Genomic DNA, 1,153,433 nt, shown 5'->3' on the forward strand with positions numbered 1-1,153,433 from the left:
AAAAAGGGTTGGAGTGTTTATATAGGCCCTAAAAACTCTTATGCTTGTTTCAAAGCCAGCAGGTAGAGCCCAAGATAAATAGTAATGTATTGATATTTGAGATGCTAAAAGCGTAAATGTAACTTAAAGAACTGTAATCGCATCAAGTAAAGCTGATGGAGTGACAGGATAATACTTCTGTCAAGGCAATTGTACCAGATAATAATGAATATAGATTTTAGAAACACATCAAAGCGAAAGTATTAATCCCTGTAGATAATTGAGGTGACTGTTACACATTTATTCTGCTACTGTTTTCTGACCAACAGTTTTTGTAGACCAGTAACTTTGCACCAACAGCTGTACTGAATCGATTATTTGAAGGGAACTCAATAAATCAGCTAATGGAGCCTGAAATCTGTTTATTAAAATAGTAATCTTATGAGTCATAATTGAATTGTCAACAGGTTTTTATTCAGTAATCCATTTAATTATCTGGCAGGACACCTAATGAGTACTGTGAGCCGTATCCCATAGTCAGCAGAGCAGTCAGCGAGTTGCCCATTAAAACTGCATTTTACATCCCTGCTTTCACCAAGTGCCCTTCTTTGTGCTTTGTCAGAAAAAAAAGTGGTAAGGGTTACCTGCCACAGTCATGCTGGTGCTGTAAATGGATACCTCTGAACTGTAAGTTTGAAGGGAGTCTCTTCTGAGCTGAGTGTCGTTTCTGAAACAGTCTGGCGTTGCTTAATTTTTATACATGTCAATCTTGATGCTCACACTGAGGAAAAGCTGAAAATGAAGCTGTCGTATTTCTGTTGCTGTGAAGCAGGGACCAGTGAGCAGTAGTGAACAGAATTATTCTAGCATATTGCTTGCTCCGTGAACCATTCTATTAATCCATTTTGTTTAATTTGTTTTATGGAAATAAGTCCATTTCTGATGGGCAGCCAGTAAGATATCCTTGATAGTGGAAACTGTAACCCTTTACATTCCCAAAGACGAGCAAAGTTGTAATTACAATGGAACTGCTTACTAAGCTGTAAGTCACTATATATTTTTATAACAAGTTGCTCAAGAGACAGGCAAGAAATTATCTAGTTTTATTTTTTACGTAGCTTTTTAGTATACGTGTGAAAGACAAACTAAAGCTCTTGGACATTATCTGTCTTTTATTTTAACAAATACTGTCTGCCCATTTTTTGTGGAAGATTTTGCAATTTGAATTCTCGGAGTTGTGGTTGGATCAGTCTTGTGTTGCTGCATCTTTTACAAAGACTTTTTCTATTACTAATTCAGAGCCTTTTGGCATCATCTTGTTGCTTCAATCACTGGCTAATGAATGGCTCTGGTGGCTTTCTGGTTCAGAGACAAAAGCTTTACTTCTCCAGTAGGCTGCAGGTTGGGGAGAAAAGGAATGTATAAGATTAAAAAAAAAAAAAGAGCTGTAAAATTGAAATCTGCATAATTGAAATCACTAGGATGTGATAGACTTGGTTGTTTTGGTGGAAGTGCAACTAGCGGTTGCAGAGCTGATACGTATGTTAGAGTCTGCATGTTCACAAACGTGACTAACATGAAAGAGTGTCTCTTTAAAATGCTACGACCAGGTTTAGCTTTCCTGACTGCTAATGTTGAGTGTGTCTGTTAACAGAAAACTCGTTGCTTTTCATTTTTGGTGCACTGACTTATTTGTGGCTTTTAAACACAGCCCACAACTCTTGTTGTCGAGATACTAGGGGCAGGGGAGGCAGGGAGCAGTTGTCTCCAGAACTCCCCACCTCCAGAACTTGGAACAGGATGGAGGATGCCTTGCCTGGCCACAGTTGTGTTTCGCTGTTGTTCCTTCTGCTCCCAAATTTATGTTCAGTCAAGGATGGAGTGCCTGTTCCATTGACTTGTGGAACTGTCTGTGAGAAGATTGCTTAAAGAACAGGACACCAGCAATCAGGCAGCTAAAGTAAATCTTTGTTCTTAGTTATTATTGCAATGTTCTAACTGTAATGTTTGGAGCAGGGATTCAAAGGTCTTGTCTATCCTGATTTGAATCTCTTATTATTAATGACTTCAGCAAAAAGTTTCCCTTTCTGAAAGGGGGGAAAAAAACCAACCTACTCTTTGGTTTCTGGGTAGCCAGTGCACTGAGTTACCTAAGCAACAACCTCAGACATTTGTGTTGGTTGGGAAAGACAGATAACTGCTGTTTGCCCAAACCGCACCAAATGCTTGTGATATATAGGATTGTGCATCCTTGAGATAATTATTTGGGAGCCCAGTCTTCTAATGGGGAAAATCTGCCAGACTTGATGTTACCCCAAGTTCCCATAGTTAACCAACGCATGGTTCATCCACTCGGCTGGTTGGGTTGACGACTGTAGGGCAGGGACTGTTTGGAAGGTGCTGTTAAATGAGCAGAAGTGAACAGTCTTTGTGACTGTGTTCTGGCTGCGCGTTAAGCGTGCTGAAGAACCTGAGTCATGAAGAAACCCGTTGTCCATGTTCTTCTGGGGACAGAAAAATTACCAAATGTCAAAATAAATGTCCAATGACAAAGCAAGTAGCTAGAGGCAGAGTGTGTTTGGTGGTGAGAGAAAGGCGTAAAGCAAGGCAAAAAGATTCTGGACTGAGACAAAAAAAAAGGTTAAAAGAAAGGTAACTGGTGCAGAATAAAGAATAACATAATGTTCCAGATGAGAAATCATTCTACAGTTTCAATGCTTTCTGGTAGAAGAAATGGGATCCTGAATAAAGGAACTAAGGTAGGATGTAGCATATAGATACTGTTGGGATACCTGGACAGCATCAGAAACTTAAATTAAAAAAATTAATATAAGAAGTTTTAGAAGTACCTAGAGTTGTGTTATGTTTCAGTTGTGTTACCTGGAAATAGCACTGTGCTTTAGTTCATAACTGTCTGCTGCTCTAGGAAATTTGTGCTCTGTGATTTGAACCGTGACTATAATTTTGGTTTGCTTCAGAATCCTTGTATGAGTTAGGATGGAAGGCGTGAACAGGTCAGTGTTATTTATGCTTAGTGACATAAAGCAACTGGGATACAAGATCTCGAGTTCTGTGAAAAGCTAACAAGATCTGTATGTAGAAGATCCAGGTCTTCAGAAGTGGTAGTTCAGTTGCACAAGTCCAGTGTGATCAGTCTATTGAGTTTTTTGCAATAGGAGTCTGAGAAGGGTGGTAACACCTTCTTAAGACTGATTAGATTTTCTAAATAAAGCTGCCTATGGTACTTTTTAAACACTTGTCTAGTGAGTCAGTTACCCAAAATTCAAGTCTGCATCTTCGGTTCGTGATTCATTTCTAAACCAATTATTTTAGGATTAACTTATTTGAGGTGCAGAAAGCCTATGGTGTGATTTAATTATGTTTTCTCTGATGCCTTACTTTGTAACCTGTTAAACAGAAAATAGTTTGGAAAGCTAGGCTATCGTTGCTTTTAGCTAGTAGACTATGAAGTCATGTTGGGAGGCAAATTACTTCTGTCACAGAACAGAATTTAAAATACTTTAAGATAGAGATATAGCCATACATAGACGTTCTTGCACTAATTTTCTTTTGACTTGACAAGTGTGTCAGGAGTGTTGCACCTCTTTTTTTAGTTATTTCATTTCCTGCAACAGCGGTCTCTTTGCAGAATATTAGGTGGCAAGACTGAACTTGAGCCATGACAGTGACAGCAGGCTTGTTGTGGTGCTGAACTGTGACTTAAGAGGAGCCAGCAGCTCCTGGCAAGCTGTTAATTAACGAGGACTGCACTACTTCTGGTAACATGCAGTGTAGTCAACATTATCCCATTTCCTGGTATCTCTTAGGATGAATGATGTGGAAATTAAAGAGCCAGAGAGACACTTTTTGCGTATCTGGAAATACGATTAGAAATCTCACTTTTTGTACAGAAGTTGATGCAGTCACTGGGTTACTCAGATGGTCTTAGAGTCGTGCAATCAAATTCTACTTGTCCCCCTCCCCTCTTTGTCTACCTAGAAAACTTTTGCATGGAAGAATCTCTCAGCAGCAGTATGTGGGTGTGTGTGGTTGGTTGGTAACACTAAGAATTGTTTCAGTAGCCACAAAAAAGTAAAGATCAGGCCATGGTTTTATTATCAGAAAAATTTTGCTTGGGGCAGCGCAGTATTTGTAAGGAGTTATGTGGTTTTGAAACAGAAAGCGTGTTTTCTCAGGCAGCTGAGCGTAGACAGAGTTTAACCATACCGTAAGTGCTGGAAACTATTCATCAAAATGTACGCTTGGTTCCAGGGCAGTTTTGTTTGTAGCTGATGCCTTTCCCGATGATAAACAATTATACTTTTTCCTGGACGTTAATAGCTTGGCCTAAAGTATACTTTATTTATAGGTCTGGAAGTGTCTTTTTTCCCAGGCTTTTCAGGCTTTTTTCCCAGCTTCTGCAGCAGTTTGAGTCTTTTCTCTTTTATTCTAACAGAAGCATTTTGCCTTACTTAAGATGGGGGATGGGGTGGGTGGGGAGAGGGAGTAGTGGTGCTTTATTGGGAGTGAGTGGACATTTATTTAATAGGCTCTTTTCTGTATGGCTAGTGTTCTGAACTTCCAGTGTCCTCCTGATGCTTGCTTCTTTACTAAAAATCTGAATTAGGAAGCATAACCTTGAGACAACAGCTGCAAGAATTCTGGTAGTAAACCATTCATTGAAAAATATCTGTTTTGGAAGTTTCTGTTTTATTTATTTATTTTAATTGAGAGCTATTAGTGAGAACATTGCAATCTTTAAGCTCCAACATAGAAACAAGGTTATCTTTATAATTCACAGTATAATGGATAATCTTTATTTACTTTGTAGGCTATTGCAGAATGACCTTGCACTGAGCCTTGGTGGACGAAACAAGATTGAAACATCAGTTCTTCAATGTGCATCCTTCTATTCAAATTTGACCCCCGACCGGTTTCAAAAAATGCATACAGGTAAAGGTGGTTCTAGTTAAGAGACTTGCTTCTATATTTTTTTTTATGTTATTTGATTTTGTAGCCAATGTTTAACCCAGAAAGTCAAATCAGTATTAGCTGTTTATGTTTTTGTAATGTTTAACTTCTTGATTTTCCCATTGGAGGACTTACTGTAACCTTTTGAGAACCCTTTGTTTTTAGACTGTCAGAAGACTTGGGCTTTGTAATCACAGCGCTTTTGCTGGAGGTCTGTTGTGGTGTAGGATAAATCCTTTAATACTGTAATCCAGAGTTTGAAAGTCCCGTCTTCTACTTGCTATTTAAAATCACGATTCCCCTTAGTTTTGGGGCATCACAGCTGTAGCAATGAGGTTCAGGAAAAGATGTAGTTTCTTTCTGAAGGGCTTTCAGTTTGAAACCAGCAGCTCGAATTCAGCCTGGAAAGTAATGGGCAGATAGTAGAGAAGCAGTATCACAGTTATTGATCGCTCTGTGTGTTAACTTCTTCTCTGTTAATAAGTGCTGGTCAAGTCTTGGAAGCCAAGAGTTAAAACACTGTGAACCCAGAAGTACTAACACTGAAACTTAACTGCTTAGGTAACTTCTGCTGCACTTTGAATTGCTGCTTTGTCCTGTTTCCTCCCAAGGACAATACCACCTTGTTCACTGTGTAGTTCCCTGCTCTCTTATGTGTTACAGCATGGCTACCACTGCTCACTCTTCCATGGTGTTTTTGACGGAACTGGCTTGTGGATAGGTGCAGCTGCTTTTTAACATGGATACGTGAGGCTAAAGCTAGTCATGCTTTTGAGACAAGGTGTAGTTAAAGATTTCATGCTCCTGTTTGTCCCAAAATTAAGTACTTACGCTGTCAGAAAATGCTGGAAATCAAATTTCACTGCTCTCAGATGGATTATACTCCTGTTAATGTAAACCAGTAGTGCTGTGAACTGGAGAATAAGGAACTCTTACTAAGTATCCTAGCCTTCCGTCTCCCCAGAATCTACTTGCAATTAGAATTTTAGGTAATAAACTAAGTCATGTCAAAAATGTAGGTAATTAAATTTAATTAAAATGTAATTAAATTTTTAGGGAATAAAGTAATAGTCCTGTGTTTGAGATGTTTAGCCAAAAGCTTAAGACAAAACAAGCATCTGTGCTTCTAGGAAAGTTTTTTTACTGGGTGTGTTCATGTCATGCAGTGAGTTTCCCAAACATCAAGTTTCCTGTAATAATTTTCTCCTTAATTACACCCCTTACTTTTTAAGGCTTATATCCAACAGCAGTATTTTGGAGTATATCCAGTATGTAACTGAAAGGTAGCACTTCAGGCCAGGAGGAAGACTGCAGAGTTCTACTGCTTTCTGTATTTATACGTGTTGTATAGGTTCCATGTTACTTTGTGGGGAACGAGTATTGGTATTCATCCAGAAGCTGTCAGTCAGTATGCTCAGTAAATCAATGAAAGGCGCACTGCCTTGTTTTTCTGCCCTTTTGTATCGAGAAGCAAATGCTATTCTATAGAAAGAAAGGAAATGAGAACGAAAATGTCAGTTGTCCATAGAGTGCATCCCTTTCTGTATCTGGAATCTGCCTAAAAAGGGTTTCTGTTTATTATGTGACTGGTGCTGAATTAATATATCCATTTATTTGCTCTGACTTTCTTTGTGTTGCTAGTTAGCGAAAGATAGATTCGTCAATTTGATGCCTCTGGGGAAAATCCTTTAGATGTAAACTGTAGTTACTTGCCAAGTGAACTTTCTGCCATGATCAGTATTTAAAAGCAAAACTTAGAGGAGTTTGCTTGCTATAAAAAATCGCATCAAGATTGAAATTATTGACTTTATAGCAGAAAACGGCTTGCTATCAGTGTCAAAATAGGAAAAAACTTTTGAGATGTTCTGGCCCAAATTCTGGAATATTTTGATGTATTTAATTTTCTTGGTACCTTTTGTTAAGTGATGTCTTGCTCTGTACCTCTGAGATAAATGACTGAGCCATGTGTTTTGGTGATAAGTGTCAGGCATTAGTGTTCTTGGTGGCTGATTTTTAAAATCGGATACGGAACTGTAGTCACTTTGTTTTTTTTTTACCTTAACACACCACAACTAAGTATTTTTCACCTTTGTTTCAGCTTTCAGAAGGACATAGGTCTGAATATAAGTTGGGAATAGTACCCAGCTCTCCTCATTCCCAGAACAGACATTAGGCCAAGTTGCACCTCTCTATTCCGGTCCCTTGCTAAGTACAATTTTCCCTGACGACTTGTGTGTGTTACTCTGTGCTGTAGCTCTGTTTATTTAATGGTGACATCTTGGAACGTGGGATTCCTGTACCTGCAGATGTGGTACACATTAAAACGGGCATCTACATTTATTTTTCTGGCTGTCCTCTACTTTGCATCCCTAACTCAAGGAAAATGTCTACAACAGGCATTAAGAGTTGAGAAAACAACTGTGTCACTGGCCATTTCCTTGTAGCCAGTGGACTTTCTCACACTAAACCATGTTCTCCAGAACACTTAATTTTCCATCCAGGCTTTGGTTTCTGGAGCAGTACACAGGCCAATTTTCTTGAGCACCTAATTAAAAAAAAAGCTCACAGCTCACATTTATGAAACACTAATGAATCTCTCTCTTCTTGTACCCTTGCGACTCTATGTTCCACCCTTTTTCCTCTGTGTACTCCCTACAGGCCTATTTGTAGTGAAGTTTAGTGCAGTGTAACAAATGCTTTACTGCAGTCCATTATTACTGTCAAAGGTAACATGCTGCCTTTACATCTTTCTGAACTATGCTGTGTGCGTCTTGCAAATAAGTACGTGTTTCAAACTTCAAAGCTATAATCAGAGTCTTTTTATGGAACTGAATTACATTGTAGGAAATTGCTTTAATGGAATGATTTCTCATGTTTTCATCCCTGCCTCAACATTAAAATAAATTTTAATACGTAAATCCCAATGCAATTGAATTATTTCAGCTATAAAAATAGCTGAATTGTCTTTTTGCAATTTATTAGAAGATGAGGATCACTTAATATTGCTCGTTTTCAGTATGATTATGTTTCATAAAAGATAAAATGAAGATGTTTTGATTATAGCAAACCTGTATGCTAGCCTTGTGCTAAATTTAATAGTCTGCATATTAAACTTGAGATGGGGAATATTCCATTGCACCAGAAAGACTTTGCTTATTTTTAGTATTTGCGTACTATAAACAAACCATGGTTTTGTGTCAAAAATTATGGAAGAAAAAAATGTAATTGGAGACTCAGAAAATGAGAAATGTACTTCAGGCAAACCATTTTTGACAGCAGAGTTGTTCGTTTAAACAAAAACGTGCATGAGGAGGATGTGTGCTGTAAAGGGAGGATATTCGAGCAAGGTGAGAGAAACTTGGGAAATCACCTGAAAGCTTATAGGTCAGAGACTGGAACCAACTAGAATAAGGGAAATAATGAAAGTCTGAATTGAATAGTATTATGATCATTTGGCATAGGAAAGATAAAAATACAGATGTGCTGTTCTTTCCAACAGATATTTCGTCGGGCAAAATGTCAAGTGTCTTCCTTACAGAACGGATGCCACTGATGTCAGCCTTTATTTTCTCTGTAGCTGATTCTAATTCATGTGCAGTATTTCCAATGTGCAACTGGCACCTTGTGATTGTGTTTTAAAACATTGTTAATGAAAAGGTGACTTTGCAGGAAAGCCCAGAATCATACAGAAAAAGACAGTACCTTTGAATATTGAGTGAAGTAATGATATTTTGTTGGAGTTGATTCTTATGTGTTGTGACTTAATGATTAGAGAGAAGACTGCATGATGTGATGGTACCAAACGTGGGTTCTGCTGTGTAAATGCAATTGGCACACAGCTGGTGGGAGGAACTGAGAGTGAGGAGGATACTGAGCTTGTAGGAAACTGATGGAGAAAATCTGTAGATTTCTGGAAGATAGCATTTCATTAAAATTAAATATTAAGCAACATAGCTGGGGAGAATGGGGAACATTCACAATCTTGCAATTGAAATAAAGGCAGGTCTCATTACAGGCAATAATGAGCAGGCCTTTGGAAGCTCCAGCTGTTGGATCACGGCACAGAGCAGTAGAATTGTGTGCCAATGCGTCTGCAGTTGCCTGCTGCCCTGACTGCAGTGTGTGGCTTGCCTAGGGCTACAGCGGGCTTGTGCCCTTTGCTTGGGTCAGCTAAATCCATTATCTGCTCTTAGGGTGAGGGTGGTCTACCAATGAAAACCACTTTTCTGCAGTTGTTATTTTGTAATTTAAAAGAAAAGACTGAAGAACAGCATCAAATGAAAGCTCATCTACGGGTTTGAAAATGGAAGGGTCAGACTGCTGGTTCTCAGCACAGAAACCCAGTAACGTTTCTAACTCAAGCTTTTATTTACAGCCAACCTCTATCTATTTGATATTGTAGTGAGTCATGAAATTTAGTTTTTGATGCTGTCTTCCATTACTTTTAAATAACAGAAAATACTAACTTTCTCCCTTTCAGAAGGTATTTGTATGACCTGTAGGGAGTACACCAACAAGCTGCTTTGTTTTAATAACTTCTGCTGGATGAAATGGACAGTTTTTGCTCTTCAAAGGCGAAAACCCGAGACTGTTCCAAATTCTTCTGAAGCCCCTGGCTGTACTGACTCTTTACATCTTACCTGCTTTACATTCACAGCCTGACTGACTTGAACTGTTGTTACTGAATTTGATCTGCATTGCTGCCAAGCCTGGGACTCTTGAGGAAGACCTGTCCTATCTTGTATGTCCGTTGCTTCTTAAATATCATGTTGATTTGGTCTGGCAAGTCTGCTGGTGCGTTTTACAATAATTATCAAAGTACAGAGAGAACCAGGCATAGCTAACGGAGTTTTCTGTTGCTGCCGTTTCCTAATGATGTCTGGTGCTTTTTTAGTATCTGTTTGTTTTCTAAAATTATCAAATTTTAGGTGACACATGGAAAACTGCAGCACGGTTGTTGTCAGAACAGCACTTTGTCTTGTGGAGCGATGCATTTATCTCTAAGTATAAATAATAGATTTCATCTGGAAGCATTTTTCAATTGCATGTTATTTTTTATAACTTCTTCCTTCCTCCCGATTGTGTAGCCTCCAGGGCTACGTGTAGTTTCTCTCCTGCAAGGGCTGACTTTCAATAACGATTCAACTACTCTGTCCTGCTGTTCTGGTAGTAGGCAGGTTATGCAAGGAGCTACACATGCAAAAAAATATACCACAAAACAACAGACAACATAGGGGAAAAAGCCACCCCACTACTTCGTTGTTACAAAACCCCACGCCTTTTCGCTTTACTTCTCAGCCTCCTTGAGCATGCTGTCATTTTTCAAGCCAGTTTCTGTGGGACTGGACCTTTGAGACTATTAAACCTATCTCTGTTCTGAGAACTTACAAACACAAGCATCTGACTGGTATCTTTGAACCACACAAACAGAGCTTTAAGTGTCAAAGTTAGATTAGAAAATACTGTGACTACATGATCCTAAGTAAAAACACACTCTCGTGCATCAGACTTTATTAATGTTACCTATAAATCTGTCAATAACCTCTATGTTTTCTGTAAGCTGTAACTTCACATGCTGAGGAATCTTAAGGTTGCTAATGCCATCTTAATTCCATCTCTTATATTACGAGTTGTATTCTTTGAAAATAACAGCTGCCTCTACAATGAGACAGACCTGGTGAGTGTCTTAAGACCCTGAGAAACAAGGCTGCTGTCAATTGTCGTTCTGCCTTCCCCCTGAGTGATAAAGGTGAGATGGGATGATGAACGTTGGTTTCATACTTAAAATGAGCTAATGATGTGGCAAGAATTGGATTCTGTTCCTGCCTGTACCGTGAAGTTCCTATTTGTAAGTAATAGTGCTTTATTCTTTGTGTTCTACAGGCTTATTCTAGCAGCTAATAGAGATGAATTTTACCACAGACCATCCAAATCAGCGGATTTTTGGGACAGCAGCAATGAGATCCTTAGTGGTGGGTATATCTTGTTGTTTTGAGTGGGTTTCATACAACTCATATGGGAAATATGTCCCAGATTTTTTGCTCTTGGGGTGGTGGTGTTGCAATTCTAATAAGAAATTTGCTTCTTCTATGTTTCTGGGGAAAACATGTCATGAGTTTGAAGAATGAGTTATGCTGCTGTTATCTTATTTGTATTTTAATATCTTGCATTTTTTCCCCCCCGTTTTACGTGCAGTGGAAGTACATCAGATTAACTTGTCCATCCCAAGCAATTACTTGAGCTTTGTCAGATCTGCCAAAATACCTTTTAAAGTAGGTGTAATTAGTTATTCCACAGACTCGTTGTCTGTAATAGTGACTTGAAATCATTAAACCAAGCCTCAAGAAAGTGAAAACTTTCTCATTTCTTACCAGCTAATAATTTATAGGCTACAGAATAATTTTAGTTATTGATGCAACAGTTTATTAGCTTTCACGTCTACATTTTGCTGAACTGATAGTATAGTCACTCAGCTGTCTGGTTCCCCTTTGTAGGCAATCTATCCGTAGTCATTTTTAAGTATAATTAATACTTCTGCCTCTTCTCAGAAGCTCTGGAAGACAAAGTGTTGTTTAAATGCAAGATTTTAACTTTGCAAATACTCTTTGTTGATATTATCTGTTATTGTCATTGGTTGGGAGACCTGTGAGGTTAAATTACTCCTACTGCACTGTAGCTCCCTTCCTTCTGAAGTTCTGGCTGAGGTTTGTTTCATGCCAGACATTCTGGGTGCTGCTTCCTCTGCTGTGAAGGAGTTTAAAACAAAGAAACAAAAAATCCTGAAAACATAAGAGCCTTCAAGTTTTGTCTTTTATGCCCTGGTCAGCTCTGTCCGTGTTTGGCATAAGAATCTGATATATTTTCCATCCAGAGGGTCTGTCTGTGGAGATCCTGTGAATATACGCCTTTGACTTAATTCTGTTATCTGAAATGAAAGTAGCGAGTTGAACTGAAATAAATCAAATTTATTCTTTATGTGACTTAAAAATGAAAAAATATGTTGCACTTACAGCAGTCTCCCTTTCCCAGAATTGCTGAGTGCTAGTCACTGGGCATTGGTCAGCAAAGCTGTATGGTTTTTGTTGTGTGCCCTTCAGTTAAAGCAGAGAATAGCAGTGAAGTGTTGTGTCAGGATGTGGTATGTCTAAACTTGATATTGAAGTTTTTAGCTACTGGAGGAAGAAAGGAGTTTCTGAATAAAGATACTAAACCTCTTCCTTTGATCGTCTAATGAAAGTTATCTTATGACATGATTCAGAATTAGAAGTTTTCTAAGAGTATACTTCTTATATTGAACTAGTTTTTGGTTTTCCATTAAATGATTCCTGTTTAACAGGAACTCATAAATAGTTTGTAGGGTTTTGGGGGCTTGTACTCCTGAGAGGTTTGGCTGTGGGCTTCACTTTTGTGGGTCCCCTTATCTTTCCAGAGTCCAAGATCATTATTAGTTACCTAACTTACTCTGAATTTTTCTGATTACATGTGAATTTAAACTTGGAAATATTATTAATAGTGTGAAATTTTGCTTTTTAGCTAACAAGCATTCTAGGCTTATTTAGTTTTGTATGTATTTTATAATATAGGCAAAGCTTTTTTTTTTACATTTAATTTTCATATTGTCTCTCTTCCAGTATTGCAGTAGCTTGGAAAATATTTGACAGTACAGAACTCGAGGACAGGTGCTTTGGGTGGGCTTACCTCACCTGCCTAAAAAGACAGTCTTGTACCTACTGCATTTTGTTTGGTCTCACCAAGACTCAGGATCTGCATTAATAAATTCTGGTTTAAGCTTGAGATTTTTTTTTTTTAGAAAGCCTAACTTTTTCTTATTCCATTAGGTCTGGATATGGAGGAAGGAAAAGAAGGTGGGACATGGCTGGGAATCAGTAAGAAAGGCAAGATGGCAGCCCTGACAAACTATATGCAGCCAAAGATTGATAAAAATGCGAGAGGAAGAGGTATGAAGGAGCAGAAATAGAAAAAGAAGAAAGTGAACAAACAAGCCGTGGTGTCCCAGTAAAACAGTGATGGTTCCCATATTAATTTTTTTAGCACCGCTTTATGTACAGATTAAATGATTGTGTGCTGTAAAATGAATTGTGTACTGATGTGTTTGAGTACCTGTGTGGGAACTTGGCTTAGAAAATGATATTCTAATCTAGCAGGCAAAAGTAAAACAAGATGTAGTGCCTAGAGCCTGAAGTTACGTTCTGACAAGAAATGCATCACCAACTGTCTTCTCTTGACAGCAATTCTAATTAATAGTCAGAACAACCAGACAAGCATTGAGCTAGATTTAGATTACTGTAGACTTTTAAAAATGTTCTTGTTCAAACACCTAAGGGAAACCATGCAACTTGGTTTATGCTGGAGTTTAGCCGCAAAGGTTATTGTGGTTCCTTCTCCCCACACATTGATAAAGATAGGAGCAGAAATAATAGGAATAAAAACTCTTTGGAAAGAGTGGATCTGTGGGGTTTTTAAAGCAAAGCTAGGTCTGTTTGTATAATAATTGTCATATGGTACTGTGTTGGGAATATGTTGCAATGGCAAAACACATTATACAGTGAAAGAAACAAATCATATAATTTGTGTTTATTTTTAGGGTCATATATTGGGGAAATAAAGCAAGACAATAAAGAGTTTGGCAAGGTGGGAGGAAAGGAAAGGCATATCCGGAATAGCATAGTTAGTAAACATGAATTCTGTAGAAATGTTAACCAAGAGCATTTTGCCAGAGTTCTTCAGAGTAAAAGTCAAGCCATTAACGTGAACATGATGCAGTGCTGTAAGACACTTAAAGGTTTGTTGTTTGGTTTGGGTGTGTTTGTTTTCTACTCTTAAACCCTGTTGGTAGCAGGAATTTTGTGTCTTACTGTTTGCTTTACCAAGCCTGTCAGGGTAGTGACTTCACACATTATGAGTTGGTCTATGTACTTCTCTTTCTTAGGTGCTCTCGTAACGAACTTCTTGACTGCAGATCTTGACAGCTACTCTTACTTGAAGAAAGTTTCGGTAGAAGGACATCTTTACAATGGATTTAATTTATTAGCTGCTGACTTGAAGTAAGTCTATGAAACATCACAGTTCAAATGCCAGAGGGAGAAAGGTCATAGCAGTGATGTATGTATACTTCTTAACACAGAGGTATAATGATACAGAAGCCTGTCACGAAGTAAAGCTAGGGCTCTTTGCTAATTGGCGTGGAAGGTCCTAATGTTACTCTAGTCATAATTTCCTTAGTTATTCTTTCATCTTTCAAACACTGGGGGCTATCTTGTATTCTAAGCATTCTGACAAAACCTCTTGTGACTCTTCGCCTTATAGGCTGTAGTCAGTCCTTCCTCTGAAGGCCTGTATTTTGGAGAACACAAAACCTTGGCTCCATAACTTCTCAGCATTTTTTTTTCTCTGAATGGTGTGTACTGTGGCAGGATTAGAGCAGCTAAAAGCTTTCAAGGTATTAGTCCTGTCAGAGTGGATGTATCATTAATCTTTGCTGAAACATAAAAAAAATAGCATGTAACAAATGCGTGAATTTAAGTTTCTGTAACTGAAGAAAGGATGTTGGATACTTGATTATAGTCAGTGTGGTTGGCACACCTGTGTGTGCGTGCCCAAGTATATATGCTAATTTTTCTTTGCGTTATGCCTGGTTCAGAAGAATAGAAATCCAGGGCTAAGTCACCTCCAGACTCTGTGTCAGTTCTCAGTTAGATGCATACTTCACATGGGTATAAATTGCCAACAGCACGCTACTGCTTTGGCAAAATTTCTGCAGAGGCATTGATCTTGTTAGGTCCTGCATGATGTGATTGTCTTCTCCTACTTGGCTTTTCTGTAAGTTAGGCAGGTGCAGGGTTTGTAGTTTTCTGTTATTTTTGCTCTCTACTTTACCAAGTTCTTTATCCCACCAGATACTTCCCAAAATCTTTCTGTTGCTTAAGTTACTTTTTACCGTGGTCAGAGGATTTAACTTTTTGTGCTCTCTACTGCATGCTGCTGCCTGGCTAGATTTCATAAATTGGAAAGCTATCTGTAACTGAAGAAATAACAGAAGAAATAGTCTTACTGGGTTTTCAAGCAATCATATTTCAGGTGTTACCCAGGAAGCAGTAAGTTTGAGCTTCTTTTTCTAATTCAGGTAAACAGAATAGTCATAATGGCTGCAAGTATAATGATATTAAAGTAGATTCAATTGATGTTATTTAAGGCAATCATTCACGTGTTGATTTTGTTTGTTCATTTCTGCATGCTGAGCTGACAGAGAATTGTATGATCAATTGAATAGTCTTTCTGTGGTGGTGCAAGTCATAATTCCTTGCTGAGTATCACTCTGAAAGCTGTATGTGTTGATTTACTTCTCCGTTTTGACATGTCCTTAGCCTTGGATACCCTGATGAAATGAAATTCTTGGCGAGCTAATGATGCAGAGCAATTTCTATAAGATATGTAAACTGTCATTTTAGGAAATTAGAAGTACTCCTCAGAGAAATGTAGTATATAAATGGAAGCTACTTTTCTCTGTAAATAGAAAATGTTGTTGTAGTTGATGCTGTTTTTTTGGGCCATGTTACTGTTCAAAGTAAGTATTGAAGACTATTCTTAATGTGTTCTTCTGTCGTGTGACAAGCAGTGATTGGCTCTGTTAGAGTGGTGTGGAATGGAGAGGAAACTCAAATTGCAAGTGTAAATGAAGAAGTGTTGGCGAGAGGAATATCTGAGCCCATGATATTGCTGACTGGAGGCAGCACATTTAGAGAGATTTACAATGTTTGAGTTTTCAGGTAGATGTTTCGGGAAAATAAATGTTTATCTTCTCTCTGCATTATCGTGATGACATTATGCTCAATGATATAGGTGCAGTGATGTGAGAAGGAGAGCTGGAAACCACTATACGGGTTGTAAAAACTAGTTTATTTCTACAGCTTTGTGTGACTTATTTTAAACATGCATGGGGTTTGACACTTTCAGTGTTATCTGTTTGCTCTGTGCCATCTTGTGAAGTAAATTTAAACGTTGTCCAATTCTCTTTAAAAAGAATACTGCCTTGGAAAAAATACTTAGTAGTTTTAGTTTTCTAATCTTTTCAGTTTATCATCTTGCTGTACTTGCCGAGTATGAGAATCATGAATACTTATCCCATTATGCTACATGTACTTTTACGTTGAGTGTGTGGCATATGGCAAACTGTCTGGAGTCTTGCAGGGCTGCAAAATTAGCCTCTAAGAAGGCAGTGTTGCTACTCCTCCAACTTTGACTGTTAGTAGGTCTGATTAGAGAGGAACAAGGTTATCAGAGGTTGGAGCAGTCTCTAAGAAAAAGTCTGTTTAAGATTCATAGCAGTTTTCCTTCTTTCTCCCTTTGCGGTAGTATCTGGAGTAACAGTGAGCTGCTTTTGTTGATGATCAGGACAGCATTTCTGTCTTGGGGAAACCTGTGTTTATGTCCAACAAATCTCATGGCTGCAGTTGCTCAGGCTTTCATGGTTATCTCAGACTCATTAGGGTTGTCTCACTCGTGTTCTGTACTGCCAAGTGTGTAATACAGACTGCTCTGAAGGACCTTCTGAAGTGGCAGCTTCTTGTCACTCTCCCAGCAAGTTTGGGTTCTCTGACAGGTTGTAAGCTAGAGCCCATATTGTTGACGTGCAGTAAGATCCCTGTGCAACAGGAGTGAATCACTTTATGAGGAACAGAGGAATTGTCCCTTACAGAACAAGTCAGCTGGAGGGGGCTGCAGAAAAAGGCCTTCCTGCTCTTGCCTGTGACAGGCAGCTTGCAGTCTCTCCGGGGGAAATGTAATAAACTTTACCATCACCTGCATTGACTCATTTGGTAACATATTGAAAATAGAGATAATGTACTAGAATGTACTCTTCAAGATCTGATCGGAGAGGGAAGTGTGGCTGTTAACAGCTTTTATCCTAGATGTGCTGATGGATAGGACTGAGTCCCAGCAGAAACTGCAGATCCCCAAAACAATGAAGGTGGAACGTGTGTGTTTGGGGGAAATGGATATACAAATACATAATACAAAATAGATAATATATTGATATAGAGGCTATACATATCTTTTCTTAGCAGTATGGAAATCTATATCTGGTTACTTATGTAGCAACATCATTGATGAGGTAAAAAAAGCAAACTGATAAAAAGGTGTTTGGGAGAAGAGCTAACTGAACAGCTTGTAGTGCAGGACCTTATAAGATCAAAAATCTGAACGATGTGACCAGGTTTTAGAAATGTGGACTATTTCATTCCAAATGGTTATGAAGAGAAGGCTACATGGGAGGGGTGTGATTGCTCTCCTGAGATTAGAATTAGGAGCCTTTCCAGGGAAAACTGAGATGGAGTCAGGCTGCTGATGTGGAAAGAATGTAGATGGGCAAGTTTTCATGATCACTCTGCGAGCTCACTTACATTTCTTCTCGTGCATTGTCTGTCCCGATCCTGTGTTCGGCAGAGTACATCTGTCAGGCTCCTTGTGACGTCCTCATGAAAATGATGTGTCTGTATGTGTTCTGTACTACCACTTCTGAAATATTTCTGCGTAGATCCTCAGTCATTTGCGAGTCTGATGAGATGGACAATCCAGTGTCAAGAGAAGGAAAAAGTCTTCTGAAAAACATTTTTATCTTATCTCTTCCCTCTGGTGTCAGATTCTACCTGGCTCGAAAAATTAGGGCAACACCAAAGAAGTGTTGAGACACTGGCAATAAAACCAGAGGAGTGCTTTAAATCATACTTTGTATGCTGTGAATATTGAGCAGTATTGTTTTCAGCATGTTATGTCATGTTAGGTTGTATTTTTGCAGACATGTTTGGGCTTTATAGGTTGTGATCTGGGATGCGTGTGTGTTTTTTAGTTTCCGACCAGGAAGGGTTTTCTGATTAGCTCAGTAACATTGAAGCAAAGAAGATTAATCAGAACAATTGAAACTACCGTTCAGCTTTTCAGGCTGCAAATTTCATCTTTTCTCCATGCACAAAAAATACATGCAGAGGTTATTTGTAGAACAACTCAGTGTCCTTGCTTGTGAAATGTTCCGCTGTTAGAAGGTGGGTGCTCAGTGCCCAGGGGAGTGATCACTCGGTGACAGCTGTGCCCTGTGGAGCTTCACTGCCTCATTACTTTTTTCTTTTCCTTTCTGGTTACATTTTTGTTGAATGTGACTCAGAGCTGCCTTGAAATTGAAGCAGGGCTGGGGTGAAGAAGGGCATTGCTTTGTATTTCACCAGCATTAAGAAGTAATTCTGGCTAAGTCTGCATGGCTTTCTTGTTGCTATGAAGCATCTATTACTACTGAGATTTATGCTGCCTAGAGTATTTCCTAGAACATTTATTATTACTGCTTACATTTTTTGGACAGAATTATGTATCCAAGAGCATAGTTTTTTTTATGTAGTTTGAGTTTCTCTTCTTTCTGCTGTTAGCTATGGCTAGAATATAAAATAAAACATGTCTACTAGGTCTTATTGTCGTCACTTTAATTATGCCCTTATTACTTATCTGGTGAAATTGGTGTCTACAATTGTAAAGTGGGGAAGGAAGAGAAGAGTCCAGGCCAGGGTTTTGAGGCCACTGCTGTGATTAAGCCTGCAGTGCTTTTTTCATCTTGGCTTTTGCCTTTATGTTCAGTTCTGAGTATCTGTAAACAATATGAAGAGAATAGGCAGAGCCAAACAATAAAGGAAAGGAGCTGATTGGCACATTGAACTAGATTTTGGAAGTATCCGCGTTTCAAAAGTCTCTTGGAAGGCTTCAATCTTCTTTTGACCAAAGACAGCAGCAGTGTTGCATCAGAGGTAAGTGTAATAGAAAACACATCTGAGGGAATGTGGAACATAGAAACAATAAGATACAGATGCCTGGAATTAGTGACCTTGCAGTTTGTGTGTGTTCCCCATCTTTTGTTAAACTACAGGAGATCTTGTTACTGAGTTTCTCAGTCGCAAGAATCTCAGAACAGATGCTAGATGGTAATATTCTTTCACATAAAAAGGCATTGCTAAAGGAAGTCAGTAGTGCTACTTATTCAGCATGTGGTCTCTTTTATGACAGGCCTTGTCTTACAGCTGTGTTCAAGGGCTTGCTTGGGCTATTCATCTCTTTCCATCTAAAACTGTCCTTTGAGGCCTCAGGTGATAATTGCTCTGATCATTTAGCCTCAGAGTTTCTACAGCAGGTACAGGTTCAACAACTTGACGAGTATCTAATGTAGCTATAAAATAATTTGTGTAATACTAAAAAAAAAACTATAATGACTTTAATAACTTTGCTTTATTTGTATAATACATGACATCCTTGTAGTATATTTGTTATTGCTACTGTAGTTTTAATTTTTTTTAATGACCTAAATGTTATTGCTAAAATAGGCCATTAGCAGCTAACTATCTTTTCCTGTTTTTTTACTTGGGTTTATTTGTGTTCCATGTGCTTAGTCATTATCTGTATTGTATTAATTCCAATGGGACTTTAGTTACAGATTATGTTTTTTAAAGTAATAATTGTTGCTTTTGAGATACAATATAAGTAGTTTGCTCCATGAAACACACCAGTTCAGCAGCTCAAGGTGACCTCAAATACTTCACTCGTTGCTTTTTCTATGCCCCGTTCATCGAAAATGCAGCGTGCCAGCATCCTTTTATGAGTGTAGGACTTTTTGTATCCTTGCATGGGACTGGGGCCAAGAAGTTGGACTGGTCTGTTAATGACTGCTCAGCTCAATGCTCTTTCCTTAGCTGCCAAGAGATTCTTTCAAGTATTAGTACTAACTGAGTGCCAATTCCAAATGTACCGATCGGAACCAGGCTTGTAGGAAAGGAATAGACAGGTATCATTCACCTTAACGTGACTTAATACTAACCATTAACTGGCCATAAAAATGATATAAAGATTGCTGAGGAGAGAAGAGGTCTGACCTTGCCGAAATGGCCAGGTGGTCCTTGCCTAACATTAATAAACAAGGACTTCAGAACATCAGGTATAACTTCCATTCTGTTTTCAGCCTGGGTCTAGACTCTTTATGTAAGGCTTTGCAAGGGCCATAACAAACATGCTTCGAGCAAGATGATTAGTATCATCCTGTTTTCAAAGGTTTGGTTTTTCAATAACTGAACTCAGACACCCAGATCTCCTCACAGAAAGTCTGATGATCCTTTGAACTCAATTCCTGTTTTATTCTTGTAAGATCCCAGGCATCTCGGGTACCTAGCTTAGTATTTGCTGCCAAAGAATGTAGTCTCTTCCCCTGCGAACAAGTAAACCACTAGAGTGAAGTATGGAATTATGAGATCACATAGTTGTGTCCTGGCAAATTAAAACAAAACAAACAAAAAACAAAATAAAAACCAAACCAAAACAACCCTGACCAGGTGGTAGCCACCTGTAGAATCATTAGCTCACTTCAGCTGATGAGACTGAGGAATGTTGCAAGTGTCCATGTAATGGCAATCTGTTCCCCACCCTCCATCTCCCACAAGACACACAAGGCTCATTGACTTCCTCATGGTGTTGTTTTGTCTTACCAGTTGATTTGGTATTTGTGTTGTCAGGATCAGTAAAACTACAAAGCCTGCGCTATTTGGGTATGCTGAAGGTGTCCCCTCTGCCAAGTGAGAGGTATTTGCAATGTTGGAAGCTGTCTTTGAACGTTACGTGAGACTCCCCCTGCTAAACTGTGCACAAGGTAGAGCAAGTGCTGAAGTTAGAACCTACAATTAGGGAAAGAGCTTACAAATGGAAACTACAGTTATCCGACAAACAGCCTGAAAACACGTAGCTGTCATTGAAAGGACCCAACTGTGCCCTACAACGTTGCCCCAAGTGGGCCTAAAAATTTACTTCTGCCAGATAAAATGGCCCACGGTACTTGGCCTCTTCAAATGCTGTGGCGATTCAAAAGAGATGATGGGAAAAGGTTACTTGCTGTGATGGATTGTTCTTTTGTTTCCTCTGGTAACCCAGTCTCCAGTTATTAAAAACCATACAGATTTTTGTCATGAAGCCTGGCTACTTTCCAAGCAGCAGTTCTGGGGTTTTACTGAATTTTATTACAGTTAATGCTTATGAATGATAGTGGTGCTATTTGACCGTGGTACAGCTAATACAGCATTTTGAGAGGAGGAGAGTAATAGAATGCCTCAATTAATCTTTGGGCTGTGGTACATTAGTAGTAGCAGTGGGGAAACATCTTGCTATGGTTGAAGATTGCATGAAATTAGAGTGTAATCAAATATAGAGGCTGATGGTTTTTCAAGGAGAAATTCTTATTTGTATTTTTCAGTACCACCAAAGGAGATGTAATTTGCTACTATGGAAACAAAGGAGAACCAGAACCTGTTTTCCTAAGTCCTGGTAGGTTTCCTTCAGAAAGATCTGAATATTACTCTCTGCTGCTTTAAAGGAGTCAGAATGTAGCTGTGTTGCTCTAGTAATTTAGCTGTTTCAGCATTGTCTTTGCTAACTTTTTCTTTCTATTATTTACAAAAAAAAAATGGAGAATTAAGTGTTCTTAAAATCATGTTAGTATTAACTAATACATTTCAGTAAAGAATAGATAGATCATTAAGAGCTTCTATCCATGTCAGTGTACCCCCTGCGCCGTTGTTAGTGGGATGCTGCTATGACTGAAGGAAAGAAGCCTGGCTTGAGGAAGGAGATTTTGCAAGGCTTGCGGACTTGACCCTCGCTCTCCTTACCCAGTGGTGCTATGGGTGTGGTGTGATGGTGCTCCCCCAATGACAGAGGTGGTTTTAAAAATAAAAAAAAAACAACAAAAAATGCTGTCTTAGCAGGTGGATTGATTTAAAATACTTAAAATCTAGCCAGCTGCATAGACCAGTAGTCCAGAATTCATCACCAAAAAGCCAGTTTAAATAGACAAGGACACATAAAAGGCTCTGAGCAGTGCAGTTCTTTGATAAGCATTAATGGCAGTGGCTGATTTTGCCTGCTTAGGTTAATGGTCAAAACATTGCTGCCAGCAGGCACATAATTCCTGTAGCAATTACAGCATAAATTCCTGGAAACAGTTGTTAGTTTGTACAGCCACAGCACAAACTGGTTTGAATACAAACATTAAAATGAAAAAAAAAACCAAAACCAGAAACCAAAACCAAAAAGTTAAGAAAAAATTTGTCAGCTTGCTGTAATGAGGAACTGAATCACAAATCTTAGGTAGCTGCAGACTGTAGTCAAGGTAGCTCTGGTCTCCATGCTTCAACAACAAATTCCTTTTCGATGTACCTGGCTGCCTTAGGAAGATAAAAGGTTGATAGTCTTTATTTCTCACTGCAACCCAAAAAATAAGCACACAGTGAATGCTAAAGAGAAATTTCCTTCTTGCCATCAAATGTTGCTTTGCAGTATTTCTTCAAGAGTAAAACCAGCTGATCTGTAAAAGACTAACGCTGCAAAAATGGTGTAATTCTATTGTACATTTATCAGTTTGGCAAACCAGAAATTAAAGTTAACTTCTGCAAATAGATATTAGAGTAAAACTGTGAAACAAAGTACTGAATACTAGCACAGAGGAGTGCTTAAGGACAGCCTTGTGTAGGCTGCATGCCTTCTGTCTCTCTTCTTTAGGAACGTGTGTGTTTTATAGCATACCTGCAGATAAAGATTAGCTCGGGAATCACTTAAATTGTATTAAAACTTTGTGAAATCTGTAATGACAACTGCAAATCACCAGAATGCCCTTTCCAATTAAATTGATTCCCCTGGCTCCTAAATTACTTAGTAAGCATGTAGATACTCTTTGGCTAGAAGTGATCCACAGGGGCTGGTCTGTAAATACTTAATTGTTACTGCTTTTAAATCTTAAACTTATCTCATAACCTCCTTATTGTGGACTTCATTAATTTCATGACACGTAAAGTTTGAAGTATTAAAGTTGCTTGACAGAAGTAAACTCAACAGTCTCATGATTATGAGCTGCTTTGTGCTTTTGTTATGTAATGCCCTTAGGTTTCTATTAGTATTGTGTTGTGTTCTGGAGGCGAAAAAGAGGCTTTGTGTCACCTGTTTCACACCACAGCATACACTGTTTTAATAACAGTGCTGAAAATGTCAACTACAGCTAACTTTATTAAATTTAAAGCAATGATGCTCTGAAGTGAATGTTTTGGTTTTTGTGGTTGTGTGTTAGTTCACCTCCCCAGTAAAACCGTCAGAAGTAGTGGTCCAGAACAGTTGTTGAGAAATGGTTATGTTGTTTAATTACGAGTTACACACCTAGGAGACCCTTAATATCTGGAAGAGTGTTGTATTTATTTTATCACATGATATATACATCTTTGAAACATGTTTTAATGATTTCACTTATTTTTGAAGAAAAACGCAAACTGGCAATAGGATGAATAAACAAATTGCTGTAAGAGATTCATGATGAATTTGCTGATAGCATTTGGTTTTCTCCCACTGACTGTGGGATAAACACTGTTTGTGTAGTACATAAGTTAATTTTCTTTGCTCCAGAGCTTAATAAGTTGATTGTGGTGACTTTTTTTTTATGTATAGGAATATATGGATTGAGTAACTCTCTGTTGGATACACCATGGAAGAAACTTCAATATGGAAAGCAGCTTTTCACAGAAGTGATCAAGAGAAGTCAAGATCTTTCCAAAGAAGAGTTGGTGCAGGAGCTTCTTGGAGTGATGAATAATGAAGAGCCGTAAGAACATGATACCCAGAGTTTATTCCAAATGTGATATGACCAGTTGAAAAATTTCATGTAGAAACTATTTTGACAGAAAAGAAACCTTTGTCTAATATTAACTGACTAAAACTGGGTAATGAAGAGCAAATAGTGTTCTTTCTTTCCACAGAGACTGACTGACAACATTGATTTTTAAGCAACAGGCATGGTTGGCATTACTACTGTAGTCTTAGTGCTCAGAGACCATACACTGATTTCTCTGCACCCTTTTCAAGATTGCACTTCTGTTAATACAGATGAGTGCAAGATGAAGGATTTGTAAATTGCTCGCTGTAAGCTTTGTGGATGCTTACTGTAGGGTAAGGTTTGGTTTCTTACTACACACAAAGCGCATCTTTACCTGAGCAGGTTTGTCTTAGTGGCTGCTAGTTATTCTGTACTGCTACCTGGAGTAGACACAGAGTGGAGAGGCCAGTTTATTTTGAAGTAGAACCAGCTGCCTTCCTTGAAAGTGCATTTATTTTAGACTAAAGGGGGGAAGAAGATAAGGGAGTGTTTGCACAGTTCAGCTGTAGACCTCTAGTCAAGGGAGCTCTCCAGAGATGAGTGTGAGTATCTTGGCTTGGTTCCTGCATTGGCTGCACAATGAACCTGAGCCGATAAGCTAGGTGTTTGGAAGTAACTGATGTTGATACCATTTCATTGTCCAGGCATGGAGCAGGGTGAACGAGGTACTGTGCTCTAAGTTCACGTCATTGATCACTGTCCAGCAATTTTCTTGTGTAGTCTGACTTTTGATTGTCTAGGGAGTGATTTGTGTTGAAGCAAAGCAGTTTCTGCTATATAAACCCAGTCAATTCTAATGGCAACATTCATCTTTGTAGCATTTTTCAGTGGTTCAAAATAAATGTTTACAGAACATGGGCATCTTAGCAGTGAGCAGTAATCAGGAAGTCTGCTAAGCCAACTTAATTACTTTTTTAATCTGATATCAGATCAAGTGATTTGTTATGCTTTATCTGTTAGTAGTAAAAAGGCAAAGGTATAAGATAGAATACAGTACATGTGGTCTTCCATTAATGTCCAGTAATTCAGTATGATCTCATCTGAAATCATCTGACTCTAAAATGGAGATATTTACTTAGAAAAAGCAATATTTAAAACTGAGCCTGTAATCTTTCCAAAGCACGCTTCAAGATGAAATTATCTTTTCTTAATAAATATGAACACATTGAGATCTTGAGCTTTGAACTTTCTTGAAATACCTCATTGCATGTTACTTTATGATAAAGGAATTAAGTGGGTACAGTGATTAGTGGTGGAGTCTGAGATATAAGCTGACAGTTCTGACGAGCTGCAGTGCCCTGCTCTGTGCTTTCTCTTTTACTTTGGGGTGTGCTCCAGCCATGTGCCCCATATAAGAGTGAGACGAGTGTAGTTACTCTGTTCATACTCTAATTTGGCCTATTATTGTCCTTGAAACACCTCCACGTATGCTTCTCCACCACTACCACAAAGAAAATGATCCTTATTAGATGTAAAGGTCAGTTACAGTCCAACAAACTGCACGGTCTCCCCTACAGATCTCTGAAAATGAGGTTGGACTGATAGTCTGGTTTGTTCTGTCCTCTTTAGCAACCTGTCAGCAGTACAGTGAGCATTGAGGTATTACAACATTTTACAGGTACAGCTGGGTCTGTGCTAGGAGGCAGAAATGGGATTATTTCTTGAAAATGGGGGGAGCTTAAAACACACAAACTTGCTATACTAATAGTTACATTGAACTCGATAAATATGATTGGGATCTTTATTGAAATAGGATGCTCTGATGGCTGGCATTTGAGAATATGTTCTGACCATGTGAATGGGAAGCCACAGATGTAGGATTGCTGCAGTAGCCTTCATGACCTTAGCTTCTTTTCTGTGGGATGCTGATCCTTCTTTAATTACAATAAATGAAACTTGATGGGTTTTATAATTTTGTTTCTAAGTAGCTTGCAAGCTTTGATGAAAACACAGATGAGGAAATTTGGGCACAGGTTCACCTTGTCCTCTGTTGCATCTTCACAAATTTTATTTTAAGGATTGTCCTAGGTATTTTCCAGGTGTTCCAAATAAGATCAGAGGTAGCAGAGAGGTCTTCCTTCAACACAAAAGAACTCCTGAAGTCTAACTGGAAAAATGGTTTATGTTATGTGCCTCAAATTACATGATCCTTAATGTTTTAATAGAAATTAAAATACCAAAAGACAGACAAAGAGTAACAAGAAAAGTGAAAAACCTATCAAGACATGAAAAAATTTCTCAAAGTCAGACAAAACTTAGACCTTGAAAGAATCTTATGGGAAAAATGCTTACAAGCTGCTTTATCTTTGGTTTTTCTCATACTTTAGTTTTGAACACATTTCACGTTCTTGTACTTTCTGAAAAGTGATTTTTATTTATCAACTACTTGGTCAATGTAGCTTGGTTCAAGGAGGATACATGTGTTAATATTGGAGAACTAACTTTTTTTATTACTACTTTTTTAGACAATTACCAGACCCTGCAATTGAAGACCAAGGCAAGGATTATATACGTCCTATATTGAACCAGTATGCAGCTGTGTGTGTTCGTAGTCCAGGTTATGGAACAAGGTAAAAAATTTGTAATCGGAAATAGGTGTGTGCTGGAGGAAAGCATATTGCAAATCAAAATTACGCTGCTGCAGGTTTTAACTCTGTGGTGACTGCTTTAAATTTGTTCTAATATTAATCAAGTAAAATTCAGTTAAATAGCTAAAACTTTTGGGGATGAGGCAAATTTATCTAATGGACATAAGGCTTAACCCTCTACCCTTGTTTTGTTTCAGGACTAACACAGTCGTTCTCGTAGATTCAGAAGGAATGGTTACTTTCACAGAGCGCAACATGATCAATGCAGATGTCAACCAGTGGAAAACAAGCACCTATGAATTCAAACTGCACACTTGACAACTTTCTGTTTTAATGGTTTGTAACAAAAGCAATGAGAGAACAAGTCATTGAGGTCTAAGTGAGCCTTCTGTGCCAGCCTCCACAAGCTAAAAATAGTAAGGAAAGCAAAAGTTTAAATAAACTGGTAGCACATCCTATCAGGTTCACAAATCCTTTGGCTGAAACCAAAAGGAGAAATGGTTCGTATATTAAGTAGCAATTTATACTCCAGAAATTAATTTTTAAGTATCACTCTGCCTCCAAGGCAAAGCCATATTTGCCCAAGACAAAGTCATTGCTTTTTTGTGGGGGTGTTTTGGGTTTTTTTTGATGATGTTTCAAGTAGACTCAAACGTGTTTCCAGTTCAGAAGAGGGGAAATATTTGCTGCTTTTATTGTTCACTCTAAAGGTTTTACCAAACTTTGCTTTTTCTTTGAGATACACTTTCAAGACTGTGTAGCTGATGCCAGTGTGCATTAAATGAATGCGCGTTATCTTTGTAGCATGGAGCGCTTTGATAATGTTTAAACTTTTCAGCAGTGCCATGCTACAGTGTTCTGCCTGGGGAGGGCAGAGCAGGGGAGATTCTTCATGTTTGGTTTTCTGTAGATAGTACAGCAATATATCTTATTTATAAAACTTGGTTTGAGAGTAGGTGGGAAGTTTTGTTCATTCTTTGTTTAGTTGTACTGAAAAAAAAAAAAACCCAATATGGGAGCAGACTTGCTTATCTTTGACCGGAATAAAATTACATATATTGTGACATCTTGTTTCCTGTTAGTCTAATCAGCAATACTGGTTTTCTTATTTCTTCCCCAGCAGGCAGGTGCCTTAGAGTAGGGATCTGTTTGCAAACTGAAAATGAATATGAAGCTTACCTATATAAGCCGTTTTGTACATGAGCAATTTTGAGATCATTTCCTTATTGGTATAATATGTTAAAGCCTGGAGTGATTGCTTATAGATTTTTAGTAATAACAGCTATTTGTTGTAAGGTGACATTATTGCAGTCTTACATTGCTGAAAAAGTTGGATGTTAAGATGCAGTTCATATGGTCTAACATCTGTGAATTAAAAAGCTATTTAAATGCATGCTTTTTTCAATTATTCAGTGCCAGTATAGGTAATAGAAGATTTTGGCTAATACCAAGGTATTTTAAAACCCCAAGTTATTTTGCTGCTATGGGTGTTCAGCTATGAGTTACTTTGAATGCTAAATATTAAGTCAGTAATGGATTGCTGCAATTTTTTTTCTGTATATATGCTGAATGTATTCTTTTTAAAAGCCTCTGATTGTTAATTAGTTATTACAAAGTAGCAAGATTTCTGGTATTCTTCACAAAGACGCGCAACTATTCACAGTGCTCAGGCCTTCTCACTAGTGTGTGTTGGTCTGTAATAGAGGCAGCAGTAAATCAGACTTCACCTCAGTGGGAAGTCCTATGAAAGGCCATTTCCAGATTTCTAATTGCCAGCAGATGCTGAAGTAGCATTTAGTCAATTATTTCCTTCATATTTCCATATTTAAATATCTTCTAAATACCAGTACTGCTTGCATGAGTAGTCACAGGTTGTTGATTCAGTAAATGACTTTTTGATCACTTCGATTGCAAGACGATCAACACAGTCTTGTCGGGTTGTACATGGTTTCAAACTTGGAGCCATCCAGACTGGTTTTGTGAGCTGTAAGAACCAGCTAATCAGTTATTTTTGGTGACTGTTTAAATCACGTATTTGTATGAATAAAAATGTTATTGTTCTTTATAGGTGCAAAGTAATAGCCATAACTGTCTTAAATTTGAATTTCACAAGTGCATATTTAAAAAAGCAGCTTTGCTTCGATGGCTTGCTCAAAGTATTAGTTTATGTATCAATTTTTTTTGTATCTTAAGAAAAAAATTGCTATGTATACTTCAACAGGGCATTCTCTTTGAGGACATTGCAAAATGGCAAGCAAAATGCTTGCATACTAAAAGCATTTATAATCCTTAGTTTTTATAGTCATCCTGTAATCATGAAAATTTATTTCTGTTTTTTACAAATAGGAAAAAGAGAAGTCAGAGCTTAGGCATAAAACCAGATGATAATATATTTTGCCTTGTTTGAGTCAAAATTCCTAATCTGGGATTTGCTTCTTATGACAATTAAACAATAAAGAATCAAAGCCCTTAATGTTATTTTGTTATGTTAGAGTAGTTAATAAGGTGAGCTTTTTTAACTTCTCTTGAGGCTTATGAGAGCTTTTAGCTTCAGTAGAAAGAGGATCAGGACTGCAGTGTAGATACCAGCAAATGGTGCTTGTCCATAATAATGATCAGGTATTCATGAAATGCCTGATTCAGTGTATGCAAATTACAATTGCAGTTAATCCATTGGGAAAAGGTAAACTAGACATAGTTGTAGTATTTTATTTTTATAAAAGTATTTTTAAGAATAAAAGAGGATTTTAAATATTAGTTTTAAAGGATATAAAGGGAAAAAGTCTATGTAGGAGACTATTGCATGGCATTTTACTAAGTTGGCTTACATATAACATTTTTCTAAGTCATAAATTTGCAAGAGATTTTTTCTTTTTTTTTTCTATCAAAACGGCAATGAAAGAATAAAATCTGTAGAAACTCAATTTCTTTTTTGTTTTTGCTTGAAATTGTTTCATAATGGTTCATTTGTGTGTTCAAAAGTAGAATCAGAATTAAGTCAATCTGGTGACCTGACATTGTCAATGTTAATTGTGAACTTTTGCACATATTTTTCTGTTAATTTGCCCTTAACTTTGTGTGATAATGAAGTAAAATCTTTCATGAGGTCTGAGAAATGAAATAGCTTTATGTCAAGTCTATTTCTGGTACTTTTTCCTTTCTAAGAGTGCTATATTTTTCAGGTGAGTGTTTTGTTGTGTGCGTTGGGGTTTTTTATGCTGGTGCATGGTTATACTGACCCAGGTAAGAAATTGGAAAATATTTCAATAATAATCCAGGTTGGGGCCCTTTGCTTTGTCTTTCAGAATGTATTGACTGGAATGTTCCCAGAGCAAGTGTCACAGTAGTCAGTTCTCTGAAGTACTCTCCAACTTCTGACAGCCCATACGTGCCCACCTCCTCCCCTCCCAAAAGCAAATGTACACTTGTTCCTTACCCTAGCTGGATTCCACTCCACGCACAGCAAGTTCAGGTAGAAAACACAAAGGTTCTCAAATGCTGAATGTTTAAAACTGACTGGAGCATCCATTTTCCTGCCATGACCTCAGGATACTTTGATTCTGCCTTCTCCCTTGCAGACTGGAGTGTATCTTTTCCATCTTGTGCTGTGATTTGTCTTACTTTCTTTCTTTGTATCTTTACAAAATATGAGCTTGAATGATCACATTGATTATTAAAGCTGTAGTATTTGCATTATTAAATATTTGTCTCCACAGGCAAAACCTTGGTTTTTCTTAAAGCCTGAGTCCTGATCTCCCTCCTGAAGAGTCTGAGCAGTCACTGTTGTCATCTTTTGGTCACACACCCCTCCTCCCCCCAAAAACAAAACAATCAAAAAACCCAACCCCAAAACAAAACAAACTTGAACTCAAAGAGCAGCCCTGTGCACAAATTAAAGAGCTTCCACTGAAGCTGGGATTGTTACAAAGGTGTTGGATATGAACTTCTTGACGTTATTTTGAATAGCATAGAAATAATAGTTGTGAGAATAATTTATGCAGAATGGAAATTAATATGAAATCTAGTGATGTTACTGTAGGCTTGGTGTCTGCAATCATGATTACCTAGTAGTAACTTAAGAGAATTTAAACAACTGCATAAGCTGGCCTTTACATGCGCACTTGGAAGCATATTTAGTTCTCATTTAACTTGCTCTGAATTAATGGGACTTGAGCACATCTTTGATCAGTATATGCTTAAATATTCTCGGTGAAGTGTTCTGGAGCCAGGCTGGTTTTATGAAACTTTATTTTATGAGCTTATTTGTGTTGTAGCCTGTGGAGGACGGTGCCTCCTGGTGCTGTAGGGCCTCTGTGCTCTCTGCCAGTGCTGGAGGAGGTGTTCGCAGGTGTCTGGGCTGATGTGCAGCCCTCCCAGGCACAGCGCCAGCCCTGGCCAGGAACCTCCCAGGCTGCGTAAACACATTGATTGCCTCTGTTCTGAAGAGGAAACCATATCACTTCTCAGACATTAATTAAGATAGATTAAATAATAAACTGGAGAATATGTGGAGCCAATAGTGTCTCTTCTTGTGGTACAACATTATAATTAGTATTCAATAATGGAGTCTTTTTCCTCTTGCTAAAACAATGTGCTCTTCCAAGAAAAAGGTGACCGAGACAGCTACTATTCTCTCTGTTCCAGCTCTGCCATGAATAGCTGCTGGAAATAACCAGAGGCAAGGTCAGAGTCAAATGCATTTATCCACTTCGTGTTTGCTGTGTCTCACTTGAATGGCTGGCATTTAGAGTGGAATTCACTGTCCTTCAGTTACAGGGGCTCTACACTAGTGCCTGAGCTTGCTTAGCAGTGTCTTCAGAGGGTTTTTCTGCTAGTCCTTGTTTACTGTGCTTTGACTCATGTTTCTGGGCAACCTTGGATCGCAGGAGAGACTAGGCTGTTTGCAGATGGAATGGAACTGGTAGATGCGCTTCAGGAATGCGCTATGTGTACTCCAACCAGTAACAGGTTTAGCCTGAAGCAAAACTGTCTGAAATGCACATAGCATGGATAAGTACTCAGCACCAGTTGTTTTGCTGTATAAATCTGCTTGGGTTGGTCTGCTTTACTATCAGATGTAGTTACGTGATAGATGTGTGTTTATTCGTATCCTCACAGTATGGAAGCTGCAAATTTTTCTGTTTTCTTTAGCAATATATTGTGCCAGTCAAGTCTGAGTACTCTCTTGGTGTAACATGCTTGTGTTTGGGCTGGCAAAGCAATCCCAGAATAGCAGTTACATAAAAAACAGCCGTACCAGCACAATTGTGCTCTCGGAAGCATAACTTATTTTGCCTCTGTTGGGGAAAACAAAGGCACTGACATTTATGGTTTTGCTTGTCCAAGTGTAACTACGCCTGGATTTTTGGCAGCCAGAGATTATGTTCCTGATTAATGTCCGGTGCCACCAGCAGTACCTATAGTAGACCAAGCGAAGGAATTGGAGCAACAGCTTTTCAGCTGTAGTACGCAGCAGTCTGATGGAACAACAAAGCATGCTTTGTTGTCACAGGCTTGAATTTAGAACCTCATGATGTGTGATGACTCACGAGAAAAACTGCCATTCAACGGGAGTCACTGGCTGGAGAAGTTTGGGAGAAGCCAGAACGTCTGAAGTAGTGGTTGTGAATGGAGAACTGCTGTAGCTTTTTGGTAGTATTAATAACTAGGACTGACTTGCAGGGTTAGTTTAGCAATGGAACAGTGGCACATGGTAGAGATGTGCGATGTGAAATTGGTCACAAGGCTAGCTCAGAGGATTTGGTTGTTGGTTTGGCTTTTTTTTTTTTATGCTTAAGTTTATCTTTACAGATTGCAGATAAACATTATCTGTTCCAGAAAAGTGCTCTGAACTATTTGAATGGGAGGGCCTGTAGACAGCAAAGTATGACTATTGGTGCTCTGTACTACATGGACACTATTTAATTTTTTCTCTAATACTCCTGTAGATAAACTGAGTGTATTTAAGAATACTAATATTTTCAGCCCTAAGAAAAGGTTTGTTCCACATATATAGAATAAGCCAGGGCATCCTCAGTCACTGTGCAATGGCACCAATCCAGGTCCAACTGGCATTGCAGAAAATTTAATTCTGAGTGACACATACGGTCCAGCTTCTAATGTGAAGGTCACCTGGTTACTGAAAATTTAGCACCTTTTTTTCCATCTGAATTTAGAAAATCTGTTTTTAAAAAAAACAAACCAGAAAAGGTTAAACCAAATTGGTCAAAGGCAGATAACTGAATGGAGAGGTAAGTGCTCTCCTCCTGCCAGTGAGAATTGCAAGGAACAGTGTACATATTCCAGGATAGATGAGAGGGAAAGAGCCTTGCCATTGCATGTGTCCCATATTTAACTGCAGCTGCCTTGTAAATTTTCTGCCAAAGTGATAATGGGTTTGGTTGTTACTGGCTTGGCAAGGTCACTCTCTGCATGCAGCAAGTAGGAATTCAGATCTCCAGTGTTAAGCCCAGATGCACTTATCCCAAGAACATTCCATGTATAAAATATCAGGATATAATGATAGTCATTTAGGTAGGAAGAAAACCCGGAACAGAGAATGACTTGTGAGCTGTAACAGGGAAGAGTTGTTACTTCTTATTTGATCTCTTAGTTGTCATATTCCAATTTAATTAATATTGTCCATAAAAAATGCCTGCCTTATTGGACAAGATGCTAAAAGCAGTCTGAAATTTTGGTCCCTGGAATAGCGCTCAGGTTACAGATTTGTCTGTTTTAATAATGTTACCATGCAAGTGTGTCTTTTTTTTTTTCTTCTTTTTTTAATATAGTTTGGATCTTTGAGTGCAAACCAGCATGCTGTAGGCTGTAGCTCGGGTGACTTAGCTCTGTTACTCTGTTCATTATAGTTTCCATCAGGTTAATAATACAGATAGTAAAGTACACACAAATAGGTTTTGTACCTGAAGTGTATTTTACGCCTTGGTAATAAGTGTTTAAGGTGTCTTTGGAGAGATAGAGATAAGTCATATTAACTTTTTTCTATTTCACATCTTCAGAAAGTGAAATACCTTTTTTTGCAAACCAACGTATTTTACTGAAATACAAGTATTGTGGGCCGAGCAGAATTTGTCCTCCAGAAGATTTCACTGTTGGAACAGCACAGTGTGGGCTGCAGTTACTGACATTGTAACTTCAAATATGGAAAAGACACTGGCTCCACCTAATTTTCATTCCGATGAATGCAGCCTGTTAACTTTATTAGGAAGCTCATAGCTGTTTTCCTTATAGGCTTGTTTCCTGTATTTTGTGTTGAAGGCAATAGTTTTTCTCCAGACACTGTGTCTTGTATGTGAAAATCTCCTGGTCATTACGAACTGAGTCTTTACTGATGATAATGATCATTCATGATACTGTTGTAAATCCTGATAGCACTATGACGGGGGACCTGCGCACTTCCAATTCAAAAGTCTGGGTGGAAGGTAAGGTTTTTGTGCATGTTTGACAAGACTTCTGTCAAAAGTCCAGGTGATCGAAATTTCCAGGTGAATGTGCAACTTGTCAGAGACAGCAGATCAGACTTAACTCCCCATAATAGGTTACCAACTTGTAACAATTAATTACTTTGTTCAGAACCACATTGGTTTATCCTTTTTCCGTAAATCCAATTGAAGGGGTTACACTGTAGTTGTGCTTCTTAAAGACAGAAAGCAGCATTTGTAGGGAAAAAAGCATCTTTTCTTTAAAGGGGGGTGGAACTGGTTGGGCTTTGAGCTCCCTTCCAACTAAAACCATTCCAAGCCCAGAAGGCCAGCCGTATCCTGGGCTGCATCAAAGTGTGGCCAGCAGAGCCAGGGAGGGGATTACAGAATCACTAAACCATGTCCCTGAGCACCTCATCCACCTGTCCTTTAAACACCTCTAGGGCTGGTGACTCCACTACCTCCCTGGGCAGCCTGTTTCCAGTGCCCCATGACCCTTTCTGTGAAGAATTTTTTTCTGATCTCCTGAACTTCCCGTGGTGGAGCTTGAGGCCATTCCCTCTCATCCTGTCCCCTGTCACTTGGGAGAAGAGCCCAGCTCCCTCCTCTCCACAACCTCCCTTCAGGTAGTTGTAGAGAGCAATGAGGTCTCCCCTCAGCCTCCTCCAGGCTAAACACCCCCAGCTCTCTCAGCCGTTCCTCTGATTCTGCCCCTCTGTTCCTCTCTTGTGTGACCCTCATCTGGAGTACTGTGTCCAGTTCTAGAATCCTAAACATAAGAAGATGGAGCTTCTGGAATGGGTCCAGAGGAGGCTACAAAGATGATCTGAGGGCTGGAGCACCTCCCATACCTGGACAGGCCCAAAGAGTTTGGGTTATTCAGTCAGGAGAGAAGGCTTCGAGGAAATCTTATAGTGACCTTTCAGTGCCTGAAGGGGCGACAAGAAAGCTGGTTCACAAAGACTGGTGGAGATAGGACGAGGGGCAGTGGGTATAAACTGGAGAGGGGCAGATTTAGACTAGATATAAGGAGGAATTTCTTCACCATGAGGGTGGGGAGGCCCTGGAACAGGTTGCCCAGAGGAGCTGTGGCTGCCCCACCCCTGGAGGTGTTCAAGGCCAGGTTGGATGGGCCTTGGGCAGCCCCCCCCCCCCCCCCCCCCCGCCCATGGCAGGGTGTTAGAACTGGGCGATTTTTGAGGTCCATTCCCCACCCCGGAGCCATTCCCCGCTCTGTGCACGCAGAGCAGCCCTGAGGCCGCTCCCGCCGGCTCTGCCGAGGGCGGTGCCCGCCACCTCCCTCCCGGCTCCGGACAAAGGCGCGCGCCGCCCTCCCATTGGCCGCGCGCAGCGGCTCCGCGTGCTCCGCGCTCTCCCATTGGCGGGTTGGCCGAAGGCCGCGCGCCTCTCGCCAATGGCCGCCGGCCTTTCAACAGGCCGCGGGGCGGCTCGGGGAGCGCCATTGGGCCGGGCGCGCGCGGCCCCGCCCACGCCGCTCGGAGCAGGCGTTCAAAGATGGCGGCGGCGGCGGCGCGGAGCGGGGGGCGGTTGCGGTGAGGCGGCCGAGCTCGCCCTCCCCCCGCGCTCGCCGAGGAGCCGCCGGGGCACCGGGGATGGCGCAGGTGGGTGCCGCGGCGGGGCCCCCAACCGGCCCCGCGGGCCGCTCCCCGAACCGGCCGGCGGGCGCTGCCCCGGCGCCCTGCCCGCCGCCATGGCCTTTTTGTCTCGTTCGGGACTTTTTTAGAGGCGGGGTGGGGGGAAAGGTTTTCTTTCTTTTTTTTTTTTTTCCGTCCTGTCCGCCCCCAGGCGCCTCCCTGCTCGCTCGGAGCGGGCGAAGGGCGGGGAACCTTCTCCCGCAGGCGGTAGGAGGAAATTCTTGGCGAGGGTGGGGAGGCCCGGGGTGCCCGGAGCAGGGGTGGCTGCCCCGGCCCTGCAGGCGTTCGAGGCCGGGTGGATGGGCTGGGAGCGGCTGGATCCAGCGGGAGGTGGCCCTGCCCACGGCACGGGGTGGCTCTGGATGGGGTTTGTGCTCCCTTCCAACCTAAACCATTCTAAGCCCAGGAGGCCAACTGTATGCTGGGCTGCATCTAAAGCAGCGCGGCCAGCAGGGCCAGGGAGGGGGTTCTGCCTCTTTATTCCTCTCTTGTGAGACCTCATCTGGAGTACTGTGTCCAGTTCTGGAATCCTCAACATAAGAAGGATGTGGAGCTGTTGGAACGGGTCCAGAGAAGGGCTACAAAGATAATCAGATGGCTGGAGCCCCTCCCACACGAGAACAGGCTGAGGGAGTTGGGGTTGTTCAGCCTGGAGAAGAGAAGGCTCCAAGGAGACCTTATAGCGACCTTCCAGTACCTGAAGGGGCTACAAGAAAGCTGGGGAGGAACTGTTCAGAAAGGCTTGGGGTGATAGGACGAGGGGCAATGGGTATAAACTGGAGAGGGGCAGATTTAGACCAGACATTAGGAAGAAATTCTTCACCATGAGGGTGGGGAGGCCCTGGCCCAGGTTGCCCAGGGAAGCTGTGGCTGCCCCGTCCCTGGAGGTGTTCAAGGCCAGGTTGGATGGGCCTTGGGCAGCCTGATCTAGCGGGAGGTGTCCCTGCCCGTGTTAGGGGGGGGTTGGAACTAGATGATGTTCAAGGTCCCTTTTAACTGAAACTACTCTATGATTCCGTGATTTTTTCCTTGCAGGGTGGTGGGGAGAATGTTCTTCAGCCTGAGCATCTGCCCCGGGGTCTGTGCCTGTGGGCAGGGCAGGTTGTTTCCCCCCACAGGGGAAGGGCAAACAGCCCCCCTGCTGCCGGCGGGGGCCTCTCTGCGCTCAGGGTGCTGGGGTGGTGAAGATAATGTGGTGTTTGCCTGGAGCTGTCAGGGTTCTTCGTGTGTTCCCTCTCTTCAAAAAGGAGTGCAGCTATATCTTCCTCTAAATTATCTCATCCTGTCTCTAAAAGTTTTATTCTCCTAGGTTTCTTCACTTTTTTTTTTTTTCTGGAAAATAAAATTCTTTCTTTTGCACCTCTTTTCCTTAGGCGTCACATATATCTTTAAAGGCTGTTTGCCCACCAACATCCAGACGTCGCTCCCTCGTAAACTGGGCTTGCAGGCTTGAGTGAACCCTTTCAGTTCTTTTATACTCATAGGTTATAAGTTGCAGACGTTGGAGTTAGTTTGTTAATTTTTCTTTTGTAAGCGTTCCTCTTCTTCTGCTTCAGGTAATTAAACTTAAGGTTTCCTAATTTTTAATTCTGAATGAGGAGTTGGGTAGCTAGTTCTTTTGGGCAGCTCATTTTGATTGTCAGGATTATTAATTGGAACCACCTAAACCCTGCCAGAAAACTGTACAAGCTATAAAAGCAGCAATTGCCTTGCCGTTTCTGAGGGTGCGTTTCCAAAATTATATACTCTGCTCATTCTGAAGTGGGATGAAGTCTTATGAACTAGCAAAACTCATCAGCCTCATCTGTGTTTGCTGCCAGTAACGTTACAGTTGGGCCCTGCTTCCTTTTCTTAGCCTGCCTTACTGACTAGGTAAAGTGTTTTTTTCTTTTACAGTCTTTCTGTTGTAAAACTGGTAATGGGGAGAGAAACAAGTTCTCATATGTAGCAGTTAACTTGCATAATATTTTTCTTTTGAGACTTCCTGTTGTGATTTAAACAAATGAAATTCATTCTCCTTATGTTTGGGTATTTTTTTCTTTTTTGGTAGTTGTTAATAAGTAGGATTAATTTCTTTTTATGGCTGTGTATATATTTTTGATACAGTATGGGTAGATGATTGTGAGTGAGGATTTACTTTGATAAGGATTAAAGCTTAATGGATCTTTAAGTGTGATCAGTACCTCAAGTTCTGCTCTGCTAGAGCTGGAGGATGAGGAGGATGTTGTATTTGGATAGCAAATGAGGGAATTTTACTCTCAGCTACTCTTCCTCCGGGGATGCACTGAATGTGAAGTATGCAGTTTCTGACAAGGAATCCAGTTGCCTTTTAAAGGTATTTTTTGGAGAGAGAACCCGTGGTACACTGTTCTTTGTTCCTGTTTGCAGCTACAGGTATTTGTGAAGAAAATACGTTCTTTATTGAACTCACTTGTAAGACTGCCAGCATGCCACACTGTGCAGGGAGTCCTCTTCAAGTTTAGGTAGTGCTGGTTACCAATTTCAAGATTATGTTTTCCTCCTGTCTTGAAGAGAACTGCCCTTTCTTTGTGTACCTCCCCCTGCCCACGATCTGTCAGATCCGATTGCAGGAATAGGCAGTGCTACTTACTAAATGAAGGAGTGGTTGGTGTTTTTCTTTCTGCCTTCAGAGAATGTCTATAAGAGAACTCAGCCAAGACACTGCTTTTGTTGGAACCTGTGCAGTTTGCTGTGTTACATTTAGGCTACCACCATGTATCTATTTCTTTGAGTTTAATTTGTGACGTGATGTTTTCTCAAAATCAAGCAATTAAAAGAGTGAAATTTCCATGTATTGTGATGTACAGAATGTGAGCTGTGCATTAGCATTTCCAGCAGATCATCCAGAGTTCCTTCTGTGTTTTGTACTCGCTGTTGCTGCTGTCACTGGTGTTCCGTGTCTTTAAGGAGTCCTTATGGCAACTGTCGATGGAAATTCATGGAGCACTGGAGAATGAAATCTGTTCCTTCAGGGCAAGTTAATTAAGGATAACAATGGACAGCCTTACTTTGGTTGTATTCTAATATTATATAACCTTACTCCCTTCTGTCTGTGTTTTAGAATACCTGATGTCTAATGGAAAATTCTCATTGGTTTTATTGTGGTTTTTTTTGTTTTTTTTTTTTGTCCCAGCCCCTCATTCAACAGGCATGTTGTAACATTAGTTGGCAGCAAAGTGGTTGGGAATTGGACCTGGGTTACTCTACTTCTCCCTGGCTTTGTGTGGTTTATAGGATGTCATTCTAGTCCACTGTAACTGTAGAGCTGCAGGACTGTGTGTTATCTCACCCTAGGGATGTGGCAGGTTTATGGCTAGAAATGCAAAAGCTGGTTTAAACTCATCTTGGAGCAGTACTTTTTCTGGCCACGGTGTGTGTCCTGATTAGTAAACAATCCTTGGCAGTGATTTAGTATGCTGTTCATTATTTCAAGGCCAACAAGAATGTCATTGTTAATGGTGCTTGTATATAATAAGAAGACATCTTTTCTGTGCAGGGTGGAGATGTAGTATCAGCAAGCTGCCAAAGCTAGGCAGGTAAAGATTAATTTCTTATGTTTTGATGTTGGTGTTGTTAAAACACTCTTTAGCATAGGAGCAGGATGGGTATCAGAGATGTGGAAACTGCATCGACAGTCATGTCTTATGTCTCGTCAAAAATAGTTGTACTAGAGCATTCATCATATGGGAAGGTAGTGCTCTTTCAAATTCTAGGATACCAATTTCAGTGTTTCATTTCTATGTAAGTCACTTTTAGTTGCTCTTAAAGAGTCCTCTAAAGACTCTAAGGTGGAAGAATTGGATTTCTTGGAGATTTAGTTTTCAGGAGTTACTGAGCTTGTACTGTGACTTTTGATTCTTTTGTTCAGAACTAACAATGAAGGCGCTAATGGTTTATTGTGAAGAGCTTAATAATTTGTCGTTCACTGTTGTTTATTTATTAATCTGTGAAGATGAGGAAGGGGGAAATTTGTTAGACAAATATTTTTCTGCTGGTGTTCTGTATAGTATTAGTTGTTTCAGAACCTGTTGAAAGAAGGAATTCATCATTGCTTGGGTGATTGTATGATTACCGTATATGAATAGATTTAAATACATAGAACTGCATGTCTTACTGGTGAATGAGTTGTTTTTCATTCTGGAAGGTAACGCATTTGTATCGGAGAAGACAGGATTATTTTAGAGTTTTTACCAAAATGGAGTATTTTTCCTTTGTTATTCTGTGATGCATGTCAGTCTCAGTGTCTTGGATGTGTCAGATTTGAGTATATTAAAAAAAACCCCAAAACCCTACCCCACAAAATAAGAACTATTCTGCTGCCCCAGCAGAATTTTCTTTATTGTTGAGTCACTAAAATAAAAGAATTTGCTCTCTTGTATGTTTTGCTTTCTTTCAGCTTCCAGGTAGGTAGCTTCTGTGTGCTGTTGAATTTTAATTGATCCCATTATAACTCCCAATTCCCAGCTTCTTGTCTTGTCCCAGCTGGAGTTTGGATATTGCTGTTGGTTTGTTCTGTCTGTCTGGTGTAGAGATACAGTAGAGAATTACATTTGGCTTCTCTAAGTCCCTCATGACAAACCAGATGTTCTGCCCCATTGCCTTCAAATGTTAAAAACCAAAAAACCACGAGACCCAAAACACACATTCCCCCCCCCACGCTCTGTAAAATTTCACGGATGTTTTTTGCCAGGCTAAATCGCCTAAAACATTGGCTTCTAAATGCCTTTCAGAATTAGTTTGAACTTCAACAATGTGTGTCTATATTTGAATTCCTCAGACATAATAAATATAGTCCTGTAACAGTATGGAATATAAGATCAAATCGGGTTGTCTAGAGAGTTACTTTGTGTGAGCTTTTATTAAATTATGAGATTTCTTGTTAAAACTTCCAGTGAGACTTCAGAAATACCTAGTAACTTTTTCAAAAAGTTATGTCTTTTAAGACTAGAGTTGGTAAAATCTTGTTGGTTTTGCAGACTCTCTTTAACTGTCAGCTAATAATCCTTTGTGCAGTGTGGGTAAGTGTGGCTTGAATACCAGGTTATTATCAATAATGGTATATTTTCATCCAAAATAGTATCAAGGTACTCTGGTTTTTTTCATTCTGTAAATGTCAGTCTTACTTCTACTTGAAATTTATGCCAGAAAGAGTGACTTTTTTTTTGCCTGGAGTACTATTTCCATTTTTTTTTCTGTGACGAAGATTTTTTTTTTTTCTGTTTTTTTTCTTTCTTGTAGGTTGAAAGAAGAAAGGGAGACCTGCTTGTCCAGTGAAGATGCAGTCTTAGTCTTCAGCTATTTAAGCTGAATGCATTGTGATTTCCAATAATTGAGACAGTGATTCTGAAAGCTGTCTACATTAATGAAAAGAACAATGTAGTCAGCTTAACTGAATCATCAGTGTTGCGTATTGAATAGAACATGATAAACCAATCTTGGTGGACTTACGCATGTTAGGAATATAGATACAAACTTTTATGAAAGCATTGTTTATTTTAAAACAGTAGCTCTAAAAATGGAGAAATATGAAAATGTACCACCCCTCCCTAAAGAACCTGCAAGAGAAATGGATGTGGAGAATCATGCTTGTCCCCCACCTCTGCCGCCTAACGAACAGCCTCCACCACCTCCCCTGCAAACGTCCAGTGACGCAGAGGTAATGGACGTTGGCTCTGGTGGTGATGGACAGTCAGATACCCCTGCTGGGGACACGCACAATATCTGCAGAACACAGCTGCTCACAAAGGGATCTGCCTGCTACGAAAGTCGTCTTATAGTAGACCCTAACAATAGTGACCAAAGCCCAAGAACTGCTCGTCACGCACCGTCAGTTCGAAAGTTCACCCCAGATCTTAAGTTACTTAAAGATGTAAAGATTAGCGTTAGCTTTACAGAAAGCTGCAAAAGCAAAGATAGGAAAGTTCTGTACACTGGAGTTGAGCAGGATTATAAGGCAGATACAGAGTTTGGTGTTAATAATGTCAATGGGGATTTGCATGCTTGTCCTTTTGGTGGTAGTAATGGGAAAGCTGTAGGAGTAGGGGGTGAAAATGATGACAAGAAGGATGATGAAAATGATATTGATCAGGAAAAGAGAGTGGAATATGCAGTTCTGGATGATCTAGAAGATTTTACCGACAATTTGATGGAAATAGATGAAGAAGGAGGAGGGTTCACATCTAAAGCAATCGTTCAAAGAGATAAAGTGGATGAAGAAACCTTGAATTACTCATATGAGGTAAGTAAATCCCCAGGGTTTTGGTGGGTAGGAGGTTTCCAAATGGCTAGAAAAAAGCATGCATAGATGTTCCTTGAAACAGTCTGCTCTAGAAATGTGCGATGCTTGAGGCAAAAATGTGGAATTTTCAGAGAGAACTTTGGCTGGGAACTTTTATAAAGTATCTTGGTCAGTCTTCTGAGTTGTGTAGCAGCTTCTATAACCTTGTTTAACATTTAATGGGCTTGTTACACAATTGCAGCTCATTTCATCATGAAAAATGCCAGTTCCTAATGAAAACTTATTTTCTTGTTTTTCAGTCTTTTTACTGGGATGACTGGAAATTTCTAGTTTCTGTTTGTATGAAAGTACATAGTGAAAATGTATGCTTTTTCTTTGTAAGGGGAAAGGGAGGCTGGTAGACTGGGAAGGACGATGTCTGACGAAGTCTCTTTCAGGATGACTTTGATAATGATGTGGATGCTCTGCTGGAAGAGGGTCTTCGAGCCCCCAAGACAAGGAGGCTAGAAAATGAGAAATATGGTGGTGAAAGCGATCACCAGTCTGATGGAGAAACAAGTGTGCAGCCAATGATGACCAAAATTAAAACTGTTCTTAAAAGTAAGTGGTCATTAAATATCTATAATTTTTTTTTCCTGTGGCTTATGTCTGTAGAATGGAAGTGTATCAGCAAGCAAAGCTGAGAGGGCAGTTCTTGTGAAATAGCTTCTGATACAGATATATTACAAATAGTTTTATTGTTCGAAGGCTTCTTACTGTAGGGTATCATTTTTCATGTCCCTGAACTGTGAAGTTGTTTTATGGTGGTGCTTTTGATCTTCATCTGTTGTATATAATGAGAATGTGTGGATTTGTGAAAAACTATGAAGGATGTTGCCTCAGTGGTGGGGAGGTGAAGAAGGATGATGTGAGGTTTTGTCTCCAATACTGTAAAACAGCAGAAGATTGTGCTCATTGTGGGGTTCTCCCTACTTCAGTTATGCAATTTCTGCTGTTGAAATTGCTCTATGTAGAATCTTTATGCATGAAATACTAGGTAAAAAAAAAATCATTAGGAAAATAAATGACTTGCATTTATCAAGTTTCATTGTGTAAGTGTTACAAACTAGTAATAAAGAGGAGCTGAGAATGTGAACCAGTCTGGAGAATGTAACTGAAAATGTCTGAATTAGAATCAAAATTTGAACCTGCTCTAGAAGTCTTTTACTTCACCATATTCTGGAATAAGAAACCAAACATTTTTCCCCTGCAAAAGTTTATATGAACACAGGAAGCTCCTGGCTAAGATGACTTTGGTCTCTAATATCTAATGGTAGAGGAGTGAGACCATTGGAATAGAAAGGAGTGAGGCCACGTGTTACTAACTTGGGCATGAGCATAAGCACTTTATTGCAATATTTTTTCGTTTGCTATGTGATTCCTCGTATTGGCTGATATATCCTAATTTCAGTCTTGTGTTCTGGAAGAAGTACTATTCTTGGTAGCTAATATTTAAGTATAGAGTCCTGTAGATGGGATTCTGGTTTGTGTTGTGCTTACACTGAAAAATATAAGAGGGGAGCTTTAGCTTGCAGCCTAAGTCCTTCCTGGCCGTTTGGGTCTGTGGGTTCTGTGGTGTCTCAATGCAGATTTATCCCTGAGTGTCAAGTGCAGAAATTTTTAATGGAAAACTTGGTTCTTTCAAAAGCAAGCATGGCTTTTCTATTTAGATTTAGTGGTACATGTGATGGTGTAGGTTGGTACATAGGGAAGAATAAAGAGAAGAGAAAATTCACTGCTGAAACAAATAAATCAGTCTTACAAAAATTAGAGATGCTACTGCTTTCCAGTTGAAAGCAGAATTAAATCTGTAATTTTACAGGATTTAATGTGGGCTAGAAGCATGTGTCTTTTTATTAAAGCAAAACAAAATCTTTCTACAAAATGTCTTTAGTCTTGTTTCAGTGTCATTTTATCCTTTGAGACAGAAAAAGCAATAAAAATAAAGACCCTGATTCTTTTTCTGTTTTTCTAAGCGGTCTATCCAAGTTTAAAGCCATTCTTTGCTTTAAAGGTCGTGGCCGCCCTCCTACAGAACCTTTGCCAGATGGATGGATCATGACATTCCATAACTCGGGCATTCCTGTATATCTGCACAGAGAATCTAGAGTTGTTACCTGGTCTAGACCTTATTTCTTGGGAACAGGAAGCATAAGGGTGAGAGCTGTCAATTACTTATGTACTTTCTGAGATTTAGAAATTAGATGTGTTCTTGGAAACAGATGAATGTTTTTCTACTCTAGCAAGTTTTTTCCCAGCATTAGAATTAAGGTACTTGGAAAGTAAACTCCTCTGTTTCTGAAAATGTTACAGTTTTTCTTATGGTGTTTTGGTTTTCTGTTTTGCCGATTAGTTTGGGCAGTTAAAGTGAATGAGATCAGTCTTGTTTGGTGCCTTCGTTGTTCTAGCATATGGTGACAAAATGTTGGTTTTTTTCTACCATTAAATATATTTAGATCATGTATTTGTACTATAAAGTAGCCTGAGCTGTAGCTTATGGTCCACATTTACAGAAGTAAGTGTGTGACATTCATGAACCCAAGGAATCTGCAGAAATTTGATTTGATGTCGTGGGCTTAAGCACCAAGAGAGGTCAGTGGAGGTTTTTTTTTCCTTTTTTTTTTTTGAAAGCAGGTAGTATTTGTGTATAGTTTAACGGAATATAATTTGGATGTAAACCGACAAATGCACCCTGAAAGTAGGTGTCGGTGTTACACAACGCCGGGACACCAGAGGAGTGGACATGCAGAATTTTAATAGATTATTGCTGGCCAAAGAGAAGCTTGAGCCTAGACTAAATAAAAGTAACTTCCATCTTGATTACATCTCCTAGGTTTGAGTTTTGCTTTTGGTGATCTCGAGGTACTGAAACCTTCTGTGTTATTTTATATTTGCAGAAACATGATCCTCCCCTTAGTAGCATTCCCTGCTTGCATTACAAAAAAATGAAGGAAAATGAGGAAAGGGAACAAAATAATGACATAACCCCAAATGGGGAAGTATCACCTGTAAAGCACCTAGATAAATCTTCAGAACCGGACTGCCAAGCAGAAGAACCAGATTCTACTGCTGCTGATTCTGGGCCTTTAGATGAGAAAGAGCCCCCAGTGGGGGATGCAGCACAAGGAGCCTTAGGACAAGTTAAGGCCAAAGTTGAAGTATGTAAAGATGAATCTGTAGGTGAGTATGGAAAATGGAATCTTTGCTCGTCTTGAGTTGGGGTGATGGCATTTGGGAGCGATGTGCTTTATCCCAGACTTGTCACCCAAATAATGCCTTGCCTGACATCAAGTGGTCAGTTGTCTCTCTGCACAGTTTTTCATACGCAGAGATCTGGAGAAATAGATCCAGTATTAGATATCAATTTTGATTTTAACAGGAAGAGAGAAACACACAGCTTGCACTCATGCCAAGGGGTATGATGCTTCATTATTTTATTTATGCAAGTATAAATAGGTTTTTTTATACCCAAAGCTGCCTAAAGAAGTCACGCCAAAATCACTGCCAGACTTACAGAGGAATTTAGAAAGCTTATGTGCCGCGTGCCACAGCTATGTACCTAAGAGTGCCATCCAGTAATTTACTGGTATGAATTGTAGACTACAACTTGTTTTTGTAGCGTTCAGATGTAAAACTTGCCATTACCAGTGTCACGTTTGGTCCAAAAACTATACTGGAAAAGACTGAAAAAAAAAATCATCAATATGTAGCAGCAAAACTAAAACTGGGAAGCTCACATTTTCTATGTGAAGTTCACCTGGCTGTCTGTCCCCTTAAATAGGATCTGTTCTGTGTCAGTGAAAAAATATTGAGTGATCAAGTATAAGCGTGTCTTGCACTTGAAATTCCTTGTGGAAGGAAACCATTCCAGCAGCTTGCTTGTTTGTTTACATCTCAGGATGCTACTCTTTATTTTTTCTGATTATGTCTGCAGAGTTATCCTACAAAGGAGAAGCAGCTATGCTTTAAGGGGGCTGGTCTTTTAGTGCTCTGTATGTGAAAATGAATGTGTTAAATTCTGCTTAGAGGCCAGCAGATACTTATGGAGTTATGGAGTATCATTAATACAGTGTTTTATGGCACGTGGTTGAAAAAATAGGCATCAATAATCAGTTTTGGGTGCAGGAAACTGAGGCTAATAGCGTAACTCCTGTTACTCATGGTGTTCCTTGATTCAGATAATAAGAATGTGAAAAGGGGATGAATTGGAGCAATTACTAGTGTTTTCCTACAAATTGTGTTGGGTGGTATGCTTGTTAAGGCATGGTAAAAATCTTCAAGTGACAGAATAAAATGTTCTTTTGTATTTTTGTTTTCCGGTTGCAGAAATGTTTTGCATTTGACCCAGTAACCGGAAAATCTTGTAATTAGTTTTTAGCTTAAAATAGCATCTTACCCTTGAGTGATGTGAACTAAACGCACTGCTTTTGTCCCTGGTCTCAAAATTATTCTAACATGATTAAAACAGCTGAAATAATTAATTTAATGCTTGCCTAGTGGTAAAGTAGAGAAAGTAACCTGCTTGTGTTTCTCAGATCTGGAAGATTTTAGACGCTATCTCGAAAAGCGATTTGACTTTGAACAAGTTACGGTAAAAAAATTCAGAACCTGGGCAGAGAGACGGCAATTCAATCGTGAAATGAAGCGGAAGCAGGCAGAATCTGAGCGGCCTATTCTGCCTGCCAACCAGAAACTCATTACCTTGTCGGTGCAAGATGCACCTACAAAGAAAGGTTAGTTTGCCCGGAGTTCAGATATTCTGTATCAAAAACTTAATTACAGTTATAAGCTTGACTGAAAAGAAGAAAATCCTGTAGTAAGTCCAGTTTCTTGTTCTAGAATTCTGTGCTCTTGGATCAATCATATTACATAGTAAAGGAAAAAATACTGTCAAAATACAGTTCTTATTAACAAGGATAATTCTAAAATGAGAGTGTTATTGAAGGCTTAAGTCCTGGTAACTGGTTACTGCCTTCAGCTGCTTGTTACTGTTGGTCGTTACTTACAAGCCTCCTGCCTGGTCACTCAGTGCTGCTGCCATCTCAGTTCTATACCAGTTCTAATTGGTCCTAAACTAGGGACTGGTTACAGATTGATCCAGATTAAAACCTGCAATTAAAACTACGAACTTAAAGCAGTTTGACAGAAGCAGTTAGAAAACTGTGTGTGCAGTTGTTTTCTGTGGTGTGAGACATGGATGTCATGTCTGATGAAAAGCTGGGGGATATTTATTTGGGGTAGAAATTGTCTCTAGAGGGCTGGAACTATTCAGCTGTCTTCCCTTACCCCCTTCTTTTTCTTTGTAGAATTTGTCATTAATCCCAATGGGAAATCCGAAGTCTGCATACTGCATGAATATATGCAACGAGTGCTAAAGGTTCGCCCTGTTTACAATTTCTTTGAATGTGGTAAGTCTGTTAAGTTTCTTGAATTGACCACATGCTATTTTAAAGGGCTTATCTCATGCTTGGATATCTGGGGGAATACCATGGACATTTTTTTTTTCTGTAGATTTTAGCCAGGTTACCTTGTCTGGCTGCATTGGAGATTGTTTTCCAAAGTGGTGTAGCATACGTTCCTGGCATTTTTGCTTTTGCTGGAGCGTTTTGGGGTTGCTTTATGGAAAAGGAAGAAATTTACTCCTTTTTCAGTAGCAGGCTTGAAAGCATTAAGTCCTTCAGTCGGTGTCCAATGAATTACAAGTCAAGCATCTTAGCTTAGTGTGCAGACTATAATTATTGAGAATTATGTTATTCCTGTATGTGCATTATGTAATGTAACTGAGACTTCAGTACCAGAATAGCAAAACTTTGGAATTAACATTTGAATTCTGGAAGATTCTTAAAATATAGACGTTTTTCACTTGGAAGAATGAAGTACATGGTGGTAAGTCTCTAATAATGGAAAACTCTTATTAGTTTTCCATATAGTGGAGTTAGCGGTTCTTCAGTCTTTCTGAAGAGTAAACAATTTCTGTCCCTGTTGAAGTTGAAACAAAGAAGAAAGCAGATCTGACAGTGGTGGTATTGCATTTTAATGATGAGTTCTGAAAAGTTTGCTTTTTTTTCCCCTCCTTCATTTTCAGAGAACCCAAGTGAACCTTTTGGAGCCTCAGTGATTATTGATGGAGTAACTTATGGGGCAGGAACTGCCAGCAGCAAAAAACTTGCCAAGAATAAAGCTGGTAACATTTTTTCTTTCTCAATACCAACTGCTGAATCCTTTATCTGTTTTCATTTTTCCTTTGAAGATGACATATTTGCCATAGTAAATAGGAGTAATGTTGTTAATAGTCCAGGGAGGTACTGTGACAAATGCTGTTGCATTGGTTTTTTTGCATAATCAAGTTGGTTTAATTGTTTTCTGCAGCTCGAGCTACACTGGAAATCCTTATTCCTGACTTTGTCAAACAGACCTCTGAGGAGAAGCCCAAAGACAGTGAAGAACTCGAGGTACTGAACTCTTGCTTGCTGGCTAGCATTATTGGAGTCTGCCTTTAAAAACATTATACCTTCTATATCCAAAACATTAATTAAAAAAATGTGTAAAATTAAAATGAAACCCCAAATTTTTCATAGTCAGATGGAAATGTGGAATCCTTTACTCATCTATGGCAATGAAAATATTTTTTTTCTATTCTATTTCTGTTAGAACCAAACAGAAAATTTACTGTGATGTGGAGGAAGAGATCTTTGAAATATCAGGTCACTTACTGAAGACATGAAATATTCTGAGACACTGGACTGCCTGTACTATCCTGGCTTCCAGAATCCATTGGTTAATGCCTTAAAGTTCAGAGATAAATGCTGTCTGGTTTTTTTTGTGATGGTCTTACAAGACCAAGTATGCACTGAAAGTGCCCAGGCTTCTGAGACATTTTTACTTTGCTATGAAAGCCACTTACTACCAGATCATACTGCTAAAATTTCAGACTTTAAGCAGTGACATTTGAGAAAATCCAAAGGAAAAGCGGAAAGCGTGCGCTGGATTTTCAAGTATTGGAAATAGTGAATAGCTAGTTCATCAGTGATCTGTTTACTTTCATTTCAGCTCATAACAGACCATCAGTGAGGAGTAAAGGGAAAAATGGTGATCAGCCTGAAAGGAAAGCTTTTGTTTTAAGGAAGTGTAAAATACAGCATGATTTGGTTTTGCACATGCTTTAACTTAAAACTGTATTGTATACCCTACAATATTGAAATGGTCATGTGTTGTATTTAACCACAGCATTCTGGGAATTAGAATTTCACAGGTAGTGAAAAAACAAATAAAGTAACCTTGTCCTGAGGGAGAAAGGATGATAAAAGCATTTATGTGATTGTCATTTTTATGTCCATCTTGTATAATATAAAGTTGGAGTTAAGAGAATTATTTAAATTTGTCTGCAAATTTGTGATGGGTGTGATGGTTTTAATGATGTTGGTAGATACCTCCATTATGAATTTTTTAAGGATTAAGTACAGAGTAATGAACTCATTTAATGTTGCAAAAGAGAAATGTGGGCTAAGAACAGTATTAAGGTCTTATTTGCACAAAAGCTCAATAGCCCTTTTTAATTCCCTTGTAGTATTTTAACCATATCAGTATTGAGGACTCACGGGTATATGAACTCACCAGTAAAGCTGGACTCTTGTCTCCATATCAGATTCTCCATGAGTGCCTTAAAAGGTAAGGCTGCAGAATAAGGAGGAAATCCTGTTATATGCACGTGTTTGGGTTTGGGCAAAACGTTTGCTGGTTCCCCCAATGTTTGTCAGTAACTTGGAGATTTGGGGACTAGCTGAGTTTAATTCTCTGACTGTGGCTGGAAGAGATGGGATATGTACCGAACTGGTCAGTCCTGTATCTTCCTCTAATTCAGATTTGCTGTTTATGCCTCTTACCTTCTGAGATTAGAATTTAGTTGTGGGAGATAGATATATATTTGGGTTTCATTTATACAGGCTTGCCTCTCCATTCAAGTCAAGTTACTGATCTAAAAAAAAAAAAGAGTTCTTTATTAATGTCTTAAAATTTATTATTAACGTATCTAATTCCATTGCAATGACTGTCAAAGAGAACTGCAACCACTTTAGATGTTTGTAATTTTACTTAGTGTATGATATTGATTTTTTTTTTTGTGCTAAAGAAACCATGGAATGGGTGATACATCCATAAAGTTTGAAGTGATTCCTGGTAAAAATCAGAAGAGCGAGTATGTCATGACTTGTGGCAAGCACACGGTGCGAGGCTGGTGTAAGTACAGTGCTTGGTGTGACCTCTGATCACACCGTCCTTCTTTCCTGTTCTCCTTTGTTGTTCATTCTGTAGGTGCTTGGTCAGCTATCTAGCTTGTAGCATGCTTATTCTACTCTTCTCTGGTGTCTCAGTTTTGAATTAACAAGTTAATCTAATTATGTAATGTGTCAATATTGACGCGCTTTCATTATTATTTTTACAGGCAAAAATAAAAGAGTGGGAAAACAACTAGCTTCTCAGAAAATCCTACAGCTACTGCATCCACACGTGAAAAATTGGGGCTCTCTTTTGCGTATGTATGGGAGAGAGAGTAGCAAGATGGTGAAACAGGTGAACATGAATTTGTTTGATTCTAATCTACCTTGTGATTGTATTTTTACTTTTATATTTCTGGGGGGTTGTATTTATTTACAGCAAAGCTTTAATGGTGTCTGGGCAAAACCGTGTTTGCTGTCACAGAAAGGCAGTACGTACGCCTTTGATGAGCAGCCCTTGATGCTTCTGGATTGATTCTCATGCCTTGCTGTTGGCAGAAGATGAGATGAGTGCTGTCATTGACAATAATAATTGTTAATCTTGCATCTTCCAGGTCAAAATTAGGTAACCTATTTAACTAACTTGTGGAAGTACATGTTATTACTTAAGTGCAGCTATCGCAGGTTAAACTTATGTCAAGTTTTTTTCCATCAAAAAGCTCATGTGTTGTTTCTTGTGGTTCTGTTGGATAGGAAACCTCTGATAAAAGTGTGATAGAACTTCAGCAGTATGCCAAAAAGAACAAGCCAAATCTGCACATCCTGAACAAGTTACAGGAAGAAATGAAGAAACTGGCACAAGAAAGAGTAAGTATCTGCTCTGTGGTATTTACAGGCAAGATGAATGCTATGGGTCAGATTTGGATTAGAATGTTCCTTGTTTTATCTCGCATCTCTCGTAAAGAGGGCTGTTCAAAACTTGATTTTAACAGGGAGGCTACTTCCAGAGGGATTTTCAACCTCCTCTTTTAAACTGACTTATAACTTAATTTCACTTACTTTGGTAATTTTGGTTTTTTTAACATTAGAAGGAGTTTGTCTTTCACAGAGATTGATGTGAGTTTGGCTGAAGTGGTCAAAATTCTAGAAGAGTGTTTTATTGTTACATTCCCTTTCACTGTGTGGTGGGGTTTGTTTCTTATTCTTCTAGGAGGAAACGCGGAAGAAACCCAAGATGACGATCGTGGAATCAGCTCAACCTGGCAGCGAGCCGCTCTGTACCGTTGATGTGTAATGAGCAAATTTACAAGTGGGGAGCAATAACACAAATAGAGGAACTAGACCTTCAACAGTTACTTAAGAATTGTTTGCTGCAGAATGCTAGATAACTTTTTAAAATCCAAGCTGCTTCAGTTATATATTGTTCTTTTTGCATCATCAGGGCAATATTACTCTTTCCTTTTTTCTTTTCCTTTTGTTTTATTTTTAATACCTCTGAAAGAACGTACTTTTAAAGGGTTGATCGTAAAGATCTCTACTTGGGAAAATGTACAGGTGCAAGGCATGTTCACACAGGATAAAACCCATCAAGCACTTTTTCCTGGAAAGCCATCCATGTTGTTTGAAGTGGATGTGTTTCAAGGATGGAATTCCAAATATCTCTGTACAGGTTGAAGCTAATGTTATATATAAATATATATATATACACACACATTCATATATATGTCTGTATAAAAGAAATATATGTACATCATCTTGTATGAACATGCCTGAAACTATTTTTGTGAAAAGCTTTGTTGCATTTCAGCACATAATAATATGCACTGAGAAGACACTTTGGAGACAAACAGATGCAAGTGATGAGCAATGTTCCTAATGCCATAGGATTAGGCCAGTAATGCTGTTTCTTTTGTTTTGTTTGGGTTTTTTTCTCCTGCCAAGCTTAGTTATTCCAGCTCACAGTAAGCCGATTTCTTTATTACTTGAAAAGAACAAGCGTACCTGGTAGTGTTAAGAGCAACAGGCTGGATATCCAAAATGATTTGGTTTATTTTAATTGAAAAGAACCTGTGTTTGTTTACAGATCAGTTGAAAGGAGAAAATATGTCCCTATTTATTTGATTAAAATAATAACTGTAATTTGAAAGGCTGTTCTCAAAGCTTGGAGCCAAAGCGCAGCCAGCGATGGTTGACAGTCTGAAAATATTTTGCCAATGATGTATTTAAAACCTTCCACTCCTTTCTCCCGGCAATAAAACAATTTCTCCATGTTTGGAGTCAGAATACATCTGACTTGATCAATTAAGTCTTAATTAACTTTTACTGTAAAAGCAAAGAATTTAAGAAAAAAAACCAAACCCCCCACAGCCCTAAGAAGTTTGAAATAACTGCAGCAATTTAGGTTTTTAAAGAAGTTTTTTGTTTTACTTTTTTAATTATGTTTTTAGTTTTTAAAGAAGTTTAACTTCTGCAATGGAAATTAGAATGTAGGTTTGGAATATGACATAGAGTAATGAGTAGAATGAGACCATAACAGGTTGTACTGGTAAATCAGAAAATCACAAATATGCAACTCTTCTAAAATACCATTTTGGAAAACGGGCAGGACTCTCTGTGTCGCCTGAGGCTTTAGTAAAGGAAGCACAAAAGCAATTGGCTGTGGTGGAAGCACCGTTTTGTGGGTTCCATTCTTCCCATGGGGTTCTCTCCTGAGCGATCGCAGCAAGGCTTCTCTTGGAACCAGTCTTGTGAGTTGTCTGGTTAGTAGTTAGAGAAGAGAGTGAAAACCATGCTGAGGGGAGGGCTTCGGGGGTTATCCAGGGATTGTGCTGCTGGATTTCACACTCCTTCATAGCAGCACGAGTTCAGTTATTCGCAAGCGCTGCAGCTCCTGGTGCTTCCCTGGCCAGCGGGATCTCGGGAGGGGGGGTTGGGGCTGGTTTTCAGACGTTGTAGTTGGGTTTTTTTGTGCTGCAGTATAATTAATTTAGTGCCTACTGGATTATAACAATATTGATGTCAGTATTTTAAGACCTCCTTTTAATAACACCCATGATTTTGGAAATAGGTGTATTTAAATTTATATCTCAAGCTAATATTCTCTATTATGTTGCATAGAATGTTTGAGGTCAGAGAGGAGTCTTGGAGTCTCGCCTGTCTCTGTGTTTGAGTGATACGCTCAGAGGCCTCTGCAAATATGAACTTACCCATTTTTTATGATCGTATTTAGCTTTTCAATTCCGTAGGCTGTAATCCTGTTATGAGAGGATACGCTTAATTGGAAGATGATACATGAACTATTATTTAAAGTGGCTTATGTTAAAAAACAAAACAGAAACCACTGCCTATGCTTTTTTTTGTATAGCTTTAATAAGTCTCCCATCTTTTGAAGGGTATCAAATATTGGTGCAGTAGTGACAGGCAGTGATTGCTGTGTGTCTCTTAGTTGGTTTGTTTTTTTGTTTTACTTTCATAAAGACAGGGCTTCTCTCTCCTGTGCCGAAACGTAGTCCTCTCTTAGGTAGGTTTTACTCAAGCTTATGTGTTTTCTGCAGAAAAAGCTGTACTCGGATGGCACTGTTAAAGACAAATCGCCCTTGTAGAGCTTCTTGTTTTTCTGAGATGAGAATGTCAATGCATTTGCAGGTCACCTGCACAATATCCGTAGATGCCTCACTTACAAATTAGTTTTCGTTATTTTTAAGAGGATTACTGTATTACCTCAGTCTGCCACTATCAGAATCACAAGGTGACCATTGCCCTTAATTAAAACACAGAGATTTCATTGTGAACCAAAGCCTAGAAACGTATATTATGCATTCTAAACAAAAACAAAAAAAAGATGGTATTAGGCCTTGCTGCAGCCTTTAACTGGAGAGCTGTCCAGAAAATAGCGCAATAACTGCTGGAACAAACAACGTAACTGCTGTTAATGTCATTGTGAAGTATTCTTGTGTTTTAATGTTTACTATTGTAACAGTCTCGCATTTGCACATAAGCACGAGCTGCTGTGATAGAGGATAGATCATTGCATTAACTTTGGCTTCTGCATGAGCACTTACGGTGTGATTCAAGATGTATCCTAAACTTGTTGTGTAACTTGTGTGTTTTCTAGGTAAACGGCTGTAAAGGTTTAGATCTTGATTGTATGAATGCATAAAACAACTGCTGCTTTTGTCACTGGTATTTGTTCTTTATCCCTTCTGTATCCAGAGGAGGATGGGTATTTTTATAGGGATGGAGCATATTTTTAAGAACTGTTCCATCCCTTGGGAATTAGAGTTTTTGCTTTGCATATTATGTGCTTCTCGACAAAAGTGTGGTATGTTGACTTTAAGGATTAAATTAGTGTGCATTCAAGTCTTTATGGTACTGATGGAAAACTTACTGTGACTTCCAGTGAATAGTCAGATGCTACCTATTTAAACACCGGTCACCCCAGCTTTTTCTTACGTATTTATTAAACTAATCTGATGAAGCGGTCGGGTACTCAGAAGTTTGGAAAGACTATTATGCATAAACTTAACTGTTGTATGTAAACTTCCACTTTCCTGTGATGCTGTTAGGCTTTATACAAATATATTTGGAACATCCAAGTATTTAAAAGCATCGTGATTCTCTAACTTAATGCTCTAGGCTGTACTTGGGTTTTGGAGTAAAAGTTGGGAAGTGACAGCCTCCTAACTGCCCATGGGAAGACAGGTGGAGTGCAGGAAGCCATTGCTGTTGTTAACCAAATCCAGTGGTCAGTATTCTGATGTGTATCTCACAAAGGGAAGCGGAAGACAAAACTAAATTCCTTCTTGTTGCCCAGGCAGGTAACGCTGATTGCTGTAGGAATTGTATCAGGTGCAGCTGCTTGATGCCAGTGCTGAATTGGTACAACTATAAAGCCTCACTTTCACTGAGCCTCTGCTTGCTTTTTTTTCTGCACAATCATATAATCCTGTGTGTTTGGTCTTTTGAGTACTACATGTGTATTTTTCAGACAATTAGTTTTGAGCAATAAAGTTTGATATTATAAAATATTCCAGTGTGATCGGTATTATGAGAGCTTAAGTTTATTTTTTAAAAAAAGGAACCTTTTATTTCTTGATTTCCATAGGTATTTTTAAATAGAAATTGGTGCACATTCACTTGTTATGGAAGTACGTATGGAATCGCAGTTGTGGTAAAGAATAGAATGTTTACACGGTTAGACGTTAGTTGGAAAGGAATTGAATTAAGTTTTTCTTGAGTTGGAATTTGTAATTTTACTTAAACTCTGTCACGGTTGGAAATGACACAACCCAAAGCTGCCAGGTTGGGCACCCGTTGTCCTACACCTGCCTGTGGGAAAGGCTGGGCTCTCACAAGTCTGGGTGCTAGAACAGGAGATTTTTTTTGTTCAGTGTGCATTAAATGTACATTACAGGTGTGTTTGAGAGCTTGAGATTTAAAACGGTTATTCCTTCTAACAGTCAGTACCATTGTCTGTGTGGGTGAGGCTGTTAAATTAACGCTCTGTACAGCAGCACGAACCTGACTGGAGAGCAGCTTGTGGAAGGGTCAGTGTCTCAGCCAGGTTTGTGTTCCCACCCAGCGTAGGGTGCCTGGCCTTGCAGTGTTCACTGTCCTGACCTGTGGGCCTCAGATCCTGCTTACCAGGTGAAGGTTTTATATGAAACACGGCTGCTTTTTTCACTTACTGCACAGGGCTCTGAGTAGAACAGTTGGGGAGATACCTGCAACAGGATCCTTTTGAGGCCGGGGCAGAGGCTCAGTAGGAATGCTGTATCCAAAAGCAGGCTTCACTTATCTCAAAACACTTACCTTGAGGTAAAATACTCCTATTGCTTTCTTAATTCTTCAGTAATCACTGAACTACACATCACTTTTCCATACCTTTATTCTCCATGAGGCTGAGTTCTAAAGCTGCTACAGGATCAGAGTCTCCGTGGGGCTACAGAGCTTCCTTGAGATCACGGTCACACGGCACTGCCTGACTGAAGGTGTCTGCTGAGCAGCCTTGCCAACAGTCCAAGAGGAAAATGAGCCTCTATTAGAAATGAAATATTTCTTACTTCTTCCTGCGACGAGGGACGGCCCTGACTGCTGTCCGTACACCTAATTCCTGGCTGCCTGTTTTGACTGCTGAGGACGTACCTAGAGTGAAGTGAAGCCACCTCAGCTTCACTTGTACATGGTAGGAAATGATCCAAGAAAGCCTTTATGATATGGTCTCTGATACTATAGAATAAACCAGATCTTGACTAGGGAAATGGTAGCATTTTTATTAGAAGATGACTTTGCTGCTTTCTAGTGAAGATTTAGCAAGCAAACAATTTACCAAAGCTTTAAGATGGCTAAATCTTTACCAGCTTATTCAAACACATGGATACAGTGTTGACAGGCCCCCAGAGCTGAAAAATGTTAACACTGATAGTTACAAATCCCTGTAACATGATTACCCGCTTTGGGAATTGGATACTGGGCTGGGTCAGGCTGCCCAGGCTTGCTGAGAAACAGCAGCAATTCACCACCCCTTCCCACTTGCTGCATGGCGCTCGCACTGCAAGGGCTGGTGTTGCTTTAAAAAATCAACCCAGGCTTCACGTAACTGTGTCCGAATATTACTGTGAAACACTGTTTTTAAAGCTATTTTTCAACTGTTTAAGAGTAGGACCACCAAACACATTAACTGCACTTGTCTAAATCTCCCCGAGGGCAGGAGGAGAAAAGCAGGATTAGGCCTAGTTGTACCTAATGAAATTTAACTCAAAACAAGAATGATGAAATTAGCTGGACTAGTCTTTTGTACAGATTTATTACCTGGATGTTACAGAAACAATGTTACGGAAGCCATTAACAAGCAAAAGCAGTTTCTCGAAGGTGTCTCTGAGCAGTTAAGTTGGTTGCCTCTCTTCCAACACAGTATCTACGTGCACGGCAGTGGTGGGGCTCGCAGCGCTGTTGGAGGGGTTGGTGCCATCCAGGCACTCAGACTTGCATCCTGCTGTGCTGCCTTGAGGAGCATCCGGCGTTGCTGCAGCAGAGCTCCCGTTTGCGTATTCCACCCTTTCAAAGAATATCAGTAACTCACAATGCCGGGTCTGAGGGAAGAGATCCACAGCCAAGGCTTTAATGGGACGGAAGGAGGCTCCTTTGACTCTGTTGGAAGGGGCCCGGCAGAGACTTGATGGAAAAGGGAAAAAAGGGAGGAAGAACTGAATTAACATTTTACTGCACTGTTCATCACTGCTCCTCTTCTAAGCAAGGCCCTTCTTCCCCAGGCCTCACTTCCAGGATGAGGCTGTTCACCACACCCAGTATTTCCATTATCACTCGCATATTGAGTTTCAAGCTCGTGGCTGTCAGCTCTTTCTGGTGAAAGGCCAACCTCAACGAAGATAGTTTAAAACCAAAAATCTGACAGCAATCTCCCTCCCCAAGCAGCACATATTTTAACTCTTCCTCCATTTACTTTGTTAACGCAAGAAATACTCACTCCACAAAGTTGTTCATGGCTGCTCTGGGATTGCAGGATACGTAGATAAGCTTCTTCAGATGTTCAGCTCTTCTGATGGCGAGAATTACCTTGGAATCTAGATGATCAAAACCAAGACAGTTGTGTACCAGCTCTGTGTGCGGCAACAGCCTTGCAGAGACGTTCCAGGTTATATGCCCATAGGAACAAACTGCTGCAATGCCCAGTTATTTCAAGCCACACTTGGAGACTCCCCCTTAATTTATTCCATCAGTGTTTTCAGGTTTGCCACTAAACACCAGTTGGAAGAAGAGACTGAAAATTTAAAGTAAACTTACGCAGCCCTGCGCGTGGCGGATCTACAATAGTAATCAGGTTCTGAGGAGCTAATAGGTTAATTAGGGAAGGAACGATATCTTCAGCCTTCCCACAGTGAAATTCAATATTATTCAGGTCTATAAAAAAGAAAAAAGATGTTATCAGAGTGCTTACCTCGTCAAAGCGTGTATCAGCACTCAAATGGCATAGTGAGTTCTGATGCCTTAGAAACTACAGTGTTTAGTCTGTCCTGAAATCAGCGTAACTTAAACCATCAGTGGTATTTCAGATCATTTAAACAACAGTAACTCAAGCATCTTCCATTACCTGAACTAAAGCAAATCCCCACCAAAAATAGCTACTGTTAATGTTTTATTTATGAGAGGAACTGTGGCTTCATCTCATTTTTACACTTAAATGTTTTATTTTTGGAGTGATTAAAAAAGCTAGCTCTTAGTCAACAGGAAAATGGATCTCACAGATTAACATGCTATTTGTTTTCAAGAGAGATTAAACGTTTAAATGGACGAGATTACTATCAACAACACGTAACTCCATGCGGCTTAGATAACACAAAGAGGAACTAGCTATACAACTCCTATACTTCTTAACAAAGAACGTGGCATTTTAGCTTAACTAACCATTAATCTGGGCATTCACTTTGGCATCCTCCACAGCTTCTTGGCAGAGTTCAATTCCAATCACCTTCTTCACTTTCTATAGAAACAAGGGAAAAAGATCCGTCTGTGGTACTTAAACATAACTGTAACCACTGTTCCCAGCATCAGCAATTAACTGCTATACACGACCACTGTGGCTGGCCAGAGAATTACTGCTCTGCAGCCAGAACAAGAGCTGAGAAGGGACCTGTGCAAAGAACCAGGGACTTTTTAGACTGACACCATTTATCCCAACCTCTATTGGACAGACCCCAGTTATGCCGGTGCCTTTCTTTTTGGGGGCCAGGCTTCCTTACATTGTCTAGCAAGCTCTGCTCCAAAAATGACAGAAAGAACGCCGGTTATACATCAGTTAGATGGACAAATTCTAGTAAATATTGGTTGTCCTACAGAACTACTGCCTCTTTTGATGAGTTAGTTTCAAAATAATTTAGGCCGTTCAACACAAGGGTGAACTTCCCTGATGACTTGGTAAAACAGTTGCAGGCAGGTTAGTTAGAAATATCGTTTTTTTTAAAAAAAGATATGTGTTTCTTTTCAAGCACATCAAGTATTTTCTTGCACTGTTAAGCGCAATAATACATTTGTATCTGTTCAAAGTAAATTATAACCAAGAAGAGAAGTTACTCACCTTTGCCAAAGAAATCCCGATGGTTCCCGTACCACAGCAAACATCAAGTACCGTGCTCTCCTGGCTCAGCTGCGCCCACTCCCTAATGGCCGTGTACAAAACTTCTGCAGCTTGTGTGTTTACCTGAGAAATTAGTGACAAATAGATCATGAGCAATACATAGGCGGTAATGATCTTAGGAAAGAATGTTTTCTTTTTCTTGTTTGTAAGAAACAAGTCAACTTCACATGTAAGTTAAAATCTTGTATAATGGACCTGAAGAGATCACTGCTCCATTGTTGAAGTCTCACTCAGTTCTCTCTGAGAAGTAATGTTTTGTTATCTGCATTCTAGTAAAACCATGATGACTTTTACAGTACCTAAAAAGTAAGTTTGGAAGCTAGAGGAGACAACAAACAAAATGATTAAGCAAAACACTAAACAATAAAATGAAGTCTGGACTTTAAAAATACTTCCTCTCCTTGAACAGGAAGTAGTAAAGATCCAAAGTAAACGATGCCAAGTGATAGTATACTTCTTACTTCAATGCTTCCCATTTCAACGATACAGGCTACCGGCTGCGGCTTTGAAGTGTTGGAAGGGAAGAAGTAAGTTTTTGAAAACCAAATAAAAATTACTACTGCAAAGATTCCTGAACTACATCTTGCATGATCTGCACACGTAAAGGCTGCCATCCCACAGGAGGCAAATGATACTGAATTAGTAAATGGAATAAAAAGTCTTCATGATGCCCACATCAGGTTTAGACTCATTCACTGTCTTTTGCAGCTAAACAGAAGTTATTTAATCACACCAGGTATAAAAAAACATTCACTCTCTAGGTATACAATATCTCATTACACAGCACTAGCCAAGCTTAAGGGCATTAATGCAAATCCAGTTAAATTAGCAAGTTCTGATCATCCTTACTTGGAAAAACGCATGAGGAGAAATTCTAAATTTTAGGCCAAGAAGTTCTTCATAAATGTACTTGTCACCAGCCACATGCTCCAGAGGCAAGTCTTCTAGACTGGGGGATTTCCTGACAGGGCAAGACACGGGGACATAAACAGAAACCAAAGAAAGAAGATGAACGTGTTTGTTACAATTTTTACCAGAGCTCTAGTCATCTCAAGAACTGTAGTACTACAAACTAAGCGGTGATTTATAGCAGGCCAACATTTATTGTAACCTTTAGAGACTATCTTGGCCAGTTTCTCTTATGGTGAAAAACTGTCCCATTGATTTAAATAGCAGGACCTACATTGTCTTTACATGAAGAGCATGAGCCTTGTGCTCTGCGGAAGAGGATGGGGAGATTAAAAATTCACATAAAATGGGGAAGAAAGGTGGCACAAGTTACTTGTTGAGAATAATAAATATCCATTTACTGCAGTAGACACTTCTACAGCCTGACAGCCAGCAACTACTAGTGGGTTCACCCACTGAAACTGTACCTGCTTTTAGCTAGTGACCCTACAGGAGAAAAGGATGTTTCAGGAGTGTTTTGCTGGAAAAGGTAAATAACTGTTACAAATTAGTAACATTCCTGCTGCTTTAATGAAACAGACAAAATGAGGGCATGGAAACCCCACCTACTTCTCTGTTGTAAACACCAACCCCCCCTCAAAGGAAAATCACCTCCCTCACCTTTGTCCTTCTTCCACAAAGTACAGTGAAGTGACGCCGCTCTCCTTGCCCATCCCTTCCGTGAAGTATTTTGCCAGAGAGATTTTCAGGTCAGCTAGCTCTTCTTTACTTAATTTCTAAAGGTTTCATTTGAAATAAGAGAAAATAGTCATCTTAGTGATTTAAGGATATGATTTTGTGTATGCCTTCTATCTGCATATTAATTACCTGCTCATTTCCATGCACCACTCTAAACAGAAGATTAGTAATGCAAGCTTAACTGCACCAAGTAATTATTCTATTTCTCTTTCGCATGCATGACTCATAAAATCAAATTTATATAATTTTCAAGCTGTATCTGGGCTGCATATTATAGATCAACACAAATACCTGCGGATTAAAATAAACAATTGCCATAATGTGGCCATTCCTGCTGGTACGGACTGTGAGCTGCTTCCAGTGACCTTCATATGTTTCTGGGCTGTAAACCGAGTAAGGAGTTGACCTGCAATTTTCAGAAGCTCAGTTATTTAACAGAAAACTACTTTTTTGCCTAATATTCAACAGTTTATTGAGACAAAAGCACCTCATCGTGCCAAATGATAAAAAACTTTAATACAAATACAGCTACATTGATTTGTCAAGAAAGGAAGGACTTCCACATCTAAATTAAGAAAACAGGAAAAAAAAAGAAAAATACAGAGACTGATGAATAGATCCTATCTCCTAATGCAAAATAATCTGGCCCTGCTTTTCACAATCCTCTTACCTGTTCCAGGCCACCCAAAATTACAGATACAACATAGGCAGCTTCTCACCACATTCAAAGAATGACAGTTTTTCATAATGCCTTTAGTGGCTTCTGTGCTTCATCCCAAATTCAAACTTTCCACCATCACGATTCTTCTGTGGTTTTCATTTTTGATGATTTAATCACTTTTTAAAGAAACCACTCCCTTAGTAAAAAGCACTGTTGCTTAAATTTACAGGTTTTTTGTTTGTTTCCTTGTAGGATGAGTCTTCTCCTCATCCAAGGAAGCAACTGACCTTTGTTATTCAAATTCCTCTTTTAAAAAGCCTTTTTCTGAGTATTTCTTGAGAGCTAATGAAAGAAGCTCTCAATTAACAGATACTTTTTATTGTAGACTTATACATTGCTTGCAATAACGCTGTATTTGGCTGGGATCTGTCCCTCCACCTCAGAACAGCTGAGCAAGAGCAAGGGAAAAATACCCAGTGATCTGGGCACAAGATGTGGACAGCAAAGAACTGCTGATAATTGAGACTGGTACAGCATAGGTCTTAAAGGTCATAACAAACTCTCAGCATTTCATAACATTTAATTTTATAAATATTTTTGAGTAAGACATCAAAACCTTTACAGGTATCTCATTTTACATATGCTCACCTTATGTAGTCTTGGAAAGCTTTTACTACTGTTTTGGCGATAGTGGGAATGTGAATAGTATCAAACGGCTCCACCACAGCACAGGTACCACCCTTGTATTTGCCAAGACGACAGCCCACAGTTTTGTCTTCTTGATTTACTCCAATCCCAATCAAGAACTCACATTTGTTGCGATATTCAGTCTAGATTTAAAACAGAAACAGGTAAGACCTTTATACACTTGCTCGTACATACCAAGTTTCTCCTGAAACAACCCTCAGGGTTCAACGCATTTGCAAGTGCACTCAGAACTCTTAGTTCACATGGAAGATATTAGTGGATTTTGATGTATGAGAGCTAACAGCAACGATAAGAAAGTAAACTTTGTTATTTAAAAAACAAAACATTGCCTCTGTCGAAGAACATCTGTGTCAGCCTACAACGCAAGCTTCTAGGGAGAGCATATTGATGTTAGAATCTCCAGTTAACTAACCATTCTTCTGCTTCCTGCAAATATTTCCATGCAATATTTACGTGAAAGGCAATCATGTCTAAAATTCATCATTCATTACAAGATGAAGTCAAATACTCAGTTTGTCCACTTTCTCTCAAGACCAAACGATTCATTTAACCCCAAGCTCATTAACCCCATCCCATACTTTACCCAGGATTACATTACCTGTAATGGTGATGCTTTCACTCCCTCTACTGGGCAACACAACTTGTTATATTTCTGTTTCTGCATGAACAACCACGGTAATAAAGCTCTGTTGTTATTTCCTATTTCCCTGCCCAAATCAGAAACAAAATTTGTAAAGTACATATTTAGAAAAACTCAGGTTAACAGCCGCAGAAGACATTTTCATTTTGTACAGGGCATTGTTCTGCTTAGGCCTGTGGAGCAGAAGACTTAAAACCAAAGCTCCTTCATTTAGCAATCTTTTGAGGCTGAGCAAGAACAGCAATAGCAGGTGTTGTCAGCTACAAGAGTTTCTAGGTCCTAGCATCACAGATATATCTTTTATTTACTTTGTCAGGGAATTTGGTTTTTCATCTACTTCTAACTTAGTTTATTCTAGAGACAGCTGTTTGTGCAAATTTAGCTATAACAAAACCACAGAATCATCAGGTTGTAAAAGACCCACAGGATCATCGAGTCCAACCATTCCTATCAATCCCGTCCTAAGGTCTAGTCTTGTATACATTAAAGTAGCTTTACCAACAGGAATTACTTTGTCAGCTTCTGCAGCACTTGTTCACACTCCTGCTTCTTTGCAACCAGCTGCTCTCCATAAGGCACCTTCCACAGTGGGGTCACAACATCAGCGATTTGCTTGCTCAGAGGCTCCTCTCCAGCGCTTTCCAAGGGAGCCAGCCGCTTCACCTCTCCCTGCTCCATCTCCTCTTCTCTCTTCCGCTTCTTGGCGATGGGGTCAGCCTTTGGCTTGGCCAGCCTAACGCTCAGGTGCCGGCTCTTCCACAACGCCCCATGGAGGACTTTCATGGCCTTGTCCCTCTCCTCCTCGCTCTTAAATGTCACAAAGGCAAACGTCTGCTTCCCAAAAAGCTTTATCTTATGAGGACTGAGCCCGTATTTGGCAAGGAACTTTTTCACATCGTTAAAACCAATGTATTTGGGAAGGTTTTGTATTTCTACTTTATAGATCTCAGAGGTAAACAAGTCTCCCTTAATATATCCGTACACATCAGGATGGGCTGCTGGGCTCTCCATGGGGCCACTGGAGCCTCCATCCGCCTTGCTCTCCTCTTCAGTCCTGTCTCCGACCTCGGGCACAGGAGCCACGACGCAGCCAGAGTTGCTGCTATGGCTTTGATCTGCCATGCTCCCACCAGCCTCCCTCAGCCCTGACACCGGGTCAGCCTCCCCTCAGCTTCTCCTCAGCCTCCCCTCCGCCCTGACACCGGGTCAGCCCCCCCTCAGCTTCCCCTCAGCCTCCCCTCCGCCCTGACACCAGGTCAGCCCCCCCTCAGCTTCCCCTCAGCCCTGACACCAGGTCAGCCTCCCCTCAGCTTCCCCTCAGCCTCTCCTCCGCCCTGACACCGGGTCAGCCCCCCCTCAGCTTCCCCTCAGCCCTGACACCAGGTCAGCCTCCCCTCAGCTTCCCCTCAGCCTCCCCTCCGCCCTGACACCGGGTCAGCCCCTCCGCCGCCGGGCTGTTTGGGTTAGGGCCGAGCCGCCCCTGCCGCCAAGGGGACGTGGCGGAGCGTGCGTGCGGGAAGCAGCGATACGCGCTCTCTCACCGCTCCCCGCGCCGCTCACGCGCGCCCAGGGGGGCCGGCGAGTCCCCCGCCGCCGCCGCGCTCCGTCACGCGCGCGGCCGCCATCTTGGGCCGTGCCGGCGGCGGCGCGAGGGCTGCCGGGAGGCGGCGGGGGCAGCGCGGGGCGCGTGGCGGGGCCCGGGGAGCGGCGGGGCGGGGGGCGGTCGGGTAGGTGGTTGTGGCGGGGGGGGGTGGGGGCTGGGCCAGAACCGGGGCCGGCATCGCCGTGCGGGCCGGGCCCTGGCGCGCCGGGGGCGGGGCGGCAGCGCGGGCGTTTCCCATCGGGCCTTGCGGCGGCGCGGGCCGCGGGAATGAGGTAAAGGCGGGCGGGGCGGCAGGAAGCGCGCGGGCAGCGGCGGCGGCGAGCGGGGGCCCATGGCGGACACCAAGGTGAGCGGGCGGCGGGCGCGGGGCTGGGCCCGGCGGGACGGCGGGTGGGTGGTGGGGCGAAGGGCCCAGGAGGCCGCGGCCGCCGGGCGGGGCGAGCCCCGCGGGAGAGAGGAGCGAGCGCCGACGCCTCGTCCCGCCCGGGCCCCGGCACGTGTGACCGCCCGGCCCTGAGGGCGCCGCTCGGCGATCCCGGGACCGAAAATGCCGCGGAATCCGCTCGCCGAGGCGCCTCTGGGAGTTTGAGAAAGAGATTGGGCTTTCTGGGGCCTGGGCGACACGAGGAGCCGTCTCCATCATCCCGTGCAGCCAGGCAAGAGCTGGGGCAGGAGGGGTTCCCCACTTACGTGCCTGTGTATAAATCTTCCCAGAAGTCCTACGTGTATTCCACCACTAGGACTAATTTTAATGTTGTTATGAACTTCACAACAGCCAAATCTCGCTAATTTGGAGCTTTGGCTCCAGCTCTGACCTTGCATTAGAGATCAGCAGAGACTGCAAACAGAGGTGCCCATGGCGGGGGGGGGATGGAACTGGATGATCTTTAAGATCCCTTCTGACCTAAACTGTTGTAGGATTCTATCGCAGGAGACACATCTGCTTCGGACAGGTCACACTGAACACAAGGCATTATCATCTCCAGAGAATAAGAAGTCTGAAAAAACACTGAAAAAAAACCCCAAACCAAACATAAACCCCACATTCTCAGAGGGACATTCTGCCTAACTTTCAAAAAACACAATTACTTAGTTAAAGCAGAGTTAAGTTTCATCTTGAATCAGAATATTCAAGGGCAGCCTGATCTAGCGGGAGGTGCCCCTGCCCATCGCAGGGGGGTTGCAACTGGTTGATCTTTAAGGTCCTTTCCAACCCAAACTATTCTATGATCCCCCTTTTAGTAACTACTTCTTGTCTCCATCCCTCTCCTGCTTTCCCAACCCCGCGGCTGCAGGCGAGGCCCCACGTGCTTCATGTCGGGCAGGGCAGGGTCCTGTCGCGATAGTGGGGGCTGCTTCTGCTCCCACGTGGTTGTTGGCGAATTACGCCTTCTTACAGCTTCTGTAATTAATTGGTATGGGATGATGAACTCTGATAAGCGGTGTGTTACTTGCTGCTGGAGGAGGCCCTGTAGAAAAGTTTGGCCCATGTTTTCTTTTCCTGTTCCTGGAAACAGATAGGACTTAATGTTGCTCTCGCTTTCTGCAAACCTGCTGGGGACATAAAACTAACCATAGCTGGAGGGATGTTGTTGACATAATCGGAATTTATTTTGCAACATTCCTTAATCCCCCCGGGCCGTTTATTTTAAAATTTATTTACACTGCTTAATTTCGTTTGCTTTATGCCTGCGTGGTGTGTGCCTTCTCTGTAAGAATGTTCTAAATCGAACCTGTAGGAGTGGACTCTTTCATCAGTAAAGTGAAAATGAGATGTATAGACTGTTATTCCTTTCTCTGCTATTCAGAGAACAGCAGAAAAAAACCCAAATCTGTTTCCTTGACTTAGGATAGCTGTTTGTGGCCTCATTAAACTTGCAGATGAATCTCCCTTCTAGGCCTCTTTGCTGAATGCCCTTAAGCAGTCCATATACATGAAGTACTAGAGTTGTTACTGTTTGCTTGTCATATACTAAAAATGGTTCTTAATGAGTGCTGTGGCAGATTCCTAAACAGCCATATAGGAAGCAGTGTATTGGCCATTTATCCGTAATCTAAAGTTCCCCAAAGAGTCTTAAATAAAAAAGTGGAAATTATTTTGGGAGTGTTGCATATGTGCTTCAGAAACACCTTCGTGGGTGAGTCTAATACCTCTGACTAGAATAATGAACTTCTATCTGGAATGTGTCCCTTAAGCTGGGGTAGATGGCTACTTTGGTGGTGTTTTTTCTTTTTTTCTCGTTATTGGTAAGTCATCAACCACTAAGAAACAGTAATGATTTAGTAGCATAAAACACATCATATAGAAAAATAGGCAAAGAAATTATTTTTCTATACCAAGAGCTACTTCTCCAGACCGAGCCTCGGCACAATTAGTCCACAGTGGTAGGACTAAAACATCTAGCACTGCAAGACAGTTTACTTTTTGTTCTATAGTATAACTGTGTTGTCTTTAAAGCCATTTGTTTTCAGCTATAATAATTACTCTTTATTGCTACAGGGTATTTCAGTTGCTAAAATCTAATTGCTGAGTAGTCATAAATGTTTTAATTTTAAACGTAGTGTGAATACTTCAGACTTCAAGTACCTAACAAGTTTTGTGGGTTTTTTCTTTTTCTCTCCAGGAAACACATGAGGAGCACGATACTTCTACTGAAAACGCAGATGATTCTAACCACGATCCTCAATTTGAGCCCATAGTTTCCCTTCCTGAGCAGGAAATAAAAACTCTGGAAGAGGATGAGGAAGAGCTTTTCAAGATGTAAGCACAATACTTCTGTATATTATCTAAATGCTTATTAGGCTTAAACTTGTATGTGTCTATAAATCTAGATAATTGGTTAGGGGTCCCTGTGTATGAAGTGGCAGCCTAAGCTGGTTGGTGTTTACCCTGGTGGCAGTGATTGGATGGGGGAGTGATTGATAGTAACGCCCCAAGGAACTCTGAAGTATGGAACAACAGAAGAGAGCTGATATTACAAATCTGGGTTAGTACTGTTTACCCTTAAAGAAAACATTAACTTGGACAATAGAGATTTCAAAATTGTGTGATCACACTGTAAAACTGGTGTCTTGGGGGACAAAGTTGAGATGCGTATAATGTTGCTGCCATGCATCCCCAGCTGTAAAGGGTGATGTAAGATATACTGAAACAACAGAAGCAATAGATGAAATACAACATTGGGCTGTTTGTGGCAGTACCTTCCAGTTGCCTCAGACATAGTTTTATCCATGGATTGGACTTCTTGTTGGATCAGGGTAGCTTGTTTAACATGTATGATCTATAGGCTAAAGGCTTACCTAGTGGTAAGCCTTACTATCCTAAATAGGTTTTAAAAATACTGGCTTTACTCAGTCATAGAAGGGTATTGTTTATCTGAAGAGAAATTTTGGTTCTCTTTATACAGATTCTGGTTAAAAATGAAAGCTATGCTCAGTTTCTGTCAAGATAACTGGTGTGATCTCTGACCATTAGGGCCTCTATGCACTTGGGGTGTGCAGTATCGGGTGGAAAAAATAAATGTGTACAAAGGAGTGAAGGAGGAAAGGAGATTTTTTTTTTTTTGAATGCTGCTTGCTGTGAAAGCTAAACTTAGAGGAATTGCCCGCTGAAGGAAGGACTTGCTTTGGACCAAAGCAGTTCATCTGCATCAGCATCCATTAGACTAGTTTGCTCTAACATCTGAAACCCTGTCCTGAAGGACCTGGCTTATAACAAGTCCTTATCCCTTGCTCTTTTCTAGAAAAGTGTATTTTTATATATAATCCTGTAGTGTGTGCAGGTGCTTCCATTCCTATAGCGGTGCCTTAAGCTCTTCACTAGCAGAGCTCAGACTGTCTTCTGGATCAGTTTTGACTAATGTCCCAAACCACTCCTGTTTCTCTTTTGGCACACTGGCATCTCAGAAGATTAAACAGGCATGTTCTGAAGCAGGTATGTTGCACTGCAGTGCAGCACTAAGCTTCCTTTATTCCTGATTCAAGAATAGGAACAATTAGATTTTTAGAGTCAAAAGGAAATGAGTGACACTAGAGGGTGAGGCACTTTGTTACAATTGATCAAACAATAGGCTTGGAATTATACACGAGTCTTTACTTAGCCTCAAGCAGCTCAATTTCTTGAATTAACCAATACTACAGATTTGATGTAGCGGTTTCATTCATTATAGAATCACCAGGTTGGAAAAGAACTCTTGGATTATCATGCACATATGTGTGTGTGTATATACATATATATATAAGAACTCCAACTATGGCAAAACTTGATAGTTAGGAACCCTCATTTAAGAGGTTACCCACACCAAATATGTTTATCACCCCCCAAAAGTGTTCAGAACCTGTTGAATTTTTAGTATAGATATTACAATTTCTAGTAGTTTGTTGTTAAATTTGAATTTATCATATCTGTTTCTAAATTTGTATGCAGAAGTAGAACAGAGAATCTTGCAAAAGGAATTTTTTTCTTTCTTGTGTGTGGCTTTGAAAAAAAACTAAGCTACTCTATAGTTGAGTGTGCTGTTTTGATAAATGTTTCTACATGCATGCTAACTTCTTAAATTCTCTCTTTAAGGCGAGCGAAACTCTTCCGATTTGCATCTGAGAATGACCTTCCAGAATGGAAAGAACGTGGCACTGGTGATGTAAAACTCCTGAAACACAAGGAGAAGGGAACAATTCGCCTCCTCATGAGGAGGGATAAAACCCTAAAAATCTGTGCAAACCATTATAGTATGTTACATATTGCTGTACTTATTTTTGTTTTTAAAAAATAAGCTGGTAGAAATGTGTAGATTAAGAGCTCACTGAATTTTTAGTAACAGTGAGAGAGAATCTCTATATGTCTTTAAACAGGTATCAGATTTATATCAGACTCTTAAGTATAGTTGACTCTTGCTCTGCCCACATGGTTACAGACATCAAAACCCATGAGTGCTTAGTTTTATTGATGGAAAGAAGCTGTACTTGGTTTTGGTGGTTGCCTGTGAGGCTGAGTCTTAAAGTTTATTTTCTTTAGACTGATAGTGTTCTAAAGACACTGTAAAATGTAGTTGGGATAAACAGATGTGTGATTCCTCCCAGTGTGTCTTTGGGTTAATGATTAATAGAACATAGAAAATGTAGGTCTTAACACTGTTTAATATAAGAAATTAATGTGTGCTGGCTTGTTTTCATAGAAAAATGGGAAATAAGTAGTCATGTAATAATTTAGTACTTTGAGCCAAATTGGTAGAAGCAACTACTTAACCATCAGAAAATGGATACTGAGGTGCTAAGCTAACCTGTGTCTGCCTTTCTCTGCTTGTGCAGTAAACTGCAATGAATGTAGTATATTCAGCTAACTCATTAAAAAAGAATGTGCATTGAGAGCTGATAGAGCAGGGTAGATTTGTTCCTTTTATCTCTTTGAATAAAAATAAACATGAAAGGCAAGACAGACTTGAAAGTTAATGTATGTAGCAGCAAGTAGACTAAATTTGGTAATACTTAGTTACTTGCTTGCCTTGGTGTTGCTCAGGTTCTTATGAGAGTACTTGGTGTTCTGTGGAGTTGAACTGCATTTGGGTAACTTTAAGTAACTTGTTTGAAGTAGTTTGATACAAATAAAGTCAGAAGCAATAAGGTTTATTTTCTTTGGGCAGATTTCTGCAGAAAGTCAGACTTCAGAGGGCGCAGGTGTTTTGTAAATGAAATGGCAAAGATGAAAGCAATGTAGTCACCAACCAATAAGAATAAGCCTTTTGTTTAGGAAAAATAAATGTTGCAGTTAGGCAAGCCCAAAAAATGAATTTCTAGTGTTCATGTCAGAAGTGTTTTTCCTAGAAAAACTGCTTTGAGTATTGATGTCTGAACTGGATTTATGCTGACTCACAGGCAGACTCTTTTTGCTAAACATTGAATGAAACAAGTTTGAATTTGATCTCTAAATGCAAGAAAATGAGTAGACTCTTTAGATTTATCCTGAACTAAACAAAGGACCAGGGATCAGGGAGAAAAAAGCCCTGCTTAAACTTTGTATGCATGTGTTTGTAAAAAGTCTAGGAGTAGTGTGAGAAGTAACATTCCAACTTCTCCAGTCAGTCAGGTGAAGTAATTGTACTATCTTGGAGAGAAAGGGCTCCATTTACTGAAATGGAACAAGTGGACTAAAAATGTACTGTACACATCTTGTGGCACTGCAGAATTCTATAATACCTTGCTGTAGAGCTTTAAACTGATGGGAGAGAAGAATCTGATTTGATGACTAATTGTAGGAATAATGCTTTTTTTAAAGTAATTTTTTTGTAGTATGTAGTGTGTTCAGTATGCAAAAGAATTAATGCTGTTTGGGTGCCTTTTCTTCCTAATCCATTTGACTGTTGTTCAGAGCTGTGCTTTAGTGACGCCATCTCTATTAGTAACACAGTTATCTGTTTTAAACAAGAATTCAATCAACCTCTCCATTTCTTCACAACCAAGAATCTAGCATTCTTTTATAAAGCAATGGTCTTGCATCATTTTATTTGAGGACATAGGGAAAAATATATATGGGCACCATTGTCTTCTATTTATCCAAAAGCAATTCTGTGTAAAGTGTTTTACATAAGCAACACAGTTGGTAATAAAATTTATGGAGGCTGGTGTGAAAACATTTACTATTGTGCTGTGTATATCTTCTAATGCTTTTTTTTCAGTTACACCCTTAATGGAGCTGAAGCCTAATGCTGGGAGTGACAGGGCATGGGTCTGGAACACACATGCTGACTTTGCAGATGAAAGCCCCAAGCCTGAACTTCTGGCAATCCGGTTTTTAAATGCAGAAAGTGAGTGGCCTGGCACTGAACTGAGGTTGATTGTATGCTGTTACGTTACACTGCATGTTTGAACGCTGTTGTAAACCACTGCTGTAGATATGCTGTATCTTAGCACTGCATGGTAGTGTTAGGTAATTACTGCTTTAACTGGCAGAAGTCAGTTAATCATATGTGTTGATAAACAGTATAATAATTAGGTCTCCAGTAATACCCGCAGAACTTTCTGCCCTAGGTGCTTTTTTTTTAACTTAAGCCATTTCATGCAGGTGTTATGCTAATCAGAATAAAACTAAAAGCAGGAATACTATAGGGTAGAGCTTACTACATGCAGCTGGCTTTTGGTTATCTCAGGTGCTCAATTGTAGTTAAGATAACATCTTTACATTAGAAGTAAATAAACATTCATCTGTCTGCATTGACAGTATGTATCTTCCTGGTCTCAATAAAGTGCAATGCTCAATGGAAAGTGCTAGTCAAGCCCAGCTGTTGTACTTAGTGGGTTTTTCTGGACTAATTGCATTGACTACCAGAACAGAAAGTAGGTCTCTGTTATGTATGGATCAGCTAGTATGGCTGAATGCCAGTGTAGCTTTCCCAACTCCTTAGGACTGAATCAAACTAGTGTGTTTTTTTTTTTCCTTGATAAAAGAAGCAAAATGAAAGTGCAAGAATGTTTTTGCTTTTCTTGCTTTACCATTTGTTACACACGTTTAGTGTGTTAGCCAGCTCTTCTCCCTACAGGCTAGATGGGTAATAAAATGTCTGTGTATTTTAAAACTAGATGAATTTGCCTATGTCTGGGAAGACCTTAGAGTATCTTGTTTGCTTCCTTTTCCTTAAGTTTCCAACATCATACTGGTTAGCCAAATTCTTATGATCCACCTGCTTAATGCTTGCCTCTTTCTTAATCAAATAGGAAACTGAAGAGGTTTGGTGACTATTTGCTCATCTTTGAGAAGTCTTTCCCTCTTTCTGGAAGAGACTGCTAAGCCTTTTGAGTGTTTGTCCTCTTTATCCCTTTACCCTTTGCAATGCTGACTAAGCAGTATTGCTTGATGATAGGTGAACAGGCACAAGTATGCCCTTCAGGTATCTTTGCTTTCTGAGATGCTTGAAAAGGAATTGATACAAATGTTTCCTTCACTAGTTTCACAGTGGCTTCTAAATCCCTCTGGGGCAACAGTGACCTCATGTGGTCAGTCTGACCAAGTTGGCATACCAAAGTTACCTTCTTTATCCTTCTGGTGTTAAAAAGTACCTTGCCTGATGTGCTTTTGTCTCTTGTTGCTTCTATTACTTGTGTTAAAATGTTACTGTAACTTGATCAGCTTCTTGTAATAACTGTTAAATTGAGTGGTGGCTTAGACCAAAACCTAATGAAGATTATGCTTCCTTAACTACTGTAGTTAAGAATAGCTTGAGTCTAGGCTTTTGGGTTTATGAACTTGAGTGCTGTAGTAACGAAACAGGCTCTAGATTCCACTCTGATGCCAAGAACCCTAAGTTATGGTAAGGATGTGGAGGCCTTTTAGGGTATAATGTAGCTGGCATGGATAGTAGTTCAAAGCTAATCTTCAGGCTTTTGAACACAGGTACTTGTATTGGCAGTCTCTGCCATCATATTCTTATTTCTGTGCGCTAGGGACAGCTGGGAGTTGCAATAACTATAAAACAGCTCCTTCTGGCATTCTGTTTTAAGTATTTTGCAAAATAAGCTGCTTTAATAGACTTGCTAAAGCAAATGAACTGCTTCCGCACAAAGGCGTGGTTAAAGAATTTTGCATAGCATGTTGTGTGATTTTAAACTGGGTTACTTAGGTCTCTACAGGTTTTGTTTACACAAAACTTCTCTGGTGTCTTTCCTTGAGGTCGGAAGTATTTAATGTTGCAAGGAGGTGAAACTAATAAAAAAATATTCTATCTTCACTGAAACAGATGCACAGAAATTCAAGGCAAAATTTGAAGAATGCAGAAATGAAGTAGACAAGAGAGCAAAGAAAGGTAAGGTTAAAAGTGTAAGGGTAGTACCACACCACTTTTCCTCTCTGTTTGAGTGGTCACAGCCCTTGGAGTGTGATTGTGTTTTAGCAGACTCACTCTGTACTGAACTGCAGTCTTCAGTTCACGTGCTTTTTCTGTCTGCGAGAGTAACAGTTCACAGGAGTGACAATTGCCTTCTTTCTTGTAGAAGGCTGTTACTATTGCTGTCGGGACATTGCTCTTTCAGAAAGGTACTAAACAAGCATTTCTGGTTTATAGTACACACATGAACTGTGAACACCTGTAACCACGGTGGTATTTCATACTGCCTGTTTTTTTCCCAAATTCTCCAAATATAGAATCACGCAAGTAGAATACTTCATTTTTGTACTTATTGTGTATGAAGTTGAGCAATTCTTCGCAGGTCTCTTTCTAATAGATTGATGCACTGCCTTGTAGAATTGCCTGTGTGATAAGGTGTCTCACTGTGTAAAATAAATACTGCCTTTCTAAAGTACAGAGTACTAGTCGTCTGCAGTCAACGCTCCTCAGGATATTTAGAATGGTTTTTTTTCAGTCTTAAGAACTTCCTATTCCCCAGTGTGAAGCTGCGAAACTTCTTCTTGTGGTTAAGATAGGTGAGAAGCTTGGGACTTAAGACGTGGACTTGACTGAAGTGAACACTGTATGGAGCCTGTTACTAGTAGCAGCAAAGCTGAACAAATGTTTCCTCAGTCACTATGATTAGGTCCTCATTTAGTGATTAAAATATGCAAGTGATTGTTGAATTTTGACTTCTGAGGTAACTACCAAAGGAAAAGCAGTGGAACGCATCACTCCAGTGCTCAGCTGAGAATTTTCTTTCCCTTTGTTTGTTGAAAGGAAATTTCTTTACCTTTGTTATTCTACACACCAGCTATTCCCACCCCCCTCACCCTCCATCTCTCTACTCTTCCTGTAACAGGAAAATCCATTACTTCCACTATGTAATTTTTTTTTTCCCAATCAATCTCTTAGCAGGCACAGACAAAAATGATAGTGCTGATAAAGTTGCTGAAAAACTAGAAGAGCTTTCTGTAAAGGAAGAGAGCAAAGAATCTGAGAAGAAAGAGACCAAGGAAAAAACTGAAGAAAAGCAATAAATCATCCTGGGCCTTGCAGTTTTTCCTTTACTTTTTTTTCTTTCTTTACTTTTTTTTTTTTTTTTAATTTTTACAAGGGACTTTATAAGGAACTGAATTCAACGTTCAGATTGTTTTTTCTAAGCTTTTGCCCTTTTGAAGATGTCTTCAGAAAATCCATTCCCAAGTCATGATAATGTACCGTGCTAACTTTCTTTTCCATAGTGGAAACACTTATTTATAGTCATCCAAAAGAGTGAATAAAACAACTTGAAAACAGCATCAGAGGACAGAGCTGGGTTTTCTGTATACTTTACAGGCTTATGAATACTCTTGTTTCATTGGGTGTTGAGATACATATCATGATATCTGTGGATTAACTAGGTTGACAGACTCTACCAACAGGGAAGATTGAGATTGTTTTTAATATAGCTTCTAAAACTGTAATATAACAGTCCTTTCACACTTTTTCTGCTGTGTGTTTCTGAGCAGGGAATGTGCCTGTGATTCTTGAGATGCAGCAGACTTCTGGAATCAGGCGATAAAGCATTCCTGGCATACTGTTAATGATGCTCCATCAGACAGTGACAATAAAGGTGGGGGAGAAAGTGTATTACAGTAGACCTGAAGTATTTTCCTCCTACAAAACAAAATCTCTGCACCCCCTCAGTTTGTTAATATTACAGATGCTTGATTCTAGCACCAAGTCGTTGCTGTGGTCCCAGATCTTCCGTGATGTGCTACGTGCTGACTGAAGGCAGTAGCAGCCCCTTGTCCTAAGGTGTATACAAAGGAATCCTAACTATTAGAGTACCTTACTATGAAATTCTCCACATCAGTCTATCATAGAAGTTTTAGTCTCAAATTTACAAACTTTCCCAGGGCTTTGGAGCTTGCTTTTTTTTAAAAGTTTTTTTTTACAAATTGGAGGGGTTCTGAACTTCTAAGATGCAGGGTAGGAGACTGTTCTTGGAGTGGTGGTCTGACATTCCCTTTAGACGAGTTGGTTATATGGTACACTCTTCAGGGGCACTCTCCTTGCCAGAATGGGCAAATTGATCAAATCTTTTCCCTGCAAATGTTTTCTGGTTTCAAGTTATTGCTAGAGAGTAGGGAACTATAGTCAGCAATAAAACAACTCCGTTAAAGTCTGATAGATGAAATGAATTTTGTTGTTAACCACTAATACAGGATAGTGTTAGGATAGTGGAATATTGTAATACTGTGTTTCCAAAATAATCATGAAAACTGGACAAAACTTCCTAAACTTTAGGACTGTATGATGCTAACATTGGGTAGCAAGACCCTTTTATCTTCATAAAGAGGCTTTCCAAGTAGGTCAGGCTCTGCAGTCTACCTGAGGAACATGTATTTTTAAAAATAAACTTGTGTTTCTACTTAGCGCTGCTTTTTGATGCCACAAGGAACTAGTCTTAAATCTGGAACTGTAATTAAGGTACTCGCTTCATTCAAACAAAGTAACTGCTTTGGTGTTGTGCGTGTTCTACTTCAAGTACGGCACATATCAAAACTCTGTTAATAACAAAGATGTTTGAGAGGCAAAATGCTCTTTAGTGTTTCTGGTTTGGAAATAACAAGACAAAGCTATTCTGAAGTACTTAACATTTGAATGTAAAAGCCAAATCTTTATCCATGAGTCACTGTAAATTCTCTGATCTGATAATGTCAAACAGTGTGTCTAAATTGATAAAAACGACATTTAAAAATTTCAAAATAAATTTAAATTTTGATTTAAAGGATTTGCTTTTTATTTAAAGTACTCTTACTGGGAATGCATTTTTAGCCTGCAGGGGCAAAATGATGAAGGCAGCAAAATGGGTGAGTTTGATTTCACTGTTCAATGTTGTACAGAAAAGGGGAGGAAGCAATTGAATGGCTTAGATTGTATTAATCTTGACAACTGCTTAATTTTATTGCTGCCTGTTCTTTCCCTCTAACTTATTCGTGCATGCTTGAATAATTTCAAGACACTTCCATTCCTGTTCAGGGTAACTAATTGTGTTTACAGTTCATGGTTTACAACCATCCTTAACGTGAGTCTGCAGTCTCAAAGAGCCAAGTTCTGAGGGACCACTAAGCGAAATAATTCTCTGGGCAGCATTTGGCTGAAGAATCTCTTAGCCTCCTAAACAAAAGGATGGTTAGTTAATGTTCTGGTCATTTTAGAAGCTATGAATGTGCTGTTCTACAAATTAAAAAGCAGCAAGTATTTTTAAAATTCATCTTGGTGAAATACGCAAATCATTTTTGTGCAAGTCATTCTAATGATAAACTTTCCTATATGTAACATAGGCTACCCAGAGATATCCTTGAAATGTTTTTGTTGCTTACTATATGTTGAGTGTTCCAGAGTTCTTGGTGGTGTCGTGTCTTGTTCCCCCTTCCCAGGATACCAAGTATTCATGCTTTCCCACCATCCTCACTGTTAACAGAACCTAACCTTGTCTTGCCAGACATTAGAGGATTTTAAAATAATGACTTGGCTCAAAAATTGGAACAGTCGTTTGACAAAATAGTGCTCCCTGAATCTGTGGGCAGCTAATGTGTCAATTGCCTTATACTTGTTTCTGAAATGGCAGTAACTTCAGTGTGGTTTAAATATCTGAAGCTGTTTGAGGGTATTTATTGTGTAGTAACGATGGATCATGCAGAAACTTCTAGTTTGTTCAAATACAATACAGAAAATAACTGTATCTTTAATTTCTGCACTTTATAGGTGAATGCTGAAACTTAATTTGTCTCTAGGGTTCTAGAGATGGATTGGATTCTAGGCTATTTTAACACCTGTGGTTGAATATTGACTACTTTCTCTTTTACTCCCAGTGTGTTTAAACATAGACTGAAATAATTGGGAATGCAGTTTTATTAATGCAGCTGGCTAGGCAATAATGTCTTTTTAAGCACTTCTGACTTCAGTAGCAGCATTACTGAGAGTAGGGCTCAATCTTACAAAGGTACAAGACAAGGTTTTAAAGAGATTTTAATTTATTTTCAGTAAAAATAAACTGCAGTAGGACTAGTAAAACACTATCAGGTGCCAAAGTCTGCAATTTGTACAAATTCTGCTTGCTTCAAATGCAGGAAGATGCCTTATAGCCAGGCTTAATAACCCGGCCTTGGTTGGTCCTGATGGTTTTGTTTGCGTAGAAGTAGATATGAGGACACCTGCTGATGAATTTAACATCGTAATCATTAACTTTTGATAAACATCAAAATAGTATCTTAACAGGTAGTTAAGGCCTTAATTTATAATTTTCAAGACTACACTAACAATTGGGTTTTTTTCCAGGAATAAGCTTGTATTAGTGTTACCAAGTGTCTCATTCACAAATTGTAAACACCCGAATCTGTTGTATTTTAACATGTAAACGATGAATTTTGTTTTTCATATGTAGTAAGGCAGCTTGTATCAAACACAAGTTCCCTGGTACCAAGAACTCAAAAAATTAAAATTATTAACAACACTATGCAGGCATGAGCATGTTGTAAATCTTCATTGTTTTTGATGCATCATGCTTGAAAAATATCCTTATGTTAAGGGCAAAGTCTGAATGAGTCTGAATAGTTGAATTTGTTACTAAATGTCTTGGAACTTGTTTAACTTAAAAATTTAAATGAAAAGTGAGGGATTAATTTGTGTGTAATACCTTCATCATGGAAAGAACTGTGGTTAGGGCTGTGCAGAGGAGGAAGGGTGAAGTTTAGAGTTATGCCATCTTTTTTCTCACTTGGTATTCTGTGTAGAGGGGGGAGGTATTAGGTTTGGAAGCATCTGCAGCCTGCGCAGAGCTTCCCTGCCTGTGAAGGAGTAACTGCAGCCTGACCAACTGTACCAGTGAGGAGTAGGGATTTCCCAGTTAAGAGAATCTGCTGGATCCAGGTGGTAGATGCTGTGCTCTATGGCTAATGATGAGTCATGCTCACCTTGGACTTCCCACAACACAAATGCTATGCCTTATGCGGCTTCCTTTCTCAATGCTTTCCCATAAATAATTTATTGAAAAAAGTTTAATGTTACTCAAAACTTTTCTCTACAGAAAAGACAGTCTGATTCAGAGTTCAGAAAACTCAACTTGATACCTTATTAAAACTGAATTGCAACTATTAGTGTATCAAATTGAGCTTGTAGGGGCAATAACAGTATAAACAGCCTTACTTTTGATTTATTTCCAGTACAGATCGTCATCAGCTTTCAACGCTGAATACTGAAACAGTGGTGTGGGTGTTTTAAAAAAAACAAACCTTGCTCTGGTTCAGTCTCTGGCTATCTTTGTTTATGCCTTTTTGTTCTCAGTACACCTATCTGTTCTGGCTGCCCCAGCTTGTTCATAGCAAGCTGTTTCCTAACCTGTCTATGGCAAGCTAGCATCGTAATTTTGATTAGCCAAACTAATTTCAAATTGTTCATGAATCACTGAGGTCTTGTCTGTGTATACACTTGCACGAGTTTAGAGAAATAAGGTGTACATAAAGGATTTTTTTAAAAAAATTGCTTTTATGACTTATTTGGGATTTATTTTAAAAATCTTCCTAATTAGATTTAGGGAGAATTACTCTTTAAAATAGAAACAAGAGGAAATACCTATCTTTCTAACTAAATCTTTGACAATGTATCATTTTCAGAGTCAGGAGATAAGGAAAACTAACTGAAACAGATGAGAATTATTTTGGTTGATGAAGGAATGTTTCAAGTAACCAGCTGTAGATTGGATTCTGCACGTAAGTGATTTTTCAGACTACAGTTCATATGAAAGCAAGGTTCTGTGTCAAGGAAGCAGCTTGTGCAATTATTTAAAAAGGACACAATTCTTAAAGTTCTGAAAACTTACAAGGACAGGAGCAAAAAAAATGCTCCCTATATTTAAGAGCAGCATAGTTATTAGTAGCTACAGCTATGCATCAGATTGCTGATCACTGGTGCAATTTTCAAATATGCAAATTAAAGTATGGAATATCTTTGTCCACTACTATCCCATTAGTTATTAACCACTGACTTAAGCCCTGCTCATATTTGAAAGACTTGTTTGTGTAACTAGTTTGCTATATTCCCCTAATGAAAATGCAGCCTATGTTAGATCCCTAAATAAACTACATTTGTAGAAATACTTTTTTGAAGTATTAATAGTGAAGCTAGGGTTTGTGGGGTATAGTTTGTCCTGCTTTTAGCCCACATAGTGGCAAATGTTTTAAGTACAAACAAGATGTTGGCACAATTCTGGATTAGTTATATGCAGCAAATGTTTCTGTTTGGTGAAGATGTCTGATTACGGCAAGTATTTAATGAACTTTCTAGTCTTAAACTTAGTGTCAGCTTTCAGGCTGGAGAAGTCTATTTTCTTGTTGTTATCAGTCGATTCTACAAATTTACATTACTCAATTCACTGTATTGTAAATACTAACCATTGTATCAAGGTGTGCAATTTATGAGTTAACAGAGAAGCTAATACTGTCACAAATTGTTGTCTACTCATGTTGTGCTGGCTGTCCTCATTTCAAGTAGCTAAAAGTATATAGTCTTTTAATGCTGTTTTTCCATAAAAGCAATTATAGCTATGTAAACATCAACAAAGATGGACTGGACATTAAAATGAATTAATATTTTGCATTCTTTGGAGGATATTTCTCAAGATTATTCTGCTAGGTATAATTAAAGTTACATTGCTTCATATAAATAGTGCTTATCAGTTTTAATGTTTGCTGGTATATGAACCACTGTTGGCTTTCTGAGCTTCAGCAGCATCACTTAGAATGAAATTCCATCCTAGTGGAAGAGAATTGCGCCGTACTAATGGTTTTAAACAGGATGGTTGGTGAATCTTCAGAACTGTTCAGAGGCCTACATTATCCTAATGTAAGTATTTCTGTAGGGGGAGGGTGGTGGTCTAGGAATTGTTATGTAAAGAAGGTAATCAGTCTCATAATAAATGCAACTTGGCATGCCCCACCACTGCAGTTAGGAAATACATGTTATGTGAGTTCTGGTCTAAGCAAATGCTGTTCCATGGAAAATATCTGTTGGAAGAATCTAGAAAACTGTGATATCTGGTTAAGCTACTGAAAAGTCATTATTAGGCAATAATTCCTTTATATATATAGTAACAAACTTGAACAACTTAATGAAACCTGTCACATTAAAGAATGAGTAGCTTAATAGACCTGGCTTGTACTCTGAACTGTCTAGCCTTGCTTGGACTTTTTGCCAGCACCATGCTGTGTGTGATGATCTGAATGTCCTCTGTACTGAGCACTGCAGGTATGGGAGGAAAAAAAGCTTTACTTTTACTAAACACCTAATTGCTGATCCTTCCAGGTCCTGCCTGTGACCCTGAACAGTTTGCAGGTCACCAGTACTACACATGAGCTGGCAAATGCATTTCTTGTAATAAGCAAATCCAGTAAGAAAAGTACAATTACTTATCCTGGCAATGCTTAATGACAACAGCTAATATGAGCTAGGGGCTATACTGTCTGTTGACCAATAAAAGGTTTCAGGAATTTTCAGTCCTTCCAAGTGTGCAAAAATAGGAGTTTTCTTAACCATGTAGCTAAGATTTCCAGCTAATGTTAGTGCTGTGATACGATATGAAGATTGCACGGCAATCAGTATTTCTCAATGCTTGCTCTGCCATGAGTTTCCTTTCATCTTGAGAGTGGTGCCCTGGCACAGGGCTCCAGCACAGCTTCTGCAGTTGGCCCTATCTCTTTTGAGGTAAAACCTCAGAGTAAAGTCTTGCAAGAAGACATGCAATTAGTAGCCATACTCTGCCAGATTATTTTTAGATTCTTCTTTTTAGCTGTATTGGTTCTTTGTGTAATCATTAAATTTTTTTCCTAACTCATGCTGCCTTTGCTGTTTACCTCAGTGATGCCAAAATCTTCTGGCACACTAATCAGGTAGTGTGAATCCAGCAACTAGAGTCCTTGAAGGAAAGGTTTTCCAGGAGAGCAGCTTCAAGACATGCCTATTCTGCTTTAGTGAAATCCTCTTCAGGCATCGTTACTGTTTGGATAGTAAAACATCTCCTGGTTTTAAATAAATTTGCCTTCTAATAGTGAGAGATTGAATGATACTTGGCAGTGCTTTATGCTCTCTTTTCTCTCCATTTTCAGGGTTTGTTCCGTTAGTGGGGAGGAAATGAAGTGAACTGTGTGAATTGTTGGACATCAAATTACAGGAATGTGTTGCTTTCTGATAGGTGATCTACAATGTGCAGCAGAAAAAATGTATCTCGTCACACTGTAGCGTTGTAACATGTCTCAGTCCTCTCAGAAATGCTGGTTCTGAATGACTGCGCTGTTGCACAGCAAAAGTGACCCGATCCACAGGATCCCGTGCCACATACACCAGGCTTGCACAGTGATCTTCAAGATCAGTTAAGGTGATGTGCCTTTTTTGTTGCTATTAAAGCTGTGATTCTTTGTGCCACGATACCACATGCTCACACTCTTATCCTTAGTGTCCCTGTCTCCCGGTGTGTTGCATGTCTGAGAGATTTAGGAAATCTGGGAGATTTGCTACTTTTCAAACCCTAAGACCCATTTGAGCAAGTCTTCTCCTGTACAAGACGCTAACCAAACTTCATAAATAGTCTATAATGCTTCTTATGGTAACTTTTTCCAGTTTAAAATGAAAATATTAGTGAAAAATAATCAGGGTTCAGTTTGCAACTGAAATTCTTCACCAAGAATGTTGCTTGAGTGAAGAGGAGGAAGGGTCTTGAACTGATAGAAAGTGACAAAGTGGTATTGAAACAACTCAAGACCTGGGTGTGTTAGGGGTGCTCCTAAAATGAATCTTCTGGCTTAGTTTTGCTGAAAAGGTTGTTGCCTACTCTGAGACCACTCAGCAAGACATATATATCAAACCACGGTAAGGGGCCGTGACAGGAATTTGCTTCCAAAGTGCACTTTTGATCCAACTTCACACACTCGCAGAGATGTGCCTGAAGGCTTTCTGATTAGTATGCAGAGTTTGGTTCTGTGTGAAGTTGCTGACCTTTTGATTAGTTACAAGGGTTATGAGTCATTTATTTCAATAAGCTGGCATGACAGGGAGTAGTGAAGCATAGGAAACATCCAATGTCCCCCAAGCATTCAAAAATAACTTTAGTAGATGTTGTCCTTGCCTTTCCTCAAAAACCTAAGTCTGAGGTTCATTTGAAGTTGCCTTCTGGTGTTAGTCCCTTTTGGATTAAACTTGACATTTTAAAAGTTGCTCTCAGGGGACTAGACAATACTTGGGAGTGGGGGGGGGGGGAGGTGTGTGACAACACATGACATGACAGATGACATAGTTGTTAGCAAAAGCTGAGATGCCACGATGTCACGTAACCATATGGTTTCAGACTGGAACTTCCTGGGTTTGCTTACATCAAAGCTGATGCTCACCATTTTCTTCACAAACAGCAAAGTTGTGGAACCTTTACTTCCCATTTTGTTGGATTTTCCTTGTTCTGTTCTTAATAACTTTAGGACTGTACAGCTCATCCCGTGTCCTAAAATGGGAAATGATAATGTCTTTTTAGGACAGAAATGTACCTTCTAGGGGAAAACGTACTTCTAAGAAACCACACCAGTAGCTGGAAATGTGTCTTTTGTGGTCTTAAGTGGTAGTTATTTCATCTGCACGTGGGCAGCTGCAAGAGGGGGATGAGCTAAGGGAGAAAGTGGGAGTGAGGGAGCAAACTGCAGCTCTCCGTCTTTATTTCTGGCCTTAAAGCATCCCTGAACCCTTCCCCTGTCAGAATTTACTTGAGATGCAGGAGCTGCTGGGTGGTGCCCCCTGAGCACCAGCAGAGGAGCCATTAGCACAGTGCGGTGAACTCGATGTTACCTTACGTTACCTCTCATTTCTGCCTCCTGACGCCAATGGCTGGATTTAAAAAGAAGAGAGTAGAGTGAAATTTCTCTTGTTTGGACTAATTTATTCGTCTTAGCTAAATTTGGCAGAATGCAGCAGTTCTTTCAGTAGTGTGAATGTGTGCTGGCTGAACAGAACGTAGGGTTGTGTTCCCTGAGCCAGCCACGCACGATTGGTGTCCGAGGTGCCTAGTTCTGGGTTGCCTTCGGGCCCCGCTCCTGCAACCCGCTCCTCGGGAAGGACCCTCTCCTTTGTGAAATTTTCGTGGTGTGCGGGGCCGAGCAGCAGCTGCCCAGCCCGGGCTCTGCAACCGAGCGCTAGGGCGCTGCGGGGCACTCCTAGAGCGCTCCCGTCCCACCAAAGCCCTGCAGAGAGCTTGAGGGGTGCTGCTGCGGGGAAGGGATGGTGCGGGGCACTCCTAGGGCGCTCCCGTCCCACCAAAGCCCTGCAGAGCTTGAGGGATGCTGCTGCGGGGCAGGGATGCTCTCATGGGAGGGGATGCCGCTGCGGGAGGGATGCTTCTGCGGGAAGCGGTGCCGATGCCATTGCAGGAGAGGTGGTGCTGCGGGGAGGGATGCTACTGAAGGAGGGGGTGCCGGTACTGCTGCGGGAGGGGTTATGTTGCGGGGAAGGGATCCCGCTGCGGGAGGGATCCTGCTGTGGGGAAGGGATGCTATTACGGGAGGGGTTGCTGCTGCGGGAGGGATGCTGCTGAACAATGGGATGCGGGTGCTGCTGTGGGGAAGGGGTGCTGCTGCGGGAGAGATGCTATTACGGGAGGGGATGCCGCTGCGGGAAAGGGATGCTACTGCGGGAGGGAGTGCCGATGCTGTTGCGGGAGAGATGGTGCTGCGGGGAAGGGATGCCTCTGCGGGAAGGGCTTGCTGCTGAAGGAGGGGGTGCTGATGCTGCTGCGGCGGGAAGGGTGCCGGTGTGTGTGTGGGGGGGATGCCGCTGCGGGAGGGGATGCTGCTGAGGGAGGGATGATGATGCGGGGAAGGGATGCCGCTGCGGGGAAGGGGGTGCTGCTGCGGGAGGGATGCTGCTTCGGAGGGGAAGATGATGCGGAGAAGAGATGTTGCTGCGGGAGGGGATGCTGCTGTGGGGAGAGGTTACCGCTGCGGGAGGGATGATGATGCGGGGAAGGGATGCCGCTGCGGGAGGGATGATGATGCGGGGAAGGGATGCTGCTGCGGGAGGGATGATGATGCGGGGAAGGGATGCCGCTGCGGGAGGGATGATGATGCGGGGAAGGGATGCCGCTGCGGGAGGGATGATGATGCGGGGAAGGGATGCTGCTGCGGGAGGGATGCCGCTTCGGGGAGGAAGATGAAGCGGGGAAGGGATGCCGCCGCGGGGAGCGATGCCGCTGCGGGAGGGCTGCTCCCGGCGCCGGTCCCGCCCGCCGCGCTACCTTAAGGGGCTGGTTGACATCAGCGGCGCGGGGCGGGCGGCGGGGGTGGGATTTCCTGTGCTGGAGGTCAGCTGCCGCCGCCGCCGCGTCCCTCCCCGCCGCCCGCTGCCGCTCTCCCCGTGCCGGAGGGTCCCCGCGGCCGCCCCGCTCTCGGCTCGGATTTACCTAGTGATGTGTAAACTACAGGATGCCCAGCAGCACCGGCAAGAGGTTTAAACCTACGAAATACATCCCCGTCTCCACGGCGGCTGCCTTGTTAGTGGGTTCGACTACTTTATTTTTTGTTTTCACGTAAGTACGGCCGCGCCGGGGCCGGGGAGGGGGCGGCGGGCGTCACAGCTCCGGGGGGTCCCGCGGCGCCGTCCCCTGCCCGGCTTCGCTCGGCGGGGCTTTTTCCTCATCCTACCGTATCCCAAACCGTGCCCGGCGCTCGGATCCACCATTTCGTGGCTCGCCCGGCCCCGGCGGGCTCCTGCCGCTCGGGCTCGGGGATGCGGGATGCGCTGCGGGGTCGCTCGGCTGCGGGGTCGCTCCGAGCCGCCTCCGGCAGCGCCTTCCCGGGTGGAAGGGATCCTGTGCCAAGCGTGACGGATTCTACGTGTTTTTATGTAACTGTCCCTAAAAGACTGAGCGTCTAATGAGCCAATTTAGATTTGCTTGAAGGAAGGAGGGGGAAACTTTTATTTTCTCCTTTCTGCTTCCCCTTCTCCCGTTCTTTTCTCCCTTAAACCGCTCTGTCAGGCGGCTTGCGGACCTCTCACAGTTCCATTAGCCGGAGCGGCTGTGGGCTTTGCTCTCTGCTTCCTTTTATATAAACTTGAGTTCTGCAGCTCGCGAACCCTTCCCTGCAGAGGCGTTGGTGCTGCGAGAGAGATGCTGCAAAGCTCTGCTCTGGAAGGAGCGTTGCCTAAGCTGCTCTTTGGGAAGGTGAAGAGATTGCTGCTGGGTGCTGAGATTTATCGTTCCGTCTATTTGGAAACTGCTCGCCTTGTTTCGCCATTGCTAATTTTTAACTGGGCTCGGTGAAGCTGTTGGAAGCAGAAGGCTCTGTAACAGTGGGAGTGTGTGTCTGTGATGCCTTTACCCTTCTTGCTTTGGCTGTGATGAGGTTCTCGATGTTTCAGAGTGCTCGTTGCTGATGTGCTAATCTTAACGCAGGATTTCAGAATAAAATGCAAATGTTGTTTTGTCTTACCATGTCTTAAATTGGAATAGGTTTTGACACTGAGTTATGCGCTTGACTCAATGTGATTTGATTTCTCATTGCTTGTTTTTAATGTGTTTGAGATGAAGTACTGGTCAATCCTTTCAGGATATTGCACTGTTTCAAGAACTGATACAAGCCCCAGAAACGGGTACAAGTATAAGCCTATCATTCATCATTTGGGCATCTAATTATAGTTTGGCGCTCCCAGGCAAACACAAGACAGAGTTGGCTTCTGCGATGAACTTGCTTGACACCGGTGTGGATGTTTTTTAAGCAGTTTCATGGCCAAAAAAGAGGTCTTAATGCCAGCATTTAGTTTTCCTGCACCTTGAGAAATGGATGTATGCTAAGGTTGTTTTGAAAGCTGTATGTTTGTTTTCACATGATACTTCCAATGTAGAGCCACAGATTGCTTAGAGATGTAAGACTTCTCTGGTAACACAGTTGTTGCTGAAACATCCTTTTGGCAGCAGGACATCAACTGAAATGTTTGTTTTAGAATTCGTTACTGTAGGAAAGAAGCTATTAGCTTTAGTCTATTTCTGAATTTCAAGCTGAACTCCTCTCCCTGTTATCAGTGAATAATTGCATGCTAAATAAAGTATTTTTAGGATCTCTCCATATTGTAACTTGGCCTGTGCCTCCTGAAGTGTTAGGAAGCTTTTTTGAGGTCTGTCCCAGACATACGTTCTCGGCTGCTGCCAAGTCTTGCGTGTAATAAAAGTAACACGTAATTGAGCAACTGTTGTCAGGCAATATCTGAAGGCCTGTCCATTCAAAAATACTCAGATAGATTTGTATGGAATTACTGTTGTGTTTGGGTTTTTTTTATGCTGAGTGGTTTTAGTAAAATCTATTTTTGTCTTGGAATCAAAGCAGCGGTACATATGAGATTAGCGTCTTCTCTGTGTGGTGGGTTTTTTTTTCCCTGCTCCTGAGTGTCTCCATTTTTAATCTTTTTCCACAGGCAGTGTTTTTTGTGTCCCGAAGGTCTTTTTGTTGTGATATGTTATTTGGGGCTGAGACAGACCTGAATTTTCAGGGGTGTTGATTTGCACAACTCTTTAGTTGTTATATGTAGATCTCTGATATGCAGCAGTTGAGACGCTGGCCTGCAAGTGCTTTAAGCAGTGTTATAGGTACAATCCATGTTTGCTTGTCATAGCATGAGAACTTCATCAGGTGAAGTTTTCCATGTGTCTTTATTAATTCCTTGTTTGTGTCATTAAGCTTTAAGACTGCTGTGTCTGTTAATGAATTTACCTGTGAATAAATGTGTGAACCTGATGGTGGATGGGACTTAAGATATCAGATTCTGGGTACAGATCAGCTCGGTGGGTTAGCAGAGTCTTGAGCAATTTCAGTGCGATGGAACTGAATAATGGAGGTTAATGTATGCAGAAAAATTGAATAATAACTTCTCTTAAACCACTTACTGAATGGAAAGAAGCAGCCTCCTAGGGCACTGTAAATGTCTCTGAGTAACATGTATGACAAACAGGCTCTGACTCTGCTTTCTCCTTGGATGTGTTTGTGGGCTCAAGCCACGTGTTAGGAGTGTCTCCTGCTGGATGAAAAGCTCTTTGAGCGTGAAGGCAGGGTTAGCTTTTTAGCAACCTAGTCTTTATTTTTAGCTTTTGTCCAAACACCTTTGCTAGACAGCAGCACATAAAGAGTGTTTAGTGTATCTGCTATTAGCTCATGGTGGTGTTGCTTAGTGGTACTTTTATACTTCAATTTGGGAAAATTCCATTATAATTCTCTTTGATTCTTTTTACTCAGCTAACTATTTAGGATTTACTGTATTGCTGTTATATTCCTTTGGGTTTTATGAGGGGGAACTAAATTATTTAGCTATCAAGATTATTGCCTGGCAGGGCAACTAAATATTACAGTTGTAGGCTTTTAGCTCACCATGTGTTTTCCTTTACGAATAAATACAAGTGAGTAGGTGGTCTAATTTGTCGCAGTAGGAGAGTAAACAAGTATTAACTCTAAGCATTACGATGGAATGTATCAATAATGCCATATATAATAATTAGGTTAATTTAATTATAGGAACAAATCAAATGGCTTAATGAAGAAAGAACCAATTCTTCTTGACATAGCAAGAATCTGGAGTGATGCAGTTGTAGCAGACCTGAACTTATTTCTACCAAAACGAATTTTCTTATTACTTCTGCTGAGGCTTTTGTTAGAGATAGCAATTTAACCTACTTCAGTGAAGTCTGGGCTCTTATGCCTCGGACTACCACTACTATGATGTAAACCTTAGTGTGTTCGTTCAAAGAACCTGAGTTTTGAGAACTTCCCACCTCATTTTAGGTTGTGTAACTTAAGTATTAGTGAAGAACGCAGCTTAATTATCAGCAAGCTTCATGCTGTAAAGCATGACATCACCCAATGAACTATTATTCTGGAGCTAGTAGTTCTCTTCACCTGTTTAAATTGTGCTACTTCCTGTAGTTTTTAGTGCTAAGAACCTCAGAGTTAGTTTAGCAGCTGCAATGCTGGCATCTATAGATTACACGGCAAGCTAAAAATGGAAGGCTTTAAGGAAAAACTGTGCCTCATTTCTATGAGGAGAAAAGAGCTCTTTATGCTCTCACTGAATATTGTAGACTAGAAATTTCTGATAAAATACCCATTTTAAGACTGTTTTCTGTAGAATGCAGTCACTTGAGCATCTTTGAAGTACAGCAGAAACTTGTAATCCACAGCAAAGATCCAGGTACCACTGCTTCTTTGATAGAATGGCAGTAATGCTGCTATCGTTCCCTTAAATGGAGTGATACAATGGGTAATTCTCCAGGTGAAATGAAAGCCCAAGTAAGGTGAAAACTCATTCAGCCAGGACTGAAAATGAGACTTCAACTTTGTTCTTAGGAGTCATAATGGGAGATAATCATAGGTATACGCCGCAGACATATGCAGTTGGAACTCTAATGGAGTCTGGGACACTGGGGGATTTCATATCGATAACTCTCAGGAAGCAATAGAGAAGTGATAAATGGGTGTAAAAGAGCAACTGAGGTTGAAGTCACAGTAGGGATGGAAAAAAAATAGAGAAATAGCCTATGCTCTTGCTCTTCAGATGGTGGAAGGAGGAAGGGCGGCGGGCAGGCTGTATTCGGTAGCAGGACCGGGGGATTTACTGACCACCATGCAAACAACACTATATAGAGAAAAAAGGATGTGCAAAATGTGTACATCGTTTTAATCAGCTGAATTTCAAATCTGGCTTCACAAAACATTGATTTCAAGGAATGCAGGATAGCTTCTGGAGGTATCTTAACATTTTTAAGTCTTAAATACATCTTCAATGCCAGATTTTCCCTGTCCACTCATCTCGCGATCTAGAAAAGGCAGGACTTGCCAGGCTGACCTGAGTCATCTCAGTTGTTATGTCTGTCAGCTTCTGAAAGATGTTTGTTCTTGTTATGACAAAGAAATGTCCTTTTAAGCTGTGGCAATTTCATTTCGGTATTTAATTTTGGTAAAGTGAATGTAGACAAACTTATGCACGATAAAAAGACAGGAAGTCTCAACAGGAAAATCCATTTAACTGAAGTGTGAAAAGTCTGGTGGTTGTTTTTTTTATGCTGGAACACAGTCAGTTTTACTGCTGTTAACCAGTATGTTCTGTCATCTTTGCTTCCAAGGGGGCCAGCAAAGTTGGCAATACAGGACATTTCTGAAAGCTGTTAAAGTAATTCCTTTAGGAAAAAAAAAGACAAACCAATGTTTATTATCATCAGGAATCTTTCTCTCTCTCTCAGACTGCAGGAAGAAAATAAAGGAGAATAGTTTTTGATGGTAGTAAATAGTTAAGATATCTTCATTGGTGGCGTGCACGGCTATCTGCATGCAGCCATCCAAGTGGCGTTTCCATGCTCGCTGTAGATCTAGTTTTAAACTAGCAGAAGAGCTACTGCAATGAGAAGTATCCTTGTACGTGGGCCATCCACAGTTGTAGTCAGTGTGTGATTTATGCAAGTAGCAACCTCCTTTCTATTTTTCCTAATGAGCAAAGATAAAGGATGTATGGAAATAGCAATGAAAGTGTCTCAGTTAGATCAGGGTGGGCCTGTCAGTCTCTGTACATGAATACACAAGCAACTTTTCTATTTTTGTTTAAAGTCCTTTCCAAGATTTAAATACTGTCTGTGTTTGTCCAAGTATGCCACACGTACTCTTATAGATAGAAGCACTTAGTACAGCATTGTTCAAGCAGTGTGGCCACTCAAGTCTGTTTGGTAGCAATGCAGACTAAGATATGCTACTGTTCAAAACACAAATAAAACTGAAATTGAGAGACAGAGACTTTTGATGACCTTGGAGATCTGATCTTTGATGTTCATTACCTGTGACTGTTGCAGATTATACACTTACAGTTTTGTGTACACAATTTATTCCGTTACTAGGTGGTTCTTAGCTGAAATCAGCCATGGGACATAGGGACCCATGTGGCATAGGGACCTACATGGACCTCTGAAAGATGACCTGGAACAGGTTTTCTGTTCTTACTTGACTTAGCGTATAAGCTCCAAGGAAACTTTTCAGGCCTACAAAGGGAAAATGTGAGTTTTGTTCAGCATGTATTGAAAGATGTCTGGAATAGAGTAATAAAATTGATGAGCCAATTTAGAGCATGAAACAGATGCATACTGGAGTGGGGAGAAGTATCTTAAAAGCTGAATCAGTGCTACACTGGTGTAACCAGTGCAAATGTGGAACAGTGATTTACTGACCTTTGATTTGAGCCAGTAGGTACAAGACTTTTCTCACTAATCCGAAAGTAATGTTCAATTTGGCCACACTGTTACAGAGCTACTATAAGTTGATAGTTTGTAAGTGGGAGCTGCTAATGAATTTAAAAGGAAAAGGCATGGAGGTTGAAACAGTAATTCTGCAGTTTTTAATGCAATTTCTGTATTATTCTTTTGCAGAGAATACCATAGATTGGAAACCCATAGTCAGCCTAGATCTTTTTTTACCACAGGAGAAGTGGTTTGGGGGGGTCCTGGCTCTGTCATGCAGTAATAAAAAAAATGAGTACACCACAGCAGTGTATACTACATAAATCTTCAGCCAGTAATCTTGTATCCAGAAAGAGGATTTAATTAGTCACTGATTGTTCTTCTGCAGTTGCTAATGCAATTTAGCTAGACTTACTTCAAAGCTATCCAAAGTCCCTAAAATTCTGAGCTCTAAACCTATTACACAGACATTAGTGGGTACTTTACTCTTTGCTTTTCTCAGGATGGGTATTATGGAATAAACTGTACAGTAACCCATACTTAGATATTGCAGTGGTTACCATGGTTTTCTGTTTGTAGAAGTGTAAACGCAGAATTTGTGGACTTCAGATGTGAAGTCTTTATGAAATATCTGTACTTTACTGCTGTGTGTTGAGATCATCCACTAGCAAAGGAAAGTGGAGTCAGGTCCAGAAAAAAGACCACTTGAATTTTAGTTCTAAACACCAAAGCAGCTGTTTCTAGTATATGTGTGCACCATTTTGTTAAGTACTTTAATAGTATGTGAAGTCACATAACTAAGAAATAATGCCCTTTGTGCGAGAGGACAACAAGCTTTATGGAGCAAAGCAGGCAAAAGGTAGATGAGAATACTTGAAATACAGATTTTTGTAAGGCTGCATATAAAATGATGTCATTATTTTTTGATGAAGAGAGGCGTTCAGAGAGGCTGACTGCTTGGTAATTCCCATGGAAATAAGGTTTGTATGTGCCGCTTTGATATTACTGCTCTCCAGAAAAAAACTGTACACACTCAGACTAAACCAATTGCAGAATATTCTTCAGTGAACAAATTACTTTTTAAGTTAGAGCCTAACAAAGCAAACTTGAAACTGCTTAAATATATAAGGGCTTTCATAAATAAAGTCAGACAAAGCCTTACTCTCCCAGGATTCTTAAAACTAAATTGGCATTTACATTAGCTCTCTTTCATGTCTTGAGGGAAATAATCCAATGTAATATCTATATCAATACAATTTAAGTACAGTGCTGGGAATAAGGAAAGCTTGGACATTTTTATAAACAAGCATAATTTTAATTTAAACTCAGGTCAGTCACAGAAGTGTTTCAAAATGGAAAAGTTCAGCTTAAAACTTTTCTGCCTACTCTGATCACAGTCGACTGGGAGAGGCAGGTATTTTCTTATGGAAAAACACTTCCTCTCCCATTTTTTGGCCAGTTCAGTTTCAAAAGATATTTGGGATTGTTTTCATTGTGTATAACCTCCCTTTCAGTTTTTTCTCATGAGTGAGATCTCATTTTGCATGTTTAGCTTTCTCTGAAGATTAATGTTTGCCCTAGCAATAAGACTCTCCAGATGTGTTCTGATCTAATAACACTGAGCAGCAGTGGTTAACCCTTGTCTGCTGTCTGTGCTGAACCACCTCCCATGCTTTACCAAACCCAGCATTAGAATATGTAGTTCCTTGGCTCCAAGCAGCTGGAAGCATTATTTGGTAGGTGGGCACACTCTCTCTCCGTGGGGTTTGCAGCTGGCATTAAGCTCAGGAACTGCTCTCCCTCCGTGGGGTTTGCAGCTGGCATTAAGCTCAGGAACTGCTGCCCAAAGACTTCCCACTACCTGTGACTTCAACCAGTAACTCTTAAGATCTTTAGACCATAAGTCTCACATCGATCTTTTCTCTTTGAAGACCTTCCTGCAACCCTAGCCTTATCAGCTGGCCACATGGAAGCAAATTTACTTTCTAATGGATCCTTCCTTGAATGTAGATTGAGGTTTGTGGTTCGAGTTGGCAATCTAAGTTCATTTTTAGGGGTTGTACAGACATTAGCTCATTAGTTTTGTCCTTGTGCTTTACGTCTGTGACTCGTGAAGGTCTCTAGGATGGAGCTGGGATCTGGCATAGCAGGACTCATTTTCTTTCGTTATATCATGACATGTAGCCCTGATGTTACTCTGGTTAAAAGTTACTAGCAAGGCTCCAAAGGCATGAACAGTTCCTGCATATGTGCATTTCTGGTTAAAGAATCTTGCCTCCGTTTTTAACTTCTGTCTAGGTGACAACTGGAATTTCCCATTCTCATAGATTTATCGAATGAGGAATGTTATCCTGGTCCCTGCTCCCAAATCAATTCTGCTTCTTGCCCGCCTTCAGTTACAACTTCTGGAGCTGGCCTTGAACCAGGTTGAATGCTTAAAACTTTGAGAAGCGTGCAGAAGCCAGTGAAAACTGCTGCAGATAGAGCCACAGCAGTGAACAGGACATGCTTGCTAACCATAATATATATTATACAATACAGTACTTATAGAATGCAATTATAATGTAGTATCCTAATTACAGGGTCATTACTTCTTGTCATATTCTTTAATTCTGTTTACACTATGTGCTAATTACTCTGCAAAGAACCAAGTACAAGTCTGTGGAGTAATGCAGCTTTAAAGAGATTTCATACTACACGTATTTTCAAATAACACTGTGCAAAACGACAGCCTCTGTCTACAGCGTTTAACTGCACCAGTGCATAAGTAGGGTGGCTTTGTACTTATTGCATTTTGTTTACGTGACTAACAAGTCTTTGTGGCAAAATGAATAAAAGAATCAACAGACACTGGGATTTTTTTTAAATGACCAGGCTTTGATACTTCTGTAGGAAAAGCTACATAAAATAGCAGCACAGTGCGACTCAAACAGGAGGAGATATGAAACCACTGAATCTGACGAGGTAACTTCACTTCTAATTCATGTATGGAAGTTGTAGCATCTGCAGCAAAGGGCATTAATCTCTGCCACAGAAATTTCAAAGTGCAAAGACAATGCAAGATTGAAATAACAGGACGTTCTGGGTGTGGCTATTAAATCAATGTGTTGTTGGTTTTCTTTTAAATTGTGGATTAAAAGTTCTAGTCTATTTCCAAATGCAGAACCGTATCAGAAAATAAACTGTAAGGACCACCTCAGCTCCCTCAACAGAACTCTGCTGAGTGCATATCCTCATCCTATGTTAAATATCCATTTTAAAAGTCATGTTTTCATATAAAAGCCTGTCTGCATCAGCAGAGCTCTCATGAAGCTAGGGGGAAGCGGAAGAGGACAGGCGGAAACAGCGAAGGGGTTGATTCCTTGAAATGGAATGATTCTGGTCATATCATCTTTGTGCATTTGACGTACAGACTTGAAAAAAAAGGCATTTGACATACAGATTGCAGTGATAGTGAGACACAAGATCTTGCACGTGATGTTGAGTTTGGCCCTGCTGATGAAAACAAACAGTATTTTTCAAGAAGTTGGGAAACATACGCTTTCATTCTCTAATGCTTGAGCTGAAGAAGACTAGATATAACATAGCACAGTGATCTTCTGTTTCACGTTTGAGCCCTTTCTGGCAAGAAGCTGTGAGTGGGGTCATAAGCCTTCGTGGCACCCTGCCGGGCTTCCTGAGGACTCTGTGTGATTCCCTTGAGAGAGTTGCCCGGGAGATACCATTAGTCAGTCAGAGGACAAGGCCGTAAAAGACACGGACCTGGGAAATTGCTCAGGCGCATTTATGTGTGTATGTGTATTTTAAAATGGTTTTGTGGTTAGAACTATTATTAGAGCTGCCTAGCGCCTAGGCTCAGGTCTTAACCCTGCAGAGAGCTTTCTGTGTTCTCTCCGGCAAGTCACTTAATCCTTCTTCTGCATTAAGTATAAGATTTTGTGTAGCTGTTTCATATACTGGTAATTAGCTGGGGCAAAACTGCCACTACTCCCTATTTTGATGTCTCTGTCCCTTCTCAAGCAGCATAACTTGTGATTTAAGTTGTCAGTGCTATCTATCATTCTTGTTCCTCAAGAGGGGAAACTGAGGCAGAGAGGCCCTGTACAACTGGAGCACTGGGGTTTAGGATGTTTTGCACGTAGCTGCCAACTCCAGGCTCATGACCCTATCAGCGCAGGACTCAATGGAGATCATTGTTTCAGAGAAACAATCTTCAGAGCTTCTGAAGATCTGGTCATTCTAGAGTTTCTCCTCCATCTAATGCCAGTTTAAGCCATCCTCAAATGCCAGGGAATGTCATGCAGCAAGGCTGTTTTGTTTCTTCAACTAAATCTGTATGAACGTATGAATTTGAAGATACTTGTACTAAAGCTTCATTGTCTGTCTTTAAAAGTTTAATGGTAACATTGTAGTCTTTAAACTTTCATTTGTATGTCATTTCACAATGGCTAATGACTTCTGCCAAATAATTTTTCTTGCTTTGTACTACAAAGGCTAGTGGGATAGAGCTAAACATGGTATCTGTGGTTCCAGAACTGAAAAATTAATGATTCCTTCATTAGCCTGCTGTGTTTGATTTATAATTCATATCTGATAAAATAGAAATGCACTTCTGAGCCAGCCATTGTCTCTCCGTTTACTATCTAGGTGGATAGTAATTCTTCCCTTGTTGGTGTTGGGGGTTTGTGAATTTTGGGCCCTAAAGTGCTCCTGAAGAAGGTGGTTGCCAGACCCACATTTTCATCGTTTCCTTCCAACTCTTTACCCTTTGCAGTATCTGTTCCCAGGACTCGCGCTGACCCCGGACTGCGTAGCTGCTGTTGCAGACCGCTGCTACGGCCCTTGACTTTTAGCATAACTTGAGTGTGTGGTTTACGCTGTTAGAGACGCTTGACATCAGAAGGAGATGGAGAAGTACAGGGGTTTTTAAATGTCATAAGCAACTACTTACAGCCGCTCTCCCTCTCAAGGAGACACACAGGTCGGGACTAATCCCCTTATACAGTACATCCCTCACTGCCTATAACTTCTGAGTGGTCCTTCTGGACTGTCTCTCTCCCTTTCATCTGGCTCTTACGCAGGGTTTTTTTGCTGTTCTCAATCTATCTCTCTGCAGGTGACCTCCAGATCAATCTATTCAGGTGGATAAGACCTTTTGCACAACACACACGCATAGGCTGGTCCACTGCTTGTTTGCCGCCTTCTGAAATGCCAGAGAAAAGGGATTCAGGGTTATGAGGTGCAGCTAAAAAATCTAATCCCATCTCTTGAGCTGGGATGGCTTTTATGGATTGATGCAACAATTCTTCTGTATGGCAACTCTAAGTTCTCTCAGTGGGTCTCTGTCTTTATTGTTACTTACACACATTCGGCATCCTCTCCGATGAGGCTGATGAACATTCCCATCTTCTTCCACACCAAGAACTTGTGAATTCTTGGTCTGTGAATTTACTGAATCCAGGAAAGTAGGCAGAGTTGGAGCTGGTCAGCAGGGAAGGAGATATCTAGCAATTTCCCAGTTATGTTGTCTTCATCTGAACATGACAGACCTGTTTCATGGAGCAATGCACTGGATCCTGCATTTATGTGCTGAATATACTTCCTGCTTTTGTTTGCATCTTTCTGAGTGGCGTTCTTTATTTTTGTTGCTTAAACTGCATTAGAAATGAGAAAAAGCTATTTTGAGTGTACTATCCATTTGGCATTAAAAAGTGCCTCTTCTTGCCAGTTTTCTTCTTGGTTCTCCTTAGAAATACCTCTCTGCTGGGCTGCTTCTGCCATCGTGTATGTTGTGATGTGTCTCCAGAAGAGCAGACTATGCATGGGTGGATGCCTGCATGTCTGATGAGGGATCGATTCCCCTGGGCATGCAAGTCCTGCCAATTCTTGAGTTAGAAAACTTAAAGTTTTAATATACATTCTCTCTTTTGGTCTCAGTTTGGCCTCTTCATTTGGAAGATGTTTCTTCAGAGCAAGGAATGGTGTATTGTTGGGTTTGTGGGGTTTTTTTAAATAGAAGGGTTAACAGTTATATTGAGATAGTTAATTAACACAGACAGGATTTTATTTTTTTCTGCAAGAATCTAAAAACACTCAGCAATCACTTCCCTGACTTTAGCTGTGATATTCTGAAGGGAAGGTACATCAAGGGAGGTTTAGACTAACTCACTACTGGTTTTCACTCTGTTCTGTAGTGGCCTTGTCTGGGTCGGTGTTCAGAAAGCAGAAACTGTCAAAAGTCAGTAACAGATCTACACTGAATTTCCAAATTTTTACTAGTGTTCTACATGCAGAATAGCTTTCTTTTTGTGTTTATTTAACTATAGCTTGAAAATAGCCTCCTAAAAATATAATTGGTAAATGAACCCAGAATGACTGCTGCACTAGGCACATTTAAAATGCAGTCATGTATTTGAATTCTAAAAGTCGTTATTTCGAGCTAGAGAAAACAGAAGGAAAAAAAAATCAGAATCCCTAAGGGGAGAGTTCAGGTTTCTCGTCATGGTCTATTTTATTTATAAATATAAAAAATATTAATAATATTTATGTTCTAGAGCTACTGCTAGTCCAGTGTTCTTTGTCATTCTCCCACAAGGTGACAATAATCCAAAAAGCATGTTTCCATGCAGATACGACAAGGTTTTAGGTGCATTATGTTAGAAAAGTGTATCTAGAAATAAACTTACAATCTTCATTTTTGGATGACCCCTAAAGGAAGATTCAGGCACAATAAACCAGAGTTGTTTGGTGACAGTCTGGCGTCACTTCACTTGCCACGTATGATCACCCTGTCAAGAGCTGCATCCTGCTGTGATGACAGTTTGTTGGAAACTCTCCACATATTCATTGGAAGTTGGCTGAGCCCCAGCTCCACAAATTAGTGGTCAGAAGAGACTGTTTGTAGGGCACAAGTCTATCCAATTGGTGGTGTTGATTTGATTATTTTTTCTTCTTGTAATTAACATTTTTTGAAGTGTGTCAGTCGAGTGCCAAAAAGACAAGAATTATCAGCCTAAACATTTTATTGCAGCATATGATGCTGTTCCATATTATCACAGGAACATGGTGCTTAGATACGGCAATATTTTTTTTCAGTTACTTTTGTTCATTTTATGGTTAACAGCAATTTAAAACACACTATAAATAGTCTTCAAAGCAAATTGTGGGGGTTTGCCCTTTTTTCTTTCATTTTTTCCCCCTCCTCCTCACATCCTTATCTCTTGTCTCCGAATTCTTTTAAAGTCCAGTATCTTAATTAATTTAAAGCAAACAAGTAGACTTTTTCCCCCTACCCTTTTTTTTAAAAAAATGTTTTTCTGTAGACCGCTTTCTGTGTGATGTCTCCAGCTGAAAAAGATGATTGGCAACAGTTACATGAGGAAGTACAGTGGTCCATAGTCTTTTGTAGATCCTGCAAGTACAGTCAGGACTAATAAAATCTGACTGGCTATCTTTGGGTGGAATCATCTTTTTCCTTTTTTTTTTTTTAAGCAGCATCTTCTCCTTTTTTCAAACTACTGCTTCCTCAGTGCTTTGTGAGACCTGTCCCTACTCCATCCATTCCTTCAATACTTCATTGCAAGAGTAGTGAACATCAGGATGGAAACCTGAAGGATCAGCGCTGGTGATGACAGCAGTTTTAAATGCACCCTTACTTCTGTTTCATGTTATAACGATTCCTACAGAGTTGCCAGTTTATGGCCTCAGATTTTGGATGTATTCCATGCAGGTAGATTGTATTCCATGCAGGTAGATTGTACCAGCTGGTGGGGCCATCACTATAAAGCAGGCTTGCCTGTTGTTAGGACTCCGTACTGGTTACAGTCCTGTCTAGGACCTTGAATTCCCATTCAAGGCTCTCCCTTTACCCTATCCACAGAGTTCACCTTGGTTGGCTACTGGGTGGCCACCCACTCTCACACTCCTCCCCTCAATGGGATGGGGGAGAAGATTGGATGAAAGAGCTCGTGGGCTGAGATAAAGCTAGGGAGATTACTTACCAATTGCCGTCACGGACAAAACAAACTCAACTTGAGGAAAATTAATTTACTGTCAATTAAAATAGATTTGGATGGCGAGAAGCAAAGAAAAAAAGTAAAACGTCCTCTCTCCAATTTCCCCCTTTTTTTTGCAAGCTCAAGTCCATTTCTTTATTCACAATATTTCTACCTCTTCCTGCCCCCAAGTGGCACAAAGGGATGAGGAATGTGGTCAGTCTGTGACAGTCCTTCTCTGTTGCTCCCTCATCCTCACACATTTGTTCCAGCGCAGACATTTGTTCCAGCGTGGGCTCTCCCAGGCTTTGGTTTCTGTCAGACCTGCTCCTTGTGGGCTCCTCTCCACCAGCCCCAGTTCCTTCAGAAAATACCCACCTGCTGCACAGCCTGCGGCGTGGAGATCAGCTCCAGCAGAGCCCTCTCTGCTCACTCTGATATCAAGAAACACTAAGCATTGGACGGAGAAAGGAGTTGCCAGGCTTGTTCTGAGCGTCTGTTTAGTGATAATGATTCAGCTGTTTTCCAGTGCTGAAGGTATGCAGAGGTAAGTGGATATTACTTAGAGCTCCTAAGCTCCAGGGGGTTTGCCTTCACTCACTACTACATTTTTAAACCTGACTAGTGCCTATAGCCAGACTCACTTTGCATGCATAAGTACCTGCTGAAAATACCTACTTCTTCACGAACAGCGTATCATTCAGGAAAGTAGAGGAAGCTTGTTATGACATTATGGCTAAAACTTTTACTGATCTTAGCCTGGCTTCCTAAAGAAATGAGGCTATTCTGTTTGTTCATCTGTCCATTTCTTCCATGCTGAACTTTTAAATCCATTACCCATTTCTGTGAAGTTCAACAAGGGCACTGAAACCTTTAAGATGATTAAAGAAATTCAGTGTCTGAGCATGGGAAAGAAGCCGTGAATCATTGCTCCCTTTTGGGAATAGCTTTTATGTAAATTCAACAGTTGCATCTAGATAGATATCCAGGTTTCCATCTTGGAAAACTGTTTGGCCAGGTTTTGGGTGTGATTTCCCTGGTTTGCCTGATAGGGAAACATGAAGGGAAACTGAAAGAGAAGTTTCTTCAGGGTTATAAGATAGTATTCTGAAAGAGGATGTAGAGGAGACTTTGATACATACGTATACAGAGACAACTTTCAAAGGAAAAAGTTGTGAAGAGTGTGAGCAGTGATTGTTAGGGTGGGGCTGATGCTACACAAGGTCGCTGGATGCATACCCAGGGGAGACATTTGTTCATCTGCTCATGAAATCTGTTGTTTCATCTTAATATAGAGGAGTTCTCACATTGCTTCTTTGTATAATTAGAAAACATACGCTGGGTGTAAACCTAGTTGACTATCTTTCCTGGGCCCCTTTAAAAGTATAGGAGAACTGCTTTCAATGCCTCTGTTTATTTTGGTAGAGTATCCAGACTGCTGGAAATATGTTTATAGCACAGGCTCACGAGCTGAGGCTCCTCTCTAAGATTCCAGTGCCTCATGGCTGGCTAGAAAAAGCTGATGCTCCCTGAATATGTATTTATGTCAGACTGGCTTGCACTTACAGTTAATGCCATAAGAAACTGCCTGTTTAATGCCACCTAAGCTAAGAAGAGCTTGAGCAGTGATGATTCCTCAGCTACATAGGGATCCCCGTTACTGCAGCATTCACTTACTTCTGCAGTAGTTAGTTTGTCAGCACGTGGTCTGTGTTGTGAACATCACTAATCGTATTAGGTCATCTGTATTTAAGCTGTTGCCCATTTTAATTTGCACTCTACCTGTGAAGCACTAATTCCAGGTCAACTTTGAAATCTGGTTAATGTTTTAGGTGCAAGAAACCCAAGTATATGAAAATAGTGTTATTTGCATGGACTGGCATTATAACTCTGCTGTGAGTGCCTGGAGCAAATTTAAGTGAGGTATACGCTGCTCTTCAGCATGCTGACAGGCTTTCTACCCACTTTAATGCCATGGGTTTAGTCTCTTATTCAAAATATTTCTCCTTTTCCAAAAGGAAGTGCACTTTGCCTGATGTACAATTACTTCATTAACTGGAAGACAGTTTTGGAAACTATACTTTTGGATAGAAATATCTTCCACAGCAGGGAGAAAGAAATCGAAGCCTAAAATTAAATAGAAATTTGTTCTGAAACACAAAAAATATGGTGAATATTGAATAGATAATTTTAATGCGCAAGACTGGAGTTGTTTGGGTCAAACTTGCAGCTTGAAGTCAGGCAGTCCCCAAATAGTTTAAAAGACTGGCTTACTTCATGGTTTAGTGTTTGATAGGAATGGTTGGACTTGATGATCCGGTGGGTCTCTTCCAACCTGGTGATTCTATGATTCTATGGCTTGCAAGGGTTTGGTGCTCACTGTCCCTTTTCGCTCCATGCTCAGACCATTGGACTTGTCAGCAGTTTCTCCCGGAAATCAGATGATACTGAAAAGCTGGCATCCTCTTCTCTTGCTCCAAATATAAAAACCCACTGCAAGAGCTTTATTGCAATTCATAGTTTGCTGGTGTTGCAGCTTGCGCAGATGGAGAATGGAGAATTCCACTTCAGAGCATGTTGGAAAGAACTGAATGGCAATGGTTTTGCAGTGTACCTCTGAACAGTGCCTATCTAATGTCTACTTTTAAATCCCATGCAGTTAAAAAGCTGATATTAGTAATGAACTCTTAAGGCTGGCCGGAGAATTGATGTGGGGTGTAGAATAACTTTTCTATCAGTGTTTTGGCCAGCTCTGCTTAATATGAGTAGTAGTTAAATCCTTCTGAACAGGATGTAGGCATTTAAAATGATTTACAGGTTTTTGAAAACACTATTATCATACCAAGACAGCACTTTAATGAACTACTCTTTTTGAATTGCAACTGGAACTAATATCTGCTGGAGTAGTAGCTCTTTCAGTACGTAGGAGAGTTGTTGCCAGGAATATATTGAATATTTGAAGCCCAAATTGGATGTAGTGACTCTAGTTGGCTCATTCAGTAACATGTTAGCAAAGCACAAAAAATCCTCCTGGAGCAAACTCATCCTTTGCTTTTGAAGAACATTGCTGGTTTTTTATTAGCAGGTTGAAGATTGGTTAAGTAGTTGTGCTTTTTGGGGAGGGGATGTCCTTATGTGTGCGTGCTAGTTGCCTCTAACAGTCTGGTGGGGCTTTGCAGTGGTGAGCTGTACAGTGCAAAGGGCTCATCTTCCTTAATGTACTCCTTACTGCCCTTCTTACTTGCTGAAATCCTTAGAGAGCAGTAGCTTCTCCACAGCACAGCCAGATGGCTGGGCAGCGTGCATCACCTGCTGAAAAGCATGATAGTGTTGTATAGAGGTGACTCATAGGCACCTTCAGCTTATTCTTTGATAAGCAGAAATTGCAGCTTCCAGAAGCAGCCAAGCATGACCCTTGTGTACCAAGTTCCACTTCAGGCATCTGGCTCGTTTTGAGCACCTGGCAATGCCCAAGGCTGCTGTCTCATCCTGGGATGCACTGTACTGTCCTTGCTGTTCGCTTCAGTGCTCTTTGCTTCATCAGGAGAGGCCCAAATGAACGCTTTTTTTTGGAAAAAGGGACTGTGAGCCATTGGGTATTTAATCTGTGCTCTTTTAATGAGCTGGCAAGCAGTGCTGTTCCTCACACCGTTTGTTTTTTTCTGGCTTGTAGGGCTGACCTGCGTAGGAGGGAGGAGGAGTGAGAGCTGAGGTGAATCTGGGCGCTTCAGTCACTGTTCTGGCTCTTTGTTTGGCATTGGCAATTTCAGAAAGGTGCTCAGGAGGCTGGCAGGGAGATTTTGCTCCTCAGGAATGATGCTTGAGGGACCTTTCAGGAGTCCTTGGGCAGCAACAGGGAGAGCTTATCCCATTGCATCCTGGTTTGTTTCTGGGGAGAAATATGATCCAGAGTGATCAGAGACAGGTGGACTGTGTCAGAAGTCCAAAAGAAGAGGCTAATCAAAATTCAGATCCTGAGGCTTAAATGTTTTTACACATGTGCCAAGCTGTATAAAAAGCCTATCCTGTATTAGCTATTTTAAAACGCATTAAAAAAATTAAGTGACTCTCGTGCATCTGTTGTTGACTTCAGTTCTTTCTCTGTACAAGCAATTGGATTGATTTAAGGTAGTGCAAGGGAGGATTTGGAATTCTAGTGGAACCGATATATTTCTTTATATCGTCCTGAAAGAACTGTGAAGTCTTGAACAAGCTAATAATGCAGAGGACTGGTGTTGTCATGATATTTCAGACAAAGAAGAGATCTCGTTACAGTGGTGAGGCTGCATCACTGGTCCTTCTATGAACAGTAAAATGTCTACAAAACAGTACAGAATTGTTTTAATATTTGGCCTATTTGTTTGCATCTGTAATATAACAGAGAACACTAAAGTGATAAACTGCACTACAGTGATTACCAGTCTCACTCTTCTGGCTGTGTGAACTAATCTTCTTGAGTGGGTGCTAGTGTGGATGGAGACCAGGACCGGGGATTTCAGTGTTGTAATGTGCGGTTTCTTCAGCCGCTAGTGTGTATTGTGTGACTTGGATGTTCTAGTGACAAAATTTGAACGTGCACATCCTCAAGAAGTTATGTTCTTAATGAAAAATGCTGTTTCATGCCTGGAAGTTTGTTCTTCTATCTGCTTTGCGGTGAAAGGGAGTAAGCACTTGGCCTTGATAAGCTCTTGTGCCAAGCGTTCTTTTGAAAACAGCAAAAAAATGTTATGGCCTATCATTATTTTCAAAAGCGCCTTGTTTGGAAAGCAAATAGGACTTCAAATTAAATAATTGCTCTCCATGGATTGAAAACTTGTTCTTTTTTCTTCTCCCCTATGTATTGCCTTGTTTGCTCAGTGCTTCAGTGTTATATTCAATTCTTCAGAGCCAGGATGCTGTTAGGTTAATGAGTGAAAATGGTTTTCATTGATTGCTGTGGAAGGAAAAGCACCAACTGCTTCAATTAAGCCAATGCCATTTACATCTAGAAGAGTGACCATCGATCGTATGTTTTTAATTAAAATAAAAGGCTTGCAATTTTTGTAAGACCTTGGCTCCTCGCTTGCTGGTTTGGGTAGGGCTTCACCAGTTGCCAGTGTCCCCTTCGAAGCAGCTTCTTGTGACAGGCCCTCGGGCTGTGATGCTGGGGACTGGCACGCAGGCGTGGGGAGCAGAATACAGAGCTCCAGCTGGGGCCCAGGCATGAAGTGGCACTTGAATTTTCTGCTGTTCATTCCTCCGTTTATGCACCAAGCTTGTCTGGAAACTGGATGACTAGAGATGTAGGAAGCCGCGGTTTGGTCTGCGTACTACTTTTAAAATAGATGCTTTCAGAGAGAAAGCCCTTCCCTCTGACATTCATAATGCGTGAGAAACCTGGGAGAGAGGAGCTCCAAGGTATGATTTAATGTCTCTTTTTACTATTTTTCACTTCTAAATGTATTTTGCCTTGTCAAAATAAGGCAGATCACCTGTCCAAAGTGGAGCTTCCAATGTTGACATCAAGGCTTGCATTAGAAGTAGAAAGCTGCCTGACTTTGCACTGCTGTAATGAAAAAATCGTTGTAACGTGTTAAAAGCAAGAACTTTCAGAAGCAGGTGCTTCTCAGGCCCTCAGTCAGCCTTTCCTGTCTCTTAAACTTGCTTTCCTCACTTCTGCGTCACAGGTTTCTAAAAGTAGAGAAATGGAGCAAATAAAATGAGGACTTTTCTAATCTCTCCTGGCCAATTTTGGATAATATGTGACTAGAGTTAAAACATGGCAAAGCAAGACTTCGAGCAGTAAGATGGATACCAACGCGAGCACGTTGGAGATAGAAACAAGGACTGAAAATACTAAAAGCTGCCACAGTTGTTGGACTTTGTTTAATGTTAGGCAGAAGCTGGCTTACCTAGTGCTGCTTCTGAGAAAGGTGCTGTACCTTCTCCCCTCTCGTGGCCCTTTATTCCTTCTCTGTGCCAGCACCAACCTTCCTGTGGCAAAGTGATGCTGGGCTGCATCCAGTCGTGGTTCCCCACTATGTGGCAAAGAGGGTTTGACTGCTCTCTGCGGTTTCCACTGGCGTTAGCATAGAATAGTTGTCAAACTGTGCCCTGAACCTCCCTTGTGCACGAAATCCCTATTTTGTCATTTAAATTATGGATCGCAGTGACAAACTGCCTTAATTGTAATTATCCCCAACACTGCTGTTATAAGACCTTAGCTTTTAATTCTGTGACACTAGCCAGTTGGGTGAAGACGTATACTTCACACTGAGGGACTTTGTGTGTGCTTAGGCTAAACCAGAATGATGTTAAGAAAACATGTTTTGCCAATCTGAAATATCAAGTTCAAAAACCACATAGACGTGGCTCTTGAGGATACGGTTGGGCATATGATCTTAGAGGTCTTTTCCAAGCTTTGTGATTCTATATTCAGTAAACCTGAGGGACTTGAAATGGGATAACTGCTAGGCTTTTGTGCTAGGCTTTTCTCTGTCTTCACAAACATCTTCCTAAACTTGGCCAAGCTTTTCAAACTCTGTGAAGCGCAGTGGGGTTTGTGTTCAGTGGCAGAGTGCTACATGCTCTTCATGCTTCACCCTCCAGGACTGCGTGCACACTGTGGAGGAGACACGGGGCAGCAAGGGCATGTCTCATATGTGCCTCTTCACCCAGGCTTTGGATCTTGTTACCATCAGAAATGAGTTCAGCTCTGGGCCCCTCACCACAAGAAGGATGTTGAGGCTCTGGAGCGAGTCCAGAGAAGAGCAACAAAGCTGGTGAGGGGGCTGGAGAACAGGCCTTATGAGGAACAGCTGAGAGAGCTGGGGGTGTTTAGCCTGGAGAAGAGGAGGCTGAGGGGAGACCTCATTGCTCTCTACAACTACCTGAAAGGAGGTTGTGGAGAGGAGGGAGCTGGGCTCTTCTCCCAAGTGACAGGGGACAGGACAAGAGGGAATGGCCTCAAGCTCCGCCAGGGGAGGTTTAGGCTGAACATTAGGAAAAAATATTTCATAGAAAGGGTCATTGGGCACTGGCAGAGGCTGCCCGGAGAGGGGGTTGAGTCACCTTCACTGGAGGGGTTTAAGGGACGGGTGGACAAGGTGCTGAGGACATGTTTTAGTGTTTGATAGGAATGGTTGGACTTGATGATCTGTTGGGTCTCTTCCAGCCTGGTGATTCTATGATTTCCTCATGTGTTTTCTTAGTGCTCCTATGGTGGGCAATTGGGGAGCAAGGCGGGGGGAAGGCAAAGAGCCTGAAAGTAGCAGGGTAATCTGGTTTTGGATCTACTTGTAGTAATTGCAGTCTTGAGTTTGAGGAGAAAGCAATGTAATACTTGGGACTTCCAGCTCTAAGCGCTGTCAGCTTTTGTTTGTATTTGCATTGCAGCTTTCACTGACTGCAAAGTGCCAGGGTCCTTGAGAAGTCAGGTTCGGGGGGACATGCGGCAGTTTTAGATTCCCATCTGCAAATCAGACTAAGATGGAGAGCTTATAACAACTCCTACAATGATAAATGCTAATGTTAGCAAAGCACTCATATGAAGTTAATTATAACAGAACATCCCAGAAGGAGAACAATTCTATATTGAGTACAGAATGTGCATAGCATGCAGCAAATATGGCCCGAGGCCACACGTTGACTGGGTATGATCAAAAGAAATGCTTAACAGCTACCTGCTCAGCAAGCATGCTGAAAGTAGCAGCAACCCTTTAGGGAATACAGGCAATAAAGAGATTAAATTTGGTCCTCTCGTTACATGCAACTGACTTTAAAGATTCATGGACAGTTTTATTCCAGCAGTCCAATTTTCTAAGCACTTGCCTTTGTGCCAGCATTGTCACTTTAATATACTTTAAAAATATGACGATGAATGTGAACTCCCAGTGTCAAGTTGCAAAACAAGAACTGGGCTTGGGGCTGTTTCTTCTCACTCGATTATTAGTTTGAGGGAGGTGAGAAATCCAATATTATCTATATTGGATTAATATCTATAAAGTGAAAAATCTTAAAGGTTATTAAGCCATTTGGGTTGCCTTGGGTTGATTTGAGTTGTTTCCTCTTTATTGTTGAAATCATCGCAGCTGATCTTGGAGTGAGTAAGAGATGTTACTGCCTACAGAAATATTAGGAAAAATGCTTGCTTCCCCAGGAGTTACAGTAAAGTCTATTAATCTTAGCACACAGCCTATTTTTACAAATAGAATTATGGGTTTCAGTCTGTTGTGGTCACATGTCTGCAAGACTAACTTGGACGGTTCTATCTCTCACTTCTAAAAAAGGGGATTGTATGATGTATTAAGCAGTAAGTAATATCATAAATTTAAGTCTTATTTTAAGAACAAAACCTTAGGCCTCCTTGCATTCTCCACAAATGTTTAATATTTCACAAGTTTGACTCTTCTGCAATCCTTTACGACTTTAAGGTGTGGTTTTATGGATTTGAGTTCAAAAATTGATCTTTTTTCTTTTATAACTCCAAATAGATCGGGTGAAAGTAATTATTATTCTTTGAAATAATTACAAGCATAGCAACTATGTGAGACAGAAATAACTGGGATGTCAAATTCTTGCGTGCAAAGCTATTCATCAACTAAATAAATCAGTCCCTGATGGAAGGAGGGGAAGGAGTAATCACCATGCTTTTGTAGCACAATAAAACAAGGAGGATATTGTGTCCTAAAAGTCCTACTGCACAGACTCTAAGATGTCTTTTTTTTTTTCCCTCTAGTATTTTTAACTGAGGATTAGCAAGCTGTATGCCTCTCGGACTGTGAGATAAGGATAAATAATTTCTTGCCTAAAAGTAATTCACCATGTTTTATGAAGAGCTTCGGAAAGTTTTTTAGAATAAAACATGTAATGTATGTGAGAAAGCTACATAGGTTAAAAATTAAGTAAAATTTTGGTTTTGATGAAATTCTGATTTTTAAAAATGACTAAGAAAGGTATTTTCTTCTTGCAGGAATCAAGTAGGGGTTGGTGGCAGCAGTGGGAAAGTTGGACAGAAATAGAATGAGAGGATTTGCTGCTGATAAAGTGGTTACTGTTCCAGTCTGGGGTAATATAATCAAAATTTCTTTATTCTGTTGCAAAAAAGAGCTTTGGAGGACAAGGAATTAAACTGTTTGATATTTAACAGTTTGCATTATGAGAATTGTGGATTTATCTACTAATGGCTGTTGCCTCTATGTCTCATAGTTGTGTGAGCAGTAACCATGTGATTAAAACTTGTTAATTCCCCAAAAGACAGAAGGAAATGTCTGGACCATTTATTTTCAAAGATACTTATTGCTCTCAGCAACCCCTCAAAGTTGACACTTAAAATTGACACTCTTACATTGATTTGAGTGTAAACATATGAAAAATGTTATGATATTGGAAAAAAGAACTTAGACTAAGAGTATCTGTTGTGAAACAGTCATGAGTTTTGGATCATGCTTGCTCTTGTAGGGATCGTGTTTCTTTTCTCTGTATAAATATGGGTGAAGAGTTCAAATTGTGATTGATTGAACTCTAGATAGATGAACAATTAGGGAAGGACAGATCTACCGTGGAACAACTTTGAAGGTTTCAAAATTTGCTTTTCTTTTCTTGGAAAGAAAATATTCAGAATGAAGCACAATATCCCTGCAAGATGCCAAGCCACGCTTCCAATAGTGGGATATTGCAGTTGGTCTCCCAACATGTCAAGAGCTTGGTCTTTGCTTCAGCAAAAAAAAAAAACCCACCAAAACAGAACTAGATTTGGTCAATGTCATGATGTTCTCCAGTGCCAAATGGAACTAAACTAAGCATTGCCTTGTCTTCAGGGGTTTCGTTATAGTTTCTCATGTTTACTGTTTATTCTCCTCCCTCTAATGTAATTTATTTGTTGAAATGTAAAAGCTCAGTAAGTGTTGGATCATATAATCAAAAAGTTATTTAAATCTCTCTTAACATGGGAAGAGGAGGAAAAGGGAAGAAAAGGTCTGCATATTCTACACTTAGAAAAGGATTTTTTGAGAAACGTTTTGCATTCACAAGCAAGTGCAGGCATGCAGATGATTCTTTCTCTCTGCTTCCTTTTCTTCCATGTTGTGTCCTGTACATGTAGAGTGGTTTTAAAGTTCAGCACTGTTTAACCCTCCCTGCCCCCTTAAATGCCTTTTTTTTTTTTTTCATTAAGTAGTAATTCACAACAGGATATGATGGTGATGTCCGATCTGGCCCCACCTCATCTGTGCTGGGACACACTGACTTCATTCACTTGTAGGTGTGGTGATTATTAGACAGTTTGTCACCACACCCTGGAGTGTTTTATTGCAATCATAAAGTGATTCAGCTAAAGGAAACATCACTTTCCTGGAGGAAAAAATGGTAACTTTCTGCTTCTAAAATAATTCATTCCAGAAATGTGTAGCATAAAAATTTCATGGCCTGGAATAATATTGAGCTTGTACCAAGTATACGAAGAATTGTGTGGCTTTTTCCATTGAGTAACAGTGTGCCTCAATATTTTAAAGTAATTATCTTGGTTTGTATGGTTCTGATTTTTCATCGAATCTTGTGTTGAATGGCTGAAGGGAGGGCTCACATTTCTCTTCTTCCTCTGGTATATAGAAAGGCTCATTTTATTGTGTGAACTTCTTTGTGGGCAATCCAAAAGGGAAACTGCCAGGCTTTGGAAGTGGAAATACTTTACGTTTTGGCTGGGAGGTTATTCATGGCACAGAGCAACATTGGAGGGTAGGAATAAATAGAGTTTATGTGTATTTCTGCTGAATGTCGACATTCATTTGGCTCAAACATCAGTTCAATGTACAGAATTTTTTTGCCTGCTCTTAAAAGTAGCGTCTAACTTAATTAGAAATGGTAAAAAAAGCTGTTGTGCCTTGCAGAGCAGCAGAAGTGCAGCTGATGAATGACCAGACTGAGGTATTTTTAAATTCAGTCTTGCTGGACTTAGTCACTTCCAAGTAATTAAGTTGGGAGGAAAGACCTTTTTAGAATAGTGTAAGAGATGAACTGTATTAAGATGTGCTAGTTTCTTATGCAGCTATGCAGCTGAATTGATTTTTCTTGGTTATAACTAGGGAAATTGGTTAGTAACAACCAGCTGGAGTCGTGTATTTCCTGTATAAGTAGGAAAGGACATAACATTCCATTTAAAGGTGGCTTGTGGACTTGAGGAAAACAAGATGAGCCAAATCACAGAATTTCAAGAGGTGATGAGATGCTCCTGTCAATCATGCAGCCACCCACAAAGGAAATTTTCCTGTATGTTTTACTCTGGGCTTCATCTTTATCATTTACTGATAAGCAAATACTGAGATTCCAGAAGAGTGCAGCGTAGCTGGGCAGCAAGAGCGTGAATCTCTCTAAAGAAAACATACTAGATCTCTACCTTAACTGAGTTTAAAGATTGGTGATCGGGTAGTTGGGGATTGAGGCACATCTAACAGAATTCAGTCAACTTGATAGTCCTTGTTTTTAGAGGAGCAGTGAGAAGGGAATGATTCTGTTCCACAAGGCTGAGTTGTGATGCTGGTCTTCCTTGAAATTTTGATTATCTTTGTAATAATTATCTTCTTCAGAAGGGGCTGACAGTTTTGATGATAGGGACATCTTTCATTTCATTTAGTGCTGTTGTCAAAAACCTGCCTCTGCTGACACTATGCTGAATATCCTTTCCTAAGTCCTTATAACTATAGTGTCCTTTCCTGAAGAAATTTGCCCAGGGAGGAGAGCACGCTAACGTGGACTCTTGCTGTTCATTGCAGGTCAGTCCCATTTCCTCATTTTGTGCTTATAAAATGAAATGTAGAAGCCAAAAATGTTTGCCATGTGTATTTTGTGTACTTCAAGGTTATTTCTGTGTGGAGGAGCATTAAGTAATCATGCTTGAAAATGTAGAAAGGCAGCAACAGTAGAGCTGCTTTGAGGCTAGGTAGCAGCATTTATATGGCATTGATTTCTCTGCATTTAAAGATATTGATATAATGATCGAGGGAGTGATCTCCACCACTGTGAACTCTCCCTTTTCCTTGCAGTCAGTTGTTCCCAGCTGCCAAGCCATTTCATGTGTCCCTATCCATGGGAAATCCCTTTTCCTATGAAGAGAATGTATAAGCCACCAAGATCTCTTCCACTTCCTTCTAGTCATAACGCGATGTTCATCTCCTCTGCTGCACTTCTTTCAGAAGAAGGAAGGCTCTTTCTCTGTGTGGGAGAGGATCCTGACTGCAGTTCCCTCTGGCCAGTTTTCTTTTCAGGAATCTTGAGTAGCTGCAGGAATTAAGCAAAAGATGCTTGCTTACATCTCATTTGGAAGATAAGATCTGTTGGGTGCTGTGTAGCATTTTGGATGACTGCCACTTTTTTAATGCTGCAGGTCCTGTAACGCCTGAGCTTCAGCAGTTTGATTATAAAATTAACTCTTGGCAAAGATGACTCTCTTTACGTTAAGTGTTTGTGCTACCTAACTGTAAATCGTAGACGTTTCCTGAACTGTTGGCATTCAGGATAATTTATAACTTTCTGTTCTTTTTCTTTTCCTTTCTTTTTTTTTTAAATCATTTAGTACATCTTATTTCTCCATCAGTGTACAAGTATTGTCTGGAGAGCAATAAAAACATCAGGAGTCTCGCTGTGCTTGTATACGGTGAGGCAGGAAATGGACCTCCTAAACGTGTGTGCAGGTGTGACTGTAAAAATGCTAGAATGCTGTTCTTCATGTGAAATGAGTTATTCCAGTGAAAACCCTGGCGTGGTGGAATATTTTGAAACTGAGGAAAAGCTAAACCTGGCAGGTTTCTGCTTTGCAGACCTTACAGTTCCCTGCCCCTTCTCTAGCTTGTTTCTGCTCTGTAGCTTAACTGTTCCAACTTATTTTCCCCTTACATTAATGAATGTATTGTGGTCCAGAGAGAGTGCATTTTCTCTCCACTTGGGAATTTGTCTTATTAGGATGCAGTCGGACAATTTTATACAAGTGGGTGACTAACTTTGGACCGTTTTTTTTGTAACCCTTTTGTCTAGAGAAACAACAAAAGAATTCCTTAGTTACAAAGAAAAGGGATGTCATGCTGTTTTCTTTACTTCTTTCCAGCGTATCCCTAATAAAGAGCTTGATGAAAGGCCAGAGAACGGTCTGTCTTATTTTGCATTGTTATTCAACAGCATAAGGGTGGAAAGGGTTTGATCCTGGTTTTAGTGAAATGATCCCCCTCAAAAGTTGGCAGGAGTAGGCTGGCAAAGCCTCCAGTTTGGGCTTGAGGATCCTTTTGAAGATACTTTCTGCTACTGGACTTGCTTCATATAGATGAGAGATCAAGTTGCCAGTCTGTTTCACCTTGCATCTGCCTATGGAGAGCTTTGAATTGGTTTAACAGCTGCACAAATTGCACAGTTAAGCATCTTGTCATCTTCTTAAGGCCAGGTCTGAGCGTTTTGTTCACGGGAACAAGAGCTGTTCCTCTTGCAGAACCGCAGAAATAAGACAACACCATATTTTTTTTAAAAGCATGCTTTAAAAAACCATTTTGTGGAGAGAAATTTCACATCAACATTTATTTATCTTCCTCTAGGGGAAGGGCTAGAGGTGGTGCAATATTTTGCTGTTAAATATCCAGTGGAAGGAACAACTTCGCTTTCCTGCTGCAGATGTTGCATTAGTGTCCTTGAGACCATACACCTCCATGCCAACCACTGTGCCAAGTTCACTGTGCCTCCTTGTGGGAGATAAACTATTTTCTTTTTTGGAAGGCTATTTTGTCTTGTCTTTGTCACTTCCCTTTGCGTTGCAACTCTAACAGTTTCTTCCTAGAGCATGCTTGGTTTACAGTAATACCCTATTATTTAGATATGGGAGCACAAAGAATGTGTTTGCGGAAAAAAGGCCCTGCTGTAGGGCTGTAAATTGAATCAATAGGTGCATTATGGGGAGGCTGTTTTTCCAAGATCTCTAACAGACCAGAGTTGTAAAGCTTTTTAAACAAATAAAAAGAAAACCAAACCCCACTGTACATGAGTGGAGCCTTTTGTCCGAGTTACTACTTGGAGAAATGTTTCATTGGGATAATCCAAATATGTTGCTAAATAAAAAGGCTTTTTACAATTTCAGGTTTTCAGAAATTTTATTTATATTAGTAAGTTCATAGTTATTTGTTCAATTTAATGATGGTACAATAAGTGCTCTTGAGTAAAGGATACACAAAGATTTTGTGTGTGTGTGTGTTCTCAAGCCATAGTTAGGGGACACCAGCGAATCAGCCAACAATATGCTTTAGTTGTTGCTTCTTCAGTAGGAACTCCAAGGAGATTTAAAATTTGTCTGTCCTTACCAAGAAAACTATGTATTTTGAAAGCTTTTGTTGAACTTTGGTTTTGATCAACAAACGGTGAGCTTGCTTTTGGCTCAATTAGAGATCTGATCCAAAGCCCATTGAATTAAATTGGAGTGATTCCAGTCATTTTAAGACTTCTGGATCTGGCCCATATTTTTAGCAAATAGATGACGAAGGGTGGTAGTTAAGCATCTGTCAGTTCTTTCTAGCAAGGCCACATCTGGACTGTCTTGTAGTTTGCTTCCCCTTCATTTTAGACCTCAGTCCTGCTCCTCGTGGGCCAGGCTTCTGTTGTTTTTCATGCTCCCATCCTTCCCCTTTTCTTAAACAGCCGTCATTAAGCAAGCGTGACTAAGTACTGGTGGATAAAACATAAGATCTGACAAACATTGCATGTTTTGAATTTCTTTGTGTATTTTTCTTAAATTTGTTTTTGCCAACACATACCTCCTGTGTTTCTCACGTATTTGCTGTTTTTCTGGGATACTGGAGGAGCGTTTCTAACAAAGAACACCACAGATGTAGCTACAAAACTGGCAATTTACTCCCTTGGTGGAAAGAAAAAACAACTGTGAAACAGTCTGCCCAGTTTGGACGCTAAAGGAATGATTTATACTTTTCCGGCATATCAGATTGAACTTTTTCAAGTTCATCCTAATGGCAGCATGGGTTTGGGACACATGTTTTAAGAAAATGTTTTCTTATCTGGGTAAACCTGATTAACTAGACCAAGTTCATACTCCTCATAGTTTCTTTGAGGTCAAGTAGGTTTGTGTTTCAATTAGTGCATGTCTTCAAAGTGCAACTGAAAATTAGAATTTTAATTTCACAAGGTTTGAGGTGTATCAGAGGCAGTGCTGGAACATCAGTGTATGGTGTCACATGGCTGAACATGAGCCAGCAGTGGCCCAGGTGGCCAAGAAGGCCAATGGCATCTTGGCTTGGATCAGAAATGGTGGGGCCAGCAGGTCCAGGGAGGTGATTCTGCACCTCTGTACTCGGCACTGGTGAGACCGCTCCTCGAATACTGTGTTCAGTTCTGGGCCCCTCACCACAAGAAGGATGTTGAGGCTCTGGAGCGAGTCCAGAGAAGAGTGACAAAGCTGGTGAGGAGGCTGGAGAACACGTCCTAAGATCCAACAAGTCCCAATCCTAACCCTACCTAATAGACCCTCGTGTTACTGCTTTTGAGCCACTCGTTCTTAGTAACTTGCACGGGAGTCTATTAAGTAGAGTTAGGATGAATGTGGGTTTGTGATACACTCGCTGTTCAGCTGCTGGGGTGTTTGGAGGAGGCAGGTGAGAAGGAATGCAAAAAATATCAGAAAATACTTCAGGGAAAAATTAGTGCAAAATTCATAATTGTCAAAACCGTTAAAGTAGTTTGCCGTGCCAATAAAACATCAGTTGAAATACTTTGCTACAGAGCAATGTGATCCTCTCTCTCATTGTGACGCTTGTCATTAAAAAAAGATTGCTAGATCTATTGCTTGAGGTTTAAATGAGCTGTGAGTAGGACAGTGTTTCTTGCATTAACATTTCTGGAATTAGAATACTTTGGGTGCCTTTTGGCTGCCAGGGACTTGTAAGACATTTCAGTATGGGTTTCAGGTGACTGGGTAGGAAAGCAGGAAAATCAATCTTATATATGTATATATACAATCATATATATATGCATATGTTTGTATACAGCCAACCAGGAAACCCATAACAGAAATAGGACAATTAGACTTTGTCCTGAAGAGTCAACAGTTTAATTTTTTCTCATCTCATGGACAGTTACAAAGCCATCAAGCATGGTCCCGCATTTCTCTCTGCTTTCTTTCTATTTCTCTGTTATTGTAGTTGTCCCAGCACAGCTTCTTATTCTCTCCTCCAGCTGCATTTAAACCTTTAACTAATTTGTGTGTGAGGGATGCATGAGTGAAAGCTGTGTCCACTCAGGAGACAGTGTTTTGAGCTTTTCAGGTGTTTGGCTGGAGTAGTGGAACTACTCCAGAATTTTGTTTGGTTTGGAGAAGGAAACTGTGGGGTTTTTTTTTTCTTAGTAGTAAAATCTGTAGGGTGAATTTTTATGGCTGAGGTCTCCTTCTTTTCTGAATTTACGCATCAAGCATGTGTACCTGAGATTTATGCCAAGCAAACTGGAACTACTGTGATTGATCCCATGGAAAATATTTATGCTGTGTCCGAGTATCGCAAGTGTGTTCAGGGGCTCGTGCTTTGCACTGTGCCATTTGCACTGTACCATGGGACTTTGGTCCAAAGCAGTACAAGAAGACGTAGATGTCTGAACAATATGCAGGGTGGGAAGCTCAGCTAAGAAGGCCCTAACAGGTTCATGACATTATTTGGCATAGCCAATAATTGTTTTAATTCTTTTATTTTGGATCGTGCTGCAAATTACTCATTCTTTAAGAACTGATCTAATTGGATCATAGAATGAGAAGGATATAGGGAGGAAGGAGGAATAATTAACAATACACAAGTTGGCGTGTGCTGTGAACTTGCTGTCTGGCTGAGGAAGGGATCAAGGGATGTATGTGCACAAAGCTGTCTACCAGTGGCTGGGAGCTGGTTAGCTGCTAATCCAGGAGCTGCACGCTGCTGGCTCTGAAGCATCAGGCTTTACTTGGCAAGAGGATTTTAAAGCATTTGGAAAAGAATGGGACTCGCTTTTCTTGTGTCCTTGAGGAGTGACACATGCTGTTTATCATGGCCGTGCTGTGCAGAGGCTGAGAAATCACTTCTGAAGGAGGAGAAAGAAATTTTAGCAGATGTGAACATGTAGTGGAAGCGTAGGAATTCCATATATGTGAAAGAAAGAGTAGAGGAAAGTGTGCACCTGGAACACATCTTATTGGTATTCTTTGTCAGGTAACTCTTAAGACTCTCTAGTTTATCAGGATGTGGAGTGGTTTTGTGATTTAATTGTGTGGTACCTGGTGAAAAGGCAGGGCTTTGGCCAGACGTTTAGCAGAAGCATAGAAAGAGGCAACATTCTGGGCTGTGCTGCTAGGGAAAAAGCTCTCCTGCTGCAATGAAGAATCTGCTGGCTCCACTCTGAAATGGTAGGGTTGGTGTTTGGGCTGCTAGTAGGTGTGGAGGGAATATTTAATAATGACATGGGGGTTTGGAAACAAGGCAGTTTGAACTCGTAAGCAATTCTTACCCTGTCCGTGAGAAAGCGATACTCAGGCTTCTGCAAGAACTGGAATTACCTAGAAATAACAGGATAGGGTGGCTTAAATCAGAACATGTATTTCTGTGCTGACAATGTACGGCATCTGCTTCTACTTTAAGCAGGGACTGAAGAGATTTGGCAAAAGAACAGCCTTTGGCATCACATGCACGGGGAGCTAATAAAAGGCTATAAATCGAGCAAATATAAGGGCCTCTTCACATTGACATTTCCCTTTGAGAAAGTAGTTAGGGTTGGGGATAAAATTTTAAAGAAAACACATGCATTGGGAGACTCTGAGTGGATCTCAAACATCAGAAAAGAATGTATCTGTACTTTCTTGTGGAGTATAAAATAGCTTGTCTTTAGAGACTGAGCTGGAAGGCAGAAATGTTGCCCCAGACTCTGCTGCCTACTTGACAAATGGTTTACCCTATGGTACGTCTCCCATTTCTGATGAAGCTTTGAAATGTACTGTGTTGCTGGATGAAACACATGGTATTTATGTTTCGACAGCAAAACAAATACCGTGTATTCCTATGCTTGGACACTGATTTTCTGAAAAAAACCCAAAACCTAAACTCAGCCATGATAAAAATCTTGGCAGCAAAGCAGACCCAGATGAACTGCATTTTGTATGCAGTACAAAAAAGCTTCAGTTTGTTCTTCCCCTTCGCTAGCTAACTAGCTTTAATGCTTTCCAGTGGGTAGCTTGCTGTTGCTTTCAGGCTATTTCACAGTAGTTAGCATCGTGCTTGTGTTCAATATTCTATCGGTGATAAAATAGCCCTGATGGTTCTATGCAGAGTCCATGCATGCAAGATGCTACAGACTTACAAGCAATGCAATTCTTAAAATAATCACTCTTGGCTATGGTTCAAATTGTTTGCGGTGAGTCCTAAAACACCTCAAGACTGAATATGCTTGTACAATGCCTTTCTCAAAAGGATATTGCTTCACTAGTGGTAATTTTGGGTGGGACTGTAATGAAAATGGTTGCACTCGGCAAAATTACAGCTAGAGAAACATCTTCTTCAAGATGATTTATCCTTTCTGCTTTGGCAAGAGTGCTTTTCTTCAAGCAGGATCTGAATCAGTATTGAGCAAATCTGAACTGCTCAGAATCTTTTGGGAGAAAAAGTAGATAGAGTAGGAAATGGCTCAAACCCTCCATATATTCTTTCCTTTATATCCCTGATGTGGTCAAGGCTTTGAACTCAAGTCTTGATTTTCAGAGGTGGCAGTTGTTCTAGAGGTCTTTTTGGTCACCTTTTTAAATTGCCCTGGAAAGCTGATGACATCCTGAGAAAAAAGCTGCATTAAAGGAAAGCCTCTGCGATACTCAGGCTTCAGTTTGCTTAACTCTTTGGTGTGCATTAGAGCTGTTAATTTTACTGGGATTTAAGCAGGCTCTTCACTGTAACAGGGCAGGCTTACTGGCCTTTGCTTAGCGAAAAAGCAGGAGTTGAATTAATACCTTTTCTGACAGTGTGTGAAATACCCAAAGAGTCTGTGTAGGCATTAGCAGTAAATGACTGGTAATTACTCGAGCTTCCTGAGCTAGCAGCAACCCTGCCTGCTGTATCAATCTTCTGATTGTGGAATGACACAGAGGAAGGTGTTAGGCTGTGGAGGCTGCAGGGTGTGAAGCCTGAAACATATCTCAGTCAACAGATCATCATAACCAGCTGCTGCCTTTTGATCAGGAGAAACACAAGAGTTGATTGTGTTTTGACTAGGTACCGAGTAATGGTATTTCTTCAACAGATTTGTGTGGAAGTTTGCTTTTACACCACATGGTAGTGAAGTAGGTCAGGGGACTCCTGTATTTTCAGACAGCTCTGTCCTGGGGCTGGCATTCCAGAGGATCTGTTTGAAAAGGAGCTGTTTAGAAAGTGCATCTTCACTTTGATGCCAGAGCTCTGCAGGAGAGAACGGGAAGGTGTATTAAGTGGGAAGGGTTAGCTTCAGGACTGCTCATCAGCATTCTCATGTTTCAGACCTTAGCTTTCTGGAAGTCAGATGCATACTTTATGATCTAGCACAATAGAAGTTGTATATTCGTTTTATAATACACCATGTAATAGAAGAATGGGACATTTTATCTACAGGGGCTGCTATACTTTAAATAAGGGCTTTTAGTGAAATTTAGTATTCTGAAACATACCTGTGGATGCTTTTTAAATCTGCAAGCTTGAGGCTAACATCCAGTTTTACTACGCAGATTACTTGCTGGCTAGGAGTTTCGTAGCTAACACATTCAAGATGGTTATTTGGCAATGTTTAGTTTTAACTGCCTGGATGGCTAAAAAGCCGAGTGCTTTGTTCTACATCTCGTACTGGGTCTGGTCTCAATGCTACCAGAGGCGTGTCAGTTTTTCTGCTGTTAAAGTTGCTAGTAAAAGTCTTGGAGCATGTTTTGGCCAGCTAGAAAGCATTTGAAAGTCTCATCCAAGAAACAGAATAGTGCAATCTGTTATTTTTGTGGGATGGTGGGTGGATTTACAATGCAGTTGAACAAAATAAGATCTTGCATGGGCTTCTGAGTCTCTGTAGTAATTCTGCTTCCTTGAGAGCTTATTTTGTCTTTCTGTAAACCATCTCAAACAGTTGAGATTTAAACCAATTTCTTGAATGGATATTATCGATTTAGATATGGCAAAAACTGATTAGACAGTAAATTGCAACTGCGTTCAGAGCAAAGACTCTGTTGTTGCTGTTTGACTGCAGAGAGAGACCATAGGGTAAGAGATCCCACGTAAGGCAGAGCTGAATGGGCCATAGATTTGGAGTTGTAACTCCAAAATTATCACTTGTTTAGCTAGCTGTATATGTAAATAAACAGATTTAAAGTTTGAAAGCAGATTGGAGTGAATTTTTAGGCCATTTTCCAGTGATGCTTTTCCAGGTTCTACAGAACGTTGCACAAGGTTCTACAGAATATTGTATGTGCCTTTGGGTGAAGATGACAAATGAAAAACTTGTGTTTCCTCACTTTCTCCCCCTCTCTCGCTACTCACAGGACTTGTAATCTGGAAGAGGGCTAAATAAATCCTCTTTAATGGCTCTGATGCTCTGAAACTTATACCCAAACACTGTCTTCAGTCTTGTGGAGTACTTGGGGCATTCATCACTTTCTCCAGAGAGATCTGTATTGCTGTACTTGACTGTGAATCTGTTACTAAAACCTAGAGAATACCCAGTGAGCTTCCTTTGACACTAAATATTGATGGTACACATAACTGAATATTCTACTTTTGGAGTTTATACCTGAACCAGGATAGAACAGAGTGCCTTAATTTAGTGTTCAAGTATTGAAAACTTAGCCTACATTTTGAAACTTATTTCCATAATCACCAAATAATGCAATAATTTGGGTTTTTAAAGAACACCCAGTTGAAGCTGTGATGAGATTCACTCTGCCAAGTTTCTGTTTACCCCAGCTGTTTCCTTTCAGGGACGGTACTATGAGGACAATAGTGGACCTCATTTCTCGTCTCTCCTCCTCAGAAGTGTGCCTGCAAAGTAAAAACCTTTCAGCTTTAGGTGATCTGTGTGAAGTCTCTATCCATAGCAGCAATGTTAAATGTCAAAATTGAAATCTAGCGACTATTTAGGAACCAAGATTCTAAAAATAATACTTGCTTTGCTTACTAGCAAAAGTAGGTTATGCTCAACATAAAATTAGCTGTTTCCAAGTGTGCCACTTTTGAATAAAATGTTTCTGGTAGTTCACTGTTGATGATGGTGTTCTGAAACATTCTTCTTTCAGCCTTCTGACAGCACAGGAGTGAAAGGTCCGTAAAGGGAGGCAGTGTTCAATCAGGTGGACAGCATTTACAGGATAGGTGCTGTAATTTGTGGCAAACCTGAGAGGCAAGTACCTGAAAACTCTTCAGGAAGAACAGGTTTTACTACCTGTTTGGTTTTTTTTTTTTCCTTCCCTTCTTCCTCTGCTACTGGAAAAATACCCAACCTCTTACTGGTGAAAGTGTAGCAAATAGGAAGCACTGTTACCCCAAACTGTCCAGACAGAAGATTTGCCAGTTCAGTCACTGTTTTGATTTGTAAAGAAAAGCAGTCTCCTGTGGAGGGGTTTGGGAGACATCCTGCCTTGTGGTGTCTTTCATAAGAACTGAGTTGCATTTGAAATACAAAACGTTCTCTCTTCAAAGTATCTTTTCAACTATGGATAAAAGTCAGACCTGCCGGGGTGGATTAGCTTTATCTAGGGTGAGATTCACTTTTCAGCTTAAATGCTACTGTTCCTCTCCTCTGGATTTCCTGGGCTTCGAGCTGAACCCAGAAGCCAGAGGATTCTGTATAGGTGCCTGGTGGTTTATTTTACCTCCTCTTCAGAGCAAAGCGGTGCCCTGCAAATTTAAATGGACATAAAGTGCATGGTGAGTTGATTGTAATGGAGTGTTTGTCTGCTCTCTAATCTTTCCTTTATGCCCTTTTCTGCTCTCTAATCTCTCCTTTATGCTCGTGCAATGCAATCAGGCATGTGAGTGTTTCGTAGCATGTAACTTCCTAAATTCCACAGGGCGTAGAGCAGGCAAGTAAATAGTGCTTAAACCTACCAGTGATTTGTGTCCCCATTTAAACTGAAATTCTCAGTGTCAACCCTTTTAGCTGGAGGGTGATCAGGAACACCTTTATTGTAGTGTCAAGTTACAATTTCAGTCTCATAAAACTGAGCATTTTTCCCCCCTAAACTGCAGATGCTATATTTATTGACTTATATTCGAGTTAATAACTTCTAGTTTCATACATTGGCTATACAGGTCGATCAAAAAATGCTAAAAGGATCTGTCCAGAGTCTTTAGGGAGCTTGTTTAATGTCTCACATAAATATTGAACTACAGAAAGGTTTGTCTTTTGTGTTAAAGGATGATGATAAAATAACTAATAAACATCTGTATTTTTTGTGATCCAGTGGCCAACTAAAAGAACATGAGATTTTTATAGAGCTTGACTTGCGGCATCACAGGAACTAGAGATCCCAGTGGCTGATTTACAGGAGAGAGTCCTTAATGTGTGAGTGTACGCTTAGTGCAGTCGGATACTAAGAGAGTAAAACAGTGAAAGAATGCAAAAGAAACATCAGTAGCCCATGAAAATTTAAAAATGGTCTAAACTTTTTCGGGGGGGTAAATTTGCCAGTATTGCTGTTTAAATATAAGTATTATTTATCCTGCGCTTTACAAGAGGTAAAATGTACTAAGCAACGTGTAATCCCTGCCCTGAAGAATTGTTCAATGCTTAATGGATGTAAAGCACCAAAGAATGCCATGAGAATGTGTTTATTGATATAATAAGCAGAACAAGTGGATTTTGAAGATGTTCCGAGCACTGTGGATATCATGAAAAATCTCTCTGCATAAGAAGCAGTGCACTGAAAGCAGTTTGCACCATAAGAGGTTGATAGTAAGAATCTGCCTCTTCTCAGAATGCCAGTTTAGAGATTCCATAGTGGTGGTGATGCTGACACAGAGGCAAGGGTCAGGATACAAAAGGAATGGAAGAAAGAGACCCCTTCTTTGTAGGAAGAGTTAAAATAGCTTAATAAGCAGAACTGCTGCCAAACTAGGATTTGTGGTCATCTCCTGCGTGCTTGACTGCAGGAAAAAAAGCAGTTCTGCAATGATTTTGGTGAACAGTCCTGCCATAAATAGTCCTCAAGTGTGGTAGAACTGAAGGGGAAGGAGCCGAAATGAAGAGAAGTTACAGGCAATTTTAAGCAATTTTAGATCACAGAATCACCAGGTTGGAAAAGACCTCCAGGATCATCGAGTCCAACCATTCCTATCAACCACTGAACCATGTCCCTGAGCACCTCATCCACCCATCTTTTAAACACCTGCAGGGAAAGTGACTCAACCACCTCCCTGGGCAGCCTCTGCCAGTGCCCAATGACCCTTTCTGTGAATTTTTTTTTTCTAATGTCTAGCCTGAACCTCCCCTTGTGGAGCTTGAGAGCCTCAACATCCTTCTTGTAGCGAGAGGCCCAGAACTGAACACAGGGTTCGAGGTGCAAAGATGGTTAAGACTCTGGGAAAGACACTCAAGCTGTAAGGAACGATCACTTTGTAGTGGCTTGAGTGCTTTAAAATCTAGAGGGACAAAATGCGACTGTGTGTATCTGTTGTAATTGTTCAAGTAGGAACTGGCTCTTTGTAAGTAGTAGTACCCCTCAACTGGACTCTGCTTTCCAAAGACCTAAAACCCATGCACCTTGGAGCATGTGTCCTCCTGAAAGTTGAGGGTATCAGAGGGCAGGTGGAAGAGAGTTTTGTCTGGAAGTCCTAGGCAAAAGGAGAAGGAAGGAGGTCAGACTGCTGTTGGTCTGTGATACAGTTGTAATTGCTGTCTCTGCTGCAATTCTCAAATGGATCCGTCCCTGGGCTGTGTCGCCCAGGGTTTTGCACACAGCGCTTCTCCATTTGTGATTCCAGGAACTGCACTCTCTTTAAAGCTGAAGGCAGAGATGAGTGAATGCTGCTCCAGATGGGAACTGACAAGTTTGAAAACATGTCAGCGTGTGTGTATTTTTAATTTCAAAGGCATCACGCTAGCGTTAGAGTTGCTTTAATTCTAGAAGCAACTCTGTAGAATTAGAGAATCCCTGAACGTCTCTATCATAGCAGAAGCGTATTGGCAAAAGCACAAGCTCCTTTTGGCCACTTAATTTGTAATCAAGGTAATGTATTCTTATTCCTGACTGCTCAACCACTTAATGAGGATGTTGTGCTTTGGACTAATTCTGGCATTGCATATACCAATCACAGAACACCAAGGAGGAAAAATCTGTTTTGGATAGCCATGTAATAGTATCTTCTGAAGTTCAGTCCATAGAGCGTGGTGAGGTTGAAACTGAAGATTATTCTAAATGCATTCTATTAATAGTGATGCTGCTAGGAGACTGAGCCTGAATTCTCTGTACAACAGCTGATGTGTGTTCTGAAATATGTTTGGTGCCTGAGATGTGGATTTGGAGGTGGGAAAGATTCTTAATGCAAAGCTTCATCACACGGTGGTTATTTTATTTCCTTGTTTACTCTACAAGATGATATCGTTCTCCAAGCCATTGTTTGTCAGTAGGGATGGTTGAAGGGGGTAGAGGGTGTGCCTCCACTTTTGATAATGGGAATCAAAAATATGGAACTATTTACAGTTGCTTCTCACTTCCATGATGCAAAACTCATATGATAAACAGCAGCTCTGGAGGTCACATCTGGTGTGCCTTGTCTGTTGGCAGGAAGGCAGTGAAAGGCAAGATTGAGTGTCTGTGGGTATTTGAGACCTCTGAGCATTCTTTAAGAATGCCAAAATGTAGATTACAGGGAGGTATCTAAGCAAATAAACATCTGGGGTCAAACTTCCCTCCCTCCCCATGTTTAGCTCACTGGGTGGTAGGCTAAAGTAGAATCTGAGTGCCTGATACCTTCCTACGCTACTTCTCTCCTAAGCGTGCATCTTTGTGAAATAAAAAGGTGGAAATATTTGGTATTGCTAAACAATATCCTAATTCATGGCAAAACCCACAAGTTGTTTTCTTTTTAATTGCCATTTTTAGACAAGTGATTGTTGCTGCTTCATCACAGGCTTCTTTAAGAATTGTTTTTGTTTCTCTCATACAGCTTGTCAATGTGTTATTGCTTATGTGCCATCTGACCTGTGACAGTAACTGTTCAGTACAACGTGTTTCTAGGCTTAATCAGTGACTCCATCAATCACTTCCATCTCAGTGAAAAGAATAGAAATAGCATCTGCTGAAGTGATGAGCCAGGGTCCTGCAGCAGCTATCGCTTTGTGCGTGGAGAGCAGCCGAGGTGCTTGGTCAGTGGCTTCTAGCAATTGGCACTGGGGGGCTTTGTCTTGTCTGCTATGATCTTTTTATTGCCTTCCTGCCTGAGAATAAAGACTTTTTAGTTTTGAGCTTAGCAAGATTAGACCTTAAATAAATGGCCCTTACAGAAAATGCAATAGAACGATGAAGTTGCCTCATTAGTAATATAAAAAGCAGACTGTATAGTTGCATAGGAAGTGAAAACCACAGATGTGAATACCTGGGTGTGCCGTGTGTGTTATTGTAGAAAGCTTAGTTTTGGTTTATATATAATGTCAGTAAGCCTAAGAAACGTGAAAAATGTTTCTTGAGCAAGTTCTAATCATTTGGCTCTGCAGGAGATTGTACCAAAGTTCACCTTAAAAGAAGAATGGAAGTGGTAATTATTAGCTTGAATATTAGCTTGAGTTTGAAACTACTTACTTGTTTAGGGTGAGCTGTGTCCAGTTAGATGCCATTTGACGATAAGGGCTTAGCCTGCCAGAGGTCTAACAGTGAAAACCAGTAAATGTTACGGTTAGAGCTTGGATTCTGCTTGAATGAATCAGACGTTAGTATTTCCCAGCTTCCCAGATGTCTGCAAATGTTAAACTCCTAGTTGTTGCTTTTTTAAAGACATTTATATTGGGCAATTTCTTATCCATCTTTACTATTTTCGGTATTCAAACCGAAGATGCCCAGATTGAATCTGAATACTATATAAGGTTATTTTCTCTTTTTAGACTGCTTCCTAAGGAAATGCCAGGCTCCTGCGATTGCCCTCTCAGCTGAATGACTTCTGAATTCACTGGTCAGCTCTAACCACATTTGAAAAGAGAGCTAGAAGCTTGGGAAAGCATTGCTCCCTCTGAAATAGAAACGGTGACACCAATTAATGTCTCTGCTCAGGAGAAAGCAGCGTGCAGGCAGCATTTGGCTGCTGCACATCATTTGGCAGCAGCTGACCAGTGAATTGGCCTGTGTGGACCAGGGGTCAGTCTGCACCCGCAGAGCTCCTGACTCTTGTGGCATATATTTTCTGCTGCAATGACTATAGAGACTGTTGGAAGGAAGGGGTAAATTGGTGAGAGGACAAAGGATGCAAATAGGAAATTAAGTTTCTTCACTTCTGTGCCTGTGAACTGATTTGTGGGGTTTGTTTTCTTCTCCTGATGACCTGAGTAAATAATTCTGTTCTGTGTGATCCAATAGAACTTGATTATGAAATGAGGTTGGTAGCAGAAGCCACTTATTTTCCCTTCTCATGCATGTGGAAAGATTTTTCTTTTTTTTTTGCCCACATGTAATTTTTGAGTCAGAAGTTGTTTCACATTTCTTGCAACATCAGCTTTTAGGAAACTTGCTTCTGTCCACCCATGAATAGACTAACCTCTACAAGCATGATTGATTATTGGTTCATTAGTCATATCATTTTCTAGTTCATATGGCCTTAGCACACTATGGAACATATAGTGTCTCTTCCCTTCAATGCTTGGTCTTTGCTTACATTTTCTCTTTATATATGAACTAAATACACATATATTTCTAAAACAATGCATGGGAAGAGCTATAAGAAATACGTGAGAATGTAAAATGGGGCTAAATGATAGAGAGAAGAGACTACCTCAAACCTGAAACAAGTTCCCTCTGAAATATAGCTGTGATCCTTGGGTTGTTTTTCTTTGGAGCTCATCTGACTGTTTGAAGTCAAAGAAAATGAAGTGCTGTGTGATTCTGATATTATTGAAGGGAAAAACTTCATGGGTCATCAAATCCAGCCCTATGAAAAGAGTGCATTCAACCGAAAGCACAGTTGATAGATGTATCTGCCCTTCATCTTCTGTCTTGAACTGTTTCACATTTCTGATAGTTTAGATTTGTTGCTTCGAACATGAATGGAGGATTTTATTGTTGGTGCTGAATTATGGTCTTGCTAGCTCTGCCTGCCCTGAGATTTACCATCAGTGATGCCAGAACGCTAGAATAGATAAGACTTGATGAATGAGTAGTACTTACATGTTTTTTCGTAAGCATCTGCTGTTGGCCACTGTCAGAGACAGGAGGCTGAGCCTGCAGAATTTGCACTCCGATGTGACACTAATGTTATTGCCTTAAGAATTTTGAAAATCCTCTCCCTTTGAAGCAGAGGAGAGGAAGAAGGGGAGTCCTGCATGACTGGGCTGCTGTAATGTGTCTGACATGGGCCAAGCAGGAGGACTGCAGTTTCTATGCAAAGTATTCGTGTTGCTTCCCTTTACCAGAGGACTGATGGTTGCACATCATTCTTGTCTGCCACACACATTTACTCTTGTACTTGTTCATGCGGGCAGCTTTCACAAATGTTTTTTTCCTCTATCATGCTCACAGATCAAAGAATATCTGTGGGAATGAGAGGCTAATTAATCACATGTATTTTGAATGAGAACTGGAAATTGTGTAGAGAAATGAATCGTAGGTTCATAATACACCACATTTGAAACAAAGTGTTTGTTCCTATCTTTAATTTTGCAAAATGATCTTTGTCTTAGCCACAGAAGAAGGTTGGAAGAAGGCAGAATTAAAACTCATGTAGACAAAGTTTAGGACTGTAAATGACTGAATCTACCATCTATCTAATATGTAAGTATCTAAGTGATCTGTAATTTTCACTTGTGCAAATCTGACCATTCTGAATATCTGAAATTGCAAATAAAGAAATTAAACTTGCTGCTATGAATAATAATAACATTTTCACCAATAAATTGTTTCCCAGTTTGCTATTTTATTGGTTCACTGCCCCTCCTCCCTCCTTGATTAATTTGAATTTCTAAATTGTTCTGACTTTAATACCTATGAATTTAAAAAAAACTTGATCCTACGAATACTTACACAGATAGACATGCAGAGTCACTCAGCTTTTGACATTGAAGTTTTTTCAGCAGTAAAAAATTTGAAATATTCTTAGTGCATCTGTTTTTAACTGGATGATGAATACACATCTGATTTCATAAGGACATGGAGGGAAATTATGTTTTATATCTAAATATCCAGGGCAGATATGACAGGAATAATCTCTCAATTAAACTTCTAATTTTTTCCTTTGTGAATGTTCCAATTTAGTAGGTTTGAGCCTTAAACTTTTCTAGTACTCCGTAGGGGATCATATTGGATGGGCATTGCACAAGGAGCATACAGTGATCTCTGATATTGACAGGTCTTCAAAGCTTCTGAATAGAATAAATGTCTTTTTGCCCTTCATAGAGATTGCCTCTTTTTTAGAGTTTGGATCTAATCTAAGAAAGGACTAGGAATTAGCTCGTCTGCAAACAAAACCTGACTACTCGCACTGGCTCCTGAATTATGAATCAAAACTTCATGATGGAAATGTGAGGCCAAGTAGTCTAAGTATAGAAATTGCTTTGCTGTTTTTTTGAATGAGTGCAGGTAGTTCTGCTGCTTTTCTTCAGCGTGGCTTTTGCTTCCCTTCCTGTTTCATTCTTATTTGTTTTAGTACCTAATTGTAGGCACACAATGAATACAGCAAAATCATAATTAAGAGGCTGTGGTACAGGAAGCTTTGCAAATGCATGTAAAATTTGGAAAATGTGTGGCTATTTAACTTCATTTTTAAATGTTCCGCATGATAAGGGCTTAAGGGAGTGACTGCAAGATTATGTACATATGTACATAATACCAAATTAGATCTTACTACATTTTTATTTTTCCTGTGATGTTCAGGGGAGATCGTAATACTCATTCAGTGATTCGCAAGTGCTAATTTTGGCTAGAAATGTCAATATTAATTTAATTACTCAATGTTTCTCCTGTCCATCTCATTGTCTTACCCCTGATTGACTTCCTTTTTCTCTCCAATCTCAACTTTAATGTTAAAGCAACTCAACGTGATATTTACACTGTCTCCACACCCTCAGTAGAATGATAGAAGCCTGCATGCCCAGAAGTATACCTGAAAGTATTTGTAGGATCAGGCTTAGATGCAAAAAGTGACAGCTTAGAGAAACCAGTTTCACCTTATTGCGCCATATGTAACCCTTATCCTTGCAAGAAACCCCCTGTATCTTGTTGATTACACTTTTCAGAAAAGCTTGTGGTTTTGATCCAGTGGTACCGAGTGAAGGATGTGCTATCTCACTTCTTCAGGTTTGCTCCAGTAACTAGTTGGCCTCACCACTAAACTTGTACTACATTTCTAATTTGTCTTGCTTGAACTGTGCAACGGCTTGCGGGATTGAGCCCCATTGCGTCTTCCCTCCCAGGTAGAGAGTCCTTTAGGATATCTGTAGGGATGACTTTTTGGTGTTTATTATTGTCTCTTTTCAACAGACAGAGTGGTTAAGGTCTCTCTCAAACTTTTTTTTTTTAACCCTCAAATTCTTTTCCTGGTGGCTTTTCTGCCACCTTCAGTTTTCCAATGCAGAGTTAAAAATCTGGATGCCCAGATTTGAATTTAATACAGCCGTGGTGCCATAGAATCCCCTAATGAGTTCCTGCTCCCTTGCTTCAGGTGGCTGAAGTCTGTGTTAGTCATTTATTTGTTTTGTCATGGCAATGACAAAGCAAGCTACTCATAAGTCACTCACCTGCCAGGATGCCAAAGTTCTTCAAGACTCGCCTCTGTTCTGTAGCTGTTGCCTGTGCTCAGAGGTGTAGCTCTGCCTCTGGCTTTGCCTGCTTTAACTGATGTCAACTGAATGCGTGTGCACTTTTGGTCTTCTTTGCCTTTTTATTTCTTATATTATTCTGCCAATCTATGTGTTAGCAGAACTTTTTTTTTGAGGAATTTGTCGTATCTAGATTTCAGCGTTTTTATGGATGAGCATCTGGCTTGCTCTGATTAATGCAAACCAAACTAAAACAATTCCATTCCCGAGTGACTTTATGCTGTCAACTACTTTGAGATCTGTCAGTTAGCCAACCTTTATTTGTTGAACATGTGCTTTATTGACACATGAGCCAAATTTGTAGTCAGAATATCATGTGGTATAAGTCATAAGCCTTGAAAACCTTAACTACTCACTAACTTTACCACCCAAACCAGTGTTTCAAATTCTGAAATAAGGTTTGTTTGAAAATCATTATCATAATCCCTTTGAGATTGCCATTAGTTGTAGTCTATTCGTTTTAACAGAAAATATGCTAATTTTCATTTTATTCTGGCATTGATGTTGAACAAACAAGGATACAGTTGCTGAGGCTGTTCCGCTTTGTTAGGTGAGGTTAGCAATCTTGTCTTCTTGGTAGCGTTTGAGAATTGCATCCAGTTTATCCTGCACTGTGACATTTACATTTTCAAATGAAGCCATTACAAGCTGACTGTCTTTTGGTGCTCTTAAAAACTGTAAACAGACTGGAAAATAGGAGAGGATACAGTATGTGTTGTGACGAAAAGTGTTTCAGATAGATTGCAGACTTCAGGCTTCCATCAAGACGTCTGTTACTCTTGTAATGCATTTCTGTCTTCCAAGAGCCGATCAGAGGTCAGCATCTCTGGTAAAGATAGTGTCTGTCCTTGATGTCATTGTTTGTACTTTGATTCACAAGTCTAGTTTCTTCTTCTGTTTCTTAAGTGGAAAGAGACGTTAATGAATGTTTCCAGATAGGAATGCCCATCACAGCTTAGCAAAAGTTAACATGCATTTCTTAAATCTTTGAACTCCTTGGTGAGGGGGTAACTAGCCTGGCCTCTGAGTCAAAAACTAAAGTGGAGCTACTGCAGGTTTAAGCTCAATCTCTTGCTAAACTTGAGAATGTAAAGCGGCTGTTGCAGCAGCTTCCCAGGAGCCGGTACCTTTGGAAGGGGACCTTGCTGTTAACTTTACACACTTTGAGTGCTTGGAAGGAGAAGCAGAATTGATTCTATGAATTGATTATAAGCCTTTTCTGCTTGAAAGATAATACTGAAAAGGCTTCAGAATATCCAAGGGCTTGCCTCTTTGCACGTTTACACCATTACATTGTACTTTCAAAAGCAGAATCTGTTACACTGAGGGAAGATCTGTGTGGAGTTTAAAATCAGGTCTATTTTAGTTTTGCATAAATCCATCCTTGCTAATCTTAATCTGTCTTTACTAATCTCACTAGCCTTCAGCTGAATTGGAAAATGCTATTCTGACATTAAAATAGTACAAACTCATGTTGAAAATGACTTCCTGAAGCCAGCTGGTATGGTCAACAGCCTTTACCTGCTTCTGATGGAGCTTCTGATAACTTGAACTGTCCATTACTGATGCCTTTATCAAAGCAGCCTTGCTCTAAGGGTGAGGAAGAGCCATCTGCTCACAGCGGGATTAATCCAATTGTTGGGCCATGAGCATGCTGCTCTTTCATCTCTTCGCCTCTCTGAGCGATGGGGAGGCAGTTGCTGTCACATCCCTGTTGGGATAGGCGTGTTGTCCACCTCACCTGAAAAAATTCCCCCAGGATGCCCAAGCTTTTATTTGCTACAACAGCAACAAAGAAAACACTTGTTCAGGGTGTTTTCACCTGCAGCTTTATGGCTAGAAAAGGAAAACAGAACTAAAATCCCCAGCATGCTCAGTTTTATCTCAAAATTGAACCCTGGATTAAACCTCCTTTTGCTTGAGGAGTGTAATAAATATTTATTTCAGAGAAATGGGATTGTCAGCAGAACAGATAAATACGAAAAATAGTTTAAGATTTCTTCTTCCTTTTAGTTCCTTTGAGGTTTTCCTTTAGGGTTTCATTGCTAACAATGAAATAGAAAACTTGCTCAGGGGCAGAATTGTGCTTTGGAAATCGTAAGTGTGGTAATAAAAACACTTTTTTCCTCCATGATATGCCAGATAGCTTAAATTTTAACCCTATAAAGCAGGATCCATGAATTGGGCCATATGAATTTTTGCTGATAAGGTTCTGAATTAATCCCATTTTATACAGACCGGTGCTTGCAGAAGCTTAAGGAAATGCATCGCAGTCGCAGATTGTTTTCCAAGTAATACCCTCATGAACTATGAAGCCTACCCTTTATGATAAATGCATAAAGGTTTTGCTTAACTTCATTTTTAAGCCAGTCATCTCTAATCTCTTTTGCTCAGTTTTTAAGTAGGCTTTGGCAGAGTCTGGCTGCACTATAGTAGTGCTGACATTGAGATCAGACAGCGCGATGTCAGGGGAGGGATGTTAGAGGAGGCTCACTGGAGACACAGCTTGGATTTTTCCTCCCCTTTGACACAGCTGAAACTCTTACTTCCTCCACAGACCAGCAGTCGGTGTGATTTGGGGGTATTTGGATGGAGGATAATACACGGCAAAGTAATTGAACTGTAATCCCCAAGGATGGGATAACAAATAACACCCCTGCTGTACAGGCAGCTGGAATTATTTAGAAGGTGTGAAGGGCCTTAGTGTTCTGAGGAGCTGCCTTGATAGCTTGTTTTTGAGTAGGCGCATCTGTGACTTTGCAGATGAAATCACTTGCAGTCAGAGAGGTGGCTGCTGGTTTCTTTGCTCTGGTGAGGAGGTGGCTGAGCATCTGCAGCCTGCTGGCAGGTGTGCCGAGCGTGCAGGTGGGGCTTCCTTGGAAAACACTCATTTGCTTGCAGTGGTCATTGCTGTTACTTGTCTTTCCAGAGCAGTCATTGTTGAGCAGATTACAGCAATAAGTAAATGCTTTTCTTTGTATCAGTGTTACTGTTTTTTAATCTGACTGGGTAAGGGGAACAACAGTAGCTCTAGGAGGAGGATTTGTAGAGACCTTTTTCTTGTGTATTTGGCATACAGCCGTTCTGCTCTGGTGTGAGTGTGCCAGGACTTACAGTCCAGGGCAGAAACGGGGGCACCAGGGGGACATTTAGGTCAGTATTTATACTGCCCCTTCCAAAATCTGGGCCAAAGTGTGAGTGGTTTTGAAAATAGAATAGGATGGCTTGGGTTGGAAGGAACCTTAAAAATCATCTAGTTCCAACCCCCCTGCCATGGGCAGGGACACCTCCCGCTGGATCAGGCTGCCCAAGGCCCATCCAACCCGTCCTTGAACACCTCCAGGGATGGGGCAGCCACAGCTTCCCTGGGCAACCTGGACCAGGGCCTCACCACCCTCATTTTGAAGAATTTCTTCCAAATGTCTAGTCTAAATCTTCCCCTCTCCAATTTAAAGGCACTCCGCCTTGTCGTATCACGCCATGCCCTCATAAAAGTCTCTCCCCAGCTTTCTTGCAGCCCCATTCAGTTACTGGAAGCTGCTGTCTTCTCAGAGCCTTCGCTTCTCCGTGATGAGCAACCCCAACTCTCTCAGCCTGTCCTCATATGGAAGGTGCTCCAGCTCTCGGATCATCCTTGTAGCCTCCTCTGGACCCGTTTCAACAGTTCCGTATACTTCTTCTGTTGAACATATATAGGGTATATATCCTTCTTATGATGAGAAAATGAACATTTCCATTTCACACAAGATTCTCTCTTATTATAGCCGCAGATAGTAAAGTTTGAATTTCTCCAGATTCAACAGCTGTCTTGGGATAATAGCAAAGGGGGAGGATTGTGTGTAGAGATACCAATAGACTATTCTCATTGGTGAGTACACCTGAACAGAAAACTATCCAAACATTTTTTGTGTTACGTATTTGTCTCTGAGGCCGTTGTATCCAGGTGACAAGCTTTTACTTAAAAAAACCCCAAACATCAAACTCACCTATGTAGCTACATCCAAGCTAATGTTTGTTAAAAGTGACTGTTGTAAGGAGCTTGTTGGCCTGTTCCTAGTTTTGTAGTTTTTATTTCACGATGTGTGGATGTGGTGTTAACCCATGGCAGAAGGGGAGCTGGGGGAGCGTGGGAAGCGTGCACAGAGACAGTGTGTTGGCAGGTAGCAGCTGCAGGCGTGAGCTCAGCTTCCAACCCATTCAGAATCAGAGGACCAAACCCACCCCAGATTTAGTCATGTTTCTTCAGGTTTCTGTTTAATTCCTTACTTCTTGCTGTCATCTACGTTAATGGGATCACAGAACGGAGGCTTATATGCCAAACAGCAATGAAATGAAGTCATATGCAAGTGGGTGCTGTTAATTCCAGTTATAGTCATTGTAAGGCTTTGGTGAAATTAAAACCTTTGGGGTTTGTTTTGATTTTTTCCTGAGAAGGTATAAATGAAAATTGCACCTTTGAAACAGATGGATGTGTGAATGCTGAGGAGGTAATCTGATCTATAAATATAAATGGAACTTTTGTCTACTTATGGCTTCAGGCCAAAATGCGTTGGGTTTAAAAGTAATTTTCAATTTTAAAACCCTGCTTTAACTTGAAAATAGCTTTAATTCTGAACCGAATATTTCATACCAGAGAGAAACTTGTAGTCTCATAAGGCTCTTGACGAGAATTGTTTTTTAACTGAGCAGCTCTGTCAGGCATGCAGATCTGAAAGTCGCAGCATGCTTAGCCTCTAGCCTTGCTGCCAAAGTTCTGCAGGCCAAATTATTCCCAGTATGACACCTAAAAAATTAATCTGTGTTGATTTGTACTTCCTATTACAGCGCTTTTCTTGCAGCTATTACTTCAGCTGTACTGGGTCTATCTAGCCCTATGTCCTGTCTTTGAGTGTAGCCGATAGCAGTCGCCTGAAGAAGAGTGTTGGAGCAAGCCAGATGAAGCGCTTGGCCAAAATATTATCCCTGCTTCCTGTGACTGCAGTCCAGAGTGCTATTAAATCAGCAGTGATGTCTTTTTTTGCACAGTGTGAAGCAAGGACCATGGAGCGTGTTGCAGAGAGTGCCCCAGCAGCATGGCTGGTGCTGGGGCTGAGTCTGCTGGCGTTTGGCTTCTTGTGTGGAGGAGCCAAGAGGTCCAGTGCCAGCTGTCTCCATGAAGAAGCTGTGCTGGTAACCAGACTGGGAGGGATGGTCTGCTCAGATGAGCATGTGGCTCCTTCGTCATCAGCAGGTCTGGGAAGAGAATTTGCTTTTCTTTGTTCATGTTTTGGGCATAACTGAACGAATTCTAATGCAAACAATTATTGTAATAAGGCTAAATAAGTTAACAACACCTTATGTAGCCAAAAACTATTCAGCTAAAGTGGAGAGTTGTAATATGCAGAGGAGAAGCCTCCTCCAGAAAAACACAGTGGCACCAGATGTTAATCAGGAGCTCTTCTGTTATCACAGGAGGTGCTGATCCCCACTTTCCATTGCGTTTTTAGCCTGTTGCTTTTCTTCCTTAAGGTCATTGTTCTCGAGGAGGGTAGGGGGGGTCATATGAACTATGCTTCCCACTAACAGCCCCACTGCTGGAAACTTAGAGAGCTTTTCAGTTTGCCAGACTTGTGGTGAAAGCTTCTGATCTGCGTTACACAATTGAGCCTCAGTTCACGCTTGTCGTGGAGGCTGGTAGCTGGTAACATGTGGGCAGGCTTCAGTCTGCCTCTGAAAAGGTTTTTTTCAGTGTCTGCTCTCCTCGGCTCGTTGGACCCTTGCATTTTTCAAAATGTTAAGTATTCGGCTCTGCTCCACTACATTATCTCACAAATCTTCTATTGTTTGGCCCTTTTCCGAAGAGCACTTTATGTGCAGTGGCCTGAACAGTGGCCAGGCTGTATCCGCTGTGCACGCAAAGGTGCTCTGGCCCTGAGGTGGGGCAGGACTGCCTGACTCAGGGGTGCTTTCGACTTGTTCTTCTTGGCGTAAACTTGTGAAGGAAGGCATAAAAGTACAGTGGCTTTTGTTCAGTTGGAACACGTAGTCATAGCTACGTAAGCCTCCTATTTGAGTTGTCATATGGAAGGAAGAGAATATGATAACTCATAGCGTTCTGTCTTCTGTGATCATGAGAAGTAGTTGTTTGTGAGCCTCTAATTTCCAATAGAGAAGGTTGGAGGGGGGAGGGAAAAAAATCTCTGTTAAGGCTCAAATCCAGTCTCACCAAGCTGCTGAATGTTCATCAAACGCAGGAAACAGATGGACGGGCACAGCTGCAGGAGGTGCTGCGGATTCTCTGGAAAAACTAGCCAGCCGTGTGCAGCAAGCAGCAACATCAGCACAGCAGTGCTGTTCCGCACGGGGACGCCGCTCGGTGCCAGGAGATGGATGGTCTCACAGCCCGTGCTGCTCAGGGAGACGCGTGTCTGAGAGGAGCCTGCCTGGCATTACTCGCAGCTCCCAGAAGCACCCATTGCCTGTTGTCAGGGTCTTCTTGCTGTAGTAGAAGAAAAAAAACGCATCAAAGACTCATTAAGTTCCTTAGTCTTACATTTTTGAAGTATGTTGTGAGCCCTGTCCTGGTGAGCTTACCCTTATATCCTTTCCAGAAGCACCTCGATGCTCTGTCTCCCTATTGACTTCTCCATTTCAGACTGGACAGTTGCAAGATGAAGAGGTCTTGTAACTGTGTGGGGTCTCAAAGGCATCCAGAGAAGCCTTTGGGATGTCCTGGGGTGATGTTTCTTATGTTCGTCTTGAGACGGAAAAGAAAAGAGGGTCCAGCAGCCAACTAGTGTCTCAGGTCTCTGCCCAGCCACTGATGCAGAGACAGACTAATTGTTATCAGTGAACTTTATTTCTTGGAAAACTAAGACCACTATTATTGTTCAAGTGCGATGCTTTAAAAATTGGCCAGTGCGTATTGCTTATCTGGCACCTACAGTCTTTGACTCCTCCTATTTACTTGAAAGGTGCAAATAGTTAGAGCTCTTCCTGAACGGACCTGTGTTATTGTTATTTAGGACATTTCTTTTCTTAAACAATTTAGGAACTTTTCTTTTTCTGAGTAGTTTTTGCAGAAATTAAAGATTTTCCAAGCAAGAAGCCTGTGTAAGCACAACTGTGTAGCAGGCAAAATGTGTTTCTCTGCTTGCTTTCCCTTTTCTAAAGACAAAAGAGCCTTATTGAAATGTACTTCCTTTCTGACTACTAATGGGTTTTCCTTCCTTCCTCCTTGCAATGAGCTTAACATTCTCCCATCCTGTTGGGTATAAATTTCAGCCTGGACTGTTTTCCCTGTTGAGGTGTTGAGTCACTGGACTTGAATGGGAACCTGTAATGAGACGGGGAGTAGCCGGGGCTTGGGAAGGAAAAGGTTTTCCAGCAGTCTGTCAATACATGGGATGAATTCTGAAAAACAAGGATAAGGTGCTATTCATTTTTGCCTGGGGCTGCTCGTATTTGCTTTTCTTAGTTTTATTTCTGGATTCTTTCTTACATTGGACTTGGATAAATTCTAGGACATTATATACAAATTACCTAGAGGAAGAGCTGGTTCCTACTCAATAACAGTGTTCCATTTTAAGCTGTCTCAGCTTAAAGGAAAAAAAAATACAATAGCATGTCACTGGAATCCATTTGTTTCCTGGAGGAAAGATGCTTAAAGTCTTGCTTCAAAGGCTCTGTGTGCGAATTATGTCCTGAAGCCTGGATATTCTCCAGGGCTTAATTGTGCGTGTTTGTAGAAAGACTAAACTTTATGAACTGGACAGCAGATCTCTAAATTTGGCTCTAACTGCAGAGCGGGTAGTGTTTTTTGCACATTCTAATTGGCAACCTTCTCTTCCTCATGGCATTGTAAGTAGGTGTGTGAAAAAGCTGAGAAGAGGGATCATTTAGACAAAGCAAGTAGCATGTTTTGCTGTTGCCACAGTTTTGTCAGTGTAGGGCAAACTGGAAAATGTTTTCTGTTCAGAATTTTATCCACCTGCAATTGCACTGCAAAGTAATTTTGAAACTGCTGAATGGAAATAAATGAAAAATTTCCAACGTGAAAACGAGATTTTTTTTTTTATAGTATTAACAGATAAAAATGTTGATTGACTTATCTTTTTAATGGAAGTCATAACATTTAGACGTGTAAGAATATACCTTTTAAAATAGCTTGGTGAGACTATTTAACTCCATACATGACATCCTCTAGGCTTCTTAACTAACATTTGCTTTGTTTGTGAGATGAGACAAGGATTTGAAAATGAAAGTCGATTGTGGTTTGGGAGAGCAATTGTTATCAGTGACCTTTGTTTCTTGGAAAACTAAGACCGCAGAGGTGATAATTCTGGCGTTAACTATTGAATCCTATGTTTCAGGCAGGTGTGCAGGACTTCTTTTGATTATCAAGGATCACTGTGTGTTTCAATGAGCTATTTCAGTTTCCGTCCTACTTGAAAGTGTGCACCTTCCTCTTGTCTGGGTTTCAAACATCATGAAAGAACCACAGGCTAGGAAGCAGCTAAAGTAATCCAGATCAAAGAGCCTGCAGCCTGGGATAGCTGAGGGTCTCCCTACCATGGCAATTGCCTACCCGGGTGTAGAGGCTGAGTAAAGCATCATTACAGTATTCAAGCATCTTGTGGTTGCAGACACCATATTGGAAGATTTTAATCTAACAAAACAGATCTCATCATCATCTCTGAAAACACCAGTGGGCTCAGTATCTTTTTATGTTTGATTCTTGCAGGCACTTTGAATGCGTATCTTATACCCGTTATCTTCCTTTTGAATTTGCAGTGCAATATCATAACACTTCATCTTTCAGTGGAAGACCCAGCTTTAGGATGAAGCCTAGTAAAGACCTCAGGGTTACGCGCTGTATCTGAACTGCTTTAGAGATCAACTCAACTGAATCCTAATTTATGGAAGAAAGCTTCCCATGCTGCATTTGCACTGTATACACTTAGGGAGATTTGGAAGTGTTGAAGTGTCATTTAGACTGATGGTTCTGTTTTCATGAAAATTTTGCCTGTAAAAGAGCTGTTGAACACACGCTAATGGGGAAAGAGATGAATGGAAGTGGACCGCAGAATTCTGAATCCACATTGTATCATAGATCAAGAGACTAAACTTTGTAATTAAATATACTGAACAACTCTATACAAGCCTCGTCACAGTTCAGATTTGAAGTTCATTATTGTGGTTATAGCCCATCTTGAATCATGTGTCTATCGAAGAAGTAAAGGTCAACAGGGCCCAAAACCACTAATCACTTTGTCTCTGAAGGGAATGCCTTCAAGATGGCTTTTATTTTTAGTATCTGACATTGGAGATGGGAACTGGAGTGGGTGGAGGGATGGAGGTCCTTGCAAAAACATCAGACCAAGTGACAGTGTTGTTCCAGCCTTGAATCAAGCCACGATGGTATCTGGCTGCCACAGAGCCCTGTACGGCTGCTGGATGACCAGCGTTTGAGTCACGATTAGTGCTGTGGTATTTCCCTTCTGTACCTTTTTATGAAGCGTGATTCTCTAGACAGCAGTAATTTTAGCAAATCTAGGAGGATTTGAGAACTTCCCCCTTCCCTGCCCCTTGGCTCAGGGCTGTTGTTCATCTGAAAACTGAAAATGCCATTTCAAATAAAGAAAATTACAAGCCTCTGTGCTGGGTCGCTGCTCTGTCCTTAAGGAAAAGGCTGGGAGTGAGAGGGGCAAGCCTGCCAGCCAGGCAGGCAGTGGGGAGAGGGCTGCGAGGTCTCAACAATTGCTTGGGTGATGGCAACATACTGACCTGTCAGGCAGACTCATTAGGGATGCGCTGTTAATTTGGTCAGGCAAGCGCTGCCAGGCTGCATTGTGTAGAGTTAAGCAGTGTGAATAGAGCCCGTAAGCAAATCTGCTGGAATCTGCTTTCGTGTTCCCTTTTGATGGCTGTCCTTCGATTTTTGGCTGCTTTTCCAGTTCGAAGTGGCCACGTGGAGTCTTGGCACTGTTAGTGTTGCTCGAAGATTAGTTATAGATTGCAGAAGCAATCTAACTTGTGCTGAGATGAGTTATCCTGCTTCTCCTCTCAGCTGTTTTTTGCATACATAAATTAAGCCAGGCTTCATTATTTCTAGTGACTTAATTAGAAATGGATTAAGCCCTTTCTCTTTAAAACCCAGTTTGAAATGCTATAGGTATTTTCCTTATCTTCACTGCTTACATCTGCTACACAGGCTACATGGCAATTAAAAGTTTGCATTTCTTTTCTCCAGTCAAAAGAACCTTTCTCCCCTCCTCTTCCCGCAAGTCCTGCAGGTGGGTTTTCAGGGATGACAGACTGTGTGTTCTCAATCCACTGCAGTGCCTAGAAGGGCTCAGTAGGGATCCAGAAGGTTATGGACTGACCCTTTCAGGCAGAGAAGGAGACCAGTGGTGGGGAAAATCTGCCATGTGCAGCCTATCTGGGGAGGTGTCCGAACTCCCTGTGTGAGGGACTGGAGTGATTCCTCAGGTGATTATGGTGAACGGTTGAGCAAGGGTGAGAGATTGTTTCCATTTCAGAAGAGGAAAAACCAGATTGTTTCAATGCTGTCTCTCCCCAGCGTGCGTCGGAATATCCTGTTAATTTAGGAGCTGGAACCCCACAGAGAATTTTCTGATTTTCTATCATGTGTCTGCCTCTGTGACTCCAGTTCCTCTCTCATCCTTTGGGGGATGTTTTTCCCTGACATCTTCAATCTTATTAAAATAGATTTTTGGTTTTGCCTAACCTTCTGCCGGAGAAAAGGGTGAAATTAATAATTTTCTGATAACCATTTTCTATATTTTCACCTGACGTATCTGATGATGTTAAGGCCGGATCAAATACTCCATTAAATTTCAGACACCATCAGAACCAAAGCAGAAAAAGGTTTCCCAGGAGATTGACTGTGTGTGCTTGCATGGAACAGACTTAGCGAGGAATTGGCCAGCACAGTTACCTTGCAGAGCGTGGCACAGCTCCAGCGCTTCTGTCACTGAATACCTGGGTGATCGTTAGTTGTGAATAGGCAACGTTCTCCACCTGCTGTGTCAGGCTCTGTCATCGCATGAGGAGGCTGCCCTTCTCCCCAGCAGCAAGAGGAGTTCATGCCTCTGCCTATTCAGAGAGAGGGATTTGTATTTCATGCACTGCCCCACTTAGGGAAGTAGCACTTTTCCAAGGGTGGAAAACCACTTGCTGTATTGGAGGGAATGCTTCCTAGGAACAAGCACTGAGCTTCCTCGTTTTACTTTACCAGGGGGTAGGGAGGGAAATTTGGAGTGATTCTGGGAAACTTTGACTCAGAAAGGGGAGAATGATTCATAGATTTTTTTATTATTTTTATTAAGAAGAACAGAGCATTGAGTCTAATCTTTTGCTTATCTGTCTCTTTGAAAACTTAAAGAATTACATAGTGACCCCAAAAGAGCTTGTAGGTTTGAACCAAGGTCTTTCAGCATAAAATCATAAATCCCAGCTGTGGGAGGTAGCCTACAGCCACTTTAAAGTAGATTTATTTCCATTACCTTTGTATTTGAGAAGTATTTTCATAGTGAGTCCTCAGTGCATCCCTTCTCTGTTTGTGAAATGGGGTGGTAAATAAGGTGCTCGTGGGAAGGAGGAGCAGCAGAGGCTCTTTACAAAGCTGAGATCTGACAAGTCTTGAGACTTGCTGGAGTCCTGATGGAAGAGGTCCCAGGGGCGAGGGGCCCAGAACTGAACACAGGATTCAAGGAGCGGTCTCACCAGTGCCGAGTCCAGAGGGAGAAGAACCTCCCTGGCCCTGCTGGCCACACCGTTTCTGATCCAAGCCAAGATGCCATTGGCCTTCTTGGCCACCTGGGCCACCACTGGCTCATGTTCAGTCGCTGTCAACCAACACCCCCAGGTCCTTCTCCTCCAGGCAGCTCTCCAGCTACTCTTCCCCAAGCCTGTATTGCTGCACGGGGTTGTTGTGTCCAACAGTGTCTTAGTGTGTCCAACTTAGTCTTTTAGCTAATTCCTTAGGTCAGTTCTTTAAAGAATCAATCAAACTAGATTATGTCCCATTTCTGAGAATGGAAAGGTCTGTGGCTGTGGCCACACGGTCTTATCTTTTCCACTTACGGTATCATATTGTAGAGGCCCATACACCCCTACTGCTCTTGGGTGTCCTGTCAGTGGCTGGGTCTGGGAAGCTTCCAAGCTTTTAACTGGCTCTTAACTAGTGGAGACTGGAACAGACATTCGTTATCCACCTGAAAAATCCTGTTAGCAAGGCAGTCCCACCATATCTAAGCTACTGGCTTAAATTTGGTCATAGTGTTGTCTGTTGAGCAAAGTGGCAGCTTAATCTTGGCAGAGATAGAGAATGTATGGCAAGAATTTTCTAGAGAGAAGAATAATATAGAAAGGACAAATGTACATTGTCACAGCAACTATAGAAACTTGAACTTAGATCTGTGTTTTGCTTCACTGGGGAAAACACCAGTCCTCAGCTCCCAGAACTACAAAACACTCCTGACCAATTCAACAACTGTCCTAAAAGGATTTCCTTATGTGAAATAGGCTCAAGAAAACTGATTTATGTCAGTAGCTGTAATAAATACGTTGTGCAAAGTTAAGAAGCCTCCAAGGCTTTGGATAATCCAACAGAAGTCTTAATTAAATTCAACCTCTGATAAGAACTTTTCAGTAATTATAGACATTTAGTTGACATGTAAGCAATCCTCTAAGGCCACCAAAAATAATTTCTTGATTCATACTTACTAATGCAGTTGAAACTTTTTTTTGCTTAAAGGTCCAAAATAGTGTGAGTCATGTGGCAGTGGGGGAGATATGATAAAGCATCAGAAATCCATCAATAGTTTCTTAGCAAAGCTGTAAAATAAACTCTTTGAACTCTCCTGTAGTCAATGTTTATGGCTGGAATGAACGTGTCCTGTGTCCTGTCAGCGAATCAGGATAACTGTTTTGATGGCAATAAGATATCCTCTGTCAGGGTTGTTAGTACCCTCCGAAACTGAGCTTGGGAAGTGAGCCATACAATCAGACACCTCAGTGCGTGGGTGAAATTACGACGAGAGGCTCTGTAAGAACAAATGTGTGTCAAACACAGGGTATAGGCTTCCTCCTAATTGGCTTGGACTTCATAGTCCATTTAAGTTGCTAGAATTGAACACAATACACAGCTTGCGGCTTTTGTGTCTTATTTGTGCATGACATACAAATCATATAGTACAGCAAAATACAGGATCTGTAGTTACCTACCCTACCAAATGGCCCGTCTCCTGTCCTTGATTTGACCCTCTGGTGTTCTCCTCAGCTACTCTGATCTCCCTCTCCAAAATTAGCAATCCCTGCACAAAGAAAATTAGCATCAAGGCGGATCCTCATAATGAGACTAAAGGCTCCTTTTCATGGAAAGATTTTGTCAGTCAGCAACATGGTAACATCCAGAGTCTGGGCATTGCGATCCCAGAGATCATTGTTAAAGAGCGTGGTTAAAATTTATTTCCCTGGGAGTGATTTTGCTGCTTGGGCAAATCTCTCACAGGTGCAATCTATTAAGAAGACCAGACCACTTCTTATAAACAAGAAAGCAAAAAGGATCCACAGAAGAGGCAATGATGTATTGCCTTGCCAGCAGGGGAAGTCCAAGAAAAGACTGCAAATTTTAGTAGAAGTAGAATTTTTTTGGGGAAAAAAGAGTCATCATCTACAATGGGATTTTTAAAAGGAGCTATTCTGTACAAAATTTTACAGTCTGCAGAATTGGTAGTTTATGAATAAAACTAATACCCAAAGGAAAACCTCAAACAATCTACCTGGTTATTGAATGAATGTTGCCCTCTTTTTGTGCAGTATAGGTGGGACTTACAATAGATTGAAGTAATCTGCTAAGCAAGCTGATTTGCTCTGCCATAGCAAATTTCAACTGCAGCAGCCAACACAGATTATTCAAGCTGGGTGATGGCAGCATTTGTCATCCGAGATGCAGTCTCCTTTTCTCTTGTCCTGTTTTTTTTGAAGATGATCAAAAGAATCAAAATTATAGGGACCTTCCTCACCTGAGAGGCGCAGAGCTGGGTAAGTAGATATTTTTGCAAATTCTCTTAACAGCACCCCCCCCAGTTACAGCCTGACAATACAACACTGATATGTACCTCTTCTCTCCTAGGAATGAGAATTCAAGATCCAGTGAGAAGGTAAGCCATGCAGTCAGTTATAACAAATGGCACATTCAATCCAAAAAGTTTTTCTCAGAAATAGTTTCAATCTGAAATTCAAATATTCTTTGAAGTCAGTTCTTCTGCAAAATTTTCTGGTCCAGGTAATTTTTTCTGTAATACTGTAAAGGGCATGTAGAATCTGATAGGGTTTTTTTCTCCCTGGCTAGGGGGAATTTGGTGTGTAATTTTTCCTTACTCCACTGTTTTGAGTGATCCATCTCACCTTCCAAAATGATTACATGTCCATCAGTCCAACCACAAACCCTTTTTGAAAACAAACTCCTTCCACTGTAAAATATACTGAATAAATCAAAGCCAGACCATCTCAAATATATGTTTCTGCGACACAGTAAAATGATTGCTGGGATGATAACGGTCTGTAGCTGGAACTGAGAGCTATTTCAGCACTGAGCAAATAAACCAACAAAGCTTCCCGCTCCCTACTTCCTTCACTAAACCTATTGAAAAATGTGTATGACCAGTATTTGATCTTTTTCTGCAGCATCCAGAGGAGCCTGCAGAAGCAACCACCTGAAACAGCCCTCTCAGCACTTTCCACCTGTAGCCTCATGTAACTTATCTCCAAATCACTGCGTTTGGGCTTTTCTTCTGGCGCTGAGTGAGTCTTCATGTTGTGAAGAATTTTCCCACCTGTTTTTGACTCCACGCTGGATTTCTACTGGATCCTGCAAGCGGTGAATAGGTTTTGAAGGAAAGAGACCTGACTGAAGCAGAATCCAAATTGAAGAGCCTTCCATACAGAGCTGGTTAAATCCTGGAAGCCTCCCTTCGGGATTAGCGGTCACTTAGTTGCTTTGACGGCCAGGCCTAGCAGCATTCTGGTAGGCAGAGCCATCCTCAAGTGGCATCCTTGGCTCTAGTTTTGCCTCAGGTTGTTTTCGTTCCTCTTCCCTCAGAGCTGTCTTTCCCCCTCAGCCACTCCCCTTCCTCTCTTACTTACCTGATGTTGCTCTTCTGTGCAAATATATGTAACTTCTAAGTCACAGTTGCTCTGGTTTCACTTTCTGCTCTTTGTATTTGAGTATTAAATTTCACTTTATTTTTAATCAAACCACGTCACATTTCTTTTTGGAGTCACAGAAGCATGTTTGGCATGTTTAAGTTGCCACTGTGAGGTTCTTCTCCAAACAGAATTCAAACCATTATGTTATGATCTGTACCAGACCCTTCCCAGCAGCTGTGTTTATACAGCTTCTAGCAAAATGGGTCCATGATTAGGATTTTTGAATAGCTCATTCACTGAGAAAATGGTGTTTTGAACCAGCTAAAGCTATTTAAAAAATTGGGATAATATATGATTAAAAGTTTTGGATTGAAGAAATGTCAGTGGCAACACCCTGCCAAATTTTACCCCTAAAATGTCACCACCATCAGTATCACAAAGATTAAGTTACCAGAATTTAATGGAGCAAGAAGCGTTTTCCTTTTGCTTGTTAAAAAAAATAGCTAAAAAATTCATTTGAGAGAGATTGAAAATTATGTGTTCAGACTAATTACCCCAAATGGTTAAAGTCTGATAAATTATATGACACTGAGGACAGGTTCTTTGGCTCGGAATTGTCAAGCAACTGTAATTTTGGGGAAATGTGACGTGTGTGTTGGGCAGGTGGGTGTACACAGCCCTTCTCTTTATGAGGTTGGAGAAGCGATAGTTGATGTGCCAGCAGCAATGCCTTTTGGTGTGGAGGGAACCCTACAGGCTTGAAAAGTGTTCAGGCTGGAAGGAAAAGGTCCCTCATCTGGGCAAGTCCCCGTTGTGGAGTTAGCAGCTGCTTTTCCACTATTCTGTAAGTTTGATTATGTGCTTTTCTGCTCAGGTACTGGTGTTGAACAAAATCAGTAAGTGTACATTAAGATAGGGAAGCACAAGCGCTGCTTCTGCCCCATTAAACTGGAACACGTGATTAAAGAACCGAAAGCTACTTCGTCTGACAGACTCTATACTTAAATGTGTTTTAAACTGTAAACCAAGAGCAAAGATTTATAAGTTTGTGTCATGACTTGTAAATCTAGATTACCTCTTGTCCTTTTACTCTAGACAGATGGCTTGTAAAAGAAATTGCAGTGGTTTGGGTGAGTCTAGGTTTCAGCAGTCCAGCCCTCTTAGGTCAGACATGGAAGAAGAAGCATATGTAATTGTTTGAGGAATTTGGCAGACAATCTTGTACTTAAATCACATTTTCCCCTTTGAAAGTTGGAAATGTCCATGCATAAATTAGACACACAAGTCACATGCCTGTGCACTTGTGGAGTTCCATAAAGGATCGGCTTGCTGTTACCTTCCAAATCCTACTGCAAGGTAACAGCAAGTTGATATCTTGCTGTAGTAAAAGAGACCAGCTTAAGGTTCTTTAATATGGTACCTTTTTTGTGCCCTAGAAGAAAATCTGCTAGTTTGAAGGGAAGTTGCCATTATGTGACAGGCTACTTCTATGTTCAGAATTTGCCACTTGGTTTGGATTTTGACTAAGACTAAAATCTAAAAGTTCTTTGAGCAGAATTACACAAGCTCTCCTTTCCAGGCAGAATTGTTACGTGCGTAGTTGTCTCATTCTGGGCCTCTGTGTACATTTAGCGTACAGTTGTGCACAGTCTATCTAGAATCATCTCATCCTGTGATAAGATCATTTGAGTTCAAAGCATATTAAATTGAATCCTGGTTTTCAGGATTATACCCTGCAAATTTAAAATTGCGGAGTATAAGAAAGGCATAATGTTCCTGACTGCTTATTATAAAAAATAAGGCCCGGCTCATTGCGAACTGAGCCTTCGGTTCTGCCGCTGAAAGCAAAATTCCTTTAACAGACTTCAGTGGGAGATTCAAGCTGATGTCTGGTGACCTTTGTCAAGCAGAACAAATGATTGCTATGTTTGCTAGAATTGTATTAATGCTGGATGCTTCTGGTACAGCCCGAGCAAATGAAGTTTAAAAGTCTGGCTGTCTATCAGCAAACTTTGCCTTTTGATTGAGTCTACAAATGCTGTAGCTCAGGCCCTCCAGGCAGGGATTTGAGGCTCTGCTTTATTTGATGCCAGGTCTTTTAATAGTTTCAGAAAGTGATTTTGCTTGTCGTAGCAAAGCATGATGAAAACAGGCAAAATCCTGAATAATGTGTTAAAACCAATTCCCGTGTGTCTGATTCCTGCACAACTTGTCCTTCAGTGGATGCAATAATTGTCTGAACAGCCTGAGGAAGAGGCTGTCACAGAGATGCTGCATACAGACTGCATCTTAGTGTGTCCCAGCTCAGGAATGACACAGCATAGCTACCAACTAATTAAACATAGCACAGCTCCTCGGGGACAAAGAGCCAAAACCAGGCAAGAAAACCCCTCAAACAAAAAAAAGCCCAAATCTGCAACTACTCATTATCTTTTTTTGTATGAATAATATACAAGAACTTAAGATTATATTGATGATTCAGAGACTCATCTCTGAATCTGCCCTTGACCACTGAAATGCAGGTAAGTTTTCTGTGGAAGTGCCCTTAGTAGCTCTGAGCTTAAGGATGTACTAGATTTCTTGCTAGCAGCATTCAGTGACCAATCTTGCTTGATGCCAAGCCGTGGTCAGCACCCTCTTTTACTCTAAGGACAAGCTCAGCTGGTTATCAGTATTCCTTAGGCAGGGGTTTTCACTGTGGACTGATGGAGCAAGAATCACACTAGAGGGAACGAAGACAGAAGAATTTTCTCCCCAGAAGGCATTCCTGGAAGGAAAAATACTCCTACTGCCTTCACTATGGCACTACTGTAGCACCATGGTTTAATGTTTCCTTGCAAGACTTTCTGCTACCTTCTTTACTCTGGATTTCCTTTCTGATCCTCTGTATTTTCTCCTTGCTACTCTCTCTCCTACATTCCGTATCTCCCTCTGTTTTCACTTACGATTCCTTTACGCACTTAATCCAAGGCAGTCAGTTCTAACTGGGGTGTTTTTTGCCTTTACTGCCTGGGAAACATTCCCATCCTTTCTGTTCCCTTCCCAGGGCTTTTTTGTATGCTGGCACTGGTGTGTCCTAGCCAGCTGTGAGCAGCCCTGCTCCTCCAGCCAAGCAAGTAGTTGATAGCGACTGGATGTCCGACTGGACTCACCTGTATCTCTCCTTTGGGATATTCTTGGTGGCTCCTGCCACGCTTGAGGCTGTGTGGCCCGTTTTCTCTGTATGTGGTGGGGGCAGCAGGAATGGTTGGCATGAAAGTGTAAAGCAACCTGACGTCTTCAACAACTGCAATTTTCTTTCCCCATGAAGAATATAGATTTCCTTTCCAGGATAACTATCTTATTTGCAAGATAATTTTCACATCTTCAGGAGAACACAGTGTAGTATTTCTCTGAACCACTTCAAGAAGTTGCAGTGAGTATGTTAGAGCTGATTGACAGATATCAGTCGCTGGTTATACATCATCAATGCTTTTCTTAGGCTGAATTGCTGAGGTAGCTCTCTGGAATGTAGCAGGAGCAGCATTTTCATTTAATTGTTTGTGGAGATAGCTGCAGGATTGTGGTGTCAGAAAATAATGCTAAATCTCAGAGGATTTCTTGGCATTCTGTTGCCACAATAAGGTCATAGTTGTCACAGTGGCTTAGTGCAGCCACAGAATGTGTGTACAGTTATTTTTGCAGCCTGGAAATGTAGTGCAATAATAAAATATTGTACCTATATATCTGTGACTTGCGTTTATTCGAGTCTTCTCATGCTAATTTTGTTCTCTGCTGTATTACTTAAATGCATGTTTCTTATTTTTGAGGTTTATGAAGATGTGAAGAGTTGTGCGCTGTGAATCTGGTCACATTTTGCAACAAGTCTTAAATATGATCCTGCTTGTGGGTTTGTGTCTCTTGGCTGTCCTTATTACCTAGGCATTTCAGTTTTGTAAATCCGTATTTATAACAACTCTGTTCCACAGTAGAACTGCTATTGCATTGTTAATACCAACATGACAAGGAGCCTTAAAATGAGGTGTTGAGTTAACAGTTTCCACGTGAGTTTTTTCCACTGTCCTGAAGCCCAGCCAGTCCATGTTGTGGAGCATTTGCAAAGTAGGGATTAATGCATTGCAGAGCTGCTGATGAATTAGTGGAAAGCAGGCACTTGAGACAAAAAAGAACGTTGCTGTGTCCCCACTCCTCCCTTAGCAGGTCAAAAGGTTGCTTTGCTTGAGAATGTAAAGGTACTTGCCTCTTCCCGTGTGTCATAGTTGAGATGGTGTTCAAGGTTATTTTCACTGTATTGAAAATATTATCCTACAGCAGGAATGGATTTTGCCAGTAGAAATTATCTTAATTGGGCAAATGTGAATAATGCTTTCTCTCTATTTTGTTTTTGCAGAACCTTTTCTCACTGTATAATCTTTGTGTCTGTTCTTGTCTCCTGTGAGATGTTCCCATTCAAGCATTATGATTAAGTTAGAAGAGCATTTACTCTGTGCACAACATGAAGAATGTTCCAATTACCCCATTTTGGGGGTGAGACCAGGAACTCTTCAGCTGAAAACATCCCTGGCAGGTTGTTCATGCACACAGCTGTTCTGGCCCAAGCAGACTCGCATATATATGTAAAAAACATTTCAGAGCTACTTGGCAAAGTGATAGGCGCATTGATAATGGTAGAGTACTACTGGAGGAGCTTTCCTGATACTGCTTCGTACTTTTACTATTTCCATTTGTCGTGGCCTTGGTGCCTCTCACTTCTGGCTTTGTTTATAGCAAGCGCTTTGTGAGAATTCACTGCTTTTTCTCCCAGAACTTAAACTGGAGAGAGATTTTTAGTGTGTCTTGCAGAACAGACCTGAAATCCAAGCTAATCAGACTAATCTGATAAAACGGGGTTTAGAATTAATCTAACACCAATCTGCTGCTCTGTAAAAAGCAGCCATAAGCAGTATTTACTTTCTGTAGCCACAGGGGTGGGGAAAAAAGCCCACGTGTAGGGTAGCTGCATTTAGCTACTGCAGCAGTGAAGAATTTCCTAAGAACACCAAATGTGATAATCGCAGTCCAGTGTTAGCCTAAAATTGCTAATAACATTTGTGCACAAACCCAGCCTCTCAGAGAAAGGATTGACCTGAAAATCCTCCTCGGAAACCTGGAAGATTTTTAAGGTGAATGGGGAGAAGAGAAGGGAAAATGTGATTTTCAGGCTGTAATGCAGGATGGCTTTGGAGGACATGTGGGTGTGCAAGGAGCCTGAGGGAGAAAGTGAAAGGTAGGAAGCTGAATGTCTTTGAATACTGATAAATCACCTGGCTGTGCTTAATGATCTGACAGCGTCTTTACCTGGCTGCATCAACGTGAGGATTATTCATCACTTTTATAGTTTCATAGCATTAGGTAACACAACTTTTCTATCAACACACGGTTTTCCATGCCTGGTGAGCTGAAGAACAGCTTCTTATTGTTACTTCAGCAGGGGAAGCACACAAATGAGCAGGTTGTACTCTGTTTCAGATGATGTGATTTATGTCTCAGAACCAATTTTGTCTGCCACAACCATTTGAAGCTTGAGACATTGATTCCAGAAACTGTTATTTTGCTGCTCATCACAAAGGATCGATCAAAGGTTTCTTGTGATCAAAATATTTGTGTCTTCACAACCCTCTTACTGAGACTTCCAAGTGTACCCTTTGATGCAGTTTAGGAATGGCTGGAAGTGATAAAATGAACAAATGGAGAGGTTCTCAAAAGACAGCGTTTGTTTTGAGAAGCAATTGTAGCTTTACCATTTATTCCTGGGAAGCAACTATGTCATCGTATTTGTTGGGTGACAGCCACACGCAGCTGCTGGATGGAACTGATTTTTAGAAAGCGCTTTTGTAAAAAGCATCATTCATCACACTGATCCACTGAGAGGCCTTGATGATGCCCAAACTAATGGGTACGCTGCCACATCAGTAACATATTGAAATAAGGAATTAGAGTCTTCAGGGTTTGGATTTCTACATATTTTAAATGGTTTTGTGTGAGGGTCTTGTTGATGGTGTTGGTGGTGATGGTAGTTCTATTGGTCATTCACATGATTTGCCATAGGCGATAACTATTTGAACCATGAAGGGCTGTCTCGTGTTTATGCGTTTAAACTTTAAAAAAAAATATTTCATGTATAAAGTGATGAGATTTGTGGTTGGTTAAAGAATGTGTGGAAGGAGGGAGAGCAGGGCTAGAAATGGGGAGTGTGGAGTTTCTGTCATATTACTCTAGCACAGTGACGGTGAGAAGTTATTCAGAGGTGTGTTCTGATTTGATGATGCTCATGAGCTTTTTTGTTTTCGCTGTGTATATTTGCATGTCTGAATTTCCCCTCTAAGCAGAGTTTAATTTAAATGTTAGCATTTGCCAAAATAAAAATGAACATTGTATAACTGATGACAAAACCTGCAATTTATGCTCGAGTGCAAGTATTAAAGAGGACTTTGGCATAACTAACACATTATCCTGTGCAAATATTCGTAGCTGAAAAGGAATTAATCCCTTCCAAAGGACCAGCACAGATCTTTCAATGGCACATAAGCCTGCCTTTGAGTGAGCAGGTGCTTAGCAAGCCCTGAGGATTCAGATTTCAAAACAATCTGTACTCTGAATTGACACATGCAAATATCTTAAAAACAAGTTTTAAAACTCTTGTTATCTTATAAATTTGCTATAAATTCTATATATTGTGAGTTTAGCTGTAACTTACGTGGCATGCAGAAATTCTGTAAGAACAGGACTTTGATGATCTCAGACTGGAACTGGACAATATCAGCTTTAAGTTGGGATAGAACAAAGCTGTAATTGATGGCTGGCCAGGTTTCTTTGCCAAGCTGCTCATTTTGATCATTCATAGCAAGAGACCCTTATTTCGTAAAAATCCTTTTGTTGATGAAGACAGCAGACAGGTTCTATTCTGTCCTCGGAGAGGGTGGCTTGGTGCCAGTGTCAGCAGCCAGCAGTCCTAAGTGTTCTGTTAATCACAAGATTAATTTTTCCTTTTATTGGCTTTTCCTTTCAGTATCACCAAGCATGACATGTTGTAAAACAGTAACACGAGCTGAACAAGGGTTGGCTAGCATCTCTAAGCCCCCTGGCTATGATGATAGCAAAACGAACATTTGGCTTGATGTGCAGCCAATAGACACTCTCAGGAAACCAAACCGGGAAAACACACCAATGAGTGGGCTGTGTGCCTGGTAAGAACTAGGGAAGAGGAGGCAAGATGCACCTGGGGTCACATGTTTTTGGTTTTTTTCTTACACATTTCAAGTGTCCACAATACCAGTAGCTTGTCAAATATCTGAATTTTCAAGCTATAGATCCAAATTATTAGTGCTCTGTGATGGCATTAGGATGTATTTATTTTAGCCTTAGACTGGCCATATGCAAGTTAGCTTCTAAAAGGAGATGGTGGTAGATCCAGATCAAGTAAAAGATTTGTAATCATCTGATCTGCTGCAAGAGGTTGTGCTTTGCATTAAATTATGGGAGAAAAAAATGACGTTTGTTATTTTTCCTCAGAGAGATGATGCTCGATTCAAAACTTACATCCTCAGAGTCTTCAGCAGTGACTAGGTGAGCATCCCTAGAATGCTATGCAGTCATGCAGAAATCTAGTCCTAGGTAGGAGCGCTTGTGGTGGAGAAAAAGGCAGGCTTAGTCTGCTGCTCCTATAACTGCAGACAATCCCTCTCATTCATTCTTGTTCAAAGGACTTCTGTGCTTTTGGAATGGAAAGTTTAGCAGAGTTTGGTGTGAGTGCAAGAATGATAACTCTCTGCTTGGAAAAGCAGGATGTGAGCTTCCAGGACCTTGCATTTTGAGGGTTATTAAATATTTTAAAACTGAAATGAATATATTCCCATCTTTTGACAGTCTGTATTGTAATTTATGAACATTATGCTCCTAGTGGTCTGTGCTGCTAAAGACAGGTGGTAGAACTTTACTGTATATGTAGGAAGATAAGTCTATCTTCAGGGTAATGTCCCTTTACGTTAAGATTTCTGCTTGTGGATTTGACTTCTTTTCCTGATACCTTCAGCATAAAGGCACAGATTTGCATGTCATATTTTCAGCCAAAGTTACATTTTATTAGCTTTTCACAGTCAGTAGGCAGGGCAAGCAATAATGGGTTAATCTACTGAATGAAGAATACAGCTGCTGCAAGACCAAGGACCTTTTCATGGTACAGTCAGATGCTGGTGTTAACTTGTCAAGGCTGGGTTCCAGGAAAGCAAAGGTTTCACATTGCTGCCTTGACTTGGGGTTGTTCTTAATGCCCGTTTCATAGGAGCTGCTTCTGTCAGTTCGTTCTTCTGCTAGAGATCCTTCTGCAATGAAACTCTGATTGAAAATCTTGTGAACAGATTTCAAGTAACTTGAAAGTAAAAATCCACAAATGGATCTCGTGTACTACAGTGACCAAGATTTATGGTAGATTATGAACAATCTTCCGCGGTGTGAAACGTGCTGAGGAGCTAACTGGTAAAGTTGCCTCAGTTATTGAAATTGAAATACTTAAGTGAGCTGGTTAAATAAGCTTCTACATCTGCGTTGTAGATTTGCACTGATCTGGTAGGTCAATGTTAGGCTTGGCTATGCTAGTGCAGTTTTCTACTGGATTGCAGTTAATTGTCTGGTACTGGCTGGCAGAGTCCACCTGGAAGGTTGTATCTGCCCTGCAGAGAGGGGATGCGTAAGGAACAGAACATTTCAAGGTGAATCTCGCAGCCTGGCCTCTCCTTGTGGGCGATTTCATACAGGAAAGTTCATACAGTATCGGAGATAACTTAGCAACAACTGATTGACTAAACTGTGACAGAATGGAAGCTGAACCTTGAGGGGAAGGTAAAGTGACAGATTATTATGGTGCTGTAGGGTTCCCTTTCACTGAATAGACCAAAACTGCCATCGTAAAAGACAAAGGTAAACCATGCCGTTCCTATTTACTAGGAAGAGGACTTTGTGCCTACTGAAAAATCCATAAAGTTCAAAACTTCAGAAGTTGCCAGAGAAATAATGAGCAAATTAACGTGTCCTTTCTGAAACCCTTTTTCGATCCAGAGGATTTTGCCTGTTTGCCTTTGTAGACTTCTGTGGAGTCACTCTGCAGTTAGACTCGGTGTCAAGCCAAACACCACTGTTCCTAATATTGTCTGCAAACAAAGCAAGGTGTAGTATTAGAAGTAACTTTCAACACAAAAGCAAATGAAAAACTATAGATTTCACTAACAGAAAAAAATGTGTTGGTTTGTTCAGCTGACAACTTTACAAGTTAAAAAAATCCTCATACTGCCTGACCAAACTATGTCTTTTTCAGTAGAGGTTATCTGACGAATCTTTCACCTTTTTTTGAGTCTGCAAATCAACTTGACCCAGTTGTTGATTCCTAGAATTCTAGATCAGGTGGTAACTGCTGGATTCAAACTTGTTTAGGACCCCCTAGCAGAGCCACGAGGGACTTTAACAGGGCTCGGTGAGGCAGCTGTGGATCGTTGCTCTGTCTCCTGAGTCACATTTGGGAACCTTTAATCCAAACCAAACGCTGTAGATCATCCCCCACGGACCCGTCAAAGTTGTCCAAGCTGAAGACAGATGGGAAATTACAACAATTTGCAAGAGAGATGATTCAGAGAGGTTCTGCTTTTCGTGATTTGTACTCCTAACTTGAGAAGGGGGGCTGGAAGTTTAACTCTCTTGCAGACAACTGCTCAGAGCCTCTGAGCACAGTTTGGCTGGAGTTTGCTGAACTCCGTGTGGTATGTATGCATCATGGGGTGGTGGAAAAACAAGACACACATTCTCTAGCCCGTCACCACAGGCTTTCTTCCTGTCCGAAGGGAGCAGAGCACTTTTAAGTTCTTTTCTTTATCGCTGGTTGTGCTTTCGTAAATAAGCAGCACAAGATTATATATAATTTGAACGATTCAACGCCTGCGTGTTTGTGAAGGCGAGCGTTTGGAGTTGAGTCAAACACGTAGGAAACAAAATCCTGGTAGAAAGTGAATCTGTTTCTCCTTGCCTACTCCTCCCCTCTGCTGCCCAGGCAGCCTTTGTGCCAGAAGTGCACACCCAGGTTGACTTTTGAGAAGGGCGCAGCTGTGCTGGAATGGTTGAGCTACACAGATGCCGCGCTGTCCCTCGCCCCGTAGGGAGGGGTAGTACAGAGGCTCCAGTGGGAGCACATGCTCTGGACAGACTCTTCACTTTTTCTAGGTCTGTGAAGATGTTCTGTATTCTCTTTAACCCCTTCCTTGTCTTGATGGCACAAACTGTGAATAGTGAAAAACTTTTCCAGTTCAAGACTGGGTTCTGCTGTCTTGGCATTTGTTACTGTTCAGAGTGAGGATACTTGCATTTTTGTGCTGGCTGTGTTCACTGTGTCTTTAGCATAACCACATCATTATCTCAAGCCTTCTTTTCCCCCAACATTCACAAAAAGTCCCTGGGAAACTAAAGCCGTGGTTATGTGAATCCAGGAGAAGCAAGGAATGCTAAAGGAGCTGCTGCGTATCGATTACTAAAGACAAGGCAGAAGCATTTTCTCATCTTGCAGAGTTAAGGCAACTAACATGGAGCTTTTGCTTTTCTTTTTCATGACCGTTTGAAGGAGGGCTGTTTTCTGTGTAGCCCTTGCAAGCACAGAGTTTTGCAATTCAGAAATAGTAACAAGTCTTAAGTATTTATTAATTCAGCAAAGATTCAGTAATTCAAACCACAACCTCCAGATGTCCCAGGGACTGTGGTTTGCCTTGAGCTGTCAAGGGAAGGAGAAGAGCGAATGTGATGCTTTAGAAAGTAAATGCAGAGTTAAAGTGCGTGCATGGGAAGCGCTCCATTTTGATGGAAAAGGCAGGATCCAAACAGTCTTTTGTTTAATTACAAAAAATCAAAGCAAAGTGCCAGGAAAAACAAACGGATTTGTTAACTTGTCAGTTATTTGATTGATCTGGTATTGTGAACAAATAAAACCCTGCTCATATTGATGTTTAGGATTGAAGAAAGAACTGAGAAAATGAGCACGGCACTCATGCCTGAGGAACAAACAACATAAAAAGCTTTTTTTTTCCTGGGCTGTAGTGCATGGAAACAGGCCTGTTAGTGTTTCAGAAAATTAGGTATAAACATTGCAAACAAGAAGCTTTGGGAGGGCTGCAGCGATAGAAGATGAGGCAGCCTGATCCAGCAGGAGGTGTCCCTGCCCATGGCACAGGGTGATTTTAAGGTCCCTTCCAACCCAAACTATTCTATGATTCTATGATTCTATGATTCTGTGATGGACCCAACTCCACATCTGCATGTCCACGCCTGACCTGCAGCAGGGTAAATCTCTTGATTTAAGGATTTACGAGTCTGTTGCTGAAAGTCACTGATTTCAGCCATTCTTTCAGTAAATCTGTGTCTATCCCTGGCTGTGAACTTCTCTTGAGACTTGCTGTAACACGTTTCAATTGACTTTTATTGACATATCTTTGTATTCTTTTAAAAGGCAAAATTCTTGACACTGCTGAGGGAGAGCAGTTAGTGTTAAAGGTGAGGGTTCCCAGGGTGAAAAAATTGCTGAATCGTGTAATATATAGGAAACTGGTGAAATAAATAAACCTCGGCCAGCTCACTTACTCCAAGTACTTGACTGTGTTCCTTCAGGTAAATAAAAAGCCTTTTTTTAGTCTAGTGGGTGAGTGAAAAAATAGGTTTTGTAGGATTCAAATGTGCATCCTGGAATTAAGATATGAAAAAGGGACTTTTTTTTTTTGGCTCTGAAAAATAAATTGTTTTTCATATTCACCAAAGGGTACTTCAGGGATTTAACTTCCCAGAACATGGTTCATTTTTACATGTTATTGCCCTTTGGAGTCAGGTACAGTGTACTACATTTTGAGAAGTTATGAGTTTCCTTCGAAGTTTTCTTCAGAATATGAATTGCAGCTCTGTGCTTCGATTTTCCAGTAGTCATGTAGAAAAAATCCCTACAAAAAAATATTGGCAGTGACATATGAGACCAGGAAGATTTGAGCTGTTTGTATTAAGTAACAAATTTATAAAACAGCTTCAGAAAATGACTGTAGTGACTGGGATACTCTTTTTTTTCTATTTGTTTATTTATACCACCCCTGCAAATCGAGCATGTTGAAAGCACAATTCTAATTTTGCAAGCTTTGCTTCTGTCACTCTGGCTGATGTCCTGCGACGTGCCGCTCCGTGCTTCCCCTGACCATTGTTTTAGACTCTGCCAGGGAAGAGGAATGAGAATCATAGAATCACCAGCTTGGAAGAGACCTCTTAGATCGAGTCTAACCATTCCTATCTGCCACTAAACCATGTCCTTGAGTACCTCATCTACCCGTCTTTTAAACACCTCCAGGGATGGAGACTCCACCACCTCCCTTGGCAGCCTCTGCTACTGCTTGATGACCACAGTGACCTAGAGTTTAAGACATTTTCTAGTATAAGCCAAAACTAGTTTGCTTGTGGCATATGACTTTCAGGAAATATTTGAGGGAGGAAGAGCAAAAGAGGTAGGAGGTTAATTGAGGAAAAACGGAACAGTAAAATATTTTCATTGCACTGTAACATCTGATCAACAAGAAAGAAATGTTCATATTTTGCTGAAAAGTAAAATGATGATCCCTACTTTTTAAATGAAATTTAAAAAAAAAAGCAAGCATGAATTATGAACTTCAGCAATTTTCAGGTGCAACTGGGTATTTAAAAAGTGCACACACTAATGCTAACTATTGATATTGGAAGCAGTGGTAGAACTCCACAGACAAAACATCAGATCTGTGTCCAAACCTCTTGCTCGAAAGTTTGGCCTGAAAATTTCTCAACGGTTATATCATAAGATGCTTGATGCTTCTCATTCTGGCCCCAGCTGGGAATCTGGAAAGTGTAACGCTTAAGCTGAATATTCATTTTGATTCTTGGAAATGGGAGCAAGTTTCAGGGAGAAACTGTTTCTTATTTATTTTTCTTTTTTTATTTTTTTCCTGAATTGGTTTCCCTGTTGCACATCGCTGGCAGATGGTGACACATTTGCCATTTCCATAGTCTTCTATTTTGGTCCTGGAGCTGCTAATCGTCCCATTTTGGCTCGAGAGAGTATTGAGGTTTGTTAATGCATCGCAGGTAATTGTAATCCTGGCTTATGTTCCTGAATTACAGCAGCAGAGTTGGAAGATTTTTAGTTCATCAGGCCCAGAGCATAATTGAACCTTTTCTGATAGCTTTGTGGTTCTTCCTAAAAAAACCACACTCCAAGAACACAAACCCGTACATTTTTAGTGAATACTGAGGTATTAATAGGGAAGGTGACAAAACAGCTACCCTATTTCTACTGCAGTACATCAGCAAACTACTCTTCTGTCTCTAAAAGTGATGGGGCTTGGTGTGGGGCAAATAATATGCAGGTAAAGCAATGACACTTCCACTGTCGTCAGTAGTGCCAGTGAGATCCTCACCTTGTTGCACTTCACAGTGGAATTGGCAAGAAACAAATCTATATCGCCGGCTGAATCCCATTTCCCTGGCTCTGTAATTAAGATGCTATCGCCTCATAGGACGTTTTCTAGGCAAAGTAATTTTGCTTTCTGTCAACCTGAATTGAATACCTGTGCACCAAAACAAATATTGGAAGACTCCCTTTGTATTTTGTCCAAGATGACAGAAACATTTATACCTAAGACAGTAATGCTGTGTTTCATCATTTAAATAGAAAAATATGACTGTTCGTGTGACAGTCACTATGGATTGGTTTAGGTTTTTAGTGCTCCCCAAAAGCATTTCTGCTTTTGGTAGGTCCTGTAATAAGATTTTACCTGCAGGAGAAGCTGCCTCCAGAAGCCTCCTTAATCCTGTTAGAGGGCGAGCAGAGATGTTGCAGACGTTGATGTGCAGGCAGGGGAGGCTTGGGGCTTGGGCTTGGTTTGCGCTGTTAAAATTGGAAACACTTAATCTATGCCAGGGGCTCACAGTCATTTAGCAGTTTGAGAAGACTGGCTGTGTTTCTGCCTTGGTGGCTCTTTTTGGTATCTGTTGAGAGAGTGTATGGGAACAGCTGTGAATCTCCTGTGTGTGTCACCTTTGCCTCTGGGTCCGAGACGGAGAGGTCTGAGACCCGCAGAGGTGACTGCCGTGGTTTAGCCCCAGCTGGCTACTAAGCACCTTGCAACCACTCCCTCACTCCTTCCCTCCCGCTGGGATGGGGGAGAGAAATGAACAGCAAAAGGCGACGCTTGTGGGTTGGGATAAAGACAATTCAATAGAACAGCAAAGGAAAAGAAAAATAGTAATGATAAAAGAATATAAAAGCAAGTAATGCACTCTACAGCTGCTCAGCACACAGAATCCGATGCCCAGCCCGTTCCCTTGCAGTGATCTCCCACCCTCCAGCCAGCTCCCCAGGCGTGAGGTCACGTACCCCCTGGGCCGGCCTGGGTCTGCTCTTCTGGCTGGGCCCCCTCCCAGCTCCCCGTGCCCTCTGGCAGTCCCGTGAAGAAGGGGCTGTTCACAAAGGCTTGTAGTGATAGGACAGGAGGGAATGGGTATAAGATGGAGAGGGACAGATTTAGACTAGACGTAAGGAGGAATTTCTTCACCATGAGGGTGGTGAGGCCCTGGCCCAGGTTGCCCAGGGAAGCTGTGGCTGCCCCATCCCTGGAGGTGTTCAAGGCCAGGTTGGATGGGCCTTGGGCAGCCTGATCGGGTGGGAGGTGTCCCTGCCCATGGCAGGGGGGCTGGAATTTGTTGATCTTTAAGGTCCCTTCTAACCCAAACTATTCTGTGATTCTAAGCTGAAGAAAATTAACTCTGTCTTGGCAAACTCAGAACAGTACCTGAGAACACCTTTGTACTGGCACACACCCAGGTTAAAGCAGCGATAGCAACATGTTCCTTGGCTGCATGAAGACACACGTGTTGCTGCTCAGTCATTTCATTAAGCAACAGGATGATGGGAGAGAGGAAAGAGGAAACAGAGCTTGAAAGTTATCCAGTGATTTCTCTGGAGGACTCAAGGAAAGGAGAATAGCTCCACCGAGGGAAAGAGAAGACAATTTTCTAGTAGAGATATTCAGAAAAAAGGTTGATCTGACCCTGCTGCTTCCTTGGGGAATCCCATCCCAGGACTAGGAAGGGGAATGAAGGTGACGTTACTGGGGAAGGGTGGAGATGATGAGAACAAGCTGAAGTCTGATGTGTTTTTTCATTTGATGAATGCAAATAGAGGAATGCATTTAGTTTTGTAACATTTCCACCCAGCTATGCAATGTCTTTGTTATTGCACCCATGGTTTGTTTTGAGCTGCATGCATCTCCTGCTCACAATATGATCTCAAGCATTTGCTTGCTGGCTTGTATGTCCCACTACCCTCTGCTGGAAGAAAAGAGGATTTTCAGCTGTGTCCCTATTCCCCAAACCAGTCTCAGTCCTCTAGCAGAAACAGGCTGTGACCTGGTTTGGGAGGACCCCGGTTCTGCCCTGCTGTAGTTGGCTTCCATTGTGCAGAGAAAAGACTTGGTGTACAAAATGTGGCTTGATTTCAGAACAAATGGCCAGGCAAGGTGGTACTCGTGAGGTCTGTGATAGCAGGGTACAGAATTGGATGATGTCTCCTATTCTGCTTTGTTGCCTTGGCTGTAGTTGTTAGGTCTGTTCTGGTTTATGACCTAAGGTATTGCCAAAATAGACTGAACTACTGATGATTCACCTCCGATGTCCTGTCTGAAGAGGGGGCTGGTACCAGCTGCTGGCTTGAGAAGGGGTAAAACATTCGAAGCAGGTGGCTACAGAGGTGTTTTCTTCTCAAATGCAAGGTTTGTTTTATAGGTTGACACATGAAAGTCTCTCGCATTTTTCTTCTAAATCTCAGCTAAAGTAATTTTGACACCCCTCCTCCCCCTTAAAAAATCTTACTACATCAGGGTCCCCTTATACCAGCTCTGCGAATGTTCTTTTTCAATGTAGACAGAATGAGGTATATAAATATCATGGTCCCAATTCTGGTTTCCATAAAACCCCTTTGGAAGGATATTCCAAAGGGAAATTGAAGATGGGGTTCTAAGAGATGCTTTTGTTTTATTATTACATATTCGCTCCAGTACTTGATATATGAGAATGTTTACACTTCTACACTGTCTTCTGTATATCTTTGCTATCGAGGTACCTCTTATCTCTTTGTTTCATTCGTCTCTTCTGTAAAATATGAAGTCCCTAATCTTTCTGGTTCATACAGGGAAACCTTGCAATAACTGCAGCAATTTTGCTGCATATGTGTCTAGAAATCTTCGAACAAGAGAGTTCAGATTAGATCTGGCTTCGTTTCCCTGCGTAAGCAAGCTATTGCATAGACAAAAGAGCTTGCGTAGCAGCTCTGAAGCATGTTGTTCAGGCCATGGACAAGCATCATTTCCAGCTTTCAAAGGCAATACATGATCCAGACAAGTCTGCAAGACTGATCTTAATTAGTTGTAAATATCCTGAACCACTCTCTCAAGTCACAGAAGAAATGTAGGTGCTATACCCACCCTCAGAGGAATTTCCTTCCCCTCTCCTGTAAGAGTCACTTTAGCTGCCCCAGCCCAGCAAAAAGCAGCTGGTGAATTGGTCAGAGATGGCTGGATATTGGGGGGTGTGCCGTCCCAAACACCTGAGTTGTGGCAGCAGCGGCAGCCCTCGCCTGCAGCTGGATGGTCCTTCACATCCCTCCAGTTTGGGCTGCGCAACATCCCTGACAGGGCCAGCTGGCATCTCACTGCCGGTTCATGAAGCAATGGCAGAGGGATAAGGTCCTGCAATCAGATGTTCCCCTGTTGGTATCCACTGCCCCTGCAGCTCTTTTCAGTGCAGTTTTAACGAGGCATCTTGCTCCGTGATGCAGACCCGTGACAGGGACACTGGCACCCAGGCTGTCCAACATGAAACTCACACACCTGGGTTGTGTCTGCTGGTGCCCTCTGATTTTCTGCTTTTCCTCTGCATCTTGGAAAACACCTCATTCTCTGTTACTCCACTGAAGACAGGAACACAGAGTTCAGAGCTCATATTGAACGTTTCTCATGCATATTGTCTCATTGTTAATTTAAGTGGCAAATACTTTAATCTAATAGATGCTGTCTTTTAGTTAAGTAATTTCTCCAGTAGCTATAAAGGGATGGTATCTTGTGAAATTAAATTTCTTTCTACTGAAGCTCATGCGGAAAAGGAATATCTAAGAAATCAAATTAACTTTTCAGGAAGGGTAATATAGACTGTATCTTTTCACTGATGTCACCGTCCCCCTCCTTATCTCATATTTCTCTATCTGTTTCTGTCTCATTGCAGCATACATACAATGAGCTACTGTGCTTCTACTACACCACTGTCTTATGAATTCGAACAATAAATGTGTGTTAGAAGTGTTCTGGCAGTACACGGTTGGCGAATACAGGGAGCAAGGTCTGTACAAATCCTTCTGTGCCAGTAGCCGGGATCACCTCAATTATGTCTGAATTAGGCTGCTGGTAATTTGAACTTATTTATAAAGTAAGTGTGTAGGAGCAGCCCACCTCATCTTTCTGCATTGCTGGTGGATTCAAGTGTGTGTTGACAAGGAGGACAGTAGGGAAAACACTGGAGAAAAGCTGTGAGGAGCTATCCTGTGCATGTTTTCCATCAAAGGCGCATTGGATCTAGCAAGTGCAATTCCACCTATCCAATAAAAACTTGGATTACAGATTTCTAAGAGGTCTGGAAGGTCATAAGGGTCACTAATGCTATAAAACTCAAATAAACTGTGTTCTTCATTTCTGAAGGAAATGGGACTCTGGTGCATTTAAGATGAGGGGCTGTCTCTTTTTAGCACTGCTATAGTAGATGTGGCGTTGATTTAATAATTCTGATGTTTACAAATTAGAAGCACAAGTTTGCGTTCCACATGGCGTCTTCAAAACTGTGCAGGAAAACTCAGCTCGTGTAGCATCTGTATCCATTTCAGACCCTGTGAAGTCTCTTTTCACCTGACTGCACCGTGCTGGGCAGCTGGACTGTGGTTATTGCTGGAAATGATGTACACGGGAGCACAGACTGAGGGCAGTGCAGCCACATGCATTGAGAACTCGGCTGTGTTATGAGTTATACAGTGTCTTTTGGAGGTATTTCTCTGATTTCCCATTTAGCAAGGTTTCTGCAGCTTGATAACTTCCTTATGGGAATTTTGGAATGGGGCTGGAAGTCATTCAGTTGTTGCAGAACTGAGATGCTGGTGGCCAGCCATATGCAGACAGAACTGCAAAGGAATGTTACTGGGCAGCAGTTCCTTCTTTTTCTAACCAAATGGATTTAAAACTTTCAGTGTGATGGGGCAGCTAGTGTCTCTCCTGCTCTGGTTATTTTGCAGTAACTCTTTATTGTCCTTCTCTTCTGTCGTGACCCAAAGACCATCCATACACTCAGCCTTCTACTAGTTGCTGAGAAAAGCAGGGTTCAGTTCCAGCTGCTCAGCGTGGTACCGATAAAAGGTTGCTGCATGTTTGTGAAGCCCTCATTACAGTTGTCCTTATCTCTTCCAGTTTGTGTGGCATTTAGGCTTTTTAAAATTTAGGGCTGAGAAGGCAAACACAGGAGCTTCACACAACACGGTTTGTCTCTGGATCTGCACACTCGGTAGCACTCAGAGCCCACTCTGATTTGCTCATGCACTGGCAGCTGGCTCCTTTCCATGAGGCACCAGAGGGTTTACTGCAGCTCAGTGTGACTCTGCTTGCAGCCCATTAAATTCTTGAAGTGCCACAAAGACCTGCTGTCTCGCTTTGATGTCAGCATTATCTTTCTCCTAACATGAAAATGTTATTGTGTACTCTGAAATCCAGCCTATATATACACCCTCGAATCAGCGCACAATGGATGCCTTCAATTTGAGGTGCAAATAAAAATCTGGGCATTTCAAGTGATGCTTCACTATTGCAGCATATTCTTTCACAAGTACATCAAAACAAAACCCCTGCTCTGGGCTTCCATATCTGTTGGTCAATAAATGCTAACTGGCTCTATGTAGGTCCTTACTGCAGGAAAACATAAATTTCAAAGCACTGTGTAGAGAAGGGCTTTACTTTTTGACCTGTATTTGCAATTGAGCCCAGCCCCTGCCTGTCCAAGCCTTACTGCTGTGAGCAACTGAATGCAGCTCCCAGCAGTTACCTCTTTGCTACTTTTATGGATGCATGTGGAGAGCATCTCTGTGCAGCCCGTGTGTCGAGTGCAGCACGATCCAGTCCTGTCTGCTCACCGTGCACCCAATACAAAGTCACATAGTATGAGTTGCTCATCGAGAATGTCCTGCCCACTGGCTGTAGGGTCAACCTGCGCCTGCACAATGGGTCTGGGAAGGCTGGGTGGCTTCTGAAATTGAGGATGGTGATGGATATGTTTACCCTTGTGGTAAGAATTGGTTATTGGTATTCTTGTTCCTCCTCTGTATTTCTCCTACATCTATTCACATGACAATAGTGTCTTTTCTCAGACACTGTTTAAAAAGGGAGGAGAGGAGCATGTTCCAGAGCTTTCAAATAGCTTTGTGAAAGGAGTAGGATGTATTTTACTTTGGGGTGATGCATAGTCCAGATAAGGCTTTTCACCAAGAACCATTATATCTCAAGTTGACTTTTTAATTGATTTAGCTCCTCTGATCTGTACGTTGCAGGATGTGAACCGCTACCCTTTGGACAGAGTTCGGGGTGTAATGGAAAGTTCACTGAAACCTCATCAGCTTTTGTTAAACCTGAGTGAATTTCAGCCCAGCACATTTCTTGTGAATAATTAAACACAGTTAAGCAGGTGATGGATTTGAACTTCTGCCTCTAGTGTTGAGCTGTATTTCAATTAGAAAGGGGCTCATGAATTTCATCGAGGTTTTGGTGGTGGATTTAGGGGGGGAGGGTTGTTTCTTGTGATGGATGATTGCACTTCAAAACCTGGGGCAGATGCTTTGGTATCTCCCCCTTATCACCAGCATGAGCTGCTCCATGTGGCAGTCAGTTCTCATCAGTATCTGGGTTTCAGTTGTAAATTCTCCAGGATCTACTTCTGCCTTCCACATTTTTATGTAACATTCAGGGTTGTTATCCTTTACTTTGATTCCACTTTCAAGCGGTACAACTGCTGTGCTCCCAGTGAGGGTGGAGTGCTATGGCAACAATATATTATCTGCAGTCCTGCCAATGAGTAAGATCTGGTGCAGAAATTAGTCCATTTATCAAAATCTGATGTGGCAGAGCTGAACAAAGGACCTGGCTGTCCTGAACCTCCTACAATTTTTACAAGACCTGCCATTCTGTTTCATGTCGGTCGTGACACTCAGATACATTCTCTCCTGTTTCCAGTGATGACTTGTTAAACCTAAAGATGTCTTAGCACCTTGGAAAATATTTTTAGGTGTGCAATAATCTCTAAGCTATCTTTGGTAGTGACGAAAAATGGAAAATGAGTATTTTTCAGAATTCTGTTACTATTCCAGAAAGGTACTTTTCTGTGATTTCACGGTAGGAAAGAGCATGTAAATGGAAAATTCTTGCTCGGAGTGGGATATGTGAGAAATGTCTTAAATTGTCACTGCTAAATACTAAGGAAGTGCTGCCCTTCTCTGCTCTGTGGTGCAGACTGCATGATGCACAGCCTTCACGGTCCTGTCTTGCAGCTTCTCTGTCCTATGTATGCACGACTGGAATGGGCTTTAAGGTTCATTCACATTTAATTCAAGATTCTTCTAAAATATGAGTGTTCAGAATCAGTCAATTGATAGCCCTTTCACTTACAATCCAGGTGATATAGGGCTGGATTAGGAGGACTTTCAGCTCTGTGTACCCATCTCTCCTCAGACATGTCATCTCAGCCATCCAGATCATGATGCTTTTCAGGGTAGGGCAACTTTCAGTCAACCCAAACTCTGGGTCTGGATCCAGCTCCCAGCCTTGTGGGATACTGGGGTAATATTAGAAATGTTAAATCTTTGGTCAGATCTGGTGATGATTAGAAATTGTCTACATGGATTTTACAGTAGATGAATTGGTACATGTTCTCAACAGCAGTTTGGACAGAAACTCTTGGAGAGGAATCAAACCAGGACAGGTTGCTACAGATTTATGGACACAGTTTGAAAGTTTTCAGTGAAATTAGTACCAGTGCTTAGGCAAATTATGTTTGCTTGTTGGCCCCTCTTGTCTAATTAGTCCCTACTTCACTGAGCTGCTTCCCCTTGCATGCACTGAATCAGCTATTTTGTATTACTGTTTTACCACTCTGATGGGGGAGGAAGTTGATTCAAGTTGAGAGATGCTTTCTTTTCTGTGTTATAAAACCTTGCCTTGTGATTTGTGCAGAAATAAAATGTTTTATTGTCTCTCAGCCATCTGTTTGAGACTCAGGAGAAGGATGTGTGGTAATCTTGGATCAGGTGCAGCTGAGCAGCCAAATAGACAGTCCCCAGTGTCTTCTTAATGGGTGTTGGCAAGTATCCAAAGTTTGGGTGCTTGTCTGTATTCTTGAGGTTCCTACATCATTTCTGTGCACTATCACTGTCTTTCTGTTGGAAAGGGAAGGCTTACAGCCTCTTGCTTCGTGCTTTTCTCCTCGTGTCTGCTTGCCAGGCTGGGCCAGGCCAGCACTTTGAGGGAGCCTCTGTGCACGTGTGCTTGTTGTGCTTCAAGCAGAGTGTGAAAAGAACCACAGGCCTTGTTTACTGGGTAAATCACAGACACATTCTCACACAACAACCACCAGCAGGAGCGGTGTGCTGCACCCCTGCCCGGTTCAGGAAACGGTGGTGAGTGCCCAGTGTTGGGCTTCAGGGAAGCCAACACCAGGGCCACCAGCCTGGCCCTAGCAGGGATGCTTTGGGAAGTGCAAAATCAAAGGTAATCCCTTCTCTGTCCTGCACCGGGGAAGATGAGCTGTCAGTACTTTGTGTCTCGTTTGCTGTGGTACTAACTGAGGTGGAGGGGGGAAGCAGATGGCTTTCAGTCTTTCTGCAAGCCAATGTCAGAGCCAAGACTAGAACCTGGTTCTTCAGATCCCGGTGTCCAGCCTCTATGGCCTACAGCCTTTGTAAACGTGTGTAAGGATTTAATAAAACCCACTAAATCTTAATTTAGAGCAGAATTCAAGAAAAATGTCCTATTCAATTACTGAATTATAGGTGAATATAATTATAAGACACAAACATGTCTTGCTACAAGCAGCAAGCAAAAAAAAAAGAGAAAGGATTATTTGTTGTTTAATTTAGCAGAGGAAGGCAGCTGATGATGCGTAAGTCTATCTGACACCTAGCAAGTTGTGTGATCCTATTTGTTAATCTTTTTAACTTTCCATTTTATTAGGATAGGGTTTCAAGAGCAAATAGGATAAATGAGATTAAATCCGTCACCCTGAATTACTCTCCTCTGAGTTATGAGCAGAATCACGCTATGTTGGAGAAGGATAATTATGGGGAAAATGCTGCCTGTGTGATTGTGGGCTTTGTTCAGAAGAATTTCAGATACACAGTTATCTCTAGTGTGCTACAGTGGCGTGTGCTGGCTCTTAATTTCTGCAGTAAACAAAACCGTTGATGGTTTCTCTCCTGAGCAGTTCTTGATGTAGCATGGCTGGTACCCCAAACATTAGCAATGTGATCCTTCGGGCCTCCAAAGTAACCTGGAACAGAGCACCCATCGCACAGTTATGTTCATACCTACCTTGAATAATGGCCCCGTCAAAGAGCCTTTGGAGCTGTACAGGTGCCAGGTGAGGTGTGCCTAGCTGCTTATGCAAAAAGCAAGTCATAACACATCTGGTGCTGCGTGCTATTATTTAACTTTTTGGTAGTCTAAGGGTATTGCCTTTGACCTCTACAATGATGGTCATTCTGCAGGTGCTCCTGCAAACACAAAGGGTGGAGCTTTCTTTGGCAATAATTAAGCTGTAATAGAAAAGCTCTGTGTTAGGACTTGGTGGGCTTGCTTCTAGATGTCAGTGCACACCAGGAATTTTGGCGTTTAGTTTTTCTCTGGTGTTGGTGCTCTATTAAGGGACTAAACACTGCTCTTAGCTCGACTTAATTTATATGGCCCTATCGAATTTGTGGTAACCTTTATGCTGTAGAATTCCACTGTGAGATGAGTTGAAGACACAAAGACTGCAGCCTCTTGAAATTTTGGGTTTACCAACCAAAGAAGGCTTTGAATCCATATGTTAGAAAAAGTAACTGCGAAATTCAGCTAGGTTTGTCTCCTAGACTGGTGTTATTGCTGCTGGAAACTGATCTCCTGGAGAGAGGATATGCACACACAAAAAAAAGAAATCCACCACAGGTCCTGCTCAAACATTTCCATGGCTTCCTTCTCGAGGCAGAGAGTGCAGAGGGTCAGAAGCCAGACTTTTGCATGATGGATTAGTGATAAAACAACCTGTCAGGCTTGGATTAGAATTTCTGTTACTTTGCCTAAAATTATGTGTGTTAGGGCAGAGGGACAGGGAAGATGCATCACTTTTTGGGAATCCTAGTAGCAATTTTATTTTATTTTTCAGACCATTTTACAGTTACGAGACAGAGATAGATCTCCAGATCTGTTTTTATCGGCCAGTCTGGTTTACAAATGAGGCCCCTGTTGTCCCATCTAATTTTATGCAATCTGTGGTGCTGCATAAAGGTTCTGGGAAGAAGAAATAGAAGGATCATGAACAGACCTTCTGGCTAATGTGTACAATGACTCACTCTATCCTTTATTTCAACTTCCCCGAAGTATTTTCAGATATACTGTTTGCCCACTAAATGAGCTGTTTAGTTTAGCTTATGGCTAAAGTTTCTTCTAGTATTTTGATGTATTTGTTGGGAACATGACAAAATAAATCACAAATGAGAACGTTAAGAAATGCTTGCATTAATCATTTGAGACAGTCTCTTCCATGATAATCTTATTCTGAGTAACTAGTTCTCTGTAAGGAAGAGTTTCCTGTCCCTTGATTTTCAACTCACTTGACTCTACTGCTAAGGAGATCTCTCCTCCACGCTTGACAAGCAGTGGGTAACTTCATAGTCTTTCTCTGTGTAGGCATTACTTCATAGGAAGCAATTAAGTCACTAATGCCCATTGCTGAATCTAATTTTACTATAATTAAGAGGGAAGAACCCTTCCCTGGGTAGAATTCATTCTATAACTGCTTATTTCAGGATTTCTTTTGCTTTCCTTCAAAGGATCTGGTAGAAACTGTTGTTAGTGATATGCCTGCAGCTTGCTTGGCAAGGTCACTGCAGCACGTTTCGTGGCAAGAAACTTCTGCATTGCCTTGTTTTTCAGTCATCAGCAGCTGCTTTGAGGAAAACTGAGCATGGCAGCAAGTCAGTGTGACCTCGCTGCATGTTGAAATTCCACCCCTTGGGGAACGTAGGCATCTTAGGGTACCTCGTGGAGTCAAACTGTTTTCAGCTGGGTCAGTCTGAGCTAGTTCATCTCCATCAGCTTTCTCTTCTATAAGACCTTTACCCAAACTCCACAGTCATCTGGCTGAGATCCCAAATGCAAGAGAAACACAGAGAAATTTAGCTCTCTTCCACTCAGCCCTTTCCTATTCTCTTAATAGGTGTTAATTCTGTGGGCTTTCCCTGCTTAAGACTGGTCCCAGGAGAAACCCCGTCCATACGATCCCCTCTGTGGGCTGTAGCAAAGTATCCTTACTCAAGTGAGAAGATTTATTTTTTCCCTTTGCCCTGACTCAGACTGGAGGTTTGGCCCCAACCGCATGCCTGTTTTGCTCCTGGCTTTACAATTCACTCACCCTGGGTAGGATTTGTCCATTTTTCACTTGCTCCGGGCCAGGCTGATTGAAGCACATGCAAGGAAAGGTGCTTTTAAAAGCAATTTGCAGCAGTGTGATGTTAAAAGCCTGGCTGTGAAGAGGAGGGGAGGGCAAAACAATCTCTTCCTGCCTACTCACAATGAAATGGAAGGAGAAAATGTGATGCCTTTCTAATACTGGCCACAGGAGTGTGTTTAACAGTGTCTCTTCAAGGTCAGTAATACCATTCTCAGCTGTTCAAAACAGTGTATTGGTAGCAAAACTGGTGTGAATTAGATTTGGGAGAGGGCTGAATGATGTTGTTTTTTCTTTTTCTCTGCAGGCTTCAGCCTGGCATGCAATCATATTCAACCATAGAGGTAGTTCAGGCAAAAGACAATCCAGGGATTGGATGATCGGTGGTCTGATATATGATTTATGCTAATGGTGGCAAGTTATTGCTGCCGATTGCTGTTGGCTAAGCAGCTTCACAGGAGACCCTGGCTGTTGAGGCAGGTGGAAATCTAAGGAGCCACTCAGTCAGGGGCCTTCCTTTTTTCAAAGAGATCCTTATCCCACATTTTTCCTTTATTTATATTTGCAATGTTCATGAGATCGATCAGATTTTTCCCCTCAGCAGCCCTACACCACCAAATTTCTTTGTGCAGAATAGAGAAGCAGATTTGGTCTAGTGTTTACAGTTAAGGATTAGAGAGTCTGTAAAAGGCTGAGTAAATAATCACTATGGTTTATTTGGTAAAGCTCCCTGTAAGACAGGCTATTTTCTGCCTTGGTCTTGCCCTCCTCTGCTGATGGGAACTGTTCTTTGCAGCTAGAACAATTTTCCTATGACTAACACGCATGCTTCCTCACTCTGGTTCTGAGTGCTACTTGGAGTTGAAAACCACTCAGGCAAGCGTAGTCAAGCCCAGGTTGGATGAGGCTTTGTCACCTTCCTTGGAGGTGCTTAAGGGATGGGTGGACGAGGCACTGAGGGACATGGTTTAGTGATTGAGAGGAATGGTTGGACTTGATCCGATGGGTCTTTTCCAACCTGGTGATTCTGTGATTCTAGTGGAAGGTGTCCCTGCCCAAGGTCACTTCTGACCCAAACCATTCTGTGATTCTCTTTGTACCTGCTGTGGATGTGGGTGGTTTAAGAATCCTGTTCTTCTTTACCCCGTTGAAAACTGTGATAGTAGCACCAGCTGCAACAAGGCTGTAGAGAAGGTAAACAGAAATGGAGAAATGGGATGAAGCTTTTACACAGAGAAGCAAAATGCTAGGTTGCAAATAAGGAAATAGGGTTTCAAAGCCCTGTGAGCCGTCTGAACAATTGGTCCTTTCTGTGCTGTGTAACAAAGCAGCTAAAGCGGGTGTCTGCAGTGTTTGTTAGATCACTGAAACTGGCTCTATGGAAATTCCTGTTGTTAAACTGCAAATTCAGCCTTGGCAGGGTGGGGGTGAGACTGCTTCTACCTATGATGATGGTGACTAGGAAGAAACTATGTGTTACAGCCGAAAGAGCCCTTACCTATAACTTTTCTTCTCCACAGGTGCCCCTGGTTGACAAAAGCCATCTCCCCAGCCATCCCAGTGTACAATGGGCTCGTGTTCTTGTTTGTACTCGCAAACTTCAGCATGGCAACTTTCATGGACCCTGGAGTTTTCCCACGAGGTAACAGAGAATGGGACTGTTGGGAAGGGAATTTGAAAACCGAAGCCAAAACAGGTGGCAGGTATCCAAATGCACTGTTTGCTGACTAATCCCCTTTTTTCTGGCATTCTTTCTTGTAGACTTTATTTATTTATTGTACTCGGCTGGCAGTAGAGATGGGATGGCAGTGAAATGCTGGATACCCTCCATCTCCCTTCTGAGCTAGGAGGTGTTGGTTGTCCTTGCACTTGCTCAGACTGGCAGTCGAGGGCACGGCGTTGTGTAAAATGGTTCTCCTTGAGTAGCTCTCCTGACTGATGTGATTAGATTGCCATCCCCTGTGTCATGCTGGCACATTGGATTTAAGTCACTGTCTTCACAATAGGTAGCAGGGCATGGTGGAGGGGAGATGCTAAACTGCCTGAAACAGCTTCATCAAAGCAGACGTTCCAAAAAGCTTCAAAACAAATGCAAAAGCATTGAACACTAAAAAAATTAATGACTAAGGCTTGCCTTAGAGTGCCTAAAAATGTATACATTTAGAAAGATACACCAGCTTAAATTAGTACTGATTTATAGCTGATTAAATAGGATAAAGACTGCTCAGCTTTTGTAATGGGAACCACAGGGCAGCTATCTCTTTTAACACATCCTAATGGGAGAATTATCACCTCATTTTATCCGTCTTCCAATAATTATTCACATGCAGTTTGCAGCAGAGACTGCTCTAGGCAGTCTTGCTAAACCAGTAGATTTGTGCTTTCTGCAAGCTGTGCTTTCTCGCCTCTGTTCACAGAATTCAATATCTGCTTTGAATTGCTACCTGACAAGAACAAGGTACCTATCCTGCTAGCTTCCCTGAATAGCAAGTGCCAGGTAGCAGGGTCTAATGATGAGCATCTGTCTGCCATTCCTTTCAGCTGAAGCTTTCCAACCCCTGATTAAGTGTTGTAGCACTCCAGTTAAGGAAATAATTCTGTGTAAAGGCAAACTAGGGCAAAGGCAAGATGCTGTCATTTGAGCAAGATTAAGTGATGCAGTGTTCAGGTGCTTAGAGGTACAAACAGGTGCAAGTGAGATTTTCAAAAGAGCTTAAGTGCTTAGAGCTTCTACTGAGTTTCCTGGGCTTTTTAGTTCCTCCATCTCAGCGGAGATAGCAATGGTTAAACATGCTTTGGGTGTGAGGTTATCAGAAGGATCCGTGCACTTTCTCTTTGGTAGGAGAGCTGGAATAAAGTTGTTCAGTTTTGAAAATCTCGGTCTGGGAATCTAGTATGTTTATGCACCATGGTTCCCTCTGATGGAGCCCACAGTGATCCCTCAGATCACCTATGAGTGATTGGTACTGAGTTTATAAATTACACCTTCCCTTACACTGCTCTAACTTCCTCTTGCAAACAAGTTCTTTATTTTGGACTATGCTCCTAGAAGAGGAAAACACAGGGAGATAAAATGGAGACTTTAAAATATCCCTCTCTTCCCATCTCCCTTAACACAAGGGAGTCAGGAGCAAAGCAGGAAGAGGAAGAATTTCCCACAGCTCACCTTTCTTTGGTCCCTTTCTCTTCATTTCTGGCCTTGGCCTTCAGTCTCTGTGTTGCTTATGTGCTTGGTCTGGAAGAGGCTGAGAGCAAGGGGGGAGAGAGGAAAGGACAAGAAAAGGGATGGAAGTCATCCTGGAAGAAAGTGATAAAGCAGGAGTTTAGATGTGTGAAGGAAGAAAACTAATACGAAAAGGAAAAGGTGGAGAAGACTATAAATGCTAGTGCTGGGATGAAAGAGGAGCAGATGTTATTTCAGATCACAAGTGTGCATGTGAAAAAAAAAGCTATCACCACCCCACGCCACCTGCAGAGCTGCCAGCACAGGGGGTTCAAAAGTTGTAGGAGTGATAGAAAATGAACGTACAATAGATCTGTTTGTTTTCTGTTATGGAAATTAGGTTTAGTTTTCTTGGTTTTCAAGCTTTTTAGCACGTTCCCAATAGTTACAAATTTACTTCAAAAAAATGAAACAACAAATAAACAATACAGAAGCTGAAATTCTAACGAAATAACGATTCCTTTAAGGAAGACACCAAAAATCGTAAGATACGCTATAGAAACAAGAAACTGGGCAGCTCTGTGTCACTGAATCAGAGTATGAGAGTCTGTGTAGTAAAAGTACATTCCTCTGCCAATATATTCTTCTACTCAGATCATTGGAAGCTGGAAATAAACCTATTTCTAGCTATATTGTATAAGCTTACAGGTTCTGTGACAAATAGAACCTGGGCTATGGGAGAAGCAAACCCAAATTGGTTTTGTATTGTTGAAGAGAAACTGAATCAAAACTCCTAAATCCATTATTCATTTCTTAATCATTTCATAATTTGCTGTCTCGCTGAATGCTTCTGGTATGAATCAGGATTGACTCTGTGGAAGTGATTTGCCAGTCATACACCAAATGAATGAGAAGGAAAGGTGTATTAAGTCACTGAAATGGGGGCTACCTTGACAAGTCTGATTTATAGTCTAGGATGAGACTGGCAATGTTTGTTGCTGGCTAATTATAGGTACCAACTACAAATTAGTTTCCAGTATTTTCTTTCGTGAATCTATACAAACTCTTCAGATGCTTGTCAGTTCTACAAGACTAATGTTTTTATATGCTTCTAGGCATTTATAATATGCAGGCTCTGTTCATTTACTCATTTTTTTTACAAGATTTTAAATGGTTTGGCCATTCTAGAGTCTTGTTTTTAGACGCTTACATGTATTCTACAGCATGGGCTAGTTTGTAACAGTATTGAACCTGTGGATTGTACTAGTGGAAGTGTCTAATGGATTTAGAGTCCAGCTCTCACTAAGGGTCCCACTGATTAGTTATAAAGTAAAATTATAGAGAATGGTGCCAGTACCGCGCTCTGCTTCCATGCAGAAACGTTAATCTAGAGAATATTCTCACTAGGAAAATACTGTAGCTGAGCCAGATCCCAAGTTCATCTAAAGTGAAGGGAGAAACTCCCTCTGACGTCAATAGAAATTGGATCATTTTAGTAGGGATAACGCATCTAGAGAAGATTTAATATAGAACTACGTGACAGTGATTGATGCCCCACTGGGACTATATTATCAAATTCCACCTAATTTGGAGCCAGTCAGCCAATACCAGCTGCACTATCATGTTTAACCAGGTGTTAAATAGAGGTGAGCTGCTTAGATTTTCTCTGTCAAAAGGAAACAAATAAAGATTACAAGAGTCTAGCTTAGAAGATGAACTTCTGTGAATGTCTTTCTCATCTTTTTTTTCTTTTCTTCCTAATATTTATTTGTCTGTTATGGACTGGCTTTTGTTTTGTGCGTTTATTTTTGAATGGGCTCTTTTCTTACACAGGGCAGTGCTCAGTTGAGATGATAAGCCATCTGCCCTCTGCGTTGTCCCTGATAAGATGACTGCCGTATTGTCATCTTCATCTTACTAATGGCAGAGAGAGGCTAAGTGACTAGCTCAAGGCCACAGGGTGAGAAAATTAGAATACAGGACTTCCTGATTCCCAGTCCTGTGCTCAGATCAGTAGACCGCGCTGCCTTTGGGAGAGGTGAGATCTTCCTGGTTATGTACTGATACCAGAGCAAGAGCACTCTGGGTATGCTGTGGACAGGAGAGCATGGGATATACCGTAAAGGAGTAAGCACTGGTGCAGGGGCTTGTTGTGGGCACACAAATTGCCTCGGGATTGTATGTTTCACTGTGGCATCAGACTCCTTGGAACAACAGGTCTTCAGGATGACTGTGAGCTGACACTAGAGTGCCGAACAAATTGTCACTCAGGATCATCTGGGTTGATTTCGGGGTTTGAGCTAGCACAACCTTTTTCTAATATCTGTTGATGTGGTTTCTTTAACTTTGTGCTGGCATTTAATTAATCCCAAATACGTGCACCAGCATTCTCACAACAAGGGCTTGGGTGATTTCCATCCCTTCTTTGACTCTAGTCTGCAACTCATCTTATTCATCCTGCTTGTAAATGCTGGCTAAGGCTCAGACACCTCTCTCTACTCACCAGTCCAGGGGCTGGTGAGTAAGGCAGCACGCACACGTATGGGAGGTGATAAAATGAGCCCTGATCACTGCAGAGTTCTGCAGCCTGGATAACCTGTTCTGACAGTCCCTCACTTCCACCACTCTGTTGTTTTTCTGACAAGCCCAAGAGCATGTGCAGTGCCCCTGTATCCAAGGCACTGACTGGATTAGATCTTTACCCTTTGTTATTTCCACTAACTTCTAGTTTTGCATTGAGCAGCAGATGAAGATGAAGATAAAGATGACGACTTCCGAGCTCCTCTCTACAAGAATGTGGAGATTAAAGGAATCCAAGTACGGATGAAATGGTGTGCCACCTGCCACTTCTACCGCCCTCCACGCTGCTCGCACTGCAGTGTCTGTGACAACTGTGTTGAGGTAATAATTCTGCCAATTACGTGATGTGTTGGCTTTGCCTCAGGGGTGGGGTTGCACATACTACAGAAAACATGCAGTTGGGTGCTTCCCCTGGTATTTCAGTTCTTGGAAGCTCCTAGCTGTAGCCTTGTTGGTGGACTCCAACTAATTAGTACCATCTGAAACATAATCCTCAGTCATGATGTGTTTCACGTATGCAGTAATGTTTAATGTCAGCTTCGTTACCAGTGATAATTAGAATAAAAATTTGTAGTGTTGGCTGTGTCTTTCTTGAAGTAGCTAAGAGGTCATGAATGTAAAAAAGGGGTAAATGGAAGAGTTGATGCAGAATTCAGGAGATTAGGAAATTCAGGGTGAAGCATTGTAGCTTGTCCTGCATGAGCTTAGGGCTCATCATTTAATTTGAAACAAACTAGTCCTGTGTTAGTGGACAAGAAGAAAAGGTAGAGTGTTGTGTGAGCGTTTGGAAAGCCAAACTCAGAACAGAGTGAGCGGTTCGCCAGTCAATGGAAAGACCTCATGTTCATTTCAACACCTGAACTCAGTACATGAACTTGTTCATGTTTCTAATGCTGGTTGCTCTGAATCATGGGGCTTTCATGTCTCTTGATAGCTCTGGGGTCTTGGTGAGGCACACAGGATTTTAAAAAATAACCCCCAACAGTAAAACGTGCTTTTGGGCTATAAACATCTCCCAGACTTGTAAGTTACTACAGAGTGCAGTATCCACAGCAATGTAGTGCCAGGGGGGATTTTTATTGCTGAGCTAAAAATTTTACTTCTTAAGGATCATTTCTGCTGCAAGGCCTATTTTTTTTTCCAATGGAAAGATGAAATCTTTAATATGTGTAAAATATATTCAGCCAAGCCATTAAAATGAAAGGAATTACTAATCTGAAAGGGGAAAAATACCAGAGTCAGCTGGTATGCTGCATACACCATCTTTGTCCTAATCCTCTTTGCTATAAGCAAGGGAATAGTCCCAAAGAAAGCAGCAGAGTTACATGTGAGATAAAGGCTGTCTGGGTTTATCTTGAGTCAGTCTTTTTCTCCTTCAGGGCAGTATATATCTAAGTTATAATTATCTGGAAGCAGTGCTGTACCTGGTAATCATCGATAAATAGGGCAAGGCTGTCCTGTTATGGAAGGTCTTAAAAGAATCCAGCATTTGAGAAGATGAAGAGTAAGGAGCTGCCAGGGTCCCTGAGAAGAGGGGAATAGCCACATCTTTTTGTAGGTTGTGTCACACAATTTCTTAGGCTGCTGTAAATTATTGAACAGAGCTGGATTTTTTGTAGAAAAGCTGAGTTGTATATTCCTAGTTTTAATACATATTTTCACTAATTCTAGATCCTGAGCATTGTTTAGATGATGGTGAATTTTGCAGTTATCCTGTGGAATTTATTCCTTCTGCCCCTCCCCACTGGCTCAGCATGAAAATTCATTATCAACAAATGAAGTTTCCTCAGGAAAAGATTGCTCATAACTCACTGGTACAAACACTTGCAATTTCATGCTGCCATAAGACCTCCATGGGATTCAGAAAATGGAAGAGAATCCTAAAGCAACTTAAATAAAGTAGCAGAATGCAAGGTGATTCTGCCAGCTCTTCAGAAGTTTTATTGATGGTCAGATCAGTTGAACATTCCTTACTATTCTGGTCAGCAAGAAAGAAGCTCTACTCGTATAATTAAATTATGACTGCTGGGGAAGAATATAGGCAAAAAGCATTAATGAGTCCTGAATCAATAAATCATGGCCTAAAACAGCATGCTTTATTGATTCTCGTGATGCTTATTTCCCAGTCACCGGTCTGTTCTAGAAGAGCTTGGAGGCAGTGATAGGGGTGACTCTACTGGGGTTTCCATGTGCAACCCATTCAGGGTGTAATACACATCTTTTCACTTTCAGACTAGAATGTGCAATAAAAATTCTTTTCCCAAATATAAAACTTTAGAGCTAATCTGATAAAAATGAAGAAACAACAAAAAACAACGAGACTTGCAGAAATAACATCAGTTAAAACCCAAAGTCTGCTGTGACCAGAGGGACCCAAAAAAGAATCTGTGGCAAAAGTAGTCAGATTTTTGTTTTCTTTACTGAAGTGTTTTCAGTGGATACTTAGGTAGTTTCATAGTGGATAGATATTTTGGGCTGCATACAACCAGATTTGCATAATGGACATATGCTATGTCAGCATTTCAGATTTCAGATAGCTTGAAATTATTTTCATTAATTTGTCTCGGTCGTTTTCTAATGTGTTAAGGGAAAGCTCTAATACATTTTCTTGTATTTTGTAAGTTTTTGCACAGAACTTAAAAATACAAAACACCCTTTGTCATCATTGAGGAGTGTTTAGAAGCAACATTACCACAAAAGAATAAACAATCCATTTGTTGATGTAATGAGTGTGTAATATCTGTTCTGAAGAATGCAGAAATAAGAAGGGTTTATTTCTTGCACCTGATCTTGTCTTCACCTCAGGAATAATCCCATCAAAGACAGTGGATTTACATGCTAATAAAATTGTGTAATGACACTTGAAAGGTGTCTGTGGCTTGTCCTCATTATTAAATCTCCTGTCAAAAGGGATCCAATTTTATGAGGGACTTTGAATTTTAGACTGAGACAGATAGTTAGGTTTGGATTCATAACTATTAATGAACTTGGGCAGAACTTTGCCTGTGTCTTATCCAGATGTTGCTTTTCTTTGGGGACCTGCTTGATAAAAAAGTGTCTTTCGTGATGTCCCCTGTTTAAAGTGGGTTTATTCATCTTCATATAACTACAGAAATGTGAGGCAGAGAATCCTGTGGCACTATTGCATCTTCAAAACATTCTGGGTTACGAGAACTTCATTGTAATTGACTCCTCATGCTAAGGATGGTAAAAAAAAAAATCAGTGTTTCTGCTGCTAGCAGACAAATAGCCTGTCTTTTATTTCTTTATATCCTCTCTTTGAAGCCTATAAACACACAGGTACCTCTCCATATGTAGACAGAGAAACCACTTGGTTGTAGGAAGGGCCTTTTTAAAAAGTGTGGCATGTTGTAAAGCTGCATAACTACCTTGATGCAATTTTACACGATGATGGTTCCGATTTCTCTCTGCATACATACAGACAATGTATTTTCTTTCACTATTTGGATGTTGTTCCTTGTTTCTCCCTTTCTTTACAAGGATTTTGATCATCACTGCCCATGGGTCAACAATTGCATAGGACGGAGGAACTACCGCTATTTTTTTCTCTTCTTGCTGTCCTTAAGTACGCACATGGTTGGAGTCTTCACCTTTGGGCTCATCTTCGTTTTAAATCATATGGAAAAGCTGGGAGCTGCTCATACCACCATTACGTATCCTTCCTTTTGGTCTTTCAAGACTCAAGCTGGCCTTAAGGAAGGTGGGAAAGAATGAATCTGAAGATCTGTCTTCCTGAAACTGGGGAAGATCTACTCCTCTCCTGCTCTCTTATTGCTCTTCCCTTGTAAATGCCCTGTGCAGGTTTTTTCCTGTACCCATCTGTCCCGTGTAAGCATTGATTGCCCACAAAATTATCGCTGGCCTTTTGTCCGTCTCGGTCTTTGCCGTGGCAGCCCAGAAGAAAGAAATGCTGCCTCCCCAGATGTTGCTTCCAGTTGGGTGTGACTCTAAACTGCTGGGTACTTTTTGCTGTAGTTTAAAGCAGAGCTTGCCCTGGGAGAAGCCCCACTGCCTGCTGGTGTAGCGCACAAACCCCTGGCTCTGGGGACTGCTGCTTCTGTTGATAGATTAGTGCAGAACAAGTCTTTACAAGATCAAGATGGTTAATGGCCCGAATCAATGAGTTCACATTATTTTTTAACCACCTCAAGGATAAGGACCTAGGCTCGTAGCAGGTGGACTTGACTTTGAGATAAAATTTAATTAGCCCAATTAAAGGCGAGGGTCACTCAGCCTATTTCCAAGGTATTTTTTTCACCTTTTCCTCTCCCTGTCCTTCATAGCCTGTTTTTCCCTTCACTCATCACAGTTTCTTTAACTCCTGGATACAGAATGGCTGTCATGTGTGTGGCTGGGTTGTTCTTTATTCCAGTCATTGGTCTCACTGGCTTCCATATCGTTCTAGTGGCCCGAGGGCGCACAACAAATGAACAGGTAAGAAGCAATCTTTTCTCTGTGTTTATGGGTAAGATGTTGAGTTGGGAAGGGAAGTCAGTAAGTCAGCTTGAGTAAAGCAAAAAAATGATCCAAATCTTAGCTTACTGGAGCTTTTGTGAAGATCTAGGAAAACTGCCTAGTTTTTTATTTTCAAATTTTCTTCTTGAATGCACTGCAAGCAAAGATTCCCCCCTTCTAACCACAAAGGATCATTCCAGGCTTATTTACCATTTAAAATCCACTCATGGCCTTGAAATAAGCCTTATGTGGTGAGTACTGTCAACCCCAGAAGTTCAGATTTTGTGAGTCAGACTGAACAAATCATGAGATTGAATGAAAGAAAGAAAGGAAAAGATTAAATCATGCTTTTGCCCTCTCTCCTGGTATTTTGAACTCCCCCAGCTAACCCACACTGTACATAATAAGATCTGAGCTAGCTCTTTGTCCCTCTCTAATTGTCTGTCTCTCGTTCTCCTGCGTATGTGTGCACATACACAAAGAGGCTATTAGGGCGAACTTGTTTGCTTCTCCAAACTGAGCGCCAACATGACATCTTGTGCCAAAAAGCCTGTAGAACTCTAGTTCCTCGGCAGTTACTCAAGTGGATAGAACCCACAGCCCCTGTGTGGACAATCCAGACCTAGATGCATGTGTACATCAGTATGATATAGGTGATCGAGCTATTGTCACGGGATCGATAGCGTGACCCTGCCATTCCTAAGAGATAGCTCGGTTAGAAAGCTTGACGCTGGCTCACACAGCCATCTAGTCGGCTGCACACAGCATTTTCAGCTTTCTTCCCAAGCCTAATTAATTGTGTGTGTTCCAGTGCTTTCTTTACCCTTTCACAGCTCCAATGCCCCTGACACATCTGGGGGGGGTTCACTTTATTTTTCCAAATGCGTTTTTAGTGCTTTTGCATCGACAGGTGCTCTCTGGCTGTGCAGCGTGTGCCGTTCTGGCTCTCCTGCAGGCTGAGGGCTTCACACTTACGTAGCTTGGATGGCTGCTGGGCAGCCTGTAAGAATTGAAGACATCTGTCTGCGGCCAGGCCTTGGTGAACTGCGATGAGATTGTCCCCTGTCCCACAAGAGACAATAAAAACTTTTATCCAGAATAGCGTGGGAGGTTTACATAAGCAAAGACTCTGAAGTCATCCTGAATTGCTGCCTAACACGGCCTCTGAACAAAGCGAGCTCACTGTAGCTGTAGATCTTTAAATGCTTTTCTTTGTCCTGCCTGAAATCAGCTGCTCTTCATTTTAACATTGGTTTTGGCCAAGTGTTAGGTTTGATAGTGCTAACAATAGCAGCGTGAAAGGCAGAGTATTTCAGTTTCATAGCCCAAATCATAGTCTGCCTTAGGCTTGTCTTTGGGCTGTAATGAAAACCGTCCATGAAAGTTTCGGGCTGAGGAGAAAGGAAGAATTTAAATTTAAAAAAAAAAAAAGCAAAATGTAACTTCTTGGGTTTGTGGCCATACTAACATTTAGGAAGGTTGAGAATTTTGCATTTAACTTGATTGAAATAAATACTGGAAAATGCATTCTGGCTTAGTTTGGTTTCCTGAGCTACCAAACCACTTGAGATTACTTCATCTTTTTGTGCTGTTTTCTGAAAAATAAATATATTCTGGTCTTAATTTCTGTTCGGTTGTATGCACTGCCTGTCTGTAACTGGAAGGCGGCTGCTCTCCCAGCCTTCAGGTCCCTTTCAAGGGAAAAATATCTAAGTAATTAGAGCACCAGACTGGGAGTGATGGATAAGAAATCTGCTCCTGGCTTTGCCAATGTTTTAAAACATTCACTTTTCTCCTGCAGTCTCAGTATAGATTCTCTCTTCTCACACTGTTAGTTATCTGATGTCAGCTTTCCAGTTACAACACGCTCAGCTAAACTTGTCCTTTTTTCCCCAGTATATTTTAGAGGCCAGTGGTACCGACAGTTTTGGTGTTCTACTGTAAATTTTGATATTTTTTAATTCTGGAGCCCCATAGTAGGCAGACTGTGACTTAGGAGTGCATAGTGGATGAGCTTAGATGTTCGTGAGCTTTCTGAATGCCTCTGAAAGTCCTCTATGGAAAAAAAAAAATAACCCATAACCAACATCTGCTGCTATCCTGGTGTTTCTCTTTTCTGAATAGAGTAAATAAATGTCCTTCCTTCTGAGACTGCTTTCTGTCAGTGGATTTCAAACTACTTTAGAAAGCAAATTGATATAATTAGTAATGTAATCTCTGAGTTAGAGAAATTTTATTTTCATATTGCATTTGGGAAAATGGGCACACAGTTATGAAGTGCTTTGCCAGCATCTGGCACGGGTCTGCTTAAGCCTAGGATTGAATGCAGATGTGCCAAATGTCCCAGGCCCGTGTTTTAATCATCAGGTTACTCTTCCAGCACTCAGAACTTCCAACATTTCTCTCTTGGCCTCTTAAAAGAGTTTTATGTTATACCGAAGAGGCCAGCATAATATATTGCAAAATCATTTAATTGTCGTTATTTTATGCGCAAGTAATTAAAGTATTTCTGGGGCTCTATAACCTTGTTGCTCAATCAGAACTATGAGTTGATTAAAATGTATTACTTGCAAACAGCAACAGTAATGCTTTTAATGGCAACCACTATTATTCTCCCTGGCTTTATTGGTATTTATCCTCATATGGTTACTTTCAAGTATCTGCCTGTGGACTACAAACCCTTTATAATGATTATGATGCTTTGAATGGATTCCACCAGTCTAATGAGGCTTAGCTTTTATTAAACTAGTTCATTTCCAAGCAAACATTATAATCACCTGGGAGTTGCTGGCACCCTCCCACATAAGGCAGGGGTTCACACCGATTGCCTCTAGGGATGGGATGCTGACCAAGAGGAACCCTTGCTCTCCATGTTTGGAGAAGACTTGTCAAGGCAGAGGAGTGGAAGTGACAGGGAAATGAATGGGACCAAAACAGGATGTCTGACCGGTGGCACGAAGCTAATGCAAGAGCAGAATGGAGAGGTGAACTCGGCCAATTTGAAATGCAGCCACTGAGCTCATTGCCCTTTTGGGAAGGGTTCTTGAGTTGTTGTGCCTCTGTGCTATAAGTAGCTGATGGAGGTGATGTGTGACAGCAGGAGAGAGAAAGTGCAGCATTCAGAGAAAAAGGATCTGTTTGGGAAGGACAGTAAGGTCAGAGCAAGGCATACTTGTTTTTGGCTTTCTGAGGGCTCGATGATGACTTTTACATAATCAGAGGTTTGAGCACTGTCCTGAATGTGTTTCCAGGTGACAGGTAAATTCCGTGGAGGAGTGAATCCTTTTACCCGAGGATGCTGTGGAAATGTGGAGCATGTGCTCTGCAGCCCTTTGGCTCCCAGGTAAGAGAAGTGTTTTAAACTGGGAATGAGGGAGGTAGAGTAGTTGTTGGAATGGAGGAAGAAAACGTGCAAGTGAAAGACCATTGCTGAAATAACAGGGAAGTAAAGTAAAACGTTCCTGAAGGCTCTGTGATAGCTGCTTCACTGTTGCATGGCTGTGACTTGTCCAAGCAGTTGATTTCTTCATGTAATTCATAACCCCCATCCCAGAGATGTTTATTTGGAATGAACATGTCAAGAGCTGATACCCTTTTCTTCAACAGTTTTTTTTATCCAGTGGATTTCAGTCACAAGGTAAGTTCCAGTATGTTGTCATACTCTCAGCATGACTTTTTTGCACTATACAGTCAATGTCCTGGTATTCTAGTCTGCTGGAGAAAAATAAGGAATCCAAAATCAGCCTTTCTTCTTAAGACTTAAATCTAATTTAAGGCCACCGTGGTTTTCAATCTCACTGGCACTTTCATTATTATAAAACAGATTTTCAATGAGGTCTACATCATGGAGCTTGAGATTTTATTTATGGCTTTCTATTTTGAGGGAACTGAATTTATCGTTTCACATTTTGAAGCCAGGATTTGAATGATAAGATGGAGTATGAATATCCTAGATGCTGAGCTGTCCAGCCTACAAACATGTTAATAATGGTACTGCAAGAAAACTTATTTAAGCCTTCTCAAGGTGTTGAGCAGTTCCAGACCCTGACACTATTATGCTTTTTTCTTTTCGCTTTGCTATGCATCAAAGAAGTTGTAAAAGTCTCTTATGTGTGTTGAAGTAAAGACACTGGAATAGCAGCTTCTCAGACTCACCAAAACCTGAAAATCAGGCCAAGGTGCTTTTAGAGAGCCAGATACTAGAAGTTGGGAGACAATCCTGTGGAGAGAGGTGCTAGAGCTATCGTCATGGCTGTTCTCAGACTTATAGCAAGCAGAATATGTGTGTTTTGTGAAGATGTATTCAGATTGTCCCGTACGTTGAAAATCACTGAGCCATCACTACTAGAATGTCCTGTTCACTAGGTAAAATAAATCTTGTGTGCATATTGATACTTATGCGTTGTACAGCCACTGCCCAGTTGCACTTAGAGAATTCTTTTTCGCGGAGAAGTAATAAGACACCCAAAGTCAGCCATTTCCATTTAGATTTGCTGCTTCCTATAGAGCTGTCTGCTTCTCTACTTCCATTTATTGAACACTCTAAACACGCTACGGGAACAAATCACTGGGTGATAAGCTAGAACTGACAGCGCATCATCTTCTCCATGTTAACTTCCCATGTGCTGGGTCTTATTCCCCCAGTCACTCCCTTCTACCCCAGGGAAGCTGTTTTGTGTTAACTAGGTAAGATCTAGTAAATCGCTTCTGTTGGTCGCTTCTGTCACTCTTCAGGTGAACTGTGCTCTTGCTCATCAGCACTAGGTTTTTTAATGCATCCTCTCTTTTTGCTCACTACAAACTCCACTGATATTTTAATTGCTTTTTAGTTATTACATCCATTGAAATAGTGGAGTTTGCTTACCAAGATTCTGACACATTCTTAAATCACACCCTGGAAGCAGGAAGATTTTCTTGTCTCTATGCCTTGTTCTTAGGTTATTGCTTATTTTAATGATGACTGTTGAACAATTAATCAGGTACGTTGTTGAGCCCAAGAAAAAGCAAGCTGTGAGTGTGAAGCCTCCTTTCCTCAGGCCCGATTTATCTGAGCGACAGATCACGGTGAAGATCAGTGACAATGGAATCCAAGCCAACCTCAACCGGAGCAAGGTAACACACCTTTCAAGCACTGGTTTTGAAGAGCATGGATTGAGAATTGTCAGACCTAAGAATGAGTTTCTTATTGAAAATCTCTTTGAAGTGATGCATTTTTTTTTGATAAAATTATGGAGGTTGACTCCCTGTCCTATACTTCATGCTCTGAAAGTAACACAGGTTCAGGAACAGCAGCTCTTGATCCAGTAATTGCCTTTTTTGCAGCTCTGTAGTAGAATGCTTCTGGGCGTCTTTAAGAAGAGGTAGTTATTCTTTACAATAGTTACTTTCTGTCTCAACAGTTGCCACTTCTTGGTGTTCAAATTAATTTAACTAACCTAACCTACTGCAGGAACTCTTGTAGCACCAAGTCAGATGTTCTGCTTCAAAGAAGTTTTTGAGCTTCTAGACTGCAGGAAGCCTTGTGGTCCAGTGAAAGGGATATGGGCTCAGAAGCCGAGTTCTCTTCTCTTATTTCATTTTCCCCCGGAATGAAATAGAGAGAAGGATCCATTTAAGTCGTGTAAAAAACAGTGGATTCAAAAGAAGCCATGTTGCAAGTTTTATATGAATAGTTAACTTGTTACACTTTTTGGATGGTTTACTTGCTGAGAGCTGCCCTAGATGCTAGAAAACACCATTGTCTTCTCCCACATACTAACTAGCACAATGATATTCTTATTTAGCATGCCAAGGAGACTAGGATACTGCATTTCGAATTATACGGGCTTGTTATGACAATGCTAATTTTACACATGACCGTCCTTGTCTGCAGTAGATGCTAAATCATGTTTGTCACTATAGGTGTAGGTAGTTCTTGTTCTGTGGTACATCCAGCACTCTGACACATGATGTTACTTAACCGTTGTGGATAATGATTGATTCTTTGGTCATTTTTTAGTCTAAAATTAGCTTGGAAGGTCTGGAGGATAAAAATATGGATGTGCAACCACCTCTCCCACCCAAAGGAGATTCAAGCAAGTACTCCGAGCTAAAAGGGCAGCTGGGGACCAATGAAGGTACAGTCGCATGATCAGTGTTTTATTTTTAATAAAAAGAAAGTATTTTAGCCTCTTTAAAAGACTTTTGGTATTCTTTCAGAACAATAATGGGATCTGGGTGAGGGTTTTTTCTGTTTCCAGGAGTTCTGAGCTAGGGGAATGAACAACAGGAAAGAGAGAGAAAAGTTAACGTGAAGTGGTTGAGTCAAGTCTAGGTTGGATTTCAGTTTTGCTGAGTTTATAAACCCTTTTAAACCACTTCTTAATTTTTTTTTATCAATTTTACAACTAAAAATGTCATTTTGAACTAAGGAATCAAATGCTTGTATGAAATGCTTAGGCATTACAAACTGAATTATTTCATTTATGAAGATGTGAAATTAAAAAAAACCCTCTGTATTTTTCAGACAAAACTAGTAGCTGAATTCTACTCTAATATCTGGTATCGCAAATTATGGCAAAATTACTATTCACCAAAATATGTCACCCCACTTAATGTATTATACTTCGTTTCTTCTTCTTGTTACGTAGCTGATCTGGCAGCTTTGTGCTGTTGTTTCCACAGGGGCCTTATTGATTTTGGTGAAATTCTACACAAAAGTACTGCAAGGTTTATTCTTTCCGGAGCAGATCTGTTTGCAGAGAGCAGTGGATAGCTGGGAGTTAGGGAAGACGGCGTTCTGTCCACGCGTTTTAATAGGAAATCCTCTTTTTTGTTTTCTTTTCCAGAAGGTGGCCTTTCCCCCAAACTGATCAGCCCTCCTACACCTGCCATGTACAAGTACCGACCGGCTTTCAGCAACAATCCCAAAGTCCATTACCACGCTACGGCTGAGCAGGTGAGTGAGCCTGGGAGAATCCGACCCGGCTAACGCCCGCGACATGGAGCTGAGGACAAAGTCACCGCAGGGCCCTGGTGAATGTAGAGTGTAAAAGTAAATAGCGATGCTCGGCATTGTTGTGCGATAGCATATATTTGCACTATGAAAACATGCCTGCTTTCATAGCTTTCCTCTATTGAGCTGACAGGCGTGCGCTGCTGCTTTACCCATGTTTCAGCCTGACCCTGAGATGCTGAGAAGTGTCACCTCCCATTGGCTTCTCCTGACATAGGTGCCAACTCCTATTCACTTCAGAGAGAACTGGGCATGCTTAGCGCTTTTCTGGATCAGACCCTTCAGCCAACAGACAACATGCTCAGTGATTCCTTAAGATGTCAGCTTGCGAAACAGAAATACGCATCCCAAGAGACATTTTAGATAAAGTTAATGGAAGTTTCCCTGTGTTTGACCTTCCTTTTCACCTTCTCAGCACATTTGGGTTATATAATGGAAAAAACCCCACCTTCCTAGTACTTGGCATCATTTCCTTCTATCAAGGAAACTGAGATCCAAGCAATTAGAGAGACTTGCTCAGGGATTTTGACCAATTTTTCTTTTGCTTAGGAGTTTTGAAACAGTTTACGCTGTTTCCTTTGGAAGCAGAGGGCCAAACTAAGCGTAGTGCTAACAGGCTTGTTTTCTTCACTTATTTCTCATGTATTTGTTGCAAATATTCCTTGGCCCTCCAGGATGTGAGAATAACAGTTCAAAAATCACAGGTGTCATTTGTATATTTGCAATATGTATCCAAATCTTCCTTTGTTATGTACCCATAACAAACACATGCCACACACAATGCAGTTTTCTTACAATTAATTTCATCAGCTTCTCCAATGTCAGCCATGCAGTAACAAAAAGGGAGTGATGTAAGTAATGAAAGGAAAATACGGTAGAGAGACAGCATTGACTACAGCAACATCGGAATAAGACAGAATGTTCCTTTAAATGTGAAGAAAACTTTTCTATTATAGTATCCTTCTCATTTTGAAAACACAGATGGTGATAGATGGTGGAATTCCAGTTACCACCAAGTTTGAGTTTTAGTCTTCCTGCAATAATTGTAAATCTTATTGAATAATTTCATTTCAAAATTGTAAATTAAGTGGGTTTGTCCAGTTGATAAAAAAAGATTGAATTATGAAAGGGAATGTAAGAACAACAGTGTGTTCACTGTATCCAAGAAGTTCAATATCCTATCACTTCCACTTTATTACATGAAAAATGGTCTGATATCCAATGCAAAATACTCTGTTTACAGGCGTCAGGTAAAACTTTTGAGGTCTGTAAGCAACACACAATATTTTGAGTCATGATGCCAAAAATCAGAGCCCCATGGAAGGCAGGCTTGCATTTTTCTTTCACTAAGTGGCTATCAATGCAATATGGGTACAGGATAGGTTCTGATTTTATAGTAGGCACAACTTTCTAGTAGTCAAGTGGGAATATTATGAAAATGAGTTCACTTCACACGCTGACAGGATAGCAGGTATTTGTCTGCCAAGCCATATCCAAGTATAAGGTACCAAGGAAAAGAGACTAGCTGGTGTGAGGAATATCATCTTGTCTCTTTTCTATCAGTTCTTCAGCCCATCAATGTAGTTCTGCTTTTGAGCAGTGAGAGCTGTTAGGAAAGAGGGATCCAGGCACAAGGATAAGTATCACAAATACACTTATAAGCTGCATCATTGCTCTCTCCTCCTCCTTTACAGGCTGTCACTTGGGCTCCTTTTTCCAGAGAAAGCCAAATTTAGCACCATGCTCTAGAACATAGTGAGCTGTTTTGCATATTTCCCTATCTTCTAGCCCAAATTTAAAAACTTGAAGAAAAAATTAGAATAAAACAGATTTTTGCCAGTTATGCTTTTTTGGTTAAATTTTCTTTAAAAGAAATTAAAGAAAGAACAAGCTAGATTTCTGATTAAATATGTGATTGATAAAAAAATTTTTTTAAGGGCCAACGTAGCAAATTTATTGTGTGTTATGGCAAAATCTTCCTTAAAAATAACAGCAAAGATTATTTGCTTAGGATAGAACGGTATTTTAAGTGGACAGAACTGTAAGCAGTCATTTGTAGATTAATACAAAGGACCTTTCCTATCTGTTCTCAATGCACATAAATTAATTATGGCCTGTGTTTCCTACTCTGGTGTGGCCACTCTCTCCTACACAGGCAATAGAAAAAAGAGAATTGTTTAATTTTATTGTCTAAATGATGGGAAGGAGACACTCTGCTTTAATTAAGCTTAGGTGCTTAATTTTGACGACCTGTGACCAGAAATTCAGAATTATTGAATATTCATAGCTCTGAGTAAAGTGGATAAGAGTGTGCTGGTCCCCAGTGTGTTGAAATGAAGCCTGAAGCATTTCTGACTCAGCGCACAAAACCAGCCAGCCCTCAGCTCAAGAGCTATTTGTAGAAAACTTGAAGAGCTTTTTCCAAGGACAGTGATATCGGAATACAATCAGATTTACCTTGACTGAGACTTGAGTCTCAGTTTAGAAGGTCTCTTGTTCTGCGTTTTCAGTGTCGCATGTATTGACATATTTATACTGTCGATGTTATTTAGCACTTATTATGAATAACACCTCCTTGCTCCTGGGGCGCTTATCCATGTGCTGCACAGGAGTTAGGAGATTCCTTATAATGAACCTGTGTCATAGCTGGGCTGAGAGTCTGAGAGAAGACCTCCAGGTCTTTTATTCCTGTGCACTCAGTGGGCAAAGCGAACATGTACTTATGTATCGTCGGCTTCTGTTTCTCATATCCACCTCTGTTTTAGATCACCGTGCAGGAGGGACACAGCCAAGGGGCTCTGATAGAAGAGGATGGCAGGAGTCTTGATTACCAGTCCGAACCCAGCCTGGACATGCCCAGCTACCGCAAGAGCTCCCTCCACAAGACCTATCAGTCTTCCCCACTTCAGATAGATTCCTTTGCCGTCAATTCTCGATCCCTCAGCCTGAAATCTGCTGGCAGGAGAGGAACAGACAAAGTGCCCCTTCATCCAATAAAGTCTGAGGGGGCGGCTTCCACCCCTTACAAAAGCATCTTTTCTCCCAACTCCCTGTCAAACAGAAATGGGAGTCTTTCCTATGACAGTTTGCTAAACCCCATGTCGCCCTCGGGGAGGAAGTGCATCGCCCATTCTGCAGTTAGCTCCGTTGGGTACCACTCCCCATATTTATCAGCCAAAATGTGCCATCTACGGGGCAGCGAATTGCAACGCCAACCACCGCAGAGCTTCAGCCCAGTGCTGGGGGGTCCAGCTCCACATCAGCGGGAGCCCTCCCCAGTCCGCTATGATAACCTTTCCAAAACCATTATGGCATCCATCCAGGAGAGGAAAGAGATGGAAGAGAGAGAAAAGCTTCTCCACTCGCACCCTGATTCAGTATTTGCAGACTCAGGTGTCTACGACACCCCTAGCTCTTACAGCCTTCAGCAAGTCAGCACACTCTCTGAAGACCCTCGCAGCATGGCAATGAGATACGGATCTAGAGACAATCTGATGGCTGCTACCAGTTTTAGCACAAGGAACCCTATACTGCAGTCCTCAGTGTCTTCACTCTCAAGTGCAATGACAAGAGCACCAAGGACTTCCACAACCTCTCTGCAAGCTGATTTAGCCAATAATAACGTGCAGTCCCATCAAGCACTACAGGGCAGGGTGAGCAATGGCTCCTACAAATCCCCAGGCCACCAGGTCCCATCATCTCCCACAGGGATGCCTAGGTCCCCCTCTTACGGAGGCCCGAAGGCAGTCTCGTTTGTGAACACTGTGGAGATTACAGAGGTGCAATCGGTGGGAGCACAGAGGTAGGTGCTGCTTTACGTGCTGCTTAGCAATGAGAATCTGTTTGCAAGCAAGTGCAGAGCGCCTTGCTGGAGGCGTGACCCAGGTGACACAGTTTGCTGGAGGCCAGCGAGGGTGGGAGGTTGCTGGGTTCTCTTCAATTCTGTGACACGCTCTTAGCAACCTCATCGTGACAAAATGTTTGCACGTGCACTGCAGCTTGGAATACAGGGGTCAGTTAAATTGTAGAAGTCAGTGTCTTAGCTGAACTGGATAATCATTTGCAAGGTATGAGGCAGATTATCCCTCCTACTGGCACAAAAGGGTGGAGCTGTTTTAGTTTGTAGCCTCTACAACCACCTAAAAGGAGGTTGTGGAGAGGAGGGTGCTGGCCTCTTCTCCCAAGTGACAGGGGACAGGACAAGAGGGAATGGCCTCAAGCTCCACCAGGGGAGGTTTAAGCTGAACATTAGGAAAAAATTGTTCTTGGAAAGGGTCATTGGGCACTGGCAGAGGCTGCCCAGGGAGGTGGTTGAGTCCCCTTCCCTGGAGGTGTTTAAGGGACGGGTGGATGAGGTGCTTAGGGACATGGTTTAGTGTTTGATGGGAATGGTTGGACTCGATGATCCGGTGGGTCTCTTCCAGCCTGGTTATTCTATGATTCTAAAGGGAGGCTGGACCCAATCACTGCCTGGACACAGATCCCAAGCTGGGATCGCAGCACACGCACCCTTACACTGCACTAAGGGAAAAAGGGGCTCAGACCATTCCTGGGAGTTGTGCTTGGCATAGAGAGCTGTGTATTAAGCTTTATTGAGTGTCTCATTGTACACAACTCCTGCTAAAAGCACAGCCCATCTTGGCAGGACCTTCCTGCCTCCTTCCTTTCTTTGAGAAAGTGTGGGGAGAGAGAAGATTTGCTGTGCTGAGAGCCTGAGGAAGGGGATCTGAGCAAGATCCTCAGCTGCAGCTTCTGCACGCACCTTTCTCTTCCTTCTGGACACTATAGAGCTTGGAAAGTCTGCAGAGAGCTACATGATCCTGCCAAGGATGCTGTATTTCAGCCAAGTTGGGGCCCAGAGGCCTCATCAGAAATATCTAGGTTTTCTTTGTATCTGGCACTTGCTGCACTATGGCCCCAAGTTTCTCACTGCAGTATTATCCAACATTTTGGAGAAATTTATTGAAGTGTGGGAGAACCATTACTGTAGGTCTCCTGAAGTTTAGTGCCAGCATGTTTTTCCTCAGTGTTTTCAAGTGAATTGCAGTTGTTAGAATTATTTGTCTGGGGGTCGGTTTTTTCCTTTTCAGATGTATTAAAGAAACAAGTCTGCTTCAGTGAAAGACCTGTGGGTTTTCTTTTGCCCCTCTGCCCTCTGTTGGAGACCTGGATGTGTCACCAGCTGCTATAGGAAAGACGCTACTATGAAAAGCTCTTTGCTTTTTGTTAGTGTCTGATTCTCAGTTATGCTGTCAGCATGTCGATCCCACTGCTTTTACATTGTGATCATTTCAAATGTAGAGCCTGTAAATTCAGTTCAGTTCAGCTTTTTGAAGCAGTAAAAATACAATGTCTGGCAAAAGTGGTCTAGCTGTTCAAATAGCTACAGATGGACACATCCCATCAGAAGTTAAAGTTTCAGACATGATATCACTGCAGAGGATCCTTTTTACAGAAGTCCCTAAAGTCTCATCAGGTACCTAGATGAATAAATAAAGGGCTTAACAGACTTGAAGTTTTTAACCCAGTGAAGTTTTTAACCCACAGGCAGTCTGTGCTTTGTAAACCTGGCACGTTTGCTCTGTCAGTAACACTACAAATGACTTCCTTTTCTACCCCTTCCCCTAACACTCCCCAGCTCCTTTCTGTCTTGTTTCAGGAGGCAGACAGCGTTATTGTGGAGAATTTCAGCACTGAATTAGGGCTTTTGTAATGTTTTGATGAGGCAAATGTAGAATTTGCTCCATGTGTATTTCAGCTGTTTGGGGATACAGCAGCATTTTACAAAAACATTTTTTTTTTTACATATATTTAGCTGTGTGTGTTTTGCTGGTTCACATACCCACCACTCCGTTCTCAAGCACAGGCAGAGCTGAAAGAGCAGAAGCTGGGGTGGTGTAAGCTGATGGATGTGCTGCTCCAGCTCCAGAGTGCAGCTGTGAGACCAGACATAAAAAGTACTTTTAATTTTGGAGCTATTCTGAGCCTATCAAGAGCTGTCTGAGAGTCTGGGGTGGTTTGTTTTGGTTTGCAGACACAGGTAAAGAAAGAAATTGCCTTTGGAATACAGTTAATCCATCAAGCACGCTGGCCTCCAGTAAAAGTCAGTGTGATCTGAAACAGCTCAGGCTGCCTCAGTTTGCAGGCAGGCAGAAAGTGTTCCCTTCAGAAAGGTATTTCAGCCCCGGTCACTGCTGCTGGCACGAGCCAGTCTTAAATTTCAGATGGAGGCAAACCCAAGCAGACATCCAGTGAGCAGGAGTAAGATGTGAGAGTACAGAAAAACCCAGTTGTGCTGGTGCTTCCAGGACACATACAAGTTCTTTGCTAGGCTTTTATTGAATTACTTTGTGCGTCTTGTGGACAAGACACATTAAGTTTTAGTGTGTAGTGGCCTAGATTTAAAAGGTATTTTGAGGAAAGCCTGTTGTCCCTGCTCCCTGGCAGTAGGTCATAAGAAAGGAAATTATTTTAGGGAGTCCATCCGGAATATGGTCTTTAATTACAGGCATCCTAGAGTGCTTCCTGACTCGATTCAGTTTGTGTCTTCTGTCATAAAGAAATCTTAGGCTTCACCTCTCTTATGACTTTCAGAACTGAGCGACATAATTTTGTTTAACTGGCTGTATAACTGGAAAGTGATTTTTTTGTGAGAATTTTATTTGTGATTGTGAGACACAGTTTGGCTTAAGGTCAACAGTGGTGCCAGTTAAACCCTCCTGCACCCTACAAATGCTTATGCGATTAGTTTGGTTCAACAAAGCATTTAAGCGAGTAATTAAATTAACAAATATTACTGGGGTCTGATCCATTAATGTAATGGCCAAATGAATTCCCCTATTACAGTGGCTTTTCATCAGCTATATTGGCTTCAAGCACGTTGCTCCCATGCTTGAATATTTTCCAGCATTGGGACTCAGGGATAATTGTTTATCCTGAATGAAGCCTTTCTGCTATCACGCTTTGGTCACTAACATTGCATCTTTTGATATTTCTTTTGATGCAGGGATGACGTGCAGTTGAAGACACCTCACAGTAAAATAAATGGACAGCCAAAAGGAATATCCAGGTTGGGTTCAACGTCAAGTTCCCAGGGGACACCTGTCAGCCCCGCTAGACACTCAAATGTTAAGAAGGTATCTGGAGTTGGTGGAACAACCTATGAAATTTCAGTGTAGGATAAAATTAATTAAAAATAAAGAGCCATCCACTCAGCCAGCCATGAAGCTAGGAGCACTGTGAAGACTCAAATAACAAGAAAGAAGGAGCAGCAGCAGCTGGCCACTCTACTTTTCATGTTATGGGTTTGTTCTGCTTTCATCTTTCTCTTTTGGCCAAAAAACAGCTGCAGCCTTATTCATGAGGGAATAAAATTGTACAGTTCGTCAGACTTTTCCTGAACTGACAGGCAGGAACTGGCTGCGACCTAACGCCACAACCACAGAGCGGTTTTCTTTCATGCAAGAGAGCGCTAAAGCCATTGTGCGTGAGTCTGTCCAACAAACCTGTTGTGTACCAGTTGTGCTGTGAAAAAATATAGTCAGTCCAGGATCATTCATTTTCCCTATGCGCCTTCCCAGTTTTTCTGGCCAGTGATGTGTCCAGCAGGAGTCAGAGGCCCAACTGCTGTTTTCCTATCAACGTGGAAAGCAGGCTGCCTGTGCTGGGCAGTCTGCGTGTGCAAGAACTGCTCTGTGTCCTCCAGGTGTTGCAGGTTGTGTTCCTCCTCCTGGGAAGGAGCAAGGCAAAGGCACTTGGGCCACAAGTGCCATGTCATCTTTCGAAGCCTTCCTGCTCCCTGGCCCCGGATGGGAGCAGGAGAAAGGAATGCAACAGCTTCTCACTGTCTGCCATTCTACTCCCTGTGCGTGAAATTGTATGTGTGTGCGTGCGTGTGTTCGTCTCTCGTGGAAAAGGACTGCAACACCAGTAAGGATCTTCCACTCTGACCTCTTGCTCCCTCTGGTTTATAAAGGCTTCTCTGACTCGGAAACAAAACCAAGTGGATAAGAAAGGAAATGTTTGGATGGGAACATATTTTAAACAGCCGTCAGCTGCTTTCCCTGCACCCTCCTTATTACCCGTTGGATTTAGACAATAACATGGTTTACTGCCTTGTCCTGGTGCCGTCTGTAATCCTGCAGCAAGGTTATCATGATCTGTTGAATTCACAGTGTGTATAACTGAGCCAAGCGTACATCTAAAGGATATAAATTTTCTGTCTGCCTAATTACTAGCACATTCCCTCTGGTCTTCAATACTGTTAAGACTAAAGATTTTCCATTTGGGTTTTTTTCCCCCTGGGGAACAACTTTTTAGAATATTATCAATCAATCAGTCAAATGTTCTGAGGTTTCCTTCTCCTGTCTCTAGAAAACTACATTTACTTTGTTGGATTTCAAGACAACTTTACTATAAAAAACAAGAAAGGGTGCATTACTTCTGTCACAGATATGAGGACTCTGGCAAAGCTAATTTTGGGACAAATGGATTTATTTTTTTTTCTTCATTCCTAATCTCCTTTTCCTTCCTTTTCAGTTACCACCTCAGAAGTCAAAAGTACTGAGATCTGGACCAATGCTAACTAGCCAGATCATGTGTGCTGTTAAGAATATCCTGAGCGACTGTTGCCAAAGTCCCTAAAAATGATTATTTATCACTGAGCCAGTCAGCATACGAAACCTCAACTTCCCACCTGGTTCTTCTGGTGAATAGTTTTGACTAGAGAGCTAAATTAACAATTTTTCAGGATATTTGTTTGAAGAGGTTGAATCCTTTTCAGTCCTTGATGTAATGGAGAGCCCTCCAGATATTTGGTAGCAATTCAGAATGTGTTGATAACATCTTATTTGTTTTCATGTATATCGAGATTAATTATTCCAGAAGGCAAATATTGACCTCAGTTTTGCCTGTTTAAAAATTTATCTTTTGATTTGATAAATCTTGACATCTGCTGCAATACATGCTTATTATGTCCCTTGTATATCACATCATTTTTTTGCAGAGGAAAGCTGAAGAGAACATAAGAAAGTTAATCATCTCTTTGTAATGCTCTGTGTTGCCCAAAGGGAGGAACCTGGAAAGCAATGCAGCTGCCAAAGGCCAAAGTTATGAGAAAGCAAACTAGAAATCGGTGGGCATTTTATTGCCTCAGTGATACTTTAAATGCCTGCTGTAGGGAGCAGAGAAGAAATAGTCTTTCTATGCAGATTTGCTCACTTGCGTGTAGAATATTGTCTCTGGCTCCACGGTACCAGAAAGACGCTGGCAAACTGGATTGGGTACAGATGGAGCAATATTTATTAAAAGACTGGACAGACAGGCCGATGAGAAGATTTAAAGGGCTAAAATCATGTCTCTGGCTAAGCAGTGGTGTGGAAATTCAGTATCGTAACTTGACAAATACTTTAGTTAAAAGATGTAAAACCAAAGGTAAATCGAAGGATTGTCAATGGTCTCCACTAAGACGGGAGCAGAAAAGATAGAGGGGAAGGATCATTGGAATAGTCTTCCAAGGCAGGGTGTAGGAGACCAACTAGTCGGGACAGGCAAGCTGGATTTGGACAAGTCATCCAAAAAATTTCTGTATGAAATGAGCCTGCAGGGGCAAGGGGCTAGACCAGATGGCCTTACGGATTTCTTCCATCTTTAACTGTTATTAATCTGCAATCTTCCCTGAAGTTACCTCCTTGGGAAGATGCAGGACTTCCTCAAGGACTGGAATTCACTCTAGTGCATAGAGTATCAAAAGACTTACTTGTTTTTAAAGTATCATGTATGCCATATGTAAGCCCTGAAAAAGAGGGGGTACGCGACACACTGAATTTGGGCCGGAGAGCTGGACAAGGGCACATTTTATCATGTATCTTTGAATACGTACATGAAATTCATGCAAGCAAGGCTGAAAATTTGCACCAATGTAATATTTGAGATTTGCATCCCAGTGATGCTCCACTTTGATTGCTTTCTCCTGCATTTATAAACACGAAAGCTACTGAGGAACTTGAAGGGCTGAAGAGCCTTTGAAGTTAACTACATTAGTTCATGAGAGAATTTCTCAGTAAGACTAAACACAATATTGTGTGTATAAAGCACTAATATCCAGGGTTATTTTGACATAGTTCACGAGGAGTAGGGGAGGAAAGAATGAATGCACTGTGTCATTACAAGTTCAGATGTAAGGACTGTGTATATTATGAGTAGTGTAGCCCACAGCTGAGAGACATTCGACTTGTTACTAGGTTTACAATGGTACCAAAGTATTTCTTTTTTTTTTTTCCTTTTGAGGTTTGCATATAATTCAGTGCACATAGCCTGGAGTAAGTTATTCAAATCTTCTGAAAGAATAATCCAAGCAGAACTGTTAACAGGAGATTGCATGCAGCAAATCCAGCCTCATTTCCATCTAAGGCACTGAACCTGCAGCTATTTTCTTATAAATGTAAGTGTCTGTTTCCATAGCTCCTGTTATGAGACTGGGGACCTATTTAGTAAGTCTAATTTTGGAGCAGAATCCAGCCCATGTTATAGTTCTTCAAGCAGTTTACAGATAAGCAGTAAGGTTCTTCTGCCCAGATAGTCTCTGTTTTTACAGCCAAATCTTCAGCTGGTGTAAACTGGTGTGGCTCCATCAAAGTTCATTTAAGCGATGCTAATTTACAGTAGGTGGGGATCAGCCATGGAAATCCAGCACAAGTTAACGCATCTTGTAAAGTAGCTTCTTTATTTTTGTCATGTGTATTTCATGTTTCAGGAGTCTTAAATCTCTTCAGTGTGTTTTTATTTTTAGCTGTGGATTGTATTACTTATTTAAAAAACAGCAATAGTTTCTGTTTAGTTTGTGCATCAATTTTCATTGCATATTGCATTTTATTAGCTGTTCATTCCCTGTTCATGCACTCCCATTTAGCCTCCAGGTTTTCATTGTAGTATGATCTGCCTTGAAAAGTTGGATCTCTGTATCTTTAAGTGTATAATATATGGAGTATTATGAAATTAAATGTATCTTACTACATGGGTAGGAGAGAGAGGACATATTTTTACTTGAAGCCTTAATATTTTGTTTTTTTACTACTTTGTTTGTTGACCTCATAGGAAAGTCTGAATAGCAAACACCTTGAAACTCTGGGCCAAATACTGCACTGATGTACAACCAGCATTTGGCTCCCTGTGTCAAAACTGGATGCAGACATAATCTGAAGTGAACAGCCTTAGGGTGGCGTATTTTCCTGAAGATCATTAATACATGTGTCTGTAAGCAAGTACACTAAGAAGTCTTCAAGTCTTTAATTTTTAGGAAGGGTGATAGCAGGAACTGCCCTAGTGTCTTATGTTTGTGTTTTCTTTTTAAATTAAATAAAGCAAAGCAAATATAAGTACTTAATTTGGTTAAAGTCAGCTCTAGGGGTTGCACAGAGCTACGTGTGAGTAGCCGTGTGCAGCAAATGAACTGTGTTGTGTTGCTGTTCTGAAATTGCTAACCAAGCATCATGTTATGTCAGCTTGGCCTAAGATAATCACCTCGTGGGCGTTACAGTGGACGTTCCTCAGATGATGCCTATTCTCCTATAAGCCTAATGTGGAGATTGCAATGTGGTTTTCTTTGGACTATATCTGTAGTCCAGACTAGAGATATAGATATATATATAGATATATATTCAATATTTTTTTGTGTGTGGGAAAGATGGGGTCGAAGTTGCTGTCTCTGACAGTCTGGAAAGTTTATGTCAAACAGTTTTTATGGTCTGTATTTCACCTGTTCTGCCACCTTGAATTGTTGGAATGTATCTGTGCAGGCTTTGTGGAACTCTGTCTGTAACCTTTTTTGTGGCTCTCGTAATACATATATATTTTTTAAACCTCTGAGTCACTTCAGTATTTTCAAGTGTCTGGTTTTCGCTGGTAAGTTACACCTCAGATGCATTCGTTTGCCAAGATGGTTGGTGACACGCTGCCTTTTTTCATTTCTACTTGTGCAAAACGTGAACTGAAACAGCAGAACTGGAAAGGCCAGTTCCAGTGAAAAATCTGCAGGTGATGAAACATTACAAGTTAACTCATTTTCAAGGTGCTTATGGTGAAGTAGCAAATACACTGAGTCTTTAGAAGTGTCTCCTAGTTGTGACCAATGCATCGTGCTCGGGAGGCCACAGCAGGTGGTCCATGGAACAAAATGAAATGCAGTTTTCTGTACTGTTTTTTATAGACATTTTGGGGTTAATAGGGATCCTGTGGTGCGGCACAATTGTGAATCATTGCTACAGAGTAACTGTGGAAAAATATTGTGCTGGTATTTGTTGAAATGTTCTACCCAGAGTATCTGGATTTATGCATCCCAGAGTTTCACAATTTTTAATCTGTCTTCATCTGTCTGTTTCTGTCTTTGAAAATACGTCCATTTGATCTGTAAGAGTGGGCTTTGACACACACGGTTGCCAAGCCCTCCTAACCGCAGCTGCTGCAGGCTTTCTGATGCCATAATTTACATATATGGGCTAATTACATTAAGCAAGGATCCATTCAAGCGTGTTCATTATAAATGCCAGTGATATTTGTGTGCTGTCATGTCTTAACCTGGCAGAGATTACCTTATATACAAAATCACCAGGCTCCACTGATGTTGGCTACATCAAACGGAATTATAGAAGATCATGATCTGGTTTATTTTATTTCATTTAAAGACATCTTGGCTTCCAGCAATTTTGGCTTTCGTCTCTCTAAGTAATGGATAAATTATCCAAGTTTGTATTCATTTCTCCATTATTGTTACTTTTTATTCTGCAGGGCAAGTTTCAGTTCACATTTTGGAACATAATGAGGAGAGACAAAGGAAACTATTTATACAGGTGAACATGTCTTTTAAGAGAGAAGCAGTTATATAATGAATAGATTAGAATTACTGTCAAAATAGTTTTTGTTCATCTTGTCACAATAACTTGAATTTTAAAGTAAGGCTTATTTCAAGGCTGATATCTCTGTAACCCTGAAACGTTTAAAAAATGTCTTGGTTAGACATTTCAAATTATATGAAGAAATATGATCTACTTTTACAGATTAAAAATATCCTAGAGAAGCGATGGTACGTTTTACAGTGCCTTATATATATGTATATATAATGCCTATATGTATATAATGTATACATAACTGTGTACAAATATTCAAGTAAAACTAGTTACAGGTGTCCCTATCTGATGTATTTTAAATTGAAATTATCTGTGTTGGTAGAAGAAAAATAATTGTATAAGCAGCAACATACAGAACCAAAAATACTTACTAAAACCTGAGCAAATAAAATAGACTGGAAACAGTGTTTCTGCCAGTGGTTATGTTCCAAGCCATAGAGGAGGTAGACCCCCTGTTTTAAGGGATGTTCGGAGAAAAAGGAAAGCAGTGATGGAAGCTTGGAGAAAGTGGAGAGAGTATGTAAGAGCACGAGGGATGCCTCATCACATTGCAGTGCTCAGACCTATAAAGGAGCAGTGGAGGAGGAGGGGACGGGCTGTCTTTTGGGAAAAACCGAGCCCTTAGACAAACCATCAGATATCACCCTAAACAAGTGCCCTTGAGAAATTGGCTCTTGGCCATGACAACAAGAATCCTTCAGCCCCGCTGCCCTTGATGGTATCTCAGCAATTCTTTCAAATGGGCGAAGTGATTGATTGCTCCCACCCAAGTGGGTTGTTTTCCTGCCAACAGGGATGCAGAACTCATGGCTCTAGCTAGATATGGAACAGGGACGTTTGCAAAGCTTCAGACAGTGGATCTTATCTAGAGAGAGAAAAGTGGCTTCTGTAGAAGAGACTCTCATCTCCTAACTGTAAGGAAGAGTATTGATGTTTCCTTTCCCTTACAAGTTATTTCATGCTCTGTTTCTCTCCTATTCACCTTGCACACACACATCCCTTGCGTGGATTTTTCAGACAGTAATTTTGCCATTTATTTGCAAGGAATGTAAAGCACTGGCATAGCCCGTCCTTGTGATATTAGATCTACAATATATGTGGCCTGAGATGGGCAGGTTATGAGGCTGTGTGAGCATTATGGGCAATGCTGAGATTTATCGATATTTCTAGACTGCGTAAAGATATTCTGTCTATCCTCTCCTCATTAATCAGAGTAATTTCTGTATTTACGGGCATAGGCCAGCTTGATCAGACTATCTGGCAGAAGTGCTCAACATAACTTATGCAGCAGATTCTACCAGTTCATGAGCTTTTCCAGGAGTCGAGTTGCATTTTAGAATAACAGGAGTGCCACAGGTAAGTCTTGTGTTTTAAAAATGGAGCTTCTATCCCTGTTACAGAGAACTTGGACAAGTAGTCTTCATGTAGGCATTTTTGAGTGGCAGGTAGCAAAGGAGGGAGGGTGTTGGGTTTACTAGTGAAGCAGCAACGTGGTGCTCTTCTAGTTTGTTCTTTCATGCTGTGCACAGGTAGGTGGCTCATGGGCAGGAGTTTCTTCTGCATTCACTGCTTCAATGGATGTGAGATAGACGGCCCCTCTGTGTGCCAGTTGCAAAGCACGCCACCCTGCCATGGAGCACGCATCTTGAAAGCCTTTCAGTTATGTGGGTGCAGAGCACCTGAGGATTTTGGGGTCAGAGATGACTGTGGAAGATCATAAAATGGCATTATAATCTGTTTCTAGTCCTGGGCACAGGTGGTTTAGTGGAACACAGCTTTACTGTCAGCTTTTTCTCTCGTACAGTCATTTGAACAGATGGTGAAAGAGTTTTTGTTGTTTGGTTGGGGTTTTTTATAACACAAACCAATGCTACTTTTTCTTGGGAAAAGCTCACCTTCTAGAAACTGCAGTGCCTGAGTAAATTCAGTGAGTAACAGCATGATCCTATTTTTGCAGCCTGATTATTATGAATCCATCTGGCCTTGGGATCAGCCCTTATTGTCTCACTGACAAATATCTAAAATAACAGACTTAAAACCAGAGAAGTAAGCACTTATAAATAGGTGGCACTTGGTTATGACTAATTTTGCAGACACCCTGTGACATGATGCAGACAAACTGCTCTGCTGTTGGCCACAACCTTCTATATCATAATGCATGTGCTTTGCACTGCTGTCTGTTGGCAGTTTCCCAGTGTTAAGCTATGATTCACACTAAGAGAAGTGCCAGTTAAATGTTCAGCTAGAAACACGGTCTGCACTTAAAGCACAGGAATGGGCATCAGGCATTCTGGCACCAATCCTGGCTCCTCTGCAAATTACTGCTGACTCTTGTGTCTTTCCATGCTTCTTTGCTCCACGTCAGATGGAGATGGGACTTCCTGACCTCACAAATGTGTTTGTGAGAGGTCCAAGCCCTATCATTCTGCCATCAGCTGTGTAGCTGGAGCCAAGCAGATTCATCCCTTAGGTGTGCAGGAGCAACAGTGCAAATTCACAGCATATTTAATCTCAAATGAAAGCATCACCCCAGGTCATGTTCTTGTGGAGGAAGATCTGGGGTGTTTGTGTGTTGGGTGTTGCTGGCATTAGTCTTCGTCTTTCACTCTAACTTTGGAAAGCTGTTTTAGTAAACATATGAAAGGCATTTCTGCCTTGATCCTTCCCTTGACTTCTTGCATATTTCCTTATAATCCAAACCCTCCACATAATACCCACATAGCACAGTCCTCATTCCAGGAGGCCATACACTTCATTGCCTTAAGCAATTCTGCTCTTCCCTGCCTGCTTCTTGGAACAGATGTACGTATATTTAATAATAACTAAAATTACGAGCAGAACTGCAGTAGAAGACAGCTGTAGGTTGGGAGTGACCCCCAAAAGGGGGAACACTGCAATGTTTATTTCCATTTATATTGAAGCACAAAATAGCTACATTTTTCAAAACCTGTAAAAGTTTCTTAAGGAAATATACCATAATTACTGTATTTCTCCCTCATTTTACGGCATTTGTAATAACATTCTTTACGAGTATTTTCATTAATTTTTGAAATTTTTTTTGCCTTGAATTATATCCACACAAATTCTAGAGAGATCTGTAGAGATTCTCTTCATGTATATCTAAAGCCCTGGATGCAGAACTGCATTTCAGCACTGTGTTACAAATGATGGAGAGGATCCTTTTTGAGTACAAGAGACTTGGGATGTGCTGTCCTTGGGTTTGGTTTATCTTTATATATGCCTACAAAGACTGATTACTAGGAGGAATCTGAGCATCCTGCTGTTGGATGGAGTCACTGCACAACCTGTGCATCCATAAGTGCTTTGCCTGCCTGAAGCAGAGACCTGTGAAATGTTTTTCTAGGCACTGTGTGTCTGTCCCCCTCCTGGCTCAAACGCTGGGCAGCTGTAAGCAGAGCGCTCATCCGCACTCTTCCTCTTGGACCATTGGGATGTGTTACCTGCCACGCAGCAAGGTGAGGCACCACCCTGGGAACAGTGACACAGGTGGTGTCTGCCGCTGTGGCACTGACTTACTCTGTAACCCTGGGAAAGCCACCTCACACGTGGCGGCTCTTATTCCAGTATGACACAGGAATGGAGACCCTCTGGATTTGAGTTGCTAAGTGATTTGCAGTTGTGAGTCAAGGGGCTGCCCCATCCCTGGAGGTGTTCAAGGCCAGGTTGGATGGCACCTTGGGCAGCCTGATCCAGTGGGAGGTGTCCCTGCCTGTGGCAGGGGACTTGGAGCTAGATGATCTTTAAGGTCCCTTCCAACCTGAACTAGTCTATGATTCTGTGATCTGAAATCTGTGGGCAACCAGGCATTGCTTGGCAGAGAATCATGTGATGACCATACGGACACTACGCCTTGTGGCAGAGGTGTGGGACTTCAGAAGGCATTCCTACAGTCCCTAGCTTTGGTCAAAGATAAAACAGAGGTAACAAAAAGGGGGAAAAGAAGTATCTTCAGCTGTCATGAAAGGGAATAAGCGGTGTCAAAAGAAAGCAAAGGGCAGTTGAATTTATTTTGGGCAAGAAAAATTTCCTCTAGTTTCTATCAGCATGGAGGATTAATTGGCTGGGTCAGGCAGCACACTGTTAAGTACATAGATCATTTCTTCTTCCTGCTCCAGGTGGATTTTCATTGTTATTTTGTAGAAAGACAGGTTATAATGTAAGCAGGGCTTTGCGAGGGCAGGGGTGTAAGGCAGGGTAATAACACAAATCTTCAGAGCTTTATGACAGATTTTGCTGGGGACTGAAAGCAGGCCGGCAGGGGAAAGTTCAGATGGATCTTTGTCTTCACAGAATAGCCACCAGCTTTTCGCAAGCCCACATTCCTCTGTGCTTAACTTGGAGGGACTCTTTTAGTATAAAATGTATTTTTTAATTTTAAGCAGCAACCAGTCTTTCAATGCCATGTGCCTGTCAAATGCACTGTAAAAAACAGAGGAATTCCATAAATTCCTACTAATAGCAGTGATAATTTTAGCTAATGGACCTCTAGTTCATTTCAGCTAAGTAATTTTCATACATTCTTTCTTTTTGAAGTAACGTTACTGGTAAATCACACCAGGTCATAACAATAAAGTGCTAGTGGCAAAGGAATTAGGATAGAAAACCAATTCTCTTTCTCTCTGAAGCATCTGCCATCAAGAATTCTCTCTTGAAATCAGTTGGTTTAAAGCTGATAAATGACATAATTGATGCCATGGAGGGAGGAAACAAGGAATGAGTATCTCTGTTTCCCACAGTACGAGAAGTAGTGAGTGCTAAACGAAATTACCAAAAACCAGAATGGAAACAAGGCAGAACTTCTTTGAGAAAGCAGATTAAATTGCCACAGGATGTTGTGCAAACCGTATCACTGGACCAAGATAAAAGCAACAAATGTATCTCTTAGCACAGTGTTGGAGATGCAAAAGCAATGCTGTCTTTAGCCTGGTGTAACATAAATGATTTTTGAAACCTAGTTCCTTGGATGCTCTGTGACTGCCTAATTCTATGCTCAAGAATAAATTCATCACTTGAGTCCTACAGCTGATGACTTTGATAACTTATACTAATGTTTAAGCCTGACTAGCTCAATACAGAGGGATGATTTTCACCCATCGGTCCTTAGAATTTCCCTACAAAATGCGTGAATACATGAGCAGAAATTTGATTGAATGACCTCAGTAACATTATTTGGAAGAGAGAAAAAGCTACCATGCCATTTTGCTTGATCTATATGGATAGCAGTTTCCAAATTGCTATACACACACATACATGGTTGCATATATATACACATACGTTTACATATGTGTGTGTGTGCAGATATTTATAAAAGCAACTGCAGCCTTTCAGATGTGTGTACTGTGATTCATCAGCAGCAATAGTTTTTGGCAGGGGCATAATTTCAAATCTTCTGCTGAGGATGCCTGCCAAAATGTTGTTGAACAGTGACAGGATGAAGAAAGTTATTTATAAATGGGGATAATTAGGTCCTGAGCTTATTAGTGTTGGGAATGAGACAGAAAGACGATGTGTAGTAATGAGTATTGTAATACGAGAAGATGCTTTCCATGATTTTCTACTTATTGATCAAAAAATACTCCCAGCTAGGTGATTCAGATCGTGGATGTGTGGCTGTTAGGCTGTAGGACAGATCTTAGTTATACTACTGTAAGTTTGGAATAATTCCACAGGATCCAAGTGATGATTGTTGTAACTGAGATTAGACTCAATTTCTTCAGTGCTGAACTTTGCATTTTGTGTTCAGGCAAAAATAAGCCCTGAACAGACATAGGAACTGTACTAACTCCTCTTACTTGGAAGCAATGGCTCCTGACCATGCTGTCAGGAGACAGCACTGCTCAGTCTGATGCTGTGCTCTTTGTTTCTGCCAGCAGAGGCAAAGCTATTTCTGTGTCAGTCATGTAGATGTGTGTTACATCCTTTTTTTCTTGAAAAATGGTGTCGCTGGGACAAATCAATCTTTCCACTGGTGCTCTCCCTAGACATATAAACCCAGTGAACGCAGTGTGAAATTCATCCATGCAGGGTTTGAAAGGAGCTTGTGCTCACACAGTCTCTGTAGAGCACCCAGGACAATGCTCTCAGGCCTTTTCTTACTGAAATGTTGGTCACACAGTAAGTGAAGAGAATAGAAATTAATATTCAAGAATTCTTAGCTCCTGGCTTTATAGCAAGCTTAGCAGATAGTGCAATTAATGTGTAATAAGACACTTGAGCACACATCCATGTTTAAACAGTTGAATATCCCATTAACTTTTCTTATTTCTCAAGCTATTTGGACTGATGTCACAATGCTTGGAATTTTTAAAGCCTCAAGCTCCTGCCGTCTCAAGTAAACACTTGTTTAAGGGGGCTCTGAGTTTTCACTAGAGGTGAGGAAAGAAATGTCTTCAGTATTGCAGAGAAAAGCTTGAAATACAAAAATTCTACCTCTCTGAAACTCCCCAAACCTGAGAAAAACAAGGGCTTAAGTATTTGGTTCCAAAAAGAAAGAACAGCAGGGTTTAGACAACCTGTGCCAAGATCATCCCTAGGGTGATTTTTCTGAGGTAAAGCAGGGAATATCTGAAATAGCTCCTGACAGAGATAGGAAAGGATATCCATATCCATTTGGGGGGAGCTAGAATTTTGCCTTCATATTTCTTCTAAAACATGAATGGATCATTAAAGCTAGAAATCTCCTAAAATGTGTAATTATGTTCATCAGAGCACCCCAAATGATTTTGCAAGCACTTTCACTTTTCACTCCTGCTCAGTGAATTTGGCCAATCAGTTTTTTTAATTGTTTGCCAGTGCACCTAAAAGCAGAGCTGGGTTTAGGGCATAGACTGCAGCACCTAAATATTAAACAGTTAGTTACTGTCAAATGCAACAGAAGCCAACACTGTTGAGTCTGTAACAACTACAAATTTAGTTTCCTTTCTAAAACAGAAAAAAAAGGTTAAGAAAATGGTGTAAAGAGAGATAAGCTGAACTTTGCAAAAGCAGCAAATGCTGTTGCAAAAGCAAATTCTTACTCGCTAATCAGGATTAGGAAAAAGGCTTGAGTTCTGTTTTATTGTTGTGAGCTCTTGGCAGCACCTGCACTTCATTAGCAAAATAACAGTTTACTGTTGTTTAAGACAAAAATGTGTGTAGGGGGAGTGCAGTCCTTGAGGCAATAATATCAAATCCCCTTTTGTTTCCCAGATAGTGATTACAGTAAAATACTTTGCTTATGTTTCCATTCCTTAGCCCATCTGTTTCAAATTAAACCCTTCTGGCATGATACATCATTATTTATTAGAGCATTACATTAGATAATGCAATGTTAGTATTGCTGTTACAAACCCTTAGTTTCACGAGTATGACTTCAGGGGCAGGACTGGATGTGTTTACTCAATGAAAAAGCTAAAGACTGGATTAATAAAACTAGTTTACCAGTTCAGAAATTACTTTTTTTTAGGTCTTTCCTTTCACAAATATATTTTTGGTGTTCTTTTGATTTGTAACTCTGTCTTTGGAAGAGTGAAACCTTCTGGTTAGAGTGACTGAAAGCTAAGACACCGAGGAGGACTCATTGATAATAAGCTGTTGGACACCTAAAGCTGAAAACACATTACCCTGTACATTCTTTTCTCATGCTTTCCATCAGGGGCAAGGCTTCATAACACCAATGTGCAGAAGACAGACTTTTATCCTAGAGCTATCCTGTCATTACAGTCTTGACCATTTGGGACAATTTAAGAAGTACAAGACCTTGCAAGGAGATTTTTTTTTAATTCTCAGTTAATCAGACTTTAGTGTCCCAGTGTACCAAAGAGGTTTCCCCCTTACTAAAGGAGTAAGGAAAGGGATTCAGTCACAGGGCAGAAGAGCTGTTCCTTACAGCTGTATTTGAGATATTTCAATTTACCAGGGAACCCAGTGCTACTAAAAAAATTTCTTTCAATCTACTTCAGTTAGAAAGATGGTGACTGTGAGTGTAAAATTAAGAAATGGATTAATCTTTCATGACATAAAGACTTCTATGCTCTCGATAAGGTGAAGCCTAGTTTTGAATATGCTTATAGAGAGTGTGTCTGGAGAGGACAAGTCTTTCATCCTAAATGAGCTTCTCTCTCATGTTTACCTGGTCAAGAGGGATCTGGAGGATCCTCTAACAGATGATTCACAACATCTAGATTCAATTCAAGATCTGAATAATTGCTAACATACCCTTTCATGCCAAAATCTCCCTAAATTTTGTGCTGTGTTTAACCAACACAGTACTCGCGTGGTCGTGCTTATGTGTTCATTAATGTGGCCAGATATGGTCACGAAGCCAGTATCTACTTTAAAATATTTTATTTTTTTAACTGATCAAGTCATACAAGCCAAAGTTGCTTAAAAGCAGTATTTTCTCTTGCTCTGTAAAAATATATATTAAGTGAGCTTAAGTAGCATCATTTTGTAATCCCAAAGTTTAAACTAGTGTCTAATTTAAATTTTGCTGGGTCTGAAGCAGGCCAGGATGACATCAATATTTCCTTTAAGAAGGCCAGCAGTATATCCACAGTATATGCCTGAATGTATTTGCATCAAATGATGTAGTGTTTCCTCCTTTTCTCTCTTCCTCTGTCTCTTTTGAGAATAAACTTACAAGATTTTTATGTTGGGAAGGTGATACATGTTGAGTAAACGCACTTGGGGTCATGGAAAAGATTTTACAAAGCCACGTTTCCCTCTTTCCTAATGTCCTTTTATTATTCTAATTGTTTCATTTTAAAAAAAATGCCTGAAAGTTCATAAATTTTGCTTGCCAACTGTAGGATGGAGACCTGCCCTTGCTCTGCCTGTAGCTAATGATAAAACATCCAAACACTGACTTATCCTTGTAGTGATCCAGGTCCCATGTAGGAAATAGAACTTCTTCATATTCCTTGTGTGGTGAAGTTAACTGTGAGGGCTGCTGTTGCTCCTGCTGTTGCCACAAGGTTTTTCTGCCTGCCAGAGGAAAGCAACGCTGTTGTCTATACTGACTTTTCTGCCAACCATACTGGCTCTCTGACTTCTGTTGTGCTTTGTTCTGGCCACAATATAGTTAAGAGGCCACCCTAACCTTGGGCTTGGAGGTATCTCTCAATCTAGACATAGAAATGGGATAACACCCTGGGAATCATCCCTGAGTATTAGACCTATGGCATCGGTAGCACAAGCATTTACTGGTTTAGCTAACAGAATAATTCCATTAGTGGGTACCGTTAGTAGGTTGTTATCCTCTTAGATGGATTTTCTGCTCATAGATGAAATACAACACAATAAAACTGGATTACAATAGTAGCAATATGAATATATATTAAAAAACAACTTAAGTAGTTATTAATATAATGCAGGACTATGTATTCAAGCTAATGGTAACTCAAAAATTATTTTTAGAGATTTTTTTTAAACTTAATTAAATTGCAAGTTTTACAAAACTGTAAACAAAATCTAATTTAAAAAATTGTTACTTAACTGAAGTAAAATCTAAGATCATCTCAAAAGCCTTTTCCATGTAAAATGTGTAAGTACATTAGTGCCTAAACCAAGCAACAATAAGCTGCAGAATGTGAGCTTATGCACGGGAGATTTCTGACAGTGAAGTGTTATCACAGAAGAGTGACATCCAAAGCTGAGGCAAACAATCAATATTATCCATTTTCATTTTGTCACACGATGAGATTGCCCAGATGTTCAGCAATACATTTTTGCTGAGGAAACAATTTTGATTCTTGCTTAGCAACAGCCTCAAACCTTTCTGGCGTTGAGCCGAGTTCAGCCCTGGGGTAAGCTGGTGCATCTGTCATGCAGTCGGGAAACTTGCCCATGTCTATACCAGGATTTTGACCTCAAGTATCACATTATTTGTGACGCACCTTTAATATCACTGAAATGTCAAATTGAACCATATGATTTTACACTTTGATTCAAGCAATAGAGAGATTTATCAGGAATTGTAGTATTTGTCCCATCAACTCTCAGCCCGTCCCTGTGCCCAAGTGAGTGGTGGTATCTGGGGCATATTTTTTTCCTTCTTTTGTGAGTTGCTGGCAGTCAAACATGGCAACTGGGAGTCAGGTTAGAGAACAAGCTGAAGGGGAAGAGGTAGGATACAAGTGGGACAGTTAACGGGGAATGAGTGTTACGAGGGGTAAGAAAGACATCATGAGGGGAAAAGATGGAGCAGTCATTTGCAGGAAGCTTTGAGACTGAGAACTGGGGAAAAAGAGCTTTACTATTGATGAGGAATTGGACGCGAAGTTTTGAAAATAAACTTTTTCCTTCTAGGGTCTTTATAAGAAAGAATATACACAGTATAAATACCCACACCTGCCTCTATGATAAGAGTTAGTGATTCCAAGATAAACTAAAGAAAAAGAATCAAATTAAAATTTTAAAGCTATATGAGAAAGAAACAGAAAACGGATAGCCTTAAATATATAGATTGAGGCAGGGAAGAAGGAAAAAAAGGAGGGGAAAAAGACATCCAGTCTGTAGCAAATCAGTGTTTGTGATTCACTTGTCTCACCCCTGGGGCCACTGTTGAGCTGTAAAATATCCTGGAGCCTGAGGATCTGTAACAGAGTCAGATCTGCTTCTCTGCACCGTATGAGTGTGCGACAGAGACACAAAGTGGTGGACAAGGGGAAGACACTCAGCTGGGAAAGCCTGGAAGTGGTTCAGCTTCTGTAGCAATGAGAGAGTTTTCTTCTGGGCAGGCACAATGTCCTTGTCATTCTGCCCTAAGCCCTGCAGAGTGAAGGAGCCTGTGGCACCAGGACCGAGCAGAGCTCAGTGTGCTTGGGGAGAGAACAGGCTCTGCTTTCAGTTGTTCTGGAGTCACTCGCACCGACTGGAATCTGGCTGTTGGAAACTGTGCACGGCTGGCATGTAACGTGAATGGTGCAATTTGCAGTGTGGGTATGAAGGCAACGCATGAACAGGTTGACAGGAATGATAAGAATGTATAATTAAATATACAAAAGCTGAATAATGGCATCTGTACAATCTGTCAGCATCCTAAGACTCAGATTCAATACAATTTCTGTCAGCATTTGCAACACGCTGCATTTAACAGGTAGAAAGCACTGCTGGATTTCAGATGTCAGCTCAAGAAAAAGGTGCTCTGTTCTGCTTCTCCTTTCCCACGGCTCTGTTGTGAGGTTGTTAAGGCAGTACCATTGCTCATCTCCAGGTAATTAAGGTCCCGGTTGGACCACATAGTCTCTTCTACAGAAGGTCATGCTGGTGAAACAACAGAGATCTTGCTTCCAAAAGGAGTCTCCTTGTGAAGTGAGGAGCCGCGCAGGGAAGAGAGGGCATAACGCTGCTGTTTGTACAAGGTTGGGTCTCTGCTGAGACTGCTTGTGTCTCCCAAACACCTGGCTCATTGTTTCCAATACCAGGATCCCAAAGCCAACACCTCACTTCTCTCTACAGCTACCTGAAAGGAGGTTGTGGAGAGGAGGGAGCTGGGCTCTTCTCCCAAGGGATGGGGGACAGGACGAGAGGGAATGGCCTCAAGCTCCACCAGGGAAGGTTCAGGCTGAACATCAGGAAAACATTTTTCACAGAAAGGGTCATTGGGCACTGGCAGAGGCTGCCCAGGGAGGGGGTTGAGTCACCTTCCCTGGAGGTGTTTAAGGGGCAGGTGGATGAGGTGCTAAGGGGCATGGGTTAGTGATTGATGGGAACGGTTGGACTCGATGATCCGGTGGGTCTCTTCCAACCTGGTGATTCTATGATTCAAGCGCGAGTCTGATTCCTACAGAAGCCAGCTCAGGGCTTATAGCTAAATGTGATGTGTGTGTTACCCATGGCAGTTGCACCGCCTGGGTTGTGCCATGAAGCACTCACAGTGGCACCTCGTTAGGAGGGTAAAACCAGGCAGGGTGGAGGAAAGTTGCCTGGTGGAGAAGGACCTGTTCGTGTAGGCTGAACATGAGCCAGCGGAGTGCCCAGGTGTCCAGGAAAACCAACAGCATCCTGGCCTGTATCAGAAACACCGTGGCCAGCAGAGCAAGGAAGGGATCGTGCCCCTGTACTTGGCTGCACCTCGAATCCTGAGTTCAGTTTTGGACCCCTCAGTGCAAGAAGGACCTCGAGGGGCTGGACCGTGTCCAGAGAACGGGAACGGAGCCGGGGAGGGGGCTGGAGACCCGGGGTTTAGCCAGGAGGAGGCTGAGAGGAGCCCTCGTGGCTCTACAGCTCCCTGAGAGGAGGCTGTGGGGAGGCGGGTGCTGGTCTCTGTTCTCAGGTAACGAGCGATAGAACAAGGAGAGTCTAGTCCGGGGCGGGGCGCTCGCTCGCGCCCGCGGAGGAATCTTGCCCCGCGCGGCGCTCCGTCCTGGGCGGGGCGCGCGGGCGGCGCGGGCTGCGGGCGGGCACGCGGGCGGCGCGCGCGCCATGTCGTTCCGCCGCGCCTTGGCGCTGGCCGCCTGCGGGCTGGCCGGCGGCTCCGTGCTCTTCTCCGCCGTGGCCGTGGGCAAGCAGCCGGGCCGCGCCGGGGACGGCGACCCGCGGGCCGGGGGGGCCGCCCCCAGCGCCGTTCCCCCCGCCGCCGCGCCTCCCGGGTTGCTGCTGCTGCCCCCGCCGCCGCCCGCCGCCTCCTGCCCGCCGGCCCCGGGCTGGATCGAGAGACCCGCCGGCACCGGCGGCTTCTGGGACAGCAACTGGGACCGGTACGGGCGGCGCTGGGGGTGGAAATCCTGGGGATTGCGGGGGGGCGTCCTTCTGGGGGGCAGGGGCGGGGGGCGGGAGGTGAGGAGCTGGGGAGGTGGCCCTTTGGGGGTGAGGGGCTGGGGGGGGTGGGGAGATGAGTGACTGGGGGGGGAAGATGAGGGGCTGGGAAGGGGGGAAGATGAGGGGCTGGGAAGGGGGGAAGATGGGGGGCTGGGGGGGGGGTGAGGGGCTGGGGGGGGGATGAGGGGCTGGGAAGGGGGGAAGTTGAGGGGCTGGGAAGGGGGGAAGATGAGGGGCTATGGGGGGGGAGATGAGGGGCTAACGGGCAGGAGATGAGGGGGGGCGTCCCTTTAGGGGTGAGGGGCAGGGTCTGCAGGGGGGGCGTCCTTTGGTGGGGAGGGGCTGGGGAGGGAGCTGAGGGGCTGGGGAGGGAGGAGTCCCTTTAGGAGGGAGGGGCTGGTGGGGGGACGCCTCTCTGAGGGGCAGGGAGGTGAGGGGCTGGGGGGCAGGGGCTGCGGGGGGTGTGTGGGGGCGGCTCTGGTGGAGCCCCAGCCTCGCTGCAGGAGGTTCCCCTGCCCTCCCCACCCAGCAAGTTTCTGGCGCAAGAGTGGGAGCTCCCACAGCCGCGGGGGATGACCCCGTCCCCACCGCGCTCACCTCCAGGAGTGGGATTTGTTTAATTAGCGAGCATTCGTCATCCCCCCTTATCCCCTAGCAAATGGTCTGTGGTATCGCTTGGTAAAGGCGTGAAGGCACAGTCGTGCCAGCCTTCTCTCCCACATCTGCTGCTGGAGCCCTGGATAGGGGCTGCGGGGGTGGGCGAGGGGGAAGCCCTGATGGGGAGTGGGCTGGGGGCCCGTCGGGGGACAAGGGGCTGCAGGCAGGCGTTTTCTGACTCTTCAATTAGAATGTGTGAATATTGGTATTGAGCTTTGGCTTATTTTGCTCGTGGCTGGTAGAATTATCTCCCTCAGGGAGACTTATGTCAGGCTCTGGTTTAATCATACTAAATCCAAACTTAAGCACTAACAGATTTTTATTGTGTAATGCATCCTGGTTTGATTTTTGAGATGCTACAGAATCAAATGCTCACGTAAATAGGGCTGCATAACCCCTAATTATAAAAACAAACTTGTAATTAAATAAGGATGTACCTGGTTACAGAGTTACGTTGAGGGAGGTAATAAAGCTACTTGTTTAACTGCCTGGCCTTTCTGGTTCTGCTAAATGGTGGTTGGTGTTCTTCCGGGATTCTAAAGTCCTTTCAGCCTTGTGTGACTTTTGTAGTTTTTTTTTTTTAATACCCAATTCAGGAAGTAGAGGTTGTGCTGTAACTGGTGTAGCTGTCACCATTGCCTGAACAAATACAACTGGATAATACCTAATAGCAGTGAAAGATAGTATTCCATCACCATTCGTCATTGTGTGCAAATAGTGGAAGTGTCATATGTCACATTATCACAGATCAATTTTCATGTTCTTCTCCTTGGTGCCATCAGTTGGTGTAGTGTGGCTTTGGCCATGCCTGGTTGAAGTCTTAATTTTGATCTTTGGATGATGTTGACAGAAGCATTTAACATGTGAAGTTGTTAAATGGCTCATAACTCTACAAAGCATCTGACCACTTCTCTTTGGGGGGATAGCAGGGAATGATTTACAATGTCAAGTTGTGAGCAAATAACCAGCTATTACAATATTCTTAACAACTGATGGCTTTGCAAGTTTGAAACAAAAGAATGCAAGTACCTTGTTTTCAGACTTCCTATTGGTCTAGTATGATGCTACACCTGGGATGTTGCAGTGGTCTGTGCCACTTGCACGGAAGTTGTGCAGCTCAGCTCTTGGAGAAGATTAGATATAGTTTTATTCATGTAAAATACTTTATCTTCTAGCTATTCTAATGAAGCTTCTCCTAACTGGAAAGCTTGGTGTGGGAGGGGTGAAGAAAGCTTTGAATTATTTTCTGAATATCTGGGCTTGAGATACTTTCCTGTATTTTCCGAGTGGTTCCTGCAAATAGCTTTATTATACAGAAAACTACAAATACCTGGATTTCAAAGTATGTTTCAAGAATTAGAATTTGTCAGGCTGAGTGGTAGGTTACAGTGACACACGTGGCATACTGGAAGAAAGATGGAAAGGGCATGGTCATGGATTAGGTGCTGCTTTTGCTTTAAGTAGGTTTAAAGGTGGTCCCTGGCGTTGCCATTGCTTTTTAGCGAAGTTCTGTCCAGCTACAGTCTTGGGTGATTCTTCCTATAAGGGAAGGCAGAAAACTGCATTTGTCAGATGCTGAGCTTCAGCAGCCTAAAAAAGCCTGCTTAAGTTTTAGCAGTGTTAAAAGTGTTCCTGCTCATAAACTTTCTGAAACTAGCTTATGCTAAAAATGTTGTTAAACTTGTTTATCTTCCCATGACTCATTCAAGCATCTGTCACTTTTGGAAATGGTGCTGGGGATGAGGGCAAGACTTACACTCAGGTGTCTCTATTCATGTGTTCCTACCATAGGATGAATTAATCCCTATGGCACTTCACAGTCATGCTCGGATTTTTCAGTCATTTTTCTGTTTTCCTAATGTATCCTTCCAGCAATGTAGTTTCTACTGAATCAAAAGAAGTATTCTGTGAAATATCAGTGGGGTTTCTTGTTATTGGACTATTGTTTCATTTTTAATGCCTTGCTGAACTTCGCTAGCAGCTCAAGGAGTGTGTTGCACCTAATTTTTTAACAGAATCATGGCTTTACTAAAGCAAAATGGATGCAGGGGTTTTTAAAGCCAGTCTTGCTGTGAACTGTAGAAATAGGTGTGTGAAACAGCAGTTTTCTCTGACCAAATTACTCAGTCTGAAACTCAACAGAAATTACGTTCTTGATTAAAAATCTAGAAACAAACTTTATATTAATGGAAGAACTGAGGTCTGGTATGAATTAAAAAAAAATAACTGTTCTTTAGGTATGAGATCGATGGAAAGAATTTATGCTGTGGTGTGGAGAGATATAATGGAAGGATTTGTGTTAATGGGGTAGAGGCTCAGTGCAGAGCAAGGACCTGAAGACTGATCTGTGGGAGATGTGGGCAGGGTGGACAATTGTGGTGCAGTGTGTGTGTCCTTAGTGTGAAATTGGTGGCACTAATCTGTGTCACTCTGGGAGGGAGGAGGAGATCCTTTATTCCTCTCGGGGAACCAAGTTGGCTCTCTGGGTGACGTGCAGGAGGGAAGGTGATGGCCTGCAGGAAGGGAGACTGGTGTGCAGTGTGACAACATGGAAGATTAAAGTGGCATTAGAGGAGAGAGTTATGGAAAAGATAAAAGGATAAATAAACAGTCCAGACTGAAAAATAAAAAAGTGCTACTGGAGAGAAGACCAGGTGTGACGTAGCTTAAAGCACAAAATAGTTCTCGATGTGTGCTGCAGAAGGTTGGACTCTTTGCAGGGTATTGTGGGGGGTGGGAGTTTAGTAATTTGATGTAAATGTGATCGATTAATGCAAAATCTGTAGATGTTCTTTCAGGGTCTTACAGATATGGAACATTTTTTTACTTTCATCATCAGTTAGTACATCCTCCTCTTTTCCTGGCTGTCATTCATACTTTTCCTCATCAAAAATCCTACCAGTGTACCAGTGACTGGCAGTGGACAATAGTCCTAAGAACAACTATCGAATCAACAGCAATTCAAATTTAAAGTCTCTGCTGGTGTTTACAATCTTTTTGTCTAGGCGGGACTTAGCTTTTGTATGTTTTAGTGTATATGATCTGTTTACATTAGGATTTCACTTTTTCTGTTGCATTTGTTGCTTTTTTTCCACAAGAATTAATAGAGAGGCGGCTGTCAGCAAATTTATCAGTGTCAGTTACGCCTTTTAACCTACAGCATCAACTTTTCTTTATTTAATGCAGGCTTTTATTTATAGTTTTCTTTTTATAGCTCTCACACAATGTTTTGAATCAGTTTTGTGCTATAAGTGGCTAAATAGTCTATTTTAGTACTTCAGCTGTATCTAGTTCTAAGGCAAGACCACATATCTCTAAAATTCCCCTGCCTTTTAGTCTCCACTATCTAAAAATGACCTTTGAAATGTTGTTTGTTTAGACGTGAACCACTAGCTCTTATCAACCTCAAAAAGAAGAATGAAGAAACCGGGGAAGAAGAACTTGCCTCACGGTTAGATCACTGCAAAGCAAAAGCCACCAGGCACATATTCCTTATCCGTCATTCTCAGTATAATTTGGATGGCCGGGCTGATAAAGATAGAACTCTGACCCCACTTGGTATGTATTACTAGAAGCATTATACTTTGCATGTTGAGAAAACTGTTTTTCATGTGCTGCTGCCCTCATGAATACAGGTCAGCATTCGTCTGTCTTCTGGGTCTGACTACCAAACATTAATTCACTTTCTGGATCCTTTGTGGCAGAAAGATGTGGGTTTTTCCATTTTTTATTTTCTAAGTCCAGATATTAAAACATTCTTTACAGAGTTCTAAAACCACTCAATAGTAAATAAACTTAACAAAGGCAATTTCCAATCATCATAAATTTGCTTGAGGGAATTTTCGTGCTAGTTGGCATAATTCTCCAGGGCTGAGGCTTTTAAGCTTAGCTCCATGACTGACTTTGGGGTAGATTTCTCTTCAGAAGTGGCTTGTGTTTCTGTTAGTTAATTTGCTAATTTATAAAAAAAAATGCTCCTGACTGACTTTTTAATTAAATACACATCACTTTTGCTCCTAAGCACTGTTTCTGGGAGTGCTGCTAATCAGTTACAGGAAATGATGATAACTTCTGTCTGTGTTAAGATTATTTCATTGATCTTGTGACTGGGTCTCAGATGTTAATTATATTATTTTAACTGTGTACTTATAATCAGGAAAGCGTCCACTTTTTTTTTTTAAGTATGCCAATGCTGCTCTGAGGGGGGAAGAATTACTGTTGCTGCTTGTGGTTCTGAAGGTTTGGTGCCAAATGTTTAGTATAAACTTCTTTTCTCCCACCACGCCTTATCACCAGTGTGCAAACGGGTGAAATGCTAATTTAAGGTGCTATCTTAAAGTGATAACAAGGTGCTATCTTAATCCTGTCTCATCCTGTGCCTGGGTAGGTTACTTAAACTGTCCGAAGTCTTTTCACCTGCCTACCTAAAAGACATAACAAAGCCTTCCCTAGGATAACCAGGTGCTGTGGTTCTTAACTGTTCCAAGATGATATTGTCTTTATGAAAAATGCAACATCAGGTCTGAGTGGATCTGTTTGACAGCGTCTCCTCTTCTGTGAAGATGCCTTGAGTCAGCACTATCTTTTATCGCAAGTGGCTCTCTTGGTATGGGGCTAGCTGAGCTATCAAGTACTTTAATGGAGGTCTCTGAATAAGTTTGATATATTTTTTTGAGAGATGTGTATTTAAGCAACCCCAACTAAATGTACCCTGCTGATGGAAATATGAATTGAAATTGTCCAGCCAATAAGCTTGACTTGAATAAGCAGTGACTCTGGTAAAAATGTTTTCCAGTTAGTTTTTGAAAGGAAAAAAACCTGACATTGACAGAGACCTTTTATGTCTACTGGGTAGCTTTTTTGGTGGTTTGCGTGAGTGCCTCCCTGAGTGTCACCAGTTTATGTAATGGCTATCACTTTTAAGGTCGAGAGCAGGCTGAACTGACTGGACATAGGCTGGCAAGCTTGGGATTAAAATTTGATCAGATTATCCACTCATCCATGACTAGAGCAACTGAAACAACTGAAATTATAAGCAAGCATCTCCCAGGTAAGTGGCTTCACTTAATTTTCCATTTTCTGCTATTCCTTAAAATGGTTTGTCCTTAAGGTAGAGATGTTATCTAGCCAAATTCCAGCCTTCTGTGAATATGTCTATAAAGAAACTAATGACCCTAATTCTGCTTGTATCTAGTTCATCCTTACAAATACAAGAGAGGTCTGCCCCTCAGAGTGGCCGGCTGCTTTCCTATATGTACTGCTGTGTAGAAGAGCTCTGGTGGTTCACTTCCCAACTTTCGCGAAGCAAAAGCTGCCACAGGTCTTCAGGATTAGCTTAGTCCTCAGTCTCAGGGGGCAATAGTGCAAAAGAGAAAACGATTGTAAACTCCAGTTCTTGAATGATCACTGTGTTAGTTAACAGGCCCTTCTTCCTGGTCTCCTGTTTGCAGGGGAAGACATGGCATACTCGGGGGTGTAGGGATCTTCTACTGTGGGTGGGGGGCTGTTTGGGGTTGTTGTGTTTTGGGGTTTTGTTGCTGTTGTTTTGATATTTTTCCTGCTGGTCGGGCATTAATTAGCAGTGAGCATTAACTGACATACAGCTTTAGACTGACATCTTTGCAAATGTGTCTCTTCAAAGTGCAGCAGACAGGGAATACTCAGCTTGCTGTGCCAAGCTGGTCTGGCTTCTCTCAGTTGGAATAAACTACAACTTGCTGATGACAAAGCAGTTGTGTTGGAGAGATTCACACAGCGTGAGAGGAAGGGTGTAGGCTAGAACAGTCTTTAGGATGCAGGGGGGGACTTCCTTGAAGAAAGAGTATGAAAAATGTATTGACTCTAGGGTTGTGGGCCTGTTTGCAGTGGCATGTGAAGTAATAGCTCCTTTCTGAATGTATATTTAATATTTCAGGAGTAAAAAAAATCAGTACTGATCTGCTGAGAGAGGGAGCACCCATAGAGCCAGACCCTCCAGTCTCTCACTGGAAACCAGAAGCTGTGGTAACTTTACCTGAAGTTTTTGAGTTTTTGGGGTTTTTTTAAATTCTTTTGTGTGTTTGTTTGTTTTAATATGATTTATATAGACCATAGTGATAACTTGCAGTGTCTGAACCAATGCTTTTCATCACAGACCCAAGTTAATTGCATGCTCCCCATTATGCGTACAGAACAGCTAAAGTAACTTACAGTCCTTAAGTATTTGTTCAGCCTCAGGTGTGCATCCCTGTAAAGAACTCTTCAGAAGTTGCAGCCCCTCTGCAAATGCAGGCAGTGGCATGTTCTGCTCTGAGCTGTGTTTGATTCTGAACTCTGTGCCACCAGCAGTATTATGAAGATGGAGCTCGAATTGAGGCTGCTTTTCGAAACTTCATTCATAGAGCTGATGCAAAGCAGGAAGAAGACAGCTATGAGATCTTTGTCTGCCATGCCAACGTGATCCGCTATATTGTGTGTAGGTATGTGTTGAATTGGGTGTTCATCTGTGCTCTTTAAGAGGTCATAGTTTTACTGAAGAAGCATCAGTGTATGGCACCGTTGAGCTAGGAGATGTCTTGTTTTGGCTTGGTTGAAGATAAGCACCTGCATTATGAGCAGCTGCTTCTGCAACTTCATTACAGGATTAATTTGCATATAGTAGAGGACAAATTTGAAAATGAGAACACTCATTGGTGAGACTCAAAACCTTTTTGTACATCTGAACAGTCTCTTTAATACCATGAGCTTCTCCTTCCCATAAGTCTGAGGGCAGTGCCAGCGTGGACTGTTGGAAAAGTAAACAAATAGAGCATATGACTGGACACCTTTTTTTTGAGGTGACATGAATTAGATCTTACTTAATGGAAGATTGATTTAATTTTGAGAATCTTTACTAATGGAATTTTTTGTTCAAGTGGTATTAGTGTGTGTTTGCAGTAACATCCAGTATTGGAATAGAGGGGAGAGAAGATCTTTCCACTAACATCAAGGTTGTTCATGAAGGAGAAAAGAGTCTGGATCTTTGCCTGTCTCTATATCCAGTCAGCTGAGTCTGTTTTATTCTTCTTCTCTATCAACAAAGCACTGTCTGCAAGATAATTTGTCTTGAGCAGGACAGATGTGATTAAACTTTAATCTGATCAATACCTACAACAATTTCAGCTAGCTTTATTTAGCTGAGCTAGTTAAATGCTAGCCTGTCTTCTCTGTGGACTGCTTTAGAGCTCTTCAAAATTGCTATACTTAAAATTATTGATCAGGTAAACAGAATATTCCTTCCGGTGTTAAAAAAGATTATCTTGCTGTTACCTTGGCTTTATTTGAAATACTTGTAGTCTTTTTCTCTTTGCTGTTTCTTCCCTATTCTTTTTTAAATCTCTTCTGTGCCTTCTATTCCAGGCTCTCTGACAGCACAATTGAACACGATCCATGTAGCATTCCCTTTGAATTGAGCTGCTATTTAATTTCTTAGCCTTTAGAAAAGACTCGTAAGAGCCAAACCCATAGTATTCCTCAGTATCTGAGGCAAAAGATGTTTGAGACACCTTTGTATTTCTACCAGCTGTTTACTACAGTTGATGAGCTCCTGAGGCTATTCAGTTAGGAATTCCAGAGTAGCTGGAGACTAGCAGTGATTTTGTATTTCTACAAAAAGCCCAAGGTACTTTCTCTTGCTCCTTCTGGGGTCAGTACAGCTGGTGGAAAGCAGTTGTGGTGAATTTCTTCCATAGGTGCATACAGGCAGGTAGAGTGTATCCTACCTTGCTGCCTCTCCTCTGCTGCTGCTGTGTACCTGTCCGTGCCAATAAGGCTAAAATAGTGCCCAGGAGTGTGCTGTTGGCCACTGATACCCGTGCTCTGCAGGGGACCCCACTGGGGTGCTGAGGCATCTTCTTAGCTGTCCTGCACTCCGGGGTTCTGTGGACTGCAGCTGGCTCTGTGACTGGCCTGAACCTGCGCCGTCTGTCATCCTGCTAGGAGCAGCAGCAACCTGACTAGGTTAGGGCTTATGTCGATTAGAATTAATCCTGTCTGCAATAATCGTACCCATCTGCTGGACTCACTTAGGCAAGTGCATTGTGGGCACTGGTCCAGTTGTCAGAGCTGCGTTTTCATTACTGTTGTACAAGAAAAACATTTTTTCTGGGGCTGGAGCATTTGCGTGTGAGCGGCAGAAATGGCCAACAGTGTTCTTTTCTCCCTTATCTGGAACAGAAGGTGATGCTGTGAGCAGCACGTTGATGTAACTGTTGATGAATGAATGATTTTTTTCACTAGAGCGCTGCAGTTCCCCCCGGAAGGCTGGCTGCGCATGTCTCTGAACAACGGCAGCATAACACACTTGGTGATCCGGCCGAATGGAAGAGTGGCTCTGCGAACATTGGGTGACACAGGTTTCATGCCTCCAGATAAGATCACACGCACCTGAAGAAGCAAAACTACTGGCTGTCCAGGAGCTGCCTCTAGTCACTTTGCACTAGCACATTCAGCTACAGTACCACTAGATTTGTATCTGTTATGTTGGGGAGTGATGCTGTCTTAAAAATGTCCTTTCACCCCTTGCCTCCTTCATACATATTCATATCTGCCTTTCAGTCCAAAAAAGAAGGGAGCTTTGTAAGCCTGAAGCTGTCCAGTCCTCAAGTATTCCCCAGAACTCAAAAGCTGAGCTGTGGAATACAAAGAGATTGAATGTCTGTGTGCTCAGCACTTGCAAGAGCACCAACTTTTCCCCCTTGCCCCCACGAGTTTCTACAACCAAAGCTTGCTCCTGTGGATATTTTTCTTGTGCAGGGAAGCAATTGCTGTGGGTCCTGGAAGGAACAGCCTTGTATTGCGCTGCATCTAGAACTGAAGCCGAGCCAGCTTATTTCAGCTCTTGCAGAAAGGACAGAGTATTCTGCAGTTCAAGGACAAAGGGATAAAGGTGCAGCTTTTCTAAGATATTGAGGCTGTGTGTTTATGGTGTGTCATTGTTCTCCTCTGCCCCCAAAAAGGCATAAAACAAAGAGGGTAAAACCCCATTTCCCTCAGAGCTGTGGTGCTAGAAATAACTGCTGCTTATACTCTGTGTTTCTCCATCCTCAGGAAGTACTTAAAGCTATTCTGAATAGTTTTTTCAGTCTTGCAAAGCCTTTAACTAAAACTTGTCTGTGGAAGGATGTACGAGTGAGTTTGTAGCAGTAAGCTGGAAGGAAAGCAGCTATCTTCTGCAAGCCCTTCCACTTACTGACTCATCTGTTTTTGAAGGGCTAAGGCTTATGTTTCTGCTCTCCCATTGATTTGTCTGTGTTGATAACTTGCATTCAGTGTAGAGAATTAACACCACAGAGCTCAAGGTACCAGTATGTCAGGCCAGAGGCTCCAGTACTGGAGCAAACTGCTGCTTGACACGAGTGCTGCCTGATGGTGGGGTGGCTTGTCCAGGCCCAGGGCGTGGAACAGAAGCTTGAGGTGGTTCCTCTGTACAGCTCCAGCACTGCGGGACTTGTTCTAGGAAAAACACGGGTGGCCGAGACCCAGGGTTCATTTTTGAGGGGAGGGTGCAGCAGCATTTCATCAGAAGGCTGCTTGCAAGGCACCCAAACTGCTGTAGCAACCTAGCTCACTTAGTACTTGCAGTGCTGAAATATCGCACCATTTGCATAGTCTGCCTTGGGGACAGCGCATATCCTGTAGGACTGCAAACATCAATAATGTTTGGCACGTTTTCTTGTCACCAAGAGTGTTGATGAGACCCTAAAATTGCTCCTGTCACGGCTGTGTGAAACATAATGGTACACAACTAGCGAGACAAGGCTTAATGGCTTACTGGTTACAGGATGATTCCAAGGAAAATGAGCCTAGTTGGGAACACAACAGGATCATTGTGGGGGCAAGAGGAAACCATTGTCATGTATCTCTCATTGATGCAATGAGAATAATTTATCAGTTTTTGTCTATTAACTTTTTAAAAGTTTTGAATAAAATAACTGGTCTGCCTTTCTCGTCTGTCAGTTGAGCTGTCTGCTGCAGAAGGTAGGGCTGAAATGCTGCTCCCTTTAACTCCAAATACCCGGAGTGTAAACAGGAGGGAGGAGCTACCTCAGAGTTCATTGCCAGCACCCACAGAAACCGTGACTGCTGTACCGAGTCAGCCCCGTGCACCCTGGTGTGGTGGGAGCTGCAGGGCTGTCCCTTACCCCTCGGGAACAGGAGCACCAGAGCCAGGGAGGTGAAGTCTGTGCATCTTTATTGTGTGCAGACACACACCCGCCCTTCTGCTCCCCGGGCCGCCAGACAACACCCCGCACTCTGCCCGTGCACACAAATCGCGTAACAACAGCGTCAGTGGTTATGGTTATTATCAATTCCAAACTTTACTTTTTAATAGAAAGCAGGGTTACTCTATATTTTTAACATGACACTTGGCTAATTAAAGAAAACCAAAACTAATCTTTTGCACCTTTAAAAGTGAACTTTCGGCCAAGAAAACACAATTCAAGCAATATCAACGGGGTTTAGTGTCTCTACAGGCACTGCGTGGAAGAGCTTTCTTCACAACTGTGAATGATCAAATCGCTACATAAATTGCTATTCTTTTTTTAATAGCCCAAGTAAATACATTGTTAGAAAAATGATTTCTTTAAGATGCAGCACAACTGGACTAATGCACATCAGGTAACACACAAAATATTCTTGACCAAACCAAAACAAAATTACAGAGTGAAAGGCAAGGAAGGGTGTTGGGGGGTGTGGGTGCACCAAGCAGTGATACACATTTAAATATTAAAAAACAGAAAGCAAAGCTGAAAGGTAAAAAAGACAAAGAGTGTTTGCGTTGGTCTCCTGGCCTGTAACAAACTCTTAGTGAAAGGGCAGTGGCACCGTAGGGCAGCTCAGGAAGGACCCGGGTGAGAGCAGCAGCTGCAGGCACAGCCACTGCCACAGGAACGTGGCTTCACCGTGGCATGAGGCGGCCGCTGACCAGCTTTTCCAGAATGACATACACAATTTACATTAAATTATTTAAAAAACCAAAACTGATTAAAAAAAACCAAGCCCAAACAGCCCCCCAACCCCTTTAAAGTAAAACTAATAATTTGGGACCTAAAAAAAAGTCGTTTGAGACCACAACGACTGCTGCATCAGAAAACTGGACTGAAAAATCCAAACCCTTATGAAAATATCAATGAATTAGGTAACCCAGCGGTTGTGTTTGGTTTAAATGTCTCCTCTTAAAGGACCTCCCCGGCCCCACAGCCCCCAGCCAGTTTTCTGGGACAGCCCAGCATGGCCGTCACTGGTGTAAAGCAGCTCTGTTCATGGCCAGCTCACTGGAGATTGACTGAACTGTAACAAAAGAGCTGAACAAATCTTCTGTTAGAACAATTTTAAAACAGGAATGCTCTTCCCCCAGCGGAGAGCTATCGCACCAAATAAACTTAGAAAGAGAGAGAGACTTTAAAACACGTTCCCTTCAGAAAGCCCAGAAGAAAAACTATTACTTTGTGTGCCCATAGTAAGTGGATGCCACTTCTTTAAAACTTCTATTTAGAAAAAAAATTAATTAAAAAAAAAGGTTACAGAAGGCACTATTAAGCTTGGAAAAAGCATTAAGTGCAGTGTTTTAGGTTTGCACCAAACGAGGAGCCTAGGAAGGGTGCTGTTTGTGTACCAGCAGTCACTCTGCATCCTGCAGCAGCTGTGGGGCTCCCCTTTGGAAACGCGGCCTCTGCAGTGTGAGACCCCCGGGGAACGGAGCGGCTGCTCCCGCGCCTGCTGGCAGGCAGAGGCTCGGGGCACAGAGAGCAAGGAGGTTCCACGCTTCCCCATACTGTGTGGTGCTGCAGAATCCAAACCCGTCCCTTTCTGCCAGCACGGCCCCGGCAGATTTCAGTTTCCAGAACAGATTTAAGCTGTAATGGCAGACGGGTTTTTCCTTTTAACTAGAGAGCTATCGGCATGACGGAAGCCTTCTTCCAAGCAACATGACAACCGTTAAGCTTGATGGGGAAAACTGTCTTGGGTTTTGAAAAGCATCCTTCAATCTCGGCATCGTGCTGTCGAAACACGTCACTTAAAGAAGGCTCCAGAAAGAAATTACTGACTGCTGTTACCAAACCTCGCTACCACATCGAGACCAGAGACAGAGGCAAAAATATTTGTAGTCCTTACTCCTCTCTCTTTACAGTTGGGAAACAAGAAGCCACATCCTGGGTCGCTGGCTGTCACTCTTAACATGTTACAAATGAGACCAGTAAGGATTGTGGCTGGTAAATTTACTGAAGTTATTGCTGATGTGCTTTTGTGTGATAACTATTAGATCTGCTCGCCTTAAAAGCTTCTGTGGGGAAAAAAAAGCTACATTTTGAGGTTTTTTTTTAAACAAATCTTCAAACTAACATTTGAAGTAACTAGTCATTTCTGTAGTGCCCCTTTACTAGAACACGGTGTTTTAACAGCCTCAGAACAAGCGCAGACTCAAGGTTTTCTGTGTAACAGGTATACACACACACACACATACAGGCAAGTGTCTGTGGATATTCAGCTGTCTCAACCAAACTGCTGGCAATAAGCACTTACTTTCTCTTTACGTGCAGGATTTCCCAGTTGCACTCGGTACTGGAAAGCTGTAACCACCTGGGCTCCGCTCTAGGCTTTTTGCTTTGAGCATTCCCCCTGCAACTGGAAGAACATTTTACTTCTTGCCCTCGCTTCTCTCTCCTAAGCTCCGTGTTTACTGATAACGTGCTTGCGCCAGGCTATCCAAGCAAAAGAAACGCAGCTGAGGGTTAACAGGTTTGTTACAACAATGACAACTGGTGCTAGTGAAACGTCACCTCTAAGTAAAGGTTCGGCTCACGGCTTTACCGGCCACAGGAGAGTCCTAGCTACGGGACAACCGCACTGCCACTGACTTCCTGTGGATCACCAGAAATCTATCTCCTATGTGGCATAAAGACATATCATCAATTTTTTTTTTAACATACAGTTTTCCTCAATTGAGGAAAAATACAGAGCCAAGTACAAACCTCATGTCACTGCAGTAACATTATATTTTTTTTTCCTCCACTCTAACAATTAATTGAAGTCCCAGAACAACGAATCCCATCTTAGTGGGCAGGAGGCTCTGAAAAATATTGCAGTTTTAACAGAGCCTGGTTGACACAAGCTGGACTGTAGCGCCCAGGACTCCCAGGGTCTGGAAAGAATGAGGCGGTGTTGCCGTATTTCCCTGGACTTCCTGTTATGGGGCTGTTTCTTCCGGAATTAGAATACGCTGAAGCATTTGGAAGGCCAGCAGCGATGGTTTGGGACTTGAATCTTGCCTTGAGTGCTGGACTTGGCCAACTGAAAGAAACAAAAAGTCATTTTGCATTTTGTTAAGAAACAAGGAGAGGGGGACTTCCACTCAGTATCACTTGCAGATCTTAAAAACTGTGCAACAGCACAATGTATTGTGTGTAATGTTGCCTCATCAGCAAGATGTCTTTTGCTCCGTAAATGCATTCACGCATTTCAGAAAGCGAGAAGAAACACAACCACCCCAGCCGTCCATACAGGTCATTTGATGGCTCTCTGTTCCTGCCCTCGTTCCAATCTGTCGCGTGGCACTGGGTCAACTGTTTCTTTTCCGAGACCTTTATCAGGACTATACAGACTGTGGGCTGCCTAAGCAAGGGGCTCTTCAGCATCCTGACCAGTGTCTGCCACAATGGAAATAAATCTTCAGGTTAATACAACTACCCAGAGAAGCCACTTGTATGAAAAATGTCGCTTTGGGCCCTCTAAAGCAAGAACATTCAAAATAAAACGTGTGAGCAGCGTAACATGGCAAGAGCGTCCCAACAAGTGCAGTTTGCTTCCATTATCTGTGCAGTGAACTATGACATCCTCTCTAAAATCGTCACACACACCGTTGTCCACACCAATCATTCCTCTGGACTGGGGTAATTGAGGATAAAAATAAAAATAGTAATAAAAAGATTCCTGAAGCTATTAAATGCACTGTAACATCACTCTGCACAGCCTCAGCATCTCAAAAGCAACGCACCACTACTGCACAGCTTCCACCACAGGGATGGATTGCCAACTAAAAAACCCTTGACTGCTACGAGCAATGAAGGATCCAAGGACTCAGTGATAAACCCACTAACTGAGACATTTGCCCACTGGAAAATACTCATGTTCTTGAGACCTTCACCTGCTACCTGGTTTGTGCTGCAGTCATCTGGAACTGCAGTGGCATGGAAGGAATTTTGCTGCAGCACCAGTAAACTCTCCATGATAGACACATGTCAAAAAGGCTTGGGGATTAATTTTGGACACACATTAACATTGTATTAACATTAGTTAATACAATTGAATACTTAAAATAAGGTTTTTGTGAGGAAAAAGGCCTGACATTCTAGCTATTCAAGCGGTTGGGCAGCTGACCCGCTAAAAATTTTATTTCAACTCATTTGATTGAATTTGCAGAAATACCTTTGCCTGTCAGATGAAGAGTACGACTGCACCGCATGTTTCCATTTGTAAATAATCGGGTATTTCTGTGGATCGATCTCCACTGCTTCTATTGCTGCTAAGACGTCACTATCCAGCTTCGAGGGCTGCTCCCTAGAATATAAACAGAACTAGATGAAAAAGAACTATGTATTTGTTTAGGCAATAAAACATCCCGATTATTTTTTGAGACACGCAAACAAGTTTTGATGCTCCTCCAGAAACAGATTCTCTATGAATTGTTTCCAGCAGGCCCACAGATAAATGACTGCCTGTTATTACACAGCAGTCTCATAAAATTTTTGAACATTTCATCTGAGGACATCCCAAGAGTGCAGTGAACATTGTTCATCTCAGCCAGGCTCACCACAAAGTCACATCCTGTTGGGTGAATGGCAAACAGCAAAGCTAACCAAAATGATTTGGTAAGAAAGACTTCTCCTCCTCTTCCTTCTGTTTTAGACAGAGCACTCGGGTAGTTGCAAGAGAACTGCATAGCTCAGGTACAAGCACTGATGCACTTTAAGATGATCATTCAAGGCTGACTGCAACTAGTGTTGCTTAGCATTACATCATCTCAATGCTGCTGTCAGTGGTGATATAAATAGCACCTGGTTTGGTGTACATAAACCAAAGGACAAATAAATGTTGAAAAAGAAGACTCTTACCCAAGCAGGAATAACTTCTTAGAACTGTCATTTGTGGGTGAAGCCTTCAAAAGAAACTTCTGGGAGGAAAGTTCTTGATGTTGTTGTGCCTCATTAGTCTGAATTCCAGATTCCATGGACAGCATCTCCTTTCCCAATGGTATTTTCTGCTCTGTCATTAACTTGGTCTCTCCAGGTTTACCCGTAACCCTTGGCTCAGAAGAACTTGCTAGGGAAAACGTGTAGCAGGTCTTATCCAGACGGTCCTTGGATGCTCTCACCTGACTTGTTCCTTCTGCCAGAATATGCTCATTCTCAGTTTTTTCAGTGATTTTATTCGAATCTCTTACAACCTCTTGTTCTCCAAATGACAGGCTTTCAAATCCTGACATTACATTGGAAATAGGCAATACAAGGCATTCTTCTCCATCGTGCAAATGCCGCCTGTCACTCATTATCCTTTCACTGGACACGGGATTACAAAACCCATTTTTGCCAGAAGGCGCTGCCTTTTCATAGTGCCTGGGGTGATCTGATGCTTCTATAATGTTTGCTGTACGCCCCATTGACAAGATGTCGCACTCAGCGTCTCCAATGGCATCAATGCTAGGTTCTTTGGACACGATAGGCTGGCTGATATTCCGTGCTGCATTTTGTCTGTTTTTAATTTCTTCTAAGCTCATATCATCATCATCATCGTCCAAAAATGCTCCAACAGAAATAGAATTGCAGCACTTTTTACTCTTGCCTGTAAACAATTTTAATAAGAGCAACACAAAAAGAGACTTTCAACAGACTGGCAATCAAATAAACAGGGAAGAAACACACAATCCTTATTCCCTGTTCTATTTATTGAAGCCCTCTCTAATTTTATTTATGGAACAGCATGAACTAACCTCACTGAAGCTACAAATGCAAAATGACATATTGCGGCTCTATCTTTTTTGTGAATAACCTTTTACACCCCAGTCATTTGAGAACTCTATTTCCTACATTTCTCACTTCAACCATTAACCAGCAACAAGGGATAAGGTCAGGATGAAGCAAAATAGAGTAGGAAAACGTTACTGATACAGAACAGCTTAAGTTTCCATCTCTTCCAAAGCACAAAGGCTTATGACTAGTCCCATGACTATCCTGCAGGGTCTTGTTGGCCAGGTCAGTCCCAGTACCAGAGCACCTTCAGACCTGTGATCACAGAGGAGAGAAGGAAGGAGCACAAAGTCTTGGGACTAGCGTCTGCCTTCCATTAACGCATGGCAAGCAGTGGTCTAAGAAGGTATAGACGCTTTCCTGGGTCTTGCTCAGGGTCTGTCACACTCGACTGTAAAGAATTACTCTTTTATTTTAAGTAGTTATTTATTCTGCATCTGTGGATTACAAAATTTTGTAGTCTAAGATGAATTCCTAGATGCTGCGAGTAAAATTATACTGATAATAGAGGTTTTCTTACAAGAATTTCATTTGGGGGGGCTACAATCAAATAAGAAAGATAAAGAACATCCACAGTGAGGTCTCTTCTAATTCCCCTACATTCAGTGTTTCTTGCACTTTTTTAAACACGATAATCAGACTGTTTGGGTAACAGGTTAATAATAGCAACCACAACAGGTGAAAACTCCCTCCCCTGGGCACCAAGCTTTTTCCCTCTCTCTTCCCTAGGCACAACCTGTTGTTTGTAGCATTCGCCCTTTTCTTACCAGAAGGATGTGCAGTTTTATATCTGTTGCAGGTTTCATTTTCCCCTGTTTCTTGCTGAGCCTTTTCGCTCATTTCCCGATGACTCAGGTACTCTTCTAACTTTCGTAACCCCTCCTGGGAAGACAGATCAACAAAACAGCCCAGAAATTCCCAGTATTCAACCCACGGGAACCCCAGTTCATGAGCTAACTCCCTGCAATAAATAAAATAAAACGAATCATTTGTGAAGACATAATTATTAGTTTGACAATAACTTTTCTGAACACATTTTATCAGCTATTAATAGAGGTAAACGTGCAACTAGGCAACACAATTCTGCAACAATCAACACTCTGCAAGAGCGATACACACATCCTTGGTAAACACAGTATCATCTAGCTTCTTCTAGAATAGTTTTCAAATTTAAATCTTGCAGTTAGCACAATAAATATTGCTATTTTTAAGCTGAGTCTAGACATCAGATAGAGATTAAACCCCACTAACGGCATAATTGGAATGATACTCCACTCAATAGCTTTTTTTATTTGGGAATGGGAGAAGGCGGGAGGAAGTGAGGGGTTATTTTAAAGAAAGAAATCTAATCAGCTATTAATGAAGTATGTTTTTTTCCATGTATTGCTGCTACAAGGGATTTTAACAGCAAGGACATCTACCACAACACACATTGCTGCTTTTATGAAGCAGAACATTTGTAGCAGGATCTTTTCATTCTGCTACTTTTGTAATGATCTGTCACTTCTACAGGAAAGGTAAACTATGTCTAATTTTAGATCTTCTGACAAATTAGGCAATGATTGAGAAAAGCATTCTACACACACCATCAGTAACAGTTAAAATACAATAAAAATCCAACTACAATATACTTCATAGATATTTCTGTCGGTAACTTTCGCTCTATGATTCAGTAAGTAATAACCGCACTCCCAGCACAAGACTTTTGCTTTTAATTGCTCTGCCTATTGCTATTGTTTGATACTGATACTCTTTTAGATACCTTCCAACTCTTTCAACACCTCTGTCCAGATCAGATTTCCTGACATTGTGAAAGAAGCCAGCTCTCTCTCGGGGTGGAGTCTTCCAAAGCCTGCGAAATTCTTCGGCCTTTAAAAAAGCACAAATAATTAAAAGCAAATAACCCCCACAAGCCGAAGCTAACGTGGTGCTGACTAAATATCTCCCGATGGTTCTGGAAGACATCTGGCTGTTTGCTGTCTACATGTAAACAGCGCAAGTTCTGCTACAAGGACTGCTCAACTCTACCTAGGAAGAATCTCACGTAGGATCTAAAGTTAATCCTCCCAGTATCGCTGGTTATTTTTATCTCATAACTGCTTATTAAAAGATTAAGGACCATAATGTATCACCACCTTAAAGTAAACTATAGAGATACTAAGGCTGTCTGGTTTTAATTTGCGTGCAGTAGGAAACAGGCACGGCTTATAAACTTCCCATGTCATTATAATTTTATTTAATGATAAATGCTCCCTTGGTCACCAGTTTCTAGGATGCAAATGTGATGGTTTTATTATGAATATATTTAACTCCACAGACTTGCTACCATTATTAGAATATACTCTTGCTGTACATTTTGAAGTGTGAGTTTCAACTGCTAAAGGGAATAAACTAACAGATTTTTATAAAATCCCAAGCTTTATGCCTTTATATGTCAAAAATCAGCAACAACAACTAAGAATTACATTCAGACATTAAAAGTAGCTGTCAGCAATGAAAATAATGCATTGTTTACACACTAGGTAAAATCTTTCAGAGTGTAAAATGTACTTATGTTTATCAGGTGAACAGAAAATTGACCAATGAGCATATATAGAAGAAAAAGTATCAAGCATTGTCGTAAAACTCAGTCCTGGAAGAATTCAAGCATTAGGTGACACAAGCCCTCAACTGCATTTATTTGCTATTTCTAAAGCTATCATACTTCGAGTATGTTCATATTAAACAATTGAGACAAAGAAAGGCCTATAAATTTATAGTATGTTTAACTGGTATCTAAGTATCACTCCTGAAAACTAAGACTTTTCTCCTCTACAGCCAATGCGTTTGCAAAATTACCCCAACACCTACTACGTGGCGACTGGTTTTTCCATTCAGAAAAAAACCCTAATTCAACAAGCAGAAGTGATAAACTGCTGCTAACATCATTGTCAAGTTCTAGAAACAAGATAAGGATATAGTTAAGATTTTTTTAAAACTGATTCATAGCCACAATTTGTTTCAGATTAGAAAGATAGAGCAATTATCTCTAAGACAACGGAAGGTTTGTCAGAGTGCTCTCTGAATAGATTCCCACAGGAAAAAGAGTAGAACAACTTTCTTTCAACTGAACTTCCACTCTTCCACTTACACCAGATGTTTCTGTGTTTTCAACAGCAAAAAAATATTTACAAGTGCTGTGTTTCTCTTACTCTGTGAAGGAAGATCTGTCTCAAGAAAGAGAGTGCCACAATCTCTAACAGCAGCAACCTACACCATACAAAGGGAGATCTTCTCATGGCTTTTTATTAAAATAAAAGGATAAAACAGCATTGGAGTCGTATGAAGTTCTCTGCTTACCTTTGAGGGGCTCATGGGGCCTGCGAAAGCTCTTATTGACAACACTGGATCTTTGGGGCTGCCAGTGTATTTAGATAAAGTTCTTTGCGGGCTGTCATCAGTCTGATCAGGTGACCATGGCGCCCCAATTACCGGGGCTGAAGAATTGTCTTCTGCTCTCAACAGTGGTACATAGTATCTACCTAAAACAAATAATACAAAGCTTTCTTTGGAAGTTTATGTGACATTAGCCTGCTGCTCCTTCCTAGAATATCAATGAACCCATATACTTAACCATCTGACTTTAATTCATCAGTAAAACTACTTGTTACTCAAACTCACTGCTTCAGTATTTATTGACTCCTTACAGACTGTATTTTAGTACAGGCTCCCTTCTCTCTCATCCATTAATGCCGGCACTGATAGATATATTCCTTCCCTAATGATCTTCCAACAAATTTCAAAACCTCCTTTTGCAAATGCTTAAGCAAACCCACATGTAACAAAACAGTGAAGAGTTCTATGTCAAAGAAATTACACCACTCCCTGGCCTGACAAATAAATCTCTTGCTCTGTAAAGTTCTTTGGTTTGATTTCAGATTAAACTTCCTGCTTCAGGCCTGCTGAATAAAATAAAGGCCACGTTACACAGCTATGAGGAAGACCTTGTGATCCATACAGTTGGACCATGTAATTTAAAAGGCAAGAAGACTTCTGTTCCTTGTCAGTTTAGTTTCTTGTTGGTTTTCACAGCGCTGTACAGTAGCATCATTTCTGAACAGGAACGCTACAGGAAGCAAACAGAACAGAAGACAGCAAAGAGCCAGAACGCACGCCTGACACGGTACAAATCTGAATACAGACCTTTCAAGTACTCCCTTAGCTTTTCTTTCAATTCTGCAGATTTATTCTTGCTTCTTTCACAAACTACCTGTAATATAATTTTTGTTATTTGTTAGTAGAGCATGACACCAATCTCAAATCAATTGCAATGCACATTCTTTTTGAATAGCCAAATTATTGAGCTCTACCCATTCCATCCAGTACTTTCAATTCAGAGCAAAACAAACCACTAAAATACATCCAAAGCCAAAAAATGGAGACCATAAAAAAAAGGCAGTGAAACATGAAATCTAGAACTTGTCCCCAGATACAATCAACAAAGTACTTTTAATGCTATCAAAGACTTACACCAGTATCTCAAAGGCCTCCTATGCCATAGTCAGTAAATGTCTGAACTTGAAAAACATTGATTACGCACAACATTTTGGTGGTGGTGGGGACAAGAAGGGACTTACTTCTGCTGGAGTTTGATCATATTTGTTTCTTGGACTTTTTACAATAGCTGGGTGTGAGGTAAGCACATTAACAACATCCAAATTCCCAAACTTGCAGGCAAAATGCAACGGAGTATCAAAGCCCTGCAGTGGGAAAAAGAGAATATTCATATACGCTTGGAAACATGACAAAGTCAATCCCATGTATTTTATTTTGAGAGCAGGAAAAATAACTAAATGTAATGACTAATTATCAGTGCTCTTAGCAGATCTCTTCTGATCATACTGTAGAATAATGATTATTAAACCCCACAAAACTCATAAATAGTTAATTTTGTTTGTATCCCTTTCTATTTTCTTTTCTTCTCGCTTTTACATCTTTAACAGCCTCCATATTAAGACAAAACTGGCAAACACTCAGATCTTACCATTTTATCTGGTGTATTAAGGTAAAGGTCAACAATATATTGAATACGGTTCTTCAACATTGCATCGTTATCATCTGGATACATAAGCCGCATAAATTCAGGATTTTCCAAGGTGTCCAGTAATAACTGGCAGATACCAGGCTGATTTTCCTTGGCAGCAACATGCATGACATTGTACCTACACCCTTCCTGAAAAAGAAGACAAACTTTAGAATGAACTGAAGTCTCAACAACTTTCTTACGCCTGTACAATTAACTGATTTAGCTGTGAAAATACTGACGTTTCCACACTGTGTCTTATATTTAGCTATTTGTTTCTTAGCATTTTATTAGGAAAAGATGTTTACAAAACAATACATAACTACTCAGAGTCACAATAAATGATATGATTCATGTAGAGACTTATGCATCTTCATGCCCACATTATTCTTGCTATTAATAACATTATTCTTATGCTCAGCTATAGTATTTATTTACACCTAGGGCAAAAATGTGGCAAAGAAGATATATTAAGATATCATATAACAGAAGGAGATAGGAAAATGAGTGTATACATATATACGTATTACATACAAAATGTCCACAACTTCACAAAGCTGCCTGATAGAAGCAATTTGTTAAAATAAGATAGTCAGTGTCTGCTAAACAGTACCTTCTATGCAGATTTTAGAGGCAGAGCAAGTTTTGACCTGGGGTCCAGGTAAGCAGTAGGAACAGCCAGCTACAGCGCTGCTACTAATTTGAACCATTCTATTTTAAAAAGGTTGGAATTACTCTGAGGGAGATCAATACTATACAAAGACAAGACTGTTATTTCACGACTGGATAAAACTACTCTTCCTCTAAAGAACTGCACACCCCTTTTCATTAGCTCTTCTGGAGCAAAGAGTGCTCTCAGTTACAGTGGGTGACTCACACAAGACAGACAACTGCCATGTTTCTCTTAGCTTTCAGCTACTATCAATGCACACTGAGGAACTCTGCACTGCTGGAAACAAGATATCTGGAAGAAAGAGCAGGAAACAGCACTCCTTCCATTCCTTCCGGCCTACCCATCCTCAAAGCTAGAGCACTAAACCAGAACTTGGATTTTTCTGTTTTATTTTTTTTACCTGTACAATGGTGGGATTGTCTCCCGACCCAATCAGATAGCGAGGGTTGCTCCAAATAAGTTCTGAAAATGTTGTTGTATCTCCTTTCTCGACAGCTTTCCGAAGTTTAGCAGTAAGATCCTGAGTACGTGGACTTTTATAGCTGTTGGCTCTCTCCTTGTTGGCAGTTTCAGTCTCAGAGGAGCACAAGCCATCTATCAAAACACAACACCATGTTTCTAGATGAATTCTTTTCAGAGATCACTATTTACATACCTAGAACATGAAAATAAGCTTTTAATCTGAAAAGTGTACTAACTTTGCATCTTTGTTGTACAGGAGTAAAAAAACTGAGGTCAATGAGAAGACGTTTTAAAGCACTAGTAGCTAGTCATGGGGAGGGAGGAGAATATGACCTAATCTTCTTGTAAAACTGTTTCAGACTTCAACAGGGACTGGTAAATTTTATAATTATCAATCTACATCTACACAAACTTGAAAGCAAAACTCAACAAGAAATAAGAATTTTCTGAATATAAAAATTGCTTTGGCAGTTCCGTGACTACCATGTCCCTTCCATCTCGCCACTGGGAACATTGTGAAATACAATCAGTGTTCACCATTTTATTTCTGAACTTACAAACTTACTTAAGTACAGTTTTAATATCCTGTGCAATTTTATCAGTGCCTTATCGAACCTGAACATCCTGAAATCCATGAGTAAAATAAAATCCTACTGAATACAAGCACAGACTACTAAGAAAAGTCTCTACGCAGACCATTACCAACATTTCAGCTCTAGAAGAGGAACATTTTTTAGTGTAATAGTCACACAAACCAGAATGACAATTGCTTTTGAAAGTAACCAGTTCATTTTATCGTAACATAGACCATAGGAACTGTACATAGAAAGCCAAACTTCATGCTTTAACACACAAAAAGTAGTCTTTCCATAGATTCCTGAGGCTCTGGCAATTCTTTACAAAAGAAATGACAGGATTCTAACATACTCTTCTTCGGGTTTTTATTTCTGTACATGAGCTTTGGTGCTCCTTTCCCTGTAAAGCATCAATTAGCTTTACGGATGACTTTGCCAGGGACAGTATCATTTTATACAGAAGTAAAACCAGATTTGAATTAAAAAAATAAAACATGCTTTTTATTGCCTGTTTCTAATTCACTTCACATTAAAAAATGCAAATACTCATCGCTGTATCTATTTAGACAGTAATTTTATCTGGTGAGTAAGCTCTGAAGTTGCAATCTAACATTTGTTTACGCCTTGTCTTAAGCACCACTACTCTAAAGGGACTTCAATTTATTAAGATGCTTCGCCCTTTGAAGTTTTTTTGTTTTATTAGTATATTGCTTATGAAGTTGTTGCATCTTCTCTCATAACAAATGAGCAGACTCTATATTCCATCTACCGTACACAGACAAACACACTTACCTCTGTTAAACGATCCCATTTTCACTGGAGACAAACATAAAGCAGACTTGCTTGGAGATGGGAAATAATCACAAATTCCTTTAGCAAATTTCTCAGCATCCTCTCTGTTTGAAAAAGCTTTAAAACGGGAACCTTTAATCATCTTAACAGCTTGGAGAGCTTCCTTTTTGTCTTCATAAACATGTATTCTCTCTGCAACAAGATAATCCAGGTTAAGTTATCTCAATAATCTCAGATTTGTTTCTAGAAATAGATTACAAAATTCTTGGACTATCCTTCCAGCTGTGGTCTCAAACTCTTTCTCTACAGAACACTGCAAAAGAATCAAAAGCCCTTCTAAATTTTCTCTCTTGGAAAGCGAGTGGAAGAATTCTGCACACTCCAGCTAATATCAGGTGCTGTCTGTGCAGTGTTTGGCCATTCTTAGCAATCAATATCTGAATATGTTTTTTTATAGATGAGTCAGCTTCAACAAGCATGTCATATCCACATTGAAAAGCAAACTTAGGGCGTGTTCACTCTGCATAACTTTCCATGTTCTTGCGTTCAGAAAAATCAACTATGTAAATAATCCACTGCCACAGCTTTAAGACCTCTACACAGAACCTTGGATATTAATCAAATACTCCTTCCTCTCCTTCTGCATTAATGTTAACTTGTTCAAATTAAGATATCCGAACATCCTTTTTATAAGATAGAATGCTTACTACTGTCTCAGAGTAAGCAATCCTTCATGCACTATTGTCATCCTGCCACTAGGTAATTTAGAAATTCCTAATTGCACTATTCATCAATAGAATGTGTAAAAATGAACCATATTTCCAGATACCACTTGGCATTAGGACAGAAAGGAAAATATGAAATCTGTTAAAGAGATCATTTAAGTTTCAACTGATGAGAGTATCAACAGCAGTTTTGATTTGTATGATTACTTTTATTTATTCCTGAGAGGGATTAAAGGCACAGGATGAGCATGAAAGTAGTCATAGGAAATTATTTTCTTCGCCTAAGCTACATCTGGTAAAGGATCCTCAGGTGTATCAACTATTGCAGAAGAACAGCTGGGGTCTCTTACAACTATGTTTCTATGCCTCAGAAGATCCAATGAATACTGTTTAGAAAAACAAAACATTACTTCAAGCAATGGTTAAGATGCTAACGCAGGAGTTCTTATTACCTGCTGTACAGAAAAAGGTCTATTTGGACACAGTTGTAAAATGCTTGTCATTGGAAACAAAAGAAATAAGCATTTACCATTCCTTGCTAATACGTCATCGTAAACTGGACAAACACCATAATATAGTGGAGGATCTCTGGACGGTGCCCGAGTACCACTTTGTGAATCACAATGACCTGCTCCACAGGCTGGAGCTGAACAGTTTGCGTGCATCACAGCATCCTCCTCTGGAGGGTTCAGACCAACACAGTACCCAAAGTCGACCTCTTCAGAAACGCTTCCATGACCATTCACTGCCATCATTTCCAAAGCCTTCTGTGCCTCTTTCTGGCTGCTATAAGATGGAACATCACCAGTGGCCTCCTCTGACACAGGAGATCCTTCTTCCTCTGATGTTCTTTGCTGCTCCAACAATGCCTGAGCCAATTTTTTTTCAAAAATAAACCTAGTAGTTGAGGTAATGGGCCCACATTTCAGTCCTGCTCTGACAATTTCTTCTCTAAGCTCATCAGAGGTGAGCTGCTTCAACTGGGATAATATTGCATCCATTGTTATTTCACCTGTAAGAAAGGTGGAAAATAAATGAGATAAACTGTAAAGAACAATACAGCTTTTTTTCTGCTATTTAAATGCTGTACTAAACCAAGGGGAAAAGTGTCTCATAACCACTTTTCTGATTCAGAAGAGATTATTGCACTTGCAGAGAAGACAAAATATTTTTCTACTAAACACACTAAAAACTTTTTTAATGTGTTATCAGGCTTAAACCAAGAGTTTATTTCCTACCCTCTCACAACTACTCAAAAGTGTTTACAGCTTACATTTTTGTTCTCTTTGTCCTTTCCAAATTTCTTTTGAAATCCAGATCATTCATACATGAAAATTTACAACAGGCTGAGAAACAATTGATTCCTGCCAAGAAAGGAACAATCTGTGTATCTAGTGGAATACAGGAACGCGATAGCTAGTCTGCCCCAGTAAGAGGTTCAGGTTAGGCAGCATCAACAGCTAAAAGCACAGCACTATTTCTATTATTTCCCTAAGAATTTCTAGCTGAAAAAAGTATAAGGCCTAAGCATGATGCAGCAACCAGGACGGTATCTGGCCATGATGCAAGGCTGGAGATATTTACACAAGATGTAGTTTCCCAGCGCCTGTTTTGACAGCAAAAAGCCAAAAAAGGACAAAACCAGCTATCTTTCAGATCTCCCTCTCCAGCAACCAGCAGGAGCTGGAAGAATTCCTTAATTTCCAAAGGAAAATCCTTCTCTCCAGGGATACTGGAAGTCCCCAGCTCACTTCCCTTGAGTGATCCCCAGCTCACTTCCCTTGAGTGATCCACGCACTTAACAGCTTCTGCACGGTCAGCAGGAGGATACCGGCAACAACACAATGCGCATACAAATTTATTGCTGTGAAAAACAACTGAAACATAAGATGTGCACAGCTCAAGAATACAGAGAGCTTTAAATTTTTTTCATCAGCTACTACATCCACATATCTCCACAAAGGCCGTGACTTTTTCCTGCTGTCTGCTACTTGGAAAGGGCAGCTCCAGGGCAGAAAGGATTATGTGTCGTATCCCTTCAGCTTGCCTTCCCCTGCTCCTTACACTGACCCCTCCTTCGCTACCCAGCCAGTTTATGGATTATCCTGGCTTGGATAGGAGCGTATGGCACTTTTAGGACTTTTTTCTCCATTCCAACTCAAGACGACTGGAACACACATTTGCAGCTTTTCCACATGAAGTGGTTTCTGGTTGTTTTCTTTAATCACGCTATGTTTGGCATAATACAACTCCTAATTTTACTCTATTACAGACAAAGCAATCTCCCAAGCATGAACCTGGAATTTTTAGTTAAATCTCCTCAAATGAGCATTTGTGGACACGTGTGGCAGCATGAGAAATATGCACAATTGATGAGCTCTGCTCTAGGAATAGGGTGCACAAGCAGCCCTTGACACAAGTCAGAGCATCCACTCTGACAGACAACCTCTGCCTGGGAAGCTAACAAAAGGTTTGAACGGGAAACGGCTGCACCCCAACACACCAGGGATGCAGCACTCTAAAACCTGGATTCTCATAAACTTAATTATTTATTTTGTCAGTATGTACAAACTCAGAAGTCTTTCCAAAATTGCATATTCATCATAGACTTGCAGTACAGGCAAGTCCTTTATTTTTCCACACGTGCTGCCAACAGTAGCATCACAGAATATACCAACAAAGGACTTGATCATTTTGCTTTTTAATTTACCCAAGGATTAACCTGGTATAGAAGCAAACTCTTCATATATCAAAAAAAAACCCCAAACAAACCAACAAAACGCATGGAGCAATTTTCCTAACTTTTAGCAATCATCAACATAGCCAAGGAAAATTTTCAGCGGTCTCTGACTTCAAAACTCTTACAATTCTAATAACGGGAAATACTATGGAAAAGAAGTTAACGCCACATCTTAAGCAGGTTTTCTAATATTACTACAACTTCACAGCACGTGAGTTTACGGGTTGTTTCTTTGAGGGTCATTCCCTTTGGGAATTGTTTCTTGGGTTTTTTTGTTTTTTTAATGTCTGAATGTAAACATCTTGTTCAAGAACACCCACCAGTCCCACAGTATTTCATGAATATTAACTAGAAATGCACTGAAATTATGGGAAATGAATGTGTTTCAGCTTAAACCCCCCCCCAAACTGTGGCAAAGCCACAGCTTATGCTGCTGAGCTACGTCCCCAAAGTATTCTCGCTCCCGTATGATTCCTGAACCTCCAAGCAACCTCCTCGTTAGGATTATCTGACTTGCTCACAAAGCTGCAAAGACAGATGATAAAGACCTTCTTTTTTTCATTCTTAATCACATACTTTTTAATAAATGTGATGCCGCTATGATTTAATCAAAGGATTAAACGTGGCCCTCAAGCCAATTGTAAGAACACCAAACTTTGCTATTCTGAGGATATTTTTTTGAGATTGTATAGTCAGATAAGCACAATATAGATTAAAAACCAGAGGCAAGAGAGTTTATTACAGAAACAACTGAACGAAAACACTTTGAAAGTGTCAAGACATAAGATAATATCTTAATTCTCTGGTATCTCACGTTTTGATAGGGCTTAGCACCTAAAATTTTCTTCTGCAAATATGTAATAAAAACTACTTATTTCACGTATCCATTACAACCCAGATACAACTAAATCAGACAGCAAAATGATGAAGCAGACCAGCAGTGAAGGAATTAATCTTTGGTTAAAGATCTCCTGTTAGCACAAAGAGTTTTCTACAATAAGGTTGCTGTGGAAACAGGAAAAACATTGTTGGAATGATTACACAGAACTTTCACACAGTATGTTTGTGTTCCGACATTAAACCTTCAGCTAAAATGCATAAGCATTTATTGATTTTAAACTGCATCACCTATTTGGATCTGTCCAAAACAAAAGGTGTAACTTGAAAACATGAAAAATCGCACCCCGCGTCTTCCAAGAAAATCCTTGAATCATTTGCTATAAGCAGGTGCAAAAGGCGATAATATTTGAGTCTGAAAATGCATTTTATGTAACTTCAAATGGCCCAGAGTACAGCCAGCACTGGTGGAGCTGCCTTCTTTTCCAGTTTAGCACACAAGGCATTGCAGGTTACCTTTAACAGCTTTACAAAGATGAGTAACTACTGTAACAACAGCCACACGCTCCAGATTTCTCCCAAATCTACCAAAATCCGGAAGAATGAGCAAGCCGAGTATTTTCCCTCGTGTCACCGCATCGGTATGAAACAGCAGAATCTTTTCCCAATAAGATCAAGACTAGGGCCGAAAGAACAAATGACTTATTTTTATGGACGGTATATCCCTACACCTCAAATTTTTCACTAAACATACAATGGAAGAAGAGAAGCCTCCCAGGTAGGAAATAAGGGGGAGACATCCCTGCTCCCGGCTCCCTCTCGACAGCATCCGTTGAGGACAGCGCGGCGGCGGCCGCACGCTCAGCCCGCACCGCCCGCCGCCTCGGCCAACGGCGACGAACAGCGGGGCCAGGAGGGACCGGCTGCGAGGAACGAGCCACGGGAAAACCGGGATTAAAGGCAAGGGGCGGGGGAATCGCCGAGGACTGGAAACGAGCGGGTATCATCGCCGCAGGCAGGCGGGAGGAGCGGGGCAGGGCAGGGGGCGGCCCCCCCCGCCCCGTGTCTCTCACCTGGGCGGCTCCCGCCGCAGCGGCGGCTCCCGGCGAGCGGCGCCGGGGAGGAGGCGGCCACCGCCCCGCGGCCGCCCGGCCTCCTGTCCAGCAGCCGCAGCAGCCAACCCACGGCGCCGATGACGGCGCAGGCGGCCAGGAGCTCCCAGCCCGGCCAGCGGCCCCAGAGGGAGCCCCACAGGGAGCCCCAGCCGCCGGCCGCCCCGGCCCAGCGCTCCATGCCCGGCGCCGCCGCTGCCGCTGTCCTACCGGGGCGTGGCGGAAGCTGGAAGGCCCCCGCCCGCGCGCGCGCGCCGGGGCTGCCCCGCCGCTGCCTGACGGGAAAGCGCGGCCCCGCAGAGCCTCCCTGAGGGGAAGGCGCGGCCCGGCGCGGCTGGCGCGCCTCTGCCCCGCGGTGCGCGCCAGGGGGATAAGGGGCCAGGGGAGGAGCGCGGGTCCGCGCCCGGCCTGGCAGCAGCCGTCGCGGGGCCAGAGGGCAGGGAGGGCCGCGACAACAGCCCTTTTTTCTCTCTCACATTTTAATAAAGTGGGGTACAGGAATCTCTCCCCTCGTCACGGCCGGGGGCTGCCTGCAGAAATGTCACGGCCGTTTGAATTGTTCCACGTTGCTTTCGGGGTGGGGGCTCGTGGCGTTTCTTTCCTGCTGCAGCCAGCAAGCTGAGGAAAAGTAAAGGTGATGGAAATACAAGCACAGTTGACTTCAGATGCGTGAAAAATCACGTATTTCAAAATAAGATTTTTTGTTTCCTCTTAAAGGTGGATATACAGCGTTTTCAGAATCCTAAACACAATTACTGTCCAAAACCAAAGATGGGACGAGAGCAATTTCTCTTTAAAAGTAGAAACAACATGGAACCCTTTACCAAAAATAGTTTATTGCACAAAACCTTTAAAGGAATTCCTATGCACGTAATTTTTATAATCAACATGCTTTGTATGATCATAAACATTATTGGTACATAGCGTAACTCCTCCATCCCCTGGGTTATCTGCTCGAGAATATAACGTGATTAACTTCTACTGTTACAAATACAGCCTAAGCAGACATGACTGGATGTCATGTATAAAACAGGACGCTATTTCCTTTACAATATCCAGAACATCCTTCCCTCCCCTGGAAATCTGTGCACCTGTATTGGAAATCGGGCTGCCCTACTGCTCAAGGCTGAAATGTTTACACATTAGTAGGAGTCAAGAGTGATCAAATGACAGCTGACAAGCATTAGTAATTACTTTGGACTGTAATTGCTTTCACATGAAAATATTTAAAGGCTCTGGTCAGAGCAAGTCACATGCAACTATTCACACTTCCCCAGCAAAGTTAATAAATCGTACATCAAATCTTTTGCATCATCAGTAGTAAATTTGTCATCTTTAAGTTAAATTTATGTTTATAATACTATCTGTTGCCAGTGCACCTTTGATCCTGTCACAGCTAACATTAACACATCCGTGCCACTACAGTTCACTCCCCTTACAGAGGAATAAGTAATCCAGGAAAATATAAGCACTAGAACTTTCATTCTGAAAATTTACTCATATCAAGTTCTCACAGATTTCTGCTAGAATATTGCCTGAAAAACCAGTATTGGATAAGATCCTCCCATTGCATGAGGGGGGAAGAGGCGCAGCTGATCCCAATACAGTGCACAAATATTTCCAAGAAATCTGGAAGACAACAGAATGGAGCATTATGCAATGTTCAGCAACACCAGGGACTCAGTAACTAACATTTCTTTCTATTGTAGGGTTTGCTAGGTTGTGTGTCTTTTTTTTAAATGTACAAATATTCAAGAGTCCTCAAAAACCAAACAGCATCTGAAAAAGTAATGCAACAGCATTTACTTTCATCACTTACTGCATCATTTACTAACATTCTCACATTACAGTGACATTTCTCCTTCATCAACAACAATTGGTAGCAACCATTGAAGAAACAGACACGGAAAATACATTCTGTTGCTTGAAAAAGAAAAGAAAAAAAATCTTTAAGAGTATTCTTCAGCTTTTTGTCTGATGTATTTGGCAGAGCTGTGACAAATGGAGGGGAGGCAGTTTTCATTCCTACTAGTTTGTTTTATTGCTGAAACAGCAGAGACTCAAAGCTCTGTAGAGCAAGCATGCTCAGCCTTAGGGCGAGACTTTATAGCAAAACAACTATTTCTCTGCTTAATTAAGAAACAGGTGATGAGCTTCAAATAAAAGGCCTTACTTTTCTCACACGCTGCATGCTCCTCCTAGGAGGTTTCCCAGTGATTTCTATAATTTAATTGACTTAGTACCTCACCAGATTTAAACCCTAAAGTCCCAGTGCTTGTCATTCACTAACAGTATGGTACTTCTGTTTATAGAAAACACATGTGCTGAATATAAACTGAAAATACCTAGTGCCCAGGTACTTCGAAAGAGACACACAGAGGGTCTGTGCGGAAATCTAATCTGAGCACTTCACAACAGCTCCTTCATCTTTACTCGATTGTATAAGCTCAGATGTCTCTGTAAGGAGCAAGTGAGAGAACACAGCACTGTACTGGAAACAGAAGGCAGTGTGAATATCGATACAAAAGAAAAGCAGGTGTTCTAAGGAACTATGAAGGTTTCTAACAATTCTTCTGGCTTCTTTCACATCAGATAAAACCTTTATGCATACAATTGTGGCCAAACTTAAGAGATGAAAACATAATGGATTCTTAACTGTAGGCAATGTATTTATTAACATGAACATCAACATTAACACTGCGTGTTTTTTATTTAAAAATCCTGAACATCTGATAAGTTTCTTGTACTCAATATATTATTATGTAGTTTCAATTTTGTTCTTTAACAATACTGCCTATATTTGTTTTAATTCTTTGAGCTCAATATACAGGCAACTTCAAGAACATGACAGCAGCAAGATATTCGGTACCATTTACTCTACAAAGGAGACTGCAGCAGCATGCAGACATTAATGTGTCCAAGCTACTCTGTAACGCTTTTAACTGCTTTTCAAATTGTTTGGTAATTCTATATGACAGGCATCTAATGCCACGCTTTCACCACTTCTAAAACTTGGACTTATGGCATCACTTGACTTTGATCCCAATAAAATGCAAGTTAAAAATCCAGTAGCCAAGGGCCATGAAATCTGTCAGTTTATGCACCTTAACTGCAAAGTGTTCCTAAAGCTTGAACTGGTAATTATGAGAAATCAAACTTTATCTAAATATAGGTGGGTTTGGGTTTTTTATTTGGTTGACTGCTTATTTTTTGCCTTACTACAAAGCACACTACAATAATTTTTCCCCCAAAGCAACCAAGTCAATCCAAAAGCTGCAACAGTTTCTTTGGAAAAAATCACAAAACAGAATTTTATTTTTTCCCCGGCCACTTAAGCTACTTGTATTTATTAGATTTTTTTTTTAAAATGCCAAACTACAGTGGATAGAATTGACCTGATTTCTTTTAAAGACAAATACGTGCCAACGCACAAGTTGCCACTAAATCTTCCAAATAATGTCGCGTATGTTTTGATTTGTGCTTTAGCACATTAGGCAAAGCAGTATCTCCACACTGAACTTCTGAATGAGGAGAGGGCAGATGTATCACTGCACAATGAGCCACATGGAGAAACAGGACCAAAGGTGAAAGAATCTAAAGCAGGCTGCTTTAATTATAATCTGGTGGTCAAGGTGCTCTGCAGAGGGGCTGCTGCAGTACTAACATTTCCATTCGTGGTGGAAACCTTGTCATGGAGGGTGCAAAAAGTAGGGAAGTGTGTGGGAGAAGATAAAGCTAATAAAAATAATAATCTTATAGGCATTATAATTTTGTCTTTTAAAGTAAAAATAATTACATTTCTCAAAGCTCTGGCTTTAGGGGCTAATTTCCCTATGCCATTTGTACAGTATGTCAAAAAATAGTGAACTTAAATGTAACATTAAAACAATGACAGTAACAAAAACCCTCATGTCAGCCTTAACTTACAGTATATAAGCATATTAAAACAGATATTCAAAGTCAGAAAATTATGATTTTTTTTTTCTTATATATATATATATTACACACATACCTTTTTCAAGAGTGTCTACTTCAAAAGTTGAACTAAAAAGGTGCAAGTGTTTGTGCAGTGAAGAAGCAAAGCTCCCTACTGGCCTGCGACTGTAAAAGAAAAACTGTTGATTCAGAAAACATCCCAGGCAAATCTGCCAAAGGTATACGTACTGGTCTGCATTGCTTGTCTTTACAGTCTCATTTCTTTTGCTATAGGTCAGAGGTCACCTTCACAACTAAAAATGGCTTCAAATGATTTTTTTTTTTTAAGTAGATACTTGTATTGTGAATTTCAAGAAAAAGAGATTATAGGAGGGAGGAGAGAGGATGCTTAGAATATCCCGTTCTCAACCACTAATAATGGCTGAAGATAAATAGAACTTAGTTTTCCTTGTGATTTAGATACAACCCAAGATGAAGAAAAATAACACTTCCCCCCCAACCTCAAATTAAAAACTGACACACCAAAACCTAGATGTTACACAATTAACAGTCATTCCTTAAACTCATCCAGCTTGAATGAAGACAGACCTGGAAACAGATGCTCCTTTTGACCTCATTTTAAACCTTAATTGGAATGTCTCCCTAACATCCAAAATTAGTTATATTTACTCAGAAGTCCCCAACATGACACAATTATTATGGTCAGGTCTCAAGCAAACCCTTGCAGCAGCATGTTCTGTACTTAATATTTCACCAGTTTCTCAAAACCATGCCCTTTGCTTCTACAGGCAAAAGTACAACTCTGAACAGCATTTTAAAAAATGAAATAAATAAATAATTTTGATAAAGATCTGTTTACATACTTAAAGCATAGGAAGAAAGATAGCTGACAAGGAGGTTATAGTGTCAAAGCTTCCTTGTCACTAACACTACAATTCTGTTTCTTTTCATCTACAGTAGGAATCTCCTGCTGGTCTGAAGCAGTTGCAGGACTGGCAGAGGTAAGGTCCATGAGCTGCCCCTCAATCTGAGTCCATGAAGACATTGATTCGTGTACTGTAATGGTGTGTTCCTCCATCTGACGCTGAAGGCTGTCCATTTCTTGCCTTTTGAAAGTATCGAGAATAAAACAAACAAACAAAAATTAATAAGCAAAAAGCTAACTGCTAAATGCAAGACCAGAAAATTACGTTTCTGCTTCTTGGTAGCTGCTGCAAGACTATCTAAGCTATAGCTATATACTGGAGAAAAAAGTCTACAGGAGCTTAGGAACTGTTTTTCTTCAATTTAAGAGCAAAACAAAAACAATATGCTTAATTAAAAAATAAGGGCCAACAATGCAGCAGCTCCTCTGCTGCACATACTTCACAAGAGGGATGACACAGCACAGTCCCCTCAATAGAGGCACTCAGGAACTGCAGCCTGATGAACGCGGCACTCTTGCAGGCATAAAAGACAACATGGGAGATACACGTGAGGAAAGCAGCACAGAAATATAACTAGATAAACACATTATTACTTTATTCAGACACTAGCTTAGCAAAGCAACTAGTCTGGTAGTACAGAATAACAGAACATTATCACAGGCTCACTCCTCTCAAACATCAATTGAAGTGATAACAGCAGCTTGGGTCTCCTAATAACCTGAATGGAATTCCTGTCTTCCTGAAGTTGTAGCTTTCCTGCTCAGAATCTCATGTGCAAACTTATAAGGCAGGATCTGAAAGCTTATTTTTGGCAGAATGAACATCCTCAGTAGAGATTTCTTATTAACATACTGCCTGAGCTCCTATTGCGAGCAGCCTTTCTGATGCTGCAAAGAGAGAGGAACACCAGCTTTGTCACCAGCAAGAACACCTACAAATAGCTGTTTCTGGTTTGTTCCGCTGTGTACAACTTAGGATGCACAATTTGTCTAGTTTATTGTAAAGGCTTCTTCCCCCATTTCATTACCATATAAGCAAGCACCTACAATGACAGGACATCCTACTGTCCTAAATACCGTCCCTAAATATGGTCCCACAAAAAGGAAAAGAAATAATTTAACACCCTTTCTTCCTTAGGCTGGCAGCTGGCTTCTTGGAAAGATTTTTAAGATTATTTAATATGGTTGAAAATAACAGGTCATACTTTAATTGCCGCAGACAGCTGTTCAGATTTTTTAAAGGCTCCTTGCTCACAGCTGTCGATGGTTTCAACAGTTCTTCCAACAGGGCAGCAGGCACTGGACAATCAGGAATCTTGACAGGAGTCACAGGATTTGAAGAGTTATTCTCTCCTTTCAGTTCCTTCCTCTAGTTAAAGGAAAAGAAAGCCAAAAATACTATTACCTTATTTCATCAATGTCATTTTTACCACAGTCTCACATAGCACTACTGCTGTATCTGCATTATAGAGCAAGAATCAGAAGACACCATTCTTGTTAAGTTTCATGGGTCACAAGCTGAAGTTCCTGATCTAATGCCATCTGCTAGCCATGCTCATGAGTAAACAAACAGCATCTAGAAGGACCTACTCAAGAACTCACCCTACTAAAGAAAAACTAGGAAGGATTTAAAGCAAATTACTAGGATCCTCACAACAAATTTTAATAACATTCTTTCAGTATAGTTATGAGAACAGTCCAGGAAAGTAATAAAATCAATCAAGTACAATCAAAGAAATCCTGTAAATTCTGGAACCTGAAGGATGAGGTATCAGAACCAAAACTAAAAGAATGAAAAGCAGGCTTCTATATGAAATTCTGTCTCACTAAGTGACAGAATTACTTCAGGGAGAGAAAGAGATCTATTATTACTGCATTTTGTGTGCACTAGCAGCAAATCATAAAACTGAAAGAAGCCACCAGTAGTTACCTTTTGAAACTGTGGAAGAGTGAAAAACTAGACAGCATGGAGAGGGTAGACATGTGAACATTAAGAAGGTATTGATTATAGGAAGGTATTAACTTCATATTTGCCCATGTTTCATTATTTAAGTGCTACTTTGTTGCCTTATAAGTTAAAATGTAATTGTAAGATAACATGCTAAACAAAGATTTCTTAAGTAAGCGGTGTCAAGTCAAAATCAGTGCAGTTACTTTTGGCTACAAATCTTTCTCTGTTTATTATTTAAATATGAGAACATCAATAAGTCTGTGTCACAGGCAGGCATTTCAGTTCAGAGTTTTCATCAGATTTCCTGCAGCAGAGTTAATTTCTGGTACTTAATTTAAGAGCATTAGTGGAGTATTTTCTAGTAACCTACAACACGTATTCTTCCTGTTTAAATACCTTTTTCATCTTGCCGTGCTTCAGATCCAACTTCAGTTGCTGGTTCTGCTGCAGGAGTGACTTCATGCTGTTCTTCAGTTCAGTCACTTTAGCCTGCAGCATAAACTTATCTTTCTGAGTCGCTGACAGGTCTTCTCTCACCATTTCCAACTCTGTCTTGATATTCTAAATGGAAAAAGAAGGAATCAACATGATACATGGAAATGTATCAGATTCTGGAAGAAACTAGATAAAGAAACAACACAACACTGCTATTTGATACCAAGTTTCCCTGGCAGAAAACAAAAAATTAGAGTAAAAAAAGTCAGTAGCATATTTCAGTGGTGTATGGTTAAGGATGTAAGAAGGTAACAGCACAAAGCAAAACTAAGAAAAGCCAAGACACTGCAAAACATACAGTGAATAAGTTTTTATGAATAAAAATCTATATTAAAAAAATCAGAGAAGTATTAGTGTAGGTATGCTTTTAAATAATAAAAATATTGTTTTAATGATCCTCCCACAGCAATAGCAGTTACTCATCAAAATCTCCACCAGCTAGATTAAATACCTGCAAGACACCTTGTATGCCTTCTATCTCTTTGTGGCTGCGCTGTTCACTCATATCCAACTGCTGCTTAAGTGTTTCAATTTCTCTTTCTTTTCTTTCTACTTCCCACTTGAGGTCTTCCACCTACCAGTGGAAAAAAAGGTATCTTTAGAATTATCTATAGGTGCAATCAACACAATCTGAAATATATTGTGTTTCATGAACCCTTCTTGGTTCTAACAAAACCTCGCAAAACTTCATGAAACATGCTGAATTCAAGATAAATGAAATCATACAGTGCGTCATAAATAAGGATAAACACAGGAATTGTGCGGTTTTTACCTCTTGGTTTACTACAGGCTGTTCACTGAGCTTGTCATCCAGCTTTTTCTGCAGAAGTTGGAGCTGAGACCTGGCTTCTGACAACTCTTGCTGAAACTGTGATACCTCCTGGGAATGTTTTCCATCCTCTACACTGCACAGCAGGATTAAGAGACACAGCAGTTATTCAACCTGGCCTTTAAAACAACTATTTTATTGGGTTAGCTATGGAATCATAAATGACATGACAGAGCATGGAACCTGGTTAGTTATAGCTTTGACTGAAGGCTTTGCCAACACATTCACAGTAAGTTAAATCGCAAAAATATTTTATGAGACAGATGCATTAAATATTGCAAAAAAATTTCCTTGAGCATTGGTAATAGTAGTTATAAACAACAGATTATGTAGAAAAAAAGAAAAAAATAACCCAAACAAAAAAACTCGTCAGCAATTTTGCTTTTGTTTTAGGAGAAATAGCACTAATCTTATATCCATTCTCACGTAGGTCTGAATTTCTCACAGTTTAAGAAGACAAATTGAATTTGAACATATTGCTGAATATATTCAACAAATTCATCCTCTATGTAGTTCCTCAGGAATGTGGAAGAGAGAAGAATAACAGAACATATATAAAGTGTTAATCCTTACTAGTAACATGAAATAGTAGAAATCTGTGTTGAAACTGTAAAGAAAGCAGATGACAAACCCTAAACACGGTGTACTTCAGGTCTAACTGAATTATGTAGAGACAAAAAAATGCAAACATTCACCTAGAGTCCAAACATGCATCTTATAGTCAGGCTCAGCATTTCAACACAATCCACTCCAGAGCAGCAAACCCAAAAGTTCATTAATGGGTGGCTTTTACTGAAAATTTGTGTTATTTACTGTTCTGTAAGAACTTGGGCATCTACTTACTGCAGTTTGTCCACTTCAGCCTGAAGGGCTTGGACAAGCAGTTCTTTGGCATGAAGCTCTTTCTTGATTTCACTGAGCTCAAGCACAGCAGCTTTGTAATGACGGCGGTTATGTGCTGCATCTGCTTTGGCTGCTGCTTCCTACAAGAAAAAAGATGCCATTTTTCTGTTTTGTCACTGTAGGTGAATCATAAAGGAAGCTAGACTAAAAGGGTAAAAAAAAAATCAAGAAGGAAGTTGCATAGCTGTTAACACTACTTTCTTTATCTAAAAACCTTATTGTTAGTGCTGTTATCCTTATTAACACTAATGGTGGTTAATAACTGTATGTAATAGAAGAAGAATATTTGCTGGACTGCTTCTTCATTGTGAATTTTTGGATGAAGTGTCATGACTTCTGGGTATGTTCCATGCATTACAATTCATAATGGAACTTCCCTGGGAGTCAATGAGTATGCTTAACAGAGGGCACAACAGAAAAGACATCAACTGAGCTTTCAGACACTGGCCACCACAACAGAGACTCTGCAGGAAGCAGGATGTTCTAAGGCACAGATTTTGTTCCCAGCTTCTCAAATATTTTACATTTAAATCACATTTTAAGTACATAAAGCAAAAGATGAATCACTACCTGCTTCTTAAGGTCTTTAACTTTTGACTTTTCTTTCTCTAAGGAAGCCTGTAAAGCTTGAATAAGTTGTTGCATTTGTTGATCCTCCTCCTCTTTCCGCTTTAGGACTGCCTGAACCTGTAGTACATCACAAAAACAAATACACATTTTGTGCAGATTCACTGGAAGACCTGAAATGTCAGTAGAGGAAATACAAACACAAGCCAATGCAGGGACTGTAAAACCTCTCTCTGCTGCTCATGGGTAACTCTTTCCTTATGGTACCCTTCAACCCTAAGAGTAGCTATAGTTAAATGGTAGCTCATTGCCTATATTCCCATTTGCTTATATCCCATAAATACAGTACTATTGGAATAAAAATCGTTCATTTCAGTGAATTCATACATTACAGTTTGTATGTTCCAACTAACATATGTGAGCCACACTTCCACCACTGGAAACACTTTAGTGTGATTTAAGTTTTAAAACAGCCCTGTTTAGTGCAGTCTCATTTCTGATCTCATTTAGACCCCTGTGTTACTGCTGTTACACAACACATGGGAGACACAGATCTGGAGAAAATGCACCAACTTTGTATCATGATTGATATATCCTGCTATCAGATACATGAGCTAATTCCCCTCTGAAGATATTGCATCAAAATGTCAAATACCTGCAGATGGAGCTGCACCAAGTCTGCCTCTCTTTTTGCTAATGCTGTTTCAAGGATATTGTTGTGCTCCCGCAAAGCGGCGTTGGACTGACTAAGACCTGTAAGTTTTCCACGTTCGTGCTCCAGTTCAAGTGCCAACTTCTTATTAATTTCTTCTAAACGTTTTATCTTCCTCCTAAAGCCTCTAGATTCCTGAAGCTATAGCCAAAGGAAAAAAAAGCAAATCAAACAAAACCAAACAAATCCAGATTACTGCCACAAAGAACTTGTGAGCTAAACTCATTGGATGTCTTGCTTTCCCAGAATGAGATTTATTTTATCTTTTATAAATCAGTTCAGTTAGGTTCCTTTTTTTCCTTTTGGAAGACTAAGATGCTTGCTAGAAAAGCAGAATTCAGGAGTACCGTTCAGGTGCAGATCAAGAGCAGTCGATATATAATTTTTTCATGTGACCACCACTGAACACCACCACTCTGCCCTCAAAATCACAGAGCATCCATGACTCCAAATAGTTTCAGAAGGTAATGATTCATGCATCCTCACCATCTCATGACCAGACACAGCTGGTATTCAATATGGGAACTACTTTTTTCTCTCATCTTCTTTTCCCCTTTACAATAATTATTCATGAAACCACAAAGAACCAGCACTGGGCAGCAAAATTAGCAAGTGCCACCACATGATATTTCCTATGTAAGGTTCTGATTTCTTGCACTGTTGGAATAAAATGATTATATTACTATTTCTCCCTGCCTTTCAGGCACTTTTTACTGTCACCTTCCCATCTACCATGCAAATTCAAGCAATCACCTCATCCTCAAGTTCCAGCACTTTCTCTCTGTATTCTTCAAGCTCCTGGCTGGTAAGTGAAATCACTTCTTGCAACTCTTTTTCCAACATCAATTTACTGCTGCTAACAGCTTGTAATTCTGTCTCCAGAGCTCGAATCTTTTCCTAAAGACAAAGGGATCATAAGCATGATTAATATGTCACCATCTACAGCAGTAAATGTTTTAAAAAGCCTACTTCTCTAGCAAATATTAAACAAGGTGATAGTGTTTAATGTGAAGGTCTTGTCAGCACTTTCTACTCTTGCATCCAGCTACTGCTCTAAGTACACATGGTATCTTGCTCCATTGGTCCAAGGAATCGGAGCTTCCCCCAGTAAATTAATTTTCTTATCACAGGCATAACATATATAAGTAAGTTATGGCTGCCCTGAAGGACTTTTAACTGTCAATGAGAAAAAAGCACCAGGAGTTCAAACTTTGGAAAATATTCAGATGCTGACCCTTTAAAAAAACAAACAAACCCACGAGAAACCCAACAATAAAAATTGATCACAAAATTGAGCACTAAGGCTCATCATCCTCTTCAACTTGGATTGCACTTGGCAACCTGAAAGATACAAGTAAAATTAAGAAAACCCCACTAACCAAACCAAGGCCTGCCGAATCACCTCTCTCAAACGTAGTTAAGGAAATTCTCAGTGCTCAGAACACTGATACCATGTTCTTATCTAGCTTAATATTTAATTTCTTTTCATCACTTTAGCGTAAAATAATAATTCAAGACTTTATTAAATAATAAGATAGCTCTGTCCTTGTACTAACAACATTAAAAGACATCTGCATACTTGAGCAATCTGGTTGCTTCCACCATCAGTGATTTGCGCTTTCAGTTTGCTCAACTCTGCTTCAGCAGATTCCTTTGCAGTGAGAGATTCCTGCAACCGACGACTAAGAATGCTGACTGCATTCTCATAGGCTTTATGTTTTGCTTTCATCTCTTTCTGAGCACTTGTCAAATCTGACCCTAGACGCTTCATTTTCTGTTTCTGCTCAGTAATGGCTCTGGAGCGAAAGGAAAAACAAAACATCAGGTAAAACCAAAAAATGCCTGAAAACAGTATTGATAGATTAATTTTTCACATGGTCCAGCATTAAACAATATCCACTTCTCTCCCCTTGTCCCAAAGTCACCCACCTCACCAGAGAAAGCCATCAGGCTGGTAAGGGACAATGTAGCCCTTTGCAAGAAAATACCTTGACAACTCTTGATAACATTCTAAGAAAATACTTACAGTAATTAAGACATCTTTGTCAGAACTGTCAAAACTCCAATATGGAAGAATATATCCTACTGTCTCTAAATATAACACAGAATTTAGATAACAAAGAGAGATCCTTTATCGGAAACAGTAGGTATCATAAAAACCCTGTGATCCCCAGGGGAGGTTCTCATTACCACCAACATTGTAGCTTGTCAAGGGTAAAATTCAGTGCCTGATAATTACGATTAGCTCTAGTATGTATGTTGCATGTCACATACTGTTTGTTAAAAGCATAAGTGAATCAGAGGAGAAGCTGAAACTTCTGTGTAGCATGCAACCAGCACTTCACTACGGATATGACTGACTCTCTCCGACAACTTAAACTTCCCAAAGGAAAGTCTAGGGAATAGGAAAAGAGTGATTGCTAAAAAAGGTGAATGTGAAAAACAAATGTTGTATTGTTTTGCCTGTGCTAAGAGAACACTTACTGTTTTGCTTCTTCTTGCATTTGTTCTACTTGTTGTTTTAATGCCTGATTTGCCTCAGCAAGCGACGCCATTTGTTCCTTATCGAACTGCAAAGACTTAATAAGAAGGAATAAAGCACTCATGAGAGTAAGAAAAAAAAGCATATTTGCTGTATGTTGGACTATAAAAGAATAAGCATGAAATTTCAAAATTACTTCCACCTCTAAATATAAATTGCTCCAAGGTTCTCCATCTCCTTTCTTTTACCTTTGATTTCTCCTTTAATTCCTCCCTTTGTGGCCACCACTATAACATGTATGAAACAGAGTTACAGTTTGGTCTTTGCTCTTAGACGGAGTTCAGTTTGGGATCAAGGAAACTGCTTCCACATCACGCCTCTACCACTCCTGTAGCATGCTTCTCACCACGAATTAACACGAGACGTTAACAGGCAGTCATGTACTACAGAATTGTGATAGATATATGCTCAAATGTTTAAATATGTACCCAAGAACCTTAACTTGCAGCTGCTCATTCTGTTTATTTCCATAGTTAATGCGAATAGCAAGGTATCCTGGATATAACACCCTCCAGTCCATTGCGTAATACCTTCCATACCTGTAGGCGTGTTTCCATATTGTCTCGTTCTTTCTGCACTGACTGAAGATGATTTTCTATTTCCACCATCTGCTGGCGAACTTGAGATACTTCCTTCTGTAGTTTTGAATGTTCAGATTCAAGTGACTGTTTTTCAGCTTGAATTTTCAGTAGCTCTCGTTTTAACTCTTTCACTTCTGAATCCAGCCGTTTCTTTGTAGCTTTCAGTTCACTAATCAGCTGGTCCTTAGAACTTGCATCTCTTCGATAAGCTTCCACCATTACCTTGGACACAAGAGTTTCAAGAGGACTATGTCAACTCGGTTACAACTTTCTAAACATAAAAGTAATTTACTACGAAGTATTTACTGGTATTCTTTTTGTGGGAGGCGGATGTTAAACGATACAAACCAGCATCATCATCTGTAACATATTTACTCTGGTTCAACGACTTGAATGTAAGCTCACGTATCAAATACCAATATGTATCAGCAGTTCATAAAAAAAACCCTCTTAGAGTGTTTATAGCAGTATGGGATATATTTGAAATACTTTACTTTTGCTTACCTTCTGCTGCAGGAACTGTTCCTTCACTTTTTGAACCTGTTTTTTAAGGCTGGCATTTTCTTGTTGCAGACTTTCTACCTACCAGTGGGAAAAAAATGCAAACATGTTCCTTCAAATACCAAATGTCATATTCTACATTATTTCAAGCAGTGTCACTATCTTTTGCTATGCTTGTACCAACTACCTAATCTAATAAGGATCCTGTTTCTGAGATCTCAATGGCACCGTTAGACAATACGTTTTATACAGACATACGTGCACACAGGTCACCACATAGTGAGTCCTGGCAACCCTCAGGAATGCACAAAGTTTTCTTATCCTGCCACTAGAATTCTAGCATGCATCATTAGCATACGCACATTATATCCACATGGCCCCTGTTCACACGTACATAAACAAATGAAGAAACCAGCTGGTTCTTTGAAGGAAAGAGCACGGTCTTTATGTTAAGTATACTTCCATAGTTACTCAATACTTCTATTGGTAATACCATCAGGTGCCATTACTATCTTCAAAAGAGATCTCTAAAGATTACCAGGAATACATTGCTAGCAGTATTCAACAAGAAAGCTCCTCCTATGGAGCTCAGGTGCTCCAAAAGATACAGAGCATACAAGACTATTGAACTAAGGTTCGAACGGACAAGTCACCATATTTAAAGCAGTCACAAACAAATTACTGCATAAGGAAGATGTTTGGCCCACAGTACTGCTGAGAAAATAACTTCCAAAACTGTGACCTGTACTCAAAATTGTTGTGTTTTAAAATTGGAAGATTTTAGAAAGATGGTGGCTTTTGGAAACAGCAAACAAGATCAATTAACCTTAGCTTCCCATCCCAAACCACACAAATGCATATAGATAGAGGGATATTAAACCGCAAGCTCATCGACAATGTGTCAGGATGTAAAGTGTCAGACAGACTACCAATAAGGAAAGATGAGAGTATTAAAATACTCCCACTAGTGGAGCCTTGCAACTACACACCAGTGTACCAGTCTCCTCTCATGTAACTGGCTCTATCACGTGCCTGTGGCAACATCTACCTGCAACAGCTAATTAAATAAGATACTTTTAGGGATTGATTACCTGGCTTGACTTGACTGCCATTTCTTGCCTCAGTTGTTCTAAGATTTCTGATGCTACTTCTGTATCTTCTCCAAGGCGTGTTACTCCTTCATCAAGTTGCTCTTTGCTTGCTTTTGCTGCCTGCAGAGCTACTTCTAAGACAATCTTCTCATTCTGCAAATACTGGATCATTTCATCTTTAGAAGTAGCGTCACTTTGGAACTCTTCTAATCTGGCCTTCAGTTCATCATACTGCGTTTGCAGGTCATCCAAGGACTGCTCTTTGGTCTGCAATGCCTCTTGGGTCAGAGTTAATTGCTTCATTAGGTCTAGGTGTTCTTGTTGTAAAGACTCAAGCTGCAGATCTCGCTGTTGCAAAGTCAACTTGACCTGAGAAGAAGCATTTTAAGATTAAATTCATACAAAATGAATGTTACCTTTGCAAATGCACCCCAATCAAAATAAAATCCTTTTATTAATGTTTTAGCTTCTAGGAGAAAACAGCAGAAGGTGAAAGTGCTTTCTAACTTTCCTAGGCCACTTCTAATTGCGCTAATTGCCAAGTACATTGATCGCCTCCTGCAGCACCCATAATCTTACAGGCCAACCAATGACCAGAATGACAAACCTAAAATACTCCTAAGTAAGGTTCACAGTATTCTAAATTTTTATTTGAAAAATGTGTCCGAGGTAGATATACCAGGTAAATTCAGTGTTATTCGTGATAATGCCATATCATTACATGTAATATAATACTGAGCTATCACGTACTTCATCTCATTCCAGCTCTTGGCATCCTGCCATTGTAACATTACAAGGTTAAAGCAGAACTCTGTAGAGAAGTGCAGATGTACTACAGTGTAAGCATATATAATGATATCCTGATTACCTAACAACTTTGAACATGGATTTCTGCCTCTTGTCTGTACTTAGAATAATCACATAGTGAATTCACTAAAACAAGCACAACATCTACAGGATGATACTTCTGAAATTTCAAAGAGGTATGGTTACTGAGATGGTCAAAAAAAGTGAGCCTTTTCACCTGGGATAGAGTAGCTTTGATATGAACTTCATTTTTGGAGCAATCTTTCAGATTTTTAAAATGTTTACAGCTCAGGACCTATTTACTATTGCCTTTTCAGTCAAATAAGTATTTCCCTTGAATCTCTTGGGAAACTGCCTAACAACAGCCTACCTTGTCCAGTTCTTGCTCTAATGTTGCTGCAGAATCGGCCATTTTCTGAAGCTGTTCTTTCTCATCCTCAAACTCCTCTAGTTTTCTCTGCAAGTCTTCTTCCACCATGGTTTTAGCCTCCTGGATCTGCATGAAGGCAGCTTCTTGATCTAACATATCAGCCTGCACAGAAAAAAGCGAGGAATCAACAATTTCAATGAGGGGGAGAAGCAGGAAAGTAAAAAAGAAAAGGGAAAGAAAAAGCTAAGTTATCAAGAAAACTGTCAGAGAAAAGACACAAGCGAAGTAATTCCAATGTCTGCTTTGCACACTTGCATGTCTTCACTGAAGTCACCCATTCATACACTTTAAAAACAGAGTAACAGTGAATATCTCATCTACTTGTGACAATGTGAATTACTCTTAAATAACACCATGTCCTTTCTAAATTAATGAAATAAAACGTAAAGAAAAAAGAATCTTTATTAAAAATCCAAAAGCTATTTGGAAAAATTCTGAAACAAAAGAGATTTCCTTGGATGTTGTAGCTACTCAGTGAAATAGCAATTCCTGTGATTCACACAGCCACTATTGGTAATACTGGAGATAGGGCGCTTCCATTAACCTGCAGATTCACTGCCCTCTGCGACTTAGAAGCAGGAATGTCATTGGTATTCAATAGGATTTAACGTTCCAAGTACTTCTTACTGGAGGACAGGAAGGACAAATCAGAGTGCTGGGCAATTTCACATGCTTAAGAAGCACTTTACTGACTTAGTTTAACCTCCAATTCAGTTTTCACCTACAATCATACCTCAATATTTTGCAGCTGTGCTGCAATACGCTCCTTTTCTTTAATAGATCTGTGCTGGGTTTCAGTCAGCTGCTGAGACAGTGTGACGTTCTCTAGTTTCAGATGTTCCAACATACCTGCTTGAGTCATTTGCCCAGCCTAAGGGAAGGGAAAAAAAAAATCAGATTAACACCAACAGTGAAAATTTGGCTAACAAATTTAAGAGTTTCAGAAATAAGTTAATCACATTGAATCTATCTGTGCTATTACTTTCACAGCACTGCAGATCTTCATCCACAGAAGCCAAGTGCTTTGGTTAAATACATGCCTCAGCATTAATGTGGACTAACACCTTATGATAAAAACCAAAACATCATCCCCCCCTGCTTTCCACCTGAACAAATGCACAAACAAGATCAGCTCACTTCTCCGAGCTCATAATAAACGTCCTCCAGATAAAACTAACATCAAGCCCAACAGATTCTCAGTCCTACTATATGCAAGCACATCATAATACCTGTATATTGGCCATCTCACTCTGCAGCCTGACACGGGCCTCCTGCGCCAGCACAAGCTGCTGCTGGTACCACTGCCGCACGTTTTGGAGTGATGTGATTTCTGTTTCCGATGCCTTTAACTTATTGGTCAGCGTGGTCCGTTCCAACTGCACCTTCTGGAGCTGGTTCTGCAAGGAAGCCAACTGCTGTCGCAGATCATGAACTGGAAAAAGAAAAAGAACTTAGATTAGTGCACTCCATCGTTCTATTTTTATGTACACATTTTCAACAATTATTGCTACATTCATAGCTTTTTCTATCGTTTTTCCTTTCTTTTTGAACAAAACCATATATGCCTAATTACATAAAGATTGGCTTTTCCTGCAAAAGTGAGGGGATAGGTTAGATTGAAAAGCATCAGGTCACAAGCAGAATAAAATTAATGAATCACTTCTATAAGCATTCACAGCTCCTTAGAGGCAGAAAGTTTGAACTAATTAAAAATCAAGAAGCAAGTATCCTGACATGTAGAGTCATCATTACAAATTAATATTTGCACAATTTTCTAAAAACCATTAGTCCGCTGTCAAACAGTTACTAGGCTACATATTTATGCCTCCCTCTCCAAAAGCTGTCAGTGGCAGCTTGCAAATTGTAGCACGTCTGAGACACAAAATAAAAACCAATCATCTTTATATTCAGACCATTTTATCAGTATGGCAGCAATGTAACACAAATTAAAATGCTTTCTTCTTCCTGGACTTCAGAATTACGTTGAAATAAAATGATTTAAGGACAACAAATTTTAAAGATAGATATTAACTTCACCTCACCTGTGCTATCTCGGGTGAGAACATTTTTTTGCATATCTTCAACCTTCAGCAGGAGTCTTTGGTACTGCTCCTCTGCTAACTGCAAATCATTATTTGAAGAAGCCAAACTAGCGTTCTTTGCTTCCAAAGTACTTTGCAGGTCAGCCATTGCTCGTTCCAGGTCCCAGCAAGACTGCTTCAATGTGGCCACTTCTGAGCTCAAAGATTCCTGCTTCTGCTGGCTGTTGTGGCTGTGCTCCACCTGTGCCTGAAGCTTCATGTTCAAAGCTGCGAGTTGGGCTTGTAGCTCAGTCTTCTCCTTGAGAGCCTGAATGTGTCCAGAAAATCAAAATACAAAAGTCTTAAAAGAAAATACATTAACGGCTGGCTACAGAAGATGCCCAGCAAAATGGCTTTGCTAAGACAAAGGGCACTTGCTTGTAAAAAATTCCACCCCCCATGGAATTAAAACAGCAGAGAGAATACGCAAGAGAAACAGCCCTGTAGATGCCATGGTTGGTGAAGGAGGAGGTGCTCCAGGTGCTGGTGCAGAGATCCCCCTGTAACTCATGGCACAGACCATGGTGAGGCAATCTGTCGTCCTGTAGCCCATGGAGGTTAACAGTGGAGCTTACATCCACCTGCAGCCCATGGAGGACCCACATAGGAGCAGGTGGATGTGTCTGAAGGAAAATGGAAGGCCCATGCTGGAACAGAGTCCTGGCAGGATCTGTGAACCCATGGAGAGAGAAGCCCGTGTTGGAGCAGGTTTGCTGGCAGGACTTGTGGCCTTGTTGGGGAACCACACTGGAGAAGTTAGTGGAGAAACTGCAGCCCATGGGAAGGACCCACATTGGAGAAGTTCATGGGAGGTACCCCATGCTGGAGCAGGGGAAGTGTGTGAGGAGTTCCCACCTTGAGAGGGAAGAAGCAGCAGAAATTATGTGTAATGAACTGACTGTAACCCCATTCCCTGTCCCCCTGTACTGCTGTGGAAGAGGAGGTAGAGAAAAATCAGGAGTGAAGTTGAGCCCAGGAAGAAGGGAGCGGTGAGGGGAAGGTGTTTTAAGGTTTGGTTTTGTTTCTCATTATCCTACTCCAATTTGGTTGGTAATGAATTAAACAAATTTCCCCAAGCCAAATCTGTTTTGCCTGTGACGGTAACTGCTGAGTGATCTTCCTGTCCTTATTTTGACCCATGAGCCTTTCATTTTCTGTTTTCTCTCCTCTGCCCAGCTGGGGAGGAGGAGCAACAGAGCGGCTTTGCTGGGCACCTTGCATCCAGACAGGGCCAACCCACCACAGCATCTTGTAAAGTATCTTATTCAACAGTGTTTTTACAAAACACAATTCCCACAAGTAATGAGCAGGAGGCTCTTGAAAATTAATTAACAAATTAATATAATTTGCTATATACAGAAATTCAAATTAATTTTCTACCTGATTAGCTTCTAGTGAGAGTGCTTCTAGCTGCCCTTCAAGTCTCATTTTCTCCTTCAGAACCTGCAACATTTCATCCTGAGTTCCTGCGATAGAGCTTTCCATAGAAACACTGGAGACAGAGACAATACATACAGTTTAAAAGGGTTCGAATACAACACTCATCTAGCTGAAGAAAAGTGAAGCTGAAGTTAAGAGGTACTCAGGCTTTGTATGTAACCTAGAATTTAAGACATTTTTTCTGTCTTTGTGAAGGATCCAGAACGCAGTGAAACAGTGTTTGTTCCCATTCAAAGAGATAAAGTAATTACATTCATGCAAAGGTTTTATACATTAGTTTCCTACGTTTGCACCAACAAGTGTGGCACCCATAGGTTACGGAAGTGCAATGGTTGACTTAATTCTATCCTGTATCTGCACATCCCATCATAAGCAGACAAACAGATATAATGACCATGCAGAACCTCCACAAGTATTGTTTGTTTTAATATGAAGGTGCCTGAGAAATACCAACAGCTGCTGCAAAAGAAGGAAGAAAAGGTGTTTGGTATAAGGGATTTCTTATGCTCCTTCCCAAGGAGGCACAGTCAAGGTGTCTAGGGCAAAAGATCTTCTCTCTCTTATTATTCTAATAGTTAAGTTTAAGCTGGAATAATTGTTGACAACTGATTTTACTTTAACATCTTGGGGCATTACACTTCATTCCAACAAAGGAAAAAAAAAAGTAATTTCAAAATTAGCATGTAAAAAGCATGCATCTGTAGACACCCGACCGAAAAAAAATCACATCAGCATTATTAAGGGCTTCACCAGTTGTCCATTCACTTGCTGAATCACAGTTTAATACCTACTATATACACGTAAGCTTGAGAGACTAAGTAAATCTCATTCTAAAGTGCTGAAGCGGATGACAGTATCTAGGACAAGACTCTTGGCATTTATTTGAGGTCTGAAAGGTACATGCGGACATCAGAAAAAGGACAATAATAAGTATAAGGACAATAATAAGTATAAGGACAATAATAAGTATAAGGACAATAATAAGTATCACTGAGTGAGGTCTACACTTTCAGACTTTGAAGACCAATGCCACATCAGAGATTCAGTGAAGGAAAGCCTGCTTCTCAAGAAATAACAGGAAGAAGCAACTGCTAGCAGTATGTTTAATATACAGTCAATGGCAAAAATGTCTTTCTCTAAAGACATACTTAGCGAATAGGTACTCAGGTGAAGTGTCCTTTCAGTTTCTTTTAGAATCTGTAAGTTAACAACAGATTTCATCAGAATGAATGCAAGTTAAAACTGAATCCAAAGGCAGTAGAAGAGTAATAGGCTGTCTATTCCAAGAAAGCATAATCCCTGATAACGGCCTGGGCATATGGTAATCTTTCTTACCTGCTAGAAATACTGTCTCTCCTACTCCGTACCTCCCCATTAACTTCTTGCTCTTGGGCCTGATGCTCCACTGCTGCAGCCTGTAGCACATCACTGATGGAAGGGAACTGCCCCATTGCATCAGGATGTATCTTCTGACCATTTATTGTGTACAGAATACTCTGTTTGCCTTCTGCATTCTGTAAACTGCTATACGGCCCTCTTCCTGAGACGCTGCTGTAGGTAGAGCTGTCACTCTCATTTCCATCCAGCCTCATTCCCACTTCACTCCCATCAATCTCTGAAATGCTGTCTCCTGCCAAGGAGGAATTCTCTATTCGATCATCCGTGTCAGAGGGTAGACTGATCTCAGAAACAACTGATGCTGGACCACTCCTGCTTTGCTTCAAAGTCCCACCAGATGAATCCGTAGCCACAAAATTGCCAGTAGCATTTCCAGAGCCTAAATCTTCAGTTCTGTAGTCAGCCAAGGACCGGATCTTACCGGGCTTAGATTTTGAACTTTTTCTCTCTTTTGAGGATGCTGGCAGTCCCAAGCTACCCAGTTTAGGCCCCCTGGGGACACTTGTCCGCAAGAAGGAGTACTCTTTTGTCATTGCTACAGCGCTAGCTCTTGGCAAGATTTCTGGATTTAACATCAGCTCAGGATCTAGGGTGCTGGAGGGCCGGTTTTTGGATGTAGACTGATTCGACTAAAAGAAGCAAAGAGTCAATGACAAATTCCAGAATATTACATCTGACTCAGCATCAAAGACTTACTTTGCTGTATAACTTAATATGTAAAGCACTTTTACAGTAATATTTAAATATATGCATCATCTAATAAACAACGTAAATTACATCAGCAATCAATCTTATCAAGGCTCAGTATATGCCTGTCAAAAATGGAAAATGATCAAGGTAGACCCCAAAAGCTAATTAAAAAAAAATTCCATTACTTAAGCTTGGGGTTTGTTTTCCCCCCTATTTTAAGTAGCACAAAATGGTATCCTACCAATGAGGTAACAGAGAACCACATTTTGCAAGTCCAGAAGAATGAAACGTTTTCACACATTTGAGAAAACTACTGAATGTTTAACATACAAAAAACAGTAATGTAGAGCACAGAAAGAACAAAGTTTTCAAGCTTCTCGGCAACCCACTGAGTCTAGATAATCTGTTGTGTGGTACTCACTCTTTCTTGATGTCTCTTCACTCTGTATTGTTTGAGCTGTTCTTCTAGCCGTCTTCTTGCTTGAAGTCTTATTTGTTCTTCCTTCTCCAATGGGAGTGAAGACTCTACTGAGCCTGTAAGTGAAAGGTATCTTCACAGTCAAACAGGAAACTCCACCACAGGCAAATGTGACGCAAAAGGAAAAAGCCCCTTCTACCATCAGCAACATGCTTCATGCGTAAGCAAGGAACGCAAGGAAAGCCCATTGGCATGCACCTCAGAATACCCTCTTCTAATATATCCCTGTGTAACCAATGATAAAGCCTCTGCATTTCTGTTGCTCAGTTTGCAAAAGCTGTAGTTCCTCCAGGTATATATAACAAGAGATTATACAGCGAGAACAAAACTACAGCTGTCATTCCATCTCATCTGTCCTGCACTTCTGGCAGTACTAAAATTATAAAACTAAGCAAAACCTACACAGTGCACCCATTCCCTACAGGTCAGAAAAAGATGTTCCCTAGATAAATTTTCTTTTGTTTTTTTTTTTTTGCTAACTCGCACTAAAAAGCCTTACTATGGGAAAGATTTAAAAACATTATTTCAGAAAACTCCTATAACATTAGATACCTTTATATAAAGGCTTTCCCATTCTCTCCCCTTTATTCTCCTCCTCCCTCTGTTACTTAGATTAACATCACCTGGTTCTGCCATTCTGCATTATTTTTTTTTTGTCACCTGTTACTTCTAATAATCAAGAAGATTAGAACAGCTTCAGCCCCAGAAAGCATGAATTCCCCTCCAGTGTAAGAGCGATTTTGAAACGGTAAGGCATGTGCCTTGGCTGCAGCAGAAGGTGGTTTACTGAAAGAAAATTAATTGTAGTTCCAAGTAAAAGCTTACTGCAAAATGAAAGTTTAGTCCAAGCTTAAATGATGTTATAGGATTCTAGAGCCAGGCTCAGAGTAAAAAGCTTTATGCAGCAAGAGAAGCAGGGGCACCATCATAAATAGATGCTTACACAATTCAGTTTCTTGCATGGGAAGACTTAGTTTGAGAGACTGCAAAGCTTCTTTTCTAAGAACTATGCCCTCAGCACTAGTTCCCTGAGACTTCCTTAGGCTGTCATGGAAACCAGTCACACCTGGGGACGACTCTTGACCCTGTGCACTGCTGGTGGGGTCAAAAGATACAGGAGAGTCGGGGAAGAGCGACTCTGGCCCATTCTGGCAGGCATCCACTTTGCTGTTTATCTCCAGACTTCCCTCTTCATTTGGCACTTGATTGACGTTAATACTGGTAGCTGGAAAAGAAAGTTTCACTGAACTACACTTTAAGCCAGACATTTATCTTCACATCTCCACCCAATACAATGCTACCACAACGCCTTTAGACTGTAAAGACAGAAATTGCTAATGACAGTAGCTGGCAGGAGGAATTTTATAAAGGACTTTTGATTCTTTAAATAAAAAGACCAGAACAAGTACCTTTCATTTAGCTTTACTATGTTGCCTTCAAGCAGGACCTCAAACGTGATCATAAAGTATCTTCAAAACCTCACATTGGTTTTTCAATATTGTTAGGTTTAGAAGAATGAAACACCAAGTGTAAGTAACGTGATCTACATCACACTGAGTGGCAACCTACTACAAATAAGACTCAGCAACTGTGGGCCTGTGCTGAATGATTCAGCTATTTGGTATGCTACTGGGCACCAGGAGAAAGCAACCACCATCCCCACTTCCAGCCTGGGCCAAGCAGAACGTCTCTATTTCAAACCAAGTATAAATTCTTACAAGTAGGACGTCTTCACCAGAAGTGCAGGACTAAACTCACATGTATCAAAATAATAAATCTACCAATTAAAAGGAAAGTAAAAAATCACTTTAGTATCAATTGTATCGCCGTTTACTAATACTGGATTTTTCTTTTCCATCAGGAAAAATTCATCTTCAACACTTGACAGGTTTATATTTTGGATTTCTCACACATTTCTGCCTCACTTGGTGGAGGACTACTTACATTTATGAAACTGCTGTTGCAACAAAATTCTGGGCCTAACTTTAAATTCATTATTACAGATCCCAAATAAGCAGGATACTGAAACAGCACTATCTTTTTGTTCATCCTCACACCATGCATCACCAGAGTAACTGGAACTCATTGGAATAATATGGAAGACTTCACTGTTGTTTTCATAAAGAAGTTTGAAAAGATTCAACATTTATGACCACAAAGTATTTGCAAGTAGAAAAACCAAGTTGCCTCTTTCTATTTTTTCTTCCTCTCACAGATACAGACTTGAACAAGCACTTTGTTTGCTTTAAAGTCTGCTCAAAGAAGATGTGAGGGGGAAGAAAAAACCAAAACAACCAGAACTAAGAAATATATCTTCCTCAAACTAAGGGTTTCTAAGATGCAGAAATATTCTGTAGCCAGGAAGCTGATTACCACAATTTAATAAAACTTCAATTATCAATTCAGACCAGACCATTAACATATTGCTATTAAGCTTTCCCCCCATATAATGCCCATCACTACAAACTTCTGAAAGCAAAACAATTGAAAAATATTATCATTCATGTATGTGGAGATTAAAGTGCACCCTGAAATTAAATAAGCTATATCAGAAAAGTTTACAGGTAGGAAGTTAAGATTTTTAAATTGTTTTCCCTTTTGTTATTGAAGAAAGCAAAAGATTTCCTTTGAAGGACATTCAAATTTCACTTCAGAGTAATTTAAAACGCAAAACAAATTTCCACCCCCAGCCATTTGTTCCCACCTCTGTGGTGCATCCTCCCTCACACCACCACAGCTGTTTCTACAGTGAACAAGCTCAGAGGAAACTGACTTTGTTAAAAAGTTTTCATCCTTAGGCTGCCATTGGTCCTCTAAGAATTAAAACACTTCTGTGTATCTTATTTGTCAGATGGAGAACATCTCCAGGCCATTTTATCCTGAATCGGTTCTCTGATTTAGTTCACCATGTGGTCACAAAAACACTTGCAGATACAATGGAAGGGATGGGTGTAACAATGTAAAGCCAGACAGAGGACAGACTGTCTTTTTAATGGCTAACCAAAGGCAGAGTTTAAGGCATTTTAAAACTGAAAGATTGTCAACCCCAAATTTAAAATAGATGTCAGTGCTAAGAATACCCACGAGAAGCTAAACATAAGCTAGCTCGCACATTCAGGAATACTGAATATTCCATCACGTTTCAGAAGCTGCAGCTATTACTGCATCGGGTTCATACTTTATTTACATTTTTATCTTCGTAACTGAGAGTGGTAAACATACACAAAAGAGATGCTGGAGCAAAACTCTGGAGCAATGGTTATCTGGCAACTTCTTAAAGGCATGAGACACTCGGAATCTAAACGCGGTCTTGAACTAAAGTAATTCAATTGCAGTAGTGTCAACACAACTGCAGTTTTCTTACTGGAAGAGATGCAATTAGATTGGTAACAGTAGAAAGACAGCCCACCTATTTGTAAGCCACAATTCAATTGTTTGGATGATGTCCAACAAAGGAACACGTGATCTCCAGCTTCATAAAAGATGAATGAATCATCATGTAACTACACTCAGTCTGATAACAGGCAGGGTCAGAAACGCAAACAAAGCCTCAGGCCTCCATGCTCTTTCCCATGACAAGAGGACAAATGTGGAGCGCAAGAGGAGGATGGAAGGGTAACACCTTCATCACATGATCACCTCCTTCTACACAAGGAACCTCTCTACTTTTGTGTATCTACGCAGCCGCAACATCTACACCTCCTCCACCCATCTACCACCTTATATACCAACATATCATCAAATAGCTGTAGTAGAAACACAGAAACTTCAGCTCAATACAAGGAAGAGATCTTCACAATGAAAGCAGTTAAATACTGGAAAATACCAGAATGGGCAGAGGCTGTTGAACGTCTCTCTCACCTGATTTTCAAAGCCCTATCTGACTTCAACACTAGGTCTGCTCCGTGCATGAGATCAGACTCAATGACCCAGAGTTCCCTTCCAAACTAAGTTTGATTCTATAATCTACTCAGATCAGCATTCTCTTAAGCGTCTTGTAAACAGCTGCATGATTATTTTATTATAGAACCTGTCTACATTCAAAAGTTATTTTGAGATAATTGGGGAGTACATGCCATCATCTCTCTTCCTTAGAAGGAAGTTTAGAGAGAGGTTTTAAGCACATTTTGGGTTTTGCCTAATCAATTTAATTTATTAGGAAAACTTCTTTTGCCAGAATAAAGTACTCCAATCATGAGATAACTCTGTAACAATCATTTCAGAACTGCTTAGTTGTAGAGAATTTCAAATATACAGTCTTGGAAATCCTACCACAAAAGACAGCAGCACCCTGAACAACATATGCTCAAATGACAGCCAGTAGTACTTAAGTTAATAGTTTGGGTTTGTTTGGAAAGAAGTTTTAACACAAAAGGCAGTTTTCCCACAGAGCCATAGCTTTCACCAAACTTTCTTAAAACAGCTATGCAAGAAATTCCTGATCTCAAGGAAAAAAAGTTCTTCAGCATCACCTGAACAACAAAACAGGCTGCTGTAGAGAAGCCTGGGTATGATTTGATGCAGTGAAGTGACTTACTGTTAATGTCATCTGGTATAAGTGGCAAATCTGGCTTGGCTTTGCAATCCAACAGTTCTTCAGAGCTGCTAGGGGCCCCATCACTGCCTCCATTCTCCAAGTGGACGTTCTGCTGGATAGTTGAGGAGTCCATGGTAAAAATGATCCAGATCTCTGGAGTTTGTCTTCTGAATAATTTGCTGCCAAGTGAACTACCAAGTCCTGTTTCTCTCCATTGGCAACAACGGCATCAAGATGTTACACAGAAGCACGGTTCTGAGCTTCACAGATCACAAAAACAGCTTGCAGCCAAAGCTGTAATCACCAAGGAGCGGCATCTTCTAGAAACAAAAGGTAGTAGATTTACAAACATTTCTTAAAACTTTGAAAATATGAGTTCAAAAGAAAAAGAGTATTTGCAAATTACCCACCAGCCCAACTTCAACACACAGGATCAGGTCATGGGGCAGTAACTGAGACAATGAAATACAATGAAGTATCCAGCTTTTGTGAATAAGAAGTGACTTGTTTAACAGCTTTTTTGTTACTTTTTTTTTTAGTAGCACCGATACACCTGCTTAATGATGCAACAAGATAATATTCAGTGAGACAACTGATTTAAGACCATTGTTTCTTTTGACAGAAATGACTGTTTGGCCTCTGCTTTAATAAGTGATCTGGTATCCAGAGCAACATTTTGGATTTCATATAATATATTTCATTTCAAGGACCTACTCCTATTTAATTTTCAATAACTTTAGTTAGAAGACAGCATGGAATTCAGTTTCTTTTTTAAAATAAATAAATTACATCATTATTGTTTACCTGTCTGCAGAGCAATGAGTACAGAGCTTGAACTATTAATTACAGTGCGCTTTGGCAGTCAGGACATGGCCTGGGCTGCAGTTCAACGCTGCCTTCTCCTCTGGCAAGCCAAGAAAATTTCCAAACAGTTTATACAACTTGCAAAGGATTCTTCAGGCATTCAGATATTACCTTTGGGTACAGAACCAGCCAACTAACGCAATCTGACAGAAACTGTTGTACCTCGCCACTTTAAGTATTTAAATTTTGTTCAAATAGTTTCTGACAGCTGAGTCTGGATTACAAAACATTATGGTTCCTATTTACTAAAGAAACATAAGAAATTCCCAGGGCCTGTGGGGAGAAAGACAAGTCTGGAATATTTTAATTGTATTTATACATGAACACAAACACTCCAAGCAACGCTGCTTCTGTATCTCCAGAGAGTATTTGTGTAACTATTACTGCATCAAACTGCCCTCCACCACCACCAGTCATCTCCAACATGTTGTGGCAGCTGCCAACAGCTCAGGACACACAGGACCAGGCGATTACATAGGTGACCCTTAGGCAGGTGAGCTGTGTAGCAGCCAGAAACGTGAAGCGCATCTCTAAAAGAGAAACCTCCTCCAAACACAAAGATTAATATTTTCACTGTGATTTGTTACTTATTTTAAAAGCCGTTCTACATAACGAAGCTTACAATAAAATTTCTGGATGAACAGCCATTGTACAGCAGATATACAGGACAAGTCACAAAGAGGGACTACAGACAAAGGCAAGCACAACTCAGACTGTTTACACCTCGGAAAAGCTCAGCCAGCACCAGATGCTTTGTTATCCTCGTCACAAAACACCTTGTAACCATCGGGGTCATGAATAACCGTTCTCTCCTGTACAACCCACACCCAAATATTAGAGTATTTTGGCTTCAAAGCCCTTTTGTACCCCTGCATTGGGCACAAACACACACACAGAGCCACACACACACAGAGCCACACACACACCGCGAGAACCCGGCAGTAAATGCACAGCAGAAGGAGCAGTATGGAAACAGCTGGGTTTGCTCAAAACACCAATACCAGGAGGGCCAAGGGGCTGTCCTGAGGGTCCTGGGGCCGAGGCTGGGCAACTCCCTGCGCCCGCAGAGGCACCTAAAGGCCCAGGTGGCTCCAAGCACCCTGGCTGGCAGGGAGGGGGAGACAGAAGGCGGGAGGGGGAGACGGGAGAAGGAAAGGAGACGGGAGAAGGAAAGGAGACGGGAGAAGGAAAGGAGACGGGAGAGGAGGGAGAGGGAAAGGAGACGGGAGGGGAGGGAGAGGGAAAGGAGACGGGAGGGGAGGGAGAGGGAAAGGAGGGAGGGGAGACGGAGGAAGGGGAGACGGAAGAGAGAGAGGGAAATGAGACAGATGACAGACGGTGATAAGGGAGGGGAGAGGAGGAAAGGAGACGGAGGGGAGAGGGAGAGGAGGAAAGGAGACGGAGGGGAGAGGGAGAGGAGAGGGGACAGAGAGGAAAGGTAGAGAGGAAGAGAGGAGGGAGAAAGGAGATGAGACAGAAAGAAAAGAGCGAGGGAAGGGAGGGGTAGACGGAGGTGTGACGGAGACGAGAGAGGGAAAGGAGACGGGAGAAGCAATGGAGGGGAGGGACTGCAGGGAGGGCAGGGGGAGAGGGGGTACGGAAGGTGGGCCCGGAGGGGAGAGGGGACGGCGGTCACCCAACCCCAACCCCCCCCGCCCCGCAGACCTGGGCCCGCCCGCCTCCGGCCCGAGACGTGGCGGCGCGCGGGAAGGGGCGGCGCGCGGTGCGGCGCGGATCGCGCTCCCCCGGCAGCGCGCGCGGCCGGAACGTTCCGGGGCGGGGAGGGCCTGGCGGGGCGGGGAGCGGCCACGGGACCCTGTCCAGCTCCCTCGAGTTAAGATTAAACCCAACCCAAACCGTTCCATAGAAACATAGAACAGTTTGGGTTGGAAGGGACCATAAAGATCATCCAGTTCCAACCCCCCTGCCATGGGCAGGGACACCTCCCACTGGATCAGGCTGCCCGAGGCCCATCCAGCCTGGCCCTGAACACCTCCAGGGATGGGGCAGCCACAGCTTCCCTGGGCAACCTGGGCCAGGGCCTCCCCATCCTCACAGGAAAACATTTATTTCTAATATCTAATTCTTTCTAATTATTTAATATCTAATATGTTGTATCCTCAACATAAGAAGGAGATGGAGCTGTTGGAACCAGTCCAGAGGAAGCTACAAAGATGATCTGAGGGCTGGAGCACCTCCCATACAAGGACAGGCTGAGAGAGTTGGGGTTGTTCAGCCTGGAGAAGAGAAGGCTCCAAGGAGGCCCTAAAGTGACCTGCCAGTACCTGAAGGGGCTACAAGAAAGCTGGGGCGGGACTGTTCACAAAAGCTTGTGGTGATAGGACTAGGGGTGATGGGTATAAACTGGAGAGGGGCAGATTTAGAGTAGACATAAGGAGGAATTGCTTCACCATGAGAGTGATGAGGCCATGTCTAGCACTGGGCATCCCAATGTTCCTTCGGGATGCTAGGAACGGCCACATCAGAGTGGCATTTCACACTACTGTTTCCTCCTGCACTTAGGCTGGTGGGTTTTGCTTTTCTAGATTTTTTTTCCATTAGCACAGTGGCTTACCTTGGTTACATTGGGATTATTTGGGGTTGCTGAAGAGTTTGTTGGTTGGGTAGATTTTACTCCTAACCTTGCTAGTCTCCATATGGACCAGGATGTAAATGAGTATGGAAAACCAAACCAAAGCATCTTTTTTACCTATTAGTCTCCCACATGGCACCAAGCCCCCCGGCTACAGGAATAACCACTTGTTTAAATACTACAGCCCAAGCACAGCACAAAGCTGCAGCAGGCTTAAACAGGCTGAACAAGAAAAAGAACCCTTCATACTGAAAGACGCCTATTATCAGTAACATAAGTTTTAGCGCAATAGGAAAAGTAAATGGTAGATGTCTAAAAAGCCAGAAAAAATTGTCCAACATTAACACAAATGATGCCTTTAAGTACAGTCTCCTGTAAATTTGCAGGAGACTTCTTTGCGTAAACAGCAGTCTCTGTCTCCAGCAGAGAAATAGCCCATGACTTATCCCAAAGTCTACTTAAGTTCCTCTTGCAGAACACTTTTTTATTCTTCAGAAATCAGAAAGTACCACAGCAAGTCCTTTAACCACAGCCAGCAGCAATATTCTTCCACCCTGCAACTAGCCTGCATATAGGAGTTGTTCTGCCACCTCATCCCCATGTCAGCTCTCTCAAATCTTAATGGAAATTGTCTTTTTCAGGAACCTATTGGGCCTTGCCCCTAAGAGGGGAAGGCAACTTTATTCATCTTTGCTCTGGCGTTAGAAAAAATAAAATAGATATAGAATGCCAAATTAAAGACCCAAACTAACAATTAAAACAGGGAAAGACAGACTGTTTGCAGAGTTACCTATCTGGCAGGGTATTTTTGTGACTCAGTCTATGTGTGTGTAAGACTTGCACTAACAGAAGAGGAAGAGTCAGGTAAGGGAGAAAGGCTCCATACTCTGCAGAAGCAGAGGGTGGCACTCTCTGCACAGCACAAAGCCCATGCACAGTGCTCTCCAGTTACAGCTATTATAGCTACAGACATGTTTTTCTTAATATTTCCTTACCAGAGATCTTGTTCACTAACCACTGACAAAACCATGTTCCAGTTCCCTGTGCTTATTGCATATTTTTCTGCATACATATTTTTATTATTTGGTGTCACTCAGTCTGCAAAATCTTCATTAAAAAAGAAACCTGTGCTAACCATATATAAATAGCTCTGTTACTGGCACACTGCAATCAGGCATCCAGCTCTCCTCTCACAGCCACTGAGGGAAAATATAGTTTTATATTAAATACAGGCTATGGAACTAGAATTCAGCTCTTCAGAAGTATGCTTTATTAAAGACTATCTTAGTATTTTATTTACATCTTCTATTTACTTATAAATTTTATGTATAATTGTGAAACATTTATACAGCATTCTACCTAAGCAATTTTTAGCATGTCTGTTCTAGCATGGATAAGTATTTAAAGTGTTTCTTTCCTGACTCATTTCTATAAACAGGGGAGACACTCAGATGCAACTGTGGCGTGCCTGATAAAACAACGTAGCTCATAATGGATTTAATCAACCTATACTCTGTGTAAGAGAAGGCTGGGCAAGCATAAAAAGCCATGTTGTGTAACCAGAACGTTTGCATATGAGAGCTCTTGTGTGCAGAGAATAAGCTAAGATTAAAGGTCTTGTTACTGAAGTATCTTGCCAATGGCCTCCTCCTGTTGAAAGCTGGGTTCAATTTGGTCACACCAGCTGTTTTAAAAAACAGAAACTGCTAAGAGCTGCATTCATTTCTGTAGGACATTCCACTATAGTTTCCCTAGGTGAGGAGGGTTACTTTTGGTATCAGGATGCCTCACATATTTAAGGAAATTGATTCAGAAAGGTCTCTTTCCGTGTATCTGTGTGCACGTGTGTGTGAGAGAGAATGGATAGAAATTACTGGGGTTTAGTGGTTTCAAGCTTAGCTTTCCCACAGTAAATGATTTTTGCTGCCAGCCTGGAAGCAGTAAGTCTCTACTTTCTTTTTCTGGAAATTACTTTCCCGGCCTGAGGCTACTGGTTAAGAAAATGCTGCCATTACACACACAAGTCCTATCCACTAACTTCATAAATCCACTGAACTGTCATGCTTGCTTCAGCATTCCAAGAGCCCTCAAAATGGCACAGTACAGTAGGTGATGTCGGCCAGTCCTTGGAAGGACTTGCTAAAACAGCATGGAAACCTTGACTTTTTCAACAAGGAGGTCAACACAGAGAACAGGACATTTACGTCCATAACAATGTCTCAATGAGTGTGGAAGAGGCTTAGCCTTGTCTCTCCAGGGATTTGCATAGCTGTGCTTGCATCTCCCCTTCCCAATGCAGAGTGGGAATGGGGTACGACTCTGATCTGGGCTGCGTGGCAACTACCTGCGGTGTGGAGCTTTAGAGCAAAAGACAGGGAATAAAGAGTAGGCAGGAAGCAAAGCCCCTTTTACCCTTTCTTGATCCTTCCCATAAATCTATTCCTGACCTACCTCCAGCTGCTTTGCATGGCTCTCTCTTGGGCAGCTGGGCAAGATGCTGTGGGAAGCCAGCTCACCAGCTAGATGGTCCCTGGAAGAGGCACTAGAAGCCCTGCTTGTAGGCTTGGTGCATGACTTGCAAGCCTTGCTTCATGGCTGTTACCTTCAGAAGGCCATCGGACACTTTTTGGTGCTAGTCTCCTATGCTGCCTGGTGTGGGAAGTTGCCCGTGCCCATACAAAGTCCCACTGCTTACTCACAGAGAGAGCTCATAAATGTAAAACATAATCTTCACAAAAACTATGGCTTGAAAGGGTCACCACTCTGAGCTGAAAATACTTAAGAGCAGACCGCTATAAGTTTGATCCTTAATTCTAGATGCTAAGTCACTGGGAAGCCATAGTGAGGAAGTTTTGTGTGGACAGGTCCTGCTAGCAGAGAGAGGCTGAGATAAGGGAACAAAGACATATTGACAGAATTTGCTAGGCCAAGAACAGAGTACACACAAGCATGAGAAATCAACAGACATTTGTGTCTGTGCCTCATGCTCAAGGTCTACAGCTTGGAACGGCAACATAGCCCACACAGCAGCCTCTCTGCCCCGAAAGGATTACGGGTACTTGCACTCAGATGACCCCTGGAAAGGAATCCAAATAACAGGGATGTAAGATCCTTAAAACGAGAACTGCATTGCTAGACTTGGCCATGTTCTCTCTCTTTCATTCAGATATTTTTATATTATTATTCCAGCCCTGTCCAAGTGAAGAAAAAAAATCACTTTTTGAATATCTTTTCCTGCTAGCTAGTCCTTGACTTATGTCCTCAACAACTGTGCATTAACATACAGAAACAGCAGATGGAATCTCTGTGTTTACTTCTGTCACACTCAGCCTCGTGGAAAAGAAGTAGATTTCTTGTTTCAGGGATTTTTCAAAGCTTAACATGCATTTATGGTGACATCGCCCTGAGATTTAACTGTGAGTGTTAAGAAAAGCAATGCACCACAGCACTGTGCTACTGAGACCAGACTGCCCTTCAGGCAGAAGTGTTCTGCTTGGAAAAATCCCTTTCCTTTCAAAAAAAAGCCTTTTGCCAGAGATGCCAAGCATCCTGGGTTATGTATTTATTCAGAATAGATATAATGTAGTTATATATGCTTTTTCAGTTGACAGGTAATTCAAAGAGATATTACCCAGGAGGAGCAAAATGTAAATGTGAACATGAGCAATCACAGTAAATAACTGACAAGGTCATAGCCTAGGAACACCATTTACACAGAACTTGCCCTGAAAAGAAAAGGGTGAAATAAGAATTGGCCACAGAAAGAATTATTTACATCTTCTGCCTTCAGTGCAAGAAGGATAAACAACCCAATTAAGCTGTCGAGATGTTCCTTATGTGCCCTTCCATTGAAGGGCTATTTCTGCATTAGCGCACACAGATTTCTCAGGGAGGCAGTGTCGTCCAAGAGGGCAGTGAGCCGCAGGAATCCTGTCCCTGCTTCTCTCTCAGCCTTGGGCTAATCATCTCATTACTTTTTCTAGGTGCCCACCGTTTGCACAGTCATGGATAACAGGCAACATCATCTCACAAGCACTACAAGGATCACCTGGATATCTGTTTTCCTTCTTTGGGAGGACCTCAAACCCACATAGCAGGTGAACAGCCCTGGATTGCACGAGCCCAGTGCCAGTGCGCATTCAATGCAAGACTGCTGCCTCGGTGCAGGCGTTCAGCCTCTCCCACTTTCATTACAAAATATACATTCAAGACGTTTTTTCCAATTTACACAATTAAATGATGATATGGAAAATCAATCCAAAGTACATTCATGCATTTATGACAAAAACCGGTTTTCTTAGACATCAGTCCTCCCACTTCACGCTTGTTATATGCACCCACTTGGACACCAACTGAAGGTATTAGCCATTTTTTTCCTATTGATTACACTGCCCTCTGAAAACCAGGTTAATCTCTGCTCTTTGGGAAAGAGGAATTCAGGAACTGGGATGCCAGTGCAGCCCAACAGCCTGGCTAGTTCATTGTCCCTTTTCCAGTAGTGGCTGGCACAAGAATTTTCTGGGAAAGGTGTAAGAAACCACGTAACAACCTGCTGCTTGGCAGATTCCCCTCCCACGCCAGACAGTTAGATCTGGATCTCTGAGGGCTCCTTGTGCTGCTTACTGTGAGGGGGAAATGAGCTACAAAAAAAGCAGCTCCAAGTGTAAAACCACGGTATTTTGTCAAAGACTTTTACTTTTAAAATAGATTACTGCAGCTCTTCCTACAGAATGGAATAATTAACTGTAGCTGGCAATGTTTTCTGCCAGCTACAAGGGCAGAACAATTTTGGTTGCTGGGATCTGTGGGGCTGCCTGACACTCATTGCAGTGAGTGGTGTGACTGGATGGGGGACAGGAGAGGGCCTCCTCTGCAATACCAGAAGGCTGCCTCAGCAATGAGGAGTACCCCCGGCTCTCCAGAAAGGTTGAGTGGCACCTGTACCCCAACAGCTCGGTTTTGTGCAGCTCCTTCTCACTGGGCTCCCCAAGATGCCCTGCAGCGTGGCTTCCCCGTCCTTTGCTCTGTAGTCAGATGAATCATGGAATGGTTTGGGTTGGATGGGACCTTAAAGCTCATGCAGTTCCAACTCCCTTGACGTGGTCAGGGACACATCCCACCCCATCGGGTTGCTCCAAGCCCCATCGCACCTGAACCCCTCCAGGGATGGGGCAGCCACCTATGCCAGCGCCTCACCGCCCTCATCGCGAAGAATTTCTTCCAGCTGAAGCTGGGGTGACTTTTCCAAGCCCCGAGCCTTTTCTTATTTCCTATTCCTCTGACATTCGCTGCCTGGGCTGCGGCAGGACCGGCTTTGCTCCCGGCGCCGGGACCCCAGCCCCCTCCACCTCCCCTCCGCGCAGCGGGAGCCGCTTCCCCGGCAGGAGCCCTCTCCGGCGGGGCTGCTCGGAGGGCTCGGCCGCAGGTGACCCCCGGGGGAGGGCAGGGAGCGAGGGGCGGGGAGGCCGGGCTCGGGGGGTCGCTCTCAGCGGCGCCCGCTCGGCAGCGCTCGGCTCGGCTCTCACCATGCTCCGCAGCCGCCCCGCCGCGGGGCTCGTCCTGGCGGCCGCCGCCGCGCTCTGCCTCGGCGGGGCGGGAGGAAAGGTAACCCCCGGGCTCCGGGAACCCCGCGGGGAGAGGGAGCCCCGGGACGGAGGGTGCGGGATGCTCCGGGGAAGGCGAGGGGAGCCTCGGGAAGAAAGGCGCGGGATGCAGTGGGGGTGCCCGGGCGAGGGGAGCCCCGGGAGGAAGGGTGCGGGATGCTCCGGGGGTGCCCGGGCGAGGGGAGCCCCGGGAGGAAGGGTGCGGGATGCTCCGGGGGTGCCCGGGCGAGGGGAGCCCCGGGACGGAGGGTGTGGGATGCTCTGGGGGTGCCCGGGTGAGGGGAGCCCCGGGACGGAGGGTGCGGGATGCTCCGGGGGTGCCGCGGCGGGGGCTTTGCCCTCGGGGCGCGGGGGCGCTGCTTTGGGGCCGGCTGGGGCTCCCCTCGGGGATCCGAAGGGACACGGGGCTGCGGGAGCCTGGGTCACCGTCGCTTCAACACAGCCGGACCCGAAATCTAGTGCGAGCCCCGTGCGAAGCGATAGAGCAGCTTTTCCAGCAGAGATCAGAGTGCTCGTCCAAAGGCATCGCTAACGAGGGGCATAAGGAGTCCAAAGAAACCACCTTGTGCTGTGTCACTTGTCTCCTGTCCCGTACACCTCGTCTGTAGGATGGGTAGCAGGTGAACAGGGCAGCCTGAGCAAGTGGGATGGGTTGGAACTGGATGATCTTTAATGTCCCTTCCAACCCAAACTGTTCTATGAGTCTATGAAATGACAGCTGCGGATCTCAGGGCAGGGATCTGGGGCAGTTGGGGAACCAGAGTGGTGATGGAAAGGCAGACAAAGAAGCCCCATGGAGTACCTGCCACTAGGAACGGCGACAGAGGGAACTCTCACTGTGCTTTGGAGGGGTGAGCAGTCCTGGTCCTGCTGAAGTGAGTGGGACTTTTCCTGTGGACCCTGTTAGGAGCAAGATTTCACAATTCTCATAGGGATTCTCAGATCTGGATCTGTAGTGGCAGGAGCCACGACACTGTAAGATAACAATATTCCATACATTTATATATTTTGTTACGTGTATATGTTATAAAGAATAGAGGTAGAGAGTTGCTTTCCCTGTGGAAAACAGCATTGTAATTCTGCCCGATACACCAACTCCCTGCCACAGCACATATGAACACAGCAATGATTTTGCGGTTGAAACAAAGATGTTTTATCTCGCTCTGGTATCCTAGTGAAGATAGCAGTGAGAACTTCTTAATTAAGCCACATTTATGGCACCGAAGTACTAAGTATGAACTTCATGAGTGTGTGCGCTTAAATCTATTGAATTGTATGGCTCTGGAGTTTTGTCTTTTGTTTCTCTTTTAACTCAGAATTGTATTGTGCAGCCTGCAAGCTTTCCCTCTCCTGTTGGGTTTGTTACTAGAAGTGAACAACTCTCTCATCCAGCTGCATACTTCTGTTATTAAACTACAGAACTTGCTTGCTGCCCTAAGTTATTACATCCTTCCTGTGCTAGTTTTGTTCTAACCTTGCCTGTACAGCAATGAGGTGGACCAAGTATTCCCTGTGTGGTGTTCCTTTGGGTGCAAGTGCTGATTGTGGGACATCAGCAAGCAGTATAATTTTTGTTTGATTTTTCTTTTTTTCTTTTTTTCTTATCCAACTTCCGCTGTTCTCTGTCTCCAAAATCTGGACTGTTTCATTTCCCACCAGGCAGTACCTGAACTAGTTAAGTATTGACCACCAGCACTATAGAAAAGAAACCGCCCCATTAACAAAGAAGCAGCAACCTCTTTCATACTTCCCCAGACTTGACTTCTTGCTCCATCACTTCTTATTTTTGATCACATTGTTTATAGTCTCTTAGCTGCAGGACAATTTCTTTTGCAGAATGAAATTTAGGCATTTTCTACAGCTTATCTTCCTAAATTTGACAGAGGGAAATTTGTGAGTGCAGACACTTGTGTACATCTCTTGCTCCCTGGTTTTATTTCTTTGAGTAAGTTGCACTTGCTATTCACTCATCAAGAACTGCACTATGCTGCGTAGGCTTCATTATTTTTATCTTTTTTGGCTACGTTCTGATCTGTTGCTGTGCTAGTAAAAAAACACGCATCCCACTCTAAGTTGGTGGTTCAAATGTAGTTCAATTTAGCAGTTGAAAAAAGGTATTCAAAGGTTTATGATAAATTAATTGTCTTCTGGCTTAGAGTTAATATAAAAACATAACAAACTCTTTGGCAAGGGCAAATCTGCGTGAGATATAGAAAACGGAATTATTCTTTTCATCTAGGAAGGTGGTCTCTGGCAGTCAGAGTTGAGGAACTTTGGAATGCTGTGAGGTAGAGTGGATGTTTGAAGCATGTTTTGTGGCAAAATGAGGCTCTCTCTGGAATCCTTCACCGAGTATTACAGCAACAGGAAAATAGGAAGTAGATCAAATGAAAGAAAATTTGAAGATAAGGTGTATGATGCTTCCTCCTATGTGTCTGTATCAGATGGAACAAGATGTGCAGATAAGTGGCTTGTTTTCCTGAGGGAAGAATGTAAGCTTGATGAAAGATTAACATAGTCAAAATTATGTCTCTGTATGCCCCTAAAATATTATCTGTTTTAATCAAATCCCTGTGGAGGAAGTCTCTACGCCAGTGCCATCTTCTATCTGGTATCTTTGTTTCGTTTGCTGACTTTAAGAAAAAAATCAAGCCTTTCTTGTCTCTCTTAAAAGAAGAAACCTTAGCAATCCTAGACCCTGTCGTGAAAGTCTTAGTCCTGCTCCTAGTGAGGACTATGGCAAAATTCCCACTGGTTTCAGAGGGAGCAGGATCCTTCCCAAGATCAGTGAAGGATTGGAGAAAAAAAATCAACTACTAAAATATGCACTTCAATTAGCAAAGAATGTGACCTGATTAGTAAAGTGTATGAAATTTCAGCTATTAAATTCTACGGCCCTGATCAACAAAGCACGCTGCACAATTGGCAATGTATCCAGAATCTCAACTACTGTACTAGTCTCCTGCCAGATCAACCAAGCATGCAGCTGAATCAGTAAATTATGCAACTGGAGCAGCAAAATATGCACTCCTCATTGGGGTGGAAGGATATGGAAATTCTCAAATATTTTCAATTGACACACAATAGGTCTGTTATTGGTCAACCGCTGCCTTAAGAAAAGGGGAGGCAAAATACGCAACTTTTATCAAGCCTCTCCAGACAAATGCTGGAGTAGAAAAGGACGTCCCTCAAACAGCTCAGCATCTGCAAGCAGCAGCCCCTTTCTTTACCAGATGTACTGCACATCTGGTTCCAATTCCAGCTGCTGCCAGGTGTGGGGGTTATTTTAGTAAAACTTGTAGAGATTTTTAGGTCTAGGTAGTTTTTGCTTTACAGGTCATGTAAAGCACTATATAAGTGCATCGGACTATCTTTCTGTCTCAAGAAACAAATCCAATCAAGACAAACAAGGCACCTTTCAAGGAATCTAAAAGTTTTGTTGGCAATGAACTTAATATCTATTAATCTCTTCGCTGTTTATGAAAATATGCCGTACTTTGGGAGTAGGAAAACAATATGTCTTTCCTATTTTCTTTTTATCTTGATTAATTACCATATATTGCTTCCTATTGTGTTTACAATGTATCTTGACAGGTATTTACTGTGTGGAGGGTTTGGATCTTTGGCCAGTTTGGGGATTGGCTATATTCATATAGCTTGAGCTGTTTCTCCCTAGCTTGAGCTTGTTCTCCCTAGCTTGTGTGCTTTAAAAATCCAGCTGCAGCAGCTGGTCCTGATTTTCAGAAGTTTTTGCTTGAAATTAGTATTTTTGTTTTATACAGAAGATCTGCAAAGGTCCTATTTTAATAAAGATGCAGTTTCAGGATTTCTGTAAGTGGGGTTTTTTTATGTCTGGAAGTAAACTCTGTAATGCTGCCTGTGCTCAAGGTAGGCATGAGAATTGCTTTGCTTTACTGCGCTGTTCACCTTAGCACCCAGAAGCCTGAAACATTATTTGAGTCTAAGAAATACCTTGGCTTGGTTTTGTTGCTTTTTTAATTCAATACAGTTGATACATAAAACCAGCTTGCATTGAACTTCTTATGTACTAAATTTCTGTCTCGTTTCCAGGTCAGTTCATTGAATGATCCTATTTAGTTGTTTCTCCTGTCTGAAATATTTCTTACTGAGTCCAGAGCAGTGCCCTTAAAACATAATTGATTTGGGTCATCGAACCTTTATTTTTCATGCATGTTAGTTTGCATCCTGCCACTGGTCTGACTGGTATTTCAATTAGAAAAATGCAGGCGGATTTCTTCTAGAGGCTAAAGTTCACGCAGAGTCTCTGGCGAAATAAGATCCTGGAGTACGTATCCCTGGAACCAGGCAATAATTTGTAACTTTTTTTTTTAATTCTGTGTCTGGCCAGAATGTTGTAAATCTGGCGCTCTCTTGTTAGCTTCACGCTAAGCAGCAATAATGTCCACAGTGTTTTAGTCCTGATAATTCTAATTACTGGAGCACTGAAGAAACTGAAAGCTGAGAAGATGGTTGAGGCTGGCCTCAAGTCCTGCACAGCACATGGATTCTCTCTTTGTAGAGATGATCCAGAATTCTCTCCTTTGCCAAGGCCAGCAATGGAAGCAGCAGCCAGGGTAAGAGGAGTAAGGCAGTGGCAGAGATTTCTGGAATGACGTGGGTAATCTTTATGCAGAAGGAGCTAAAAGAATGCAATACCACTGCAGATGCCAACCATCCTTGGGATGAAAATGCTCAAGCAATTTTTGTTTCTTTACTATCTAAGTAGGTTGAAGCAAACAATCCTGTTGCACTGGTTTAAAAAGCCCTAACAAATAAACTTTCCTGTGGCAACCAACAATTACTATTCTCTCCATCTGCCTCTTTGCGTGGCAAGCTAGGAACGGCAGTAAAATCTTAAAGTCTCTTTCTGCCTGCCTCCCTTTCCTCTTAAAAAAAAAACAACTCGTGGCACGTTTCATACCAGAGAGGCTGCCCAGCAGCAGGTCTGGTGTAGTAATTTTTTCTTTTACACACTATTATTGTTACAAGGTCAGACTATGCACTGATATCTCAGGTCTACAAATAATAAATAATCAGCTTGGTGGTTAGATACTTCTTTGAGTATGGGAAGTAATAAATAGAAAAATAACCCTCTTCTACTTGTACTAATCCATGGCAGCAGGAGGGTGGAGTACGGACAGGAAACTATAGGGTTTTGCATCAATATGTGGAACAATTATACAGAAGTAGGGAAAATCCTTACTGGCAGCCTTTGTTCTCAAACTCAATATGAGAATGTTATCGTTCCTCTTACAAGCTCTCAGCAGCAAACGGCCTGGAGGTTCATTTTGAATATCCTCACCTGTGTCATTGCCAACCAGTTTTGTGAGGAGAAAAGGATAATTTGCCTGTATTCCCTTTCTATATTTCTTGGAACCTACTGGAGCTCACAGAAGTCACTTGGGCCTTCAGGAGGATTTAAGTCGGGCCATAAGTAGTGCTGGTTTGGATTAGTAACGATGTACAGAAGACGACATCTATATTTGGGTTTGGGTGGAGTCTTCTCCTTCATGGTAGAGGAGTTGGTAATGCTTTTACAACACCTTTCATCAGAGGATTTCAGAGTTTCACAAATATCTAATTACAAAAACTATTAAATTATGTGAAATCCTTGGTCCTGGGGGAGTGCAGGCAGCACCATTACGCTTCAATGTAAAGCAGGGGTGGGTGGTGTTCAAAGTGGCAAAACAAAAGCAAATTTACCACATGCAAGCCATAACCTGCTGTGCTATCTCATTTTCATCCAGTGTTTTATTCTTCTCATTTCTTTATATTAGCAGCCAGGTTGCAACATCAAACCACCTAAACAAAATGGGCTGGGACAAGCCTCCATTCAGAACTACCATCAGCTCTGAAGAAGGGATTTTTGGAAGTTCCCTGATCCCTTATGGCTCTGTTTCCCTAGTGTTTGTGTTACATTATTCTGGTAAGGAGTAGCACTGTAGCAGGGGTTGGGCGCCAAGGATGCCATTAAGGACAGCTTCTTGGATAGAGGAGATTAAATACCTCTGAAAATCCAACCTGATCCAAATCCCAGAAAGATATTGCTCAACCTTTTCAAGGAGGGTGTGCCTGCGATTTAAATTGGGATTAGCAATGGGAGATCTAATCCACTCATTCTACCTAAGTCCAACCCTCTCCTCGTCTTGGTTATCCTACTGTTTTGAATGACTGTTTTAAGATTTTAAGAGGCGGAGGAGGCTTTACTGTTAGAACTGAGACGTGAAGTCCCTGCTGCAGATCCCCTTGTCTTCCTCCCTGTGTTATAGATCTGCATGGGTGGGCTGTTCAGGTGAATCTAAGACCTCACTATTTGAATGCAGAGGCCTCAAGGAGTTGCTCATCAATACCAACTTTTAATGCAAGTGTAGCAGACTGAGCACTTTGATTTGCCTCTGAAATCAACCATAACTTATTCCAGGTTTCCTGGTTGAAACTTGAATGAGGAAGAAGAAAGGATGTCTGCAAAGCAGATTTCTTTGGAAAAATAAATGGCTCCCCAGTTGGGACCCTATAAAAACAAACCTAGTGCTTAGTTTTTCCTCTGGCTGCAATATCTGTGATACTTTTCTCTGCTTCCTTCCCCACCCTCCCTGCTGTGCCCTCATGCTCTCTCCTTATGTGTGGGCAATAAAGTAAAATTTACAAGCATCCTGCTCTCTGAAACCCTTGCAAAGGTGGAATCCTGGAAATTTCCTCTGGCAGAGTGCACTAATCCCGGAACAACGAGGTGGGGAAAAGTGCTGCTGTTTGTACACCATCCAAAAGTAAGGATGTGCGTTCAGACTGTAACAGACCTCTGAATGGTCAGCCTCAGCTGTGAGGCTCATTGAGAAGTCTGGTTAAAAATATTGCATGAAAGGGAGAGGGATTTTTTTTTTGTTTGCTTTTTAAGGATCACTGTCCATGTCTTCTGCATAAGCCCTCTCACCTGCTAGTGGCATTTAGCGAAACAACAACCTGGTTCCCAAAGAGTTGCAGTAACAACTCTGCAGCGTGCTGGTGGTGATACAGAGTGTTTGCAGGTTTTGACTTTCACATGTGGAATGCTTCTTTCTCCATATGTTTGTACAATAGACTCCCAACATGTGAAACATCTGACGTGTCTAGATGAAACAATAGGGTCATGCAGCTGGAAATCCAAGGACAAACAGCTCTCTTTTTTGCAAGGCCAATTTACACGTATATTATATGTGTGTTTTGTTTGCTTTTTAAGATCCAAAATTTATTTCCTGGGAACTGGCCAGCAGAATTTGCATGGGATTGCCTTTCAGTTCCCTTTTCTCTTGTTTCTGGTACTTTCAAACCAAAACAAAGCGTTTTGGGGCACTTAAGCTACATATGGATTTCATTATTTAAATCTCCCCCACGTATTTGGGAGGTTATATATATAAAGTTACATCAGGAACACTAGTTTTACAGATTCCTATGAACACACATAGGTTGCTCAATGGACTTTCATACTGAACTCTATGAGCAAACTTTTACTGCAGCACTATAGCTTTTGTTTTGCTATATATTTAATCTGTTTTCCAAGGAGTTCAAGCAATCTGACCATGTTTTCTAATCTTTAATTTGAGCTGCTTTGGCCTGTTCAGTTTATAGAAAATGAAAACCAGATTGATCTTCTGGAAAATCCCTCGTCAGTTCCCACCAACCCTATTGTTTACTGTTAATTTTTACTACGGTGTGTTGTGTATGCTTTGTTAATGAGAAAATAAGAACTTGCTCTAATCGAAAGAAGACCTATGCTGACCTATTAAAACCCTGAAGCAAATGACCATGGCATCTTGAAGGCTTCATTACACTGCCTTACTTTTATTTATGATGGTCCGGTCCCATCATATTCGTGATTATTTGCCTGAAGAGACACTCTAAATGATGCCTTTGTTTCCCTTTCTAAAGCTTTACATGGTTTTGTATGTTTAAATGAGGGTGTTTTCCACAAAAAAAAACCAACAAAAAACCCCAACTAGATCAGGGATAGTAGCTTTGTATAGATGTAGGATCTTATTTGATGTGGCATCTTGCTTCTGTATTGGAGAATCTCTATTTGTCTGTTGAATGTCCAGTCACAAGAGTTAGCTCCCCTTTTTATCCCCTTCAAGAATTAGTCTGAAAAGTCCACAAGAAAAAGCTGGTTGTTGGTGTGAATTCTAGCACTCCCTGGTGGATGTTACTTTAGATACGTTATGTGCTTCCTTAGCTGTGAAAGCTAACATTGGGATGAAAGGGGAAAGACAAGGCTCAGACTGCTCTCATAACGACCTGTCTCACTTGCATTTGTTGCATGAACATAGCATGATAAATTATGAGATACTAATGACAGGTTTCTGTTTAAAATAATTCTGCTTTATGAGTGTAATAGTTACAGTCCTCAGGGGACGCTGCCAAATCAAGTGGGTCTTTCCAAGCCCTGGATTTGCATATTTTAAACGGATTTTTCAAAACATTTCATTGAAAAGCAGTCTGGCTTTTGTCCCTTTCAGGCCAAGGTGGGAAGAAGGGAATGAATATTGCAATGTGGGGCTGCAGTGAGGGATGAAGAAGAGTTCAGAGTAAGACCTGGGACTTAGTTTCTGGTAAAAGCACCTGGATGCAAGACTATCAATGAAATTAAAGGAAAAATTAGAAATGCCCTATACCTGGGCCTGGATCTCTTCCACAGCATTTCTATCTGCATTTCACACTCCTATCAATATTTTTATCAACTTCTAGAGCATGTACACACCTTGGCATACAACTATGACCAAGTTATCAGTGAATGTCAGGGTTACTCCTGGTCGTAAGTTCAACCTGGCAAACAGGTAGCAAAAGCACCCATAAACTGACAGGATCCTGCCAAGCCCAGAGGAAAACTACTCATTCTAAGACTTTCTGGCCTTAAAAGTGTAAATCGAAGAAAGAACTGGAAAAGGAGAGAGAACTCTGCTTAGCCAGGCTTATATAGCTATAATTTGAAAAGCTTCTTGTAGGTCAGTTCGACTCAATCTTAATTAAAGAACTGAAAGGGGAGAACTAAAACTTCTGCGTATTTATCGTATAAGGAAAGAGCAAGAATGGTTTTATCACCTTTTCAATATGCTGTGATTTCACCTGCAATGCTCAACATAGCTGAGACCCAACCCACCTTTACGTAGCTACCAACCCACCTTTGCTGAGAGGGGGAGATATTCTTTCAGCGGCCTGTTAAAACTATCCCTAACTTCTGCTCTGAATTTCCCCTTTGCAGGAAACAACTCTGGCTTATGTCTGCAGAGGGAGGCCAGCCAGATTAGCCAGCAGAGCCCTGTGCCCAGAGCTGAGTGATCTTAATTCACAGCCTCATGTGGGAATCTTGCAGACTCAAAATATCTGCAGCAGAAAATGTTGCCCACTGCTTATAAATACAGTGTAGGTTGGCATCTCCTAGTAAGGATAAACTAGTTTTGCTTCTCACTCGCATTTCCCAAAAGCAGCAGAGTGTTAGGCTGGAGGTGTTCAAGGCCAGGTTGGATGAGCCTTGAGCAGCCTCATCCAGCGGGAGGTGTCCCTGCCCATGGCAGGGGGCTTGGAATTAGATGATCTTTAAGGTCCCTTCCAACTCAAACCATTCTATGATTCCTCTGGTTGTGCCAAAGGCAAGTAGAAATGTCAAGTTACAGTGTATGCATATACTGTCGATGATGCTGCGCTGTTCCATGGGTGATTGTTTGGAGAACAGCCCCTGTTTGTGTCTCTGGGAACAAGCATTTATTTGTAAGGAGAAAAAGACATTGCATCTCTGGAGTTAAATGAGGAGGTTGTTCTCCACAGAAACTGAAGTGTGTCACTGTGCCTGGTGCTTGTTGGAGTGCCCGTGTTTGGTTTTTTTATGATTTTGCTTTTCCCCACCTCCTGTTCTCAGAGAGGATCAAGCAGGAGAGATGGTGACCTCACGGTGCAGTTATGCAATCTGCTTGAGGCCAGGTATCAAAATACACTGCAGCTGCGAAGCTGGGACCTCGTAGTGGCTGAGGGGCCCCAGCCTCCTGCCTCTAATGAGATCCCTGACCTTCTCCTGCCACTTCTTCTGCAGCTGCTTTGATTCACAGAGATTTGTTGTGGCAATGACCTGCCTAATGGCTTGGCAAGCTGCTGGAGGAAATGCTACATCTACAGACAGGCATTAGGTGCTGGCCTCAGGGATCTGGAGCAGGTGAGGATATCCTGAGCCCTGCCAGCTTCCTTCTATCCTGACAGAGCCTAGTTGCCTTTGTCCAAGGGTATACAAACATTACCATCCTCCCTGGGTTTTGTCTTCCCAGGAAGCAAGGAGAAGGTTATCTGTTCTCTGGTGAAATAGAGCAGCGCCTTCCAAACAATCTTGTTGTGATGCTTGAGCTCAGGGCTCAGCTGCAGCAAAGTCACATATGGGAAGAATAAGATGATGTCTGCACTCTGAGGCATATTTGGGCCTCCAAGTCCTGAAGTCTTGTTCAGCCTTTGCATTCTTTGCTCTAATTGCTGCACCGCTTCCCTGCTTCCTTCCTCTACTCTTCTAACTACTTTTATTTTCCTTGTCTCCTGCAGCAACAGGCTCTCCCCTTCCTACCCCGTGTATTTGTCCTCTTCAAATATCCTGTAAACCATTAAAACCAGTAGAAAAGCTGGTGATGTTTGTGAAGACAGGGCCCTGTGAGGCAGTCTGATGCGTGCCAAGAAGGAATACAAGACAAGTCAGGGTCTTTCCTGAAAATGGGATTTGCAGAGTGGAAATGTTGAATCCATAATCACTTTCATGTGGCAGAAAACTGCTGCTACCCACCACTGAAATAATAGAGCATCTGTTAAAAAAATGTGGTTTGGGTTTTGCTTAAATCCAGCAGGTTGCACCCACTTGAAGAAATACTAGACCCTTGTTTAAAAACATGAGTGCAAGTGCTCTGAGACCATAAATGTATTAAAAGCAAATGTATGCTTGGCCCAGTTTCAGAGTCCCACAACTGAACCCCCTTCAGTGCTTGCTTATGTGAATTTGCCCAGGGAGCAAGGAGCACACGTGAAGTGTGTGTGCAGTTATGTGGGAGAGGGGGACCTCTTATAGCAAGCAGGGTACTCTCTTAATTGATGAGAATGCTTTTGGAGATCTGGAAAAAAAATCATAGTTAAGAACTGGAAAAAAAGAGACTGAGACAACTCTGTCCTAATAACTAAGCAAAGTGTTGAGGATTTTTGTTATACTCTGTCAATCCCATGTCCTGATCTACTTCTACCAGGCCTGCTGCTTTGAAGCATCCAGAGATACTTGAAGAGTTGCCCTAGTACAGGATGAGAGAGTCTTCTTTTGCTGTTGTCTCATGCTTTAAACAGCAGAGCATTTTGGCAGAGGGAGAAATGGTGATTCCAAGGCATTTCCAGGAAATCTTGTACTACCAGGTGAAAAATAGGATAGCTGTGCTGCTGCTGGATCTAGTTCATGCTAATGAAAGAGAACAAACCTTGCATGTAAAGATGAGCTGAAAATGCAAAAGTAAGTAGTAACGTGCTAATTTTATAAAGTCTCTGATTAACGTTGTCCTCCGCTTGGAAGAAGTCCAACCAGTTTTGATTTCTAGATCAGTCAGCTACTGAAATAAATGTGGTCACTTCTTAAATGAACAGACTGGAGTGTTAGATCTTATTCTTAGGATAGTCTTTCCTCAGATCCTGTACTTGACAAGCATCCAAAAATCTCAGACTTCCATGGAAATACTGTGAGAGGAGAACTTGGAGCTTTCACTGGGAACCACAAGAATTGCATTTCTGGTAGCTTTGCAGCTAGTTCCAGCCACGTCAGCAAGTAAAGACTTGTCTAAAGTTTATTTCCCCCCACTAAGCTGGGAGTGTGGAATGACCAGTTCCCCTTTTCCTTCTCCTTTTCTTTTTAGAACACCAAGTTTAGCATTTTCTTTCTGCACTGGCTGAAAGTTTGGGCCACTTCCTCTTCCATTCCAGGTGGCTGGATCTGTTCAAAGGTCCTAGTGAGTGCAAGTGATCTCTAACTCAGAATGAACCCCCCACGTTCGAAGGGGAGAAGGGGGAAGTAACCGAGATACCATACCTCACCCTGCATGTTATGAGCAACTGCAAAGAGGTCGGTGGAGCCAGAGTTTTAAAGAGGCCCCTGGGGCAGAATAAAATGTGAAGGACCTGGTGAGGTAGTCTCCAAGTGCTGCGAACCCCTTGGAAGAAACACACATGTGCGTGTATATGTGCACGTAAGATGTTTTTAATTTTGGAGGGGTGAGGGATCCTAAATAAAGCTTGCTGGATTTTACCCCCACTGGTACTACAGTGAGCTCAGACGGTTAAATTTAGTCATCCAGACTGAACAATCTTGGATTCTAAGATTCCTTCTCTGTCCAGAAGCTGATCATATTTGCATATCTCTGTGGTTGCTGTTGAATCAGTTCTAAGCTGACAAGATAAGGCTACTATACAGCTGCCACATACTGCCTACTGTCCTATTCTGGCACCAGGCGGCTCCAGTGGATTCTGTATTTTAAATCAAGTGAAAAAAAAAATCTATGTGGGGAACGGATTCCTCTTTTCTACTTTAAAAAAATAGAAGAAAATCAGTAAAGGATTATTTATGTAGTGGGGCTATTTTACAGGAAGAGAGAAAAAGTAAAAGAACCTTTCAGTCAAAAGCACAGGATCATCACCAGGTAGTTTGACTTCAGAGTGATGTTTTTTAAGAGCCCAGGGACTGCATAAATAGCTTCTAACGTCACCTTCACTCATTAATCTAGTATTAAATCTTTCTAGTACAGTCTTCAAGCAGAGACCAAAAAGTCCTTTAACTTGGATAAGGAGATAATACACACCCTCCCTGAAAAGACTAATAAATGTTCAGTCAGTTTGAAAGATAGTGGATTATTCCTTCTCTGTCATTTCTAAATAGAATTGAAAGTGATGTTTTTAAGTCTGCCTGAAACTGGAAATACATGTGAGAAATGCAGAGAAGCTGAGATGTGCATAAGGCATTAATGAGGTCAAAGTGGGTTATGATCTTTGCACATCGTTTTCTTGCAAGCCTGCAGCTGGGTATCTCTGTTCAGTGTGTGGCTTGGCCCCTGACGATGTCTTAGAAATTTAGTAGCACCACTGTCTGTCTTCAGTTTCCTCTGTTGAGGCTTTCACTCTGACTCTAAGTATGCAGAGAGAGCTTGATACTTTTTGGGCAAGCATGTTATAAAAGAAAACAATCTGCATTGGACAGTTCCCAACCCAGAGAATCCGAGACTGTGGTCACACAGGAATGACAGTCATCAAGACAGACTGTCCTCCTTTCTCTTCTTCTAAAGAAATATATTTTAAAAATAAACAGTCTTTGGGATTGTGCATGAGATACACAAGCAGGACAGCATCCTTCAGGATGCTGCAGACAGCAGCTACTTGCAACCAGTGTTCACGTGAATGAAAAAAAATTGTAACTACTTCACCTATTTGGGCTTCAGCAAAAACTAGGAGCACAAATGGGCTGAGGGTTTCCCTAGCCAGTACCGCGCTTCACCTTGTTTCTACTTCTTTTTAGCAGCTCTTGTGCCCTTACAAGCTAATCCACAGGGCCACATCACCTTCTCTTACCAGCTGCATGTTGCAGTATCCTGCCCACATTCCCTCTGGGCCCCTAGCCAGAAGCATTTCTGTCTTGGAGGCAGGTCCAGCCTGAGAAACAGCCCTGCCTGCTTTTAGTGATTCAGCAGAGGCTGGTACCCATCACTGCAGGGCTCTTGTGGGCCAGCTGCAGGCTGTCACAACTCGCTGTTGATGGCTTTTTGCAAGACCCTCCTGCACGGCTTCACTCCAGTGGAAGCAGTCAGGAGGGTCTCCTGGCTTTGATGTGAAGTGCCACGAGAACTTGTCCTCTCCTGGCAAAATAAAGAGCTTGCTCCTGCGCATGCTCTAGCTCTAGTCTGGTGACTTCTTTGGCAGTAATTGCGAGCAAAGAAAGGGTGCTAATTAAATTCTTCTTGTGGCAGGATTCCCTTTAAACGTGTTGATTCCCTGACAATGTTCCTACTGGAATAATGCAGAGGCTCCAGGGCTACGTTTGTAGGAGTTGTGCAAATGGAGAGAGAGTTGAGGATTATATTACTCAGATGATGATAACTACTTTTTTCCTGTGCATATACTTGGTTGGGCCTTACAATAAATTCCCATATGGACAAAACAATTATTTTCCCCTTTTCTTGCATGGGAATTCTGCTTTTTGTCAGTTCCACTTGCTTCTCAAGAGCAATTTTCCTCAGAAGGCGGGTAGGGTACGTCTGAGCACAGCAGGCTGGAGGATCAGTTCAAGACAACTGTTTTAAACATTTGGGACTCATAGCCAGAATGGGAAGTACTGAAAAGCAAATTAACAAGACTGATAATCTGATTCTCCCTGCTTGTAATTGACCTAATTGGCGTGGGCATGTATCAAGTGTTCTTTTTTTTAAAAAAAACAACCACCTATAATTTGCAAAGATTAAAAATGTGCTAGTTTTTTTGCATGCCTCTGTCAAAAGCCCATGAGTCTATAACTTGCTGCAAAAGGGAACATCTGACTCTAATTGATGAAGCTCAACCTTCATAATGGATGATTCAAATAAACCAAACAGTTTTATCAGTCATTCAGCTGTGGATTATAAATTCATCAGAAATCCTTCCCCTCTCTCTTCGGATCTGTCTTGCATTTCCTGTCCCTTGTGGAGTTTTTTTCCTGGTGTCAGAGCAAGTCTTGAATCTTTTCAGATTCCCAAGCCATAATAAAGGAACAATTCCCCCACCAGTGTGACCTTTCAGCTGTATTTCTGGAATGCACACATTGCACAAATCCCCCCTGCCCGCGTTCAGGGATGAGGGCACCTGTTGGGACTCGGCTAGATATCGCAGCCAGCTGGCGGCCACGTGGCTTGTGGGGGAACAAGAGGCATTTGAGTCTGAATCTGAGATTCCTCATATGTGCACAGAGTCTGCCAGGTATTTCTCTCCAGATGATGCCAGATTCAAGTGAAAATTCAGGCAGGAAAGGGACCCTATCCTGAGAGCAGGAGCGAGGGATTTATGGGGGGAGGCGCTTACCCACTCAGCACTTTAGTGATTAATCTCACAAGATCCGCCGAACTGGTGGTTGCTGCTTTTGGGTGTTAACGAAGTCTTCTGGTAGTAGAGGTGGGGCTGTGAATGTCTCCAAGCGCCTTCTCAGTATCTGAAAAAAGGCAACTAGATCAGTTCACATATTCCTCAAAATAAAATCTTAACCCTCAAAACATTGCTAATTTAAGGAGGTTTGGGCCAATCTGCAATCCTCCCACATCCAGGAGTACCACCCTGTGATCGCAACAGTTCTGGTGCACATTCTGCCTCCAAAACTGGGTACATATTTTAGTTGAAAAGTTAGACACTATTTACTGTTTCTTGCTATGCAAATGTCTTATTTAAAAGTGAGGTCGAAAGGCTAGTGTGGGACAAAGCAAAAGAATGTGAAGAAAGTCAAAGAAAAGCCCCCTTTGCTTCTTGCAAGTGTAGGAGCAATCCTCTCCTTAAGGGAAGAGGAGCATATTCACTGGAAACCAGCTAGTTTTCAGTAAAGTCCAAGTGACAACAAATGTGTCTGTAATCCTGGTGTGAATTAACAAACGGATCTCAATGTTAGGATCTGTAGCCTCTTAAATTGACACAAAGTTTTGCTGTTTTCATCTGGATTTTTACCATGAATTAGCTAATTTAGACTAAACCCCCAACCTCCTACAGACAAAATCAGTAAATTTCTATTAATTTATCTTGATATCACATGCTGTGGGACTCCTAAGGCAGCAGACAGAGAATAATACGTTTTTGGCACATGAATGTGGTTTCTTTTCCGCTTGAGACTTCAAACCATAGTCCAGCTCAGGTGCCTTAAATGAGAGTCTGCAGTTTATTCCACTATAATTTAACATAAGTTTTGATTTAAATGATGCTTTTAAAAGACAAGGATTGGATTTCATGTTGAATACAGAATACAATTTCCACCCACGCTGCTGTTTTCATCCTTTTCCATTGCCATCTTGCCATCCACCCTGAATTCACTCAAAATATGAAAAGCACCTGCTAGAAAACAAAGTTCATGCCTTGCAGAACAGGTCTGGCCTTTTTGTTTTAATTATATTTAAGGATTTCTAACATTCAGCATGGCATTTTTTTCTTTGTATTTCAATATGAGCCAAGAGGAGAGACCAGGAAGAAAAAAATCTGGAGTATTTTGATCTTTGTGGCTTTATATGGACTTCATAAGCTTTGTTTGTTCTACTGCCAAACTTCCTTTGTGTTTAAATAGATAACAGACCAAGACAACTAATCATTTCCAATAAAGAAACCCCACCAAACCCAAAGCGTTCCTTTTCTTTTCCAATTAATGCTTGTAAACTCACACTCCTAGATGGGCTTGTGACCTAAGTACTTCTGACTTATTTTTTTCCTTTTTACAAAAACAATTGCCCAAGGTGCAGACAGGGCTCAGTGCTCTCTGAATTTATGATAGAAACTTGAAAAAAGGCTTTGGGAGTGTCTTTGGGAGAAAGTAGTTGTAAATTCGGTGTTTGAAAACCGCCTCATGGACCTTTAGAGAAGCAGCAGCACAGTATTTAGTGCCACCATTTAGGATTTCCTTCCTCTTTGGATTCTGCAGGCTATTTATGGAGAAAGAAGAGATGGCAAATTTTACGTGGGCCTCTTGCTGTGCCATGTAAAATGCACACTGATAGCTGGTTTATTAGAGAGCTGGTACTTGCTCTCACTCTTCTGAGAGGCTTTGCATTTGAAGAAGAAACAATTCACCCAGTAAATAATGCTGAATATCTTTGAAACAGAAGATGAGTTGGATGGATGAATCACGGGTAATCATCAATGCAAGAGTGGTTTGTTTTTTTTTACATTAAAAACCTTTTTGTAATGAAAATACAGAGTTAAGGATGCTGTGGTGACACAATTTGTCTTTAGCTTCTTGAGATTTTTATCACACAACCAGCTGTTTAGGACAACACATCTGTATGGTCAGAAAGCTGTATGTTAGCTAACAGCAGAAATGAATGCTACTGTGACCTGCAGCAGAAAATGAGAATTATGTGAATTACTCATTTGGGTTATATTTCTGGGAAGGTTGATCATGCAGTGCATGTTTCCATAGTCTCTAAGAGCAGCTTCCCATATTAGATATATTAGATTAATGCTTCAAATAGGAAAGCAGAAGATAGGCTTGTACGAGCTTAATGAATTCCCCTTTCTTGAGGTTAACTTGTGCCTGTCCCTGAAGGGAAAGAAAAGAGTAGGACCATCAGCAGGTCTAGCAGACTGCATCTGTATATCATCTCTGACAAGACGTAAACTTATTTGTTTTACTTCCCAGGTGTATTATTCCTGCGGTGCAGTGGTGGAATCAATGGAAAGAGGCCTGATTTTATCACCAGGTTTTCCAAACAACTACTACCCAGGGACACACTGTGTTTGGCAGTTTTTCATTCCCATGAGAACCCATCTTATCTTGGAAATTTTTGACTTTGACATTTTTGAAAGCTCTAGTGAAACTCCAACCCCCTGGGATGGTTTTTCAGCCCCTGATAAAACAGGAAATAAGGACATGCCTGCTCTTGAGGAAAACCTGGACTTTGCTCTCCGTACAACAAAACCCTCTCTCCAGACTTGGATGCCAAAGGTAGCTCAGAATTTGAGCAGTACAGGAGATCAGTCAAAGGACCTTGCTAGTCATCTGGATGAACTTCCAGGAACTGCTTCAAAAAAAGATGAAGCCAAACAAGCATCTGAAGAAAATCAGTTGAAGCAGATTAAAGAACCCAAAGTGATTACCAAGGCTCAGCCAGAAGAGCTGCCGTTCCTGGTGGATGGTAGCACCACAATGCAGAGGCAAAATACCAGTGGCCTGGAAACGCAAGAAGATTTGAAAGGGAAAACCTTGCTTGCCCATCTAGCTGCTAGTGAGAGAGATGAAGTTACGGTGGAGACCTGGACTCTTCCCACAACAGTATTGCCTGTGGAAATCTCCTCCAGCCCACAGTCAGCAGTGGATGTCTGTCCCCATGATGTATTATATGTTTCTGATCTTATCACATTTTCCTCTCGATTCTGTGGACCCAATTCACCTTTAAACAAGACCATGGTCTTTGGTTCATCTCTGGAAATGGTTGAGGTTATCATGGAACTGATCACCACCACAGACCGGGGCCGAGGCTTTGCAATGCTCTTTGAGTACAAGAACATCACCGAACCTAACTCTGTAGATGCTATGAGGCAGGAGAGAAAGGAAAATATGATGATGCTGGCAATTATAACAGGAATTATCTTCTTTGCGCTTGCTTTGCTCTTTGCCCTCTGCATAACTTGCAGGTAAGATCATGCATACCTGAGCCTGTAAAGTGTGTGATATTATCCATACAGGAAAAAGACTAGAAAACAAAGTTATGTTTCTTTTCTTCTGTTAATGCTTGCTGTGCTTTAAATACAGTAAAGCGTGTGGAGGAGATGGATGCCAAGCACTACTCCTGCCCTACGCTCCTCGGTTTTCTTTCCCAGTTCTACAATTTACTGTGCCTCCAATTTATTTTCTTTTTCCTATAGAAATACCTGAAGGTTGAGGACTTTCTTGGGCATTGTTTTGTTTCAATGCCAGTGGTGCCTTTGAACCTCAGCTTTGGGGCACTAAGTGGTCAATGATCAAATGTGAACAGAAAGATCATCCTTCCCTGAGACTCCCCAGCAGGCTGAGCCACTGTGTCTTTTCACAGCAGTTTCACAGTTCGACCCTAACCGCCTCTAATGCTTTGCAGAAGAGTGAATAACAACAAAAGTATTGCTAGTTAGAGTTAAGATGGAATAGCACTTCCCAGACTGTAGCATGCTTTATCCAAGAGACTCTGCAGGCATTTTAATTCCAAAGCATTTCATGAGTTTAGCAGTCATCTGCACATCCCTTTGCCTGCAAGGGAAGAGCCAAGAGCTGTATGGAAGTACCTGTGATTGTCCCTAAATGTCACCCAAAATGAAATGGTCAAGTGAGCTGATGGTCAGGCTGAGTTGCTGATTTCCAGGTCCTGTTGCTAACTAGTTAAATGGCTAGAACTAGTCAGTGACAAGAGCATACCTCACTAGTCCATTGCTTTTATTTTATATATTTCTTTCCTTTATATCTACTAGGGGAAAGCTTCTCCACTCCCCAGCATATGTTCGCATTTTTCTTACCAACTCCCTAGTGGAAACATTTTTGTAGAAACAGTGATTCATTTTTTTTCCCCTTCCAACAAATTCAAAACAGAGCCCAAGCTCCTCAGGCTTTTGTCAAAACAAACAGTATTTTCCAAATGTTTTGACTTTAATGAAAATATCAGGTAAATTGAAGCAAATACTGCTCCTTGCTGGGCTCCACTATGGTGACTGGGTATTACTAATAGCATTCATTTCCCAGGGGTAGCACGCAACTGGCCTGTCCTCTCTCTTCCTGCATCCCCTGCCTCATCTGTTGTGCATCCTCCAACCCCAAAGGTCTCAGGATTGCCCAGCCGCTCCGAGTCATTGAGGTTGGTTTGACAGAGGAACTTTGTTTCCCTTGACCTTTTGGAGGCTACATTTCTAGCTCTTGTGGAATAAATACGAAATATAGGCCATCATACTGAGTATAAGAGAATGTGGGCAAGGTGGTGAAGCTTAAATATAATCTCTATTGCTGTATATAGAAATTCCTGCTTTCAGAGCCTGAGCTTTCGTAGTTGTAAGAGTTAAACTTGCATGTGTTACATCTAACTAACCTTTTTTCTTTTTAAAGAGCTTGCAGAACACTAATTTAAACCACAATTTTTTGCTAGCTCTAAAGGAAAACGTCTGGTGGTAAATGTCTTCCAGATACAGAATACTTTATTTTTATACCCTTGCCAACCTTCAAAAGAGACAGAAACATGCTCCCTTCACTATGGCAGCAGTCTGGGCTGATACAACATGTTGAGTAGGCTGTTCTTGCTCCATTACCACTATTTAATTTCACTGCAACTAGCCATGAAGCTGAGTATTATTCCAAACAAAAATTACACCATCAGTCTGAGATTACCCTGGCTGAAGTTTACTCTGCGTAGCCTGTTTAGGTCAGGCTGTGCTGCTCAAACGCACAATTTGGCTTTTTGCTTGTCAGATGTTTACAAAATAAAGTAATATTCTGTTGTTGTTGACCAACAGAGGAAAACTAAACAGTTCTTCCCCCTCCACAAAATGTCTGTATGTTCTGGTCACTGCAGATACATCCTACCAGGGGCCCTGTGAAGAGGAGGCTTAGGGGAGACCTCATTGCTCTCTACAACTGCCTGAAAGGAGGTTGTGGAGAGGAGGGAGCTAGGCTCTTCTCCCAGGTGACAGGGGACAGGACGAGAGGGAATGGCCTCAAGCTCCACCAGGGGAGGTTTAGGTTGAACATTAGGAAAAAAATTTTCACAGAAAGGGTCATTGGGCACTGGTAGAGGCTGCCCAGGGAGGTTGGGGAGTCACCTTCCCTGGAGGTGTTTAAGGGACGGGTGGATGAGGTGCTGAGGGACATGGTTTAGTGTTTGATAGGAATGGTTGGACTCAATGATCCAGAGGGTCTCTTCCAACCTGGTTGTTCTATGATTCTATGATTTATGCTTTTTCATTGCTCTATGACTTTTTTTTAAAGGAAGATATACCTCATTCAGCTATTGACTCTCTAGTGAGACTATCTCTACTCCTTTAGCCTCCTGAAAGGCCATTTACTATCCCAGTCTCTATTCCCCACGTGCTATTCCAAGGAGGCCTTGATTGCAATACCTTATTTCTTGTTGGATTTGCAGCATTTCAGTGAGACCTGGCACACGTGGAAACGATGCCATGTCCCGTGCTGAGCAACTTCACTTGTCTTGCACTGGAAGAGTCTTTTCTCCCTCCCTACTGTGCTGCTTTGAGATATTGGTCTCTGGCCCCAGAACCACTGGTGCTGGTTGGAGCTCATCTACACTTCCCAGATGTGGAGTTTTTAACGCAGCTCTGAATAAGCCTGCAGAGGCTATTAAGCGCATCTAAACATCTTTTAGTTTGAGCCCACAAAACTCCATTTTATGCTTTTTGCCCTAAATGGGCTTGAAATGAGTTGTCAAATGTGCATTAGCTACAGCCTGTCCTCATTGCAGAAAATGTCAGGACTGTGAGGAGTGGACTGAGGGGAGAAATGAAGACGCTTTAGCAACGCAGCATGCTCAGGAATGGGACCAGCTCTCTGAGGCATGATAATACTTGCCCTGGTTGGAGCCTGCCATTGCAAAGGATGCTAATAGTAACCTTCAAGCTCTTGGCCTCATAAACTTGCCCTCCACTTTCTTTTCCCATCGTACTCTGCTTGCTCCTCTGGTACCAGTTTTAGCTGTAATTTTTTTTCCCATTCCTATCTGCTGCTATTGCTCAGCTAAAAGTAGCAGGCTCTGCCTTGCCAGGGATAGAAATGGCCCGGGATGGGCTTGGCATCTACCGCGACTCCAATGCACCAAATCGTCAGCAGTGTCTGCTCGGGCTCATTGCATCCAGCCAGGGCAAAGCTCTCTGGGGAAACTCCAAGTCTCTGCCACACTGCAGCTTTTGTTTGCTGTTCGGCAAGGGAAAGAAAGCTTCAGTTGTTAGTTGGCCAATAATTCTAATTACTTTTGGCCATGAGGCCTGGCTCAAGTAATGGGGTATTTTTTATTTTCTTTCCCAAGCCCCAGGAAAAACAGACGTGTCCACCTTATTTAATTTTAATCCTGTCCAATGCAGGCAGACTTTTGCTTGATGGTTGCAAGCCATGGATTGCAACTGCATTTCACATCTGCATAGCCTGCCAATGACCTGTTTCCAATTACAGCCCCCTGTGCTTATAGCTATTTCATCGAGTCATCGTGTCTTGCATGTCTCTCCATGCAAGCTGCCCTGCCAGTCACTGCCTGCAGCTGGATCATCACCTGGGGACAAAACTTTTCCTTCATCATATAATGCCCTCCTAGATAATCCTAGTCACTTCTGGACTAAAACCAGACCTTTCCTCTGCCATCCTTGTGCCAGGCACAACCTAGAAGTCCCTCCTTGCTTGTGGTAACCATGTCCTCCACTTAGAATCACAGAATCACAGAATAACCAGGTTATAACCCACCGGATCATCGAGTCCAACCATTCCTATCAAACACTAAACCATATTCCTCAGCACCTTGTCCACCCGTGCCTTAAACACCTCCAGGGAAGGAGATTCAACCACCTCCCTGGGCAGCCTGTTCCAGTGCCCAATGACCCTTTCTGTAAAGAATTTTTTCCTAACGTCCAGCCTAAACCTCCCCTGGCGGAGCCTGGGGCCATCATAGACTTGTGAAGGCTGGAAAAGACCTCAAAGATCATGAAGTCCAACCATCAACATAACACCAATATGTCTATTAAACTATGTCCCAAAGCACCACATCTACACATTTTTTTTTAACACCTCCAGGGATGGTGACTCCACCACTTCCCTGGGCAACCTGTTCCAGTGCTCCATCCCTCTTTAAGTAAAGAAATATTTCCTAATATCCAATCTAAACCTCCCCTGGCACAACTTGAGGCCATTTCTTTCCCTCTACAAATCAGGCTGGTTTAGTTAGAGACCTAAGACAGCTAGACTGAGCTGGAGCTGCCTGCTTGGGAACACTGGACAATTTTCACAAAGCTTCAAACAGACTTGAATTTTTTGGTTTACTTGAGAAGTTTTGAAGCAACTTTGTTAAAAAGAATATAATTACAACTTCTTTTAAGTGATGGAAACTGGTGTATTTGCACATTGGCTGCTTTATATCCATGAGCTGCACACCAATCTAAATCACTGCTCTCCTTGGTGGCGAGGTAGGAGGGCGCCGTGGGAGATGTGGTCCCACTGGAGAGAGAGCTAAAGGACTAAGAACCCCAGTCCTGCAAACAAGAGCATCTCTCCAGGCACTGTGACACAGACTCTGAACAGAAGACAAAAAAACTCATATTTCCACCAAAATTATTGGCCAAATCTAGAAATTCTGACCTTTGTGTTAGTTTTTAACAGCAAATCAAATTTCAGTGGAAATCAGGCACTGAATACCCAAGGTGCAAAAAAGATAAAATGAGGACGTTTTAGCTAGTTACCATCTTTTAATCCTAATTTAAAATTTGGGAAGAACACGACTTTTCTTTCTCTTATTCCCCCATATTCTACCAAACTATCATGATTTAACCCCAATGAGCAACTGAGCACCACCCAACCACTTTCCCTCAGTGGGATGTGGGAGATAATTGGTAGGGTAAAAGTAAGAGAACTTGTGGGTTGAGATAAAGACAGTTTAAGAGGCAAAGCAAAAGTTGTGTGCACAAGCAAAGCAAAACAAGGAATTCTTTCACCACTTCCCATTGGCAAGAAAGTGCTTAGCCACCTCCAGGGAAGCAGGGCTCCAGCATGCGTAACAGTTACTTGAGAAGACAAATGCTATCACTCTGAAAGCCTCCCACCTTCCTCCTTCTTCCCTCAGCTTTCTCAGCTGAGCACATCATCATATGGTATAGAATATCCCTTGGTCAGTTGGGCTGTGTCCCCTCCAGCTTCTTGTGCACCCCCAGCCTACGGAAGAAAAGAAGCAGAAAAAGCCTTGACGCTGTGTAAGCACCACTCAGCAGTAACTAAAACATCCCTGTGTTATCAACACTGTTTCCAGCACAAATCCAAAACCTAGCCACACACCAGCTACTCCTAAGAAAATTAACTCTACTCCACTCCAAACCAGCACAAATACTTGCACAGAAGACTCGCTTTGCTGGGGATGCACCTTACTCTCCCTTTGGTTGTCTGCCAGCCTGTGGTATGGATTTCAAGGTGGTTATGGTGCTGCTAAATACTGTAGGGCATAACATTTATTATAAAGAAGGGCAAGGAAAGGAGCCAAATGGATGCAAGGTATTTCAGTTTATAAGTGTAGAACTTGCTCTGTCTATCCTAGTTTATCATAGCTGTCAGTTGCTGAGACTTTTAAATGGATATTTTGTGGTTTTAGCTTTGCCCCACAGAGAATATGAAGATCTTACAAATGGGACAGCTGTATATGAGAGTCCAACGAACACATTTTTATTTGCGTTTCTGAGAACTCAAACTTGTTAAGTCATGCTAAAAGTTCACATAACAAACCCAAAAGTTGAGACCATCCAGCTAACTAACAAGTCTGAGCTGCCAATACCTGATGTTCAGTGTGGAAGAAATATGTGCTAAATTGTGTTTTCTTAGAGAAGAGCATTTCCTTTGTGCTCTTTAATCCCTGTGTGGGAATATTTTAAGAAATTTGCTTGTAACATGCCAGTTACTTGAAACAAGGATATTTTATAGGAATATATCAGATTTCATTAAATTTTTGTCATGAGTTTTGGCAGGAATGACCTGGGAAGAGATTAAAATAATTAATGCAATGTGTAGAAAGCAGGGAATTACACGCAGTTCTCCCACCATCTACCTGAATGCCTTGACCAACACACTGACTCACTATTTTGGGGATGTTTTGCCAGGTCGCTCCTGCTAAAATGGTGCCCTATAAGAGCTTCTAGTGTGTGCTTGTGTGGAATATTTGCATACACATTTCCCACTCGGAAGTGTTTCCTGCTTGGTTTGATCTTGCTTAATAAGGCAACACCACTCCTACTTGGAAGCCTGTCCCTGATCCCTCCGTGTTGAATCAGTGCATTAAGGAAGACCTTTCCCTGCTTTAGCCCTGTTTCCCCCAAGAAATCCACCCAGTGGCTGATGCCATTGTGCCTCCAGCTATCTCTCTGGACCTCTTCTGGATTATATTCTCAAGTGCCAACTCTTCTCTTTTTCTGTCTTCTCTGTATTCACTAGGAATAACACTGGGGGCACGTCATAGGTTTTTTTTTTGCCTCCCTCAATTCACTTGCCAGTCAATAGGCACTTTTTTAAGAGATCCAATGATACGGTGAAGGAATGAAACCCACCATGCCTGAGATGGAGCAGATGCCAGCTCCTGGCCAGCCTCATCGGGTGGTCTCTGAGTCCCCATTCTTAAAAACAAACAGCAATGAAATGGTGATTGAAATCTTGGCTTCAGCCCATCACTACAAAAAGAAAAACACTTGCATGGGGAAGATTAAATGTCTTAAAACAAACCAGCCCCTCCAACAAGAAGGGGAAAAATGTCAGCCAACAGCACAGACAGTAGGGAACACAGTAACACGGGTCCCATCCTATCTGGTCAGTGCCTGAGTGCTCCTGTCTGTCTGCATTGTCCCACAGAAAACTGCTGTACACACTTGCTTCGGTCATTACGACATTCATCACTGCCACCCTCTCTCTGTGACACCTTCACGTCTTATTCACTCAAAAGTAAATAATACTAATTATTTCATAATCTCAATTTTAGAAAAAAAATGGTTAAGAATGTGCTTTTGTCTCCCTTCAGCCGGGGAAGAGGTTTACCCAGGAATCCTCTGCCACAGCTCTGCCTTTTAATGAAACGTTCATACAAACGAACAGTCTGATGCTCTCTGCTTAGTAAATATAAACCAGCACATGATACTGGCAAGGCAGATGAAACAGTCCACCTAACAGGATGAGAACGATGTCACTGCTCAGACCAAAGATTTCAATCCCGCTATTTAGTTACTGACTCAAAAGAGCAGTTGAGGCTGGTGGGACTTGGCAAAGGTTTGAACTCTGTTACTGCTTTTGCAGTTATCATAGGAAGAATATGACAGGTTCTTCTCTTCAGCTGACTTTCCACCACATGAACACGTCGTTTTCTCCCTGGCCTACAGGCTCTGTTGCTCTGAGTCTTGGCAAGTGTTTTGGATGCTCCTGTAGGCAGGAAAGCTCATAACCTACTGGATTCCCCTCATAGGATGAATACAGCTGGGACCTTACCTTCTTTAACTCACTCGTGGGCTTGTTGTTGTTGTCGCTGTCTCTCCTTTTCAGGCAGAGAACGTGCCCCAAAAGGAGCTCGTCCAACGCATGCAGTGACCAGGAGGTTAGTGCTAATGGCTTCAGCAATTTCTGTTTCTCTCTTTCATATTGGCTGTTGCACTGTTTATCTGACTATGTTTACTGGGGCATGTTCTGAGTTGTAGAATGGGATCCAGAACTCCGCAGTTGATATCAATGAGCTCCAGCTGGTGGTGCCAAGTCGGGAGAATGAAAACAACAACCACTCTGTCAGCCGGGAGCCAGCGGGTAAGCACAGGGCAGCGTCGGGAGCAGGTCAGGGCACCCCACAGCCCCCAGCCAGTTAATCAGATCATTTCTTCCTTGCAGTCCTCCTCACTGTCTCAGCCATGCACAGCTGGAGAGTCACTTCACAGCAGAAAGCCTTTGTTGTGGGAACTATTCCTTGCTGCTCTCCCCTCTCGCTGGTAGGGTTATTCCTCTGGCAAGGAGCACACACAAGCACAGCTCCAGGATGCTGCCAACTAAAGCTGCCGTAGCACACGGCATTGCAGAGACACTGGGTTAGCAGAGCAAGTGAGTCAGGTTCAGGCTGCTACAAACAACTTCTAAAGATCCATACGTTGTGGAAGAGCTTCACCTGTTCAGTGCCTAACCTCATGTGGAAAGGATGGGTTTTTACAATTCTTTGGGCAACTTCAACTCCTGGAGCTAACTTTCTTCTGAAGAGCTTTATGGATGAGACTGCTCTAGATGACATATATTTCACAGTGTGTTTTGAGAACAAGAGACCCTGAGCTGGGCTGCAGGTGATGTCACTTTCTGCAAATTTGAGTCACAACATAGAAGTTGTATCAGTGCCCCTCTTTGGTTGGTGAAGGTCATCAGTTCCCCATCAGTTCCCGACTAAACCATCAGCCATTACACACACAGCTTTCACAAAGGTATCTTCATTAAAGGCTAATTCTGTGCTCCCAACCATGACAGTTTCCCATCTTCTTCCTTGGAGGAAGGGTCAATCAAGGAGGTTGTGGCCAGAGATCTCCTGGTGGCCTGGACCAGGTAGGCAGCCCTGGAGCAGCATTGCTAGGGTTTCAACAAAAAGCACAGCTCCCAGTATTAACAGAGATGAGTAAATACAAATAAAGAAGAAGTTGAGCAAATCTGCAAGTGTCTGATCTGCAACACCACCTTGTTTTTATCATGAGGGATTTCAGTTTGGGTCTGTATTAGAAAGCAGACCTAAGGGTGTTCCTCCCTTCTCCTGTTGTTTTGTTTTTAAAAGCTTGCGGTTCCAGGACACCAAACTGTTGGCTTGAGTTTTGTTCTGGCTGGTGTGACAGACAACCAAAGCCTGCTCTAGACTGTCTGGGAGGTGGGAACAGATGTTTTTGAGTCCAGCAAGCCCTCTTAAGTGATTTTCTTGTTTTCTCAGTCACCTCCTGTGGAGGCAGCACAGAATGTTCTCCTCAGGACACTGACCCAGATGTGCCCTCCTCCACATCCGCAGTGACCACCGAGACTGGGAGTGATGAAGTGTTTATTATTTCTGCTGGACCTGGGGCCAGCGGGCTGAGTTTTACTACCTACAGAATACAGGTAGGAATGCCCTCCGGCATCTCTGGGAAGCCATGGGATGTCCCTGTCAGGCAGCACTTGTCTTATCTGTGCTTACTGCCCACTTCCCAAGAAAGTTAAAAGAACTGCCTGGATCAGTCACTAATCCTCAAGCTGAACTGCCATCAAATGATGTGGGTTATGATCGCAAGAGCCAGTATCTTTCTAGCTTTGAGAGCAAGTGCCTAAGTTTATCTCAGATCTGACAGGTGCTAATGCAGAGCTCTGCCAGCTCTGCAGGTAGGACCAGCCCCCAGAAATTTTAATTGGCAAAGACTGTGTTCCATTAAAAACATCCCTTGTAGCAATGGAAGGGCCTGGGAGTCAGACTTGTTCCTGCCCACCCCTACCAAGTGGTCAGGGAAGTTATTCAGCTCTCCAGCTTGTCAGAAAGCTATTTAACTGCCTCACCAGGCTGATGTGAAAATTAACAGTGTATGCTCAAAAAACCCAAGCACTTCAAGCAAAGGTACTTGGGTCCTTTCAAATACACACAGAAACCAGAGGCAGTTCGGTGAGTTCTTTCATTTTAGCTGTCTCCCCTGTACTCCTGGGCCATTATTTAGAAACAGATGATTGCTCAGAAGTCTCTGGTCTGGCTGCCACCTCTTCAGCCTGGAGCGTAGAGCCTGACAGAGCACATCCATTACAAGTCTATATGGAACCCTTTGCTAGTACTCTCCTATCCAGTGCCCTCCCTCTTTTTTCCTCCCCAAGAGGAGAAAAAACTGGCACAAGGAACACACGTGCGCCAGGACAGTCACAGCTTATAAACCAAAAGCATTCTGTATCCCCGCACTTGATTAGGAAATTAGCCAGGAGGCCAGGGTGGTCAGGATTTTCCTACACTGGTCTAAGACACATGCTAAGCTTTTCCTCCCGTTGGCCACATTGGTTAACAGGAAGAGAGAAAGAAGGGAAAACAGCTGTGGCACCTTCCTTTGCTCAAACACGTTGCCTTCTGCAGAGCAGGGCACTGGGAGCTGTATCAGCACCCAAACCAGGCGCCCTTGGACACCTGCACTTCTTGGTCCTTCTTTCCAGTGGGGAGAGCTTCACCTGGTGGCAGTCACATACAAATACAGCCCAGAGACAGGAGGGAAATGCATTTTCCTTCATCTTTTCCCCACTCTAGCAAGACTCAACAAATACACTTTAAGAAAAACTTAAATTCTGCCATCCCTTCTGCAAGCAATCTAGAAGAGACTTAGATAGAAATAAAATACTTGGTGTCAGAACGGTTCTAAGTGAAGGCACCCAAAAATTTACAGCAATTTATCACATTACCAGCTCAGGAGGCATCTCCTTCTCATTGATGTCTATGCTGCACACAAGTGAGTCAACACTCCCAAGCAGATCCCTCCAAGAGCAGAAAACCTGCCCAGGAAGGGTGAAAGGGCCTTTTAAACAACACTGGGTCTTTCCCAACAGCTGAAGACTATTTTCTCCAAGGGGATGGAAATGGAACACAGTTGCTAATTACAAACCAATACTCAAATGGGGTCTCTTCAGGCCACTAGATTTTACTCAGGGTTAGTGGATGTTAGAAATAAAGACCTTTACAGTTAATTTCTACATGTGTGTTTTTAGGGTATAAAATGCAGCTGGTTAGGCAGCTCCTGACTTTAGCTTCTGGGCCCCACAGAGGTGTGTAGCTTTTGTGGCCAGCACTAGCCAAGCAGGATGAGTTTTCCACTGGAACGGAGCCGCTTTCTTGGCAGGAGCTAAGAAGTTATTCTCATGGGAAAAGACATGTGAAATCCTGAGCCTTTACAGTACAGCAAATAATGCCGTCAGACTCACCTCACCCAAAACGCTCAAGTAGACAAAATGAGCCATAAGGAGCTTTCATCTAAAGAATTATCCAAATAATTTTAATGAGACATGTTGGCTGGCACCCTGGTGCCCCCAGTAAGTGTGAGCCTCGGCTCTGCTTGGCAGCAGCCAGTGATAATCAACTGGCTTTTGCTTTTTAACTTTTAAAATCCACTTGAAGAAATCAACCCCCTGTCAGGAGGCAAGAGCTGGGAGAGCAAATGCATTTCTCTGTACGTGGCCTACTGGGAGGAGATGGAGTGTAGGATGGCTTTCAGACGGCTCCTAAGGTGTCCTTCAGGAGGCTCGTGGCTTTCTAATTCTCATTTGGTTTAAGTCACCGTTCAGCCTTTGGCCAGGAGGACCTCTGACTTCTATTCCAGACTGCACAAGTTTCAGATGCAAAGGTTTGAATAAAGAGTATTATCACTGAGGTTTAAGAAATATTTTTTTCTAAGAAAGACATTTTCAAAAATCTAAGAAAATACATTATTCATCTGTGTAGTTACTGCCAGTATCTGTATCCCAAAATCAGTGGCCAGCTTTTACATCAGTTTGGAGGTAATTATAATAATATTACAATAATAAATCCCAAATCAGCCAAAGAGGCTTCTGAGGAAAAGACAGCTGGCTTATAAATTTATAAAGATTGTTACTTTAATCAAATTTGAGACTAAGACCTTAGTATTGAAACAAGCTTATCCAGAGCTTGATGCCTCTCTCAGCTTCCTACTGAGAAGTTTTTTCTGCTGTACTAGCTCATTTCTTGCCTCTCTGCCCCTCCATTTCCAATATGACATTTTTTAACTAAATGTTTCTTTGATTTGCAGAAACTTGAGAGATTCAGTTTCTCAGAAATAACAAATGACAAGTTTCTAGTTTCTCAGAGCTTTAAAATCCAGGACAGTGTGGGATTTATTTCATACCCTCCTTAAAGACTATGTAAACTTTGGGAATGTGGATTTTGCATTCTTCTTATGACAACCATATTCACACAGCTGAGAGTTAAAAATACACGTAGAGCTGGGGAGCAGAGCTTACATAAATAACAGGTGAAGTATTAGTAAGAATGAAAGGAGATTTGTAGCACAGACAGGAGTCCTTCAACTTTTCTGCCTCTAAACCTACATCAATATTAAGGAGAAAAAATGTGATTTAAAATGCAACATCAGAATATATAAAGTAAATATAGAAGAGATCTTTAGAAGTTGTTAACAGTTCATTCCCCTGTCAGATCACCTCGGCTTATGTACTGAGCTTGTGACAATGGTTTAATGTGGTCTCACCTTCTGGTGATGCCAATTTTATGCTGTCTGGGTATCTTGTTCTACTGCTAAATCACGTTTTCCACATGAAAAACACTTCTTACATGGAATGAAAATCTCCTTAACTCCAATGTGGGCCTCGTGCTTCTTGTTCTGTTCACCACAGACACTGAGAAGAGATTATTCCCTTTCTCTTTGTTTTCAAGTATTTTTCTTTTCTTAATTCTTCCCTACCATAGGATAAAGAGCACCACTTACTGAAGTTTTCCCTCCTGAATCATGTATTTTTGATTTCTGATTCTCTCACTGCTTGCTTCTGGGCTCCCTTCAGTGGGCCCCAACCCCCCTGAAGTTTTGTTTCCCCAGACACTTCTGGAGCCTTCCAAGAGCCAAGCAGAGCACCAGAATTATGTTTCACACAGTGAAGTTTACAACTCTGATTTGTCAGATATCTCCAGTGTGATATGGCTGTAGATATTTGATGTATTTGGTTAATGAGCGGTAGGACTTTATTTCTTATGTAACTGAAATTTCCCAGTTCAGTGTTAAACCTGTCACTGGGGAAGCAAAGTAAAACTTTGATCCAGGGAAGCCAGGGAACTGCTGGCAGCACGATGAAAGAGCAGTGAGAAGTTGCGTTCCTGTGCCCTGTCCTGAGAAGAGAACCACTGAAGAAATCAGTCTCTCACACGAACAGCATATTCTTAAAGTGTTTTAAAAAACTTTTGATGAGAGATACTGGAAACAACCTTTATTTACTCTTTTCAGGACAAAAACCTAAAAAGAAGTGTCACGAGCCCAGCTTCCGTGTCTGACTGGCTGACCTCTAATCACGCGGCTGCCGGAGCAGATGCTGTTGAGAAGGGGAATGTCCAGCTGGAAAATCACTATCCCAGGCAACGCACGTGGAGTGCCCGCACTTTCCACGACTTCCTGGCTCCAATACCACAGCTGCAGAAAAAATGGTGTAGCTGGACCACCAACAGTCCCTTCACAAAGCTGGTTGACAACAGTGTAAGTCTTGCAAGGTGGGGTGGAGATGGAGGTCAGAATCTGTGCCCCAGGGCTCCCAGCTGCTTGTTGATGGTCAACTTGGACAACTGCTTTGCCTTTCTGATCTGCAGATGTGATACACACTTCAGTCCCATCTTGCTTGGTGCACGGGAAACCCTTCTGCCCAACTATATTGTAGTTCATTTAGGCTTTCATGAAGTACTAAGAAGCTGTGTTTCCTGGCATTCAACACCTGGCTAAGAAATGATCCCCAGTCCAGAAAAAAACATTTGAAAATGCCTTTATTAGATCTTCTCATTGCATTTTCTGACATGTACCTTTTTTTTTGCTGGTTATGCTTCAAATTTATTTAAATTGATGTATTTATTACTCTTGCATTGTGAGGAATCCATAGAGGTGGGTGGGACATCAAGGTTTCGTTGACTGTAATCATCAAACCAAGAGCTTATTACAAAGATAATACAGGATGTTTAATAGAGAGCTGGAGCACCTTCCATATGAGGACAGGCTAAGAAAGTTGAGCTTGTTCAGGCTGGAGAAGAGAAGACTCCAAGGAGCTCTTACAGCGACCTTCCAGTACCTGAAGGGGCTACAAGAAAGCTGGGGTGGGACTGTTCACAAAGGCTTGGGACTGTTCACAAAGGCTTGTGGTGATAGGACGAGGGAGAATGGGTATAAACTGGAGAGGGGCAGATTTAGACTAGACATTAGGATGAATTTCTTCACCATGAGAGTGATGAGACACTGGAACAGGTTGCCAAGGGAAGTCGTGGCTGCCCCATCCCTGGAGGTGTTCCAGACCAGGTTGGATGGTCCTTGGGCAGCCTGGTCTAGTGGGAGGTGTCCCTGCCCATGGCAGGGGGGCTGGAATTTGATGATCTTTAAAGTCCCTTCCAATCCAAACTATTCTATGATTCTGTGTTTCTCCTCTTTAAGTTAATAACATAGGGTTTTGCAAATGAATGCACCTCGCCTCTGACATAACAAGGAATTTTAGCTTTTAGCTCCCCTGGGATAAAGTTTCTCAAGACAGCTGCTTTTCACAGCATGTCTACTAAATTATTATTATTTTGTGCAGGGTCTTCCTACAGCTGCAAGATCTCAAGGTGTCCCAACCAGAAAGGTAATCTCAGCCACTGAGATAGAGGGAGCAACAGAGACTATTTATTCTGACTCATCTGCCAGTAATGCCTCCTACCCCCTCACGCTGTCTGCACAAAGGCATCGCAAGCTAAGCTCCTGCAATTTGAAGAAATCCAGGTTTGGGAACCCTTATTTTGGATTTTTAGCCAGTTCCCCTGACAGCAAACATGTGAAGTCCTTGGATCCCACAAGACATCTCGGCGCAGCATCTCCAGTTAACAGCCAAAGCCCCAAAAATTCTCTAGAGAGCTCCAACCTGCTGAAAATCAACTTGGTCAATGGTTCGAAAACAAAGGAGCTTATGGTAGAAACAGATAAAAACAAACCGGTTTTTGTTATTTCTGAAGAAGATGATCAGCAGCCTCTGGTCCTAGCAGAGCATCTTAGTCAATGTGGAGATCATCTGTCAGAGCAAAACGCCGTGTGCGCTCCAGCTGTGGCCGATAAACAGCCAGTGGTTCTGACTGTGGAGGGGAACAGTTCTGCCAGCCTCACATCCAATCTGCCCCTTTGGGCAAAATCCCCTGGTTTATACAAAGGCCACGTGAAGGCCCCCAGCTCTTCCAGGGACCAGCAGAGCTCATCAGTTGTAGATGCTAATACTACTGAGACCTCACAGAACTGTGCTGCCCTAGCTGCTCATACGCTATGCCAAGCTTCAGTCCAGTGACACCCTCAGAAAGACTAAAACAGCAGTTCACAAAAACAGAGGCAACAGGGATGTGATCACAGCAGAAGCTGTGCCGGGTAGCTGAGCATGGCAGTCACAGATAGATGCAATTTTAAGAGTGATCTTTGCTTCCCATCTCTTGGGACTGGGATTACCACTATACACAGCGCAGCACAAATGCCATCTTTCCTTATGCTCACTCCTCATCTCCGTTCTGCATGGAATTTTCCTGTGCTTTATACAAGAAAGCATCCTCTGAAAAGGTAGTTCAGACTGCAGAAAACCTTTTCTAGAGTGAGAAATGAAAGACATCTGAGATGGTTACATCCTGGTTTATATCTGAAATGTAAATCAGTCCTCTGTTACTGTGGTATCACTTGAGTCTTCCTGCTGGGAGCTATAAGTTCAATTCTGTTTGTAGGTATGCCTGTACAATCCAAGCCTTGCCAAGCCAAGGATGAGAATTCAATCATGCCTGTTCATGTACAGTTTTGCAGACTTAATTTTAAGCATTTCATAACCTTTACTCTAGCACAAAGTTTACCAAGCATTAGCATCTCCAATATTAAAGACCGTGATTATCTTATAACTCTTTAGAGAAGTGTACAGATGAGCTGAGCAATTCTATACTGGATGCTAGTTCTATAAAAGTCTGGTGTAGCTTTATTTTTGTTACATCTGTATAGGCTTAAAACACCTCAGACCAGTACATTTTTAAGTGACTCCTCATGACAACAGCAGCATGTGTACAAAACCACTGAAATACTAGGAATAGTCTCCAGCATCCAACACTTGGATATCTGCAGCTGCTCTGATCCTATATCCACCAGCTATTTATTGCTGGTAACGCACACTGACTAGGGAACTATTTCCCTTCCTCCAGCAGGCAAAACTTAAAAGACAAAATTAAGTGGGGCAAATTTTGAATGCTCACTTTCTTTAGAAATGAACTACCAAGTGGCTGTGCCTCCTTGATCACAAATCCAGGGCATTCGATGGAACACTGAACCAAAGGGAAGCCTGCTAGTCCTATTGCCTTTAATAATGCCATCAGTATTTTAATTGTCTCCTGGTGATACTTTCCTGTCTTTGCAATATTCCTGCAAATTCAGCCCACAACTCAGAATTATATTACTTTCTTACATGAAAGAAATTCCATAGGAAACTGTGTTTTGTAGCTGACACAGCACATTGTTTTGAAACAATAGTGTGTCATAAAACAGGTGTCAGAAAGCAATCTTCCATATCAGTCTTCCCCTCTATTAGCTACAGCGTGCATCGAGTTATCTTAATCCTTCTGTGTGAAGGCATTTCAGGCTGATTCCTGACATATTTATCTGAGTTATTTAAGATTTCACCTGCTCTTACAGCTTCCATTTGCCACTTATTAACGTCTGAGATGCACAACACAAAATTGTAGGTTTTACCTTATATTTTGTGTGTGTTTTTACATGTCTACACAGACATAAAACTGCATCTAGTAGCAGTGGAAGCAAAACCATACATGCCCTTTAGCAGTTGACTCAAACATGAACAACAAACAAGTCTCTGCATTTGTTATTACCAGCTGGTGTCAAGTAGTTCTGAAGCACAAAAGCCTGGCTCAAATCTGTGGGGTTTTTTTTGTTATTGAGGTTTTTTGTTGTTATTTTTTTTAAAATTAATCCTACATGATTCAAAGGGAAAAGTTAATATATTTAAGAAAGTATTTAGAAATCTTCAGTACTCTACGAATAACTTCCACTGCATTAAATTCATATACATTGTAACTCAGAGTCAATGTTCTGTTACTTATTACATTTCTAAAGGCTGAAGTACTAAAATTTACTTTTGAAAAGTCCTTGTGTTCAGTTATTGACAGTAAATATATTTGAAGGGCTGGAAAAAGTGGCTTTTTCAATAAAAGCATGTTTAACTATTCATTTCTCCAAAGAAATTACACTCATTTTGTTTATTTGGCTGAAAGACTAAGCTGTAAGGACATTGCCTCAGAGCACCAGTACACCACGTGGCACATCCCAGCGCAGCTGCCCCATTATCAGTAGCTGCAATGGAAAGAGCACAAAAGCTGCTGCATCACTCAGCAAACATCTGAGGGCTGCACACTGTTTGATTTCTCCTCAGTAACCTAGCCAGATAAGGATGTGGTGGTGACACTGACTTCCCCTGCTGCCTAGAACAGATTTTTCTAACCCTGTGAAGAAGCTGCCAGCCGCTGGTCTCTGTGGAGTCTGGATTCCCTTTCACATACTGCTTAACTGCAACCTCTTCCATCATAGCCTGTCACAGCACTCTACAGCCAACTATATGTGAGACACTAAATCAGGTATAATATATTCAGCATGGACTATATACATATATATGTTGACAGAGGCCCTCCTCTTGAAGGATACACAAGACTGAACAATGCTGCTGATTCTCAGAACAGCTGTGGTTGATGTACCGAACAGTGTGAAGGTGATATCCTCTGCCACCAAGTGATGCTGAAGCCTAACACAGGTACACACAGACCGTCCCCTCGCTCTTAGCCAGCCCTGAAAAGCCAGCAGTACAACATGAGGAGAATTCAGCTTGACTTCCTGGCTTGCCTTTGGAAGTTCCATAATTTTTTTTAGGCAGATCACTAAGCTAAAGAGGTATTTGTGTTTTATTTTGCACCTTCAAAGAATTTATAAAATATTTCCTCCTCTTTTTTTTTCCCCCTGCAGAAACAGCTTCCGCCCAGATTCTTCAAAAACAAAATTATAGCACAAATTTAAGAAGTTCTGAAAGCCTCGGGTGAAATAAAGTGCTCCAATACTCTCAGCTGTAAATATCAACTAGGATTAGTTTTTAAATAGTATTACTTACGCCACCTATTTCGTTCTTAACCGCTATATTACTTCCAAGAGCTATGCTGACACTTCTTAATGACAAAACCTCACAACTCATGCCCGGGCTCAGGATTCAGTTCTACCTTAGCGGTAATGCAGTCCGTTTACTGTGCAATTTTGCATACGGTAACCAAGCAGCAAATGGGATAAACATGCTAAAGACTTGCTGAAGAGGAGGAAAATAGCTTCATTCACAATTGCATGGGAAAAAAATGTCCAAAAATGTTATGGAGCTAACGAACAGAGGGAGTATTATTTTCAGTAAAATTGAATTTGAAGAATGTTCACTTTTTTGTTAATGAATTATTCTGGAATATACTAGGCAACTCCTTGCTGTGTTAGGTAGGCTGAATGGAACAAAAATATGTGGGCATTCCCTGTTTTTTCATTGCTGGAAACAGAGCTTCAAAATAAAAGCTTGAAGCTATACAGGCTGACAAGACTCCTGTGTACTAGGCTTCTTACTGTCAGGTAGCTGAAGTGGTTAAGAATGCTGGTCGGCTTATTGGGAAAACAATCCAAAAGATTTAACATGCAGCGAATGCCTTCTAACATTGAGGACTCAGAGCAGAAAGAAAGGTCAATTTATAACTTCCTAACAGAAACATGAACTGAAGTTTCCTGTCAGAAATCTAACTTTTTGGTAAGAGCAGCTGGTTATAAAGCGACCTACTCAAAACTGGGTTTTTTTTCCCCATGAGAAGGGCACATGAGCCATAACAAAACACATTTGACTCAAATATCCCAGTCAGCTACTAGATTTTATTCTAAACAATTAAACGTTAATTTGGATTGCAAGGAAAAAAGAGAAGACCTAAGCCAACACTTACCTAATGAAAGCAAGCAACTGAAACTCAGCAGCACTGAAAAGAATACCCAACAGAGACCAAATATAGCTTCAACATATATTCATGGTCTGTCTAGAAACGCCTTTGATGTTAAACCTCATATGGCACACTTAGCATTTTTTATAATTCATTTCCTATGGAAACTAATGAGCTTAAGGGTGAAATTACCTCATTGAAAGTCAAAATGGTGAAGTGTGAAGAATAGAAGGATGACCTGAAAAGCAGATTTAGAAGCAATCTTTGCATATTGAACATTGCTGTGGGAAATAGTATAATTAGTTTTCTTCAGAAGTTATTCCTTGGAATTGTGTAAGTGGTATTTCAGCTCCTAGACATCATGGAGAAAGAATGTTAGATGTAACTTCCAGTAACACAGTGACTGTTGGTTTATTTTTAGAGGACAGACTGTATAAAATAAGGCCCCTTTCCAGCAGGAATTGCTAAGAGGCCATAAGAAACCAGATTTTCAGAGCATAATTTAGAATTGAGCATTCTCTTCTCAAATGCCTGACTCCTTTTACTTGAATCAACTAATTTCCCTAAGCTCTTGCTGCAGGCTAAGCCATCTGCACTGCAGAGTTCTGCTGAAGACTAGAAATTGATACAGAATGGGTGGATTTTGTTTGGAGGATGAAGGAGATAATGATTGATCCTGGAGTGTCAAATACCACTTTTTCTATTAAATTCAAGGAAACCAGTATCAGAACTTAAACACAAATTGTCCTACACAGTTGCTGATTTAAATACTTGAGGCACAATGAGGGTTCTCAGATGAACTTCAACTCATCACTTGAAAGGGCATAAATCCAAAATCAACAGTTTCCTCAAACTAAATTAGTTACAAGTCAGTTGTTGACATAATGGAGTAGAAAACACTTAAATCCCCCAACGTAAATGGAGAGCAAGCCAAAACCATTCCAAGTTTTAAGGTCTGTCAGCTTGTCTTTATGACATACAGAACAACCCAGCACTTTCACTTTAATGTTACTTAATCATAAGTTTGATTTTCCCTTAAATTTAGCCTGAAGAATAAGCGACAGCTGGTTTAAGAACGGTAATATAGATTAGCTGCAACATTAAAGGATATCCAGCCTCAACTATGGGAATGGCAGCAGTGCAAAAATGCTAGGATGCTAAGCTGTAATGTGAAGCTTAACAACTCTGGCATCACTGTCTTCCACATCAGATAGAATGGGGAGCTGACGAGTCTTCCTATGTACTCAGCAAGGGAGAAGTTCTATTCAGAATATGTTCTGTTACTAGTAACCATTTGAAATCGTCTCATTTATGCAAATTAGGTCACTGGAAAGACAAACACAGTATAACAATCATCTTCTCTAGTCTCCTGGGTATAATGCGGTATAATGCTTGTCACTTCAACTTCTACAGTGTTGCAAGAAATTAAAATAATATCTACTTTTTTAGAAATAGTAAACTTCTTTTATTTACTAGCACCTTGAAGTCATCTGGTTGACAAAAATTAATTCTTTTGCTTACACCATTAGTTATAAATCCTGCAGAGATACTGACGATCCTTTGGGATATCATCACTTTTAAGAAGTCTGAGAGAATTTCTTGGAATGACAAAAAGACTTATGCCATTTTCAGTTACTACAAGTGCAAGGATAATATTTAGTTGTAAAATCTCAGCATTCAAATACCTGATAGCTTGACCAAGCATTAGGAAGTGTTGCATACATTCATTTCTGTGGTGAGAGAAAATGCCACAGAAGAAACAGAGACAGACAACTTCAGTGAACATACTTTTTTTTTTTTTTAATTAATAACTTCTTAGTTCAGGAAAAAAAATAAATCACAAAAGAGAACTGGAAGAACTACTCTCCACCTTCTTTATAAAAGAACTTTCTCAAAAAGAGACACTATACACCTTGTTCACCACTATGTCAAATCCTATCATAATCACCTTGGTTTTCACAACATCTATTCTACCACATTTCATGCTCAGCTTCCAAATATCTCTTATAAAGGAGGTGGGGGTGTGCTTTAGACAGGTTAAAAATATGCTGCACCTTTACAGTATTTGAACAATTACACCAAGCATAGTTCATAACATTTATCACATTAACTATCACCTGGTAACCATACATTTAAAAAGGTCTAATGTATAGAGTATGTAATACCCATGAGAGATACTCTTACTTACTTAAGAGCATATAAAGATCAGGATTTATTCACCCTCCCCATCTGCAAGTTAATTTCTCATCTCTTACTGGTACAATATAAATGACAAAAAAATCCCTTCATTCCATTGCACTACCGCAACCCTATATGCATAGAAAGGCAGATTCAGTATCTGTAACAGGGAAAAGGAAGAGGGGTTTATAAGAGGAATCTGAAGAACCTCTACTGCACAGGTAGTTTAGATGTTAAATACATGAGTTCTATTGTTTTTCCCGTCTTGATTTTTTTTCTTAAAGTCACATAATACATCCCTACACAAACGTAACTCGAGTAAGTGCAAGCGAGGTTGTACATAGTACTGTAGATACATTATTCTTGACCAACAAAAAAAAAATCAGCACAAGAGGCTTGAACACTAGCACAGTGACAAGCTTATGCTGAAAGCCCATCTGGGGTGTGGGAAGTGGTGAATGAGAACGCAAAGCACATTTCTACATATAATGTGCAAACGCTTGATCTCCACAACTGCACTCAATTTGCTACATGCACAGCCAGAGATAAAAATGAGATCAAAACCAGCTGGGAATGGTTGTCCTGAGAAGATAAAATAGCCATTAAAAAAAAAAAAATCTAAACATAAAATACAAATACTGAAGCAACAGAACATTGTTAATAATACTAAAAGACAGAAACACACTGTTGTTGCTAAAAGAAGTTTCAAGTATTATTCCAGATCCAATTTCAATCCTACTCACAGGAGAAAATGCCCAGAGATTAGGAAGAGAAGTCCACACCAAAGTGTATTTTTAATAGCATACGGGCATGGTCAAGAGACCCATCCTTGCAACAGCTATTTTAAAAAATAACAATCTAAACAGAAACGCATCATTCTAATCAGCATTCATTTAAAAATGTGCACTATTGGAAATAGTTTTTTAATTCACTGACACCAGCAGACAGAATGTGCTGCATCATTTGTGCTCCATTATATCACAAGATACCGTGTGTACGCTTTGTCACACTGAAGTATAAATCCTGCTCATAAAATAAGGCATACTTAAAAACAATGTGGCATCTACAGAGGTAACTTTGTATGCTTTCTTCTCATTCTGTTCCACTCTTCTAGGTATGATGAAAAAGAAAAACTGGTCCCAGTTGAGGTTCGTCAAAGTTAGCTACCAGATTGTGATGAACAGATCGGATCACATCAATTTGTAGGGGAGAAGTGGGTGGTGTTGGGAATGTTTTTTTCTTTTTAATCACGTTTGGGACATTTTCTGAATGACTTGTGCAGAAGGCATGGAAATAAAATCTACTTTTTTTTATGTTAGTGACACCAGTGTCCCCCTTCATCATCCCTATCCAGAAATGCCTTCATATTGCTACAATTCGTCCACACTGAGTTATTTTCGCTAAGATTGTTCCTTCCAGTAAAGCTGCTATATTCCATTTTGTATCATAGCTTTTTCTACATTTTCACCAGTGTATGCATGCTAGAGAACAGCTGCATGGCAGAGGTACATTTTTATAGCACACAGTATCAAACAAAAAAGAAACAAAAAAAATTAACCAGTGTGTCCTACTGGCTGCTCTATGTCAAAAGCACTGTTTGGTCTTCTAATATAAAACATAGCAGAAATAATATTAGCAGAAGTCTGTTCTGCTTCAAGTATTACATGAACTTTAAATGTAATTTTCAAACTTTTGTGCAATGATTTTTGTAATTTCATGTGAATAAAACCATCAATATGACAAAACTAAGAAAAGAAACTGTACTACCTCCACTATACCACTGCACAGATGGTAAAAGCTTTAAGCTGAAACAGCTGTTTAATGGACGGATTTTTTTCTAGAAGTGAATATTAACGTGGTTTCCAGCCCAAATGCAATGGGTAGCAACAAAATATCAGACTACCGCAAAATGCAGTTACAAATATACACTGACAATTTTCTTCTTAAATATTAATGGCTCTTGAAATATCCATCAGATACTTTTACAAAACATTTCTATTTTAAGTCTAAGGATTTTTCTTAGTTTCTCCACAAGTAGTGCAAATACACTCCTTATTCTTAGGTCTTCCCAAGATATGGCTGGTTTGTGTGTGTGATTTCTGTTTATGTTCTTCACTGAAGTGATACAGAGACACTGTAGTCATGAGGATGGAATGCAATGCTTGCTGGACTTTCTTGGGGAAAAAAAAAATTCTACCTTATTCATGTACAGCTGTAAATTCTACAAATTAAAAAATTCACACCAGATTGCCTGATGCAAAAGTTATTCATTCCCTGCTATAGGGGAATTGAGAAGATCCCCTGAAACCTTAAACTGTACAAGCACTGTAACAGGTTTTTGTCCCCTCTCTACAGACTACAAGTGTTCAGTTCTTGAATCGTGTTTGTTCACAAATGTGATTGAATTTCCTAAAATAAAAAACAAAACAAAACAAAACACAACAAAAAGTATTAAAATGCAATACAGTTGTCAGAAGTCGGGCAACCAAAAATAATCAGTATCTTTCACAGGGTATTTTAAATGTTAAACAGTTTAAAGCAGAACATTTACATGCTAACTAATATATCTATTTTTCAGAATATGTTTAGATCATACTTTACCACCATGTTGTCTGTAACAGGTTTTTCAACACCTCTCCCGCCTAACCCTTGTTAGTTTTATTATGCACACAGAAAGCCTGTTATTAAAAGTATTCCTCTATATTTCTGCCTACTTCAAACTCAGAAGACAATTATAGGAGGAATCAGCACATTAATTTTGCCCTATGAGACATCAGTAATTTTTAGTAAAGAGCACTACACAAGTCACTAGGAACTAGAATTAACCAGGCTACTAATGCATTTCATCATAAACATATTTGTTCACTACCTGAGAATCTTCTGGAAAGAAAAAGGTAAGTTTTTCTCATTCTGTATTATGTAGATTCATGCGAACAACAAGCCCACCTTCTTGAATTAAGCAGATAACACAATTTTGTACAAGGCACTTCTTTCCAGCTCCCAAGAATACCTCACTATTCATTCTCTGTTTTTCTCTTACTTGGGTTATACGACCCCAACAGAAGTTGGGGTGTTGAGTGTGTATATGTATGTACACATGGAAGAGATGATGGAAAAGAGAACACAATTTTTCTCCCTCTTGCTGAGCTACATCAAAGATCAGAAAGAAACCTTGCTTGCATAACCAAATCAATTAGCAAAACAGTTTAGCTCAACTAAAAAAATTGTAACTCAATATCTAGGAGTGGAATGACAGGATTGTTTACTTTTATGGAATTTAGGAACTAGGAGCAGCAGCGAGTAAAGTTCTAGGAACAGCTAGCTAATGCTCAAATAAAATAAAAATAAAAAAAAAAAAAAAGAAAAAGCCTGAGTCATTTCCATTCTAGATGAAATTATCCATGATAATACAAAGACGACTGGTGAATGCTTCGATACTGAATTAACTCTCTAACATTTCAAAACAAAACCTCCTTTGGAACACAGACAGTCTTGTAACATGAAGTTACAGACAGCAGCCATGCTTTAAATTACATCTGCAACTTAAATCCCCAATTATTTTTGAAAGTTATTTGGTAAAACTCTCCGAATTTGTAAGAGATGGAGGATGAATATTTTACAAGTCTTTCTTATGATCTGCTTGCATGAGCTGTACAGATTGGTTATTTTCAACCCACAGTACCTGAAATATTAAAGGAATTATACTAAGTACATACGTTCACTGCAGCATTAGAAAGATACTGCAGAATCTACTATTCATTAAAGCAATTTCTCGATAAAGTGTAACAGCTCTTCTATCTTAAATTGCACTGAGAATTTAGAGAATTATTCATATAGCCAGTAAGATTTTTCTATACTCCCTGGAACGAGTTAGCTCCTAGGTAGATAAGTTTTGTTTTGTTTTACAGGTCTTTAATATTTGCCTTATCACAGGTGCATCTTTCGTTAAGAATGAAAAAGCACTGATTATCAGTGGCCTTGATTTTTTTTTTTTTTACATCAAAGACCCTGATTTATTTTGGATGAACATTTCCCATGCGTGACCAGACACCAGAAGTCTGTGGCCCCTAGATGTATTAAAACACTTGAGAAGTAGAGGGTTAATCTCTCTTCAGGCTCAGTATTTAATTTTTACCATATGCCAGATCGCTTGGGTCAGAGGTGTAACACCTAGAAACTCCCCCAAACCCAGGAACTTCTAAACCACACCAAGTTCCTAATGTTACATCTTTCAAAGTTCTCTTGCTTCTCTTATTGCAAATTGTTCCCACCAGTTTACCCCTTCGGAGTACGTAGCACTTCACTAAAAGGGTCTCTCCCACAGTTCCAAATGGAAATAGCATAGGGCTAATTATTGCATATACAATGTTTTTAAGAAGCACCCAGACACAAGCAAATGAGAAGCTGCTTTAGTGGGAGAAGAACAAGAATGCAGAGAGAGTTGTGGGTGGAAAACAAGACTCAAGAAGCATCAGCAATGGGTTACATCAACTTAGAAGTACTACTAGGGGCCTGCTGACATGCACGAAGGGCTTGTTTCAAAGTTGTGTTAAGAACAAAAATGACCAAAAAGCTCACCCACTTCTGTTTCTGCTGCCATAGCATTACTCGTGCAACTTCTGCCTCCTCAAAGGTTGGCTTTCTGACTGTTTTTTTTTTTTTTTTTAAAAAAAGAAACAAAACACCAGACCACTTTCTATCTTGTAAAACTTACATGGCATGATGTGCTTTGACCTGAGTCCGACAGTTACGCCCCCAGTAGCAATCAGGACGTGATGTGACAGTCACTGCAAAAAGAGCAAATGACATACTGCGTCTATCACAGGAGTCATTAAGTAACTTCACATAGATTCCTAAGCCACTGCTAATGGTGGTTACACATCAGAGCCGGCTTTGCAGAGAAACAAGGCATAATTGGCAAGAAACGACTGTAAACTATATTGGTTAACCTTTCTAAAAACAAAGCAAACACTTAGTGAAGGACAATTTATTCTGAATATTAGGCTCATGCAGACTTATGATGAAAGGATTTGGTTCTCAGTGCTGTCAACTGAAATTTTACTGTTTACTTTAATAGAGATGTACTGTATAGTTTAAGACACCAGGCATATATCCAGATACAGATCTATATGAAAGAAATGAGTTTGAGCAGAGTTTGTTGGATTTCCCCACTTCCACACATCCTGTAACTCAGCTGTGCAGCAGACCATTACACTAAAATGAAAAGCAAGGCAAAGGGGAAACAAGGCAGGCTGTCTCTCATCACACACAGCAGCAGAAACTGTTTCTAACAGCAGGAACTAGATGGACAGAAATGACATTTTAAAGTAGAGTTTCAGGAGAGCTTCTGTTCTCAACTGATTTGGCTACCAAGAAGGCACAGTTGCTTCCATGCCATTTTATACTAAAGCTGTAAATGCAAATAGACTTAGAATTAATTTATGAAAAGATTCTTGTTCCTAGCTGAGAGCTGGTAAAATGTGAATCTGTTCAGGAGGTGTATAATTTTATTTAAATAGGAAAATAAATGAAATTACAGCAACTAGTTCCTGTTGACTATATTCTGGACTTCAGTTAATTCCTCTTTTCACTATGTAGATATATTTAATCTACAGATGAGAAATCATACTGAAAGAAAAGATTCCATCAGGAGGCCTGACAATAACTATACGCTAACTTAGCAACTGACAAGCAAATCAATCAGCATAAGACATTAGCACTGCAAAGAGATTTGTGCTGGGCTATGTGATGGTGCTTAAAAAAACCAAGGATACAAAGATAAAACTGACTTTAACTCTTAAATTTCTTTCCCCCCCTTATTGTGTGAAGCTATCCCCCACCTGGCAATTCAGCAACAGGAATATTCTGCCTGTACTGGTAGGCAAGTTCTCGAAAACTGCGAAGGCCACAACAGTAGCAAAGCACTGTGTTCCCAGTAATTCTGTAATCTGGGGAGAAAATCAGTTTGTACATTTTATCAGTGTAAGGCTTGAGAAATCAGATTTAACAAATAAGCCACGATGGCACTAATCACATACACAGAACTCCAAACTTGTTCATAACATTACTGAGTTACATATAGAAAAACAGCTATACATGGGCAAAAATTAATATAAAACATACCTGACAACATAAAAACTCCTCTTTGAAGAGCTAAGAGACTTTCATTTAACATATTTTTCCATGTCAAACCCCTGGATGCCAGGTAATCCTGAAAAGAGCAATTTAAGTGTTTAATCTAGAAAAATCTCCAACATTAAAGAGCAACGAAGCCATTTACCCTCAAATATTTTCAAATCTAGACCTAGTTAGTTTTTCAAAATTGTCTGATGCTGATTACAAGTAAGGAATAAATATCTTTAACCTAATCTGCACGATACTTTCATATCACCAATAAAACCCTCCACTCGGTATCTTTTATTTCTGAAGATTCTACAATCAACGTTTCATCCAGTTTACCTGATTTAGATAACCCCATTATGGCATGGGCAGAATATTATCTATGTAACCTGTCATGAACTTTAACTTGTCTGAAAAAGTATTTAACAAGCCTTGTTCTCCTGGTATATTTTTAGTGAATTATTTTTCTTGTAATATTCCTTCAAATGTTACATTTTGACCATAGAAATTGGCTTCCCTAACAAATCATAGAATACTTAGGGTTGGAAGGGACCTTAAAGATCATCCAGTTCCAACCCCCCTGCCATGGGCAGGGACACCTCCCACTGGATCAGGCAGCCCAAGACCCATCCAACCTGGCCTTGAACACCTCCAGGGATGGGGCAGCCACAGCTTCCCTGGGCAACCTGGGCCAGGGCCTGACTGCTCTCATGGTGAAGAAATTCTTCCTTATATCCAGCCCAAATCTGCCCCTCTCCAGTTTATACCCCTTTCCCCTCGTCCTATCACCACAAGCCTTTATCAATAGTCCCTCTCCAGGTTTCTTGTAGCCCCTTTCCAGGTACTGGAAGGTCACTATAAAATCTCCTCAGAGCCTTCTCTTCTCCAGCCTGAAAAAGCCCAACTCTCTCAGCCTGTCCTCATATGGAAATACTTCATGCAAGTAAAATTCTTTTTATTCTCTTATTCTTTAAATATCTTTATCTTAGGATTTAACAACCAAACACAACTGAATTCAACAGTGTGTCTATCAGTCATTTACTCTCAAAGTCAGAAGTTATGTCTATAATTTTGGCTTTCTTGGCACCTGTCAGACATAGACATTGGAGAAATTAACCATTAGGATTGCATGAAAGTGATAATAGTTGTTGTTGTTACTTTGGGTTTTACAGAAAGAGCTGATACAGAATAGAATGCATCTCTAGAATAAGATGCCCTCTTACACAGAGACTGAAAGAGCCAAATTATCATCCCAAAATACTTCCAATCTGGATACACTAACTACAGCTTTGGTCCAGCTAAATATTTGGGGCTCATAAAATTTGATTTTCAGTTACACAATGCTGCCACTGTAACTGTTAGGCACCACATCACGATCATTTCACAAGTAAGTACATCTTAAACTTTGTATATGCATCACACAATGATTTTTAAACATACCTTTAGGATATCTGACTCGTAGTGGTTGTTATTTAGGACTCCATCTAAACACTTATCACCAAGATTTATTTCTAATCAGAACAAGAAGAAGAAAAGTTACTCTCTCTTCCCCCAATCCCACAGCTCTCACACATTTTCTAAAGGTTCTTCTGTTTCCTTAAATAATGCGCACAGACTCATGTGAGCACCAAGCAAATGGCTACATCCAACATGTGCTAAAGCATGTGATATGTAACTGCCAACAGCAATCAATGACATGATACTGAGATTTTACTATTTCGCTTTTAGTCCACAAACACTACCACTGCTCTGCACAAACTGACAGTGCTATTAAAGTGTATTCCATTAGCCAGGTGAAATCAACTGTTTCAAATTACTTTTAAAAAAAGTCTAAACCCTCAAGTTTCACAAGTCTGCATGTTTAAGAACGTAAGGTTCTTTTCTAATCAGTTAACATCACATGTTCAGAGCTCTTGCATTGATTTGTATGATTCTCTTACTGGGCTGAACTACATCATGATTATTTTTATACAGAAAAGCATTGCGCTCAACAAGTTTAATTTTTAAAGCCAAATATAATATGAAGACAAGAAATTAAATCATCTCAAAATTAAGACACATACCACTAAAGAATTTTTTATGTTTGTGATGCAAAGAAGCCTTTGCTTCCATTCGCATGACTGTGCTACAAAGTATTGTATTTCTTAAATTACCTAAAGTTCAAGACAGACAGACATTATTGCAAAGTGAGCAGGCTCATAAGAAACAGATTATTCCACAATACCACAGAATGGTGCCAAACAGCCAAAACACGCCATCCGAGTGCAGCCCCAGTACAAGTGACAGAAGGGTTGCAGACAAACTGTGCCTGTAAAATAACAAAAGAAAAGCCCTGTAAGGACCTGCCCATGAGAAAACTCAACAGCTGTTCTTATAAATCAATAACAATGCAGCCTTGATAAACTGGGATACGAAACCCACAATTTTCTCATTTAAAATACATTCTATAGAGGAATAACACATTTTATAAGGGAAGATTGTTTCATGTTGTCACTACAAGAGTCCAGATAAATAAAATTTTAATAAACAATACTTCTCAAAGTAAACTTTAGTTTAATTAAAAATAAGGAGATATTTAGCTTTGTAGCCAAGATTTGAAAAAAAAAAGAAGTACACACATTGCTGAGGAGCTACATGAGGATTCTGTTCACGCTCTGCTCTACGGTCAGGCATCGGCTGGAAGCAGCAGGTGCATATTACATGACTTCCTTGAGCAGGACACACATATTCCTGGACAGCTAGATGAATTGAAGACAGGAAAAAAAAAATGACACGACTGATCAGCATACACAACTGCAACCTGGACTAGGAATCTTAGTGAATATTTGTAACATAAGAATATGAAAGTAACAAGCAAGTAATATATTTTTTACAAAGATTCTATGAAAGAGCAGAAAAATGGCAGACTTCTAAACTACACAGGTGTGTAAAATATTTCAGCACGTAGACTAGTTTAAGAACTATCAACCATGAACAGTCTATTCTGGGCAACCACAGAAAAGCCATGGTCAAATCTCATGGTATTTGCAAAGACATCTACGTGAAGAGGTGCTACTCTCGCAGTACTAGGAGACTAAGCTTGCTTAGTTCATAACAAGCATGTGAGTTGTACTTTTTTAGTATCCCACTGCTGAGAAGATTCCATGACACTGACCTGCAGGGAAGCTGGCTGATGTAGACGGCGCATCTCCCAGTGCTTGTACTCCTCCTGCTTCTGTCTCTTGGCCTGTGCCAGGCAGAGTTGGAACAGTGTGTCTTCGATACCCTGGGCACTGTCTGCAGACTATATATGGCTGACTGAAAGAATAAAATGTCATAGAAAATCACACCCAACAAACACAAATATAACTCATATTCCTGTGCTAGACGGGGTTGGTCATACTTTCATATTTTAAATTTGGAATATCTTCATCCAGTAACATATGGAAGTTTACATATCTCAGTACCTCACAGCTGTAAAGACTTCTGTAGTTGTAACACAAAAACTTTGTATTTTGTAGTATTCCCATAGTAGTTTTGGGGGTTTTTTAAAAAAAAGAGTGGTGTAACTAGAAGTGAGAGAACAAGAAAGAGAAGAACAAAGTTGGAATAGTTAACTACAGGAAGAGTTTTTCTGTTTTCCCCTAGGCACACAGCAAAATGCGTTTGCTGTTGGAAGTAAAGAGGAGATATTTTGGTGCCTGGGAACCCCTAGGTCAAGCATCAGCTGCTTGAGTATCGTACACCTGGTGAAAGTAGCATTCCAGACATATGAGGAATTAAGTCATTGCAGCTGTATTCATAGGGTCATGGAATGCTTTATCTCCTGACAAGATCTTAGCCAGAATCCAGTTTTCTCTAAAGCAACAGGATAGAACTGCTGGTCATTAACTGAATCTCACTGGGCTTCAGGGAAGACTCAAGTTTGTGCATTCAAACATAAGTAAATCTAATTCAGTGCACAACTGAAACAGACGTACCTGATATCTGAAGATTCACTATCTACATCTGACAATTCCAACAAATCTTCAGAACTCCCTTCCTCATCTGAAAATGACCTCCGCACCTTAGGTTGCAGCATGTCTTGAGTAATTTTGTTTCTAGCATCCATGCTACGTACATCATCTTCATTACGACATTTGTCTGCCATGAGAACCCAATTCACATTTCAAGACAGAAGAACAGCTCACATTCCTTACCTTATTTATTATCACCGTTATGCTTATTTTGTTTTCATTTCCATAAAACTTATTTTTGAATAACAGAGTTCTAGAAGAGCTTAGTTAAATTCCCCTCTCTGTTAATGGAAGTGTAGTATCAGGCAACTTAAGCTTTCCTTTCAAGAGGCCATAATCAAGATAATTAAATCCATATACAAGCATATTTTTCAGAAGTATCTGAGTTTTGCTGGCCTAATCACTGTCTCATATTTGATAAAAATTATATCCTTCTTCTGACTAAGTAGCAAAATAAAATTAAGAATTCTTAGTATATTCAGTTATAGTATTAAATCACCTCCAATTCTCACCTGGTATTTGAAATATTACAACAAGTTACTGTTATATTTAGTGCACATGTACTGTTATGGCCACATCACAGAAAACAGCAGAGTAATAATCCATCCATAAAAATTTAATAAGCAGCCTGCGCACACACCAATTGTGCAGCTAACGTGTGAAATAACTTCTGATTCTGTTTACACACTGTTCAACTTGCCTGGATGCTGAATCAGATAAGCTTCAACCAAGTTGTTCAATATATGATTTTTACAAATACGTTCTACTGGACAACGACAAGTTGGACATAGAGAAGATCTTTCCATCCATCCTGAGTAGCAGGCAGCACAAAAAGTATGCATACAAGGCTGCAAGCTGCAAAAGGCAAACATGAAAACAATGAAATAAATGCAGTCAAACCACAAATCTTTCATTTTTCAGATACATTCACAACACTCAGAAAATTATTTAGCATTGACTGGACTATACAGATGCACATAAATCTCAAAAGGTTGTGGAAAGCCAAAATATACTAGCCTCTTCAAACATCTGTCAATGAACTTCATATATTCTTACCACATCATTACAGCTTTTGTCAATCATACACACCTTACACAGTCATGCAGCAGTTCTTGGCAGATAATGCAAGTTAAGGTTTCTTCCATCTTATCTGGTTTCACATTTGATGTTTTTGCATCTTCTGAGCCTATTTTAATCGCACATTCATTTGATGCTGCTGGTGGAAGATTTTGACAAGCATCTTCATCTACAAAGACAGAAGATTCCACAGTATGTAGTTTCTGAAGGATTTTTAACCTGATGTTTTAAGTGTTAGGACAAAAGAACTAGAAGATATACACTCATTCACTGTTCAGTGGTAATAGCCCCACTAAATGTTCTTGCTTCACACATAGCAGCTTCTGCTACTGAAGACATTATTCTCATTGGACCAGAAATCAAGTCCATACAAAGCAAGAAACAAATTTAAAAAGGATCGAAGAAGGCTTCTATGAAAAAATGGATATAACTAACTTTCTAATTAAGTTTTTTAAACTACCTTTCAAGAATAACATTAAAATAAAGAAGCGCAGGTAAGTTGTACAATACTGTAGTATACTAGCCTCCTTTTAGTTTCTTCTTAGCAGGTTCCAAACCTTCCTCCTCCCCTGTCCTTTGAGAATCTGATTCTGATTTTTCTTTGTCAGTAACTTCTGAAGTGATTGCGGAAGTTTCAGTATTCGTGTCCAGCTCTTCATGTTCATCATGCAGTGCTCTTGGATGTGCAGATTCTAAGACAGGAAAAGCAGGCACAGGAGTGAAAGCTGAGGATTGTGATCCTGCAAAATAAAGGCAGAAACATGAATATAGTTGCATACAGATACTGGACATGTGAAAACAACAGGTACTCAAACACTGATGATATGCACACATCAATCCAAACATCTGAATAGGAAGAAGTAGAGCAAAAAAAGCAATGTCTGCATAACTATACTACATGCTTTCTGAGCCATCCTGACTAACTGGAAGACCTGGGGCAGAGGAAAGCTGTTAGTTGTGTAACCCTACTTAAAATTCCCCATTCCTCTTTAAATTGTAGGGTATTTTTTTCATAAGACTATTATCCATACCAAGTCTTCCTGACAGAGATGCCAGGCAGAGGATTTATACAATATTGATCATACATAACAGGTCAGGATCACAGAGGAGGGCAAAGCTCTATTTTCATAGCAGCATGTTTAAAAAGTCCCAATGAACTGCTGACAAATGCCATTTTCTAGATAGCCATTCTTGCTCCAGTTCTATTTTAAGAGTTATGCAGCACTGTGGTACTATGCTTGCCAACATTATGCAGGATCCTAGGCTATGGGTCCACATGATATATTTTGGCCTTAGAGTTCTAACCAAATGAAAGGGGACTGGTGGCTGGCAGCAGTAACACTGACAAAGTAGATCCTCAGGGTGACTGCACGAGCATCACTACTTACTTTGTCACACGAGCCACAGATTTGCTAGGTTTTCACCAGTGTTCCACGACAAAACCATACCGTAAAGAATACTTTGGGATTCACGTGCATTTTCTGCCCCTCTGAGCATAAGTGATTCTCACAATCACCTTACTCATCCAGCAGGATTTAGCATGTCTACTCACAGAAAGTTAAAATGCACATATCCACCCGCTATTTTCAGTAGAACAGTATGAAGCAAATGCTAAAGACCCAAATAGGGGTAAGAGACTAATCTGTTAAAATTCAAAACTGGAGTAACAGTTCATCATATCAAACTTTAAATAGCTGACGCAATTCTTACCAGATGTAGAAGGATTATCCTGCTGATCAGATGCAGACTCAATAAGAGAGGTAGAAGAAGCATTAAAGAGGTTAGACGTAGAAGTAGATGGCTGTGGTTCCTCATAGCAAGACTGACTGGCTGACGGTGATGAGGTAATTTGGGTCTCATCATTACTTCTTCCTGTACTTGAGGTATCTTTGGTCACATGGCATTGGTTTTCTACATTAACTTCTACAGTTGGAAGGGGAGAAAGAAGAGAAAGAGATCTGTGTGACAGTCACCACATGGCTTCATGGCTTCAAAATTCCATGGAATCAAACTCTCTCAAGGGGGTTACATTAGTCATTGGAACTTAGCTCCTCTCCATGGATCTTGAATTACTTCCTTACCTACTGGTTCTTGAGTTGCATCATGTTTTGTGTTTAAGGATTCGTAAAGATAAGCAACATCTGAAACAGACCAAAAAATATAAATCAGAATCTTTAAACAAAGCTTCACTAACCTTAATCTCATAAGCAACTTCTAAATAGAAGTGGCTGCTTCCCAAAGTGTCTGACAATGGAAGAGGCAAATCAGGGGTCACTCAATAGTACAATGTTAATACTCCTACTTCAGACGCAATTAGGAACAGCACAGCAAGATCTTTTCTTTTCAGGAAACCAGGCAGAGTAGCTTTTGTGTGATGTTTAACTGGTGCCAGCCAGGCAACCAGAGGATTAATCACTTCTTAAACCTAGTATCTGCTCTGAGCAAGAACTGTATTTTTACTGATACCTTCAATGAAAGTTCTTCGAAGAAGCTTATTATTTCTGAGCTCACTTCTCGAGTTCTTTGATCAATTTTATTTCATTTGTTCGTGAGATACATGAACTCTCAGAACTACAGATTAAGATATGCCCTAAATTTCATCTAGAAACTAATTTAGTATCTATTAATAAGACCAACCAGATAATATCCCTTTCTTCTCCATCCTACTTCAACACAGACCAGTTCCAATGACTCCCTCAAGTTGCTACTTTTTTCCTCTCCAGCCACCTAGACTCTTAAGTCTCACTCTCTCTAAATTCCATGTTTGAAGATGGAGAAGCTGAAAAAGCAAAACTGGAGGCTTGGTAATTCAAATACTTGTTAACCCAAACAGAAATCAGCCATTCAGTTAATTACAAACTACCTAGAAAATTTGCATAAGTAGGTTCTTTCAAGTAGCATCAACTGCAAAAGTGCCATCTTAGCAAGGATTTGCAAGATAAACAAGCCGTACAGACAGATAAATACAGCTTATCACTGCTTCCTGTAATGTTTACATCAAGGAACATAAATCTATCTGTGTATAAATTAACCACAACTTCATAAAGTAAGTATTTCAGTACTGAGTATGCATGTAACTAGAATTTTTTCAATTAACAGTTCAGATGTCTATTACCGTATGAAAACTGTAAATAGCCTTGAGTCTCTAAGTATCATGCTGTGAATGTATCTAATACTGCATCCTCCCATCTCCTGGTATATCCAATTATTTTTACAATAATAGGGGAGCTTATGATGATACAAAGTCTGTCTGTTCACCCAGAAGTTCCACTTCAGAGGTATCACACACAGTTGTGAGAATTAACATTTAAAATAACTCTTTCATCTAAAGCTTTTTCCAGTGAGCCAGTGCTCTCTACTGAAATTTAAATATTATGTACTTCACACTTAAAAGAATAATTGCATACTAATGGACAGAGCCGTTGGCTGGGGCACAACAATACGCAAGTAAAAACAGAGCTTGCCCATTCCTTCTCATCCTCTCCATTTATCAAAGTTGAGCCCCATCTGTTATTTCATAGTAATGAGCAATAAATTCTTTTTGTATATCTTTCCAGTCAGCGTTGGATTTAATGAACCTGTATAACTGAATTAAATGAAAAGGTATGAAACGAAAATTCTGCTGCCTTAGCTATCATTTCCCATATAATTTATCAACATCTTTAAGGCAGATGCCAACAGAGATCATTCATGAAATCTTTTATTAATTTTGTTCCATTGCAAAACCTGAGCATTTGCACCTAAACCTTGGACTCTGACATCTACCCAGTTAACATGTGAAAGAACATGACTTCCTACAAACCAACACCTTGAAAAACTTTGAGGAAGGATCCCTATTAATTTTTATTAAAAAGACCCAACCTAATTATGTTATTTCAGTTGCATCATTCTGAAAAGAATTCCTGAGAAGAACTATAGGCACGTGAGGCATGATTCTTCTTTCAGGTCACACAAATATTTTCCCAGGTTTACCAATTCTACTTTCACTACAGGGCCTTCCCCATCTCTCTTCTATTTTGCATCTTCCCCTTTAAAATAAAACAAAAGCAACACAAACCAAAAAGCTTTTATAGCCTTTCCTTCTGGTGCTAAAAATTGCTTCAATAAAATATCACCAACTACCCCAGCAATCTGACCTCCAAAAGCAGCACTGGGCATGTGACCAGGACCTTATTTGTGACCGTTCCATGCATCAGTTCTTCCAAAGCTACTTCTAGGCACATTACAATTTCAGACAGCTGCTCAGACTCGTCCCTGTAAAAACTGGCACGTCCACAATCTCTCTTACACAGACTTGTTTTTAAACATTAATAAATTATTCATCTTAAAATCAAGTAATTCAATTTTAATTGTACTCATTCTTCTTTTCTCTCATGACTCAAAAAAAATTACTAAGCATGCCATTTAATAATATCATTTACTTACTGTTCTCTGGCTCATTTTTTCTGTAAACAACATAGATCACATCCCCAGTCTGCAAGGGGTATGTCTGCTTCTTAACCACTTTCAGTTTATTGATTACTGTTCCATTAGTACTGTAAAGAGAAAGAATAGATAACTTAGCATAAACATTTTCATAATTACATAGGAGAAGGAAGGGAAAACACACAATACTTAATGAAGAAAAACTACTGGCTGTCAAAAAAAAAAAAGTAAACCAGGCTCAAAGAAACCAAACCCAAACTCCAGAAACAAATAAAAAAATTGTCTCAAAGACAGAAGCACAGAGATAACAGGACATCAAAGCTCATTTGCAGCAACTGGTAAAGAGATGGTAATTGACAACAGACAGACAGACAAAAGATCCCTGATGTTTGGCCAGTGTCTCAAAATAACTAGATGATTGTTTCTATCCAGTAATCTTCACCCTTTAAGTATAAAAAAGGGAAGAACAACAGGAGTTCTATTGAGGAAGTTCTAGGTTATGTTTTCCAATTAACACTGGGAATCTTGTAAGATGTTCACTGACAAAGAAACTTTTCCTGTATAGTCTGAGATGCCACATGGCATTAATTTTTCTCCTCTCTTGTTTCAAACAGTAAAAAAACTAAAATTCCAAGGTTACTTAGATTGTTTGTACTTAAAAGCAAGAAGTCAGCAAGGTAAAAAAACTAGTTATACATAATTAAAAGATGAATTTGAACGATTTATTCCAATATGGATGAAAACTCCAAGATTCATGGAAGAAATTAAATTGGGGAAGAGGAAAATGCAGAGCACTGCTGATTAATGGGGTTATCTCTGCTCCTTCACTATGGGTGATATTTCACACACAAGCTAGGAGTGTTTTAAAACCGAATCAAGCTTTTCAAGTACTGAATAGTGGCAGCTCAGTTGCAACAGGCATCTTTCAGGGCTGCAGCATTCTAGAATTTCAGACTTCTGCCCTTCGAAATCTCAGCAAATAGAAATGAACAGAAAATCTGTTTTTTCCTCTCAAGAGAGCAAGCTGCTGCAGGAAAAGCCAGCAAAGCTCTGCTGCCACCTCCTGGAGACCAGCCTTCAGCCCAGGACACAAGCCAGCCCTCCTCTAACACACCAGTTTCTCTCCGTAGAAGATTTTATGAATTTGTGGATTTTATGAAATTGCTCTGTCATAGTTGCCAAGTTCCAAAATGATTATGAGGGACAAGAACTCATTCTGGGGGGAAGAAATCATCACCACACATTAGTAACCACTGCTTTCACAAGGCAAGTTGCAGAAATAGCTACCCAAGGTCTTAATTGTCAAGTTGATTGTGAATAGCCCAATCTTTTAACTCCTGTACAGTTATACTGACTTCAGTAAGAGCTGACTAATGAATTATTAGGCATCCACGGACCCAAATGAAGTAGGAGTAAATTGATATCATTTAACACAGAAACCCTTAAGCTTTTCTTAAATACATCAGCAAACTGAAGTAGGTGTACTTAGATGTTAGCCAACAACTAAAGGAAAAAAAATAATCCAGCTGCTCCAGATACTTGAGTTAGTCTTTCACTTAGCATTTCCAGTATCAGGCTTCTAGTATGAGGCATTTAACAGACATGGTGACAGAATGGATTAGCGTGGTGGGTATTTTTTAACCAGACGGCATTTGTACATTCCTCTGATGTTTCAAATTAGAATAAGGTTGCCATAAAATATGTAGAAAGTACAGTGAGAATCCCAAATATGAAGGCCATTCATTGGGATTTAACATCAAATTGATACCAAATGCACAGCTACATTTCACTCAGAACAGGCTTACTTTTAGTAAGCAAGCAGATGAATGATGTTCTAAAATACCTTGGTATCCTTCCAAGAAAAGTGCTAGTGTTGCTTTTTAATAATTACTAGCATCTATCCAGGAAAAGAAAGTAATTTATGGTAAAACTTGAGGGTTTTAGAAGTTAACTGCTATTTAAATGCATAGTATCTTGAATACATCGTAAACTGAAATGAGTTTTGAATTCTACTAAGTTATAGAAACCGTTCTGTAGTGTGCCAGTCTCCTCCTTTTAATGTTCACAGAAACAGTTTCAACTGGTAGGGTGAGGGGTATTTAGTAGCAGGAAGAACACCAGCACCTACTGAAGATCGATCTCCAATTTACTCACAGAAAGGGAACATCCACTTGCCCATCACAGGACTATCAGCCTGCTGTATGTACACCTTTCCTGCTCTGAAACATGTTTTACTACTCAGAATCCTTTAAAAACAGTTTGAAGACAACAAAAGGAGATCCTTTAAAAAATTACCTTAGTTGTGTTTAACATTTGTTTCAAAATGGAGAATCTTACAATTGCTTTTGCTTAAGGCAAGCCAACTACAGCCTTCTTTGTGTTCGGTCAGCTTGTATAATTTGTTTTCTTTCAAGCAGTATAAAGCAACTAGTGCACAGTTTGGGAAATAAAGCAGAAACATATCCCAAAAAAGGGCGAGTCTGAATACTTTATTGTATTATTTGCTAGCTCTTGGCTTTTGTTACTTCCAAAGTTCTATTTACCCAATAAATTTGAGCTCTCTACACATTTCCTTTCACCTGCAAATTTATGGTAATTCTTTCCAAAGCAAATCCAAGAACTCATTATGCTACCAGGGAGATAAAAAACTGTTTGCTGCTTACATATATTTGATTATATTCTTTGGCTTAGCTACAATACAGAAAAAAAAAAGTCCACTCAGTTTAACCATCCCACACTAGCTGCCTCCTTCAATGCATTCCTCTTCACCAGAAAAAAATCTGAGTTTGACCACAGCAATGTTTCCAAACTATTTTCCACTTCAGAAAAAAAAAAAAAGCTGATGTTGCAGTATTTTTCCGGGACTCCAAGCATCTGTACTGCCAACTCAAACATTCAAAAATCTTCTTTCAGCCTGCTTGATTCTTCAGAGCTAATTTGATATTCGTCACAAACATTGCAAGAGCCAGAAGGACAGACAACCTTCTGCAAGTACACACATCAACCTGTTTGGTCTCCTGATTCAGCAAACGGCAGCTGCGCTTCATACCAACTCACAGGCAAGCAGAACACACAAAGGACCTTATTCTTTTTTGTCAGATACACAAAACTGTAACGTGCATAAGCAGCTAATGGGTAGTAGGCCATAGGTTCAGCCTTCCTACCACATTACCATCGTAACAGGCCTCACATTTCATTAATATATCATATACAAAATTAACATTAATTCAGCTTTGCTAGTTTTCCGCTGGCTGTACTTTCTGCCTCGGGGAGGGGAGAGCCCTGGGTGTGTGTAGGGGAAAAAGACAACAAGAAGGGATGTTTCTGAATCATCCACAATTCCTTTAGCTTACAATACTATGATATTGGTCTAAACTAATTCTACCAGCTACATGCAACTGATACTAGGGATGGTTTCTCAACCTTAGATTTACAGCTATGCTCCAAGACTGCCAGGACAGACAAATGTAGCTCCATTTGTTGTTTGAAACATCTTGAAACTTCGGATAACATTGGAGAATGAAAATTATAAGCCATTTCCTAGATACCCTACCTAGACTTGATCTTTTTCCCCAAAATTTAGCATTCCACCCCACAGCTTCTTAGGAGTATAAGCCCTCTAAAGATCTATGCAGGGGCTTGCCCTGGTTATCTTCTCTAGCTCCAACCTAGACATGGAGAGGAAATACACCCTCCTCAAGCTTGCAGGTGACACCAGAGCAGAGGCAGAGCTGGGCTGCTACTCAGAGGCACTTAGGCAGGCTAGAGGCATGGGCTGACAGCAGCGTCAGGGTATTCAATAAGGACAATCCCTATGTCCTGCCCCTGCAAGTGCAGGCTAGAGACTAACCAGCAAGGGTTCTTGGTGGATCTTATGAATAAGCATAAGATCATACATCTTGGACTTGTGCCTAGGCATAAGTCAGCAGCACGCCCTGGCAGTGACGAAGGCCTACAGCACACTTGGCTGTGTTAACAGGGGCGTAGTCAGAAACTCAAATGAAATTATTATTATTCCCCTTTACTTGGAACTCATTAGTCCACACCTAAAACATTACATTTGGGGTCACCTAGTACAGGGAAGGTCTTGACAAACTCAAGCGAGTCCAGTGGGTAGCCACGGACATAGCCTGAGGGCTGGAGCTTGTCAAGACATAAGCTAAGGGGTAGGGGAACTGGGCTTATTTTGCCTGGGAGAAGAATTACCCACGAGGAAGTTACTGAGACAGAGATAGGTTCTTAACTGAGGTGACAATTCATAAATTGAAACAAGGAAAACTCAAACAGGATGCAATGGGAGGGAAAAAAAAACACTATGAGGAGAATTAAGGCCTGGAATAAGGGCCCTGAGAGGCTACAGAATCCCTGTCCTTGGAGGCTTTCAAGACCTGAATAGAGAAAGCCCAACAACCAAGTCCAAATCCACTGGTGGCACATCTTGACAGCGTTTGAACTAAGAGACCTCCCGAGGTCTCTTCCAACCTGAATAACTCTATATGGTCTTTTCTACTTGAGGAAATAAAATAAAAAGAAACGCATAGCTCATATAAATATCTGGAACTGAGTTCCTCACCCTTTTAATATCAACGCAGCTGCTCATTGATCAAGAGACAGAAAAGGAGCAGAGGTGCAAAATATCTGGTGAAAGAAGAAATTCAACTAAAGCTCATACATTCTGACAGTGCCTCCAGAAATGTGCACACCATTCAATTAGACAGTTCAAAGGTTTTTCAGAAGATTCTTGGAGGGATTTTTATCAAAAGCTCAGCAGGTATTTGATACTAACCCTGAGCTACAGGAACATTGTATTTAATTGCATTCCAGGATGGTGGAACAAGGATTCAGCACAATACTGTTCAAAACCTCAAATGTGAGATTTCCTCTTTGTGTAAGTACATCAATATATTCTGAAGTGTCATCTCCATCTTTGTGTAAAATGCCTTCTTGACATGAAAAATGGGGGGAGCTGGCAGAAAGTATTATTTGTTTCTTTACTGACTGCAATAACCTGGCAGAAAAAGAATGTGGTTTACAGAAGCATTTTAAAACATCACGGAGTTCTTGAAATGTAATAAACCAAAAGCTTTCAGGAATGTTCGACAAAAAAAATCCTGTCAAAAATGAAGCAGATGAAAATTTGAAGAGGTCTATAACGTCCTCCTAAGAAATATTGTTCCATTCAAATTCCTATCTCAAATTTTATAAAGGAAACTAGAAAACAAACGAAAATCCATTGGAAACCACTCACAAGCCCTGCAGTGCTATTTGTACTCCCACAGTAGCTGTAGAGCTCCACAGGAAATAGTTCCACCAGTATAGCAAGTTCACAGGCCTTCAGTATATGAAGAAGTATGTAATTAACTTCATATACTAAAAGCAATGTCATTAAATTAGCAGTAGTTTCAGTGAGGTACATGCTTAAATCTTTCTACGTTAAGGGCTTTAGTTTTCACACCTCTAACCTAACACAAACACACAGAAAAGAAAATAATTATTCTGGTTAAACAAAAGAAAGCAAACCTGAAATATAAACAGTGAAAATCTAGTAAACATCTTTTATTATTAAATTGGATTGAACAGGCTCTGATTTCCATGTTAGATACCTACTGCAGCTGCTAGACTACTACAGTACCTATGGTATAGGGACTACAGGTATTTTGAATACCAAAAGGATAGGTAACAAATACATATTTTTATTCTACACTATTTTATGCTGCACGTATTTTCTTCCCTACACAGGTGTCTGAAATGAGGCATACTCAGAGCTTTTAAGGATGCTGGCATCACCTTTTTACAAGACTAAAGAAATATGCTACAGAAGTATTACATTTTTCACCCAGTAGACTGTGAATTCCTCTGCAGAGAAAAAATACTTTAAAAGTCAAGAAATCCCAAGTGAAGATGTAAAAGTTGGAAAAAAAAAAAAAGAAACAAAAGAGAAGGATTTACTATCAATGCCTCAAGCAACACACGAGATTTTACTTCACAGACTGAAAAGAAGTTATGAGTAGGATTTCACAGAAGAACCAACCTTGTATCTTCCAATGACACTTGACCAGACTCTTCATCCACTATGATTTTACAGTGATCTCCAGACACCAACTTGTTGCCAGGGAAAGATAAGTCACAACCTTAAAAAGAAAGCAGATTTTCTAGTGTGCTTAAAAATACACATTACACAGAACGATTAGCATTCCACACAGCTATAAATGCACAACAAACTGACTCATGTACATCTGCAATAGTGCAAAACTTCTACTGGCATACAGGCAGCAACACAGTCTAGAATGTGACACATTAGTATAAGCTCCGTGTGCTAATATAAGCTTATTTCAGCCATTTCAAGATGTTTTAGTTACTTCTTTCCCCCCAGTTCTAGCCCTTAGAGGTGGAAATCAAATCACAATTACTCTGTTCTAGAGTGGTACAGAGATTAATTCACACAGACTTGAAGAGGTCAATCTAAATTCTAGAGGCATGCATCACAGCTCTTTTTCCACACAATTGTAACACTTGCATTGGGTTTAACTTCTGCTTAATCCCCCTGTATAGGGGTAAAGTAGTAGGAACCAACTGCTGACAAATAGAAGAGTATCACTGTGCTATGTTAGCGTCTTTTTCTTGTATTTGTTTTTAAACAGGAAAAATTTTCCTCATCTCTGATGAGGAAATTTCTCTCATCTTCCCTTAATAAAGCTGAAGGAAGACTAAAAATCCAGGACTAAGATTTAGAGATATGCAGGAAAAGCCTAATGACAGCATTGCCAGGACAGAATCCTTCCTGCCTACAACTCCAGGACTCAGAGTAAATCAAGTAGTTTTACGTCTCCTGAAGATAGAATGTTCATGTCAAGGCTCCAGGGTTCTTGCGTAAGACACTAACCTCTCCCACAAGCAACTCAAAGTATTTGTTTACACAAAAGTTACACTAAACAAATGCCATTCACTCCCACCTGCACATGTTGTAGGTGCGCTGTATCTCAGCCTGCAAGAACGTATCCAGAAGGAAAGTAGCAGTGACTACAGTGAAAATGTATCACTAGTCTATTCCTAATATTCAAGGAGCAATCAACAGCTACAGAGTTAAGTGTTGCCACACAACTTGGGATGCCAGGAAGCCCAGTAAAGTGAGCAGACTACACTTCATTCAGGAGCAAGCCAACATCACCACTCTATTCTATAGAGTTAAGACTAATGTGGCAGCAGGAAGGACAAAATACTATCAGCAAGCATTTCTAAAACTCCTGAAGATTTTCTAAGGAATACCTAAGACCCAAAGCTTGATATTCTATAAGGACTTGTTTTTTTAATTCATTAGCAAACAATTATGGAAGTAACGGTGCATGTAAAAAAAATCACCTTTTTTACAGCAAGATAACCCTTGACTAGAGCTCAATTTGAAGAATTTACCTTCACCTTAGATAATGATAAGCAATCCAAACGTATATTATCCAATGAAAATAGGCAAAATGTTTTTCCTACAACAAATAATCTGAATTTCTCATAGAGTTTTAGCATCTGGTGTTTGTCCAAGACTATTTACAGATGTGACTAGTCAGTCAAATAGCTTGAACTGATGAACAGGAAATGGAAAACTAGTGCTGTCAGGGCAGCTTAAAAAAAATTGAAACTTTACAACAACTGTTTTCAATACAGTAAGCATAAAATCCTTTAAAATAAAAGCAACTAGTAATAGCCCTAGATTCTGAGAATAAAGCATTCAAATCCACTCTTAGAGAAAGTTCCAGTATTTGTTGCCAATCAAAGAATTAAGGGCTTTTACATGGGCGTTTTCTCTTCTGTGAAGCACAAGCATTTTGCATTGCAATTCCAACTTATTTTAACCACAGAAACAAAATGAGAACATACGTGGGAATGATACACAGAAACTCTTCTGAACCAACAACCATTTTTTCTTGTCTGTACAAGCTGTCACAGACAATCACATTCACTTTTAAAGGCACACAGGTCACAAGCTGGTAATAAAGAACAGTATAGCGTAAAACTTGGAGAGAAACAGATTTAGGCTAGACATTAGGAAGAATTTCTTCACCATGAGAGTGGTGAGGCCCTGGAACAGGTTGCCCAGGGAAGCTGGATGCCCCATTCCTGGAGGCCAGGTTGCATGGGCCTTGGGCAGCCTGATCCAGTGGGAGGTGTCCCTGCTCATGGCAGGGGGGTTGGAACTAGACCACCTTTAAGGTCCCTTCCGACCCAAACTATTCTATGATTCCTCTCTGCACAGAGCCAAGAGGTAAATCCGGCACACAGGACTGCCCGGCAAGCACTTCCAACAGCTGGAAGCACCGAACCCAGCCGCTTCCAGTCCACCTTCCAGCGTTTCAAAGGCCGGGGTGGGGGGGCCGCTGCTGTCCCCACACCGCCCCCGCGCCAGCCCTGTCCCCGTCCCACCTTTCTTCCGACCAATTGTCCATTCTCTTTTCAGCAGCAGGACGTGCGGCTCTGCCTCCTCAGCGCCCAGCCGGGTCAGCTTCCCCCAGGGCTGCTGCTGCTGGCTCCGCTCGCCTCCCTCCGAGCGCTCCATTTGGATTCACATCTGACAAAAACAAAACAAAGCGAACCCAAACGCCACCGTCACGACGCGCCTGGAGGAGGAGGAGGAGATGGGGGGGAGGGAAGGGGAGGGGGCCGGGCCCCGCCGTCCCGCACAGCCCCGGGGCTCCCGGCCCGGCCTCGCCCGCCGCCTTTTGTGTGGCCCCGGCCGCTCGCCCCTTCCCTGCGCCCGGGGGGGCGCCGCCCACCCCGCTCACTTCTCTCCCCAACTCTCCAGCGGGCCCCGAGCCCCGGCGGCGAGGGGCGGGCAGGGGGTGCCGCGCCCCCCTCCCCCGGCCGCCCGCCCTTACGCCCAGTCCCGAGGCGGCTCCTGTCAACAGACATTGCCACCATCAGCTGATCCGCGCTGGGCAGGGCCAGCCCCGCCATTGGAGGCGGCCATGGAGGACGCGCCGCCGCCGAGGGCGGGACTTCCGCTCACCACCGAGACGGCCGCGCTAGAGCGTCGCGTGTTCCGGGGAGGCCGAGCCGCGGCGCCGCACGTAGGGAAAACGATAGGCGTGGGCACCGGAGACGCCGCGGCGGACATCTTGGGCGCGGGCAGGCTCGAGGGCGGGACAAGGCGCTCGCCGCCATCTTTGTTGAGGGCGCATTGGGCGCCCTCAGAGCGGGTGCTGGCGGCCGGCGGAGCTCGTTGAAGCGGTCGCGTCCAATGAAAATTAACCATAGAGTCACAGAATAGTTTGGGTTGGAAGGGACCTTAAAGATCACCTAGTTCCAGCCCCCCTGCCATGGGCAGGGACACCTCCCCCTGGCTGCCCAAGGCCCCATCCAACCTGGCCCTGAACACCTCCAGGGATGGGGCAGCCACAGCTTCCCTGGGCCAGGGCCTCCCCATCCTCATGGTGAAGAAATTCCTCCTTATATCTAGCCACTCTCATAGTGAAGAAGTTCTTCCTTATGTCTAATTGTCATTCAGTTCTTGGATGTTGAAGAGTTGTTAGTTTTCCAGCAGTGGTTACATAAAACCAGACTTGCCGTGCCAGGAAGTTGCTTACAAGTTGAAGTTCAGGGTTCGTACCTGTTGATGGGGGTTTGGGCCCAGGCAGGGCCCCACTGCACCGGTGAGGAGGCTCCTACAGCCCCACACCTGCAGTTACCAGGGGCGAGAGCAGGCAGCAGAGCTTTCTGTACATTGAGAACTCTCACTTCACTCCTTATTGCCCAACCGCCCCGTTTCAATGGCCCCTTCTATGGTTGTTGGAAAAGAGCTAAAAAAGGACCCAAGCCAGCAATAATCCCCTTCCCAAAACAGAACAGCGAGCAGAAGACCTCACCGGTTTCCTGATGGCAGCGCCGTCTCCTGTGGCCGTGCTCCTCGCCCCACTGCACCAGCCCAGCTGCTGTGGGGCCATCATGCTCGTCCTTTCCCCAGGTCTCTCTTTCCACCCTCTCCACTCCACTGGGAGCTATCGCAGAGAGCTAAAATGGCTGAAAACGAATCTCCCCCTTGCTCGTTTACATCCTGCTCCCACCTTCAGCCAGTCTGAGGTCTGGCAGAGCAGCACTGTCCCTCCCCATCTCAGGCTCCATGCTGCCTTCACCTTCCACCCCTCATACCCATCTGCTTGGCTGAGCCTGTCTGTTTCCAGCCAGGAGTCACCTTTCCTCTAGCAAATACATACCAATAGCTGGAGCTTCTTCCTCAGAGTCTACTATCAGTCTTTCTTCCCTTGATCGGCACCTCGAAGGATTCCACAACCTAAGCCAAATGGCTATCATTATCGGGCCCCACAAAGGCTGTTAAGAAAGCTGGTACCTGGAATTTGGTGGTGCTTTCCCCCTTTGTGGATAACACTACTACCCACTTGTCTGTCTGCTTGTTTCTCTGTATTGTTTTTGCTTTTTCCTGGGACATTTTTACCACTTGTACCGTAACATTTTTAGGCCAATCTGCACTCCATGTAAAATGGCTTCTTAGGCAAACAGATTGTCATCCTTGGGCACAACATCAGTAGCAACATTTTAGTTGTGAATTCCTTTATCACATTCATCTGAAGGAGTCAAACAGTTCTATGTTCATTAAAACAGAGGAGAAAGCAGCTGAACTATCCTGGATCTCCCTGCTGGTTGCTGGTTAGCTGGTTAGTCATATAACTTGTACAGAGACGGGGAACTTTTTTCCCCCCATCACTCACATGATTTTGAAGTTAGGATTAAATCAGAAGGCATGAAAGCAGGAACAGAACACTGAAACCAAAACCATTTGCAATTCTTTGCTTTGATACTCCTACTTGGTTCACAGGCTTGAGCCCTCAGATTTTGCTTTAATCTTAACCTTTTCTGGAAATGCTGGAGGTCCCCTTAGCCACGAGTCTCACAGTGATACCAATCTGTGCAAGAGAGCTGTGCGGGACTACTGGTAGAAGCAAAATTATTCAAATACAAAAGTGTTTCAGATCTGCAGTTTTAGCTGATACATAATCTACAGTATTGCTCCACAGTTCTCAGTTGCATGGGCAATTCCCAGTTCAGGTGAAAATACAGGCACCCATGTATGTCAAAATGAATGCACGTATTTAAGAGCTTTGGCTTATTGACCTTAGTCTATAATGCTTCCCGTAGTAATAATACTGCAAAAAAAGTGGTTCTTTGAGGTCTGACTGTCTGCATTCCTCCAAAAGGATTGATCTATGAAATATGCTGCTTATTTTCAACTTTGTCCTCACTGAGGACTAGGGCTTTTTTACTTTTGAAGAGATTGCAATCGCTCAAAAGCATTGTCACAGGATTTCATTTTTTATTTCTGCTTGCAGAGACTAGTAATTGTTACATCTGAGTGGCAGAGGAAAATACCAGCACATGGGAGATGCAAGTAAAAGCCCGACAACCAAATCTTTTTTGTAAACCATAGCATTAGCAGAGGGAGGGAGTTGTTTTGTTATTTGTGGCATTGAGAAAACATCTTTTCCAAATATTCCTGCCAAGAGATCCCTCTGCAATCACACCAAAGAATTACTGCACCTTGGTGATAGCACAGTGCAAGCAAATGATTGGTTCAGCTCTTGCAGCTCTCCCATAGTATCCATGTAAAAAGACAGCAAGTGAAACATACAGCTAGCTTAACGAGTCCTGTGTGGATAGGAGACTCAATTAAAATTAAATTATACAACAAATTAGGTTTTAAATGCTGCGCTGCTTAGCCAGCCAGACAAATAATAATTAGAGATGTACTGATCTGCTGCTATGTGCAGTTGAACAGCAGACTGCTGTAACTGCTTTCAATTTACACCCATGACACTTCTCTCCTAGCTCAGGGTAGTTTTATATGACATTCCAAATAAGCCACCCCTCAACAGGCCCATTTTGTACCTGTTACCCTCCTGACCAGGGCAGAACGGACAGGAGCTTTTTCAAGAGTCCATTCTTACCATCTGTTCCATCAGTTCATGTTTCTTTAGCAATACAACTCACGTTGTTCTTTCTTTCTAGAATCCAGGTCATGCTAGGTGGAAGTAATTTTCAGGCTCTGAATGTTGTAGGTATACGTATATTAGATTCAGGAAAAAAAAATGGAGCTTGAAGTATATTTCTTCCCACCCCCATAGCAGTACACATACCAGCAGTTGCAAAATATTTCACGATGCTTAGGTGGATACAAGCCAGAAACTGCTACCTCTGATACTGGTTCTAGGAGAAGGAATTTAGGAGTTCCTGATAAAGAGCAGCATAAAAACTGATGCAACTGAAAAGGACCTGAAGGCAACTACTCAAATCCTACTGTAAAATTTCAAATGTGTTTGTGTTGCATTAATGTCTGGAGCTCTCTATCATCCTGTAATAGATAACATTCAGAAAGACTGATGCTGTTTAATTTTCTCTGCATTTTTTTTTCACCTCTGGTAAAAGTAATACTAAATTCCTAACATCAGATCTGGCAAATGCAACACAGGAAACATGTTTCATGATTAAACTAATAATTATGTGTTCTGCATGGAAAATAAAGTATGTAAAGATAATCCTCAACCAGCAAGAGTAATGTTATCACACAGCAATCTTCAGTTGTGGTTTCCTACTGCTGGCTGCTTATCTGTGGGTAAGGAAAAACAACTTTGTAGTACAAAAGGAAACATACCAAGGAGAGCCTTTTAGTCAAGCATTTTTCCAGATGCTGATAGCCTAGTCCTGCAGATAATCTGTGTTCCTCCCATACTGTAAATTAGAGCACACTATTAATGTGAAGTGTTTGTTGAGTCAGGCAGCCAACCCCAGATCTCTTCCTTATGATGTGGCAGAGAAAGGAAGACAGCCAGAAATGTCATATGAGAAGGCAACAGGAAAATGATCATTTATGTCCTTTTTCTTACGCTGTTTGTGCAGACATCCATTGTTGACCAATGCTAGTGTCTGGGAAACTTTTAGTTTAGGGAAAACTAGCATGGCAGCTGTTGTGACGTGACACTTCTTATTAATTCACTGCAAACCCTTTGAATTACGCGTGAGTTACAAGTTTAAGCAGCAATGATTTTGGGTTTGCTTATGTGAAAAGGAAGGACAGAAGACTCCCAAGGAAATGCAAAGGTCCTTCCAGGAAAACAAACAAACCCAGCACATCAAAATCATGCAGGCTGGAGCTAGTGAAATAATGCAGTTTCCAGGAGGAAGTTCCTTTCAGCAGGGATCACGACTGAGCTTTGTTGCTGAGGCAGACGGAACAATGAAGAGACTGCTCTGTGCCCAGCTGACAAACATAGATCAAAACTAATGCAATTATTGTTCACACTTCACAGGTTAGCTTGTCTGGATGTGGCACTGACAGGCAATATTCCCAGTTCTCTCTGAAACTCCTTTGTAAACGCAGCCAGGTATTTCCCAAAGAGAGATAACAAACACTAATAATTAAAAAACTTGTTAACATTTATTTTTAGAAACAACAAGCATCCAATTATTTTGTTACATTCAAATAGAATTTTAAAGGCATGTTAATACACATTTTGGCGTTATATACGTTCTTCTTTTCTTGCAGCCTGAAGGGGCAAAGCAATTAAAATTTTTGCCTTTGGCATTTATTAGTTTTCCAGCTCTGTAGCTAGTTTGCAAGCCCAGCACATGGTCATTTCTGTTTAACAAAGAAAGTGATTCTACTTTATTAGCAATGTGGAAGTATTTCTAATAGCCTTAGGTTTTCTAAGACATGACTTTGTTTTATTTTGTAAACCCAGGCATGGCCCTATAGTAAGGTCTACATTTCACCTGGCATGAGCCCACCCTAGCCATGAGCGTAAAGATGTATCCTGATTCTTATATATATTTAACCAGATTCAAACAGACCTCTTTAATGGTTCCTATTGTCATTTATAGGTGACATTCCAAGTTTTCTTTTTGCTGGTTTAATTCATGATGTTAGAGAAATTCTCCAGCGCTTCCCCAGTCAGTCTTAGATTGACATGTTTAGTCTGAAAACCTGCCTACAGAAAAATTACATGAATATTTCTACAAAGACTCCCATCTCCATAGATAATTGGGAAAATTTACAGTCTAGTTAAAGAATCGATTGCATCAAAGGGGATTTAAAAAATATTTCCTTCCTTTAAGTGTTTCCAAACATATTTCCCCCAGGGGGTGCCAAATTAGCACCACTGGAAAGTGAAAATGTATGAATTATCCACACCAAGGACATAACAACTGTACATTTCCCTGTACCGTGTGAGTGATGTACCCCTCCAGCCTGAGCCTCTAAACCAGTCTTTAGAGTGAAATTTCTCAGCTGTTCACTTGTGAGTCTCTCTTGAAATCAGAAACAGTGCTGACTGCTCCTACAGTTAATGTCATGCACATTCTCTGCTGAGTTTAGATAGGACACATCTCTTGAAAAAGAGCTTTAAGAGTGGCTGAGTGGAGAAATACATTCATCACAGCCTTTGAAAGAAAGAGACCTTGGGGAGGGAAGGAGTTACAAATGCAATGACAGCTGCACATAGCTTCAGTTGGCTTATGAATAAGGGCAGAAACCTGGACACAAGAACTAAAATGATGCAGAAAAGCTGAAGAAAAGATGGTCAGAAGTGTCATTGGGTTTTCTACAGGTCTTCAGGGAATGTCAGGTCGAAGTAGAATGTCTGTAAATGTCATTACAGCAGAGGAGAAGTTTCACTGGCTCAGAAAATAAAGCTCTATCACTTAAAACAGAAACCTTGCTTTGAACAAGCAACTACTTTACTCTTAGGGAAGGCTATTTACTACATGAGAAAAATCGATCTAATCACTGTTTCCAGACAAAGGAGCAAGAGAAAAAAGAAAATTGTTGAGAAGTAATATAATAATATATATAAATTTTCCACATTTCACTGCTCACATTTTTCTTTTATCTACACAGCAGTTAAAATAATCACACAGTCCAGCTATTCTGGATCCTTCACCCACTGCATTAGAAGTATTACCGAAAGAGTGCCTGCTTATCTTCAGCATGACAGTAAAATCGCTGCTGGATAATTATTTAAGTAGGAAACTTCTATAAGACTCCAATACTAAAGTACTACATCCTAACATACACTGACTTTGTCTTCTCATTTCAAAATGCAAGTTTACTCTTCTTATTTTGAGATTAGCAACAAAAGCCAGTGCAAGCAGTGAAAATCAACATAATTAATCCACAACATCATATAAGCATGGACATTGTCAGAATTGAAGAACACCCTTAAATATTATGTTAATCCATTATTAGGATGATGTCAAATCCAGGGCTGTCAGTTAACACTGAACAGTGATACAAAAGGGGTGCTTGTTATTCCAAAAAAATCACTTCACTAAATTCTCAGCTGTGTATACCAGTGCAGTACCACTGCTGTCACTGATTAGCATCTTTGCATCAGCTGAAAATATTATCACTCACGTAAACCAGGCAAAATTTGGAACTGCTGTGGAAGCCAAATGAATTCATGAACTAGAGCCTCAATGCTAGGAGTGATTTCCGTGACCACGTAGGAAGCTGTAGCAAAGGATTCCAGAGGAAAAGCGTTCCTAGTCTTCCTCTTGGAAAGTAGGTGCTGAAAGTTTTCAGCTTTTATGAGAGAAAGAGAGCACATTTTGGTGGAGTTCAGGGGGAAGCAGCGCACCCATCCAAGTTCTCTGCCTTCCCCTCTCAGCTGAATATCTTCGTAATGGGTTGCATGTTTGCTACACAACAACTCCAGGAAATATTGTCCCTGGTATGAGGGGGACAAGTCCCTTTTCAAGTTGGATATGGAGAAAGGGAACGTAGAAGCAGAAAAGGTAACCAAAGGAAATGGGAATGATGGGCTGAGTGCAGTTCCTCCTCCCAAGCTGTTGAGGTAGGTCTTTAAATCACAGCCTGATGGAGCAGCAGGCTAAGCAACATACAGTCAAGTTGTTTAATGAGATTTATTTTTATTTTACATATTGTACTGCATAATGATCTCTAAATTGCCTGGTGTAGGTATTGAGCCAGAGTCAAGTAGATAAGCATTAGGTATCAACTGCAGTACATACCCCGAAGTCTAGTCGCTGTTTTTGTAATGATAGCATGTCCTGAACAGCATCATCTTCAGACTAGACACTGGGATTAATGGAACATTTTATGTTGTCCCTTGCTTTCACTCAATTTCATATTCTAGAGATACATTGTGGTTTTTATTTTGCATTACCTTCAGAGATGCAGGCTTGCACGCTAACCTGGTTTACACTGAATCACCTCCTGAGAAAGGAAAGAGTCTATCTTCTATATCCTGTACAAAAACAAAAGGTCCCATAACATCTTGTCTGGCTTATTATTGGCAAGGAGTCAGATCCATCAACCCTAGGGGATGGGACAGCATTTTTTTTTTACTATTTGATTTATTAAAAATCCCTGCTGTGGATATTAAGAGGAAATCGGCCATAATTCAGGAGCAGTAGTTCTGATGGACAGTGAGATAGGAGGTTTCATATTAAAGCCTTAGGAGGCCAAAAGGAAAATTGAAAATCTCAAAGTATCAGCTGATGGGCACTGTACTTTCATTATAAAGAACACCAAGCTCTATAAACCTCTTGGCAGGAGGGATAAGAGTAGAATCAAAACAATGACCTTGAGATCAGTCTCGGGCTAGTAGACAGTGGGTTTACAACAGATGCTAAGTAAAGGAGAGGAAGAGGAAATGCAAGTCAGATGTCATCTTCTACTTCGATCTTGTTCTGGGCCCTCCTGGTCAACACCTGTCCACATTTGTAGTTTCTTCCTGCATAAAACCCCAGATTTATAATCTTTTTCTCTCCATCCATGCAGCTGGAACTCCTAGCAAGGTTCTCCTCACTTTGCATCTCCACCACTGCATTATTCTCTCCTCTGGTTTTGTGGCTTGTTGTCCTGCCCCATTCTTTTTCCTAGCCAGTATTCTGGCTTTGACCAGGTTATTTTCTATGTACATCCCTCCTTTGATTCACCACTGTCTATTGTTGCAGCGTAAAAGCTATTTGATTCATTTCCAAGGGCCATTTTCAACTACGTCCATCCTGCCTATCATCTTAAATTCACTTTTAGGAGTCAGAGCTCACCTCTGATTAGACACATTACCTTTCTGTCCCCAAACTGCCATTCCTCCATTATAGGAATGTTCTGTAACAGATGTGGCAATAAGGTGATCCTCATCCTTCAAATTTTGGATTTTTTTCCTGTGATACTTAAAAAGGCACCTATCACCGTGTGACAAGATGGCCAGCCAAGACCATAGGCTAATACACTAAATCTATCCTATCTTATTGTTTGCTCCTACTGTTCCATCTTCCTCTCTCTGATAACCGCCTCTTATCTCTTGTCGCACGCTTGGCTTGGGTGATCTTTGGCATGTAAACCTTCTTCCAGTTTCACGCACGTGCTGAACCTCCTGTAGTAAAGGCCTGGTCAATACTTAGAGCGTGCAGGGACTACAGTGGTGCTAAGTAATACCAGTCTTTCCTCACTTCTTAGTTGATGGATGTTCTCTCCATTTCACCAACAGCGAAGTGAGGAGTGGGAGAAGATGCAGTACTCTACTGCTGTATAAACAGAAGGGCTAGAAAGGCTAAGGAACAGAGCCTACTACAGTAAGAATAGTGTTGCTTATAATAATAATAGCAGTCTCTCATCCAGGAGAGACGGTTTGACAGGTTCTAAAGAAGTACCGCTTCTTATGGTACGATGCATAAAGCAATGCAGGGAGAAAGTTGATTTATGCATGGACTCTATCCCACATTTCCTCCTAAGCCTGATCTCAATTCCCTGGAGGTGTTTAAGGCACGGGTGGACGAGGTGCTAAGGGGCATGGTTTAGTGTTTGATAGGAATGGTTGGACTCGATGATCTGGTGGGTCTCTTCCAACCTGGTTATTCTATGATTCTATGATGCAATCTAAGGAAATCATATTGTAGACCCTAATTTGAGCTTGGCTTAGAGAAGCCAAAAAGCATATATCATTTGATAGCTAAAACTCTGGAGGCAAATGGTTATGATTATGGGCATGTTGGAACACCCACAGCTCAGCATCCAAAGCCACTGAGAGAGCAGGACAATGTGTGTGTTAAAACAACATCACCATGTATTTTTTCACATGTTGCTTCAACACCCTGCTTTCAGGTTTCTACTTTACAGACTGTAAAGTACTGAAAGTCACGATATCACCAAAACGCTGGCCTTGATGCCTTGATGTTAGTCATTTTATGGCATTCTTGTCTTTTACAGCAGAGTATACATGGAGGAGTAATGATTCAAGAACTCGCCTAGATCATTGGTTTCCAGCTTTTGGTCTGCAGAGCCTAGCAAGCCCATGGAAAACTTCTAAGGAGTCTGCAAAAAGTGATTGAGACTAGGAAAATTCATATGTGCCAGACAGCAATCTACACATGGGAAATTCCTAAAGGAGTCTGTGCTACTGCTGGAAAACTTTTCAGGGGTCCACAAATCAAAGAAGGTTGAAAAACCACTGACCTAAATCATCTCCTGCAACAGCAAATGGCCTAGAACTGCAGCAACATGAGAACTTGGCACTAAAAAATAGCATGGCAGCTAAGTGGCACAAAATCTCTGCAGCTTCTCACAGATGCAAATGGAAGCAAGTAGAACAGACACATATCTGTTTCGCTTTTGTGAGTATTTGCTCAGGGATTAGTGTTAAAACAGACTCAGGGAATAAAAAGGGCAGCCCGTCTCTATGCTAACTAAACTAATCTTGACTACAGATCACTGCATGCAACAAATCTGGAGATGGATTTGTTCGTTATACAGATTGGTCATTTCAAAGCCTGAACTTTCACTAGGTTTAAAAACGCCCAATGAACCAGACAAGGACAATCCCTACTAAGGTATCATGTAGTTACTTCAGTAGATTCTTTGGAAATAAGCTTGTTTGCACTAATTTTTCTTCTGGCAGAACCAATTCATTCTTGGCCTTTATAAGCTGGTCTTTTACATTTGATTCAAAATAGGATTTGGGCCTCTGGGGATATCTGATGTCAGCCTTCTTAACATAGAGTCAACACGAAGACACAAAGAGATAAAAAGTCAGTTTCACTTGGTCCTTTCTTTTCCCAGGGTATAATCTGGATTTTTCACCCTCGTTTTTGCCCTCTGGATCACTGCATCTTGTTGTCTTGAGTCACATTAAGTGGGAGGGCAAAAGTGTGTGTAGCCAAACTCCTTGGTTTATAGGCAGGGTCACTAACGCAGCTGGAACACATACTTATGCTTCATGATATCACCTCATAAAACGATCACATAGCAGACAAATTTTAAGTGCATATTTGAAAAGCAGAAACTCTGGGGTCAGTGTGGCTTAGACTGGAGGAAGGGTAAGTGTAGGCTGCAATGAGAAATAATGAGACTCACTTTGCTGGAGGAAATGGTCAAACATTAGCATTTCAATAGAAGAGGTCAAACCATTTCATCCAATACAGGACGCAGTTCCCTGCAGACCAAGCTAATACAACCCTTAGCGTCTGTACTCTGTACCACGCTTTTTAAATATGACTTCCAAACTGTAGGGTACTCCCCATAAAAACTTACTTTATCCCTCCTGCCTCCCTCCCTGACCCGTCGTGCAGTCTGTGCTCATCTGAAACATATGAACTAACCAACTAAATATGCGATGCAAAGGAAAAACAACAGGGACACAGGATCTCCAAAAGATATTAGGAAAAACAGTACGTAGGCACACAGCTCTGGACTTTCATAACACACACAGAGGAAAACTGAATTATGATTCCTTGGACAACTTTACTCATGGACTTTCCTGACACATACATGATTTTTTGCAAAAATCAAGATTGTGTCTTTCCTGAGAGCAATAATACACATTTAGTACACTACAAGTTGATCATTCTCTCAATCAAAACTAGCACTAACAAAGTATATTCTGCTTTTGCCTGTGAGAAGCTTTAAGTTTAAGAGCATGACTGGGAAGCAAAGTGCTTGTCTAGTCTTCTTATTAAGTAGCACAGCCTGTCTGCAGAGCTAACTTAGACAGGACATAGCATCTATGCAAATAATTTGACAGCGAGTAAATGCATGGTACAACAGGTAGGATAAATTCATAATTCGCATCACATGTGACTCTCAAAATGGGGGTTTTCTATCTGGGCAGATAATTTTTTTTCCTAGAAGTGGTAAAATGCTGTGACAGTTAAAAAAAGTACTAAATTCTATATTTCCCAGTCTTTCATGATCCAAATACCTACAGACTCGGACTCTTACACCCCCACCACTGCAGAGCAGAATGCAGAGCTGCTTTGTGCAGTGGCTTACTCCCATCTTGCTTAGCATCTGGGATTTCACAAAGGCATTAGAGAAGATACTTTCTTCCAGGTCTCATGCATGGTACTTGGGACGGGATTTTATGCCACAGGTACAACACAACCTTTCTGCCATATTGCAGCCTTTCTGCTCAGTTTTGCGGAACACATATGAATTTTGCTTGATGCTGTTTTCTCGTTGTTTACGCCTCTATCTAATCTAGCACCTTCTATTCCACTATTTTCTCAGTGGTCGCTGCCCAACAGCACATTCTCCCGTCAGCTTGGCAGCCTACACCAGCCAAGATCACATTAAACAGCTGATGGATTCAGCTGACTTTCTGCATTTTAGGAAGAGCAGGCAGACATCTAAATACAGTTTTGGTGTGTTGGTCTGGATATCCAGGTCAGTCCTTCTCCAGAAAGAGAAGAAGCAGCATCACAGCTTTCACAGTGCTTTTCTTTAATGACGTTTCCTTCCTTCCTTCCATTGAGCAAAAGTTGAAGGGAGATAAATGAATTGCTTTGTTTATCTAGAGGATCCTTGATCTAGGCTAAGTGTGCAAGAATGCAGAAAAATAACAAAGAGCTGAATGGAAGAAGGAGATTTAAACATGCAAACGCTCAGATGGCAAAAAAAAAAAAAAAAAGAGCTAGAAAATGGAGGCATGGCACTAGAAAATAACTGACATAGGCATACTCCAAAATAATTCAGCTGCTAGTGGAGAAAAAACGCCTCAAACAACAACACAAAAGAACCTCATGCAGTAAAGGGGGAGCTGATGTTCGGGAATGCTCAGAAATTTTCATACTGATGTGTAAAATTAAAGCATGACAGCAGAACAGGCTTATCTGCAAGCGTCACGTTACTTCCCCTGGGATCACTACCTTCCCAGTGGCACTTCTGTCATCTTCTCCTTCTCCCTCCAAATCTCACTTGACCTGAATTCTCATGATTTGACTCCATAATCCTCTGGTTTCCACTGTACACACACAAAAGATTATTGTACAAAAGCAAATTCCCAGGGCCTTCAGCTTTGCTTTCCATTTAGTTAAAGAATTATCCTACAGTAGTTTAGGTGCTGGGAAACTTGTACTGTAGATTATTGCCTACAGGGCAAATGCTGACGAGGCTGCTAATGAGAGAATAGACGTTCAGTGGCTCATGAGCCTTGCTGAACGTAAATATCCTCAGCACAACATTTGTCAATAAGCCTTTGCCTGAGAATCACAAATATTATGGACAAAACTCAGTGTAAATAAACAGGCTTATGCAGAATCAGACCAAGGAAAAAGCTGGTCCTTCACCTGCACCGGAAAGCCAGATTTTAAAAGCTTTCATAGAAATTGAAACTAACTATCGTGAAAAGTTGATATTTTTTAAAAAACCTTTGCCTCTTTCCAAGAGAAAGCACAGCTCTTGACTCTGTTATGACACAGCAGGCCCAAACATGAATAGATTTCACTAAGGTACTGCTATTAGGTGGGAAAAAAGTCTTACAGTGACCGGGTCTCTACAATTTTGCTTGCCTCTATAAAAGAATGTTCTGCTTACAGGGCCCCAGTTTCATCCAGCAGCAATTTAAGGGTTTGTGGTTGAAATGCTCTTCCAGTCCTCTAAAGACATGCAAACTTTCAGCTAATATTGGTTGGTGCTTCTGAGTGGCTTTTGCTTTATGAAGTCTTTACAGAAGACCAAGATATGCAAGGAGGACTCTTGCCCTCGAGCTCTACCACTTCTAGCCACCTTTCCTGCAGTAAGAGCAGGCTGACCTTGCTCTGCATTTCATCTTTGACATGGAAAAGCTTAGTTGTAGCTACACTGCTGGAAAGCCACAAGCTCTCGCGGGTCACAGACTGCCACTTCACTCTTGAAGTTTAATAACTGCACTCTGTCATCAAGTTGCTTGGTATAGTTTTCAGGATCCCGTAATGAATCGTTCCATCTGAGTATGCTCTGTGTCGTTGCCAAGTGGTGCTCAAAGTTCCCACTTAAAGCATGAGAAGGGATGGTGAACAAACAGGGTCTCCCTTCAATCAATGAGCCCGTGAAGCCACGAAGGGGCTGGTTTTAATGGGAGCCCTTTGTTACGAGGGCATAACCACAGCCTGAAAAATAAACAAACTCCACCAGGTACGACTTTTAATTGAAAAGGCTGGCTGGGCAGCTGAACCCTGGGAGACACGGGTCAGCTTCTGAATTGCTTTATGATGTAGAGCAAGCCACTTTGCTTGCTCTCTCCTCTGTCCTGTGCAGAGCTGGCAGTCTGGACAAACGAGACTGAGTTTTATTAAACACGTATACCATGCATACCCTTTGAGCACAGGCGGCCCTTGTTTCACCAGAGGCTTCTAGGTATTCTTGTAGCAAGCATATTAATAACACTGGACAGTTCGGTCCCTTATGGTGGGAAGCCCCTTGAAAAACATTTAGTACATGCCTTTCTTTATGTGTATAAAAGTGCTTGGCATGAAAAGATGCCACAGAAAATACTCTGATCACATCCTATTCTTTTAGAGGTAGGCATTCACTCCTGTGATGTGGTTCCACCTCTGGGTGGAAAGGATCAGCTGTTCCAGACCGCACAGGAACAGCGGCACAATGCCAGGACCAACATGCGGCATCTGCAGCAGGAACACAGGCAGGACCCAACCTGCTCAGCCTTGCTCCTTCTCTCCCTGCTGGCAAACCACAGCTGGCAGAGCTGGGCTATCCCAGCTGGATCCTGTGCAGGACAAGAAGGTTAACGCCCTGGTTCTCACCAGAACCGGCACCGTTTATTAATACCTAACCAAAGCGCTCTGCAGCATCTTGATGCTCCTGCGGGCACTGAGCCTGCATCCCACCCTGCGTAGCATCTGGGGCAGGGGGTACATCAACATGTAACCATGGAAGGATATAAACATTAGATACTTCAGTCACTGATGAAACTTTCTTTAGTTGCATCTTTTTTTAGGATGAGGTCAATAATAGCTATGAAGTTATGGGCTGAAACAAAGCTATCTGCACGTTCCTTGAGCCCTGGAGTACCCATGGGGCAAAAAGGGCTCTGTGAAAGGGTTGCACCCGATTGTTTTGGGGCTTCAGGAGAACAGCACAAGATTTACTCCCTCGCCTTCAGCTTCCGTGGTGGAGGAGCCCAAGCCACCCGCCCAGGGCGACCTGACTCAGCCCAGCGTCCCGGCTGTCCCTGCGCTCCTGCGGCACTAGATGGCAATGTGGGTCTTTGCAGCCTTGGGGGAGCCAGGGCGGTGGGTACCCCAGGGCACCCCGAGCCTCCTCCGCATCCCTGCGCACCCCTCTGCATCCCTGCGCATCTCCCTGCATCCCTGACCCCCCTCTACTTCCCTGAACCTCCTCCTCCTCTGCATCCCTGAGCCCCTCCTCCTCCTGCTCTGCAGCCCTGAGCAGCCCCCCCCGGAGCCCTGAGCCCCCCCTCTCCTCCTCTGCATCCCTGAGCCACCTCGGGTGGGCTCCAAGGTGAAATATGGGAAGGAGCGCTTCCCGGTTGGCTGCCACTGCCCTCTGCCTCCCTTCCCAAACTGGATTTTATCCATCTGTGGAAATAAAAGCTGCAGCTGGGCTGGTTAGTGCTGGCAGCAATGTATATGCCTGTATATACCCTGCTGCCCAGCCTAACCCACTCATTGCTGGGACCCATTGTGGACTATATGGGATATGAAACCTCTTCTGTGGGCATCAAAATGTGCTGGTGCTGAATTTGTGCCCAAGGTGTTGTCAAACCAACCACACCTGCAATTCTGTATCCAGTACTACTAGCAGAACAAGCCCCAGCCTTGTCACCGCAGCCAGCACTGGCTGTCTCCTGCAGCCCTTCTGTCCCAAAGAGCTTTACATTTCCTTTCCTGAGTGTAGAATAACAATTCTAAGAGTTTGTATCTGGACATTTCATTAATTACCCTTATTCCAGTGACTTTTTCTTAAGGAGAGAGAGTTTTTCTTAAGAAAGTCACAGCCAGACCCATTTCTGTTCTTGCCTTCAGATGGAGTTTTGACCGTCAGTCACGGGCAGGTTTTTAAGGAGTAATTTTAAGATGAATAATAAAGTGCACCTTGAACTTTGCAATACAGAGATGATCTGCCACTAGGTTTCTAGTTTTGCATTTAGTTTTTAAAATCTGCCATGCGATGGAACATTTCGTACTTTGGTTTTGGTATTAATGGGCTTATCTCCTGTCTTACACCTTACCGCAGCGGTGGTATGTGTTTTATGAGTTGTTTCCTCCAACCTTGTCATAATTCTTAGAGTTGCCTGAACTTTGTGTTATCTCTCTGCCGATCACGCTGCTAGAATCAGGATCTCACCAGCCAGAGATTACAGCAGCGCTGCGCCGGGGTGAGCGGTGGCTAACCCTGTGGGCCGGCAGTGCACGCAAGCAAGTCCCTGTCCTGATTTGTATTGTCTCTTGCACCAGGGACTTACCATTAACTCTGTTGTCGTTCCTTGTCTGCTTTAACATAATTGCTTTCAAAATTTCTCTCTCCAGGAGAACATCTGTGTTTTGGATTAGTTTTCCCTTGACAGATTTACTTACAGTTTTTCCACATTAAATCTCAGTTGTTTTTTGGTTTGGGGTTTTTTTTTTGCTTTCTAGTCTACCTAGGTTCTTTTTTGGCATTATTTCTCCAGGTGCGTTCAAAATCTCCCCATTTAGTGGAGTCAGCACAGTGCTCTGGTATCCCAATTTACTCTTGTACTAGGCTATGAATGAATTACACATACCTGGGTGTCATTCATGATCGTGCCAATATGCAAAAGGGTTTAAATTACTGTTTCCATCCAACACATATGAAAAAGTTATAAAAAACAAAATACTCCCAACTGTTCTGCTTATCGGTTTAGTTATGTTAACTTACAAATGTTATGAGACTTTCCTCTTGGTATCCATTTTGTTTTACTAAATATAAGCTTACACTGACTCCCAGACCAGTATTGATTCCTGTTTGATAATTATTTGGATATTTCTTTTTCACCTGCCTGTATAGTATCAGTTTTCCATTGCCTACTTGTAACTGGTGGCAAATGTTTCTCGTCCTTTAATTCACAGACATAAACGCTATAAATACATCCATAAAAGGAATGAAAATTTTTGAATGGCAACAATTGTGTCTGACAACAGAATGGAATGAGGTGGTGAATGAATTTAGAGTTTAGTTTTCTGCCCTTTGTCTTATCTATGTATTGAATTCAGGGTGAAAGCATAGGTAGACTGCGTCCCCACACCACATATCCCCTGTATTTCATTCATATACGCTTTTTTTGACCCTGAGGTCCACTACTACACAACCTGTCTCAAAAACCAGCGGAGGTGGAGGCCATGGGTGTGCCAACAGCTGGAGATACCAACAGCCCTAAAGCTCACCTTCTTTGAAGCCTATGAGAAAGCTTACACTGAAGGTCATACCAATGGCAAAACTGCTCAGAGTGCCTACCCAGTGCCTCCCAGGGGCTGCTGGAGAAACAGTGTTTCTGGTCTGTACAGCTTTGCTTTCTGTACAGCTTTGCTTGGCCAAGAAACAAGGAAATGAAGGAGCTACCTTGCTGTGCTCTGTGCTGGTAAAACAGTGAGAAGAGCTATGCTGTATACTTGAACTATTTTCTACTTTGTGCCCCAGCTTTGCTTGCAACAAGAGCTACTTCCATTTCCCTCTGCTCTTTTCTTTCCTTAATAGAGACCCAGATCCTACATCTTATGCTCACTCTTATTCCTGGTAGGTTTGCAATTTGAGCACTGCAGTATGATTTACTCCAAGGTCTTGTTTCTCTCAAGGCATTTTATTGTCCATTCCTTTTGAATGCACTTGAGAAAGAGGACCCAGGCAGTGTATCTTTCTGATGAGTCACAATAAGAGGATTTTTATCTCTACAGCTAGCCTGTTGACCAATAAAGTCCTCACAGCAATCACAACGAAGGCTATCCAGTTTGCAGTACTTCTCTTCAAACTCAAGCACTCCATTGCTTCACCATCACTGTGACATGACACAACACACTTCTTATTTTCCCTCTAGGCCTTCTGTGGTGGTAAGAGGCACTTAAATGTTCCCAAGATTCCTTCATCCATTATTATTTTAAAGCTGAGCATGTGGGATCAAGCAGCTCAGTACCCAATAAGCTTTTTGGCAGATGTGGATAAGTCAGTGGTCACACTAGTGCCTTCCCCTGACTGCAACAGACTTTGAATCCAATCTCACGTGGGGGAGAAGTATGTATCTAAAGACTTTGCTTAGTTTGATACTGATCTTTGAGGCTATTGTGCTTTGGCTTACAACCATTCTCCAGATCCTCCCACCCTTGCCTCCTTTGTCTTTACTGAGGGTGACAGTGAAGTGTGGGTGCAGGGGAAGTTGAAGATTCACTGTGATAATTTGCAATAGCAATTAGCAAATACCTGTGCTTAACTGAAGCCTCTATGGTGTGACAGAGTGCAGCACATGTCCTTCAGATCACATCCCTGCTCCAGGCTGTGCAAAGTCCAGTAGGAAGAGAGCTCCCAGCTCAGCATGGCTGACTGGCAGACAAAGGCAGAGATAGCCAGCCCTACTCTTACCCCTATTCAGCTCTTCCTCCTCCTCCTTCCACCTGCAGGCTTCTGCTCTGTTAGAGCTTAGTGCATTCAGCTGTCTTCCACCTCCGTCATTGCTTTGATAACTGATAGCAGGGAAGGTATTACTTAAAGAATGTGGGTGACTGTTAGGAAAATAAACAGGAGATGAAAGATAAGGCAGTCTCCTTGGTGTGTAATTACCTTAAATGAAGGTCTGTTTGCTAATGCTGTTGTTTTGATGTGCTAAATAGCTTGGTCTTAACGCCCCAGCAGATCCTACAGCTAACGTAATTCCCAATGATGTCACACCAGGACTACAGAGGCAAGAAGTAGGGGAGGAACATCCACAAAGCAGTGTGTGTAGGGAGTGCTCCCAAGGCACCTGGTGTGGCAGGCAGCAGGTTCCTCTTCACAGGCAGCTCAGGTTTGCAAAACCCCATGAAGTCACAGTTCCAGGCAGGTGAATGGCTCTCTCGAAGTCACCTACTCCCTCCCCACCAGCCTGCTCCTGAGGAGATGCTCTCGGGGTGTGGCAAGAAGAGCTCCTTGCATTCATGCCATGGTGGTCAGCAGCGCTTGCTCCCCACTTCTTCCCGTAAGAGGGGAGACTCTTGCTTTGCTCTAAATTGGGCTGAAAAAAGGAGCTGGCTTTTAGGCAGCTGGGTTACCTGTGTGTATACATAATCTGAGCTGCATGTGATTGCAGGGTTCCTCTCTTTTATTTAATTGTCTGCCTGGAAGCATCTCCTGACATAATTATGCCTGCAGTTGTGTCACTTAACTTGTCCTGCATGTCGAGTGGCATAGTACGAGCAGAGAGCTCTGCGCACACATTCTCACACCACTGAGCTAATAGAGACTGACAGGGGGTATCGGGTTTTTTAAGACTAAGAAGTCTCCTGGGGTGTTACTAATCCCCTAGAGGTGCCATTAGCTTATGATAACCACACCTTTGAAATTGTTTTATTGCTTTAATAATGTGGTGGTGATGGAAAACGGGGAACATGCCACATTTATTATTAATGCTGGTAAAAGATGAAAGTTAGCAATTAGAAGCTTTAAACCACAGGTTCAGCAGAACTACATGACTTACATTTATTCATTTTTGGCCTATCCACCCCAGCATTGGAATGCCATACTGTCCAGGTTCATTAAGTTGGTTCACATACATGAACGATGGCAAAGTGGCAGGCCAGCACAATTAACACAGCAAGACAGATACACATCTTAACTGCAGGGATGGGTGGAGATTTCCTGGTGAGGAGCGGTTGGAATTGGAACAGTGCTTTATGATACCTGAACTAATCTTGTGCTATGATAATTCTGCCTTGCTTAAGTGTTTACAGCCTCTCTGTGCTCCGTAGTCATGCTGTGGCAGCTGCTGTGTGCATCTGATCCCATCTCGCTGCTTCCCCACACACTTAATTGGTAAAATTGCCACCTATTGTTTATGAAAAAAAGCATAGAAAGAGAGAGTAGACTCTTGGTCCCTAGGACTGTAGCAGCAGTGGCTAGGCTGCCACACGACTGGGAATTTCACTCTGTCAGCTCAAGGCAACGCAGAGAGGATGCATGTGATACCATATGCTTTGTGACATCTACATCTGGCTGGACCAGCTATACTGAAATAAAAGAAGGCCGTGCAGCTCGTGGGAGTGCAACGTTGGGCCTTTCAAAGAGAAAGGGACTTCAACACCACAGCAAAACTGAAGGAGAAGGGAGGAAAGTTAGGCTTGTTGTAAAAGAAACTTGCCAAGACAGCATATGTCTGTGCTTGGAGCTGTAATGGAAGCGATTTCACTAATCTGCCTTGCAGCCCACTTTCTCATTCTGTGTGATCCTTCAGTGAGGTTGCAAGCTTGTTTGATCACTTCACCTTAGGATCAAATAAGCAGAAGGCTGACTGGGTGTTTTATCTGCAGTTGGCAGGAAATGGAGGTGAGAGAGAGCAAGCGAGTGAGTTTTTATTAAGAATAGAGAGATTAATGCACACAAATTTAATTGGAATTGCACAAGCAGGCAAGAGGTGTCAAGCTCTGAGTTCATGCATAGGTTATGTGGGTGTCCTATGTACTACATTTCGAACACCTGCAGCGTGACTGTCTCAGCCTTGTACTTTGGTTCTTGCTATGAACTTTCATGTTGCTTACCAGTATTGTGCATTCTTATTTCTTATGCCTTCTGCCCTTTGCTTCATTGCACTGCACCACCCTGCTGAAAGGCTGTGTGCAGACAGAAGTGACACAGGGACCTTGCCCATGACTTGGTTTCCCCTTAGCTCTACCAAACTTAGTATTATCAGTGTCACGCTGCCTTGCTGTGCCCTTACCACAGCCTGGAGAGACCCCTCCTCCCTGAAGCAAACCCACAACACCTGCAGGCCATTTTGGAAGCCTGGTGTTTTGGGGGTGAGCAATGCTGGAGCACAGGAGCTGTTCCTGCAGGGCAAAGTGGGACCCCTGAGCTCATTAGCAAGCTCTTAACTAGCATGGGCACACTTACATCAGTATGCCGATTCAATAGCCTAATATAGGAAAACTACCGTATCATCAGTCACTGGCATCCATGTTATACAGGCAAGAAGAAACCACATACCCAACTTGGATTCTCAGTCTATGTCCTATACCTGACAAACTATCACTTTGCAAGACCTGATTTACTCTGTGGGGTGTCTTTTCCTCCAAGCAAAGGCCTTGGGGCTGCACGTCCCTGCCTGAAGAAACCACATGTGATTCCTACTAGGCTGCTCATGGCTTGAAGCTGGTACAGTCAGCACTGCTACCACGTAAGGAAAGTAATCAGTTTTAAGCCCATTCATTACCTTTTCAGATCAACATTGCCATTTGACAACCTCCCCCATGCCTTTGGTTCAGGTTATTCCTGTAAGGCTGGAGCTTAGCAATGGCCATAGACAAAGCCCAGCCTGGAGATGGGTTTAATTTCTTTCCCTTGAGGCTGCTGTCAGTCTTGGCTGTGCTCGGGGACCTTTCCCAGCAGCATCAATGGGCCAAGGAGCCCACCCTTGCTCGCAGGATTGTGCTGTGCTAGGAAAAATGCTTCTGGCTCTTCTCATGTGTATTTGGGGCAGAAAGAAGGTGTAGTTTAGATTAGAGCACTGCAGCTTTATCAGTGTTTATCAGCGTAGGAGTTCTGCTCCGTGTAGCATAACAGCCTCAAGTCCTTTTAAACCCTGACATCAATATGTGGTGATAAGATAACACTGGTTATCCTGTACCGGTTGCTCTAGATAAGATAAACCCTTTTATGCTTTAAAACAGGACTCAAAGTTTCTGCAATGTTTTCTTTTCCTTTTAATGTAGCAAACTCCAGAAACGTTTTATTACTAAGGGAGTGGTATTTATAAGAGCAGATAAAAATAGTATATATCGTAAATAAGACTTTCCAGACTTGCCCAAGAAGCACTGAATGTTTTCTTTCAAAGACGAAATAGAAATGATAGGATGTAGATTTCAATGTCTTGGAAAACTGTTGGATTAACTACAAGCTAAAATTATTCCAAGTGGCCATGCCTACATTTATTTTGTCAGAAGAGTGTCTACACAGGGATATTTCAACAGTAGTGGATGTTAATTTTAAGATGGTTACTTTTAATTAACATGAAATCACTTTTGTAGAAGCATTGCTTGAGATAGCAATATGGGCATTTTCATGTTGCATTTAGAGCTAGGACTGAATCTTTCTGTACAAGCCAGTATATCCATAAATCTAAGGCATTGACTATTCAAGTAGAGGCTACATCTTGGGAGAATTTAGAGACACTTCCATTCATTAGTGAGTTAAAATTAATAACTAGGTCCTTTATGAAATTTAGCACTTTAGTCTTGTTTGTCCCAAATGATTTTAACAATGGAGTAACAGACTCTTCACATTTTCCATGTAATTAAAATTAATTGAAATGATGTGCATTACTTGTAATTAAGCTATGCAGCTAAGAGTGGTTATATCTAATTGCTATGATTATATAGGCTACAAACAAGCTCAAATAATAAAAGTGGAGTTATTGTGACACAAGAACTCAGCCACCCGCCACCTTCCTATGACTGATGGTCTGCACAGGGGAGGGCTGTTTTCTGGGATGAGGCAGTGCTACAGCAGCAGGAGACGCTTTAAGCTGGCTCAGCTCCCCCCTTCTTTAAATTCATATTTTAGGTTGCCATTGCAACCTTTGCTCAGCTTTCATATAGAACTAGTGAGGGAGAAAACTGAGGCAGGAATGCAGCTCCTGTAAAGCACGGAAGCCTTTGGTACAGGGTCTAGCAGAGCCTGAAAAACACCGAGTTAACTGCAAATGTAGCTCTCTATTCACCACTGCATCCTAGTTACAGCAGGCACCCTCTTATTCCAGTGCCAGATACACCGCAGGAGCTGCACAGTACATGGAAGGTGACCCTGTGACAGTGGCAGCAGACTCCTGCTTTTAGCTCCAATGAGTCCTGTGTCCCTATGGAAATGTTCTGCACTGCACAGCACCTCCAGGCTGCTTTGTCCAGCCACTTCACACCAAACCGGCCCACGGCAGCAATGCAAGGAGGCAAGGAAACAAAACAATGCTCATCCTGCCCCAACTCCATTAGCTCTTTAAAGCTCTGTTTCAAGTAATTGGGCCTAAATAACAAATTTATGGTAGCTCTATAGATTGTAACTGGTTGGGGTTGCTTTGGATGTCAACTCTGTGCATTCACCATTTTTTGTCTATGTGCTCTGCTTAGGCTTTTCTGAGCCTAAGTGCGACTCTAATTGTGTGTTTCCCACATTTATAATGTATGGTTCAGGGAATAACAGGTCCCTTATTTTATTATTTTTTTAAAGTTTTTTTTGCTTTTCACTGCCTTGTGTGTATTGAGCTTCATTTCATGGAAAACCCAGGGGAAAATTGTTTGTACGCTTCTTGGTAAGGGAATAAAAAAAAGATTTGAACTGATGCTGTTGTCATCTACCCTCTTGCTGCCTGCAGCTGGCTTGTGTGTGACAGGCCCCAGACTGCAGGGCTGTGTCACGTCTTGCAGGATGTTAGAAAAATGAACATTTCAGCAAGGTTTCAACCTCTACAGCACATGGGAGTAAAAGGGATATGGATTAGCTTTGCCAGCTGTTCACGTGCCCACGCCATAAATAAAGCAAGACAGCCCTGCTAAAGTATTAGCCTGGTACACTAGCAGCAGGGCAGATGGAAAAAAATCTGTGCTCAATACACAGCAGGCAATAAGGAATTATTAAAATGCCCAAATTTCCCTTCTTAGAGTGCCTTGGGAATGATCGACAGAGCTGCCAAGCAAAGCTTCTTGGAATTTATGGCACATGGAAACCTTGCTGTTAATTAATGAGGGACTGTTTCGGGCAAGTGCCTCCTGAAGCATTTTGACCAGCCTGTGGCTATCCCCGATTCAGGGTTGGTGTCTGCCAAGGAAGCTCTGGTTATTCCTGTGCTCCAAACATTGCAGATGAGGATGCAACCTTCAGGCAACCACCTTCAATGAAGCCTCTTGGCACACCTCACCCTGCTCCCCCATAACATCCCAGGAATCCACTTCTTACAGGACTGTTCTGTAGCCCAACATTGCAATATTGATGTTATCCTTGAAAGACTCGGCCCTCTGCTTTCAGGCTGAGCAATGTGCTTGCAAGGAAATATTTATTCCTTATGCATAGGTCTAAGTTAGTGCCCCCCTCACACAACTGTGGCAATCTGGCTGACTTCCATCTTATCATTTCTTTGATTATCTGCATACTGTGAAGTTTAGGGTACAAATTTAGACAGCCCAGGGGCAACCACAGGGTCCATATGTGCTAGCACTGATGGAGCTGCACTAGTATTATTACAGTGGGGAAACAGAGACCTTAAAAACCAAAGTAAAACAAACCCACTCAGAATGGACAGACCATAATATTGGTTGGGGGTGGATGAGGGAGTGCAGCCGTTAACATTTTGCAACATCAGTCAGGAGCCCAGGGACCTGCTATAGCAAATAAAAAACCCACATAATTTAGTCAGGGGAATTCAGCCAAAAAAATTCAGAAGTTTCATTTTTTTTCAATGTAATAACTTTTTACTCCATTTAATCTCCAGTTTAACCATCCAAACAGGTAATAGAGAAGTACTGCGAGACAGGGAACAATCAGAACTGAAGGAAAGGAGAGAAATAATGCTCAGGAACACACAGGCATGTTCACAAACAACAGTAATCCAAGATACCAGAGAAACCAGGAGGCAAGTAAATCTGGACAAAACCAGACCTTCCTACCCTGTCCCAGGAAACAAGAGAAACGTGCTGTGCGTTTCCTTCTGGCAGCAATGCAGACCAGCATGGGATCTGTGCACACAAGACCCCATCAATAACCCCCTCCACTTGCAGACTCTGTAACCTCCAACCTCCAGCTATTGCTGCTGGGAACTTTAAGTCACAAACTCAACAATGAGATGCTGGATTGTGACAAAGCTACAGCTCTTGCCATTGCTCCTTCTTGCTTAAGAGGAAAACATCAGTCTGGGATTTAATCTTGTGTCACCGAAGCCAAGAGCCTTAGCAAGAGCAGAGTCAGAATTTGGTATCCCATTTATTCTGTTCAAGAGTTAGTGTTTTAACTTTTGTACAACTTGTGGGTTTACTTACCTATCATCCTTGCTAATAAATACTGTGGAGTGGATAAGGGGAAAGAAAAAGCAGCTGAGGTTTAATCCTGCCGCTGCCAGGTTGTAACTCTGTTCTATATTTTTAGAAATTTCGGGAAACTAAAATTGTTGAAACTCAGGGCTGAAAAAGACGCCCAGGTTCAGGTGTGCATGGTAGTGTACATCTAATCACTGCTCTGCTTGTGTAATAGGTCATCCTCTCACATGCATGCTCAAAGCCACACTTTAGATCCTATTAAATCAATGAAGGGGACAGTAAAGGCCCAGTGTTTCAAACAGGGAATTCCCATCAGGTATTTCTAAAGCTTCAAGCTGCTACTATGTGGAGTTTGTGGCCAAAAGAATATGAAGGTGAAGAGGTGGGGAGCTTTAGCTTAGCCCCTAGTAAAGCTGAGGTGCAACTCGAGGGGATGAGATGTGTGCCAGCATGGGGACAGCAGGCACGTGCCAGCCCAAGCCACTCTCCAGGAGCGGAAATTGCCTCCTCCACTTGCATGAAGTGTTGCAGATGCCAAGCTATTGGGATTATCCCAAAATAAAACTTCATTAAAAAGAAAGGCAGATGGCACATGAGGTCTGAATGGAGCTGTGCACTTCTGATGGGCGCAATTCCACACCACCAGTGGGAACAGTACAAATGAGGTTGAGCCTTGAAACATTTTAGGAGGAGAAGTGAAGAAAAACATCATGTCAAAGCATTCAGGAGGGATTCAGGTTGGCTGAACATGAGACACAGGGCTGGAGCCCAGCCAGGGAGGGGAGTTTAGCACTGGGGGCTGCAGAGGGAGCAGGAGGGGGCTGGCAGGAGCCCAGCAGCAATCCTGCAGTAGTGCTGCAAGGAAAACTGAGAAACCAGTGATCCCACTGCTGGCTAGCCTAAACAGAGAGAAAAGTTAGAGGTATATTTCTGTTGAAGCGACCTCGTGAACAGTCCAGAGAGACTGGGACAAGTACTGGTCTGCTTGTGAGAGCCAGCACTCCTCCTTGTACCTGACCAACCCTGACTGCCTGTGCTGCAGGCAATGGACCACAGCAACAAAAGCCAAGCCAGACCTGCCTTGGAAGAGCCAAACCTGCCAGCCAGCTCTGCAGCCTGAGGTCAGCCACCCCATGGGTGTGCAGGATTGAAAAGATCTATTGCAGTCAGGGCATTTTCTGCAGGCTTTGCAGGGTATTTAAAGAAAAACCTTTGAGGTTCGGGTCTGCAGGCAAGCAGGATTGCCTTCCTAACTGAAGAGACAACTCAGAAATTTTTAATATCTGTCCTGATGTGAGCTGGAGAAAACATGTTTTTGCACACTTCCTTATTAAAAACAAAAAAGAAGTTGGTTCATCACTACAAAACAGAAGTGTAAATAGAAAAGATATCTTTAGAAATTAAAAGATCTGGATTCACTAGGTATACATGCCTCCCAACTGATCCTATTACGTACTCATTCAGTGTTTGATAGCCAATTTTTAAAAAACTCGTCTTTGTTTAATGCTCTTTAAAGGCTCTATTGTGTTCTTTCCTCTTGAATTTCACCTACACTACATAGTTTTAAAACATATCCTAGTTAAGATATTCGGGCATTTGGTATCTATGTTTTCTACAAACAAATACTTCCTATCTTCCTCGCAATACTCCCTTATCCTCCCCAAAACATCTAATTCATCTTAAGAGTAATTGAGAAGCCACAGCAACTGCTCCTGGCAGGAAGCTGCTGAGCCATTATCCAGAAGCCTGACCGGCATTATTTGTAACAGATGCTCTTTTAGCTTTGTAATTTCCAGCCAAAAACAATGGCAGTAAGTGAAAGTAAAGCTGTAGGTCAAAGGAAGGCTAAACTGTATGAGAATCACTTGAAAATATTTTTGATTTCACACATCCTCTCACTTACAGCACATGCTTCTGAAATGGTCCGTGAACCCTACTGTGTCACTGCAGGTGTGGCTTCCACCTCCACGACCTGGCTTTCCCACCAGCTGAGACCCATGAGGAGAAGCCAAACATGGGGTCCCAGACCGTGCCATGGGAGGAACCTGCCTGCCTCCCTGGGCTGAGGAGACGGGCCAAGCCTAAGGACCTGTTGCTACCCATAGCTATGAGCCCCAGAGAAGGGCACCAAATGACGTTATTGGCCAAGCAGGGGTACGTTATTGCAGCCAGACAGCCAGCACATGGCTGTGTAAAATCTTTTTGGCTTACCTGTGAGCCAAGAGCAGTCACCAGTGCAGAAACTGAGGTGGCAGCCTGCTCACCTGCAGGGCTGTCTTAGCACCCAGGTGCTCGTGCAGCTTCAGAGAGGTAGGTCCTGTCCTTGGGGGATCCCAGGCTGCACAGGGCGCACAGGACAGAGCATAGAGGAGGGCTGCAAAGTGGAATGGAGCTTTTAGTTATTAGGGACAGGCAGGCAAATTTTGGTCTCGACAGTTGGATGAAGGATCCAGCAGGCTCAGGCTGTCCCTTCCCTCTGCTAAGCATGCTCAGTTTAGCAGAGCTTGAAAAATGAGCGAGCCTCAGGAAATAAATGTTTTCAGTCTCTCGTTTTTATCACCTGTAAAATAGCAGGAGGCTTTCAAAGCAACAGCAAATCCTGTTAAAAAAAGTAGAGAAAATTAAAGAAATGTTTCTTGTCTCAGATCCAGCCTTTTTCACCTTAACTTTCCATCATGGTACATAAAACTTTTGTATATTTTGGCAGAGCACAGAAATAGCTTTTCCCCCTTCTCTTCCTTGCACAGCCCAGGAGCTCCCAGTGAGCTTTAAAACTGAGTTTTGCACAAACACAGAATGGTCAAATAATAGAGCAAGAAAACAGCATTAAACTTTGTAGACAATCAACTTTATTCTGTGCACAGCAGCTAGTTTCTCCTGCTCTCAGCAGAAATAAAAATTTACAAGTGTTCCGGGAAAGCATTAAAACCCAAACGCGTCCAGACAAAGTCTAGCACAAACCACTTGGAAATAGATCTGTGCATAACCTTCTGAAAGGCTGATTCCAGCCACGCTGGTGTAACCGAGCTGCCGGAATCCAAAACAAATACACCCCAAGAGTTCAGTATGGGATTTGAGGGTTGAGGTTTTGATACCCGTCATTTGTGTGTCCTAGAGAGGCAGTGGCACTTCTCTGCTCTTGTGAATGTTCTGATCAAAGCATCTTTTTTTTTTTTTCATCAGTGCTTGCACACTGCCACAGAGGAAGGATACCTACATATTTGGGAGAAAGTGGAACCTCAGAGAACTGGTAGGAAAAACACAGCTACTAAAGACAAGGGATCAAAGATAAGAGGGCATTCACAGGGGCGCACACCAGCCCTTTCCACAGGGAACATATTAGGTTTGCTGTACACTCTTATTGCAATGAATGTCATCTTCCAAGCATAGCAAATAACATTTTCATAAAGCACTGCTTTTAATCAAGCACAACCTTCCCATTCCCAAAGGAGCTATCTGGAGTCTATCCCTATTCTCTACTACTCTTTTCTGCCCCCTTTTAACTCCCTCCCTTGGAGCCTCATGCCTCCAGCAAGGAGGGCTCCATGTGGTTCCCTTTGGAGCTCATTAACACGGGTCCATCCATCAGGCCACGAGGCTGAGAGCAAGATGCACGGTGCCCACAGTCCCCCGTGGCCGAACGTGCAGGCTGTGCACAGGGCTTGGCTGTCACATAGCAATGCATTAATAACCACGGCACTTATGGGAAAGCACAGTGTGGCACCTGATTATACAGCCCTGTGCATGCTGGGACACTTAAGCAGGATGCCTGTCTTGATGGAACAGTGGGATCCAGCAAGCCCTGTACTTATGCAGTACATTAAGAACACTAATTATACTTTATCATGCAAACATAGAGCAGGTTATTTGCATACTCAATCACTGTTGCAGCCGGGGTCAGAGGCTAGGCTGTCTGGATTGAAACCACCTAAAATGCATTTCAGAATATCAGTCCAAAGCAATAATCTCATTATTGCAGTAATGGAGACCAGTCCCTTTCCAAGCACCAGCTCCATGGCCTTATGCATGATCATCAGTGAGCCTTGTTGACTGGTGAGCACCTTGTACGGGTGATAGTGAGACCAGATTCCTAAAGAGTCAGACAGTTATTTCCTGCATGGCAGATGCTTTCTATCCAACACATCAAAGAGAAGAACCTTCTAAATGTCTGTTACTTTAGCAAGTACAAATGCTTAGGGCAAGGGGTTGAATCCCTCTTCTATGCACAGTTTATAAGTGCTCCTGTATAGAAAGGCAGAGCCACCATCAGCTGTACAGACGACAGGGCTGAGTAAGGAGAGTGGCCAAGGAGCACTGACATAAGCACGCTCTTAGCTGCACACACAACACTGCTGGTTGGATTTACCTGTCCCCATGGATGGCTGTGGGTAGAATCTCAGAGCACCAGGATCAGTCAGGAATGTAGAAAACTGAAGGCTTTTGCTCTCTGGTGCAAATGGTTCATTATGGCCTTTCTCAGACTGTGCTGATGAATGGAATCATTCTTTGCTGATGAGAAATCCCGCATTTTCTTCTCTGGGAGAAGACAGCTTTGTTCCCTTCCCCCATTTAGTAATGCACAATTTATCAGGCTAAATTGGTGAGCCTGGTAGCAAGTGATTCAAATCAACTTCAGCAGCTACGAGCAATCACGTATACTTGAAGAAACCCACTTATGCCACTTCCCGCAAAACCTGAGCAAAGGTGGCTATGAATGCACTACTATAGCCTATTAAAGCTCAAGAAAATCCATTTAAATGAACCTCTAATGGCTGATTGAGACTTCTATAGTGAAACTCCATAAAGAGTCAGCTTTTCCTTTCAGGGTGGGCAGGCCCTGGCTCTCTTGCTAGCTGTGGGTAGAAAAAGCAAATGGATGGAAGGACAAATGTGCTGTGGGGAAGAAAGGAGGAAAGCCTCCTGTTTTTTCAAACGCTGACACTCCCATAGCCTCACCAAGAAGGTCACAGAGTGCTAGGTGTCACTTGTGTCTCCTGATACTACACAGGAAACAGTTGGACTGCAGTGACCACCATGCGCAGAAAAGCTGTCTCACATCTTCCTCCTACGCAAAGCTTTTGAAGATGCAGAGAAGAAAGGCTCTAGTCTCATGCAATATTGTAGGCTAAGCTGTGCCCTTGTTTCCATAGGAGACTTGCCAGGACACACTGGCAGCTCTGCTGATGGAACCCTGCCCTTAATTTGCCTCCGAGTCACTGACCCAGCAAAGGGCACGGAACTCTTAAGGGCTCCAAGTCCTGATGATGAGCAGAAAAGCCTCTGGCACGCAGGTACCGTGATGGCACCAATGTTGCTTATTCCTTAGTAACCGATCTACATTTCACCTTGGGGGTCAAGACAGACCCACCCAGCTTATTTATGCTTTTCCCTTTCAGTGAGGGCCAAGCATCTCCTTAGCTCAAAACAAATCTTGTTAACAAAACAACTGTGTTCCACTGCAAGGAAAATGCATTATCTTGTGGGCCCGTCCAGGGTGTGTTCAGCTGGGCTTTCTGGCTGAGCTCTCTCTGGACAGCCTAAAAACCTTAACGCTTTCCAGACTGCAGACCCAAACATCTCTCTCCTGGCACAAAAAAAAAAACCAAACAAGTTCATTTCTGCACCCCACAACAGCCCAATGTTTGAAACCTGCCCCCAGATTGGAGAGGTCATGTAGGCCGAGGGCCTGAAAGGAGAAGGAAGACAGTCCCTGAGGGTCCCAGGGACCATCTTACTTCTCCTCGTGTCCTCTCGCTGCCTGTCCTTGGCTGTGCCGGGCAGTGACGTGCTCAGAAGGGAGATGCCTACCCTACATTCAACAAAATATAAGGAAGCCACAAGCCTTTCCAAAGCAAACCAACCACCTCTCCTTAAAAGCAGCAGGATCCCAGCTGGGCGTCACCCCTTTGCTCTGAAAGGAAAGGGCGGTGCTCCCTCACCTGGAAGCCCTTCAGGTGCCTCTGCTTTGGGAAGATTGGCCTTTACCAGCTGGGGAGGGTTCGTCGGGCACCGTGTCCCTGGGCAGCAGGGAATGGGATCCCCAAAGCCTGGGCTGGGGCACAAGAATCCTCCCGCGCTCTCTCTGAGGAGCAGCCGCCAGCCCGGTGGTCCCCGAGGACTCGCATCTCCCCGCTCCAGACGTGGGTGGCCATCGGGATGGAGATGGGGCACCGGGAGCTGCACACCCGGGGCCTCGAGTCCGGAAAGGCTGTGGGCGCCTGGGGAAAAGCGAGGACCGTCCTCCCTCGCTGCTTTTGTAGTAGCAACTGCTGTGCTGAGATAAAAGCTTTTGTTTGCCTTTTCTCTCCTACATTCCTAATCTCCCTCCGTGCTGGCCTCCCCTATAGTCCATCAAGCGCTTTTAATCTCTAATTGCATATGACTGATGAGCCTGAACTCCATAGGCGGCGTTGCCAAGAACGGCTTTTTCTCCAGGCCTGCTCTGGGTCTCTAGGCCAGCCATAACACACTGCAGGACCATTAGGAGTTTATAGTTTGTATACATAACACCCTCGGAGTACCAGAGGGTGGTTTATCCAAACAGAAAAGAATTGAGATGAATGAATGCAGAAATGACTTTTGGCCAGGAAATACTTTAATTTTAATTAGGGGGGAAGGGGGTGAGAGAGGAATGAAGAGGCTTTCTTCTCTCACAAAAGACAAGACTAATGAGTTTACAGCTGCAGGCGCTGACCTTGGAGCATCCCGTATAATGCTAGTGCTGAAATGTTTGGATGTGATGTTAGACCCGATAACCTTGCTTCTAAAAGGAAGAAATAAAGGGAAATGGCTGAATGGGGAGGGATCCGTTTCATGGGGATGTACGGACACATTTATTTATTTTCCCCCTCTCTCACTCCTTTTCAGCTGCCTTTGGCGATACAGCCACTTGCCCAGCTGCTGAGCTTCCTATGGGCCTCATCTATTTTGCAGAAAAAACGAGTCAGTTACAGCATCTTTCCCATATTTAGGACCCTCCCTCATCCCTAAGGCGCCCTTCCAAGCCCCCTCTGGAACCCATGGCTGGAGGGAAGGGGATGCCAGAGCCCGGGGAGCTCCAGCACTGGGCAGACTGGGCACGAGCAAAGATGCAGCCAGGGCTTCTGAAGCAGCAGCTCAAAACAGGCTGAAAGCCTGAAACGATCTGTGCTTGGCACAGACGTCACCACCCGCTTTGCTTGGTCACTGGCTCACGGCGCTTGAGCCCATGCCAGCCCTCACAGTGCTGGGCTCGCAAGTCCTCCCCAGCCTGGGAGGCTGGTTCTGTGCCCTCACAGCAATGCAGTGCAGGGACCTCACTGCAGGCAGAGACCCCTCTGCAGGCAGGGACCCTGCTGGAGGCAGAGACCCCTCTGCAGGCAGGGACCGTGCTGCAGGCAGGGTGCGGAAACTGAGCTGCCCGCCTGGCCGTGAGCTGACATGAGTGGTCAGTGAGGTCTTCCTGGAGCGTGTGCTAGAGCAGAGCCAGATCGATTGGTGCTTACCTGGAGCTCTGCATGATGTTGAGGGGCGATGCTCTAGGGGTACTGAGGGCAGAGATGATCTGGACCCCTTGCGGCTCTCCAGCACCCCGGGGCTCTCTGCTGAGCTCTCCCTCCTCCTCAGGGGCACAGCCACAGTGGCTCGTGCTGGGCTGATCCTGTACCTCCATCCCCTGGCGCTGTGCTGACTTCACCCAGTGTACAGCTTGCACGTCTTCCAAAAACTGCAGAGCTGTTGTTCTTACCTCCCTTCCCAGCCTGGAGGGGATGGGCTGGGGACATCGGTCATAAAGTCTTCCAGCAGATTCCAGGCACTCTGGCATCTCCTTCCTCCCCTGGAGCTCTTTCCTTGGCCTTGTAAAGCATCTGGCCCCACAGATCCTCCCACAGATGCCACCACGCTACAGCCATGGTGATTATCAAACTCTTGCACCACAGCATGAAGTTGCCGTGAGCTGTTGTGGCTGTGAAACCAGTTTTGCTTCCGGGGAATCGACATCCCCTGCCCTGCTGAGTCGGCAGCCAGATGGGCTGAAACAATAGTGCAAGTTAATGGAGCAAAACAACCATCGGTGTTTCCTAGTAAAAGTATTTTTATGATGATGATTATTATTAATATTATATAGGGGTTGTAATTTTCTCCCGACTCACTCCAACATCTCACAAAATAAACAGTTGCTGTGTTATCCCCTTGTAAATGAGACCACAGGATTGTAAACTTTAATTTGTTACTTTTGGCTGCTTGCAGGTTTGGCAGACAATTAAACCAATTCATTACAGAGGCACATTTTTGGCCATGTCTGGCCGCATGAAGTCATGCAGTGAACACATTGGAGGCAGGGCGGAGAGAAATTGTTTAGTGTCTTTGCCACAGGATCAGTAATGGTCCAAATAGGCCAGTGTGGATTTTGCAGTCCAAGGTGGCAAAGGGTCTGGTTCCTCCTGTTGCTCTGCCGTGCCTGGGCCACGTGCCATTAGCAGCCCAGTGACCTGACGTGTTGGCCAGAGACATGGTATTGATCCTGTACCTAACTGGAAGGTAGCTGGGTCCAGCCTGAAGCTTAACCTTTAAATTCTGCAGGGTTTGATCAGTGAAACTCCATAGGACATAGTAGAAAATGCTGAGCTCTTGGAAAGACTAATCTGGCTGTGCGTGGCCTCCAGAGCTACCACCAACAGCTGAATTAATTCCTTGAATAGCTGGACTGCTTTTGATACCTGCTTTCTCAGCTGCAGACACACGGGTAGCCTGTATAGCCCCATGACAGCAGTGCATAGCTTTTAGCCTTTTCAGGGTTACCAGTCATATGTGCTGAAAGCCAAGGTGTGGATTTTTAAACAGAAGTTACATGGTACTATCAGCTCCTCTGTCCAAAGGGACTTAGTGAATTGCTGCAGTCAGATGAGGTTCTCTTGTCAGACAGCTTTCACACACTGTAGTTTCTTAGATGACTTAACAAACAAAAAAATCTAAGCTATCTCAGTTCTGAAAAAAAAACCACCCCGAACTAAAATCCCTTTTCCTATGTTCATTGCACTATAGGTGTAGAAGCCCTCAGTGCATGGGACCAAGATGCCTGTGCAGAAGCAGCTGATATTTCCAGTGGCCTGGATGGAGGTGTGTATTGCTGTTTGTTACTGAAGGCAGGAAATCTGCTCACCTCTTTTCTCTCTCCTTTGTTGGCTGATAGACAAGGTATGGCTGCCTGCATCCTAATGGGCTTTATGGGAATCTACACACAAGAGGATGAATGCGTCCTTAAAAGCTGGCCGGAGGTTTTCAGCTTGCAGCTCACATTGGTGAAATGCAAAGAATAATATGGATTCCAGAAGTGAACCTAAAATGCTTTAGGTCAGATTTCTTCCAGCTTTTTCATTCAACAAGCCATTAAGGGGATGCTCTTAAATCCTTTCATCCTCCTTGTGAAGCACTGCGCTGGTCCTCTGTGACAGCAATTCAGCAAGCCCCCAGGAAGGATTTCACAGGTGATGGTGCTTCCTGCATTTCTCTTTAAGAGCCGTTGACCTGGATGAAAGGACTTTCCAAGCCGTAGAGGGACATGCGACAGAAGCGGATCTTTGCCTCATGGTACAATTAAAAAGAGGAATTTCCAGCATCTCCACTCTTCTGGTACCATTAAGCCAACGTGGAAAATGGGCTGACCCCTGAGGCTTGGTCTTACCCAGCACAAGGTTCCGATGTGGTGCTCAGCTGGGCTCACTCCCTTTCAAGTTTAAATTATTAATTCCTTTCTTATTTCAACAAACTGCCTTTCTTTCAGAAATCACTCTCCTCTCAGGGCTTTCTGAGTAATGTTTTTTTGGAGTGCTATTTTATAGCATTCCAAATGAAAAGAAAGATTTTTTTAATAGTAAAACCTAAAAGTTTCCCCAGAATGGTTCCCCACCACTGTGTTTCTCACTGGTCAGCACTTTGAATTTGGATTTGCAGAGTTCTCCTGTTTCACAGTTCTCTCTGAGCAATCCTGCTGCTGCCAGTGTGGCTGAGCAGCATCGCCGGGCACTGGATCCCCATCAGCTGGATGTGTTGGAGAGAAGAGGCTGCAGTGGGAGTGGAGCATTTACAGGAAGCTGGTCACTTCCTTCAGTGTCAAGCTGGGTTTTCCTGAAATAATAATATTTATTAATGAAAGTCTTTTGATAGAACAGCGAGCAGACGCTGCAGAAGAGCTAATTACAGCTTTTTACATTGCGACAGCTCTTCTGCAGAGCAGCAGCAGCATCCTGCCTGCTTGGCAGAGCGGCAGCTAATTTCTTGGAGGGTTTTTTCCTGCCACTGTCAAGGGTTCATGCTGTGACCAGGGCTGATGCGCTGGGCGCCTGTCTCCTTTGGAAGTCTGATGCATCCTCTGCTCCTCAATCTGCTTGCGTGGTGGAGATGAAGGGCTTCACCCTGATGCGGGCAGCTGCAGTTGCTGCTTGAATTCGTAGGAGTTGGTGGAGGAGGATGATGCTGTTTGAGTTTTAAGTAAAATGCAAGTCCTCTATTTTTCTCCTTTCAGCTGTTTATCAAGGCTCAGAGCAAAGGGCCTGCCGCCCGGCCAGCACGGCTGCTGCTGTGATCGCGGTGACACACAAGCCACTGTCGTGCCAGTAATGAGGGACCTTCTGCTAAAGGGGCGATTGAGCAGCTGGTGCCTGCCGCACAGCTTCATCGGCGGGAGGGATGGCCGCGTATGTCTCTATTTTGACACGTCCTCGCTGAATGAGGAAGAGAACAAGCAGAAAATGGCTGATGATAAATGCAGCAATTAGGGAAGCTTAATGGAGCAGAAGGATTTTTGTGAGAAGACAAAGAAATTGCCATGCAGACACCTGCAAGGAGGTCTCAGCCGCTGCCGTCGGGAGCCTCCAGCTGTGCCGCAGCGCAGGGCCGGAACCAGGAGAGATGACCCTTTTCTTGCACGCACACACATCCCTCAAAGGCCTTGAAAAAATATTTTCCAAGTTAAACTTCAAAACACCATTTGATTTTTCTTTTTCTCCATTATGTTCAGGAATGGTAGCCTGTAATTTAGGCCCCTTGTGGCCCTCCCTGGATCCTTGCTTTTTATTCAGTTTCAAATAATACAGGCCGCTACTGGGAAAGGCTTTTTTTCCTGACAAAACACCGATCACGATGGTACAAAAGAGCTGTGGCCTTGGTGGGGGGGACGCAGTTGTGCCGGCTGTGGGTGGGCAGGAGGGGGTTCCCCCGCAGTGACGCCCCATTTGGGGCTGAGCCACCACCGCTGCGCTTTTCCCCCACAGGCAGCAGCTCCAAGCCAAGACCTGGGCTACCAGCTCCCCAGGATTTGAGTAGAAGTGCTGTATTTGTTTGCCAAAGCCCCATTTCTCTTTATTTCCTTGGTTAGGCTCTTCCCAAAGAGAACCACTTGCGCAAAGGGACACAAAGCAGCATCGGGACAAGCTCTGGACGGGGAGGCAGGGAAAGACCCAGCAGCCCCTGGCACAGGAACGGCCAGGTTTCGGTGACAGGCAACGCCATCCTGGTCTGTCACAAGGCTGTTAACAAAATTTCCCCTAGCAACCACAATGCAACAGTTTTCCTAAGGCTTTGGCAAAAAGGAATTTCCTGAAGGAGGTAAAGGTTTCCTGTTTTTTACTTAGCATGAGCAGAAGAAAACACAACCCCTATTTTCCCCACCACCGAGGGCTCCTTGGCTCGAGACTTACTTCTTATTCTGGCAGCTGCCAGCCTGCCCCAAGCAAAGCTGCTTTCGTCTTGCTCTTGCCTAAGATCTCAGGATATCACACATCGCTCTCCTGGCTTCTTGTGCCTCCTGGACCTGGGTGATGTTGGCGTTGCAGATCTGATGGTGACAGCTCAGACACTGCAGAGTCCTTGTGCCCCCCCAGCAGCTCTTCGTTTATCTAACTGGGGGTCACCAATAACTAACTAAATATTTATGAGATCTATAAAGGCAGAGATGGACAATTCCCATGTGTCTGTTTTAGCAGTGAAGCTTGCTTTCTAGGGAAGTACTAGAAGTTCGTGTTAAAATCTTTTTCACAAGTAATCCTGGTTATTATGTTTTATTCACCCATCCAAGACGGGGCTGTTATCTGAAGAGGGTGCATGCTGAGTCTCATTCCACTGAGCTGCAGTGGCGTGTGGCACCTGCTTTGGACAGAAGGTAATGCAAGTGCAAGAGCTGCTCTCCCTCCGAACACTTTCCTGAGCGTCTCTTTACACACAGGCTGCTCCTGAGGTGAGTGATGGACCTTACACACTCAATCCTCTTCCTGCCACCCACTGTCATTTGTTTGCTAAAAGCCACCCTTTGTCCGTGACTGAGGGAAGTCTCTAGGGAGATGGACAAAAGGATAACAAAAATTATGAAAACTGCACAAAATGAAAGCTCAACAGCGGTAGAAATGTGTAAAACCCAGGAAGCCCTTCTGTAACAGTTCTTTTTAGCAGAAGGAGGCTCAGCAGGGATTGCTTAAAGGAATAAGGCTGAATTAATTAGTTTCTCTGTTTAGGTAATAATACCATTAATCATGATGAACCGTTTTGCAAGAAGGCTGATGTTCGGCACTGCGTAATTCCACAGGAATCCCGCCGCAGTGCAGCATTATTGATGGGTCATCCTCCAAAAGCGTAAGAGCAATGCCTCCCGATACAGCAAATGGCAAACCGCTGATTTCCTTTTAATATTCAGGCTGCCACAACATCAGTCATGATGAATTCTTCTGGCACCAGTGTGGCTGCAATAAGCCATCCTTCAGGAATGCCACGGGAGCACGGCATTGATTTAATGCTCGCTTCTTAAATTGTACACGGACCAAATGCTTCCAAAAGTACGGTCCATTTTTGTACGTTTTGTGAAGTGTGCACTAACCTCCCCGCCTTGCTCACACTTTGCACCAAGAAGATGCAGCTCCAGACTCAGAAACAGAGGTAAGGGAGGTTTGTTTATGCAGGTCTGTGTTCGAGGGGGTGTCAAGCAAGATGCCATGTTGGACAACGGCACTGGGTGAGAATTATAACCCCCCTGAGCCAGCATTACCAATATTTTTACACTGAGTCCAACACACTTTTCCCTTCCACCATGTGTTAAATGTTGCTCCAATTTCAGCTGGGAGAGCAGGTGCTGATTTTTAATGCCTATTTTGTTTTAAGCCTCTTTTCATCAGATTAAGGACCCTGCTATTTTATTTCATTTTATTTTTTTATGCTCGGTAATTTAGTCACACGCAAACTTAAAAACAGAAGCTGTAACATGCTGTTAAAGCACAGTCGCCCACTGTTAAATCAGTTACTGAGAGCAAAGGGGCTCGGAGCACTTTTCCATGCCCCTGCAGATGTCTGCACTCAGCCTAGGGGAAAAGCTGGGGAAGCAAATGAAAATGCATGGGGAGAACAGTGCTCGAGGCGATAACCATCCTGTAGCGACGCCGGGAGCGCGATTCCTTCAAACAAGATGTGTTTCCTTTCCCATCCTGCTTTCCCCAGCAGCAGAAGATGGAGGAGGCAGAGAGCACTGGGCCATGGGGTGGAGAGATGCTGCCGAGCCGGGAGCCCTTCTCTCCTCCCCAGGTCCTGTGCACCCCAGCTATCGCCTTCGAAACATTCCGCGTTCCCAGGTGAAATCCACAACCAGAATAAAAACCCTCTTGCAGCGCCAGCCCCTTCCATCAGCGGCGGCTGCCTCTTCCCAGCCACCAAACACCACCAATAAAGCATCAGCCTCCCAGTCACCAGCGCTGGCTACCACGCACAAACACTCAACTCCCTTTTTCATCCAAAATCAATGTTGTATTTATCTTCATTGATCTACAAGGAAACTGAATGTTTAAAATTACAGGGGGTGCAGGGGGGAGGATGGGGAGGGGGGGAAACAAGAGTTACAGAGCCAAGAAAATAGTAGCGGATGGCTGAATTAACTAGAGAGAAAAAGCCCAGGATATATAAAACATGGACACTGAAAAATAAAATAAGGGAGGGGGGATGGTACAGCAAGTAAAACATGGCAAAATTTACATATGGATGAAAAGTAAAATTGGAAATAAAAAATAAATCATGCCAAAAAGCAGTTCAAGGCAGAACCACACTGAAACAAACATTTGCTTATGGTCTTCATGTACTATAGATAATATATCAGAATTTCTTTTTTTTTTTTAATCAACCATTAGACTTTTTTTTTTTTGCACTCCTAAAATTCTACTTTGTCTTGTATACAGATTCCAATAAGAACACTGCACAATTAGCACAAGGGGTCCACGGAAAATTGTCCTTGCTTGCCAGCGATCCTGCCCACAACACAAAAAAAGAGAAAAAAAAAAAGGAAAAAAAAAAAATAAGGAAAGGGTCTGCCGCATGGTACTGTGCCAGTTCCATCTGCTTTTGCCAGCTTGAAAAGTAGGAAACCAAAATTCCCTTCCAGGAGCGTGTCTCTCTTTCCTTGACGAACTGTCCCTTGTGTTTGGACAAAAAAATTCAGTCTCTCTTTTTTTTTTTTTTTTGTTAAACACAAGCATCCTTCTTCCTGTCCGCATGCCATTTCCATGCTGTCTCCATAGTTGCGAGTTGGTTGTTTTTTGGGTTGCTTTTTTTTTAAAACCTTCCTCCCCCCAGCATCCACTAAGACCTGCCTCCGAGTTCTTGCATAGTTGAAGTATATATGCCGTACTTAGCTTTCTGAGCGTGAATTTCTGACTGTGACAAGAGTATGAGTTGTAACCATGTTAACAAATAACCAGAGTGGTTCTAGAAACCATTTTTATAAAGTCTACCTATGTTAAGAATTTAATATTGGTGTACATTTATATTAACAGATTATTTACAGTTTGTTTTCTTTGTTTTTTTTCTTTTTGTTTAAAACAAGAAGTCAAAAAAAATTCCTCTTAAATTTCTGCATAATATAATAAGGCAAAAAACAAACAGTTTTGTACATTATTATTATTATTAATATTTTAATATATATCTGTAACTTCGGTTCCAAAGTACCAAGGTAAGTGATCAATTGGCCTCAGAAGGGAACCTCACAGTGGACTGTAAAACTACAGTATTTCCATAAATAATACTTTTAAGAAACCCTGGGTATTTATTTCTTAAGGATCTGAGGCCTTTAAAATGCAAATTTAACTAAAAACAAAAGCAAAATTTCTTCTTTTTTTAAGTGAATAAAGAGCACAAAATTAAAAAAAATACAAATCCATTAAAAATGTTTCTCACATTTGGGAAAAAATGTACAAACTTGATATTCTTAACTCATTTTTTTTAGCACAGAAACGAAAAACAAAACCAAAAATCAATACCTATATATTAAATTCCCATTCTCAGCAACCTTCTTGTTGGAAAGTCTGCATCCCCGACCCCCTTATTTATGGAAATGTGCTTAACTTCTACAAATTTTACATTAAAAAAAAAAAAAAAGTTTACAGCAGTGCATTTTGTAAAAGGTTTGCTTTTTGTTTTTTTTTTTTGTTGTTTTTTTTCTCCTGTTTGTTTTGTTTGTTGTTGTTTGTTTGTCTTATATACAGGCGAGTTTAAAATTCATTGTCGGGGACTATCGTGCCTCTACTTCTTTGGGGTTCCTAGAGGGGGAATAGTCCCTGGACTCTGAGTTTGTGAGTGGAGTAGTCCTGCGCGGGGAGGCAGGTCTGGTGCTGCTCGCTGGTACCAGAGGCGGAGGGGCGCTCAGCGCTGCGGTTGGCGGGTTCCTGTTCAAAATCCCATTGTGCATGGCAGTGGATGGACTCAGTCTGGGGTAATGCATCCCGCTTAAATGAGGCATGAAGGATGGCACGTGTGCCAGGTGACTTTCGATGGGGGACGAGTGCAAGTGGTGCATTCTGGCACGCTCAAGTTCTTCCCGTAAGTGCAAGCGCTCTCTTTCCTCCGCTTGCCGCAACCGCTCCTGCTCTCGGCGGGCTTCAAGAAGGTTTTCATGGTTATAGTCGTGTGGTTCCCTGTCTCTATAAGAACGCTCATGATCGTAAAATCCAGACGTGGTAGGGAACCTATGGATAGGATCTGTCCGGAGCTGGAAGTCCATTCGACGGTGCAGGTCTAAGCTCCGGTAGGCATCTCGCAACGGGTCCCTCATTGGATCCCAAGAAAATCCAGGATGTGGCAGCCTCTCTCTTCCTGACAAAGGATTCATGCCTATGAGCGGGGTCATCATTCTGCTGCGGTCCAGAACATTCATGTTGTTCATCTGGTGCACGCTGCCCATTGAGATGGGCATGGAGGCAGCCATCGAGTGAGGCAACGATAATCCATGTAAAGCAGGTGGCGGGGGATGCTCCACTGATCGGGAGTGCTGTGAAGGTTCAGACCCTACCACCAGCACGTCACTGTCTTCTTTCCTCTCCTCTTTGACTTTGATGTCGTTCTTAATCTTCTGGAGGTCGCTGGGGAGCTCTGTCTTTCTCTCCATATCCTTGCTCATTAGATTGGTAAGCTTCAAGCTCTCACTTAGTGCAGGTTTGCTGTATGGCGATACAGACTGGATTACTGGCTTTGTGTTGTCCTCAGAGGGTCTCTTATCATGGCTTGGGGTCTCCTTCACTGGGGAACGGCTCTCTTTAATCTTGTGTTCTGCTATGGGTGGCTCTCTCAGACGGTCCGGGTGCTCTCGTTCAGGTTCTTTGGACCTCTCCCTTTCACTGAGGCTAACCTGCCTGATGGGATCACTGGAGGTCTGGCTGTTGCTGCGGATGAGATTGCTTATCTGATGTGTCACTGGAGCTGATGCCGGTGAGGATCTGTTTGAATGTCTGTTTTTATCCATGAGGTCTCTGTAAAAGGAGAGAACAGACATCCTTGGTTTTCAGGGAACAAACACACATGTGATGCTGGACAGGCATGGTGCTGTGTCTAGTTGTGTAATCCAAGACTGCTCAGAAAATGAATCGAAACACTCTGTTAGCATCAGGTAGCTACTATGACACAACACTAAAAGGTACGCGCTACATTCTTTCACATACTATATGGAACAACAATGCTGTGAAGGTCTGCAAATCTGGGGACTGGACTGGGGATGCACATGAAAGAACAGTACATTCACCTTAAGGGAACGGCCACTTCACTCAGAAATGTAGGGAAAGAAGAGTTCTAAACAGTTTTTTTTTTTTTTTAAAAAGGTGCCTATTGTGTATTTATATACACATCCTGCTGCAGACAATGATTTTCTTGCCTGTAACACCCTTAACTCAGGTTCCTTCCCCAAAATATGGATCCAGGCACACCAAACAGAAGCCTACAGAAACGAATGCAGGCCCTTCACAAGACAGCCTTGTTGAATGGAAGCAGCCATAACGTGATGCTTATTTTCCCAAGGAGCCCCAGTAGATTTTTTTGTTGTTGGCAGCTGTGGTAGTTAAGCTACTGCTTAAGGAAAAAACATCCTTAAATAAGCTACGAAACAGTGATCAACCTTCATTTCACGAGGACCTGCTACGAGGAACAAAGGGCTCGATGACAATGTTCACGGTTTAGAGACAGGCATGAGAATGGGGTTTACCTTTCTAACTGCACCTCTGCCTGAGCAAGCCAATTAGTCACAGTTACTCCCACCTCTTGAAGAGGGGAATAAATAATGCTCACCTTTCAAAAACACTTTGCTCTGAACGAGACACGCTTTAATGCAAGATATGATGGTTTGATTGAGGGAACTGCATTATGCACCTGATGGGCTCACCGATGCCTAGGTTTTATGCCAGGTTTGTTTTCGTGAGCTCCAAGATCCAAGTGCTAAAAGCTGGAGGTGTTTTGGGGAGTTGTGGAAGTATTTGTCCCTTAGGATTACATTTGCTAACCCAGACTTCTTCCTCTGTGGTAGTCCTGATCGCTGGTTGAGAATGCGGTTTATTAAAACCACATCCATACAAGGATGCTGGGGACAGCTCAAGCTGAATTAATAGAAATGTAATAGAGATGTTAACTCCCGTGTGAACGCTCTTGAGAGTAAAGCGACCTTGGTTTGCAAATGAAGTGCACTAAAACCAAGATGGGAGCTTCCATCTGAATGACTTTCCATGCAAGGGAGTCAGACAATTTAACATTTAAGCAAGATGATTTTCAGCCTATTGCTTCCATATAACCCTGTTCACGGGCACTGCCTGAAGAGTTCATTAAAAGCACTCCAGGCAAACTCTGAACCCCCTACCACCAGTCAAATAAACACATTTAAGGCTTGCAGGCTGTCATTGCCTACGAAGAAGCAGCCTGTTGGAGACAACCAGGCTCTGAAATATAAAGGGCTTTACAGCTTCAAAATCATGTAACTGGAAGCTAATGAAGTAACTAATGCCCAGGTGATCCAGTCCTGTCATTGTTAATAAGGGTTTGTCTACAATGCAATTTTTTAAAATCAGTTTTACTAATGGATTCATGCACGCTGCTCCAGATCCAGGCATTTGCATTTTTATCTCGTTAATGTCCAGCTAACATTTGTATTCATCAGCGTATCCGCACAGTAACAAGAACCAGACTGACTCCGAAGGACTCGTCACAACATAGCCTTCATGATTTCAGAATACACAGCAATCCTAAAGCAGTTGCACTGAAAACACAGTGACACAAGCACTTCCTGAGTCTGGTGCTTTTTATTAACCTACTAGTGGGGAATGGCTTACCATATTTCCCCTGAGGACAAATCCTAAAAGGTAAAGAGGCTTTTTCTATGTTGCCAGTACTTGTGCTTAACTGAAGGAGAGGCCTATCACGTGTTTCAAAGACAAACAACATTTGGCTCTAAAGATGATTTAAAAAACCAGAAAAAGTATAGAGTAAAAAGAGGCCTAGAAGAAAATGCTCAGAAGCACACAGTGCTCACCTCTCCTTCTCTCTGTCGTCTTTACTCAGAGAAAGATCCCTCTTCTCTGGCTCTCGCTCCCGCTCTCTGTCTCTGTCATGGTTCGTCACTGAGGAGCTTCGCTCGGAATCAGTGGGCTTGGGCCACTGTGGAGGTGTTGGGAAGGACGGTGGGGTCCGATGGAGTCTATTCCATGGCTCATGGGGATTATTGAAATTCTGCAGGTTTGGGCCATCTTTATGAGTAAAAATGTTGTTGTGAGCTAAAATAATGGCAGGGGGAGGAAAAGTTAAAAGTAATTCAAAACAAATGATTACAAATACATTTTTCACAATGCCAATCACAACCAGAACTGTTCTCTCAAGACTTTTTAATGTGGAGCTTATGGTGAGGAGGAGCTACTAGCAGGTGGACACTCCAACACTGGGTGTAAGATCCACCAGCTCTTTTAGGGCTGTTGGCGGAAGAAACTTTAACGATACATCTGAGTAACTATGAGATGACTGAAAATACGCAGCTCCTCTTCTCCCCCGCAGCCCTATCAAGAGTTCCAGCATAAAACCAGTATTTTTCCTCAGCTTCTCTCACTGGCAGAAACTTTAATTTGTGGGTAGCTACAATCAGCTGCCTGCAGCTGAGGATTCAGAGACTTTTTTGTTAAAGAATCCAGACTAGTTGGTGGTATGTATGTGTGTGCATGAAAACAGAGCTTGGCTGTAGGGTTTTCAGAACAGTCACATGATTTTCCTCCATCAATCTTCAACTGATGCCTGTTGCACCATGAGATGCAAAAGCATGCTCCCTTGTGTGTGGCTCTCAAAGCATGTCTTGCCTACAGGTAGCATGTTTTTGAAGCAAAATCATTTAGGCAGGTAATTTACACTTCAGACAGTCGTTACAGAGGGAGTCTACATGCTGAATTAGGAGAATTATCAATAGCTGTCCCAATGCACATCTTCACCGTTGAAGGGTGTTACTTCAGGTACCCGCAGGGCCCCAGAACACAGTGGGATCTTGCAGCCCTAGCACCTCTAGGGGCACACAAGGTACCAACCTTCAGCAGCGAGGAGACACAGAGCACAGCTAGTGATGTCTGTGACACGCAGAAAAGCTCCCACCGCAGAGACCTGGAAATCTTAGGTGCAGTGTTTTCAGATAGGAGAATGGAGGTTAGGAATTAAACTTCTTTAAAAACTACCACCAGCTGCTGTAAATATTAGCATGTGGCTTTTCTGGAAGGGATGTTTGTCTGCAGTAACCCAGCCAGTACTTACTCAGAGCATGACTGCCTAATCCTCCAAAGGCATTGCTGCCTAAGTTCCCAAGGCCGCTGAAGGTGCTTGACCTGCTAAATGGATCTGGAAAGGCAAACAGGGATTTAGCAGGCATTTAGCCAAGAATGTTGGAGAATGAAACGCACCCCTCCCCTTCTTTACGGTCTGAATCCAAGTAGGATTAGGCCAGACTTTAAGCTGATCCTTCTCATTGCAAGGTTCTTTGCACAGAAAATTCACATCATGTTAAAATGGAGAAGGGATTCAGTGCTCACTCTGCGAACAGGTGCTGTAATAAACTTTGCTTTGCCAGTCAGAGGGGAGCTAGAAATTAAAGTCTAATAGCTGAAATTAGGGTGGCTGCTGCTGAGCTGTAACTCTTCTTCCTTATCAGTACTAATAGCAGCAACATTGCAATTGCCTTGGAAGAAGTACCTCTGCAGGCTGCTTGGTCAGCATATTGAGGTGATGCATCACTTCACTCTTGTTTCTGCACACGACTTTCTACCTTCTTTGTAATAGTGAACTGGGACAGTCCTGAGCTAATTGCTATGGATACACATCCTTACACCAACCAACATTTGCCTGTTAGTGCCCCAAACCTCTCCCGTTACAGCTTCCTTGATCTCAATGGTGGTGGAAATGATAGTGTAGCCTTAGGAGCTACTACGACAAAGGGATGGGAGGTTTGTATCCTTTGAGGTAAAACATCAATCTTGCACTTTCTAGTCAAATGTCTGACTATTTTGCTTCTGGCACTTGTCTTTTTTTTTATAAAAAGTCCTGCCTTTTTTTCATTGAAGGTACCCATCATCAGAAGAGGTTTCTCTCTGAGCAGATAGAGCCTGAGTCAGGTTTCTGCACTCCAGAGATGGCTACACATTAAATTATATTGGTGTACTTGTTTTCTTTCATACTGGTCATCTCTAAACAACTCCTCCTTCTTCCCACTGGCTTTTTGACTGTCCCTTCAAAGTCTTTAACTTGCTGTGTTACAGGAGGTGCATTGCTCTCCATTTCCTCAGAGACACCCTTACATTTGAAATATCAAGGAAAACAGCACAAGTAGCTTGGATCTTTAAGCAAACAGCTATTTGCTTCTTTACTTATTTTTAAATACTTGCTCTTGCCCTTTCCCTTTGATATTAGCAGTTGAGTGACTCTATAGAGATACAGTTAATTTTGACAGAATGTTCAGCAATTGATGTAAATCTGGATATTTGCAACAGAAAATAGTCTACTAGGTCATGGAGCATGCCACATTTACTGATTGTATGAGTGTTACTAAAACTTTAATCAACAGAGCTTGAACTTTAATTGGCAGTGAGCTCCTTGTGAGCTTCTAAAATGAGGAAATTTGAGAAAATCGGGCTCTACTTACTGCCAATTGGGAAGCTGAAAGTCTGGCAAAATATGCAGAACAGCTATTTGCCAGGAACTGTTCAGTGAATTTAACAAAGGACCTAGCCAAGAACTTTGATAGGTGAGAAACGGCATGGGAGGAGCCAATTTTAAGCTGTGGCTTTTTTCAATCACCTTTGTATACATTTCCTCCCCATCTCCTTGGGCACATTCAGCAGCACAGATGGGCTCTACAGGTCACAGTTCAGCTCCTGTGCAGTGTCCCAGGGGTGACAGCCTTGCCTGCTCTGCAATGCCCTCTCCTCTTGCAGGAGAGCGTCTGCTAATCCTAACCCCTCTCTTTTGGAGGAGAGCAGAGGCTGGCATGGGTGGGAGGACTTCCTGGCTCACTTCTGGTTCCTGAGACTGCTTAATTCTCTCCCTTCCCTAGTGCTACAGTGCCTTGAGGCAGGACCACACTGGAGAACCAGGAAAGGGTCGGAGGTGTGAAGGTGAAGGCAGGGTTTACTTACACTTACCTGCCAAGTGGTTGGGGGGCAGGAAACTGCTGTGGTGAGGTGATGGACCAAAAGGGGTGGTGGCCGGATGCGTCGCACCTGTGAGAACAAGGTCTCTCTTTAGTTCAGTGGCAAGTGACTGCTGGCATACACAGTCATGACATTCAAGAACCAGATGCGAAGGTACCGGCCAGATTTAAACTCGGCACATGCAGGGGAAGACCCCAAACACCAGCACAGAGAGCTACAGGCAGGATTTTTCCAAGTGCCCTTTAAAGGAGTCTGTGGGCACTAGGAGGCAGGAAGAGATCTTGCACTGAGCATTCCTGCTCACCTGTGGTAATGAGGAAGTGAATCTCTCTGTCTGGCATTTTCAGTCATTTCTGGCTGTTTACATTAAAAAGGGTCACCCCAGGTTACGGCCCAGACAGAAGGTGCTCGGAAGTGACTGATTTAGAGTCCACATGAAACACTAGTTAATGACAGGCACGCAGAGAACATCCATCATGCCTCTCCCACGAGAGTTCCATCTACACTCTCACATCTGCCTTTGCATCCACAGGCTCCCCCCCTGCAGTATTTTTTTCCCTTTCCTAGACACTGCTCGTTGCTGCGGTGCCACATTACCTGGTGGGGAAGGAACATCGCTGCTGGGCACCCTGGATTATGTTAGATTGAGGGCAAGGGGTAAAATGGGCTGAGACAAGCTGGTCTGCCCTGTATTTCAAGGTGGACCAGGCTCAAGCAGAAAATTCTGCTCTCATTTCAGAGCAGAAAATGAGAGATTTGCCTCCTTTGCAGGCAGACGCATGTGGACCTTAAGGGGTTTGCAAGCGCAGTGTGAAAAGAACTGGTGTTACCTGCTGAGAGGGTACGTGCTTATTGGAGGGAGATTAACTCCGACATATCCCGCTAATAGCAGTATGTTTGGGCAATCTCACGGGCCTGGCTTTCGCCCCCTGTGATTAGTAGAAATGATTTTCAAGATGCACCTGAAGTCAACTTTTGAATATTTCTATTTCAGATGTGACAAAACGTTTCTGTGGCTCAAGTTCTACACTGACAGGACCAGCCTTCCCCAGCTGTTTAGACTGTGACCATCCTTTTGGTGCCTCCTCCCTGCCAGTACTTCCACTACTGCAGACAAAGCAGAATTAGTGACAATCATAACTTTCAGATGCTGCCTGGATGCAAACACAACTTCTGTCTCCCTTGCAGAAAGCAAGATGCCATACCTGTGCATTAATGGTCTCGTTTTGTTAGAAACCAGTAATTCCACAGAATGACAGAAGCAGCACTTTCCTGAGGACAACTTAAATCAGGCACAAAATCGACCAACATCTAAGTAAAACCTTTCAGGGCTCTTGTCTCGTGTATTTTGTTGGTAAAAAGTTAACCTCCCTTCCTACTGCTTAGAGTAACAGGTCAACTCTAGCAAAGATCAGCAGCCACACTGGGCATAAACACGGGTTCTTCACTAACAGCTCACTTACCCAGTCACTGCTTTCTCAAGTGTTAACTTTCTATTATAGCAAAGAGGATTATGATCCTTCTCCTCCGACCCGGCACTCCAGATCTCCCGTCACCTTCACCACAAAGATCCTGCCTTCTCTGTGGCCCATAGGGATGATTTCCTCGCCAGTGGCAGACCTGCTCTGGTTAGTTCCTGCCCGTTATCACCAAGCAACATCAAATTCGTTTCCACTATATGTTATCAGTGCTGGTAACACTATGGAAGGTCACAGCAGAAGTTGGGGGGAAATGAAGAAATTAATAAACACTGAGGAGACTGCATTCTGAACAAAGCCCAAACAGTGGTTTAGGGAGGTGCTGGTCATCCCCTGACCTGGTGTCCTTGGTGACAGAGCCCAACAACAGACAGTCATTGTAAAATGCACTCGTGTCCAGAAGATGAGCTGACTATAAAGTCGGAGAAGGAGACAGAGCTGTATGTCCTTCACCAGCTTGGGCACCACAAACCTAAGCAGCCAGAAAACGAGTTGAGGAAACTTGAGAGAGACCACAGCAATGAGGCCTGGAGTTATCTATAAACATTCTGACTGCTCCAATGCTTCAAGACGGATGGAGACTGTCATCTTTCTAATCCTTTAAGATTTCAGAAGGTATATAATGGATGGGAGATTTCTTCAAAGGAGACGGCTTACAAACTCAACTACACAGGCTGATAATAAAATCCTCTGGAGAAAGCCAGGAGCGGCATTGCATGCTGTCAGGTAGTTATTAAATATAGCGCCTGCCAGGCAGCTGAACATCCGTCCTGAAGACAGGTGGCCCTAAGATAACTTATGTCTCCCACAGTAACCAGGCAATGCAGCAGAACCAATGATTCACATCAACTGCACGCTTGTTCGATAAGGTGAAAAGAATGCCTCGGATATTGCAGAGTAAAAGATTTATTCATCTATATATTACAGTTGCAGTGTTTGTTCACTTTGATAGAACTCTTTACCTAGATTTACCGTGTGATGCCTCTTGTGATTAATGTACTCACGGACAAGTTGCTGTAAGGTTGTTTATCTCTAGTGAAAGTTTTCTATTAATTTGCCTTCTTTAATGTTTCTGTTCCATACTACTTGCCTTCTTGCTTTTATGAATGGAAAAGCAAGCCACGCTTGCATGTTTAAGACAAAAAATTCAAGATACCAACTGGACTGATGATTTTCCACCTGTTAGGCTAAACTCTGCCCTATATAACCCTCAGCAGCAAAACCATCCATGAAACAAGATTCTTGTAACAAAGGAAAGACCAAGGATGGTGATAAGGAAACAGCTGCCGGAGGAGAACAGTCAGAGGTTTGTAAATAAGCTGTGCTTATGCATGCAAGAAAACGCAATAAATATCTTGGTCCCATACTACTAAGATACCTTTAGAGAGACCAAAATACAGGGTAGCAGCCTACAACGTAGAGCCAGCATCTGCACTGATTATATATGGTGGAAATGTGCATTTGATGTTTAAGAATTTCCATTCATAGATAAGGGCAGAAAGACAGACTGAACCACTGCAGGAGTTCCTGAAGGCTATGCGACAACTGCATCTGGAACTCAATTGTCACAGAGGTTTCAGCTTGATCCTCATCTGTTGCTGTCACGTTGGGGACAGAATTCAAAACATTTCTAACTTCATTCGCTTCCACAGGGTTGAATAGAGGCTGAGTATGATCATGTCTGCCCTGAGGTGGAATGAGAGCGCAATACTGCATCAGCAAACCAGAGGAAAGATAGGAAAGAAAATGACATTATCTGCCAATTAATTACACACGCAAAGAACTAAGTCACGTCTCATCAACTGATAGAGCCCATTCAGAAGGCAGACTTGAGCACCTCAAACACAGAAGGAAAATCCGAAAAAGTCTAGGGGGAAAGTTAACCCTGGGATCAAAGCAAACCCAATATTTGGCAGATGGACATCCACATGAATCCACAGAGACCTCCAAAACTAGAATGTCGGACTCTCAGCCTCCTGTGGTCAGAGCCATCGAGAACAACACAGAGAAGCTTAAAGCACTTCGGTAATTGAATTAATTGTAATTACTTCTCCAACGGATTGGAAAGCAATCAATCAATGCAAACTGCATTTAATTCTTTGTTTTTAAAAAATTCAATATGCCATTTTAAGTGAGATTGCTGGACTTTGTAACACATAGGGGGATTTTATATTTAAAATTCAAACACCTGCCAAATACACCTTCTGTTATATTATCCATGCTGTAGAGAAGTTTTCCTTTTACAAAAAACCCTTGTTTTCAGAAAACAAACAGAAACTCGGTGAGTTGAGGAGCTAAGAAGAATAACATGGGAAATATAAAAGCAAGAAAGAGACCGGGGCCATTTCAAATCCTGTGCAATGGAAACGTTTTCAAGTGTTTTGTCAAAATTGCTTTTAAAAATCACTCCATAGCCTATTAATCAGGCACATAAGAACCAGCTGCACAGACACAAATGTAAGAGCGAAGTGCCGCAGCTCAGTGACGTGCAGAGGACCCTGCACTGAAGGGGGTGGCAGAGCCCAGCTCAGCAGCTCCGAGAGCCCCAGCAGTCCCAGTCCCAGCTGTTGCCAGTGCCTCCGCACCCCTCTGAACTCATCCTGCCTGCTTCAATTTCTGAGGCACATGTAGCTTAGAGACACACATTATACATACTGACTTTTTTTCTTTTCAACAAATGATGACCTTCCCTTACCTGTGGTAGAAAACAGAGGCCTGGCGAGATCCTGTGGATAATGGAAACCTGGAAACACCCCAGGGGCGGGAGGTCTGCTGAACAGGTCAAGTTTACCACCTATCTCTAGCTTGTGGGGATCCAGCTGCATTTGCTGTCAAATGACATAAAAACAATCTCATTATACACTTTCTTTTCTACGGGAGAAAAAGAGAGAGAGTTCAGGCTCACTCCTGCTTAGCCCTGCCAAGGACAGTTAGCGAGAGTGACAGTAGCATTTCTGGTCACATACCGCAGCCGTGCTCTGACAGCATCTCTAAGGCCATTTTGCTCCACAGCCTCTCAGCTGCCTGCCTCATCCACACGAGTAAGGGCTGAAGTGAGCTCTCAGCCCCTCAGCACACACAGTGAAGCATGCAACATGATACACTGAGTGCACTGCACCCCGGGATGAGTTGGTCTCTCAGCCTGATAAAAAATACTCTGCAGGCAGAAAGCTGCTGACAAAAGTCTTGAGAGCTGGGTGACAGACTCGTCTGTTTTGCTTCTCTGGTTGAGAAAGGGAGAGATGTTCCTAGACTGCGACCTTCCTGCAGCTAGTATAGCTCAGTATGCAGGCAAGGGCGAAGGATTAAGAAAACTACGAGGCTCCTCCAGAGGCTATTTTTATCCTTCCCCTGTAGAAGTAAGCATGGTCTGAACTGCACCTAAGTCATAAAAGTCTCTCAGTGGCTTAAAGGTGGTAGATTTGCTCATAAAAATATTGGACATGCACAACTTGTAGAGGGTCTAACTACAGTGCACCTTCTTAAGCACTCAATAGTCTTCATTAATGGGACAAAAAGAAATACAGCAGGAATGAAAAATTGAACATTTGAGATTAATGAAAATTAAAATTACAGCATTTATGAAATATAAGACACTGCAGAAGTCCCATTATCAGCTATTCTACCTGCCACAGGGAGCTTTGAGCCTGTCACAGCACCCCAGCATACCTACACCTTGCTTCCTCTTGAGTTTTAACCCCTCTCCCTCTGCCCCTCATCGCTGTAGTACAGAAAGCCCAACAACTTCTAACGTGGTAACTATCAATACATTTGCCTGGTCTATGGTTTGTCCTTCACCACATTGGTCATTTCATTAAGAACAGAGTCATATTCCATACTCCACAAGAGGTTTTAGTACAGAAGGGAAATGACCCTAACAAGTACGCTTTGTAAATAAGAAGGATTTGTGGCAAAAGCACATCCCTCTACCTTCTCCCTTCTTCTCTTCTGGCTGTGCACTGAGAATCTCTTGTTCATTCTGCTACCCTTCAACCCACCTCCTTTGCCCTTAGATAAACTCTATCATTGCCACAATAAACGTTAAAGGATTCAAAGTGTTAGTTAATCAATACAGGCAAGCTTGAGAATCACCAACATTAACTGCTTCCTGCTCATTACTCGCTAAAATATGATCTGTAAACCAAAAGACTTGGCGCTGTTCCAGAAACTGTCTGAATTACCTTTATCTTTTGCTGGTGATGGTAGATCTGCCAGGCAATCTGTACATGAACCGCACACCACTTCCCAGGTTTCTGCAATGGAAAGCACAAGAATTTAGATTAATTTATACGTTAGCAATCTACATCAGATAGAACGTTTCATTTCCCTTACTGTCAAACAAGCAGCTAAGCAACGCGAAAGACTGATTACTACAACGGCACAATAGGTGATCAACATTTTTTTTCCATACTGCAGCAGATGATGTATAAATTAAGAAGGAAACAAGCAGGAAGAATGTGTGATGTGGGACGTCTTCCTCATCTCATGGAGACCTACGATCTCTGCCTTGATCTTTCTGACGTGCACCCCCCCCTTCAGAAACCAAAATTAATGGCAGCTAAGAGCAGTATAACATGCTTAAGAGAAAACAAGTCACAGTTGGCAGTTCTGCTTCTGAAAAAAGCTCTGTTCATTCATCCCTGCTGCACTGCAGCTAAGTCATGCATGGCTACTTGCATTTGGAGAGGAGAAGGGTACAGACAAATAGTTACCAGGGATGAGCAGAGCCACAGCTGAACGAGTTATTGTTTTTCAGCTGAGCTGCAGGGCGTTTTTGTGGAACATCAGAAGCACAAATAAAACACATTGACCTAAGCCACTGAATCTGATCACTGGTGAATGCCTGTTCATGCTCACGGTCATTTATTTCTGTGACCCTTATTTCACACTGTGAACCGTTACTGCACATAAATGGATGCAAAATAAGGTCAGGATTCAACCTAAACATTATGAATCAGAAGCAGCTAAGAACTAACTATGACATTTTGATTTAAGTAGAGGATGAGCATGAAATTTTCTGCAGGACATGTTCAATTTCAAATGCACATGCACAATATTTGAAGCGTGTGTGTATATAGATATATGTATACAAAAACCCCCACAAACCTTACTTACTCTTACTGGAGGCCTATAAGGGTCTGACACCTATGGAAAAAGAAGAAATAGAACAATGAGTCTTTCTAAACCTAGCCAATATGCAGAAAGATGGGGAACTTCCTTCGTCGGAACAAACAGAAGCATTTAGAAAGCAATGTTCCAGAGAAGTCCCCTCTGACATGGAAAACCTAAAAGGCTTAAGGAAGGATTAAAACTTCTCTTTCATCCCTTGCAACAAACTCAGCAGAATTTTATGATAAACAAGGCTGCTTCATACCAGCAACTGAACAGTTCAGTGCTTTTCTTCACCTTACAATCATTCTGAAACAGAGCACATAAAACTGCTCTCCAAGCAACGCTTAGGGGAAAGACCTTGAAGGGGTTTCCTGCCCCACTTCCCTCTGACTTTGTTCAAAGAAGTCAATACATCCCTTTATATCCACGACTGGTGGAGGCTACTGTAGTCTCACTAGAAAAAGAAACTTCTGTCCTGATTGCACATTCCCAGTCTAGAAGGCTAATTTGCCTACCAGCTGCTATAACTCTCTCTCTTTTTTTTTTTAAATGAGCTGTCACTGTGTTTACTGTAAATCCAGATAAGCTGAAAGAAAGGTTATGTATTGTTGCCTACCCCTGGAGTCTTCTGCAGCAGCGTATGGTGGACTGTGCCCGGTCTACCTGCTACATCAATAGGGTTTGAAGTCTGAAAGACAAGAATAGAGTGTGAATAATACTGCATCATACCAGCGGTACATTTAACATCTCTATCTGATGTTAACGGCATTAATTAGTCCATGTTTGTACTGCGCTTTGAACACGCACATTGCTACATTAGTGCTAAATGTTATCTCTTACTGACAGCCAACAGCATTTAACCACCATGACATCTATCTTTATTTAGCAGCAGTGACAGTATTACAGCAACACCCCTAAGACCCAGTGAAATCACAACCCCATTGTGCTATGCAGTAGGTAAGTGGATGGGAAGAGACAGTCCCTGCCCCCCAAGCTTATTCTTTAGACAAAACAAGCAGGCAGTAGGAGAGAGAATGAGAGAGGTGGATTGATTCCCTCCATGTTTCCCAGCACAGCAGTCAGGAACAGAACAACTCAAGCATCCTAGTCCCATATCCCACCTATTGGACCATGGCTCCTCTCCATCTGGGGCCAGAAAACACAACGGCTAAAATGGCAACAGCCCATCTATTTACTTCAACAAGGCAAAATGAGAAACCTTAGAATGTGCTTGTGGATCTTTTATAGCTTTGCATTGTTTATCCCATCATTTTCCAGCAAGAATTAAACACCTCATTGAATGAATCCCTGTTCTTCCTCCTCCTCCGGATCCCACCTGTTGCCCTGTCCTAGACAATCCCCAAGAACTCGTTCATCTTCTCATTCTGGCATTCATCCATCTCCCACTCCCAGAGCAACTGCACCTGGTGCCTCCACGCAGTTGAGTGCAGAGGGGCTAAACCTCATCCCCCAAGAGATTATTTTACTCACATTTTCGGTCAAATTATAGTAGATTTCCAACAGTCAAACTGTACAAGGTATGAGTAAAATCACGGGTGTGGGAGGAAAGATAGGTTTTAATTTGTCTAAGTCTATGTAACTTCCAGACTCATTAAAAAGAGAATTCTCCTGTGTGCATGTGTAGGTAAGTCAACTGACTCCCCAGGCAGATCTGTGCTCTCGGGGCCTGTCTGACAGCTGAGGTAGATATAAGGTGGCAAATAAGTTACAGCTATCATACAGGCAAGAGCTTTAAGATCACAACATGTTAATAGCATGGTGTCATTCTGTCCCTTTGTCCCCTAGAGAAAGATGTGAACGCTTCCTCCAGCAAAGTAGACTGAATACTTCTGACCTTTTCAAGTTCTTAGCTTGTGAGAAATGGCCTTTGGGAAACTCGCTGAGAAGTTTACCGTCAGCCTGGATTTATGTGCAGTGGATTTACACGCACAGCTGTAGGCAACTGACACAGGAAGGGGAAAAACAAAACCAAGACCTCAGCTTTGGAAAGCAAGAAGTGCAGGATTCAGTGTGCCAAAACCAAATCATCAGGTCTGTAGCAATTATGAAGGCTTTAGTCAAACAGCTTGGGAGGGAGAAAGCATGGAAAAGTGATGCAGTAATGACAACTAGAGCGGCTTTGCTCAGCAGTTCAGCTTGGTGTCCTCTAGGAAACTGGAAAACAAGGTGCCAAAGTGGCAGATCCATTTCTCAAACTATTCCTCTTGTTTCCAGATGTTAGACTGCATGTAAATACAGTTCTGTCCAGAGATCAGTGATGTTAGTGATTAAACATGGCAACACAGTGTGACCTTGTGTCGCTTAAACTCAAACTAGCAAACGTTCTATGTATCTATCATTAAAATGAATTTAAAGCTAGTTATAAAGTAGCACTAAGAACTGTTTAAAAATGCGAAGGGTCTGTGCTCACTTTTTCTTTCTTGCTTTATAACTGCTTCTCTTTGTTCTAATCGTATTTTACAGCGAGATGGTATCTATAAAGCTCTGTAATGAAGATGGAAACTAGGAGCACATGCTATCGGTGTGTCAAAAGCTCCTCATTAACAGCAGCCTTACAGAAAAACTGAACCCTAGCTTCACATTAGCAAAATTTAGCTAATTCCACCTTCTTTGTGCAGCTCCTTTTCTTGTAAAGTCAAGTTCCGTAGCAACTTGGGGTCTGCAGGGCCTCCCTGGCATCTCTTGCAAGAACAGCAACAATTAATATTGGTGGACAAACTCCACTAAGGGACAGCTATGTTCTCTCCCTCTTGCTTCCTCTGCTGAGATGTCACCATATACAGAACTCTTGTTGAAAAAAAAGGTATTTCTCATCCAAAAAATAAAACATGTCGATGGGTACTGAAGAAATACTCCGGCTTCCATTAACAACATTAAGCTGGAAGGTTTTAGGAGGCCTTACTTGCAGCAGTTGCTCATTACTGACTTCCACTGAGGTCAGAGAGAAGCAGACCCCACAGCCCTGCTTGGTATGGTTACAGAAATGACCTTCCAAATGCAAACAGAAATGGCCTGGCTACAGTGTCGGTCCTTCAAGTCTTCTAACACAGTAGCCAAGCTCTATGGAAATGCAGTTCAAGATAAAAATTCTCTAAAATCACAATATATAAGGAAGCTAAACGCATCACCTTACAAATAGTGTAAATGATCCTTTTTCAAATTAATGATAAATAGATATAATGCCTATTTCTTATTTGGAAAGATTTAACAGTTTCTTTACTTTTAAAAACAGTTAATAAAAAGAATACATCTGGGAGAAAAAAAAGCAGTGCACGCCACAGAATTCACCGAAAATGGTGGTTATCATGGCAACATTTCCAAATGCCAGTCAGTACTGGTTGTAATGATATGTTACAGTTGCAGTGCACCTTTCAAACATACTATCTCAAAAAAGCTTGCAGGCATTAATCAAACCTTATAAAACCCACTGCAAGATAACTTTACAGATGAGGAAGCTGAGGAACAGAAGACTTAAGCGACTTGCCCAAGGTCAGACAGTGTCGGAGCTGGGAATAAAATTTCAGCTCCTTCAAATTGCTCTATCCATTTACAGCAGTCTCTCCCTATTGTTCCCACACTTATACAGTCAATTTATCTTTTTTTTTTCTGGGAATAAACACGGTTTATCTTCTGCAATCTCAGTCCGTTAAATTTATAAAATGATTTGGGACTCATCTGTCTGTTATTAACTGCAAATATTTCAATCAAATAATGCATTTGTCTGGATGCTTCTCCTCCAGTTTCAGCTGACCTCCCAAGTGAACCACTATATCCTTTTCCAAGGAACGATCTGCAATGCCAAAAGAAAATTTCTGCTGAAGTGTTGACTGCTCTGTGCAGAGGATGCTCACAGATCTGTGGGGTGATCACTTCCAACCCCGTGTTACGCTTCTGCTCGTTTAATCACGTGCCACAAAATCACCAGAGACATGACTCTGAATACTGTTTCTCTCCCAGCAAAAGAACAAAAGCCTTCAGAAGTAGTAGTTTGTACCTTCGGTTGAAATGCTCCCTGAAGTGACCCAAAGGGACCTGAATGTGGAAGCATGGGTGGCATTCCAGGCATTGCTGGAGGATAGGTTGGAAAGAACTACAAAAGAAAAAGAGATGCTTATGTCACAGGACAACTTGAACAATAATGGAGGTAGGTGCCAAGCCTGGCACATACAAAAATAGTACGGTCTTGAATGAGTGCCACGGTGAAAATACACACTAAATTTGCTTTCAAAATTTTTAAGAGCAAAGCCAAAACTTGGAAAACACGCTCATCTGATGAATTTTCTAGATAGTGCTGAACAACTGTGCCTGTAAAATTTGTGGACTATTGCAGGAAGCACAGAGCATTCATGATTTTTAGAGGAATCAGAATCATTTGAGGTTTATGTTCACTTTTGTTAACTTTGCATTTTATCTGCAGTAGTGAACAAATTGATCTGGTTTTGAAATGTCACCTACTTTTAATTTTCAAAGCAAAAAAGAACCACAAAATGCTACACCTCACACTAACCACAGGCAACATGCAAGCCACCTTGTAGTTGTGTAGGTTGGACTAAGTTTTGCTGAGGCCTCTCCTGAGCACATACAGCAGTTTTACAAGTCCCAAAACATAGAGTTTTTGTGCTTTGGAGCAGTGGGGAGCACCAGGAAGAAACCACCAGTCTCACTTACTCCTGTGACCTGAGCAAAATCTTGTGAAAGAGCCATGCACTCTGGGCTGCTGCACTGTGAGAAGCACCAGCTGCAAAGATACTGCAATGACCACTGACTTAGCAATTTCTGCGCATTCCCTGCCATCCCAGGCACAGCAATATAGAGCTGCAGCAGCAAAAATGCAATAGATAAAGATTTTAAAAACCAAAAAAAAAAAAAAAGCCCTTGTACCTTAAAAAAATAAATATCAAGATGGAAAAAGAGCTTTAGGAATGAATGAATCAAAACACTACCGACTGATGGAAAACGAGCAAAAGAAGTGCAAGCAGAACCATTATAAAGACACCACCTAGAAAGATAAGCACTCACGTTGGAATGTCGAAAGTAAGGGTTGTCTAATTTGGGAGCGTACTTGTCAAACTGGAAAGAAAAGAAAAAAAAAAGGAAAAAGGTGAGTTTGGCTCAGCAGTAACAGACATATCAGGATTTCAACACAGACAGATCATCACGGCTCATTTGTACAGCATTTAACAGAGCAGAAGTGACTGGTTATCCCATATTTGCTCATCAGGGTCTGAGACTGACTTCTCAAAGCTAAGGGGCACAGAGAGGTGCTTGTCCCCAGGTTGTGCAGGATGCTGCAGAGCCTCACTGCAGATCCCTGTTTGCAGGCACCACGTGATGTGGCCCCTTCACTATGAAGAGAACAGTCCCGACCTCTGCAGCACAGCAAAACGTGGGGAAGTCCAGCTCCAGGTCTAAACCTGAGATCTGTCCCTGGAACATTGAACTAAATCACAGACCAGAAGGTAGGGAGCGTTCTCCATCAGACCCCAGTGTTTACTGTGGGGCAACCAATACCAACTCCCCATCTTCTGGGTTCCTGTGAGTGCTAAAATTGTTTGGAAAAGGCCGTAATCGCTTTCGTAGCACAATTTGCTATATATTCCCCCTCCCCTGCTAAAGAGAGAGCACCTGGAGAAAAGCTGATTGTTAACCTCTTCACTCCAGCACGGGGCTTTAACACCTCCATGTGTGCAGTCTGTGCCCCGTATTTATTTTTATGACCATTTGTCCTGTACCTCCTTGGAAGCAAAACCAAAGCATATACACATTGCATTTTCGAACAGTATGCACGTTCTGGTGGGGAGGAAGGAGCAGGGAAGAAGGCAGGGAAGGGAGCTGTAGCATCCCATCAAAAACTGCTTACTTGGCAAGTCAGCTGCTGTTTCACACTTCTCTATGTGCAAGAGAGTAGATTTGTAATTTCATTAATTACAGTTATTACTGGAGCCATGTCCCCTCCAGTGTAAATACCATAAATTACCAAACACATGCAGCTGTAAATTTCAACACTCTTTTCTGGTGGTGGGATTAGCAGATTTGATCTAGTGGAATATAAGATGTGAGTGAAATATAACAAAAGAGCCTTGAAAGCTGCTTTTGCTATGAAGGCTGACATCAACGGGCACGGGTGGGAGGGGAGGAAGCTTTTGCAGGATCAGGTATCAGTATTCTGAAATAACACAGAGGGGGGCTGAGAAAAGTTTGGAGATTGTTTTATGTAGAGGGGAAGGTGCTTACGCACGAGTACATTGGGCAAACACCTGGGGCTGGATTTTGGGTGGATGATATTACTTTTAATCATCTCGCTGCTAAGCAGATTACAACCCAAGAATGTCATCGGGCGGTCACCAGTGGGAAAGAAAAGCGAGAAACATTAAGCTCCCCGAGTTCTGAGGAGTTCTTCCCAAATGCTGCTTTTGGAGTTACTCCTGGCGTTTGCCTTAGAAAAAAGCTGAGTTTTGTTCTTTCAGTCTCACAATGGAATTGCCAGAAACCGGGAGAGAGTTCGGTCTAAAGTACTGACAAAATCAATTTGCGGGTGATCTCTAACAATTTTCTAACAGCCGTAGCAAAGTCCCATTGCATTACAAGCAAATTCAATGGCAAAACCCTAACGCTTCTTATGTGGCCAGGAGGATCTTTCCCACAAGAAGCAGCAGCCACACACAAATTAGTCCTTGCTGATGCAATCAAATAATAAATGCCAGAATTGATACAGGTTAGGGAATTAGGAGGAAGAGGGACAAAACTTGTATCAGATGAGATGCTCCACTACGGTGAGAACTCTGGGTAAGCAAGTATGGTCCACCCCACCACAAAGAGTTGTGGGGAATGTGTTTGGTACTGGAGGCCACTGGTCCCGTGGTGTCCTTGTTGGTGTGTTCTGGTGAGTCACGGCACCTGGCTCTGCAGAATGGGGACTCAAATTACACAGCAGGACACACGGAGAGGGAAACTAAAGGGACTCTGGACTTGTCTCATGGGCAGTATCTGCTCCTGGGTAGCAGCACAGTGGGACCTGGAATCTTGGTATGGAGGCTCTGGATGGAAAGGGGGAATGCTGGGCCTGCCTCTACAGGCTTCCAAATCAGAGAGACAGGGACAGCACATCTGGCTGAAACAAAGAGGGCCGGGTTTTGTTTGACAAGAGTGGGTTAGGCTTTTTGACCAGAGATGCTCTACTTATCCTCACATTTTGGGCTGGGGTACGCACCATGGGAGGTGCAGAGGGCGGCATGAGCGGCGTCTGGGGCAAGCTGGATGGAAAAGGAGTGAATGTGTGCTGGTGGGTGTGTTGGTGCTGATGCGTGTGTTGGTGCTGGTGAAACTCCGCTCTCAGCAGCGGCACCGGGCCAAGTGAGGCAGCGGCCCGGTCCGAACTCTGAACCAAAAACCGGTTGTTCAGCTCTTGCCTGAGCAGTTCGTGATCTAGAGGAGAGAGAGAGAGAAAAAAAAAAGACACAGAGGCCCGTGGGCCTGTGAGTACCACAAAGACGGAGGAGAAAGAGTCAATATTCACCTGGCATTCCCTGTTTCTGCAGGTCATGCTGTGGTGGTTTTCTACGTGAGGACTCATTGGTGGAGGTAAGAGAGATGCCTGTGACAAAGTACCAATCAGAATCCCCGAATGAGGCTGGCAATACATGATTGGTTGGTTGAATGATATCAACAGGCTGGTATCTAAAGACAAGAGAGAACACCATGAGTCATCACAGCAGAAAACATCATCGGGGGCGTCAGCAAGCATCCGCCCCCGGCCCCCCGCCCGCGGCCCCGCTACCCCCACACAGCTCCGCCACCCGACGGGCTCCTCCTCCTCCCTGGCACCTGATGGCCACAGCGCTGAGGGGTCTCCAGGGACGGACCTTGCTGGTCTGGTCTTGTGGCTCGGTGGCCGGACCTTCCCGCACCAGCAAGACGCTGGGGAGCACCCTCAGAGACAACAGCTTTAAAATAAGTAATACTGACCTGTTTCCTTTTGAGGTTTGAAATTCAGAAGCATACACGTACACTGAAAACGGTATCTGGCCTAACATGTGTATTACGCTAACATACATGTACTTAAGAAGTAAAGTTTTGACAAGCTCTGCGTGCAATGAGATAACCATGGATTTGGGCAGCTGGGAACTACCCACTCAGATGGCCATTTCTCTGCAGACCACTGTGCCACCCTCCTCCTCCTCAGCCCCAGGACATGCACGCAGTCACCAGGAACATCTATCCTACAAACTGAGGCCTTCTCCACAATAAGTTTTTTGAGATCCTAAATACTGAGCAGTCTCTTCCTCAATTTCTAACAGGCTATAATTGCCGTTTTTTGTCCTTGCCTCCAGGTTTTTCTCCTATGAGAAAATATGGAGGAGGAATCAGTGGGAACAGAAGAAATACTGAACTATCTCAAGATCTCATGAAGGCTGCAACGGCTGTGGAAACAAAATGTTCCACCATATGACATGTGGCCTTCTCTCAGCATCTTACCCTTGAAGAGCAGCTTGCACTGAATTTGAATGTGGTTTAGGGGAAAAGAATGCCTGCACTCATGTTCTCCAGGCATTTTTTTAACTTACATTTTCTAGATTAACATTAGAAGTGTCTAAATCAATCACTTTCTGAAGTGATACAATTAAGATCTTTAAAAACAGGCACTTTGATGGGGAATTTCGAGGTCTCTACAACCACTTAGAAGCCTACATTCTATTGAAAGTCACTTTTGAAAGCAAATTTTGGGTGCCTAAATCATTTGCTTTTCAGTAATAAATGTATGGCTAAGAGCAAGTACTGTGTACTGCTATAATCTTTATAATAATTAATAAAAAAGCAGCAAGTACATGTACTTGTGATACTGAAGCCTAAGGCACGGGAACAAAAAAGTCTTTAATGGGTCCTTCTTGGAGCAAGCAAATAAGAAAAAAAAAACAACCTAGGCTGAAAGCACTGAGATCCAAAACCTAACCTCTTTAGAGAATATGAGTATGATTTTATATATATGTGTGTGTGTGTTTACGCATTTAAGTCTGGCATGACTTAAAGAAACTGAATCCTTCTGTTAGCATCAAGATAATCCACTTTTCTAGAGGGAGAGATAAAAAAGTGTTGGCAGTTGGAAGTGCTCCGATATCCAATTTCTTTAAGAGACTTGAAGTCAGACTGATAGATTTGCAGCTGGCTCCAGCCCATAGCCCTGTACCACAACTCTGGCCTTAGTCAGGAAAAGAAAAGGCCCAGAGATGTTTGAAGAGGCGGTGCGGTGCTTGGAGGAGTGGCTGCTTTGTAGCAAGGATGGGACTGCCAAGAAATAACTAAGCTTTGTGATGGGCTCTGGGCAGTATTAGGATCAGAACTTAGTTCTTGTGCCTGCCAGTGACGCCTCGTCCCATGGGTCTGGCCACGGAACACCAGAACTAGGAGCAGAGTAACTGAGCGGCCCTTTGAATGCCTGAACACTGCTGCTCTGTGTATGCACACAAGGCGAGCGTGGCAGGAGAAGCTTAATTCTGCCAATGTTGCTAGGAACCCTCACGTTCAGAAGAGAAGACACGAAGACCGCTGTTTCCTCTGTGGATCCTATATCAGGGCCATCCTTGGTGTCCTTGAGCAGAGGGCAGCAGCCCACACAAGGGATGCTCCTAAGTTACTTGCATAAGCTTTAGGTTTCAAAGGCAACAAATGCCACCGGAAGCACATTCTTGTTATTCAGGGACCCGAATTTTTATCAACAGTGAATGTAGGAACTCTGAGCTCTGCTTCTCTTCTCTGGAACAGCGACAAATGTTAAATTTACAGGAAGAGCATATTTAACTCCAAAAGAAGGGGAAGAAAAAGATGACAGAAAGGAGACTTCAAAGGGCCACAACCTCTCTGACGGCTTTTCTAAGCTGGTGCTTTTACAGAGAGCACATATGCACTCGAACGGCACAAGAACTACGCTGCTCATGGCACTGCAGCCCAGCTCTTCAGCGCTGCTCAGCAATATTGTTTGCTCTCAAGAAATTTTTCTGTGAGCGGTAACAGAAGCTCCTGGCTATGCAGCACTCTGTATCGATTTTATGATGTGCCATTTTGCAGGCATTTTGTATAATGCAGACAAGAGGCATTTCACTGTCTGCAGGGTTAGACACCCAGACCTTTCCTTCAACTAACTTACGCTTCTCCTGCTTAAATTGCTGGAGAAATCCTTTTAGTAGGAGCAAGACTGTTACTGTTTCCTCGCAAGCTGCTGCATGTGAATAGGTCACTTGATCTTGCACCTCCTGAAGTTAATGATGAAAACATACTTGCTTTCAGTGACTGCAATATCATGCTTTTAGTGAGCACATTGCTATTTCCTTTCGCAATACTTTCAAAGCCTCTATCACAGTAGTCCTTTGCCTTCAACAGGGGAAGCAATGAATAGGTTTCCCACAGTGCTGCCAACATCTTCCCAGCCATGTGGTTGAAATTCTAGATGGTGCCAGGGCCTGTGAAAGCCGGCAGCTTTGGCCTGTGAGGTCCTGCTTCTGGCTAGGAACCCACGGCACTTTTGTCTACCATCATTCTGAGAGCTCACTTTGGACCAATTCACATTTTTCTTTCATTTAAAGAAGCAATTATAAATAATGGGACGTTATTTAGCTCCTGGAAGAAAAAAAAGGGGACATAAGGCTGTCAGATTTTTTTCTGCAGCAGATCTGGCCTCTCCTTCCTCCTTTAACTGGCTTCATAGGAAACGGCGGGCACGTTTTTTGCAAAATGTTTATCCTGTTTAATCCCTGCTGACTTAGTTGTGGAGTCAAATGCCACATCAAAAGGAGGCCCCAGCAAGTGAAAGTTGCAGGGAAGTCTCCAGCTGCCAGGGTCTCTTCCAGGGACAGCTGTAGGCTAATGGATAAGCTATAAACAGGGCATTTAGGGCAGAAGCAACAACAGAACGGGGGCCAGGGTGCACAAAGGACACTTTTTAAAAGGATGCAAATCCAGGGAGAGCTGAACAGCAGAGCTTTTCTGCTGAGCTGCCTCTGCCTCAGACAGAAAGGCCAAGCAGCCATGGGCACACAAGACAGCTTGTGCTGCTGCACGCACGAGTGTCCTACGCTGATGGAAGGATGCACTGCCAGTTGAATGATCCAAGTAGGGGGTAGGTGTTCAGTTGGAACACCTTTCCATGATGATTAGAAACATATTCTTCAAGTCAGTTCTAACATCAGCAGCTTTCATTTGAATGGGGAGAAAGAAGGGGAGAAGAGCAAACTGTACTTTAGTCCTTTGTTAATCTAAAAAACGTCTGATGACTGTGGAAAGCCCACTGGAAAACTCACGCCCTGCAAAACAGATTTGTTTTTGGAAAAAAATTGTTTTAAAGACTTCTTACAGAAAGCTACAGTGCTCCCTCTACAAACTCGCATCTGGTAAAGCACATCCATGTCTCCTACCTGTTTCATGAGCACTCTCAGAGTGCTGAGGGGTCTGCGTCACTTTATTTTACCTGCCCACCAGCCAGCCCATCTCTCAACACCCTCCAGTGCATGCACGGCACATCAGCCCTGGAAGAAGAAGGGAACCTACCCGCAGGGTGACCTGGTATCACGAGGCTGTTGGTAGGTAACGCTGGTGGAGGTGGCAGCGTGGGTGGGGTGGCGAACATGGCCGGATGGTGCTGGTGTTGGGTCTGCGATCTGAGAGAGAAGTGCGAGGTAGCAAGATTAGAGATGGAGAGGGGCAGAGCCGGGCCGGAGGAATGGTGCGGAGGAATCTGGGGAGAGAGGGGAAGGTGTTTCGGGAGGCTGATGCTTGTTGCACTGCTAGCACTGCTGCTCCGGCTGCAGAGAGAAAAAGATGGGGAGAAGAGGGGGGAGAGAGACAGAGACAGAATGTGTTATGATACAAGACTGAAACACTGCAAAAAACACTACCAGAAACAACACAACTCTGTAACACCGATCTCCCCAAGCCTATGTTCTCAATTTTTTTTTCAAAGGCAGCGAAGACAGTAACAAATTCTACTGAACCTCTCTAACAGGGCAGGAAGGGGCTTGGGCTCTTCACAGTGACATCTCCTCTGGGGCTTGAGCAAGTTACAGTCCTCGGAGATATCTACCAGATACTGATCAAGGCCACAGAGTCAGCTGGATTTTCCACCTTTATTTAGCCTCTTATGACCTTGCAGTGGCCATGTGTGTCCTTGTGATCATACGACGTAATTACTCTAATTCCTTTTTCTGTTAATCTGAATGCAGAGTTGTGTAGTGTGAGCGACTTTGTGACCAACCTGCATCTGCTGTGCATGCTCTGTAGTGACATTCACATAAGCATGCGAGCACATGCCAGATTAATAAACTTATAATAATAATTCTGTATTTTAAATATTTTTCTATTACTATTAATCCACTGCAAGTCATCTAAGTTCTGTGGGATGAAAGGTAGCATTGCTGCAGTTACTATTTAACGTAATTCCCACAACCAAGATCTGTTACAAACTAAGCTTCTGAGATATCTTGAATAGTTGGAAATACTATTAATCATTTATACTATGATGGTATTTACAGGGTAAAACCACAAGAGACCTTAAGTATGCAGGATACTATGAAACACACACTAGTGGCAGCTCTCTGTATTCATATTTAGACCCTTAATCAGCCAAATATCATGGTTTAAATCAGCCTTCTCACCTTGTTTAACTAGCCCAGTTCTGGTTTGGGAGGCAAGGCATGCCTTCTGTACCAGCAAAAAGACTATAAAGGTTCCATGTGACTGGCTAAATTCTTCTCTCTAGAAACTCTTCTTCTGAACTGTTTTCATCCACACTGCTTCCTGGATGGAGGCAATTTAAACAGTGAAGCTAAGCCTCCCGCTACATCTGACCCTGTAATGGGTCAGATGGGTCAGCCTACATGGAGACCTCTTCTACGGACACAGATATCTGTCTTTTGATGATAACCATGAACAAACCTACTTCAATGGAAGTCTTGCTGAATACAAAACAAGGGAATTGCTCAAACTCCAACCCCCTTAAATTTCTAAGGCAAGAACTGTCTGGTTCAGACAAGACAGTGCAAAAGTTCACCGGAAACTAGACCCGAAGGAATTTTGCCCAACAGTTACATGTGCCTTTCTCACAGCTACCCACCACTGCTGGAAATTCCAGCCCGTGGGGTCAGCACATGAAGTCCAATAACTAAAACATGGAGCATCTTATCCAGAAAGTAAGAGTGCTCTTGTCATGCTTCGCAGCAATTTCTATCCCTTCTGAAATAATTTTTGCCCTGGAAGTAGCATAAAGATGACACGAGCGTCCCTTTCCCATACCTGATATTATTGAGTCCGTTGTGAGCCACCTGGTGATGCACTTGGTAATTGAGAGGCGGAGGGATGTGACTCGGAGGCTGGGTCCGCAGCTCCGGTATTAACTGAGGCTGCGACTGTGGCCGAGGTTGAGGTTGTGACTGTGGCCGAGGCTGTGGCTGAGGTGTGAGCCTTGGTGGTGCTGGTACTGAAATCACTGGCTCCTTCTTCAACAGCGGGCTTGCTCTGGCGCTTGACGTGGGCGCTGAGGAAGTAGAAGTCACAACGGCAGCAACTGGCTGGGGGCTGGGTATAGGCAGGGTGAAGGGCACGTCGGTGCTCAGCTCCCGGCTCCGCTCTAGTCCAGACACCTTTGGGACATTGGCTGCTTTTGCTTCTGGCTTGTCATTCAAGGTGGGACCTTATGGAGCAACGAGAAAAAGGACAAAGCACATGCTGAAAGGTCTGCCTTTGTTTCTCTACTTGGTGGAAACATATGGATGAGAAAAAAATAAGCCACGTTTCAGCCCGTGGGAGCATCGTGAGAGCACTGCCGCTATGAGATGGATGTGCGTTTGTGTGTCTGTCTTTCCACTGTCCTTGACTTGCCAGTCTACAGCACTTGCTAGCACGTGTGTAAGAGATTTGGCTGTCATTAGATGAATGTATACTACAAAGAACGTATAGCTTTGTGGCTTCTACAGAGTCCCAAGGTTACATTCAGTAGGAGTTGAATGTGTCTCAAGTTACTGCTTCAGTATTTCCTGCTCAATGTAAGTTTTAAGGCCGATAATGAACCCATGAACCAAGATCGACCATTAAAGACACTTAATTTTCTCAACACTCTTTCAAGGTAGTCTACATTGTGCTTAGGTCACAATGCACCATCACCCAAGCACTAATCATTAATGATAATCCCATTTGGCTTCTAGGGAGGATCTTCATGTAGCAGAGGATGAGACAGTTCTGCAGTGAAGATGCCATTCCCTGGCCACACACTTGTGTGGAAGAACAGAACAGAGAAGACTGGAAGAATCCAGTCAGTGAGCACTCAAGGTGTAGTCCTGTTCACCCTAAGCATTCCACACACCTGCATGCACAGCATGTCAAAACTATCAGGAATGCTGCAACCTCGCAAAACGCATTTATGGTCAGGATTCCATACAGAATGATGCCAAGTATTTCCTTCTTTCCAAACTAAGCTAAACAAAGCAGCCCAATGTGTTAAAAGGCTGGAAAGGAAAAAGTGAAAAAGGAGGAAAGGAGAGGTATTTCAGATCAAGCAGTATCCAAAAGGTCCAATACAACAGAAAGGACCAACATGAATGTGATTCAACTCCCAATGTAACTACCATTTCAACGTAATCTATGTATCCTTGAGTGTATGTATACCCACGATTACAAGAAAAGCTCTTCATGAGTTACAAGAACTAGTGTTGCCCGTGTGTTACACACCCCACCGTGCACACGCACCCCTTCTAACTGACTTTTAGGTTACGTGCTTTTATTATCCGGTAGAACGTGCTGGGGGCTGTTTGGGTTTAGCTGGCTCGCAGACACGCAAGAGAAGCTACCTACACTCACTAACATGCTTCCAACACCCTCATCAACAAATTCCACCTTTGAAAATTTCTCATCTCATCGAAGGATTGAGCCAGTTCCTGAAGTAGGAGGTGTGGAAATAACACACAACACACACCACGAGCTAATTCTGGCCATGCAGACGCTCTAACCAGGCATTTGAATGCACTCTATGCAAAGCCAGAGTCCTCACTGCCACGGCTTTGATGACTTGAGCATCACCGTGCTGGCATTAGATGAGAGGAAGACAGCGATGGATCAGAGCCTGTAGCACACCAGCTCACTTTCTGCACAGAAAATGCCCACACAGTGATGGTATCTCCTTCCGCGAGATAAAAGGCATTTTCCCATACTGCTTCTGGCTCAGCTTGCACTCTCAAAGTTGCACCATTTCCTTCATTAATCAATCAATCAATCAATCACTACATATATATAAATTCAGAATGTGAAAAGAGAACAAATGCTGAATAAATGAACGATATTTATCAGTTCACAGAACCACAGAATAACCAGGTTGGAAGAGACCCACCGGATCATCGAGTCCAACCGTTCCCATCAAACACTAGTTGAAGATGTCTGAGGATTTGTGGCCTCAAACCCAGAAATAACAGCAACACAAGCCTTTCCAAACACCAGTGCTTTCACTGGCAGCAAGTACAACCAACCCTGTACTTTCCAGCACCTTTACAGATTTGACACAATGTCTGGAGGTCCTAAATTATTCCCTATAACAAATAAAAGGCTAATGCATTTCAGTGAATTTCTTTTTCAAGATTTCATGCATCACAAGTATCCTGGTTTTGAGATGCAACTAGACTTGCTTCCAAAGTTTATTTAGAGTGACAAAGAATTTATTTCTAAAATCAAATTCTCATTGCTCTTGTGCACCCTTATATTCTATAATCTCACCTAGGTTTGTAAATTTTCCTCAGATTTTGTTACCAACAACTGAAACCCTGCCAGGGTTTCCCACCCTGCGCATTTCAGAGGAAGTGTATTCACAGCAGCACATCCCACTGTTTTTCAGGAGCTACCCATTAAAAGCAATTGGTTTCATTCCTGACCATAGGTTTCCTTAAAGCCTATTAGTTCTTTCCATCCAACAGGTCTCCTCCTACAGAGTTAAACTTCATATTGTGCAATTATAGGCAATGGAGACTAATGGTGTATATTTGAAACACTTTCGCGCCACAGAAGTTAGCTGAGTAAAAAAAGTCAATTACATCCAAAACAAATCAATAAAGTCCCGCATTAAAAGCAGCTGTTTGACCAGTTTTACGCACAACTATTGATTCCCTGTGGTTTCAGCATTAGTTCTCATTTGCAATTTTCTCAAAGCAAAAGCTCATGCTCCCTTGCTGACTGAACTGACCAGCCAGCCTGGCTGTATTAGTACTAGGGGTACCTGACTAATTTCTGCTCCCAGCCTGCATCTGTCAGGTTGCAGTACTGAAATCGTTTTGTGTTTCATTCTCAACAATGAAAATACCCTGATGCTTTCCTCCTCCCTCCCCGTCTCTGGAAAAGCTACGGGTGTGAGGATCTTCTTTCCGTTTGTAGCCACGCTGAGCAAAAGGAGAAGCATTGAGAAGGGTAGGTAGGATACGGGTCAATCCATGGGCAAGCGTGGAGAAGCGTGTCAGAGGTGGCAAAATCCCCAAGCCTTCTGATAAGGAAACTTCTCACATCTAGGTGTTTCACTGAAGTCTCTGATAAAGTAGATATGGACAAACCAGAAAGCAAATGCCCAAACAGAAATACATCACATCCACATGTCTCACTACTCTAGAAACACAAAAGGCACTTCTAAGCAAAGACTTACAACTTTTCACTTCAGCTAACTCCCCAGAGTGCCATCCCAGAGCTTACTCACACCCTGACCCTAGAGAACATACACATGTCCTAGTTTCTTTCTTTCCTTTCACGCTTTTCTACCGACACTACTCCTACCTGTTTGGTGCCTGTTTCCAATACGCCAGTCCCTAGCTAACCATAATCCAGAGGTCTCTTGAAACCTTTTTCCCTGTGCAACCAAAGACACAATGAATTTTGAAGGTTATAATTATCTAGTCTTTTTAGGTGCTTAACAAGATCCTTATGATGATACCTATCACAAAAATCTCCAGTTCAAGACCTTCCTCTCCGTTCACACTAAAATATCGGAGCTACCTTCCCTGAAACCCCTCATAGAATTAATTTTAATGATTTTAACCAGCGATGTTGCCCATTCTGATCAGGACCTCAAACTCTGCAGTTTCTCTGTAGGATGCTCCAATGTCCCTCCTAAGGGACACACTTGTATGCCCAAGTTCCTTCCAGTCGACTAGGCTGACCACTGGTCACACACGGAAATTTCCCAAGGAAAAAAGAAAATATTCCTTTTTGAGCAAACTGGTTCAGGTTTCATTGAGATCCTATCAGAAATTTCTGTACTTCAGCTCCTAACCCAGCCCTTCTGAGCAGACACACCCACGGAGCTTAGCACAACTGCCCCGACAAAAGCACAGACCCACCAGACCACAGCACAACGTTCCAGAGGGAAAAATGTGTTTATTTTTACCAAGTCCTAGAGTAATTTTCATGCTTAATGATAACAGGCTGAGCCAATTTGCCTAAGACTTGACAGTCAGCTCCAATAATTCAACCTTAATTAAACCTGAACGCATGTCAGTTCAGTGCGTCCCTTCACAGGAAATCTGACATTTGCAATGATTCGTGTTCCAGCCATGCTATGGGAAGGCTGGATCACATCTGCCATTCTCCACCATGCAGAGCGCTACCCCTTTTCAGCATGCCAACTTTGTTTATTTTCTAACCAAACACTTTGGACTTCTTCCACTGAGAGGTTTTCTTAAATGAACAGTGAAACACGTCTTGATCTCACGGGGGAGAACAATGGCTGCAAGAGACAAGGCAAAAGGGGCTCTACCAAGAACAATAACAACAACCTGGGATTAGTAATTCTTGCCTTCTTGATCAACTAATTTGTAATTTGGAGCATTGCAAAACATCAGCCTCCCTGTGTCTTGGGCTACATCCCACTCCAATCCAACCTGGTAAAGATAAAAGCTTTCAATAACTTTTAAAAGCACAGAGAACTTTCACTACTGCTGCTGGAAATCTCTAGAAAAAACAGCTGAAGTTTAAGGGAAACCCTAAAGTACAGTTGAATTTGCTGCAAAAGGTGTGTTTCAGAAGGAGTTACCTGAACCTGAAAGACCATCAGCATGTAGCCAATATTCAATTTCAGTGAATTTGAAATCTGTGATTGGAATAAACAGGCAGTGCCCATCCCCACGGCTGCACAGGGTGACACGCTTGCCAGTGTGTAACTACACAGCATTGCAGGCTAAATACAATACAGAAAGTCCCAGACAGAAATCAGACCTTTCTGTTACAGGCATTTGCTTTCAAGCTGATTAAGAGTAGCTCAAGTGCAAGGGATTAAACATGTAAAGGCTGCTTTGAGAACTCCAATAAGCAGTTACTGTGTTTTACAAACAGTACTTAGGGCAACAGCAGTTCCAGCCCTGCCTCTTGCTCTTTGCAAGCTGCTGGTTGTTGCTGAAAGGGGACTGTCAACACACGTACAATGTGATTGGAAATAATCTAATCTTGCCTGCATGCCTTTCCTTTGTCTCTTGAAGGAAAGAAAAGTGGTGTCATTCAGATGTCTTTCTGCAGTCTCCCTCCTTGTATTCGAACAGCAAGGGTGATGGGCTGATGTGAGAAAAAATTTCTCTCCGACATCCATCACTGACATCTTTACCAATGGCAATTTCCCAAGAAACACAACAACCACCATCTGCAGCCTATCTCTCCACCCAGTACACATCCTTGCAAACAGACATAAGCCAGGCTGGCTATGGTGAACCCTGCTCTGTATTATAATTCCAGCAAGAAATGCTGCAAAAGCATCACCACAGGAGTTACAGAGACATATGTGGCAAGAAGGTGAGTATTTCAGAGTTGGTTGATAAGTCCCAGAGACGAGTTCTGAGCCATCAGCATGGGGAAAGAGTACAGAATAGCATGATTTTACAGCAGTAGTTCAAAAAAAAGAACTAACTAAAGGAAAGGATTCAATGAACTTCATCAAACATTTGTTTTTTCTTTTTAAATTGAGCTTTTAGAGTCCTGCATAATGTATTGTGGATATGCCACATGTACAAGCACAAGAGAGGATAAAGCATTTTGCATTGGCAATGATAGCACTGACACTGGCAGCATGCTTACAAGTGAAAATCAATATTTAAGTGCTAATTCTTTATCCTCAGATGCCTTCTGCTTTTATACGGATGGCTTTTCCATTGTATTTTAGGTAGACCATTAGCTCGGTCTGCTACAACACAGCAGCTCTCCAACATATAGGGCACCAAGTTCCTCCTCCCATTTTAATGTACATCAGCTTAAGTTAAGGAACTAAGACTTGGGATTTGTGCATAAAACCACTGCCTGGAAGGCTCTGTAGTGTGTAACATGAAACATTCTTAACCTTATTGTGAAGCAAAGGCCAAATTTTCATCATGACAGCAGTGTATGGCACACGGCAGGCACACGTTCTTCTGTGAGACGGGCTCTTCAGAACATTGTTTTCCACAAATAACTGCAGTGTTTCCTCAAAGAGGAAAGTAAGCTGAATGTAAGCAGGAACCCTCACATCTGGCTTTGAACCTGTGCAGCCACGCGCAGCCGCCTGCGTGCGTGGGACTGGTCTTTGTGCACAGCGCAGCCCCCTCGCCTGTGCCCCGCCACGGAGCGGCTTGCTGCGGGAAGCTCCTTCCAGCATCCGCTCTGGATTCGGCCCCTGCCACTCAGTTCATTTGTACAGAGCTGTCTGTCAAGTCAAATCGCCTTGCCGCAATCTGAAACACCCTCCGAACAGCTGCCACTATCAATTACTCTCCTGGACAGCCTTGACTATCAGGAGGAGAACTGGAGCGAGCACTTGCCAGTTTTAATAAACTGTGTTGCCCGAGTCATTTAACCTGCTAGATTGCTGTATGCTGGGGCTGTAACAAGCCTTCAGCTTTTCAACCTAGAAGAAAGTAACAGTGGCAAAAAGCTGTCAGCTTGGCCCTCAGAATTAACTTCCAAGGGTGTCTTTTTGCCCCTCTCTCCTTCCTGAAGCATCCAAGTTTAAAAGTAAAATATCTTCACGCCATTTTCATAACGTCATGACATGGAAAGCATCTCACATTTTTAACACGATGCCAGCAACTCCCAAGAGTAAAGGGCTGACGTGCTCTGTGGTTTTCATGTGAGGAGCACACCGGAGCAGAGAGAGCTCCTCTCTCCTCTCACACCCACATGGACTCATCCCTTGGGCACTCCCAGCATCCATGTATTGGTCACCACCACGCCAGTGATGCCGATGAAGCTGAGGGCTTCAGGACACCCTCATCACCTCTGGGGCTGTGCATCCCTGACTCCAGCCCAGTCCCTTCCACTTCTAGTACAGTTACAGCTTCTCACCCAACTGAAAACTTAAGTGTGGAATATTTACGTTTAGTCTGGTACTTTCAGGATGGGTAGGAGAGATTTCTTAAAGAAACATTTATTTAAAAATTAAAAAGCTGTCATTCAGATCAGTGTTTTCCGTTTGTGGCTCGTGTATGTATCAAGATGTCTGCGAATGTTAATCAAAAAGAAAAGGTCTATTGTTATTAGGATTTATTTGCCACACAGGAATCTGCACATGTACTAGAAAGCTTATTTGACTCTGGAAATCAAAATGAAGATTTAAAACCACTATGCTAAGTGTTTTCCTTAGCCAGCTACATAGGTAAAAGCCTTTGTTGCAAAAGCTTGCAGCACAGAAAGATTTCACCCCCTCCCCAAGAGACTGAGAGCAGCAGCATTAAGACCTATGGACTTGACGCTGATTTGCTGCTTTATGGTTCTTTAATGGGATGTTTTATTCCTAGAGATTTGGGAGCTCTCCATGCTCTATCCAGGCATGTTAGCTGTAAGCATGCATGACGACACTCCAAAGCTGCAGGAGCTGAATGAAAATGGGTGCCAAACACAAGGATTGGGGCCAGAGCACAAAGAAGAAGGATCACCACTCAAATCCTCCCAAAGTAAGTCACACTGCATTTTCCTAGCAATGCTGCTTCTGGCAACATTTCAATGCAAAGCTGAAACTGGATTTGCAGCTAAAGCACCTACTGTGGATGTTGGCGTTGTAATGAGATTGAAAGTTTCATACAGGCTTTTAATCTAGGGCTATAATGGTGGATCAAACGCTGCAGGCTTAAATCTCTTCAGCGTTGCTCCTAAGCAGATGTCGGATGCCTAAAAGCCAGCGACGTAGGAGCCACTCTATTACCCTGGCCACAAAACGTTGCTGATGCTTCATGTAGTTACTTACTAAAGGTGTTTTTGTCTTCTTTTGTTCTGTTTTTTTTCATGTGTGATGGCATACTGTACACCTAACGTGAGCGACAGACAAGCAACAAGGTAAATGTGCTACTAGAAAGATCCCCTCAACATGAAAGGAAGCAAGTGCAAATATTCAACTCCAGATGCAAGCTTTTAAACAGCCAAAACTGCTATATACGAAGGAATCTTATGATTTTAATTAGTCAAACAAGGACAAATAATAAACCATCAACTACTACATTACAGGAGAAAATGTACTACTACTGCTGTTTGAAATTCATATCGATTCCCATCTAGCCTGTGAGTGAGTTATTAATCACTCCAATTAAATCATGAACACAGGTCTTTACGCTGAAATTGAACCCCCACCAATAGATCAATAACTCAAACCTCCAAGAGCAATTACTGCTCAGCATAATAGAGCAGCTTGTTACAGAGAGCTCCATGCAGACCATAATTCTCTGTCATATCCTTCACAGGCAGTGCAAACAAACTGGGGAAAAAAGATTTTATAACTATTATTTTCAAAATAAACAGACATCTGCTTAGAGTTACCTAATCTCTCTCACATCACAGAGGCAGATCTGCCAAGGTCACATTGGAGACATGATTACATTTTTTCACAATTTGTTATTCTAGCAAAGCCCTGATAAGATTGAACTATTGAAGTTCACACTCTGGTTTAATTTCAAGAGGTTAAATGCCAAATCCTTTTCTTATTGCTACAAGGAAGGGATCTGCCAGGCTGCATAATACCCTGTGTGGGCTAAGACAACAATTTTGTTTCATCTGCACAGTCTTATGAAGGTTTTTTTTTTTTTGGAAATGACATCAGAGAACTTCAAACTCCCAAAGAATCATTTAAAGTAAAATCAGAAAGTGAGACAGCTCCAGAGGAGTGCGAATGACCCTTCAGACCTTCCAGCCTGGAGAAGTTAAGCCAATGGCTGGCTGAGAAAGCACACTTGCTAACCAAAACCAGAAAAAGGCAAGAAAGAACATTCTCAAACACCAGGTCATCTCTGCTGGGAATGCTTACCCCAACCAGCCAAGCATACACAGGGTCACAGAGATTCCCATCTCTGCCTTGGAAGGTAACTGATGCTTGTCCTGATTCAAGGAAAAGAGGAACTGTTCGTGCTCAGGCTCTCCGAGTGCTGCCACGCCGCTTAGCTCCCACGTCCTTTCCAGGTGAGAGCCATATTTCTGCACGCATCCTTGCTTCTGATCCGCTGGCCCCTTCAAGGAGGCCCCTGAGCGCCATCCATCATCCCTCATTAGGGAAGCTATTGGCAACCAATTAAGTGGTGATGGACCCACGCCACGAAGCTAATCAAGATGAGTTCATATTGTGCCCTTCAGGCTGCAGGCACTGAGCCGAGAGAGCTCCTACACCCGCATGGATGTTATCTACGAGGGGTGTCGCGTTCCTGTTTCTGCCCCTCACCGGCTCAACTGCTGGATGCGATGAAACAGTCTCGGCCAAGGCTCAGCGTACGCGTGGCAAAATGACACCAAACCAGGCAATGCAAGAAAACAAGCAGGTAGAAGGGGATGTCACCGTAGCTTTCCACCACTAGACATACAAATAGCTGCTACAAAAAGGAGGGAAGGAGAGAGATTATCTATTCCCCACTGCAGCAGAAAGCCCCAACAGTAGTTTTCTTCCTCCCTAAAGGTCAGAGATTGTAAGTGGAGTTAGAAAGATCAAACTGTGTTGTGACCTCTTTTCTGGAATTGGTATGTGTTGCTTGTGAACTAAATCAGCTCAAAATCCACTATCCTACACCCATATCCCCAAAGAAAACACATCTCTCTTCTCTAGATGACCACATGCATCAAATTCTGTGCCTTCCAAACATTTTTACTGGAAACACAGAGGCACACAACAGACACACGCATCCAAATTCAGCCCCGGACAGACGCATACGGATTCAAACTGACTTTTCAGGGCAGAGAAGAACCGTATATAAGCCTGACCTTTAAAGGGAAAGAATCCTCTTTGATTTTCACCCCTTCCTTAGTCTACAGATAAGGATACAAAGAATCAGCTCTCTGTGCTTAAACCAATGACTGAGCATTTCTGAGAGCAGAAAATTGCTTGTAACAGCTGTGGGATCCCCTTCCCCCACAACTCAATGGCCAAGCTGCACACGTTCTGTTAGGCTCATAACCGACACCATTCAAAACCACTGAGCTTCAACGCAGAACAGCGAAGACATCCATATTTGCTTGAAAACAGCTGTGATGGACCTAGTCTCCTCAGTTCCAAGCTTAAAGCAGGGAAGGCTGTCAAACTTCAACTACCACCAGCAAAAGCGAGGAACGTTTCAGCTGAAGACTACTGCAGGTCCTGGTAGAGGCAGATCCTGTTTCATGGTGGCATCAAGCTGCCTGTGCAGTCCGGGAAGCTGGTGAACACCTACGGGATCAGGTGAGAGGGACGTGCAGGAAACATGGCTGGAAACTTGTGGGTCTGGTGTAGAAGACTGAAGACTCTATGGAAGGAAGCTTACCTGCAGAGTTGTGCTAAGAAGCCACAAAACCTGCTCATTCCTCACAGGATTCGTGCCTACCTACCAGGCTCACTGTTTTGGCACACTCTACTTTATTTAGGAGTCTCTGTGCTAAACTCTGCCATTTAAATTTTCAGGGATAAAAAAGACAACAGTAGCAAGTTCTTATGGGTTTAAGTCCACAGCATTCTTTGCTCGGTGTCAGAAGACTGCAGAACAAGACCTACTGTGCCTGTGTGCAACCAGCACTCCAAGTGCCAAAGCTGCTTGGAAAGGCACAGGAAAGTCAGAACTGGAAGACAGAAAAGGGCAGCAAACAGAACGGTTTAGAAACACTCTGGGTAACTTGACTAACTTCCATACCTGATGTTATGGCTGGAGTTGCGAAAATGGAAAGTTCTGCTGCAAGGTGACTTAGTCTCAGCTGCACAGGAACTGAAAGGAGCGGCCGATCTTGCCTGAATTAGCAAAACCCTGTCTTATTTATTTGTTAAGGCCTATCCTCACAGCTCAGTAACCGCTATAGCACAACTGCTAATACGCTTATAATTTGGGAAAACACTTGAGGTTCAGTCCTCATCAAGAGGGGCCAGCGCTTTCCAGCCAGCAGCTCCCTACGCCCTGCGGCTCCCGCATTTCCAGCCATGAGGAGGTGACACCTTCCAGGCAGATCCCACCCTGAGGTTTAGGGGCAACACGTTACTACGCTAAAACAACACATTCAGCTGTAACCAAATTGCCTCCATTTTGCTGGCGGTTATGCAGCAGCACCTCTTTCCATTAAGTTTGTTGAGAATTCAGAGTCAAGCTGAAGAAAAACTAGAATTTTCTTGCAAGCTTGGGAGCAATAACGTCTCCCACCTCGCTCCTATTTGCATGGTCAAATTCCAGCTCTAGAGCTCCTGGAATGGTATCTTAAAAAATCTGAGATATTGAAATTAACAGTCTGAATACATTCAACAACATTTCAAGTTGCATCATGGATAATTAAAATATTTAAGGGACAAGCTGCAAGTTGTTAATCAGGCAACATTTACTTGAATGGTGTGTGCCCTTTGGATTTGGTCCCTATGGCAACCAAATATTCACTCCAAAAGGATGTGCTGGAAGAAGCATGTCAGGAGCTGCCTCAATGTTTTAATTCAGGGAGTGAGCAATGAATAAATACAGCTACTGACAAGCACAGCACAGGCAAAAAAGGTCTGTAAACAGTATTCGGAAGCCACAGATGGTCTTTTGCTTCTGAAGATTGAAAAAGTCCACTCTTCCTCTAAATATACCCACTATAAAGATAAGAAAACTAGACTGTGTCGCACATGCTGTGTTGAATCACATGTATTAGCTACTGATAATAAAAGTTCTACAACAGAGGAGCTTTTCTTCAGTTCCTAACTTGTCAATACTTGAGAAATTATGGTTGTTTCCACTCCCCGTACCAGAAGCCGTTGCATTGAAATATTCAGAAAAATCTTTTCTGTCTTGCCTGGCTCAACAAGAGACAAACTTTGAGAACACCACAGCATGTGAAGGACAGTGTCGAAGTGTGCTCAAGAAGGAAAATGTGAGGGACAATTGGCTTTTCCTTCAAAACAGGACGAGTGGCCTGGTATAAAATACGGGAAAGAAAAGAGTATTTCACCACACCGCAGACGGCAAACTCCTTCAGCATGACATCACAGTGTGTGAAACACAGCTGCAAAGCTCCTTCCAGCTTTCTCCTCTGATGAAGTGTGAATTCTTTAATGGGCAGCAGAAATTTTGGAAATACTTTGGTGCCGGAAATGCTTGAGGATAATGTAAGATCTGGCATCTAGTAAGATCTAACAGAGGAACATTGTGTTGTGCAGTGCAAGGTTGTGCATTACTACCCCTTAGTAATGAAAAGGTACCCTTGAATCTCTTCTTGGATGAGAGTTTATGGCTGTGGAAAGAACTCTCACAAGGCTGGACGGTGTTGGATGGTGCAAGGCTGCACTGGCTGCTGTGATGACAGTCTCAGTGTGCAAAAAGCCTGAAAGGGTAACTCAAGACTTGTAAATCCAAACACTTCTCTTTACCTCTCTTCCCTCTGGCTCCTTAGAATCCCTTGACATCCACCATAATGACTCTGCAATGACTCTTAGGCATAAGGACAACAATTTCTACAAGGCTGCTGCATGGAAGTGGTACCTTCAGCTGCAGGTTCCTAAGCCCATGGGAGACACCTCTGATTCTGACACACACAAGGACTGTTCACTGTGGTCAGTCAGTAGAGCACTCAAGTGCCCTAACAAACTGATGTATTTGGCTGTCTTGGTGATGGAATTCGCTGGGAGCAAACCCACAATGCTCGCAAGCCCCATGTTATCCTCTGAGCTGGAACTGGACAGGCACTGCCACAGTACTAACGTCCGTCTTGGGCAGCAAAAAAAGTACAGATTCAGACATCTGTAAGAATAATCACAGACACAAAACTGCTGCATATTTTTACTTGAGAATTGGGTGAAAGAAAGAGACAAATATCTGGGCTTAGCCTGCAGATACTTTCCCAAGACAGTAATTGCTGCATAATTCATATTCTTGTTTTCACATGTTTCCCATGTGTACCAGCAACCCTACTGAATTCATTCTAAGTTTTTCCTTCAAGTCTTCTCCATGTCACAGTTTTTCCAAACAGCAGAAACACAAACAAGCAGAAGCCCAGCACTAAGCAGCAACTCAGGTTTGGCAAATTTCTGTATCCCAGATTCTGCACATTAGGAGGGGAAGATGGGGTCCAAGCTAATTCTTGAGAGCTTTCACTCCATATAAGCACAGCAGACAACATCTTTCACTCAGGACATCAGTACTTCCCTCCAAGCAGTTCACTGTGAAGTTGGAATCGAGCCTTCATATCTCTACCTAAAGCCACTTGCTACCCACCAACTCGAGATCACAGCAACTGGAGGAGTGCTGCCCACCACATGAGGCAAGGCTTATATAAATAGTAAGTATTTGCAACTGATAGGAAATCTCAGCACAGTTAGAAGCAATTTATGGCTTCCACACCAAAGAGGCTCACAAAGAGAGTGGCAGTGATGATGCAGGTCCTCAACTCAGTCTTTCAGCAATGTTTTGAGGCACTTTGCTCACATTAAACTAACTGCAGATACCATGTTAGATTCTTGCAGGGAGGGGATTCTTTCTTTTAAGAAATGCATTTGTTCTAATGGACCTCAAATGGTTAATCAATCCAATGATTACGAATGAAATTCCTCATCTCCCAGCGGGCAGAACCCACATTCTGGTGCCACTGGTTTTGCTTTTGAGGACACAATATGGTTTTATTTTTGAGGACAACACTCCAAACTGCCGGCGGTTAGTTTCAGGGAACCACCCCCTCCCACATTAACATATTCATTTGCAAAATCTATCACATATGTTGCGTGCAAACTGGCTGAGAGTTTGATTCAGCTCTGACAGCACGAGTGCCTCTAGCCCAAATATCTGAAAGTAATAAAATCCACAGTATCCTCCCGATTCTTCCTGCTAACAGTGAACTGACCTATATTCACTTTGCACTGTCAATAGTGGAGAACCTACAACAAATACATAACCACAATTACAGACAAAACAGAAGGAACATCAGTTTCCGACATGTCTCAGCTTTAGTGTGCTTTACCCTTAGCCTGAAGTAAGGATCTAATCCTAAATCCAGTATTTTGCCTTTCCACTAATTTTCTGCTGTAACCAGAAGGCAAATGGTAAGTCCTGTTCAGCCCTCAGATTCAACCATGACAAGGACGACAGGTGAAGCTGGAGGACCCAGGGCCCTTATGTCAATGCGAGGCAAGACTGCAGAAGAGAGCAGACCTGTCCAGCTGGGCTGCTGTGCACACACCACACAGCATCCTCATCCCTCTGCCCTGCCTTCTTATTTTCCCAGCCACACCCATATTCATTTCGTTGGGTATCTATCCAAATTGCAACAGCATCTCTTTGTCTTACACAGAGTTACGTGCCTCTTGCCAGAAGATACGATAATGTAACGCTGGTCCATGCCAGGTCTTTGGACTTCACAGTGGGATAATCATCACATGAAAAACGCAAGCAGTAGTGTTTTTGTTGCAGGCCATGCTCATGGCTAATGGAAATGATGCGACTATCATACCCAACCTTATGATCGCTCCACAAAATGAAATTAGGCCAGAAGGGACAGAGCAACCATTATTTTATATATAGCCAAGGGAAGCAAGGAAAATTATGGACTAACCCCTTGAAGATAGGAGGTGTTTCTGCGTTTTTAAAAAGCTTTTCCCCAGGCGTTTGTTTGGCAGGCAGGGTGGCTCAGAGCCGGGCTATTCCCACACACCCTGTGCGCCCTAGAGCCATCAGGCTGCTGGAGGCTCGCAGTAGCTGCTCTGAACAGGTATTTTTCTTCCCATTAATTCATTAAAACCAAAGCCAGATTTCTCTTACACTCAGTGTCCCACATTTCTGGAAAATCCCGGCCTCTTCTAAGACCAAACACAACCAAGAGTAGCGGGAAGAAAGCAAAGATATTCCCCATCACAGAAGGAGGAAAAAGGCACAAGGGAGCAGTCAGGCTCTCTGATGCTACATCACATCTCCAGGGACTAAAGCTTTGCTGCATCCACAAGATAAATCCACCTTCTCCCCCTCTTCCCAAAGCAGTACAGAACAACTCCTGCATTACCAGTGCTGGATGCCAGTGAAGGTCTCACTTTTCTTCCTCATGTAAGGCATTTGCCACCCTTTCATTTTATAAATTGCCAGAACAGACATTTAAATGTTCAAGAGTAATCTGAACAGAGTATTCATGCCTTGGGCATTTTTATGCTCTACAAGGAGAGAACCAAAAGGGCCTCATTTAATACCTCCCTACAGCATTCCCCGTTCTTGCTCTTCCCTTGTGACTCTCCAAAGGCAAACTCTAAGCAGTTCAAGGCTCTTGCAACAGCCCAGCCCTCTCCTCTCCTTTTTTTAAGAGCAAGATGGGCTTTTAAAGCAAACCTCGCTGGCTGACTGGAACAGGTGGTGGGAATCCTTCAAAGAAGAAAAAAATATTATTTGTAACTAATAAAAAAGCACCTGTGGGAGTCACTCGGATGGCAGGCACGTCTGCTGCTTCCGTGTGCTTCAGTGGCTCCCTCGGCACCCCCACACCAGAACTGTGGGACAGAATAAACAATCTCCGTACGCCTCCACCCTACATCTCCAAGAATGCCAAGGACCTGGGTGGCTCTCCCTGCTTCACAGGGGATTTTACACACATCACACCACTCCCAGAGCCTAATGGGCTAGGCCAAGGGCTGCGCCTGTCTTCTGCTCTGGATTTTGAGATCTAGCTTTACGTATCCAGCAGAAGCCTCTGTCATCTTCTCCAACATACATAATACATCCAACGTTTGAACAAAGTTTTGTGCTAGATAAAACAGGTGGACCTGCAAAACTTGTCCTTGGGGCTTTTGCTCTTTAATAAAACCCTCCCCTACAATAACTTTCTAGTCCTGAGCCCTTGAAAGAAACGCCACAATATGCTGAGGCTAACCATGTAGCTTAATCTCTTGCTTTATAATTGACATGTAAAGAATTCTAACTCGAAAAGGACCCCCAGGGCACGGCTGCCAAAAGCTGGGTTTGCTGCCTGGCACTTTCAGACAGTGGCTCTCCTAGAAAGTAGGGAAAGAACTGCAGCCCCAAGACAGCAGCTCGCTCCCCACCTCCCGTCTCCAGCTGTGCTGTCCACCTTTCTTCTTCCCTTACTGTCAAAACTGAAGATGGGAGAGGTGACAAGCAGGAAAAGCACGGCCAAGACTGAACAGTGAGAATTCAAAGTACTCTTCCCATGCTCCAAAGTGCTGTTATGGCTGTTCCCTGTGTGCAGGGAATTAGGATATGGTCCCCATTCCAGCTACGAGCAAAGGAAGCAGAGGAATAGATTTGCTGTCTGTGGAGATCTCAGGTACTGCTTCTCTTCTGCATCAGCTGGCAAGCACAAGATACAGAAATATCCACGGTTAAGAGCAAATACTGCAATCCAGGTTTATCTGGATGTGATCTAAGAGACGCTTCTCTGTGATGTGGCCAATGCAGTTGTTAAAAGGAGTTAAAAGGAAGAGATATTTCTTCCTATGGAGGAGAATCAGGAAATTAAACCTGGACTTGACTCAGATCTGCCTCCTTTCTCATAAGGGTTTCTCTCCACAAAGAGGAGGTGGTAGTGGGCTTGAATAATCTCCAAATACGATTTCCCTTTCCTCCAGAAATAATTTATAGAGAAAAAAGGTCTGAAGTCACGGCAATCTTCTACATATATGGCACATTCTGGAACTCTGGGTTTTTCCCTGTTTCTTTGTTTCTACAAACTGACTTCGGCTGTTCACAACCTGCACTGAAGCCGTTTCACGATGCACAAGCCCACCCGTCCCCACGCACAGCAGCTGGTGACGCCTGCACATATGTTTGGTGACACGTTATCACTGAACAGCTCTTCAGCAGCCAGCCCACAGCAGTGCCAGAAAATCTATTTAGTTCGTAAGTCTACAAAACCTGGCATATGTCTTTACCCAGTCTGAAACTTCCCTGCAGTATTTACACACCTTCCAAAGAACCACAGAAACATTTCTCACTATACGGTCAAGCTCTACTAGTCACATACCAGCACCGGCATCCCGAAGAAGGACTGTATCACAAACAAGCGCCCACCTCAAGTACCTTTGGGGTATTCAGCATGTTGTGGCTGTACTGAATTAGTTTCTGACCTGATAAGAGAACAATTTATTCAATCGTGTTATAGAAATATTTTCCTTATGGCCAAACTTCAGAAATATTCACCCTCCGATATTCAGGTTGGTTTTTCTAAGAGTTAAGGATCATAAAGTAGCCACGTGTTTAAACAAGAGGTCATTATCCACCAGCTCCGAGGTTCAGTGCAAGCTTCTAAGCAAAGAGCAATTTGAAAACAGAGCTGTTAAAGCACCAGCAGTCATTTAGAGTAGTTTAAGTTTCTGTTTTACTGATTTTTCTGGCAAAGATTCATAAGGCTATCAAATTAGCATCTAGATATCTTGTTGAGAGGAGTAAAGTCAATAACCTAACGGGCCCATTTCATTTCTCTTCACTGCTGCAATTGTACAACTCCAGCGATACTCAGACCTGAAAGCAAAGGACAGAAGGACAATGGCCTATAGAAGATGCCAAGCGTCCCTCTTTTGTGTGCCACGCAGCAGTCCAACAGATGAGATTGGAGAAAGAGGAATCAGAAGGAACTGTTTCTATACAAGATGCCCTAATATCAAAGGTTTAACACTAACTTCTTGCTCCCCAACACAAATATATGAAGGGAGATCTTTCAAATGTGCAAAGTCAGCAAGAGATAAAGCAGGAGTTTGACCCAAACAAATTACACAGTTCACTTGCACCATAACCTGGAAGCTTTTCAGGACCAACAACAGCAACTAACCAAACTAACAACTCTTTGTAGAGGTATCTCCTTTACCAAATACCAACCTTCTCAGTCTCTCTAGCTTCATCTACCTAACGTGGTAGGAAGAGAAGCTCCTCCACAAGCCTCCTGACTTTCCCCCTCCTCCACCTCTGGACTGTACCATCATTTTCAACATTGCTTTGTGCTTCACTTGGCGCTCCATGTCACCAGACCGGTCAAGCCCACAGATGGATGGAAAGATGCTTTCCATTTCCACCTCTGGAAAGGGGCAGATGTGGTAGGAAAAGCCCTGCAAACTCCCCTCGTTCCCTTTGAAACCTGAGGAGAACAGATGAGCAGCACATTTGAAATTAATTACAGCAAAACCTACTGCATTGTTCTCTCCTCCCCTTCCTTTTTCCCCTGACCCTCTCATCGCAGAGCTTTCACTGAAATCTCTGTGGTGTGTATATTTTCCTAAAGTTGCTGAGGCCAAAATGGTACAACCGAGACATTCACAGAAGTCAAAGAAAGTGCAGAGCCAGGTTAGCGAGCAGGGGTACAATAGTTCCTTAAGAGTAAGCGTCTCCCCCGCCGCCACCCCCCTCCTCCTAAACCTTCCGTCTCTAATGAACCTTTGGTGTCCGTCCACAAAAAACAAACATCAATCAGGCAACAGGCTGTTCCTTTTCCCCTGTTGCTAGTCTGAAATAACAGTCATCCCCCGCTGGGCTGGGAACGCCACTTCCCTCTCCAGCACACATACGGGATAATAAGGGGGGGGGTGAAGGAGGGAGGAAAACCCGCTCCGAGGTGCCAGAATACACAGCAATCCGTGCCTTTCAGAGCCAGAGAAAACTTGGGAACACAACAGCTTTTGATTCCTCCTGCCCCAGTGGGCATGTTAATTATTTAATAGTTGGCTTGTGAATTGGTGGTGGTGGTAGAAACAGGGTGGAAGGGAAATTGGGCCCTTCCCCCCCCAACCTCAGTCCCCTCCCTGCTTGGGTGGAGTAGTGCGTGCGCGCACACACACACGCTCGGAGCTGTGTCCTCCCTCCACGGCTCTCACAAGACCCTCCTTGTGGGCTTACGACCACAACAGCCACAGAGAGCATGGGATGGCATCTGGATCAAATGAGTTATGGGGCAAAGAAATGCATGCTGTCTGCTCTCCGGCTGGAGGATAATACTCTTCTCGGATTATGACTGGGGGAAGGGCACTTTGCAGTTTATTTTGGATTTTGACAGAGTTGGAAAGGGAGCCGCAAATCACAGATCAGCTTATGATCTGCAACCAGGGATATCGAGGTGTCCGAAGCAACGCGTTGGAAGGAGCGTGGGGAAAAGCAGAATGTAACTACATCTCATTTGGATGGAGAGGACTCACAGATGTTAGGAATATTTTTCATCAACAGCTTTCCTGGCACTGCTTGTGGTGGAATCCACAACCTTGACGGCTAGCTGAATAAGAAAGTGCTGGCAAGCTCCTGTCTGCATGCAGGCAATTTGCAATGCTGCCAGTCAATATTTCAGTGAAAACAAAATTGCCAGGATCATATTAAAAGAGGGGAAAAGGGAAAATAAAACAAAACAAAAACCAGCCTTCCCTTTTAAGTGAAACTCTGACATGACCTGATGGGAAAGACTCTCCCAAATCACATCACGTTCTTTGTTTGTTTAAAATGAACCCACTGTGATGGGAACCCTGCCGTGAGCACGCGGAGGCAAGCCCGCCAGCACCAACAGAAGCGGATTCAGCAAGAAGTGGCTTTAGACAGGGACACCTGGGTGGCATGTTTAGTACAGGCCTGCAGGAAATGATGCAGAAAGAGGTTTATAGTTGTGTCCATTTGGTGGAGGAAATGTATGCAGCTGGCACAGGCCTGAGCCAAAAACCTGGACCCAGTCCTCTTCAGCTGTTGGGAAGAGAGGGGAAGGGCAGGTAGGAAGGGAGAGCTTCTGCAGCAGTGTTTTCCAGTCTGGGTCTGGATGTAGCCACGCTGGTCTCCTCTTAGTTTATAATAACTGTATTCTTGAGAAAGACAGCAATCAGCATAGCCCAGGCAGCATCTCTCCACCAGCCCTGAGATGACTGACAGACTCTCAGGAGCATCAATGCTCCTGGTACAGCTCCTACCACCACCTGCAGTATCTTCAGAGTCTCCCTGAATCTTTCCTGCCTCCATGGCTTGAAAATAGTCCTCTGCTGCTCACAACCACTGGCCCTAGGCCCTCCTCTCCCCTAGCCTCAGGACTCAGCTTGGCTGACTATGGTGCCACTGCCAGTGGGGAGTCCTCCGATGTTTCCTTCAGGCTGCTCTACAGCATGTACACTGGAATGACATTAAAGGGCCAGAGATTGGCTGATAATGCCAAAATATTTCAGGCCAAAAGGTACATTATGCTCAGAGAATTTGTTTGTTGATCCAATGAAAGGTATAAACCAATCTGCTCCACTTTGGATATTAAATTTATCAGTACAGAATGTAATGGACATATTGTAGTTGTTGGTTTCAGGTTCCGAGCTCCACTTTAAAGACTGGTTCAACAATAAAAATAATGACAACTTATGACAATGTTCATTACTGTATAAACATTCAAGGCTCACACTGTAAACTTCTTCCTCCAGCCTTTAGCTCTGTATTATATCAGGTTGTCTCTGCTCAGCTTGCACTGTGAGTGCCTCTCACTGTGCCCAGAGAAGACCAGCCGCTTAGGAAAGCAACTGGCCAGGGAGAGCTTAACTGTTTGGAAGCCAAATCACACAGTACTGAGAAAATTAAAATGTCAGCTGCTTCATCCAACAAGGCTGGCCCTTTCCTGCCACTCTGCTTTGTGGACGGCTTCCCAGGGAGCAGGCTCTGGCTTTGCTTTTGCAGTTTAACATCCAAAAGTCAGTTCAGTTTGAGGTGGATTTACAAACTCCAATATGATCTTTGTCAATGCTGCCTGGTCCTACGCTTCCCAAGATGTCACAAGGACTCACAGGACTGAAGGGACAAACTCTTCCATGGGTTTCATGTCAGAAGACTGATCTCTCTCAATATTGGATATAGCAACACAGAACAAACTAAGCAGACACCAGCAGCAGATGCAGGTTCATAGATGCTTGCTTATTACCAAACCTCACTCCAGCTGAGACTTAAACAGCCTCCTTTATGCAAAATGGGAGAGCGAGCAGAATTGAAGGAAACTGGCAATTACACAATTTTATTTCCCTCCTAGCCCATTCGCTTTTCATCAGGTGGCTCTGTGCTCACATACGAACAGTGCTTATGAGCGCTAAGTTAAGTACAAAGCCAGCTTGATACTTTCCTTTCACTGGGAGAAGTCTGTGTGCTTTTCTAGACGCGGTGGAAGAGCACAGTGAACACATTCTTTTATATTATTTTGAAATCCCCAAGAATATCTGAGGAACATGGACTTCCAGGCAGCAGCCATCCCTCTTCTCCAAGGCTGCACCTCTCCTGAACGTGATGCTGGTCGGAATCAGATGTCAGGGTCTCAGTTTAACCCCTGCACTGGGAGTTACCTCTATGGCTCCATCTGCAATCTTCTTTCTCATCTTAAAAAAAAAAAATCCAAACAACTCATTTTTCCTAACATCTCTACCCACACTCTAGTAGCTTGACTGGTGAAAAACCCACCATCTAACAGTGCTAGAAGATCAGCGCAATCAGGTTTTCCCAGCTTTGCCGCTCACCTTGCTGATACCTTTTAAGAATGTATCTCCAACAGGCAAAAAGTTAATGTCCATTTCATTGGAGAGTCTGACTATTCCCTTATGAATAAGCCTTAAGGAATTTATTAGTGAAGAAACCAATATGTTTCTTCAAAAACTTAATAGGGTTCCATAAAAATTACTTCAATAACTTTTAAAATTTAATGGCAAACGAGAACCTTTCCACAGGCTTTTTGAACTGTCCGACAAAATCCCATAGCGAGGATATAATTCTGCAATAAATTTTGCAGGATGGTTAAAAAAAATATAGAAAGCTTTTAATTTCCTATTACCTCCTGTAAGACTCTGCCATCAATTTAGAGCAAATAAATGAACTAAAAGCAGTGCAGTCACTTTTCTGACCCAGCGATTTACAGGAAAATATTTACTGTTTGGGGAAGAACCCAACAAGCAAGAACAAGTACCCTTTTCAGAATCACAGACACGCAGACATTGAACGCTATGCCAAGTCCTCCTCTCTCATACATTGATGTAAACCCAAATAAATCCAGTGAAGTCAATGGAGTCAGTATGGCTTTACCTGGCTGAATTGAGCCCAGGAGCTGGGGCCGAGCACACAGAGCAATGCATAGGGATGGAAAGCCTCACGCTGTGAGTCCCTGGGCAGCTCGGAAGCAACATTAACAGGCTCCGCAGGGAACTGTGTTCAGTGCTTGTTAGCAGGAAGGATGGCCAGTGAAGCACAGAGGTGAGAGAGGTGGCAAGCACGTGTGTGCACGGCTCACGCAGTTATTAAAGGAAAAAATGGCAAGAACTCTGTGGGCTGAAAGCAAGCCCTTAACCTGGCTTCCCTCCTCTCCTCCCATGGGACAGGACCAGAGAGCTACATCACTTACAGCAGTGATTTCAAATGAAGCAAAAATAAAACAAAACAAAACTCCTCAAAATGCCCCAAACCATAGCATGACCTGCCTGCCGCAGGCTGACTGCGATAGGAGGGTTCTGCTCACCAGCCACATCCCTGCCCTGGGAGAAAGGCCTCGGTCTCTGGGGGATGGTGACAGGACAGAGAGAAGCAGCGAGATGCTGGCAGCATCCTCTTTTCCTGAAGTCTCTGCTGGTGGATGCTGGGGCCTCGCTGGGACTTACAGACCCCATCAGCATCACACACAAATGAGTAACCAGATCCATTTGCAATTAAACAGCACGCCTTGGTTTCATTGATCACTCCCATTGATTGCCCAGAAGGAAACACAAGCCGACCTGGGATCAGATCCAGCTCCCCCCTGCCCCAGCCTCCTTACCCCCCATTGCCTCATCAAATTACTTCTGTATCGCCAGGTTGCCCTGCACGGAGCCCAGGTTACCGTGTCACTGGGAGTCCCTGATGGGCTGTTACAGTGCACAGGACAGCTGCCCATCAGTACCTGTCAAACCGCTTCACCTGAACGGAAACACAGAGCACAGGGCGGAAAACAGCACGGAAAGGAAAGCTTAAAAAAACCAGACCAAGCCTAGTACAGTGCAGCGCACACCTCCAGCTCGGGGCTGAGAAGGAGAAGGACTCTCCTTCATGATGAGCCTCCCCGTTTGAATGGGGCTGTGGCGTGCTCAGACCTGTGCGAGGGGTGTGGACACTGCCCCTCGCGCCCCACGTTGGGGCCGTTGGCACAAAAGGGGAAGCAAGTTCATACCTAACGTTTTATTTCCTAAGAAACCGAAGCTTTACAAAAACTCACATGAATAAAACATGTCTCTGTGGTATTTTAAAAGCAGAATCGAGAAGATCTGATAGCTTTGTGGGGGTTGGAACTGCTGCTCTTAATATCACCACTCCACAGCGTCTTCCTCGTGTTGAGCTACAACCCGAACCAGCCTCCTGCCATCCTGGACCATGGCTGGGAACAGAGCTTACCTGCTTGGCTTTCACCACTCCAGAAAACAGATAAGCAAATGATAAGCCAAGAGCAAAATGACAACAACTTTTGAATGTCCTTTAGAAGTCTGGGCAACATAAACTACTGCATGCATTTGGAGGGAATTCTTTTTCTCTCTTGTTTTGTTCTGATTTTCAGTTTGATGGTCCTTTTATCTACTTTCCCATGAACCAAGAAAAGCTAGAATGTGCCTACTCAATCAATATGAGTTTGTGCTGGTGCATTCCGGACCTGTATTATTTTGCTTTTACAGTTTATTTTAAATAAAAAGTATAATTAAAGAAAATAAACCACCCACTTCATAACATTTATACAACGAAGACTTTTATTTATTTTATTTACGTTTTGGTGGGCAAGGCACAGCATGCAGTTAGCTTTCCCTGATACTTAACAAAGCCGCATTTGAAATTTGAAGTCTTTAAGGAAATGAACAAATTCTGCAGAGGAAGGGCAGTTGAGCAAAGAGACTTCTTACATTACCCTTGGTAATTGTGCGTATATGATTCTGCGTGACTCTCTCTCCTCCAAAAACATATCCATGACTTGGATGCTTTAAATCAAAAAGCAATTTCAGTCTGTAATACTCAAATAAATAATTAAACACATTTTATCTCCTACAGTATTGCTTCTATTCATTCTAATCCCACTGACAGGAATGCGGCAACATACCCCACATCCTTAAAATAACAGCACAAAACACAAGACACGGACCAGAAGGCCTGGAAATGTTTATAATCCAACTTTTCAACTCTCTTGGCTGCAGCCTGAAGTGACAAAGAAAGCTCTATGCTGGCTCACTTGAGGGAGACAAACTGGGAGAAAGCTGTGCAACCCGCATGGCAAACACTGCAAGCAAAACCTTCTGCCTGCAGGAGACAACTCTGCTATTGGAGGAATACAACACTCAATTTGTGTGGAAGTTAATAAATTATCCACTTTTGCAGTCTAACTGAGTTTTATGAAGTTAACTGGGTAGTGTGGTTAAGGTGAATGGTCTCTCCTGCTTGTGCATTGTACTTTCACAGACAGCTGCTATGGATGGGGATGGCTGTATCCTGAACTACTGTTAAATACATTTAACGTAGCTAACGGGGGAGACAGAGCGCACTCCCATTCCCAAAGAGAAGGCTGTGAGCTTGCCAGAGACTGAAAAATCAGAAAACTGAAAGGAGACTGGAACACTGCACTTAACCGCATTCTTTTCTGTGTTTGGTTTTGTATCGAAATGTGGCTAAGTGGCTGCAACTTGGGTGATTATCTTGGTTACCCACATTGTTTGAAAATCAAATTCCTGCTCCTTCCCAGGCCACTGTATAATTATAGATATGCATATGCACTGCTCATCCAAGCAGTGACAAAACCAGATAGAATGTTTCCAAAACAGGATGCTGGGATGGGTTCACATGCTGGATTTAGTGGTAGTTCAGGGTATCCAGTATTGCCAACCCCCCAAGCATTTACAAATCACAAAGCATCTTTAAGAGGAGGTTAAAGACAAAGTACTTGGGCTTCTTTTCAACTGCCTGCTGGCTTTGAAGCACAGAAGAATCAGAGTTGCAGGCTTTTCTCTGTGGCCAGAAAGACTAAAGCCTTGCTTAAACCCCTGAAATTAAAGCTTAGATTCTTGTACAAGCCCCTGAGGGCCTGGGTCTTGCGGAAAAACACAGAATAAGGTAAGACTGTGATAAAATCACAAGAGATGCAACGTGGGGAGTAGAGCAGCTGCAGAGCATCCCGAGCACTCTATCAATCACAGCAATGCAGTTGTTACCTAAATAAACACATTACTTTATTATTACAGACGCTGCTGTGGAAGTTTTTGCATGCCTGCAGTTACGGTGGACTCTTGTCCAAAGACTGAGCTATAAATCATCGCCCCTCTCAAGTTCACTGACTGTGCAGGTAATCACACACAGGACACTGTCCTCATCAACATGTAACCAGAACCTGGGGTTAAAACTGAGATCGAGAGACAGGAGGCATCTCCACTTCTCTGGCACCTTGGACCCCAGGAAATGGGGAGAAGTTATGATATTGTTCCTGATTTCTATTCAGGTAAAACACGGCTGATTGCCTGACCAGGTGCAGCAAGACCTTCTTCTCTGTGCCTATGCAGATCTTCTTGCAGCAGAAAGCTCTACAGCCTGGCACTGTAGGTAGAGGCCCTGAAGGAGAGATGCCCTTGATCACAGGAGGTGCCACCCCAGCCTAGACCAGTCCCTGACTCTGACAACTGGAGAGGGAGAACCAGAGGTAAAACAAAGCATGGAGGCAGCACAGCGAGCACTGGAGACACTGGGCTCTTGAATTCCCCATCAGCGCTGAGCAACCGTTAAGCTGTGCTCCTGCAAACCTGCACTGAGCATGGTATTTTGAGCTCAGCTGTGTTCGGGTTGTTTTCTGCTTCACCAGGCACTCACAGGTTCCTCCTGGAGAGCTGACTTGCTGCCCTCCTGTCCTGCCCCTGCCCTGCTGCCCCTCCTTTCCCCTCTCACCCTATCTCACAGTAATAAACATCAGTTTTTAACAGTGTGTCCTACACTGGAGGTTTTGTAGTTTCAGCTTTTAAAGTGATTTAGTGTGACAGTTTAGTGCTGAATTAAAAAAAAAAAAAAAAAAAGGAAGAGAAGCAGCAGTGAGAAAAAGGACAGACAGTCCCCTTAAGGCAACAACATTATGGAGCAGTGATCTCAGAGGAACAAGGGTTCTTCTCTTGTTCAGATGTGCTTGTCAGGGCTCAGTGTCATCTCTGAACAAGAAATCTCTCTTGCTGGCCCAAGGCACAGTTTTGTGGTCAAGAGGACAGAAAATAAAGGGAAGGAACTTCAAAGAGCCATAAGCTGCATTAGCCCGCTGGGGCGGGTGGCTGCGGTGCATCCCATGGCTGACAATTATGACCTGCACACCGAGAAAGCTTGCCTCCCTCTTGTCAGAGGGATAAGACACAGGCTGTGAGCTTTAGAGCTTTGAGGATGTGTACAGTTCATGATGAAAGATAGCACTTCAAAGCCCTCTGCCTAGAAACCCAGGGAGAAGTGAGAGCGGAGGGTAAGCAATCTTTTTTTTTTTCCTGGGGGGGTGCATATGCGGGGGAAGGATAAGACTTATTTTCACTGCCATTTATTATTGCCATGAAAATGAAGCCTTGCACTGTTTATGGAATCTCTCATTAAAAGGATCTCTTGATAAATCGCTTGATAAACATTCATTAATTAAGTCTCTCAGCGCACTTGGCCGACAAGCATTATTCCTCATTTTGCAGGAGGAAGAAGTGGAGACATGGAGCTCAGTGAGCCCCTAACCAGCCCAGGGCAAACCTGGGTCCTGGCCAGGCGCTCTGTGCCACCAGGCAGCTGGATTACACTGCTCTCTCCCTGTCCAGTCTGATTTTGATCCAATGATAGGAGCAATGTACTTGGCTTCAACAAACTTCAAAGCCCCTGTCCCTCCAGCTGCTGCCCAGCGTTCCCTGGGGCTGCAGAGCAGATGTGGCCAGCAGGTCTGGCTCTTCCACGGGCACACTGGCTGATGCCCTGAGGCTCCTGGAAGCCCCTTCCATCTGGCAGGTGGCATCTCCACACCCAAGGCCAGCCTGGGGTTAAGAACAGGGATAACTTTGCTGCTGTCCACCCTCTGCTCACTCTGCAATGGAGATTTTCCTCGCCAGGGGCCTCGGCCAACACTAAAGCCATTTAGGAACATCTGATTTCAGATGCCTGTTTCACCTTAACCACACCAGCGGCCAAGGGTTCAAAGGCTGGGGACGCAGCAGGTCTCCATGGTAGGAAAGGCATCCTCTCCCTCTCTTTCCCTGGCATGTAGCAGGTCTGCAGCAAATCCAGTGAGACCCACCAGGGAAGTCCGCTGTGGGAGGGAGCCAGCAACAGGAATGCAACACTCGAGTCTTTAAAGTACAAACCATTCCATCCCCACACACTTAAAAACACCATCACAGCAGGTAGGCAGAGATCCTCCCAGGGATTCCAGGGTGAACATATCTCTCGCTTCCCCAGCCCCACAAAGCATCTGCCCTCCTATCCATGACCCTCACTCCCTCTGCCTTCATCCACCCACTTGGAGACGAAGGGGCAGCGATGGATCCTGCCTTAGCCTACACCTCCCCTGCCCTGCACAGCACTTGCCCTTCAGAAACAGCAAAGGGATGGCGGGGAGATTCCTGTGAGAAAGGAGCCGCATGAGAGAGCAAACAGACCTTTATTATTTGTTTATCGATTTATTCACTGGGAGGATGGAACACCCGGCTCTTGGCAGCAAATGCCCTTGTAACTCTGCGCTGCAGTGACAAGTTGGCTAAACAAACGCTTTTCTATGTCAGAAAACAAAGACCTGTCAGCACAGCGAATTGGGGATTCTCTGCTTTTATTTTTGATTATTATTTCCTTACACCCAGGATTTAATCTCCTCTTCTCCTGGAAGCTCAAAGTGCCCCATTCAGCCTACTTCACAGCTGTGACTACCGAGGTCACCTCGGGTCACGACACCTCTCTCTGCCACATAATAGCGACCGGTCCCCAAAGTGGACATCTCTGCCGTGCATCTGTTGTTGCAGATGAACTGGTGTCAAAGGAGGAGCACGGCCGCGGCAGGGAGGGGGCGAGGACAAACCCTACCCAGAGAGCCCCAGACAAAGACGCTGCTCCTCAGGCCTTTTGTGGAGCTGTGAAATATGGTCAAAGGTTACGTTTTACAGCTGTTCCAGCCTCAAATAAGCGAAACCCGTCTATCTTAATACTTAATTGCACTGCTAAGCTGCTGATAAGCTAGGACGGCATAAAGCAAATACGGAAGGCCAAACACATCCCCAGGGAAAGTCTGTGGGAACAGGGGGAGTCGCGGCAGACAAAGAATCCACTTTATTGTGTTTTAAAAGCCCGGCTACCTTCCATAAAAGGTGTAGCATGGACGCTCAGATTTGCTAGTTAATATCTCTCCAAAAAGGCCACGAGTGTTTACAAAGGAAGGGCACAGTGCAAATGCCCACGGGAGAGGACGAGCACGTGCTGTGCTGCGTGTGTGTGCCCATCAGGAAACCGTGTTGAGCTAATCCCCTCCCCGAGCAGCCACCACGGCTCCAGCCCCAGAGAACGCGGGCCTTAAATCAACGCTCTTATCTCACAAAAGGAATTTAAGCGCAACGCTTTGAAAGTCACTTTCTCTCGGCCATATGGCATCACTGAGCCGGTGGTGGCTTCGCAGTGGCGTTCATTTGCATGTGCGAGAGACAAATCTGGCTCTTGCGTTGCGGGAGTGATAACAGGGCGAGGGGTAGAATTTAGCGCTGTTTGGGTTTCTGCACAAAATCTCGCCGAGGGAAATTTCTCTCACCTCTCGACACAAGTGCTGAACGCTGAGCTTGCCCGCGATCGCAGCCCATGCCGATCAGCAAGGCTCCACCAGGGCCAAGGTAAAAGAAGTCCAAGGCAAAAATCATGATGTGAACCCAGAGCTTCCCAAAGCTGGCAACATCTACTCCCACAGTAAACCAAACAAGAACAGGCTTCAGTTACAGGGATATAAACAGCAGTGAACACAGACTTAAAGACAGCAAATTTGCAGCCATTCACACATTTAACTTCCTGATAGGCAGGTATTTTGAAAACTCATGTTGCTGAGCTGCTCCATGATATGGAGGGGTGGGGGATCTCAGGCTTCAGCACGAGGAGGAGCCAACAAAGCTGTTATCGCTTCAACATAAGTCTCTCCAGCAGATCTGTGTGCCATGCATTTATGCAGGATGGCAAGGTTTTTGTTTTGCTGAGATAGTGCCGTATGGGCAATCTGGTTTGCCTTATCAGTGAGCCAAGGCTGAGAGAAGATGAATGCTCTTCCCTAGCATTTGTTTAAACTTCCCTCCTTCCTCCAGATAAAGCTGCATACTTTCGTAAAAATAATCTGCAAATGTACTAGCATAACGGGCTTGTCATCAGTTTCCACATTTGGAATTGAAAATCTGCAAAGCTTGGAAAGAAAGAGAATTCCCAATACCTACTGCTGCTAAAGAGCCCAGCTATAAACCGACCTGGATCCAGGTGGTGGAGCACACAACCTCCAAAACGCCTTTCCATAGCCAGCACCTACTCCTACAGAACTGCAAATTATACTTTTCTTGGCTCTCTTGAAATAATGTAAGAAGCCTATTTCATCGCTTCTTATTAATGGACATCATCTCCCCTCTCTGGGGTATCTGTGTGTCCATAGTATTCATTATTGCTCTGAACCGCTTTTATTCTGTAGCTGAATGCTTGGAACACTGCAGAACAGCCATATCTCCTGCCAATTCATTCAAAGCCACAGCACCAGCCTCCTCGTATGATAAAGGCGAACCATTCCCAGAGCAATGCCTTCCATCATGTACCACACTTTGCCCTCCAAGGCTCTTTCTTCAGTATTTTTGCCCAGTATCTCAGTGAGATTATCCCTGGGAACACACAAAACTAGAGTAGTCCTGTTTTACAGCTGTAGCGAGCTTGGTGTATTTAGAGATATGTCACCGCACCTCCCAAGGGGAATCTGAGCCGGCGCAGTCTCTTAGCAACACCCACTACCCACTGCATATCACAAGCAATTCTCAATTAATAGTGGAAGCTGTGGGCCAAGCCCCTGCAAGGCACAGAGCATCTTCCACCTCATTTTGGAGAACCAGGACATACAGACACAAACGCTCTGTGTACACTGGCAGGAGAGGGATGAACAAGCTCTCGTGAGGATAATACGGATAATAGCAAAATACTGCTTTGTTTAAAATAAATGAGGATATGATTGTACTGGGGGAAAAGCATATCCCCTGCAGTAAAGGATGTCCTTTGTCAGTAATCCCTCTTCCTAAGGCATTGCGTACAAATCTGACTGGTAGGGAAGAAGTCTTACCCCACACTGAAACAATGCAGCTCATAATTTTAACTTAAATCATCACAAGCCCGTAAAGCTGATCTTTATGACAATGTGTGTGGCAAAATCAAAGGCGCTGGCAAAGCTAATGTCCTACTATTTGCCCGATGCAGATTCACAACTCAAATCTCTTGCTCTAAGATAACGAACGCAGTTCTCCAGATCACTTACCTTTATTTGCTGCAGGGGAGAACAGCTTCTCAGAGCCTACAGAAGCCTGAAAAAGAAAGAGAAAAAGCGGGTGAGTAGTACTGAAGGAGAATTTAGGAAGGCTTGCTCACAAAAACACAGCTCATAAAATAAGTCGGTTATCTGTAGACCTGCAATTACACATTGCACCTGGAGGGCGCAATGTTGTGCCATTAAAGAATGAGCATGCATCCTAAGAAGATGAAAGCAAAGCGTACACAAGTACTGTCCTGATCTCACCCAACTACATCCTCCTGTCTCGTTTATTTAGGCAGCCATGCAATGCACAGCTATTTTATCCATGATTCCTCACATAAAAACAAAACCAGTGAAACTGCTATCAAGCTAAAGGAAAAAAAAAAACCAACAAAAAACCATTTCAAAGCCTCTCTCATTGAAAATAAGCTCATTTCTTGCTGAACATGCAAAATGTAAATTTGTGTATTGGAAACACAAGTTGCAACTGAACACATCCGTATGAAAGAGGGTGTTATTTAATTTTATGCCAAATGATAGGTACATGCTGCTATGCACTTAGTTGAGTATGAGACAAAACGACTTCCTCTCGGAAGAAGCCCCTCTCTCCTTGCAAACTGGGTTGCACTACGCTGCCTGAACTCCACGGCAGTGTATTTGTGCTCCTCACAGCTCTGGGAAATAGTTAAAGAAATCCAATTAACCTAAACCTTGTAAACAGCTTCATGATAATCAGGGTCACTGGGTTACAGACAAGATGATAATGACAGACAGGGATTCATCGTAAATAAAGCTTTTATGAGTTAATTTGATGGCTTCCTTCCCTCCCCCCACGGATATCAAACAGTCAACCTATTTCAGCACAAGCTTTACCTCCTTGCTATCTGATAAAATAGCAAGTAGCCTCTACAGAACCAAAGCTGGTCTGGGAGCAGGGAGCACCATCAACATATCTGCCATCTACAAGATAGCTCTAAATATCATCAACATTTTGGAACTGACTGCTGCACGAATAAAATGGGGTGAAGTACAAAGCTGAAGAGCAAAAGATATTGAAAGTGAAAAAAGCCTTTCTCCCCCGGCTCTGCTTTAAAAATAATGAATTCATTCAACACATGGCTGAACTAAGTTGATTTTCTTTTTTATTTTATTGATTTTATTCTAAGGTGCCTTGGGAGATTTGCATGATAAAGAGCACTATGAATTGTATTACGCTGTTATATATTTTAAATGACGACTCAGAAGGACAAAACCAAATAGTAAAATGCAAGAAGATCTGCATGAGATATAGTAAGCAAGAAAGAGTGATCTATTAATGTTATTTCTAAGGAAAGTGGCACTGCAAGCACTGAATGTCTTACTTAATGCAAATGCATAAAAAAGAGAGGGAAAACAACATGAAAAATAGGTTGAGGCTGAGACACATAAGAAAAAAATTCTGAATCATGTCCACGACAAAGCTGCACGTGTAGCTGTGGCATGTATGATCGTTACACAGCTCAGCAAAAGGATCCTAAAATCTTAGGGAAAATCAGTTACCTGCACGATCCCTTCACTGCATGGATTAAAGAGAGGAAGAACCAGGATTAAACAAGGTTTTGCCTAGGCTGGTTTGCAAAGAAAGTGTAACAGCGTTACACAGCAGCAACAACAGTGGTGCATAAAATGTTTGACAGCCAACTCTGAATTTACAACCCATTGTTAGGAGATTTTTCACTTATAATCAACACAAAGTCACCATGGATGCAGAACACATCTGCAGGCTCTGGGAACTCACCCATGCTAACAGCTTGCACAAAGCCGGGACCTCGCCTCACAGCGCTGCCTAAGCCCTAGGACACGTGGCAGGTGGATGGGTAAGATTCCCCCATTTTACAGGCAATGAAACTTTGGTGTGGCTTGCGCTAAAGCCCAAGCTGTAAATCGGCAGCTGAGCCACAAATCCTAAGTTTCTGAGGCTGGAGTGTGGGATGTGCAGCCCAGGAGAGGAGCCCACTCACCAGCAGCCTGCTCCGAAGAGCCACCCTTCCCCATGGTGCCATCCTGAGCAAGCTGCTGGCTGCAGGTCCCATGCCACGAGCAGCAGCCACACCAGCCATGAGACGTGTTCTGCTTCACCTGCTCTGGGAAGTTGGGTCCCACCAACGCCACTTTAGGGCAACCACCAGCTCACTCTCTTCTGCGTAATTCAGTGCTGAGGATTTAATATAGACCGGCATTGTTTCATCATGAGCTAAAGACCTCAGTGCTACAGGTCCAGACCATACAAAAACAATGTTTGAGGAAGTCAAACAAGAAAATTCACTTTTAAGAGAAAGTAAAACACAGGGATTATTGCTCAGTCTTCCGATAGCAGCGTGTGGCACTGCCTTTAACAATCAGAGTCAACACTTATAGAGCAGAGTTTTCAGCATCACAGCCACTGTTTACAGACACAAACCTTCAGACCTAGAACTTAGGGTAACTTTTGCTCTCACTTCTGGTGATTTCTAGCTCCAGATCTGAGCAGTTTTTGGCATGAGCACCATTCTGAAACAGTGAATGCCTGTGCTATAGGATATTCTGTGAGCTGCTGTAAAGGCAGGAGGGAATCTGGGGGAGGAAGAGCCTGAATACATCATTCACTTCCATCGGTCACCCCTTAAGGAAATCATACAATAAAACCTATGTGACTGAGGGAGCCCACTAATGAGTGAAAAAATCCAACAAACCCAAACATCTGCTAAAACAAGTCACCTCCCAAATTTTCTGCTGTTTCAAGCAAATCATTTGCATATGTTTAAGAAGGGATTAAAAAAAAAAAAAAAAAAAAAGTGGAATTCTTCCTTTGTGAGCCAAACCAGGCGTTTGGAGTCCGTTATGCAGAAGTAGAAGCCATCCCAGAAAATCACACATTTTGATTACAAAATGAAACCAGAAATTTCCCTTTTGCCTCCTCTCACTGCTCTCACCTGAAGGACCATCTCAGAACGAGAGCAGCTGGAGGAGCTCAGTGAACCCCAAGAGTCTTTCACGGACCCTAAAATTCCATTTTTGTTGGGGCATAAGGCAGAGAGACCTTCCCAGCTTGAAGCTCGCAGGCACCTTTAGCTTTCCTGGTACACTTGGTGCCCATCTCTCGCCAGCTCACAGCACCACAACAGAGCCCTAGACACATGTGTTTCCACAGAAGGTGCCGTTTCCCAAGTCCCATCCTCACCTCCACTGCATTTTACGTGCATCTCATGTCTGTCTCCGAAGCAAAACACACAAACGATTTCAGATAACAATTTCTGAGGATGCCTCACACTGCTGAAACTTTTAAGACCCAGCACCCTTTCCATGGCACGCTAAGATACAGGTCCCCTCTGTGGTTTATTCAACCAAGTCAGTAACTCTCTGTCCCACTTTGGTTGTCTTTCTTTTCTACACCAGATCGAAAGGGGAAAATGTCTCCACCCAGTTCTGTGATAGTTTGAAACCGGGCTGAATGCACTGCAGAGAAAAACCACATTTCTACACTTTTCTGCTTGGTGGAAAGCAAGCAGAGCAGCGGTGTTCCAATCCCTCACCCTTCCTCTCCCGAACCCAGCACATATAAACACCGATTCCATTTTCAGCACTAAAAGCTTCGCAAAAGGCAGCTTTTTCCTCAAAATGTAAGGTGGAAACCACAAAGGACATAGCACATCCTCTGCTCTGAAAGTGAACAGTCAGGCAGAATGCAGTCCATGCCTCATTCATTCTGGTTCCCACCAACCCAGGGCAGCTGAAAGGTGCAAGAGCTCTTAAGGATTAATAATTTAATGATTATATATAACAGAACATCATCATCTGACAGGGGCAGCATTATAAACTATGTCAGGCCTCACAGTAATTACTTTTTTTTTTTCTTTCTCTGTAGCCTGTGAAATGGCTAACAGGGAATAAAACCGTTCCTTATCATCAACAACAGAGGCTCTGCGGATCTTCGTGCAGTCTCCTGGAGAACCCAATGCCACATTCAAGGCTGATGCCGCAGGCACTTGATCACAAGACACTGGGAAATGGCTAATGAGGCTGCGGTTCTGCTTCACAGGGACATGAGGATGGGATGTCAGGACCTGGAATGTTTGTTTCACACAGGGCAAAAGCATGAGTTCAGTTCGGTAAGCAGAAGGAAAAGGAGGCAGTAAAATACAGTTTATTTCTGGACGGCTGCCTATCTTCTAGACAGCCATGAACCATTGTCAAGAGAGATTGCTTTCACACTGTTAGCAAGCAATAAAAAGCTCTCAAGGAAACTTTTCTCCGGGAGATTTTTCAAACTAGAAGTGTTGGATACACTTAAAAAAACTTTCACCATAAAGCACAGACTCTACCTGAAAATTCTGGATCAATTTTCATTCCTCACTTTGATCTGCTTTCCCTGCTTTTACCTACCACTCTGATGGCACTTGATCGCTCACCTAGCAGGGAAATTCAGCACATGTCAGTGTTGCTTTACCAGCTTCCAGTCGATTCTGCAAGTCATTCACATTGGACCCCTTCATTCCGTAATATAAAAGCAATGACTGAAACAGGGAGGTATTGTTTGGGTTGCGATTCTTCTATAGGAAATGGAAATTGATACATATGGAAAAGTGCAAGAGAAGCCTAGAAAGTGCGCACACACACAAAACAAACTAAAATTCACCCAGAAGACCAAGAAAGCATTCAACACATTCCAGGATATAGAAGAAACCCACAGGTAACACTGTGTGCATTGTGAGCAGATGTTTCAAGGGAACCAACGGTCTTTCAAAATCAGAATTATTTCTGAGGGAAATCAGAGCTCAACTAAGATGCCAACAGACAGGTTAGACCTGCAAGTCAAGTAATTTCATCCACCACGACAGGAAATACACCTGGTGTAAGAACTAAATGAACTACCTTTCTGCGACACCTTCAGGAAAACCCAGCACTGTGGTGCACAGCTGGCTGGGACAGAGCACACCCCAGCTGCATACAGGATTAAGCAAGAGGGAACAGGATACATGCTGGCTTTCTACAAATCCACACTGCATTTTGAGATCATCTCCCAACAGCGAAGACATCCACTTATCCCTTCCCTCCAGAGACCTTCACCCAGAATTTACAGGGTGGGCTTTCAAAAGGGCTCAGGATGCAGCAGCTGCCTGTGGGGCACCAACCTGACTGGAGCTACTGGGTATGGAGCACTTCCGAAAGTCCATGTGGATACCTGAATGGTGACCAGGTAGTACTGAAAAATCTGGTTGACTTACGAAATTCTGGCTGTTCATGTTCACTGCAAATAAGGACTAATAATAAATAATATTCCCTAAGCAAAACTGAACGCCAGACAGAACTCCAGCTTTCTAGCAACAATCCCAAAACTTTCAGTTGTACCTTTGGCTAACACATCACAGTAAAACATGCAGCGCCAACACCCTGAACAAGCTACTACTTATTGAAATGGCAAAGCCTTAAATGCCCCAGATACTTCTAGTTCAATTTGGATTCAAGGCTACCTCTGGGACGGACCGACGTGTCTTCCATATCTTGCACGAAAGTTCACTCTACAGAAGGTCCACGAGAAACAAAAAGCTTCTTGGACTGTACTTTCTTACAGCTACATACTTGTTCAGGTTCCCACTTCGCGCATATTCACATGCATATTCAGCACTGCTTATAATCCTGGAAAGGGTCTTTCCCAATGCACTCCTCTCTTCAGCACTTTTTCTTCCAGGAACGCTGGTTTCTCTCAGTAGTTTATGTAACCGTGACTATTTTTTGCAACAGCCCCTTTGAGAAGCTAGCACAAGTCTGGGAACAGAGAATTAAATTAGGCCATAGGGAGCCTTGAAGCAGAGATCACTGGTCCCAATTCACCATTGAATTATACTGAATTTACGTGATGGCAAACGGAAAGCAAGGCAAAGTGGGTGATGACTGGAAGGCACTGAAGGAAGTGTTGTATAGACAGTTTGAGTCAGTCAACGCAGGGCAACAACAAACCAAGCCCACTGCTCCTCCGCAAGTTTGACATTGTGGTTTTGTTTTGGACCTTCTCTTCTGGCAGCACAGCAGTAAACTTAAAATACACCATTTTGAATCCAGAGCATGTTCCTCACCGTTTTACAACCACTTGGGGATAGAACAAACTAGTTTAGATTAAGCAGTGACTGTAATTCTTAAACATATGCTGCTGTGGTCTGTCGGCTTATTGCACAGATGCACCTCTTACCGTGACAAAGAGTGACCTAATGCTCTGGAAGCAGCAGGATGCCTGACCTACAGCATGTCTGCGATCAGAGCCTCAGGGTATGGGCTTGCCTCCTCTTTTCTCTCTTCTCAAACCATCCCTCCAGCCCCTGGAGAATGGCTGTAGCCCAGAGTCTTCCCCTTCCTATCCTCTCCATTAGCCATGCTTTATGATTCATCTGCCTTTGAGCAGTTGCTGTCTCCCGAAGGAAAAGATCAAACTCCCTTTCCTTACCAGCTCAGCTCCAATAAATAAATACACACATTGAAAAAAAAAAATGTTAGCAGAGGAGGAGAAGGGCGGAAGCTGGGGAGTTCCTGAGCCTCACCAAGGCTGGTCATACAGCTGCAAACAGGGCCTTCAGCTGTTTGCAGAGACACTGACCAGAAAATTAAGGTTTCCAGCTGTTCCTCACTAAAATCAGCCAAAATACTTCATATTACTGTGCCTGTATGTACTAACTTAAATTAAGGTGCACTTGGTCCTTATCTCAGTATCCTTCTCCTGCAAACCCCAGCTCCCAAACTGCTACCAAAACCTACCTCTATTTTACACTCCTGGCTATTTTCCATTCCCACCAGCACCGATTTCCCCTTTCCTACACGTTTCTTCGCTCCTCATCCTGGCTTAGTCCACCAAGCAAGTACCAGTCACGGTTAGCAGGACAAAAAGAAAAAGCAGAAGGTTGCTTTTTCTCACACTGGGGTGCTCCTAGACACTTTCTGGGCAGTCCGCTCTATGAACGGCATCCAGAGGACAGTCACCCTGTGTCACTGACCAGGCTGCCCCTCTTGCCATAGCTCAGAGCAGCAGTGCATCCCCATCAAGGGCAACTGACACCTGTCCCAGCCAGTGAAAAACAATCCACCACGATACGCTTGCAAATGGGCTTTGCACGATCTGTTTTAAACCTCTCAAACATCACAGATATCTCATGCCCTTTCCCAAGAGCTGATCCCTCTCCTGAACAGGCAGGCTTTTCAGCCTCGACTTCCACATTTAAAATTTTCCCATTACCCAGACGTTGACTTAGGCAACCACAGACTCGATTAGTGCTGTAGCTTTTGCTACAAATACAGCGAAAAACCTGCCTACGAGGAGGAAAGGTCGGGAACGCTGTGTAACATACTACTAGAGTGGCTTGTGTTACTGTCATTACAGCTTGAGACTATCTAGCCAGACTATCTATTTGGCTGGGACGTGGGCTTTTATTTGCACTAAATCAAACAGAATGGCGAGTGCTCTCTGCAGAACTACCTAAAACTTCTTATAATTCAAAGGCTGCATTGTAGGAAGAGTGATGGGGAGAGCAGGGACTGTACCGCACATGACAGGTGGCAGACTGTTGTTTGGTACCGACCAAATTACTCTGCTGCTCCCAGGGCTGCCTTGGCATTTCATTATCCCAACTCTCTCCTGGAAGGATGCGGACATAAATTTACACCTCATGTCCTGGTTTCCGTCAAACTGAGTAAGAGTGCAAATGCTGGCACCAACTGGGAATGCCAAGCAGGGCTTGGCACGCTAGAACAAACGCTCAGCTGTGGTCTTTGCCAGCTACCTGCATTTATCATTGTAATGGCCTGCCAGACAGGACCTGGCAACCAGCGGAGGAGGCGGGAGGAGGAGGGCCAGGCTCCGCACTGCCAAGCAATTCGTTCCTGTAGCTCCTGCCATCGCTGCACCAGCAGGGCAACCTTCATTTTATTTTATCTTTTAACCAATTACGTGTCACCCAAATCCCACCTGCAGCCTTCTCCAACACAAACGGCTATAAATCACAGTTCAGAGACCAAGAGGGTTTTGCAAGACAGTTGATTTCATAAAAAGGTCACTGTCTGTCTGAGAATTGCTGCAGTTCAAGAACGTACCGAATAACAACCTGCACTGGCAGTCAGGGAAGGAACCGCTTCCATGGTCTATTGCATGTTGTCAGATAATATTAGAACAATTAGAGAGGCCAACAATGGTGTAATCATTAGGATTCAGCTAAACCAAAGAGCTGATACAAATCCAGTGAATACCTCCTTTCAATTTTTGAAGAAAGCAATCAATTTAATAAAAAAGGGAAAATTGCACAAGCACACTAGAAACATTCGACATAATCACCTTGAAGCTAAGCAGAATACACGCCCATCATCACTGTGGCCTGCTCGAATCTGCCCAGGTATTTCAGAACTTGGTACTACGCTTTGCTATCTCCCAGACCACTGCAGTACTCCAAGGATGGAGTCTGTTGTTGAGGGGAAATGCTAAATCTGCAGTGGACCCCGCAGAACACTTTATGGCAACCACATCACAGCCAACACTGGTGAATGCTCAGAAATCATCCGACACTGCTGCTGTTCTGGATGCCTTTTGTGTCCATCCCTTTTCTGGCAGACAGACCCCTGACAAACCAGCATCACATTCTGCAAAGGATGAGGCTAACTGCCATTAGCACATGAGACACAGAGAAGATCAGCTTGTCCTCCTAGCCCCAGACCATGCCGTGCAGCACGCGGCCATCCCTCTGACACCAGTTCCCAGTTACGGATGCAATCCTGACACAGCCCATTCCAGGGTGGGGGTTCAGCGAGCTTATCAGGAAGGCAGCTCTTGTCCGCCGCTATTGAAACTTGCTGTATTACCCGCTGCAACCTCAAAGGAGTGTCTCTGCAGAAGGCTCTTTTGTTGTTGTTGTTTCTAATTCACTGCTCCAAAATATTTCTTGGCTGCATCCCAGGGCTGAAGCCTTATCTGCCCATCCCCCCGGCAGACACACAGCAGCTGCGGAGGCTTATCACGGCTGCCTGTCCACTGAGTTTACAAATTAACACCCTATCGAGGCTGCACGAGGGCTGATTAATCAGAGAGAGGCAGTCTGAGGACCTTTATCACCATAAGCGGCTGCTGGGAGAGAAGTCACAAATCTCTCAGGAGGCCGGAGATGCCTTACAAATGAAAGAGCAGGAGGCCGGAGAGGAGGGCACAGCGGCACGGGAAGCAGATATTTTAGAGATAGTGGTGCTGGAGGTAACGGAGCGGTGGGAGGGGGTGAGCTGCAGGCGAACGCCAGTACATTATGACAGCTAAAAAAAAAGATAATTAACAGCCTATGCCTCATGATTCTAGCTTTCCCTCCCCAGGCTATAATTTAGCCTATTGCTCCTTTGCTCCAGAGGACAATAAACATTTATTATGTTAAACACATAACTGTGCTGCACAAAAGCACCGTTCTTTCTCAGGTCCACTCCTTTCACAGCTGTGCAATCCAGGAGGAGGATGGGGCTTCCAAACCGGGCTCCCCTTTTATGCAGAAAACAACTTGGTTTGTACACAAAACGCATCCCTGGCTTCCCCCAGAGTTGCAGCATGATGGGTGCGTTCATACTGAACACGAAGGCAAATCCCGATAGACAAAATCCCACCAGCATCCAATACCTGGTGCAAGGATGTACCCGGGTGTAGGAGCATCAGCAAGCTGGGGTAGCTCCTGCTGCAACTGCAGAGATCTCGTGGTTCAGGCAGGCTTCACCACCGAAGTATCTCTTCTTTTCAATTCAGCAGCCTCGCTAAGAGGTTTTACTGGGCAATTTTCAATCCCACCAGAATTACGCACAGGAGAGATTCTTATTACAGGATGAGTATTACAGCCATGTGAATCGCACTAGAGCTGGCCCTGCCCCCTCCGAGCACTTCATCCACTGTAACTAAATCCACTGATTTAGAAGATTTGCCTGTTGTACAGGACCACAGTTCAGTCACTGCTTTCCCTTTACTTCAGCACTCGTACCTTCTGCAGCCCTCCAGCTTTGTGCTTATGTCAGGAGAGCGCAAAATAATTACAAAGACCAAGGGGACTCACACCGTGGAGATTTAAAAACTAATATATCTTTAAAGGAAACTAAATTGGGCATCTGTCTACATTTGTCAACATTCATTTGTCTTTTTAAGTTTTCAAGTTTAATCCTTGTGACCAAGACACAGCTGGATTTTTCCTTCAAAGCTTAATACATTTGTAAGCTGAGACTCTCATGCAGCAACATGATGCCAGAAGGTAAAACTTCAAGAAAAATGTTACCAATGTGAAGACATTCATAAGCAGACACTGCAGCTTGCCCAGTCCTTTCTATTAACACACCACTAAACAATTCAACAAATAACCTCTGGATAAAAATGTTATTGACTGCAGCTTTACCATGTGCACTGCTGGGCTTGTGTGTTATCTTGGGGAATGCCTGTCCCCGTTTTGCCCATGGAAACGGCAGAAATACTGATGAGGGCTGCCACAGCCTTACGGGACATCTTCAGGCTAGCTCTTTTCAGACAGCACCGGAAAGCAAAATCAAACAAAAATGAATGATCATCTGCCTTCTCCTCCTCTCTTGATCCAATGAGAAAACTATTTCCTGAACCACCCGGATTATCGGTCTATGAACCTTTGCAGATGCCCAAGTTTTAACAATATCCGTTAGTTAATTGGAAATGGGCAAGTAGATTCTGAATATTAGTCCAGGAAAGGAATGACAGGTTTTTTATTTGAAAGCTCCCTGTCAGGCTCCATGAAGCAGACAGCTATCGAAGGTTTTCTCATAGCTGTCCTCCACATACAGACACCACGCTAATTTGAGCTGGCCTGGACCACCACGTGTCCTATTCAGCAGAGCCATGGGTAACCAAACAAAGAAGCGACAAGGCGATGATACCTTCCATCACCTCAATCAGATAACAGCAACTCTATACATCAAGGAAACATCAAATATTCATCAGGTAAACAATACGAATGTGGTAATCCCGAAACATGGCGAAATTTTAGATGATGTCTCTCCGGTGTTTATCAGATTGACTCTTTCAACTTCATTATCAAGTCTGCCCATCAACCTTTCCCTCTCATGTCTTGTGTTTCCATGATTTAGGGGAAAAAAATGTCCCTGTCGGACTAGCTGTTCCTGCAGCTCCAATCCTGCACACGGACACCCTGACCCACAACGGAAGGCACACCACAGGGTGCAGCAGTATTTAAAGACTCAACAGACGGAATTAGGAACACCTAAAAGGAGGGATCCAGGACCAGCATATAAATTTATCTACAAACAGAGGCTGTGGAGGAAACAATATGGAAGAACAACTACGGTTCACATCTGCAAAGCATTTGGCTTCCTGCCCCATACTCATTCAAGGGCAGTGAAGTGCATTCACCTACTTTTTACAGAAAAGGGGCACCAATCATCTCTCCTGCGCTATATTCAAGAAAGAAGCTCTCATCATTATATTTTGATTAAATATGGCATTTACTGACCTCCTCTTCTGTGTTTGAAGGTGGTGAAGGGGGCAGTCCACCATTTGCAGCCGACATATAATCTGTCTTCTCCAATTAGATATGCTTTGCAACAAGTGTGGTGGATCCATTTATTTCTGTACTGCAATAATGCAGATAAATCCAACTTTGGCTCCAGTCCCACTGCTTTCAAAGCTGGGGCTCCGCATTTTCAATTCTTGCCCTTATTTTTTTTCCTTTTCTGCTGCAAAATGTCACCAATTTACTTTAGCCTGGGGGCCCATTTCGAGTTTTACCGCTAATATACGAGAAATGCATTTTTCAAGCTGTTACCACTTAACTGTACTGATATCAGCCACTCAGGGGACACAATATTGTTTACACATCCTGCTCTATGGAATAAGCACGGATGCCAAAACTCTGCCTGGGTTGTGAAGGAGACGTTTACTCTCTGTTTTATGAGATTTCCTCGATTTGTGGCTGTCTCAATGGTCGTAAAAACAGCTGTAAATCAAAGGAGCACCACAAAATTGCAATAACAACTGTCGAACTCGGCTCTAAAGAGCATAACTCCCAGCAACAGAAGGTGGAAGGCTTTTGTCTGATTTAAAACCAGGTGTGGGGGAGCCCTAGCAAGTCTACGTGCAGCATCGTGTCTGCCCACCTTCACCCACACACCAGGCTTGGCCAAACATCTCCTTTTCGGCTACTCCCCTATCGCTTGCCCCAAATCTGCCCCACGTAATCCCTTCCGGCCTCTTCCCTCCTCTTTTCTGGAAAACAGAAGTCTTTCAAATGCCTGGAGAACACTTATACAAATAACTGCTGAATGCACAGCCCTGTTTAAAGCATTAAACCAGACAGAAAAGTCAGTCCAGTGTTCAAACACGACTGCGCTTTGAATTGTGGCTGCTGTGTGAAATGGCAATGGTTTTAGCAGATTACCTCAGCGAGAGCCCGTCACCTTGCTGCTGGCCTGCCCAAGAGCGCCCAAATTCCTGCACGGTGTCTCAGACCAGTTTGGAGGGAGTGGAGCGAAGGAGGAGAGGGCTGGTGAGACATGAGTTATTAACAACTGTCTTCTGGGAGCTGATTCTAGCTAAAATGGTTCCAGAATAGGCAGCTCCATTTGCTCTGACAGTCTCCACTGAGGACTGGCCAAGCAGCAGATGCATGAATTCGAAAGTTTGTGTTACTTTGTGCCACTGGCTACGGTCCAAACCAAAGAGAGAGTTTCACCCCGTGGGTAAAAGAGCCGTCCTGGATTTTTCCATGCACCATTCCAGTTGCTTTCACAAACAGTCTTCTCATCCTTGTCTCAAAAAAACTAAAAGACTCTCAGTTCCTGCATCTCGCTGCCTTCCCCGATGTAAGACTAACTCAGCTAACAACAAACTTCCTTCACCACCGCTCAGCTCCTTGGGAAATCAGCTGTGGCACCAACAGCCACGCTATAAACCTGGGGGCAACGGATCTGCTGAGCCTCTTTAGGCTCTCTATCTAAAACACAGAAATCTTCCCTGTCCTCACCAGCCAGGTTTTCATGCTTGTTTCCAAGTTTCCTCTACAATCAAACTTCTTTCATGGTATTTATATAGCCTAACTTGCTCCCTTACAGAAGGAGGTTTGTGCATGCACAAGCCAAAGTGTGTGAAGAAATAGGGAGAGAAAGTTCATGGGAAGTTAAGTTTTGATGCTGCTTGTCTCAGTTTCTTTTCCATCATCCACAGCAGACTAAAATACGCTTGGGTTCTAGAGAGTTACTGTATCTGTGCCTGGTGGTGCATTTTTCCAGACGCATATCCTAACTATGCTCTTCAACTAAATGCACATAGAGCAAGATAGTAGAAAAGAAAACCTCTTTACAGCCACCATCATGCTGTGATCCATTCTGGACAGGAACTCCACCCTGCACTGAGAGAAAGAATTTAATTTCCATGGACCATTTGATGTGAAGGGAAAAGGATCTATATTCTTTTGACTGAACCCCACAAAATGTCAGCCCTCCTTTTTTCCATTCTTCTGGTAGATGTGTATTTTCACATTCTTGAGAAAATCCCCAGTAGGTGGAAATAGTCCTTTACTTTCAATACATTACGACTCCCTGCTATAATCCTTTCCTTCTTGTACAATGCCTCTTGACTTCCCCTTGGCTCTGTTCTTTGCAATTTTTTCTTTATGAATACAATCAGAAAGACAAAACAAAAAATATTCCAAACCCAAATGAACACCATTCAAAGCCTTTGCCTATGATGTTACTGGCAATTCCAGTTGAGAAACCATCTGTACAGACACAAACTGATTTGACATAGGGAACAGCTAGTTTTATCCCAAAATGCTCAGTTCTCAATGTTCTGGGTACAGGAGCTCTACAAGCCAGCTGAAGCTAACAGGGTGAATATGTGACCAGCTACATCCATGCAGCTCTTCCAAATTTACTTCTTTTGTTTTACAGCAACTATCTGGGTGGAGTTACAGAAAACATTTAAAGCGGTCAAATCTATACCATGCCAGCTGGTGACCACAAACCCAGGCCATTTCCTCATGCACAAACCATATGAAACTTCTCCCAGTTATTGGCTTGTATCACCAACCAACTATTTTCAACAAAAACATGGGTTTATGTGCTAGATCTGGAGTCTGGCAAGTCTCAAGAACGTGGAACGCATGGCTCATACTGGGAAGGTGGTGTTCTCTAGCAGGACAGTCCATCTAACTGCAGCTGTCATGATAAGGCATAATTGCAGGGCAACTACTAGGTTCATTTTCCATATGTGCTGATATGTTTTTGCCTGTGAAGTTCTATTTGCCTGAACAGCAGATGTCTGCCAAAGTATTGTGTTCTAAAACCTTCTCCTGCGTTGGCTCATGGACATGTGAACAAGCAGAGCAACCCAGCTTTGCTCTACTCCTTTCATGGCTACATCTAAGGGGGAGGTTTTTTGAGGCATTGGCTAATGCTTGCCATGCTCAGCCACCAACTGGAGAGCTTCCAAGACACTCACTTTGCTTGCCGAAGAGCCACGTCAGCTTGGAGCTGAAGAAAGCTGGCCCAGCTGAAGAAGGGGAACATCACTAGTGCATATGCTCAACCCTCAGCCTTGCACAGGACATGCTCTTGAAGGAAGAAGAGAGCAAGCTATACTTGACCTCTCTTTGGCTATGTGCTCATTTGCTAAAGCAGCAACAACTCCATTCAGCTGCCAGGTCATTAACCCCTCCAGACAAGGAACGGCACTGTCAGGAGCTGAGTGCTGAGCTCCATGCCTTGGTCCTGGCTGATCTCCCCCTGGCCTCTTAGTGGCAAGGGCTGAAGCCAGTGCCCTTTCCATACCTGTCTTCTGAAGTCACACAAGAGCTAACAGCTCATTTCACTGGAGCTTATTTCTTGAACTGGAGGTACAAACACAGTGTTATAAGAGCCTTTGCGATCTCAGCCCAGACATGACTGTGCCTGCTTAGTAAGGAGATAAAAAGCCTACAGTGAAAAAAGAGGCAGAATAATCCTGCATGTTAATGCACAGTGACTAACACCTTCCTGGTGACAATCTCCTTGTACTCACTGCAGAGGGATGTGTGTAATGATCCTCCAGAGACACTATCTTGAAAATGCACAAAAGGCTCTGATCAGACCCCAGCATCTTCTGATTAGCTTAGCAAGCGCAGTAAAAGGGACATCAATTTTCTAGAATGTGTATTCAGAAAAGCACTTGAACAAATGCTTAGCTCCATGTATGTGCTTAATCTCACTGTAGCTGAAACACTTTCCTAAACTAATGCCTTGTTTATTGCTTCTGTGAAAAATAAAGTGACAGAAAGGCCTCCAGAACTAAAAATGTAGACTTTTAATAGTCAACAGTTTAGGAAAATTCTGACGAGGCTCTGAATTTCTGTGGCTTTCAGCTTATCTGTAAAACAATCTGGAAATGCTGACTTTGGCAAACAAGAGGAGGAAAGAAATAGAACATTAAGAGAAACAGCCACAGTGGATGAAGCTGCTATCACATCATAAAGATAGCCTAGCTCAGTCCAAAGCAAATGTATACACATTTTTGTTGGGTATATCCTCCCTGAGATGTTATTGGCTCTTTTTTTTTTCCTTTCCTAAAATAATACCAGACACACCTTGACAAATCTGGCACGTTACAGCCAATCCATCTGCCTCTCCGCATTGGGCAAACTGCAGAAAATGGAATTTTTCTTTTCCCATTTGCCTTCCAGTCTTGCTGCTGCTCCCCACTAACACACAACTCCTACCCCTGCTCCCCTGGCTGGTGACTGATTGCTGGACTTAGAGCAGATGGCTGATGGAGCCGGGACTGCTGTTTCCTATGCACTTCAGTGGTTCCAATCAGACCTCGGCGTCTCCTGCCTAGCTCTGCAAGAATGCAAAGTAAAAGGTGCAGCAGTTCTCTACTCAATGAGCCAAAGCCACTTTTTAAGCTCATTTAAAATACATATTTTACTAGCTATTTCACAAAATAGGCACTTGCAAGTGCAGAAGCTGAGTAAGAGCAATGAAAAATAATCTAAGACACGTAAATAATTTGTATTTTCAATTTTGCTCCCAAACCTGTCTATTCCAGCTTTATAATTTTGTACAACACAATATTGTGCAAGAGCCCATGCACAACTCTACAAGACTAAACAAGCTCCCTTTACCATAACCAAAGAAACGTTTGGCTTCCTACATCCAATCCAAGCTTTCAGGTTCCAAGACTTGCTACTGTTATCGCAGGGGAAGAAAAATGCAGAGAAGTCAATCCCTCTAATCTCCAGACAAGTAATTCCAGCGTGCCAAGTCCTCCTCATGCAACACAGAGCAGCCTGAAGCACACTCTGAGCTGGGTACTCACGAAGAACCCGTGTAGGCTTTGCTGTCTTTATTGTGAACACTTCAGGGCAATGACCACCTTTAATTTGCGCCTTCCATAACATCAAACAAGATATTAAAACCTAAGAAACAGTTGTGCTTGTGCCTGATAACCTGAGGCTTTTTTTTCTCTAAACCACTGCCAGCGTGTAGAGACAGAAGAAATAGTGTCATCCTGCCGCCAACACTCCCAGCCATCAGAGGCAACATTAACCGTAACTTTGCTTCTGCTCTACGTTAACGTGCAAATAAGCACCTCATTCAAAGATCTCTCCCCAATTTATTCCACTCCAAAAAAGAAGACAGATGGTAGAAGACAGAGGGTTTTACAGTAAGAGGGGTTGGATGTTTTTTCCTCTTCATTTGTTCCCTGCGCTGTTTCTTATCCTCAGGGACCTGGAGTTTCTTTTGATAGCACCGTGCTGCCTAATAAACACGCATACAGGCACAGTCACAAGTATACATCTATCATCAAAGAGCCCTTCTTGTCTCCACTCCCCACAAAGTTGATTAATGATTACATGTTTAACACATACATTATACATTGGAGGGGGGGAGACGAAGAGGGTAAATCCAAGCCCCTGTATACATTTACATATATTTACATACTGACATAAAGAAAGCAGCGGAAAGCAAAGGAGGGCCATTCCCATTGGGACAAAAATCCGTTTGGGTAAACATAGCTTCTAGCTCCCCTTTCAAAAAATACAGAGGCAAAGGAAAGGCTCTACCTGGCCTAAGGAATAAACCAAAGAATGAGCAAGCAGTCTTGTTTAGTTCCTGCAGTTTCATCCTGACACAAAATTAGTAACTCCATTATCAGCAGTTCTATTGTAAACATGACCCAACAGCTGCAACACAGCTTAAGAGAAAGGAGAAGCATTAAAGTTTTAAGGGTGCTCTTGGTTTGTGTTCTTATTTCATACAGTTAAAATCCCTACTTGGCAGACAATAAATTAGATAATTCAGTTAAATGTCTCCTTCATGTAGGAAGAAAAAAAAAAAAGATGTTATCTTGTCACATCAATCAATACCCAGGGTACTGGGAGTCTTTCATGGAGCACAATCCAGGGTGACCACAGACCAACCACAAAGCCAGGTCTGATGCCCAAATGTAGGTGAAGAAGAGATGTGGAAGGGTACTCAATATGGCAAACTTCCTTCTACATCTTTTTCCAGGCTGAGCCAACCCTTGGACCTGGATAACTGCCCATGTAAAATAAAGCAATCAGCCTGAAGGCTGCTTTAAGCCTGCTGGCTGCCAGTGGTCTCAAACAATTGTCCCAGCAGCTGGGGGACCAGCACCATCGTAAAGGACTCCCCTGACAAAGTCCCTTCTGGCAGCTGGGACAAAGCTGGCACAGAAACTGCTATTGTAGCTCTCTGCTCTCCAAAGGGTCCTTGTGCAGAGTTAATCTTCCAGCCACCCGCTCTGCCGGTTTTCAAACATCTTTGCAAGGTTCCTATTTAATACTGCTCCATTTGCAGGGTGTTCTTGTAGCATGCTAGCCGCAGACAATTGTCTTTGGCACTAATCTCTGCTGAATCAATCTGTACTGGTTTTCTGCTGGTCCAGCTCCACCAGTCATAGCCATGGCACAAGTGCTTGTTAAGATACGGCACCAAGCAGCGGCCACTGACAATACAGTTAAAACGTTCTTGCCTAACGTTAACCCTGAAGAGTGAGACAGATAGGGAGAGCAACTGGATGACATGTTAGAAAAGGACACCTCCCATCCACAGGTCTGGTCATAGTCCCAAGCCTGTGACAGCTGGATGGCCAAAAAGCTCAACTACCTAGCAGCACCAACATCTCTATTTTTTTTCCCCCATCTTTTTCACTCCATAACCTTCTGACTCTAAGTCATGACTACTGACCCTATGACTTCATACTTTCTCTTCCCACACAGCACAGAGACTGAACTAAAGAAAGAAGTCCCTTTCTTCCACCTGCTCACCCCTAATTTCAAACACAAACACAATCAAAACACTAACATTTTCCTTTGCATTAGGTGAGTGGGAGAGATTTGCCTCAAATTTTTCAAACAGAAAAATTCACAGCAGCTCAGGAAGCTGCAGCGAAGAGGCTCCACTTCAGTTCACACAACTGCCAGCGTTCACTGTCTCATCTGTATCCTTTCTTTTGCTCCCTGATCCCTCCAGGTCCTCGCAGACCCCGTTGTTTCAATACATTTCACCGCATCACAAACTGAAGTGGATGCATACCACTGCCACAAACATATCAGAGCATAACTCTGCAGCAGACATTGTAAAATATAAGGTTGATTTGTGCTGAAATGAAGCAGTCCAGGGGGGAATCAGTGTCATGATGTACGGCAGCTCATCCTTCCAGTGTGTGAGGTCACTTTGCATTAATGCCAGCTGTAGGGCTGGTGCTTTCATCAGCTTAGCACACACATTTTCCTGGACACATTTAACCACTACCTCATACAAATGCCACCATACTTCTTTTGCATTGTCACTGCAACGCCTTCTAATGGGTATTTCATATCTACCTGGGCTACAGCCAGGAGATCTTGTTCTTATACATAATTAGGAAATACAGTTCCATCAAAGGTTCACCTCTGTAAGTACAGACCATGTACCTGATCTCAGTTAGTGCTTATTTGTTTGGAAGCCTAAAAGCCATCTCCAACGCACAATGGAAAGACACACATGGTAAAAAAATAACACATAATAAACCATCCATTCCTAATCTAGGGGGTTTTGTGCCACATCTGGTTTGTCTAAGTTGATATCTAATTGGCTTCTGAACCAGAGAGCCAGACTTATGACAGGAAAGGCAAGAATTTAGGCAGTTTTGATTCCAAGACAGGGAAAATGATCACGTTAAAGGTGTTGCGTCTCAAACTACATGTTAGCACAGCGCCCTTTCTGCCCCTTCTTGGCAGACGTCCCAACAGAAGTCACTGTGCTGTTTCAAAAGCAGCAGTTGTTCATGCCCTGTGCTCATTTGCTCAATGAAATGGGTTATGGTGTCAAACTCCTGCTATGTGAACTACAGCTGAAGGTGCTGTCTGCTTCACTGACTTGCATATGTCGAGAGGTTTGAAAAAGTGAATTTTGTTCTAGTACGTTATCTTCACTACTTCTAGATTACAAATTCTTTTATTTCCAAACTGACAAATGAGCAAGACAGTCCCTCTGGAGGCTTTTCAACAACACATGGCTGAAGCCTCAACACCTTTAAATAACGTCTCTTGCACAAGCCCGTGCCAGCAGAAAAACGACTCAACTTGCCGACTCTGGAGACTTTGGGATCGAAGAATATGACAAACCACGCATGCAAAAGAACTTGATCGCTCTTTGTACCTTTTCAACCAGGGAGACACCACAGAATGAGACCTGAAAAGCCAACAAGAGACGCTCGCTAACTGAAGAGCGCGCAAGACAAGGGAAGGATCACCGCTGACTGAACAGTATCAGCACTCCTGTACCCGGCTTAAAGACAAGATTACAGTCCCAGCTCAAGCAATGTGGTATTTTTAAATCAAAGAGATTTTGAACTATCTTGGACACAGATGCCATGAAAATGTAAGACTTGACTGGAAGATTTCCAGGTACCATTTGAAACAAAGATTTTGCTCTCTGGAGTAACTTCAAGGCAGCTGATATCTTTGCGTCATCTTGCCTAGACACACATAAAACCGCAAGTGGGATAAGGGCTACTTTCAGCCTGCTGTCCGGTAGGTACCCAGGAATGACACCCCACAGTAATCACACCCAAGTCATCTTTCAACAGGCAGCAGTAAAAAGCAGGACACGAGAACGCAAAGGTGTACATCAAGCCAATGCACAGAGAAGGGTTTGGGTTATGGGGCTCACGGTCTGCTATTATTCACCTTACACATGGAGAGAACTTATGAGTTCACATTAAACACACAAGACAAAGGGAGATGGTGGTTTCAGATCTTGCCATGGAGGGAGCAACATGGGTGAGCACAAGGTGACCAAGTGGGAAGCACATTCAGCCTCACAGCGGAAGCTCAACTTGTGCTTTGGAGGGAAGATGAACAAATGCAGAGGAATAAGTGCGGCTGCATTGCTGACTCTCTTCAGCTGTGCTAACCAGAGCCCCAACAACTGCTGCAGGGTCCTCTCTCACTACATAGAGACACACTGAATACAAGAAAACATGGGAGGAGGAAAACAAATCACATCAGACAGGAGGAGCAGAACTTCTCCTGCTGTTAGTGCCTTGGGTGGGCAGTGAATCCAGTGTTGCACACCAGAATAAACGAAGGCAAACTAGTAAGAAATAAGGAGCATACAATAGAGAACTACAACTGAGATATTTAAGAGACTGAGCAAGGTTTGAAGCTCACAGATTAAAGCAAAGTACAATATGACAGAGTCTACAAGCTTCTCCAGTAGAGGAGTGACTCAAACTTTGACATTTTGACTTTGAAATTCCTGCTCAAATATGAGTTTCTCTGCAGCTCCAAAAGCAATGAAGAAGTCCCATAGCCATGTCACAAAAAAACCTCATTTGCAGCAGAGAATCTTCCCCCCTCGCCATGTCTGTACAGTGCTGAGTGCAGTGAAATCCTGGTCTGTCACTTGGGCTTTCGGGGTACTACTATAATGCAAACAGTAATAAAAAAATACCCCTTGAAATAGCAATCTTGAGAAACGTTAGCCTTCGTAGTGCAGATACCCCCCAAATAACCTCCACCTTAAATGGAAAATGTTACCATCGCACCAAGAAGCACTGGAAATATTTAGTGCTACTGTTATCAACCTGGGTTTAGTTTCATTAGTAGTCCAGACATGCGGTAATGAAGAACCCATTCAATTCTCTATCTCTGTTAGTGGTACACTTCATGGGCTCATGGAAAGCACACATAAAACCGTTATCTCTGACAGGGAAGACACATGTGTGCATGTCCCAGATTTGGAAATTGCATTGCAGCAAGTGCGGCCTTCATGTCACTCAACTGCATAGCTTAGACTTTTACATTTTAATTTTTCTGATGTCTGGGGAGATTAAAATGAGAACTGGCAGCATGTGCAAGGGATACTGCACTTTGAACGTGTTATCTATAGTGATTCAGGCTTCCCGGAGCTCCAGCTGAAGCAGGTTTTTCACGATGGAAGAAACCACATTACATTGCTCCCTAGGAAGTGAAACAAAACAATAAAGGACGGTTAATCTCTTCTCTAATTCTGCTCTGTGGGACAACTCCTTCAGCAAGCAGCGCCTGGCTGTATCTACCTGGGAGGGGGTCATTTTACTTCGGCTTCCTCTTCTGCTTCCCTCTGTCCCTGGGAGCGCTCTGTCTCCCTGCTGCATCTTTCAATGGCTTTATCAGAGCTTGCACCAACTCAAGCGTGAAAAGTAGCTCTGGGCCCAGCAGGGAGAGGTGGGGGAGTGTGTGTCTGTGTGTGTTGCAGGGGGGGAGAGAGGGGAAGACAAGGGAGGAAATGTTATTCTGTCCTTTGTCTTTTCAACAATTTCTTTTTAATGCAACTTGCAGAGCAGCATATAATTAGAGGTCTTGTGGAGCAGGCTTAAACTCAGGAGTAACCCTTCTAACGACCTCAGCAACGGATAATCAGGTACGCGGCTGTGGGGCACAGCACGTCTCCCCACCCGCCGTGCATCTCGGCCTCGTAATTAGAAGCCTCCACACTCCGCTGCATAAAGGCAGATTGCAAGGACAGCATGAAGCCCTTGTTTGAAGCTGGGGGCACAAAGATTGCAGTGCCTGTGATGGATGGAGACAAAGACTCGGATACTGGAATGCTTCCAGCAGCCTCCGAATATTTGCAGCATTTCTGATGGACATTTTCAGGATTTCTTAGAGCACTGAGGTTTATTCTCCCGCACCCCACTCGGAATTCCTCCACAGCTCCTTAAGCCAGGGAGGGATGTGCCACTGTATGGGCGCACGTCTCCAGAGATGCCTCCACAGTTTTATCATGAGAAAAAAGGCGTTGCTCCCTCTCCCCCATCTACTGCTGTTAGTTCTTCTTCCTGACTGGGACAAACATGTTGACACTGTTGTGATACATTGTGCTGAGGACACAGGGCTCAATCCCCCTCAAATTCCCAAGCCAGAGCGGTGTTTTAGCTGGCTCTGTTCACACTGATTTGAAACTGTGGTATCGAGTACTGTGTTTAAGGTGTAATTGATGTTAGTGTAATTCCCCTTAGCCCTTAAACATGAATAAAAAAAAATTCCCTTCTTAAACAGGCACATAGCCCCGTCTCTCTTTGCTGATCACAACTTGTTCTCCTCTAACTATTTACATGCTTTAAGCACAGGTGTAAATGAAAACTGACACTGAATTGTTTCCCAGCTACAGGAGGGAGAGAGAGGAGGAAGAAGAAACGGATGGAGGACAGGACATTTGGGTGAGAAAACACTAACAGCAAGGGGAACATCAGCTTGTGTCATGTACCCTCTTATAAAACAGACGCTGACTTCCATTTTACCCCAATTCCATCACCTTATTTTCATCTCCCGGGCTGCCACTGTGGCTTGTTTGCGAGTTCCTCTGCACCCGACCCTTCCTGCATGGTGCTGCAGTTCTCGCCCCACCGTAGCCACAGCAGCAGCAAAGCACACAGGAGAAAACCAGACAGCACTGGCAACTCAAGCAGAGCACAGCAACAGACTGAAAGAAGCAGCAAAGACAAAAGGGCTTGAATAACAAAACAGAGTAAGAAAAACCAGTAGAGCCACTCAGAAGCTGTCAACTGTCAGAGAGACAAGCTCCCTGGAAAGAGCATAGGAGGCAGGTTCAGGGAAGAGCAATATCCATAAAGCAACAATGCCAGTGTTTTTTTCCTCAGTTTATAATGACAAGTTAACAGGGGCTGGAAGAGAACAAAACACAGAAGACTTTCATAGGAGAAATCAGGACACCCCGCCAAGGACAGCTGCCCTGAACTCAAGTTATCCAAGAACTCACATTCATAGGCACTTAAAACCTAGGAAGATCATTAACAAGCTAATAAGAAGCACCAGCAAAAGCAGCATAACCTGGACTCGCTAATGTGTTTAATTCATGAATGGGCAAGAGCATCCAGACACTGAGCCACTGTAGCTAAAAACACTAACAAAAGATGCTGTGATTCATAGTCTCCTACCCTTTTCTTAAAAGCACAACTGCTGCTATATGGAAGTGGTCTCCACCCTGTCTCCCAGTCTTTCTCATGCTCTCCTCACTACTTAAAAAACCCAGTGATTTCATAAGTGCTACAACACTTTCCAGGAAACCAGATCGTAGTATGTACAACTCAGCTCAAAGATTTCCTCTGCCTCTCCACACAGAGATCTGCTGTGCCCCATGACCATTGCTCTTTGGAAACCAGTAGATCCAACAGCTTAAAGGGAGCAAAGCAACCTTACAATGTTGGATCCTACAAGGACTTGATCTCCAGACTCATGCCTATTTCCAGCCACCAGGGTTGGAGGAGATACAGTATGCACAGTCCTGCTTTGGTAGACCACAGCAGCCTTGGTCTCTGCAGTCTTGGTTTTGCTCCAGCTACCTGCATCCAGGGAAAAACCTGCTCATGCCTTCTCTGTGATATGATTTCACAAGCTTCAGATCTACTTTTACACTGGTTGTACCACATTTTTCTGCAAAAAGGAGCACGGCTCATCACGCAGCAGATCTGCTCTACTTTTTCTGCAGAAAGATGTCTAGTCACCTGAACAAAATCTTTTTACCAGATCTTTCTGAGGAACTGATGATGAATAAAAATTTGGGGAACTAGAAGTAAGCAAGCTGTAGAGAGCTTCTGAATGTTTAAAAGCTGATCCAGATTTGTGACATTCAGAAACATAAAACAAAACCACCTTCACTTCTTTCAGCTTCCCATGCAACACACTTGCTGCAAAGAGTTTATACAAACTACTTCATACATCTTGAATTTACTTATGAAAGCACCTCTGCCAGCACCTTTCTTCCAGCCCAATTAAGTTCCTACAGCTCTCCTCCAAGGGGACATGCACGGAATCCCATTAAAGCAGTGGGAAAGCATAGCCTGGCTATGTAAATAGTTAGGGGAGAACAAGTTGTGATCAGCACAAGAAAGGCTAAGAAAGGCTCCCGCTCATCATGGAAGAGGAGCAATCCCTTTCTCCCATGTCCCAGCCTGCAGCCCCCGGACCTCTAGGAAAAGCCACCCTCCCAGTTTATCCTCCTGCACTGCCAGCAGTGAAGCCTTGTGGGAGCGGCTGGCACTGCTCCTGCTGTCCTGGGAGACGCGAGCTCCTCGCTGCAACCTGTGTCAGGCAGAGCTGCACGAGACTGGACAAGGAGGGTTAAGAAAAAGGGAGCACAAGATTCCAGAGGGCTGTTCTGCCTCTGAAGTCATGTTACTGTTGACTCCTTTATTGTGATTAACTCCTTGACATCCTCCTCCCGTGACAAGTGGGGGAGGACAGACAGAACTTGGTGATTAATTTATAGGTGAATTACCTCCTTCCCTTTCAAACCTCGCCCCCACCTATGATCTTTATGGCTCCGTTCTACCTTTATGAGAGGGTTTACAGCCAGATACAGGTTTGACAGTTGGCATTTCATTGCTGAGAAATTACCATTTGCAAGCTTAAGCCCACCCCATGAGCTCTGTATGAGGAAAAGAAATCCTCTCCTCCCCAACCTCTCGTTCAAATGACAGTAATTAGGGAATCTCATCACTCTAGACCTGGAGAGGGAGGGGATGTTCATGGTAATTGGAGACATTACACGAAGGCACACTGTGCTTATAAAAAAAAATAAAAGCCACACACAGAAGAAACCATCCCTCTCCCCCCCAACCTGGTTGGCATTTCCTGAATAAATTGCCTTTTTTTCAGGCACATCAGCGTGCTTTTTACAACTGGAGACTACTGGAAGGACTCCTGCAGCCCGATTAAGTGTAATGCAGTGTAAGAAAAATAGGAAGGAGCGGGGGGAGCCCTTAGAAAGGCAGTCGAAGTGAAAAAATCTATCAACAGTACGGTGGCTCCAGCAGAGCCAGGAGTCCTGTTCTGAACACGCTCCAACTTCCCAGTCATTTGCTCTGCCGGACACTCTGGGGACCCCAGCGCAGCAAACTACAATTTCTAGTAAATATATCCCAGGGACACAATTAGTTTTTCAGCTGGGGGCATGATAAATTGGTCATGCATAATTCAAGGCCAGAGCGGGCTGCAGCATAAACTGCTCCGTGGCAGCTTCCAACTCCCTGACAGAAGAATGCAAATGGGCTGGCTGGCGCAGGGGCTGACGGACCCTGCAAACGCTGCTGGCTTCATCTCACCGCCTGCATGCTCCCACGTCCACCTACGTGCATGGCAACGACCATTTTGGCCTTTCCTTCTGTGCATTTCTTGGCGATTTTAATTTCACAGTGCTGTATCCATCACTGTCCAATGGCCTTTTGGGACTGAACGCACATTGTTATCACAACAAATACTACTCTCCACTAGCTTTGCTCGGTTTTCTTTTTCCATACACGGACACAAGAGATTGGTTTTGGCAAAGAAAGAGGCTGAGGGACTGTGTGGCCTATTGTTAGCATTAGGTGGCCTGGAGCAAGTAATTTCAGATCTGCTTCAGTGTTCTCATCTACACAATGGAGGAATTCCAACCACGCAACTGCAAGGTTAGCAAGATGCGCTCCGTTTCGGGTCTGATAAAGGACTGAGAGGTGGCTGAGAATATGCAGCCTAACTAAAGTAACAGCCTCAAGTTCTCTGAGCTTATTTTAGGTATTTAAATAAATGCAACAACCTTTTCAAAGTGATCATGTACAACAAGAGAGCTTGCTCCTTCACAGAAATCAGCTTAGTGAGAAATGAAACCTCCAAGGAAGCTTTGGGAGTGCTTCAAAATGATGTCCTCGAGTTTCTCAGTGCATGCTGTACAGCCTTTCCCAGACAGGGAGGGATACACAGTGTACAGGCCGGAAAAATCTGCTAGAAAAATCATTACTAGTCTCTCTGGAAGTGAAATTACTACTTGTGGTCTCAGACACAGTCCAAGGCTGACAGTTCTGTTTCACCAGCCGCAGTTTTGCTATCTTACAAAATTCTGAAACCTTCTCTGGATACGTTGTCATTTTCTGTTCTTCAGGAACAGAATGGGCATTTTAAGTCCATTCTGTGGGAAATATTCTTAACAAGCAGGGCTGAGGCATAGTAGGGGCATTAATAAAGGAAAATTGCATTTCATTTTGGCTGTGTATCTGAAGATATAGCAGCTCTTTAATTTCATGGTCAGTTCCACATACCCAAATAGGTGACTTTGGTTTCTGCCTCGTAGTGAAAATAAACCAGGACTATCCATCTGTTTTAATAGGAATACGGTTCTTCTTTCCTGAGCATGACTGTCTTGTATAGAAATCCAAGCAGAGATACATGAAATAAAAATCCAGGGTGCACAGATGTTAACCTTGATAACAGCGAACATCCTCACCAACTTAAGTGTCACAACTCTGCCAGTAACACTATCATCAAGTCCAGGAAAAAGCCAAACTGCTTAACACAGTAACACTGATTAATTTAAAGAAGATCTTGGATTGCACATCCCTGTAGCAGGCAGTGCTAATGTCTCAAAGACTTGTAAGGATAGCCCTCCACCACCTTCTTGCTGTCAAGAAACAGTGCATGAGACTATTTTGATACTTGCATGCCCATATATCAAATAGCTAAACGGCTGGAGGAAGCTTCTAAACATAAAGTGTCAACACCCCCCCCCTCCCCCGCATCCAAACCACAAATTGGTTTCTGCAGTTCTACAGGTTTTGGAATATTACAATCCATGCTCAAGAAGGAAGTGTCCCTAAGAAACTCCTTCTCTCAGTCCCCTGAAACCCAGTCTCTGACAACAACTCTCCCTCCTCCTTTCACTCTTTTGGGGTTGTCTACATGGGGCTCATTCATTAGTTTAAGATATGATCGCATAAAACCAGGTAAAACGTCTTGCTTCCTGTTGAAAAAGAAAAAAAATTGTTTTTCCAATTTAGACTTTAACAAACATTTCTCACCCAAATGGTCAGGATCCTTTCGGCAAGACTACTGTAGAGGAAATGTCAATGCTCCATTCAGCGCGTACCCTTCTTCAAAAGGGCAAATGCCCTCTGTCATCTTGTTAGAGATTCTCTCTGAGCTACATGTGTCCCTTGCTGTTACTGTACAATGTGTCACCTCTCGGCATCCTTCATGGAGAGGGCAAGAAATCATATATAGATAAACATTTAACTCAATTTTTTTTTCCTAACTAAGCTGGTGTGCAGCCATGTGCACGCAGACAAATAATTATCTGCTAAGCTGTTATAAGAGTAAGTAGGCCAGCCCATATTTCCCTTTGGACTAGATTAACTAAATTAGCGCTTCAGAAATAAACCGCGTATTTAACTGAACTTCCACAGTTTTATATGATTCAGCGAGTCTGTCTTGTGCGGACACCTTCAACTTAGAGAGTGATCCTGCCATGATAAAACACTGAGCACAGAATTTCTGAGGCTCTCCCGGGCAGGAGGGTGCTGGTGCTCCTGGCGCCCAGACATTTCCAGGACTGAATGTGAAGACTCCATTTGGGTCCCAGAAGGCTTTTTGGTCACAAAGAACACGAAGCTCTACAAGCTCTGATGTTTGTCTGCAGACCGTGGAGGAGCTGGTGGGTGAAATGGCAACAATTTCATCAACAGAAAGGGTCACCAGGCACTGGAACAGGCTGCCCAGGAAGGTGACTGAGTCCCTGTCCTTGGAGGTGTTTAAAAGATGGGTAGGCGAGGTGCTCAGGGACATGGGTTAGTGGCAGATAGGAATGGCCAGACTCTATCCAAGAGGTGTTTTCCAACCCAGTGATTCTATGAACAACGTCAAGTGATGTCACCCTCAAATCTGGGCTGCAGTGCAAGCCATTACCGAGCAGGAGCTGAAGTTGAACCACAGAACCAAAGCCCTGTGCTGCTGGCAAGAATTGTGTTTCCTCCCAGCCATCAAGTCCCTTCCTTTCCCAATTAAACAAAAAACACACAACCCTTCGAAAATTTAAGTGGAGTTTCAAAGGTCAGCTCTGTCCACACCAACCCACAGGGATTACATTAAAATAAAAACCCACCGTGGAATTTTTTTTTTTTTTGCTTAGTGAAAAACAGCAGGGACAAAATGGTGCTAAGAAGAATTATTATTTTCATGCATGTTGGTAGGATTTTTCTCTTCACACATGAATGTCTTCTCCGGACACACATGGTGTAGTGATTGTTGTCCCCACTATAGGGGCTATTCTATCTTACACTAATGCCACTAGTGGGAAAAATCTGATTTTTTTTTTTGTTTGGTTGTTTGTTTTGTTTTTCTATTTCAGCATATGTTAAATTAGTATCTGAAAGACATAACATGACTAATAAAAAAATGCCAATGCCTTCATGATACAGGTTCTCTGTGCGCTGCGCTTTTGAATTCCAAGGTTTTATGGATCCTGGCACACCCTTCACACTTTGGTTCAAATGCACAGCCACTTCCACAAACAGTTTCTAACGTGGTAGAAACGTGTTTAATTTAACTGTATACAAAAGCAGGTGTGTTTGTGTATTCAAGTATGCAGTTATATTGCTCATAAGCTTCGGTAAAGGCACAGCCAGAGCACCCAAGCCCATCCACGACTGGGAATATCGTGAAACACCAAAGGACGGTTAGAAAAAAGTCCCCAAGGCAAATCACATCAAGGAGAGAATATTGTGGGTGGTCATGTGTTGAAACCACGGGTGTGAAATTCCCACTGAAAATTTCTAGGTGCTAAGTGGGGGGAAAAAAAAGAGCTTAAAACCCACTATCAAAAACAGGACCGTGAATTATCAGTGTCAGGAAACCTATATGATGAAAGCTTCACAAATCATGCATTTAAGGAAAAACTAGCCTGCCCCTACCCACATGGGAAGTGGTTTTGCTACACAGCCTCAAGGCCAACAAGCACTGGCTCTGATGGACCAAGACCTAAGAGGCAATTGTGGCGTGAAGGGTCCTCTGCGGAGAACTCGCCGCTGCAAACCATTATGCTCAAGAACCTGTCACGCCTTGTGCCCCAGCCACTCACAGCTGGCAAGGTGAAAATAAGCAAGGAGGAAGCTCCAAGATGCCACAGAACAAGTCCACTGGGATAATTGATGCAGAAGGCTCTCCATAAATACAGCTATACCTTTACACTGGCAACCCTATCTACACACCCAGATGGAAATATGGGATGCTGACGTATAACCACCACCCTGCAGACAAAACACTGCACCTTATGTACGCAGCTCATATCTACAACACACTGTAAGCAGAGCCTCCCAGGCATTTATAAGGCTGGAAAAATAAAACCTCGTTTTGGTCAGAAATACTAAAAAGCCTTGGTGGTTCCACAAAGCCAAAAGTCCCCAGTAGAGGCTGAACCAACAATTCCTTCCTGGGTTTCCGCTGGAAAAAGATCAGAAACGCATTTAGATATAATATAGCCATATGCTTTGTTTTGCTTGCTTTCTGTTTTGCCTTTTAAGAAAAGAAGAGAGAGATAGAAACTTCCCCTCCTGAATATTAAAAGTAACAAATTTTAAAATATTATTAATGAACACTAACCTCAGATCATTAGCCAACCTGGCAACGGGCCAGGGAAAATTTATAGCCGACGTGCAACATCAGCTTTCATCCAGAAATGCTAATTTCACTAAAATGAATAGTGTGTGGGCTTTTCATACTGCTTTGCATTTGGCTCCTCACAGCCCTGTTTAAAGCCTGGGAACCGGCCATATAGTTAAACTGCACAGATGTTCAACAATCTGTACTTGTGTTAATTACCCTAATGTGAGCAGAAACTCAACAGATCCCTGCTAATGAAGGAGAAAGTTTTCCAGTGTGACTACCGTATGTTTCATTGTCACTGTATTACCAAGCTTCTCCCCCTCCTTCCTCTGCCCCCCCAACTCCTATTCTCTCCATCTCCTTTGCATTCACATCACCCTCCTACCTCAGCATGCATGAATTGGACCAACTAATGACTGTGTATTCGCAACATGGCAGACACCATTAGGCTGATCGGGAGGTGCGGCTGCTGAATTTTAACAGGCAATTTTAAACAAGGTAAGAAAAACAGATTCATCATGCTCCTGATTCTCTCATCCCCACCCATCTGCCATACTTCTGCCCTTCCCACAGCTCAAAACCACTTCCAGCGCAAATACACTTCCCCCTCTATAAAACACAGAAGCGTACAAAGCAATGCAAACAGATGTTGCTGGGCAATTACTGGAGATGGAAGCTGGAGAATCGGGTGCATCCAGGAGGACAGACTAACAAGGGGGCTCAGCAGCAAGAATGGAGCGCGGGCTTGGTTTGCTGAAAGGGGCTGTGGGCGATACTGCCTGCTGCTCCCCTATCAAGAATGAGAGTTGCTGAATTTCACTGTGGGAACCACAAGAGCAGCAAGTTGCATCTTCAGGAGGTAAGATGGGGTTTCTAAAAGGCACGATAGGAATGAGCAAGGCAACGCTCGAGTGATCAGTGCTGCCAACAGCAACGAACCAATACTGCTGAGCAACTTAACCCAACATTAAAACATACTCGACCTCCGAAGAACTGCTTCTCCCACAGAGGATCTCGCTTTCTCTTCCAGCATCTCCCTGTCCTGCTCCCTGCTGCCAATCATCACCTCCAGCCACTTCTCCCAAAGCAATCTGCTTGGCAAGCAGGAGGCAAAGGGGACCGAGTAAGGGCAACTGACTCTCACCCCACTAAGCCCCAGGTGACCTCGGAACGATATCCGCCCTGGCCTAAGCCAGAGTTCACAGCTCCCAGGTGCCACCACTTCACAGCCAGGCCAGTCTTCACCAGCAAATTGTATTCCAATGACCCTCATAGGAACAAGCGTACTCGCTGTGCTCGACTTGACTGGCAGACTCCCCCCTGCAGAGGAAGGGGGGCGGGACGCAGCCAACTTTGCTCATTTATTGCATCCATCCTGACAGCTCAGCCTCCTCCGTCCTTCACAGAGCCAACAACTTGCAAACTCAGAGACAGAGCGGCAGCTGCTGATCCAGGGAACTCGGCCACACATTTCACCCATGCCGCTCCACGTCATCCTGTCGCTCAGGATGGAGCAAATACTTCCAGCCCTCCACCTGCAAAAGCTTGAGTTCCCTCTCAAAAACCTTCTTCGTGAACTGAGAAGAGATGGGAGAGAAACATCACACAAAAAAGTGGGGAGGGGATCCAGCATAACCCAGAAAGAGTTGAAAATTATTTAGAGAGCACTTGGCTCTTTCTCCTACCTCTTCATCATTAGCACTAGAAGCAACACAGATGCCTAATGGCAACTTCAGGCACCCATGGGCCAGCGAAGCGACATCTTCCACACTTAAATAACACTGAGCTGATTTAATTACTGCACTTAATAGTAACAAAAGATGTCTCAATTTAATCTTCAAACAGCCCTCCAAGATCAAAACACAGCTGGCTGGATAACAAGATGGCCTAGGCCAGCAAACAAGTAGGTCCAATTTGTTCAAGAGCTGCATCCACTCCTCAGTATGAAAGGCCAAGGAACACTTATGAGTTGAACGAATCAAAGAAAGCAGCACTCCCATCACCCCCCTCCCTCCCCACTGGACTTTTGTGTTAAAAAAAAAAAAAAAAAGCCAGCCGATTCATGGGTGAAGAAATGCAGCATGATAAAAGAACAAATGATGATGTTTGGGAGAGAAAGAAAAGAAGCAAGAACCAAGATTTAACAGGTTTTGTTTTTATAATCCCTCAAAATGGTTAGGAATGAATGAATCAGATTAAAATCACATGGGGACAAAGAAAGGTCTCTAACTCTCTTGTTTTTCTCTCCATACTGGACAGAAGGAGACAGCTCATTAAGAAAAGCCCTCAAGACATAGCTACAGTGAGGAACAACCACGTTGTGGGGAAGGGGGGTTGCATGTCTGTTAGATGTATTTAGGTAAGAAAAAGTTGGGAAATTTAACCATTTACTTCTAACTTTTTCTAATTGTTCGTACTGAGCTGTGATTGTTACTTTTTGCAAACTATTCTGAGAAACGTCCCTCTGCCGAGCAGCTTTCAACACACATTCCTGCCAACACCATGGTTGGGCCTCTCCAGGCACCTTCGAGGAATTTCTAAGTTTTTTCATATTCCATTACAGCTACAGATGGAGAAGTTAAAACAAATCTTTCAGCCACTACAACATTTATGCCATCCCCTGAGCGGCAGAGAAGCCTAAATAAACTTTTGCGTCATGCACAGGACGTAGGTTTCTGACTCCCCTTTCCAACTATTGAGAGCAACTCAAGGGGTACATAGCTCACTTTCTTGATAGCAGTAGTAACTACAAACAAGTTCTCTAGAAGTCAGTTTGTTGAGCTTTGCAGGACTACTTTGGATTGACAACAGTCTGTGAGATTTGCTCCTGAAAGATGAGAAGGTTTTTTTATAATAATTTTTCCTAATCTTTTTCTCTTGATGGAGAGTTACTATTAAGTAACTTAAGCGTTCCAGTTTTCTTGGAGCCCTATATCATGCTTATTATGGTTTCTTCAGTTTCTGTTTTTCATTTTCATAGAGCTTATTCCATCAACACCAGTTCTTAAACAACAGATGTTGTCAGTGGCCACTGCAGCATGAATGGAAGACTGAGGACAAAGGGGAACTTGCTACAACTCTGGTGATTCTCCTTTGCGCTCCCTGAACTGTGACAGGATACAGGAAGACGATGTCCACGTTTAGAACGATCAGGCTCAGACAATATAGTGGTTTGCTCAAATACTCTGGCAGGCATAAGACATCTAAACAGAGAACCACAGTCACTAAAGTGTTGGGACTTTGAGAGCTCATCTGGCTCAACTTTCTGCTCAAACAGGGCTAAATTCTATGTTCAAGTGAGTTTTGAAGGCCCTTGGTAAGCTGAATCTGCACTCCAATTTCTTCACTGTTCATTCAAGTACCTTCCTTTCCCACTGACTTTGAACCTGGACAGACCTGCACTTTAAAAAACACATTATTGTGCAATAAACTGGTGAAGATGTACTCGTTGCTTCAATTTACAATACAACCTCTGTACTGATCTGTGTTCAAGCTCAGGGAATGAACCGTCATACTTCAAACCAGCTGGGCTCAGACATCTGAATGGCAACTGAGAATAAAATTCCCCACTTTTCTGCCCAAATGGCAGGGTTGAATCTTAGCTTAATACCGCGTTGCCAACCAGTGTAAGTTCTACATCAGTAGCGAGATCTTGAGGACACACTTGCTGCTGAGGTTTGCGCAAGTGTGTGCTTCCAGTTTGCGTGTTTGTTTAAGTAAGCGGCAAAGATGGGGGGACCAAAAGCAATTTCCTTAACTAGAATTCACAAGTGCAACCAACTAGAAAATCTCCTGCCTGCCTGTGAGGAGGGAGTCAGACTTTCTCAAAGCCTGAAAGACAGCTCTGCTCAATGCCTGCCCGTACGCACAAAGCGCCAAGTGTGAAATCCTGACCCCACTGCAGTCAGCAGCAAAATTCCCAGAGAGGTCCTTGGGGCCAGGATGTTCAAACCTGTTCAGACAATCGACAAAGCACCATTTCAAGGGCACACCTTTGCACGAGATTCCCAAGGGCCTTTCGAGTTTTGACTTAAATGACTGGATTATTTTTACAGTTCTAGTTATGGGTTCTTTGTTTGCAGAGAGTTAAGCAATACAAAGAACACAGAGAGAACAATGGAGGTATTACCATGCATGATTTCTCTTCAAAAAATTCTCTTTCTTTTCATGAAGTTATAGATCCAATTTCAGTCTTTATTATCATTTTGCCATGTGAGAAAGTGGTTCTTAATTTTAATAAAGGAAGGGAGCTTCACATTTCAGCAAGAGCTAAAATGCTTCCTGCGATACAGGAGATGAAAAACTTTTGCTAACAGCAACCGGAGGCCAGATTCAGGGAGGGAAAGGGAAACAATCCGTTCACACCGAGTAAATAAACCGCGTCTAGGGTCTAGGACATACCTAACAGTGGGAAGTAGCCCAAAGGCATCTTGTCTGATGAGGTAATTTCTGCTCACTCTGTTTTAAGGGAAGAGCTCGCTTAACATAACATAACAACATTACTTATCATCAAACTTATCATCACTTATCATCAAACTTGGGGTCTAAGCAAATACGTATCCTGCTGCCATCTATGGTGCATCACTGGACTAATGAAAATCTTTCTACCATGTTAACTGATCTGGATAAAGTGTCACATACGCAGCTTCTGAACTTTTCATTAAGATTCCAAGGTAGTTTTCTCCCTCAAATCTACTCTGCCCTTCAAAAGGAGTCTGCAGTGTATTTAAGGAGGTTCTCATCTAAAACTTTGTTCGATTTTATGAGAAGAGTGACAAGTTTAGCTCAATCCACAAACCAAAAGTAAATGCGTGCCTCAGTTCACACAGGCTTGTGCAATTTACTTCTTAAGAAGTACTCTTAGAGGCCCACCACTCCCACATCATGCTGCCACTCAGACTTCAAAATGGAAATGCTAGTTGTGCTTGGTCAGCCGAAGCTTTGGATCTATTCCAGTTTGAAACACGTTATGAAAATTCCTTCCCCCCGAAGATGACCAATAGCCCTATTACTTTACAGCCTTTCCCATTATACCCTGTTTACGCTAGCACTGGAGCCATAATAGCAAAATTCATCTTTAAACACGGTCCTCACTGGCAAGAGGTAAACATAGTTCTGTACAATTATTTTTAATATGGTTCCATCTCTGTTCTGGCAAAGGAAATGAAGTTATTGTAACCTGAGTACCAAGAATCCGGTTTAAGCACAGCCCACGTGACAAGCAAAACAAAGATTTGATACAACATACAGTAAGCAGATGATTTGCTCCTGTCCAGCGCAGCACCTCAGGTGCTTTTGCAGGAGCAGCAGAGGCGGGGGCAGAGCAGGGAAGCCCCTTACCTGTTGTTGGGGCCCGTTTGTTCAACACAAACGGAAAGCAGAATGAGAGAAAGCGGTTCACACACCGCAGCTCTCTAGTATTTTTACTTTTTTTATAGAAGGTTGAAAAATTGAGAGTTTTACAGTGTGAAATATAATCTCCTTAGGTCCAAATACCAACAGGCTCCTTTCAGCCAAGTGCAATCTCTTCTTTCACTCCTGAACTTTGGCAAGTACAACACAACAAAACCAGAGAAACCAGAGCCCTTTACAAAAGGCCCAACTTAGGGTGCAGCTTCATGGTCATCCAAACCAACAGGACCGTGTACAGTGCCAGTATTCTTATTTTCCACTCTGAAAACCGCAGGCACAGGGAGGTGAGGTGTCTTGCACAGCAAGGCTGTGCCGGAGAGGAGCCCACAGCACAGGTCTCCTGCCCTGGATGCCCCAGCCACTGCCACCTAGGCGTTTTACAGAGCCGTGGGGCACAACGTTATTCACTGCACGTGTTACTCATTGCTATTCATTCTACACTCTGAATCTTAGTGCAAGGAAAAAAGTAACCCTAGGAAGCTGGGAGTCATGTATGGAAGACATTTCTACTGAAATAGCAGCAACAAGAAAATCAGCAAGACACCTCCAGACAAATTTAAAACCAGATCCGAAGAGAAAAATGGAGAAAACAACGCAGCAGAAGCAACGAACATTTCTATCTTCCAACTCTCTTGCATGAAATCCCCAGCAAAGGGATTTAGCTGTGATGAACAGGGCTGCACGATACGGAAGTGAGATACAGTGTGTTTTTATGATTCTTTTCAGGTAGCCGAGTACAAAATCCCTGCCCTGCTCTCTCCTCAGGCCATTCATCTTTCGCAGGTGATGGAAAGCCACTCTCCCAGCGGGTGGTCCTGCTCTTGCAGACCTTAATACTTAATTGCCACAAATCAATTCCAACCTCGATGCTCAGGCTGCTGCTACCCCGTCCCCCTTTCCACCGCCTTCTCTTTCCACTGATAGCAGCCCAGGATCCTCTCATGTTACTAAATCAATCTTCGGACACAGCACCTAGAAAAAACAAAGCAGCAGCACCAGAGGCTGCTCACTGTGGCCAGTGGGATGAGTTGACGTTACGCAAGACCAGCCTAAAAAAAATGTGAACTCTGTGCATGCGTGCACGTGCGCACACACACATGCCTCCTATTTTATTTTTTTGTTCAACTGGAATTAATCAGGAACGATAAACACTGTTTGTCTCCTGAAAGCAGCAGTGGGGGGGATGAAATATGCCTCTTAAGCTTATCAGCTTCAGCGCCACTGAAGAGAAAGCTGGCTTCTAAGCCCAGGGATAATGGGCTGTCCTTTCAGGAAGGTATCAGAGGTCTCAGGAGAGGGAGACAGCACAATGGTGTGACCTTCAGCTAATAAAGCCCACCCTAGAGTCCAAAGAAGCTTGGGGAATATTGACAAAAGTTCATATTTACAACAGCCTGGACTCTTTCCAGATACCATTACCAGTTTAGAGAGCTGCAGCCTCTGTACATACGCTCACACAGGCTTTTATTCCACTCCCCCCCTCCTTTCTTTCTTTGTTCCCGTGCTGGCAAAAAAAATTAGTCAGAAAATGGCAACTCTTCTGCTAACAAGGCCCCGCCAGCATCTTCTTTAATGAAGAGAGTTATTTAAAATTTCAATTTCAACCTCAGCACTATCCTCTACTTGAAGGAGATTCAAGGCCTCTTGCAAGGATTCTCAGTGCGTCATCATGCGCATCGGGAAGAAAACATATGTGTTTTTGTGGAAAATCTGCTGATGTATTTATAATTCTTTAAACAAAAAGGCAGCCAACATATTGTAAAATGAGAAGTGATTTTTTTTTAAATTTTTATTTTTTTTATTTAAGTGGGCATTGGCAATCAAAGCAGCCCCAGTCAGAAATACAAACCCAAAGCTTTTTCAGGTAGAAACTTATCCCACCCCTGCCAGGCTGCTTTGTGGTTTGCAAAATGACATTTCGCCCATAACTAGAGTGCACAGGCATGACTGGAATACAAGCAATAAATAATATTTTAAAAACAGTTCATGCAGTGAAAAAAGCCAAATTCAAAACATAAAATCTGTTTGAAGCAAAAGTTCCATTCTTCCGCCTCCTAAAGTAGATCCAAACCAAATATATAAAAATAAAAAGTTTGGAGGAAATCTGTTTTTTAGGGTAATTTCACTGAAATCAATATTAAATCTCAAAACATTTAATGGAAATAACATCTTTGGTGACAATTCTTTTGACCACACTTTTCAATCCAGCTGTGCCAGTCTGCCATTTTTATTTATCTGCCTCATAATTCATCTTTGCCAACCTGGAGGTAATTTTGCTGGGGTTCAAAAGGAATCAAAAACTGGAATCAGTTAAAACTTCTCCCAATAACATCTTCTAAAAGGTGCCTCTGTATCTTGGCAGTCTCATTTAGCATGCTGGCATTAAACAGACAGGAAGAAGGTCGAACAAACCTCTACTAAGACCACGAATTCCTTGCTTTTGCCTTCCAGTTGTTTCCACCAACAGCTATAGTTATATCAGCTACACAGGCTCACAAGTAGTTTCCCAGTTTCCTAGAGTTTTGGCTCAAGCACACATTTTATCTGTCCTCCTTATCCCACCCAGCCACATCCACTGTCAAGAGAGTTCAGGTGATTGATCACAGCCTGCCTGAATTCAAAGAAGTCAAATTAGACATTAATGTTGCGCTTAACACGCTCACACAAACAAGGTCATTGGTTGCATCAAGACTAATAGGAGATGACACACGCTGGGGCTGCACGGCCCAGGGAACTGGTAACAGGATGAAAGTTTTCAGTTAATAGCCACTATTTCAAAATCAAGCCTGACTCTACAGGCATCCTACCCCTGTAACGACTTCTTGGCAACCCTCCTGAGATCCACTAACAGACCAAATCCAGTGGAGGAGCGCTCGGTTCTCCATAACCTCAGGGCAGAGGCATTGCTATCGCCTTGACTGCAGCCTAATTTTGATTATCGTCAAGATGAACTACCTTCTGTCCTTATTCCCAAATGCTGCTACAGAACACATTCATCCTCCCTCTATAGGTGAGCTAACAAAAATCAATAAGTAGCACTGAATTTAGAAGGTAGCGTAAAATACCAGAAGAGAACTATAAAGAGTCCTACGAAGTCAACAGTGCCATCAGAAAGACGAAACCATGTTCATCTCAGAAAAATATCAACTAATTCATCTGTGGGGAAATAACACAGAACCATGATACCCTCCAAGCAAGAGAAAGTTGGAAAAATGAGTTCCTCCTGTAGCTCTGCTTGGAAAGCTAGAGCCCAGCAGGGTGAAATACCTATTGCCAATCCACCCAAAGGCATGAGGATGGAAAGAAGACCGCTGAAGCAAGTAAAATACAATTTTTCTATGAATACAAGAAAGAATCCATTTCCTAGACCATCTCTCAATGCACTGCTTCAAGGATGTGAGGTTATGTCTCCTGGCTGCCACCGCAGCCCTAGCTAAGTGCTTTTCATTGCCTAACCTTTAAAACAGTATTGTTTTATTTATAATAACAGTGAGTTCCTATTGAGAAGCTCCAGCAGCATCTGTGTCTGGTTGTAATTTTATACCTGTTTTCCATGGCAGAACCCCTTGGCTCTCAGGAAACCATGGGTATTAACTGTATCCTAGAGAAAGACGCAGATTCAGGACGTGTCTTCTACCACAGTGGGCAGGCGACTGCTCCAAACTGCTGCCCTCTTCATTTCCAAACCCCAAGCACTCAAAGTCTTGCTTTTAGAGTATGACATTAATAATGAATACTGGGAATAAAAGGCTGAAAAAGTTTAATTCCGAGAAGATGTGAACGGTTCCACCTGCGGCCGTCCCAGGCATGCTCTCCTGCACCCTGCCTTTCAGCACTGAAATGAGAAACCTCAATGACTTGCTTGCACTGCTGCATGACACGGTGCAGGACATCGTCTTCCTTGAGTCAAGAGGTAAAAAAAAAATTAAAAAAAAATCAAGAGCTCGAAACTGCAAAGAATAAGACTTAGTATCAACCAAGATGGCAACTAGATCTCAGAGGCCCGTTTCCCTCTGAATTTCTCCATGCTGCTGTGATGTGCTCACACTGAAAATTTTCCCTTGAGCAACTGCCTGACTAAAATACAGCACACCCTTACCATAAAGCCCTTTGTTAAAACATCTTTGCCATAAAGCTGCAAAACCTTCGTTCCCGAGTACATTAAATCCTTATAAACCTGCCTTCATTTTAACCGTGCAGTATTTCAAGACACAAAGCGCTTCTTCCAAGAGATAGCACTTTAATGAAGAAAGGGGCAAAATATATAAACCAAACCTCATTATAGCATAATTTCTTGGAGACAAGCATGCTGTTATAAAAAGAAGCCATGGCAATTGCATTTCACATGGCTTGAAGATTTAATACTTTTAAAGAGTCACTGCTACTTTCAGCCGTTGGTGGTATTTTGTTTTTAACATAACAGAAAGCAACCAGAATTATGGGTCTGCTGTCAGCTATACATTTTATATAATGTAAATTGTTGCAAATGGTGGATTCAACTCTATGGCACGCTCACAAAATGTAACGTGGACTGGACAGGAAGGGACTGACTACAATTAAACGCTTATACTTTTACCTTTAAACCTCCATGTTCTTAAAGGTTGTTACTTTAAACATGATGACATAGCACAGATTTGGTAAACTACCCAAACCAGAGCCAATTCATACTGGATTGAAAGCGATTCTAACAATACAGCTAGTTCATACGTTAACAACAAAGTCAAAGGAACCCATCAGAAACCACACAACAAGAAAAATCGAGGGTACTGACAGACAACTGAAAGTGATGGATAGATCGAACACTATATAACACTGCCTACCCACAGCAGCCAGGGTAGCTCACACATCAAAGGGGCAATTGGTTGAAAAAAATGAGAATACTAAATTTTTCTAAAAAGTGAAACTCAGTTGCTTTCTACACAATGTCAAATGGAACAATCCCCCCTAGTCAACTAGAAAAAAAACTACTGGAAAAACCTGTTTTACCAAAGAACAACCTATCTATCAAAGGCACATCCTGAATTACATTGGTCTGGAAGACTTTTAAACTTAATCTAATAAAAAAGCCATTATTGATTACAGTTCTTCCACATTAGTCTTCCAGTTGTAACTTCTGAAATGAAAGCTTAGCAATGATTAAGTATTTACTACAACCAGGAGAGAAATATAGTGAAAAGATGAACGTAAAGGCCACCCAGAGAGAAAATGGTTTTGTTTTGGTTTTTTTTTTTTTGATAAGGGAAACAAAACAAAAAAAAAAATCCCCAGCCCCCCTCCCCCAAACAGCCCCACCCCAAACCCAACAGCAGCAGGGGAAATGCACTTCGCAGCAGCTTTGACTTGAAGCACATATAACACTGACTGATGGATACTGAAAGCAAAGACACCAGTGGAAAAATTAAATTCGACCAAGCACCAAAATTGGGATAGAATTTTTTGTGTTTCTTGATACTACTTTAGAAAAGTTACGCAAGAAGGGTCAGAAATTCATCAAATGATATTTCAGCTACTGTCACGGATCTGGGTCAACAGCAAGGTAAAAAGCTGTCATGTAACTGATGCCTCTAACCTGGTTAGGAAAAGCATTCCCTCTTATCTCTTTGCTGTCACTCATCACGAATGAAAATCTGGACTGAAGGGTGCTTGTTCTCCCTGATTATGAGAAGGTTCAACACTCACTACAAGGCTATGGTGATGAAGTAACACTTATTGCAGTTCTTGGAGAAGACATCTGAAGAGAACATAATGCACCAACCCTTTTTCTAAATACAAAATCAATAACCTTGCCTTTGGGTCTCATTTCTGAGATAATTTTGCAGTTGTCCTTTCTAACGGTGTGACTCTTCTTTCCATGTTTGCAGTATGATAAGGATAACAGGTTCCTTCCTCACCATCATCACTCCCTTGTAAGTCACAAGAGACTTTTCCAGATCTTATCAACTGTGCCGCGGGAAAAGACAGCTGGCTGGAGAGGTCTGAGTCAGCATGTCAGCACACAAGTTATCATAAGATGCCTAGTGTTAAGGTAACCCAGCCTAGCACATGCCTTCCCTTAACTCATCTATAACATTTTTCTGCTTGGCTGTGCAACTGAACCTCAAGGAAGAAGAAAACTGTAAGCAAGTGCACGTGCTACTTTTGTTTCACAACCTTCCCATGTTCTCTCTTATTAATAAGAGAGGGTTTGGGGTGCTAGAAACAAGAAATCTTATTACAAATGTGTAATGAGACCCTGAGCTAAGAGGTTAGCTGACATGGAACTGTTAACAGTGAATTGGCTTGAAGACAGTGGAAAAAAAGAAAAAGAAAAAAAAAACAAAACAAGGAGACACAGAGAGCGAGGAGAGACAGACAGCAACCAATTCAGCTGCAAGAAATCAAGCTAAATCAGTCCCAAGTGCCCATGTTGGAGAGACTTGATCTCATACCTTGCTTGTTATCAAGGCACTCCTGATACGAGTCAGCTCCAGTTCCGTTGCGGTCTACAGACAAAACAAAAAGTTTCATTCATATCAAACATAAATATTAGAAACTTCTCAAATGGCAGCCTTGCTGGAGCAACATGCTACGTGCAAATAGCGCTAGTTCTTTAGGAGGCCGTGCTGGTTTGCTGACAAAAGCTGCAACTTGTTACGAACAAGCTGCAATAAACCAACCCCGGCTCATGATGAGAAGTGTTTTGGTCCTGGGCAGAAGGGGCAGGGTGCTCTCCTCGCAGCTCTGCCCACCTGTTCCCACACTGGTGAGGGCACAGGAGAGGGGATTACAGCTGCAGCTGCTCTGAGTAAGTTCCTTAAGCACGTGGAAGATAGAATATATGGAGTTAAATCCATCATTACCCTGTCTACTGTAGGCCCCACGAAACTACTGGTTTAAACCAGCAGATCCTGAACTACAGTCTGGAACAGACTTCTCTGTGGCTCACGACGCTGTGCTTCCTTTTGGTTTTTGGCTGCTACATTGCATTAAAGACAACTGAAAATACAAGAACGTACTTTAGAAACATTACTCTTCCATGGAAGCATGTTACTGTAGTTAGCACTAGGGTTATATGATCCAGCAGCAATAGAGGAGTTGGTCTGAGCCATGAAAACGGTGGAGAAGCCAAGACTCCTGTACTCACATGTGCTCCAAACAAGGAAGAAACCAGAGAGTTCCTAAACACAGGTGTGGTCGCACACGTGGCATTTCACAGCCAGCATGGTTATCACCTCAAAAACCCCTTCACCTACATCAGAGATTCAACTAGATCATTGGCCGTGTGTAAAAATGGTTTCAACTGTAGCTTAGCAGAATCAGGTTACGACACGGCTTTAGCCCTCAAAAGCAAACTGAAGAATGTTCCAGTGAGGCTTCTCCTCCTGCTTTACAATCCAGTTCAACCACGAAAAAGTCTGGATAGTCCATGAGAAAAAATATTAAATACATCTGTCAACCCTGGACAAACTAATGCTTTTTCAGCAGCTCGCACACACCTTGCGTATCTCACCACGTATGAGGACTAACACAGCTGAGCCCACGCGATCGGTGCTGGCACACACTACAGGTCCTCAAAGAGTATACGTTTTGTACATCACATAGAAAAATGCACACGGTGCTGAAATCACTGCTGTGGTATAACCACTAAACCACTCGGTCAGGTCACCCATGGCATAGTACTCCTACCATACCAACTCCAGCTCTACTGGAGACAGTTCCTCTACTAGAATAGTTCATCCATATCGTGATCACAACCAATAAAAAAGCCACCACTGTGGGATTTGGAGTTCACGCTCCATTAGGCTGAATTGGGCAGACAAGCTATCATAGAATTACAGAATCATTTAGGTTGGAAAGGACATTTAAGGTCGAGTCCAACTGTAAACCTAACAGTGCCAACTCCACCACTAAGCCATGTCCGTAGGCACCACATCTATGTGTCTTTTAAATACCTCCAGAGACAGTGTCTCCACCACCTCCCTGGACAGCTTCTCCCAGTGCTCGACAACACTTTCAGTGGAGAAATTTTTCCTAATATCCGATACCCTGGTGCAACTTGAGGCCATTTCTTTTCATCCTATCCCTTGTTACTTGGGAGAAGAGACCAGCACCCACGTCGTTTCAACCTCCTTTCAGGGAGATGTAGACAGCTATGAAGTCTCCCTTCAGCCTCCTTTTCTCCAGACTAAGCAGCCTCAGCTCCCTCATCTGCTCCTCATAACATTTGTTCTTCAAAAATCAGAAGTGTTGTTCACAGCAGAGAACAGACACTACCAAGAACACCTCCCAGACACCTGCAAACAACTATTATTTCTGCACCTCCAGAAGTTGACTGGCTCCTGAATATGACAGTTTTCTGGCATTTCTCACATGTGGCAAATGCATTCCCACACAAACCGCCCTTCCATCTCTGCTCAGCCAACAGCTGGTCATGGCTCCTTGAACGCATGAAGAGATCCAGAACAGAATTAAAAGGCTTCACATTCAGCATCAGTATTTAATGCACAAAGAAGCAAAAATTAAAGTTGCCCCTCCGTTTGTGTTGTGTAAATCCCAGATAACAGATCTTCTCCCTAATCCTAATGAGGCCTTCCTATTAAAATCTTTATTAGCTTTCAGCTCTGCAGATTGCCCAAAGGCTCATCAGTTTCCCTATCTCTCAGTACTGAGATCTGCTTTAACTTTTACAAATAGCTCTAAGATATTTCTCAGCTTATCAGCATTGCCAAGCAGCCTGTCTTATCATTACTATTGCAGATAAAATAAATGAGCTCAGGACGATATGAATAATGGCATTTTCTGTAGGCTGGTTTCCCATTACATTTTCAACAGATTGTAGATTTAAACTTCAGCACAAAAGAAAAAATAAAAGAGAAACGGAAGGGGAAAGGTGGGTTTTTTTCTCCCCATTTACCTTCACTGTCTTAGAGCACAGGCTACATTTTTAAGCTCATCTGATGTGAGCTAGTAATTGATTTTGAAAGGGAGCAGAAACACCTCAGCTCCGCCTTCTCCAAAGACCAAAAGCACAGTTACTTCTGGGATGTTTTTTCGGCCGCATTTGTTGGAGAGAAGCAAGGACTAAATTGCGCTCTGCCTAATGAAGCCATCTTCATTAGTTTGCTCCTTTCCCTAGCAGATGAGGAATACCAGTCAGATTGGGAATTGAAATCATGAAAAGCAACAGAACTGCATTTGAATTAAAAGACTAGGCTACAAAGGTCTCCAACGTCTGCTCCGGGCTGATTAGCACGAGGCACGTGTGCCACCGTTGCGGCACCGAGCAAATTTTACAGCGCACGTTCGCGGATAAAGGCAAAGCGTTGGCAGGAGACAAGGAAGCTGAAAGACGAACACGTCTCTCCCTTCCCGTGGCAGCGAGCAGGGAGGTCATGTTCTGGCAACCATTTTCTGCCTGGTCCCTGCAGCAATCACCACAGGGTTAAATGCTTTTCTGCTCCCCAAATTCCAAGCCCTGTCACTGTATCAAGGTTATCTATTATTGGCAGTGACAGGTGAAAATTAATCTCCTAATTATTTCTTGCTGCGTAATCTGCACTGAAGAAGTAACATAAAAGGATTACAGTCCACCCTCGACGGAAGGCTTTGCCAGAGAGCCAATCATCCCAGGACATGGGAGGGATGCGGTTAAGAGAGATTTGTGAAGGATTTCCAACCATTCTGGAGGCAGACTATGCTATAACTTTACAGCCTACAGCTTTGGAGTAAGGCTCTACTTGCAGGTATCTTAACAGCCTAAACGCTTTTTACTGCTGATTATTCCATGGAAAAAAATCAAACAGGATTTATACCCATTGTGTCCCCAGTTCTCCTCTGGTAAATCAGTTACTGCAGAAACAGCATCCACGTACAGATGTTTCTTACCCCTCACAGAAACATTATGGCAAACAATGTACTCTGCTTGCTTTAACTCAATATTAAAAACCTTGTCTCTACCTTCCATGGCAATTCAACGTTTTTCCCACAAGAACATAAACCAGACTAAGTACTTTCAAAATTAAAAATATTTTTAAAAAAGACAATCTCATTTTGTTAGCAAGCTAGAAATCTCTTTGGTGACAGCAGCCACCTTGAAATGTTATTTTCCTGTAAACTCTAGCTCTTCTCCTGCGATGAACCAGAAAGCAATGTTTATTGTTATGCATTAAAGAACACCAATTTTATTTATCTTTAACCCTTTCAGTGCAGCTACAAGGTACAAATGGACGTTTTCAGAACCTATTTTTCTATATTGATGCCAAAAGCACCATCCTAGTTTAAGTTTGCAAGATCAGACGGTCACAGGTTGGCATTTTTACCACTCAAAATGACATTAGCTATCTCGGGAGATGTTCCCATGGATGGTTAGCGCAGGGATTTCTCTGTAACACTCTGGTAGTGTAACGGGATGAGGCAGCGAGGCAGATTACCACCCCATGTCACCAACTGCAATCAAGCCCTCCACGAATATCAGTCACACGTACTTTCAGTTTCCTTGAGGGTTACGTTTCCTACGTTACCAAATCCTTTATGCAAACTCTCAGTGCTTAAATCCAGCACCTCTTTCCACTTTTTTGGAAAGCTAAGCCCTGCCTTAGACTTGGAAAGCCACGCTCTGGTCAGCAGCGAGCAGCCACCGTTCCCGTTTGCATTTCCAACGATCAGGATGTGAGTCAACATGAGGTGAACCAGAACTGGCAACCAAGATTAAACTGACACACAAAACCACCAAGATGACACTCAAAGCGGGGCTGCCGGAGGAATCCCAGCTGCAACGTGCCCCGGCAGCCACACGGTGGCACGCAAAATACTGCAAAATATTATCCGTGCACCTCTAGAACCAGGGCCTGGATTCCAAGGAGCCTTTGCACCTCCAGTTTCAGAAGCCAGGGATGGCTGTGCAAACCCACCTGGAGCAGCAGAGTCCCCCAGCAGGTCCCCGTGCTCCTCGGCTTGGGAACCGCAAAGCTGCGGCACATTCATAACTCCAGGGGCAAAAGCAGCGTGAGCCACCAGAAAAATGACAGGGATCGCCGACACTCGGAGTGTAAATGAGCAGCTACAATGAAGCAAATCGCCCAGAGTGGCAGAGGAGCGAGGACCATTCACCGGTGTCGCCCGTGGGTTTGAACCCCCAGCCCACACGCGGATGCGGGAGGTGAACGCTCCTGCTGGGCAGGTCTGCGGAGATGGATTGCCCTCCCGCTTAAGGCAATGGCTACAAAAAATGTAAGGCTGTATTTAAGTCATTTTTAACAAGCGCTTTCTTCTCCATCTGAAAGTCAGCTCCAACACAGTCCTTCGGATATCAGAGGACTCTGGCAACACACACCCAGCTACCAAGTTTCACTTAATTCACAACATCGCGTATACGTATTTCTATGTATCTCGTTTTCACCAGCATGAGGATAAAGCCATTTGTATTTCCACCACTAAGGTCAGAGATTTCCTCTTCCTTAGGACCTACTTTCAATAGATAAACAGAAATAATTTAATGAAGCCTCAAAGAGAACACAAGCCCTTAATAACCTACCCTTGGTGTTAAATAAATAAGGAAATTATTCACCAGCATCTCTCTTTCTGCAGACGTTTTAATCTTACGGTTACCTAATCTCTTACTCAGTAGTTATGAGAACAAAAGAAATGTGTACAGAGGCAAAGCACTCACCTACTGACCTATCAGTAGTACTTTTAGCAAGTCTATTTTTCAGTCGTATGTTTTGCTTATGGAAATCTGAAGAAAAAATTCCTATCCATAGGCATTTTCCCCAAATGCTCCATCACCAACCTCATTATGCGATACCGAAATTCTCCCAAGGGATATTATGTAATGGCAATCCCTCCTTCCTCTCCCTAAGGAGTGTATTTCTCATTACATCTCCTTGTAATTGATCACTCTAGGAAATAATTTCTGGTAAAACCATATGTTTCTTTACCTGGTTCAGAATTTCCATCTTTATTCAGAAGGATAAAAGACTGCATGAAAGCCTAAAAAACACCATTTCTGATGCACAATGCCAATCTTTGCTCAAACATGCTATTAAAGCAGAGAGCAACGCATTCCTGTACCTGCCTGACTTTGGATCTTGTAAATTGATCAACTCATTAAAATTAACCAGCTTACATGTCCTACTTCAGTGATACAAATAATTTTACTTGACTGACTCTTCTGTAACAGCTTTAAAAAGCCTGCTTTGTATTCAAACATACCCAGGCACCACAATCCTTAGCTGTTATGGGTCACTCAGCACAAAGCTGCTGGGAGTCAAGAGCAAGCAAAAAAACTCCATGAAAGGAAAGATTTAAGGCAGAAAATGACACACACATCTGTGCTTTCCCAAAGTTCCGTACAGCACAGACAGGCTCACGGAGGAATGCAGCCTTTTTCATCACCACTTTTGTCAGCATATCACCATTAAACATCTTAACAGCTTTTAGTTTGAAAAGCAACAACAGCAAACACTAATATTTGCAGCCCTTACTGAAAGTTAACACTTCAAATCGCAAGGTTCTTGCAAAATCGGACCAAAATAAATATCAACGACTGGTAAATAGCTGGAGTTTATCACTGGAATTCGAAGCACACCCCAGTTCCCTTTTTTAACTCAAAAATACCAGAGCTACTCATCGCGCCGCTATTCGGTGTAGCCAGCACAGGCCACAAGGTCCAGGAGATGACTACGTGTCCCGTCAGAATAACACCGGGATATATTTTGCTGTTTAAGAGAACAGACTGCCCTTCTCCGATAAACAAGGCTTAAGGTTTCACTCAAAATAACCCACCTTCCAAACAAAATAAAATAAGGAAATCGCTCTGTACTAGCAAAAACTCAGCACTTGACTCAATAAAATACTGCCTTCCTTGTTTCGTGGCATTAATCTCCTCCGGAAAAAAAAACTGGGCAGCTGAAGCCAATGCCTTTTGGCTTTAGCACAGGCCAGTGTTAGGGAACTGTTGTCTGTAAAGAGGAAAATTCTTGAGGAGAGCACTAGAAGCCTGCCACTGGTAGGAAGTTAATGCCGTGTGTACACATCACAAAGCTCTCCCTTGTAAGTCCGTATGTGGGGAAAATCGGATTTATACATAAACATAAACCTCCGAAGCAAATACCGACCAGAGATGACCCGAGATTTAACCCCTTAGAAAGAATGGGGAAACTCTATTCGCCTGTAAAAGCTCAGCAGCCTTTTTCCAGCGGAGAGAGTCTTTCTCTCAAGAACTGGCAAGCAAGTAAATAATTCCAGCTTCCACGGCACAGGGGAGACCGGCTAAGGACGATCCCCACGACCCAAAGCAATCATTCAGAACAGTAACTTACATAACAAGAAATTATCTTTGTTACAAAATTAGGTTAAAAGGACCTCAGATACTGTAATGTTACAAAAAAAATCAGGACATGCTTTGAGAAGATTAGCTAGCAAGCAGCCTCCCCAGATAAATGCGCAACTTCAAGAAGATTTTACAAGCCTAAAAACCAGTTTAAAATCCAGAGAGATCCTCAAGCCTTTGCCTTTCAAAAAGGTCCCTCTTCCCTTCCTTCTGGCCTCGCCTTATTCCAGAGCTCTTTCCCCATACCATCTTTAGTTAATCAGTGACCTGGAAATCTTATTTCACCCTCTTTCTCCCCCCCACCCCCCTTTTCAAATTTGTCACTTTTAAACACACATGCTTTAATTTCTTAATGGGATTAAATTTTGCTTCGAAGCCAAGCAGAGGGACACGGGGGGGGGGGGAACACGCGGGGACCAGCACCGCTCGGTGCGGCTCAAGCCGAGGGACACATGGAAACAACAACAGAAAAAACCCACTAGGAGCATTTTACAACTTGCTATTCTTTGTGTGTCGAGGGGATCTGGCCGGCACCGAGGGGGTTAATTGATTTTTTTTAAATTTAAAATTTTTTATTTAATTTTTTTTTTAAGTTAGCGGGGTTTTTGGGGTATTTTTTGTTTTTTTTTGGTTTTTTTTTTTTTTTTTTTACAGCCCTCAGTCCCAGACAAACCCCATCCTCATCCTGCCAGGGGACCCGGCGGAGGAGCCCGCTCTAGTTCTGGTTGGAGTCGATGATCCTGGAGGTCTTTTCCAACCTAGTGATTCTGGGGTTGTTCCCCCAGCTGGAAAGGGTCGGGGGGGGGATATCGAGCTTCGCTTTTCCCCGGCACCGACTGGAAGCAGGCGGGGAGCGGTCGCACCGGAGGAACGCGCGAAACGGGGTGGGGAAAAAATAAATAATAATAATAAAAAAAGGGAAGGAGGTTGGGAAGAACACATCGCATGCCGGCAGCGCCGGCTCTTTTTGCTCGAACACACCCAGGCGTCGCCTCCACCCCCCCCCAAAAGAGCCTCGGAGGATCCGCACGGGATGCGGATCGGCTGCATCCCGGGGGTACCGGGCGTGGAAAGGGGCCCCGGGGCCGCGCGGGGGGTGCGGGCGGTACTCACCGTGCGGCTCGGGGCATGGCGAGCCCCGCGGGGCCGGCGCCGCTCCTCTCGCTGCCGGCGGGGCTCCGCGCCCAGCCCCGCGCACGCGGCGCTACGGGTCCATCACCCGCGGGGCGGAGAAGAAAACAAACAAACAACACAAAAAAACCCCACACGGACGCGCAGCAAAAAAATTTAAAAAGGAGGAAAAAAGAAAAAAAAAAATCGGTAAAACCCAGGCGAAGCGGCGGCATCCGAAGAGCGGCGGCTCAGCGCGGCAGGCGGCCCCGGCCCGGCCCCATCCGGAGGCTCGCCCGGCGGCGGCTCGAGCGCGGCCGCTGTTCCCACGCACCCGGCGGCCCCGCCCCGCCCCCAGGCCCCGCCCCCCGGCAGCGGCGGGAGGGACGGCGGAGGGCGGAGAGCGCGTGTGAGAGAGAGAGAGAGTGTGACAGAGCGTGTGACACCGTGTGTGAGAGACTGCGTGACAGCGCGGGTCTGTGTGAGCGTGTGACAGCGTCTGTGTGTGTGAGAGCGTCTGTGTGTGAGCATGGGAGAATGAGGAATTTCTGACTTTCAGAATTCTTAGAATAACCAGGTCGGAAGAGACCCACTGGATCATCGAGTCCAACCATTCCTATCTAACACTAAACCATGTCCCTCAGCACCTCGTCCACCCGTCCCTTAAACACCTCCAGGGAAGGTGACTCAACCCCCTCCCTGGGCAGCCTCTGCCAGTGCCCAATGACCCTTTCTGTGAAGAATTTTTTCCTAATGTCCAGCCTGAACCTCCCCTGGCGGAGCTTGAGGCCATTCCCCCTTGTCCTGTCCCCTGTCACTTGGGAGAAGAGCCCAGCTCCCTCCTCTCCACAACCTCCTTTCAGGTAGTTGTAGAGAGCAATGAGGTCTCCCCTCAGCCTCCTCTTCTCCAGGCTAAACACCCCCAAGCTCTCTCAGCCGTTCCTCATAAGGCCTGTTCTCCAACCCCCTCACCAGCTTTGTTGCTCTTCTCTGGACTCGCTCCAGAGCCTCAACATCCTTCTTGTGGTGAGGGTGTATGTGTGTGAGTGTGTGAGTCTGTTTGTGTGTCTGTGTGTATGTGAGAGGGAGGGAGCACGCGTGTCTCTGTGTGTGTATGAGAGTGCGTGTGAGACAGTGTGTGTGAGAGCATGTGTGTGTGAGAGAGAGCGTGTGAGACCATGTATGTGTGAGTGTGTGGGTGACCATGTGTGATGTGTGTGTGCATGTAAGTGTGTGAGTGTGTGGGTGTGCATGAGGGTGTGTGAGCATCAGGGTGTGTGTGCATGAGGGGGTGCATGGAGTGTGCATATGGGTGTGTATGTGCATGGGGGATATGTGCATGGGTGTGTGTGAGTGTGTATGTGCATGGGGGTGTGTGTATGGGTGTCTGTGCACATGGGGTGTGTGAGCATGTGAATGTGTGCATGGGGCATGTGTGTGTGCATGGGGTGTGTGTATGGCTGTGTGTGAATGGCTGTGTGTGCATATGGAGTGTGTGAGTGTGTGCACGTGCGAGCACATGTGTGCATGGGGTGTGTTTGCATGCGAATGTGCATGGGTGTGTGTGTATGGGTGTGTGTGAATGGCTGTGCACATGAAATGTGTGCACATGTAAGCATGTGTGTGCATGGGGGGGGTGTGCACGGGTGTGTGTGCATGTGTGTGCAGGGGTGTGTGTGCATGGGGTGCACATGTAGGGTTTGTGTGGATGGTGTCTGGGTGTGCATGGGCTGTGCCTCTGCATGTGTGCATGGGGGTGTGTGCATAGGATGTGCATGTGTGTGCTTGGGTGTGTGTTCATGGGGCGTGTGTGCACGGCGTGCACACATAGGGTATGTGTGCTTGCTGTCTGTGGGTATACATGGCTGCGTGGCTGTGCCTGGGAGGCGTGTGCATGGAGAGAGGGGTGTGCATGTGTACAAGTGATGTGTGCGTGGGATGTGTGCGCATGGGGGTGTGTGCGCATGGGGTATGTCTGCATGCGCGTGGGAGGGTGTGTGTATGGGGGGTTGTCTGTGCCCATGGGGGGGTGTGTGTGTATGGGGAGTGTGTGGGGGCACAGGCGGTGTCTGTGCCAACTCCCGGTCCGTGTGTGCACGGCCCGTGTCCCTGTGCACTGTGTGTGTACAGTGTGCACTGATGTGCACGAGCCGTGTGTGCGCGGCCTGTGCGTGCTGGGTCTCTGTGCACCGGGTGTGTGCACAGCCTGTGTGTGTGCATGGTCTGTAGGTGCACAGCGTGAGCGCAAGCCTGTGTGTGTCTGCATGATCCCTGTGTGCATGGGGTGTGTGCGCAGCCCGTGTGTGTCTGCATGGTCTGTAGGTGCAAAATGTGTGCACATGCACACGGTCTGAGGTGTGTGGGTGTGCACAGTGTACAGCTTTGGATCACTGTGTGTGGCCTGGGTGTATGCAGAGTGTTCATACATGGTGTGTGCAGTTTGAGTGTGTGTAGGTTCTCTGCATGTGTGCATGCACACAGCCGGTACCTGGGCGTTCACAGTGTGTGTGTGCGTGCACATGGCCAAAGACTGCATGGAGCGTTAATTCTCTCCGCACGCACAGGCGTGTGTGCGTGTGCACGCATGGTGTGCATGTATGTGCACGATTCCTTCCCCACCCCGTTCCTTTGATGGACTGAGGTTGGGCTCCTTTCTCTCTATTTTCCATGTTAGTTGCAGCCTTCTGTGTCCCTGAGATTCATTCAGAGCCCCAGGGAATTTGGATTGAGGTGGAGAGAGAAGAGAAAAGCAAAGGAAATGTTTAATCGTGATTAACCTAGACATTGCAAAACAGTTGTTAGTAGGTGTATTTAAAATATAATTACTACTGCGGTGATTCATAGGTGCTTTAATAAATGGGTAATCGATGGCCACAGGGGCCGACGATCCGCGCTGCCTGACACGCCTGGTTAGTGCCTGCTGCAGCCAACGTGATTCAGAGGGTCGGGGGGAGCCCCTGCTCTCCCCCTTTGCTGGAGTGGGGCTGGTGCACCCTGCAGCCCCTCCCAGCCCGCAGCACCCTGCTCTGCCCTGCCTGCCCTCACACGCCTGCTCTGTGGCTTTCAGGGTGTCCACACGCGGCCCCGGCACCGCAGCCGCCTCTCGGGCCAGGGAGCAGAACCACCTGAGCGCCGCTTTCAGCTGGCCTCGAGACACTATCTGAAAATCTTCAGGGAGAAAGGCCGTAAACATCTGTATACTATTAAATCCATTAGATGTGTTCATTATTTCATATCGATTGGTATATCACTACACAAAGTTAATATATTACGATTATTAGTATATTGTTAAATCATTAAGTACGACAGCAGATGCGATAATTTCCAGGGGATCTCTGCTGACATTTGGAAATGGATGGGTATGTTTTTCCTTTCGCATCCTGGCTGACTGCAGGACTGCAGCGACGCTCTGGCTGCTCTGACTGATCTCCTTCCCCTGCTCTCCTTTGCAAGGGAAGGCAGCTGAAAGAGCCTGCTCTGCCATGCCCACGTTGGCATTTTCAAAGATGAAGCTGAATTAATGCAAGCCCCAAAGAAACCTGTTGGACGAGGATATTCAAACCACTTGCATGAGTTGGGGAGCCACAAGAAGGATTTAATCTGCAGTCCGCGTTTCAGTGCTGCTCAGGGAGAACAACACCCTCTTGCAACACCAACAAGATTTTCACGTGTAAATGCACGGACGGAACTGCTCTTCCACCACCAGCATCCTGCGGGTACCCATCCCAACCAGGTCTCCTGACTGTGGAGCGCAGGAGCAAAAGCATTGCCCAAACCCTCAGCCCAGACTCCAGGTCACCAGGGTTTGTGGATTTATGGCACAGCTCCTCAAGAAACAGCAGATGTTGGAGAGCACACACATCTGTATCTTTGCAGCAGGGGACCTGGATGCCAATCAGGGTTAATTTGGGATAAATTTACAAGAGCGCACAGCATGACCCAAGGTACCTCTTTATTGGCCGGCTACAGGCCTGCTAAATACATTGGCCAACTACTACACATTAAAGCCACATGAGCTGATATGTTCAAAATGAATTTTACAGGAAGACACGGGGATAGAAAAAGGAGGAGAGCCTGTGTCACAAATGACAACCAGATGTGAAAACACTGTAAATACAAACATCAAAGGCTCACTCCTCCACATTTTGCAGAGACAACACTGGAGAAAGGACTTGCTGCATTTAAACAAATATTCTCGGCAAGAAAGCCAGGGAGCCTGCTGCCCCTGGTGCCCAGCAAACCTGGGGAGTTCATGGGTAAGTACCACATGCAGGGTGCAACCTCAGATGTTTACTTAAGTGTTCTCGGTTCAGCCCTTGAATGTGCAAACCAAGATGACAGCATCAGGTGTTACTTGCTCAAACTCTGCTCTCGGAGCGGTGTGACCACGCAGGGGCTGGTGCAATTGAAAGCGAAGCTTAGATGGGGTGTATTCTTGTTTTCTCACCTTTTCAAGACACTATCATGTACCATTGACACCCAACATGCAGCACGAGCAAACCACACCGGGGACTCTGTACCGAGCTTGCACTCACCTTCTGAAGGTGCTGGGATGCCAGGGCACGGGGCAACCCAGGTGCTCGCAGAGAGATTGAGATGAGAGAGGCTGTGGCTACTGCTTTTACTTAGATCAGAATCGAGGCTGCAGGATCACAACTGTTCGCTCTGCCAGTGATCCCTGTCCTGAGTGGAGAGCCTTCCCTTGGGACTGGTGCTTGAAAGCACAAAGGACTCAGGCACCGAGTCAGACCACACTCCTTATTTTGGAGCCAAAAGCTTCAAGCAGTTTGAGACTAGCACTGCTGACAATAGGAGGAGAAAGCACTTAACCATAGCGTTGCATAAAGATGTCATGAGGAAACTAGGATTTTACAGCAGAGAGAGTAGAAAAACATTCAAGAAGAGCTTGGATAAACTCTGGGCTAGATTCAATAAGAGACGCCAGCCACCTCCTGCACTGCGAGTCCCCACCTGGACTTCTGCAGGGAGGCAGCCGGAGAGAGGTTTTATTGAATCTTTTATTGAATCTGTCTCTAGGCTGGTAACTGTGCTGCGTACCCTCACCAAGGCCCTAAAATAGAAACGAAGCGACACAGGAATTTGCAGTGAAACTGTTCAAATATGCTGTGATTCGCTTTAGAGGAGGGTGTGCGCTGGAGAGGGCGTGCGGCGGGGGCCAGTGCGGTGCGCCAGCCTGTCTGCCAGGCACCCGAAGCTGCCACTGCTGCCGAGAGCATGTCTACAGACGGCGCAGGAGCTCGATCACAGGTCTCCGTCCCTGGTGATGCACAGCTCTGCTCCCAGGCCTAACAACATATGCGCTGCAAAACTGTTTAGCCATCAGACTATCACATTACATGCAAAATCTATAGCTGCTCAAGAGCTTAATTTTGACATACAATTTTCACTTGCTGAACAGAAAAGGGAGGGGAAGTCTGAAACCGCCTAAACAAAAGAATGTTTTTTTCCACTGCACTTTCAAATGTTCATAAACTGAACAGAATACAGTTAGAGACGCCCCTTTGCCTCGGGGCATCCAAGGCTATGGCTCCAATTAAAGAGAACAAGGATACAGGAGGTGGTACCTCCAGTCTGATTGCTCTCGCCCCGGGCACCTAAGTCTCATGAATAAACACTGTTGACTCTTAACTCTCAACCACACAATTACACATTTGTTTTTAGAATACGTTTTCTTAGCCTTTCCACTTGCAATTTTTGCTACCACGAACTAGCCAGGACAAGAATAAATACCTTTGTGATTCTCTAAACATTCTTGTAATTGCAGTAGTTCACTCATGAATGTGTATTTCAACAGGAAAAAAAAAGATCCCAAGCGATATGAAGAAATGTTTCTTTGAAGTAACCTTTCAGAATTAGATGCAAAATATTTACAGCTCATTATTATTACAAGAAGTCCTGTACATACTGCCAGCTAGAGGAGTGGAAACCTTAAGCACAAATCCAGTTACCTTTGAAGAACAGAGACAGGTGAGACCTATATTTATGACTCCTGCCAAGCGTGGTCACTGGCCTGGAGCAGCCCCCAGGGCCCCCCAGCTCCCCATGGACCCATCAGCGCCCTTGGACCTCGCTCCAGCAAACCTCACTGTGAGCAGCCTGCAAGATGCTGCTGAGATGTGGAAGCGAGGGGGCTTCTACAGGTCACAAGTGCCTGCTCAGCTTTCTCCTGGATGCAAATGAAAGGAGTGGCAGGATTTCTGTTGTTGGGGAAAGTCTAAAGGGAATAGGCAGTGGATGAATCCAAGCGAAAGTGGGTGCGTAACTTCCTCTCAGCCCAAGTGCCCAGCAGCCACGACAAAACCTGGAGCTTTTATGAAGAGAAAAGAAAGCCCCAGCTGGCCCTTATGGGCTCAGGTTTCTAGTGAAGATGGATGCAGAAGTAAAGCAGAACTCTGGTTTCCTTCCGAGGACAGCAGTGGAAGGAGATGAATGATCTACTCAACTTTCTAAGGACACCTAGCAAACCATTCTACTGCTGCAAAGCCGAACAGCCAACCGCCACGCCAAAATACCGAAGTGCAGTTCCTCTACTTAGCACAAAAGATTTTGGCTGAAAAATACACTTTTTAATTTTTTTTTCTTCTCTTCTCACTGTTAGTGTGAGGATGAGAAAATACAGAATGGGAAAGTAACGGAGAGGCTACGATCCTGGAGCGGCGACACTAGGGCTGTGGATTTGGGAGCGACTAAGCAATACGTTAACAATACTTGTTCCGCATTCAAAGTCAGAAGACGAGCGATGTTGCCTGCTCCTATGTGTTATTTATATATTGTGTTAAGCAACAATGTGCAAATTAGCTGGAGTTCAAAATATCAGACACGGCAAGATGTTGCAGTGCAGTACGACACAACACAACACAGATAAGGGACTCTCCGTATGGGGCCCTGTATCCCAGGCGTGTTTATACTTGATCGTGTAATTGGGACCACAGCCAGCTCATCCTAAAATATACAGCATGAGTATGGTTAGGCATTGCATCTGTAACATATACCACTTTAGATGTCAAAGCATCTTTGTTTGAAGTCAATAGCAATAAAAACTGCATTTGTACGAGAGCTTAGCATGTGGGAATACATATTGCTAAACCAGGATGTTAACACATGGCTCTCCTCAGCTTGCTGCTGCCAAAAGTATGCCTTTCAAAACGGGAATGAGCGTGCCAATAATCTGTAGGATATTTTAAAACTTGGAGAAATCTACAGCAATCATCCAGTATTGGAGAAAATTCTCTTTAGGCAAATGTACCTTTGATAGAAACTGGCAGTAACTCTGTCTACTTGGAAAGATTTGGGTCCTTCACATATATGGCTTGCGGTGCGTACAAGAAAAAAATCCACATAAGGATTTTTCTGCCGTGTTTCATTTTGCAGAACCTTTGCTTAGTCATTTAGTTACCAGTTATTCACTTACATAAATGAGACTTTCAAATATACACAAACTTTTAAATGTACACAAACCTATCTTTTTAAGGTCGCTGTCTTGATACTATTTCATTAAGGTACACAGATATTATATCAGAACTGTGTTAAGCTTATGGGATGCCTGTGAATTCCCTTTCTGGATATTAAACTTTAAACAAATATTATGATTGTATTCCAAAGGCTTGAACGGGCTGATGATTTTGAAAACTACTCTGGCATCATTCTACGGCTCCATTCTTTTATGTATGTTTTGTTAAAACACAAAGAAGCTCTATTTATGAAAAGCCAGTCTTAAATCTATAGTTTGTGAAGCCATAATTTGTGGTTGCAATTGTGGTTAATTTAACAAAGAAAGCCTTTTGGTTCACAGTGCACTGTAGTTGCTATTTTTCATAAACTATCAGAGCACAAAACCCCTTCAACATGTCAGACAGATGAAGATCCAGTAATGCTGCAATTTTCCAACTCCTGTTTTGTGGTATACCATATTATATGCGCAGGAATGCTACATCATTTATTCTGGAGCACAGCCCTGTAATTATTCCTGGCAAACTACTAATTACACACCGCCATCAAATCTAACAATTTTCCCAATAAAAAAAAAAACTACTTTCGTATGGAATACAGCAAATAAGCCATGAGTGCATGCATGTTTTTATTTTAACATGCATGCCATACGGTACTGATCCTCCAGTCATACAAACTTCATCTAAAATATCTGCACTGACAATGGGATGCTGCAAGCTTTGTGTTATAGTGCAATGCCATGGGGCAGGAGAGGTCTTAGATGCAAACCCAAGCTCCAAACTGGAGCCTCCCCCCATTTGAAAGCCCAAACTCTCAGCTTATGTGTTTTTTTAGCTTGGTCTCATTTGAGTTTCAGGTCCTGCAACAAAATGGGGGTTTAGATCTCGAGTTTCCCAGACACCAGGATTGCTGTGTTTGGAATTTTGTCTTCAGTTCATCTTTAGAAGCTACAGTATGGATCCACTTCTGCATCCCCCATTGAAGAGCAACGGTTAGAAAGCCTGTCAGCTGGTCAGAAACCTGCTTCTCTGCATCCCAGGGAATTCTAAGAGCCATGGCAAATTCCAGTTGCAGAACCGCACAGTTTTGAATCTCTTCTAGGAAAAGGAGGGATTGTGGGATAGAGGGAGCATGCAACAATACTTCCCCAAAGAACTGTTGCCTGACCTACACAGACTTTTCCAGAAACTGGCCACAAATCCAACAGCTTGGAGCAGCCCCACCGTTCCCCTGCAGTGCACGAGGAGCACAGGCAGAGAAGCAGCAGATGCGCATTGAAATCTGTGACTGCTTCGACTCCAGCCTGCCCGTGTCTAACACACTCAGATGATTTAAGGCATGTTTGCCCCATGCCCAAGCTGCGGGGCAAGGCATGGGGGAGGAACGGTACTGCATCTCCCAGGGAACATGGGGGGTGAAGTGAGAGCTGCTGCACTGCAGGGAGCCAATTATGGATCTGAGACTCCAGGCTGCTTGCTCGCAGCACCTGCCTGAGCGGCTGTGGGCTACTGCGCTCGCAGCAGGCAGCACAACTACCTGCAGGGCAGCGGACGGTGCTGGTGGAGCGCAGCAGCGTGTCGGGGTGCAGGGCAGATGGGGCTGGTGGCTGCAAGAGCCCCTTTCCTCCAGCAGCACATCAAGCCCTGGAGGGCATCCCCCATGCTCTATGCTGCCCCAGCCGCCAAGGGCAGGAGGGAGAAGCCCAAACCACCATCAACTCCTACTGCACTGATTCTCTTCCTTCAAAGAACCCTCTCCTGGCTTGGGCAGGGGGGGCTATTTTGATTGGGCAAAAGAAGAGGAGCAGTGGTGCTGATTCCCAGTGCTGATTCCCCTCAACACGACTTCTCCTGGACTCCACCCTCCCGAGCGGTGCAGTGCGTTAGTGACTGGGCAATCAAACATCTGTGAGACTTGCTTCCTTTTTAAAAACATGACAAACCACGTAGGTATGCGAGGCAATTTTCTTAATCTTTCTCAATTTTCTCCTGTTTCAAACCTGCAGCTATAAAAGACTGTGCAGCAAACCCCTTTCCTGCTTGTTTGAAAACAGGGAGCAATGTGAGGAGCTTGTTGCACACTGATGATAACGTGTGAAATGAAGCAGCCAGGGGCACTTGGGAAGAATGTCAGAAAAATCCCACTGGAGCACAGCAACCCCAGTGCCCCCGTGGCAGCACAGGGCACTGGCTGCCAGCACAAAGCTGTACGGAGCTACAGACTCTGGCACAGTTCTGGTAAAGCACTGACTATTTGCTAAAGCTTCTACCATTTACTCCTCACTGCCCTTAGCAGCTTTCACAAGAAAAAAGCATGCTTTGCATGCCAAGCAAGTTGGCTGATCTTAGTCACGGCCTTGGTCAAACACAAGGAGTTCCTTGACAAGAAAGAACTGCAACTAAAAACATTAAAAAAATGTTAACAGAACTCGCAGCTTGCAAGTTTAGTGTTATATCTGAAGCCTGACGGCCTTTGGGAATCACCCTCAACGTTCACCTTGGCAGTTCTCAGGCACCAATGCTCCTTGTCCTCTTTAGATCTCTGTTCTTGTTTACTGTGGAAATGGTCTGGTTTAAAAAAAACCAAGTGACAGGTCTAAGACTCAGCTCATATGGATAACTCTGGAAAAAGAGATATTTTTCCCTGAGTCTACTTTCAGGTTTGCTGCTCTCAGCTGAGGATTAGTCAGCTAACACGGCATCTCTGTTGACATGCATTTTCTCCCCACAGCTAAGACAGCTTAACTACTTTATACACAGGAATATGCAATGGTTAACCAGATACTTTCAAAAAAAGAAAAGTATCTCCTACTTATTCATTTATAATTCTGCTTTTAATACTGCATTGGAACCCACAGACAAAGAAATAAGTACGCAGCCCCCTTGTGCCTCTAAAATACGATCTCATTAAAAGCTTGAATTATGGTTAGATAAATAAATGAACAGAAGTTACTTGGCCAGCCTTGCCAGTGCACACAATCCATTCAAAATCTTGCGTATGTTTTCTTCTTCAGCATACACACATTACAAGGATTAAACAGAAAGGGAAAGGTACAGCGTTAGACACACTTTGTGTCTCAATATCAACTGCAGCACTATCTTCTCTGTGTGGATTACCAAGGCTACACCCCCATGCAGCTGTCAGTCCCTGCGGGCTGTAATTCAGCAATCCTGCTCTCACTCTATCCATCACATTTACAGAAATCCCCAAGGTGGACTGCCTTCTAAATGTCTTTACCTTGTGCATTATCCTGGGGCTTAACAATCCAATATTGGTGCAGCCAAGGATAATTACTCTCCATTGATGATAAAACACCCTGAATCCTGTCAGGCATGGCAATTTGCATCTTGCAGTGCTGAGGATCAATAGATACAACAAAGGAGTGAAACCTGATTAGATACTGCTGCCTCTCAATGGAAAGGGAAGGGCTGATTGTTTTGCAGGGTTGAAGTCCTGGTTAAAAGGGAAACCGAGGTTTCCTGTTACAGCACAGTCCCCAGACCTGCTGTTCACCTAGAAACTGCTGCGGGGAGTTTGAGCCTTCAGGAGGAAGCAGGTGAACAACGAACCAGGTCTTACAGACTCCTGGTAAAGAAGAAGCATTATTCACTTCTGCGTGGCTCACGCAGTTTCACCGTGACCCAAGAGAATACAGCAGACGTGAATTGTCTGGAGCGCTGAAGGTCCTGCTTTCCCCCTGGTTTTACAGATTCACAATATAAGGAGGTCAAGTAAGTTGTTCACAATCACTCACTGCTTCAATAATGTGCCCGAAGTCGGCTAGTGGCTCTCCAAACTGATCTATTTCTGAAGCACCCTCTGTGAGCGTGGGCCCAGCAAAGAGCTCCTGCCCTGCCGAGGCAGCAGAAATGCCGTATGTATTTAAAATAAGGGACTGCAGGATTTTTCAACCACAACTAACCAGGTAAGCAGATGCATGAAGGTGGGGGTGGAATAAAGAATTATCCCAACTCGTTCAACAGTCTTCTAACACAAACCTAACACTGAATCTGATGGAAGATAAGAGCAGTGGTGGATGAACTTCGGTTCCCACATTTAATCTAGAGAGACATCACAGGCTTCCGCCTCTTCAGCTCTTTATTTGGAGGCCAGTAGCACACTGACAGAAAGCCACGGTTTGGCTGACAGCACTGCTGGGCTTCAGGCAAGGAATGCACTCCCATTTGGACGTGATTCTCCACTGCTGACACTCCCTGGGCTCAGCTGTGCCCATCTTCCACAGCACGCCCAGATCAGTGATACCAAAGCTCAGCCCTGGGCTGCAGACCAAGAGCTCCCAGAATGGATGTAGCTAGTTGTGTTAAATCTGGATTTTTATTGGGTTTCTGGTGGCAGAGCTACATTAACCAGGGATTGCATCTCCCCATGATCTTGCCAGGCTGAAAGAAACGCAGACTTTTCTTCCAAGGAAATTAGTTAGTGGGGGAAAAGCTGAATTTGGAGGATTCTCAACCATATGAAGGACAATGTTTAAAAAAGTCTAAAAACATGAATGATGAAGAAAATAAAAGAACATCAAGAAACAAGCTGGGCACATCTTTTCAGAATGTGTGCTCTGTGCCCTATGGAGAAGGGCTTGAAGGAAGAGAGGAGGAAAGCAGAGTAAAGGAGAAAAAACTCTTCAGGAACCAGCTGGGAATACTCTGTTCTTATCAAAACACGTTGCTGACACAGACTGTCACAGAGCCAACATCTGCTCCCAACTCGCAGAGTCAGTCCGAGCCATGCTGAGCGTCTACTACACACTCAGACACAGGAAAACCAAGAGTTGACTTGGCACGTCGCACATAAATGAGAAGAGCTTCTGAAAGCACCAGTGAGCTCAAAGGGAAGGAAACTTGCTCCTTTGATGGAAAAGCTTTTTATTGTGACCTACAGGCAAACTTGCAGATTTTTCTCTGCAGAAAGGAGTCTCTTCCAATGTGGGAAATGGAAAAAAACCAGCCTGATTCTGGACTTCTGAAACATACGGAACTGCCTACTGAAGCCAATGGGGGGAGGGGTTTGCATATGACAAGCCTGAAAAATTACCATTATGGCATAGGATATATATATTTTACGGTCATAAGGATCTGTCTCTTTCATCCTGATGGCTGCTCAGTGTTGGTTGATTCTTGTGCCCCATATTAATGCCTAAGAGTAAATTTAATATCGGTGAGAAGAGCCAACCCTGTATCTAAATTCTTTTGTCTCTCCTTCACCCGTGCATTGGAGTAGAAGCTTGCTTTCTCACCCCGACCTCCTACTGACCTCAAATCTACCCTAGGCCGATTACCTTGAAGGCTTTCACTCCATTTGCCTGCTTCAATCCCCAGCATTTTGGGGGTACCGGAGAGGTTTTGCAGTCTGAGTTGCCACTGCTATAGAACAGATGGCAACTATCCCACCGAGGGTGAGACACCAAACAACATCCGTCGGATTCTCACATGAGCATCCAGCTCCTGGCACCGCCTGTGCCTCCGCAGCGGCTCTCCGATCTATCCTGCGTTGTGGGAACCCGTCACTCATCATGAAGAAGGGACATTATTATGGCTTTCTATCTGTCAGCACAAAGTGAAATGTAACTTTGCATTGGGCTCTCCACTTTGCACTCAGGCATGGAAGATTTAGAGCTTGCTGCTCTGTATTTGAAAGGGGAAATTGGAGTGGAGCTGCTGAGTCATGAGAACAGGGGCCAGTATCTCCAGCCGTTTCTCCCTGGGGAAAAGCGCTAATCCCCTCTGATGCACCTGGGTGCCATTGATTCCTCAGGATTCCTGCACACTCACGCAATCTCAGACTGTCAGAGGTGCATTGATTTGTTCGGCAGTGGAGCACAGAATGGATATAATGGAGGTGATTTTTAAGGTGATGATTGCTATGGGTGGGTGAAGATGAAACTCTATTAAATAAGCAGCCATTAGAACTTAAAACCGAGCAGCTCAGCCACTCGCTCCTGCCCTCTGACAGGGGGATGATAACACTGTCACACACGTCTAACACAGGTGAGCAGAAGCGTAATGAATTCACAGGGTGTAATAAACCTGGTGGAAACTGGCTGAAAATAGACTTGTGGTAATAATGCATCCTCCTGCAACACAGTGCACTCCAGGATATTGTCCTCATCAGAATGACATTATGTATGGTGGAAGAAAACAGAAGGAGAACGTAAATGTAGGGACCTCATAAACAGCCACAAACAAGTCCCGGGCTAGAGCGCTAGAGCATCCTATTAAAGACAATGATGCCGAACCCTTGAAAACGAATGCAAATTAGCAAAACTGCTACTCAGAGTTTGCCAGGAAAGCTTCTGGTCATCGTTAACTGCTCTGCACAACTGGAAGGGAGAGGAAGAGGGTCAGGATAAAGACCTATTTCCCTCTCATTTCATCACATCCCTCTTCATATAAGCACCCTGCTGACCATCCTTCTCCCAGAACTTCTCAGCGATTAGCACCATGCTGTTTCTCACTGTGAATTTGAACAAGAGCAGCACAAAGCTATCAGCAGGAACTTCAGTGATCAGAAACTGCTCAGCCAATTTCAGTATCATTTTTTCTATGTCAAACAAACGCCTATTGTTACCGGCCCTGCTCCTGTACCATGTGGAGAGCTTCTGCAAATTGCAGAGACCCCTGTTTCTGACTTAAAATCCCTAAAAATGTTAGCTTTCACCTTATAGACTAACAGATGAGCAAGAGACAGGAGCCACTGGTGGTAATTCTGGCTATTGATGTGCAGCATAAGTATCCTGGGTATCCTGCCTCTGCCTCAACCTTCCCTGCCTGCAGAACACAGATGGGGAAGAATAGTATCTCCCCTGCCATAAGGCAAAGGGAACCTGCATTCTTCTTAAGATGCAAAGTGCTAATTGCTAATACTCAACCTGCAGGTGTTGGCATTGGAACTAGAAGCACCCAGCAAATACAACAGGCCTGCAACAGAGACTTCATCATTCCAAAAAAAAGGGGGTGGGTGGGATTTTTCGCAGCTGTTTCAAAGGTTCCACTCTACCTGCAAAACAAAAATTGTGCCACTTCTGACAAGTTTTATTGAATAGAAACCTCCTCTGCCTCCAGCCTTGTTTGACTTGTTGTGAAGCCATGATCTTGTATTTATGAGGTCACCATCAGCTATGATAGAAATGTCACACACCAATGCCATCATTCAGCCAGGTGACTGGTGGCAAAGGAAAGAGAAGGAGCAGATGGCCTATGAGCTGTATAACCCTGACTTAATGTCATTAATGCTATTTGATAATTAGCAGAGGTGTTATAAGCCTTACAGGAAAACAAGGGAAAAGAGGAATAGATTTGGGCAAATATAGAATGTATTTCAGAGTTTCCTTCAGCTTCCAGATCTCTTTTCAACACAACATATATATATATTTTTTTTTTCCTTAAAGCACACGCTGTAGGGGCCAGGGCACTGTATAACAAGAAGAATGGTCAAACACAATTTTAATGTGCCTAGTAAGGCCAACTGCAATACTTCTATATATCAGAACAAGCAATGTGCCAAAGTGCCTGATGATAAGGAAGAAATGTGTCCTTGATCAAGAAAAACCCATTTAATGTGCACACTGGGAGCAGAGTATTACACAGATGCTGCTTTCTCCTGGCCATGTGAATTTAAGGAACCCCTGCTGGTAACTGAGATTCTTTGCAGACAATCAGACCAGAAGCAAAATGTTATAAATTCTTAAGGTACTGTACGACGTGAGATACATCCTCGCATTTTGTACAGAAACGAGAAGGGAAAGATACCATGTAAGCATCTGAACTCCCATACAACAAATGCCATTTCAAGCATCATTTATTATGCTGCCTTTCACAGACTTTTACAATCCTCAATATGGTTAGCAATTCCAGCTGACTCGTAAAGTGGTTTTAAAATTCATCACTGAAAAGAATGTTTATCTCCGTGTTTTCTCCAGTTCGGGAGTAAAATTAGACTCTTAAAATCTGGGGATGGTATGTCTTTAATTTTGTTTAGAACAGAAAATAACTGCGATATGAAAGGTTTAATGAGGTTAGAAATCTAAAAGGAAATGGAGTGGGAATAGATTATCAAGAGAAATAAAGCCAATCGCTGGAGAGTACACTAATATTAAATATTAGGTTTCTAAACCAAATATATATAATCCATTTAGGGACTTAATGGTGGTTCTCAGAAGCACATTTATCTACAGCTTATGGTTCAACAACCAATATTATAACTCCATTTGTCATTGTTAGGCAAGGGGAATGGATGTCAGGGAGGCGAGGGTCAGGAGATGAGGAGGAGCTCAGAGGAGACTCAGCCACCATACGTTACAGACGACACTTGGAGGGGAAGAATTCGCCTGCAGATTCCTGGCTCCACACTGAAGATCTGTTGGCTGCCCTGAAAACATCTCCTTACGAAAATTCTCCTTTTTTTCGTTTTCCTCATGAAGAACAAAGGCAATATATTCAAGCAGGGATTTGCCTTAAATTGGGCTTTATACCCATTTTTCATTCACCAAGATACTTATATGTGTGCCTAACTAAACGTGGGATTACGTACTTGATTAAAATTAGCGACATGCTTAAACTATTTGATGAATTGGGTCATTAGACACCTAAGTCAATACGAGATAAGGAGCTCTGGAAATCAAGACAAATTGAAAACTCAAAAATGGATTTTGGTACTTAGCTTTTGGCACCTATGTTAACAAATCTACGGTACAGGCAAAGATTAACTAAACCTCTTGATAGTAACACCTAAAATGAGATCCCTTCTTTGGAAACACTGCCTCTCTCGCTGGGTGTACCTGGACAGCAGAGCAGCGAGATGCCCAGCTGTGGGACAGCTCTGCCCTCTGCAATTCCAGTCATCTTCAAGCAGCCCCCGAAGCCGCAGAAAAAACTTCCACAATTAAGAGACTAGAAGATGGAATATCTAAGAAAGAACTATGGAAAGATGTATGGGTTTTCACACGTCTATTTTAGAAAAAGCCAAAGAGCCCAGTGTGGAGATACCGGCCACCTGGCAACACGAAGGGAGAGCCGATGGATGAACAATTCCTTAACACTTTTACCAGATATGCCCAGCTTACACCTCTGTACCAACATACACCTCTGTACCAGCATACACCTCTGTACCAGCATAAGAACAGGGTAAGGATTATGGACAGAGGTTATATTTTTATTACGCCAAGTAGCTGGATAAAACAGGCAAATGGCAAGTGCACTGATCCTTCCTGAAGAAGCCTTTGCAGTGTAGGAGCCATGTGCCAGAAAGCTTGTCGATCTACCCCAGTTCCATCTGCTGGCCAAACAACAGGCACCCTCTCCCTCCCGCTGCATCCTGCCTTGCTGCATCCCATCAGTGAAGGAGGAGGCTGATGTTCCATTTCACACTTGGGATCGCTGTGTTATTTCAGTTATTCATTGTGTTTTCCCTGCCTCTTCCTTTCTGAAAGGACGCCTGCTGTCAGGGACCCACTGCTTCCAAGTGAGCGCTCAGCCTGCCAGCTCCAGGCTTCTGGATGCAGCCAGCAGCTCTCTGAGGACTTCCAGGCATGTTTTCTTTCTTTTTGCAAGAGGGAAGGGAGGCTGAGCTGGGAGGATGACACAGTCGGAAGCAGAAGTATTCTCCTTTCTCTTGAAAGACTCCAAATCTGCTCCCTCTCCAGCCCCAGAGTACTTCTTGGGCCAATTCTCAGTTGACTTGAAATCTTGAAATGTCACCAAGAACTGGAGCAGGCTACTCCAACGTGCTTGTTTGAAGTGGTCAGAATGAAGTAAAACATACTCCACTGCAAATAACACTTGGCTACTTCCAGCAGAAATGCTTTTTGCTATCAGTGAAATTTTGAGGAAACTCGGGGACTTCAGCTAGTGCCATATGTTGGCTATCACTCTACTCCTAGGCTGGGTGTTAGTGGGTTTTTACTACTAACACCATCAATAACAGCAACTGAATTAGCTGTAAGAGTTACCAATCCATCCTCTGAGTGGTATGACCAAATTCTTTCACATAATTTGCGTGAGTGACAGAAAAATATGTTGCTAGCATAAAACAAGCCTGGAGACTTAAAATGCTTTTAATTCTGGAGAAAAAAAATGCAGAGCTTCTTCTTGATTTTGGAGGATTTTGAATCAAGACCTCACTTCGAAAAGTCCTTAGTTTTGACGTTTAACTTCAACTGAAATGAGTTTTGCTGAATGAAACCAGTGAAGTTTTTTTTTACAGCAAACACAAGGAAACAGTTTTTCCACATGACATGTCATTAAACTGTGGAATTCACTACCACAGGATGTTGCAGAGGCCAAAAATATAAATGAGTTCAAAAAAAGATTAGACAAATTCATGGGGGATAAGTCCACCAGTGGTAATTAAATACAATGGTCTGAATATGACCTCTGGCTCAGGAAGTTCCTAAAGTGCAGCTTGCCAGACGTGGGGAGGACAAGACCAAGGAAAGGTTCACCCTGTGCAATCCTGTTTCTTATATTCCTTCCTGAGCATCTCCTGCTGACCACTGATGGAGCAGGGATTTGTGCTAAACAAACTGTCCCCATATGGTAACTCCTCTGATCTTTTGCAACATTTGGATCTCAACAAAGCCCTAAAATTTGTTGCAAAGTGGCGAATTTGCTAACACGCAGAACACTGCTAATTTTTCACATCTTGAAAAGTTTTCTGTGAGTCTCAATAAAACCCAAGGTTTACTCATCACTTCAGTGACAAAGTATCTCGTACTTCTTGCCACCCTCATTTAAAAAGATCCATATTAGAAGGATATTAGAAGATATTAGACATATTAGAAGATATTAGACATAACCGAATAAATTGTTCATTCCTATTGCATCCAATTCTGGCAAAACAGCTGAATGTATTCAGCAGAGTTCCTTGACTTGTATTCCTTTAAATAATTTAAACAACACTGTGTCCAAATGTCTTGCAAAAGTAGAATTATTACTGCATTTTATGCAGGACGGGTTTGCTTCAATGGGGTGCCGAGGAACAGGGAAATAACTCTGAGGTATAGAGCTCCTTCTCAGACTTATTTACAGTGCAATTCCTAAGCCTTATGATTGTTGATGCTTTTCTTGAAGCCCATCTCTAAGTGTAATTCTGTGAGAATCTCGGTGTTCGATGAAACAGAAAATGATAAATTTCTAGCACTGTGGAGCTTAAAAGTGTGATCTAAATGCATTCCTCATCCCCTAAAGGCAGGAAAAAAAGACCTCATTTAAAAAAAAACAAAACAGGCCTCTGCCTCCCCCTGAAAACCAAAACACTTTCTGAGACCCATGATATTCAATGACGTGGGTCAAATCTATTTATTAGCCACAACCAAGTCCCAAATTGCAAGCACCCAGATACAGCTTAAATTCCATATTTTGTGAGCCTAAAAATAGCACAAGTTCTTTATCACATTCTTTACACTCGTATCTCAATTATGGAACATGACACAGATTTGGAATTCACCTGTATGAGTTTGTTGCAAGTTGTAATGAAAATGTCATGAACCAAAATCCTTGGTTAACTATTAGCCAGAGACATCAAACTAATTAAATAGCCTAATTCACAGTGACAACCCGTCTATGTACAGAGTTCCACTAGTTTTAAAACCAGTTTTGCTAACGCACAGCAAAACTTGCATCAGTGGTTTCAAATTCAATTTGATATAAGCCTAGTCAAATTTAAAATAAGATCAAGATAAATCTATTTAATCTTTGTTTAAAAAGAAAGAAAAATGTCCATGCTGGGCTCTGCGCAGTTTAAGATGAATGATTTAAGTCATGTCCTTACTTAGTGACTAGTACAACTGCAGATACAGGTGATGCTTAGGCCAGGAAGTTTTTACTTCTTAGCACTTGTAAAACTAATTCTTAAAAAGACTTTTTTATTTATAAAAAGCATTCATTTGTTCTTTTCTTGTTACCTTGTGCTGTACAAAGACCTTCCAAGATTTTTTTTACCAATACATGCATACTGAAATTTTATCCACTGTGTTCCTAGCATAAGAAACTTCAGCAGTAGAGAGCCTGAACAGCTTGAGTAAAAATATTTTCTTCTTTCAAGCTTTCCATCACATGATCCTTCCTGGACACGTAATTTCACAGATTCTTGTAGTCCCTAAGAGTGTGCTGGACAATGCATTTCTTGATGTCTAGCAGAAAATCACTAAGATTTACAGAACAAACCAACTCCCTGACTTCCCCAGTCAGTCTTTAGCTCTCTTTATAAATTGCACAGAAGCAGGTAAGCCTCTTTTTCCCCTGTCTGAAGCTACCACTTGCAGAAACATTTATTTCTTTCAGTTTCTATTAGTCATAAATTTTGCAAAATTAAAGAAGAGACATGAGCAAGACCTGAGTATTGGAGCCATTTTGAAGACAAGCATCAAGACAAATGCTAACACAGCACTGAGTTCCACATCACTGGTACGTTCCCCAAGCAGATCTAAATTACGTTTCGGTGCTGTTTCATTCCATTTGTTGTATCAGACTTGGTTGTTTTCAGGTCAGACACCAGCAGCCACTTGGTAACTGAACGCCTCCTTAATTTCAATCAGAGCTACGCTATGCTAATGCAATTCTAGCCCTTTTAATTTCTGCGGTCTTTCCCTAATTTGTTTTTTGTCTTTTAGCCCCACAAAAAGTCCACAAGTGATGGCATTAACGTTTCTTCTCATCCCTGTCAGCTGGCTACATACTGGAAACTGGGATATGTTACCCACTCTGAACTTGAAAGCATCTGAACTCAGTGTGGCAACCCCAACAAAATCCCAGCAGTAGCAGCAGTCCCCACTTCTAAATGTTTCTCTCTGGTCTGCTCTTTTTTCTTAGCCCCTTGTGGCATCCTTTTCTCCTATTTATTTGGAGGTGCTGGAAGAGGGCTCTTTGGTGCTGTTTTAGGAAAGGTTTTGTTCCCAACCTATGGCAGCTTCTGCTGGGAGGGAAACAAAGGGAACAAGACGATCCTGTTGTTGTGACGTAAACGCTACGAGATATTTCAGGGTGAGCGGATATCTTATATAGACAACATCTGGCAAAACCATCCAGGAGCAATATGGAGGCCAGCCCCAGGAAATAAATATTGGTATACAAGGCCAGAAAAAAATACATTATTCTAGGGTTTATTTTTTTTAAAAGTCCTTTTTTGTCAAGAAGACAAGGGTGACATATCCACAAACAGGAGCAGAGACTCGCCAGCACAGGCAGTGATAGATGAGGACTTTTGCTCATTCTCTGATGCACAGAGAATAGTTTTTTTGTGTTAAGAGTTCATTACGGCTTCAGCCCTCCTACTGCACTGTTTCCTCTGAAATCAGGGGCAAGATTAAATCTGTTGTAGCGAGCGCTCCGTAATGGCTCTGACAGACGTTGTTTTGCCTCGGCCTCACATCTGGGAGTTAACCAGCAGAGCACTTGAAACCAACCAGGTCAGCTCTTTAGTTGGGTTTCGTGTCTAATCAGCCAGGAAGGCTGAGGCCTCAGGTCACACATGGAAATCACTAGAGCTATTTAAGTCGCCAGAGGTTATTAATAAATCTCCCACTATTTCCTTAAGTAAATAATTGGAGGCCCATCTTTCAAACAAGTTATGTCTGGCCATGTTATGGTACCAATTTTATCCTTCCTTTTTTCCCCTCACCAAGCAGGAAGAACAAATCTCTGGTGACAACAATGGCAAAACTGTGAATTACAAACATCCATGTGTCTCTCATTTGAACGCCTCCTTGAGTTTCCTTGACAGCTGGGGGAGAGAGAGGCTCCTACTCTTTCCACCAGAGCCCAAGCCACTGAAACCGCTCCCGCACCACCAGCGACTTTTGGGGAACGCTGCACAGTCCTGACCGCTGGCTGCAATCCGAACCACACTCTCTCCACGAGGTGCTGTCAGGTAGCCCAGGTCGGCTCCTCTGGGCTGCCACGAGGGAAACAAGAGGGAAAAGCCTGACCCGGAAACGAGGCTGGAGCCAGGGCTCAGGGGGGTCTGGAAAGGAAAAACAGCGCTGAGGGAGACATGGGGTTTGCAATGCTGCATCCTCCCTTCAAGTCACGCACGGGCACGGGACTTAACTGAGCGCAGGGGACTGCAGCCAGGCTCGACACACAGGTCCTGCGAGATCTGCAACTGCAGTCACAGAAGTGAGTCTCTGGCTTACCAGAGACCCCCACCTTTCCTCCATATGTTACTCTTTCAGTGTCGGAAATAACACACTGCTTTGTTTTCACTGTCATCGCACTAACTAAGGTAGATAAAAGAGAAATTAATACCAGCCTAGGGCTCTGTCCATGGCCAGAGCCACACGACAGCAGCAATCCCTGCCGGTGTGACCTGGGGGGGATGCCAGGGGAAGCACCCAGCAGGTCCTGCACTGCCAGCAGCTCCAGGGCTGGACCTGGCAGCAGGATGTCTCATCTCCCTCCTGCTCACCCCGACTGAGACAGACAAATAAAACAGGAGATGGGTCCTTCCCCTGCGTATGCCAAGCCACCGCTCCAAGCTCCTTGCAGGTCTCACAGATATTTATGGCAGCAGTGATAACCCCAACACATCTTCTAGCTGCCAGATCACCTCCACCACCACACTGAGTTACATGTTGTCTTTGAACTGTTTTCAAGATGATGCAGAGTCTCAGACATTATGAATACAGAACGGGTGCTCTAACCGAGGCAAAAGTCTATGTGCAAGCATGTACCTTGTGCACATACGTGTACACAGATATATTCATTGCTTTACAACTCATAAACTAAAGCTTGGCTCCAACAAAAGCACCGGCTCCATTCTTCAAATCACATCAGCAAAACAGCAGGTTAATAACCATTCACACATACGGAAATATTTTTAAGTTTAAATGAAGAGCCCGTTTTAATCAGAAAATGGAGGATCTGCTTCTTCTCATGACAACATGTTGTCATTTATTTGTGGCCTAAAGATTTTTCTTACTTGACTCACACTTTCCTATTCCTTACCTCCCTCTTGCAAAGATGAATGCCTTGAACCTAAAACCAGTCTTTCAGAGAGAGGATTCTCCTGGAATCCTCTCGAAGCAGGACCACTCCTTTGTGGCATTTCTAACAGGGGCTATTGACTTAACTAACTATAACTTTAGGCCTGAATCTCTCAACGGAAAGCAAATTTGAGCTGTAGCCATATACAGTTTCAGCCAATTGGTGTCTTTCAAGCAAGCGATACTGAAGTAAAATCCTCCCACGCCCTGCAAAAAGGAGGAGGAGAACGGCAGGCCTCCCTCTCTGGGGCGCACAGGAGATGCCCACCGTGGCAGTCCCAAGCCCGGCTGATAGATACGTCAGGCCACCGGCAGCAAAGCTGTGTTCAAAAAGCGACATATTGAGCCTGTGCACATATGAACGTGTGGGTGGGGAGGATGGGGGAGAGGTGGAGGTAGTGCAGCTCCCTGTCGCCCAGGCATCACTGATGTGGGCACTGGAGGGAGTTGCTTGCCAATCCTTCTGGCAGAAGAAAAATTGCTACAGATGGCAACTGCCAGCAGGGAATGAATGGCAAAACCAGAGGAATTCATGACAGAAATTATGAAGAGAATGAGAAAAAAGCATTTCCAATGTACTCATTTAATCTTTTCAGTTAAAGGAAAACCTGGTATCAAGTGGCCAAATGAACAGCTCCAGTAAAGCTGAGGGTGGAAATCACTGCAGGGCCACTGGAACCAGTGGAGCACCTTCAATTAACAATCTACCGTGCAGCATACTCACACAGACATGCATTATACACACGCATAATAATGCAGACCTACTTGCAAAGAACTGAGTGCACTAAATGAGTGAAATTATTTATGCACATATGTATTTTTGTGGCTGAAGCTCAAGAACCAGGCTGAAGAGGGCTGGAACACATCCCATACGAGGACAGGCTGAGAGAATTGGGCTTGTTCAGCCTGGAGAAGAGAAGGCTCTGAGGAGACCCTAGAGTGACCTTCCAACACCTGAAGGGGCTACAAGAAACCTGGGGAGGGACTGTTCACAAAGGCTTGTGGTGATAGGACTAGGGGCGATGGGTACAAACTGGAGAGGGGCAGACTTAGACTAGACATAAGGAGGAATTTCTTCACGATGAGAGCAGTGAAGCACTGGCCCAGGTTGCCCAGGGAAGCTGTGGCTGCCCCATCCCTGGAGGTGTTCAAGGCCAGGTTGGATGGGGCTTGGGCAGCTTGATCTAGCAGGAGGTGCCCCTGCCCATGGCACGGGGAGGAACTGGATGATCTTTAAGGTCCCTTACAACCCAAACTATCCTATGATTCTATGAAGACAAGCAAAATCGGTGGAATGTGCACACCTTTTTTTTCCTGTGTGACAGAAGGTGCCACATGAAGATATTTGCTGTCTTATCCACTTATCCACTTATAAGAGAGCAAAAGTAGGCAGCAGGAAAAGAAAAAAAAAAAAAGAAAAAAATGCAGCAAGCAGGAACACTTAAAATGAGTTACTATGTCTGGTCACTCGATCCTTTAAGCCCTGCCAACACTTTTCTGTGATTAGTTAGTAAATCTGACAAGTCCTGCGTTTGTTCACAGCTTATTGACAGAACTGTATTGATAAAGCAATATCCAAGCCTGGGGAAAGAAAGCCCACAATCTCATTTTACTTTCTCGAGTCTTTATTGCACAAAGGTGTTTTTCCTGGATGAATTCATTTTCCTGAAACTTAAGTTTGGATTTTCTGAGTGTGCAGCGCTCATATCATTGCTTAATAATTATTTATTGACTGGGCAGATGTTAAATATGGGAGAGGAAAAACATGTCACACAAATTTATTTGTGCAGATTTCTGACCTGATGATGCAGGACATTTGTTTGGAGTTCATGAGAAACAGAACAACAGTAGCTGTGGGGATTATAATTTTACCATCCCCCAGAGATAGCCCGTGCTTTCCTGGTCCCTATGCCCCAACTCATCCTGAGCTTCTTTCCAGAACCCACCCCCGTCTTCCCCGGAGGTTTGTGTTGTGGCCATCATATCCTGGATGAGACAGCTGATGGGATCCCTTGAGGACCCATTAGTGCTGCTCATAAATTAGCCAGATGGGGTTTGCTTTGACCGAGCTGCAGCGGGTTGGGTCTGGAGGGGAAGCGAGGGCTCCCAGCCCGTGTAGAGGGAATTAGCCGCCGCACGAGCGCATGGGATGGGTTTTCAAAGATTAGGAGCGCTGTGACATGAAAAAGTAGGAAGGGACAGGATTAAAACCAGAAATGATTTCATATTAAAACCACACACATTACTGAAGCCTAATTGCAGCATTTCACATCCAGTTGAATTTTATGAGCTTGATAAATCCAGAGTGTCAATAAAGAACTGGCAGGGTGAGATTGTTCAATGATTTTAAACCAAAATGAGGGGAAATGGTTTCAGTGACAACCTCTGGCTACAGACACCAGCAGAGAGCAAGCAGTGGTGCAACAGCTTTGCTCCAAGAGGTCGGAGGAGATGCTGAATGCTTGTTTCTACGCTCCCACTTGAGACCGCACAGTTTAAAGAGACTGAATAACTACTGTGGAAGCTGGCAGTTGACAGATATTCTTGAAAAAACCCTATTTGTCAGTGTTTCATTTACTGTTTCCCTTTTCTGTGGGTAGTGGAAATTGGCAGATACAAGCCAGTGGAGAAGTGGAACATGATCGCCAAAACACAGAGTGATAGGGAAAATCCCTTTATCATTTAAGTTAAACCATCATCAGATGTCAATGAATCATATCTCAGAAGCCTATCTAGGCTTCCCTGGCATTACAAATCCAGAGTCCTCTGAGCTCTTCTGCAATCGCTATTGATTATGACTTTAAAACCTAAAAAGTCCTCCTTGCTAACAATAAAATCACTTGTTCCAAACACAAAATAAAGCACAAAATAAAATGGGCTGAAAAAGGTACACATATATCTTCAAAGGCAATTTTCATTATTGTGGGCATGCACATATTAAGTCTTCTAAAATTTATGAAGGAAAGAATAAGTGGGAGAAATTATAACTAGCTGAAAAATAGGCTGTGCTAGGAAGAGGCTAATAAAGAAAATATACTTCAAGGGGTGACATGTTTACTACTAATAATCTATAACAACACAATCCCTTTATTAAATAATACTTATCAAAACAAAAAGAACTTTCTTTTGCCATAGGGGAAATGCATCTCATGGGAGTGTAGGTGATGTCTGGGGGGCTGGCTAATCAGAACCTGGCACCACGAAATCCTGAGGTCCAACCTGCACCTTCAAGGGGCTGCACTTAGCACATGGCAGCGTGCATCGTAACAACTCTTGCTTATTCACCAGTGTCGTATTAATAAGGAAACTAGTAAGAACCTACGGATGTTACATGAAAGGAGTAGTTCAGGTACCAATGACTTTCTGAATAACTGGAAGCCGCTTCTCGGCCTTTTGGCTAAGATCAAGTGTAGTGTAGTTCTATTTCCATAGCTGTATTAGCCCAGGCTTATGCAACTCCCTTTCAATGGTGAAACTGAAGAAAGGAGCCAGTCTTAGGTGTGCATTCACAGAAACCATTTGAGGTGTTCACAGCGATTGCTGTGACGTGGCAGAGCTCAGCACAGCTCCCCCTCCCTGGGACTTGTTTCCCGCGGGGCAGAACATCTTCTGGCTGATGGCAGAAAACCGCTGACACCGTCTGAGGAAAAACCCCGCTCAGCGTCTGTCGGGAGAGCGGTCATGGCACGCTGAAGACATGACTCAGCCATGTGGGTTCTTACTGGTTTTCTTATTAATACAATACTGCTACAAGTCTTGCTTAAGCCAAGTGGGATCGCAGTCTCACAATTCTCATTTTCACCGTAAACAAAGAGCCTGGGCCTCTGCGGCAAGAATCTGGAGATGACTTATTGTTAGAGTTGGACATTGGAAATCATTGCTCTGGCAACACTTTGTTCTGCATCGAATGCCATTTCACCACATAATCGTGTCAACCCCACCACAAATGTGGATGCGGCTTCATTCAAGAGAGCTTTTAACAGTCTGTCAAATGACGTTTTACAACTGAGATACCTCCAGTCCAGTTTGCCATTTCATGCACTGTTGAGTTGGACAGAACAAAAGAGAAGGAAAGAAAAATGAAGCCGATATGTAAAGAGTATGGAGCTGCACAGTGGCACTAGAACCAGCGCATGCCTTCTCCATTGCAGGCATTTCTGAACCAAATCAGAACCTCCTCACTACCACCTTTTCAAAATCCCTCCAGATTCACAATTGAGTTTCTTTGCCTGAAGGAACTCACCATTATGGTACAAGACTCAATATTCCTGCTTTTGAGAAAGTTCCAAGAATGCAGATTCTTGGAAGTGGAAAGTCTGCCTTCATCAAATACTTGCCATACGGCTCTGGACACAAATCTCAGAATCACAATTTCTAAGGAAAAAAAAGGGGGCAAAATAACTCTGTGCCTCTGAATTTCTGGATATGATTCCTGAAACCTTTTTGACCTAACCTGCAGAGGAGTTGAGCACTCTCAAACCTTCCTATAGTCACAGAAGTATTGAGTGTTCAACAGCTTTTGTGCTGGGTATTTCAGAGGATAGCTCTTGAAAACTAATCTCTGTATCTCACTTGTGTCATCTGTTTCACGACAATGCTCATATAGGTCACATCAGAGATAGGAGATTTACTACATTATTAATACCTAAGGAACACTTTGCAATTGCAGGTTGGAAAAAGCTCTATGCTTTACAAATTTTCAGCTGCTGAATTTATTGCTTCAGTAGATGCAAACCCACCCCCACAGACGATGCTCTGCTCCAGAGGCAGTCACAAATCTCTCTCTGTGACCTGTAAGCACAGTTTGGTGGAATGGCAGCTAAGGTGGGATGTTTATTTAGAGTGCACAGATGATGGAAGTAAGACGAGACAAAATGAAGAACAAGGCAGTTCAGGCTCTGTTGGTCTTATCCGCAGTTATGTTCAGGCCACCCAGTGCTGTTCTGGCTGCACAAGAGACTGTAGCATGAGTACAAATATAGTTTCTGTTCTACGTTATCTCAGAGGGCCACAGAAGGTATGAAATGACCTTTAGTTTAAGTGAGAACCAGGCTTTGCATGCAAAAGAGCTGTCTGTTTGATTGTGAGAGCTATTATGTTCTGGAATGATTTCCTAAGGAGGGCTGAAGAAGCTGTCATTCGGTACACTTAAGGCTGAATTGGACAGGAATTGGCAAATGTATTTAAATAGAAAATACTATCTTGTCAGCGGGATGGCTGAAGTGACCTAACACATGTCCTCCAACTCTTATTTCTATGAACACCTGCAGCTTACACCTTACGTATGCTGAAAAGGGTCTACCAAGAAAGCTTTTGCTGAAGAAGGAGACCCAGACAAGGGTTGACCCAAACAAGTTGAATCAATAACAGGATTTCTTGTTGATAGAATTCTAGCTATGCTGTTGCGTGGTTTTTAATTTTCATTTGTTTTAAATCCCTGTCTTTCTCTATGTTCTTTGTTGAAACAACTATGTCATCCTAAAACTTGAGTAGCTTAATCTCCAACAAGCCTGTATCTACACACCAGACCAAACAGACCTGGGCAATGCACACAGGCTACAGCAAACCAGGTCTAATCATGAAACGTGCCAGGTCACTGTCATTACGTGCACAACTACAAGCTCTGCTTGTAACAACAAATTTTCACTAATTGGTGACGTGATTACTCAAAATGCTAGGAGGAGGTGAGCTGCAGAGTGGAGAAATGTGCCCCTTTTATTTTCAGTTTCTCTGAAGCCATCGCATATCTATGTAGAACACATTTTCCTACCACATGTGTTGATCTAGAACTGAGGAGGAGATGGATGCTGAAGAGAGGCATTTTCATCATCCCTGGAGAGATTTGTAAAACAAGAGAGTGGGTTTTTTATTCCTCTCTCTCTGAAAGAGGCATTGGCTCCTTTCCACTTCCAATTTCACCATGGCTGCACACGACTAAACATCCATTTTGACACTAATGCGGAGTGGTGCTCTCTGCTAGGTTAGGTCAGCCAGTTCTCCTGCCTGACTGGCCAAGTGATTGTAAAATCATTAATGGTGTATTTTACACCCAATATTTCTTAAAGACATAATTACTAGGGAAATTATTCTTCTTTTACTCCAGGATTTTTTCTTTTATTAGTTTTTTTTTTTTTTCCCAAAGACACATGTGCTCACTCTCTCATAACAGTCAAAATGAGGTCAGAAACTTGAACATATGTGGCTGCGTGTGCTTTCTCCTCCAACCAGAAATGACAAAGCAGAGTTTGGCAAGGCAATAAAGGAATGGCCACAAATCAGCCAGGATTATCTGACTTCCTTTAAGAAAGCCATAAATTGTTTACAGCAGCATTGGTCTTTAATGGCAGAATGGGGGGTGATGGAGGGGAAAGCTTTAATCTAACGATTTCAACACGTTGCCAAAGTCCTTTCCTGTAGTTTACAATAAAAGAACCTCCAAAGCATCAAACTTATGTTCTCTGGACTTTTTATTTTCAGCGGAAAAGATCCTTCCCATGCTCCCTTCTCCCTCAATACAGAAATAGACTGGAGTGTAATGAGGTTATATTTTAAAGCATTAAGCGTCTGACAAAAATGCTTGCAAAGATCTTAGCACCAGAAAACCCCTACAGAAACTGGTCAGAGCCTGGGATAATACACAGCAGACTACTCCAAGCTTAATGCACTGGGAATTGGAAGTGCATTAGGATTTTGGCTGCAGCTGAGCTTTTTACGGCCACTGGATTCTCGGCACCACTGCCTCTAACAATACATAGGTGAGGGGACATGGAGACAGATGGTTTGCTGTGATTGCTGCTCACTGTACACTGCAAAACACTTCCAGACAGGAAAAGGCAGCAGTTAAAAAACCCCCACTCTGGCAACAGTGCCAATCTGCACAATTCATGTAAGAATTTTCAACGCTGAATCCTCCCTTCCACCCCTCTCCAGTGCAATTCTACACTCTACGTTGTTTGGTTTTATACTTTTGTTCTTGTGTATCCTAGAGGGCAATTGTGAAATTCAGAACCATCACTGGAATTTGGACAATGACTATTTTCAAAGTTTGAGGGCACCCATAGTGAGATTTTTAGAGATAGAGTCTACACCTCCTGTGCTTCTTTGTATATTTTGCCCTCTGGAGCCATTTCCCAGACAGGACTGTAGTGCAACATGCATCTAACAAATAATTCTAACATCTCCAATGCCTGGGATGGAAATCCCCCCAATCCTTTCCCACAGCTCCTCTGAATATTTGGATCATCCCTGCTGCTCCACTGCACTTCTTTGGTCACACACCACTTTTGGAAAATGCATTTCTACTCCATGGATGAAATAAATACAGCACAGCTCACATGGTTCGAGGAGTTTGTCAACAGAAAACATCCATTCCAGACTACTGGCTTCTGAGAACTGGAATGTTTCCAAATCTATTTATCTCATCACTTTGTAGAAGCACTATCCTCCCTCCTCTTGATATTTCAGAAATTTATTCGCGTCCCATTATAAAAATAAATACAAGTGCTTTCCCTCCTCGAAGCCCAAACAGTAATTAGTTATAATGATTATTATTTATGTTGTGGCAGTGCCTTGGAGCCCCAGAGATAGGCTGGGACCTGATATGGTTACTTGTTTATAATCCCTCCTCTACATGCTACTTAACAGCATATTGCTAGAAAGCCAGTAAAAGCAAATTATTGAAGTATGAGGAAGGAGGCTGCCAGCAAAGTCTCCCCAAAGCTTTGGATGAAAATCCCATGAAGTTGAGTGCTTCCTCACACTGCAACTCCAGCTGCAGCAGGAGTCAGTCATCCTAGTTGAAGTTTTTGCTTGTTTGGCTGGAAACAAACTCACAGGGCTGAACTACAAAAAGGCAAATGTACAGGATTTCAAGGGTAAGAGGGAAACCACTCATTTCTCAAAAAAGTTTTCTTTAATTATTAGGGCTGAGAAATTACTTGCATTTTCCCAAGCACTGATGAGAAAGTTATAGGAAGAAAGGAAACACAGGAAGATCTGAACAGCACAGAAGCACAGGACAAAGTACTTTTATGGATAATTGCCATTTAACTCTCTATTTTGTTCCTGGTGCCTAAATATGATTGAGTAAAACTAATTAGAAATGCAATAGATAAATGTACTCAGAATTCTTCATATCCTCTGAGTGGTTCCAATACCACCCATCAGGGACTCTGCGTTTGCTGGGTAGGCAAATGATTTTCTCATAAAAAGCTGGATGACTCTTATCATGGCTCATTTTCTCCTTTAACCTATACTATTACTGCTCCTCCTCCTCCAAAGTGAAATAAAACACCCGTCAGTGCTGTAAGGATTCCTTGACTATAGATGCAGGTAAAAAGCACAACGCTCCCCCAACCTCTCAGCAGACGGCAAGATCAGTACTGCTAGTTAGCCCTGTCTCTAATTAACATATTTTGCTTTTCCTGCTAGGTGTGGTCCCCTTTTCTCACTCACTGGTTTCCCTCCCCAACAATTTATTCTTCAAAAGTAGAAGCAAGTGATGGAAAGAGAACCCGCAAAATACAAATAATGAAGCAAATCAGTGCTGTTTTTTTCTTGCTGCTCAAGAACTTTAAAGACATTTGGGAAAAAAAACAACAAAAAACCCCAACCAAAACAAAAACCTTTCCACTAAGTAATTGAGTCTGCACTCTTGTATCAGACATTCAATGCTAATTTGAAGACCTGTCTTATCGCATTACAGACAAACACAAGGCCCCTTACATCAAGTGCAACAAAATAGCTACACTCGGCATTATTAATGAAGTAGATGGATTAATTTCCTATTTATGAGAAGCTAACCAACTGGCTAGCTTGCTGACAGCACTATTAATGATCCTTAATGCCCCACAGGCGGTAATGGGTCCCGCTGGGAGATCTAGGAGCGCTGCAATTTGTATTGAGGATTTAGACATAACAAAAAAAAAAAAAGCCCTCCTGGGAGCAGGCAGTTGATCAGCGGGCGCCCCAGCGGAACACAGCAGACAAATAATAAATGACAGCCTTGCGATTAAATCAAACCTTCTACTTTAAGTGTTAAAGTGTCTGACTGTCACTAACAATCTAGTGGTTGTTAAAGCCTCCCGGGGCCTCCAGGAACAGACGCAGTGAGCTGGAAGGTAAAAGGGGGGGTGAGCGGCAGTGGCAGCAGCAGGAGCCTTGCTGAATTGAGAAGGGAAGCTGCATTAAGGCAGGAATTTAGACAACCACTGAACTCCCACTCTGCTCACCGAGGTACCACAGACCCAGGAGACAGGGCACCTAAAAGTCTACATGAGCTCTAGAAGAAATATTTTACCTGGGAATGAAGCAGCCTGAAGCTTCCCTAGTCCCAGCTCTCCAGTCCTGCATCCTGCTTACAGGGGACTTTGTGGCCCAGAGTGAGTGGCACTCCCCGACTGAAGATCATGTTGTGGGTAAATGAACTGTCTTGCCTATTGCTATCTAGGAATTTCAATTTCCATTCATATATCTGTGCATTCAGGACAGAAACCAGAGGGCTGTGTTTCCAGATTCAAATGGGACAGGTCGAGGTGTGAACAGAAATCCGGGAGGCGGCATGGATTTCATTCACTTGGTCTTCTTGATAGATCCAGCCATACTCACTCTGCCCTCCTTATATTTAGTTTTCTTGCTGCCTTGGACTAATCACATCCTGAGGCTGGGTGACAGCTGGAGAAATCCCAATGCTTTCCCTTCTGGAGATCAGTGTTCAGAGATAAGAGATGAAATGAGCAAGTAGGTGAGATGAACATAAGCACTGAAACGGTCCTTTGCCTGTCACCCTCTATCAAAACACCAAAGCAAGAGCCGAGGCTTAATGAGTTAAGGAGGCACAAGGCCAATGTTTTGTTCCGATAGGGAAAATCATCTCCCTCCTCTCTGTCATCCTCTCTCTAAGCCATGACCAAGTGTGTGCTTCTGTTTTCTTGGGTCTTCTCCCACCCCATCTTAAAAGCACAGCATTACATATAGTTAAGGTGAATAATGAAAAGCTGTAAAACAAGGTTAATGTATCTTTAAATAAACGTTCATAAAATCAAAGGGAGTTGGATGTTGTGTACGTGTTATCAGCAATAATACAAACACATTCTTGTAGTCCAACTCAGGTAGAGACAAATTCACTTCAGGGTCTCTTAAAGCAGACGCCCACACTAAGAGGATCACAAACCTTTATACCTTGCAGGACAAACCATTAAACTTCTATACACGAGGACCATATGTAGCATTTACAGATGTCTTTTAAAGAACCCCACAACTAACAAACAGAAACACACTCCAGTACTGTAGGCACACATCTCTAGAGACATATCTAAGATTTCATACTTTTAAAAAAAGGCAGAAAGCTTTGTCAAAGACGATTTCTTACAGTAAGAAAGATCAAAAGGGAAAAGAGAAAGCCATAAGGAGGAGAGTTTCAATGTATCTTGTGTTTTTGTTAAAAAAAAGAGAAAACTAATATTACCCACAGTTACATGCTCATGAGTTAATTTCTGGGTATTCATTTTCAGAAACTATATACAATGATCACAATGAAATTCAACTTCACCTTCCTCTCAAGCCTCACAGCGTTACATCAGTACAAAACTAGCATCCATGAAAACTGAAATTACATTAGGTATGTGCACAGCTACCTAATTTGGGAAGTATGCACACTAAACACACACTGTATCTGCACATACTTCAGTGAAAATATCCTATTTCAGTATGTTGGTAAAATTGGTCTAAGGAGCCTCTCCCAGGTTCCACCATCACCCGTGTGCAACACCCAGAGCCGGGGCTACGAATGCAGCTCCAGCACGCGCTGGGGATGGCAGAGCCTGTACGCGATACCTGTGCTCAAATGAAAGCTCTGTGCTTGCAATTCCCCTTGTGTAAGGGCAGGATTTCATATTTTTGATGTTACTCACCACTTACTGCATAACACCTGTTCACACTAAGTTTCAGTCCTACTTTACTGATCAGAAAGATAAGAAGGGCTCATGAGTGATTTGTCCGAAACTGCAGAGGGAGTCAATAGGAGGAAAGGAGATGGAAACTCAGAGCTCTTCCTCTTTCCCGTGCGCAGGCCACTTGCTGATTATAATATGGCACTGCCTGAATGAGATAACTAAGAACACCAATGCAAATACATCGCAGGACAATGCTGTTCCCCGTTCTCCCCACAAAAGTGTAGGTTTCAAAAGAACAGAACCTGAACAAATCTAAGAATGAAGACCAGCAAAAAATTAACAGAAAGTTGCGCAAGGATTCCCATGCAAGTCAACATCAGAAGAGTCCTAGTTTAGTGCTCTATCCATGATGCTCTTCAGTGAAAGCTTCAGATCTAACACATATTTTGAAGGAAAACCTACTGAAGCCAGTGGGACTCTTCCTGCTGATGTGTCGGGTCTGGACTGGGCTCTGCATATCCTCCCCCGAAATGAAATTACAACGGGCAGCTGTTCCCAGCCTAACCCTGCAATGCTTGAAGCTGGGATCCAGCAGGATCCCTTGTCCTCAGGCACAGCGTTTGGAGATGCATTGCTGACAGCAGTTTGCTCCAGCCAACGCTCCCTAAGAAGACAACCCACTCCCTGACAGACCCAAACACTCCAGTGTCTGCACAACAAACCACTACCTATGTCACCACTTCATACCCCATGTTCACTTCCCTGCTAACGTACTTGTAGAAAATATGAAAGGTCCTTCCACCTACCTCCTCATTTGATATTCCCATAATCCAGAAATTGAAGCATTTTCCTTCTAGAGGCTTTAAAAAAACCTAAGTGGAAGGTTTATGGCTCCTCCGAACTGTAGCTGTTAGGTTTCGCTAGCACTACAAAGTGGTCCCTCTGCCAGGATACGGCACAGAGGGGCCCTGAGGTGGATCCTCCAGCCCATACAGGAACCCTCGATACAGGACACAGCAGCAAGAAACAACAGTCCAAGTGAGAGAACTGGCATGTTGTCTGACTTTTATGTAGACTCCCTGAGACCACCTCTGTAACCGATCACACGTGTCAGATGGTATTTTGTCTGCTGTCTTGCAAGGAACCGTCACACAATTTATGGCACAACCATACCTTGGTACCGCAGCCTGGGAAAAGAGCCATAAATAATCATCTCAGCTCATATATATCAATTTCTTCTATTACCAACCATGTGCGTTTTCTGGCAGAATTAGTCTTTTCTCTTTTTAATTATACAACTTAACAACAGGCCACTGAAGAGAACCCACTGGAAAACACAGCAGCCAACTAGATTTTCTTCCTCTTATGTGATCTTTAGTAAAGAACATGTAACAGGGAAAAAGTAGTGCATGATGGCGAACTATGGTGAGCACCGGCTGCCAACAAGGTGACTTGTACAGAACTATGCTTATTCACCTGTCTTTCACTTCATACAAGTGCTCTATTCTAGCCTCTGGATGGGGAAGTATCGATTTTTAAACATCACACATGAAAGAACAACCGATCTGACAAGATGTCAGTGTGGAACAGAGCCCTCCTGACGTAGGGCAGGACACGCACTGCCCTCGCCCTCAGGCAGCAGCCTCAGTCCAAAGGGTGCCCAGAGGCATCTCAAGGCAATGGGAGGCTGCCGGCTGCTGCAGCCCCCCGTCAGATAGCTGTCAGGGTTTAAATACGGGGGCAATTTCTCTACTTGCCTCGCTCCATGTCAGATACCACTGGAATTAATGTCACGGCCCAATGAGCACGGGTAGGACTGCACAACTTCAGAGTGGTAGGGAGGTCTCTGGGATGGTGCTGGAGGGCAACAGCCTCTAAGTGGCTACAGCGAGGACCTGAGTTTTGGATGAGGGTCAACAACTGCACATCAGCTTTATGAGCCTGTTTAGGAGCCCCAGTTTCTCCTGGAAAGGCTGCCAAATTTGGCTTTGGCTGGTGATCTATCATCCATGACCTTTGGACCACAAAAGGAGGGGCTGTATGCACGTCAGATGACAACAAAGCTGCTACGTACAGAAAAAATGCACTTCATAAGGTGCCTTCCTCCCATTTTTCACACACAGAGTTAAGACACACTGCTAATTTCTTTAGCCTGCCCTCCTCTGTCTCCCTGGAGCTGGCATAAAATGGGATCCTGAGCCCTGTTTGCCCGATCACGCTTCCCCTCCTCCAACCTGTCCTCACACCCTGCACCTCCCCACCACTTCACCCCCACCATCCCTGCATGTGTGGGGAAGGCAAGAAATAATAGTGGCAGCCCCCACGGGAAAGCCAAGGGGCCCTTGCAAAGTGCACTGCGAAAATGAACGCGCCTGCTCACTCATCACATTTCGCATTCGTTCTGCCACTCGCTGTCAAATTAAAACGTGGCCAACAACTCATTTCTCCTGCTCTCACAGTTACAAATTAGTCCATTAAGCTGTCTTCAGCAAGCCTTTTTTCCTCTTCCCAGTAATGGCCTCTGAGAATTCCTTCATAATCGCCAAGTCCTCGTGGGATGCCCACCGAAAGCAGATGGAGAAGCTCCCGGGTAATACAAGGCTCTTTGTAATGACACAACATGCTGTGGGGCTTTTTTATTTTATTTTATTTTTTTTATGTCCCTGTTCTCCCTTCATCATCGTTTCCCCTTCCCTGCTTTCTCCCACCAGGATGAGCAGGAATTAAAATAAATAAATAAATAAATAAGAGAAGTGGGGATGGAGGGCACGGATACTTCTGTGCTGAGGCTGACAGCTACAGGAAGGGGTGGGGAGAATCAGCTTCAACTCCCTAATTAAAACCTCCTAATTGAATTATCTTTATTGAAAAATTAGATCTTCCAGTGGAAGCTTAGAGATCTGGGAAGACAGACGATCAAGTCCTCCTATAGATGACTAATCTGTTTCATTTATCGTGTCTCCTCCTCCCCAGGCAGGGGCCGCACAGACGACGGCCGCCTCTTCGCGGGCCAGACCTGTCGCAAAGCGAATCGCTCCTGACAGAACAAGTTGCTTAATGCAGAATCCCTGCTCTTAAGGGATGTTCTGGAGAGCCAAAAGGACTTGAGTGTTATTAACAAGTAAAGGGCTAGCATCATTTGGGAGTTGTCTTTATTTATTTAAAAGAGCATCTTACCAAGTGAGGCTGCTGCAGCAGTCTGTTCATGCAGGTGGCACGGGAAAGGGGCTGCCGCCCCCAGCACTGCTGAGGGCCCTGTAACCCCCACAAAGCTGCTGCGTATAGAAACAAGGCATTTAAAATAGGGGAAACATTTTCTGTACATAGATGATGCATAGGAAAGCAAGATACCGACTAAATACAGCCAGCTGGTATCCATGCTGCACTTTAAATAATAGCGACTACAGACACATCTTTTCTGTCCATCTGTTAACCCAAAGACTCAGTCCTGGAGATGCTGCTTGAAAGCAGCACTGCTCACCTACAGCAGGTAATGATCCTGGTGGACACCTGGGCTGGAGCATGACTGTGCCAAGCTGAGAACCACTCTTGAGCTCCTACATGCTCCCACCGACCTGACCAGCAGTAACAGGTACAGCTCTGAGGGCATCACCTTCCAGACACCATGTTGCTCTGAAGAGACTGGTTAGGAGGATGTTTTGCTTTATGCAGTGCAGAAAGAAAAAGCATTGTTTGGAGAAGGAGTAGTCCACCTAGTCCTTCCTTTCCAGGTTAATGACCCAAACAGAGTTCAGCCTCTACCTCCTATTTAATCTTATTTGGTGGTCAAAAGATGAAGAGGCTGAATCTGCCTCAAGTGTAGCATTCACCTCATAAAATCACAGCTAGACTTTGCTGGAAGACTCTAGAGACAAAGGCATGATCAGCAGTTTTTTGGAAGACCGTATCCCATTCCATGTTTTCACTTTTTCAAAAGAAGGAGGAAAAGTTCTTCGACGTGGAAACTACTGGAGTCATATGCACCAGCAATTCTTGTTTCCAACGAACCACCAAAAGTCAGAAACCCAAAATCAAGCTTTGTCCATTTATCTTCCTCCCTCTCTCCCTACCACATCATAAAAGAGCAAGATGAAAACCTTCAAAAGAGCAAGATGAAAACCTCATTAAATAAATACAGTGTGCATTCCTTTAATTTTCTTGCTGACTTTGCTTCTTCTATTGCCAAGTCTCCTCAATAACTGCATGGGTTAATTTTTCTTTCACACTAACGTCAGAATTTCTTCTCTCATTGGAGAATTCCATCAGCTGTGGCTTTAAGGAAATGCTTTGCAGTAAAATTGCAAGATTCAGTGACACTACAGTAGTCCTTCTTCAGCCTCCTCCTCCCACATCAAATAAAATTCAGCAGCTCGGCTGCTACCCCGTTGCTCTCCTCCCAGCTCTGCTGTGAGCGACAGGCACATCGTGCTCACACCATCCTGGGGAACAGCCAAAGTATTCATGGATCTCATTGCTAGACAGGCTGTGATAAGGCTGTTTTCATGGCTGCACACCCCACAGACAGGCAGAAAGAAGCAAGAAGGCAGCAACGGGGAGCGGAGACCTCTCAACACCTTTAAGGAGATCCTGTGTGCTGGAGGGCCAGAGGAGCTTTTTCACGGGGAGGAGCTGCACGATGAATGTATATATTTTGAGGTGGGAGGGGAAGGAATAAACCAGTTTCCTGGAAATGAAGAAAAATTGGCTGTCTTTGCAAAGTCTGAGGCCAGCTGGGAAGACAGAGGCGTGATTCAACTTTTTGTTTAAAGAAAACCCACTCCAAGTGGCAGAAATGTCCAAAAAAACCCACAACCAGCCCCAGTCCCAACCCTCTAAGTTCTGTACTAGGAGAAGGAAAAATCCTATTTTCTCTAAACACAAATGAATCAATGTGAATAAATATGGGTCCTTCAGATATCCTAAGTTATTACTCCAGGAAGAAAACAGTTTTTCTTTGAACAGTAATATATAAATATTCCCATTGGCAGAAGAAAGAAAGGGGAGGAGGACTTCAAGCAGATCACTGCACCTTTGGATTTTGTTACCACTATCTGCTCATTTATGCTCTTTTCACAACACAAAGAATTCCTGATTGTATTCTATTAATAGCAAATATCAGACAGCTTTCCTAGGCTTTTGCATACTGTCTTTCCTTACAATAAATTCTGTGAAAGGAAAGAAGTAACCTTTTATCTCCCCCGTTTACATGTGTGCTCTAGACAAAGCTAAGAGCTAGAAGAAACCAGCTAGTAGCTAGAAATGCCATAGTGCTTAGTAGAAGGTGAGGGAAACAGGTAAATGTGTAGAGAGAAGGCTTGGACATAACCAGAAGCGCATCCATCCATGTGGGCTCTGATTCTGGTGCAGGTAATTAGCTAAAGAAGGCTTGGCCAGCATTAAAACAAACTGAATGCATCTTCAAGGAGGTCTGCGAACTCTTCTCTATTTCTGTTACACTGTTGTCCCAAAATATAATGAGAAGAGACAATCTATTGGAAATGCTAGTTCAAATAAAAAGAAACCAAAATCATTTGACACTTGGGTTATACAGATGCTCTTTCGAATGCACCTGCCATATTCAAAACTGCACATAAAATCAAAGTTAATCAGCCAAGTCCCACTCTCTTGCTGCAGGAGTCAAGTTAACACCTTTGCTTTGGCCAAGCAACGAAGATTTTGGTTTAGCTGTCTGTGACTTGCATACAGCTCTACAGCAATTGCACACCAATCTATTTGCATACACATTTTTTAAACTGGCTCACTGCTCTCTTTAAAACACCTCCTTGAAATAACCTTGAACCTCTAGCACATATGCGGTGTTCTTGCACAGATATAAAACCATGCGTGAGTTCAGTGTAACCATTATAAAAATATTACAGTAGAGTAATGCTGCAGTCAAGCAACAAAGCTCCACAGCTTATAATTTTACTTCACTACTTGGGGCAATTTCTGAGAAATACTTCAGTATTTTTAACAGCACATATACGAGAGACCATATACACCGCTGCTGGCCGCTGGTTTCCATAAATCTTTCAAAACCAATATTTATACTCTCATGAAGGAGTGCTGGCTGCTTATTTTCCATCTCTGTAAAAGTGGTCAGATCAATAGTTCTGTGTATGTTACTTGGAAACATGTCACAGCAGCCTCTAAAACCTCTTTTTCCTTTGTCTGAAATCGATTTCTGTAATATGCAAATACTAAGAAAAAGGAAGCTTTAAGTTTCCTCTTAGGATCCTTTGTGAATCCTTCAGAATCCAGACACCACTACGACGGAAAATTCAAACCCTGCAGCAGTTTACCGTCTCCCCTGAGCGCCAGCCATGCTGTGATCCTGACACTTTGCTCCAAGCTACAAAATTCTGAAATTCCCATATTCTTCACGTCAGGGTTTGTTTCGGCAAAAAGGTAAAATGCTGCGGAGTTGCCTGCCTGCAAAAACAACCTTCTCCTCGGACAACCTTCCTCCCTCTGAAGATGACAAAAGAGGAGGAGGAGGATTTCCACCGCTCCTCTATGCCAATGAAAAGATAACACCACTCATTTCCTTGCTTTAGATGTTGCTGCACGCCCAACTTTTTAGTTAATATGCAGAACTGGGAAAATTAAACTTGTGTTATGGAGTCTTACTTTGAGAAGGAGCAAAGAGACATGCTATTCACTGGAGCTTTTTATGAGAGACTTTATCTCCCCCTCCTTTTTTTTTTTTCTTTTCAGCACAGCTTGAGCCCTGAAGCTTTTATTAAAAAAATAAAAAAGGGGAAAAAAACCCCAAACCAAGCAGTGTACAAAAGTGGGGGGAGTAGAGAAGGTTTAACAAGCTCCAAGTCATAGATTATAAGCCACTGCTAAAAATTTATGGCTGTTTGGATCTTTGCCACACTGAACAGATTGGCAAGCTGATCAGAATCGCAGCAGGCTGCCTAATGAGTCCCACACAATTTTTCACCCCATATTTTTCCAATAAAAAAGCAGTTAAATACCAACCGCAGCCACAGCAGAGCCTGCCATCTGGCTGCTTTTTTCTCCAGCCATCATTAAAATGGTTCTTGGCAGTTTACACCTCGCTTTTTTCTGTGCAGATGTGGAACGAATTTTCTGACAACCCTTGGATGAAACAGGGGGCTTTATTGAGCTTTACAGATTAACTGTCTAACTTCTGGTCCTAATTTTAAATGTCTCAGCACACCGGAGGCATCACTTTAAGTGAGCTAATTGTACATATCTGAGCCCACCAGCAACATTTGGTTAAGTTAAAGTGAGATTCAAAATCAACATTTGGAGGAGCTACGTAACCCACACCACCACGGTCACCAGCGTCCGGCCCGTGCTGTGAGTTCACAGGGATTAAAAATAATAATTATAAGGGTAGCGTGCAAAAATGCCTACAGAGGAAACCAAAAAACTATGGTTTAAACCCATTTATTGCCGCCAAATGAATATGAGCAGCTTTACTTCTTATTCCTTGCTTTTACTGTTGTCCCCATGCAGCAGTTGATTAGCTAAGGAGTAAGAGCCTTGTATCTGTGGTTACTCCACTGACCCAAGCACGGCAGAATGAGACTGTAGCCCCAAATATCAGGTCAGATGTGTTTGAGCCATGGGGCAGCTTGCTTGAAAGCAGCTGAACCGGCCTCTTTGTCAGTGGAAGGTGATGGTGAGCCAAGGAAAAAGAAAGCTGATTTGGGGGCTCAGAATTTATGCACAGAATAACTATTTTTCACAATCAAATTTTGAAACTTGAAATGCAAAGCAAAGGTCCTTCAGAGACCCAGAAGAATCCAAATATAGCTAAGCAGCATATTTAAAAATTATTTATAGGCGAAACAGAAGCAGGATAGGCTGGAGATGGATACAATTGGCTGGATGTCTATGGATAGTTTTGATTAATGTGGTCTGCGAATCCGAGCAGTTTGGGGGATGGGAACAGGAGGGCAGCCAGCTGAAGTGCAGTTAAGATGCTCTGAAAACAGTGTTACAGTCTCTCCCTAATGACTTGTCAAGACCACAAAAGAAGCGATGGAAGTGCAGGGGCTGGAGACCAAGTCCTCCAAGGGCAAAGCTGGAGGTCTGACAGACCCCTCTTTCTCTCCAAAAAGATGACAAACAACAGCAGAACACCAAGGAGGCTTTTCATCATTTCACTTTCCTCCGCATCCCTAACACAGATTATTACTTATGCCAATCATCTTATAATGACCAGTGGATTTAAAAAATGAATAATTTATAGGAATGTTGATAACATTTATTTGTTTTCAGCAAGGACTTCATAGAATCATAGAAATGCAGTACAGAAAGGGACCTTAAAAGGTCACTCTAGACCCCCTGCTCTGAAAGAGATTATGGTGGAGATTATGTGCATAATAATGTAAATGACCCTATAAATGTACTCCAGAATCAACATTTTCATTAAGAAATATATTGCCGTTGTAATCCTACTGGTTGGGTAGATAACCTTCAGAGTGCAAGCTGATGCAACTACGCTATCCAAGCCTGGAAACAGGCAGAAACAGTGACCTCAAGACAGTACGAGTGGGGATTTATTCAGAAACCTATCAAGCGTGGGCTGGAGATGAATACAACTGTCTGACTGTGTAACGATAGCTTTAATTAACGTATGCTTCTATGACTGTCCAAAAAGGGTGACAGTTTAGGGGGAAGGGAGCAGCAGAGCAGTCAGGTGAAGCTGAGAGCCGGTGTGCTGGAGATAAAGGGTTGCACGCTCATGCTCTGCTGTTGAAGTCACCCTTGGCCCCCAAACTGTGATGTGCCCTATCCCCATTACTGGAAATGGCTGCGCAAATTGCTGACGAAAAAGAGAAAAAAATTACCTCCATCTTTTTAGTGGGTGCTGAAAGCTCCAATTTATCTCCTACCGATCGACCTAAAACACCAGTTCACCCTAAAAGCACTGATGTACTTTCAATGCACAATCCTGCAGCCCACCGCAACCCTCACAGCAATAATAAAAGGAATTGACTTGATCATCAGCAGTCAGGTCAGACAGTTCTGGGGTTCTAAACTCTATAATTTGGGCCTGGTGTGCAGTGTAGGGTAGAGGACCTTGTTTTATAGCAAAGTAAATTAAAACCCAAGCAAATCTGCCAAAGCAACTTTTAGTCCTGTTAAGACTTCTGGTAAATCTTGCTTCTAAGAACCATTAGTGTATGAAGAGGCATTCACACACACACGGCCTTGACATTTGCACTTTTTTATATAAACATTTTTACAATATTCCATTACCACAGAACGCACCAGCTAATAGCCAAATCCCTAAAGCTGCTAACAATCAAGTCTGGCTCAGAGTCGCCTCTGAATAACTTCCATTTCTTCAATGCTTTTTGCACAGCAGGATTGCTAATAAACAACCGGGCAGTAAAACTACAAGTCAGCCAATACTGCCTCTGTCTTCTCCAGTTCAGGGAATTGCTCTAATACAATGTGGAAATACATCCTGTGACCAAGCGGCCTCTGGGAGTTCTTACATTTCAGGTTGGGTTGTCTTCTTTTGGGTTATTTTGGGATATCCACAAAAATGAGTCCCAATTCCCTTTCCCTTGCTCTCCACCCCCCACAGTCACACACTCCACCAAGCAAAACATTCTAGCTACTTAACTGTGGCCAGGGAATAAGCTATTTCAAGACAAAAAAACAGTCTCATCTTAAATGGTTTCCATCCAATCAAGTGATTTAGCCTAGAGGCTAAAATGATTTAGTCTTTACACAAGTCTAACACAATAGCGTTTGCATAACTTACTCGAGCTCTCGCTCTGCCTGTCCCAAGGAGAGTTCCCAGCCCACAGAGAAGACACAAAGATAACTAGGTATTTGATCCAAGGCTAGTTTTCATTTTATATAGCACACATCTAAATCAAAGGTCCGGTAGGTTACCTGCATGTGGCAAACCACCCTCTTTTACAGATTCATTGACAGCTACAACCTCAGTGCTGCAATGAACTCCACAGCCTGACTATGTTTTCTAACGAAGGGGCTAACCAAGAGCAAGAGCAAGAGCTTCTGGACAAAGTACAGGGGTGAAGTGTGGCGCAGCAGGTGTGTCTTTATGCAGAAACCCTGAACACAGCAGCCTTTTGTGCCCCAGACAGCCACGTCACCACAGAACATCCTAAAATGCACATTTTGGGCTCTCATGCTTGTTTCAGCCCTGCAGTGTGTTTTATTTTTATGGCTTGTTATTGCTAAGTCAGTGTAACCGACACATTGCCTTTACAGATAACGTTCTTATGGCGAGTCTCAAAACCAGTTTTAGGGTTATTAATGATCTTTTCCTCCTCACCATTTTTAAGGGTTTATGGTTTAGATTTGAGATTTTAGCTGTAGGCAAAAATATGGTGGAAACTGATCCTAGAATTTCCCCCCTCGATCCTATTAAAAATAAATTCCCTTTATTGCAAAGGTAAAAGAAAATTCACAGCGAACAAGGTAACAAATGGATTAGAGGTATTTTCAAGTCATTCATTTCACTCAAAAAAATAATAAATTTAAACCACATTTTCTTCCTAAGAAATAAAGCTTTGCTTTTGTCATTAAAAAAGCTCAGCACTTCAAATCCATGGGATGCCTGCAGCAGAAAGAAAAGTAAATACGCAGACTGGCTCTGGACTTCTAAACAGAAGAGCTGGACTGAGAGAGAGAATCACATAGCCAGCCTTTTGGACGTCTTGGGGTTATATAGTTCAAATTCTGCATTTATAGGCATCAGCAGGAATTTTGCCAATGACTTAACTGACTTTGATGCTATAAAGCTAGAATGATCCATTTTGATTAACTGCTCTGACCTCCTGCAAAACACAGGCTTATAGCACAGGGCCAAGGCTTCATCCCAAATCTGGATGGAAGAGAGATGCACAACATATGAGTCACGAGGAGAAGCACAACAATTTTAATTTTAAAATGCCAAATCGTGCTGCCAGGGGAAAACAGGGCGGATGATGGACAGTTCTGGATCCTGAGAGGTTCCCTGAATTATTGGGAGGTACTTGGCTATGTCAAGCAAGCTGACTGAGCTGGCTTTCATCTCTTCTTTTTAATTATCTTCACTCTTTTAGAATTTCTTTGTTGTGCTAAAAGTCGTCCTGGTGTAAGCCTCCTCCCCAGATCTAATCTTTTTGCTTGAGGCAATTGGGGCAGGGTTGAGTGCAAAGGAGAGGACATATGTTGCATGCAAATGAGAGGGCCACAGTTTAGAGCAGACAGATTTTTTTTTTTCCCTGCCCCAGGCATTTCTGTTGTTGCTTAACAGGATTTCCTGGGGATCTAGATCCACACTTTCACATCAAGGTCTCTAAACCCTGGCTGCCCATCCAGCCTCCCAAGGGCAGCAGAGGGGAAGCAGGTTAGGCACCCCTGGGAGCAGCACAGACAGCTCAGCCACTGTTCCTGCTTTTGGAGGGTGAGGAGATGGTGCTGGTTGCTGCAAAGGCTCAGTCCCACCAGCAGCAAGCTCTCTGTGAGCCAGGCTGACTTCAGGGACCGGCTTTAGGAAAAGCTGGCCCCAGGCCACCAGCCCGGCCAGCTTCACTTGCTCTGTGTTGTTCTCAGGCATTAACATCGGAAAATTGGCTACTGTGTACTGGCAGTAACTTCTTAATGTTATTTAATACACGTTATTGTATTCACATTGTAAAGAGCCCACACCCTGTTCTGATTCAAGACCTAGATACAGGGTATTGCAGTGTTATAAACACCACTTTTAAAAGCCTAACTATGTATTGACACAGCTTTTTATATGTGCAGATCTCAAAACCACTCTCAAACATTCTGATCATGTTTTACAGTGGGCTCATGTGTCCCTAGAATGGCATTAATTGAAATAGGGCCATGAAAGCAAAGGAAAACATATGAAACAGCAAGATCCGTGCAAAACAGTTCTACTTTGGAGATAAGAAATCAAGGCAATTTGGAGAGGAGACCAGATTCTGTGCTTGATCCTTCATCTTCGCTTGCCAAGATTATAACAGTCATCCAAGAGTGAATTTTACCAGGGGAAGCATTTGAGAGCTTGCCTTCGCTACTAAGAAAGGCACTTAAACTTCAAAATACCCCAAAGGTAAGCTAGCCATCCCCAGACAGCAGATCACACTTGCAAGACTTAAATATGTGAATATTAATAAAAAAAATAAAAAAGAAGTGCTCTCATAACACTTGGCACAAATCACACCATTCACTGCAAGAAATCGCTTCTGGCCAACCTATCCCCATGGGCTTAGAGGGCAAACAACACAACCAGAATGAACTTGCAGGTCCCTCCCTCCAGTGGATCTGCTCCAGCTGGGATGGGACTGCTGATGGTTGCAGGTGGGGGTGGGCTTTTTCAGGATAAACTAATTATATCAATGTACTTGCCCATCATCCTAAATAAGGCAGATTTGGAACAGAAGCAGAGGAAGAACGTCTTACAGATGGTACTGCCACTCGGCAGCTTACAACACGGCTCTGGTGCCCTCCTGACCTTTGCCGGCTCTCCCCAGAGAGCAGCCCCATAGGCACAGGCAAGAGCAAGTCAGATGGGGTCAACAGATGGCTGAGAATATGGTGCACATTAACACACATTCTTCATGTGCCTGTCTCTGGCCCAGAAATAAGCAGGAGAGAGATTTGGCCCCACTACGTTCAGCAAAGTCATGGTCAATTGCACTGAAACCTCTACGGGCACCCATGAGCTAGACGAGCACTTGCTGCCGGAGTTAGAGTTTTCATTCTTAATGCTCTATGGCTTTACTTTTGCGGTTTTGAGAAAGGCATGTTAAATTATCTTAAAATGTGTCAGGAAAAACCCTGATGCATGATTTGCGTACAAATGGGTGCAGTTGTGTAGTGCATGTCAAACTGTGCATATGCACAACCTGCTAATCATATAATTTGCTTTGATGCCTCTCTAAAAAGACATCATTGTCCCTCTAATTTTGATTCCTTGTAAATAATCAATCCATCAATTAGCTAATCTGCTCAAATGCTCCCCCCACCCCTTTATGTTTTCAATTAGAAGTGTGAAAGGCAAGTGCAGACAGATTTACATGACATTCCAGAGGCAGTGTTGGCAGTGGGTATTTTTTCACTGATCTTATCAGGTGCCCTTTAAGTACACTTGGGGTTTCTTGTGTATTTGACTGCTAACTAATTCTGAGTATTCTTTTTTCCCCCTGATGTATTATGGGGTTGCCTTTTGGGAAATTCCTCATATAGAATATCCAGCAAAGCACTTAAGAAACAGTATTTTCCTTCCAAAGCCTACCTGTGCTACCAGAGGGACTGCTGTTTTTTTCTGAAACCCTGAGAATGCACAAACCGATACTTCTAGGAGTATTCTGACTTGGCTGAATTTGATGCAACTTTTGTAGAGACAGCAAAAGGCATCCATCCCACACAGGGCTAGGCCTGAAATTCCATATCCTTGCTCCAAAGCGTGGAGGTGTGCAAGTTTCTTAGCAAATCACTTGCAAGTGCTTATAACATGACCAAACCAATTTATTATGGTTGGACTCGATGATCCAGTGGGTCTTTTCCAACCTAGTGATTCTATGACTCTATTTCAGCCCCATCTTATTTTTGGAGCGAGCCAAATCTTTTCATTTGAACTTTCAAAGCAAAGGAAATCAGCTGCGGGCAGACACACGACATGGAAAATTTCAGCTCCAACAGCTTAGGTTTGGCAAAAGCTACAAGTGATTGACAGCAGCCCTGCCAGGCGAAGTGCCAGACAATCCCAGTGTCAGGCAGGGCTTCCATCTCCTCCTCCAGCCTGGCCAGGGACTCACGGGCATTGTGTTAGGCTCACACCCTCTCCCAGGTAGCTATTTTTAAGGAGTTGGGAGAAATGATTTGTGGCGTGCATTGTGAGTGGATTGCTAAAACATGGAGGCTGAAATGTCAGAAGGCAGAGCCATACAACCAGGGAGCTTTAGAGCAGGGAGAGATGGATCAACCATGACTGCTCTATAGGACTTGAAAGCCTTACCCATCATTCATACAGATTTGGAGCCTGCGTTAGGCATTTCAGGTGACACTTGCTGTAATACAATCATTACATGGAATGTTAAATTATACCTTCAATCAAAGGGAAATGGAAATTTCTCAAACTAAAAAACAACAAGTCAAGACCTCACCAAGATATAAACCAAACAAAGAAAATGAATCAGAATAGCATAAACAAAACTGAGCAGCTACCAGGACAGCACATCACCTTCCTCCAAGCCAAAGCCTTATCCTTGCATAAAGTATATTTTCAGCAGCTAACCAAAGATTTTTTTTTAGAGACTGAATACAATCAAGCTTATTGTTAAATTTTATCCTTCCATAGGCAGCAAGGATTTGTTAGCATATAACACTAGTGATCACACTGATCTCTCTTTTTCAGATGAGAGGTGGCATTGCCCTGTGGATTAAAAACGGCATTGCAGGTAGGCTGCATTCAAATCCCTGTAGGGTTATTAATTCCTGGGAGCACTGAGGCAATGCCACACTCACTCATTTCTGCTACATAAATACCTTAATAGCCTTTCCATGACACAACCGTTGTATTGGAGCTAGAAGGAGTACCACTACTAAAAGCAACAGCCAACAACCTCAGTTATTTCAAGTGAAAATCTAGTTGCACTAGGGTTTGTAAGAATTTTGCTGTCAATGTCAATGCTCCAGAATCTCACCTTTGGTATCATTTTCCTATAATAAAACAGGGATGATCACACTTGCAGATCTGTTAGAGTGGGACAAGGACAAGTTAATGTGCGTTCCGCATTCTGAATGTGTAGCATAATAAGTGCATGAATTATTTATGTGTATAAATTTAAACTCTTTGATTGAAATGTAAGACTGGTTGATTAGAAATAAGCTTCCTCCATCTTTGATAGCGAGGTGCTCTGCCCCGGGGGCTTACAGCAGTGTGGGCTCCCGGGTCACATGTTCCCATCTCCCCCTCAGTGCAAGCACTGGCTTTGATGAAGTAACACAGAAATCCAGAGCTGAAGAGAAGCTACTCAAAAGTACTCCCAAGTTTTCAGCTAGCTGGGTCATGGGAGAAGCCCACTGCATGAACACAGGTGGGGGGTGGTGCCAGCAGAGCGTGCAGCTGAGCCTGAGGGGCTACAGCAGCCCCAGCTTACATCAGCCTCACTTGCCATCCAACTTCACACCAGGTTAAACCCTATTAAAACACTATTAAATCTAACTCCCTCTAGAAATATTGTTTCTGGAAAACAGTTGTATCTACATATATCTCTAGGTATCTCTCCCAGTAGTGCAGTAGCTTAACAGAGGCCCATCAGTGCTCTCCTGCATTTAATATTTAAACCACCTCATCTAATAATCAGCAAAAAGGAAAAAGGCCCAGACAATTAACTGACATAGTGATTTGTTATCAGGGGTCTCAAAGGTAGATCTGCATGAATAAGAAACGGGTATTGAGAAAACAATAGTCACACAACAACAATGCCCCGTGTAGATAAGGCCATTGAGTTAAATGTGTTCTCCTCTCGCTGATATGGATGTTAAGTCAGAGCTTTTAATGCTCTTTGTTCCAGACAGCAGGTAGGTATCAACTAAAATGTGGCTTTCTATAAGAAAAGAATAACCTCTTATCTGAAAAAGTGATCTCTCATTTTAAGAAAACAGTACCTCTTGGCTCCATCATTACCAGCCAGTGTCCTCAGTCACTGGGCAAATAGTTCTCCAGTTGTTGTTGATACAATTTACGTCCTCAGTACAGCACTAAAAATAATAACTGAGTACTTGTCCCATAATGTCAGAACAGCAGGCTCAGTGAAGGAATACACACAAGTTTATAATTCTGCCTGTTTCAGATGCTGAGAGGGGAGTTTGTATATGATATGAGATGGGGTAAGAGAACGCCTGTTATTAATGTAGCCTCATAAAGCAATTAATTTGCTGCTTCATTAACTCACCACCTACACAGAAATCCCACAGCAGAAAACCCCTGGTCTGAGTTCGGCTGAAGGCAATTACGTGGGGGACAGCGTCTCCAAAGCCCAAGGCCAAGACCTGCAGGAGTTACAGTGAGTCTGGTGCCATGAGCCAGTATGAATCGAACCACATTTACTTCAGGAGATCTGCACGACCACCTCAGTGGAGATCACCACCCATCACTCCTCTACTGTGCTTACCAACTTTCCTCATTAAACTAAAGGCATATTTAATTCCAGTTCACACAGTCCATGCTTTACGCTGAGCGGAAAAACCACACTCAGTTCATCTTCCATTTCTAAAATACATTTGCTCACTGTTTTTAGTCAATACAGGTAGCCTTTGTGCACAAGCACGCAGAGCAGACTTTTAATCTATCCCAAGTCTTTCAAAACAGCTGTACAGCATAGCTGACACCACCCAGAGCTGCTGGTGTGGATGCAGCAGAGCAAAGTGAGGTAGAAACACTCATTTTTTTAAAATTGTTTTCAAACAAATGATGGCTTTCACACTTTCCTCGATAGAAGGTAAGACATGCTGGCTTCTCTCCACCCGAGGCCGCCTTCTCTCCCAGCCATTATCAATAATCACTGTTCCAGCAGTCTGATGCATATGCTGGCTGGCTTTGCCACATGAAGTCTCTCTCTGCTGGAAGAGGCATTAATTATAGGCGGGCAAGAAGAAACTTCTGCAGCATTGATGGCTGCTCTGCTGGGTGCTTTTCCTTGTACTAAGCTTGTTTTCATTAACTTTCCAAATAAATGATAAAAGGCACAGGCATGGGCAACAGAAAGACAAAACCATAATCACAGGAGTAGCTGGCTGGCTTCCTCTATGTATATGGGGAAGCATTGTTTAGACCTGTGCAAGTGCATACACACACAGGCTTTCCTGCCGAGCACTTTAACTAATCCAACCATCAGTATAAAATATTAGCTCACTGCGAGCCTGAGAACTTGGCTACCTTCTTGGTATCGCGGTTTCAAGCTAAACCCAAACTCACTTAGGGTAGGAAGTTTTGTGTCCTGTCTATAAACTTGGTAAAAATGCGTCAACAAAGAGGTGAATCAATGGCACGTTGTTCTTATGGAGGTGCTACGCTGACAACACTCAGGATTTTAATATGACATATTGATGACTGTTATATTGATGATTACCTTGATGAAAATTGTGGTTGATTGTGTTGATAATTATCACACTTCATAGACATGTAGGTGCTCAGAGGCTGGGCCAGAAAACAGATTTCCCTCCAAGTGCTGCCCAGACAGCAAGAAGAATATCTGATAGTTCTGCTTTAAAAGTTCCAGGTCCCAAGTTTAAAAGTGTTAAAGGAGTCCTGTACTTGAGCAGGAGTCAGGCTTTCACTGGCAACTGCAAGCTAATCTTCCAGACACAGATACATTAAACCCCTACCCTGAAAAGCACCTATCAGCAGAAGCATTAAAAGGCAGATTAAAAACCAGACCCCTGATTCAATACATTGTTCTGAATAACAACTTTTAAGAAAAATCACATTATTTTCTGGAGCTTGACTCATGATTTTTAAACACCAGGGGTTTGCCAAACTGCTGGTATAAATCTGGAACTGCTCCACTGACGTCACTGAAACGGCACCAATGTAAAAATGGCATCAGGGAGAGCAGAAACAGGCTGAGAGAATTGGACAGCTGTGACCACTAACACAGGCTGCGCATTAGCAAAGATCAAAGAGTAATTTTCACAAAACAGTTTGGCTTGGTTTTTATTTTACTGAATTGGGGTAAAACGTGGCCCACATTTGCTTTCAGTAGCTTGATGGGCTAAAAATTCTTCACTGACTTTTGAGCACAACCTTATACCAACAGGCATTTAGTTGGCTGTTCCTCTGAGAGGTACTTGTACCGGCTGCGAGGAGGCCTCGGTCGTTCGAAATACAAGATTGTCTTTTCTCTGAGCTGCATGACCACAGTGAGGATGCTGTAGCAGATAAACACAACCTTCTGGTCTGAAGTCCCACCCTGCTCCCAGTCTTCATTACTCAGAAACATCCCCATCCTCTTGGCTAGGAGAACAGAACCCAACAGGAATGCCTCTAAAGGTTAAACACATGAACCTTCTGTCATGTTAAAAAACGAGAAAAAGGGGAGGGAAAAGAGAGCACAGGCAGAGGAGAGCACTACAAATCAGGCCAGCCGACTGCTCAGCAGAAACTGAGGGCAAAGGGTGCGCGCAGCATTATCTGGTGGGGAGCACGCTATCCAGCACCACTTTTCACACCCAGCATCAGCAGAGAAAACAATCGTCACAACCAAAAAAATGCTAAGAGCAAGCAAGCTTTAGGCACGGATTTTGTATCAGGAAATGCTCGATCTTAGCAGCAAGCGCATTATTGATACAAATGATAAAACAGCAGGGTTATATGAACATGTCTATTCCCAAGGCTATAAGAAAAGCTAAAATCTCCAAGGTCCTTTTCGGAGAAGAATCATAAAAGCTACCGACTGCATTTCCCAGATATTTTGTATTGTGATTAAATCTGTTTTTAGCATTACACCTTTAAGAAAGATCAAAGGTAGGCAGCAAGGGAAGGAGGTACACACTGACTTCCACTAATTGAAGCAAGCTGAAGCCTCCAGCACCTTCTGAGTTCTCCAAAGTTTCCCTCTCCATCTCAGCATTTCCTCTGCCCTCCCCTGCGGCCTCCTTGCCCGAGTGCTTGGAAAAGCGAGTGCATCCAGATGACTGACACAACAGAGATGCCTTTTATAGCTGCTTGGGTACAGAAGCAGGAGTAAAAACACCCCGAAGCTCAGAACAATCGCTAGCAGAAACTTGCTGCAGTTCTTTCATTGTTTAATTTCCGTGCCTCATTTTTTCTGTCTTTAAGAAAGGACATCAAAGAACATTGAGGTTTAGGAGCCGTTAACAACATACGTGTATCAATACCAGTATCAGTGAAACACTGCATGCAACTCATCCCAGTAACAAAACCTATCAAAGCAAAGCCGTACTGGGAAAAACCAGTTTTTCAGCATAACTATATGCAGTGAGGGTTTTTGCCAATCTCCTTCTACCCACACCAACCTAATTAAGCTGCTAGAACCTGTGGCGTAAAGATAACCATGGCATCCCACGTGGGGCTTTGTAATAACCTGACTCTGACTCAAGTGCGATAATGCTGGGAGCATCATGGATTCTGCACTCAGCTAAGCAAGCATACTTGGATACCGCTTTTCTTACCATTTACCTTCTCCAATGTCTCTCTGCTTCCTTCTTTCACACATCTGAGCTTTGATTATAAGCTTTCCAGGAACTTCTGGGAGGTGCTGGCTTCCCCAGAGAGGCTGCGAAGCAGGGTCTGCACCAGCCACTATGGAGGCTACAATTTCCATCCACACATCCCACTGTGCTTGAGTATTAGCGAGGAAGAGCTCCTGGAAAATGCCTCCAAGGGGCAAGCATAACTTTGCCTTTAATGCTTAATAATGTTTTGAAACTAAAAGCTCTATGTAAATGTACTATTGGCTAGGTGCGCTCTGGTTTTCTTCCAGGAGAGCTCAGCTGCTGAAAGTAGCTGGTACTAAAAGCAGGTCCTGGGTGTTTGACATTCAGCTTTGCAGGGAGGCAACTGACATAAGAGCTTGGCACACAGCAGTGAAAGAGGATGCAATCTGATTTGGCAAATTAGCCCCTGGGATGATGCAGTTGCCATATGTACCTAGGTGCCAAATTTCAAATGGAGCAAAGTGACCTGACCCTGACCTCTGGCTCACAGCGCTAAATTCCCTCTCCAGGGAGCCTCTCTAGCCCGAAGCCTGTTTCAAAGCTGTGAAGAGAATAAACATATTCACCTGGGGGATATTTACAGCAGAACATTTGTTTTCACTTATGTTGAAATCTAAGGAGAGTTTAGGTAGAGTCCCTGCATGTCCTTCATTCCAACAACAGGTTTTGCAGCCCTTGTTATGCAGGTGTCTGAGGCCTGGGCAAATTTCCCTGGCTGACTGCAAGGATCTGATGAACTCTCTGTTCTAGCCAGTAATTTACCCAACCTCAGATTTTTCAGACAAAAGCAAACATCATCTTCTCTCTCGGTGCTTACCAAAGACACTACAGCAGAAGACAAGGAGGCTGCCAGTTACAAAACTCTGCTGTTTGTAATAAATACACTCAAGAAGTTTACGAGCAGTATCATAAATAATTTAACCTAAGCTTTCCAGAAGCTCAATGAAGTGCTTTGTTTTGTTTTGTTTTAATCCTTGCATTGCAAACTCGTAGTTGGCTTGTGAATTAAATGCAATTGCTTAGTGGGTCATCAGACAGCAAGTTAGACAGGTTAGACAGAAGAATGAATGTTAACCAGAGGCAACAGACGGAGCTTTCTCAGCTTCAGGTTAGTATTATAATACCCAAAATACAGAAACAGCAGAGAAAGGTAAGAGAAGGCAAGTAATGGTTCAAAGACAAGACAGATTAATTAAAATAGTTCTAAGACGCAAAACAACTTTAGATTTCTGCAGAAATGAAAAGCCACTTACACTCAAAAAGCAATCCCCATGTGTATATGCTTTCATTGGCTTTTTGGCTTTACCATTTTAGTTGACTTGCAACAATTCCTCTGACTACCCTGGTACAGACACAGCCAGAGACCATCTCAAACACATGCCTGTTCTTCTGGAAAGCAGCATCAGTCCTAGAAAAGAATGCTTTCCTTTTTTCCATCCCACTCAAATATTGGTGATTTGAAAACTTATGTAAATGCTTTCTTAACATTCAAATTGTGCTTGGAAGAGGTAGTAGAAGTATTCAGAGAGAAGCTGAGAGAAGAAATGAATATAGTAGGTTTTGGGAAAGGCAGCAGTATAGATAAACCAGGCTTCCATTCAGTCAGCTAGCAGAAATACATCTTTATTTTGAGGAACTGAGTCACTTCTGTAATGCATCATTTGTTTAAATTACAGGAAATAAAGGTTTACAACTAGGGATGAGCTTAGCAAACCTTGTTAACAAAAACCAATGGTTTGTATGATCTGCAGAACCTGATCTCTGAAAGGCTGATGATACATCCCTAAAAGCAACAGCAAAAGGGGAGGGGAGGCTTTGCTAAACTGTGTTTCTATTTGAGTTTCACGAACAGAACATCTGTTTGCACCCTAAAACATACACAGGCATTTGAGAAACACTTTTCTTCTCACTTTAGGATGGCTCTTTGGCTCACACAGAATTTAACACCACTTTTTATACAGTCTCACCCGTTTCGTGTGCCATACAGCCAGGCATGAAAAAAATAAATGCCTAAGGATCTGAAGTAAAGCACTAGAGAAAAAACCCCACATTTGGGGAAAAACTACTTAGGGTTGTCTGTACAACCTTAATTTAACTCTCCTTTTGCATGCGTGCTTTCCCTGTGTAGTAAACTCCTTTTTGTTTTCAAACCCTGGCTCCCCCATTTCCTCAGGCCCCTACGGCAACCCCCTCACAGGCTGTGGGTCTCCTGTCACCACATCAGGCCCACATCTCACCGTGCCGCCTCTGCCGTCCTCCTCCTCCGCTCTGCTGGATGCCAACGTGGAAAGCTATAAGCCTAAACGGGACGTGCCTTTGCCATCTACTATCTTCTCTCCTCCAGAACTTTGCTGACAGCAAGGGGAGATAAATAAATGGAAGAGCATCTTGTGCTGAAGCATTTCAGCTGAAATTCACTCAAAAAATTCAGTCTGGAGAACACGTTCAACAAAGAAATCAACAGTGATGAAGTCTGGCCAGATTGTAAGCACATGAAAGCAGAGCCTCATGGTATAAATTTTAAGACAACCTTAACATCTGGCTTTCCTTGCTGCCCTGTTTATAGGAGGGTGGGAAAGACCTCTGTGTTTTGTGACTTTGAGAAGAATGAAGAGAACACGACTCTCAAGCTCCCCCAAAATAAACAAGGATAATTTGTGTATCCAGGATGACAGTACAGCTTGTCAGTGAAAGGCTCCTAGCAGAGCATGAAGTCACATGCATACGACAGAGACAAATGCCGTTTCAAGGAAAAAAATTGTGCTGAGATCGGACAAGATTTTCCACACTCATCTCGTCTTTAGAAAATAACCCTGAACTTCACACTTATAAAAACACATTGAGAGACATGCATCTTTCACCTTGCCTTGGCAGCTCCAGAAGAATGCTAGGAATAAATCATAGGACCAAACAAAGTACTGATAAAAACCCCTAGCTGCATGACAGAGACTGGAGCAGAGGATGCACTGAAACCCTGCTTCATGAGCAATGCCTCTGAACCTGCTATTGTAAATGTCATTTCCCAACACCTCCCAATTCCTACCAGCCAGCTAAAGCTGCAATTAAAGAAGTGGGAGTGCTCTGCAAGCCTTCCCTGTCTGTAACAGACCCGCATCCAGCCATTTATTAGGTAATCCAATTACTCTGATGTGACCTCGCTCCGTGCATTTACATCTAGTCAGACTACAGGGATAGCCTGCCAACCTGGCTGTTTGTGTCACAACGCAAACCTCAGTTCTTACAATAACTGAGGTTATTAAAACCCACAGCTACTGCACAAAACATTGCATCTCCCCTTCTCTCATCGTTTTCCAGTTGTTTTGAGAGCAATTACATGCCCAACTGCAATGGAGAACAGGTTGGGACCTGTCTCCCGCACTAACTTCTTGCACTGTGCTTTCTTCCAGGCCTCCCCTCACACCTGCGAGGAGCTCCTCACTAACAACTACAGAGCTGCCTCATTATTCACCTCAAAATTTTCCTTTACAGCAACACAGCGGAGGGCTGCTAGGCCTCCTGGGTATAATGAGAGCACTTCTTTCCATGACAGGTTATGGGAACTCTTTAGAGCACATGTATTCCCCCTCCTGCCTTTTCCCTGGAACATGAGCTTCCTGGTGCAGAGACCCCCTTTCTGTGAAGTCCGTAGCCTAGTGTGGACATGGTCCTTGGCTGGAGCTCCTGGGGACTTTGACATAGCAGTAAGACAATGGTGACTTACAACATCACTCAACAGACCTTTCATTGGAACCCAACAACAAAAAAAGGCCTGTTTCATAAGCTAAAGCTTTTGATCAGCTATAGGTAGAGGAAAGGCCATAGTGCTTGTAGTAACTCGTAGAGAGTTCTTCTTCATACTTATGACCAAGTCTTCCTGATTTACACTCCTTTCTCCTAACTGAAGACAAATAAGATTACACCTTTGGGCTTGGGATAATTTCTAGTTGTGTAACTTCACACCTTTCACCTTGCTGTGTATTACATCTTGCTTCAACCTTTGCCCAGGTCAAAGAGGCATATAAGCCTTTGCCCATGAGAAAGCCCGTCCCAAGTAGCTTCTACAGAAGCAGAAACTACTGTTTCCCTCCTCTGTACCTACTGGATGTACAGTCTGCTACAAGCCTGCTATCATCCAAGCCACAGGCGCCAACCAGGTACAGAGTTCAATGCTGTTCTCTTTGCTGCGTGTCTCCTGTGCAGGCAGAGGCAGCTGCTACGAGGAACGAGAAATGGCTCTTCCCTGTGTAAAGGTTCACCAAGCCCTGGAAACATCAGAGCTGCCTTTGTAGAGCAGCTGATCTGCACAGGAACCCCAGTAATGAAATCACAGCAGTGACTTCAGTGTTGTTCCCTTATCAATGTAGGAAAGGCCACCAGGCAAGGATTACCTAGGACAATTTAATTATGTGTGAAAACAGCTGCAAAGCTTTATGGGGTTTAATGGTTGCTGTTCTTTGGCTAGCAGGGGGGAAAGAAGAAGGTCTTGGACACAAAGTGAGCTGGCCAGGATGACCTGTGACGGCAGGGAAGCACACTGTCATACACACAAGCAAAAGATTAAGGATTGATATATACAATGCTGGTTTGTCTCAAATGGTTTGCTTTTCATGACTTGTCACCTGTAACAGGGTCAGTGTGACCCACTGTGTCACCCACATTTTTAGTGCCACGAGAGATGACTGCTGATTTCCTGCACCCACTTATTTATCAACTGAAAAGGTTACTTTGCCACTATTTACCTGCACTGCCCTGTTAAGAGACCATGGTGGCCTAAGGGGAAATGAGGTGTATGTGTGCCTATACTAGTTGAAATCTTGATCATATTTAAAAAGTTTTATTACTGCCTTCAACCAGGCTAGAGTTTCACCCATGAGAATACAGTGCCTGGAAAACACAAGGTAGCAAAGTCCAAGGAAAAACTCCAGATTATCTTATAAACTACCTTGTCTGAGATATTTTGCCCTCCTTGATTTCATTAAAAGGTCTCTGTGTCTTGCAAAATATGTGTAGAGGAAAACAAACCACCGCTGAGAATACTTCACTTGGTATTAACTTTCACAAGGCACAATGAGAGCTCATCAGTGCAGCCTGTAAGCTGGTTGATTTAAGGACTCCACCAAACATGTCTCACACAGGAATTACAATACATGTGGTATTTGTTTGTTTTCATTTCAATTTTATTTCTGGATTCTACTTTGCTTTATAAGTTATTTTTCTTGCATGACAAGCAATATCCAGTTATTCATGCACTGCCTTTTTTGTTTTGTTTTAGGCTGACATTTTGCCCAGGCTTAAAACCACAAGATGCTTACTAGAGGGATCCTCCTAGATTCAATGAGGTCTCCTGCACTGCTGGCTTTTAAAACTAGTACATACTAAACCTAATACACTTAGAACCAGGACACACAGTGACATCAGCCGCAATTCCCCTCCACATGTGTGTGTGTGTGAGCTTTCTCTATCCATGCACAATGGTGTTTCCAACCTGAAAACAATGCATTCAAGGAAGAAAACACAGCTTTGTGTGATGGGATTTCCAAAGGAGCCTGAAGGACTTGGTATCCCCAGACTATAAAGAAAGTCCAGAGAACAGAATGCTTAACATCTCCGGCCTCCTTTGAATTCCCAGCCTTACTGAACCAAGAATAAAGAAAGCCTGGCCCATAGGCAGGAATCCACTAATTAAAGAGAAATGGGGCTTATTTGTCTTGCTTTCTGAAGTCACAGTTCTCCACTTCTAAAAGCACAAGTTTCTCACCAGTTCTTTTCCACCCTAGGGCTGTGACCTAAGCAGCTTAAATGATACACAGATTTTGGTCGAAATCTGCTCCTTATTTACTGGACTTCAAATGTGCAAGCAATTACTGAGTAGGTCTCGTTTATTGAATAAAAGTATTTAGGCATTATGTTTACAAAGGCCTAGGAACATTAAAATCTAGTGAAAAACAATTATTTTTACAGAATACATCTGCAAGCAATATGAAGTCATTTTGTTTTTGTAAATTTCTCTGTAATAGACTTATTGTTGATGTGGAAAATGTTCACATTGCAGCAGTGAATTATTTTGAAATGCCAAACTTAATAAAGGGGAAATTATTGCAAATACTATCACAACCCTTGAGGACAAAGAAAAGCCAAAATACCAGTGGTTTCCTGACTAGTCAATCCTCTTCAGATTGGCAGACCTCTTCAGACTAATCAGGAAGAGTTAGACAAATAGTTACTTTATTACGGGGGCTGTCAAATAAATCAGAATCTGGCGAGCAACTGTTTCAGAGCCCTGCAGCCTGGCTGGCTGCTCCTCCTGTACAGCCCGGGCACTCACAGCAGCCCCACGTAAGCGCGTGTTTGTCTGCAGAGCAACGTGTGGGCTTCAGGCCTCCCGACAAAACGTCTTCAAATCTGGGCCAGCATTTTTCTTGGCTTCCCCAGGTTTTGTTGTGGAACATGGCTGAGAAAGAAATGTTTTCTAACCAATTAATTCAAGTCACTGCTGTTATTTTTAATGGAGAATTCTGAAGCTCAGCTCACAAAGGGTAATGAGAAAATAATGTTTTAAACAACATCATCAGAGGAATTAGGCCACGGACTTGAACTACATTATCTGATTCTCGCCGCAGAATTATTTTGCTCCCAAAATGTTTGCTCTTTACAGTGGCGCGATGAATGGGAATTTTGCCTACGGTACAAGCCTGAGACACGGCCACAACTGAAGGTCACAGGACAGCGAGTTTCAGCCATCAGCCACAAGGAACGGCTGCTTGTGCTGCTGGAGCCCAGGCTCCCAACACGCTCCTAACACTGGCTGGTTTGCCTGTTCGGGAACGAGTGGTAACTGAGGTCTCATTTTAGCAGGGCACTAGGGCACATTTAATCCGCTGTCCCACAGCACGTCAGCGTGTATTTAAACTGACGCAGAGGAGACTTAGGTACATAATTAGACTTTAGCATCACTCAATCATTCTGCTGAATACGGGGAAGAAGAGCGCTGCATTACAGAGGTATGGAACATCTCCTTTCACACCTCCAGTCAATCCATTTTGTGTTGTTTATCTGCACTGAAAGATAAAAGGCAGAGGGAAGGCAAAAAGGAGCTGGGGCAGGGAGGGAGGAGGGAAGTTTGAAATTAACATCCAGACTGGGTCTAATGAACACTGAGGCTTGCAGTCCTGTTTCAGGTTTTCCAGCACAGCTACAATACAGAATATGTTCACCAGTTGAACAGCTAAGAACTGTATTTGGAAACTGAAAGACTGCCCAGGCAGGAACTGTATTTCTGCATCCTTTGCATCCACTGCAATGCAAACTGGCAGCACTGACAAATCAATTCAGCACCAGTAATGCTGCAGATTTGCCAAGAAGATGGGATATAATAACTTTTGAAGTTAATAAGATGGCTTAAACCCATCCTTTTTTTTCACTAGACCACATTAAAAGCAAGCAGCACAGACGGACTTGCACCTGCTTCCAGATGAAAGTGTAGCTAGTGCAGTGTGATTCTTAATATGAATTAACTTTAATACAGATCTGCTTTAGTTCTAATTGACTTTGCTACTAAAAATAACTATTCATCTAGCTGGAAGGCATGCTTCTCCCCTTCCCCATGTCTCAATATGGACAGGGAACACTACAAGAGCAGTTGGTGAACTGCTAGTAGCAGAACTGCTGATCACTGGGATTTGTCTCCTAAAAGTAATTTATTTGGTGCAAAACCCACTCACATAATTTTAGCTAGCTGTAGCCTAGGCTGCCATTCCTTCCTGCATGTATGACATGAAAATGATGCCAAATTCAGTGGCTCCCAACAGCAGCCCTCATGCCTGCTCCTACGCCACCGTAAGTGCCATGTAACCCACTCCTCAAGGGAGCAGCTGGATTGGAGAGGGGATGCTGAAAGTGTCCCTTGTTCCTCATCCCAGAACATGACTGGAGCTGGTTGCCCCAGGTACAGGGTTGTGGTGGGCGCAGGGTGCCCTGTACAAGTACCAGCACCCCACTGCCATCCTTTTCCCATATGCATCATATTTCCCATTTCCTTCCCAGTTTTCCTATATGTTAGGTTTATTTTGATTTTTAAGTGAAAACAAGTTTTTACTCATCTGTTTAAGGCAACTCGCCCTTCCATCTGGTTTATACTGTACATCATCACCTATTGTGCTGCTGTGAGCCAATTTCTGAATGTTTGAGCTGTTGACGGCTGCTGGCAATAACGTACAAAGCAGAAACAAAGCCAGAGTTGCAAAGACTTCAAAAGGCTGAGGATAACTAAAAACATTGTTTTGACCAAACACAGACATATACATCGAGACGCTGTCACTTCTCCCAACCTTGCTCTCCCTCTCCAGAGCCACCTCTTAATTTGTTGCAGTTGCACAAACGATTTGTGTGTTAAGACTTCAAAGGAAACAGCCATCCAAAACCCATCTTGATAGTCCACCACCTTAAAATAAACTTCTCTGATGAAGCTAAGAAAACAGGCTCTAATGCCTTAGAAAGAAGATGACTTTCAATGTAATATGTAAAGCTTTATGACTTCTTAACAAAGCAAACCCAAAACATATTCCAGTTCAGCTAAAGGCAATTACTTTTTCAGGAACTGTCTGTCACCAGGAGAAACAGTTTGGGTGTAGAAGGTAAACATCCAAGGGTTAGTTTTGGCTGAGACAGCACAGCCTGCCATCCAGGCTTGAATGGAAAGGGGTTAGAGCACAGAGCTGAACAAGAAGACTGGGAAGTTGTGTCCCGTGGCACTTCTGTCTGATTCATTGCAGGACTGCAGGTAAGTTGCATTTTCTCTGAGCCTCAGTTTCTTCAGTGGAAAATGCTAATAGTGATGTTTATTCAATTTCCTAACAGATTTTGCATAAAATATGCTCACAAATAACTCCTGTGTGTTATTTGTACTCCAGGAGTGACCATGAAATGCTAGGTCATCTCCTACAGGGGAGTACAAACCCTCTGTCTTAGGAACCATAGAAGGTACTATTTGGAGTAAACACAAATGACCGCTAAATCCTACGTATAACATCTGGTAGGCTTTGTGGGGAAGAACCATGGATTTGTCCTTGTAGGTAGCCCATCTTGTGGAGAAAACCACCAATGAGAGATTAGCAGCCTACAGCCTAGAGGCACTGGCAAAGCAGAGGAGGTACAAGTGATACCATCAGCCAAAAACAGAGAAATGGCAAAAAGGTAGCGTGGTGGAGGATCTTGAAAAGTAGGACAAGAAACTCACAACAAGGATGGGAAGGAGACCTTTCTTGGTGGTATTTACAATGTCTTTTTATGGGGATGATCTCAGTAAGTGTAATACATGGAATTCTACTTTCCTCAACTTCGCATTCTGCAGGTAAGGTGAGATTATCTAAAGATCTGAAGAGGGGAAAAGTCACCGCAGTCACTCAGTAGCTAGGATCTGAGTGTCCATCGTATATAGTGACATGTCTAACACATATTTGCCACTTCAGCCACCTTCACAGCAATTAATAAAAAGAACAGACACTTTAAAATCTTTGTCAGTTATGAAAGGTTACTCTGCACTTTTATCCTCGCATGATATCCTTAACTCAGTTTATATATGAATGGGATCCCTTTCAATTTTAGGCTAATGTTCTTTTATATTTATAATATTCAGGATAGCTACACATGCTTGATTACCTTTAAAACACTTATCACGATTCCATTTAAAAATAAATGAATCCCATTTAAAAGTGACTTGTCCCCATCTTCTAGTATTTATGGACAAGGACATATGGGGCTGATTTCTCTCATTATTAAGCAGCATGTCTGAGGCTTAAATCATTTAAATTATTCACTGACAGCAATTGGGCTACTCGTGAAAACTCCCACTTACATAAGGAGTCCCAGTGATAGGAGCAGTCAAGTTGATGAAGATGGCTGAATGGATTTTGGGATGCACTGAGCATCCACAGATGCTGCTAAGTTCGATGAGGACAAGAAACGCTTTTGAACATCGGGCCTCATCTTCACGAATAAACACAATTCTTCTGGGACTTTCAACATGGTTATTCAGAATGACATTTTCTTCATAAGATTACCACAAGTAAGTTGGGATCACTAGTAGCTGAAGGAATATGAGCGATCATGCACTGATCACCATAACAAACCCCATCCTTTCTGCAAGACAATTCTAGAGTTACAAGACACTTTCCTTTTCGGAAAGTCAGGTTCAGGGTGTTCTTGACAGTGGCCAGACAAACGTTGGACATCACTGCAGAACCTGGGCTACGAGAGCTTTCATGAAGAGCAAAGCTGACTCAAAGCAAATGAAGAAAAGCATCTGCAAGCAGCAGAAACTGTCCATCTCTAGGATGAATACTACGGTTCCAGCCACGCTGAAATCTGAGACAGGACATGGATAAATCAACTGCTCTGATGAGCTTGGACTGTAATAGTCCAAAAGACAAAGTCTGTAAGCATTTACAACTCTGCTATAAAGAGACTTTCCAGCCTATCACAGACTACTCTGCTCTCTGACCACCTCACCAGTGGGAAACCTTGAGCTAACTGTTAACATGTATTCAATCAGTGGAGTAGGAAAATATGAATCATACATGGAAAAATAAAAGTTGTGGCTATTCTTTCTAACATTTCATTTTTAATTCAAAAGACATGTCTCTTGCTTTCTTCAGAACGAGCCTAAGGAACATTTGTAATCTTTTCAGGTCACATTATATTGTACATATTACAGCTGATTTCACAGCTATGTGGACAATTTCTATGTTTCTGCACAACTATATCATTATCAAGTAACAAAAGACAGTAAGCATCACCAGCACCTAGCAGTTACAATGCATTTTAGGAAAACACCATCTAGATCTTGGAACAAGAAACTTTCCTATTTCAGCTAGGTCTCTTTTCCCTGTCCTGCCCCACCTCTGAGGCCCAGCATGTACCAGACTTTGTCCCTACATGTGATCTTGATGGTTAAGATTTTATTTTGTTTCTCTTCCCCCTAAGAAAGGCAAAAGGTTAGTAAGTCTTTAAACTCTCAGTTCTTAAGGCTGTTAATATTTCACATTGCCAGCAGGGAAAGGAATTAAAACTGCCAGTAGCTATCCAGATAGATTTTAAAACCCCCTTCCCTCCCCCTTCTCTCTGCCTCCCTCAGCTTCAGAGGATATTTTCCCCGCAAATTGGTTTTAAATTAAGGAAGGTGATGAAGGCAATGTGCCGTCTCAGCATTTTCCCAGGTGCACTTAATCTAATTTCATTAAGGAGATCAGGACAGATGATCACTACAGTCGAAACATTAAGTCTGTCCATTTTTGTATAAAAAACCATTAAGTCTGTCAAAGTGTCGGTGGGTGGGCTGTTTATTATTGGAGATGAAGGCGCGCTTTGCTTCCCCAATAAACTGTCAGGAGTAGTAAACCACAAATTAAGTCAGCTGCTGCCCAAGATTTAGGCAAAGATTTCCAACTAATTTTGACACAGGTGTGGGAAAGGGCAGGGAAACAGAGGCTGCGAGTCGGTGTGTGCATTCTGGAAGCCGAGCCTCTTGTGTGGGTTTGAGATATTTCAACACAACCCACTGAAGAGGGCAGGACTGGGCATTAGTGGACATGGTCAAGCAGAACTGCTGGTTCTTCCAAGACTCCGGACACAGTATGGATGGGAGCCGTACAACGGAGTGCAACGCAGAGCCCGAGCCACAGAGTTTACCTTCGCTTTAACATGCACTCATCCAGCTGGCACCCATCATCTTGTCTTATGAAGACAAGAACTCATAGAAGCCTCATTTAAGCCATTGTTCTGTTTTGAACTTATGCACAGCTTTGACTAAAACACAAAAATCACACTCCTCAGTTAATCATACAGGTATCACACAAAATTAGAGGAAACCCATCAAAATGCAGAAACTATGGAAGACTATTTAAAATCCCAGAAAGAAATCAAGTGAAGCTTTCAGATTTAATTTTCAGGCATTACAAAACTGAATATGAGCCATTTTCTAAGAACATCACCTTACTTCTCAAGGAAAAATGCAGCTGGGTAAGACTTGGTACTAAAGATCATCAAGAAATGTTAAAAAATATAAAATAGTAACCGGAATTACACAATCTTTAGAGTAGAGAGAAATTAATAATCACTAACATGGAACTGTTAGTGATATTCTAGCATTAGGAGCTTCATGACGACAGAAAACTGTCCTGTTTGCAGGTAACGAGTCTTGAGCATCAAGGGTGCCTAAACCCTGGGCAGAGCTGGAGCTGAAGGCTCACAGGTGAATGAAAGACAAACACTTTTCCTTGCTGCCTGGGAAGTACTGTGTGGAGCCAGTGTGTGTGTCTGTACCACGGCAGCACGAGGACTAAGGGGAGATCCTGCAAGGAACAGAGGGAGGCTTATTTACAAACACTTATTGTAACCTCTTGTGCTCTAAGCTTTCTCTGTTTGAAAAATAGCTCATTTTGGTTTGTGTTTGTGGAAAGCCAGGACTCTAGCTCCCGAGGGATACAGCAAAGGCTGGCAGCACCAACTGAGACATCTCCCCTCACTCAGGTAAGCCCCTTACTGATACTGCAGACAAAACCAGCAGTTGATAAGCAGCTGATGAGTGAAAACAGTAGCTGGTAAGCATTAGGAGACTCGCCTTGGCAAATTTCAATTATGAGGTTTTAGGTAAGAGTGAATTTCCAAGCAAGGTGAGGCAGACATTACTTCAGGTCTTCAATACCGATCCAAAAGTTGTTGCCACCTCTGGAAAACTCCTGTAAGTGAAGTCTAGTTTGGATTTTACTGCGGATTGGATCCAGAAGCAAGAACCGTTGAAAGGTACAAAACCCCGAGTTGACTTTTGGGCCACCCTTGAGTTGTTCCCTTTATGCCAGCACAGGGGACACAGTGCTGCACGCTGTGCTCTTCTGTATTTTTTAACCTGGTAAAACAACTTAGGAATACAGATATGAGATACTTTGCAAGCCAAATGAGGGCCTGAATTGCAGCTACTGGAGTATGCACTCTCCAAAATTCTCATCTCGGTATCTTTACAATTAATTACATCATTTAATTTAATTAATTGACTTGCCTAACTCAATTGCCAATTCCTATGCCCTGCCTACTATGTTATGTTCTGTGTGATCACCTTCCAAGGAGTTCCTGCCATTGCACAAGTAGCCCTTTGGATTTACGGCTGCGTTATAATGGAGTTTCTTGATGTGGGCAGACAGCTGTACAAGATTGCTCTCTTGCCCGTTGCCTCAGATCTTAAAAGTGTCTTCACAAGGTCTCTGGTAAGATAAGAAAATGCTCATGGATGGGGAAGTGGAACAGGGAGACATTAAACAATACAGAAACCAGACAGCTGGGGACATGCTGACTGCCAGTGACAGAACTGGTTTTATCCTGCCTTGCCTAAGAGCTCTCCATAGGATCTCTTCACTTCTTTCATGTGCAATAGTGATGGATTTTTGTCAGCAAACTAGAAGGCTCTTCTCATTGTTTGCTCTGAAATTCTTTTTTCTGCATTTACAAGAATGAATATGGACACCACAGACTGTGATGACTCAGCTCGATATATACAGAGTAATGTACTTAAAATTTGAGTTTTTGTCTGGATAGAAATAAAACACAAAATCCCAGTAGGAGGGGAGAACATTGGTGCTGAAGCTATGACTGTGTTTAATTTTTTCAGTTGCATTCTTGCTGTACTTTAACACAAAGGCCAAGAAAGGCCAGTATTACTAATATTTTCTGCTGGAGTTGCAGACCCTCATGTTTGGAAGGACAACTTGGAGGGCTCCTTTCCCTCTGGGAGGCCTTATGGGGCCTAACTCAACTGCCCCATGTCTCAGTGGGAATCTTTGTGTCTCTCCATTTGCAGGGTGGGTGGAACAACATAAGCCAAGGGCAATGCCAAGCCTCTCCTCCATCTGGCATTTCCCAAAGAGAGACTGAGTGAACTGGGTATGCAGTGGGCTTGCAGGATGCTATTTTGCTGGTAAATCTGTTCATGGAGAATGATGAAATAAAATGAATTCACTGAGTGAGTGGTGAATTTTTGTTTTCCTGTACTGACAACAACATTACATTTGCCTGTTTACAGCACCTGAATCTTTCAAGGTCTACAAGTTTATTTAAAATTCAATATTTTGATATTGTTTAAGAAGCAGATCTGTTTTTAAAAACAACATGCAGCTCATCTGTCAAACACAGACTTTCTTCCTTTAAGAGAACTAACCACCTTTAATCATTAATTATTATATGGGAGCCTGGTTTCTCACTGGTTTTCACTCCACATCTCTGGGTTTGCTGTCTGTAAGAATTAAACCTTAGAAGAAACACTGATTTTGTGCATGTATGTGCATGCACATGTGTATGTGCTATACTCCTGTGTGCTGCTAACCTGCAGCGCAGCCCAGGCACACACTTCTGCAACTGCATTCAGCATTGCTGTCTGTAAGCAAAAGCTCACTACGGTGAAAGGATATCTGAAATACTGTCTGAAAATCCAGCTGGGAACTAACTGGCAAATGGAGAATTCTCGTTATTAGTCGCAGTTGAAAAGTGTCACAGATTGAAGAGCAAATACTGACATGTAAAAGCCCTCGATTCAATTCCATGTTTGCTCTCTCCCTTACGCAGCAACCAGTAAGAATTGAGATTGCTGGAAAAGTACCAAGTTTGATTTCTCAGAGAATGGGACAAAACCTATTTGAGGATGTTGGCCTGTTTTGGCTTAAAAAGTAGCAAAAACCTGATTATCTGAAGCGCGAACTAAACTTACAGCCTTGAGGAAACAACATCAGATGGACTCCACTCTTTCCATTCCTAGATAAAACGTGGGGAGCAGGGGGAAGGGAGCCTCCAGCAATAGCACTACCAGTAACTGTCCCGGTGAATTTCCAGGCAGGGCCACTGAGGGTCCAGGGACTGAGGCTCTTTCCAGTCCCACCAGACAACACACTGATATTGCACTGGTGCACTCACAAAATGAGGCCATGAGAGCAGGATTGAAAAAGTACAACAAAGCATAGAGAAATTTGGATTGAAGTGGGATCTTTAGGAACAGATACTGCGTTGGTAGGCTTCCTCTCCCTCACTGAACTGCACCTGGACTTCCAAAGTCTTTCGTAATTCCCTTCCCTAGATCTCACCTTCCTTGACCAGCAGCTACCTGACACAGTTTTTCCTTCCCTGGGCTTCAACAGCTCCTGTCTTCTCTGCTTTTGCCTCTGTAAGCCCTGCTGTAATTCTGAGCATCAAGACCACCTTCCCTGAACTCCTTCATCTGGTGTCTTTATCTTACTTCTGGGTAGTTTTATACACACACATACACAGAGTGATCACTTCTCCTAGGGCACCTCCTGGATCTCCATTATTACATCCCTTTTTCCTGCTTCCTAAACTGATTTTTCCTGTGGGACACCCTTTCAAAGTCAACACAGCTGAAACAGAAGTGATACTTGCACTCCTCAGATCTTCCACACAGTTTACTCTCCTCATTCCTTCCACTCTTATTGATTTCACCTCTCACTCAAGCCCATAGTTCTCAGTTTTCTCTTTGATTTGCACCACACCCTACATCTTGACATCCAACTTATGTTTAAGTCCTGTATATCCTTTTTCTCTGTAACATGACCATCCTCTGATCACCCACAAAACTAAGTTCTGGGCCAAGATCTCACTACCTCACCTTTCATTTATCATTTTATCCTATTGTCGGGCGATGGCAGATGTAACTGTGTCCTTGTGCCAAGGAAAAAGCTGCTGCAAGATCATTTTCCTAGTTGGTGGCTTTGTTCCCTACACAGTTGCCCACTTCCTGAATTGCAAACTATCACTCTTCATGTTTTGACTCTTTCACAGCTTACCTCTTCTTCCCAACACCAACACTCAGTATCAATGTAAATTTTCATCTCTCACTCGTCTGACTCGATCATCCGCTTGTTAAACTGTCAAATAAGCACTCCCTCCTACTTACCACTATGCCTTTCGCTACAGAGAGTAACCCCATAGCCATAAAGCTACCCCTACAAACCCAAAGCTGGACAACAACGAGGCTGCTGACATACTGAGGCAGTGCTGTTGTTAACACTGCCTCCCAATTTATCTGAGTCCCTTTTCTGTCTCTAATCTCATCCTTAAGCGATGAGCTGTTCTCTATCTACAATGCACGTAGCAGGATGGGACCCCAGCCCGTGGTGGAGCAATCACAGCACAACCCTGTGGCCCTTCTCCCATGTACCAACTGCTAAATCACCTCTGCCCATGCTCTCTTGCACATTTCCAGGCACCTACCGAGGCTCAGAAATATGCACAGCAAACAACAGCCAGGCAAGGCTGAGTTCACATTGCTGCAAGCAGTGCCTAATAAACTCACAATGCTCTTGTAGAAGGCAGTGTGGAAACAGTTTCAGAAACCTGACTTCAAAACTTTTTGCTTCTGCCTTGGATATAGCTTAACCAGTCTCAAAGGTTGCTTGCTACAGCTAAAACAAAAAACAAACTACACAATAAATATATGGTAAATACTGATCCAACTTAGAAATATGGTGTCATTTTTCGTACAGCTTACTTAGCACAACATTAAATGAAGGAATGCCTGATATCTAACCCCTGATTTGAAGAGCTCGCTTACACTGTGGGGCCATGTAATTAAGCTGACAACCTACAATTTTGCACACAGCAGACAGAAGTCCAAGACTGAAAGAATATGAACAGTGAATTACTTTTAAAGAAAGAAACAGGCTTTTTTTAAACGCAATCTTGAACACTGTTATTAAAAAATGAGAGCAACACTTTGGAGTAACGAGCAGAGATTACTCATTCCCTTGTTTTACACAAGTTGACTTTTGGCTTTCTGTAGAACACCATTTAACAGAACACATTACCAAGCTGCTAGCCACTTTTCACAGTGATGCTAAAGCAGGTAAGAGACAATAAGTGGAACTGTTGATGGTTTATATTACTCTATTATGTTAATGTTCACTAAAGTATGCCATAAGCTCTCTCATTACATGTGTATAAACCAATTCTCTGTGGTGTTATTCCTGTGCTAAATGCTATAACTACATAAATCTTGAATTAATGGAGACTTTATAGTTCCTGAAAATGAAGGGTAATTGCTATCTGTTAATGCTGTTGTTGCTATTAAAGGAAGTATATATTTTCAGTAACAATGTTTATGGACCGTGAGCCTCACATTGCAGCTAGTGCAGAGATAGTGTAGTAGGGTATCAGACTAACTCTCTTTCTGTCCCTCCTCCCTCACAAAAAGCCCAGTACCGTTTCCACTGCTTCAACAAACTACCCTGCAATTCTCCAAATAGTTGCAGAGTCCAAGCCGACGTCCTTCAATGAACATACAGTAACAGAAACAGGATTTGCATTTCCATCTCCGGGAACGCGTGATGTACTAAGTTTCTCGCTTGGTTAAATGGCTGGACAGCTGAACTTATTAGTTTGGGTATTTCGAACAGTCCTTCCAGAAGCGTGTGGTGACAGAATGATAGGTGTGAGAAAGTATCATCCAACTTACTTCCTTTGAGACTTCAGCAGTGAAAGGCTATCCTTGGCCAGAGACAGTTCTCAGAAAGGAGACGGGATGGACAAGTCCCCAGCCTTGAACTCCTGTTCTCCGATTATTAAAACCAGTAGTGCACTGTTTAGAAACACACTCACACTCTGCTGTGAAACTGTACCTTGCAGTAAAGCAATGACTCCTAGATTTTGCTAGACCATATGTATGACTGACTATGCTCAGTTATTTTTCTTTCCTGGAGTCCTGCACAACACTGCACAAGGAAAAAAAACAAAGCCATCAGGAGCGTGTTGATATTTTTCAATGCAGTGAGGGTAAAGCCCTAATTTTACTCTAATGTCCACGTTTTAAAACATTAAGAGCTCAACAGCCCATATATGTATTAACTAAATAAATAATGGATAGTTAGTAGAATGGTACAGAGAGAGAAGCAGGAGGTGGAAGATTTCAGTTTTGCTTCTAGCTCTGTCACTGACTCAGTTTGCACTCGTACATGATCTGCTTTTTCTGTCTGCTTGCCTCATGAGTTCTATACAGTCAGTGACCTGCTGTTTATGACTAACAAAAAGTGTTATGCAAATCAAAAGCACATTAGTAATTCCTGCCCTGCCCTTCATTAGTGCCAGCACATGTAGATGTACCTAGAGAAAGCTGCTGCTTGCTGATCAAGCAGGAAAGCAGGATCGTTCTGTAGCGCTGTGAGACGGAGCTGACCCACCGTGTCATTTGGGGAGCCTGATGCTGGGCTAGACAGTATGTTGAGTGCTCCCTCTGGTTACAAGAGCCAGGCAGCATTATTAGAAGATATATTTTTCCCACATATAGAAGGGGGGGAAAAACCACTCCTCAGTGCAATCCCTCAGGACATTCATGCCAATATTTTTATAGTTCCTTGTTGCATCAGCCAGGTTAAGTTTTAGAGAATTAGTGAATTAAATTCCAAGAGGGTATAGCATGCCGGGTATCAGCAGAGAGAGCCAGGCTGCCCTTGTTTTTCCCAATTGGAAGGCAATGTTGCATTTACATTATCCCCATGAAAGGTCTGAAGTTTCTTCACTTCAACCTTGGTGAGTTACATTCATGTGCACATGTCTTTGCTGACAGGAAAAGCAACCCTGCTTAATTCCAGAGACCTATTTAATAGAACCGATGTCATGTCTCATGTGTCTACAGATCAGGCAAGAGATAGAAAGATGATGATCTTGTGCTGCTCTCCTTATGAAGAAAAGAAACATTATTAAGGTGGAGTCACCTTAAGGGGAAGGTAGTTGGGAAATACGTGAGCTTAGAAGGTCAAGTTACAGTTACAAATATGCAAAAAAATGCCATATTAATTGTAAAGAACACTATAATAGCCTTTCATTTGCTGTAAAGGACAGCAAGTTACCAGCCAAACACAATGCAGCTTGCTCTGAAGGTAACCTCAGATCCCACATTCTGAAAGCTAATCAATGTTGTTCAGATTTCAATTTCTTCTCTACAAGGTGAAGTCAAACCTAATCTAACAAACGTCAGTCTCAGATGTAATGCTGCTAGCTGGGTCTACCAGTGTAATTTAGATAATCATTAATAGCATAGCTGTATAATAAAACTACATGTCACTTACAACTTCATCCGAGGTTTGACTGGCAGATCTTTAAACAGTTTTCTAAGTGATTGCTTTTACTTTCTTTGATTGGGCAGTCTAAGAAATGTTTCAACCCCACGGTATCTCAGCTTTTAGGGAAAAATTTATCACCCTCACCACCCCGGCCGTCAGCTCTGCTGCTGTGTAACCTTGTAAGAAACAGAACTCAGGGGGTTGTGGTGTTTTCAGGGAGTGATTTTACACATATATACACATATATAAAATAAAATAGAATATGTACAGTATCTTTCATGCAACATATATGATTTAAATGTTTCTCTTCCATCAAGCCTTCATCTCAAAATAAAGCTTTTGCCATACTCCAGGGATTTTTGGTATCTGATGGGATTTTTGAAAGAAGTTGAAGAAACCTTAATGCTTCACAAGTTATAACAATATTTGAAAAAAAATACTTAAGCAGAAGTTTTTAGTGTAGCCTCTTGAACTCGTGGTAACCTCCAATGTATGGCAGCAGCCAAGTGTGCTGCCAAGGAGACCAGGCTATCTCAAGTCAGCCTTTACTTTTGTAATGCTGATCCAGTAAAAACCTGTGTACCACAGCTTCTCATGAATGAATGCAAGAGACTGGACAGCCAAAATATGGTAAAAGTTTGATGAAGATCTAACCTTAGACTGCCAAGTTTGATCTGCCAAAAGACAAGTCATCAAGGGATGCTCAAGTCTTTTATACATTTGATGCTTAAAAGCATAGAGCTGCTACGCAGTGGGACTTCTCTGTTTTCCTTGCAAAGGTGAAACAAGAAATCCGTACACAAAACCATACAACTAGAACCTTTCAGTGACCAACCTCTGTATCCAAAAGAAGGTCAGAAAAATCATTGCTCTGTGCTAAATACGCACGCAACATGACAAAACACTCCTTGACAGTTACCAGGCTGGCTTTGAGGGTAGGTACCAGTTGTCCCATCTTGTAAACTGATTACAAAATTGACATCTTCAAAGGTTACTATAAATAAAATATGGGCTCCTGACAAGTTATCAGAGGAAACTTCCTCTGCAACAGCACTAATGCTATGACTTGGGTCTCACCAAATACTCACATAATAATCAAGAAAGATTATTATGTTAATGGGAGTTTCTTTTCTGCAAACAAAAACTACTGAAGATCACAGAGTACTTGATCCAATGTTTTTCATTCAATTATAGATATTTTTAAATTTGACATGAAGACTGGAGGAAAAATATTATTTCAAAATCATTCTTATTTTGACTATGAGGGAATTTCCAAGCTAGTAAAGCACATGAAAGAAGAAAATTCAGTCTTACCTTATCATCAATATCACTCTCGCTGTCACACTGTGGATTAGAGAGAGAAAAAAAGATTTTGAGAAACGCCTTTATGTATGGAATCTTTTGCATCATCCTCTTAAATCTTAGGATAGCTGCTTATGATGTTCTCCATTCAATGAAACACACTTTTGATGTTTGCAGTAATGCCTTTGAGATTGTTAGCATAAACCAGACAAAGCCAATTTCTCTCTTATATTATACAAAACTATGTTATACTCTTACTTGGATGGGGGAAAGTGAACTTTAAACAAAAAAGACAATCAGCGATGCATTATAATAATAACTGTAATATGAATACCACAACAAAAAGCGTGCCTTTTTATCATCCCAAATTGGGGAATATATAGTAACAGTTTTGCATTGCTTCACCTTGATAAGCACTTTGTCATCTAACAAGGAAACTGTGAAACTGGCAATCAATTTCTAATTTAATGAGCGGTACCAAGAATAGTAATTAAGATACATCATAAATTCTGGTACATTTTTTAGTTTGAACGAGATCATGATCCCAGGAGAAAGTGTTTACTTAAAGAGTTTAGAGCGTAATCTCTTACAGCCTCAGAAAATGAAATGCTCTATTTTCACAGCGCAAATGATGGAAAGATAACTCGAGCACTGAACACTTCAGGACATGCACATCTTGTTGGCTGGAGCTGAGGAAGATTTACAACCGGGGACAAAAATAAATCTCTCGGTGTCTGTTACACTGACACAAAGTGGCCACTGCATTTTGTAGCTTTTGTGCCCGAATCGGAATTTTCTCCTTCAGGCAGCAGCTGATGGGGATGCTCCGGCTGGGTTTCTGTAGCTGGTGGCACCCCACTGAGTTCGCTGCAACAAGATGGGACTCTACAAGTCAGCAATGACAAGCTACAAATGTGGAAAAAGTCCAGAAGAATGTACATGCTTGAGTGTCACGAATGTAAAAGAAGGAACAGAGCTGCGTGGTCATTTTGATCAGCTCCTGCTCCTCATGGAGCAGGGAGGGGGGATCTTTCCTGTCACATCCTGTTATCCTAAAGTTACGAAGCAGAAATTTCAGCTGTGACATTCTTTGTTTTCTGCAGATTTTTGAGAGACTGCTTAATCACCTCTTCTATTTGGCACATGAAAAGATTGCCCCCAAACACTTGAGGAACCTTTTACTCTTAAATTCTCTGAAACACACCGAGTACCAAAGACCCATTATGCAGAGGAGAGGGCTCCCACCGTGATTCTGCAGTGAAGGCTGCTCAGCTTTCTATTTGACTCCTTATTTTCATTTAACTGCAGTGGAAATGCCTGGTTTAAGGAACCTATTTTTCTATAGTCTTGACTAAGTAGAACTCTCTTTCAAAATGAAACCTTTTTACATTGCCCCACCTCATCCACAGCAAGTTTTTTCACAGAGAAATCCAGCTGTTTAGCAGGATGAGCGCTGACCTAATCATATCCATAACCATTCTGGGGAAAAAGGAATCTAAAGCAAAAATGGAATAAATTACAGGAAGGCAGGACACTGCTCTGCAGGGGCCAGGGAGCAGCGGGTGGGCAAGGCCTATGGGAATAACCACTGTTAATGCAAGCAGACTGCATAAAGCCCTAGCCACGTTGTGCATGGAAGGCAAGAACACCAGATAGACGTATCTTTAGTAAATACTTTCTCATGAGCTGCCTGAGCCTTTTTTAGGGGACTTTCATTCTGTCACTGAGCTTTATAAAAATTACTATAGGAAACAAAGTTTCTGTTTTTCCACAAAAGCCATTCAGATTAAAAGTAAAATCAGTTCTGACAAATCATCATCAACGGAGCCATTTGCTGACTCTCCCAAGCCCATGCCATGTAGTCATAGACTATCAGAAGTCCTGGAACTGGACTAATTGTCCATCAGCACTGACATGCTTTAACAGGTTTTCTAGGCAAAGGTTGCCCATTTGGGCTTGCTCAAGACAGTGCTAGTTCATGCTGACAAAGCAACACATTCATCAAAAACAAGGTGGGGGAAGATGCAGTCACAGCACTAGGCTTGTTATTATTTACATGCTCCCGAGGAACACCCGCTGACTCAAGGGAAGCCTTTCACCTCCAGCCGGGGGGCTGCAATCGAGTCAGAATGCCCCAGGGAGCACACATTCCCCCAAATTACTAGCATAACTGAGCAGGTCACGAAGACCACATTATTTTACCCTTTAAACCCAGTATGCACTTAAGTATCCTAAGTTACCATTTTAATCACTGCGCTCATTCAACCTGCACACTCATATTCTAGAGGCAGAATATTTTGATGACGCGATTCAGCCTGCTGCACAGTTCAGACTGAAGCACATTACAATGGATTTACTCCTATCACAAAATAGCATAGAAATTAGTTAGCACACTCAACCTTGTGTTGCTTAAAATTGTGCGCTTAGGCAACAGCAATGAAAATTTTAATTTTCACAGGGACTTAAAGAATGATACACTAAGTAATACAAAGAATCAAATAAATTAAACTCAGAAATGCATTGACTAGAAAACATTCAAAGTTATCATTAAAATGCAAACACTTTTGCCTATGAGCCCTGGTTTAATAAAACTGCAGTATGGTAAACCTTAATAAATTTAGCTTAAAAATATTTGAGAGCAGATATAAACAGTTTTGGGAAACTTTAGTAACCATTATTATTCAAATAAAACACAGTATTTTAGTTTTGCTCTCTGTTTTTGTAACAAAACTTGTCTTCCTGTTTCTTACAGCATTATATTTCTAAAAAAGAGGACAGCATATTTCTTGTTGAAAACAGATTTGACCTTAAAAATCTGTATCCCTATAATGAGTACAAAACCCTATTACAGATGGTCTGCATTACTAAAAGGTGCAGAACTGCTTTGTTTAGATGCTTAATTTTTCTTTGTACCAATATGCAACTTTGTCTCATGCAGATAAGCGAAAGTTGCAAAAAGCAAGTGAACCATCAAATCCACATGCTAAATTGTATACACAGACATACCAATGAAGGAAACATCTGCTCTCTGAGGACACATTTTTCCCCATTCTGGATTTGTAAATACTCCTTAGTTAATTGTTTTTAAAAAGGAAAGGAGAGCAAAGGCTTTTCTTTCATTTTAGCTTACATCTTCCTTACTTTAATCATGACTACATCAGTCTTACAACTGAAGAAGTCAGCAGGGCTGTGGATGCAGCTGAGACTGCAAGACAGGTGCTTTAAAAATGACATTTCCAACAGCAAGCTGCCTAATTTCTCGTCTGCCTTATGAAACTAGCTGTTCTCTCCCACTTCTCTCAGCTGCGCAGGACTCACTCGTGCACACAGTGTCCCCGTATTGATTCCTACCACATGGCTTTTAAATCACCAAAATACTGCATCTTCGTCCACGTGAGAATAGAGCCCCAAACCAACCCAAAGCTACTAAGCAGTCTAGATGACAGGAGATTATGGAGGAAGAATTAACACACCATTGTTAATAAAATTTGGACTTCAGCTTAACATACAGAACCCCAGAAAATAGAGAGCTTGAGACTCATGGCTACCAACCCATGTTAATTACCCAGTATCTCCTGAAGAAAAACCCGCCAGCTTTCATGGAAAAAGTCCCAATCTTCAGAATTCACTTAGGTTTTCTTAATTTTATTTTAAAGAGACAAGCTCCCACAACTGCACTGAGAAACAGGAACCCACAGGCTGCTGAACACGCAACAGCACTGGAAAAAACAACAGCAAAACCAAACCAGCCCAGACAGATCTGTGAAAAACAGAACCTCTGTTGATTCCTTCCCTCGGAGGGATGTTTTAAAACACTCTTTCAATGGGCTGGTTTGGTCTCTGGGGCCAGAGCCTTCAGTCCCCACGCAGCCCTTCTTCTCAGCCTCCTCGCCTCTGCCGCCTGCCCCTGCGAAGCCCTGGGCTGACCAAGAGAGACAGAGGCTGGTGCCTCGATGGGATGTTTAAATGAATAATGAAGTCATAGGAGAAACTTTGGTTTGACCCAGAGGATTTTCTGTGTCTTAAAACACGGCTTATTCTGGCCTGGTGGGGAGGAGGCGGGTGACGCTCTCTCCCAAGGGCCAAGCGGACCAAGGCCACCAGCCAGGCTCACCCACGAAGCTGTTGTCCTGAAGGACAAAAGCCCTTGTCAAAACAAAAAACTTTAAGAAAATCTGGAGAATGGCAACTGTTGACAGCTACAGAGGGCTCATTGAAAGACAAAAGCTTCAATTACCTGGATTTTTCTAAAGGCCTGTTAACACTCCTGGTCTATAAGCGCAACTGTAAACAGCCATTGTGCAGGGTTCATAAAGGCTCCTAAAAGGATTATTCACTGGGTTGTGCCAATTGCCTCTCAATTCCGTCAAGAATGTTTGCAAAGCTGGCCCCTAATTGTGCTGCTTTTTGGAAACAATTTCTTCCAGTGACAGATTCCAGACAGAAAAAGCCTCCCATGAGGTAAAGTTAAGGAGAAACAACCCATAATTCAGGTAGAATGGTTCACTGTGCTGTAAAAAGGCTTCACCACTCCCTCCTTCCCCCCTGCTTCTGTCCCACAGAGCAAGATAACACAAATTTTGCAGATATGCACCCATGACAACCCAGTGCCAAAAAGATTCTGCCAAACCGGCTGTGGACTCACCAGGACAAGGCACAACCTGGTGGCTGCAGCCAAAGGACCACGCTCCAGATGAACAAACATTATCAGGCTCTGGATGAAGCAACAGGCGCTTTCCCAATCCCCACCTAAGAAACTGCAGCAACTCCACCATCCTCTCTGTCCCAGCTGTTCCCTTCTTGCACCCAAAAGACCTGAGGAATCAAGAGAAGGAGCTCCCACATGTGAAGATCAGGTCCTGTGGCTTTCTTTGTTACTTGACTGATGAGGTGGAAATTCACATTTCAAGACTGTTTTCCATCATGCTTTTCTCACCAGGCAAGGAGTTACAAATTATATGAACAGGGGAGAAAGATGGACTCGTGGTTACTGTAAAACAGAGGCAATGACATATTTGCCAAAGGGCTTTCCCTCACCATGGAGATGTAGATGCCGCCCATAGCACGGTTGCCTGGACTATACTGAAAACTAACCTCTAACTTATCTCAACCCTCTAACTCATGCTAAACAAGCTAAAGTTGAAATAGGAAATGTGAATGTTACCCGCTGTGGTTCACATGACATACAAGCCTAAATCAGACCGCTCCATGTAACAGCAATGGATACTGCAGAGGTTTGTATCACTGCAAGTAAAGCTCCATGTTCAATACAAAGGTCTTCTGGTGGACCTAGAGTCAGGGGTGTTCACTGGTGTCATTGCAAGCTCTACCACAGCATACAGGCAATTAGCACAGCTGCAGAGTGGTTTAGCCATTCAATTTTAGGTTTTTTGAGTGCAGAAAGAGAGCAAGCCTGGAGTGAGGGAAGCATGGATTTTTCCCCAAAAGCAGCATCTGAATGTAGGCTCTGTGCTCCAGGACAACTCCCCGAGCACCAAGCTCCTCACAAGGGTCCGTACTGTCACTCTGTATGTTGTTTTCCACAAAAACATCCTTTGACTATTCACTTGCCCCCACCATTTTAACTTCCAGATCACCCAGTTCTTCTTCACATAATAAAGGCACTACATTGCTTAATACGAAACCAGACTTTCACACAAACTACTTCATGCCAGAAACCAGAGCTCCAAGAAACAAAACTGAGACCAACCCAAGTCTGGCAAGACTGCAACAAGATTGGCAACCCCTGGCTGTTAGGTGGCTGTCGTGTCATCAGTTAGAGGCAGAGAAACATGCCATTATACGAAACAGAGCCATGACCTCCAAGCTTTTGGGAGATGCATAGAAGTTACCTCAGCTTATTCACAAAAATGTAGTATTTTCATCCCCCCAAACCTGGAGATTTACAATCTAGGTGGCCTACACAGCCTCAAGGCTGCAGGGCTCTATTGAGCGAAACACCATACAGCACAGAAGTTACAGGTTCCTGCCCAAACACCTGACAGAAAGGCTTGGTTTTCTTTGCACACAAACACACATACCTACAGATATTATTATTATTATTATTATTATTATTATTATTATTATTATTATTATACACATACCTACAGATATTATTAGATACTATTAGAAGAGGCTGAGGGGAGACCTCATTGCTCTCTACAACTACCTGAAAGGAGGTTGTGGAGAGGAGGGAGCTGGGCTCTTCTCCCAAGTGACAGGGGACAGGACGAGACGGATTGGCCTCAAGCTCCGCCAGGGGAGATTTAGGCTGGACATCAGGAAAAAATTCTTCACAGAAAGGGTCATTGGGCACTGGAACAGGCTGCCCAGGGAGGGGGTTGAGTCACCTTCCCTGGAGGGGTTTAAGGGACGGGTGGACGAGGTGCTAAGGGGCACGGTTTAGTGTTTGATAGGAATGGTCAGATTCGATGATCCGGTGGGTCTCTTCCAACCTGGTTATTCTATGATTCTATGATTATGACTAAGCAGAGGATAACAGACATCTAAGCCGGTGATGTGAAAAAACAGATCCCAGCCTGGAGGAGCATGTAATCTAACCAGTCTACCTGCAACTAAAATTGTGTGGGGAAGTATAAGGCTGAAAGAAGAGGAGGACAAAACATTAAATATACAGTCTATACTATTACTATGCAAGCTGGCAGGGTAGAATATACATGTAAGAAGTCGCATGAAATACCAGAACAGCGTAGATACCTATGGAGCTTGTACACCCACGCAGACAGTCCCAGAGGAGGGCTACGTTACTGCTATCTTATTATTTCTGACCGCGTTTAGTTACTGAGTTTTCTTTTAATAGCGAGGCATAGGGAGGCATTAGGCTTAAATCCCAGTCTGTTAATGTTTCTTTTAAAGGAAGAAGTAAAATCAAGCCTATTTTTCACAGCCCACCCCCTCGCCCTGTCCTTTGAGCTCACTTCCCTGGAGCTGCTCACGGCACTGGCAGCACGTATGGACGCACGCTCCTGTGTGCAGGGGGAGGATGTTGTTCCCTATTAAGTCTGGCATTCGATTCATGTCTGCAGGGGCTTGCTTAAGATGATAGGAAGAGAGAGTTTTATCATGAGCCAGACTGACAGAGAAGCCTGCTAATGGGACTTGAGGCATACACAGGAAAGAAAGTGCCAAAACATTAAGCTACCGCCAAGTGTCAGAGGGCCACTGATTTATTGCAGCAATTTTGCCACTGTGTCCTTTATAAGGTCCCACAAGTCCTTCCTCCTGGCAAGAAGCTGTGAGCTGCTGCAGCTCGGGGAGAAGTTTAGATCCAGAGCGCAGAAAGTGTCCAAGCGAAAGGCGGGGGCCGGGAGGGGGGTCGGAAATCGAATGTTGACTTGAACTTGCCCCAGGCAGCAGAGTCCTCTCAGCTCCACTGCTTCCCTGACAGTTTGATGAAATGAGTCAGGGCCTCCCTATGGCGAGACCAGCTCAGGCTTCCAAGTGCTGGGGCAGAGCTGTAAGAAACAGATTGAGCCTCAGGGCAGCAATTTTTTTTTTTTCTTCTCCCCCCTTTCTCTCCTCAGCATTTGGCTGGGGGAAGGGGGAGGTTATGAGCACTACAGATGTATAGGCTGAGCCTTTGTCTGCGGAGGGGGAGAGAGAAGAACAGCGAGAGAGTATTAGGGATGGCAGCCGAGAATAGCCCTGAGCACTATAACTAATTTTGAGGGGCAGTGATGCATTGTGCGGGCTGTGTGCTGTTTGGTCTGAGGGGGCCCCTGTTGGGAAGCAGCAATCAAGAGGACATTTTGTTAAGTGACCAACAGCTGTCATCCAAGCCCAGAGTAGGGAAGGAGGGAGCGAGGGGGAGGGAAAAAGGGAAGAAAAAAAAAAAAGAGCATTTGCCCCTTGGAGGCAGAGCACATTAATCCACCAATCTGCCACAGCTTTAAGTCCAGAAGCGCTCGGTGGCTGCAAAGAGCTGAACTCCCCTCCATCAGCCACCCCAGAGATGGGCACCCCTCGCCCCAGCCTGTCAGACGCAGGGAGCTTCCCCACCTCTGCGGGTCGAGGAACCAACGCTAAAAATGCTGTTTAAGTCTCTTTTCATTCCATAAAATTGAGTTGATCTGCTGCAGCTTAGGGTCAGTCCCTCAAGGACTGTTTTTTTCTCCCCTTCCCTTTTCCTTAGCACTCATAAATTAATCAAGAAGACCCTGACTAAGTCATTTCATGCTGTACAACATAAAAGAAAGTCCCCTGATGATCCATGCAAGGATCTATTAAAAGCAGGAGGAGGGAGGGAGGAAGAGTTAGGGAAGAGGGAGAAAAGGGAGGGGGGGGAAGGAAAAAAATCTCAACCTTTTTGATATTTTAGGATAAAAGCTGGAGGACTTTGTTACAAATTCTAGCCAACATCAAAACACCTTAAATAATTCAAAGAACATGTTAAAGGGAAGAAACTGAATGTTGCTCTGATGTTCAGTTGATGCAACGCAGAATATTACCCAAAACAGCACAGCCTGTTAAGGGAGACAGCAGCCTTGAGCATTTCAGTTCTTTAGAAAAATGTCAGAACCTGTAAAAATCATAATTTCCAGCAACTTTTTTTTTTTTTTTTTGCATGATATAAACTCAGCGAGACTGAAATGTAGGTTTCTGACAAGCTGTTAACAAGACAACTTTAGAAATCTGTCTGGAGCTCTCAGGGAGATGGGCTGCCATTTCACTGCTTCGAAGAAGTTCATGACATGACAAGCAAAAATCAGGGAACACAGACCTAAAAACCACGGTGTAATTTTCATTTGCTTCTGTCGTGAAAGAATTCAAGCAGAAATATTAGAAGGCTGCACAACTAAAAAAGCCAGCAACTGGAAAATCATTGCTGTGGCTTGACAAGCACATCTTTTATGCTGAAAATAGTTTCTTTATTATTACACCTATATACGGGAAAGTGCTTTAGGAAAAAAAGGGAAAATCACAAATTATTCCTTGAGATCTACAAAGGACAATCTACAGCTTCTTACTTTCAAGCCAAGTCTAAAAATGACCCATCTCATGGGAGAGAGTGACCAACCCGTCTTGAAAAATCTGTAAGAGCCACCAGATTTCTCTTGGTTTCCCACATCCCTGCCCTTCCCTGTAGGAAAGGTAGAAATACCTTTCATTAATGCAATCTTTTACTGGAGCCTACACAGATGAATGTTCCTACATATGTGTTTAATAAAGGCATATTCATTAAAAACAGAAATGTCAGCATCCAATGCCATCTACACAGCAATGTCTGTACCACACTTGAGAGAGGTTTTCTGGCTGATTTACCATATTACACCTCCTACTTTATCCTTAATATATCAGTATAATGCTTTTTCATAATTTCTGGATGATTTAATGATGTCTTTTCTAGTATCAATCTATTCTATTCTATGGTCAGAAAAATGTGGATTGATCGATCAATGGATCAATTTATCTCCACATAATATATCTCTTTCAATATACAGTATCTCTTCTCTTACTATTTCAACTAATTTTAATTATTTAATGGTAGATTGATATAGCTGCTTTTAAGTCAATTTACCAATTGTGATTGACTTATTATATCCATGGCTGCAGAACCTTGGTACCCTTGGGATGGAGGCTTTGGGAAACCCGAAGAAAGCCAGTTGCATACATACAACCTCACGCTTAATTTCAGCCCGTATTTGCCAAGAAAGAGAGCTCAGACAATGCAGGAGGTCATTTTCACTTGTAATGCCTGTGATTATGCCAAGGGATAATGTGAATTGCGGGCCAAATTTATCCCGGCATTTGCAAGAACCATGCAAATAATGAACTGAAGCTTTTTCACCTCTTTCCTATTTCAACTCATTTCCACATGGCTCTGGTGGTGCGACCCTACAGCCATGCTTGGGTAATTGAAAGGACAGTGCACGTAAAGCTGAATGGCTGACACTGCATTTCACCAATTTACGAAATGGAGGAGACTCTGACAAGAAAAGAGATACTGTTTGCTTCTCTTCTGAAGTGCTCACAAGTTCTTTTCATTCTCCCCTTCCTTGGGCATTGTGTCACCTGTCACTCATTTTCTTTTCATTAGACAAGGCACTCTTGGAGACGTTACAGCTTCAGTGCTGTAATCGGGTTTTCACTAAGGAACCAGAGAAACGTCCATTACATTCTTATTCTACAGTTTTAAGCTATAACTAACACCACTCGCTTGCAAAACACATCTTGCCTTGCTGCCTCTCATTTACCAGGAGCTTCTTGGCTTGGAGCTACCTGGACCTCCCTGCTCCAGCTGCTTTGGTCCCTCAACGCTCTCCAGGGAGGAGCAGAAACTAAGAGAGGATCTGCAGTGCTTCACAGCGCAGAGCAATTCTGATTTTGTTTAATAAAAGGATGCCTAGACAGGATATGTCCAATGGAAGAAAAGTGGCTTAAAGCCACTATTTACAATGATGAGAGGCAGCTGCAGTGGGGGGGAGGGCCTTATAATCTTTCTTTAAAATTAAGGAAGAGTTTATGAATTAATATGTACACAGCCAAAAGCCACTTTAACCATAATGATCTGTCTGGTAATTCCCCACTTACTATAAACATCAGTTTTCTTCTTCTACTTAGACCGCAAATCTAGTCCATTACTATGACATGTCCATGTCATTATAGAGTCACCAAAAAGTACTCAGCCACTACAAAATAACAAGATTTGTTAAAGTACCCCTGCTCTAATGGAAGGCATTCAGTTATTCTCAGCTCTCTTACTCCATGGTATGTGACTGTTTGGAAGTTTTACTTACATGTTGATGCAGTGGAGAACATGCATGACCAAGCCAAATATAAAAGCTTCAAGGCCTATGCCATTACCTGGAAAATACTTCTTTGGGCCACTGGATGACAATTCTTTAAGCATTAAGCAATTTAAAAACCCACATATTTGCTATTTCAGATGAAACTGTACTCTCTCCTACACCCCCACCATATTCATTTGTTCTTGCCAGCCCCTAAATGTTAATGATCACTGTCCATGCCATGGTTTGCAAGATGGAGCTTCCTACCTCGCTGTGCTGCTTTCAGATTGCAAAGGCCATTTGACCAGCACTGACCTCAAAAATCAAGACAAGGGCTGGTAGTACATGTTCAAAGATGGGAATGCTAGTATCCTTAGCTAAACTATCCTGAAACTTTCTGAACAGGCTGGAAGACATTTAACCTTTCTGTTGTCACTACAGATTTCTTTTTCATTAGTATTTTTCTTTCAGGACTGATGTGCAAATGCTCAGTTGTGTGGACAAATGTCATTTATGAATAGAAGCTTCAACATGTCAAAGTGTTTCCTCAGTAGTGACAGCTAATCCAAACTGGAGCAATTAAGAGAATAAAAAAAAGAGGAAACATCTCAACAGGAGGGGAAATAAGAGAGAAAGAAAGAAGACTAAAGAGCAAGAATGGAAACAAACCCCAACTTACTGCACTGTGGACCAATAATGAGATGGGACTACAAACATTGCCTGTTTGGGAACAAACTCTTATCACCTCTAATTTGTAGCCATTATTATTAGCACGATGTTAAAACTGCTAATAATTAGATAAAACAAACCATTACATATTTGCCACGGAGTGAGACTACATTGAATTACAGAAACTTTTCATTGTCCAATAGTTTGTTATGAACAAAGGTGAACTTGAAATATGTTTGAAAAACTGGAAAATACCTTGACTACTATGTTTTAACTTCTCTCAGTGTGTGCACTGGCACAAAGAAGTAGACAGGACTTCCTACCCCAATGGGAGGTGTGGCACAGCCAGTAGCTATTTTTTCACTTAGGATTTTTGCCGTATCAGCTGTGATACTCTCTCCAACTCGTGCGTGGTTTGCAGCCACACATAGCAGTAAAATGCATAAATAACAATTCATGATAATGCTATTATTAGTACATGTCACTACTGAACGTGTAATAATAATAAGCGGGGTTTTCATGGACTGCAGAGTAATTAGCTGTCTTTAAATATGCTTCAAAGCCTTTTCATGGAGCTAGAGTGTGGGAAGGCTCTCCTCAGCATTTATGCAAAGTACTTGCACAGATAACTGAAAGCTCAAGAGCTTCTGGGCAGCATTTAGCAGCACAGGTCAAGAACAACAGGGTCTCACGCTAGCATACGTTAAAATAAATGTCTTTTAAACTCGCACCTAGCACACTTGTTTATGTGGCAGAAATAGCATTCAAAACAAACTACTTTCTTAGCTCAGAGGGCTAATGAAAAATTGCCACAATTACAAAAACAAATCTTTGCTTTCAGTTTTCAGTAAGCAGAGCTTTAGAAGAACAAGTTGCTCTTGAATGCATGATAGTTCTTTTCCCAAAAAAAGGAAAGAAAGAAATCCTTCCTAGCAACTGCAATTATGATACTTTCATGTCAAATGAATTATATTACTGAAAATAAATCTTTCTAAGATGCACAAGAGGGTTATCTGGCTCCAGTCAGACTTATGCATTACTGGTTTTATATGTTGTACTCTACTTGATTAATATAGGTAATCAAATTATATTGCCTTCCACTGTGCTCTCAAATTCAAGGCTATAATGTTTTCAATGACAAAGTTCATAGAGTTGTATAAAAATGTACCTCATGCTGTACCAGCCCTTTATTGCTGTAGTAAAACACCATTTTCAATTTAGTAATAAGTGATATAAAACAGAGTGTCTTGATTGGCAGGGTCGTATTCATTATGTGGTGCCCTACGACACAACACCGTTCAGAATGGAAATTTAAGGAGAGAATCTACCACAATCTCAGATGCTGATACTTCAGGGAATAAAATGATTCCTTTTTCATGAGCTGTCCGAAGGAAGGACAAGGAATTGGACACAAAGACACACAATGCGTTATACACACATACAGGGATGGAAGGGAGAAAGCGGCAAGAAGAGATTCATCATACCATGCTACTACTCCACACAGGCTTTCCTGCACTGGATGCAGTCAATCCCATATTACTGCTTCCCACCCGGAATAGTCAATGAAAAAAAACCCCAGACAAACAGAAGAAGAGGAAGCACAACAGTGTGGCTAGCAGCAAGTTCTGGAAAGCTCATTCTGGCTCTGCCACTGGCCTGACTCACAACCAGGAGAAAAATTTCAGGACTTTGTGATTCCGAATATTTAACTTGAGGTGCCTTTAATGAAGTTGTGTTATCAAGTACTCTTCACTTCATGAACATCAGGATTCTCTGAAGAGTTGTAAATTAAGACTGTCAAGACTGGTAAAATCTTAAGTTTGCAGCTACCTTTGAATATGTAAATCCTAACCCTTCCCTTCCTTCTTTTCCATTCTATGTATCTGCAATGATGTTTACCATACCCGTAAACCATCAAATCAGCCAACCTTTAATTTCTATAGAGGCAAAGTATTCTGATGAGCTTTGTCATCACTATGAACACTGTTTAGAAGAGCGAGAATTATAAAGCCATTTTCTGTGGAACTAAATGGCTGAGATATTGTTAGCTGGTATCTCTTCTGAGCATGTATGTTGAGCAAATGATATTATCAGGGAAGACAACTCTTGGACTCAGGAATTAGTAATGTTATCTTAGTTTTGTTTCCTTGGCAACTTGACCTTTCATAATTTGCCCAAAGGCAAAATATGGGCAACATATCCCTTTCAAATCATACCTCAATAATCTCGTGATTAAAAGCATCACCAGAATGTGGCCTTGCTGTAAGATGGAGAATTAACGACTCTCTACTAAATGATCCACTGATGTTGAATCTAATTTGAGTAGCCTTGCAAGAATATTTAACACTTAATGATAGGCTCTGCATTAGAGTAGGTTTAATCTAGGATGCAGCCACAGATGTCATAAGAAGGAATTAATCAGCATTGCTTCCACTAAAACAGAAATGCAAAATTGCTGAACAGAATGTATTAGAAACAGATTAAAGAACTGGGACTTAAACATAAAAGAAACATAGCTGATGCCACCCTCAGAGAGCTAATTTGAAATACAGAAAAACTTAATTCGCCTTTAACTGAAGAATTGGGGTGTTTGAAGTTACTAAAGAGAAGCTTGTGTTATCAAGAAGGAAAGAAAGGCAGATAGTCTTTTCCCTCATCAATTAAAAATGAAAGCCCAACCCAAATATTAATGCCTGCCTCAAAATCCCAACAGAAGGTAGTTAGTGATGCTAGGGACTACCGCTGCATCCTACATGAAGCTCAATACTCAATGAAGTGCTGTGGAAGTTTCAGATTTGGAAAACTCCTGCCCAATTTAGGTAAGTTACCTTTCAGAAAAGCAAATCTTGGAAATAGGGAAATATAGTCTAAGGTTATTGAAATGCTTGCAGTTAGGGAAAAATGAGAAATACGATATTTGTGAATTCACTCTAAACTCCCTAAAAGCAGAGAACTTGCCCATCCAAAGGTTTGCCTAACAATCTACATTATAATTACTCATTGTTGCTTTGGACAATTTATCATCCCTCCTATTATTTGAGGACTTCATGCTGTCCAAAGGATTTACACTGCCCAGTCTCTTTCATTAATAAAGACAGGTTAGAGCGTAAAGCCAGAAGGGACCACACACCATCAATTCAGAGCATCTACATGGCACAAGTCATCATGTTTCAATCAGCAACCCTCCATTCTTGATTTCCAGGTACTGAGACCGAATCCCCTAATCCTATGAATCTTCAGAAGCACATCCCTTAGATTAAATACTGCATTCTTAAAATTTCTGAGCTACAGTTAATGTTCCTGGTAACGATGAGGACAACCTAAATTTAACACAGTTACATATTTGCTGAGAACATCTAGGAGTGTGCTGAATACTCCAATGGCCTGATTCAACTAGTACTCTCCTGATCTACTATCACTGCTATTAAGGAACTTTTTGACTGGGTTGAGTGGTCCTTCCTTGAAAATACACAGAAACCTCCTAGCTTTGGTCCCAGTTTTCATTGATAGCCTAATAGGAAATACAAATCATCTCAGTGCTTGTTTCCAAATTAATGGAAAACTTATATAAAACTTTGATCTTGATGGAAGAATCCATCAAGACTTCCCATTTGTCTTCCGAATTACTTGCTTTGATGCTCACGGTTTGCAATCACTGCATAAGTTAATGTCCTGAGGTTGCCATAGCTACCATTAGTGAAGCAGAACGAGAGACACTGCCCTGCACATCAGCCACCTTTGCTAGACGTTTGCTTCTTTACCCTGGCTGTTCCTCTGCCAGCAATGGCATAAAGGTGCTTCTGCACTGCACCAGAAGTTAGTAAAAGTTAGTTTTATTACAACGCTACCGGTAACATTCACTTTTTCTTTCTTTCTGCTGCTCATACATTGGAGGGTTTGAAAGCAGTGAAATGGTTAAAAGGCAAAAGGGCAAGCAAGGACTGAGTTAACTTCCAAACTTGAGCAAGTCTGCTGTATGACTTGGTGACTCGATTTTCTTGACTCTTGAAGGATGTGATGCACCTTTACATCACGCAGTCCTATTTTGAGAACATACTGCTAAGAACCAAGGAAGAAATTGTCTCTTAATATTAACTTTTGATAGAAAATTGGCTTGAACTGAGTTTCCTCTACTTCTTCAACTTCCTGGTCAGCTAAAAACCTTTCATTAAACCTCTACACATCTCCTTGCTTAATAAAGGGCCCTGAGCAAGTAATGATGCATAATACACTTCAACATTACTAGTAATTGCTCATTGCAAATAAGAAATGAGAAATCACTCTTTTATTTGCTTATCTGATGACCTCTAAGGACAATGACGCACATGATAAATGCACAGTGTGGTGTATTTCCACATTCACCCTATTGATCTGATTTAATGTAATGTCAAGAAACGCAGTATTGAGCCATCAAATGCCAATAAAAAGTATACTTCACTCTAAAATGTAAGTGCATTTGTAACTTCAGTCCACACACAAGATTTTGTACTTCCTACAATTAGTTCACAAAAGACTTCAGTGCAATCTGTTCTCAGAAGTTTTCCATTCTAAAAAAGTTGACGAATGAAATATCTGAGTGGGAATCATCATCCTAACATATTTTAAATAACTAACCAAGGCAGACTGAAAAATTCCTACAGCAACGACACAATGCTGCTTATTTTGGTTATTAGGAAGATATATTGCTTTAATATTCTGTTCCTGCCAAAGTTTTATGCATTCTTTTAAGCGTATGAACTCTAAATCTTTTTTTTTCTGAATACAGTATTTTCCTCTGGGAGATATAGTACATGGTAAGCATGGAAAGTAGCATGTAATTAGCATGGTAATGTCTAAGCAAATTACATCATGCTACAGTTAACAGAAGTTCAGATCAGAAATAACCCTCTCAGCACCTCTGAGTACGCTCAGCAACTTGGAATTCAACAGGATCCTGAAGCACCTACAAATGCCCTGGCACCTCAGACGTTCTGCTACTCATTATGGTGTTTAATGCCACTCCACAGGATCTGTCTCAAGTTTGGAAGTCACCCAGGCACAGCTTTTGCAATGAACTGTTGATGGTGAGAAATCACAAAATAGTTTGGATTGGAACAGACTTTAAAGATCATCCAGTTCCAACACCTGCCGTGGGCAGGGACACCTCCTGCTGCGTCACACTGCTCAAGGGCCCATCCAAGCTGGCCTTGAACACCTCCAGGGATGAGGCAGCCACAGCTTCCCTGGGCAACCTGCGCCAGTGCCTCACCACCCTCATCGTGAAGAAATTCCTCCTTGTATCTAGTCTAAATCTGCCCCTCTACAGTTTACACCCACTGCTCTTAGCCCTATCACCACAAGCCTTTGTGAACAGTCCCTCCCCAGGTTTCTTGTAGCCCCTTCAGGTACTGCGAGGCTGCTAGAAGGTCTCCTTGGAGCCTTCCCTTCTCCAGGCTGAACCTGCCCAACTCTCTCAGCCTGTCATGAAATGATGGAACACACATCTCATAGGACCAAGTTCTAAATCTTTAGCTGCAGTGTGAGAGCAGGACACTTTATTAGATGCTCTCTTGCTAATTTTCCTCACAATTAAATTTGCTTATTTTCCTCAAGGAATAACTATTACCAATAAACCTACTGTGGTTTTATTTTTAGTAGATCTCATAGTTAGGTCATGCCTGACAAGATACGAACTACAACCATTGTGTGAGCAACAGGGTCACATTTATACCAGACAGTCCTAGTGTAGTGCTAATGTGCTCATTAAATGACCTACAGTTGGCATGCTAACAACTTCTTACTGTTTTATCTAGAAACAAATAGCAAGGAGAGTGAGGGAGATTCCAAATTAATTAAACGGGCTCAGCAAAAAAAAAAAAGGAATCGATTTTGGCAGAAGCACTACACATTATTTTTCTAAAACCAAACCAATTCTACAAGGCATTTAGCAACACTAGAACCCGTGTAATGACAGAAAACAGCTAAGAGAAACAACAATGAGAATAAGCAGAAATCAGAGTACACAGATTAGGGCAACCATCATTGGACAATCCATAGAAATAAGGACAGTAATTTTTTCAAATTACTAATGATAGAGAAAAATGCTAATGACAATGAAGAAAAGGAGTAGGAGTTATTTTAAGACAATTGACTTTCTTCTGAAGAACACAAAGCAGAAGAGCTTGGACTCATCTCTCAAATACTATGGCTCACAATATGACAGGTTGTAATGCACAGCACATGAGAGTGAATACATAAGCCAACATAAAATTCAGCATGATTAATATATGATTAATTCGCATTTGTACAATGCTTTGAAGATGTGAAGTGCTAATTAGAATTTCTGGATTAGGCTGGTTGATGCCCCAGTTAAATCCAGATCAGTAAATAAAAAATTGTGCAGAAGTTTAAACTAACTGCCCAAAGATTGAAGAACCCATGAGACACTAAGAAATGCTTTAAATTTCAAGCGGATAAACAAATGTATAAAAGAGAGAGAGAATTCAATGCCCCAGTGAAGATATTTAAGACAGATATATGAAGATATTTAAGACATAAATATATAGCTGGTAATTATTCAAAAAACACTGGTTCACCTCCCTCTACCATCACCAGAAACACTCCCATCGACTCATGAGATATAGAGATATCTCAGCTCAGGAATCCGTAAATATTTGCTGAACCAAAACCTTAAGATCTAATGACCATAGCAGAACACAAACAAGAATCTTCCCAAAAGCAGTTCTGCAGTAATTAGAGTTAAAAAAATATTTTGTTTGACATGTGCAAAGGAATAAAAGGATGTAGCCTAAGACTGGAGAGTGGAAAAAGAGAAAAAAAATCTGACATCTCTGTCCAGCTCTCATCAGAAATTCTGAAACTGGACTTCAGGATGGAGGGGAAAAATGAAACCTGCAGCAGGTGAACAATATGTGGCTCATAGCAGAATAAGTGAAATCATTTACAGCAAAAAGACCATCCCAGTACATCACTCACATGGGACCAATACGCAGCCCGGGATCAAAACAGAATGCCATCTAACAGAGAGATGTTGACTCTGCTACTGATCTGGCCTTTTCCTGCTTAATTAAAGCTACTGAAGGCTTGAGCTGGAAAACTGTAATCCCTGTTAAAGTGTCATTTGAGCAGTGGGTGATCAGGCCTTTCAAGCTACACTAAGTAATTATGCTAGCAGGAAATATGTGTAGTATTAATGCGACCATAAAAACCCCACATCTGTGCAGTCAGGAACATCATTAACGCACAACTGGGTAACCAGCTAAGGATTACTAGATAAACTACTAGTTTCAGCTCCAGCCGTGTCTGAAAGGCGACGAAAGTCCCAGTAGGTAGGCACTGCCAGTGCCACGCAGAGAAGACGTGTGGCTCTAATTCTATACAAGTACTGAGTAAAGACTGGGTAACCACATCTGCAGGAGTGGAGACTGCATGTAATGGTTATTTACCCTTCAGTTTGAAAGAACAATAAAGATGAAACGTACCAAAAGAATAGGCACAAAACAATGAAACACTGCCACATGAATATTTACTTTTGATCTCTGTTACAATGCAGAAACAGGCCTGGAGAACAAAAAAATGGTTTTGTACTAGTCTGTTGTGTGGAATAAGAAACGTGACCAAGGAAAGTCCCAGTAATACTAAACCCATGCAGCCTTAAAGCCACTACAGATGCAATGCAGTTGAGCTTCCAGCTTAGCAAAGTCTTTGTGAGCTGACTTCAAGATCCGTATTTGGGGGATGGGGAAAGAGGGGTCCGCTGGATATGGCCAGTGGCTGGAAGCATATTGTCCTGATGCAGAAACCACATTGAACAGCTCAGCCTCCAGTGCCTCAATTACTGGAGAGAACTGAAACACAAAAAAGCCAAAACAAAGCAAACCTCCTAATTAGCGTTGAAGTGAAACAAAGGCACTTTCTTATTAAGCAGGACGCACATTTTTCTGTAGCGTGCTTTTGTAGAGGTCTAGGACTATCACTCACACAATGTATGAAAAGATGTAATCCCTAGGTATACACAAATCTTTTCCAAGTGTTTTTAAAGCCAGTGTCTGTAGCTTCACATATTTTGCAGCAAATATTTAGAATGAAATATTTCATAAAGTACTTCAGCACTTCTTTGAGTGTTTAATTTATCTGACATAAAAGAACAAGAGTGTATAGCGTTTTCCTGTAAGTGGATGTAAAATACGCATTGCATGGATCCCTATAATTAAAAAAACAGCAAATCATTGTCATTAATGCACAAGCAAGATCATAAATGAATACATTATTAAGTCCTACTGAATTAATGTTTAACTGCAATAGAGTTGAAATTGAATGAGGCAATTAATCAGAGTGAGAACTGAAAAAAACCCCCACATCTGTCTCACTTTGAATACATTGAGCAAAACGACCTTCAGAGCGGTATTGCCAATCACACCACGCCGCCCACTGATTTGACAGCCCTGGTGCCACCACAGAGAGAAAGTTTAGTCAGTGTAACAGATACAAGCTTTCCATCTGAGTCACTTCATGGGTACATCTCACCCTGAGGGAATATAACATGATGTCTCGAGGGTCTTATTTCATAAAATCATGAATGTTCAGATGGTGAAGATCATGCTGGCTATAAATGTGAACTACATCTGCTCAAAGTCACTAGAAAATGAAACTGGGGGAGTTGACATACATTAATGATAATTTTTAAAGGCTTAATGCTCTTCAACATCTAGGGGAGGCTACAAAAATTATCTTTAGAAGCTTTTGTTCCACGGATTGTGCTTTGATCAACTAAAATACATTAAGTCAAATTTTTCCTCATCAGTCTTGAACTCTGAAGTGGAATTTTCTTTAACGGGTTAATTAAACTCCCTCAGGTTCTTAACCATCGAAAAACCTTAGTTCAATTTATTTCAGAGTTTAAGGAGGAATAAAACGATAATACTAATGATGATAATGACCCTTATCCTAGCAAAAGCTTTCTGCGCTTCCCATGTAGAATAGGATCTATTGTTCATGAGTCCTACCTTTGACAGATGGGTAGGTATATGTACTTCTCTTCAGTGTAACATATTATGAATATTAAACAATATTTGAAAAGAAAAATCCATTGGTATTTTTGTAGCAAGTCTTAAGCAATAATTATCTTTGAATAAAGATTTTTTTTTCTCTTAATGCAAATGAACTGCAAATTTTCCAAACCGTAATTGTTTTCCTACATTGAATTGATGGAGCAACTGGCATGTAGGTAATCAGCACACTCATTTCCCTTTCAGCAGCAGGAAGAACTAGAGTCAGGATTTTCCACTTAAAAAAAAATTTTAAAAAACTCATTGATAAAGCAGCTAATAATTAGGGGTTATGAGAGTTTGCCAGAGAGCTGAATAGTGGTTAACCTCTTCCTACACTCCTGCTATCATATCAATGAGTTGGTTAAAGCCATTGTTTCTTTACAATGCACAATCATTTCTCATTTGTGCACCATGCATAGCTTTTTGCACCAAAAAAGCTACCTCAAGCTATGCAGTTCTCTTTCCATTAACACATGCAATCACACATTTGCCCACGGTGCATAGCACGGGTACTGCCAATGCACTTGAGATCAGCATGAGTGTCTCTACACAGCGTGCACCACCTCAGTTCATCTGTGGTGCACTTGAAAAAAGACTCCTAGCACTGAGAGGTTTAAGGTCCTTTTGGGAAACTGAAGTCTAGCATGGGGAATGAAGTTAGAGAGCAGGATGAGAACGGGTCTGGGTCAGTGGGGAGGAGAAGGATGTCAAGGTGGGTTCCTGCTCTTTTGGGTAACAGCCTGGGGCTGCTGTTCTGTGCTGATGCACACACCCCTCTCTTCAATAAGAGTCACAACAAATATATAATAATAAATAATGCAAAGGAGCTATTTCATCTGTTGTTTGGTTTTAGACTGCGACCTCTTTCTTGATTGATGTGAAAAGACGGTGAGCTTGTGGGAATGGACAACAGTTACATAGAAGTTTTGATCTTCATAATCCTCTACCAAAACTTGTAAGAGTGACTCAAAACCACTGCCACAGGCTACAAGGAACATAACAAGAGGAAAAGTTCATTTCAGCTACCGCAGAAAGACTGAAGAATACAGATCTTGTATGCTTTTTTTCTCTGGACATATTCATTAATGAGTGCAGATCAGAGAAGGAACCAGAAAGCACAGCCCCAGGAAGCATGATGTCTTCTTTCCTGAGAAGCAACACTTGGAACGTGCCAAGGCTTGCATTGGATAAAGGTGATTCCCTTCAAGGACAGGGAATACTATTCCATAATTTAAAGGCTTTCAGATAAACTTTAGATAATTTCCCAGGATATATTTTCAGGCTCATGATGGGGATACCAGTGTGAGCTCTAGGCATACCTGGATACGTGCCAGCCTGTATCAATCTAGTCTGCCCTGCTCTGACACACGATTTATTCTGACTGTGACATCAAATATCAAGATTTTAATAGAACTGTGACACACGGCATCAATGCGATACAAACTCAGGAAGGAAGAGCACAGCATGGAGTCACTGCTGCACAGGACTGTTTCAGCCTTAGCAGCCAAGTGTAAGGCATCATTGCTTTATTAAACAGATAATGACAAAACAGTTCAACAGCACCTAAATGCAAAGGAGGGCATTAATAATGCCAACTATCTGCAAGGTTAGATAACTGACCCTCCTTCATGGGAAAATGTGGGATTAAATGATGAATCCTGACCTGGACATAGGCAACAGTCTACCTTTTGTTGACTTCCATGAAAACAACACTGGGATCTGTGATGGAAAGGGTGAGAGGAAGACCAAGGGAATGAAGAGAGCAGGAGTGGGGGCAATTCACTAACACACAAACCCAAACGATAAAATCAACAAAGGAATTAAGCTTCTACAGAAACAAGACAGTTCTTTCTGTTTTGTTTTGTTTTGGGTTTTTTTTCCCCTGTGCGATGTTAATTACTGTGCCTTACAGCAGAGATAACAGGGGGTTTTACTGCCTAGCATTTTTCAAACAAAGACATGAAAAATTCATGAGAGGGAAGACCTTGGTGTTGAGCTTCGGTTTTCTTGTCAAATATTTCAGCTCCGGAGGTCCTTGGGAAGGTTATATAGCAGTATTTGAGTCTAAAGGATGCCTGTCAGCTAGACCTAAAAGCAACAAGAATTTTATAGGCTACATGTGACCATGCCAATGTATTTTCACTGGCCAATGGTGTCTTCCATTACCATTCACATTGAAAAACAGACACTAAAATGCCTGTCCTCCTAAGGACAGAGCACTCCCAACACCAGTCTGTCCATACCATAGAAACTAAATGGTTCATATGATGGCGAGAAAAGCTGATATCTGCATATTGCTACGAAAATGGTCCAAACGTACCTTTATGCTGACAATCTGGCAGTGGATTTCAGGGAAACTTTGCCAGTTGCAGCAATTCTATCCAGACTCTCTTCAGTCCAAAATGTCACCCGCTAACTGGGAAGAAAGATCCTATGTTTGGCATGACTTCTAAGAAGATCTAAAATCTCTTTTCAAGTAACTGACTTCAGACATGTGGATGCTTTGCAAGTTAGCCATACCTTTATTAAAGCTCAGCTGTGGGGATTTTTTTAAAGGCTACAAAAAGGAGTTGCTGCTTGCTGACATGTAGGTCAGGCATAGATCAAGTGTGAGGAGAATAAGGCTGTTTAGTAGACTAACAAGAAACAAGTATAACACAAAAGCTTTTGGGATCATGTGAAACTCCTTCCCTTCCCTAATCAAATTCACCACAGCAGAAGCAGGAATTTGATGAGGTCTTCGAAGTCTGAATCACTCAATGTTTTCTTTCCTTGTTAGTTTAATAAAGAGAAATCCCTCAGGTGAGTCACTAAGAATCATCCTTCAAATCAAAAACTTCCTAAATCCGTGGCCCCATGCTTTTAAAAATTATTCTGCATCAAAATTCTCAACATACCACCTATTCCAGAACAGAGTATTGGACAAAGACAAGACAACAGTCACATGTATAGTCTACGTGCTCTGTCTGCACTGATCTTCACACAAACACAACTCAGTAGCACAGAACATGCTGCAAGATCAGAAAGTCTAAGCTGTGAACTGGAGCCCATTTTTTAATTAACCTCCCTTCCCAGAAAGCCTTTCTGACAAGTAGGCAGATTTAACATATGCTTAAGTCTCTGAAGTTAGGCAAGAATCTACAGCTAAAAACATTAACAAACAAGGAATTACCTCTCACAATCATGTCAGTGTTGAGTCCTCAGTGGACCCAAAACTTCACACGTGTACACTGATTCTCTCTTGAAGCAGCATTTTGGAATCAGACTCTTCTTTAGTACCAAAATTTCCTAGTCTGAATAGTTTGCGGGTGTTTCCTCTACCTGTGTTTGACTCATAGAGCTTAGTTTCATCTGTAACACCACATCACTGCTTGTGACTCAAGAACCTGTGGGGTATTTCTCTTGCTAGTGTTGGTACTACTAAACTCAAAAGGGTTTTGGCAGTCACAGAGGTACTTGCCACTGTTTTCTAATAAGGACACTGGAATTAGAAGGCAACATTTGATTACGTTTCCCAGTATGAAGCCTTCAGGAGTAAAGCTGGCAGGAGACTTTGAACACTCACATCACTCTCAGATGAGTGATTTGGACAAGTTTTGAAGTAGGGCCCTTGTCCCCAAAAGTGTTTACCACCAAAGTCGAGAAGTTCTAAGTTCCTGACGACTACAAAAGCTTACAAGTAGCAAACCCTCCAGTCAAAATACTTTCTCCTTCACATCTGCTGAGATTTCACTCACTGTTGAAACCACTTCCCTGCCTATAAGAGCAATGGAATTCAACATCTACTCTAAAAGCAAAAAGTTACTAGGAATATTAAGTCTTCATTTTACAATCAACAGGAAAGAATGCTCGCAGCCTTGTCTTCCTTTATAAGCTGTTGCTGATGAATGCCATCCTGGTCTTTGAGAGGTATCTGCTGATGTTTAGAGGAAACACAGTAAACAAGAGACAAAAAGTCAAAGGAGTAGTAAATAAGCACATTGATTTCATCAACCCCGTATCTTAGAGTGGTGATAAAGAAAGATGTAGTGCATTTAACCTCAACATGCCTCTCTTAAGTACTTGTGCTATTCTGTGTGCTTGTGACTGCCATTGGCTCTCAGCTAACCACAGCACCGCACCGAGGCATGCAGCTTCCCACTGCCAGCCCCTCTCAGCTCTTCTGGGTGCAACAAGGCACAATACTGCTCTTCCCAGCTGTTCTTTTCCACACTTCGCTCCTTGGCTACACTTATCAGAGGAAACAATCTTCTCCTACTGGGGACACAGATTTTTGCTGCAGGAAGTATCTTTCAGAGATCTGCCTTACCAGCAAAATAGTGAGGAGTGATTCTCAGCTGCACTCTGAATCTGCTGGGAGCAGAGAGTGGGGACAGATAGCTGATGTAAAATTACTACTTCTGCTTTCCAGGGCCAACGCTGTGGTGTGTCCTTTGGACAGACTACACTGGCAATCCCTGTCTACATACGGCTGTTTCAGAACTTGGTAGACCTGTCAGAGAATTCAGCACGGGTTGTGGAGCATTTTGGAAGTTGGATTTCTGGTCCCAGTCTGAGCCAAATTCCAGCATGGCCCAAGCAGAACAATACTTTCTGATTCCGAAGAAACTGAGCCTGATAAAAAACCAGAAGAATTCAAAATCCATTTGCTGCTCCTGTGACCTCAACTCGCAGTTCTTCAACGTGCAACACTGTGGTGGCCCCAGTCCGAAAAAGAAAACACTAAATATACTTGTGTAATAATTTCTGACTCTGCATTGGGGAACAACAGAGCCGAGTTCAGGAGTGAATCCTGCACTGATGCTGAATTTCCTCCCACTGGCACAGACTCCCACGGGGGTTACTGAGATCCTGACCAGCTTCCTTCTGAAATGAGTGTCTGGGCTCCACTGCTCGCTTTCAGTATCAGCTAGCATGAATCCTTTGAATCATTTTTTTTATTTCAAAGTTTTCACTCCTGCCAAGTGCCTTCTTTTTTTTGTTTGTTTTAAATCAAACAAAGCTGTCTCTTCCCCTGCCTGCTCTTCCCTTCCAATCCTTTTTGTTCCTGCCACGGTAGGAAGTGCCGTCTTTCATTTCACATCACTGCAAAGTTGCAGGTGAAATCTGTTCGACCACAGAGCAGCTAATGCAACAAAGGAGAAGTTTTGACTACAGAAAAGCGTCCTGTAGACTTTCATATCAGAATCTCAAGTTGACCAATTTGTAGCTTGGTTTGCGTCCTGGAGCTTCTCACTGAGAACATTATGGGGTAAATCAGGACAGGTTTTGTCCACTGCTCCTGGCCCAAACCATTTATCATGCTGGAGCTGCAGACACAGCAAACTGCACCACTTTTAAGTACAAAAGCATCTGTATGTGAGTCACCAGTACTACTAGCATGAGCAATTTGGTTTCTATTTTACCAGAAATCCCATAACCAAACATTCAAGGGAGAAGACAAGCCTAACAACTGTGCATAACTTACAAGTTCAGACAGTCAATCCCTCCAGTTTTTCCCCGGATACCCCTAGATTCAGACAGTTTGAGCTGAAAGAGGGCTGGAAATGGCTTTGCAAAAAATTAAAATGCCCCAGTATTCAAAAATTAAACACAGAATTTAAAGCTGGTGTATTATTTGCCATTTAAAGAGATGTTTACCATAGGTGTAAGGGGAAACTTACATGGTACCAAATCGCAGACCCCCTCTCCCCTGATACCTTGAGACATCTCTCACTGCTTGTGTATTTTTAAATTATTACCCAGTGTATTTGTTTTTCAGGTCCAGTCAAGATAAGGTCCAATCAAAGAGACAAAACTTAGAAAGGAAAAATCCACCTCTGAATAGAAGAGGTAAAGCATGTCTGTTTCCACTATTCTTTCATTTCAGAGGTTTATTTCTGCTTATTACTTGCTAATACATTTAAACTGCACTAATATCTAATCCTGACGTTTTAAAGATCTAGGTTTAAAAAACGATGCATCTCCACTTCTAATGCAAATAATATTCATAATCACAGATTCGTCTCTGTGGAAGCGTGTCGATATCCCCCAAACACGAGACAACCCGGTGCTGCGGAAGCTGTGGTGGGTGCAGTTAGACCTCAAATAGCAGGGGCAGTTTCAGGTCCGAATTGAGGCGCGGGGCAGAGTTATGACTGGGCGGCTCGCGGAGCACCTGCACGCACCATGCTTGGTTCACTCTCTCGCTTTCATGAGAACCAAAATTCAGCCTCCTACACATCCACCACAAAGAGGAAACTCTATAGATACAGCTGAATCGATTGCGGCCGATGGTTAAGCAGAGGTGAATATAACCAGGCAAAACCACCAGAATAGCAACTAACCCACGACCAAGTAATTATGAAATCCGAGCAGCCTCCATTTGATGCTTATTTATCCCCCAGAAATAACGCAGCTGCAGGGTCAGTTTTATCATGGCTTAAGCTCTTTTCCTGCTGAGCTTAATAAAAGATGGAGAGTACTCGAGTGATTTAGGCATGTCTTACCATGGGTAAGTGACTCATCTGGGTTTTCCTCGCTCATAGGCCTATATTTCAAACACAGTGTTTTCTTTTGACTATTCCTGTTTTCATTTCATCTGGTTTCCATTGACTAAAATTAGAAGCATAAAGTTTAAACTATATTGTGGACTGGTGAAACATTCAAACACACAGAGGAGTTTATATTGAATGCAGGCCATTTGCTGAGACTCATTATCAGCTAAGCATCCACTAACAAAGGCTGCCAGATTAGCTGTCCTCGCCATGCAACAGTAGAACATTTTCCTTGTCTCCAGCTGGCTATCCAAGGTTTTCTTTCATTCATGGATGTCTCTGATAGCATAGAGATTACTAGACACAGGCGGGCAGCCTTGGTTGTACTGAATGCAATTCCCAAGGAATTTTTGAACATAGAAGTCTGATACTTGCTATTTCACCAGCATTAGAAACATTGCAAGGCACAGATAACACAAAAAGGAAGCTGTATCTTAAAGAACAATGTAGATTGGTTTTTATGTTCTGCAAAATAAAGCAGCTTTACACAGGTTAGAGAGACGGTTCCTTTAAAATCAAGCTGCTAGATCATCTTCATAGCAGGATAAATGGTTTCAGTTCACCCCCTCATCTAGATGCTAGATCCTAAACCCTCGATCCAGGTCATGCATTGGGTTAAGAATACAGGAAAGGACAGCAAAAGAGACTTAAATTGAAGAGATGAGCCAGCAATACCGCCTTACTCACGTTAAGCATTGCTTTGTAAGCTACAACCACTAACTTTCAAGAAAACTTATTTGAGGGTTTGCTTCCTAAATAAACCAAGCTGTTAAAAGCCTGTACCAGTGTGCATTCTACTTAATTACTGCAGGCTTCCATTAATGAAAAAATGGCTGCAAATTGGATTCATTAAGTCCTGTAGTGCACAGACACCCCTTCTTGTCGAGAGAACGTTGTGCTGCTCCACATGTACCTATCTGTGAAAACAAAATTAAGCCAAAGAAGAAATCAAACACAATTGTTCAGGTGCTCATCTCGGCCGTGGCAGTACTCTGCAGCATCCGTCCTACAGCTCACAGCCTGGCACTGCCCAAGGAAAACCTTGTGGGAGTGGCCCCTGGGATGGTTCAGTCACTCCTGATGCAGTCCAAGCATCATCACAAGGATGTTTTTCTACTTTTATGGGTAACCTCCCTACCTGCTATGATTCAAGGGTCTCAATTGCTTCCTAATGCACAGGCGTTCGGAGTTAATAAACATCTTTGTAATTGGTGTGTTCAATATCAGCCTCAGTGAAAAATAAAAAGCAGGTGAAAGGCTGAGAAGTTGTCATCTCTTTTCTAGGGACAGTCAGATTAACTGAAACCTGTTGGTAAAGCACTGGGTTGACCACTACCTGTGCTGCCCTCGGATGGACTTTGCCTCTGGGCTTTAGTTTGATAACTTTCATGAGCTCTTGATAAAAAAGGAGTATCTTCTAGCGTTTAAAGTAAAAATACTTGTCTGGCCTTCAGTGAGGTTCTCAAACTTGAAGTGTTACCCCCAGCAGAGGACACCAGGGCACAGCTGCCTCCTCTCACTCTTGTAATCTCCTCATCACACTAGTCTGCAACTGCTCTCACACTGAGACATTTATTGTTTCCAGCAGATAACAACAACAAGCAGAGACCTGATGAAGACCAGCACATCAACACGCGCCCCCCGCCCCCCCAGGGTGGACACTACACGGCCAGCGTGAGCATCCAAGCAAAGTGCAGTTCAGAGTTTGCAGGTGGAGGAATATTCCCAAGAAGACAAATAGGTATGGTCGGTGGACAACCAAAGGCATCAATGCCACGTGCCATCACAAGGTGTGAGCCTAAAGCACCAACCGAGCCTAGCAGGAACAAAGAGCTCTCCAAAGCTCGAAGCTTGCTGCCTCATCCCAAGTCCCTCTGCACAAGTCCCTAACGCTGCCACACAGTAAATCCTTGGGAGCTCAATGAACTCAAGCAATTTTCAAACTTCCTGGCATGTATCAAAGCCAACATCTTTCTATTAAGCTTCTATTAAATACACATATATCTATCAGATAAATGCAACCTGCCTTGATCTTGTGAGGAGGAGAAAAAGTTTGCTGGGAAAAGCACTTTTAGCCATGCTTGAACTATGACCTGAAATTCAAAACGAAGGGCCTTTTTGTTCATTTTTGTCTTATAACTGTCATCACAAACTTGGGACTGTAACAGCTCTTTTACTAAAGCATTGTATCATTTCTGACGTTGGCAGGATGGGAATTCACTCTAATAGTGATCTATATTCCCATGCTGCTTTCAGATTGGTTTAGCAAACAGAATGTATGAGTGCTGAACTATTACAACTGATAGATCTACCACTCCTGCTCTTCTGAGAACAGCAAAAATAAATTATGCAATCGAGCAGGCAAAACCCTATGTTTTCTATATGGAAAAAACCTGTCATGAAAAAATAATTATTTTTAAAAGGTCTGGATTACGCCCCATTTAAAAACCAGGCTTATCAACACACTACAAAAGCCCTTGTCAACTAGGAAACAGTTCTTATCTATTTAAAGAGAAGCAAGACTGTCCTCCACATTATCACACTATTAAGAAGGATGCTATGCCATGATTTCCACATGGGAATGTTTTTTTTTTTTATAACACCACAACACTTCTTTGAAATGCTATGACAAGTGTCGTGCCTCTTAATGACACTTCGTTATCTGAGCAGCTGCCTTTGAAACCGAGACACGGCAGAAGAAACTCCGGCAGCAGAAGCAGTGTGCCAATCACGGGTATGTCCCGCAGCAATCTCGCTTTCTTCGTCACGACTCGCCCTTGCCCTATTTTGGAAGAAGGCAAAGGACTGGAGTCTGTTATTTAGACGATATCTGACAAGTCTGCTTAGCATCCAAGATTCTCAGGGAAATCAGAGCAATGGGATCCACCACAGGCACTGGCGCTGCTCGGTGTTGGGGGCCACAGGCTCTGCCACGGCAACAGATCGGGAGGAGCCAAGCGCAGGCAATACAGCTGAACTCATTATTATATTTAAAATGTTTCAGGAACCTCAAAAACAGATTAAGTAATGCAATAATAAAACTCTCAGTGAACCTGTGCAATAAAATCCATCAACAGAGGAGATGGGTAATATAATCTCTTTATAAAAAAAAATCCTCTGCTCTATGCCTGAATTACCTTGTGCACCGCAAGATAGAGGATTTAGACTATGGCAACGGATTGAAATCTCTCTTCAGGGACAACCTCCTCGTAATTGTACATTCAAGCCTCTCTCCCCAGTAGTAGCCTAAATACAATTTACCGTTGCACACATTTTTATATGGTTTCTGCAAATCCACCACTTTATTACCACCCCGGTTATAAGGGGCCACACGGCAATTCCTAAGGGTGCACTAACTGAGCAAGATATTAAGCTTGAATAAAAAGAATCAAAAACGTCTATCTACAATTTATAGTTCTCTATAAAGGACCTTGGGGAACTGCAATTTGAAGGTGAAAAGTAAATGGAAAGCAGATTTCAGCTGAAAAATTCCATATGATCGATGGAGAAGACTTACGGAGAATTATCCAGAGAGGTTTTTAAGGTGTGCTAGAGTTAAAAACATACAACTCCAAATTACACACAAGGCAAACAACATCCTGGTGTGGATACATCTGATTAATCACGTCTATTCAGAGCTTGGTAACAGCTGCCTTTTTATGTATATCTCATGAAAGGAATCCTCTTTTACACCTTTCTTCAGAGGAAACAAAGGTAAAAAGGAGATGTGAACAACTCTGAGGGGGTCCACAGTACCTAACAGTTTCCCAGTTTGTCTGAGAGATCCTGAGGTCTGGAAATGGGATTTCTGCTCCTGACCCAGCCACAGACCATACGAGTCTGGAGAACATCACTCAGTTTGGCCGTGCCTCAGTTTCCCTGTTGGTGGAGTGAGGGAGTTTCCATTCATTCCTCACTCCTGCGTCTTCTGAAACTGGAATGAAAATGTTACAGAAATGAAAGCTCTTATTTCAGTGTTTTCTGTCTTCCTAAAGTTATAAGAACAATAGTATTAAGTCAGTGTAACATCTAATTAAAAATAGCAAAAGCGGAGAGAAAAACTATACAGTTATTTATAACTACCTATAGAACTTAAAGAATAAATTAAATTATCAATATAAGTAAAAAGAAGTAGGTGTGGCAGTAAGAAGAAGATGGTGTGGCAGATGTAACCTCTTGTGAAACCCAGAAGGCAAGTGTCTGAATGGGACAGCCCATCACTAACACCACAATACCTTGAAACACTTGAAAATCAAGATCGGATGTTTTAGCAGAAGATAAACTATCTCCAGTGCTCCAACACACCTTCACGTGTGGTTTCGTGTAGACTCCCCTGGGGCACATCAGGAACCAGGCAACGCAATCATGATAAATGATTCTTCTGAAGAGATGGGCCAAACACCCTGTCTTAATTACTTAATGGCAAAATAGCCAGCGAGGAGCTTGGCCAACTCAATCTATAAAATTGAATACGCCTACAGGAATGACTCTGGTCTCAGATGCTTCCTTTTCCACCTAAAAGTGTGGTGCAATGGACAGCCACTGCTTCAGTACTGGATCTCACATGCTGGAGGGAGGAGACGTTTCCAGACAGTGAACTTTCTGGTTGATGAGAAGCAAAACATTTTGGAATCTTTGGCAGTTTTTGAATGGTGTCATAATTCCCAGAATCTGTGGAATCTGAAACACTGATGTATGATAATTAACCATCTTTTCATCTCTTTTCGATTCAATTGCAAAGGATAAGTATAGTAATGCACAACAGGTGACGAAATCTGGTTTATATTCATTTATTTTTGGTAGATGAAAATTGTGGACTGTATTTGATGCTGAATCAAATGAAGACGTGGTGCATTTGGACTGCTTTATATCCACTACTGTCATGGTTTTATTAGTTCTCCTCCTAAGCCTATGCCTAAGTCCAGGAATAACGGCTAAGAAACCGAGCTGTGAAGGTGACGCCCTTCTGCATGTGCTGTGCCCTTCCCTACGCTGGTGCTTTGGACAGCAGCACAGCTCCACCAAGTCAGATCCCATTATTTATGACATTTCAATTGGAGCCTGAATAAATCACGCTCAGAGACAGTGTGATTTCCCAGCTAAGAAAATACACATAAGAAAGAGGCAGGTGCGATCAAATGTCTTGGGAGCCCATGCGCTATGAGAGGAAGATGTGTGGGGAGGCAGCCTGGGTTTTACATTGGCTCTGCCCCAGAATTTCAATGCAGGTTTTTTTTTGAAACCACATTCTCTGGTGGTGCTGGTTCACCATCCAACCTCCCCCTCCTCCTCTTCCACACCCCTCCCACAGTTCAACTACCTAAAAGGCTCTTGGCAAAGACCCTTGGCAAAGACCCTATATGCTAGAAAACCTATCTTGATTAAGCAATGAGGCATTAATGTCTAACACAAATAATGAACACTGGTTCATCTGAACAGGCCTGATACGAAGGGCTGTGTTTTTCAAATCTGGTCCGCAGTACAGCTTTGAAGGATAATTTCCACTAAAAATTGGATCAACTCCATCAAGAAGAACACAAATCCCTGTTTCCTCCAGATTGTTTCATTCGATTCACTAAAATGTTTATTCTACACTCAGAAAAAAAGTTGCTGGAATTTCTAAACTGCATTAAAATTAATCCTTTGCTTCTTTACAGTTGCCTTTTTCAGTGCTTCCTTTGTTCCAAGCTGGCGCTCGCAGGAGCTTTCATAACCAGCAGGCAATCGCATACATCCTTCCTGTTTGCAGTTTTTACTGTACTTTACACAAACAAAAAATGTGGAAGAGTCAAAAGTACATCTCAGACATCTGAGAAAGAAGAAGGTAAATGTTGCTAACTGTTCCCAGCAGAAGACAAGAAGCGGATTAAGACACCCAGGCTTTGAAATGGAGCTACCTCATTAACTCACTTTCTACCTTGCAAAAATAAGCACACAAGATGACCCGGCAAGACTCTGACAATCCCACAGTGCTCCTGAAGCACAGATCTGCTCCAAAGGTGCTGTTCAAACACCAGGATAACAGCCTTATAAAGGCAAGTGGAAACCAGTGTGCAGAAAGCCCATGCCATATCGTAACAGCATTGGCCCTGGCAACCTGGAATTGGCTGGCCTTGCCCTATAGCATTTGTAATAAATTAACATATAAAATACCAGAAGCCTCCCCTCCCAGCAGTGCTGTTCAGCTACCCGGCCCATATTAGGCTCTAATTCCAACTGAGTTTTAATTAAGGGCTCTTTCCAGGGCATATCTCAAGCAGGTTTGAATAGCTTATTTTTGAGGTAACGGTCAGCCGTGAGAAATGCTCAGTGGCCAGTGACACTTTTCTGTCCCTCTACTTGATAGATGGGGGACAGATAGACCAAATGAGCAACGTGTCACGGCATCTGCCGATGAATGTTGCTTCCCATCAGCTGGCACTGAAAACAGACACCTACGTTTACAGCAAGCACTCCAGGATGGTTAGCAAACCTTTATTACCTTTTGTGAACCTGCGTCTCATCAAAATTTAAACAGACACGTTGTCACACTTCAAAAACATCCTATTTCCTGCCAATGAAATAGCGAATTGCTGCTTAATGTTCTCCAGCAGTATTTGTTATAGACCAAGAAGCTCGGTCTCTGCGGTCTCTGGTACACTACAAAACATACTCATTTTTCAACAGCCGTGTATCTGAAAATAGATGGGGCTCAGGTGTTTTTACTACAACGTCATGAAAAAAACCTGCAAGTGCAAGGATAAAATAGCCCTTGTCTACACGAGCATTTGATTTTTGCTAGCCCTGGTGCAGCTGTACTGCTATTGAAAAGAGTACAAATATTCAATCGTACATGGGCCTTTGAGGAGAAGAGCAGTTGTATGGTTTTATGCATCTATTTGATACGCATCAGTGGGGAAGTGCCGTCTAATTGCTACAGCTCGAAACAGAGGGAATATTTGTAGTCGCATCTTTATCCATCTATCTACCCCCTGGTGATACAGGAGGAAAAAAAGTTTTCCATCATTGCCCTTCCCCAAGCTTTGGGTGGGTGTTGTACCAACGTATCATGACAGACTTTTGCTGTTCCAAAGCTAAAGAAGCAGCAGGGAATTCCCTGCTCAGGGCTGCAGCAGCTTTGGAAGTGGAGCTGAAGGCTGTTCTTCTAACAGACCCACCACTTTGTGCCTAAGGCTCATGCTCTGCACGTCAGAGACAGCTGTTTTTTCTCTATGGGACAATGCAACCAACTACAGAGGGTGGCAGGAAGCTTAATCCACTGGAGTACTAAACATCAGGATGGAACGCAGCACGAGAGGGCAAAATTCAGCCTCACAGCAAAGGTGTCTTTGAAGTTACTCACCCGCGGTAGAGCCAATGTACAGGGTATGCTGTCACACAGCTCCTGTTTGACCATCACCAGTTGTTGTTAATGTGTTTTATTCTCTTTGTAGGAGGGGAATGATGCTTTTAATAGGGAAAATAATAGTTAAAATGTCTTTGCAGCAATTGGGGAATAATAATGAATATATGCATGAAACTTTAAACAGTCACAATAGATTAGAGAGAGCCCTTAGCCAAGAAGGCTGCAACCAGAACAAAATGCAGCCTAGATGCTTTTTTTGGTGTTTATTGCTTGAATGAATAATGTTCATAAGGCTTCCCATAGCTGCACAGGGTACTGATTGATATCAGTGCCATGCTACACAGGTCAATAAAGAAGAGAATTTCTCTATTACCACAATGATTCATGAAAGCAATTGTTCCCACTTGGACTTGCTTTCCACAGTTGCCAAATGCTCCTTGTGCTCTCGGTGAGCATCCCGAAACCACTGCAGACACAGTTTTACGAAACAGGACTGGAAATACCGAGAAATGTGGTGGACACTGAGCACGTACGGTCTCTGATGTAGCCAAGAACAATTTTCACACGGCTGGACTGAGCAGGAGCAGCCATAGAGCGGGTGGTACCAGCTTCCTGCCCCATCCCACCTCCTGTCATGAGGAATACGGAGAGACTGGATGAAGCCAAGTTCCCCGCAGGAGCTCTTGGCTCGCTCTCTCCAGCCCTGCTTCAGGATTTCACTGAGGAAAACCATCTCTGCAGCTGCAACCCAGATCCTGCCACCACACCCTGCATCTCTCTGTCCGTCTCCCTCACACGCACACTAGCTCTTACTTTCTTTTTTCCTGCTGGTAAGAGAAACCTTATCTAGAAGGTTATGCATTACTTCGATACTTTTGCTTTTGAAGTACTGAGTGGCTTTTAGACACTGGCATTTTGAACTTTCGGAGAGGAAGAATGTTACTCTCACAACAAACTTTGAAGTCTGTTTCCTGAACATATTAACTGTTTACTCTCATCTTCTGTTCCTTGGCCACTTTAAGCTCCTCTAGAGTAAAAACAGTCCTTGCACCCTAAAAATCTTATAATTCAGGTATCAAATAACAACCCAAACATAAGAAACCAATGGAACTATTTAAAAAACAAGGAGTCCGAGGGAGGAATGAGACCACAGCTGTAGTGGAGAGACAGCCCCTTCAGTACATCCAATTTACACTATAGAATGTGTCACCTTATGCCATTCAGGCATGTACTTGACAAGAAGCAAAAGCTATCACCAAACACTCCTCTTATTCCAGATCTCCTCAACACAAGCAAATCCAGCTCTCAAATTTTCTTTCAATATTTGTTCCTAGTCCTCACCTTTGTCTTGCAGGTTTTTAGAAAAAGCTTGGTTGTGTGTTTAAAAACTACAACTGCAAAACAGGACCACATCAAAGAGATTTTTGGTTGCACTTACGTATTCCACCACTTCCAAAAAACTAGGTCATAATTTCATATTCACTTACACAATCACCAAATTCAGCAGTGACTGGAGAGGAACCTGATCCTGTAATTTATTCTACTCCAAAGAGAAGCTTAGGATAACAAAGATTCAGCTTGATAAGTCCCCCTCCCTTAATTTAATTCTTTGTCATAAAAACAGAAGCAAAAGCAATGCTATGTTGTCAATTTAAATACCTTTGAACAGACTTCTGCGGCTGAGTGACCGGGATGGCTAGATGCTCAAAACAACCAACCCTCCATTTAAGAACAGAGTGCTTTTCTTTTAATCTGATAAACTTACATCCTGATCTTAATGGGCAAGACAATCTTGCAAAATTTGTCTTCTTTTGCATTAAAGAAACAAAGTTTCTAACTAGCATCAGATTTGTTTAATTAAAAATGGCAATTTGGAAGATACTATTGCCAACAAACATAAACCCCCAAAACTCCACCCAACATAGACAGTGGAGTTTTGTCAGTGAGTCACCTTTTCCACCTTGGTAGCAATTAAAATATATATTGATTCTTTAGCTTCTTTCCAGTAAAACACATTCAAAGCAAGTGTTAATAAACATTTCTCGGTTCCTGCTTCAACCTGACTGTCTGCTTCTTGTTATCCTTCTAAGAAACAGGAGGAGGAAACTTGCTCAACTCACTGAAAATAAATGGCTTTTGCATAACTGTAACTTCATGAGAAAACCCGTGACCCGATCACCCCGTAGAAGCCTGAGTGACAATGCAAACCAGGCAGTTTCAAAGCACAACACTCCTTCTCATGCTGGAGTGAAGGTCTGAGCTGAGGAACCCAACAAAAAAGGACCACTGGGAGACTACAGCAGAGAAAACATTATCATACCTTGCTCATGCTCATTCCCCATTTTCCCTCTACCACAAGTGCACTGAATGAAAATCTATTGGGAAAAAGTCATCCCCCTTCTGCCCTGCAATCATGCTTTTCCTAGAAGCAGACTTCGGAGCGTCTTCCTTTTGAAAAACTGATGTCTGCTGCTCCTTTGCAAGGCAGTGGGGCTCTTTCCCCGCAACAACTAATTACGGCGTGTCAGGCTCTGCTGTGCTCAGACTTGGCCGGCCTCTGGCCTGGAAGCTGCACTCTGCTTACTGGCTGCCATTTGGCATGTGTTCACTATTTTTGTTTTAACTCTTTTTTTCCTTCCTCAGAAGATTTTCCGGGCTGGGAATTTCAATTGGAGGCTGTCCCCAGCGGCTTGGCTGCCAGCAGGGAGGATTGCCAGCTTGGAGCTGGCGGGGTAAGAATTGGACGCCTCTGCTCCTGTCTCTCTGTGGAACTTGTGTCCTTGGCTTGGTCTGGGCAGCACTACGAAAGCATCGAGCAACTGTGGTGTCTCTACTTTCCCTCTTCCTCTTGGAGAACAACTGGGACTCCTGTCTTTTAGGAACTTGGCTATTCCTTTCAACGACAAGTGGCACAAAAACAGCAAGGCACAAGGAAAAAAACGTGTTCAAGAAAGACAGGACATGTTTTCATGCTTACACTGGTACGCTTATGTTAACAATGATGGCTCTTGCCCTGAAGATGCAGTTGAAGACTCATTACCAACGAATGAGCTAAGTTTCAAGAAGGTGGAAACAAACCCAAAAGGTCCCCCCTTTGATGCCTCCATCACTTAGAATCATAGAATCATAGAATAACCAGGTTGGAAGAGACCCACCGGATCATCGAGTCCAACCATTCCTATCAAAGACTAAACCATGCCCCTTAGCACCTCGTCCACCCGTGCCTTAAACACCTCCAGGGAAGGTGACTCAACCCCCTCCCTGGGCAGCCTCTGCCAGTGCCCAGTGACCCTTCCTGTGAAGGGTCTTGACCTTTAAGTTGCCACCACCACCAAAACTTTGGCATTTCGGCTGACACGGAAAGCTTGGGAATGTCATAGATGAATGACTTTCTCCTGATATGAAAGTTCTACAAAAGGTAAAAATCTGGGGTAAACTGAGGCGGTGCCAAAGGACGGTCAGAAGGGAAGGTAACGGGGACTGCAGTCTCAATGCTGTTGTGCAGGTTGCAGAACTGATGGCATGTTAGGCATGAAAAGTACAGCACTCAAAAACCCCTAAGCAAAATCAAATATTGGAAATTGTCCCTTTGGCAAGAAAAATTACTGTAAGAACATCAAAATCTCCGCATTTGACACTAAGTTTCCACATAATTTTGAATCAAGTTCAAAGCCTTGGGCCTTATTGCTACGGCACTCCCCGGCTTACATCCAAGTTATCTAAGAGATTATTGAGTGTTCTGGGATGACAAAGAAAATGTTGACATATTTACAGTTAGCTTTTCTATAACTTGTAAGTTACAGAATCGATGTCTGGAATCCACAATGTGCACAACGCAGACAGTGGAAAAACAAGGTTATTTGCTCGTTTGCTCCTTAGACCTTTGGCTACAAGCATTCGCAATATAAATAAAAGCTACAAATATTATCTCACTCCCAATACAATTATTTATGTTCCCCTACACAGCCTAATAACAAACATATTTCTTTTCAAGGAAGAGAGATCTCAAGTGGTTTAAGCACTATGCTGCTTTTATCAGAAGGGCAAAATGAACCGCAGCCATGTCGTAGGACAGACCCAGCCAGGATAATCCTATGGGTCACTAGAAGAGTTATAAATATATTTAGACCTCGGAAAATCCATGTGTGCACATATTTTTTCTTTTAAAAGGAGAGATATCTGACAGTGAGTTTCCACGGCCCAGGATCAGATCCTTTTTTTCCTGTCACCAAGCCAGCACAGGAGAGCATATGGTCCATAAGGTGGGTCACGCACAGTGGACACTTGCTTGGAGATGGGGCAACTCACAGTGTTTGATGAGACAACTGTAATTCTCCTGCGTTTCCTAACATACTCACATTTGAAGGGAAACCCTGGGGAAGCGTGGCTGGCCTTTGTGCCTACTGCTCCCTGGCAGGGGTGTCTCCTCCACTGAGAAAGGTGAAATTCCTGCCTCCTGCAACACAGGAGATCTGGACCTATCTACAACACAGGCATGTCGGTGCTTTGTGTCCCCACATGTGGTCGCACAAGAAACGAAGCATTTGCTTAGCTGTGTGCTGTTTCTATCAGCTCTGCGTGGGACTACAAGCCAAGGCTGGAGAAGCAGTGCAACATATAAAGTAAATACTACTTTTTCTCCTTAGGCCACGATCTGCCTGCAGTCTTGTTTTAACTGTAAGTTTGTGGGATGCAAGAGAATTTAGAAAAGATTATTTAAAGCTTTTTTTCTTTCCTAAAAAAACCCGCCAAAACTAAAACTCCAAACACTAACAGTTTGACAGTCAAGAGTAACCTCCAGCTCAGTGCCAGACTTAATGGAAGAGAAAACATAAGGAAACGTTTTCATTTTGAAGCTCCCAAGAGGCTCTTCCAAACAATACCAAGAAAAAACATTTCAGAAGTGCCAAAAATCAGGGGAGTGCTCCATTTACTTATTTTTATGGTCAGTCACTGATCATGCTGATATTTGACTTTGGCTCTGAAATCTTAGCTGCGTTAATATAAAGATAATATACAACTTGCTCAGGGTAAATCCACAGACAAACTGAGACGTCCACAGGACTTGAACAGAACTACAGACTGTTGCCATCTCTAAATGTCAGCGGAGATTTGTAGATTTTTTTTTTTCTATTTTCATCGTAGAGATTTCTAGGACAGCAATACCTTGCTGTACATTCCACGCCGCGAATCATTTTCTGTTAGGCTTTCACAGGACTTTGTATGAAAGTACCCAAAACATTCTTTTACCAGAAGAAGAAATATTAACTTATACATTTAAACTATCGTGATGCTTATCACAAGTTTTAAGACTCTCAGTGACATCAAAAGACTTTTAATCAAGACATAGGGTACTATGAAATACAAGAAATAAAGGCAAGCGGCCAAATAAAAAAAAATTTCAGCATTTGCATGTGCTCCTTCAGACTATAGCAATTACATATCTTCAGGCGACGGCCAACACTGAAATCACCTTTAAGGTATCAACAGTCTCACTTGCTCAAGCCTCTACAAACATGCAACCTATGCAGGGCCTGGGAAAGCTGCCGACTCTTGGACGGTATCCAAAAGCCCATCCAAACTCTGCAGAGCGCATGGGTTGAACGGATTACAGAGGCAAGACCTGTCACAGCAAATACGCCGTCCCACAGTACCTGGCCACGTATTACTGAAAGATCACAATTTCTACTGTTCTTCTGTCCCTTGGTGCAATGGGGAAAACTATTAGATTAGTTACCACCCACTGAACAAAACACTCAAGGTTACACACTCCTCATGTATAAATTCAAGAGCTGAGCTTTATTCTGATGTTACAACATTCCTCAGACCAAGCATCTCACTGTACCTCAGTGCCTTTATCTGGGTTGATTTGATGCTGCCAAATTTCCTCCTCCAACCCTGTCTACCTCCTTTTTCATTGGCCTCTGTATTAATGAGACTGAGCTAACAGATTGTGGCATGTCAACATGCTGAGCTGACATCCTGCTGCCCCCTCCGTGTCTGCCTGACTTTTAAGCTTTTGCTTTCCATTTCCCTTCTGGATTATGTGTAACATGCACTGTAGTCCAGGAATGCCTCTTGCTTTGGCTGCCTCGTCTCTCTTTTTGGCATGCTCGCAGGGCTGGAGGGAATTTTGCTGAGGCTGGCTAAGTCACATGTTTGCCCTTTAATGAACATTAGGAAGAAAGCTGAATCTATGCCATTTTGATGTTTCTATGAACACAGGCCACAATAAAGCTCAGGTTCCTGCTACAGAGATCACAGAAAAATAAAGGCATTTGTAGCAGTTGATGCACAGAAGGGTTTGATCATCTTGCAAAGAAAAGAGCAATTATTAGGCACTACAAGGCACGGGCATTTAGTTTAAATTTGCTCAGTGCAGCAATTTTGTAAATTTTGCTGTCACTTTCTGGCATTCCTGAACTTCCTCTTGAATGATCTTTACTTAAGGATTTATTTTCACTCACTGAACTAAAGATGTTCAGTACAATGGAAACACGACCTTGGAGTGACACCTTATAGGATATATCTTGAGGCTGGGAGCTGAAATAGTGATGCTCTTCCATAACCCTTTCCTCCCCTCTCTTGGATCCAAGAGAAGTGCAGAACACTTGAGGAATCATAACTTGTTTTTCCATAGGATGTCCCACACAGCAGGATCTCCAGGAGAATGACAAATGCAGGCGCAAGACCAGAGGGAGGAAAGAGAGGGAAGGAGAGCATCCACAGTATCACAATTCCATGTATAGCTGCAAACGTGTCTGGGAAACGAAAACTCTGGCTCTTGAACAGTGATTTTCTGTGTCAAAAAAACCAACCACCAAACCAAAAATATGACATTGTTCAGCCGGAGTGACCTTTGCAAGAAATCTAGGGAAAAAGAAAAGAGCAGGATCTTTCCTTCCTAGAGAGGATTGTGAATCGTCTCCCAACTGCACTCCTGAGCGTGAATCAATTTTCTTCCAGTCGATAACTAGCGCAAAGGTTCTAACCTTCATTTGTGCTCCAAATACTCAATCGGGGATGTAGAACACATACCAATTAAGCAATTCAGCTAAAATAAGAAGGCCGTGAACCAACATCGTTGCTGCAGCTGCCCCTGAGGGACCGAGGGTTAGCAGCTTGGGGAAAAGGTAATTTATTGAGCTTAATACTCTGCGAAATGTTCTCATGATAATAAGATTGTAAGATCGTTTTAATATCTGAAGTCATGTTGAAAAGGTCATTTCTCATCTTTTACGCCTACCTAAGTCATGTAAATTAGAGCTACTCAAACAGAGTTGAGGATGTTTGCAGCCTAAGTTTTTCTATATTTTTGGATGACAGAGAAAAATGTCAGTATTCCCAAGTGGTGGACTCAATCGGGGAGTGCCCATGAGGTTCAGAATAGCAACATTAATGGATGCGGCTACTTTTGTTATGCATTAGGCTAGCATTTCATCTTTGACCTAGTACATTTTATTCAGACTTTTTTTCCTCCTTTCTAATGTGATTTGGAGAATATTTGAAACACACTACATGTACCCTGAAAGAGAAGGGGAATACAGCTGATGTATTTGCCAGAAGTTTTAGAACCCAGGAAAACGGGGCACTGGCAAATGCACAAAGTACTTGCCTCTTTTCCAACATGCTTTTTTCCATGAGAGAGAGGAGGTTTTTTAAGCTTCCTTTTTTCAAATGCTTTCTAGGCAGGAACTTTGTAGACTCTGCCTCCACATCCCCCAGCCAACATTCCTAAATCACAACTTGCAGCTGCCCTTGCTAGTGCAGCCTCGGAGCCTCCATTTGGCAGAGCACCAGCGCTATGCCACGATGTGATGTTTCTGTGATGTATGCAATTACCCAACAGGGATGGAGCTGAGATCCCTGAATGCATTTCACTAAGGCCTCTGAATCATAGTTGAAACCAGGTCTTCAAAATTTATAACAGCATTAGGTTATCTAGGCCCTTAGTTTCATTTATGTTTTGAAGCTTGAAATCCATCACACAACTAAGCTAAACGGGGGCATTATTCAGAGTAGTAATGCATTTGATCCCATGTAGTCTAAAAGATTGAAATCCCTTTCTGTTACCTTCTTCTTTTCTTAATAGGTTCTAGCATCTTCTTCCCTCCTCATCGTTCAGTTACCCCAACAGCACCAACTCTTCTCCTTCATCACAGCTACTATAAAAAAAACAATGCCCCCCTGGAAAGCCTCCCTTGCTAATAATAAGCCTCCTCTCTCGTGAACCACTGCCCCATTTGTGACTCTTCACTGGTCAGGCCGTAAGCTTTTCAGTGGAAAAGTCGTCTCTTTTTTTCTGCTTGTCAGTGTGCTCCAAAGGTGTTATGCAAACGATTTATTATAACAGATTGTAGCCGAGTAATTTAATAGGCTGTAAACCCCAGCTCAGGAGAGCTGGCTATCCAACATTTACAAAGCATGCCATGCTTGTATTTTTCAATACATAATACATAAATCTCTTTGTTACCGTGGCTCTGTCTTCAGATTTGCTGGGTATTGTTGTGAAAATGTTCTGTTTATCAGCTTGATCTTCTCCATCAGCCTTTATCATCCCTCACCATCCTTCTGAAAACTCCCTGAAACAGAGAGACTAGGGCAGCTGCCAAATCATGTCCCAGTTCCAAGAGTAGGACTCTGCTGTATCTCCACTGTGCTGACACCATCACCCTTATTATTATACTAGCAGTAATAATAACGGTAACGTCAAGCCAAACCACTCTATCACATCAGAATTGCTGGAGGGAGGGAAAGCAAATATCTGCTCACTTGTCTTTTTCAGCTCCCTTGGTTTGGTCCAAAGGGTTGAGGGGAGGGTGCTTGAAAAACAAGAATCTCACCTCATCCTTTGTGTGACATCTTGACAACAACTCTTCCCCGGCAACGCTGCCTCCCCCTGCCATCTCTGGTTTCTTTACTAGGTAGTAACATCTAATAACAAGCCTGCCAGGAACGGCACTGATCCCCTTTAGAGCACTTAGTTGACAAAAACTTAGCACCAACTTCCAGGCAACAAACCCCCAGCTCTACCAATCACACTTTTTTTCTCAAGTCAATATAGGTAAGTTACACACAGCATCCAGCTAGAGAGTTTTTCCACTATGAACTGTGCTTTCAAGGAAGGTACCTCACCAATGAAAAAGGGAAACTAGAATCCTGAAAAAACCCCAGAGACAATGGAGCAGCAAGAAAGCTCCTGAGAAAAAGTGAAACGGTTTTAATTTAGCCAATTGATTACAGGTTAAACCTGAAGCCTACCTTTCACTCGGTTAGAAATGTGTGTGAGTGTGTATATATACGTGCTTTGTCAAAGGCAAGAAAGACAAGAAGCTTCAGTTTTGATGACTATCTTCACTGGAGGGGTTCCAGTTTGGGTGCTGACAGGTCCTATTAGATTACCACATCAATACAGAGAGAAAGCACACAACTCGCTGAGCACCAGTGCTTACCAGGTTGTCTCCTCCTTTCCCATCTCCTTCTCCATCGCTACCCAGCAAGTGAACTTTCCAAAACACAAGCAGAAGTTACACAACTGCGAAACAGTAAATCAATTTGCCTCACTTCAGTGTTAAGTCTGCTTTACAAATCTGACCCGATTTCAGATGAATATGGATGTACGTATTTTACACGGAGAGGCATGCGCTGGTTAACGAGAAACCTGCCACCTACTCACTGCAGCTTGTGCCAGACACTACAGCCTGTGTTTAATAGACGATAAATCGCTATTTGGTAGAAATATATATTTTTACACATAGCTTAATATATGTTTATAAAAAAAGGCTGAAACTTGTTAATCCCAGGCATTTATATCTTCAGCCAATTAAAAAAAATACCAGTTTTGGAGGAGCCAATATTTCATTGGAGATTGGAAAAATCTCTGCAAAAGGGAAAAATAACCCTGAAAGTACATGAATAGTGCAAATTATAGAATAAGTTTTCTGCAGTTCTCCAAAACTTATCTGGAATGCTACTCAAAAAATAATGGTACAGGGTATAGGATTACATGGAAAAAAAATCACAAACCTGTCACATGTTTCTTTTAAAGCCAGCATTTTTGCAGAGAATTTTTCAGAATACATAACAAAATTGCAGCAGAGAGAGAAGGTATTTCAAATAGTCTCAATTTTTTCATTAAGATCACTCACTCAGTTTTCCTCCTAATTATTTTCATACAGCAGACAGTCTCTTTCCTGAGTTTTTATAGGTTTTGTATGGTCAAACGTCTCAAGAAGTAAAAACAACAAGTGATGGTCTAGTGGACTTACTGCAGTAAAAAAAAAGGATCATTTCTTCTGTAATTAGTAACTTCAAGAAATGCTAGGTCTGTAAGACACAATCAACACAGGATTGATCCAGCTGTTAGAATTCCAAGTGCTCATTTCCTGAATTGGGCCAGTCCTTCCTTTCACTCCCAATCCATTCACGATCAATGAGGTGACTACACCACATTCAACCTGCACTGGGAATGCTAGAAAACCAGTCACACCACCAGCTAATACTACCATGCTCTAATCTCTCACAACACAGCAATAGCTACGTGGCAAACTTCTGCATGTTATTGACAGATGGGTTTTAAATGAAAGCACACACCAGACCAGATCTGTAAGAAACTCCACTCCCAGAAGGCAATCCGCAGCCGGCCTATAATGCTCGAGAGAACAGGCTGGTGCTCTTGTTCACAGACCGTTTAGCCCTTCGTTAGCTGATGATGGCACAGTATAGAGGCCAGGAAAGCAGCCATAGACAGTGCTGAATCTGGAAAACATGCTGCATGAAAGAAGCACTTAACTTCATGTATTCAACCAGATCAAAGATCTCTAAAACTTAAACTTTGTGCGTGTCAAACTTTGCAGCTGTTCCCTTTATCGGCTCACTAGGAAAAAGTCTCCATGGATTGGTGCCATTCTTCATAAAACCTCAACTGCTCTGCAATAAAAGAGGTCTAATTTTTACAGTAAAGTTCTGCTTATACTTAGTATCAACATCTGACCACAAGTGGCAAATATAAAAGTTACTGGGACTCACTTTTAACTGTGTTTTGTGTTCTCTTTCTGAGCCAAATCCTTCAGCCTTACTTGGTGCATGCTCAGGCAACTAGGACATTAGCATCTACCAGCAAATACTTAACCTCCCTTCAATGTGGAAATCCAGCATTAACTTCCATTGCTTTAGATCAGAACCAAAATATCCTTCACATGTAAAGTTTTACATGTGATATTGCACTGCTAGAATAATATTCTATGTCCATTGCCCTCCTTTTAAAATTTTCTCTAAAGCAAGAATAAATATAAAAGAAATGTGCACCAATTCCTTTCTCTCCTGCTCTCCTCCTCTTGAGGAGCTCTCAAAGCCAATTAAGACATCATTAAACAGTCAGGCCCAGCAATGTAAGGAAGAGCACCATGGAGCACCTACAGCACTACAGCAACTGCTCGTTAGAGCAAAGGCCGTAATCCCAATTAAGGACACTCATTGTTTAAGCAGTGCAAGCAATTGCAATCTTTGTGGCATTCAAAACTCCGTGTGCCCCTGGCAGCGATGAAGGGTCTGCGATCCTGTTTGGGAGTGCAAATTAAGCCTCCAATAGCTGGGTGCAAATAGGCTTTCCGTTAATGTTTTCCTCTTCCAATACTTAGTTTAACTACCTGTGTTAAAGCTGGGAGGAACATTTTCTGCTAAGTGTATTCATTTGCAGGCCCATCTCTTGCCCAAATACCTAAAGTAGCACAGCAATAGTTGGACGTTAATGCACATCTTGGTTAAATAAACCAGTTTTCCAGGCTGCTAGGTTTTCATTTACATTTCTGCTAGATTAGCCCAAGCTATGGAACTGAACACCACGTACACCGGGAAATGGGAAGAGGTAAATCAGTCCTTTCTTGTACAACTTCCCACCTAAGAGCTACCTGGCTCCATCAGGTCCCAGCCACTTGAACAGCCCTGTGAACCTCTCTGCTTCTGGGGAGAGAGAGACAAGAGCGGTGCTGGGCTCAGCAGGCTGGGGTTGTGCACAAACCATCCTTGAATGTGGAACACAGGTCTCAGGCTCAGCTTAACGAGATACGCTTGGGGTGCTTTCCTTGGGGTCTGAACTGGGATGTTTACCCAATGTACCTGAGGCAGTCACCAAGAGGGGAAAAAAAAGAAAAAGGAATGATAATAAAAGGTTGATTAATTATGTGCAATAACTGGGACAGCATATCATGAAAATTCCATTCTTGTTTACTCAGCTAATTCACTTTTTATGAGTGTTTAGGCTTTAAAGCAAAACAAAGCACTAATTACCCAATTAACGAGCAATTAAGTTACTGCAGCCTAATAGCCTGTACAGTGGCTGCCTTTATGAGTCTGATGGTGAGTTAGAGACCCATTAAACAAATTTATACACAGCTGTAGCAAACATTACATTTCCAGAGATGTTACATTACATGCTAATATTTTCACAGCCTTGAAACATCATTCACTGGTTTAGTGAACTGTTTGCCAGTTTATTCAGCCGAGGTATGACAAAAGGAAGGTTTCTTACATTTTACCAGCGGCTATTACGTATGAATAGAGAAAAATGGGGTTCTGTGTTTCAAAACCTTCTTGAAAAACCAGGTGACTTTTAACCAACGTAAGATTTACCTTAAAACTTCTTAATTTCACCTTAAATTAGGAAGAAATCACAGCCCAGTCATTTTCAACAAATACATGTACTTATTTGCAGGAGGCTAAGATGCTCTCTGCATCAGGTGATATTGCACTGAAAGTTTTAGGTTTGCAATCAGGTTGTGAAGGTGAAGATGTTTTACTGTGGAAGAGACAAGATGTTTTTGTAAACTCCTCTAGGCAGACAGGATTATCTGTGACGAAGCATGACATCCCTGAATTATGGTGCAACACTAGAAGCGGGCTCTCCCCTCCCACACACCAAGCACTTCCAAGACACAGTGGCATGAAAGCTAAAGGCAGAATTCTAGTCTTGACTCCTGTGCTCTATTCTCTTCAGTTCTTATGTCAACCCCACAGTATTATAACTGTATGTCAGCATGGCTCTATTTTCACATCAGTAATGGATGTACATTTTAGTGAAATTCTGATTGCACGGAGAAATGCTTTATTTTTAAAGCATTCATTTCACATTAATTAAAGAAAACGTAGTTTTCATGAGGAAGACTAACTGGAACTCCAAACAGATAAATAATTTATTTCTGCCCATACAGGACAGGTTTCCATTTATCTACTAGCACACACGAAAACTTAGATCATCTCTTTCACAGGCACAGCACCGCTTCGAAACACAGGCTGCACTCTGTAAGTGAGAAATGTTTTGTAAACCAAAATAACAAAAGCAGAGCAGTTCTGTTTTGTATGTCCCAAGCGACTACATGGAAACGTGTGGTAAGCAGTAAAGATTATTGGGTGTGCTGGTGGCCTGACTTTAACTTGATGTTAAAGATAAGCGATTATTCAGGAGTCCAGGAGCTGGAAGTATATATTTTTTCAAGTCACATACATATGTCAAACCTTTACACTGGCATCGTCACTGTTCCACTGAATTCCATGAACTGCACTGATTTATAGCAGTTACTAAAGATCTGGTCCTTGCACGGTCGTTAATAAATATAAAAACACATCTGTGTTAATGAATTCAGAAGCATGAGGCTATCTCATTTGTGTTATGGATAAACAGAGTTCTGCTCACACCCTGAACCTTATGGACACTTCCCAAGGCAGAACTGCTAATGAGACTCCGCTGCCTTTGGCCTGGGCTTTAGAGTTTCTTCTTGTGCAAATTCTCTGATACTTTCCCTAGCAGGAATATTGATGATGAGTTCTTTTCTCTTTTCCCCCACAAACACCACAAGAATTTACTGGTTTTGAGATATTTATTGCTCCATCAGATCTGATGGAACAACTCGCTGATGGGCTTAAAACATTATTACATGGGGGGAAGCACAGACAGACACGTGAGCACACATGATTGCATAAATCTGGTTTTCTTAGGAAACCATGTCGAAGGAGAAAAGTAGCTATCTCCTCCTGGCGTAGATGACTGTGTAGATGAGTGTTATCAAGGTAGGTTTTGTAAGGTATTTAAACACAGCACAGCATGGAAAAAGCATGGAAAACATCAGTCAACAACAGCACAAAGCCAGAGCAATCCTCAATTGGAAATGATAAACAGTGCAAGCAGGTAAATGGTCAGCTGTGATAAAAAAAAGTGGAAAACAAACCTGAAGGTAACAAACAAGATGCAAATCAACTGCATCTCACCTACAAAGGTCCATCTTTTAATCATCTCTGTATTAATATCGTCCTCAGAAACTTCATCAGCTACTCAAACTTGCAACCCAGCAGCATCTGCTTTGGATTGAATGATGCCTCCCAACTCTATCTTTAGTCTTTCATTTTTTATTGAAGTTTTTATTAAAGAAAAGGTCTTACCTGGCCTGTTTTGTATTGTTCTCTCCGCTCTCTTTTTTTAAATCTAAAGTAATTTCTAAGAGTGAGCGTCAGATATCAAACCCAATATCCTTTTTCTCATTAGCACTTTTCCTGTGCAGACCTTCAAATGTGGTAATAATTAATGAGTCTGTGTCAGAAAATGAATAAAAGATGGCTCAGATGCTTCACTGTTCAGGGCTGACCTTTAGCTGAGTCTACTGTATTAATATATTCTTGTGTTGTCAGACTCAAAGAGCTAACTGCCTTATGAATTATTTATCAACACAAAAAGTCTTAACCAGAAACAGTGTTAACATTAATTTCTAACCCTCTGTGTCACAGCAAAGCCTGCCTGCACTGCATAATTGAATTTTAGTTTTAGACAAGCAATCAAAGCACAAGTCGCTGTTGTTGTAAGTGTGGCTGCCTATGATAGCAAGAGGAACGGCTGCTCTTTTTGCACATCTGGTGCATTATAGGCAGTTCAGGTTTCTGTGAGCAATAAGCCCGACTGGAGACAAATGTGGAATGGGTTTGTAGCAATGAGAAGCGCTGTGACTCTCTTCTCCCCAGAGCGATTCTGGATGTTGAACTGCTTTTTATCCTGCTATTGGTACTTCTAATTGGGGCCGGTATGGAAATACGTTATGCCTTCTCCGCTTTCAACATGCCAAGTGGTTGCCTGATACACCTGAATCACAGAGGACGAGCCTGGGAAGACCGTCCAAAAGCTCTGGTGCTTGGTTCTGCTCTTCTATCCATCTGTTTGAGAAGAGAGCCCATTGATCTTCCTATTCTGCCCTGGATGCTCCCCAAATGCATGAGCTTCTGCAACTCACTTGCAGATGCTGTAGAAATGGGTTTCAACTGCTATCCCCAGACAATTCTGAGCAACCATCAAATTGATTTACAGGTTAGGCCTAATTTGTATCATACTAACTCTACCAAGACCAAAGATGCAAGAGCTTAGTTAGATCTCAAGGGCTGTATATTCACAATTGTTCCCTCCAGAGGAGTCTTGGGAAATTACGTTCGTGCTGTACAAAGAAGAGATATGCAACAACGCATGCGTAGGAGTGAAATACCTCTACACACTGGTGGAATACACCAGCCTCCGTTCACAGCTCCAGCAAAATCAGTACCAGCCTAGGACTTTTTTTTTTTGTTAAGTTCACAGTCAGTGACTGAGGTTTTTTCATCCCTGAAGAAACAGTTCAGAGATTACCAAGAAAGCATAAGGGCCTTGCAGAAATGAGACATGGCTTTAGGCTTTAAATCCTGGAACAACTCAGCCAAACAGCAGTTTGGCACTTTTCTCCCTCTGTTCTCAGAGTAAGCAAAGGGCAAAGACAGAGTAGCTAAATCCCTTTGGTCCTTCCCCAACTAAGTGCAGATGAAATGTGAACTCCAGTCTTCCAAAGATATCTTCTCTTTCTTCTCCTGGGAGCTTAAACCCAAAGGATGAATGAAAACCAAGAGAGTCCAGCACAGAGAAAAGCTGCTGCTGACAGACCTCCAGAGGAACTCGGGTCTGAACAGAGATGATGTAGAAGCACCAAGAGCTCAGACAAGCGACCATGCTGCTGAAGAGAGAAGGACAGACACCCTGAGAAAGACAACAGCTGCAGCTCATTCAGCTACTTCAAGGGAGAGTAACCCTACCCCCTAAAAAAAAAGAAAAAGGGGAAAAAAGGAAAAAAAACCTCTATCATTCAGCTATCCATTGTCTCGGTGGCCTGATAAAGAGAATGAGCTTGACTACATTTGCAAAACGTGTTGTGACCTCATGCTGCACCCCTCCTCCCCAGCTTGGGGGCTACAACTCCTGGCGATGCTGGGATCCAAACCTCTGAACTACAGGTCCATTAACCATGAGTCAGGAAAGCTGTGTTTTCACAAAGTTACCAGGGGGATCTGGGTGCTTAATTCAAATTAATGGAAAGTCAGTGCCTTAATCCCCACATGGCTTTGAAAAATTTTAATAAACAAGATCTCCACTATCTCCAAAGCCAGGAATGAGTATTATTCCTTACCTAATGACTGACCCAGTAATCAAATGTTCATTCTTCCCAGGAGCTGTGTGACACACCTTTGCTACAAGAAAGCAGATGACTACAAGTGTTTTAATCAGAGCTGAAAAGTGCCGAGCTTTGCGGGTGTTAGACTATGTGATTCTGGGTTTTCCATCCAAGACTGCCAGCCAAGTTTCAATGAAAAACAAGACATGACATTTTTCAACACTCTGCTAACTCTTCTTAAGACCAATCTTTTATAGGCACTGGGATCTTCAGAGCAGATTTTTTTTTTCTGTAGTTGTTTTTATTTTTACTCTGGAGCCTATGATGGAATAAATCAGTCTCTGCCAAACCAGATACTTTTCTTTGGCAGACATTTGCATATTAAATCTAAAATTGTTTGCCATGACACAGTGAAAAGCAATTCTTGAAAGCCACTTCACATCCTTCCTGCAAGATCTCACTAGCACCTCCATAAGTAACGCCAACCTGTTTTTTTGGAGACACGATAACCTGGCACATTCAGCTGCTCCTTGTACCGTTAGTGCTCAGAGCAAAATCGATGATAAAAGGTCTGGAAGACATGCACTTCTGCAGTAAATCTGTAAGACAGCTCAGATCTCCCTTCAATTTGGTATTTATTAGCTTTTTCCCCAAACACAGCAGAAGATGGTGACAACTACTAGTTCCCATCTGTACATGCCTGCTCCCGAGCTATGGAAAATGGCTCTATAAGCCAACTGGAAGCTGAATAGTTTATATTCGAGCCAAACAAATGAGGTTTAAACATGACTGATACACTGGGATTGACACTTTGCCCTCGCCGAAGGCTCGTGGAGGGTATATTCTACGCAACTCGTTGCAACATTGGCAAACAGATAAAAATAGCTCCTTGCTTTATAGCTACTGCCCTAGTGCAGTGACCTGCTTTGTATCCTGTTGCCTTCCGCGTCCCAAACTCTATCGGTTGCATAAAATATGCCACAATTTGGGATTTTTTTTTCCCAAATCTTCCACTTCAATATAACCAGACTAAGCTAGTAAAAAAATGAGACGGTCATGCTCTTTTAAAATAACAAAACACCCACCCTGGCAGTTATGACATAACCCGGCAGATTTTTCTTGTTACTTTGCTGTTTTAAGTGCCTCACTCAATGTGAATCCAATTACCAAGGCCTTTGTTTTCTCTAACAAAGGGACTGTGTTTCGGGGCTCCGTCTCATCTGGCTTTAATCATCTCTCATGAGGAGAGCTCACTAACAACCACCTTGGGACACCTTTTATGACAGATTTGGGAAGGCGCATGAGGGAAGGGGTGGTTTGAAGAAAGAGGAGACGAGGTACGTTCCCCCTCCCTCTTTTTTTGTGTTGTTTTTTTTGACAAGTGCATACGCTTTCCGCAGAGCTCCAGTAAACCCAAGTATGACATACCCCCGCCCACGGATGGAAGTGATTTTCGAGTGGCTATTTTTTTGGATTGAACTATGGCTTATTTTAGAAGTCTCCAAAGTCTTCTGAAAGAAGGAAGGAAAAAAGCCCAGCTCTGGATCTTCCCTGGCCCATGTGGCTGAAAATTACCCTTTTTACTACTACAAAGGGCTGTGCCAGTTGGCCAGCCCAAACAGATATGTTTTCTTTTCCCTTTTAGGCCTATTCTGTAACAGATTTTTCCTCATAAAACTTACAACTGGTGTAATTCTTCTCAAGTTTGAAAAGCAGAACTTTTGAAACCAGTAGGACTCAATTAATGCGGCCGAGGACAACAGATCCTTCAAGCGACACAAGGAAAGAGAATTTCCTCTGCTAGAAATGGGAATTTCATTCTCTCCCCCTTCATCGCAGAAGGAAATCAGGATTGCTCAAGTCACGCTTTAAAATTAATTCTTTCAATACCAGACTAGTAAACAAAGTCTTACTCCATCCCGAAATCTTGTATTTAAAAGCGAAAACCCTTCCCCAAAGCATTCTTTCCCTGTTAACTGCAGTGTAAAAGACCATCAAACATACTGTTAGTATTATTTTCTCAATGTTGCATGTAAAATTTACAGTGCAATTCCCATTGTCTTCAGTAACCAGCACAAGAACCAGTGCTAAGCCTAGAAAAGCTCGTTTTAATCACACATTAATCTCAGTTGTTTTGGTTTCATTCACTTTATTAATGTTTCACAGGGCAACGAGTAGGCTACGACAGTTCCCTAATACCTGATGGGGAAAAGTACTTAAGGTATCTGTGTCAGTCCTGTTCCACTGCATACGACAAGGGCAGCAATCCACCAATTTTCCCCACCCTCAGCATTTTAGTTACCTCAGCAAATGGCCCACACTCATACAAATCTGCTCAAGATTCATCTGACTCAGAGGCCTGGCTACTGCAGCATTTGCTCTCAGAGGCCTTAATCCCCTCATGTATTAGGAAAAAAAGAAACCCCCAAACTGTTGCAATGACAAAAAAAATTTTTTTTTTAAAAAAAATCTACTAGAGAACTGTAAACCTGTCATGAGAACCCTAGATTTTTTCTGAAGACCTGAGAAATCAGAAAAATGAGGCAAACACTCCCATGAAAAGTCCCAATCTCCATGCTCTGCTACCCAGCTTTGGCTTTTGACTAGTCAACACTGGGATTTTTGGGAAGGACTTCATCGCTCACCCTGTTCACAACATCACAGCTCTGGACAGGACCATTTGGTCTCTCATTCCTCTTAAGCAGGATCAACTACCTGCCCTTTGGTGATCTACCCCGGCCCCTCTCTGTCCTTACCTATAGAAAGTTTCTCACTGTATCCTCATATAGTTTTGCGCTCTGGTTTGCTTCTGCATTTGAACAGTCATTTTAGATGAATACAACCATTCCCAAAACACGGGAGAATTTTTGCTCTGGGACAGCCTGTGCACAATTGCTTTTTGGGTACAAAACAAAAACGCAGACCTGTACTGGGCACAGCGCTGCACTGACAACCCCATACAAATCACCAGAGCTGCTGTGTTAGGCTAATGCGGGCAATGACCCAGGCAACATGATTTACCAGCACAGTAACTATCATACGTTTCATCTTGATTTACTAAGTCCTTGCATGAGCGCTGGAACTAAAACTTCCACTGGATGTTGCAGAGCTCAACTGGTAATTGTCTTCATCTGCTCAGAGCAACCAGAATGCAGCTCAGCGCGTCCCCAGGGCAGAGACAGATCTCCAGCCGAGACAGATCACAGACACTCCACTCCAGACCCTATCTTCTGCCCATCCCAAATGCCCACCTAGTAGCAAGCTAAGAAAAATTAGCATGTTCCTCTTGGAACAAAGGAAAACGTTTACGTAGTGACAAGTTTTCCCACCTAGCTTACAAAGTTTGCTGAAACAGGATCGCTACATTAGGCTTGCAGAAATCTGAGGGGATGTGAAACACTGGGTTCAAAATCAGAAACGTGCAAAGTTTGAAATCAGTAGTCAAGATTTCTGGAGCTGAGAAACATTCAATGACTGTGAGGTGATGGATGCAGCTGCGGGTTAGTCATGATGCTTCAGCTGAGACTTCAGCAGAGACTAAGCTGCCTGCCATAGCCTATTATTATCATTATTTACTACTATAAAAAACTGATCTGCTAAAGCTTCAATGGATTGGCTTGAGTTTGAAAAAATATAGATTCTTTTTTTCATACACATATTTGCAGGGTAACAAAACCAACACTTCTCCAGAGTAGAAAGTCTATCAGGCAAAACCACTGGGATCCCAATTTAGCAGCTGCAGGATTCTCCTAAGCTTTTGACAAATGTTCCTGTATGTCTCATAGTCCTAGTTCTGCCCAACCCCCTGTACTTGTAGGCAGTTGACATCAGCTGGACAGTGGCACCACCCAGGCACATGGAAGTTGCAAGTGGTTTTGTGTGTGAGTTTTTTAATATACTAAAAGAACGATGCCGTTTTTCCATAAAGCACTTATCATTTTAACTTTCACCATGAATAATAAAGAGCATTAATCATATTTCAGGCAAATATTTCCATGCAGTCCCTTAATATATCCCAATCAGATCAGACAGACTCAAGACCAGTAATAACTGAGATTCTAAGCTTTGCCAAAAGCAGACTTTTAAGACATGCTGTGGTTCCAGATGTTTTGTGCAGCTATTTATTTAGCTTGTAAACAAGCCACCAAAAACATTCCACATAATGATGGGAGAACCACAATTACATTGTTGTGGGGATTTACAAAGAGCTCAGCATACTTTTGTGATTTAGAGAAGAGAAATCTCTCATTCTTTCTGAGAGCTGATTTCCAGATTTATGTCTGTGCTGTGAAGCACCCTGCGAATCATTAAAATAGTGACAAAGAAAAGTGATTTTCTTTATTAAAAGAGGAACGAAAGAGGGGAGGATGAAATAAGAGAAGCCTCCCTACTCTCCCCCCACAACTGATTATGTCACGCCTTGTCAGGGATTTTATGTGGAGTCAAATGATTGTCAAGTAGCATCGATACTACTTTGTTTTAATTTTTATGCATATTTATTAACAGCAAATTGATGGAATAAAAGCACTTCAGTTTAACTTTGACACGGCCATCCTCTGCCTTCCCAAACTCTGCTCGAGGAAGCGTTCCACCAGTGTGATTGCACCACAACCTATTGCCCATGTGGTACGTCTAACGTTGCTAGTGCCAAAACTTGGAGAAGTGGCAAAAAATCCACTGCTCTTCGTGGGAGGCTTTTGCTCCCTTGCTGCCGTGTGGTCATGTCCAAGCTAGCTTGCTGGGGACGGCCACAGCAGCTCCCTGCTGATGCTCTCCCCACTGTGAGGTTTCTGGATAACAACCACCACCTGGCTGCTGAGATGTGGTGTGCTACCACCCGATGCATTTTGTTTTTCAGGTTCAACAGCCACCAGGTAGTTGTAATTTTTCACCGATACCGATTCGAGCTGCTCAGTGGAAATCTACAGGATAAAAACCACAGAATCATGAAATAGTTTGTGTTGGAAGGGATCTTAAAGACCATCCATATATTCCTCTATAGAAAATCAGCAAAGAACAAACTCCCCATTTTAGCACTGTACAGATCTGCTGCTTTCACGCAAATCCGGCTGGATGGCTGTGACTCCAACTGCTAGCTCCAGGAGATCCTCATTTATGCTTCAGGTTTCACCGCTTTGTGCAGCCGCAGGGGCAGAGCTCACCTTTGTGCTGCTGCTGACACTGCCTGCTGCTGCCAGCAACAGGGGAACATCGCATCCTCAAACACTGCCCTGGGGTTTGCACCTAGGCAGCCACCTAGAAAATCAAATGCTGCTTCATTCGGCCTACAAGGACTCAAAGGTCCTTTTTTCAATTTAACTTTTTGAACTCCTACAGCAAGAAGCCCAGCTTTTGTAAGTTCTGGGTAGGTGGCCCTAGCTGAAGATTAACATTTTAGTCTTAACAAGGATGTAGAGTCCAAGAGCACTGTCAGTCCCTGAGCTGCAGGTGCCGTTCTCCTGTGGATGGAGATGGCTGGTGCCCAAAGGCCTCCTGGAGCTCGCTCCCACATCCCCTCATTCCCAAGCCAGCACTCACAGCACAGGTAAATCCTGAGCCTGCCTGCAGTAAATTAATGAAGACGTGACATCCCCACCATAACTCCTAGGGAGAGAGTGATGAGAGGCCTTAAACATGATTGCTTTCCATCTGTATATGTGCTTAAAGACTGTAAAATAAATTAATGGGGAAATCTAAAACATGATGATAAGGATTCCCCACTGAACAGGTGTTTTTTCCATCCATGAAATTACAAGTTGCCAGGAAAAGACACGGGCCCAGCTCAGTTTTATTTCAGTCTCAGCTCCTTCCATTAAAATAATAACAGGCTTTATGTTCCTGAAGCTGTAATTAAACAAGTGCTTTTGGAAGTAAGACTTACAGCTTGTTGTACTGGAAATAAAAGGGAAGCTACAGCAAAGTGCCCAGATTGGTCATTCCCACTTCTTCTTCTCCTTGCCTCCTGGGGTGACTTTCACACTCATTTCACTCTGCTGGGTTTATTGTTTTGGTTTTTTTCCCCCTCTGCTTTTTTAATGGAGAATATGTAATCATTGAAGTACATTTAAAATCTAGTCAGGAAACATAAACTAGAAATAAAGTAGATCCTCCAAGAGCCACCCAGACAGCCACTGCCTCCATCCAAATGTGCAGGCATTTGCCACCACTCTCTGACAGGGACAACCCAAACAACTTGTGCATGGCACCGAGCACCCTTCCAGTCACTCAGAGTGTAAATGATGAATTCTGCTCTCAAACATGTAACATAATGTATGGTGTGAAAAAAGAGAAAACCCACGAGTGCTGTCGCTGCATATTTATGATATAAAATAAGCATTAGCATATGGGAGAGCTCTGAAGGGAAAACAGAGTGCAGCTTTCTCCAAATTTAGAACAATTAGATCAGTTTTAGAATCTAGGACTTCCAAGAGAAATATGCATTTTCACTAAGTCAGAAGTCAGTTAACCTGTCTATAACCCCTCTAAATAAAAGATCCATCTTCAGCATACATGATAGGAGAACAGTAATGCAAGATAAAGATGCAGTTTAACTCATGATTTTCAGTTTTAAAATATCATTTGGGAAAGAAGATAAGGAGGATTTTCTGACTCCTCTGCCCATCCACTTCTCTAAGCGGTGAAATGTAATTTCAAAGCAATGATATAACGCTTAGAGAGAACACAGGACACAGAGTGATGGTAATTACTAATAAGCAACTACAGCAAATTCTTTACTTGTACGTGGACTGCAGAATCTCGCATTACAAAATAAGATACATTTATGACTGGCACTCTCAACTAATACGTGCATCTGACCTACAAACACTTAGCTTAACAAGGATGCTAATTATTAAGGTTTACATGATTTAGCAATACAACTGAAACACAGAACAATTTAACATTGTGGGAACAAAAGTGGCTCTAGCAGACAGTTCCTGAAATATTGGGATCGTGTGGCTGTGGAAGGAAGAAGTCACTCTACAGGCACGCACCAGGCCAGATCTGCAGGCAGGACTGATGTCTGCATCCATTTCAGTTCAAAATCCTGCTTGTGAATGTCCTGCTGCCCTTTTTGCCAATATCCCAGGAATGAAAAAATAAAGATTTGCAACCAACATCATGGATGGCTGCAGCACAAGTAAAGCGAAGCTTCTGTAGGCTGGGACGGAAAGCAGCACACCCTTTGCAGACTCCAGCTAAGGGCATCTGTAACACACCTGATTGATGCTCACATCATGGACAATGATCACAGCTTAGCAAACAAGATTACACCACATCCCTCTTTTGGGTGTATACAGCAACATTTGCAGACAGACTCGTCTGACCCTGACAGGACGAAAATCTCAGGCGCATAATCACTTTTGTGAGGACAACGTTCAATAACGTCTTCCTCATTGTACTACTAAGAATCTTATCACTGACGCAAGCCAGGCATATCCCCTTGTTTTGACCTTCTTCCTTCCCCTGAGAGGTCATACACATTGTTACCAGTGCAGGCAAAACTTTTTTTCTCTATATTGGAACACCTCTGCAATCCCAGCACCTTGGCAGAGTTCATTGCCTTACTCAACACAACATCTTATTACTTTTTACATTACAAATTTGCACATATTCTCAGCTCTTACAGCAGAAGCAACTTGAACTGCCTGTATTCCCAAAAACTTCACCATTTGTCCAAAAGCACCTTTTGTTAAGCTGCTGTTTTGCACAAACTCTGCCTCTGTAGTAACTAAAAATGTTCACCTTCCACAGCAAACAATACTGGCCAGTATTTAGTCAAGGAAATTTATGCTACTTCCTTGTAAAGACAATGTGATTTAAACTTTAGCTACTTATACTCAAGACGTATGTTAAATAATCTGAAAGAGATCAGTAAAATCCAGGGGAAAAGCAGACAAGGAGAGCTTCCTTCTGCAGCACTTTCTGTATTCCAATACGTCTATAAATTAAAACTCCAGTGATAGAGAGTAATGGGCAAAAAACCCGTAACCAATCCAGGACTGGTCAAGTCTATTTACCCGACTAGTACATGCAAGTGGCAGAACGCTCTCTGCCAAGGGTGGTCACTGGGCAAAAGACATGTAGAGAGTCCCCAAACATTGTGCTACACAATGGCACAGGCCTACAAGACAGTTACAGATGTCTCCAGGGTTTCTTGACACCCATACAGAAGTACACGCCCTGCTGGCAATACCTGGTGTAAAGAGAGGCACTGGTTACAAGGAGCCTTCAGTGAACGGCAACTAGTGGCAGCATGAGCACAATTTTCCAGCCATCTGGTCCACAGAGGTTCATTTCTTTCTAGATGCTGCCAAACAGACATCGAAGTCCTTTTTAATCCAAAACATAAAATGCTTGGCCAGAGCAGGAAAGCCAGGAAAGACAACAGCGGTACAGACTTCAGTACAACACTGACAAAACGAGCTCTAGCTACTTGCTGCACCTCTTTGCCATTATTATTATTTTAAGTTCGAAAAAAAATATCTTCTGGTGCTTCCTTAAAGGCACACGGTGTGAGGAATTTCCCCCCCGCTTACTCTATCTTAATTGTTGCCCAAATTGTTTCCTAACTGATATCTACATGCAAATGTAATGTTTTGGTTTTATCTTTCAGCTTCAAGATTAGGCTTCAAATTAAAATGGAAGGGTTGTGTTCCAGACTTCAAGAAGTGAGGTATAAATAACGTTGAGTTAATTAGCAGTGTGCTGATAGGTGCCGGCACCACAAAGATGTTTCTGCATTTTGTGCCTTAGCGTAAGAGTTCCTCTACTGCAAAAGAGCACTACACTTCCTACCTTCAAAGTAACGCTCTGATACGGGGTGTATTTATGAGAGCAACAACAGGGTAGATGTAAATGAAGGTCCAACGTGTTGATAAATGCTGAATACCATGGAAGAAAATGTAACCTCAAGAAACTTGATTGTGAATTCATCCAAGGTCTGTGCAAGCTTCACCACAGCATATAACACAGAAATGCAGGGCAGCCTCTTGCCAGATGGGAGGAGACGAGGAGATCTACTCAGGCTCTGTAATTTAATGTTGTCTTTTTCAATAAACGTTAAAGATACCTGGAAGCTCAGGGTACATAAGTGCTGGAATTTACAGCCCTCTCAGAGACAGCTGCATGATATACAGTTCAATGGAAAGGCCACCAATTAGCCCGGCTTCTAGGATTATTTTATTGGAGAAAGGGGTGATATGCACTATTTAGAAAGTGGGAAGTAACAGAGAACAAAGTCTGGCTTTAGAATCATTTTATGAGCATACGTAAGCATCAGGTACACATACAGGCAACTCATTTGTGGAGGGAGGGTCCCTTGGAGACTGTGACTTCAGGATCCAGACAAGGGAGGGACTGTAACACAGCACTTACTTGTCCTTCTAAAATCATATTTTGCTGCTGCAGGATTACCACTCTTTTATCGCTTTGTCCATGATATTATAAAAACCCACACTGCCTCACTCTCTTGGGAGGGTCACACACAACACAGAACAGACACACATTTCTTTTCTGGTGCCTGCAGAGGGAATACAATGTGCTGCAAGGTATTTAGAAGCCTTCATACCATAAAAGCACAATGTACAAATAAAAGCATGTAGGTTACATAAAATAAATAATTGTTAGAAAGTTGCTCTTCTACATCTCCCAACAAGAATCACAAAGCATTTAGCAAATATTGACAGTATTTTCATTTGTACAGGAGGTAACCAGGCACAGATGGCAAGTACCCTGCCCGAGGTCACACTGTGAAGATTTTACAATGTTTGTGACTGGGAAAACACAGAAGTGAACAGGTAGATAAAGACTGTGTATGCAGGACTGAGTGTTTGACTAGTTTGCACGTCCACCTTTACTTTACTGATTTCATAACTCCATTAAACTGATATTTTGTTACAGACTCAACTATACCCTTTAAAGTCCATTGTAATGCAGCGCTACCTGCATCATGTTTAGTACTCCAGGACAGATCTCACGCTGCAAATTAAGGGGAGGAAGAAGCTATCATGCACAGCCAGGGATAAGTGTGGTTGAAAGGCATTTTTGTGGGAGAATAGGTATTTCAGCATGCAAAGCAGGTACCTTCTGTGTCACTTAACACTAAGCCACTTCCCTGTCCATACTAAGATAATTATTCTGTTTTCATGATGAGCTGATCCCTCACAGACTGAGGCCGAGTTGAGCTTTGAACAACGTGGCACACACTTTGCCTAGTATTTGCCTGAATTACCTAATGCCTTCTGAGAAAATATAATCACCTAGCAAGAGAAAAATATGCCATATCTTGAGCCTCCACACAATGGATTAAGCTGGATTTGCTTTTTCTTCTTCGTACTTTCTTTTTTCCAAATAGAGATGCTCGAAGAACAGAATAAGCTCATCCCGTTTACCTGTTCCCAAGCTGCACTCAGCATGAAGTCTGACACTTCTGCTCCAGACCTAAAGAAGGGCTTGTCTGTTTTCTCCAGCTACAGGAGTTCGTCCAATGAAAGATTACCTAGGTACCTCACCCCTTCCATAACCTTTCCTGAGAAAGCTTTTTACTGAGATCTCAATGGTAGGTAAAGTGAAAAAAGGATAAAGGTACAGCTGCTGACTTTTAGAGGAAATCATTGCTCCATCATTTTCAGGACAAAAAAGGTCAGGACTAAGCTAGCAGAGCTTCAACCGCAAGAGCTGATGTGGTTAAATATTATCATCAAGGACGATGACAGGTAGGGTGGTCTGTGCTCCGACCGGAGAAGCATCATATTCCTGACCTCACCCTCAGTGGCACCAAGGCCGTCCCTGTTGCACTGAAAATCTTCCTTAAGGGAAAGGGGCCAATGGAGGGGAACTGCAGGTTTCCTATTTTAACTCTATCTTTCATAATACTGGGCCACATGTACGAACAACTGTCCATAAAGCAGGATTAATCTTACCCTTTCTCCTTGAATCTAATTGATGTGATAATATTTGTAACATGCTTTGTCTTATTATCTATGAAGTTAAGTAAGAAACCAGGACACTCGAGACCAGTTCCCAGCACCAACGATTTTTGTTTTTTCCACAAAAGAAGGACCGACAGAAATTTCACTCAGCTCATGTGGAATTGAGAGGAGGAGTAAATTAACTGCTCTTTTATCATGTCTTATTAAGAATGTGCAGTATATAATCCATTCTTCAAATTATGCTCTGTTGAAACAGTCAGATAATCATATTAAAAAGGTGAATGGAAGAGGAGAGCAGCACAGTTAGTACCTGTCACTTCAGTAGAAGCAGATGTATGCACACATAATACATTTGTTTCTCTACCAGGACTCTAAAATAGTATATTTTAGAGCCTTAATTTGCTAAGTAACACCATGTACTGCAACAATACGCTGTAACATTACTCAAATAGCTGTCACAAATTAAAACTAGGTTTCTTAAATATGTAAGAAAAAAATCAGCTACTCTATTGCAGGAGTATTTCTTCAGTCCCTACCACAAATCACTACAATATGAAGAAGGCAGCAGGGCGCTGGGGGAGAGAAAGGAGCTCAGGTCACACAAATGCAATGGCACCACAGAGAAAGCACATCCAGCCATTTGTAAACAGAAACTTTAGAAGCCAGACTAAAATATCTTCACCTTCCGTTGATACACAAGTAGCAAACAGTAAAGTACATCTACATAATATCTATTATGCAGCTTTATTTTTATCACAGGGTTCTTCTAGCTGAATGCACAAACCACTTTGACTCTGCTGTCATGATTTATTCTATCACCCCAAAACCCCCAGTAAAAGGAAGTCTTTTATCTGCAGTTTGGCAAGCTAAGGTCTCTATTTATTTCACGCTACAGCACATCACAAGGGTGTCACGTTGCTCCTCTGTGCAGGAGACCCACTTTGAGCTTTGTGACTCCAGCCTCTTTTGTTGTTCTCATTTCTGTATTTCTCCATCCAAACACTTGCCATGGTCCTATTAGCTGCTCTAGGATGCTTTGCACAGTAGCACCAGGAGGGTCACCAAGTGACTTCACCCTTCTTGTCTTTTCCCAACACCTGCTGATGACCTAAGTCATGGTCTTTACCTGGTTGGCTAATAAAGAGCTGTGTTACACTGAGGTGCAGGATATTTTTAAGAAGAAAGTACATACAAACCTTACATATTGCTTAAAAACTTCACTTACTGTGCAACACCACAGCTCTCACTATGTAAGTGAAGATTTTATGATGTGATTTCTCACCTACGTCTTCAAAACATCTGGTTTAGGAAGCAACTGTACTTTCCAGTGCTTACAGGAATGTTCTGACACCAAAAGAAAAACAACCCCTCTGTTATAAAAGTTAAGGACTCCCTGGATTTTTAAATTTCTCACTTCGCGTGTTCAAAGTTTCCCTTATGTCTTTGCACCTTCCAAGGGCAGAGTTCCCTTTCCCACCCTGTGATTCAGAACAAGGCATCACTTTTTTCTTTTTCTGCTTCACGAACTTTCTTTATATGTTTATTGAATCATGAAATACTTTGTTTTTGCCAGTTCTGGGTACTGCACTGCAGTGTTCCCACCAGATTTGCTTATCAAAGGTCACAAACCTTACACTGTTGCTAATAACAGCAGCAGCTCCTTGCTACTGTTCTGCCAAATTTCTGCTGGCTGCAGCTAAACTTCTGATCCCATTTAGAGCTGATAACAACATGGTATCACTTCACCTGGAAACAGCTGTGAAAGTGCTGATGTTTTGGGTAAATTTTTTTTAGTTTCTTCCTCTTCCCGAAGAAAAAACTTCTTTAGCTACAGCTCTGCAGCAGGAGTCAGGAATTCTGATTCCTGTTCCAGTGCTGCTCAACACATTTTCTGTGCCAAGAACCCGTGTTTGCAGTATTAAGGATACGTCCTTAGAAAAGATATGCGTTACCACGTAGATTTGACATGAGCAAGTACACCTGTGTGAATGCACATACCTACACAGAGCTGGCAGGTTAGAAACAGAACTATTGGGAGTCTATCTTTTTTGTCTAAATCATCGACAAACCTCCTTAAGAAGTAGCCAGCAAGGCAAGTAAGCTAATCAGTCCACCGCTAGTATTAAGTCTAAAACAATCTCCAGCTGAAATGTGATTAATCCGTGCATGACAGCTTAAAGGTCAAAGCTAGAATGCAGAGCTTCTTGACTGCAAAGAAAGAACTGACTTATTTTTATCTCTTCTTTAAAAATTACAGCAGCCATGAAGTGGCTCAAGGAGCAGAGTAATGAACGTCATAAACCTGCCTCATAAAAATGGCATTCATGCAGTAATACAGCAGGTCAGATGAGCAGGGAACATTTCATTAAAAATTCCCCTTCTTGCCTACCCAAGAGAGACTTAAAACTAATCATATAAAATGGCTGAGTGACACCATTAACGAGCATTAATATTTTAAAGCTTTAATAGTACAACAGAGCTAGGCTGTTATATCAAAATTATACAACCTTATTAGACAGTGCACTTGGCTTCATTGTACTTGAACTGCCACTACCCCTGATTGGAAATATTAAGGTGGCCATGAACCACGGCACAAATTCCTTAGCTGGTGTTTGTCTGTACTTCAAAGGCTGGGTAGTTTCCTGACACATGCCAAATTCTGGACAATTTCGTAAGGAATAAGCTGACTTACCTTATCCACACCAAAGGAGGGAGACCTTTACTGTGAGAAATGGGGAAGGCTGCTTTCAGAATGCTATTAATCTTAAAAGATGCCAATGAGTTCAGATTCTTGTGATCTGGACTACAATTTTGCACAAAATTAGCACAACCACATGGGTAGGAATACATCTTCTGGCCTTCCCTTCAGCAGCAAGAAGCGATAAAACTGGAGAAAGCAGACCAGCATAAGTATGGACCCTAAACTCTAAAGACAAAGGTAAGTGTCATCCATACTACTCTTCTGGGGACAACTAAGGATCTAGTTGACAAGCTCAGCTAATTATCTACAGGCACACAGAGTAATCCTGCAAGTTAGAACCACTTGCTTAATCAACAACTGTTTCCAACTTTGCCTCTTTTCCTTGTGGCAAAATAAAATCTTGATCATAGGTCCTCGAAACACATGAAAGGGAACTGGAGGAGAAGATACAGACAAATACAGGGTTTAAAGCAAGGACTTCATCAGATTTTTTGTGATAACATAGACCCTATCAAACCTCCCAAATGCATGAAATGCTCACTGCCTTCATTGATGCTCTCTTCCATGATGCTGGACTTCTAAACATGCACAAAACTGGTAGCAACCAGCACTGCTTCTCTTTTACACTTTAATAATTAGTAGGACAGTAATTAACCAACTCTGACAATAATGTAGCCTGTACATTGCAACCTTAGCAGGCATCCTACTTTAGGAACATCTGAAAGCTCAGCAAAGTTATCATTTAAGAGAACCTCTTAATTACTCTGGCATTATAATGAATGTTTCTCATAGGCACCCAGCTGTTTTGTTTCCTCTTGCATAGAGGCAGAGAAATGAATTGCTCAACAACCGCCTGAGTGATAAGACACTGGTATTCTTAAGATTGAAGAGATAATGTTGATGGCTGTGAGCTATTTCCCTCTCCCTAAATGCTATAATTTTACTGAGCAATTTAAGAAGGGATTTCTCAGACAAGAGAGGAATGAAAAGAGTTGGCTCAGTGTTGGTTACTTAGGCAATGTTTATAGTAAATTGATGCTATGATTTTCAAGGAGAAGAGAGATTTAAGAAAACTGCAGTAATACAGTACTTGACAGCCTTGTCTTTGTTAAATACTGCACGTAATTCTCATCAGTACTGCCTTCTGCATTTCATAAATGAGGGAGTTGAAAGAAATATTAATATCTCACATCTATAAATGCTATTGGGTTTGGGTAACAAATTTTCTTGGCCATATGTAATGACAGCTCTCGAGTTTGCTGAAAGAGTCACATCTCATAGCGTTCCTCCCAAAATGCACAGGCATCTGACAACATGACAATTCCTGGGGTCAAGTAATAGAAAGGTACAAACCAAAAATGCTGCAATAGACCTTCTGCCAAAAGAGATAAGGCAATAAAAGCATGAAATGGGCAGTAGCAAAGGCTAGTTAAACCACTGAAAGGTTTGTGTTCAGTACCGCATTCTCAGCATACACCTACAGTAGCCTCGTGAATCAGTTGGAGCAAATAACTTGCTGGGCAATGTAATGCTGCAATATTACTGTCTTCTGTCTCCAAACCACAAGCATTAATATCAGTCTTAGTTAAGACTAGCGGGTTGGGTCACACATTTTCAGTTCTATATGCTGATTTAAAGAACTTAGAGTAATGATGTAACACCGTGACATGTGACCAGGCATCACATGACAGAGAAGAATCCATCATTCTGTGTCTAACAGCTTTGACTCTGCTTGAAGACCACGGTCAGCAACAGACCTTCCTGAATTATAGTGATGCTATCAACTGGAGAGAATCAAGCAGCAAAAATAATTAGGGAAGTGAAGCAATCTGCTCATGACTTATGACAGAATGGATTGAACAAGAAGGCCTTGACAGCAACAGCCACGCAAGAATGCAATGCTGGACTGGAAGTATGTTGTCATTAAAACAATGCTGTGAAAAAATACAGCTAACAATATACTGAATCACAAAGACACCTAAGAAGGGGAAACATTAAGGCTGTTATTTTGGCTTATGCATAATGGAAAAATAAGGAGGTTCATTAAGTAAAAAGACAATTTAGAGTGTCTGCAAGAGTTCAGCAGCCTTCCTGGGGACAGGCAGAATGGCTGCTGCCGCTCTGGCCATCAGCAGCCAGGCTGCATGTGCACAGTAGGGCACAGCCCCATCATCTGCAAAGGCATGAACTTATACAACTGCCTTTTCCATCTCTATTTTCCATGATCATTTGAAATTCAAATCTGACCTGCCTGTAAATAACCTCTCACAGCCAGAAAATAAAATATCATACAAAACAGAACTTTTCATTTATGACTGTTTTAGGATTCAGACTCCCCTGGGATTCTTGTACTTGGTTACACAAGCAAGATGGAAAAGCACAGAGAAACCGCTGCAAAGCAAGCTGACAGTAGCTCAACTCAAACGTCAAAAGAAACATAATTGATAGGACTGTTTGGAAGCATACAGGCTGGGAAGGATCTCTGACAACTGAAACCGTACTAGAAATATGTAGTAATTTGCCAGATAAGAGTTTACAACCCATAATCATTTCAGAAGTTCCTCTCTTTCAATAGTGTAGCTTGCCTGAAAATTAATATGAGACCTACAGGGAGCAAACCTCTGTTATTAGTGGCATGTAAGTGCAGGGTAATTGCCACGAGGCAGGTGCATGGTCGCTTTGAACTGCAAGAAGGGATGAGGGAGGTGGGATAGGACACCTGAATTCAGTACCCAACGCAAAAATGCTTAGCTTCAAATATGACATCTCAGGCCCCGCCAGACTTGCCCTGCACTACCAGTGGATTTGGCAAGCAGCTACTCCTCATACTCCTCTATATCCCAAGGCTGTCTACCCCTTGGCTGGGAAAGAGGAAATGGCAAATAAGAAAGAGAGAAAAGGGGCATCACAGAGAACAGTCAAACAGAAAAAAAGCCAGGGCTTTTGTTATGCCTGCAAGCTTTGGGAATCATGACAACTTACAGACTGCTCTGTAGGGCAAAGCTACATGGTTTCTATTAGCCTGAGCAGACTGCTCATCATACAAATGCAGAATAATTTCAAAACACTGTCATGGGGGCACCATCTCCCTTGCACTTCAAAATGCTTACAGAATAGTTCATAAAAAGAAATCTCTCCCTCTCCCCATTTTTTTTTTAAGTACCCATAAGGTTAACTGAGGAAAACTATGCTTCAGTCTGATGTACACTGGCAAAAGAAGTGAAAAAACCAAAGTCCTCCTACCTCTCCTGCTTGTCAGTCAGGCTCAGTTTGTCTCATTTCCAGCTTAAGCCTGCATTTCTTACCACATATTCTGAAAAGCCTGCAACCTCTTCACTTCTCAATTTCACCTTCGCTTCTGCTGCTTTGTTCTTAAACCAAGCGATGAGAAAGCACGAGGGTGATTTTAGTGATATAATCATTATGGACGGTATTGCTAAGAAAAAAAAAAAATCAGCGCTGAACTGTTCGCTTGCCCAAATAATTACTGAGGATGCAGAATCCCCTTGGTGGGATATGCTCTTCTGTGGCAGTGAGACCAGGAGGCAGAAACAGTGTATCAATCAACCCAGACAGAAAGAATCTGTCCTTTTTATTAAAAAAGAATTCTGCATTTCCAAGCGTGTTGCTCCAGTTTAATGAAACCAGCGACTGCAGGCTCCCATGTAACGCTTCAGCTCTGTGCAAGGACATGGGAAGCCTTCCAGCCTTTTACACAATTTATTTCTTTATCTAATAAATCAAGTCAGGCCTTTTTGAGTAAAGCATCACTCCTTGTGAAGGAGTGAAGAACCGCCTCATTTGACAGTGCAAGGAAGGGGAAAAAAACCTAATGGGGGAGCCAGCTTCATTTCAAGGTGACACTAAGCAGAGAAAGAGGAGAGGCGGCAGATTGGTATTCTGCAAGGCTCCACGCAGGCGTTGGACATGAGATTCCTCTGAATTGAGGGAGTCTCACTCCATTAATTCAAAAACCGATTGAGGTGGAGGGAAAGTAGAGCAATATGCATTATGTATTTGTTACAAAACTATTGTGTCAAAGCAATATTTAGTGGTAAATTATGGCACTATCAGGAGTAGGATGCCACATACATAAATCAATTTGTCTCCTCTGCTGGCAGGAGTGTGACAAAAAGATAAGAGCTCATCAGTGCCATTATTTCCCTGGGCTGGAAGAGAAGGGACAAGGGAGTGGGGAAGAGCTGCCAGGGGAGCCAAACAGCCAAGGATTGTAAGAGGCAAAAGTGGGGAGGCCTTTAACTTTGCCAAGCATAGTTAAGATGCTATCACAACTTAAAACAAAGAAACCAAATCAAAGAAACCAAAAAGACAAAGAAACCAAACCCCTGCTAATGAAAGGTTGTTCAGTACAAACCAACTTGTCTCTCCCCTGCAGGAGAGGAAAGGGGAGGACAGACTACTCACTCATCCTCTTTTATTCTTCTAATGTCAGCTTGAAAAATTAATAAAGATTGGAACAATAATATTTTCCGTGGCAGAAGAGTGAAAGAAAGGAGTAAGGTTTTATTAGAATACAGGGAAGTACAAATAGTGCCCTGCTAAATGGTAATTATGCCTTTATGGAAATATCTTGTTAATTACTAGGTCATTTTTTGCTTTACAATTGAGTTGTCAATTTGCAGTTAATTTAGGCCATGCCACTCTAATAGCTATTTACAGATCGCACAATTGCCTATACGGGAGGAGCATGTGGCCTCTGGGCAACAGATGCCATTTTGGGAGTGCTGGAGGTAAAGTATCATTGAACAAATGCAAGCGATCAAGCGACAGGCATCTCCGGCAGCGGGGTACGAGCACCATAACAATAAACACAGCGAGTGGAATAAGGAAGAAGGGTCTTCACTTCACTTAGTTCTTAGTTTACGGTAATAAAACAGAGCAGAATGTTAGAGGAGCTATTAAATAAAATCATAATTATCCTTCTCTTTAACAACTCCAAGCAGTTGTTAGCTCTTCCCTAACTGTAATACATCTAAAGTCGCAAACTCAAATTAAAAGCACCAAAAGCTACTGAAACACCACCACAATCAGTGCCAATTTGTGGTGTGTGTCCATCTACCCGTTCACCACAGGGTTCTTCACATGAGCCTGGCCCTGAGATAGCTGGAAGCATCTCTATGACTGGTACCTGCTCAGCACCAGTGAATTCGTGCCAGGCTAACGGGCACAGTGAGGAACAGGATGAAGTATGACAATGTAAGCCAGAGTTTCAGTGTGAGAGGGGAACAGATGAAACCACCCAGAACAGATGCCAGCCAGGACACGATGAAATACTGAGTCAAATGACTAATTTGCCATGGTACCAGGGAGGCATCACTACCACCGAGGAGAATAAAGTGCGCACAAAATACCTCCAGAAATTGCCTTTCAAGATCAGTGAGGTGTCCGCAAGGATTACATTTACAAGCTATTTAGAAATGTAAAATACAAAAGCAATACTGGATGCCTTTCAACATGCTTGTTTGTTCCCAAATGCGGCTTAAAGTATTTCAAAGCATAAACTGCTACTCTACGCCCACAAAATGACCAGAAATAAAAATGCCCAGGATTACCATCTAGTCATGAATTTCAAGGAAGCCGAAGAGTTGCTCTTGACGTTCCCTTCTTTCTTGTCTTCATGCTGTCTCCTTGCTCGCTCCCAGCCTTGAGCTTTTAGGAACTGAAGACAAGTGAAGCTCAAGGACTCGTCACCAACATCTGTTTGAATATAACTAAACTAGCGATACGAGGGATCTTATCCACCACATTTCACATAGAGACCTTTTCTTAAGACCTCCTGAGGTGTTGTCATGTATATTAAAAGTTAAAGCCCTGTCTCTGTTTGGTAAAGTGAAATAAGGGAATCTATTCTTAGTAACATGTTGAGACAACGACATGAAAGTCTTGACAAGCTATTATACTTTCAGCTTAGTCCCAAGCATGATATCAACTTCTCATAATAACTGCAAATGGAAGTAATGAAGGGCAAAGAGGAAAAATACAAAATAAAATACAACAAACAACTCAAGCAGATTAGGAGGCACTTTATGAAATTATCAGTTTGCAACAGTATAAACAATTTTAAGTCAATTTATAAAAAAAATTCCCAGAAGGCAATCAAGTAAATCAGGTAATTATATCCTGTAAAGGGAGATAACATCAGGAAAATTAGAAACACTTCTGCACATAAATCAGAGGAAGGAAAGCCTTCACACTTCATTTACTCATTATCACATTTTACGTATTTCTTTGCAGAAGACAGGGAGCTGGCATGGTTAACGTCGGCTGGTGGGTGTCCTGATTATCGCCTGTACTTATGGAAATGGCTTGAGGTCAGCCTATGCAATGTTGTCAATCAACAAAACATGGAAAATTTGACAAGCGGATGATGGAACAAAGTGACAGGACCTTATTCCATAGGAACAGGGTTCACAATGTGAATACTGACACTAAGAGAGAGCCCGAGAATTCAAAACTGAGCCTTGCTCAGACAAGATCACAGGTGCCCAAAGCTTTGGAGGAGGCTGGGATTTCACGATGGGGGTCAACCTTCAATAAGCTCATACATTTGTCACTGCAGTAATCCTAGTGACCAGTGAGCACCCTTCAATAAATACAGAAGTCGCATATCTCAAATAAGGAGGAACCCTAGAGGCTTCTCTAGTTTCTTGTCTAGAAGCTTAGACTGTTTACTGTCACAAAGTCTTTCCAAAAGTCTTGGCTTGGACTAGCCAACAAAAGATGGACCAGTGACTGATCTTCACGTAAAATGCTTCCAGTGTAGCTCTATGGTTGGTGTATGTTTAGTATCATATCTACCTACCACAATTTTATCTGCCTTAGGATGGAAAAGGCAAGCGATCTCCATAAGCAGATTGAAAGCTGGAGTCTAATTTCACTTCAACTTCTGTCAGCAACACCTGTGGTATGTCATCTTGCTCCCTCTATCTTCAGTCAATCACTGTACATCTCAATATCTTTTAGCAATTGTATCCATGGGGAATTATTGTTTCTCTTTTCACCAGAAAAGAACAGAACACCAGTGTCACCTATCTAAACTGTAGCGCTCCACTCAGCCAAGCTGTTAAGCATCTATTAAAAGTTAGGCATGTGCTTAAATTTCATTAAAATTAACAGGACTTAAAGAAAGTGCCTGGAGCTAAGCATGTTTTAAGTGCATTGTTGAACAAGAATGTACTTAAGCAAATGCTTAAATGCTGCCCTGAACTGATGTCAAACTTACATAAAATCACAGCCCTTGCCGATTTTATTCCAGCATGTCACAAGCCATGCAGAAGAGATGGTGTTTAACCAAATCTTCCATTTTTTTCCTGAGGATACAGAAGAGCTGTCCTATTTCCTGCTGCAAGCAAAATATATAAAAAAATGTCAACGGGGAATCGGTAGTTGCCAAAGCATCTCTAAGATATTATGGCAGATAAGCCTTTTAGTAGTTAATATTCGTCCCCAGCCACATCCCTACTTATAGATTATCATTTCTCTTTAATAAAGGAAAACCCTAAATCCCGTAGCTTCAGCTGGAGATGGATTTTCATTTATTTGGTTGCAAGAAACCAAATTAAGAAAATTACTTTCTAACTAATTTTATAGTGCTAAAGAACATCTGATGATGTGCTGGGGAGAAGCTTCAAGCTTTCTGGATGAAGCCGTTAAGACATGAGTAATAATTGGAAATTTACTGTGAATAAATCTTGATGAAATTAAACTGCATTTAAGTATGTTCTATAAAAACCAGGTCAAACGGCAAATGACGAATGCCCTGTGTCACTCGGTGTGGGGAAAGGTATTCCATAAAACCAGAATAATTACTTCCTCCCTGTTCTAAGCGCAGGCAAAGCTTTTCCCCCCCCGCTTTGTGTACATGAAATCCAAGCATAAAATAACCAAATTTTTCTTTGCCATTCCTGACTCCAACTCGTCTCTGGAGGGGAACGGCTGGAGCTCACATGGCACAGAGCAGCAGGAGACACAGCCTCCTGTAACAACATGCTCTCTGCCATCACACCGTGTGTTGTGACACTTTTCATCAAATTGGCTCAATTGCTTTTGACACGCAGGTAAGGTTATGTTACACAGAAATTTCTCCCCAATCGTTTTTATATGTTGGCCCAGATTCTTAACTGCTGTGAAATAAAGACAATATAGGCCATTTATCCCAGCTGCTGACCTGTTCTACTGTATGAAACCCCAAAACTCACAAGCATTCTCACATCACTGTGCATTACTTGCAGATAATGTGCAGGTGCAGTATAAATCTATCAAAAAAAGTGATAACTTTAAAGCAGAAGGTCTTGTTTGACTCCCACGGAGCTTGGATTTCATCAGCATTTGCAAAGCATCAACACTACAAAACAAATATTCCAAACACAGAGAAAGAGATCTCTCTCCTTAAGAGAACAAAAGTAATAAAATTTAGGAAAGGACAAAAAGATAATTCAATCGTGAGCTATCAACCTTCTAAAGACTTTGTCACAGTACATTAAAACAATAGAAAAGTACAAATGTGATAATCAAATGTTTTTGTAAGTTAATCATTTCAGCTTACAGCACAGATTTTTCACTGGCGAAAGCTGACATACTTAGTTGAAATCAATGGAGCTATGACAATTCACTCCAGCTAAAAGTCTGGCCTATTGGTTTTTGAAATTCAAGCAGAATTGGATGAAGAAAGCATAAATTTACAAGCAAAAAACATTGAGAGAGGCAATGAACCACCCCGATCTTCACTTCCTAAGTCACAGACCAGAGGGCACAGCCCAGAAAAAAGGCAACGGGGAAGAAACTGCTCTTCATTTACTTTACCTGTATTTCCTAATAGGGGTGAAAGAAGAAGTAGCAAACCACGACCAGATTTGCTATTTAGTAATGCAGTTTGTGCGACAAATTAGGAGCTGCATAGGTACAATGTCATGTATCACTTGAGCATTAATGATACTGGCACCTGATAAGAAGTTCATCTCCCAGTCTAATTCAAAGAACTCATTTTATAAAGGTTAGAATCTCAGTTTCACAAAATCCAGTCACCAAAGCATCTTAGCAAAGTAGCAGCAGAGCTAGGAACACAATGGAGGCCCAGACCCAGCCTATTTCCTAGCTCACCTGTCTCTGCCCTTTCACAGTACCCTCCCTCAAAAGCCTTCAGCATCTACAAAGAATTCATCCCAATGTCACCTCTTCCAGTAGGGACATTCAACCCATTTTATGGGTGGACAACCAATGGGGATTTACCAGCTCAGAGTTCTGTGGATCTAGATTAGAACAGTTAATTGTCTACAATTAAACAAAAGATTTCACTGAACAGTCAGACTCTGAACCCATGCATCGTCGACTCCAACTCAGCACTGTAGATTATGAAACATCCTTCTGAAAAGCCTCGGTCAGAAAGTTAGAAGCCAGGATGTGAGCAAGTGAAAAAATGACGGAGTGGGTATAGGAAAAGAAAATTAACCAGCAAGATGAGAAGCACCTGCATTCTGATGGAAAAGACTGAATAGTTCGGTCCAGGGAACTGCAGCCCTACCTGTCTAAAGAGAAGCTGCCAACAGCACCTTCTCCACCGATGGCAACGTGGGCCATAAGCAGCGAAGGGGCAGGCGAGGCACAGCCCATCCCAGGCTTCACTTTGCATCCAGTCCTAAAGCCAACACAGGCTCAGGGAAGGCTTGGCAAGTCCCCGGACACAGCTCCAATTTCAGCATGAAACAAAGATATTATAATTTGGCATGAAAGGCAAAGGTACTTCCTGAGGAAAACACTGGGAGAAGGAACTTTTCTTTCCTTGCAACCCTGAACAGAAGCATCCTCTCCTCTTACGAGATTATACAGCAAGTCTCTGCTAGCAGGTACATATTAACTACTGCTAGTTTTTTCCTTCACAATACGTTGCATTTACTACCATGCAGTTAAAAACAAAAACCCTGCTGCTCCAAGCCCTTTCAAGTAATGTTTGTGATGTTTCCTGCTGTTACTATTTGTCCAGTAATACTTTGCTACAGAAGTCAGGCAAACTTGTCACGGAAAGTGTTTACCAGTCCCCACGGCAGCTGGCCCCGAGCCACGCTCTGGCTCTCACATGAGCTCAGGGCCCGTCAAACCGCAAGACATTTTTATTTTAATCTAGAGAAAAAGAAGATAGAACTTGATGTTATCGATCAGCGCAACGGACCATCAAGACTTACCAGATAGGTCTGCTTCTAATCTATACTTTCTGGTTCACAGGAAGGTAACCCTGTACATGACGTATGTGCAACTCATCTCTGATAATGCACTGAGAATAATTAGCTCACGCTGTTTCTTTGTACCTCCTTATCTTCGTATCTCTGTCTGTCTCTATTTCCTTTGCTGAGCCATCCTTTGAGACAATCCTATTTTTTTATATTTATTTGCCAAGACTACACCACTGGCAGGCATTGTTAACTTTAAGGCACCAAGAAGAAAGAGCTCTATGCTACCTAAATTATTTGTAGTATTTCTTGGCTGAATGGGGGTGTTAAAAACAATGTATTTCAGAGCATCAAATAGGAGAGGGAAAGATGAGTTCCCTGAAAAGACTTTATAAAGGGTTCGGGGTAGGCTGATTTAGTAACATCTGGTCATGAGGAGAATGTAGCTCTTTTAGGAAGAGGTGGAAAGCTGCAGCCAACTGTGAATTGCACATCACACCCTCCTGAATACAGACAGCTTTGTGGAAATGGAGCATCCTGTCAGCATGGCTATCTGACAGCCGCAGGTAGTGCTTCCTAACAAGGATGAGCTTCATTAATTTATTTTAAAAGACGCTCATTTTTACAATTACTCCAAACCAAAGTGAAATTCTGGCTTTAAGTTTGAGAACTACTACCAAGCGCTGCACAAAGGCAGGCAGTCTTTCTGGAAGGTCACAGCTCAGCAATACAGGGAACCAATTCTACACCTGCTCCTACAGTTGGCACGCAGGCTGCACAGAAGTACAACACTGGTTTCTTCTGGTAAGGCTTGGGGATAGATCTGATCTGGGAGCAGAAATCTCCATTTCTTTAGACAAATAGGGCAGCAGTTCCCTGGACTAAACTACTCAACCCCTTCTTTCTTTAGTGGAAAGGACGAGCATTGCAGATTCCCCTAGGGCTGGGGTCACCACAGCCCCAGGAGAGACAAAGGTGCTCACTGGAATGCATCGTTCTTGCTGCACCAACGAGAAAATGGCTCCTGCTTCAGCCTGAAATAACATCTTGGTGGCATGAAACAGCAGTCCTCGCTGCCTTTTGCCCAGTTATTCATCAGCATCTACCACCGACTGAGCTGGTCAAAGGCTGCCCCTGACTGTTTGTTGTCTTCCTAGAAGTCAGCAGCAGGATGCTGTTTTCACACTCCAGGTTAGGTTTCCTCTCCCATCTGGCCCCTGCTACATCTTCAGAGAGAAGATTTCATTTACAGGCTGTTTGCCATGAAAGAATGAAACTGTCTGCTACTTCTGTTCTCTGCAGGGATAATGATACAGCAGGCTTGCTCGGCTAACTATCTGCTCCTGCTTTGTAGCATACAAGAAAAACACCTACTGACTGCCACTGCCTGTTAATAATACTCACAAGACAGACATTTATTATTTTTTTCATGAATATGCTGCTCTTGAGTCCTCACTTGGATTAAAATTAGTATTTTCAGTGCAATGGGATGGGCTATGGGAGTGGATAGAGAGAGAACTCTCCTTTAACTGTAATTCAGCTTTGTATGGAAGAGATGAACACAAGTTTTCCCTCCTGTCCTCTCTAACTATAAAGTCCAAAGGACTCCATCATGTTCAAGAAGACAAATGTTGCAACCCTTTCTTCTTCATGCCTGCTTCTTATTTCCTCTTAAAAATACATTTCATTAGGGTGGCGTGACTCAGTACCCTGGATAGGAGGAAGGGGAGGAACACAGACCTCTTGCCAGTAAGGGTTTTATGCACGTGGCACAGCTCTGTCACAGACCTCCTACAGAACTGGTATGACTTCCCTATGGACATCAGACAGCTCTGATTTTCTCCTGGCCTTTTCAATTCAAAGTGCATGAGACACACAGAGCTACACTGCAGCCCACCAAGGTGGCATTCCTATAACACACAGCTGAGGCCATGCGCTTGGGTGGGACAGCTCTGATCCACTGAGCCAAATTCACAGAAGCATCATGTTCACAATTAAGGAAAAGCCATTTTAATTATTGAAGTTGCAAGAACATTATAACAAAGAATAGTATTCATTTCCCCAACAACCTGAGCTGAAAAACAGATCTGAACATTTATGTTTTGAATTCAGGTTTGGCCTTGTGGATTTTCTTAGCCTTCCATCAGGCTCGGAACTCTCGAATGCTCCCGTTATCCTCAGCTCAGTTCAGGCATCTGCAATAAGCCACCAGTCCCCCCCCACCTTCCACTTCCACTGTCTCCTTTTAATCAAACCAAATTCCTTTGGCAGTCATCTCAGGGTAGTACATAACTCTGCAGGAATTCCATTGTCATGTAGCATTAATTTAATGTCCACTTATTATAAAGCATTATGGAGAAATAATACACTATTCATGGATGAAAAGATTACATTAGAAACCTGACTGTATAATGAAGATGCGGTTTTGAAAGGTGCTGCCTATTGTTCGGCATCTCGAGCTCCACAGAAGGAAAGTGCTGCTTGTTTTGACAAGGGACTGAAATTTCGTTTACTGCTTTAACAGCAATGTTTTAACTGTCATTCTGTGAGGACAGAAATGTTCTGTAGTTCAAAACACACTTTTCAAGGATTGAATTAGACATACTTACTTGCCTGTTTACATATATTTTTGAATGTTAAATTAGCTTGGAAGTCTAATTTTCTTGTCTTGGTTGATAAATGATTTCAGGGCACTGGACCCACTGACTCCTCAGACCAGACCTGTTAAATGACCAATTTGCAGATCTTGGTTTCATTTTACCTCTTAAAAAGAAAAATCCCATCTACTGTAGGCAGGAGCTCACACTATCACTTTTTAAAAAAACATTATTTAATCTACTTAGTCGGGCTAGATAACAGGGAGAGCCCCTGCACAATGGAGGGAGAAGGGCACCTCGCCTGGCAGGCATGGGACTGCAACCCTGCGCTCTCCGGATGCAAGCACAGGGCTGTGTCAGCAGGAGAGCCCTGCGACTGCGACACACGATGCCCACAGCTCTTTCTTTGCTTGCAGAAATGAAGCTATCCACTCACTGCACATCATCTGGGAGGGCTGCAAGAACTGCTCTGGACCAGCGCTTCTGAACCGCGTTTGGACCAAAGGTTAGTTCGCTCCTGCATGACACTAATTTTAACATCTTGTCTGTGCCCCACCTGCACAGGTACCAAAAAAAGTAGATGCTGGTAATTCTGTAATGATAAGGACCTAATCAGATGATTATTAAAAGGTGCGAGTGACTTTGGCAGCCAGTTTGAAAAACAACAGGACAACCAGTGGCTGAAGTTGATAGAACTGAGTAGGACAACACAGGACTCGGGATTTAGTGTGTGATCCTTACACATTGCCCCAATAAACATAATTACTAGAAACAACAGGAGCTTAAAAATAAACAAATCCACAGGCCATGTCTAAACAAATGCATCCGAAGGAGCATTGAAGTTTCTAGAATAATGCTCCTTCATACCCTATTTTCCTGTTTTCATTTGCAATACTGCCAACAATGTGAACTTCACAACAATAGGTGGGAGGTTACGATTCTGCTGGTTTTAAGATTTTCATTTTTGATGCAATGAGACATAACTGAGTTTTCTGTATCAAGAAAAAGGTGCCTGAGATTGAAAGCTGGAAGTGTTTCACTAAAGCAAAGATCTTTCAGTGCCCGGCATTTCAGGATGCCATGGGATGATGGACATCAATAACCACACAGCAAACGCACCATATGGCTTCCAATGTCTCCTTCTGTGCCTATCCATACCTTGTTTTAGTCTCTCCGCTACAGAACAGAAATGAAACGGAAGCAGGAACTAATTTCCATTTGTATTTGATCCTCCAGGTCAGTGCAGAGGGCGAGGACTGTGGGCATCACCCCTTAGGACACAGCAGAACCTTGGTAACCTGGCACCTGTCTGTCTGCAGCAGGGACGTTTGGCCTTGGCAGAGCTTCAGTCACTTTGCTTCAAAGAAAAAAGGAATAATTTTTCTCTCATTCCAAAGATCATTGTTTCATACATAATACTATGGTGTTTTAACTTAATGAAGTCAATGATGTGAATAATTAAAATTACCCAATAAAAGAGAAATCAAAAAACACTTCCCTCCCAAGCTGTAAGCAGTTACAGAATATTAATTAAAAAGTAACCAGAGGAAAAAAAAATCACATTATGCTCAGATAAAACTCTCTGAAAATGAAGGTCTGACGTGTAACTCGGTGGATCCAGGCAAGACAATGCAACTGGCAGGTAGCCCTTTCCAGTTTCTCCAGAAAAGTTTCTGGACAATAAAAGGAAGTGTTGGAAATGGAGTGTATGCAGCTTTCCTGACACTGCGATAGTGACAAAGAGCATATGTCTGCTCAGCTTCAATGAAAGCTCTGTAAATACTGATGGTAAATAGACAGTTGTCTAAACAATTAAATCAGGGGAAATCATTATGGAACCTGGTGCCAAAGTTTATGCAGAATGAGACAGATGCAACGCCCTCGCAGAGCGTTTTGCCAGGGAGACGCAATTGCCCCGCACGGCAGCCACGGAGAGCAGGACCAGGAGAAGCCTGGAGAGCTGACGGACCTACCCACAGCACGGGCACAACCCCATGCCCTGCAGCCCGTCTCTGCATGCTGCCAAGGCCTCTCCTCTCACTTGTCTACCAGTTCTCCTTTGAATTAGGCACCTGACCATGGAGACAAACTCTTTCCCAGCTGCCTGTGAGTATCACTGCAAGGTGTGATACCAGCGCAATTGACCCTGCCCACCCACGGCACACCAAGGGCACGCTCAGCCTCGACACTGCCTGGTCTTGGGGGGAAGAGAGGGCATCTGGGCAGGCTTTCTGGCTTACACAGCAGGAGAACTTGGGAGAAGCGGATCAGCTGATGGCTTCAGATACTCACTGACAACTTATATTGGCATATGGCAACAACTCACCAGCACAAAACGGATATTGCAAGTTATCAAGACTATTTAAAGATGAGTGGCAGCGAGGAGAGCTCACAGCAGAAGGGATGAGGTAAGGGAAAGTTCGACAATGAGAGAGAAAACACAAGATGGGGAAACAGAAAGGGAAAACAAGAACCCATTCCAATCTGCTGTTTCCTCTGTTATGACTGATACCTCTTCCCTCTAAAATGCAGCAGGCTGTCAGAGGCTTAAAACTCATAACTTATTTGGTCTGATGAAATTGAAGAGATGCTGTGCAAGTCACCAGCCACAAGGGTCTGCATACAAGCTGCTGAGCATACGGATCCAACACACTCTGCTCCCAGGCTCGGTCCCAGATACATGAGATGGTCCCAGTGGTGAACAAGGACCTGTATTTTATATTAAGACAATAACCACTTGAATACACTGGGATAACATGCAAACTCATTTATCACTTACAATAAAAAATCTGTAAGGTGCTCCTCTGCTGAAGGAAACATTTATTCTGTACCGTAACTAAACACACTGGGTATGTTTATTATTTTATTTGAATGTCATATGATCTTGATGGTGTGAGACAAGATGTCAATTTGAGAAGGAGCTCCAAGGCCTTAAATTTTTACTGTGTTCCTTTGAAACTGGTAATTTCTACATCCAGCAAAAATGTTGCTCACAGCAATATTATTTCTCTTGAATATGCCAAGGGCTGCTGCACAAGAGGTGTTATTTACTGAAAACGGGCCACAAAGGTGGTTTACTTGAGAATACAAGAACACTCCGTGTAAGTAAAAACAAAACCCATTAGGTTTTTAACAGGGGAGTTTCAAAATCTAATGCACACCTCATGCTGCAGCTCTAGTTTCACCCTGGCGTGGTGCAAAGGTCTCATTATTGCATTTAAAGGGAGATTTGGAGAAGACTGGAATCTGCTTGCAGCCATAGCTGTGATCATCGTCCAGTCATCCCACGCTCTGAACGTAGGTGTCTCACTGGCTGCACCAAATTACATCATGTTTCAGAGAGAGAGAAGAATGGTTTAATTATCTCATGAAGGTGAACCACAGACCTATTTACTTGATATCAGCATAAAGCCTAAAACCTTCTGTTATACGTTTTTTTCCATTAAGTGAAAATTTACAGTCTCTGAAACGATACATGAGATACAGTTGTTAGGCATCAACTGATAACATCTAGGACTAATGATCCCTACAGCATTTAAGTATGAGCCAGCACAAAGATCACAGAAAAGAAAGAGCAAGACTACTGCTTACAACCTCTGCCCCCAAGCAATGAAAATGTTACTGGTAGTGATCTGCTGATGCTTCTTCATTTTTTCACATAGAGCACTGCGCTCAGATTTTATTTGGGGGAAGGGGAAAACAGACAATGGGATGAAGAGTTGCAGGGAGACACATCGTTGGTAAATCTACATCGGCAAAGAGTTCTGTCACATGGAGGGAGGTGCCGTTTGGGTGGGGGTTGTTGATGTTTTAAGTGGATGAGGCTCTTTTACTCAAATTTAAAGACTCACCTATAATCCTATTAGGATCCTTTTCCCCTTGGCTTTTGCTACTACTGAGTGAACCACACAGGAGGATGAGAGAACTGGAGAAGCAGCAAAGCCAAGGGAGTGACTCTGGCCAGCAGCCATGGAAACAGGGGTCTTCCAGTTCACCTTACCCTTTTCTTCTGTTATCACAGGACCACATACATTACACAAGCCTTTTTGCTCCTCTGGCTCTACCTTGGCAACACAGAACTCACACTCTTTTTAAAGGTCAGTCTTTAATCAGGCAGCTGTACAGCCGTTAACCGTAATGGTGCACTGCACAGAAGGCCCACAGTGTTCTCTCATGCAAGTAAATAGCAGCCAAAACTAAATATTTCAGAGTTACAGATAAATTATCTTCTTCCATACCCACTGGGCTGTAGTCCAGTAAAGTCTAGTTCAACTTGAATTTAATGCAAGACTCTACACTGGCTTTTTCAGCACGTCTTTAAAGCACATGGGTACTTGCCAAAGACTGCTCATATGCATTCCTAATATACTTTCTGAGCCTTCTAGTATAGATCACTCCATAAATGTATTTTTCAGTGCTACAAGGCAAGATTCTGATCTCAGCCCTGCTGGTGTAAATCTATTATAATTTCATAATCTAGCCTTCAGCACTTCTAATTTCCAAGAATGCCACTGGGGTATATTTACTTGCTATTTTCTACAGCCTGTTAGGTGAGAATTATAGTCATGTTGTCCAAAGCACACTCTAATCTTATATGCATCCATTAGTGGCTTAAGAAAAATAATCAGATCGTCCAATCAGCCTAACAGATAACGCACAAACCATCATTTACATGTTATCCCTTTCTGCAATATTGTGATTTCCACTTGGCCCCAGGGTAATACGCTATCGGTATTAGCAATTTTCCTTGTAAATTAATCAGAACCACCTAGCAAATAATTACAAACTTCTCTTCCAAATCTATTATCTTCAAGTTTAAATGTGGGCAGATGGTAGGCCTTAGGGCATCTTTTATTCCAGGTATGGAATTAATTGATGATTTCTCACATTATAAACAGAGAACTTCGAATTATTGTTGAACCTCTAATTTTTTTCTCTCTCATCCCGTTAATGTTCATGCTAGGTAAATGTCTGGCAGCAATGAAATGTGCATTTTAAATACTTGGCCAATTTCAATTCAGGTATGAGAATCAACTGCTTCCTTCTCACTAGCACGCTGATATTCAAAGCTTCTCTGTAATACTCATCCTCTGATGGGTAAGAATTAATTTATTCCTCAGGCTGTCTGCCCTCGAGTGGAGTTGGACACTTTCCTAAATAGGACTATGACATGCACAGTAGTTTCAGAATATAAATAGTCTAAGTATAAGACATTCGGGGTTGAAAATCAATTTTTCCTTCAAATTGATACCCTAGAGCTGAGAACTGATTACTCATTAATTAATTAAGCTTTCAATGAGCACAGGATCCTTAGAAGCCCAGACAAGGGGGAGGGGAGCTCCTGGAATACCTGGTCCAATGCATACATGCAATATCAAACCTGCACAACTTAGAAGGCCTTTTCTCATTAAGCCACCAAAATGAGATACCATCACCCTTAAAACTAGTATGTAAAGACAGGTTCATGCAAAAGGCTTCCCTCACCTGTTCAACGGGTTCTGAATCTCAGACTTAAGACATTCGGGGACCTGGGAAGTCTCCATTCAATCTGAACACCCACCTATTATGGAGTTACACAAGTACCAAGGTTCGCCTTGAAGGCAATGGCGTTGTACTGCATCATTTAAAGCCATCAGATCAACTAGAACAGTTTTGTAATTAAGAATGTATTTCATGCTCAATACCTTTTCCCCAGAATAGTATGGTACTTTCTGTTCTTGACTCCTCATAAAATAGGGATATACCAAAAATAATTCCATTGTCTATTGCTTAGACTATCAGCATCAGTGTTATTACCAGCTTACAGATACCTACTATATCCTAAACAAACTGTACGTGAGCTGATCACAAGCAGCCAGGGTTCAGTATGGACACAGGAATACTTCATTTTTAAACATTATTATTCATCTTACTCTATGCAGAGACTGAATTCCTTCTGAAAGAAATAAATCACAGCCATACAACAAAGCACCGGGAGTTTAATTCATTGCTTCCTTCCTTTATTATTTTTCTTTATGACTTCCTCATTTGGAACTTCTCCTATTCCATTACTCACATGAGAAAAAACAAGCTTATGCAATCATACATCACATTTCCTTCTCTTTCCTGGAAAGGGGAGGGAGGAAACCAGATCAAAACAATTGAAACCACCAGGGAGGTTTTCCCAGTTGAGACAAGTGACAAAAGCGTGGGCGGCACAGCGTCCCTCTTGCTGTATCTCCCTAGGGTGACCCACCAGCACTGCACATGGAAATCCTAAATTTACACTACAGCCAAGGAACACCCAAGAAAATAGCTATGAAAAACATTTGTTCTCACAAATTCTCAAGAACTACGTAGGTATTAATCTAAAGCCTGAGTAATAGAAATGGGATGAACAAAGCAAGCTTTGTTCTTGCTTTTCACTTGAGGAATGTCTATTCTTTGTCAGCAATTCATGATCAGCAAAATGAAATCAGTACAACTAACTGAGTAAATGACAAAATACAAACAGCTTTTAATAATGTATAAAGTTGATCACAGTGCATTCCCAAGACCGAGATCCAATGCCAGTGTCTAGCAAACAAACCATTATGATTGTATTAATAGAAGATGCCTGATGCACAAGAACATGATTAATTTTAAGCAAGTAACTTCACTGACCAATGTTCTTAGGAGCAATGAAACACTTTGAACATTCAAACCTTTTCTCCACCCCTACCTACAAGTCCAGATACTTTAAGAGAAGCCCTGCTTTCAGAGTATAAAGCTTATCTTGAATCACCTAGAGTTGTAGGTAGGGAGGAAGGGCCATCTGGCATTCAGAATTATTACTGGTAGCTAAAATGACTGATAGCTTTGTTTGAAAACAGCAGGCGCTGAGTCCAATGGGCAGAGATTCACAGAAGTACGCGTTACACTGCACAAAGCAGGAGCCACAAGTTGCACAACCAGAGAAATCACTGTTACAGTGAGAGTGGTAATGGGTTCTGTGATGGGAAACTTGGTCTCAAATAATTCCTTACCAAGCTGACCAGGTAGCCAAAGGAGCTGGAGGAAGCATGTATAAAGAGCTGGAAGTTTAACAAGTATGCAAGCAAGATCATCAGTGTTTCCATTGACCAAATTCAATTTCCCTGAACAGGAAAAATTTGAGTTTGTTCTATTATCTTTCTTCATCTCTTCACTGATGATAATTGTTTAGGTAATGCTTGGAAGGGGAAAGACAAGTATGTTATAACCAGAAACCATGAACTGCATTCTTTCAGCAACACATTAAGCTCTTTAAAGACAAACAGGAATATTTAATAATACTTTTCTAAATAAAAAAGGAGGATGGATGCAACTTAATTCCATAATTAAAGGGTTAATTATATGCACGATAAAATAAGTTTTATGTTTTACTGTGCACACCCAATCCCTATAATCTGGTCATAAATAAAAGGGCTGGTGATAAGGAAAGCTGCAGGCAGGAGAGCAACTCACCATCTTTAATGGGCAGTTATATGACATGCTGCTAGTACATCCGCAGTAAATCAGCAGAAACATCTTTTATAGAGTTCTAGTTTTTATGATGTCATTAACTTTCCTCCTTATACTTAAGGGATAATGAAATAAAGTCATGAGGAGGGATCAAAGGATGAGCCCGAACTGTGTAGTTTGAAACAGCCACAGGGGAATCAATTTTGCCCACGCTTTCCTGCAGACATTTTGATGGCAGAGAGGAGTGAAGAGTGGAGGAGGCAAGACAGACCACAAAACTTTTGGCAAACCCTGAGTAGCACACATATTAATGAGCTGTTTTATGAGAAGAGTTCTTTAAGCAATATTCCTGTGGCTTCAAAACACTGCAATTTAGCAATAATTTAAACACACAAGGTGGTGGGATCAACACCACGTTCAAAGAAATAGCAAGACAGGCTGCAACGTTAGCACACCCACACTGGAAAGCTGCCAGATACAACAACGTCGTCTCATCCTCTTGTGTAATTAGAAACACTGAGCAGGATGGCGATCGATAGTGTAAGGCACGGCGTACAACAACCAGTGGACACCATTAAACTAAGTCACTAACACTGGGAAGTTATGACTGTTATGAACCATTTAGGTCAAGTCAGGCATCCATCTAACACAAATGGAAGAAAATGTTGCCAGCAGATCTGTATCTAATTAAAAAAATTAAAGTAAATCTCCCCCTGCCTACCAGCAGTCACTGTGATTAAAATTACTCCCATAGCGCACCTATCAGACGAGCCTTAAAAAGCAGGACGAAGCTTCCTGGGATTGCTGATGTCTAGAAACAGCTTACAGAGGAATATCTGGAGGGGACTGGCTTTAGACTCCCTTTGGACAACACACCATACATGAAAAATAAATAGCACCACTACAGGTGGGTGTCAGAGCACTCTTTTGAGTGACATCTACGACCAGTCCCTGAGTAATAGATTATGTCAACACTTATTAGGTGCCACTCATAATGCTGTTCAAAAGTCACAGCCTAGTTTGCATAGAAACCCAAGAAGCTCTCTTAGATCTTCTAAGTTCTATAAAAAGAGCATTTCTTCCATCCCAAGGAACAGAATCCTATTAAAGCACAAGGATGATGTGCTTTCTTTCAGAATCACAGAGCATTTGTCTTACATGTTAGCTTAGACTGGAGCAGGAAATGTCCTTTGTTCAGCACCTCATGACTGTGTGCAGACCACAGATATCGTCATCTAAAACCCTATGAAGTGAAGGGTCTGCATGGCCTGCAACAAGCAACTGAAGGATCCCTTTCGATAGCAAGGGGTGACACCTTCCTGAGTCTGGGTGAGCATTTGCTCACCTGAGGGATTTCTTCAGAGGGACTGTTTCCAAGATTAACATCTGCTACATTTGGCCCAAGGAATGCCCCATGTTAAGCCTAGGTTAAAACTACTCCTATCAGCTTACTGAGGGCAAATAAAATTTAAAAATCGTCATTATCACAAAGGAAGTGAGAGCCTCGATTCCATAAAATGACATCATCTAAAAACTGGTAGAGGAAATGGCATCTTGACTTTCGGATCATTCCTCACCATTTATTGAACTCTCACCTACCCATTAAAGAGGACATTTTGTGTCTTCCCACTGAAGGAAGATACCCAGTATTGGGTGCTTCTTAACACATAAATTATATGCAGCCTGGGTGTCCTCCTTGTGGCCCAATGTTTTCTTTCACTTGTTTTGCATAACTCTGTTCAAAGGGCTTTGCCACGGAAATGAAGATGGAGAAGTTAATTAGCCCATCTTAGGGATACGCACGAGCACGTGGGAAACTCTAGGTCAGTGCATCTGTCTGCAAACACGGTGGTCAATTAGCATAAAGAACATTTATCAACAAGTGCTGTTACATTTTCTACAAGCAACCTTTCAGCAAAATACTAGCCATGCTGTATAGCAAGGATTAAGGGTGTTAGTTAAGATTCTAGAGGCCCCTCTACCCAAGTATCACGTGGCTTGCAGCAAAGTACCGACTCCACTCATCTTCCCATTCAAATTGAAACTGTCTTTTGTCTGATACATGCACACAGTGGTGCAATGGAAGAGTAACCCATGCTGTGTACCATGGAATAATAATGGCCATGTCAACGTGCCTGTCGATCTCCTACCTGAGGATCTCTGTCCCCATCCTCCTTGCAACTGCAGCGATGTTGAAAGTTCAGCCCTGACAAGGCAGCATTAGAGATGAAGGGAAGCTTTACTTGTCTTAAAAGAAGGGAGGGGAGAGAACAGGGGAGCTAATTGTACACACTGCAGCTCTTCCTAAAAATAAGAAACTGAGTTATCACAGTGTTCCTTATAGGGCTTTATGCATTCAAACTTCTCTAAATGAGGGACTACACCATGCATAGTGCATCGCCATACAGCTGATTGTATACCATTACCTAAAATTGAACTGAGTCTGTTCAACCTACCCTGCACTCCAATTTGTCACAGAAACAGTTTCCCTGGCCCATTCACATAATGCATGTGGATATGAAGTTAATGCCAGGGAAGATAAGCACCCTCAGGGTTATTTAAGCCTACCCTTCTTCTCTGTCATTCCCTGCATTATTTCTTATGCAGCAATATATAGGAGCCAAAAAAAAAAAAAAAGAAAAAAGCAGAAGAGGCAAGAGGGAAGTGACACATCATCCAGATCCAATGTCAACTTTTAGAGTGACCTTGCTGGCTGAAAAATATTTTATTGTTTCCTATTCCAAAATTCATCAGGATCAATCTTAAAATCTGCTTTCTCTTCAGCAAAGAAACTGAAGGACACATTGTATGGGTATATCTTCTCAGGCTAATGCCTCTCCAGTTTCTACACAAGACTTCTCAAAATCTTCACAGATACCACATTCATCCAGTGAAGTATGAAATAGATACCAGATTCCACAAAGCAACAAGTCATATTTCAGAAACTCAGGGCGTTGTTACGGCACTGGATAAAGTCCTGTCCAGCTGAAAGGAAAAGCTCAGCTCTCATTAATACCATCCAGATGAGAATTTATCTCTTTTTAATTGTCCCTTTTAGCTTTCACGTAGCCATTCGAGCAATACAAAGGTAAAGTAAACCAGCTTCTGTGTCATGACTCCAGCAGAGTCACAGAGGAACTGCTGTTCAGCCAGGCTTTCCAGCTGTTGTTGAAGTTTATGATCATCTCCAACCAAGAAATCTTGCCTACGCTGCAAAATTTTGCAAGATTCTTCGTCACCTAAACAGCAGCAGTGCACGTGTGCTGGATCAAGCCTGTACTTGGAAGATACCAGCAGGACTGAGGTGCCTCGAAATGCAAGACTTGTAAGCTGGGAGGTTAAAAGCAGCATTAGAGAATTAGGTGTCCAATTCCCACTGAGAACTAGTGGTAATTAGTATCTACAATAATACAAAAGCTCGTACAATTAGTATGCAAAGATGTTTGTGCAGAAGGCAGGCTGACTGAGATTTAATTTTCAGGGTTTCCAAAGAGATTTTATTTGCGACCTAACACTTGATTTTACCCTCAATATTCCACTATATCCTGCCTACCCTATCCTTACAGCACAAGCCAGCAAGATTGTAATGCAGGGCTTATCTAATGAGCACATTTCCCTGTTATCGAGCCTGTGTGTGCCCCAATTTAAATTGCAATGGTTTCCTTTTTGAAGGATTGCTAAGAGGCAAGAACAAAACCTATGTCTGTCAGGCTCTAAGCATCACCATTTCTTATGGCTTTACAGCGGAACATTAAGACAGGATGAAGAATTAGCTGCGTCAAGGAGAAAATTTGCTACTGTCAAATTTGTTTAGTTATTCAGAGTTACAAATATGATTTGCTGCTACCAAAAAAATCGACTAGGCTGATTAAAAGTGTAATTTGATACCCGGCTATAAATTTCCTTAATAAAGGTGTGGTGGAAATGATGTTATCCATATATAAAGATTAATCTCTATTTAAACATATATAAATTCAGGAAACTGAAGGACGCGGAAGCCAAGAGAGGCTTCTTTTAAAGTCTGAAGTTGCTTTGTTGCTCCCAGTAAACGCCAATTCTTTTTGCTGCCCATTTGGTTGTACTTTACATTTAACCACACAGTTTTATTTATTATTCTCACTCTGAACTTTCACGGCATTCCTTTCATCAGTTAAATTCCCCCTTTCGAAACAAACATCTATTTGAACAAAAACAGTCTTAAAAAAAAAAAAAAAAGAAGAATCAAAGCATTTTTAGTGAAATGAAGTTTTCTGGACTGAATTACCCAGCCTACACCATAGCATGCTCAGCCACTGGAAATTATTTAGAAACAACCAAGGGATAGGGCCAAAGGCCCAGGGTCTTTATCTGGGCCAGATGATTGATGTGCTGTGGGTCCCGCTGCGGTTAGCGGTGATTTTTATCTGTTGCTAGCAGCAACAGTCGGGGCGCAGCGTGAGGCCAGCAGCCGGCCGCGGCGCTGCTGCAAGCCCGCACACCGGGACAGACAAATAGTCTGTTCAGCCCGACAGGTCTCGTGGGGGGCTCTGACATAAAGGGGTCTTTGGAAAGGCTGGAATTGTCAGCCCTTTGATGGCTGCATGCTGGGCCATTAGCTTCTGTTACTAATTTGCGGTGCATGCGAGAGGGCAGATCCACGGGAACACCTGCGAGCGGCTCGGGTGCATTGTGGGACGGGTTTTGTAGGGAGAGCCGAGGAATAAAGGACGAGGCATAACCCTTCCATCTAAAGGGCAGATGACACAGGCTATTATCGTTCCCAGCCATCAAAAGGACAGCTCTGAAGTAACATCAAGACGTCTAACTCAAACCTGGAAAAGCAAAGAGACTGGGGAAATGCAGAGTTAATACGGGGCCATCTGTAACGCAACGTGCCGGGCTTCTGTGGGAATTTTTCAGGGAGGGGCTGGAAAACCCAAGAGGAACAGGCAGGATTCAAGGATAAACCATCGCCTGCGCTTGTACCAATTCTGATATTCCCAGTTTCCTCAAGCCCCTGGGTGCAAAATATAAAAATATAATGAGGGAGAAATAATATTGAAGACATTCAAGGTAGATGCCAGCCCTGGACAGAAGTGGAGGAAATGTAATTTTTAACTGTTGGGGTAACTTCTTAAACCCACAGATTCCTGCACTGCAAACAATATTACATTTTTCCATGACAAGATCCCATAAACTATTAAAGCCTTCACACAACCGGGCCTGTCAGCGCACCCTGAAGGTCTCCCCGCCCCACACACGAGGTAGCCAAGGCCCAGCAAACAGCCTGCCCGAGATCGCAGGGCGAGATTACAGGAGTGCTGGGAATACAACACAGACCTTCTGTCTCCTCCTCCTGTGCTTTGAACACAAAACCACGCTTCCTTTGTTGGTTAACATCCAGGATGCTGAAATTATAAGCATTCAAGGCCGCGACTTTAAAGATTAATATAAAAGCAACTTTTATATTACATTTGTGCATGCAACCAGAAAAGTACATATTGTAAAATAATCCGCAAGTCGCACTACTGTTGGCCACTTCAGTGACTAATGAACACGTTAACTTCAGCTTCACTGGAAAGCAATTTTTCCAACCAAATTATAAAGTCTACTTGAGTAACAGGATCATTTACAACTCTCATGGCACCAAGGCGTCACAAAAATACCACTCCAGCAAAATGAAATAGGCATCGGAGACCACCGCAACACCCCAATGAATCCAACCCCAACTCCAGTCAGAAGGAGGAAAGCCCACTGTGACAGACACACCAACTTCACCAGTACTGAAGGTACATTTTACCGATCTAAATTCCTGTATAACTTGGTTTGCACAGTCAGTATTCATGCTACGGCAGTGTGCGGAGGCAGGAGCCAGAAACAGGGCCCCACTGCATCAAGCCACAGGTTTTCAGCCCTGGGACACCAGAACTCTGGTTTTGCTGAGCACTTCTTAAATGAGCTGTAAAAAAGTAGCTAAGAAAAGCAAGCCTGTGGTCAAGATGGCCTTAAATTCAAAACACACAGCTCTGCAACTTTAGTGTTGTTTCTCTTAGGGTGTTTGCAAACCGGAGAGGTTGAAAACCACCAAGACGACTCTAAGAAAAGTATGAGAGAAACCTACCATTATGAAGGAAGTTTGGGTAGAAGGGCAATAGACTTTGACGAAACTGAAACCCAAAAATAAATTAAATGCACTTTACTACAAGCCTGAAATCCAAAATCCCAGCAGCAAGCCTTCATAAAGTTCTGAATCTGGCTCCTCACAATGCGACTTTAATAACGAGCCCTTCCTACCTGTGCTTGCAGCTTTACAGCAACTGCTCGCACTTAAATGTCTGAAAACCTCAATTCACAAGATCTTGATCAAGCCATTGTAAGCTTATTTTCAATGACATGTTTGCCTTAGGTTTCACAACCACTGATAAGAATTCATTTCTTTTAAAGTAAATTCTGACAAAATCAATCAACTTGAGAAGGCACTTGGTGAGTGGAAAACACCACGCTCAGTAAAGCCACAAGCTGCAGCCACGCTGTGGTCCTACTTAGCCAGCAAAGACCCGCTCCCTCTGCATACTGGGCTTTCATGGGATTCCTGCAGCTTCGTACTGCTGTTGCTGACAGAGACGAAAAAAATCCTACTGTTCTCTCTCTCATTGTCCAAGGCCAGTGAGGTAAAGAACCACCTGAACAGAATATGCACAAGGATGTTTGCCCAAGGCAAAGAGAGATCAGAGATAAGGTTTTGATCAGATCAGGTGTAAAACATCCGTGAGGAGAAACTAGTCCTACTGTGGATCTTTGTTTAACACTCCACTCCTCAAATAAAACAAAGCTGAAAACTCCAAAACCCCCCTCTCTGCCCACCAAAAACTCCAGATAAACCAGTTGATGGCAAACACGTTGCTCAGAATCCTTCACACAGCTCAGAATCCTTCACACAGCTCGGAGATTACGATCCATCTCACTGGCCCCACAACCAAGAGCTGGCAGCAGCCCCTGCAGCAGCTTTGTTTCTGCACATTTCAATGTTACTCAACCCCTTCACACAACCATCTTCCACTCACTTTCTCCGGCTGTCCAGGATAGCAATGAAGAAAATTAATGTGAAACTGCAAACCGCCCTCCTAATTTTTCTTTCCCTTTTGAGAACCTGCCCTCCTCTTTGATCTTCCCAGTGGATCTGTTCTGATTGCTGACCCAACCACCTGAATAGAAACTTTAAAGCGTGAGATGCTGGCGCACACTGTGTCACAGCACTTTGGGCCAACAAGGTGGGAAGCGTGTGGACACTTTAGTTAAAAACACACCAAATGCCTTCTTCCTAAACACCAGATTAATCTAAAGTTCATTTGCATTGCTCTTAATGCATGCTTGAACACGTACACTTCATTTAAACTACATTGCCTAAAAGAGCTTCCACTATGCTCCTCACTCAATGCAGCAGTAGTACTGGAAGCTTTTGAGGAACTGATTGCTTCTATATTTGCAAGATTATTCAGATTTCAGTTCCAAAAGGCAACTATCACATCAATCCTGCCAACCCAACACCTTAGTGGCCATGATTCAACTGACAAACTCAACACAAACATTTCCCAAAATCCCTGGGTTGATTTGCTGTTACTTCTTCCCCTCAAGATGCTTTAAAACCTACGGACTTTAGAGATGACGTGGGGCCTGTCAGACTACGCTCCCCACCACACTTGTGCTCTGTACCAGCCACAGTCAAGCCCGTCAGCAATGCAGAGGTTAGTTGTCAGCTTGTGCAAACATCCTTCAGCTAAAACTATTAACTTCACATCGATCATTGGCCATTATACAAATAAAGTCACTGAAATAAAACACTGCTGTAGAATCCATCTCTTTTCGCTTTGATAATGAATGTCTTGGCTTTTATTTTCCATGTTAACACCTATTTTTTTCATAGATGTATCAGGAGCTCATCACATCGCAGCAACGTAACAGATCAGTGTGTTCTATTCTGCTCATGTCCTTGGTCTCTATGGAAGAGGGAAGAAGAGGGAGGCAGAGGGTGGCAGAGGGAGGCAGAGGGAGGAAGGTAGGCCTGTCTTCTGTGGAACTACTGTAATTTCTTTGAAATATTAATCAACTCTTGCCCTACCTTCTCACATGGCATCAGATACAGTGTTTGTGGAAACAGCTCCTTTAATTCCCTCCCTTCCAATCCTCTAGAGGGGATCCATAAAAAGGATTCATATAATGAAGCTGATTCTGGCATGTTTGAAAAAGTTCTACTTGTTAAGGAAAATCTGCAAGGAATGATGCACTGTGAGAAAAATATTGTTTGTTTGTTCTGAAATGCAAATATGCAAATAAGGACACAATATGTTTTAAAAATAAGTCTACAATAACTGCCCAAAAATAATGCAGCCAAGCTTGAGAAAAAGATGTAGATTTGAAAGTCATAATTATCTAGCAGTAGGGCTAATCCAAAGAGATTGGCTGGAAACAGAAAAAGAAAGAAAACAAGGAAAATGATAAGAACAAGAGATGGCAGCATTTGGTTTCAAAGTGGGCCAGGTGGCTTCTTTGGCACTTTGGCAGCAGAGAAGATTTCAGGCTCTGAAGGCAGAGAAGCTGCTTGCCCCAGTCCCAGCCTGCTGGGTTGTCACAGGTTCAGAGATCACGCTCACTCTCCAGTAAAAGCAGCTGTACTTTCCCCGCTAACAGCTAGATTTAGATGCAACTGCAGAGATCTTCATACATGCTTCTTTGCAAACCTGGGCAATGATTAATGCTACTGCAGCCTGCAGGTTAGTCTAAATTAGTTATCTGATACTTTGAGTCATCACATAACTCCCAGGTGGGTGAGACCGTTCTGAGTTGGACCATGCCTCTGGTCAGACTGAGCAGCAACTACTACCTTGAGAGCTGTCACCAAGACACAACACACCAGGGCACAAGGGAGATGCCATCAGGCAGCTGGTTTTGCAGCTTCGCATTGCCACGTTCTGTTGCCGTTGGACCTGCTGTATCATAGTCCTGTCTAATGGCAGTGCTATGTTGCTTCGCCCTTTGTGCCACAGCTTATGCTCCACACAACCACATCCCTTGCAGTACACTCTGGGTCACGGGCTTTCTTCGAGCAGCTGTTGCTTCCAGGTGATACAAACAGGAAAAGTCACTGACCTGATTTTACCCAAGACAAAGGGCTGGGAAGAAGGGGAGAGGGAGGGAGAAAACGATACATATAAAATCGTTCTCTTTGTGAATAGTATTTTAAGAATGAAATATTTTCTTCTAGTCCTTTCAAGTGTTCTCCATCCCACATCCTCCAAACAGGCACACTGCGCCGCAGGAATGATTTCTCAAGTTTAACATTCTGGGAAGGGCAGCAGTTTAGCCACCTTCTCAGTGTTCCGCACAACAGTTAGCAAGAATCTCATTATTCATTATGCTATACATCAAAGATGTGGTCTTGGTTTGGATAAGATTTCATAGGAACTCTTAAAAGGGATGCGTTAAATACATTTCTCAGGAAAAATAGCGTAACAACAACAAACCTGTAAAAAATGAAACACAAGAAACCAACCACACACGCAAACACACAAGCTTCCAGACATTTAATTGCAAAATATATGCGTATGACAGACATCAACAAGCCTACAGGAAGATTCCTGCTTCAGTATTCAATGCAGCCTCAATAAATATTTCAAGGTTTCAAATGGATGCTTTGCAATAGCACAGTTTCCATTTGCACAAGTGCCAGAAGGAAGAATTCAACACAGGCTTAAAGCAAAACCAGAGTATTTTCCTGTAAAACTTTAATTGGGAAACTGACACTATATAATCTGTACATCATTGCCTCCGAGCTGTTGTTAAAAAATTAAAGCTGTATCAAAAGAACTGCTTTGTTAAATTAACACGTTATGCATACCAGACATAATCTGCACCAGGAAAGGAAATAGCTTAGAGTCAAAAATGCACTGATTGTTATGGTTGTCACTGACAGAGCCTGAGCCAAGCAATGTAAGCAGACAACAGCATCCTACATGCCTCCTGTACAGACACATGTCCTTCCAAACACGTAGGCTTTATTTCAAAACCTACACAAAACAACGGACAAGCAGGATCTCATTACGGTGATCGTTACCGCTACAAAACACACAGCAGATTGTGCGAATTGAGCAGGATGTTTTGACGACAGGCAGGTACAGGGTGAGGCTGTGTTGCTGAAGCCCGTCCTCGGAGCCCACCTTTTATTGCAAGGTTGGCAGCAAGGAAGGTGCTAGAGCCCCCAGTGCTAGCATGATGGCCCCGATGGGTGTGAGGGCTCTGGACTGGCCATGGGAGCCTATCCCCCATATGTGTAATGCATCCCAGCAGCTTGCTCGGCAGCATCCACAGGACATCATCTGGGACCACGGCAGGGGAACAGGAGAAGCTGAGGGGCCTGGTGTGAGGAGAGGGCACAGGGCTCTTTATACTCGAGGCACAAGACACAAAAACCAGTTGGACCTTCTGTTCAGAATGACCTTTCATATTTTAGTAAATAATCAGTAAAGCACTCCCCATCTTTACATCTCACTGTACAAACAAAATAAGTACCACTATCGCCTTTTAAGGCTAGAGAAACTCAGGCACTGAGGCTCAGGGCAACCTGCCCAAGGCCTCTTTAAAAGCACTAATTTAAAACCTCATTTGCTCAAGGTCTCTCTCTGAAGCTTGTCTGTTCTTATCCTGAGGTTTGCTCAGCAAATATACGACAGAAACAAACTACATGCCCTAAATGGTCCCAAGGATACGACTGCCTGTTGCAACCTTTGATGCCCGTATCACAGCCACCATCATTTTGGCTTCAGACTAGTCCAGGCTCATCAAACAGGCTACGCTTTGAAAAATGAGTCATCACTTTGCATGCCCAAACTCCTGATAAAGTGACTCAAAGAGGCTGACTTTTCTAAAAATATGCAACATGCTCCCTCAGAAAAGACTGGTTCCTCTCATATCCTTCAAGCTGTTCATCTCTGTGCTTGAAGTGTCGAAGTAATTTTGGAAAATCCGATCTGTAACGTTTCCTCAATAAGATTTTACAGCTTTGCACGTGACGGTCTGCTAGCTTCATTCCGTACATCCAGAGTCTAAGGTACTGCTGTGGTCTGCAGCGGTGAAGACGGGTTAACAGTTTTGAGGCTTTTAAGATAAGCAAAATTTCCCTTGACGTTGAAAACTCTTCAGGTGGTTAGAGACAACAGTTTCTGCTTTTTTCATGTCTTCTCAGAAAAGAGCTCACATAATTTTATCAGTCCCTGGGGTGACCAGATAACCAAGCTATTTCTGTCTGAACCACTCAATGCATCTCCACCTTCCTGTCACTGGCAATCCACAAGACAACCAGGGGACTAGAGCTAACCACACAGCTCACAACTTAACTGATTAAGTAGGTGGGAACTGATGCCAACTCAGCTCAAAGTGTCTTTCTCTGCTAACCAGAAGCTAGCCGCAAGCTGTAGAGGGGAATGACCACAGATAACACACTGATACCAAAACCGTCTGGTGAAGTTGCAGCTTCCTGTTCGAGTGTTCTCACAATCTCTTAGAAATTAATCTTCAGCAGGAAACCAGCTGCAGTTAAATAGGCTGTCTAGGTTGTCATGTGGTGTGTATTACTGACTCTTGTTTTCAAGGGACCATTTATTACTCTCTCCCTTGCTCTTCCCTGGCTCTCTAGAAATGAACAGAATTAGGGCTCTTCAGAGAACAGATAGTCCTTAGTGGGAGGGAACAAAGGTTAGGGGTTGGCTGTGACCACCCTCCACCTGTTACAATTTGACACCTGCCAGTTACACAGTACCAAACGGCCTCAGGCATCTTCACTGGGAAAACCTGATCTTCATGCTTCAAGCTCTTTTTCTCTGAAATCAGTGTGCTAACTTGGCCTAGCTGCTATCAAGCAGCTTTGGAAGAGCAACATGAATACACTGGGGAAAACATGTTCTGCGAACTGGGAAAGGAGGTTTGATCTAACTTTGATGACAAGCCTTACAATCATGCTTGTGTCAACACCTGCTTGTTTTTTGCTATGAAGAATGTTTATAGAGAAAAGTCTTATAAATGAGTAATTCTGAGAGCAAATTTTGTATCTCTAGGTCATTACAAGTATCCCATTAAGCTTAGTTTCTCAGCTGCTCATGTTGGTGCTGCTCAGAGCCTAGCCCTCACCTAGAGAGGTCAGTAAGAAACCTCTCCCACTGATGCCATTTGGTGTCTGTAACTAGGTGACGCAATGGGATATCACTTTCAGAGTTCTAATGGGTGTTGCGATGATCCGAGAATACGTGGAACCAAGAACAATTTTGATGAAAAGTAATATTAAACCATATTCTGCAGTTGAAGGCAGGCTGAAACCCCACAGACAACGGTTATGTTTTGATACAAACAGCTCTAGCTGTTTGTAGAGAGTATGTGATAGAAGACGAAAAAAAGCAGCTAATGACTCAGCTGATAGCAGAGTTTCAAACTGGTATATGTTTTACCCACCTCGACATAACAATTCTTCCCTTTGGTAATTAATTACCAATAGGTACGAGTATGATGCTGTATGAATTAAAAGCACACACTATGCAGTCTATACCATCCTTCATCTACATCACTCTAATTGCTACGATAGGTCCAAAAATCGTTTTGCTTTGACTACCTGGTTTCAAGAGCAGCATGAACCACCCAACTTCATATGATCATGTCCAGGAAAAACTAAGAACCACATCCCACAGCCTCTGAATCAAACTCAAAACTTCTTTTCGTCTACATATACTGAAGTACCAGTCTTAGAAACTGAACCGAGGTTTGCAAGCACCCGGGATCTACACAGTCCTAACATGTTTCTCATAGACTGCCAATGTTGTGAGGCTTTCTGGAGAACACATGTAGTGAATTAATCAAGCAGGAAAATGCCTCAGAATACTATAGATCTAGGTCTAAGTGTTCAAGCACACGAAGTCTTACCCATCATATAGGGCAGAAATGAAATGCAGACAGTTAAGGTATGAATCAGGCTACATTCCTGTAGAAACCACTGCAGACGTGTCCACAATGATGTTATTGTACAACAATTTTCCACCATTCTGGTTGCAAAACTCATAATATTCGCAACCAGTAGCACAGTAACGCACCTGGAAAGAATCTATAAATAAAGCATTTAATCCCATTTAAATCTAGCTGTGATACCATTTGAGTGTCTAACTCAGCAGCACCATGTAAGGACCACAAGTGCTTGCTGGATTTTTTGAGACACGTACTAATACCATAATCAAAATCAATTTTGAGCTCAAAACTGACCTCAAGGTTACAAGGCTCTATGGCAAGCTGTTCCCTTTCATTGGAAGTACATCGCACAGTTAAGATGTTAGCACATACACACCGGATGGACCACAGGGCTAATTAAAAAGCAGCTTTGGTGGTTGTATCTGTTCCAAGAGCAGGTTAGTAAACCAAACTTTAAAAAAAGTAATGAAACCGAAGGTGCTACAGAAGCAGACAATTCCCACAAAAACAAAGCAAAGCTCAGAGTGATGAACAATTGTTTTACTCAACCTCAGTGTCTCCGAGTTCCTGACCTGTCATGAGCTGAAAAACGAGAGAACAGCTACAGTCTCTTGAAAACTAAGCTGAAATCCTGGTTATTCGGAACTGGAAGTTAAAAATTTCTCCATGAATTAGTCTCATTGGTCATCGAGTTTTAAAAAAAAGACTTATAATGACCAACTTTTGGGTACGGCAATGCCTGAATTTCAGAATTGCACCAGCACCTCCCTAAAGCCATTTCATAAAACAAAGAGCTGAGGAAAAAGCAGAATACTCAGCCTTACCAGCTGCCAAATGGTATCACAAAGATCTCCCATTCCTGCGTGACTCATATCTCACGCACAAGTTATGCACAACAGATTCATTTGCATTTCTGCCCTTGCCCTGACTTTCTAGAGTTACAATTGGCCCTTTTGCACCACGTAAGGAGTCTCTTACAGCTTCATTTATTTATTTGCTATAAAAATGAGAAAGAATACCTTTATAAAACATCACCAGCAAGTCATGGTGACTGGGGCTGGAGTTGAACAAAAGGAACTACGATGCTGAAATGCTAAGGCAACGGGAAGTGACACTGATGCTGCGTAAGGAACACTTCACATGGCTGACCAGGATTTCCATCTGAATGCTCCTCTTCTAGCCAAACAAGATGAAAAATCCAGCCTCTTTAGCAATGATTTTACTCTTACAGCAGAAGCTCAACCATTTTGAGCAAGGCAGGCCAGAGACTCTGGCTCCTCCCTGAACCACCTTCTTAGAGAACCAAGCCACTTCTCTCACCCCTCGGGAACAGAGGAGTGCTGCCTTTCCACTGCAGGTACAACTACATGCCCCTGTATATTCACATTTTAGCAGCCAGCTCTATTGCAGCCAGGATGAAACATGAAGTGAGAATGAAAGAAACCTCACTCTACAGCAGATTTCACCCCCCACTTGCAGTTTTCTCAGCAGAGCCACCACACCTTCAGCACGTTACCAAAGCTTTCTTTGGTGCGAGATCTGACTCAGGATTGCAGGTGTTGTTTAGTTAAAGTTTTCTGTTAGGACAACGAAGAAACTGAAAATCTCTCTCTACCTTTAATAACATATCCCAGATTTAAAAAAAAAAAAAAAAAGGGAAATAAGGAGAAAATGCAAGTGATTAAATAATTGACTAAAGACCACCAACCTACAGGAAACCTTCCTTACACCCTGTATATGCGGTGACTAGTTTTATCACCAACCCAAATAACTTACCCTCTCTAGACTAGTTTATTTTGTTGCCTTTTAATGGAGGGAAAACCATTTAGGGACTGATAAGCAATCAGTCCCTGAGCATAAGTACAACAGGGCACTCCACTGAGCTGCACAATTCGATATTTTACATCTTACAATGCTTTAAGAAAATGGATGGTATTCTCTAATCCCAATAACACCCACAAAGCTCATGCTCTTGATCCCCTTTCCTTGTTCTCTCTTGTTCGTCTCCTATCAAGGCCAACAAAACATGTTGTTCATCTTTTATTTCTACAACAGTGTTCTGAGTTAGTGGTGCTGTTATTTCCTCTGCTGCTCCTCTTACACTCCGTGGTTTTGGGTGCGGGTTTCTGCAAGGGCATATTGAGATATGAGATAAAACAAGAGAGCGTGAACCCCTGTTTCCCCTCATAATGAATTTCCTCTGAGGAACCTACCCCAACACCCAGCACAACAAACACCAGCACACTCTGGCAGCCCTCAGAAACAGGCTATTTTAACCCCTTCTCTATGCTGAAAACCCTAGCACCGCCAGCTCTCGCTGCATAAAACTACTAGAGAATTAAAGAAAAATCAAAAGCAAATACCCCAAGAGGCCACAACACTTAACCCCTGTTCACTGTGCTCATCAGGTAAGTAGCTCTGATTCTAATCAACTGTCTGTTTTAATCACCTTTTCTGTTGGGTTTAGCAAAGAGAAAGAAAAGTAAGTTAAAACAAGGCAATGGATTGTAAGGAAAGAGAGCAAATAATGATGTGACAACAGCTGAGACAGACAAGCAAATACCTTGCCCTATTACACAAAGAAATCTACAGCATATGTGACACCACTGCCTCAGGACAGTCTTAATCAAAAAGGTCCAGAAATAAAGACCAGATATTCTCAAAATCCTTTGCCTTTCCTCTTCAGCAGGATGTAATCCTTTCCAGGCTGGTGAACTCAAGATGGATTTAGGACAACTCTTCATTTAGCGTCAAGGCCAGTGACAGCAAGGCTATCCTACCCCAAAAGCCAAGGAGCACTGGGAGTTTCAGGGGGTGTGCCTGTATAACAATAGCATCTTTCTAGTCAGATTAGAGACCTGTCCCCCCTCGCCCTGAGCCAAGGGCAACGGCAGGGGAGATTAAACATGCAGGCAAAAATCACACAGAAGTCATATATCCCATCCCTCGAGGGGCTTGCAAAGGGTCGTGGTGTCAGCTGGCTGCGCTTCCCCTGCAGCTGGGGGGGTTTATGGAAACCAGCATCACCCCGTCCCGCTCCGGCTGTGGGGACAATGGGCCTGGCTGCCAGCACAGCTGCTCCAGGAGCCTCGGAGGCAGCTCCTCTGCCAAGGCCATTGGCTCGGGGAGACTGAAACTCAGGCAAAGAGGGCCCTTTGTGCTCACTCACGGCTGTGGAGATGAGTGAAAATTTATGGGACTTTCCATCCTAATGAAAAACAGAGGTCATCTAAGAAGAAACAGACTTTGAGAAAAAGGGAACTTCTAAAGGAAAACGTGTTGTAAGGAAGTTCATGGATTTCACTATTTGTAAAGCTGAAGTATGTAGTTTATTTATGTTTGTACTTCTGCTTAGGCTTTTCATGGGACATTTCAAAAACCCTCCCATGGATCTGGAATAACGTACATACTAATTACTCAACAGCGTTTGAGCTCATGGGTTATGGAACAGACTCCAGAGCCAAGAGGTCAGCTCCTGCGGTGCCTTACAGCAACCCAGCTCCATCCCACACAGCACTCAGCGCAAACAAACTCTTATGAACTGAGCTTGTCCAGGTGAATTTAAACATGGTGATAGTTCTTGTAAAGTGAGGCAATTTAGGAAGTTAAACACTTGACATCCACCATTATATTCCTGGCCCTCCAAAATTCCTGCTATCCGGGGCAGAACTCCTTTCAAAATTCTTTATGTATCTATCATATATTATAACTTTCCTACTTTTTAAAAATCCTTTATGCTCTCATTGCTCTTACAGGCAACACCCCTTTATTACAGTCCCTTTCTCCTTTTTCTCTTCCTAATGGAGTATCTGTCTTAAAAGAAGACATGGTATTGCTCCAACTGAAGGGGACTTATCCAGAATAAAAGGACAATATAGTCTCTCTTCTATACTTGGCATCATAGCAAAACAAGATTGATAATTATTTTGGAATTATTACCCCTATTCATAAATCTTCTCCAGAAAGTCTTGCTCACACTGCCGGCCCACAGGCACGCTACTGTAGGAAATACATATTAAATTCACTTTTATCATGTAAATTTGGCTCCAGCTCGAGGAGTTCTAGAGCCCTGTTTCCAATATTGATTTTCAGCAAGGAAAAATGCTAATTTATCAGAGGTCCTAAAATACAATGAATTTTCCAGCCCAGCTAACAAATGCTACCTACCTACACAAGAGAGATTTTTCATCACTGTTTGACAGATTGGCAGGTGGAGAAGCCCCATCAGTTACAACCCAACTTTCCTCTGGTCACCACGCATGCATCCACACCCATGAACTGAAGCACACTCAAGAGTTTCCAACCATTAGTATTATATGCTTTATAGCAATAATTTTGTCGATCTTTATGTAGAAATTTATCCTTCACAGAACACCAGTTTCTTTACGGCAATCTAAAAGACTGCAAGGTATATAATCATCACCTTAGGGCTCAGGCCGTGCTCCCTTTAGGAAGCGGTACTGACTTAAGCTCTACAGAAAGCTATAAGCTGTACAGAAAAGATGCTGTTGAAGGTGTTTTTCCAAGTCTGGCAATTCTGTCTCCAGCCTAAGAGCACAAGAGCATCCTCGAAGCACAGACAGGGTCAGGGGAATGTTGCTGGCATAATCTTCAACAAGCTTCTGTAACCATTACACTGAAACAGTGAACCTGCCCGTGTACGCACCAAGGATTTCTGGCGTGGGAACAGCCTCCTTAGCAGGGACCATCTGTTTCAAGGTTTCATAGAACTGCATTGAGCTGGCATAAAACTGAAACAGGCTATGAAAAGAGCTTTACAGGGTATATGAGGGTATATAAACCTGAGAAGAGTCAACAGTTCCCAGGCTGATGATTACCTAGCACTTTGCAGTCATTCATCTTTCTCCCTCCCACGAGCTGGCTGTGCTGGACACTACCTCCATGCTGTAAATTCAGCTGAATTACAGCTCAGCACTTGCTGTCCCAGAGAGTGTTTTTGGGGGAACAAGCTAAAAAGATCTGAGTGGGTAAGGCGGTCATGGGCAGCTGTGTTGGACAACCACTCCACTTTACACCCCCACCAACTGCACAGCACAGGAGAGGAGTCCTGGAAGGCTACAAGGATCAGCAGAAGGAACTGGAAAAGCAGTTCCGAAAATCAAGACTATAATAGGAAAGAAGGAGTCAGGAAGGAGCAGACTTGGGTGCAGGCAGACGATGCAGCAGGGCTCATGGTGCTCAAAGCTGACCCAGCGCTCACCTGTGTCACTTCAGGTTCCAGCTCCATCTGAGTAACGAGATGATCATCCTCAGTTACTAAGCAGCAGGGAAGAAGGCTGCAGATAGTATTGAGTTGATTCTGGATGACCCAAGCGTCTCTTCAAACCTTATAGTGTTCTGCACATTTCGTTCTATCCATGAGCTGCAGTCTAAAGTTATCCGAGACACCGGTTTCCGGCACTCAACAAGGAAGATGTAAAATCAACAGAATTTGATGAGCTGCCAAGGATTTGACTAGGCTGCAAAGACTTTGATATTTTACAGAAGCTCAGAATAAAAATCAGCTGCTGCTGTTGCCAAGTGTATGTTGAGTGTTTTTATTAAAAAAAAAAAAAGTCCTCGAAGAACAAATAAAACCAAACAAAGACATCTCATCCCCCTGTTGTTTTGTTCCAAGGTACACTCAGACAGGTTGGTTCATCAGCTGTCCATTTGCCATATGCTTTTATGTTTATGCTTTTTTTTCACTCCACATTTTAGCCCCTTCCATTTCAGAAGAGGAACAGCTGCACAGATGCTCTATAAATAAACTACATAATTTATTGGAGGAGGATTTTTGTTTATTTTTTTACGCTACCAGATATTCCGGGACCCAGCCTTTTCCATGCTCTCTTCAAAACTGAGTCAAGTTCAATTACAGCTTGGGTTTGTCTATAGGATGTGTTCAATCTTATAAACAATTGCAATTTTTGGCCATTAATAACAAACTGTAGGTACTGATTTCATGTTCATTGTAACTACTTTCTAACCACCATAAGTCCTAAATTGACTTAAGTATCAAAAATAAATTTTAGAAGTAGTCCACAGGCTGGATCTATACCAGCGATACATATAGGAATCTCAACATACAGCCGATTTCTAATTCTTTGCACATTTTTTTAAACAAATCAGTGCATTTTCAGGTAGACAGGCCTCCCATCTTGTTACCAACACGAAAATCTGTTTTGTCTGCTCTGAGGACAGACAGACCTTTCTGACTAAAATCACTAATCTCATTTGTGTGTGCAGGAAGTGTGACAAAAGGCTAGAGTCGTTTATCACTCATATGTAACCATCAAGTCATAAAGGGAGTAAGATATTAACCTCCATAAACAAACTAGCATTCTATTTCTCAGCACAGCGGAAGTATACATTTATTAAGATAAGGATATGAAACACATGCTACTGATAAGGAGCTTGCAGAAACAATACAGACATACCTATGTCTTGCTATCCACGTAAAAGCAAACATAGCTCAAAACTTTATTTTGGGAAATAGATTTATAAGAAATTAGCTGCGATATCTACAGATAAACGGTGAAACTATGTGCCAAGTCACTGTTAGCACTACATTTGAGGCTACAATTTCAGTATAAGTGCAGCTGAAGTTAGCCAGAGGTTATGTGGTAACTTCAACAAGACCAGAATTCCATGGAGTTACTTCAAGCACCGTCCTTATTCAGGCACTTAACCTCCCAGGGGAAGCCTGAAGTCAATGAAGTTGTTGGAATATTCAGTACCCAGGAATTATTATTTAGACATTTGCACTTCATTTTCTAGCTCCAGAAATTCTATATAGGTTTGCTGAGATTTTCAGCATCAAACTGCTCTGACTGCACAGCTGGGCCTTGCTTGCCTTCTCTCTCTGACCCATCTGGATGAGCTGAACTTTGCACTGAGTTTCTTCATACAAGTTTACTATTACAGGTTTTAGGTCCTCTTTTTGCAAATGCACATTTCCTTAAAACATGCTTCTTCTACAAATGTTTCTGAAAGCAAACATCTCTGCAAGGACAGCTGAAGCAAGTGAATGGTGAAGCGTGCAGATTCAAAATGAGCTAATTAGAAATGAGCACACACAAAATAGTTTGTGGTCTTTAAGCAGCTGCTTACGAAACCCAGTACAAGAAGTTCACCGAGCAACGATACGTATCATCATTCGAAAAGTGACAGTGTTCCACAACACAGGCTGTGCACAAACAACAGGGAGGAGCACGCAATGCAAGGTTGGCGTCTCCATCGTGCCTCCTGCTAGCACTACTCGTTATCATGATTTCACCATGTCTGACAAACAACCTAGTCGATGTAAACGGGGACAGAACCAAAACACTGACAATAGCATTTCATATACAGCTGCTTTCAAGAGAAAACAGCTACAAGATACTATGGACAAGCCCTGGTCTGGGGCCAGGTGTCTTGAACATCTCTCTGCCACCTGGGAGAATCAGCTTCCAATGCAGGTTTGGGCCAGCGAGGTCTGGCAGTGCTGGAAGTGATAGTCTCTGCCGTATGCTAAATCAATTTAGAGCAGCATCGGAGCCTTAAGGGAAATGGTCAGCCTCAACAGCTGGTACGTGGTGAGGCAGAAGGCAGTTTAATAGGGAAAATGACAACCCATAAGGAAAAGCAACCCCGCTCACACTACTCGTGATCTCAAAATACTATCTTGGCACACAGAAAGCTCTTGCCTCCCTTGAGAAGTTATGGGTTGGTTAAATAAAAGAACCTCGTCCCCACACACGCACAGAAAAGGAGCTCCAGATTTTCTCAAAATCATTTCTCTGAGAGACAAAAGTAAATTTCATAACAGCCAGCAATGGAGGAAAACAGTCCTATGATTTATTGGCCTTGACACTCTAAAAAGAATTCTTTGGCCTTTTTCCATTAAGATTTCGCAACCCATGTTATAGCCAGTGGGAAATTGTTTAATTCCCAAACCATGCCCTCAGTCATAAAATCTGTGAAGATGATTCATTATTATTTATGGGGTGCCACGGGCATGCATGGCATTTTACAGACAAATAGAAGCCACAGCATCTGCCTTTAGAAGCTTAGATGAATCCAACTATTCACGTGTCTGGGAAGCAGTGCTCGGCTGGTCCTAGAGCAAACGCTCCTCATCCCTCAATGAAGTAAGTAATGATACTCACCTGGGAGGCTGGAAAGATTTAGATGAGAGGATACTTAGGAGACATGTCGTTACTGTCTAAAAACTTCTGACATTATTTCATTAAAACCGTAAGACTTTTCAAGTCATATGCTATTTTGTAATGGATTTATGATTAAAATGCACTTAGTCTTGTATTATGAATTTCTGATAATAGGTATAACAGCACACGACAGCTATGAAATCAGACCATAAATTCTGCACTGCCTACCAATTTTTCCCTGTGTGCATAGCACCAGGTAGGAACTCACAGGTTCCATCACAGAGCTCTAAACACACAACATAAATTATTGAAAGGAAATAATTTGTGTGATAACAGCAAAAAAAAAAAAAGTGTACCAGGTCACCACATCAACTTCCTGAAGTACATAAAATCCACTCTTGTTCTGGTCTATGAAAAATGAGAAGTTGGAGCCCTTGGGAAGAAAAAGAGTTTGGGACCATTACACCTAGAAGGCAAAACTTTATCATGGCAGAGGTCACGAAATCAGCAATTATTGTCCATAAACATTTGCAGGAACTGTTAGCTGGACTGAGACATCCTCGTTCAGATTTGTGTGCAAGATCAGCATATGCCTTCAGCTGCACTAGCTATGAGGGTATACATGGCACTGGCTGGACAACTGGGGTAGCTACACACCATACATCTGTTATGAGAGTCAGATACAATGCAATTCCAGAAATTTTCATGTTGACACTGCTGAGCCACTCACACCCTCTCCTATTTCCTTACTAGTATATACAATAAGGTCTATGTGCCTGCCTTTCTGGACAGCTGAGCAGCGAAGGTACCCAAAATAAACAAATAATTATACCACCTCTACATAAAGAAATGTCATTATTGCACATACAAATAAAAGACATGTGAACAGAAATGGTCAATTAAACATCACTGTTACATTTGCATACACATGCAGATCTGTCCTGGCCCTGTAACACCAGCCCTACAGCAGTGGTACCTATAGCACCCCCGTGACAAAAACACCTGCAACATCCTCCTATGAAAACAAGAGAGCTTGTAAGTTAAGAGAATATTGACTTTTTTGTTTGCTTGCACTGGTGAAGGTCACAATTCTTCTTAAAACTGAGTAATTTTGTCTTTGATTCTTGTATTTAATGCACAAATGAAAACCTGTATGCGGGAAGGGAGGAGAGGAGAGAAGCACCTCCCACTGGTGTTGAAAACTCTCCCCACTCATGTCTTTTAATTCTCAGGAGGTGACTATCCAGCTGAAATTCACTATAAATCAACGAACAACCCTCCCTGCAAGAATAAAATTAAACTGAAGAAGCCCTCAGAATCTTAATGTGCTCTCACATGCCAGGGCTGCTCCCTGCCAGGTGCCTGACAGTCCTGTACTCTAACCTGGCTTTTATGTTCTGCATTTCTTTCATGTCAGCCGCTATGCAATAGGTAGCGTAAACCTCTGCAATCAACATCAACAGAAGTGAAAGAATTAGCTGTAAAATGACTTACGGAGTAGCCTCTTCCTGAAAGCGATTGAGCAGAACTCTGTGGGAGGAAACAATATGCCACAGTAAGTAATGCAAGAGATTCTGTGTAAGGTAAGATAAGAATCATTTTGCGATTCCCTCCCCCAGCCCAGTATTCCTTAGGGCGAAACTTCATAACCAGAGAGCCTCAAACAATCTTCTGACATTCTGCATCCTGCCACAGGAGCAGCAGCAAAAGTGCATTTCCAGGTGAAGGCTCTGGGACTATTTCAGACAAGGGTTTCATAAGCCAGAACAGGGCTTTGACAACACCTTCCAACTAAGGTAAAAGCTCTCAGCGTGGGGTATGTCTTCATAGCAGCAGAGTAGGCATTTTGAACTTCAGCATGTGATGCAGCTTCCAAGGACCAGCACACGTGTGTAAAGATGCTTCCCTGAATCAGGGCTGCACATTTTGCCTCATCGACTCCAACTTCCAACCATGTAATCACATATCCCACTTTCCATTCCCCTCTACGAATTCACGAGCCTGCAGCCTTCGCTGCTGCAGTATTACTGTATGACAACTCTATCTGAAAAAGCAATAGCAGCAAAACACTAATTTATCTTCTCTCAGAGCTTTAATAAGCATTCTGTCCCTTTTGAATAAGTTAAATTACATTGTTTACTCCTGCTCTTCATTTCAGCTCCTCCTGCTCCTTTCTCTACCACGTCCTTACCTCTTCGCACGCTGCCAAATCATTTGACTCTGTTGCTTTTCAGTACACCATCTCCAGTCACTTGGATCCCTTTCTCCTCTCTACAACCCAAGACTGATGAGCTGCTGTTTTTCACTAGCAGTGGCTTTCTTGAAGCAGCTAAATGAATTCCATCTCCAGCTGCTGCTATATGCCTTCTTTTCGGAAATTAAAAAGAAGCCGGGAACAGTGGTGGCATATGACACCACATGACCTAGCAAGTCCTCTGCAGGCCAATTTCCAAGTGTGATTTATAATCATGATGCCCTCGCTACGTGATTTTATTAAACAAGATTCAGGAAGCCTTTAGCACAGCCATTTCCAAGACTGATGTTCTAGTGGGTAACAAAGCCTGAACAAAAATACTGAATTGTTGCAGGCTGATCTTTGAGGATTGTTTGTCTTTTTGCATCAGCACCAGAAGTTACCGTGTTACTAAACCACCAGAACAGCACAATACCCTGAACAGGCTGATGCAAACTGATTGCAGGCTACTTCAAACACTTGTAATTTTCCACCAGTAAGATAACAGTGCCTTTGTACAACCTGTTCGCAAACCTTCCGATCCAAAGTTACCTAGATACACACAGAAACCTTTCCAGACTCCTGCACTCAATGGAAGACTCAAATGTCTCTCGGTCTGCCCACGCATGCCCTATGCCTCTGCCTTCAACTGCCCCGGACACCAAAGAAGGAATTTGCCAGCCGAGTGCCCATGCAGTAAAGTTTCCACAGTGAAGAGGAGACAACAGCAAAGCCCTACAGCTCTTCACAGGTCTCACACACAGCTGATGGGTGACCGGGTGCCAGTCCCCATCCCTAATCCCTGGCGTGCAATGACCTCTGTCCTGCTGTAGCTCAGGAGACCTTTGAAAGGGACAGCTTTGAACAGGAGACTTGGAGACAGCAATAACAAACCACTGACAGTGTTTAACTTTCTGCCTTCTGCATATTGCACATTGATTTGGCCTCTACCTTCAAACACTTCAGAGAAGTAGAGAGCTATTTGTAAACCTCGTTAATGTAAACTGCCCAGAAATAAAGCTACAGACTGGTGAAATTAAGTGCAGTAGTATTTATCTCTGTTTTCAAGAAAACAAGATAAACCTATCCCTCTCTCTAAATACTTTAAAAAAAACAGAAGAAAACAACTCATGGAATTCAACCTTGTATAGAAAAAAGGTTAACAACCATATCCTGCTCTTTACATAAGTATGTTGAGCAGCTGAACACAATTATCTGTTCTGACACTACGGATAGGCAGGTCACCTGAAGTACACATCAAAACGAGGAGAGGGCAAACTACCTGCTTGGAGAGGTGGGAGAAGGACAGGAGAAAGAGTGGCAGATCTCACTCTCTCCACCCCACCCCCAGTCAACTCAGACTTAACAAAGATTGACAAGGTCTCACAAATTGGAAATGATAACCAAAAACAGAAACAAGAGGTTTCATTAGAAGCTTCTCTCTAGGGAAATAGCTCTCAGAGCATTTTCACTTCAACAGTTATTTTCAATCTTTGAGTCTCAAGCATGCCCAAAATACTTTCCCAGGATGGAGCAGACCCCGGACAAAAAACTCAAACACACTAACAGCAAACCTGCTTTTCTTAGATAACTTTCAGGCACCCTAAGCTGTCCAAGAACCCCAGGAATCTGCAGACCACTGATTTAAAACCACCAAGTAGAAAACAATAAAAGCAGTTGCTGAATAAAGTGTTACATCAGAAATAATTGAAACTGAATGACAATTTACTTTGGCATTTTAACTGAATGGCAATTTACTTTGGCACTTTTCACATCTAAGAACTTCTTCCTCCCTTGTAAGTTTTAACATTAAACTTCCTGGAAATCAAAGGGTGGGAAAAGGGTGTGTCCCCAAGTTCTTATTGCATGTATGAATTTAGTAACTGGTGAATACTTTGGATTCAACTTGTAAAACCCTGTCCAACAATTAGGTTTGTGCAGAGCCATGTCCCACACTCTCCAGAGCAGTTTGTGCGCATTCTTCCGCACATCTAACAAACCGCTTCTGCTTTTTTGGTTAGCTTGGAACACTGCGAGCTCTTCAGGAGGATCCGTACCAACTGCCACATGTAGACACTTTGAAACCCCCAGCTAATATCAGCTCTGAGTGCCAGAGCACAACAGTTTGCATGCAACTGTGATGGATGTTCCTAAAGAAAAAAATCTTTGCGGGATGATATAAGCATAGCTCAATCCATATGCCTCTATATCAAGATCAAATAACGAGAAAAGTAATCAATTGTGGCTGCAAATTTAAGAAATCTTAGTGGAAGTTTAACTTGGCATCTACCCAACGCTGAAGAAGCTTCCTTTGACTATGAATGAGCTCTTGTCTGGCAAGAACAGTTACTAGGGCAAATCTTCAGCTGGAATGACTTACAGAGGCTCTTAGCCACAGGACTGGAGCACTTACATAGAGAGCTTGCACAAAATTCTTATTCTCAAAATAGTCTATCTCATATATTAGTCAATTTTCTCCTGCTGTGAAGATTCCACAAGCAGCAGAGTACGATGGTCACCACATTACAAAGCCATATTCATGTTAGAGCTGCACCAGTCAGCACCTGCCTGGTAGCTTTGGTCCACCCAGGACCAGAACCCAAACCAGCTCATACTGCTGCTACTCAGGCACCCAAACAGCCTCAGTTCTGGCCTTCAAACACTGAAAAAGCATGGCAGGCAGGAAAGACGCAACCAAACACGCAACTGAAAGATAGAGGAACATGACCCCACGCAGCCAACTCTCTGCAGTCAGCTGCCATGGCTTTCCCTTCCAAAAGCCTTCACACTTGCCAAACCCAACACCACCAAAGTGGTGGGAGATGGGGAGAGCAACATGCTCACCCAGCTCTCGGGCTGCCTGCTCCAAGCTCTCCCAGCTCCCTGGCAAAGCTGAATCCGTGCTAAGCCTGCAGCCGTGGCTCCCGTTGGCCGCAGCTGCCACGTGAAGGAATCCTGAGCAGACCCTTGAGGAGGGCAGAGGACTTCTCTGCCTGGCTTGAGCTTTTGTGCTTCTCACGCCTCTTTCAGCACTGTCTGGAATACCCTGGGTTTCTAAGGGAGACTGTTAGTAGTCAGGGGCAAAATGAGTGTGGTCTGTGCATTTAATGGCGCATAAGTGGAGCTACAGTGCCAGATGGCATTTGTGCATAAAGATAAATGTCTTATAATATTTTGCAGATGATGTGCTCTTTTACAATTAAAGATTTTGGGTTCCTTTTAAACCCAAGGTTAAAACCAAAACCAGACAGCACAGAGAAGACATTTAAGTTATGTCACAGAGTGAATTATTTCTACCTTGGGATAGCTCGTGTTAATTACGTTGGATATAAAAAAAAATACACCTCTCTGGCAGCAAAGACAAAATCTTACTTTTGAAAGACTCTATTATACCCCCACCAACGTCCTTGAGAGTTTGGGTTACACTGCAATCTGCAACTGTATTTAAAAGATTCCTTCCTTTATTGCTGATAAACACCATGATTGCAATTTAGAAAAGAAAATCATCAAAACCTCACCAATAACCTTCAGCAGGTGTTCCAGATCATCTATTAAATTGACAGGAAAAGTTATTTCCCTTGTATAAATAAAAGCATGGCCTTCTACAGTTCTTCCCATGCAAAAGAAATCAAGACACCCTCTGTTTAGTTTCTTAAAGCCCCTGGGTTATTTATTGGACTAGAAAGACAGTGGGAAGGGCTTTAAAATCCAGTAATAATTAAGGCAATAGGTCATCTCAAGCCGCTCTCAATGGGTCAGGCAGGTTTCAACTGGGATCATTTGTATCTTTGATATATGAACTGACTATAAGGGGATTAGATAGAAGCAGATGATGGCAGCGCAACCACAAAATTAGCTCTTGTGTTTTAGTATCCACCTCCTTCCTTTTTGGCTAAAAAAACCTAAATTGATATATTCCAGGAACGTCAAGAGTTCATTCCAGCTTTTCTGGAATGTGCTACTTTCGCTGGCTGAAACCAAAAGTTTATTAAGTACCTCCAAGCTAGCTGTTGAAATAATCATTTTGGGCAAAGACCTATTCCTGTGTGGTCACAGGACAACTGCCAGGAAGAGCCTCCTAGCTCTATTATTAACGCCACTCACATGTAAGTGTGGAAACTGAGGCAGAGGAAGACTTAGATGTGCCCAGTGTCACTTGAGAAGTCCCCAGCAGAGGAGGTCATGGAGGCAGACGTCCCAGCTCCTATTTAGTGCCTAATCCTCCCTTGCCAAATCACAGGCCCAAACTTACCGTATGGCCCAATGGCACAAGCCTGAGTTAGTTGATTAGAACTCATCAGAGTCAATCAATAATATGGTAAGAATTAATTTTTCGTTATGTTTATAGCTTTTTTCCAAGACAAAAGCTCACCTCAGCTGTACCTGTCTTCCAGTATTTCTTGGTTACCCCAATTCTGCGTTCAGACAGGACTGAGGCGCAAGGAAGCGCATGCCTTTACCTGTCCACTTGGTCATTCACAGAACATTCAACAACAGAATACTCGTTCAGCTTAGAATACTGGAGAAATCTAGTATTTCCTTTCCAAGCAAGTCCCTTATAAAACTCAAATGCCTGGGAACAAGACAAGTAAGTGGGAAGGAGGGCAAAGAGGACCAAAGGCCAGAGATATCCCAGACCTTAACATGGAGTCTCTCAATGCAATTAATTTCCATAGTCACACTCCCGTCTGTTCATACAATGAGTTCAATTGGCTTGGCAAAGGTCACAGAGCGCATCTGATGTTCACTTAGATTAGAAATGAGGACCTGACAAGATAACTGCAATACATGGTGAATGATTATGGATGTCATGCAAGACTTGAACGTGTTCCTTCTTTAATTCACTTATTTTATTATGTTGGACAAACCAAAGGGGTATGCTTGGAAATACTGCAAAACCAGGTCAGTAAGCTATTAAATCACACGAGTTCTAAACATCTGCAACTGGCTTGATAAGCTACAGAACAGCTTCCAACCAAGACGTTTATATTCCTAGAGCCGATGGCCATAGACAGCAGGAGGAAAGACGGCCACTGTCTAGAAATGAATGAACTGCACACCGTAAGCCTGGAAACGGGGAACAATGGACAGCGTGTGCCACAAAGAGTTTGAAGCCCACATGTTGCTATCCCAGGCCTTCTGAAAAACTCCTTTAATGCACTCAGTAACATCCCTGACAGCAGTAACATCCCTGCACTGAGGTGATCCTGGGCTGAGACATGCCAAGCTCTGCTATCCCACCACGCCCCTGCCCAGAGCCAAGACCAGGTGTCCCACACATGCTGAAATTTGCAAAGTGGATAAATAGGGACCTGTGGTGTGATCGAGGTCCAATTCTCACATCACAGGCTCATTTGATCATGCTTCTGGCAAGGTGCTTGAGCCTGAGGCACACGTAACGGACCTGGAGCTTTGTACCCTGCTGCTGCTTTAATCCCTTTGCCCCAGGAGGAGAAGCATGGTACAGAAAGTAGGAGGGAAGGGGAGATAGCGCTTGTGATGGCACACAAAGCAAAGCAGATCACAGTGAACTGTCTGAATTAGAAATCACAGAAGTTATTCTGTATTCATCTACCAGAGAGAGAATTTTATATCTAGTCTATACAGTATGCTAAACATTTATCAAAGAACATTTAGAGAGAGGAAAATCTCTGCATTTCCTAAAAGACTGCTTTTCATTTATTATGTTTAAAGAAAAACAAACCAACATAGGAGGACAGGATGATGGAAAATTAGAAAAGATAGCCTGGGGGATGGAAGGATGAGAGGAAAAAGCTCTGAACAACTTAGCAGCAGTGCTTGCTGGTTTTACGCACAGCTGAAGCCAATCCCTTGAAAAGGAGAGTTTTGACTCTTAAGTGGCCAGCACCTCTTGCAACATATTTCCTAATCAGTGAGTATTTATGGTCGATATTTTATATTTCCAATTTCCCCCCTAAGGGCTCGTGAGAAAGCAGCGCACCTGCCAACCTTTTCAGCTGGGCCAATAATTGCCAATTTGCTCTTTGCCTTAGTATATCACTCAATTTAGCCCTGACTGTGCCCTGCATACATCCTCATTCATCTCTGTGCCCCCATGACAATTAGAGTGTTAGCTTCAGCTAACTAGGGCAACTATTCTACTAGGGTTGGAAGACAATTATTAGTCTATTTTCCCATCTTGTGGCAACAAAATTGAGAATCCATGACAATTACATTCAGCAATTCTGCACTCTGCCGCCTGCTCCCCCTCCTTGCCCCCACCTTCCGAATATTTCAAATTATCACAGCTCTACTACCACATTCAAATTTTCCATGTTCACAGGGAGTGAGGCTTCTATTTAAATGATAATGAGGGACGATCCATTCAATTTAGTGAGGGAGAAAATCCATTAAAAAGCAGGCAGTTCTTAAGCTGATGGGTCAAGAAAAAGATAAAACCCTTTTTTTTTTAAAGCCATTATACAAGGCTCTGTGTAGATTTTTGGACCGTTCAGGACATCAGAAAAGATTAGGACAATTATGGAACATGGGGAAAAAACAAAACAAAATGCCCAAGCCTTCCATTTTTACTTGGGTCAACATAACTAAACAGCAACATGGCTTATCTGGCTCTTAATTCTCTGGCAACTTCCAATTACCTTACTATGAAAGACATCAGGAGGAAAACCCCATTTTGGAAAAAGGCTGTTGACTCTGTGTCCGCTGTAGAAGACTCAAGAGTACACGTGTAATAGGTACGTCAGCTTTGTGGTAGATTTGAAGGGAATTTTACATCAACACTGGGAACATAAACAAGCGGTGAATTCCCATCCCTCTCCCACACATCAACCATCTGCTCGCAAACCTGGGCTAAAACTTCTCTGGCTTTCTGCTCCAAAGTTTCATCATCCTGAAGAAGAGACCAGCCTCCACAAATCAAACCTCTGCAGCCAGAGATCATTTCACTAGATCATAATATTCATTTTTTTCCCCAATGACCCATAATAAATGGCACTAAGTGTAATGTCTGGAAAGAGGTACTATACACGACAATCGCTGTCTTACTATGAAGTTGTAGCCCTCTCTCTCCACAGAAGTTTCATTGTGGCCAAGAAGCAGCAAAATGCTCTGAGTTTTGTTGTGGACAGACAGATAGCTGCGTGCGTGTGTGTGCGAGACATAATCAATCATTTGCTTCGGTTTTCTTTAGAGTGCAATTATTTCACAACAGACCAGGCCACCTCTTGACTTCATGGTCCATTAGAGACTAATGACATGCATTAATGTAAATAAAGAACAACTTGCTGGCATCCCATTGAACAAGTCACCTCAAGAAACAAATCACACAGAGGAGCTAAGCTGTTCATAATAGTGCCTTCTCAATGGAGACTGACAATGGAGCCGGAGGGAGGACTCCAGTGCTCCTAAGGTGGCGATGCTTGAACACCGCAGCCGACACTTTCATACACATATTTCCCACCACACCTGCTGTGTGCTGTGCAGCAGCCAAACCTGCCGCCTCCCGCCTCATTTACTCCATTGTTCACCCAAGTTAATGGAAAAAGAGATGGGAGAGAAAGGCAGCATGAAAAACAGCCCTGAAGGCCAAATGCACCAGGAAACAGCAGGAGAGCTACTCGGGTGAGAGTGAGAAACAGCCCAGGTGCCTCCTGGTGCGGAGCATCTCTGCAAGAACAGGCACTCATGTGCTAGAGCCTTTATTTGTAACTGCTAACCACCAGGAAAAGCTGTCCCTGCCTTCCCTATACGTCCTTAATGTCCTGTGGCTTTTAAATCCTCAGTGCCACGTGGAAGGGGCTGTGTCAGTTCAGCTGCACACCATCTTTTTAAGCAGCATGCTGCAAAACACAGCTTCAGAGTGTATGGGGCCCAGGCACAGCTGGCCAGAAAATCCTGCAGGAATCGACAGTAAGAGCCATGAGATCTTCTCTCCCCTTCCCATCTCCCTTTCTGTGAAAAGAAAAAAGCTTGCCACCTATTCCTTTGCACACAAATTGAGAAAACCATCCGATTGCACCCGTGGGATTTTCTAAGAGTTTCTGACAGTCACTAAATAGACTACAGAACATTTACTAGTATGCGAGGAAGCGTTATACGTAATTAAAGCTAAATTGCAGTCATCAAATAATGAACGAAGAGCATTCAGTGATTCATGAACCTCACTTTTCAAACTGTTTAATTACTAATTTGAAAAATTCTCATTTTCAACGGGTTGCCAGGTCACGAGAGCAGCTTCAAGCAAAGCTCTGAAGTGTGCCCTGGCCTTCAGGCACTGCCCAAATGTCCCCGTTGACTAAACGAGAACCGAGTGCCCATTTCCCACTGGATTTCACTGGCTGCTGAACTAGCTTTGAAGATTTCGCAGGAATTAGGCACTTGGACTCAGTTCCTGCAACTTCAGGGGCAAAGGGAGAGGAAGAGAAAAAACTAGAAGTGCATCAGCTTAATGAGAAAAGTCTCCAAGACTACTTAACACTTTGACCTGAGCTAATCACTAAGTCTTAGTATGTTATTCCTCGCCCGTGGCCCCACATTACGGTACAGCAAGGCTACCAGGCGCCCCTGCTCACGTACCTGTCAGGAACGGCCAAGGGGAGGGGAAGGCTAGAATCGCATAAATGTACGTATATATAAAATTACGATTATTACTGCCTAATAACACAGCCCCAGGCGCCCCGCAGCCAGGGGATTTGTCCAAAGGGCCCGCCCCTTGCTGACTTTCCCCACGGCGGCGCGTGGGTTCGCAATGCTGGAAGCAGATCACAGGACATGTTATTTTCCCTTCCTCCCACTGCATCGGCTGTTTACTGCACCCCATTCACACTCCAAACATGTAGAGAGAATTTTCCCCTGTCACATTTCCCTGTCAGAGCTGTCAAGCTGAATCCCGCTTTAATCTGCCAAAAGCACTTTTCTGCTGACATTTTTAATAAATACTTTCAGCTTTTAAACACATTTGTGGGAGCCATTTTTTCCCCCTTTTCTCCCTTCTCCTCCTGTAGAATGGGCTCTGAAAGCCTTAATAGCAAATACATTACACTTATCAAAGGCTTTCCCCCCCTTCTTCCTTTTGCATCCTGAAGCGGAGGTAGTGTTTTCAATTTTAAAGCTAAATTAACTGTCCAATTGAATTTAGCTGGGGTGAGCCGTTTTCTGTGACAGGTTTTAGTTATGAAGCATATTTTACATTAATAGAACTCAACATGAAAACCACTTGCTCTGGGATTTCTGTGGCTTGCCATTGAAATGGCAAATTTAATATTTCAGACATGCTCGTGCCAGCGTTTGATTATTGTTCTTCATTTAAATCTCTCCTAACGGGAAAGGTCCTAATTAGTAAAAAATCATGTTTTAATGAAGGTGAAATGCTAATTGCTAACACAAAAAGCCTTCATATAAAATTATCCCAGCACTGCCATTGATTTCTTGGTGACTCAAAAGCCCATTTGTGTCTTTACACACTAAGGTACCGTTTGCTTTTGTTTTATCATAACATTTCACTCAACATACCATCGAATTTTCTGAGAGGAAGACAGCTTTTCCCCCAAAACCTTTCATATGTTGGAGGCAGGAAGCATAAAATTAGATGAACTGACTTTGCACCCAAACTACATGATTTTGTGCAGCAGCTAAACCCAAAGATACTGTAGAAAGCTTTTTAACACAACTTCTTTGAGAAAACAAAACAAAACATCGAGCCATTTTTCCCCAAGGAATAACAATTCCATTTTGTTTTCCCATCTCTGATCTTTCACTTATCATATTATTTGCACCATGATTATAGTGTTTGCAAGGCAGCTCAACCACTTAATGCCATAACACTCAATCATGACATAAAAAAAAGTTATTACACAGTGACCTCTGGATGCCAACATTTGTTCAGCAAGATTTATGAAAAGCCATGTCAGCAGCGGGAATTGCTGCAATGAAGCGATGCTTTCTCCTGAATGGTACTTACATCACTGAGACGGTCCCTTGAGCTGCTCCGCTGAGAGCTTGTGGCCTCCCTGATGCTGTCTTCCTCGCTATTTCTGCCACTTCTGCTTGTAGGGACCTTCATCTAGAGGGAGAAGAAGGAGGGGGGGAAAAAGGAGATTTTCAAGCACTGCTCTGCCACCTGTTCCCGAGGTCGCCAACAGCAGTTTAGTCAATGTTTCCCTCCTGTGCCCAAGGCACCGTGGAGAGGATGCTTTGGAATGCACGGGGCTTCTCTGAAGTTGTGCTTGACCATGTATGTCCATATAACTTTTCACTAACATGAGAGAGAAGGGGTGCTTTTAGCACAATACAGCAACTTTCTGCTTACATCTGCGAAGAGGAAAAGGATAGGATAGATCTGTCATTCACAGCTTCATTCCTGGGCTCATTTACTAACAAATTATTCTGCTAATTCCCTCGTGAAATATTGGGTGGAAAGAAGTGTTTAATTTATTAATAGGTTCTGTTCATATCAGTTTGGTTCCTTCTAAATTACACTATTTAAAATGTCGGCTTGTACAAATTGGTACTTTTAATAGCAATAAAATCCCCTTGTTTCTTTCTGTCCTATTTGGTTGCAGTTTGGGTAGCTAGCAGGGTTTACACATGGTGCCCTGATAGAATTCCAGCATGTTCAAGTGGTCCTGCAACTGAGGTGCCAGGAACCGCGCTTGGTGGGCTCACTGCCACAACCAGGCACTGAAACCCAGACCCCAGGAGCACACCGACCACCGCACTCCCATGGACATCTGATACGGCTGCCAGCTAAGTTTAATACCATATCCAAGACACTCTATGTAGAACGAGCTGCCCAGGGAGGGGTTGAGTCCCCTTCCCTGGAGGTGTTTAAGGCACGGGTGGACGAGGTGCTGAGGGGGCATGGTTTAGTGTTTGATAGGAATGGTTGGACTCGATGATCCGGTGGGTCTCTTCCAACCTGGTGATTCTATGATTCTATACTCATCCAGACTTGTACAGAAGAACACAAAGGAAGTTTCACGCTCACATTCAAGCAGCAGTACATTTCTGGTTCAGGTCCTTACTTTACGTGCCTTTCTGCCACGTCACACCTCATCAATATACATTCTTCCTCAGGATAAAACTTTTAGACTCAGCCACAACAAAGTGTAAGAAACACAAATTTGCCCGTAGCAATCTTGTCACACAATGACTGCTCTCAGCATCAATAGCCTCTCTCATCCACTGCAAACCACCTTTCCAATATGCTGCCCACCTGAAAACTTTTATCCAGACCTATTTTTCATCTTTGCTCCTAAGTCAGAATGTTGAAACTACACAGCAATGAGAGGTAATCCCTGCTGGGATCTGCCAGAAGCATTTCCAACCAACAGTGAGCCTACATTTTCAACCACCCGCATCAGGTATAAGGGCAGGAAACAACCTTCTTGAAATCCATCATGTTAAATCCATGTTGCCTGTTTCCTTAATAAAAAGGCCAACAGTATCAATCACAGAAATCTAACTACACTGCATGAATACTGCACCCCAATCCCACATATAACTAAGAAAATTTGATATTTTTTTTCTAAATGTATAAAATTATTTTCATTCACTTTATTCTTTTTTAGGTCTTTATTAACCAACCATGATTTCAGCTATCCCACCAAGTTGTCCAGGATTGACGCCAAGCCAATAAGAAAAACTGTAATACCTCATTAAATACAGCTTTTTGAAAACACTGGCACATCAGCTCTATTCTGTCATTGGGATCTTCCTTCATTTACTCAAAACCCAACTCCACCGGTTCCCAGTCATTGACCAGCTCTTCTGAAACTCCTGGATGTGAAATATCTGACCTGCTAATTTCAAAGCTTCCAGGCACAGCAGGTGCTTTGTTTCTCCCAGAAATTGGAAGCACTTAACTATGACAGGATAGAGCTACAATCTCCCTAAATACAGAATACCTATTGAATTCTGCAGCTTTCTGATTTCTGATCCATAACCTTACCGCTCCCACCTAGGAACATGTCAAAGCCTGTTAAAATTATTACACTTCTGACCTAAACAACTTATAGACAGCTGCAATTAAAGGAAAAATAAATTACACCATTCCAAATCCTTTCACCTTCCCAAGCGCAAACGTCCACCAGAATTATTCAAAAGCACTAAACTGCCAGCTGTTTAAAGTTACCACAAACTCATCCAGACTGTTACCAGACTCCAACCTTCTGCTGTTTTTCTTAAGTTCCTGTCAGCTCCCACCACCACCTGTTCCTTTTCTCCAAATTTCATTAAAGGAAAACTACACCTACACCCATGGTAACAAATTGAGACAATTTGACCTGACAAGGTCTTGCACAGGCAAGCAAATTAGAAGCATCACTGCTGCCATTAACCTTTCCAAGTAAATATCAATTATTAAACTTGCTGCACTACCTCTGTCCCCAGTTTGCTGCTGTGAATTAAGAGGGTCATCAGCCTTTTTGACAGATCTTGTTCATTTACACCTGCTGCCTGCCAGCAGGGGAGCCCGCACACCCACGGCCAGAGTGCTGAGCCAAGCTGCCTTAATTCATCAGTAATTACCCTAATGAGCCACATGCAGGACCCAACTAGGAGGACAAGTTGTTCTGCTAAATGGATGCATTGGTTTCATGGGCACTCGCTGCAGACCTAGGTATTAGCAAACTGGTCAAAAGCTGGTTTCCCAAAGTTCCTCTGGCTTCGCTGTTTGATTTCTAGTGATTTTCTCTGGGTGTTTTTGCCTGAGTCGCAGGAATTCCTCCTAACCTTGTTCCCTGATGGAGCTCTACTATAAAACATAGTATTCCTCTCCCTTGGAAAAGGTTATTGCTTGTTCAGAGCGTGGAAAGGCTCTGTGGTCCCATGGGAAGGTGAGCTCCCAGCCCAGGGACGGAACGGACACCTCGGCACCCACAGACCCAAACAAATTCATATGCAAAACACACTATGTCCTCTTGTACAGCACGTTGCCAGAGAATTACACATGCATTAGAGAAACACCAGCCACCACTATTAAATACTTCAGGTAGAGGAGCCAAACAACCTCATCACAAGAGGGATGTTGAGGCTCTGGAGCGAGTCCAGAGAAGAGCAACAAAGCTGGTGAGGGGGCTGGAGAACAGGCCTTATGAGGAACGGCTGAGAGAGCTGGGGGTGTTTAGCCTGGAGAAGAGGAGGCTGAGGGGGGACCTCATTGCTCTCTACAACTACCTGAAAGGAGGTTGTGGAGAGGAGGGAGCTGGGCTCTTCTCCCAAGTGACAGGGGACAGGACAAGGGGGAATGGCCTCAAGCTCTGCCAGGGGAGGTTTAGGCTGAACATTAGGAAAAAATTCTTCACAGAAAGGGTCATTGGGCACTGGCAGAGGCTGCCCAGGGAGGTGGTCGAGTCACCTTCCCTGGAGGGGTTTAAGGCACGGGTGGAAGAGGCACTGAGGGGCATGATTTAGTGTTTGATAGGAATGGTTGGACTCGATGATCCGGTGGGTCTCTTCCAACCTGGTGATTCTATGATTCTAATGTAGGCTGGAGCAGGGCAGGAATATATGAGAGAAGCTGCCTTCCTGCTTGAAGAAAGCTGCCCTAAAACTGTTTAAAAAAGCATTAAATCACTAACAAGCAGCATTTAGGAAGGAAACCCCTCTCCAGCTTGTTAGCTGTCTGAAAGCACTCCCACTGCCCGCTGCCGTTTTCTGCCCTGCCGGCAGCCAAGCTCCCTCTCCAGGCTCTGCCAGCCGGCGTTCTCCACTCAGCGCCACCACCGAAACAGCAGCAGGGAACAGCAGGTAGAACCATCTTGTGGGCCAAACTGGAGTATGTTTGATCACATTGCCTGGAGGTCTGCTCCAAGTATTTTAGCAGCCATCTCAGAAGCAAAAGTCTCAAAATAAACCCAAACCCCAAAGCTCAGCAAGCGTCTTGGAAAGGTGCTCCTCTGCCTCATCTCCTAAGGTTTGGGGGCAGGGATGGAATCTTTTCTTAAATGCAGGTTGACTTCTGTGTCACTTTAGGACAGCTAAGCTGGAACAAAACAGAAAGGCAGAAGCAGAAGACTGGAATCGCTTGGCAATTTATCTCTTCCAAAGGCCAAATCCTGCCCTCCTGCAGATTCTAAGCCAGCAAGATGTTCATGTCAGGATGTATGCACCAAAATGTTAAAATTAAGAGCCAAAGTTTGACTCGAGCAGAGCCCATTTCATCACTGAAATCACCAGGATTCTCTAAAAGCAGTAGTTAAAGCCAAGGCTGCTTAAAAACCAGAGCAATGCAGCTTTCCACAAGGCAAACCCCACACCTGAGAACATCACAGACCTCAGAGAAAAGCTGGCGGTAGGCAACGCCGGCTATCTGCAATAGCCACGGTCCAGTTTATACTAGAAACTGCAGCTCTGTGTTTGAGAACATGAAAGACACCGTTCCCAGCCTGAGCTGGCTCAGCAGGGAAGGACCCGGGGGCAAGGTACAGAGGGTTTTTAAGGCCACAATCAATTTGCATGCTGCAGGTGGCTGAGGACAGTCCCAAGCCACATTCAGAGCCAAGAATTATGAACCTTGCGCTGTTGGACATCATGTAGCATGATTAAATATCATAACTCATTCCGGTAATAACTCCAGCTCTCATTAAAGTCCAGCTCTGCTGTCCTGGACTGCTGCTGCCTTTTCATTTCTCCCATCCAGCTTTCTCCCTCCCTGTTTCTTCCTGTGGGGTAGAGGAATATATGAATGGGCAGAATGGGGTCTTGCTTCCCTAAAAGGGCTTTTTCCTTACCACTACGCTGTCTCTCAGCCCCCGCTTTTTAATCATAATAGATCAGCCTGCTCTCCATTTACTTAAGCTTTTCCGATGTCAAAGGAAAGCACATTTTTATTTGGCACACCTATTTTCAAATCACGGGCACGCTGCCCCAACTCATTATTAATAAATACACTTCGATTTATCACAAGCTCCGTTTGAGTGCCACGGGGAGCCTGGGGCAAAAGGAGACAAATTCTTTTCTTAAGTTGTTCTGAAAGGTGCTGGGCTTCCCGACCCTCACCCCCATTAACCCGGCACAGCTAGTGCGCTCCTACTGGGAGCTCCACGGCTTGCGCAGCGGCAAACTCGGACTGATCTTGTGCCATCTCAATATATTTGTTCATTATCTTGCGCACACACAGAAGCATTTGGAAATGTACTCAGGGCACAGGCCAAATTGAATCATCTGCCTTCATTTTCCACACGATCTGAAGCTACAGCTGCTACAACAGGCTGTGGGATTTTTATTTTCCTTCCTTAACGGCATTTTTTTTCTCACTCTTAAAGTCACAGTGGCCTCATTTTAAACCTCTTGCTTGGGTTTGTGTCTGGGTGGGAAAAGAAATTCTGAACAACCTCCCTCCGTGCTGTTCTGAAGGCAAGGTAGAAAGCAACGCCCTTGGGGAACGACATAATTAAAATATTCATCTCAGAGATGCCTGCTCTGGTGGCTCAGATACGTCTATTAATCCACAAACCCTCTCACCTCCATCAGTGGAAAGGCACCGGCAGGAATGACCCCACCTACCTATGGTTCCACAAAAACAAAGAAGCCCTTCCAGACCAGAAGGGGCAAAGAGCTCTGTGCAGCACTGAACCAAGTCGCCTCCTTTCAGGAACAAGTTAACTTCTCCAGAAGAAAAAGTTTAATTTATTTTTAGAGCTCTAGAAGATCAACTCTCCTTTGTGTTGAGAGAAAGAACAGACCAAACACAGACTTCAGATGAAGGGTTTTACTGACTTCATGGCAAATCTATTTTGGCAGAAGCTACTTGGAGATAAGTGGGTACAGCTGAGAGGCATCCAAGTCCCAGAGTTTAGGTCCAAGCTTTCAGATCACCAGAGATAGGGATGAATCCACCATATAAAGCTCATCTATCTAAACTAATGCTGCTGAACGCCACTTTACATCTCATCAGTGTGTAATGACTTTATCATCTGCTCTGCCAAAGTACCCGTTTTCAACTGTTTCTGCAAGGTCAATCAAGGAAGAAAAATTATCTGCAGAGAGTGTTTCATACTAACAAAGATTATGATTCCTCATGGCTACAAGAACTGTTAAGAGCAACTGCTCCAAAAACTTAACAAAACTAATTGTACGGCCTGTCCCCTTCCCAAAAAACCCATGAAGACGATGCTTAAACAATATTTTGAGAAGACCTTTTAGCTAACATATGCTTCATTTTATTATCAGCTCCCAGATAAGCTTGTGTTTCTCTTGGTAGATTATCAGCAGTAGCTGCTTTCTGCAGCAGGAGACAGTAAACTGCCTTAATAAATACAAATGGTCAATTTAATTAAAATATATTGGAGACTTGGAAAAAGTACTATTTGTGGATGAAACAGTCTGTTAAGGGATTGCACTCAAGGCTATTTTAGTGTATTTTAAGCAGGCAACAATAAGTGGCAGTGAAACACACTGCACAGAGCTCTACACCAATGATTAAAGAGCACGCTGAAATTATAAACGTCTGCTTTCCACAAGGTGGGGGGGAAAGTCACCCAGTTACCTCTGGTTTTAATGCTTGAAACAAAACAAACCATTTGGCTTTAAAAATGTACTTCTTTAAACCTGAAAAGAGCCATGTATCAAAACAAGGTGGAATCAGCTAAACACATTACTTCTGACTTGTTTCCTTGAAAATCCAGCCTTAATGCATTCTAACAAAATTTATCTATCCCAAGCATACCTCATAATGAGATCAACTGGGAAAAATATCAGGCTTGTTTGTATATTTTATACTTGCTCTAACTTGGCAGTTTGGAGATTATGTATTCCCCAGGTCCCTCCTTAAATCGTTTCACACGCTGCAATTTGATTTTCTTTGCTTGCCCTTTTCCACAATTTTTTTGATACATTTTATTGAGTTCTGGCTCAGAGGGAAACGTTCCCTTTGAATTAAGGGTGCAATCATTTTTTTCCCTCTAAATAAGGACATATGGCGTAGAAAGCAATGTTATGGACCAAGGATTTTATGATTGAAGTAGGACTCATTTTAAAAAATGACAGTAGTATCAGGTTAGATTAGAGTAGTTTTTCTAATTGGGTGGTGCTGCAGTGGATGTTGTGATCAGCTATCCTAGCTATAACTCATTTTAAATATGACATGTCCATTTTTACTTACTGTGATGAAGAGGAAAACAGCTGCAGTGTTAAGTTATGATACAGAAGGAAATATGTATTTTTTTTAAAAAAAAACCCAACCAAACTACATTCATGCAGAAATTGTATCAGTTTTAGAAGCTTACAGTTTGTACATTTGACTGCTACGCAGACTGCTGGTTTCTAATCCTCGCTTACCTGCTTCCCCTGTATAAACTACATAGATAACCTGTATTGCAGTTTAGCAGTCTGTAACACAGTGGTTAGTTTTTACCTCTCTGGGATGCAGAGAAGTGGAATTAACATTAGGGAAGGATTTCTATGCTTAGAAGCTGTCAGAGTCTGCTGCTACAGGAAGGTGACTGCAATATCTTACTGTAAGTTATAAAAAGTAATATTACTGAAAAATCAAAATGCTTAATAACTATTGCTAGTTTCTCAGCTCCTTAAGCAATGTTAACTGCTCATTAATAACTTAACTTCTAATCTCTAATCTTGCAACTAGGCATGAGGGTCACCTTACAATTTTAAAAATGAATGGAGACCAAGCTTATTTAGTATTTGATAGGAATGGTTGGACCTGGTGATTCTATGATTCTATTTGGTGCAATGCATTGCCTTTGCAGTTTTTGGAAGAGTTCCTGTATGACACTCTGATTAACCATGGTAACATCCCACGATGAGCTCAGGTTTAGCTCTCTGAGAGACACTTCTCCAGGTCTGGTCCCGCATCTCTGTCCTGCTGTACAAGCTGCTAGCGATGCACAGCAAGGGCCATTCTAGGAACATAGAGATGCTTGGCAGAGTGAAGCTTTCAGTGCCCACACGGACTCTGCTGAATACTGCCTGACTTGGTTTGCCTTTCTAAATACCAAACTAGAGAGAAAATACATTTGAACTCCTGATTTTTGAGCAGTGTAGCTAAAAGAGTGGGCCGGTGCCACTGGGGACTGGAGTAGCCTTTTTCACTAGCACCCTGTGCAGAGAAGCCAGAAAGAGCATCAGGGTTGGCATTTCTGCAGCTTGACCGGAACCACCGCAAAGATTTGTCACAGTTCCTTGGCTGGCAGGTGGCCTCGGCTGCGGAGCAGAGCCGGCACCGCTTCCCCGAGACGGCCTGCGCTCTCAGGATCGGGAGGCTCGCTACGATGCCAGAGCTAATGCTTATTTTGTAAAAAAGCTGGTGCTTAAGCAGGCAAAACTGCTCGATTTTACAGCTGCCATCAGGCCTGCGTAGCAAACTGCACTCTGCATGCCCCCAGCCGCACTTGGCAGATGGTAGCAGACAGCTGGGAAAATCTGGGTTTGACATACGTCAATGATAAACTGTGTCAGCGTAGACCTGCTTGGGTTACAGCGAGCTAGCGCGTCTGCAGGAGTGAGACTTTGACTGGTGAAGGGTAAACAGCATTCCTAACCAATTTAGCTAAAAACTGCCTTCCACAACAAGATACACAGATGGCACCTATGGGCCCTTGAGGCTCTCCGGAGAGGCAGGCAAGGCGATAAAGGGGTGACATACAATTTTATGATTCACGGGCTCCAGCCCCAAACACCACAAAGCAGAGCCCACCACCAGCGATGATTTACCAGGTCCTGCAAAGGCAGACTACAAGCAATTGCTAGAGGAAAAATAAAGTCAAGACTCCCCATACACCCTCACCCTGAGAAACCAAATAAACTTATCAGGACACTTTTCTCTGTGTTCACAAATAAATGAAGGCACCTGCTGGCACAAAAACAAAAAACCCAAACAACCAGCACTTGATGACTGAAGAGAAGCAGCCTGTAAAGCTGGGAGATGACAATGAAGCCAGAGCTGGGCAAGGGACAGACATAGTCGTGGTTTAGTGTTTGATAGGAATGGTTGGACTCGATGATCCGGTGGGTCTCTTCCAACCTGGTGATTCTATGATTCTATAAACGGAAGGGCAGCACCTAATAATTACTGCCCCAGCTGTAATGCTCAGCTAGAATCAGATTCCCTAACTAAACTTCAATTTAGTGACAGGTCTAAAGGAACAGCATCCAATAAATACTCCATGAGAGAGCTGGAAGCCTCTGAACAAGTTAGTAAATAAGATTTGAAGCTTCAAGTTTCACATTAAGGTGATTCAGACTTGTGATTCTCGGTTATAAACTGCCATTCAATATGCACCAAATGAGAAGTTGATTTTGCACATTTTTTAGTGATGGGAAAGAAATGGATACTCTAAAGATCCGCTCAGCACTCCTACAACAGATGCATCAAGTGTTACCAACACAACAGTGCAGCTGACCATATCGAAAGGATCACTGTAAGGGATGGAACTCCAAGCAGGATGGAGGTATGATCACTAAGTATCCATTTAGCAAGAAGAGAGCTGTGTTCAGCTGGAGCCAACGAACCAAATTAGGCTGAGTTTACACAATGCTTTTAAACACCATGTAAGAGGCAATCAGAATTGACAGTTTTAACATTGCTGCCATCTATGCATACAGATACCATCTATTAAAGGCTAATATCAACAGCTGTGATGTTCAAAGCAAAAGCAGATTTAATATACATATTAAATTGTCCAAAGCTGCAGGAGGTGTTTTAAAATATCTTAGGAAATTCAACCAAGAAAAATCTCTCTGTATGCTACAGTTATTTCTCTTCTAGTAATATTTGCTACCAATGGCAAAGGTTTTGAATCCAGACAAAGGTGATGATAACCTTCAAAAGTGATTTTAGCATAAGAATATCCCCAAAAGCAAGGTAAACACTACTAATGATGTCAGATGGGCAAAACATTCAATGCAATATTGCTTTGTCCTTGGGAAGAAAACAGACTCATTCCTCTGTCTTCTGATAACAAAAGGAAGATATTAGACAACATTTGCTAAGAAGAAAACGCAGATCTGTTACACAAGCCCTAGAGTGGGAGATCATGGGCACACAGATGTTTTAATAGATCTTGGAAGAGTGACTGAGAAAACTGCAAAAGGACAATTATCAGAGAAATGTTTCAAAGGAACAACCAGGACTGAAGGGGCAGCTGTAGGCACAGTGCCATGACGGCAGGCTTGAATAGAAGAAGGAAAACTCTCAATACTGGATTCAATTGACTAAATTAAACTATTTCAGTCAACAAAGTTTTTCTGGAAAATTAATCTTCTTGGTTTCTTTTCTTTGATAAGTTTGGTTGAAAAGGGAGCTGGATAAATGTGATACACTTAGGATTCTTGATACACTGATAACGTAAGACATTCTAATAAAAAGTAGAGCTATATAAGTATTAACAAAGCAAATTTTAAGTGTTGAAAATATTGGCTAATTTCTCAAAAAGTAGTGTCAATAAATAATCATCAATGTTTCCCACAGAAGGTAAAAGGATTTAAATGAGGCTTGGAGTTATTCAATAGTTCCATCAATACCTGAGTAAAACGTTATCAAATCCACTGCAGATAAAATCCACAGATGCTAACAATATCTGTTTGTAAATAAATAAGGAAGAGAAGGAGAAGGCAGTTTCAGCCATCAGCTTGGATTCCTTGGAAAATATTTGATTAGAAATAACATATCCCAAAGCAGAGCTGCACTATGATTATGAGGAAGGAAAGTGGCTACTTGCATCTACTGTGGAGGAAAGACTTTGCTACTGAACAGAGCCACTGGCTTGGGGAAAGCTGGGAGGCTTACAGTGGACGAGCACATCCATATCATCTTCCAGTGTAATGCTACAACCAAATGAAACTAATTCAGTCCCTGAGGAGCAAGGGAAGAGAGGCCACTTTGTCTTGGATACAGCATGGACAAGAATGACTTTGGAAGGCTGGCTTGGTCTACAGCCTCTCCAGTCAGACAGCCAGGCAGAGCTCTTCTGAACTGACAACCCATGGCAGCTACAGCCTAACCCATGTACAAACTCGGACAGGCTCCTGAATTGCTCCAAGTCCTTCTTACATGGACCACAGAGATCAATCAAACTCCTTACTTAGCGCAGACCACTCCTTACTCTGGGCTGGGAACAAAAGTTACCATCCTGACACTGACCAACAGTGAAGGAAGGTTTTGTAACGGCAGCCTGCAAACCCTGTAGCCTCTTGTCCACAGTTCAAGGCAGGGACAAAGCTACTTTCGCTCAACTATTCACTCAAACCTTCCGAGTGTCTCATGTGAAATCCCATGCTTCGTGCAATAGGGTTTCAAATTCATTACTAGGACTCTGAGGCACCACAATAACACAATTAAAACACCACCAGATGTGTGTCATATAATACATGTTAAAAAAAGAAAAGACATACTGTGTGCAGATACAACAACAATTTGCTGTTCAAATTAATTCAGGAATCACTACCACCCCTATAAACCCAATATATAAAACATATGCTACTGTAGGCATGCATAAATTGCATGATTTTTTTCCAGACAAAGTCACACATGCAACTAATAGACTAAAATGAAAAAAGAAAAGAAACAAAGTAAATAAATAAATACAAAGGCTGCCCAGGGAATGATGAATTTTACAGAAACCACTGTCAAAGATGACAGCACTGAACAGACAGAGCCACGGCCACGAGCCCATCCTGCACCCTGGGCAGTACCATCCCATCCTGGCCTCAGTGCATCTGAACAGGGAACTCGCCCGGTGCAGAAATGAACACCAAACACAGACCCAAACAGGTTTTTTGCCCAGCACTAGTGTGAGGTTAAACTACAGAGGCACAGATTAAATCACAGGAGATTGCAGACAGACTTCCACATGCAGAGGACTGGGTCTAATACCATATGTTTTCAGCCATTCCACAAACCAGCCCACAATCGCATCCCTGAACTGATCTTCATTACCCAGTCCTGTTATTTCCGAAGACCCCGTAAAACCTAGGAGCAAGGCTCTGGCATAGCAGCAGCTGGGGAAAAGCTGGCATTAAAGGCAAGAGGAGCACCACTTCGATGCAGAGGGAAGTGACGGATGGCTGGCACGAGCTGTGGTATGACGTGAATTCAGCAAAGCAGAGACAACTCCGGCGCACATCGCCATAAATGTTTGTATTCCAACTTCTACCTGGTTCTACGACCTGCTGTTACTGATAATGCAAACCCTACCAAGCCCCTACTTGGAATATGCCTGGACTTCCTGGGCCCTGTCCTTTCCTGGCAGAGGTCTCCATCCCCCAGCCAATCGCCCCTTGTCACTCACAGGCAATGGAAAGCTAACAACAACTGCCTCAGTTAGTCTCAAAAAGAATCAAAGCCGTTTCCTTCAGGTTCCTCACACTAGCAGATGAATCCAGCCACTCTGGTAAAAATCAGAGCCAACTTTACACCTCTCCAGGTCTGGAAAGCAAGTCCCTGGCTCTGCACTTGAAATAGAGGCAATCTGAAACCTCATTGCTGTCTGGTTGTGATCACCCATTGTGGTCGGTCAAGACATTAGTGTTGTCAAGGAAACTTTCAGAAAGGCCATGAGAACCTACACCACCACTGCAAGTTTTTGTTTTATTTGAGAAAACAGCGTTATAACTGCCACAGCAAGCACAGCCCGCTCCACAAAGAAACAATTTCCTCTGAATGCCCAGGGGATATTCTGTTTGCTGCTTGAAGAAAACAAAAAATCTAAGAATTACAGCTAAAGCAAAAAAGGTGAAGCCCTTTGGTAATTTTCAGTCCTGAATAACTAAAAAGAGGTGGCAATTATTTTATCTAATGATCAGTGAACTTGGAGATTACCACTCACAGCTGAGGAAGAGGATGCAGCTCTTCAGAGGGCAGTGCTGCTGTCAGGCTAAGGCCAGAGCTCTGTGAAATAGCTGGTTGACATGTGCTACCATCAAGGGACATGGTGCACTATCAAAGGATGTGAGGAAGTAAAGAAAGCACAGAAATCGCAGTAAAGATGGACTGGGAGCCTGCCCTACCATCTTGCAACAAAACATAGACTGCATCCATTTATGGTGGAGGAAAATGCTTCTTTTTGGTCTCTTATGATGTGCACCACATGACTGGCTTGGCACTCACTATATTTTCACTACAACCATGTTTTTTTAAATCTCTCAGACACAAAAGGACTGGCTGAAGCACTGTAGTTTGAGCAAAAAGCAGGATCTGGATTTCATACTATTTTCTGTCATGACAGAAAAGCTAACCCAAGTGCCCTTGCTCTGAGTGCTCGTCATGACTTGTATGCCTCCAAAATCCAACCCCAAACTGTTTGGCTCAGATTATCCTCCTTGTGATGGCTACAGATGAAAAAGAAGAAACCTCTCCCACACACCAGCATGGTTTGCTGTAGATGAATCCTCTCCCTGAAACAGGAAGGCCATGATACCCCAAACAGGCAAACTGCAAAGGAGCCAGGAGGCAGATGCCCGCACTGCCTACTCCAGGTTACCCGGCTGCTCTGAACTGCTCACTGACTCAGGAGAGCAAAGCTGCGCTAGTGGCTTTTGGAACAGAGTCTGGCCGTGCCTGGGGATGAGCCAGGGAGGAGAAACCTGCCTGCAGCAGGCCCAGGGAAGCCCAAGCCATCGTGCCTGTGTTTGGTTCACAAAGCGCACAAAAGCTTGTCAAGCACCAAAATAAACAAGTCCACTAGTTTTGCCAAAAGCCTAATTTGAACCTGATTTAAACTGCTGTAAATGGTGTATAGCGTGCTTATTGAACTTTAAGCCAAACCTTAATTTTTTCCAGGTTAAATAAGCTATGAATCAGTCAAACTTGAACTGGAACAAGCAGCTTTTGAAGCAAAATCAAATTAACAGCCCAGTGAGACTGTTGGCTGTCCTTCCTGTAAGAACGTTCTTAGCTGCAGGAAATGCTTATCCTCCTTGTCACATTTGGTGCAGAAAGGTATTTTAAATAGCAATAAGCATCTGTTTTCTCTACTTCTTCAGTGGGGAAGTCCAGAGTTACACAAACAGCACCACAGAGGATAATGCAGTAATAGCAAGATATATTTATTAATAATCCTACTAATACTTCCTTAGAGCATCTCCAGATACTCTGTGAATACCCATAAAGTTTGAACAGCAAGGATGCACATTGGGTAGTATTATCATCCCTTCTCAGAAGGAATGAAAAGATCAGATAACTTAGGGAACATCAAGCAATGGACCCAGGACAACGGTAGGGCTAAAGCTACAGAGAAAATGGAATGGCTAAAAGAACTGTGGCTTTTAATAGAATCATAGAATCGTAGAATCACAGAATCATAGAATAACCAGGTCGGAAGAGACCCACCGGATCATCGAGTCCAACCTTTCCTATCAAACACTAAACCATGTCCCTTAGCACCTCGTCCACCTGTGCCTTAAACCCCTCCAGGGAAGGTGACTCAACCCCCTCCCTGGGCAGCCTCTGCCAGTGCCCAATGACCATTTCCCTGAAGAAATTTTTCCTAATGTCCAGCCTAAACCTCCCCTGGTGGAGCTTGAGGCCATTCCCTCTTGTCCTGTCCCCTGTCACTTGGGAAATGGCAACCTTCTTGTATCTTAACCACAAGATCATTGACCCTGAATGACGTGTGACTAAATATTTCTTAGAAAGACAGCGTACTGTCCACACCTACATAGGAAAAATTTTAGTAAAAAGAGACACAGAGATACAACATGAAAAGATGAAGCCATCAGGCAGGAAGGCTTTGTGGAAGAGGGGTAAGGGAACACGCCGTTGCTACTGGGAAGATACGATGGGATTCAGGGCTGCTCTTGCTACATGGCACTGTGAAGTTTTACATGGGGCAGAACGACCTGCATCTGAGAGCTGCCCGAAGGCAGGAGGGTTAGAAGTTCCTTGGATACAGATTTGGGAAGTGACTAAGGTCTGTCACACCATGGGAGCTTTACAAGCAGCAGTGGGGCCCAGAACTGCTGTAACCAAGCGCAGTAAACCTGAAAGCTCAACTCAAGAGACCAAAAGTCAGCAAAAGGACTTCTCTGAACAACAGCTTTTTCTGTAAGAGTGAGCGTGGAGGAATAAACAAAGCCCATAATAATAAAAATCACCAAAGAAGAACTACGGGTAGACACGGATAACCAACTAATTACCCAGATCTTTAACATCCTCTTGTTGCTGCCTGTGGATGAGCAACAAGAGGACACTAGAAATAGCAAGTGGGAATGGCAAAAGCCTCTAAAATTATGATGCAAAAATTGAACATGTCTCCTTGAGATGTGAAACTGGTCTCACGTGGAGCTTTTGTGCTAACAGTTGTCTCAGTCTATATTCAAATTCCACATAACAGTACGTGTCTAGATACCACTGTGCTATAAATATCCTTGCTGGAAACACTTTACCTTGCTGCTATTCACAATGTACCTGACAGTTTCCTATTTAAAACAATATTACCGCTAAAGGAAACCATTAACAGAAGGCTAAAGGAAACAATCTTATTCACTGAACCAACACTGTTGTCTCGGCAAAACAAAACAATTAACATCTAAGTTCACAGGAAAATATATTAGCACAACAGATGCGTGTGCATGTACTTTGGCCCTTTGGTAAAATGCACTGTTTTGAGGCCAGATGTTTCTGTTCATGCCAAAGAAGAATCCAGCTGCATCAAGCTGTGAATATTTCTTCTGATCTGTCAAAATCTGCTATGAACTAGAAGAGGAAAAAACAGAACTGAAGTTTGAAATAGAAGTCTGTTTTCCACTGGGGATTTTACCACCATCTGTATTTTAAAAGCTTTAGTACAACTTGACAGAGTCTGAAAAAGTTCGCAACACAATAGGTGAAGCACATTGAAATACCATTCAAGTTCGGTTTCTTGTAGAGTTGAAACATATGGTAAAAGCCTAGTTTTGTGCACATTTTTCCCCCTTAAAATCAATTTATACTTATTAGTTGGATTTACAACATGTTTGAATTGTACAGCCTTTCTTGTAACGTGCTGCCATTACCAGCTGTACTCTCATTATTGAGATGATAGAGCAATACTGAATTACTGGGCAAACAAGGTCCTTTTTCAAAAACACCAGAGGTGATTCTTTTTCTCACTGTTTCCAAAACCACATTTTTTTTTCTTTCATTTACAGAATTACTATGAATTTACACTAATGCAAGAATAAAACAATATCCTTTTTCTGAAGCCATAAAAAAAAAAAGAGCCAAAATAGAAACAGAATATCTAAGCAGAAAACATGAAAGCACCTCATAACAAGGTCAAGTTCACAAACTATGTCATCGTTGTCAATGCCTGGTATTGTCCTTCCCAAAATCTATCCACCCAGCAGGACCAGCGTGCTCGCACCTCACCTGTGGAAAAGCTCACAACTCATCTCACAGACACTTGTGTTGTTTTACCCCCCAAACCCAGCTCCTTCTGCCCACAGGGTGAACAGGCTCAAAGAGTGAATAAGCAGCCGCACCATTGTCTTCTGGTGAGTCCTAAATCTGAGAATTTCTGAAGTGTCCCAGGCACCTCGACTCCTAAAGGTGATGAGATTCCAGTCTCTCATGTACTACACTCAAAATTTCAGCCTTAAAAAAGTAACCTCTTGAAACAAACAAATATATAGCACAAAGGAAAGAGACTACAGCTGGATAGAGCTGAACTGAACTCAGTTTAAATTCTGATCTTCTCCAGTCATCGCCCACTCTCCCCATTTGTACGCCAGCACTCAGGCAGCTGTGCTGCCTTCCAGGTGTGCGGCGCAGCTTTGCCACTGACAGGGTTATCTATTTTACAAAGAATTACGCCAGCAGTGAAAATCACAGCAGAATTGTTTTGAAAGAGGCAAGCCTCAGATGGACAATTTAGATTTCACAGAAGTTGAAAGAGGATTTGCAGGTTCAAATTATTAATCAACACCCTGCCAGGCAGGGGACAAGAGCAATCTGCTGGTGCTGAGTTTTCTTAGACTTAAACTGTAAAATCTAGATTTTAGATTGACTCAGTGGGGAGAGGGGGTTTTGTGCCTACAGCCCTTTCCTTCTAAAGCACAGAAGCAAACCCAATCCCTGTTTTCTAGGTGCAAATATGAACTTGAGGGTGGTGAGGCAAGTCCTTCCTCCAGGAAATGGGGGATTCAGAGGCTTTCTGAGCCAGTGGACACAGGGCACATGACAAGGTTTCCGCTCCATTGTTAAAATCACGTTCCAGCTACGACATTATAATCTGCATGTGAGGTCACATGGGACCCTTCTTTTGTTAGCAAGAAACATGGAGAAAAGAGGCTAGAAAAAGGTGGGTTCCTTCCGTGTACACCTATTGCTGCAACAGCATTAGTTGTCCCACAGTGACGATTGTGATGGCACAGGCTGCTTGGGCAAGAAATAATTTAATGAGGCTAGCGTTAGCATTCTTTTGCTTCATGCCCACAAAATTCTGCAAAAAAATAAAAATCAGGGAAACTCTTCATAAACAATTTTAAAGGGGATGCTAATGTTGCTCTACAAACCCAAATGTAAAATGAAGCCTCACATTCCACTATTTGTTGCATATTTTTATAAACCCCATCACAATCTCCTGAGAACAGTCACTGGCACCACTGAGCGGACCACGAGCACTTGGGGTCGGGACAAGCAGTGGCACAGATTTGACACACCACTCAGTCGTGGCTTGATGATGTATTGGAGAAGAGCATCTTTACCTGTGCAGATCCCTCACGTGCCAGGAACTGCCCCACCTCCCATGTTTCTGCACTCAGAGTGCGGGAGGCTGAGAAGAGGGGATCCCACAGCCACCTCTACCACTGCCTGGTGTAATTCAGGCTCTGGAGCAGCTGCTCTCGCATCCGAAGCCTCAGAGCGCACAGGGCTGAACATTTCTGGGTCTGAGTGCGCTGTGGGGCTGGCAGCATCCCCCAAGCAGGGGAATAGGTGTGGGCAGCAGAAGAGCGGGGGAAGGTGCAAGCCCATGCGTGGGAGAAGATGTACCTATGCTCACACACATGAGAGCATCACCCAAAGCACGAGCCAGACAGCATCCACTCTAAGTCTCCTCTCTAGTGTACATCTTTATTACAATGAAGAGCTGCAAGATGAAAATCATGAGCTTGAGGCCAAAAACAAAATAGAAAGAAAGGGGAAATGCTCGCACAGACCTTGACTGAAAATGGTGATTTATTTTTTCTCTATTTTTACCTCACCTGCCTTGCAGTGAGGTGAGCTACAGGAGTGCCACACTGCCGCTCCTGTGGCACTGTATTGTAGTAATACTTGTTTCCTCTTGCCAGCTACTCATCAAGGATAACCCCAGCACAGCCCTCCATTCTTTCAGATCTAGTCAGAAGGCAAATTAGTCGCAGCCTGATGGGGGAGTGCTAAATTTTTCATTACAATCTTTCTCCGGAGGTTTGGTGTTTAATAATTTGTGCTGTATAGAATTTCACATATGGGAAAACAAGGCACCACACAGCCTCTCCAGATGCCCTTTTTTTTAACTTGCTGCTAATCATGCAAGCCCCTCAGCTAAAGAAGTGGATTTAGGGCATAATTAAAGCTTTATACTTTAATAGTAATATGGGTAAAGCTCAATTTTATTTTTCAGAAGAAAAGGCCACATTCGTAAATTCCCATTTCACTGAGGATCAATCTTCAAACAGGCTTTGTACCCAGGCTTCTTTGTTCCTGATATATCATGGAAACATAAACCAAGTAAGCAACTCGTGGTGCTGTGAAAGATGCCGTGAAGGCTCTTTAATTCCTTACTTTCAGTCCAAGAGCAGTGGTGGTTGTCCAATGGACATCTGCAAGGGAGCAAACATCATCTGTTCTGGCCTTCATCACATGATTTGGCAGGAGAGTCTCTCAGCTGGATCATATGAACTTCAAATCTAAAAGTTCTAGCTACGGCCCTAAGCAGAGCTGACGTGATTTAACTTTGCTGCTGCTCTCCTAAACCTCCCCCCAGCCACCACCACTGTTCCTTCCCTACGTGTCCTGGAAACGCCAGGGCTGCCATCATGCATGGCAATGCAGAACCTCCTCCGATCTTCCCAGAGAACTGCTTTCTCTTCATATTTCTATTAAGAAGAATAACCTAGAACACACTTTCGGCATTAACTACAGATGCATGCAGAGGACCAGCACAAGGTTTACACACTGGTGACCTTGGAAAGCTTCATTCGTAAAGACTCAAGTGGGACCTAAGCAGGGGACAGATTCTGCAGTAGGTACTTCACAGCAAGAGACCCACTGTGTAATCCACTTACTACTGTAAGCAATCAAGGGCCATAGCATTTCTCATCCCCGAACACTTTTTCTCATTCATTTCAGAAACCTTTTATCTTCTCAGCCACATACGGAGATCTCGGCAACGAGACACTGTTGCAGAGCATGACAGAGAGGAAGGGTAAGGGAAATGGAAGAAGGGGTGCTGGCAGAAAGGCAGGAGACAGATTCCTTGCATGGCTGAAACAGGAATAGCTATGCAATGGTCAGCATTTTGAGGACTATTTTAAGCATTTGATGAACTCTGAAATACAGCTCCCTCAAAGAAAGACACACCCCAGTGATTACATTCCCAGGATGACAACTTAAAATATCAAGTGCTTTCCCCCTTCTCCTAAACATCCTCCTAAGTAAATTCAGGAAACACACACAGAGTAGGACAATGACCACCTTTCACAATATGGTTTTAATTCAATCCAAGTTTCTCCCATCTGCTCAAGAGACCCGGAGACTGCCTTGAAATGAAGTGCTTCGATGCTATGATGGATTTCTCATTTCCCATAGAGAAACCAGGTGCTAAAGAGCCAGTCTCAAGTAGTGTAGTAAAAATTTACAGTATTCTTTGACAAATCTCATGCTTCAACAGAAAGGAGAGATACCAGTTTTGCAATTAAGCGTCTCTGTGCCCCTACATCGTGGTTGAAAGCCAGATTTTACTGTGCCAATCAACAGCAATAATGGGTGGGGTAAAGTAAAAACTGTTACCATGGATAAGCATCTACTCAGCTCTCGGGGCCTGCAGCGTGCTGGCAAATACATTAAATGACCTAGAACTGAGAAATAATGACCTTGAAAGTGAGAGCTTATTTCTGGTTTTATCCATCTTCAATATCACAGCTTAAACTAAATCAACCATGCATTTTAAGATCTCTATTGTATCCTCCCCAATCTATTTGAAAATGCTGAAGTCTTGAAATGTTATTTGTCGAAGTGCAGAGCTTATTACAGGTCAACATTTTACTTGCCTTCTAACTGATCCTGTATGTTAGTTCAGCCACTACAAGTGATACAGGACAACCGGTTCCACAAACACACTGAACATTCTTAGTGGCCATGAAACTACTGAGATAAGCTGGGTGTGTACAGCAGTCAAATTTAAATATAAGAACAGAATGTATGTATTTCAAGTGTTTTCTAAATGTCTTACGTCAAGTTCCAGTTTCACTGGCATATGTAAGTCCTGCTGATCGAAGACTTTCAGCTTTGCAATCCTTAAGTTTTTCACTGCGAAGCTTTATGAGAACTCGATTAGTGACCTGTGCATGGAAGAACGTGACCTTGAGGAGGTTCACTCATCTCAATGTCTAGCAGTCATTTCCATGAAATCCCTGGGCAGGAAAATACACATGTGGAGACATAATAGAGGCAAAGCCTCTATGTCAAAGAGCAGATTGGAGTCTTGTCATCAGGCCCAAGACAGCGATACCTAATTCTCCAGGACATCTGCTTATCCAGCAAAACACAAGGCAGTCATCCAGCAGACAGAACAGCACTGGGGTAGGCATAAACAACATGGAGCTGAATTCTACCTCCAGATCTGACCTTAGGCACATTTATCTTTACTATTGCCTGCCCCCCCCCCCCGTTTTTATTTCTTAAATAGAATCCAGTTATACATAATGTCATTATGCTCAGTTTGTGAGGATGAATTTATCTGTGACTGCCAAAAGCACAGTAATCTTCAGTACAAAGTATGATTGCTCTGTCACCATGCATCTCTACAGATAGCAATGCTTATGTTATCCTTTGAACAGGAAGAGGTCAAACCACTGATGCTAAACCCATGAGGCCCGAGAGCTAAAGGACAAGCTGCAGTATCACATTTTGCCAGAAGAAACTCATCCATGTTCTGATTTGGCAGGAGAAGGATTTATATCAACTTACACCAGATAAGGAACATGGGAAATAAACACATAAGTCAGAACTTACTAATGGGTATTATTTCTCAGATAGTAGCAAGTTAATGCTATATAGCTAGGCAACAAAGCCATTCCCATCCTTGATAAAGGCATAAACACATTAAAGGAATCATCCCTGTGTGTCATGAGGTTATTCGTGCATTCATAAAATTTGCACTGCCTCTGCCAGCATTGCCTTTTAAAAATCACTGTTCTGTCCCAGCTCGATCAAACCCTGCAGTCCATGATTTGCTTCTCCTTCAATATGCACAAACAAATCTCTTTTCAAAGGATAAATAGAAGCCTCCCGCATCGCAGACAAACCAGCATCTTGGCCTAGAGCTCAGTAGTTCCATGCTATTTCCAGTATCAACTTAATTACAGCCTGCCCTGAAAACCCCAAGGTCATGCTTTGCACCCAAGTCCTGTTCAGAGAAGGAACTAGAGGAAGCAAAGCCCTATCCCTTCTGGTGCACCCCCAGACCAGCTCTTGGGTTAGTAATTCACCCTGCCCACTAAATCTGTTAAGTCCTTCATTATACATATTTATTGACTGTTCAAGTCCAAACCCCCTCTCAAGTTATAGACCATTTTCCTATTGAGTAGAAGCAGTAAGCCAACACTAAGGAAAGCGTTAAGAATGAGTTTGTTTTCCATCAGTGTAAGAGTTCCCTTCTTTTTATCACCTGCCTTTGAAGACAGTACAGATTACACAGTACATCACAAATAGCAGACCCTGTTAAAACCAAGCACTGTTACAAGTTGCCATGTTATGGACTAGGAAATGGGTAGTTCCTCTTTACCTTGTGAACATAAAAAGCTAACGAGGAAAGAAATAATGATCTGACTCTTTGTCAAAGAATCCAGCTTGAAACAACTCAATATTTGTGATCTTTTTCTTCTCCTTAAGGATAATCACACAGGAAAAACAAAGCTTTTACAACACAATAACTTCTTAAAAACATGTATTGATGGATAATTTCACATTCTTCGCTCAAGAGTCAACATTTATTATCATTTCAACATTTTATTACCATTTCACCATTCTGGGTGTGGGGTCTGTGGGTATTGTGATAAATGGATCAATCTACCAAAATTTTTAAGCCCCACTATCATTTTCAGAAAGGCAATTTGGGAACCTTTACTCACCTTGGACTTCCCTGCACAGACAGTATAAGCAGCAGAATGCAAAGCAATGAAAATGGTAAATCAAGAGGAACCTTTTTACATCCTTTTAGGGACACTGAGAAAACCTACAGTAAGGTCCAAGTTAGAGGTAAAAATTCTCATGATAAAAAGGATGAAGTTATCCTTTTTTCAAGCTAGAATTAAAGTCATAATTAACTCTTCATTATAGAAATACATAACGCAGCACAATAAGACCTCTTGAAGGGACAAGGTGTTTCCTAAACTTTAATGTAACAAGACAGTTTAAAAACAGTTTCCACGGTTTGGGCTGTTTCCAGACAGACCCATTAATTATTGCAAAATAGCAGATTGCTTCATTACTGGCATGCACATTTGAAAGTAAACACTCTGCTTCCTTAGAAGTTCAAGAAAGCCACGGTCAAGTAACAATCCAAGATTCACACATCAGGGTATGAGTTGTCAGAGCTCTGCTTAAACCACTGAAGTTCTGACTGGTTCAATTACATGGAGGGACAATAATGAAAGGAGAAGCCAAAACAAACATCTACCCTGGAATACTGCGTATGAAATCATGATGTAGAGAATGACCAAAAAGAACATAATTTTGAAGCACCTTTTTCTTCTGGGAAACCACAGCAAAAGTAAATAATACTTAAGGATGACTTTAAAAAAAAAAAAAAGAAAATAACGTTGCATTTGCCTGTTGGTAAAATGGAGGGAGAAGAAACGAGATTGTTGTTAAACAATGCAGGAACCCTCCACTGTTGCCATCTCCACCTGCAATCCTTCCACTTCTTTGAAATCAATGATACCTTGGGGCAAAAGAGGCAGCTCTTTCCTTGCTGAAATTTTACAGCACATGGTTTGACAAGGTCCACGTTGCTTTATCGGCCATTAGTGAATCACTTTAATGGGAAAATTTACCCCAGCTCGCAGGAACTGCCACATTTTAGGCAAGTTCTGAATGAATATGGTTTCCCAAACAGAAAATATAAGTGATCTAACGCTGAATGTCCCTCCCTCTTTCATGAATAAGTCGCTAAAAATATAACTCTGATGCCTATTTGTAAGGTTTAATGAATATGCGGACTGTTAAACAAACAGACTATGCCCCAGAGCTGCTCATTTAGGATGCTGCTGTTATAATAAAATTAGGTACGTGTCCAATGAAATCTCAGGACCCTGGGCTGGTGACGTATAATTGAAGTTTACAACTTTATTGGAGATTCCTTGCGTCTTATACCTTTGCCGCCTAGAGTTTAATAGCTGGTGGCCTTGGCTGTAACTTAATTACAAATCAGAAAAGAAGGTTGTGTCAGCATGATTACATTTGCATAAGCAGAAAGGTAGGTTTCAGGCATATTTCACCTGTTCTCATCTTAATTTAACTGGACTAATAGATCCTAATCACACAGAACAAATGGGACTTTAAAGTATAGATATAAAATAAGGGGCCAGGTCCTGCACGTGCTTCATCACTGGTGAAGGTGCTGAGAGTTGGTGACATTGAGTGCCCATCAAGCAGTCCTGAGCTGCAGCTGAAGATCAGAACAGATGATGTGGTCAGTCCCAATCAAACGGGCCCCCAGGATGGCCCAAAGCAAGGAAGGAAACAAACCCTGGCTTGAGCCTTGGGGACAACCATGAGGTCAGACCTTGAGGACCTCCTGAAGGAGAGAAAGGGGGAGGTGTAAATAGAGCAAGAGGCAATGCTGGTCACCTGCCTGTGCTTGAGCTGTCTCCAGCCAGGGTCACGGGGGACGGAAAGCACGTTCCACCTGGTATCTGCTGCAAGGGACGAGGAGGGGTGGGAAGGGTTTCAGCAGATCCAGACATGGTTCAAATACCTGCAGCTTTCACAGGTATTTTTAAACACTGTAACAAAAACCTTATGGAAAAAGTTGACTGACAGATGCCAAGTAAAATATTTTGAGAAGATAAAAAAAGCCATGGAAAAGCAAGACTATATAACTTTCTAGAAGATAAGGTGGTGCATGTTCACCGTAAACAAAACCACCTCCACATCCCACATCCACAGACACGTACCATGCGGCGGTCCATTAACGCTCAGTATGTTCCACTGATTAAAAGGAAAATTTAATACATCTGTCGGAACACAGAGGCAGAATAAATATCCTTATCATTCCATTTACTGTAAATAATACTTAAGAGTAAGTCAAATATTAGCTATATTCAGCACAGCATCATAACAAAACAGGCACTGCTAACATTATGGTCCCAAACTGTGTTATTCTTAATTAACATCTGACATATATCTTCTTTTGCAATCACCCATTACTGATTAAATGACAAGGCACAATGTCAGATGCATAATCTGATTGGTTAGTACTCAGTTACCAAGGTGTTACATTTTGAAATTGCCTGTGAATTGATTTCTTTTATTGAATTAATAAGTGTTATCATACTGTACAGAAGGTAAAATTGCTACTGAATTTGAGCGATAACATATAATTACAGAAAATCAAATCCTAATCTGCAGAGCCAAGCCAGGTGTCAACATTTTAATTGTAGTTAGGGAAGCACAGTAACACCATGGAGCAGGAGGAGGAAGGAAGGAGTTCTCTCGAGTGTAGGAAGAAATATATTGCATAAAAAACAAATTTAGTTAGGCGTGATAGCAACCTTGAGGGATGTCAACTACTCATGTGAAGAAAGAGTATACTTAATTTTTCATTTCAGACTGTAATCTCACGTGCTGGGACACCCAACTCATCCAGACCCAAATCTACCGCTCAGAGTCTTACAACTGAAATTTTTAGGAGGATGCTTCTGAAACATTTCAGGAGATAAAAGCATAAAATACATAAATGATGTACTTCCCCTATTCTTTCCTTAAAAAAAAATAAGATCCCTTCTTTCACCCAAAAGATCACACCTCTGTGAGATGATATCACAATTTTCTGCTATAAAGCCTCAATGTTTTTATGAATTTTAGTAGCCTTATGCATAGTTTAAATGAGAAATGCCTGTTCAAGCCATTTCCTAGCTGCTCTCCCTGTTAGTTTGCATTCAAACACTGCTGTAATGCAGCTGCTGGTGTCTAAATGGATGATGTTAAATTGGCGTAGCCCCCTTGCACAAACACTCTCAAATTAGCTACTTCCAATACATTTGATCTATATCAGCCACTCTTAAACCAATTTCAGCATTCATCCTAACCAACTACCCCAGTTTAACTATGTGCACTTTGAAAATTATGCAGCTAAATTGCTGCAATTTCTTTAGCTTAAGGAGGCCCAGAAGACCCCCAGCTTGTTCCTCGTGGCACAAAAGGAAGGAGCCATTCAAGCCACCATAAATGACTCTGGGACAGGTGCTGTTTAACATCTTCATCAATGATATCGGCAGTGAGATTGAGTGCACCCTCAGCAAGTTTGCAGGTGACACCAAGCTGTGTGGTGCAGTTGCCACAACAGAAGGATGGGATGTCATCCAGAGGGACCTGGACAGGGTGGGTGTGGTTGTGGGAACCTCCTGAGGTTCAACAGGGCCAAGTGCAAGGTCCTACACCTGGGTCAGGGTGACCTTCCAGTACCTGAAGTGGCTACAAGAAAGCTGGGGAGGGACTGTTCACAAAGGCTTGTAGTGATAGGACGAGGAGGAAGAGGTATAAACTGGAGAGGGGCAGATAGACCTAAGGAAGAATTTCTTCACCGTGAGAGTGATGAGGCCCTGGCCCAGGTTGCCCAGGGAAGCTGTGGCTGCCCCATCCCCGGAGGTGTTCAAGGCCAGGCTGGATGGGGCTTGGGCAGCTTGATCCAGTGGGAGGTGTCCCTGCCCATGGCAGGGGATTGGAACTAGATGATCTTTAAGGTCCCTTCCAACCCAAACTATTCTATGGTTCAAAGTCTCTGCCAAGTCATAGAGTCTCACTGGGTGCTTATCCAAAACCTTTCCACGTCTCCCGCTGTATCCAGGAAACACCATGCAATTCCAGGTCCCCACATCTCCATCCCTTCCTACTGTCTGGTGCTGCCTTCCTGACATTAGTACCCAAGTCACCTTCTTCCACTGCCATCCCTAAGGGCTTAGCATGCTGTTTCTCCCATTATCCTGAGGGCTCAAGAAGGCTGTTTAATATCCGTCACAATCTGCCAACATTTCCTGTAATGAACTTCTCTCATTTTGGATTCTCTTTGTGATCCCTGTCCTTTGGAAAAGGGATCTGTCTAGGCACAATACGAGGTAGCAAACAGAAAGGAAACACCAAGGGCAGATGACCTAAAGCTTTGTTCAAAGACCGTGCTGCTTCCCTACTCCACCACGAGCCAGCTACCCATTTCAAAACATCTGTTCAAATCATCGGCTTTTTCTTTTGTTCAGGGATAAAGAGGAAGAGGTTGTCATCTTGTTTGTATAATGAGAGAGAAGTTAAAAACCATGCTACTACCACCCAATTGGCAAGACATCTTGGCAGCAGGATGGCATATAAAGATTTCACATAAACCTCTTTCCAAATTAATTGCATCTATTTTCGTAGCAGCAGTGAAAGTTTCCTTCCTCAACTGCAGCCCCTGAGCTTAGCTGTGAGATTACCAGGCCAGCAAGCATCTTTTGATAGGAATGGTTGGACTCGATGATCCGGTGGGTCTCTTCCAACCTGGTTATTCTATGATTCTCAACACAGCAACGTCATGCAAGAGGTAGGTAGGTAGGTAGGTAGGTAGTCACGTCTTTGCATCTGAAGAATGATGAGTGCATCTTGCACATCCAGTCCTCCTGGGTGGAAAGGACAAACAGCAATCGAGACAGGGGTACATGGCCTGAGAAGTTGTTGTGCCTGGGCAAGTGCCACTTGGATACGCTGATTACAGACAAGTCATCATTGCGTGGAGAAGGGAGAGAACAGCACCTCTCCAGTAGAAGTGCACCTTAATTCTGTACTTTGGCCTGTCTTAAACACTAATAAAGTTGTTGAAAGGAAAAAAAACCAACACCCATATTACTGCAGTTGAAGCAACATATTTTTAAAAGAAAATTTCTAACCCATGAGATGTATAACTCGGCTCTGCAGTGATCACAGTGGAGAAAATAACTGGTAGCGGTTGTTATATGCCTGAAGAATGTGAATCCTGGAGAGCAGAAGAATTAGACAAGCAGAAGAAGGCTGAACTATTATAATGGGGGGAAAATAGCTATACAGAAGAGAGATCTTTTCTCAAATAATTTCTTTCTACAGATACAGGCTAGCGCCAATGAATGTCATTGGAGAAGAGTGAAAGCCTGTATCAACAGAGATGAACTCCACCAACTTGGAGGCCTTTTGCTGTGACAAACATCTGTGCAGGAACTCTGGAAAAATGGCAAGCAGCTAATTGGGTTTTCTTTCCAATCACTCAATTTACAGCTACTTCCAGGCCACAACTTTAAGTTTAGAGGCCTGGTGGTTTAATAAGCTAAAATTAATGCTCTCTCACAAACAGAAACTCTCCAGGTATGTTCCTGCATCCCCTCCAGGTTGCAACCACTGCAATGCAGGAGAAGTTGCTCGTCACCCCCACAGCCGACCCCGGTTTTGGAAGAACATGGGAAGGATGCAGCCTCCCGACGCTCCTTTACTGAACCACGCCATGCAAACATCACGCTGGCAGCGCTGACGCATGGAGAAAGCTTAGACACAGTGGCACCACAGAGCAGCAGCCGTCTGTGTGCTGCCACACGCGAAAGAACTCCTGACCTCGGCTTGATGCATTTCTTCCATTTGAAGGAGACAGAGCCGTAACAGCCCAGACGTGACAGTCCCACGGCAGCTTTAGCTGATGGAAGTTATAAGCTAACCAATTCCCACCCTTCCCTTTGCCCCCAGCCATATGTTCCTACCTTCTCTCTTGCACCAGTACCTTTATGACTAAGTGGTGAGACAATTCAGGAAATTAGCCCGAAAGAAACTAATTTCTTTGTTTTTTTTCTTTTTCTTTCATGCTAGCTTTTGGCTGGTTGAGCGCTCTGCTGCACTTATGAGCACATATGCTCGTGGCCAGGAGGGCAGGGAGCATGTGGCTGGAAGCAGGAGGGAGGGAGCCAGGGACTGTCTCCCACACAGGGTGCACGGCCTCGGGCTCACGAGACCCTGTGGGCTGGCACAGCACAGGGCAACCTCCTCTTGTTTTGCAGGGACCTTCAAAAGTCCAAAAGCAGAGGATCCTGGAGGCCACCCCAGCTGTTTTGAAAGGAATGATGTCAAATACACAGGTTTTTTTTTTTTTGCTGCAATGATTCCTTTGAATTCTACAGTGCAAGCCCACTGTTTCAAATATCCCAGATCTTTCTGTTCTGACAGGGAGATTCCCAGGATGCATCTTCCTTCAATAATCTCCTCTATATTGCTGCAACCGACCTGGGCACCTACTTAATCTGTGACCTTACAGCTCCTGTCAAGCAGATTTGACCCCCTCTAGACTTGCATTATCCAGTATCAAATTTTCATTTTTATTAAGCTCAGCAGAGACTTCTTTCCATCTCCTCTAGGAAGCATGAATTCTCTTGTGTCATTTATACCACAAGTGATTTATACCAAGAGCCTGTCAACTACAGGAGGTACTTGCTTGTGCTTACTACACCTGCAAGTAGCTCTGTCCTTTCCGGGTCATTACTAATAAAGCACTTATCCCTCATACAAGCACAAATGCCTCCCAGTGCTCTCGCAGGTATTTATCTGAGCACTTTAGACTCCTCAGTGGATTTATCCTCACAGTGCTCTGGCAAGCTGGCCATTGGAGTGATTTCTGTTACATAGGTAAAGAACAAGGCTTAGAGAAGTGAATTCAGCTCTTTGCTGCTTTGAGACTTAATCTCTGGAATTGGGACGCTGAAACCACCAGACCATTCTTCCTCTTGCTCCTCACACCTATTTCCTCTTGGGGCAGCAGAAAATGCTTGTGGTTCATCTTAAATTCTCTGTTTTATCAGCCAGCCCCACGCCAGACTATTTGCCACCCCAGTCTGCAAAGAGGAGACTTCATCCCATGGCCATTTCTTACTGACGAAGGGCTGATGAAAGAGAGCTTTGAAAACCTCACAGCTCAGCCTGCATGACCTAAATCATCACCCTCCTGTCCCACTCCCCATCACCGATGACTCATGAGATGAAATTTCCCTACTGCTTAGCACCATTTGCTATGCAGCCAGCCAGATTTCATGAACAACAGTAAAACAAATATAGTTGTCTTGCAACTAGAGCGCCAAGACAAGCAAGGAGCAAAGCTGGGGGCCAACTGTAACACCACAGATTTTGGCAGTCAGCCCTCTTTCCAGCTCCTTATATATTTTTGTCCCAACTTTCCACCTAGTTCTCCTTCTATTCAGTATTCCTGGGCAGATTGTAACAACCACCAAAGAGCAACAAATAGCTGCCTGGCTAAGTGCTCGCCCTTGATAAATTAAGGCATCTCCACGCTCTCTCCTCTCCCACTCTTTCCAGCATCACTTTTATCATAGGCAAGGCTGGGAAATCTGTTGCTGCTGTTTCTCTTTCAAACCTTAAAGTCAACTGGCAAACCAGAATTTAACCTCACAGCTGCTGAATACTGTTAGATTAAAACAAGCTGGCCAAACAAAATATTGGTTTTAAAATGCAATTTGCGCTTGGCACTGGATACATTAGGAAAATCGAGAGCAATTTGCACTACAGACCAACTCATAACCCTATGCAGAAAGAGCTTTGATGCCCCCAATTTACATCTGACAACTTTAATGCATTTTGGAAAGAGGCAGTAAAATAAAAAGCCCCTATACTAATCACAAATGATACAAGAGGACTGAAAACACTTAATTGCTTCTAATTTGTTGTAAAATGCTGTATGCGCACACTCCCCTCTTTCCAAAATCTAAAAAGTCATAGCAAGATAGTGGAAAAAACAAGGAAATTCTGGCAAGTTATGGTGACCCTTTTAGCCTGAAAATCCTCCTTATTGATCCACAATATACTTGGCAGTTTATTTCTGGTGGGGTAGGGGCAAGAAAGAAGCAACGAATGGCTTTAACCTGGGATTATCTTGTTCAGGCAGCTCCCCATTGCTGTACCAAGTCACAGATGTATTTGTCTGCACAGGTATTTATGGTCAACCTCTTGCAGACAAAACGCGTATTTCCCCACCACAATAAAAGTCAGTTCAAAGCAGGGTGTTCCCATTGAAGTCCATGGGAGGTTCTTCCCCCCACCAGTCTTAGCAGGAGTTGGGTTGGGCCCATTGAGATAGTTTGCTTCAGGAAAAGCCTCGCTTGTTGATTAGGGCTCAGCAGGAAAAACCACAAAGAATAGCCTATTTTTATTGATTATGCCCATTCCCCAAATAATTTGAAATTAATCCTCCCATTTCATTTCAAGCTGCTTTTCTGCTGCGCTTGGTTGCTGAAGGATAAAAGATTCTGGCGAAGGCGACACAGGTGAATTATATTTGCTCAACATTTTCAGCATTAAATAATCTGCACATAACTCAGGCTCACTGGAAAGGTACCCTGCAATGATCTGACATAAAATATAGCTCTGCTAAGCCAAAAAAGATAAAACAGGGATACCTTCATAGTTAAAGGAGAAACAGTGAAGGATTTCATATTTTAATGAGACACAGATGCCGACCACTGAATGAATCACCCTGCCCATAATTAAAGAGTCTTCTGATGTCTGAAGACTCTTCCTGTCATGAAAACTTCTGGATGCTATTTCATCTCCATCTTAAGCCTGATTTCAGACTGAAAGAGGGGGATCCAAATGTTGATGTCACCCCAGACACCACTTACATTATCCATTTCCCTTCTGAAGAACTTGGTATTAATTTCTGTCTACTCAGGGTTTTATGGATTTTTTATAGGTTTTCAGGCACCCTTAGAGCAAGATCGGACATAAGAAAAATGAACAACGGACCAAGGAATTTCCAGGCACCATACTTTAGCATTTCATGCAAACCCGCAGTATTTAAATTGGGGATCTATCTCACTATCATTCAATCCAGAGTATAAAATCAGAACGTTTACCTTTCAAGTACACAAAGAATAAAATACAGTTTACGGTTTTGCTGATGCTTTAACTGTAACAGTACCAAGCAAATGAAAGTTCGAGGTAGAGGCTGGACTTTTGTTATTATCATCATCCAGCTGGGCTACCTGGGGGCAAAACAAAAAATAAAACAGCTGCTTCCAGGTACACAGTCTTTTAATGAGATGTCCAAAGCTCGGGTCTTACCTGGTTACCTGCATGCCCAAAAAAGCTTCTCATTTTTCTAATTAAGTTGGATTTTCACATTTTCATTTACTTTCCACAACTACTCCCTGGGCATGAATAAATCTCTCAGCTTTTCTGCTACAAGGTGAAAGGATAGTTTAAAAAAAAGTAAAATAAATCTTATCTTAGGCTGAAAAACCACCTGAGGGTACTCTTGCTTCATTTCAGCTGCTCCCTCCCCAGGGAAACTGGTCCCCATGCTTAACTAGTCTTCTTGAGGCAAGCTTTACCTAACGTCTCTTCTGACAGCCAGTATCCTCCTTCAACAGCAGCATTAAGAACTAAATATATTGTATTCACCACCAGAACAGAATTAAATGAAAAGAATGCCTTGCATATTTCATAGTAAACCATACTTCTATGTCCTGAGGAATATTTTGCACTATAATAAGATGGCCTTGCAGATCCAGGGAACAGGTTGCCCAGGGAAGCTGTGGCTGCACCATCTCTGGAGGTGTTCAAGGCCAGGTTAGATGGGCTTTGGGCAGCCTGATCCAGTGGGAGGTGTCCCTGCCTACAGCAGGGGTGTGGAATTAGATGATCTTTAAAGTCCCTTCCAACTCAAACATTTCTATGATTCTATGATTTTGTAATCATGAAACCTTCCATGCACTTGTTCATTTATCATTCCTGGCAGAACAGATACCTGACCACTTCTGGTCTTTTACAGTTGTTCATTCCTCCTTTGCGCCACACTGCTAAGGTGTAACTTCTTTTTTCTAGACAATTTCTATTATTTCAGATAGCACTGAATCCTAGTCCCAAGCTCAACTGTGCTTGTACCTGTCTCAGCTTAGCATGATCTGCAAAGTGAATAACCATGCTCACTAGCACATCATCCAACTAGGAATGGATGTGGCAACTACAGCGTGAGCTACAGCTCTCTAGCTATTCCACAGGCTGCTGCCTCTTACGTGCTTAAAAACAACTTGATCACTTTTATCATACTTTTCTGGAAAAAAAACCTCTCAGCATTACAGCTTTCCCAGCTCCTTCCTTTCTCCCTTTTTGAAATACATCCCAATAAGTCTTCCTTTCCTCAATCTTCTCAAGCCTCATTTTTCCTCTACAGATTTTCAAAGACTATTACTAATGGCACAGAAATAGCTCGAGCCAGTTTTCTAACTGCCCAGAGCTGAATTCCTCCAGGCTCCGCTAACTTAAGTATTCCAACCTATTCTTTTCCTCTTTCCTGACTGCATGATGGCTGCACGGCATCAACTGACCCTCTCAGGAAGAGCAGAAGGGATAAAAACCTCATTCAGTGCTTGTGCTTTCTCACTTCCATCTTTTGAGAGCTTTTCCTTTCCCCTGAGCAGTGGACTAACTCATTCCCTGGCCCAGCTCGTGCTACAAATACATTTATAGAAACCCCTCTGGCTGCCCTTTACGTCTACTGCCAATTGTAGCTCATTTGGACTTTGGCCCTCTCATTTTTCTTTGTGTGTTCATGCTAAAATTGTTCTCAATAGTTCAACCTACTCTCCAATACTTTTATGTTGCTTTTGAGTTTCAAGTCATTAAAGAGCCCGTGATTTAGCTAAAGTAATCTCCTACTATGTTTCCCATCTGTCCTCTCCATTAGCGGAGTTCACACTTGCGCCATTAGATTTGTTTCCCTAAGAAACTTTCAACTCTCCTAAAACTTCCTTCTCACTCTGAGCGGCTTGCAAGGCTGTATCTCTGAGCTGACCGAGATGTCCTTCCTTGAAACCCGGTAACTTCCCCATGCCACTCTCCCTACTTTTCTTCTTAATAATCAGCAGTCAGGCAATCTAGACAAGCTTTCGTTTTAGAAAAGCTGTTCTGTCCAGGTAGACTCATTCTCTCCTTTTCCAAACTGAGGACCAAGTTCCAGTTACAGACCAGTTTGTATCTACTCTGCTTTGTGTTCTGGAGAGGAACAAAAATGTACTTCAAAGGTTTTGAGGAAATTCCCCCACTTAAGTCTCACAGCTAAATCTGTCCTGCTACAAAAGCATCACCGCAGAATAGAGGAATTTGCACAGAATGAAGAGTGGGAGGCAAGGGGAAGACACTCAGATTTTTCTGGAAGGACAAACACATCCTCCAAAGCATCTGAATCTCTAGGTTACTGTCCTTAGAAAAGGCTGCTGAATCCTCCTCCCGGCTGCCACAAGATATAATGAAGGATTTAAGTGCAGGCTGTAAAATTCTATGTGCTGTCCTAGATAATTCATACCTTTCCAAATGATGCCTCTCCATTCCTTAAACATGGGAGATCACCCTCGAGGAGGCAGCCCTGACCCCAGTCCTCTCAACATCCTCCCTCTGCACAGGGGATACTTATATCCCATTGCCGCGCTCAGCTGCACAGTAGCAGTTGATAGGAAGAGTGACTTAGACAGAGGAGCTAAGAAAGAACAAATATTTTTATAGCAGCCCCCTAATACTTAGAGCGGGGAAGAAAGACGACAGCGTGTACAAGGGAGCCATTGAACACAGCACTACTCCTAACATGTGCTTAGAAAGATATCTGTTATCTGGGGTTTGCCAGCTGGCTCCTGTATGCACAAGATCACACTGCCTTTAACTCCGCTGGCTTCACTGTTCCAAGAAATACAGTCTCTGCCCTGAAGAAAAATCCCATCCTGCCATAGGCTGTGATTAGCCAGCCCCAAACATCTCCCAGCACACAGGATTCTCTGGGGCATGTCCTGTGGGGAGCCAGGCTGCCCCCCTGCTCCTCCCTGCCCCAGAGGAGCTGGGACTAAGTCCTGGCAGCTCTCCCGAGCGGGTCTGTAAAAGAAACGCATTCCGGCTCCTCCAAATCCCCATCACCCCACCACTACCACCCATTATCTCCTGCAACAGCAAACCCACCCATTTTATGTAAAATCCCCACACGAGCTGAGGGAACGTACTGTACTGAGAGGGAAAGCAAGTCCTCTGCCCACGGTTACTATTAATCCCACCTGCAGGAATCCCACCTTCCCAACACCAAACCTGCCGATGGCTGATGGTAGCAACTAGGGAGGGAGCATCACTGAAAGACCAGCACACCCAGCTCCACCTCCAGTCCTTCAGCAAAGGGGGTTCTCCTGCCCCTACTCCTGATGCCCAGTTATCACTGAGTCCAGAAAAAGAAATCTTTCTTGGTCCTTGCAGAGAAGCAGGACATGGCAGCCCATAGGATTAGCACAGCATAAATACGGGCTAAACAATGAGCCATCCACAATCTGCTCCATATCAAAGATCCATATCACCAGCTTAATTTCTGGCAGTTGCCTATGGGGTCATAGAGCTCCTTCTATAAACGTTTTGAGCTTCACCTTGAAAACAATTTAGATCCTTGCTCCCGTGACTGATTTTGGCCTGAACCTGCTCCTAAGAACACCTAGATGCTGTCTCCACACCCTCTCACAGAAATTAAGATTATAATGTTCCACTCTCCCCCCACAGACAGCATTTCTCCTACTAATTTGCTTTTATCCAACTATTTGCACCTCCACCAAACATCCTAAGCTGACTGTATTAATATCTGGGCTACTGGTTTATTTTTTCTTTCCACTTTGTTTCCATTTGTGGTCTGCTTCTCCATTTAATATGAAATCGACAGTGACAGATCATCACTTTTTTCCCCAAATTCACTAAATTGTTTAATAATATAATTTTTAGAAACAGATTTGTGGCTCGCACACACACGCACACATATACCAAGGCAAAATAAAGATGACAGCACATTTGAACAAGGCAGCAATAAAACAGTGATAGTAATAAAGAATAAAAATGCTATATCAGGTTGCCATGGGAACCAGCATTCAAGGACTCCAGGTAACGTTGTAAAACATGCCACTGAGCATAAAGCAGCTAAGCAGGTTAAGAGGTTATTTATTAGGCTGCAACACGTTGTGCAGTGCCCTCTGGTGAGAGCGCAAGAGAGGCACGAACGGGTTCAAAACTGAGGCAGGAGATGCCAGTGTTTGTGCCCCGAAAAGAGCACCCGGGAGCTGTCAGCTTGGCAGTTGCATAAATTGGAAGGGACTGGAGCATCTGCAGGCACGCAGAAGGTACGGCTGTGTGCAGAGTTACAGAGAGGGGACACCAGGACACGCAACCCCACCAGCTTTCATCTGTCTCTCATGCAAGCAAGAGTCTCGTGGTGTACAAGTGAAGTTACCAAGGCCTCCAGGAACCCTTGGTTCAGTAGGTGGGACTTGCCGACCTCTGCAAAGCGCTGCTCTTCCTCCAGAGGGTAATGGGACAGGCTAAGATGAAAGCTACAGCAGGTATGATTGAGGCTGGTAAGTGCAATCTGTGGTCACGGTATGTTTTCTTAAGGACTGAAAGTGTAATTGTTCCATGCCCAGAAATCTCACTAAATTAGTAGAGAGTTGCAAAACCATGCTCAGATTCCCTGGAGCACCACATGCCACACACCCCGCAGAGGAACACATAGAAACAACTCAAGGAACCCGTGCACAAAAAAAAAAAACCAGAACACAACTCAATAATTGAATTCAAATCAAGGTAAAACAGCCCTAAAGTGAAACCCCAAGCTCAGGTGGAGGGCTGTGGCTGATGGCCACTTCTACAACCACAAAGAGCAGACATCCCTGCCTCTTCCCAGCTACCACTAGTATTTTATTGGGAGCAGAATATGTTGCTTACAAATAAAACAGCACAGGATTTTCTTTCTTTTTTTCCCCCTAGGCCTTTCTGTAGGGAAATCAATAGAAAATCCAGTTAAGTGGTTTTGAATAAACACCATTAACATTCCAAAACTGGAATCAGAGCTAACACCATCCCATTCCATCGTCCTTCCCCTTTCACCTAAACCAGTGGAAATCATAACACAGTGAGAGAATGACTGTCAAGCCTGCCAAACTTTGCATAACACAAGGCATGGCTAGATTATTTTTTTCTACCAGCACAGCCAGAGTACTTAGCCTAATATTCAGCAGTGCTTCCAGTGTAGGTTTCCTCCGTCAGGACTACAGTCAGGATACAGCCAGCCTGCCAGCGCTTCTCTGCCGACAGCCACCAGCAGGGCCTGCAGAAGCTCTGAGGTGGAAGACCTGAATTTGTATTTAGACTGAAGAAATACTGCTGAGTGGTGGAGATGGGGGCTGGAATGAAACCTGGCTCTCCCTGTTTTCCCCTGCCCTGTTAAAGCTGTCAATTCAATTCTCCCCCCACTAAGTGGCACCAATGCACCACAAACCACAATGAAAACATCTGTACAGACAGCTTATAAATAAATATTCCCCTGTTTTCCTGAGCCTGGCCCACAGCAGGGGAAATCAAACAAGCGGGGAGCGTGTGTGGGATGGGGCTGAGGGCGCTGCTGCAGGGCAGCTCTGCCCCAGCCAGGTGGCCACCGTGCCACCGCACCAGCCCTCTGCAGATGGCTCTCCCCCGGCGTAAACGTTTAAATTAAATTTCCATGACAGAAATACAGCTTACAGCAACGAAAAGAAAAGAAAAAGGGTAAAAAAAAGGCAAAAAAAGGGGGAAGAAAGCAATCTCTTGTTAACTGTACACCCCAAGACTCGCTCTTGCTTTAGAAAGAAAAGGGGTGAGGCAACAGCAGCAAACATCAAAAGCCAGAACATGCAGTTGAGCTGCATGTAATCTACACCGCAGATCAAACCACGAACACCAAAACACTGCTGGTCTTTTGGACAGCCTTGCAATGACCTTCTGTTGAGGAGACCTGTAAAGAGTTCCCTTAGTTCCCAGCAGTCACCCAAGACTCCACCCAACTTTACCTGCTGGACACTCAACACACCATGGGTGGAGAAGTGGGACAGAGACAGCTCTGCCCCACATCAAGTCTATCATAGAAAAACAAATCTACAGCTCATCAAATCTGCTGCAGCTGGGAAAAGCTTATGCAAATCACAAAGACCACGTATGTTTATCATCATGCAAGAGCAGAAGCTAACAGGGGAAAATGTCTAGGAAATCACGTCTCACCAGTGCTTTGAGAGAAGTGACAACCAAAACTGTATTAGAGACCAAATAAATTACTAATCAAAACTGTACTTCACTCACGCCAACATAAACAGGAACAACCGAGCAATTAGGGACATTACTCGATGATCCAGTGGGTCTTTTCCAACCTAGTGATTCTATGATGCTGTGATTAGTTTCCTTTGTGACGGCTTGCTAATTTGTAAGACCAACAGCAATGGTCACTGCTAACTGGGGAACCCAGGCATGTGTTGAGCAAAGGTCTAAGGACATTTTGTTCCAATTGGCATGTCATCTCAGTATTAATGTATGAAATGCTTCAAGACAACTTACTACTGATTGCATATCGTAGATATTTCAGCTCAAGGGCAACATCAAGAGGTACGATGATCACACAGAGGGAGACGAGACTGAAAGCCTACATTTCAAAAAGGATCAGAAGATGACAGTAGTTTGCACTGAATACTAGGAGAAAATCCAACACCATATATAAACATGGCACTGCCTCTACAACAGCTGTTTTCGTTATTGATCCGTGGTAACCTATGTTATCTCTATTTCATGGGAGGTACAGCAGCTAGTGAACGCACAGGCAACAGCAGAGTCCTGTACTGAGTAACATCTGGCCAGGAAGAACAGAACCTGGCAGCCACAGTAGATGGGTCTCAGTGGTTTCACCAACATCTACCTCACACATCCACCGGCTGAAAGCTGCTGGAAAAGAACAGCCCAGTGATGTGCTCCCATGGAGGCCAGCATGGCCAGGCACTCAGAACCTGGGGCTGGAAGCAGATGTTCTCTCCCCCGCACTGCTTGCGGCTGATGGTCACCATACTCCAGACCAGACATACTGAGCTGCCTTCCTAAATTAGTAATATGTAATGACAACAGAGGAATAACTTCCCTTCATCTACAATAGAGTTAAAAAGCCACAGTCACCACCCTTTTCTTCCAGCAAATCTGAGCAGTTACCCTTAAGGGGAAGAAAAAGAGTTCATAGGTGCCCCTGAAGTTTGTTTGTTTGCTTATAAATCATCACTCAGATGTAGTAGCAACATTAAACCTCCAGCACACTGAGTCCAAAACAGGGAACAAGAGAATCCCATTCGTCTTGAAACATTAAAAATATCCTACATTGAACGCCGGGGCATCACGTCACTGGCTATGGATGCTGACTTGCTTCTTCATGCTCCCTCCACCTTCCCCCATGCAATATCCCACAGCTGATTATTCTGTTGTTTGTAGTAGACTGAAGTAATTAAGCTTAACCCTAGTCCTGTGGGAGTCCCAGAGAAGGTTAGTGATCCACAGGCATGACATGCTGTTATTTATAGCTGATTAAGTTCTATTTATCTGTATTTAAATGTTGCAGGAGATGGGAGAGATCCCAAAACACATCTGTGTCTTATTAGAAACACCAGCTGTGTGTGGTAGCTTAAAGTTTGCCTTTCTCGAGAGTTTATAAGAGGGAAAAAAATCCCCAGAATAATTCAAATTCTTCACTGCAGCTAAACAAATTGGTGTGGTTTAGTCATGACCTTCAAGATGTAAGCCTGACATCCCATGCAACTGAGCTGCTTCTGGGGTCAAACTCAAACCCAAAATTACCAAAGCCACTTTGAAGCTGTTCTGAACACTGTAATTGCATATAATTTTTACCGTGAGACTGTTCACTTCTTAAGAGACATGAAAAAGGTGACCAGCAGGTCACAAACCAGATCTTTAGAATCATAACTTCTAAGCCTCACTGCATTTAGGAGTAGCACTGTGGTTTCAGTAGTACGTTCTATTTTCACACAGACACATAAAGGAAGACAAGAAAACTGAGGGGACACAGTCCTGTCACCACCCTTTCCTTCTGACAGATGTGGTGGTAGGGTCCAGTAGCAACAGAGACTAGCGTTAAAACCTGCACGTTTGCTCACTCTGCTCAGCTTAATTTACTGCATTTTTGGTAGTAGAGACCAGAAACAGAATTACTTGCACAGAGGAGATATACATATTTTCATGAATACTGTAAGAGTAACTCAAAGCCAGGCTCCAGAGGAAGTCCTGCCACTATAAGCACCAAATCTCAAGAGGTAATGTAGGGTTTACCGCCTAAATGCCAAAGCAGAATGTAACAAAGGAAAGAGTAAACTGATGTCTCCTTCTCTAAGAGTTCTGAGTCAAAACATCCAGATACCAACAGCAGGATATAGCAGGGACATCTGGGTCTTGCAGCTGCAGAACTGTAACTCTCCACAAGATGCTTATCAAGAACCAGAAGAACAATCTATCATCTGGCTTCCCTATCCTACTGCTTTGCATGCAAGCTATACATGACTTGTGAGATTTCCTTTGGTGACTGTTCCAGCCCAGAACAGCTATCTGAGTTTCACTTTTAGCACCACCTGAAATGGAGCCGAGATTCAAAATGAAACTTCACGGTAAAAAGCAAAACCTCTGAGCTTTGCAAAGAGTTCTCTGAAATGTCCTGCCAGAGCTTTGATAACTACCCCTTGCAGAGGAGTCAGCGAGACTGTATCCACGGGACCTCTGTGAATCTGTGCATATTGCAGCGAGGACACCCACGAGGATTACTTTCATCCAAGCCGCTGACTGCAATCTCCTGATGGAAGATTAACCAGCTGTCAGTCACTCCACGACAGACCAAACTGCCACGGCAGCTCACATTAGGCTGCATTTGCAATCCCCACACATAGTTTGACCTGGGTGGTAAGAGCCACCCAACTCTCCCTTTGCAAGTTCTCTCACAAGCTCCAGGCTCTGACCATTCCCACTCCAGGCGGTAGCCAGTGACTCCTCGCGCTCACCAGTTCCAGCCCACACCTACTCAAGTGATGCAAGTGTGGGCTGGTATTAACAGAGCGTTAAACCTCAAATTAGAGCACAGCTGGAGCAAGCCTGGGATATTTCCATAGTTTCCCCAAGAAAGGCAATGCTGCCAGCTCTTTGTTTTATTGGGAGGCATATGAGGATTTGGCATCATTCTCTTAAGTTCTGAAATTTGCTGGAACAAAAGAAATGTTGAGCTTTCATTAGGAGGAAAAAACAAAGCGTACAGTCTCAAGTTGTAAACCCAGACTTGAAAATACAGCCCATGAGCAACTGAATGCAATTACGAAGAATCTAACCCAGTACTCACTAAGTTCCTCAGTTGCTGGGTAGCTTATTTGTTCATTCTTATTTGATTAGATCTGGTAACTCAAAGAGTTTGGAATTGTATTTCTGCTGTGGTTCCTCTTTTGCTTAATTACTCTTTCACACGTCTCCTATACCACCCCAAGGAAATCACACGGTCACCCTACACCTCAGTCCAGTATTTCTGAAAAGAGAGCTTGATCATTTTTTTCTTCCAACTTTGACTGCCCTATTTACCCAGTGCCATCTCTTCTAGGGCCAGAGATGCCTTACACCACGCCTCTCAGGATGTCTCCAGTATGAATACTCAAGCACTACGAAAATCATCAAACTATTATCACATCAGAAACTTAATCATCATGATCTCAAAAATTAATCTCTTCCTGGAGAGGAACCAGAGCTCCAACACAAATGCTGCCCCATTAAAACCTCACCATGTTTATGCTTTCATCCACATATGAAAAGAAAAAAAGGTTTAGCTCACAGTGACTTCATAAAACTGATGTTTTGAGACAACCAATATATAGCCTCTTAACTACTAATTTCTCTTATCGGTGCTTTTAGATGATGTGTTTTGGCAGTCGCAAGCACACATGGGTGTACATTCAGTAAGTCAACTGCCAAAAAGATTCCTCCCATATTACAGGAAAAAATGAAGCATTTCAGTTTAAAAAAAAGGAAAAAACTCCAAAATAAAACCATCAATAACAGAGTCTGGTTATTCCAGAATGCAGTTTCCCCAGTACTTTGTGTTGCAATTATTTACCTATCCTTAGATAGTCAAACTGATGTGGTCCAAAGTTTTGTTGTGGACTTTGTAGAACATGCCGTACTTGTGCCAAGTGGAGCACACTCAGTGCGTTATCAGGCTGAACGGTGGAACAGAGGCTACACTAGATTAGCTACTAAAGTTAAAAAAAAAAAAAAAAAAAAGAAAATTAGTAAGCTACACAAAATCAGCTCATCAAGAACCACACCAAACTGCAAAACGAATTCAGGCTCCCTACAGGAAGCAGGTATGAGCTGCAACCACCTTGACACCTCAAGACTCTCTGGTAGGATGTACAGCACTACTAACCAACATCTTCCAGCTCTGCACCATCCAGCTTTTCCACAACTTTGACACAGGGGCTCAACAGTGAACACATTATCACGTATTTTAGCCTAGAACGCAAAGAAATGTACTTGAAAGGTACATGCTTCCTCACTTATGTTCCCAAACAATCTCTTCTCCACTCTTGCAGAAGGAAGATTAAAACATACAACTTGTAAACACTCACCAGTTAGCTATCAGTCAGGCTCAGCAGCAGCAATCCTGATGACTTGCCTGTCACTGCTCCCAGTGGAGCCACATCCTCACAACCACAGGACAAAAATACATCTGGGATAGTTGGGAAAGGCAAGGTGGAGATCCAGTCTTACTAACAGGACACTCCTTTTCATACGGATATAAAACCAGCAGTATTTGTTACACATCACTACGATACAAATGCTGCTTGGCAGGAGAACAACTGTCCTGTTGTGCTGGCAGTACCACACAGTCACCTGTACAGTGTTTAAGGTGGCAAAGCTTTTAGGTAGGAGAAGCCAAGTGGTGTCATGCAAACAACTCTGCCGTCTACCAAACCGAGGGAAGCTCAACTGCGATTGGTGACAGAGTGCTTCAGAACTGTATAAATACAATTAATACACAAGATGTGTAATTATCTCAGCAAATATTTCTTCCCTACACTTGTTTCATAATATTTTAAGTTTATCCTTTGGTAGGACAAGCTAAAAATGCATTGCTTTACTACTGCACCTAACAGGCATGAGGATAAATCTAAAAGCAAAGAATACTACAAAGAGTTTTCACCATGAAAATTCATCCTGAATTTCTATTTTCTAACCATAGTCCTAAAATTTCAGTATTCTTCCTATTGTTCATCTGAGTTCCATGGTTTCTTTCCTTCCTCATTGCAAGTTATATTCACACAAAAGACAAATCAATGTAAGTCATTTTGAAACACAAAGCAGAACACACTTTCTGAAGTGGAAGTGCTGCTGAGTGCATAATTCATTAGAAGAAAGGCAGAACCAAAGTAAGGCCATACTGCTGTACCACATAAATCACCTTCAGTAAGAATTAGACAAAAATACCACACCGCTTCCCATAACCCTACTTCTGTTCCATTCAGCACGCATGTATGGGAAGAGTTCAAAAGAAGAGCTGTTACTGGCTTCTGCTTAAAAAACCCCACAAAAATCACAAACCCCAAAACACAGCAGTCAAAGCTGGTGTAAGTGACACAAATATGAGGTAGGTTTTTAAGGATTGGTGTTTTACACCCCTATTAAATAAACTGCTGCAAACTAAGACTTCTACAGGAACTTTGCATTTTGGGAAGTACCAGGAGAACGTTACCAAGCACTCTGAGCAATCTAGCCTTTCGTATCCCCAGAGCTTCTGAAACTCCGCGCAGCGCTCAGTGTGCCTGAATCTGATCAGATGGCAAGAGGCGCAGCAGTACCTTGTTTTTCTTCTTCCCCTCAGCATTCACTTCCACTTCTCAAGCACGGGCACCTCCTCTGCACTTGTTCCAGAAAGCGCTCAGAAGAGGCTGTGGGTCCCAAAATAATAATGATCCAAAACAAGAGCTTAAGCACTTAAACAAAAACATGAAACAAAAGAAGAGAAGGGGGATGGAGGAGAAAAACACAGGCAGTGGACTAAATCCAATCTAGCTTCTAGGCAGCTCAGCGAGCCCCTAGCAAGTGCCAGCAGTTTCAAAAGAGCTGTAATCTCTAAACTGTTATCAAGGTTTTATCGCACTCGAGTTCTTATCTAAACCAAACAATCACTAGAACAGCAGCTGATAAGGCATCCTGACAAGGTAATTTCAGCAATTTAAATCCACAGCTACAGCCGTCATACACCAAGAATATTTTAACACTCTTTCCAGTTCAACCTCTAATCTCTCTTCCTCTGTTCTTTCCAAACACAGGGCCAATTTTTCTCCTTTACAGCCGGGCACACTTCCTGCCATCGCTTGTGTTACGGGCAGGTGCCCTTTGAGCTCTCCCCTTCTCCCCATCCACCAACGCCAGCTTGCTTAATCAAAAGAATCATTATTTTCTCTCTGAATTCAAGTGGCCATTCTCCCTGGCCTGACAAAGGTCCATCATTAAAAGCAGTGGCTACATCTGTCACAAACTGCTATGTGGGAAAGAAAGGGAAATAAAAGGCAGTAAACACGACACAGGCTCAGCCCTGGCCTTGGTGTAATTGGGTGGAGCACAATAGAAATATTTCATTTGCAGCCCTGTGGGATTTTCACCCAGAACACCTCACCTACATGTCACAAGGCAGACTGAGATCAAGAGACTTTTATGTCAATGTCTCCTCTTCCAAAAATCATTTGTTGGGCAGAAAATCCAGTATCTTTTTCTCCACTGCCATTTGTAACAGGCTTTTCACGTTGGGCCAGACTCACAGGACATGTCAAAACACTTATTCGTGCTAAATGTAGCTGGCAAGTGACACTCAAAACTCAAACAAAACAAGCTACCTCAACTGGACAGAAGCATCTTTTGATCTGATGTGGTTTCTTCTGGACACTAGATGTTCTTCGAAACAATTCCTAATTATTTCTTTCCATATGCTGAAGCAGAAAAGCAGTATTAAGCTACTAACACATTCCTGTGTCTCCAAAGCTAAGCAGCAACTTGCCTCTATCACATACATTTATGTACCTAAACCAGGGCACAGCAGCTTCAGAACCACCCGAGTTTACCCTGGACTTTCCACAGCTCCCATGAGGCCGGAGAGCCCAGCACGGCTCTTGCACAATCGCTCTGGGCACACCCAGCATCTCCACCTGCATCAACAACAGCAGACAGACCTACTAAAGTCACTCGAATAATTAGAGGAAAGTTCCTGGAGTAAATTGCAACCCAGTCCCTTCCGTGGTGTCATAACTGACTTGGTTAGCGCTGTTGTCTTCATACGAACAGAAAGTGAATGGTGCAAACTAGAGAAATTGCTCAATTCCCTCAGGTTGAACTTTCAAAATCAAGAAAAGCAATTCAAGATTTCTTGGCATATGCACAAAGGGAAAAAAACTCCAACCAGATGCTGCAAAACCCAAGAAATCCCTTCCCTGAGGATGGAAAATTCCTTTACACCCTATTTAAAAACTTTCTTCAATCAAAACTTAACGAATGAAGAGACAAAACAGATGCAAGCCCCCATTTTCCTCTATAAATCGTTGTGTCCGACATGTGAAATGCAAACTAATTTGTTTAAATTAGAAAACTTAAATGCAGTTACAGAAATAACAGAGTGTCTTCAGATTCTAATCAGAAAAAATACATCTTGAATTTCAGAAAAAATTACCCAGCTCAAGCAGGAACTGAACATATAAATATAACATGGCACCCTTTTCCTTTGAGAGCCCAAAGAGCAATGAGTTATTTCCTTTCTCTTACAGCGTGAAGACTAAGCATTTTTTCGTCCCTGAATACCTTCAAGCAGGACAGTGCTGGGTCTCCGGCATAAAGGGAAACCCACCAGAACTTAACTGATTTACTGGGCTTGAAAATCTTCATATGTTTGAATATTGCTCTAAAAGGAGGCTACATCAAGATCCAGATAGCATAATATCTGACACAATGGATGAAAACAATCATCCAATTCCAAGATGATGTACAGATTGTACCAAAATACACACTCTCTTTGTGTTTCTCCCCTGTGGTTCTTTGCTGGGGGGGCAGGAGGTATTGGGGCTGGATATTGTATTTTAATGGGTCTCTGTTTTGTAGTTTTTTGCAAGGATTGTGCATCATCCCTGTGTCCAACTGATCTGCTTCAAGAACAAATTAACGTTACAGTTCAACTCCTTTCGTCAGCCAGCCCCTGGGTGCACAGCAGACTTGCCTGTGAAAGCCCAGTTATGATACATCCACTCAGCATTTAAAACATCCAACCCAACCTGCCATAAACTGTCACTTCGGGCATTTATGGCAGACAGTAAACACGTGCTTATCAGAGACAACTGCACCCTGCGCGCCCAGCCAATGGAGCAGCATTTCTTATCAACCAACGGCTTATCAGGGAACTTAACAAAAATAAAGGTTACACCAGATGGTCTCCTCCTTTTTACCTCTGCTCCATCAAGACGTATGACTCCAATTAAAGCTACACTGTTCAGGCTTCGTAGACTTGCTTCCTCCTTGTCTGCCCTTGAAAGCAAACCCCTGCTTTGAGAGCTAGGCCCATGGAAACAAGCTCCTACACAACCCTGCTGAACTTGACAAACAACCCATTGCTCCAGCTTTTGCCATGCGAGGCCCTCGCTCGCGCTCACCTGCACCAATCGATACCTGGCACGGTGGTGTTGGCCATGTGTGCGCTCCCTCGTCCACCTGCTCACAAACGGTTACCTGCTCTTCAGCAACAAAGGGCAAGAGGCATCGCCAGCAAGCACAGGGGGTCACACAGTCACTGGAATCATAAATTCTACCAACAGAGACCATTTCCACTGTTGGTGCCAACTGATGTTTTGGTTAACCAAATTAACAAATGAAACAAACAAACAAGTAATAAAATGAGAAACTCAGATTCCCTTATGTTTCTCTTTTATCAGGAGTTGTATAAAAATACTAGCTCACGTTGCCTGCATAAAGGGTTGAATGAACAAGGGTGTTTCTGCAGCACAATGAATGTGAGTATTTTTGTTCGGCCAATGCAATCATTACAGCTGACAAGCTGTACTTCACGCTACCCGAAGGCTCCTACGGCACCAGAGAACAGGCTGGTGAACTCAACACAAGCAAGAGACTAGGTTCCTGCCTCTTGATTTTTTAATTCAGACCAGGTTTTTCTGCCAGTACTGTCACAGGAGTAGATTAATAAGGACTTTTTAAATTTAAAATTCAATAGAAGCAGCCAAACTACGCACTCACCACTAAACTATACAGTCCTGGTCAATCCATGCTCCTGATCTTGACATGTGAAAGTTCCTTCTAACACAACTTCCTCATCAGATATTATAAACTGACCTGAAAAATTAATTACCCTGTAAAGTGGTAATTTTGATACGATCCAAGAATAAAACATTGGGGTCAATAATCTGTTGTTGACAACACTTTATTTTACTGAGCTTTATGATCCAGAACAAGAAACATTCATTTGTACTTACAGACAGAGATTTATTCTAAACAGTATTACCCACGTTGCTGCCGTGCTATTGCCAGGTTTTGAGAACATAAAACTGGCTTCTTTGTGTGCGATTGCCAAAGGTAATCAACGTCATATTTTTCTTACAAGCTGCAAAGACATCTTCCTGCTATTCTGTTGCCACACAGCCAAGCACACACTCTTCTTCAGAGCTTTGCTAAGCGCAATGCAGCTTGGCTACTGCTGCTTACAATTTTTACAGCTTGACTACAGACGGAAATGACTCCTAATTGAGGCAGAACATGAATTTAAAGAGTGATATTCCATTCGGACAAGGAGCGTTTTCCAGTTCATTTCAATAGGCAGAATTAAAGTAAACTTCCAAGAGCTGTGTGCTGAGCTCTTTCAGGTCATCTCTCCTAAACTGTAAACAAGCCCTAAAAAACTGGGAGCTGCTGAAGCTGCTAGATGGGAATTCAGCTCTGCCCGGAGGAGCACCTCCCACCCCAGCTCCTGGTTCCACACCTCCTGCCTGCGCTATGGCCAGAGGTCCTCTTCGGATGACTAGGAACGGTCTCAGTCTAGAAGAACCTTCCTATTGATTAGCTGTCTTTTTGCATTAAAATCTTTAAAAATAGCTACTTACCTATTCTTTCAATACTATTGACAGCTTCTTTGCCAATAAGAAACATGAAAGCTGCTCCTATTATATTACCGTACTATTATATTTTAAATCACTGCCATATAAATCTGTCCTGTCTTCATGGATTACTCACATACGCTGTTGTTACCAAGCCAGGTTAAATTTAGTCCTAATGTAACGCACTTACAACTCAGTGAACTCAAACACAAACCCTCCTTGATAAGAAAGCAATCAACCCCCATACTTTATTGCCACCAAGGCAATTCATACTTTAATATATCTATTATTTCAGTACTAAGATTATTTTACTGCAGCAAATTCAATTCCTCATGAAGGAAATAAAAGAAAACGCATGAGAAATGCTGAAGCAAAACTCAGATTCTGTGAGATCAGAGAACGAAAAAAACTCCGAGAAACTGAAATTAGCACTGATATTACAAGAAAGCAGTGCTTACAATAACATTGTTTCTCATAATGTTCCTGGGATAATTTGAAGGGTGTCAAGACTAAGCATTTCTATACCGTATTCAATTCAAGACTATCAGAGAATAAGCATTAAACCGCTTGCTTCACAGTAGCCTCAATGACAGGGTTCCCAGCTTCTAGCAAACAAGCCTGCAGGAGGCAAAATGCTGCAGGTCAGAATCTGAGGTCTGATTTCTGACTCATCCTTTCTCACGAGTGCAAAATGCTTCCCCTTCTACAGCCTGAAACTGATCGGCAAATTGTTCTTTTAGCGGCGCTCAAAAAAAATTGGGAATGGGTTAAAAGATCATGGGTAGTCCTGAAAATTCACCCAATTTGTGTAAAGATTTAGAAGGCAAGTTAACCATCTGCTGTACGCTGGAACAGCTGAGAATCAGAATTCCTTATCCATTCATGATCTTAATGCTACGGGCTCTAGAAACGTTTTCATTAACACATATTTTGTCGTCAGAATCGCACACCACAGCCATCACCCTAAACCCTCACTCAATGCTTTGTACCACACGATATTTCTTGATCAATACTAATATGATTCACAAATTGGTAGAGGATTTGGAAATACAGTTTGACTTTTCTTGTTTTTCAGTTGAAGACAGAGAATGAGAGGAAAAGGGAAAGCAGAATAATCCTGGCAGAAAAATAAAATAAAAATCAAAGTACTTCTGCCTTCATCACCCCAAAAAACTGAAATCGAGCAGTCAAAACATACTGGTGCACCCGCACAACAGAGAAACTAAAGAGGAAGGCACAACCAGAACCATTTCCCTCCTGTCTCTCACCTTCAACTAGACACAGCCACAATGACCCAGGTTTGTTTTCACCAACTGCCATGGAAAGCCCATCTTGCCCAGTCTGGCTCAACTTCCCACGGCACCAGAGTCCACGATTACCTGGGCTAACACAACCCTGCACTGTCCACTAGACACTGAAAGATGTTCTGCACCGCCATGAGAACAAGAAATGACAGAAGTCACAAAAATTAACAATGGAAGACAAACGTAAAAATTGGAGAAGTGAAAGCTACAGTACAGGACAGTTATAGAGACAGGTTAATTATTAACACTGAGGACTTTCCATCCCCTAAATCTTTAAAAATGTTTAACTAGCAGTTAGAGGCACAGTAAGGAAAGTAAGGTGAGTCTTCTTTCCATTTTGCAAAGGAGGAAACTGAGATGAGGATCAAGCTCTTAAAGCCACAGAGAAAAGCAATGCGACCTGAATAAAGTGTGTCTGACTTCTAATCCTACCGCTTACATTTGAAGTCCTCTCCCCTGGCTATAAACCCCAATCAGGAAAGTGGAAATCAGGATCTTTAAAGCAGCATTTCTTACTTGTGAACTGAAAAGTGCTTGCTATCAGGGACCAAAAAATCACTGACCTTTGACATTTTTGAAAGCTCAAAAAATTGACAATAGGAAGCAAAATTGTATCATGCACCAATAAACTAAATTATTTTATGATATGAGAGGTTATTTAATCTAAAACGATAACTATTAAGGAGAGTGATAAGAGATAAGGAAGGTAAGGACTCAGGGACTTTTCAGTCTCATATCTTATCACTTCTAGTGTAATATTAACCAGCTTGATTCACAATATCCTAGTCACTTTGTGATCTTTCCACAGTTGAAAACAATTAGCAAACGCCAAGTATCCAGAACTTTGTTCAGTTGTGCCACTAAAACATTACAATCTTGGTTTTGATCACGCACTCAAGCAACATTAGCAGCAATGCAGGGAAGATGTCATTCCTGTGGATTTTAATTTTTTTTTGTTAAACGTATGTAAAGTACACTTTGATTTTATTCTGAAAAGGAGAGTATGAACTCTTACTACTCCTCTACAGTCAACATTTTTTTTTATCCACTTGGCAAAGATTAGTAAACTGCTTTCTAATATATTGCTTTGACAACTCTAACCAATTATGTGATGTTTTCCAGCAGACATTGATTTATGTTAGAAGTCTAGAAGAACAGTCACATTAATAAAGCTGATTGTGTCTCTCATCACAGAAATTATTTAAAGATAGAGGTACTGTCATGCACATTCACCTGTACCCAAAGTAAATCAATTTGCCAGCTAGACACCCCACTCGCTGTTGAATCTTTTATTTAGCTTGCGTCACTATTGATTTTAATTGAAAGAAGTGATGATTTGTCATAGCTGGTGCTGCTTGAAAACTAAAAACTCTTTAGTGTGCTGTTAAAATTGCAGGTGGTTTTGTCCAGAAACACTGGAAAAGCATTGCTCAACTAAATCCTCTTATCACAAACCTGCCATCACACACCACAGCCTATGGTTGTTTTAGCTCTTGTAAACTGCTGTCGTTGGAAAAGACAGCTCCAAGCAGAATACTGGGGCTTGCTGGTTGGAGAGATATATTATTTTATTAAATAAAATTTAACCTCCTCTCCCCTAGATCCTCTATCCTGCCAAGATTTATTCATATTAATGATCTCTCAATTTCAAGAGGTTAATGAGCATAAAATACTGATGTGTGCCGCAACCTTAGGAACATAATTTCACATCTACTTCACCGTGAAGCAAGCCAACACTGTGGCCAGAAGCGTGGAACCTTCCTCTCTGGCTCATCGCTGCCCCTGCACCCCAGCAAAAGCAACGGTGCACACCAGGGAACCAGTGTGGCTAAAACCAAACTGCTCAAAAAACGTGGGAGAAAACCCAACTCAACAAAAACCCAGTTCACTATGACCCTAACCCACAGTTGTCCTACCACAAGGGAGCATCAGGCATCAAGACCTTGCTCCAAAACTCTGTGCAATAAATGCAGCCTGTATAGCGTTAAGGAGCAAACTTTCTGGCAGTGGCTGTTAGGTGCTGGCTTTGGCCAACAAAGCAAGAATGTTGTTTTTTCTGATGACAAGAGTGCTACATCAAAGAAAAAGGCCAGTCTAATGAACTACAATCCACACTTGTATGTTGTCTTCCCTTCCAACATAAAGCTGCCTTCAGCCATCTGACATACGATAGCTACTTGGCTGATCCCTGCTGATGCTGTCCAAAATGAGGTGTTTCAACACATGCTTGCGTTGCGAACAATATTCAAAAGCTTTTCCTTTTATTGCAACATTAAACCAAAACAAACTTTGAAATCTCAGAAACTGCAACAAAATAGATATGTCATTCTCCAGGCCAGCTTTAATCCGCACACCACAGGAGCCGGAGAGCAGAGCCAGAGGTACTTTCAGCTCAGGACTGCATGAGCTGTATTTCACACATGTTCTTGGAAGCCCATTATCCAGTTCCTCCACAGACTGTGCCATCAAGGGCATCTGACATGAGGAGATGGGAGAGGCCTCCAACACTTGCTATTTCTCAAAGGAAAATAACACCCTGTTCTTCCCCCACTGGAAGGTGGATAGGGAAAGTGCACGCAGTTTGCAGCCACTATTACATACACAAAGGCACAGCAGGGAGCACAAACATTTCCCACCCACAGAGCTTGTCCGTAACAGTTTTCTTGTTTATCTCATTACATCTGCTTTGGGAAGTTACACTGCCCATTATCATGGCAGTTTTAGACATACAGAGGGAGGATTGAATATAGATATTTTATAAAAAACACTTTTAGTGCAACTGCAGAGCAGGTAGAGAGATGAGAATCATCCTGCTCAAATATTGCTGTTCCCCCAGCTGATTCACTGCTACTTTTAGCTCCGCATTGTAACAGCATTTACATCTGTTTCTCTCTCTCTGTCTTGGTAGAAATATTGCCTTAAACCCCAAAGCCTGGTCAGATTGGAGCTACTATCACATACCTTTGCATTTGATACACATCCTTCATCAAAGAGGGTTTTTCCTCTCGAGACCAGCTCCACGTTTTGGGGATACACAGGACCCCCAAACCTGTGACCTGCTCCCTAAAATCTGCATTTGCTTCATAAAAAGCATTCTCCATCAGACCTTTCAACCAGGACACTCTCCTCTGCATTACCAAGAGACCAAGGCAGCAGGAACCCTGAAAAGCTGTGTCAGCTCTGAACACTTCACACACTCTGACAACACATGCCTGATGCAAGTGGCTGTAAGTAAGAGGGTACAAGATATTCTCCACCTCAGAAAGAAACAGGAGAAAAACAGAGCTGGAAGAGTCCCTAGGCTTTCTAAAATGTAAAAAAAAGAGAAAGACTCCAGCTCCAAAGACTTGAAAGATGGAAATCTCCCAGCATCCTGCAGCCACAGCCAGATGGTGTTTCTTCGCTCCGCGATGACTACAAGAGCTGTCGGAGCTAGAGGGCAAAGACAAACAAGCAGTTGTAATCACACAACTTACTAGCACCTGGCAGATAACAAATGCTACCACTTAAGAAAGCCATAGAATAAGTTACATTTGGCTCCAGAGCCTCAGCTAAGGTACCTGAACAGCTAAAAGCAGCAGCCTGAAACAGCAGCTCAGGACAGCCCTTTTCTATATTGTTCCCCATTATCTTTGATAAGGAAAGAACTGGGAGATAAAAGCCCTCTGAAAACAACCAACATTAAGGATTCGGTCAAGAACCTTCTGCTGAAGAAATGTGACCAGTTCAGGACAGGACATAAATATGCCTCTAAAGACCTCAACTCATTTTCTTTTGAGCCCACATAGCACGATGTCCTGCTTTTCCATCACTCAGTACCACCCATAGTAAATGGGAAGAGAAATATAAATGGAAGTGAAGAGGGGAAAAAGATGGGAAGGGTTGCATAGGAGCAAGCTGGACTAGCAAGAGGTAGCAACAGGCACATAACCAAACACAAAGAACATGAGAGTATAGGAGACTTACTCCTCCGCTTCCCTCCTTTCCATTCCATGTACCTTCCTGTTACCGCCTCCCCAACTGCTTCTTCAGATCCCTCCCCAAGTGCATGTGACACGTGGCACCAGTGTACCCAGACGTTTCAGAGGAACCAACCCTGCTCTTGCATAGTCATTCTAGGATACTGAAGTCATACTTACACACAGCAAAACCCAGCACGAGACCCAAAATGTGACCCTTCGTATTACACCAGTGTGCCTCTCCACTGACCCAGCAATCAACTCTTCTAAAGATGAGGCTTGAGCTTCATTCTCTCTGCCAAATTAATCACTGGGTTCTCAGTCAGGATTGCCAAATGAAAAATTGAGCCAACAAGTGCAGATGCTGGTACTCTGGACCAGATCCACCATCTCATTTTGTACCATCACTGCACAGCTGTCAGGCAGAACAGTTACGGTCGTTACCAAGAAGGGAGACAGAGACCTACACAAAAGTGCCTGTATTTTACAATCAGCTTTCTGAGCCATATGTCGGGGTTTACACCACAGAAAGCATTCAGAGATGCTCTAGTATGGAAACAGAAATCAGCAAACTTAAGATACTTCTGTGCAAGACTCATGTTTCACAGACATTGTTTATCAATGTAAGAATATATGCAGCAAAATGATGCTGGAACTTCCCCTAACCTTGCTCACAATAGGAAAGGAAAGAACCTGGATGCACGGATAAACAGTTTATCCACAACTGTCATGACTACTAAATTCGCCTGTCTCTAATTCACCCTCTCCAAAGCATCAGCTCAGATGTCTCTCTCCCCTTGAACATCCCGGTGAACCTGGGCTGCAGGCTCTTCCCTACGCACAGGGTTTCTTACGGGATGCAAATGCAGGCTCTCTCTATCCCTCAGACCCTTATTTACACTTTGTTTTTAAGAGTCTATTAGATTTTCCTCACCTGGTTTATGTCAGCCAACTGAAAAGTTAAACAAAAGCAAAACAAAGCAAAAACAAAAAAATCACACAGACTATTCCACCTGGCAAATTTTCAGAGAAACCAAGCAAGAACTAAGCAGGGTGCCACCTACTCTCAGAAACACTATTGACTCACTAGGACATTGTCTAAAAGACATGCAGCTTCCCCCCCAGAACCCCCCAGACTCATGCTATTTGTAAATGCCCCCCGCTGAATGCAGGGCACAGCCTCCCCCTGCCCCGGGCAGGGCTGTGATTCAGCTCTACTCAAACCCAAACAAACAGAAAACCCTTCTGCGGAAGGACATGAGATTACACGTAACTGCTTGCTACAGAGCAATGTTCTTATTTATTTAAGTCCAACACAAATACAGCAGAAGCTTAGGGACAAGACAGCTGAGACAAAATGACTCTGCATACATTTAAAAAACCTTATGAACTCTCTTTCTTTCTATGCAATCAGCTTAATTACACTTATGTAGAAATCTAATTACATCTCTGCGTTAGCTACCAGGGAAGTGTTTCTTGGGTTACTTCTGAGCAGCCTACAATTATACGAGGCTCATCCATTAAATGACACTTCGTGTGTGTAGTCTTACTGCTCCAATTATGTACCTCAAATCAGTCCCTGAAAATCTTCCTTGCTGACAAAGATATCCCTGTGAAAAATGAAGGATATTGGAGGTGGCTTGAAAACCACTGCCAACATTAAAACCCAATGCTGTTACGCAAACAAGACTCATTTCACTATGTGGCTGTGCTATTCAGTTATTAACTATTCCGCATTAAATCCATTTATAAACGATTGCACTAAAGTTCACAAACCATTTTAAAACTCAGAAACTGATGAAAAAGGAAATGATCCAGCAGTTATAAACCTTGAAGTAAAGGCTTGATGGAAATAATTTTATTTCTTGAACTAAACAGCATATGAAATTGCAGTCAATCCCAAAATCATTACATGTTCTTTCTAATTAAAACTTATGAGGGTTCTAGAAAGTGGTTATACTTTCCAAAAGAAGGAACTCTTTTCTGAGTTTACTGCTGTGGTAGCCTATGACTAACACTTGTGAAGAGCCAAAGCAGGCAAACATAACAAGGTTGCCACATTTTCACTTTGGCAATACATGCTTTAATATCCAAAACCTGGTATTAACAAGCCCTATGACTTCAGTGGGTGGTAGCTAAGCTTCTTCCTTTTATTTTCTAGGCATCAGTAGCACAAAGTAAACAAGAAAAAATCTTCAATAGGCTGCAATTTACTCAGTGTCATCAGCTCTCACCTCTTAAGGGGGGGTTCTGATACCCTACCTATAAATAACACTGATGATAAAGGGTTTTGCAGGATGAGTGAATTGTTTTATATATATATAGACACATTTATTTATTTATTCACATTTTAATTTTTTTTAAAACATCCTTTCCCACTCCATTTAAGCAGGTTCCTGGGCCAATCACACTACAAACTTTCTTACATGCCCAGCTGCCCAGACTTAAGTACAGGCTTACAGGAATAAGTGGTTCAGGCGATTAGCTGCTCTCCAAGCTCTTCCCAGTGCAGGTGAAGAGCAGAGAGCTGCATTCCTGGCAGAGCTCAATGGGGCACTTGAACCACCACTTGTGGTAGAAGAGACCCATTCATGCTTTGGTTAGGTAAGCAAAGGAGATGAATTGTGCTTTTGCAGACCTGTGCGGACTGCAAACCCAAAAGCACAATTCCAAAGCTAGCATGGACTTGATGTCCCAGAGCTGTTCTCTAACTCCTTCATTATTCTTCTCGTCTGTGTCTGGGTAATTTCACCCACAAGCAAAACTCAGCTGCTGTTTCAACAAAGACCACGCACAGATGAACATCTCAACTTATGTCCCTTGGCAACCATCTCGAGTTGGCCAAAATAATTGTGCAGCTCTTGCACACAGGCTACCCGCGGCCCTGTCTGCCAGTGCAGACTTGTTCATGTTTTAAAAAAAACCCCTAAATTTTACCATCATCCAGCATATTTCTTGGGCAAGACCCACAGTCACAACATGATCCATTTATTACCTGTTCACTTGCACTTACAGAACAGGAGGCTGTCACAATGCAAATCTTCCCCTCCGAAAGTTAATGGAAAGTGAAACAGCACAAAGCTGACTTTCTGAGCTGCAGCTGAGAATAGGGTTGTTCTGTGCAAGTCAGGAGGAAGGACCCATCAGCAGTGAAGGAACAAAAGACTCGGCCAAGTACCCCTTTTTAAGCAAGCACGCTATATGCAAATTAAATCCAACCGAAGATATCACTACAATGTTAATGAAACCCTAAGCACTGAAAAAATGAGCATCAAGGGAGTGTAAAAGCGTATTTTGAAACCACGGTATGCTGTAACAGAAAACATCTTATGACTACGATGGTCACCTTCACCCAACAGACTTTGCATAGTACAGAAACATTTGCCATCTGCAGTATTACTGAATAGGCATGTTCTTAACCATCTACGAAAAAAGACAGAAGTTTTACTCGCCTGGGTCAATAAGACAGCTGTTTAAAATCATATTGTGCTTTCAGAAATAAAGAGATTCTTTCAAGACCCAGTTTCTTCAAGTAACTTGTGATTCATCTATGAATGAGAAGCTGCCCATAGACCAGAGCCAGTGCTGCCAATCCCCTTTTGCTGGATACTCCGTTTGTATCTGGACCCGCAGGGAGTAGATTTAAAGGTGATCTTTATCCTACATTAGTGCTTAACTTTATGCACTATCAGTAGTCCCACTGAAATTACTGTCTGAAAGTTAAACAGTGGAGTAACTTCTGCAAGAATTCAGCATTACATGAAAAGCTTCAATCGATAGGAGTGCTGGTGTGCTGCCAGGAACAGAGGGACTTTCCTTAAACTCTTGGTTTGACTGAATATCCACTGAAGGCTCCACTCCTGCCAGCTCTGAAGAGTTTAGGGTCATGCACCTGTATCAAGATGCAAAAAGAGGGCCTCTCATGAGATACCCTCCATCTTACATATGCTGAATGACTGTGTTTGAAACTTTCAGAGTGAATGTAATGGATATATCAAATCCCAGAAATGATAAAAAATTCCTTGTGTAACGTGGGACCTCAGTGAGATAATTATAATGTGAAGATTATTATAGCATCAAAGTCACAAAGCTGGTTAAAATAAAATATAGAAGACAGTTGTTTGTAAACTGCTCCAACTACTGTATTTGAGGGTCTAACTACATCACGATATGCTCCTTCTACATCTAGTTTTGCACCCTACTAAGCTTCACTGTCCAACCAGTGCTACTCCACACTGCTATTTCACCTTCCTAATGATGCAACTTATCTAGTAAAACCTCTCAGAGAAGAAGGATCAGCATTTGAGTAGCTTCTTCATTCTAACGCACCACAAAATGATCCAAACCAAACACCAGCAAATTTGCATTTCAGCATGACAGCAGTGATCTCAACAGTGGCACCGCACCAAGCACAGTTGGTTTTCAGGTTTGGGCAAGTATTGCAAATCACCTCTGCAAAATGATGACTTCACAGGAACTTTGCTTTTAGGACAAAATCTCCATAAAACATGCAGCCTGGGTACAAATGCCAAGTGGGAACCTGCAGGATTCTTCCCCTCTCTTCCCTGCTTGACCTCATTTATCTGCTTAAGCCCACTTAGCAGCTCAGTCTAACCACTGAAACCTCACAAATTAACAGCGCTTACAAGAGTGCATGAACCGTAAGTCACCTGGGGCAACCTTCCAACAAAGAGGAGCTGCCACACGAAGTGTCACTGCAGAGCCTGAAACGAGGTTATTCTAACAGCGAAGAAAAAACCTCTCTCAGACAGCTTTTCACAATTCTTAACCGGCATCAATTTAAAATAAAGTTATTCGCATTAAAATTAAGCCAGAGAACAAGACTAGTTATGCATACTAATAGCTTTCTTGAGCTTAGGCTCCTGTTCAGTAATCAGCAGCTTCAGGAGGGTTTGTTTTAACCATGTCCTGACTGCAAGGATCCCGAAGGTGTCCTTAAGCACGTCACCAGTGTGCTACAGGTCCAAGGCAGCAGCTTTCCCCTCTGGAGGGAAATGCTCTGCAAATCACAACACTGCTAATCTTCAAATGTTTGCGAACACCAGTTCAGTCAGCAGCAGATCAGACCACCAGCCGCCAGACTGGTTCTTATCAACACTTCTGCTTCAACAGCAAACAAGGCCCTACAGCCAGACAAAGTCAATAGCAGGGGATGCTCACCAATATAGATACCAGTATATGAAACAGTACTCCAGAAACATTTTTTGGCTCATGTAATGCTTAGAAACCAAAATTAGATAAGTTTCTTAAAAGGTTTCACACTAAAATATGCTTAAAATTAGTATTACATTTGCTGCTTTCTTCATTTCACTTTTCAGGATTCTTCAGCAAACAATCACCATTCCTCCCAAACATGAGGCTTCCTACACACACGACAACTCCAGGGCACTCACAAACTGCCGTTCCACTGACACTGGATGATGGGGCTTCATCTAGATTAGCTGATGGCACATCTCCAAGCTCACCAGATGCTTCATCTCTCACAGGGCAGTATTCTGAAGAGAGGAGAAGCCAGGGAGAAGATCCAGGCCCAGGAGGCATGACCTTCAAGCAATGGGAGGAGACAAGGGAGTGAGGGGCAGGAGCACGGGCAGACACAGAGCAGCGTGTCTGCAAAAAGAAGTGGTGCAGCTTCCTATGGCACATTTTGCAAGATCTCTGTTCTGTTCATTTCTGAATATCCAAACCAAAATGATTTTAATCATGGACTTCAGGATGCTACCTCTGCACCTCGATGTCAAACAAAGCCACTGAAAATTGCAGTCTCCCTTCCTTCTGCCTACCCAGCTGCATGTTTTGCTGAAGATCAATGTACACATCCCTAGGGTGACAGCTTCTGAGGAAGAGGTGGAAAGCAATGCTCTGTCTGCAATGCTCTATGGCAAGCAAGACCTGTTACTTCACCCAAAGAGGAAATTCCTAAATTTTAACTTCCTCTAAAAGTCTATTTTTCATGACTAAACACTATTGAACTCCATGTACACTGCATGACCTTTATCAGAAAAAAACTCCTCTTTGAAAAGTATCATGATCAAAATAACGAAGACTGCTGTATAAGCTTTCACTTTCATTTTAAAGGTACTAGTGAAATATGAAAAGAAGTTCAATAGTTGGTTGACCAACAGAACCAGACTCACTAAGAGTACCTGGCATTCCTTTCTATCAGGACGGCCTCATTTAATCATAAACTGGAAAGAGGAAAAGCATGGGAAGGCAGAGACAAGCAAGTGTGACCTCCTCAAGCACACGCTGTGAAGCTGCAGGCTGCCCTTGTCTCCTAGTCCAGGACAGAGGCAGCTCCGCAGTCTCCTTTAGCTTTTTAAGAAAATACTAAACTTTCTCTACAGAGGAAACTCATGCTGAAATGCTGACAAAAGAGCAACAAGGTGTTGCTTTGGGTTCTGTTACTTCATACACAGAGACAAGCAACATATTTTTTCCATGCAAAAATATGGGAGTAAGGTGCGAAGCTGAGAAACACAAGCAGAACAACTGTCTTTGGAGACTGCTTATGCGGAGGGTATTTCGTTTCTCACCAACACAGGGAACACCCAAAAGGGAACACTCCTCCTCATGGTACAGGCCCCCATTTTGTTAATGAGACAAACTAACAAGAGGAGTCATTTTACAGGTCTCGCTTCACACCTCAGGTCCATGCCGAGACGGCAAGGCAGTTCTCTCAGCTGGGTCTCCTCTGATATGTCAACTCAAAGTGGACTCTGAACGGATGGATCAATCCCTTGAAACGTGTCCCCTTTCAGTAAGGTGTGAAGAAAGCAAAATCCTGCTTTTTCAGAGGAGGGTACTTCAGGAAACAGATGTGTTTTTTAGAAAAAAACTTTCAGTTGTGGATGTTCCGATTGCTGGTGCAGTCCTCCACTTTGATGCCCATGTTGCAATTAAAACCACTCCCTGTATCTTTTCCAGGAAATTCCAGTGCGTGTAAGGAAATCAAATTCCATTAGGGCACAGAACCATCAGTTTGCAGGAAGCCATTCCTCTCCATCACCTCCGCTCTGCTCTCTCCTGAGGCAACCCAGGCACACACCAGATGAACCTACAACCAAGGGCACTAAGCTGCTAAAGCTCTTCTTTTTGCTGGGAGGAACAAGAACTGCGACACGAGGCTGGAATCACCCCTTGGGCACCCCCAGCTGTGGTGGTTTTCCCTTTGCGAGGCGGACATGACTCATCTGTCTTGCATGCACCAACATGGACTATCCGGAAAGTTTCCAGAAGGGAAGAGGAAGCACACGTGTGGTCCCAGGACACCATGCCAGAGAGGCTTCCATTAGCAGTTGCCTTTTTTCAGCAGCCCAGCATAAGCCTCTCCATTACAAGATTACTGTATCTTGGCTCTGAACTGAGTACCAAATCCCTCCGAAGACCTTACTGTCACTCTTGCTTCTGAACACACCAAGTATTACATAGAAATAAGCATCATATTATTACAATAAATGGCTATTTTTTTTTTAAATCTCACTTTTCTGATTCATGTTCACTACCTGGAAGGGGTGATTTGAACCTCTTAGTCCTATGATAGGAGTAAAAAACCCTCAGGGAAGCGTGCATGGAAAGGCAGGAATAAACTGGAGGGGAGTAAAGGGCAGCTACGAGAAAGTCGCTTAAATTCCCCACTTCTGACAGAAACAAATTACCAAAATCCTATGTTGATGGCATTTGGACTTGGGTTTTGTCTCTATTCCTACAACATCTAAATGGACAATTAAAAAATTTCTGGATCCGTGAGTCTTCAACAGCATTAAGTGCCAATACAGGCAGCCATCCCAGCCAACAAATATCCAGTAACGAAGAAACCAAATGCCATTAAGAGCATATTAATAATGTAAATGCTTCCTCCACAATCCCCACTTGACTCAAGCCCACCGTCTCCCCAAGCACACCATGCACTCTAACGGTTAATGTATTTAACTGTCAGTAGATTTCAGAGATAACAGCTTTCTACACTGAACAGAGGCACTTCACATACTTTATAACTATCATTTCCAGCTGTAAATAGAAACAGATAGAAATCACCCTGTCAATTCAATAAATTATTTGAATTAGGTACCAAACCCCTCTGTGTTGGAATTCACAGGTATTACAGATGACAAGAGTTAGCTCTGCAATTCTTCTGAAATCAAATCTGAATACAGGTCAAATGACGGTTGCGCACCTGAAGCGTCAGCCAGATTTACTAAGAAATCTACTTGAAGTGCAGGCAGGAGCTTTAGGTGGTAATTTCATGGTACTGGGAGAAAGGAATGAATAATTCACTAGGTTTAGACAGTCAAAACTTACCACATTTGGTGAACTTTACCTCTGAGATTTTAGATTCATTCAAACCCAAACCACAGCTCAGCAGGTGCAAATTCATAAAAGCACAGACTTTGCTTCTAACTGAACCACCATCTTCTTGCAAAGCAGCAGCTGTGGCAAGCTCTCTAAGAGAATAAATATTTATTCCCCCTTAAATAAAGCTGCCTTCCCACCCACGAGTGAAGGCAGAACAATCAAAGACTTCTCAAGGACAATTAGAGGAAAAACCGCCTGCCAAAGTCAACCATTGCCAGCACAGTGAAACCTGGGACACCAGCTCTATGGCTCCTTTGAGGGAAAAGGCTTCCGTTACAAGTCCCTGAAGATTTCAAGCTTGTTTCATAGCCACAAGGATTATTTCCCTCCTTTCCTGGCCAGTTCTTCTTTCAGAATTCATCAATATCACTCCTTGCTGCTATATAATATCAACATGACGTGTCATACAGCAGCTTCTCTTCCCAAGAGGCACAAACAGCACACTAGTCCTAACCGTATTTTTCACTTCACTTTATCCATTTGTTCTGATTTCTGCTATTTTTACATCTGACTATTCATCTTCTAAAAGTCTTTTGTGATTACAAACAGCTAGATAGATCAATTCCTTCTTCCTCCAGATGTAAAGATAAATTGTTTTAATTAGATAAGAAAAAGCTTTTGTCACTGAAATTGCTAAAGATGCACAGAACAGACTGTTAAAAGAGCTAAAACCTTATACACTTAAGTTGATGTTTTTAGGTTTGTTTTTTTTTTCCTTTGTTCAGTTCTCTCTCTTGTGCTTCTACATCCTCCTCAGAGGCACAGGACTGAGGGATCAGAACAGCAGCATCTAGCTGGAGAAGGCCAGCACTTGAACTTGCAGCAAGGGTCTAACTGATGAGAGCCGTACTTCTGCATGCAAATAGTTCCTTTTGCAAACTAATGGGTTTGTGCCATGGAAGCTGCATGCAGGAGGAGTCCAGATGCTTCCTTAATTTGAAGGAGATCCAGGTTGCAAGCAGCTTTGCAGGAGCCATGCTGCAGGAAGGTCGTACACCCACAGAACCCCTTCATACCTGCAGAAAACATTTCACCACTTACCTCCTAACATGCATCAATCTATTCCCCGTAGCCCTTCATTCTCCACCCTTGAAACCCTCTCAATATGGCCCCACACAATACATGAAGGAAGGTGTAGAAACAAGAACCAGAGGATTGACCAGAAGAGATCAGATGAACATTCCCGCTGTGGCAACCAAATCACCCGCAGGTTCAGACTCAGGTGGTGTCTGGGCTTGAGGTCTGGAGCCTTGGAAAAACAAGGGCTCCCTGGAGGAGTGTGTAGTTTGGCATCGACACTACGTGTTTCACCAGTGCTGCTCACGTAAAACAAACAAGAGTTAAATCAGGGCTACTGAAGGCTCCTTCCTAGCTCCATCCCCTTTTTATCACTTGTTTCTTTGCCAAGAGTGATGATATAATCTGCACAATATTCACACCCAGATTCTTATCTTTCATGTGGCAATACTGCAAATGCAAATTCCTGTTTTCTGTTCCTAACAGACAGACTTGTGACTGAGCAACCACGCACACGTGATGTCAAACCCTAATGAAATCTCCGACTCCATCAATACCCAGTTACATGTTCAGACTGCAATCCCTACTGGGCATGTAACAGCAAAGGCAACTGCTCAGCGCGTCCTGGATGGCATCCAGCCCCTTCCCCGGCAAAGAAGGGTAATTAAGCATTTGGGTATCAACTGGAAATGCTGTCTGGAAACACTCCTTCATGCTGGATTTTCCCAGCAGAGGGCACTTTTGATTCACAGACCACTCGGATGCTGCTTTTGTTATTCTCCATCATCATCTCAAATTGCTGAAGCAGAGGTGGTGCTGTCTGCTTAAAAATAAAGACATCGTTGCTTTAGCTCCACTTTCTTTTTTCCCTCTCCCCTCCAACAAGTTTTATTAAGTTCTCATCTTTAATTCATGCCTGCAGCAAAGCTGATGTCACTTTTTTTTTTTTTGCTATTAAAAGAAGATCCACAAGGCACAAGCCAGCTTGCAGTGGTATCTCACCTACTTCGCTTCTATACTTTTATTTTCACTTCCAGTGATTTGTTAACATTCATTATCCTCAAAACCTTAAAACATATTCCAACAGAAACATGACTATAGCACTTGGAGAGGAAAGCAAACAAACCACTTACTAGATTACATGCTCTGTCCCCTACAAAGGTAGGACACAGCCCACCAGAGACATATCACAAATGAAACCCTCCAGTTGTCTGCAGGGAAATTGCAGGGTAATCGCAGGGTGTTAGGGACCCTGTGAAATAAACAACTTAGCAACCGTTAAGGTGAATTCCTCTTTAGGAAACTGTTGTTTAACAGTGGATGTGAAGTGAGAAAGAGGGAGGACAGTGATAAGATGTCACTTATCATGGGGAAGGGAGAAGAATTTTCCAGCAAAAGCCCTGGCAATTGAGATATTCTTAACTGCTAAAATAAAGAGCATTAATAAAAAGGAAGTCTTAATCAACTAATGCACACATCTGTCTTAAGCTAAAACACTGTGAGGGTGAAACACCGCAGTTTTGCCATAATTCTGCTTCGTTTGCATACAGCTTGGATGTGGTTTTTAGGTTGGCAGCACCATGTAGCTGACTGAAGGCCAGACAGCTTATTTTAGGGCAGTAACGATGCCAGGAGTTCCATCCCCGGGTTTCCTGCTATGAAATCCTAAGCCTGTGCCTACCAGGGCACTGTCCTGCAGACTAACAACTCAGCAGACTCCACCAGCCTGCACTTGGACCCACCAGCACCCATCTGTGGCATTTTGACTCCTACCAACAGCCCTGAGGACACGTGTGGGTAAGAGAAATTCTGTAACGGTTGATCCATGTCCTGCTGCAAATGAAAAGAATCTCGTTTAGTAGTAACCAGACCAACTGAATAAGTCATTTCCTCTTCCAATTATATAATTTAGAATCACTCTGGTTCCTCTTGGCTCATGGATGAACAGTTTTGTTTTTTCAAAAGTCAGAGCAGCGGGTGGTGTGGTCATGTTGTGTAAGATAATACAAAGAGCAAAACAATTCCTGCCAAAGGAAAAGACGCTCTATCACAGGCTTTGTATTTTTCATTGTGGTTTTTTTGAGTAGGACTTCTTGCAGAATTGCTTGTTTGTTTGTGTCAAGTTTTACTGGAACATACATCGTTACCGACCATCTTCCCAAACCAGGAGAAGCTGTCATAAACACGCTTAAATAAAATGCAAGAAAATCATTAAAGATCACTGAGATTGTGCAATGTTTGTGTAATAGCACGCTGGGGAGGAGGGTTATGGGGAAATCAACCCCCAAATTCCAGAGACTGTTGTGCTTAAAACAACAAAGAGTGAACCCCAAACACGTCAATAGTTACTCTGAAGTAACTCCTCAAGTATTTCATTCAACTGCTGCAGGGAGGGGGCACATTATTCAGCCTATCAAGGCAGCAAAAGGAACCGTACAAGGTAGCACGAGCACAGGGTTAAGAGCTGAAGTTTGGAAATGAAACAAATGTGGAAACAGGCCCTTTCTATGGTTCTATAATTTAGGGCTTGTAAGAGGATATTTAATCACATGATTTTGTAACATCTTTCCTATGATTTTAGAAAACCTGTAACTGTCGATACCAGATACATGAAGTTGGCATCACACACTGATCCCATTCTGCATAAAGCTCAGCACCAAAATGCCTCCCCACATCAGCACCAGCTTGTACCAATATTGGGAAAAGGGGATATTTCCCTGTTGGCTGTTAATCATGAGTAGGCCTGAACATATATTCAATGATTTTAAGAAAAATACATGAAATCTGCAATAAAATGACGTTTGGCCGGACTCCAAATCCTCCATAGTCCACAGGTACCTTTCTATTGCCTTCAGCACACTCTGAACCGCACGGCACTACAAGCTTTGTTATGGTTCTTATAAAAACAAAAGCCACCCAGAAAACCCTCAGAGCCCCCAATTTCAGTTCACACACGCAACATGTGACTATGGATATCCAAGCCACGGCCTTCGCATAAGCTACAAGAAAGTTTGGAGGCTATCCCCGACTTCTGTACTTCAGACAAATCAGGTAGCAAGGAGCAAACTAGTCCCAAGATTCATGGCAAAAAGACAGATGCTTTAACACAGACACAGCTCTTGATTGTGTGGTCCCACTAACCACCCTGCCTCCACCACTGAGGGGGCAACAGGAATTATCAATATTAGCATTAGGAATTTTTATCACATTGCCAGCTTCTGGAATAATAGCAGCAACAACAAAAAGCTTGCAAAAAAAATGTGGCGAGAATGGTGAAAGAGTTTTGAGCAAACTCCTGAACGCAACCTCCTGCCCCAAGCCCAATCATTGAATCATGGAACAATTTGGGTTGGAAGGGATCTTAAAGATCATCCAGTTCCAAACCCCCTGCCATGGGCAGGGACATCCCATGAGATCAGGTTGCCCAAGGCCCATCCAACCCGGCCTTGAACACCTCCAGGGATGGGGCAGCCACAGCTTCCCTGGGCAACCTGGGCCAGGGCCTCACCACTCTCATCGTGAAGAAATTCCTCCTTGTGTCTAGTCTAAACCTGCCCCTCTCCAGTTTATACCCATTGCCCCTCGCCCTGTCACTACAAGCTTTTGTAACTGGTCCCTTGTCCTGCTCCATTTGCCTTTTCCTTTAAAAGGCTGATTAACCAACCAGCCAATGTGCTGGTGCTGATTTATCACAAGGAAAAACGCATCCAATTTCCAGCTCCTGCAGAACTGCAGCAGCCCAAAGACTTCAGCCGCCTCCACCTACCAGCCGCTTCCCTAGCGAAGGGAGAATGAAAGGATTGTCTGCATCTCTCCTCAGCTCTGAAAAGCTTCGTGCCACCACTGAGCTTGTGCTGAATAGACACAGTGCCAGGAAGCCAGTGCCTGTGAGCTCTTGCTTGTTTGCAGGCCTGGCAGTGATGGATTGCGTACAACCACAAGTTGGGCACAAACCAGCTGTCTATCTGTCTTTTCCAAACATCTTGCTTCAGTTTCCGTATTATAGAGGTGCCAATGCCTTGTTTCAGGACGCCGGCTGCTTAAAGAGCACATACTTCTCTGAATATTTTACTGTCACACAGAGGGACTGGACTTTTTTTTTTTTAAACATTTTTCTAATTGCTGTTGCTCCTTGCCCAGCACATTCCCCATAATAAAAGCCTCTTTGCTCCCAGAGGCCTGAAGCTGAAATGACAAACTGCACTAGAGCTTTGCTCTGCACAGAAACCCACGCACACAGACCCTTCTGTCTTCTGCAGAGATGCAAAAAACCTGTGCCTCACGCCCCCAGCCCTCCTTGACTCCTGCCAGGGAACCGTGCTGGGAACGGCAGCACCTCTGAACTTCACGGTCCCGCTGCCTTTCCATCACGGGGGAGTGAGAATATCCCACTAGTATTCCCTTCCTGGCCCCCTTCCCAAACCCTAAGGGGGGCAAAGCAACGTAACAGCTTTGTGAAGAGTTTAAACCTGCCATGCCCTAGACAGTATATTATCCTTTGCGTTAATGTATACATGCTACATGTTTAGACATATATATAAATCCATGTGGGACTCAGTTACTGCAAAGGAGATCTGGGGAAAAGGGCTGTAAAAAACATCTATTTACGACAGCTAACTTGGGCAGGGGAGAAGATAAAAACTATTAGTTATTGAATTTGGGTTTGTCAACCACCAGGATTAAATGACAAACACACTTTGAAAAGCCTTCCAGCTCTGCGGGAACAGCCGCGGGAACAGCCGCGCTGTCCTGCAAAGTCAAAGCAATGCCCAGGGAACACTCTGGGTCTGGCTGCAGCACTGCCTGCACCGCAAAGGCAAAACCAAAACAGAGATGAAAGATGTTTCCCCTCTCCTCCCCCTGAAGGAAAAAATAAAAATGCCTCTTAGAATAAGGAAGAGATCACAGGGAGGAAAACATGTAGGAGTCCAGACGAAAGGATAGAGCTGTAGACCGACCAGGCTCTGCCGCATCTGCTCCAGCTACACACAGTTGTATAAAAAAAGCATTATGAATTTTTCTCTCTCTTTAGATGTCTTGCCTGGATGCTTTAAAGCAGCCTCAGAGGAATGTGCTCTTGGGTCTGAATCCCGTAGGAGATTATCCTTTGTGGTGAATGGTCTCCCCTTGGGGCCTGTCTGTGTGTTTTGCTTTCATGTAATCCTCCCACCTTGGTTTTCTAATGTAATGCTATCCACATTATTATAGCTCTTTGATACTCTCAAATGGTACTTACTCATGCTGTCGTATTTTCAGCTCTTCCAGACTGGGTCTAACTGGCTTCGATGGCTCGTGCTTAGTGCCATAAATATTTAGTTAAGTCACCAAATGATACCGTGGATACCGTGAGCGGTTGCATGCCAGTGGCAGGCACTGCAAGAGTGCCTGGGACATTTACTCTTTCCGAGTGGAATGTGCTGGTGATGCACACAGGCATGTGTTCTGTGAGAACAACAGAAGCCACCCTGTCAGGGTTTGCTGACAGCTGCTAACCAGCGTTTTGTCCTAGTTCCCTTTTCCTTCTACAACTTCTGTTCCAAGAAAGTTCAGCAGGCTACATGCAAATTTTTCAGACAGTTCATTACTGTGTTTTAGACCCATTTTACCAACAGCTCACCAGGTCCAGCACCTTGACCTGTAGACAAGACTCCCTCTACACTGCCTATGACCGAGGCTTTCTCAAAAGACATCAATCTTCACTGCCACTACTGCTCTCATTTGCACTGAGAGCAGGGTTTTGTGGTTTCCTTTTGAGTTCCTCTGCATCACACAACCTCAGTATTAGACTCGCATCGTCTTTGTCTCACTGATGCACCACGGGAATTTAACCATAAGGCAAGCCTCCACTTTGAGTGTTCTCTTTTCTTCATTCTGGCATGAATTCGCACCCTGACAAGTTGGATCTTTAATATACCTCCTACACACATGCACAGAGACAACTTCAGTACCTCCCCTGCTCACACAGTGGATACCCTTAAAAACATGAATCAACGTTTACCCGCAGTTTTCCTACAGTGCTATCTAACTACCAGCAATTATCGCCCATGTGTAGGAACAAACTCAAATACCACTATGTGGCTGACTGCTCTCCCATGGTTTCCCTCTTGAAAGTTATCTCCGCTTGTAATGCAGACTTAGTAACAGTGAGGATATACAGCCCACTAGAAGCAGAGAATACAGGGGACCTCTACTCTGTTTCTAATTACCCTGCTTGCTCACTGGATGCCCACAACTAATAACTGCCTTCAGTTTTCCCATCTGCAGCACTGCAAAAATAATTCTAATAAACCAAAAAAAAAAGGTAAATTCTGCAGTTAGTAGATTATTTCCAACTATGGTGTGCTGCACTCAAGCTCCAAGGTTTCCAGGGAATTATTTCACGAACTCGAGGCAGATAAACTTCACAGCATGTGTGAAGAGATAAGAGCAAGCATGCCCATTAATGACACCTCCCCTTAAATTCTGAAGGTGGCTCTGAACAAGAAACTCAATCTTGGCTGAAGAAAGCTGTGATCATACCCCATTCAGAGTTGGTTCATTGCTATAGAAGCTTCACTGCTAGAGCTGGATGACTTTCTGGCCTGAATTTGTCTTGCATTAAAAGACATGGAGAAGAAATGGCAGGCCATTCCATCAATGTCCCCAATTTATTATATTTTATAATATTTTTATTATATAATGAATTATATTATTATTCTAATTATGTATTAGTCCACAGCAATAGGGGTTAAGTAAACCTTTCTTTTTTTTGCTCCCTCCCTTCCCTCAGGAGGGCTGATACAAAGGAGAAATGTTCCATTCCATTTACAAGATGTGTCCCGAGCCAGTGCTCAAACCACGCTGCATGGTATCAGTCCTCGGGCCATTCGACCAGAGAAGTGCTCTAGCAACAGCAGCACAGCAATTCAGCTTTGTCTTACTGTCAACTGCGTTGAAAAGCAGCAGCAGTGGGAAGAGGTTCTGCTTCATTCTCCACCGCAATGAAGTGACGCAGCACAGCTGCAGCCTGCTCAAGCTTAAGGAAGGAAGAAAACAATGTGGGGCTCCCATCTTTGCACCAACTAAGAGAACACCTCCACCTCTGCTCCACCGCAGGACTGACTTAGCTGCACAGTTCACTTTTGCTGTTAACGTTCCTTTAGGAAACCCTCAGCATGTTTGTTTTGCAAACAGCGTTTTGCTTGGAAATGACAAAAGAATCAGAAGTGCTGCTTGCTGTTAGACAACATTCTAATGCAAAATGAAGCGCAACCATTGTGATGGGAGAACACACTCATTAACTCAAGAGAGTTGGCAGTCTTCTCATATTTAGTAGATTTTTCTTAAATTCAACCCTGAGTCATGTGATCTGAAAATCTAAACTATCTTCCTTCAATCAAGCATTTTTAGCAGCCCTCATAACTGCAGGAGTTGAAAGTTACTTGCCTAAAGGGCAAATATAAAAATTTAAACATTTTTATGTTGAAGGACCATCTATTTCCAGGGCAGCATTACAAATCTGAGCATAAGGCTTGGACCAACCAGCAGACAAGACTCCTGTTCCTTATCTGTGTATCATAACCTAAATTATTCATTGGTTCATAAGACGATTTCTGACTGCTTACAAAACAAGGGCACTGGAATTCTGAAAAGCCATGGGCTGAATTCCTGTTTTTGTTGCAGCTACACAATTTTGCTGACTTGCAAATGGTTGTGATTGATGTTAGAATAACGCAATATTAATCAATTGATTCTTGTATGATATAATGGTCTTTTTTTAAAGCCGTCTTTGACCTGAAAATACCTCTGCACTTTGAGGACATTAACAAGGTGTGTGTTAGTATGAAAGTAACCAGCAGTATCCCTGGAAAATTTCCAGGCAGGGCCCCTTAGAAGAGCACAAGCGCATCTACACAAAGTCTATCACTTCTGTAAGAAACCAAACTGGACATGTCAAGCTGCAGAGGTAGAAGACGGTCACATGCCTCAAAGACACATAAGCAAAAAAATCCAAGTACAAAAAAAGTTTGGCTATCACTTATTTTCTTCATGAATGGCTTCTCCGAAGAACTAGTAGCTCAGGAGAAATCAAAGGAAAACCCAAATTTCACTCCCTTCCAGTGCTTCTGGAAAACCCACCCTTCACACTGAGGTCCCAGTTTCAGGCATCGCACAGAACAGCCTCCTTGGCCAGGCCACCAACAGAAACCATCAGCAGGTTGACAGAACTTCGATGAATGAACCTTAATGACAAATGAGAAAAAAGACCAGAACAACTTCGCGTCTGGTTTCCTTCTGCAGTTTGCCTACAGCACTGATAGAGCCACAGTCCTTTCACTGCCGTTAAGACCAATTAGATTTGTGCAGCTCAAATGGAATACATTAAGGCTTAAAAAAAAATTACCCTCTGAACCCACCAGTACATATCCACAGGAACTGTTCATTTAAACTTCAACTTAAATACGTATTTACCCTGGTGCTGTGAAGTCCAATGTACCTCATTTTCAATTTAACCTCTTCTCTTCTATGCTTTGCAGTAGTTGCACAAGATCATTTACGTAGAGATTTAATATTTATTAGAAATTCAAGCGATTAGAAGAGCCAAGCATTTCAAAGGTTCGGCAATCACTGTGCACAAGCTCCACACCCCGCCCTGCCGGAGAGATACAGGCAGAAACTGCCAAGAGCACACTCGGAAACGTTCTGCGCTTCCCATCTCTGGCAAAGCACAGGAAGGCAGAGCCGCAAGGAGGGGAACGCAGGCCAGATCCTCCAGTAACCCAAGCTGTAAAAATAACTTCTCTGCCTGCAAGCTGGCTCACAGAGTCAGACTCAAACACTTGCTGAAGTCACCGGGGCAGCCGGCAAGGCAAAGCAATTCTCAGGAGGCAGAGAAGGTGGCAGAGATGGAGCCAAGGTGGGGAAATACGTCATACAAAGCCCAGAACCGAAACGGAGACCTGGCCATGCACGGCTTCCCCGCAGCTCCATCTCAATGTGCTTATCTCTGCCACGCTGCACTTCCCTTCCTAAGAAGTACCACTCGCTGAAGGGGGCACAGCTCGGTGTGCACTGGGCTGATGGACCTAATCCCCCTGCAGTTTTATTTTTGACTTTTTTTTTTTTTTAAAAAAGAGTAAATCAGGGAATCCATCATCCAGAGATATCTTTCAAGTGCAGGCAAAAACCCCTAACACCTCGCGCAGGCTGCATTCAGCCTCTGTACTCAGTCGTAAAGTCAGAACCTCTTCTTTGCTCATTAGCGCTGTTCCAGCACTTAATTCAAAGCAAAACCTTAGCATGAAATGCCCTCACAAACATATCTAGCAAGATGCTCTCAAAACCTTTGGTTTTTCAAGCTCGATTCCATAAAATTTTGATGGGGTCCAGAGGCTGTCATTTGTACCCTTGACCCATAATCAAGAGCACTTTTTTTTTTCCTAATTTGAGATGTAGATTTAATAGCTTTATATTAGCTCTGTTCTGATGGGAGTCTTTGAAAGTCAAATGCCTGCTACTAGCACACAAAAGGTTAGAACGGTCTCCAGCATACGCCATCCAAGCCTCTCATCAATACTGGAGTACCTAATGGTCACAAAATGTCAACTTGCCACTTCTGCGTGTAACAGGAAGACATTACATGTGTTTTCAGATATGAAATAGTAAGGAGTAAAGTACCTGAAACTATCTGCCAAAGGTAATATGTGACTCTATAGACAACTCATGCCTTTTGTACCCTGTTTGTGCAGTGCAATCAAGAAACCACTCCTCTTACTTTTATGATTGTGTTAGTACCTAAAGGGGATTTTTACATAGTATAATATAGGTTTGAAACGTTATTTCCCAGTGGAAAGACCCCCAAAACCACAACTACACACAAACAACAACTTTCAGTCATTTCAAGCCTTGTTTAGAGGTATTATTTTAGCCACTGACAGCAGTAAGACAGTAAATCTATGCAGTAGAACACAATGAATTTAATTGATTAAGGAGAAAATCAGCAGTGTTCAGAGCACCTTCTTCAAAATTAAGAGATAAAATCATTCCAGCTTGGAAAACTAAATGCTAGAATGAGAGTTTAGTAGCAGCTTTCTTAGTTTCTTTGCATCAGCCAAAATCCCCCCCTCGATTCCTTCTCCTGTATACACAACCTCAAGTAACTTTTCTGCAATAACACCCCCAGAGAGCTGTAAATTTTCAATGAAAGCCCAACAAAAAATTGGAATAAATACAACATGAGATTTCAAATGCAAACTCTAAATAATATGGAACAGGCTTTTATTTCCTTGTTTGGATTTACATTAAGTTTCTACCCACTCTCTTTTCTGAAGGTTTTACTGCACCGAAGAGGCTCATAATGTAATATCTGACAGCAAGCATAAGTTAATGAAAGACAGTTACTTTCCAAAGCACACATGCAAATACGAAATACTCTACAAATACAATTAACATGGGCTTCTCTCCTCAAGAAAAGTGCTCTTTGAAAACAGGATCTGAAAACATGCCCCAGCTATTTTTTTAATCATACATATGAACATGTATCCAAATGTATAACAACAAGCAGAACTGATTAAATCTCTTGTACTGTCTACAGCAAGAAACAGATCCCTAATAGGCTTGAAATAAAAATAAAGGAAGTAAAGAAAAAAATAAAGCAATATACTCATTTTTTCTTAAAACCTGCCCATCTCAAACCCTGCCTCTCTCAGGGAAGCGGGGCAGCAGTTCCCAAGAGCCTGACAGAGCGGCATCACAGCTGCCGGGTAGCACACACGTAGCCCAGAGCTTACTGAAGCTTTGCAGATAAGAGATAAGCAATACTTTATATTTCACTCAGATGTAGATTATGAGCCAGGGGAAAGCAAGCTTAAAAGGTGAACAGGTTCTTTTGGCATTAGCTGAAATCTCTGTATAGTCTCCAAAGAAAGCCGACAGCGAGGTCAAGCTACAGTATGGGAATTCTATGGTCAATAAAAAACCCTGTTTTTTAAGCTCTGAGTCAGAAAAATTCAATGTGGACGACCACTTATTGAAAGGGTCATCATCCAACAGAGAGAAAATTGCTAGAGCAACAAAGAGCCCAGAAGTATTCCTCAGTTTATAGAAACCACAGAGCAGGGCAAATTCTAAATCTGTCTCCTCCCAGTATTAATCTAGTTTGCCTCCAAGGATGAATTTATCCAGAAGAAACCGCATTGTGATGGTGCAGTCAAGTTCCTTCTCTGAAATCTAAGCTTAAATCATAAAACAAAGCTATTGCTTTATGGCTGCACGCTGATGTTTAACTATTTCTCTAGCACCAAAAGCACAGCTAAGCACTGCACTGATACAAGAATAGCAAATGTAGGCTCTTGCCCCAAGCTGTTTTTTCATTTCTCCTCAGTGGAGCAACTTTACTTTTTACTCTGCTCTAGGAGACCTCACTGCGTGTTGGCATTCTCATTTACGGAGTCGCTTTAGGAAGAATGTTTGAAGATTTCCCACTAACTCCCAAGGCCCCAGGTATTTCCCTGTCGGAGAGGAGCTCACAATGCACCTGGTCTAACACCGACTGTGCCTGCACACACGCAGCCAGCAAAGGAACGACCCTAACATAGCACTAACCTTGCCCAGGTGCTCCCCATACCAAGAACACTGCGGCAAAGCTTAACTGGGCTCCTCCAGGGATCCTGTAGCAGGACTTCCCAGGCATTCAGTGACTCACTGTGAAACAAAGCCACCTCACTGAGCCTTACAGTGGAATGTCCTACGACAATGCAAAAAAACCCCTTTTATATCTAAACACAGACACTCCTCCCCCACGAGTCAAACTTTCTACAACTGTTCCCCTTTCTGATATTCATTCCTAAAGCTTCTCCTTAAGTTATATTCTCCTTCTCCTCACTTGCTCACATTGTGCTCCCAAAGCAATAAATTTGGCTTGCTAATTACTGCAATCAGGGGAGATGGGGAACACAAGGCACAGATTAAAGAATTGCTCAGGCTGGGTTCTTTCTTAGCACTTCACCCTCTTGATATATCTGTGTGGTAAGCTCAACACTGAACAGCGCTTGACTCAGCCTCAGTTTGGAGTAGGGAAGAAATTAATTGCAATCTAATAGGATTCAAATTGGTACAAGGGTTCCCATCATTATGGGACAAGAAAGAGTAGAACCACAGTACATTAGCCAGCTAGCAAAGGGCTTCGGTCAATGCAGTGGAACAGGCAACACTATCCCTGAGACATGATGAATAGATACCTCAATAATTGTAATTTATTAGTCAGTGGTGCTGAACCAGCATATGAACCAGGTGGGAACGGACTAAAGCTACACAGTGTTTGCAGAAGGAATGACATTCCCTCTGCAAGATCTAACTTGAAATAATTTTACACTGATGTGAAGACGTGTCACATCTTAATTCAAGCAGCAGTTATGTGTACCGGAGGATGAAAGTGTAAATCAGCAGCAGACTGGGAAACAGAAGGCTCCTGGTATCAAATGTCAGTGCAGTTGCTCCCTCACTGTGCAACCTTTGACAAGTCACTTGACCTCCTGGTGCTTCAATCAAGGTAGCTGCAGCACTGGATTAGAAGATGCCCATCATAAACCACGTTCACTCTCTCTACTTAGACCTTCAGCAAACGGCAGCCCCTACCTCGCTGTATTTGAAATCAACATTGGAATTATTCCATGAGACTGGCCTGTAGATATTTAAAGTCATGTGTGACAAACAGGCTTTATGTAATGAATTATGGTTAAGCTGCAAGAGTAAACTTGACAGACATGCACATGCATTCGCACTCACACAAAGCCCAACTGTCCCACTTCCACATGAGCAGCTCCAAGGGAACATCTATAGAGCAAAATGAAGGTTCAGTTGTGGTATGGATGAATGCATCTGCGACGATTTCCTTCCAGGTAGCACACAGACAGGGCAGCAGAGCCCAAGGCAGCGGAGGTTAACAAGCTTGGATCCCTGTGGGCTTACATTTCTGTTCCTCCTTTCTGCTGAAGCCTATGCCACTGAATATTCATAACTTGTTGCTAAATTAAGCAATCATTCACATGGCTAGTAATGCCACATTCCCCCTGATTTTGCTAGGCAGGCAGAATTTTAGGAATTTGGAATATTCTCCAATTAGTTTCAGAAAACAGAATGTAACCCACCAACACGGGAGTTGCCAACACAACTCAATGGCAGCTCCTATTCCCCTCCCATTTCCTGCGAGAGAAAAACTTTGGATGCCAAACCCCCTGAAGCACAGTACTACCACCCTCACACCCAGCTGGACCTTAGCAACTCCTTTTGCTTCTTCCCACTTAGCAAGGGAGAAGCAAATAGCTCCTAGGCAGTTACTCCAGGGAGGATCAGAAGACCACAATGGAGGTGAAGGTCTGGGTCTCTGAGCTAAAGGCAATACATAAACAAATCCCACTGCTGGGAAGAATAAAAGGGTTGAATTCACACTGAATTGCAGAAAATGTTTTTCTTGGTCAGCCAGGGCTCTGACAGCCCTCTAGCCCATTGCAATCAGCTTCACGTACATCTCATACTCTACGCCGCATAATCAAGTGGGGCTATTTCAGAGTAATAGATACCTGAGTCCTTTCTCAAGCATACATAAGTGGATCTATTCCTTCCTAAAGCTTCCCGAGATTCCAGTTACTAAAGACAGAAAACCACAAAATTATACACTCAGTACTTCTAACCAGCCCTTCACCCTGGAAGACCTTTGGAGGGTTTATACTTGAGAAAAAGAAAATGCTTAGGCTAGAAAAGTGGCCAAGCGAGTTTGCTACCAAGATCCTTCAGTGGGCTTGTTCGGTGGAAACACCTTCAGTATTCACATCTAGCTCTCAATCGTGAGATGATGACTAATATCAGCATTAGATCATTCTCAGCAATTGCTGGAGCTTTCTGCAAGGTTCTTGGTGGACTGAATTACTGAACGGTGCTCAGCATCTCTAAGCAAGTTCTTGGAAACTGAAGTTGGCATCCATCCCAGGCACCTGATGGGGCGCATTCACATGGCATGATGCAGAAATATGAGCTTGGATGGACTGACATCCCTGATTTCCTCCATATGAACCAGTTTATCGTGCTTTGGGTCAGCTCTGAACTGATGTGGCAGTGCTGTTTCCAAATCTAGCCAATTTTCTATATGATGTTCCACCAGTTAATACCAGCTCCTTAAACCTTGCTAGCAAGACCAAGACTCCTGCAGCAATAACCCCCTCCCTTCCTGAAGTTTAAAAAACAACCTTGTATTTTCCTCAACGGTTATGAAGTAATCATCGTGTCCCCTACTACTTTTTTCTGTATACTGCAAGCATTTTTAAAAGGAAGTAAAAATCACTATCTCCATTTTACAAATAAGCAACCAGACAAAGGACAGCCAAGGAACTTAGGCCGTTGACCAACAACCTAGTGGCAGAACCCAGTAGCATAAATCCTTTAACCTCAACAACTCCACCTTTTAGCAATACTGGCAAGAATACAGCCTCTCTTCCTCTCACAAAGTTTTTTTTGAGGAAGAGGAGAAGGGTTTTAAAATTATGTGTCTGTCGCGTCTGGAAACAGACAAAGACCCAATTCAGATACTATCCTCATGCCAGAGATCAAGATTCCAATTTGATTCAGAAATAAAAATACCAGATAGAGGTTAGGGGAAAGCCAGTATCTGGCAGTGAAAAAGATCAGGTAACTTGTTTAATTTTTATTTCAACATACATACTTCAGCATTGGAAACGGCTGATTTTTTGGATAGACAGAAAGGAAAAATTGACTTTTACTCATTAAATCCTAATTCTGTCAGAACAAGCTTCAAGTCAACATGCAATTCAATACTTAACTAGGAATTAACTAATGGCTCATTTGTGTAGTTGTAGTAACAGCCTTTGTTGCATAAAATGACTAAAAAGCCTTTCAGACTAAGCTGTTTTAACATCTACACCTTAAGCGATTAAAATACATCTCAATAGGTCTTTGAATGGCTGGCTATACCTGACCAAGCTAAGTCACACCATGGTGAATACTGCAAAAAAAGCCTCTGTTTTCTATATACTGCACTTGAATACAGCTGGACCAGTAGAAATTCCTCTTATTACCAAAGTACATTAAAGACATTCTACCAAAATAAACAAATAATAACCATTAGGAAAATAAGCACGTGATGGCACAGGAGGAAGCCTCTGAAATGATCAGAAATCCTGTTGTGAATCCCATTAACGGAGCACAACATACATCTTGCAACAGCTTGCACATTTTGTTTGCCTGGATCTATCAGAATAGAAGAAACATATTTATTCTAGTAAGAGGTATCCGAATATAACAATGGAGATAGAAGTAAACTCTTCAGTGAGGTTTATGTAAATGTTAAGTGAGTGAGGAGTAGAGCATATCAAGAAGTCACTGGGATTTAGGCTCTCAGCTAATTGAATCCTTGTGGTGGTAACTTCTTGTAAGAGCATTTTTTTTCATTTGTGTTTTTACAAAACTGGAGCAGCAGAGACCTTACTGACTTTTTTTACACAAAGCTGCCTCATACCGAAAGATTTCACAAGTCTGTAAGAGCTTCTGCTGGCACATCCTCCTAATCTAGCCCTCATCAGCGAGATGGTTCTGAGGAACATCCAACAGCTGCTGTTCCAAGCTCCTCAGGACCAAGACTCTGTGTGTGCAGGCTCCCCTTCCAGGTAAGGGCAGAGCTACCCAAGTGCAAGTCTCCAGGGTCGACATCACTGCTAATTTCTTGTCACAGCTCACACTTTCTTTCATTTTGCAATTGAAATAATGTTTCATACACCAAATTCTTCCCTGTGCTCTCAGTTTCAATAAATAATAACAGGCAGGTATTTGTCAAGCTCCCATATAATGTATTCTGTAACTTGTCTGCCTTCGGCTTTGCCTTAGGCTTATGCCTATTTGAGGTGACCCAAGGTTGGCAGACAACAATTCAGTTCCTACTGAATAACACATACACACAAAAAAAACCCCAGAACTGAAAACACAGTTGTTTTTTTTTTTCCCTGGGACAACGTAGACTTTATTACATCTGCTATTACAACGTGCCTATAACAATGTGCTTTAACAAGCAGCCTTAAGGTCAAATGTGTCCCTTGATCAATTTACAAGAGGTCCCTGGTGCTGCTGCTGTGGGTAGAGTGTCTGGGGGAAAAAAATAATCCCTTTATTCCTTTGCTTCACTGTAAGGGGGGGAAAAAAAGCTATCACAAAGACATTTTTCTTCTCCTTCTGCTCTTGACAAGTCAGGTAAACAGGGAGAGAATATCTAGCTGTGAAGGACTGTAAAAGACCAGCATTTGTACAGGCATATAAAACCATACTCTTTATTTACCCAGCTACTCAATTCATGAGGATGATTCAGAGTAGAGCAAAGGGGATTGGGAAGATGCCTTCGCAAAACACCTGCAAAGCTGTTTTGCATGAGGACAAATAAAAGGCACTCTGGACGTGAGTGTCGTGTGGTGTTTTTTATACAAGAATTTAACAATTCAGCACATTGCCATGGTCAAAGCACTCTGACGAGCAATAACATTAATTCAGAGATGCTTCTAGCAGTGTAGCCATCGCACAGTTTGTCAGTAAAGCTGTGACTGTTTATCCATTTTTGCTCAACAGATGAGTTTTGACCATTAAGTGATGACTATACCCAGAAAAGCAGACGTGATACTAGTAGACTTGCTGCAGAAATCGCTTCCTGCTGGCACTAAAGCAGCAGGGAAGGAGTTAATCTTATCAGTCAAAATGGCTGAGTACCACTCTTACTCATGCCCGACTGCATGACTTTTGTTTCATAGGTTGCGGTTTATTTTCATCTCTACAGGTGGGTTTCAGTCACAGCCAGGCACTGGCATTAATGGGAACTGGCCTCTTCAGCCCCGCAACTTGGAGTCAGATCGGAGCTCCGGGTGCCTCCAGCTATTAGTAGGCAATTCTTGGAATACTTCTTGCTTATTCACTATGTGTGAATTCCCATCACTTATGATTCAACATGGTAATTCCTGCAAACGTGGAATCAGCAGCCCCTTTAAAAGACGCTCCCCCCTCAAAAAAAAAAAAAGAGTACACTTTGCAAATGACCTATAATGGGTCTAAATAAAGCCTGAGCTGTTCCTTAGTCATGCATAACTTCATTGCTTCTGCTCCCTCCACGCCTTGCCCAGCTGGCGTAATTTGCAGAAGGGTTTTGGCATGGACAATCGAAACACCCACATGCTGCCTCAACTAAGAAGCTTGATCCTAGAGTCCTTTTCCTTCTGAGCAATAGCTAAACCAGACTTCACTTTGACAGCGCGGGTCCTGTCTGCACTGCAGGTTCCAAGCCATAAAGACTGAACTCCAACCATGTTCCCAAATTAGGACGCCTGCAGTCTCAACCATATCTCCCTACGCTATGGGTAGAGCAGGCTTAAAACCTGGCAAAACTCCAACCTTTACATCTCATATTATCAGAATAAAATTCCTTCTAAATTAGCAGACTCCACCACTAAAACCCCAGAAGTCTCTACGCATGGCAGCTGGCACGCAACTTGGTGTGGTCAAAACCCAAGACATGAACAAAGAACGAGCATGGACCAACAAGGAGCAGTAACAAGCTGCTTCAAAGCGCACACATTCCCCACTCTGGTGCCGTACCCTGAAACAATCTTAATCCATCTTTCCCTTTAAGCAGAGACAGCGACAGCACCGACCATGATACGACAGTGACAAAGGAGGGCTGAAATTCAGACCCAAATTGTTATTCCTCTCAGCTAGGCAGTTATGCACAAGAAACACTGCTTGTAAACACTTCTTTGTCAAACACTCAATTACAAGCTGCTTTATGAACAAAATGAGGCAGTCGCAAGGAAAGCAAGGGATGAAAATGGGGAAGCAATCTCAAATGGCATGCCGCCACGAGGCCCCATGTGCCCTGGCAAGCAGGGCTCAGGAGAGCAGGAGACGTGTGCAGGAGAGAGCATGGGCGCGTGCTGAGAAAACGTTGAATTCAGCTTGTCAGAGCAGGGTTCACGTTTTGTAGATCTAGGCTTTGTTCTGTGCTCTAGGGATTATTTCCTATGTGGTAAGCAAAGAATAACTTTTCTATTTTTACATTATTGGCTTTGGCAGAACGTACCTGGAAGAAAAGCACATGGACAAATGGGGAGTAAGTTAAAAAATCTCAATTCAAGCAACACTTGTAACATGCCTGTTCCTTCGTGTCATCCCCGTTTACCTTTTTACACTGAAATTTCTCCATACAAGCTGAAAAAATAACTGGAAAGCATATTTCTTTTTTCCCTGTTACAATGGCAGATGTACAGCACAACCGACGTATCTGACCAGCTGAACTGTCTCCATCTCCTATCACAGAGGACTGAGATGCTAACTCCAAAAAGATACCTATGACTGACACTACAGCCAATAAATGTTAGTTTAACTACAAAATATTGCCCTACGGCCACTCAAAAGTTTTGAGCACCCAAGAAAGACAACTCTATGGAGCCAACACCACCTTCCAGGAGGCTGCAATATTAAAGTATCAGAGGGCTATTTATCACGACTGTTACTCTAGCTGCCCTGGACAGCATCCACTACTTGATCCATTACCTTGTCCTTGGATTCTTTTAGCAATATTATTCTAGTGGATAAGGTTTCCCCTGGAGATGTTTTTTTTCCTTGTTACTACTATCCAGTGTCAACGTGTCAAGAAGGGCACTGAGAGGAAACATCAGAGACTGCAAAATGAAACCTATTACTATTCTTCAACTTGAACTTGCATTGGATTTGCAGCAGCTAAAGGAAGAATCAAACCTGTGCACCTTTCCCTAGTGCCGAAATCAAAGCCTTTAACCAGAAGAAAGTGGAATGTGGAAGAAAGGGTGAAGACCGAAGATTTGCTTTTAAATTAAAAACCTGCACATATTTACATAACTGACATTAGGCACTAACTTTCAGAATCCAGCAGCTACCCAAATAATACTTTGTTTTATAATCTAAACAACTCCAACTGCAAAGAAAGAAACCTGAAACTACCAGTAAAAATCCTTGGTAGGATTTTTTTTTAAAAAAATTAACTAATTTCAAGGCTCAACTTCAGAAAAATTTTAGAACCAATTTACAGTGCTAACAGTTGGGAAAACATACAGACAGACAGACAGGGCACATATAAACTCTTGAGGTACATAAATACCTGACTACATCTCGGGACTCTCTCAACCAGTAAGTGCGGAAAAGCTTTAAATCTGTCACCAACTCTGGAAGCCCCTGCTGGCCTTACTTAATTCTTCGGTTTCTTTTAGACAAAATTATAGAGAAAATAGCATGGGTTCTATGGATTGACTTTGCCAAATAAATAGTGCAAAGGCATTCACCTGAGAAGCTACTAGTTACCTTGTTTGAAGGACTGAAGGGGGGGAAAAAGTGCTTATTTTACCTAAGAGATGACTTCAAACCAAAGATGTGCTTACTCAAGCTCTGTATATTCTCAACTACTCATGTAAACCATCCATCAGGCAGAAGTATGAAAATCTGCTCCCTTAAGAATCCACACGGAAGAGAGGTGGAGGGAGGCGGGTAACACCGCCCGAGGCTGGAGTTTGTGAAGTGACAGCAACCGAGAGATGGAAAACAGCATCATCTCCGATACACTTCCATGAGGAGAGCCAAGTCAGCTGGACCAGCGCCATTACATGACTTCAGGCAAAGACTGGCAACTGCCAAAGTGATTCTGCTACAGCTCCTGGTGCACCGATGCCAGCAGCCTCTTGCAGAAACAGAGATCCATGGCCAGAAGTAAGCAAGCACAAGTTCTGTGTGTTGAAAGCAACAGTACCTCATGAAAAAGATATTTATTCTGCCTCAACCACGAGTGACATTGGGATGTCATTTTTATGTTTGGTTTAAATAAGCTCAGATTTAGACTGCAGTTGCACAGATGGCTTAGTTATTATACGGATAAGCATGCTAGAGAAAGAATACTGTCATTTACATCTAACTAGGCTTGTTTCACGCACACACAAAAACACCTGTGATCATCCAAAACATTGTAAGGAACCATATTCTACCTACTGCCATTCAGAGGCTTTGTATTTTACTGCAGACATTGAATGCAAGCTCAAAAATAGAGGCTGCAATTAGGTAACAGATCCCAAACCCTAACCCTTGTTCAAAGCTAGCAAAAACATTAGGCAGCTAGCGTTTAAATCAAGATGGAATAAGTCTTAGACGCTCTCTGTCCACCATGCAAAAAGGCCATGGCTGCTTTGTCTCCTCCTAGATCTGAGCCTTCTCTGCAGCACCTGCATTTCCCCCAGGAAGAGGGGCTCTGCACAGCCCACAGACACCCGGAACACGTGCGATCTCACCATCATGAAGAGATGTACAAGAAAAACCTACAGCCTCGGCTTTGAATCTCTTCGAAGAGCACACACCACCAGGGCCAGCAGAGGCAGAGCACCATTCAAATTGTGTTTTCCATTCTTCAACTTGCTAAAATCACGAGATACAACAGAAGTGCTCTATTGTAGTGCCATCTTCTCCAAAAGCAAATATACAAATAAAACAAAAAAAAAAAAAAAGAGGAGGGAAGAAGGAAAATAAAGATGACTTTGTGCATTGTGTCAACCAATTAAATTCAACGGAGAAAAAGATACAAGTGGTTACAGCTTCCTGTAAATTACTTCATATAATTAAATCGCCTTCTCTAAATTACAAGCCATTTAGCTGTTCTTCTGTAACAATGTAACCAATGCCCACCGACAACCTTTTTTATAGCATCTGATGCCACAGAAGTTGTTAGCAATGAAATTTCCTCTTTATTTCTCCCTTTCAAAAGAAGCCATTGTAGAGATTCATTCACATTCTACTTATAGAACATCAGGGAGAAGACAGAATTGCTTTGTTTCTCTTTTTTTCTGCTCTTGTCTGAGGCTATATTTAAGCAAATGTGACCCGAGGTCCTTATCAGTCATCTAACTGCAGGCAGAGAAGTTAAAGGTGACCTGCAAGAGTTTTGAAACATGGAGCTTATGACTAGTTTAATTCTTCACAAGCATACAACATAACTTTAGCACGCTGTAGTAGTGTGACTTAACTATCTGCCTAGCACTTCAACTTTTTGACCTGTTTTAACTTTGAGAACACCAGGAACTGAGGTCAAGTCTTCCCGGTTTCTAGGGATAAGTCCCAAGAGAGACGAGCGCTGCTCTGAGCAGCTTCCTCCAGACTGTTCTGTTCAGTTGTGTCTGTGTGCATCTCCAGTCACCGAGGTCTGCCCAGCCACACTTCACTGGGTCTGCAGCTCTCACATCTTCTCAGATGGGGAACTGAGATGGAGACGTAAGGCCCCTAAAGAAATCATGGTCTGGTTTCTCAAGACAGGTAGCGTAAGGAGTCCAAGCACAGAGAAAGCATTGGTAGCATCCAGCGTTTTAATCACCGTGCTCTCTAGATCTGCTCGAACATACAATAAAAATGCCAGCACATAAGCCTGAACACATTGCTGTTGCCCAAATGCTGAATGGGGACAGACTGGAATTTTGGAGAAGAGGAAAAGCAGAGGGATAAAGAAGGGTGATGCCAATGCTGCAGGCAATGCCTCAGGATCTGGTTCTGAACAAAGCAGGCCAGATAGCATCCTAACAGCTTTATGATCCTTGAATCCAGAGTGCACACAGCAAGATGCTGACTGCATCCAGTTCCTATGGCCCCTCTGCCTCCGCCTGCTCTGCCTCCATAAGCAGGAGCACAGCTCGTGGTACTAAGGTGCTGGTCCAGATGAGGAAGCCCTGCTCGACCCAGCACGAAGCCAGCATCCCCTAGCCACGCTCCGTGCTGGGGCACACTGGGAGATAAGCCTCTCTGGGAGGATCAGGCAGGTCTTACAAGAACAAGTACAAGTTTAGTACATGGAGCAGCAAAGCAGCAAGACTGGCAAACAAGGGTCCGCTACAAAACGGGAAACACACTGGTCCAGACAAGTCAATAATATTTCAATACGTCAGTGAAAAACGCAAAGCCACTTTCTTTAGCATGGAACAATTTCAGCAGCCAAAACACGCTTCACGTCACTCCATTCAGAAAACACTATTTACAGCATAGTAAAATCCAGCATATGCTTCTGTTTCAAGTTCCAGCACTGGTCTAGAAACAGCTGGATTCCTTCCCCACTTCTAACAAACATGGTCTCCTCAATTTATGTTTCCCCCCCCAGAAATGCCGAAGGCATTGCAAAACACTTTTCCAGCTTGAACACAAATCTTCTCCTGCTGTAGTTGCCCAGAGTTTTAGGGCACTGTTTCCCACTGCTCCTGAAGCACGGTACACTACAGAGATCAGCTGTCCAAGCAAGGCTGTAGTTCTCAAAAGGCATCTGCAATCCTGCGATGGAAGTTACCTGCGCCACATCTAGAACACAAACCTTAGTATCATAGAATCACTAGGTTGGAAAAGACCCACCGGATCATCGAGTCCAACCATTCCTATCAAATATTAAACCATGCCCCTCAGCGCCTCGTCCACCCGTCCCTTAAACACCTCCAGGGAAGGTGACTCAACCACCTCCCTGGGCAGCCTGTTCCACTGCCCAGTGACCCTTTCTGTGAAGAATTTTTTTGCTAATGTTCAGCCTAAACCTCCCCTGGTGGAGCTTGAGGCCATTCCCTCTTGTCCTGTCCCCTGTCACTTGGGAGAAGAGCCCAGCACCCTCCTCTCCACAACCTCCTCTCAGGGAGTTGTAGAGAGCAATGAGGTCTCCCCTCAGCCTCCTCTTCTCCAGGCTAAACACCCCCAGCTCTCTCAGCTGTTCCTCATAAGGCCTGTTCTCCAGCCCCCTCACCAGCTTTGTTGCTCTTCTCTGGACTTGCTCCAGAGCTTCAACATCCTTCTTGTGGTGAAGGGCCAGAACTGAACACAGGATTCAAGGAGCGGTCTCACCAGGGCCGAGTACAGAGGGAGAAGAACCTCCTTGGACCTGCTGGTCACGCTGTTTCTGATCCAAGCCAAGATGCCACTGGCCTTCATGGCCACCTGGGTCACTGCTGGCTCATGTTCCGTCGCTGTCAACCAACACCCCCAGGTCCTTCTCCTCCAGGCAGCTTAACTGTCTAAGCTTCATACAGCACTTTAAAGAAACACAGAGGAAACTAAACACGCTGTGAAGTTCTCCCTCTGTTACAGAGTAGGCTCTGCAGCCACTTCAAGAATCTGGATGAATTCTTGGATAAATTTAGCAAAAACAACAGCACTTCTTTGTAATAGCAGGGTTTCATTTGGGAAATAAACATCCAGTATTTATTTACAAAGGATTTTTCCTCCTCCTGCCACTGCTGTGCTGTGCTCGCTTCCCCTCCACTTTGAGGCAGAAAGCAGAATACCAAGTGCCTAACCAGGACTTAAAGCAGATTTTTAAATTAGTTCCTGACAGCGCAAACAGATTGCTATTGATTGAAATGAGGCTGGTTTAGGCCTTGGATTAGCAAACCTAATGACTCCGTACTGCATTGCCCATTTCGGTACTTTGCCCCGGTACTCCCCGGCGGTTTCCCAGGCAGCTGTGAAGTCCCTGCACTTGCGGATTAGCACGAGAGAGCAAGGCGAAGGCCATCTGTGTCTGCGCCACGCAGCCCCGCTCAGCCGGAATGAAGGACCTCCTGCGCGATCCCGCGGGACAGGGCCCCAGCACTACAGCCTCACTACAAGCTTTGAAGCCGGCGAGACCGTTCACGTGTTCAAAAGCGAGCACGGGCTTGGAAAGGCTCTGCTGAAGCCGAGAACCACAGCTTGCTGGAGCTGCCTCCACCGCCGGCCTTGGCTCACGCTGAAGGGAACCAAAGCATCACCTCCCGGGCTGCCAGCCTGGCTGGAGTCAGGGCTACAGAGACTTCACGCAGACAACACGCGCCGTGGGAACAGCCCAACCCTCCCAGCAATCATAAATGTCTACTTAAAACCAATTGGTACGGAGCTTTCATGTCCAAACTGTAAATTCTTGTACTTACAAAGGCAGGAATGGATCTCTGTTTTAAGCAATACATGAAGCAACATTTTCCTGATTAAAAGAAAACCGGACTTTTTTTGCCTTTTGCTTTGTTGTTTAGTTTCAAAGAACATTTAAATAACAATATCTGCTAACAAAAAGGGTAACATCAATTAGAAACAAAAAGAAACCGGTTTGTATCATTTCAGTGTTCAAAAGCAGTGAAATGCAAACACTAGAGCAGCACACACCAAACCAAACCAATCCCCAAAACCCACATTAAAGGCAACCCTTTTTTTTCCTTTTTTTTTGTTTTTTTTTTCTGTCAGCAGGCTAAAATTCATTTGTTTTTAATAGCCTGAGATACCAAACATAACAGAATAAGTTACTATTATACTTAGACCCACTTAGACACAATTCAGCTTCTGGAGGATACATTATTAAGACAGGGAGGGCCAGGTTTATCCAATACCACCCTCTGGCTTACAGACAAAGGTTATCGTTCGGGCTCACTCTCCTACACAGCATCAGAGCCTCACCTAGGGAAGGTATATTTCAATCTCGAACTCCAGCATCCCTAAGGAAATGCTTTTTCTCCAGCCCACCAGCAGCTTCAAAAGCACATCCAAGTTTTTGATTTACCATTTATCATTACCTTGAAAAACACAAATAAAAATCAAGCAGCTACATGCTCCTCTTGCCTAACCGTCAGCACAAGCAGTGTGATGACAAAGGAATTACTCCACACAAGGCATTTCATTAGCCAGATGAATTTCTAGACTGTTTCATTCTGCCTTGGGAATGGCCCTGTAGTCTTTCAATACCACCACCGACACAAACAGGGCCAAGGGTATGTAACTGGTTTGAAGAAAAGCTATCAATTTTCACCTACGCATTGGAAGAAACAATGTGCATCCTGGATGGAAAATGGCTTAGGTATCCCCTTTAGCTCAGCTCAGCAGTAATCTAGAGCGGTGTTCTCCTGGGGGCAGGGAAAACTGTTACAGTTGTCAATGAATGTTGGATAAAGAGCTGATGAGCATCACAGAAAATAGGTAATCACGTGAACAGGTAATCAAACATGTTAATGCAATTTAGCAGCTCCAGTCCAGCCAGAGCCACAGAAACGATACACATTAGTCATCAATAATGCTCAGCAGTTTGACGAAGGCTGGGGCATGAATGAGACACAGGAATTCACTCTTCTTTCCCTCCCTCCAGGAAGCTCTGCTGAAGTCACAGAGTTCTCACACCTCCAGAGCAACACGACAGCATTAGCTTTCTTGCCCCTTCCTCCTGTGCTCCAAACCCAGCATGCTATTTATGAGCACTAAATACGTGCTACACCACCCTGTTCTCCTCAGCTTCTTTGAGACTCTTCCTCATCTTGGGTGATTTAAACAGTGGGCGAGAAAAGGAAGGAGGAGGTGTAAGACACTCATCTTCATGACAAATGACTATTTGCAGAACAGAGTGTTATTACAGCCACATTTAACATCTAAACATAGACAATACAGTGTGATGCTCGCGAGCTGACTAACCACAGAGCATGAGGTTAAGGCAACCTGAAAAATCAACAACTTTTTCCTACTAGCACTAACTCTTTTCAGAAGATCAGCCCATGTTCAGTCTATGTACAGAAATGGCAATGGGTCCTTAAGTTCAGAAGAAACCCACTGTTCCACATCTAGGGCAGACCCAAGCTGCTCAGACATTCAGAGGAATAGGCAGCTCCAAAAATGATCCCAGTACAGAGCAGAACAGAAGACAGACTCAAAGTTCTTCAAATACTAGAAGAACGACTTAGGACAACACAAGGAAGCATAATGGGAACTATGAGGTTTCACCTTTTATCTCGCTCTTCATCTTAGTGAATTCTACACTCAAGCACAGAGGAACCCTTCGGGGAGGCATTAGGGCAGAGATTCCCTTCTACAGTCACTGGGTCAGACTCCCATGACCCAATTTCCAACAACTGTTCCCATGTTGGAGGCAACTACCCACTAGGAAAGAGGCACATTTTACTGCAGGCCATTCTGTCCATGCTAAAATGTTTTCTCATTCCATGATAGAGCTGTGATGACTGTGTGTGGTTTGGTTGCCTCCCATTAGAAAACAGCAGCTCTCCCTGTGCACATGCCTTGAAGACAGCCCCAGCTCCTGACAAACCTTTTCCTGAAGGACGTGTGACTATTTGAAATGCTCTTTGTTCTCTCTGCTTGGCTACAGCAGGGGATATATGCGTCTGAATGAGTTTTATACACAGCTAGAGGAACAGGCTGGAAAAGACAGACTGGCTCCTGCAATCCCTCTCCCCATGCCCTGAGGTACAGAAACACCAAATATTCAGGAGCAAATAGGAATCTGGATGCTTTGTCAAAATGACTGAAGTATTAATCTAATTTTCTAAACAAAGCAGACAACCTGGCACTCAAATCAGCTTACCACTTTGCACCTCTCTACGAGGATTAGCAGAATGCCATAATTATAATGCCCAATTTGATTTATTAGAGGAGGCTGCACAGAAAAGATGACAATTCAGTAGCATTGTGAAGGGAAGGGATGAGAGTATAAGGAAAGCTTCAAATTGAACAGTAATTTCTAAGCAACATCTCAATATAATTAGCATTAATTACAGTAAGCTTTCCAAATTAGGTATAAACCTATGTTTAATAACCCTGAGATGCAAAAATCACCCCTAAATTCCAGAAAACAATATTACAGCCAATTTGTCTAGACAGCTTGGCAGGAAATGCCAGAATTCTAGGTGTGAACTTTGTGGTTATTAAAAAAAAGGAAAAATTATTGAACTTGTCTATATCATTTGCATAATTAGTCTGGACTAAGAATAGCCTAGCTTACCTAGCTTATATTTTGCTGCTACTTTTTTCAGCTTTACAGACCTGAAAACTTGTCTGGTTTCACAACTGTATCAGCTAGGATGATAAAAACCTGCCTTTTCAGTAAAAGCTGAATTGTAATTGTGCCTTGTTTCAAGCGGCTATTAATGAGTCATTCCTTACAGGTTTTATTTTATACTCTTTGTGCCAGCTGCTTGCTCTTTTCGGAGTTTGTCACTTACATTTAGAGAGAAAAAAAACCAGATTAAACAATGAAAGATGAATTCACGTTTTCATGAATATGGCAGCAAATACCCTATTTAATCACTGAAGGCAGCCAAACACTAGCCAGAAGAAACAGCTAACAGTCTTCATTTTTCAGATCTGAAAGACAAATAATCTAAATGTCTGGTAAACTGAGGCAGCAGCAGCATATAATTACTGACACTGGAGTTTGGCCAGTGCAATAAAACCTCTTACCCTAGAGGTTTCCAAGAAGTGTCAAGAAATCTCTAGTGGTCACAACTACTTAAAACTCGGTTTTAAGTGTCAGATAGAAGATGTCACTATGAGCTACCCTTTCCTTCTCTGCAGTGGGTGAGAACCAGCTCGCCTCATCTCTGGGAAGAGGGGACCTTTGCGTGGCCTCACACAGCCACAGTGCTGCCAACACCTGAAACACACTGCACTTGATGCAGCACAAGCGTAGAGCTGAAGGAACAACTCTCTAACCCATGGAAAGGCTGTATTCACTGAAGCCAGGCTCTCAGGTTAGAGGGATTTTAGTTGTAGTCAAGACCTAACGACCTCCTGCGCCGCTTCTTGTTTCCATGCTCCAACTGCATCACTCTCCGTTGCATCAACATGAGCATTTGCACAGTTACTCCAGGGACTAGAGCAGAAAGTGAGCCAGCTTTATGTGTCCTTTGCAAGGATCGCTGGATTGATGCTTGTAAATAAAAAACCCTGACACAACAGCAGCTTTACAAAGGCAAACAATCCTGTTTTTACAGTGCCACAATCCTGGTGAAAGCGGAGGCAGGAACACAAGCCAGCACTACTGCTTCTAAACATTTTATATCAAAGCTGGGGACTCCTGGTGACACCCACGCTTAACAGTTTGAGGGTTTGGATGTCCAGAAAAAGATCCTCATTGCTCAAACTTTCATCAAAACTAAAATGTGTATCTATTCACTTATAATTAAGAGTCATTTTAACTTGCACAGAATGAGTATTTGTGCACAAATTCAGTGCGCCTGTACCCAGAAGGAGAACTGAAACCCTATCACCCAGCTAGTAGAAAAACAAAGAAGAAACTAGATATATTTTAACTACATATACACTGAGGAGTCTAAAACCAAAACATTTTGTATCACTTTGGGGAGTTAAAAGAAAACAAACCTGGCAAATATTTTACTAGGAGTGTGTGGTTACATGATTTGCTACCTAAATGTTTGCAAGCTGAAAAGTACTAACATCTTTACATAAGTTCTTCATACTGAATTTTTCCTACTATTTTTTTAAAATTTAAAGAAAGAAACCCAAAGTCTGCTATAACTGGTTAATTAGCCCCCCAGAAGAGCGAGGCCAAGAGCACGCTGTTAGAATTTCTATTGTAAAATTTGAGCCTTTCTGAACAAATATGCTACAATGCAATCACAAAAGACTTTATGTAGTGGAGAAGTTATGCAAACGTTACATTATATAATCTTAACGATCCTTTCAAATCCTAAAACACTAAAAGTCTAAAAAAACACTTCCAGTAACAGGACAACTCAAATCTTCCATTCTCTGGCACACAAACAGAACTAGATTCACAGAATGGAAGGTGTGCTTGGGTTAAAAAGTTCTTTTTCTCTGTGTCATGAAGAATAAAAAATAGGTTTTTATCATAGCGTACTTAGCTCAGAACAAATGCTGGAAGGTCAAGTACACTGGTCTTCCCACCGGCTGCCACTTGGCACCAAGCTAACGGACACCTGGGAGAGTGTTTGTTTGTAGATACAGACTGCTGTGCCGTGCGGTTTCAGACTGATGAATGAACACTGAGTCACCAACAAATCTCCCTGCTGAGCAGCAGTTCAGTGATAAATAGCCTGCCAGCCATTGTGCCTCCCCTTTGTCACCTCCCGGGCTCTCTACACACCGTGGTTCAGATGGGAGTCTCCACAATCATCCCCTCCAGCATCGCAACTCCCAACTCATTAATGCTCTACCACATTTTAGAAGGGTGAAGAGAAAAGACTCCCCAGAGCACAACTTCCTCCAAACAGACTCCACCTCCAAAATACATGAATATTCTCCCCTTCTCAACATACCATTTTGGGGCATGTAAACTTGATTCACTACATAGACACGTTCACGTTTGCACCTTCCAGGTAGACATTAACAAGCACGTTTTCCCAAAGAAGGCCATGATCCAACTGATGATTTCTGTTTGTACCTGAGACCTTTAGAGCCACAAACCTTTGGGGTGCATTACCACACCTTCCCAAAGCTGCGAGACAGAATGGAGGTCTGCTCCCTACCCAGCACACTTGGCCAGAAGTCTCGTAAGTGACATGGTTTTCACCAGCACAAGCTGTCAGAGAAGCCAGTTATATTAACAATCCAGACCTACTAGCAGGACAACAATTTCACAGCAGCCAGTGCCATGATATAGACACTTCAGAAGATAAATGAATTTCCCTACCTGTTTCGATAGCTTCAAGGGGAGTTTCTTCTTCATCCGTTCCTTGCCTCTTTCTGCCTCTCTCTCGGAGCTTCCAGCGTCATTATTATGGCCATTTTCACTTGGCTCAGCAGACACACAGTTTTCAGATTCTCTAGGTTTCTTTCCTGGATGCCTTTCCCATTTCTCCTTCCGCTCCTGAGGCTTTAGAGACATGTCCTTCTGTAAAGGAGGAAAAAAAATACAGTAAATTCTTTAAGTTCTTTGAGACTACTTTTAAGCATTAAGTAGTATAAATATTGAATAAAAACACAAACAAGACAGCATGTTCTTTCCAGCGATGACTTAAGATGAATAATTAGGCACGCACAATGCAAACAGTAATTTTAGATTAGATTAGGATGAATACTCTCCAGGCTATGTGTGTGATTAATTTCAGAGATGCTAGAACTAGTTATGAAAATGAGTTTGCTTCAGATTAATTCAGGAACCATACGTCAACAGCACGTAAACAAGTCAGGGTCCTGAAGGAAAGCCTTTAACCGTTCAACTGAAACAGAGGTGGGTTTTATTTTGTTTCTGAACTTGGAAAGCAATATATCAGCCCCCACCTTGGGCCTGACAGCCTCTGATTCACAGCAGCGTTCCTATGGTGAAATGCACTTCTAAAGCCTACCACGCATTCAATAAGCAAGCTGAGATCAATGGGATCCAAACACACAACGGAGCTTGAACACTCCTCGGTGTTAAATGTCTGCCCTGAATCAGGACTATAACACATGAACTGAGCAGAATTTAAAAGCAGGTATATCATGTCGTAACGATTAACACAAGAAGCGAGATCAGAGAAGAAATTATTATTGCTATCCTGAGCATCTCTGAGCACTGGAAGCTGAACTGTTGGTGACAACATATTGACTTCTCCCTCTACAAAGACTACAGAGAAAAGAGTTTAAGGAATAATATGCCAAATCACTATGCCATCAGTTCACTACAGCCAAACAAAATTTTATCCAATGCGTTTTATTGACAGCTCTAAGGCAAATACTAAACTCATACCGGAATCATTTGCAGAATCTCTGTCCTAACTGATTTTCTAGGTGAGGTAAACATATCAGATTTGGATGCTTAAAAGCACTGCTTGCCAAGCCAAAACCTGCCAACCCAGACACAGCAATCTTTCTAAATGCCTCATTCCCCTTTTTTAAATGCCTCACTTGTGACTCAAGGAATTACATCATAGATATTTGTATCCCAGGTGAATAGAGCCTGCAGTTCAACTTGCTCATGTCAGCACACACACCTTCACTATTGCAAAGGAGCTCATGAAAATCATCAGCTCTCTAGTCTCTCTAAAGCCCAACAAAAAAAACAAAATTAGGAATTGGGATGAAATGCCCTGCTGATTGCTCTAGATTACTTCCTCCCCCACTCCTTTAATTACTGAATTGACTGCCTTAGTGTGCAACATGCTGATTCCACTCCAAATCACTCATTGCTTAAAGTTACCCTGCACTGAGAAGCAAGATGATGTGCTGACTCTTTAGGGTCCCAGAGCCATTGAAATCTGAACCAATATGATAAAATACATTCAGCTGTTTCCTACTCCATCACAGGCTCAGAGGCAATTAGCTGGCACCCAGCCCCTATACACCTTGCACGGGATCCTGAGTGGCTGACAAGCTCCTCCTAAAGCACAAATACATACAAAACAAGTTGCAAAACCCCTAAGAACAACCCACCCCGCTCCAAAATTAAAATAACTCGCGCTGTCTCAGAGGCATACAACACACCAGAACACAGCTCAGCCAAATCCATAACTAGTGAAAAAGCAAGGAAAACGATTGTCTGGCTTTATTCTCCATGAATGATAAAACAATGAATACAAATTGGTGTTTAGTTGCTCACTTTGGTTTTTAGTTTCAAGATAACACTCTAAAGCAACAGTTCAAGATGCCACTTAAAGGAGGTCACATTGTCCTATTTATGGGGAAGCTGCTGAGAAAGAAATCAAACTGCTAGGCTTTAGTAACTAATCAGAAAGTAGTGCAATGGAAATGACATCTGTTAAGTGATACTCAGCAAAACTTCAGAAACGCAAGTCACCAAAAATGCGTGCTTCTTCAAAAAGCCAGATGCAGCTGCAATGTGACAGTGGATGCATAGAAGATGCTGCATGAAGTGCCACGGGGCCCTGATAAGGGAGAAAGGAGGCTGCGCAAGGGGAATGCCACCACTTGAAAGCACCAGCAAATAAAGCACTCCTGGCTCAGTGTGTAATACTCATTTCTAAAGATTCCGTCCAAGGCAGTAAATTGCCTTTTGGGTTTTAATTCTAGCTGGCTTCATGTGGGGATTGGGCCCCTGTTAAAGCCTTAAGGAAAGACTTTCCTCAGTACACGCATCATGTTCACGGCAGGGTTTATAAGATTCATTTCCCCACACAACTAGTCAGCAAAACTGCGGTTTTGCCCTTACTGAATCCTACAAAATTCCCTAGTTAGAAATTTAGCTTTTTATCCCCATTTGGTTTGGAGATTTAAAGTTTGTCTCATCACTGAGCTACTAGCAAAATTAATTCAGGGAATACAGTCATAGCTGGATCAAAGCCAAGGAGATAATGCATTCACTTGTAGTGCCACTTGCGTCCAAGAATCTCAAGCACTTTCCAAACAGCCGTGAATTAAGACCCAAGCCCTGGTAGCTGAGGCTGCTGCTGGCTGCCAGCCGGAGGAAAGCAGAGGGAAGCATCCTCAGCACAGGCGTCAGGAAAGAGACAAGTTTCTCAGCCCTATGTCAAGAAAACCTATTCCACAGTCCCATTTCTCCCCACTCCAACCCAGGATACAGCTCCGAGGACTTGTTTTTTTCTGGGAGTGAAGGACACAGAACTCGACTCCACCTTAGTGACAGAGGGTGACAGCAGGGCTGTTCTCTGTGCTAGCAAATGCAGACCTCTTCGCAGCCTCAGGCAGAGAGCAGGAGGGGGCTAATGGGGTTTCTGTTCTTGCCTCCTTTGTTTCCTTTCTATTTACTCTACTAAAAGAGCCTTCCAGCGATTGCTCTTTTTCTGAAGTTTATGACCTCCAAGTTGGGGACCTCACTTAGCACAAGAGCTTACTATTTTTGGATGTGCATCTGTGCCTGTGCACAGGCAATTGCTGACAAATTTAAGCACATACAGATATGCAGCACGTCATGGCAGCGAACGTTTATTGATGCACCTTGACTTCAACTCAGAAGTCCCAGCCGGCAGGTGAGACTGGTCTTCCGACAACTTGTTCTGCTGAAGCCTTCCCCCAGACAAGCCGAGACCAGCAGGCACTTGCATGTCATATAAAGCCTAAGGATTCACACAGCGACAAGTCTGCCCTCAGGCCCTGAGGTCAAAATCTCTTCATATCCAGCCTTGGTGTTTCTGCCCAACCCACGAGCCAGCAGACCTGGCTACCTTTGCTGTCAGGGCCAGTAAATCCCCTTCTGCAGGGAAAGCTGGTGGATCCAGGCCCATTCTCTCTTCTTGGTTCCAGGATGTAGATTGCCAAAATTTGTTCCAGAACGCACAAAACTATTTTGTTCCTTATTACTCACTGCTTCCAGGGCTGTCTCCTACCTGTCCTCGCTTAGGAACCTCTCTCGCACCTTCCAGGGCAGGCTACAGCCTCTCCATCTGCAGCCCCTCGTCTGCCTAGGCTGCAGACAGAGAGCAGATGGTTCTAATTGGCTGCGTGGTTACAGATAAGGAAGAGTTAGACCTTTCCTTAGAGCACCTTTTCTAGCAGTTACTCCATGAAACATACAGATTCTATCTCCCTGTTTGCTTATTTGGATGTACAGAAATTAAAGGCCACTTCAGCTGAAAATGTAACTGTGGTACCTCCTCCAGCTCCACCTGAAACGCCTTGCACACCAGTAGCTGTGAAGATCCACCAGCAAAGACCTCAGCACAGGCACCCAACCGTGTAACCAAGACTCTGCCCCAGATTTTAAGACTCCATAGAAACAACTTCTGTGAATTTTCTCCATCACAACTTGGCCCAAGCTAGTGAAAGTCATGCAATTGCATCTCTGCTTGTGGCAGAACTGCTGACATCCTTAACCACTGGAACACTCCTTCCTGAAAAGCCATTTTTCTTCTGTCAGCAAGGCACTGCTGCGATCTTCAAAGACACACAAGGTGCACACCACTCAGTTTATAAATAAAGCAATGAACAATGAGGGTGCATGGCCCTCAGCTCTGTAACAAGACCGTCCTTACCCCTAAAATGGCACAGCAAGGGACTGCTGCACAGCGGGCTCCATGTTGTCTGTTTGATCAGGAAATAACAATCGGCCCCAGAGGGAACTGGCACAATCCCACATCCCCAGCCATCCGCTGGCTGGACTCATCGCCGAGCGTTTGCCCAGCCCAGCTCTAACTCTGCCTTCATCCGCTGAGTTTACACAGCTCTTTGAGATCTCAGAAAGCACCCAGGGGGAGGTTGGGGTTGTAAATACCTTTCATGCAGAGGGAACAGTTTAAGGACCAGAAAAAAACCACACAAAACCCACACAGCTAGATGAAAACCCTTGAGCATGCTGCTGGGGTGCAGACGACAAAAGTAACACCAGCGATTAATACAGTAACTAGCCTCAACCCTAAAGCATCAGTTCAAAACGTAGCCCTGGTGCAGAATCAATTCCACAACAATCCCCTGTCCCCAGGGTCCATCGGACACTGCAAGGCTCAGACACACAGCCAAGGACTGGTTCCCCACCACTCCTGCCAGACTGACTCTGCCGGCTGAAAGATTATATGGGCTGATTTCCCAGAAGGAAAACAGTTTCCAGCTTCTCTCACCACAGCTCTTCACTGCAGCACTTACTCTTTAAGATGAGGAACGTGAAATATCCCACTGAACATCAAACAGGAGAGGGAGTCACACAGAGGAAATGAAAAAAAAAAAAAACCAACCAAACCCACTGCTGTCTCTAAAATTGACCCTGACTGTCCCCGTTTCTGCCTCCAGCTTCTCTCAGCAAAACTGCAATGGAAAAGCCCCCAAGGATCTAAGCACGATCTATCCTTATATCAACTTTATCACGCAATTAGCAGCAGGGTTGTCAAACGTGTTTGTTTAATAGCTCAGGGAGAGATCCTGGCTCAGAGAGGAACTGAAACAGATTTACTTTTAATTAGGTTACTTTTTAAATATTCCTACTGACCTGATACCCAGTTTATGATACAACAATGTAGAAACAAATGGTGACTTGATATACTCGTGCTTTCTAAGTGGACAGAGAACGTAACAGATACAGACTGGACCTCTGCTGAGGCAGGGCTAGTCCATGAAGCTGCATAAGGGTAACATAGGAGACAGTAATTCAAATAGAAAGATAATATTGGAGATATACATGAGAAATGTACATGAAAGAAATTAACTTCCAGGCACGGATTTGAAGATGGGTCCGTTGAGAGAGAAACCACTGCAGGAACAGAGCCAGTACAAGAAAAGAGGAGTAGCCAACAGGCAAATGAAATGAGGTGAATAATAAGGAGAGAAAAAAAGGAAGGAAAAAAGGAATGAGATAAGAGCTAACTCTACCAGAGGGTATCGCTTAGGACCACCAAGGTGATTGGATTTGAACTCAACATGGCTAACAGGCAGCAAATGCAAGTGGAGATCTTAAAAATGGGCAGGAGCACACTTGAATAGCAGGAGAGGAGGAGAAGTTTGAGGGCTCTGCTCTGGAGAGCTGCAGGGAAGAAAGAGCAGGGAGGGAGGGCAGCGATGAGGAGGAAGCAGAGGCAGGGCTGGCCCAGCGGCAGCGCTCTGGAAGCCCCACTGGCCACAGGCCAGGCTGGCTCCGCTCTCCCTGAGCTCAGGGCTCTTGGGGAGGCACAGGAGGCACAGTCTGTTGGCAGCTCCAGCCAGGAGGCTGACTCTGCATGGATGGGGAAGTTCTCAGTTTCCCTGTAACTTAACACACTTGCTTTGTTTTACTTTCCCACCCTCTTCTGCCCTGTTGTGAGCTTCACTGAGTAACTCAGACCCGTACCTTTTAGGTCAAAGCCACGAAAGCTTTTTAGAAGGCAAAAGAAGAGTCTGGATTTGAAATGGCACTCATGCTTTGACTCTAGATTCAAGCTACACAATCGATATCAATTAGAATGATTGCTAATGAAATCCTTGCTTGTTTAACCTTAGACTGCAATTCTCCTTCCACAGCTGACATATTCCAGATGAATTTGGGTCTTGCTTTTTAAAATGCATCACATTTGCTCTAACCCTGTCACATGTTTAGATCAAGAATAAGATGACTTTTTGACAAGGCAGCTTTGGAAATGTTAAGACATTTGAAGCTGCCACTGGTTTGCAGGTTTATGATACATGATTTAACTTAAAAATAAAAGTGGATGAACCAAGAAACTCACTGTAATTGAAACAGTCAAATTTATTACCAGAGGCTGCGTTCCTGGCACCTGTGAAGCGCTGAAGAGCAAGCTGCTGGTACTCCGTTAGCCACCCAGTTGTTAAGCCTCATGAGAATTAATAACTTTGCTGCTAGGACCTTGAAGACACCGTACCAAGAAGAGATACCCTGAACAAATGCTACCTCAACAAAATGTAGTGAAAAATTACAAAAGGGAAGGTCAATATCGCTCTACTTAAAAGTACATTTCAATCCACAATGATTTTACGAGACTTTGATTGCCCTTTTTGCTTGCACAAGACCTGATTAAATAAAGTGCTGAGCAGCAGGTGTTTTAAAAAGCCAGTGAAAGGGGGGCTGGTACTGTTCTCTTCATTACTCCATGAAAAAAAACAGTCCTTTCTCCCTCCATGGTAGTACCAGTACCTGGAAACAGAGTGTATCACAGCAGTTTAGGGGACAGTAAAAGTAAGAATGTTTAGAGCACATACCTTTTCGTGTATGAAGACAGCATATGGCTGTCCATGTTTGCAGTACAAACCCTTCTCCACATCAGCCATTGGAGAGATGGATACACAGCACCTCCAGTTCTAAGCTGCGCTCTGCAAGCTGAACAGGAAGGCAGTCGTGGCTTTCTCCCTCTCCTCGAATTTCCTCTTCAGAGCCTGCAGCCATCCCACTGCAGAGAACTGCACCCGTCTTCCTTGCTGCCTACTACCAGACGCATTGTGCAGCTATTAAAACTCCCACAGGTGCTTGCTGTCCATCAGAAAGGAAATGATCCCATTTTAAGCCATCAGTATTTCCTCTAGTGATGGCAGTAAATGCCCGATGAGCGCTCACAGAATTACTGTCAGCGGAAAGTGTGTCAGAGAGCAAGGGAGCTTAAATGATTGAAGGGAAGCTGGGGCACCATTTTCAGGTAGATGAAATGAGGCGTACTGCAAGCCCAGCCTGCCCAGCTTTTACAGGCTGCAGGAGTGCTGAAAGGCACTGCTGTTCGCACACCGCAAGGCCAACCTGCCCAGCTTCCACAGCAGATAAAAGCACATTCTGGCTGAAGCTGCTCTCAGCCAGGACTGGGAGCTCAGCCCGCCCAGCTGATGTAGTGTATGAAGGAAAAGAGCTCGTGCTTGTCTGACAGCACCTACTTCAGCTTATTTCAGCTGCATTGTCACTATGTTGGGTACGAACGCTGAGTGCAGAACGCATGCTGCCTGCAGAGGGATTGCACAAGAAGTGCTGCTTCTGCAAACTCCCACCATCTCAGTGAGTACCCTCCTCAGAGGGAACAAGGGAGGTGGCAGCAGCACCGCATGCTGCCCTCACACTGCCCAGCATTTCACAAGCAACAGACTATACCTTACACCTCCATTTTAAAGAACGCGATCTGGGGGACATTAATCTTAATTAACTTGCAAAGATACCCAGCAAGTACGTGACATAGTCAGGCAAGTGCTCCAAGCTCAGTGTTTTGGGAAGACATTCCTCAAGTGTGCAATACCCAGTGTATACCCAGTTATACACTTAAATACAGAGCAGCCTTTAAACACTTCATCCGAACTAATTCCCCTTCCCAGATTACTTAAACTGGCACGCATATTGAATTCAAACAGCTGCCATTGAGTGACTGAATTAGGACCTGAAGAAGCAGCTCCTTGCTCGGAGCCAGATGTGGCCATTTCATCACTCAATTCCAATCTTGCAAGAAAGGTAACACAACTCCAAGCCTTCAGCTGCACCAGCTGGCCCCAAGCTGCCAAGGGAGGAAGCATGAGGGTCCAACCAGCACAAACTTGTACGGCAGCTGAATACTTTCACTATTACCAGTTTTCAGCTAAACTAGTCAGAAAAAACAGGAAAGCACTAAAAGTTCAATAAAAGATTCCTCCACTCTAATTATCACTATGGTCAGGAATACTTAGAAATGCTGGCACTCTCTTTGAAATTAATAACAAAAGGAGAAGACACAACTGTTTCAACCTCTGCTGAGAGGGGGATGTCATGCTTCCACGAGCTGGACTCTGGAAACAGAGCTGAGCCAGCCTGAGGCTGGGCAGATGGACTGGGCATACGGCTCATTTACCAAAGGCAGGGGCCAAAACTGGCCTCCTCCATCTTCTTCATTTAAAGTTCTGATCTTCATAGTGCAAATTATCTTATCACGACATTACGATTGCACTGACCACCATGTGGACAGCTTCATGGCTGAAACTTAAAAGGATATAGCTGTACCCTTGGGTATTTTGGTCATATATTCAGGAATCTTTAGCTGAATTTCTTAAGCGATTCAGATTTTTCACCCACTAAACACAAATCCTAAGTTTTAATTTATTTTCTAGGATTCCTAATTCAGCCGTACATGTTGTCTCCACCTTTTTTTTTTTTTGGTAGTTGCTTCTAAAACATAAGCCATTAAAAATGCACTGCTCTTAAGGCAGTCGCACATACAGAAGGGAAGCTCCACACGGATCTCCCACGCGGTGACAGCCTCAAACACAGTCACTCCACAAGTAGCTGCGGACGCTTTGAGACTCTGCCTCCAGCCTACACTTTATTACCGCCCTCCTAGGAAAGGTGTCGTTCCCAAAGACACTGCAGAACAGAGGTATGAATGTTTTTCAGTGACACTAGAGCAGTCTGCAAGCGTAGCTTAAACTGCAGCTTGACACAGCTTGCACAAAGCAAATGAACACTGCGCTGAAGGAGATGAAGGCTCGCAAATTCATTTCTGCCAGCTCTGCTGTAGGGGTGAGAGTCTCCAGCAGAAAAACAGCCACATCCTGATCCCTGGTGCTGCATGATAAATTAATTCATGTTTAAACGCTATGGCACTAGAGGCATTTTTAAACCAACTCTGCAGTTGCCCTCAGTGGTAGGCAACGATTTTCAGTTCAGCTGTCATGAGGTCTGGAATATGTATTAAATAATTAGTCCTATGGTAGTTTCTTTTGGCTAGGAAACAAATGAGAAGAAATATTAATGATCCAATAACAAGAAATATGTAGAAGCCAGCCACCTCCAGAAACAGCTGCCCATAACACATTACCTCAACCTAAGGGGAAAACTCCAAGCGAGGTGTCTTCTAGCAGGGGAGAAATGTCTAAATGTCACACACGCTAATGAAAAGTCCAGGACAGTGCATCTGTGCCACCCTCATCACTCCTCAAACATGCTGCTGGAGAAATGTCTCGTACCACAGAGGTCTACAGCTGTCTGTCTTGCCAGCAGCTATGTTCTTCCACGTCGGGTGGCTTAGCACACCATGTGCTCCTGAGCAGCCCATCTATAACTGCTTTGCTAGAACAAACAACAAGCAACCAAATGTTTCCATATATCCTTAGGGCTTCCTAGAATAGTTCCAAATATTCTGATATCTGTGTCAGGAACAAAATGTTCATTTATATCCTAGGCAATTGCTGAGAAAGGGGAAACATGCACTATAGTAGCAGGCAATTTTGATGTATTCTATGTTACAAAACATTTTCAGTCAGAGAGCTCAAAGGTCATTAATAGATTTTCATATGTTTACAGACAGCAGCAATTTCAAGCTCTGTAATTTTAAAACTGCATGTCAGTCTCTCAACTTTCAGCTGTTATTTCAACATTAGATAATGAACACAATGCAAAGGTTACACAATCATTTGAACCAGCTTATGCTGTAGATCCAGTCACACAAATAATTATTAAATTCTAATTACACATATATTATTTTACAACTCCTATTAGAACAGCAGGGCAAATCCTCTTTTATAAAGAGATCAACAGTTTAGACAAAGAGGCCAGAAAGGTTATTCTGCTGTGACAGAGGGTTGTTCCTCTCTCCCTCCATCACCTAACCCACCGCTGACTTATGAGCCTCAGAAAAAAAGATGCATCTTGTTAACACTACACCAGTCAGTGCAGCTATCAGCCCAGATTTTGCTTAAGTGCTTTATAGATCCGTAACATACAGACAGTGATGCCTACTTAAAATAAACATCTGTGATCAGAAGGAAGAAAAACCAAAAGCATTTAGTGGTTACCCTGTGTATTGTCTCATTATGTTCCTGTTTTTCTTTATCATCTACTTTGAAACTAAGAAGATGTGCTCCAAAAGTTAGAGATTTCTCCAAAGGAGAGTGTTGTCATCAAAGCTAAAGCTTTGCAAGACATTAGGATTCCATATCATAGGTTTTTATTTTACTTATTCTGGTGCAAAATGAAAATACTTGTAATCATCTGATCTGACCCTTTTATCACGCAGCCAAATGAGAAAAATCACCCAGCTGTGAATTGGTCTCAGGGAGATTTTGCTCTTGCCTCACTTTTTCTCTCTATTCCCAGGCAGTGCAAAGTGTTATCCACTCTGGTTTATTCTGCCCAAACCCAGCTGTCAGTCACACAGCATGTAACCTCAATGGGAATTGAAGAATCTCATCCCCAAGATTCAGCTTTGAAGCAGGACAGACCAGCCAGGTCCCTTTGAGCGAGGTCTCCCGCGGTGACAGCAACGCTACCCTGGCAAACTGATGTCTCTCTAATCCCCAGTGCATCCTCAGCCAGCAACGAATTTCACACTGGGAAATTCCATGCCTTGACATTAAATAATTCCAGCTGGGATTTTCAAAGGATAAGAGATAGGAGTCCAATCCCATCACATTCCAATAGGAAGCCCTTAAGGTTTGGTTTATTTTCTTTTTTTAAAAGGAAACCCATATTTCATTCTCGTTTCTATTCCAGTGTCCTCTGGGAGATGAAAATGAAAGCAAGAAACAGAGGGGAAGAGCAGTGCTAATAGGAAGAGAGACTTCATGAGACCGACAGAAACCAACACCAGTTCTTGGGTCCATCAGTTTCCAACACGCGACACAAGAAGGAACAGAGAAATCAGCACATTCACTAATGTTCCCGAGAGAAAGGAGGATTTGTACTTTTGTCCGGTTAGCCTCACTTGCCACTAAGGCAGAAGCAACTAAGCAAACACTCCACCAGGACGTCAGACAATTAAAGCTCAACAGTGAACAAACCCAGCAAGCTGCAGAGAGAAGAACATGTGCAGAATCAAAATGATGTGATCCACTTATCCAAGCATGTCAAATAAGGCCCGGGGCAGGCAGAGCTGACAGGACAATAACCCACTGCAGAGAGAGGCCTCGGCAGAGCAGGGGCCGTCAATCACTCCTTGCTGTCTCACCAGAGCCAAAGGTGGGAGTTTTCAGCAGTTCTGCCGCTCTCTTTCCATTACGTCTAGAGGAGCTGGGTTTTCCCTCACCCAAGCAGTGCCAGGAGGGGCCTCTTTGCAACCACTTCCCCGACACATGATAAATAACAGGTTTCTCTTAATGCCTCGTTTTCAGATCCAGAAATCTCTCCCAGCACTTTACAGACCAGAAACAGAAGGCGAGCTGGTTTGTAGGACCTGTTCCCTTCCTATCTGGAACAAGGCTTTACCAGTCAGAGACTCAAGAAAGGGGCGTTCATGCAAAGTTTTCCATTTGCTGCTAGCCCTCAAACATGATACTGAGCAGCAGCTTTTTCATCACTGCTAACTCGCTCAGATTAGTTAAAAGCCCTTGTACATGTCATGATTCATGTCTCTGGGGGCTTAACTTTGCTTCTCATTTACTTTCACAGCATCTTGTCAATGGCAAACATGACAGAACAAGAAATACCGATGTAGCACACTGTATTTATTTGTCCAAATGGGCATAACACTATGGCAAGAACCAAAAAATCCAGTCAATGTGAGAAGGCTTGAGACAGAACCGATCAATCAGAGACCCTGGAGAATAACCTGCATGGAAGCAGAGTTTCTGGTGATTACTTCTGTCTTGTAGCTCTTAACAAGCCCCATCACAGCTGACATCTCCACCAGCTATCAACTTCCTCATGTAGGTAACCAGAAACACTGACATTGGCAATCATATTGTACACCCGCACACACGGTACCAACAACTCTCACTGCTCTGACAGCACAAGCGATGAAGAATAAACACATTCTGAATTCTCACCCAGATTCTGCCACCAGTTCTCAATGCAACCACATGTGAGACATCTGGTTTAAAAATTGTTTTTATAAGCCCTCATAAAATCAGGTGAGAGATGCAGCATAGACCTCTCAATAGCGTTACGATACAAAGAACTTTCAAGATGAATAAGAGCTATGAAAGCATTTCACAACTACTATTTATTAATAAAGCTCGGACTCCCATCACCATTGTAGCACATGGACCCATGATGCCCACCCAGTCGGGACATGGTACCTGAGTAGCATGACCTCCACGTGAGTGTGAAGCCCCTTGGTCCAGCAGAGCAGGGATGCTTGGATGGTGGCAGGGCAGGCATCCCCTCTGCCATCTCCACGGCTGTTGCTAAGCAACAAAGTGCCGCCAAGATCTGCAAAATCCTCCATCTCTGCCCACCCTGAGCACCTCGGCCCCGTTCCCAACCACAGCACCCAACGGGCCACAGCCTCTCTCTTGTAGCCCTTGATAATCTTGCTTTTAAGAGTAAAGTGTCAAGGAATTCATATGACAGTAAAAACTGCAGGAAAAGAAAAAGATAATACCAATACTACATTTCAAAAAGCAGATCAAAAGGCAGAAGGGGAAATTCCACACACCAGACAAGAAGTACTCAATAAAGCATGAAGGTTTTAGAACACAGGAGTTTCCAAGTTATTTGTTTTCACGGAAGGATATGGATTTCCCAAGGTCCCCAACATGACTGAGCACAATTCTAAAAGTTAAATTCTCGGGTTTCAGCAGGATATGTAAAAGCAGACGACAGAGACCAGCATCCTTTTTGCAATGATGCCAGAAGCAAATGTCTTCTCCAATGTTACAGAAACAGACTGTATAAAGGCTTTAAAAACCAGATAGACCAGCTTAAACATCCACCCATCCCACAGAAGGCAGCAATGTGGAAAGTACAGGGCCATGTTAATTAACGAACATCCCCCATCTCTCTCTCCACAAGTACGTTCCCAGCCATACATTACACACTGTAACTGATACAGATGAGATGTGTGGCTTTCAAATCCCAACAGGGAAAGCCTTCTCTTAGATAAAAAATAAATTATATATATATAAATAACATCACTATTTGGCTTTTATCAGGCCTTTTTCATTAAAAATTCTTAAAGCGCAACACAAAGGGAATCAGCACGTTGACCTCTATTTTACAGAATGAGAAAGGAACAAATACAAAGCAACTTGCCTCAAACCAGCCATGAGTTCTCTGGCAAATGCAGGAGGAAAATCTACATCTCCCAGCACAGATCATACTGTGCTCCAGAAGAACCGACAGCCAAACGACATCAAAATCTCCTTCTGACACTAGGAAGGATTTCATTTTAGTGTCAGAGAGATTTTTCTAGCACACACAGTAAATGCAAAGAGAGATATTAGCTACAAAGGAGGCAACAAGTAGGATTTGTACTGCTTCAACCTTCTATTCTTTTGAGTGTCTTAGATAAAATGGGCTTGAAAATAGCGAGGACAACATGATCAATACATTAAGTCAAGCTGTTTGTTACCAGAAGTGTAGAACTGGCAGCTCTTCTTGGCTTCTGAAATATGACACATAACCTGGCCTTTCTAATGCGCTACTTTGGATGGCACCCAAATCCAGCACCATCTGGCTAGCACGGGCATATGCATGCAGAGGACAGAAGAGACTCCTGGCTGACAGATACCGTGATATATTAGTGCAGCAACACGGACTTCCAAATCTTTTCAGAGTCTACAAAGCCAGCTAAGCACACTGGAAATATTAGGCCAGTTAAGCAACTTCAGGGCAATACGAAGGCTGGGAATTTCTTGCACACGTGAGGAAAAAAAAAAAAAAAAAAAGCAAAATGCTTTTCCTGGTGTAGATTTGAAGCAGAGAGTATCACATTCCCTCCCCTGCCCCAAAGCTAATCCCTAAGTTCAAAAGCCTCATTCAGTCTTGCATGACGCTCTCCTGGCATCACATGGCAGTCAAAACCAACATGTTATTCCACGGCTTAAAGCTTCTTAAAGCTTGGTCTCCCAGCTATGGTACAGCAACCCGTTCCTTCCCTCCTGCTACTAGGACAAAACGCACAGATTCTTCCCACTTCAGTTTCTAGCATTTAAGCGATGGTTTGGGAGTAAGGAAATGAGAATACTCAGATAACAGCATGAATAATAATCTGTCCAAAAGAACTGGTGGGATGTCTCCTATCACATCTAACGTCCAATTCTGCATTCACCTCCATGGTTTTGTGCAGCTGTTAACTCCACTGAGATAAGGAGAGTCACAGTGGTGGAGAAGCGAGAACAATCATTAACACAGTTTATGCCAACTCAAAAAAACCAGGAATCACTGAGGAATCCAACAAAACTGATTACAGTTTAGGAAAATAGACCCACCTATCCACCTTGTCTTCTTCCTGAAGGTTAGCGTCCCACACAAGTGAACACGGGCTAGCCTGCTATGATCATGCTCCGGATCCAGCGGGACAGTCCATTCAAATGAGCGACCCTCTGACACACCAAAACCCCAGCTGGGTCAAGGCTGGGGGATTAAAAGGGACTTAAAAATTGGAGCTGCCATTTGTGAAGAAACCATGCCCCAAAATGTGATCAAAGGTTCCCAAATCACACTCTTTCAGATTTAAAGACATCAAGCTTGAAACGTGAACAATTCCCTTATTAAGTGAGTTCAAAGGGATTTAACTGCCCATGTCCCTGGGTCCCTCCCATTGATTTGGTCCTCACAGCCATGTCTTTTCCCCTCTTAGCAAGTGCTTTTTCCCTTGGAGCACATTAAAACGTTGCTTCAGAAAGCCAAGGAAAACACAAAGCTCTGTCACAAAACACAAACTAGGAAAGAGACAATTCCTCCTCCCTGGATACCCAAAATTTCAAAGCCACCAAGACCAGAACACATCTTTTAACAAACCCAAACACGCAAAGTATAAGTGACTTTGAGCAATGGTCCAAAGCAAGGTGGTCACTTTTAAATACTGAAACCCACCAGACTCCAACATATTATTCCCGATTCTTTCATTTAAAGAGTGAAGGCATCTAAGAGTCAGTTTTTCATCTTCCCTTTTTGCAGCGATACTGGACAGCATCCTACAAAGCCCGACTGTCTCCTTTCTGGCATTACAGTATATTTAAAGGAAAACATTGTGTATAAATCAAATGTGGTTTTCAACTCTTAAGTTTTTAACCAAGCACAGCAAAAAGTCGCTACTTCAGCACAAAAAGGGCATTTGATGAGGCTTCAAGTGAATGAGAAACTTAGATTAAGAACAGAGACTCCAAGAACTCTGAAAATAAAAACATCATTTTCCTTTAGCATTAACAATCTTCCACTGTCCCAACAGACTGCACGTTTATTGTGTTTTCCTCAAAGATGCCACGGGGAAAAAAAATCTTTTATCCTTATTTTAAATTCCCTTATGAACTCATTGTGAAAATTTCATGTACGTGTTAAAACACTGGAAGTTCATTAGCTACCATTCTCAATTAAATCTATTACAAACAACAATGAATTATCCTTGATATTTTTTCTTATCATTCTGACAATTCAGGTGTACAGCTAAATAAAATAAGTTCATTTGGCAACAAACATATAATATGTAAACAGGGCCTTCAGGCTTCCAGACCAAACAGGAGTCAGGAGTTTTGGAGTTAACCCCTTGTTCTGGTCTTAGTATTTTAAGCCATTAGCAAATCTGTTTGGCAACCACAGAACAGATGGGAAAAGAAATATTTAAACACTTCTAAAACCCCAGTGTTTTATAAAAGGTCGTCAAACCCGGGAGTCTGACCTGCTTTTCATTCAGAGAGATCAGCTGGCTTTACAGAATGAGCCAATTACCCTTTCCCCAATTCCACTGGCAACAGCACTCCCAGCAAAGCGCCTTCTCCCCGCTCCACTCCCTAATGTCTGATTTCTGGTTTCAGCATCTCAGCGCCTGCCTCAAGCACGAACCACGATGCCCCTTTCCAGAGCCAAGAAACATGGGGACAGAGGTGAGGAGCCGAGGCTCGGCTGCTCCTCGCAAAGGGCTCCTTTAGACAACTCGCACTGGCTTTGCCTTCTGGCTTCCTACTTCCCCTTATCTAATCTTACTTTACGGCACTTCACAGTATCACAGGTCTGGCATTTAAAGTATTTGAAAGAAAAACAGACTGCAGAAGCACCCAGGGAGGTTAGAACTAGGCCAGCGAGGAGGTGGTGGTGCAAGGGCTGGCAACTCCGCAGCAGCAAGCCAAGAGCCCACCCCTGCTACCCATTCCAGCTCTGCCATGACCTGCTGAGAATGACCTTGGGAAAGGCTTTCTCCTTCCTCCCCAGCCGAAGGGGCAATGTGGTTATCTGTGAGGCAACTCAGAGGGGCTTTGGCAGCTCCTGATGCAGCACCAGCACGGACACTGGGCAGCAGGATCGCCAAGCGCACCAGTTTGCTGACCCAGTTCACCAGGCAGACACAGAGACAGCAGGAGTGACAAACTGGGAATGGTTGGACTCGATGATCTGGTGGGTCTTTTGCAGCCTGGTGATTCTATGATTCTATGAACGCGACAAGCAGAGGACGAGGTGTCTCCGACTGCCTCGGTCAAAGCCACTGAGAAGTTTCTAAACAAACGATATCCTGAGCTCCAGTTGAAACACACTGTGGGATGCAGGAATGAAGAGACAGAAAACACAAAGGGGGACTGTGAAAGAAAGAGTAAGCTCCTTCTCCAATTAGCACATCAAAATAAAAATAATTACAAAAAATAGATTAGCATTATAAGAGGATGCAAGGGATCCACAAGATAAAAGGGCTGCTACTTCTATTCAGGTTTTGCACTTCTAAAAATTGGTAGATAAACACATCAGGCTACTGACACAAAAATGCATGTACAAACTCCTGATATACTGAACTCGCAGAAGAACGACAAAGCCTCTCTCTTAAACCAACCCCTACTGCCTTCTGTAATTTTACACAGTTATACAATGCACGTCAGTAATAATTTTAAAAGCAGTGTTATCAAAGAAATGCTGATTTCCAGGCCCAAATTTCACTTTTTACTTCTGAAGAAACACTAATTCTTTCAGGCTCTCCCTTTCTTTTACACACCTTCCTCAGCCGGCTCCCCTGTCCTTTTCTATTTACTGCATTGCAAACATTTTGGAGCTTAGGAAAGCACGGTATTTAACATTTTATAGAAACATCTGCCAACAGAGCTGCTAAACGCTCTTGTAAGAGAGACAGAGATGTTTATTTAGACATGCTGCTGACGTTTTCTGTTGCATTTTGATCCTGAGGCATATGTAGTCCTTCCAAACAATTTAGCATGTGCTGTGGAAGCACAGTTCTCAGAGAAGTGCAGAAAAGTAACCGAGATTGAAATTTCAGGACCTTTGCAGGAAAACCATTTCCAAAGCTTCTACCAAGGCTCCAGGTGGAACAAGCATCTGGCAGAAAGGCAGGTACGAGGCTTCTGGAGTACCAGCATCCAAAGGGCACAAAGCCTGGACGAGACAATTTCATGATTTGAGCTGGCAGGCACCACTTCACTGCAATGGGCAGTGACCTCTTTTCAAGCCAGTACAGTATCGAGACATGTCCTTCATCTGTGATCTCTGCTAGATTTAATTCCAGTGGCCAGAACAGCCATCATCCAACTCCTCCCTGCCCTTCCGCACCCTGCAAGTACCTCTCCTAACAGAAGAAAGTTTATCCAGCCCGCAGCCCCTGCAGTTCAGAACCTGATGGATTGCTGTAAACTATAAACTTGATCACAATGAAGTCACCTTTATCTCTTGCAGCAGAATGCCACAGTGATAATAAACCTGCACCCTGAGCTTCTCTACCCCTGTTTCTTATCCATTAAAAGAAAAGTAACTGTTCATTACAAAGTTAAATCCCTTAAGCTGGGCTACAGAGTTTTCAGACAGGCTGCTTAAAGAAGAATGACTTATCCCACACCCAATAAAGGAAAAACCACCCTATCAACCAGCACTACAGCAGCGTGAAGAAAGAGAAACCCTGAACTCTCTGCTTTGGACATCTGATGCCTAGAAGTATGGATAATACTTTCACCAACAGATTATGACTCTGTGTATACAGAAAGGATTAATGCAGCTTTGTTGGTTACAGAGATGAAGGGGATAAAAAAAAATTTAAGAGGAGAATTATGAATTAAAGCTAACCACATAAAAATTAAGGGGTTTATTAAAGGTTATGGACATAAAACAAGCATGCAAAGTACGAGCGTGCAGCAAAGCAAAAGGAAATGATCTACTGTAGCTGAATTTATCCACTCAGTAGCATAGATTTCACTCTCCCCCCAAAGAATACTTTTGCAGAAGGAGCTGATTTACCCTGCGTTTGGGCCTAGAAAACAGCGAGGAAACAGGATTTCATTAAGATCCCTGTAACCTCCTCACAGGGGAAAAATAGATTTTTGCCTGCAAAGCTTGATCCTGCAGAGTACTGCGGAATGTGCCAGAAACTGTCTTCTCTTCTGACATGTGTTTTAAGTTATCAGTGTAAATAATCACACTGGTTACCCACATCTGATTTCCATAGGGAAGCCTATTAAGTGGGAAGAAAATAGACAAAAATTGGTATATTGCAAAAAAAGCATTTTATGCAACTACTTTCAACACAAACCACCCCAGGAACGTTCTTTCACTTGAGCCTGCTTTAATAATGCTGAGAATCTGCACATACTCGTGTAGAGCAAATTCGTCCAATTAAAAAAGAAATGGCACTGCTATATCTATCTTTTTTGGGTCCAGAGGTTTAAAACTCCTGATAAAGGTCAAGTCGTCTCACTCAGAAGACATGATGAAGTTCCACCAGAGTTTGACTGAAAAAGGTCACCAAATCCAAATGCTCTCATATTCTTTTAATAAACTCACAGGCCTTTGCTTAAGTGCTAAGGATACTTAAGTACACTGTAGTAAAATATATACACTCATTTACAGTCACTCTTATCAGTCAGAGCCTATATTAAATGACTAGAAATCTGAATAAGAAACTCCTATCACTACACCTTTTTATAAGTTCCTTCTATCAAAAGGAACCAAAAATTCCTGATTCACTGAATATGCCACAGTGACTTATTAACCGAGTGAAAGATGTTAATTGTAAGGGAGGATAAAGGAACAATACATGAAACTCCAGGTCTGAATCTCTTTATAACAGATTAAATGGATTAACTAATAAATTAGCACAAACTCAAAGATGCACAATGATAATTAAACAGCAAACACTGCTTAGAAGCAGTAGATGCACTTGCTTAAAAACGCCTAATGCATTTGTGTTTGCATTAATCAGTTATGATATAATACAGTGTTTTCTTTTTCCATCACAGATATCACTCCTAATAGACAAATTCACAGAATACAAGCTGTTAAATAAATTAATCGGTACATATCCAACTTGAAGAAACATAGAACTTGAATTAATTCTGTCCAACAACTACAAGGATCCTAGAGATCATCAACACACACCTGAAGAGAACCTTTGGGCCACAAAAACTGGCAAAAACTAAAGGTAGCATGCAGAAATGGCTAGTTCAGAAGTGACTCATATCAACAGGTTAAAATTTAAACATGATCAACCATGTGAACAGCCCCAGACCACCCTGATCCCAGCGCAGAGCACAGAGCCAACTAGTTGCAGAACTACACCTTGAAGTTGCCAACAAGCAGCTTCCTAAACCTGCTTTTCTTTTTCACTCCCCAGCACAGAATGTCTGGATTCATACCCCAAAGTCAATTTACCAAGTGACCAAGAAAGTCCCAAAAACAGCTCTGTGCTCACCCCCCTGGCAGCAAGGGTAGATGTATCACAGGATTTTCGATGAGTTCCTCAGCCAGTCCAACATACCTTCAGGCCTTCCCTCCCCTTGCTGCTTGCTCCCCAGAATATTTCAGTTGCGACCTTTCCCTAATCTGAAATACATCATTGAAGGTTGCCTGCACAGAGTTAATCTCAGCCTTCAGCCAAGGTAAGAATGGGCGAGTCACTGGAAGAGAAGCACTAAGAAGATGATATAAATGTTGGGAAGGGAATAGTAAATGAAAAAGATAATATTTTGAATGGCTGGGCTAGGAAAGCTGTCTTTCTTTTCAGGGTAGTGCAGGAATATGATGCATTTTTCCCCCTGGTATTCATGCAGAGTAAAACCAACTGATCTGGGCTCTTCAGCAAGTTTGCCCATGAATAAATCCAGCAGTTTCACAGCCAGGAACGCAGACCTCAAGCAGGTTCCCCACAGCACCTCTGCAGGGATGGGAGCTGAGCATCCTCCACATCACCTCTGCAATGGGAGGCAGCAGCATCGCTGTGGCTTACAGGCTCGAGCATTTCTTGTCCCAAAAGCTCTTTCTGGCATAAATTACTTTAGGCACAATTCAAATACCTTCCTCTGAAATTTCCAAGAATTCAAACCCAAAAAGCCTCAAGCAGGCTCTCAGATAACGCACTCATTTTAAAGAGTGAGCAGAAGCGCGAGCTACCCGCCAGCTGAATTATTTAGGAGCCACATGCACGGGACTTTTGAGCATTACGTATTGCTGCTGGTGTAGTCACTTCACCTTCAGCACAGACAACTCTGTGTCTGGCTCAGATTGACATAAAAAGAAAAAGATCCCTTTGTGCTGGAACAGAGGGTCTCTCAAGCGGCAAAGCTCTGAGCTAAAGAACAGAAACACAATAGTATACGTAAAAAACCAAGATGGTACAAACACCACTACAGACTGGTGATGAGAAACTCTGCTTTTTTCTATAGCAAATTATACATATTGCCCTTCTAACAGTCTGTGCGTCCCCCTTTTTAAATTTCTGCCAAACTTTGTGCTTAGAGACAAGCGATGCGAAATTGGTCAGAGCTTCACCCAGTCAGAAACATTTCCCCGTTAAGCCTTACTAAAACACATTCTCTAATTCAGCCTTTACTCAAAGAAGGTTTCCAACAGCCAGATAAGCCGCACATCATTCGTAATGTGGACAAAATCCACAAAGATTTAGTCTAAAACCAAACTCATTTCCTCTTCAGGCCTGGGCCAAGATTTGAATCAGGGTCTCTGGAGGCAAAAGTACTACAGCATTATAAATCATCACTGCCTGCCTATTTGCCTCCTTGCATATTTTCACACTTATATGAAATCCACATATATATAACATTGCAAGAATTGGGGGAGTATTTCAGATTACAGTTCAGGAGACCATAGCAAATGGTCTGTGAACTGAAATTTTTGTACTGATTGCATTCATCAGTGGGTTTGTTATAAAACAGAAAAACTGAAATTAATTCATAGTCATTTATCACAGCAGCCTTGACTCCCTTTCAGCCATAGAACACAAAGGTACACCATGATTCTCTGCTTCCAGGACTTAAAACATGTTGGAATCCCTGGATAATAGTCAACAGCCTTCCATTCCACTAATTGAACTAGTAATCTCACTAAGAAAACGGTCATCAGTGTAGTTTCTCAGCTATATTTACCTACGTGTATTCTGTTTATGGGAATGATGGCACTTAGCTCTATGAGCAAGTCTTTTTTGTTTTGCAGGTTGAAAGCTACCCAGGATATACAGTAATAAATTTTAATAATTTAATCGCTTCATGTACAAAACTCACATCCTTCCTTTAAGCTGTCATTTCTGATGGGAAAACTGACTCAAACACAGTCAGAATACACAAGAAGTTAGTAGCCAAGTCAGACCCAGAACCACAGTTTTCAGTGATCCCACCTTTAAGCCCTGTTCCTTGGGACATCAGCTCTCCAAAAATTCGGCTTAGGCAAGAACCACTGCCTTAGAATAGAAGGCCACCATCAGCAACAAAATAATGCTCGGTGACTATTCTGCCTGGAGGAAGCCACTTAAGCCAGGAAAATATTTCACAGAATCATAGAATGGTTTGGGTTGGATGGGACCTTAAAGACATATCCCATTCCAACGCCCCTGCCATAAGCAAGGACATCTCTTGCTAGATCAGGTTGCTCAAAGTCTCATCCAACCTGGCCTTGAACATCTCCAGAGATGGGGCTTCCACGACTTCTCTGGACAACCTGGGCCAGGGCCTCCACACCCTCATGGTAAAATAACTTCTTCCTAACATCCAATCTAAAACCCCTGCCGAGGGGATCCAAGAACAGGTCTCAGCTATAGGATGGATACTTCCCAGGGAAGATTGCAGCAACGTGGTATGCTTCACAAGACGGGGTGGCAGAGGGAAAAATCAAATATCGGCAAAGGCCAAAGTCCTCTCTGTGATATCTGTGTTTCCCAAGCTGTCAGTAATGAGGCTGCTGCTGTCACTTACCCCCTCATTCACTCTCTCCCATCAGACACTGATAGCACGCCTGTCACAGCCATCGCAAAGCGGGAGTCGGAGATGACAAATCACAGGGAATACGTGTCAACACAATCAACTGGCCTGAAGACAGACAGCTGGTGCGCAAATTCCACCACAGACAGTATCACTTGTGAAATCATTCCAAGGCATTTTTAGCAATTGCAAGCTCTCAACAACAGCCCTGATTGCTAAAAATAGCCTGCTGAAGGCTTGCTACAGCATTAATAACAGTGCTGGCTAAATTTGAGTCATGACCCACTTGGTGACATAGAAGCAAAACAAGCACAAACCTCATAAAGAAGTAAGAGATCAGAGTGCTTAGAGCCCTAGCAATTTTAATGCACCTATATTACAATGTTTTCTCAACAACATTAATGTCAGTTCCTGATATATTCCCCTGTAATGCTGGCAAGGGAGGCAGGCAGGATCCTCTACAGCTCTGTAAAAAGTGAAGGCTCAGATAATTCATCAGCACAAACATACATCAGTGTAGTTCAATACAAACCCTCCTCGCAGCAAATGAAAGGGAGCAATGCATCAAAGGTGCTAAGTGCCCCCATCTCTCCCATTTCAAAAGTTCCTACTGAGCATCCATCAGCTTACAAAGTGTGCAATATCCAGGACAAAATAGCAAACACTGCTTCCCCAATGGTTTTGCATCTTGAGAAGTAGCAACATGGCAAGGAAAAAGAGATCCACTTCCCTTTGGTACACAACTAACCACAAAAATGCACTTTTCCTAGCGAGAGGTCTTGCAGCACCTGCAAGCTGTAACCGTTTGAGACCTTTGAGAACGCAGAAGAGTTTCTAAGGGCACAAAGCACTTTTAAAACTCACATAGCCTGGCAGCAGCATTGACTCTTCAGGTGTAAACAAGGACAGAATTCATCCCCAGACTGTTGTAACAGAAAAATCTACCACCTCAAAACCTCTCACTGCATGTACGCTGCCACAACACAGGCCACCAGACTTGCCTGAATTAATCCCAGACTGAAACACAGCCTCTTGTTTAAAAAGGTTCAGTTCAGGGATACCCAGAGATGAATGAGTCAACACAACCCTCGACAAACAGCTACAGCCGTTAATTATTCATCCTGGTAAAATTTTGCAGCTTATCTCTAGTCTAAAAGTATCAGCATTGCAGCCTTCCAGCCACTGGATCTCCTTACAGTTTTGACTGCCAGAGAGAAGAGCTCTCTATTATCAAATTTCTCTTCCCTATATGGGCTGCTATAAATTCTCATCATGCCACCCCCTACTCTCCTACAATATAACAGAGAGAGCTCCTGGAGCCTTTCCCTGTGACACGGATTTTCTGACTCTTTAACAGTTCTCGTGACACTTTTCTGAAGTCTCTCCAATTTTTAAACAACCTTCTTGAACTGCAGCACCAGGATGAACACTGTATTCAGGTTACGATTGTGTCAATGCCACGTACAGGACTATATAACCACCAGCTCAGGGGATGGATGGACGGATGGATGGATGGATGGATGGATGGATAGATAGATAGATAGATAGATAAACAGACAGACACACCCCAAAACACTATCTCCCTGTCTATACATTCAAGGATTTCAATCTTGGCACAGCTAGGCTGTGAACCCTTGAGTTATGGTTATTTATCTTGACACCCAAGCATCTTTCAACACAGCCATTTCTCAGGAGACAGCTATCCCTCCTCCATCTCCTCATTATACAAGAAGGGCCCTCACTTTGTCTCTAGAGTATGGCATTTCATTGCACCAGAACACATTGTTCACAAAGCAACCCCAGTCACTCAGGTCCTGTTCCTTATCTTGCACTCCACCTAATCTGTGTGTTATCTAAGGACTTTATGAGTAATGGTTTCATTTTTTTCCCCGGGTCACTGATTAAAAGAAGTTAAACAGTGCTATGCTAAGGAGCTACTACAAACACCTTCTGGAAGCTGCTTCTGGTTTGCCTGCCCTATTTTGAAACCTTCCAGTCAGACAGTTTTGAATTCAGTTCTCATGCTGCTTCTATTAAACATCTGCATTAACAAAACAATGAAGCTGGGATGAAACCACTCAATATCAAAATATACTGAATCAAGTGTCTGGGGCTTTCACCACTGACTGCAACAGATTTCAGAGAAAAACAGAGCTACTACTACCATGCAGATAGCTTGTATCTCATTTCAAGTGTCCAAGGGTCCGTATCCAGCTGCCTGCTTTGCCACTGTCTCTCCTAGAAGCAGAACTGCATGTCTGGTGGTCACTGCTGGTGATGGTGTAACAAATGTGCCCCCCTCCCTGTGCCTGGGGGAGTTCTGGCAGCACATCCAGCAAGGGAAGGGAAAGCTCCTGCTCCCAGAAGAAACTCGCCCGGATTATTTAGGGTAGCCTTCTCCAGATTAGACAAACCAGGATTGTGCCTTTGAATCACAGAACAGCTGGCCCTCTTAACTCTTCTCAGTGGGGTCTCCTAATCCTAACATGATAGAATTAGATTATCTGTAATGCAAGGAGATTTCAGTGCAATGAGAACAACGCTCTCCAAATGAGTAAGACAGCAGAGTTACAAGATCATGCAAGATGTGCCCTACAGCATCGAGCAGCCCCAGTATCAGCTCAGCCAGTTCCACCGCGCAGCTACAACCCTAACCCACAGTGTGCAGCTGCACAGGACAACCCTGCTTTGCAGCCCTACATGAAGAAAATAAGATGTTTTAATTAAGAGTGTGCTTGCTGCTCTGTAATATTAACGAGTTCATTTCTGGGGTTATTCCACAGCTTCTTCTAAAACCTGGAGAACAGTACACCCTAAATGAGGGCTTGCTGCTCTGGTGGAGAACGGGCAGGAGCTCATCCAGGCAAGGTGCTGAGGTACAGTGATGAAATGCAACCCTGCTTCTACCTCTCCACAAAATGAAGGAACAGGAAAACAGCTAGCACTTCCATTTGCCACCCACTACATCTCGCATTCCCCATTTTGTGCTTAAATTACATTTTTCCATATCAAAATATCATCATTGCCAACTCTTTCTGCTGCTCCACAGACTCGTAGAGAAGCCACAAGTACAGCCAATGTCATGTTTCCACAACCCCTGTTAGAGATGAGCTTGTGATGGACAAGCAAACATAAGAAAAGAGATGTGATGAATGCTCTGAAGAAAAGGCACATATGCAGTTGAATTAATTGGGTCTAAACCCCAGAATTCATCCTCAGGACACCAGTGCCTGCCTCTGCACTGCTCCGTCTCCCAGCAGCACTGTCACAGCTGCACAGCACACAAGGCAAAGAAAATGTCGACTGTTTCTCTCTTAGATTGCTGCTACTTCTCAATCAAAGCAAATTTTATTCTTTAAGAAGTGCTCCTGATGGCATAAAATCACATGTAGCTTAACCTTTAAAATAACTTTGATCTTGAGCCACTCCAAACCTAAGATCTGGAAACCACATACTTTAAATGCTACTCAGGGGCCTAAACAGCCAGTGCAAGGAAAAATGTGAAATGTATTTTTGCTCCCTCTGTGCATTGCAAAGAAAGATGCCTATTTTGTGCACTAGTGAGACATTTTTAAAAGGATTTCTGGTCTGCTGGGAAGTCTCACCTGCACACAAAGACAAGGATGACTTGGGAGTAGGGCACATCCTTTCTCTTAAGGGGATTTTGTTCTTCCTTGTGGTGACTGATGACCCAAACTGGGGTCCCTGGATGCTTATGGTTAACGACCCAATTCTTCAACAGCTGAATACAGCTGAAGGAGCATTGTGCCTCTGAAGTACTGCAGCACACACTAACATTAAAATAATATTAATGGATCAGTGACAACAATGAATATACAAGTAACTTCATCTACAGAACAGTGAGGGTGTGACTGGAGAGATTCTGTACTAAGGATGGAAATAAAAGGCATACAATTAAATTGATCAAAAATAAAACCTAATGTTAGCTGTGGAACATGTGTCTAACTCTCCCACATTAAATTCTTGCTAAGATTCCACTTCACAAAGCTTTATAAAGCTAGACCTAGCTAAACTTCCAAGCAGTGACAACCTGGAATTTCTCAGGAGAACAGCATGATAAAACTGTTAATGATAAATTCTTGCAGTAGGGCTGTAGGAAATCAAAAAGAAGTGGCATTTTCATGGGCAACACTACATATTACACAGTAGCCAGAGCCCAGTAGCACTTAATCCCCAGTCCTGAACACACCCTGAGGTGGAAGGAAGCTGCTGCTTCTCTCTCTACTTGGTAGGAAGAGCATGGAATAAGCCAGGGAGCCGGCAGTGAGCACGGGCAGCACGTCCTGGCATCAGAGGCTGGGAGCTCCGCTCTGACATCCAGCCCAAGAGCAGGTGATGGTTGCCTCACATCAGTCCCACCCCACTCTGCAAGCAGTCTGCGCGCCACTGCTGTCTGACCACCAAGGGAAGTACTTGACAAATTTGGCTGTGCCATTTTTCAGTGATTTCTGTGCCACTGGAAGTGACAATCCCCTTACCCTGCCTGACAGGACAGCTAGGAGGGCTTCCTGGGGTAAGCCCGTGACACAGACCAGGGCAAGCTCCTCAGTTTCCTTTCAGCTCCAGGAACTGTTCCAAAAGCGCTACAACTGCCTGTCTGCCCCATGCAAAGGTTTTGCTTTAACACTCCCACAGTGATGGTTCGATTCATCTCTGCAAAACAAGGCTTTGAATGTATTCATAAGACTACTAATCACAAAAATTATATAAATGAGCTTTCTTGCTGCTTGCCAATGTTTTTAGCCATGTCAGTGTAAAGCCTTTATCTCGTCTAGCAAATTTGGCAGGCTAAATACAATCTAGACACTCGAGACTGTACAAATGACTGCTGCCAGTCAAGAAGCCAAAGCATCAAATCACTTTAAGTGCCAGCATACTCTCTCATCATCATCTAATACTTTACAGCAAACAATAAACGTGCCTCACTTCCCCGCAGCCTCTCCACAAGTATCTCCCTGAAACTTTGCTGTAACTGGGACTAGTGTCACCATCTAATTTTCAAAGAATCCTCCTTTCTCCTCTTTCGCTAACAGGATTCTTGCTCCCCTCAATGCCTTTTTTTTTTTTTGTTACCTTTTGGAAAAAAAAGACAAACCAACATCCTCCTAGATCAAATAGCCCTCTCACCTTGCACTACTTATTCTACTAGCAACTACACAATAAATTGAAATACACTGTGCAGTGAGGGTAGCATGACATACATACCATAGGGAAAATCCATGAATAGAAAACTTACTCTGAAGAGAAGCAAGTGAAAAGAATATCAAAACCAGACCAAGTACAGCTCAAAAATACAATCTTTTCAAACTTTAGAAGAGAATTGGAGTGGCCATGAACATCTAGTTCATGAGAGCTTTAATGGGATCTATGCTCCCAAGTCCTTCAAACTGCTAAAAAACCCCTCCTCTCTGAACGTCAAGAGTGCCAAAATCTTCAATTTTATATCTGCTCTGCTTATACAAGCCTCAGACATTCTCACAGCCATCCATTCCCTTTGCTCATAAATATTTATGTAGTTGGAGCCAAGTGCATAAATGAACCTTCCACCCCGCTTATGGCTGTTCTCCCTTTAATCCTTAATCCCTTTGCACTATCTTTCTTGTCTCTAACCTGCAGAGGACTCTGACTGTTTGCATTTAATTCTTCTTACACATGCCCTGGAGCACAAATGGCTTGTCAGGTTAAAGATAAAGCAAACATGTACTGCCACCAGTAGAGTAGCCAGGCTTTTTGATACCAGAACACCTGCAGCCAAGGCAGGCTGGGTAACAAAACAAAGGAGTAAGTGATTCGGCCGAGATCTCCCCACTCAGCAAATACACAGGCTTCTCTAGGACAAATCTCTCGCCTTCTCCTCACACTCACTAATTCTGAAGGTGGTTCCCTTCCTCTTTTTAATCAAATGCAGCAACTCCAAGGATGGCACAGCCAGAGACAAGCCAGAAAGATTATGATTAAATTGCATCTTGAACAATCATGCAAGAAGAGCAGAGAAAGGAAGGATATAATATCTGTGCTAAAGAGGTCAGCAATGAGAGACTTGAAGCCATCAAGAGATGAGGAGGACCTGGACACTGATTAACAGGCAGGAAGGTCAAGTCAGGAGAAGCACTTGGATAAAAGGAATATTAGTATTTTGGCTCGGAGATGGTCAGTGGAGGGAAAAAAAAAAAGACAAGAGTTTGTCAGAGTCAAGAGCCCTGGTTCTCGAATGAGTCCTTTGTACTTTCCTCCTGACTCACTTTTCCACCCGCAAAGACTCCAACTTTTTTGAACCTACACTTAAATTAGTCCTCAATTCTAGACCAAAGGCACAAATGAAATCCCAACACAGGACTTCAAGACTATCCATCTTCTTCACTCCCAGAAAAGCCTTCCCTTCACTTGAAGCAACGCACTAGCTGTGAAGTCTGCCAGCTGGAGCTGCTGCTGCTGTCTGGAAATCTGATAGACCACTGCCCAAGGCAACTCTGTGGGATGATGCTGCCAAAAAACATTGCCAAGGCCCTGCCCACACTCACTCCTGGGACTTAAGCGAGCATGGATTTTTTTAATGGGTGTTTCTTTCTGTTGTTCTTTCCAATGAACTTGTTATTACTGTTCCTTCAGAACAGAAAAATGTAAGGTTTTGGAAAATGTATCTAAGCATGCAACTGCATCATCTGGCAGATTAGGCATTTAACTGCAAGGATAACATTACATAAATCACTGTGATGAGCCTGCTGTAGCACGATGTTTCCACCCTTATTCTACCCTGAAATGTCAGATTGCCGAAAAATTTATCAGATTTTGACATAATTTGGAAAATATTTATCCTTATTTCTTTCAAAAATCCTCCCTTAAATCAAAGTTTCCCCACACGTACATTTGGCCACAGAGAATATGAACAGCAACAAAACCAGCAAAAAATAAGAGTGAAAAGTGGTGATCAAAAGAGAGTAAGTGAAACCCCTTAAACTTCAGGAGCCCCTGGATGACAAGGCCATATTTGCAAACAATGCCCCCCTAGACAGTGGGAGCTCTCACACAGAGATCTGCAGTAAACCTACACAGCTGATTCTTTGATATAATTAACATTGTTTGTCTCAGCATCAGTAAAAACAGGCTTCTGCCTGCAAGCCAAATTTTGGGCTATGCACACTATTGTTTACTTGAATGAGAGGCTGAAGAGCTAAGTGAAGCTTTTTTCTGCAGCGATAATTTCAAATACTGTGGAAGTGTATTGGTTTCTGAACAAACCCTGCTCTTGGAGAAACACAAAGTATAATCCTTAATAAAACAAACAAACTCCCCAAAAACCAAACCTGATCTAATTGTTTTCTTCCAAAATTTCTCAAAGACTTCAAACAAAGCACACAACTGTTGTTCAACATCTACTTGCAGTAGTCTTTTTAAGCCTTATGGAAACATATCCATGTACCTACATCCACTATTGCATATTTACATGGCCTCTTGGAAACCTCAGCCCTGAATAAATAAATACTTGAAAATGCTCATTTTGGCACAGATGCTTCCTGTTGTTTTAGCCGTTATGTGAAGACTAAGCTGGGACCCACCTGCTAGCAGCAAGTAGACATGAACAGAGAGGTGAAACCCAGAACAGGCAAGGCAAAGGCTCCAGGGAACTCTGCGGTCTGTCAAATGCATGCGACAGCAGGAGGGGGTATATTCTTCCAACTGCTGGAGTAAATCCATTAAAGATGCTAGAGGTGATCCATATAGATCTCTGGACTCCCCAAATTTGAGAGAAGACCTAGATTTAAAACTGCTAAGTTTCAACTTACTCTTTCTTGAATTTATGTTTTTGTACATTTGATAGCTGCTCCCTATTTAAACATGCAGATTCAGAACTAAAGAATTAAGGTGAAAAATAGCTCAGTAAAGTCACTGTGAGCCTAGTCAATGGACCAAGTCCTCTGCAATTACCATAACACAGCATCCACGGTGGAGTTTATCACCAGTAAGGAACAAGGGCAGCAGAGCCTTCCTGCAGTGGCCCTGGGGTCCTGGGCAGAGCTCAGCCTCAAACCTGAGTCTGATCATAGAATCATAGAATCAGGTTAGGAAAGACCCACCAAATCATCAAGTCCAACCATTCCTAACAATCACTAAACCATGTCCCTCAGCACCTTGCCCACCCGTCCCTTAAACCCCTCCAGGGAAGGCGACTCAACCACCTCCCTAGGCAGCCTGTTCCAGTGATGAGCAGAACAAGAACCCCAGCGGCACTGACTGTGAGTTGCAATAATTGATAAGTAGGGAGAAGCCGCAGGTTTATTTATAGAGGCAGGATCTCTAAGAGTTGCTAATTTGGGACACAAAAATACCCATACAGCACTGGGACTTCGGAGGTGGCCTTTTTTCTTCTTTAATGCACTATTTGAAGTTATCTATAAGAAAATCAAATAACAGAAGGACTACCCAAACCTCATAATAAACCTTGACTTCACACAACTAAGCAGCTGCTAAATCCTCTAATAATTCCTAACTGGGTAAATACAGAGCACTGTCTTCTCTCTGTCCCTCATGCCTCAGCTACCTGACTTGGGAGTTGGCCAAGTTTAAGCCTCCTCTCACAAATCCACGGTGAAAGTTTAGGAGGTGTTCTTACTCCCTACCCCCCCACAGAAGTACTTCTTAAAAACACCTGCCTGTAACGGCACTGAGCATCCTCTCACCGACACTTCATTACAAGCTGAAACAATCTGAACACAGCACACTGACACAAATCACAGGACAAAGCCTCTGCTGCTTTAACTACTCCCCAAATTGGTTATTAAAACTTCCAAAAGCTGAGAACACAAAGGTCCCAGGACACTGCCTGCCCACTGGAGCAGCCGTCTTTATGCGTTTAAACGCCGTGCTTTCCACTTCATGCCTCCACCAGCTGCTTTCATTGAGATGCAGGTCACATTCACACAAACCAGAAAGCATCACGAACCCGTACAAATTGCTAACATGGGAATTCAGGTCCTTGAAACTCATGCACTGCAGTCAATGGACAGTCTATCATTTCTCAATTAAATCTTTAAATAATAAGAATACCACTATTAATAAATGGTGCACCTTTCTTTTTTTATACCGGTTCCTGATGTCTCAGATATCTTCACTATGGGGTTTTTTGTTTGTTTTTAACAGACTGACAGATCTATTAAGTGGCCATAAAGTACAAAAGTTCAGCAGTCGGAGGAGATAATTTGCTTGTCAATCCACAGATCACATCTCATAGATGCCTGCAAGATTTCAGGAGTGGAGGAAGGAAATTTGGGGAAGGGCATCAGTTGAAACTGGTTTCCAATGGCAGATCAGAGAGCACACAGACAGCAGCAGAGAAACATATGTTTGAACCCAAGCCAAAAATCTGGCTTCCTTAAGAAGGGGAGGATGACAAGTCTCTTGTAGCGGTAATAGTAGGCTGAAAAGTGGGGGTGGAAAAATTCCCTCTGCTTGTGCAGAAGGCAAATTCTGTAACATCTACCTAACAGTAACTAATTCAGAACAGCTGGGGTTTGGAGAAAGCAGTCAAAATGACCCATTAGAGACAGGCAAAAGCTTGACACTTCATGCTTTCATAGCATTGTCTCTCACCACTTTGTGAGATATTTGGGAAAATGGTAAATACACAGGGTGTCAAAAACCCAAAGTACTTTGCAGGACATACACTCACACATTACTTAGCTGAAAGCTGAGAAAAGTCTACGCCTTTGCTTCTCACATTAACATTTCCAAGGATCCGGGCATACGAAAATTGACAGTGATCAAAAGTTAATTACAGTGTTTATGTCAAAACTCAAAAGAGCAGAATGGTGACTTTTAGTTGAGTGTTCCCTTCACTAGGCTCAGCTTCTTCCAGCAAGAAAGACTCCTCCAAAGGAACAGCATTTGCTCTTATCAGCAGGACTGATGCTCTGGTCTGTTCTATGAACGCTTCACAGCGGACTAATAGTACCAGCCTAGAGCTGAAAAATATAATAGCAGTCCCTCTGTTGACATCAACAAAACTTCTGGGTGCATACAAGTTCTAGAAAAGTGCAGAGCCAGTATATAATAGAAACCAATATCCCAAGTTAAAAAAAAAAAACAACAAAACAACCCCAAAGACCGAGAAAAAAGAGATATAGATGCAAGTTCCGTTATTTCAGATAGCAGCAACTACAATTCCCCATTACAGAGGGCCAGCACAAGTTTCGGCTGAGGCCATATTCCAAATCTGTAGACCCAGTAAAAGCTACTGCTTTTCTTTTTTTCCCTGCTGCATGTCCTCCTTCTCCTGAAATAGATTGTGCTGAGTAACAGATTTGTGCAATTTGATGAAAAGATACTCCAGAATCTGGCTTGCATAGCTGCTTATACAGCAGCAAATACCAGATTTGTGGGGTACAAGTGTGCAAAAAGAAATCTGCTTGCTTGACTTCAGTAGGTATAAGTGGCTCATTCTTCAGGACGTGCTTGCTTCTGCCTTGTCTCCCATGGTTGAATCCAATCCCTCTCCTTCTTGCATATCAAAGAGTTGATGTTAGGAGGATTGGGGAGATGCACAGAAGCTGCTATCCAAGGCTTGCAAGATGCTCCTTTGTACCTGTGTGAAGCTTATCAACTTCGGTTCCGCTACCACAACTGAAGAGAAATAATTTCTATATTCTATTTCTTTCAGCTGCTCACCAGCTTTTGTTCCCTTCCCGCATTCACCCAATATCTGAAGGGACTTCAGAGCAAAAATAGTCACAGTTCTTGTAGGAAAAATTAGCGGATTACAGTCACCATTCCAGCCTTAAATTCAGTTGCAGCTGTCATGGCTTAGCACTGTTAAAAAAAACACGGAAAGCCTAGAACAAGCAGCTACTCAGGTGGGTGGCAGTGTCCCGAGAACACACTGCTCCTCTGTGTGAAGGATGATTTAGCAAGGGAAAGAGCTGCCTCGAGCTGCCGGAGTCTGCTTTCCTGCCTGTACTTTCCACTGCATAGGCCTGACCCACCTCAAATACCAAGATATGCTTTGTTAAATATGAACAAGATACCAGCCCACTATTACCTGGAAGCTACTGCTTTGTGTTCCTTGACGAACAAGCAGCACTGATCATTATCTACATTTCAACACTAGCCCAGAAGCAGACAAATTCTCCGGAGAGAAAGACTCTGTTTTCATGGTAGCACTCACGGAAGTAAACAAGCCGAGAGAAACACAGAATTTATATTATTTCTGGACGGCAGGAAAGCTTCCCACTAAGTGCCAGCAATTTTGGTTTTGTAGGCTGTTTAAAAAAAATGCAACAAACAAAAAACCCAAACCCAACAAAATAAAAAGAAAGGCAAGCAAGCCTTAAGATGTTTCTTCGTGGTCTCAGTGAAAACTAACATACAAAATGAGATTGGAACTAAGCTTGCCATTGGTATTCCTCCACGCCAAAGGTGACCAGATTGAAGCCTGAAAATTAAGTCTTCAAAAAGCATCCTTTTCCAAAACCACCAATTCCCACTACTTCAAATGACAGCAGCTGTGACAAAGAAAATGCTATTCTACTTTCCTAGTAGGCAGAGCTACGGCCAAGAATTAAGAGAAACCTTCTTTATTAAATTAAAACTGTTTAGGTTCCTCGCTGCTCGTCTGGAGCCTGGAGGGAGTGCAAAGCGAGCAGGGGCAAGAGCATTAATGTGCACTGAGGAGGGGGTCGTTTAGGTTTTTTCCTTGACATTAAGGACATACCTCTAGGTGCAAAATATATCTGGGTTCCTAGAGGGTCCACCTGCCCAAAAGCAGTGCAAGGCCAGTTAATTTACTCCTCGGTTTTCTGGGTGTTTTCTTTTTAATCATAGTAACATTTCATATCAATTTGAGCTTGCAAAGCTAATGTGCATGCTCAACTGCTGAATAATCCACAGATTTAACTGTCCCTAAATACAAAGTGAGAAGATGGATTACCCATTAGGATAAAATAATACACACAAGCCCCTAAATACATAGGTATATTGTAATACGCACTTAAATAGTCTCTTTGTGTGAGTTTAAATGATAATATGCATGCTAAAGAGTTCCAAAAGACATCTTTACAAAGGAGTCATTACCACTGCGTAAATAATACATTGTTTAAAATAAATTCTCTAAACTCCTAAAAAAGGTTCTTTTTTTGGTCAAGAACAGCAACAAAAAAGAATAAAAAGAAAGGAACACATATATAAAATACAAATGGTATTATGGATTCATTAAGATTCATAACAGAGTGCACGCATGAGGGGAGGGGATTATTTAGTTCCTAACACAGCCTACTTCGTTTTCTTTTACTTTCACCCAGGAATCCTGCAAAAAATAAAGGACCCATAATGACTTAGCAAACTGTGACCTCTTGCCAATTTTCTAGTAGGCACCTTAAGAATTTTCATACCCATCCGCTGCTCCACAGCTTTTACAGGCCCTTCACGATTATCCACAGATTCTAGACCAAAATGACTAAAACCTTCCTTCCAGATGGCAAGAGATAGTGCTGCACAGAAGAAAGAATTCCCGTTGCTGCCTGGTTGAAACAGACTGGGGTGCTGGAGGAAGCGAGTTTGGGAAGGTGTGATGTTTGAAGACCAGTTTTGGGAGGATGAAACAGCTATGCAAAACCAGAAAGTCTTAAACACGACTGATCAGGTTTTACAACTTTTTAAACTCCAATTTTCAATAAAGTCTGTTTGGTACAACCCAGTTTTGACAAGTCTAAGTTCAGCACAACATAATAGGATTTGCTGGTAAAATTGCCATTACTGAGCACTGACACACAAGATGCTTGATAGGGATGCTGCGACATACACAACCAAATCCCCACGTGGACCCACAGCAAAGGCCTGAAGAAACTGGGCACTCGATTTCCTTCCCAAGAATATTCCTATTCGTATGTAGGTACTGTCCTGAAAAGCTCAGATCTAAATTATTTATTATCATATTTTACTGCTGAAAAGCAAACACCCTCTTAGTTCTCCCCAGCACACGTGTGTTTGAAGGCATATCTTGTTAATTCCTACACATACGTGGACCGACCACGATGACAGAGGAGGCTGAGGGGAGACCTCATTGCTCTCTACAACTGCCTGAAAGGAGGTTGTGGAGAGGAGGGAGCTGGGCTCTTCTCCCAAGTGACAGGGGACAGGACAAGAGGGAATGGCCTCAAGCTCCGCCAGGGGAGATTTAGGCTGGACATTAGGAAAAAAAAAAATTCTTCACAGAAAGGGTCACTGGACACTGGCAGAGGCTGCCCAGGGAGGTGGTTGAGTCACCTTCCCTGGAGGGGTTTAAGGGACGGGTGGACCAGGTGCTAAGGGACATGGTTTAGTGTTTGATAGGAATGGTTGGACTCGATGATCCGGTGGGTCTCTTCCAACCTGGTGATTCTGTGATTCTATGACAGACTGTCAAGTACACTAGTGCGACAAAATCCTCACTCTACACGGAATGCATGCAGGAAAGGGAAAAGCCGCTGCCATTCACTCTGCAGTGAGTGGCTGAAATAATTCCCATGGCAAGGTGTGACAGACGTAGGAGCGCAGTTACAGATAAGGAGCTGTGCTCCCTTTTATCACTTAGCATCGCAACAGGTACCCAGCCCTGCTCTCCTGATCTGGCTTTCTCTCACACACCCCACTCCTTCCAAATAGGAAAGAAAAAGAGAACTAGGTTTCTCCTTGCAGGGACAGGAGATGGATGAAAAGAGTACCCTGGGGGAAAGAAACAGAGGGAGCAGTTTGAACACGATCCTGCCCAGCTCAGTTCCCAGCATTAGTAGAACCTCCGGAGGGTTCAAAACTTCAGGCCTGGCCCCAGGATCCCGAGCCAACCCCTACCCCAAGTGGCACGTGCTTCTCCCGAGGCAAGATGTCACTTGCTGGGACACGTGCCTGTGCCAGCTGTTTCTGCTGAAAGCTTAAGCCTGCAACTGTTTGGCTTCATTTTCCTGGCTGCACTCAAGTTAAGTTTTTTATTCTGCCTTTCCAAAAGCGGTTTAAAGCAGAATAAAACTAATAAACACACACAAGAGCTGGTATAACTTCCTCCAAGTGAAGCTAAAGAGTGGCAGCACAAAGCCTTTATTCTAAGCAATCCCTATCACAATCTACACTCTAAAGTTAAGATACATGCCAAGTCTTGCTTATGCAGTATATCCAGTCCATGCCCTCTGCACCCTCCTCCTGCTGCCTGCTCTCTCTCTTACTCTCCCAAAAATTATTCCCACTTTCCATGGGTTTGGGGTGGAAGCAAGGGAGCCACACCTGACCCAGAGTCAGCATTAACTGCACAGAGAGCTGGGTGGGCAGACAGCAGAACCCAGTCCATGAAGAAAGGCTCTATTTCCATGACTAACCAAGGATGCCTCACACGCTGCACAGGCTGGACGGGTTCATTTAAACCACATATTAATATAATTTGGCGTAATATTCAGCAATTGATTTTTTTAAAGTTGACCCAGATTCAGCTCTCGGCAGAGGAAGCCTTGTATTCTCAAAAGGCAACATTAAAAAGAAAATACAACAAAAAACACACCCAAAGACCCAGTGAATTTGGAGCGTGGCAATAGGAAAAAATGATGCATAGTGTCTGCTCTGCAAATTATTTTCCACAGGACATTTCCCCCTGCCCTTCCCTGAAAACGCCCATTCAGTCGGCTGCTATGAGGGTTGCTGGAGAAGCCAGGAGCCCCAATTCAAGGATCCAGACGCCACTGCGCTCTCTGCCACATGGCCAGGATGACGCAGCCCCCTGGGCTTCTGCAACCAGCCCTCAGACACAGGGGACTGAGCCACACCAACCTAGAAAAACACTTTATTCATAAAAAGCACATATTTACATCCCTAAGCAAACTCTTTAGAAGAATATATTTGGCCACACAGTGCTGCTGAGAGGCATGCAAGAACGAGACTGTAAGAGCTCTTTAAACTGGAATGCAGACGTATCAAAGGTGAGCTCAGGTTTTAGAGTCAATAAGCTATTGCTCCACTCTTCGCTCTTGACAGTTTGGCCTGAAACAATCCCAGGCAATTCTTCTAAGCCGAGCCTTATTACTTCATGGCATCTTGCTTCAAACTGATTAAAGCTGAGGAAACTCAGAGTTCATCCCAGAGAGGAACGCTCAGCTTTTGAAGACAGTGTTTTTCTGGGCTTTGGTTTAGATCCATTTGGCAAGTTCTTTATTAGCACACGTTTTGGAGAGGGAGCACCCTCATCATCTTTGGTGTTTCCGCTGATATATGGGGGAAAAGCTGCTTCCCTAGCATGAGCAGAAAGGCTGAAACTGCTGAATGAAGGCAGTACGGGGCCTCTGTGACACAGGGGACAAACTGTGCACTGTCTGTCAGTGCCAGTGCCAGCATGGAAAATGTAAAATCTTTCTTAGAAGTGAAAGGGCAAATGCATTTCAAGTGAGATGAAAACGTAAAGGAAAAAAGGAAGCCTTAAACTTTTATCTGTGTTAGGTCACAAGCTCCAGTACTGCTTTTTCCATTTGAAAACAACCTAACTTTATTCATAAACAAAATTCCAACATACATAATTCATATCCTAGGCAGTAACGTGTGTGAGTCTAATTAATCTAATACTGTGACATCTCAGAATACAGGAGTTGATTCTTCTGGTAAAGTGACATTTCCCAAGAAGTTCACATTTTAGGCTCTATTTTCTTTCTTTTACTTTTTCTTTTACTATTATTCAAGTGTATAATTCAACCTAAATAAAACCCAAAAGACAACAAAAATCCCCTTAAAGGGATTTCTAAATTCCTGTTTAATGAAGCATTACAGATTGAGTTGTTTCTGTTCTTGTTTTACTTGGAAAGGTAAGAGCGAGGAGCATTTTTTAATATTTTTGTGTGTTGTTTCTATAATTTCTAATACAACAAAGCTTTGCACAGAAAACAGACTCCTACAGCATTTAAATTGCTGTTTAATGTGATGAAAAGTTGATGTGCATGGGCCTCGCTTCCTCTCGCTGTGCCCTCGGGACCTGTTGGATCTGCCTTGCCTGCAGCCTCCCCAGAGGAAGGTGAGGACAGCACCATGGCCCTCTGAGCCCTCTTCTCAGCAGCTGCTGGTTCTTCTTAAAAAAACCCTGAGAAAACCATATTCCTCCCCTCTACCTTAGTAGAGTCATTCAATTAATGTCTTTGCAGGCAGTTCAGAAGAACAGAGTTACCTGAAGAGAAACGCTGTAAGGGGGAAGAACAGTCTCGTAGCTAAAATACCTTCAAGAACGTCCAACGGCCACTATCAGTTGGTCACCAGTTCATTAAGACGTGACACCAACCTGCAACAATTCAGCTAAGACATGACTCCTGCCACAAATCTAGGGGCACGTGTTGCAATTGTGAAATTACTGATGAATGGGGAGTAGGAGCTGCCCACTGTCACACCTCTCCAAGCACTACTACTTAAAGAAGAATTTTTTAAAAATCAGACTTTAAATATTATATATACTTTTGTTACGCAAAACTTGAGACAGTTTCTGCAGCCAGAACTGATGAGTTCATAAAATTAATAAATAGGCAGAATTTCCAGCCTACAAGTGAAAAATTATGATATTCATATTTTCCACAAAGACAGGAATTTGCCATCATTACTTCCAACAATTCTGACTTCTGTTCAGCGTGTGGAAAAAGTCTCACTCCATATCCTACTGCCAGTCTCAGACACGAAAAATTAACTTGCTGGTTACGCTTTCTTACAGCATGCATTTCAATGAATGTTTCCCTCTTTTGAGATGGAAAGCACATAAGAAACTCGTTTGATTCAAAGCTTGTCTTGTGCTGCTTTTCTTTATCCCTAGAGTAACGTATTGTTTTTTTAAGCAAAGCAAACAGAGAGGATTTAGTAGAATACAATTTCTTTTGTTTTATTACTCCATTAATTTTATTTATGTTCAAATATGTTGCTTTTATCAATTTGGTATGAGGGAGAGAGATGGATCAGGAGGAAGAAACATGATTGTACTTCAAAATGAGGCATCGGGCAGAACAGGAGCAGGAGATGCCTGAACCACCTAAGATGATCAGTCATATTAATACAATGCAGTTTTGATAGGTAGCAATTACAGGGTAATAGATAGTCCAAGCATTATTCAGAAGTCTGCTGCAACCATACGTTTAGAACTGTGCCTTCATGTTCCTTCCTGCAGATATACATGCAAACTATCATTATCTAACATGAAAAAAGTCCTTTCTTAGCAGTATGTTTTTTATTTTCTAGTCTGCCTCTCCTGAAAGTCTGCCACTGCAGGAAAGATGACCAGTTTCCCCAGACTGCTTTCTTTACAGTACTATCTTTCATCATTCAACTGTGCATGGGTCAGCAGAGAAATACTCTTTATCTTAAGGAAGTGTAACAATGATAACACCTCACCAAAACCTAACTAAATACTAATTAAAACTGATCCAGAATTAAAGTGATGCTCCTGCTGACTGAACCCACTACACAGTACGCTTCTGGGTTAACATGCTTCCCGAGAGTTTTTTCTTACATGGTACAAAGGACAAGTTGTTTTTTTAAGGCAGCATCCTTGACAGTACGAACTGGATAAAAAGAGAAGAAAAAAGCAAAGCACCTAGTGACAAGAAATGAATGATGACAGAGACCCTGCAAAGGGCCTTTACTAATGACAAGATATTACTGCACAGGTTAATGAAAACCAAATACCAATTTAACATGCTAACCTTCGAGCAAATTGAGTTCAACTAATCAAGAGCCCTCCAAAAGGGTATTTTGAACTAAGAGAAAAGACTGGAAAAATCATTTACATAAGATAGCTGGTAATGGTGCGTTTAATGGCATTGGTGATAGAGAATTAGACTAAGGAAATGAACACATCACATATGACCTATTCCCTACAGCATTTAACAGGACGTCTCCAAAGAGCCAAATTCTACCCACTGGTAGAGAAACGCAATTCCTGTTACCAAGCAAGGCAGACTCTTCCTCAGGACATCTCTCCCACAGAATTTGAAATAGAAATAACACCTACCATCCAAACCTAGACTAGACAACTTCATTGCATAAAGGTCTTTCTACATCAATTTCAATAACTAAAGGACAGTCCACCTCTGGATCAGATCATACATTTCCCCCTCTGAACTCTGCTGGCAGAGAAGAAAATTTATTACCCATGATCTGCTATTTTTTTCTGGACTCTACGGGAATACGCGACACCAATCTTCGAGTAGCTCTGCCTGAAGACTACTAGATAAATAAATCCTCACACGTTTCTTTTTAAAAAGTTACCCTGGCAAACACACTTAGAAAAAAATCCTGAGTCTGTGCAGGGACACATGCAAGGCTGTGTCCACACCTGCCCTCACCTTATCCCAAGCAATGCCTGAAGCTGTATTTTTTTATGTCCATTTAGCATGGCTCAAGTACAAGAAAACCAATCTCCTTCATCCCTCACTAAAACTGAAGACAATTATTAGAAATTATCCACATAGCTAAACAAGAAGTGGTATTATCCTACGCTACAAAAGCATCCAACTCCCACAAAAAACTCCCTCCCACCCCCACCAAATCCCACAGCCCCCCCCCAAACAGATCTGAAAGTGCTTTCCACCAGCTCTGTGTGCTCTGAAGAGTACTGGAAACAGTTCAGTAGTTCCCAGCTAAGCAGCACACCTGTGATTTATCACTTACTGCTCGCACTGTGGCAACTGTGAGCTCCAGACCCTGTTTGTCAAACAAAACAGCATCAAATTACACGGTTGGGATTGTGTCCAGCATCGCATAACAAGTCCAGGGCTTAATAGATGCAAGATGTTAACATTACAATAAAATCAGGGCACATCATCTTTAGGAAGTACATTTTAGAAGAATATTAAGCTCTTCAATACATTATTTTTATATAATATCAGATAACACAGCCCTCGTTCCAGCCCTTTTGAGGAGGACAGAGGAGCAGGCAGTTCTCCCCTGAAGGTTTCTAATACCGCAGGAAATAGCTGGCAACTCACAAGTGCTTGCTTTGGCAAAGCATGGAACGCTGCTGGTTTGTACATTTGCTAACATTTTTAAACTCCTTAAAAATGACCTAACACACCCGGTACCTTTGGCTTTACGGGCACAACAGTGTTTTCTTCAAGCGCTCCCAATGTTGCCCAGTGGAAAGAAAACAAGAGCCTCACAGAAATGAATATTCAGGCAGCATGATTACTGGGAATAATCTGTACAAATATATGGGAGGCAACTGTAATCGAGCACATTTAGTAAGACAATAAAAGGCTTTTATCCAGACATCAGGGAACACTGGGCCAAAACCCTGCAACAAAAGCACCTCAGATACTCCCCACAAGAGGCACAGCGACTACAGTTGCGCTCACTATGTTTTAAGCCTTTAATAAATGGTATTTTATTTTATTTTTAAAGTGTCATCTGCTGACTTTGACTTTGGAGAGGTACTGGGCTATTGTAACAGCCACTTAATTCATGCACTTTAGTGCTTTCCTTAATTAAAGAAAGATATCCAGAAAAGGGTCATCAAAAGGAGATGATAGTCACAGGTACACTAAAATACTTATATCTCCTACTTATGTTTCTGTACATAATGCTGTAATTTTATGAATCAGATACCCTCCTCCCTCTCAGTTCAGCTTAAGTTTAAGTAGCATGATCCTTGCTGGCTGCACTCAAAGTTCTAACCTAAGATTTTTGGCTAACGGCTGCCTTTTAATACTTTCATTCTTCTCTTCATTACTCATTCCTTTTTCACTGTCTGAACAATAAGAAACATGTTATGAATATAAAGTTTTCCAGTACCGGGAAACCTTACATTCATTTGAAAAAAAGATCCCATGGAAATGCACCTACAGCTAATAAAAGACCCGAAGCTTTTGTGAAACTATACCTTGCAGTTAAGGGATTCCATAATTAGAACATAATTACTCAGCCATATAATGTGTCAAATTATGGAGAACGATTATTTGTTAAACTACAGATAAAGAAAAGAATGAATAAATCTGGAGCCACAGATAAAACCAATTAAATAGAAGTCCTTCCCTTCAGCAGTCTTCTGACACTTTGGAGACCATCTCTGTATCCAGTACTAGTTTACATGCACAACTGCTGTGATAAAAGTTTTACACTATATATGCAGCATAAATCCCAGCAGTAAATAATTCAGTACAAGAAACGGCTGCAAAGAGGGACAGCTGGTGCTGACAACGCTATCGGCATCTTTGCTACTACATGACATACAGTCAGCTACGAGTGGAGTAAGATTATGGAGAAGACAACACAAATTTCAGGTTAAGCTTGGAGTTGTTAAGGGATTTCACTTATTACTTGAATAAGAGCCAGCAACCTTTAAAGCAGCATTCCAAACAAAACTACCTGTCCTCAAAATAGACTGAGGGGGCCCCTTGCATACAAATTCAAAGCATGCTAACAGAACACCTAAAACATGCCGAGAAAGATGACAACCCCTCTTTGTTTGGCATCAATCCCAAAACTCAGTTAGTGCAGAGAATACAAATTGAACATCAAATAGAGTCAACCCTACCTTCCAGTATATGGAAGAGCACAGCAGAGGGTAGGGACTCACGGAGGCAGTCTTGGTGCTCTGCCCGCCAGGGCGTCCTGTTGGAGCTGGTACCCCAGGCAGCTCCTGCACCAGCACAACCACAGCCGGTCCCAAAAGCAGCTGCCAGCCCCCAAAGTTACAACTGGCCCCAGAGTGATGACATACGGGGAAGCTCAGCGGAGACAGTAAGGAACGATAAGGAGAAAAGATTTAACAACAGTCTCAGAGGAAGCACTTACTTCAAATTAAAAGCCGCGCACGCTCTCTCTCTGCACATGGATCAAATCATCCCTCATAAATGGTTCTTTTCCAATTCATGGACGTCACCCCACAAAAGAGCCCTCCCACCTGTACATCTAGAATCAAAGTTTTTATTGGACTTCCTTGCAAGTACACCATGCTTTTTTTGCCTCCTCCTCAAAGCTCATTAAATCACAAAGAGGAACTGTCAGTTTTGTACTTGATCATGCAACACACAATGCTTTTCCTCGCCCACTAGAACACAGAGTCACTGAGAGTTCTTGCAGGTACAAATGAAATCAGTCTTCAGGTCACCTGCTTTCCTCTGACCCATCATTACACAACAGTACACATCGTGCCTCGATACAAATTCAGCAAGGCACGGGCCATCCATAAACTGAAGAGCGACCTGTAAGAACGACATTATTATTCTGTAAAGCACAGATAAAAAAATCAAGAAAGGAATTAGGAAAACTACACTGAGAACATAGCTAATGATAAATTAGGGATCCACCACCTTAACTGGTACCGATTTCATTCTTCTTCAAATAAACTGAGGTGTAAGAGACACTAATGTCACCTTTTCCTACACAATAAAACCAACCATTTTTAGACAAAGCAAAGCGCATTGTCTGCCCAAATTGTCTGAGCAAATTAATTATGGCCATTGTACAGACCTGGAACGTAACATCAGTCCACACTGCTCACATTATGGCAAATTTAAATAATTATAAACCCAGTCAATGTAATCTTTTAACCGAGGTATGAGATTGGGAATCAATGGAAAAGGGTCCTAGTCTCAACACCTCACCCAGATGCCCAAGAGCAATATTCATCCAGCTCATGGAAACAGTGAATAACACAAAAGCATGATGTAAAATACCATGTATGTAAAATATAAAGTTATTCTAATGTCATTGCTTTTAAAGATGTTGGTTCATCAGTATTTACTTTTTAGATACTATACTGACATTTTAATTTGACAAAACTTATGGCAGACTCCACAAAAATCCAAATTTGCTTTATCAAAACACAGACATAACAGCGAAACAAAGTTTCAAAGACGTATTCAAAGTAAATAAGATCTACCTTGTACATTAAATGTCCCAATTAGCCAGAAGAAAACAAATACAAAAAAACCCCCAAAATCAAAAACACTGCAAGCAAAGAAATCCACCCTTAAATTACTGTCACAGGAATGAAAAGTCTGTGGATGTAGTATCCATTAGTCACTCAGCTTCCATGGTACCACTGTGGACTGACTCGCAGCCACCTCCTTGGAGCCACTGGGCTATTCCCTACCAAAGGGGATGGGGGACAAGAGCAGGTTTGCTGCTCCTTAAAGACCCCACACATCACTGGGTCACACAGCCAGAGCCCTACAGTTGTACAAAAAGGTGCATTAAACCTTCATTGCTATGAAAAATTAAAAGCAACTTATGAAAACATTAAATTTAAATGTTTTTAATCTCCTGCTAAGGAGGCATTTCACTGCTGCTGTGCTGACCACTCATCTTCCCATGCCGGAGACCACCAGCAGACCCACAACCACTAAAGATTTGCTTGAGAAACACAGATTCCTGTTTTCCTAAAAGAGCTGCATCTCCACCACAGGAGATGTTACAAGATGCTAAATAGCTTTCCAGTTACTTCTAAGGGACCTTAGAAAACTCATGCATCCAGGGCCATAAAAATGCACTTACCATTCTGGTTAGAACATCATCAAAATACCATTTGCCTTTTTAGAAGGCCAATTAGCCTCAGATCCTTCTAATGACTCTTTTTCTGCTTGCTATCAGAAATCACTATACTTAAACTTGAGGCATTTTAGAAGGAAACCAGCATAACAGATTTTTTTATTTATTAATACTGAATAAAGACATGGGTACCTCAGAAGCACAGTTACCTAAGATTATCTGTTATCTTTATGCAGAAAGCATGTCTCCACTAAACAAGAAGCGTATATACGATCGACTAAATTGCTGCTGAAACTCGCATGACATTTAGATATTTTACTTAATGTGAGAAAAGCAGTGCCACAAGCTAAAACAGTTAAATGTCTATTATACAACTTGTGCCATAATACACTATCAAATTCAACAGCACTGAACACACCATCCAAGCTTGATTTATTGCAGCTAATTGCTAATTAGGGTTATTTTTGAAGCGCTGCTGTTTGCATTGCACCAGATTTGCACTTGGGGAGAAAACAGGATTTACAAGGTCAGAATGAAGTTTAAACATTTGTATACAGACTGCTCCACTCCCCTCAGTATTGCTAAAAGGTCTTAGCAATCTGAAGACAACAGTATTTACACATGTGATGTTATTAAAACCGGGTGCTCCCAACTCTGTATAAAGCAGTTATTAACATGCAAAAATTCAAAGCAGGATTGCAATGGTTACCCAGACAACTTTCTAATTAAATAATGGCAGTAATATCACTATGCTTCCATGTACTACATTAAAAATTGAACAGTGCCTCACTAAAAATGCACTGGTCATTTGCATAATCGAAAAACCCTGGCTGCCAGTATCAGCTACGGACACAGCGTTAACCACCAACACGCACATCTTGCACCCCCACCCACGACCAGCAATTACAAAGACGAACACATCGGTAATTCTCTGGGCTCCTGTTTCAAACTCCTGACTATTAGGACCCTCTTCAGCATTGTTAGTAGTAGGACAATCCTCATGCTCAAACTTGTCTGTTCCTTTCATAAATCAGACCCCACTCTAGATCACAGCATCCCCAGTTTTAGCATCAATCGTCTCATTCCCCTAGCAGATCTCTGTCTGTTTTAAGCACCATGTCTGCAATCAAAATAACCATCATCCAAACTAGGGCCAAAGTGAGCAGCATTTTGTGCTGGATTCCTGGGTTCCTCTGTGATGTCTCTGCCAGTGCCCAACACGGCTCTGTCTGCACTGCAGGTGAGCTACGCTGAGGCAAGGTATAAAAAGGGAAGAGGACTAATCCACCTTCCAAAATTCAACTACAGCTGTTAGTAACTATAAAATTAAGCTGTCAGAGTCCTACAAAACAGAGTCTCTTCAGAAAGAAAGCTTCAGTTCAGTTAGATCAGATACAGGTCACTAACACGTGGGCTGAACAGAATTAGTTGACTGCAGTGAGAAAGTATGAAGGCTGAATGACCTCTAGTCAAGAAAACATGACGTGCCTAGACATACCAAAGGTTCCTCTTGAATTATCACCTCAGTTCAGATTTATTTTTATGATTTGCTATAACTCTTTCCAAATCTTCTCTAATCATTAGCTGTATCAGCAGTACGAGAGCCATTTGAAAGATAGCACACTGTTATTTTTAATTTCAAGAGACCAATTGCATTTCCAAATATACTGCTAGCATAATCCAGTCAGGCTGTGGTTTCATAAATCCAGAGAGTTTTCTTGGCATATTATCCCAGAGATGAAGACAGCTAGTACAAAACCTCAGGGGAGTGGGGATTCACAGCTTTGACTTCATGAACTGTAGCACAGGGTCATGCTTAAACACTGCAAGAAGAAACAAAAAACGTGGTTCTTTCTATGCCTGCCCAAGCAGATGGTTCAGAGAACTTGGTTTTGGTAGGAATGAAGAACTTGAGTCTTTCCCATGTCCCTAGAAATATATTCATATTTTGGCAGCAGGCAGGAGCCTGAATGAAGGAATTTTCAAAACAGAGTGCATGAAACATGACAAAAACACTTTTCCATCCCCAAAGCATGTGCAATACAGCCCTGGCTCTTCACTTACTGTGAGTACACGGTTCCAGTTGTGTCTTAATGGAAAATATATTTGCATTAGTAGGAGGCTGCTTACTGACCAGCTGTTCCTTCCGGTCTTCCACTTTGTTTTTAAAGGAAAGCCGCACCTCCCCACCAGACTTCTATAGTCCAAAAGGACTGCAGCACACGCCAAGGGTCAGGTCTTTTCAGCCCTGGTTGCCAGGAAGGGGCTGGATGCCACAGGAGTTGGTGTTTTCCTCTGTATTACACCACATAGCACAGATATGTTGCTATTTTGAACAATCCTCCCCAGTCAACACACGCTCTCAGAATAACCCTGCAATACAGCAAATTTGGCCCCCATCCTATTTATAAGATATTTTACATCAGCAGCTACTTCAAACGCTGAACAAGAGCTCAAGGCTCCCCAATGGACTGAGCCCCACGCCGAGTCTCCACCGTCACCGCAGTGCCCTGTGATGGCTTTGGACACGCAGGTGCTGGCGGGAGCTCCAGTCCAATCCTCCCCCTGAACCGCAGAGCACGGGTTCAGCCCACTCTCTACACGCAGAATGACCCCATGGATTACGTCTGACCTCAGGATCTCTCAGGAAAAGAGTTTTTAGAGGAAATACTAGGAGGTGGGATGGTAGCGAAATACTTTGCAGGAAATAGTTATAACCTTAACTCAAGGAGAATAATTCGGCTCTATTTGGAACTTTTGAGTAAACTCTTAAGCTCATTCACTTTGGCTTACCCCACCCTGTTATCGTGCACTGTTTTACCACTACAAATATTATCCTTGAAACAGGCTCACATGTTCGCACACCATCCAGCAGCAGGGACGTTTTTTAAGTCTTGTGGGCATTGCTACAACATAAATGTTCAGACTCAGAGCTATTGCTTCTGACACTAATGAGGCAAGCATGCTGTTTCAGTACTATGTATATACATTACACACAAATTTTATTTAACAAGTATCTTGGCTGTGATGTAAACCCATCCCTACTTAATTTATGTTTGCATACATCTGGACTGAAAATTGAAATTAATAGAAAGCTAAAATAAATAAAAGAGCTCCTCTGTGTGAACATTCAAGAAAGTGAAGAGCAGAAACAGTTCATCCTTCCCTTATCCGAGTAAAGAGTTTGCTGATTCCCAATTATTCTACAGACACCACGGACTGACTTGGTGCGGGGACACAACACACACAGAAAGCTAAAATAAATAAGAGGTCAGGCTGCTCTATGTGAACATTCAAGAAAGTGAAGAGCAGAATTCATCCTCCCTTTACCCAAGTAAAGCGTTTGCTGATTCCCAATTACTCTACGGACACCACGGACTGACTTGGTGCGGGACACGACACACACGAGGGGCGCGCAGAATAGAGGAATTTTCTCCATTCATCACACAGTCTTCCCCTCTCCTACAGAGAGGAGACTAATGCACGTAAATCCCTGGTTCATCAAGATGTGAATAGACCTTTTGTTGCAGTCTATTACAGTTATAAAGATTCCGGCCACGGTTCTCTCGCCACCCCCATCCCCTCCACCAAAATGGAAGGTAGAGCCTAAAAACACAGAAACGGATCAGGATTCAAAACACGCCAGAACAGCCCGGCTGCACCAAAAAGAGAAAAAAAAAAACCAACATGCCAGCCCTGTTTTCAGGGCCTTACACCACCACTTGTGAAAAGTTTTGCTCAGGCAGCTGACATCCAGTTTTAGTCTTTGACTGCAGATGTGCGGCTTTCCTGCACAATATGCGCCTGCAGCCCTGGCTCACTTCCAGGTCCCACTGTGTGACAGTAACAAAAGGCGAAGCTGGAAGCCCTCAGCTACAGCACAGCTCTAAATGATTTAGTGACCACAGCTTCCAGACCTTGGCAGCAGTGGCTGCTTTAAAGGGACATTACCCAAGGAGTCAGTTAAGCAAGGAGGAAGGCGTGTTTTTCACATCAGGTTTGAAAAGTTCTGTTTAAAACTGAAACGGTTCTGCTGCGTTTCTTTTAAAAACCCAAGGCAGAGAGTAGGGAGATGAGAGGACAAAACAGGCAGGGATTGTCATCGCAAGTTGTTAGTGCAATACCACAAAGCTTAAAAGACCATATTATAGTATCCTTCACCTAAGGATTTCAAGGCGCTATGCAAATGTTAGCAATGATGAACTTCCACCTTCATAGTCATTTGCTGTTTTCACTTCAGAGTTAGAAAAATAAAGCCCCGAGATTGAACGAGCCACTACTAAACCAAAACAACTCAAAACCCAGAACAACACTACATGGACACCTTTTCTCCAAAGCGAGCGGAGAAAAATGCCTCTTCACACATCAACACTGCATCATGCCAGGAATTTAGTTTTCCTTTGGCTCACAATCGTACACCACCACGCTGCTACAAAAGGGCTTTCGCAGAGAACACTCCCTCTGGCTTGTGAAGGGGCGATATTTATGAGCACCAGGATGCTCAGCATTGGACATCAATGCCTACCATACTTTAACGCATGCTGTTCTCAGAGAAGCATTTGTCAGTCGCCTGCTGAACTCCACAGCAGCTTTTGAGCACCTATTTCAGAAAGTTACTGAGCTAGAAGAGCTGGATTGCTTCCACATGGTACAAGATCCAAATGAATCCACAAATCCCTTCAAACCCATGAGGTATTTTACTTCCTCTCCAAGCTGCAACATAGCTGTGCTTTTGCTACAAAAACCCTCATGTGCTTCACAGGATTAATATCTTCTGAAAAAAAAGCCAGTGAAAACAAGGAATGCCTTTGCTCTTCTGCCCATCATTTCTTTTCTACCTTCTAAAAACATACAGGGTTGAGACCTTGATGCAAAACAAGTCCTTGTTCAGTTCTGCAGGCAACACGTCCTGCCACCTTCTTTCTTTGAAGCCTCCTGCAGCCACCTTGCATATAGTCACATTAAATCCATCATCAAGAGCTGCAGTGAAGCCCCAAACCTCTGTCAGTGATGCTCCAAAACCAGGTGAACTCAGTTTTTTCCCCAAGCTCAGCTCCTCTGTTTGGAACCACCAGTAAGTACTGCCTACAGGAACCCTGCAGGCAAATGGAGGGCAACTGATTGACCAAAAATCCACCAAGTGTCTGGTTGCAAAGAAAAATCAGTAGCCAGCTGTGCTAACTCGTACCAATAACTTAGTGCAAGAAATAAACATGTCAATTCAAGCAAAAAAAAAAGATTTACATGAACAGTAACTACTGTGCAGCAAATACTCAAAATAGTTTCTGTCAACAGAGCACTAATTAAGATAGATAAACACTCGTTTCACTAATCTTCCTCCTCCTCCCTCTAGAGTAATTTAGTTGCCCACAGGGAAAGAGCGTACAAGGAGACTGATAAGAGAGACATAGCAAAAGGTGCACGTATTTCTGTATGCCGCAAGCAGGTAACACGGCACTGCTAAAAGCTCTGTTGGAAGGGGAAAAGTATAATTCTCTGGGGAGTCTGAAAGTAATTTTAAAAGGACATTTTAAAGCCATCCTTCACCTGCAGTCAAGTGGTCAGTAATCAACGCGCCCACTAACTGCAGAAAAACACTATTAATCCAGTAAGCAGCACCACTCCATCCATTTGCTTCGCAGCCATCTCAAGCAAGTCAAACAAAGCCACACTTGCCTGGTTGGATTTTCAGCTCCTGCATGAGACCTGATGGTAAGAGAGGGCAAGGAATGTAAAGGCATCACTGTATTAACCCACAGACTGCACCAGGACCCGGGGCGGCTCATGTGGTTATCGCCCTCGGCCAACTGTCTCACCTCAGATTTTGGGTTTGCCTGCTTAAATAGCAACGCATGAACGGGGTTTGGTTCTGCATCTGAGCTCTAGCAGAGAACTGAAAACAGTCCACAATACTGAAGGGGTGTCTTCTTCAATGGCTTTAATATACAGGGATGGGAAACGAGCAGGAGCTGTTACATGTTCTGTTGGACCTTTCCTGCTTGGAACAGTGGTGAGGGAGGAAAATGCCTTTGTGAAACATATGGTTTGAGCAAGGAAGGGCAATAAGTGCTTTGCTCTACCAGCATGCTGCGACAAACCAGAAGACATCAGTGAGAGGCGGGAAGCACAGTAGCAAATCTGGCACCAGGAAATGTTGTTTAATGTCAAACACACAGAACAAAAGAACTATTTCCTACTCCCCAAATGGAATGTGTCATATCTAGCCTTACGTTGCCCGCTAAAACACAGCAGCTTCCCAATCAACTCAAACAACACAGATTTGGTAGAGGTGGAGATATTTTTTCCACCTCACTGAAACAAAATACAGGTAAATGGGAACAGCAACCCAGGTTTCTGTAGCACCAAGCTGGAAATCAGAAACTAAATGCATCTTCCAGCCTTCTGCTTGCCAGAAGTATTAGGAATGTATGCAACTAGAGTGGGGAATGGGGGAAGGGGAGGAAACAGAGAGATTCATAGCATTTGCTAAGCCATTATTGGTCTTTTAAGAATCCTGGATGTGGTGCTGACCGAGCACATTAAAAAGGGTGCTCCCCCAAGCTGGGGACGCACCGACCCTTCCGAACAGGGCAAGAAATCAAGACCAAGGTAAAATAAACAACCAAGATAAGAAACGGCAATTCTTCCTTGATAAAGGCAGCAATTTTTCTGTTGTATGGGAGCCTGTAACTTCAGGTGTGGACCCAGCCTGCTGTTCTTAAGTGGCAGTGCTTTCAACAGTGCCAAGAGTAAAAGCACCTCCCCGTTGCTGGAATGGGCTGGGGCTGTGCCAGGGAACACTGCTGACCCCTTGGGTCAGGGACACTGCCTGCCTGCTGCCAGCCACCGCTGCTGTTCGACCGGCAGCGTGGAAGAGGAATGCCGTCGCTGCGATTCCTGCACAACACGGGGCAAGAGACAGGTTTATCTAGGAGAATTTCACAGCATTCTCTCGTTCCGTTTCCTGGTTGTTTTCCAGGTCCATTTTCTTATGCTGTAAAAGCATTATGTGCCTGTGATTGTGGTGACAAGACACAACACGATGACAGCGCAGCTAAAGGCAGCAGGCTCTGCAAAACAAGCACACAGGTCTGCTTTGTTCTCGGCAGTCAGTTCCACAGTCCAAGCTACCAAGAGACAAACCAGGGTTTTGCAGGGACAGAGGCCAGTGTGCCCGGTATCCCACGTATCGCCACCAATCTGTTACGTGGTAGGAGACAAGGCACTATCGGCTTTGCACCACATGAACCTTGTTTTGCAAATGCAAAATGGGTCCTGAGGCCCTTTATGTTTACATGGAGGAAGAGAGCAAAGGCTTATTTCAAAAGCTTTGAGTTCTTTTAAAGTGCGATGCCTGTTCCCTTGTGTACAAAATTACCAAAGCCTCAGATTTCCAGCATTTGCTAGGATCCCAGTCTGACTGCAACAACTTAAACCCAACCTGAAACACATACAGAGAGACTCTCAGCTCATCACCCACTCCCAGAGCTGAAAGGAATGAGGACTCCAAAAGGTTGAACTGTAACAGGCAAATGTATTTTTAACAAATTCTGTTTCTATAAATATTGCAAAGCTTTCTGCTCTTTGGAGGCTGCTCTACTCCCAGTGCTGTTGACATTATGGTGACATTTAGGAGGCCTTCACATCGCCTTACTGCCTTTGGTATGCTGGTTTTGTTCAAGGGATCAGAGAGACATATGAAGACACAAGGGCTGCTTATTCAAACTCTTCTCACTCGCTGACCTGCTGCTCACGCCGTAGTCAGGAGCACAAAGGGGCTCTCCATGTCAAGTGTGCTGGCTGCCGCAGTCTCTGCCACTCTGGAATGCATATAAATGCAAAGGACACTAACCCTGAGGTGCCACCAACAAGGCACAGGGGCGAAGGGACGGAGAGTCAATCTCTGAAACTGTATGAGGGATTCAGGTAGTCCCAGCTGGTACTGTGCCCTCCCCACTCAACATAAAGGCTCTTCTTCATTTATTGATTCCTGCATTTGCTTCCTCCTCCTCTCTGTTTTTTCACAGCTTTTTTCCCCACATCCTCTGTCCTCCCCCTCCATTTCTTCCCTTCCTTGCACTCTCCTGGAGGCCGCTGCCAGCACAGCGGCGTGCAGCATGAATGGCACCAAACTGGCACGTGCCCCAGACGCTTACATCACCTCCTCTCCTGCCCACAGCCTCCTCCGAGCCCGGCTCCAGATCCTGCACCTAAACTGCCGAGTGTCTAACTCACTGACTGCCGCCTTTGCATCAGGTTCCAGCTTAATCCAGCTCTTCTGTTATTAAAAACCAAGGAGGTTACACAGCAAGAGACAACATATGTATGAACAAGGTAAGTAAAGGTCTTCCCAAATCAGGATGTCAAGGCTCTGGAGCGAGTCCAGAGAAGAGCAACAAAGCTGGTGAGGGGGCTGGAGAACAGGCCTTATGATGAACGGCTGAGAGAGCTGGGGGTGTTTATCCTGGAGAAGAGGAGGCTGAGGGGAGACCTCATTGCTCTCTACAACTACCTGAAAGGAGGTTGTGGAGAGGAGGGAGCTGGGCTCTTCTCCCAAGTGACAGGGGACAGGATGAGAGGGAATGGCCTCAAGCTCCACCAGGGGAGGTTCAGGCTGAACATTAGGAAAAAATATTTCATGGAAAGGGTCATTGGGCACTGGCAGAGGCTGCCCAGGGAGGGGGTTGAGTCACCTTCCCTGGAGGGGTTTAAGGGACGGGTGGACGAGGCGCTGAGGGACATGGTTTAGTATTTGATAGGAATGGTTGGACTCAATGATCCGGTGGGTCTTTTCCAACCTGGTGATTCTATGATTCAGTTCTGATCCTTCAGATACCCCTTCTCCAGAGGAGCACCCTGACCAGTGGTAGGAAATGACTCCCACGTACCTAACCAGGTGACCAGTTACAAGGATCATATCTATAAACCAACACATTTTTTTTAAAACTGCAGCAATTAAAAATACAAAGAACAGCAGAAACTTTGTTAGTTATCTCCAGGATTCAGCTGTTCAGTCTCATTCAGGGTGAGCTGCCCCTGGAACATCCAGTAACACTTCAAATTAAATTTAAGTCTACGTGTTCTCCACATCACAAAAGCCATGTACACAATGTCCTGTTACCTCCTGGTTATTTTGAACAGAAATTACACTGATACTTAAGGTGCAGAATTCCCTGTTCTCACTTAAGCAGGTGTTTATAATTTTAGGGATGAAGAAAGCTCCGAACTAACAACAGATCCAGGACTCACTGTACTGTACATATTTTGGACTGCGTTTTGTTTTGCATATGTATCTAATGTTTTTCTTAACAGGAAACTTCCACAGACTTTCTTTTCTTATTACAGGATATGAAAGCCTTGACAATGGTGGTGTTACAACTCCAACAGAATTCTCCCACCACAAAGGAAAAATAGCCAGCAAATATGGTTTGAAGATTTGTTTGAACACTTAACAAGACGGTTTTGGCCTCCTCTGACATTTAACACAGGTATTGTCATGATAAGAGGATTGTGATTCAGAAGAACTGCATACTTGAATAGGATCATTCCACAAAAATATCAGACTACTCTAGAAAATCACCCATCGCGCTTTGTAATTCAATGAAAACGCAGAGCACAACAACTGTAGTTATTTAACCTTTCATCAAAAAACTGTGAATATCTGATAGTAATAAGTGCAATCTATAAAGGCTCCAAGTCAACACTTTTTATAAGCAGATTTGTAAGGTAATAAATTTTCCATGACTTAACGATCAGCTTTGCCTATGAAAGCCAATGTTGTAATTCCCAATTGATTGTAGATGTTAATCTTGCAAGACTCTTGTTCTTATGCTGTGATTTATTAGCTGAATTAATGACAGATTGCACTGTTTAAAACAAGCTGCTGTTTTACACAATAACCCAGGAAGCTCTGTCCAACTGAGTCATTGCAAGGATGGGAGGAGGGTAGCATACAAGGTGAAACTGCTCACTATACCTGAGCTAATTTGTCTTATTGCCTTTGAAATGCAGCACTAATTGTTTAACAATTAACCCTATGACTGAACACCAGGAGAGCTGAATGGCAGCAGCTATTCAGGCTCTCTACAGTGCTTGGGATTCACATCCAGTCTCCGCAACTCATTTACATTGAGACATTCTTCTTTCTCATGGAAAACAACAGAAGATTCCTCCAATCCCCCTGCCACACTTACTCCTTTGGGTTTGCAGACACGGCAAAAGCAAAATCCCACATGCTTTCTATATGTATGTATGTGACTGGAAAAGGAAAACTGCAGAGTAAGGGCAGATCTGATTCCTTGGGCCTGATCTCATTGCTATCACTAGGCAAGTGCCATTTTGTGTAATAAAAGTTATAACCTCATCTTAAGATTATTCACTCTCTACCTCTTGGGCAGCATTTCTGGCGCAGGAGACAATGTGCCACAAACATGCTGTACCCATGCAGTCAAGCAGAGCACCAACACTGCAGTGGAGACAATGACAGCTCCTCCGTTAGTCTTAGGCTGCAGATTTCATGAATTGCGATGCTGTAATAAGCTCAGATCTTTTGCTGTCAACTCTTGTTATCAAGACGCAAGACAGGATACGGGAGCAGCAGCTGTAAAGGGGGGCAAACAGACCAAACTCTACAGACTGATTTAATTTTGATGTAGAAGCCCCATGTTCTGCAATAAATGGCTTTGCCCTTTCCTTAGCTTTTCAAAAGCTTGCCTCTGAAGGGATGCCTGTGTTTTGCAATGAATTTGAACTTGCTTCTGTGTTTCTCTGCAAGTGCTTCTGACTGGAGGCACTTCCAGTGCTGCAGAGCGCCAAGTGTTGCCAATTCCCATCGAGCCATCACTTGCAGCTCTAGTGCCTCCCTCGCTCCTCCCTGCCTAGCGAGAGCAGCCACATATGCTGCCCTGTGGTACAGCTTCAGCGCGAGCGGATAGTGTGCATTTAAAAATAAATAAGTAAATTCAAATAAAGGAAGCTAAAGGATGGAGCCTTGCGTGGCTGCTTCTTAACAGGTGTAGCTCACGGAGTCACCTCAGAAGAGTCACACCAAATCCCTGGGACCACTGCTGTGATCGGTTATTAAAAACTGGCCCCAGCCATCTGCTGGTGGTCAAGCTCCACGATGTGGCAATCAATTACAGCTGTTATCTTGTCCTAGCTTTGACAGATGTTCCTCTCTTTCATTGTACAGTAATTACTAGTTAGCTGCCAGCAGGCTTCACACTTTAATTGTGGCGCTAATTTGAGACAAAGAGAGGAAAAAATGCAGAGAGACAGACAGGGAAAGGCAAAAGCTAAGACAGCTGTGGCAATTGGAGCACCCATGCATTAAACATTTCTTTACAAACAATAGGTGAAGGCAACCAGTTACCCCAATAAGACGTTAAAAACCTACCAACCACACCATAGCCTGCAGTCCTTATGCCTTTCCAGGGGGAAAAGAGGGACACTTTTCTGTTTCCTTGCCAAACAGGCCATGCTAAAAATACCTGTCAGCCTTCTGGCAATGCATGGCTTCATACTGCCATGCAGCGTGGTGCCAACTACTTCACAGTAGTGAAAATGGCATGGATAAAGACACAGGGTGAGGGTTTGATTGTGGTTGTGGTTTTGGTTTTTTGTTTTTAACCTCCTCAGAGAAAAAGCAACTTACTTAAATTGTAACACAGATGAACTAACGGTGCAAAACACAAGCAACTGCAATCCATCACCTCGCTAGAGAGTGGGAGCAGGGATCACATAGCACCTGCTCTGCAATCTGCTGTTCGCGGAGGGGCTTTGGAGATGGGCAGGAGAGAGCAAGTGCCCTATTTGATCAGAGCAGGAGCCAGCAAGGTAGGAAACCTGGCAGCTCATTTCTTATGTAACTCAGGGCTCCAAAGAGGCTTCAAAAAAGGGACCTGACTAGGTTTATCCTTTGCTTCTTGGCTGGTCTAGATGCAGCATTTCAGTGTAAGTTCTAGAGCCATATCTTGTCTTAGTTTCTGTACACTACCTGATGACATATACCCCTGTATCGCAATTAAGACATAACCTGCAAAGACCCACAGTAAAATCCTCATCAGATGCTTTTTATTGACACTCAGCAGTTTAAAATGTGCTTATCTCCCATCTCAACCTCAATGAAAACCTTTTTTGGTTTTTCGGGGTTTTTTTAAGGTGTTACATAGTTAAAAGACTGCCTTTAGACAGGTTTCAGAAACCAAATATCAAACTTGTACTGGAAGACTGAACAATAAGCAGAAAAACATTCAATTGTTAAGAGCTACTCCTCAGCAAGCTACAGGCACTCTCCTCCCAGATGCCCAACTCCCAATTATTTTATTTTTTATTTAATTAACAATAGACATATTTCTGCTGTTGAATATTTATTGAATTTTTCCATAGCACTTAAGCTGTGGTTCAGTGATGTGATGGTGGCTTACAGCCGTTCCTGTCAGGCTATCTTCTTCTGCTGCCCACCCTATGCCTGGCCTCATGCCACTGCATGCTCCCTGCTGCAAGTTGTGGCAGCACCACTATTTCAACATCCACTCACATCAGGAAATAGAGAATGGCAGAAAGAATTAACACCCTTGTTTCACTTAAAAAAAAAAAAAAATCATAGGAGAGGACACTATCTTGTGCTGGCACAGCTGAGAATGAGTTTTTGCAAACCAGCCCACTGTCACCTAAGGATAATCGAAGTGCCTAAACTGGTGAAGTGCTGGGTAAGCAGATGCTTCCACTGGTGTGGAAGAGCTCAGTCATCTTAGAAACTTAGACTGGTACAGCATATCACGTATGTGGGAAGGAGAAACACAAAACTGCTCATACCGGTATTACTGAGAACTGCTTACCAATGAGACGTGCCTGCGGTTTAATTGGACACAGTCAACTGCCGGCATTTGGACTGGGGCTCATATCTCTGGAGTGCTCAAATCCACTGCTGTTTGCTGTTCAAAAACTTGTTTGTTTCTATGCGGTCTCAGATTGTACACATTAATGCCATTTACTGACCTTTTCATTACTAGATTGTACTGTCATGATCTCAAGCGGTATTTGTTGATTTCGTATTTTATTACTACTTTGTAGCTGTAAGAACTTCTGAAATCAAACTGTTGGGGAAAAGTATGAGGCTTTGGTGGTCATTGAACACAACCAGCCAGCTCCCGCTGATAATGGCAGTGTAAATTCACTGTCTGGGATCACCACGTAGCAGCAGTCAAGGGAAAGTGGGGGAGGGGACAAAGCCATACATGGTTAACATGTTTCTAGCATTGCAAGTAGCAGAAGTAGTGATTTTACAGAAGCAGAACTATGTGGTTCACTGACCAATGATTTCAAATGGCTTCTCCACAGGAACTGCCATTTTTCAGGATTACTGCTTTTTGAAAAGGAACTTTAGGACAGTGCTGCAAACATCTGCCAGGCAGCAAGATACTGTAGAAATGGACAAGAAAAGTAGGTTGACCAAACACACTGAGGTCTTGCTACCTGACAAAGTAAAGCCAATGAATTTTACAATAATACCACAGGAAACTGTACCCAGAATAATCTTCATCTTCATAGTCTGCTTACCACCTTATGTTATGACTTCTGTGTGTCCTACAGGCAAGCTGTCCTTTCCCTTTGTTTCAGTGCCCTGGTCCTCCTCTTCAGAGACATATTTGAGACATTTTTTGTCTACAAAACATCTTCCTTTATCAGCTGAAATTCTGGATGACATCCTCCATTCCACCTTGCCAAAGATGAGCAAAAACCACCTTTAAATCTCTGAGTAACTTGAGACATCCACTGACCATCAATTGAGACTTCTCCTATGATGATGGGCTAGCCACACAGCGAGCCATGATCCCACAAATTCCCACCACTGCCATTCTTCTCAAGGACATCCACCAGTACAACAAGCCATACAAGTTAAACTGCACAGTTCTCTCCCTTGTATCTCCCCCAAAAGACCCACTTCTTCCCTAGGGAGTGGATCCCTGGAGTCACAGGGTGCTGACCTCTGATCTCTGCCTCCACCAGACAGGACTCATTAAATGCAAGGCAATCTCTCAACTGTCATCAACGCTAAACAGGCAATTACTGTGCTGATTGATTGATTACATTTCCCTGTCTAAATTATATCAGGAGAGAGGCAAATCACTCTAAAAATGAGAAAAATCACAGCTTAACTTCAGGCAAAAGTGCAGAGAATGATTTTTGCCGGTATGAATAACAAGCAGGTGGACCAGACTCAAACTGAGGCCCTGAGCAAATAGTCTAGAAAACAGAACAATCCACAACCCTCCCGACCAGGGAAAGCCTGGACAGGGATTTGCAAATCAGCCATGACCACGTAAGGCCGTGACCTTCTGTGTGAAATTAACTGGAGGGGAAAAAAAGAAAGGAAAAAAGGTCTCCAGAGAAAGGCGATCCCCAAGTGCCGCAGCAGTGTGTGCATTCACCACACACGCTGCGAAAGCAGCAGAAACAACCCAACCTCCCTCTTCTGATGGCGCTTCTTTTCCCTTTTCTATTTTTTCCACTTTGTAACAGCTCACTTGAGTGCCTCACTGTTTTTTCACTAGTATCGGCTATTTCTTAGTGCCCTTGGTCTGGCAGCTGGCAGAAGAGCTGCTGCAGGTATGGCAGAGATGGTTCCTAACCCACTCCACTTAGAGGAGCAGCACAGCCTCCCAAACCCACAAAGGACCCTACAAACCCGCCCTGACGAGCACTTGCAAGGGGCAGTGAAGGTGCCTGGGTCTGTTTTCGGCAGCTCCATGGTAGCAGTTACCTGCCTGGCTCAAGGGCTTTCCCTCCACTCCCACCTCCACCTGCACCCTGCCACTGGGTTAAGCTTCATTTCTCAGCACTGCTCCTTCTTCTCCCCTCCTGCCGGCAGATCCATGTTCCCAGGTTCACCCTCAAATACAACTCTGACAGCTTTTCACCACAAACTTTGTATTCATCCCAATATGCCACTGCTCCGACTTGCTCCCTGGCACGCTCCTCCCACACATCCACCGCAGCCCCCGCCATGCAAGGAGCCCCAGACCCGCAGCATTTTCAGGAAAACACGGCCCAGAGACACAGGCTGGCAGCCAGACCGCTAAAGGAAGGGCTGTTTGCTAGGGATGAGGACTGGTGAACTGTCCCCCAGAGCTCAGCTGGGGCACCACTGCCGACAGAGAGAGAAGGAGGACGGGCTGGGTCCTTAACCTCATCCCCAGCCTGAGTCCCCATCAGGGAGAGGTTGTACAAGCTCCCTTCTGGCTCTGAGGGCTCAGCCAAGGCTTTTCCAGCCAGGTAAAACATGCTGACACTGCTGAGTGTCATGGCCAAGCTAACCAGGACACCTGCATGGCCCTCCATCGGACACAAACGCTGAAGAAAACATGCAGCAAGCCAGTCTTCGGGGCCTTTCTACTAACCCTTTCCTCAACAAACAGCTGAAAGGACAATGACATATGGACAGGGTTCCCCTCCTCCCCATCCTTCCTCAAGACCCACTGTGGCGCCAGCACATCCCCAGCGCAAGACCCCACGACAACCCACGCCGGCTTTGGAACTGCATCCCACAGCAAGAACAAGCCTTCAATTCTCATTAAGGTCTCCCTCGCTCACAGCAGGGAAGTCTATTACAGCTGCTTCGCCACAGGGCATTGCCATTTCCACTCACCCAGGCGTCGCTCAGCCCCTCACCCGGCCAGCGCCCGGGGACCCTGCGGACAATAATTAAAGCCAAAGCTCCATAAGGAGCCTTTTTAGAGGGAGGAGATGGAGAGCTGGATGAAGCTCAGCTGCCAAAACTCTTAATTCCTTCTCACAGGATCAGGGCTGAAATGTTTGAAATAATTTCTTAACAAAAACAAAAGAGGCTGTGGAAAAGAATAACATTATGACAGCTGCTGGGAAAGTCACCAGTGGGTGAACACCGGTCACGGTGCCGATCCCCATCCCTGCACCGGTGCTTACAGGAAGGAAGGGATTTTTATATCCTGAGCCACAGTCGGCACGCTTGATTTACTTTCCCCTTTCTCCCAAAGCCACCCTGGCTCACACTATCTGCTCTCCTGCTTGCAGCCTTCAGGATGGCTTTCACAAGTTGGAAAGGAGCTGAATTCAGCAGACACTGCACCAGGTTTGCATTTCAGCAGCGACTGTCCAGTGGCCGCTGGAGACGGGCACGGAGAGGCTGACCTGCCCCCTCGCCTTGCATGGGCTCTGGCAGCAAACACGAGACAGATGTTCTATTTAATTCCTTTTAAAGTACTACTACGTGAATGGGATGTTTGGTTGGATCAGACAAACCTTGTGACGTGAAGAAATCTTTCCTGCCAGAAACATGTCATCGAGAGGAAGGTGTTTCTTCAGAAATCTTCACCCTATTTTCAAGGCCAAAAGCTTTGCTACTCTTACATTTTAGGACAGACTCGCTTGCTGTAAGCACACTCTTTAAAAAAGTTTCCCCACAGAAGAGAAAACCAGCCCGTGCAGTCATTATAAGAAATTAAACAGAGTTGCAGATGAAATTAAGTTTAATTATGTATACTTAATGACAGGTAAGCGCTTTGAAGACAACAGATGTTGCGCAGATGTGGTTCAAGGTAAAGACGATAACAAAAGCTCTCCCAGTGCTGCAGAAAATGTTCCTACGGAGCAGACCTCTGCACCACATCACCTCTGTCTTTAACCAGCCATCAATCAGACTTTTTTTCTTATCTAGGCTTAGAAACCTCCCTTGCCCAACTACATACACATCACCTTGTTTCTGTTTGGTTTTTTTGTGGAGCGAGAGGTGTTTGTTTTTTTAAACACAGAGGCAGCACTGAAAGATTTCCAAAAGAGAATTTCTTGATCATTCCCAGTGCTGCAGCTGCCTCCGAGGCTATTCCACAAGCTCCTCCTGCCTCATCACCATCGAGCCTGTGTGCAGAAAGCAGAACACGTCAGAAATCTGTCTTGCCTTGCATTTCCCCTTGGTCAAATATTTTTCAGGAAGTAGTTGATCTGGCCTGCAGGATATGAAAACCAAGGTCAACCACATCACTAAATGGCTGGTAAGAAAAGAAAATAATAGTATGTCTGAAGGAGGGCCAAGTGAATTAATTTGAAGGGGAAGTTATTCAGGATGAAGCTCTGCAAAATGGGAAAAACAGTGCTATTATGTTTCACACGATCATTGTCAGAATCAAAGACACTGTGGCACTAAGATGCACACTAACAAGGGACATACACACTCCTAATAAACACATTTACATACTGTTGCATGTGACAATTGCTTTTATTCTACAGTCACTGACTATTTCCAGATCCTTTGATTTCTGTCCAACACAAAAACCTAGCTTGCCCTTGCTCATGAATTTTGGAAGCCAGAATGAAAATAATCCAACATGCAGAATAGGAGCTTGTACAAATGTGCCAGCAAAAAAGAATCTCTGTGTGATCTTACGCATTATGAACATAATGCCTGCATTTTTTTTTCATGCACAGCAGCAAGGATCACTTCATGACTCACAGGAGAAGGGAGACTAAAGAGAAGAAAATACCAGGGAGAAAGCACCTTAGAAGTTTGTTGTTTTAAAAAAGCATTTGAGAAATGTTCTGACATTTTAACTTGCATTTGGCAAGATCGACTTTGACTGCAGTTTATAGCAGCTCTAAGCAGTGCACTGGGGAAAAAAAGTGCCAACTGCTAGCAGGTGAAGAGGAGCAGAAGATCATATCAGGACTGGAAATCTCCTCACTATCACAATCCTTCTCTGCTTACTCCCCATGTGCCCTGCTCTGCCCAACTCGATAAATTAAGGGGGACACAAACTATTCGTGTAGTGGCTCAGGCTACAAGCACGATTCTCACCCCATGTTACCCTGACACTTTCCAGAAGAGCAGGCAGCACCACATACAGAAAAGCTGGAAGGTGTGTGGGAAGGAGCTTCATTTGTGCTCAGTCTCCCACCCCAAACAGAGCAAGTCTCTCGCCAGACCTTGGCTGAAATTTGGCACCTTTGCCTCTTTGTGCGCAGTACAGATGGCAGGATAGACGCGCCTGCTGGTGCAGAAAAGCTGTGCCAGTTCTCAGGAGGTGGCAGGGAGGGAAGGCATTAACAGAGGAGGGTCACCAAGAGCAGCAGTCACTTCCATGATCTCATGCTTTCCCAGAGACTGCTGGAAAGATTTGGGAGGAGGAGGTTCTCATGACTGGATGCCACCATCCAAGTATTTAAAGGATCCCCCTCTGCCTCACAATGGTGCGTCCTGCTTGACAAAATTTTTTCTTCTTCCTTCTGAACAGCTGCTTATCTACCATGTTTCTCTGTCCATTCCTGTTGATTTAATTAACACTTCTCTCAATATTCTCCAAGGAAACTAATGGCTTTGTTGGTCACTGAAAGGTGCCAAGTAATTTGCATGACTATTTCCAGTTAAGATTCTTTAGAATATTGATGTCAGCTAGCTTTGTTTTACAACAAATTAGTTAAGCACACAAAAATGTTCAGCTACTAGGATGCACAGTCTAAATGTATAATCGGAAGGAGATAATGCTCTTCCTACTATTTCTCCTCCAACATCAATTGTACTGCATTCACTGCAGTTTTACACCATACTCCTGCTCCACCAGAGTCCAAAGTAAGACTGCAATGCAAATAAACAGAAAAGCTCCACAGATTTTTGTTTTGTTTAGCCTCTGTAATGCCTGCCAGAGCCAAACGGAAAGACCAGGCTTTGGTTTCAACTGAGATATTAGAAGTCCTCCAGAGGCTGAAAACTGGGCAAGGGAAAACTGAATTTTAAGGCACAATAAACATGTCTTCATGAGATACTACAAACCTTTGCAAAATAAAAAATAAACGTTCATGTAAACCAAACACCAGACATATATCTTATCAGCTGCATGCCTGCATGCCCAGGAGATAAAACATATGCAATACTACATAGCACCAGACTGGGTTTTCAGTTGCCATTTGTGCCTCCATTCCTTCTGAAAATGAAAATTATTCCTTCTTTCTCTGTCCCAACTCCCATGCTTAAACAACTATTTCCCAGTTCCTGTTCCCTCCCCTGTCCATAAAATTAGAAAAACGAAACCAAATCCTTAAAAAGCCTCAGTGCCCAGAGAGGAAACACACTGTGTAAGACCCCAGGTATTATCATACAAAGTAAGCTTGCTTAGGGGCTCAAAGATCTTTTTGTGGATATAGTCACATATCAAAAGCAGCCCTGAGAGCGCCTTAGACAGCACACATGCTGGGAATCTGTAAACTTTTTAGTGGCCAATTGCACATTAAAAAAAAGGCACGTTTTAAAAATGCTCGAGGATCAAAGCACATCAGAACAGAGTTTTAGATAAAAGGAAAGATAACACAGTGCAGAGATCCCTAGAGACAACCCAGCATTTTTCACGACATTTTAATCGCATCTTTATATTCCTTTGTATCTACAAAAACCCAAAAATTCAATTTATTTAAATTGGTCAAAGATCAGCTGGCAAGCAACTAGGACTCGAAATACATAGGGATGGACAAACAGTACACCTGAATGATGCTTTTCAGAGAAAACATCTTGCCCTGTATTTGGTAAGCTCATCATACACTTGGGATTCTAAACAATACTTCAAATTATTACCCAGGTAGGTTTGGAGAAATCAGCTCAGGTGCTTCAGTGACCAAGCACTGCAAATAAACTTCACTTTCTCTGTGACAGCACCTAAAATTCCTCACAGGAAGCATAACTCGTCTCATGTGCAAATCGCAATGTCTTGATAAGCACAGAATGATATACCAAATAGCCAAGACTATCATTCCGTAGAAGTAGCTTCCAGCAAAACATTTCTCAGTGACTACAGAAATTAGACTCTCTCTGTGCAAAATCCAACTACAGTCATGCAGCTATATAACTATACGCAAAGACAATGTTTCATCATGTTCTGGGGTACTCTGTACTTGCTTATTAGTAAGTACAATTCTTGCTGTTTAATCAAAAAGTGTATGGAAGAGACATCAGAAGTTGTTGCTGAACGCTTAAAGTATGTCCATAAGCTGTGCTTTTGTAGCTTGCTTTTGCCATCCAAATGGCTTTGCATGATTATATTTTAAAAGAATAACGATGGAACAGAGACTTGTATGAACTCTTATAGCACTTCTCAGAACACCACACTTCAGGGCTGGTGGTGGGAGAGGGCAAGAAGGGATGGGCACTGGTTGGGCAAGGGGCAGTGGTGGTGTACCAGCCCCCAGCTGAAGCACGATGTGCCATCTCTAAAGACACCGAGTGAAGCAAAACCCTTCCTGAAAAAGCACCTCCAAGAACCACATTCTCTCCCTTGCACAGACAGCACATTCAAATCAAATCATTCAGCCTCCACTTTTCTAAATTCGGAATAGTGGTCGAAGTCTGAAGCTGGACCATCATCAAGAAGGAAAAATGCTCCCTAGCTCATTAATATACAACCCCACATTCAAACTCAAGATTTTATGGACAGCTACAGTCAGCCAGACAACATTACTTTGCATTAGTCAAGGCACTGTTGACACTTGACAGCAATGAACACATCATTTGTCTAACTTGTTTCTAGAGAGAAAGCTGTCAATTCACCAAAAGTATTTTATTAAGCTTTTTAGAAAATTCTGAAGTTCCTTAGAAACTCAGACCTACTTGTTCCTTAACAATTAACAGTGCTGCATTGTAAACAGAATTGTTACCTTAATTCAGTAAAAAAGAGAAAGACTCATCATGATTTGAAATAAATTTGGCCAAGATACAATAGAAAGCGTAGAGAAAGTTCATACATACAAACTGAAAGCCAGAAACCAAATGGATCCATCAGCCAAGGATGTAGTGTTTGAGAAGAAAATTATTTTAATACCAGATGGCTATTTTCACCAGTTTTAAAACTTAACTTTGCCCCCTTTTACAATCAGGTACCCAGTTTCCTGAAAATTCTTCCCATGAAGATCACCTTCCTAAAAGGCATCAAAATTTGACCACCTAGACAAAATAGATGTGTTTATGAATCATCTGTCATGGTCACAAGTCACTTCACAGTACTGCTTTGGACTTCAGAAAGCTGATGCCCCATGGTGTAAAAAGCCATTTAAAGGGGGCTGGGGAAAACCTGAGAAACAGCAGCAGGTACAATCTGTGCCATCAAAGGGCTTGTGAGGTGCGAGGTAGAGGCAACAAGAGAAACCTCCATCCAGTTTGCAGGCATAATCCAGTCTGTCATCATCAGCCATCTCCTGGCTATCAGCCACCCTGCATTTTGCTTCTTTATTGCAGTAAGTAATGCTTACTTTCTCCCAGATGTTCATTCATCAATATCCCCAGAACTGCCTCAAGCACATTTCACTGCCCCCTCAGCCCTTTCAAACTGGTAAAGCAACCCTCTGATCCCTCACAGCCTTTCCACAAATCCAGAGATGGGATGGATGAAAACATGGGAGAGAGCTTATCAGTTTCTGAGGGTACAAAAGCCATGTCATTGCAGCAGTCACATCACTTTCTACAGCACTGATTTTCAGCTTGTATTATTTGGAATACTTCTAAAAGAGACTGTAAAAGGTACCCACAAGCAACACAAGCCAATCACCAAGTAAGGTTAAATTCCCTCCACTGGGACTAGCACCTCAGTGATCTCCTTTTACTTTATTTTTTTAAGGGAACTCAAGAAAAAAAAAGTTGAAAGCCCCTATTCTATAGTAAAAGAAATTTCAGGAAGGCAATTATGCAGCCCCACGGGACAGACTACAAAACACAAGCCATATGAACTCTTGTTTTAAAGGTAAAGTGGATGAACACGTTTCTCTTGGAAGTAGGAGCAGTTGGCTCAAACTCTCCAAACATAAAATGACTGAGCTTGCTTGGTTGTACTATTCCTTCAAATGCTGACAAGAAGGCTCGGGTGCTGCTAGCCAAGTGTGGGTCTCTTGTTTATTTGCTAGTGAACACTGAGGGTAGGTTGGTTCTGGGAACAAAAACCTGAGAAACATCATAACAAGGCTCAGGGCAGGATCTCTGATAAATGGTAGGAATTTGTATTGGAAATACGTAGTTTAAAGTCTGCCTGGAATACAGCGCGCACTCATATCCGCAGTACAGACAGAGTTCTGCACACCCACTTACTGCCCCTTTGAAACTGGGTTATGGTTTCTATCTGCAACCTTATTTAAGAGCTTATCCTTCTGGCATACATGCAAGCTGGGATCCTTGCAGGCCTCGGAAGGCAGGGGATGCCCCAATAAAACTCAGGCTTCCTCTCCCAGGCAGGCATCAGGTATTGCCGCAACAGCTAAAAGGCTCTGCTTAAGCTTGAAACCTCCACCTTGCTGTCTGGGCTGGATGCACAGGAATTCCAACCCATCCTTGACTGACAGATCATCATGCTGTGCTGCTGAACTAATGCTTTCAGTTTCCAACTCCCTTCACTGTACCCTCCTGCCCTCTTTCAAGCTCTTTATTTTTTTTATTAAACTACAAAGTTTGTTTAAACAAAGAGGCGCTCTTGACCTCAGAGATATTTTATCTTTTTTCCCCCCCTTCCCTCTCCTTGCCCTATTCCCAGCAGAAATCACCCTCGAGTACTGTGTTTGTTCCACATGGAGAAGTTTCCTTTGCCCCTGCTCACCCCTCCTCACCAAGGCTTCAAATCACAAGCTGTATGGTGTCCCTTGCACTGCAGCCAAGACTGAAGAAAAGAGGATCAAAGTAGCTGTGCATAAGTAATGCTAATAATAATGCTGGTGTTATGGACATTAATTATTAATACATTTTATTTCTAAACTCCTATGACAGTCTAGACCACCCTGCAAAAGATACGGTACATCTGTTACAGACAATTCCCCGAAAACAGTGTTGGAGGCTTTTGTGGCTTTGAGAGGTCTGAACAGTATCAGCAGTCAGAAAATACCCTACTTTGGGTAAATTCATCAGGTAAACATCCCAGTGGCCAGTGACTGGTTCAGCAGGTAGCACGGTGCAGAGTCCAGTAAATAAATGAGCTTCCTGCCAAGCACAGGGTTTCTAAGTGCTGTCTGAATCGGGAGAATCCAGTAAGTCTGTAAGAACCAAGAGTTAGGCTGGAGATGTCACCAGCCAAGCTTTGCTCAACTGTCATACACATATGCAAGATTTTGCTGTTATGTTTTCAAGAGATACTTAAACTATAAGTGCTCACATTTTCTGAGCTTTAAAATACTCCTGTAAGTAGAACAAGCATAAAGGTGACAGAGGCAGGAGAGTACCATGATAACAAGATCACTAACTTTGAGATCTCGCTGCTCTTTTGACAAGGCATTAAACTCAATCGAGTCGCAGCATCTTGGCATCCGCTGTCCCAGGTTTCTGCTGCTTCGACTGCACCTCTGCAATACTGACCAGCTTTGGGGCAAAATCCAGAGCACCTGAGAGCACATTCAGCAAGTGACACAAGCCCGTGTCAAAGCAGAAAAGAAAACCAATCAAAGGCAAACCATGGCTGTGTTACTGGGCTCAGGACATGCCCACTGCTGGCACCACAAACCCCAGGTGGGATTCCATATGCCAGAGGGTCAACTCCCACTGCTCATTTTCAACACTTCCATGTCTCATCACCACGTGTGTGGAATCACAGCCCAAATGAAAAGTGCTACTTTGTGTTTTTCCCTTCAGTGCCAGAACCTGCCTACTCCATCAGATACTCAGAATCAGGACTTAATGGCTCTGGGTTCCCTGCAAGTAGCATCTATTCCACGAGGAAGGACACGACTCCATTCTTTCCTTTAGAGCCGGGGCAGATCTGGGCTTCCAAGCCTCGTGCAGATGCTCCCAAAAAGCAAAAAAAAAAAAAAAAAAAAAAAGTGAGAAACCCACATGTATTTGATGGGAAAATACCCTTCAGAAGACGACACAATTAGTGATCCTACAAGTCCTTTTCCCAAGAAGATTTCTTCCTACCTAGTCTTTTTTTTGTTTGAATGAAGGCCCTAGCAATATGCAAACGTGTAAGCTGTTGGGTAAAGCTGTGATGTTAGTCATCACCTTACACTTAATTTTACAGGAAAGCAAACTGACATTTAAAAATAAAGCCTATACAGGCAGAAGGAATTAGATAGAAAATAACTTAAATACTGATTAGACTAAACATTAATGCAAATGTTTTTCAACAGAATTTTAAAAACACCTTTACTATTACAGAGAAGCAATTGAGTTGTATCCCCCTTCTCTACAATACAAAATTAAAGACTGCTAAATTGATTTTCCTGTATTTTTTTGATCCGTAACTTGTCAGTCCAGTTAATTGTCAATGCGGATGCTGAAACACCTCACATGTCTGGATGATGAGAAGCCTCATTTCAAGTACCAGAGACAGAAGCGATGGCCCAAACAGCTCCAGCCTACAGAGCTTCAGGCTGTAACTTCGTTTGGACACAGACATTCTTAAGAGGTGGAGGATAATTATAAGGCTTGATACAGCCATGTGGTTCCACCCACTTAAACAAAAAGGAGCAATTCTAGAATAATGTCATAAGTAAGTGCAGTCTCCTGTGAGCAAGCTCTAAAACCACGTCAAATGGTTTGAGCTTAAGTGGCCTTACAATTAGGAAATTAACTGGTTTTGAACGGCCATGTCTGAAAAGAAGGATTTCCACATGTTCTTAAACTACCTGGGTATGTACAACCTGGGCAACTGGAACACCAAAAAAGAAGGATTTACCGTTAAACAACTATCAGCTTCTAGAGGAAGGAAAATAAGGTGGTGGTGGTGGTACGGGGAACCTAGATTAAATTCTAGTAATTTGGTATAACAGTTGATTCCAGTATCATCATTTTCTGTCTCTTTTTGAGATTCAGGCTTTCACTGCAAGGAAAATGAAAAATCTAAGTGTAGAACAACAGTGGAAACTGTTTTACATCCTTTTCTACGAAATCTTCAGACGTTTTTTGGTTTTAAATAGTGAACTCTGTGGTCATCTGTTCACTGGAAGTCCCGCCTCAACTCAGGAAGCTCATGCTAAGAGATTAAAAGGTAGAAAGTTCTGTGCACTGTACAAGTATCGCTTTCTGTCCAAGGATGCTTCAAAGTGATGCTACCTAGATTAAACTTCACCATCAGCGAATATTTAGATAGTGAAGGTGTAATCAGTGCACACATATTTCTGACTGTGCAAAAATAATTCACTGTCCTTTCAGAGGATCCATGGCCTGTGCTTATGTTCAGTAGCTGCTTTTAATCACCTTTACTCTTCTAACAAGCCCTCGCATTAATTCAAAGCACAGCCTTTTTCACTTCCTTTTCCAAGGGCAGCAAGAAGGATCAAGACAAGAATAGCTAGAATTTAAAACAGATGCTTTAAAGTTTGTGATCTTTAATGTTTCCCAAGTTTTCACTACCATGTAATTTTAAGGGCTAATTATGAAATTACTGTCTATGTTTAAAAGAATTTTCCTCTAAACCAACATGCGAGTTCCTTACCAACATCCAAGTCACCCACGGAGAGATTTTAGCAGAGTTAACAGTTTCATGTTGAATGGGCTTCATGTCTAACTCTTCCTCCCGTATTATCTGACTCTGTCTCAGAAGTATGAGGCTTTTCGGTAATTTTCAATCACTAACGCCGAAACAAAACAGATGCCAGTCTGCGTTAGCATTACAGTAAGCTTTAGAACCCTAAACCCAACATAGCAATAATGCGGTAGATGCCATTGGCTTCCTGATGTTCACATTTGAAAAATCTAAACTAAATAAAAACCCTCTTGCTTTAAATTGGACTTGACAGCCTAAGTTTCCGAACTAGTCTGATCTTGCCCTTTGTGGAGACACATTTCATGCGTCCATGCCAAGGGAGACAGCGGTATGATTCACAGTCCAGGAGAGCAGAGGGAAGAAATTAAGTTTTACTTTCAGGAAAGGTGGGATCAAGAGAAGCCCTAGGGGGACTGCGGAGGGGACACAAAGCCTGGCCTACAACTTGACTTTGGGGAAAAAAAAACAGTTTGTTTGGCCCATATGCTCTCTTTCTCTGCTCTAGAATTCTTCAATGCCTGCCCTTTAGTTGTGATTTACTAAGGGCTTTACGCAGACACTTCTCAGCCTTCAGTTGCAGATGGATGATCACTATAATAAATGCTCAAAATCAAACTGTTATGATTAGGGATGTATTTAACACCTGCCTAGACAGCAGAGTCAGATTTTAGAACTGGTTTGTGATCTCCAATTGTAGTCTCCAGCTAAAAGTTTTCTCACTGCAAACATTTTTAACCTGTTTTAACCAATACAACTACCAAGTCAGCCAGTTATTTGCCATCAGAATCTTCACATACCTAGCAGCTGAATGCAAGAGACAATTAATGCAAGTATAGCCCAAAGATAATAATTCAGAAGTGCACAAAAAGCATACTGTAGGGGAGCATTAACAGCCTGCTGCTTGCATTCAGCTCCTTGACTATTGTGCTGCCTTGCTGCCAATACGCGCTTGCCAACTCCAGTAACCACATTTATAAACCAATTGTTATTAATAGGAATCATAAGCTGCACGCACACACACAAAGGACTCGGTAGGTTCCAGACACAAAAGAAACTTCAGTTCCTCTTAGGAAGCTATATAAAGTTCCAGAGAAGTTTTTACTGCGCCTGGAGGTTGCAAGGAAGGAGTAGGAAAGCACCCAGCATGCTGTGCTCAGCTCCAGCTCTAACCACCTACTGAAAACTCCCCTGGACCTTCGCAGTAGCTTCACCGAGCATCTATGACAGTGAACGTCTTGTTGAGGAACAGAACTGGATGGTACCATGACAAATGCAACAAAACTAACTGTTCTGAACTTTCATGTAAGTTAAAGAAGCTTTGGGGTTGTCACGTGCACCCCTGCGGTGCAGAGCTCTGCAGAAATAAAGATGCCTTGGTCATCTTCATCATTACAGTTTTCTTTGGGGACCTGTGGTTGCTCTGTAATTGCATTCCACCAGACGTGCTTACAGTCGCTGTCACGCTCACACTGCAAACCAACTAATTGTGTCAACAAAGATAAAGCTCACTGCCAGCCCTGGAGAGCTCTCACAAATACAGACTGATGGAAGGAGGGATGAGGGGAGGGAAAGCTTTGAAAGCTCAAAAAGTAACTGAATTTATAAAAAACATATTACCCAGGCTTAGGGTATATGGCAACCCACAAAAACATGTTTAAAAATTCAGCCACACACACAGAGGGGAGCAAAACTCAACTAGGTAAGGTAATGTGTCATAAAATGACTAATGGTACCACTAAGACTCAATGGACAGCAAGATTATGACAGGCAAAATATATTGCTTCATTTCATTTCTCCCTCATGGTCCCTCAATAAATCCGAGGCAGGGAAAGCAAGCTTTGAAAGCACAGAATGGTAACAGAGAACAATGAAAAAAAGCCCAGCAAAATTCAAACCTGCATCAGAGGAAAACACACTACAGAGCAATGGAAATAAATTGCATTTTTATCTCTGCAAAACCATGGTTTTCTTCAGAACGATGCCATGCACACTTCTGCTTTCCAGGGAAAATACTACAAATATATCTATCCTTACACCGCTGTGAACATCCTTCCCAGATCCAGAGTGACAGATCCCTGCAGCCAGGCAAGACGGACAGACTCTTCTGCATCCACTGCACACAGCCAGTCACGCCAGGTTCATGCCATAACTTGTTCCCTGTTGATTTGCTCACACACCTGTGCCTGAAATTTCTTCATCCTCTTCTCCCAGACAGGATTCTTCCAATTACTGGTCAGCCCTTGCTCCATTACAGCCCCAAAGTATTTACCTCTAGACCCATCACAGGGCACTCCCTTTCCCACTCCCACCCTGAAGGGATGAGGCTGTCCAAGACAGGTATCTACGTGCTGCACTTTATAGCATAATTCTATTATAATTCTAAGGAACAGACAGCAGAGTTGCAAAGGCAATCACCTACACTGAGTCACATAATGCTATCAAACTTTCCTTTGCCTCTCCTATTATTTTAAAATAATACAAACGCTGCTGTTGCACGTTCTGCCACGCAGAATAGGGAGGAAAAAATAAAATGCACCAAGCTTTTCAATGGAAACTGTTTCAGCACATTTGGCCTGCCATTTTTCTGAAAGGGTCACAAAACAAACCTAATCCATTGATTTCAACTTCAGTCTAAAGGTTTCTGCAATAAACAAATAGTGGTTAAAATTCACCATAAATTCAAATGCGAAGAAGTTCAAACTGAAGTGACTACAGCGTCATTTACATCCACAAGGAGGTATATCCTCAACTGTTTGGACAAGAAGAAGTAAAATTGCCAATTATGTTTTCTAGGAACAGCTAACTGGAAAGGTTTGGGTTTCACTGTTTTCTCTAGCTTCTAGCAGCAAGGGGACAGAGGGGGGAATCCAACCTTTCACCTACTCATCAATTTAATAAAATGTCAAAAACACAGAGAAGCATGTGGGTTTGACTCCATTATTATAGCATATATTTTCAGCAGCCTGCGGTTTTATTGTCCACAAAAAGCAGTAACTTCGTGAAGTGCAAACAGTAGTGGTGGTGCATTTGTGGCACAACACCACAACACACTTGTAGCCTTAAAGCTGAAACTTGTTTGTATCTCCTCATGCGAGAAAGTTATCAAGGCTTTTTAGAACCAAACTTTTCTTTTTTTCTTTAAAAATAAGTGAATAGTGACAATACAGCTACGTACTTATTTAAATTAAAAAACAGTCATTATATGCATTACAGGAACTGCTTTATGTAAGATGACTCGGCTCTGTCCCGTCAGAGCTCAGCCTCACCGATACTACTGCACTGAAACCAGACTTCCTTCCTTACCTTCACCGTACCACAGATCTCTAATATTTATGGGCAGCCTGATAATGGAGATTAGGCTATGACTATCAGGCTGCAATAAGGCATGTTAACATAGTATTATGGCTTTTTAGCATAACCAATAATGATGGGTAATGTTATTTACCTGAAGAAAGAAACATCGCTGTCACAGCTGCAGCTCATTCCAGTGAGTGTAATTTAGTTCAATCATTTATAAATGCCTGCCTTGCTTACACTTTCCATTTTAATTTCCTTGTACTCCTTTAGTACTCCTTGTACTAAATCTCACCCTATTTAGAAAGACAGTTCGGATGTCCTACATAATAACCTATGAAGGTAAGAAAAAGGAAAGCCTGACATGCACTATTACTTTGCCCAAGTGAGATCCATGGACCAGCTGAAGCTTGGTCCTGCAAAGAGACTCGCACACAGACCTGGGCACAGCCGGTCCCGCGACTGCCACGCCGTGACTCACACCCTTGTACGTGTTTGCAGAACAGATGGAGACCTGACGCATATAAATAGAGGTCTTGGGTCACACTTCAGGGTTTTTCCGCCTCTCTTCCCCTTCATTGATGCAGCAAAACTATCGTATTTAACACTGTGGTTTTTGCATAAACAGCATGTACAAGCACATTCACCATTTCAGATAAAATCTGTTAATTCTGCCATTTCTTCTGTCCTTAAGCTAAACCCAAGACCCAATGTTTTGCTCATCCATCATAAAAACAGCTGAGAACCATCAGCAGGGAACTCGTACTCAAGCAGCTACCACTATAGAATCACAGAATCACCAGGTTGGAAGAGACCCACCGGATCATCGAGTCCAACCATTCCTATCAAACATTAAACCATGCCCCTTCAGCACCTCGTCCACCCGTGCCTTAAACACCTCCAGGGAAGGTGACTCAACCACCTCCTACGGCAGCCTCCCAAGCCCTCTAGCTCCCAGCAGGACTCACACACACACAGGACCTCTGCTGGGATTTCCTTTCTATCCCTCTTCCATGGGACGGTTTCCCTCAACTGGGTCTGACTTGCAAAACAAGAAAATCAAGGCACATCACAATGGAACAATTATGCTTCAAATAAGAACAATGATTTCCCCGTTGTTGATCTTTTTCTCCAAGGCAATAACAAGGATTTAGAAAATCCTACTTGTTTTTTCATAGCAAGCGTTTGGGGGCTGCCAAACAGCAGTGCTGTTAAGGGAGGTGTGCAGGTCAGGTAAGCAGACCACAATAAATTCATAATTATCTGCTGAGATTAATATAGAAATTCTATAAACAACTCCGAGGAGTTTCCTATCTTTTACTTAACTTCAGCAGCATGCAAGACTCAACACTATCGTGTGCATTCAAACAGTCAATCTCATGTCCAGAAAAAAAGAATTTGCAGGAGACACAGGTGATGACAAGGAATTACTACATTAAAAAAGCATTATGACGATGAGTAAAAGATGATAGAATAATGTCACTTGGACTGCTGTTTAACGTCTGTGAGCTCTCTGACCAATTTTGCTAGTGATTAGCAAAAGAAGCCCTTCTAAAGCCTTTTCACTCAGAAGCCCACTCACTTATTCTCTGTACGCATGATGTGATCTTGGCACTTACGTAGACACTTGAGAAGAGATTATTTTCATCCGCCAATATAGTTATGACTTTGCTAATGTCTTCCTTGCCTAGGATATTTTTAAGCAATCTGAAGACTAATGAATCATAGGGAAGAAGAATGTTACTGGGCAGAATACACGAGGCATGAAAAAAGAAGACAGACAGCTGAACAATTAATTTTCGATTAAAATTAAGTGAGGACATTTTCTGAGAACATTTACTTAGAAGAGACATCGCTGGGACTTGAGTCACTTTCCCTGACATGAGCAAGATTATCCTAAGCAGGCAGATTCACACCAACAGAAAATATCTAGTGAATCTTCCAAACTAATGAAGTTAATATTGCACATAAAACATGAATATGTAGAGGAAAAAAAGACAACCTTATTTCTTAAAATTGAATTAATTCCAGGCTTTAAAGCACAGATTGGATTCAAGCATCTGAGCTTGGGCTGCTCATCAAATGATCCTGAAATGCATCCTATAACGTTCTAAAAGTGGTTTGTAAAACTCTGGCTACGCTAAAGTTATTTTCAAATTTGTGTTACTCTTACTTCTAAAAACACAACGTGAATAACTTGTCATCTATTTGGAGAAGGGGGAAATTAAATGGCTCTATGTGACAATTTCCCATTTTGTTTTGATTAAGTTAACACATGGAGAAAAGAAAACGGAAATTCATAAGCCAGCTAATTTTAAAGAGAAAAAAAAGTGGATTGTATCCATGAGATATTTAAAATACAACACTGGACCTTAAGCTCAGACTTGGAACATTCAAGGAAAAGTGTGCTAGAACAGACTGAAAAAAACCAAAAACAACCTATGGGCCTTAAGGCAGCAGCAAAGGAAAAATGTGTTTCAGAGAGCTTTTTAATTACTTTACAAGTATTAATCCTTATTAAGTATTAAGGGAGGTGGGTCTGAAGGGCAACACAGCGTACAAAATGCTGTCCAACAAGGCTCCTCTTTTGGTGGGAAAGGAAGTTTTGCATGCATGCAGTTTCTTTACTTTTTCAATCTGCCACGTTATCAAAGATGTTGACGGCGTCTCAGTCACCAGATACGGTGGAAGCGTAACGGTTGTAGCAAGAGGAAATGAAAACACAAGTGGCTCTGATTAGAAGCTTATGCAGAAGAATTAAGCATTACAGAAAGGTACTGTCTTAGCTGAAAAGAATCTCTTCATAAAAAAGAAAGCAGCTAACTGGGGATGAGGGGTTAACCACCTCTTAGCCTCTTTTTCCCTTCTACTAACCTAGCAAGGGCTTCTTGCACAATAAGGTCTAATCCATCGTGCTGATAACGAGACCAGGACGAAAGGGACAGAGGGACAGACAAGCTCTGTGCTACCTAGCAATACTGCATCCAGGCTTTACAAGATAGCATATAGAAGGGACAAGCTCTCCTTGAGGACACGCCAACTGAAATCTTTATTATACAAACTGGAGGATAAAGACATCCCTGAAAGAGAGAATGAACTCTCAAAGGAGAAGAGGCATTATAGTATATTTTATTATTGTTATTGGAAGAGACTTTCAGCAACCGAGAGATTAATTCATCTGCTTTATGCATTCACTTTATTCATACACACATCATGTTTGTTCATTATACCACTCTTTCAAACCACACATATACACACAAAGTTCATCTGAAGCCTGAAACAACCCACATTTGAGCAGATGCAAGTCTTGTAAAAGATTAATAGGCACAACAAGCAATCCCGGCTGCAGGGGGAAAAATATCCTAGTTAAATATTTCAGCTCTTTCATCAAACATCTGTCCTCTACACTGTGCTTGATAGAATGGCAAGGTAGCTTCTCATAAAGATTAACAGACATCTGCTTGACTAAAATCAACGTTTTCGGTGCGTGCCAACTGAACGCTGAGCACAGCATCCTGGAGTAACTCAGCATCCCATTGGGAGCCTCTGAAGAATTTCCAGTACTAGCTACCTTCAAAACGCACCCCTCGGACGATAACAGCATGGGTGGAGTTTTATGTTAATACAAAATCAGCTGGTATAATAACACGTAAACTACACTGGCAGCCTGCTTCCTAAGGGTGGGAGGCAGAGGGAAACACCTGCAAGATGGCTCACTCTTTGCTTTAACAGCCATTTGTAAGGCAGTGAACTGCAAGCACTGATAAGTTTCAGTGCCAGACAAATAAGGTTGCTTGGAAATGGTAGTGGCTTGGTTTTACTACCCTCTTTCCCAGTCCATCAATACAGAAAGAACAGGCAAGTTTTGACACACCATACACATATTCAAGTAAAAGGAAGATGTGGAAGGACACTAGTACTAGGAGAGAAGCTGCATGATCTATTTTACACCTGAAGCAGGTACAAAAGGAACTACACTCAAGCAGTTTCTCTCTGCAAGAGATTTTTGAGCACCACACAGACTACCAACCGCAATTCATTCTTCTTCCCTGCCACGAGCACGTTTGCTCAGGCCATGCCTGTCTGCTTGCAACACGGCAATGCTCTCAAACATCTCCTGCCTGCATCACATCAGGAGTACTAGGGACTACATCATGACCTAAAAATGCCTGCGAATCCTGACCAGCTCCTCACACAGGGTCCCACAGCAAAGCCAACCTGGCTGCATGCAGAGGCGAGCTGGAGGACAGTCAGGTGTTTCTGGGACACAGCTCCAGGTTGCTCCAGTCACAACACAACCCAGAATAAACTAGAAGTAAATTAAAAGCCTAGAAAATGCTCTTCTCTCTTCCACTTGAAAAGCAATTCATGCTGCACTACGGATGTCAAATAGCCTCAGGATCTGACAGGCTGCCAGGCCCTCCTCAAAGAAATCCCTAGATTTGGGGCTTATGACCCCCCCTTGTAGCAATTAAGGTATGGACCCCTTTGATGAGGCAACAAGCAAGATCACCTTTATTGAGAGGATGCAAACCTTACATAGTGTTTCAGTATCCAGTCAGCAGCTACCCCAGTGAATTTCCACCTGTGAGAAACCCACAGTTACAGCAATAGAGTGCAACCCACTATTTACCACAGATGTGGCCCTTATCTTCGTGCTTTCCATCTAATGCATTCTTTTCTGATTAACTCACAGGTCTTAGTAAAGATTCCAAGGTCTCACCAAGCTAGCAAGCACAAGAACACGAGCCATTTGCTCTGTGCTTGCTGCTAATACCGTGGGTATGCCAAGGCATCGGCCGCTGGTCCCAGCAGACACGGCACAGGGAAAGCTTTCAGGCCCGCACCCCCTGATGCCACAGAGCGCCAGGGAAAGGTTAAACACCTCTCACTTCCACACTCAAACCCAGCTGGAAGTCCCATCCCCACACAGTGCATCGCCAGCCCAAGGGCAGCCAGTCCCACGACAGGTCACTGTTGCTTCTGCACAGACCTTAGTACAGCCCCATGTAGAACGAGGTCTTCAGAACAACCCTGTTTCCCAGGGTTTTCTTAAACACGTCACAAGGTCCAATTCAGATCCCAGGCTCCTGCTTGAGGAGAGCAAGGAAGTAAGACGAGACCTAAGATACGCAAGCATGTAAGAGCTTTTGGAAATGACGAGTGGGATCCTTTCAAAACAGCCTCTTCCACCCAAAGACCAGACCTAACAGCCAGAGAAATAAAAGGCTCTTAAAACCTGGCAAGGTCACTTATCCCTGCCTCCAGTACCAAACTACTTCTTGTGGCACCGCATGATGCTTCCAGCATTCAGCACTGAAACGTGGTGTCGTGGTACAGCTCTGATTTTGGAGAAATGTTCAAAGCCAAGGATTATCAACACACATCTTCATCACCTGGTGCCTTTTACCAAGCACAGACTGAAGGGATTTCTCTGAAGCTCTGAGCAGTGCATGAGTACAATTATCTTAACAGCAACTTCCCTCCCAGAAGAGTTTACCCGTTTTCGAACAGACACTAAAAATAAAAATAATCTTAAATGAGGCACCCAATGAACAAGCTTTTTTTTTTTTTTTTAAATGAGACCAATAAAGGACTAAAGTATGTAGTATTTAATAATATTTAAAATATAGAGGCAATAGCCAGGCTTTAACAGCTCAGAGCTGCCATTAAAATTAATAGGGCTACCTACTAATTACCTCTGAGGATCAGACCCCTGGGTTCCTTGAGGATTTGCAAGGTTTAAAAACACTGACTTAATGTCTGTTCGGTCTTCCACACCTTATTTTAAATAAGCATGAAACACAATGGCCACTTTTTACCCTCTTTTTTTTTTACAGCAGCTATATAGTTCAGACAGTTCCCCACAAAAGAAACCAACAAACAGGACCACAAACGCTCCTGCAATATGGACAAACATCAAGTCAGTAAAGACAGCAACAACTGCCTGCAAGCTGTTATTTCGTGAAGAGACCAACATTCTTACCACCAAATCCCGAGATTGCTGCCTCACAAGAACTCTTCTTGCTGAATATAGGAAGCGTTTCTGCTCAAATAACAAAAATGATGCCTTTTCCACAATTCCACAGGCTCAATGAGGTACACCCATTGCTGTGAGCTCTCGAGTATTTCAAGTTACTGTGTAGGGGACTTTCTCCCATGAAGGAAGAACAGATGATCCAATTCTTTACATTCACCTTCCTGCTACCAGTTGCCTCCTGAGCTGTAGGAAAAGGCTACTCAGGCAGCTCCCAGCCCCACGATGAAGGAATCTGCTCCATAGGGTCCCTGCTGTGCTACAAACAGAGACAGAGCCCAGCCTGCTCGAGAATGTCCTCAGAAGGCTGGTGTTCAGTGAACCGTTAGATGACAGACAACTTGGGAACTTCTGCTCCTGCTCTGAGCTGTTTAACTAACAACAAGCTGCAGTGAACAAGAGGTGATGTTAAGACCTGCATCCACGGCACAGAAACAGCCTTTTGCTCAGCCCTGCTTATCCTTGGGAGCTGCACCAATACCCCTGAAAACACAGGTTAACAGTAACCCACTGCACCAAGTAATATTTCCTTCTGTGGTTTTCTTTTTGTTCCCCTTTTTCTTTTAAAGGATCAACATGCAATTCTGTCTAAGCATACAAAGCAAACAAGAGCTGACTCCCTGCCTTCTCATGCATGCCTCTGAAACCTCTCCTTGAGCAACCCTGGCGTACATGTGCTGGGAGCCTAAGGTCTCCCCTGCCAGCTGGCCCGTGCTGAGAAGGTCAGCAATCACAAACTCAACTTCTCCTATATCAAATAGCTTTAATTAGTGATATTAAAAGAAGATGCCAGAGAGACTATGCTGCGGTGTGCAATAAAAGCAGTTGTTACCCATGCTATTGACACCTAACAGTCCTGCTTAAGCAAGATTTGTATTACTTAAGTGCTATTTCTTTCCCCTACATCCCTCATTTTTCCAATTCCTACATGAAGCTACTCAAGATTTATAAGGGAAAAGCAGATTTGGTGAACAGAGGAAGGAGACTTTCCCCATCGTGTGGGGAAGGAGAAGCTATGCTGGAAGCTAAACCTGTATGAATATTCAAACACTGATCTGCTTCCATCCCCCTGCAGGAAGCGTGCTGATGCTTCAGAGTCCACTTCATTAACTCAGCATCAAACCAAGAGCATTTCCTTAACTGATCCTCAGAGATTCCTGATGGCAGCAGGTCTAATCAGCAAAGGCACTCCCAGAACAGTGAAAAGGTGCAGTACTTTTGCTTAAAACAGCTGAAAAACCAAAGAACTTCTCTCCTTAGACCTGACAAACCCCATCACCAGCTTCAGAAGGCAACTGTTAAAGGAGGAATCTTACAGAAACATTATTTCCCATGCCCAGCCATGCACAGCTGAGCAAACGCATAATTCCTGGCTAACGCATCACACGTGCAACGAGCTTCTCTGTGTGAGATCTATGTACCTCAAAGGTGCAGACATGTATGTACCTGGGAGCTTTCAAAAAAGGTTCCATGCTTTGCTCTGAGTGCTTTCACTGATATCTTTATCTGGTTAAAGTCCGGCACTTCATCTACATAGAAGCCATACGTCAAAACACCCTGTTGAAAGTTCCCACAGACGCAGTATGCAAAACGGATTGCTTTCACGTCTGAGTGACTCTCCTCCTGTTCAGGAGAGGCTATCATGTTTTCCATAACTTGCTCAGTTTATTGTCTGCAGTCAGACAGCACCGCTAGCATTGTTACTGCCAAGTAAACCATGATATTATTATTCTCCCAAGACTTAATCCACAACCCACTGAAGACAATGGAAAGCCTCCCCTTTGCTTCTAAGGGTTGTGCATCAGCTTCTTTAGCCACGCTGCTGCTTCGGTACACATTTAAGACGTGAAGGCCATCACCAATGCCAGCCAGGAGAGGATGGACAGACATCCCAGCACCCAGCCCCAAATGCAGGGGCACGGTGACTCCCCACCCACAGGTTTCTGCCAGGCATGAAGATTACCAGAGCCCTCTCTTCACAGCACTAATACCGGAACGTCTTCAGCTCTCACACGTGAAACCAAGCCCCTCAACAAACTGAAGTTCTGCGGGTTACCCCAAGGAGCCCTTGCTGGGCTGTCCCCAGCCTGGCGCAGCACTGTCAGACCCGGGGAGAGGGGACCCTGTGCCCTGCTGGGACCAAACAGCTCAGGGTGCCCCCAAAGGAGCACCACGGGCATTTAGCGCCAGCGCTGGAGTCCTTTATTAAAGCCTCTGTGGAGATTCATAGAAGAGCAAAAATAAAACCTTCCACATTTTCTCACTGCTTCCCACTTTTGCCCTGCTAAGAGGCTGCATCAGCATGTTTTAAGGGAGAAGGGAATAAGCACAATTCCAACCCAAACCCTTTCCAGGCCATGCTGCTGCCTACAGAAACACTTTTATTCTACCAACCATCTTACAATCTGATAAACATAAGCCTTGTCTTTCAAGCACAAATGCCAGATGTCCATACCACTGAAAAACACTTTCTTTTGACATCTTCCTACTACGTAAAAAGGAGCAAGGAAATATTTTAAAGGAAGAAAATTAGAGACTGATAAAGGAAAAATTTAATCACCATATGCGAAGCCCATGAGACTTGATTCAGTGCCCACAAAGTTTAGTAAAATTCTTCAGAAGACAGACTATTTATATCAACAAGAGCATCCAGATTTCTAGCACCAGGAAGAAAAGAAGAGGGGAACAGCACACAGCAAGGCTTGGAAGGGATATAAATCTGCCTGCTTCGAGAGCAATTTAAGCTCTGAACTGTTAGATAAATATAACAGTTGGAAACTTTCTGCGTCAACACAGTCACTCCCTTCCCTCAGTTGGTTTTCTGTCTCCTTCGGATTCTGTGCAGCAGAGCTGCTCCCTCCCCTCCGGCGCAGCTGCCCGAGCTCCCACAGATGCTCTTGCCTGGCTGGGGGACCTTGGCTCCAAGCCCCAGCACTGGCGGTCTGAGCTGTGCCTCCTACCAGCACCACAGCAAAGCAGAAGGGACAGGACAATTTTAGCACCATCTTCGACAAACTGTGATTAACCCACAGGCATACAACAGCCAAGAATCCGTAACTCTGTGTTCAAGCTGGAGGAGTGAAAGAGCAATGACATTTAAGAATAATATAGCCATGCAAACCTCTTAGGGAAATCGGCACCATCCTAAGCAAGGTTCCATCAGTGTCCTCCTCTGGTGAGGAGGCAGCAGGGCTCTGGCTGCAGGGCAAACGCTGGGAAAACATTCCTGCTGCCCAGGGGGCCTGATCACCTATTCAGCAGTTTCAGGGCCAGCACTTCCACATTGCATCATCATTATCATCTATTTACTCAAGGCACAGATGAGAACTAGCAGGAGAAGGCACTGCCAAGACTTCCCAACATGGAAACTAGGACATGGAGACACTTACCAGAGACTGTATGTTTTATTATAGCAGAAACTTTCCATTATTCAAAAAAAAAAAATTATCCTTCTTCAAGTCCCACTGTCTGAGCTGACCTACAGCCTCTGTCTCTACACGCACGCGCACACAGTATGAGGCTGGGTACCCATGGATGCAACATTCCAGAAAATTCAATAACACTACAATGAAAGGATCATTTTCAAAGCTTCAAATCCAGGTGCTTAGAGCTAATTAACTCCCTTATTAGACTTCAAAGGGAAAAAATATATTAAAAAAAAATCAAAATGAAAATAATTTTCTTCCCACAGCTATAAAGTGCTACAAAATCCATTTTATCTTTACATATCCCATATCCTCTTTACAATGCTTTTGAATGCTGTGCATGAAATCCTATTAATCTATAGGTATCATAAAAGGCATCTGAATTTAATACTCAAATGGCCAAGTCTTTTTCCTTTATCTTAGCATAAAGCAGAAGCCCCTCTCATTATATATGCCACGTGAAGCAACACAGCTAAGCGAGGCCAGCATCTACCTAGCACCTGTAGTAATATTTAAACGCCAGAAACAATATTTCTTCAACTCTAAAAACACATCATTTCTTACTTAACCTCCTCCTTTCTTGAGCTGTGCAGTTAGGACCATCCCTTCCAGGGAAGCCAAACCACTTCCCAGAATGTCTCCCAAGCTCCCTCAGCCGAGAGGTTTGGAATTCCACAGCTCGCTGTGGCTGGGCTGCTCTGTACCATGAGACAGCCCTTCCACGAAAAGCTGCATCTCCCTTTCCCAGCTGAGCACCACGGCTGAATTCCCTCTGACCCAAAGATCCTAAATTCCTGGGGTATCCCGTGACTGCATAATTAATGAGAGAAGATGGGATGGTAGAGGGAATCCATAAATTATTCATTATTCTCTGAAAAATGAAAAGCCACTGCAGGCAAACTTTCCACTGATGTTTTGGTTGCTTCATTGAAAGCAACTGTGTGTTTTGTTCAGACAGTTGTCTTGCATGATTCATTGCGAGGCCATTAAAAGAACTATACTCCTACATTTTAAGATTATTTTCACTGTAACAGCAGCACATAACCGTTCCCACTTTTCTCTCTCTGCGCACCAACAGCCCTTTTCCTTTCTGCTCTCAATAATATGAAAGAAAATAATACACAAGAGAAAAAGCATCCATGCTGTCCTGTCCATCAATCAGCCTGGCAGAATAAAATTCTGGGGAAGGGGGGGAAATTCAGTTGATGGAAAATTTTCAACAGCCAATATTCCTTAGAAACATATAGATTTGATTAAAAACGTTTGCTTTCTGTCCAAATCTGGTAAGATAAAATGAATAGCGCTCTTTGTTAGCCATCAATCTTCCCCACTTGTCCATGTGCCAGATGGCACCGCTCTTCATAGGAGGAGGAACAATAAGCAAAGAACCAGTTGTGCAGTAAGTTTGCTTATAATCATTTAATCCCAAACAAACAAACAAAAGGAGAATAAGAATGGAAAGAGGGAGAGAAGAATATTAACTCAGTGTTCATTGCCTTTTTTTTTTTAAATAAAACCCCCACTCTTGACAATGTGAATTGTTTGTTGACATTTCTGAAATTTTTATTCCTCCCAAATGGATTTTGCATTTTTAAGAGCGCTTCAAATGAAACGTAACCAACTTGTTATTAAATAGCAAAATGGAAATATTTATGATCTGCAGGAGAAGCCCAAATGCCATGGCGCTGACAAGCACCTCATTCCCCAGCCCCGGAGCACCCATCCTGCTGAGCTGAGACAGGGAGAGGATGGGAGCTTGGTGCACAGACAGGAGCACGCGATGCACACCAGCCCCACTCCGCACAAACCGAGTTACAGGTTTAGTCCGTCAAGATGCCTGTTAAAAACAACCAACAAACACGTTTTACTTTCTAAGAGAGAACTTAATGCATAAATCACCGAGACGCAGCGGAGGAACCCTACGGTGCCATTTTCAGAGCCGCACTTCAGAACACAGCTGCACTTTAAGATTTGATACTGCTCAACAGCATCTGCTGGTATTGTGCCAATAGCATATGTTGGGAGCAGATATGGATTTGAATGCCAGCAACAATATGTATTTTAAACCTTGCTGAAGAACAACAGGGCAGGGGGAACAGCAAGACTTCAAGTGAGATGCAGAGTCTGCATGAACTCCCATAGCCAAACTCAAACAGCAAATTAGCTGCAGGTTCACGATTAATGGTGAATCAGTGCCACAGAATAACTGCATCAGAGTGCCAGGAGTGCACAGGCAGGGAACTTCAAACTGATCTGCCCCAAGCACCAGCAGCATGAGAGCTAGGAGGAGAAGGGGAGGCCTCCTGGCTCTCCCCACCACACACAACTGGCTGACTCATGATTTAGGAAGCAAGAGAACCCTGCACCTATTGCTCCCCTTCCCAAACCTGCTGCAAAATATCACCAAGGGTGTGGAAAAGGCCATCAGCATTGCTGACCTGGGGTTCCGTAACCATCCAAGGATCACTGCACTAGGTGTCTTAAAACTTAAAGAGCATTTGGTTTTGTTCTTCAAACACTACACCGGGTATTACAAAGATGACATGTGCTGCATTCACACCTGAAACAGGGGCCTTCAGTTTTTGGAAAGCATTGGACACACTCCTTCCCCCCCCCCTCGCTCTCTCTCACAGACATTGCGCGTTAAAGAAAAAATGTAAATCAAAACCCAGAAAAAATTAAAAAAGAAGCATCCTTCAAAATCTTGGCCCTGCCAGTCCTGGCAGATGAAATAATCCTAGGGGAAACATTATTGCTTCGGCTCTAACGGATCGGATTTAGATGGCTGGGATTCATACTTTTGGCTCCGCTGTTGACCTGCTGCTTGAGCCTATTCATCTCTCCTCTGTACTTCTGTTTGCTCATCTGCAAAATGAGCAAGATACTAATCTCCTGTTCAAAGCATTTTAAAACTGTGGATGGAATTGCTAAGTGCTGCTGGTGTGAAGAATCACATTGCTTGCAACCTTTTTTCCAGCTGTTAAGTAGTTAATTGCTCAGTCTGAAGTGATCAAGGTTCCCTTCTCTAACCAGTCCTTCCTATCCAATTGAGATCTTGAAGTATCACTAAAAATATCTTGTGGAATTAATGGCTTCATTTCTCTACCAAATGTATTCATTCCTCATCTGACAGTCTGGTGAGGTACAAAGCCAGGCAGGAAAGAAGCTCTACAGAAAAGGAAATCAGTAGCAGAAATCAGTCACCAGAAAATTGCAAGCAAACACCCTCTCCCTCCCCTCCAAACAAACCAACCCACAGTAACCAACTCACTCAAACTCTAAAATGTCAAGAAAAATTATGTCTGCCTAATACGCTAAAGACAACAGCAACAGCCCCATGGTTACTGTGTTATCCAGCACCGAACAATTTCATGCTCTTCAACTACTTCATGGGGAAAAAAAGTCACAGCGAGTCTTGGCAATATCTGAAGTGGAACAAAGTGAAAACCAGCCCGAGTTACAATACGGGGAGCTGTTTGCATTCGAAGTAACTTAATCTTCTAATACAGCTGTGTACTTTAAATGTGGAGAAGGAAGGAGCTTTGAGGCATTATCTGCTGCACACAGAGGATCCAGGGTAAGTGGTGCTGGCTGGTGCTGCTCCGCTTGCTGCTGCAGCGGGAGGGAGGTCAAAGCTGGCAACAACCAGAGAAAGAGTGAATTAGCACTGAGGATCAATCTGTGCCATCTTATATAGGTCAAAACAAATTGCTCCAATTGGTGCACGCCTCAACTTTAGGGATGACAACTTTGGCACAGCTACAGGGCTAGCTGCACAGCAGCGTGTAGGTACAATCAGTAACAACACGCACAGAACCACACAGGCAGCGCTCCTGGATTTCAATGACTTTTAAATGGAAAAGGAAGAACAGATGCAATTGACAGAGAAAGTTTTTGTCACTCCCACTGAAAATCTTAGGAAGGGAGGCACAGAGGGATTAAGATAACACCAGAGCTGGATGTAGGTCCCAGTCTTATGCATATAACTAACCTCTTTCTAGTCTATCCAGCTTGAAACTCTGATCTCTCTCACACAGATCATGAGAGATCTCCCGTTTCCTGAGATATCGCCTCATTTTCTACTCTCACACCAACAAAGAAGCAGTACCTTAGGCTTTCATGTTAGTTGCAAGCATTCCCACAAAGGAAAAACTTTTTTTTTTCCTTTTTAAAACTAATTTAGTTTTAATGAGCTCAGTTTCCATTTCAGGTTCTCTGCGAGACACAAAGCTATCGCAAGAGGCCCAGTAAATTATGCACCTGTAAGGATAAGGTGAACTTCAGACTTTTTTTAAAAAGAAAGTCTTAAGCTAAGATAAAGGGGTTTGCAGAGCAGAAATGCTGAAGACATTTACTGTTACAGTGGGACTCCCTCTCTCCCCTTGGAGAGGGAAAAGGGATGTATCAAAGAGTGACAAACAGAAGAAAGGGAGCGTGCCTATCAGGTTGTCAATCTGCCAATAAACCCCAGAGTTCTGCTAATGCCTTCAGTCCCCACACACGTCTCACACTGTTTAAAGACACTGTGATGTGCGCTCTGAAGAATTCAAGGAGGTGGAAGCAAAGCCCAAGGCCTTTACGCTTAACTGTTCAGGAAGAAAAGGGAAGAAGAGAAAACCCTGAGCTACAAGGATCTGATAGACTTCAGCATTGAAGTGCACCTGCAGCCTCCCACTGATCACCACGAACGCTGTAATTCATGTATTTGTGCTTTATGCTGATATCCAGTTGGATGTGTGACTGACTGTGCATGGCAAAGGCTGAAGGAGAGTCGCAGAACATCTGCTTGCCTAACATTCACCACCCTGGGAAAAACAAGATAGGGGAAAAAGCTACCATTGCATCACAGATTAAAAACTCAGGTTTACTTCTCCCCTAGCAGAATAAAATGCATCAGAGTCCCAAAACACTGAATTTGTTGGGGTGAAACACAGCCCTGCCTAGATACAGATCCTGAAATGGACTTCAAAGCACTACAGGTCATCAGAGCAGATTCACACCAAAACCATCCCTGTAGCCTTCCTACTGTCCATCTTAATCACCACAACTTTCTCAAAGTGCCAAATTAAGTCAAAACCTTGCTTTTCTTTTTTTTCCTTCCACTTTCTGTAGTTCTTCCTAAGGCCAGGTAGCCTGCTTGGTGCTAAGCCAGGCACCCAGCTCACCGCTGGTGCATCAATAACTACAATAATGTATTGTAAGGCTGCCTGAATGGAGTGTGGTTCTATAGCAGCATTAAATTGAGACTAACTTCCAAAAAGCATCTTTTGCAGCAAAAACAAATTACATTATCTTTTCCCAACATTTGCCAGGCCAAAATGGTTCCACTTTGGTAGAAAACTGAGATGGACACAGGCTCTGAAATGTCAAAGTGCGTCCCAAAACTCTAGACCCTTGCATTTTCCATTTTAAACCCCTGAACAGCTTACTACAGTCTCTCCTAGTATATGTTAAGTAGGGTATATACTCTATTTCTTTTTTATTTCTTTTTAAGGAGAACTTAACAAAAATTCAGAAAGACTACTTAAGTTTTATTTTTTTCAAGCTGGTCATTAATGGCCACCAGGTACAACTCAGGCTTTTTAAAAAGCACCCTGTGCTCTAATTCCTGTTTTTCACCTTTTTAAGCACAGAGGCATTTCCTGCAGCATTTGTCCACACGTGCAGTTCAGAGGCTGATGACTTCCCAAGCTCAGTGCAGTCAGCGCTGCTGTTCCCAAGCACGACCCTAAATTCTCATCACACATCATTACAGCCAGACTCTTTGATATCTGCATGCTGTACCAAAGCCAAAGAACAATACATCTAAAAATATTCACCACAGGCTATTTTAAATTAAATTTTGAATTTATAAAATCATGATAAGAAACTGAGATTTCCTTTCTATAAGGATTTTCTTAAATCTTGTAAGCTGTGGAGGGGTTAGAAGAAGAAATCTCTTAATTTTAATAAGGATACAATTTCAAATGCCAGAAATGCATTGCATTTGTCTGATGAGTCTCAGAGCAACCCTTAGCCATCCTGCCCTTCCTGACACTGATGGATCGCATAATTCCATGAAGTAAAATATAATTATGGAGACAGATGAACAGACACCCAAGAAACAGAATAAAAAGATACTGCATGGCCATAAAAAGCAATATTTCATATCTAACATTATTAAAAGTAAGAAAATGTTACCTAAAAAAATGTTACCTGCATAAAGACTGGCTATGGAAACTCCCAAGGAATAGGTGGAATTCTGTTCTGAGTACAGTCTACCCAGAATTTATTTTGCACAGTCATTTTAAAGCAGCAAGTAGGATACCTGTATCGTTATGCAGGGACACTGGGTGAACCTGGGAAACATAATACAGAATAAAGCTATTGCAATTTATCTTTTCTTCACTAGCTAGCATCAGAACATGTTCTGTATTGCCTCTCTGAAAAGGTGGTCAGGCTCCAACACTGAGCATTTCCTTCAGTCACCAGAGAGTAGAGGCTGGGAAGGACCTCTGCAGATCATCTGGTCCACCCCCACTTCAAGCAGGCTGCTCAGGACTGTATTCAGTTAGGTTAACATGATGGGTTCTTCAAGTTAAAGCCTGACTGTGTCTCTCAACTGGTCAAATAATGCTCAATAATCAAACAATAATGAAGATTTGATTTTTAAGATCAAACGGCATTTCAAACCCTTTTATTTCTATAGTTCACACACAAAAAGACACAACTTAGTCTGCATCCCTACTTCATTCACAGACTGCAGTTTCTACAGTCCATTTTCCCCAATCTGATAGCTCATGAACCAAAACCCCTAAAAAAAACCCCTTCCCCGAACATGAAAAATCATGAACTTTGCCTTTTCCAGATCAAAACTTTCACAACAAAGCCTCATGTTGTGCCCTAAAGGTCAGCACAGAGCCCTGCTCAGACAGAGGGGGAAGCAACTCCACAGGCTGACCGCTTCGGCCAGGTGATGTCTGGGAAAAGCAGGAAATCCCTGGGGAGGACATCTCGGGCTACAGATGCTTCCCAGAGGCAATTCCTGAACTAATTTCGAAGTGACGGCACACATTTCTTGGCAAGGCACAGCACAAATACATCTTGCATGCATGAACGGCTGGGAGCCACCGGAGAGCCTGACCCCGCTCACGATGACCAGTTAAGTCTGCAAACCTTTAATCCAAACTGTAAGCACTTTAAGACGGAGACAGTATTTGTTGCTCTGTTCTTTTCCTTAACACAACAGGGCTAATCTTTGTTGAACATCTCAGGGTGCTTCCACCATGAATAATCTCCTCAACACAGCTGAATTTTACCCTAGCACTAGTTGTTCACTGCGAGTAGAAAAAAAATACATTTTCTTACTAAAGAGCTGGTCTAAAAAGCTGAACCACGGAATGCATTTTTCTGACCATATTTTAAAAAGAAATTAATAACTAAAAGACAGAAGACCACTGAAGAAAAAAACCCCAAGAAACTTTAAATAACACATCCAAGTAGCAAACCAAGCAACACACACACATATCTTACATATACAGCCTTCCCCTTCAAATCACTTAAGAAAAATGTTTTCTAGACAGATGGTGTTTTCCCTGTCTTGACACCAGTTCAAGTCTCCTTTCTGGAGAGACCAAGTTTTCCACTGAACTGCACATTATACACCAACAAGGAATAAATAGGCTAAATATAGCTTGCAGCCAAATTGCTGCAGTCTTGCAATGCAGCATATCCAGGAGTCCTCTAAGGACAGGCAGCATGCTGGCAACGCAGTAGGCACTAAGTTTAGGTTCTCCACTTTATAAATCATTATCTCCGTATCAATCAGCACCATCCCCCTTCAGAGCTCACTTGAAGCACGCTTCCCAAACTCCAAGAGAAATGGGATACAGAGCCCATCCCTCCATAAGCTGCTGGTCTCTCTGCTATGTTTTCCTGACTGAAATTCATTGTTCCACCACCGCTTTTCGGTAGGGAGCAGTTAGTAGGACTCTGCACCATTGGGGGAGGCCCATCTGCTGAGCAGCCAGCCCACTGAAGGCGACGAATGCAGCTACTTATCTGTTCAGCTTCAAAAGCAGGTGAGCAGTCACAGCTGAGGCTACCGCTGTCAGACACCAAGGACCACCCACTGATGCTTAAAAATTAAGAAAAAACCCAAAACATCCACCACCATGCACACAAAACTGCTGTTTGGGGAAATGCTGAGCATCCACACAGGCAACAGGGTGCTTTTATGCACTACTTCTCCCTTAGGAAGCACTGGGGAGTTTGTGGTTTTCCAGCCTCAGCTGCCTCTTCTTGTTTGTGGCAGCTTGTCCACAGCACAGGACACGTTACGCCTTCCAGCAGCACAGCACTCCCGCTCCACAAGCGGCTTGCTGTGACATTCAGAGGTCTGGCAGGGCACAGGGCTCACTGCAGGAACCAAGATTTGCGCTCCGCCAGCTGCAGAGTGGAGAACATCAGAGCAAAAGGTGGGAACTGGCTCTCCTGGCACCAAACCCTTCTTTTCATAGGGAAGCCATTTGGGCCAGTGAAAGCCCTATCAATGTTTTCCAGGAAATCTCTTAGCAAAACTCACTCCACTTTATGCGTCCACTGCTGCACAGGCTACATGATGTGCTACCCTGAGCAGGAGGAGAGCCAAAACACACAAGAATGATTCACTGTTCAGGCTAACCAGGCACTCAGAGACCTGCAGCGAGAGCTGCCCCTCATGTGCTCACAGCTTAGCCCAGAGGCACAGTGAGGGGCTCGAGCTCACCAAGGTCTCCAAACCTTACCCAAACCAGCATTAAACTAACAGCACATCAGCTCCCACAGCAGAAGCAGACGTACAGCGCCAGGGCTGGCGGCATCGTGATAAGCTTAGACCATGCACACGTAGCTGGGAAGAAAGCAGCCAGGATGCTGAATTCAGTGCTGCGGGGTTTGTGGGCACCGAGACAGCACTGCTCCCACGGGCATGAACCCCACAACCTTGTGGCTTCAGCGTGACCCTGTCCTAGCACCATCCCAGGCATGCTCCGGCCCCTCACTTGGCAATACCCAGCGACAATAGCTCTGGGCACACCCAGAGATGAGCAGATCAGGGGCTAGTGAAGAGAAGAAGAAATGCTGGAGGTGGGACGACATGGGATGAGGGAGATAAACAATGGACAATGTTGAGGGCTTGGGACTTGAAAACAAAGCAAAACAAAAAAAAAAAATCAATGATCTACGAATCTACAGAGGGTTGTTGTCATTTTTTTTTTTGTTAAGCAGTCTCTTACCTGGCCCACTGAGAGCCATCTGGCCCCAGGTGAGCTGCTGCCTGTGCACACATCTATTTAGGTTTTATTTCGGCAGGCGAGATCCCTGTCGCGGTGACAACACAGGAAACACTTATTGTTTTACATGTTTACAAACATCCCCTTCAGATCTCCCTTCCCTCTCTGTCCCCTGAGGTAATATGTATTGTAATAAATTCATAATTCACATTACGATGATTTGAGCAGCTTTGGAGTGGCATGTTTTAGTGCCTTGATTCAATCGTCTGCCTCGCAAACTGACAGCCTGCTCGCTGCGAGTCCCCGGCGGTGGGAAGCAGCTCCCGCACGCAAACAGGGATAAACATGTGGGAAGAGTCACACTTTGTAGAAAAGGAATTAGTAGCTACGTCATTTAAGCTCTTCACCAAGGAGACGGCATGAACACCCGCCAGCTCACCCCCAGCACGTTACTGGGCTACAAACCTTTATGTCTGGTGCTGCTTTTGGACCGTGCCCTCAAGGAGCAGCTTTTCATTACATTTATGATAAATTCCTATCATCTGGGCAAAAGAATCCAAGCAAGCTTATTACCACCAAACCTCCCTTAATTTGTAGAGCATCTTGAAAAGTGCAGGTAAGGGAAAGAAGGTTGCGCTGCCTCAAGGTAGGAGATAAAACTGTGAGTCAGAGGGAAGCAGCACAGGAGCCTGTAACTATTTAGGGATCTCAAGCAATGGAAACTCACTACACATCAGCATTTCTGCTGTTGTCACAACACAAGCAAATTGTCCTACAACCACCTGACAGCAAAAGTTAGCTTTTAAATATTATAACAATTGCCTTAAAAGGTGAGCAGCTGTGTGGAAATACATAATAGAACAGGGGTCACTGCTTGCTGCTTTCACCTTGTAGTAAACCCAAACTGCTCTTATCAGTATTCACATGCTGTTAGTCAACACCTGCTTTCCCCATAAATTCAAGAATATGCAAATGAACAACAAAAGAATAAAAATCAATGTCACAGATTTGCTTTGATGTTTCTAAAACTCCAAAACTTAGCACACATCCTTTCTATATTCACATGTCAACTTTTCTAAGCCACTCCAGTGGAAATATCAAAGCATCAGCAATTACACTTATGACAGAAAAACCATTATAAAAGGGTCACGCTGTGATTAAAGCATATTTTGCTATTACAATCTGGATGTCTTTTTTGGTTGTTTTAATTAGGTGCATTCTAAATAAGATAAAAAATGTTACTTTTTCTTTCTTTCTTTTCCTGTTATTAAAGCACCAAACACGGAAGGTGCTGATAAGCGCAGCTGTTGATAGATCTGGTCCATATTGCTATTCCTACTTTAACAAAGAGCCAGTCACAGGGATCACTGATACTCGGGGCTAGAAGGGTTTTTTCTCCTTGGGAATAACTAAATCATTAGATCATAACAGATCATTAGAAAAACTTATCAAACTGCATCTTCTGACCACACTATCAACTTTGCTTCCTCTCCCTGGATCCACCACTTAGCCTCATAAACACAAGGGACCATCCAGCAAGGGAAGAGATGCACCAGGTACTGCTCTTATGATTCAGCTGCAAACTCCAGCGCTGAGCCCCTCCTTACTGCATCCTCAATATCTTCTCAAACATTGTATACACCTTATACTTTCTTCAACTAGTGAATACAGAAGCAAGCGTTGAAGATCCCAAACCACAGTACTTTGTAGGTCTCAAAGTCTGACAAACAAACAAAAGAAGTCTTTAGAGTTGGAACAAACTTTTCATCTTTATGTCTTTGAGCAAATGCATGAACTCAGCAGCATAATTACTGTGTTTTAGCACAGTCCTCCTCCAAATCTTGTAGCAGACTGTCAAGCCATATTAGCACAGATCTGTCTCATAACTCATTTGGGATGCACTCTTCAAAAATTCAAACCTCGGAACATATGTACCCATTGAGATAGGGCATAAAATAAAAAAATCCAAAAGAAAAGTCAACAACTGCTTATAAAGAAGGATTATGGATGCAAAGAGATTTGCATCTGATATATAAGCAAATCCCAGTGATCTGGATTAAATCAGGAAAGCCTACTTCAGACACTCAGAAACTTGGGGGGGCGGGGGGGGAGGGAGGGGGAGAACAATTAAAAATTCTACAAGGTTTTTATTCAGCCCACAGTGCAAAGCATAGAACTTCATTAGTCCAAAATGGAATTCAGGGGACATAATGCCTCCAGTAGTTAGAGAGAGAGAAAAAGAAAAATGTTGGGAAATAGCAGCAAATGAGAATGTGTTTATCCAGAGAAATTAAGGAGAATACATGAGGTTGAGGAAAAAGCAGAGGCCACACAGTACTTTCTCTTTCCACCTCCTGGCATGCTTAGTTCCCACAAAATCAAGCCACATCAGTGCAGAGGGTAGGGAAGAAATGGCCCTAAATCACTCGGACTGGAGCACTCCACTGGAAACTTCAGCTGTTGTTTAACCAGTTTCTCCACTAACAATTCCATTTTGTTCACAGGCACAAAGTTTTAAGGCAATTCAGTTCAAGGCTCTGCACACCCTCCACATCCCTTTGCTGGCAGCAGCACCCAACCTGAGCTTTGCTCGGCTAAGGAAAAGAGATGCCACTTGCCATAATCTGCTCCTACAGCAAAGGGATGTTTTAATTAATGCAGTGTCAGGCAATAGAGGAAAAACATATTTAGACTCAGATCAGCATATGCTTCACTTAACAATCACTGTGTTAACAAAGAGCTTGACAGATGAAGTATACACTGATCCAGGTCTGAACAAGATGTTTTCTGAAATACTTTGCCTGACACCAGCAAAAAGGTACGAATTAAGGAAAATATTGTCTTTTGTGCCTTCTAAAATAATTTTGTTCCTAGATTACCTGGAGAGAACTTTCACTTAGTGAAGACCAAGAGGAATCCTGACTCCTCTTTTAAAAACTCTATACTCACTGTGACAACTATTTTTTTTTGTTTCCTAAACTGAATAAAACTAGTTCCACCTGCATTTTAGTGAATGAAAGATTGCAGAGCTGTTCTCCAAGGATGTTAATGAAGACTTTTTAAACGTACAAGGTCCTTCAGTTCCCGTCATCCTCTCCAGTACGTGAAGAGGGATGAGCTGCAACAAATCAGAGTAACCTGAGCTCCAAACGCTCCCACCCTGCTTGACCTTGTACTTAGTTACCAACCAAATGACAAGCACACAGTGAACTTAGAGAAGCAAAATACCCTGATTCTCAACTTGGTCAAATACCAAATTACAGAGGAGTAAAACTTATTCAATAAGGCAGCAACCAGTGCATTGCTTAAGCACTGACAGTAAAAGGTAGCTAAGGAAGCATCTCAAACAAGGAAATTCCCAATTCTTTGCAAAGGAGGGAAAAAATTAGAATCAATCACAAGCTGTCATGATATTCCATTGTTCAGCACTGTTAGCATTAGAAAACAGCCACTAGGGATTAAGCCAGCTGAGTATGTATAGTAGTTACTGCTAAGCAAATGCAGGCTGCCTGGTAACACATGGTACAGGGCTGTGATTAATCATTAGGATGCGACAGAAGGTGAACTACTGCGAGATAACGTCAGGAGCTGAACTGTGCCCTGCCTCTAATGACAAGTTGCTTATCCTAACATGCTCTACATTTGTATGACTACGAAAGCATGCTCAACTTGTTTATTTTTTTTTCTCAGGGATCCTAGAAGGTGCCTGGACCAAAAGCATCTTTGATGGGAACTAGTGGAAAGTGCTTATAACTGTTGCCTTTTACACTCAGGTCACACTACTACAGGAGCTCCTCTGGATACACAGCAACAATATTTTTAAAGATAAACTGCAATTGGTGGTAGCCTGTGGTGAAAACAAAGCTGGTATTTTTAAATTTATATATATATAATAAAAATAAAAATCAAGATGGAACCTAAGCTTCAGAACTTCAAAGAATCAACATCCACCTTCATGAAATACCTCAGAAAACTAAACATATATTCTTTACTTTCCTTGATACCCATTGTAACTAAATTTCAAGTAATTTTTGTAAACTGCAGGTGGTTAGGGATCCTGTTTTGATCTATTCAGACTTAATTTCTTTTGTTTGCAGCCCAGAAACATGAGGCAAGAAAGATCCAAAAACTCTGTACCACCAGCAAAGGAAGGAAGGAGAACCCACTGCATCCTTCATCCTGCTGACAGCAATGGGCAGTTAGTGAAGTTCCACACTGCATTGAAAGAGTATTTCACAGGAACAACTATTTATTAAGGGTATGGACAATAGCATTGATTGTTACAAGTTTGATTGATTAAACAGACAAATTGGCACAATTTCTCCTTCCCTGCCTGCCATATGTTTCTTCTTAAACATCTGGTAAAGTCTTTGTATTTCCTTGAGTAACCTAACAGGTGTTGAACCAAATCCTTAATGCTTCAGTTTTCTCATTGGAAGCAGATGGGTGAAGGAGACAAGTATTTTGCATTTCCAACATCTCTCTCCCTCTCTCCTCCCTCCTTCTCTGTGGTGGCCTCACTAATAGCCTGAAGTTAAAAGTAGTAAACGATCTTTCAGAGGAATCATTAAAGTGATCTTTTGATGTGGAGAAGACTCTTTATATTGAGGCAAGGAAGCCAGACTTTATTCCAATTTCCCCCTCTTCCTTTCCACAAGTGCAAAGGACAAAAAGAAGAGTTTCACATCAGCCTTTCACATTCCTGTCATTAAAGATGTTTAAAGTTCTGCCTTCCATGTGAACAGGGTTATTTCTACACTGTGCTTGGTCCATGGGGAAATGCAATCCCCAGCTCCCTCTCCTCTGCCAGAGGACACCGGCTCGCACTTGAAGTCATATGTCAGGCAGAGTGCCAATATGTAATTCTAGCTGAAAGCACAGAAACACAGGTGCCTAACATCGAGGGGGCACGCTTTATTTTGAAAAACGCAACACCACTTTAGCTAATTAGGCCTTATCTGTTAAAAGCTACAGGATAGTTTGATAACAATTAGGAAGGACTCCCAACAGGCTGCAGGGATCAAAGGCCTTTTCTGCTACGATGCTTAACAAGGAAATTAACACTTTTGCCAAGTAATTTGCACATGCTGCCAAAGTTGTTTTAACTTGCTGTAATATTTTAGTTTTAAATATGTACCTGCAGAGATGCAGCTTTAATACAAGCGTTCAGTGTGCCAGCTACAAGCTCCCAACCACAACACCAGCTCCCATTTACTGCTGGAGGGGAGCTTCCACAAATGGTCTAACAGAACAGAAGTGCCTGCTCCTAGTCGCTTACAAAAGAAATAAAGAAAAAAAACCAAGTAGTCTAAAGGCAAAATATTCCCTCACTGCTTTTTCTTCATGGAAACTAAATATTTCCAAAAGACTGCCTGTGGGATCCCAACCCTTAATGTCAAAAAAACTAATGAGAATAGTGATGCCAACATGCCATGCATGCTTGGAAAATTCCAACCGGACTCTTCTGATGGATTTTTAATACAGGAGACTGGGGAGCAATCATGACTCCAGAGAGCTGTAATGATGAATGGCTGAGGGACAATGAATATAAGGGAAAACACAAACTCAACAGCTGTATTTCATAAAGAAACAATAAAACCATGCATGGCAGTTTTTCTTTTTTAATTCAGTGCCACGTTTAAAGAGACCATCTGATGGTCAGTAAATTATGCTCACATATCCGCTGCTGATTACCCTTTAATAAAATCAAGCTTCCAGCAGATCAGGGTACTTGTCTTCTGGTTCCCTGAGACCCAGGGCAGGACTGAGCACCAGCACTCACAGCTGGAGTCTCATGTTGCTTTAAGTCCAGCATGCTGCATCCTAATGGAGCGTCACGCTCCCATATCCTGAGCTGCAGACACACCACAGCCACCACGCTCGGCGCTACCTGATAAACTGAAGAACTGACCACGGAAGGAGAGCCTTTCCCCAAGCTGCTGCTGTACCGAGATGATTCATTCGGCATTAGTCAGGCTCAGGTAAACGGGCAAGACGCCAGAGTTTATCAGGGGATTTCCTCAACACAGTTCTTCCCAGCCAGGACTCCGTGCACTAACTCAAAGTAGACGTTATGCGTATTTAGTTCAGTAAATCAAGAGAAGACCCAATGAAAAAAGACAACAGCGCTGTGGTTAAAGCCACGCAGCAAAGCTTTGAGGGCTGGACGCAGCCTGCAATTGGTTTACTTTGATTTCCTTCAACAAGGAGGGCAGTGATGGCTTTCACTAACTTAGTGGGGGACAACCAAGGTTGAACACAACAGCGGCTTCCAGCCTACATCATCTCCTCACCCATGGCTACAGAGATCACGCTGTCCAGCCACAACAAAGATTCCAGTTGCCTATTAATTAAACACTGGTCCCACTCTATTGGGACGTGCCCCTGCCCCTGGCCAGGGAGGGTGGAACTAGATGATCTTTACGGTCCTTTCCAACCCTAACTATCCTATGATTCTATGATTCATCACTGCTTACTATGTAGATCATTGCCTTAGCAACACTGAGCTGGCCCTACAGCATGGACAGCCCTGAGCCACTAATGGGGGGCGGGGTAGGAGGACAGCAAAGAGTGCGGCTCCTGCAGCACATCGGCTTACAGAGGGAGAAGGGAATTGCCATCTTTAGACCTGGAGGCAAAGAAGCAGCTTTTTTTTAAACCTGGAATCACTAAACAGACTCCTACCATGCAAGCCTACCATTTTCATGGACTAGATGCTGGCAAAAAGCACTGAATTTTTACCAACACTTCTTTCGTTCACATCAGTAACTCAACCACATCAGAGTCAGTGACCCATTGCAGTGCTGTGCAAAAATACACGGTCAAACCGAGATGGTTTCACCTCGGTCAGGCATTTACTGTACTGAGAAATCTAAACATGACAGTTGGAGCTGCAGAGGTGGTGGCTAGGTACCATCAGCACAGAACCACATCCTGCCCCAGCAGCAAACTCCGTGACGGTGGCGCAGGCTTGTCTTCTGCTGCTGGCAACCAACTTTTAAGCTATCATCAGATTCTTACAGCCCTTCAAAGAAAGCTTCAAGCTTTCTACCACTTTTAATTGGAGTGCAGAAAGAGCACCAGGTTCTCAAGTTTTTAATCATATAAGCTTTGTGAATTCATTAGCAAGACAGGAGACAACACAAGAAAAGGAATTAGAGTATTTGCAATCCTTTTGCTACTTCTGTCCAAATGATGATCACTACATGCCAAAAGACTCCAAGAGCTCAGCATTACTGTGTTACAGTAGCTCCAGCACTCTTAAAGGCTAAAGGCTTAAATCAAAATCAGAGTGCTTTGTGCTGTAAAAGGAGGAGGGGGAAGAGAGAATAGCATCTGCCGAGTTCTAAGCAGACAAGGTAACCAAAGACTAAGGAGACATCATTAACTGTCACATATTTCTCATTTGACCTCAGGCAAATCGTTTGCTTTTTTGCCTCAATATCATATCTGTAAAATCTAACTGATAAAGCTAACTGCATTCAGAGCTCCCCAAGCTCCGTGGCCTTTTCCAACACACTCCATTTCTAACAATGAAAAATAACACTGCAGTTGAATAAGATGAGTAATGATTTGTATTTTTGGATATAAAAACCTCTGCTGATCTAGCCACTTCAGGATAATTCTTGAAAGGTGAAACAGTATTTCATTAGAAAGTTTTCTCCCTAAAACCAATTATGAAATTGAACGCATTAACACAAATTACACAGTATCTTATTTCAGAAGTGATATTTAATATTGCTTATGACGCACATGTACCTTCCCCAATACCTACATCCAGCAGCACCTATGACAAACCCAGCATACATTGATCTGTTGTTATACAGAAAAGGCTGCACTTCTAGATTTGGCTCAATATACACGTTAAGAGACAGACACTTGACTCATCAGGAGCTTTGCTCTTCAGATAGCTTGTTGGGTTTCTGAGAGTGAAGAGCTCTTTCTGGCTCACACATATAGTAAGTGAAGCATAGCCAGAAAATTACTCACTTTTGAGGACAGGTCTGTCTTAACCCAAGCCAGAGATGGTTTGCAGCCACATTTCAGATGACTAACAATTAAAACCCAAACCAAACCCAAACCAAGCCTCCCCTTCCCCAACAGTAACAAGAAGCCAACCCCACAGTAACTGGAGCCAATTTTGCAAGATACTTTCTGAAAGATGGATGGGTTCCCAACATGAACATTTTCCAAAGAGCTCACATGCTAACTACAAGGACAGAAAGATTGGGGCCTTGTAGAAGAGGGTGGTCTCCAGCCCCATGCACAGACACATAATCCCGCGTTTAATTTGGTAAACTCATTATACTTCAGTTTTCTCTTGCTTCCCTTGACACTTCCCAAGGGTTTCTCTGACATTCAGAACTGCATTAGCAGAAAGCACATCAGTGTAGCCCTTCAAAATGAAGGATGCTGTGCACATGTTAATTACTGCCATGGCCAGCCAGTACACAGATCCAGATAATGCTAACACAGGGCAGTCTCACCAATCACCTGCTAAAGTGGTCATAGGTCTCTTCTGAGCAAAGATTAGAGTCAGTCAGTCATAGAAGGACAGAGGCTGTCCAAAGTCAGTTTGATTGGCGTTTTCCTTAAAAATCCTGGCTTAATACTGATGTTGAAAACAGCTTGGATTATTATAATGGAACTGTTCGGTCAGGTCTACTGAGAGTACCTACAAAGTTACCAGGAACATTAACTGAGAATATAAGGATAAACCTCTGGGAAATAAATCAAATCCAGAAGGTTAACTTCCATTTCTAACAAAACAATTTAAGTCCTAGGCTTAACAGGATAAGGAGTACTCAGGTGAAGTCCCACTGACTTCCCAAACCTACTAGAAAAAGACTAAGGAATCTCATTTAGCCAGTTTTGAAAACAGGATCTAGTAGCATTAGATTTTTGAACCTCCCCTTCTACTGACTGTATGAGAAATGGGACAGGTGCAGCAGCACACAGGAAACACTTTTGGAAGAACAAATAAGCAGTGAGGATCCTTCCCAACATTGCTGAGTACCACTGCTTTCCTGGCTAACTAGAGCCACTTGCATCCCCAACACCTCAAACTCTTCCCTCCCACGCTGCCGTACAGTTTCAGATTGGCACCGTGTTGTTGCTCCAAGAAATACAGGGAAGTTTTGCAACTATGAGAGTCATGGCAGGCAATGTAGCAAAGCAAAAAGCTGCCATCGTGAGGTCTGCCAGACCCCTCAGCATTTCCATTTGTGCATGCATGCCCAAGAAAAGAAGAGTTTACACAACCACGCTTGGTGCTGTCATTAATCACTATCACCATCTGAACAGGTTCCACACCAGAGGGACAACCAGCAAAGCAGATGGGGAACCACACTTGGGAAGAAAGGGGCTGCTCAGATTCAGGAAGGTATATAAGGAGGTACCAGACAATATGAGTAATTGAAATGCAAGTGTCACGTGAGAAGGAAAGTGGTTTTTTTAAAAAAAAAAAAAACCAATGCAGAGCCCAACAAAAAGTATAAAAGCACATTTTGAGCAGGCAAGACTACAGAAACGTGCCAGTGGACTACTGCATCTCCCTTTCTGCTCGTTACAGAAGCATGCAACTCATCCACATGTTTGACCCACGCGCTATTACTGTAAAACTGTTCCCATCACTTAACTCCCCACAGCCAAAATCTCACCAGCCAGTTCTAATAGTTCTAAATGGTGGAGGAGTTCTGCTAATCTCCAGTATCTAGGGATCAAACCACCAATGCAAAAACAGGAAGGGAAAAAAATGTACTTAGTTTGATTTAGCACTGGGATATTTTCAGTTGAACAATGAAGTTAAACGTGACATAGCTTTAAAATAAAATCCACACTAGCCTTCATTGCAAGCATCTTGGGAAGCCTCCTCTAAACATTAACAGGAGCAAAAGGATCTTATCTTCCAGATTCTCCTGATTATGGTTTCCCAACTCAGGCTTACACGTGCTTAGGAAATCCCCCTGCAGACTTGGATCAAGTATGTCCTTTTTCACACCGTTTTCCACCTAGAAATGGTGCTAGCACATAAGCAAAAACATTCTGCTTCTACTTACAGTTACAAAAACCTCAGAAGAGGAAGCACAGACATAAACACAATGCTGTCTGTCCAAGTCGGCAGGCAAGCTGTAAGGGTGCACGTTCAGCACTGGTAATAGTAGTTTCATTATGGATGTTCTAGCAACAGATGCAGCAGAAACAAACCCAAGTCTCTGCTATTAAAAAAAAATCTTTCAGCTCTGTTGGTAACTCCTAGAGTGGCTGGACACCCCCCAAGAACCCCACCCCCATCTCCTGTGCCCTGACCCTGAAACATCAAAACTGAAAAGAATTAAGAGCATATGAAATAACAACTGTCAAGTGAACAAAACTAATAGTCTCCCATTTCCACATTTCTATTACGAAAACTTTAATTTCTGGAAGACCAAAGGCACCAGGGATGCTCCGATCTACTCCATTAGCTGCCAGTTTGGAATCAATCTTATTAGCACATGGTGGGTTTCCTTATTAGAAGGTGTGCATCAACACAGCAGCAGAAGGTCCTCAAATGGCTACAAAACCTCAAAGGTCCCAAGCACAGAAGACACAGAAAACTATGACCCTACATACTCATCTAATCTGACGCTTCAGTAATGCTTGTGACGCAGAAGGGGCTGCATCTGTACTTTGCCCACTGACAGTTCAAAAGCTGACTGCCAAGTCATTCAGAAGGTTTATTGACAGTGCAAACTTTACTGAAACCTGATTTATAAACACTGCTCAGCAAGTCTGGGATAAACTTTGAAGTAATTACAAAAAAATCCCAGTAGACCCCATCTAAAATTCAGCTCTACAGTCCAAACAATTTTAATTTTCTTTAAGGTATAGTTCCAAGAGCATGAGGAGTTTGATGCAACTCAGCTGTGTGCGACAGCATGCCAACAAAACACATCTGTCACGAATAAAAATAAAATGGACCCCGAGTAAGGCCTGTCTGTACTTCTGCATCAACTTCCACTCATTCCTACCAAGTTAGACTATTAATAGTGCCATCAATTCAACAATAAACTAAATACTTCTAATAGCTGTATTAGAAAGTTTACTAAACAAACTGTTCAAGAGCAGCAGTACAGTATCCATCAGAGCTCAAAAGGAAGCTGTATGAAACACACGTATCGCTGCACTACTAACTCTTGTGTTTTTCTTGCAATTAATATAGCTTCATTCATTACTGAAAACGTCCTCATGATGATTTGGGAAGGTGCCGCTCCCTGTTTCAGAGAAGAGCGCAAGTCTGAAGACAACAGAAAGACAGAGCAAATGAAGGCATGGGAGAGGAGAGCAGTGGGCTGAGCAAAACCAAAAGCTCAGAGTGATCTGACCATCACCAGGCTGTAGCAGCAGCAGCCGAAATCACACATCTACAATCTGGCAGAAATAGAAACACTGAGGATGTTATTCAAAAAAACAGAACTTTCATGTGTGCTTTACTATGGTTGGAGTCCAGAGAGCTGGACTTCTCAAACCTCTTGAAAAGAGACCAAGTTTCCCACACACTCTCCCCTCTAACGACAGCTGATGGGACCTGGGGTAACGCAAGGATTTGGGGACAACACAAGGCAAAGCTGCACCTTTGGAGGTGGAAGATGCTATGGGTACATTGCAACAACATGAAGTTTTGCTGTTCTCTCAGCTCACGTTGCAAGCTGTCACGCATAACACAGCATGGAGTGAATTTCAAATCAGCCAATTTCTGATCTGCAGATTTCCACTGCCATTTCAAATTCTTGTTTTTTAATCATGTGAAAAAGCCCAGTAATTGCACAAGGGAAACTCCTTGAGAACTGTGAGCATGTCAGGGAAATCAATCAAAACCGTGTAGCTTCATTTAGTGGAAAGGGTCATTCTGCTTTAAGCACCTTATCACAGGGGCAAAGGCAGAAACCAAACTAAACCAAGCGAGAGACACCACTGCCATTAAGAAATGCTGATAATGTAACAGAGCTGCCATCCAAAGCACTCCTCACTGCATTTTATTTTCTGGTATAACTACTATCCCAGAAATGAGCAAATTTTTAGAAAGAGGTTTGGTACCACACAAATTGCTAAATCATCGCTTTGTGTGTTCATAAGAAATTTTTTTGTGTATGTGTCAGCCTAGGTTCCCAAGTTCCCCCATCAGACCGATTTATACACAGTAAATCCAAACAGACTGAGACTCGTACATGACAATTACACTTGCTCTCCCTCCATCTTTTATGATATTCTTAATTCTTAGAGGTATCATGTGTGTTTCTCAAGCATCCTTCTACCAATTTAGCTTCCTCACCATAAACTGCAAGCAAAGAAGTAGTTTGACTCTCACTTGAAAGCCCAAATTCGGTCTGAGATTTGGCAGATGGGGAGTGGCTTGGTTTACGTGCCACACACATGTACCATGCCATAAATAAGAAAGAGTTCAAACCTCTAGGAAACCTTTCACATGGCTTTAGCAAACTGCACCTGCAACCCAAGAACCTGAAGCCCAGCTCCTGCAGTTCAGGGTTAACAGTTTTTCTTTCCTTTTTGTCCATTGCCTGTGCTCTGCAGACCCTTGGGACACCGCTCTTGGGGCAGCCAAGTACAACACAACCCTGCCGAGCAGGACTTGGCACAGCACTAACCTCTCTGGGATCTCTACAGCCAACCGCAGCGGCAACATAATATCGCTATATTTATTTATCCACTTAGGCATATGTTTTGAGCCAGCACCTGCTTTTAGAGGTATGCGTGTGTGTAAGTTAGCAGAAGGCAAATGGGTCTTCTGGGAGACCCCTCTCAGTACCTGTAAGGACAGGATCCCTTTGAGAAGGGCATTGGCTCCTAGAGCATAATGCCCAGCACTGATGGACTTTGCAATGAACCTACAAGAAGTGTTCCACCCACACGGCTGTGATACGGAATAGCAAATACCCGTCTCCCTACTTCTGCCACATATGAAAATCTCCACCCCAAACACTCCAAAGCTTGAGGATTCACATCTGTACAGAAACAGCTCCCTTCTCCCCTGCTGCTTCGGATACAGAAACTGATTTATCCCTGTGTTGCCTTTTTTTTCCCTTATTCCCAATCCTGATACAAAAAATAATAGTCTTCATTTCAATATTTAATCATATGCTTCATTTAATAATGTGTCCAAGAATAATTTAATCAAGGCTATCAACATAAAAGAGATATTGTTCCTTTCACTTAACTATGAAAGAAAATAAAACCCCTCTGCTCTCTTGCTTCTGGCAGGCCAGGGTTTTGCTCACTCTAACTTACATAAACACAAATTACGTTATATATTTGATTACACACAGAAAACCTTGACCTGCATTCGGAAAGGGGAATAGAATGCTCCTCCTCACAGTCTCACCTGCCTGATTACAAATGCTGCTGTCTCCTTTGAAGGAACAAACTCACTTATGAAACAGAGAGGGAGCTGACGTTTCATGGCACATCGCCTTGTGCCTCAGTCAAGAAAAACACATCACGTGCCACAGATTTCTGGAAGCATCACTGCTCCCTTATGGTACTTGATCTCTTGCCAAGAATAAATAGGACCGAGTCCAGCACAGGAATCACATAACACTTGGCTCACACATCATTTTTCTGTTATTATATGTTATTATACTAAATGCACTGTTCAGGTACTGTCCACTCTGGAAAATTCTCATTAGCTATGAAAAACTTCGTCTTAAGCATAGGGTGATTAATAACACAGAATGCCTTGCTTAAATGCTCAGTACAAAACTTGGAGAGCGTAAACCTCTGAAGGGCACAAGCACTTTTTGCATATTACCTTTATAGGATTTAAATGATCCCTCAAAATGCGCTCTTTGGAGAACAAGCAGCGCTTGTTTTGTACACATTTGTTAATAATCTTGGGACTGAGCTCTAAGCATTTTGACCATTTATAAAGCAGTATAATGGCAATGCTGTTATTTTACATTAAAAGATTTTAACATAAATTTACTTTTAGCTTGGTGAAATTTATGTATTTAAACTCTCTGCTTTGTTTTTCTCTTAAAAGCTTTAAATTCAGCTCCTTGATCCTCTTCCTCCTGAAACACTTCTGCTCAGTATTATGAATGTGCACTCTCACACTTAAATCCCTCCTCTTCCTCAGTTTCTGATTGTGCATACTTTACTTTGGGACATTAAGCAGAATTTATCACATATTTCTGGGAAAAGAAAGCATTTAAAATTTGAATAGAAGTCCTTCAGAGATAAAGCATCCCAGGTTAAATCTAATGATGTCCAGGGGAATTCTATGCAAGTGATGAGCTGCCTGCTAATACGTCAATGCTTCAGGGAAGAAAAATATCAATTAAATTTCATAGCGTGCAACCACATATTGACCTTGAAAGCTCTCTGTAACTTAGTTTAAACTAGAAAATTCAAAGTCTAAGTCAGAACTTCTCCTCTAATTGGTTTTAACACCACTGAAGAATGGCACAGCTCTACAGAGACCTCAGAAAAATTAAGAGAATCAACCTGTAAAAAAAAAATCCCCCAAATCCTATTAAGTGTTTAACTATGACATTTGTGTATGTCTCTGGTCTCCCTCCCTCGGGTCATGGCCATTGCTGCAAAAGATGTTAGTAGTTCTTCTCTCTTTCATCCTTCTGATAACACTGAAAAAGAGTCAACAGTCATGACAGTCCTCGCCTGCCAGCTCCATGGCAGCGTTGCACCAGTGCCTGGGTGAAGATTTCTATGAGAAAGTATTTTATTACCTGGAGAATTACATCCCAGCAGCATAATGTACAGTGCATGGGCAGTGAGAGCAAGTCAGACGGAGATCTGCTTTTATAAACTGTTTCACAGGTCAAGGGAAACCCAGGAGGGAAACTTCTACCTGGAACAGGACTTGATCTTCAATGCCTCTCCCACTGCAATGCCCTTTACTAAGCAAGCTGTAACTCGGACTATGCCAGAACTCCCACTGTAATTCTTATGGTAGGGATTTTTCCTTAATCATTATTTTTATTTGCACTGATCTAGCTTCTCAGTCTGAGAAAAGAGTATCTTTGTCTTTGGTTAGTCAGTATACTGTTTTCCCCATCATGAAAAAGTGAAAGAAAAGTAGGGTATGTGCCTCTCTTTCCTACTACATAGTTCAAGCAAAGAAAGAAAATCCGATACACTTATTCTGAATAAATATACTAAATTTCATCAGATATGCATGAGCTGGTGTCCAAGCCACTAAATAGAAAAAGGAGAAGGAAGTAATATTTTGCATTTCTTGAGCATGTCTAGAAAAGCTTGGCTCCTCCTTATTACGATTCAATTTTTATAGATATTTACAGACCACAAGCACCAACAGCGGGACCTAATGTGTGTCTTGTTGCTGGAGGACAACCAAGCTTGCTTTCTCACTGAAATTTTTCCAGGCTTTGTATCAGTAACAAAAGATTTCAAAATTCCTCCAACATTCCTTGGAGGTTGAATTAAAATTTGTGACGCCTGGGCTGATGAAAGGGCATGACGCTGAAATGGCACAACTCCTTCCTCACCAGCGAGTACCCTGTATTCCGGGCAGAACGGTCCATTTATTTTCTGTGAGAATTACTGCGATGATTCCTCACAAGTGAGAAGTTCATTTACACCATAGCCCGCAGCTTGAACTACCAGGTCGGTCAAGTGAGTTGATAGTCAGAGCCATCCATCCTATCAAACAATTAACCCTTAGAGGGGCGGGCTTAATTCCCCTTGCAGCAAGGGGGATGTAAGACTGAACAAATAAAGAGACATCCAAACAACCTCTGAAACCCAGAGCTCTCTGTGAAACCCAGCCCACCAGATTTTATAGTTAAAAAGGTGATTAAAAAACCAAAAAGTTTCTTTTGATCTTGGCCCACAGACCCTCCTGTCTCAGACACTCCGCACACCGGTCATACTTCAACCGATCCTCCTGCACCTCTGCCAGCACTGGACCGTGACGAATTCTGCAGCATCTTGAAGTCTGGCGAAACACCCGAATCCATATACACACACACAAACACACACCCAGCCCTTTCCTCCAGTATACAATATCTTGCAGAAGCTAAAGCATGAACTCCTGCAAAAGAGCCTGAGCTCTGTGTAACATATGAGGATGCTTTGTTATGAAATTTACGCTCAGGACTTCTTAAAATCCGAGGAATTATTTGAAGAGCAAAAGACAAATCAGACAGCTCCTAGCATCGCATTAGGGATCCGGAAAGCAACACAGCAGCTCTTTATTCATGGAGCATGAGCACTGCGGCTCAGCGCAGGAAGAAGCCTGTGAGCAGATGGAGCAGGAACCCATTGGACAGAAAAAGGAAAGCAATGCCAAAAAACTGCATCAGAGGCTCAAGCAGATCCTCCCGGAGCACCACTCCAGCCCAGCCTCAGCACTCAGATGGCTCTATCTTTCTTAAGTCTCTGGATAACGGGATAAAATGAGATGCTGAGGTTCAATGACACAGACCCAAGGGAATTAAGGTCTGAAACATCCCTGCTTAGAGGGGATAGAGATAAGCCTAGAGAGAACTCTTACCTAGAGCAATACCAACAGGCAAAGCTACTGCACATGCTTTTGGATTTCCCTATCAATTTAGAAACAGGAATATTGAACGTGAGCAGGGCTGCCTGGCACAGACTCATAGCAGCAGGGCTCTGAGCCATGCTCTGCTCCCCACATATGTGCCCAGGGACCTGCACTGTTCAGCATGAGAGCAGGAGGAAACCAGGGGCACTGTCCTGCCACAGCGGAGTTCCTTCCAAACATCACCTGTGGAAATGCACCAACAACTGAATCCAGTTTGCTGGCTCCCCAAGCTGCCGTGCTCTATCAGCTCCTACTGGCATCTGCAACAAGCTGCGAGTCAAGAGGGAAAAGTAGCAGGCACAGAGACAAGGAGGATGCTGAGCACCAAATAATCATCTACATTTGTGGCAAAAAAAAAATCTTACAATATATTATCTAACCACCTAGAGCTTCTATTTCAGGATTATTTCCACTGCCTTTGGCTCCAGGGAAGCAGTACAGCTTTGCTTCACTGTGCGGGCCACAAGGCTTGATGCAAAGTTCATTCTCTCATGCTCCGAAACTGCTATCAGGAGGGAATTTCACACCCTCCGAAAGGCGTCCAGTAAGTCATACATCAAACAAAACCCTCTCTGAAGCAGCAGTTGGGTAAACTACACTGGATTTTTACACAGCTGCTTGTGGCTCAGATCAGCCACTGGCATCTTAAAGGGGACATTTCTTTGGGAACTACTTAGCCCTTGGAGGGTTTTGGTGCAGGATTCCTCGGCTGTCCTCAGCGAGGGTTTCCCTTAAAAGGCTGCTGGCACCGGCTTCACGTATTGTTCTGTACTCAGACACAGCCCAGGAGGGGATGGACCTGGACCCAGCTCCTCAGCAGCACTTCAGATGTATCAATTTCAAGTTCCAACCCCTTCCCTAGCTTCCCCAATCACATTAACAGTTCTACCCCAACAAGAAAAAAAAAAAGTCATAAAAACAAAAAACCCTTTGAGCATTTCATATCTGGATGGGGGCTTAGTATCACTAAAGCCTCTCACTGGTTTTCAATAAAGCTTTATTTTAAGAAAGCATCTATTATATGAAGCCTGGGCTTTGGCAGGCACTGCAGAAGCCTGGCCAGTGCAGAGAAGGAGGTCAACACTAAAAGTGCACTATTATTTTGTCACTTTTTCACATTTCTTAATATCAACTTAGTGAAAAAGTTTACTGCTTACTGGAAGTTACTTATCTTATGATTTCTGCATTATTTTACAGCCAGGATACAGCCTCTCCCTTTCTCTCCTCCTACACAGATTCAGTAGAAACATTTTCTAGCAGTTAATCTGAGCCAGCTATTTAGTTTTTGCTTGGCAATATTTTCAACCAGAGGCAGGTCCAGCCTCCAGGAAAACAAGTTATGCAGCAAGAGGGTGGGACACTATCAGAGAACATATAATAAAGTAAATACCAAGTACGACCCACAAAAGGAGAGAAAACTATGAGGTCTTGTTTCCATAATGGTGTAAATTAGAAGTCATTTACACTGATGTAAAATGTGAAATTCTTTATGGGCTGTTTTTCATTCTTTGACCATAGAGGTGGAAGGCCAGACTTTGTGTCCAAAAGAAAGCACATTCCAAGAGGCCAACACCAAAAGAAGCCATAACCCAACATCAAAACAACAGCCCCAGGAGCCTCAAGGAAAAGATCATCAACACAGCTCAAACCTTCCACTAAATCTCCAAGGAAGAACAACTTCACAGCAGTTTTTCCTCTGCTGCTCTCAGAGTTTGATGGACCTAAAGCTACTCCTCCATCAAGCAGGATCCTGCCGGTACGGATGGAGAGATATTGCGTGCAGCTATTGATTAACTTCAGGCTAGCATTTTCCAGTTCCCTGAGAATCAATTTAGTATCATTGCTGAAAGCAATAAGGATAAAAAAGCTAGATGGATACCTTTGATCTATGCAGTTTTACCAGGCACCAGCAGCTAAAGCACTGCTGAGGCTCTCCTTAAGACATTTTCCCCTCCTCGGGATTATTTTGCAGTTCATTCAATAAAGCAGCAAAACAATTTCCTGACAAAGTAGGAAATGAGCATTGGACCGATTTCAAGAACTTCAGAAAACATTAGAAACAGAGATTTAACAGAAAGTGCTTGGATCCCACTGACCTTACAGACAAGTCAGACTGTCATTTCCTCAGCCATCAAACCCAACCTGTTCAAAGGCAGGCGGGAGGGAAATAAACCTTGCTGCGAGACACATTTCACTGCCTTCCACCCCAGACACTTCTAAAAGTAAGTCTGAAGGAGTCGCAGAGAGAGCAAACCTCATCCACCAAGCCTCCTCCGTAATATTTTGCCACAAAAACAATGCAATCAGTAAAAAACATATTCAAAAGTCTGAGCTGCCTTTAGGTGTGCAGGAAGTCCCCGTGGAGGAAGAGGACAGGGAAATTGCACCACCAACTCCATCCTGCAATGGCAGACAAGTTACTTGATTGAGTCCACGCCTTTGTTCTCCTTCTGGAAGCAAGGGCTGGAATGCCAGCTTACCCAGAGCGAACGCCAGCTCCTTGGGGGATAAGCTGCCCCCCCATCTTCAACTGCAAAGCAAGCACAGCACAGCCCTGGACTCGGCCACACTGCTCGAGTAGGTCAAATAATAGCTGCACTTTTCTGCCTTAGTTCCACACCCTCTGCTTTCACAAACATGTTATATCATCCCTCTGTAGTATGATGCCTTTCATAAACAGCTTAGTTGGAAGCAAAGCTAAGGAAGCTCCTCAATTATTAAAGCTCCCTATTGCTTCTCCAGAACGTGTGCCACTGCCACCACAAGAAAACCCACACGGAAAAGCAAAGTAACTAGGAGTTGCTGAAGCTCTGTTTTACGTGCTGCAAATGAGAAATAACTTCTCTTACTTATTTCAGCTCCAACAGCTCATTTCCAGTTTACTTCAGGCTCCACACAGTGCCCAGACAAAGTGGTATTTCAGTGTGATGCACACTGGCTTGCATTTAATGCCTGATGATGAAGTTAACGTTTTGCTCCTAGAGTAGCTGTCAGACATCATCTCTACAGCTACAGCATGTAACCCCAAAACTGAGAAACCAGAAAACACTCAAATTCATTAGGGTTCACTGCTCCAGCACTGGAATCTCTGCTAAAGAAATGAGATAAGGTGCTTACAGAAAACGCAGTACTTCATTATGTTTTCTGCCAAACAACACTATTTCTTGAAGTCTTAATTCTGCTTTCAAAAGACCCAAAAGTGCTTTGAGCAGTGGCCAGCACAAAACCTCCCTCAGCCTTGCTAGGCAATCTCCCATCTGGTCCACAGAGTGCGTGAAGCTCATTAAAGGAAATGAAGATTACACAGGCTCATTGAAAGGACATAACATCGTAGCCCAGTTTATTCCTCTTCACAGAATAAATGCAATACATGGCAAAATGACCTTTGGGGGTTTTCTTTTTTTAAAAAGAACCAGCAACTACATTCAAAGGTGACACGTCCTGCGGGCAGCACTGAAGGCTTTAGGCAGCAAGATGAGTGGACTCCTGACTCAGCTTGGATGGAAGCTGCAGAAAGGCACAAAGATCAGACCTGGTACAACGCATGCAACAGCAAGGACAGGTTTGGGGTCTAGTGCTGCACGGACACCACAGCAGTCTGTCCACACTTAAAGAAAACCAAATTCTTGTTGTGTCTCATTAGCAAGGTTTACATTAGCAGCAGTGAGAGTGACATTTCACAGCTTACCAGAAAATGCAGGAATCCCTCCAGGACTTAGGGAATCTTAAGAAACCAAATAAAAGCACCACTGTACAGTTTTTGTCCAATTTTCAGCTTTTTTGGCTAACAAAACATTAGTAGCATGTTTCCAAGTATTCCCCCCAACTTCCCATGGGACCTCCTGTTTCCTTAACTGTAAGCATGCAAGAAGGTTCTGCACCACTGAACTAACAGTAGAACAACTGCTTTCAACAGTTACACTTGCCTAATAAACTTTAAACTCAGTTCTCAGGTAGATGATTATTCATGTCACCAGTTAGGAGCATTAGATTCCCACACACAATTATCTCCAACAGAATTCTTCCTGGTCAGCTCTTCCAGCACATGTTTTGAAACAAATAAACGTAGCTGTTGGTTACAGCTCAGCACATTGGTTTTTCCAGAAACAGGCACCAACCATTTCCACTCAGAGCTTCAACACGTTTCCTTTAAAAAGGAAATAATTCAACATTTTTTTCCAGTAGGAAAGAGCAACTGTTTCAGTATTTAAAATCTCAAGTTAGCATTTAGTCCCACCACTTAACAGAGGGCACTGCCAATGTGTCTGAATGAAGGGAACCAACTCGACAAGCTGCCACTACTGGAAACTCCTCTCTGGCTCACATTATGTTTATTAAGGAAGCACACCAAGGTGTTTATTTACTCTCTGCCGTTAGTTTACAACCAAAGGAGTCTAACTCAGCCGTGCACATGTTAAACAGGTGTAACTACCAATAACTATGTGACCATTAGTTAATTCGGGTTGAACACAGAACGCAAGAGCCTCTAGTATTTAAACAGTATCATTCAAAAGACCAGAGTTCCTAACCTTAGGAAAAAGCCACATTTTTATCCCAGCACTAATATGAAGTGGACACTATGTAAGCATCCTAAATAAAATCCCCTTATTGAAAACTTACAACTTTTAGTAGCCATAAGAAAAGGTAGGCTGAGAAGAGCTTAAGGCAAGAAAAGCTCAGCCTTGGTGATGAGCCTGCAGGTATACAAGGATACACGGAGGGCTCCTGGCCACGGACTGTGCAGGGTGAACACACAACCACCCTCCCAAACACCCTGGGTGCCTTCAGGTGGCTAAAACCCAAGAGCGGTTCTCAGATTTCAGACCTAGTGCCACATCCCAGAATTTTGTCAGCCAGCTGGGCTAAGGAAGTTCACCCACACCAGCTACCCAGAGCCCAGCCCAGAACTGCAAGTGAGCGCCCAAGGAGAAAAAGGAGAGAATTTAATCAAATACCAGTTTTGTATGAAGATGGTCATTATCAATTCTCATCAGACACAGCTAAGCAGACAAAGAGAATAACTGGAGCCAAATAAATCCTTAATTTTTTTCCCCACTGAGATAAGATTACAATAGCCTTCCAATCTTTAGCTGCTTTCTTTTGTGAGAGTTGCACATATGTGCTTTTTATTAGTTTTTGGCTTAGCAATTAGATGGATTTTCAGTTACTTCCAGAAATGTTGCAGGATGACTGAGCTGCAGCTAATCTTTGCTTCTCACTAAATGGGAATATGAAAAATGCAGCAGGCTCTCCAGCACTACAGCCAATGCATCTCAATTTTGCACTTTGATACAGAAATGTAAATGCTGTATTTCACATCTGAACTCTTGCGTAGTTGCCAAAAAGGGAACGATAAGGAGAAAACTAGTTAGAATACTTGATTTGTAGGGAGGAGAAAGAAAAAAAAACAGGGACGTACCCTGCCAGGAGATGACCAATTTTCCAATAGTTCTGCCACACAAAAAGAGACTTAAGGATGTGGGGTTTTTTTTAAAACCATTAAAGCAAACCAGAAGATTACAGCTGCAACAAGCTAACCATTAACTCTAATTAGCAAGTATTTGTTGTCTGGATTTAAAACTTCCCAACTTGGTGTTAATGAACTGTAAACTGTAGAAAAGGTATTAATAAAAACACCAGACTGTGGGCTAGATAATAGATCTCTGCTGACATCTCAGTGAAAGCTGGTGGGGGATTTTTCTGCTGCCTCAGCCTAGGAACTGCAAAACAGGGAATGCAAGTATTTAAAGTGGTTGCCCTGGAATAATAAGGGAAACCATTTACCTCGCAAAATTATAGTTAGACTTCTACTTAGTATTATAGTTTGAGCAGAGTAGGTCTCTTGTAATCTACAAATATAGACAAATTATGCTTCATTTTTCCTCCTTGAAAGAAAACAAGCAATAGAGCAACAGGAGTGAAGGAGACCATAAAGAAACTTAGTTTTAAAATCAGTTTGGGTTGGGGTTTTTTTGTTATTTGTGGGCGGATAGGGGTTTTTGTTTGCCTGGGTTTGGAGGAGGAAGAGTTAAGTTTTTTTGAGTTGTTCTATTTTCACTTCAACTTTTATCTCCTTTTCAGATTCCAGAGAGAAGGAAATAGAAAGCAACTTCGAAATTGCTGCATCCTGTGGCAATTCTAGAAACCTTGTCCTGGAGGTCAAGTCCTTCTGGTGTGATAGGAGTGCATTGTGGTGCTAAGACCTCACCTGGCGAGGCCCACAGCATCCACAAGCTGATGGTTGCACAGGAAAATAGCTGCTCTCCCAGTGTGATGAGATTCAACAGTTCACTACTGATTTAGGATTTACACTTGCACGTGCTTCTGGCTGCGCTTCTTAAGATGCTACCCAAGGTTGGGCCAATTGCAGCACCTACAATAAAAGCTACCGAGGCTCATTCCTGGTGCCATGCTGTCCTAGACACCTTGAGAAATACTTTTTTTCTGCACCAGCATGCTTTTAAAAAGGACAGACGATTGCAAATTTGGGTGTAGAAAAGCTTAATAGCACAGTCTGAAAACAGTACATCCAGGCAGCTGCAGAAATGGGAGAAATAATACCCAGTACAAAAAAAACCCCAAACAAACAAACAAAAAAAAAACCCACAAAACCCCCCCAACTATCTCAGCCTTCACTTTCTGATGTGAAGAAGGAAGACTGAGCTTCCCAGATCCCTCTTGCCAGCTCTGGCATGCAATGAAAGCTCTTCCACTTTTCCTGGTTTAATTTTGCCCCATGGAAAGCAGAGACCACCCAGCTGCCACAGACGACAGACGGCTAAGAGACACCAGCAGTGGAAGACACACTTCGGGAAAGGGTTCTTTTCCCACCCATCTGTAAACGCATTTTCTATCTTCCAGCAGACTTCCCAATTGTTTTCTAAGGAATTCCTCTATTTATCTTCCAACAGGGTATTTCATTTATATCAAAAGCCTTCATTTCTACGCAGCACTTTGATCAAACTCAGGCATTACAAGACATGATCTACTTAATGCACCATACACACACACTGATTTCATACCTGCCCGGCTGGATCTCTGTACAGACACTGGATCTCAGTGGCCATCCAACACCACAAAGCCACAGCTAGAAGCTATTTCAGAGGCTCCTACTCCTTTTACCAAAGCTGCACTGTCCCAGTCTGGCACTCCCTGCTGCTGTAACGCTTTGAAATACAAGCGGCTCTCAGTGTCCGGATCAGCACAATGGGCACACTTGGACCCCTCTCCTACGTGCAACAGCTACTAGGCTGCTGAGTTTGCTGGAAAGGATTTCACCACCCCAGCATTTCCCTCCTCCTAGGGCACCCAGGGCCAGGGAAGAACAAGAAGCCCTCCAAAGGTCCATGCAAAAGGAGAAGGAGAAGAAATGAGGAGAGAGAGGAACAGGAAAACCATTGACTGGTCACTGAATCCGAGCTGTCCCCTGACCCTGGCCATGTCCTGCCACCACTAGCTACAAGCAGCATCCATTCAGCAGCTCCTGCCAAAAACAAACACTGCCGGCACTCCTGGCTGCTTGCTTGGGTTTGTTCGCAATGTTTTTCTTCTCGCCTCTTCTGGCTAACTGGGATATGCTGTGTCTCCTCCAACCAAGTTTCTTAGTTTGTTTCTACCCACTACGTTACTAAAATTGGAGCAGTTTCTCACAGCAAAGAATGAAAACAAAGCTGTCTGATCAAAGACGGCCACAACCAGCTGCCTGGCATTTTAGTGGAAAGATAGGAAGAGGGTAAGAGGGGTTAAAACAGGTACAGAGCATCATCCTGCTGCAAGCATTTCCCTGGCCATTTGCACCGTTACCCTCCCTTTGATGCTCTCCCCTTTTTACTGGGTAATCATTTCTTTATAAATAAGATTGATATCAGCTAATTTTAATGTGGGCCAAAATATTCATGCTGCCCATTTTTAATAGGCACTGATGGGTTTTTGGGGTGTTGGCTTTTTATTTATAACACGATTCACTGTACAAGGACCCAGCATATCCAGTTCCTCCAGCCACAAACAAGCCTGTCTCCTGGGTTTTTTTCCTAGCACATTTTCATGCACAAGCCAAACAAGTAACTTTACAGAGCACTTTTTCAATTAAAAATAGATACTGGTGGACAGAGGCAGAACTGGGTAAGTGAGCTGTGAATAAGAACAGCTTACAGCAGTAACAAATTGAACTGCAAACTGCTACAGGTGATGAAGATGCTCCAAAAGTGTTATACAAATCTATTTATTTTCTGGAAGAAACTCCAGTGGCCAACAGAACACGCTGGAGCAAAAGCGTTTTGAATTGTGGCTGGCAAAAAGATTTAATAAACAAAACAGAAAAGCAAGAGTTAAGAACATAAGACCAATGCTAACAGTGCTAAAGAATATTGAGAGAAGTACAATACCAAACTCAACCGACATAAGCTTCTGGGCCAGCTTGCTTATGTAAAAATCTCCTTTTTTGCTTCCCCTTGACCCACGATGCAAGCAAACAAAAGAGGAAAGAGTAGTTTTGTCAAACTAAACAGCATGTTTCTGACCCAGTCACTAAAAAATAAGTTCAAAGGCCCTTTAAAACTGGGCTATTTTAATATGCTGTAAGAAGCGCTCTCTGCCTTTTAATTTGTTCCTTCTTTGAAACACCTAATTTCCTCTGCACTGTCACTGCACAGCACTCTGAAGCCTCGTGGAGACCTGCCACTTGATTCAACACCAATAGTCACATTTCAATAGGCAATTCCACTTGAAAGGCTATAAATGAAGGGGAAAAAAGAAAAGATGTCTTCAAACCAGAGAATACAATGCAACACCATTTATTTATATCCAAGTCTTCTTTTCTGTGGCTGGCTACTGGAGCCAGAGAAGGGGAGCTTTAAAGCCTAGTTAATTAATTCTAAAGTGGTTTTAAAATGGCTACAGATTTAAGGTAGGCAAGACACAACACTGGAATCGGAGTCAAGCTCCTGTGCTCTTTACTCTGCTCTGGAATGCACTGTTTAGTCTGGCATCACATAAAATACATAATTGATTTCTAAAGGAAAATAAAAAGAAAAAAACCCAGCTCCATAAGCCTCATTATTATATAGAGCAAAAGAAAAAAAGGTGTGTTTCAGGCCAAATCAGAGTTGCATTTCAATAGGGTAAGAGAAGTGCAATAGAATCATAATTTTGTGTTTATTAAAATTCATTTACTACAATTGCCATCAACAGGACTGCAGGGCTGTTAACAAGAACCTCCCTGGAGTCAGAAGCATCAACTTCTACAAGCATGTACAGATTTTTAAAAAAAATTAAATTAAAAATAAATTAAATAATATTACTTTAGAGAACATTTATCATTCCTGAGTGTGGGCTTTTTTTCCTTTCCAAACTTCATTATTGAGATTTTGTGAAATTATAATGAAACTTGACAATAAACCACATGGTGCCTAAGTACACTTCCAAATTAGTCAGTAATTCCACCAGCTGCACAGCAACTATTTGTGCATCCTCAGTCAGCAAATGCCCCTCTTCCTCCAAAGGCAAAGCCAGGCTCTCCGGGGTTTCGGAACGTCTCTGAAACAGAGATAATGCAAAACAGCCAGGAGCTCTTCTGCACCATCCCACTGTTCAGTGGAGCACTCCCCGCACTGCTTGGGAGCCAGCAAAACAATATCTAAGATGCTCATCAGGTCACATATGAGGTTAAAAGAAAATCAAAAAACAAGTGCAGCACTGAAAATCTTTTGATTAGAGGAAAAAAATAAGCAGAGACACGGAAAATAAATTTCAAAAGGATGACCAGATAAATCCATTGCACATATGCAAGACTAGTCAGACACAATGATCTGTAATACCATGACTATCCTCCACTCAGCTGGCCTTTGGTAACACTGATTTATTCTCCTTTAAGTTCCACAAGACAGTCTGACTGATCACGTAATGCTTCCATGGCCAGACAGCCCAGCCCTTCGCACAGATTTATCCTTTCAGAGCTACTTATAACTCAATTTATAGGAGTGTTAACATCACCTTAAACACTTGAGGTGAGGGTGACCAAAGCTGCACTGCTCCTAACTCTGTGGCCCTAAAAGGACAAGTCGCTCTGATTTTCTCCATCAATAACACTTGCCCCAGCCTTTCATTGAGTCTAGACATCCCACAGCAGTTTTACCACCTCCCTGCTTCTTTGCCAAAGCATCCAGCCATTTGATGCTCACTGAAAATCTTTTCCTGAAGGGCTGCAACTCAATTTCAATACAGGAGGTATACCATAAACTCAACCTATATACCTAAGCAGCCATCTCAACGGTAAAAAGAACAGAGGAAATCAGCAGAACAAAAGAGCTGTACTGCATACAGCTTCACACGACAGCTGAAAAGCCACGACCGCAAACCATGACAGGGAAGTCAAAGCTGGGTGATGCTGCAGTGAATTACAGGCAACTTGTCCAAAAGTGAAACACCACAGCCTATAGATGCAGCAGCCAGAAATAGCCTTCCAGTTCCATGCATCATTTCTCTTCTCTGTTCCTGCTTCCCCTTCTTAAAGGGTTTGGTCACCTTTGCAATCCTTTGCCAGCAGGACAAATACTGGAAATTAAACGCTTTAGGGGCAAGAAATACGCTGTGCTGTTCAATTGAAGACAAAAGGAGCAAATGGCTGGTGGCACTCAAAGCCACGGGCAGGCTGGCAGCAGCCAGAAGCCTTTTCTCTTTGCAGCACGTCTGATGCGCCACTAGCATCTTCACAATTGTAGCAAGAGATAGGAGGGCTGATTTTTATCTCAAAAGCAGTGGAGCTTGGGGCCACTACAAGCACAGCCTTGAGAGAAGCAGATTTTGCGGGTTCACTGGTTTGCAGCACAGTTTCCATTCGTATTGCTACGACACAGAGTAGCATCTTCAAAGCATCCTAATGACTTCAGCAGCCAGCTGGTTGTCTCACTCAGGTTTCTGGAGGAAACTTATACTGGTGGCTTTCAAAAGTGACCCATGCACCTCATCAGGGTCCTAGTGACACACAAAAAGGGTGGGCACCAACCACATCGTCATCTCTAAAGTTTCCAGCATGAACAAATGAGGAGTCCAAATGACGGGTTTGGCTTTCTCCTTTCAAAACCAAAAAGGAAAAATGAAGAGCGCTCTCGGGTCTCACTGAAGCCCCTGCACCTAGAGGCCACATATTTGTTGGCTTCCTCCCCAGATCCAACGGAGGAAGGGCAACTTATGTGCAAGGTGAGAGACACAGACATGCTGCATCCCATAATCTTCCCTGCAGGAAAGCTCTGACCCGCAAAGCAAGTAATATCAGTGTTTATCACTCGGCTGACACTCAAGCACTATGAACTGACCTGAGGTCTTCAAATATCTGAAGGAAAAAAAAAGAGATCTGCCAAAATGCAACCAAAGAAATAGCACCAAAGCCTCCACTACAGTACATCAAAAGAACAGAAGCCACAAATAAATGCAATTAAATTACACACTAACTACAATGCTAGCAAAGAAGGAGGGGAACAAGGAGAAGGACTTGTCATCAATTCAGAGATGGTACCTTTTGGTTTTTTCAGATATTCAGGCATAATAATTAAAAGCAGAACACTACGAGATCCAGTTTGTCACACAACACCTGCAATCAGCTGAGTGAGAAAAACTACATAAACAAAACTCCAAACAAAAACACCCCACTGTTCAACTCCTCCATTGCAAAGTATACTTCATGATTGTTTAATTAAAGTCATTTTTAGCTTTGCATGGCTGCAATCACCAAACATTGTCTCCCTGTCAGCATTTGAGGGGCTAACATACTGTTGCCAACAATTAGCACAAATCTGGCTGACATTGTTTTCTCTAAAAATAAACCATGCATGTTAAGCAGCTTGAGAACAAACATGAAAACAAGATTTTAGGATAACATTTTTCTTCTTGGTGGAAAGGCAATCCTACAGGAAGCCTAAGTAATCACACCAGGATCTACTCAACCACCACTATGCACCTTTGCTGCTAGAGAAGTATCACCAGGACATAAATTGGAAGTTCTGGACATCTGTGATAAAGAAGCCTTTCTAAGCAGAGGAAAGACATTAAGTCCAGCCTCTTGGCCAAAATCCATTTGGGAAAATTCCTGACTTCCCTTCTTCACCAGCAATGGTCCAAGCACAGGCATCACGGCAAGAAAAGAGCATGTAAAACAACAGCCTTTGTTACTGAATTTTCTCTAACTTGAGCCATCAATAAGAAAATCTAAGAACACCATCATAATGCCATGACCAAGCAAGTCTCTTGTCTTGGGAAGGATGCATTTCTCTGAATTAGGAACATGTGAGAAGGAAGCATACACGTGCTTCTAACAGCTTTGTTGCTCACCACCCATCTTCAACTTCATGACCCAGCCATTCACCCATGACATGCTCCATTCCAGATGTGGTTGCCCAACAAAGATGGTTAAACATGACTCAAGAGAACAGACATGACACTCCATTTCTCCTGAAGAAATAGTGTTTTTAAATACATACTGAAACTGCCAAAAGGGAAGAAAATAGCTTCTTACTGTTGTTCATAGTCAGGACTATTTGAATTCCTGCACTGACAAAGGATTAGAAGTAGACACATACGTCAGTTTTTAATGCATCTCCTTTCCAGCACTTCCCTGACACACAGATTACAAGTAAAGATGGCTTTGGGTGGCAGAGGAACAAGCAGGGGTCTCATCTATGCTCTGACTATTCCCTCCTACACTAAACATACTATGTCATTACAAAACTAATGCTGAAAACCTTCTACCAGACTGAAGTAGTTAACATTTTCTACTCAGTGGATAGAAAGTCTATAACTGCTTATTTTATACCCTCTTCTCATCTCTGAGGGTTTTTATTCTCCAGAGCAAATTAATCAGGCAGCTTGCATTATATGTTCTTTCTCCAGGCCTGGCTCCTCTTGGCATCTCTATTGATCTTCACTCAGTAAGCCATTAGCAAAAGGTTTTGAAAATTTGCTAGTTTTATAGTTCCCAGAGAAAGCGAAGTCCAATTTAGGGGGACTGCAACAGTCAGGTTTGAGAGCTCAATCCTTCGGGGGAAAGATCACCATTTTTCAAAACAGGCAACAACGTTTAAATCCCTTTCTGCCATTCCTTCACATGTCCCTGTGTCTCCATTACTCAACGCTCCTTCTTGCCAAAGGAGGTTTTAAATAACCAGACAGAACAGGACTAAGAGAGAACAGATGAGAAAGTGCCACATACCTACAACCAGCAAATAAGCCAGACAAAAAGAAAAAATGAAAACCAACCAAACCCAAACAAGATTCATGCAAAAACCAATAGGAGAACGATATGAAGAGAAGGGTAGGAAGGTGACAACTTTTAACAAGTAACTGTAAGCAAATTATTTTTCCCTTGGACTCCACAAGGTCATCTCTCCAAGCTACCTTCCTCAGGTTCCCATCTCTTCTCTTGTCCAATAAAGCCATATTGGAAAAGAAAATTGGTGCAATTTCAATGTATTTTTTGTGTGCTTTTTTGGAGTGTGTGTGCGAGATGACCTTCTGTTCTTTCTCCTCGTCAGTCTTTTTTCTCTACATGTACATAAAACTATATAAAATAAACCAAACCAGAACTGATCATCCACCCAGCCTTCCCAATAAACATCGCATTAGATCCTGATACGTAGTCAGACGTGCCAACTCCACTGCACAAACTCGGATGTGCCAAAGCACGGACGCCTGCCTGACCCCCTCCCAGAAGGAGGGGGACCACACCAGAGGACACACAGGCAGACAGAGGCGCCGGCTGTCCCAAGGGCTGCATGAACCGTGTGCGTGTGCACACTGCAATTCTGTTGTGTCAAGTCTCCAGCTGACTTTCACACTGTGCAGACATTATCCCTGGCAAACAATGGTGCTCATTCTACCGCCTGTTCCCCACAGCCAGCAGTGCTGCGGAACCCAGAAGACACGAATGCCAGCCTGGTGTAATGTTACCCGCTCGCAGCCTTCGCACAAAGCCAGACTCGCTGCTCAGCCAAAGCCCGTTAAGCAACCCGCAGCCCAGTCATCGTCTCCACACCCTTCAGAGTGAGCAAAGCGGTGGAACGAGTTCAGCAGCCCACAAAGAGTTGAGCAAGGGTGGCAACAAGCAAGAAAGGCCAGAAACAAAAAGAGAAAGTAAGATTCTACAATAGACTAAAAGCTCAGTTTTAGACCTGAACTTGCCCGAAGTCCAGGGACGCAGAGATCTAAATCAATGAGGAAGCAAACTGGGGGCTGGGGAGGTGTTACATTATTTACAGTCAGAGCCCCTACAGCTCCAGGAGGACCACAACGATGACAACCTGATGGGAAACACTGGTGTCAACTATTCCCCTCTCTCCCTCACAGTATGGTATCCCAGACCTAACTGCTGCTCTGCAGAGTATGCTATTTTAAAATACAACCTCAAACCTGAGCTTTAACTCCTCTACAGCTGCTGCAAGAGCAAGAGATGGGCAGGCCCATGTCCCCGTGGCTACCTGAGCCCAGCAGTAAGAGCCATGCCACCACGTCTCCCTCCACTGTGCCCAGCTGCCCTTGACCTCTAACACTCCAACTCCTTTGTGGCCACACCACCAGGAAATCAGGACACATTTAAGCTAACTGTCTTAAATCCAGCACTAAGTAAAGCCTTGAGGAGTTGAAAACGGACCAGTTTACAGTCTAGCCTGAGGTACAGCGGCTGGAGGACCACAGGGCGAGCAGCTCTTTCATCACTGGACCTCGCAGGACTCTGGCCAAGGGTATGACAGGCACCATGCAAGCTGGCCAGAAGCTTCCTCAGAGCTCGAGCACACAGGGATCAGCTCCACTTCTGCTTTTAGCCTGCGGCCTAAGTGTTTTATTCAGCCTCCATTTCCATCCCATTCCCTGGCAGCAGGAGCGATGCCCGACGGGAAGCAGACGCGAGCCAGCCCTCCTCCTGCAAGCCACCAGCCTCAGGGTGGAGGCGGCGATGGAGGAAGGGGGGGCGATGAGCACCGCTAAGTCTCTGTGCTTTCCATGTTTACTGTAATTCAGCTCACTGCCCTTTGGTTTCGGCTGCGGTGGGTCCATACATGCCCCAGCACACCCATTCCACCTCCAAAGCCCTCCAGCAGCCCAGCATGTGGAGGGCAAAGGGGAGGCAGCAGGAGACGGGGGAAGCGTGGCCCTGCCGTTTCCTGCAGTTTGCTAATCTGCAGTGAGCAGCTGCAAAACCCGTGCCAGGGCACAGCTCAACGGCATTACCGACCTGCCACCACCCACGGCTCTGCCCCGCCAGCCCCAGCGCAGGAGCTGCAGTTCTGCCTCCCCAGCATCCAAGCCAGGAAATCCCAGCCACTCTTGAATGGTGTTTTTCCCAGATGTCCTAAGCGAAAGGCCCCGATCAGTCTGGCTGTGCTGGAGGGGTGATGACTGGCCCTGGCTGGTCAGCTCTGGAGAGAGCCTGGAGTGGTGTCACAAGCAATTAATGTGATTTAGAAACTCCTCCACCCTGCACTCAACGTCCCGCTAAAAGGAGGGAGAACGAGAAATAAAGAAGAAAGGAAAAAAGCAAAGCACATGATGCGTTCCCACTGCAGCCTGCTCCCCCAGCAGCTGTTGGTCAGGAAGGAACAGGAGAATCAATCTCCTTCGTCAGAAGAGGCTTATAACTCACAGGGGCATCCAAAATCATTGACAAGGAGGGAAAACCTGTACTCGGGAGGAAATCGAACACTCTCCACTATAGATCCGATATAGATTGCATAATGAGGTGCTTCCTCACCACCACAAACACAAGCCGTCTGTATGTGGAAAAATCAGCATATATATTTTTCTTTTAAAATTCACCACCCATTTCACCTCCCCCTCACTTTAAGCAGTGAAAACAGCTTCTGTCCAACTGTCACGTGAGATTTAAGCAGAAATGACAAGAAAGGCAGCTTTGTGCAACTCTCCCTGCAATTTCCCCATCTATGATGTACATGGAAAGCGGAGAGAGAGACAAGGAGAATGCGACAACAGGCAGAAGATGAACAAAACGACCAGTAGCAATATAGTGCATGTATACATCCCACACTGACCACTGCAGGACACCACGGCCTGCTCCTCTACCACTGGGCATTCGTCTCCAATTTGTTGGGCTTTACTAGAAAGGTATCAGCAAAATAATAGGGGTAACATCCCAAAGGACTTTTTCTCCCCTGCTGCTCCTCTGCCATTGCAAGATTCCCTCTTCAGGCAGTGATCTAGACGTCTAGCAGGGTCTAGAGACCGTGCTCTAGCCCAGACTCACATTGGTTTATGCAAACACGTTAATATCATGCTACGGAAGTAGTTTTTTATTATTATTTTTTAATACAAGGACTTACAAAGGATGCAGAGCAGCCCTGGCAGCAATTTTAGTACCTCCATGGGTAACTCTCCCGGTTATTCCAGCTACAACACCAATAATATGGCCCTCTACTCTTCTTAAAGTAGCTATTCACTCAGCTGCCTGAACTATAATTTGCTCTTATTTCCCAAGATCCAAGCATTGTATTAGCACAATCTCCTATGCACATTTAACCCACATCATGGGCTAAACAGGCAAACAAACTGCTCAGTCTTGGTTATATGTTTCATGCAATTTGGGTGGGGTTGAGTGTTTTTGGATTCTGGTTTTAAACCACCACTGGAAAGCTTTCCAGGACACACTGTAGTCCAGTATTATTAACAAGTCCCCTAAGTCAGGTATGAAAAGCCTTTGAGATTTTATGGCCTAAAACCACGAAGGAACGATCCACAGCACAACAAGATGATGAACTGTGTTTCTGGAAAGGGCTGGGAATGAAGAACATGCAGGTACACATTCAGAACTATCCAAGTGTACCATCTGGAAGAAACCATACTTCAGTTTTAACTCTTTCCCCTCACAGAAGATTAAAAATCAATTTTGAATCTTGTCCACGAAAAAGCTTTAAGACAGTGGATTCATTAGAGAGAAGAGCCATCTACAACTATTGGCTATAATATCACCCCCAAGGGCACCCAACCAATTTCCCCCTCCAAAACTCTTCAGCATCCACATACACTTCAACCCCCCCAGTATTTACATGATATCCAGAAGAGCTGGAGGCAGTAAACCCCTGTGCGTGTAGAGCAGGGTTCCAACTGCACTTGGTAGAGTTGGGAAGACAAGACACAGAAATCCCAAGGGCAGCATGGACGGGAAGGAACCTGCCCCAGGCAGCTCTGCCAGGCACTCTTGTGTGCTTCAGCGATCCCAGCTGCAGCAGCGAGCGATGCCAGAGCTGCGTATGCCTAGGAGAAAGGATAAGTCCACAGGCATTTTACAGAATCAGTGAGAGGCAAGGAACAGTTACAGGGGAAAAGATGATTGAGATCAACCTACTGCCTTGCTGTGCTGCTGCCTGCACTTTCCAACTGATTAAGCCAAAGGATTTGAGGGTGGGGCGTGGGGAGGGACAGATTTCACAAACTAAATCCTGAGAATACAGGAAAAAACTGGAAGAGGAGGAAACAGTGACAGACAAGATGTTCAGAAGCAAGATGCTTTTTAGTGTTACAGTAACAAAAAATCAGTTACTAAACAGGTGGAGAGAGGATCTTTTAACAGCAACAGCAGAGAGATTGATTGGAGAATGAGAAAAAGCTCCTTTTTATGGAGTGAAAAGCTCTACCCCATGTAGCTATTTGTAGCTAGTAGAATACACTGGATTTCTTGCCTTTATCACTACAAACAAGAGCCTGTTTGTAATGTAAAGCTGCAAGTTACACAGCCAGTACCAGTGTCTGTTCCTTTATACTTCATCTCCCAATTTTATCATAAACAAACACACAGCTTACGGTTGCCTATAAATTTCATCCTCAAACTCTTCAGAACAAAACACCCTGTATTTTAATCTTAATGTACTTCCTATCAAAAAGATCCCGCATGTGGGGTTTACAACTACCAAGCAGTAGAAGCACTGTGAGATAAGTTATCCTTGCTTTACAGAAGAAGCAGAGGGACAGCGATTAAATAACTTATCTAGACTGGGGGAAGAAAGTGACATGTCCCAGTTTTCAACTCTGATTTTTCCATGCCCCACACACTGTGCTGTAAGCACTTTGGAGGTGCTCTTGAGTAGGTAGAGCAGAGGAGGTATCGGCAAAACTTAGATTGTTAAAACTGGATGTCAAATTTATGTTCAATAAGCATGACATGAAAAACCTCACAAGTTTAAAGAGCTTGGAGAACTTAAACAAGGTGCTTGTTCACCTGCATTTATTTGAACAGCAAGTTTGATACAAAACCAGGAGATTTCACTGGTGCTGCTCTGTTCAAATATATATGGTGCCATCAGAGGTCAGTCCCAAAGGAACAAACAGGAGTTCACAAAGAATCCAAGACTGATCCAACTATTTTAAGTACATAGAAGAGAGAAAACAGGTGCTCATGCATGTGCGTGCATGCACATGCAATTCAGTATACCTAGTATAGGATTAGTATGTGATGCAAAACAAGAAACTTCTTCACCTACCAATGAAGCTGGGTAACACCACGGGAAAGCAGCTGGATGCAGCCACCTCCTTGGAACCCAGCTTCTAACATACAATCTTCCTACCCATTTAAGATCAAATTGTCACTTATGAGAAAATAAATATATAATTTCCCTAAAATAGTTCTCAATCTGCAATCTTTATTCTGTGAACCCAGGAGAAAAATGCTGGATTCTTGACAAGGCGCTGTTTTACAGACCCTTGAAAAGATTACATTTACAAAAAGCTCTACCTCTCATTAAAACTGAAAATGCTTAAGCAGTTTAAATTTGGCATAGCAAGAAACTTGTATACAGATTAGCTAATTTATTTGCTATGATCTTGCGAGATACTGTTTTATTAGCTTAATTTGTCTTTAGCAGCACTGGAGACCAAGGTAACTACAGCTGAGTTGCTGCAGCCCACGAGAAAAAAACAGCTTTTTCAAAAGCATCTTGTTTATCTTCCACTTGCAAACTGGGTTTTGTTTTTCTTTCAAAAAAAGCTTGCTTACTTGAAGAAAATGAAGCTTTTAAAAAGCTAACTGCAAATATCTTAGACCATTTCTCCACTTCAAAGACTTCATATCAGAGATTCTACAAAGACCGCAGCACGCTAAATTGACCCAAATTCCTGATAGAGCTTACATTTAACCTACTACCAAAATTCAGCTACCTGAATAATTAATATTCTTCAAATTAAGATTTCACTTAGCTCTCTAGGTGTACACTATTAAATCTATTACCGTTTTGTTAATTTTCAGCACACCTGTGGAGTTAAGATCAAAATCATAGCACAGATTGAAACTCTGTGCTAGCGAAGACAGTTCTGACAGTGGCTTCAGCAAGGCAAGATTCCACCCTTGGTCACTCCATGCTGCTTCGGTTTATTTTCCCTTCTTTCCTCCAGCTCTTTTTTTTTCCTCCTTTCATATCTACTCTGAAATACACTGTGGCTACAGCGAGTTCCCAGTCCTCAGACAATGTGTCCTCAAACTACGCAACTGAGAATGCCAATAAAAATTAAATCTGTGTTGCAGCTTCTTTGGAGCTGCCAGTACTTTACATCACCTGTCAGGTATTAAAAAACCCCCAAAACTAATAAAAAAAAAAGAAATAAAAAGAAAAAGGACTCCAATAAAAGTAAGCCACCTTGTTTCCTTTGACTGTGAAAAGGATTTGAGACTGAAAAACACAAAAGCAGCTAATGGTAAAGGGCTACACAGAATCCCCTGTCCGTGCAGGTTGCTTCCAGGGACCACCAAGTGTACGAGACCAAAATGTGACATCAGATACACGTGAAATTCTGCGCCTAATCTGCAAACCCAGTTACCATGACTGCACATGCAAATTGGTCAGATAAAAGGCAGTCAGAGGCATAACTGGCTATTTGGAGGTACTAAATGACTAATCTATCACAGCCACCACATAAGTGTTTTTTCCTCCACTTCATAATTGCATCACTTAATTCTCTGAGTCCAGTCTTAACATTTTGGATGCAATATGGCACAGTAAGTACTGTAATTCAGCAGGAGGACCCAGGCTCCGTCCAGAGCTCCACCCCTCCTGCGACACATGTAGAGACTTTAACCTCTGTATGTCCCACAGACAAGGGGCAATTTCTAAAGGTGACTCTGAAAAAAGATATCCATTCCCAGCAGTCTCAAATCTGTCTGTAGAGAGCTCTGTATCCTCTGAACAAGCCTTAGAAGCCACCAGTGCTGAAAACTCCAGCTCGGGGTGCATCTCTACTGTGTGTCACTGATGACAGTTGTGAGCACAACTGTCAGGACAGGTACTCTCTCCTGGAGTACATTCAACAACCAACCATCAGTATTGTTTTGCTGATGTTATTCTAGCATTATTCTAAAAATCATAACTTTGCAGAACTCCTATGTTTTCCCATCTAGCAAAAATTTAGCACAAGTAAAGAAACCCACCACAATTTAGTCTTTTAGTAACTACAACCAGTTGCATTCCAGGTCTTCACGACTTGGCAGGAATAAAGCATTAGCTGCTTCTCCCCTCATCTAGGAGGCAACAGAAACCAGAGATGAGTGTCTTCCCTTACCACCAAACACAACTAGCTTCAGCATTAAGGCCACTTTTAACTACCAAGATAGCAACTATCTTCCCACTGCAAGTACCAATAGCTTTTTTTAATGCCTTCTTCATAGGATATGAAATTAATTCAACTAAGGTGGAATTTCAGAATAACACAGGAGGCAAAGCAGAACAGGTTTGTATAAAACTCACACTCAACTGCTTAGACATCAAGGATGCCATGCCAGCACGCTATTAAACACTTCAATAAAGCAGGGAAGTTAAAGCCTTGAATATTCTCCCTTCTAGGCACAGAGCAAATGTATCAGTTGCTAGTAATTATTTGCTTTCCCTATGCTTCAGGCATTCCCATCTGTGAAATGGGCCGAGTATCTTCATTAATCTAGACAGCAAATGTTAAGCCCTACATAGGAGTTGATAGACCACTGTCATCTCACTTCTTATCTTTTGAGATTTATAACAAAACATCTTCCTCTATTCATATTTTCAAGCCCCAAATATAAGTGCTTGACCTTAAAAAGAACATAAGCAAATCAGCCTCCCATCTGCACAAAGCTGTACCTGCTCATAGCAAACCAACAGCTGTAGGCAGAACATCAAAGAACATTTATACATATGAAACTACAGGGGAAATCAAGTGAAAAAGATAGCCCCACGTCTGAGGCTACCTAATTATGAGATTATCAAGCGAAGCTCGCGAGTTTCTTATAGTTAAATTTCAAGTCCAGAGCGTAATCACTTGTTCCTTCTCCTGCCATTGGGATCAAGATAGCCCCTGCCTCCAGACAAGTCTCTCCCATTCATTTCTGGCAGATGTTTTCCCATCTTCTCTCTCCTTGCGTTTTGTGATGAATCCATATGCGCTGCTGGAGATGGGATTTGGCATGCACGCTCAGATGTAAAAACCCTCTGCCCAGATGTGCTAATCCCCTGTGGCAACCCACTTCACCACACATGACCTCCAATGGCATGATTTGACAAGGTCAATGACTACCGTGCCACAGAGGTTACTCATGCTCACTGAAGTCGCCGATGTGCACACAAGAAGGTCCCTCCCTCTTTTAATGAATTAAATGCTTTTTATTTAGAAATTTGCACAATTTATGTGCAATTTTCTTACCCTCCCCACACAACCAGCCTCCATTAAAACCATTTTCAGCAGCAGAGCCAGCATTTAGCTGGGCTCAAATGCTGTTCTTATCGTCCCAACAGTTTCTTCAATCCCTCCATGGGATTACAGCAGGGAAAATGACACTGACGAGAAGAGCAGCTCCTACCCCAATTCTCTGGATTTAATATCCAATATGGGCTTCTCCCTCATAGAACACATGCATAGGAAGTAGTTTAGGAAGCAAAAAAGAATAGAAGGCTAAAAAGAAAGAATTCTTGTGTAAACTGAGCTATAAAGGCCATTTACAGTCTGAACTACTTTTAACTTTCTGTCATCAATAGAGTTAAGAGACTTCCTCCACTCCAAGAACCCACCAAGCACAAACAAAAGCTTGCCTCTTCTTTCACCCTGTCACATTGAAACTAATCAGTGAAAACAAGGTAGAAACTGGGTTTTCAGAGCAATTAAATTGCCAGTGAGGTTTTATCTTTCCAAGTAATCCTTTCTATCCTCAGTCACTCCCCCATACTCCATATTTGATCACATCATCTCAACTTCACAGGCTTAACAGCCTGGAGTCATTCCAGCACCATCATTATTTTACACCATCCACTTCAGGAGACCCCCGACTTGGAAGACAACCTAAATGACATAAAGAACATGCAGCTGTAAATCCTGCTACCAGGGCTCAAGCCATATTTGCAGGGTTTCTTTAATCAACACGCATCTTGGGGGCTCAGCAGCTCGCTCTCCCCAGCATCCTGCCTCCCCGGTGCCATAAGGGTATTTGCTTGGCTGTGCAGCAAGCCAGATCAGGGTACCAGGGAATTAAGTTTTCCTGGCAGCGTAAATGCTAGTGCTGGCACAAGGGAGGTAATCAGGACAAGCAGCCAGGGCAGGAAAGGACCATCCCCTTCTGTACAAACACGTACTTATGTCAGATTAAAGTGGTCAGAGCCCCAGTTCTCTATTCCTGCAAGCATGGGAATTACCAAGCAGTGTGGAAGATCAAGTCGTTTAGCTTTGCAAAAGGGTGTTTGTCTGAACACAGAGCTATTTTCACAGCTTGTTTCTTCTCTCACCAGCTTCCCCTCCCTTAAAAAAAAAAAAAAATTGAATGAAGGTTTTTGGACCCTGTCAGTCACCATGTTTGGATACTGGGGTATGGAGCGAAGGACACGTAGCTGTGCAGCAAGGGGAAACCCTGGACTCCTAAGTGGAAGGGTGCTAACATTTTCTCTGGCAAGGTAAACAAACCGCACAGGACAAAGATTGAATGACTCCATGGAACAAAAGGGAAAATAAGGTCAAACTTAAGGAAAAAAAAAAAAGAAAAGAAAAAACAAGAAGTAGCGAGATGAGAGAGATCTGACAGATAGAAACACACAGACCAAAAACCCCAACAGGCTGCTCCTTAGCTCCAAAGTCAAGCACGTGGAAAAAAGAGAAGAATTTACTTCTTCCTCAGCTGGAGTGTTTGCATAATTGTCACTTTCAATTTTTGATTAATTCCCTTTTCTACACACTTGTTTCGTGTCTAGGCCACCATGCATGAAATAAATCCCTGTATCAGGGCACAGCCTGTCTGTGCAACACGCGGTGCTAAGGAGATTGGGTTTCCCGTTTATTCCCGTATTACATTCCAAGAAGGTGTGAACAATGCTTTATCGCACTTAGAATAATATCAACCAAACAGAGATCTACCCCAGCCAGGATGTGTTTGCCAGACAGACTTTTCTAAAATCCTAAAGTGACGCATGTAAGGTATAACTTAAGGTATTACTTTTTGCCCTTCCCTGCATGGAGCGCACTGAACACAGTACAAGCACTGCACCAACAAGTAATTCAGTCTGAACTTCTAGGGTTGTTTCTTCCCCTAGCCCCAGTTCTAATTACATGCATTCACTTTGGATATAGGTTCAATTCTCTTCACATTTAGTGCTGGAATAAACCTAAGACACTGAAATATCAACACTAATTACGTCTTTCAGGTACACATTTTTAGATGCTGTTTACAAAACCTACATTAAGAAAAGTGGGGACAAAGGATGAACTTTCAACATTAAGACGAGTAGCACCAACTAATCAAATTCTATTTTTTTAATCTAAAAATAGAAAAAAAAACACATTTCAGTGGCCGTAGTATAAAGAGAATACAACACTATTTCTTTGTTCAGCCTAAACAAAATATAAAACAACGGTTAAATGCTGCTAAATGCAGATGATGTTTAAAGTCTATTTAGCTTTACAACTTGACAGTGTATTATTAGGAGAACTGGAAAGTAAAAAAAATTTAAAAAATCGGTATGTCACTGCAAAGGTTTTACCTTATAATTCAGCTACAGCCCAAATTCTGACCTTGAAAGGTATCCGCAGCACCCAGAAAAAGACATTTGAGTGTTTCGAGTTTGGCAGCTGCCTGGGAAGCACAAGCAGTGTCAATTCACCAACTTCAGTCTATTTCTGCTTCTTTCACCAGCATCAGGAATAAACTGCAAGACACCAGCACTTGTCTTTAAAGCCTGAAAAGGCTGGATTGCAATGAAGACGTAAAGCCAGGTGATTTTTCTTTCCCATGCTTCTTCCCTTCCAGCCCTGCTCCTGGAAACAGGCTGGTTAAGCTGCACCACCGCGAGCTGCTCTCCCCAAAGCACCTTCTGCCACAGGGGAGGGGGACCCCTACACTCCCTGCCATCTGAAAGCCCAGTCATACACCATGATTAATCCCCTCCCAACCTCAATACGTGTGGGATGCTCCAGTAAAATCAGTAACCTAAGCTACACTTTGTGTTTTCTTCCCCCCAGGTCTGTATTCTTATTGGCATGCGTTTTGTGTCTGGGTTTACGCTTTAGGCACAGACTCATTATTCCTACAGTATTCAGCAGAGACTGAGTGAAGAATCACATTTTGCTTATGTTCTGAACTCACAAAGGTAATAGTAGGAAAAACACCAGTGACTTCATCTGCTAAACATTTATAAACAGGGAATGGGAATTTTAACACACATGCACCAAAGGAGAGAGATGCAAAAGAACAGAAAGAATTAATCTACCGCTCAAGACAAAAATCTATTCCCTTTCCCCAGTACTTGCTCCTTTTTGCCCAGGTAAGTGCACTCAAACAGTGAAAATTCACCTACCAGTCACTAGTAGAAAATCAGAATTATATAAAAATCAAATCAAGAAATACCCCAAATGAAGGCAAGCTTTATTTACTTGCAGGAATCATACCATTAGAGCCTGCCCCATTTCCCAGCTCGAATGCTGAGCAGCATCTCACCACACTTCAAGAGCATCTCACCATGCTTCGAGACCATCCCCAGGTGCTGGCCACACTGCTGTGGCTGCAGAGGATGGACGTGCTGGGGAAGCAGATGCCCACCCAGCCCAAGAGGACAGAGCCGGCAGGGACAGCTGGTTCCACAACAGAACAGCCAACCAGCCGCCTCTGGATGGTTTCCATTCAATCCAGATCTGACGCCTACTGAAAGCCAGGCTCCATCGGGCCAAGTCTGAGACAAGCATCTACCCCTTTCACTGTGACTCAACATTACTTGTTCACTGCCCAACACTGCTGTGCGTGAACAGGTAGTCTTTCCGTCCTGCTGGTACAGTGCACAAACCTCTTACTTCCACCACTTACTGCGGTTTCTTGGAGGTGAAAGTGTGCCAATAGCTACAGAAGTGTTAAAAAGAAAGGACCAATCTCCCTGGCAACACACACACACCATTAAATGAACAAAATAATACCATTTTAGATGAGTAGCACATTGCACTTAACAGAGATATAATCACCAGCAATTCATTCTGTCCTTTTTGAGGTCAAATTAAATATCCGTACAGGTTGTAGTGACCTTACAAACAAGGTTGCAGGTAAGTACCATAAAACATGCCCCTGTTTAGGCCACATCTCTTTATGCCAAGCACAACACTGAAGACATGGAACCAGACATGGTGTATGAGTGCAGACCAGGAACATACCAACTATTTAGTAGCAGTCACAGCTAGCTGACCTTCAGGCAGAAACTCAGTAACCTGATAATGATGATATTCCTGGCCCTGGACTATCTGCAGCATTTATTCTGGCAGTAGTAAAGAAAATCCACTGATATGTTTTGACCGGGAAACCAGCAAAGCCCTCTCTCCTACCCAACAGGGAGGCCTGAACACCCTTCCCTGGAAACCCACACGTGCCTGTTACCCCAAAGCATCACAACAGATTTCAATAATAAAGAGAAATAATTTTAAGAGCTTAAAACCCAGCAGCATGCTCGCCTTGAAGCTGCAGTACAAGAGCCATATGTGTCTAGAGACCAGGAACTTCACAAGCCCAGCGATGACAACCCTGAGTTCCTCCTGGGTGGAGGAAAAACCAGGCAATACATTCAGAGACTTCCCAATCCACTAATGTATTTCTCAGGACACAACACGGCTGAAGCTAAGAAACTAAAGATGCTCTGTGTGGAAACAGCTTGTGTAAACAGTTTAGTTTGGGTTTATGCCTTTTTTTTTAAAAAAAAAAAATCAACTTCAGAAAGAATTCTCGGGAATCTGTCAAGGAAATAAACCACACACAGTTGTTTATCCGAGGTCATCACCTGGGAGTTTGCACACGACCAATGACAACAGTTCACAACCTCTGTTTTGGAAATGACATGTCCTATACCTGCCAAACACAAGCCCATTTTCTAACTGAGGCAATCGGGTTTGATGTTAACCAAAGGCTCTAGACAATCTCCTACCCAACAGCTGCTAAAAAGATCACATTTTCTTGCAAAAAGCTTAAAACTCATACAGATGACTTTGTAAGTGGCATGGGAACCTTCTTCTGATCAAGCCCTGTGAGCACTTTTGCCTGGATGCAGATAAAATTTTAATTTCTAAGTCACAAACCCTACATGACTTAGTGTCACTCAACCATGTGGAAGCAAAGCCATGAGCTGTATGAAATCAACTTACAGCCCATGTGCAGCCCAGAGGCTCTCATTTCTGTTTCATTAACCCTATTCCCAATACAAACCATACTGGAAAAGTCAGAGCCTGTATCGAAGTTGTCACAAAATGGTTCTCTCTACACAAGATACGTCAACCCCACAGATGCAGCTTTTTCCATATCAACGGAAAGGAACTGAGAAAGCAGTTCAAGTCCAAACTCGATGATCCGGTGGGTCTCTTCCAACCTGGTTATTCTATGATTCCCACCCAGTACCTGTGGGGTCAGCCTGCAGACAGAAACAGCCCCTTCCCCACCAAACACACACCAGAGGGCTGCCCGGATCGCAGTAATGGGGCTTGACTAGGGTTATCAGTTTGTTTGATGTAATCAACAACATTATCATGTGCACATTATAATAAACATGCAGACATCTGCGGACTTTGATGGATGAGCTGATAGCAGTCGAGTTATGGAATCCATCTGGTTGGAAAACCATCGTCATTTTCAGCTAAAAATCACATTAGCAAATTGGTATTACAACTTGGTACTATTCAGCTTCAAACTCAAATACCAGAATAAATGGAATTCTTTATTCCGGGAGATATCAATATCTTGCAAAACATTCAGTAACTCAACACTAATAGCAATATAGCGGGAGTTTTTCTTCTTTTTTCTTAACACACCGAGTGCTTTAGTTAAGTCTGAGAAAAAAGGAAGGAGTTTTTTGCCTATCTTGCAATAAAACCTCTCTTGAGATATGGACCTGTTCTGCATTAGGAGAGCTTCCCAGTGAATGAGTGCTTCTGTGAGAAGTAAGATTATAAATCTAGAGCATCAGTAAGGACTGATGAAGCCTAAGAGAACTTAAGAAGCTCCAAGTCAAGGCCTGTATTTTAACCCTAAGAGGAGATGGGGGACTAAAGCTGGGGTAAATCTCATACTGAATGTACCCTGCAGAAGTACCCAGCGCACTGGGCAGCACATGCCACGTGAAAGATGTTTGCACAGCACACACGAACCTGGGGTCGTGCAGAGGCGAGAGATTTCACTAGCAGGTCACAGAGGCAGATTTCTACCTGGGCTGCGAGCTACCCAAGTGACAAGCCAGGCCAGAAGACACCTACGCACACGCTTGCTCTCCACTACATCATCCAGCACACACAGCTTGCACCCGCACAAACCCCATACCTGGCAGCATCCGACTACAGGCAAGCACATACCTGCTCCTTCACACAGCAAACAGGGAATACTCCCAAGGATTGACAGCGTGAGCAGCTCTTTCACCAGTTTCCCTGCTGCCTCCTGTGCAAATACAGCCAGCATTTCAAGTTACACGTACCAGGGTTGAAAGGCAGGAGACAGTTCCCTCCAGTCACACAGGTGACGTGAGTTTTCCTGAGTGGCAAATCCAGTCTCCCATCGGATATGCAGCAGTGGCACCGGCAAGTAAGGTGAGGCAGGCAGCAATGAAAGGACTTGCCGGGAGCTCAGAGAGGAAACTTGTGGCAGAGTCAGAAAGAAAACCCCGTTATCTCAACTTCCGGGCCCCTCTGCTAACCGCCAGACCACAAAACACTTTTATTGTAGGATAGTATTACAACAAATAGCTATTTTCTGTTAGCAAAAAACCCACTTTGCAGTTTTACTTTTAAAAATCCATTTTTACTCCAGCTCCTTCGGATTGCAAGCCAGCCCTGTGACAAGGCATAAACCATTTCTCCCTCCTTTGCATGCCCCAGTTTTATTAAGTAATCCCCATAAAAGCAATTACTGAGCTTTGGACTGAAAAATAACTAGGGAAAAAAAAAAAAAGAGACACAGCAAATTCTGTGTATCTTCATTTGCATACGGATTCCCTCCCTCCCCCTTTCTAAGGTTTTTGCCATGAGGTCTTTTATGTCTCTTTCAATAATCATATAATTATATGATTCCTAAAGTACACGCTGGCAACACTTCAGGGGATTTTAGTCATTACAGGTGACAAGACTTCTCTCTCATGTCTAATGCTCGCTAGGATTTCCTTTCACTTCATTCACAGATAAGAAGAAGAACAGAGTGACGCTCAAAACCCTCTCCCAGACAGATTTTGGGGGAAATCAGCCCTCTTCCTTCTCCATTAGGAATACAAGGAAGCGTGCAGAACTGAACTGCAATGAACTTCAATCAGACTGAGGCATTTTTTCAATTAAGCAGACCATCATTTTTCCCAGGCATCACGTCCAACTATTTTAATGGCTTTCACATTTTTTCTTGTATTTTACAATCTGAAAGAAATGCCAGGGTTCCATCAAGACCAAGAACGCCATAATTCCGTTTCTTCCAATGGCTGCAAGTTATTAACAAGCTGTCAAAACAGCATAATTATTTTATATCAAGTTTGACTGATTCCATAAACATCTCTTAGCTGCATACTATCTTGAGTCTCGCTCCCCCTGAGTGCGAGTACGTGCTCAGGCTAAGTGGAGTAAAGAGCCTGCACATCCTCTTCAACAGCAGTGCAAGAGACTTTTATGAGCCACCGAAAAATCAACAGCAATAACACATTTATTAGCTGATACACTTGATGTCACTCTAAGGCTCAGCAAGACATTTCTTTCCCCTAAAATTCTTTGAGTTTCTAGCTCTTCTGTAGAAAATAAATGCTGCTAAAGAAACTCCAGACTCACTAACCAACAGGAGGGGTTAAAGAAATGACCTTGGTGTCCATCAGCACACCACAGCCCGCTGAATATCCAGAAGCCCTAAATTATCACTTGGTTCTCGGCTTGGGCTGCAGCTTCCTTCTAACCTAAGCATCTCCTCACTAAATACAGGCTAGATCAGGGATATGACAGCACCAATCAGTCTATATTTGAAATTGAAAAAAAACCACCACCAAACAATTACAGACATATTTTTACAAAGCTAGAAAGAACATCTGTTGGAAAGGAAGACAATGCAATGACATCCAACCGCAATATATATATATATATGTACACACACACATTTTCTGAAGGCCTATCACAACCTGTTCAGAAGGGAGCAACACGGGCTTTGGCCAGAGAAGATGTGCCCAAGTGTAGCTCCCCTGGTTTGCCCAGCAGTCCCCAAAATAGAACATTTGACTTCAAATTGCCACATCTGCGTGGCACGACTATACATAGCCAGGAAAGATTAAAAAAGCTTTGCTCTGAGCACAAAGAGAGAGACAGGAATGGTGTCATAAGCCCATGTTTTGCAGCCAGTAGCGCAGCGAAATCATTTTGATCCCTTCAATCCCCTTAGCCGTGCCAACCACTGACCTTGCAGATGCAACTTTTGTTCAAGTTTAGTCCCTTTTTGGCTTGAAGCAAAACAAAGCTACAAAGGAAACACTCTCCATTCATCCTGGATCGTGGAGAGCTATGTACATAGCTGCTCCTGTGCTCCTTCTCACCAGGTATTTCTGAACTTTGGACCAGTCACTCAGTACACAGTAATTAAGCTACCAAAATTGACTGTCATTAGGGCGCGACACATCTGCTGGCCTGGCTGGGCACAGGGTGGGAGAGCCCTGCAGCCGGTGCAGTTCATACCTGCCCAGCTTTCACAATTGCTCACACCAGAGAAACTGGACCAACAACTTAAACTCAGGTCGTGTTTTGCCTAGGCAGCTCCAAAGATGTTTAACCCTCTCCTCCATTTTAAACATTTTGGACTAAGGACAAAAACTGATCCTCCTTCCAGCATCTGAACCCATTCTTAATAGCTCATTAGTTTTGGAAAAAGAGACTGCTGTTCAAGGAGACGGAGCAGGGATGGTAAAATAGTGCCCCAACTGTCTTCTCTGTGTGGGGAGGACGGCTGGAATGATCACAGCCCCCAGGTGCTGAACAAAGCAGAGCCAGAAGATATTTAAACAGCAAGAGCCACTTCACCCACATAAAACTCTTTTATACCTTTACTGTGATAAACTGGAGGCATTAAAGAGCGGTGAATTGGAAATTGTTCTCACTTACACCTGAATGTTCACATACAACCGACACCAAGACGCACGTCCTACATACTGTATTTCAAACCTTTACTCTAAAAAAATATTGCACCAAGCAGGACACGGTGTTTCTGTTCTGCTGATACCTGTCACTCTCAAGCACTTGCTGTAGCAGGGCAGAAAACTACACTGTGTCCCTGTATCACCAGGAACAGGACAGTAGAGAAGCTGAAGCAGTTCCCACATTTTGGTGGCACTTTCCCCAGCCAAGGTGCACACAGGTTTAGGACTCACACATGTGCAAAGCCCACAGGTCCTGTTAAGCCTGATGCAGGCGGGCAGTCAGTAGCATTCAATCCCTCACATTAAGAAAGGAAAAGGATACCAAGAGGAAAAAAAAAAAAACAACAAAAAAAAACCCTCACCCCAAAACCTTTATATCACTGTAACTGTCTCCAGGACGGGTGTCGCATCTCTGCACCCATAGGAATTTTTAAAGAGGGACTGCTGTGCGATACATTAGCCCTTCTGCAGAGCAACCAGGAATCTATCAAAGAAACAAAGTGGAATATGCCAGGCTGATCTCATCCTACCCAGCTTCCTTGGTCACTCTTATTTTCCTGGAAAGCAACATCGTGATAGTTACACGAGGAGGACAGTGAAGTTTTCAGTACTTACTGGACAAGAAATCAAATCCATTATTGCAAGTAAATATTAATTTGGATCCTATATCATCTATTATTTGCAGTGAAGCACTAATTTTACTACATTCCTTTTATCAAAAAATCTTACCTGTGCAAAACAGAGTACCTTGTATTTCTTAAATTAGTTTAGAAAAATAAACGTAACCCATTTATCTTCTGAATTTCTCTGTGGCAGCTGGTCCACTTGGGATTTCAGCAAGCTTCATCTCATGTTTTACCCCAGCCTTCAGACCACTGAAGAAAGGCTGAGCAATTACGCCTCAGGAAACTATTTTGGAAAATTGTAAGATATTAAGAGGTGTTTTAAAAAACTCAAACAGACAGGGTCGAGCAGTCTGAGCTAAAAAATGGGACTTCAGGTAGGGAGGAGGGTGACCCCTGAGCTCGGTTGGGATTTTCACAGCCGAGCCCCAGGGAAGCAAGTCGTTTTCCTTTCTTCGATGCCAGCTCAGCCATGTTACCTCCCTAATGGTGCCCTGACCTTGGCTGCAAGCATCCCCGTCAGGGCTGCACGCCCCATACTCACTCCTGTTGTGTGGCTCGTTCTCCCGTGCGCAATACACCTGTTGACCTCAGCAGGTTTTACTGATGAGGTAAATAACTCCAGCTCCAATAGAAGAGCTAGATACCTCCTCATCACTGCCTGCCATGAGACTGCAGTTCACAGGGAACTAAGCTCCCCTCAGTGCCTGGCTGGACTGAGCAGATAATCTCAGGCTTTCCAAGCTCACCCCTCTGTTTTACTTCTCCATTAAGCACCTCATATTCCTTAACCAGACCAAAAATACCTTAACTACCCGCTCTGGACAAAATGCAAAAAGTCTACAGCCAAGAGGACCAATCAACAGAGATTAATAAGCCTTCAGGAAAACCAAAAGGCATGTAGAGCCTTTAGGGCACCATCCAGAAAACCATTAGCTTTCCTGAGGTTTTAAGCACTTTTTCAAAGGAACATCCGGCCACCAGAAACACTAAGTTGATACACCATCTCTTGACAATTAAGTAGAAGGGGAAAATACTTAAATATCTAGAAACTTTTTTGAGAATGTAAGACCAGCTATGGAAAAAACTGAACTGCGAAGTCCATATACAGAGATACGATGATAAATGAGAAGTTACACAGCTAGGTCAGTGGAGCTAGCACAAAACCTTTGGAACAGGAAGCTGCAGTTAAATACACGGGTTTTCTTATCAATGAGACATCAGAGCAACAGTAACAGCACAGTGTACAACACACATGTGAAAACAGCCTTATCAAGATAACAGCTGAAGAACTTATGGATTCTATCCAGGAGTCTATCACCATCAGGCTTTCTAAATTCTGCTACACTCAAGCAGAAAGAGCAGAGAATGGACTGTGATTTAGCTCTGGACACGAACAGAAGAGTGGGCAAAGCGTTAATCTCCTTTGGGTCTGCAAGCAGATGCAGCTGGGCCCCAACTCTGCTTGTGAAGGCAGCATCACCACTTCAACATGACCCGCGTGAAGTCAAGGTCTGCCTCTTTTCCGTCCAGGGATCTGCCTCTGTACAACACGTCACTCCATGCACGTTTGAGCGGGTTCTCCACGAGTTTCTATAAATAGGTTAAACATTCCTAAAAACCCTATACGCGCACACATACATCAGGAAAGTTAAAATTTCCATACAGTGTTCCAAAGCTTTGCTGGATTCTGTAAAAGTGATAAACAACAGCCAAAAAGAAAACACAACCCCTTGTCTTTACAACTACTTTGGGAGAACAATCGCTCTCAAAGATCGCATTCATTAACATTCTGATGAAGTTCCCTTTTAGCACTGTTTTTCGTACTTGAAAGGAACAGCTATGATCAGAGAGAGCCCTCAACTACCGACTCGCTCATTTAGATTCTCTCGCTCTGATTCACCAATCACCTTCAAGAATAATTAGCAGCTTCATCTGAACATAATGAATATACACACATGCTCACTTACATACCATTCATTTCAGAAGGCAATGAGAAATCCCGTTTCTCAGCATACTGGCTTTTTTGACAGCCCCCCCCAGCACAGGAACCATCTCCTGGGCAGCCCCATCATCCAATGTTTTTCAGCAGCCCCTTGTCTCACCAACCACCTCAAGGTGGTCCAGGCAGACTAAGTTTCTGGGTTGTCAACTCCCAAGTCATGTTTGGTGGCTGGATATTCAAAACCCCACCATCAGCTGCACGTAACCTGGGTTGGAGCTGGATTTATAGAACAATATTCAGAGGAAGGAAGGGAAAAGGGAAGTTTTAACTTCTTATGCACAGAAAGAGGCTTCTGCTGGTTTGTCTGTGGGCTTCCTCTCCTCTTAATTTAAAAAATAAAAAAAAATTCCCTATATAATCAAATCTGTCTTTACACAGAAGACGGTAGGATAGGGGATCCTTAAGTCATAAGTAGCATCACAGAAACATGACACAGTGTTTTCAGACTACAACTGCCAAAGCAAACATTGCCACATAAGTTAAATCAAAATCCGGAATGCTTAAAATTCACACCTAAGAGTGAAAGGAGACTTCATGAAGCCATCCCTCAGTATTAACCTTAACTGCTCACACTTCCAGGTCAACGCAAAGGAAAAATACATCTATATGTACAGCAGCCTTTATTTACAGGAACACCAGGGGTGAGAATTTTATTAAGTGCGGAAGGGGAATTCACAATATTTTGAAACAAAAACAAACAAAAAACCACCTCTCCCAAAAGTTTCTATCATTAAGTTCTGCCTAACCACTGAGAAACTTAATTTCCAGGGGGAAGCCCAAAGGTTAGCTAGCCTTTTAATCATAATCACAGCTCACTGTAACATCAAGTGACAAACAAATCTGAAGAAGAACACAAGGAAGGATCGCAACAAACTACCACATATGCAACAACAGCTCCTTTTAGGGTTCAAAATTAAATGAAACAGACTTTCTTCGTTGGGTACTGTTTCTAGACTGCCTACTGACTTCTTTCTTCTCCCTCATGAACATGTAAAGTTTCAATTCTTATTTATTTACAAAATACAATCACAGCAGATTTTAAGTACTCTTAAAAAAGTAAATACACACTGAAAGGCACATCTCCTCCAAAGCAGAAGAAAAACACCTGTTGTAGCCCAGTTCACTGAAGAACACAGCTCCACACCACACACCATGACCTTGCCACTCCAGTCATTTACATGGGCATACGTTGCTTTAAAGTAGTTTTGCCTTAATAATCCCCTTCCCTTGCTGCTGCATCATATCTGCCAGACATCATCCACGGTCAAAGGCAGCACTGCTTGGAAAAATCCACACAACGCAGGGTTACTTTCTCCTTTTTAGTGTTACTGGGATCTACAGAATCACTAGGTTGGAAAAGACCCACTGGATCATCGAGTCCAACCATTCCTATGGAATGCGCACGATCAGTAGGGCTCTCCGAGAACCTCAAATACCACATACCTCCTAGGTCAGCATCTGAAAGAAAGAGGAATTCTGCTGGCACTGTTACCTCAGGTGCCAACTACTATTCAAGGTGCTGTGGTGCACATGTTCTCTTGTATGCAGGTAAACACAGGAGAAATCCATTCATTTCAGGTGGTACTGAAGTGCCTTCCAAGAGTTTGAAAAAGGACCGTTTTGTACAGACTCATACATAATTAGTTTTATTTTCACTTTTTATTAAGAAAAAACAGAACCACTCCCAGACTGATGTACTTCGAGGCAGGGGGGAGCAGAAGTTTAAGGTCACCTTCTGTCCTCGTGTGCCCTGTTATCAAGGTTACGGTTTGGCTGATTTGATAATAAGGCTTATCCCATTTGAAAAGCCCAGAGTTTTCCCTGTCAGCCCTGGAGGGACTACACTATCATCTGAATTCTATTTCCTGATAATGTGCTCATCATGGTAGAGAATTTCTGCAGGAAGATGAATTTTACTTTCTTCGCTGACAGCTCAGTGGAGGCTCAGGGGTTTAATTGGACCTACCTGCTGCTACACATTTGACTAAGAGCATGCCCAAGAATAAAAAAAAAAAAAAAGTTACAGACAGGTCTATAGCTCATTTTAGAGGCACAACGAAAGTGGAGCACTCCCTCACCACCAGTTCTGCAGAGACAAAGCAGCTGGCTTCCCTGTTAGGACAGCACCCCACAAACGATACCACAAAAGGCCAAAGAATGGTCCTCACCAATCTCACACACATTTTTCACCTCTGGCACCCACACCCCTTGTGCTGCTCAGGGTCCCTCCTGAGTGGATGCCCCAGCACCCCAAGGTTTCACTGCCCTGACACCAGGGAAGACGGTGACGCCTCCGAGGGAGCACAGGGACCACCTCAGGGAGTTGGAGAAGTTGGTCCCATGAGCGAACAACTCCCCATTGCCAAGATGCCACCAGATCCCAGAGGCCTGCGTGGCAGGAGGGGCTGGGGAGAAGCAAAGCCCACAAACAAGATGGAACCTTAAGGTCTGAGCCAAAGATATTAGAGATCCCAGGGCAGATCCGAGATCACCCATCAGCCTGCACAGAATCCTTCATCACTTGGGTTACTACATCCAGAAGGGAGAGGAAATCTGAAGTAGGGAGAGCACCCAAAACTCAGCCCACGTTTTTACCTTGGTGTCTCAAAGCGAGTGGGCAAAGGCACCCAGATTGCTCACATTTACTGAGAATTCAAGTTATTACACCAGTCCAGCCACTTGCTCGGTGCTCTCTCTCAACAACTCACTTCTTCCCCTCGTACACAAACAAAACAAAAAATCAAAAGCCAAAGTCTGAGTTTGTCAATGCCCCTCTGAAAATATTAAATTTCCTGCTCTGCTTAACTTAGCTCAGACAAGGCAGGCGGTATTTGCTCAGCAAATATTGTTTGTAATAAGTTAGACAAGCAATATTTTTTGCCAGCCTATTAACACCAGAAAAATATGTACAGTCAACAAGAGATGAAGAATTTGTTCAATTACTTCAAAAATGGGAATTACAACCAAGGGATTATTATCCATTTAAACATCTCTTTTCTACAAAATGTCAAACACTAGCCATTTGCTAACAATCTCCGGAGACAGATAAAGTAACATTTTGGCAATGCAAACACAAACTCCTGGAGCCGGGATGGGTTGGAGGGGGGGGGAAGAAAAGGAATGGGAAGGGGGGGACAAGATGCAGGAGGAGGAAGCTCCACCATTCACAACAACACTGGACCATCCCAACACGCTAAGAATATTTTGCAGCCAATTAATACGCCAAACAAACATTTGACTTGCCCTAAGTGATAGTTAACACCCACCGGAGCCGGAGGGAGAGGGGGGAGCTGGGAAGGGGGGGGGGGGGGGGGGAAGGAAGGGGGGGGAAATCGGAGGAAAGGGGGAGGGTGGAAGCTGGAAAAGGGGGAGTAGGCAGGGGAAGGGGGGGAGGAAAGGTGGAAAAGGTGGGGAGGCAGGGTAAAAGGGAAGGGTGACTGGAAAAGGGGGGCAGCAGGGGGAAAAGGGGAGGAGGAGAGCTGGAAAAAGAAGGATAGCCAGGGGAAAAGGGGGGGGGAACTGGAAAAGGGGGAGGGGGGAGCTGGCAAAGTGGGGGAACTGGGGTGAAAGGGGGGGAGCCAGGGGAATGGCGGGGGGGCTGTCAGCTGGAAAGGGGGGGAAGCTAGAAACGGGGGGAGCTGGGGTAAAAGAGAGAGGGGAAGCTGGAAAAGGGGGGGGATCCGGGGGAAAAGGAGAAAGGGGAAGGGGGTGGGAGCCGGGGGAAAGGGGAAAGCAGGAGAGGGGAGCCGGGGATAAAGGGGGGGGGGGAAGTAGAAAAAGGGGGGGGGGGGAGCCGGGTAAAAAAGGGGAAAAGGAGGGGTGGGGAGACTGGAGAAAGGGAGGGGGGGAAGGAGGGAGAGGGAGGGGGCTGGGAAAAGGTGTGGGGGGGGTGCAGCAAGTTGCCGGCGGGGCTGGGAGCCCCGGGGCCGCCTCCCCCCGTCTCCCTGCGGGCTGACACCAGGATTAATGCCCATTAATCGCTATTTGCAAAACCCGGCAGCCTGAAAGCGCGGCGCTTCCTTCTCCTATATATTTTTATATATATATATATATTATTTTTTTCCCCTCCTTCCCGCGGGGGAAAGGAGGAGAGGGGGGAAAGGAGGAAAGGCAACCCCCCCCCCGCCTCCGAGCTCCTACCTCGAGCGCTTCCAGGGTGTTGAAGCTGGCTATGGCGAAGCCATCGATCAGATCCTCCTCCTGGGAGCTGGACTCGCGGCGGCGGCGGCGCGGGGGCCGCGCGGTGCGGGCTGCGGGCGGCGGGCCCCGCGGGGCGGTGCAGAGCGGGCCGCCCTTCTCCTGCCCGGGGCTCGGCTCCTTCTCCGAGCCCGACGAGGGGCTCTGGTTCCGCGGGTCGCGGGCCGCCGCCTCCCGCCGCCGCACGCGGTCCCGCTGCGACCTGGACCGCCGGCTCTGGCGGATCTTCCCATCCATCGCCGAGGAAGCGGCGAATCACAAAAAAATTTTAATAATTATAATAAAAATATATTTTTTTTTTGACAAGGAGCGGGTGGGGGGGGGGGGAGAAAAGTCGCCCCCCTCCAACTCACCGCTCGCCCTCTCTCTCTCTCCGAACCACGGAGCCCCTTGAGAAAAATAATAATTAAAAAAATAATTTAAAAAAAAAAAAAGAAAAATCAACAACAACAACAAAAATCCTGCTGTTCAGACCCTCGGATCCAGGGCGATGATAATCCACAGAGCAAGGCTGGGCGGCGGTGGGGCGAGCGGCACACAAAAAATATTAAATCCACGGAATGACCTTGACAAATTTCCACCCCCCACCCACCCCAAAAAAAAATTAAAAAAAAAATAAGAGGAAAAAAGAAAAAAGGGGCAGAGACGGGAAAAGGAGTGGGGGGGGGGAAGGAAGGGGGGGGGGGAAATCTCTGTGGCTCAGGACAGGTCGGATTCCCTCGGCGCGGAAGAGAGAGGCAGATCCACGGCTCGACCCGGGTCGGGATAATCCAGGCGGGCGCCCCCTCCCCGGGGGCAGCGCCGCTCCGCGCTCGCCGCCCAACTTTGTTGCCGCGGAGCGAGCGAGACAATCCCCGGGCAGCCCCCGCCGCCCCCTCCTCCTCCTCCTCCTGCTGCTCCTTCTCCTCGTCCTCCTCCTCCTCGTCCTCGTCCTCCTGCTGCGGGCGGGCGGCTCGCGGCCCCCCCGGCGGCGCCCCCCCCGCTGCCGGATGGCGCCCGGCGCGGCCCCGGCCCCCCGCAGCCGCTCAGTCGGCGCTGCCCGGATGCCGCCCCATTCTCCCCGAGCTGGGACGCGGCGCTAGCACCGCCCGGCCGGCCGCGCATGAGCAGGGCTGCCAGCTGCGCGTCATTCCCCGGCGCAGGCCCGGCCGTGCCCCCGGCCCCCCTGCCTCCTCCTCCTCCTCCTCCTCCTCCTTCCCGCCTCGCCCGGCCTCGCCCCCCCCGCCGCACGCAAAAGTTTCCCCCCCCCCGCCACACACGCGGCCCCGCGCCGCCCCCCCCCCCCCCCCTCCCGGGTACCGCTGAGCCCCCGCCGGGGGAGGGGGGACACCCGGGGACAAGGGGGGACCGGGGAGGGGCGGCGGAGGGAGAGGGTGGACCGAGGGATGGGGGGTGAGCCGAGAAGGGGGGCAGAGGGGGAGCTGAGGGACAGGGGGAGAGCAGAGGGGGCGAAGAATGAGCCAGGGGCGAGGATGAGCTGAGAGACAACTTTGGGGGTCAAAGGATGAGCCAGGGACAAGGATGAGCTGAGGAATAAAGTTAGGGGTCAAAGGATGATCCAGGGACAAGGATGAGCTGAGGGGCAAGTTGAGGAGTCAAAGGATGATCCAGGGAGAAGGATGAGCTGAGGGGCAAGTTGGGGGGGGGCAAAGGATGAGCCACAGGCAAGGATGAGCTGAGGGACAACTTTGGGGATGTCAAAGGGTGATCCAGGGACAAGGGTGAACTGTGAGGCAAGCTTAGGGGTCAAAGGATGGCCAGGGACAAGGATGAGCTGAGGGACAAGGGGCAGGCTGAGGGGCAAGTTGAGAGGGCAAAGGATGAGCTGAGGGGCAAGTTGGGGGGTCAAAAGATGAGCCAAGGACAAGGATGAGCTGAGGGCAAATTGGGAGATCAAAGAATGGGCTGAGGGGCAAGTTGGGGGGTCAAAGGATGATCCAGGGAGAAGGATGAGCTGAGGGACAAGGGACAGGCTGAGGGGCAAGTTGGGGGTCAAAGGGTGGTCCGGGGACAAGGATGAGCTGAGGGACAAGTTGGGAGGTCAAAGAATGAGCTGGTGGGCGAGTTGGGCAGGCAAAGGATGAGCCAGGGACAAGGATGAGCTGAGGAATAAGTTAGGGGGTCAAAGCATGAGCAAGGGACAAGGATCAGCTGAGGGGCAAGTTGGGGGGGTCAAAGGATGATCCAGGGAGAAGGATGAGCTGAGGGACAAGGGACAGGCTGAGGGGCAAGTTGGGGGGGGGGGGCAAAGGATGAGCCACAGGCAAGGATGAGCTGAGGGACAACTTTGGGGATGTCAAAGGGTGATCCAGGGACAAGGGTGAACTGTGGTGCAAGCTTAGGGGTCAAAGGATGGCCAGGGACAAGGATGAGCTAAGGGACAAGGGACAGGCTGAGGGGCAAGTTGAGAGGGCAAAGGATGAGCTGAGGGACAATTTTGGAGGTCAAAGGATGAGCCAGGGACAAGGATGAGCTGAGGGACAAGGAACAGGTTGGGGGGGGCAAGCTGGGGGGGGGCAAACGATGAGCTGAGGGACCAGGATGAGCTGAGGGATCAAAGGATGTACTGAGGGACAATTTTGGAGGTCAAAGGATGAGCCAGGGACAAGGATGGCCTGAAGGGCCAAATTGGGGGTCAGAGTATCAGCAAGCAACAAGGGTGAGCTGACGGGCAAGTGGGGGTGTCAAAGGATGAGCTGAGTGGTAAGGGACAGGCTGAGGGGCAAGTTGGGGGGGATCAAAGGATGAGCCGGAGACAAAGATGAGCTGAGAGGCAAGGTGGAGAGGGTCAAAGGATGAGCCAGGGACAAGGATGAGTTGAGGGACAGGCTGAGGGGCACGTTTGGGCAGTCAAAGGGTGATCCAGGGACAAGAATGAGCAGAGGGACAAGGGACAGGCTGAGGGGCAAGTTGGGGGGGGTCTAAGGATGAGCCGGAGACAAAGATAAGCTGAGGGGAAAGTTGGGGGGGGTCAAAGGATGAGCCGGAGACAAAGATGAGATGAGAAGCAAGGTGGAGAGGGTCAAAGGATGAGCCAGGGACAAGGATGAGTTGAGGGACGAGGGACAGGCTGAGGGGCACGTTTGGGCAGTCAAAGGGTGATCCAGGGACAAGAATGAGCAGAGGGACAAGGGACAGGCTGAGGGGCAAGTTGGGGGGGGTCTAAGGATGGGTCAGGGGCAAGGATGACCTGACAGGCAAGGGAAAGGCTGAGGGGCAAGTTGGGTCATCAAAGGATCAGCCAGGGACAAGGATGAGCTGAAGGATGAGAGACAGGCTGAAAGGCAAGTTAGGGGTCAAACGATGAGCCTAGGACAAGGAACGAGCTGAGAGACAACGGACAGATTGAGGGGCAAGTTGAGGGGGTCAAAGGATGAGCCAGGGACAGAGAATAAGCTGAGATAAGTTGGGGGTTCAATGATGAGCAGAGGGATGAGAGATAGACTGAGGGGCAAGTTGGCGGTCAAAGGATGAGCCCGGGACAGGGAATAAACTGAGGGATAAATCTGGGGTTAAATGATGAGCTGAGGGATGAGAGACAGGCTGAGGGATGGGTTTGGAGTTGAGGACAACCTGAGAGGGACAGGAGAAGCTGCGGGACATGAGAAGAGCTGAGGGATGAGCCAGAGAACAATCTGGGGGTCAAGGGACAAACTGGGGGACAAGCTGGTGGTGAGGGTGCAGGGGCAGAGGGTCTGGGCAGCCGGAGTGGGAGGTGGGATGCGGAGCAACACAAGGGGGCCAAGGGTGAAGGCCATCATGGAGATGGAGGCAGGAGACCCTTCCCGTTCCCCCTGCTCCCCATCTGTCCATCTTGCTGAGTTTTCATTCAGGCTCTGCAATGCAGGAGTTGTCTTCGTGTTTCCCTGCTTTTCCAGGCTCTCTCCTTTCTCTAGGATCACCTTGGACAACACTTGGTCTCTGGGCATTTCCCTGGAAAGAGAACCAGCTTGGTGACCTGCCGAGCAGTTGTGCAGTGCCCACCCCCAGGGACAGCACTGAGGGAGCTGCGCCTGGATCAGAGCACTGGCTGTCCCACATATTGCAGTGGTAGCAGGACCTAATCCTCCTGTTATCATCTTTTATTGCACACAGTCAGATATTACTGTGTGTTACCATCACTCCTGGGTACTCCCTTCTGTGTGGGGTTGGCTTTGCTCCATTTGACTGACTTGGCTTCATTCCTTATGTCTTCAGCTGGTCTCACCTTCCCCAGGGGTACCCTCCAGTTCTGGATGTGAGAGAAGTTAGAAGCATGTTGTGAAATAAAATCTAAGCAAGTCCACCGAGCTTCATAAATAGGCAAGGGAAAATCCATGAAGGAGATTGAGCGTTAGTGGGAGCCATGGAAGTAAGGGAAGCCAAAAAAGTCTCCTGTCACCTGTTCCCACTTGTGTTCCCATTCAGTCATCACCAGGAGTGGAGGCTTCCTCAGGCCGGTGCCCGCAGCTGTGACAAGCTGATAGCTGGGTGTCTAACATACCCGTCAAAGACTGCAATGACTGCCTTTCCTTCTTTGTTTTTTTTTCTTTTTTTTTTTCTTAATATTCCTGATCTAATTGTAATAACAGAGCCGTTGAAAATTAGCCTCCTTCCACCTGACCCCAAAAGACTCTTTTAGAAGTGTTTCTGGTGTCTGGCAACAGCTTTCCCTAACCTTACTTAAGCAAAAGCTAAAATAAATATCATCCTTTTTAAATGGAGCACCGTTTAAATTTAAGCAATTTAAAACCAAAGGTAAAAATCCCATGTGTCGTACAAAACCTCTTAATGACAGAAGTCATTCATGCATTACATGCCTCAATCACACTTGTGTCGGTGTCATTTTTGTCCTAATAAAATCCTATAATCTTTTGTGTGCCAATTAAACAAGGAAGATAGCTAAGGCTAGCTTTTTCCTTGAGTAATTACAGGCTAGTGGGGAGTCAGATAGTTATCTGCTCTAGGTTTTGCTGGGCTGTGGGTTTCCAATGGAGTATTTTCTCTCCTTTTTCTTTAAGGGACGATACTAGATTTTTATAGGCGTATGGTATTTTAAAGTTCTAACAGTGGATAGAACTTAACAACTATTTGCTTCACCAATATTTTGAGTGTCGCTTTCTAGAAAAGAGCATTTACATTGAGTTCAGTAAGCTATTTTTATATTTGTGAGCCTGCTCTTTAATTTACAAAGTAATTTCTGTCTTGCTTATAAGTACATCATAAGGGTAGGCAGTCAAAAAAGTTAAATTGGGGAATCTATAAAAGTTTCTCTTGGTAGCGCTCATTTTGGTCCCATTCTGCTTTAGGTACTCCATCATTAATATGCATTTCCAGTTCTCTTTTTTTCATTCACTTCCAAATTTGCTGACCAACAAGGACAGTGGAAATTGCCTGTAAAGTTCCTTTATTTCCTGTTAGCAGGGTCATCAAGATTCTCATCCCGCTTGTGTGTTTACATACAGTTTAATGTCACTGTGAACGTAAACTGAAGGTGCCTTCTGGGGAAAGTTATGAATACAATTTTTTTTCAATTAACTCCAGAAACTCAGCAGCACTACGATTATCCATAGTTATCCCCAGTTTGCTCTATATGTATATTTTTGTTGAAAGGTGCAGCAGAAGGGTCATCCAAAGGCACTGACAAAATCAAACAGCCCGCATTTGAAAGGATGCCTCTATTTGAAACAGCATCTCTGAATCAATCATGCCTTTCCTTCCACCGAGGCAATTTCACGTTTTCAATAGAAGGCAGACCTACAGTGATTTTTTTTTCCCCCCAGCATCAAATGGCTTTCCACACAATGATATTCATCATGTTATAACTCTAGGTGAATGATAATGGATCAGAGGGAATGAAAACAGATGGATGTTAAAACAGACAATTCCCTGCCACGAACCTGGGAGCCCTCCACTGCTGCCTAGTCCGCTCATTCAGTTCATAATTGTATTAGACATTCCAACAATAGAGAGGCCTTCTTCATTAATCCAGAATTTACTGAAAAGAAGCTTTGCAGGCTATAGCTCTTTCGGTGCTTAGACAACACCAGGCAAAATTTACCACAGGCTTAAATGGCTAGAACTCAGCTAGATGGAAATGAGCACAGAAAATTCCAAAAGAAGCAGAAGAGATGGGCCAGTGAGACACGGAAGGAGGACAGCCTAGCAGCAGCCCTAGGGGTGGACAGGAGACACTCGATCACCTTTGCAACAGCCCTGCAGGTCAGATGAAATCAAGGGAACTTATAGAAAAGCTTTCCTCTTGCTGAAGGAGAGGCAGAGCTGAATTTACCAATATTGCGCCCGTGTTTGATGTGATTTTCCCCTTTCGGCAGGCAGCCGGTGCTAGCCACATGAGCCAGTGGATGCCAGTCCCTGCCATGTGATGGGGCACAACCTTTTTGTAACCCTGGTCTGCATCAGGTGACTGGGGCTAAGCAATACAGATCAAGTCTCTTACCAGCTGTCCTGTGAGTCAGACTGCGATTACAATATTGACATTAACAGTTTAATCACACGCATGTCGTCGCAGATTTTAATGGCCAGCTTGCTATGCCTCTGCTTTTTTGAGGATCAGAAATCACACCCTCCTTCGTGGCTTGAGTGAGTACAACGTCAGAACAGGATCTACCCTCCTGTAAATGTGGCATTGCGCTTGCCACGAGCCTGCCCCTGGACATTAACCTTGCTGGCACCGGAACATCTCACTGAAACGGGGACTTTGTTCTCAATTACTCTATTCCTATGTCTGGGGCAGGACTGGAAGTTATGAAAAGAGGAGAAAGGCGGTGCTTTTGTATTCCATGTAGCCTGAGGAGATGTGAAAATCTACCCAGTCCCTGTCTAACTATCATTTTTGGATTCCCAGGGACGTTCATCAGAGCAGAGTAATCTAGAGATGTTTCCTCCATCCTGTAAAGCTGGAAGCAGGGCTGCTATTACACTTTTTCTGCCTTGTGCCATTAGGGCAAGATGAAGAGACTTCTGTGCAAATGAGAATCAGGCCCTAAATCTGTGTTGTTCCTCTCACCCCAAACATGCGCCACAAGCTGTTGTGAGCAATGCGAGCTGCCTCTGTGAGGCCTTGCGCTGTTGAAGACTGTCATGTCCAAGGTGGAAGGACAACCAAAAGGTGAGAACAAATAAACTGAGTGCAGAATTGCTTAAGGCAATAAAAAAAAGAGACCACAGGCTTTCATTGCAGCTCTGACATGCACCAGAACATACTTCAGGATGTTAAATAAGGTGGTTTTTGCATCACTGGGCTTAGCTGTTCTGTTGGTTTTCCCCCTGCTACCCCAGTGCCCGGCTAAAACAATTGGGTCTTAACCTCTCGGTACCCTCTCCGCAAACATGGGCTGCCTTTATCACTTGCTTCATCACGGTCATTTGCACTGAAAATACATAATCACTGTCAGAGTACAAAGAATCATTACGAATAATTAGTTACTTCCAATATGGTAAGTCAGTCTCATAAATCTTGAATATTTGGCTTTGGTTTTGGAAAGAGATTCCTTAATGGCTATACTTGTGAGACTCTGTTAATTGATATAAAATTGTATTCAAAATTAAATTTGTTTTAACAGATCTAAATCACCCCAATAAATCAGCTTCAGCCTATCTGCGTTAAGGGTTCAAGTGTGTTTCTTTTTTGCCTTTGGGAAAAAATGTGTGCTTGCAATCAACACATGGAGGGCTGGATCTGACCTTCCCCTCGTTTACTAACTGCTTCCATGTGCTGGCCTGGGGGTGATTTTGCTGGCCTGGGGAGACATAAAGGCCGGGTAGGAGGGGCATTCCCTAATTCAGCTTTGGGATGTGAAGATTTCCCGCTAGGTAGGGTTGTGGGGAGCACTGTGTGTAATGAAGGAAATTGCCCTCTTTTTGTAAGTGAAGTGGTGGGGAGGGCTTTTTCATAAGAAAGTTAAGGAGTTCAGTTATCTGTAATAGTCAGGTATTGATGTTTTATGTTTTTATGGGTAATTGTAGTTCCTGTGATGCTCTTTTTTTTTTCATCAGAGAAGTTACCTTTTTTGTTTGGTATCACAGGTGAGAGAAGGTGATAGCTAATAACAGTAGCTTAATTTTACTGGACTGTATGTTAGTTCCTGAAACTAGTTCAGGACTCGAGGTTATTATCTTTATCCTTACTTTCAACTGGGGAAATTAAAGATGCAAAGACAAATCCCTAGTATTCTTCTCCCGTGACTTCTGCAGTATGTTGTCTCCCTCACCTATGCAGTGGTGAGCACAAATGTTTCCTGAGATCCTATGAGGTGGTAAAAACGTTGGAAGATTTCCTCATTTGCATCCTGTCTGCTGTTACTGTCTGTTATCTTAGATCTGTCTCTATTTTTTTTTCTTGTTCTCCCCCAGAGATTCTTTTATGCCTACTTCATCTCAGTAAAACTTTCCCCACCCTTCTAACTGGAGCTGTTGCCTGTATTTCTGCCTGTCTGATCTCCCTTGGGTTCTAGCTGTCGAACTTGTTCCATGTGAGCAGGCTCCGACTCCTGCCTGCAGCCTTATGAGGTTTGATGCTCTCTGCCCAGGGATTTGCATGCGCGTGGGTCAGATTTCAGGAGGCTGCAAGCCTTGCAGGTTATGTGCTGCCTCTCGCTTCATACGTGTGCAGTTTGAAAGCTGCTGGAAATCTCTGTTGTCAGGCCCTGCAGCACAGCAATCGGTAGCTAATATTATGTCTTGCTTGACTAGGTATGCCTAAATCCTGTTGGGTTCAGTAATCGATTTAATGATTCTTTTATTTGCTTTTAGAATGTTGCTAGTGTATAGCCACCTTGCTCAGTGTGTCATGTGGTGTGTGGTATTTAAGGGTGAATAAAAGTGGAATTCTTCTCAATGAGCTTTATAAGGTGCAGCCATTGCAACTGTTGGAAATTTTCCTTGGATAGACGTTGCTTCTGTTTCCATATCGTGTAGGTTGTGCTCACTTTACTCTTAACTTTGTTCAAGTAATACATTTCACTTTAATGTCTCGATGTACGTTATCAATCAGCTAATAGTTGAAAGAAAAAGACACTTAAACCAAACAAAACCCACCACCCACCTTGGGAAATCTGAAAATTAAGACTGTAGGTATGCTTTTCTTTTCTAAGCTTGGAAACTGGAGCGGAGGGAAAGCTAGTGATGTCTAACTTTGACAAGAAATGTTTGGCCATGTATAACTCCCAGAGCTCTCCTAATAAAGGCTGGCAGGGTGTGCAAATGTAACTTAACACATGGTCAGCTATTTACAATAAACAGGCACTAAAAGATTTCTGTAGTGTTTCCTCCGTTAGTATTTTGTTTCTTCAGAGCAATCATCAGGAACACGTGTCATCTTAATTGCAGTATCTTTGAGTAAGGAGTTTACTAGTACCTGTGTAACGTGCTAATAAAGGCTTCTCTGTACTGGGGATTTCAATGTTCTTTGTGCCAGGAGCAGGCAAAACACAAATGTAGACTGGCAAAATCACAATGATACATAATTTATACTGGGTCAAGTTACCCTTCATGGAAAGTAGGTGAGCTGGACAGGTGTTTAACAGGGCTTCACACTCGCTGTTGTCAATGGCTGTAAGGGAGAATTTATTCCCAGAACGGACAAGTCTTAACAGATTGGTGCACAGTTGCGTCCCCTGATGTCTCTGGGTGGTCAGACCAACTTTGCACAAACTAAATCAGGAGCGGATTCAAAGAGATTTAGACTAATACAATAGTTAAAACGTTGGCTTGGATTAATTTTGCAAAGAGAAAAGTAGAACTGGAAGCTAAATAAAAGGAAACCAGGAAAGACTGAAATGGATCGCTTGCTGTTGGAGAGTGTGTGTGTGTGTGATAAGGGCTGAATTATTCTTAACGCAGAGGACTATTTTTTCCTGTGCCTTGTACTGCTGGTAATCTTTTGTTGGTCTTCATCTGATTCACTGATTTAATTTCACTTCTGCAAAGGAAGGAAGGAGCCCAAGTTTATGAGGGGGCTGTGAAGGCCTTTGGAAGGGGGTGTATTGAACATCAGAAAGGGTTTCACAAGAAGGTAGCTCACCACAATCTTGTGCTCTAGGACTTCCTTTGGAAGCATATTTTTCTCCTCCATAAGTCTTTTGAACAGTTTTATACTGCACATGTTTCAAGAGAATTAAATCAATAACAATCTGTACCTTTCTAACCTGAAATGCAAGCGCTGCACGGCAGGAGATCAAGCTATGCAATTAACTGTTGTCCTTTCAAAGGAATTCTGACAGATATTTATAGTTTACTGTATTCCATTTTCCTGCCATTGGAATATAACGGTACAACTGAATGCAGCTGACTGGAACTATGAAATAATTATAGCAAGAACTCTTTCCTTCTCTACTGGGGAAATCTTGTAAAGTGCTGAACGTGGGACTGACGATGTTCTTACCCCTTAGAATGCGGTCCTTGTATTCGATTTATCATGCATCCCTAGGTAAGTCACCCAAGAGAGTTTTTCGTTTTCCATTACCTTCAGATTTTTCTAATGTCATGTTCTAAATCCCACGTTCAACTTTATGTTGAATGAATCAATGCTGTACAAATAAATACGCTTTAAAAAGCTTTCTAAATTTGGGCATGGTCACTGTATGAAGTAGAAAGCCTTCTCTGTAGTAAAATAAGTCATATCTTTGTGTGGGAGCTTGGAACAGTTTATTAAGAAGAAACTATGCAGTATTACCAGAAGTGAATAGATTGGCATTTGACTGCTAGGCACTTTGCAAATTTCAATATAAAGGCACTTATTTTATACCCTGAGCTGTCACTGTAACTTATGTGCTCATGCTGGTGACTTAGCATAATGACAGGCCATTGTTACTAAGCTAATTAATTTTAAGCAATCTTTCCTAACAGTGCGCTTGAGAATGACATTCATTTGCTGCAAACTTATAAGACATTGATGCATCAGGAAAGTAGTAATGCTGAATCTCTGAGCTGCCTGTTTTGCTGGCTCAGTATGAGTCTCGTTTCAGAAGATATTTTTTGTTAAGTGCTTTAGGTGTTTCTTTTACCAATAGTAATAGTTTCAGGTGTTTGCTTTATGGCTGTAACCAGCAGAGGTGCAGCATAGGTTCTGACCTCCAGTTACTTTCACCACCTAACCATTTTTCATCACATGGTTGAAGGTCTGCATGTGGCTTCCCAGGTCCTAGCAAGTTGCAAACTAGAATTGGATATAGTTGCTGCTCCTCAAAGCACCTCAGTCAAGAAGCACGGCAGGAGCTGCGGTGTGTTTAAAAAAAATTAAAATGTGTACTAAAGTCAAAGTGGGCTAAGTAGCAGTGGAAATGTCTCTTCAAATCAAAGAAACAATTGGAATTATTTTCTTAAATATGACCAGGTGCCCTCCACCTTTACCCACATGGACTGGCCATGAAGTTAGATGTGTCCTTCCACAAAAGAATGAAAGCAGGGAAGAGAAACTAGTCCCATTTTATTCTCACAGGTGGCACAGGCTCCTTGTGGCTGTTGAGTAATACTGCATTGTGTGGCTGCCTCAAAGTGATAGTACCGAGTCATTCCTAGGTAAGTTTTCTTTTGGAGTCCCCCCAACTTGTTTTAAGACTGGGTGGATAAGTGGTGGTACTGTAGCAGGAGGAAAAATCCAACAACCAGCTTCTCCCAAGTTTACATTTCCTGGGAGTGTTGTCAGAAATGTCAAGTCCACTAGAAGGAAAGAAGTTAAGGAAATGGACGATGTCTTCTACGTTAACCAGGTCTGTAAACTCCACATCATTAAGTTTTTAACTGGATGAGTATCTTAGGCAGAAGGCAGCTCCTGAACTGCTGGACCCACTGGTGTTGTAAAGCACCAGTTTGCAACCCGACCTGTGAGGCTCAGCTTCTGTAAGTCTACTTCTTTGCACAGAAAGAAGATGATTTGGGCTTCCTGCATAGTGAGCTGTTGTGTGCGTGAAGATCAATGCTATGGTGAGAACCCTCTCCTCTGGAGAGATCTGCAGTGGTACATTATTTATGTGCTCTTCTCGCGTTTCCCTGTGTTATGTAAATACTAATCAAGGTGAAACTGGACTCAGCCATGTCTTATTTCAACTTCAGTTTATTTTGGCAATATCCAAGCAGAAGTCAGTTGCTAAAGGTCTTTTAGAGGGACCCTGAGGCTTTGTAAGACTTCACACAGGTTTAAGGCTGAGTCCCTGCATAGGTTTGTAACTGCCTGTTGGACTCTCAAGAATTGGTGCTCTATTATTCCCAAGCCTTGCACTCTGGTTTGCTTATAGCAGGAATGGGAAATTACAAAGTTCTATCCAGCCATTGTCCTACAACTGCAGCTGATGTTATTCACATAAATGGCAGCATGTTGTATTCCATTTATTCAACCTCTTGTTAGTTTTGCATTCTCTCTTTATATCCATGAGTTTTCCTCTGTTTGACTTTTCCAGCGTGTTTTTATTCCCCTTCGTCTGGGAACTGGGCGTTTCTTTGAGAGTACTTCATAGTTTTCAGTTTGGTTTGTGCCTTCAGGAGTCTAGTTTTGGTTGGTTTTCTTTACTTATAACGTAATTATTTTTTTCACCTGATTGTAGATCTGGAAAGAAAATGTGCCTTAGACAGCTTTGCTAACCAAAATCTGTTGTTCAGACGTGGTGAAAGCTAGTGCACTGCAAGGCTTCCTTAATGTGCATGGGTGTGCCTGCCAAGCAGGGCGGCTATTAGTTCTGTGCATGATGATGGTTTCTGTGATGAGCACGACTTTCTCTATTGGGAAATGAACTGTGAACACCTACTCATTTTTCACAGGCCAAATTACAGTGATCTTTTAGCTCTCTGAATTGCCTACACCTCAAAAAAAGTCCCTAGGACCCTTTAGAGCAATGCTAATGAAATAGCTGGGGCTGAGCAGCTATTCCGTAAGCAGAAACCACCTCCATGAATTTAGTCATTTGCTTTCTGCCTGGCTGATTTCTGAGGCACTGGATGTACTTTGTCACCCTTTGGGTTATTTTTTTTTTTCACACATGGAGTTGAGGTATCTTTTGGGTGCTGGTTGCTCAAGCTTCCTTATCTGTGATTAAACTGAAGGAAGATGATTTGAAGTCAATGAAACTTTGCTTGGAGTTCTGTCTCTCTGAAAAGCTCAAAGGCACAGCTAAGAGGAAAGAAATTAAAGAAGGCATTGCTACTGTTTCTTGGGGGAAGGAGAAAAGCATTATCAGTAGTATTGTTGCTAAAAAAAGATAGAACAAATTCAGACCTTGGAAAAAAAGGAGCCTGATTCTCAAAGAACTTAGTCCTAACATTAGATGTCCGATGCTTCCCCACTTGTATCTCTGGAAGATTGTTAAACTTAGTTTGTGCTTTCTAACCTAAGTTGTTCCCCAATGATACTTATCGGCCCTAAGAGTTAAGGCTGGAATTTTTTTTCCTTCTTCCTGTAGTTCTGGGGATGTTCTTGATTTGGTCTAGGGTGGGGAAAAAAAAGATACTTAATGGAGCTTTTGACTCTCAAAATAGCAAGACAAGGCCAATAATAAACCGGAGGGGACAGGGCCCTTGATGAAATGGGAGCTGTAGGATCTGTCTCATCAAGCAACTGTCCCAGCCATCTTCCTCCTCCAGGATGACCATAGAGAATTCCTGCCAGTGCATTAACTTCTCCCACTGCATCAGGTATGTGTTGGTATACAAAGATGACTTTAGTCTAGCTCTGATTTTCCTGATATTATTTCACAGCATACACAGCTGTGTCTTGTTGTGTTCCAAAAAAAATCCCTTTTTCTTCAATGAAGAGCTCTTTATGTTCTGAGGTTTGGTCACTGTGGTCAAAACAATGAAAGATTTTCCTTAAAGCCAAGATTTTGGGTGCAGTAGGACAGAAAGAATGCTATCAGACAGTCAATTTAAGCTTCAGAGCTGTGCAGGTACTTAGAAGCACAATCCATCAGGTACTCTGATCTACAAGTCTGGCGGAAATCTTGCAGCCATCAGCATGACATTACTCCCAGTCACATCAAGTGTGTTGAATAGCTAATAGATGTTTTGAATGGAGGAGTTAAATTGGCTTCCAAAAAATCACCTCAAAAATAGAGGATCTGTCTACATGTTGGATGTTAAGGTGTGGGTTCAGTCCACTTTGACAAATCACTGACAGCTTGGGGGTTTTTGTTTCTTTTTTTTCTTGAAGCTGCCATTTTAACTTGCTTTTAGCTAGCTGTTAAACAACACTGCATTCTTCTGTAGCAAGCAAAGTGTGTTGGCAGTGACTAAGATCAGAAGAAAAACCAGTTACGTGGTTTTTTGGTGGTTGTGGCTTTCAGTTTAGAGTGAAGGCAGGCCTTTAAAAGCTTGTAATGAGAACGCTCTGGCATGAGTGTAGGTCTGGTCAGCTCTGATTAACTTTGCTTATACGTAAAGTTCCAAGCAAACTGCCACACGGTCAGCAAAATGAACTTAACCCTTCAGTCATCCTGAACACTAAAAAAAAGTGTGTAATGACCTGGATCCCTTGAGAGAGTGTGCAAGGGATGTTGATAACATTTCCTCAAAGCAGAAAAGAACAGTCAGAAACTGCTGGGTGCAGTTCTCTTTATTAGAAGCAGAGTTGCTCAGCTTTGTGCTGAGCAGCTGTCTCTGAAAAACAAATTGGGGGGGAAATGGATGTAAAAGGTGATCCTCTAATAAGCAGAAGGAATATAGAAAAGCTTATTGTTGGAGAAGGTGCGTGTAAAGTTTTAGCTGTGCTGTTGCTGGCTGGGTTTGCTGCTGCGTTACATGCTGTGTTCATGGGTGCAGACTTGGATTCCAAGTGTCCATTGTATGTCAGTCATTGCCTTGCCTCGGCTGTCTTTTTTAACCCCCCGTTTGGATTGCCGATGCAGCTGGGAGCTGCTTTGGGGGGCAGCAGGACTGAGTGCTGCAACTCATTTGTAAGGACTTGTTTTATGCTTTGCAAGAGCAGCTGGATAGAAGGTATAAATTACTATAAATTGCCAGTCTATGCAAAAAGGTGTTTGCATAAATTATTAGAGAGCCCACTTGAGCTGGTTGAGCAGTGCTCCCACCAGCATTAAGAGGTCACTTAACCCTCTGTGCAGCCCTGCTGCAGAGCCCAGTCATGCATCACAGAATTAAATGAGTCCCACCATTTTTTCTTCTAAGCATCGCCCAGAACTGATGCAAAGTGACATCTGACAGCACAGGCAAAGCAGTGACAGTGCTCCGAGACACTAATAATAGCTGTAGAGCTAGAGCAGTTTTCCTCTATCCTTATTTTATATTAGATTCTCCCCTCTTTGATGAGGAAATGTTGTCATCCCTGGCACAGTTTATCCTTGGAAACCACCTTTGCTGAGCCATTTAATCACAAGGCTGGCTGCACAGTGGAGTCAACACATTAGGAATGCTCCCACCATAATCTCCTTAAAGAACAGCTGATACTTCATTGAGAACTTTGGAGAAAATATTCCTCTTGGATGATCCTTGCCAAAAGTTAGGAGTGCTGATGGGGGGAGAGGCTGAATTGTTTCTGGAGCAGCGTGGCAGCAAACACTCCTAGAAAGGCAGGCTGCAAATTCTGTGCAGGCTCCTCTTTCTCTTCCCACCTCCCCTCCATTTCCTTTGTTACTAAGGAGATTTACATTGAAACAAGCTCTGCAGGAATCCTCATGTTCCTAGCAAGGGAATCTTAATATTTCTACTCCTTCATAATTAGTAAAGGAGGGAAGATAATAGAAAAGGTTCCTGTGAGGGATTATTGGGGCAAATTGCAGCAAAAAGGGAAAAGTGATGAGTAGTCCTCTAAACCTCAGTTGTGTGCTTGTGGTCAGTTTGACGGGAAGCCAGAGTCAATCCTAGGGTTAGCAGCAGTGATGCGATTTACTCCTCTAGGACAGGAGGAGATCAGCCCTTTTGTAGGTGTTTTTTCAATATTTTTGTTTTGAGTTCTACTGTAGCTGTTGGTTCCTTGCACCATTGTTTGTATCGCTAGGATATTGCCATACTGTTCTGAAATAAGCTGTGAGACTCTGAAGAGTGAATGAGTGATGCTTGGATTTATTCAGATAGTCAGGCATTTTTAAACATAGCTCTATGGACAGGGAAAAGAAGGGGCAGTGTTGTTTTTGTTTTTTTTTTTGTTTTTTTTTTTGAAGTGCTGGATTTACAGAAAGGAATAGGTGCCTAAGGAGGAACTTGAAGAATTTAGGGACCTAAATCCAAAAGGATAATCCTCACTGTTCCTGCCTACCTCTGTAAGCGGCTGAGCATCACCACCAAGAGGGTTCCTTAGGTACTTAAATCTCTTCTCTGTATGTCTAGAATTATCCAAGTCTTGTTGATGCTGAACTGTTCAAATCTGATCTCTCTCCTAAGCCCTGTCAAGATTAACAAACCAGGCTTTCTCCTGGCTGCCTCCTGAGAGGCCCTGCTGATAGCACAGACAGAGCATGCCTACAGCATGCCTCTGCTCCAGCAAAATAGAGACAGCTGCTATTTACATTCCGAAGCAGAGAAAGAGTCAAGGATATCCTGCTGCTATAAAATATCACTGAATAGTAAATGATAAGAAAGGAGCTGTTGCACGAGCAGTGGGGCTTTGACCAATCTCCCTTGTGCTCTTCTACCACAGCAGTCTTGGCAGCTTTTTCCTATTCCCTATGATTTTTCCTCTGCAGTATCCTTAGCTCTCCCATCTCTCCTGCATCCCTGCTGTCACTTCCCTCTACCTCTGACACCCTTATGGGTATCTCCATGGTGTTCCAGGCTCCTTCCCATCCTGCCTGGGCTTAGCCATGTCATAGTGTCTGCTTTATTTCTTGTCTTCTGATTGACCTCCTGCTGGGAGGGAAGCAGCTCATGGTGTGCCTTGAGAGCAGTGCACGTGCCAAGCAGTTGGGTATCATGTGTGTGTCCATTGGAGAAGTTCTGCAAGAAAGTGAGTGTGATCTTTATTTTCAATGCTGTCTGCCTGAGTCCATGTGGCAATGTGAGAGCTTGACTTCCTCGATAACCAAGTGGTCTAATTTTGATGCAAGGTGTAAATGGTCAAAATTTAGCGAGTAAGGTGGACAATTCGGAAAATGCTTTGGGAATGCAACTGTTGGAGATCATTCAGCATGAAAGTGAAAGAAGTACAGAGAAAGGAGAAATTAATTTATTCCTGCAAGAGAGTAGTTGAAATCCTAGAACAAGAGTTGCCCCCTGTTTCAACACCCTTATCTTCTGCTAGTGTCTTAATGTGTATTCAGCAAGCCAACAACATCAGGTCCTCTTTCACCTTGGCAGCACCACTGGCAACACAGCTGTACAGTTGCCGATTCTTTTTTTCCAAATGTTACTCACCAACACTTTTTCCATGTTGATGATCCAGATTCATCTGACCTTTAGAAATAAGGCACTTGACTACTGCAGTGGAAACCAGCCTTTCCATTTACATCTCCCCTTCATTCCTAGGGCATTGTTATGATACAGACTTTTTTTTTGCCTCCAATATATTATTTTATATTAGCTTTCAGGAAATTGGCATCTGGTACCAATTATTGCTCTTCAGGTGAGGTGGCTGAATCTCCTGCCTTACAGGAGGTAAGGTCTAGAATTTCTTTACCTGGGAGTGCACAGACACAATCAGGAAAGGCAGAAGATTTTTGTGAGACAAAATGTTGGCTGTTGGCATGCTTCCCAGCACCTGTTGATAGCATGGAAGTATATGTTAGAGGCTGGGCTGTACAGTCCTATGGTAAAGAAACACGACAAGGCTATTAAACACCCACCTTAAATTGCACCTTTGATCAAATTCCTAACCAAAGGCAGAGCTGCCATGTAGTTCTCTGTGCATGCTTTGCAAATTACATCCCCAGATGTGTAAGATCTTTGGGGAAGGAATGTCATGCACACAATAGAGCTGGAAAAACCTTCTGTCTTAATGTTGTCCCATCAATCCTTATCTGATAATCTATCCTTTTGAAGGTATGTGGAAAGCCAAAAATAAGAACAAAGCGAAGCATAGATGTAGACTTGCCCTGACCTGTCTTCTAGACCATATCTCTCTGGAGCTCTACTTGCTTGCTGTACTTGTCTTGCTATGACCTCTCTCTCATCTTGCTATCAAGCTCACTTGCTGCTGTGAGAAGCTCCCCCTCCCTACTTTCTCTCTTTCCAGCCTGTTTGTAACTGCCTCCCGGTGCTTGTCTGCCTTATCCGCTTTGTCTTATATTTTCAGCAGAGATTAGAAATATCTTTTCTTCTGAGTCTCAAAGTTCTGAATTCCTCTATCTTCCTGCCACTGCTTATCTTGCTCCTGTATTTTTAAACTCTAATAGACTCCAGGATGTGGTTGTCACAGGGGACATGGAACAAAGTAAGAGCAGTGTAGCAACCTTCCAAATTTCTCAGCAAAAGTGTTTTGTCAAAAGAAGAGTGTTCAAGGCATAAAAATATGTATCTATATTTTTTTAGTTGTTGAATAGTGACAACACACAATAGTGGAATGATTTTGAAGCATGTTAACTGCACTAAGCCCCTATGTAAGATATTCACAGTTGCTTTCATGATAAAATCCATTCTACTCTGATCTGTCATATATTGTATCACTGCAAGTTTGAAGTCTCTATGGGACCAGGAAGCTTGCAGCAGCTAATTACAAGTAGTTTGGAAGATAGAGGATTACTATTAGCACAGCCTCTTTGGCTGCACAGATGTGTTGTCCATGCAGAAAAAGGAAGTGTGACTCGTGGGGGGTAGCAGCCCTGGGGAAATGAACTCTGACTTCCCCAGTCTCAGCTAGCTGAGAAGAGTGGGCCATCCTTCCTCGCTCCTGTGGTTTGCTCCAACTTTATCTTGGAAGGTATGAGAACAACTCTGTGTTTGCCTAGTGAATAGATTCTTACCTGGGTTCTTCAAAACCACTGTCACTGAATCTCTTAAATCCTTTGAGCTTAAAGGAAAGGCTCTGGAGCATTACTGTTTTCAGAGCCAAAAACTGGGAAAGTACGAGGTCTTATTGTTCTTGACTGGGGACATTGGATTCAAGTTCTTTTACAGGCTCCTTGAAAGCTTCAGCCTAAAAACTTGGGTTGATAGCCTTGTTGTTTAGGAAGCTCTTACCAAATACAGACACAGGTACTTTCAATTTGGAAATTTCTGGTTGGACCTTAAGATACCTTTGTGTGTTCTCCGTTAAATTAGGGGCTGTCAAGCATTGTCAGGGTAGTTACTAGCAATTTCCTTTGCTGCCCACTGGGGAACATAAGTTGGTTCTTTGTCTTTCCCTTTGCTTTGCTTAATTATACTTGCCCTGATGGCAGCTTTAAGATACGTTGTGCAGCTTTTCAAATGGTGCCTTTGGAGTCTCTGAAGTTCATTATCACCTTGCAGTGTCCCTAACTGTTTTCAGGAACCTTGTTTTTCTAGGGATTAGAGTGTTAGTAATGTGCAATATACTGTCTCTCCTGGAAGATGTTTAAGAGACCAGCTTACTGTCTCCCCTTTAAGTTTTGTGCTCTTTATAGGTTCATCTCCATTTTTTAGGAGAAATATAGGCATAATTGCCTCCTTTATGGAAATAAAATGATTAAAATGTTACACTTCGCAATTAGAGAATTGCAACAAGCTTGTGGCCTCTGTGGTGGCTGGGCACCCAAGAAACACTTCCCTCCCATGGGGCTGGGGGAGGATGAATTGCGTCTGCTTCAAAACTGGCAGTTCCTATTCAAGCAAAACACAAGCTTCCACCTGATGTTAACCCTGTAGAGCCAGTGAGATGATTCAACAAATAGCATCTAATGCTGCATGTATTTACTGGGAAATTAAATGGTTTTTTTTTTCCAAGTGTTTTTATTTTAGGGACAGTAAATTAACTCTTGTCACTTTGCTATGGGGGGTTGGAAACAAATTAAAAGGCACATGACTTCCACATCTTCTGAAATCCGTGGTGTTATGTTGAATAGCTGCGAACAATGTAGTATAACTAAGAGCTGCCACCAACTGAAATGTAAACTGAGCAAAACTTGGGGAGCTGTCAGTGTAACTGAATCCAAGTGGTCTGAGGCAAGATTGGACAAAGCTAGGAGGTGAGAATACAAGCATTACTGAGTCTTTGACAAGCCCTGTCATCAGCAGAAGTCCTAACTCTAAGATGACCAGGTGATACTAATTTACAAAATAAGCAACGTAACGTGTGCGATTTAGATGCCAAAATTCTCAGGCAAAGAGGGTGGAGGGGAATAAACCCTGTAGCACAGGATTAGGCAGGATTAAAGTCTGAAATGATCATACGACGCTGGGTAGTAGACACTGCTACAGCTAACTCAATAAAACTCAGTGGGACACTTGACATTGCACATTTTCAAGCAGCAAGTCATAAATCTATATTCATGTGGAATCTTCTGTGCTCTGTCTGATAGGAACAGAAACACTGCACAGCTTCAGGTGCTGGTTTAGGGGGATAAAGCACATCCTGCTGCCTTGCAGGGATGGATCTCTGCTAGGAAAAATGGAAACCGACCTGAATGATGTATGAAATTGTTTGTTTGCAGGGCCATGTAGTTTCTACAAAACCACTGAGAGCCCTTAAAAACTGAGACTAAAACCAGCTATAGATACATTTTTAACAACAATTGTCTATATATAGTTATATACACACATGTAGCAGTTGGTATAACCGCTGCCAGTTCAACAGTCCAAAGCACATAAATATTAGCTTAACTTTTATACATTACACCATGCACTGAAGTGCTTTGCTGGACAGGGAAGCATTTAAGTATTTTGGGCCGAGCCTGGTCAGAAAGGATTCAAGTTGTTCTTGTCTCACTGTTAGTATGAAATTAATCACCTTGGGGCCAACCTAGGCTTCGAAGACCAGTGTCAGAAAGGTGGAACAAAGAAGACGGTTCTTGCATCAACACATGTACACGGTGCACGTGCCGCTGCTGACAGTGCTTTGGCAGTGTGGGAGGACCAGCTCATGGGGTCGGTGCAGCAGGGTTGGTTGCAGTCTGGAGCTCTTTCCTTGACCGAGTGCTCTTCAGGCTTTGAATCAAATAGATTTTTGAATTGTTGCAGGCATGGGCTCTGCCAGCCTCCAGCTGTGAGGTAACTGTTTGCTAGGTCCAAATGAGTCATAGATGGCAAAGGTACTTCTGGTTTCCAATTAAAAAAAAAAAATTGGTGAAGCTCATAATCATGAGAGAAAGGTCTCTGTGCTGTAACGGGAACCAGCTGGTGTGGGAAGCAATTTCAGACTAAAATCTTTGTTCAAAATGTGGCCCCACCGCTATCATGGTTGGAAACAATCCTTGGTGCTGACATGGTAATGATAGCTTCATGTTTTAGACACATCTAATGGCACTAAGTCCTGATCTTAGCCAGCATTCATCAAGATAAGCAAGCCAGTCAGGCAAGAGCATGGTGGGCTGTCTGTATTCCTTTAGATAACGATGTGCATATTTCCTCTCCTGGAAAAATAATGAACAGAAGATGACTGTCAAAATATTTTCCTCTGGAGGGACTCCAGGATAACTGACACGTGAGCTCAGTGCCACCAGTGATGTGAGCTTCCTCAAAAACCTGGGAGAAGTGGAGTTATGGCCAAGAGAGATGTGAGGGTTTCTCCTCAAAACAAACCAGAGCCTGGGAGAATCATTTCTTTGCTTTAGTTCTCACTCGCAATTGAACCTTTCCTGAGAATAGCTCCACTATCAGAGTCACTAAATAAGATGATATGGCATGTCTGTTAGGCATTTTGAAGCTGATGGACAAGGTCCTGGTGATTTCAGTGAGGCTGGTTCTTATACAGCATTCTTACACTTGCTTTAGCTGAAATTTTCACTAGAATTCTCCCAACTAGCAGAGAATCAGGCTCTGCAAGTTCAACTTTACAGCTCTTGGATTTTCCTCTTAATCCGACTGGAAAATAGCTCTGCTAATGACTTGTCTGCAAAGTAAAGTGCATGCACAGATTGGTGGAGCTTAATGTGCTTGTCTGGAATACCTCCTCTCCAGCTCTTTGCCTTTGAGAATTCTGGGAAATGCATCTAGCCAGGAAAGAGTCTGTTTCTTGAAGCTGTTGTTGGTTTAGGGCATTATGCCATTAAAAAGGCATAGCTGGGAACACAAAAGGTGTTATTTAGAGAGCTAGCGAGCTTCTGTCTGACCAAAAGAGGGCTGGGGTGGCTGAAGTTAGCTAGTACTGCTTTGACCTCACAGAGAGCTAATATGCCACGCAGGATACACTTCTGTGACTGAAAAGTGTGCTGTAACGGTAAACTCCTGCAATGCTGTAGCACAGGTCAGAGCTGGAAAGTGTACATAAAGGGCCTTCCCTGTAGAACAGGTCAGGTCATGCTGCTGATTAAATGTGTCCTGCAAAGGTGTCATAACACTCTCCAGTCTGGGCAGCTGGGCAGTATGAGAGTAGGGGTTTGCAAGACTGGATTAAGGTGTGTTTATTCCCTTTTCTTTCTTTCAAATGTATTTTTGTCCCTGTTGAGTCAGACTGTGATGAACTTACTTTTTACTGTAGACAAAGGGCTGATGCTTGTGCTGATGAAGTGACTCTTGTATTTTGTGTCTCTGACCTCTGTGCCGTGCTATTCACTGCAGATTTCATGAATTATCTATATGGGCAGCCAAGAAAACAATTTGTTGTAGCTGCTGAGGGGTGGGGGGGGCTCTGTCAAATTTTTAGCTGCCAAGATCCGTCTGTTTCTCTCAATCTCAGGGTCTGGGGGATGCTAGAGGAGATGAGGACAGTAGCATCTTTGATACAGGATACTTTAAGCATCCAGCTCAATGATGGACAAAAGGATGCCTTCCGCATGTATTTGTGGTGCAGTCAAGTAGGGAGAGGTCATTAAGTCTTCATGGTATTATGTGGTAATATAGGAATCCAAACTTGCCTCTGTGTTCTTTGAAGCCTGGGTGATTTTGGCATAGGAACCGCTTTTTGTCATGTGTCCTTTGATGTTTGGACAGCAGCATTTTTTCAGGAGGTCTTGAGTCGCTCTCGACTGCGTCTAATGTTTGGGTGGGAAGGTGGACACAGTCATACTGGGATATTGCTTCCAGAGTACCCAGAGCTCCTCAAACAATTCTCACAGCTCCTTAGACAGGAACCCTAAGTGAAGTTTAGCATTTAATCCTAGCGCCGCAGTCTTAAACAATGTGTTTTAAACAGGTCTGCAAATGCCTACTGTAGCACCAGTGGAAGAGGGTTGTTCTAACCTTTTAAGCCATTAAAAACTCAGGGGCTGATAGTGGAAGGGAATGGCTGGTGCTGTTGATCCTGAGCATTTAAGAGTATAGCCTGTAATACGTATCTTGGGGAGCAGATAACGAACCCTTGCACATAAGGGAGGAGAGCTTAGTGAAGGCTCATCTTTGTTGTATTTTCAGTCTACACACCTGCAGAAAGCACGGAGAAGAGACAGCAGGGTGCAGTGGTCAGACCAGTGTTTGGGGAGCAGAGAGCATGGCTGGGAAAGGTGTTCAGGTACATAAGGAAGAGAGAAATCCAAAAATCCACTGGAAGCACATAACCTTGTTATAACCTGCAGATTGGCTGGCGAAACTGCTGGGACAGGGCTGTCCTCCTGCCTGCACCACATGGCATCCAAGGGTCCTCGCCTGCTCCCCCACCACATGTGGAATAAAGGCAGGCAGCAGGAAAAAGGTGTTTCTTCATATCTGAGAAGCAATCAATGGCATCACAGACAAGGCAAACAAGCAAGAGTGGGTGGGAACAAATCCTCTACCTCTGTCTTTGTTTGTCTTGTAACAATTGGTACTGACAATGAAGTCCAACCCCTCCCTCCAAATAAATGTTTCTACATGACATGGATTTACCAAGAAAGGATAGTAAAACATTGGCAGTAAAATACTATTTATAGAGCTATGTATTTGTGCAAGTGACTGTGTTTTTCTAGGTAAGTAGTTGTTGGATTATTCAAAATACTCTGTCTGTCAAAAATCCTTGTCACATGGAATATTTCCCACACGGTTCCATGGAGAGCCTCTTTTTAACTACTGGTGGTAAACCTGGAGTGCTCTGTTAGGTTTTTAATAGCTTGCAAAGGTCCCAGATTGATGTTTCACACATTTTGTTCACACAGCAATAAGGTTTTACATACTGGGATGTGGGAAGGGGAGAAAAAAAAATAATTGCAGGATGTTGAACGTGTGTCAAAACCTGTGCCTAAGTGTCTGTCCTTAAAAGACTCTCAGCCTGGGGGTGGTTAAACTAATTATATTAGCAGTACTTGAGGAGAGCTGGAAAGTTTGCACTCTCTCAAGTAAGCCATCACTTCTTTTCCTCAAAGATGAAGTAATTAGCACAACACCCCCGAAAATCCTCTGCTAAGCTGCATACTGAGTCCTGCAATACAGATGTTCCTCCTGGTGCTGTTGAACAGAAGCAGGAGCTGCAGGTCTTAGTGCTGGTGGTGGGGCTGCAGGACCCTGACCCGCACCAGTGCCGTCTGGTTGCAGAATTTGGCCATGCCTTGCTTTCTCATCACTCAAACACGGTTTGCTGTAGCACTCCCTCTTTTGTCATCTCCTGTTATTTCTGTACACTAGTGCAGAGATACTGGGATAATTGAATATGTGGGAAAATGGATCTAGAAATGTGAGTTTCAGTCCTAGCGCTCCTGCTGAGCAGCCTCAGCTGACTCCAGCTGTGCTGCTCTTCCCTGTCCACTTCAGCTGGGAACCCTGCTGCCCTGTGTCCCCTGCCTGGCTGCTGCCTTTCAGGTGCACTATGGTACAACAGAAAAGACACCTCATGCATCATGAGTGACAATTATGACCTCGAACCTGCCTTGGAATTGTCCTTACAAGTTAAACTTCAAATATCTGCGAAGCCTTGATGATGCTTAATGGGCTATAGGCAGTTTTGTCATTTGCATAGCAAACATCATTACTGGGGATATTTCCTTCCATGTCTCATAGCAGCTCGTCTAAAGGCTGGAGTCCAGCCTAGCTGTTTCAGAGCTTCTCAGTAAACAAACAAGCATGCATCCTACTTAAAAAAACAGACTGGCAATTAAAAAAAGACATGTTGCATTGTACAAACAGGAAGGATTGTAAAGCACACTTTGCAGGGAGTCAGTGGAAATGCATTCAGTCTAGTTTATAATCACAGCACAATGAAACACCCTGCACATAAATAGCAAGAAATCAATTTTCTTTAGAAAAAGTAAAATAAAGAACATTAAATGATCATTTGACTAGATAACTGTGGTTGACTTGGTGGTATAACTGTCAGCTTGCCTGTGCACAATAATGGAATTAATGCAGAAGGGGGTATGGTTTAGATGTCTCCTTCTTTACGGTGACAATAACTCCCTTGTTTTCTCTAGTGAGTAGATGTTTATATTCTAATTTTGTCTCTGCAGGCTACACAGAGCCTTAAACTTGCAAAAGGGATTTGTGAGCAGCTTGCTTGTCAAGAACAAATGCTAGTCAAAAGAAATGCGTGACTTATTGACCTTGAGTTCACTGAACCTTCATCTTGATGCTTCCGCACCACTAAGGAATCGGCTTCTCTGAAAATTAAAGTTCCCAGATTAGAATAGAGGCTTCAACAAAGGACTTGTGTGGCTTTACAAATACACATCGATTAGAGGACTTTAAGAGAGCTTTGTTAGAACAATGGGATTATGGAAAGCAAATGTTTGAGAGGTAAGAAACCAATTGAGGTCAAAGTTGATGAAAACCAGACTTTTGAAAATATGGAATTTCTTATTTGCATTTTTGGCTAAAAATCTGAACTCTTTGTCCTTAACTGTTACGTTATTCATTTAGAGATGCAGTGACAGTATCTTGCTGCCCGAGTCATCTTGTCAGGGTGATATTACGCTATGGAAGGAGATGGTGGCTTTCACAAAGACCTCCGTTTCAGTCTTTGTGCCCGGTACTTATTGTGTGGTGTCTGATTCAGATTGGCTTGTTGTATCTTTCAAGTTTTTGTGAGTTTTTAAGGAAACTTACAGGAATATTTCAAATTTATATTCCTTTAATATCTGTCTAATAACTACATAGCTGTGGCATCTTCCCCCCCCGCCTTGAAGAAACATCTCTCCAAAAATCAGCCCCAAGATTTTCATGTGATGTTAGAGCCAAATGAATCTTTAATCATTTTAACTTGGTTTTCAGACTTTTTGAAGCTTCTGACCTGCACCTCCTTCCAAAGCACAAATATGAGCATTAATGCAAAAACAAGATTTAGGACGGATTAATATTTCCAATACAGACACGTGCAAAGGAAATGTATTTCCACTGCAGAACAGCGTACTTGTGCACATATGTGACTGTGTGATGTGGATGTAAGTGTTAAGCACTTGTATTATGTGTATACATGTCCACAAAATGAGATTTTATTTAAAAGAATATACATAATAAAATTGCATCTGCTTTTCATGTGCTCAGGAAACATCTTCTGTGTGGATGATAGGTAAATTTTTTTTTAACCAGTTTACTACATTGGTTCCAAGGTTAGAACTCCCATATATTTTACCTATTTAATTACAAAGATATGTGTATGATGAGAAGTTGGAAAACCGAGAGAACTTGTTTTGCTTACCCCATAATCTGCAGAATTTGCTTTGATGATAGTATGTCATAATTCCTCCTAGGTGCCAGTCAAAACAAAGACTTTGCCCTGTACACAAGCGTTTCTTGTTTGGATGGTTTGGGTATTTTAAAATGTGAAGTAAAATCCAAGGCAGATGATTTGCCTTCCTAGAGCTGAACAAGGATAAGGCTGGAAGCATAAAGAATTTTTAAGCTTGAAGTAATGGAGGATTTGATCCCCTTTTCCCAGAGCTGCTGTGCTGTGTCGTGGACACTTGAGAAACGAAAGTCGGGGGGAATCCCCTCATTTTGAAACCTTTCATGCTGTTAACTTTTGCCGAAAGAAGTTTCTTTAGATGATGTCAATAATGAAACTTGATGGAAAATATTTCTTTAGTGTCTTGAAATTCTAACTCTGTAAGAGTTAGAATGCATTTTAGATGCATATTTATTTTCCTTTTTTTTTATTTACTTATGCCATTTCCTTGAATTAATAGGCCTTTATTTTTTTTGCCAGCTACCAGGTGTTTCTTTTAATGGTACCTCTGAATGATAGGAATGGTACCACTGTTGATAGGAATGGTTGTACTCAGTGATTCTGTGTGTCTTTTCCAACCTAGTGATTCTGTGAATTATATCACTTCCATTACAGTCATTGCACTTATGGGCATTCACTGATATTTTTCAATCTATAAGAATGCTTGAATTTGTCTTTTGAAGCTTAGATGGATGGACAAAACAAAATATTCTTTATCGCCAAAAAATGACAGTTGAAATTGTGAAATATGGTGCTATTTAAATGACTTGTTCATGGCTCACGTTCACTGAAGTCACTAACTTGTCTGTCTTCATATTCCTGCTTGGAGAATCATTTGGTTGAACCTGAGATTGTGTTCATGTTTAAGGACAAGCTCAAGGATTCCGGTTTGGGACATTGGTGAAAGGCAGGGGTGGGGGGAACGTGTGGAGCTGCAAACTTGGAGACCAGCCATTTGTCGCTTACATGTGTAAACAAATGGCAGCAGCCCTGGCTCCAAGCAGTTCACTGGCTCCAGGGGTGACGGGAGCCGGTTACAGAAGAGGAAGCAGAGCAGGGTCTTTACACAACAGTCCTTCTCTGTTGCCTTATTGAGACTTTCTTCATTCACAAGTTGAAGGTTATATGTCATACCTTGAAGGCCAGTTGTCCTTTCTCATCTGTAAAATGGGAATAACTTCATTTTCTGAATTGGTTTGAGATCTGTGGATACAAAGGCAGCGTAGTTACCCGGTTAGTTTTCCTTTTAGTGAATCTATTTTAGACACTATTGAATCAAACCCACTCAATCTCTTGCTTGGTCCTGAGTTCAGGAATTGCTGAGAATTTAATTTTTATGTGGAGTTTTACAGCTATCTGGTAATCTGAGCTATGATTATTTAACTGTCTCAAGTAGAAGACAAGAAGAATAGTGAATTGCCTCAGACAAGATACACAATGAAGTTTCCGGCAATGTTCCTGAAGTGCCTTGGGGGAGTTAATTATATCCCTTCATTACTCGTGCTATCAAACCACTACTTGTCATGCTTTAATGAAGGGACTACACCCACCATAGAAGTGGTAAACAGGGGAGAGCATCAGCATGCACAGTTCTTTCCTGGTGACCATCCAGCCTGCTGTTGTACCCAGAGCTCTGCAGGTTGCTTTGTGATGTAGATTACTCTAGCTGGAGGTTGAAAGTATATCAAAAGCAATGCAAGCCAAGCTTATTTAATAATGCAAGTAGAGGGCAAATCCCAGGAGCTGTTAAAAATACCAGCACAGAAGAAGCTTTTTTGTTGACCATTTTCCTTTGGGACCATTGTCAGTCCAAGATTTTTTAATTTTTTTTTTGCTTCTGGCTGTAGATTGGATTTCAGGTGGCCAACAGCTCTGTTTTAAAGATAGCAAAGAATCCACTGGAATGATGGTGAGCATGCAAAGAAACCAGCTGCAGCTTGGGCTGCCTGTGATACCCAGGTGCTGCAAACGCAGCCTGGCTGTTAAATTTGCAACCAGGCAGGGGTGAAAAAAGGTCAAGAAGAATCTTGCTGTTCCCAGTGTCTGTCAGTAAGTAATCACGCAGATAAAAATCACACCACTCCCTCAGCTCAACAAAAACTTTTTCTCTATCTATATATCCATATAACATTACAATATAAGCCTCAGGGCATCTCTTGTCCTTATCTAAACAAAAGTCTTCTCTGAAAACCTTAGTCATGCAAGTTATGGCATGAAATCACCCTTTCAGCAGAAAAATGGTAATTTTGCATCTGGAGTCAAAGAAGGACTGGCTTGGTGTACAAAGCTATTATGTTCCTCAGATCCAATCACCCTTCGTAATTTGGGAGCAACTCACAGAGCGGTCACGAGCTTTTGGATTTTTTTTCAGAGGGAGATATAAATCCCGCTGAAGCTGTACCTGGGTTTTTCTTTGGGTCCTGCTGGCATATAGGTTTTATGTAGTGTTGTCTGTCTTCCCTGTGGAAGATGTAAGAAAAATGACAGACAGAAGGAATTAGATGTGAATGACCTACAAATAAATGAAAGCCTGGAACACTGGCTCATTCTATTGTGAATGAAAGTGATAAGGGGAGAAAGGGGTATTTCGGAGAAAAGCAGTTTTGTGTAGGGAAACATGCTGTTGATGTAGTTTTTGTGAAAGTACCTCCAGTTGTCATGGTGGGTAACTTAATTAAATGCAACGTTTTTCTCATTTTTGTCAGTTGTCTCCTTTTTGTTTCCCAGATTTGTAGAGGAAGAGATTTATCTTCTTCCTACTGCGTGTTCGGTGACTCTTCTGCTCCTCAAGTCCAGTTGTCTGTGGGCCAGCACAACAAAATATTTTTGCAAACCAAGAGGAGGAGGAACTGTGTGCCCTGTTTGGACAGTGTCTGTGCAGTTCCAGGTGGTCTATGGAGGATGCAGGTGGGTAAGCAGATAGAGCTATCTCCTGGGAAACATCTGCCAGCAAGAGAATGCTTTTCCAGAAAGAGAAACCTCTGTGGGTTCCTCAGTTTGTGTAATGCTAACTTACACAGCTTACATTAAAAAGGCTGTTAAAACAGTTTTTAAAAATAATTGCATATAATGACACTTTTCTGTCTTCCGAAAATAATTTACTAGTTCAGGCACAATGCAGAACTGAGCTGATTCTTCCTTTTAAATAATCCTGCTCTCAGCTGCTTGCATTGCTCACTCCAGCCTGTGTGAGCGGCAGTTTAAATGTTTGGTTTCTCCTTCCTGATATACTTTGGATAGGAAGGTTCTCTGTGTTGTTTTGAGCAGCCTCTCCCCATGTGGAATGCAGGGATGCTGGTGGAGGTGGCTGTTCTCAGGATATCCCACTGTGGGAAGAGGCTGTGCCCTGGAGCTCACTTTGAGGGGAGGAGAAGACAAGGGAAAATGTTCTGGCTGGCTGGAAAATGGAAGGAAACCAGTGTGTGACCTAAGTGGGTGGCTGCTGTCGTCTGTAATAGTTTTTTACTTTTTTCTTTTCCTGGGACTTGTGCAGCATGCATTACTCCATGGAAGAGATCCTATAGTATCAGTTCCCTCCCTACTCCAGACAGATGGTAGCTGGTAAGCCCTGATCTCTTTTCTTAATTATAGGGTCTTGTTCAAAACTTCAAGAAGAGTTTTAAAATACTGCAGATTATTAAGAACTGCACTCTCTGCTTGCAATGTTAGTTCCTGATATCACTACTGCCTTGCTTTTTTTCCTTCCTGAAGAGGTGAAAAGCCAGCTTTCATAGTTTTACTCTTCTTTGGATTTTAAAGAATATTATGTTATTTCTGCATCAGTTTTAAATGCTTGTGCCCTCTCACTGAGATGTGGTCCCCGCCCCTTCCTATAATCTCCAAATGTGTGTGGGGTTTTGGAAGTGCTGTTCATACTTCTCACTTCACAGTTTATGACGCTGGGCAGTGATGCATCCAGATTATCACAGCACGGGTAAAATAATACCCACTTCTTCACTTAGATCCTATTACTGCACCTCAGAGAGCCCCGTCACTTACATTACTCAGGGGAAAGTCAATGGCATATGGTCTTTTGATTTAAAATACAAATGGTTGTGTAGAGATACCCTAATTTATTTTGAAATAGCGCGTAACGTACTGGTACTTTTTTTGATTGGTTTATTAGACTGATATTTTTTGTCTAGCCTTTATTCCTCTGCCCTCCCAAGTGATCATGATTTACTTTGGACATCTGTTAAATGCTCAGCTGTCTGGGGAACAAAGCAAGGGAGAGGCAGACCTGTTGGGAATATTGAAAGAAAGCAGGGAAATCAACTGTGGTTTCCGGACAACAAGGTAATCTGAGCCACGTAGTCTAACTGCAATTCCTCTAGCCTGCATAGTTTTTACACATCGATAAGTGCATCTCTGAACATGTTATGATTAACTGCTGTTATTAAATATATTTTTCTTGTTTAAGACTTCCCCAAGCCTTTTGCTGAATTGGGAGACTATCAGATCTGTTGCTTTGCTCTTTTTCCAACAAGAGTAAATCTGGAGCATGAGCGGGAGTATTTGCAGGATGCTGGGACATCTTTGATTTCCTCCACCCGCAAATACAGAGATATTTCTGTTTTCGGATGTCACTATTAGTGTATTTGCAGTTCTCCTCCCCTCCGCCCCCAGTTGCAACCAGTACTAAAATAGTTTTTTGATTCTTTCCTAGCAGTGGAAGCAAATCCTGCTGCATTTTAGCTTCCTCCTGCAGGACAGATTTACGCACTGTGGTTACCCTGTGGTTGCCACATGTTAGTTACATTAAAGGCACTGCTCTCTAATCTAATGAAACAGAAATCCATGAGATGTATAAAAACATTCTATTATTCTCCTATTTTCAAGAACATTTCCTGTTCTCCTCTCCCACCTCTCCAGTTTCATGAGGATGGGTTCAGTCTGTTGGAAGGGAGCTTTCAAACAGTGCGTGTCAGGCTGGGTTGTTAAAATATATCCACCCTGTTTGGATTTTGGCAGTTGTGACAACCAGGAGCACAGAGGCGATATTCCTGTTTGAAGAAGAATGATAGGTGTTTGTCTTTGAAGAACAAGTCGGTATCTAGGGTTCTTCATTGTTTGATGGCATCGCAAAAAGCACACTGAGGGTCAATAAAAATTTTACCTGAGTAAAGATGATTGACATCGTTACAAAAGGGTGCTCTAAGGGTAGTGATGTCTGAAACCATTAAACAGGCAGCTGGAGATACCGAGATCTGTTTTTCTATTTGTATCCAAAGAACAGCCCATGACCTAAATAAGGGTTTAGGAAAAAGTATTCAAGACAGTTTTGAAGTGCATTGAAACATAAATCCTCATAAAGTGTCTCAGAAGTAGCAGATGTTTAGATGCTTACTTCAGCTACAAAACAAGCAGCACTGTATCTCAGACCTGAAATGGCCTATGTTCTGCTTTTGCACTTAAGTCTTGTCATTATTGTAAGTTTAAGACCATGTGAGGCAGGGAGGAATTTTGGGTTTTGCTTATAATTTTACAAGTGGATGGATCACTTGTGTAGGAGTGCTCGAATGACTGTGAGAACTGGGAACTGGAGCTGGGAGTGCTGATTCCATTGGGCTGCTCTAACTCCCTGCGAGTCAGATCATTTCGTATCTGGACTTCAGTATGAGGTTTAGTCAGAGATGACAGCACCAGAACTTCTTCATGAGTCATCTGCTTAATCCTGCCCCAGACAGAGCCCTTCCTTTTGCTTTGTTGGTCTGTTAGCTCCACTGTCTTGCTGTTAGAATCGGTGGTGGTTGTTGGTTGTTTTTTCCAATTGAGATTAGGTTCTTTTTTCTGCCTGTTCAGTTCTCTTGGCAGGACCACTTTCAGCCATTGCAAGGATTTTCTACCTCTGCAGGTTAGCCCTGGCTTGTGCTGTGTTCAGGCAGATTACTTCTAGTCCTAAAGGGAAAAGTTTCCCATGAAGAAGCTGATCTAATCCATTTGAACTGGTAAAAGGCTTCTGTGAGCTTTGAAATGTGCTGGACTGTGCCTTACAAGTAATACACGTCTCTTTTACAGTAAGGCAAGGATGATTTAAAGTGGGAAATATACCTGGAGTCCTTAGGTTTGTGACCCAAGAGAAGCTCTCCAGGTAGCTGCTAGAAATTTCTATAATGAAATCCTAAACCCTGTGAGATATTCCAGGCTTTGCTACCCATGTGAAACCTGAGTTAGAGTTATGGAGGTCTGGAACTTTCGGGAGAACCATGGCCAGTTTTTGGTTTCAGCTGAGTTTTGCAGTGGTGCTATAGGTTCATTTGAATGCTGAATATGTGGAAATGAGCTTCTCTCCTTCCGTGTGAGTGTGAATTTAGTAAGCTTTGTTTAGCTGCGATGGCAACACAGTTTTTGGAAGCGTTCTGTGTGCATTAGTCATCAATATCTGAGTGATGTTTCTATTGTGCTCATCTGCCAATGGTCCTAAAAAGCATCAGCAATTCATCTATTCCAGCTGGGACAAGAAAGACTGACAAACTGCAGCACTGCATTGAAAAGAGACTAAAAATGGAATTGTAGGGCATCTTTATTGTATTTTCGTGACTGCAGCAGTTAGGGAGTTATTTTCTAGCATACTGCAGCATTTGGGATTGCCGCTGTGGGCTGTCCTGTTTCATCCCATGGGATGACTCAGTCAGAAGTCTACTTTTCTGAAGCTTGTGTGGAGGATCAGCCTCTGAGAGCTGTACTGACGGGGGGAGGAAAGGAGCTGTATTTGCATCCAGGTACCTGGCACAGTGCTAGTTTTAATTTGATGCAAAGATGGCAGTCCTTAGTAAAGTTGAGGAGTTAGTATGTTTAGTACTGAATTCTTACAGTTTCAGACTAAGAGATTCATGCCAGGAAGAAGGATGAACTTGCAAGTAAGCTCCTGAGCTAGAACCTTGTGAATCTGGGTTTGACTTCTGCCATGAGATCCTTGCCTGACCTTGTGCTCAAGGTCACACCAGGGGTTTAGTTTCCATCAGCAGAGTGGAAATATGACTTCTCCATCTTCCTGCCCTTTGTTTTTTTATGCAAATGATGGGTGAGGAGGGGTCTTCAATCAATGAAACGAGAGTCTTGCAAAGCTAACTCCAGCTAAATAAGCCTGGGTTTTGTAGCGTCTGTATCTAATAGGCTCTTGCAGAATCTGAACTAGAGCTGCTAAAAGGCAATTCCTGCTCTGAATTGCCTAGATTAGTTAGCTTTTGTGAATCCCTCTTTTTCTATCATGCTTGCACAGAATGCCCCGTTCACCAGGGTTTTGAATGCTATTGCATTTTTACCCTTTATATTCATGACCAGCACCTTGGTGAGGGGCTGCTCTCTTCCTCATTGCAGCCTGTGCCCTGCCGGGTGCTCCTACACTGGTGCCTGTGCTGCTGATACTCCTGAGCACCTGCTCACAGATAAGTTGATTTATCTGTAATCTGTCAAGATGAAAACAAGGAAGAAGAAAATTCTGCAGAGCAATGATGCCCTGCATCTCCTCCTGGGTACTCCATCATATGCTTATGAGAAGGAGAACTGAGTCTAGGAGGGTTTTAAGGTCATAACCATCTATTCAGAGCAAGAATAGAAGGTCTGACCTTTTTCAAATGGTAAGCTTTGTCAGTGCTCCCGTTGGGTTTTTTTTCCCCAGGTGACTGCTTAAATGTCATTTGTGGTAAACCAGGGGATTGGATGCACTACAGAACTCTTCTCCTTCATGAGGCAACACTGAGAGCTTCTAATGAGGTTATATATTTCTAATGAGGTTATATATATAACACCAGAGAAGAGAATAGAAACATATTTTTCATGTTGTGTCTGTCTTGTAAAAGCCATAGCACTTGAAGATACCTGCTTCTTTAGCACTGCAGAAAAAAATCCTGTATAGCTACAATTAACACTGCTGCAATAACTCAGTGGCATACATTCCTTGTGTTTATTGATTAGTGAACAAGCCCCCTGGGGTTTACATTGCTTCCAACACATTTGGTTCCAGCTGAATACCTGCAGTGTGCATTGATCTAAGCGTGTGATTTCTCCTAAATATCAGCCATCCTGTCCTATTGCATCACAGTTGTGTATGTGCTACTGTAGCTGTGCAAAAAAGTGGCTGAAAATGAAAAATCACCATGTGAAAAATGAAAGGGCACCTGTTCCAGTCTCTGGCATCCATGAGCCCTCTCTGTCACACTGAGCTTACACCTGCGTAATTTACTTGGCTTCAACAGAGCAACTTCTGATTTATATTTGCATGTGTGAGAAGACACTCAAGTCCCTCGGGGGCTATGTGCTCAGTGCTTCAAAGAATCAGGTCCCTGCTGCAAAAAAAGGACCAGATAGCAAAGTTCAAAGTGAATGGATGCTTATTTCTTTACGGCTTTTGTTTTCTTTGTGAGCATGAGCTACAGATCATTGCACAGGCATTTCCAGTATAGGTGTGGCTGCAGTAATTACTGCTTATTCTTTTGAAGGAACCTGCACTTAGAAAATGGAGCAGGATATGAAAGCAGATGAACATGCTGTCTCAAAGGACCCTGTGTGGCCTGCTGAGGTTCAAAGGCGAGGAACAGCAGGATGAGTCGCTTAGCAGGACAAGGGCTGTGCTTGGTGGGTTACTGGAAGGAATAGGTGCCTGCTTGAAGCACCCTTCTGTGGCTCAGCACTGGCTGAGCAAGTGCTTTACGCTGATGCTGAAGGGACAGTGCAGGTGGGGAGGGTGACTACAAAGGAGAAAGAAGGCAATGAAGAGGAATGTGCTAGTGCTATAGGAGTTATGATCTACATTTGTCTCAGCTCATCATATCTCGTATATTTTGAAGTTGATATTAAAGTATGAAGTAGCGTGTGAAGTAGCGTGTGACAAGGAGGATAGAGAGTTACAGACAGCATTGAGGTGCAGGCTAAGTCCACATTTCTGTTCATAGTTTTATAGCACAAAAAGCACAAGCTGCATGTGGAAGAGTGAGAAGAGGCTGATAAGCAAACCAGAGAGCATTAGTACATAAGTAATAGGGATTTTCTTCTTTCAACTGCGCATTGTTGTCCTAACCAGACATAAAGATGCCCTGCAAACACTGCTGCCTTTGCTTTATCTGCCATGGCCTCACGCAAAACTTGCTAGGAAGGAGGGTCATGGTGTGAGGACTCTGGCTGGGCTGCTCTGGACAAAGTGGACTGCTCCTGTTAACTGCAGAGCTGCTCCATCAGGACTCCACAATCTGATCTCCCCTTGCTATCACCCCACAGGGATTGAGGTATTGACCTCTCAAGTTCTCTGCCAACTCTGGTTTACTGTGACTTAAGAAAAAGTGAACCTTTGATTCTTGGGGACATGGTTTCAGAATGACTGTTTACTACAAGGACCTGAAGAAGTGTCTTTCTTTTTCTAAAACGCAAGTTTTCTTTAACTTGTGTTAGTGACTGCAGCAGCAGGGGAGGCTCTGAGGATGCTACTCTTGGTAAAAGGCAGTGCTGAGACAGAATCACTAGGTTGGAAAAGGCCTCTTAGATCAAGTCCAACCATTCCTATCAACCCCTAAACCATGTCCCTGAGCACCTCATCCACCCGTCCCTTAAACACCTCCAGGGAAGGTGACTCAAACCCCTCCCTGGGCAGCCTGTTCCAGTGCCCAATGACCCTTTCTGTGAAGAATTTTTTCCTAATATCCAGCCTGAACCTCCCCTGGTGGAGCTTGAGGCCATTCCCTTTCATCCTGTCCCTTGGGAGAAGAGCCCAGCTCCCTCCTCTCCACAACCTCCTTTCAGGCAGTTGTAGAGAGCAATGAGGTCTCCCCTCAGCCTCCTCTTCTCCAGGCTAAACACCCCCAGCTCTCTCAGCTGCTCACCAGCTTCGTTGCTCTCCTCTGGACTCGCTCCAGAGCCTCAACATCCTTCTTGTGGTGAGGGACCCAGAACTGAACACAGGATTCGAGGAGCGGTCTCACCGGGGCCGAGTCCAGAGGGAGAAGAACCTCCCTGGACCTGCTGGTCACACCGTTTCTGATCCAAGCCAAGATGCCATTGGCCTTCTTGGCCACCTGGGCCACTGCTGGCTCATGTTCAGTTGCTTTCAACCAACACCCCCAGGTCAACACCCACCCCCCACTTCGGTGGCAGGAGACTTGGATGCAGAAAGCAAGAAGGGTTTCGTCCTTAACTTGTTCCGCTCTGCTCGCCGAGGGCAATCACGGCTGTTGCTTTGTATTGGGGACTATGAATCAGTCTCCAAGGTTCATTAGGCACTTGCCTGTTAAGGGCTTTAAAAACTAAGGTTGGGACCTTGAAACGCATCTGCAGGCAGGATGAGCAGAGTATGTGCGCTCTCTGTGCAGTGAGGGGAGCGGCTCTGGTTCAGCTCCAAGTTGATCAGTGCCTGTGGTACAAAACCACCTGGAATTAATTGAAAACATTGGTGGCCATTTTCAGCAGAGAGACTGGGAACACGCTGCCCTTATCCCCCGGTTACACCAGTGGAGACGTGTAGGAGGTTTCTGCTGATGCTTCCCACGCTATGTGTGCTTTGTGAACTTTAATTTTCTGTCAAGACGAAGTCTTTTGTTGCACTTACAGACAGTTTATTTTCTTGCAATAGAGTTGCACTCATTTATTTTCACTCTAACCGTACTGTCCCAACAAGAAGGCGCTGCTTGGAATCAGGACAGCTTCCTACACTGAGATGCTGCTTTTCTGCTCTTATGTATCTCTCTCTCTTTCCACAGACCGCATGCAAAGTAATTGTGCGATACAAGGCTTCTCTTCAAACCTGTGGAGGTGAAGCCCACCAGAAAACTCTCGTTTGGCCAGGATTTCAAGGTGAATTCCAAATGTCATTAGAAAGATTTATTGATTTATATCTGATGAACAGTGTCCTTTGTTTCCTTTCTATTCTTTGGCTGATGAATATGAAAGAAAGTCTAGTGGAGAGAGTACTTGTTCACAGCTGATGAATTTTGGTGGTTCCTTAAAGGAAGGCTGTGAACTCTTTGCTGATGAGGCCACTGATGTCCTTACTGTGTTCTCTTTGGTAAAACGTTTTTGGTATTTATAAATGTAATAAAGGAGAATTATCCAGATGTCCTATGCTTCATTCCAGAAGTACTACTAAGTGCAAACAATAAAATCAATAAATTCCAGCACTGATTTTTGTTGGCCTCAGAATCACAGGGCAAATGAGGGGCTTCCTCCTCCAGGCGGGAGGCATGACTGGAAACCAGATGGGATGATAGCTACGAGTCTGAGGAATGTATGTGGAGAAAGGACGCTTTAGTCAATGTGTAAGAGGAATTGATTGCAACTTACGTTAGAAGAATAAATTTAAGACTGAAGAGTGACCTATGCTGAGAAGCAATTCCTGCTGTGTTGTGTGCCTTGGTGAGAGGGAGTGATGTGGTAAAATAGGGTTTATTGTGCAAGCAGCAGAAGAAAGAAACCTCTTGGTTCCATCTCTGTCAATGGACTGTTGATGTGCATGGACAGCTTGTTCTGCCCCAGATTTTTGGTTCTCTGTCTTACTCTGTCCTCCCAGCATCTTCCTTGGCTTTTGCCAGGTCATACTGTTCCTGCAGGAGGACTTCGATTCACCTTTTCTCTGCGGAGCTGGGCTCTTCCTCTCTGCTTCCCCATCCACTTTTGGCAGTTCTTGCAGAACATCCCTGGTATCACTGAAATTTCTGGCTGGGACAGAGAGGTATCTTGCTCCCCAGTACAGCCAGTTTTCCCTGTGCTGATGCTCAATTAATGCAGATTTTGCCATGTGCAGTACAATGATGTCTGGATGAAATCTGTGACTGCATCTCATACATATACAGGTATAGCTGCTGGACCAGTAATTCTTCTGTCTCCTTTACAGCTTATAAGACATAGCTGTAAACTGAATCTCAGAAAAACTGAGATTGGAGGTCCAAAAAGTAGGATAATGATTTGGAATAGTGTTTTCTCTTATTTTGTGTTGTTCCACCCAGGTGTGGAGGCTTTCGTCTCACTGCAGAGGAGGTAGGGACAATGTTCTTCAAGAGGAAATTCTAGTTTGGGGTAATGCAAATGAAAACACCATGTGTGTCCTTTTTCATTCAAATTACATACAAAAAAATTGGTGATATGAGACATGAGCAAAGGCAGAACAGAGCCTAGAGTCTTTAATCTTTAAAATCTATTTTACATGATTAAAAGGATCCTGCCTGGAGAAAAGCAAGACTGGCTATTTATATCTCCATTCTTCTCCCCCTTATACTCCCCCCTCCCCACCTTTTTTTTTTTTTCCCCAGAAAATACTGCACAGTCTTTCACATCTGAAGGACCACGGCTGACTGCCATTAATTTTAATGCTAAATCCTCATCAGCATTTCAAAACATTATGAAAATGTCTGAGAAACTGTCTTCTAGTAGCTTGAAAATATCGCAGGCGGCAACCTAAATAATACTGTAAGTGCCCTGGTAAGTACAAGAGCACATGCTGGAAAGGAAAAGAGAGAAATAAAAGGCTTTAGACCACCAAGCAAATGTCAGTTCTACAAAGCAGGTATAAATGGATTGCAGGGTTTCATGGATGCCGAGAGTTGGAATTACTGACTGAGCTATAACTCACTTGTAGAAAATGTGGTTTTCTTATTTAGAGAACACATCAAATATTGAATGCTGCTATTTGCTGTGCAGTCTGCTCTGTGGACAAGTACATAAGTAACCCTAGTGTAGGGGTCTGTTTAGGCTAATAAATGACATTAAATGAATGGGAAATGGCCAGGCCCCCAGTATTGGTTCTCTATTACACTGCATTGGCAAAGATGATGGTCACCAATTAAACTGAAATCAATGGTCACAGGTTAAACAAAGGATGTTTCTGATCAAAGCATTCCTCCTTCAGCAAAGCACTAAACCTGTCCTTTGCTTAAGCACATGTTTTTAAGTCCTACTTAAAAAGTGAACATACACTTAAATAATTTCCTGCTTGGGGCCAGACTGTACATTTTTGGGGTTGTTTTTACAGTTGGGAACATCCATGCTCACCTAGTTCTCTATGGATAGGTTTCATTGAGATAGTTCTGCATATGCTACACTTCACTGGGGCTTCAGGACATGCTACTGCTGTCTCACACTCATTTGTATTTTTAGTGCTCCAACAGGCTTGGGAATCCATATAAGGATTTCAAAAGCTCATGCTCTTTCTGCTTTTATGGATGATGCTTTCATTGAAGCTCTACTCTGTAGTGGGTTGGCAGCAGAGGGCTGACAAGGGTCCTTCTCCCATGGTAGTAAGTGTTTCCAGTTGAGGGTGGTTATCCACATTGTTAGTTTTGCAATAGTGATTTTTTTTTTTTGGCTTTGTTAATGTTTTTAAATGCTGCTGAGTCTTTCTGCTTCTGTAAGAACTAAAGTGAGCTTTTTACCCTTCTCTTTTTGAGATCTACCAGCCTATAATAATAATTAAAAAGAAAAGACATATAATTTTTCAAGGGGGAAAACAAACATCATTATTCTCCCCAAGTCACTTAGGAGCTGTGACAAGGACTCTCCCCAAGCAAACAGAGCCAAAATCTCAGCTTTGCTGGGAAATCCTAGGGCTTGGGGGAAAATGTAGAGTCAAAAACAAAGACAGAAATGAGAAACCTTCATCAGCCCCTGTGCTGCTTTTTCTGCCTTTGATTAAACATCAGGTTTAAGTATCATCAACAAAGTGAATTCTGAAGGATACAAGAGAATGCACTTCAGGTTAGAAAGCTTGTCTTTTATTCAGGTGTGGGTGTTGGGTTTTTTTTAAGAAAAAAGCCACTAGACTATTCTTGAAATAAATCACTGAGAGGGTTAGACAGAGGCTGGAGGTGCACAGTACATTTTTCATTGCCAGCTCCTTGTAGCCAAGGTACGTTGTCAAGACTAACCTTGGGAAAGCACTTCTCGTCTCCCTGCATTGCTCTCTATCGTGGCATCATTAATGTTGATAGCTATAATTGACCACAAAGAGCAGACCTTTAGTCCCTACCTGATCTTTCAGAGTGTTTATACACTGCTAGCCTGACCACACAGCAGACTAATGAGCATTACGCTTGACAAATATTGTCATGCCTAAACAGGAGATAGTGCTGCTGCTAAGACAAGCAGCCAGCTTGGGGGCATGTCATGCTCAAATAGGAAAGTTAAGAATTAATATTCATTCTCTTCCACTCACTAGGGACCTGATTCAGATCCCTAATGTCAGAGAAGTCTTTCCACTGTGAGCTTTGCATCTCTTCTATGAAGTAGTCCCTTAAAATACAATACAAGAAAATAGTATAATAATAAATCTGACGGTAATTACAGACGGTGCAAACTCCTTTTTAATGAAGATCAGGACTGTTCCAGTAGCTGGACAACGTATCAATTTGAGATGAAAAAGCCCACATCCTAATTCATTCTGTTTATCCAGAGTCTCGGCAAGTGTCAGCGCTCTGAATTTGATGTGCTGGAGGAAAACATGGTGAGCAGTTTGGAAGAACTGAGAATCCATGATGTTATTTGCGTTGTGCCACTTTTGTAAAACTCTGCATGGCTACTGCATACAGTCTGCATGCAGAGCTTTGGGGAACTCCCCCCTATACACCACACCTGCTCATAAATTCCAGGGAATTGTAGCATCTTGTGTTGCTAAGCTGCCTTCTTCCTGCTATGCTCTAATTCATTTTTATTTTATATCTTTTTAAATAAAGAGCAATTCTTGTGAAATGAATGGGATTACAAATTATGCTTATGTCTAAATACCTCTTTGATCTGGTGTCTAGGTCTTGTCTAGATTTTTGTCATAATTTGATGTAATTTACTCAAGTGCTATCTCCATGTTTTATTATTTTTTTTTTTCAGAATTTTTGATATCTGGTAGAATCAGATATTCCTGAAGCTTTTGGGCTAAGTTAAATAACTTTGAAATACAGCAGTAGAACGTGATGCAAAATAGAGAGGCAGCCAGATTTCCTGTTGACAGGAGGTGATTTACTGGAATACGTATCCAGGGCCAAGTTGAAGTGAGCCAACTGATGCAAGCTGATCTCTGTTTAGGTCAGGCCTAAGAGCTGCCCGGAGTGGTTGCCTGCCTTGACTGCAAACAGTGCTTCAGCTGCTGGTGCAGAATTTCTTGGTAGCAGTGTGTGAAGGCTCAGTCCTGAGACACAGCGAGCACTCAGGCTCATTGGGTGTGCGATGGTTCTCTGGGGTCTGTCTCAAACATACCCCATGTGCTCAGTAAATGCTTCTTGGACAGATGTGATCCTTTGCAGCAGGATCTGCTTATTTTGTATTCAGAATCTTTTGAGCTAAATGAAGGGAAAAAAGGCGGCTAATTGTCTAAAAGGGCGAGGACTCCTTCTTTGCGGTGTAGGAAAGCAGGTGTGGGGAACGCTTTCCACTATCCTTGCTTGCTTCCCTGAGGGAAGGACACGCTCAGTGCATCCATCACAGCGCCCAGATCCTTGGGAGATGTGGCCAGGCCCACAACCACACTCAGAGGTGCGTGGTGAGCAGTAATTGAGCTGTGCATCTTCTGAGGAGTGTCTTGATCCATGATGTTTGCTGTCAGCAAGATCCCAGTGGGAACTGCTGCAGACATGTCAATGTTCTGCTTCCTCTGCAGAGAGTCTCTAAGCTGCCAGGGCAGCTTTTTATCTCAATATAACCTAGTTGCTTTCACCTGTGTACTATTAAACTGTTAATATATCTGGGGAAAAACTCATCCAGGAGGGTGTATTAGGAATTCCTAAATGAAGTAACTGTGTTATCCTCAGCAAAATATTATTGTTATTAAATGTTCCCACCAGATACTTGGACAGCTTGCATTACAACTGCAAAGCTAACATTTCATTATAGCAAGATATATATTCATAATGGATTGCAATTTACCAAAATACACAGAGGGCCCCAGATTTGTCAGTGTGCATTTGCTCTGCAAGAAATACATCTCACTAAAAACCAGATGTCAAAATTAACAGTAGAGCTTTCACAATGTAGGGAAGAAAGCTGACATTTCAGAGCTGGCAGTCCAGCTGTGTTAACCGCGTCAGGGAGCTTTTGTGTTATTAAGTACAATGTTTAGCAGTGGAACTGCATTAGGAGTTTATTTAAATTATAAGTGGTGGGGAAATCACTACACTGTGTTGGTGGCAACAACTGCAGTAAGGTGAGATCCTGGATCCTCTCCTCCCTGCAGAATTTTCTTTTTCCATTCCCTTCCCGTGTTCCTGTATAGCAAAATTTTAAGAAGTTGTAAGAATTGCTTCAGTTCTGAGGAAAGTGCTGGGTATCATTGTCAGGGTCACGTTTTGGAGAAGGATGAGGGAGACAGGCATTTGAAAGCTCCCGTAAATGTCTGAGTAACTGTTCTGAAATGTAAATTATTGATTCATACCCTCTTGTTTTCTAATGTGCTTTAACTTCCTGGTAATTTAACCTAGTTTTCAGGGTATTTTACTGAGGTTTTAACTCATCTCTTCCTCCTGTTCCTAGATGTTAGGTAGTGAGTCAAGGCACTGATTAGCTTGACTAATTTGTTGGCGTAGGTTTCTGTCAGGGGAAAAAGGGTGCATATTTTTAAAAGTGAGGGTAATTAAGCATTGGAAGAACACAAGCACTGGTGAATTCTCCAGTACTAGCAACAGTAATGTCAGGAGGTAAACTTCCCCAAGAGAGGCCTCCGGTTTTCCACTGGCACTAATTTTTGGAGGCCCTATGGACTCTACTACATGGAAGACGTATGATCTTGATGGTCCATCACATCTTGGGAGTTCCCAGACCTTGTGCTCGGACAGTGTGTTTAGCTCTGGTCTGGTTGGAGGGGTTTGGTTGCATGGGCAGGGTCCATGCCTCGCTGAAACAGCCTCACCGTGTGGCTTTGTCGGGTGGGGAAGCAACATCTCCTTTTGTAGGCAGAAGGAAGAACTTAACTCCAGAAAAGGAAGATATTGGATTTAAAGGCAAGGTCATATTTCCTCTCTAAAATCCAGATAGGTAGAGATTGCTGTTGACCCCAGCAGCATTACGTGAACTTATTTACCACACAGATATTTTCCTGAGGTTTTCTATTAGAGAGGTGGGCCTGTGGCTCAAAGGGGGAGCATGGGTTTGACCTTCCCCTGCTGAGCAGAGGCGGCTGGTCCCCACCAGCAAGGATGGGGGTGTTCTGCGTGGCTGGCTGGGAGAGGTAAGGTGAGGAAAACAGCTTCCCAAAGCCAGCATAGAGATGCTCAGTCCTCTTAAGTAAACCACTCGAGTGTGATCTCGAGCATCTATTGCCATGTTTTGCTGCACGGGGGCCCAGCAGAGGAAGAAGTCCTTAGGCAAATCGCAGTGTATAAATACCTCTGCTGTGAGTGTAAGTAAATCCGCAGCACTGTCACACAACGCTGTCAGCAATAAATTCCTGAATTAGAGAGAATCTCTGCTGTATTTCAGATGTGACTGAGCTACGTGTACAAAACGTCCTTTGAAATAGCAGCTGCGTCTGTGTTATCTTCCTCTGAGAGATAAGCAATTATGAGAATGTTATAATGAAAAAAAAAATTGGGTCTAAACAGCAATTGCTTTTTAGTGCAAAAGATGTTTAAACATCAGTACCTTGCATTGATTAAAAAGAGCTGTACTGATAATGCAATTTGTAGCTTGTGATTTGCACTGAATGGTGCAATGAATCATGATGAAAGGCTGGAGAGGAGATTTCTGATGGCCCCTTCACCACCTCAGCGGCTCTGATGCTATGTTCATTTCGCAAAGAACTCTGCACTTGTGTAAGACTTCTCGTCCTTGAGGAATTAATGCTAGAGTGGTTTCAGTAGCATGTTGTTGTTTATTAATGGTGAACACGGGAAGACCTCTGAAGGGCCTTTTAGGAGAGCTATGTTTCTAAGGGATACTCTGCGTTCCTCTGCTGTACTTCTACTTTGAAGGATTTTGAATATCACACATCTATAAAATTTGCATTTCTCCTGACTCTTTATTAGTCATAGCAATTAAATGTATTTTTCAGATGTTGCAAAATACAAAATAGATTCCTTCCACTTCGATAACTAACTGCTAGGAAACAATCTCCTGACTAACACATAATATCAGAGAATTCTTGGATTGTAGGGTAAGTTATCTTCTTGAATCACCAGGCTATGTATTTATCCAGACCTTCGTGGAACCTGTTCCCTTTGCAACATGTAACTCTAGTGCCATTTTATGAGTGAGGTTAGCTGAGAGATGCTTATAGTTTAAGTGTGTTTGTGTATTGAACAGGCAGTGTCAGGATGCAGGTTGCTGTAAGCAGATGGAGCAGCTACTAAGCTGAGCTGAACTCCTTCACTCTTAATTCCTTCTTGCACTGTGTACAAACAAACCAAACCAAACAAACACAAAGTAAAAAAAAAAACAGAAGGGAGAGGGTTCAGTGCACTGGGCCTCTGAGCTGCGCTTTGAGCATCATTAATTTCACTTCTGCTTGAGGTGGCACTTGGGTCTGGAATCTTTCTGTACCCTGGCTTCTGTAATTAGTCTGTTACCTCCGCAATGGGGTCTCAACCATTTAAATCCTTGTCTTCAAGCAAGTACTGACAGCCCCCTCGTGTTAAGTTTTGTAAACACTAATTTGTGACATCTCCTGTGGCTTAAATCAAAGCACTCAACTAAAAGTAATAATACCACTGTTAAACTGACTGTTACAGATGAAAATGCCTGTCACCTAACACTAAATGGATATGACACCAGGCGTGTTTCAGAGACGTTTCTAATGAGGAGGCGCTGGGGAAAGTAACGCAGCTTTTACAGCCCTGAAGCTATTGGCTCTGTGGTCTGATCAGCAGACAACAAAAAGGGAGAATATTGTTTATTTCGAGTCTGGTTTGCATTTTACTCAGGTGCACATAAAAGGAGAAGAATGACCTGGCTGCTGCAGGTCTTCATTTGAATTGCAGCTGTGCGATTTGCTGATGCACCTGATCAAAGAGACCAAAGCCCTGTTTGTGCAAGGTGCTGTACGATTAAGGGACATACAAGTTTCTCCCTGTCCTGTAAAATTTGCGGTTTAGCAACCAGAAGAGACTATTACCTGAACTTGAAATTGTTCCTAGATTACACAACTCTTTCTTATTTGACTCCCTCTCTTTATTTGCTTTTTTTAACCAGCCCTTTTTCTTCCTTTCATTTTCACAGAAGTTAAATTGAATGCATCGTTCTCCCTTTTATTAGGTAATGCCTTAAATTCTGTTTTTTTCTTTTAGGAACTTCTCATGTTTGACAATGCTGGAAAAAAATATAGAAGCCTTTGAAACCAAAACTGTAGTGTCACATGTTAATTTTTCAAAGAAACTTCTGTAAGCTTTCCTAGTATAACCATAACACAGACTTTCAAGCAGGTAGCCGAGCTGGTTGTACCCATTTGCTGTGTTTAAGCATGTCGAAAGATAAACCAAGCCTCTCTCAGCAGATAAGAAGCCCAAACAAACTCGGAAAGCAGACAGGATTATCAGTGAAAGAAACATCACGTGTAAATTCCTGTCCCATGGGAGGAAAAGGGAAAATGCCAGAAAATGCTACCCATGAGTGCGCTCTAGGCTGGGAGTTGGATGGGTGTCACCTGCGGGTGGGTGGTTGGTAGCCACTGGCTATCACCAGCATGGAGACCTGCCAGGTGGGCACTGGTTTTATGTACAGAGGTTTTGTCTTTTTCCACAGGCATTTTCCTGAATCTGCACAATCCAGTGGTGTGGAATGCAGGGCTGGAGGGGGAAGAAAAGAGTGGAAAACGATTAGGAGAAGAGGTGATGCCCAGGGAGCAGTCTGGGCAGCTCAGCGGGAGCTGAAAGGAAGAAGCCAAGGCAGGAATACAAGAAACACCTTTGCAGTGTCGGGGAAGGAGTTCAGTTTTCTTCATGTGAACTGTGAGTGCACTTAGACCTTCTAGAGACATCAATGGGCAGTGAATGACGGCATGGAGGTACATGGCAAGTGAACACACTGGACCCTGGAGGCCGTTTCTTCTTTTACTTCCCCCAAATCACCCCAAGTGTGCCATAAAGATCCTGCTGCCCCACTCACTGTGGTCCCCTGCGCTGGAAAGAAGTGATGGCTCTGTCGAGCTGGTGGAAAGGGGCCAGTGCTCACCAGCTGCAACCCTGGCCCACGCTCCTCATCAGCCGCGTGGACATCAACACTGGCCAGTTTTTCCTCTTTCTAGTGCTCGGTAATCCCTCATTAAAAGGCTATAAACCCAAAAAGGTTCTGTAGTGTCAAAAATGTGCCTAACATCTTTATTTTATTTCTTTTTCAGTTTTTTAACTAAAAAATACACTTTTTAAATTCCTCTATTCCTTTTATGATTAGGGGAAACCCTATCAAGCAGGTCTGAATGCTTCTACCATGGAAATATTTAGTACCAGCTCTGGCACATTGATGTTGGCTCCCTGATTAGACAATGTGCCAAGCTGTCCTTTGTGGCCTTAATTAACGCAACTTCAGGCCAGCATCGCCTGCTTACAGCATAATCCCACGGCCTAGAGTGAACCCTGAAAATGCTTAATTAAATGACATTCCACAACAGATTAAGGAGTCAGAAGCCCAAGATAAAGAAAAGGGGAGACTGTGACCGTAAGAGTAGCAGGTGCTCTTCCCTTTTCGCATAACGTTTCTGACATGGACCATTTCATTTTGAGTATGTTATAAAAACAACATTAATTGGTAGCAGCTTAGGGTCTGCACTTGGCTGCATGTGTTTTCAGCGCAAAGGGATTCCAAGACATCTCGTCTTGGGCTGGTGTGCGAATGGGGTCTGTGGACTCACTGATTTACATCTGCTGAGGATCTGCTCTGTGCTAGGCGTAATTCCACTGCCTCTGTAACCGTGTATGAATTATGGGCTGGTGGTGAAGTCTGCTCACATGAGCGGGCACTGCCTGCCAGGTCGCAGAGTGGGGCTCGCCGTTCGTGTGGGGCCGTGCCAGCTTCCCCCAGCCTGGAGCTCAGCTGTGCCAGAGGAGAGCTGCTGGATTGACACTCTTGAGCAGCTTTTACAGCAGTGACCAGGCACTGTGTGCGCTTCGCTTTGGGCACTTGGATTGACACACTTTGGCAAAGTCAGTGGATGAGTTTGCTGCTTTGTGGCTCTGAAATGCAGGGCAAGCACCAGGGTCATGCACCAAAAATCAGTTGGTTATTCTGTTTTACAAAGAAAACCAGAACCTTTCCCTATGTAAAAATTGGTATGCGGTTATTTGGAACAGGTGCAACCAAATTGTGTTAGGAAGTCCCCCTGGGAGCCAAAGCCTATGTCTAACCACAGAAGATCAGCATACAAATACAAATGCTGGAGCTAAAGATACGTTGCACAGGTTAGGGCTCAAATCTTCAGCAAGTCTGTTCAGAGCAAGAAAATGACAAGGGGGGCATGTGCAGCACACAGAGTGCATCTCATTCAGAGGCCCATCAGTAAAGGCAGTTATTCCTAATGTTGTATTTTATCATATTATTCCTCAATTATTTGCTCCAACAACTCTCTTGTCTTGGTTGAATAAACTAGCTGTGCAGAAGCGGACATGGAGTGATTTCTTCTTTTCAAAGAAAAGTGGATTGTGGTTCGGTGTCATGATGTTTACAGGAGCTTGGTTTGTATGTTTGTGTCCTTCTCCAACCCTATAACATAATTTGAGCAATTAAACTGCAAGAGAGGGGGATGAATTTAACATCCCTGTTAACACAGGGACTGGCATCGTGAGAAGCAAAACGCTGAGGGCCTGAGTGAGGATGGTGCCCATGGTGGGTGGGAGGTGATGTACCAGGCAGCGGGTCTGCCTGGCGTTTCGCCACACGGGGGGCTGGAGGTGGCTGCACGTTGATGTCATGGGTAGAATGTGTCTGCCTTCTGCCTCTGGGGACCTGAGCTTTATCTCTTATGTTACAAGTGAAAGAAGTTTAGTCGTCCCAGCCTAATCCATGCCATGCATGTGTTCTGAAATGCACCGCACACTTTGACACAACTGGAAGCTTTGGGTGCATAGAGGCAAGGTTTTTTTTTATATTTGATAGCAGAAGCAAGGCGGATTATTCCTAAACTGTATCAGCTAAGCTGTACGAGGAAGCGTAGCGCATCATTTCCCTATCTCTGAAACAGAGAAGATTTTTTTGCTGAGCAGGGCTATTCAGGTGGTGAGATTTAAGCTTGAGGACTGTCTCTCACTACAGCTTAGAGGCTGCACACACTTGCAGCATGTGCTTAATCCCTTGCCTCATGACTGGTCTCAACGTGGTGCAGGGCAGCAGCTTGGAGTGTGTGCTAGCATCAACCCAGCCCTGAGCATGGTCTCCTCTGGGGTTCATTTTCAGCACTGAAACACTTTTACAGAGAGCCATCATCTGTCTGAATACTACATGACTTTACCTAGCACAGTGCATTTACCGACATTAACATTTATCATCTTCAATTGCAGCTTTCCTTTTTGCAAATGAAAAGAGGAAGAGTTTAAGAGCATCAAGTGCTTGTACAGCAAAACTCTCTTTTTAGGCATTCCGTGGAGGAGTAACCCGGGGCAAGACATGTGGCATAAGGGTTTTTATTTACCTGCAGGTATATTATACTTGGAGCCAACAAGTCTGCGCAGATTACTGTTCAGAGCTTTAGATGTGATAAAAACCATCAGCCTAGATTTGTTTTCTTTATTCTATATTTGCTATCATTCCTCAAACTGAAAACTCATCTTGTTTCACTCTGAAGACCTAGTTCTGCAAGGGTCAGAGCACCCTCAGTTTCTCCCATGACATCTCTAAGTTGTCCGGCAGGATGTAGCACTTGGATGTTTGCTCTTCAGCTGAGTAGAAGATCAGCCAGAGTCGAAGTCTGGAGATCTTGCACCACTTCAGTCTTCACGATGTTTGTGTGTGTGTACAAACTGAGACTCCCCTCAGCTGCAGCAGAGTTTTGTGCATGTGAAGCCCCAGCCTGAGCCCAGCGCATTGCCCAGACCCCATCTGAAGGCCTCCTTTGCGGCTGGAGCAATATAAAGATCTTTGGATCCGATCTGCAGCCCTGAACGTGCTTCTTTGAAGTCCCTGGACCTTCATGTGTCCTCCAGACTTTCATTTAATGCAGTATTTTGTTTTGGTAGGGGCTTGGGTTTTTTTTTTAAAGATTTCAGGTACAATTTCAACAAGCTGGGGATGTATCAAAGTATAAAACACTTGATTCAGTCTTAATCAAACCAAACTGTTCTCTTAAGAAGGAAAAAGAAAGGCTGTTAAAGCAGGCCAGACACTTACAAGGCAGCAGATGTTTCTCTTTATTGTCAAAACAGCAATCTTTATTAAATACCAAAGAAAGCCTTGTAAATCCGGGAAGGCAGTTCAGTCTCTGCTGAGGGCACCTATTCCTCAGGCCAAACAGTCTTTTCCAAGTCATTTGTTTTTCCTGCTTATCCTTCAATGACGTTTCCATGACATAAAAGCAAAAGGGAAAATGAAAATTTAACCGTGGAAATAACCATACTTTAAGCTTGAAAAGAGAACATAGGAAGCTAGGAAAAGAGCTGAGAAGATGCCTTTCACATCCATGCTATCTTCTCCTTGCTGCTAGGACTAATGCAGGGCTGTTCCAGGGGACCCCTGGAGGTGCCCCAAGTTCAGCAGTGGGCTGGTACGTCTGGTCATGACACAGTTAATGGCACATCTTCTCCCAAGAACACGTCTGGAGAAAAGCAAACAACACATTATTATTGCCTGGGAACTGCAGAGCGAGGCCTTCGTAAGATGGAGAGAGCTCTTTCAGGGCTGTCTGGAGAGCGCTGGGTGTAATGACTCTGGTAGTTTTCATTAGCATTACTAATGGCATCTTCCACTTTTAAGAAATAACAACAAGGTTTCACAAATTAATAAAAGGAAGATTGTGATTGACTAAACAAAGGGTGTGCCAGACTGTGCAGCTGCTCTGTTTTAACTAGGTAATGTCCATAGATACGGCGTTAATTTAATTCTCCGTTGAAATACTCCAGAGGAAATGTCCGATCAATAACATAGAAAAGAGCAAAGATTTGCTAAGCCTGGCTGACTTGCGTATGTTAACTACTGAGAGAAAGATATGGATAAATGCTGAACGTTAAGGTGAGTAATCATGACTGTCTTGGGTGTCTGAAAAAATTTTCTGCATAAACGCTGTAGAGAACAAACATCCTTCAGGCAAGAAGCTGGGTGTTAAGGTAACATGTTGCTACCTCACGCATGAATCAGTTGACATCCCTTGTTGGTTTTTTTTGTAAGAGATTAGAAATCCTCCTTGCAGACGTTGTCCCACGCTCCCTAGTGTGGTGCTGCGACTCCTCTGCCTGCCCCTAATCTGGAGTTCTGCACAAACACACCTTCAAGCCTGCCCGTAGGTGTACAGGCACTAGCTCTTAATGCTTTCAAAGCTGGGTTTGTGTGGGTGCATCTCCTACTGGCTTCAAACTATGACCCATGAGGGGTGCTAAGAGGAGGAATCCTACGCCCGTGCTCCAGGGTCAGCATGAGCTTTGTCTTCTTTATGGTTTTCTGTGTGATGTGGCTGACTGCTCAGCCTCCCCAAGCCCTTGTAACTGCTGTCACTCTGACAGCATCGATGGAACTGGGCAGGCCTTCTCAGCTTTCTGAATTCACTCTTGAATGTCCAAATCAGGATTGTCATTCTGACTTGAGCCCATCATAGCCTGGAGACGCATCGCATCCCATGCGTAGATGACCATAAAACACCTAAGGATGGGTAGGTCCCACGTTACTTGAGATACTTCCTTGGGACTGGGTGGCAAATGGCGCTGCAACAGCAAATCCCATTTCCTTGTCAAGTAGTACTTCTGTTACCGGTGGCTGTGCTCAGCCACGGTCATGGCTAGCATGCTTTCCTCCCGGTGAAAACAAGTACAGACAATTTTCTTGGCCTTTGGGCTTGAATCTCAATTATTTAACAGTTGCACAGAAATTTTTCCATGCAGTCTTTGCTAAACCACTCAGAAACCTAGGGGATTTTTTTATTTAAATAACACTATCTCTTCCAGTACAGAGTGAGAGCTCTCCCAGAGCGGGTGGCTTGTGTGTGGAGTCTATGAGAACGCTGCGATTTCAGAATTGCCAAAACAAACAACAGGTGCCTGTGTTATTTTGCAAGTAGGAGCTCCTCAAATGACAGACTTTGGCAGAGGAGATGCCTCCTTACAACACTGATCTTCTTACCCCAGAGGCCCCTGGAAACCTGGGTGGTGTGTTTATGGTAAAGAATGCCGAGTTGGAAAATATTTTTAAATTACCTTTGATGAAAATGCCTTTAAAGTGCCTTTCCAGCTACTTGTTCATCTGCTTAATTTCTGCTTTCAACAAAAGTATGGATCAGTATCAGGTTTAAGTACAACTGGAGAAGGCACACAGTGACTCAGAGAACCCTTAATAGCCTTTTCCTAGGGGCTTGGCTTACCTACTCTGGAGAGCTGAGCATGGGTGTAGCTACACCGACATCGCTGCACCAGTACAAACCTGTGGTTCAGAAACATGGTGAGGTTTGAAAAAAATGCTTATGCTGATGCAATTAGCCTTCATCCAGGAACTGCGCAGGTTTGCACTGGTGTCCAAGCAGAAAGCCATGGTGGTGGCTAATAGTTGGTGTGCTATGGTGGAGCAAAACTGTTCAGAGCAGTCCTTCAAGTGGGATTTCTCCAATTCTCCAGGGATAAAGTACCAGCTGCTGACGTTTTTGTGAGCCAGTGAAATCACAAAGCGATCCCCCTCTCCTCCAAAGGACCAGCTCGTGTCTCATCAGCCACTCGCTCAATACTTGCCACAGCTCCGTGCTGGTTTCCTAGCAAGGTGGTGATGGACAGAATCTGTCCCTGCCAGGGCTGGGTGACATGGGAGGTGTGTGCTGCTGCTTGCTAGTTGGAGTGTGGGGACTTTGGAAGGAGCAATGAGCAGCCAGAACCTCCATCCTCAGTGTCCACTGACCTCTTAATGGGCTGCTCCCAGCTGCATTTTAAAAGAAGGAAAGAAAAGAGCTGATGGAGCTTGAACAGCTTTAAGGTGGAACTGAAACAATAACTTGTGGCAGTCTGAATCAGTTCTCTTGTTCCATGAATTTGACTCAGAACTGAGTATTTCAGAGCCTCAGAAAGAAAAGGTTTATTTCAATTTTGGTTCTAATAATGGGCAAAGGTCACGGCAGCTGGGAGGAGAGGGGAAATGAAAGGCGTGGGCTTGGCTATTTTCTTTGAACCAGCTTCACCCGTTCCTGGTTATGATCTCAGCAGAATAATAACTGATATTAAGCAAAGCCATGAAATGAAATTAACACATGCAAAATTACATTACAGCCATGTCAGGAGCCCTGCTGCCCAGGAGTCCTGGTGCAAAGTAACAAGGGCAGCGAGGAAAAGCTGATGGCTTGGAGCAGAGCACCTCACTCTGCCATGCACAGCCCACCGGGCATGTCCATGCCCTGAGATCTGCCTGCAGCGCAGCTGGGGCACCTGCAGCTCTGCCTGTGGGGCTGCAGAGGTGCTCTGCTACATGTGTGCCTGCAGCTCAGCCTCCTCTCAGCCCCACGCAATGCTTTAACATGCTCTAAATCCAAATTTAAAGCATGCCAGCAAGCTCAAGGCTCGATGTGCCGAGCTGACAGTTAAGATTCTCCAGGGATTTGGCCAGTGTTCAAGACCAGATGATGGGATACCACGAGAGCTGTATGAGAGGAGCAGCCAGGACTCCCCGCGTCGGTGGCCAGGCCTCACCACCCACCAAGGCAAACGACTCCACCTGCCCTCAGTCTTCTCATGCCTCCAGCTCCCAGTTTTGCTCTCAGAGAGGCTGCAGGTCTCCAGTCGCTCTCAAGGTTATCTATAGCCTGTTTTCTATTCCTCCATCCAGGAGTGAACATCTTCACTTCCAAAGTGCTATCCCTAGGGACTGTCCCTAATGTTTCTGACAACAGTCTGTCTTGCAAACACATTAACCTGGGGATGGCAGCCGGGTAAACCTAGTGCTTACTGCTCTGTCAAACTTCCCAGAGTGCCTGCTGGAGGTACAGCACAGTCCTCCATCAGAATGAAACCAGAAATCATAGAATCATAGAATCACCAGGTTGGAAAAGACCCACCAGATCATCGAGTCCAACCATTCCTATCGAATACTAAACCATGTCCCTCAGCACCTTGTCCACCTGTCTTTTAAACACCTCCAGGGAAGGTGAATCAACCACCTCCCTGGGCAGCCTGTTCCAGTGCCCAATGACCCTTTCTGTGAAAAATTTTTCCTAATGTCCAGCCTGAACCTCTCCTGGTGGAGCTTGAGGCCATTCCCTCTTTTCCTGTCCCCTGTCACTTGGGAGAAGAGCCCAGCTCCCTCCTCTCCACAACCTCCTCTCAGGGAGTTGTAGAGAGCAATGAGGTCTCCCCTCAGCCTCCTCTTCTCCAGGCTAAACACCCCCAGCTCTCTCAGCCGTTCCTCATAAGGCCTGTTCTCCAGCCCCTTCACCAGCTTCGTTGCTCTTCTCTGGACTCGCTCCAGAGCCTCAACATCCTTCTTGTGGTGAGGGGCCCAGAACTGAACACGGGATTCGAGGAGCGGTCTCACCAGGGCTGAGTACAGAGGGAGAATAACCTCCCTGGACCTGCTGGTCACGTCGTTTCTGATCCAAGCCAAGATGCCATTGGCCTTCTTGGCCACCTGGGCCACTGCTGGCTCATGTTCAGTCTCTGTCAACAAACACCCCCAGGTCCCTCTCCTCCAGGCAGCTTTCCAGCCAGACTTCTCCTAGTCTGTAGCTGCACAGGGTTGTTGTGCCCCAAGTGCAGGACCCGGCATTTGGCCTTGTTAAACCTCATGCCATTGGTCTCAAAAATAGGACAGAAGGATGCATTTATATATATTAATAACAAGAGTGAATCGTCTAAGTAGCACTTACATTTGAAGAGGTTAGAAGAGCCGATGAGTTGCAATAGCCATGGAAACCTTTCTATTTTTGCTTGTGGCAGCAATATTGCCTTACTGGCGTTAATATTGCCTTACTGGGGTTAATATAGAGCTGCGTGTCAAAATATTTGTTAACGCTGGGATGTTGCCGTCCACAGGGTTGATCTGAGCACCTGGGGAGCTGTGTGGATGTGACCTCGAGCCACCAGGCATAGCTGTGGGCATGCGGTTGCTTCACCTGCACCCATCTCTGCTACCAGCAGCGATGCAGAGCCCATTTGGCAGTCGTGTCTTGGTACTGCCTTGATGCACGTACAGGCAGCGATGGCACATGCCGGCTGGTGAACCGGTGCACCAGGGAGAGCCTGCATGGCTCTGTGTGGGGAGAGGCTGCCTGTGCCCCGAGCTGGGCTCACAGTGGGCACCGTGGGTGTTAGTGTTTCACTAGGGCACTGGCTGAGCCGATGCTGTGTGCCACCAGTCCCCTGGCTTTCCTGAGTGCTCCCATTGAGGCACATCTTGCCCAGAGATATCATGGGTCCTCTGATCCCTATGCAAAGCTTTCTTTGTAAAAAAACCAGCTTTTTGTGGCTCTTCTCCTTAAAAAAGAGCCATTTTTTCCACGTGCTCCCTTCATAGAAAGCCTCAGGGCAATAACCCAGCAGCAGGCACTCCTGCACCTCTGATTGCGTGCTCTGAGGTTATCACCCAGGGCAGAGGCTTGGCTGCTCAGGCTGATGTGCTGGCCTGGAATTGCTCTGCTGGGCTGGAAGCACAGGGGCTGTCAGGAGAAATGCTGGCAGGCGGTGAGGCAAGCACTGGCTGTGGAGAACCCTGGCCAGCATCTCCCGCCTGCTCCTCCATTTGCTCCAGTGGGAGCTGGCAGCAGGGTCCAGCTTCCCAGCTCTCCCCGCTGCCGGCTGAAAGTGTGCCTGCATCGACACCTGTGGCTCTGCTGTAGCAAAGCAGGTTTGCACAGAGCTGGGAGATTAATACAAGTATTCCCACGATGTGGTTAACAACATCATTTACTTCAGAGGCTCTTGGGACGGCGCTGACACTCGCTTTAGCAGCTGAAGTGTTTAATGTGTTCTCCAAGACGCTCTCTAAACACAGATAGGTCTGAGCAACACAAATGTATTTGCAGAACGTTTTAGGGTTAGCACACTCCAGAGCAGTGCAATCAAACGATGATGAGTGTTAGGAACAGTTCTTGGAGACGATCGTGATTCTGCGAGGGCTTGTGGTTATTAAATGCATCACAATCTCCCTCCCTGTATTTTTCATACCTTTTTTCTCAAAGCATTACTCATCTAATTTTCCCTCTGAAAGTTATTACGAGTGACTCACCTTTAGCTTGAGTGAGCAAACATGACCAAGTGTTTATTCTGTTCACAGCTGGGCAATTCTAAGCCCAGATCTTGACCTTATGAAAGTCCCCCAGCAAGGCTGGTGGATAAGACAGTTCAGCACTGGTCCCTGGAGCATCGTGACTCAGAGGCACATTTCTTATTAAAATGTTTCTGTTTTTAACTCGAGGCAGTCACATCTTGCTGACCGATGTCCATGGTGAATTACTCGTCCCTCCCCATGCGGCGTGTGCTGGGCTGAGCTCCCACTAGCCTGGTGGCCCTCACTGCCTTCCGAACAGGGAAGTACTTATGTTCTTCCACAGGCAATTAATCTAAGTCATGGTGGATCCACGTGTTGCTCCAGAGGGAGAAATAAAAATGAGCATCGCAGAGCCAGCAGGAGGATGAGGAGCAGAGGCTCAGCTTCTTATCCTGGCTGCTGCTGGGGACAGCAGCTCTGGCTTTACCCCATCCTGCCCCAGCCAAAGGCCACTTTTGATAGGAGTTTGTCTTCGGATCAAGCTTTGTTTTTGTTTTTTTTTTCCTTCTTCCTTGGCGTCTAAGATCAGCAAATTCATTTGGCAGTGACAGCTAAGAGAAGGCAGAGCAGGCAGAACATTATTGGCCTCCCTGTAAAAGCCTCTTTGTTGCCTGCTGCTAATCTGAGCAGTTTTGCAGCCTCTTTGAATGCTTTTGTCTCAAGTTTTGTTTTCAGTTTGGGTCTTGCCACCAATCTCACATGTTTCCTGGCTGGCAGAATAATCTCTAAGCTTAGCAAACAGAAGGCTTATAGCGTGTCAAATGAGCAGGTGAGAGAAACTGCACACTCTGTGTGAGGGGAGCGCCTGCAAAGGCAGCAGATGTGATGGAGTACGGATCAGAGAACTGCAACTAGACTGGGCTCTGGAGGGGGAAGAGGCTCCACAAGACAGAGCAGGATTGCAGAAAAAAAAAAAAGAAATTAAAAAAAAGACATTGCAAAGGCTGTTGTCACAAGCCTTCTTCCGGGCAATTTGCAGAGAGGAAGGGACTTTGGCAGGGGACCAAGAACTCTGGTTCATTGTGTTGGTGTTTATTTGTTGCAGCAAGGAGAGATAAAAGGAGAACAGAAACTGAGGTGGACATGAGACTGGAGAAATCAAAGCCCCTGCGTCACACATGGCCCTGGAGCTGTGAGAAGGGCATCAGAGCCACTCGGGGAGAAACACATACACTGTGCTGAAACATATGGGTAGCTGGCTGGAAGGAAGTTTAGTCTTAATTTGGGAACGGGTGCCCTGAAAGCTTTTCAGTCCTGGAAGCTAGTTTTAATTATTATCTAATTGGCTGGGATGTATCTAATTTGTAACAAGTGAGGAGAGGAAGGATGGGAGACTGTAATTGGTGGAAGAGAAACTAGTAATCTCCTATTTAAGGTGAGTGGGAACAGAAGTCACCAGCCAGGTCTGTAGGAGGTAAATGGGTGGGCTTTTTGTGCTACTGTATGGTGATGCCTTATCCAGGTGTGTGTCCCCAAGAAGTGGAGGATATTGCCTGTGAGTCACCACAGGTCAGGCTTTCTTGTTCGTGAACAAGGCTTTGGAGATTGCCTGCTGTTGTGCTTCATGGGCTGATGCTCTCGGGAAGACAGGAATAAGGTAACGCATGCTACATTTTTGGTGACTTTATAACCTAGGAAATTGCCTTTTCAGAGGGTCAAAGGGGGACTAAAACAGAGTAACTGTAATCCTGTGAGCCTTAAACTCTGTGACAAAGCTGCTGTAAAAACTGAAAGTTTCTGTTGGGGAAAGTACAAGTAGCCTTAGTTTTTCATTGCTTTCTTTTATAATGCATCATTTAAAAGCATGTCAGTATTATCTTTGCATGATATAGGAAGCAGTCATGTAATACTGTCTCTTTGGAGGTTGTATTAGAGCTCCCTGTCTTTGCTCAAGTAGCTACAAGGTCAAATCCCAGCTGATACCTCAGAGGAATTGTAGAACAGCTGAACGGATGTTAAGTTGAGCCTCTGACTGACTTGGGGTGTCAGTCTCCTTGCTGTGCCATAGATGTGTGATTGATAGCAGCTAATCAAATTAATTTGCCTGTGCTCTAGTCCTTGCTTGTGAAATTAGAATAAGAGCAGTTTGTTGTCTTGCAGAGCCTGGGTTGATCAGCCCAGTAGAGAAGTTATGAGGGTGTGGTGATGGGATCCATAACAGAACATAGGCAAAGAAATGAATAGGATTGAATTTAGGTTAATACTTCTGGAAAAACTGATCGGCTGGTTCAGGTGTTGCACCATGTTGAGCAGAAATATTTTGGTGAGGATACTACAATGTAATTAGCTTCCATTTTCCAGTTAAACTGGCTTTGTCATAGTTCCTGGAGCTGCTTTACTGTGTTCGTACTCCTGATGTGCCACCAGCAAGATGCAGAGCCCTGAAGCTCCTATTTACGTCCCTGCTCCCAAAATCAGGCTGTGCTACCAAGGAACCTTTCTTCAGCACTTGGTGTGAAGTGTTGGCATTGTTCTTTCACTCCTTTGGTCTATCCATATCTGAGACAGGATTGTTAATGTTTCTACCTCCCAGGATGACTGAGGTTAATTGAGATGTGTGAGGTGCTTAAATACTGCAGTGATGAGCGTCATAGAAATCAAAGGAAGCAGAAATGTCAGTATATGTAGGAAGATTTTTTTAAAAAAACAAGTCTGGAAATAATCAGAAGACATATCTTTAATAAGAATAGAATCATAGAATAGTTTGGGTTGGAAGGGACCTTAAAGATCGTCCAGTTCCAACCCCCTGCCATGGGTAGGGACACCTCCTGCTGGATCAGACTGCCCAAGGCCCATCCAACCTGGCCTTGAACACCTCCAGGGATGGGGCAGCCACAGCTTCCCTGGGCAACCTGTTCCAGTGCCTCAACACTCTCATCGTGAAGAAATTCATTGCAATGTCTAGTCTAAATCTGCCCCTCTCCAGCTTATACCCATTGCACCTCATCCTATTGTTTACAAGCCGTTACAAACAGACCCTCCCCAGCTTTCTTATAGCCCCCTTCAAGTACTGGAAGGTTGCTCTATAATGTTTCCTTCTTCTTATAATTAGAAAATATAATAAGTAATTATTGGGAAAAACAAGGGGTTTGATTTTCAGTGAAACTCTGCTTTTACTCTTATCTTTTGGCAAAATAGATCAAATCAAGCACTTTCTGATACGAGTCATGTATTTGCCAACTGTTTAAACAAACGCCTGCAATCTTTACCTTCAATATTTGCGTTTAGAGGTTGCTGAGGACAGTGGCTGCTGGTGCCCACAAGCCATGCAGACCCTGGGGGGAAAAGGCACGGGGACTGAATGGGAACAGAAAATCCATTGGGTATGGGCCTAGACAGAGTTCATTTGCTGGTAATGGTGCAAAACCCCATGAAATGTGGTATATCAGCTTGAGGAAACTCAATTATCAATAGTTTACAAGAGGCCTGTGGAGGATAGGGCATGTTTAAAACAACGATGGGTTTTTCATGAGGTTTTGCAGGAATGTTCCCGCTTAGCAGGTCAGTGCCTTCCTGCTGGGGGTTATTCGGGACAGGGGCCACACTGCTGTTCCTGCAATTTAGATACTGGCAATAAATCTGACATTGGTTTTCTGCCACTTGAGTGCTAATCCTGAAACAAGCCCCAGATGGACCTGGATCACAGGTGGGTTTGTTGGCTCATCTCTACCTTAGGGGCTGCTACCTGCCCTGTGGGTTCTTGCTTTGTTTTCTTGGCTTGTTTTTCGAAGGAAAGACAAAATCTTTGGTTTGGACCTTGGTGATAGGTGTGCAAATAAGAGGTTTGCTCCTGATAAAATGCATTGAATGTAGCGTGGAGAGAGAACAGAATGTGATTGAGCTACTGATGCTGGATTTGTTCAATATGTTCTTCTGGTTGGTAGGGGTAAGGATGTGTTTGCACGTGTTGGTATTTATCTGTCTGATTTCTTTTTTGTAAGAGAGAAATAGTATGAAATGGAAAGGCAAAATGGAAGCTCAAACCTCATATAATCAAAGCGCAAGTCCTTAAGCCACGGTTTAATGGAAAACAGCATTGCAGTAGGTGACAGTAGATAAAACTTTTTGTCCTGGCTCTGCTATAGACTGTCTGGGCCTTGATTGATGTTTTGCTGCTCCATCCTTTTGCCTGCGTTCATCTAGGGTCTTTGTGCCTCAGCTTCTGAGGTTTTGCAGCTGTTTGTGTGGGGAAAGGAGATTCCCACCCTGACGCAAAGAGGCACCTGCCACACACCCTGTCCCACCCTGCATCTCCATCCTGGCTATATCCCATCCTCATCCTGCTCTTCCCTGGTATCCTGGATGTAGTGGTGAATGCACAGGGAGCACCATGAGCCCCTGGACACCAAGTAACCAATGTTGTATACCCTCCAACCACCATGTGCACTGCCAAGCTGATCAACAATGTGACCTTGTATAGCTGTGCAGGTGTGATAACTGGTGTGGTTGTCTTTGGACACAAAACGGGGCAGAGCTGGGAGCAACCCCTGGATCTCGATTCCCCTGGGGGAGCATGGGTGGCCAGAGAGCACTGCCTGCCCCTTGGCTTGGGGCATTTGGCCCTGTGACAAGTCACAATTGGGCTGTGTTTGGTCCTTTTGAGGTGGCTCCAGGAAGGGCCAGCACCACATCCCTGCAGGCTTTCCTGAGGTGACACAGTCACCAGAGTGTTGAGTTTTGCTGTAAGGATTGGTGTTGGCAGCAGTGGAGCTGCCTGGTCACCCTCATCTCATCCCATTTCCTCCTCTTCAGTAGCACAAAATGAAACCCTCAGAAGTTAAGTTAACTAAATAAACAAATATGGAGCTATTTATTTTCCATTGTCATAGAAATGCTGTGGGCTCAGGCAGGATTTTGTATTCACTGTTCACATCTGCAGCCCTGCTGTGCTTGGGGTGGGGGGAAGACTATCCCTTTTATTTGCTCCAGCCTTGCCAGTAAATCAGATGGGAAGGATCCCTCCCTGAAGCTACCCTTCTCCAAACACTCCCCCCCTTTCTCTCTAGTCCCAGGGGAGAGGAGCGCACCATCTGCATGGTAAACACTGAACGTAAGAAAAACAAACACTTTTTCCTCCCTGGGTTGGGGGGGGAAGAGAGAAGAAAAAAGCATTAGCAAATGTCGTTTTTCCCTCCGAGCTAAAACAACACAGCAGTGCAAGCTAAGGATGCAGCTGTGGTTCAGAGGGGTTTTATTTTTATTTTTTTAATACACCACTGGGAGTTCAAACAACGTGTCAGCGATATGCTGCCTTTTGTAGAGAGCAGCTTCTTTGTCCCCACCCTCTCTTTTTTTTTTTTCTTTTTATTTTCTTGAAGCATTTTAGTCGTTCTGTTGAGAATGCACAGCTCATTTGGATAAAAGCCTCTGGTGTGACATCCACAGCCTGGATCAGCAGAGTTGTTTGTTTCAAAGTAATAGTCTGGGAGAATTTATTGAACTAGCATCCCTTTTCCCCACCCCTGCCCCGTGTAAATTAATGAAATGGATGTTCTGTGGCACTTGTTAAAAAGCAATAAATCTTCTCTTGCATTCATTGCTGAAGGTAAAGAAAAGAGAAGACATGATTTAGTTTGAGGTAGGGTGCCTGGAGAAACTCTGGTTCTTCGTCTCAAAGGCAAGGTGCTTTGTTTCAGCAGCAGAAGCAGCTTGAGAAACCGAAGATGCTTCTGGACTGAGGGGGCCTGATCCTGTCAGCTGCCACCCAGGCAATGCCCCCATCCCTGGTGCATTGAAACCCTGGGCCTTTCCCCTAGAAGCTTGCATCTCCGAAATCCAATCCCAGTGTTCTGCAAAGAAACAGCCTGGGGAGGTGTAAGTGAGGAGCTTAGCCTGCCTGGGGGCTCTTGTACTCCTAAGTGCCTCTTTAGATCTGTATGCACCTCTGTACATCTTGACACTTGGCGATTAGCATGTGATGATGTTAGGCTGCACTTAATGGTGCCTGAGTATCTCTCAGTGCTTTGTAAATCCTGATTAAACAAACGGTAGTTAATGGCTTTTAAAATTCATTTATTTATTTATTTAAAAAAATCCTGGATTGCCAGGATGTGTGATAAAGCCACTTAATCTCTTGTTCCGAATCGATGGCAGCTCTGCAGAGAGAAGCACGTGTCCTTGAGCTGGTTGCTGCTCTCCTTAGCTGCTGACCCATGGCTGTGGATGGATGCAGCACAAGGTCTGGGGTATCTTCTGTCCCTCTCTCCCAGGACTTGTTCTGATCTGCCCATAGTGGAGTGCGGACACGGAAGAGTGGTGGTCTGGGCTTATTCCTATTCTCCAAGCTGGCAAACAACCACAGTGTGGAAGAGAGCTGAGAGTCCTCCACTGCAGTTGTCTTGGCTTCAATCTTATGAATTCCAGCTGCTTGTGCTAACAGAGGCTCCTCCTGGGTGCTGGAAATTGCTTGGCATGGTGTTCACCTGTGGGGAACGGGATCAAGGCTGCTTGCTCCTCCTGCAGTGCTAATTTAAAGCCAGATGTGAGTGTTTATGGTCTTCATGGATGGTCAGCAGGTTGAGAGAATGAGCACCAGGCTGAGTAGGGACAGTGGGCAGGGGGACTGGGACAACAAGCACAGCCTCTGCCTCCCCTGTGGTCTCTTCTGCGCAGTTGTTCTGAATCGCAGCAGAAAAGGGAATTCTTCCCTTGTTCCTCCTTAACCTGGCAGTGTCTCTTTCAGTCGTTAACTGAAACTTCTTCCAGGCTGGCTGACCAGAGGCAAGTGCAGTCTGAGCTGTGTATAACGCCTTCCAGACCATTGGTAGTATCAGATCTTCACAGCATGGGAGGAAAAGAAAGCGGTGGTGGGGCACCAAGCCACTGCAGAGTCCTGACCAAGCCTGAGCCCTTGAGTGAGATTTTGTAGGAAGGTTTAAACATATTTAACTCTGATTTGAAACATAGAGCTCAAAGATTCATGAGGATGTGGTTGGCAGGCAGTTAAGCGCTGCTTTTGAAACCACAAACCCCATTTTATTTTTTGTCATTACTTTTGCTGGGATAATGCAAAAATTACTTGACTTGTGGCATTTTCTGAGAATCAGACTGAATTAAGGGCTGGCTGGTGGGGAGTTCAGATGCTGGACTTGGAGGGGTTGTTTAGGAGTGCTGCAGGTTTTTCCTATTCCAGCTGCTCTTGTGACTCTGAGACAGCAGGATCTGAGTGACCTGTGCAGAATGTGCTGGGGTCCTCCAGATGAGCCTAGAGTGGGTCTGCTGGTGTAGCAGGAGCCTTGCTGCATGCATTAGATTAGATGATGAATATAGATTAATTTCTTATCACTGCATGCAGCGTATTTTGCAATTGGGTTTTAAGTCTTCCTGTTTCAGAGTGCTCTTGGCATGGCAAAAACATACTTATGTGCTTAAATAGAAGAGGTGGGAATAATGTCACCCTCTCACCACCATCAATGCATTTGTTGTTAGCATTTGGCACTTTTCAGAGTGGCAGAAGCTTCTACAAACGTGGGCTTTGTGTTGATAAGGGCATGGAGGTTTTTTTTGCTTAGATTTGGAAAGTAGCTGCCCACCAGAGGAAGACTCTTAATCTGTATTTCCCTGCATCAGAACACCTACCAGATGGGATTTTCTTTCCTTCTCTGCATCAGAAGGCCTTAAATGGCTGTGTGAGCTGTGCACTGGCTTTCACTGCCAATAAACCCCTGATGGTAATCATGGCCACGTGGTCAGTGTCCTTCATATGAAATTTGTCATCACATGTTACGGCTCACAAAGCCTTGGCTCAGTCTTTCAGCTGCAGTATTAAACATGGTGACAGATGACAGCTCTTCCAGCTCTGTTGTGGTCTCTGGAGTGAGCGGAATGGGAGTGTTTTGCCAGCTAAATAAGGTCTTTGGTATAGCACTGAGGAAAGATGATGGTTACTCTACTCAAATGGAGGTTGTGGATGCTCCATCCCTGGAATTGTTCAGGGCCAGGTTGGATGGGCCTTGGGCAGCCTGATCCAGTGGGATGTTCCTGCCCATGGCAGGGAGGTTGGAACTGGATGATCTTTAAGGTCCCTTCCAACCTAAACTATTCTATGGTTCTAAGTGTGTTTTCTTCCAGTGTGATGATGGGCTTCAGCAGTTAGTTGTGGTAGTTGGAGTAGATTGTGTGGAGATGCAATGGTGTCTGTGTGTGGAGACATAGTCCTTTGCCCAGGATCTTGGGATGGAAGTACCAAACCCTGCCTGCCTCCTAGGACCCAAGTACCTGTTGCCCTGGGAGGCCCTGGGGCAGGAAATCTTGGCAGGTTTCATCCCTCTTTAGCGGTGCTTTATGCCCAGCAGCAAAGTGTGGAAGATGTTTTCATTATCTTATTTATTCTGGGGCAGAGACACATTTCTTCTATTTTTATAGAACAACAGAGGCTAAATCTTAAGTGCCTGAGGCTTTAAAGTAAAATAAATAAATGAACTTTAAAAAAAACCAGAAGGACAAATGTTTAATTCTGTTTCCACAACATCCCTATGTTTAACTCCACAACAAGACCAGGACTCTTGAATCTTTCTAAAACAAATTATTATCTGGAAACAGCAGGGAAAATTATTTTTCCAGAAAGCCAGAACATCACAAAGCAGAATTATGGCCTAAAAGTTAAACCCCAAACCACTTCTGCATGGCAGGTTTAAAAGCAGCTTTGGTGAGAAGATGCCTGAACATGTATGTTTTTTAGGTGGGTGAGCAGCAAGAAGTGTGGTGTTTCCTGCCTTTTGGAGGGCTTTTAGTGCATTTGCTGATCCTGATCTCTCAAGGTAATGAGAAAGGATGGGAAACAATGCCTGCGGCTCCAGGGAAGGAGTGGTGAGAAAGGAGGTGGGAGGAGAAATTAATTAATGGGGATTAGAGACTAGAGGTCTGTGGCTCCTTGGGTGGAAGGCCTGGGTAGGAGATTACCTCTGCTGGCCCAACAACCATGTGTAGGTGCTCTGGAGACCACCCCTTGTTCTGTGACCACCATGAATCTAAGGGCAACTACAATTTAATGATCTGTTACTAAGCCAAACTGGCCCTGTACCATTTCACACTTTTTTTTTTTTGAGGTTTAAAGAGCCCTGAGGGAAATATATCTGGGCTCTATGGCACTTTCCTTTTTTTGAGTTGGTCTTTTCATCTTTATTGCAAGAGGATAAAGTTGGGATTTGATATTTTTTTTTTCCTGGAGGATTTCTTGAAGTCCTTGCCTGCTGGGAGTTCATGTACTCAGTTCATCCCCACCCTCTCTTTGGAGACAGAGGAGCCTTGTGCTGTTAGCTGGCATGGGAAGAACAGCACATGAGCTCTGAGATTTAGCTGCTGCTTCTTGGAAGAGCTCGATTGACATGCTTTGGATAAAACTTCAAGGCAGTCCTCTTTTTCAATTTTTTTGTTTCCTCAGGAGATCTTAAAATCCCTAGCTTGGTCATCATCAGAACTTTCCAAACAGGCCTCTCCTATCATGGCGAATAAGCACAGGAAGGGAAACCTGCTTTCTTCTTAGCTCATTTGCCATAGATGAACCACTATCACCATTACTTTAGCCTAATGTTTTTCACTCCAAACATCTCCAAGTTGCTCTCCAAAGCTTAAGCTGATTTTCTGGATTCCCCTATGGTGTGTCAACTTTTGCGGGGCTGAGGCACAGGAGTGGAAGGACCTTGCAGGACCTGGGCTCCCTGCCCTTGGCCAGGAAGGTTAACACTGAATGTTTGCTTGTGGCCTGTCCCTGGCAGCCAGAGCTTGTCTGATGGAGACCCCCAAGCGTGAACTTCATTAAACATTAAAAGCTCATCTTCTTTGAAGGAAGAATCCTGTTTCCCCTCCTTCCTGCTAAGGAGATTTATAGCCTGGCTCAAAGAGTTGCCTGTGATGCTCTGATGTCATGGTGTATGATGAAATTTGTCCTCCACTCCTCAATGCTCACCTCAAGCCTCTTCCGCACACGTACAGACCCTTAGATATTAAAGCAGCAAAAGGTGTCAAAATACAGGCAAGCCAATGTGATATACTGCACTCAAACTTTTTCTTGTATATTTCTGAACCCTGGTCACTTGGGTGTTGCTACAAAATGAACTGTAAAGCTCAGTGCTGGTGGATTTATAGTGGGCAAACCATCTGCAATGCACGTATCTTGTGGAGTAAATATTCCAGGGGGAGAGATAAAGTGTAGCTTCCTGATCTGTTTGTCTTGAGCATCTTCAGTTTAGTCTTTTTTTTTTTTTTTTTGATGCAAAGTTTGAGCTACAGTAATAAATTAACCCTGAGGTCTTGGGGTTTCTCCCAAGCACTTTGGGTTTGGAGCCAAGGAGACCTACATGCTTTGCCAAGAAAGATGGACATTGGTCAGTGACACTTAACCTTTTTTGTCTTGTCCCTTGGGAGCTGTTGATAAGACTTGGGAATTTGTGCCTTTGAACCCTGGGAATTAATGTCTCCAGGCTGTTCAGAGCACCGCTGAGGCCCTAGATCGCATATTTTAACTAAATTGGTTGCAAAACAGATCTATCTAAATTGGTGTGAGCCCCTTTGTGTGGACACTCCTAAATCAGTTTAAGAGTGGCTGGTATTGATTTTAACTTAATATGGTTTGTTACTGAAGTAAGCTGGATCAATAGCGCTAAATAGGTGCAATTTCTTGTGTTGACTATGCCATGGAAAACTTTCATAGCAAAGATGAGCAGAAAAGGCAAAGAACTGAGTTTGTTTTCCTGTTGCTTCCCAGAGATCACTTACCAATTCTTGTGGCCAGCTTACAGATTTTTCCCCAAAAGACATCTCTTTGAGTGGAGCTCCTGAGGTAGGTGAGTAGGGAAATCCTGCCTCTAAAGCTGCTTTAAGGATTTCTAGGAATGCAAATCTGTTTCACTTATTTACTACCTTTACCTTTGAGCTAGGAATCCATGCAGGGAATTGATGTCGAAGTTGTTCAAGGACTGCAGGACTATGTTGTTTAGGTAGTGCCTGGAGGTGTGCTTTCTCAGAGGCTTTCTGCATGCCCCTGGAAAAGTTGCAAGGGCCCTCAGCCTCGATTACCTGGAAGTATTTGCCACATTTAGACTTTCTTGTACTAATGAAATTAGCAGAAAGGCACAGAAATACGTTTGAGGGATCCCAGTGTATGCAGGCTTCTTACCCTCCTCCTGCCAAAAGATCTCTGCACCTGCCCTTGAGGTGAGCAAGAGGAGCAAGGTCCATGGTCAGACTGGGAATGAAGTGGAGGATTACTGTAGTGACAATGAGCTGTCTTGTCTCTTCATGAGAACCTGGGCTGCATTGAAACCAATGAGGATCCTCTGCCTTCCACCTCTCTGTAATGAGCATTTTGCTCTTACTCTCAATACTGTGGGTTTCCCCCTCATGCATTATGCAGCAAGCCTTGCATTCTCATGGCCCTACCAACACTGCTGAGTTTAGTGATGTTGTTATAACCCTCTGTTTAGATACAAAATGTCATTTATTTTAACAGCTAGTATCAATTATGGGCCTATGCTGGCTATTGGAGCCTCCCTTCTGAGCTCCCAGGCCCCTGCAGAGCAAGTGCCTCCTTGCCCCATTAGCCTAATGATGCCTGTGGTATCCCGCGGCTGCTCCTTGCCACTGGAGGGGCTGGTACAGGGGCAAGGCTGGCTGTCGCTTTGTACCCCTTCTGCTCTCACAGCCTTTTTAGCAGGAGGAACCCATATATCCACATTACAGAATCACAGAGTCACTAGGTTGGAAAGGACCCACTGGATCATCGAGTCCAACCATTCCAATCAATCACTAAACTACGTCCCTCAGCACCTCATCCACCTGTCTTTTAAACACCTCCAGGGAAGGTGAATCAACCACCTCCCTGGGCAGCCTGTTCCAGTGCCCAATGACCCTTTCCATGAAAAATATTTTCCTAGTGTCAAGCCTGAACCTCCCCTGGTGGAGCTTGAGGCCATTCCCTCTTGTCCTGTCCCCTGTCACTTGGGAGAAGAGCCCAGCTCCCTCCTCTCCACAACCTCCTTTCAGGTAGTTGCAGAGAGCAATGAGGTCTCCCCTCAGCCTCCTCTTCTCCAGGCTAAACACCCCCAGCTCTCTCAGCTGTTCCTCGTAAGGCCTGTTCTCCAGCCCCTTCACCAGCTTTGTTGCTCTTCTCTGGACTCGCTCCAGAGCCTCAACATCCTTCTTGTGGTGAGGGGCCCAGAACTGAACACAGTATTCGAGGAGCGGTCTCACCAGTGCTGAGTACAGAGGGAGAATAACCTCCCTGGACCTGCTGGCCCCGCTGTTTCTGATCCAAGCCAAGATGCCATTGGCCTTCTTGGCCACCTGGGTCTCTGCTGGCTCATGTTCAGTCGGCTGTCAACCAACACACCCAGGTCCCTCTCCAGGCAGCTTTCTAGACAGACTTCTCCCAGTCTGTAGCACTGCTCAGGGTTGTTGTGCCCCAAGTGCAGGACCTGGCATTTGGCCTTGTTAAACCTCATCCCATTGGTCTCAGCCCAGCGGTCCAGCCTGTTCAGATCCCTTTGGAGCCTCCCTACCCTCCAGCAGATCCACACTTCCACCCAGCTTAGTGTCTTCCGCAAACTTGCTAAGGGTGCACTCGATGCCTTCATCCAGGTCATTGATAAAGACATTGAACAGGGCTGGACCCAGCACTGAGCCCTGGGGACACCACTTGGAACTGGCCTCCAGCTGGAGTTAACTCCACTCTCTGGGCTTGGCCCTCACCACACCTACTGGCAGATCACCTGTGCATGAGTGTTTTGTTTCCACCAGATCTTGGGCAGATTTCCTTTCTTCCCCGCTTCTGACTCCCATCCCTGAAAGACACATGACAGATCCCCTCATGCTCTTGGCTCATTGCCATGCATGTCGCAGTCAAAATCTCATTTTCATTCCAGAAGCAAAAGGTCTGTCAACTCGTTTAACTGCACAGAAAACACCAAACAAGAAATAAAGCCCAATTAAGAATAAAGAGAAGGAAGAGGCTGGGTATAATAGATTGTTTTGGTAAGTGGTTTCGTCAGCTCCATTTGCACGCTGTTGCTATGTGAACCTGCTGCAGGACTGGGGCTGGCTTAGGTGCAGGCAGGGCAGACAGTGTTGCTGGTGGGCTGCTGGCTCCTAGTTCTGGGTGTGATGGAGGGAGGACATGTGGATTGTCTCTCCCAGGAAGAGCTGTGCCACTAGACTCCAAGTGGCCCCTTTCCCCCTGCTGGGGGGATGAGCCAGAAGCCAGACTGCTGCTCTCTGCCACCGCCTTGTTTCACAGTATCAACCCACTTGTGAGCTGCTGTTGGATTTTGAGACTGTGCTTTCAAGGCTCTGCCATGGTAGCAGCCAGATAGCAGATGGAGGAGGTCACTGACACCATTGCTGGTGGCTTTCCTGCAGGCACAGCAAGGGTATTCCAGGGACAGGCACTGTGCTTTCAGGTTTCTCACAAGCTTTCCCTTGACTTTTCCTTTCCCTTAAGAGATGACCACTTCAAACAATGGTTCTGCTTTCTGATGCATTAAGACTTGGAAATTTGCCATTCATCACAGCTGCACATTTGAGCCTGTGTGATTATTTTGGGAAGTGAACCATGGTGATTTGTGTGTATGTGTTTTATCGGTGAGCAGGATGTTCCCTATCTACCTCTCCCTGGCTGTCTGCATTTGCATTGGTTAATAAAATGGGTAATGTTCAATGACTTTCTGATGGGTGAACAAGATTTGGCATACAAGTTGTAGTAGCTTTTCACGAAGGATAAAATTTCATCCTAGGAGACTGAACCCTCCGTGGCAGCCGTACACAACCCATAATAACAGAAGCTTTTAACCCATCCATAATTGCTTTCATATAGAAAATGATTGCTTCAAGTTAACTTCATAATTCTAAATCAGTGGCTCTCAGTAGGATTTCAGATGCTTTAATTTGCCCTGAATTATCTGTAGAACTCACAGGCAGTTCATCTGTGCTCCTTTCTGATTATATTCCTTGTCACTCTGACCCAAACTTCAGCTGTTTAATTTTTGTCTCCTCTTTCCGAAAATAGACCCATTTCCAATGATATCTCACCAGTGGTAATGATTCTGACTTGTGAACAGAGCACAAAATGCGCTCTCAAGCTGCCCCCTTAGAGGCCAGCCCACGCTTTGAACCTGTCATATGTTACCGACTTGGCTGGGAGGAACCTAGCCGAGGTTCCCACTCTGTGTTTGAGGTTCAGGAACCCACCAATGGGGCATAAGGACAACCCAAAGTGGGGCATTGCAGAGGTGGCTTCTGGGTTTGTTCATCACATGGTTCATCATCTTCAGCTGCGAGGAGGATGGAAGGGTGTTGTGCCCCACTCTGCATATATGCAGCGTATGGAGGATTCTGGGGTGCAGAGTTAGATGTACCGTGATGGCACATAGAGCATGGATGTGGTGTCAAACTGAGGGCAATTCCCTAATGAGGACAAAGTTCATGGCTGGGTTGTTTGACAGTCCCAAAATGAGCAGAGTGGCCACTCCTCCCCTTATGGCAGCAGCAAGCTTGTGAGATTTTGACTGACAGCAGATGAAGGGATTGCATTACAGCTTGTCTCTAGAACTGTACATCTGTGTCAGCTCTTTGCTAAATCAATAAACAGGATGCTGAAGGAAAATACTTTTAGGCTTCTTATGTCTTTATGAGCCAAACTGATTGGGCGATGAGAAGCTCAGATGGTAGCAGGCGTTGGAGTGTGACTGGCTTATTTTTTTTTGTCAAATTGTGGGTAAGGGCTGGGTCTTGAAAGATGCTGGCCAATTTATTCCTTGGAGAAGGCAGCAGTCATGTGGATTCCTTTTCAGTGGTACTGTGCAATTTGGATAGAAATCTTCAACCAAGGAGCCTGAGGTACAGCATCAAGAAGTGGAGAAAAATCACTTTGCATGTTCCAACAGACAAACAAATTACCTATGGAAATGCACTTGAGAATATTCCTCAGTAATTGGATTTCAGCTGTTGTTTCGGTGTATGTGCCCCCAGGCTGTGGAGGTAAAAGGACTCCACTGAAATGCTTTGAAATGTTCTCTGGCACCTACAAAATGTGTTTACTATTAAAAAGTAAAATCTGCAAGTCAGAACGCTGTTAAGTGCAGTTTAAAAACAAAATTGCACCCCTGCAGCATAGCTCAGGGTGCTGAAGCATCTGGTGTATTTAGACGGTCTCAACCCAGAAACATTCCAGTGACTTGAGTGGAGAAGTTGTCTGCTGTCTTCTGCCAGGGCAATGCGGGCTCATCTGTGTCGTGCACAGGGATGTAGAGCAGGAACCCTTGAACAATGGTCGGTTTAAGTTGAGGAGCCCGTGTGGCTAAGAAACACATAGGAGGGTTTGTAGGATGAATTTCTCAAGGTTTTGTATCTCTTGAGTGTGCTGGTCCTGCCCCTGGACCCAAAGTTGCTTTTAACAGGCCAGAAATACATAAAAGTTGCTGCTTTTGCAGAGCATAGGGAGCAGTGACACCTTAGAGTACCTGCACTGCTTGGTGCAAAACACAGGGAACCTCACCCTGCGCATTCGGCATCTTTTTCTTCAAATGCTAAGGATATCTCCAGTTTTGACCTTGATGCTGAAACCATAGATGAAGTAGGGAGAAATAAGGCCACCACATCATGTGGTAGCCACTGAATTTGACATGGAAAAGGGGGGGCAGTGTGAGGTGACAACAAGTAGGATAGAATTGAGCCTTGCTGCTGAGAAAATATTGTTGAATTTTGGAACAGAACGGATGCAAAGGCTTTTTCCTTATTTACGGACATGTTGTAAAGGTGAGGCTATGATTTTTTTAAAAAAATGCTAGTCCTAATTGTCCAAATTCTGATTCTAAGTGGCCATACGCTGCAGCTGTACACTCACACCAAGCACTCCTCAATCTGTTTCAGTGGAGCTGTATATTGAGACGAAAAGGCCATATTGAGATAAAAAGGCCTTGACTTGCACACCAGGAGCTTTATATACAGTTCCAGATCTAACTGTGAATTTAAGACACGGTACCCTGAAAAGATGCTGACATTGATAAGGATAAACTCCTTTGGAGACCTCTCTTCAGGGGTTGCCTTTAACTTGTTTTACACAGAATATTTCTAAAGTTCTGTAGAACAATAAAGCTACAATGTCCCTGATGTGAAAAGTAGGGCCTTTTTTCACAAGGTTTTTGATTGTAACACGGAAGTTATAATGTGTATGTTTTACCTGTCAAAGAACGGGGAAATAGGATTTTTTTATTTCTCAATTAAAATAGCATTTAGACAGGCTACTTCCAGAGCTGCAGTCTACCTGGCTGTTTGTCACCCATAGGTGAAGATGGATGAGAATCACCATCTTTCCCTCCAGATTCACTCTTTGGCTGAAGGTAACAGCCAGACTGAAATCTCCACGCCTTTGTCATAGAATGATAGAATAGTTTGGGTTGGAAGGGACCTTATAGATCATCCAGTTCCACTCCCTGCCAGACACCTCCCACTGGATCAGGCTGCCCAAGCCCCATCCAACCTGGCCTTGAACACCTCCAGGGATGGGGCAGCCACAGCTTCCCTGGGCAACCTGTGCCAGGGCCTCACCGCTCTCATCATGAAGAAACTCTTCCTTATGTCTAGCCTAAATCTGCCCCTCTCCAGTTTAAAGCCATCCCCTGTAGTCCTATCACTACAAGCCTTTAATCTGAACCTTTCAGATCTCTCTGCCCTGTGGAAGGTGCCGAAAGCAAACCTGCCCCTGGCAAGTTCCCTGGTTTGCTTTGCGGGAACTACATGGAAGGAAATAAATCTGCTCTGCCGACTGAGGCAACTAGTTCTGTGGGTTTATAAATGCTCCAATTGAGTGTTTTGACACGGCAGTCAGATATAGTTAATCTTTCCCTTGACCTCCCGATACCGGAGCACAGGCTGAAACCGCTAGTTAAGCACGTCCGTCTCCTGTTGTACCATTCGCGCTCCAGTGCACCGCCTAATCAAGTGTAATATATCTCTGGGTAAAACACACACAGTGCTTTTCACAGCTATTTAAACAAAAAACAGACCTCGGTGCATTAGCTTCATACACAAGCCACACAGAATTGCTGTTCCTGTGGTTAAGAAAGAAACTAGATGGGCTGGGTTTGCTCCAGGGAGGAGGTGTGGGAAAGGTGTGGGAAACGCTTGCCTCCATCTGCCTGAAGATGAAAAATACCTGCTTGGTGTCATTCCAAAGGATGTGCATCCTGATGGGTGGATGCATTCATGCCCATAGTCCTGGATGGTGATTTAGGACAGGTGGGGTTGGCTCTGGGAGAGGTCAGGAGGATCTCGTACAGAGGCTGCACAAATTGTCTTGTCTCCATATCTGGTAATGATAAATCCTTCCTGCAGCAAAGCATAGCTCAGGATACAGTCAAATTTAGGCAGGATAGTAAGCTACAAGAATTAGAGGTGTAGTATCTATTTGAATTGCTGGGCTTTTCTGTTTGACAGCACAGTTGGCTTGGTAAAACACTCTGTCCACAGCGGTATCTCAGAGAAATTTTTCTTCATGGACCTAGTAAGACCCATTTGTTTATGTTATACTTGTTCATCCCACCTTTGTTCTGAAGGAAGTGGGCATATTTTGACAGGAGGTATATTGAGATGCTCTATTTATAGAAGCGTATAATGAGGCAACATCAGAGGGTGGCTGTGTGCAGCAACCACCAAGGTGAGGGAGGCAAACTACAGGAGTCCTGAGCTCAGGTGGCTTGGGTGAGCTGGCAGATGGAGGCAGGGCTGTGACAGGGAGGTCACTGAACAGATAAATGTTTTGTCTTGGGCTGATGTGGATGAGTTTGGGACCTGTGATTTTGAAAGATCAGGTCCCATTAAGAGGCCAAGGAAGACTGGTCCAGGAGTGTCCACAGGACCTCACAGGGCAGCTAGGAAGACAACTAGGAAAGCAAATAAATCGTGTGGGAATTGAAAAAAAGGAATATAGGAGAAGAAAAACTCCATGCTTCAGCATTTATGCAAACATTGTCTAGGTTTGCAGGCAAGATAATTGCACCAACAGTGCACAAGGTAGTCTGTGACCTCTAAACGAAGGTGTTAACTGATTTTTAAAGGTTGAGAAACACTGGACTGGACGACCTCTTGATGCCCAATCAGGCTTTATATTTCCCTATGATACTTCAGTAGCTTTTCAGCAAAGGATCTCAGATGTTTTCTTCTGTTTTTTTTTCTAGGCTCCTGTTTGATCTCCCTAGGATATCAGTGGGGATTCTGTGATGATTCCGTGTTAAAATTTGACAAAGCTTCTGTCTGCAAACTCTTTTTTACAGAGCAGCTCATCCTGGTGGATATTGAGAAATTACACGGCTCAGGATAAAATACATCCTAACCCACCAAAAATCTTGCATGTTGAAGTATGAGGTTCCTCCAGGCAGTACAATGTGTAAGCCCTATATAAATGTCTGTGTGAAAATAAGACACTTAAATCTCTTTTGAATCCTTGCTCTCCCAGGCCCATCACAAAGCTTGTCTGTGACCTCCACACCTCCCTCCCTTCCCTGTGGAGCAGAGCTGAGCTCTCCTTTGGGAGACGGAGGTGAGACCCGCCAAGCTAATGTTTATAAAGCTCTTTGAAGGTGAATGCTAGCGTGTACCTGCAGCAGCCGCCTGTCTTGTGTGCACTTATTAACATTCAGGGCATGCTCAAATAGCAGCTCTGTGGCTGTATGTTAACTGTACTGATAAATCTTGTGTAAAAACAACACTCCACCGCACCATTAAAGCTCATTGCACCTGGGAACGTCAAAGCCTGACACAAGCATGGCTTGATCCTTGCAGCAGCTGGGGCTGCTTTGTGCCATGGTGCAGGCAGGGCTGTGGGGACCCTGTGCTGGGCAGGGTGCTGGGACACCCCTGAATTTGGCAGGAGAGAGGCAGTTCCTGTGATCTCTGTACCACAACAATGACCTGGACCTAAGTTATTTATAAATATGCTATTAATGTGCTGCTGGGAGCTGCCTTGAGCTCCCAGGAAGAGGGGGGCAACCTGTAAATCACTACAAGCAAATTTGGGCTTTAGCAACTAGGAAAAAAAAAAAGTCATAGTGCATTTAAGTCTGTCTTCCATGCTATGAAACATAATTGGATGCTGGTTTAAAATCGAATAGCAATGTGTATGAAAGCAGTTGTGCCAGCACTGGAACTGGGTACCTGCCTTGGGCAGGGTGCTACAGGATTGCATCCTGTGCCTTCCTTTTAAGGCTGCAATCCCTTTTAAATATATTTATCTCCTCTAAAGCTTTGAATGCAGAGCAGCTTCAAAGCAGGACATACCTGTTATTAAACCTTTTTTCCTTGTGACTTGCAATAAGTTACTTCTATTGAAAGAGATGGAAAAATTCTGTCAAGGAAAAATCACTGCATCAATGAATAGCTTAGGTTCCAAAGAACCTCTGGAGGTCACAGAGTCCAGCCTCTGGCTCAGAGCAGGGCTAAATTCAGAGTTAGAGGATCAGGTTGTGATTTAAATATGATGACATTTATTTATATAGCGATAATCATATAACACTTGAGTGTAATATTGTATTTGGCCTGGCTTTTCTGAGTAAAGGGATAACTGGGGAAAACAAACTGGGATTTTTGAGATTAGTATCTAGATAATAAATTAAACATCACCACCTCAGGAAATGGTTTCCCAGCTTGGCACAAGCCAGGACTTGAAGGATACTGTGCTGCAGGGTTGAAGTAGCCTAGTCTAGGACAGTTGCCAGGTGTGGGCATGGCCATTGGGAGCCAAGGAGGATCCTGGGGTCACCGACAAGCCATGTGCCAGGTTCAGCTCTCCCCACTGCTCTTCACAAAGCAAAATGTACCCTTAAACCTGCTCACAGTGACCTCAGCCCACCTCCTGTGGCTCAGCTGTGTCCCCATCCCTACTTGCCGCCTCATCCAGCCATCCAGGAGGAGCTGGAGGAAGAACAGAGACAGGAGAGCTTTAGTTCAGCAAATCCATAAATCATTTCATTCGATGATTATTTATGAACTAGATCACAGGCTTATGACAGTAGCTCTTAAAGAGTTTCTGGCTGCTGAGCAGTTGGCATAGGTGTCCTCTGAGAGCATTAAATATGCATTTGACACAGGTGACTGTGGTGGTTTCTTCCATTAACCCATGGTTTCCAGCTTTGAGCCATTACTATATGTATTATATACAAAAATGTTAATACTCTGTAATTCTACCCTAGAGATGTTGCTAGGAGTGCATTGCCTTCTCACTAAGATGTTGGAAAGATCCTTCTGTGGTTGGATTTACATTGCCTGTGGTGTCTGTTCTCAACCCAACTATTCTGCCTTTCGTATTTGAAAGCTTTCTCCTTTAAACAATATTTAATACTTGGGAATGGAGACTTCTGTGATGGGGCAGGATCAAGGCAAGTTGCTGTTCTTGGCTGTGGAGTATGGCAGCAAAACATGACCCTCCTGCTGTCCTTGCTGCTCCTGCTTTATCTGGAATGCTTTTCAAGTTTTTTTTTTTTTTTTTTTGTTGAATACCAGCACAGGCATCCTCACAGTGCAACACCAACACCCTGTGACTGGAAAGGATGCACCAGCCCCTGCAGCCTTGCACACTTGCACCTATCTGCTTGGTGAGGATCGAGTAGCACTGATGCACCAGATGAGTGTGAACATAAGAGGGGTTAATTTTGAATGGAAAAGAGCTGCAGGGTCCTGCTGCAGCTCTTGGGCAGATTTGGCACTGTCACTTCATTGTGTCACTTGACAATTGAAGCAAATGCAAGCAGTGTTGCAAAAACCAGACTAATTAGACTTGACAATAACACTGGGAAACAACTTAACTTTGGAGTAATCTGTTTCAGGAGGGCAAAGATTTTCATCGTATTCTTCTTGGCTTTCTCTTTCAAACTAGACACAGACTTCTAGCTCTCATATGGGATTAGACATCCTTCTTATGTCTAATAATGGTTTTAATAAGTGTGTATGTTAGGTAGCCCTGCTTTGGAAGTTGTCACCCAGTACGAATTGGGGAAAAGTTGCTGGGTTTCTCTAACACTTTAGAATTTTGCATGAAATTTCCTGCGTAACCTGGAAAGCTGGGTGGGTCTGAGTAGCAGGGGTGTCTGTGAAGCACTTTCTTGCCCACTTTCGCGGTGCAAGCTTTGTACCAGTTGCTGGTTTGCACCTTTGCCTTCAGCTGAATTTGATGCAGCAGCTTTCCTGCAGAAAGTTTGGGGTATTTTAATGGCACTTAACCTGCTTTTTTTTTTTTTTTTTTTTTTTTGCCTTTTCTGGGACCATTTTGCACTTGATGGCTCCAGAAATATGTTGAAAATTTCCAGTACTTCCAATAAGGTGATCACCTCCACTGTATATTGTCCGCCTACGTCTCCCCAGGTCTGTTGTATTACTTCTCCTATAGCTGTAAAACCCTAACCAGCCTCAGGAAAAACTGCATTTGAAACCTAAAAATCCTCTGAAGTTTCTCCTTTTATCAAGGACGTCTCCCTAACAGGCAAGCTTTTATACAATGAGCTTCATTGTATAAACCTATTAGTAAGGTTTACAGCTCTACCTTCCTTTAACATTGAATATTAGCATTTATGATTTATATAGCGTAAACAATGTGCTACATTTAGTATAATTGTCTTAGTTATGAATGATATAAAAACTCGATTGTTATTTTTGTGGCTTCATAAATCCAGAACTTCTGATGCTCCAGTTCTACATCTTTAAAATGTGGAATCTGCAATGATTCGGCAGTATTTGTTAAAGGTAGAGAACTCAGTTGGTGGACATACCCAAGTCACCATGACTATATGAATAGACTCAGATATCGCGGTTGTAGCATTTATGTGTGTTTCTTGGGGATGAAGGATTAATAAATGATGGATTAGGCAAATTAATCTATGATTTGTCAGGAGTGTGTTGCACAAGGTTCAATTTTGGTTGATGGATTTATTATTTATTATTTGCTCGTTTGTGTCAGTAAGTGGTTCTTCCTAACATTATGATGTATGATAGCAGCCCATGGCTGAGCTGCTGTATGTAAAGGTCATCGTTTCTGTAATTAACCCCATTCTTCATGGTCTTTTAATACCAATACATTAATTTGCATTGGTTTGGAATGTGACAAAGAAATGAATTTCCTTGGATTAGATTTTCTTAAGCTGAAGAACTCCAAAATACAGGACTGTGATTGCAGGCTTTCAGGGTACAAGCACACATGTTCTCCAGCAGATTGCCTATAGCTGATTTTTTCCAACTCAGGAATGTTTTCAGGGAGACAAGGATGACCTAGAGGTGCCTGCAATGCCAGGTTCAAAAAGAGATAAAAAACATGCAGCTTCAGAGTGGTACAGCAGAATAAACACTTCAGCGAGGGGTGGGGATCTGGACCACAGCCACTCCCGAATGTTTTCTCTCCTTGGGTCTGCACGTTGAACCACTGCAAACAGACCTTTGCAAGAGAGAAATATTCAAGTCTTATAGGCTGCGGGATTGTCCCTGAGCATATCCAAAAGCTACTTTTCAGTGTATTTTTTTTTAAGGTGTTGTGACTCCATTTGTCACCCTCTGAGCTACCTGAATCCTTTCCTACGGCATGCTCATTTCTGCTGAGCTGGGTTTTTGGGATGTGCTTGGGGACAAGTTCTTCTCCGTGGGGACACCTCCTTGAGTCCTGCCCAAGGCTTTGGTGAGTGCTGCTCAGCCAGCTTTGCCCAAACAAGCTCTTGGAGGCAAGGTCACTGAGCTGCCCCAGCTGGGAGCTACCCCCTTGCCTGGCTACTGCTGTCCTTGTTCCCAAACAGTGCCAGAAAGCAGGAAAATACTCATTTTCCCCCACTTCTAGTGCAGGAACTGGTGCTAGCCCTTCCTGCGGAGCTGAGGATGCATCACTACTCCTGTCCAGCACCATGTCCCCAGCTGCCTGGGAGGGCAGGGAAACAGCAGGGTCCTTCCTGTCTGGCTTGTCCTGAGCAGGCAGCAGCAGGTTTTGCTCTCAATTTCTTTGTGGCTTAAATCAGAACCCTAAGGCTGGCAGAGTGCCCTGCTTAACGATACCACAGGCTAATCATTTACACCAGAATGCAAAGGCAAAGAAGTGTGTTTTTAATCTTCACAAATGAATCTAGATAAGCCAAGAGACAGGCTTATCTTTTGTATTACAAGAAAGGGGGGGGTGGAAAATCTACACCAAAGAACATTGCCATACTGTCCTTGGCCTTTTCTTCAGCTTTTGTCTTTTTCTCTGTATCTTCCACTGTTGAATTAATGGGATATGAACTCTGAATACTTAAGTGATCTGTTCATTTTAATTAGCTTCCTAATAGCTTCTGGACAGTGATTGAACATAACGTAGGTGAATGTTCTGTTTACTTTCTAAAGCACAGGGCACTGGCGAGATGCCTGCTGGTGCACACCTTCCTGCCCTGCCTTTGCTGCTGAGCAGCCTCCAGGACCGGAGGAGTTTTGGGCAGGTTACACTGACAGAGGGTGTGAATGTGTGGAGGTGGAGGAACACGACTGCCTGTTTTGGTGGTTGTGAAAGCCTCCTCCTCTTGGGAGGCTCTGGTTTTGCCATGGGTGGGATGCTTGGTCTGCCTGGGGCTGAGCAGCCCTGGTGCAAGCTCAGCTCTTGCCAGTGGGATGGTCTCGATGCAGGATTTGCCCATGAGCCACTTTAACTCCTGTCTGCAGAGGGTTGCTAGTGTTCCTCATCACCCCAACACTGCACCAGCAAATAGCCGCATCCAAGCTGCCGCCCGGGGATATGTTCCCACCAGATGGGCCTGTCTGGTTTCTGACAGCATCCTCAGCAGGAAGCATACGGCAGGAGACTGGGGATGCGGAGGTGAGGAAACCAGCAATGCTCCTCACTCTTCGCTGCTTGCGCATGAAGCTATGAATGGGAGAGAAGTCGGGGAGCTCTCAAGCAGCCAAGTCTGGGGGCAGAGAAATTCGCACTGTTCCAGTTTACTGAAGCTGTGAAAGATGTGATAGATGAATCACTTTTGCAGCAACCTTCTCCGCCACCAGATTCCCTGAGATGTTAAGCTTCGCTGTACACAGCGTGTACTTGAGGAAAAGATAGAAGGGATGTTCTCTGAATCAAGGGAGAGTCTGACGCACAGAGACATTTTCAGAAGAATAATTTACATATGCATTCCCTTTCTAAAAATATCAGACCACAGTATTGCCTCTATTTTTGCATGTAAGGTTGTCTAGGCTGGTAGGTGGATAGGACTGGGAATGTCTTACTTACACGGATCCAAATACCAAAGGTTCATTGCGGCTGCAGTATGGGACACCTTATGCTTTGTTTGGGAGGCAGAGCTTGGAGATGTCTTAACTCCAGGTCAGGGGTAAAAAAAAAAAAAAGATAATTCAGCCTGACGATGGTCCAGAATGCCATCTCCACATGGCCTCATGAGTGTGGCCTGATAGACAAGGATGGAGATGGTGTTGCCTGTTCCACTCTGGCAAGGCAATGCAGCTGAGCAGAGGGCAGCAAGCTCCTCTGGGAACAGTGAAGAAATGTGTAGGAATACTCAGTTTTCTTAGACAATGGTTATAAGAGCTGGTGAGAAATGTTGTGTAATACAGCGTGGTGATTTGCCTGGGGTCTGGTGGGTAGGTGCTGTCAGCTAATAGGCCTTTCCCACCACAGCTGCCCGTGTGTCATTTTGTTCCTATGTCTACTTGTGATGTGGCCGTAGGCCCATGATGACAGACAGCAGGGATGTCCAGGGGTTTCTCCTACTCTGCCTCCTGGCATTGAGAGGGAAACTGAGTTTTCAGATGCTTTTGGTATTGTCCTGTTCGGCTCTCACAAAGTCAAGGGTGAATTCCATTTGACAACAATGGGAAAGCATCTTTGGTCTGCACTGAGCTCAGTCGACAGTTTGTAAGTGCTGTAGGTCCATCTCAGTGTGGGAAGGACAATGTGGAGTTGGAACATACCCTATCATTTCTTCGTTTGAAGTGGTCTTTTCTGTCCTTTTTGAGTGTCTGGAGACCCCAACGAAAATGTAGTTCTGGAGTCTAAAGGGATAGAAATGTCCTTGGTGTCCATCCTGGGGACTAGGCAGGACTGCAGGATAAGATCACGCTCCTACTGAGACACTTAAGATGGAACCTGTGTCTCGGTTTCAGAATAAATTAAGTAGCTCTGTAGAAACACACATTTATCTTGAACTTCTGTCATGTAACATCCTACAGAAACAAAGCAGGGAAAGGATTTTGATGTCACTCCAACAGTTGTTCCCATCCCCAGCTATCCCGTCTGGGATTTACCTTAAGCCTTGCCTTGGGCCTATCAGGGACTGGTGAGAAAAGAAAGGAAAAGAAAAGGATGAGGAGTGGGAAAAGGGAACAAGTGGCCGTTAATAAAAGTAAGCTGGGAATAAAATTGGTATTGCTACCACTGGAGAAGTGGGGTTATGAAACAGCTCTGCAGCAATAGGGCAGAGGAATAGTTTGGGCGTATGTGTGGAACCTGTGCGGTTTATAGAATCGTAGAATAGTTTGGGTTGGAAGGTACCTTAAATATCATCTAGTTCCAACCCCCTGCCATGGGTACGGACTTCCCAATTGATCAAGGTGCCCAACGCCCCATCCAACCTGGCCTTTATGGTGGGAGCTGATAAATTATACAGCCCAGGCATTGTGTTAGCAGGGACCGGCCTCTGTGGACTCACTGCTGGGAATGTTGCAGAGCAAGAACTACGTTGATGTACAGTTTTTGCAGTGAAGATATGGCCAGGCTTGGTTTTGCTCGAGGTTGCAATGACTGAGCTGAACTAGGGCAGATGCTTTCCAGGGGTATCACAGCAGCCATCGCTTAATGGGCACATGGGGCTCTAACTAACATAGAGAGGGGAAAACATGCAAGACTGCAGCTGAAACAATAGGCAAAATTCGTTAAGTTTTCTTTCTCTTTTCTCTGTTGGTTTTGTTAGTATGCTCAGGAAGTCCCATTTAACACCCACTCACTCCAGTAACACACATCATTTTGCACCTTATTGTGTCTTCTATGAAAAGCTGGTACTGAGGAAGCAGTCTTGTGCTTCTTTGAAATCAAAAAAACATCACCCTGAACAAACAAACAAGCGCACAATCTTTAAGCGTGCTGGAGATTGATTTGAAGCACTCTTCTCCCCCACCTTGTCTGCTCAGAAATGTTTTGGCAAGCCATGAAAAATCAGAACCCTTTGCTGTCAAATGCAATCTATTTCTAAGGGAGCTGTGTTAAGGGCTCTGGGTGGGTGTTCGGGCTCTGGCAAGCAGCTGAACAATCCCGATCGAAGAGCAAATGCAGCTGGGAAGGATTTTGCAGCCCATGAACGAGGGCAGAAGAGCAGCAGAGAGCAGACCATGCAGACGGACAGCTAAGGGAAAGAGATACTACGGCAAACGTAATACAAATGGGAGACAACCTGCCTACTCATTCATATCTAGTATTTTTCTAAGTGTTGCTGTTTTTCTGCATCCCGTTAAGCTTTTTGATTTGTTTCCATCTGTTCGGTATAGATCACTTCTGCAGTTTACTTAAAACACAAATACCCTTTATGAATCTCTACAGATGGTTTTCAAAGACTTATAGAAAGACAAAGATAAGATCAAGAAAATCTTGAGTGTTCGCCTCAGGGGGAAAAAAATGGGACAGTCGCTTTGCCTTGCAGCTGCAAGCCACGTCAAATCAGACACTTTGATATGTTTCATTTTCTGTCTGAAGTCTAGATCTGAAAGGCAGCCTGGCTTATTTCAGTCAATGTGCAATTTTTGTTAGTTCGGGCTCTTTCTCAGCTTCTAAAAAAGATGCTCATTTGCATCCTACAACAAAGACAGCACTTTCCCCCCCTACATTCAGTGTCTTTGCCAAAAACTAATCATGCTGCAAAGTGTGTGTGTGTGGCAGTGCGTGTGCATGGTTTTTTTTGAGCAGTTGTCTCCTGCTGCATTGGCCTGAGCTGGAGCAGGAACGGGTGCTCAACCTCTATGAGGTGGCCTCAACTGAGGTCTGGCTGGGTCGGTGCTGCTGCTGGAACCTCAGTAGCTCAAGAAGGGCCCCCAGATCAGAGTTTAGTTGAGCAGAGCCAGTTGGCAGATGGTGGTGAAACTCCTGATTTCCCACTGCAGCCAAGGGCTGACCAAGGAGGGCTCGTGTACGTCCCCGTGCCAGGGCCCTCCCTCCAGACCTTGGGGCTTGGGGCTTTTAAAACCCTAAGAGCAGTGAGCAATGCCTAGTGTAGAAGATGGGAGGAAGTCACCATCCCTGGAGATATTTAAGGGATGGATGGATGAGGTGCTCAGGGACATGGTTTAGTGGTCAACAGGAATGGTTGGACTTGATGATCTAAGAGGCCTTTTTCAACCTAGTGATTCTATGGTTCTAAACCACGTTAACTCTGCTGGCCTCTGTGGGAGGTGCTTAATCCTGTCTCTGTAATGCACTGCTTGTGTGGTTAAAAAACCCCCAGTCACTTTCCAGAGAAACCGCACAAAGAAGGATAACTGCTAAAATTCTTCAGCTCTTCATCTGCTTTAGACTCCTTGCTTGGAAGTGAGAGGGGTTTTGTAATTCTTGGATTTTCTTTTGAGAAAATGGCCTGTCCCAAAGCCATTTGATATCAAAAGGACTCTTTCCCTGGTCTGTATTTGCCCTTGACATGGGCTTTTGAAAATTCCCCCCCGTCAGAATCAAAATCTTTGCCAGAGTTTGAATGTTTTCATTGCAGATAGGGAACTGTCAAGAGAAGGAACACCTTAAATGTGCAGCATTACTAAGAGCTGATTGAAAAAAACCCAAACCACCAACCTGTAGGAGTCATGCACATTAACACTGAACTTTATGTGCAGAGACAAGGTGTGTATTGTTTGCCCAATTAAAAAGATAAAACCTGTAGACCACAGTCAGCAAAATGAACTGTGAAATGAGTGATGACTCGCTGAACAGGCAGGTGCATGCACAAAAGCATATTTAAACTGTTCTACTTATCTAAAGATGGGTTTATTGCCTGGTCATCAGTTTACACTGAGGTTGTTTCAGGAATTCGTGGCCTGCCTTTGTGCTGTGCTCTCAGTTAAGCTGTAAAAGGAGTAGCATCCCCAGTGTTTTTTTTGCCTTTTGGAGCAGGAATAGTTATCAGGGTGGAAAGGAGGTAGGAGTGAAGTGGAAAGGCAAGGGTTTGTCAAGGAGGGAGCTGGCTGTGGGCATCATTGTGGCACCAGTTGCAGTGCCCAGTCTAGGTCTGGTTCAGTGGTGTCTGTGCTGCTATGTAGGTTCCTCCCTGGAGCGCGTCCAGTCCTGAAGTGAAGGAATGTGAATGCCTTGTATGACCCTTGCTCCTAGACATGAGGAATTCGATTAGGCAGGTATGGATGAGCGATTCAGCTTATTTGTCTGGACCCCAGTAGAAAGATTTTAGGGTGAAATGTGTAAAAATTATAGATACCTACCCAATACCAATTTAATCTTTTATGCAAAAATGGGTGTTTGTAACAAGTAACTAGCTAGATGAAGTTTGCAAACTTGGTAATGAACTTGTGGTCACCTTGAGTTTTGTCAGTGTTTCTTTGTGGGGACCTGCTCATCTCAGTTTTTTTTGTTTGGTGCTGTGAGCCCAAGGAGAGGGGACATGTGCAGATGCAGTGTGAGCAAGAGGTGGCATGAGCTAAAATACTAATTTTGAACCTTGATATGATGGTAATAACAGTAATTTCTATAAATAAGAAATATAGGCAATGTTGCTTAGCATGTTGATGTCAAAAATTGTTTCGCAAGGAAGTCAGAAGACAAGAACGTCGCTCACAATGTTGCCTGGTGAATTTGAAAATGAAGTGGGGTTCCTCTTTCCAGTTTTTTTTATGAGTCCAAGAGCCAATTTTCCTGCCAGAGTTTTACAACCACATAAATCAAGTCTTTTCCAATGCACAAGTGTGGCTTACTGATTTAGGATTTCCCTCAAACAGATAATTTTATGGTTTGCATCAGAAATCTGTATTTCTAGAGATCGATTAATCTCATAGGTTTGGACGTGAGACTTTAGCAGCAGACAAGTTCAGGTTCATTACTGAGCATTTAGACCTAAAAATAACCACATTAGATTATGTTGCATCCAGGTAGTGAGTCTGCAAACCAAGTAATTGTTGGGAAATTTCAGACTGCTTTAATTGAGCACGTAATCCACTGATGAAACTTCTCAAAAAATACCTATGGCTAGATCATTGGCCACTGAATTCGCTGCCCCTGATCTCAAGTAATAAAGACACATGGTTTTTAACCAAAAGGTTCAGGAAATCCAGAGTTCATAAAGCAAACGCATCTGACGGCTATGCTTGCAATGGGTTTCACACTGCAGCCTGTCTCGCTGACATTTGTCTCCAAAGAACATTCATTTCAAAAGCAAGGGCGAGAGCATGGCTGAGACAAATTGGTTATCAAATTAGACTGATTATGGATTTTTTTCTTTTTTATAACACCCATTCTGTGAAATTTCCTTTTCTCAGTCTTCAGAGTGTCTCATACTAAAGCTTCAGATCTAAGCCCTGCCAAACCTCTGATTTTTTTCAAGTTCTGGCTCATCTCAGCTTAAAGGGACTGTGGTTACCTCCTAGAGAGTCCCTCACCTAACACGAGGCAGCGGAGAGCTGCTGCAAGCAACTGCACTTCTGAAACAGGGAAAAGAAAAAAGGCTGTAAAGGAAGAGGGACAATCAGCTGAGTTTAAATTTCAGGGTTTATGTCCTTTGGCTTGCTGTTTTATCTTAGGACAAAGAGAGAGGAAGGAATTCTGGGCACTGCCTGTAACGCTTTTTAACTGGTGTGGCTCAAACAGGATTTTTTTAAGTCTGTGATATTCATGTGTGCTCCTGTGCATAATGTATGAGAGATCTTTAGGGACTGATATCATAGAAAACAAAAGAAATACAAGATAGTCATTATCAAGTCAATACAAGTATTTAGTTGCTGTATGATGGAGAGGAGAAAGCATTGCCATTGCCCTGTAAAGGATCTTGTAATGTTCACCTAGCTGCCCCTTCTAGTACTCAGCCAGAGTTGCTGTGTGCTCATCTCTGTGAGTGGGAGGTGAACAGCCCTCCATATCCCCAGAAAGTCCTTGCCTAGGCACGTGGATGCAGGAAAGCTCAATAGGACCTCGCTTAACTAATATCTGTGTAAATATGTCATATGTTGTACCAAGTCTGCACGAGGTCTATTGTGATGTCTTTATATGTCACTCGAGACAGAGTGGTGATTTAATGAAGTTCACTTTATAAAGGATTGACCCCATTATTCCAAAGTAATGGCTGCCCCTGTGATAAAGCACTTGGACAGTGAGGACCTGCTCTTTGTTTTCCAACATGTCTCTAATGTTGCATATAGTAATTTTCCGAGAGTAGGGGGAAAGATGGAGAAGAGAGAAGACAAAAGAGACTGTGTGGTGTGGCTCTGCAGCAACATTAAAGCCCGGAAGGGCTTGATCTGACAACTGTCATTGATGTTCCCGTAAGTACATTAATAGCACTGACCTTGTACTTCCAATGCTTGTACTTACTAATCATTTTGTATGTATATATTTTTTTATCCACAGTCAAAAGAGCTCCTGCTTCTGGCAGGTGAACACTGCCATTAAAATCAAGCAAATCAAAGCCCCTGACTTTATTCTTGACTTTGCATGTACTTCCCTGTGTCCGCATACTGTCCTGTATTCTTTGAAGAAGTTGGGTGCTATTGATATTTCTTGTTCCTAGCCACTGCAGGTTTTTGATGAAGCTGAGTTATGACTGCAGCTGCAAAATACCGTATGGTCTTCATAGTGTGGGGATGTGGTTCTCATAATGAATCCAATTAAACCGTGTGTTAAAATGCACGGTGTGCAGCACCATATCCCCCACTGGTCTCAATGTTCCCAGCAGCTGCGAGCTGCTGACTCCGTGCCCTTCGCCTTGGAGGGTTGCTTCACCTTGTCTTTGGTTGTCTCCATCTGGTGCCTACTGTTCACTCACCGCAGTTAAGTTGCTGCAGACTAAGCGGCAGAAGATGCTACCTGGGGGGATGAGCAGAGTGTGGATCCAGGCCTGTTTGAAAGGTGTGGTGAGCTGGTGTGTTGGGGAGGCTGTTTATGTTCTCAGCAATCACAAATGCAGGAACAGGAAGAATTTGGGGGCAGGCAGATGTTTTGGCTGTAGTAGGAGTTAGCTGATGGCAAGATGTTCACAAGGGGAGACAATTTGTGAGCTGAGATTTTTATTTTTGCTTTTATATTCCTGACCTTTGCTATAGGGGATTGAGCAGTGCAGTCATCAGTTCATCCCTCCACATGCAAGAATGTGGTTTTTCAAAATCTATCCTTAGCTTTTAGGACCTCTGGGGAATCCTCACAGCAGCAATTGAAACAAACCCCTCATGCATAAAGTAATCAGGCTTTTTCACTCACCTTTTAGAAAGTCCCTGTCAGTTCCCTGCTGTGCTGGGCTGCTCTGCTGAGGGGCTGTGCCCCGGGAGGGAGTGTAAGCACATTGATAACAACTGCACTGTGGTCACCCTCTCTTCTATGATATATGAAGGCACTTCTTCACCTGGTAAAGAAGGGCTCCCAGGCTACTGGGAAAGAAAAAAAAAAAAGGAATAAAATTGAGTCCCACTGCTGTAAAGAAATCAGAACAGAGATTTTGCTTTCATGAATAAGAAACTCACCGACTAAAAAATGGTCCTTGGGGTGCATGTTCGCTGTGTCTGCAAAATGTGGGAATGAGTGGATGTGTATTTATTTTTAAGAAAGTAATAAAGCACCTTGAAAGAAACATTTTAAAATGTTCCAGCGTTCCACCGGCTGTTTGCAATTTTGATCAACTACTAGAAGTAAAACACCAGTTGTGCAGACACTGCTCTAAGGAATTGCCTCCTTCAAATGTCCTTCTGAGTCTTGATGTTGGCTTGTTCAACAGCCATCTTCAGTCAAGAAATACTTAACTTGAAAGATCATTTCCCTGTCTGTTACTAACACCCAAATAATGTTTCATACCATAAGTAGTCTCCTCTCCCATGGGTGAGCTTAGGCACTGTTCTCTGTGCTCATATTTTCCTGGAATTTTGGCACTAACTTAAGTTCCCGGGCAACTTCTTGGAGGTCATTTCATGTCTGTCTTGGCAAGGTTTTGGTGAGATGCAATTGGATGAAAGAATGCTGTTTTCAAAGAATTAACTTCAAGTGACCCCAAGGAAGAGCTCAGCCTCCCCCATTTGTTATTTTGCTTCCAGGAGTTTGTTTTATTGCAAGCCCTCAAAAATGCTTCTCATCCTTAGGGAAGATCTCTGTCAGGTTAGACAGCAACCGAGCCTCATCCCAGCCATACAAAACCAGTCTGTGGTTGCTCATGCAGGTGGAGTGTGGCTGACCTGGCCCTGGGAACCCTGTGTTCTGCTCCAGCAGGCTCTCGCACACGTGGCAGGGCATGTCCTGTGTGGGGAGCTTGCCAGAACTTGGCTGCACCCCATGGGTGAAGGAAGTGGGGTTTGACTGGGGGTGAGCTCCTCCGCTGCACTCAGACAGGTACCGCGGGAGCTGGGCAGGGCTTTGGGCAGGGCGCTAAAGGGAGATGGTGGCCCCAATCTGGCAGTTTTTCCAGTCAATGATGTAACGGCACCCTGGTTTCGTAAGACTTAGTCTGCAGTGATCTATTATGAAACAAGAGGAGAGTTTTTTTTCCAAATATTTTTAAGGTGGCTGGATTTACCAAACCCTTCTGGTTACATACTGAAGTAATTTGGGGAAGTCTGTGCTGCGTGCAATGATACTGTTTGTGGAGAATCCCTTCTCTTTGAGGGATTGTATCACCAGCCTGCCAGCCGAGGAGTTTTGTCTTGTGTGATGGTGTTTTAGCAATGTTCATCCCATTAAAGACCTTAGCCGACTTGAGGAGCACTGTGGTGCTGCTCAAAAGAGGACATCAAAGCACTAGGTCACTGACGATCACAGGGGTGTTTGTCGCTGTGGGTGTGATTGCTTAGGAGAGCTCGGTAGGTGATGGTGAGGGTGGAGTTGAGCAATTATCCTCGGGGACAGCTGTACCTCCAGACACACAGCTGGGTTGTCTCAGCCAGCAGCAATGCACGGAGATGTGTGTAGGGAACAATATGGTAGGAGAAGAGCAGGTCTGGTATTTGGCATGGCCATTGCCAAAGGGAAATTCGCAGGATGCTCACTAGAGGCAGGCACACATGGGCACACCACCAGCAGTGGAGAACTGGTGCTGGATGAGGATCATAGAACGGCTCGAGTCGAAAAGGGCCTTAAAGATCACCCAGTTCCAACCCCCTTGCCAGAAGAAAGGCAGCAGCATATCACTCCTAACACAACACACATACAAGGCTCTGGAGAGGACCTTCCTATGAGCCAAACAGCTGGAAAGTGTAGGGCTTGGAGATCATTTACTTGCCAAGAAGCAAGTGAAGGGTAGGAACAGTCACATGACCCAGGTGCTGAGAAAGGTATTTTGAAAGAAATCATAGAGTCATTGAATAGTTTGGGTTGGAAGGGACCTTAAGGATCATCTAGTTCTAACCCTCTTGCCATGGGCAGGGACATCCCACTAGATCAGGTTACCCAAGGCCCATCCAAGTTGGCCCTAAACACCTCCAGGGATGGGGCACCAGCAAACTGTAGAAAAGATCTGTGCTGAATGTTATGTTTGCTCGAGATCTTTTAACTGCTGCAATAGATACTGCAGGTCACCAATGCTCCATCAGAACCTGGCTGGTGCTGTGGGTGAGGGCTGGTCTGCGTCTTGTACTGATCCTGCTGCCAGCCTTGAAGGGGCACTGGGCAAACTGCTTTTGGTTTTTGGTATGTCAGGTCTCTGCCACAAACCTGTTACTGTACACAAGCTTCAGGGATTTTATCTTAAATCTTTTCATGTGAATAATCAAGATGAAAATATTTGAAGATGAGTGTTTCTCAAGTCAACAAGTAGATTTTTCTCCCCTGGTGTGAATCATAGAGGAAAAAAACTGTCAGAGCTTCAGCTACGAAGGATGTAACGCTGGTGTTGCACCTTGTAAAACAAGTGGTGCAAACCGGAGCTGTGTATAATGCTGAGTGGGCAACTCTGCAGCTAAAAGTGCAATTGATTATCTTGAGCTTGAGTGTTGAGGACCACTAGTCATGTGGTTTCCAAGAAACTGAAGATTTAGACTGAGAAATGACTTGCAGAGAAGAATACTGACTATGCTAGGGGGAAAAGTGCATTTAAACTGAGATCTGTTACGTAGCATGGCCTGGGGAAAATGCTTCTAAAATACGCCTTTTTTTTTCCTTTTCCTAAGTAAACAAATCTATGTGGTTTATCTAAATTCCTGTCCTGCTTCCAAAGTTAATTTCTTTGAAGGATAATGAATGTGAAACAAGTTAAACCTAGACTGTAAGTGACTGTCTTAAAGCATTCCCAGTGGTCTAGGGCCATTTAGCTAGCTCCCGCCCCTGCTTTCTCCTCGCTGGGGCAGGCTGTTCAGTATAGCAGAGCAGAAGAAAGGCTTTTTACCTAACAATTTGTGTGATAAGACGTGGGACAAAGCAAAAAGCTGCAGAAGAGAAGAAAGGAGTTTCCTTTGTCGCTTGTTTATTCTTGAAACACGCTCTGTGCACCTGACATGTTTGCTGGCTTCATTCGGGATCTAATGCAAGAAATTGGCACAGTCTTACTACTGTGGTTAATTTTAAATGCAACAAGATCACACTACGGTACTTGACACATCTCTAAGAGCAACATCATGACACTGTTGACACAGAATGTTCACTAATGGCATCTGCTGCCAAACTCAAATGTAACATGAGTGGGAGAACAACAGCAGCATTTAAAAAACTTAATTCAAGGGAGCATTTAAAATTTTATCAGGTGTAACTGGCATGGTAGATTTGCAAATGTGGAGAACATCCAGTTTCCGTTGCTTACTCACAAGCTTTAATGTGCGAGCCAAGTACAGCTCCATCCCTTGAGGCAGGGGAACCCAGAGGTACAGCATCCCAGCACACACAGAAACATCTGTCCTCGCGGCATTGTGGGGCCTGGCTGGGCTCATTCAGGTGCCTAGCTCCTGGGTTTCTTTTTCCTTCTAGCCTAAGACTTATTTATTTGTTTATTAATGGCCTCGAAACTGTTGTATAGATATTTTAGAATATATTGCTTTAGCTTTTCAGTCAATAAAATAAAATATAATAACAGAAAATGAAAATCAAAGTTCTATAAATAAATATGGCTGAGTTAATCATTAGCTAATGATCTGTTTGTGAGGATGTAAGCAGAAACAAATTACTCTTTTCTGTGCTGTTGCTCTGAACGTTTCTCAGTGTGGATGCAGTTATATTGGTTTAAATCTCCTCCACAAATACAGCTATACTGTAAACATTTTATACAAATATAACTTCATTCACTCTTTTGCTAACACAAGATACTTTCCTAAAAAGCACTCCTGTTTAAATATTTATACAAAAAAAAAGTAGGTTTTAAACCGCACACTTAGCTCTGACACTGCATGTCACTCATTCATAGCAGAACTCGGTATGAACAGGGCTCCTATTTTTTGAGATTTTGAGAGAAGAGTCCTAGGGGGGGATAAATCTCTGTACGAGTTTCAAATCTTAGTCTGTCCCAGTACAGAACCATAGCAGAATCAATCAATATTCTTTGAGTCCCGATGGGTTTCCAGTATCTGTGTATCAAAGGCATTAGACATTTAAATATCCTGAATATTGAAATTTGGAGGAAGGTTATGGTTTTTAATTTTTTTGAAGTGGTTCTACTTGCAGAAACAGGGTTTGCAGGACTTTGAGTACTCATTTGAGCCCAAGGGATAACAAAGGAGAAAGAATATCTTTTATTCTCTCTGTAAAACCTGCAGTGGAAACCCTGAGCGGGGCTTTGCTGTACAACCCCAATTCAGTGATGGTGATAATAAGTTCCTCCAGTTAAGTACAGCTAATAAAGTTGAAAAACACCTTTTGAAAAATGATTAGGTAGATAATAAAGTATGTCAACTCTAAAATATGCATTCTTCATGTGATGACTAGAGATAGTTTATCACTTTCTGAGTGACACATCCATTTATAAATATTTATTCTCTCCAGTGGTACTGATAAATCTTTTGAGCCTATAAGCCTATTGATACATAAGCAGTAATATCATTTGTCTTTCCAATGCGTTTTATTTATTATTGACTAATTGCCCGCCAGATTGTAAATATGATAGGGGTGGCATTGTGCTTTGATTAACTGTATGTTAAAGTACCCAGAGGAATTTAGATCTAGCTCTGAGCAAAGACATTCAAGGCAATAAATTGTATATTTTGAAATCAGCTATGCAGCATGGAGCTGCAGCGCTAGTTAAACAAGCTGAGCAGAGGCATTTTCCAGAGCAGTTTATTTTGATTAATGAGTTCCCAAAAGCCTCTTGCTGCTGTTTACAATGGATTTGCTATAATATTTACAATAAACTGGGGTTAGTCAAGAGAGTTTTAATGTACTTCGGCAGGTTACTTGCACTTCAGAAACGTGCAGCAAGTATGGTGCAAAGTCAAACGGGTGAAACTTCCGTCCTTCTCTTTTCGCCACACACGTTTCTTTCTTCTCTCTTCCCCCTTTGACTTCCCTCTCACACATTTTCTTAACCAAATGTTTAGAACCAGCTTAACACATCTTGAACCATCTATGTGATGACTGGAGATAATTTATCACATTAGGGCTGACACACCATTTATAAATATTTATTCTCTGTGGTGGCAATGATAAATAGGCTGAGGAATAGGACCACTGGCAGAGGCTTGCGGCAACGCTCCCCTTTGCCTCATCCTCCCTGAAGTGAGTGAGTCTGGCACCAACATACTCCTGGGCAGGCTGGGAATGCAATCAGCATGGCAGTATCTCTTGATTAACTCCATCAAAATACTTTGAATTAGGACATGCAAGACCGTGTTAACCAGCTGTTCTCAGACATCCTAGGCAATGAAATTCAACATTTTCCACAGCACAAAAGCTGCAGCAGTGGGAGGTTATCGAGCTGGGCAGATGTTGACACTCCCCTCCCCACCACCCCCAACCGCACAGGCTTGCTCAAGTCTTTATTTTTGCATCTTTAAACCAGAAAGGCCAAGTGTTATTGTCCTGCCCAAATAAAACTCCCTCTGTGGAACCTGCTTGCCTGAGATAGAGCACAAGATGGGCGATATGTTAATCGATGTCTACGTTTTGCCCTGTGGGATCCTTGCCAGCAGTGGTTGCCTGTAGGTGCAGGCACTACCACCCCTCAGCTTGCTCCCTCTTTTCTAAAAATTGAACCAGATTGGCAGGCCATATTTATGCACCATGTAATTTGACAGAAAGTCTATTGTAATTAGCATCCTCTAATCACTGTCAGTAACATTAGTTAGCTAATTGTACCTTGGGCATTAAAAAACAAAGCAAACCTAAACCCAGAGTATTATTTTGTTGAAATAGATGAGAAGGCAAAATGTGTGTGTTCCTGAGAGGAATGTGGCCAGGGAGATGGTGATATGTACTGTTGTCTCCTTTTGAGTACTATAGAAACATCTCCCTTCTGGACCTTCTCCAGAGCTCTCATAACCTGAACTTGTGGGGTAGTTTGTGGGTGGTGCTTTGTAAGCAGGTAGAAGAGTGAACTTCGTAGGAGTGATGCAAGAAATCCCCAGGATCAGAGAGCTCCAGTGGGAACAGCAAAAGCAGGACCCAGGGATAGATATTGTCCTGATGGACAGGTCAAGTCAACGAAGGGTTCGGCTTCCAAGTAGAAGAGTTGATTTTGTTCAGATATTATATATTTTTTTGGTCTAAACACTTATTTCTTTACTCTTAAAGAAAAAAAGGAGTGCCATCATCCAGAGCTGCTGCAGCAGTCTTTCCTCTATGGATACAGGATAATCTAGCTCTCTTTGATTTCCATTATGTTTTCCAGTGGATCTGAGATGTAATTAATTAATTGATTTTTGCTGTCAGTCCCCTAATTAACACTAAATAAAAATTCGTGCCAGGGTTAATAGCTTTAAAGGTTGGAGGCAGGAGCTTCTACTGCTCAGGTCTGTTGCCTGTTCAGCAGTGCATTTGGGTTATATTCCCTGTCATGCTTTTAATTCCTAATCAATTGAAAGTTAATTTCATTCTGTACCAAAAGGGAGCCAGAAACGGGTTAGTTACACAACTGTTTTTATCTTATGGTCTTTGCAGGGCTGCAATCGCAACAAAATCATACCACTGGGCAAATTGGGATAGCACGGCAGGGACACAATCCTGGTGTCACACGCTCCTCCGAATCAGTGAGATGTACATGGTAGATAGGCCTAAACTTTGTGCCTCTGGCACTTAGTGCAAATGCAGTGTTCTTTGCTCTTTATTGTATCAGACAATTACCATGTGGATCCATTACTTTGTATTTGTGTGATGCTTTGAGGATATGAAGTGCTAGGTAATATTATGTGTAGCCTAGTGGAAGTTTCCTAACAAAAGGTCAGGTCATTTTTATCCATTTTCTCTCACTAGAGAATAAAATGGCAACAAACTAGACAGAAGTATTGAAAATATTGCTTTATGTGTTGGTAAAATGAATTATCTGAACAATCTCACTTCCTAATGGGAGCAGGAGTGTTGAAATGCCTCTGAGATCTAGACTGAGCCTGGGAAAGGTGGTCAGTCCCTGTACAGCTGATTAGGGCTTCTGGCTTTTGGTAAGCTGTGAAACCCTGGAAAATGTCCATGTGAAACAGACCTGAAAAAAAATAAAAACATGCTCTAGTTGTCCTAAGAAATGAAAGAGAAATAAGAAAAAATTCTCTTTCTTTCTGACTGCCTCTTTCACTTTTATGTCCCTGTAACTACTTGACTCAACATCTTCCCTTCCCTGGCCAGACGTGGGAGAATCAATGAAGCTCCTTCTAAAGTATATCAAGAAAATACTCGGAAGCAGTGAATATCATAAGCAGTGAAATGTGGCCCTATTTGACAAAAGCAAGGTTTGATAAAGATCTGCAAAGTGGCTATGTGACATCGTGTACATAATTTTCAGTCAGTAAAGAATTATAAGCAAGTAAAACCAAGAAAAAGAAATATCCCCTAATTCTAATTGTTCACAGTGTTTGGGCAAACACCTGGGAATGTTCATATTCAAAGGGGCATTTTCCTGGTGGTTGTTAGCAGTCCTGTCCTCCTGAAACATAGAAGTGTTCGTCTTCATAGGTCCTCTTGCATTTTACACAGCCTTGTGTTCCCACTTGCCCTTCTGCAATGTCAGCAGTCGTGCTGCTCCTCGGGGTCCTCAACTTGCACAGGCTCAGACTGCTAACACGGTGCTGAGCAGTGGGGAAGTTGAGCTAAAATCCCTGTTCACGTCTCTTTTTGTCTGTGTCTGGGCATTGGCAGCATTGAGCAGTCTCGAAAGAGATGATAGAAGCAAAGCCCCTAATTTCAAATAAATTAATAAAAGATATTTATCAAATCCATCCCTCATAGGTTTTAAACCATTATGTTTTTTTAAGCTACAATGTGGTACAAGTTGCAAGGTGTTTGCAAGAGTGTAGCATGCTCTGTCTCAGTTGATACCGCTATAGCTAATCCTCCTTCAACTCTGATTTTATTTTATTTTTTTGTTATCAACTGCATTTCTTGGTCCAATTGGAGTACCAGTTCTATGCTCTTACTTTAATGATCTGCCACTCATTTGCTTCTCTGCACAAATGCTGTGCTCGGGATACTGCCAGCCCTTAGCCTTGGCCATACTAATACATAATGCAGATGATAAAAGCCAGTGCAACAGAAAAGAGGGTCCCAGGGAGAATACAAACCATGACAAAATAAGAAGGAAGCAGATGGTTAGGTATTAAACTGCAGTAATAAAATAACATCTGGCAGAATATCACATGCACGCACTGATGCCCATCTGAAAAGTGCACTGATTTAAGTAATATGTTTCTCATTTTGGTGCAATTAACACCAAAATTTGCATAGCAAACTGTGGCAGAGCACACAGAAGCTTCTTTGAAAAATACAATCCAAATATGTATTTTCTATAAGGAGATTGGCCATAGCAGGCACTGATGGCTTTCTGTACTATAGTGTAAAGCAATTAATGAGTCATACCTCCTTGCTGGCCAGAGAACCCATTATTCTGTTTATATGGAGCTTGGCAGATGTACTTGTTTGCAGGGCTGGAAATTAAAAAATAAAAGGGGAATAGGGTCTGACCAAGTGGAACATCACTCCGTCTTGTACCACAGAGAGAAGGATGCTGCACATACTACGTAGGTCTCTAAAACCCCATACTGGGAAATCTGACTGACTCAGATCCTCTCCCACATTTCCCTTTGTCTGAGCTAGGGAAAGGGGAACTTTGGGGCTGAGTTTTCTGCAGGGAGTTGGAGGGAAGATGAAATCCCTGCCTGATTTAACAAGCCAGTGGCAGCACCAAATACCCTGCAATCAATTAGGTCTTGTTTTTCACAAGGCTTGACCTGCCCATAAACCAAGCCTGGAGGCAGATGAAACCTGATGAAAGCAAGTTTAATTTGTGCTGCTGAGCGTGTGGAGTGCTGATGAAGGGATGCACAGGGAGAGCTGCTGGTGGCTGGACTGGTGAGCTGCAGGGTGGCTGGCGTGAGGCTGGCCATCAGTCCAGGCATCTGCACAGGGCTGGTTTGAGCCATGCTCTCCCTCAGATGGGCTCCACTATGATGATGAGAGGATGAGAGGGAATGGCCTCAAGCTCCGCCAGGGGTGGTTTAAGCTGGACATTAGGAAAAAATTTTTCATGGAAAGGGTCATTGGGCACTGGCAGAGGCTGCCCAGGGAGGGGGTTGAGTCACCTTCCCTGGAGGTGTTCAAGGGACGGGTGGACGAGGTGCTGAGGGACATGGTTTAGTGTTTGATAGGAATGGTTGGACTTGATGATCTGGTGGGTCTCTTCCAACTTGGTGATTCTATTATGATTCTATGATGCTCCATGGCAGAGCTTGCATGTTCCTTCACCAGGAGATTTGATAACACTCCAGTAACGAAATGCACTTGAATATTGTGATAGGGAGGGTGGAGGAGAGCTGTGTGAGAGCTCACAGTGGGACCCTGCTGCTGTGGACACCTGCTTAGAAGTGCTGCCTTTGGGGGAGAGCCTACAGCTGCCTGCTCACCACATGTGTCACTGGACAGGTGTATTTGCAGACTGGAGGCAGAGAGCTACTGCATCTCTTGCATGCTGGAAGCCTCACCTGGAGTGCTTTCTCCACAGTAGGATGTGATGTGGTAACCTCTCTGAGAAGAAGCAGAAGTTTACCTTCTTGTGGAAGCAAATATTTGATAATGCAGGCAATTGTTCATTCATTAAAAGCCCCTAAAAACCATAGCAGGTGGCATATATAATATTGCCAGTGTGATGTGCTGTGTGAAACAAAAGGTGTCCTGTGCTCTACTCCAGCTAAGGAAGCACCAGATTTCGAGCTGCTGAGGGCTGGTCTGCACTGGAGCCTGGTGTGCGTTCCAGCATAAATGTCATTTCCACTTGGAAACCTCCAGTTTAACTTGGAATATAAACAACTTTGTTTTGGAATTCCCTAGGAAATAGAGTTTTGAAAAAGGAAAGAAGCGTGGGAAGAGCTTTGCTTCCATGTACCTCCTTGTCCCTAGGAGCGAAGGAGGAAGGTTGGTGGCAAACATCCATCCTCAGCTTTCCTATGGCAAGAAGGGAAGGCTGTAGAACCTTCCCAGCAAGGGAAAAGGCTTTGCCAACTATCCAGAAAGGTGTGACCACCTGAGCTGGGCCTGGCAGCCGGGAAGTCGAGTGCATTGGATTTTCTCAGTGTAATTGGCCTTTGTGCTCTGGTGCCAACGTGCCACAGCTGGCAGCTGTTTTGCCTGCCTTTAGCAGAGCAGCTAGGCTGGCTGAGCAGCATGCGGTGTTTTGGGGAAGGGAAAGTGTATTTCTTTCTGTTTTACTGTGTTCAGTAAAAGGTCTGATCTTGCTTCTTTTGAAAATTATGACAATAGTCTCATTGATTTCCTTAGAAGAAAGGAGTAGGAACAAACCTAAAGTTCTTTTTCAACAATGGTGTGTTGAAAGCACACCTTTATTCCATTTCCTTATGCTTTTTGTACAGAGGTTATCTGCTGGAAGTCTTCGTAGCCTCGTGCACAGGCAGATCCAGATTTTGACAGGAGGCCCTGAATACCATCATATTTTAAATGAGAATGCAGTGATTTACTTCCATCAAGTACAGTGTTTAGGTCATGGTATCTACTTTCCTAGGACTATCTTTACATGTAGGAATAATAAGGATGCTCTTCTGGTGTATGTTTTTCTTAGAGGACTAGCAGATCTAGGACACTGACAGAAAGAGCTGAGGGATGTCTGAGAGCTAGAAGGATATTTATGGGTGGAAAGGGTTATTTGTATTAACAGAAATGTGTGCTGCTGCAGCATCTCTGAGGAATAATAACAGGCAGAATTTTACAGTTTCTGGGACTGTGTTGCAAACAGCAATCTTTTTGTAGTACTTAATTGTCTTGAAATCTGATTTCCAGAGGTAGCACCCTTAATTTGGTTTGTTCTTTGCTGCAGGTCCCTTGGGAGCGTGAGCTTCAGTCTCCAATAAATCAGGAGAGCAACATGCACTGTGGGCTGAGTCTCAGGAGCACTGGGAATCTCTCTTATCCTCACTGGGCTTTGGATGGAGCCTCTGACTCTAAAATGGATATTATTAGAACAGCTCTAATTCTTATTTCTAAGGAAATACTACTTTTCAGGCAGTATTGCTGCCAAAACCAGGGAACGAATCCCTGTTCTGCAATCTGCTTGCTCCTGCCCTTGGACCACCTCCCTCCTCTGCTGATCTGCAATCCTACAGGGATATGGTAACTTTGATCTCTGTGAACCAGTCTTCACGGTTCAGGGTAACCTGGTCCCAAGTATTCCCAAGCACACACGGCTGCACAAGCGCAGCCACTAAGAACAAGCCAATATCCTTCCCAAAATAGCTCCATCCAAATCTGTACAAACGTATCTCTGACCCAGGGAGCCCTGGAGTCAACGAGCTCTTTTGGCTGCAAAATCTCACTCTAAGCACATAACCTTTACTTTCACTGGATTTCTCCTATGTTTAGACATTCCACTCCAGTGCAAAATGGGGCTCTGACTGTGGCTGAGGTGATGGGGTGAATGTGGAAACATTTGCAGAAAAATAGCCTGTTCCAGCTACTTTTTACTTTGGTTTTGCATTTCTCTGGGTTACTTTCTGAAGGTGGTTTAATTTCCTATGTGCTGCTTATATTTCTTCTCTTCAGCCTCCCTCAATGATATTGCAGTGCCTGCCTTCTCAACAGTAATAATAATAATAATAATAGCTGCAATATATTTAATAGCTACCCACTGCCAGCCTCTCTCAGCCCTCTCCACAGATTCCCCAAGGTACCAGATGCATAATGCATTTCCCAGCTAGAAATCAGACCTTGCTTGGATCTGTTTTCTTGAAAAAACTCCTTCCTGGCAGGCTCCCTGGCTCTGTGGGAATTAGTAGTGTGTGCAGACACCAGGGAAAGTGGTTTCCTTTCTCTTTGCAGGTGTGAAGCACAAGACTTGGAGCTACATCAGGTGCTGCAGACAAACAAGGTCGCCCTCATCATCCAAAGTAATGGCAAAATTACCTGTCCTCTGTGCAGAGACCCTGATGGGATTTAGCATCCTGTCCCCAGCCATCCAAATCAGTGAGGAATGGAGATGCAGGGCTGGAGCAGCCTGATATAAGAGAGATCTTCATATAAGAAACAGGAAAATAGAGAAAACAGCATTACGAGAGCCTGGATGAAGAAAATTTACATCTATTACATCTTCCTATGTCGAAATCAATCCAGCTAACCCAGGCTGACCAGAAGCACCTTGCTGTGGACAACCTGACTTTTCAAAGTCCCTGATCTGATCAGCTTCCCACTCTATCCTAAAAAAAATCTGGATATGAGTGCCACAGGGGAGTAACATTTACCTTAAAATTTAATCTCTTCAGGAAGAAGTAATTAATTTCATTACTGATTTATTTGACTTTGAATACAAACAAAGAATGACTTAAAGCAACTTGCTCCTCTCAATTTCTGGATCTTCTAGTGTCCTTCAGGAGAGGCTTGTTTTACTGAGGGGAAACTCATCAAGTGACTTGCTGTAGGTTTAATAGAAAAAGAAAAAAATGAAAAAGAAAACACCCCAAAAAACCAAAAAGAAAAGGCCATGGTAGAGCTGGGAAATGAACCCAGGAATGTTGACTTTGAACTACATGAAACCAGTTGCACTACAGTAGCATGCTTGGTACTTTTGCTTGGTTTTCAGCCACAGCTTTAAAGTTTGTCCAACAAAAGTTAAGAAGTCAGGAGGGGGGTAATTTTTATTCTTCAGATGAGGAGACTGAGAAATTTAAAAGCCTAGTGCTCACAATAACTTATTATTGCTTTTTATTTGATGGAGTGACTCATATAGCACATAGCTTTAGGAGCAGGTTTGGGGAAAGCTATAGCTGAAAACACAGCCAGCTGTAAAAAGCTTGCCGTTTCCTACACAGTATATACTTCAAAAGAATAAAATAGATGTCTCCTTTTTTTCTATCCAAAAAGTCACTGCAGAGGCAGCTTTCTTTTGTTATCTCCCAATAAATGTGTCTCTGTAATAGTGGAATTTACTGCTGGGGGTGTGTGTTTCTCACCACTGCTTCCCCTTACAAAGGAGCTAATCTATCTTGTGCTGGGAGAAGGCAAATGATGTCATGTTTCCTGTATCTCAGCCTACTTTCCAGCTGCTGCAGAAAGGCAGGGCTATAGGTAAACATTTTGCTCTGCAGAGCAGAGTGGGAGCTGCCTGCCTCTGGCCAGGGTTGTGCTGGGTTAGCGCTCTGGGAGGAGACCGAAGGTCACGGCATTTCTGTGTGACACCTCCAGGCAAGCTGGGCTTGGCTCATTTTCCGCTGGACAGCCTGACTTCACCCCTGCGGTGAGCAGCCCAAGCAGAGGGGATGAACCGGGCTGGGATGCCGCAGAGCTGGGGAGGCAGCGTCCACATCGCTGTGTCCTGCCCCACTGGCAGGGCTGGCTGGGGCACGGAGCTCAGCAAGTTGGGACACTCTGCATTGGCACAGCCCAGTGCGGAAATTTTGCGGAGCACCACCTGAACTAGTTTTACTTCCAGCAAGAGAGTCCTTGACATTCACTTAGGCTAAATTCACTCTCACATTTTAATCAATGAAATGGAAAACCAACAAAACAGGAATGCATAAGCAAGCATGACTTTTTTAAAATTTTTTTTAATACATCAGCAGTCTAACAAACCCAGGATAACACCCACCTGTGTGCCGGATTCGCCCAGGCAATTATCACAAATGCAGATTGAATAATTATGCATGCGAAGACCCGTCTGGTACCTGCCACATGCAATGACTCAATCTGTGTGCAGGTGCACGCGTCTGCCTGCTGCACACGCCACCGACTGCTCCTCTTACACAGGGGGGCCAAGGTGCTTTTGACCACCTGGTGGAACATTCAGCTCTTTCCACCAGGTCACTGTCTTGTCTCTGTAAAGAGAGGGCTGAGTGCCCAGGATTTGGAGAGCAAAGGCATCGTGTCCTTAACATTTGAGCCACGTGCTGGGTGCAAGGAGGCTCCCTGGGGTGCTGGGACCCTCTGCACTGGTGTGAGGTGCTGGAGGGCTGCAGGTGATGGCAGGGTTCCACTGCTGCACCCTGCTTTCCATTAACCACATTTCAGGAGCCACCGTGTTTGAAGGGCGAGAGCGATCTGAAGTCTGTATTTTCCCCATTGCACAGGCAGTAGCCCTTCCTTGGTGAATTTATGCCCCATCAGTGCTGTCCCTTTCCCCAGGAGAGCTGCTTGCAGCCCCCTGGCTCTGCTGCCTGCAGCTTTGCTTCTCTGTAGTCCTACCACTTGCCTGTGTACTGGCAGAATATGACTTTCCTTATATATTATACCTTGAGTGCAATACAAGAAAATAAAAATGAGTAACAGCTTGTTTCCCAGGCCTGGATGGAGCAAAAATTTTGATGAATGGACAGTCTACTTGCATGAAAAAGAGCATGAATAATTTGCAATGAATAATATTCAAGTGTTACCTTTTTTTTCCACTCACAAATTGCCTGTGACTTTTTTTCCCCCTGAGCTGTTAGTCACCAGAGCAAATAGAGAGCAGCCTGTTGGAAGCATTTGTTTTCTGCTACTCTGAGCTGTGGTTAGACGCTCTGGTCACTCGGATTGATGGGGACACTCATACTAGCAAGTTTCTTCAGTTGATGCCTCGAGGTTCCAGGGGGTTTGTATGTATTTCTTTCACAAGCAATGGCGGGTGCTGAAAAAAAGTTGTTTGTTTGCTGCTGTTCATAATTTATAAATTATTGCTTCTATGAGTCTCAACTGATGCTGGAGCTTGACAGAGGCGCAGGTTAAAAATGAATTATATTATAAAAAGTACATGTAGAACTTTATGCTGCTGGAGAGTCACAGTTCACCATTTCCTTCCATTTCTCTGGAGTTTTCCTGTTACAAAATAACATGCCCATCTCAGTGGAAAAGTGTTGTGGAGAAGGAGGGTGAAGAAGAGATCAACGGGACATTCCTCACTGCTGTCACTATTTGTCCTGCTTCTATTAATACAGCAGGTTGCCCCTTTTGACGTGCGTCATCTGAACTGCACGCGTGGAATAGCTGGAAATTTAATTTGTCCTTCCACTTCCCTATTTTTCATCACCTTTGGTGAATGACACATCATTCAGCTGAGTGCATGGCAGAAAAAAAGAAATACATGCCCCAAGCATAGCCTCTTGCTGCCTCCCGCTGTAGCCTTTCCTCCCACTGGGCCATGCATGAGACAGACATGCTCAGGGTGAGCGTGCGGTGTGGACAGGCTCTGGGAAGGACAGGAGGTGGAAGAAGTGTTTCCCCCTCTGTCCTTGTTCATCCCTGCTCTGTGCCAGAAGCTCGGCACAGGGGAAGGACAGAGATTGGTCTGTGACTGGTTATTTGCACATAAGCTGCTTCTCATCCTGCATTTTTCACCTTGAAATGCTAGCAGTCATGAAGAAAACTTTATCCCTGTGCAAAGCTCACGTGTAACCCTGCTCTGCTTTCACCCATCTTCTCTGGGTAGGTTGCAGCCAGGAGGAGGTCAGTGATGTGCTCGTGACTGGGTTGCCTGGCTCCTGCTGGGCATTGTGTAGACACCAAGTGACATTCACTGCAGTCTGAATTATTCTGAGGTCTCTCCCCCATCCCTCCAGTTTTCTATTCCTTTTCCAGTGACCTATTCTAATCAGCCGAGGTACTTTCCCTTTTTCTTCTTTTGCTTGAACACAAAGCAGTGTGAAGGAATGACCTCTCTTTCACGCACATGATTGCATTTTAAACTTTAATAGCTTCCATACCCTTTCCGAGGAGGTGCTCTGCTCAGCTGAAGGTCTGTACATTACACTCTTGTTTAGGGAGCAGCTGGAACATAATGGAAAAGTACAGTCTCTGTATCAGGTCTCCTTCTGTGTGATGGGCACTTCAAATTTAAGCTATACTTCTTTCTAAGTTGAACATATGTGAGGTTGAGGTTAGTCTCATCGAGCACTTATTGACATTGTGCAACTGTAAAGAAATCTGTCTTGCCTATGAAAAAAAATGGAGTGTAATGTAGATAATGCTAATTAAGAGATATCTTAATAATGTTCAGTGATTTCTTAACAGATGCCAACAAAATAAGCTTAAGGGGAGATAATGAAACACACCCACAGAACCCGCTTTTGCTCTGTCACAATCCCTCCACTGAAGTGCAGAGGAATGTTTGATTTCTGGGCGTGTGTGTCTGCAGGGTTGGCAACGGAAACCAAAGCAATCAAGACTACAACAGTTCTGCGTCGCCTAAGCTGAACGTGGGGTTCTTTTTGAAAGTTGTGACTTTAATGACTTACTTACTCTCAGTGCCTCTTTGACCAAGTGTGGTTTTTCTTGCAGTTAAGAGAGATGTCTTGGATATGCAAGGAATGATGCAGGAAGAGTGGTTTCTAATGTGGATCCCAGAATGGGGAGGTTAAAGCCCAAGTTACTTCCTGGTTGTAAAATATGTGAATTATTAGCTCCTGGGTGGATAGCTCTGTCATAACTTTGATGCTATGAACTTTGATGTGACAATAGCTGTTCACACAAGTGGAAAAAGGATGTGTGAGAAATCTGCAAAAATCAGAATAAGGGCTTTTAGCTTATAGGCTTTGTCATTTCCTCTCTTGGTGGAGTTGTCCCTTCGCAGAGGCAACTAATTAAATTTAGGACAAGAATGAGCTGAGGTTTCTTCTTTGCTTCTCTTGCTGGAATAGCCTAAATCACCAGGTTTACAAAGAGAATTGAGATGCAAAGTGTGAGGGAGACATTGGGTCAGAAGTTTAGACCATTCCTAACTTGACAGGGAAGACGAGTGAACAACCCACAGAAAAATAACTGTTTGTGGCTTGAAGCAATTATCATGTTCTTAAATTACCTTTTTCAAGCCAATAATGCTATGGTTGAAAAACTCCTTGCTGGACTGTCCTTCTGATACGGAATCTGGGTTTTCTAGACACGGGTATTTCCCACCACCCTGGGGTTGAGCTGCTGTGGTCTCGGAGGGATGGGGAGGACACCCTTGCAGTGAGCTGGGCACTATTGTTCTGTGGATGAGGGTGCAAAAGGAGTGGGCACAGCTGCGTTGCCGCACTCCTTGCCACCTTCCAGCAGCTCCCCGCGTTTTCTGACAATCCTGGGAAGGGAACAAAGGGCTTCATGCCTGGCTGTGGAGTAGAAGACAAGAACTGAAGTTGGAATCCACCTTGCGGTGGATAAAATGCTGGAGAAGTGGGCTGGTCCCCATGAAACCTTCCAGACCACCTTTAAGCAGCAGCTGGCTTCACTTACAACCCCAGCTGAGATGAATGGCATTCCAGCCCTTGCCGGCAGCCCACCACTGCTTTTTCTTTTACAGCTGTTTTGTGATCACACCAAGTGTTTTAGCTTCTTGAGTTTGCTTTTTGATGTAAATCCAGCCAGGAGTGCACATTGGAATGGGAAGCAAGGATATTTACTTGGACTCCACCTTCCAGTGTGGAAGCATAGTTGAGGATTAGCAGCAGCAAATGATGTCTCTGTAACCTCTGCTTCTTCTGCCATGAGACTTTGCATTGTGGAGCAACTAATATGTAATTGAATCCCATCCAGCAGGGAAAATGCCCTGGTAGCACAGCACAGACATCCACAGCACAGTCTTGCAGGAATAAGGGGGGTGGTTATACAAGATTTAAAGATGTGACCCACAGCCCTATAGAGGGGACATGTGAGATGCATTTTGAGTGGGAATGGAGTAATATGCCTTCTTGGCTGGATTCTTTGCAACTTTGCTTTTTTTAGTATAAACATTCAATACTATTGACGATTTTCCATAATGTCAAGATAGTTTTACACTGGCTGCCAAAAATCCAGTGGGGCTGCAGGGCACAGCAGATCTCTCTCCTCAGGATGTGTCTGAGGGAAGATCCTTTCAGTACTCCCCATGCTGGGGCAGTTGCTGTCAGCCTGCAGATGGGATAGAACAGAGGCTGGAGAAGTGCTTCGCAAATCTTCGCCTTTGGGATGCTCATGCTTAGGGCTTGTACCCAGCTCCCCAGTCTCTTCCCACTGCCTTTTTCAGCATGATCTATGGTAATGGCTGGGTTGGGCTTGTTCTCTCATCTTTGTATTAAGGTTCCTTTGCTGAACAGTGAGGTTGGACTAAGCCTAGAGAGGTCCTTTAGTCTGTCCTCCTCTGCTGAGACAGAAATTATTTTGTACCCACAGCTTTTCCGATAGGCATTTTTCCAACCCACACTGAAGGGAAGAGCATTTCCCTTAACATGCCCTGGACAAGAATGTGATAGGAAGCAGTCTGTGGTATATCAGTGGTTTCTCCACATATTAACCTTAAAAGGTCTAATCGGAAATGTCTTCCTTTTAACTCTGCAGATTGGAAACAGAAGAGCTGAGTCATCCTCTGAAAAAGCATGTCCCACAGCCCATGTTAGGCCATGCGATCCTACTATCTCTCACAGTTGTTGCTGAAGGAGCTCTGTGTCACTCCAAGGCCTGAATGAAGATAACGCAGCCCCATTCCTCCAGTCGCATCGCTACAGCAAAGATAAACTTGCTGCTCAGTGTTTGCTGCAGAACAAGTGTCAGTAAATCCTCTTTATTTGGAAACACTCCTGTCTGTGCTGAGACCTTACCTTTGAAAGGTGAAAAAGTGAAAAACATCCTGCTACATTTTGCAATGAAGATCTACTCACATGTGTTACCTTTGTCCTGCTGCTTCTAACACTGTGACTTCTGGGTGACTTCCCTGGCACCGAGTACCAGCTTTATGCTAACAACCCTGGCTGGCAGTTTACGAGATCTAAATTCTGTCTCCATTCCTGTTTTATATAGCCTGTGATTTAAAGCAAGTCACTTAATTGTCTTGTTCCTCGTCTGTAACATAATACCATAATTTTCCTGTCTGTCTTCTGCCTTCTTTCTGTGGATCAGGTGGTGGTCCAGGCAGGGCTGTCTTGAGTGCAGGTGTCTCAGCATACTGTTTTAAACCAATAAAGTACTTCAGGTGATTATTTTTTTTATTTAAAACTAAAGATATTTCAGTTTCCCCAGTTTGCTGCTAACCAGACTTCAGGCTTTGTGAGATTTTCTGCAATATTTAAAACCCAACTTTTTGACTGAGCTGATTATGTGAGAATCTTGGCTCCAGGGTATTTTTGGGAGTTTCTGTCTTGTCTTTTAAATGTACATCACTAGCACCGGTACAAAAAAGAGCCAGAGGGTGATGTCTCCAGGTGGATGGAACCTGTTATTTCTTCAAATACTAAGAAGTTTGGGCTAGTATGTCTTTCCCCGGGCTCAACTCATTAGTCTTGTGCATGGGAATGGACCAATGCAAAGCCAGGAGAGAAGGTGCATTTCTTGTTTGCAGACTGGCTGTACCCATTCAACACACAGCGAGGGCAAAAAATTCATCAATGAACCAACCAACAAAAGCAACATCCTGCCAAAAGCACCAAATGCCGAAGTCCAGGAGGAAGCGCTGGGGGATGCGGTCAGGGCTGATGTGCAGCAGTCACCACCAATTGACTCAGGGCTCCAAATTTCTTGGAGCTGACACTATTAGTATAAAACCAGGAGTCCCAGCAGTTTCCTTTGGACAGCCTGCTGCTGTGGAGTACAAATCTTAATAAAAGTTTCTCTGTTGTTACCTGATGTGTTTACCTGCTGGCACAATGCATGTATTGGGTATTAAGAAATAGCATATGGGAAAAGTAATTTATACATATTCAATGGAAGTGTTTTAGAGCCCAGAAAAGTTAAACCTTTCCATTCAGGTTTCCCTCTGGGTGCTTCAAAACAGCTGCAAGAGTTAAAGTAAGTTATGTACATGCACTGTCTTATAATAAAGGAGCTACATTCATGTCTTTCATTCTCAGCCTCCACCTCCTCCTATTCAATTTAGAGTCTAGACTATTTAAAAATATCTTGTTACTGCTTTTTTTCCTCTGTGGGGAAAGGGCACTTGTGAGACAATGCACTCAACTGGAGATTACACAGATTTGTTGCGTGTTGGTGCACGATAACTGGAGAGGTTCCAGCAAACTCCAATATACAATAAACTGTGAAGGCATAAATTGTGTATGATTAAATCTCTGATGGTGGGCTGTTAGGAATTCCCAGTGCAACACACCACACCAACTTTTACATCAGCCCTAACAATGACACTGCCAGACTTGTTGGCTCCAAGGGGTTAATTATACATTATGGATAAAAAAAAAAAGCAAGGATGCTTGTTAATACTCAAATCATTGCATGGTAATCCTGGGTGACTCCCGTACTGCTGCTGCCAATTTGCAACACTCACCTGGGGCAAGATAGGAAAAGGCTTGTCATTCCTCCTCCTTCTTCTCTCTTCCCCTCCTCCTTGCTGGGTTTTCCTATTTGCAACATCACTTTCCTTGTCAAGGTAGCTGACAGGTGAAAAGCCTACCTGATTATTGAAATTGTAAGGTCAAAAGAAACTGAATCCTTCTGCCACAGGTGGCAATTTACAGCCAATGCTAGTCCAGGTAAAATGCATATGAGGGTCAGGTGAGGCAGGCAGAGGACTGCTTGTGGGAGTGATAAAGCAGGAGATGATAAAAAGGGTCAGAGAGTAAGTTCTGGTGTCTCTCCATGTCCTGTGGGTTAGTGGTGGAGGTAAGGAGCCTGAAGCCTTGGCAGGGAAATCTGGGTGATGCCCTCTGATACCCTGAGAAGGGGCTGGCTCTCATCCTTCTCCTTTTGCTGCCTTGACTACAGAAGCTTGAGTGCCTTTTATCTGCCAGAAACCAGTACTGCTATCAGAGAGGTGAATTGAGTTAATGTGTCTGTCTAAATGTTAGAAACTAACTGCAGGTTTCGTGCCATCGGGAAAATTTGTGGAACTTGTGAGTTCTCCATTTTTTTTTTCCAAAATACTGTAATTAAATAAATTAACATCCATAAGCCTGGGATGAAGTTATGCTTTCAGCAGCTGAAGGCTTTGTATTTTTGTTTTCAAAATAACTGCAATGAAGTGAAATTCTACTCCCAGCTTCCTTTTCTATTCTAGGTGAAACCTGTCCCATTGTGTAATCATAAAGCTGAACTGATGCTCTCTCTTTATAACAGATTTTCCTGCCTAGACACACGCTGAATGTAACCAGAGTACCTGGGTTAGCAAAGTTCTCTAAACGCTGGCTCCAGCAGACTTATTACTGTCTATATCTGGGGTGCCCTCAAGATGAAATTGGAGCATTTGGGCCACAATGCACATAGAAAGCCTTGTTAATAAAGGTTGCAGCCAAGGATTTTCTTCTTCTTTTCCATATAACGGCATGAGATTTGCCTGGAATCTCATATCTTGGTCCTGGAGAGCCCCTCTGCTGTTGATGTGCGGGAAGGCTGCAGCTTGGGCTGAGGTGTGCAATCTCTAAACAAGAGTGATTTTCATGTAGTTTACAAAATTGGTCTGTATCGGTGTCTGCGTTGTTCCAACGAGAGTGAATCAAACAACAGGGTGTGCAGACCCCAGCATCCAGTTGGGGAGCAGGTATTAATCTTCTGGAAGCTGAGCTAATTGAGCTTAAAAATGTGTCTAGTGCATCTGTGTTCATTTCTCCATGCAGCAACTAACCCCTGCCAAAATCCTGACAAAGCCTGTCTTGTAGTCTCTTTCCAGATGGAAGGAATGTTTGATGGCTTAAAGAAGGAAAAATATAAAGACTGGGTGGAGGAAGCCTATAGTAAATAAGACTCTGACCTTATCTAAAGTATTCCTGTGCACTGAATCTAGTCAAGGACTCTTGAATAAAGCAAACTTGAAGTTTCTAGGCCAAGAGGGTTTTGAGATACGGCTCGACGATAAATTGTTGGAAGAATATTTCAAAGGCTGAATTGCACCTCATTTTTCAAAGTCCCATATCTCACAAACACCTTGTCTGATCTGCCACAAATTTTATCAATAAATTATCCCCGGGCTACTGATCACATATGCAAAGTCTTGAGCAAAAAAAAACCCCACAAATCCTCGCTTTTATCTTAAACACATCCCTCCTCAAGATACATCCCCTTCTCTCTTAAATATTGGCAGGTATTTTGGAGGGCTACTTTAAAAATATCAGTATTACCCAGACTGGTTAGTGCTGAGTGGAAAGTTGTGGAGCTTCTGGTCTAGGTCATCTTCCTAAAATATGTAGTATTTAGGAATGTAATTGTGGAAAGCTGTGGCCAGTTTTGAATGGGGCTGCATGGTTTCACTGAATTGTTCCATCCAGCAGCTGATTGAAGAGGCCAGTTGGGGCTGCAGAGCCTCCTGCCTCATAGGTGCCTCTTTGTCCTCTCTCCCAATCCTTCCCTGGGCTGAGAGATGACTCTTGGAGCCAAGAGGCAAAAGAAGGGGCTGCTACGTAGGGCAGGGCTGCCCCTGTCCCATGGGAAGCAGGACTGGGGCAGCACTTAGCACGGCTGCTCTCTGCCAGGGAGACGTGCACGGCCACCCCTGAGGCGGCTCCCATCACTCCTGGCCTTGCTTTCTCAAACATTAACACATCTGTAACGCTTATATCTGACCAGGAAAGGGAGAGAAGGAAGTGATCTTAATTTTTGAAACATGCTATTTTCAAGTTCTTTATTATAGGGAATTCAGATAAAAATAGGAGGTTAGAAAATAAGCATTTATAGGCACTTTTGGTTTTGTGGATGAACTACAGGTGAATGTAGAGCAAAGGAAAAGGCTAAGGGATCTGAGGCAGGAGCAACAAATAAGGCTCGGACAGCAACTGAGTGGGGAATCAATGCTGCTTAGTGTCATATTCTATAATTTTTATTCAGAAAAATTAATCTCAAGGCATTATGGCTTTCTGGCAAATGTGTTCTTAGAGGGGCTTGGTAAATCTGTGCTTCTGTTTCAGAGCTGTGGATAAGCACTTTTTTCTCTCTCCCTCACCACTCCCCTTTGTACACTTGTACAGATAAATCTCTTCTAGTAACCCCTTTACAGATCTGAATGCAGATATTAACTGCACTGATGGCACCATTCTGCAACAATGGGACAGTGAACCTGGACTACTAGTAATTTGTTCCATAACATTATAAGGATTCAAATGAAATACTAATCTAATAACAGACTAAAGAAGTTCTGCATATCTGTGCTCTTGGTAATTATTTCTTTTTGCAAGGGTCTTTTCTAGTCTTCCTTTGACTTCTAAGGAAATACAGTAATTGTAGATTTTTTTTTCCCCATAGTTAGATCCTGACTGAAGCCCCTCAGATTTTCAGTTGTAAAGATTTCAATTAAGGTTCACAAAATTAAGAGCTTCTCAGACTTAGATATTGGATCCATACTCTTATGTGTGTGACACTTGTAATAAATTTGCAAAGAAATCATGAGGAAATACCACTACGCTGAAATATAAAAGAGGAATTTGGGGCATTATCTTTTAAGAATTCTGTAATCTGTTAAAGTATTTCAAAGTCAACATTTCTAAAGAACCAAAAAATAACTGACTTGGAAGTGTTTTTATCTCAAATAAATTATTTCAGCAATTACGTTAACTCTAAAATTGAAATCCTATCCATCCTCATTCTACAGATATAATCAATATCGGTAATTTAGGAGTTTTGGAATATCTTCATTAATATACCCTGTTAAGCACGGTTTAAAAGTCATTGCATTATTAGCCAGCTATTATTTTGTCACAGTATGAGAGTTAAAAGTCATTTTTTCAGAGCTCTGATGTGCCTTGCTGACCCATGCCAAGCTGATAATCACCTAAGAAATCAGTGAATAAACAAGCACAACTTAAAATGCTTTTTCACTCGACATTGATTTTCTTCATGCTGCTGCCTAATAGCAGGGCTTCTGAGCAGAGCCATCACTCTGCATTTATTTAAAAACCTGCTTTTTTTCAAGTGCATTTTCTCTGCTGCCAGCTGAAGCTTCTTGGCTGACGCACCCCTGCTGGCCCTCGCAGTGCTGGTGAGGTGTGGAGGGGTGGTGCTCTGGGTCTGGACAAAACCACCAGTTACTGGAGATGCTGTGGAGCAGGTGAGGATGTGAAAACGTGGTGATGAGCAACGCCCATGCAAACAAGCTGGGCTGAAACAAATGCGTGTGGGTTCAGATAATGGGGACCTCATTTGTGCTGTTGATGTACATCTGTTAAAGCTTAGAAGTGAAAATCACAGGGTGAGGAGGAGGGTGAGTAGAGGGGGCTGATTACCCATGAGCTGTTTTACCAGCATGCCGAGGTATGTCTTTTCCACCTGAGATCCAAGAAACCCCCCCCAACTGATGAAGTGAGTGTGTGGCTTCCTGGGAAAGCTCTGCGTGAGTGGGATTCCAGTGATGTCCCCATCCGTCGCAAGTCACAGCTTTTATCTCTGCAATGCATGGAAGCGATAGCTTTTGAAAAGGCTCTAGGTGTGATTTATTTTTTTCCTTCTCTTCTGCATATGTGTCAGGACTTGCTTGGAGCAAGCTGTGTGTTTGTTGGTGGCATGTGAAACAGTACCTTCCAGCAAACTTCAGAAATATTTTATGAAGTATAGTAATAAAAACATCCATGTGGTGCAGCCTATGCAAAATAACACTTTTGGCTTGGAGCAGTATGTACAGTTTCTGTAGCGCACAATTCTTCCACAAGAAATCCTTGCAGATGGGTTTAATCTTTTTTGTATTTGAATATCCATTAAACAACCCCAAAAAGCTTTTCTAGGGCGGTTGTAGAAGTAGTTATCTGTGACAGAACTTTCCAGCTTGAACCAAGGTCTGGTCTGTGCTCTGGTTGGCCCTGCCAAGTTGGAATCAGCCCAGTGCTTCTGGCTTTGCTCCTGGAGAGACCCAGCAGTCCTGCTGAACCAGTTGACTGTGAGCCGTAGGTCCCACTACTGGGCTGGAGCTCTGTGGGTGGTGGTGTTCCTGATGGGATGTGCAGGACTGAGGGTTGTGGGAAACTGCTTGAGATGTGGCACGGGAAATCCTGCCAGAGAGAGTTTGCTTCCTGGGAAGACTCTACCCGAAGGATGATCTAGACCACCTTTGAAGACAAAAGAAAAATTAGAATAGATTCATGATATATTAGCTAATTAATAGAGCTCAGATATGGGTTTTGCTTTGTAGCCTCTGCTGCTGTGCTCTAGAAGGAATTTGCTACATACTTGATAAGAATCCTCCTGTGGAGGCAAGTACCTTGCCTTTGTGCTGGTGTTTTGACGTCTTTGGATATGAGGTTTCGCAGGATGTGAGCGAGGCTAGTATGCCCAAAGGACAAACTGGGCAGTTCTTCAGGGCTGGCATTTCTAGATCTGATAATAGATCACATGCAAGTTACCCCTAATGAATGTTAATTACCGGTAGAGTTACATATTTTGCTTGATTCCTTTTTGGCAGCTTGTGCAAATGTGTTTTTATATACCTGGTACTTGAAACGTTTGATTTAAAAAAATAATAATCTTCTGTAATTACAATTGCTTTATTAAAGGTTGCAGGGCTTATATGATCTCTGTAGTAAAACTTTATGAATTCGTCTATCTAGACAGTGATCTCCTGGCTCTTTCTCCAAAGAGCGGTGCAGGATTTAGTAACCACTCATGAGTTTACTTGCCAGCCTTTCCCAGTTGGGAGCCCACGATTTTTAGTAAATGGAGATCATGGAGACTAAATATTTTCCCCAGGATGTCTGTGGGTGGAAGACCAACTGTGTGCTTGCCTTAGTCCTTATGACTGACACTGGCCATAGCTTCCCTCTGCACAGCTCATCTTCCCATGATTTGCCTGATGAGCAGCATGGGCATCAGCTGAGGGTTGCAGAGCAAAACCCCAGGGATTTCCCCTGGTCCTGGGCAGGGAGTGCACCCAAGATGGGAAGGAGGTAAAGACCTCTTTACTGTGCTGTGAGGAGCTGGAGTGGGCACAGGAGGAGGGTCTGTATCTGACATGCACCGGGGTGCCCCAAGCTCCAGCAGTTGCCAGAGTACTACGCTCAGCCTTGGTTTCATGAGTTTTGCGGCAATCCCTAGCCACAGCTCTGCTGAAAGAGGGCTGGGATGACTCAGTTGTCTGCTGGTCAGACAAGATGTCCAGCAGTTATAGTCCTTTTGTGTCCGTATTCAAAAGGCTCACTGTGCCCTTTGCCTGCTCTTTGGGGACAGTTGATCGATACCATTGCCTTAGCCTTGCAGATAAGCAGGAGGGAAGCACTGCTCTGAGATTAGCACTTGAGACAGGAACAGGGCATTGCCCAGCCTTTCACTGCAACCCCTTCTAAAAAGACTCTGCCCTCCAACTCTTGTTTTTATATTTCATTGTGACCTGCAGGAGCCCCAGCTGTGCTGGCTTAGTCTGACTGATTTTTGTGGTCTGTTTGAGCAGTTATGTTTCCTTTTCATAACTCATTGGAGGAACATCTGACTTTTCCAAGTTCTTCATGGTGAGCTTGTCCGATGTGACTCTGCAGATGGGTCACACGTCATGTTTGGCAGTACTGGTGGTGAACGCACCAGCAGCTTGGAGCCCTGGTGCCCATTTCCACTGGAGCTAAAATCACAGGCTCTGTGTCAAGTTTCCTGTCCTGACTCATAGTTGCTGAGTCATTTTTAATTTTATCTCTCTTTGAAGGGAAATGTCATTCGGTCTCAGATTTCTTTTGTTATTATTTTAATATATTGCAAGGTTTAATAAGTTTTGGTTCACACTTTATTTTTGCCATTAACACTCTTCCAGTTTCAGGCTGGCTGCTGCAGCAATGTAATTGCACGTTATGCTCTGAGCTGGAGTAACTGTTGTTGAAATAGTCGGAATAACTACTGGAGTGTGTTGATATAGCAATTCGTGCCAATCTTTCCTCGTCCCCAGCCAATGATAGATTATCTGGGGAGAGTTATAAAACCCACACAATGGATCTATCCAAAATGTACACTTGAAGTAAGTATTTTCCCTGAAGTAGATTGTGTATCCTTTATGAGTTTTTGTGCTTGTTAATCCCACTGATTTCTGCATTTTAGCAGCATTCAAAACTTGTACAGATTTGGTCTTAAATGAGTTAGAAGATCCTGTGCATGAACTGGATGAGTGCTTTGATTTATAACAGTACCTATGGTGAATGGACTTCTCAGTTTTGTGGGAGGAGAGAGTAAAAGCCCGTTCAGATGACTCCTTGCTTAGTGATTTGGGGCACTGATGCTGTGTTACTGCCAAAGGATACAGTGCCAGAGCTCACTGAGCGAGTGGAAAGACTTTCTTGGTTCAATGAACCCTACATCAAGCACATAAAGCTAAGTCACTTCAGGAAGCCACTGTGGAATGTACCTCTGCCATTCAACATGGTATATTTTTCAAATAGCAGTGTGGTGTTTTTTTTTTTTCCTTTTTGTTAGTGTTTGAGGCACTAGGCACTGAATTCTAACTCCCTTTGGGCTTGTAGCTGAGATAAGGTGGTAGGTTTCACTGTTACTCTCAGATAGTAGGTAAACTGCTTGAGATGTTTAAATTGGGAATATGCTAAGCATTCAGGAGTGAAGAGCTCTGAGCTCAAGGGAAGGTGCTTGGGAAGTGGAATAATTCAGCGAGCAGCAAAGCCAGAGGCTGAGCTCTGCCCCAGCTTTAACGCGATGCCAGCTGGGGAGGAAGGAGAAAGAATGGTACAAACAGCAGACGGGGGAGAGGAGGAGAGTGGCAGCAAAGGTGAGCATGTTTGGGGGTGAAGCGTGCATCCTGGCTCAAGCCCAAGGGACTTGGGATGGTCTGGGAGGCTCCTAAGCCACTAAAGATCTGGTTTGGCTGCCAGCTTCCCTCTGTCTTGACTCCAGCGAGGCAGACGCCGTGTGCCAGGGCGCAGGTGGGAGCAGGATCAGACCCTCTCCTCGAGGAGCCCGGTCTCCTGCTGCTGCTGGCTAATGAAAGCTCAGCTCCTGCCCTATCAGCCAGGATTTTAATGGTTTTGAAAGAGCTCTGAAGCCCAGCATAGTTGCAGGGTGAGGGATGCTCTGGTAACACTCGCAGCGCCTGGCTACCTGCCAAGAGCAGCAGCAGCAGCAGCTTTTCTTTCCTGGCTAATCGCTGATAAAACAGGAAGACCTTGATCATCCCTTTTGACATGAATAACGATGTTATCTCCTGTGATGTATGACCCAGAGCCAGATAATGTCCTCTGGCAGGCCTTTTTTCTCATGAGATGTAAAATAAAATGATTATGTTACAAGGGGGAGATAAAGTGGCACAATCTTCACTAGTTCAAATAACTAATTGAAGCAGGAACTAGTGGAAATGGCTTCCTTTGTTCCCCAGCCATTGTTGATATAACACTGCTTATAATGAAAGCTGAAACTGTTGCCCTCTTTTTTTTTCTTCTTTTTTTAAATTTTTTCTTTTTTTCCCCTTTTTTCTTTCTTTTTCTTTTCTTTTTTCTTTTTATCTCCTCCTTTTAAACACAAGTGCCTTCTCTTCTGCTCCCCTCCCTCTTTCCCTAGGGGAGCTGAGGACAGTGGTGATTTCTAGCAAGGGGTCCTGTTTTCCAGCAAGTCTTGTGCATGAGCGTCAGGAGGATGAAATCAATAAGCAGCTCTTATTCTTTGTTTCCCTGGAGGACTTTTGAGAACAGAAAAATTGAGACCAGTGCTCTCCAAGCCGTAATTACACTTTTTTTTTTTTTAATTTTATTTGCTTTCATTTTTGTGGAAGCAACAAACCTAATTACCTGGCAGGGATGGTCACCAGGGGTATATTGATATTTCAGTGAGTGTACAGTACTTATCAGAACTGAGTTTGAATATTAAAGAAAGGACCCCAGCCCTCAAGTAGGTGGTCTAAAAAGCAGGAGGGGGAACAGCACAGCTTTACATGAGGAGCAATGCTGCATAGTTGTGGTACGTTATTTTTAAAGGTGTTGGGAAGTTTGATGCTTCATACCCTGGTCTGATCACGAAAAAAGGTGTGATGACACAGAGCCTTTCCTCCCAGGTGGGACAAAGGAGCCTCCTTTGGACCAAAATTGGCTTCAAATATGAAATGAGGATTCCTTGCTTCAAAAAAAATAAATCCCCAAGCATGTTTCCTAAGATTTAGTAACATCTATTGTGCTGTTTGAGGCCATCATTAAATCTGAGATTGTCAGAAGCTATCTCCTACAGGCTTTGCAGCTGTGGTGGGTGTTGCACTGCTGAGGAACAGGCTGTGGTTTGATAACTTGATGACCTGAACAGATGAAGTCAATAGAGGCATATCCTATTGTACAGCAGAGACATGGAGAATTTAAGAGACTTGCTCATATTCCTAGGCGACCATAGCAAGACTATAACTAGATTAGACTTCAGTTCTCATGATCCCAGACCACTGATGCTGTACCATCTGATGTCTCTCAGAATAGCTAAACTTTAGTCTTGCCAGAATTCTTTTTATGTCACTTTTAGAAAAGCATCTGACTTGTCTAATGCAGACTTATTCCTGCTCTGCTTTGTCCTTGGATTGTAGCCCCTGTAAAGCCAGAGGGTCTGCAGCTGGTGCTTTACGCTTTCTTGAGATTCAGTCCTGTAAAGCTCAACTCCCACAAGCTCCCACAGCTGCAGAGCCCCAGAATCTTGCCTTGAGTCCAAATAGGTAAGGAAAAGGTGAACCTCCACTAGCTAAAAATCTTTAACTGAATGCTTGGGCTTTGCAAGGGGTTTGAATGACCTAACTTTGTACTTTATTGGTGGATAATATAAATCATAGAATCACCAGGTTGGAAGAGACCCACCGGATCAAGTCCAACCATTCCTATCAAACACTAAACCATGTCCCTCAGCACCTCATCCACCCGTCCCTTAAACCCCTCCAGGGAAGGTGACTCAACCCCCTCCCTGGACAGCCTGTTCCAGTGCCCAATGACCCTTTCCATAAAAATTTTTTTCCTAATGTTCAGCCTGAACCTCCCCTGGTGGAGCTTGAGGCCATTCCCTCTTGTCCTGTCCCCTGTCACTTGGGAGAAGAGGCCAGCACCCTCCTCTCTACAACCTCCTTTCCAGTAGTTGTAGAGAGCAATGTAAAAGGCTTGTACATGGCCAATGTGCTATGAAACCTTTGCCTCTAGCCTACAACTGATAGTGAAGTCTGTCATCTAACAACTGGGTTTGTGACCTCTTTAGTAGGAGTTTCTTTTCCGTTAGAGCTGGAGGAGGATGTTTTGACTTGCAGGTACCTCCTCAGCTCACTGGCTTCCAGATGCCCCTCTTGATGCACATTTTTTGGACCTCTGTGGAGGACCCTCACAGCTTCTTCCCAGCAAGCAGCAGCCACAAATGGACACGAGCTGCTCTGCTGTCTGTCAGTCTGCCTGCTGCAGAGTTTGTTATTTTTATGCACATAATTATGCATTGCAATATTTGTATTGCTTTGCTGCTTGTTGCATCTTATCTGGTGCCTGTTGCTAAGTGTTTCCTTACCCAAGTGCCAGTAAGGAGATGCCTGTGCCTTGCTTGACCAGCTGAGGACAAAGAGGTGGCAGAAGGGTCATGAATTGTGGGGCAACACGGTTCAGAGCCAGATAGTTTAAGGGGTGGGTGAAGAAGACTCGGGACAGGCCAGACACTGAATGAGTACAAAACCCCTTTGAACCTGATGTCAAGCTTCCAAAACACTGTTGAATAAGTGTGAGAAAGCTCAGACTTGGGCAAGAGTGGGGCACCTGGGTGCTATTTATGACTGTGCTACTGTGTGACCTTGAGCAGCTCACTGCACCTCTGAGTCATAACTCTGCTTCCCTAACTGCAAAATGAGTGGTACAGTAACACCTACTTCATTCACAAGGGCATCATGCGGTGCAATTTTGTAATTAACTGAATGTAGGAAAACATTTTTTTCTGTGGTATAAAGGCTGCAATGCAATGGTCTGACCCTCCTAATGCTTACTTGCAGGCTGGGAGTGCAACTGAACTCAATGACTTCCAGAGGGTGCTTTCTTCCCCTAAAGTGAGGAAGAAATACTTGCAGAACTGGGACCCCCGTGCAAAGTTTTATGGGTTACCACAGGGCCACTGTGCAAATCAATTACTATAGTAGGTCTGTAATGAGACTAACTTACAAAACAGTTACTGATTCTACAGCAACTTGAGCAGATGCCAAAAAATGTGGCCAGTAATTAGTGACCGCCTGACGGATCCAGGGTTTCTCAGCAGTGTTTGCTCAGTGCACAGTTCACAACACAGCTCATTCTGGGGATGGTCCTGCTCCAGAGGTCAGATTAGTTGTTGTTTTGAAAAAATATTTGTTTTGTGTCAGTCTTTGTTAGAATCCCAGTTTGAAAGCTTTCAGGTGTAAGTATAAAGCTTAAAAGCTTTTCTACAGCTCCACCCTTAAGAATGGGTTTAATCCTTTTAACAAAGCTCTGATCTGACAGTTTATTTCGCTCTAGGCTTTAGCTTCAGTGGTTGCAGCCAAAACCTGACAAGTTCTTCTTGTTAATTCTGAATGTATTATCCAGTGACAAATGTATCTCCCACTTATATGTGACACTGAGAATGAAATGCATATGATCAAATTTCTTATTGCTGGAGTGGGGCTGGTTGTTAAGAACATCTCCATATCTTTGCAGCATGACAGTCAATCCAAACCCATTCTTTTTCAGCAGCATATCTCAGCTTAGTTTGGGACAGTTATGATGGGTTGCAATCTGCTGCCATACTCCGCAAAGATTAAAGAAAGGCTAAAAATAAACCTGTCATTTTCCCTGGACGTTTTCTTGTGAAATGCAGAGAGATACGTCACTAGAATGCAAAATAAATTCATATGGATTTTTTTATGCTTTTTTTTTTTATGGACAGATGGAGTCACTGTCATTTCTGGTTTCTCATTTCTAAATACAGTGGTGTTATGTACAACCCTCCACCTGAAAGCTTGTCTTGGAAGCCAAAAGAGAAGAAAATTGATTTTTACAATAAAGCCAAAGAAGTTCTTGATTATTACAAGTTTGCCAATATACAGGATGCAGATAATGTATTTGATGAACTCAGCCCACTTCTTTGCTCATAAAATATTGGTGTCCTGATGAAATTTATTTTCTGGAACATAGTATGTGTCATGAGGTTGGGGGTTTTCTTTATTGCTATAGGATTCATATTTTGCTAGTGATAGATTAACACCTCCAGGAGGATGATGCCCTGATTGTGTGCAGTGGACTGAGAGCCAGACCTCTGCTCCACTCTGTGTGACCCTGTCACTCATTTAATCTCTCTTCATGTCCTCTTGCTTTCCATCTTCCATGCATTTATCTGGACCAGTAACCCTCAGACCAGTGTCATTACTATTTGGTCCCAATCCTTCTGAGCTTCATCATTATTCCTGTGCTCACTTGGAGGCTGGTGATAGCAAAAAATGCAATGGGTTTATCACTTCTGGGTGTTTCTCTGAAAGCAACTACATCTTCAAAGTGACTGTCCTGAGACCTTCCTGTTTTCTCCCAAACAGTACAAGGAAGAGTGTGGCTTTTGCAAAAAGATGCATGATGCAGAAATGCTAATGGACCAGATGTCTCTGGCCAATGCTGGCTTCTGTCGCTGCAGTCAGATGTGAGGGTGATGGAGAAAGTCAATTTCCTGTTAAATTAGCTTGGCTGTTTCTCTAAGAAAGGTGGAATTTTAATGAAAGTGCTTATTAATGGATGAGCCCAGAGGGAAGTGGATTTGTGGTGAGGCCAGAAGTTTATAAGGAAAGCCTTACCTCGTAAAAGGCCACAAAGGATGCTTACAGGACTGAACTTGATTTGCTCGGGAATCGGCTGCTTGTACAGAGGGATAGTCTTCCTTTTCCCATAAAACATGCATTAAGAGTGCCAACTAAGTTGGTTCTTTTTTATATCAGTCACAAAAACAGTGGGAGGTTTAGTTCCTGTCAAACTTTATGGGCCATTTATGAGGAGGCCTTCCCCAAAGTATTTCACAGGCCAAATAAAAATAAATGGCACTGAAAAATTTTATAACACAATGCATGAACTGTTGTGGCAGTGGGAAAACATGTGCCAGAGACCTTTTCTCCCTCCCCTACACATAGGAATTAAAATGGAATTTTAATTATTGTAACTTTTATAGGCTTTCGTATTTTCTAGCATTACTGTAGTCTCATGGTTGCCTTTAGGAGGTAGAGATTGTGCCTTTATATAGAGATGAGAAAATGTGAAGGCAGAGGTGCAGCTTCATGGCCCCGGTGAGGGGCAGCTGCTCTGCAAAGAGATGAAGAAAACCATAGGAGGTGGTAAATGTGAGGAGGGCTGGGTGATGACTTGCAGTCTTGATGGGCCTGTTGGAGCTGGGGGCTGATATCTGACCACAGACTCACAGAATGCCTGGTGGTTAGAAGGGACCTCTAGAGATCATCCAGATCAACCCTCCTGCAGGTTCACCTTGAGCAAGTTGCATAAGAGCACATCCAGGCGGCATTTGAGTATCTCCAGAGAAGAAGGCTTCACAACCTCCCCAGGGCAGCCTGTTCCCACAGCTCTGTCACCCACACAGTGAAGTTTTTCCTCATGTTCAGGTGGAATTTCCTGTGTTCCAGCTTGTGCCTGTTGCCCCTTGGTCCTGTCACTGGGCACCACTGATGAGAGTTTGGCCCCATCCAACCTTTAGATAATTCACAGAATCACTCAGTTGGAAAAGACCCACTGGATCATTGAGTCCAACCATTCCTATCAAACACTAAACCATGTCCCTCAGCACCTCGTCCACCCATCCCTTAAGCACCTTCAGGGAAGGGGACTCAACCACCTCCCTGGGCAGCCTGTTCCAGTGCCCAATGACCCTTTCCATGAAAAAGTTTTTCCTGATGTCAAGCCTGAACTTCCCCTGGTGGAGCTTGAGGCCATTCTCTCTTGTCCTGTCCCCTGTCACTTGGAAGAAGAGCCCAGCTCCCTCCTCTCCACAACCTCCTTTCCAGTAGTTGTAGAGAGCAATGAGGTCTCCCCTCAGCCTCCTCTTCTCCAGGCTAAACATTATAATTATAAGCATTCATAAGACCCCCTCTCATTCTTTTGTCCTCCAGGTTAAACAGACTGAGCTCACTCAGCCTTTCCTCATAAGAGAGGTGCTCCAGCCGCATGATCATCTCTGTGGCCTCTGTTGGACTTCCTCCAGTAGTTCCTTGTCTTTCTTGGGCTGGGGAGCCCAGAACTGGACACATAGTCCAGATGGGGCCTTGCAACGGTGGAGTAGAGGGAGAGGAGGAGAACCTCCCTTGCCCTGCTGGCCCCTCTTCTTAACACACCACAAGATACCACTGGATGATGTGCTTGAGTGTCTTGTCTGGGTGCTCAGCCATGAGGAGAAAGAGGCAGACATGGGCACACAAGTGCCTGTTAAGCCCCTAAATATTATTTGTCTAAAAAACTGGGCTTAAACCTGGGGGCTTGGTTCAAGCTGATGTGCCTGTGTTGCTGCTGGAGAGGTGCTTCCCCCTTAATTCATTTTTCTATTCAAATTGGAAGGACAAAAGGAAGGAGCCAATTTCCCCCACTGCTAGGAACAGATGAAATATTCTGAGAGGAGCTGTGTGGTTCAACTTAGAGTGAGAAACCTGCTAACAGGACTTGCTGGGCTTCACACCTTACAAATTTTGTCCTCTGCCCTGAGCTACACTGAGGAAAACACTTCTGCCTAGGGAGGAAAGCAGTGTCTCAATCCCACATGGAATGGGAGCAGCTCTTGTGAACATTTTTAATAGAAACAGGTTGAGCAGTCATTTCTGTGGGAGCCGTCTCTGCTGATGGGTGTGCTTCACAGCTCGCTCGGTGAACTGTTGCACTGTTGAACTTTCTGTATCTCGATACTGGATTTGCCATACCAACAGCTTTATCGGAGGAGTGAAACAACAGCTTGCTTCGACATGATGGGAGAGGAACAACCTACCCCTCAGCAACCAAATGGGCAGCAAGCAAAGATGTTCTCCAAATAGTTTCTCTTCCCCTCTTGTGCACATGTTCTCATCAGCCCTGCTTAGCAGAGGTCAAGGGGGTGAGGCAGTAATGCAATTACACCATCGCTTCTTTAGATTGCACATTTGATAAAAAAATGAACAGCTAAATCTCATTACTGACCTTGCAGCACTAGAGCTGCTCCTGTTTTTGCTGATTTCTCCCTCCTCCCACAAGGAGGATGGTCAAAGACTGGAACTGAGGCCCAGAGGGGACGTTGGAGTCTCCATTCTCAGGGATGCTTGGGCTTTACCTGGACATGGTCCTGAGCAACCTGATCTGGCCTCAAGCTCCGCCAGGGGAGGTTTAGGCTGGACATTAGGAAAAAAATTTTCACAGAAAGGGTGATTGGGCACTGGCAGAGGCTGCCCAGGGTGGTGGTTGAGTCACATTCCCTGGAGGTGTTTAAGGCACGGGTGGATGAGGTGCTAAGGGGCATGGTTTAGTGTTTGATAGGAATGGTTGGACTCGATGATCCGGTGGGTCTCTTCCAACCTGGTTATTCTATGATTCTATGATTCTATGAATTGGAGCAGCTCTGAGCAGGGATGATGGACCAGGGGCCTCCAGCCTTACCATATCACATTCTAGCTCTGCTGTTTGGGCTATTCTGATACGGAACAACTTGAATGATTTTTGGATCTGTAGTCTTGCTGCCAAAGGGGTCTTGGCAAGGGCAGCTGCCTCTCCTTCTGCCCCAACAGAGTCCTTGACTCTTCCTCTGAGGCATATCCTGCTGTGCAAGGTCAAGAACAGGATCTACGATTAGATGGATGTGGGAATCTGATTTAACCTGACAGTAAATAAGTTCCTCTGAGCCAGGGCAAGTCAGGGCAAGGGTAAGGTCTGGTTGGAGGTACTGACCTTTTGATGAGAGTGGACTTAAAATGGATCAAGGCCATAGAGTCCTTCATTTAAGTGTAAAATGAGGTTAAATGAACTTTCTCAGTGGGCAGTTTTTTTATGACTGATGGTGAAATGCACAGACAGTATAAAGATGTGGGGTAAACCCTACTAGAAAACAGAAAGTTCCTATCCAAATTCATGAGGGTTTTTGTGTTTTTCTTTTAAAGGCATTTAAACAAAGTTTGAATTTCTGTTGATTTTCATATCCTCTCTTGTTCCCATCCTTTCCTGTACTTTTAACACACAAGATCATCTAAAATAGTGTTAATTTTTCAAGCCTCTTGATCTGGCACTCCAGTGTAGGGACACCTCTGAGTGGTTCTCCTGCTGCTGACAGGCTGAGTTGGTATTTTCTGTGATGCTGTATCAGTTCTGGTTCAAAGTCAAGTTACCAAACAACAGAGTATGGCATTGAAACAAGCCTCGGGGGTAAACGGAGCTATAAACCAGTGATCTCAATAATTTTGCATAACAATGTAGAATAGAGAGATTATTCCCACTCCTCAAATACCTGTGACTTCATGATGTTTATTCAAAACTTTAAGACAGTGTTACAATAATACGGAAGATCTGCCTGCTGTTAAATACACAAATATCCTATTGCTTTCTAGCTTGAGTGTCAGGCTACGAGAAAAAAAATACCAACTGGTAACATAACACAGGGCATTGTACTCTAGAAGTGAATAACTAGAGTCATTTAGTTTTTAATTTGTTCTGGGTAACATCAAAGTAATGAAAATGCTGTTAATCTTTCTATTCTGGATAAGGTGTCTGTTAATAGGGACGGGTGAAGGAGGGAGAGCCTGTTAAAAGATTTTAATTAAGTGAAAGTGGTGGTATTACCCAGGGACAAAGTACTGTCTTTTCTTTTTTCTTAAGTGGTGTCTAGTCAGAGGCTGCAGTAATGCCCTGTCTGCCTGAGCTCTCATCTGTGCTGAAGGAGTTTGTAGGTGCCAGTTAAGGGATGTTTGTGACGGTTTTGGGCCATGACGTGTTGCTTAATGCTGCAGGATTGTGTTAAGGTTGAGGGGCTGGTTGGGTGCTGAACTCTGTGAGTGTGGTGGGAGCTGGGTGAGGCTGCAGGCTGGAGACGAACACCTGCCACTGCAAAGGGCTCATCTGTGCAAAGAGCATCAACAGCCCCACTGAGGAGCACTGAGGCTGATGCCAGGTCTTCCTTTAGCTCCCTGAAGGCAGCAGGAGATGGAGATGTCTGTTATTCTGCTGTTTTCTTCTGCTTCTTACTAAGCTCATCATCCCCCTGGTACTGATATGCAGAAGAATTTTGTTTTCTGGTCTCCAAGATGGTCAATACTAACAACACACAAGTATTCACGGTCTTCCTGCAATGTCCATGCAGGTCCACTGGTGGAAAAGGGCTGCGCATCTTTAAGAAGAACTGGGACCAAGCCCTCAAGAAGTGACTGGATGGGGAAGCTGCCTTCCTCTTCCTCACTGCATGTGTGTGTTTGTGAGAGAAGACTGATGGTTCTGCCTGGCTGTGCAGCCCATGGCCCTGTCTGCCTCTAGGCAGCACTTTACCATGGCAGCAACTGTGTTTTATTTTTAATAAATTACAGCATATATGAATGGAGGAATGAATATTATGACCTAGCAGATCTCCTAGTGAACAGCCTTCCTGCATGCCATGTGGGCTGGATGCAACCCAGGTGGCTGTGCACCAGCCCTCATGAGCAGGGCTTGTGGTGGCCCTTGTACGGTACTTTCCTCTTGGGAAAAAATACCCTCTTGATGGCGGAGTGTTCTGCTGAAAGGGACAGAATAACTTAAGGGACCTTAATTCTGCAATCTTTACTCTCATAGTTAGGTTTTTACATTCCACCATACAAACAGCAGTAATCAAAATGGGTCCAACAAAGTAAGAAAAAACCCCAAACCAAAACAACTGCAAAAATACCAAACTGTAGTTTTTACATATGAATTATTTTGAACTGTATTTTCATTTTGTTAAAATGTTTGGCAAATGTATTTGCTTGCCACTAAATTGCTGTAAAGTTTTTTCTCCACTGGCAGAGTGAATTTACTTTTACATGTGTATATATGTATTTAAAGACATTTGGAGAATGAAGCTGTCATTTTTAATGAAAAATATATTTTTATCAAAGAAATTGTTCTCATCATAAACACTTCTAAAATTCGATGGATTTTGAGTACTCAGCACATATATCAGACCTAAAGTCATGTGAGTATGGGTCATAGGGTCAGGTCTTCCTGTGTGGCTCATCTTTACTGTTTGAGAAAGCGACACCTTTAAGACTTGTGCCTGACTGGGCAACGACTGAGCAGGATTGTTTATGCTGCTACAAAAAAAAATGATGGAAGTTAATATACATTAAGATAATCTCAGTAATCACTGGATTTATTGCCCAGGAAAACTTAAGACATTCATTCTGCCAAAAGCTGAGATCATGGTTTCTGAACTTTGCTGCTTTGTATTGATATGCAGGTGCTAATCATTTCCATATAGCTGAGCCATAATTTGTTGGCCTCCTCTATAAAACATACCAGCTCTTCACAGTGCCCTTTTATATATGTCTCTTTACAAGGAAACTGTAGCTAACAATTAAACCAGCATGTAATATATCAATTTTCTTTGTTTATAGATGATTGTCTTATAGGGCAGCATATTAACAAGAGATGCCTGGACGTTTGTATTTTGTAGTGTCCAGCCCTTCAGTGGTTCAGGTTTATGCGCAGATATGAACATATGACCCTCATCGACAATCAGGTTGCAAATGGCTCTGTTGAGTAATTGCAGCATAGGTCTTCTCTAACTGAAGCTTCAAAGTAATTTCAGCTTTTTATAATTACAGAGCTAGCAGACAGTAATAATCTCCAAATGTTTTGGAGCTGGTTTTCAAGCTGATCTGCAACGTGTAGTTAAGATAAGTCTCAACGGCCCAGATCCTGAAAAAACGCTTTGGCAGGTAGGCTTGGACACTTCTTTTTTATTAAGTAAAGCCTGTTGGGGAAATCTTCACTGATGTGTAAGATTTACATTCAACACAAACTGGTCTGGATAAAGTGGTACCTCTGGTTGGGTTGGGGAAGAGAAGGAAGTGCAGAAGGTTCACAGACATGACTAAACTTGTGATATCGGGAGGATTTTAATGACAATTTTGATGTAAGCTTTAATAGAAAACCATACATTTTCCATTTATTTTTAAAGCATGAGATCTACTGTCATTCTAGATCTTAATGTAACTTGGTGGATGAATTTGAAGCAAGGCCATTTCATTGATTAGAAATACCTTCTCATCTAGGAAGTGTAGGGGGTTTATGGGGCTTCTGCACTCCGTAGGTAAAGAAGAGCTTGTGGGACAAGACTTCAAAGGTAGTGAAGCACTTGTAGCTGGTGATGAGTTCCTTAAGGGGATTTTTAAAAGTGCCCAAGCATATTGACTCACTGTTTCTTTCTTGGTATTTGTGCATACATAAGCCAGAAAACTGGGCCTGAGGGACACAGAGGATGGGCATAACCTCACCTGTCTCATCCTGGTGACCTACTCTTAATGGCTTTCCCAGTAAAAAGCTTCTCATGGCTGTATGTAAGGCTGGCTATATTAATGCACTTGACATATTCATCCAATGAATAACCTCCGACTACTTTTCAGGGATGTAAGGCTTCAATTACTGCATCTAGGATTATAAAAAAATAATACTGATCTCCGTTGTTTCTCAGACTGCCTGAAAGCTATAGGAAGCTCTATTATAGGGATGGGCTGTGGAACCACTAGACAATACGTGAAAAACAAGAGGGGAAGAATGATGTAACTGATTCTGGCCCAGCAGTTATTTAACTGAGTCTAACTCGTGATATGAGGAGGGAACTCAGGAGGTTCCTGGCCAGCCCAAGGGGGTTAAGCATCTTTGCACTGGAAATAAAACGTAGGAGTGGGAGGAAGGAGTAACATGCAAATAGCAGCTGATTCCAGAACTGAGTAGAACTAGCAAAGATTTCCTTTCTTCCTTCCCATTTTCACTGTATGACAGGAGGGCTTGGTCCTGCTGGTAATTAAGCACTTTGTATCTTCTATTTCTGAACTGAAGCATGTGACTATTTCCACAGAAATCATGGTAATGGAGGCACTAACTTTTTGAAACTGTGAAGTTCTTAAAAAGCAGACAGGTCTTAAGAAATGTAGATTTATCTGGGAGGTAAAGGTCTGCAGTGATTTCAAATAAGAGAAGAGCAGTGCTAGTAGTACCCTATAGCCCTCTAACTCCATCCTCCATGCCTGTAAGACAGGTGACAAGTGCTAGTTAAGTAGGTGAGAGACAAGCCTGCTTGTGCTTACTGCATGGTTTGAGCAAGGCAGTGTTGTTGAACTTGGTTTCTTCTGTCTTGTGCACAACACCTTGAAAATCAGGTGCAAAGTGCCTTTACCTCCTTTCCTGCAAACCTTCCTTTCCTAATGCGCCATTGATACTCAGGGATATTATCTTGCCCCTGTGTATATATTTTCAATGTGAAAACCAACTTTTATTGGACACGAGAGTCTTATTTAAAATAAGAAAGAAAGCAAAGAATTTTTATCCTTTCATGAAGTTGACCCAAACCTTCAAAGTGTTTTAGTAATTTTGTTTATGGCTAAAAGATTGATTATTTAAGTCTGTGTTAGAGTATACTTTTTAGTATGAAGTAATGGCTCATTACAGACCAGCTCAGGAATGCTTTTGAGTTTTTTAGGAAATTTTTAAAGCTTGGATAGGGAGGGAAGAGTGCAAGGCACTAAGTTTAGCATTTCAGAACATCTGGATCTGCTCTATGCTTTATTTTTTAATATGTTTTCCATGAGTCTCGTTAACCACATGTCTTGATGGCAAAATGAATTCAAGTGTAGCATTTGGAAGGAGACCCTGGATAGAAGTTTGGCTTGCTAACTAGAGTCAAGTGACATGATTTTGTGTCTGGTTAGGTTGTGTGGATTCACAGAAAAAGCCCATCTTGGCTACTGCTGTTCCTTTTCTCTGCCAAAAGCTGCTAAAGATAAAGCAGGCAAAGGAAGTACTAAATTACAGAACACCTAATCTTTACTTCTTTGTTTAATTTCAAATGAGTCTCTCAGATCTCATAAACTAAAAATGAGGACAACACAGAAGGCCAAACACAAGATGGTCTAAGACTTGCACTTGAGTGAAGAGTCTCTTGTGGCTGTAGGGACAGGAGAAGGTACAGATTAATCTCATTAATATCTTGTTTAGGTTGTAGTGTTACGGTGGTGCTGAAAGTTGTTCTTCTGACAGGTTGTCAGCGCACCAGCAAGGTGTAGAAAGAAAAGGTCCCTATTTAGCTCCTATTAATTTTGAGCAGACTGCAATTTGTTGTGGTTAGTAGAGAAATAGTTATTGTTATTGCTCTGAAGTTCAGAAGGGCCTTATTGCTGATAAACACTGGTAGACATAATGATTTAACTTCACCTCTGCAAGCGATCTTTAACTATCGGTCTTTTCCCTTCCCTCTGGTATCCTTTTTCTCATAGGTGTTTTCCCACCTTTTCTCTCTTCCAAGCACATGTCACTAATTCTGATGCTGCTTTCAGCTTGGCGCAAGTGCTAATGCGACCTCAGGTCTCCAACTCTGCTCTTGCGTTAGGAAGGATGTGCTGACTAAGACACAACCAGGGGTAACTTTTGAGAACTTGGGGGGTCAATTACTACTAGACTTTTATAGCCTTCCCTAAAATCCCTGTCGTTCATTGCCATTCTGTCTTAACAGTGACATGCAGTGGCAGCACGATGCAACAGAGGCAGCTGCAGACATCACACAAACGTGTTACTATTTCACTGACATGTGAACACCTTAAAGGACCTCAGTGCATATTTTGTCCCTGCATTAGCTACCCTTGAGGGTTTTGTTGACTGTCTCATACCTGCAGGCTTGGGCACAGGCCAGTGCAGGCTAAGAGTGGAGAGAGGCATCTAGGCAGAAGAGCGTACTCTACACAGCAATGATGTTTTCCTTTTTTTCTGGCATATAAAACTAAATATTCTTGTCCTGCTGGTAGTATTGTTATAAGCAATTATTCACTCTGCTCTTGTTTGGCATGATATTGTTCTCTGAATTGTCTCCTGCATTTTATGCTTGTGCATGCGCATGCAAAACTATTGTAAATATTTCTGTTGAGATTCTACCAGCTAAAAAATGTTAGCTGCTGCTGGGAATGACTTGGTTCCTTTTTACCTGGGATTGATTCGTAGAGGTCATTCTGCCAAACCTGTATTTCCCCAGAAAGTCTGGAAATTGAGTTGAATTGATCTTTAGAGAATTGATTCCTTGCAAAATGTTTGCAGAAGGGTTGGATGGCAGCATTTGTACAGGCAGCAAAGTTAAAAGATGGATTCCTGAGGAAGGAGAGGAGGGAGCCCTGAAAAAATAAAATGAAGGATGTTGAGGGAGGGATAGGCTGTGGAAGGGTAGAGGAAGTCTGATGTTGATCCTTTTTTGGGGGTATCCTTTGTGCTTTAGGGATACAGCTAGTCTACATGCATGAAAAATAAGGAATGTTGGTGTGTAGATGTGAAAAGGATGTTGGAAATGGAGCCAAGGATAGCACTATTTGTTTTCAGTGACTTGTACACATTCCTGAGCTGAGGAGTAGAAGGGTTAACCACTGTGTGTATTAAGGCTACAAAAAGCTTTTCAAACGAGAACATAAATTACTGAAGCCGCTATTCACAAAAACACATATCAGACATAAAACAACTGCCACAGCTTTTCAGATGTCTTATTGTGCCTCATCTCATGGTGATGACTGGAGTGCTCTGGGACTACTTTTCAAAGTATTCTCCTTTGTATCTCAAGAATACGCAATGGCTCAGCCTTGACATCTATCTTCATACGTAAAGAGACTGATAGGTCGCTAGTGACACAGCTGCAAACATGTTATCAAGCATCTTCTGATTGCTACCAAGCGAGTGTTCTTGTCCGGCATAAGAAAGCATTTAAATGTTCCGTTCCTGAATATATTATTATTTTATTTTATATACTTTAATTTACAGGAAAGAAAAAGCACTAAACACTTTCTTTTTTTCTCTGCTTTGTGACTTGCAGGGAGATCAATGTTTCCAGCCACCAATGAATTCCCTCATTCACAGCAGGGTCTTGCTTGGAAGTGAAAATGTAAAATTCCTAATCCTAGAGAGCTGCTGATGTTCAGATCTAGAGGGATAATACTCAACTAATCAGATATTCATGCACTTCTGCCCCCTCTGTTTAAAAGCAGCCAGATGCTGCCATGGTCTTTATCAAATCAAACTAAACAAACAATGAATTAATGCTGCTGGACCAGTATTTTTTTTTCCCCTCCCCAGTAACTGTGTACTGGGTCTGTGACGCCAGCTAGTCAGAGTGATTGGACTTGCATTCATGCTTGAGAAGTTGCAAAATTGTCTATACACGGTTTAAAATGGATCAGTTTGATGACTCAGTTCACTGCATGGACACACAAAACACTGGCACAACTGTTGGAAACAAACTGGTTTGTGGCCAGACTGTGGTTTGAGAGGAGGGTGGATTTCTCTATAGGACTCTCTGTTCTTCTCCCTCTGCCTGCTCTTAGGTAGTCACCTGAGCATCAGGCTTCTGTCACAAAGAAAATCTCATTTTATTCCTGGGCAACGTGTTGCCCTGTGGTGCTATAAAGGTGTATAAAGGCAAAATCCAGAGCATCAAGCACAGAGCATTCTGGCTGGCAAGGAGGTTCCTCAGATCCTGCTCCCAAAACAAGACTATCTCTTAGGAAGCAACTGAGGCAGTTATGGTTATCACCAAAAAGTCATACGACTGTAGTGCTTAATGCTCTAGGTCACACAGGTGAAATAAATGGGAACAAGGGGTCCTAACTGGCTGCCCAGGGAGGTGGTTGAGTCCCCTTCCCTGAAGGTGTTTAAGGGACGGATGGACGAGGTGCTGAGGGACGTGGTTTAGTGATTGATAGGAATGGTTGGACTCGATGATCTGATGGGTCTTTTCCAACCTTGTGATTCTATGATTCTAATATTTTTGTGGATTTGTGTATGCCTGGAAATCTTGCTTTCTCCCTGTGATACAGGGAAATGGAAGGGGAAACAATGTTGGTAGCAGTACAAAGTGCTGTGGTGGTTGAAATTCCTTGTTTGGGATCTTCAGCTTGAAGTATTGAAAGAGAGAAGGTGTGTTAGTCAATGATTGGCTTCAGAGATCTTCCTGATCTCTTTATTTTAATGAGGGAAAGGCTGCTATGATGGTTCTTCAGCCCATTCCTCTTGAAATGCTCCTCAGAGGTCTCCAGCCCTGTCCAAAGAGGTGGTAGTCACAGCCATGGGGACTTACATGGGAGTTAATGCCAAGGTCAATGCTGCACACTGTAGGCAGTCCCTTTTACCCTCATAACAGGCTTCAGCAGGCACAGGTATCTAAAATGCTTTGAGGCTGATGAGCGCATATGCAACACTGTTGACAGCATCGAGCTGAGATCTGCTGGAAATCAGGATCTGGGAAACCTTATGCCAAGAGGGAAAATATCTTAAAGTGGCTTTCATTTTTAGCACTCGGTTAAATAGCTCATATTCCCTTTCATGCCTTTCAGCTGAAAAAAAACCAGTTTCCCGCAGTAAGTGAAGCAAAAATGCAGGCAAGGCTCCTGTTTGCATTGTGGCAAAGGCATTCAGTCTGCTTCGTTATTTAATATCAACAGATGAAAATTGTTGGCTCCACTTCTGCTCTGTGGCAGATTGCATTTACTCTTGTTGTCTGGGAGGGTTGTCAAAGACAGCTCTGGGGACCCTGCCTAAACCTGGTTTAGACATGGAGATGGCTCCATGGGTGCCCAGATGGGTCAAAGCAGAGACTCTCTGGGGGGCACGGAGTTAAACAGGGGAAAGCTCTTGTATAAATATTTTCTTTCCCAAACCAGGAATTCAGCAAGAAGCAGGTCCCAGAGCATAGAAAAAGATTCAGCCCTTCCCAGTAGCAGCTCTTGCAGCTCTGAAGCTGGTTGAGTCCAGTGATGCCCACTTGTGCTTGTACTAACACTAAACATAAGCAGTATGGTTTTGCCAGCCTCGTCCTTCAGGCTTGCCCTGTTTCTAGGCAGCTCAGCAGCAAACGGCCCTTGCCTCCTCCTTCCTGCCCTTTATTTTTTCCTTATAATAAACTAAATAAAAACCCAAGGTTAACCACAGCTCTGTGACCATGAGGGGCTCAAAGTTTAACCCTAGGGCCGTGGTCCTTTTGAGCACTAGCCCTGCAGTGACTCTGTAACAATCTCTTCCCGCTCTGCAGTTTTCCGGGTTTTCCAAATTTGGCTACTTATGTCCAAACCCCAAGCTAGTGGTGCGTACCTGCACGCCAATGGATCAGAAGAAGTGCATTTCCCCCCATTTCAGTTCCTTCAGTAAACTTCTGCGGATCTGGAAGAACCAGAAAAAAACCTCCTTCTTCCACCATGTTCCCCAAATCTCTGTCTGGCTCAGAAGTGAAGTATGAGCCTATCAACACCTGCTAACACAGATATGCATCCAACATTTCAAGTGCCATGAATGCAGCAGAGAACTACCAGCTTTCCCAATCCCAGAACTTAGATCCACGTGAACCTAGTCTGAAGCACAGAGAGATGGTTTCTCTGTTCACTGAAAAATAAAGCCTTTCACTGTCATGTATTCCTGTCTGACGTGCTGCTATGGCTCAGCCATAAACTTACTCATAAATGCTAACACGCACACAAGGGTAAGTTTTAAATCTTTATTCGTTCATAATCCTGGAAAGATTAGCTAGTTGTTCACACCGGTATTATGTCTTCTTGCACATTGCTGGGAGGTGGAGCTGATTTTGGGGATCTCTGCACAGTGGCACCCAGTTCTAGCAGGATTTTCCTTGCCATACAGGTGCTGAGGGATGAATTCAGCCTCTGCTTCTCCCCATCACCGATGAAATAATCTGTCTGAAATGATGAGTCAAAGATTATGGAGTTTCCACTGTTGTGTTTGGGGGAAAAACACTTAGGGGATGTTTTTTTCATCGTAGTGTTGGAGTGTTTTTACTTAAGTACAGAACCATAAGGGTTCTAGAAATTAATAAAGTTTTGCTCTGACTTTTGTTTGGAGCTTGACTAATTTTCCAGCAGGCTCCAAGGAGACTGTACGCTGTCTGGGAGGATTTTGAAGTCGTATAATGTTGAGATGAGGCAGCACAGTGGTTGTGTGGGATTGGGAAGGTTTTCTCACTTCCATGGATGCGTCAGATGCTTCCTTTCTGCAGGGGTTGACTGATTCTCCAGGAAGATGGTGGATCTCCATGCACTGAGAGGCATCACAGCTGTGGAGCTTTTAAGGGGGCTACTGAGATAAGGATCAAGTAATTTTAAAAGTTAGGGAGCATTTCCACCATGCTGACCAATGAGTTGGAATGACTTTTGGGACGGGCTCAGCTGGAGCAGATGAGCAGCTGGTAGTGTGAGAATGTGAAGAAAATAAACAAGATATTGTGTGGAGACTCAGTGAAGCAGTGGGAAGACAATTCACCTGCTGCATTTGTGAGAGGTAAATAAAATAAAATAGCTTGGGGAAAAGCTTGAGGTCAGTTTCTTTTCTGGGTTGGAGAGACTAAATCAGAAACCTACACCTTTCATGGAAGGCAATCAAGCTCTTTTTCACCAAACATTTGGATGTCAACATGAGCAGCTTGAGCCTATGGAAGATTATAGACTTTTTCATGTGTCAGTCAAAATATCCTGCGGAGAAAAATGTCACGTTCTTCCTCTGTGTTACTGGCACTCATGTTTTGTAAAACACATAGCTTTTTATTTAAAATAGATCTGCTGATATGAAAAATGAACACAAAATATCAGGAAGTTGGCCGGTCTCTAAAAGGAATGCCTGCTGAGAATGTAAAATTAATTTGCTGCATGTGAAAACTGCTGGCTGTAGGGACAGATGACAGGGAAGGTGTCTGAAAGAGAATAGCATGGATACATTTCCTCTGTTTGCCAGGCAAAATACTCCAATTTTGTTCACAAAGGGCTGTTCCTGGAGCTAAGCTGGTAACCTGATCTTGATTCCTCTCATATTTGTATAAGCCTTGACAGCCTCTTTTCTGACATTTTTGCATATTTTATGTAAGGACAGCAAATAGGTAGAGGGTCCTGATTTTTGCCAATGACAGATGCCTCATTTGCTTGGGGACTAATATTATTGTTCTTTGTAAGGTCCTCAGGGTCTTTAGGTAACACCTTGGTCCATGTTTCCCCCCGGGCAGAGCTCTGCTATTATGACTTGGTTTGTAGATCCAGCTTGACAGAAACAAAAAATGGATGTTCTTGGGGTGAATTGATTGTTCCCCGGATTAAATAAACTAAAACATCAATATTTTTCCACACGTTTAAGAGTACTGCATAAGATTTCCTAAACATGCCAGGCCCAAGAGCATAGCAGGAACGGAATTGGCCATTTCTCTCAGGTGCTGACTGTGACCTCCATAACATCTTTTGTTTCTCTGGCACCCAACTGCTTTTATAGAATCATAGAATCACTAGGTTGGAAAGGACCCACTGGATCATCGAGTCCAACCATTCCCATCAATCACTAAACTTTGAAGGGCTCATAGTAATAGCAGACTCAGGGGTGTGACTCTGCTTTCAGGATGTGGTTTGACTTTTGGCTATGTGATGTTGAGTGTATGAAGATAAAGCCATGACTACATCGCTGTGATGCTCGGCTGTCACTTGTGGGCTAAAGCAAGCCATGATTCTCGTGATCTGCACTGCATTTAGAATTACACAGAAAATGTGGAGAGAGATTGGTGCTTAATTGTGAATTTAAGGCAAGACTGAGTAAGGAAAAGTGCATCTCTATTTGTCCTTTCAAAAGAAGTTTTGAGGTTCATGCTTCAACCTCCCTCTGTGATTAACACCTGTGGGGTCTGGTCTGGAGAAGAGGAACTAGAAGGTAGAAACTGTAGTTTCAGGGTCTTTAAGGCTTCTTGGTTGAACTGAACATTGCTTCAAATTGATTGTTAAATCAGGGAGCGTGGGTGTAGCTCATTCCATTATAATCCCCACAAATTGCTTTGTAATCGAAAGCTTTTGTTCCAGTGTCAAGTCTTAAGCACCAAGTAAGAAGATCTATTCTACAAGACCAGACAAGATCTGACAGACAGCGGAAACTTAACTTTCAACAAATATAACAATCAACACGAGAGAACCAAAAGGTCCTCATTAAGCACTGCTGTTTTTAATTAATTGGTCCTTCAGATTTACTTCTTTAAAGCTGCTAACAGCCTTAAGCCTTTCCTAGATTAATTACAAAAGACGAGCAAATCACAATAATTAGTTTAGCCTCAGGCTCTTGCTAGGCCTCTGACCTATGTGTGTAGGTTTGCTCCATGCAGTGTAGACAGGGGGAAGTAATTTGCCTTCTTGTCTTGTTTCTGAATCAGAGTTTCTGGCAGGAAGTGGTTTTGTTGTGTTTTTTTTTTTATTATTATTATTATTTTCTTCACTTGTTGAACAGTGTAACTTTCCTTCCCCTAATATATTCTTGTCACTTATTTTAAAATGATCCCTCTGCTGTACCGACTCCCACTCGGGCTGGAAAGCCTCCTTCACCAACAACAGCTCTGTCAGTGATGATGACTTTCAAGGCTTGTAATTCTTGGCTTATGGGGCCTACAGACTCAGGGAAGTATCATTAAAAATGAATCACGCTGCTCCCCTGAGGATGCACTTGCTTCCCGGGATGCACATTAATGCGAATCCATCACCCCTCCTTTGCTGCAGAGGGGCCGGTAAGTCAACAGTGAACGTCAGGGTGAATTTCAAAGCAGGACGTATGCATGTACTTATTCATAAACAGAGTGAGAATTCCTGTATGTGCCTGTAACAGGCAGACCTGTAGTTGCACCAAGAAGCTGGTGCTCTTTGCATCTTTTCCTGTCTGATCCATGCTTTCTTCTGTAACTTGATGCAGACTTTTAAGGCCACCTCTATCCCCTTCATTCATGAGACAAATCCTAATGTTTCAACAGTCACCCTCTTGGTTTCAATGAGTGTGTTGAGAGTGTAGTGGGAAAACACACTTATCTTTGCCTGGAAATTATGTGCCTCAGTTTCCCTACCTGTAAAATGGGCACGGTACCAGCCCTTGGAGATTATTACATGTCTTGACTTACTCATTCTGTAAATTGTTTTGAGATCTCAGGCTGATGGGGTGATAAGGGAAAATTATTGCAGTTTGTGCTTTTGATTAGATAATCATCTGCTTAATTTCCTGTGAGTTCAATGAGACTTATCAAGGCACCTAAGAATTATGCTAAACTGTGGTTTTAAGAAGTGACATCATCGCTGTGCTGTACTGTCTGACAAAACCAACTGTAACCATGGATAACCACTAAAAATATATATATTTTTTAAAGATATCTACTGTGCCTCTCCATGGGGCTCTTTCCAGGGGTAGAGCCGAGTGGGATGTCCTGGGGTGAGGTCACAAGGGCTGTCTGCTCCCTGGGCAAGAGCCTCCCATCACTCTAAAACTTTTTAGCCCAGAAGCAGAATGCAGTCTGGCTGCCAAGAGAGGACAATGTACTTTCTAAGCACAATAGTGCTGTTTAGCACAATATACTGCTCTATATTGTACATTGTGCTGTATATCCACAGGGAGGACACGAATCTGTTAGAGCAAGTCTAGAGGAGGCCACAAAGATGATCAGAAGGCTGGAGCACGTCCCATATGAGGACAGGCTGAGAGACTTGGGCCTGTTAAGCCTAGAGAAGAGAAGGATCCAGGAGACCTTACAGCAGCCTTCCAGTACCTAAAGGGGACCAACACGAAAGATGGGGACAGACTTTATCAGGGAGTGTACTGATAGGATGAGGGGTAGTGGTTTTAAGCTGAAAGAGGGGAGATTTAGATTAGATATAAGGAAGAATTTTTTTACTGTGAGGGCTCTGGCCCCGGTTACCCAGTGAAGTCACGGGTGCCTCATCCCTGGAGGTGTTCAAGGCCAGGCTGGATGAGGTTTTTGAGCAACCTGATCCAGTGTGAGGAGCCCTTGCCCATGGCAGGCGGGTGGAACTGGATGGGCTTTGAGATTCCTTCCAAACCAAACCATTCCTCCTGAAAATAATAGGAGTTTAAATTCTTTATTGGAGCTTTTGTGTTCCCTCTTCCCACCTACCTGTCCTCTGTCTCACTGCTGATGGATGCAGGTTTAAAAGATGTTTAAAATTTATTTTTATTTTTAATGTCTTAAGATGTCTTCTTCAGGCTGCAACAGACATAGTTGAACTCCTATGTGCTGAACTGCTGGGTATTGCTTTATTGTTATCTGGCAGCTGTGGAGTGGCATCAGCTCACTGCTGCATCCCAGCTAATAAATACATTCTGTTGCTTGGTAAAAAATTCACATCTGATCTTGCAAAAGTGGTAAAAACCAATCATTTTTTCACCTTAAATAGGGGGTAGCTACATTGGGGTGAATGCCCATTTGAAAGAGGCTTTGCTCACCTCTGGGACAGTTGGTATCATTAGTGTCACAGCAGCAGCTGGACATCAGGAGGGAGTAGGAGAATTCAAACTCACTGCTTCCCATTCCCTCAAGTCCACAAGGAAAATCCTGGTTGACACAGCTAATCCACTTCCCTTTATTGCTCCAACAAAAAAGAAAAGGGTCCTTATCTCTCTAAACTAGAAGGGCAATGGGAAGCAAACAGGGGCCTTCCTCTTCCTTCTACTTATCATTTCTTTGTCCCTCTAAATTTGTCTCTGTCCCTGGACTTTAACCTCCCACTCCAAGGGCAGGACCGGGCGGGCTGATAAGCTGTCTGTGAAACCACTGGTATTGAAGCAATTATTCAGCAGCTGCAGCCCTTTGCAGCTGAGCAGAGATTACCATCTCTATCCCTGGGAAAACTGTCTTCATGACTCCTTAATGTATCTTGGCCCGCGGACCTTATTTATGGCATCTCCTGGCTGAATTACCAAACTGATGCAGTCCTGGGATCTTTACTGCTTTTTGTTTGGACTCTGCCCTCAAAGAAACAAGGTCATTGTTTTTTTTCCTTCCCTGTCTACAATTGCTTATGCTTAATCCTGTTCACAGGATAGCAGCACTCCCACTTGCTTGAGAGAGCTGGTCCTGTGCGTTTGTTGTCCTCTGAGAACATGTGCAGTGGGACACAGGCAGACTTGTACTGCCAGTAGCAGCTCTGCTACGTGTATGCTAATATTGCCTTAGTTAACAGCTCAGATTCATAGCTAATTTGAATGCAGTTGGGGAAATATTGTCTGCAATATTTCTATGGAGTTTTAAAACAGATCTGTCTGTAGTTTCTAGGCACAAATTGTTTTGGAAAGTAGCTGTTATACTTCAAGTATTGCAGGCTTAGATATCCTAGGAGTGGGGTCAGCCCTCAAGACTGGGAGTGCAACCTAAAATATTTGTATTCACCCTCAATGTGGAGCTGAAGAAGTCTGTAAGAGTTATGAAACTGTGATTAATTTTAAGCACTGAAATCAGGGAGATTTTGATGAATGGTCCAGAAGTTAAAAGCAGGAATGAAGGTCACCTTTTTGGGTGTTTTTTTCAGTCGTTACTTACTGGTACTGTCCTAATAGCTGGCATCATGAGCACACTCAGATAAGAAATAAGTGAACTCACAACAGCTCTTTCCAGTTCTGTGAATTGACACTCAGTTATCCAGCAGGTGAAATGAGTGCAGTAATACAGCAAACTCTGTATGCCTCAGCTGTTTCTCTCATGACTGCATGGCTTTGAAGAGCTTTCACCTCTCTGTGCTTCATCATGTGTTGTTTAGTGTTGCAATTTCATTATCAAGCTGCTGGAATGGGAAGGAGGCAATGGGAAGGGTGAGGAGGCTGCACATGCAGAAAAGGGTAAGACAAAAATCACTTCTTCAAAACTTCCTAGATGAGAGTATCCTCTGCTTGAGGAAAGAAAAGCCCCATAGGATTATCAAACATTTCAGCAGAGAGATCAAAGCTAAATCAGTTCAACAGAGTCAAAAATTCCCCCCCCATTAAAACCAAAGTCCCCAGTGGTAACCATGGCAGTACTGCTGGCAAGATAGAACTGACACAGAGGAAAATTGGTTTTGCATCTTTTGTTTCCAAAAAAGCAGCACTTGAAAGACCTTAAATCAGCAATTGAGCTTCTGCTTTCATTTGGAGCTGGCGTGACCTAGACCTGTGCTGCTCCTCCAGACGCTCCTGTGCACGGGAGCACGGGGGGAGCCTTGTGCTGGGGTGGGAGGGATGGGATGATCAGAACATTTTTTCAAGTTATGGATTCAGCAACAAATGATAATGATTTCCCCTTCATGTGAGAAAGAGTAGGGGAGATAAAACCTTTGCCTCATTTCCTGTTGTGTTTTGAGGTTTCTTACCAACACTGAAAACCACAGTTCATTACGGGAAGTTTTAGTGGTCTGTATCTGTCAGTGTTTTAAATCACTATTTGGCATCAGCGAATGAGACACTTTTCCCTTGAAGTAGGAGGGGAATTTTGGTTTTTGTGTGTTTTGTTTGAGAAATTGCGTATTCAGATTTCTTGTCAAGTTTCTTGTATATAAGTGTTGTGAAAAGCAACCCTACCAAAACTAAGAATGTTTTGAACAGTTTTCCTTTAAGTTTTATATATAACATTTCACCATTAGCCTGTCCACTTGCTGGGGCTTGGAAGAGTGGCAATTGCCCATCTGTTGTCATCTTGGTTTTATATCACAGCCTCTTTGTAGAGACATTAGTTTTCATCAATCAACTGGTTCTGGAGACAGTTATGAGCTTGAGATATTGCTATTTTTTTATATAAGTTAGTAGGCTTATGTTTTACACGATCTTGGATGTCAGGATGGCGTAAGACACGTTTTGCGTGGATAACGGTGCCTCCTCAAAATGCATTGCAGACTGGAGGAGGTAGCAGGTAAATAAAGCACAACTTCTTTGGGTGAGGGAAAATTTCTTCCGAATTAATGGGAAGTTGCAATCAAGCAGAAGATCCTACTTATCTTCAGTTTGCTTGCACTCCATCAAATAAGGATGGATTAATTCTGATGAAGACTGACTGGAAATCTGTAACAAGCTGGTGGGGTCTTGCTCCAGCTGTTTGCAGGAGTGGCTGTCATGGCTCGGACAGTCCTATCCTTGGATTTCATAGCATGGTGTTATGCTGGGGAGTTCAGGCAAGGAGCAGGGAGCAGAGGAAAGTGGAGAGTTGTCTCTGAGCCTGATGGCTTTAACACCTCTCCTCTCATGCGCACTCAGACTTGTCTTTTTCCAAAATCCTCCTACTGAAGTAGAAGCCATTAATCTTGAAAGAAACCAAAGAAATAGTTGATGGAATCCCTGCTCAGTGCCACTCAATCCAATGGACTAGTGCTAACTTCAAAAAAAAAATTGATGAATTCATTCTTCCTTTATTTTTTGCATGGTGTCAGCAGTACTAAGTCCACAAATACAAGTCAGATCTCTCCTCCAGCCTGAGGTGAACAGAAATGTGAGTGCTGCTGTAGTGCAATATGAGGAAACTCATGTTTTGGAGAAAAAAACACTACACTCTTCATTACATCTGCATTGAACATTTAAGTGTTTAACCAGAATTGGTTATTATGGTTGTCTTTATTTCCAGAAAATATATTCTAATTTGCCTGCTGCAAAGGGGAGGTGTAGGAATTTCCCTGAGTTGCAAGTAATTTTCTCTCACGAATAAGCAGCAGACCACTAATGATGCCTGCTTCGCCACTGAGACTCTGGCAGCAGTGATGCTCAGCACCTCCTTTTCACGTGGTCGATACTCCAGCCACCCAGACACAACTGGCAGTTCTTCACAGCTACACCATCTCACTTCTCACCTCAAGGACAGTGTTAGAAAAAGCTGTCCCTGAGTCAAAGCCTCCAGAAATACAGAGCTAAGTGTTGTTAAAAGATGATGGGAGTGATTGCGTTACCTCCCCATCACTTTGGAGGAGCCGGTGGAGCAGGCTGTGCATATGGAGACCGAGTGAGGCCCTGGGGAATGTGCTCCAGCACTGTGGGTCTGAACCATAGGTTAAGTGTTTTAAAATAATGGAGGCATAAAACAAATAGTCTGAGAGTTTCCATGCACCACTTAGATCCATTAATTGGGTAGCATAGAGAGGACTGCACTTTGGCCCCCTCTCCACCTCCATCAGCTGCTCATAGAAAGGATTAGCAAGGGTCTTAATTAATAGGCATGGTGATTTTCTTTCCTTTTTTCCCTTGCTTGTTTGTTTTAGCACAGCTTGTCCTACCTGGGCCATGTCCTACGTGATGTTCAGGCTAATATCCCTTAACTGGGCACAGGGAAAGCCCTGTTTAACCATGGCAGGGAAAAGTTTGAACATATGGCTCAATAATCCTATTTCCCTTCCTAAAATGGATGAGACCACTATATACAAGAGAAAGACAACAAGCTTTAGGAAGGAGAAGGAAAAGATCACACTGTCAGACTCATGCTGCCTGTGATATATTTCTTTGATCTCTGTGCTTTAAGAGGGAATAATGCAAAATAATTAAGCCTCATATCCCTTGAAGATGCAATGGGCTAACAAGCCCTGCAAGTTTTTTTCAGTTGAAACTTGTAACGTCCTTGGGTTTCGTGCCAGATAACATGTTGCTATGCCATGCGCCGCCAAGGAATCTGAGTACTCCGAGTGCAGGGACACTAAAGATGCCACACAGAAGGCTCTGCATGCTTGCTGTGTTTTTCCATAGCAACAAATACGCCTGATTACAGCACATTCATATGCTCTATATAATGAGTATCCCATAGGAAATTTATCACTGTGCATCCTGCATCGTAATTAGAAATCAGACCCAGGCGGCTGAAATTAATTCCCCAGGCGTAGGATGTCGGGTGCGTTTTGTGTGGAGAGAGTGGGAGGAGGGAGGAGAGGGTGAACAGGCAACTCCACCGAGTGTCCTGGTCCAGTGCTTGTTGCTGAACTTCACAGACTTCACAGTTAATTCTGAAATATTTGTGCTGTCCTTCCTGACAGTGTTTGTATGGGTGTATATGAGGAAAATGAGGTGTTCTTGAGGTTTTTCTTTTTTTTTAATTTATTTTTTTATTTGTTATTTTTTTTTAAACACTTTTCTAGCATAATTTCTCTTCTGCTCCCCTCTGGTAGGGAGAAATTGAAAGCAGCATCATTTAGCCTTCAGTTTTGTAAGCAAAGTGTGTTCTCCTGGGAGGTTTCTGTTGTGGCTTGGTCCAATCATTACTGATGTGTCACTTACAGTATTCTTAACTACGTCAGGCAAATTCAGTGGCACTCTAATGAAAAAGTAAAATACACAAGCATACTTTCAACCAGGCAAATTTAATAAGGAATTTTATTCACCTGACAAATCTAATAAATATTTCACCAAATAAGGTAACATTCAGCCTCAAGGCTAGGAGTTCAATGCGAATGCAGTGAACATGTCTTTCCAAGTTCAAAAGACTTGGGTGCTATGCCAGTGCTGAGTTCAAAATGAAACATTACTGGTAGGTCAGAAGCTGTTTTCTAGCACAGCAATTTGTTAGGTATTCGCTTGGTTGGGTCAGTGATGACGGCTATTAAGGTATCTACTTATATTTGCCATCAGCGCTGCATTAAGGTTTTTTTTCCTGTATGATGAGATCTGTTCAGATTCAGATAATGAAATTACCTTTCTTCTTCATTAACCTGTGTCACTTCAATTTATGAACAAATGCTGCCCTTGATAGTCTGATCTGAGTCCGCAGGTTTTCACTGTATGTCCCAAGGCAGAATTTGGTCACTTTTGGTAAGTAGAATCTCAAAGAGGAGGCCCAAATATATGCTATACCCATGCCATGAATATATATTCTCTTTAATATTTATTATTCCTTTCTAGTTAAATCAACTGGCTTGGTTCCAAGAGGTGATTTTCTGAGGTCTTGATGAGCTCCCAGTAAGAGGCAGGCTGCGAATTGTACAGAGGAGAGATTTTCATGCTGAGGTTTATCATGTTACATCACTTGCTATTGCAGGATCATGTGGGAGTGAATCAGGTGCCCATACGTAGGTGCCTTGTGTCATTCTTTAATAGATCCCCTGTTCCACTTGAGACACAGCCATGGAGTTGGCATCTAGGACACAGAAGACCTGTTGTCACTTGCAGCAGGAGCAGTTGGGTGTCAAAGTGGCAATAGATGCTTGTCAGGCACTTGAACTGTTTCCCCCTATATAGAAATAACTATATTTATTCATTAAATGGGTAATTTACTTTCCCAGAGATTGAGCTGACTTTAAGCATCGTAATTTATATTTCAGTGAAATTATTTAGGATGGGCTTACAGAAGCCTTATAGTCCTTCCTTTCTGTACTAAAAAAACACCAAGGCAAACCACGTGCAGCCAAATTGAACCACATTATGCTCATGTAATGACTCTAAGTGATGCTGTTATAGTATTGTGGAAGCATAATGTTTCAGGCCATTACTATCAAACAACGCTCTGCATGTGTATGTGTGAAGCAATCACTGAGACTTGCTTCACCTTGACTGTTTCATTTTTTTCCACTCCTCTGCTCAGACACAAACCAGGTTTGGATCTGGGGCTTGTGAAGGGGAGCCTGCACCTAACATTTGCAATGACATAAAGATTGCTCTGGCCACTTTATGATTTCATGGGTGCTTGATCGTGCAGAGAGCTCTCTTACAGGTTGCTGTCATTAGCGAGCCTGGAGAATTCAGGGCTGGAGATTAGGGAGGAAAACTTGGCTTTATCATGGGTCTCGTTATCTGGGGAATGACTGGTTCACATGGCTGTGTAAGGTTTCTGGGACAGACCTTGTAAATGCTCTGGTAAATTAACAATATGTTTCCTTTGCTATCAATGATGCCTTTTAGCTTGGATTCACTTTGCTGCTAAACCAGTCATGTCACAAGCAGGACATCACTTTGTTCTCATATTTTCCACTTTGAAGAAGGAAAAGTGAAGTAAGCCTTTCTTTTCTTTTCCAGGCCTGAATGCCAATGTTTGTGCCGGTCCCCCAGCTCCACATCATTGGATGATGCTCTGTGAATTGAAGTGGCCAAAATGCTCTGTTGTTAACTTTCAGATTAAGTGATGCTCATCAAAGCCCAGAGGTGAGGGAGTCGCGCAAACAGCCTGGCAGCCAGCCTGAGTGCCCAGAGGCACCTGCTGGGCACCAAACAGCATTTGTGCTCTGTGTCCAAATGCTCTGTCTGCAAAAGGCCGTTTTGCAGTGCCTGCCCCTGAGGAAGTGTTATTCAGTGCTGGGATAGGATGCTGCAGCAGTTCCTATGCCATCTGTTCCTGCTATTCATCTGCTTCCTCCCCAAAGTGGCCAGGTCAGGTAAAAGTGAGTTTTCACCAGGAGACATTGCAGAAGGCGCTGATTTCTTTTTCAGCACAAGGTGGAGGCATGTGAGTTTTAGGCTGTCAGGTAGAGAGGAAGAGTGATTTTCACCCTCAGGTTTCCCATTGTGGGGGCCAGCCGGCTCCCTGCTGCTTGACATCGAATCTTGCTGTGATTTATTGTAACTGAGAGTACGCAGCTCTCTAAGTTCGTCTCTCCACAGTCCCATGAAGCTGCAAGTGAGTTTTATAGAATCATAGAATCACCAGGTTGGAAAAGACCCACCCGATCATCGAGTCCAACCATTCCTATCAAACACTAAACCATGTCCCTCAGCGCCTCGTCCACCGGTGCCTTAAACACCTCCAGGGAAGGTGACTCAACCACCTCCCTGGGCAGCCTGTTCCAGTGTCCAATGACCATTTCCGTGAAAAATTTTTTCCTAATGTCCAGCCTAAACCTCCCCTGGCTGAGCTTGAGGCCATTCCCTCTCGTCCTGTCCCCTGTCACTTGGGAGAAGAGCCCAGCTCCCTCCTCTCCACAACCTCCTTTCAGGCAGTTGTAGAGAGCAATGAGGTCTCCCCTCAGCCTCCTCTTCTCCAGGCTAGAGAACTCCAGCTCTCTCAGACACTCCTCATATGCATTTTCATGGGATTACAGACAACGAAAAGGCCATTCCTGTTGGTTGGCACCCTTCCTGCTGAAGATCTGGGCAGTGACTGGGGTGAGTCCCCAGGCGCTCTTCCAGGTTTGTGTTGCAATGTGATCTGCTGAACTTGAAGTGACCGAGGGATTATCATCCTAAGTGCTCCCTGTGTTATGTGTTCTTTTGGGAATCAGGTGTTCTTCTTAATAAAGTATGGCTAAGGCAGGGTGTTAGTGTGGCATCCTGCTTAGGTTTGGGGTGACTGGATCAACAGACTGGATCTTCCAGTACTTACTGCAATGCTTATTGGGGTGACAGAGCAGGTTTTAAAATCATCAACACACGGAACAAGTTTGATGCAGCCAGAATACATCAGAGCAGGAAAAGAGAGATGAATAAGGAGGAGGGGATGGAAAATAGACTGATGTGTCTTTGGAGGGAGGAAAAGGAGTGTGTAAAACAGACACAGGAACAGTAGATCAAAGTAGCCCAGTGGGAAGAGGAGAAAGAGCAAACTAGTTATTGCATGAACAAAAGTATCATCGTGGATGAGACATGAAGGGAATGACAGGAGGAAAGGAACAGAGATTAAAAGTAAAAAGAATCATTTTTCCTCTTAGAAAAGAATAGAAGAAGAGTAATGAAGGATAGGAGTGGGAGGTGAAAGGGAATTAGATGAACAGGAGAAAGGCTGGAAATAAAGACATACTAAAATGGTGTCAGTATGACCCCGGGGAAGAGCAGCAGCTTGGAGATGTATCTTGAAATTCACTTTAGGTAGTACATCAGGAGGCCCAGCTCAGGCAGGAGGTTTTTTCTTTTGGGGAAGAACGACTCATGGCTGCATTAACGTCAAGGTGGTGTTAATGCAGGTGAGGGCTGCAGAGGCGAGTGTTGGCTGGAGCCCTGAAATAGGGAGATGGACCTTGCATAAGGGAAACAAAAAGAAACCAGGGAAGCATGACTGTACTGCTGCGGTTCAGTGAACCAGGCAGCGTGTGATGGTATTTCTCTTAAATCCCTGCCCTGTGATTAGTTTGCTCGGAGGGAAGCTAAGACACAGGCAGCTTACAGCAGAGCAGTGGCTGGCTTCACAGCACCCTGTGGGATGCACCTGGGCTGCCAGGCTGCCTGCCCTTTTGGAGACAGAGCCATGGGAATCAGAGCAGTTCAGAAGTTGAAAGTAATCCTTGGGAAATACCTTGAAGACAAAGAAAGTTAATCTACCTTTGCACTCCCCTGCCTGCACATACTTGGACACTTTTTGTGCCTTAGCCCTCAGGCTTCTGCTTATGTAGGTGCCAGCGACCCAAAAACTCCTTCAAGAGGGGACAGAAATAAATCAGTAGGGAAAAGAAGAAAAGAGAATGAGGCTGGGAAGGCAGGCAAGCAGGGAGAACGATGAGTGCTGCAGTGATAGGGCAGGGAAGAGGAGCATGGACAAGAAGATGGAAGCATGTTTGCGTGGTGGCTTTCTCTTTGAAGGTGTTTGGTGGCCAGGCCTGTTGGAGGCTCATTGTGAGTTTGTGTAGAGCTGTTCAAAATCTCTTTTCATTGTTGGCCCTTTCAGGCCCTTTGGTTTGTTGGAGAACCTGTGGGTAGCAGCATGTGGCTCCCCAGTGGCCAGAGCCTCCTAGTAGTCCTGGGTGTCCACTTGGGACTGGCATGGAGAGCTCGGGGGCTGCAGCGGCTCTGCCCTTGCAACATGCTTCAGTTACCCCAATGAACATCAGATCCAGCTCCCCGCTGCCCTCCTCCACTCGCTGATCAGGACAGTGAGAGCTGTAGCCAGCATCCTACCAGCTTTCCCTGGGAGAACAGCACTCAGGCCAAGAACGCTGCTGCTAGAGTTTATTAAAAAAGACAATTTCCCAGCATCTGCTTTCCATCTTACACCTGTTTTTTACAGCTGCATTGTTTAAATCTACCTGTTTGTTTGTGAGTTCTGCAAAACAGCAAAGAAAGACTCTACTTGCACTCACATTTTGGTCAGAAACCCCAAAGTAGGAGAGGAAGAAAAGCAGAAGACTTGGAGGAAGCTGATGCCAAGTATGAATAAATCAGTCCAACTTCAAACTGTGTCCGTCACTACACTGCCTGGAGCTGTATCAACTAGGAAGTTGTGCGATTTATATTCATGTTGTGGCCTTCTTGCATTTAGCAGGGTTTGAGCTGAGGGAGACAGCTCAGTAGAAAAGCAGAGTTCACCTGTGCCCCAGACTTGCGTGTTGGCGACCAGTACTGGTTCATTATGATCAAAATCTCACCTGGACTGCGCAGTAAGTATAAGCCTGATGAGCCTTTTATACATACTCACTTCTAATGGGCTCCTGCCTGGCTTTCCCTGCCTCTGGCTGCCTGCTCAGGTTGTCCAAAGCCTGCTCTTTTGGCAGCTGGAAATGCTCTTCTTCGTGCTGCTCATCTCCTGTGGGCTTATGGGTTAGATGTGTCCTTCATTCATTATCCTTGGTGCCCACTGTGTGGTGGACCAGCTTGCTCGCTCCCCAGTTGTAGCAAGCATTATTAGGGTTTTGGCTCTAATAATCTTCATTTGAAGCTCTAATGGATATCCACGCAGATAACATGCTAATTTATTAGTTCGGCTCAACTGGGCTGCAGGATGAAAAATGATTGTGGAAGACTTTTAATAAAATTCAAAGGGATTTTATAGGTCTCAAGCCACTTTTAAAATGCAAAAGAAAGCCAAGAGCATTACTTTGTTAACTCACATAATTCTATCCTGCCTAATGAGGCCTGGAGCTAATCTTCAGCACTCTGCCCTGGGATCAGAATTATTGGAGCAGGTAAACACTGCTAAGTACCGCACTGCATCCCTGAGTTTTGGTTGCACTGTCACAGTGACTTTCTGTTCCTTTCCTTTTATGAACTTTTCATAAAGCTAGAATAGAGATGATTATGTAAAAAACAAAGATGTGGCTTCCTGTAGTGACTTGTATGCAACAGCCTCCTTTCTCCTTTCTGCTGCTAGGGTTTAGGCAGTCGAGGAATGGACAGTGTGTTGGCCTGGGGTGGATGCACAGGTCTTTATTTTCAGATTGCTTCACCAAAGGGAAGCAGAGACATCATGGCACTTAGTCGTGAAGCTCATGCTGCAAGCTTAGTTTAGGGAATGTAATTCTTTTCATGGAAACTCTATATATCTTATTCATTTCTGAAAAGGTATTTTGTGGGTTTTGGGAGAGAGAAGAGGGGTATATAAATAAGAAGAAAAATGGTCTGCTTAATCCTGTTCAGGAGAAAGCGCAATCTGTTAACGTAAATGTGGGAAGAATAGTTATTCTTCTCTGCTCCTTTTTTTTTTCTGCCAGTACAGGCAATCAATGCAGCTTGACAGTCAGTGTCAAGGAGGACAGAAAATACAGACTGGGACTACAAATTACTATAAACTGTAACCCCACTTGTTTCAGTGGAGTCACACTCATCTACACCATCGCAAAACCTGCTTCCAATTTGAGAAGCTGTAATAAACTTTGTCCCTGTCAGCAGTATTTCAGCTCAGACCTTGCCACTAAAACCAAACAAAGCATTAAAAAGCCGGTCTTGTTAACGGTTCCTCTAGTTGCTCACACTGTTCCCCCTGCCTGTATAGGTTCTGATGAAGCTTATTTTGGAATGAATTAAAAACAAGGCAATTGAACCCCAGTTCTTAGAATGGCTTGGAGAAGCTTATCTAGTTTTCCAGAAAATTACACCGTTGCACAGTAGGCTCCACTTTGTTGGTTTTGTAATGTATATGCCACAACCAACAAGAAAGCAAAACTAGGTGAGCGTAGAGTTCATTATTACTCTTCCTGGTTTAATAAAGTAGTGCGTGTCCTGTGTTCAGGGCAAGTTTTGTTAAGTTTTTTAAGACTTATGACATCACTAGTTTTTTTCTTAACTGTGCAAGCAGTGCTTGTCACAGTAATCAGCAAAGCAGCATGTGTGGTTTGGATGCTGGAGATGATAGTTTTCTTGAACCAAGTGACCTAGCAATTCACTTTGGCCCCATTACTCAGTGATTATAGTGTGACCTGGGGAATATTAGCCACAGTCAAAGCAGAGGAGTTTAAGGAGACCACTTACCAGGAAAGTGTAGCTTTCAGGTTATAATCTGTTTACAAACATATAATTGTAGTAAATGAGCCAGGCAGAAGGCGAGGAAGATCTGAAACACAGAGGAATAATAAAGTGACTCATGTTTATTTAAGCTTTTATATTTTCCAAAGTTGGGCTTAACCTGATGATGCATGGAGATGCATTTGCAAAGCCCCTTGTCTTCTGCATCTGACTTTTTACCCTGTTATGTCAAATTCTGTATCCCCTACCAGTGGGGTCTATGCACTTATACATCAATTTCTTTGCTTAAAATAATCTCCCCTGTGATCTGTACTGTTCAGTGCTGTACATCTCACATCCTCTCCCAAGATGTTCCTTGTGTCTCAGTAAGTGTTGATCTTTCAAGCTGGTTTATCTCCTCTCCTCTTCTTTAATTTGAGCGTAGAGTTTCTGTCTCAATTCTTGAACGTGTAAGCTGGCTTGTGTCACTTCAGGGCAGCTGAAATCTGTGCTTTGCACAGGAGTCTTATTAATTAAACAAGTCCCACCTCAAAATTAACTTTGAGTTAAGTTATAAAATGCTTGACATAAAATGGATTATTTCCTTGAATTTTCCTATTGATGAATCCATATTTAACATTAAACTAGAATCTAAATTAGTTTTTTTTCCTTGCAAAATGTCAACATTTTCACTTTGAAAAATGTTGAAACAAAATGTTCTGACATTTTGGAAAATCTATCTTCTCCCATACCAATTTCCCTTCCAAAAACCTATAATTAATTTGCTATTCATAAAAATAACCTCTTCAGCAGTTTTGAGCATGTTTCTTACAACCTAATGTAGTAGAGCTGTTCATCTCCTCCTTTGGGTTATACTGCTCATGGGATTACAAATCCACTTGCATTTTTTGGTTGCCCCTTGAGTCAAAGCCTGGGCTGGGTGCAATAGGGCATAGGAAATGGGAGAAGTGGCCCCACAGCACAGTGGTTTAGGCTGAACATTAGGAAAAAATATTTCATGGAAAGGGTCATTGGGCACTAGCAGAGGCTGCCCAGGGAGGTGGTTGAGTTGCCTTCCCTGGAGGTGTTTAAAGGACAGGTGGACGAGGCGCTGAGGGACATGGTTTAGTGATTGACAGGAATGGTTGGATTTGATGATCTGGTGGGTCTTTTCCAACCTGGTGATTCTGTGATTCTTGCATGGGGACTGCTGGGGCAGCTCTTGAATAGTTGTGTTGTCTCCACTGTAGTTGCTTTTGGTTAATTGTGTAGCACCTTCAGCTGCACCTGACTGATGGGCACTAATAAGCCTTGATGGCCTTTGAGGGGCACCACCTGGGTATCCATGAACCCATTTCAGTTCTGGTTGGGGCCATTCTCTCTCCTAGTAATGCTGTAGGATGTCTCCAGCTCTGTCACAGTCCTGTCTGGCCATGAGCCCTGCTGGGACAGGCACCACCCATGGCCTTGGTGGTCTGTTTTAACTTTAACCCATCACCACAGAGGTGCCTGATTCTCAGGGGTAGGGCTGCCCCTGCAGCTGCCCTGCCTATTAATCCCAGGAGCAAGAGCCTTTGTTTCCCTGAGCGTTGACTTGCTCTTGAGCCCTGGAAAACACTCCTGACCCAATAACTGAAGACCTATGGAAATGCTTTACCGGTCAGGTAAGGAAATATTGCTATCCTTGTTTTATGGATGAAAAAAGGAAGCATATCTTCCTTGATCTTGCTGATTTTTTGCAGTTGCATTCATTTCTGTGACTTATTGTGGTTCTCACTCACTTTTTATAGACAAAAAGCCTGCTTTTGTCACGATTCTCGTATATCCCCAGCTGAACAGCCTGGCATGGTGGGTGCAGGTGTTGCACCACCATGCTCCTCTCCCTCCATCGTGTGCTTCCCACACAGGCTCTGTGCTCACAGGTTGCCTGTGCTGGCTTCCTCGCTGCAGTGCTACGGCACACGGGACACAATGCAGCCAGCTTGTTTTATGCTGCGCTAAAAGAAGCACGTTTGCTGTCCAGCAAATCTCATTAACATCTCTGAGGCTGTGACAAAATGTCATGGGCTTCTTGTTTCAGCTCCAAGCCCTCTTTTCTGCCCAGTGTGCGAGACAAAAGGCAAGCAAGCAGTGAAAGCATCAAGCATATTAGTTATAATTCGATCAGTTCTATTTATGATCTCATGATTCAGGTGTCTGATTTGGTGCTTGTGGGCTTATTTTACTAATAAGTTCTTGCAGGATAGCTGCTGGAAGCAGTAACACAGATGAGGTGAAAGCCTTGTGGTAGTGATAGCTGCGGCTGTTGAGGGAGCTGAGCAAGGTGACCTGTGAGGTGTCTCATTCCTGCGATTTATCTGACACCCGGGTAGACTTTCTCCCTTGACATTGCCTTCTACAGTTTATGCTGTCTCGGCAGTCGGGGATGAAGCTGGGAGGAACGCGCGCTCCTGAGGAGATTACCTAATCTCCCCTGGTGCAAAGTTGACTCTCGTTGGTATGCGCGAGTCTAATGGACTGCAGCGCGTGGGTGGCCCACACGTGGGGTACGTTAAGCAAATTGCCAGACGCTGGTATACTGTTAGTTGTGGCTCCCATAAAAGATGCATTGCACATATGGCTGGTGTATGTGTGCCCTGTTTGTATTCATTTATTGATCACCCTTGAGGGGCAGCCGTGATAATTAACCATCACAAACCCCTGGGACGCAGGTCTGTTGGGGACAACTCTCATTTATATGTGCCCTACGAGGGTCTGTGTCGGTCAGCCAGAGCCTGGAGTATCGCTATCTAGGGATAAGAAAGGTCAGTCACTGCAGTCCATTCCTGATGTCTGGCATCCCAAGCATTTACCGTGTCTGTCTCGAGCTGGGGATTGTTCCAACGTCTCGAGTTAACCAAGGGTTTAGTTCAGTTCCTATTAAAACTCATTAAAAGATTCCCATAGGTTTCTGTTGCAACTGGACTTCCTCCTTTGCTTTTCACTTTCTGAGGAACAGATTAATCGCATGGGATTTGCAGCGGAAAACTAAGCTGTGCCAAGAAATGTAGACAGCTTCATAAGAGCTGATGTTTCGAATTGCAGGGCTGCAAGTGGCTTGGAGCAACTCGTAAAGCCATCTGAAATGGAAGTATTTTTCCTTATTTTGAGTAGTGATTTCTTTCAAGTTAATCTGCAAATGAAAAAAAAAATTCCTGTTATTAACAGGGGTGTTTTCAGCTTGGGCTGTGATTCCACAGCGGCTTTAAAGTGACCTAAGGTGGAGGCTTCTGGGGAAGGGAAATTTTGTGCCCTGTTTTATACGGGGTCTGGTTCTCGTGCTGTTCTTTTGGCATCCACTGTGCTCAGATGAGACACTGACCTTCAGCCCATGGGGTGGTTTCCTAGCACAGGTGGAGGTGAGGGAAAGACCTTTCTGAAGCAAAATGGATGTGTTAGTGTACATCATCAGGCTTGCCTTGTGGAAAGGGTATTGCTTATAAATGGAATTATCTGGGGAGCAGCAAAGCAGTGAATTTCAGACCATGTAGGATGTTCCCTGCTTCACTTGCTGTGGTGGACCAGGTGCTTCTCCAAAAGGCTTCAGGCCAGGCAGCCACCCAAGGAGAAGTAACCAGAGCCTACGCAGCCACTGGCTCCTGGGCTTTAAAGTTCTGGTGTGAGGTCTGTAGTGTCAAAGATCAGGGCAGAGAAGGGAAGTGAAACAAGAATAAAAGAAGCTGAGGGAGTATTTTAAAGAAATGGGTGATGCGCTCATCCTGCAAGAGGCCATGACTGGACTCAAGGCAGTGACCTGCCTGGATTTCCGTGATCCCAGGACATGACTTCTTTCAGTTCCTTCTAGACACTCAAGAATATAGAAGACTGAATAAGGGATGTGATAGGTCTTGTCCTCATCTTCAGGAAGAGCAGCTTCATCCTTCACTGATGGCTGTGAAGGAAAGCTGTGTGAGAACTGGACGTTTTGTTATTTCTGAGTGTGGTCAAGAAAGGGAAGCAGCATTTTGTTCTGTTGTAAAGCCTTTTGGGGGAAGTATTTGTGGGTAGAGCAACCCTACACCACCTACCTAAAATAGGCAGAAGCCTGTTTTATATCTTCAGATATCCCCACAGAGAAATACCAGAAGTAGCTTTGGGAACAAGGACACTGCTTAGGGTGTCTCTCTCTTAGGTCTCTCTAAGCAGGTGTCCATCTCACCTTAAAGTATTCCCCTCTCATTTACATGAGCACTTTTCTCTATTTTTATATATTTGGTTTTTATTCATTGTCTGCCTGATGGTTTTGGCCTAGTCACAAAGTATTATAGCAGCATATCACTGAAGTATAGTATAGCTTGCTGTCTTCTATTGCAGTTGCAAGTAAGTAGCAAATAACCCATGCAGAAAAAATAAATGCAGTCTGTCTGCGGCACCCGTATGTCCAGTTTGGGATTGATCAGTTGTGCAGAAAAGCTAATAACACTAAGTACTCTGCTTTTAGACTCCATAGAGATACGGTAGGTGACCTCTGTTTGCCTTACAAGCCTGGTACTGTGCTGCTTCATCCACTGCCAAATACTGTTTGTTTTAAGAAGACAGCAGATGTGGTGCAGGAGACAAGGAAGGGAACAGGATAAAGAATTTTAGGTCTGGTTAAGGGAACTCCAAGTGAGAGGAAATCTAGACTCTGCCTTATGACTAGTCTGGGCATAGCTTTGTAATAAAAATCAGGATCCCTGTGTCAGCTCTGAAAAAGAGAATAAACACTATTGGCCTGGAGGAAACAAAGAAAACCAAAATCCCATTACATCTCAGACATTTGCACATCTGGCTGTGCAGAGAGCGATGTAAAAATGAGAATGATCTACAGTATTTTCTGAAGAGAATCTGTAACCTGAATATTGGAATGAAACATTAAATAACTCCTACCTAGAGTCTTCATTTCTTTGCTGGATAGAAAGAAGTTGAAACCTCCAGATGTTTGCTGTTTGTAACAAGGGCTTGTGGTTCATCAGTGGTTTCTCATCTGCTGCTGCAGACACGGGGTTTCATGGCTCTAGGCTGTCCAGGTCCCTCTAGTGTTTTTCATGGTCGTTCAATTAATTCAGGTTAAGACTTTAGATTAGGGTATTTTTGAACTCTGAACTGATCTGTGAGTCAGGTGGAATTTTATGCTGCAGTGCTTAAAAGAAAAAATAAAAAACCAAAAAAAACCCCTTTACTCTCAGCATTGCTAGAAATTACAGTAAATGTAACACCTATATCAGCAGTTTATTTGACAACATAACTACAGATTGATGACAACTTTGAAAAAAAAAATTAAAGAAAAAGAGGAAAAAATGACACTGATTATATGTTAACATCTCCAGGAATTTGGGGGGGTGGGGGAGAGCCTAAGATATAACCTGGATCTTTGCAAATAATCTGTAACAGCAAAAGGCTAACATCTTCCATTAAGACAGCCAAAACACAAGATCTCATGTTCTTTCTTATAAATACGTCCCAACGCTGAGAATAGGATGCTTCAGAGTGACAGTTTCTTCGTAGCTCTACAGAGACCAGGGTGCTGTGGGAGGAAGCACGGAGGCACAAGATATGTTAAGAATATAAGTGAGTGCTACCACCAGCTGTATTAATCTCCCTAGACTTTCACAATGTGTATAACACTGCTTGGGAATAATAGAGCTTCTTAGTAAATGGCCAGTCTCTTGACCTTTCAAACAGTTGGGGGAAATGAAAATAAACATAACAGCCTGTGCTAAATTTAAAGTCTAACAAGGGTCTAAGGGGAGAGAGAGAGAGAGTTACTAGGTATTGGCCTGCCCATTCTGCAGGCTCAGGGAACTGTTGCCAAAGGGAGGAGCAGCATGAACCTTTAGGAGGTTGGAATGGAATTTGTTAAATTGAGCAGTTTTGTGGTGGGAAAAGTTGTCCGTTTTGGCTCTTGCGTCCTCTCTGCACAGGGAGAGTCTCACCAGTGCCTGGCTGCGATGAGCCTCCATTCATAAAACTGAAATCCGAGCTTAATCCAGTGAGGATGGATGGGAGATATTTTCCAGTTGATCCATTTAGGACCACCTCCTGCTGCTGAGATATACACAGGTACTTGGTAGAGATTCATAGCAGCTCTCAGTCTAAATATTTCTGTTGGATTCAAGAAGCCAAATATTGCTTTAAGATGCCTTTCCAAAATTGTCTGGAGACTTCTCCATTATAATTAATACCAAACTTGAATCTCATGTATTTGTAACAAGTGCCATAGGAAACCTATTAAACTTCTTAAGGAAACACCAGCCAACAACAAATATTGCAAAAACATTACTATAAAGGGCAGCATTTTAGCACATTTAGAGTATTTTTTGGCTATGTGTTTTCTATTACAGTAACACAATGTTTTCCTTAGGTTTGTTTGCCTGTTTTTCAGTGGGCTAAATGGCTTAGATGCACCAAGGATCTGGTTGCCTTCATATGAAAAGTAAAGATTTAGTGCAAAGATTTATCTTCATGAGCTACAGCAAAATTTCCTCCTTTCTGATGGATCCAGCCCGTTAAAGCCTCTGAAAGGAAAGCAAATATATTTAATTCCCAGGAGACATCTCAGAGGATCTGAGCTAAAATGTTAGTCTCTGATCTATCAGATACAGAGACCTCTGTGTGACCCTTTGTGTTTCAGAGTCTGTGAGCTGTGGATTCTCCACAAGAACCTATTTTCCCTATAACCAGGAGCTGAACAAGAGTGCACTGTTATGTAAGTTTAAACCACATAAGGTCAGGTGCTGCTTCAGTCTTTGCTACCAGGTCTGTGGATATTTTTGCTTTGTTTTCTGAGCAAGCCGAGAGTCTTGGTGCCAAAGGGCAACATGTAAATTGTGCTGTTTTTCTGAAGCATGCTAGGTAATAAATGGTGCTGTCAATTGCTTTCACGCAAGTGACAGATATATTCTCTTCAAAATGAATGACCAGGAATGGCTATTATTGCAAAAAATTCACTATGTATCATCTTGTGCCTGTTGTTTAACAAATAATGTTGAAGTCTAATTGCCTTCCTCCGTGGCCAAGTATCTATGACTTAATGGCTTTTTTTTTTTTATTGAAGACATGTAATTTACCATTGCTTTTGATATGTCATCTGATTGAATGTCTCTGTGAATCAAATCTGCAATCTAGCACCATGTGTCCCAAAGGAATACTCCTTATCCCATTGTTTTCTAGCAACCTGGGTAAACCCAGACTTTCTGGGTTTTTTTTACACAAACCTTTAAGCTTTTGCTTCCGCATTTTTAGGATGAAATTCCAGCTCCTGGCAGATGCACTGAAGTTTAGTAAATCAGTTGCATGTGGGAATGTACTATGCATTATACTACTACTAAGGAGCGATTTTAAATCTCAATAGCACTTTTCAAAAGTAAACCTAGAATGAGCCTGGAAGCTGATCCTGCAGCTCTGCCCAAACTCCACTGAAATCTGGCTGCAGCCCTTTCTTATGACACCTTGTTTTCCAACAAGAAATTGTTGCAGCTCGTTAACAAGCCACCTCTGGACACAAACCTTATCACTACTTCAAGGTTTTGTGACTCAGTAAAGCCCTTTTTTTTCTGTAAGTCTACGTTCTGTTTTTCCTCGTCAACATCGCAATCTTTTTAATGTTTTAGTAAACTTAAGAGGAGGTTAGAAAATAGCACCTAAAACTGAACATCTTGCATAAAGCTTTCACTCCAACAATATATTTCAGAAAGAGCTGATTGCAGGAAAATGTGAAAGTTAAGCCCTGTTTCATTCTAAAAGAGATAAGCTCCGTGTGCCAAAAAAAAGGTGATGGGAAGCAAAGATAAAAATTCTACCTACAATGAAGTTCTTGCTTATAGCTATTTAGGCCTGTTGTGGTTGAGAATGCAGTGATGTGTTCCCAAAAATGTCACTGGATATGTGAGGAGAGGTAGCAGAGACAACTTGCAGGTCATCGACTGCTGTGCCACCCGCTGTAATGCATTTCAATGGGCTGAATTACCCATCTAGTAATCTGAAGTCGCTCAGAGTGGTCATATTGACGTGTTGAACTCTCCTCTAGGTAAAGATGGCTAATATTGCTGGTATAGCTTATTTGTTGTCTTTAGTTGTGTTTTTACAGTGGCATCAAACTATATTCGTCATCCTGCTGTAGTTATGACAGCATGGCTTTTCCGTGGAGATAGATTTTTAGCAAACGCTTACCACCAAGGCTTAAATTTGCATTTCTTTATTACAATTAATGGATTTTCTCAAGCAGTAAAAGCCAAGGTCTTGTTTGCTGGTAGATGGGAGTTAAAAAGGGGAAACAAGATAGGGAAATAAAAATAGGGGATACAAGTAGGGTAGGAACTGTGGCTTGTATTACAGTCACTGAAGAAGTCAGAGGAAAGTCCCTGAGCTGATGTGCCAGTGCTGTTTGTCTTTTGGGGCTGGGAGTGAAGCCCTTCCAGTGAGGGATGTCTGAAAACCCCATCAGGGAGTGGAGACCACCAACCTGCTAAATGAACTGTCTCTGAGGATGCTCGCTCAGCAAGCTGTTATTCTTCAGCTAAAGCAATTTGCTAGCAAACCTCAAGCATGGATTACTTTGTTCCGTTAAAACAAATATCCAGGAAATTCAGCTACAAACATCTGCTATCACTCAGCTCTTATCTTGCTCTCTTGCAATAACTATTTGATGACCTCAACAGGGGCCTTGAATCCAGCAATCTGTTCTTCAAGTGTGCAACTAAATCCATTTTTTTTTCCTAAACCACTACAAGTAACAAGAGGTTGTCTTGACCTTTTATGTGTTTTGAGAAACCAGGAGCCTAGACCTCCTCCTCCACATGCTGATGTGCTCTTTGAAAGGAGCAAATGGAGGATGTAGCTTGGCCCTCTAGTCTCCAGAATCCTGGCAAAGCAAGGGGGGGAACTATGTGCAGCCTGAAAGGTGACGCAAGCTGGTGGGTTTTACCTGGGCTACCACCAAGAAGTTCAGCTGCTTGGATTGTATACATGATTTGTAGCTCCTGTTTAGCCTGGACAGTGAGGGATTTGGAGGGTAAATTATCTGAATGGTTCATTTGAGGAGGTTGTCAGATGTTTGCCCTGGTGGTTTAGCACTGAGAATCCGATGATACTGGTACTTTTTAGTGCCAGCTGTAAATCTGTTTGGTGTGGAATGAGTTAAATTGCAGCCAATGGCAACGCAGACTCAGGGGCTGCAAAGCATTTGTCTGAGGACTGGGCCAGTCCTTATCCTTACAGTGAAATATTATCCCTTCATGGTTAACAACTAGCAGCAAACCTGCTCATTGTGGAAACAGTTTGGCATAATTAGCCGGTTAAAGAAGTCTGCCTATTGATTAACTGAACTAAATGACCCATAATTAAGAGCACAACTGTGGAGCTAATCTATTTGGTGATGTTTTCCTTCCCCTTAAAGATTTGGAACCTGCAGGTCTGTTCATTATTAGGGGATGGGTTGGTGAGGAGTCCACATCGTGTGGTAATTGAGTTAGTGTGCCCCTGTGGGGCTTTAAAGCACACACTGATGCGTTAGAAAAGGCCTGCTGGCATATTGCTTTAATCTCGTGGACTGTAGAGGTACCAGCGTGAGTCCTGCTGGCTCTGGGTGGATTTGTTGACTTTCTGTGCGTGCACAGGAACACCTGCTTCAGATCGCCTCGGATTTATTGGGAGCCTGGGGGGAATGAGCTCCAGCCCTACAAATGGTCACACAGGTGTGGGTTTCTGTGTACTAGGTCATGCTGCTGCTCAAGGTCTCCATGTGAGGCAGGGACACCCAGGCAAGGCTTGGGCCATGGTTAACGAGACAAAGCTGGAGGTAAAGTTGTGCGGAAGCCGTTTGTTTGGTTAGCTTGCAGTGTTATTTCCTTGTTAAAAGTTGCCTATTTATAGTAGTGATTTATGTCTAGCATGATGTGCACTCTTTACAAAACGCATCCAGACTGGAGCTTAACCTGAATAGTTTAGAGGAGCTCATATTTAGCCCTGACTATTACTGAATCTCTCCTTACTGTCTTTGTAAAATGCTACTTGCTTCTTGCTCTTTCGCAGATGTCCTATTAAAGATTATGCCAGTGTGAGTCCATTGCTCTGCCCTCCCTTTGATGCGAGGTTATAAAAACTGAAAGGATTGCACTTCAGTGGTGAGGCCATCCAGCCTGCACGGTGCTAGCTGGTACCGCTGCTGTACCATGTTGAGTTACTGATAAAATTAAGCTACAGTTTTGAGTAGTCAGAAAGGAAACGAGGATTATTTTTTGAAACCCAGCTCTTATCTGCCTCCTCTTCCCTAGCAATCCCCTAGAAGAATACAGAAGTAGAAATGTGACCAGATTGGGCCCCAGAGAATCGAGTTTAGGGTTAAAGGACTCTTTAAACACCACTCTTTCCTCAGCTTGGGTCATTGAAAGAGTTGGCAGCATTTCCATGAACTTTACTGGGTGTCAGAAATAGGGCCTCCCCAGTCCTCATCCTCTGCATGGTGAAAAAAGCTTCAGGCTGTGTGCTTTTATGGCATGAAAAGGGGATTTTTTTTCTCCATATTATTTACCTTAATCTCCAAAATCTTTCAGCCAAGCACAGAGGAAGGTGCTGGCCACAACATTTGCTCTGCTGGTGAAGAGAACCAGTTAGTAAAGGAGCCTTTCAAGGAATAAAAACTGAGATCTTTGACCTTGCTCTGGTTCCACAATAGTGAGTGAGGTATCTGCTGATACTTGGGGGCTGAGACCTCCCTGGCCATACGGCATCCACTGGAGACCTGTGGGGCAGCAGCAGTCGGGGGTTTGAGGTGATTTTAGCACATCTGCACACTGTGAGGGGACTGCAAGAGGCAGAGCTGCCTTCTGCCAGCTGGGAGCTGTGCGAGGGACCGAGGTACCTGGCAAATGGCATGGGAGATGGAGATACCCACTCTTTCAAGCTGGGAGCTTCATGCTCTGCACTTCATCTTCATCTTGCTCAGAGTCTCTGTGTTTCTGGGTTCAAAAGGCCTCCAGTTTGGGGAGGCGTTTTCTAGACACAAACTTACCTCTGATGGGTTTGAACTGTGGTTTTGGAAGCTTGACTTGTCTCATCCTGCCTTTCATAAAGATTGCCATGACTAAATAGTTAATTATGTCTTATCAATAGTTTGACATCTTCATTTAATGTCCAAATAGCTGAGATGAACCCAGCTAAGCATCTGATCCAGGGATCTGCTGTGGTTGTGTTGGTGGGACGTCTGCAAGGCTATTTTCTTCCCTCGGCTGCACAAAGCCATGGTGGCATTCACATCACCTTGCTCCCCAGCAGCTCTCACATTTGTCCTCCTGTAAGCCCTCTAAGGTGCCGTGAATTAGCTCCCCACAAAGATGCGAGAGAGAAGCTTAGTTGCATGAAATCTCACTGAGCTTCCTTTACACAGGCACGTCCAAAACCCTCCAGAAAGGCATCAGACCCTGGAAAGGCAAGGATCACTGAAATGCTCGTGCTGGCCAGTTACCAGCCAGTAGGGCAACCCTCAGTTGTAATGTTATTGGGAGAAGATGACATGTCTCCTCCCTTCTTCTCTGTAGGTGTGGTACTTCTTGATGTATTTTGTGCTTTTTAGGGGTTTGGATTTGGTCAGTACAGTGCAATGGCTTTTGTGGCTAGGCACTGAGTGTTGCTTTCAATAGCTTGCAGATCCCACTGGCAAACCTTGAGCTTGAGTGTTTCTGTTATATAAATACAATTTTAAATGTGTATATATGTATATACAAGATATATTTTATACATTATTAAAGAGGCTGTGACTGTATCAGTAATTATTTCTTAGCAGATCACATTATACCTCGTGTATCACCATGCGGCATGCAGATACACTTAAGAGTGCCTTGCTTGCATAACATAGCTTTAATAGCTATAACAAGGCAATTAGTACATCGTTCCACTTGAACTTTAACATAGTAATTGGCAGTAAGTAATCCCCATCTGATGCTACACACAGCCCATGTTGTGAACAAATATCAGAGCAGCCCTGTTTATGAAAGGGGGAAAAAAATGTCACAGCTGCTGATTATGGCCAAGGGGGTGGATGTTGGGTAGATGTTCCATGACGGTGAACGTGCTGTGGACACCAGAGGAGGACCAGGAATGTTATGAAACCTCTCACTGCCTGTGGTATCCTAATCGGCCACATTTCTATGCGGCTCAGAATTAGTAGAGTGTGTCTCTTGGTGCAAAAGGCTGGGTATTGTCGGCATAACACGGCTGTGGTTTCCGGTACAATGGAGAGGATGGGGATGCCCTGGCTTTGTGGTGTTTCCCACAGGGTGAGGGGCACATTCCTGTATTGGCCAGAGCAGGAGACCCTGCTTTGGCAATGCTCCTGGGATTCTTCTACTGCCACTGCCCTAAACTGGGCCAGAGTGGGACCAAAATGGTCTGCCTCACTGGTGTGTCTCAGTATAAGCATCACAGCAAGCGCACGGCCCCTGTGGGTGCTTTGGCCCAGATGCTTTGTGATGGTAGGCACAGTAGGGTCATACCACCTAAACCAGATAGATCCATGTCTGATGCCCCAGGGGAGGGGACAAATCTATCCCCCAGACCTGGAACTGACAGGCTCAGAGACTCTTCTTTCTTCCTCCTTGCCCAGGGATTGGCTTTGAAAAAGAGACATTTAGATAGCAGAGGTCCTCTTTGGTATCCAGTGAATCAGCCTGGGGAGAGACCAGCAAAGCCATCACAGAGCAATGATTGTCTCTTTCTCAGCATGGAATGCTTCACTGCAAACACTTCTGAATTTCCAAGTGAGTTTCTGATCCTCAGTTGCAGCAAGGTCGGTAGGGAAATACAGCCTTTAATGCAGCTTTGTAATTTGAAGTTCTAGACATAAATTGTGCTTTAATGCCTAATAGATCCCATTTCAGGGAACAGCATGGTTTTCCCATGACTGACTGAGCAAATGCTGGCAGACAGCTCCTCCTGGACCAGGAGCTTAGCTGTGGTGCCCGAGCATGCTCCTGGCTCTCTGGAGAAACTGCTACTTATGTCAGAAAAACTCTTCCAGGCCATTCTGATGATGTTCATGTGAAAAGAACATCATGGAGATGATGTTCTTTCATGGCTGGAGAACAGGCCTTATGAGGAGCGGCTGAGAGAGCTGGGGTTGTTTAGCCTGGAGAAGAGGAGGCTGAGGGGTGACCTCATTGCTCTCTACAACTACCTGAAAGGACGTTGTAGAGAGGAGGGTGCTGGCCTCTTCTCCCAAGTGACAGGGGACAGGACAAGAGGGAATGGCCTCAAGCTCCGACAGGGGAGGTTTAGGCTAGACGTTAGGAAAAAATTCTTTACAGAAAGGGTCATTGGGCACTGGAACAGGCTGCCCAGGGAGGTGGTTGAGTCACCTTCCCTGGAGGTGTTTAAGGCACGGGTGGACGAGGTGCTGAGGGATATGGTTTAGTGTTTGGTAGGAACGGTTGGACTCGGTGATCCGGTGGGTCTCTTCCAACCTGGTTATTCTGTGATTCTGTGATTCTGTGAAGAAAAGGAAGAGAGTGGGAGGAAATGCTTTATCCCGTGTCTTGCCTGATCTCTCCTGTGATCATGTCTTGTCTCTGATCCTCCTTTCTGAATATCTGAAGTGTAGGTGGTTGGTGTGTGTTTACTAGCAACCATGTGTTCAGCTCTGTGAAATGCACAGGTATGAAAGGCTGCTTACAGCAGGGCGTTTGTGATCTGGAGAAAACCAAGAAATGATACTTTGGGCAGTACTACAGCAGATGAGTTTGTCTTGACCCCGTGCAATAGACACAATTGGTTGCAGTGTTGTCTAGGACCATAAACATAATTAATGATTTATCCTATTTTTTGCAGATTTTTATTATGTGGGTATTGTAAAAACATTTTCAACCAAGGAGGGTGAAGAATGTTTCCCAAATATCTCAGATAACACTCAGAGTATGGGAACTGCGAGAGTTGCTCAGGGACCTGGTGGAGAGGAAGGCAGTGACACTTGGGTGAAAGGAGCTGGCAAGTCCCAGGACACTGCATCTGAGTCCAGCCTTGCCCCTCACGAGGACCTTCTCTGCTCAATGGACATCAGGTGCAACAGGGAACAAGGGAATAGGAAGGGAAACACGTCAGGAACTCCAAGTGCTGCTCCCCTTCCACCCAAATTCCTTTGGTGGCTGGATCCCCCACCATTCCTGTTCATAAAAAGCAAATGACTGCTCAGATTTATTGGTTACCTCCAGGTGTGATTTATCAATCCCAGACTGGGCCCTGCCCAGGCAGCTGGGGAGAGGCCTGTGTCTTTGATTAATGGTCTATCTCGTGCAATGGTGGCAGATTTCTTACTGGAGTTCAATTCTAACAAATTCTTTAAAATAACAAGAAGCATATTCAGTGGGCTGTTTAAGAGGACATAGAGCTGAAGCGTGGCTCAGTCTCTAAAGCTTTGAAGTTTATACAGGAGGGGCTGAGGAAGCCTTCATGGAAACTGTGGGGAGTAGAGGGGGATCTTGGTGTAAGATGAAGAGGGAAGGAGGGGGGGAAAAAGGGGAAAAAACCACAACAGCTCATGATGGAAACAGGAAACCAAAGAGTTTCTAGGCAGAAGGGGAAGAGTGGGAAATGAGGTCTCAATAAGAATAAGCAAAAAAAGGTAATAGACTAGGCTCTTGCCAACAGAATAGATTTTGATAAACAATGCAAATTTTATATCTGATATAGTTGTGAAGGAGTGGAGAAACATCCAGTGGAAAAAATAAGAAAAACTAGGAAGATGAAGGGAAAAGCCCCCAAAGTATGGGCTGTAGTATGGAAAGTTGAAGCTCCAGTGCAGACCTTCCCCTAACAGTGTCTTCCACAAATATGCAGGACTGCATCAAGAGGGTTCCTTTTCCTATATTTAATTCCTTCTTTTAGCCATGGTCAAAAAGGAAAACCTTGCATGCAAACTTACCTTTTGGAGACCAAGCCAAGAGGATCTCTTGATCCTTTGGCCTTTTTTTCACAGATGGAATTGCATTCGCTTTTCTCTCTTGTTTTCTTACAGTTCAGTGTCTGTGAAAGCAAAACTGGCCCACACAAGGACAAGGGCAGAGTGGTTTGCTCTTTTCCTGTGGGATGAGGATGCTGGACTGAGGTGGTCTGCAAAAACTTCACCAGCATCGTCTCATCCCCTCTGTGCCTGCACTGGCTGCTGACAGTCCTCCTAGGTGCAGAGGTTTAGATTTCAGTGTGACAAAGTGTTTTCACACCATTTTTGAGGAAGAATATCATAACCCACTTAAAGGGCAGTATACTCCAAGCTTTCAATGCATATTTATATCATCTATTTTGGGTATCTTTCTATATGGTCAATGCAAAAAAAAGATACTTGTCTCTGGAAGGTGACTCACAACACCTAAAATAGAATTCTGTTCTCAGACATCCTCTCTCTGCACTAATTATAGACGGCGGCTGGAGATGTTAAGCTCCTAGTTTCAGCAAACGAAGGTTGATGCATGCAGGAGAGAACAATAATAACTTCTTTGTTTTCCTTGATGTAGAGAGTAAGATGGCTGGAACGAGTGTATGCAATCTGCAGCCCAGCTCACTGGCTTATAGCATCACTGTGCTCTGTCTGTGTGCTCCAGAGAGAAATGTTGAAGCCTAACAGATACTCGCAGGCTTGTTCAGGCTGCTGGTCAGCTCTGCTGCTTGTAACGCTGTACCCCCTATGCATAGCCATCAAGGATGCATTAAAATGTGGAGTTAGTCTGAAAATCGAGGCTGACACTCACTTGCTTTCCTGCTGGTGAAGAGAGACAAAACAGTTTGTCTGTGGGCAAGGGCACAGGAATGTGGGGTGGATTTGCCCCATCATGTCCATCCTTCAGAGCAGGGATGATGCCACAGCTCAGAGTGGCACAGCCTAGAGTTTCTCCTTCCCCCATCCTCACTTTGCATCACCACTTTTGGAGCCACAGTTGAAAATTAACCCCAGAGTTAGCCATTTGTAAACCAAGCTGACAGGAAACTGCTGGCTTTGTGCTGAAGAAGTCATTACCTTAAGCTTTATTACCATGTGTAGAGTTTACTTGTGACAAAGTAAATGTACAGAGATGTCTGTAAATAGGGTTGGGATATTGCTGCGTTAACAGCTCTGTGGTAAGCTATCAATCAGCAGAACAGTGTGTAAGAAACCATTAAAACCCACTGTTGTAAATGCAGAGTCTCCCACAGGCACATGTGCATGTGTGTGAGCTCTGTACCCCAGCAGCAGATTCTTCCAGAGCTGCTCACCTGGTAGAGCACAGCCCACTTCTCGTAGTTTCCAGAGGATGCTTTGCAGCCCTGATATGTCATCAGAGATCGTGATGCTGTCCAAGAATAGCAGGTAGAAGGGAGAGCATTGGACCTGTGGAGGCCACCTGAAAGAGCTTGGCTGAGTGCGGTGTGATTTTTCAGTCCCTCTGCCAGTTTGGATGGAACAGCAACTGCTGTAGAGCTAGTGTGAGAGCCTGGTGTTCTTTGGGGTTTTGGTCCTGCCCGTTGACATTATGGCTGTGAAGGGGAGAGAGGTTTGTTTCTGTAATACCAGCATAGAGCTCATTTAAAATAAATCAGGTAGCAAGTTGCATTCATGCCACTTGAACTGCAGGTGAAGCTATGCTGAGGGGAAAGCACCTGTATTGAAAATAAGTTAATGTCTATGTGGATGGTGCCTGCCTAAATGACATAGGTGGTTCCTAGAAAGAGCATCTCCCTCCACCTGCTGTTCCATGGCTGCTGGTGAGGAGTTTCTGGCAACCAGGCAGCTCTGGCTGCAGAGCGGCTGAGCTCCCTTCCAGCTCACAGAGCTCTGGCAAGCGAGAGATGTGGGTTTCTGGCTTATCTGTGTTTTTTTTTCTGGGTGGCCGACAGCCTGCCTTCATGTTGTTTGAGCACTTCAGGATGTCTGGAACTTTTTATGTGCTTCTTCCCTTGGAGTCAGGCCCCTACTTCTGATGCTGGTGGGGTGGGTTGGTTTTTTTTTGCCAAAAGCTGTGGCAGCCTTCAAACACAAATTTATGGCTTGACCTGGTTTCTGCCACTTGTGGCAGTGGTAAGGTCAGACAGGGAATAAAAATGCATTACTTTGATCTGCCCCTCCAGCTACCCCTGAGGAATTTTCCAGGCATTGGCTGTGCAGGGCTGGACCACAGTGCTCTGATGAGGAGCAGCAACTGAGGAAGCTGGAGCCCTGTGCTTGCTATTTTATAGTGACTGCTTCCTCTGGGACAGCAGAGCTGTTTGAGGCTTCTGCAGGTGCTTAGGGTGGTGTGGGAAGGGAAAGGAGAGGGTTGAGAGGTGACATCATAAATCAGCTGGTGCCACAGATTTCCTCCCTCTCAGTCCTCGTTCTCACAGCTCTTGCCTTTCCTGTGCCCAGATGTTGCAAGGTTTTGTACAGGCTGATCAAATCGTGTTTCCCCATAATGAAAACCTGACACTGGCCTGACAGACTTGATGCCAATCCCACTGCTTGGGCCAGGAGGTGAAGACAGAAAAGTTGGTTTTTCGGCTGCTTCTCAGCCTTGGCTTGGGAGTGCCCATGGCTCTGTTTCATGCTGGGAAAGGGTTTCATTTTCTAGTCACTCTTCAGCTGCCCTTTTTCTTGCAGGCAAGTCCCTTTGGCACACAAAGGGAATGGCACTCTGCTACCCTGCACAAGGAGCATCCAGCTAAAACTCCACATTGGCTCACTCCATCCCTGGGCTCCCAGAGCAGCACTGCTACTGCAGCACACGCTGGGCTCTTGGTGTGGAGTGAGCCATGGAGAATTTGGCCCAGAGTGTGAGAGGTTCTCTGCTGGCATGGAGCTTTTCTTTTTCTTCCACAACCGCAGCATCCCTCCATGAGCCTGGTTAGACTGACTCCTGTGATGCCAACCTGACTGAGAACTACATCCCCCTTCCAGGTCCTCCTCTCTGCAAAGCTCTTTGGTCCCTGCCTGAGTTTGTGGCTGTAGTGTCAGTAGCCTCCTGTTTGCTCACCCCTTATTGGTGGAAATCAAGAGGGCTCCCCTTGGACTTCTGCTGAGCTATGAGATGTCTCCTCCACTTGCTGCAAATTATTGGCAGAGCACACAAATTTCGAGGGACCCAAACCACAGCTGAAGCTCTGTGGTGCTGGGAGCCAACTTACAGCCCCCCAACTTTCCCTGATATGTAGGACGTGGGAAGGACAGCCAGTAGCTCCTGGATCCCCCAGCTAGGGCAGGGATATGGGTTTACCAGCACCAGCAGTGAGGGGACGTTCTTCCCGGAGAACCGCAGCCCAGGTAGTTGCTGCCCTGAGGGATCTGATGCCGGGAGTTGCTGGGGAACCTTCCCATCAAACACCTTACATTAGAAAATGCTCACCTTTCCCTTCTAACGTTCAGCTTAGTGAGATAAATATCCTGAATTTACACATTTGAAACTGCAGTTGCAACATTAAAACAGAATTGGTTTTTAGAATTTGAGGTGACTTTGTGTTGAAAAGTCAGTTCACTGTTACCAAATGTATTTAGGGAATTACCCAGGGGCTGTACAGCTGCTGGATTCTGCTGAGCCTGGCTTGCTCTGAGGCTGTGTCATGCTGGGGGAGTTGAGGAAAACTGTCCTTAGGGCTGGGCTTGGTGATATCTGCAATGGCTATTTTCCTCATGGATTCTCAGGTGCCTAATCGTGGCTGAGCACACACTGCAGCCTTTTTTTTCAGTTGAGGTTACTCATAACATCTCTCTCCTTTATGCTAGATGTCTATTTTTACAAACCTTTGAGGAACTGAATTGTCTCCGAGGCTGTTATCTCTCTGTCGAATTTGGCTGAAATTGCTCAATGAGTTCAAAGTCATTGAGGGAGACACAGACAGTGTGAATGTATGAGCCATAGGAAATCTGACAGGCTGGAATGAGAAACACTTTAGAACTGTCAAAACAAGAAGCCTTTCTGGTGGTCTGACCTGACTTTTTGCCTAGATTATTGGTTCCTAAAGCCTCCTATGAGCCTGCCAACTACCCCAGCCTCAAGGGGCTTTCGAGCGTCACACATCACAGAGCACCAGCTGTACAAGAGACCTTTGTGGGATAAGCAAAAGGCTCTGAACTAGCTTTTCTTGCGGCCTCTCAAGTCTAGGAGACTGGAAGCCCGTGACCAGACGCCCATCCGTGCCATTACCAACCCACACCGAGAGCAGATTGCATTACAAACTCATTTGATTTGTACTTGCTTTTGCCAAATGCCTTTGATTGAAAAGGGATCAGACACCAGTTAGACACAGGTGCAGGTTAGAAAAATAGTTGCAATAATGAATCTCATTTTACTGTCCCCTGCTGCTGTTCCAGTAGTACTATTGCAGCCATTCACAGGATGGTTAATCTTTTATCTAGTGCTTTAAGTATTCTTTGCAGGGAGCTACGCACCATCAAGAAGAATGAATGACCCTGTTTCTCTTCCCTTTCGTGGCTATCAACCACGGCTGTCTTTGGCATAGCTTGTAGGTTGATTTCTGGGTGAACATTAGAGGCAGAATTCATCTGTCCAAATGTAGACATCTAATTGTGGATGTCTACATCTGAGTTACTTGTCTAGACTCTTGTTTATAGGAAAGAAATGGGCACCCCAAGGACATGAGTCATTGTATGCTAGAGTAAATGTCTAAAATAGGTCAGATGAATCATTCTGTAAATGGGCCTCTCTCTCCTGTGACTATAAAGAGAGTCCAGAGTCACCAGGCTGGGGGGAACAGAGATGACTCTGAAGAACATTAGGATGCATCCCATGCCAGATACGTTTCTTGGTATTTGTAGTGAGCTGCTCTTCTGTTGGCGCATCTTTCTGACATCCTTTGTCCACTTCTTGCTCTTCACATTATAAATTAACCTGAGACTAGGATGCCATTTTTATCCTGTAACTTCTGCTGCCGTTATATCAAGGACAAGGCCCAGTTACCTGCCTCTCTCCTCTTCTCAGTGTCATCAGACTGGAGCCTCTTCTGTTCCAAACCTGCAGCTGGAGCTCTGTTTCATTCTCTTGTGCATCTCTCCTTCTCCCTCTCCAGTGAAACACTGCCAGGGACCTGCTCTCCTCTCAGCCAGGTACATGCACTGCTTTGTCCTTTCACACCTGCAAGCGTTTCAGGTGTCCTTATGTTCCTTAGACCAACACTTACCTGCTCTAATTTGATCAAAATTTCCTTAAGCTGCTGGTAAGCAGCCAGAGTCTCCAGTTGAGATTTGGTTATTGCTGTTTTCTATCTCTGTGTTATCTGCTCGAGTGGGTGCTGGCACCTGACTGAGAGGGGCTCATAGCACCTTAGTGTCACTACTGCTCAGATGAACTGCCTAAACTACCTCGCGTGGATACAGTCTCTGCTGGGAGCTCAGGGGTATTAAGCCGAACCTCCTTCACCGATTTACTCCCTTCTTATTGCTGTTTGCTGAACAAGAGAGATATATTAGACTTCCAAGTCTTTCTACCTAGGCTTGGAGCCTAGTTTTAGAAATCAGCATTATTTTAACAAAACCAATGCTGTGCTGATGAATGGGGTAGTGGGAGGAGGGTAAGAAATGATTCATAACATGTGGTACAGGAGATGAGGAAGGGAAGAAAAGAAAACTGAAGAGTGCAGATAAGATTTTTTTGCTGCAGGTGTTTTCTCAAGTTTTGGCTAGGAGACAAAGGAAAACCCACAGACCATCCAGATAAGCCCATTAGTCAGGTTAGCTGAGCACTATTTCATTTCTCAGTGGTGTTATCTAGGCCCTCTGGCCTCAGCAAAATCCCAACTTTGTTCTTTTCTCAAGTAGTATTTTATTAAAAAATCCTCCCTATGTGAGAGGATTTAAAAAAAAGCATAGTTTTGTTTTTTTTTTTTTAAATCATGTTGGAACCTGGGAAAACTTTCAAATGCTGGCAAGGTGCATCCTTGTGGATATAGAATCATAGAATCACCAGGTTGGAAAAGACCCATTGGATCATCGAGTCCAACCATTCCTATCAAATACTAACCATTCCTATCAAATACTAAATACTAAATATGCTTAGCGTCTTTTGCCCCTCAGTGGTATTGGCTTTGACTTTAGTAGGTTAGCTCGAGCCCTGGATCCACATGTCCAGCTGTGACTTTTTCGAGACTCAGCTCCTTGCACCCAGCGCTGATGAGGGCTGAGGGACGTGGGCTGTGTGAGTGGCTCAGGAGAAAAGTAGTAACAGTTCTCTACTCTGTGCAACAAGAAAGGTTGCTAGGCTGCAACTGCCTTTCACAGCACGGGAAACAGCTGGGGCTGGAGGCCATTGAATGAGATGCAATAATCTTTCTGAGCAGTTTGGCTAAGTGCTTGAGTGAGGAACCCAGATGAACTTCCTACTGGAGAAGCTGAATTATGTATCATAATACATATATTCCTGAGAACTGGGCACGCGTGAGCATTTGCTGGAGATGAAAACTGATGGACCATGCAAACTGAAACCACAGCAAGCCTTACTTTGCTGTGAACAGTTTCCCACTAGGAAACTCCGCTGCAGCTGCCAGCCTTTCTATTTACTCTGCAAAAGTATTGCCCTTTTGTATGTGGCTCTGTGGCAGGAGGCGCTCCAGGAGGCTGCTCCCTTCTCAGCACTCATTGCTAACAGTAAACAGAGTTGGGATGACTCAGAGGTGTTTTCCCTTCCATCATGTAGATTCAAGATCAGCCTATGTCCTCATAGTTCCTCTGATGGTTTTAGTGCTCTGCTCTGAATTGCCAGTTCCTGCCCAGTTCCTAGTAGGCTGACACTTACTTTGCAGAAAGTCCAATCGTCACACTGCCCAGAACGGATGACATTTGACTGCATTAGCTGCCCAGCGGAAGGACACACCTCCCACGACTCCCACTGGATAGTGATGCTTGTCAGGACAGATCTTGTCTGCTCTTCTGTAATTCCACACCTCTCTCTAACCCAGCTCTTGATATCTCACAAGCCCTCTGTGTTTTCTTCTTATTCCCAGTGTTAACCTTACAACTAAAGCTCAGTAGATATCTTGAAATCCATTTATCTCTGGGAGCTTTCTCACTGCAATGATGCCAATGTGTGCTGTTGTCCTGCAAATACCGAGTTACAGATTTTCACTGATGCTAGGAAATGTCATTACTAAAAGTGAAGCAGATGGTAGAGTAGGACTGAAGTAATACTATGGAGATTTCCTCAAGGTGTCAGGTATTTTCTACAATTATGAAGCACTCAAATGACTCAGCTGGGGAGGCTACAAGACCTCCACCTTGGAAAGGTCTTTAAGAACAGTGAATATTTAGCAGAATGACTGCATTACTCAGTCCTTCCCTAGGGAAGGAGATGAACTACACAGTTTCCTGAGGTCCATTTTGGTCCCAGGAAACCCAACAAAAAACCTCAACAGATACAGAAAGGGGTGTAAGACTTAGCAATGGAAAGGAAACCTTCAAAGAAAAGAATGTATCTCAGATTCAGAGATGATTTCTCAGCAGTAGTGCTGAGTTTGGCTGGAGCAAATGTTGCCACATTTGGCATTTGAAATGCCTGGGCAACAAATTATGTCTGATTCTCAGGACAGGAGGAAATGAGAGTGCAGCCTCCTTGGGGCACAGCATGTGGGAGTTCGCTTTGTGTTCTGTCTGACCTTTGCTGGGGCAAAGTACAAACACCAACACATGAAATTTCCTCCAGCATTTAGATACTTCTTAAAAAACAATTATGATGTCAGACAGGGAGCAGTAGCTAGGCTAATTTGCTGCAGCTAGGCTAAGCTAGCAGTAGCTAGGTTAATTTGCATCAAGTGCTCTTCAATTCTTTCTCTTTAATATTGCTCTCATGTCTAGCCTGTGTGTTGCTCATTTCCTCTGGTGAAAAAGTGAGAAGCACACGCAGAGGAAATGGAGCAAGCCAATAAAAATGATGTAGCAGAGGGAAAGAGAGGAACATTGCAAACAATCCCTGTTTTGGCTGATAAAGGCATCCTCAGGAAGCTTGCATGTTGTAGGAGTCTGCTGTTTTGCTGGGCTGGGGAGAGGAATGGAAGGAAAACATATGCACAAAATAAGCATTTCCACTTTTGATTCCATTTCCATAATAGTTGAGTTCTTATTCTACTTTTGCATAATGTAATGCAGAGATCCAGGTCTTCTGATGCTTTGACAGGGATGCGGGACTTCCAGTCTCCTCTTACTGTGGTCTCCAGTTGTGGGAAGCTGATGTGGAGTGAAGTAGGGAAGGAGGAGGTTCCTGCAGGTGGTGAAACCTTCTTTTCCAGTTTATTGTATTTCTCCAGACCAAGTAACAAGCTTCTGAACTCCTGCAGTGATCTAACAGGTACTGAAATGGTCAGTGTCATGCTGTGCACCACAGCCATGTGCCGCTGAGTCAAGAAGCCACCAGCAGAGCGCTCTGGCCAGCCTGACGGTCCCAGGCTGGTGCCAGGACTTTGTTGAACACCAGGCTCTTGGATGGGAAGGCTGCTGTGTCAGGCTGTGTGGTTTTCACCCACTTCAAACGATTCAAGTGGCAATGCTGCTTGTAGTGACACGGCATCGGAAATCCCCAACATGCAATTGCACGAGAAGGTCACAGCTCAGTCAGAACAGCACATTAAACATTAAACGCTCCATTTATACGCACTAGTGGCGTCATGCCAGGATGAATCCAAAATGATTAAATCTCCAGCCGTGTCGGTTCCTTTCACAGCGACATAAAACATTTTGCTCCGCTAGTCAGTGTGATGATGTGCTGAGGACAACAGACTCGGGCTCTGAGCCGCGTTCATCTCAGCGATTTGTCATTAAAATGCATTTTTGGCTGAGACGTGCTACTGGGGTTCCCGGAGGTTCAAGCTGCCACTTGGTTGAGATGCATAGCAGCTTCCAATGGCCAGATGACTCACCTCAGCCTCTCTTGTCACCCGAGCGAGACAAAGGCAATTGGAAGGCAGAGAAGAAAACAACAAACTGTTGACCACATCGTAAATCCAAAGATGTGGCAACAACAGGGCTTAGCTCATTCATGCAGGAAATATTGTAAATGAAACCACAGTGTTCAGATACAGTGTCTCCTGAGAAGAAAATGTCTTTTTGTAGCTTGCACTTGCTAGATATAAAAAAAAAAAAGGACTGGATTTCTTAATTTCACAGGAATCTATTTTTTCCTCCAAAGGCAGCATATTTATAACTCTTGTAAAACTGCAAACATTGGTAAATAAAAGGAACCCTACAAGAAGAAATTGATTTCTGGATCCGATCAGAGCAAAGCTCTTAATCTTTGCTCCTCTTTTATAGAACTGCTGCCTGGGCTTTGCTTCTATGGGCCCAGGGCCTAACACTTTATTCAATCCATGCTCAAATGGAAAACTGCCAGGAAAGGGAAAGAATCTTAATTTCTTTTCTTTGTCCTTGATTGAAGGAAAAAAAAAAAAGAAAAAGATATTTGGATCAATTGTTCTCCTTTGCTTTTTGTGCTTCTCCGGTAACAGGAGCAAATGGAGACTGCGCTGTAAGCCCTTAACAAGGCATTTCCTGAGAGCAGTCCTCAGAGGACATGGAGATGGTTTCCAATCCTGTCCCTGCTCTAGAGCAGAGCCGGGTGCGATGCGAGGTTGCACAGAGTGGGAGCAGAGGCATTGACCTGAGCAGGCTGCAGCTGTGGGCTGATGTTTTGGAAATTGTTGCCACTGGGCACAGGTGAGCACAAACCTCTGGTTGCTCTTCTTTGTGCCTGGGAGTTTTAAGCAAAGTGACGAGTGTTATACTCGGCACTGGTGAGACTGCTCCTCGAATCCTGGGGTCTGTTCTGGGCCCCTCACCACAAGAAGGATGTTAAGGCTCTGGAGCGAGTCCAGAGAAGAGCAACGGAGCTGGTGAAGGGGCTGGAGAACAGGCCTTATGAGGAGCGGCTGAGAGAGCTGGGGGTGTTTAGCCTGGAGAAGAGGAGGCTGAGGGGAGACCTCATTGCTCTCTCCAACTCCCTGAAAGGAGGTTGTGGAGAGGAGGGAGCTGGGCTCTTCTCCCAAGTGACAGGGGGACAGGACGAGAGGGAATGGCCTCAAGCTCCACCAGGGGAGGTTTAGGCTGGACATTAAGAAAAAATATATTGCATGGAAAGGGTCATTGGGCACTGGCAGAGGCTGCCCAGGGAGGTGATTGAGTCACCTTCCCTGGAGGTGTTTAAAAGATGGGTGGATGAGGTGCTGAGGGACATGGTTTAGTGTTTGATGGGAATGGTTGGACTCGATGATCCGGGTGGGTCTTTTCCAACCTGGTGATTCTATGAATCCCAGTTGGATTGATCAAATTTGGGGAAGGTGTGGTGACTGAGACATTAAAACCAGTCCTGGGGGCTCTAGTGATGTACAAACATCCTATTTTTAACTCCTGTCCTGGAGGTTGCAGTCTTTGATCTTCTCTGTGATGCACTCAGCTATTTAACCTCACTTAAAAATTTCTGCTAATTACCTAGCCTGCCCAGCTATTGCTAGCACGCACGTATGCCTCAGCGGATGAGGTTCACCATATGAACAGCAGATTTAACCTTGAGGCCAGCCTGTAGGGTATCACTGATAGCATTCAAGTTAAGTGGTGCTGCTACAAAAAAATACAGCATGCTGAGTGCAGATGGTGTGCCCAAATGCTGAGCTGATGTGCATAAGCAAACCCATGTCTTGTGCGGCTTCATGAACCGTTTTGCATAGTGATCTAAAGACCAGAAAACATAAAAAGCAGATCTGCAAACACTCAGATGGGTCCCAATGTTCAGAAATTTGAACAGCTGATCTTCATGTAACATGCAGTGCTTTTTTTAAAAATCAGTCCACTTGCTTTGTGATATGAATGAGTAGCAGACGGAACTCTGCTTCATTTCTAACTCAAAGGCCTCAGGACTTTAAGTAACAGCAGAAACATGTTCTACAAAAGGCTCTGGAAGAGCCTGTGTAAGTCCCCTGTGATGGCATCCTGAATCAGAGCTTTGAAGAGGACTTGCTCCATCTTCAGTTGAGGTGCCCAAATAAGATTTTGAAAGGCTTTAAGATTAAAACAAACAAACAAAACCCAGTCAACCAGGTTTTATTAGAATAAAACCAGGGACATTGAACTTTGCAAATGGAAAAAAATGCAAAGCAGCTGTCTCCGCTCCCCCTGTGCTGTCTGTCTGTAGGTGTGTCTGCTTCCAGAACTGGTTTTGACTTGATGACTATCTGAGCTGCTGCCAACTGCCAGGGACTTCCTTCCATCTGCTTCCCTTGCCTGAGGTGCTCTGGTGTCCTGCAGAAACATCACCCCAGGGCAGCAGAGATCTAGCCTCTTCTTTGCAAAGGAGAAAAACACTGTGGTCAACAAGGAAGCAAACCCCCACATTCCAACTGCTGTGCTGTTGCAGTGGAGAGCTCCTGGTGGGAAATGTGTACCACAATAGCTCAGTGAGGAGTAGGGTGTCTAGAAATTTGGCAGGAAACCTCCTCTGCAGATTGGCATGTGATCAGAACATAGTCAAGCAAGCACCAAAGGAAGGAAAATTAGCGTCTAGGTTTCATTTCTGTGGTTGTAGTTGAGTTAGCCTGGTACAGTGCTTCTCTAGCTGCTGTAACACTGGAGAAGCGATGTTCTCTCTGCTCACCTCTCTCCTGGCACCAAGATCTTCCTTACAGGTGTCTCCAGCTGTGCCTCAGTTTTTCAGTTTCCTATTTGTTAATAAAGCTGGAGGCTTTGAAAAGTTCTGTCTGACTTAATCCTTATTGATCACAGATCCAAGAGCCCCGATGTGAAGGAATTTTAAATTTCCAGCCGCTGGCTGTATAACAGCTTCTGACTTCAAAAGCTCTAGGAGCCGCCTTCTTTTAAATACACGTTGTACTTAAGGAAAACATCGTCAATCCCTCATTAATGTGTACTTCTTGCCATAATTATACAAGTGTTTGTAGTGCAAACGCTCAGTTCTCATGCCATGTGCACATTCTTCATTCATGAAATCAATAGGCAAGAAGCAATGTCCATTTCGGATCTTTATAGAAGCCATTTGCAGCAAGGACAAGTTCTGCTCCATCTCACAGGGCAAATGTAAAATAGGTGGTCTTAAAAGCCACACAAGCCTCATGAGCAAAGAGCTCATTGTCCCCAAATAAATGGATGCATATTTTCCAGTACAAGGTACATAAAAGCCCAGGATGGGATTTTTTTTTTTCTCTCTCAGTGATGGCTCTTAAGCTGCCAGGGGGAAGGGAGTTTTTCTGTAGTGTGCTCACTGCTCCTGCTGCAAGACCTGGCCCATGAGAAGCTTGTTAGGGCTTGCCCTCCTCAGAGGTCTCATCTCAGGCACTTGTCAGCAGGTTCACCTCTCTCTCCTGTTTTTTTTTTTGGTTTTGGAGGTCTTGCATGCAGAGTTCTTGCTCTGGCACCTTGGAGGGCATCAGTGCACAAAGCATGTGTGGCACCAGCACCTCATCCCTCTGACCCTGGGATGTGGAGCCCTGCGTGAAGGCTGGTCCCCAGGTAAGCTGAGGAGTTACCAAAGAGGCCTCTTGAACGCAGAGGGTGACAGTCTGAGTTATATATCCCTGAATCAAGGAGCATGAAGGAAGCTGGAAATGATTATAGAGTGTGTGGGAGAGCTTGAGTAGCGGAGAGACTGCAGGAACCATGCTAACCCCCAGGGAACTCAAACTGTATAATCTACGTGGGTTTATGCCTGAATTTACCTTTACAGTCGCGCCCTTGGAAGAAGGTTTACTTAAAACGGTGGGGATACATAAATCTCTGGGGGCAAAAGAGAGGCTGAGTGGACCAGGTTTATAGGGTGGGGTGCACACAGCCGTCCTGAGCAGATTACGCAGGCAAGAAGGTAGTGAGGGGCAGGCAAAACTGGAGCTTTGTCAGGCGCCGATGTGAACATCATATGTGCATGTTTGTGTGACTGCAGGGCACGTGGTGAGGTGATACTTGGTGCTGCTGAATGGAAAGTGGCATAAGTGGCTCTTGCAGCCTCCTGGAGACAGGTATGCTGGATGTGAGTGCTCAGGAGAGCTTTGTGAGCCTTCTCTCATAAAGCTGAGACTTGGTAGTTCTGAGTTTGGTTTCTTTCCTGGTTTTGTCAAAAAGAGAAAAGAAAAAATTTATACCTCCCCATGCCTCCCCTTCTCAGATCGCTGGGGCAACTAAAGAAAATGAACTAGAAATGCATGCAAAGCATAATGTACATCTTCCAGCTTCTGAAAGAAGCGAAGCAGGGGTCCCAGATGCAACAGCTTTCCTCACTGACCAGTTCTGACTCACCCTCCTTCTGAAGAAGTCATGAGGCATAGTGAAACCCCGTGGTCTCAAACTGTTTACAAAATGTGCAGGAAGGCATTACTCCAACTAGCTTAATAACGTTTTCAGTACTGAGACACACTCAGCTGTGCAGCCCAAGACAGAAAACCTGTGGGTGGAGCAAAGCGGGAAGCTGCACCAAGCTACACAGAGCTGTGTGTGAGCCTAGGACCAGTGTGGGGTGTGAGAAACATCTCTGGTGGTCCTGAATCACGCTTTTCCTTGAAGGAGGCAGAAAAATGGCACTGAGCTGATACTCAGGTTTTTCTCCTCTTATGATACTGTTTTCAGACATATGTGAACAAGAGGTAGTAGGACATGGTCCAGTGGCTTTTAAACTCAGCTGAATACTGTGGTTCAGGATGAAACAGTCAAAATGCTTGCTTTCAGATAATCAGGAGAGGAAGCTTCTCTGCAGTATGTTGAAGGGGGAGAAACTTTCTGGATTTATATTCATCTTCAGTGGACAAGGGGCTGTGGAGCTATAACACGCAAGCTGGTGCTTGCAGCTCTAATGACGGTCCCTGCAGAGATCAGGCCATTTGTTATGCACACTCTTGCACCAGGAATGCATAACTCCTGTGCTTGTGCCAAGGTGCTCTTCCCTGAAGGTCAAGTTTTCTTCCATCATGCAGCGTTTTAATGGCTTTTGAATATCTTTCTAAACCTGAGCTTGTGTCTTGATAAAACTTTTGACAGGCAGTGAATAACAAAGGCATTATATATTCATGTCAGATGGGACTGAAGCATTCCTGGTTTCTTGTTTATCCTGCCAAAATGGTAAATGAAAAAGTGGACTTTTTCTTTGACTTTGGTTTTGGATCATGCTGTAGATCCCCAAAGAAGAATATCTCTCAGTAGTAAGCATCTTATTAGTAGAAAACATCTGCAGATGGAAGAACGATGTGTTCTAGCCCAAACTTGCAGCTGTGGCCACCAGCTGTGACAGCCCTGTAATTCCAGCTTTCCTTTTACTACATTATTTCAGTGGTATCTTTAAAGAAGAGAGAGAAAAGCCCACGGGGAGTCTGGCTAAGAAACAACCTGCTGCAATCTACAGAAGAACACTTGGGTCTGTGAAGGATTTCAGCAGCCCAGGGGATAACCTGACACTTGGCCCCAGGCCCTTGCAGGCAAGCCAGGGAATGCTGGAAAACCTGAGGATCCGGTGAGTGGAGATGCGTTTAGGAGCATCCTTCCAACCGCATAAGGTATGGAAAGCCTTTGGCCCGACTCTATACATCTCATTGGAGATCATTATTGCTCTGTTTCTGTAACTTTGAGCCTTTCACGCTGAAGTTTTACTTTAGATATTAGAAAGTCTTTAAAGGCCTGGATCTTGTATGACTGTTTCCCACACACCTGCCTGAGCACAGATTGCTGTGACTGCTGCAGACTCAGGCTCTAGGTAGTTCTTTCTAGTACTGCCCTCCTTTGATGCAAGGACTGCACAGAGTATTCTGCTCCTGCTAAATACGGGAGCATCATGCTGCCTGTAGATGATTTGGCTGACCTATTCCCCTGCTTTGTCCACATGCTATTGACTCTCTGCCTGGGAGATAATTCAAAGCAGACATGAAGAAGTTTTTCTCTATTGGGGCCTCTGCCCTAGTGGCTTGGCAGCTTGGGGTTGCATATGAAATGATTCTCTGCTCCTGTTGGACCACAGCTGCTTGGTAGAGAGCTTGGGTACCACTTTGTTCGTGAGCTGGTCCTTGAACAATCTTCTAATAAAACATAATATAAATAAATAACTGAAAATACATTCCCCTCACCTCCACCCCAATAAAACCTGTTGTGTATAGCGTTTTCTTACATAACCCTTCTGACTCCAAGAACAAATGTCCCTAATTTCTCCTGGATAGTAGGCTTTGTTGAGATTTAGAGGGCAATTTCTCTCTATTTTTCTCTAGCTCTCACAAAGTGTTATAACAAGGAACTGCAGTGACAGACAATACTTAAAGGCATGGTTTAGAAGTGATTCATCTGTGAACATGGTATAGCATATTTTATTGTATTTTAGCTAGTAAAAGCTGTGCATTCTAGCCTGTCTCTGTCATACTGCATGGTAAATTATACTTATAGGAATCCTAGCCACCTCACTGAAAATAAGTATGCTCTATACACGAGTTAATGCAGTAGATTTGTCCTTAGACATGTATTTGTAAAATATTTAAGCTGCATGAAAAGGGCATCTGTAGGAAGATATGGTTACAGGATCACATAAGCACAGCACAGTGCTGCAATATTTTAGGGTGAAAGCACAATCGTTAGGCATTGGTGGTCCACACTGCATGCATGGAGGAAGAGGCTCCTTGGGGCAGGAGAGAATAGGGAACAACCCGAATATTGCATCTATTGCCTTAGCTGTAAGGCAACCCCAGCTTGAAGGATGATGTATTTCCTGCTTCTGGGACCCTCCTGTAATTGTCTTCTTATGGCAGAAGAAAAGACCTGTGGGAAATTGCCTTCTTGTGGTTCTTGCTTTATGCCTGCTACATTCCAGGCAGAAAAATCACAGATGATCTGTAGATGCTCTTCTCAACTTTATAGCACTAACTTGTCATTCCAGGACTGCTAATGCTTTCCAAAAACACACAGCAGTCTCACAAGTTCTCTCCAACTTATCTGGACAGTGCCTTGTAGCCTCTTGGCACAAAGCAGTTCAATCTGTTAGTGCAACAGCTTTCAGGAAAGCAGAAAACTGGGGTATCAGTCCTTATTGCAGAGGGGCTAACTTAGACATGTAGAAAGTGTTACACATCTCTGACTCATGACCATGAATCTCTGCTGAGTTTTAAGCAAGCCAAACTTGAATCTTGTTGAGTCTTTCTTGTTTATTCTTTTAGTGCTAGCAGTTCTCCAGCCAAAAGAAAAGGAGGGAGGACGTGTTCAGGTGCTACAGCATGAGGTGAAGTATTGGCAATTTGTGATAGCCAACGCAATCCTTAAATCACACACAGTTTAAATAATCTCCAATTCACTGAAGCGTGCTAGCAGCCTTCCATTGACTCTGCTAAGCTCTAAGCATATGTTTAAATTTAAGTGCATACTTGAGTTTTGCTGAATCATACAGCAAATAAAATATGCAGAGCTGGTCTTTAATATAACCTACTGATTCATGTGAAAAGTACCATTTCCCGCAAAGCCTACTTTGAATTAATTAATGAGCGTTAAGGACTCACATTTTTCTAATGAAAAAGGGTCCCAAGGGATCTCAGCAATTTGTGTTCATACCCTGAACGATACCAATGAAATCTTCCCATGGAGACAAAGCCCCAAGCGCTCCCTCTGTGATAACCAAGCACTTATATTTGATGGATGGGTTTTAGCTGCCTCTAACACCCTACAGGTCAGGAGGGAAGACCTGGCCTCTGACCCATCCCTTTCATCCCTTCTGGTTGGAAGTGTGCCCACTGCATCACGAGTTTTTGGGGGAACGAAGAAGGTACCCTGGGAGAGCAAGGAGGGGAGAGGAGAGTCTCCCTTCTTGAACTTAAGTTCTTAACATTTTACTCAATCTCACCAACTCCCATTGCTGTCGTTACAACGTTCTTCACAGTCTTGACAAAATGAGGCTATGATCCACGTCCACAGAGCATGCCGACCACAGGAAATGCTATTTATTTCAGCAGCACAGCCAAATGAATCAGGGCAGTTGAGTGTGACAGAGGCCAAGTACTGCTGGACTGAGGGACTGCCAGCACTACGGCAAAGCATCCCATGGCCTTGGTAAGTAGGATCTTTCTAATTGCAGCCCCTGCCACAGGTGGGAAGAGAGTAATCCTTCAGGAAATAGAGACAGTAATTCCCAAAATGCCTGAAACAGAGCTGGAGCCGAGTATTGCAATGCCATTTTCTTGATTACCACTTTGGTGCCCCAACTTTGTTGTTTGAAGGATTTAAAGAAATGAACCTTGGCAACTGTGAGCTAAACAGCTCAGTACTTTCAAGGAAGTTGGAAGGAACACTAAGCTGGAGAGACCGTCTCCATCAGCAGGTCTGATTCCATGTGTCCCAGACTGCCACTCTTACACATTTATGATTTCCATCTTATAGCTATATAGGCTGGCAGAGGATTTTTTGTCCTTGATTTTTACACCCCATTACAGCTCTCCCAGGTCTGTTCTAGAGGTTCACTCTGCTGATGAGAAACTGTTTAATTTCCACTCGGACTTATGTCAACATTGCCTGGTAGCTATTTCCCTTCTTTTTATTTATCCTCTGAGAAATCATCATTCAGCCCCATTCTCAGCCCTGTGTGATCCCCCTTCCGCTGGAAAAGCAGGAGGAAAAGAGGGGATTGTTATGGAAAGCACTAGAGCAATAAAATCGATGGTGTGATAGATGTGTATGAGGAGAGAGTCCAACAAGGATGCACACTTAGAGTGCTTGTGGCAGGCAGGGCTGGGGGAGGGGGTTGTCTGAGGGCAAGGAGTGATCTGTCCCTGCTGGGTGAAGCCACCTCATGCTTGGCCCTCAAACCAACTATTTCCACAAAGGGGTTGAGGATGTCTGTATGTCTGCAACTAGAAGGAGCAATAAGACAAAGCTGGTCAGAAGCAGAATTACTGCAAGTTTTAGTTTTGTGAGGGGTGTGGGGCACTTGAGCTGGAGTTAAAGCACAGAATTATGTTCTCCAGTTGTCAGCTTTTTGGCCTGGGAAACGCTACATTTCAGTCTCTGTCCCCATCTGTGAAAAACAGGATAATAATAGCCAGTCACCTCTCCCCAGGGTGCTGTGAGGGTCAACGTCTGTAAAGGGTGTGGACCTTTTAAAGCAATAAATAAATGCTAAGTATCATTGTTATTAGTCATCCTGTGCTCGGTTCCCCATTTGTAAACTCTCACCTAGTACTTTTTGACTGCCATTTCCTCATGGAGCTCTGCCCAAGGGGGTTTCAACTGGAGATGAGCTCTCCAGCCACTGCCACTTGTAACCCACTTGCAAAAGACCCTGGGAAATGCTGGGAAGATGAAGATTTACGTTTTGGAGGCTTTAATCCTATTTACAAAGTGGATTATTATTAATGTTATGTGTTCCTGTCATGAATGCAGAAGAAAACAACACTTCTGACCCACTGGGTGCACACACAGCACTGTGTATGCATCCCTTTGGGGACCAGAGCCTGGTGTCCCCTGGTGTCTTCCCTAGTCAAGGAGCCTCCCTGTCGCATGCCTTGAAAAGACAGCTCTTCCTTTTTTGAAGATTTACACTTTCTGATGTCAAGTTTATGGCCTTTAACCATTTGCTGCAAGCCCATTCACGATGTAACTGTTGACATCTGAATTGATTTCCAAGACAGAGCTGCAAGTGGTCTTGTAAACAGTTGTCGCAACAGTTGTAATTAAAGAATAAAGAGTGCAAACACAAACCACAATAGCAGCCTGTAGGAGTTACACTGCTGTATCAGCTCTAATGTGGAGAAGCCCTTAGGGTCGTATCAGTGCTTACAAGAGCTTGTTGCTGGTTTCCTCTCCTTCCACACCTCTTCTGAAATGGACAAAAAATAAAACAAACTTTAGTTAACAACCCTTTTTCTTAGGGAAAGCCGAGGATTTGGTAGTGTTGAGAAATGCTCTGTCTGTTTGATAATGCCTTGTAGAGCACTTCTGCAACAGAAAGGGGACAGAGCTGCCTCGTCCTCCTTCTGCTAAAGGATTCACAGGGCAAGAACATTCATGTGGAATCTGAGCATTGGCCATCTGACTGGGGTGAGAGGTGGCAGAGGAAGTCAAGACATGAGAGGAGATTGCTAGGATGGACCTGCTGTCTCCAGAATCCTGGAGAGGTTGTTGCCGCAGAGATTACCTATATCAGGAATTAGTTGCAGGTTATCTTATTTCACATTAAAATAACCCATGTCCGCTTTTATCTGATGTGGGTTATTTGATGTTTTAGTGCATGATATTAAACATACTCTGGAAATAGGTCTGCTGAAATTTTCCTGCAGCACGAATGAAGCAGATCCCCAAACTGCTGTTGAACCTCTGCCAGCTCTTGAGGAGAGCCCAGACCCTTCTTTTTGTCAGCTGAAAGCAATGGTCTCATCACCTGTGTGGTCTCCCTTGTTGCAAGGTCTCCCAGAATGGGCATCACTTTTCCATTTAAAAGGAAGTTCTCAAGCAATTGTGGTTCTTTCTGTGTCTTAGTTCTGTGTCCAGGTCCTGGATGATGTTTCTTGCTGACAGTAGACTCAAAGGGACTTGCCTACAAACAAATGCAGCTTGTGTGGCTGGGAGCATAGCTCAAAAGATGTGAAAAAGCAAAGGAGTTTGAACTACATGGTAAGAATGGGAAGGATAATAATAGTCCCAAAAATCCTATCTGGGATGTGGGAACCAGGAATGCTCCTGTGCTGGGAGAAGACTTTGCTATCTGCTATCCCCTCCTGAGCCTTGAATTTCCTATCAAGGAAATACGTGAAGATCAATATGTGAAGCTGATTTTCAGATATTTCACAGGGATTTGATTTTTCCTCAGTTATTGCTGAATCCTATATATCTTCTTGCAGTGCCCTCATATTACCTGTCTTTAGTTTCCAGCTGGTTTCTTGTATGCAGTTCAAGAAAAATGCCTTGGAAGATTAAGGAAGCGTTTTGCACATGGTGTAATTTCACCCAGCCCTGCAGTGACATGTCCCATCCTTTAGGAGAACAGAGCTGAACATCCTTTTCCAGCAGCAGCAAAAGTTTAGGTGGGTAATGACCACTGGGTTGGAAATATAAGAAATGCAAAGCAGAGGGAGGAGAGAGACTTCGTGAGATGTAAACCTCTGGATGGAAAACTGAGTAAAGCCACAGGTTTGTAGTGGAATGCTGATTTGCATGTCTTTTTTTGTGTTGTTGTAAGGAGGTGTAACTTCACTTCTGCATACTCCTTAAAATACAGTGTTGTTGACTTGGCAGTTGATTCGAAGCGCGTGGAAAGATTTTGTGGGTTTCAAGTCTATACACTTATCCACCTTTCCCAAAACCTGACTGCTCTCTCAGAAAATAAACCCTGTATCTGGTGAGCTGTGTGTCACTTCAGTTTTCACTGATCCCTCCTTGCTCTGTTACTCTAGTGAAGTTGTCTTTCTGGAGCTTGGCTTGTTTGTCAAGTGAAGCATCATACATTGCCTGGAGCCAGGGTGAAACTCTTGAAACCCCATAGTTTGCATGCTGCTTCTTCAGAAAGCTCAATTTACTTGGGATGAGCTATTCTGAAGTAATATTTTCTTTCCTGTTTATTTTTCCTGACAGATCTTCTGCTTCCCCCATGCTCTGTCACATCAAACCATTTACGCACAAAGTAAGCAGTTTGGGTTTGCCCTTGAGACTTCACTGGAACCAGTTGCTTATTCCTATGTGCCAGCAAGTGCTTCAGCAGAAGAAATGATAAACTACCCTTTGCAGTTACTACATCTCAGTGCAGAGTTATAACTGAAATCACATCCTCATTTTAGGTTAATGGTCTGATACACGAATACTGAAATCTCTCTTTAAGCTTTGTTCTGTGAATGCTGCAGTGTCCAGAGCAAGGAGTGAGCCTGAAGGAGATCACCAGCTCTCTATTGGGGCATCTTTCCACAGAGGCTGATGAGGTGGTATGTCCAGCTGAGGAAGAAAAGCAAATCTTGAAACCCACCCAAATCATGTCTGGAGCTTCCTCCACTTTCTTCCTTCCAGTACTGACTTCCATAGGCTGCAAAGAAACATTTATTCCTACTTCAGGTGGTGTTTGGAATGTCCCCCAAACACTAATTGCATTTCACTTCCACAACATTAAAGATAAGTGGAACACAAGGCTTCGTTCTTCACAATATGTTTTTTTTCAGGACTGACATATCCAAATGTCTCTCCAATGTCTTGTCTCTTAATAATGAAGCAAAGAATTACTCATGGGACTGTTATTTATTTATTTATTTATTTATTTAGTCTTGAAGGCAGTCCCTGTTACTACACAGCACGGAAACCAAATGAGAAAGTAGTCTATGCAAATTACATGTACTTTTCTGGTTGAATCATGTTCCCTCCGCTCATGGTAATGAGTCACTTGGCATAAAGTGGACTGTTACTATGAATGGAGGGAGCACATTAGAGCTCCGCTTCTCAGGAATTGTTTCAACTTCTTGAATCTCATCTTGGCCTGTAAACACAAGGGGTGAGACTCTTCTGTCAGCCTCTCTGTGCTTGAGTGACTGTAGCTACTCAGATTTTCCCTGGTAGCGCAGAGAATTGGTCCCAGGCTCTTATTACCCTTCAGTGCTGAGGATGATGGTTCCCGGGTAGTCATCAAAGCAGTCTCACACAGTTCCCAAATACTGGCCACATGGTGTTTTCCCTGTAGCAATAGTGAGACTAAACCAAGAACTGATCCCAGTGAAGAGGAAGGCAGAAGTGAATCCCATCCCATATGCAGTGTCTGAGAAGCTGACTGCTCGAAATGCAGCCTGTCTGGCTGAGGGGCTGATTTCTGCAGAGTCAGCTGCCAGCTGAAAACTGGTCCTTTTTGTATTTGGAACAGAGCAACATAAATCAGATTATCACTGTGGAAAATCTTAAGTTTCTTGTGCTTTTTCTTATATAGTAATTAACCCTATGACCACATGGTGAGGTCTCATTTTTAGATCAAAAACATGGGTGTCAGAGAACTCAGATTTCCTGCCCACAGCTTCATAAGCACTACAGCAGAAGAAACTCCCATGGGCATGACATGCTACGCCTCCTCTGACCTTATATAGGCTTAGGTTGCTTTTTCTTCTCTGGAATACATAATTCTTACTTATTTATTGTAATGAAAACAGACAACTGACACTGAAGTATTACGACACCACTGACTTATAGTCAAATGACAAGTTGCTATGTCACTTTCTTATGAGAATAACTATCCCATATTACAAGGGCAGTGAATAGAAACACATTCTTTAGAAAGATGCCTAGTCTCATTTTCGAAGCTCCAAGTGATGGTGAGCCCACTATCTGGTCGAGTAAGGTCTTTAATTGCCCTCACTGCTAAGATAGTGCATCTTATTTCAAGGTTTGTTTAATCTAATGGCAGTGACTTGCTGTGTGACCTTGGATGAGAAGGGATGGTTCAGTTGTTTAAGGCTAAATTGATCTTGGAATTTATGTAGTAATACACCCGCTCTGGAGAGACCCCAGGGTTGTTTTAAATGGGTGAACCCTGGATGGACTTTAACACTCAGTTCTTACTTTTTGTGTGTGCTTTTGGGGTATCGCTTTGCATTATCACTGGCCTAGGGTTTAAATTTTGTTAAGCAGGTGGCCTGGGCTCAATCTGTGCAATGGCAGGTAAGATATTTGATCCGCCCTGTGTCTCATTTATGCAGCAATGTTGCTTCCTGAGCTTTTGGAGGAGCACTGAGGATGAACCTCTGCTTGCTTTTGAAGACATGATGCCATAGCGTAAGTGAGCCTGCAAACAGCAAAGAGAATAAATGCCACAGTTATGGTTTCATCAAAGCTGCATGCTGGTTAGAATACCTGATGAGAAGAAATAAGTAAAATCTGAGTGACAGCCTAGGTGAACCATCACACATCTGTCATCAGAGCAGCATTTAACTAATTAGGAGATAAATGACAATGCCATTAAGAGTACATTGAGACCAGTGAAAAATGTTCTAATGTTAATAGAAATCACATAAAATAACAGTCACTGAAATAGCTTGACAGGTCTACACTATTTTTGTGCGTTACTTAACATGGGGGAGCCCCTAAGCTTTAAAGAAGCATCTCTCTACCATGATCTAGACAAATTACCTTTGTACCTTGATCTAAACAAACTCTGATCTCCCTGCTGCCATTGAACTCACCTTGTCTGAAACCTAATCTGACTACTTTATTCTACCACTGTACTGGGAATTCACTCTATCATTAGCATTTCAATCTATTTAATTCACTGAGGGTCGCTGAGCAATGTAACCGAATCCATGCTAAGCTACCACTGGCAATTTAGCTGTCAGATAGTCGCACCTTCTATTTTTAGTTGCACTCAAATTCCTTGCTTACGGGGGTTCGCACTGTATTTCTGGATTGGCTTCCCCCGACCCCTCTATTGTATCACTGTCAGTTATCTTTAAGTTAGAGTCCTATTTACATTGTTTTGTTATGCTATTTACAGCTTGTCAAAGGTATGGACAGTATTCTTGGACACTTAATCTACAGGCCTGTAACTCTGGGATTAAGACCTTGTATGTGGAACTGCAAGCAATCTGTATTACTACACTGAAGAAAGTCTTCACAAAACAGAATCTTTTAAGTTGCACAACTAACAACTTCAAAATCTTGGTACCTAACGCTTTAGGCTGGATGGTCCATCTCATCTTTGCGCACTTCATAAGGTGCTCCATAGTGCCAGATCCTTTTGCTTGGGTAGAGCAGGAATAGCATTGCCAAGCTTCATACTTTAAGAGGTAGGGCTTTAGGATAAGGCATGCAGCTGTACTGTTTCTCCTCTAAACAATTACTTCAAGCAGCTGTGCTCCTTGGCCTTCAGTGTCTTTCACTTCTTCAATCTTGTGTGGATTCCACTGCATCCTGTTTTTGTATTTATTTTCTCCTGCCCCACTGCTCTCCCCAAGCTCTATGTTCTAATGACCTTCTTAGCAAGCACATACGCTGCGGTGTATATTTAGTTTTGAACCAGCTTATGGCTCTTAGCTGCAATTCAGGGCAGGAAGCAATTTGTTCTTGTTAGTAAAGCTATGTACTTATGCACAGTCTGCCTGTGTTAGCTAAAGGTTGGTTGCCTGTTAAACTGGCTTTAGCTAAGTATTCAAGTCATCTTGAAATGTAACGCAGAAATTAGGCAGGGCATGGTAAAACATATCCACGTAAATAGGCAGAAAGCAGGCTTTATTAGGAGGGAAACAGGCAGGTTGGGCATTTATCTCATAAAATTGATCACTAAGTTTACTAAATTATATTTCTGTTGCATTTTTGGAGATCAGATTTCTTTTTTCACCTTCTTCAATGCAAACTTGGTGTAAATGTCTCTTGAAGTCAATAGAGTTGACTCTGTGGGAAAGTGAGAGAGAGATTACAGCTTTTTAGAGTGTATGTGGGAAGGTGGTAGCATAAAACAGAAGATGTGACTATAGCTGCAGACAAGGTTTTATGAGCTCTATTACTGGTTGGCCCTGTGACTTCCCTTCTCTTACCCGCTTCAGGCTTCAGCTACCATCCAGTCTCTGAGTCCTGATGCTACCACCTTTAATAGGTGTTCAGAGCATGCTCCACTGAGCCCTGCTCTAGCTGGGCCACCAGTGTGAAGCCAAGCAAGGCTGCATTGGGGGTTGATGCTCAGAAGTAAGCAATACAAGACAGCCCCACTTCCTCTGATGGCTCTGCCTGCCACTGAGCAAATATTTTCCTGTGCAAGTGCTGTGCTAAGATGAGTAAAGAGCTGTGGCTGCTCCCTGGGAGGATCATTGCGGGGGATGAAACTGGAATGCACACCAGGAGCCTCGGTAATGCCCTGTTCAGATTGCTGATGAATACATCCTGACTTTGGGCACATACCACCTGTTAATACTAATGGGAACGTCACATGTGAATGCTGGTGAATATTGCCCATTATTTTTGGTCCCAGAACTCCGTGTTGAAAGATTCCCTGAGAAAAAATGGCCATTTGCTGTATGTTGCAGGCTACAATTCACTATATCCAGTGCATGGTGACTGTTATTTACCTTACAGAACTGTAATGTGATAAGGAGTCTATGTAAGCCACTTTATGGTCTGTCTACCTTAAAGAAAATGTGTATCTGATCAGCCTCTGATTTATGCCACTTTCACCCCAGTGCAACTGTTGGCTTCAGTGGTGTTATCTCTGATTTATGCTAGTCTTAGTCGGCCTTCATGAGTTTATGTACTTTATATGACTCATGTACACGAGGAAAATGTAGCCTAATAAAATATCTGGCTGTGCATCGTGGCTGCAGGTTCTTTGCAGAACTATTAACAAGGGTACTACAAAACCATGTTCTGCTCCTCTGCAGTGCCTATATATTTCAAGGGTTTATATCACATACCTATAGAGATGTAGCTTAATGCTCTCATATTTGACTAATGCACTGCCTTCTTGGCATGGGGGAGTGTTAGAGGTAGGCAGCAGACACCATAAACCTGTAGGATGAGAATAAGAATTTAACTGTGGTAATTGGGGCGTTTATATTTTTTACTAAGCAGATCAAGTTCCTTGCCTAAAAACAAGGAACTTCCTACAGATTATGTCCCTTCACTCCGAAAACAACTGTTATCTCAATCATCTTGCTGCATCAGAACTTATCTTCTGGGTTTGGGGTAGGAAAACTGTCCATTTATGATGTTCATATTGCAGTAACAGCCAGGACACAAAGTTTTAGATGCAGGACTCCTTGTTCTAAAAAAATATGTAAACAGACCATGAAAATGCTCTCTGGCCAGATAATCCTATGCTCCTGTTAATGAAGGCTTCTCTAATCACCACCAGCTTTCATCACCTGGCCTTGTCTGCAAGGGAAGAGATCTTTCTTCAGATCTCTGGAGATATCCATCACCACTGCTGGATTCCAGATGAGTTCACCTGATTGGTACACCTGATTACTGAGGGTCAGACTTGACACCTGAGACCACTCTGTAGTTGATGTTTGTTTCCTTCACTGTCTTTCCTTCTGAATTTTGCCTGCTTCCTGTTATTGCTCTCCAGTACATTTTCATCTAGTGAATATGAGTGGCAGGTATGTGAAGATGTGGGGTGTAAAATACAGAGGCTGGGTGAAGTTCTCAGGGAAAATGGCAAACCCTCTTTGGGATTTGTCCTGTACTACAGGAACAGCATGATACACACTTAAGTCCCAGAGAGATACATTTTGGAGATTCTAGCAATCCTAAACTAGATTCCTGGTTTGCATAGAATCATAGATTCATAGAATCACCAGGTTGGAAGAGACCCACCGCATCATCGAGTCCAACCATTCCTATCAAACACTAAACCATGTCCCTCAGCACCTTGTCCACCCGTCCCTTAAACACCTCCAGGGAAGGTGACTCAACCCCCTCCCTGGGCAGCCTCTGCCAGTGCCCAATGACCCTTTCCATGCAATATATTTTTTTTCTGATGTCAAGCCTGAACCTCCCCTGGCAGAGCCTGAGGCCACTTCCTCTTGTCCTGTACCCTGTCACTTGGGAGAAGAGGTTTCTGGATAGCCTTTGCTGGGCAGCGTGATGTTAAACTGAGATACTTTCATGTTTTGTTGCAGTATTTCACTGACTACATTGGCTTGTTCCATTTGAAAAAAAAAAAATTAAAGCTGCTAAGTTCTTAAAATGGAAAGTGCATCTTTCTTCGCATGGTAAAACAGCAATTTGAAGGCTTGCTCTGCCTGTACTTAGCTGTAATTTATGCTTTTGCTCTCGTAAGGGGTCTGCTTGCCCTTGATGCATGTGCGTAAGTCCCATTAATGTTAATAGGAGCTGAACGCAAGCATTAACCGATGCCAAATTCCCTAAATGCTGCCTTCAGTTCTAAAGCCAAGAGTTGGTCCCTGCCTCTGCAGCTCGTCAGCTCCTTGCAGCCTGGAGCTGTTCTCCCTCCTCTCTGGCCACACAGCAGCCAAGCCCGGCTCTGCCAGGGCTGGGGCACTGCAGTCACCCTCCCTTCTCACAGGCTGGGGCTGCACGTAGGGGTGGCTGCTGGGAGGTGTCTGGCTTCCTCAGAAAAGCACCACCTGCACCACAACAGCAAAGAAATTCATCACCAAGAGAGGTTTTCTACTGAGCTGCCACTGTAATGGGCTCAAGCCGTGTAATGAGGTGGAGAAAAGTGAGGGTGCCAGGAGAAAAGTGGGGTGACAGGAGAAAAGTGGGGAGAGGGGAGGGGAACATCTTGTTTCAGGCAACAAATCAGTTGCTAACTCTGATCCGAAGCCATTTGCATAGACGATGTTGGCCCAGGGTGGGTTGGAAATATAAGGCATTCTGTAGACAGCTGCCCAAGGGAATGCTAATTAGCTGGCAGGCAATTAATAATTAATCAGACTTTTGTTCATTGTGAAGACAGTGTTTTCTTTGGCAGCTTCATAGTGTTCTGAGTTTGCCTTGCTTTTCTTTCGCAGGCTGATATCATCGTGCTGGAACTAGGCTTTGCAGTGACATGCTCCTCTCTCCCTCAGGCATCCAACTTGCCCTGTCCACATGTGCAGCCCGAGCCGTGACCCCGGCGCTTGGCTGGGCTCTGACCGCCCATTTGACAGTCAAAGGCTGGAAAGGGTGTTGCTGGTGAGCTATTTTTAACCAGCTGGACAGTTAAATAATTCAGACGCAGACACACACGCTGTGGTCTGGGCTGTGCCTGTGATTTGGAAGGGGAGAAGAGCATTGTATTGCCCCTGCTAGCCTTGCTTGACCTTGGCAAGCATGGGTTCCCAGGCTCTTTAACACAAACACAAAGCAAAAGCCAAGTCTCCAGGAGTGAAATCCTTGCCTCACTGATGTCATTTGGGCTCCTGGCTCTGGCTGCAATGGAGCCTGGAACACACTTAGCTGCAAGGCATGAACTGTTCAGTATTTCCTTGCTTTCTAATGCTGCAGAACCCCCTTTCACCACCCCACTATGAAATAAACCCCAGTTATAATGTGAGTAGGAGTCCGGAATGGGGAACATCAAAACTTCTTGGGAAAACAGGAGCAGTTTCAAGGAAGCTCTTTGGAAGCACAACTCTCCATCTGTGGCTACTCCCTTTGATTTTGGAAGGGAGTTGCATAGAAAAACACTTCATCCCTTCTCTCCAGCCCACTCCTCTCCCCAGCTGCACCGTGGAGTGATTCACAGCTCATTGAAAAGCCACCCCTCTCACACAGGGATCCCTGGGAGAGCACAGAGCCCTGTTTTTCCCACCAAATAGGCTTCATCTGGAGTACCAGACTCAGTGCTTTCAGAGAAAGCATAGGGTAGTGGTTTGGTTTTGAGAGATGCTAGAAGGGCTTTCACAGCTGGAAGTTGTTCTGCAGAGCAACAGAGGTGTCAGTGTATTATTGAGAAACAAAACCAGTGATCACCTGCTCCCAATTTGGCCAATTGGGTGTTTTCTAATTTTTGCTCATGAACAGGTAGAGTTATTTACTTTGAATTTCCCTGATGTTGTTTTCATTGTCTAATTGAGCTAAAACAAGAAAATTCACTCCTACTGAAAATAGATTTGAATACAAATTACCTATCCATGTCTGCAGATGCCTTTATGGTGATTCTACTCCAATTTCATTATATCATTGTGGATCAGGGTGGTGTTTTCCTTGTCTGACAGACAGGGAAGCGCTGGAACAGGCTTTAATAATTCACTTGCCCATGTGCCCAGAAAGTCTTTGATCCAGGAACTGCATGAGTTAAAGGCCTTGAACTTCTCTAAGTTAACTCACTCTTGTGTTCTTGTCCTCTCAGTCTGTTTGCCTTCACCAATGGGTAACTCTTACTGTTTCCAATGGAGACACATCTCCATTGGAGATGTTTAATTTTGGGCGAATTTGATCTGGGGTGGGTAAGGTAAATGTACCACATTGAGTAGGCAAAGGAGACCCTGTTAAACGCATGTGCATCAAAGGAAAGGCTTGAACTCGGTCTTTTAGGCATGAGGGAATCCACAAAGGAGCTCAACTATGAAAGACAAATGCGCAGCAAACCAGGCTTCACTGATTCTGCTGTTAATAGGACTGCTTGTTTCCTTTGATTCCTGTGTGTTAGCTCTGCTGTGTTTTGGGACTGAACAAGATCTTTCCACTAGTTCAATTTCAAACACGTGGTAAATGACTGTGTCTGAAGCACCCGAGGTTCCCAGGTGGTCTTTGCAAAGAGACTAGGGCTGCTTCTGCTGCTGAGATCACACAAGATGAGGCTCTTCATTCTAGCGTGGTCAGCACAGGCTGTGTCATCAGGAAGGTAATCAATAGGAGGAGGAGAAGGATGTTGCAGTGCTACAGACTAGGAGAAGCCTGGCTGGAAAGCTGCCTGGAGGAGAAGGACCTGGGGGTGCTGGTTGACAGTGACTGAACATGAGCCAGCAGTGGCCCAGGTGGCCAAGAAGGCCAATGGCATCTTGGCTTGGGTCAGAAACAGCATGGCCAGCAGGTCCAGGGAGGTTCTTCTCCCTCTGTACTCTGCACTGGTGAGACCGCTCCTCGAATCCTGTGTTCAGTTCTGGGCCCCTCACCACAAGAAGGATGTTGAGGCTCTGGAGCAAGTCCAGAGAAGAGCAACGAAGCTGGTGAAGGGCTTGGAGAACAGGTCTTACGAGGAGGAGCAGCTGAGGGAGCTGGGGTTGTTTAGCCTGGAGAAGAGGAGGCTGAGGGGAGACCTCATTGCTCTCTACAACTACCTGAAAGGAGGTTGTGGAGAGGAGGGAGCTGGGCTCTTCTCCCAAGTGACAGGGGACAGGACAAGAGGGAATGGCCTCAAGCTCCACCAGGGGAGGTTTAGGCTGAACATTAGCAAAAAAATTTTCACAGAAATGGTCATTGGTCCCTGGCAGAGGCTGCCCAGGGAGGGGGTTGAGTCCCCTTCCCTGGAGGTGTTTAAGGGACGGGTGGAAGAGGCGCTGAGGGACATGGTTTAGTGTTTGATAGGAATGGTTGGACTCGATGATCCGGTGGGTCTTTTCCAACCTGGTGATTGTATGATTCTATGTTACAAGTCCCTTGTGCATTCCATGTTTGAGGTTCTCCTTGTGTCTCCACATCCCAAATCACGACAACATTTGTTAGTGGAGACGTGTGAAGTCTGGTTAAAAGACTGCGGCTTGTGACGATGGCTTTAATGAATCGTTTGTGGCCAGGATGACTCAGCCAAATCAGGCTGGCAGCCAGCAGCTGGTCAGAAGAGGCTTCCTGAAGGCAGAGGCTTGACAGCATGCTAGATAGCACTTGCTAAGAGCACAGCGTTTTTAAAAGGTCAGCTTTAACCCATGCAATGCCTGCATACTTCTGAAAACCCGTGAGTGGAACGCCAGCAAGGAAAGTGAATTTTGCATCAGAGGTGTATTTTTCTAGCTAGAAGTGTTGGTAAGTGGGTGGGAAGGCTGGACATCCAGAGCTTGTATTTGCAAATGGAACTGATAGTACACTTGAAAAATGCAACCTTAGGTTTACCAAATCTCACTTCTTTTTCCTCAGCTGTGAGCTGTCTTTCTGTCCTCCCGTCTGAGCTGCAAGAGGACACTCCCCTCGGAGGCAAATGCCCTGCCTGTTTGAGGGTGCATGGAAAATAGGATGCTATGCCATGTACAGAGCAGAAGTTCAATTTTCAGATAATACAGAATTGGGATGTCTTATCTAATGCTGCTAGCAGACTCTCCTGAGAGAGCAAAATTCACCTTCTTAGTACAGTGAATTTAAATCACCAGAGCCACAGTGGTAGAACTCTCCTGTGCACAACCTCATTCCGGACTCAAGTCCTTGAGTAATTATTCCGTAATAAAGTCACTTAAATTTTAGAATAGAATGTCCATGTGGAGAAGTTATACAGGCAGAGCTATAACAGGGTAATTATTTTGTTATAGCTATGCCAGTCAATTTCTCAAGGCCTCAGTCACATGGGAAAGCTGAAATGATGTATTTTTTACATTCTCCAGCAATTCTTTATTTTTTAATGTCCATTAGTGCTTGACTAATGCTGAATGATAGTGGAAATTCTCCAGGACAAAGGCAGCTCTCAGAATTTTCTCGTGGTTATCAAAGGAATTTGGTTTTATCCTGTTAAAGCTAATATATAATGAATTGCTGGTGATTGGGGGTTTATAGCTGTATTGACTGGGAATTATGAAGCCACTGTTTACTAAATCCTAATGGAATAGCTGAAATACAATTGTAGAGAAGGTCCTTATTTATGCATGAAGAATCCTTAAGATTTTTAAAGATTACACACTAAAACCAACAAGAATATAAAATTCCCTTCTTCCCACATGCTATTGGAAGTTTTATCTTTCAACATAGGACTTTATGGCTAAGCTTAACAGTTTCATGGATGTCTGAAATAGTTCAGTTCCTGAGTAAGTTGCTGCAAGACGTATACAGTATGATTGTTATTAATTGCAGGGGAAATAGTACTTTAGGATAAAACTACACCTATCAAAGGACAATGGCATACATGAGATTTCTATGGAGATAAGCCTGAGCTAGCTCACGTCTGGAGATTAAAGCACAGTAGGAACTCAGAGCCTGGATCCCCTTGGAGTTGCCCAGTGAAATGCTAGATGTAGCAAACAGGTGGCAACTGAATTTGTCACAGTCATGTTTGAAGTTATCAGGACAGGAGAGGCCAAAGATTTCTGTGCCCGTGGATGCTCTGTGTGGTCCTGCATGCCAGTCAGGGCACACAGCAAGTTTCTAGCGGAGCTAAGGCTTATGTACAAGCAAGCAGGCTCAATATGATGTGCTTAATTGAAAGTGTAACTCAAAATGAAACCTGCCTATAGTTGTCAGCTGTCTTACAGCAGAACGCTATCTAATTACATGGATAACTTCTCCCTTCTTAGGAAAGGAAAAAGGGTTGGGTTTGAGGTAGAGGACGCCAACATGCACGTCCAAATGGAGGTACAAGCTTGGATGTATATAAGGATAAAGGATAAGAACAAACAGTGGCCTGCAGGGCCATATATTGCGAGCACGCTTGGGTAGGTGGATAGCTGGTTGGTTCCATGAGCGTCTCCCTGGGTACTGAGGATGCTCCTCTGTCAACCTCTCCCAGAATCAGCACGCCTGGAGGAAAGCTGACTCCTGACTCAGCTCTTCTTGCTGCCACATGAGACCTTCTAGATCAGGTAGGGTTATACTAACTGGTTTTGATTTCAGTTTATCCCATGCACTCGTCTCTTCTGCTGTTTATCTGAATTTGGGTTTCATGTCCGTGGCTGGAGGGAAGGCCCATGTTGCAATGTATGTGCCCAAGGATAAGAAAGGACACGCGTTTCCCAGCCTGCAACGCAAAGCTTACGTTTCAGAATAACTAGAGTTATAAACCGATGGGGCATTTAAAACGTTATCTAGTTCCAAACATTTAGTGTTCAAATTCCGCCGTAAGGGGACATTAGCTTATTGTCAAATCACAATGAGATTCTTATAGCTTTATTTTAATAAACAGTCTGCGCGAACGTTAACAGTTTAATGGCTGATTACATTCATATTTAGCTAGCAGACGCATTCATTTTGATTGATGCGATTTCCACGAGCACTGAAGGAATTAAATAATGATTCGTCACTTATGGTGAAGTGCCTCTCAGATATCTTTTAAATAAACAAGTTTATTTGTGGTGTTCGATCCGGCAGCGACGCGGAACCAGGGAGGAAAAACCCGCCCCCAGGACCCCAAAGCGTGAGACAAGGAGCCGGGAGAGGCGCCCCGGGGCTCGGCTGCTGGTGCCCCCCGGCCGGGGCAGAGCGGAGGGGACAGAGCCGGGGCCGGGGGAGAGGGAGACGGGGCCGGGCAGCCGGGCACGGCCTGGCCGGGCTGCGAGTGCGGAGCTCTGTCCCCATCTTGTGGCCAGCGAGCCCCGCACGGCGCCCGCGGGATGCTGCGGGGGGAGGGCAGCGAGGGGATGCTGGGGGTGCAGGGGGGTGCGGGGTGCAGGGGGGTGCAGGCAGGCAGAGGAGCTGCTGGGGGGTGCAGGAAGGCCGAGGAACTGTTGTGGGACGCAGGGGGGTGCAGGAAGGCAGAGGAGCTGCTGTGGGGTGTGGGTAGGCAGAGGATGGTGCGGGATGCAGGCAGGCAGAGGAGTTGCTGTGGGGTGCGGGAGGATGCAGAAAGAAAGAGGAGCTGCTGTGGGGCGCAGGGGGTTGCGGGGTGCAGGCAGGCCGAGGAGCGGCTGTGGGACACAGAGGGGTGCAGGAAGGCAGAGGAGCTGCTGTAAGGTGCAGAGGGGTGCAGGAACGCAGAGGAGCTGCTGTGGGGTGTGGGTAGGCAGAGGATGATGCGGGATGCAAGCAGGCCGAGGAGCGGCTGTGGGGTGCAGGGGTATGCAGGCAGGGAGGGGATGCTGTGGGGTGCAGGCAGGCCATGGATCTGCTGTGGAGTGCAGAGGGGTGCAGGAAGGCAGAGGAGCTGCTGTGGGGCGCAGGGGGGTGCAGGAAGGCAGAGGGGCTGCTGTGGGGCGCAGGGGGGTGCAAGAAGGCAGAGGAGCTGCTGTGGGGTGTGGGTAGGCAGAGGATGGTGCGGGATGCAGGCAGGCAGAGGAGCTGCTGTGAGGTGCAGGGGGTTGTGGGGTGCAGGCAGGCTGAGGAGTGGCTGTGGGGCGCAGGGGAATGCAGGCAGGGAGGGGATGCTGTGGGGTGCAGGAGGGTGCAGGAAGGTAGAGGAGCTGCTGTGGGGTGCAGAGGGGTGCAGGCAGGCTATGGATCTGCTGTGGGTTGCAGGGGGGTGCAGGAACGCAGAGGAGCTGCTGGGGGGTGCAGGGGGGTGCAGGCAGGCAGAGGAGCTGTTGTAGGGTGCAGGCAGGCCGTGGATCTGCTGTGGGGTGCAGGATGGTGCAGGCAGGCAGAGGAGCTGCTGTGGGGTGTAGGCAGGGAGGGGATGCTGCGTTAGGCAGCAAACAAGGCGGGTCCCAGCGCTGCTGCGGGATGCGGGCAGGTCTGGGGGTTGCCAGGACACCAGTACTGTCAGGCTGCGGATACCTGAGGGGGTTCCCTATCCCCATCTGGCTGCAAAACACGCCCCAGCCCTCCTGCGAACGGCTGCCCCGGCAATTAACGCCCCATTAGTGCTGGGTAATGAGCGGGTGCGAGGCAGCTGTGGCAGGAGGGGGCTCCTTTCGGAGCTCGCCGGCCTGGCAGGCTCCTATCCAGCCGGACAGAGCAGATGTGGGGGTTGGTTTTGCTCTAGGAAGGGCTAGAGGGACAGCGCGGGGCGGGCAGCGGAGCCTCTCGAGCATCCCCCGGCTCCCAGGTGAAGGATGAATGAAGGTTGGAGGTGACCTCTTCTTTTTTAGGGTCAGTTCTCGATGGCTGCCTTCTGGATGGCTCACCAGGAGAGACTCTTGGGGTTTTATCCTTCTATAATTCCTGCTGCTTAAGATTTTTCAAGAGACCTGAAGTAAACCTTTGATGTCCTGTAGGCTTTTGGGACCTCGGTTGCTCCTTGGTTGCTTCTCTCTGCAGAGAGAGAAGAGGTTTTGTCTCTTAGAGGCACAATTAAGCAAGTGTGGTTTTCGCCCACTTTCCAGAAGTAGTTATTAGGTTTGATGGATCGTTTCTCTTATCCAGCATGACAGATGGATGCAATGATTTTGTCTATGACTAAACCTACAGAGGTCGCGTAAATAACTTCATAGTAAATGTTCTGATTTCATTGTGAGAGTATTTACATGTGGGCATATATTTTTTTCTTAAAAAACAAAATGAAAATCTTCCTGAGGACCATCTCTCATGAACTCCTTTGAAAACCTTCTCCTTTTCGCAGCTGTGCCCTGGCTTCTCTGCAGTAGCTCTAACTAACCTGTCTGTGAATTTTATTCTGTGGTCAATGAACTGTCTGGGAGTTTCAGGAAGGCAGGGCTAGAGACTAAACTGATTCCAGCCTGTTGTCTGCAGAGATCCAGGAGAACCCTGTGTGCCAGCAGCCGGCTGGACCAAGGTGGGAGCGTAACTCACAGGTGGCGTGTTGCTCTTCTAGGCTGGCAGAGCCTGGTAACTAGTATCCAATACTCTGGTGTAAACAGCTTGTGTTTAATAATGGAGCTTGTTTTAAAGCAAGTGCATTCCAATACTGCTTAAATGCCTCAAGTTGAAGATACAGCTTTGCATATGCTGTGACTTCCAGGGGCTATTTGACAGGCACCAGTTTTACCCTTCTGGTTAGTAGCCCTGTCTGGGTAGTAGCAGATTACTTCCTGTGGTTTTTTTTATTTTACCTAACTGTGGACCTGTGAATCTCATTTTCTTAAGCATTTGGCATCTGTCATATATTTCTCTGCACTTACACTTGTATCCTGTCTTTTTCTGAGAATACACTGGCATGTCTTCAACTTCGTGAACCTACACACGATGGGCGGTGGTTGAGTGTGAAGATAAGTGCTTGGGAGGATTGGTGTGTGTGTAGCAGTAGGACAACGGGAAGTTTCCTGGATCAGCAAAAATGACCTGGGCTGCTGTTGTGTAGTGAGCCAACACACTTGCCGAGACTCCTGCCGAAGGGAGCCTACCCTAAAGCATGGTTCAGTTTGGATGGAGGGCTCCCAGGGGAAACTCTTGGTTTGAGACTGCTGCAGACCTCCAGAGTTACTGGAGCAATTCTTAACCTACTGGAGAGCCTATCTAATGCAGGCAGGCTACAATTGTTGTATGACAACTGCATTTCAGGGAATGGATGAGTGTCCTGGGGAACTATATGTCCGGTTAAGAGGTTCCCAGGCCAGCTTCTGGGAGCATTTGCTGCCATTGTCATCTTTTGTAAACAGCCACCTAAACTGCTTGGTGGTTCATTTGCATTTGGCTATATATAATTATAAAAAAACCCCAGTTTAAATACAAACAGGAATTTCTATCTGTTTATAAAATTGTTTGCCTGTGAAACCAGTTTCTATACAAACAGTTTTTCATAGATTCTTGTCACGTTGATGCCACAGGGCATCCTTGAAGATCTTTACAAGAGTTGTTAACAAGTCTTGACTGCTCATTTTAAATGGCTGCATTTAGCCATGAGGAAAGAAAGATTTTTGACAACTAATCGGGCTGTCAATACTGCGTATGTGTTGCGATTTGTGTGTTTGGGTTTTGTTTGTTTTTCCCCTGAACTTTTCCAAAAACAACCAGTGGTACTGGATCGGGGAGAACAACTGTTCAAGGTAGGTGTCATGTTGGCCACCCACAATTTCCAGCAGACTTGGATATGTAATGGGCTTGGATATGTAATGGGCTTTCCTGGACGGTGAACAAGATAAGCTTTATATCCAAGACAGTCCAAACAAATTGCAAACCAAACTCCAAACTTTCAGAGGAAATCAAGCATTAAAACAAACAAACAAAAAAAGCCTCAAATAAAAGTCACGGGTCCCATAGCTATAAACAGCAGAGTGAAGATAAAATCTTGATGCTGCTGTCTACTGTGGATGAGAGCAGGGTGGAGTATTTGGCTGTGCTGTTCTGGTGTACTTTTGAGACTATAGCAGGTGCCATTTTGATCTGAGATTTTCTGTGTAAAAGTAAACACTATTATAAAAATGCCGGGCTATATTTCTCCCATGCAAAACTAGTTACATTTTGGGCTCTCCAGAATGTCCACATGGCAGACCTGCCTATGTCTTGGAGCCACTTCTGATAGAAGATTTTATAAAAGCCAACTGTGGAAGTCCAGACTGTTTCCCACACACTTGAGGAGGATTAGCACGTTGGTGTGGTGTTTCAGTGATGAAGAACAATGTTGTCATATTATTGGCAGAGTTAGCCTTAGACTGAAAAATCCGTTGAGCAAGGGTATTATTGGTTCCTGGCTCTGCTGTACGGTTTCATGGGTGCTCTTGAGGGATGACTGGTCCTAAGAGGAGGTCCAGAAAGGACTTATACAGCATGGAGATACAGCTCCAGTCCTCAAGACCTCTGCTCAACTTTTGTCTGGTCCTTGAGATGCTGACATGAGGTGGCCTGTGGCTGGAAAGTATCCTGAGAGTGTGTACAAACTCTTCACATTAAGAAACACCTGCTTTCACCAAGCTGAGCAGCGTTGTGCTGAGCCTCAGCCTACAGAACCTAAAAAACTGAAGCAATTCCAGTCTTTATACAAGGACCTATCCAGATGGAGAAGGAATTGAAAGAAAAGTGGCAACCGAGTTTTGCACAGATGAGAGAGAAAACAGAAGGAGAAGAATGACTGTCCTGCACTGTAGGACTTGTTAACCAAACCAGGGGGCTCAGAGCTGGCCCCTAAGCCAGGGACTCCCTGCCCCATCAGGTCTGGAGGACTCGGGCTCTTTGCCTGCTGATGAGCTTGCACGGTTTCGTGCTTTTGATTCTCTTTATCCCTGTGATCTCCTTTATGTCCCTGCTGGGATCCAGTGTGACCTGTTGACTCAACCCAGAATTTGGTACTCTACAGCTAAAGCTGACTTTGAAATGCAGGCTGATACACAGGGCTCTGGGCTACCTAAGGTGTATGTCACAGGGTGAGCAGTGAGAGAGCAGCTACTGCTGCCAAAAATAAAATAAGAAGCAACATGTACCCAATGATAAAGATAAATGAGTTTTGCAAACTAGCTGTGTGCCTATGGAGGTTACATGTGGGGCCAGCCAGGAGAAAGGAAAATCAGGTGTTCGGAGGGGTAGCAGTTGTTAAGGTACTAACATCAGTAGAAGCCTTAAAACAGACACTAGAGATGTTCACAGAATAGATCAGTGTGAAGCCTGCTGTCTTTGAAGCAGATTGGTCCAGCTAGCTCATGCCAGGTCCCTTCCACCTCCTATCATCTGTGAGTAACTGTAGCATCGTAGTTTGTCATGGCTGTTCTTGACTTATTTCATGCTGGGAACTCCTCAACTCCTGGTGGCCAGAGGTTAACTCAGATGAGAGCTGGCTTCCACTGAAATGTGCCTACTTTCTCAAGACTAGGTTTGTGCTTTTAACAGATGTCTAATTCTCTTTTCCCTCTAGGCCAGGGAGGTTAATTGGAGGAAAGTGACTGTACATCGGGCCCAAGAGCCTCCTACAGAGATACTTGGCACAAATAAATCAGCCTATTTTTGATGAATAACAAGGCCCCAAAGGCTCTAGTTCTTGCTGCCTGCACAAATTGCAGGTATAAATTTCACAGCTGATCACAGGGACTCCAGAATTCAATTAACTCTCTGCTCATTTAAAAAAAAATGCTGCCTGCCTATTTAATTATGAGTGTCGCTGATACTACACATGCTGTTCAGGAAAACTCCAATTAATAAAGCATTGCATCATTAATATGAGTGACAGCATGAAGCCTGTGACTCTCAGGAGTCTGTCTTGACCCTCCGCAATGACAGGCTTGGGATTTACTGGAAAAGGGCATTCCTTAGGCTTGGGTGATGCAGAGGAAGCTCTGAGATTGCCTCCATGCTCTGCAGTCTGGTCTGGTTGCTCTGTTCTGGCTGGTGGTTGGGATTTTATGTGGTGCTGGCAACTGATGGTTTAGACCTTCTAGTACTTGGGTAACCTTCTAGGGTCTCTGTGGATATGGGGGCTGTACAGAGACACATAGGGCAAAAATCTGCAGAGATTAATGTGTGAGGCATGGTGACAAGACAGCAACAATGTTCTTGCGTTGCATTTACCACAATAAAGGGCCTTTCACTGCCAGGAAGGGTGTTAACCAAAGCTGTGCAAATAACCATGTCTGCAGAATGTTTCATTTTCAGGTGTTTTTGATTATAAATTTAGCTCCGTGTCGAAGATCTATCAATAAACAGACATGTTTCATTTTGACTTTCTAAAATGTCTTTGGTTTTAAGCCCAGATTGACCTGACCTGCTCAATCTGTGCCTTTGCTTGCGCTCGTCCTCCTTCTGTCTTGATTTCAGCCTTTGCAGGTTGTGTTATTGGAAATGGTCTTCCCACTTCAGAAAAGTATCTGTGACAAATGGGTCTCATCACAACTTTAATGTTGGCATGATGCACCATAGGTACTTGGCCTTTCTCTCCAAACTGTGTCCCTCCTTCCTTAGTCATTATGTGTAAACCATGAGAAGCATAGTCTAGCATTGTCTTTCTTCTCTCTTCAGACCATGTCTAATTTGTACCTCAGCTTTCCGAATAATGCTGAATTCTGGTTTCTCTCCGCACTACTACTTTTTTTCTTCCCTGAGCAGCTCTGTTTTTAGCTACAGCAATCTTCTTTACAGTAGTGGCAAAGCCAATCTTGCTGCTCTAGCCAGAGGGAGATGACACCCCAGATTAGATGTCACGGCTCCATTGATGCTCCAGCCCCTTGCTTCTTTCTGGGATTTCTACACTAGTCATCAGTGCATTCAGTAAGCGTGCATCCAGATGATGTTGCAAAACGCTGATAGTCACTTTGATTGCTTTACCTTTTTCCAATTTTCTATCATAAACGCTTTGCCTTCTCACCCATTTTCTGTGTGCTGCTGTTCCCTGTGGTTGGTCAGAGCTGCAGCTTTCACTGCCTGTTTGCCACACTGAAGCAGAACATCTTCACTGCTTGCTTTCAGGCAGAGGATTGTCATCCAATAAATGCCTGCAGGACCTCCTCTCTTGTTCACAGTATTATCTTAAAACCAAAACCAGAAGAGAAGCTTTCCCAGTCTCCTGCAAGCCTCTACATTTCTGGTCCTTCTCTAGCAGATACTTTGGTGCTAGAAGATGGAGTAGGTGTATTGTTCGCCTTTATTTTTACTCAGTGAATGGCTGCACAAGCCTTAGAGCTATTCCAAGGCATGTATCAGGGCCAGCATCTCTGACACTAGTGAGAGTTCAGATTTAAACCTATTCTTGAGCTGATGCAATCTGCAAATAAGTGGCTGGTATTCTAGAATTGCTCCTTTCACGCTACCAGCTTTCATTTCATACTTACTTTGTTCCCCTGTTGCCTTATCTTTAGCTGAAATAACCTGTGTCCTGGGCCTGGGGCTACCTGTCTGTCTTGTACTTGTACAGCCTGAGGCTTAACAGGACTCTTATCCGTGACATGGGGCCCCAGGGCAGTGCTAAAACACAGCAGTTGGAATCAAAAACTGTTGCTTGCCCTAGCTTGCAAGGCAAACGTGTGTTGTCAGCAGGGCTGTCTCTTGGCTGTGACTAAACTCTCCTCAGATGCAGGTGAGAAAACAATGCTAAGCGACTGCAGCCTACATCAGTCTAACCATTGGCTTTTATCTGCAAAATAAGCACTGTAAGCCACGTTTTTTTTACAGAAAGGGTCATCGAGCACTGGAACAGGCTGCCCAGGGGGCTGGTTGAGTCACCATCCTTGGAGGTATTTAAGACGAATAGATGAGGTGCTCAGGGACATGGATTAGTGGCAGACAGGAATGGTTGGACTCAATGATCCAAGAGGTCTTATCCAACCTGGTGATTCTATGATTCTACGAACATGAGAACTTCAAAATAGTTTGAATAGTAAGTATAGCGCATACAGAGATTGCCAGTGATTTAGGAGAATTGGATTCAAGTCCTTGTTTTGACTGAAGTGAGACAGGCTGCCCTATGGGGTGACGACAGGCTCTTTCTGGTTTTGCCAAATCTAGTACCTGTTCAAACTGTTCTACAAAGTTTAGATTGTTAAAAATGACACTGCCATGAATATATGTGTGGTCAGACTTCCTAACCAGCTGCAGCTGAGCATGTAGGCTGCTGCCATTACTTGTCTTCTATGACTACAAAGCAGAAGCACTGACCTTCCTGCTGTCTGTCATCTTCTGGCTACCTGTGAGGGATGACTGAAGGTTGTGAACCAATTTAGTCTGTGCCCCTGGAATAGCAATGAGTTAGCTGTGGAGCAGTGAAGTTGTTTATAAAGCCTTCCCGCACATCCATTTTTCTGAAAGCATCACTCACCTGCAGTGAAATTCCTTGTAATTCTGGAAGAAATGTGAATGTGAGACTGTAGCCCAGCGAAGTGCAGATAATCGGAGCTCCCTGTGAAAGGCTGAAACCCTCTGAGAACCCCTGCCTCCAGCTTCCCTGGCTTTGAAGTTGGACTTGCACACCAGCCTTATAAAGGTGTCAACTTCACCCTGATAGCGGATTTCCTACACTTAAAAGACCCCTCCTGACATCTTCCCTCTCTCATCCCTTTTTCCTTCTCTGAAACTGTCACCTACCCAGATATTAATGAGTTGCTGATGCAGAGACACCCAGCTCACTCTCTCAGTTTCATTGAGTATTAGTGTGGTAATCCACACTAGCATATTCCCTTCACCTTTTTATGTCCTTTGAGGACCTTTAAAACCCTTCCAGTGATGACAGGGAGTCCTCCAGGTGTTTCATGCCCATGGAACTACTGCGTACTCTTCTTGTGCAACCTGTGCTGCAAGGGATGTAGCCTCTCAAGATCTGCAGCCTGTTTGGAAATATTTCTTGTACAGCGTGTGGGAGCGCATGGTTGAGCAGAGAGAGCAGTGAGACCTGCAGCACCCCGGGATTTATCAGTTTGTGCTGCTGTGGAAATATGCTCGCAGCAATGAGTAGAGTACTTAGCTGTGGCTTTAAGGGAACAACAATAATGCATGCTAGAGCAAGATCAGGTTAACAAGCTGCGAGAGAGAAGCACAAGCTCCACACTCGTAGGTGGGTTTTTTCCCCTTTGTTTTGATGCCATTTACTACTCCAGGGATAATCTAAAAACATCAACTGTAAGTCCTATTGACCAAGTTCCATCAGAACAACTCTGATGTGACTGCATGTATGAATATAACTAATCAGCACTATATTATAATAAGCTAGACTTAAGCTAGCTAAGATTCTGGTATGGTTTAATATCAAGTTCAGAGGCTGATTTGAACCAGGAGGATGGGGACCCGAAGTATATGAGCGCTGGCTTTCCTGGGAGGATCCTAGAACTTCTATTCCTGTGCCAAGGCTGATCTCCAGACATTCACTCTTATTTACAGCATGAGGTCCCTATCCCAAACAGAAATCAGAAGGGTAAGATGGGCAAAAATAAACAAGTGATTGAGTACGTGGTCAAAGCCTGATCTCTGTGTTCCTTCAGTATCTGCACACTCAGGCTATGCATAGTTGTTTGGTTTTGGTTATTTTTCCTTTTACACATCTGCATATTCTAATCAAGATCAAACTTTAGATGAAACAGAACTGTCTTGAGTACTTGCCCAAACTGGGAAGATTTAGGGTTTGAGTTTTGATGATGTGTGGTGCAGTTCTCTTTAACGTTTCTGCAGCTCTTTGGTATCTGGCTGCAGCTGGGATCAATAGCAAAGGTGCCAAAATAAAGCAGGAGTGGCTGTTCTTTGTTTTTTTCAAGCCTGACAAAGAAAATAAGAAAGCAAGAGCGCCTGTTGCTGTGGTGTTGTCTTACCTCATGGTGTAACAATCTGTCTTGGAGGAATCCAGCAGTCGAGATCAACACAGAGCATCACTTTCCTCCCAGCCCTTTCGGGAAGCTCTGTGAGGATAATCAGTGGGCTTTATATGAAATATTAATTCCTGTCTGGGAGGTATTGGGCCCCCTGGATAAATTGCTGAGGAAGGCACACATTAAGATTTTTTTTCTCCTTCATCTCTCTGGAGAGACACTGAAATAGCCACTGAGTTGTACTGCTTTGAAAGAGATGTCACTTGTACTGGCTCCTAAGCAAGATCCCAGCTCATAGAGATGCGGCTCAGGAGAAACATAAATAAGAGTTATTGGCATTTGAGAAACGTACATCACTGCACTACTAAAATATTTGCAAACAAAATGTCATAAGAGCTTCAGAAGAAAAGCAACATTAAAGTAAAATTATAACGGCATTCCTTGATGGGTAGGAAGCTGACTTCTTTTGTGTTGATTGGTTGGTTTTAGCCTAGTGTTAAAGAGCTTTCAGCTTTTTCACTTGCTTTTCCCTGGGCCATAAGCAAGCTTCTGCTTGACACTGGCTGAGCCTTGACTTGCGTTATCTGAAGTGCTGTGTTGGGAAGAGGGCTTTGTGTGCAATTTCTCCTTGATGGACTAAATCACTGATATCTCTCATACACATCCCTATTCTGCCTGTTTCTAGAGGTTGTTAAACAGTCCCTAAAGATTGCGAATAAATAAACCATGTCAGGGCCTTATCTTGAACAAACTCAACTTTTCTCCTTTGCAGAAATTGCACACTGTACTGTCAGCTTGGCAGGGAATGACAGAAACCAGAATCCAAAATTACCATGGCTTGTGGTTATTTCAAGAATTTAGCTGTCAGCTAAAGCTGAATTTCCTCGTGTTCTAATCAGAAATCTTAGCTGGCTGGAGGATGGGATGGTTTCACTAGAAGCATTGGCAATGCACCTAAATAAGCAGATTTTACATCCTGCTGTTTCCCCCTATGGAATTTTGTTTTTTATTGTGCTAATATATAGAGGATGTAGGAATAGAGTGTCTTGATGCAGCTGCAGAGGTAGGAAGCTGGGTTTATGCTGGAGACTGATATTTGCTGGCCTACCACCTGTAAATTGGGCCACTCAGATTTGGGACTCTCAGACTAGTTCAGTGTTTTTACAGAAGTTGGAGAAAGTTAGCATCTCATGTTAGAAATTACTTGAGATACTAAATACATTGGCTTAGAAGCATCTTGTGATATTGAGTACAAAAAAAGGTGGCATCCTATGTATTTTTCTCCATCTTTTCTCCTCTGCAGACTTTTGCTTTGCTGCTCAAAAAGAAATGTGAACTTCACTATGTTCAGTATTAAGCAATCAGCTTTTGCCAAAGGTTTTTCTTAACCCAAGCGCAGGAGATTGGCCTTTCCTATTGCAGTCTCAGCTTGTATTGTCAGATTAAATACTATGGATGACTTCTGATCCATGCTAGGTACCCTGGTATTCATTGACCCTTGCAATATCTTGGTTTGGTGGTCATATATATACTTTTTTATTCTCCCCGTACAATGTCTCTTCACAGAGAGAGACTTATCATGGAATTTTTAAGGTTGTTTAACCTCTGTAAAACCTTTGGAAACAAGATATTGAGTCAAATTGCATACGCTGCTTGGATGAAAGAAGGCTGTTCCTCCATGTATCCTAAGGTGCTCATGTGAAGGAATATCTGGATGCAAACAGGAGGTACAGCAAGTTGCTATAGATCACTCAGCAGCAAAGCAAAAGCGAAAATACCAGTCTTCTGGGAATGATGCTAATTTCTGCCAGATACAGTAAGTGAATATCTGGTTAAATTACATAATATCTGTCCCAGTTGTGTTGCTGGTACTGCAAGCATATTCTTGAAAGCAGGACTTGGCACTGCCTATTATCACCTCACTGTGGTGGCTGTATGTGCTCTGGCTCTTGGGATGGAGTTTCTTCCACTGAACATAAGGGGGAATAACGCTGGGCAGCAAATCTTTTATAACCCAGTAAATTAGGGATGTGGAAGCGTCTTTAAATAGCTGATTGAACTTGTCTAGAACAGTTATGAAATTCTGCTCGGAGCCAGAGTGGGGTGAATGCCTACGTGTCCCCTTTTCTCCCTTATTCATGTGTGTTTCTTAGAGGAGTGGGACAATTCTGAGATTGTTCAGACTAAATAAAACCAATTCATATAGCCTCTCTTCCACCTTTTTTGTTAAAAAAAAAAAGTAACAATTTGGCTATGCAAGAATTCACAACAGCTTTTGGCCCTGTTAAAGTTGCATTCTCTACCCCTGCTCCCCAAATTCACTTGGCTCCATTTAGTAGAATTTGTTGGCAAAGACAGCCCGACTTCATGCTGTGGAGAATATTTGTTTCTTAATAGAAGATGGAACAGAAGTGGAATTGTGCTGGTTTTGTATATTTTGCCTTCTCAAGATTAGCCCCAAGCAATTATCTATGGCCTGTGCCAGAAAAACACAACAGAACAATTTTAGCAGTGCCAACGAAAACTCCAGAATGTGTTGCACTCAAGAGTGTAATTTTAGATTCTGTTTTCAAGTAGTATTTCTGTGACATCATTGACTTTAGGAAAAATAATACCCCAGGGCTTGCTTTACAAACAGGATGGAGCTTTATGACTTGGCAGCTTTCCGTAGGCAGAAAGACAGATGTTCATCACTTACAAACCTCTGTATGAGAACAGGCTTTGCTTCCTATCAGAAGTTAGAAGTAATAAGAAAAAGTTAAAACTGATGTGGAAAGGGAGTTGGTAGGCACTTGTCTGCTGCCCTGAGGGCAGGGATGCTTGGATTACCTGCAGGAGAACCTGAGCTGTGTGAAGATTTGTTCTGGGAGTGAGAGCACTTCTGGCTAAATCCTGCATGTAGAGTTGCCCTGGGCGAGCTTTGGGAAAGAGTTGTTTCTGCTAGTTTTGCCTGTGGTCCATGTTCGTGACTTAGATGTACTCAAATCTGTTGATAGGATGAGAAGGCTCTGGTGGTCCCCTGAGCAGGTTCCAGCTGCCTCCTGGAGTTCTGTCATTCAGATGCAGCCAGTTTGGTATGTGCTTGAGGGATTTGGATGTGGTGGTGATACTCCCCATGTGCCTGGCCCAGAGCTCTACCGTCAGGAAATGTTTTGAATGTCTATACTACTCTTTTCAGGAGTTCCCCGCTGATTGTGGGAGTGGAAAGGCTCCATGAATCTGTCTAGTCCTCCTTCCCAGCCTACATGGGGCCATGTGCGCTTGAGCCATGCTTTGCAGACCACCAAAGCTGAGGTGCCATGGTCTCTCCAATTCCCACATCTTATTCTTTCTGGTAGAAAGTGTTTTCATACTTCTTAACCGTATTTTCCTTTCTGTAATCCTAAGGCCATCGCTTCTCTGTTCTGCAGATGATTGGTTTAGGACTTTCCAGCCTGCAGTAGGTTGTTATGCATTTGACCCTTACGGGACCTTTCTCTTCTTTCCCCACCCTGCCTTTTCTTAGACTCAATAGTCTGTGTGCTTTCTTCCATCTCCTGCACCCCGCTCACACCCTTTCTTTTTTGTAGGTAGACATTTTAGGAAGCTCTCGTGGTACCTGCACTAGACACTTCTGGGCAAATCCAAAATGAATGAAAGGAAAGTTAAGGTCTAAATAAGCCTTTTTCACTCTGGAAGTCTCTGTAAGCTCAGTGCGTGTCTTCAGGTGTGTGCAACAAATTGTCTCCTTTCAGTAAAGGATTTTTTATGAAGAAAAGTGTTCTCTGGCTCTAGGGCAAACCACGCTGCAGCCTGCCTTTGCTCTGTGCCCCCAGCATACGCAAGTGGAGAATGGGTTACATTAACTACGATGAATCACTTGTGGCTTGAAGGAGAAGTGATGACACCAGCTCTGTCAGCAGCTGGTTGATTCAGCATACTCCGAGGAATTCAGCACGTTTGTAAAATCAGTCAGATTACACACAAATTTCTTTCACAATCAGCTCCAGTGACTTCAGTGGAGTCGCTTCCAGGGTACGTTGGTGCATCTGGCACAGCAAGGCTCTTCTGCTGCTTGACCACAATCCTGTTTGGCAAGTTTGGGCACAGCAACTATGATCTGAATGAGTAGCTCATTGTTTGCTGGATAAGCCAGATGTAGGCATCAGGTTGCCTCCGTGTTGTGTGAACTAGTAGCTCCGTTCCAGAAAAGCACGTGAAACTCCTGCTGATTTCCCTGAAAGTGAATAATTTGCTGGGAGCGTGAACCCTGACAGGGAGGGGCTGTGTCTTCCCCTGAATGTTTGCAATGTCCAAAAATCTTGGCCACTGTTATAATATAAATAACAGATCCTCATAGTCTCCTCAGCTCCTAGACTCCCTTGGGGAACTTTACATTCTTCTGTAAATACGAGCTTTGTGGGAGAAGTCTGATGCTACATGAGCATGTGAGAATTTCCTTCCCAGTTGGCATGAAAAGACTATAAATCTGTGAAGACAGAAGCCCTTCCCCCTACCCGTTCTTATAAAATTAATGGGTGTTCAGTTAAACCAAAACAAAGAGTGGTTTCCCTCAGGCAAAGCTGGGGAAAAAAAAAAAAAGGCAATTTAGCATACAGATAGAAAACCTTATTTAAATCCATGTTTAAAAATGCAATAAGTGTCCAGGGAAAGGAATTGTATCTCTCATTCTGTTTTGGGCTTTCAGCTTCCTGGGAGTAAAGGTTGTAAAATAAACAAGGGCTAATGCTAATGGAGATGAAGGGTGACCTTGTCCTGTGTGGTGATTTGCATGACCCTATAGGGCTGAGTCATTGGGTAATGGAGACTTTCAGACTCCACCTCTGACAGACAGGGAGGTCAGCTATGTCACTCTCTCTCTTCCCTTCCTGTATTCTTCTGATCTTCAGTTGTCTTCTAAAGTCCTTTTGGACTTTTGGTGGTAGGTACCAGCATGGCAGTGTGGTATTTCTGGTCAAATCCTGAAGGAGGTCATGGAAGGATGGGGAACTGACCACCTGATCTGCTCCTGCCTGGCAATGGACCCTAAGGACCACCTCAAAAACCCACCTGGCTTTAAATTCTTCCTACTACTAACTTCTGCAGCAGAAACTATATGCAAAATCCTTCCTTTCCATTGTATAGGTTTTTATACTTCCCACAGTCCTGGAAGAAAACAAAAGATGCAATTCTTACTGGTCAAGCTAGGTGAGGCTGATAGCCCTCAGAACAAAAGAAACAATTAAATATTTTAAGTTTGTCTCACTGCTTGGCAAACTAGATGATGGTGGCTGTCTTCAGCTTTTGCAACCGTGTGAAGGCTGCAAAATGCAACCTATGTTGGTAGCTGAGACGCAAAATGCTTGCAAGATCGTGTGGATATTCAAATGATAGGAGTTGTGAGCCATTTTTCACAGTGTGGGTTTGTGTTTAATATTGCCAGGAATTTTTTAAGCCTTTGTGGCATTTTTTGTTGTTGTTGTTCTTGGAATATCCATGTCTAAGTGGATGTTCTGATGGAAAGTGGTTTTGTTTATTTTCTTATTTTAGATATGCAAAGTAATTCCTTCCATGTTTTCCAGTACTACTCAATAATTTACAGCAATGTAGAGGTACAAACAATTTCATAATGGCACTAAAAGCAGTTTTAGGGCAGGTGGAACATGGTCTATGAGGAGGTAAATGCACCCAGAGGCACAGCTGCATTTTATGCTTGGTAGTGCCCTGGGGACGTGATTATCTCTCGATTACAGAACTCCCCACGTTCCTCTCCCACTGGCAAGGGTTGAGGAAGTGGTGGAAATAGCTCTTTAGTGAGTGGGTTCCCTTGTAGAGGATCCTTCTCAGAGTGTTTGGGAACTCGAAGCAGCTTTTCGTTGTGTGGACAGCTGGACAAGAGACCACCCTGGGAAGCTTTATCTGTGAATCCGCTGCCTCTGCTCAGAGGCTGCTTTGTGTGGGGACAATGCCACGGAGAGGCACCCCATTCTCTTGCCTTCCCTGCTTCCCTCTAGCCTTCCACCATTTCTCCTGCTTTTGACAGCAGAAGCCAGGCTCTCATGCCTGGAGCAAGACATCTCCACTTTATTATATGGTTGCCCTTGAGCCATATAGTTTCAAAAATCCTCTCTAGTTAAAGTGTGTGTGGTGATTTTTCCTCTTTATCTCTCTCTCTCGATTTGCTCTACAGCTATTCTCCTAAACGCAGCTCACTGCTGGAAGTACTTGCTGAGAGCAACATAATACTGCAAGGGTTTCAATTTTGCTGTTCTAACCTCTGTACCCTGCTATTGATGGAGTTTTGATGCGTTTAACTGGAAGTGTGGGATTCTTCACCTTCAGGCACCAGTCCTGCTGGATCCCAAATGTGCTAATGCTCATTTACAGCAACATCAACTGGCACATTGCAACTGAGCTTTGATCCTACAGGCAAAGGCTTATCTGCTAAATGACTGCAAGGGTGTTAGTGTCCCTAAGGGTTAGTTTCAGCATATGTTTGCACAGGGAAAGGGCAGATATCTGAAAGCGGTTTTCAGCATTCTTGGATAGGTTAAGAAGGGAGGCAATGCTACACGCTGCTTTTGGAAATATAAAACAAACCCTTAAGTCCCCAATCTGTAATCCCAGGTTTCTGAGCCTGTTGCACATTCCTTTTTTAGATAGTTCTGCTCTCGATCCTGGGAGAAGGAAGCAAGAGGTAAAGTTGTCTGCCTAAATTTTTCTTTTTTGTCATCCCCTTGCCCTCTTTTTGTGCTAGCCTGCAGACAGAGAGGAGAGCTAGGTGGGTGGTGATGAAATAATCATCACTTAAAACTATTTGCTGATAATGAGTCATTCTTCATGGAGTCCCAATCTGTTCTCCCTTCTGTCATATACTGAGAGTGCAGCAAATCTGCTTGCTTTGCTGCAGAATTTTGGTTTTCCTAAAGGATAAATTCTAGCAGGAGGATTTGGTGAGAAAGAGGAAAGAATGAAATGTGTGTTTTGTGGGGGAATATTAATGATGAGGTGCCTTTTTGTGCCAGACCTGAGTATAAACCTGCTTGTAGCTCAGATGAGGAGCTGTGAGGGTTATCTGCAATCTACAGGCTGCATACACTGTAGCTGGCATGAGTCTCACCAAATCCCCGTGGTGCCTAACACAACACCTCGAGGTCAGGTGGTGAGATACAGGGCTTTCCCCCTGCTGATGGGATGATATTTAAAAAAAAAATAAATTCTTAAAGATAAATCTAGGGATGACCCAGCATAAAGTAAAACAAGGCCTTCAAGATCCCAACAGGCAGCTAGGCTTTGCTTTCTCTTGCAGTTCCAATTGCAATGATTTATAGTCAATATCTTGATAAATGCCATCTGGTGTCTTAAGTGCTGTCTGGCTTATGTTGGGTTAGGATAGCTATGATGTCTTCCCTGATATGTTTTCTACAGTAATAGGCCAGTCCTGTAGATTTCAATGAAAACTCAATTTTCTTGTAATAAGTTTTAATGGGAAGTTTATTGGAGTATTGATAACAGAGAATGCAATAGATACATGTCCCAAAGTTAATATACTGTAAGACATTACAGTGTGCGTTGCATGTTTATCACTGTCAAATTCAATTAAGATTTTAATTATAAATAAAAAGAGGTGATCATTCAAGCACAGGAAAGTATGAGCAAAGGAAGGGCTGAAAATAGGCACTGAGTCAGATGGGACTGAAAAGGGCTGAAATTAAGAAAAGAACTAAGGGAGGTTGGCTGCTTTAATAATTATTATTATTTTTAATATGAAGAACTGCATGGACCTTCATTACAAATGTAGAAATAACTTCTGTTCAGTAACCTGTCAAGTGAGTTGGGGCCGGGCAGAGCAGTGGACCTGTGTCACGTGCTAAAATAATCTTTTGGAGGTGCGGGGCATTCTCTTCATAGAATCACTAGGTTGGAAAGGACCCACTGGATCATCGAGTCCAACCTTCGTGTGTGTGGGTGCATCATTGCTTATGCCTGTGATACACTGCTCTGTATCTGCCCTGTCATAAATCCAACAAAACCTTCCACCGGCGTCTAACTGCCTTTCAGTTTGTCCTGATTGTACTCGACCCACTTCAAACACAATAATCCTTCTTGCAGATCAGATATACAGTAATCCTCCTTTACAAGTGAGTGCACAATGGGCCTCTGCCGTCAGACATGATGTAATCCTGCTGCATCAGACAGGATTTCTCTCCTACATCATGTGAAACACTGTCCTCTGTCTTCTTGTACTAGACTGCAGTCTTTTTCTGTCAGATGACTTTGACATCCAGGCACTGTGGTTCTTTTCTGGGCTCAAAGCAATAAACTCACTTGTTCCATTGACATGCTCTGCTACAACCTGTGTCCGTAGGAATGGTAGCAGTGAAGGAATCTCTGCATTGCATATGATGTGCTCTTATGACGAGGGGCTCTTTCTGTCTTCTGCTTGTGCAGGAGTTAGTGCAGTACGGAGATAATAAACCCTGAGCGTTACTGGAATATTAAAAATAGCTGACTGCAGTTTCTCTTGCTTGCAATTCTCTACACTGCACAGGCCTTAAAAAATTGTGAAGCCTGCCTTCAAGCTCTGCTAAAAACAGGTGCTGCAGTCATCTTACCTGAGATGCTGTGCAAATTGTTGGCTGTGTGGCATTAAGCAGCTGCCAGCTCTTCCAGCTGCACCCTCTTCTCCTGGTAGCTCAGGTGTGTTTGCCCTGTCTTGCACAGACTGTTTTATAATCCTTCTGCTGGGGATGATACAGGAGAGCTCTTTTTGTACACATGTACTCTGTAACCTTTCTCTAATCCTTCTTGTGGGTCCTGAGCACTGCAAATCCTCTTCTCTTTAAGTACAGCCTCTGCTAGCTTCTTGGTTGGAGAGGGGAGGAGAGGGAGCTGCTGTCATGTGGAAGGAAAGCATGTATGCTATCGCTCTCTTAATCCTACAGTCTGTTAGAAAGCAGCTACACATCCTGCCTGATTGAATACCTGCCTTGTAATTCAATCTAGGGGTTCCGCTGCCATTCATAAATAGATTATGTTGCTCTGCAGCGGTGTGCTGAGAGGCATTGAGCGGTGGGTTTGTGTATTCTACCAGGCAAGACATAACGGTTTAGGGTTTTTTTGCCTCTGCTATAGGGAATCATAGAACCACCAGGTTGGAAGAGACCCACTGGATCATTGAGTCACCATTCCCATCAATCACTAAACCATGCCCCTCAGTGCCTCGTCCACTCGTGCCTTAAACACCTCCAGGGAAGGTGAATCAACCACCTCCAGAGGCAGCCTGTTCCACTGCCCAATGACCCTTTCCATGCAATATATTTTTTCCTGATGTCAAGCCTGAACCTCCCCTGGTGGAGCTTGAGGCCATTCCCTCTCGTCCTGTCCCCTGTCACTTGGGAGAAGAGCCCAGCTCCCTCCTCTCCACAACCTCCTTTCAGGTAGTTGGAGAGAGCAATGAGGTCTCCCCTCAGCCTCCTCTTCTTCAGGCTAAACACCCCCAGCTCTCTCAGCCGTTCCTCATAAGGCCTGTTCTCCAGCCCCTTCACCAGCTTCGTTGCTCTTCTCTGGACTCGCTCCAGAGCCTCAACATCCTTCTTGTGGTGAGGGGAAGTGGAGCAACTGAGCAAGATGATGACTTGAGGTGATAAGGAGCAAGGGTTGCCAACCTTCTTGGCTTTAGGGCATGTATACCCAAACAATCCCTTCCTTACAGCAACGTAACTCATCCTGTCAGTCTGCAGTTGGAGGGGATAGAGTGCCAGGGAGAGCTGGCAGGTGGGAAGTGACAGTGGCTGCTCAGAGACCCTGCATCTCCACTGAATGAGTGGGTTAGCTTGGCTCTGCTGCTGTTAGATGGGTGACAGCAGAGCAGCTGGTGACCGACAACTGCTGCATCTGCACCTCTTTGGTGCTGCATGATGTTGGTCTGCAAGCTGTGCAAGGCTCCAAGAGAGAGCCTGGTCAGAGATATGTAGAGAAAGGTGTGGCATTTAAGGTGTGCTGTTAGAAGTCTAAGTATTTAGATATTCATGATGAGATAGTGCTGTCTCTCCCTGCTTTTAATTAGATGTTTGGTGACTTGTGCAGTTCTGACCTTCTGCTTCCTCAGCAACGACTGCACAGTGAAACATAGCTCGCCTCCTGTATTCTTATCTTCATCATCCAGTGCAGTATCTATCAGCACTGACTGGCTCTTCCTCAATAAAATCAGCATGAGCTTTCTGGACCCAGTGGAATGGGAGATGATGGATGTGGGTTTCTCATGCAAGACCTGCATTTCAGATTGCATGTTGCCAGTAAGCACTTCGAGAGACAATATGATCCGTGCTTTCAATGTGTATGTTTGACTGTAGCCGGATAATAAGAGACTGAAGCTCAGAGCTGATAAGAAATAAGCAGATTCACTTGTTAATAGTGTTTTGCTCAGATCAGAAACATGAAATGGTGTTTGCTTGTTGGCTCCTCTCTCTCTTTTCCTCCTGCTCTTCTAGGCTCACAGCACAGTAGTGGTGGGGACTGGACAGGGGAAGCTGGTTACACAGTGCTACTGATTCCTCTTGTGTTGTAAAGAGAGTAATGCTCATTTCTTGAGGAGAAAGTTGGTGATTACCTCTCAAGAAAAATCTTCCCAGGCACCTTTTTGAGCAGACTGAACCGATCTTGCTGCAGTGTTATTTTTTTCTGCTCTTTTTATGTTCATTAAATAATATATGTTCACATGGAGGCTCTAAAATAAATCATTGCTACAGGAGCACCTTTTAAAACTTGTCAGCTGTGGGTTTTTTCCCCAGTACCTTTGCCTCTTAGGACCATAAATGGCTTCCTAAAGCAGGGGAAAACCATTATTAATTACATTGCTTAATGAACTCATTTGGCTTTCTGCCCAGCTTCCAAAAACAGCACTAGCACCAGGCTAGATACTGTTGTCTCACTGTAATTATGTTTATATGGAAAGTTAATTTTTGTTTTCATAAATTGATTTGAGGCTTCTGCAAGCTATTTGGAGATAATTAACATTGCCCACACAGACCTATATAAGGGCATTTGTTTACAAGGTAGCGCTTGGTGCTGGAGCATGGAGGTATGTTCCTGGGTTCATCTGGAAATATTCAGTTAGCAGCTTGGGGCAGCTGTTTCCAAACTTCATTCCCTCCTCATGGACAGCAATAGCGAGCGAACACCGCAGTCTTGGGATTTTGCAGACTGCTAACAGCCCTCAGGGTGGACCTGCAGCCTCTAGTCGCAATCCAAATGAACTGCAATCCAAATAAATCAAACGCTGCAAAAGTTAAGGCTAGAATCACAAAATCCCTTAATGCGAACAACAAACATTCCAAAATGGAAAAGGCCTGTGAGGAATGAGACCAGACCTCCACAAATAAGTAGTTGTGAAGGCAAAAGCAGTTCCCATCTATCTTTTGTAATGGTGGGGACGGAGAACAAGCAGCAGAAATGCAAGGTGACTTACTGGGACCTTCACCAGCAGGACACACGGTGTGACACTGCAGAACTGCCTGGCTTGCTCAGTCATAGGCATGTGTCTTTAGGTTCCTGGCCCCTGCAGTGAACTCTTCCTTCAAATCAATTCATTAATGAGGTAATTTATTATGCATGGAGATCCATTAGAGAAAAGTGTAATAACCTCGGGATGCAGAGCCCTGCTCCCAGCACATGGCCACTGAAGAACAAAAGCAGGAGGAGAAAGCCAGGTCTCTCTGGCAGCTCTAAGCCTGTTTGGGAGCTCTTGTCTGACCCCTTTAAAGTGTAGGGGAATACGCAGGGCGCTCTGGGTCATGTCTAATAAAGCAGCAGATGGCCTGGCTGAGTGAAGCAGCTTGTGCAGGTCAGTGCCCAGGGTGCTAGTTTTTAAAGTTACATTTTTTTAAGTTCCTATTTTAGTGCACCATGGCTTTCTTCGTTAAACTAAGAAAAAAATGTTCCCTGAAGGCCTAAATGTGTACTAATTCCTTACTGCACACTTCAAAACTGTGGACAGTGCTGCATTAGAAGGCCTTCAGGCTAGGTTGGCATAAGATGTGTCTGTACTTTTGCTAGAGGGGCTGGAAAAAATGGATGTTATTTAGAGTTCATAGTTTTGGCCCTACAGGTGATCCTGTCCGTTCTGGTCTGTCTTGCTTGTAATGAAGAATAACTTTTTCTGGCCCTTGCAGAAGACCAGTGTCCAACCTGTAACCAAACTGCCAGCAAGCTCATAAATTCCAGCTTTGTCTACTTGACCCTCCACATTCCTGTCTCCTGAGAAAATCCACAGGGTCAGTGTTTTGTAAGTTTTATCTAGTGCTTCAACTGGGATCAGGAAATTTCTACAGTTTGAAGGTCAGCATGCTGGAACAACAGCCCTGGATGAGGTCAGAAAAAAAGGACCTCGAGAAGATGTTTGTGATGTTTCAGTTGCAAACTGTGTTGCAGTAAAAGAAGAGGTAAAATGGAGTGTTAGGAGAGAAGCTGCATGTTTTCCAAGTTTGTTGATCATCTTCCTCTTCTTCCTTACCCCCCACTCCTCCTCTTATGCAGAAGCATGATTATAAGTTTTATTCCTGATTTGATTTTACAGCACTTGTTGGCAGAGGATACTTAAGTGGTTTTGGGGATCCAACTACGTTTAATTTTTGTCTATGACTTTGAGGAAAAAGGAGTGTTTTTCTGTAGAGGAAACTTACCCTTTCCCTTTTATTAGTAGACGTTCAGAGATTGGCAAGTAAAGGAAAGCTAGCTCTGAGCTAGAAAGGTAGATAGGATGGAGAATTTGTCCTGCACCAGCACAATGGCACCTGGGTGTCTTTCCTAGTTATTGAGACAACAGCATTTTTAATATTTACTGTGTAGTGATCCTTTTAAACGTGTAAAATAGCCGAACTCTTTTCCATGTGAAATAAGAAAATTGTTATCTTGAATCATTATATAACTGTATTATAGGTGCACTAGAAGGGCTGGATGAGCTTTGGGTTTTTGGGTTGTGTGGGAGAATGAATCACAGCCAGGTTTTAACTGAAGAGGGTTAATGCTGCTTTTCAGTGAAGATGGCAGTTGGGAGAGCTTGTTTTGCTTAGTACTAAGGTGTTAATCCATAGCTTTAAGTCAAACGTCCCATTAGGCTTGCGTGTAAACGTGGACAGAAATTCTCCTGGAAATGTAAACCATCAGCTGGGGACTCTCCAGTTCTGGGGTGAGCGTGGCTGGCTGGGCTCTGCCTGCTCTCCTGCTGCACAAACATGACTGTGTTCCTGCAGGCTCCTCACAGCCCCTGGGGGGGAGAAGAAGGAGGCAGCTGTCTGTGCACCCAGATATGTTTTTAGTTTGTTTCCAGAGCTCAGTGTTTGCAGTGCTGAATTCCAGTTCATAGCACAGGCACTGAGTATCTCCAGGTTTTCCGGTACTGGATGGTTGCCTGCAGTGAGGCTGCAATCCTGGCTAACCCTAAGCCACCCACTTTGCCTGGAAGGTGCTCCCTGTGCTCACCAGTGTGAAATAGTACAGAGTATGGGTTGGTGTGAGGGGGCAGTCCACGAGGAAGCTGCTGGTGTCTCCAGCTGGTGGGCGTACAAGGGAAGGTGAGGTGACTGCAATGAGGACTTGAGGAGGGCTACAAGAATGATCTGAGGGCTGGAGCACCTCCAACATGAGGACAGGTGGAGAGAGTTGGGGTTGATCAACCTGGAGAAGAGAAAGCTCCAAGGAGACCTTAGAGCGACTTTCCAGTACCTGAAGGGGCTACAGGAAAGCTGGAGAGGGGATGTTTACAAAGGCTTGTGGTGATAGGACTAGGGGTGATGGGTATAAACTGGAGAGGGGCAGATTTAGGCTAGACATAAGGAGGAATTTCTTCACAGCAAGGGTGATGAGGCCCTGGCCCAGGTTGCCCAGGGAAGCTGTGGCTGCCCCATCCCTGGAGGTGTTCAAGGTCAGGTTGGATGGGCCTTGGGCAGCCTGGTCTAGTGGAACATGTGCCTGCCCACAGAAGGAGGTTGGAACTGGATGATCTTTAGGGTCCCTTCCAACCCAAACCATTCTATGATTCTCCAAGGTGTGCCAGCCTGCTTGTGGGGCATCTGGGCTGGAATCAGTGGGTTAGGGCATCCCGTTCTCCCTGCTTGTAGATGTGGTGGCTGGCAGTGGTTGTACCATCCGTCACCTCTAAACACCTTTCATGTCATCTCGTGAACCTACAGCTAGATGGTGTCACATAAGGTGCTGTAACGGATGGGGTGTTTGCCCAAACAGCTAAATAAAACCCCACAGTGGATGTGATGGTATTTACGGTCCTGCAGTTACACACTCAACACATGGTGTTTGCTGATCAGGCAGCTTAACTGATACTGTTTCTTGCTTTTCTGGTTCAGTATTGGAGCCAAACAGGTATTTATGTACCTTCTTAGCCTGCACGAGCTCTTCTGTCAACTAGAATAGGACTATTTGTGTTTAGTTAGCTGGATCAGGACCTGAACATCCACTGCCAGAAAGTAGCTTTAGAATTTTACTGACACATCTCACAAAGAAACCCATGTAATATTGACTGTCTAATCCTGCCCCTTTGGGCCAGCCTGCTTCTCAAATTCTGCCCTGACATGAACCAGCACCTTGCAATTGAAGGCTGTAAATGATGACAGCAGCTAAACTGGAACGTTAAAACAAAAATCCTGGAAGCAGCCATATCTCAGACATGAATGAAGAACCATGGGAAGGGCTGTTCCTTCTTCCTCAACCTGCTGAGCTCTCCCAGTGATGGGTGAAGGGTTTACCCTTCATGTCCCCAGTTACTTGCTTCTGTATTTTATGGAGGCTGTTTTGTGCACTACAGCCTTCTCCATAGCTGTGTTCCCATGCCAACCATCCTGCAATATGGTGTACACAGTGAAACAAAGCAGTTTTAAGCCTCAGCCTTTCGATGTCTCCTGCCCATTGGGGCCAAGCCTCCAAAGAGGAGCCCTGCTGCTTACAAAGCAGAGCTCCAGGTTCCAGTTAATTGGGCCCAGTCATTAAGGGAAATTCAGTTTATGTCTACTGGGACTGTGAAGGGAGTGGGTTTTTTAATAGCAAATATCTACAGTGTGTATTGGTTGTCTTCAGGTTAAAAAAAAAAAAAAGCAAACTTTCAGTGGAGACGAAATGTTTCTAATTACTTGCCTTTGGCAGAAAGGCTGCCCTGCTCTTGAGAAGCTGTATTTGCCTCCTGTAGAAACCAGCTCATTAGCTCTATTGCTCATACAGATAATCAACAACATAATTAATAATTATTTATATGGCACCCACGGCAGAGGGCTGTGGATCACATCATTTTCTTATGATCACTCAAGCGTTTCTAACTGTCTCTTTTGTCTTTTTTTCTGTCTGTTCTTGACCTTTTCTGGCCTTTTCTGCCAGTTTCTAATGCTTGGCACAGGTTTTTGGTTAACTTCCCACCATGTGTCTCCATTTTCTCTTTTATAAACCTCTCTGAAGTCCCACTTGAGCCACAGAATTTCAAGTGCCAGAGCTCTGTCACTATGCAGAGCACCCTGGATTTGCATCAGCAGTCATAGCTCTTTTGGCATCAGTTGCCTCTGTTTATACTGATTTTTTGGACTGATCCCTGTCTCCTTTTGAAATGTCAAAAAGCAGGATTTCTCTTGGTCAAGAGCTTCACTTGTTTTTCTTCATTTTCCCAGGCCAAGTCAGGGCTTGTGGGATACTGCATTTGGGCTACATCTAGGCTATCTGTCCTGAGAGGGGTGTTTGAGCAATATGTTCCTAGGAAATGATTTTATCTAAGGCACATCTTCAAACAAAGCTGATCTCCACATTCGTTTTCCCTAGAGTGCTTTGACTGACATTATGCAAGACAGCTACAATATCCTGACCTGTAGGGTAGCCCACAGGGCAGCTTTCATCGTGTTTTGCTAATACGGTGAATCCTTGTGTCTGCTGGCATCAGGGGTGTCATGCATCAGAAATCCTGCAGTCACACCTGGTGAAGCCATTAGACACCTCTTGTTCTACTGCACTGTTAGCCTGTGCTCTGCCTCCCTCTGCGCAGCCTCCATACTCCTGCCCAGCTGCTTGACACAACAGAGCCACCGTCTTCCAACACATCACCACGACCAGCATTCCCCTAAGGGTATCAGGTCAGCAAATTACTGGTGTGGGTCAATGCAAGTGAACCTTCTTGCTTGCCCAGCACAGCAAAGAAACCACAGGAAAGAGATGTAAAGCTGCCTCTGAGCTAAGCACTTGGGGACAGGTTGTGTTCAGTTCTGGGCCGCTCACCACAAGAAGGATGTTGAGGCTCTGGAGCGAGTCCAGAGAAGAGCAACAAAGCTGGTGAGGGGGCTGGAGAACAGGCCTTATGAGGAACGGCTGAGAGAGCTGGGGGTGTTTAGCCTGGAGAAGAGGAGGCTGAGGGGAGACCTCATTGCTCTCTCCAACTACCTGAAAGGAGGTTGTGGAGAGGAGGGAGCTGGGCTCTTCTCCCAAGTGACAGGGGACAGGATGAGAGGGAATGGCCTCAAGCTCCACCAGGGGAAGTTCAGGCTTGACCTCAGGAAAAAATATTTCATGGAAAGGGCCATTGGGCACTGGCAGAGGCTGCCCAGGGAGGTGGTTGATTCACCTTCCCTGGAGGTGTTTAAGGGATGGGTGGATGAGGTGCTGAGGGACATGGTTTAGTGTTTGATAGGAATGGTTGGACTCGATGATCCAGTGGGTCTTTTCCAACCTGGGGATTCTCTGATTTAGGAAAATTTGAAGTCATGTTTTGGATGGCTGGTGAGGAGAGGAGGGGGAAGCTGGTGTCTGATTAGAGGCGTTCCTCCTGTGCTCTAGGCAGGCGTGCTTGCTCAGAGGGTCCTTGTACTGAAGGAGCAGAGGAAGAGGATGCATCTGAACATCATAACAGAAGATACAAGATTGTAAAGTAGGTTGTTATTGGTGTGTGATGCTGTCAAAAGGAAAACATAGGTGTGTCCTGTTGTGGGAAGGCTACTTTTGCCTTGCTGCCTGTCTGAACGCCTGTCTCTGGAGATGGGAACCCGATGTAACTCCATATCTTCAAACCTCATCCTAAGGCTTGGAAACAGTGTTTGCTGGCACTATGTGTTGCTAAGCAGATGGGCGCTGCTGCATTTGTACCCGCTGAAGTTTTTCAGAGAGGGTGGCTTTGGTGTGGCATTTCAGTAATTGTTGCCAGCACAGAAGGAACAGAAGGAAAAGCATCTCCAGTTCTTTACCACCTGCTTCTTCTCCCTCCTCGTGGCCCCCATCTGACACCCAGGTACTTGCCCACAAAATGCATTGAGAGGAAAATGAAAGACACAAACACCCCACCCAGTCTGATTGCAAGAGGTAACAGGTGAAATTCTGGTGTGAGGAAATAGCAGAAAAATCTTAACTAAGCTTGCTAAAAATATTTGAGGGTGAGGCAGCTGAGTCACTAGAGGGGAAACTTGAGCTACATGTGGTCCACAAGGGAGTCTGAATACAAATGGCTTGAGTGTGACTAGCCAAAGCATTTGCTGTTCCCTTTCTCTATGGCCTGGTAACAGCTGGGACAAGCTGTAGGACAAGCAATCCAGCCCTTCCCCACAGAGACAGGTGCTGCAGACAGTTGGCCAGTTTGTGTGGTTATTTCCTTCTTCCTTTGCTGCGTCCCAGGGCTTGTCCTGAGGAACCCTAATGGGTCTTGCAATGTGTTTTTTCAAAAACCGTTAGGCACATCTAGAGCAGGAGAAGAGTTCAGTCTGTTCCCACTTTAAATGCTCTGAAAACATGAATGAAATTGAATCCAGCTTTAGTGGGAGCAAATGAAATGCTTTTGAACATCCCACCCTAAGGCTTGAGCAAGAAACTTTCACAATTAAGATCTAAAACCCTGATGCTTGTTCTGACCTTCTTTTTACCAATTCTGACTTTTGCCTTCTGTAACAGATGAAATGTCCACATTTTTTAGTTAACCATGTGGGGTGTTTGGGATGTGATACAGCAGTGAAGCCGTGACGTGTCTGTGCTGTCCTGTACTTTCTGAACGGAGTGAAAAAGTTAAGAACAATATTTGCAGTTTAGGCAGTTTTTATTTTAGGAATTCTTACCTTCCTTCATCGAGTTTTCACCTCGTTGTTACTTGTGGCTTCTCCCTCCTGGTTAAAGGGATTATTCCCTCTGAAAAACGCATTTTGACAGATTGCCTAGGCCTCATTGGCAAATCGAATACAAGCTGACTCATTTCTCTCCGTTCAGGTGAGTGATCCATCTCTCTTACCCATTGATTTTTCTGTCCTTGTGTCTTGAGATTTATGGAACTAGATGTATCAAAGAGCAAGCTGTTCCCAAATCCTTGAAAGATTAAAGCAGTTAGTATTTCATGTCTTATACACCCTCTTCTTCTCCCCCTGTCCAAAAGAGACAAGTAGATCATTAGGCTTTAAAAGCTAATTACATGTAGTAACAGATTTCGTCATCACCACGAAGGTCCACGTACCAAAATTGGGCTTTGTTGTCAGCGTTTTTAGTGTGTCCATCCACCCCTTGCCATGGCTGTTAGAACATTTACTTGTCTGTGAGCTAACAGGCACTGAGCAGATGGGAGAACTGTGAGTTACATCATTTTACTTTTTTTTTTAATGTAAAATTTCCATCGGATCTCTAGCTTATGAAGAAAGAAACATATTGGGAAAGAGGGTGTGGGTGAGACAAGGACATTATCCCTGTACTTTGCCGCATAGGTTGGTTTGTTTTTTTTGGAACGCTCCCTCTTACAGACGATCTGCCCATAAGTATCTGCTGCGCTTTTTGGTGATATTTCCTCCCCAGCATTGTTTTTCCTGCCTCTAACACAAAAATGTGAAGATTCTCAGTTTTTTTCTTCGCATCTGTAAAGTGGGAAGAACAAGATATCTTCTCCTTCATTGTCTTTGTCTATTTTTGATTACAGCACCAAGATGGAAGTTTTTCGTGCTGGACCCCTGTGTTATTCCAGACCTTGCTAAGAAATAAGCTGAGTTAAGAAATATTTTAAAAAATATTTAAGAAATATTTTAAAATGTTAGGCCTGTATGAGAAATACCACTGTATTTCTGCTGCCTCTGGGAAATCTAACTGCTGCTGAGTTGCTGCTTGTGGAGTGAATGTGCACCCTTTATCTGATCACCACTTCCCCCTTCCTCAGTCCTTTGTGGCAGCATTGAGTGTACACGCTACGCACAGCTGATGTTTGATATGTTCTGCTGAAAAGCTGAGTGATGCATTATATTGTTGAGCAAAACTGGTTGGCATGTTTATCTGGCTTATTTCCTGAGCGTTTGGAGAAACAAAATCAATAACATTTATGTAACGTTCCTGTCATCCGCTTCAAGCTCTCCCTTGAGACTGTGGATGCTTTTCCTGAAATGACTAATGAAATGTATTTAATTGTATGGTATGATGGCCACTGAACAGCAGCTCCAAAGCTGTTCTGATCACCCCTATGTATAGTAAATGCTTAAATAATTTTCGTATGCAAATGAGCATAAGTTAGTGCAGTGTCTTGTTTGTAAATGAGCATGAATAGCCATGCTGGCTTCATATTTTTACTGTCAAGAATATTATCCCTCTGAAGGCATTGAATCACTTGTTGCAGCTGTTTTACTGTGTATCCTGTAGGGAAGGTCCTTGGCTGAGCAGAATGATGCTGTGCTGTGCAAGACTATCATGGTGCTGCCACGGAGATCATGGTATATTTTCAGGAAATCAGATTTTTCACTCTTCTACAGGTCCTGTTGGGATAGTAAGCACTAGGTAAACCTTCATCTTCTCCAAATCTTACTAATTTGCTATTTGGCTGTGCCTTGGATACTGTGTCCAGTTTCGGGCCTCTCACTGCAAGGAGGATGTTGAGGTGCTGTTGTGTGTCCAGAGAAGGGCAATGAAGCTGGTGAAGGGGCTGAAGAACAAGGTTTCTGAGAGGTGGCTGAGGAAAAAGGAGTTGTTTAGCCTGGAGAAAAGGAGGTTGAGGGGAGACCTTATCCCATTTGATACCCAATAGGCTTACAGATGTAAGTATAGGGATGATGATGAAGTCTGACCATCTGACTTCTAATAAATAACTTTGGTTTTTAACTTGTTGGACAAAGTGTGGTGAGCAGAATTAAAGATGAAAACATCATGGAAAAGATCCAGTTTGCTGGGGTGGAATCTCCCTGTAGGAACCCTGATTTGTGTTTCTGCCCTGCCTGTGTGGAGGAAGCAGTTGGGTGTGTGTATTTGGGTGTAATCTGCCATGAATGTCCACCTTGGAAGGCTACAGACAACTCCCCAGCAGAGTAGAGGAGCAGAAGTTTGAAGAAAAGGTGAGGTTAGGTTGAAGGCTTGAAGACTTGTGTTGCCAGTGTCTTGTGCTAGCTCTGCATTTGAAGCAGCCTAAGGGCCCGGAGAGGCAATTGCTGGGACCTGCTTTCAGGCTTGTGCTTAGTCACAGGGGTCTGTGAGGCTTTGAAGGCTGGAATTGTTCTGAAATGTGTGTGCTGCAGGATATCCAGTCCTCTGCTCTTTTGAGCTTTCTCCTCTTGTTAAGGTTCTCTGATGTTCCTCCTGGGGTGGTTGCATCTCTTTGAACATGGTGATTCCCTTACATCTCTGTGAAGATTATACCGTTTTCTGTCTCTCCTTAACAGTAAGGTCTGTGTGCTCAAGGGGTGAGATGATTGCTCATTTCTGGAGAGAGAAGGGACAAAAGCATCCACCAGTCTGTAGGAATTAAAGAAATGTCCCATTTTCTGCTCACAGATGAGTCACAGATCACAGACTCTGTTTTTAATTTTATGCCTTTTCATTTGTGAGTTTATCCCTCCTAAAAGTTAAGGTAGAACCTCGGTAAGAGTACATCATGGGAGTTCTTTTTTTTTTCTTCTAATTTAACTTGAAAAAAAAATTAATCTTTTTATTAGTTCCTTATCTGGAAGTATAAATTTCCCTGGTCACTGCCATGTGCAAAGAGGTAATCCTCAAATAGAGCCATATTAGTTCAGGTCCATGGAAACATTTGCTCCAGTCCCATGAGGGACGACTGGAAGACCTGAGCTAGTTTACTTTGAACTTAAGTCCAAGTCGCATACCAGTAAAGGAGCAGAGAGCCCAACTTCATGTCCTAGTGGAAGAACATAACAGGGAAGCTGTTGGATCTTGCACTGTGGACCTCGAACCCCATGGCAGAACCCCACAGAGGCAGGGACTGCTGTTCCTCAGTCTTTCCGTGGCTGCTTGGTTGGATTAGTGCAGAGTCCCTCTGAAACCAGCTGTTTTGTGTGGTCGTGGCAATCTGCCCAAGAGAATGGGTCTTCATCTCCCTTTATGCCTTAAACAGGCCAACTGAAGTTTTGCTTCACTGTAATAAATGCTGCTTAACTAATTAATCTCTCCCGGCCTGGAGCAATGCATATATCTCCTTTGCTTTGACTCCCAGCTGGTCTGACCTCCTTTCTCAGAGGTAAGAGAAGAGGAATTTACTGCCAGAATTTACTGGAGTCAAACTGGAGCTTCAGTCTGTGTGTGTTGAGGATTGCTCCTGCACAGCTGCACACCACCACCCAGTCTGAGTCCTGAGTAGTTCTCAGGGAAGAAGCAATCTCCTCTGATTGTATTGAAATTGTGTGCTGCTGCTGTATTTACCAGTGTGGATGTGGCTGGGTTCGGAGTGATATTAGAAAGAGGTGTAGGAGTAGTCAGACATACTACAAGAAGCGGCAGACTTCCCTTTTCTGCCCCATCTTCTGCAGGAAATTGTTAAAGCCAGTGATTATTTTCCAACAGAAAGGTGTAAATTAACTCTTTGCCCTCTGCCTCCTACTTTTCCTCCCCATGGGCTCCTGTGACTCACAAGCCTTCTTGTGCTGTGTGCTCTTGAGAGTCTTGGTGCAGAAGCTGCAGAGATGCTTGCGAGAGCTGCAGTATGAACTAACTGGTGTGACTACAGGGGCTGTTCTGTTGACCACCCTCCCCACCCTGACCATAATCATTGTAATAGCAGTACCTGAGCAGGAGACAACCACCTGTATGGTGTTGTTAATTTTTTTAGTACAGCACTTGCTCAGACTGGGGCTTCATCTGGAGGCAGAGACTTTTTTTTTTTTTTTTCCCATTAGCTGTTCCTGAAAAGGAGCTAAGTCAGCCTAGGAAAAATACAAAGGAAATGATCGATTTGGTTCAGGCTGCCATTCTCAGCAAGCCAGAGCCCTAAATTAGGGTGGCGGTGACCTTCTTCCACAGTAGAACCACAGTCACTTCAGTGAGGGTAATGGAAATGCCCCTGGAAGTTTTTGTCCATTAAAGCCAGACACCTTTAAACCTGGGTGGTGATCTGTGAAACTGGACATAGTGCACGAGTGCAGATAGCAGCTGGGTTCTTGCATGGCCATTCTTGGACATTTGGGATAGTAGCACGACACTTATTGTGTTGTCTCGGTCAGTCGTCTGTGCTAGTAATTGTTCTTGTTCCCCAAGCTGATATCTTAGGGTTTCTCTTCCCCAGTGAGGTACGCTCTTCAAGCCCTTTGCTTAAGCAGTTTGCTTTTTGCTTTTTTGTGTGTTATATTACACGCCTCAGGGAGGGAGGTGACAAGTGGCTGCAATTCTTGCTCTCCTGCACAGAGCAGAGCATATTGTCCTCTTACAGTTCATCTCTGCTGTAAATAGACTTTTTTTTTTAATGTCCAGGAGGGAGCACACTCCAATGTGTTTTCCAACAGAAGTCTTTTTGCATCAGAGAAATGATGAGAAGTGTGTTTCAATCTCAAGTGTGTCTTTGGCATTGTAGATACTGGGGAAGTAATGTTCAGGTCATAGTCTACTAAGTGGATTTTTTTCCTAAAATAAATACATCACCCGTCTAGACTAAATTTTTTTCAGTGACCTACAACAAAGTGAAACTCCTTCATAAGTGGGCTAATGGTTGGTGTGAGTCAGTGATGTAGGTCTGTAATGAATCTCAGCCTGCCAATCAGTTTGCTTATCTTGGTCCACTCAAAAGTAATCTGTGTACTGTGGTCTGAAAACCACTGGGCAGATCAGCCTGAGGTCCAATGACAGGTCAGGGAAGGCAAAGAGGAAGGGATGAAATCAGATTACAAATATTCTTGGCACTACTCTCAGCTCTTTAAAGAGATTGTCGTTTGTCTGTTTACTAGTCGTTTGTCTTCTGCTCCCGATTGCAGCGTAGGAGCATCTGATTATTATAGAAAAGATGTGGGATATTGTACTGAAGCAACTAAAACAGAGTGGGACTTGTTCTTGGCATGATCCAATGCTTGTTAAAGCTGGTAACAATCTCTGCTTTCATTGCTCAGCCTTGCATAACACTACCCTCCATAAGAAACATTATGTTGGAACAGATAAAGAGCCTGGTGGGTGCGTGTAAAGAGCCACAGGCTAAACAAGCCTGTGCAGTATTTACCAGAGGCTGCTTATAGTCACTGAAGCTCCTTGTGTAATTTTATTGCAATCAGCCTGGTGGGAAGCAATGTGCTTCCCTCACTTGGGATCAACTGGCCACTGTCTTGGATTTTGTATGGTGGGAAGCGGAGCTGAGACAAGGGAAGCAGCACAGGATCGCAAGCATATGGGATATACTGCAAATCTGAGAGTCTGATGGGGTCCAGGCAAAATGTTCTTGCGGGCCAGACAGTTTCTGTGTTCCCTGACGTGAGCAGCTCTGGTCAGAAGGCTGGGTAACAGCAGCCCCGTGTCTAACGAGAACCAGAGGAGTGCTTCCCCGGCATGCAGGCTGCAGTGCAGAACAAAGGGGCTGTGTAGCAGAGAGCTCTGCCTTCTGCCTGGTGCAGTTTCACCCTGAAGGTGTGATGGTAAATCCTACAGCTCATGTCACTTCCCTTAGCAAAGTCCTTAGTCACTTTCCAGGAGATACATATATACATATATATATGCTTTTTTCCTCTCTCCTCTTATTGCTGAGGTAGACATGCACAGGAGGAAACTTGCTTCAAAGTGGGTTGTGCTATGAGTTTATCTAATCTGACTCGGCTCTATCTGCTGCTTAGCCTGTTCTGATTCAGTCCCTTCCTCGAACTGCCATGCTCGTTATTACTGATAAAGACCTTTAACTCCAGCTGGGCAAACCTGGCAGGTTTAGTCTTGCAGTCATGCTGTCAGGGTGGTGATCTGGGCCAGTAATGACAGCAAGGAGCTCAGCATGACTGCAACACCTGTCTGGGTTGAGTGGGTAGCCCTTACTGAACCTCATCTTGCTAACTGTGGGTGAGCGAGCTCAGGGTGTCTATGCTGTACAGTGGCCATGGCTGGGCTGAAGAAGCAGGTCTCCTGAAATGCTCTGCACTTCAAGGGCAATCTCCATGGAGGTTTTGTTGGAGGTCAGGGGTCCACAATCAATATTTGAGGCTCTGCGTGCTACGAGCTCACCCAGTCTGTCCTCGTATTTGCTGAATTAGCTGGAGCACCGGAGGTGACTTGTTATGCTTCTGCACCATCTGTGGAAGGACAGGCTGAGCTGGTACAAAGCCAAGCAGTACAGTCAACCTGTCGTCATTGCTTTGGGCTGGCAAGGTGAGTTTGTCCTGGATCAGCAGAACAAGCAAAAGAGGGCTGAGGTGACAAAATCTCTAAAAGAGTTACCTTGCCCTATGGGGAACTGAGCAGTCCTTGGCATTATTTTATACCAAATAGTGATCATGACAGCTCCTAACTGCAGGGGATTTTCAGAAGCCTCTGGGGATTTTGTGCAAACATCTGTTTTCTGGTAAAGCAGCTCCTTCTAAGAGTACAGCCATGCAAACAAGTTATTTGTGAGCATATAGGTTTACAACACTTTAACTGAATTTGTCAGGCAAAGTTCTCCTTTTCTAAATGTGTAGAGGAGAACACCTTCAAGGTATTTCTTTGCTGAAGTCTTCTTTGTTTTTGCTTGGATCTACAGCCTCCTGTGAGCCTTAGCTGTCTGATGTGTTATAGACTGTCACCTTAGCCTTTCTATAATAAAGATATTCTTTGCCTATTTGCTCATGTGTCTTCCCTGCCACTCCAGAGGTTTAAAAGGTAGAATGAGTTCGGGTTAAATTACATTAATGTTCAAATATGTACTGATTTCATCTACAGAGCACTCCTGCAGCTTCCTCTATAAAGCTGTACAAACAGCAGTAATCCATAGCTCCCCGGACCTCATTAGTCACCAACCTTATCTAAAATTCTCACGTTGAGATGGTGAACTTTCTGTGACACTGGAAAGTTTTGCCCTCAGGGTGTAATTCTCCATTACCTGTGCAGCAGAGGTCAGCATAAGGTGTAGGGTGCTGGAAAAAAAAATCTCATTCTTTGTTTCCCAGGCTTGCCCTCATCGGCTCACTGAACAACATCAACTATGTGGCTTCTCTGTGGTACACGTGAGCTTCATGTCAACTCCTTCCCTCCAGGCATCAGATGTGCAGGAAGGAGGGCAGAGGCTGTGGTGACGAGTTAAGCAGAGCTGAGTTTAGCTGGTGGGAGAGGTGCCCTTTGATGGACAGCTTTCATTTCATCATAGGCTTTTGGGAAATATGAAGGGAAAGGAGTAGCACCCCAGGGACGCCACTGCAGCTCTGTGACGCAGCATTCCCACAGTGGTCTCTCAAAGCTGGGAGCAGTTGGTTAATTCACTGTGACTCTCTCTCTCTTTGCCCATGCGGCTCACCAGCTGGCAAGGAACCCCCCTGCTCCTCCCAGCAAACCACCACTGGCAGACACCTTACAAACACACTTCTGCAGCAACAGGAACGAGTCCCTTCAGAACGTGGCTTACAGACAAGGCTCTGTCCAGGGTTTATAGCAGAGATGGGCTTTCCTGAAATACAAGAATGTGAGCAGGAGTGAGACAGCAATGGAGATGAAAGCAAAGCACCTACCTTTTTTTGTGGTAGCTACTAAGGCTGCTTTTTCCAAGGCACAGACCTTGCTGTCAATCTCTGCAGAACCCATTAATGTCCTGGAGGCCTGTCCTGTGACCGTTTAATATTGCAATTATGCTTGTGTCCTTGCAGGTGAACGCCAGGGGCTCGCTGAACTGACCTTAATTAATTTAGTATATGCTTTCTCTTCACTAAGCCTAATTTAAAGATGACTATGTTTTTATTCTCTGGTGCCTGAGGAAAAGGACTGTCCGCTAAAGATGTTTTAGTGATGCAGATGGGCAGTTCTCCAGCAAAGATGGAGCTTTCTGTGCTGAGACACCCAAACTGATAAGTGCTGATGGGTACCATCTCAGCTCTGTCTTAGACAGCCAAATCGGTGAAATGAGCTTTGCAGACTTTGAATTGTTAGAAGGTCACGTTCTCTGCCTCACCTTCCCACTGTGCATGTGTACACAAGCCAGTATAGTGGTAAATCTCTTTAAGAGAGAAAGCTGTAGGGAGAGGATTGCCTGAAGCCTAAGCTGTGTGGAATCCTGGATGAGGTATTTGTTTAAGCATCTCTGCCTTATTTCTAATGACCTCTGACTTCCTTAGTGCTGCGGGTGACCCTGGCAGGTAAGAAAAACCACTTAGTGAAGAAGTGCATTTCTGCAGAGCAGCAGTAAGATTTCTTCCCTGTTTGGCTCTTGTATCACTGTACTATCTGTAAGCTGGATAAAAGCCTCAGAGGAATGATTATCTGAGCAAGATTGAATCTGGACAAGAGGCTCATGGATCCCAGGAATAAACTGGCTGTCAGAACATAGTATTGACTTGAGGAAAGCAAGTCCTTGGAGGCACTATTGACTGTCATTACTGATGTAGTGGAGACTGCCTAAAGTGCCATTTCTTGAGAGTGGCATCATTTTTTTGCTGTACTTTTTTTCTTTTTTTGTCTCCTCTTTCTTGCTTTTGAAGAGGGTGGGCAGAAAACCAACACTGGTGTGTCACGAGTGAAATGAAAATACATGCTGAGCTGGAGCCCGCTCAGGGAATGATTTCAGAATGAAGGGCAGAGAGGGGATCCTGAAGGACTGGTTCCCCTCAGCGCGTACTCAGGCTGGAACTGAAAGTGTTTCCAGACCTTGTTTGCAGAGGGCAAACTCTCCTTTGTATTCACCAAAGACAGACTTCTCATAGCAGGAGCTATGAGACTTTTTCTTTCACCTGCCTATATTAGGCTTTGTCCTCAAAAGGAGGGGTCACAGTTAGGAGATACAGTACCAGGTCATAGGTAACTTGGGAGAAACCTGGCATCCATGATAGGAAGAGTAGTGGGAGGAGAGTGAAGGATTTCAGTATTATTTTAAGACTTGGCAAATATAGCCCTAGGGAAAGTGAATACAGCTGCTCCCCTCGTGTTTGTCACTTTTACTCCTCCTTCACTTGCTCTCTCCATGCTTTGCCTAAAACAACAGGGGAAAGAGCTCAGGGCCTTCGGGAATGTTGGCTGTTTCCAACTCTTTCAATCAGGCTGGGCAGAGCAGCACTACTTGAAACAAAGCTGTTCCAGCCCAAGGAATGACCCTTTTGGTGTTTGGGATGGAAATATCAAAGCCATTTGGTGGGCATGGACTTCTCTATTTAGCTTTGTTTTGGGTGTTGAGGTTTTTTTTGTTGGTGGTGTTTGGTTTGGGGTTTTTTTCTCTCCAAGAAAGCCCATCCACATTGCTTTGCTGGTGTGCAAAGGGGGAACTTTACATTCTCTGGCTTTAGTCATGCATTTCTCTCTGCAAAAGCTGTTATTTTTGGTTGATGTTGTGTTTTCATTTGTCTGTTTTCAGACAACTCAATAACTGCTTCAGAAGTAATGAGTTTGGGCTGTGTGTTCCACAAAGGAGCATTCGAGAAGTCCTCATGAGAAGCACATGGACATCTATTATAGCTGTACAGCAAAATTCCAGTTCCTCCTGTACTTTATTAATGGAACAGCCTGAGGATAAGGAAAGGAATAATGTAATAAGCTTGTGCGTTTTGCTCTTTTCCTTATCCAGCAAATAACTTCATAAAATATTCCAAAGTCCTTCACCACTTAATGTGGTGTCTTTGGGAACTAACTATCCTATTAGTAGGCTACTTCAGGTATTCTTGTGTCCTCATTGAAAGCTGGGGTAGGATGGCAATATCTAGTCAATGACAAGTGATGTGTGCACATAGATAATTATTTTCAGGATATTAAATAAAAAGCTGTATTTGGGAAAAAGGGATAGTCCCATTATTAAGGCAGTGTGAGTGAGTTGGGGAACAAATGCTCTCCAGGCTGTTTTGGACTTACTGGGTAGGGTAAGGATGAAAAGGCAAGAGAGGTTGAGAAAGGGTGAGGTAGAGCCTCTGATGTTGCTTTGAAGTGAATCTGCCCTGAGGAGGGTGTCTGGCATTGTGGGGTGTCCCTCCAGCTGAGTGTCTGGCTTTTCTCCTTTGAGGAAGCACTGGCTGGGATACCGAAGTGACTCAGTGTTTGGATGTCTGGACGTTGTTTCAGGAAGAGGATTTGTTGTGTTGTCCTTGATAAAGATGCTTTTGGATAGCCCTGTTGTCCCCCTGTCTGGCTAAGACTGAGATGTAGGTAATCCTTGGTCCGTTCAGCTAAGGAGATGAAAGAAGAGCTTCCAGGAGAGTAGTTAAAGTTGCATTCTTGATTTAAGATGCTTTTCCCCTCTTCTTCTTCATCTGTGAAATCTCTCTTCCCTTTATTTCTCCATCTGGATGCAGTTAGGATTTACATCCTCTTTCCTCTGACTCAGGATGCCTCTGTGGCCTTAGCCCCTGGGGCTCTGCTCCAAGGCTCCCTTGGCAGCGCCATCCCATGTAGAGTGTGTCTTCCTGGCTGTGGGAGTCGGGCTTGGGAAACTGAGTTTCTCTGACTTCAGCAACTGTCTGTTATTGTCAAGGTACCTCTCAGGTTTTTAACTCCAAGCCTTTGAAATTGTCTGGGATCCAAGTTATCTGCAGAACTGACTCTGCTGCCATGGCAGCTGAGATTGGCTGGAAAGTTTAGTGGGACAGGGAAAAAAAAAAGAAGTAAAATTTTTGTTGTCCTAACTAGAAACACTGGGGAAAAATAGTTGAGGCATATATGTTAAAGACTTCACCAGGTCTGCTCATGGCCTGCTTAGGGGTCGGGGAGATATTAAATCAAAAAGCTGTTGTGTCACAATTTCATTTGCTCCCTGGCAGGGGTTGCACTGACTGGTGTGAGTTGCACGTGAGCAGAAGGCAGAGTGGATGTGTGGCTCTGTGGGAGAGGAAATCGGGGTGCATGAGTCAAAAGGATTTTGCCAAGGTCATAGGGTGTGTTAGTGACAGAAGTGAGAGTTGAACTGAGTCATCTGGAGTGCTTCTTTGGAGGGAGGTGGAATGCCTCTCAGCTCTAAAGGTGTAAGAAAGCAAAGCATCTCTTGATGCCTCAGTCCTGGCACTGGTTGCAGAGAGGCTGAGGCTTTGTGCCCAGCTGAGGAGGAGCTGCTGAGAATGTTTTAACACCACCTTAGAACAAGCTAGCTGACTGCTCAGAGAAGTTTGCCAGAACCCTGGAAATGACTGAAAGTAGGAGCGAAGGCAGTGACAGGATTGTTTAAAACATGCCTGCTGTTGACTTCTGGAGAAGGCTGACAAAGGAGAAGTGAGTGTATGCTTGTGAGAATTAGATATCTGACTCCCCTTTTTGCCTTTGAAAAATCTCCATCCTAGATTCCTTTTTTCCCCTGACGGGGAAGGCTTTGTGCTCAGCCATCACATTATTCCATAGCAGACAAGGAGATCTAGTTAATTTAAGTGCCTTTTACTTCAGCTGAAACATATTTGCAATCAGAATACCATTCCTGCTCACTGAGCAGAATCCTGGAAGCCATAAGCTCTTGTATGAGAGATCCAATTAAAATACAAAGAGAAAGACAAGGTGAGTAAAGCTTTCCCGACAGACTCTGGGAAGGTTTTCCTGCATGAGGCCAACCTTGAGCATTCCCAAGTCCTTTCCTTGGGAAGCCGACCCAGTATTCATAAATCATTCAAAGAATGAAGTGATCTTTTTATTTAATAAATAATAAAAAAAAGTAATTGGATTGACATAAATTAAAGCTGAGTTAACCTGTCTGGAATAATTGCATTGGTTATAATGGACAGCAGTGTGGATTGAATTAGGTCACAGTTTAACCTGGAGGCCTGGAGAGGCAATTTTTTTTTCCAGCTCCTCCTCCTCCCCCCCCCCCCTTTTTTTTTTTTCATTCTGAGGGCACGAGTAAATGTAAGGGGAAGGAGATCACCAGTGTGTGCCTTGTGGATGGGGCTG

The 1,153,433-nt window shown here is 43.1% G+C and overlaps 11 protein-coding genes, 1 long non-coding RNA gene and 1 other non-coding gene across 44 annotated transcripts; 8 read left to right on the forward strand and 5 right to left on the reverse strand.

Moving 5' to 3' along the window:
- Positions 1-4,806: 4,806 nt before the first annotated feature.
- On the forward strand, positions 4,807-172,534 carry TANGO2 (transport and golgi organization 2 homolog). Of its 2 annotated transcripts, XR_011338663.1 has the most exons (9): positions 4,807-4,932; positions 10,834-10,922; positions 12,789-12,908; positions 13,901-14,015; positions 21,239-21,309; positions 23,476-23,629; positions 26,146-26,250; positions 26,466-27,255; positions 172,521-172,534. XR_011338663.1 is itself a non-coding variant. In XM_069871114.1 (8 exons), the coding sequence occupies exons 1-8, from the start codon at positions 4,877-4,879 to the stop codon at positions 26,584-26,586; spliced, it is 831 nt and encodes a 276-aa protein (XP_069727215.1). In that variant the 5' UTR covers positions 4,807-4,876; the 3' UTR covers positions 26,587-29,192. The 2 variants fall into 2 exon arrangements, 1 of the variants encoding a protein (XP_069727215.1); XM_069871114.1 differs by lacking the exon at positions 172,521-172,534 and having other exon boundaries at positions 26,466-29,192.
- Positions 35,194-54,903, forward strand: DGCR8 (DGCR8 microprocessor complex subunit). Its single transcript, XM_069871083.1, has 14 exons — positions 35,194-35,332; positions 40,625-41,624; positions 42,062-42,224; positions 43,678-43,820; positions 44,561-44,843; positions 46,199-46,396; positions 46,970-47,071; positions 47,749-47,847; positions 48,033-48,115; positions 49,231-49,331; positions 49,792-49,898; positions 50,104-50,231; positions 50,630-50,743; positions 51,087-54,903. The coding sequence occupies exons 2-14, from the start codon at positions 40,902-40,904 to the stop codon at positions 51,168-51,170; spliced, it is 2,328 nt and encodes a 775-aa protein (XP_069727184.1). The 5' UTR covers positions 35,194-35,332; positions 40,625-40,901; the 3' UTR covers positions 51,171-54,903.
- Positions 56,663-63,869, reverse strand: TRMT2A (tRNA methyltransferase 2 homolog A). The gene is made up of 11 exons (XM_069871088.1): positions 63,198-63,869; positions 62,645-62,753; positions 61,987-62,168; positions 60,969-61,083; positions 60,600-60,715; positions 59,880-59,991; positions 58,971-59,093; positions 58,301-58,376; positions 57,680-57,796; positions 57,363-57,459; positions 56,663-57,049 (listed from the first exon to the last, which is right to left on the reverse strand). The coding sequence occupies exons 1-11, from the start codon at positions 63,806-63,808 to the stop codon at positions 56,761-56,763; spliced, it is 1,947 nt and encodes a 648-aa protein (XP_069727189.1). The 5' UTR covers positions 63,809-63,869; the 3' UTR covers positions 56,663-56,760.
- RANBP1 (RAN binding protein 1) lies at positions 64,468-75,698 on the forward strand. Its single transcript, XM_069871119.1, has 6 exons — positions 64,468-64,635; positions 66,914-67,050; positions 68,860-69,017; positions 70,961-71,089; positions 73,016-73,081; positions 74,078-75,698. Exons 1-6 carry the CDS (start codon positions 64,621-64,623, stop codon positions 74,200-74,202), a joined length of 630 nt encoding a protein of 209 aa, XP_069727220.1. The 5' UTR covers positions 64,468-64,620; the 3' UTR covers positions 74,203-75,698.
- Positions 73,168-73,300, forward strand: LOC138728260 (small nucleolar RNA SNORA77). The gene has a single exon (XR_011338691.1). It is a non-coding gene; the product is annotated as a small nucleolar RNA SNORA77 (small nucleolar RNA).
- Positions 84,569-215,455, forward strand: ZDHHC8 (zinc finger DHHC-type palmitoyltransferase 8). 5 transcript variants are annotated; one of them, XR_011338659.1, is made up of 14 exons: positions 84,569-84,767; positions 169,948-170,069; positions 174,334-174,491; positions 177,672-177,844; positions 178,523-178,625; positions 181,898-181,989; positions 183,626-183,758; positions 184,645-184,762; positions 185,474-185,583; positions 188,406-189,442; positions 192,647-196,081; positions 198,424-198,485; positions 199,336-199,456; positions 215,341-215,455. XR_011338659.1 is itself a non-coding variant. In XM_069871085.1 (12 exons), exons 2-12 carry the CDS (start codon positions 109,128-109,130, stop codon positions 192,816-192,818), a joined length of 2,241 nt encoding a protein of 746 aa, XP_069727186.1. In that variant the 5' UTR covers positions 84,662-84,767; positions 109,025-109,127; the 3' UTR covers positions 192,819-197,498. The 5 variants fall into 5 exon arrangements, 3 of the variants coding, with proteins under 3 accessions (XP_069727185.1, XP_069727187.1, XP_069727186.1); XR_011338660.1 differs by lacking the exons at positions 198,424-198,485; positions 199,336-199,456; positions 215,341-215,455 and having other exon boundaries at positions 192,647-194,347; positions 195,928-197,498; XM_069871085.1 differs by lacking the exons at positions 198,424-198,485; positions 199,336-199,456; positions 215,341-215,455 and adding an exon at positions 109,025-109,150 and having other exon boundaries at positions 84,662-84,767; positions 192,647-197,498.
- PGAM5 (PGAM family member 5, mitochondrial serine/threonine protein phosphatase) lies at positions 210,904-221,924 on the forward strand. 2 transcript variants are annotated; one of them, XM_069871108.1, is made up of 6 exons: positions 210,904-211,243; positions 215,341-215,519; positions 216,886-217,011; positions 217,876-217,964; positions 218,286-218,419; positions 220,218-221,924. In XM_069871108.1, exons 1-6 carry the CDS (start codon positions 210,969-210,971, stop codon positions 220,366-220,368), a joined length of 954 nt encoding a protein of 317 aa, XP_069727209.1. In that variant the 5' UTR covers positions 210,904-210,968; the 3' UTR covers positions 220,369-221,924. The 2 variants fall into 2 exon arrangements, with proteins under 2 accessions (XP_069727209.1, XP_069727210.1); XM_069871109.1 differs by having other exon boundaries at positions 218,289-218,419.
- A 230-nt stretch (positions 221,925-222,154) lies between these two features.
- ANKLE2 (ankyrin repeat and LEM domain containing 2) lies at positions 222,155-241,191 on the reverse strand. Its single transcript, XM_069871375.1, has 13 exons — positions 240,944-241,191; positions 236,823-237,305; positions 235,569-235,760; positions 234,140-234,333; positions 233,028-233,216; positions 232,621-232,743; positions 232,183-232,253; positions 231,344-231,521; positions 229,767-229,873; positions 228,772-228,965; positions 227,093-227,819; positions 226,407-226,538; positions 222,155-225,272 (listed from the first exon to the last, which is right to left on the reverse strand). The coding sequence occupies exons 1-13, from the start codon at positions 241,161-241,163 to the stop codon at positions 225,035-225,037; spliced, it is 3,048 nt and encodes a 1,015-aa protein (XP_069727476.1). The 5' UTR covers positions 241,164-241,191; the 3' UTR covers positions 222,155-225,034.
- A 610-nt stretch (positions 241,192-241,801) lies between these two features.
- Positions 241,802-268,180, reverse strand: GOLGA3 (golgin A3). 5 transcript variants are annotated; one of them, XR_011338677.1, is made up of 25 exons: positions 267,877-268,180; positions 264,283-264,564; positions 263,283-263,395; positions 262,109-262,800; positions 260,714-260,825; positions 259,295-259,601; positions 258,482-258,684; positions 257,986-258,123; positions 257,193-257,354; positions 256,016-256,384; positions 254,928-255,005; positions 254,382-254,645; positions 253,785-253,879; positions 252,880-253,096; positions 252,054-252,197; positions 251,244-251,441; positions 250,592-250,708; positions 249,962-250,101; positions 249,062-249,194; positions 248,741-248,863; positions 248,191-248,355; positions 247,049-247,212; positions 245,782-246,024; positions 244,995-245,083; positions 241,802-242,611 (listed from the first exon to the last, which is right to left on the reverse strand). XR_011338677.1 is itself a non-coding variant. In XM_069871261.1 (24 exons), exons 1-23 carry the CDS (start codon positions 268,007-268,009, stop codon positions 245,817-245,819), a joined length of 4,557 nt encoding a protein of 1,518 aa, XP_069727362.1. In that variant the 5' UTR covers positions 268,010-268,180; the 3' UTR covers positions 241,802-245,083; positions 245,782-245,816. The 5 variants fall into 5 exon arrangements, 3 of the variants coding, with proteins under 3 accessions (XP_069727362.1, XP_069727363.1, XP_069727360.1); XR_011338676.1 differs by having other exon boundaries at positions 244,995-246,024; XM_069871261.1 differs by having other exon boundaries at positions 241,802-245,083.
- Positions 268,181-276,814: 8,634 nt separating this feature from the next.
- LOC138728063 (uncharacterized) lies at positions 276,815-312,069 on the forward strand. The gene is made up of 7 exons (XM_069871082.1): positions 276,815-276,937; positions 294,332-295,326; positions 302,927-302,978; positions 303,079-303,181; positions 304,329-304,492; positions 308,359-308,604; positions 309,683-312,069. Exons 1-7 carry the CDS (start codon positions 276,860-276,862, stop codon positions 310,415-310,417), a joined length of 2,373 nt encoding a protein of 790 aa, XP_069727183.1. The 5' UTR covers positions 276,815-276,859; the 3' UTR covers positions 310,418-312,069.
- A 6,401-nt stretch (positions 312,070-318,470) lies between these two features.
- On the reverse strand, positions 318,471-340,881 carry CHFR (checkpoint with forkhead and ring finger domains). The gene is made up of 18 exons (XM_069871087.1): positions 340,774-340,881; positions 340,322-340,466; positions 337,941-338,040; positions 331,910-332,019; positions 329,566-329,625; positions 329,195-329,407; positions 328,009-328,224; positions 327,497-327,653; positions 327,108-327,262; positions 326,372-326,534; positions 325,567-325,709; positions 325,031-325,150; positions 324,637-324,720; positions 323,853-323,923; positions 322,416-322,503; positions 322,133-322,240; positions 321,007-321,079; positions 318,471-318,701 (listed from the first exon to the last, which is right to left on the reverse strand). The coding sequence occupies exons 2-18, from the start codon at positions 340,452-340,454 to the stop codon at positions 318,659-318,661; spliced, it is 2,037 nt and encodes a 678-aa protein (XP_069727188.1). The 5' UTR covers positions 340,455-340,466; positions 340,774-340,881; the 3' UTR covers positions 318,471-318,658.
- Positions 340,882-379,384: 38,503 nt separating this feature from the next.
- FBRSL1 (fibrosin like 1) lies at positions 379,385-916,947 on the reverse strand. 22 transcript variants are annotated; one of them, XM_069871045.1, is made up of 20 exons: positions 916,631-916,947; positions 770,039-770,239; positions 678,481-678,582; positions 667,802-667,837; positions 560,516-560,545; positions 479,545-479,598; positions 437,766-437,811; positions 407,199-407,595; positions 405,459-405,712; positions 401,110-401,597; positions 398,940-398,990; positions 397,915-398,010; positions 394,516-394,587; positions 393,894-393,932; positions 392,969-393,040; positions 391,483-391,615; positions 387,301-387,378; positions 385,421-385,504; positions 384,168-384,408; positions 379,385-382,128 (listed from the first exon to the last, which is right to left on the reverse strand). In XM_069871045.1, the coding sequence occupies exons 1-20, from the start codon at positions 916,922-916,924 to the stop codon at positions 380,895-380,897; spliced, it is 4,002 nt and encodes a 1,333-aa protein (XP_069727146.1). In that variant the 5' UTR covers positions 916,925-916,947; the 3' UTR covers positions 379,385-380,894. The 22 variants fall into 22 exon arrangements, with proteins under 22 accessions (XP_069727146.1, XP_069727162.1, XP_069727166.1 ...); XM_069871061.1 differs by having other exon boundaries at positions 401,110-401,345; positions 405,459-405,568; positions 916,631-916,946; XM_069871065.1 differs by having other exon boundaries at positions 401,437-401,597; positions 405,459-405,568; positions 916,631-916,946.
- Positions 916,948-939,012: 22,065 nt separating this feature from the next.
- Positions 939,013-946,125, forward strand: LOC138727900 (uncharacterized). Its single transcript, XR_011338633.1, has 4 exons — positions 939,013-939,075; positions 939,357-939,451; positions 942,031-942,316; positions 945,980-946,125. It is a non-coding gene; the product is annotated as an uncharacterized lncRNA (long non-coding RNA).
- The last annotated feature ends 207,308 nt before the right edge of the window (positions 946,126-1,153,433 follow it).

This window comes from Phaenicophaeus curvirostris, chromosome 17 (assembly GCF_032191515.1).
Source record: "Phaenicophaeus curvirostris isolate KB17595 chromosome 17, BPBGC_Pcur_1.0, whole genome shotgun sequence".
In the NCBI taxonomy this organism is placed as follows: Eukaryota; Metazoa; Chordata; class Aves; order Cuculiformes; family Cuculidae; genus Phaenicophaeus; species Phaenicophaeus curvirostris.

Excerpts from the sequence above, each read along its gene's own strand:
- TANGO2 (XM_069871114.1), top strand. The coding sequence starts at position 4,877 with ATGTGCATCCTTCTATTCAAATTTGACCCCCGACCGGTTTCAAAAAAT. Across the intron at positions 10,923-12,788 it reads CAGCAATGAGATCCTTAGTG|GTCTGGATATGGAGGAAGGA; the intron begins GTGGGTATATCT and ends TTATTCCATTAG. Across the intron at positions 21,310-23,475 it reads ACCTGTTTTCCTAAGTCCTG|GAATATATGGATTGAGTAAC; the intron begins GTAGGTTTCCTT and ends TTTTATGTATAG.
- DGCR8 (XM_069871083.1), top strand. The coding sequence starts at position 40,902 with ATGGAGAAATATGAAAATGTACCACCCCTCCCTAAAGAACCTGCAAGA. Across the intron at positions 41,625-42,061 it reads CCTTGAATTACTCATATGAG|GATGACTTTGATAATGATGT; the intron begins GTAAGTAAATCC and ends AGTCTCTTTCAG. Across the intron at positions 48,116-49,230 it reads AAGACAGTGAAGAACTCGAG|TATTTTAACCATATCAGTAT; the intron begins GTACTGAACTCT and ends ATTCCCTTGTAG.
- TRMT2A (XM_069871088.1), bottom strand. The coding sequence starts at position 63,808 with ATGGCAGATCAAAGCCATAGCAGCAACTCTGGCTGCGTCGTGGCTCCT. Across the intron at positions 57,797-58,300 it reads AGTGAATGCCCAGATTAATG|ACCTGAATAATATTGAATTT; the intron begins GTTAGTTAAGCT and ends TCTTTTTTATAG. Across the intron at positions 57,460-57,679 it reads TCCGCCACGCGCAGGGCTGC|ATTCCAAGGTAATTCTCGCC; the intron begins GTAAGTTTACTT and ends TTGATCATCTAG.
- RANBP1 (XM_069871119.1), top strand. Across the intron at positions 67,051-68,859 it reads GAGGAAGAGCTTTTCAAGAT|GCGAGCGAAACTCTTCCGAT; the intron begins GTAAGCACAATA and ends TCTCTCTTTAAG. Across the intron at positions 69,018-70,960 it reads AATCTGTGCAAACCATTATA|TTACACCCTTAATGGAGCTG; the intron begins GTATGTTACATA and ends CTTTTTTTTCAG.
- ZDHHC8 (XM_069871084.1), top strand. The coding sequence starts at position 84,664 with ATGCCCAGCAGCACCGGCAAGAGGTTTAAACCTACGAAATACATCCCC. Across the intron at positions 174,492-177,671 it reads TCTGTGACAACTGTGTTGAG|GATTTTGATCATCACTGCCC; the intron begins GTAATAATTCTG and ends TTTCTTTACAAG. Across the intron at positions 181,990-183,625 it reads TGCAGCCCTTTGGCTCCCAG|GTACGTTGTTGAGCCCAAGA; the intron begins GTAAGAGAAGTG and ends ACAATTAATCAG.
- PGAM5 (XM_069871108.1), top strand. The coding sequence starts at position 210,969 with ATGTCGTTCCGCCGCGCCTTGGCGCTGGCCGCCTGCGGGCTGGCCGGC. Across the intron at positions 211,244-215,340 it reads TGGGACAGCAACTGGGACCG|ACGTGAACCACTAGCTCTTA; the intron begins GTACGGGCGGCG and ends TTGTTTGTTTAG. Across the intron at positions 217,965-218,285 it reads ACTGGAAACCAGAAGCTGTG|CAGTATTATGAAGATGGAGC; the intron begins GTAACTTTACCT and ends CTGTGCCACCAG.
- ANKLE2 (XM_069871375.1), bottom strand. The coding sequence starts at position 241,163 with ATGGAGCGCTGGGCCGGGGCGGCCGGCGGCTGGGGCTCCCTGTGGGGC. Across the intron at positions 235,761-236,822 it reads TGACGTATTAGCAAGGAATG|AGAGAATACATGTTTATGAA; the intron begins GTAAATGCTTAT and ends ATCTTGTTGCAG. Across the intron at positions 226,539-227,092 it reads AAGAAGTTATTCCTGCTTGG|GGAGCAGCCCTCGAAGCTGG; the intron begins GTAAGAGTCTTC and ends TTTATATTCTAG.
- GOLGA3 (XM_069871261.1), bottom strand. The coding sequence starts at position 268,009 with ATGGACTCCTCAACTATCCAGCAGAACGTCCACTTGGAGAATGGAGGC. Across the intron at positions 256,385-257,192 it reads TAGAGCAAGAACTGGACAAG|GTCAAGTTGACTTTGCAACA; the intron begins GTAGGCTGTTGT and ends GCTTCTTCTCAG. Across the intron at positions 252,198-252,879 it reads GAAGCAACCAGATTGCTCAA|GAAAAGATTCGAGCTCTGGA; the intron begins GTATGCAGATGT and ends CTTTGTCTTTAG.
- LOC138728063 (XM_069871082.1), top strand. The coding sequence starts at position 276,860 with ATGCTCCGCAGCCGCCCCGCCGCGGGGCTCGTCCTGGCGGCCGCCGCC. Across the intron at positions 304,493-308,358 it reads TTACTACCTACAGAATACAG|GACAAAAACCTAAAAAGAAG; the intron begins GTAGGAATGCCC and ends TACTCTTTTCAG. Across the intron at positions 308,605-309,682 it reads CAAAGCTGGTTGACAACAGT|GGTCTTCCTACAGCTGCAAG; the intron begins GTAAGTCTTGCA and ends TATTTTGTGCAG.
- CHFR (XM_069871087.1), bottom strand. The coding sequence starts at position 340,454 with ATGGAGCGCTCGGAGGGAGGCGAGCGGAGCCAGCAGCAGCAGCCCTGG. Across the intron at positions 329,626-331,909 it reads AAAAAATGAGCCAGAGAACA|ATGTTGCTTATCTTTACGAA; the intron begins GTAAGTAAATGA and ends GGTCTGTTTCAG. Across the intron at positions 328,225-329,194 it reads GGATAATCCTTCTACATCTG|GATCACAATCCTCAGCTTTC; the intron begins GTAAGAATTGCG and ends TTTATTTTGCAG.
- FBRSL1 (XM_069871045.1), bottom strand. The coding sequence starts at position 916,924 with ATGGATGGGAAGATCCGCCAGAGCCGGCGGTCCAGGTCGCAGCGGGAC. Across the intron at positions 407,596-437,765 it reads CTCCCCTGCAGCAAATAAAG|GTCCCACCTTGAATGACAAG; the intron begins GTAAGTGATCTG and ends TTGCTCCATAAG. Across the intron at positions 384,409-385,420 it reads ATTAGGCAGTCATGCTCTGA|CTCACAACAACATTTTTACT; the intron begins GTAAGTACTGGC and ends CCATTATTTTAG.